This window comes from Eschrichtius robustus, chromosome 5 (genome assembly GCF_028021215.1).
Source record: "Eschrichtius robustus isolate mEscRob2 chromosome 5, mEscRob2.pri, whole genome shotgun sequence".
NCBI classification, from domain to species: Eukaryota; Metazoa; Chordata; class Mammalia; order Artiodactyla; family Eschrichtiidae; genus Eschrichtius; species Eschrichtius robustus.
The window spans coordinates 71886329-72822569 of NC_090828.1; the positions used below are offsets into that span (position 1 = coordinate 71886329).

Sequence of the window (936241 nt, forward strand, 5' to 3'; positions counted from 1 at the left end):
CCTTCTCGGCTGCTTTGACTAGTGATACTCTCAACCCACCCCCTTGTCTACTCATTATAGCTTTCCTCTGCCTTGGGCTTCTGTCTCCTCGTAGTTGTCGACTCTTCCTAATTTGGACTCACTCCAGAGGCATCATTTTTCCTTCCACCTGAGGTCCTCTCTATGCCAGCTTCAGCTCCCATTATTGAACCCCAGTTTTAGTCTGTATTTTCCAGCTTAAATTCCGTATGTATACAGAAACAGAGGTAATTGATCTGGTTGGCTTGGCTAAGGGGACAGAGTTTTCATTCGGGAGGGTTTATGCAGCGTTGGCCAGTTTATGGAACAAGTAGGGCTCCCTGCACCCCCAGGGGCGTGGACGGGTACTTTCCAGGAGAGGGCCCAGGCACCACGTCTTCAGGAAGCAAGAATACTTCCCCTGTGCCGAATAGCCTGGTACGGATTCTCCACAGTGGTGCCAAGATAAAAACAGAGTGGATGGAGGTTTTCTTGTAGCGTTCTTCTACTTTATATGTTCTCTTAAATTCTGCCCCTGTCCTCCACCCTGCATTTTAAGTCTTGACTCAGCTTCCTCACAACCCAAGCAGGGGCCGTCTTCCCTCTCTCCTAACTGCACTGCGTGTCTTCTAAAACCATTTATTCATTTACACATCTGTTTACTCAGTATTGGTGGAGTAGCTGCTTTGGCACAGGTAAAATACTAGACAGCCAAGACATAAAATTTATCCATTTACCTGATGAATATTAATTGACTACTTGCAAAGTCTGACATTAATGCTACTTGCTGGGAATATAAAGATAACTGAGACACAGTCCCTGCCTGAGACATAGTAAAGAATTCAATAAATACTTGTTGACGAAATCAATGCCTTAAAGAACTTCACAGTCTACTGGGGGACAGAGGCAAGGATTTTGGCACTTACAAGCAGATTGGAAAGGGCCATCCTGGGGAAAGTCCACAGGAAGGGAGGCCTGGCGAGACCAAAAAGGTCTCCCTAGGGGCATTGATGTCTGTGCTGAGACTTGGACAGCGAGCTGAGTCATCCAAGTGAGAAGAATGAGGAGGAAACACACGCCTCCAGACAGCACAGATGGTGTGTGCTCAGCCTTGGAGGTAGGGGAGGGAGTGAGCATCACAGGGGCTGTGATGGAGGACAGATAGTAAATAAAGCAGCACAGCTAGGATTTTAGGGGTGGGGTGGAAGTCTGTGCGTAAGCTAGTGAAATAACACACCCTTCCTACCCCTCTTTCCTCTTGAGCCCAGATTTATCATTTTTCATAGCCCTTAGGACAGCCTGATTTTAAGAATCTGTCTGTTCCCCAGCCTAGAATATATGCTTCACAGGCCAAGAGCTTGGCTTTGTTCACTGACATATCCTCTGCTTCTAGAACAATACTTAGCACAAAGTAGATGCTCAATAAATATTTATTGAATAATGGATGAATGAATGAATAAATGAATGACGGCTAATACAGGATACCAGTATTAACCAGAGGTAATATGAGGGACACAGATATCTGTGCCTTAATCTTTCTTCTTCAAGCTAAATCATATAACTGTATTTTTCTCCCAAAAGGTATCCTCCCAAGTCTTTAATAATTCTGGTTTCTCTCTGCAGGATTCTCGCCATGTTCTTGCAGATTCCTGTGTATGATGGAGTTCAAAATTGAACATAGCTTTCTGAGAAGAACCTGAGCAGACTATAATTAGTTTTATCTCTTCACAAGTTTCACATGCTTGCCTAGAAATATACTTTTAAAAGATAATCTCCCAGGACATAAGCAAGCCACAAAGAAGCCTGTCTAAGGTCAAGCAGTTTGGAGAGTAACAAAATAAATATTTGTTTGCAGTATCTGCAAACCCCAAACACTGTCTGGAATATATTAGGAAAAATTCATAATCAAACTCCTGAAATTAGCCATAGATTGTTATATTTTAAATGTGTCACTTTTCTGCTCAACAAATAAATATCTTCTATGTGCCAAGTAGTGAGCTGGGAGCAGGGACCGTACATGAGAAGGAGAACTTGGTCGCTATGCGGAGGAGAGGGATTCAGAATCTTGGGCACCATTGTTTCTGTTTCCATTGTTATTGTTTGAGACTAATTTTGAAATATTATATTTTTTCTAATAATGCATTTAAATAGGAATTTTATACTTATGGAAAAGTATCTTTCATCCAACTTAAAAAACAAGGGAACACAGTATTTTGCTTTCCCTAGACTGCCTTCTAAATTATAAAATAACGATTTTTATTTTTCAGAGTTCATCTCAATTCTCTGAAAGGATTTAACAATGGAACATAAAAATCTCAGGTATTTTCCTTTAGCTCATTTTTTAAACCCTCCTTATACATAACTTACATATTTGTGTTTTATTTTTCATCTTTATTGTTTACATTAAATTATAATTATTTTAGAAACAACTTTAGATCATATTTCAATTGCTCTTTTGACATTTCATCGATCAATATTTTACTAAAGGTGTCAACTTTCTCTAGGATGCAGAGAGACCAATAGAATTTACACAAAAATTTCTACTGAATGAATTTCCCCCACCTTCTTGGTGATTGTACACCTGCCTTCCTTATAAGGAGAACAAGGAAGTAAATCATGCTGAATTTGCTCTTAAGCACAGCTTTTCTTCTTTACCTGTCCAGGTAGCTTCTGTTTTCATTTCAGTCTTAATGAAAACTTTTTTATTTACATCTCAAGTTTCTTTTCAAAGCAGTGTAAGTAGTATTTACAACTTTACACTTCAAGAAAGAAAGACTTTTAACGATGTTCAGCTTTAGTCTTGTAATGTTGAAGGTAATTCATTTTTTAATCTGTCTGCACAGCGAGAACTGAAACGGATGGGGATTGAACTGCTTTGCCTGTTCTTTCTATTTCTAGGAAGGAATGATCACGTACAAGGTAAGACTTCAGTTCTCCAATACATTGCTTTCGTAGTGTGCTTGACAAACCTGTTGTGTGATTCAGAAACTAGATCAGAAGTCATTTTTTATTTGATCTGTTCAATTGCTCTTTTGCCACTGAACGAACACTTTAACAAATTACAGGCAGACGCAAGGCTGTTCCCACAGCGAATGCTCCGGGCTTAAGATAAATAAATACAAAGGTTGCATGGGCACCTTAATGAGAGAATTAAACAGCACTACTGCACAAGAGGACTTCTTAATACTCTTGTGACAACCATTTTGGTAACTTTTCTAGCTACCTTATTGTACAACAGGGCCTTTCACTTGAGAGTGATAACCTTGGGAGAGAAAAGGGACTTAGTTTTTAAGTAAAAATACAGTACATTTAAGAGAGAAGCATACTTTAATGGGTGCGAATAATTTTTAAAAAGTTAAAGGGGGATGATACTGAATGAGGACCATAAATATGATGATCCTGTATCTGTGAACGTTGAGATATTTTCATATTTTAAGAAAAAAGAGAATGATTATTTTTGGCTGCTAAGACATGCCCATTTTCAATGTGACAGATGTAAAATATGAACTTTACTATGGATTGCTCACATTTTGAGGACTGATCTTTGAAGACTAAAAAATGAACTTTGATATTGTTTTGTTCAAGTACTTTAAGAGCCATAGATCTCATGAATGGAGTGGCGGGGAGTGTGCTGAATCCCTTGTGTCTTGCTGGGTTTAAAAACAGGTGGCTGTGCCGTGGGGAATGCAGAGACCTGTGGAGACTGCTTACTCGTTGGACCTCAGTGTGCCTGGTGTTCTCAGGAGGTAAAACAAATGACCTCAGCCTGTTTGTAAAAAGTGCACTTACATTTACGGTAATTCCATCCTTGAGTGTTCTGATCGCGTCCTGCTTTCTCTGGGGTTATAGAAGTAAAACAGATCAGGAAAGGAAAATGTAAGCATTTGTGATTCCAAGTGTCCTTCGTGTGATTACATTCAAAAGCAATTCGAGGACGGAGTGAATGTCAAATTATTCTGAGATATACGTAACTCAAGATTCTTTATTTAACCTGATGCCTCCTCTGATTTTAAAGGCATTTCTAACTGCTTACATGTAAAAGGCTGAGGCTCTGGGTAACCAGAGATCATGAAGTTGATGATTTTCAAACATACATTTGATTTCAGTATCATAGCTGTATTCCATCTGTGGACCAGAATCCTTTCTGAATCATTACTTGGATCTGAGGGAAGTGTTCTAGGCTGGGGGTAAACTTTACTGTTCAGACATTATCCAGTTCTTTTAAAAACTACATGAGCTTGGTGACTCTGTACCACACTGATGACAAAACCCGAAACAGACCTTCCTTATCTGATCAAACTGAAAACTATGTGAAGGTAGCAGAAGGGGATTGGGGAATGCATAACAAGCCATCCAGAATCAGTGTCTCCTGCGACACGACTGGGCAATCTGTAAATGATTCCTGGTAAGAAGGAGCTGCCTTAGCTCTTTCTGGAATGAAAGGAGTTCTCTGCTGAATCTCATAAAGAGAATCTAAACACAAATCCAACCGTACGAATGCCAAGTTCAGCAAGAATTGAGTAGCATGTTCAAGGGGAACAAACCTGGTCGCCTAACTCAGGTCCAGGCTGTCACTGTTAAAACCCACATTTCGGTTACATGTGTCCATGGAGGGGCTTGCAGACCGGAGCACAGACACAGCTCACTCCCCCTCTATTGCCTCTGCCGAGGGGGCTCAAGCAGAAGGGCAGACAGTTATGCCATTTGGAGGTCACGTATCAAAAGAAGGTTTGGGAATATACAAAGAGGGAAAACCCCACATTTTTTGACATTGACTCTCTGAAGAAGTCAATGTTAGTTTCGTGATAGAGACATAAAACAACAAATCAGTCTAACAAAATGCCCATCTCTAGAATTTTCACTTACGTGCTTCTTTAGCACTTATTGAAGAGAGGGTTTTAAGTTACTATGGATAGCTTTGCTTGTGGACAATACTCCGTAGTCAAATTGTCATCAAATTTGAAGGCCAGATTATTCTGAGAGGTCACTCACTGATATAACTAATAGTAGAAGTAGTGATATCAGTAGAGACAGTTGGAGCAAAAAGTAAATTAGGCTGGCTTCTGCTTAGAGCAGATAGAAAATAGGTTCCAGGGTTAACACTGCCTCTGACCTTTTGGCAGACAGAGTGATTACAGGTGGTAGCAGTGACACTGTGTTAAGAAGGATTCTGAGGCCTTGTCAAGCCATGGTTTGCTTTGGATACATCATGGGAAGTTACAGAATTTGCTACCCCTCTCTAAGGCCTCAAATATACACAGGCCTTGCCGATAGATAACACATTATATTCTCAAAAAATCAATTTCAGAAGAAATGTAACTTTCTTAGTTGGTGAAACAGCAAGAGTGGTTTAGAATTCTGAATGAGGAAAAACAATATGAGCTTGGTTTGCTTTTCTCCAAGTATGAGAATCAACGGGCCTCAAGTTCAACCTTGCCCAGAGCCTCACCCGCTCTAGAACAGCCGTGGCTATTAGGTGAGACAGGTGTTTATCTCTCAACTGCATCTCTCTGTTCTGGGTGTTCCAGGGTTGGATGGCCACATTTCTGCCTGAAAACACTTCACCTCACCACCTCCAGACACCCAGGTGGATCAGAGGGGAGCTGGGAAACTCCTGAGTCCTACACAGAAAAGCAGTCTTTTACACAATTTCTCTTTCACTTCCCTTCCCCACATCCAAATGTTGGAGAAAGTTCTAAAAGACCTTAAACTGGAGCACTTTAAGACCCTGAGTTTAAAGTCCCCAAGAGGTCAACTTTAGTGAAGTAATACTGTAATAGAAGGGTAAATATATCCATAAATTAAACTGGGACAGAGAGTAGATAGGGAGATGTCACAATCTTTGCCCTTTAGGAAGCCACAGAAAAAGCTCTTTGTCACTGGATTTGGTAATAGACACACTGAGAGTCTGGACAGTCCTAGGAGTCCACAAACCTACAGGTTATCCTGAACAGATAATTCACATGATGATATCAAGTCTATGACCCAGCTATTTCAAGGATCTGGTCATAGCACAGGAGGCCTTGTAAAGGAGTGAGCATTTTAAAAAAAAGAAAGAAAGAAAGAAAAGAAAAGAAAAGGAAAAAAGAAAAAAAAAACCTGTTAAGTGAATTCACTTGAATATAATTAAAGGAAACTCCAGTTTTACTCAGAATTTTACTAGCAGAATTCTCTGGTTATTCTGCTATAACTGTAGACCTACAATCAATGTCAGGCATGTGGGGATATGATATACTATGACAAGATGCCTAACTAGAAAGCAAGCAAAAAGTAATCATAAGAAATGTCTTTTTTTTTGTCTTCATTGTCGTCTTTTTCTCTTTATTGTTTTTTTTTTTCTTTTTTAGAATTTTACCCATCTATCTGGAGTTGGAGAAAGGTGTGATACTCCAGCAAATCTTTTAGCTAAAGGATGTCAACTAACCTTCATCGAAAACCCTGTCTCCCAAGTAGAAATACTTATAAATAAGCCTCTCAGCATAGGGAGACAGAAAAATAGTTCCAGCATCGTTCAGATTGCCCCTCAAAACTTGGCTCTTAAACTGAGACCAGGTATGTTATGATTTACACAATCACTGGCTCATGTAAATAAATCTAACATCACATGTAGTAATACTGCTATTCTATTAATACACCTTGTACCGTATTACATATCATTGTTTGTGATGACTCAGATTTCCCATTCTTAAGGAAATAGAGAGTTGCTAGGCTAACCCTTTTCTTTATTCGCATTGGTCACTTTGCACTCCAAATGTGTTACCAAAAAGAGCCTTATCTAATAGTAACCATTTGAATTACTCAAATGTTGCTAAGGCTTACCTCACATTTCTTCAAGGGTTGTAATGTAGCTTTAAACTCCTCTTTATTTTCTTCTCCTTTTCTAAACCCACACACACACACACACACAAAAATTCAGCTTATCTTCCATCTAAATGGATGCTAGTTCTCCCAAGGAGATATAAAATATCCTAACTTTCACCTCCTTCAGTCACTCTAAATTCACTGCTGAAAGATTTTCATGGGTTTGTTCATTTATAAACTTTACCACACAGTGTGTGAAATTGTAAGTATCTTCAGTAAGTTCTTACTGAAATGAAATAGCCAGTGATTGCCTAGTCACAAAGAAGTCTCCATGTGTTTTTATGATTTGCTTTTCTTGCGGGGGTGTTGCAGGCAGTGAACAGACTCTGCAAGTTCAAGTTCGCCAGACCGAGGATTACCCGGTGGACTTGTATTACCTCATGGACCTCTCAGCCTCCATGGACGATGACCTCAACACAATCAAAGAGCTAGGCTCCCTGCTTTCCAAGGAGATGTCTAAATTAACTAGCAACTTTAGACTGGGCTTCGGCTCTTTTGTAGAAAAACCCATCTCCCCTTTTATGAAAACAACACCAGAAGAAATCGCCAACCCTTGCAGGTAAGTAAATGATTTTCTGACATCTTTGAACACTGATTTCCTGTAGAGCTGGCCCTGCTCTGAGCTGCAGGAGCTTGCTAAGTGGCTGGCAGTTCCCTCCCATCCAGTTGGATCTCTGCAGCTCTCAGTTGCCCGGGTTTTCAGAGCCAAGGGGAAGTCAACTTAGTACCTGGTTCTAGCTTGAGTCCTCACAGCATCTGCAGCAACTGTCTCACTGCGGAGGTCAGTCTGTGACAAATTTGGCTTTGTGCTCTGCAGACAAGCAGACCAAGTCTTTCACTGCAGGTTCCACTGGCCTGAGCCCTTCCCCAGCCCCTCAGAGGCCTTCTATCCTCAATGACCACCACTCTCTGAGGCTATTTGACAGTAACCCACACTTCCTCAGGGTATATGTCTCCACTCCAATGATTGCTGCCAAAATAACAGCTTTTGTAGCTACCTCTTATATACTTTGGGAAGTGTGAATTTCTCTTATTGCTTGGAAAAGCCCTTTGTAGCCTTCACTGTTGTCAAATTCATTAGGAAATTAGGCAATGACTCCATTATAAAATGCTCTGATCGGCTACTGAAACCATGTATTATCCAGGTGATGGTCAAGGGCAAGTTGCTTTGTGATGACTTACCTGTACATGTCAATGACATGGTCAAAATAAAATTATTTGATATCCTTCTATTGAAAAAGAGCTTCCATTTGCTCTGTGCCAGACCCTATGCTGAAGATTTTACATACATGACCTCATTTAACCTTCATAATAGCTTCAGGTCAAAGCAGGCTTCATCATCGCTATACTCAGAGGAAGTAACAGAGGCTCTGAGAGGTTAGTAATTTGCCTGCGGCCACCTGACTAATTAGTGATCTGTACCAAGATCTGGGCTGGTCCAAAGCCAAGCCCTTTACTCCTATAAATATAGTTTATGTGAAATGGCTTTCCAAACATATATTGACTTTGAACACTAGTATACACCCAAGGAATTAATCTCTATAGAAGACAGTTTTTATAGTATCGTTTTAAGACATTTCAATGCAGTTCCCAACTAGAATCTGACAGCCAAAAATATTTTGACCTTGAAAAGAATTCATCACTGATTGCAACTCTTAGGAATTGTGTTTGGTTGCAAATATCAGAGATAATATCTGTTCCCAACCCCCCTTCTTGAGGTATAATTGACAGGTACTAAAATACACACAGCAGAAATGTTCAGTTTCATGAGTTTTGACAGTTGAATATACCAATGTAAGCACCACTTAAAACATGACATAGAACATTTCCATCACCACAGAAAGTTTCCTTATGCCCCATTACAGTCAGTTCTGCTTCCCCAGAGGCAACTACTTTCTGATTTCTATCAGTTAGATTGGTTTTGCCTATTCTTGGATTTCATATGAATGGAAAAAATGGTATATACCTTTTGTGTCTGGCTCTTTTGCTCAACATAATGTTTTTGGAATTCTTCCTTGATTTTGTGTTTACCAGTAGTTTGTTCCTTTTTGTTTTAAGTAATAGTCCCTTGTATGAATTTATTATACTACACTTTATTTATTCATCTATCGATGGACATTTGGGTTGTTTCCCAATTTCTGGTGATCATGAAAAAATACTGCTATGATCATTTGCATGTAAGTCTTTGTGTGGATGTACGTTTTTGTTTCTCTTGGATAGATACCTAGAATTAGAATTGCTGGATTGTACGATAAGTATAGTTTTAATTTTTTTTAAGAAACTATCAAATTGTTTTCCAAAGTGGATGTACCATTCTGCATTTCCATCAGCAATGTGTGAGGGTTCCATTTATTTCAAATCCCTGTTAATACTTGGTAATTTCAGTCTTTTTAGTTTTAACCATTCTAATAGGTGTGTATCTCATTGTAGCTTTACTTTGCATTTCCCTAATGACAAATGATGTTGAACATCTTTTCATGTATTTTTTTCCCATTCTCATATCTTATTTTGTGAAGTATCTTTTCAAATCTTTTTCCTATTTTTAAAAATTAGATTTTCTTCTTAATATTGTATTGTATAAGTTCTTTGTATATTTGGACAAAAGTTCTTTGTCAAATATATTTTGCAAATATCTCCTCCCAGGCAGTGGATTGTATTTTTATTTTTCTATCAATGTCTTTGGTCAAGCAAGTTTTTAATTTCGATGAAGTCCAATTAATCAATTTTTAGTTTTATGATTAGTGTATTTTTTTTTGTCCTGAGACATCTTTGCCTATCCTAACGCCTCAAAGATTCCTCCTATGTTTTCTTCTAGAAGCTTTGTGGTTGAAGCTTTTACACTTAGGTCTATGATCTCAAATTAGTGTTTCTATTTGGAATGAGGAAAAAGTCTAGGTTTATCTTTTGTTTACATGCAGCTATCCAATTGTTTCAGCACTATTTGTTAAGCAGGATTTTCCTTTCCCCATTGAATTATCTTGATGCCTTTGTTAAAAAGCAATTGACTGTATGTGTGTCTAATTCTGGACATTATATTCTGTTCCATTGATCCCTTGAATACACCCATGTAACCAGGTAACCATTCATCTACTCACTCATAATGTCACCTTAGGGAAACCGCTTCACTTCTCAGAGCTTTAGTTTGGAATAACAATACCAATCACACAGAGGGGTTGTAAGGAGCGGGTGAGATAATGAAAGGAAGCATTTGATATTTGGCTTGACCATGAAGCTCTCAGTAGGTGGTAGCTACCATCAACACCAACAGAGTGGGGTAAAGGGAGGCCAGAGCACTGCCCAAGGTTCGGTGAACGGGAACCCAAAGGAGGATCACATATTTGAGCTCTTGAAAGGTCAGCGTCTTCCTATTTCATAGAGGTTTTTCTTTTATTCTTGTTGGCAAAATTTACCATTAGCTAAAGTTGTAAATAATGGGTTCTTTTTTGCTGCAACATTATATTTTTTCCTTTCTAATCACGCCCTTAATTCTCCCAGTTTCTCTGTCCAGATTCCACTTGCCACACATTTACACACCAAGAACCCAAACACCAAACACAGAAGTCAATCCTTTGATCAATCCAACCCTTATAATTATGGAATAAAATGTTCTTTAGTACAAAGGCAATGAGAGGTAAGAGAAAAGAGCATGGCGTTTTCCAGACCTGGGCTTAAATCATAACCTTGGAGCTCCCAACTCTTCATTTATAAATGAGGATAATAATATTCACTTCCTGGGCTAATCATGAGAACTGAATAGGCTCAGAACATAACAGACATTCAAAACCAGTTTTAATTTTTTTTCCCTCATTAACACTTATTTTCTCTAGTTATTTTGGTCTAATGGTCCTCAAACTTTTAGATCTCAGGACTCTCTTACACTCTTAAAAATTAAGACCTCGAAAAGAGCTTTATATCTATCAATATTCAGTGTCTTAGAGTGTAAAACTAAGAAAATATAAAAATAATTATTTATCATTTTATTTAATAATTACAATGAGAAACACACTGCATATTACTATAATAACACACCTTTAGGAAAAATAACTACATTTTCCAAAACAGAACAAAAGTTAACAAGATGAGTGGCACTATTTTACATTTTTACAAATCTCTTAAAATATCTGATTTAAAAGGAGACAACTGGATTATCATACCTGCTTCTCCGTTTAATCTGTTGTAATATTTTGTTTTGGTTGAATTCCATGAAGAAAGTCAAACTTCACACAGATATATAGTTGGAAAAGGGAGAAGCAGTTAATAGATTTTTCCAATAACTGTAGACATTCTTCTTTGATATTACATTCAAACTGTACAAGAGGTAAATTTATTTTCAATGTGGAATCTGAAAAAATATCAATGAACTTCATATTTTGTTACATTAAAAACCATTGGTCTGTTTTGCACTTTAAATCGCTCTTTTACTGGTGTGTGTGTGTGTCTGTGTGTGTGTATGTGTGTGTGTGTGTGCATGTGGTTTTGTAATATAACGCTTTGGTCATTTGGAAAATGAAGTTTCAGTGAGTTATGGAGATCTTCCAAATTTCATGATATAATATCTAAAAAAATCATATTTGTTAATATCATCATTAATCCCATCAGATAAATCTTGAAGTATTGGGAAGCCATTAAGCCATGGGTGACAGATGATAATTTTCTGAAGTTCTAATTTTCTAGTTACTTCAGATTTCATCACTGGCAACAAATACTGATAGTCGTTTTCCTGGAAGTAGCAGGCTTACTTTCTTCATTTTTAAGAACATGTCTGCCAAAAACTTAAGTTGGAATGATAGTTTGGCTTTCAGGTCAAATGATTGTTCCATAAAATAGGCCAGTTCAGTTCAAACAATCGCAAGTGTTTTTCCACTATAAACACGTATTTCAATGTGCAGCAGTAATGCTGTATGCATATTCCCTGTGTGGTCACACAGAAATATTTTTTTTAAAACACGTATCCAAGGGTGTAGACTTAATAAAATTAATATCTTTTACCGCTTCATCAAGGACAATCAAGTGAAACTAGCATTTAAAAAAAAATTATAAGGAATACTAGGCAGTTTGGTGCCACTGCCTTGATCTGTGCTAAGGCACCAGCAGTTTTATTCACCATTGCTTTGCATCATCAGTGAAAACGTCAACAGTGAAGAAGACAAATAACATCGCTTATTATTATGAAAAACGTTTGACCTGAAAAACTCTCTGAAAAGGTCTCAGGGACCTCTGTGGGTCTGCACACCACGCTTTTAAAACCTTAGTTTTAATCTAGTCTCTAGTGCTTTTTGAAGTAGCTTGCTTTCTTTATCTTCGTTAGATGGAAGGTCACTAAAAAGTCGTTTCACCACGTAAGAGGCCTGAATGGTTTACGCTTTTGAAAGTTTCTCTTATGCTGCTGTGTAAGAAACATCAAGAAAAACCATGTTTTCTCCATTTTCCTATTTGTAATGACTTGTAATATGCATTTAAAAATATTTAACAGCACGAAGATAAAATTTTCTCCATCGAACATTTTGAGGGATTTTTTTTTAAACATCATTTCACGTTTGATTTGGTGTTTTGTTTTGTTTTTGAAGACATGAACAGTGAGGAATTCATTGTAGTTTTGCAAAAGAGATAACTGAACCATGAAATGCTTAGATTTCCTATATGTACACACAGAAAAACATCTATGAGTATATAATATAATTTTTAATAACAAGCCCAAGTGAGAATACAGACAAAAAGAAGAAAATGGAAATCATTTCTAATCCCACTCAAAAAAGATGGTGTTAACCTTTTAGTATATATCATTATAGTCTTATTTTATGAATTTTATTTAAAGTTTTAATAAAAATACAAGTAGCACTTTTTATATTGTGTTTTACAATTTTAAATTTGAATGCATTTTAAATGCAAATCTATTGTTGTCTAGGGACTCAAAATCAAGTTATTCAGCAATGAGTAGTTCCTTCAATTTCTATCTTAGAAAATAACAACCAAATATAAGCATTTGTTGGAGGAAGAACTCTGACCAAAATAGGCAGCCTCCACTCAAAATTTTCTGGTGTGACCCAGCTCTGACATTCTGCTTTGCTTTAGCTACATTCATCTCCCAGCACATGAATATGTTTATTGAATTAAATAAATGTATTCCCCTTTCCAAAAGATTTGAGTTCTAGTGAGAACTACATAGCAAATAATTCTAACCAACAAAGATGCAAATTTCTTACTGAAAGATAGGAATACTAGTTCTCTGGCTCCGGAAGATGCTCAAATGCCATTTTGGTACAGTGTGAACCAACGCTGCCAAATAAAAGATTAAACAAAAAATTTCCCAGACTAGTTGGGCTCCAGGGACAATGGTATACTTCACACAGTTACATACTTTTTATAAAATACTTTTTATGTAATTTTTACAACAACCTTGTGAAGTAACTATTATTATCACCCTCATTTTATAGATGAGGACACTGAGGTCTGGGGTAAGTAACTTGCCCAAAGATAGATAACTAGTTAGTCTTTTTATTCTAAATCTAATGCATTTTCTTCTACCCTGTAGCTGCTTTAAATACTACAGGAGCAATTAGGACAAATGCTACATTATTATCATTTAATAGGTTAACTTTTTTTTTTAATTCCTCATTTCACATTTCAAAATACATTCATATTTGAAGGTGGGAAAAAATCGACTACATAAGAAGTTTTAAGGTATATATCCAAAAACACTGTAAACAAAATTTAAAAACAAACCACAAAGACAAAAGTTTAATACTATTTAGAGATAGAGTTCTTAAAATCATTAGAAAATAAAAAATACCCCATTAAGAAAATGGGACATCTCAGACTGTACCATTCAGTGCTGGGCACCTTTAACACCCCCTTGTTCTGAAGTCTGAGGACCCATCAGATTATGACCTACTTTTTGTGAAAGTCTACTGACAGGAAGTAAATGATTATCCTTGCAGACACCAGCACTCTGGTTCTGGCAGAGCTGCATTTCTCAGTGTAAACAAATCCATAGTCATTCTGACTTATATATATATTGTTGATTCTCATCATTTACGGAAGTCTTGCTCTGTAAATTCTCCTCAACAACTGCATTAGAGAATGCTGAGGATTTCTCCTAGGGGAGACACAGGGTTAGGTTCCTGCGAGTCTCTGGTCACATTTCACCAACTGAGCAATACATAACTTTGTTTTCTGTGTGTTTCTGTTTAAAGACATCTTATTTAATATATATTGTTGATTTATTAATGTTGAAATCACAGCCAACAGCACTATAACTCATGCCAGAATAAAGTTTAGCTAACACGTGTATTTTCCCCATAAGACACATCACAGTCTTCCTGCACTTAGGAATACCAGACAGCACTTCAGCACTACACTTGGGTGTAAAAATCACCCAAAAAGCAAAATCACCCAAAAAGCACAAAAATGCAAAAAAAAAAAAAACACCCCATGGCACCAGATAGACCACAAAAAGGACATTTGTTTACAATATGAGAGCCGGAACAAGAAGGCAGTCTTATTTGACCTCAGCTGGAAACATACATATCATATCAGGTGACTCAACTTTTTTTTTTTGGCTGTATTGGGTCTTCGTTGCTGCGCGCGGGCTTTCTCTAGTTGCGGCGAGCAGGCGCTACTCTTCCTTGCGGTGCGCGGGCTTCTCATTGTGGTGGCTTCTCTTGTTGCGGAGCACGGGCTCCAGGTGCATGGGCCTCAATAGCTGTGCCCCATGGGCTCTAGAGCGCAGGCTCAGTAGTTGTGGCGCACGGGCTTGGTTGCTCCGCAACATGTGGGATCTTCCCGGACCAGGGCTCGAACCCGTGTGCCCTGCATTGGCAGGCGGATTCTTAACCACTGTGCCACCAGGAAAGCCCAACTCAACTTTTTTGTCATGCTGTGCATGTACACGAATGATAGAGAAAGTACTGAAAGGATTGATTTGGGGGTTACAAATACATTTTAGCAATATGGATTTTCAAAGATATGTAATCTGTAAATAATGAGAATTGACTGTATACCTCAGGCAGATGAATATGGTGAAAAAGAGCCTGCTCCTCAAAGGTGCATCAGCTCCTTGTATGCTGACAAGACAGGCTGTTGAACTTGCAAAGGTGCTCACCTAAGTCAACCAGCTCTCCTCGGAAGCACACCACAGCCTCACTGGGGGCTACTCCTTTTTGTCTCTGTGCTTCTACACCCATGTTTCTCAAACTTTGGAATGCATCAGGAAGACTTGGCTCAACACAGGTCTCTGAGCCCACACCTAACATTTCTGATTCAGCAGGTCCGGAGTCATACCCCAGATTTTGCATTTATAACAAGTTCCCATGTGATGCTCATGTGGCTGGTCCAGGGACCACACTTTGAGGATCTCTGCTCTATGTTATTATCTCTAGTTTACAAAGGAAAACCTAAAGCTCAGAAGGGTTGAGTAACTTGCCCAAAGTCTCATGCACAGCTACTAGCTGACTTTCAGAATAAAATGTGACTGATTCAGGATTAGCAATTTCTGTTCTAATGTGATGTCTTTAGGGCAGATCTCATCCTAACATGGCATTTTCCTCACAGGTAAACAGTTTTTAGTGGTGGTTTTACCCCAGGCTTGTCCACAATAGTCTGTTCTATCACAATAAAGTTGGGCTTTAGAATCAAGAGCCTTGCTCTGATTTTCAGGCTCTGGGCAGGCAGGACTGAGCAGAGGACGAAGAAGACAGGTTCCTCTCTCAGTCTTGCTACAGGGTGACTCATCCTTGATGACAGTTTAAGCTATCAAAATACAAAGGAATTGTTGTCATCATGTAAACTTAATGGTGGATTTTGGTTGAGAGGCAATAGAAGGTAGTGATTACACACACACACACACACACACACAAACACACACAAACACACACGGGGAGTCTGATCACCTGATTATCTGTTTTCTGTGTTTGAACAAATGCAAGACACACAGCAAGCTCTAAGTGTTAGCTAATGTGGCCAATTTGGAAGGGCTGGGTGGGAGATGACGAAAACAACCTTAACAGTGAGACTCACAGCCAAGTTACGGAGTCGGGCACTTTAGAGAAATGCATCTTCATTGAAGGAAATGCTGTTAGGCTATTAAACCCATTCCTTGTGTGTTGTATCATATTTCATCAAGAATATTTTACATCTTCCTTTTGCAGTAGTATTCCATACATTTGTTTACCTACATTTGGATTCAAGCACATTTTGCCGTTGACAAATGATGCAGAAAGATTCAATGAAATTGTGAAGAATCAGAAAATTTCTGCTAATATTGACACCCCAGAAGGTGGATTTGATGCAATTATGCAAGCTGCTGTATGTAAGGTATGCTGAGGGGAGCAGTGTTTCATTCTGTTAACACAAATTTCATCTCTTGTGAACAAATCTCCTTTGAAAAGCTTAGCTAACTTTATCTTTCCTTTAATCACTGTATTTCTACAACAGATACTTAAAATTTTTGTACATTTTTTAATTCCATCATGTTGAAATGGAGACAATTTTTTATGCCTAATATTCAAATAGTCTAATAACATTGTAGTACTGTTGGGAAAAATTGGTTAAAAGAATAGTCATGTATGATTAATTTTCAAAGATCCAGATCATATTCATTAGTTTTTGAATTAACCATGGTGAAAAAAAAAAAAAAAACTAAGACAGCAATTAACAAAAAAAAGTAAAACTGTTCTGATTCAGAATAAACGTCTACATATGATCAGATAGCTATTGTTTCGAACAACAAAATAAGCATCAGAAGCCACAGTGTCTCTACAACAATGCAAGAATACCTCTCCTCCTTGACAATCAGACCCATATCCATGGCAACGATTCCCCTGTCTTCAAATGACAGTCTTCATGGAAAATATCAGGAAACAGATAGGGCCGAAGGTCCTAGAACGTGGGAAGGCCAAAGAATTAAGGAAGGAAGGAAAAAGATAAGGTACCATGGGGCAGCTACGATGAGCTTCTGTCCAACTAGTTCCTTGACTAATCTTAATTAAAGGGGAGAGCTCTGCAAAGAAACAGAAAACAGACCATCTTAATTAGCAGTACTCTGCAGTCATACTTTGATAAACAGTTTTTATCCTTGTATTACGTTTACAATTTTTGGATGATATCAGCAGAAAGAGAAATAGGTGCCTACAGGTTGGGTGAAATTTTAATAAAACAGGCTTACTCGGGTCCATTCTGTATTGCATTCTTACTAGCTCTGCTTCAGCTTGGATTTGGGATAATCTATGACCTCCCTCACTCCCTTCTGTCATTTTTCTGGTAAATTGAAAACTGGACAGTAAAAATAATTAACTGTGTAAATGTCAAGATCAACTGGTTACTGATTGTAGTGGAACCATTTTTTTCTGAAGCATAAATCATCTGAAAATGTAATCCAGGATAAAACAAAGGTCACAGAATTTCATGTTTTTAATATGTTAATATTACCAACTCACAATAGATGAAAAAGTCTAAAATAGATTGAGCAGCAATATATATTTTAATAATCTGAATGTGTCCAAGCATAACTGATCCACTCTCAATAAACGTCTGCCTCTCTCCCATACAAGCCAAATGCTTCTTTCTCACTGTAGGAAAAAATTGGCTGGCGTAACGACTCCCTCCATCTCCTGGTCTTTGTGAGTGATGCCGATTCTCATTTTGGAATGGACAGCAAACTGGCAGGCATTGTCATTCCTAACGATGGGCTCTGTCACTTGGACAGCAAGAATGAATACTCCATGTCAACAGTCTTGGTGTGTAACCTACACTCTACACTGTTTTCAGGGCTACAAGTAGGCGAATGGAGCAACTGCTGTAACACATAGCAGAGTAACCCACCCTTGGTAGAAGCAGTGCACATTTTCTGATTTGAGATTAACACATTGGCCTTTCTCAATCCTCATCGCCCTTAGAGGTTCCCTCAAGAGCACAGATGGGCGTTGGGGATGTGTGATAAGTTCAGATTTGCTATAGTACGAATGATCCCAGAACCTCCCCAATTTTTCAAAGAGCCCGAGGCCAGCAAAATGTAATACAGTCAGCTCATTTTGTTTGAACCATAGCCCTGGAAAGGAAGGCTCAGACCAGAGCAGTAGTCACCTAGGAGTTGTTTTAAATGATGGTCCCAGAGTCATGCTGCCTCAATAATTCCATGTTTTCATGGACCCTGGGACTCCCCTGGGAAACCACTAGTCAGGTGCTGCTTGGCTGGTGCTTATTAAATTTGGCTTATTTTTGTCACTTAAAAAATGCTCGTGACATTCAAAGAAAAAAAAAAAAACTTGACTTTTGTAAAACAGGGTAAAAATTTCAGAGCTCTTTTGATGTACATGATCTCATTTGGTCCTCAGCAGAACCCTATGTGTCTAATTGTTTCCCTTGAACAGACTGTCCGGCTGCCACGCTGGTGCACGTGTCATTCCCTCTGTCTGGAATGCCCTTTCCTCCGTCTGGAATGCCCTTTCCTCCAAGGCTGCTGAGAAACTCTTACTGATCTTTTAAAACCCAGCTCGATCATGACTGCTCCGGGGACGGGGAGGGCCCAGTTTGACCTCCACTTGGCCCCAAAGCGATCACGTCTCCCCTGGCTCTTATACATGGATGCCTTCTTGGCCATCGCCATACGGAAATGTGCTTGTTGGTTTCTGTCTGTCTTTAACATACATCCTCAGTACCAGAACTGGTTTATTATCTCTATTTGCTGACGGCACAGTGCCTGGAACACACTAAAATAGAATTGAATTATGAAGCAGCAACCTGGAAAGGTCATATTATCCCCATTTAACACTTGGGGAAAAAATGGTACAGAGAATTTAAGTGACTTTTTAAAATGACAATGCTGTAGAAGTGTGTGTAGGGGAGAGAAAGAAAGAGGGAAGAGAACCCAGGATTCTAATATCAGATTGGAAAAACTATCCTCTAAAAACAGGATTTAGTGAGATAATGTACAGAAATGCTTACTACAGTGCTGGCAATTAGTTTTTAAAAATCTAATGGTTCATGAATTATCTGCTCTCGTTTCTTGACCTAAACTTCTAAACTGCAACGTGGCTGTTTCTACCTAACTTTTGATCAATAGCGTTCACCGAATTTATATATTTTTAATGGTGTTGGTTGTCCTTCCGTATTACAGGATTGGTGACGGTAGCCACATTTTGTCTTTTAGCCAATGAGGGGTAATAAACTGTGAGAAGTGGATCCCTTTTTTGTTACTTTTTTCTTGCAACTATTCAAATGCCCCATAATAGACATCTCAGAAAAAAGCAGGATCACAGAAGCAAATACTGCCTGTTGCCTAATATGACCTTCTCCTCTAATACATGTTCAAGTGATTCTTATTGAGTAAGTTGCTACAATGCACAGAGCCGTGGGCTATTTCCCTGCCTGCAACATAGCCCCCGGGTCCTCTGAGCACTTTCTATGCTCTCAACACTGGGCCAGGCTCCTGGGGCCGCAAAATAACAGGACATGATCCCTGGCCTTGAGGAACTTAGAATATAATTGTGGGAATTAAACCAATAGATCTGGATCAAATAGAAAACCATATTCACCCACCTACGGAGGGCTACGTGGAGATAAGGAGGGACCAGCATTGGAGGACTTCAGGCTTAAGGTTGAAGGATACTTAATGTTTGGGCAATTGAAACACAGAGGAGACTGAGAATGTCAGACTCAGGAAGGTTTATAGATAGTATCTGGATTCTGCTAATATCCACACATAAAAATCCAAATGGGATAGAAAGCACGCATTACACAGCCAGATTTGCAGTTGGGTAATTGACCTGAGTATCTTAGGCAAAACTATACTTTTCCCTCAACTTTAATTTTGTGGCTGAAGACAAAAATATTCCGGAAGTGCTGAGAATATATGAACCACCACATTCGTGTGCAAGAAGGCTTATTCGTCAGTGTTCCTGCACTTTGGCTGACTGCAGTCATAACCAACATGGTATTCTTAGTTCCCTTGTTTGCAGGCCACTCCCTCATTTGAGGGTTTTTTTTGCACCATTATTCACATTTGGAGTCATACGCCAGGCAAATGTGCTCCAGGTTTTCCAGGCTTGGAAAGTAAAGGTCATCTGCAAATATGATAATTAATGACTTTATATTTTAAAGTACTTGTATCACTCAGGAATGAGTGCCTCAATGGAACAGAAGTAAATTGAATACAATGGCTTTTCAATTGCCCTGTAAAAATATTGCAGCATCCCATAAAACCAATTCGTGACATCAAAAAAGGCAGTAAGACCAAACTGGAGAACTGGTACAGGAATATCTCAAGTCAGAGGGATTTAGGAGTGGCAGTGTGTGCTTCCTCAGCAGGTTGGTCCTTCCTCAACCCTCATCCTGCCCCATCCAATTCCAGTCGGAGTTTCAGAACTGCAAGAGTCACCTCGGTCTCATTCATCAGAGCCATAGCCCCTCTCTCAATTCTAACATTCCCTCCAATACTTGCCTGCAGGCAGGTGGCACTTAGAAAAAGACATGTATCTCTACCCTTGAAAAGATGACGCACTGTCTTTAAATAAATTTAGTGATCTCCTTGGAAGTGACAGAGCATAATACACCGCGTTGGTTGACAGGCACTGACTCTAAGGAATTAAATCGACTTACAATATCTAGGAAACAATTACTAAACCAATTAAGAAAATAATGCTAATTGTGTATTTGTTTACTTGGAGTGATAGACATAATAATGCCTGTGGGAACTGAAAATGCCAAACTCAGTAAGATATCTTTGAAAGAAATATTCCTTTATTTTACATACTTTTGTTAAGAAGATACTTAAAATCTTTGTGTTAAATTTTAGGAATATCCAACAATTGGACAACTCATTGATAAACTGGTGCAAAATAACGTGTTATTGATCTTTGCTGTAACCCAAGAACAAGTTCATTTGTATGAGGTAAGCAAACATGATTTGGGAAACTCCTTCAGGGAGATTATTGGACATGAAACTTTAACTCTGAATTTAATACATGGGAGGCCAGTAGGTAATCATGAACACGTACCAGATATACTGGACGCTGGCAAAGTGGATTCAGTTACTGTTTGCAATTTAAATTATAAACACAGAGGTGCAGCAGAGAGTGGAGGACAGGTATGGTGGGATAAGGAAGAAACAGTTATGGAAATGAAAAGTTGGAAGAGAGTACCAATAAACGTAGGACCACCTATCTAGTGGAAAATCAATCTATCTTCCCTTGAGCTCTTTCATCTGATGAGGAGAGTTAAGAGTGAGTAGAGAAAATTATGAGAATGGGAGGAGACTAGACTTAAATCTCTGGCATTTGCAAATTCGATACATAGAAAATACACAAGTAGAGATACAACTCAAACTATTGAGAAGTGAAAAGTTGAAAGAAAAAAACTTGTTAAACCCTGGGCCAAAAAATAATTTCTCCCTTAAAGTAGTTGGATTTGCAGTTCAAGTTTTTGAACGGAAAGCACCAATGGCAGAAAGGAAATTGTTTCATTAGATGAAAAAAATGGTCATAAATCACTGCATACACTGTAAAACACATATTACAAGTGCAAAAGTTTTCTGTGGCTTCTTTCCAGCCTCAGAAAAACAATATGTCAAAATGCCATGCATTGGAGTACTAGCAAATGATCTATTATTCCTAATGGGCGGTTTCACAGAGGAGGAATCTCTAGCCTGAGTCCTAGAAAATGTTGAGAAAATATGTGTCCGTTCAATTGTCTGTACCTTCTATGCAGAAGCTTCAAATACTCCTAAATTCAAAGTCTGATCTCCCATCCCTTTTGAAGGGACCTCTTAACTCGCTTGGTGAATTTACAGGGCTCAGGAAACACTGAGATTATTTCACAGAAGGCTTTGATTAAATGCCACTCACTGCTCAGGACGGTACAATCCATGAACTTGCATCAAGTTCTGTAGAAAGGATCCAGGAGGAGATCCTATCTTGCATTTTTAATGAGAGAAGGGTATTGTACTCCAGGTGAGATTGGCTTCTGCTGAAAACCAAGGAAGTCCCTTGCAATCAAGCTACATACTCGAGGGCTTTGTTCTACTCAGAGACCATGTGGGTTCACCTGATCTAGGCATTTTCTTAAGGCTTTTTAGTATGTGATACTTGTTTCCAGTGGTTTTAAGTAGTAGAGTTGCGGTAAAGATTTTTAAAAAGTACCCCAAATACAATAGTGAGTCTATTCTGCCTTTGATTCGTAAGGCTAGAGTGAGAGGACCCTGGGGGTCACCACACCTCCTCCAAAGCAAGGCTCCTGTTCGGAAAGGGGAGGAGGAGTTGCACAAAGTTTTCTTGAAAGGGGGATCTGGGAAACACGATTGATGATCATGAACAGAGACACCCATAACTCACTTTGGTAATAGACTTTAAGACACAACTCATTTAAATGCCTCCTCAAAATTGCTATTAAAAAGACAGAGCAAGGTGAAAAATAGCTCTGTGGCAAAACAGAATCTGTCGGATTTAAACAGGTTGCATCCACGGTTCCCTGTTGCAAAGGAAATGATCATTTCCAAGGAAAACACCAGATTAGAGCCTGCCTCTAACGTAACAGCAGGACATTTATTTTGCCTGCCTACTAATCTCATTATGAGGTGAATTTATGTTCCGTTGTGATCTGCGGTTTTTGCCATCTAGGCTCCACTAAATTCAAAGGGACATTTGCAGGGAGTCACGCAGTCGACCAGGTCAGCCGCCCACTCTGCGACTCTGATCCTTTCATTATTTTATTTTTATTCTGATGGACTCATCATTTCCTCTGCATTAGTGGGGGTAGGCGGCAGCCTGGTCTAAGGATAATGACAGCAGCACTGCACTTCCCTGAAGCTTTTGCACAGCATGAAAATGCTGGTTTCTTGTTTTATTGATAATGGAAACTGAAAATAGGCCAATAATGGCTTGGGTTGCCTTTCCATTTAAATCTCTTAGAAGGAGCCCTATGTGTGCAGGAGCCCTATGTGACCTGATGTTTGGATAGCTGTGATAGAGGCAGCATAACAACCAGACAATCACGGAAAAATAAAACCAGTGATAGGATAAATAAAGCAACTAAGTGGCTAGATCTAATGGAAATTCCAGGAGGCAAACTGTTTGCCCCAGTTCTGTGTTAAGCACAGTTATGTGCACACACCCGGGGCAGGCGCTAGGTCAGGTTCAATGGTGCCCATCTTGCAGCAAATAAAGAGTTATGTTGCCCGTTCATGGAATGCAAGAAAAAAATGACTATTTTTTAAAATAATTTTGGTAAGATGCCTTGGACTGCCCAGGTGTGTATGTTGCCGTACTTTGTGGCAACAGAGACGAACAAACAATGGAAAGGCTACAGTGAGCAGTTTTGCCTCCTGTTCAATATGACTGCAGTGTGTGCCCCAGACTCCAGCAAACAGATGCTTTTGAACAAACTTATTATTATGGATAGTTTCCTGTTTGTCCAATTACAGGGTTCAAAAGATAATGATAGATAATAGACTGAGCAGTAGGTAGTATATTACATTCAACTGCTAGATACCATTTTGAATCAGGATTCAATTACACAAGCTTTAAAAAAATTTTTTTATCTCCTCTGTTGTTTTCAAATATTTACTGTTAATTTACATCAGTTTAGTATCAGGCTACTAAGCCCCAACTGTCTAATGTGACCAGTCTTTCCTTCCTAATGAGAGACTGAGAGAAAAGCAATTAAATTAGCATTTTTTACTACATTGTCAAATCCTATTATTAATCACCTGGGATTATTTGCAAGACCTTAAAATATCTCATTATCTTTCAAAATGTCTACCTCTGGCTGGAAAAGATGAGTCTTATGATGTTAATTTTTATTATATGTATATATATAATAATTGTGTGACCTGGTGTTTATGATGTAATGTTGAAACACCACTTAGAAAGTAAACAAGATGTATTGGTAAAAGACACTTCACTAACATCTGTGGCCACTAATTGATGTCCCTGTGGTTATTAGGACAGAATGATGTGTCTAAAGCATGGGACAGGGGCCCAAGCAGGTTGTTCTACCAACCAAAAGGCCCTCCCCTCTGGAGGTAAAAAACCTTCTATTATTAACTCTGTAAAGAGCATGGTGGGTCTCGCTCATCTTTCTGTTTAGGCCAATTCTCAATACAAAGTAGATTCTCAGTAAATATTTGTTGAATGAATTAAAAAAAAAAAACTGCAATGCAAGCACTTCATTTTTTTCTCAAATGGGTTCAAAGTTTCTAAATAGGGATTTGGAGTTTTGTGTGACAAATGCCTGTCAAGGTCAAGGGAGCCCATGTCCAAGAGCAGGTGGGGGAGCCTGACCTACCGTTATGGTCACCTGCAGCCTTGGCTGTTTCTTCTCCACTTGGATCCAGTTGGCACGAGAGAGGAGAGGAACACTCTGCCATCAGCCTTGGGATCACCCTGTTGGATAAGCTCCAGAGCCTTCTTCCTAGTCTGTAAAAGGAAAACCCAAGTAATTAACCACTTGATGGTCATTAATCTAAAAACAAACACAAAGGCTGCTGCAATATGCTATGAGCCTGATGTTTCAGAAGTGTGGCTTCTGACATTGTCTACCATACACGTTTCAATTTTTCAGGAATCAAAAACCCAGTTTTTATTTTACCCTTTCTTTCCTCTTTTTCCTCATCTTTTGAGCTTTTCACCATAGAGAGGGAACTGAAAGGAGGCAGAGAAATTAGGGAGGGAGATAAAACAAATATTGGACCCTTTTGCTATTTGTTAGCCTGTTCTATTATTGTTTTGCTTTATAATGTTTACAGTTGGAAAAGACCAAAACAATTTTTTTCCAATGAAAATCCCTTTATCTCTGGGATCGGTTTTTACTGAATAAAAGGACTGGAGTGGACGACCTCCAGCTTTGGTAGTCAATGATTCTGGACCTGGAGGGGGTGCAAATCACCATAAATTCCAATGATTTACACACGGATAAAGTATAGCTAGCTGTAATATAGCTAATTTTAGGGCACGGTCTAAAAAATTGTTCTTTATCTATGAACCCCATCCTGTAATTATGGGGATTCCAAATTTATGCTTTTAATGAAAATAAAATCATGTAGGAATTAAAAAGAGGACTTCTGGATTATGAGAAACGTCCGTGGAGTTAATAAATTGCTCTCAATTCAAGTGTAATGGAAAAGGATTTTGATTTCTCTTTATTCGCTGGTATCTGGGAATAAAGACCAAGGAGAGCCAGGTGCCTGCACTTTCCTCATTAATAAAAACACCTCTCAGAGAGGGAGATTTTGGGAAAAAAACTCGTGTCCTCAGATTATCAGGGCAAAGTGGTTGGAAGTATTTTCCAGACTAATTAATAAACCATAAACATGAAAAATCATCAGTAGTTACCCCCTAGGTTACACAGAGTACTTTTCTTCTAAAGAACACAAGGACTCATAATCCAGAAAATAAACACACAGAAAAAAAGATACAGATTTATAGTCAGGGTCTTAATGAGATGCCTTCTTAGGCCAACCCATGTAGAAATATAAAATGGGATTTCATCAATACTAGGCCTAAATATTTCAAGATTTACATAATACCCAGAATGTCTAACATCATTAGAACCAGGGTGCTATTGACCATAGTCTTCATTCGTTCATTCATTTATCAAACATCCATGAGCCAGGCCAGGGTTGGTGACTAGAGAGAAGAAGACACAGTGTCTGCCTCAAGAGCATTAGCAGACTTGTAGGCCAATGATTTACCTAAAGAACACATTTTAGAGGTTGTGTTCTAGAGACCCCAAGGCAAGAGTTTTACTGAGGGGCCAGAGTTTTCACATCTGTCAACGTTTTTACTCTTTTCTATTCACCATTTTTATTAGAAGGGGCAGCAAATTAATTGGCAATCTTAAAACTACCTTCGATGCTGAGGGTATCATAGTGCTGGCCCTTCACTTTATAGAGGTGGAAACTGAGGGCCAGAGAGAATCAGCAACTATGACCATGAGAATAATAGGGAAGGTTTGCTGAGGGCTTATTAGGTGGCAGCTGGGGTTAACTATTTTAACTCACTTTATCATTTAATCTCCTTCTTAGCGCCCCCAAAATTCCAAAAACAAGTTGCATGTGAGAGCCAGGATTTGAGCCCAGACAGTTTGAGACAACAGCCCCAAACACTGAGTTGAGTCACAATTGAACTTGAGTTTCTGCAGTGAAAGAGCAGGCCCATTCCTAACCACTAGGCCAGCAGAGAAGCAGCCTTTTCACAAAGTAACTGACTTTTGAAAGTCACTGAACAGTAACAGCACAGAGCCCATGGGAGCAGCAGAGCCTTCCCTGCAAACAGCACAGTCCTTCAAGGCCAGTAAACACCGGATTTTACTTACTGTTGCTGTTAACTTAGACAAATACAGCAATTTGAATCTGTGTGGACTTGAAAAGAGACACATCTGGATTCTGCCTTGTGTGATATTTAAGCCCTGAGAAGTAAGAAGGGGTCCCACAGTTAGGGAGCTTATGCCATTGGCCAACCCACCAAAAATAGCTAGTCTCTAAGGTGACCACTATCGAGGTTTTGTCCAAAGGGGGAATAGGGGACATATGGTCTGACCCAGGCTGTAGGCCTCTTATGATGATACCTTTCAAGCACACGGAAAACTAGAGTAACACAATGAGCACCCACATACCTCCTGCCCAGCTTTCTCCAATCTTAACATTTTGCCACTATATTTGCTTCCGATATTTTACAGAAATAAAACATTTCAGATCCAGTTGCCTGCTGTGTAACTGCCCACCTCCCTCTTTCCTTCCATAGAAGTAACCAGTATCCTGAACTTAGTGTTTATCATTCCCATGTCTATTATGTGAAGCATTAAAACATATGTCTACCCATAACTAATTACATAGTTTGGGCTCACAAGTTTAATTTCATGCTGTATGTATTATTTCTACAATTTGCTTTTTGACTCAATGTTATGTTTTGGGTTTTTCTTTTTAATTATGGTAAAATATACACAACATAAAATTTACCATTTTATAGGTTAAGTATATAGTTCTGTGGCATTAAGTATATTCACATTGTGCTGCTCAGAGTTACGTTTTTGAGGCTTACCCGTGGAAACACTTAGAGCTCTTGTTTACTCTGTTCCACTGCTATACATATTGCATTACGTGTATTTACTGCAGCATGATCATTTGTACCTGAGGGCTTCAGATCATTGCCAATCCTGCAGCATTACAGTTGTTGCAGCCATGAACATCCTTGCAGGCATGTTCTCTGTTGAGGATCCACGTCTGGAAGTGAAGCCCCTGGGTCACAGGGGAGTGGCATCCTCAAGCCCCCTGGGTGTACCCAAGTTGCTTTCCAAAGTGGTTGTATCTCTTGCTCAGTTACTCTCCTACCAAAAACATGGGAGTGTGGGAAAAAAAACCCAAAAGGCAAAACAGAAAAAAGAAAAACCACACATTAAATTACTATTTTTCTGATGATAAATTAATACATTATTAAAGAAAAAAGAGGGGGATACAGAAAAGCACAATGAAGAAAATAAAGATCACCCATAAACCCACTACTCAGACACAGATAACCATTCTTGACATTTTAGAATGTCTTCTCTTCTGACTAAATGTTCTTACATGCATTTACATGTTTTAACATAATTGGTATCAGATTGTACATATTAAGTATGTTCAAATTTTTGGAATGTGTTTATATATTTACAGTCCTAAAGAGGCATAAAAATTAAGTTGCACTTAGTTATATGTCGAACAACCACTTTTATTAATAAGAATAGCATTAGATGAAATCAGGGTCATGCTACAGCATTCTGAATCTGTGGTTGCCAGACTTAGAGGGTATGTGTTTTAAAATAAAAGCAAACTTGCTGCCCACCCCTAGCAGCCCTAGAACGTCCACAATTACTACACTTTTATCTACCAGGTCACTTTTTTACATATTCCAATGATACTTGGTTACTTTTTTATACATTCATGCAACATCTTTAATAGGACCAACAAATTATTTCTAGTACCCGTTTTCTTATCCCTGAAAGTGCCCTACTGGTGAGGACTCTGACATCTGTGAACAAACTTAGTTCCTTCAAAGGCTCTTCTCCGTGCTGCAAAGTGCTCAAAGCTGTGTACCTACACTTCCCTTCCTAGGAGGGTCCACAGTGTGAGGGGACTCAGTTACCCATCTATCCCCTGAAGCCTTTCCTATAGCTGCAGGTGGCCACTCTGTATCTGTGAGGCTGGACCAAATTACAGCTATGATTAAAGGAAGCTCACCCCTTCTTGGACCAGCATGCAGAGTTTAACTGTACCCATGCATTCTCCACATGGCACAGCCTTTCACACAATTACAGAGGACATCAAGGCACAAGGGACAAGTTAAACTGACAGCTCCCAAACATAAGAGATATTTGAGAGTATTATATGTTTTAACTTTATGGCTCATTATCTGAAAGAGCTCAAACTATGCTACAACGGGGCCACTGTTAGTTACAGCATAGTTCAGTATCTTGTTGCCCTTACAGTCTTGAATCTTCAAAAAGTAAACAGAAAATTTTTGAAACAAAATTTTGTTGAGCTTGAACAATCGGGGCACATTTTATTCACTAATTCAGGGGTTGGCATACTTCTTCTATAGGGTTGCCAGATTTAGCACGTAAAAATACAGGATGTCCAATTAAATTTGAATTTCTAAACAACAGACAATTTTTTATGTTTTAGTATGTTCATGCAATATTTGGGCCACATACTAAAAGCTTTGAAAGAATTACTAAGAAAATGGAAAAGAGTGTACAACAATGGGGAATAATGGAAGAGGAGAGTGTGAGACCTTACTTCCATAGGATCTTCAGGGAAGACCCTTTTTAAGAAGTGATGAAAAAAGCAGCAACCTGAAGGTTAAGAGCAGTCAAGAGGAGAAGGAATGTGCAAAGGCCCTGAGGTAGCAAAGTACTCAGTGCTCAGTATGTTTGACAAACTGAAAAGAGGTTTGTCAGCCTGATGTGAGCTGGGGTAGAAGGGGATGGAGTGGGAAAGGTCGGCTAAAACAAGACCCCCCCAGTCTTGAAGGCCAAGGGAGGCAAGCATAGTGCTATTCCATGGGTAGAAGGCATTCGAAAACACCACTTTTGTTGTTGAGTAGAAAATAGATGTCACAGGTGTATGACAAACTGAGGACCCCATATGGATTACAGGTGTATAGTTTTAAAAACATAACACCTTTATTTTCCAAATTGCCAGAGCTATTCCAGGAAGCATCCTCCTGACAACAAGAATGGTGTGGACAGGTCATTCTGTACCAGACATTCTTAAACTTTGGCGCTCATTAGAATCACCTAAGAAGCTTTCTAAAAAACCTAAGGCCCAGGTCACACCCTGATCCAAGTAAATCAGTATCTCGGGGGCTGAGGCCCAGGCATCAGTATTTAAAAAAATCTCCCTTCGTGTCTCCAATCACCCAGGGAGTCTGTTAAAATATAGACTCTGATTTAGGAGGTCTGGGCTGAGGCCTGAGATTTTGCGTTTTTTTCTTTTCTTTTTTTTTTTATTGAGGTATAACTGATATATGACATTATGTTAGTTTTGGCTGTACAACATAACAATTCAATATTTGTATACACAGCCCAAAGTGATCACCCCAATAAGTCTAGTTACTGCCTGTCATCACACTGTTACAAAATCTTTTTCTTGTGATGGGAACTTTTAAGATTTACTATCTTAGCAACTTTCAAATATGCAATACAATATTATTAACTATAGTTACCATGCTGTACATTACATCCCATGACTTATTTATTTTATAACTGAAAGTTTATACCTTTTGACTCCTTCACTCATTTCACTCACACTTCCTCCCCTACCCTCACCTCCCCACCCCCAGCAAACACCAATCTGTTCCCTGAATCTATGAACTTGCCTTTTTTGTCTGTTTATTTTGTTTTGATTTGATTAGTTTGTTTGTTTTTAGATTCCATGTGTAAGTGAAATCATATGGTATTTGTCTTTCTCTGTCTGACTTATTTAACTTAGCATAATGCCCTCAAGGTCCATTCATGTAGCAAATGGCAAGATTCCTTTCTTTTTCATCACTGAGTAATATTCCGTCAGATATGTATACAATATCTTCTTTATCCATTCATCCATTGATGGGCCCTTAGGTTGCTTCCATATCTTGGCTATTGTAATAATGCTGCAATGAACATGGAGTGCATGTATCTTTTCAAATTAGTGTTTTCATTTTCTTTGGATAAATACCCAGAAGTGGAATTGCTGGGTCATATGATAGAAATAAACCCACTCATGTGTGGTCAGTCAATCTCTAATGAAGGAGGCAAGAATATACAATGGGAAAAGGACCATCTCTTCAATAAACGGTGCTGGGAAAACTGGACATCCACGTGTGAAAGAATGAAACTAGACCACTGTCTTCCACAATACACAAAAATTAACTCAAAATGGATTAAAGACTTAAATGTAAAACCTAAGACTGTAAAACTCCTAGAAGAAAACATAGGCGGTAAGCTCCTCTTGACATCAGTCTTGGCAGTAATTGTTTGGATCTGACTCCAAAGGCAAAGGCAACAAAAGTTAAAATGAATAAGTGGGACTACATCAAACTAAAAAACCTCTGCACAGCAAGGGAAACCATCAACAAAATGAAAAGGCAACCAAAGAACAGGAGAAAATATTTGCAACCCGATAAAGGGTTAATAACCGAAATATATAAAAAAACTCATACAATTCAATAATTTTTTTAAAAATCTGATTTTAAAATGGACAGGGAACCTGAATAGACATTTTTCCGAAGAAGACATACAGATGGCCAACAGGCACATGAAAAGATGCTCAACATCACTCATCATCAGGAAAATGCAAATCTAAACGACAGTAAGATATTACCTCACACCTGGTAGAAATAGCTATCGTCAGAAAGACAAGAAATGACAAGTGTTGCAAGGTGGTGGAGAAAAGGGAACTCTCGTGCACTGTTGGTGAGAATGTAAATTGGTGCAGCCACTATGGAAAAGAGTATGGAGTTACCTCAAAAAATTAAAAATGAGATTTTTCATCTCTCACAAGCTTCCAGCTGACACGGATGCTGCTAGCCCACCCCCCACCCTTGCAGTAGCGAGGGCCGTTAGCTCTTTAGCAGTCCTCGCCTAGACACCTGCTTTCTATTTTCTGGTCCCCTTCACTAGTGCTACTACCAGTCATCCTTCAAAGTTTTATTACCTGCCTTTTGGTCTGCAGAGCACATAGGTTGCTAGCTGCTGAGCCCAAGGTCTCTTCCCATTTTGAAAGAAGCTTTCCAAAGCCTTGGGACTTGCATTCACCAGCAAAGGGCTGCAATCCCTCTGAAAAGGCAGGGTAATCTTATTAAGAGAAGATCTGAAGTGTCTTCAGGAACAAATACTCAGTGTAGGCCCTTTGTTCTCTCAGCCTCCATTCTCCAGTGCCTCTCTGTGCATTTGTTTGTCTCAGAACAGTCACGCGGGGTGGGCCATTTGTCTTCCCTTATCGCCCTGTGACTGCTGCCGAGCACTCGTTCAGCTGTGCGCTGCAGCTTCTCGTCTGACAAGATAATTACATTCCAGGGCAGACTGGGAGAAAGGCAGGGAGTGCTCAAAAGTTCCGAAGCCGACTACCTAGTCATCGCTGGTACAGACTTCAAGATCAAGCACCTGATCTAATTAGCACACCCCCATCGCTGCCCGTCTGACTGTGGAATGCTGACAATTAAAAGCCTGAAGGCAAAGCCGATATTAGGCAACCCAGAGACAGACATTCGCGCTACCTAGTGCCAGAAACAATTACATATTCTTTTTGGAATCTTGGGAGTCCTAGTAACACAGTCGAGCCTGGGGGTAAACTTTTGCATAATACTGGGGACCTGGAGCCCTGCGTTTACCGATAATGAACAAGAGAATAAAACCTCGCAAGAATGAAAGAGCTCACGGAAGAAAGCCTTCTGATTACCTTCAGAAGGACTTATTTCAGCCAACCCAGCCGGCCCCCAGCTCTGGAGGAAGCACACTTCCTGACAAAAGCGGGCTTTCACCTGCAAAGAGCTGTTTTCCTTTGACCAGATAAAAAGTGCAGTACAGTCCCCCAGGAAAAAAAAATGTTTTTGCCTCTATGGTTTCACGACTTCTTACATTTCTTTCAAGATGTAGCCTTTCAATTTGAAAGTGATTACGGACACAACCTTTTTTCTTCCTTCCTTTTCGCTTTGAGTAGGAAAGTGTTCTATAATCTCTAAACCCCTATATATATAAATACCAGGCATTATTACCTTAACTTCCCCCACCCCATGGCTGTTGTCATTTGCACAGGGAGCAGGCAGAGCCAAGTGAGCGCTGGCTTTAAAGTCAAGACCTGTTTCTACCCCTTATTAGCCCTGTGACCAGGCAAGGTACTCACTTTTCCAGGTAAAACGAAGGCTTAAAATCTTTAAAGGTTAGGGACTTCCCTGGTGGCACAGTGGTTAAGAGTCTGCCTGCCAATGCAGGGGACACCGGTTCGAGCCCTGGTCCGGGAAGATCCCACATGCCACGGAGCAATTAAGCCCGTGCGCCACAACTGCTGAGCCTGCGCTCCATAGCTACTGAAGCCCGTGCACCTAGAGCCTGTGCTCCATAACAAGAGAAGCCACCACAATGAGAAGTCTGCGCACAGCAACGAAGAGTAGCCCCCGCTCGCCGCAACTAGAGAAAAGCCCGCGTGCAGCAACGAAGACCCAATGCAGCCAAAAATAAGTAGAATAAGTAAATCAAAAACTATATATCTTTAAAGGTTAAAGAAATCAAAAGAGCCCTAGCAGAATCTTATGGGTTGAATTGTGCCTGTGCCCCACCCTGCCCCGCCCCAAAGATATGTTAAAGTCCTAACACCTAGAACCTCAGAACATGACCTTGTTTGGCAATAGGGCCTTGCAGATGTAATTGGTTAAGATGAGGTTATACTTGAGCAGGGTAGACCCTTAATCCATTATGACTGGTGTTCTTAGAAGAGACACAGAGACAGAGACACAGAAGGGGGCACCATGTGACCATGGAGGCAGAGACTGGAAGACGACCTACAAGCCAAGGACAGCCATGGATTACCAGCAACCACCAGAAGCGAGGAAGAGGCAAGGAGAGACTCTCCCTTACTGGTTTCAGAGGGAGCGTGAGGCACCTTGCGCTCAGACTTCTGGCCTCTAGAACTGTGAAACAATTAATTTCTGTTATTGTATGCCACCCAGTTTGTGGTACTTAGTTACAGCAGCCCCAGGAAGTGAATACATTCAGTTAACTTAGGTTTACTCATTAACCTCTCTCTGGCTCACCAATGATATCACCAGACCAGCAGAGCGATTTCCAGGCACCTAATGTCAGTGGCCTGGTTAAGAGATCTAACTCCAGGACAGCACATGGCAGGTGAGTCTAGCTCTACTACTTCCAGGCTGGTTGACTTCAGGCAAGTTACCTAAACTCTCTTGGCCTCAGTATCTTGGTATAATAATGGATAGTATTATGGATAATAATGGTACCTAAGTACAGTAAATAGAGCTTCTGTGGAGAATGAAAGAGACGACACTGTCAGGTAGGAATGTCAGTGCCAGTTATTCTCTCCCAGATCATGGTAGTTCAGCGGATCAGGCGAGCTCTGGTGCCTTTAGCCCCATTTGCAGGATGGGCTCATCATACCAGACCAGTGAGTGAACGTAGAATGGAGGAGACAAAGAGCAATGTGATCCCCTCCTCAGCATTCCTGCCACTTCCCTGGTGCTGCCCCAGAGTCCCCACACACCAGATGCTCCAGGAGCCTTGGGTTTCTGAGGATGCGGGTGTCGAAAAGCAGGAGGTGCTTGTAGATGTCAGGAAGCTTATGAGGACCTCTCCACCCTGTTACGAGGTTCCCTGAATTGGTAACTGCAGCTCAGGAGGACTCGGTCCTGGGACCAGCTCCTGTGGAAGGAGTGAGATTAAGAAAGAGGCAGGCTGTGCTGTGAATGCCAAGAAGTTTGCCCAGTATACACCTCCCTTGGGTCCACCCCAAGGTAGAAGGAATCCTGGTAGGAACTGATTACTCCTTGTGGCCAAACACCTGAAAGATCTGAGACTGTTTCAGAATTACTGGCACTTTCTCCGACTTAGGTGACGTCTTGATTACCGAGAAGCATCCTCTTGATGGCAACAAGAATGAATGCCTCTCTGCACATTTGCTCATCTCAGAACAGCCAAACCCTGTGGGTTCATTTCTGTTGTGCGGATATACCTAAGAGTGGAACTGCTAGGTCAAGTTCAGCTACAGTAGTTACTACTGGTTTTCCAAAGTGGTTGCACCAATTTAGACTCCAGAGGGAAGTGTGTGAGGGCATCAGCAGTTTTTTTCAATTGTAGCCATTGTAGTGGGTGCACCCTGGCATCTCACTGTGGTTTCAGTGTATACTTCTCTAATGATTAATGATGTTGAACACTTTTCACATATTCTTTCGTCTCTGACATATCCATTTTTTATCAAGAGATGTCTTCTCCTTGCTGGTGTGTAGGAGTTGCTAGAACATTCTTGTGCTGATCCAGATGCATGTGTTACAGATATTTTCTCCCATTCAGTGGCTTCTTCTCAGTCTCTTAAAGACACCTTTTCAGAGCAGAAATTCTTAATTTCATTTATCAGTCTTTTCCTTTATAGGTCATGCTTTGGTGTCCTACTTAAGACATTTTTGTTATCCCTAAAGCAACAAAGATATCTCCCCCGACTTCTACAGTGATAAAAGTTAAAATAGTGGGTAGACTTTTACAGGAGGAGTAACGACTAGGAAGCAGTACAAGGGAGGATTCTAGGGGCTGATTGTGTTTTATTTCTTGATCTTGGTGGTGGTTACACTTGCTTGTTTACTTTTTAAATATTCATTGAACTGTATACTTATTCCTTGTACACTGTGTATGTGTGTCATACTGCTACTAAAGCTGAGAGAGAGAGAGAGAGAGAGAGAATGCACAAACAGGAGCCACTAACTAAAGTGGGTCATCACAAGATGATGACCAAAAAAATACTGTAAAAGATTAGAGAAAATATTTGTGAGAGGCTTACATAGGATCATAGGGTCTTAATCTATACAAGCCAACCTTTTAATAAATATATTTTAGCAAAAAAACATTTAGTAAGTATAGCTAAAGAACAAGAACAGTGGCATTGGTTAATCATATAATATTGAAAATAAACGGCGCTGAGCATAAAATCCCTCCACATCATTGAGGCTCCACGGAAAGAGTTAAGCAAGCACAAAGCCTAAAGAGAAGCAGCAGGTTGCTCTAAATATTTGGTTTTACAAATTCTTTATTAAAATGCTACTAGCAGATATGGGGCCAGTTGACTTCTGACTTCCCACCCTCTGACGAGGCGCATGATTAGTGTGATCTGTGTAAAATGGTGGCTGGTGGGTCTGAGGTGGTGATGAGCCCATGATGCTACAGCAGAAATGTCACCAGAGGAGGACCTGAGGGCACGTTAGAGTCACCATCCAAGGCAAAAACCCAATCGCAATGCCCAGCAAGGATACAGCTAATAATAAACTGTAGCCCAGAACAGAGCCAGACTCTGAACCTGAAGATGAGAGTTAACCCAACAGGAAGTGCAGTCAAAGCAGGAACGAAGGCCCCGTCGGGAGCTGTCTCTTCCATGGGGAGAACAGCAAGATAGCACCAAGAGCAGCCAGGAGGCTGCCAAGGTCCTCAACCTGAGTCTCTTTAAAGAGAAAACCAACCAACAGCTGGTCCACGGCTACCTGGGGCTGCAGGTATGTGGGGCTGCAGCTCCTCTGCCCTCAGCCGAGCAGGAGTGCACCCCTGATTTCTGGCAGCCAGACGCCCAGAGGCCCTGAACTTAGAGATGCTCTCCGAGAGGAGCCTGAAGTGTGCAGGTGTGAATCCAGGCACTATCCTCTGAAGCCTTCGATGCCTGCCCGCTAAATCACGGCCTGTCCATTTCTGATCCTCTACCCTTGACAAACAGGAGATTTCTAGGGAGCAAATGCAGACTGTTGGACAAATACAAAATCTTTTTTGAGGCTGGGGCAACGTGAACAAAAAAATAGGGCTTGATGAAGGAAGTTAAGGAAACAAAGGTAAGCAGAAAAAGCCAACCTTGCAAACACGAGTGAGAAAAGCAACCTCAGGAACTCCTGGGTGGCATGGTGAGGAGGAAAGGGAGAAAATCCATAATTAAGATAATCCATGGACAGATAACAGGGAACGCAAGCCCAAGAAATTCAAGTCCAAGCATAAGAGTTTGCATTTCTAATCAGCTCATGCCACGTCGCGTTTTCAGAGTTCATCATTTCTAATATTCAAGAGTTCTCTTTTCCGGTCACACTGCTATAATTTATCACATCCAGGCATGCAAAATCATCCTTTTTCTAACATTAAACATGTTTAATCAGGACAATTTATAATAACAGTTTAGGGCTTTAGGGACAGAAATGAATTTGACACATGATATTTACAGTAATCATAATACTACAAGATTTAAAGTGTAATTTTTTACAGTATTAGATCAAGAAGCCAAATTGTCCATGTTCTTAGTTAGTTGTTTGCAATGCTTTTGGGGGGAGTCAGCATCCAGAAATTAATTAATAGTCTTCCTCTCCACAATGATCAGTGTCATCCCTGGGTACTGCTCCTAGATGCCAACTCCTTTATACCCTCACTCTGGGACAACCAGCAACTGTGATTAATGTTAAACAACCTGTCCTAGTAGCCAAAAGCCAAATGTCATACCACATGCAGGATCATAATTATGCTTTAGGAAGTAGATGGATTTGGCTTTGTTAACCAAGAATTAACCCAAAATCTGGAGGCCCCTTGAACTATCGCGTCTGGAAAATACCCATTATGTCTTGGCCTTGGGGATACCAGGACATTTTTCAAGGATAGCAGTTTCATGCAAAGCTAAGGGCCTTGAAATTCTTTTTCAAAAGCCTCTAAACCTTTCTTTGTCAAACTCTAAAGTTTCCCTCCGCCTTCTCTTCTGGAACCAGTCAAATTTACACACATTCCAGCTCCACTTGAGTGAAATTCAAGTTCCCATTTAGGTATTTGCTGTTAACCACAGGTCTCATGCTTCATGGCCCTTTTGACATGTGTTTATTTGAAAAGGTGAGTCGATGAACCGGTGCCTTCCTCGTATTTGACAAGTTCTATCTGACTTGGGGACCCACCCCAATAAGCAGTGATGGAGGGGCCCAAAGTAACGGGAGGGATGTTACCTGGATTATTATCCACAGCCCCTTCAATAAGGGGCCGTCTGTCAGACGGACAACTGACACTTTTTTAACAGTTCAGCTTTCCATCAACTTCAAACTTAAACACAATTATGAATGGTGAAATAAGTAGAACATTGCAAAACCCACAAATTAAAACCAAAGCCCATTTTTCCATAAATGAGGAATAGAAGGTTTGGACTTGAGCCGGGTGCCCACCTCTTGCAAGTGCCCGGGACCTCCCAAAACATGTTGGTGTTCCCACATCACCCTGGCTTCATTTGTTCCTCTCTTGGGTTCCCCTCATCCTGATTTATTTACTTAGTATCATGATTATTAATTCTAATTTAGTTTTGTGCATTTTCTAAGCTACTTAAATCTTCTTTGGAATAAGATAGGATATCATTATGCTTGAACTTTAGGAGATGCCCTAAATTCTTCACTCAAAGCTTATTTTTCTTTTTTTTAACCTACAATTGTAATAAATTCAGTCATCGGATTTCACAATACACGGAAACTTTAGAAGAGAACAGCTGACAAAATGAGTGATTGTTTCTTCTTGATGTAGCACAGCATGTTAAGCCTACTTAATAGATGTTGGTGAATGCAACAGTAAATGAATAAATGAGTGAATTGGTAGGCGAGTGATACCTGACAGTTTAACAAGGAGAAGACAGAAACTATTTAAAAACAAATAAATGAAACAAAAGCATAGCAGTTGGGGTCCACTTGGTAAGGATGTGATCTATCTGCAAATTCTATGGACAGAAGACTTTGACGATTATAGAGTTATAGTTAATGTTGATAAGTATGACTATTTCTTCAAGAAAAAAGTCAAGGTATGCTTGAATGTCTTTATGAAGACAAGAATGTGTCCTGTACATTTTCGAAAACGTTCTGTTTGAAAATAAAGTTTTAAAACATCAAACTTAAGGAAGGGATAATTTTCAGCTGCCTAGAAAGTTGCCTTCTTTGAAATGCTTCAGTCCTTGGCCATGTTTGGTACCTGAAGGGATGAGCTAATATTGTGAGTTCTCCTCTGGTAGGAACGACATCTCAGGGGAAACAAGGTAGGTGGAGAATGCAGATAGTTTAAAGGTAGGTGCTGATTCACAGGGTCATGATGTGTGGGGAGCGATCCCAACCAACCCCAGTACCATGCTGACATCCCTAAAATCGTACTCATTACTGCTAGGAAAGGGGGAGTTAACAGCAAGCATCCAAACAATTCACTCCTTTGCTCCACCAAGCGATTGACAATGATTGACAATTAAGACCTCTGGACTGAATGACCTGCAGGGTGACCTGAGAGCAGTGAGGGACCCACGTGACCCAAACCTTAGTTTCTGCAATGCTACAAAAAAAGAGAAGACAGTTCCTGGTAGTATGCTCAGAACTTTTTAGACAAAGGATACTCCACGAATGGCAGATGTTATATAAGTGTTATTTCGATCTGAGACTTGACTCCCATTGTGATGTAAATCACAGCCCTAGACTAAGGCCACCACAGGTGCTAGATTTCCCCAACAGCAGCTCTGGCCTTTTCATTTCCCACTTGAGCACAGGAAGCAGCACCAGACAGGGCTACAGTTTCAGGAGAAGCACTCGTTTATTATCCGGAGCCTGTTTCTCCTGGCCAGTTAAATAGAGGTGATCTCAACCAGCAGGTTGAACCCACACTTAATGTTTCTCAAGTACAGTGAGCAAAGACTGACTTATTCTTTTTTTGTTTACAGAATTATGCAAAACTCATTCCTGGAGCTACAGTAGGGGTACTTCAGAAGGACTCTGGAAACATTCTCCAGCTGATCATCTCGGCTTATGAAGTATGATATTTTACTGTTGGGTTTTCTTTTTGCATTTCTTTGGTATTTAAAAACTAAGATATGTTTTAGGCTGTTAAATGCGCTCTCCTTTGTTGGTAGAGACAGTGCTTATCCAAAGAAAATCTCTCTGCATTAATGGATATAAAAAATTATATCCAAAATATAAATTTTGTTCACCTTATTTGCAGATATTCTTCCCAGAAGGTGGGGCAGAATGTAGAAAAATCATAAACCTGATCATAAAGGTTGTTTTTATAGTAATAACCAACAACGGCACTGTCACCTGCAAAATTTTAATTCTACTGAAAAGGCTTCATGAGTCATACAATTAAGCTTCCCTCTTCTCTGCCTGAAAAAAAATTAAGTTTAAATTGCCAATGAGTAACAGAGCTATGAGAACTAACCCCACAGGCTTAATGAGACTAAATCATAACTCAAGGGAAAAAACAACAAAGCACACCAGGAACCACTTTGTAGATTCTCTGCTTTTGAGAACCAAGGAAATTTTCCACTGGTTTTATGTCATATATGTACATAAATACATTTTTTTTTCTTTTGCCTTGTCTTTGTAAATTAGTGCCTGAGGACAGAATTCTTCCCTTAAAATAAGATACATACCTACAGGGTTGCTATGTTTTCTCTCTATGTCACCATTTTATAACTCAATCAACAGTGGGTGACCAGTTGCCAACTCTTTTTTATTTTGGTTCCTATATATCATTATCATCCCCCCTTTTTGCCTTTACTTTCAAAGAAACACACGCACACACACACACACAAAGATGAAGCTCTAAATTAGGACAGGAATGAAAAAAATAAACTTTTATAAAGCAGTAAAGTTCTAATATTTGCTCTAAACAGAGTTACATAATAGCAAATGAATAAAATTCTAACTTTGATCCTTTAAAATGACAAATAAATGACCCATACGCACTCTATGCCAATACTTAGCATATACTGAACCAGTGTTCCTTGACATTTCAGAATCATCTAGAAAGTTTTTTAAAGACAGGTGCGTCCAGATTCCTCTCACAGATGTCTTGGGAGAATTTTAAGGGAAGGAAGAGTTACGTATTTTGAGAAAAACCCCCAGTGTTTTTGACATCACCCCACCAATTTTGAAACTCACCTTAATAGGGTAAAGCAAGCTATTTTTTCTCGAATACATTTTCTCAAAGAAGAAAATACAGATGGTCCATTAAAGTTATAGGATGAGGGTTTTTTTTTAATTCATACCCTCAGAAACTTCAGTTTTCTTAGCTCACATAAAAATTTAATCACCATGCTAGTTCACGCTTGAAATTCTTCCAGACAGGAAAGCTTGTCAACAAAATACTATAAAAACCTTCCTCCCTCTCATGCAGTAAAGTTTTAATGTGTAGAATCAATGCCAAATCACATGGCAATTCTTCACTGAATTAGAACACACTAATTTTCTTTAACTCAGGACTCTCAAAAGTGCTGGCCACTAATATTTTCAAAGGAGTTAAGCAAAGAAGAAAACAGTGAATTGTCAAAAATATTTCCCCTCCTGTCTGACCAGCCCTGTCTGTGCCCCTGCTTGCTCTGTCAGAGTTTATGTCTCACTTTACATCCCCAATCACTCACATAATTTACAAAGTAGTTGAAATCAAGACATCAGACATTTGAAGTGAATCTTGTGTCTTTATTCTACTGTCTCAAAAATATGAAGTGTCTGGTATTCTTATATCAAACCATCTTGCTCTGGAGTTATGATTGAAACTCTATGAGTCACTGTGAGGTATGCAACAGATCTTGGCACTGGTTCAAATTATTTTTCTGTTGTGTTATTTTTTAAATGTATCCTAAAAGGACCTTAAAATATGGGGATCCATAGACTAGATTTCTTTCCAACCTATAAAAAAGAGAGAGAAGGAAAGAGACTATATTGAGAGAAGACATAAAATGCTTCTGACTTGTAGTGGGGCAGAGGCAAACAATTTGTGTTTATGATTAGTGACTATAAACTTCAGCTCAGTATTTTACAGCGCTGTATTGACATTTAAAAAGCCTTAAATACCAGATGTGTATTCACCTGGCCATCATTCACTACTTTCCTTCCTTCCCTAACCACATAATAAAAGCTGCTGAAATACCCATACTCTCAAGGGTAAGGTCCTCTGTTGGCATTTAAGTTCCAGAAGGTAAGTGACTTGTTTTGTTTTGTTTTGTTTTGCCTGGTTCATAGTATATGCTCAATAAATGAATGAGTGAAAAGATGAAATATACAAACATTTATGTCCTTTCTTTGGGAAATTCACATTAAAATATTCCTGGTGAAATTTGCAATATGATATTCCAATTAGATCATTGCTGAGATTTCCTTCATTTTGGTTAGATTATGTCACTCACTACTCTTAACTGCTGTCATCTACAAACTTTCAGGTCATATCCTTCATTTCTTGTTTAGTTCACAGTGCCACTGTCTCCAGCACCACTCCTGTCTTATTTCTTGATGATTTCAGCCCATATGTATACATATATATGATCCTTCCCGTTCCCTGGACTCTCAGTTTCTTGAACTCTGCTTCTGAAATGATCTTGTTCCCTTCCCTCTTAATTACCTCCTCATACCTTCACGCTCTTGTCATACCTTAAACCTGATCATTGCCGATAGTCTCAATTACATGCAATCCATTCTCTGCTCACCATTTCCAATCTTTTCACCTCACTCTTGCTAGTTCCCCTAATATTTCTTCCAACCCATCAGGATCTCCAATTAATTGACCCTGTCCTCTGTGTACAGTTCCTCATCCCCTTGATGTCCTCTCTCACCTGCCCCCTCAGCTTCAATTCAAACATTGTGGTCACTCCTTAGACACACTCTCAACTCCCCTGCACCTTATCACTCCTTTGAGGTGGTTGGCCAACAGTGGTCCTGGTAGAATCCAACTGTCCACTCTGCACAGCTGAATGGGAACGGGAAAAACATACAATCATGCTACCGGGTCTCACTTTAAATTCATGATCACAGACTTCAAGCTGGCCCTCAATGCTGCCCAGCAACCGTGCTATATTTCTCTAGTAAACATCCAAATGGAGAGATCTAGGTGTCAGTTGATATGTTAGTTGGCAAATCAGCAGAGTAACCTGGACTCTCCCAAACATACTTCGCCATAGTTTTCTCCTTCTCAACTCACGGCAATTCCGTCCTTCATGTTGCTAGGACCAAAAAGCTTGAAACGATCCTTGACTCCCCCTCTTTCTTTTACACTGTACATTTAATCCATCAGAAAATCTTGTTGACTCTACCCTCAAATTTATTTAGAGTTTGATCCAATTGCTGCGTCCACTGTCCTCACCCTAGTTGGACCCACCATCCTCATTCACCTGAATTATTGCAAAAGCCTCCTAAATGAGATTTCCCGTTTCCACCTTTGGTCTCCTACATTCTATTTTCAACAAAACAGCCAGAATTTTCATTAAACATGTTAAGTCAACTCCTATGACTCTTCTGTTGGTAACCCTAATTGCTTTCTCATTTTACGTAGAGTAAAAGCCGAATTCTTTATAACAGCCTACGAGGACCCTACCAGGTCTGTTCCCCTCCACCCCATCACCTCTGACTTCACCTCCCGTTACTCTCCTCTCATTCTGCTCCAGTGCAGCAAACCTGCCCTCCTCGCTCTTCTGTTCCCAGAGCAATCCAGACAGGGTCCTGCCTTAGGGCCTTTGCATTGGCTGCACCCTCTTCCTGAAACACTCTGTTCACGTATATCTGCGTGGCTAATTTCCTCTCACCTTCTTGAAATGTGACCCTCTTAATGAATCCCACTCTGACCACTTTTTAAAAATTGTAGCCTATACCCCCTGCCCACACTCTCTTAATCTTCATTATCCCACCCTAACTTTTTTCCATAGCATTTATCACCTTCCTGGTACTACATAACTTTCTTATTTATTGTGTGGTTTCCTTTCTGTCTTCCCACACTGGAGTATAAACTCAGTCAAGGGGTAAGCTGTTTTAGATGTTTTTGTTTCCCAAGCACCTAGAACAGTGTCTGGTACATAGTGGACACTCAGTAAATATTTTCTGAATGAATAAACTGGTAATGTAACTAGTTGAGATAAAGCAGATTTAAAGGGTATATTTTAATGCTAAATTGGCAGAAATTGAAATCTTAAGACACAATGGGAATAATCTTTAGGACTGCGAAATGACGCTTTAATCTCTGACAAAGACTACATTCTGAAAAGTCAGCCTGTGCCCATCTACAGAAGGAGTGACCATGTGGGGCAAATAACAAAGCAGGGAGGAGGAGTGACTTAGAATTTACAGCCAGCAACTTAGAATTAGGAGGAAGGCAGGGTCATCGTAACATGCAGTTGGCAAAATTATACTTCAGGAAAGTTTGAAGCAGAATATGCTTTTAAAATTCTATCAATGAAATGGGTATAGGGACTCAAATCCTTTTAGATGAAGTATAACTTAATTCATAGTATTTTACAATTTGTTTTTATTCTGTTTTTTAAAAATAATTTGGTTTTGAAGTCCCCCAAATACAGACTTCTCTTCTATAAAAGAAAGAGGAATAAAGAAGGTCTGAATAATAACACTAGCTTTCCCCACAATAACAGCACTCCCTTCCCCTTCCTTGACATTCTTCCTCCTGGGAAACGTTGCCTTTACGTACCCCTCGGTCATAACCCACACGCCCTGTATCTAGACTTCCCCTCTTCCACCCCCGTCATTGCATATCCCAGCCACTGCGTCCCTGCTCCTCACGCCTCAGGCGTGGTGAATGCAGCAACATGCCAGCCTCCTTGACTTAAATCTTCCTGTCCCCTCCTCTAGCCTGTCCTGCACATGCCTTCCACACAACCTCCCTGCAGCTGCATTTTCAGTAAATCAGGCCCCTGCTTAAAAGCTTCATGGAATATTTCCCGCAAGTGTTAACTCATCTCTCCAAACCTCAGGGCTCTTTGTGGTCTGGTGTCTCCCCGGACAGTAGGGGTGCAGGATTGGGCTGAGCCTCTCTTTTCTCCATTCTGTACCACTCCTGGCACTGAGCTTTCTCTCTTTTGGTCCCCTCGCCTGAAATACCATTGTCATCCCCTCCACACATCTAAATCCAACACAGCCATTAAGGACCAGTCTTCTAATACTTCAGCCTTCACTGACCGCCCTCTTTCCTGAACTCTCCCAAACCCTTATGTATTACACAATTTTTTTTTCTAATTTAATGGTACATTGACTGACGTTGTATGTTAACTGCTTCACTTGGCTCCACCTTATTTTTTTCAGCAAGATGATCATCTTGAGGGCAGAAATCCTGTCTTATACCCATTCCCCCAGACCTGGCTCTATACTAAATGTACAATAGGGACTCTATAAATTCCAGCACTGATTTCAAGGCACAGTTTCTCTCACATTTTAACATCTCTAAAATTGGGATACATTTTATAATTAGTCATGTCTTACCAATGCTTTCAATAGAATGGAAGTCACAATGTAGTTTTCATGGTCTGCACATGTATAAACTTGGCAGTAACTGTATGTGTTATTATTGTCACTTCAATTCGTTAAGCACACTGTTGGTATTGTAAGTGTTGAGTACAATTGCTATTTTTAAATATCTTCCAAGTTTGCACTATGACTCAATACTGAAAAGTTATTGTTTGTGCAGAAATGTACCAAAACAGAATAAGAGGGAAGCAAATACTGATATCAGTGAAGCAAATATTCATTGTTGGAGGAATGATCTGTATTCCTTATAAAGTAACAACCAGCTGCTTTATGGGACCTAAAAATGATGATACTTAGGATACAAGTAAAGCAAGCTATTGTTATATTTTGTTACTGAAATACAAGCAAAAGATTTGCCTTTTATATGCCAAGCAATGCAATTCAGGACTGGAGAAATTTGTCAAACCCTCAAAATGGATAAAATAATTTTTAAAGCCATGATAGATGGACAGGTTTGATTCATATGTAGTGCCGAACGATCTCGAGGTATTTTGTCATAGTTTAATTGTCATAAAATAATGGTGTATCTTATAATTGATGGCATCTTAGATTCGATAAAATATGATGTGTGTGTGTGTGTGTGTGTGTGTGTGTGTATTGCTTGCTTTCTTGCTTGATTGGTGATATGGTGAATTTCTTTTAGACCCAATTTAATTTTATTTATTTGTTGTTTAATGAACATGATTCACAGATTCTTCTCTTCTGGCTCTATTTTTTGGTTGTGACTTCGTTCAACTCTTTATCTCTTATCTAAAGGAGCTCCGGTCTGAGGTGGAGCTGGAGGTGTTAGGAGACACAGAAGGACTCAACCTGTCATTCACAGCTGTCTGTAACACCGGGACCCCCTTTCCACACCAAAAGAAATGCTCTCACATGAAGGTGGGAGACACAGTAAGTAGACGGCCCATAGGTCATCTGAAAAAACATCTAGATGATCTGTCAGAAGTTACCTTAGTGCACTGAAGCTGGACTTTTCCTTTCAAGAATTTCAAAAGCGATTTTCAAAGATTTCCTAATAAATGCTTTCGCAAAGCTGATCCCCATGCAGCTTTGTTTCTTCCCATGCATGTTGGTGGCTAGAAGAAGATAATTAGTATTTTCTTTTTTTCCAGGCTTCGTTCAACGTGACTGTGAGTATACCAAACTGTGAGAGAAGAAGCAGGCACATTATCGTAAAGCCTGTGGGGCTGGGGGACGCCCTGGAGATCCTTGTCAGTCCAGAATGCAGCTGTGACTGTCAGAAGGAAGTGGAGGTGAACAGCTCCAGATGCAGCAACGGGAACGGCTCTTTCCAGTGTGGAGTGTGCGCCTGCCACCCTGGCCACATGGGTCCTCACTGTGAGTGTGGGGAGGACACGCTGAGCACCGACTCCTGCAAGGAGGCCCCGGAACTCCCCGCGTGCAGCGGAAGAGGCGATTGCTACTGCGGGCAGTGCATCTGCCACTTGTCCCCCTATGGAGACATTTACGGCCCTTACTGCCAGTGTGACAATTTCTCCTGCGTGAGACACAGGGGGCTGCTCTGTGGAGGTAGGCCATGTCCAAATCCACCTTACAGGGCGACTGTGCACGTATCAAGGAAGGGCTTTGCATCCTTTGCACCTTCCACAGCCACCTGGGCACAGTAGGTGCTCAATAAATGTTTGCTGATCAGTTGAGTGGGGTTGACCTTTAGACTAAGGTAACTGATCTTCCCTTATGTTTTTTTCTGGCTCTGACATTCCCTAGGGGTGAGATCTCTGCCAGCTGAACTTACGTCTCTATTATTATTTCCCTGGGAGTAAGTAGGTAAAAGACGGATGCCTTCTCTTTGGTTATTACCCAGATGCCACAAAACTGCATGTAATCGAACTCCATTATCTTCCAGACTATTCTGGATCAGGCTCTTGGTATCTGACTCAACTCTTAAATGCTTATTACTTTGGAAAGATAAAAAGCCAGGCTACTTAAGGAGCATACTGCAAAGGACGAGGGACACAAAAATTCTAAATGGACCTTCAGGGCCTTCATTCACTCCAAGCATATTTATTAAACACCTGTTATGTAACAGATACTAGGTTAGGCACAGGGCATAATAAAGATGAATAAGGACATATGCGAAGAAGGCTATGGAAAGGGTAAAAGTGAAAAATCCTTGGAATTTCTTGAGACTGAGAAAAATTTTAAGTAGCAGAAATATTTATGTTCTAATATCCTTTGTAGATGTAAAAATCACTTTAGTTTAAAACTATATTACATATAACATGACTATTATAAAATCATTCTGAGAGATGCACATACATATTTAAGTACAATCTAGTCAGACAAGAATTACAAACGTGTTAATATACTTTTAAATGATACAGATTTGTGTTACAACTGCAATCGTAACTGACTGCTGAATTTAAGCTCATGTCTTTTTTTTTTTTTTTTTTCACAGTGTGTGAGCAGATAGCTTTTCAAAACAGAAAGCCATTATCTTTACAGAAAACTAAGCAAGTTACGTTTTCAAACCACAGTGTCAGGAACATATAAAAGAGACTGATTTTCAGGGGAAAAGGCCTTTGAAAACCATCTGATACCCTTAGAAGTGCACCTCCGTTTCATTTCTTGGCTCTTGCTGTTGCTGCCAATAGACTCCTCTGAGGCTGCCTTCTTTCTTCCCCACCAAAGAGTGAAAAGTTTAGGGTCTGTCCAGATTGAGACACATTTCTCTCCCCTTTCATTCAAAGGTGTTTTGCCTTATCTAATGGGTGTGTTTCCAAACCCACATTGGTCTTCTTTTCACACGATGCAGACAGAACACAGCCTGAAGCCAGAGGCCGTCACCAAGTCTCGAAAAAAATCTATTCAGCGGAACCCCAGATTGCATTTCTAATAGAAATCTTTAATAAAATATGTGCTTAAGACATTTGAAATTGCCTTTCAAAAAAAAAAAAATCCGAAGTGTAATCGAATACAGTATAACAGCAATTATGACCCCACCTGTATTTCACCCTTTAGATCTGAAGTCAGAGGTCTAAGGCTGTGTAAATCGATGGGTTGTGTTCAACAACACAGTTCTTCCCATTTCTTAATGGTCTTTCAGTTTATTTTGTGTCACGCATGTGGACGGACATAAATTCAGAGTCAACTTGATCTGTGCATTTGTAGTTCAGGTGGTCTGACAATAGTGCCTCTCTTTGCATCAGATACAGTGATCGCTAAAGAAATTCTATTTAGAAAATACAATTTCTTTTCATTGGGACTCAGAAAACTTCACCAATGCCCATTTCCTTCATACATTGGTGTACTTTCCCATCCTCAACCATGACTGTTTCTCGAAAGCTTTTTTGTGTTCAGTAACATCTCAAAGGATGTTCCTCTATTATTAGTAACTTTCTCTTTTAAAAGGTATAATAAAAGTACAATCATTCAAAGTCAACGAAGGCAATGGAGCACCTACTATGTGCCTGGCATTGTGCTTAGTGTAGGGATAAAACTGATCCTGGCCTTGTGAACACACACGCTATTGTTGCTGTTGTTTGCCACAGAGGCCTGACTATGCTACAGCCTTATATCTCGTGTAAATCTCACTTATTTTACAACTAACATACTCTGCAATGTGCTGCTTCTCTGAACGGCCATTATCACAATGTTCTTTTGATGCACCTTCTTCCATCCATCTGTAAGCACTCAAAGATAGAGCGCTCCATTGATTTTTCCCTTGCCCAAATTCCATTAGTCTTTTAAATTTTGATTCTAAGAGACTGGAAACTCTAACAGGCAAACAGCATTACAGAAAAAACTTCCTGCCATTGTGCACTTAGTTATCAGTCAATGGCATTCCAGAAAGATCTCTCCCTCTCAAAAGAGCCTGATAATTTTTTCTTGATCTTTGGTTATCATCTTGCCTCTACATGAAGCCATTATGAAGTTTTGTTGTTGTTGTTATTGTTGTATGAACAGGTACCTTAGATAATTGGTTGTTTGTGGATATCAATTAACAACTTTTGTGACTGGATTAATGGTTCTGGAAGGTCCACAGAAAGGGAGGGTTTCTAAGTTCTGAAAGGAGCTCTTGGAAGGGTTTTCTAAAATTTCTGCCAAGTAATTCTTATATGCAGTGATACACTTGGGCATTCTCAAAGCCTTTGGAAATGCACATTTCATTTGACAATATTTATATACCGTATACATTTTTCAGAATAAACTTCAATATGGAAATCACCCCCTATCATGAAAGTAAGTTCCCCCTTTTGCTGAGGAAGAAACAAAAAGCAATTGTACTTTAGAGGATAGCTTACATATAAAAATTAAATGAATGGTTTTGGCCTAAATAACCTATTCTTAGCTTTGAATTAATTAGTTCAATTATGAATTAAATAGGTTATGAAATGCAGTCTTAATGTCATGGATCCAGATAAATTTCAACTCATCTTTCACTAGAGAAGTGTAAGTCTTTTTAGTATATATATGTACAAATTACTATATTACTCTCTATATATAGATGATACAGATATAGATACAGATACAGATGTAGATATATAAATATAGATATAGTTATAGATATAGATACAGGTACACATACACAGGGAGAAGTCAGAATCCAGCTTCAAAATCTTTGTGGTTTATCCTTTGTTCTGTGATTTCCTACTCCATGTCTCTTAAGGCCAGGTCATGAAGATAGAAAAGTAACGACCTTCTAGACCAAAGTTTACAAGAGAAAACCCAGAATCCTTCTTTCTACAATGAACATGGCAGCGTCTCCTACAAATGGAAACCTGCCTCACTTGTGATTTCTTTTACATCTGTTTGGTTTTCAGTATAATTACAGGAGTTTTAATATTGATGGATAATTTTGCTATCAGATTCTTCTTACTGGATAGTGTTTAGGAGTAATGATAATAACTTATATATTGCTTATTTGTGGGCCAAGCACTGTTCTAAACATTGTTATATATTATCTCAAGTAATCATCATAACAATCCGATGAAGTAGTGCTATTAATAACCCCTCCTTACCAATGAGGAAACTGAGGCATAGAAAGGTTGAGTAATTTTCCCAACTTGGCCCAGCCCGTACCAGAGCCAGGACCCAAACATGTGCTGTCTGGCTCTACACCTGTGCACTCACCCACTACATACTCAACCACCGCCACCATGCCCACATGCCTTTGGAATGTTGCCAGAGAGCAAAACTTGGGAGGCGATGGCTGGTGCACATTTCCCTTTCTGAAGAAAAGTGTCAGTTACGAAATTTGTAAGTAAATACTGTTTGTTTGGAACAGCAAAAGCCAATTTAGGATCTTGGGCATGGCAGGCACCCAAAAAATATTATGAAAGGACACACAAGCCCATTACCTGAAACACTTTATTTAACATTTTATAGTAGTTCAGACACTACTATGTGGCCAGTTCTTCAGGAGCCCCTCTTGTCTCTCAGCCTCTTCTGTGAGGATCCCTTTCTCTGATTACATTTTAAATGCTGATGCTCTCTAGGGATTTCCTCACTCTACCTGCTTGCCCTAGATGATCTCGTCCACATCAGCTTCAACTGCCATCTATCCCTGGGTGGATTCCAAGCCCCAAACTTCAGGGCTATATACACGTATTCAACCACCCATGGGTCCCTCAAACTCAACAGAACCAAAAATGAACTCATCATCTTCCCCATCCTAAGCTGCTCTTCCTCCTCTGCCTCAGAACAATCTATTCATTTAACAATTAAGCATTCTCTGTGCCAGGCACTGGGGAGAAGGCACCGCATGAGTTACTTCCATTCCAGGGCACTAAACAGCCGCCCCATCCAGCTAGCAGCCCAGGGGGGTGACCTGTGAAGGATTCCATCCTCTCTCTTCCCCCGCCCGACCTCCGCCCTGGGCATCCCATGCCGTGAATTTCATCCCCTTTCCTCTCCATTCCCATGGACACTGTTCAGGGCCTCATATCTTCTTGCCTCTATTGCTGGGAGAACCTCCTTACTTGCTTTTCTGTGTCTAGTTTGACCCTCTCTACTGATGCCAGGACATTTCTAGACACATATCTATCTCTCCAGGTCTCTCCCTTACTTAAAATTGCATAACTTTCAGGATAAAACCTCTTACTTTAGTCCATAAAGCTTTTCATGATGTGATTTCTGATTTTTGTTGACCTTTTCCTCCTATCCTCACGGACACCCCATACGCACCTTTGGCTTTATTCATGTGACTTTACTATGGGTATTAAGCAGGTCACATGGTTACACACTTCTGTCATTTACCTATGCTTTTTTCTCTGCTTATAATGCACGTAACCCTCTTCTTCTATCTTCTATCCTTATCTTCCAAATTCAGCTCAAGCATCACTTCCTCTGGAAACTTCCCCAAATCTCTTGTCTAATTTGGAAACTTCCTCTGTGTGTATGGCATTTATCACGTTGTACTTATTAGCAGTAGTATCTATTTGCCCGTCTCCTAGACTAAGCTATAAGCTCAGCCACCTTGTCTTATTTAATTTTGTATCCTCAAGCCTAAAACAATCTTTGGCACATGATATATGCTCAATTAAAATTTGTTAAATAAATGAATTTGTTGGGCACTCACTGTATGCCTGTAGGACATCTAGTTGGTGAATACAAAGCTAGGAGATTTACACATTATCTCATCTGGCCACAACCATTGGAAGCAGCTTTTATTCCCTCTACTTTATAGATGAGGCTTTCATGATTACTCAGCTTGAGTGATGTAGAGGTGGGGTTACTAAAGTCTATCTTGTATCTCTATCCTATGGCACCTTAATTGAAAGCAAAAACTTTAAAAAACTACATATATATATATATATATATATATATATATATATATATATATACACACACACACACACAGTTGGCCCTTGAACAACACGGGTTTGAAGTGCATGGGTCCACTTACATGCAGATTTTTTTTCAATAAATATATTGGAAAAATTTTTGGAGATTTGCAACAATTTGAAAATACTCACAGATGAACTGCATAGCCAGAAATATCGAAAAAATATTTAGGTATGTCATGAATGCATACAGTATATATAGATAGTAGTCTATTCTTACATAGGCATAAGGTGAGTGATATTTAAGATAAAGTTAATAATGTGTTAGTTTTCTTACTGTTTTATAACTTTGCTTTCAAAGCATTATATTACTGTACAGTATGCCGTTCTCATAATTGGAGAAACTGCATATCAGCCTACCACTACAGGTAAGCGGTTTTTTAGAAAATGTAATCATGCTTCTATATGAATATGTCTATAATGCTGTATGCCATAAACATTTTTAACAATTCATTCGTTGGTGTATAGGCTAGGCTACTGGGAAGCAATTATATCAATTATACTAGGCTACCGTAAAGCAATCATATTGCTGCTTCTTCGTTATCAAGGCACAAATAGCTATATCTGTAAATAGATATGAATTTCTTTTTCACATTATCTTTTCATTTTTGATGTCTAATGTTAGTAATTTGTATAATATCTACAGTGTCGTAAGACAATATTGATGTAGGTACTGCCAGACGATTCGTCTTGTAAATTTACGGCATTGATAAATACAGTACAGTACTGTAAATGTATTTTCTCTTCCTTATGATTTTCTTAACAACATTTTCTTTTCTCTAGCTCACTTTATTGTAAGTATACAGTATATGATACATATAACATACAAAATATGTCTTAATCAACTGTTTACGTTATCAGTAAGGCTTCCAGTCAACAGGAGGCTGTTAGTAGTTAAGAGTTGAGGGAGTCCAAAGTTATCCTCAGATTCTGGCCTGGGGGGAGGGGTGAGAGTGGGGCGGGGGGGTGGTGGTCAGTGCCCCAACCCATGCGTTGGTCAAGCGCCAGCTGTATATACACACACATACTTGCACACACACACACCAAGTAGCTATTATAGGTTTCTGGATTCTCTTATTTCATCTGGTTATAAATTCTGTTTGATATAACATCAGGCAATCAAGTTGGTTCAGTTAAGAGACCAGATCAATGAATATACACAGCTCGCAAAGTACGTTCCATAAAATCTATCTACGCTCACTCCCCCCCGCCCCCGCACCCACACACACGCACTCACTTTTTTTCTCGTTTTTTTCTTCAGTCTTTTTGATGGCGTTCAAAGAGAAAAGATGGCCCCCAAGATCCGGAAGTGGCTTTAGCCCTAAGAAACCCAGGGCTTTGTTTTGCAGATAACGGCGACTGTGACTGCGGCGACTGCGTGTGCAGGAGCGGCTGGACGGGCGAGTACTGTAACTGCACCACCAGCACGGAGCCCTGCATCTCCGAAGACGGGGCGCTCTGCAGCGGGCGAGGGGGCTGTGTGTGCGGCAAGTGCGTTTGCACGAACCCCGGAGCCTCGGGACCCACCTGCGAACGTTGTCCCACCTGCGGCGATCCCTGTAACTCTAAATGGTAATGTCTCTACACTCACCAGTCCTTCCTGCCCATAGGGTTCATGGTGATCAAAGTTATAATGACATTTTATACACTCAGACCTCAGATTGCTCTTGCTGGCTTTGGTCTCCAAGCCTCCATCAAAACACACAAACCCGCAGGGCCCCTGCGATCGTCAGCCTGGAACGTCAGCCTCTCCCTTGCCTCTCAGCGTTGATGATCCAGGACCACAAAGTCACATTTCTGCAAGAAAGCCTAGCGCGGAAGCTGAGCTGATGTCCCACGCTGATAACATCGATAGTCTCTCCCTTACAGTACCAACCACACATCAGGAATGCCCTGGGGGGAGACGGAGGACACTCACCTTCAGTACTTTTTTAAGGGAAACAGACAAGCTTCTTTCTTATCTAGACGTTTATAGCCTGACCTTACTGATTCATTCCTATCTATAAACTCATAAAGGCAAAGAGGCAGAAAGATGATCTTGGCTTTCCATTCCTTCCCTCTTCTTTACCACTCCTGCTCTTTGGCACCTTTCTTTGGTTGTCATTCTACACTGCTGTTGTGACTGACACTTTCTTTTATACAATGTGAACAACAACAGCACCAAAACAACCACATTGTTTTTATTTTCCAGAAAAAACAAAAAAGTTTCTTTGCTTGGCAGCTAACTTCTTAATGGAAGCGGGGCAACATTTGCAGGTTAAGTGAAGCAAATCTCCAAATTGGCTGTGTTAGGACATTGCAGGTATAATGTATTATACAGCAAACGTGCTTAAGCAGTTCATACTTTCATTAACTCTGGTACCTAAAATGGGGACATGTGCATTTCCAATGTAAACAAAGTAAGAAAATCAATATTATCAATATTCACTCAGTGGTTGCTCACTATTCAGGTGTCAAAACTTCTCTGTCACTGTGCCTGGACATATGCCAAGAGAAGCACGGGCACAAGGTTAGACTTACTTGAATAGAATTTAGTATAAAATGTCATTTCAAGGTATTTCTTCTATTATTTTTCTATTTTATCTTCTCTGTAAACATGATTCAATCTTCTTTGAAAAATTTTTTTATTTAACTATAGTTGATTTACAATGTTGTGTTAGTTTTAGGTGTTCACCTTCAGATTCTTTTCCATTATAGGTGATTACAAGATATTGAATATAGTTCCATGTGCTATACAGTAAATCCTTGTTGTTTATCTATTTTATATATAGTAGTGTGTATATGTTAATTCCAACTTCCTAATGTATCCCTCCCCTTCCCCTTTCCCCTTTGGTAACCAGAAGTTTGTTTTCTTTGTCAAACATGATTCAATCTTAAATCTGGTTTATAAGACATGAAATTAATAGTCCAAGTAGTTTGAATTTGAGAAATCGGGTAGAGTGATCCCCTTGGTGTTTGTTAGTTTTGAGATGAAACCATTCTATTTATTCTTTCGTGCACTTATTTATCAAATAGGTATTAAGTACTTACTATAGGCCAGGAGTCATGTTAGGCCGTAGACATACGGTGATACTGAAACAGTTATACTTCCTGCTGTCACAGCTGCTGAGCATCTACTGGGAAAGGCAGAACATTTTATAAAGTAATTATAATGATATCTGGGCTAACAGTTACAATAAGGGATAGAGAGGGTGTGGTGGAACTATATGGCAGGAGATAAAGCTACCAGACTAGCTCGGGCAGCCATCAGTGGGATGCACAAAGGGGTAGAGCTTTTAAGGGCTTCCGCAATCTCCAGCAGCCCCAATGCAAAACCACTCCAAGTAAATATATAACCCAGATAAGTGCAGTGTGTTTGCTGTGCAAAGGCAACTTCCAGGTAAGATTGCTATCCCTACTCCACATAGATTGCTGCTCCTAAACCCTTCCAGCAGAGGAATTCAGAGGCTTCCACTACAAGGGAACTAACTGATAAGGATTAGGGAAGGCTTGCCTAAGGAAGTGCTGTTTCAGCTGAGATTTGCTGAGGCATGGTGGGCGTGGGGAATGTTTCCAGCACTTAGAGGAGCATACCTTTCCTGGGCCAGCATAATGCGTGCCCACAGTAAGAAAATTTTTGCAGCTTTGGGTGACTCCAAACACTATCCAGCTGTAACGTGATTTTCAGCACAAGATTAATTCAGGGTCTAAGCTTTACTTTCCTGTATAGACATCATTAGAGTAGCTTAATTCCTGGGCTATGTTCTTGGAAATATACTTTTCTATAAGTAGCAATCCTTTATTTAAAAACCTGCATTAATGAGGATCCAGGCTGTAATCCTCAGCTTTTGAAAATACCCTTATCAAGGCTTGGACGCATTCAAAAGAATTACAGAAAAGTGAATCTTTAAAATAGTCATTCAGGACATATGAGAATTCTTGGAATTCTTGTTAAACACAGACCATTTCTATTAAGAAAGTCACACTTTGTCTAGTCTCTAATCATATTTTAGTACCATAAACCCTTCCCAGGAAAATGTTTAATGAAAATATAGCTAAATCAAATACCAAAATAATTGGATTTTTTGTTGTTGTTGGGGAAAAAAAATTTTAATCTAACCAATCAGAAGCAATCAGTACAGATGAATGAGGATAGTAGCTATTATCAAGACTGGCTCAGGGAACACTGATTACTGAATGGAATTCAGAATAAAGCAGTTTCCTCTTGGACATCACCCAACCATCTTTCTGAAAGTAACGAAACACAATATCCTCTCTGAGACACTCCTATAGCCAGAACCATAGTAACGGCATTAAAGCAATATCCCAGCTGCGTATCTATTTTCCACCAACACAAACTGATCAACTCTGTTGAATAATGTTCACAGGAGCTGCATTGAATGCTACCTGTCTGCAGATGGCCAGGCCCGAGAAGACTGTGTTGACAAATGCAAATTAGCTGGTGCGACCATCAATGAAGAAGAAGGTTCTACTTGTTTGAAATTGCTTTCCTTTCCTTTGCACAGTTTTGGAGAGGCAGAAACTCGGTGGAGGGCTTTTCAGTAGCTCGACTTCATTTGTACTAGGGTGTTAATTCACTCGCCTTCATTTTTAAGAGTAAATGCATTCCAGAAGGCTAAAGACTTGATGGTTTGGGAGACAAGCAATTTAAAGTCCCGGCAATGCTATTTGCTTTGTTGCAAATTCATCTCTGCTTAACACATGCAATTGGAGAGAATTCCAGAATGCTATATGTTTTTGAATTAGAAGAGTGGAAAATTGAAGAAATAGCTAAATGTTAACCTCCTAACCTGAAATCATCCTCTATCGTCCGATTACCTTATTTCACGATAGGACAAAGTAAGGTATAATATGGGTTTTCTGACAGCAACTCTCAGACACCAGGCAGTTTCTGGTTAGTGGCCATTTTTCCTGCCCTCCCCTCCATATGCTCTTACTCCCAGCTTTCCAAACATGGGCGTTACATCGTCATCCTTAATTCCCTGTTGCCTTGGTCCCAAACTACAAGAAGGACCTGTTACCTTTAACTGCTAAGCAAACTCTGCTCTTGCTTCCACCTGCCGTTTTTGAAGTTACTTACTTAAAATCAGATTCTTTCTAATGGCAAAATGTTATCTCAAATCTGTAAATTGGTTGTATTTTATCTGGGAAGGCATTTAAGAAATAACTTGTGAACTTTAAAACAAAGCCGATGACTGACTTCTCCCAAAGGGACCATCTGGGGGGATTTGTTTTTCCATCATCACGAACTCCCTGCCTTATCCTGCCGCTCAGGTAGGGACGTTGTTCTGCACGCCTCGGAGACACCGCCACGGTGCATCTCAGGAGGAGTGGAATAACCAAGACGATAATTTATGACCCTCTAGGATATGTATCTTGAATAGACGAAGCTAGAATACAGAAATTAATCCATTTCCAAAGTGAAATAAGTTAGTGATAGTTATATTGTTTTGAAAATTACCAACATTGTTTTAAAATTGAGGTTTCTGACCGTGCACAGTTAAATAGCCCTGTATGGACGGGCGTGATTAGCGCTCATGAAACCCCTCGCCTGTGCTTTTCTGGTGCCTCAGATAAATATGCCAAATAGCCATAAATTGGACAAGACGGTATGTACCTTACACTAATACCGAAGGTAAGATGCAGTAAAAGCACCGAGTAAAGTGGCATTTGTGGCCTGTCCACGTTAGTAACTAGTACAAAATCTCAGCATATCCTTCTGGCTTCATTTCACAGCAAACAGTTGGGATATTTACCAAGTGTTTTAAAGAAATGACTAAAAAATTGCAGAAAATGCCCTGCAAATGACTAGAACTGAATTGACTAGCAGCGTGAGAAATCTAATGTGCTGAGGGGAAAAAAGAAGTAAACCTTGGAAACATGTAAATCATGAACAGGGAATTACTATATTTAAATACACAGTTTTCTGAGTATAGGTTATCTTAAATGCTTGGATTTGAGAGGAAGACAAGATTCTCAAGTGGCATTTAAAATTTTTGCATTATTCTTCTTGTATAATCGACTAAATTACCTTCAAAATAGGGGACTACAACTTTTTCTAACTCAGAAATCAAAAATAATAATTGGATTACTAGTACCATTTAAAGCACTAATCTTGATTAATTCGAGAGAAAAACTATCTTTGTCAGCCTGTGAATTAAAAAAGTCACTCTTCTAATGGGGCTTTTTATAAGTCCTATTTCAAGTTACTCATCCAGTTATGTTATTGATCATATCATCTTGAAATTATCACAACATATTTGCTCTTCCATGGGGTCTTTTATCAGCCCATTCTTCCCCTAATAAGGACATGGAGAGTAAAGTAAGATAACCATAAACTTCATAATCTGAATAAATTATTCCTCACCTGTGCTATGGTGACTTGTGTATTTCTAAGGACATGCGGTTTAACTTTATTCATTCCATTTTACTGAAGTAGAAGTTTTTAATTTATCCCAATATTCATGTACTTAGAGCATTGTTACTCAAAGTGTGTTCCATGGAACACTAGTTCTGAAAGTGTTAAATGGACAAAAGCACCCATGGTCATATAAATTTTGTAAATGGGAAGCTAAGCTTTTTGTTTTCTTTGCAAGACTGAGAGTTGTCATGTATATTAAATTAAATATGCATTGTGAATTTGCAGGAGAAGCAAAAGGAGGAATTAGAGTAAGGAGGGATTCCCAAACTTATCTGACCCGCAGAACTCTTTTTTTTTCCCCCCTTGGGAAACTGTTTTCTCTGAGAACTACTGCCTCAGCCCCAGAGGCGAGGTCTTAAACACATGGTTATCTTGATTCAATGGTGCAGACAGTTTATATTTTCCACATCTTTTCTGGACCTTCCCACACCCCAGCCTTTTCACCTCCATTCTCACATTTCTTCATTTTCTAAGTATGATTTCATGGACTGCCTGAGATCTTATTTTCATCGTATTATTCTAGAACAGCACTGCTAGCACTCATAAAAGTGGGTAAAAAAAAGAAAGGTCCATTTCTAATGAACAACAAAAGAAAACCTTAGCAGCTAATTATGCAAATCTCCAGCCCAAGCTGGACCTTTTCACTGCACATTCAATAATGCATTTTAATACCCAAACACTACAAAACAGGCTAAATCTAGAGTCATAACAGTCATGAAAAGGAGTGGTGAAGTAATTAAAGCAAGAAGGGAGTCGTGACTCAAAGGTCATATTAGCAGTTCCATTAAAACTTTAAAAATCCTGGCCAAGTAAATTAAGCCTCCCTGTGCTTCAGTGTAGCTCTTTAAGGGAAAATAAAAAAGCAGGATTAATATTACTGAAAGAAGTATTATGAGCTGTCCACATATTTTCTACCTGAGAATAAAATGTTCCATTAAGTAAGTTTGAGAGGAAGAGGGCGGGTGTCCACTGTCACGGCAGAGACGGGGAGGGAAGGAAAAAAACACTCCAAAACAAAAAAAAGCATATTCCCGGAGACTTCATGAATCCTAGCTAACTGAATGGTTTGGTAGGAGAATATGTGGTGGAGGTCATCCAAAAATGACCAAAGTATGAATTATATATACAGTTCTGTTGCTGTCAAACACATGAAATAACACAAACTTCACTAATCAAGTGCTGCCCAGAGGTGCCCAAACCTCTTCATCAGAATCACCTCATTAAAAACACTATTAACAATTCACTAAAATGCAAGCTCCTGTCCAAACCACGGACTTCTAGAATCAGAATAGCCAGGGTGGGTCCCTGGAATCCATCACTGCAGAACTCTGAGGTGATTTAGATGATGGTAAACATTTAGGACCAGATGAGAATAATTTGTAATTAGATTTCTTAACATTCCTATGTAAGTAGATGCTTCTAATGGATTCAGAGACAGTTTGTTCTCTTAAATTTATCCTCTGGAATCTTATTAATAATGCCAAATGTTTTACTAGTCCCTGTTGTGATAGATAATACAGACGTGCTTCTTACAGACTCTGGCATGAGATGTTATAAATTAAATGCAAAAACAACTTAATTTTCTATCTTGCTATGGCTATAGCATTGTTGAACCAAAAGATAGACTATTATTTAATTTTTCTTTGTTAGAACCAGAGGAACACATGTAGATTCTGTTTTATTAAAATCTTTTTATGTTGAAGCTAATGAGAAAAGTTATAGGTCTAACAAGACTATGTCCAAGATTATCTGGGACAGTCCCAGTTTTGTATTCTGACCCATTGTGTCATAATACACTAATTTTGGATCATATGTCTTAAAATTTTAGGATAACAGCAAAAGGTCATTCTATTTACAGGTTTCTGAAAAAAAGTGTTTGTAACAGTATCATTTAAAAGTCTCTAACTTAGAAGATAGGAGAACTTTAAGCAAGTTTTTTTTTTTAATTAGAAAAATCCTACATAATTTTGGTATAGGTGCCAGATCACTAAAATGGCTCATAAATAGTATTAGCATCTTAGACTGACCATTTTACTATATTATCAATTTCTGTCATGACATTCATTTTCTGTTTCTTGAATAAGCTCAAAATTTTTCTTCTACTTGGAAAAGATTTGAGGAAAACTGAATTTTTTTTTAATTGAGAAAAGGGCTATACTGAGTGGTAGGCCAACTGTCATCCTGGTTTCCTTTTTTTTTTTTTTTTTTTTAAGTTTTAGTAATTGTTCCTTTTTTTTTTTTTCCTTTTAATTAATTAATTTATTTATTTTTGGCTGTGTTGGGTCTTCGTTCCTGTGCGAAGGCTTTCTCTAGTTGTGGCGAGCGGGGGCCACTCTTCATCGCGGTGCACGGGCCTCTCACTGTCGCGGCCTCTCTTGTTGCGGAGCACAGGCTCCAGACGCGCAGGCTCAGTAGTTGTGGCTCACGGGCCTAGTTGCTCCGCGGCATGTGGGATCTTCCTCGACCGGGGCTCGAACCCGTGTCCCCTGCATTGGCAGGCAGACTCTCAACCACTGTGCCACCAGGGAAGCCCCTGGTTTCCTTTTATTCTGGGATTTACCTTTATCCTGATGGTCCCTGAGCTACATAACACTTCAATTTCCATTTCCTCATATTAATTTATATTTACTGTTTTGACAATACGTGGCCAGCAATCTTGACTATGCCATTGTGGGAAAGGCCCCTTTAGAAATACCACTATCAGTTTGGACTGTGTAGTCCCTTTCTGAAATATAATCTCAGCTTCCTCCCAGATGCTCTCAGCCAAGGAGAACGTATAGCTTTCTCATTACCATAATCAGAGCCATTCTATTCCCAAGACAGCTAAGCGTACCTGCCTTGAAGTACTTGACTCTACTGAAATCCTACCACCATCATTTTGATGGGTGCATTCGATGGTCAGTCCTGATTGACCACACCTGGAACTGTTCTTCTGGAACAGGAGTAGAAACTAAAACCTCAGTGGGTAGGGAAAATGCTATGTCCTTTCTATTCCTATTCTGCAGTGTTGAAAATTCCTATTTGTATAATAAAACTCAGTGCTACTTTGCTTTAAAAAAAATCTCTTTTGGAATCTCATTTAACCTAATGAATGACTCTTTTATCTACAGATTTCTCAAAGGATAGTTCTGTTTCCTGTTCTCTGCGAGGAGAAAATGAATGTCTTATTACATTCCTAATAACTACAGATAACGAAGGGAAAACCATCATTCACAGCATTAATGAGAAAGGTGGGTGGCATGCCTTCCCTTGCCAGTGGTAAGAGATATTACACGGGAGAGGAGAAAACAACCAGAAAGATGCTCTGGGTAGCTTGCCAGGAAAGACATTTCCAAATTTTGATGGAGTGCCTCTACTTTCCCAATGGCTGAAAGATACCTGTTGAAAGGTTTGATATGTTCCAATGTCTCTTATTAAGACCAAAGAACAAGAGAAGTGTTCTTGTACCAATCCCCAAAAGCTGGCTGATGAATTGTAGAAAGGTGGACCAATTAAATGCAATGTAAGCAAAAGGTATGTTTTTAGGAAAGACTAACAGGGAAGAGGAGCATAGCAGTCTAAGAGAAAGAGCTTTGACTCAGGCAAACCTTGGCTCAAATCCTGTTCCACCACTTCCTTGACATTCTGGAAGATAATTGTCTCTCCGAGCCTCTATTTCCTCATCTGTAAAATGGGAAAAATAACAGTACTTTCTTCTAAGGGTTGATTCAAGGATTAAATGAAATAATGCATGTAAAATATGTACCAGTTCATAACCTACCTAATGGGTCTTTAAGTGAGAATGCTGAGTCAGGAAAGATGTGAAGAGACAAGGAAGGAAGCAAGTGATCTGTAAAGGAAGTCAGAGTCTGTGAGTTGCTTCTGTGAGTTTTTCTCCATACCAATTCATGGAGTCGGCTTGGAACTCAGGGAACCCTCAAAAAATAATCTCATCTTCAGTGAAGGGGAGAGAGAAACTTGTAGCAGGTAGAAAAGAAAATAGTGGGGAAGGTATTGATACTTTTGTTGAGAAGTTCTTAAATTTTAGTAAGTTTCACCTGGGGAGCTTGTTAAACTGCCAGCCTCCTGAGTCAGCAGGCTGGATGTGTGGCCCAGGACTCTGCATTTTAACACTTCTCCAGGCGACTCGGATACAGCTGGCTTCCAGACCTCCTCTGAGTGACTCTGCCCTAAAAGCCCTGGCTGCCTTCTTAGGTACGCACAGGTGCCTCACCTTTTCTGTCTTCAGTTAATGATGTGTCCCTAAACCTTTCTGGCAGAAATGACAGCTGCATTAAATCAGACCTCTCCAGATCCGGTCAGCAGCCTCTCCTCCTCCTTCCCTCAAAAGCTTGAGGCCTAAGTTCTGGCCCAGACAATAGCAGCAAGGGCAGGCTAGAAGACAGATGTGTTTTGTTGTGTGTGCTGGTTTATCAGTGGGCTGACAAAGTATTAAGTCCTGAAATTGAAACCAAGAGTACCAAGCTGCCATCACTTAAGAGTGTGAAAAGCAATGACAAAATTACCCAAAAGTAAGTTCAAGACGTTATGAACTAACCAAGCAAACACGATTAGAAAAGTATCACATTGCAGTGCTGAGGGTCAGGGAGAGGGAGAGGTCGGCACAATGCAAGAGACAAGTGTATGATGGTGACCTTGCCACTCAGGTGGGCAGAGTGCACCAGGAGACTTGCTCTTGAAAAGCTTCTGTAAATTGACTTCTTTGAAATACGTATGTAAAGGGCATTGTAGAGGTCATTAGTTAAGAAAATCTAAGGTGAATCCTGCTGTACAAGGAAGAAATACTTTACAGTACGAAAACTGGCCTCCTCATTATGTATTTTATGAAGTCAAATTCTTCAACTACACCCCCATCTTCTGTTTGTGACGGTGGCAGTGACTTTAGCAACTTCTCCTGAAATCAAAGCCATTCTTTATAATATTGGTTCCATTGGAAAAGCAAGTTCCAAACAAAACTGAACTTCCAGAGTAGGTTCTGTTTTTAATTCAGGGGATTTTGTATCTAGATGGTTTGATTTTGATTTTTTTTTTTCTTGTGAAACATGCTTTTGGTTGATAAATGCTTCCTCATTACTGAACTGTTGGGTTTTTCTTCTTTTATTCATCCACACAGTATGAGTGGTACATCAACATGCCATCTTTCTGAGAGCCCTCAGATGCCCTGATATCTTTTTATTAAAGCTTTTTATTCTCCCTATGATTTTGTAGCAGGGAAAAGTGAGGGGAAAATGACCTCCCAGAAGTTTAACAGGAGTCACCTGACGGCTTCAAGGATGCTTCTTTCCTGGTAAATGTTCGAGCTCCTTGATAGGCCCGGAGCTTCCAGGGGCCCTGAGGACAGAGCCTGTCCGCAGGAATCTGTAGTCCGCTCTCACAGCTTTAAGACCAGAGAATCCCAGGGCAGCCGGTTGGAGGCAAGGAGAGAAAAGAGGCAAAATGAGAAAGGAGGATGTGAAGGTTAAGGATGCCCAGTATTCTCCAAACAAATAGAAAAAAAAAACCCAGAGAAGAGTCACCATCAGTGTGTGTGTGAACACAGGGAGAGCTTCACTCGTCTTTTTTCCGGAGGAACTTTCAGCCACATTCATGAGAGCCGCAGTCAGTGAATGATAGTTGGGGAGCCTTCCTAGCAGGGATATGGGTGTGGATGTTACACCCACAGTTTCCAACTTGGAGATTCCAAGCCCTTGAGGTCTTGAGGATAGAAAAGTGAGAAGGTGCATTTGTTGTAATAATAATAATAATAATAATAATAATAACAGCAGCTTTCATTTATTGAGCCCTGACTAATACCATATGTCAGGTGTTATGCTATATGTTTTACATGTATTGATTCATGTAACACCCTCAACAACCATATAAAGCAGGTATTGCTATTATTTCCATTTTTCACGTAAGGAAATTGAGAAGTTAATAATTTGCTAGGTCCTGCAGCAATTAAGTACCAGCCCTGATTGGGGATCTCAGGCAGTTTGGCCCAGAGCCCGTGCTCTTAACTACTGTGCTATACTGCCTCTCACTGGCTATACGAGCATCATAAATATCTGAATCCCCAAAACAGGTCAGATCAGCACTCTCCCATGTCAGCTCAGCACTCTCCCATAGAAATGTTATGCAAACCACATTGTAATTTTAAGTTTTCTAGTAACCACATTAAAAAACATAAAATAAATTAATTTTAATATGTCTTATTTAATCCATTGCATCCAAAATATTATTTCAGTGTACAATCAATATACAATTAATGAGATATTTTACTTTTTTCATATCAAATCTTCAAAACCAGTGTATATTTCACACTTAACACAAAACCTAATTCTGAAAAGTCATATTTCTAGTGACTATTGAGCAATAGCCACATGTGGCAGAGCAACCAGATTGGCAGCATTAGAAACTCAGCACCTTAGAATTAGGCGCAGCACTGACCCAGACTCAATAGGCAACCCTGGACGGCACACAGTGATGGAGAAAACCTTTTGCCCCACCTACCAATATGTCTTTAGTCTGAGCATCTCAAGAAATACTAAAGAGAGTATGGGAAGTGGAAATTTCTGTTGTGTAACACCGGCTCTGGAGTTTGGGCCCAAATCCTTTCTTGAGAAATGTTTAATTCCCAATGACTCTAAGTTCTTAAAATAATTATCTCCACCAGGCCATGCCTGTTTCTCCATTATTTATTCCCTACTGGAGAGCCCTCCTAATTCATGTTCTGGCTGCAGGGTCTCAGCAAGCTTCATCTTGCTTCGAGCAAGAACGTCCTATGCCCCACCCCAGACATTTCACAGTCAAAGATGTAGCCAGTATATATTCTCATTGACACAGGCCTGCCACTTTCTTTGCAGGAGTGTTGCCAACTTATTAAAAGCAGCCATGGTTCATTTGCTATGCTAGAAACAGTCTTTAGATCTTCATACTGTAGTGCCTATTTTATTAGCTCCTTTACTTATTTCCGCATAATCTCCTTACATGGTTTTCTGGCCAAAGAACAAAAGTGTGTGAGGCCAGGCATCATGCTGTTAGGGGGCCATTAGTTCCGCTCAAATTCAGATCAGCTATAGATCTTACCTTGAAAGCAGCATGACTAGTCCTGTGTGTATAACCCTCCTTATTAAATATCTAAAAGCAATAAGAGTTAGGATAAACTAAGCGTGATTCATTTCCTCCCAAGATACCATGGATTTGCCTCACTTCTTGCAGAGGGAGACAGATATTTAATGATAATTTTTGTGTGGGATTTTCTTCTCCCATGAAAGCAAAGGGGGAGCTTAATTATAATGTTTCATTAAGAAACGTATCATCTCCCAGGCATATTGCAAAGATTATTAGTCATTCTGCTGTCAATGAGAGAAGGTACTGAGTAATTGCAAAATTATATTACTATCATCAATAGAGTCAAAATAACATTTCATAGAATGTTCAAGTAGAAAGGACTATACAGAACACCTAATTCCTCAAACTTCCCTGAAGGTAAGAATCACTTGGGATACTTTTAATAATAAAAAATTTGTGGCTCCATCTAGACCCACCGAATCAGAATCTCAGGGGTTCGGGCTAGCAATTTCAGGGGTGGGTTTAATAAGCATGACCACCTGGGCTTAAGCTTATCAGGAAGTTAAGGAAACACTAAGTCCCACATCTTTGTTTTACAGATGAGGGCACTGGGGCTCAGAGAGATGGAGGGACTTGATGGTTTCAGGCAGCTACTGTCCGTCAGATGGGAATGGAACCCACCTCTCCTGAAACCAGTCCAGGAATTTTCCAGGACACCAGGGCACTGCATTAGAGTTGAAATAAAACTGAAAGCCATGATTGTCTTCTGTCTATATGTTAAAAAAGGAAGCCCAAGTAGTATATTTCCCAGGGGTTGGTTGTATTTAATATTGAGTATAATCTCCTATACGGTTCAAGAAAATCCATAAAAAAGTAAGTGTGTGTGTGTTTGTGTGAACACGTTCCATTTCTGCTTTATCATATACCCAGAAGAGACCATCTTTAGTAAACTATAGTCTTTTTATTGGTCCTTTAAATATTCCACGTGTGTTAATTGTCACTGTTTTGAATTCGAATTCTTTTTGAGTCAGCCATTCAAGTGTCTATTCATTTGCTTTGAATAACCAAACTCTTACTTTATCTTTTGTTCTACTTTGAATGAATAGGGCTACCCTTCAACAAGTAACTCTTTTTTTTTTTTTAATTCAGCAAAACAGAAGGTGTTACAAAAGGAGAAAAAGTATGGTTGGAAAATTTCATGAGAAGTGTTTTCGCTACATCAGAACATTAATTGTACCATCTTCTTAATATAATTTTCTTTGTTTCCACAGACTGTCCACAACCTCCGAATATTCCCATGATCATGTTGGGGGTTTCGCTGTCTATTCTTCTCATTGGAGTCGTCCTACTGTGCATTTGGAAGCTGCTGGTGTCATTTCATGATCAGAAAGAAGTTGCCAAATTTGAAGCAGAAAGGTCAAAGGCCAAGTGGCAAACGGTATGTGCACACTTAGGGGCTACTCCTTTTCCTGTGCAAAAGATGGGATGTCGGCTTTCTTCTGCGCTGGGAGAGTTAGAACGTCATGTTCTTTCTCTACTCCTCTCACCACGTCCCCAACAGCTGATTTCTGTTCTGCTTTGGGGACAAAGGGACCTCTGTCCATTATCTGGGACCCAGATAGCCCTCACAGCATACATTTGTCTCTCAGTGCAATGAGGATTTCCCCAACTCTGAATCATCTCGTGAAACTCCTTATACTGTATAGCTACTTAGGAACATCAAGGAAATGCATTTTATTCTTTACCACCAGGAGGATCCCGCAGGACCCATTTGATAAAGTTTAGGTGCTGTATCTAAATATTTCCATAAATCGGTTGTTAGAGCTAGTGGAATAATGTTCATGAGTAGTATGACAGTTCATGCCAATTTCCATGGAAATACTCATTACTCATAATAAGTTACAAAGTCAAGAAGACTTTTTAAATACCGCCCAGTTAGTTTTTCTGAAAAACATAACTTTTAAACAGCTACCTGAAAAAAAACCCCCAGAGTATCAACTTTTAAATATATGTACTCAATAAATGTAATTTATGTGTCTCCTCTTCACAGTAGGCAAACACAAAACAGGACTGCAATTTTCTGTGTTTCTTTTCCACAGGAGAGATAATTCCATTTCTAGAGGCCCACAGAAACAATTTCATGGTTTTAATTTCATCTCTCTCTCTCTCTAATGGTGTGTCCAGCTATCTGATAGCAATTATCTTACATTGCTGATTCTAAAAACAGCGATACCACTGGAGGCAATACAGGCAAATACAATGCTCCTTTGGGTTCATCTCCCCAAGTAAATTGATGGTAACACTTTTTTCTCTAGGTCTATAATATCTTCAATACCTAAAGCAAATGGAATTTTCTGTTTTGGATAAATTTATCTTGATAAGGGATGTTTATATCTTGTGCAGTTATTTTGAAACAACCATAATATATGGTGCAGGACAATGGACAATGAAAATTTTTATCTACTTTATCTTCCCATTAAAAATGCCTTTAGACAGAACAACCAAATGCAATGTATGGATCTTGTTTTGATCCTGAGTTGAACACTCTAACTAATATATATTTTTGGACAACTGGAAAAAGTTAATATAGACTGGTTATCAGACTGATAGCTAGGAATTATGGTTAATTCAATTAGGTATGATAATGGCATGAGGCTTTGCTAGAAAATAATTAAGGTTTATAGTGAAAAAGGAGTGAAGGCTGGGCTTGCTTTTAAATAATTCAGCCAAAAGAGAGAGAGACAGGGATAGTTAAGCAAGTGTGGCAAAATCTTCATAACTATTGAATCTGGGTCTACAGAGGTTCTTGATACAGCTTTCCTCTTCTTTTGTGTGTGTGTGGATTTTTCCTAATTAAACAAAACCCTTAGGAATGTCAAGTGAGGATTTGCAATGAGGATATAACGTATCCATCTCTAACAAGGTAAAAATGTAACCTGACAGGTTAGTTTGGTGACTTAGAACCTAGTACTATGAGGCCAAAGTGTTAGAGCAATTAACTTCACCTGACCCCCTGGCCACAGATGTTGTTTTTAACTCTCATCCACTGCCTGGCAGGGGTCAGAAGGCAACCAGGCGAAACAATCTGATTAGTGTGTACTCGTCAGTCCCAAACTCCCAATCTATTCCTCCCCAACGCTACCCTTTCCCCTGGTAACGATAACGTACGCACTACTGTATATGATACAGATGACCAACAAGGACCTACTGTATAGCACAGGGAACTCGGCTCAATATTCTGTAATAACCTAAATGGGAAAAGAATTTGAAAAAGAAGCAAGCAAACAAACAAAAAAGAATGTGATTAAGTTGGCACAAAACACAATAGCAGCAGTTAGTTCAACAACCACGAGCCCTGTGAAGTAGTCTTGACACTCCCATTTTAAATGTAAGAAAACTGAGGCTCAGAGAGGTTAAGAGACTTCCCAAACTGTTGGTCCATAGTGGAGCTGAAATCCTAATTGCAGCCTCTTCTTCCAAGCACAGCCTTGACCCTCCTAGAAAGAATAGGCAGGTGTTCACAAACAAGCGCTTGGGCAATTATGTGATGTGTATCTACTAACCAGCATATTATCATGTTCTCCTACAAAGGCATGAATACTGACAAATGATTAATATCTTTAAAATGACATTTTAATTACCAGTTAATTTCCCGCAAAACATGAATTGTTTTCCCTCAGGATGTAGAACATGACTGAAATTCAAATGCTGAATTTTTGCTGTCTCTTCACCTAAAATGGAACAAAAATATGCATTAAACAGATAAAAGCATAAAAGAAAAATATTATTCCCTGTTAAATTGAGTTTCTTTGAATAACAAGTGTTTGATGTTCTGGACTAGATAATGACTGGGTCATAATTATTCACTTGGATGCAAAAGAGGTTTAATTCAAATAACTCAATTCAAATTTCACTAATATGTCCTATTGGAAAAAAAAGAATATTGCTCAGTGCATCCATTTTGGGGTCCTCGATTTGATTTTGTTTTTATCTAAAACCTATTTCTTCTTGAAGAACTGAATTTGGTCTTCAGACCCCTGGGGATCTCCGGGGACAGTAGTGGGACCTCTGACCCCTAGGCCCCCATTAGACTCTAAAGGTGACAGAGCTCAGGATGAGAAAGAGCTTTGTTCTTGCCTCCTGAAACATTTCATTCATCGTAGCCATGAAGAAAGGTTACCTTTTATTATGCTTTTAGAAATAACCCCCCCCCATCCTTATTCTTTATGAAAACACAAAGGGAAGATATTTAAATCCATTTTTGATTAGACATTTTTTCTAGGATGACAAGTCATTAACTAGAGGCAAAAAAATGTTCAGTCTGACATTCGTTGCAGTCACGGATTGATTTTGTACTGTGCTAAGCAAATCAGGTCTGCGTTTGGCAGTTAGGCAATCATTAAGGGAGCTGTGGGTCGTGACAGAGAGCTTTCTTATTACCACTTTTTCAAGCTCTAAAAATGTGCCATTGCCTTTGTAAAATCCACAGCCTAAATTAGCAACCCCCAGACTCCTGGGGGAATCAGGCTGGTCAGCCCAGATGGTTGGGGGAAACCTGACCTTGTCTAAACAGTGCAGGAGTGCAGACCCACCCGAAATGGAGCTAGACCCAAACATGTGTCTCAGCTAGAAATCCTGGGTAGGGAGGTTGCCACCTACGTGGCACTAGAGGAGACTGTGTGGGACATTGCCACACTTTCTCCTGCCAACAGAATCCTGTTTGAGCTCATTCTCCTGAGTTCTGATCATCAGCTGAGGCCAGGAAACACTACTGCCCCCTGACAATGTATACTTGCTCTTTCCCCACTTTTAAGCTTCCACCTTACCCTCCTACTGTGGTGGGATCTGCTTCATCCCTCACCCCTATTAGCATGCCCAAGCCCTATAACTAGCTTTTCAAGAGATGCTCCCCCCCCACACAAATATTGTAGACCTTGATAAACAAAGTTGCTTCAAAACACAGAATGAAAACTGCATAATCAAAATTAAACATTCAACTAAATGTCCTCAAAATAGCATTGTGTATTCAGTCAGTTGCAACTCAAGGCACCTCCTTTGTCGTGCATATAAATTATTTTTAGTGTGGGATGTGGGATGTTTGACATGATCTGGGATGGGGCCCACAACAGAACTCCTAGTCCTACAAAGATCTTCCCTGACCCTGCTCACAGACTATTTACTCTTAACCAAGTGTCCTTTCTGTTTCCTAAGTCCCTCTATTCCTCCAGGACAGTACCCCACCCCCATCATTCCCAGCCTACACATCTTACTTTTTCCATCTTTCCTCTTCAGTTGAGTCCTTTATTCTTCTGTAGCCAACTTAAACTTAATAGCTTGCAATCTCTTAAAGTTAATAGAATTCTACCCATGATTTTTATTTGCAAACAAGACTCCACTTGCATCTAAGACCACATCAGTCTGCCCTACACCCTCCAAATCTCAAGTTCTTATTGTAGTAGGACTAAATAAGGACTGTAGGGTCCTCATGATTATCCAGGCTGACCTCAGGAGTAGAAGCAATATGGTCAATTGGCCTTCACTCATCATCCACCACCAAGTAACCTCTTCTCTATTTGCCCTTATTACTGAGATAGCATCTCTCTCCAAAGGCACATGGACAAAGGTAACATGTTACTCAGTTAGAGGTCAGGCCACTGGCTCTGGGCAATGTAGAAACAGGTGCAGGTGTGGCTCCTCCTCACAATGAAGACACTGCAGTGAATCCAAGGGCAACAAGTGGGAGAGGCCAGGGAATGGTTTTCAGTTTTATTCAGTTCTTCTCAGAGGCGAGAGAAATGTACTGAGAAGACAAGTACAATTGTGTTTTTTTCAAATCTATGCCTAGAAATTGCTACCATCTCTGCAGTTCATGGGATAAGGAGACCAATGTATAACATTTAGTAATTTGGAGGGTTAGAGGTGGTACCCAGACTCCATAATACTCAGAAATGGGCTTGGAAATGTTGAGTCCCAAAGCCCTGGGGGGAAATATCTTTAGTACCCTCTCTAGGACCTAAAAGAAAAGGAAATTACAAATGTGAAGAAGAGTTATAAGTGAGTACTAATAAGAAGAGGCAGCATTTATTAAACACTTACTATGTGCCAGGCACCTGCTGAAGTACGTTACCTCATGGACCAGGTGGGCACTTTGGTAATCTCTCTTATGGATGAGGACGCCAAAGCTCGGAATTGCTTAAGTAAGGTTTTGTGGTGGAGCTGGCTTGAAACCCAGACTGTCTGATGCTGAAGCCTGTGTGGTCGACCTTGGGAAATGGGAGGGAAGAAACTGCTCCTTACCCAGACATTGTTCCTTCCTGGAACAATGAAACCAAAGGAGAGAAGTGGGAGGATCAGGCTGGACATTTCTCCAAACACCTAGAGAGCTTTGGTCCTTCTGGTCCTGGTGACGGCACCTGGAATCACATCTACAGCCAAATAGCACAACCTAATTATCCAGGCTTTGACACACAACCTTTCTATTGCCCCAAGGGCAAAGCTGTCTTGCCCAACCTGCCTTGGGACCTGTACTCCTTCATGAGCCCAGCGTCCCACATGTCAGTCTCTTGTGACTCCCTCCTTCCCACACTGTTATTCTCTAGTAAGGAAAAGCCACTGAATTCTTTTACTGTCCACAGCAGGTGTTTGCTGTCCTGGGGATCTTTCCCTGCTTCTCTCAAGCAGCTAGTTGTCACTCTTTCTGAATTTTGATCTCATTTTAGCAAGATTATTTGTGCCCTTGTTTGATGCCTCTCGCCAGCAACACATTTCTTAAAGGCGGATACTATGTCGTTCATCTTTGTGTGCTTCTACCAGTTCACTTTTCCCATTTTTATTTTTTACATTTCACTTTTGGGTCACCTATTGGTTCATTCTATTCATTCAATAAATTCCGAGTGCCTACTGTGAGCTAGCTGAACTGTTTTCAGCTCTGGTAAAACAGCAGTGACCAAAACAGCCAAAGTCTTGTTTTCTATCCATGATTTAGTGCATTTCCAAAAAGGGTAAGATTTCTAGGTTGCACGCATGGGACTGGCTCTTCATAATAAAAAAAAAATAAAGATGTATACATTTTTAAATGCTAAGATTATGCCATATCAAATTAATCAAAACTATTCAAATGGCTTTCAAGATTGAGCCTGACTCTCATCTTCCAATCTGTAATATACAATGAAATTATTTAGCTATATTAAAACCATGTAATAACATAATATACATAGTTTCATTTGGACCTTTTTTTTTTTTTTTAGGGAACCAATCCACTGTACAGAGGCTCCACCAGTACCTTTAAAAATGTAACCTATAAACACAGGGAAAAACAAAAGGTAGACCTTTCCACGGATGGATAGAACTACTTTACGCACGGGAAAAGTCTGTTTCACTGATATGAAATGTTAATGCACTATTTAATTTTTCTTTCTTTGTTGTTTCAAAATGAGGTTGGTTTAAGATAATAATAGGTCATTTGGAGATCAGTCATTCTCTGTGTGAAGGTTAGAGACTATGTTGGCAGGTTCAAAATAATCAAGAAGAGAAATATCCTTAGAAAAGGGGTGACTTTGGGGATCATTTCAGGAATACTAACTCTGTTGCATTAATGCCTCAAAAAATCATCAAAATGATTCATGGGGGCCTGATTTGCATTTGAAAAATGTTTGAAATTAGAATCTCATTTGTTGCAGGAATACCTGACGTCTTTGTCTCAGCAAAGTCACAAAGTCCATATGCTCACATTATATACTCACACTTGCCAATGAATTCTAAACTTTTAGTAAATCTGCCCTTTCCTAAGGGAGGATTTTTTTTTTAATTTATGAAAAAATGAGATGCTGACTTTTATTTCCGCCGTAGGATGCAATTCTTCCAAACCTGTCCCAAGTGTAAGAATGAAAATGAAGTGTTAATAATTTTTGCGGATTTGAACGTACCCAAAAGTCAAGTATTTTGTTTTACAGATGAAGAAGAAGTAATTTATAAATTAGGAAGTCACCAGTAAAAAACAAAAATAACAAGTCTATCATTAGATTATGTTTAATTACCTGAAAATAAACTTCTATACTCAGTTTCCCTATTGACCCTGAGTTTTCAAACTATTACTCCTTCTGTATTTCTCAACCCATTTTACTCAGTTTCACAGTCATGTAAATCCTGTAAATGTCATGTGAAAGTTTTAATTTCTTGTTAAAAAATTTACTTTAAATGGTTAGATAACTTATTCAAAAAGAGCTCCAATAATATACAAAAGGACCATGGGTTAAACAGAATAAAATTTTTAGTGGTTTTAAATCAAACACATCAAGAGTACACAAGTCTCTCATGAGTAATAGGCTTATTTAAATCTATATTCTTTTCTCATTTACATAACACAGCTTGCACATTTCAGTTGCATATGGTGAATATGTTACTTTAAAAAGTAAGATTTTACTTGCAAAATACATGCGGGTAATTAGGGATCCATAGGTTAATTGAAGAGATGAACTCTGTAGAATATTATTTTTTATAGTTAATACTGCTTTATAAAACACTTTCATCTCAGTTGATCCTCATAAGGAAACTAAGCCTCAGAGAGTGGGTAGAACTGGTCCAGAACTGAGGTCTTCTAGCTCCAAGCCATTGCTTCTTTCCACAGGGTGAGACTGACTCTTGTCAGTGAAATGACAGAAAGATTTTGTTAGGTAAGTGATAACTACCATTTGTTTGATAATGTAGTGACTAAGCAAATAGCACTTAAACTACTGGAATGTAGGTGAGGTCTTGTACTTTTGTGCAATGTTTATTACCTTTGAGTAAATTGTAATGTGAAGCCTTTTACTAGGTGAGTACTTCATTAGGTAATGGAGGCTTTATATTTATCCACTGAACTGGCACAGATTAATCTACAGTAAGTCTCTTCAACTCTATCAGTTAGCTTGGTACACATTTGATCACTTGGAGACTTTTTTTTTCAGGTTTCTAAATAACTCAGGTAAATTAGACACTTGGGTAGTATACAGTTATACTAAAAGAATTACTAATCACTTGGGAAACCTGAAGGGCTGATGCACCCATACGTTCCTGACTGAAGCTCAGGGTCGTGGGAAATCTAGAGCAAGAAGGAAGTTGCAATACCAATGACACAATAGTGGTATTCATCTCTACATGTGATATTTTTGTATTATTACTGGAATGGGATTTTAGAATATATAAATTTCCTTTGTGTGTATATTGGGGAAGGTAGAAAAGAATCTGCTATTTCTCTGAATACTGTTTTGACCCAAGGCTGGACCTTGAAAAGGCCAAAACATTAACAGTAGTACTTCTGTTCACTGAAGATTTATGTTACGTGATGATAAAATGGGTTTTTTGTAAGTTGTTTTATTGTATTTTGTGTTGACATAAATAAACGTGGTAATTTAAACAATGAACCTTAGATGAATGATAATTCCTTTTATTTACCTGGCACAAAACCCTCTTCTTGTATTTCTGGATCCCTGGGTGACCTGTTCTGATCGCCTTGCTGGTCTCAGTCTGGGGCCAAGGAGAAAAGGCAGCCACCAAAGGCAGGAGACAGCAGGGCATGGGCTGTAATTTGCTGCATGTTTACAACACTGACATCACGAGGTTTTTAAACAGGCCTGGACATTACCTCACATTTTGTAAAATCAAGTTCTTTAGGGTAAGTGTTTTGGGCTGAATTGTGATTCTCACCCCCAAATTCACATTCTAAAGTATTAACCTTTAGTACCTCAGAATATGACTGCATTTGGAGATAAGAAATTTAAAGAGGTAATTAAGTTACAATGAGGTAACCCTAATCCAGTATGATTGGTGTCCTTATAAGAAGAGATTAGGTCACAGACATGCAGGAAGGGAAGATCACATAAAGACACAGGGAGAAGACGGCTATCTACAGCCCAAGGAGAGAGACCTCAGAAGAATCTGCCAACAACTTGATCTTGGACTTCTGGCCGCCAGAATTGTGAGAAAATTAATTTCTTATTTTTAGGCTCCCCAGTCTGTGGTATTTTGTTATGGCCACCCCAGCAAACTAATACAGTCAGGTAGTGCTGTCTTCCTGGGCATCCATTTGTATTGGGTTGGCCAAAAAGTTCATTTGGGTTTTTCTGTAAGATGCTAGGCGAAAAACCCAAAAGAAATTTTTGGCCAACCCAATAGATTCCATGATGCCATGCTCATTTTCCAAATCAGAAAAATTAAGCAGAGAAAGACCAAATGCTCACAAAAGGAGTCAACTTAGAAAAAATCCTTTCTCTCAGAAAGACCCTATCTTTACAAAAAGACAGGGGAAGTCAAGTCAAGCATGCTAATATTCAGAAACAAGCTGTTTCTTGTAGACGAAAGGCCAGATGTCTGGAAATCCAGAAACTGCTTCCATTTTGAATAGCCCTGAGAAAGTCACTTTTCTCCTTAGTTTTTCCATCTGTTAGATGGTGGCAGTTCCTGTCTTTTCTAGCACCTATAACAATCCCCAACACATAGCAGGGGCTCAATAAATTCATTCAATCAGTATTGTTGAGTACCTAATATATGCCAGACACATTTCTTATGAATATGGATTCAGCAATGAACAAGATAACCAATCCCTATGCTCCCAAGTCGGGGAGAAGAAAAAAAACAAATAAATATACACTATCAGGGTCCTGGATCCAGTTTACACACATCCCAGATCCACTTGACTCCACCTGTTCCCTGGGTCTAAGCTGGGAGTCGCTCCAACACCTACTCACACAGTTCCCTTTGGGGTAGAGCCCCAGGTTCCACCTAACTCCCCAGGGGTCGGGGGCCACAACAAGTCCTGTGCCCAAGTCCAGAGTGGCAGCTAAAGCTGGGTAATTAAGAAAACAGAAATGTTAAAAGAAGAAAGCAAGAATTAGTCGATCTGAGTTGAGCCATTAAGAGGAGGGGAAAGAAACAATATGTTTCCCCAGCTAGGTTTGGGGAAGAGGCAGGAAGTTTTGGGGGGAAGGGAAGAGAAAGTTTTGGGGACAGCAACTCTGGGCGATATTGAGAATGAGGTACGTGGGGGTGGGAGTGGTTGGCTATTCATTTTAAATGTATTCACCCTTTGGGGCCTGCTGTTCCCCTGACGAAGGCATCCTGCAGGGTTCCAAGGCAAGAGTGAAACAGCCCAGCACCATGGGGATTTCAGCTGAGCCCACATGGTGCATTTAATCTGGTTCAGGTTTAACCCTCCTCAACACCAGAAACAATCGTGCCCTGAAATATTCTTGTGAAACCCCCCAAATGGAAGACCCTGAATCCTCCCAAAGCAAGCAAGAGTCCTCTGAATCACTCTCCTCGCCTCTCCACACCCATTTATTCCAGCACTTCTTGAAGGGACATGATACGAGAGAAGCGATCCCACCAATAATACTCTTTAACTGCAGGAGAAAGTTGATCTCTCAAGAGGGTAAATTTATTTAAATGTTGTTCATAATGATTTTATATCAGCCTCATTTTATGGAAATCTAAATGGGAAAAAAGACTCATTATTCATTCCCCTTATTCAGAGGGAATGAGAAACAGGGATTAAATGAAATGTGATAAATAGAAGTTCTCCCTTTTATTAAATTTCATTATACAGCAGCAGACTCAAGCCAACACAGCTAAACGGCAAGGGAACTTAAGTGGTCGGGGCCTCTTTTAATAGCTGGGCTAGGATGCTCTAGTACTGAATGAGTGGAGTTTTACATGAGGCCAGGATGGTGGACGGTGGTCAAATAGTCACTACTTGGGCCAACGTATGAATTCTTCTGAGCTGTGGACTGTAGGCTGTTAAATGTGGGCTGTAGGCTGCTAAATGCCACCTCCCTTGTGCTTTAGAGGCCTCCAAATGTGAATCACCCTAGGCTGAGCGAAGGGTCAAATATGTGATCTTCTGTTCTCTCCCACTTGGCTGCACAACCAGCAAAGAGCGAGCAGCATGGGCAACTTAGGAATTCTTCCTCTCTTAAGCTTGTCCCGGAGCTAGACCCTGGGAGAGACCGGGCCCTGGAAGGCACAGATTAGACTCACACATGCTCTTTGGTGTTGTGAACAACTTCAAGGCTTTACAAATCCCACAGAAGTTCTAGGTCAGTTTGAAATTTCAATCTGACCTTTGCGATTTCTAGGTACACGTTTAATGAGGAGACTTACTGCTCAAACAGTATATGCTTTTTTAGCCTGAAATGTGTTTACATTCATGGTCCTTGTATAGTAGCCAACCCAGTTCCAGGTCAACATTGAAAGACAGTGCATCATGAAACTCCACTGTTTGTCAATAACTGACTGGGGAAAAAGTCACTGTGGTTTTTTTTTCATCCAGCTGGCTTTGCTAGACCTAATATCAGTGCGTGTTTGTGTGCATATATACATACATATATATTTCTTCCTTGCTTTAATAGATGTACCTTATTAGATACATCTATTATATTAATGGAGGTATTTATTGTTTCTCATTTTAATAGGTGTAACTTACTAGCATTAAATAACTTACATTGTTAATAAAAATAGGTAACATTTACTGTTCCAAGAGCTTTTTATATGCCCATTTATACAGAGCTCACAACCGTCCTTTGGAATGGTATTATTAGTATCTCCTGTTTTACAGATATTAAGTAACTTGCCCAGGTCATGAACTCAGCAAGCTTTGAAGCCAGGATTTGAACTCTGGATTTGGAATCCATGTTCTTAACCACCATGCTCTACTGTCTTATAAATCCCAGTTAAGGACATAATAATGATAAAAGCCACCATTCATTGATTATTTACCGTAACCAGCATTATGTAAAGTATGTTATGTATCTTATTGTATTTAGGCTTGTATTGTTTTCCCCACTTTACTAAGAGGGAAACTGGCATTCAGAAAGCTGAGGGAAAAGAAACAAAATTGAGTTATTTGTTGTGAGGTGTACGGACCTAGAGTCTGTCATACAGAATGAGGTAAGTCAGAAAGAGAAAAACAAATACCGTATGCTAACACATATATCTGGAATCTAAAAAAAAAAAAAAAATGTTATGAAGAACCTAAGGGCAGGACAGGAATAAAGACGCAGACGTAGAGAATGGACTTGAGGACACGGGGAGGGGGAAGGGTAAGCTGGGACGAAGTGAGAGAGTGGCATGGACATATATACAAGGGCAGGATTTTGACCTGAGCACATCTCACTCTGAAGCCTCAGTCTTAAACACCATCCTATCCTGAAGGTCAATGGCAGTGCTCACCTTTGGCTCTGCCCCTTCCTCTGTATGCCAAGAAAGGCGCTACTACTAATCTGCATCTGGTAGGATATGTCTTAGATTTGCTTTCCCAGATGTAATCATGGATTTGCCCTGAACCACGTAGGCTTACCTGCAGGCTTATGATCAATCTAGCTATAAAGTAAAGACCCTTTCAGGGCATCAGACTCTAACCAACCAAGTTAGCCAGCCTGAGCATGAGTGTGGGGTGTGTCCAGCTCAGTTCTCCTTCTAGAGCCCTGCCTGTCACTCTTTAAGTCAGATACCTCAGAGGGCTGCCACTATGCACACATGTGATGTTCACATTGTGAGTTCTGGCAGGAAAGTTTAGGATGTTTTGGAGGTAGGGGTCTTGACATGTCAAGGAAACTTCTCTCAGCAGCAAAGGCTTCTACATCCACAGGGGCGTTTTGTGGGACACTGGTGTTTTACGCTAAGTGGGTGGACTTGGTTATCTGACTGGAGAGCCTCTGTCTTCCCGTAAGTCCTTGCTGAGTGCACACATTGCTCTGCTCACTGCCCCCCGGCCACCCTCAGGGCTGCTCCAGCAAAAGCCAACACCTGCAAGCCCTCATCCGGCACCTCAGAGAAGCCCAGCCTGGGCGGCAAGACAGAGAACTTGGAGGGAAAAGTGGACGAGTGCCCCACTTTGCTAGCTAATTAATTAGAAAGGAGAGGCAGGAGTGGGGCTGGGTTGATGGTGATGGCAAAAGAAATCAGAAAATAGTAATGACTGTGGCAGGAATGGCTCTCCAGTATGGGTAATTCGGAAGCCCTTGTTGTGTTTGTTTGTTTGTTTGTTTGTTTCCCCAAACAAGCTAGTGGAGATACAAGTTATGATTAGTCTTTGAAATACTAAAGGTGATGATTACCATTTGCTTAAAACTTCTTTCAAGAGTTCTTCTTAGGCTACAGTGTTTAAAGTGCTCAAATTAAAGTTGTCATCGCCTTTATGAAATGTCTTACAAAAAAAAACACTTCTTAACACTACTAATAAACTTAACAGTTATTTCATAATTCTCCCCTTTGATTAACAACTATTTTGTTTCATACTTTTTAAAAATAAAAACTATGCTTCTTTTATTTGTTTATTCATCTCCTGTAATAAATGACTATATTCTACTATATTCTCTACAAAATACTATTAGTTTTATAAACACTGCAGTGGGAAAATGAACATTTAAATTAAGCAGACTAGCTATTAAATGTATCTTGCATAGTTTTGGTATATTAAATGTCTATTTCATTGATTTCAAGGAGAAGTGTGTCAGATTTTGGAAACACTTTTACTAAGAAGATGGAATTGGAGAAGAAAAATATAAATAAAAGAAGATTAAAAACACTGGGGATAATAAAAGAGATGAATTTGTCATAAAGGCAAGAAAAATATACAATGTTTTTCTTCTGAGGCTTTCTTGGTCATGTTCAGTCATTATTTGGTTTATTCAGATCTAATACTCATTTTAAGAGATAACCAGCCCATGCTTTAATAAAACTCTGTGATTAATTTAAAAACCTGAAAATGACTTCAGTTCCAGATGGACACAGGAAAGGATATATAGTAATTTTTATGCTGCAGCTGCAAAGCAACTTTCTTGGCACACAAAGTTACCTTTTAATATCCTAGACTTACATGTAGGCAGTAACAGGGTGTGAATATTTAATGTGTCTAACTTCACATACTGAGAAGTTCACAGGGAAGAGGTAACAATCTGACAGACACTCCTGTCCTCATCCTGCTTCTGTTTATCACTACTGCATGTATTCTCACCTATTTCCTAGGGTTGTTGTGAGAATTAAATGAAACAATATATTAAAGTACTTGACATATGCACTCAATAAATATGCAGGAAATGATAGCCGTGTTTATTAACTGAGTGCCTCCAATAATCCCTTCTGTCAAAAAGAGCAGAGTATCCAAGGTTGGAGTCTAGGTATAATTGGAGAAGTGGGGATATATAAAGGGAAGAGGTAAAACAGAAGACAAATTTCGGAAAAACCATGAAGTACGTGAAAAAGAATAACATAGAAAAGTCTCTGATACCATGAGCTAGATAACTCAGAACAAGGGTCAAACTGTAAGAGGAGAATGCTGGTTCTGAGTATATGGGGTGACAGCTTCTTAAACCAGCCCTTAAAAGAATTCTGTGTAAACTGAAGTCTGACCTGCTAAACCCTGAGGCCTATTGTGAGGCCCCTTTGAAAACAGAGGAACACAGTAGAGAGGAGCTGCCTCCAAATGGCAAAAGAAAGACAGATGGTCTCTGTTGGCTGGGAAGGCAGAGCATGCAGCTGTGGTGCAGAGGTGAGTGGCCATCATAGAACAGGTCCTGCTAGGGCTGCTTGTGGAGCAGAGCCTGGAGGTGAGAAGCAGGAGGGATCACACTGGTTGACGGGAGCCTCAGCGTGGCCTGGAGGCACATATTCAGCTCAGGCAGTGGAGCTGGAGTGATGTTCCAGGCCTGGGTGTGGTGCCATGTAGGCAGCTGCCAGAAGGAGCACCACCAAGTTGCCATGGGGCATGGGGCGTGCCCCCTGGGGATCCCCAGATACTAGAGGTGAACATGAACCTCAGAAGAGGTCCCTTAAGTCTTCTAGGTACCATGATGAAAAATACCACCAGCGAAATTCAGGTCTCAATGTTAAAAAGACTTTATTCAGAACCCACTGGGTGCTGACACTTGGAAGGGTTTGGGACTCAAAGGACAGACATATCTGCTACGGAGGTAGACAAAGGAAAAACAATTTCGGGCAACATTTCTCAAATTAACATTTGTACACCCGTAGAGGTCATTGCTCAGCTCTAAAAATAATTTCAGAATAATGTTTCTCACTTAGTCCTTTCCCTAGCCAGTCCCCCACGAGGGGCAGCCCACAAAACAAATCGCAGGCTTTTCTGAGAAACAGGAAGGCAGTAGGGAAAATTGGGGGGTGGGAGACAGAGAGTAGAGGAATAATGTAGGTCGTGAGGACCTATAGGCAAAATTAAGAATTCTGATGGAAGTAACAAGGCCACAACTATTTATGATAAATAACGAACACAAGTAACAGGTTTCAGATTTCATTTTTTAAGAAACTCAAGCTAACAAGCCAGGACCAGTTCAGATTTGGGCTTAACCTTTCTTGAAAATAATTGCTCTTACTAATAAACTGGAATTTGCCTGAATAGAGAGCACAGTCAAAACATAAAAGATGTAGTGAAAAGAGATGCAGATTTTCTGTAGCTCACGTAGGTGAGTCACACAACCCCCTCAGGGAACACAATTAAAGGCAAAGGACCAGAGAAAAAACTGGAAGGCAGAGTATTTCATCACACTGGAGGGAGTGGAATGGTATAGAAAGTACTGTCGCGCTGCCTGGGTGATTCGGTTTAAGCACAGCATCCCTTTATCCAGCCCACAGAGGGCGAGTGTGCCGTCCCCAGAACTGGAAGTTAAATTACTCTGGAAATGACACTAGTGAAAATCAGCACAAATGGAGATGATTAACCCCTTGCAGAAATAACCCAAGAGACCATCTTGGAATAAGTGACTCCGGAAAATGTGGATATCCATAAATAGAAATAAGAGAACTAGAAAAGGGCTGGAATGTGATTTCTATAAGAAAGATACAAGACAGTTGATGGTACTTTCTACTCTATGGTCTGAGGAAAGACAATGCTAATGGAAGGCAAATGGTCTTCATGGAGCCTAGGAAAAGAAAGGTGAAGGGAAGACCTGGTCAGTGTTTTTCCTGCACTGCCTAAGATGGACCGGATGCTTCGGAAACAAGGATGCCCTGGCCTGGAACGGGATGGCTGCTGGAGTGCAGGGACCCCTCATCAGGCTTCTCAGGGTGAATGCCTACTGCAGCCCCTTGTCCTTCAAATACCATTTCTGTGAAATTGGATGGAAACCTGATATCCCAATGTTAGAATCATTCATAAGACTATGGGTCTGAAGCATTCTCCTTAAATAAGACACAGACTTTTAAAAAATTTTTATTGGAGTATAGTTGATTTACAATGTTGTGTTAGCCTCAGGTATACGGCAAAGTGAATCAGTTATACATATACCTATATCAACTCTTTTTTAAAAAAATTCATATAGACCATTACAGAGTATTGAGTAGAGTTCCCTGTGCTATACAGCAGGTTCTTATTAGTTATCTATTTTATATATAGTAGTGTGTATATGTCAATCCCAATCTCCCAATTTATCCCTCCCCCACCTTATCCCCTGGTAACCATAAGCCTATCTTCCACATCTATGACTCTACTTCTGTTTTGTAAATAAGTTCATTTGTACCCTTAAAAACACAGACTTTTTAGCCCAGACACTTCAGTAACATGCTTCTAAGATTTTACATCTAACTTGGCTGCTCAGATTTGATTGGTTGGTTTGTTTTTTGTTTACTCATTGGTTCTGAAGTCTACTCATTCTAGCTAAGTGTGAAATGCATTACTGTATGTACTAATCACACACACACACACCACACATACTCCTAGGGAAAAAACCAAGCAGAGTCATAAGCCATTGAAAAAAAATGTTATTTTACAGATTTCTAGAGTTCCTTATGCTAGTGTTTTCTTCCTATCTCCTGCTTCCCCTCATCTAAAGCCAGTTTGGAGGTCAAATGCAGATGTGAGAAAAAATATCCCTAAAAAAAAGACATTTCTGCTTTCAAGAAAATACAGAGTAACGGGGACCAACCAGATTTACCTTGCCACCTGTATAAACAAAAACAAACAAATAAAATACATGAAACAATGGTTTTCAAGACAATGGACATCAGGCATTAAAGGGCAGTTATCCCTGAGATATAGAAAACAAACAAGGTGAGTCCCTGTTGGACTGTATCCCGCAGGCTTGCAAGCCCTCTATTTGCCCAGCCTCAAGACTCAAGAAAGAGCCCGGAGTCAGCGACAGAGACATCAATGGTTTAATGGATGGAGGGAATCTTACATGTCTGAAGCAAGGTCCTGGAGCAACACCCTACCCAGTGAGTCAGATGGTGGGCAAGACAAGGCAGCAGTCTTTGCTACCGGGGGAGAGGGAGGTTACCAGTTATAACGGAAGTTGACGTCAGGTTGGCTCATCGGTTACCAGAGAAACGAGCAGAGGAGCACGCCTCTCAATGACCCTTTGACAAACTATCATATCGGAGAGAGTTCTGACCGAAAGATTAGAACAACCACTAGCTGGTGCCGGGGGCAAGAATGTAGGCATTTACTGATTAGGCTCTATGATTAAAAGGGAAGGTCAGTCAGATGAATAGGGTGTAGGTAAGGCAGGGACTGCTCCAGCAGGGGATGTAAGGAAAGCAAGAGAACAGCCATCTTGGGTCGCCTGACCATACAGCCCTACAATTGTCCCAGCTTACTTAATTAACATTTCTAGAAAACTCTACCCAAAAACAGAAGAATACATGATCTTTTTAAGCACACATGAAATATTTAGCATAATTGCAGTGACATGGATGGACCTAGAGACTGTCACACTGAGTAAAGTAAGACAGAGAAAGACAAATATAATATGATATCACTTATACGTGGAATCTAAAAGAATTGGTACAAATGATCTTATTTACAAAACAGAAGTAGAGTCACAGATGTAGAAAACAAACTTATGGCTACCAAGGGAGAAAGGTGAGGAGGGGGAGGGATAAATTGGGAGATTGGGATTGACATATACACACTACTATATATAAAATAGATAACTAATAAGAGCTTACTATATAGCACAGGGAACTCTACTCAATACTCTGTAATGGCCTGTATGGGAAAAGAATCTAAGAAAGAGTAGATATATGTATATGTGTAACTTATTCACTGTGCTGTACAGCAGAAACTATGCTCCAATAAAAATTAATTTTAAAGAATAATTACAGGGGCTTCCCTAGTGGCGCAGTGGTTAAGAATCTGCCTGCCAATGCAGGGGACACGGGTTCGAGCCCTGGTCTGGGAAGATCCCACATGCCGCGGAGCAGCTACGCCCGTGAGCCACAACTACTGAGCCTGCGCGTCTGGAGCCTGTGCTCCGCAACGGGAGAGGCCGCGACAGTGAGAGGCCCGCGCACCGCGAAGAAGAGTGGCCCCCGCTTGCCGCAACTAGAGAAAGCCCTCACACAGAAACGAAGACCCAACACAGCCAAAAATAAATAAATTAAAAAAAAAAAATTACAGATGCTTACAACAGGTATGATATAAATAAACAAGGTACTATAATTTTCACACTAAAAAATATTTAGCATAATAGACCATACTCCTCCAGGCCATAAAATGATTCTCAATAAATTTAAAAGGACTTAAGTCATAAAGTGTCTTCTTCGACCAAGGAATTTCATTAGTAATTAATAGCAAAAAGATATCTGGATAATCCTCAAATATCTGGAAAGTAAATAACACACTTCTAAGTAACCCATGGTCAAAGAAGAACTCAAAATGAAAGTTAGAAAGGTTTTGAACTGAATGAAAGTACAATATACCAGAATACATAACAGGCCACCAAAGCAGTAATTAGAGGGAATTTATAGCAATAAATGCTTATATTAGAAAACAAGAAAGGTCTCAAATCAATGACCTCAGGCTTCTACTTTAAGAAACTGAAAAAGAAGAAAAAAATAAAGCACAAGTAAGCAGAAGAAAGGAAATAATAAAGATCAAGCTGAAAACCAATGAAATAGAAAACAGGAAAACAATAGAGGAAATCAATACACCAAAAGCTTCCTTAAGGTAAATAAAATTGGTAAACCTTTAGCCAGATTGATGAGGGAAAGAAAAAGAGAAAACACAAGTTACCAATATCAGGAATGAGACTGGTGACATCACTATAGATTCTACAGATATTAAATGAATAAATAAGGGACTATTATGAACAACTTTATGCCTATAAATTTGAAAGCTTATATAAAATGGAAAAATTCCTTGAAAGACAAGAACTACCAAAGTTTGTTCAAGAAAAAAAAAAAATAGGTAACCTGAATTGCCTTATATCTGCAGAAGAAATTGAAATTATAAGAAAAACCTTCTCACAAAGGAAACATTAGGCTCAGATAGCGTCACAGATGAATGCTACCAAATGCTTAAGGAAGAAAAAATACCTCCCAATTCTACCCAAACTCTTTCAGAAAATTGAAGAGAAGGGAATACTTCCCAAAGCATTCTTTGAGGCCAGCATTAATCTGATACCAAAGCCAGATAAAACATTACAAGAAAAGAGAACTAAAGACCAATATCCTTCATGAACACAGACAGAAAAAATTCTAAACAAAATGTTAGCAAATTGAATCTCATAATATTTAAAATTAAATGGGCTTATTCACATGTAAACAAATGAAACTCATAGTAACAAATATTAACTCAAAATGGACCAGAGATCTAAAAGTAAAGTCTTAAAATATAAAGCATTTAGAAGAAAGCACAGAACATCATCATGACCTTGGATTAGGCAAAGATAACTAGATTTCAAAAGCATGATCCCTAATAGAATAAATTGATAAAGTGAACTTTATCAGAATCTAAAATTTCTGTGCTTCAGAAGACAATATTAAGAGAATGAAAAAATAAGCTACAGTCTGGGAAAAATATTTGCAAATTATATATCTGATAAAGAACTCATATCCACAACATATTAAAAACTCTCAAACCTCAGTAATAAGAAAACAATCAAATAAAAAATGAGCAAAATATTTGAGCAGATACTCCACCAAAGAAGATATATGGTTATCAAATAAGTACATGAAAAGATTTTCAACATCATTAGTCATTAGAGAAATGCAAATTTATTTATTTTTAATTGAGGTATAATTGACAAATAAAACTGTATCCATTTAAATTATACAATATATGTATACATTGTGAAATGATTGCCATGATAAAGTTAATTATCATATCCATCACCTCACATAGTTACCTCTTTCTTTTTTTTTTTTTTTTTGGGTGCGGACACTTAAGGTCTACTCTCTTAGCAAATTTCAATACATAACAACACATAAACTTATTAACTACATACAGCACCATGCTGTATGAGAAATGCAAATTTAAGCCACAATGAAATATCACTCTACTGCTATTAGAACGGCTAAAATGTAAAAGACTGACCGTACCAAGTGTTGACAAGAATATTAAATTCCAAGGGCTTCCATAACAAAGTACTACAAATTAGGTGGCTTAAACAACAAGATTTATTGTCTCACATTTCTGGAGGCTAGAAGTCCAAAGTCAAAGTGTCAGAAGGTTGGTCCCTTCTGAGGGCTGTGAAGGAAAGATCTGTTCCATGCTCCTTTCCTAGCTTCTGGTGGTTTTCTGGCATTCTTTGGCATTCCTTAGCTTGTAGATGTATCACCGTAATCTCTGCCTTCATCTTCACATGGTATTTTCCCTGTATGCATGCCTGTCTCTGTGTCCAAATGTCACGATGACCTCATCTTAACTTGATCACCTGTAACAACCTCATTTCCAAATAAGGTCACAAGTACTGAGGATTAGGACTTTAACATCTTTTGGAAGGACAGAATTCAACCCGTAACAGTGAGGAGGATATGGAGGAACTGGAACTCACATACTACTGGTGGGAAGGTAAAATGGTACAACCACTTTGGAAAACAATTTGGTAGTTTCTTAAAAAGTTAAATACATAACTACTCTGTTATCCAGTTATTCTTCTTGTAGGTATTTACTCAAGAAAAATGAAAGGATGTGTCCACGTGAGGATTTACACATGAATGTTCTTCGCAACTTTATTTATAATAGCACAATACTAGAAACAACCCAAATATCTATCAATAGGTAAATGGATAAACAGATTGTGGTATATCCATACAATGGAATATGACTCAGCAATAAAAAATAATTCAAATTTTAATGCATGCAACAATATAGCTATATTTGCAAATAATGATATCAAGTGAAGAAACCAGACCCCCCAAAAAGCATGTACTATATGATTTCATTTATATGAAATTCCGGAAATTTCAAGCTAATCTATAGTGACAGAAAGCAGATCCATAGTTGCCTGGGGTCTGGGATGGGGAGGAATAGAAGAGAGGGCTTACCAAGCATCACAGTGGAATTAGTAAGGATGATGGATATGTTCACTCTCTTGATTATGATAACGGCTTCATGGGTGTAAAGATATGTCAAAAATTCTTAAATTGTACATTTATGTAGTTTATTGTTTGTCAATTTCATCTCAATAAAGGTCTCCTATAATTTTCTAATTCACTGGATTCACTAGGAATATATTAAAAATGTTATTTAGCCCATCAATCTTAGTTTAAAAGGCTGAGGTTTCTGGCCTTATATTAATAAATTACTTTTTTTCTAGTAATAAAGCCACTATGCAGGAACAAAACTATATGTTGATTTAATACAGGAAAAATTAAGTTATATTCACAAATTCCTGGTCATTTAGCCAACCATATCTTCCCCTTTTACAAAATCCATACATTCGACAACACTATGACTCCTGTTTTAACTTAGAAAAATTGTTAAGGTATGGAAAAGCTAAGCAGCATGCCTTGGAAGATTCTAGAAGCCGAGCAATATAAAACAGGTTTGCCACCTTCTCAGTGCTCTATTCACTTAGCTTTGCAGACCTTCTTCTCAGAAAGGTACACTGGACTTTAATACTTAACTGGTTTAACCTAAGAAGGGCAGGTGAAGACTTTGTCTAGTTCCTTTTCATAGCCCCATGACTAGCTCATGTCTATTTTTTCTTCCACGCTGAGCTTTAACATTTTGAATTGTCTTAGAAATAAAACTTGACAAGTCTCCAACCCTCCAAGCACACATGATAAGACAAGTAGGAACACACCATAGACTCTCTGCCCCTGATCCATTGGGATCATTTTCCCTCCTGCAGAATGGCTGTGGGTCCCAGAGTATCTGGGTGGCCCTGCTGGCGCGTGGCATTCGACTCACGTTATTTCTCATTTTACAGCAACCCTAAATGGTAGGTTTTTATTGTAGGTTTTCTTTTTTTTTTCCAAAATTGTAATTAGGTATTACCAAATAAAGTAATAAACAACTTTTAACTTAGAGTGCAAAATAAAAGCACATTATTTTAAAGGTGCAAAAGCAAGAAAATACGACATAAACTTACCCATTTTTAAATAGTCGTCTGTGTGATGGGTAAACGCCATTTCGAAACATTTTCAATAGAAAAATGATTTATAAATCAGTTCTCAGAAGATCAAAAAAAATCAATGTTTAATACCAACTTTAACTATAAATAAAAAGAATATTGTCATCTCTCCTGTTTTTGCTTCAACATTTATATCTTCTGCTCTTTGCCTTTTGGAGAAAATATTGCATTGCAAGGCTGCCGTCTTTTTGGACGAGGACAAGGATCAAGACCTTCTTTAATGTAACCTCTTTCCATACAAGTCTGAGTGGAAGGAAAACCAACTTCCCAGAAATTCTCTGGTGTGTTGGGTGCAATGTAGCGAAATCGGTGTCTTGAGCGGGAAGCCAACTTCTTTTCTCTTTCTTCTGCTGGAAATTTTTATGGTAGGTTTTTTTTTATATACACAGTGAGGAAACTCAGCAAGATTATGTAATTTGACCAAAGGAACACAGCTGAGAAATAATGGAAGAAGAATTTTTAACCCATCACCTCTACCCTGCTCTCTCTTTCTCCTCCTCCTCCCTTTACCTAATCCTTCAACATGTGAACACACCCACAGACTCTGCTTCGATTTATCAGGGAATCCTTTAGATGACATCAAAAGGTGCAGCCACCCCTCTATTTTGTTATTGTTTTTATTTAAAAGGCGCATTGGTGATTACAAAAACTACCTTACACACTTTTCTGACTATTAAATGGAATAGGATATCTATATCCTATATCCTAGGATATCTATATCTATATCTATATCTGAATATTAAATGGAATAGAAAATGATTAATAAATGGTAAAATAAATATTGATCCATCACCAGGCTTTCCCATTAAGTTCTGGAAAGTTATAGCCTGCAGGGTGACAACCAGAGATGCACGGCTGGAGAAGGCTCTTTGGTAGCACAAGTTTCCAAATGGGGCCCCTAGAGTCAGGCAGTCCCATACCCCGTGGCAGCCAGGCCAGGTCTCCCGGTCTGCTGTGGCTGCCCACACCTTGCTTCTCCCTCCCTGTGTGATTACAACACAGCCAAGTGGAAACTTTACATCTAAAACTCACCCCTCTCCCTGAACTGAGAGGTTTCTTGTCAGTTTCACTTTTTTTCAAGTGCCAGACATTATCTCCTGCCCTCATCTATTCAGAATCCAATGCCCTTTCATGGCAGAAAGGAGAGGTTCCCCACCCCAGCTGCACGTTACAATCACTTTGGGAGCTTAAAAAAAAAAAGTACTGCTGCCTGGGTCCCACCCCCGACCCCTTGAATCGGAATCACTGGGGGTAGGGGCCTCCGTATTGGTGCTTTTCAAAAGTTCTCCGGGGGACTCTGACCGCAGTGAGGGCTGAGCACCACTGGGCCAGCTGGGTTTCAGAAAACGTGTGTTGCTGGTGACATGCTCTCCGGAGGGGTCTCCTCTTTCCTCTACAGACGGTGCCCCTTTGCCTGCTACCTCTGCACGTCCTCTACGAGGTTACGTGTGAGAGGCAGAAGGAGAGCATGAGTACGCAGAAATTAGGCTGTGTGCTGACAGGGGAGACTTAAGATACCCTATGAAGACCCAGTCAAGACAGAGGCTCAGCTAAAACTTCCAAGTGAGTGGAACTTTCGGGCTAAATACCACACACTGGGAAAGCCGTTAATTGAATTAAATTGATATAAATTGCTGCCTAGACTAAGGTGAAAAACTAGTTCATTAACTCATTATGGAAATTGGCCCTTAGCCCAATGAATTTTTACTTGTTTTTACCCCTTAGTACTCCAGTCACTGTGGATGTTATTAGTTAAAATACCACAGTACTGCTAAGTCACAACGTAAAGCAATATTTTGAACACATCCAGAAGTGTTTAATAAATGGCTGGAGGAGAGCTGCTGAAAATACATATTAAATAGGTTAGAAAACTCATGTCTTATGTAAACCAATGTTCTCTTTTATCTACAGTACAGTTTCCTCTTAATGGGATAGCTTATTATGTGAAGTTAATGAGTAGTTCAGGGTAGGGTTTTAACAATAAGTCATTTAAGCTCTCAGTGTCCTCATCAGTATATAATGACTGTAATAATACCTACTTCACAGTGTAACCGTTGTGGGTATTATCTAATAATCGTAGTTATATCTCAGGAGCACTCACTACTTGCCAGGTTTTGGGTGTTTTGCATGTATTATGTTATGGGGTGGGCACTCGCAGTGCTCCCTTTTACAGAGAGGAAAGAGAAGCTGGGCGAGGCACAGTGATTTGGTGTAGGTCACAGAGCAGACCCCCACCCAGGCAGACCTCCCTCTTCACCAGCACGCTGTGGATACAGCAAGCACTCCAGAAATGGCAGCTCCTCAGAAGAAACAAGGTCTATCATACGGCTTTTCTCTCTACCCAGCAAGAGACCAAATCAATCCTCATTCTTTGTTTGCCCCCCAGATATTTTTTTTATGTAAGTAATAACAATAATAAAAACTACCTTTGCTGAGTGTTTACTCTGCCAGTCACTGTTCTAAGCAGCTTCCAGGTATTTACTCTTTTAATTTCCATAACAGACCAATGAAATGGCACTATTATTGTTCCAAGTTTGCAGATGGGGCAACTAAGGCACCTGGAGGTAAAACCTGCCCTAGTCATACAACCAGCAGATGACAAACCCAGGGTCTGAGACTGGTAGTATGGCCCCAAGCCCCCTCTGTCTGCCTCTGCTTGCCCACCTGTGATCATGGAGCCACGTCCTGTGAGATCCCATCATCATCATCAACTTCTCTCCTGCCAACATCTTCAACTCCCTGTAGGTAATATCCTGATGGGGTGACATCGATCTGGATGAAGCCCGGTGTCCACCTTCCCCCTGCAGGTACCTGGGCTACTGAGCATCATTAAGAAAAAAACATCCACTCCAAAATCGTAGTCCCTGACCACATCTGGGCCCCTGGTTATGCCCAGATTTCTGGCCACATTTCCCCAGCAGCTCTCTCTGAGGACGTCAGAGCCAATCTCACCTCCTCTCCCCAACTCCAGCTCTCCACTCATCCTCGGCAGATGAACGCCCCTGCTACTTCACAGGGAAACTAGAACTTAGCAGAGGAGAGAACTCTCAACTCTACCTTCAGTTTACAGATTTACCTGTGTCTACAACCATTATTTCCTATATTCCTGCCGTAACGGGAGGCATCACCTTCCTTTCTAAAGTGAATCCTTTCATTTTTTGCCCTGGAAACTTCTTCCCTCTCAGGGACCTCACTCTGAATTTTCCAACGGTAAGTATCTTTGAATTCCCCCTCTCTGCTGGATCCTTCCCATCAGCATTTAGATGTGCTCAAGTCTCTCATCTAAAAAATAACAAAGTAACAGAAATAACAGCAACGGGTTCACCCTCATCCCCAACCATATACGCACAGCCTGTACAGCTACATCTCCTGCTCCCTACAGCCACCAGCTACCGGGAAGAGTCATCTACCGTTGGTGTCTTTGCTCCTATTCATCCCCAAACCACTGATGTGCCTTCTCCTCCAACCATTAGGAGCACTCTCCCCAAGGTCATAATTTCCCTCCTTGTCCCCAAATCCAGTGCACATTTCTGCCCTTAAATCCACTGATCTCTCCAGAGAATATGGAGCTGTCAATGATTCGCTCCTTGAAACACTCTTCCCCAGCTTCCAGACACCTAACTCCTTCTCAGTCTGTTTTTCTAGCTATCCCCAAATATTGTTCCCTATGATTCTTTTCAGGCCTCTCCTCTCTTCTCTTGACGTACAACAATCACATCTACTCCCATGGTTTCAATTATCAATTACAGATAACTTCCAAATCTATGCTTTCTGACTTTAATACCCATATATGGAACTGCCCCCTAGACATCTTCACCAGCCTCTCAACATATCCCAGACTGAAACCCTACTCCTTCCCCAAACTTGTTTCTCAGAGGATGAAGCCACTAGGTTGCCATGCCAGAAATGGGACATCATTCTTGATAACTCTCTCTTTCTCCCCAATACACCCGCTCAAACCCTAAGTCTTGTTGATCCTTCCTCTTATACATCTCGCAAGGTGTGTTCACTTTCCCCAGTCTTCTACTGTCTCCTTTCTAGTCCAGACAAGAGCCATCTCTTTATCCAGGATCCTGCCGCAGCCTCTTAACCCTTATGAATTGCTCACCCCCCAGTCCATTCTCCATACTATGGCAGGAATGTTTTTTCTAAAATGTAACACATAAATCTGGTCACAATGAAACCCCCCAATGGCTCCCTGCTGGCTCTAGCATAAAGGTTTTTTTAACATGATTTAAGACCTAATCTCAGCTTTCCTATTTAGCCCTAATGTTCCTAGAACCTCCCACCTCAATACCCAATCTCCCTGCTAAAAGAACTTCTCAAACACCTCATGTCCACTCTTGCCTCTATTCCCTCTGTTCTGGAACATTTTTCTGCTCAGCTAAGTCTCTCCTCTCCCATCAGCCCCCCCATTCCTATTCCCAGGCAACCACTCACCTGCTTTTTGTCACATTTTAGTTTACAATTTCCAGAGTTTTATGGAAATTGAATCATAAAGTATGTACTCTTTTTTGCCTAGCTCTTTCACTCAGCATAATTATTTCAAGATGCAGCCATGTTTTTACATGCATCAGCTGTTCATTCCTTTTTATTGCTGAGTAGGATTCCATTGCATGGATATACCTAAATCTATTTATCTAATCATCCGTTGATGGGTATCTGAGTTGTGTCCACTTTTGGGCTATTACAAATAAAGCTGCTATGAACACTCATGTACAAACTTTATATGGACACGTGTTTTCATTTTTCTTGAGTAAACACTTAAGGGTGGAACAGCTGAATCATATGGTTGTCGTACCGGATTGAATAGTGTCCCCCCAAAACCATGTCCACATGGAACCTCAGAATGTGACTTTATTTGGAAACAGGGTATAGTCAGATGTAATTAGTTACACTCAGGTCATACTGGATCAGAGTGGTCCCTAAATGCAATACTGATGTTTTTATAAGAGAGATATAAAGGGAAGAAATCCATATGATGATGTACTACAAGCCAAGTGATGCTAAAGATTGCCAGCAACCACCAGAAGCTGGTTGAGAGGCATGGAACAGACTGTCCCTCAGACCCTCAAGATGGAACCGATCCTGCCGACACTTTGATTTTGGACTTCTGGCCTACAAAACTGTGAGAGAACTAATTCCGGTTGTTTTAAGCCACCCAGTTCATGGTGCTTTGTCACAGTTGTTCTGGGAAACGAAGTAGTTATATGTGTTTTTTTTAACTTTTGAAAAGACTGTCAAACAATTTTCCAAAGTGTTTGCACCATTTTACATTCCTATCAGCAGTGGGTAAGAGTTCCAATTTCTCCACATCCTTACTGGCACTTAGTGTGGTCAGTCTTTCTAATTTTAACCATTCTAATAGATGTGTAGAAGTATATCACTGTGGTTTAAATTTGTATTTCCCTAATGTCTAATGGTCTTGGAAATCATTTCATGTATTTATTTGCCATCTGTACATCTTCTTTGGTAAAGTATCTACTCAAATCTTTTGCCCATTTGATATTTGGGTTTTTTTTTTTCCTTATTATTGAGTTGGAGAGTTCCTTATATATTCCAGATACAAGTTCTTTATCAGGTATATGATTTGCAAATATTTTGTCCCAGTTGGTGGCTTTTCCTTTCATTCTCTTGATTCCTTTCATATCTTTTGAAGTTAGCTAGCTATTCAAGGTGCCAATTTGGATGCCACTTTTTCTTGGCATCACTTTCTCTGAGCCTCAAGCTTTGATGAGTGGCCCTTCTAAGTACTTGTCAAGTTTCAGACACATTCTCATATCATGACATGCATTGTAATTGTTATTACATTAGTTTGTTATTGTAATTGCTTGTTTACCTATTTGTTTCTCCCCCAGACTCAGAACTCTGTGAGCACGGTCAAGAACTCATCACACCCTGCTCTCTGTTGCATCCTCCACACCAGTACTGAGATGGGCAGAAGATGCTCACGTTCATAGTCACTGTCTGTCTCTCCAGACTCACCGTCCATAGTTCTCCACCCTGCACTGTGTTCTGGAAAGCTGACTTCTGGGGACTCCTGGACCACTGACTCCCGGCTGGGTCAGCCAATTGGAAGAGATCAGAGGGCAGGAGAAGAAGGGACAGGCTCTTCATTTTCTCAGCTTCCTCCCTGACAGGCTCCAGTTTGGTAACAATTGCTCTTCTCCTGTCCTGCCAGATGGCCCCTGTCGCAGAGGTGCAGCTCTCACGAGGCCCCTATAACTGTTCCCTGCCGGGTTCCTTCAGGCCCTGATACAGTCATGACAGCTTCCAGCACTGGCTAGAACCTAGGTCTTTCCCTTCCTGTTTTGGTTCCCTTCACTCTGCCCATAACTTTGTAAATAGGGTTTCACTATAAATCACTATAAATCAGGGTCTCACCCTTTCTTGCGGAGACTCTGATTCCTACAGTGATCTAAATACATTTGTTAATCTTGACCCTCACCATAACCCACACATTAAGTAAGTTTTAAATCCCTGAATCTTCTTCACCGTTTTCATTCAACATCATTCAGGTTTCTAATATTTTTCTCGAGTTACAAATGACTCCATACACTACATTCCTGTCCACCTCCTTCCTTCCTTCCCTCCTTCATTCACTCACTCAGCAGAGACTTTTGGAGAATTTACTAAGTGCCAGGAACTGTGCTGCCCTGGAGAATCAAAGAGAAGGAAAATGTAGTGGGTTCCTCAAGGAACCTACACTCAGGTGAGAGCTATAAATAAAGAATTCTAATTCAAAATGATGGAAGATATACAAGGCTTGCAGGTGCAGGTGTTGCAGGCCGCAAAGGGCAGGAGACATCATTTCAGCAGGACAGAGCCCTGCAGAGCTCGCTCCTGAGCTCTCCTTTGCTCCTTGCTGCCCCGCTTCCTCCCCCTACTCTCACAGCTCCCATGGAAGGACATTGAAAGTATGCCAGACTCTGTCCCAAGCACCGCGCAACATTATCTCATTAAATACAGCAGCAAATCGTTCCATCTGCATCTTACACGGAAGGAAACTGAGGCTAAGGAGACTAAGTAACTGGCTGGTAAGTAGCAAAGCACCTACTTTCACCATCACACTACCCTACCTCCCGAATCTGAAACAGACGCAAGACCCGGGTATGGGGAAGGATCATTTTCTTGAAGGTGTAAAAGTTTTTGCCACAGATTTCCACCTCAAAGCCACAATACTTCAGGAAGAGATGAAAACGAGCCCTTATTGGAATCTTCTAATCATTGAATAGGAAATTTGGTGTCAGTAGGCCAGGAAGCTGTCATCACCATTCTTCATTACGCTAATTGCTTTGAAGATGAAATATGGCTGGTCTCTCCTCTTTATCCTGCTCATATTCATAGCTCTGCTACTTTGGAATATTATCTGCTCTGGGTCAGGGAAGGCTTTTTCCCCCCATTAGAGAGAGGATACAACTGAAGCCCGTAGCAGGTGGATGTCTCACCAGGATCCCACAGCCAGTGGGAGGTAGTCCAGTGTCCCAGTGACCGACCTCGCTTGCCAGGATGCCCAGTAGCCAGCCTTTGCTTCAGCCAGGCCCGCCTACTCACTCTCTCCCGTGCAAGTGTTTCTCACTCCAGACTTTGTATTTTCTCTCACGACTTCTTCCCATCCTAGAACAGCCTCTTGCTCCTAAATACCCTTCACCCCATCTGAACACATCTAGCCCTGCGCAATCACTCTAGCCCCTCCTGGCCTCTCCCAGTTTTACGTTCACTGCACTGCACCTCACCAAAGATTAATATCAAGGCTGCACTCTCCTACTTAATTATGCCACTTTGATAGCACTCAGCTGCCTCAATAGATGCCAGCCCACTCAGACAGGGCTGAACCATCTATACTTTGGGGTAATTCCCATAACACATGATGTAGTGCTGAGTCACAGGAGAGATTTATAAATACTTCATGACTGAGGTCTATATAGTCTCATATGCTGAAAGCATCCTTTTTCTGCATGTTTCAGGCAGGGATGCTGACTTCTATATGTAATAATATGCTATTGACTCAGGGCACACTTTGGAACTTTTCACATTCTCTCAGCCACACCTCTTACTCCAGCCACCTCTGCAGCGGCCAGCTCTGCACAGGTTCCCTCTGGGGCAACGTGACAGCACCTCACCTTTGGCCACGCCATGCACCTGTTGCTGCCTGCCGCAGGGCTTTCCAGTGGCCAAGGCATGGGACCCAGCTTGGAGCTTACCACTGCTATGGAAGTGTGCAGAGGACTTAATAACCCGAGGACCACCTTCACCAGCAGAGACGGTCAGCCTAAGGATAAATGTTTCCCCCTTTCCTCTTCTCCCCAGGACAGACAGTTCTGAGACCTTCCGAGGTTCCTGCAGGACTGAGTGCATGTTGCTACGACAGTGGCCAAGGCAGTAGCTGTCCTTGCTTCCTTATTTCACTCTGATCTTCAATCCCACTCTCTGCCAGAGATCTCAACCCAGGCTCTGCTTTCTGGAGAACCAGGCTAAGACAATTTTATTAGTCTGTTTGGGCTGACTCAACAAAATATCAGAGACAGGGTGGTTTAAACAACAGAAATGTATTTCTCACAGTTTTGGAGGCTGGAAAGTCCAAGATCAAGTTCCTGAAGGTTTTGGTTTTTGATGAGGTCACTCTACCTGCCTTGCAGATGGCTACCTTCTTGCTGTGTCCTCACATGGCCTTTCCCGAGTGCCTGGATGGAGAGATCTCTCTCTTCCTCTTCTTATAAAGCTGACCTTATCTAGGACCCCACATTTAAGACCTCATTTAAACTTGATTAACTCCTAAAATTCCTATATCCAAATACAACTACATTTGGGGGGTTAGGACTTCCACATGTGATTGGGGAGCTGGTGGGACACAATTCAGTCTAAAGCTGACAGTATTACTCAAAAATATTGGTTTGGTCTTGGCCAACAGGCAGCTGAGAAAGGCAAGGTTCTCCAAGACCCCATCACCTTCCTTTTATTTTTTTAAAGCTCCCTTTTGCTTTCTTCCCTCCTCTCATGTTTTAATGACTAGCGTCATAAGCAATGTTTTGTTTAATGACTATTTAGGAAAGATCTTACATTAGCCTGTTCTCATAAATACTGAATGTTTCTAGTGTTCCACTAGTTATTTGAAAGACTACGCTTAGAAAGACTACATTCTAGTCAGGGTTTTCCTAGTTTAGGGAGGAACTTTTGCCAAGTTAGGGAGTAACCTCTTCTTCGAGCAAATCACTTTGCCTTTCTGGACCGGTTTTCTAGGTATCAAGTGGGACAAGGCAGTAACGGCTGTAACACGGGATAACCCAGCTATTTTGCTGGGTTAGGAGGATCCAAGGAGATGGAAGGGGGAGGTAGTTTTTAAATGGGAAAGGAGCTCAACAATGGAAGAACCTTCAGCGTACTCTGGAGTGAGGAGGGTGGAGACCCCGGCGCACCCCCAGGGATCTCCGGGCTCCACACTCCAGGGGAGAGGAGGTCCAGAGCTCTCCCAGCGCGCCTGGGTCCACGGAGCAGCTCGGTTTACTCTAAGCTGCCTGCTGCCAAACCCGCAGTGTTTACCATAATCCGGGTGGCTTGCAAACCCAGATGTCAGACTTCCCGTCCCAGAAATTCTCAACTCGCTCACCCCCACCTCCTATTTGGCCTCCGCAAGAAGGAGAGAGAAGGCTGGAAGCAGGAGGAGCGTGCACGCGGCAGCCTCACCCCTCCTCTCTCCCCACCCCAAAGGCAGGAATTTCTGGGATGGGCAGACGGTCCACCCCCTCTTCCTCCTCCTGCTCCAAGCCGGAGTGGGTAGAGCGGGGAAAATCTCCTAGACTTTTCCGCCTTCCAGCCCATAACCCCGAGTGCCCACACACTGTGGCGACAGGGGTGACGGTGACGGAGCGGATCTCCGGGACGCAGGGGTGGCGAGGCCTGGGGGAGGGGTGGAGCGCGGAGGAGGCTGCGGTCCCGCCTCCGCCACCGCAGGGCCGGGCGCAGTGTCCGGCGAGTCCAGTGGTTAGCGATGTCGCTGCTGTCGCTGCTGCCACCGCTGCTGCCGCTGCTGCTGGCGGTGCCGGCGGGCTCCGCCGAGGGCGCGGCGGTGGCACTCACCCCCGAGCGGCTTCTCGACTGGCAGGGTGAGTGTCCCCCGGCCCAGAGGGACCAGATGGGCACGTCGGGGGCGGGGGTGGGCAAGAGGAGGAAGGGGCGAAGCTGGGGCGGGCGAGGGCGGCCGGGATTAAACGGTGGCCCGCGTCTCTGCCGTCCGGAGAAAGCCCTGCGGATGGGCTATAGTCCTGCACGGGGACAGGCCCCGCACCCCCTCCCCCGCCCCGCTTCCTCCAGGCTTCAGCCGGGGGCGCGGCGTGGGGCGGGGCCTCGGCTCGCAGGCGGTTTGACTCGGCTGCGGTCGGGGACAAGCTGCGCGTAGGAGGGTAGGAGATGTCTCAAACGTAAACTTCCTAGAGCAGTGTATTTGGGAGGACCATCTCTGGGATAAATGATGGCAAAAATATGTCCCATTTTGTCCCCTCCCAAAGCAAGCGCCCTGGGTGTACGCTGCCACCTGCGGAGCGGCCCCACGCCTGGCTTCCCCGCTCTGCCCCTTCGGGAGAGAAAACAATCTTCTCTGTTAACGCCTCTCAGACCAGATGGGGAAGAGGAGCCCCTGTGGCCCCAATGAACTTGTGAGCTGGAGCAGGTTACCCTCTTTGCTCTTCGGTTTCTCCCCTTTGAAAAATGGGGCCTGTGACAGACGTAGGACCCCTGAGGGTAAAATGTGATCCTTTGCAAGGCACACGGCAGGCCAGTGAGTGGAGCGTTCCTGCGGAGTTACCACTGCCGTATACACGTGTACACGGGATCAACTGATCAAACACGTATTGAGCACCTACTGTACATAAGATTCATAAAGGGCTATGGACAGAGGCAGAAAGAGAGATCGCCCGCTTTCGTAAATGACTGTATGGGCTGGCTCTGAGGCAAAGGAGCCAGCGTGCAGAAGTGCAAAGCCCATGTGTGAAGGGAGGAAAGAGGTAGAGAGAAGCTAAATAAACCAGGAGAAGCCTCCAGGCAGCCTCCAGACTCTCAGCCTTTGGGGATAAGCTTGGACAGAAGGAGTAGAACATGTCACCAATGTCTGTGTTTATTTTTTTCCCCTCTCAACATATTACGCATACATTTTGGAGGTAATCTTCTCTGGACTGTATTCTCTAGCACTCCTAGGAGGCTTTACCAGGGGCAGGTTGAGCAATTCTTATTCTAAAGTGGCCGAAGGTCAGAGGCCTCTTACCTCCTTCGTCAGTTCAATAAAAATGCTCCTGCAGACGCACCTGCGACCCCATGGGGTGATCCATCTCCACTGACAGTCGCTGTGCCACGCTTATTTCTTTACATTTTAAAATGTGGGTCTTGCCTGAGCACTAAATGTCTCTCTGGAACAGGGCAGCAGCCGGGAGGACAGAAGCTGCCACCTAGCCACACAGAGAGAATGCGCTGGTGATCCTCTGAGCCAGGATTAGCACTGATGGGCTAATCCCTTCTATATGTAGCAGATCCAAATCCCGGCTGAGACAGTTGCTAATCAGTGCCTTCTTTTTAATAGTCAAGGACACTATGAGGTTAGAATCATCCACTACCTCCTGTCCCCTCCAGGTGACAGTTTGCAAATCTGAAGGCATTTGACATAGTTGGCATAGAGATTCTTCAGATGTGAAAATGCTGCTCCTAATTTCTAAAGAGCACAGAGACTGTGTGACGTTGATTGCCCCAATCCTCACACAGGCTCCCCTCCTTGACTCGAAGCACTCACATCAGTGGAATTTCAAGTATAATCTAGATGGGTTTAAAATCAGGTTTTTCCTGTTTGTCCAAAGACGGAAACACAAAATCTTAGCGTTAGAAGGGACCTGAGACGTTGTCTACTCCAGCCATCCATTTTTCAGATGTAGAAGCTGAAATACAGCAGTGTTTTTTAGCTGTGTTTGGGTGCCTACGTTTGCCACTGTGTTCACTGGACTACACTGACTTACTCTTAGCCATGATTGGCATCCCCAGAGCAACCAGGAGAAGATATGCACCTATGTCCGTTTCATATCCACTAATAAGGGATAGGTAGTAATACAAGGCAGATTATACATATAGTGTTTTTCATCTGAAAATTTCTTTGATATGTGTTACTGATTGATCTCTTATTTATTATAAGCATCCCAGCCTTGAGAGGCAGATGATGGACAGTATTGTGCTGACTTTTCAGTCATTTACCAATAAATTTGTATTTAAAAATCAGTAGATGCAGTGTCATATAGTAGTTAAGTTCATGGGCCCTGGAACCAGATTGTTGGGTTCAAATCCTGGCTCTACCATTTACCAGCTGTGTGACCTTGGGCAAGTTACTTAAGCTCTCTGTGCCTCAGTTTCCTCATACGTAAAAATGGAACTAATAATAGTACTTACCCAAGTATTGTCCTTTTGTTTCAGTATCACCACGGTGCCCTCTTCCTCTGGCCAGTCCAGACCATTTTGACGTGTTGACAGCCCTGTAACAATTACTTCCCTGTGCACAGCACTGTACTTGGCATGTCTGCAGCCTGTCTCCTACCTCTAGTTGCTATAGCAAGGGACCTCATTGTGGTTCTGAAATCTGAGCCCTTCATTCTAGCAAGTGCTAAAACTTGATAATTTCATTCAAGTACCCCAGATACTGGGAGGGTAGAGGGGAGATCAAAGAAGGGGACAGGGCATCCTGGGGAAAAGTGGGCATAGTCTCTGTGGAGGTTGCTAAAGGAAATGAACTGGGGGCAAGTAAAAGAAGTTCGAAGCGACGTTGAGGGCTGAAAATTATAAATGTGAAATGGCCCCAACCAACATAGTAAGAGAGCTTCCCCTACAGCACTCAGCTTCCCAGCAGCAGGGGGGAGGGAGCCCACGGCTGTGTCAGCGCTCAGAGACGGTCAAGGTAGGCTCTTTTGAATGGCCAATGACCAAGGGAAGTGAGGGTGAAAGTAAGGAGATGAGAGAGATGGCAGAGCAGGAAGGGTAGTGATTATACGATGGAAATAATGAATTTTGGAGATGGGTGCATTCTCAGTAGTGACCAGGTCCAAGGTATGGTTGCAGAAGTGATCACTAAAGCGAGAACAAGTGAAAGAAGGTCCTCGGAGCAGAGTGGGTCAAGGAACCGAGCGTCCAGAGCAGTACATATCCGTCTGAAACAAAAGTTTCATTAAAAAACACCCTTACCTAATATGATGTGCTGCTACTTTTCTACTCTGTTCTACTCTATTTTGCTTTGTAATGTTCCACTCTATTTTGATTTCATGATGCATTAATGGGCCACAGCCTGCACTGAAGAAAACACTGGGCCAGAGTGTTGGGAGTTAAAGGCCTTGGGGTGGGGAGGCCAATGGGGTGTTTGCTGGAGTGACATAGTGAATGTGAGGAAGAGGTCCAGGGCGGTGCGCTCGGTATGGAGCAATGAAGAGAGGGTGCCACGAAGGAGAGGTTTCTGAAAGAGGGTGGTGAGAGCCACCCCCTGGAGGCAGCAGTGGGGAGGAGTCGTGACCCTGAGATTTTCCCCTTAGCTCCCATTTCTAATACAAAGGTCAAAATGCCCCTCACCACAGCCAGCTGGGTGCTATTAATGCATACCCTTCCTTCACAGGTGAAGACAGGTTGAGTAACTTGCACCTACAGGAACTTGTAGAGTAGGGATGTGAACCGGATCCACAAGCACTGATGCGGAGGACCCCTGTACAGCCTTGTGACCTGATAAGATAGCTCATTCTTATCCCTCTGTTTGCTGGGAGCATGTGACTTGATTATGTGACAGGAGGAACAGGAGGCCAGCCTCTTGCTCTCTTCAACTCCTCCTTTTCTAAACCTGTACTTCCACATGTAGGAGTAAATATTTTCACAGAGCCGAAGTGTGCAAAGCCATTGATTTTTTTCTAAGCGATTTTTATATCCCTGGGCAATGAGCCATCCTCCTAATCTGGGGATTTGGAATTTAAGTGAAAGCATGATCAGCTCCTGGTTTAGCTGCCCTGCCTGGCCATCAATCACTCCAACCCTCAGACTCTGTTTCTTCCATCTCTGTTCATCATCTTTCAGAAACTCTTCCACTTTATACTTTTCTCATCCCAGTTTCTCTGACCGGCTTCTTTCCTCATGAGCCTTTGAGAGTCAGCATAGACTTCCAATTTTTCTGGTCCTTTTTACTCTTTCTCAGTAGCTCCTAACCTCTTTTCCTATTATTGGTTGTCACAGTAACAGATACTACACCATGTGGGTTCCACGCCAATTACCAGAAAGGTTGAGCCATACAGAGTTTCGTTGTCCCCTCAGCTTCCCTTCCTTGAGCTAAGAATTTGCTTATTTATATCAGGATTTCTGAAGATACAATCCTTTGTTCTGCCTCTTCTGAACTCATCCCTATGTGATGGATCTTCATATGATCTACCAAAGTAATGTATTTGAGACATTTATAGACCCTTGTCTCCGTCTTCTTTTAGAAATTATCCTTGAAAGCCTTTTAGCAGATGTTCCAAACCAAAGCTTGGAACATAAATTATATTTTTTCATTGATCAGAGTGAAAAGAAATATTACAGTTCATAAAAGAAACAAACACAAGAACACCTTATAAACACTACAGTAAGTCACTTAGGGTAGAATATTTTATAAAGTCATTCAAGAAAAATGGAGGAATTTTATGAGAATTCCTATAAACTGGGTTCTGTGATACAGAGCTGAACAAAATAGACAAGAGTTTTCTGCTTTCATGCGGGGCCACGTGACTTTCTAAGTTACTATACTTTCCAGATTTTTTTGGAACTACAGTTCCAAAGAAATATGCTAATGAACAAATTTCATTTCTTCTGGCTTTTTGCATCACGCTCTTGAGAACTTTCCTTTTCGGTTATGAAAATACAAACAGAAAATTCAAAGTAATCATTTAACTATAAACATTGTTGTCTTATTTTGCTGCTATTTTTCACTACCCATGTCCAAAGTTAAGATTTGTTTTTCTTTTACTAACATTTATAAAGGGGTCGTAGTGACTGAGGTAGTCCTTATCAGGATCCTATGAGGACAGCACTATAATTAATTAAGCCCATTGTGCAGATGGAGAAACTAAGGCAGGTACTCTCAACCTCAAGCAGTTCTGCCCTAAAAGACGTGCTCTGTGGTTTGCCAAGGTCTTTTCTCCACAGTGTTAGCCTTGGCCAGTTAACAGGGCAGTCTTTATGGGCGTGTGACCAGAACTGTCTCGTAGGGCTCCATGCTCAGCAGGGCCTTGCCCTTGGGGTTGAATGCTCTGTGGTTTGGGGTCTTGGAATTCTTAGTAATTTTTATTTCTGAATTTGTGCTTTGGGTGTGAAATCCTGTGGGACAATGGCGCACAGACCAAGAGATTAAATCTCAGGCCCTCCTCTCGTCACCTCCCCACTTTCCTTGGGTGGGTTTTCAGCCTCCCCCTCCATACTCCTGTGCTCCGCCCACCATGGCAACAGGTTGCCTTGGGGCTGGGAAACTGAAGGCCCAGGGCCTGGGAGTGGACGGCCAGTGGTATCTGGGGGCAGGACAAGGCTGCTGTCCCCACCAGGTTGGCAGCACCATTGCATGTTCCGTGGGGACTGAGTGGGGACCTATCACCTGTCCCCAGTCCAGGTACTGAGCGTGTTCCCAGAGCTTCCTGCCACGGAGGTTGCAACCCCTCACAGGCCCACGGGAAGTGAAGATTGACTGGACTTCCCTGTCCCCTCCAGGGCCCTACATTTTCATTTTACTCTGGGCTCTGTGAATTACGTAGCTGAATAAGAAGCATGGGACTGTTATGAGTTGAACTGTGTCCCCCTCAAAATTAAGATGTTGAATTCATAACCCCCCACATACCTCAGAATGAGGCCTCATTTGGAGATAGGGTCTTTTCAGATGTAATCAAGTTACAATGAGGTGGTTAGGGTGGGCCCTAATTTAATATGACTGATGTCCACCTAAGAAGGGAAAATTTGGACACAGAAATATGCATAGACAGTAGATGATATGAAGAGACACAAGGAGAAGACAGCCATCTACAAGCCAAGGAAAGAGGCCTGGAACAGATCCTTCCCTCACAGGCCTCCAAGGAGCCAACCCAGCCGACACCTTGATTTTTGACGTGTAACCTCCAGATCTGTGAGACAACAAATTTCTGTTTAAGCCACTCAGTTTGTGGTACTTTCTGATGGCAGCCTTAGCAAACAAATACAAGGACTAACAACATATCTACCATTAAGAGTTGGATTTGGTTGTGTTTTCTTTTTCTTTCTTTCTTTTTTTAAAATATTTATTTATTTATTTGGCTGCACCGGGTCTTAGTTGCGGCATGCTGGATCTTCATTGCCATGTGCAGGAGTTTCAGTTGCAGCATGCAGGCTCTTAGTTGCGGCATACGGGATCTAGTTCCCTGATCAGGGATAGAGCCTGGGCGCCCTGCATTGGGAGTGCAGAGTCTTAACCACTGGACCACCAGGGAAGTCCCTTGGTTGTGTTTTCACTTCTGTATCCCACTTAATACATATTTTTCTTGAGTATATTCTCAAAGCAGACAAGATGGATAGCTCAGTGTAAACACTTCTGCTTTCAATAACGTCACATCATTTCCAGGGTTGTTTGGTTGTTGGCTGAGTTGTTTTCTGCTTTTGTTTGTTTTGGTGACCCAGTCTTTGAATCATATCCCCCAGGGCTTCCACACGAAGACATGTTGAGGGAAGTTTAACAATGTTCTGTCTTATTGTTTCTTGCCATAACATGGTCTTCTGTAGCAAGACTCCCTGGTGACTGAGATGGTATATTTTCAGCACAGTCTATAAGATGTTAACAGAGCTGCTGTGAATAATGAGTTTCACACCAGCAATGTTTGAATGTCTGTTAGATACTTTCCAGTTAAATAAAGACAAAAATGATGGAGGAATAGACTAAAAACTAAAAGGAAGAAAAATGTTTTCAACTCTGTTTAAAAATTCACCGGTAAGATACAGAGACACAGCGAAGAACTTTGAAAGAGCGAAGATTTTCTGCAGAGGTCAGAAGATTTACTGCTAAATGTGATGGACGAAGAGGGGGGGCGGGGAGGGAATGAGAGTGGCAGAGTGGCGAGGACAGTCTGGAAGGGTTAATCTACTTCACACAGGGGTTGGTGACAGGCAATTTGAATCCTGACAAAACTGGAGCCCGGTGGAGCAGATTAAGCCAGGTTTCATTTTTCCTGCGTGCGAGAAAGAGTATTGTATGCCTCGTGGAACTTGGAGTGACGATTTGGGGAGATTAGGAAGAAAAGGGAAGAGAACATGTAAAAAGATTTAGCAAGAGGGGTCCCACGGGCCTGTGGAGGTGGTGATTATCCAGGTTCAGAAGCTGCAGGAGAATAAAGAAGGCTCAAAGTCAAGGACAATGCTAGGGCAGGGAAAGAGAAGAAGTTCTGAGACAGGACAAGGGGATATTTTAAAACATACTTAACTTTTTAGTTGATTATAGAAATCAATTGTTAGGAAGCCACGGGCTTTGTTAAGTGCTGTCAGATTGTCAAGAGATAAACACCAAATCTCAGATGATCTGGGATAAAAATGCAAGTATTCATGCAGAGATGGCCAAGGAGGACAGAACACACTTTTCACTTTGTTCTGTCCTTTCAAGTACAATGCACATGCTGCATGCTGCAAACGTCAGAAATTCCTTGCTTATTGGTTTGGAAAGTCATATTAAGAATCCAGCTTCTCTGCATCGTTCAGCCATGAACGGGACTTGATTCAGCCCCACACAGCATCCCTTCCTGCTACAGAGTAATCTAAGTAAGGAAAACAATCAAATCTGAATCTGAGTCACTGGACAGGACAAACCTGAATTTGTGTAGCTGGAAAATGTCAATACATCTCAAGAGAGAAGCTGCTCAACTTTAGATTGGTTTCAGGGCAGAGATGCCCTCCCCATACTTCCTGGACCCTTTCCATGCCGAAACTGAGATACTGTCAGAAGAGCAAGGAACTGGACAGATTCAAGGGATTATCCAGGGAAGGAAATGCGTGAGCCCAGCACCAGCTGTGTGGGTAGATGGAGTAGAAGAGGTTTAAACCCAGGGGAATGGAGTAGGAGATTGAAATTGGAGTGCAGTGGGCAAGCTGTGGGCTTCCTATTAGGAAGCTTGTCTTAAACATTGCACTTGACGTGAACCGTGCATTTGAGCTTTTCCTTCCAGTTCCCATAACATGGAAGGGCCCAGAGGCCGGTTTATACGTCGGTTGGATTAGGTGCCACCGTCATGGTGTTATTTATTAAACACCAGAAAACCCTTTGCTTGCCTAAAGTCCACCATAAAAAGAGGATTTCTTTAGGAATTGTTTCGTTGTTTGTTTCAAGTGTTTTGGTTTTTTTTCAATCAAAAGAACATACATCTCACCGAGGCTTAACATTTCAAATCGTATCTGATTTACGTAACACTTCATACCTCAGCCAGTTCTAAGAGTAGCTGTTTAAAGGATAAGGGGACACTGAAAGGTGGGTGGAAGCAATCAGAAGGGGTGCTGAGCATGAAGTGGAAGGGCCTCAAGAGGAACCTCCTGCAGGGACCCCCAGTTGGCACTCTTCCAACTCTAATCGCAGCCCCAGGCTTTATTCTCCAACCTCACGGTATCATAGGGATTGGCCGGCATCTGACAGTGTATCGGATTCCTGAAGCCAGAAAACAAGTGATTGCAACTACCTTTTCCAGAATCCTCCCATTCTGTCGATCACCAAATCCTGTCATTTCTTCCCTCTTTGAATTCTCTCTCTAGTGACTAGAGTCTAACCATTCCCTTCCTTTCTCATCACCACCAGTTGAACTGACACCTCTGTCTCTCTTACCGGATCAAAGCAATAGTCTTCAGACTGTTCTCCATTCTGCACGTGGGCTGTCTCATCCCAGCTGAGAACTCCTCCAGGACAGGAACTTGGACATTTGTCTCACACCTCTACTCTCCTAAAACCGTGCTGGGCACACAAAAATGCTCAATAAATGTTTTTATCGAATGATTTACCACCCTGATTCATCTTCCACACCACAGCCTCAGTCATGCCTTCTCTTGTTCCAAAAATTCCCTTTATCTGAATAACATACAAATTTTTGAATAAAATTTAAGCTCTTCATAAAATGGCCCCAAACCACCTCTTTCCAACTTTGTATTCTACAACCACCAAACACTTTTAGATAGTGAGGCTCTTGTCACCCTAGAGCTGATTATTTTCATCACCTCTGAGCTTTGATGACTTTTGCTCTGTCCACAGTGCCCCCGGCCCAACCCTTCACCTCTCCGTCTATACCTCCTGCACTACCTGAACCCTCCCTCTGTAATGCGGACAGGCACCCATGCTGGGCTAGTTCACCCATGTACCTCCATGTGCAACAAATATTAGGTCCCTATCAAATGTTTGTTGAATGAAAGTGTGTGTGTGTGTTCTTGTGAGAGAGTGATTGATTGATTGATTGATTTCTCTGATCTTCTAGGCCAAAGTGACCCCTTCTAACTCCTGCTTTCCACCTTATTGTGCTTATATCTCTTACGTCAATATGTATTTTGGCATTAAGTTATAGTTCTTCCTGTACACTTCATGATGTACTCCCAGGGAGAACATCAGTTCCTCGAGGGCAAACACTATGGCACATATATCCTTCTATCTGCAGGGCTCCTAACACACCACCATATTAGGCGCCCAATTAATGTTTGTTTGAAATTTCAAGTCTCCCACTTCAAATAATTTGGCAACAATCTACAGCAGCTCATTTTCTGCTTTCTAGGTTATAAATGAATGGATGTAAATAGAGTTAGACCTATATGGTTTTCACTAAGTATATCAATATAAAACTTCTAAGGAGAAAATGGATTTGGAAAAAAAAATGTGTAAGAATGATTCAGTTAAATGAGCTTTACAGTCCCATCCAGCGCTGAAGTTCATGGTTCTGGGTGTATGGGTAGGTAGTCTCCTCTGCTATGTCCATGTTCCTTCCACTGCTGTTCTGCTGTCTCCTCCCCAGAAAATGGGCCAGTACGTGCACACACACCCACACACCCACTCACACACACACAAGCACACACACACACTCTCCACCTAGAAAGGTCTGATGCCACTGAGCCACCATGTCCACCTCACACATGACATCACTTGAAGATCCACTCAAGTGTTTTAAATTCTGGTCTATTTTCTTTTTCTTATCTTTCATCACTTGTTTTTAAGGGTTTACTTTAAGTGCAGTTACAATGTTTTCTTTGGAACTGATGGAACTCCCTTCTTTTCCTTAACTAGGAGAATTCCCATGATTCCAGAACGAATAGATATAGTTTTAAAGAACAGATATTTAGATAAATGATTCCTCTATCTCTGGTACCCTACACAGTGCCTTCCACATAGTCAGCACCCAGTGAATGCTTGTTCAATGAATGAATAAATAAATAAATAAATAAATAAATAAATAAATAAATAAATTCACCTTCTATTCCTTAGAAATACATGTCATCTTGAGGCGCCAAAGGGTGGATCTAAAATGATCTCGTCTCAAAAGGCACTCAGAAGTAGAAAGTAGAGCCCCTATCTTCTATGGATTTTATTTTATTTTTTAAGGATGAAAATTAGTTTATAAGTTACTTCTGGTAAACCAATCCTTTTTCTCCTCCTAAACTTATAATTATGAAGGGAAGTATAATAGCATTTTACTGCAAAGAGATTTAGTAATTCTGGCAGTACTTCATTAATCACTTAATCAGTGTTCAAGCAGAACTGATGTCCTTGACATATATAATCAATCTTGATTCCTCCCACATTTGATCTTCATCCTTTTTGAAATCTGTCTACAGACACTAAGGATTGGTGGCTTATTTTCATATTATGTTTTTGTTAGAGACGACTCATATACACATATAATAATAATCCAAATATTGATACCTATATTGGGTCTCCTCATAGTCTATTTGAAAACAGTTGTTTTCTATTCAGTGAATTTATGGAGATTAATGGTGCTAGGACCAGATTCTATTATAGCTTAATGGGAAAATGGGATTGGGCCGTTTTTTAGCTTAGTGTGACATATTATTCTTTTGGAGATGGCATGTTTATTGTTATTGGTAAGCCAGAGCTACTTGTTTATGATACATTCGGAGGAACTTTTCCAAAGCCACATCCTAAAGGTAGCTGGGCTTAGAAATATGATAGCACCCTAAGATTGAGCAGCAGGGAATTAAGTTTGTCTAATATCTTCTGCTTTGGAAAGGTGTTTTTATGACCAGTGGTAAAACTACAGAAGCTCTGATTCTACCACTCCTTTTCTCTTAACACTTAATAATTTGGATATTTTAAAACATTATTTATTCACCTCAAATTTTAGTGATTTATAATTTCCACGTCCATTTACTTACAGACCACTCGTTTACCCGTGCATAGACTGCTGGTCAACATCAAGCATTTTTGTCTTTCTTGTAAGAGAGCTGCAGTGTAGACTTTACAGGTTGACAGCGTGGCAGATGAATAGATGAAGACTCAATTCATAATCACACGTGTATTTGAACAAATGAGACAAAGATTTTGTCATCTGGTTATCTGAGGAATATTTTTCCTCCATGAAAGGTGATAGCATGGTATTTCTGGATTGTTAACTAAAATGTCTACACCTACTATGTGCTGCAGAATCTAAAGTAAAAATGAGCTTTTGTGCTAATGCTAGAAGTCTATGGGGGTATGCTCAAATTAGTACTCTACAGGTGTTCAACCAGACCTACGGCTGGATCTGCAGACTAAGAACCAGGAAGCCAGAAAGATGACAATGACAATAATAACAACAAGTCACATTTACTGAGGTCTTCCCGTGCCACGGTAGCGCGTGTTGTGCTTTGCAAGGGTTATTTAATGGAATACACTTAACATCCCTATGAGGTGACTATCATACATATTCCTAGTTCAAAGAGGAAAGGCAAGGCTCACAGAGATCAAGAAATTTGCCCAAAGTCACAAGTCTGGTCTGTGGCGGATCTGTCTGATTCCAGAGCTCTCAACCACCAGCCAGGTAGTCTACCCACCTATCTTAGGTGTATGAACTGAGGCCCAGAGGGCTATGGCACAGCCAGTGAGTTGCAGAGCTGGATATATTTGAACATATATATTAGGTAGAAGCTAAACTACAGAACAATTATAGTAACATAATTATCCTTTAGTGAAAAATTAATGGGACTCTGGGCTAGCTAGAAAGTAATTAGTAGATTACAACAGAAATTAAGGTTAACATTCTACCCAGGCATGAAAAGGTGAATAGGAGAGCTGGAGAGAAGGTTAATAATTCTCAGAGTCCACACTGCATTGGCGAGAGGTAGATTTGATCTTGAATGACTATTACTAATAACCACACAGACATGGGCTTCATTAGGAAAACAAATTTCCTGATCTAAATGAAATCTGCCTAAAACAGTTCATTCTCTGCCCCCTGCCCCCATTCCTTTCTCTTTTGTTCTGATGTATGGTGATCAAAGCAATTTTCTGACAACTAATTCAACTCCTCAAATATATGGTTATAAATAAGGTTATCAATTATTACATGAAGTATAGCTTCCATTAATACACTGACAATCTTTTTTCAACAGTGTCTTAAGTGATTTTGGTTATTGTAAATCAGTTCTTCTTGGCCTGAGCAACTTTAGAAAAACCAAAAGAACTTTTACCTAAATGAAACATTCCAGTGCACGAGGAGGCTCATTCTGCAGTGTTCCCAATCTCTAGAAGGCTCTGCCTGTGTCCACTATGGCCCTGCCACCGCACACGCCTGGCCCTAAATCACAGCCGTTTTAAGGGAACCTGATAATGTCCCTTTAGATTTTTGAAGAATGGACAGGAAGTAAGACGTGACAGCAGAGCCTAGTGAATAGGAGAACAAAAGAGCTCTTGGACCTGACCAGACAGTCTGAGCTGAGTAACCCAGCAACCTTAAGCCTAAGTAAGCAGCAGCTGCCAGCGTGTTTAATCAACATCAAACATTTACTGAACTTCCACGATGTGCTCAGGACACTCTGAACTTGGACAAAAGAAATCAGACATGATTTCCACCTTCAAAAAACCTGTGGGAGGACATGTCATAACTGCTGTGTAATAGGTGCCTTCCAGGCCAGCGACTTGAGGTAAAGTCAGGTAGTGGGCAGGTAGATACCACTAAGCCCTGGCTGGGCCCTGCCAGCTTTTCCACAGGAAACTCACCCAAATCTCTTCTTCTGGCTCCCAAAGGTTAGAGGCTCAGGGGTATATCACAAAATGCCTACTTCCTCCACATTCCCACGTGGCCTGTGTGGTTTCTATCCTGTCACAGTGCTCTTGCAACCTCTCATGTACCTAGGTGAGGGGCCTCACCTAGTGTCCTGGGCATCTGTCTGCTGTTGCCCAACAAGGATGTTCCCAGGAGGAGGCCATCCCCGTAGTGTATGTCCCCACCCTTCTACTCCTGATGGACCCAGCACAGAAAACAAATGTGGAGAAGCATTTTTTCTCACCAGCATTGCGTCTTGTATCAAGACACAAAGCAGCCCTTAACTTCTATCCTTTAGGTTTTCTACTGAAATTTGATGGTGGAAATTTTCATTTCAGTGGCTCTTGATTCAGCTGCCATATTCCTAACATTCAGGCACTTGTCTGAAGAGAACCAAAGTGTCACCATGCCTCTGGGCACCCAATGTCTCTCCCTTGCAGCGCTGAGTATTATCACCAATCCCCGCTCTCTCTTCAGTTGTGGCGAGCTCCTTTTCTATCAGTACCATTCTGGAGTGGATTCACAAGCATCCCTTGTTACTGGAGGGCCAATGCAGTCTTAGACCAGAGGTTTTCCATTAGCTCTAATAAGTCCATGTATGCTTCCCAAGAAACTCCTTTGTTTTGTGCAAATCAAGCCCCCGTGGTGGACCTCACGCATTAAATTCAGATCTGTTTGCGACAGCTGTCAGTGTGACATATCACAGCTCAGACATGCACATTAGGATCCTCCAGACACTGGTTAATTATATATGAAGATTCTATACCATATCTTCTATTTTGCTGTTTCAGATAAAGGGATCTTCATTATCCAAAGTGAGAACCTCGAGAAATGCATTCAAGCTGGCAAATCTACACTGACCCTGGAGAGTTGCAAACCACCCAACAAGTACATGCTGTGGAAGTGGGTTTCAAACCACCGCCTCTTTAACATCGGAGGCAGCGGCTGCCTGGGCCTGAATGTGTCTAATCCAGAGCAGCCGCTGAGCATATACGAGTGTGATTCCACCCACATTTCCTTGAAGTGGCGCTGTAACAGGAAGATGATCACCGGCCCGCTCCAGTACATGGTCCAGGTGAAGCACGACAACACGCTTGTGGCCTCCTGGAAATATCATCATAAGTGGGTTTCCTATACGTCAGGCGGTGGAGGCATTTGTGAATATCTGCACAAAGGTAAAAAAGAATTTCAACCAAAGTACACATGAAGTGATATGTTTAGCAAGTTTGCCCATAAGTAAAGATTTGTAAAATATATGAAAGAGGTACACAGCACCTAGAACCTCCAGACACTTCTACTAAACACAATTTAGTTGCTTACTCGCTCATTGTAAAAAGATTACTGGAGTCTTGGAATGGGCTTGCTAAATTCTGCTAAAGAAGCAGAACTGCGAATTTAAAGGTATTAGAGGAGAAAACACTTAAATAACTTTGGGAATCAATGGAAAGGAGAAAGAGGGAGAAAGAAAATAAAAATAGAAGGAAAAGATTTTTTGAAGTTAGACTTTCAGGATGAAAATAAGAGCCACTCCTGTCAATATTTCTTTTATTGTAGAAACTTTGTCCCATGTAGAGAGTGTGTCTGCAGGGCACCTCAGTGCCTCCTAAGGCCTGGCTGGCGTTCGTGTGGTGGTCATGTTACAAGGCATTTATTTATTTATTTTTTTTTTTAAAGATTTTTTTGATGTGGACCATTTTTAAAGTCTTTATTGAATTTGTTACAATACCGCTTCTGTTTCTTGTTTTGGTTTTTTGGCCCCGAGGCACGTGGGATCTTAGCTCCCCGACCAGGGATCAAACCCACACCCCCTGCATTGGAAGGCAAAGTCTTAACCACTGGACTGCCAGGGAAGTCCCATGTTACAAGGCATTTAAAGGCAGACTATTGTCAGGGGTTATTTGGTGTGTGCCGGGGAGCAAGAAAGCATGGTTTTGGTGGCGGGTAGGGGGAGGTGTTTTCATTTTCCATAGTTCTGTGATATTTGGTATTTTTAAACAGAGAAAGAAAGCAGCTTAGTTCTGAAATTCTGAAACCTCAAACCTGTTTGTCAGGTTTTGTTTTGTAGCTCTCTTCATTCATTCATCCACCCATTCACCGTCCATCACGCATTCATTGAACACTGACTTTCTGTGCCGGGCATCTGATTTACAAAGGCCAACAGGACAGGTGTGGTCCCTGCCCTCGTGGTGCTCTGTAGAATTATGGCTTAATAAGAGCTTCTATTTCTAAGAACTCTAGGAAGCAGAGCAAGGAGCTACTGAGATCTAAAGCAAGACTTTCTCCCGTACCTGCGAGAAATGAGTAAAGAGAGACAGAGCCAAGAGCAAGTCATTTTCAGGACTCACTACAATAAAGCAAGCGCTGCAAACCAGCACTCTGAATAATCTACAGTTCTAAGGAAGAACTCAGCATTTTGTTCCAGGTTAACATTTTAGCCATATGCCCACACTCACAATGCCTGCAGAGGAAGACTGAGTAGAAGGCAGAGGATGGAAACAAGAGGATGTGTCCTGGTATACCAGTAGTTCCTAACAGCCTCAACCTCTAGGGCTGATGGTGTGGAGTGAGCTCAGGCAACACCCTTCCCCCACCAGCTGTGGGAGAGGGTGGGGATCTCCACAGCCAGCCCTTTCGCTCCAGGACCTACTGATTTAACTGAGGGTGGCCCTGATCCCCCTCACTATAGAAAGCCCCAGCTGAGTCATGAAAAGTTGTTGTTTCCTGCTTAAGGCCAAGGACGACTGATCATTGAAATACTCTGAGGGAGCAGCCAGCCGGCCACTCAGCAGGGCCATCTTTCTCCTAGACCACTGCAGGGGCCTCCAGCCGGGCATCCACTTTGCCCTCTCTCTGTGTACATTCTGTTTGCCACTGTGCACCCCGTGAGTCTTTAAAACTCGGATCATGTGACTTTCCCATTGAAAACCCACTGATGACTTCCCACCGCCTTCAGGGTAAAGGTCAAAGCCCATGATGTGGCAGAGCCGGCCCTCTGTGAGCTGACGCTCCAGTGCCCTTCCTGGTTCTGCTTCGCACTGGGCCTCCCTCCTCCTCCCCGTCCACCCCGCACGGTTCTTGTCGCAGGTCCCCCGTACTTGCTGCTCCTTATGCCCCAAGAACTCTTTTCCAAAGACTTAAACCTCCCTTCCCCCGGTTCTTATTCAGAGGCCTTCCCTGACCACCTTATCAAAAATAGTGCCTCCACCCCTTCCCACACACACACACACACACACACACACACACACACAGTCATTCTGTTCTTACAGTATTTTGTTTTTCTTCATGGTACTTATCACTACCTGAAATGACATGTTTGCTTGTACATTTGCGTTCTCTTTTTTTCTCCCCACTAGAACAGAAGCTCCATATGAAAGCCAACTTTTACTCATTTGTTCACTATTACATCATATACCCAGTGCTGGACACATTAAATGCTCAACAGATGTCTGCTGAATGAATAAATTAATAAATGCCTATGAACCTCGAGATTCAGATGCTGATGGCTGATGTATTTGGGGACTGGAAGATATTTTAAAGTGAAATCTCCAACTATACACAATATCTTGAAATAACCAATAATGGAAAAGAATCTGAAGCTGTATACCTGAAACTAACACAATATTGTAAATCAACTATAGTTAAATAAAAATAATAATAATAGATAAATTTTTTCTTCTCATCCATTCACAAATATGTATGCTACTGTAGCAGTGCACCATAGTGAATAAACCAGGAGATAAACATACAAACAAACGATTTATCAGCATCTCCCCTGAACACAGCACTCAGCCTTGCACTTTTCCATACACTAGACACTGAGGTCCTGAGAGTTCACTGTGGTAAAGCGAGGGCCTTGCCCAGTGTAGGTTTTCAGTCGATAAAAAATGCATTCACTTTATGACAGTTTCCAAAGATAAAGCTGACATACTACTTATTTGACTTTGTCCTTTTCTTTCTCCTAGATTTGTATACAATCAAAGGGAACGCCCACGGGACACCGTGCATGTTTCCCTTCCAGTATAACCGGCAGTGGCATCATGAATGTACCCGGGAAGGGCGGGAAGACAACTTGCTGTGGTGTGCAACGACCAGCCGATACGAAAGAGATGAGAAGTGGGGATTTTGCCCAGATCCCAGTAAGAATAAAATCTAGTCTTCCCCATATGTCATGAAGGAATCAAGGATGATTAGAAAGTTATTGTATCTAAAGGAAAGCACTGAGATTGATCTACTAAAATCTGAATAAGCTCTTTGATTCCATTTATCCAGACTTTGATTTTGTGTTTGTTTTTGCCTTGAAAAGACAATTCTGATGTATATTCCTTTTTTTCCTTAAGTTCAAAAGATGTTAATTAGCCGTTCCTCATTAAGTTCAGTACATAAGGATGCTTTAACCAGAATCAAATTATAATACTCTGTGATCTCATTAATCCCAGCTTCCAGGCAGGATACTTCAAACAAACCTGAATGCATATAAAGCTCAGTTATCCTTCCAATCCACTCCCTCTTATGAGCTGCCTTAACTTCTCCATGTCCTGACTGCTTGCCTTGCCCATTGTCAAGTCCAGGCATCAGCTGGCCCTTGATGATCTTTTTAAAATCGCAGTCACCCTCGTTATTTCTCGACAATGAGTTCTTGTCTTGATTCCCTTTCCTTGTTACTCGATTTCTAGCTATAACCTCAAAATCTTTTTCTCTTCTTAACCCGATTTTCAAGGTCCAATGACAGCTGCAATGTTCTAAATTTTTTTTTGTCAGTTAGTACTTTATTATTATTATTATTTTTTTAAATAGAGAGGTATCTTTATTTATTTATTTTTGGCTGTGTTGGGTCTTCGTTTCTGTGCAAGGGCTTTCTCTAGTTGCGGCAAGCAGGGGCCACTCTTCATTGCGGTGCGCGGGCCTCTCACTATCGCGGCCTCTCCTGTTGGGGAGCACAGGCTCCAGACGCGCAGGCTCAGTAATTGTGGCTCACGGGCCCAGCTGCTCTGCGGCATGTGGGATCCTCCCAGACCAGGGCTCGAACCCGTGTCCCCCGCATTAGCAGGCAGATTCTCAACCACTGCGCCACCAGGGAAGCCCAGTACTTTATTATTTTATTGTATTTTCATTTAGCTTAAAGGTTTCCAGTGGTTCTTAAGTATTGGGGGTTATTTATATACACCTACTACTTCCTATATTCAATTTCCTTCACCTTGGTTTCTGCAAGGCAGAGAATATAGCTTTTATAATCTCTTCATGTTCCATGCCTACATTCCCTCCACATAGTTAACAAAATGCCACAAAGAAATTGAAACAAAAAGAAATTGAAGAGATTAACTCCAAAGAATCTGATTTATAAATTGCCTGTTGAATTGTTTTCTAATCTAAGAGCCAGTACAGCTTAGTGAATAAGAAAGAGTGTAGGTTTTGAAATTGGAAAGACCAAGTTTGGAGTCCTGCTTCTTCCCAACAATGAGATCCTGAGTCTCAGCTTCCTCATTATAAAATGGAGATAATAACAGTACCTATTCGGGTTATTGAGAGGATACAATTAGATGATGCATCTAAGCCACTTATCATAGTACCTGGTACTCACCAGGATTATCATCATCATCATCATATCATCATCAGGCCTAACTTATCCTTTCAGCATGTGCTTCTGAATCAATGATCCTACCTCTTTATTATCTGTCAACAGCACTAAACTAAGCATAGTGTTGTTAGGACTTAGGACCCTCTCTTCAAAGAACTTGGCCTCTAGATGGAATACAGGATAGACAGATTTGCTCCATGCCTGGAAATGCAGACTATATTTGACATGATGCTCTAGAATCACCTGGGGGATAGTTTAAAACATATATCCTCGCCCAGTCCCAGAGATGCAGTGAGCATTTGCATTTTTGACAAGTGACCCAGGTGATCCTGTGGCAGATAATTCTTCATCAGACAATTCATAATATGCAGGTAGTTCTATGCAACATACATCTGTATACAGGGGTGATGTCAAGACATTTAGCAACCAGTCTAGTATGAGCTCTTGGTCAATCCAAGTGGAGACCTTAATGTGGAGGTTAGGAGTCCCAGAGGCCCACTGCTGGTATTAACCCCTTATCTGCTGTAATGGGAGGGGATGCTGAGGCAGAAAGGGGCACTTGAGGAGCTCAGGGCAGCAGCTCTTCACCAACCAGCATGAAAGTATTTCATCATTTATTAACTGTCAGATCATCAGCCTTCTCTATCTGAATCTGAATGTCTGTATGGAGGTGTACGTGCATGTAATCCCTACACTCCTTGGATTCTTGAGTCAGATGTCACATTATTTACATCATCTTCTCTTTCCATTTCCATCTCCAGTAGATGTCATTATTAAAAGTAAACAAACCAATACTAATAAGATTAACATGTATTTCACATGGCCCTGATACTATGTTTTAAACTACACTATTCTCCTTGAGATCCTTTGAAGAGCACTGTCACCATGCTCTGTCACTTTAGCCAGTTATGGTTTCCCAGGTGGAAGCCTGGGTTTAGTTGTGCCCAGGGCTTTTCAGTCCCTGGACTATCTATTTGTTCAGCTTCCTACAGTTCAGAAGCATCCTCCACTTGACAGCCTGCCAGATTCCAACTCTCCTAACCTTTACCACAACCAGCAGAGAGCATGTTTATTTGTGCAGTGCTAAATTACAGTTCCAGTTTTCTTCCTTTCTTGTTACTTTTGGTTCCTGGTGGCCAACTTAACTCAAAATGATGTGCCAGAGACTGGAATCTGAGCAAGCAGATAGCTCTGTCCATGGGGTCAAAAAGTGGACAGAACAGAGAGGAGTGAGTACATTAAAGCAAAGATTCATACTTCTGTATCTCATCTTTCTTGCACAGAAATTTTTTAGTATCTCAATGTAGAATGATGCCTTTTTTTAAAAACGTTGATTGTAAGTAAGCACAATGTAAATTTAGTGCTAATAAACACATACAAAAACACACTAGCAGGGAGGGATATGATAAAACATCTGTCACTATAGATCTTCTAGAACAAGGATGATATAGAGGAATCTTTCTGGGTTTGTTTAGAGGCAGTTCTGTGTCATACTATGTCCGTCCTGGTTGTGTGTCTTACATAGCTGGAGAGTCAGGCTTAGTTAGTTTGAGATATTTTTAGGGTACCAACCTCTGGGATGATCTGATTGCCCTGGAACCTTATTCACCTGATACAATTTTTATCAGTAACTTGAATGATGTAACAGAGCAGATAGGTACCAATATTGATGTATGAGTGCCAACCTCGGCTTTGTCAGCAGTATTATTACGTGTCTCTTGTCATGCTGCTCTCTCACTCCCGGCAAGGGTCATACAAACCTCTCTACTCTCCCCTGACTTCTAACCCTACCCTACATTCTCCTTCCCAACTCTTAAGAGATGACCTCAATCCCTACCTCTCAAAGAAAACAGGATCCATCAGAAGGGAAGTTTTGACAACTTCCTGCTCCCAAACCTTTAAGCCTACCTGGGTTTGCACCCATCTCCTTTTTCTCCTTCCTGTGCAATAGTGGTCCTCCTCCTACCTAGGGCAAATCTCGCCATCTGGACTCTGGAGCCTCCCGTCCAATCTTCTCCAACTTGTATCTCAGTGTTCCTCAAAGTGTGGTTCCAGCAGCATCAGCATTCTCTGAGAACTTGCTAGAAATGCAAATTACCAGCCACATCCCAGACACCTATATCAGACATTCTAGAAGTACAGCCCCAGCAATCTGTGTTTTAACAAGACTTCTAGGTGATTCCAATGCACACTCTTACTCTAACATAGATGAATGATGCATCCTTCTCATTAGCAGTTAAACCTACTCACGTCTTAAAATAACATCTTAAAATAATACAACTCCTTCATCTCCACTTCAGCCTCCTGAAAATACCTATCTCTCTCATCCCCTGCATAGACAGACTTCTCAAAAGAATTGTCTACACCCCTTCACCTTGCTTTCGTTCCTCAGAGCACTGTCTCTTCTTGGCTTCTATGAAAATGTATGCCTGACCTCCATTTCCACAAACCATTCATTCACTCTTTTCCACAAATATGTATTGAACACCTGCTATGCACCAAGCACTCAGCTGGGTGCTGTGATTATAACCACAAATGTGAAAGATGAAAGTCATGGTGCCTGCCCTAATGAAGTTCACATTCAAGTGAATGCTGCTGAAGGGCCTGATTTGACAAGGTCTGAAACTAAGTGTTTGTTGGATCTGGCAACATGGAGGTCATTGATGGCCTTGACAAGATATACTCTAGTTACCCGATTGAGTGGGTTAAAGAGTAAATAGAAAAACAGAAGAGGAAGGAAGGAACACTTCCCGATTCATTTTATGAGGCCAGTATTACCATGGTACTGAAACTAAAGACATCACAAGAAAAGAAAACTACAGACTAATATCTCTTATGAATATACATGCAAAAATCCTCAACAAAATACTAGTAAACAGAATCCAACAACATATAAAAAGAATTGTACACCATGACCAACTGGAACTTATCCCAAGAATGTAAGATTGCTTGAAAATCTGAAAATCAATTAATGTAATACCTATATAAATAGGAGAAAGGACACACAATTATCTCAATAGGTGCAGAAAAAACATTTGACAAAACTTTACATCCCTTCATGAAAAAAACAAAACTAAACTAAAAACAGAAGAGAATTTCCTCAACCTGATAAAAGGCATCTCTGAAAAACCCGCAGCCAGCATACTTAATGGTAGAAGACTAGATGCTTTCCCATAAGATCAGGAATAAGACAGACTATCCACTCTCAACACCTCTATTCAACGTTGTACTGGAGGTTCTAGCCTGGGCAAGTAGGCAAGATAATTAAAGTCATCCAGATTGGAAAGGGGGTTGTAAAACTATCTCTATTTGCAGATGACATGATCCTGTATGTATAAAATTTTAAGTAATCCACAAAAAAAACTACTACAACAAATAGACTCATTCACAGGATACAAGATCAATATACAAAAATCAACTGTACTTCAATACTGTAGCAATGAACAATCCAGAAATTAAATTAAGAAAACAAATCAAAAAAGAGACAAAGAGAAAACAAATCCATTTATTGTAACATCCAAAAGGATAAAATCCTTAGGAAAAATTTAACAAAAGACATGAAAAACTTATCTCTAAAAACTACAAAATATTGTTGAAAGAAATTAAAGAAAATTAAATAAATGGAAAGACATTCCATGTTCATGTGATCGAGGACTTAATATTGCTAAGATGGCACTACTACAGCAATCTTTATCAAAATCCTAACTGACTCCTTTGTGGAAATTGACAGGCTCATCCTAAAATTCACATGGAAATTCAAAGGACCCAGAAGAACCAAAATAATCATGAAAAGGAAGAACAAAGTTGGAGGACTTACACTTCTCATTTTCAAAACTTATGCAAAGCAACTGTAATCAAGACAATGTGATACTGTCAAAATGGAATAAAATCGAGAGGCCACACTTACGATTAATTGATTTTTGACAAGGATGCCAAGACAATTCAATGGGGAAACAATAGTCTTTTCAAAAAATGGTGCAGGGAAACTGGATTCCACATTCAAAATAATAAAATTAAACTCCTATCTCTCACCTTATAAAAAGATTAACTCAAAATAGATTTTAAAAATGTACATGGAAGAGATAAAACTATAAAACTCTTACAAGAATACATAGGGGTAAATCTTCATGATCTTGAAAATGCAATGAATTCTTAGATATGACACCAAAATGCAAGCAACAAAAGAAAAAAATAGATAAGTTGAACTTCATCAAAATCAAAATTTTTTGTGTTTCAAAGGACACAGTCAAGAAAGTGAAAAGACAACCCACAGAATGGGGTAAAATATTTGCAAATCAGATATCTAATAAGGGACCTATATCTAGAATATATAAAGAACTCATAACTCAATAATAAAAAGACAAAAATCCCAGTTTAAACATGGGTAAAGTGTCTGAATAGACATTTTTCCAAAAAAAGATTTACAAATGGCCAATAACCACATGAAAAGATGCTCAGTATCATTAGCCATCAGGGAAATTCAAACAAAAACCACAGTGAGATACCACTTTACATCCCACAGAATGGCTAAAATCAAAGAGACAGACAATAACAAATGCCGACAAGAATATAGAGAAATTGGAACTCTCATCCACTGCTGGAAGGATTGTAAAAGGATACAGCTGCTTTGGAAAACAGTCTGTCAGTTCCTTAAAAGGTCAAACATTGGGTTACCATATGACCCCTAATTCTACTCCTAAGTATATATCCAGGAGAAATGAAAACATATACCTACACAAAAACCTTTACACAAATGCTTATAGCAACATTATTTATAATAGCCAAAAAATAGAAACAACCCAAATGTCTACCTATTGATGAATGCATAAATAACATGTAGTATACCCAGTAGTATTTAATGGGATATTATTGGGCAATGTAAAGAAATGAAGTACTGGTACATGCTACAACATGGATGACCCTTGGAAACATTATGCTAAATGAAAGAAGCCAGTCACAAAAAGATCACACACTGTATAATTCCACTTATATGAAATGTTCAGAATAAGCAAATCTATAGAGACAGACACTAGCTTAGTGGTTGCCTTGGGCTGGAGGTAGGGGTGCGGACTGAGGGAAGAATGGTAAGTGACTGCTAATGGGAATTGGGTTCCCACAAAAATGTTCTAAACTTGATTGTGGTGATAGTTGCACAATGCTTTGAATATACTAAAAACCATTGAACTGTATACTTTAAATGGGTGAGTTATATGGCATGTTAATTATATCTCAGTGAAACTGTTTTTTTTAAAGAGTAAATGAGAGATGAGAAATTGGAGACAGCATACGTATAAAAATATGTGATTAATGGGGGTAGAGAAAAGGCAGAGACTACGATGGCGAGGCCAAGGGAGGGAGTTTTTTGTTTCTTGTCTTTTAAGGATGAGAGCTGCTAGGTCATCTTTGAATGCATCTGGAAAGGATCTAACAGAAAGAGGTTGAGGATGCAGGAAAGTGAAACAATTGGTGAAATAAATATGGTCTCTCAGAAGGCAGAAGGAAGTAGGGTCCAGATCATAGATGGACAGACTGACCTTTTACGGATGTAAAGACAACTTCTCCATGGGAGGGAAGAAGGAGAGGATAGTACAGGTCCAAGAAGGTTGATGGATTAAGTGATGGGGAAAATGAGGAGAAACTAGTCCAGTGGCTGTGGACTTTCTCTGAAGAGGGGGAAGAAAGAGTGAGAGGTTTGGACAACAGGAAAGGTGTGAAATGAACACTGTGGCTGCTGGGAGAGCAAGCGTATTAGGGAAAACCGGTAATGTTTCCAGGAAGTATCGGGGGTGGTTGATAATGAACCCATCAGATGACTTTCCTTGGCAGTGCTCATCTGTTGGATGCAGGCACGGAGCAGGCAGATGATTGGGTTCCTCTGCTGGAACGCACTCCATAAAGTCACTAATGGACTCAGTCCTCATCTTACTGAAAGATTCAACAACGTGTAACAAACTGACACCATCTCTTTCCTTGGGCTTCTGGGACCCATACCTACTAGTTTTCCTCTTTCCTTTGTGGCCACCACTTCTCAGCTTCCTTTGATAGCATAGTCTCCTCTGCCTAACTGCCTTTAAATTCTGATGGGCAAGCTTGGGAAATAACATGAAAAAGACGGAACACGGTACCTGCTTTCCTGATACTTAATTTTATCAGGAAAAACAGACAATCAATAAGCAATCCCATAACGCGTCATTTAATCTCAACCGTGATCAGGGCTACCAAGGAGCATGTAAGGCATTGGGGATGAACAGCAGGAAGTCCTGACTTGGTTTGGTATCCCTTTTACATGCGATCTACCAACAAAGCACTTTTTAGGGAGCAGATATTCAATAACTATTTGCTGAGTGTATGAAAGACCAAAGAGAGAGAAAAATAGTACCTTTGTAGCCTGGAGTTGCTCGAATAGTATAAGAGTTCTTTTTTTTAAAAGAATTCAACCATTTTTTAAAGTGGCAGGAAAGATACACCTGGGACAATGACAAAGCTGCATCCTTAGGGATGACAAAAAAGCCATATTAATAGAGAAGGAGAAATGGCTGCATCTCAGTCATAATCTATAATAAAATCGGTGTTGACATGAATATACTTCAGTTCATTAGAAGAAAGGTGTATTTTGAAAGGGGAAAAAAATCACTATCATGCAAAAGATTTTGGCAATCTTTCTTCAAACAGTAGGAGATGCAAAGATATATAGGACATAGTTGCTTCCTTCAAGGAGCTCAGAATTTAGCGACAGAAGAGATAATATAAAGACAACCAAAGATGCAAAGAAATATAACAATCTGATGGTATCCCTTAGATTAGAATTTTTCAAGAAAAAGTAAATGTACCAGCCTGCAATTTTCAGTGGCTTAGAAGCAGAAGTTAGTTATGAATAAGCAAGAGGATTAAGAGTAAATACACGCAAATGCCCCAGGCCAGGACGGGACCCTGTGGCAAGGGAGTTCCCGGGGGACAGTCTCCGAGGCCAAGATGAGCATGCAGGAGGCCCCCTGGGGAGGGGTCTCAGGATCGAAGGGAAGAGAGCAGGATTGCACAAGACGGTGATGCAGGGCTGGTGACTCCCCACACTGACCCACAAGGAGTTCTCAGGCTGGATTTGCCCCTAGTTGGGGTGAGAGGAGGGGTCTTATAGCCCTGCACTGACCAGTCATGGTTTGCAGACTGCCCTTAGGAAGGGAGAGTGATATTGGGCAAAGAGCCTCTTCAGCCAAGGCAATCCTTGAAGAAGGCTTCATGTTGAGAGGTGTCTGCTGGCAGCTGGGGAAATAAAGCCTTTGGTCCTGAAGGGAGATCAGAAGAACACATCACAGTGCCCAGGCCCAAGGTGGCACTTTCATTCCACTTGTTACCATGAAATCTTCAAATCAGATCCATGGAGTCACATGCAGCCCATCTAGAGATGCAAAGAGAGGACTTGTGTCTGACAGCACAGAAATACAAATTCTTATATTTTAGTTAAAACCAAATTTTAATGACAAATGGACTGCCTTGTTAGAAGAATATGGGCACCTTTTGCAAACATTTGACCGGGAGTTTCCTTTTGATTAACCTTAAGAACTGGCACAGATAACACAAAGCCAGGGGAAATCTAACAAAACTGGGTAATGTAATTTGTAGCACAGACAGGATCACCTGCAAGCCTCTCATCTTAACTGTTTAATGTATAGAATTCAGGCAGATTTCTGCAAAAGGCTGTTTTATGTAGCTTAATCCATGTCCTGTTGAAAGGGCAGGACCAACTCTCGGCAAAAATGGGAATGAGATCAACTGAAGTGTCCTCTGAACCTTTTCTTATCATGGCATGGCTTACCATGGAGGCTTATAATTAGGACTTATTATCAAATCTTTACCCAAGGCAGTAGATGAGAGGCAGGTACCCTATACCCAGATCTCTCCTTTTGACATCCTCCTCCTATCTCCCCTTCTGACATCCTACTATCTTCTAGTAGCCAAAGGCTACTCATACCTGCTCTCCTTGGGAAGTGCTTCAAATGATTTCTTTCAAGCCAGGGTTCCCCAGTGTTTGCTTTGTGAACCATTTGCATTAGAATCAGTAATACGTTGGAAAGTCAGCTTTCTGAATCCCACCCCTGACCTTCCAATTCAAAATCTCTGAGACTGAGAACCAGGAACCTGTGGTTTTTTTAAGAAGCTGGCTAAATGATTTTTATGCACACTGAAATTGTAAACACTCCCCTGTTCCTCTTTCATGGCCTCAGCTCTCACACGGGATGAACAGGGCTAAACTGATGTCTGATAATGCTTAGTGTGCTGTCCATCTCATGGATGGCGTAGCTTTTCAACGAAGACGGTCTCTAAGGATTCAAACTCAATGGGGAAATTTCTGCCACCAGGGCAAGATGATTACTGAAGATGTCCTCCTCCCTTTCTCTTCCTCTTCCTACAGTTTTCCTCGGTGATAGACTTGTCTTCTTGGTGCTAGATCCTCCTTCAATCTTGGATCCTTCTATAAATACATGTGTCAGTCAGGAAACTCTGTAGACAACCTTAGATTTATGTAATAACTTCTCCTTAACTAACTCAGTTCTGGGAAGGCACATTGCAACCAGACATGAAAACAAACTTCCCACATTCCCAAGGGAGCCATCTAACTAAGTATTGTGGGGAAAAGAAAACAAAAAAGATTTCATTGTCAAATAAGTTTGAAGTATACTGAATTAAAATTAAGCTGTTTATTAGAGAACTTCTCAGAGCCTTTAATATGCTGTTGTATATTATGAATTCCCCAGAGGAGGCTACATGTGCACTATGTCCCAGCTTTTCTTGGAGAGCTTTTGAAGTTGTAATACTCTGTGGATTGTACTTCGGGAAAAGTTGTGCTAGATTTTAGCAGATTGTCTGACCATCAGTTACACTCATGCTGTAGCATGGTTCACATTGTCTACATTATGAAATTCTTTGGCTGAGTTTGATTTCAGGTAATTTTTATGGCTGCTTAGGTTCACCTTAGGGTTTGATTTAAAATTTCAGCAAAAGCACCCAAAGTAGGTCTTCATTTTCTGTTATTTCAATAAACTTCAGATTCCAGATCCACGTTTCATATTTTATTAAATTTACTTTTAAGCAAACTACACAATCCTTGGCCAATGTTTTGCAAGTGGATTTTGCTTCTCCTCCTTTTGACTGAAAGAACTGTCTTAAACTAAATATCAGTGCTCCCGTTCTCAATGTTTATTTGAACACTTCTGTTCATTTTAGAGTCATGTTTCTACTGTATCCCTTTTATTCCATCTAGCATTTTGGTATTTGCAGGGAAAAGCTTTTTGAAACAATATTTGCATCTATCTCAAATAAATACTTCAGTTTACACAGCTTTCAGTATAAAGTTCTGACTTTAAAGAATTCAGATGTTATTTTCACAAATACCTATACCCCAATTATATTTCCTTCTCTTAAAAATAGCTGATGTCATTTTCCCAGAAAGGATCAGAGCTTCTTTATTGATAATTTCTTGAATTTCCTTTCAATCTTGAACAAGTTTTACCATAAAGTGCTTATGGGAAAACAATGCAGATTTCATCATAAAGACCTAATCAAGAACAGATAAGGGCTCTGTAGTTTTAGGAGTTGCAAGTTGGAATCATGCCATTCAAATTCATCTTAGAAATATATCGTCGTATAGATAAAATAAGATTATAATGTTTTAATGGATTTTGTTTTCAGCATCTACAGAGGTGGGTTGTGACGCTGTCTGGGAGAAGGATCTCAATTCACACATTTGCTACCAATTCAACCTGCTTTCCTCCCTCTCCTGGAGCGAGGCACACTCTTCATGCCAGATGCAAGGAGGTGCTTTATTAAGTATTGCAGATGAGACTGAAGAAAATTTCATAAGGAGTAAGTAGGTGGATGATGCACATTGATGTTGGTACAGTTAAAATGATTGGTGTTTACAGTTATGTCCATGTATGCCAAGATACCTTCTGGAAAAAAAAAGGTCCCTTGGAAAATATTTTTCTGTTATTAACATGGCCCAAACTCACACCCAGAATTTTGAACTGAACCCTGGGCCATTCCATTTGACACCTGGCCGTGCCTCTCTTATTTTCTCCCCCTTGGAAAAGAGAAGTTGAGGCCACAGCAAGGGACCCAGGAGAATTTTCAGCTCCAACAAGTGCATAGGGAGACTTCTAAACTTAAGTCCGAATTCCTGCTTTGCTGGGGAGCTTAGCCATTCCGTTTCCATTTATAAATAATTAAGCTGTTTACTAATTAAACAAAATCTTACCTGTCATCACTGTGTGTAGTAGTAGGGTTTCCAGTGGATGCCAAAGAACTTAAAATTTAATTGGAAAAGCAAAAGCACACACATGTTAACTAACGCTGTAAAGTAATAACATAAACTGCCAAAAGACTGCTAAGGAGCTGGGTCTGATCTATTTCACCTTCTCACCTAAACTCTCTTTTTACTTCTCTTTTATAGATTAAATGTGTTTGTAGACGTGTACATGCAGCATTTAAAAATCTTTCTGAAACATTTGAAAGTGTCACAATATTAGTCACTTTCATTAAAAGTTTCTGATGCTTTTTTCCAAATTATATTGCACATGTTTCTTCTAGAATAACAATAATAAAATCATTCTAGGATAATTTTAAAAGTTCAAGTATACAGAAACAAAATCAAAGGAAAAACCCTCATAGTTCCACAATCCAGAGATAACCATGTTTCTTTTGCAAAAAAACATACAAATGCATGCATAATCCATAGTATCTATGAAAAATGATATTAAATAAAAACATGAGGCAGTTGTTGCACAGAGGTTAGGAACAGGGACCAAAGAGCCACCTGCATGGGTTTGAATCCCACCTCCATCACTTACTAGCAGTGCTAAAGAAGTAAATTAACCTCTCTGTGCCTCAACTTCCCCCCTCTATCAAGTGGAAATAATAACAATACCTACTTTTTGGTGGTGAGAATTACATGTTATAGAACAGGTGAAAATTTAGAAAAGTGCCTGGCACACAAAACAAACACTCAGTATGTGTTAAACATTTAACAGCAACTATGCGCACAGTTTAGTAACATGCTTATGTAATTTACCTGCATAGAATGAACATCTGTCCATGTCTATAAATATAGATCTACATCATGGTTTTTAATGGTTACATAGTGATACAGGTTAGAGATAATATATTTAGCTAATCTCCAAATATTAGATAGGGATAGGTAGATAAAATTCTTTATTTTGTTTTTATTTACTTATTTGTTGCTATGGAAAACCATCCCTCACATACCTTTGTGCATAGATCCCCGATTATTTCTCTCTAAGTTTGTAGAAGTGGATTCACTGGGCGGAAGAGGAAGCACATTTTAAGGCTTTTGAAAGTCATTAATAACTTCTAGAAGGATTGTAACAAATGCATGAACAGTATATGTCTGCCCCTTTCCCCACAGACTTGCAAAAGTGGGAAATTATCACTGAAACTGATCTGAGTGAGTCATATTGCAGGAAAACACCCATTTCCAAAATCATTATTAGCCTGTAATGGTATTTATAGAAAATTTTGTGCACCATTTATGAATTACAATTGTTATCTATTTTGACTGCTAGGATCTTTAATAAGAGAGTTTAGACTTATCAGACTTGAATAAAGATTAAAGGAATAAGATATGTCAGAGACTTTGATTTAAATAACACAATTTTATAATTAGATTTTGGGGACTGTTTAGATTGGGAAAACAGAGGAGTATTCATAAAGACAGAAGCTTGTTCTGACCAAGGTATTTTTTAATGTTGAGAATAGTCTACTGTTTCTTGTTAATCGCTGATGAACATTAACTATGGTATAAGGAATTATCTAAACTGCCACAAATGCCAGGAAATAGCCAAAGGAATTTAAGTTTGCATTTACTATTACAGAATTGTGAGCCAATTTACTTGTAAAGCTAAGTAGACTATTTTTGTACTTTTAAACACAGATTAGAAATTATACAATGATTTTTTTATATGTACTGTCAAAACAGTCACACAGAGGGTATTCAAAATAACTCTAAGGTAAGAATAATTAATACTTAAATATTTTAAGTAGATTACTTGAAAGCATCACTTGGTACTTACCCCGATATGAAATGTGGAAATTTCTCCATCTTGTCAATCCATCTTCCATTCTGCCTTCTGTCATGATGACACCAGTTTTGATTTAATCAAATGGTGCTATTGGAAGGACTAACCAAATAGACATTAGGAAGAGACTTGTGTTTATGCCCCAGAAACTTGGAAAGGCAGGGCCCATGAATGTTATGCTGTTTCTGTCCAGTGATTTCAGGAATCTCAAAATTATAAAGCACCTTTTTCTCTTTCCTTAAAGGTTTAGCTTCTTCCAGTTTTCCACTGTTGTTTCGAAATACCCAATCACAGAAGGTGCTGCAGCCTTGTGATGTGAATGCACTAATCTTTACAACCTTGGTGACCATACAATCGATCATCCAAACTGAGACCCTTTGAAGAGTAAAAGGTTCTGCCATCAATACTTATTCTGGAACTACCAGCATAAGCCATGAATTTTCCAGGCAAACTGGGACATACAGTCACCCTATTTATAACTCTTATCTGTCAGGGTCTCAGTCTCAGGCAGGGCCCCTGCATCTGGCTCAGAATAAATTGGGTTCTGAAGCAGATGAATCATAAGGGATCAATGCTCTCCTTTATAGATTAGAAGATTCAATGGCAACATTTGAAAGTGTCACAAAATTAGTTATTCACTAAAGTCTCTGACACTGTTTTTTCCCCAAATATTACAGCACGCGTGGTACATGTTTGTTCTAGAGTAATTTTTTAAAGTTCAGGTGCACAAAAAGGAAAACCGAAGAAAAATTTCCCCTAATTCTACAATTTTGATAAGCATATTTTTCTACACAAGCATGTCAATGCACATGTTTCTACATAGCATTGATAACAAAACTGGAATTGAATTAAAAGAGGAGGAGCCGAGGCACAATGGTTAGGAGAAGGGGCCCACAGAAAACTTTCTCCCACACCAAGCTGAAGAAGCATTTGCACTGCTCATGGCCCCAGCCTGCTTTTTTTTTTTTTTTAACGTCTTTATTGGAGTATAATTGCTTTACAATGGTGTGTCAGTTTCTGCTTTATAACAAAGTGAATCAGCTATACATATACATATATCCCCATATCTCTTCCCTCTTGTGTCTCCCTCCCTCCTACCCTCCCTATCCCACCCCTCTAGGTGGTCACAAAGCACCGAGCTGATCTCCCTGTGCTATGCGGCTGCTTCCCACTAGCTATCTATTTTACATTTGGTAGTGTATATATGTCCATGCCACTCTCTCACTTTGTCCCAGCTTACCCTTCCACCTCCCTGTGTCCTCAAGTCCATTCTCTAGTAGGTCTGCGTCTTTATTCCCGTCCTGCCCCTAGGTTCTTCATGACCATTTTTTTTCTTTTTTTTAGATTCCATATATATGTGTTAGCATACGGTATTTGTTTTTCTCTTTCTGACATACTTCACTCTGTATGACAGACTCTAGGTCCATCCACCTCACTACAAATAACTCAATTTCATTTCTTTTTATGGCTGAGTAATATTCCATTGTATATATGTGCCACATCTTCTTTATCCATTCATCTGTCGATGGACACTTAGGTTGCTTCCATGTCCTGGCTATTGTAAATAGAGCTGCAATGAACATTGTGGTACATGACTCTTTTTGAATTATGGCTTTCTCAGGGTATATGCCCAGTAGTGGGATTGCTGGGTCATATGGTAGTTCTATTTTTAGTTTTTTAAAGAAAGAACCTCCATACTCTTCTCCATAGTGGCTGTATCAATTTACATTCCCACCAACAGTGCAAGAGGGTTCCCTTTTCTCCACACTCTCTCCAGCATTTATTGTTTGTAGATTTTTTGATGATGGCCATTCTGACTGGTGTGAGGTGATACCTCAGTGTAGTTTTGATTTGCATTTCTCTAATGATTAGTGATGTTGAGCATTCTTTCATGTGTTTGTTGCCAATCTGTATATCTTCTTTGGAGAAATGTCTATTTAGGTCTTCTGCCCATTTTTGGGTTGGCCAACCTGCTGTTGATCCCTCTACGTACTCTGGTCCCTTGGATCATGCTCTCCTCTTGGCCGGACAACCCCCATTGGCTCTCCAACTGGACAGCCCTCCCCCCATTTCTTTAGCATACCTTAAATTTGAGGGCTTGCCTCCCGACACTAACAACACTTAATCTGCCTTCCCCTTCCTAGCCAGACCCCTAAGGAAAAGGTCCTCTAAATTGTTCAATTTTTTAACTATGAAATATTTCAGGAGTATTGACAAGTGTAAACATTACGTCTCTGCACACACATACCCATTATAGAGATTTAATAGCATTTCTTCCTATTCCTCTTTCTCAGGGCCTGAGGTAGCCTGAGCTCAGCATACTTGAGTCCTGAGCCTCCAGATTGAGGCCACCAGACACACGTGGCAAAAAAAAAAGGAAGACAGAGGGGCACTTTGCAGGACTGGCCCTGGGCACTTCCTCCTTCCCCCTCTAAAACCCTCAAGTGGGTAAGCTCACACAGGTCAGATGGTCTCAGATTTGTAACCATGAACTCTTGATGGATTGACGACCGTTGAGAGGCAGCATTCTTGTATGCTTAGATTAAGCACTTCACAGTTGCTGTCAGTGAGCCTTTAGGAGACTGCCATGTTTCTCAGGCTGGCTTTTTTTACTCTGAAGCACCAGTGTGGGGTTTAGTAGCACTTAAACCCTTTTCTGTCATTGCTGGAGTTAATTTATGACTCCATGCCCCAGGAACAGGAAAACAAGAAAGACGTGTAACATTGATTTTTTTTTTGAAGCTCTGTATTTCTCTTATTTCAGAGCACTTTGGCAGTGAAGCAGTGGAAGTATGGATAGGTCTGAATCAGCTAGATGAAAATGCTGGTTGGCAGTGGTCTGATAGAACACCACTCAACTATCTGAACTGGAACCCAGGTACCTGCAGCATTTTGTTTACCTTCAACAGGTGACATCGCCCCACAGCCTAAAATAGCAATATTTCCCACATATATATACAACATGTTATTGTGAAAGTGGCTTATAAACATTTTTAAAGCCTGATTGAATTTCTAAAAGGCATGCTTTTCCGAACGAGAAAATGGAGGCCGAGAAGGTAAGCCAAGGTTGCAGGAGGATTTGGGTCAAAACCAAGATTCTAGTCAGTTGTTTTAAAAATAGCAACAGAGATAAGAAATTAAATCTCAGAAGTAGATGTTTATGTACAGATCGTTTTCGTATATTTTTTCCCTCTCTCCTAGTCAATTTCCTCTCTCTTCAGTTAACCTTTGCCCTCCAAAGATATGATCAATTACTGTCTTACATCAGTATGTCTCACACAAAAAAAGGAAAATTGGTTTTTCTTATGAATTCTAAGTCAATTACATTAACTGTGTAATACAACGCACTCACATTCTGTTTAAATGTGTTTTTTAAAAGATTGTTATAGTTGAACCTTGAATAACTAGAAAATATAATAAAGTACGATTGCATTTTGTGAAAAAATAATAGCAACAGATTGCAAAGTATCTCTCTACCTTAAAACAATAAAATCAGCTGTTGCTATCTTTGGGAAATCATTTCATTGTCATGCCTGGACTTCAACTGCAAAATCATAAATATAACATCTTATAGGATTTACTACATATGCTAAAGAGAAGGGCTGTCTCCTTGATGCTAAAACTACATTTCGGTATATTGAACTAACTGCTTTTGCTTCTAACATTAAGTACACACACATTGTATTTTCAGAAATAAATTTTGAGCCATTTGTTGAATATCACTGTGGAACATTTAATGCATTTATGCCAAATGCCTGGAGAAGTCGGGATTGTGAGTCCACTCTGCCTTACATATGTAAAAAATATCTAAACCATACTGATCACGAAGTAGTTGGTGAGTGTTTTTATTTTAAGCTGTTTTTATGAGTTGCTTACTTGTCCTCTCAATATATTCAAAGTCCTTTATTTTTTGCTAATAATTTATAATTTAAACTTAGCTAAGGCTAGTTTTTATATGAATAAAAATGTGTAACAAGATAAGATCTGTTATTCCAAAGGCACCATGAATTTAATAAATGCATTTAGGTTTTTACTAAAAACTAAAGCAAAATAACCTACGTATAGAAAACATTTTCTCCCTCTCTTTTTAAAAACTTTGCTTTCTTATTCATTCTGTCTTAGAAAAACAAGATATGCTTCATTTTCTATTCTAGTTGAGTTTTATTTATGGTTACCCTAGAAATTAAACATATGAATTAGAAAATAGTTTTATAAAATTCTTTACTTCATGGATCTCCTATCATACTCTATATCTCTTATTAGTAATACTTCCTCCTTGAAATAACAAACAAAACTTTTAGGTGTACCTGAGACTTAAATACCACATAATTACAATCTAGTACCTGAAGCTCAGTTATTTCTATTCTTAAGATCTATTACTTCTTCTTAGTTTCTATGGAATTAATGTCTGAACTCAGGAAGTAGAGATAAAAACACAACCATTTTTAAAGAATCATTACCAGCATAATTAGAAACAACTCTACATTTAAAATAATAATCTGAATTATCTTTCTAAAATATTATCCCTTACAGTTAAGCTTTTTTATTTTATTTTATTTTTTATAGATTTATTTATTTATTTATTTTTTTGCTGTGTTGGGTCTTCGTTGCTGTGCGCGGGCTTTCTCAAGTTGCGGCGAGCAGGGGCTACTCTTTGTCGAGGTGCGCGGGCTTCTCCTTGCCGTGGCTTCTCTTGTTGTGGAGCACGGGCGTGCGGGCTTCAGTAGTTGTGTCTTGCGGGCTCTAGAGCACAGGCTCAGTAGTTGTGGCTCACGGGCTTAGTTGCTCCGCGGCATGTGGGATCTTCCGGGACCAGGGATCTAACCCATGTCCCTTGCATTAGTAGGCAGATTCTTAACCCCTGCACCACCAGGGAAGTCCCCAATTAAGCTTTTTTAAATTGAGGTATAGCTAATTTACGATATTGTGTTAGTTTCAGATGTACAGCAAAGTGATTTTGTTGTATATATATATATATATTCTTTTTCAGATTCTTTTCCATTATAGGTTATGACAAGATACTGAATATAGTTCCCTGTGCTATACAGTAGGTCCTTGCTGTTTATCTATTTTACATATAGCAGTGTGTATCTGTTAATCCCAAACTTCTAATTTATCCCCCCCTTTCTCCTTTGATACCCATAAGTTTGTTTTCAATGTCTGTGAGTCTATTTCTCTTTTATAAATAAGTTCATTTGTATCATTTTTTTAGATTCCACATATAAGTGATATCATATGATATTTGCCTTTGTCTGACTTACTTCATTTAGTATGATAATCTCTAGGTCCATTCATGTTGCTACAAATGGCATTATCTCATTCTTTTTTATGGCTGAGTAGTACTCCATTGTATATATGTACCACATCTTCTTTATCCATTCATGTGTCGATGGACATTTAGGTTGCGTCCATATCTTGGCTACTGTAAATAGTGCTGCTATAAACATTGGGATGCATGTATCTTTTTGAATTAGAGTTTTCATCTTTTCTGGAGTTTTCAGGAGTGGGATTGCAGGATCATATGTTAACTCTATTTTCAGCTTTTTAAGGAACCTCCTTACTGTTCTCTATAATGGTTGTACCAATTTACGTTCCTGCCAACAGTGTAGGAGGGTTCCCTTTTCTCCACACCCTCTTACAATTAAGCTTTAACTTTTATTTTCCTTTAAGTAGCTAAGCCTAAAGATATTGTAGAATATGGGGGTGAGAAGAAGCATATCATCATTTTTTTACGTAGAGATTTTTTCATTATGTCAAGAATGTGCTGACATTGCTATCACTGTTATTGTCCTGTCCCTCCCTCTTTTCCTTTCATTTTCCTGCCTCAATTTCTTCTGTCTTCATTGTTTTTTCTTATGCCCTCCTGCACTGCCTCCTTCTATCCTTTTCTTCAATTTTATTTGCTCTCCTGATCTATTAATAGAGGTCAGAAGACCAGAAATGATGGCAGCTAAGCTAACTTTGTTTGGATTATTTGCTGTTGTTTCAAGTCCAACAAATACTTTTGATGATCTAGTCCAGTGTCTTCCAACTGTGCATCCAGGGTCCCCAGGTTCCTTCCTTATCTCCACCCTTGCGTCAATCAGAGAAGTTCCTCTTTTATCTTTTTATCTTACCTCTAGAGTGAAGTTTAGGGTTCATTTTTTAAAGGGGTTCTGTGACTGTGTTTTTAGGTTGATATTATCTATCTATCTAAATGTTCTAACATTCATCCACTGTGATTCTAATAGCTGTCAGAGTCCTAGAAGCAATTTTAAAAGAATGTCTTGTTTCCCAAATTAGCAGTGAAGTTGTTTCTAACTAAGTTAGTGCTTAAGGGAGGCACCCAGTTGTGGTTAATAAAATAAAGTAAAAATGCTGTCATCAGGCTGGGGGCAAGCTCCTGGAAGAGAAGAGCCAAAGTTGGCATGCACACAGCTGCCTTCCCTGCCAGTGTCAAAGCATCGTGGCATTATTTTGCTGTAAGTCGAACCCAGAGTCCATATGAACCCAGAGGGACATCAGAAGCACTCAGCCTGACCCCCAAAATAAAAGCTATCATCTCTGCTCTAGAGAAAGTGGCCAGAATTTCAGATTCTTTTCAGCTGAGAATAACTATCTACCCCCCCCCACTACTACTGTATATAAAATCCTTTAAAAAGCATTTAAATTGTGTTCCATAATACTCCTTTTTTAGTGTAAAAAGGCTTTTTTAAATGGATAGCTCTAAATGCTATATTTTATATCTAGCCCTGACTCTCACTTTGGTTGTATGACCTTTATCAAGTCTCCTTAACCTCTTTGTGCCTTAGATAGCTCATCTGGAAAATGAAGCACTGAGATCCGTTAGATCCTAGATCCAGATCATAGATGGGATCCTTTTCAAGTCTGAAGATCTAGAATGCTATGATCTATATCTTATTGTACCATACGCTTCTGTTTTTCAAATTTAAAAAATAATCATATATTAATGGTGATTTATATTGGGGTAATAAGTAATGTTAAAACAATTGTGGAAAATAACTTCATTTTTTGTTGGTTCAAAAAGAAAACGATGCTTGGAAATATTATGCTACCCACTGTGAGCCTGGCTGGAATCCCCACAATCGTAATTGCTATCAACTTCAGAAAGAAAAAAAGACCTGGAATGAAGCTTTGCATTCTTGCCAGTCCAATAACAGTGCATTAATAAACATAGATTCGTTAGCAGAAGTGGAGTTTCTTGTAACCCTCCTTGGAGATGGTGAGTGCCAAGTGTCTTTGGTTCAAGAAGTATGAAATATAATGTAGTAACTCTCTTTATTAGTGAAGTTGAAAAGAAATTAAGCTATTTAAAATTGATTCTTTATGGCACATGTATCTGAAATTTCAAATAATATCCAGGAGTGAAAATTCACTGAATTTTTACAAAATACATATTCAGAAACTTTGTAACATCTCATAGATTCCAGATATATTAGATGTTTTCATTTTTTGGGTTTTTTTTAAGGGGGAAAGGTCATTTCCTAAAACTTCTAATTTGAAAAACCTGAACCTGTAATTTAGCATAATGGGCACTAGATAGCAGTAATGTGCTGCGACCATGTAATCCAAGCAATCAAGGAAATTCCTTACAAAAGTGATTAGATTTAAATAACTTTAGCCAGTGAAAATGGGTAATTTATTTGGTGTGGTGTTTTTCAAGCTGTGTAGCATATTCAGGGGTTCCAAGCTCTGAGGCCTCTGCCCTGCTTTACCCACCAGAGCAGATCTGCCCCTACCTATGTCATATATGGACATAGAATTCTGCTGGAAAACATTGAAATCATTGACTGAGATTAAATCTTTTTTTAGTGGAAAAATCCAGCGTCTACTCTATTTCAATGTTAGGTTTTAGTTTGGAGTGAAAACAAAACTCCTTCTGTCATTGTTCCTCACCCTTCACATTTGGGATTGAAAGAATCCTGTGGCTGCCGCTGTGTCAGCGGGGCACTGAAACACTCTCCCAGCCATCGAGGGTCTTTTCGCCCTACCTAGACTGGCAAGCTTTATTTTATTTACTTTTCCAGCAACCCCACTGCTCCTATTCAATGCTTCTAAGAATTTCTGCTCCTTTTTTTTCCTAGCCAAAAGAAAAGGAAGTAAAGCTAGACATCATCAAAAGTTTTTTTTCTAAGTGCCTTTTCTTAATTCGATTGACCTTCCTATTTTTCCTTTATAGAGGTAGAAGAAAAACCAGACTTTTCAGATCTACTTTCCATACTGTAGCACGAACTAACTAGAGTCCCAGCAATCTGACTTGCTTAAGCTTTGTCCTTGCCCTGGCTTTCACTGACACTCTGCCTCACTTATAAGGCCTATATTGAACAGATCTGGATAGATTAAGGGGGGAAAGGTTTAAGCAGGTATTTTATACCAAAACTTAAACAGGTTTCATTCCAAGAAGAAACAAAGAAGAAATCACATACAAAGTGGTATATATTGGTAATAGCCCCTCTGTGTTATCGCCTTTGCAGATACTATGATTCTTGTAAGTAATTTACGTTTATCTCTTGCAGAAAATGCATCAGAAACATGGATTGGTTTGAGCAACAATAAAATTCCAGTTTCCTTTGAATGGTCTGATGGCTCCTCAGTCATCTTTACTAATTGGCACACACTTGAGCCCCAAATTTTTCCAAATAGAAGCCAGCTATGTGTCTCAGCAGAGCAATCTGTAAGTTGATTCATTTGTTCAGTGCTCACTTGGCTGGACTTGTACTGAGGGCCACCTGTGCCAGGGACTTGGGCTGTGGCAGAGACCAAGACAGGCACAGTGCCTGCTCCTCCTGGGGCTTCCACGCTAAGCAGTAAAACACATACACACTAAAAACACATGGTAATTATAGTTGTGATGATAGTTCTGAGGACATAGGTTCAAGATGGTGAGAAACTTGGGTTGGGACAGCTACTTCAGACAAGACAGTCAAGGAGGGCTCTCTGAAGAGGTGACATTTAAGCTGGGACTTGAAGAAAAAAAAAATCTCTTGAAGGGCAGGAGAACATTCCAGGCAGCGGGCAGTTGCCCAAAGGCAGGCCAAGGCTTGCCATGTCTGATAATCAAAAAGGAGACCAGGGTGGTGTGGAGGTATGGACGGTGAAAGGTGGTAGGAGATGGGGCAGGAAGAATGCAAACATGTGAGGCTTATAGGCCTGGGATAGGACCCACTAAAGGGCTTCCAGGAGACAAAAGCATGATCTGATTTACATTTTAAGAGCAACTGTTGCTGCTACATAGAGAATTGATTGGAGAGAAGAGAGTGGAAGCAGAGAGACCAGTTTTGATATAATTAAGGTGACCTTAGTTTCCTATTGACATTCTCCTTTTTTATTTGACAGACATGGGTATTTCACTTAGCATATTCACAAAGCAGGAGCCAACATTTGGACAGAAAAATTGTTTTTAAGAGAGTGAGGATAGGTATTAATATTATTGGATGTGTTAGGACAGTGCTGCTGTAAGTGTGGTATTTTGTGGCCCCTTTTTAGCAACTCAGTAGCTCCTTAAATAGTAGATGCATAAAAAGTAACACTTATACCCCTGAAGTTGAACTCAATATAAATGTAATTATTATAATTAACTAGTTACCTAAACATGGTCGATACCTCAATTTGAATCTGAGAGATTGGTAACTATTCATTCATCTGTCCATCCAATAGTTACTAAGCAACTTCAGTGTGCCTGACAATATCCTATAACTGGATGGTTTGCTGGAGACTCCATGGGGATGGGCTACAAGGCTGCTCTTACAGGTGAAGGTGTCAGCCTCCTACATAGTATGTTTCTGAGGGTCATGGAAGAGCTCTCTACTCACCTAAAACCCTGCATGCCTGAGATACCTAAATTTTGAATTTGAATTGTGTGAAAATTTGAATTGTGTGGTTTTAGCCTAAAGGTCTGATTTGTGTTAAAATTAAAAAATCCTTTGGGAGGATAAAATTTTAATCAGTTAGCAGTTATTGTATTTCATCATTAATGAAGGATATGAGAACAGCCTTCATTAGAACTAGGAGAAGACATGAAGGTATCTGCCTGTCATATAAAGAGGAAATGGAGTGGGGCTTTGGAGAATTCGTGATGAAGAAGGGTACTGGGGGTTGAACATGAAGTTCAGCTATGATAATGTTATCTCGGGTGATTCATGGTGCTTTCCAGGCATTTCCCCAGCATCAGGTTTATACAGCATCAGGCAAGCAGCGAAGCATTCAATTTAACACCTAGAAGTGATCGGAGAGAAGAAGCAGCATTCTCACTTGGTCAGGGGAATAGTTTCATATAAGTGGTTCTCAGAGTGTGGCCCCCAGACCAGCAGCATTCACATCACCTAAAAACTTGTTAGAAATGCAAATTCTCAGGTCCCACCTGACTTACTGAATGAGACACACGGATCCCAAACAACTGTGTTTTAGTAAGCCCTCCAGGTGATTCCAGTGCGCACTAAAGATTGAGAATCACTACTTATCCCATCTTTAAAAAAGTATTGAGAGAAGTTTAACGTAAAGCCAGACCTCCCACTCGTATGTAGAGAATCAACCTCTTCTAACAACACAAGATCCTGACACATTACCCCCCCTTGAAACATGCATTATTAATCATATTTTAATTCAGAATTATTGACTTTGACTATCAGCATCAATAATGGAGTGTATTCATTCATCTTGTAATATTTTTCCTCTTAGGAGGGACACTGGAAAGTTAAAAATTGCAAAGAAACACTTTTTTACGTTTGTAAGAAAACAGGCCATGTCCTTTCTGACACTGAATCAGGTTGCCAAAAGGTAAGAGCTGTGAACATTGGAGGGACTTCATAACCAGACTGATTTATCCACCATCAAATTAAAGTGTATCTCTCTCCCTCTCTTTCCTGCCTTGGCTCCCTCCTCTCTCTCTTTCCCCTCCTTCCCTTTCTTTCTTCTTCCCTTCCCTTCTTTTTTTTCTGAGTGGGCTATTATAACAAACCAAACAATTATCAGCTAGGGGCACATGAAAGATTTACAGCTCTGCTAAGGATTGTTGTCTTACCATCTACTTCCACCCAAGACTAGTTTTCTTTTGAGATAAGAAATGTAAATGATCCTGTTATACCATCTGTATAAACAATGCCTATCATGTGATACACTGTCTCACACGCGGTTTTCATTGTCTTCCAATGAAGACTGTCAGAGTGAAAGCAAATGCATTCCTTTGAGTCAGAGAGTGATCTTCTGCACCCAGAGTCTTGTTTTCCTTTTCACTTTTCTTAAACTTGAATATTTGAATAAAATACAATAACAAAGAGAAGTGCATGTTTGCAACACATTTATTATTTAGGAAAGGGATAATAAAAATACTTTGTATTTTAAGTAATAAACTATTTTTGGTACTTAAAGTACTATTTTCAGTACTAAAAATAATAAAAAACATATTTACTTTAGGTTTGAACTTTAAAGGTAGAAAATAATCTGTCTTAAATTTCTTAAAATACATTCAATATTCTGCAGTGTTACAAAAAATTTATCTATCAGTGTCCTTAGCACATGCATTCCCTCTCTCTCTCTCTCTCATCACACACACACACCTAAAAATTTTGGATTTAACTACTGGAGATTTTTATGCTGTGTGAGTCTCAAAATGTTCACAGATCTGGTTTTTATGCAATTCTCTTTTAATTATTTTCTCTTCTAATCCAGTTACTTATGTTCCAATTAAACGATAACCCCTCTCTTCAGAAACTGCATTTGATTCATTCATCAATGTGTAAGCATATGTTACTCTTCACACTTTAGCTGAACAATACATGTGCCATAGCTGACATGTGACCAGACGTTTTACCTAATGATTACAATTCCTGAATTAGTTATTACTGATCACTGATCTAATCTCTATCTGATCAGAAATATTGAAAAAAATCCATCCTACAGTGGCTTTCAAGGCAACTCAACATGTTTTATTTGTGTCGAAAGAGTAATTAGCTTCTTACACAGCAGAAACAACTGATGTTCTATCTAAACTTTTGTATACTGCTTCCCTCTTTCTGACCAGCCTTATCAATATTTAAGGATTCTGGGTTCAGAGCCAGTTCTTTACTCTTATGGTGAAATTCCATTAATTTCTTTATGCATCTATGAATATGGTTTCGAAAGTTTCCTTTCTTTTAGCCATCTGCTTCAGTGCAATTCTCTGAACAGTCTGCACAGGCAAAACCAACTTATAAAATAAGTCTGGATAATTTCAAAGCAGAAATTTTTTAAAATTTTATTTCCATCTAAGTCACTTTTGGGGGACTGGATAATATGAGCAATCGTTTCAGTACTGTCACCATCATGACTTCATGTAAAAAGAAATGGCATCTCATGTACAAAGGATATTCACAAATACAATCAATTATTCTTCCCGCTTTCATTGTGTGGACAAAGGCTTATAGTAGAGTCTTTGTTTTCCAGTTATTACTATGCCACATTTCCCCCCCCCCCTTTCCTTGAGCCTGTTCAAGTTCTTGGGTTTTTTGTTTTGCTAAGCAGCCTATGATCTAAAAACCACTAACGAAGAAGGAGTACTTTGTCAGAAAGGTCAAATTGTCAGCCTTCCTCCTCCCGTCCTTCCAAATACAAAAGCAGTCTAACCTCCCTGCCCCCTCTGGAGTGACCCACGGAGGGGTTCTGGCTGACACTGTCAATTACTCACACAGATAAGCTTGGGGAGAGAAGTTAAGGGAGTGAATTCAGAGCACATCCTGGTGGGCTGGATGTGGTGCTCCTGTGATCCACGCCTCATTTAATAATGTTTTGAACTAAAATAGCTTACGTCTAAAATAAGATTTTTCTCTAATTTACTGCAAGGTTGAGACATTTTCTGAGTAGTATAGCAGAAATCATTTTATATCTGATCAAAATCTGGCAAGTATTGGCATGACACAAAATGAAGTGTATTTTAAAACTGGTGAATACATAAAAATAGACTGATAGAAGTGATATGATTTTATAATATTGGAAGAGAAAGAACTAAAATATCTCAGTTGAAATATAGAAGGCTAATGAACCCATGTCTCCTGTACCGTATGATTTTAAAGAATAGAGCCACCCTTCTTTGCTCCCAGGGCTTAGCCATACACGTTTGTCATTTTTTGTCTAGGTGCCAAAGCTTGTTTGCTTTCTCTCTAAAAGGCTAGGCAGTTGACTTAGGAATGATCTTTACCAAAAATATATATATATATATTTTAGCCAGTCTCTATTTGGAAGCTTGATGATCCAGACAAAACCATTCTGGATTGCACCAAAATTAGGTTCCAGGCCAGTTTATCCACTAGTCTCTGACTTAGATTATCTAAGTCCCTAATCTCAGTGGGATAACATGAAATAAGCAGTATGAAAGACCCTTAAAAAAAAAAATCAAAACAGTACACTGTTACCTAGATACTTATGTCCTCTTTGCTCATACTGAGTTCCTGGCTCTATTCTAGGGTCTCTGCCTGCATTTTCTCCCCTTGATTCTCAGAACAACCCCATGAATACTATTATTATCCATATTTACAGAGGGGAAAACTAAGACACGGAGCGATTAAATAAGGTCACATGATGGTGGAGCCAGGATTCAAACCCACGCATTCTGTCCTTAAAGCCAACACGTTCGATTTTTACCATCCCATAGGAACCATTTACAGTAAATCTTATAAGTCTGAACAGAGAGGGAGAGAGAAGGAGAGAGAGAGAGAGAGAGAGACACAGTGTGTGTGTGTGTGTGTGTGAGAGAGAGAGAGAGAAAGAGGAAAGGAGAGAAGGAGAGATCTTGAGTGAATGTCCCTTTTTTTTTAATTTGCTTTTAAGGTTTTGGGCTTAAAGATTTTAAATTAGTTAAAACATTTAGGTTTTAAGAATTAATTAAATAAATGTAGAAGTGGCTGTAGCTAATGGCAGGTAGAATAAATATAAATATATCAAGACAAACATTCAAGTTTTGAGTTTTGAGTGGGTCAGAGAAGAAAGTGGTAAATGAGATTACACCAAAAATATATATATTTTACTATTTAACTAAATCAGATTGGGTCCTTAATTTTCATTTTCCTTGTTTAAGGGATGGGAGAGACATGGTGGATTCTGTTACAAAATTGACACAGTCCTTCGAAGCTTTGACCACGCCTCCAGTGGTTACTACTGTCCTCCTGCACTTGTAACCATTACAAACAGGTAAAAATAGAAATTTTCTATCAGAAACATGCAGCGCTTTTTTGCCGTGAGGGCTCTTAGAATGATAAAATCTAGCCACAATCAGTAACTAGTGAAAATCTAAAGTGTACTGTACAACAGAGTATTAAGTTATTTAAATTACTGATTTAGATGAATTTAAACCATACAATGTTCATTTTAAATTGATTTTTGAGTAACAAATAGTAAAATTTAAGATGTCTTTTATTTTCCATAAAGATTTCTTAATTAGCTAGCTTTGCTAATATATTCAGTTGTAATGATATTTTATCTGAGTCCTTGTAATAGAAAAGAAATATGTTATTTAAATATGAAGTGTTTTTTAAATGTAATGTGTATGAGTCATGTGGAGTTTTTTTAGAACAAAAGTAAGTAAAACTAAACTGTGGAGGATTTTCAAATGCTTCCCGATTGCTTCTTAGGTCTAAGTTTGTTTAGATTTAGATTTCTCTATGCACAGGTATCTGTACATACAAACAGAGAAACTGTGCCCTTTTTACACTCCATACAATTTGCAACATGTTACAGATGTGTAGCAAGGGGTAAAAGTACCAACATCAGAAGAGACCTCAGTGTCACTATCAATGCCAGGAGGACAGTGAGAGCTGGGAGACAGACTGCTCCAGGCTGAAGACAGAAGCAAGGTAGAACTCTTCAGTGGTTCCGTGGAAAACTATACCCACAAAGCAAGTCGCTTGCCTTTTTACCGAGGTCATTGCCTTTAAAAATATCTGTTGAAGACCAGGAAGCAGGACAACTGGTGCTATGGTTTTATCTAGAGACCCCTTCACATGCAGGTCTAACGTGTAGGAGGAATTCTGTGTGCTTTCTCTGCTCTCCCCACATGGGAAGTCAACGTTCAAAGCCGCCAGTATTTCCTTCCTCCTCTTACCTCTTACCTTCTGTCCCAGTCTTTCCTCCAAACAATGCACAGGAATGCACACACACACACAGAGGGATAGATTGACCACATTTGGCTAAATAAATTGCCAGGTGAAATATTTTATGCTCAAGAAACCCTTTCTTCAGGGCACAGCACCACTTCTGATGTATCTCAGTGTTGTTTTTAGTTCTCCTCTCTCCTTCCCAGAATAGCTACCAGCCAGAAGAAAGCCTTTATCCTCAGCCTTGTTCACCCACCCACAAGTTTTCGAGAGTACCTTGGACTAGAAGTCCTCCAGTCAGTGAGTCAACTTTGGACTTTATTCAGGATCTTGACCAATGAAGCTATGCTCTTTCGTTAATTATAATGTTTTTCACTGAAGAAAAAGGTCTAATTATTTCACCTGTTTTTACATCTTATTCTTTCTTTTTTTGTGTGTAATATTCATTGAGTGTCTATCACATACCTGGCACTGTGTTAACTACTTTTCATATGTTATCTGACTATGCAAAAATCAACAGTCAAGAGTTTATTAGATGGACTTCCCTGGTGGTGCAGTGGCTGAGAATCCACCTGCCAATGCACGGGACACAGGTTCGAGTCCTGGTCCGGGAAGATCCCACATGCCGCAGAGCAACTAAGCCCGTGTGCCACAACTACTGAGCCTGTGCTCTAGAGCCCACGAGCCACAACTACTGAGCCCACGAGCCACAACTACTGAGCCCACGTGCCACAACTACTGAAGCCTGTGCGCTCTAGGGCCCATGCTCCACAACAAGAGAAGCCACCGCAATGAGAAGCCCGCGCACCGCAACAAACAGTAGCCCCTGCTCGCCGCAACTAGAGAAAGCCGGTGCGCAGCAACGAAGACCCAAAGCAGCTAAAAAATAAATGAAAAAAAAAAAAAGTTTATTAGAAAATTATTTATTGAATATCTACACTGTGAGAGGCATCATATTAAACACTGGCGTGCTGTACAAAAAATAAATAAAAATAAAAGGCACAGTGCAGTTGCCCAGGTGCCACTTGCAGGCCAGCAGCTAAAGAGATAGAACATAAACGCATGAAACAAGTGAAGAAAGTGGAATAACACAATAAATGGATAAACTCAAAGTGACATAACAGATAACTCATAGTGCCAAAGTGACCCAAGTAAGGCAGAAACCTGTTAGAGTTCAAACACTTCATTTTCTAAGAATCCTTTGGGGACCCCATGCAAATGATAGAAAGTGTCTAGAAAAAAAACCTACTATGTTTCATTTCCCCCAAAACTGAATACGAGGGTGTGCTGTGAATACTATAAATTTTTTTTTTATGAACGGTATTCAGTAGCCAAAGCTGATGTGTAGTCCAACTCTAAAGCAGATCTATAGCTTGGGTAAATTTGTTTTCATCCCCTCCTCGACCTCCTAGGCCCCCCAGGTGACCTTTCGCTGGCATGCTACTCAGTCACCAGTCAAGCCCCCGAGTACTACATATTAGTCCCAGTGAGGCAGCTCTCCCAGGCAGTTAACATGCATGAACACTGCCTTGCAAACATGTCTGCATCCAGAGCAATGACTCAAAAATGAGACATACAGGCTTCCCTGGTGGCGCAGTGGTTGAGAATCTGCCTGCCAATGCAGGGGACACGGGTTCGAGCCCTGGTCTGGGAAGATCCCACATGCCGCGGAACAACTAGGCCCGTGAGCCACAACTACTGAGCCTGTGCGTCTGGAGCCTGTGCTCCGCAATAAGGGAGGCCACGATAGTGAGAGGCCCGCGCACAGCGATGAAGACTGGCCCCTGCTTGCCCCAACTAGAGAAAGCCCTAGCACAGAAACGAAGACCCAACATAGCAATTAATCAATCAATCAATAAATCTTAAAAAAAAAAAAAATGAGACATACAAGTTGAAGACAGGAAGTGTCCTAAGCTCTTGATTTTTATTCATTCGGACCTTATCAGATTAGAAACAAAGACCCACGGCATACTGTTCTTTGAGTGACAATTCACATTTGAGTATTTTTCAACAGCATCTTTTGTCTGAGAAGGTTGGGCAGTAGATGGATAGTCTCCTCAGATCCAGGAGTATCCACTAGCAGCCTTGCTAATCATTTTCTTCCATTACTGATTTCCTGTTTAAGACACTCCTGTCACTCACCAGTACCCAAGCTTGTAGTTGCTAATTGATTTTCTACTCTTCTGCACAACTGAGCGACACATTTGATGGGCACAATTAGAACCACCTGCAACAAATTACGTACTTCTTTTGTTATAGGGCAACTGCTCCTAGTCTAGGACTTTTAACACTTTGTGGAAGAGAGAGGGAAGAAAAACAAACCCTTATTGCCAAATAACAGAATTCTATTTGCTTGCTGTTAGGAAATTTTGTTAGGCCTGGCCACCTGCTTTCAGACAGAGCACGAATGCAAAACTTGAGTTCCAAAGTTACCATGGATAATTGTCTAAATGCATGTATATCTAAACCTTGAATCAATCAGTCTTGGAATATTTGTACAAAATAATCCAAATGACATTGGATTTTGAGAATTTTGCCCAAAATGAGAAATGCTGCAATATCTCATCTTTCCTAAGTTTAAATGTGCATTATTTGCAAGCATTTTTATAGCTCTGCCATTTTCTTGCAACCATATCCCCCAAACACTTTTACAGTTAACTTTTTAATATTGTGGCAAAATATAATACATAGCAAAATTATCATTTTAACCATTTTAAGTGTACAGTCCAGTGGCATTAAGTACATTCATATTATTGTACAACCATCACCACCAGCCAGCTCCAAAATATTTTTCATCTTCCCAAACTGAAATTCTGTATCTACTAAACACTAACTCCCCATTTCCCTTGCACCCAGCTTTTGGCAACCACCATTCTACTTTCTGTGTCTGTGAAGTTGACTACTATAGTTAGCTTATAACTAGAATCATACAGTAGTTGTCTATTGTGCCTGGTTTATTTCACTTATCCTGATGTCCTCTAGGTTAATCCATGTTGTAGCATGTGTCAGAATGTCCTTCCTTTTTAAGGCTGAATAATATTCCATAGTATGGATATACTACATTTTGTTTATCCATTCATCTATTGATAGACACAAGATATTTCTGCCTTTCAGATATTGTGAATAATGCTGCTATGAATATGAATATCCAAATATCTTTCAAGTTCCTGCTTTCAATTATTTTGGGTACTATACCCAGAAGTGGAATTTCTGGATCATATAATAATTCTCTTTTTAATTTTTTGAGGAACAACCATACTGGTTTCCATAGGAGCTACAACATTTTACATTCCCACCAGTACTGCACAAGTGCTCCAATTCCTCCACCTCCTAGCCAATACTTGCTTATTTTCTGTTTTTACAGAATAGCCATCCTATGGATGTGACGTGGTATCTCACTGTGGTTTTGATTTGCATTTTCCTAATGATTAGTGATGCTGAGCATCTTTTCATGTGCTTATTGGCATCTTTATATCTCCTTTGGAGAAACGTCTATTCAAGTCTTTTACCCGTTTTTGAACAGAAGTGTTTGTTTTCTGTCATTGAGTTGTAGGAGTCCTTTATATATTCTGGATATTAATCGGTTATCAGATACATAATTTGCAAATACTATCTCCTATTCGTGGGTTGCCTTTCACTCTGTTGATAGTGTCCTTTGATGTGCAAAAGTTTTTAATTTTGATTAAGTCCAATTTATCCTTTTTATTTTTTTGCCAGTGCTTTTGGTGTTTTATCCAAGAAATCACTGCCACATTCAATGCCATGAAAAGTTTCCCCTATGTTTTCTTCTAAGAGTGTTACAGTTTTAGCTCATATGTTTAGGTCTTTGATCCACTTTGTGTTAATTTTTGTAAATGGTGTAGGGTAAGAGTCCAGCTGCATTCTTTTGTAGGTTGATACTCACTTTTCACAACGTTATTATTGAAAAGACTGTCCTTTCCTCATTGAATGGTCTTGGCACCCTTGTGGAAAATCATTTGACCATATATGCAATGGTTTATTTCTGAGTTCTCTATTCTATTCCATTGGTCTATATGTCTGTCTTTATGCCAGTATCACACTGTTTAGATTACTGTACTTTTTAGTAAGTTTTGAAATCAAGAAGTGTGAGGCCTCCAACTTTGTTCTTGTTTTTCATGCTTGTTTTTGCTATTCAGGATGTCTTGAAATTCCATATGAATTTTAAGATGAATTTTTCTACTTCTGCAAAAAAAAAATCACCGGGATTTTGACAGGGATTGCATTCAATCTGTAGATCACTTTGGGTAGTATGGACATTTTAACAATAAATCTTCCAATCCATGAATATGGGATGTCTTTCCATTTATTTGTGGTTCCTTTAATTTCTTTTTTTTTTTTTTTAACATCTGTATTGGAGTATAGTTGCTTTACAATGTTGTGTTAGTTTCTGCTGTATAACAAAGTGAATCAGCTGTATGTATACATATATCCCCATATCCCCTCCCTCTTGCATCTCACTCCCACTGTCCCTATCCCACCCCTCTAGGTGGTCACAAAGCACCGAGCTGATCTCCATGTGCTATGCAGCTGCTTCCCACTAGCTATCTATTTTACATTTGGTAGTGTATATATGTCAATGCTACTCTCTCACTTTGTCCCAGCTTACCCTTCCCCCTCCCCGTGTCCTCAAGTCCATCCTCTACATCTGCGTCTTTATTCCAGTCTTGCCCCAGGTTCATCAGAACCCTTTTTTTTTTTTAGATTCCACATATATGTGTTAGCATATGGTATTTGTTTTTCTCTTTCTGACTTACTTCACTCTGTATGACAGACTCTAGGTCCATCCACCTCACTACAAATAACTCAATTTTGTTTCTTTATATAGCTGAGTAATATTCCATTGTACATATGTGCCATATCTTCTTTATCCATTCATCTGTCGATGGACTATTTGTGTCTTCTTTAATTTCTTTCAGCAATATTTTCTAGTTTTCAATGTACAAGTCTTTTGCCTCCTTGGTCAAGTTCGTTCCCCAGTACTTTATTATTTTTGATGCTATTGTAAATGGAATTATTTTCCTTTTCAGATTGTTCATTGTTAGTATATAAAAATGCAACTGATTTTTGTGTGTTGACTTTGTATCCTCCACTTGCTGAATTCATTTATTAATTCTAACAGTTTTTATTTTTTTGGTAGAATGCAGTTAACTTTCTTTTTAAAAACACATTTTGGTTACCCTTTTTAAAATTACACAATAGAAACATTCTCATTGGTATAAATTCAAGCAAGCCAGAAGAATATCAACTAAAAAGTGAAAGTGCCCCCTTACCTTTACTCTTGCCCCCTCCCAGCCAATCTCTCTTCCCTTCCCAAAGGTAACTGCCACTAACAGTTTGGATTGCTCTTCCAGGTTTATTTCCTGTGTACATATTAGATGTATTTTCTAATTCTATATTTTTCTTCTAGTCTTTTGAAAGAAACAATATCCAAAAACTTAACATTTCTAGTTCTTGAGGAATACCATCAGAAACTTCTTGCAATAGTGGTCATGACATGTCTCCCATTTGAAAACTACTGATATTCTATTGCCATTCTTTATTTAAAAGAAAGAAATGTATCATTTTAATATTAGTTCAGCAATAGAGTTAGTTATTTGAAAATGGTATCAAAAGTGCTAACAAGTGTTTTATTGGGAGAAATACAATTGCACTTACTCAGCTCAAAGCTGAGTCCCTCCTAACCAAATCATGTATGTGTGTGTATATATATATACATATACATATTGTTTAAGTTGAAATGGCTCTCTAGTGAAGCTACTTCCAATGCATTACGTTTTTTCAATCTCTGGTTTTAGATACCACAAACACAGTCATTAATTACTGATTTCTGCTAACTACTGTGTTATTCACAGACAAGAAACATCTCTTTTTTTTTTCAGCTACATATGTCACTGGCTAAACTGATGAAGAAATATAATGTTCAATTAGAGATTTAAGCATAAAATACCTTTTTCAAAGTGTGCATTTTTGAAATATAAAATACATACTTTGAAATGAAAAAATGTGTCAAGTATGCCGAAAAATATGCATTGCTATCTTCAAATTGCATTTTTTTAATTAAAATTTAATGTTTAGCACCATGAGCAACAGATTCTTCTCAAACTGATACAAGTTCAATATATACTTGTTTTTTTCTTGTTTACATTGAAAATAAACATTTGATTTCTTGCCTTTTTAAAGGATTGATGGGAAATTTTTTTCTGATTTTTAAGAAGTATTCACCCACAGACTTTGATTTTATAAGTAGGTTATAAGCAAAATATTTTATCATTTGTTTTTCTGAAGAATAACAATTTTTACTTTACTGAATTCCTCAAAAAATACATAAAAATATGTACATATGGTTATTGTTTGTTTCTTAAATCATAATAACATTTGAATTAAACAACATCAGTGAAACCAGACAAAAAATCCAGATATGAAGCTCTGGAGTATTCTCAAATGAAGAATTCTAAAACACAGGGCCCAAAAAGACTTTAAAAGGTCATCTGCTCTATTACCATAAGCCAGAGTTTTCACAACCCTTTAAGTGTTTGAAGCCAGTGAGTGATAAAGAATATAAAAAGATCTCTTGTTTCTTTATCAGTTGGAAACAAGACACTCAAGAGATTGCATGCTGTTATCCAGAGTAAATTTCTTAGAGTACATGGTTTAGAAAAAAGATATAGTTGCTGAATTTTGTTATTAACAATGCCATCTTCTAAACTGAACCAGGAAAAACTAGAGTCCTGTTTTTATCTGAAGGTTATAGGATTTAATGTATTAGTATTATATGTAACTGCTTAAAAGATATACTTGCCAACTCAAAAAGCAGGTTTGTATTGTTTTGAGCAATGATAAATGGTTATAAAAGAGCAAATCAGAGTGGACTAAATAAATCTAAAACCAACAGGGGACAAAAGCAAAGTGCTGTCATGAATAATGATACCAGACGCCAAGCTCACAGACAATGTTATCTCTCCATTATCCAATAAATGCCATAGTACAAGGTAATGGAAGAACCAGTGATGGCCCCTGGGTTTAGAACCAGCACAGTGACTAGTGGTCCTGACCGTAGCCTCCATGGTGCAGTGCCTTGCTGGCCTCCTAGCATTGTAGTTTCAGGCACCAGCAGTGCATGATAATGATGCTACTCTGCCTCAGAGGGGAGAAGGAAAAACAGATCCTATGTTATAACAGCATGAACGAGTGGAAGTGTAAGGAAACTTACACAGCATCTAGAGAGTATTTACTTTTATATACCTTCTTTTTGAAGCATGTTTATGTAAGGTTCTGCCACTGCAATCTGATTAAAAAAGAACTTTTCTAATTTCAAATGTGTGCTATTTAGATTATCAATAGACTATCTGCAGAAAATATTCACTAAAGCATATGCTCTGCAAAGATGAGTATCATGGATGCCTCATATAACTAACTGTTGCTAGTGATGTTCATAAGGCAGTTAAAAAGTTTGCATCTTTGTGTTCTTTTCTCTTTCTCTCCCCTATTTCCTTTGAGACTCCTCTATTCTTGAATGACTCCATTTCTTTTGCTTCCTTTAGCAAGTTAAAGATGCATGGTAATGAAAAAAAATCCAAAATCAGATGAAAAAGTCTAATTTGCTTTCTCCTTAGGTTTCCCGGATAATTTCATCAGGCGTTTCCTTTCTTAATGACTCAGCGGTTCTGGCCAAAAGTTACCACTGTTTGAAAGGTGTTTCTTCAAAACTTTACATGTAATGAAAGTAAATTTTTCAAGATAGTTTCCAACTTAGCTTAAAATTCCAATGCTGGTTAAAGCTTAATACATATTTCTGTTAGGTATTCATGTGGAAGCATGTATACAAATTTTCTAGATTCTGCTTTCAATGCATTCATGTTGAAGAGGGAGCATTGCCAGCAGTTAATGAACACTAATTCATTCAGCCGGTTGGGGAATATAGTGGGTGTACTTCTTTGGATTAGTTCCTAGGGTTTTAAATTTATCTTCAGTGAATATGCACATCTGAACACATTTGAATAAGCCAATGACTCCATGTGCCTGTGAACAAACTGATCTGGGAGACATAAAATTGCTACTCCAATTTCTGTTCCATTCTCACCAGGCAAGTGTGGTGGGTGGGCGCATGTGAACCCTGTGTCGGCAGATGCTCATTCAGAAAAGCATAGTGTCCCTACTCCTCCCTCTTCTCCACCTCCCCCACTGCCACCTCCCCACCACATGCACATTACAGCATGTGTGTGCTGTGTGGCCTAATTACACAATAGAGCACATGTTGCACCAAGAAATGTATCGCTAGCTTTCTGGACTTTACTACCTACACTCCAAAACTGGAACCGGACTCTATTCCTTGAAAGAATTGAGCACCACCTTTGAGGATCAAATTTTCCTCACTCATATTTCTGGGAATTGCACTGACGTTTGGCATTTATTAGTAACGTTCAGGGTCTTTGAGTATTTTTCTGTCCCATGTTCTAAAGAATTCATGAGAAATGCTTACACGGGTGCCATTCTGTGCACCTCATTATGTTTTAACGACATTTCTTTATTGCCCAGAAACTTACTATAAAATCATTTCTTTTTTCCCTTTTTCAGGTTTGAACAGGCTTTTATTACCAGTTTGATCAGTAGTGTGGTAAAAACGAAGGACACTTATTTTTGGATAGCTCTTCAAGATCAAAATGATACAGGAGAATACACTTGGAAGACGGCAGGGCAGAAGTCAGAGCCAGTGAAGTACACACACTGGAATGCACGTCAGCCCCGTGAGTAGAGGGCACTGTCACACCACTTCTCCCTCCTGTTTTCTTTGCCCCCAAATTCTATCCACCTCATGGTCCACCTCCTCTGATTCTTCCTTAGTGTTTTCTTAATGCATAAATCAACTAAAACAATTACCACCAGTTCTCAGGGGTGATATATGGCTGGCCATTTTTTAAAGTATAATTCATATGAGTCACTTGATAAGTTCAAGGTATAAATTCATTGCTCAAGACCACACATGCCTTTGTTAGCAGAAGTCCAGTTTCTCCCTCCTAAAGTCTTTTCCTCATCCGCCCTCATTGTCCAAGAATCTCAGGGGCTTACTCAGTCCAGAATAGTCTGTCATACTTCAAAGCAGAGTGAATGGGCACATTTGAGCATATCTAAACAGTTCACAGTCACTGCCACGTGACTTTGCTGTGGAATGTCACTTAGGTAACATTCTTGCTACTCCATCTCCTCCATGGACTTCTGTGGTACCTTAGCCAGAATTTCAGAGTTACAGGTCTATTAATTCACCATCCTGTGCTCAGTTCTGGATCCCAAAGCATGAAACTGTGCCAGAGAAGCTAATGGTTTCAGCCATAATCTACACTAAAACCAGCCCCTGTGGACCAAGCTTTAGGCCCTTGTGTTAATCTTAGGTCACCAACCTAGATCCAACACACCTTTACCTCAGTGTGAACCCTGTTTGGATGCCTTGATCCCTTTCTTTTTTTAAAAAAAATAAATTTACTTATTTTATTTATTTATTTTTGGCTGCATTGGGTATTCGTTGCTGTGCATGGGCTTTTTCTAGTTGCAGCAAGTGGGGGCTACTCTTTGTTGTGGCTTGTGGGCTCTGGAGTGCAGGCTCAGTAGTTGTGGTTCACAGGCTTAGTTGCTCTGTGGCATGTGGCATATTCCCGGACCAGGGCTTGAACCCGTGTCCCCTGCATTGGCAGGCAGATTCTTAATCACTGCACTGCCAGGGAAGCCCTTGGTCCCTTTCTTGCCTGGGGATCTCAATCAGGGCTACCCAATAGATAATAGACAATAGGCTACCTTTAAATTTGTATCTAGAGGAAATGGGTTAGAGGCTCAAGCTCTTCCCTGAGGAAAGATAACTATTATTGTAATATTATAATAACTGTTATCATATATCATATATATAACAATAATTAGAGAACTAAACACCAATTAAAAGATATTTTTAGAGTGGTTCAAAAAATAAGACCCAAGTATATGTTGTCTACTAAAACCCCACTTTAAATATAGACACCTATAGATTAAAAGTAAAGGGATAAAGATATCCATGTTAACATTAATCAAAAGAAAGCAGGAATAGCTATATTAATTTGACACAGAGCAGACTTCAGAACAAGAAAAATTTCCAGGGATAAAAATGGACATTACATAAAGATAAAAAAGTCAGCTCTAAAGAAGACATAACAATCCTTAATGTGCATGTACCTAACAACAGAGTATCAAAATATATGAGGGAAAAACTGATAGAACTGCAAGGAGAAATAGATGAATCTACTGTTATAGTTAGAGACTCTTAACACCCCTATGTCAGAAATGGACAGATCCAGCAGACAGAAAATCAGTAAGGACAAAATTGAACTCCACAGCACTATCAATCAACTGGATATGATTGACATCTATAGACTACTTCATCCAACAACAGCAACAGCAGATTACACATTCTTCTCAAGCTCATGTGGAACATCCACTGAGATAGACTACATTCTAGGCCATAAAACACACTTAACAAATTTAAAAGAAGTCATACAATGTCTGCTCTCAGATCACATGAAATTAAATAGAAATAAAGAACAGAAAGATAGCTGAGAAAATTCCAAAATACTTGGAGATTAAACAATGCATTTCTAAATAACGCATGGGTCAAAGAAGAAATCTCAAGAGAAAATTTTTTAACATTTTAAATTAAATGAAAATGAAAATACATTTGTGAGATGAAGAGAAAGCAGGGCTTAGAGGAAAATTTATAGCACTGAATGCACATACTAGAAAAGAAGAAATATTTAAAATCAGTAATCTAAGCTTCCACCTTAGGAAACTAGAAAAATAAGAGCATATTAAATCCAAAGTAAGTAGAAGAAAAGAAATAATAAGAATTAGAGCAGAAATCAATGAAATTGAAGACAGGAAATCAATAAAGAAAATCAATGAAACTAAAAGCTGGCTCTTTGAAAATATCAATGAAATTGATAAGCCTCTAGCCAGGCTCACTAAGAAAAAAGAGAGGAGACACAAGTTACTAATATCATAAATGAAAAAAAGGGACATCACTACAGATCCCATGGACATTAAAATGATAAAAAAGGAATATTATGAGCAACTCTATATCCATAAATTTGACAACCTAGGTAAAATCGACCAATTCTTTGAAAGACACAATCTGCCAAAACTCACACAAGAAGAAATAGACTCTCTGAATAAGCCTATATCTATTAAGAAATTGAATCAGTAATTCATAACTTTCCAAAACAGAAAGCAGCAGGCTCATATGGGTTCAACTGGTGAATTCTACCAAACATCTAAGGAAGAAATTATACCAGCTCTCTACAACCTCTTCCAGAAGTTAGAAGCAGAGGGAATACTGTGTAACTCATTCTATGAGTGCAACATTACCCTAATACCAAAGTCAGACAAGGACATTACAAGAAAAGAAAACTACAGACCAATATCTCTCATGAACATAGGCACAAAAATCTTTAACAAAATATTAACAAATTGAATCCAACAATGTATAAAGAGAGTTACACACCTCAATCAAGTGGAATTTACCCCAGGTATGCAAGGCTAGTTCAACATTTGAAAACTTATTAATGTTATCCATGACATCAACAGGCTAAAAAAGCAAAATCACATGATCGTATCAATAGATGCAGAAAAAAGCATCTGACAAAATTCAACACCCATTCATGATAAAAACTGTTAGCAAACAAGGAATAGAGGGGAACTTCCTCAACTTGATAAAGAACGTCTAAAGAAAACCCACAGATATCATACTTAATGGTGAAAAACTAGAAGCTTCCCCACTAAGATCAGGAACAAGGAAAGGATGTCCCTTTTCAACACTCTTTTAAACATTGTACTAGAAGTCCTAGCTAATGCAACAAGACAAGAAAAGCAATTAAAAGGTACAGATTGGAAGAAAAGAGATAAAACTTTGTTCACAGATGACATGATTGTTTATGTAGAAAATTAGAAAGAATCAAAAAAAATTCCTGGAACTAATAAGCAATTATAGCAAGATTGCAGGATACAAGATTAATGCTCAAAAGTCAATTGCTTTTCTGTATACCAGCATTGAAAAGGGGAACTTTAAATTAAAAACATATTACATTAACACCCCTCAAAATGAAATTTTTAGATATAAATCTAACAATATATATAAGATCTATAGAGGAAAACTATAACCTTTAATGGTAGAAATCAAGAAGAACTAAATAAATAGAGATTCCATGTTCATAGATAGACTCAGTATTGTCAAGATGTCAGTTCTACACAAATTGACCTATAGACTCAATGCTATCCCAATCAAAACACCAGCAAGTTATTTTGTGGATATTGACAAATTGGTTCTAAAGCTTATAATGAGAAGCAAAAGACCCAGGATAACCAACTCAGTACTGAAGGAGAAGAACAAAGTCAGAGGATTGATACTACCTGACTTCAAGAGTTATTGTAAATCTACAGTAATTAAGACAATATGGTTTTGGCAAAAAAAAAAAAAAGACAAATAAATCAATAAAAAAGTATAAAGAGCCTAGAAATAGACTGACACAAAAATAGTCAGCTGATCACTGAAAAAGAAGCAAAAACAATACAATAGAAAAAACTTTTTGACAAATGGTGCTTGGGCAATTGGACATCCACATGCCAAAAAAAAACAAAAAACAAAAAAAAATAGACACAGAGTTTACACCCTTAACAAAATTAACTCAAAATGGATCATAGACCTAAATGTAAAACACAAAGCTTTGACATTCCCAGAAGATAACATAATAGAAAACCTACATGACCTTGGGTATGGTGATGACTTTTTAGATACAACACCAAAAGCAAAATCCATGAAATAAATAATTGATGAGCTAGATTTCATTAAAACTAAAACTTCATTAAAACTTGTGCTCTGAGAAAGATAATGTCAAGAGAATGAGAAGACAAGCCACAGAATTGGAGAAAATATTTGTAAAAATCATATCTGATAAAGGACTGTTATACCAAATATACAAGGAACTCTTAAAACTCAACAAGTAAACAAAAAACCCAATCTAAAAATGGACAAAAGATCTTAAAGAAGATATATAGATGAAAAGTAAGCATATGAAAATATGTCCAACATCATATGTCATTAGGAAATTGCAAATTAAAACAACGAGATACTGCCACACACTTATTAGAATGACCAAAATCCAAACCATTGACAACACCAAATGCTGACAAGGATTTGGAGCAACAGGAGTGCTCACACATTGCTGGCAGGAATGCAAAATGGTATAGCCACTTTCAAAGACAGGTTGGCAGTTGCTTACAAAAGTAAACATACTCTTACCATACAATCCAACACTTGCACTCCCTGGTGTTTACTCAAATGAATTGAAAACATGTCCACACAAAGACATGCATATGGATTTTTTTTTATAGAAGCTTTATTCATACTTGCCAAAACTTACAAGCAATCAAGATGTCCTTTAGTAGATGAGTGAATAAACTGTGTTACAGGGGCTTCCCTGGTGGCGCAGTGGTTGAGAATCTGCCTGCTAATGCAGGGGACGCGGGATCGAGCCCTGGTCTGGGAAGATCCCACATGCCACGGAGCAACTGGGCCCGTGAGCCACAACTACTGAGCCTGCGTGTCTGGAGCCTGTGCGCCACAACGAGAGAGGCCGCGACAGTGAGAGGCCCGCACACCGCGATGAAGAGTGGCCCCCACTCGCCGCAACTAGAGAAAGCCCTCGCACAGAAACGAAGACCCAACACAGCTAAATAAATAAATAAATAAATAAATTTAAAAACAAAACTGTGTTACATGCAGACAATGGAATATTATTCAGTGCTAAAAAGAAATGAGCTGTCAAGTCATGAAAAGACATGGAGGAAACTTAAATGCGTATTACTAGGTGAAAGAAGCCAATCTGAAAAGGCTGCATACTGTGTAATTCCAACCATATGACATTCTGGAAAAGGCAAAACTATGGAAACAGTAAAAAGATTAGTGGTTTCCAAGGGCTGGGGGAGGGAGGAGTTTATAGGCAGAGCACAGAGGATTTGGGGGGCGGTGAAACCATTCTATATGATACCACAATGGTGGATATATGTCATTAAACATTTGTCCAAACCCATAGAATGTACAACATCAAGAGCGGCCCCTAATGTAAACCATGGGCTTGGGGTGATAATGATGTGTCAATATAGGTTTTAACAAATGTACCATTCTGGTATGGGATGTCAGTAGTAAGGTACGTGGGGCACAGGGTATAAGGGAAGTCTGTACCTTCTGCTAAATTTTTCTGTGAACCTAAAATGCTCTAAAATATATTGGTTATTTATTTATTTTTTAAAAAAACTATACTTTTAAAGGATGCATGCAAGGTGAAGTAAGACAAATTAGATTCTTTGTGTATAACCATTGGTTTAGGAAATTTGTATATAAACCGGTGACTGCATAGCTCTAAACAAGAAACATCACAATTCACTCAATAAACAACCTTCTCATTCTACAAATTTATGAATGTTATTAAAATGCAGAGAATAGTAAAGTTCCATGTCACACTATTACTGGAAAAAAATCCCCAGGTATCATTTCTAATATACTTTGTAATTTTGTTAGGAGTGTCTATACCTGTCAAAATAAATTAATACATTTTGACTAGACAAAATTCTTAGTTTTTAATGTTATCTTCCTTGGGGCATATTTGGATGTCTAAAATTTGGAATTGAAGCAGAACTCCTTGTCATTCATAAGTTTCTGCTGTAATTTATTTGAGTGGCACTACTCTTTTTCTCTTTTCCCTGAAGCAAAAATAATATCGTGATGCTCAGTTTGGCTGCTCAGGCTGATTGACACTGAGTAAATTGTCTCTGAAAATGTAAATCTTTTTTTGAAGAAAATAGCAATATAAAAACCCCTGTGTTTCCTTTTTCCTTTTAAATTGCAGTTTGCAGAAACACCATCCTAAATGACATTTTTTTTCCTGCCTGTCACAAAAGAATCCATTAGCTTGGTCCCCATGTCAGAACCTTAATCCAGCCCAGACTGACTACATAAATTGACCACTGAACAGGAAGCCTGAAGCTTTTTATAAACTCAGTGAAGACTCTGTCCTTATGTCATATCATCAAAATATTCAATCTGTGGTGGAATCATAGTTCTGCCATTTTTTCAACCTTGTATTATGTTCACCAAATAGCATAATGAACCACCATATATACCCATCACCCAGTGTCATCAATTATCAACCCATGGTCAATCTTGTTTCATCTATACTCCCACCCACTCCTTCCATTTCCCATATTTTTTCATAAAAAATCCCAGATATCATATCATTTCATCCATAAATATTTCAGTATTATCTCTAAAAGATAGACTCCTTTTTAGAAACATGACTATAATACAATTATCACAACTAAAAGTAATTAACTATAATTCCATAGCATCATAAATCTTCAGTTAATGCTCAAATTTCTAAATGATTCATAACTATTATATAATGTATTTTAGAGTTCTTCATTTGAATCAAGATCAAGAAAAGGTGCATGCACTGTAATTGGTTGGTATATCTCCTGAAGTCTGTTTTAATCTCTGTGTTTTCCTTGCCCACTGTCATTTTTAAAAAATTTTATTTGTTGATGCAAATGTGTTTGTCCTGTAGAGCTCCCTTCAGTCTAGGTTTTTTTATTGTATCCCCACAACACATTAAAAATGTGCTACTCTTCTGGAAGAGGCCTGCCTGCTATTCTAGGAAGTAACAGTTCACTAAAGAGTATATACTGTTTGTTGAGTTGGAAGAATAACAATATACTACCTTTGGTATAAAAAGTATACATTAGAGTATTCTTTGCACTGAGTGTCACAGTGCTAATAAATGGAAGTCTTTAATATAAAAAAAAGTTACTCTATTCTTTTTATTTTTCATAAAATTGACATTTTTAAAATGACATTTTTAAAAAGTTAGAATCAGAGGCCTGATCTAAATCAGATACTCTTATTTTTTTGGAAAGACCATTTCATAGATAGTTGTATGCTCCATATGGAGGCATATAATGTCCAGTTCTCTTATTATTTGCAATGTTAGAAGCCATTAATGATCGATGCCTAGATCCATGGATTCATTAGGGATTTCTTCATAGCTTCATAGCTGGGATATTTCTATACAGAGATAATTTCCTGCTATCCTTACTAAAACAACAACAAAGAGACTATGGTACTTGGTATTTTAAGAGAAGTAACTATTCAGGTAAAACAGGAAAAACAGTTTTGATCCATACTAACTAGTGCCACTGATTAAAGGGAAAGAAGACAAATAGGGCCTTTCTCATTTAGGGAGAAGCTAATGCATTAGAAACCTAAATGTACTTTGTACTTAGATTAAGGATTCAATATAAATGGAGGCTGCTCTATGGTGAAAGAAAACAGGTAAGTCCATCCTTTAAGACATTCAAAAAAACGCTTCCGGGCTTCCCTGGTGGCGCGGTGGTTGAGAGTCTGCCTGCCAGTGCAGGGGACACGGGTTCGAGCCCTGGTCTGAGAGGATCCCACATGCCGCGGAGCGACTGGGCCCATGAGCCACAATTACTGAGCCTGCGCGTCTGGAGCCTGTGCTCCGCAACAAGAGAGGCCGCGATAATGGGGGGCCCGCGCACCGCGATGAGGAGTGGCCCCCACTAGCCGCAACTAGAGAAAGCCCTTGCACAGAAACGAAGACCCAACACAGCCATGAATAAATAAATAAATAAATAAATAAACAAACAAACAAACCCAAAGTTAAAAAAAAAAAGTTTCCAAGTTATATTAGAGTTTCACAGTTACTTCATAGAGAAAATGTTGCATCCATCCATAACTCAGGCTCTGTGACAAAAGGTTTGTGTTTCTAGATCTAGATAGCGCTGTGAAAAAGGTATGTTTCACTCATGGGATAACTCCAGAGTATTTACCCTAATTGTCTCAAGTCAATGGAAATCTTCTGTCAGTGACAAGGAAAATGGGATTGCTTAGAGCCAGTCAGATATGTTTTCTTGAAACTGCCCTACACATGGCAAGGAGAACCCTGTCTAGCCAGCAGATAGTTATCCATTTTGTCTCATCAGAGTACTGAAATGCACCAACACACAAATGAGGACAAACAGCCTCATTTCTGAGCACCCTTTTGGTATTTCCATATGTTTTTAAATATATAGGTAACTGTCATACACACTAAAAATGTGATAGTAGATCTTCAAGGAAATGCTTCGGTCTCACAAAGGAGAGAAGCATAATTAGAGGGAACAATTCAAGCATTCATTCAACAGCTATTTATTGAATGTCCACCTCCTCTGTACCTTGACATTGTCTCATGGTAGACTCAGTTAAATATGGTTTCAAATTCCAGATCAAACCCTCAAGAACTACATGGCCCTAAGGCAAGTTGCTACACCTCTGTGCCTTGGTTTATCCATTAGTGAACTGTAGCTGCTAATATCCACCTCAAAGAGGTTTTGAAGTTAAATAGGAAAAAGACCATATAAAATGCCTAACATGGTATCAGGCAGATAAGCAGAGCTCCATGAAAGCTCACCTTCCCTGACCCAAAGCTTCACTTTTCTCCATGGAGAAGCAGAGGAGAGAGATGGAAGGTGGCTGGGGCAGAGGGCCTGAGATTAAGGATGTGAAAGTTGTTGCAGGGAAAGGGAAATGAGTAGACGGGCTCAAGTAAAATAATTGTCTAAAGGCCCGGTTATGGTTCCCTCCTGCCCTGAGGCCACAAATAGATATTGTTTGTTTTCAGGTATATGGCCAGAGAAGTGAAAGATGGAGGCTTTCCCAGGTTGGTTCAATTTACTATAAGGCTAGGTAGTTTTGCCAAATTGAAGAGACTAGACTAGTGAATTGGAATTTCTTAATTGACCGAAAGTGTTCCCATTCGTGTTTGATGGAGAGAGTAAAGGGGTGGGGATAGAGGGAGGCTAAGGCAGGTGAGGAGAATCAGTTCAAATGTGAGATTCACCGCTAAGGGATATGACGACAGTTGTTCTTTTCCAGTGAGAAATGAGTTAATCAAATTGGAGAACAATTTCTCTGGGAGAAGAAACACCTCTGCTCTTTTCCACACCCTACCCTTATTATTTGGCTTTACAAGCATCCCCACAACATAAGATTATAAATCTGGTTTATATCTCCCTTAGCCCAGTCTCCCTTTATTATACCACTTTACTGCTTCTTTGAGGCTGAGACTCTAAAATTCAGGTCAAATGTTCCATTAAGTTAACCATTTTTGAATACCAATAACACTACTACACACTTTTTATCTTCATAGCAGTTCACAAACATCTCCTTCTTCACTAATGAAGATGAGTTGAATATCTAGTGTCTAAAACCAAAGCTATTTAATCATTGTCTGATGTGGGAAAGTAAGACAAAATGCAAGACCAACAAAAAAGTATATTGCATTTTAAACTTGCTGATTTGAGCTTTTTAAAAATTCTTTGAACATGCAGGCAGAACTTGTGCCACAAAATCCCAGCTTTTGTAATGAAAACAGTCAAAACAAGAATAGAAGCAACCTTAGTGATGGTTTTACCCCTTCATATCTTTCAGGGAGCTTTTTAATATATTATTTTATCAGATCTTCATGAAAATCCATAAGAAGAAAAGGAATTATTGCCCCTATGTTTCAGACAAGGCTTTTTGTGATTTATGAACCTTGAGTTTCAAGTTACTAAATATTTGTGCTGAGACTAGAACCCCAGACTTCAGGCCCCAAGTCAAAGGCTGCTGGGAAGGAAGGATGGAAGAGTCAGGTGGGAGTGTGTGTTTTTTCCTGCTCTTTCAACTAGAGCAATTCCATCCATATACATATTAGGTTTGCGGCTTCCACATGGATTTCCACAGTTCAGTTTCATTCGAATTTCATTACACAGAGCGGGCAGCATCTCCTCTGTTGTTCATGACTCAGCTAGATTGTGAGCTGCGTTCCACAATTACACTCAGCAGGCCTGCAATGCTCCATTCACAGCAGGGGCAGTGGCATGCTATACTATCTCCCCTGCTTGGCCCCCCAGACTCCACCTTGAACACTAACTAGCTCTTCTGGCCAGTGGAGCCAAATGATGGCCTTTGCGTGGACCAACTCTCTCTATTGACTTCCATTTCTTCTGCATGTCACACAATCGTGTTTTCTTGTTTACCACTGGTCATTTTCATCTTCGTGGGTCTCTTTGACCATCAGCGTGCACACACGTTGAGCTTCCTGCAGGTGTCTAACACGGGGTGTGCACCCAGGATTGTTGAAGACACAAACACTCGTGTTGTAGCTTCATTATTCTTTCTCCTTCTTCACAAACTCTTTTCCATTCCTTTAGGAGGAATGTAAATCTTTGTACATCTTCCTCTGTCTTCTTCCTTCTCATTCCACTCCTCATTATCTCTCTCTTTAGTCTTTCTATCAGCATAAAACAACCAAAACATGGCTGGCAAGGATAATGTCAATTACCCTGTATCTACAGAGATTGAAGCCATTACTTCTGAAGGGAAATTAAGCAAGACAAATATCTAGTACAAAGTGACTACATTTTTTAAAGTGCCTTTAGATCCAGAATCGTCACAAGTCTTTAGATGCTTCATCTATAATCACTTGCTTTTTTAAAAGCACCCCTTGAAAACTTTTTTCTCCTTTTCACCCTTCAAAATTCAGCTCAAATGTGATTTCCTGCAAATCCTTTACTGACATCCTGAGGAGACCCCATCACTCCTTCTGAAGTCTCCCCACAGAAATTTTAACACACTGTTACTATAGCACTTAATCCATCATGTTTGCTGCCAGTAATCATTTATTTTTTTGTGTCTCACACTAAACTAAATGTTTTTTGTCCTTCTATCTCAAGCAGCTAATAATATAAAGCCTAGCCTGGTACGTAGATACAGATGCATAATTTTATTGTTGTTGTTGTTGTTGAATGTTGATTTAGTTAACTGAATGATCGCTCTGGATTGATGAAAAAAGAAGCTCATTTTTACTCAATTTTTATTCTATTTTTGGAATGGGATTGTTTTCTACTAGTCACTGAAATTGGAAGTGCATTTTTTAGCTGTCTTATGAGTTGTATACATTTGATGACAAACTTGAGAATCTTAACATAGAAATTGCTTCTATGGAAAAATATGTTTCATTTTCCAAAATGTCAAACATATGCAAAAGAATAAAATGGAATTTGTCTAAAACTAAATGGTCTTTCCCTTTTCCCTGATGTCTGCCCCTATCCCTGCCCCCAGAATTTCACCCCATTTAGAATATACCTCATTCTCTCCACTCTTCCATGGTGTACTGTTTGGTTTTCCGTTGTGTACCTTGCAGTCTGCTTTACTCCATCATTTATGTATTTTTTCCTGTTGAATCTATTTCTCAAAGGATCAGCACTATGTATTTTTCATTGTTAATTTTTCACAGTAGGGTTTCAAAGCACAGTGTACAGGGTAGGTATTCAATAAATGGTGAATTAAATTTTCCTCTGCACAGTTAAAAAGCTCAATAATTCAAAGTAGAGGGATGTTGGCATTTGATGAGATATGGGGGATATTTCAGTCCCAAGTTGGAACAGCACCTAATTTCCCATCATTTGCCATCTGAGCTCAAAATGCCCAAATTTTAGGCTTCATAGTCTCTCTTCTCTCACTTTGCCATCTACTATTCTCTTCTCCAGAGATGAAGAGAAATGAGATGATCATGCCAATAAAGCATCCTTTTTCATCTTTATTGTTCTTGTCTGGATGCTTCATTATGAGATGTCAACTATTCAACACTCTAATGAGCTGTCTTCCAAGCACAAAATGTTCTAGTCATCTGGTATTAAAGTGTTGTTTTCTGCTTTTAGGCTACAGTGGTGGCTGTGTTGTCATTCGAGGAAGGAGTCCCCCTGGTCACTGGGAAGTGAAGGACTGTAGACACTTTAAGGCAATGTCCCTGTGCAAGCAACCAGTGGAAAATCAGGAGAAACCTGAGCAAGAAGAGAGATGGCCCTTTTCCCCCTGCTATTTGGATTGGGAGTCAGAGCCTGGCCTGGCCAGTTGCTTCAAGGTAATACAAAGGTTACATGGGCATTCTCAGTGGGACCAACATTATTCCAGTTTTGTCCATGTATCCCAAACTCCTTTATTCCAGGATAGTGCCTGGCACACAGCAAGTACTCAGTTAATATTTGTTGGCTGTCTCCATCCTTTCAGTTATATTCCAAAATAATTTTTAAGTAAAAATATTGACAGATCCCTGGTGAGATTGAGGCCTCCTCATGAGGACCGATATCAAGGCCCTGATCAATATTGTTCTTATTGCATATACAAATGAACAAGGCAGACACGCGCTGGGTATTGAAATGGTACAATTCCATATTGTTTGTAAGCAAATGAATAATGTCCTTCTTCTGGAATAATACCATTCTCCTGCCAAGAATAGCTTTCGCAGCTTTTGATGATCAAAAGTTTATATAGAGAGATAGAGATATAGAGAGAGATATAGATACAGATTTACAGAGAGGTAGATATAGATAGAGATATATAGATGTAGAGAGAGATATATACAGATATGTGTGTGCGTGTTAGAAATGTCTTTTTGCAAATCATCTTTAGATCCTAGGTTTAAATCAGTATCTACAATCTTCTTCTCAGAAATACATTTTTGAAATATGATGTTTTTGTTTGGTGGTTTTGTCTTTGGTTCATTGTACAAATAGAGATTTCCAAAATCCTGGGAGAAAGTTCTTCTCCGGCACCTGGGCACACGAAGAGCAGAATGGAGACAGCCTTTATCTCTAGAAATATTGCAGTCTCATAGATGGCCTGAAACACCTGTAATACACTAAATTTAAATGTACACATGTATAATCCTACATTAAATTCATGGAATAATAGGCCCAGAAGCGACCACACAGAGCAATAAGTTAAACCTTAGAAATGAGTAAACTGCGGCATGAAGTGAGATGAAGTGATTTGCCCAAGATCACAATTATTTATTGACAGAGTTGGAATAAATTGCGGTTTTGGAACTCCCAGTCCAGTGCTTTTTCTACTACACATCACCCTGATATGTCAACAAATATATGGTGTGTTTGATGGGCATAGCAGTAGGACTTATGAATTTAAAGTGATTCGAGAAAAGGTTCCCAGAGGAGGTGGGTTTTGACATATAATTTAAAAGATGGAAATGCTGTGCTGTGGTCCATGGGACTGGGAAGGTTATTCATCCTGGTCTCAGCAAATCAGAGCCTGGTGAAGCCTGGCCGCAGGGTGCCTGCCTGGCATTAGAGACTCAAGCATAGTGTCAGGCAGTTAAAAATGAGAAGGGTGCAGAGGCCCAGAATCTGAAGCTCCAGGTCTTCAGTTCCTCACCCTTGACCTTAAATAAAGTCAAAAGTATGCCCGCCATTTGACTGACTTCTTCCTGCTACCGTGAGGACAGCTGAGAAACAGGAGAGAATTTAGTCACAGCTAAAACCCAAAGACCCTAGAAATATACCTGCCCCAGGTCCCAGGTCTCATTTCTCATTTCTTCGCCTGGGTGAGCCAGATTCATTCAGCTATAGAATACAAGGTCTAATCCTAGCTCTGCTAGTTTGTGGCTGTGTGACCTGAAATTTGTAACCTCTCTTATCCTGACTGTCCTCATCTCTTGACAAACACTTTATTAAGGGACAAGCATATGCCAGTCACAGGAAATTTAGGAGGGGGGAAAAAAAAAGAGATTTCAAGGAGGAAAAGGGTCCTCATCTGTTAAACTGAGCCTATCATATCCTCTGCATGACTTTGTCATGAGAATAAAATGAGGTAATGGTATTACAACAACTAGACACACTTTAGTTCAGTAAATGTTATTTCTCCCTACTCGGTCAAGCTTTTAAAGTAGAATAATGACAACAATTATATTATTGTCATCTTCTTGTCCAGAATTAAACAGCCTCACCTTATTCATGACCGTGTCAACTTTTTTTTCCTTTTACTACACAGGTATTTCATAGTGAAAAAGTTCTGACGAAAAGAACATGGAGAGACGCTGAAGAATTTTGTGAAGAATTTGGAGCTCATCTTGCAAGCTTTGCCCATATCGAGGAAGAGAATTTTGTGAATGAGCTTTTACATTCAAAATTTAATCGGTAAATACTTGTTAATTTTGAAAAATTTCAGTCACATATGTTGTCTCCAAGCAATGGCTTCTTAGGCATGAGTATCCCAAATATTGGGGGTATTTGGGATATTCAAAATCTCAAGTATTTAAGTCTAAAACCAACTAAACACTAGTTGTGAAAGAAAAATACATACTTACAGTTTTATATTTATATTGCACCAACTACTCATTCCATAAAACAAAGAACAAAGTGATGATTGTTTTGATATTTGAAATCTTTTCTGTGTACCTCAAATCAGAATTTTAGAGCTTTCCTGCCAAGTTCAGAAATTATCTAGCCCAGTGGTTTTCAAAGTGCTGTCTGAGGGTCCGGAGGGTCCTGAGCCCCCAGAGCAGGAGAGACCAAGTGGGCAGAGCTCCTGGTTCCTTGCTCACTGACTCAGCAGGTCCAGCCAACTCCACTTCTAGTTGTTTTGTATACAACAGGAGTCCATGTGAGATTTGGTTTGAAAAAAAGAAAGTCCCACCAATTTTTTTTAAAAATTCCAATCCAACCTTCTAATTTTACCTCTGAGGAAACAGGCATTCACTTGTCTGCATCCGTTTTGCAAGTTTACAGAATCTTGAATTTAACGAAGTTGGAAAATCAATCAAATTTAAATTTGAAGAAACATAGGAGGTCTTGTGCTACCTCTGACCCAATGCAGGAATTTCTTCTACTACATTCCCGTGGTCATCTACTGCCTACATCAGGGGTCCCCAACCTCCGGGCCGCAGACCAATACCGGTCCGCGGTGTATCAGGAACTGGGCCGCACAGCAGGAAGTGAGCAGCGGAAGAGCGAGCTAAGCTTCATCTGCCGCTTCCCATTGCTGGCATTACCACCTGAACCATCCCGCCAACCCCCCCACCCCCGGCAGTGGAAAAATTGTCTTCCACGAAACCAATCCCTGGTGTAAAAATGCTGGGGGCCACTGGTCTACATAATTCCTTTCAGTTTCAAAGCGCTCTTTACTTGGGATAAAACCCATTCCATTGTTGGAGGCTAGTTTCAAAGATCAACTTTCTAGTAAGCCAGAGCAATACAGATCAAGTCTACTCTATTTTCAAATATTTGAAAATAGCCATCATGTTCTCTTTTAGCAAGTCTTCTCATCCCTTGGCCTCTTTCTCTAGAATGTTCTTGTCAGTTAGCGTGTATTTTGGGAATATCTTCTATGGAAGGGACCCTATTATATGCATGGGTGGCTGGAGAATGCAATAGACATGACAGACAAAATCCTGCCCCTGAGGATGTCGTGGTCTGGGGGCAGGGGCATGCCTCCATATATTTAACACAAATATAATACCAGGTACTCTGTTCCAAGCTCTGGAAATCTGAAGTCTCAATGAAACACTTACCTGAATCTCAGAGAAAATCCAGAACTACTTTTTGAGGAAAATCCTGGTCTTCCCCACAAGTTTCCTTTAGGACCCTCCCCTAAGAAGGTTAATATGTAACATCTATCAAATTATTCATCTCCAGCATCTACAAAAATGACCTCAAAGGTGGGAATATCTCCCAGTGTGTGTCTCATGAAATACTCCAGGGGAAATAGGGGGATTTTGTGGTCAAATATGTTTGCAAAACAAGGCACGATCTTGGAAATTTGCCATATACCTTAGCATTGTAAAGACTTCTAGAAGGAAGCAATTTCTTTGACTGCAAAACGCTTTTTTTTTTTTTTTTTGAGACCACTTACCAACATCCCACGGAACTGCTGGTCCCTGCAGGAAATGCTGGCCTGAGACCATGGTTCCCAATCTGGCTGATTCTCACGCTCACTTGGGAGACTTTTTCACACAGTGCCCTCTGGTCTCACGCCAGAGCTGCTGAGTCAGATTCTCTGAGGCTGAAGAAAAGTTCAAGAAGCTTCCTTGTTGATTGGTTTGCTAGTCTGGTGTGGGGCCTCAGATCCAAGGGAGATGTGACTGTCTCCACTGTTCTAAGTTGTAACTTGGCTTCATGACTTCAGCCCCTTGCAAAACATCCTTTCATACTTGCATATTGTGAGGTTTGCTGTATGAAACAACACATGCAAACTGCTTCCAAGTTTGCTGTAACATCAAATTTCATTATAACACTTGTATTTATATAAATTCTCACACTTGGAATGTCTCATAGAATTTAGTGTCAAGTATCTATCAAATTATCGATCTTCGGCACTTAATCACGAAAGCTATATAACGTATGTTTTACTTTTTGTCCAGACTGCCAGGGAGTTCAGCCAAATCTCATGCTTAATTATACCAAATAAACCAATTCTCATAGTTAGCATACATGCTTCTTCTCCTTCTTATGGCACTGCTTTTCTATTTTATTATATTCATATTATATTATATTAATTAAAGTTACATAATTTTAGGAAAATGATGAAGAGAAAATAAATACCAGTTCATCGTTTAGGAGCCAATATCTAGCAGGAAAAATGTAAAATTCTGAATTCAGTGAGGAAAGGAATAAAACGCTCTCAACGCAGGGAGAGTGACGTGAGTTTTCAGCCTGGCCATTAAGATTAATATGCCTGGTTTAACCTTAAGGTAGCATTCTCACCTTCCCACAACCTTAAATGTAAGTTATTGTCATGGCAGTGACCAATGCGCCTCAGTGATTCTGACCTTTTCTAAGTCACATTTTACTTTCATTTGTATCGTTCAGGCAAAGGAGCTCAAATATCTGAGAAGGGGATTCTTCAGAATAGGCTTGCTTCTGTGCACTAAGGAAAATAAAGCATCTGTCATGACTTCTGAATCTTTTAAATCTTTAATTCTTCAAAATTATTCTCAGAAAATTATCTTAGTCAGATGATTCGTTGTACAATTAGGCTTTATTGCTTGATTTATTGAGTGCTCTCTGGTTTGATGCATTCGTCCTCAGCCTAATAGGAGGGAAGATGGTTCTCTGTGGGGCTTCTCACCAAGTCTAACCAGTGGTGACGGCTGAAGTTAATCTACCGTGCCTCAGACTGGTTTGCTGTGGAATTATTTACATTGGGACATTAAAAAGAAACCAAAAAAACAAATCTGCTGTGTACCTTTTATTAAATGGGGTGGTGGTGATTAACCTTCAGAGAATACATGAACATTTGACAAAAGAACAACAAATTAAAAGAGTAAAGTAGTATAAATAGTATAGTCAATTAGCAAATAAATAGTCCTCTAGGGAAAAGATGTTCCAAAATTTCTTACCAACTTGCTTTCATGTGTTCTTGTCTTAATTGAAAGACATTGCCCTTCCTAATGAACATGTGAAAGCCATGTTCTCAGTACGAGCTGACGGTTCCCCCAACTGCCCGTCACCAATGAGCACACCATACAAACCAAGAGAAATGGGAAGTGAGATTAATCTTCTCTCAGTTCATTTTATAGCTCAGGTTTTGCTTACAGGAAATGCTCCATAAATGCTTGCTGACTTGACCAGTTCTGCCAGTAGTGTCAGCTGTTCCCTACACAACTAAATACTTTAAAATATTTCTTGAACATTTTACATAATGTTGTGAATTCAACGGGAAGAGCCAAGTTTTTGTTTCCTCTCTTCATAGGACAGAAGAAAGGCAGTTCTGGATTGGATTTAACAAAAGAAACCCACTGAATGCTGGCTCTTGGGAGTGGTCTGATGGAACTCCTGTAAGTCTTTCCAAGCTGGAGAAAAGAAAATGAATTCAAAGCAGGCAGCCCTGGAACCACTTGGTAAACCAACCAAGAGAACCTGGAGAGAATGACCATCTTCCCCATGACCCAAACCTAAATCAAAAACTGCACCAGACCTTGGTACCAAAAAAGTTATTTCAGCAAGGTCTTGAGAAACCTTTGCTAGCCAGATAGTTCTAAAGCCAGCTATAAGATCTCATCCCAAAAAGGAATCAAATTCTCTGAAAAAGCCCCCAAAACCATCTCCCATGTGAAGACTCTCCAGCAGAGAAGCAACTATTCTCTAAAATAATACCAGGCTTCCTTTGCACCCCCCGCCCCTGCTGCATAGCACCTGATTGTGTAAGTGTGGGACCGTTGTCTGTGTCGCAGTGAAAAGAAACATTTTCAGTTTCTCTCACTCTGAAAGAACAGAAACGCCAGCCTTAGACACAGCTCCCCCTTCTCAGACAAAGCAAGTTATTTGGAAGGAAGAAAAAGACTTGCTTTTCATTCAGCCTCACGTGTAAAAAAACCTCTATGAAGGGAAGAGGGAACTCACAATTACGTTTTGGTCTTTTTTTTTTTTTTCAGGTACAATGAGGATTTCTCAGATTTTCCTCATAATAGGGGAAAAACAGTAGCAGTATCCCAGATTAAAATGAGATCCATCTGAAGGCACATGCAGAATCAAGTGATTCAGTTTCACCTGTGAACTGGGGGGTAGCAACAGCCTGCAGTGAGCATTTAATGCAGCTCCTGTTCCTTGAGCCCTAATTATGTTCTGAGCACTGAGCTGAGTGCACTCCTGCATGATCTCATTTCATCCTTGCAGTGATTCAATATAGTGGGTATTAAAATGATTAAGTAGTTTGCCTAAAATAATACATAAGAGAGACAGTATTTGTACACAGGTTGTCTGCCTCCAAAGCCACAATATCGTAATGTCTCCTCGTTGGCAAAACAGCAGCAGCCAAACTTTGATGAAACAGTAAATATCAATAGAGAAAAGGGATCTATCTCTAGGCCTGCTACATAGATGGTGTTCAAATCTGTAGCAAGGAAGGGGTTTGCGGAAAAGCTACATGCTTATAGTGGGAGCAAAAATAGTAAGAGTGTGCTAGTTTAAAAAAAATAATGATTCTACCCCAGTACTGCTTCTTTGAAAAGGGCATCAGGACCAGAGAACAGGAAGAGATCTTAGAGATCACCCAGCCCCACCCAACTGTTTTGCTGATGAAGAAACCAAGGCCCAGAGAGTGGAAGGGGCATAGCAGGGTCGACCTACCCCATAAATGGCAGCTACCACATGGCACAGTTGGTTAACGTTAATACGGCACTTGGAGCATAAAATGTGGTACATAGAGGTTGAGAATGCGTTTTAGTAAAACAAACAAACAAACAAAAACTCATCAGTAATAGGAGGGGAATAGACAATTTGGTTCAGAATCAGTGAGATTAAGCGGTGAAGCAGTGGACTGAGTCCCTTGCCACTTCCCTCTGGACAAAATAAATATCAAACTCATGCCATTCTCCGAATCTGAGCTTATATATATTTAAGTTAGATGAATTGTTGCATGACTGTGTAGATGTTTGAGGAGGAGCATAAATGGTTTCAAAACCCTCTTTTTTTCAAATTTTTTACCTCAGTTTTACTCATGGTCCATCCACTCTTCTGTCAAGTAGTCATCAAATCATTGAGAAGGTTGAATCTCTAGTCAATACCCCGTTATGTGATCATTCCTGGAAAACATTGGATAGTTTCCTGATTAAAGCTAGGGTTGACTTAGAAGTTAGTGATTAGAGACTAAAAGCCTAGTATTTATGCAAAAGAATCTACATCAAAGGTGAGACTCGATTCTGAAACATCCTTGAGCCTCTAAACAGTTTACCCAGGATCCCAGGGCTAGCCTAATCTTGCCAGTGAGAAAACAGTGCAAGTTCATCTGACTTGTTCCTTCTGGAGAAAAGAGTAGAATGCCTCTTAAAGAAAGAAAAAAAAAAAGGCATCTTCAAGAAAAAAATGATAAAGCTTTGATTAGCTTGCTTTTCACAAATGTGGAACAACCTTTAACTGGCATCATAACCATACTTCCTCCAGAAGTCTATTGTGATTTATTTACAGGGATGCCTTTTTGATCTTTTGAAACTTTTTGTGGGGGATCATTATTAAGGAATAATGAACTTCATCTGCTGCAGGTTGTCTCTTCATTTCTAGACAATAATTATTTTGGAGAAGATGCAAGAAACTGTGCTGTTTATAAGGCGAATAAAACGTTGCTACCCTCATACTGTGGTTCCAAACGTGAATGGATATGCAAAATTCCAAGAGGTAAAAATATTAATAAGATCTTTACTATTTGTTTGCTTTCTAATAATCTATAGCATTTTCCCAAGTGAACAGTTACAGAGGTCCAAAATTTAAGCACCCTGGAGCACAGTACCAACAGCCTTCATGATGAACCAAATTGTACTCTTTTAGCAAATAATGTATCATGGGGGAATGAGAAAAGATGACACCAGTGCAGTATGCTAACTTAGTAGGAAATGAAAATAACTGCCTATGTTGTGGAATACTGTATTTTGCAAGTACAACCTGGAGGAAATGTCACTGTGACATTACAAGCAAACAAAATTACTTATCAAATGAGTAAGTGAAAGCACCTGGCACAGTGTGTGACACACAGTGGGCTCTCAACAAGTATTCACATCCTTTTCTCTTTAACCAGAGATCTCTCTTGAGCTTCCTCTTCAAGTATGAGAACTTACCACTTTCCAAACAACACCTGGTTCTTAAATGATCTTTTAAAAAGCAAAGTCCAAAATATTGTGTTTAGACCTAAAGTAATTCAGAGATAGTACACCTGTAAATAAAGTTCACTCAAACTGGTTTGCTTTCACTTTGCAGATGTGAGACCCAAGATTCCACCCTGGTACCAGTATGGTAAGGACTATCCTGGCAGTTCTTGAATTTCTAATTATGTGCTATTTTGTAGCATTACTGTGTTATTACATAGCTCCAATCAAGTTTCTCTTTTCTTGTGTCAATTGACAACTAATTTTTTCAAATTAACAAATTCATCATTAATAAATAATCAAACTAATAAATGTCACTAAGTATTACTGAAGACTAATATCATAGCTTAACTCCACGTTCATGACACATGATTTTAAAATATGTATCTATCCCAGACTTTTGAATATACGTGAATGTTTCTTATATGAAATAGACCAAGGAAAATAAGTAAATTGTATACTTATGTGTGGGAGTGGGTGTATACACACACATTTTCTTAATGCTGAGTGACCAAATTACACATTTGGGGTCAATCATAGCATACCCTATTTAAGTCTGTATTACACTGCTCAATAATTGTTGCCTCACCGGTGTTGCTTATTTTTCTTTCAGATGCACCCTGGCTCTTTTATCAGGATGCAGAGTACCTTTTTCATACCTCTGCCTCGGAATGGTCCTCCTTTGAGTTTGTCTGTGGCTGGCTGCGCAGTGATATTCTCACTATTCATTCTGCACGTGAACAAGAATTCATCCACGGCAAAATAAGAGCGGTACTTAAATATGATTAACTATGAGAAACTCAGAGCTTAACTCCTTCTTCTGTCCTTGAGGGATTTTGTTTTTATATTACTTCAGATATTTATTTGTTTCATTAAAAGTCTTAGATTTTTAAGAACTGTTTTTCTTCCTGTTATAGAGATTTAGAGCAAATAATGGAAACACAGGTTTACGATGCTGGTCAGTCATTTCACTTCTCATCATGCTTTTTTAGCAACAAAGGATGAGTAAATAGCATTTTATTGTTTTTGTGAGGTTCATTCCAGCATTCAATGCATATTTATTGAGTACTCTTCTAGGGGCTGAGGCTCTATCAGTGATTAAAATAGACCAAAATTCCTGCCCACCTGGAGTTTTTAGTCTAGTCTGGGAAGGAAGACTGTAATCAATATAAATAAATAGAATTACATAATATTTTAGAAAAAGATAAATGGATAAATGCCATGGAGGAAAATAAAGCACAAATGAGGGACAAAGAGTACTGGGAGGTGCATGGCTATTTTAATGTTTCAAATTTGACTTATGAAAGTACAATATTTTTTTAGACTCTATGCAGAAAATGGTAAGGAGTGGTTCTCCATTTCAACTTCAGATAGAGAAATCCTTTGAGAAGCTAGGCTTGTTAGAAAGCAGCATGCAAAATCCGTTAAACAATGAATAAGATTGCCAAGGAATAGTGTTGGTTTTCAGTGTATTTCTTCAGCAAGCATTTATTGAGCATTAGGTATGTCTCAGACACTGTGGTATTTGTCAAGGACACAAAAATGTCAAGGACATAAAAATGAAATACAGTCAGTGTCTTTAAAAAGCTGGAAATAACACGATGTAATAAGACAAAAGGGAGCAGTATGTACAAATTACCAAGGGGGCACCAGGGAGGAAAAGCCTCATTCCCAATTTTCCCTAGGAAATTGTTGAAGGTAAGAAAGAGCCTTTTTTCTTTTCCCATAATTTAACATTAGTTCATGGTCTGCAGGAATCCTTGGTTGCTCTATCATCTTTTCCTATGTTTGTAAGTTGACTGTTAAAATGAAGCTCTGGATTAAAGCCTCCTTGATTTGTAAGAGAAATGTCTCCCCTCACACCTCATTGGGCTTTCCTGTTTCTATAATTCTGTTTGATACACATACAGCCTGTGAGGTACATGCAGGTTGGGACTACTACTGCATTTTGATGGAAAAGTCAAGAACCAGAGGAGTTAGGTGACAACTGCACGGCCTCACAGAGACTCAGTGGCAGACCACCCACGAGAACTGGATGTTCCCCAGTATTGGTTCATGCATTGTTTTACTACTCTCCATCTCCTACAAATGGAACACTCAAGCCAAAACTGTAATATTAAGTATCAACAAATTACATATCATGACCTCGGAAAATACATTTGTTTCTTTAGCTAGACAGCAGACTCCTCACCCCTGGCGGCAATAACAAGAGATCAGGTGAATGGCTAAAAACTAATCCCTGGACATGTAAAGTGCACGTCCCAAAAGGAGCTGATACTTGGCCAATGCTTATTGTAACAGTGTCAAGCACGGCTAAGTACTAACGTTTAATGGCATTTAATCTTTCTAAGAACTCTCTGTGGGAAGTTCTATCGTCAGCACAATTTACAGATGAAGAAGCTAAGACTCCAAAGAGGTGAAGCAACTTTGTTACACAGCAGCTAAGTAGTGGAATTTGGAAGTGATCCCAGGTCATCTGACTTACAAGGTCATTTTTAAAAATGGCCGCAGGCAGCAGAACAGCATATTCATTACATTAAAGGGCTAGTTCTAAAATCCATCCAAAAAAAGGAAACCCTTGTGCATTGTTGGTGGGAATGTAAGTTGGTGCAACCTCTATAGAAAATAGTATGGGGGTTCCTCAAAGAACTAAATCCAGCAATTCCACTCCTGGGTATATATCTGAAAAAAAATGAAAACACTAATTCGAAAAGATACATGCACCCCAATGTTCATAGCAGCACTATTTACAGTAGCCAGGACATGGAAGCAACCTAAATGCCCATCAACAGAGGAATGGATAAAGAAGATGTGGCACATATATACAATGGAATATTAGTCATAAAAAAGAATGAAATTTTGCCATTTGCAACACGTATATGGACCTAGAGGGTATCATGCTTCATGAAATGTCAGACAGAGAAAGAGAAATACTGTACGTTATCATTTATATGTGGAAGCTAAAAAACAAAACAAATGATTAATATAACGGAACAGAAACAAACTCACTGATACAGAAAACAAACTAGTGGTTATCAGTGGGGAGAGAGAAGGGGGACAAGATAGGGATAGAGGATTAAGAGGTATAACCTACTATGTATAAAATAAATAAGCTACAAGGATATACTGTACAGCATAGGGAAATATAGCCATTATTTTATAATAACTTTAAATGGGGTATAATCTATAAAACTTTTGAATCACTATGTTGTATAGCTGAAACTAATAGAATATTGTAAAACAACTATACCTCAACTTTTTAAAATTAATAAATAAAATAAAATAAAATCCCTCCCCAAAAGATAGCTGTCAGCTCTGTTTCAGACATGCACAGTAAAGGGCTTCTTTGAGCTTAGCTCTTTTAGGAACCTCTGCAGGTCTTCTCTCTTAACCTTTCCCTTAATTCACTCTCCCAGCCTTTGGTTGTTGGGAAGCCAGTGGAAATGGCAGAGTTAATACCTCCCATTGAAGGGAATAGTAAAACCCCACAGGCTTAGACATTTGAGAAGGCATAGCCAGTGCCATGATCTAGTTGAGGACTAGATCTAGTGATCTCAAACCAGACAAACCTTGTAGTGCCTTATACGGCAAAATTATTACCAAGCCTATGACCATGTTAATAAAGAATGCCCTGTCAGTATTATGGGTGAGTGGCTGACTGATCTAACACTGCACTGTGCCACAGAAGAAAATCATCATAGGGAATGTGCAGACCAAGAATTGAGCAAGAAAACCAAATGGGAAGGGTATCAATTTAGAAAAAAGAATGCTGTACATTTCTAAAGCAGTTCTTCCTCCTGCTTAGTTTATAGCAGTTAGGCAATTTTTGTTGGTGGTAGCGGTGGTATATACGGTGACCATTTACATTTCTTAACTAAGAAATCCCATATCTAAGAACGTCTTGCTAGAATGAGTCAGTCCAGAAGTTCTGGATGAGGAACTAAACATGTAGAGGTCATACCACTCATTCTTGTGGCATGCCCATCCTATAATTGCCGGAAGAATAAGAATTAAATAATTAAATATTTTTAAAGTTACATATGTATTGTATAGCTCCTCTAAGAAGAGTAGTAACTCAGAAATATGAAAGACAAAGATAACATTCAGTTGGCAGTAGAAGAACTAATTATTGAAAAAGAAAGCTGGATGCATTTTTTTTAAATCTGAAGCAGAATTTTTTTAACAGAATATTTCCATCTTGGAAAAGTGATGAGTCAGAATTTCCTCTTTGACTAACAGAAGACCACAAGGCATGATGCGAGGGAATTTTTGAGTACTAGTTTTTTGAGCCATCTTGTTTGGTCAGATTAATGCCAGAAAAGTAAAAAAACATGAGCACTTTAGGAGTTGTTTGACATGAACTAACATTTTTATGTTGTGTTGTACAATATTTGCATTTCAAAATTGCAATTTACTCTTTTAAAATTTTATTTCAAAATATTTCTAACAAAAATATATCAAATCTATTAGTCATCCTCAAAAATCTGGTGTTTTAAATCCTTAAAATAACTTGGTTTTGCTACTTTTATGGAAACATTTTAAGAGATGACAGGTTGTTCTTCCTTATACTGCTTAGTAGATTAATATATTGGCTATTGCTGTGGGTTATTTCTTTCTGGTGTGTTCTTCCATACGATGCTATCTATAATGACTGCTTTTCTGTAACAAAACATAATTGATACTATGAGGTACATGGTTGTATCACGTTTTTTATACAAAAGAACACTAATGTCTTCTACTGTTGCGGTTTCATACCTTAAACTGAAATTTACAACATCTATTTTTCACATTGGATTTTTCACTTTGGGTGTCTTCTATCTTGTCCTATGAATTTCTGTTCCATATCACAACAGGTTGTGATGTGCCCTGTGGAGGATTACCGTGCTATAGTCGAGGTAGTAATAAATATGCCACTTAAGATGCAGTAGTTACACTTCCCCTTTAGAGGTCCTTAATTGGGGCAGTGAACAATCAGGCCATGATTTCCACTATTGTTGCACACGAGACCTCTTTAGATTGAATGAAATTGTTGTGGTTCTTCCACTGAGTTCACAGCCAGTCTCCATGGACCCATTCCAAAATCTGACAATAGGAGTCTAAATTCAGCATGTAAGAACACGTCCATGAAACAACAACTCAGGGATCCAAAATTATAGTTGCTCCATCTTGCATTCTTCTTAAATTGCTGATATGGCAGACAGCCACACTGATTAAGGAGTAAAAATACCTGTGTATAAATTACAATGTTAGAGAGCTATTAGGTTCTGTTGTATGATGACCTGAAATTCACATGGAAAAATATTTATATATCTTAAAACTCATTCCCAAGTCTTTACAGAAGAAATGAAAGTGTAAATTTAAATGTACAATGCCTTCAAATTAACAGGTTTTTAGCATAAAAAATTAAGTTACATTTCACACCCAGCACACACACAATAAAGAATATTGATTTAAAGACCTTAGAGAAATCCTTAATGCCTGTTCTTCTTTTATAGTTAAAGAGGGAATTTCAATTTCCTGGGTCATAAATCCAGTATTACATCTGCTCTAATGTGTGTATGCATGTGCATGCCTATGGTGTTTCAAGTTTATTCTTTACTGTACTGGGATCTATGTGATAAATAATGGTGTAAATTCATAAAATATATAAAGGATAATTTTCTAGTTGTCAAACATTGGAAATACTGTAGTATTATTTTGTCCTATAATGCGATTTCCATTTGAATGGGGAGGGTGCTAATACTTAGTTTAAAAGCTTACCAATCAGACTAATGCTTAAAATACAAATTATTTTTACTATTGAGGTCTTTGTGCCTCGAATTGTTTTTCAAGTAGGTGGCATATATAATAAACTTCTATAAATCACTGAGCGCATAAACCACTAAATTTTTAGTCAAAAAAGGAATCCACATTCTATTTTGCTTTACAATATTACTTTTTAAATCCCTATTATGAGAGTTAGAAAATTTACTTTTAAATATATAGGAAACATTGTAACAAAGTTATGGCATGTATGAAACCAAAATTATTTTCAATATATGATTCCAATTTTCTTACATAATGAGGAGGGAGTAGTTTAGAATAATGAAGTTTCAGGTCTTCTCAAGATGCTAGGCCTTAGTGTACTCTTCTTTAGGTAACTGGGTAAAATACTGAAGAATAGAAAGCTATTAACAGCGACCCCATTAATCTTAATAGTGAAAAGGGGAAAAAAGTAGGATAAATGCTGAACATTCTCTCTCTCTTTTGTAAATAGCTATCAAAGTATGGTGTAAACTGGTGGATTGGACTTCGAGAAGAAAGAGCCAATGATGAATTTCGGTAGGACCTAGATTAATTTGCATTTAACTTTGTTTAACGGGTTTTTATTTGCAGAATGATTAGACTAGATCTTAGTAGTTAACTTGTTGAATAGGAGATTGGTTTAAGATGGTGGAGTAGAAGGACGTGCTCTCACTCCCTCTTTCAAGAACACCGGAATCACAACTAACTGCTGAACAATCATCGGCAGGAAGACACTGGAACTCACCAAAAATATACCTTACATCCAAAGACAAAGGAGAAGCCACAATGAGACGCTATGAGGGGCGCAATCACAATAAAATCAAATCCCATAACTGCTGGGTGGGTGACTCACAGACTGGAGAACACTTATACCACAGAAGTCCACCCACTGGAGTGAAGGTTCTGAGCCCCACATCAGGCTTCTGAACCTGGGGGTCCGGCAACGGGAGGAGGAATTCCTAGAGAATCAGACTTTGAAGGCTAGCGGAATTTGATTGCAGGACTCCAACAGGACTGGGGGAAACAGCGATTCCACTCTTGGAGGGCACACACAAACTAGTGTGTGCATTGGGACCCAGGGGAAGGAGCAGTGACCCCATAGGAGACTGAACCAGACCTACCTGCTAGTGTTGGAGGGTCTCCTGCAGAGGTGGGGGGTGGCTGTGCCTCACTGTGAGGACAAGGACACTGGCAGCAGAAGTTCTGGGAAATACTCCTTGGCGTGAGCCCTCCCAGAGTCTGCCATTAGTCCCACCAAAGAGTCCAGGTAGGCTCCAGTGTTGGGTCAACTCAGGCCAAACAACCAACAGGGAGGGAACCTAGCCCCACCCATCAGCAGACAAGCAGATTAAAGTTTTACTGAGCTCTGCCCACCAGAGCAACAGCCAGCTCTACCCACCACTAGTCCCTCCCATCAGGAAACTTGCACAAGCCTCTTAGATAGCCTCATCCACCAGAGGGCAGAAAGCAGAAGCAAGAAGAACTACAATCCTGCAGCCTGTGGAACAAAAACCACATTCGCAGAAAGATACACAAGATGAAAAGGCAGAGGGCTATGTACCAGATGAAGGAACAAGATAAAACCCCAGAAAAACAACTAAATGAAGTGGAGATAGGCAACTTTCCAGAAAAAGAATTCAGAATAATGATAGTGAAGATGATCCAGGACCTCGGAAAAAGAACGGAGGCAAAGACTGAGAAAATGCAAGAAATGTTTAACAAAGATTTAGAAGAATTAAAGAACAAACAAACACAGATGAACAACACAATAACTGAAATGAAAACTACACTAGAAGGAATCAATAGAAGAATAACTGAGGCAGAAGAACAGATAAGTGACCTGGAAGACAGAATGGTGGAATTCACTGCTGCGGAACACAATAAAGAATAAAGAATGAAAAGAAATGAAGACAGCCTAAGAGACCTCTGGGACAACATTAAATGCAACAACATTTGCATTATAGGGGTCGCAGAAGGAGAAGAGAAAGAGAAAGGACCAGAGAAAATATTTGAAGAGATTATAGTCGAAAACGTCCCTAACATGAGAAAGGAAATAGCCACCCAAGTCCAGGAAGCACAGAGAGTCCCATACAGGATAAACCCAAGGAGAAACATGCGAGACACATAGTAATCAAATTGGCAAAAATTAAAGACAAAGAAAAATTACTGAAAGCAGCAAGGGAAAAACGACCAATAACATACAAGGGAACTCCCATAAGGTTAACAGCTGATTTCTCAGCAGAAACTCTACAAGCCAGAAGGCAGTGGCATGATATACTTAAAGTGATGAAAGGGAAAAACCTACAACCAAGATTATCCTACCCAGCAAGGATCTCATTCAGATTCCATGGAGAAATCAAAAGCTTTACAGACAAGCAAAAGCTAAGAGAATTCAGCACCACCAAACCAGCTCTACAACAAATGCTAAAGGAACTTCTCTAAGTGGGAAACACAAGAGAAGAAAAGAACCTACAAAAATAAACCCAAAACAATTAAGAAAATGGTCATAGGAACATATATATCGATAATTACCTTAAACATGAATGGATTAAACGCTCCAACCAAAAGACACAGGCTTGCTGAATGGATACAAAAACAAGACCCATATATATGCCGTCTACAAGAGACCCATTTGAGACCTAGGGACACATACAGACTGAAAGTGAGGGGATGGAAAAAGATATTCCATGCAAATGGAAATCAAAAGAAAGCTGGAGTAGCAATACTCATATCAGATAAAATAGACTATAAAATAAAGAATGTTACAAGAGACAAGGAAGGACACTACATAATGATCAAGGGATCAATCCAGGATGAAGATATAACAATTATAAATATATATGCACCCATCATAGGAGCACCTCAATACATAAGGCAACTGCTAACAGCGATAAAAGAGGAAATCGACAGTAACACAATAATAGTGGGGGACCTTAACACCTCACTTAAACCAATGGACAGATCATCCAAACAGAAAATTAATAAGGAAACACAAGCTTTAAATGACCCAATAGACCAGATAGATTTAATTGATATTTATATCACATTCCATCCAAAACCAGCAGATTACACTTTCTTCTCAAGTGCACACAGACCATTCTCCAGGATAGATCACATCTTGGGTCACAAATCAAGCCTCAGTAAATTTAAGAAAATTGAAATCATATCAAGCATCTTTTCTGACCACAACGCTATGAGATTAGAAATCAATTACAGGGAAAAAAATGAACAAAACACAAACACATGGAGGTTAAATAATACGTTACTAAATAACCAAGAGATCACTGAAGAAATCAAAGAGGAAATCAAAAAATACCTAGAGACAAATGACAATGAAAATACGACAATCCAAGACCTATGGGATGCAGCAAAAGCAGTTCTAAGAGGGAAGTATATAGCTATACAAGCCTACCTCAAGAAACAAGAAAAATCTCAAATAAACAATCTAACTTTACACCTAAAGGAACTAGAGAAAGAAGAGCAAACAAAACCCAAAGTTGGTAGAAGGAAAGAAATCATAAACATCAGAGAGGAAATAAATGAAATAGAAACAAAGAAAACAATAGCAGAGATCAATAAAACTAAAAGCTGGTTCTTTGAGAGGATAAACAAAATTGATAAGCCATTAGCCAGACTCATCAAGAAAAAGAGGGAGAGGACTCAAATCAATAAAATTAGAAATGAAAAAGGAGTTAGAACAGACACCACAGAAATACAAAGCATCCTAAGAGACTATTACAAGCAACTCTATGCCAATAAAATGGACAACCTGGAAGAAACGGACAAATTCTTAGAAAGGTATAACCTTCCAAGACTGAACCAGGAAGAAACAGAAAATATGAACAGACCAATCACAAGCAATGAAATTGAAACTGTGATTAAAAATCTTCCAACAAACAAAAGTCCAGGACCAGATGGCTTCACAGGTGAATTCTATCAAACATTTAGAGAAGAGCTAACACCCATCCTTCTCAAACTCTTCCAAAAAATTGTAGAGGAAGGAAAACTCCCAAACTCATTCTATGAGGCCACAATCACCCTGATACCAATACCAGACAAAGATACTACAAAAAGAGAAAATTACAGACCAATATCACTAATGAATATAGATGCAATAATCCTCAACAAAATACTAGCAAACAGAATCCAACAACACATTAAAAGGATCATACACCACGGTCAAGTGGGATTTATCCCAGAGATGCAAGGGTTCCTCAATATACGCAAATCAATCAATGTGATACACCATATTAACAAATTGAAGAATAAAAACCATATGATCATCTCAATAGATGCAGGAAAAGCTTTTGACAAAATTCAACACCCATTTATGATAAAAACTCTCCAGAAAGTGGGCATAGAGGGAACCTACCTCAACATAATAAAGGCCATATACGACAAACCCACAGCAAACATCATTCTTAATGGTGAAAACTGAAAGCATTTCCTCTAAGATCAGGAACAAGACAAGGATGTCCAGTCTCACCACTATTATTCAACACAGTTTTAGAAGTCCTCGCCGTGGCAATCAGAGAAGAAAAAGAAATAAAAGGAATACAAATTGGAAAAGAAGAAGTAAAACTGTCACTGTTTGCAGATGACATGATACTATACATAGAGAATCCTAAAGATGCCACCAGAAAACTACTAGAGCTAATCAATGAATCTGGTAAATTTGCAGGATACAAAATTAATGCACAGAAATCTCTTGCATTCCTATACACTAATGATGAAAAATCTGAAAGAGAAATTAAGGAAACACTCCCATTTACTACTGACACAAAAAGAATAAAATACCTAGGAATAAACCTACCTAGGGAGACAACAGACCTGTATGCAGAAAACTGTAAGACACTGATGAAAGAAATTAAAAATGATAGCAACAGATGGAGAGATATACCATGTTCTTGGACAGGAAGAACCAACATTGTGAAAATGACTATACTACCCAAAGCAATCTACAGATTCAATGCAATCCCTATCAAATTACCAATGGTATTTTTTACTGAACTAGAACAAAAAATCTTAAAATTTGTATGGAGACATAAAAGACCCCGAATAGCCAAAGCAGTCTTGAGGGAAAAAAATGGAGCTGGAGGACTCAGACTCCCTTACTTCAGACTATACTACAAAGCTACAGTAATCAAGACAATATGGTACTGGTAGAAAAACAGAAATATAGGTCAATGGAACAGGATAGAAAGCCCAGAGATAAACCCACACACCTATGGTCAACTAATCTATGACAAAGGAGGCAAGGACATACAATGGAGAAAAGACAGTCTCTTCAATAGGTGGTGCTGGGAAAACTGGACAGCTACATGTAAAAGAATGAAATTAGAACAGTCCCTAACACCATCCACAAAAATAAACTCAAAATGGATTAGAGACCTAAATGTAAGACTGGACACTATAAAACTCTTAGAGGAAACATAGGAAGAACACTCTTTGACATAAATCACAGCAAGATATTTTTTGATCCACCTCCTAGAGTAATGGAAATAAAAACAAAACTAAACAAATGGGACCTAATGAAACTTAAAAGGTTTTGCACAGCAAAGGAAACCATAAACAAGACGAAAAGACAACCCTCAGAATGGGAGAAAATATTTGCAAACGAATCAACGGACAAAGGATTAATCTCCAAAATATATAAACAGCTCATGCAGCTCAATATTAAAAAAACAAACAACCCAATCCAAAAATGGGCAGAAGACCTAAATAGACATTTCTCCAAAGAAGACATACAGGTGGCCAAGAAGCACACGAAAAGCTGCTCAACATCACTAATTATTAGAGAAATGCAAATCAAAACTACAATGAGGTATCACCTCACACTAGTTAGAATGGGCATCATCAGAAAATCTACAAACAACAAATGCTGGAGAGGGTGTGGAGAAAAGAGAACCCTCTTGCACTGTTGGTGGGAATGTAAATTGATACAGCCACTATGGAGAATAGTTGGAGGTTCCTTAAAAAACTAAAAATAGAATTACCATATGACCCAGCTATCCCACTACTGGGCATATACCCTGAGAAAGCCATAATTCAAAAATACACATGCACCCCAATGTTCATTGCAACACTATTTACAATAGCCAGGTCATGGAATCAACCTAAATGTCCATCGACAGACGAATGGATAAAGAAGTAGTGGTACATATATACAATGGAATATTACTCAGCCATAAAAAGGAACGAAATTGGGTCATTTGTAGAGACATGGATGTATCTAGAGACTGTCATATAGAGTGAAGTAAGTCAGAAAGAGAAAAACAAATATCGTATATTAATGCATATATATGGAACCTAGAAAATGGTACAGGTGAACCGGTTTCCAGGGCAGAAATAAAGACACAGATGTAGAGAATAAACATATGGACACCAAGGTGGGAAAGCAGTGGGGGGTGGTGGTGGTGGTGTGATGAATTGGGAGATTGGGATTGACATGTATACACTGATGTGTATAAAATGGATGACTAATAAGAACCTGCTGTATAAAAATAAAATTAAATTAAATTTAAAAAAATTTGTTGAATAGCCTTCAAACATTAACTTATAAATTTTCATTTCCCTAACCACAGACATGATTTTTTTTTAATTTAATAAAATATTATGCCTTCAATCCATATCCCAGAACTCCAAAAGTGGTGTTGGAGATTGAACATGCAGAATGAGAGAAGACCTTTAATTTTTTAATTTTTCTGCAGCTGGAGAGATGGATCACCAGTAATATACCAGAACTGGGACAACGGAAAAGAAGAATCCATGATTAATCAGAGTCAGAGATGTGGCTTCATTTCATCCATAACAGGTTATTTTGTTCATCCACTTTTGGGTTTATAATACAAACATAATTTTCAGAAGACTTGAAGTCTCCTTTTCATTGCATTAGTCCAGTGAGAAGGTTTTGTTTGGTTACTTTGCTTTTCAACTGAGTGTGTTTAACTTTATAAGTCTTAAGTCTTAAGGATGACCATTCCTACAGTTTATTCCATGCATTCATGTTCCTGAAAATAATTTATATCCAGATAAGTCCTTCCTCTTGAACCAAAACTACCAAAAATGAGCCCACTGAAATGGGTTAAAAATTGCCTGACAAATACTATTCTCTATGAAATTTCAACATGGGCCCATTTTTTAAAATCTCTTTGTAGTATCCAGTTTATAATTGGTCAGAACTTTAACCTCTGAAATTTACTTCCATTTCCCATTTAAGAAAAATTTTCATTGAATTCAGTATTCTTTTTTTTTAACACCAGGCATTAATTGCTGCCTGCCTTAGAACACCAACTCTTCGCCTGTTGGATTTAGAAGTACATGTACATTTAAGATGGGTTTTTAAATTCTATTCATCAATACAGTATTATTGGGGTTGATTGTCCACTCATATCCATCCCACTGTTTCTATCCAATAAAAGGTAATGATGTCCCTGGCTCTAACAGATTCTCCCAAGTCAGGAGAGGGATAAACATGGAAAGCAATCTCTGATGTAAGGGCAGCTGCAGAGAAAGTTAAGAGACGAAAAAGCATGTTGTTAATCAGCTCGCTTTTGCCAGCAGGTGTCACAACAGCCTGCAGAAAGGCTATTTGTGATTCTGGAAGAATAGCAGCTAATCGGCATTGAAAATAGCATTCCGGCCCCTCCTTCAGAATGCCAATATCTTTTTGGCTCATACCCCTCACACTAGAAAACTGAATCTGCCCTTGCAATTTACATGCATCCTTGCCCTATTCTGGAATTTATAACTTGAGTGCTAATGAAATGCATTCTATAACCTTTACTCTGAAAATATAGCTCTTCTAATTAAAAGAACATTTTCCAAGAGACTGAGGACTTTGGGATAATATTCCTGAGGGCATGTCTCTAAGTGTGTGTGTTTTGTTTAGGGGTCAGGGTTCAGAAGTGCTTCTTCCTTAGAAGTTCCTGAGTTATTTTTTCTAAATTATTATATTTTTAATAATTATAAAGTAGAAATGATCATCTATTGTTTTAGAATTTTTTTACCTTGAGGTTGAATACTTTAAGTCAAAAATATTACTCTACAAAGTATTCTTTGGCTAACCAAGTCAAATATTCTTAAAACTTTCATCAGTTTTGTGATTGCAATTGCAGTATTTGTTTAGATTTTTTTTTTTTTTTTTTGCATTTGCAAAATTTCTACATTCTTAAATTAGAATTACTGATTTGGCACCTTGCGCAGTTAGCTCTTGTCACTAGAGAACTCTATGATTAGTAGTTAAATTTAGTTCAATTTCTAGATTTAACAAAGTCTGGTAAACCAGAGCAGTCATAAAAAAACAGTGACCAATAGAGAATGCCTACAAAGAGTCACCATTGTTTCCGGTCATTTCTAACCATTTTCTCTTCCAGGACTCTGGGCTAGTGAAGAGTGTTCAGTTTCTATGCCTAGCATCTGTAAGCGAAAAAAGTTTTGGATCATAGAGAAAGAGAAAGATACACCAAAAAAACATGGAACATGTCCCAAAGGATGGTTATATTTTGACTATAAGGTAAACTTGTTTCCAAAAAGTTGCTTTTGTTTCTCTTTTGTAGGTTTTAATTTTAGAAAGTAATCAAAAAGCAGGTGTGGCTTTGAAAAACTATGAGTTGTCCATTGGACCTGGAATTTTTTTGTCACAATTTTCAAGAGATTTGAGAAGTTTTCTATTTAGGGACAGATCTCTTGAAATTAAAAGGTTTTGTCAAAAACAGCCTTGACACCACCCTTCATATGTATATTCAGTTTTTGCTACTGACATTGTCATTCATTGCGCTGTATGACTGTTTCGGTAGGTGGGATGTGGGTGTGTGCACATGTGTGTGGGCATGTGTGTGCGTGTGTGCATGTGTGTCTAGGCCCTGTTCCCAAATGAGCTGTCAGCTCCAGAGGGCCCAGACTGTGTCTTCTTCTTTTGTGTCTTCCCTGCCTGGAGCCCTCATAGAGCTCTACCCGCCTTGTCAATTGCCTGACTAATAACGTAGCTCCGTCAACTTTGTCTTGAGCCTCATAGCTGGCACTTCCACGAATTGAATTTTTTTCCTAAATGGCCAGTGGGGATACTGTAAACTAGATTTATTATTTCTGATACTGTCCCCAATTAAGGCTGAGACTTCCCCTCCGCTCCTTATGTTTTAAAATAACTTTATAAGCCTTAGGTGGAAGTAATTAAAATGCATCTCAAATTATAAATGTTTAACTCTTCGATAATTAAAAACTCAAACTGTGTCATAATTTCATATGCTAGTAAGAAATTGCTCCTCCATCATGGACAATTTTCAGTCTATGTGTTTAGTTACATTGGCAGGGCATTGCCTCCCTTGTGATCTTCCTCTCATTGTTAGTTTGTGAAATGGGGCCATTTGGACTTAATACACATTTATTGAGCACCCACTACATATTTGTCACTGATATTTTTAATTGTAATATTCACATAATATAGAATTTACCATCTTGACCATTTTTAAATGTATAGTGCAGTAGTGTTAAGTATAATCACACTGCTGTGCAATGACTCTGCAAACCTTTTTCATCTTGTAAAACTGAAACTCTAAACCCATTAAACAACAACCCCTCATTCTCCCTCCCCACAGCCCCTGGCAACCACTATTCTACTTTGTCTCTATTAATTTGACTATTTCGGACACCACATGTAAGTGGAATCATACAGTACTCGTCCTTTTGTAACTGGCTTATTTCACTTAGCACAGTTTCCTCCAGGCTCACCCATGTTGTAGCACGTGTCAGAATTTTCTTCCTTTTTAAGACTGAATAATATTCCATTATATGTACATAACACATTTTGTTTTTCCATTTATCCATTGATGGACATTTGGGTTTCTTCTACCGTGTAGCTGTTTCTGCTGGCAATTTCATATATATATATGAATATATATATATATATGAATATATATATATGAATATATATATATGAATATATATATATGAATATATATATATATATTTCTTGTTTTATTGAATTTTTAAAATACACAGAATTGTTATCCCATCTTACCTATGAGAAGACTGAGTCTAATAAAATTGTGTGGTTTTTTCTGAAACTTACAGCGAATAAGTGTCAGGCTGAGAATCAACCTTAAGTTTTTTGACCCTGAGTCTTGTCCCTTTCCTACAGCTGCCACTTCATATAAGAACTTAAGAATTACCAATCACCTTAGCCCTATGACACAATCAGTCCGGGGGCACTGTGAAATATTTTCTAAAATAATATAGTCATTCTCTAAAATGTTATATAGTATTGAGACACACTATTTTTAATAGTTGATACCTTCAGTCTGCTTCTTATTTTCTCAAACCATAAACTCTTTCTACCAGTTGTAAATTATTTATACATTTCAATATGACAAACATAGCAAATATTCAATAGAACTTGAGTATAACTAAGGTTTTTATTAAAACCTTTGACAATTAGCTTTTTATTGTGGTAAAATATGTATAACATAAAATATGCCATTTAAACCATTTTCAAGTGTACAATTCAGTGGCATTAATTACATTCACAATGTAATTCAACTATCACTTCTATTGCCAAAACTTATCATCATCCCAGACAGAAACTCTGTAATTGGTTAAGCAATAGCTCTCTATTCCCCATCCCCTCTAGCCCACAGTAAGCTCTAATCTATTTTCCATCTCTATGAATTTGCCTATTCTAGATAATTCATATAAATGAACTCATACAATATTTTCCTTTTGTGGCTGGCTTATTTCACTTAGCATAATGTTTTCAAGGTTTCCCCATGTTATAGCATGTATCAGAACTTCCTTTTTATGACTGAATAATATTCCATGCCACATTTTGTTTATCCATTCATCTGTTGATGGACTTTGGTTATTTCCACTTTTTAGCTATTGTGAATAAATCAGCTATGAACATTGGCATACAAGCATCTGTTGGAGTCCCTGCTTTCACTTCTTTGGTGTATATACCTAGGAGTGGAATTGCTATATCATATGCTAATTCTATGTTTAACTTTTTGAAGAACGAGCAAACTGTTTTCCACAGTGGCTGAACGATTTTACAATCCTGCCAACAGTGTATGCTAGCAATTTTTCCTCATCCTTGACAACACTTGCTTTTTTTTTTTTTTTTTGACAACACTTGTTATTACCTGTATTTTTGATTACTGCCAACACTAGAGTCTAGCATTATCTCACTGTGGTTTTGATTTGCATTTCCCTAATGACTAATGATGTTGAGCATCTTCTCATGTGCTTATTGACCATTTGTATATTGTCTTTGGAAAAATGTTTATTCGACTCCTTTGCCCACTTTTTTATTTGGGTTATTTGTCTTTTTGTTATTGAGTTGTAGGAGTTCTTTACATAATCCAGATACAAAACCCTTATCAGATATATGTTTTGTAGGTATTTTCTCTCATTCTTTAGGTTGTCTTTTTACTTTATTGATAATGTCCTTTGATGCACAAAAGTTTTTAATTTTAATGAAGTTCAATTTCTCTAATTTTTCTTCTGTTGCTCATGCTTTTGGTGTCATATCTAAGAATATGTTGCTAAATCCAAGTTCACAAATATTTACCTCATGTTTTCTTCTAAGAGCTTTACGGTTTTAGCTCTTAGATTTAGGTTTTGATCCATTTTTAGTTAATTCTTGTACCTGATAGTTTTTCACAACTATTAAGACAAGTACATCCCATGTATAAAAAAGAATATTTTAAGGAAATTCATGACAAGTCATATCCCTGGCATTAGAGAAATTATTCTTAGAAACTTACACAAATGGTTGTTTTTGGTTTACCCTTGGCCATTGTCCTTTCCTTAAACTTTCTTATCTACACAGCTTAGCTCTATTCCATGTTTCCTCCTGTGTAAACATGGGGCGTACGTACACATATGGGCATGGTAACGGTGATGGTGCAGCAGACCCAGGGCAAAAGAGCAAGTGAATGCTTCCTTTGAAAGACTAAGAAGGGGCATGAGTAAAGCACAGACACACACATGAGAGGAGAAGGGCTTTCTGAGGCTAACTATGGAGCAGGATTAAAACACCCTCATGGGGGCTTCCCTGGTGGCGCAGTGGTTGAGAATCGGCCTGCCAATGCAGGGGACACGGGTTCGAGCCCTGGTCCGGGAAGATCCCACATGCCGCGGAGCAACTGGGCCCGTGAGCCACAACTACTGAGCCTGCGCGTCTGGAGCCTGTGCTCCGCAACAAGAGAGGCCGCGATAGTGAGAGGCCCGTGCACCGCGATGAAGAGTGGCCCCCGCTTGCCGCAACTAGAGAAAGCCCTCGCACAGAAACGAAGACTCAACACAGTCATAAATAAATAAATAAATAAATAAAAGAACGTGAATTTCTTAAAAAAAAAAACAAAACAAAACAAAAAAAAAACACCCTCATGTAGCTCAGAGGGTATTTTTAATTTTTATTGGTAACTAGTAGCTAGATTAGTGGTTCACAGCCCTGATCAAGTATTTAGAATCACCAGGTGAGCTTTCTAAAAATATCAAGGTGCAGGTGACATCCTAAAGATTCTGATTTAATTGATCCGCATGGGATCCAGGCATCAGTATTTTTTAAGAGCTCCCTCGGTTATTCTAATGCGCAGCCAATAATTGCCCAGCAATGCAACAGTTACACAACTTAGTCTTCTAATCAATCATTCGGAGGATTTGATTACTAAGGATAGGGTCACAGCAGGCTTCATGGGAGGGTGACCTGTTACAGAGTGAGATTTCAGGGTCCCCAAGGGTGTCTCCCCACCCACAGTGCTCTCCCCTGCATATTAATGCCTAAAATCCCACCACTGGAGTCTCATTCCTTTGCCTTAACACTTTCCATTAAGTTTTTTAAGGGAAATATTTCTGAGATGGCCTCATCTGTCACCTACACTTTGGGATAAGTGGGTTTATCAGATCATTAGAAAAGGTGGGAATAGGAGGGTTAATAGTTGAGAGGAGTGGAAAGCCCAGTGGGGATAGTTCTGACTAACAAAAAAAAGCTACAGAAGGAAAACTGGGAGATAGCAACGACAGACATTACTCACTTCAGAATTATGAATAAGCGTCAATGTATTATGTTCCACTAAACTTTGCTTCTTGTTTGTCAACTTCCTAGGACAAATTTTCATTGGTTATTTCTCAGAAAAAAATCCCACTTGGTTGACTCTTCGCCTTTAAGAGTTTCAAAACTGAGATAACAGAAGTTAAGTGTCTTTTCTCATTTCACATAAATTATTTTCCCCATGTTTGATGATGTAAAAGAGGCTTGACCAGGGATTCCCCCAGGAAGAGTGAGTCATCTAAGATACTTGTCACAGCAGAGTTGTATGTAAGAGGAAGAAATTCTGCGTGTATATTAGATTAACTCTTGTGCTTCCACTTATACATTTTTATTCAGGGACCTGGATTTAGCGCTGATGGCTGCTTTGCACCATCTAATTTTGGATTAGCCAATATTTGGTTTCATGCACGACATAGTTTTTCCTTAAAAACAAAAGACAAAAAACACTCTCTCCTCTTTTAAATTATTCAAATTCTTAGTACTTTATTCATTCATTGCATTTAACTATGCTGGATATTGGCGACTCAATGGTGACAAAAACAAATATAATCCCTTCTCTTTGGGAGCTTACAGACTAGAGGGAGAGAAAACATTAGCAAATCAATCAGGAAAATAACTCTAATTTACAGCTGTGACACAAGCGATGGAGAGTTACACAGTTCCATAAAAGTATATAACAGGAGGACCTGACTGAGGTGGTCAGAAGGACATGAAGCATTAAAAGTAGGGGAAACTACATGTACTAAGGACCTGTGGTGAGAAGGCATGTGACATTTTGAAGAAAGTAAAAGAAGCATAGAGAACTAGAATGTAGAAAGTGAGACAAAAGAAGTAGGCAAGGGCGATTATTGTGTTAGAGTTTCTGGTTTTTATCCTAAGAGCAATAGGAAACCCTGAAGTGTTTTAACTAAAGAGAGACATGATCATTGGGATTGAGTTTTGAAAAGAATCATTCAGGCTGCAGTACCAAAGATAGATTGGAGGAAGGCGAGGTTGAGGAAAGTAAGAGCTGTTAGAAAGATATTGCAATAGTCCAAGCAAGAGATAAGTCCTTTGGGCTAAGATGATGGTGGCAGAGACTGTGGGGTGGTGGGAATAGAGAGAGTGGTGAAGGTCTCAGAAATGGGATGTCCAAATGGTAGGACTGAAGGGGTGATGAAGGTGACTGAAAGGTGAGAAGACGCTCAGGTTTCAGATTTAGGTAAATGCATGCCTGACTATGCCATTCAACGTCAGTAAGAACACTGAAAAAGGACAAATTTGGGAGGAAGATCGTGAGTTCCATTTTCAAGTATTGAACTGGAAATGACTTTGAGACAAAAGAGTTTTATATTCAAAACTCGTTTGGAATACAGTAAGGTATCCTTAATTCACAGTAATAATCAGAGATGCATTAAACTTGATCACATTTTGCAAATCAGTAAGTAAATAAACAATTTAAAATTGAGGGTGTTGTACTCCATCTTGCTACTTTGCTTTAATTATTGACACAATTTCAAAGTGTGTTAGTAAACATGTTATATTTTTAGAAACAATGAAGTTGTGGCAATGGGGGTCTACACTCCCATACTCAAGCTGGTAAATCCTGGCTGAGGCAAACAGGGTGGGGGGGGGGGGGCTGGGTGGGAAGTGGGAGTATGTGTGTGTGTTTTCTGGAACGATTTATTGAGCTAAATGAAACAGTGAGGTTCATTGGTATTTATAAATGGTTCATTAGCGCAACTATCTGAACACAAGGTGAATTCGCATTAAATGATAAGACTTCCTAATAATTAGTATGCGCCACTCTCTGGAATTTGTAATTAGAGGAAAGAGGCAGAATGAAAGGAAACTGATAAAAGGATAGTTGTTATAAAATTAAAACCCTTTAAAGCCAATTCCATTTCTTTGTGAAGCAAATAAGGTAAAGGGGATCAGAAGAAGAGAAAATATACTTCCTCTCTTAGTTGGCAACTCAAATTCAGGCTAGACCAGAGTTTCTGGTTTTTATCCTAAGAACAGTGGAAAATCCCTGAAGGGTGACATGTTCAGAATTGGGTTCTGAAAAGAATTACCTGAGCAGTATTGACATTAGGGGCTGGATAATTCCTTGTTGTGAGGGACTGACCGGTGCATTATAGATTGTTTAGCAGCAGCCCTGGTCTCAACTCACTAGCTGCCAATAGCAGTCACCACCCCCTCCCGCCTTGAACTGTGACAACCAAAATGTCTCTAGACATTATGAAGATATCACCTGAGGAGCAAAATGGCCTTGTTTGAGAACCACTGGACTAAATCTAGAATCCTGAGAACGTCATTTGACAATCATTTCAGGGTCTATTGGCTTTTACTTTGTTGCATAAATATTTATTGTTTGTTTTGCTGTTCAAAGAGGAGCAACACTTAGTCCCTCTGCTTTGTAAGGAGTCTACAACGGTAGGGAAGGGATGGGGGACTGATAAACTTAGAAATTAAAGAAGGATGCAGACGGATGCGCTCTCACGTGGCATGGAGGTTGTCACATTAGCCTAGAATAATCTTGTAGCTTGGATTTTCTCAGTGGCAGATCTCAAGATCAGACCTATCAATGAGCAGGGTTGGCTATGTTCATTAATGAGAGAATAATCCACATGGAATATTTTTTGCATAAAGTCTCTCCGGACTTCTCTGGAACTTTGCCTGATCTGTTACAGCCTTTCTCTTCTATCTTTCCCTCTCCCCTGACTCCATATAGCCCAACTAACATGGTTAACTTTCACTGAGCTTGGTGAGGGGGTGATTTTCTTCAACTGGCCTGATCTGCCTAGCAGTTACCATTCCATATTTCTCATCCCATAATGAGTAACCCCTGCCACGCCATAGACATGATTCTCTCTTGAGTGAAAATCAACTCTCACTGCCAAACCCCACAGCCTTCTTTTTGAGTTCCTTTTGACATTGTTGGCACCCCTCCCCTTTGTTTCTCCTTCCTAGGTTTCCTTGGTCCTGCCCTTGCTTTTCTTCCCACTGGGCTCATTTTTTTCTTTTCTGCCTCTTCCTCATTGACTTTTGGACCACGTGGCTGACTCCAAGTATTTAGTGAATTTAAATACCTGATGTGGTTTGATTCCCCAGTATTCCTCTCTCACTTAAAGTGAGGAAGTGTATTTGTAAATAAAATTGAACGAATCTATTAACTGCCACTGAAAGAAATTTTTTAAAGATTAAATCCTCCACTGTAAACTTTGCAGTCAGACTGGCTCCTTTTTAGAAGGAATGCTATTTTTCATTGAGCCGAAGACATCGTTCGGACGTCCTGCATGACAAAACACATCCTTGCCTCTGTTCCCGCCTGATGCAAATGCACAAAAGGCACTGACTCACCCTGAAAGCTGGTCCTCTTTGTTTTTCTTTCACACCTTTGGAGCAGCTGGGGGGGGAAAAAAAAAAAGAGTCATTTCTGTGCAAGAAAATTATAAAAAATTTTCAAAGCTGGTCCTTAGTATCTTTAGGAAACTTTTAATTCATTTAGAAAAATATGGAAATGAATGCTTTTTTGGACATTTTTATAGTGCCTTTTGATGAAAATCCCCAAAGACCCAAGCGATTGGAAGAACTGGACATCTGCTCAAGATTTTTGCGTTGAAGAAGGGGGGACACTTGTCGCCATTGAAAATGAGGTGGAACAAGGTAGAGTACTCAATGTTCAATCAGGCAAAAATCACCATTTTTATTCAAGCGTCTGTTAAAATATTCCTCCAAAATACTAACATTTCCAAATCAACATTTTAAGTATTATATTGCTGGTGACACGTAAGTTTTCAGTGTGACCTATAAGGTTTATATCATGACATCTGTAAAAGTTAGTACACTCCGTTGTTTACAAACTGCTGATTTTTTGGAGCCTTTTGTCTCACCAGGCGTAGTGGAAAGAATAAGGATATATTAATGATCGGCATTTCAAAATGGCTAAAATAATCTGAGGTATAGTCTATTATAATTGCATGGTATAATTTTTTAGATCCCTTTAGAGTTACCTACACACTTTCATTTGCTATTTAGGCAATAATCGTATACTTTAGTGAAGTATAATGGATAAACCCTCTTTTGTTTAGAAAGGCATTGAATGAACACTGGAAATTGTTTTGCTAATGATATGATGAAATCCCAGGCTTAGCCAGCTAATTTCTGTCAATTTAAACTGAGCAAAAGTGACAGAGACTGCATCATCTTAATAAGGAGAAAGTAACAAATTCCTACAATTGATTCATAATTAAGTTTTGCTATCATTTAAATAAAATCACAGCTATAAACAGAATTTGATGATTACCCAAATGGTTTATATGGTATTAAGTTTGATAATGTATTCTTATTTTTCAGCTTTCATTACTATGAATCTTTTTGGCCATACCACTAATGTGTGGATAGGGTTACAAAATGATGATTATGAAAAATGGCTAAATGGAAGGCCCGTGTCATATTCTAATTGGTCCCCATTTGATATAGTAAATGTAAGTTTTAAGATTTATTTTTTAGAAATCATTTTAGCAAGAGATCCTATTTGAGACTTGTTTACTGAAGTTTTTCTTTTTTTACTTCCTATATTTTGTAGGCATAAATTTTTATTAGTTGGTTGTTAATATATTAATTTTTAATAATGTAATTTCATATAATTTTCATGTGTTCCATGAATATCATCTCTTTACTCATCACAATAATTATTTATTTTGTGGGTTATGAACTGATTTGTGAACAGGTTTATTAAATGCAAATAAAGGAATAATAGTGTTTGAATTTTTAAAATTATGTCCTTAATAAAAATATCAATGCTATGATAACGTTATATGTTACCATTTTTAAAAAACGTGTATTCTTTTGAAGATTCCAAGTCATAACACCACCGAAGTTCAAAAACGCATTCCTCTCTGTGCCTTGCTGTCAAATAATCCTAATTTTCATTTCACTGGAAAATGGTATTTTGAAGACTGTAGAGAAGAAGGTTATGGGTTTGTTTGTGAAAAAATGCAGGGTAAGAAATATTTGTTTTTTTATTCCTTTCATTTCCATGGCCCACTCTTCTCTTCCACATTTGTTTTACACACTGTATAAATGATAGTTTCATAGCTAAGTGCCAGCACTTATTCTTTAAGCTTTACATATATATGGTCACTTAATCTCCACTACTTCAGGGTTGTGCCCCCTAGTGGGGTTCTAAGGACTCCAGAGACCACTTGAGTGATGACCAAGTTTATGCATCCATTTTGGTCATATTAAAAGGCTTTATGCTTGTTCTAGGATTATGTGTCTGTTCAGATATTTTAAAAAAGACACTGAAAAAATGTTGGAAGAGAGTCAAGGACATAAACCAACTCAATACTTACTCCTTTCTTGGAACCCTAAAATGGTCTCTGTGGCTAAATATGGCAAACAGCACATTTCTAGATCTGATGATCAGAACCCCCAATGACTTCTGGTATGAAATACCAAAGCTATAGTATTACAGGTAGCCAGTGGGGACATGAACATTGTGAATGCACTGTAAGTGACCTTGAGTAACAAAAATAAAAACAACAACAACAATAGCTCACATCTCATGCTTTTACTGAGTCCCAGGCTTCCCTAGAAGGCCATAATTTGTGTCTGGAGCTGTGTGGAATTCTAGGCAGCCTAGGATACATATGCTTACTTGGAATATGAATTATACCTCTCAGTGTTGCATACATGTGAACTCTTTGATGATACTAAGTATCAACCCATCCTCAGAAAAGCAGTTCCAGAGAAATCCTCTTTCTTAGTTCACAGTTATCACTTTAGCATGGTAGTGGTCAGGAACTGAAAGATACCAGATCAGCTATAGCAAGAGTATTATGAGAAGAGCAGAGTCTCATCAGAAAAGAAATAATATCAATACATCATTACTTGTACACTTATGATGCACCTGGCACTGTGCCTTGCTTTTTATAAGTATTGTGCCATAAAATCCTCCCGACACTTCTATGAAGTAGGTAAAAGTTTCCACATTTTACAGATGAGGAACTTGAGGCTTAGGAAAAATAAGTAACATATTCAAGTTCTCTCAAATACAATGATTCTATTCTAGGACCTTGATGTTGATCTCTTCTTGAAATGTACTCTCTGACCACTTTCTCTCTTTGATATTTTTGGGACTAACAGTGTTTATGTTCTTTTGGAGATAGTATAGAGCAGTGGTGGTGGAGTTCAAATCCCACATGGGTTCCTATTCCACCTCTATAAATAAACTGTCAGTCAAGTTTCTTATCTTCTCTGAACCTTGATTTCTGCATCTGTAAAATGGAATAATAACTATCTCACAGACTCTACATATATACAATGCTTAGCAAGTTCCTAGCATGTGTTTAACAAACAATTGTTGCTTTTGTTATTATTGTTTCTATTATATTATTATTCAACTACACAAGTTCTTGTAGTCTACAATGAATATCCAAATTCTGACTCCTCTTCTTTGTGTGCCATGTGAGTATGTGTTTACATTGGGTTTCGAACCTAAAGTCTTTGATCTGCCTGAAAGAATAAAGATATCTGAATAAAAAGAGAGACAAGGGCAAAGTCAAGACCCCCAATTTTGAACTTGGTTTCCAATGGATCTTTCTCAGGGCAGCAGATGGCAAAATCATAGTGCTCAAAATCACTTATGTTTTGAAACTGGATGAAATCAATAACATAGGGAGAAGTTCATATGTGTGAAAATACAGGTGCACGACTTAGTGGGGAAAACCAGTTAAATTGGTATTTGGGTCACACATACAAAGAATTTCAGTTACTTTAATTTTAATAATTGTTATCATTTTTAAATGGCTACTTTGGTATTATGCTGGTTTTGTATAAATAACATTTAGTCTTGGTACATCAGCTGGCAAACAGAGTTCTACAAAGAAAAACAGATGATGAAAGTGTGGTCCATCAGAATTTAATTGGTGAATAGATTAATTTCACTTTGGTTTTACAATATGTACTACTGCTATATTGAGGTAACAGTTTCAGGAAAAGTCAGATCCTCACTCAGCCATTTTTATTTGGGAGAGTGTGACAAGAAGAGGAGAGGAGAGCAAGAAGCAGCATTTACTGAGTGCCTGCTGTGGTCCACATCCTATAGTAAGTGCTCTATGTGAATATCTCCTTGAATTTTACCCACACGCCTCTAACGAAGGCCTTAGTAATCTCTTACAGACCAGAAATTTAAAGTTTAGAGAGATTAGCTGATTTGGCCATTTAGGGTCCGGACTGGGATTGAGTCCCAGGTCTTCAGACCTATCCACCATGCTCCTTTTCAACCCCAAACGTGATAAAAACCAGTATACAGAGAGAAATCCCAGCCACTTTGGATCAGACAGTTGAGAAATTCTTACCTTTTTTGTGTGTTTTAGGATGCCTAAACTCAGCCTAAAGATAGTACAGAACAAAAAGGCAAATGCACATAGTAAAGAAGAAACATCTGTATGTAACACATGAGCTTGGTTCTCACTTGATCACAGCCACTCATTTATACAAAGCACCAATGATCATGTGTGGGAAAACCTTGTCTTTTAATTTATAAATCTTGACTCTGCTAGGTGGCATATTAATAGTAATGGTTTATAAGAACTGTATGTATTTCTAAGCATTAACTTATTTCTTAACTTCTCTTTAGAAATTATACATGTTAGCATTAAACATGATAGCAACTATCATACAGTCTCAAAAGTTTAATAAAGTGTTATATTTGAGAATATGCACTTGTAAATTGTGTTTGCAAAGCAGTGTTTGACTACATTATATATGTTAATATTCTCTTAGTAAGTATTAAGTTCTGCCAGAGGCATGTGTTAGGCTGAGTGTACCTAGTAGAAGTAAACTTGCCTAAGGAGATCCTATCAGTTCCACCAAAAAGTGGTCAGTTTGACAAGGGATTGTCAAAAATGGGAAATCTAGAAATGATTCAATATATGTTTATATATATATTTAAAACTCATTCATTAAATTTCCTAGGTGTTTTCATTCTTTAGTATCACCTATGCTTACAGGTACTGTCTTCATTTTGAAATAGTCATTTCTGGGAAGAAAAACTCTGATGTTAACAAGAGCATGGTTCATTGTACAGGGATCCATGCTAAGCTTTGCCTCCCCCTTTCTCATCCAGGTTCTACAAATAATTTTTGTTGTTCTTTTTCTAGATACTCCTGGACACAGTATAAATACATCTGATATGTATCCAATCCCCAATACCTTAGAATATGGAAACAGAACTTACAAAATAATTAATGCAAATATGACTTGGTATACAGCACTAAAAACCTGCCTGATGCACGGAGCAGAACTGGTCAGCATTACAGACCAGTACCACCAGTCTTTCCTCACTGTTATCCTCAACCGGCTAGGACATGCCCACTGGATTGGACTGTTCACTGAAGATGTAGGTGTCCTAAAATCCCTTGGACAATCCTTGCATAATTAAGTTTCATATCTACCTCCTTAGTGTTATAGCCACTGAAATTAGCACAGGAAAAAAAAAAAAGCCATGAAATAAGAGTAAATGTAACATTTGGGTAATTGGATTATACAATAACTACTGACCAACCTCATGAGCAGCATATAACTACAAAAGGTGTCCTTTTTTAGAGTAAACATCTACTTGCCTAATTTCTGGAAATTCATGCCCTTCAAAGTTTCTCTGAAGATGTCTGAAAATTTTCAGGATACTGACTTATAGGTGCACTGGAATACATACTGAACTCAAGCACCTGCATTTGGGTAATTTGTTGCATTTAAAGAATCCCCAAGAAAAATGAATCATGCTTCCTGCATAGAAATTTGGTTATTAATTAATTCAGTACCCCTTGGAATTTAACATGTGCGTTATTTTCCCCCTCTAGGGAAATGGTTTGGAAAGTAGTATTTTTAAATTTTTTAAAATAAAAGTATTACAAACTCAAATAGTGAAAAGTAAATCTATTCTATCCTGACCTCTAGTTCTACTCCTCAAAGTTAATCACTGTAAACAGTTTCTTGTGTGTCATTTAGAAATTTTCTGTGTATGCATATATATACACATGTAATGGATTAGTATGTATATTTTTTAAAAATATAAATGAGCTCATACTATATATACTGTCCTTAAGCTTGCTTTTAATTTAATATATGTTGTTCAGCTTTCTATGTCAGCTCATAAAAATCTAATACATTCTTTGAGACAGCAGCATATATGGATATACAACAATTTATTAAACCATTCTCATGTGAATGGACATTTGGGTTCTTCCCAGTTCTCACAATTCCAAACAATGCACAACAAATATCCTTGTACAAGTAGGATAAATCCCCAGGAATGAAGTTGCTAAGTACCCTTTATAAATTTTAACAAGTGATGGTGCCATATTGTCCTCTAAAATTTTGTGCCAATTTACATGCTAACAACAGTGTATGATAACATCTAGTTTTTTCACATCCTTGCCAACACTGGGTATGTCAAAATTTTAATCCTTGCCAGTAGGATAGGTGAAAGGATGGTATTTCATGGTTGTTTATTGTATTTTTATATTACAGAATTTTTAACTTTATGTAGTCAATTTTGCTTTATGGCCTCTGGATTTTTTTTATCAGACTCGGAAAGATTTTTCCCATATCAAGAGTATAAAATATTTAGCCAAGTTTTCTTTAGCACTTTTATGTTTTCAATTATATGTATGAATCTTTGATCAATCTTAAATTTATTTTGGTGTAAAGAACAAGATATTGATTCAACTTCACTCTGATTGCTTACCAGGAAATTATGGTGGGAGGGAACCAAGGATTCCCAAAAACTAAAAAAGATATTGCTTATGGCAGATAGTCCTTTTTGTCAGGCCATATCCACAAGCTGTCCTAGACTTCCTGAAATATAAGTCTAGATGTAGAAATATAAATCTATGCATGAAGTGAGAGCTGCTCAGACAGCATTGGGTGGTGTTGCCAGCATTCATGGCAAGGCAATGATGGCTCAATTTCCCTCCACAGAATGGTCTTAATTTTGACTGGTCAGATGGCACCAAATCCTCCTTCACTTTTTGGAAAGACGATGAGTCATCCTTCCTGGGTGACTGTGTTTTTGCCGACACCAGTGGACACTGGAGTAGCACAGCCTGTGAGTCATATCTGCAAGGAGCCATTTGTCATGTGCCCACAGGTAGGTTCAATTCTATTCAACTCAAGAAATACATACTGTGAACCTACTGTATGCAAGGCACTGTGCTAAGCAAGAGCTATGAGGGAAAGTAGTAAGAATTATCTGCCCTCATGAAGCATTTGGTCTGGTAGGTGATGTACAAGTGTTACACGAGGCAGGGCTACCAAATGATATAATAGCCACAGCAAGTGCTGTGGGGGGATAGCAAGAAAATAGACACATCAGATCCAGTTGGGGAAAAGCAAAAAGCCTTCTTGAAGGACATGACTGTGAAGATTGGTCTTGAAGAATGGGTGTGATCAGGAAATGATGGGACATGGAGAAGCATTCTGAGCAGAAAAGCTTGGGCAGACATGGGAGGAAAAAAGGACTGGGCATGTAGCTGAGCAAAGCTGGTGTTGAGATTTTCCTGCATGGCAGGTTTTTGGTAAGAGAGAGGTAGGAAATCAGGCTAGAAACATAGGTTAGGAGCATGTGTGGCAGACCTTGAATACCACTGAAGATTTATGTTTAAGTCAAAGACTAATAGGATTCTAGGGCCATCATCATCCTCCTCCTCATCATCATCATGGTAATAATATTTATATTTATATTATATATGTATATATAAAACATGACAATAATGATAATAATATCTCATTACACTGAATGTTCACCTCACCCAACCAGATGAACATTATTTTAAAGATGAAACTTAAACTCAGAACATTAAATAGCTTCCTGAAGATCTCACAGATGTCTGTCAACAGCACCAGGAGCAGAAGCCAAGTTTCCTTGATTTCTGATGTCGTGTTTATCCCATTAAATCAGGTCCCCTTTCCTTTGATTGCTATGGTGTACAAAAAGAAATTTCCTTAACACTAACTGGTTTCTTTTTAAATCTCTCATTTAGTAAGTGTGCATGTATTTACTTACTCTCTGGATACTATAAGTCAAATAGCACACATATTACATAACTTCAGCTCAAAACAATTCAGGACAAAAATGTAAATGATAGCCATATGTATTGGGAAAGCTAATTCTCCTTCTAAAACACCATGAAGTTATCCTTCTTTTTTCAATAACGCTACATTTATTGAGTGCTTAAGTGACAGGCACTAGCTCACCTAAACTTCTTAAGTTGTAAGAAAGATGTTATTGTTAGCTCTCTTTTACGTGTGTGGGAGTGTGGGGAAGATAGGTAACATACCCACAGCCATGCACCTAGGATCTCAGTGTGGGTGCGTCTGACTCTCATGCTTGCCCTCTGAAACAAAGACTTCCCTAAATTCCCCTTAGTTATGTGTTGTGTTATGTCATGTCATGATATATGTTATATTATGTTATGTTATACTATGTTATGTTATGCTATGATATATTATGTTATACTAATGTTATGTTATGATATGTTGTGTTATGTCATGATATATGTTATGTTACATTATGTTATGATATGTTATGATATATTATGTTATACTATGTTATGTTATGTTATGATATGTTACTTTATTGAATGCTTTATTTTCTCTAAGTTGACTAGCAGGTAAGGATTTACTAAATCTTCAGCACTGAATGGAACACATTCTGTACATTTGGAAGTGTCTTTTACCAACTTCATTCAGCTGCCAGTATTTCTCTGAATCACATCCCCCAGTTTTTCCAACCTTTAGGACACTAATTGGAAATATTAAAGATAACACCCAAACTAAGCCTATGAAGCTATGCATTAATATACCCTGTTATGTGTAGGTAAAGATTATTTCTGCCAGACATGCTATAAGCCATTCCAGTTTTGTAATCATTTACATTAAACCCACTCTTTCAGAGTATTATCATGAAAATCTCATTACATATATTTATCGTGGTCTTTCATATAATGTAATGCAATGTTTATCTCAATAAGTGAACCCAGTCACCACCCTGAAATTATAACTGATTTTGTTCATAGAAACAAGACCATTTGGATACCCAGAGTTGTGCTCAGAAACATCTATTCCCTGGATAAAATTCAAAAGTAACTGCTACAGTTTTTCTACAGTCTTAGACAGTACGAATTTTGAGGCTGCTCATGAATTTTGCAAAAAGGAAGGTAATTCTTTTGTTGTGGTAAAATGCTTTCAATGTGTTCCTTCTTGACATTTCAGTAAACAATGTAGTTTTCTTCATTTGTCTGATTATTTAGTGATTTCAGAAGCAACAAAAACAATTGCAAAAGTAAATATTATTGAATTTGCTTGTTTGGGGGATGGCTAATATGTTCAATGTTCAGTATACAATTAAAAACCCAAGACCAGGGCTTCCCTGGTGGCGCAGTGGTTGAGAATCTGCCTGCTAATGCAGGGGACATGGGTTCGAGCCCTGGTCTGGGAAGACCCCACATGCCGCGGAGAAACTAGGCCCGTGAGCCACAACTACTGAGCCTGCGCGTCTGGAGCCTGTGCTCCGCAACAAGAGAGGCCGCGACAGTGAGAGGCCCGCGCACCGCGATGAAGAGTGGCCCCCGCTCGCCACAACTAGAGAAAGCCCTCGCACAGAAACGAAGACCCAACACAGCCAAAAAATAAATAAATAATAATTAAAGGTGCTAATAATTAAAAAAAAAAAAAGAAACTTACAACCTTAAAAAAAAAAAAAAAAAAAAAAAAAAAACCAAGACGATGTCTCAGGATACTGCACTTTCCCAAAAAAGTGTTCCCTTTGAATGAATTTGAATTATGAATCTTTAATGTTCCTGAAAATTAATATTCTATTCTTTAAGTACAAGCTTGTATCTTTTACTAAATGTCATACTACTTTTAAAATTCTAATCAAAAATTACTTACTAACAATAGAAATTTTCACTTTTCAAAGCCTGAGCTTTTTAATTTTTTATTGAAGTATAGTTGATTTACAATGTGTTAGTTTCTGGTGTACAGCAAATTGATTCAGATATGGATAGATAGATAGAAATATAGATATATATTCTTTTTCAGATTCTTTTCCATTATAGGTTATTATAAGATATTGAATATAGTTCCCTGCGCAACACAGAAGGACCTTGTTGTTTATCTATTTTATACATAGTAGTATGTATCTGTTAATCCCAAGCTCCTATCTTATACCTCCCCCAACTTTCCCCTTGGTAACCATAAGTTTGTTTTCTATGTCTGTGAATCTGTTTCTGTTTTGTAAATAAGTTCATTTATTTCATTTTTTTAGATTCCACATATAAGTGATATCATATGATATTTGTCTTTCTCTATCTGCCTTACTTCATTTAGTATGATAATCTCTAGGTCCATCCATGTTGCTGAAAATGGCATTATTTCATTCTTCTTTATGGCCAATATTCTATTGTATATATATACCATATCTTCTTTATCCATTCATCTGTCGATGGACACTTTAGGTTGCTTCCATGTCTTGGCTATTGTAAATAGTGCTGCTATGAACGTTGGGGTGCCTGTATCTTTTCAAATTAAGAGTTTTCATCTTTTCTGGATATATGTCCAGGAATGGAATTGCAGGATCATATGGTAACTCTATTTTTCATTTTTTAAGGAACCTCCATACTGTTCTCCATAGTGGCTGCACCAATTCACATTCCCACCAACAGTGTAGGAGGGTTCCCTTTTCTCCACACCCTCTCCAGCATTTACTATTTGTAGACTTTTTGATGATGGCAATTCTGACTGGATAGCATCTCAATATTATTGAGATGATATCTCAGTATAGTTTTGATTTGCATTTCTCTAATAATTAGCAATGTTGAGCATCTTTTCATGTGCCTGTTGGTCATCTGTATGTCTTCTTTGGAGAAATGTCTAATTAGGTCTTCCATCTATTTTTTTATTGGGTTGTGTTTTTTTGGATATTGAGCTATATGAGCTGTTTGTATATTTTGAAAACCAAGCCTTTGCTGGTCGCGCTGTTTCCAAATATTTTCTCCCATCCCATAGGTTGTCTTTTCGTTTTGTTTATGCAAAATTTATAAGTTTAAATAGGTCTCATTTGTTTATTTTTGCTTTTATCTCTTTTGCTTTGGGAGACTGACCTAAGAAGACATTGCTATGATTTATGTCAGAGAATATTTTGCCTACATTCTCTTCTAGGAGTTTTATGGTGTCATGTCTTATATTAAATCTTTAAACCATTTTGAGTTTATTTTTGTGTATGGTGTGTGAAGGAGTGTTCTAACTTCATTGATTTACATGCATCAAAGCCTGAGCTTTATGAATTATGGTATAGAAGAAATTATTTTAATTGTATTTACATGTAAACACAAATAGTTATTCATTTGCTGTTTGTCTCTTTTATAGGAGCTAATCTTTTAACAATCAAAGATGAAGCTGAAAATTCATTTCTTCTAGACCAGCTTTTAGCTTTCAGTTCTTCTGTCCAGATGGTTTGGCTGAATGCTCAGTTTGATGGTGACAGTAAGTGACTGGGTAGAGAGAGGGCATAAATAAATACACAGTGGTCAAGGTTGATGGAAATGGCATCTGCAAACCAGAAAACTTCCCTTGGATACCTTCCTGTTTAAAAAAATATCATAAATCCTAAAGCCATTTCTTCCAAAGACATCATTGCTAACCCCTTTTTATACCCTCTTGCCCTTTGAAATAATCCCAGAAAACCAAAAATGAAAACAAACAAGTTTATCTTATACTTAATCTTGTATTATGAAGATGCTTGGCTGGAACTTTGTGTTCACAGACTTAGTCATAGACATCAAACCATATTTACTTGAAAATACCCCAGGTTTCTAAATGTTATGAGAGCACAGTAGAGTTATGGAAATGTTTCAGTGTTAAATAGTGCTAGTAGAATTGTTATTTGCTACTCATAAAAACCAGAGTTTGTAATCAGATGAGAGCATGCTATTCTTTTCTTTATGTAACTGATGGTTGTTCAAAGTACTTGTAAAGAAAATTACTTTAACTGGTATAGAGAACTTGTTACAGTGGTGTACCAAGGTGGAGGATGGGTCCATGCTGGCAAGGAAGAGTATTTCAATCACCGACATTGCTTAAAATTTCTAGCACAGGGTGATAATAAAAAGCTGACTGACTTATGCTTAGTTTTTATTGTTTGTTTTAAATCCTTTTCAGACAAGGCACTCCCTTATCACCTACACATGGATGGATTCTACCACTGCCCCCACCCCTTGGTATACCACTGGCTTGCTTTTTAAAGAAGCTCACTGTACTCTGTGCTCATAAAGGACTGTTTGCAACTACTTGATTTCTAAGATATTCAATATACTGAAGTAATGAAGTTTTTTTTTCTTTAAGCTTTTAAGTTCAACCTACGATTTTATTATTCTATCTATAAATCTAATAAATTTTAAGGGGTACTTTACAAAAAAAAGAAGCTGACTGTAAAATTCTTTTAGAAAGTGATCTACTTTGTAATGATATAGCTGTTAAGACTTTAAATGATTTCTTTAAATTGTTTGTAATGATAGGGAATATTTCAAATTCAAACTGTACATTAAGAAACATGATATCTTGAATGAACTAAATTAGAACAATATACCTAAAATAAAGAGAGTTGTTCACCAGGCAATTTTACTTATACCTACATTTTGATGTTGAGTTCATGATTTTACCTACTGAGTTGAATGCATCAAATAAGGAGAGAGTCTCATTAAATTTAGGGGCTGCTTTTTAAGGTTCATTCCAGACTTAGTATGTTTGATAACCATGCACATAATTCATGTTAGCATTTTTTCCACAGATGAAACCATGAAGTGGTTTGATGGAACTCCCGCAGACCAGTCAAACTGGGGTATTAGGAAGCCAGAGATGGACCACGTCAAACCCCATCTGTGTGTTGCCCTGAGGATTCCTGAAGGAGTGTGGCAGTTATCCTCATGTCAAGACAAAAAAGGATTTATATGTAAAATGGAAGCAGGTGGGTAAAGTTAGAAGGTAAATCTTCATTTTGCTTCTACCTTGACTAAAGTTGACCCACCTCTTTAGCACTTAAAGCTTTTAAAATCTAAGTATTCAGAGAGTATTCAGGTAGATTCTAACATTATCGTCTTGTTTTACATCAAACAAGTCGGAGAACATTTCAGCTCCTTCCTCTGATATGAAGAAAACAAATAATTATAAATCAAATCAAAGACTATGACTTTCTTGTGTCACCCTAGCTGTTAACTTAATGGGCAAAAAAAGAAGTTTACCTCAAGCAAATAGAGCTGGGAATGTAAACCAGCAGCCCTCATTCTGGCAGCTGCTACTCAGAATTTTAAGCTCCATCTTTGGTCCCAGGAAATATAATTCAGGTCTAGGTATCCTTGTTGTGGATAAGTAGATGTGATTCTCTATTGCAAGCCATAATATATTATAAAAATCATATAACTTCATCTTGAGCTATATACTTAGTTTGTGGTGATTATAAATAATTTTAGAAATATAAGCCAGAAAATTCTAGTCAGTTGCAAATAATAGAGCTTTCTAAGAGAAGACGTTAACAAGGATCATTAACAGTGGGAAGGTGTTTATAGTAATCACAACAGTTTCTAGATGCAGGTATTAATAAAGAAGGAGGGATTGATATGGCCTGGGCTCCTGAAGAAAACTTCATAGAGGGGATGAGTCTTTGGAATCGCAAAAGATAATGAGAATAGAGGAGGGAAGGAATATTGGATAAAAGGTCCAGAATGACTAAAGGCAGAAACTGAGAATGAGCTTAGACTGGACCACGTTAGGTGGTGTTGGGAATAAAACCGTATTACTGTAGGATCCATCCACAGAAAGTGCTGGGCTAAAGAGCTGAACTCCATGGTGAAGGACACAGGGAACCCCTACATGCTCTAGAGACACCAACAGTGGGGTCACACCCATCTGATGTAAAGGGAGATGGTTGTAATTTGAGTGATAGAACTGGGAACAAAAAAGGGAAGGTGGAAATGGGAAAAGAGAATAATCAGGCTTTGGTGACTGATTAGATATTGGGAATTAAAGAGCAAAAACTGGTAGGTGTGGGAACCAAACTTTGAAGCTCCGAAAGTATGGATATCAACTCTGTTTGGAAACCATGACTAACCTATTAGTGTGCCCAAGCAACCACTAGCATTCAACTATCAAGAACAAATCAGAAACACCTCATGTCTGTTCAGGACTTTAAAGCTTCCTGTACTACATAGGACACCTCTTTTATCCTACACAGCAACTTTCCAAGGCAGTGAAGCAGATTCAGTATTCCCATGTTACAGATGAGAAAAGTACTTGTCCAAACGGAGACTACATGGAGAACTACACGCCACATTTTCTGATTCCATATGCCCCTTCTATACCCGCCCGCTGCCTCCATCCTGAGAATGAATACTCGTTCAACAGTCTTTCTTTAAAATGTATCTTTACACATACACAATACTACATGTTTTCAATAATATTATGCAAAATTATACAATATTATTTTAAAATTGCAAAATCGAGGTTTTTTTTTTTTTTAAGTGTATTTTTGCTATTGGTAATGTTGACATTTCTTTTAAGAGTGAATGGGCGTAAGTAGTGCACTAAGGCACTTCCTTCACTCACAAATCCTTTACTGCTCTGCCTCTGGGTCATTCCCTACATATTTCTCTGGATCTTTGCTTAAATCAAAACTAGCAGAGTTCAAACTTTGATATAGAGTCTACTTGGAAGAGATACATTCTTACAGTAGAAAATCCTCAAACAGGAACCCTCTAACTTTTTGAATGGGGGAGCTATTATTCATTTCCCAAGATTCTTGAGATTTAAAAGGTGAGAAGGTGCTGATTTTTTTAATCTTTGCAAAAAGCCAGGGAGGTTACCGTTGCTGGACCAACTCCACATCAGATCCCAACAAAACTGAGTTCCTTGCAGGCAGGGACTATATTTTACTCATATTTTTAATGCAGCACAGTGCTGAAACTGGATGGGGATTCTTCAGCTTAAAAAAAAAAGCAGTGTATGTGTTTGTGAGCACTAATAATGATTATTATAAATCAGGGGTCAGCAAACTTTTCTTTAAAGGACCAAATAGTAAATATTTCAGGCTGTAGGAGCCATATGGTTTCTGTCACACTGCTTTTGTAGCACAAAAGCAGCCATAGACAATAGAAACATTATTAGTGTGGCTGAGTTCTAATAAAACATCATTTGTAAAAACAGGTGCCCAGATTTGATCCATGGGCCATTATTTGCTGAGCCCTGCTATAAGCAATGACATGACTTTGCTGATCAAAAGGAAATTTTCACCTCAGTATTTTTTGTATTTGATTTTAGATAGTCACACAGTAAAGGAGGATCCAGGAAAACGTAGGTTTAGAACAGTAGAGAAAGTTTTGATTTTTCATAGAAATAATAAAATAGAAAGTAACTATGTGACAGTATCTATCTTACTACTTGTCATTGAAGTTTTCTTTTTTTCATCTTCTTTCAGGACCAAGTCACAGCATTATACCCCTTGCAGTAGCAGTGACACTGATAGTAATTCTGGCGATTTCCACACTTTCCTTCTGCATATACAAGCACAATAGTGGTATCTTCAGGAGACTTGCACAGTTTGGAAATCCTTACTATCCTGCAACCAACTTTAGTACAGTACATTTAGAAGAAGATATTCTCATTTCTGATCTTGAGAAGAATGACCAATAATAATGAAGTGAGAGGATGCCACGGCCATGAGAATGAGTAAAGAAGAGTACTTTCCTTTACAGACCAGATGCCGCTCTAATGTGAATCGTGTCACCATTTTAATTATTCTTAAAATGATTACTGGTTTTGAATTGTAACCAAATCAGATAGGTGTTCATTTATTCATTTCCTCAAACTGTGATCTGTTCTTTAAAAGGGGAGATTTTACAATGGCTATTCTTCAGAAAACAAAAACTATTAAAAGAAACTCCCAAATGAAAACTCTCAAACCAATGTGAATGATAGTTTTTGCATTAATATGCTTCTACCAAAAATTTTTGGGAATTTTAAAACTAATCTGATATCTATTCAGACGTTTACCAATACTCATTCCATTAAAAAAGAGAGGCAGAGAAAAGCAAAACAAATTTTAAAGTCCTACCCTTGTATAAGAGAGGAAAAAAGAAAAGGCTTTTGAGAGGTTTCTTGTTTGTTTTTTAATTTGATCAGTTTAACAGCAGGGTTTGGAAAACACTAATTTCTAAGCTTAAAACTCACAGGTTCTGGGCTCTATACTAGTATTTAGGGTGACATTCACTTTTATTAGTTCTGACTTCTCAAACTAAAGGAGAAGAAAAATAACCTTTCTTTAAATAGTAAAAATCTTGGTTAGCAGCACAATTTCATAAGCAACCATGCAATGTGGCCTAAAATCATCAATTACTAAATGATGACAAAGTTGGATAGTTAAAAAGATCTTATAGATAAGCTCAGAGGAACTTATTTTGATCCTAATACTGTTAAAATTCACAAGCTTTATCAAAGACTAAAGGTATAAAATGTATACCACTCCTAACAACCAAAAGATATAAAATGTAACTTGAATTTAAAGGGGAAAAATGAAAGATGTGAATTACAGTTTCATTAGAACAAGACAAGTACTAAATAAATTACTCTCCAGTAGTAATCTAGATACCTTTGCTATATAAAGGAGTTTATTTGGGGAGTTCTATTGAGTAAACTAGGGTTTGGGGGAACCAAGTCCATTTGCATTGGGCTAGTTCATGCATTCAGTAAAAAATGATTAAAAGTATGATACTATCCATAAATTAAAACTCACAGATTTGATCTTCCTTCACTAATTTCTTATAAAGAAAAAGGACTTCATAATCAACGTTCAAAAGTTTACTCATTGCGTAAATGTTTATCGAGTTCCTGTTAAGTACCAAGAGCCATTCTAGAGATTGGAGGTATTGGGGCGAGCACTTATTTTCGAATGAAGGAAAACCAACAGTAAACCAGTAAAGAAATGCATAAGAAGAAAATATCAGGTGGTCATGAAAATTAAGTAAGGTCCTGTGATAGAGAGAAACTGGGGGAGTCTCCCTAGAGTGTGAATTTTAGTTATTACAACCAGCTGCCTCAAAACTGGTGGCAAGTAGTCACAAGATGGAGCTTGGGAGAAAGTATGAATAAGTTTCTAAGTGGAAAACTATCATCATTAGAAACACAATTTGAAGAACCTGTCCTAAGAATGAAGTCCTTGCGGCCTGAAACAGTTAATACAGCTTCCAAAAGCAGCTCTTTGCTACTGCTGTGCAGTTTACACACTGAGACAATCTACTTCCACAATTTTGTTTGTTTGGGGACTTTATTTTTTTTTAAGATATTACATTATGTGACAGTTGTATATTTATGACTCAAAAGAAAAATTGGCTTGGACTAACCAGATGTTATAAAAGCTCAATTTAATCATCTGTCAAGTGAAATTAAAGTTCTGTTCTTTTTAGTGGACTTGGTAAAAACTGTTAATCAATTATCCTTCCAGTCAAGGTATATTGAAGTTGAATAGTCAGTCACACATAAAAATTTGACAAAGTATGTCATTAGTAAAGTGGTTTTACAGGAAAAAAAACTGTACTGCTTGTCAGTGCTCTGTACTTTGACATTTAGTATTGAACCACATCCTAATGGACAGATCATGCGCTGCTTCCCATTACTGAAATTTCAGAAATAGGAATTACTGAAATACTCTGTTTTATTCACATACGTGCACTTTTAAAAACTTTCTTCCACAACAGTTTTTAATCTGAGCTAGATTTCATGCTATACATGAAAAGAAAAAAGTAGCAGGGTCACAAACTCATTCACACATAATTAATGTGCCCCCTCCAAAAAACAGTCAATTATTTTCTATAACTCTGAGTAATAGAAACTCTTGGATTTTTCCAATTGAAGGTATATTGGGCTCTTCCAATTCCAACAGTCTTCTTTCAGTTTAAATGTTTCTTCTATTGAAAGTTCCACTCCCTATCAAGGGTGCATTACATGGTCTCATTAGATAAACATTCAGTCTTCTGGAGTTTCCATTCCCTACTCAAAATGGTGGTTGGATGTATGAGAACTTGTTGTGTCCTTGTGGTACGGGGGGGAGTAGGTGATAACTGACTGTGGCTGTGTTATCTGGTGTCCACTGATGGTAGTTGTCTGGCCCACACCTGGGAATTCTACTGGCATCTCTATGAAGTCTGTATCTAGTGTAACCTGTAGTCTAGTCTCTTTGGACTGGCCCCATCCTGGCTTTCCCTGGCATTGCCTTATCCCTGGCTGTGACTCCCATTCAATTCCCTACCTGGACATTACAGTTCTTGGCAATAAGGCCATGTCACCTCTGCAGCACTATCAGTTACTCCCTTGGTCAGGGGAGGCTTAATATGGGACCAAACAATCCCAAAATCTCATTGGCTTAACACAGCAAAGGTTTATTTTTCATCCACACCAACATGGGCTTGCAGGAAGACTTTGCTCTATTCAGTTATTCATGGGTCCAGGCTCCTCCTAAATAGTAGGTCTTCCATCTCCTAAGGCCTTGGTTTCCTCAGTGGGTCCCCTACCTCTGCCTGACAGAAGAAGTTAGAGATCTGTCTTCAATTAATTATGTAGCTTCCATGGGCTATTGAAATACATTCTCTAAGTTAGCAGTCTTTAAATTGAGAACATGCGCCCTGTGGATACATAAAGACTTCCAAGGGATACAGGGCCATGGATATTTTTAAGGAGCTCAGTTTCCAGACTCATTAACCTTTATATATATTCTTTCTTAGAATTGACTTGCCTGAGATCAAGGTGTCATGCTGGTTCTTCTTTCCCACCTCTTTTTGTAGAAATGTCCTTTTCTACCTCAAAAAAAAAAAAAAAGACGTCTTTTACTCCAAATATTATGATGACGCCTTCTCTTGGTAAAATCCTCCATGGCACCAGACAAACACAAAATTTCAAAATAATAATGTCAGTGAAACTTCTTTTAACAAAGGAATTTATAAACGCATGTAAATTCTCATGTCTTCCTCTGTTTTCATACATTTTTCTGTTAAGGATGAAGTGGTGAATTAGAAAAGGGTTATTTTGCCCCATGTTAGGATAGTCTAAATAATATGTGTTGTATATATATATATATATATATATAAACAGCAGGAAAGATAACTGCCTTCCTTTGAGACTTTATCTCATCCAGCCCCTGTCTATTATGAAAGACTATTTCTGGAGAGAAAATCTAGGGAAAGCAAAGTAAAGACAGTGCAACTATTGATAAGACCCTGATGTGTTACTTTATCTGGGCTAAGAGCTCATGGCAAGACTTTGCACTTTATTTATCTTAGATTTTTAACTGAGCTTTGGGGATTAGTATTATCATGCTTATTTGAATTGAAAAATGAAATCAGACTTTTTTGAACTTTGTCTTATTTGGATCACTTCTTTGACAATGAAGATTGGCTTTACCAATTAAGTTTTATGATGAACATTTTCATTAAACTGGATGAACTATATGTGCAACTCCAGTGTTCTGATTAAAACATGTATTAATATAAAGACATTTTAATAGAAAAGTAGTATCAACAAAAGTATGATAAAATTAACAATATTTTATTTTTCCAAACCTTACTTTGTATGCCAAGTAAAGCAAGGTGCCCGTAAGTGAAAGAGTAACAGGCAAAATTGATAGTCATTTTAAAAAGGAGTAGAGAACTCAAGTTTCTGGCTCTAGAAACACAACATGGCACTTCCACTCACATATCATTGGCCAGAGTTAGTCACACGGTCCATCCTAACTGCAAGGAAGTCTGGGAGGTCTCCCGGTGTGCTCAGGAAGGAGAGGATAATGGACTACAGTGAGCCCCAGCAATCTCTGCCAGATTTTCTCAGCACATATAGCTACAAAAGAAAGGGAGTGGGGGAATAGAATTCATGCTGAATCCTGGCTCATTCTAGCAATTTTTAATTAATATTAATTAATTTCTTCTATGATACATCCATTTCATTAAGAGATGCATTACCTATAACATTTTAGTTTTATATATACTGATTATTTATTAACCATTGTAATATATTCATGTTGGTCTGATCAACTGTGTGCTGATAGTAATTGAAATGGCAACTCAATACAGAAGAAAATGTATAACACTGCCTATGTTCACAGGGAAATTTTTTAAAATAATTTTAACTTATATACATATTTTACTACAGGCAAATATGGCAAGGAAATGAATAAAATAGTTTCAAGAATAAAAATATTAGGATAAAATTCTGTGTGGAGATTAGAATAGAAATACAAGACTAAACAGAAAAAGAAACAAGAATCTCTGACTGCTAAGAGCTTGTTTCTGTGTGTTTCTATCTTTAAATAGACTATGATAGAATTCAAATTATCATGGTATCACCAATCAAGAGAAATAGGGCTCCTTGGTGAAGTGGTTGATTCCAGGTCGGGGGCAGGAAAAATACAAGATGAAACTGAAATATCTTGTGATACTAGAAAGTAAGGAAATGCTTACAGAAAGATGGGGTCACGTCCAAAGGACATAGGACTAACCTGAAGGAGTTCCCAATGGCCAAAGTTGGAACACTTTGAGAAACAAAATAAAAATAGTATTGGGGCTTCCCTGGTGGCGCAGTGGTTGAGAATCTGCCTGCCAATGCAGGGGACACGGGTTCGAGCCCTGGTCTGGGAAGATCTCACATGCCACGGAGCAACTAGGCCCGTGAGCCACAACTACTGAGCCTGCGCGTCTGGAGCCTGTGCTCCGCAACAAGAGAGGCCGCGATAGTGAGAGGCCCGTGCACCGCGATGAAGAGTGGCCCCCGCTTGCCACAACTAGAGAATGCCTCGCACAGAAATGAAGACCCAACACAGCCAGAAAGATAGAAAGAAAGAAAGAAAGAAAGAAAGAAAGAAAGAAAGAAAGAAAGAAAGAAAGAAAGAAAGAAAGAAAGAAAGAAAGAAACTCTCCCAGAAAAATCTTAAAAAAAAAAAAATTGGTATTGGATTTTAAGCATAGAATAAATATCTATGAATCCATATTAATGTAAATAAATATGTGAATGAATAAATAAGTAAATCGGGGAGGAGCAACAGTTCTTTTGTACAGAAGAATCCCAATTAAAAATGTAGAAGGAATGAGAGAAAAATCACCATTAGGAAAACACAACAGTAATAATTGTTACAGGCAAGATCCACCAGTGGGTGCTAAAATTTGTGGATGAACATTTAAGGAGAAACGGGAAATTTTCATAGCTTTAAAATAGTGCCTCCAAAATAGTCATTAATTACAACTGGAAAGTACTAACTTTACAATGGAGAAAACTCTTTAATCATGTAATCAAGGTTAACTTAAGCAGTAATAAGCCACATCAGCATCATGTATCCTCTAGTATGATGCCCTGAGAAGGGCACATGACTTTTTTGGTATCCACCCCAAAATAATGTATAATCCCAATTTAACAATAAAAAATATCAGACAAATCCGAATTGACGAACATTACACAAAATAACTGATGACTTCAACAGTGTCCAGGTCATGAAAGATAAGGAAAGATTGAGGAAATGTCACAGATTGGAGGAGAATAAGGAGACATGACAACTAAATGCAAGGTAGAAATCCTGGATTGGATCCTGGAATGGAAAATGCATGTTATGGAAAAATATGAAATTAAAATCTATAGTTAGTAGTACTGTATCAGTATTAATTTCTTAGTTTTAATGATTGTACTATGTTTATATATGTACCATTAGAGGAAGTTGGGTGAATGGTGTATAGGAATTCTCTGTACTGTGTTGGCAAATTTTCTGTAAATCTAAAATTATTTCAAAATAAAAAGTTAAAAATCTGCTATGATATTAGATTCCACTGGATATATTGAAAGGGTGACATGACGTGTTTACTTTTAAATGTCATTATAATTTGATGAAAATTGCATCCTAATTATAAAAAATTTTAGATGTCAAATTAGAAATGTAGGAAGCGATATACATTTTTTCCAAAGTTCTTTTAGGAAGTATGCAAGCAAAAATGTTTGAGGACTACTGCTGTATGACATTCTTTTCTCCTGCCCCAAATGAGAAGGAAGAAAAACCCAACTTTTCTTCAATCTGCCTATAACAGCTCACCCGCTGGAGGATTTGGACAAACATACGTCTTGCTGTCAGCCACGGTTACTTCTATTTGCTTTCTGGCCTCTATGTTCTTCTTTTATTTCGCCTCCATAGTGTCTTATCAGCACTTCTAATGCTCTCACTCCTGCTTATCCACTACAACCTAATGGCTTAGTCTTCATGGTAGACAAAGTACAGAAGGGGAAAAAAACAAAATTTGCTTCGTTTCCTCTTTGTTCTTCGGGAACAAGCATTGGGAGATATTTCAAAATGTTACATCCATCAAAATTCTTATTTCCAACATTTATAAGAAACTTTGTGGTGATTATTACTATACATGGTTGGAATCTTTAATCCCTCTTCCTCCACCCCTCAAAACAACGATAAAGAGCAGCAATTGGCAGGGCCAAATCCAGCCTGCTGCCTGTTTTTGTAAATAAAGTTATTGGAACACAGCCATCCTCATTCATTCACTCATTGTGTAGGATCACTTCCAGGCTACAACAGCAGAGTTGAGTGGTTACAACACAGACTGAATGGCCTGCAATCCTATGGTATTTACCTCTCGCCCTTTACAGGAGAAGTTTGCTGACCCCTGATTTAAAGAAGAAACACCTAGATGGGAAGTCTAACATCCTTTGGCATGTCTGACAAGCACTATTATATACATGGGCAGCACTTCAGTGTATTGATAAGCAATTCTGATCAGTAAACATTTATTGAGAGCCTACAGTGTCCCAGAGAGGGCCCTAGGTTCTGGAGCTGGCAGTATGAACAAAACCCCATCTCTGTGCTCATGAGGTCTCAGAGGAAGAGGAATATGTAAATAATAAGTGTAATATAATGCAATACAAATATTAACAGATGAAAAGAATCAGAAAAAAAGGGTACTGATTAATTCTGTCAGGTAGAGAAAGAAGCTTGACAGAGAGAGTAGTGCCTATTAAATAGTAGAAAATTTTAGATAAAACAGATTTCTTTGATATCTTTTTGAGTTAGAAAGAAAGTTTTTAGTTTTGGGCCAATAATGAAGAAAAGACGTACCTAATTTACATACACTTAACTTTTGAATCCTCAGAAAAAAGACAATCACAAGAATGGCATACATTATTACCTTTGTACTAGGGCTAAATCTATTTAAAGCCAAATTGTTTAGAGTTATTCCTAGTTATTACTGGAGTGGAATGGAAAGGGTGAGTAAATCTGCATTGCTGATCATACCATGGCATTATTATTTACTTCTGTAAACAATTTCAGTTTAAAAATCTATATTATATCACGTGTTATATGAGCAACATAATTAACACACATTACGGCTCTCTTTTAATTCTTAGGCATAAAAATATTGGCTTATACTGAAAAAAAAACTAAAGCTTTTATAATTGAACATTAGAAATAAACACTTAAAAGTTATATCTATTTTAGAAACACTGACTTAGCTGTTCATGGTTCTCTAAAGCCTGATGAAACTTTTGGTATCTTGGATTACTTACAAGAATTTACAGCGTTTAGAATCTTATCTCTGATGTTTACAACTCAATATAAAATGACTGAAAACTCGGATTTGTTCATTTTTATGTTGTAAAATTTGAAGTACAATAGTGTATGCAGTTTAAAAAATTCAGCTATAATAGGCTTATATAAAAGGTTAATATTTTAGGTGTACTTATAAATATGTTGAACCATATGTTTTATTTCTTAAGTCAATTCCATTAGCACTGTTGCAATTTTAAAGTTTTTTAGAGAAAAATAACAATGTGCCTAAATCTAAAATGCTAGATAAAAAAGTGAAAATCTGCATGTGTTTATAAAGCCTAATGAAGAATTCTAATTGCAAAAGAAAATCTATAACTAAAGCCACAAAATGAGTACTATGTATACCAGTGACCTTCTTTACTTAGAGTTAATTAACACAAGCACTTGCTTCTTGCAGAGCACTTTGCTGTAATTTAGAACAAATTAAGGGAAAAAATCATTCAAGTGCTGTTTTCTTCACGCCATGAAGTGAGCACGATGGGCCAAAGTTTACTCATTTAAAACGTTGTCATCCTTTTCTTGTAATTAAGAGTAGCAATACCTTTTTTTTTTTGAAAAAGAAAAAAAAGACATCCTGATCTATGCCATTTTCATTTTTTTCCCAGGCTTCTATTTAATAATGGAAATTGATTTTTAAAACTAATATAAAATGCCGTTTTCTGTTTCTCATTTCTCCTAAGTCTCTCATTTACATTAAAGTCAAGCATTATATATTATCCTGGGTATTTTCCAAATATTTTGAATTTAATATGGCAAATTATTAAAGGACCTTTTTCATATTTTTCTGCCCCTCCCCCAACCCTGAAATTGCGACTTTATTACTGTTTCTGTTCGGTAGTTTATTAATTAACCTGAGGGCTTCCCTGGTGGCGCAGTGGTTGAGACTCTGCCTGCTAATGCAGGGGACACGGGTTCGAGCCCTGGTCTGGGAAGATCCCACATGCCGCGGAGCAACTAGGCCCGTGAGCCACAGCTACTGAGCCTGCGCGTCTGGAGCCTGTGCTCCGCAAAGAGAGAGGCCGTGATAATGAGAGGCCAGCGCACCGCGATGAAGAGTGGCCCCCGCTTGCCGCAACTAGAGAAAGCCCTCGCACAGAAACGAAGACCCAACACAGCCATAAATAAAAATATATTAAAAAAATAATAAATAAATAAATAACCTGAGCTCCTTCAGTCCCAACTTATGAGGTCATGTCCCCAGGAGGTTGTTTAAACTTTACTCTTCACCTTCTCAGACAGTGGAGCTTTGCAGGAGGTGGAAACCCAACTCAGAAGACGTAGGAATCAGCAGGAGTCTTACCCCTATAGAATTTGGTTAGAGGGGAAGACCCAGAACAGAAGGCAGAATCAGGAAAAACTCACTGAAAGGATTAGGGCGGAATGGCAACTTAACAGGGGTGTTACCTCATGTGTCACCAAAAGCTTTGGCATTCCTGATTAAAAATTTGATTCTGTGGAAACTGAGAAATTGTTCAAGATTGAGCATCCCTGAACAGATGCAGTGTTTACCCAAGCCATCAGCACTTGCAGTCTTCAAGCAAGGGCTCCTCTGGTTGGACCCGAAATTGTTTTATTCCCATTTCACTCCCTGTGACACCTAAAGGTGCAAAGGAAAAGCAGTCTCTCTGCTCACTGCCCAACAAGGGGTGCATCTGAGTGAAGCAGCGCCTCCTGGCGACAGGGAAGGATCAGAGAGCCTGGTGACACTGGCACTCAGTAGAAACTCCCTGGAGTTGGTACCTCAATTTATACTCCCCAAGGGAAGTTTAGAGAGAGAAAAGAGAGATATTGAGCAAGAAGACCAATTTGTTTATCTTTTGCTTTAGAAGATAATCTGTAATTGCATATTAGTAAGTAAATTTCCTGTTCCATTTTAATAATAAACTGAATTTGTTAAAAAATGTAGTTCCATGGGGGGTAGCCCCTATAATTATCCTGTAGTTATTATCATTACTCATACTGCATATGAAGCACTTTTAACTGACTCAGTTGGGATCCCTAGTTAGGGAATCAAAAATATCAGTTACAAAGATGGCGGAAGAGTAAGATGCGGAGATCACCTTCCTTCCCACAGATACAGTAGAAATACATCTACACGTGGAACTGCTCCTACAGAACACCCACTGAACGCTGGCAGAAGATGTCAGACCTCCCAAAAGGCAAGAAAATCCCCACGTACTTGGGTAGGGCAAAAGAAAAAAGAAATAACAGAGACAAAAGAATAGGGATGGGACCTGCACCAGTGGGAGGGAGCCGTGAAGGAGGAAAGGTTTCCACGCACTAGGAAGCCCCTTCGCGGGCAGAGACTGCGGTTAGCAGAGGGGGGAAGCTTCAGAGCCACGGAGGACAGCGCAGCCACAGGGGTGCAGAGGGCAAAGCGGAGAGATTCCCGCACGGAGGATCGGTGCCGAGTAGCACTCACCAGTCCAAGAGGCTTGTCTGCTCAGCCGCCGGAGCGGGCGGGGGCTGGGAGCTGAGGCTCGGGCTTCGACGCTAGCCGGGAGGGAGTCCGGGAAAAAGTCTGCAGCTGCCGAAGAGGCAAGAGACTTTTTCTTGCCTCTTTGTTTCGCGGCGCGCAACGAGAGGGGATTCAGAGCGCCGCCTAAACGAACTCCAGAGACAGGAGCGAGCCGCGGCTATCAGCGCGGACCCCAGAGGCGGGCGCGAGCCGCGGCTATCAGCGCGGACCCCAGAGACGGGCAGGAGATGCTAAGGCTGCTGCTGCCGCCACCAAGAAGCCTGTGCGCGAGCACAGGTCACTCTCCACACCGACCCTCCCGGGAGCCGGTGCAGCCCGCTACTGCCAGGCTCCTGTGATCCGGAGACAACTTCCCCGGGAGAACGCACGGCGTGCCCCAGGCTGCTGCAACGTCATGCCGGCCTCTGCCACCGCAGGCTCGCCCCACATCCTACTCCTCCCTCCCACCGTCCTGAGTGAGCTAGAGCCCCTGAAACAGTTGCTCCTTTAACCCCGTTCTGTCTGGGCGGGGAACGGAGGCCCTCAGGCGACCTGCAAGCAGAGGCGGGTCCAAATCCAAAGCTGAACCCCGGGAGCTGTACGAACAAAGAAGAGAAAGGGAAATCTCTCCCAGCAGCCTCAGAAGCAGCGGATTAAAGCTCCACAAACAACTTGATGTGCCTGCATCTGTTGAATACCTGAATAGACAACAAATCATCCCAAATTCAGGAGGTGGACTTTGGGAGCAGGATATATTAATTTTTCCCCTTCTCCTTTTTTTGTGAGTGCATATGTGTATGCTTCTGGGTGAGATTTTGTCTGTATAGCTTTGCTTTCACCATTAGTCCTAGGGTTAGGTCCGTCCGTTTTTTTGTTTTTGTTTTTTTGTTTTTTTTTTCTTTTTTTACTTAAAAAAATTTTTTTTCCTAATAGATGTTTTCTTAACAATTTTTTCCTTATTTTCTATTTTTACAAATTTAAAAAAATTTTTAATAAGTTTTTTCATATTTTTTATTTTAAAAAGTTAAAAAATTTTTTTTCTTAATAAATTTTTTCTTATTTTTTTCTTCCTTTTGTTATAAAAAATTAATAAATCTATTTTTAAAAATTAAAAAAAATTTTCTTAATAAATTTATTCTTAATAATTTTTTTTCTTATTTTTTATTATAATAGCTTTATTTTATTTTATTTTATCCTCTTTCTTTCTATTTTTTTCTCCCTTTTACTCTGAGCCGTGTGGATGAAAGGCTCTTGGTGCTCCAGCCAGGCATCAGGGCTGTGCCTCTGAGGTGGGAGAGCCAACTTCAGGACACTGGTCCACAAGAGACCTCCCAGCTCCATGTAATACCAAACAGCGAAAATCTCTCAGAGATCTCCATCTCAACATCAAGACCCAGCTTCACTCAACGACCAGCAAGCTACAGTGCTGGACACCCTATGCCAAACAAATAGGAAGACAGGAACACAGCCCCATCCATTAGCAGAGAGGCTGCCTAAAATCATAATAAGGCCACAGACACCCCAAAACACACCACCAGACGTGGACGTGCCCACCAGAAAGACAAGATCCAACCTCATCCACCAGAACACAGGCACTAGTCCCCTCCACCAGGAAGCCTACACAACCCACTGAACGAACCTTAGTCACTGGGGACAGATACCAAAAACAACGGGAACTACAAACCTGCAGCCTGTGAAAAGGAGACCCCAAACACAGTAAGATAAGCAAAATGAGAAGACAAAAAAACACACAGCAGGTGAAGTAGCAGGGTCAAAACACACCAGACCCAACAAATGAAGAGGAAATAGGCAGTCTACCTGAAAAAGAATTCAGAATAATGATAGTAAAGATGATCCAAAATCTTGGAAATAGAATAGACAAAATTCAAGAAACATTTAACAAGGACGTAGAAGAACTAAAGAGGAACCAAGCAATGATGAAAAACACAATAAATGAAATTAAAAATTCTCTGGAAGGAATCAATAGCAGAATAACTGAGGCAGAAGAACGGATAAGTGACCTGGAAGATAAAAAGTGGAAATAACTACTGAAGAGCAGAATAAAGAAAAAAGAATGAAAAGAACTGAGGACAGTCTCAGAGACCTCTGGGACAACATTAAATGCACCAACATTCGAATTATAGGGGTCCCAGAGGAAGAAGAGAAAAAGAAAGGGACTGAGAAAATATTTGAAGAGATTATAGTTGAAAACTTCCCTAATATGGGAAAGGAAATAGTTAATTAAGTCCTGGAAGCATAGAGAGTCCGATACAGGATAAACCCAAGGAGAAACACGCCAAGACACATATTAATCAAACTGTCAAAAATTAAATATAAAGAAAACATATTAAAAGTAGCAAGGGAAAAACAACAAATAACACACAAGGGAATCCCCATAAGGTTAACAGCTGATCTTTCAGCAGAAACTCTGCAAGCCAGAAGGGAGTGGCAGGATATACTTAAAGTGATGAAGGAGAAAAACCTACAACCAAGGTTACTCTACCCAGCAAGGATCTCATTCAGATTTGATGGAGAAATTAAAACCTTTACAGACAAGCAAAAGCTGAGAGAGTTCAGCACCACCAAACCAGCTTTACAACAAATGCTAAAGGAACTTCTCTAGGCAAGAAACACAAGAGAAGAAAAACACCTACAATAACAAACCCAAAATATTTAAGAAAATGGGAATACGTACATACATATCGATAATTACCTTGAATGTAAATGGATTAAATGCTCCCACCAAAAGACACAGACCGGCTGAATGGATACAAAAACAAGACCCATATATATGCTGTCTACAAGAGACCCACTTCAGACCTAGAGACACATACAGACTGAAAGTGAGGGGATGGAAAAAGATATTCCATGCAAATGGAAATCAAAAGAAAGCTGGAGTAGCAATTCTCATATCAGACAAAATAGACTTTAAAATAAAGACTATTACAAGAGACAAAGAAGGACACTATATAATGTTCAAGGGATCGGTCCAAGAGGAAGGTATAACAATTGTAAATATTTATGCACCCAACATAGGAGCACCTTGATACATAAGGCAAATACTAACAGCCATAAAAGGGGAAATCGACAGTAACACAATCATAGTAGGGGACTTTAACACCCCACTTTCACCAATGGACAGATCATTCAAAATGAAAATAAATAAGGAAACACAAGCTTTAAATGATACATTAAACAAGATGGACTTAATTAATGTTTATAGGACATTCCACCCAAAAACAACAGAATACACATTTTTCTCAAGTGCTCATGGAACATTCTCCAGGATAGATCATATCTTGGGTCACAAATCAAGCCTTGGTAAATTTAAGAAAATTGAAATCGTATCAAGTATCTTTTCCGACCACAACGCTATGAGACTAGATATCATTTATAGGAAAAGATCTGTAAAAAATACAAACACATGGAGGCTACACAATACACTACTTTATAACGAAGTGATCACTGAAGAAATCAAAGGGGAAATCAAAAAATACCTAGAAACAAATGACAATGGAGACACGACGACCCAAAACCTATGGGATGCAGCAAAAGCAGTGCTAAGAGGGAAGTTTATAGTGATACTAGCCTACAACAAGAAACAGGAAACATCTCAAATAAACAACCTAACCTTGCACCTAAAGCAATTAGAGAAAGAAGAGCAAAAAAACCCCAAAGCTAGCAGAAGGAAAGAAATCATAAAGATCAGATCAGAAATAAATGAAAAAGAAATGAAGGAAACAATAGCAAAAATCGATGAAACTAAAAGCTGGTTCTTTGAGAAGATAAACAAAATTGATAAACCATTAGCCAGACTCATCAAGAGAAAAAGGGAGAAGACTCAAATCAATAGAATTAGAAATGAAAAAGGAGAAGTAACCACTGACACTGCAGAAATACAAACGATCATGAGAGATTACTACAAGCAACTCTATGCCAATAAAATGGACAAGCTGGAAGAAAAGGACAGATTCTTAGAAATGCACAACCTGCCGAGACTGAACCAGGAAGAAATAGAAAATATGAACAATCACAAGAACTGAAATTGAAACTGTGATTAAAAATCTTCCAACAAACAAAAGCCCAGGACCAGATGGCTTCACAGGCGAATTCTATCAAACATTTAGAGAAGAGCTAACACCTATCCTTCTCAAACTCTTCCAAAATATTGCAGAGGGAGGAACACTCCCCAACTCATTCTACGAGGTCACCATCACCCTGATACCAAAACCAGACAAAGATGTCACAAAGAAAGAAAACTACAGGCCAATATCACTGATGAACATAGATGCAAAAATCCTCAACAAAATACTAGCAAACAGAATCCAACAGCACATTAAAAGGATTATACACCATGATCAAGTGGGGTTTATTCCAGGAATGCAAGGATTCTTCAATATACGCAAATCAATCAACGTGATACATCATATTAACAAATTGAAGGAAAAAAACCATATGATCATCTCAATAGATGCAGAGAAAGCTTTCGACAACATTCAACACCCATTTATGATAAAAGCCCTGCAGAAAGTCGGCATAGAGGGAACTTTCCTCAACATAATAAAGGCCATATATGACAAACCCACAGCCAACATTGTCCTCAATGGTGAAAAACTGAAACCATTTCCACTAAGATCAGGAACAAGACAAGGTTGCCCACTCTCACCACTATTATTCAACATAGTTTTGGAAGTGTTAGCCACAGCAATCAGAGAAGAAAAAGAAATAAAAGGAATCCAAATCGGAAAAGAAGAAGTAAAGCTGTCACTGTTTGCAGATGACATGATACTATACATAGAGAATCCTAAAACTGCCACCAGAAAACTACTAGAGCTAATCAATGAATTTGGTAAAGTAGCAGGATACAAAATTAATGCACAGAAATCTCTTGCATTCCTATATACTAATGATGAAAAATCTGAAAGTGAAATTAAGAAAACACTCCCGTTTACCATTGCAACAAAAAGAATAAAATATCTAGGAATAAACCTACCTAAGGAGACAAAAGACCTGTATGCAGAAAATTATAGGACACTGATGAAAGAAATTAAAGATGATACAAATAGATGGAGAGATATACCATGTTCTTGGATTGGAAGAATCAACATTGTGAAAATGACTCTAGTACCCAAAGCAATCTACAGATTCAATGCAATCCCTATCAAACTGCCACTGGCATCTTTCACAGAACTAGAACAAAAAATTTCACAATTTGTATGGAGACACAAAAGACCCCGAATAGCCAAAGCAATCTTGAGAACGAAAAACGGAGCTGGAGGAATCAGGCTCCCTGACTTCAGACTATATTACAAAGCTACAGTAATCAAGACAGTTTGGTACTGGCACAAAAACAGAAATATAGATCAATGGAACAGGATAGAAAGCCCAGAGATAAACCCACGCACATATGGTCACCTTATCTTCAATAAAGGAGGCAAGCATATACAGTGGCGAAAAGACAGCCTCTTCAATAAGTGGTGCTGGGAAAATTGGACAGGTACATGTAAAAGTATGAAATTAGAACACTCTCTGACACCATACACAAAAATAAACTCAACATGGATTAAAGACCTATGTGTAAGGCCAGACACTATCAAACTGTTAGAGGAAAACATAGGCAGAACACTCTATGACATAAATCACAGCAAGATCCTTTTTGACCCAGCTCCTAGAGAAATGGAAATAAAAACACAAATAAACAAATGGGACCTAATGAAACTTAAAAGCTTTTGCACAGCAAAGGAAACCATAAACAAGACCAAAAGACAACCCTCAGAATGGGAGAAAATATTTGCAAATGAAGCAACTGACAAAGGATTAATCTCCAAGATTTACAAGCAGCTCATGCAGCTCAATAACAAAAAAACAAACAACCCAATCCAAAAATGGGCAGAAGACCTAAATAGACATTTCTCCAAAGAAGATATACAGATGGCCAACAGACAGATGAAAGCATGCTCAACATCATTAATCATTAGAGAAATGCAAATCAAAACTACAATGAGGTATCATCTCACACCGGTCAGAATGGCCATCATCAAAAAATCTACAAACAATAAATGCTGGAGAGGGTGTGGAGAAAAGGGAACACTCTTGCACTGTTGGTGGGAATGTAAATTGATACAGCCACTATGGAGAACAGTATGGAGGTTCCTTAAAAAACTAAAAATAGAACTACCATATGACCCAGCAATCCCACTACTGGGCATATACCCTGAGAAAACCATAATTCAAAAAGAGTCATGTACCAAAATGTTCATTGCAGCTCTATTTACAATAGCCAGGACACGGAAGCAACCTCAGTGTCCATCATCGGATGAATGGATAAAGAAGATGTGGCACATATATACAATGGAATATTACTCAGCCATAAAAAGAAATGAAATGGAGGTATTTGTAATGAGGTGGAGTTAGAGTCTGTCATACAGAGTGAAGTAAGTCAGAAAGAGAAAAACAAATACAGTATGCTAACACATATATATGGAATCTAAGGAAAAAAAAAAAAAAAGGTCATGAAGACCCTAGTGTCAAGATGGGAATAAAGACACAGACCTACTAGAGAATGGACTTGAGGATATGGGGAGGAGGAGGGGTGAGAGGTGACAGGGTGAGAGAGTGTCATGGACATATATACACTACCAAATGTAAAATAGATAGCTAGTGGGAAACAGCCGCATAGCACAGGAAGATCAGCTCGGTGCTTTGTGACCACCTAGAGGGGTGGGATGGGGAGGGTGGGAGAGAGGGAGATGCAAGAGGGAAGAGATATGGGAACATATGTATATGTATAACTGATTCACTTCGTTATAAAGCAGAAACTAACACACCATTGTAAAGCAATTATACTCCAATAAAGATGTTTAAAAAAAAAAATCAGTTACAGCAAGGAATCATAAAAAGTGATAGATGCATAGGTAGCATAGACATTTTATTTTTCATTAGAACACATAAATATACATTTATCCACAAATGTCTTGGTATAGGGACAGTACAATTCATTTCAGTATGGCTTCCGGTTGGTCTCGTGCATAAAGCATATCCATAAGGTTTTCTTCAAAATCACTGGTTTCATGGTCTTTAGTGGAGTGAAAATTTAAAGATATCTGTAAGCCAATCTGAGTGCAAAGCCCTAATTTTTTATAATTTTCACCAATATTTATAATTGTCTTGCTCAACAACAGAATTTTTTGCTATTCGCCTTTATTGAGTCTTTGCAAAGCTTTTAGTTTTCATAAAAGAATTCTCTTTTTATACTCAGATTTTGCTTCAAAATTTAATTAAACTATAAAACTACAATACCTAGTACAACTGGCATAAATGGATTTGGGAACAGACACAACCAATCACATTAACCATGTATATGAGAGAATTGGTGGGAACGCAGCCTTGCCATCTTTTTTTTTTTTTTTTTTTTTTTTACTGTCTGGAATGTCACATTTATAAAACCAGGGCTCTCTGAGAGCACCTTACAATGTAGTGCCTGTTTTATTTTTTATTTTTTTGAATTTTATTTTATTTATTTTTTATACAGCAGGTTCTTACTAGTTATCCATTTTATACATATTAGTGTATACATGTCAATCCCAATCTCCCAATTCATCCCACCACCACCACCACCACCACCCTCGCCATTTCCCCCCCTTGGTGTCCATACGTTTGTTCTCTACATCTGTATCTTTATTTCTGCCCTGAAAACTGGTTCACCTGTACCATTTTTCTAGGTTCCATAATATGCGTTAATATACGATATTTGTTTTTCTCTTTCTGACTTACTTCACTCTGTATGACAGTCTCTAGATCCATCCACGTCTCTACAAATGACCCAGTTTCATTCCTTTTTATGGCTGAGTAATATTTCATTCTGTATATGTACCACATCTTCTTTATCCATTGATCTGTCGATGGGCATTTAGGTTGCTGCCATGACCTGGCTATTGTAAATAGTGCTGCAATGAACATTGGGGTGCATGTGTCTTTTTGAGTTATGGTTTTCTCTGGGTATATGCCCAGTAGTGGGATTGCTGGGTCATATGGTAATTCTATTTTTAGTTTTTAAAGGAACTTCCATACTGTTCTCCATAGTGGCTGTATCAATTTATATTCCCACCAACAGTGAAAGAGGGTTCCCTTTTCTCCACACCCTCACCAGCAATTTTTGTTTGTAGATTTCCTGATGATGTCCAACCTAACTGGTGTGAGGTGATACCTCTTTGTAGTTTTGACTTGCATTTCTCTAATAATTAGTGATGTTGAGCAGCTTTTCATGTGCTTCTTGGCCATCTGTATGTCTTCTTTGGAGAAATGTCTATTTAGGTCTTCTGCCCATTTTTGCATTGGGTTGTTTGTTTTTTTTAATATTGAGCTGCATGGGCTGTTTATATATTTTGGAGATTAATCCTTTGTCCATTGATTCATTTGCCAATATTTTCTCCCATTTTCAGGGTTTTCTTTTCGTCTTGTTTGTAGTTTCCTTTGCTTTGCAAAAGCTTTTAAGTTTCATTAGGTCCCATTTGTTTATTTTTGTTTTCATTTCCATTACTCTAGGAGGTGGGTCAAAAAAGATCTTGCTGTGATTTATGTCAAAGAGTGTTCTTCCTACATTTTCCTCTAAGAGTTTTATAGTGTCCAGTCGTACATTTAGGTCTCTAATCCATTTGGAGTTTATTTTTGTGGATGGTGTTAGGGACTGTTCTAATTTCATTCTTTTACATGTAGCTGTCCAGTTTTCCCAGCACCACTTATTGAAGAGACTGTCTTTTCTCCACAGTATATCCTTGCCTCCTTTGTCATAGTTTAGTTGACCACAGGTGGGTGGGTTTATCTCTGGGCTTTCTATCCTGTTCCATTGATCTATATTTCTGTTTTTGTGCCAGTACCATATTGTCTTGATTACGGTAGCTTTGTAGTATAGTCTGAAGTCAGGGAGTCTGATTCCTCCAACTCCGTTTTTTTCCCTCAGGACTGCTTTGACTATTCGGGGTCTTATATATCTCCATACAAATTTTAAGATTTTCTGTTCTAGTTCTGTAAAAAATGCCATTGGTGATTTGATAGGGATTGCATTGAATCTGTAGATTGCTTTAGGTAGTATAGTCATTTTCACAATATTGATTCTTCCAATCCAAGAACATGGTATATCTCTCCATCTGTTTGTCTCATCTTTGATTTCTTTCATCAGTGTCTTACAGTTTTCTGCATACAGGTCTTTTGTCTCTTTAGGTAGGTTTATTCCTAGGTATTTTATTCTTTCTGTTGCAGTGGTAAATGGGAGTGTTTCCTTAATTTCTCTTTCAGATTTTTTGTCATTAGTGTATAGGAATGCAAGAGATTTCTGTCCATTAATTTTGTATCCTGCTACTTTACCAAATCCATTGATTAGCTCTAGTAGTTTTCTGGTGGCATCTTTAGGATTCTCTATGTATAGTATCATGTTATCTGCAAACACTGACAGTTTTACTTCTTCTTTTCCAATTTGGATTCCTTTTATTTCTTTTTCTTCTCTGATTGCCGTGGCTAGGACACGTGCCGTGGTGAGAGTGGACATCCTTGTCTTGTTCTTGATCTTAGAGGAAATGCTTTCAGTTTTCACCATTGAGAATGATGTTTGCTGTGGGTTTGTCATATATGGCCTTTATTATGTTGAGGTAGGTTCCCTCTATGCACACTTTCTGGAGAGTTTTTATCATAAATGGATGTTGAATTTTGTCAAAAGCTTTTTCTGCATGTATCGAGATGATCATATGGTTTTTATTCTTCAATTTGTTAATACGGTGTATCACATTGATTGATTTGCCTATATTGAAGAATCCTTGCATCCCTGGGATAAATCCCACCTGATCATGCTGTATGATCCTTTTAATGTGTTGTTGGATTCTGTCTGGTAGTATTTTGTGGAGGATTTTAGCATCTATATTCATCAGTGATATTGGTCTGTAATTTTCTTTTTTTGTAGTATCTTTTTCAGGTTTTGGTAGCAGGGTGATGGTGGCCTCATAGAATGCGTTTGGGAGTGTTCCTTCCTCTGCAGTTTTTGGGAAGAGTTTGAGAAGGATGGGTGTTAGCTCTTCTCTAAATGTTTGATAGAATTCACCTGTGAAGCCATCTGGTCCTGGACTTTTGTTTGTTGGAAGATTTTTAATCACAGTTTCAATTTCATTGCTTGTGATTGGTCTGTTCATATTTTCTCTTTCTTCCCGGTTCAGTCTTGGGAGGTTATACCTTTCTAAGAATTTGTCCATTTCTTCCAGGTTGTCCATTTTATTGGCATAGAGTTGCTTGTAGTAGTCTCTTAGGATGCTTTGTATTTCTGTGGTGTCTGTTCTAACTTCTTTTTCATTTCTAATTTTATTGATTTGAGTCCTCTCCCTCTTTTTCTTGATGAGTCTGGCTAATGGTTTATCAATTTTGTTTATCTTCTCAAAGAACCAGCTTTTAGTTTTATTGATCTCTGCTATTGTTTTCTTTGTTTCTCTTTCATTTATTTCTGCTCTGATCTTTATGATTTTTTCCTTCTACTAACTTTGGGTTTTGTTTGTTCTTTCTCTAGTTCCTTTAGGTGTAGGGTTAGATAGTTTACTTGAGATTTTTCTTGTTTCTTGAGGTAGGCTTCTATTGCTATAAACTTCCTTCTTTGAACAGCTTTTGCTGCATCCCATAGGTTTTGGATCGTCATGTTTTCATTGTAATTTGTTGCTAGGTGTTTTTTGATTTCCTCTTTGATTTCTTCAGTGATCTCTTGGTTATTTAGTAACATATTGTTAAGCTGCCACGTGTTTGTGTTTTTTACTTTTTTTCCCTGTAATTGATTTCTAATCTCATAGCGTTGTGGTCAGAAAAGATGCTTGATATGATTTCAATTTTCTTAAATTTACTGAGGCTTGATTTGTGACCCAAAATGTGATCTATCCTGGAGAATGTTCTGTGTGCACTTGAGAAGAAAGTGTAATCTGCTGTTTTTGGATGGAATGTCCTATAAATATCAATTAAATCTATCTGGTCTATTGTGTCATTTAAAGCTTCTGTTTCCTTATTTATTTTCATTTTGGATTTTCTGTCCATTGGTGTAAGTGAGGTGTTAAAGTCCCCCACTATTATTGTGTTACTGTCGATTTCCTCTTTTATAGCTGTTAGCAGTTGCCTTATGTATTGAGGTGCTCCTATGTTGGGTGCATATGTATTTATAATTGTTCTATCTTCTTCCTGGATTGATCCCTTGATCATTATGTAGTGTCCTTCCTTGTCTCTTGTAACATTCTTTAAAGTCTATTTTATTGGATATGAGTATTGTTACTCCAGCTTTCTTTTGATTTCCATTTGCATGGAATATCTTTTTCCATCCCCTCACTTTCCGTCTGCATGTGTCCCTAGGTCTGAATTGGGTGTCTTGTGGACAGCGTATATATGGGTCTTGTTTTTGTATCCACTCAGCGAGCCTGTATCTTTTGGTTGGAGCATTTAATCCATTTTTGTTTAAGGTAATTACTGATATGTATGTTCCTATTACCATTTTCTTAATTGTTATGGGTTTGTTTTTGTAGGTCCTTTTCTTCTTTTGTGTTTCCCACTTAGAGAAGTTCCTTTAGCATTTGTTGTAGAGCTGGTTTGGTGATGCTGAATTCTCTTAGCTTTTGCTTGTCTGTAAAGCTTTTGATTTCTCCATGGAATCTGAATGAGATCCTTGCCAGGTAGAGTAATCTTGGTTGTAGGTTCTTCCCTTTCATCACTTTAAATATATCATGCCACTCTCTTCTGGCTTGTAGAGTTTCTGTTGAGAAATCAACTCTTTACCTTATGGGAGTTCCCTTGTATATTATTTGTCGTTTTTCCCTTGTTGCTTTCAATAATTTTTCTTTGTCTTTAATTTTTGTCAATTTGATTACTATGTGTCTTGGCATGTTTATCCTTGGGTTTATCCTGCCTGGGACTCTCTGCGCTTCCTGGACTTGGGTGGCTATTTCCTTTCCCATGTTAGGGAAGTTTTCGAGTATAATCTCTAAATATATTCTCGGGTCCTTTCTCTCTCTCTTCTCCTTCTGGGACCCTTATATTGCAAATGTTGTTGTGTTTAATGTTGTCTCAGAGGTCTCTTAGGCTGTGTTCATTTATTTTCATTCTTTTTTCTTTATTCTCTTCCATGGCAGTGAACTCCACCATTCTGTCTTCCAGGTCACTTATCCGTTCTTCTGCCTCAGTGATTCTGCTATTGATTCCTTCTAGTGTAGTTTTCATTTCAGTTATTGTATTGTTCATCTCTGTTTGTTTTTTAGGTCTTCTAGGTGTTTGCTCTTTAATTCTTCTAGGTCTTTGTTAAACATTTCTTGCATTTTCTCGATCTTTGCCTCCATTCTTTTTCTGAGGTCCTGGATCATCTTCACTATTATTATTCTGAATTCTTTTTCTGGAAGGTTGCCTATCTCCACTTTATTTAGTTGTTTTTCTGGGGTTTTATCTTGTTCCTTCATCTGGTACATAGCCCTCTGACTTTTCATCTTGTCTATCTTTCTGTGAATGTGGTTTTTGTTCCACAGGCTGCAGGATTGTAGTTCTTCTTGCTTCTGCTGTCTGCCCTCTGGTGGATGAGGCTATCTAAGAGGCTTGTGCAAGTTTCCTGATGGGAGGGACTGGTGGTGGGTAGAGCTGGGTATTACTCTAGTGGGCAGAGCTCAGTAAAACTTTAATCCGCCTGTCTGCTGATGGGTGGGTTTGGGTTCCCTCCCTGTTGGTTGTTTGGCCTGAGGCAACCCAACACTGGAGCCTACCCGGCTTTTTGGTGCGGCTAATGGTGGACTCTGGGAGGGCTCACACCGAGGAGTACTTCCTAGAACTTCTGCTCAGTGTCCTTATCCCCGTGGTGAGACACAGCCACCCCCGTGTCTCCAGGAGACCCTCCAACACTAGCAGGTAGGTCTGATTCAGTCTCCTATGGGGTCACTGCTCCTTCCCCTGGGTCCCGATGCGCACACTACTTTGTGTGTGCCCTCCAAGAGTGGAGTCTCTGTTTCCCCCAGTCCTGTTGAAGTCCTGCAATCAAATCCCACTAGCCTTCAAAGTCTGATTCTCTAGGAATTCCTCCTCCCGTTGCCGGACCCCCAGGTTGGGAAGCCTGACATGGGGCTCAGAGGCTTCACTCCAGTGGGTGGACTTCTGTGGTATAAGTGTTCTCCAGTTTGTGAGTCACCACACAGCAGTTATGGGATTTGATTTTATTATGATTGCGCCCCTCCTAGCGTCTCATTGTGGCTTCTCCTTTGTCTTTGGATGTGGGGTATCTTTTTTGGTGAGTTCCAGTGTCTTCCTGTCAATGATTGTTCAGCAGTTAGTTGTGATTCTGGTGCTCTCACAAGAGGGAGTGAGGGCACATCCTTCTACTCCGCCATCTTGAACCAGTCTCCAGACTTGCCTTCATTTTAACAGCATATTTCACAGAGGGCTTGGCTGGCCCACCAAGGCAGTGAAGTCTTCAGCTTCTTCTTCAGCTGTTAGAGTTTGAGATTTACTCCAAACACAGGAAGTGAGAATTTCCCTCAGAACTTAACTCTGAAATCCACACAGAATGGATGTGAACATAAATAAGCAAGTCATCTAAAAGAGAGAAAATAGCTCCCCAGTCCACCTGCCTACCGTCTAGATTTCAACTTGATTAAACATGTCCGAGGAAAGAAATCCAGAAGGTGCTGAGGAAGGGGGTGGGGAGGGGAATCACTGCCCCATGGCAGCAGGCTCAGAGACAGACATCCTCGACAGTGTTTGGGGCAAGGGGAATTGGATATTGGGCAGAGTGTATTTTAGCGTTCCAAAGACATCCCTGGGTGAGATGGATGTATTGTTAAACCATTTCACCTTGTGGTGTAAGCATAACTATCTTGGTTCTATTTCCATGCCCAACAAAAATCTCCTTAGTGTAGATCTGCCTAGTGTTGTGAGAATGTCTGACTTCCCAGACTTTGAGTATATTAGGCTCTTAGGAGAGGGGTTGTCTACGGTAAAGGAAATAGCTTGAGACTGTGATTAAATTGCCCATGCAGCTTGAAAAAAGGTGTTGATTATATAAGTACTCATCTTAAATTTCTCATTGTTAATTAATACAATGGCACTGTGATAGCTACTTCAGTCTCCTGTGTGGTTTTGTTGGGGCAGTGATGGCTCCAGAATGTTGCAGTAGGAGGTGCCCAAGGGTGGGTAATCTCACTGGAAAGGGGATCTAGATGCAAGGAACTTATGCTGGTACAGTGACTGAAGAACAAGGGCATGGTGCTTACTTGGATGGCAGAACAATCATAAATTGGTATAAAAATCTCTACCCCAGATTTTGTGGGTGTTTAGTTAGGGTGAGTCAAGGCATGACATCCCGTAGTCCCAGAGTGACTAGGGTGAGTTTCTGTGGCTTAAAACCAAAAACCAGATCCTGGGACACAGTTGTGATCTTCAAGGTCCATCCCATCTCCACTTAGCCTCATTTCCTGTGAAGACAACTAGGTTTCTTCCACCAACTCTCATTCTATTGATTTCACGGTAGTATTTAAGGGATCACAGATATGTTTCATGCACCCTGTTTTCCAGATAACAAAAACAAGCCTTCAAAATATTCTTTGATTTAACCAATGAATGATACATGGCTAATTTGTGGCAAAGTTGGAATTAGAACCTATCTCATGATTCCCAGTTCCAAGCTCTCATCAGTAGTCTGTGTTGCCTGCAGTTCGGCTGACCCCAGAGCACTGTAAGAAAGTGGAGGTTCAGAGGAGTGGGGGGGGATGGTAGACCAAGGACAATGAAAGAGCCTGGGCTATAAAGTCAGAGAAGGGCATATAGGCTTCTCAGCTAACTCAGATACCTGGGAAGGTGAGACAAAGTTGCAGTTCTGCTTTGGAATCCAAACAGGTCTGTGGAGCAGGGAAGAAGCCCCAGGTAGAGCTCTGAAAGTGGGGAGTTGAAGGAAGGAGATACAGGAGGGGGATTCAGGAAGCCCAGAGGAGATCTACAGAATACCTGACAAACAATTAAAAGCAAAGTTACCCATCTGCTTTTTTTGATGGATCTTATGAATAGCAAGATTTCCTCCTGCAGTCCTGGATAGTAGCAGGAACTAGGTTGGTTTCTGTTTTGTTCTGTGTTCCTAGAGACCAACATATTCTTGTTAAAAGCTAGTGCATTGCATTCCAACTTGATTAAAGATACAAAACAAACAGCTCCGAAAGTCACATAACCTCAGGAAAAAGAGAACTTTGAGAGAGGCTTTTTTATGTGTAACGGCTAGAAAGCAGAAAAAATGGGAACTAGAAGATCATTGAGTTTAGGTTCTAATTGGTCACATATATATCAGATAAAAATGCAAAGCCTCTTAGCATCAGTTTTGTTGATGTTTCCTCACTTGCCGTCTGGTATGTGTGCTGGATAGTCCTCCAAATCCACGCCCCACCTGCCTTCACCTTGCTCTGTGACTCAGCCTATATCACTTGGACTTCCTTGCCTTCCAGCTTTCGTTGGGTCCACCCAGTGGGAGACTCTGCAAAGAGATTTCAAAGGTGGGGGAAAAAAATTGGGGATTTTAATCTCCCTGACTCCCTCCTTGCCTAAATGCAACCGAACAATAACCACATTCTTCCACTGAGGCCACAGCACCCATATCCTGCCCCTGTCCCACAGCCTTTTCCAGATCCAGGAACAGCAAAACCACTTATCTCTTCAGGCCTGGGGTGGTAAAGTCTCCTACTGCAGGAATTCCTGGGTGCTTCACTGTCCTTTGTTGCTCCCTGGTACCTTCCCACACCTTTATAAATACTTCCTTCATTAAACTCTCTTCAGTTCCACTTCTCATGAGCTCCCCATTTCCTGGAGGGCCCCTATAGGTACAGCAAGCTTGGGTCATGCTTTTGATATTGGAATAGCTCACACTTTGACAGTCTTTATCCTCCAGCTTTCAATTTCATTTTTGTGTGAAGCTTTTTCAAGACAACAGCATAAAACTCCAATTAAACACATGTTCAGCCCTACTAGACTCTAAAAGCAAGTACAGTAAATCATTCCCAAGTAAGCCATTCTTGGGCTAAAATTAGAGTGGACACTGTCAAGGGATAAAAGGTTATTATAAGCCCAAACTGTTAAATTATACTTTCATGACTGAACACAACTGTAATCCATATTATTATTTTAAATTACACTATAAAAAGCAGTCATTTATCGCCTTTCCAAAACATAGTGATAATGTATTACCAAATTACCAAGGGTCCTTTATTAAAGCTCTTGAATTTGATTTATAATGCATGATGTAGCTTATCCTTGAGAAAAATCTACTAAAAGGTATGCTTAGTCTTAAAGCCAGTGAAATAAAATCTCCCTCTAATCAGCCGCCAGAAAGCTTCCACTTCAATGCTTTGTTGATACTGGTGTCAGCAGGACATTAAAAGCTCGAAGCTTTTTATGTTTGATCAAATACCAGAATTATGCTGAAGCGGAAGTATTAATTCATGGAGTGAAGCTTCCAAAACTTCTCCAGTTCTCCTTCATCCTTCCTCCCCCTACCACAAAGTTCACATCGAATCAGTGGGTTGGCCTTAAAACAGAGATGGACATTTGGTGAATGTACGATATACACAAAACCACTCTAGAACCCAAGGAGAGACAAGCACTAAAATATACTTTTCTAAAAATGCCAGTCATATCTAATAAAGGAAAAAGTGACTGGTGCTGGAAAGTAAGAAAGTGACATGGTTATGATTCTCATCTTATAATGAGAAGCGGAGTGCCAGAAAGTGTTAGGTATTTGCCCCAAACTTTTCAGTCAGTGTTTGGAGGAGCCGAGATCATTGTCAATCAGATCGTAACAGTCCCTTCCTGAATAAAATCTCTCATCAAAGAAATAGGAAGCCTCTAAGGTTAAAGAAAAAATAAATTTTTTCACAACTTTTTTCATCACTTTGATTCTGGGCCTCCAAAAGAAAGTTTTTGTTATGCTGCCAGATTCACGAAAAAGTGCTCAAGGGAACAAACTGGATTTTAAGTGTGTCTTAGAAACCTACAGCTAAGTGTCAACAATAAAAACAGTGTTCTCAGAAGATTATTTATACAGAAGAGCCCAAAATGTCTTTATATTGACATCTATGTAGTTGCTATAAACGCTAATCTCAGTAACTTTTACATGGTTCCCTCCCCGTCTTATATACACATGCACCTCAAAATGTAGAATTATTGCTCTGCCACAGTTATTTGGACACTGGGCAACCTGTAAGATGCCTACCACCACTGTAATACTATTAAGCCATGGCATTTCTTACCAGACTATTTGATTTTTGTTTTTGACAGACTGATTATGCAAATAAAAGTTGGCACCATTATTCTAGCAGACATACAGGTGAGAGGAGCTGGGAAAATTAATTGCTGACGTGGAGGCACATGTGCATTGGAAAAAAGGGGGGAGGTACAAGAAGGACCTTTTGGTTTGTTTGAAAATCGTATCAGAGAGTTGAAAAATCAGAAGTTGTCAATCTCCTATTGTCCAAGTCCTTGTTGCCATAAATGTATTGGACGATGCTGGGCACCACGGGCGTGATATGCATCAGACCAGATAGGAAATGGAATTTACCATGACATTATAACCAAATGTTATTCTTAACAAAACATAGGATCTAACTGAATTGTCCACTCTAGGGTCCTAGGGAAGATTTTTCCTGTGATCAAAAGAGGAACACAGCCCAAAGCTGTTCCTGAAGTTTTTGTTTTGTTTTTGTCACACACCCCCTCCCCAAGTCAAAGAAATGATTTTCCAGATTGATGATTTTCCTTGTCCATAGTTGCATGGCTTGAAATTTGGTGCCCAAAACATTCAGCCATAAGTAGCTTCTCTCAGTTTAACGATTCTGGCACCAAGTTCATTTTTATGATGCTTTGGTGACTATTTTAGTTGATATTTGACATGTATTTTGCCCATCTATCATCTTTGAACACCTTCCCTGATAAGCTTACTTCCCAGCCTCCCTTGCAGCTCAGCAGCAGGCATGTGACCTGGACTCCACCAGGGAGATGTACACAAGTGAGACTTCAGTGCAGAAGAAAACACTTGGTAAGCAGGCTGAATGATGGCCCCCAAAGATATCAGGTCCTAATACCTGGAACCTGTGAATGTTAACTTATAAGGTAAAGACTTTGCAGATGTGGTTAAATTAAAGGTATTGAGACAGGGAGAGTAACCCGCACTATACACACATATACACATACACAACATTGCATGTATCCTTAAAAAAGAAGGGCAGAGGGAGATTTGACACATACAAGGAGGAGATGACAATGTGATGACAGACCAGACAGGGATTTGAAGATCCTGGCCTTGAAGACTGGAGTTATGCAGCCAAGCCAAGTAATGCCAGAAGCCAGAAGCTAGAAGAGGCAAGGAACGGATTCTCCCCTAGAGCCACCAGCGGGAGCACAGCCCTGCCTGCAGCTTCCTTGATTTCTGCTCAGTGATACTGATTTCTGACTTCTGACCTCCAGAATTGTGAGCAAATAAATTTTAGTTTTAAGCTACTCAGTTTCTGGTAATTTGTTACACACTGGAAACGAACACAAAGACGAAGAAAGAGGCTCTGCACAGAGTCCACTGTGGTGAGGGTGGTGGCAGATGCACACAGCTGAAGAGGCCGAAATTCTAGAACTACTGCCAAATATGCTATGAGCTGCGGATTCTATGTCCAAAGGGTGTGGCTATGGAGTCCTCTGGTATAATTTATGCACTGCTTTTACTGTGTAGTCTCGGACCCTCTCAACGATTCTGTGAGCTGCCTAATATACTTTCATGAGTTACTTTTCTGCTTAAGCTAGAGTGGGTTCACTTCTTTGCATTTAAGTATCCTAGCTATAACAATAATTAAATTATCATTATCTTCAAAATGTGAGTCATCCTCACCTGCAGCAGATCACATATGGAGGATCCCCTTCTTCCCACACATTTATCCATTTGAAATTCAATTAAACTAAGAAGTGAGGGTAACCATGGAGTGGAAAAGAAAAGAAGTTGCTATCAGAAGCATATTCAATTCAATTAAAATAAATTGTTGGAGTTACTGCATTCAACCAAAATTACAATTTGCCAAGCCCAATCCCTGTCCTTGAGGAGGCAAAATGGGTACTTTAAAAATTGTAGAATAGTACAAATAAATAATATACAGAAGGAGGACTTCATGGAGGAGATGGCATTCGGTTTGGAACTTAAGTTGACTCTTGGGTTGAGTACAGAGAAAGAGACTCCATGTAAAGACAACACCCTAAGCAAAGGCCTGAGAGTGGGAGAGTATGGAACATGATTATGGGTCATAAAGTGTTTTTTAAAATCCTACCTATATGACAAAGAAGGGTAAAGTAGGTTAGGATCTGACTGTGGATGGCTTGAGAGTCAGGTTTTAGAGTTTTCACTTTAGACTGCAGCACAGAAGATGCGCGAAAGGGCAGGAGAGGCGGTGCTGTGCCCAGAACTGTGCTTTAGGAAATTTAATCTGACCACACGTGTCAGATTGATTTGGAGGGACAACTAGAGGTAGGAGCTCAGTGGGGAGCATATGACAATTGTTGAGGCAACAAAAAGGTAATGACAGTATGAATGAAAGAAAGGATTTTTTTTTTTTAAGTTTTTGGCCACACCCCACAGCATGTGGGATCTTAGCTCCCCAACCATGGATCAAACCCATGCCTCCTGCATTGGAAGGCACAGTCTTAACCACTGGACTGCCGGGGAAGTCCTGGAAAAAAAGGATTTGAGAGGTATTGGTCCAGAAAAAAATAAAAAGGACTTGGTACTATTGGGGGATGTGAAGGACACCATAGAAAGAAAAATCCAAAGTCTAGGTGTTCAGCAAGAAAAATAAATTTGGAGAAATTGGTTTATTAGCGAGATGAAAATTGATGAGTCTGAATTTTAGTCTTACTGGTTTGGGGTGCATCAGGACAGGCAGTGGGTGTGCATATGGAAACATGAGATTAGATTAGAGCTCAGGAGAGAGGTGGAACCTGGAAAAAGTTTTGGGAAAAATCAACATAAAGGTGGTAACCGATATCTGGGAAATAGGTGAGCTTGCCAGTGTTAAAAAAAAAAAAAGCGTGGATGGTGAAAAAAAACAGGCAAGGAAAGAGCTGGGAGGAATACCTTCACTTAAGGGTCAGAAAGAGGAAGAAAAGAAAAGGTACTAGCCAGGGATCTTGGGAGCAAACCAAAGAACCCAACTCTGGCTCACCTAAGCAGAAGAGGAGGGTATCGATAGGACATGGGCTCAGAGAGTGGGAAGGGGAAAACCAGGCCCAGAAAACAATGACCAAACGAGGCCAGCAGCTGTGAGGAGTAACAAGCTCACACAGGCCAAGGAAACGGTTTGGTGAGAAAGGGACCGCAGTGCTGCCTGCAGGGCACGCCCCGCAGAGACTTTAGGGCTATCTCCACCTGCAGAAAACATTCTGACTGTCTTGGGCAGGAGCCTCTGACTGGCAAGCTGCAGTCAACCGGGCTAGCAGCCGGGGTGGGGGAGGGGAGGAAGAGGGCAGCGAAGGGGCAGGAAAGGCAGCAGAGGAATCAGGTGTGCAAGTCTCTCTGGAGAGAAGAGCAGTGGTCACGTGATCACCAGAGGCAAACAACCAGGAAGCCAAAGAGGATGCGGGCAAACGGTTCCTGGATCAGCCCACTGCGGTCGCTTGCACCTTCAACAGGAAACAAGCCAGACTTTGAGAAAAAGAAACGAGCCGCTGAGAGGAGGAGTGACAACATGGAGGCTGTATATAAACTTTTTTTTTAAGTGTGGGAGTAGAAAGAAAGGTAGCCAAGAATGGTTATTTTAGAACCAGGGACATTTGAGCATATTTCAGGCCACTGGGCAGGAATCTATAGAAGGTGATGAAAATTCCAGAAGAAAAGGAGTGAAATAAGATCCTAGAGGATGTGGGCAGGGTTGAGATAAATACCAGCAAGTGGTGGTGGAAGGTGGTGGCTGGAAGGGAGAGTGGAAATGGGGACAAGCAAATCTTGGTATGGTTCCTTTAATTCAATGTAACTAATATTTATGATGTGTCTACTCTAAGCAAGTACTCTGCTGGGAACTGGGGGTTTACAAATTTGGGTAAGGCAAGCTGTGACCTCAATGAGCGGATAAGCTAGCCACATTAGACAACCTGTAATGTTCATTCAACCTTAAATGTGCTATAACTTTAACATTTTTAACTGAAGATATCAATAAAAACAAATTAGAATTTAATAAGGTCAAACAAGATACAAATTGCTGTAGGAGTTCAGGGCAGGAAGCAGGCACTTGCAGCTGGAAAGGTTTCCAGGAGGAAGCTGGATCTTAAAGGATAAACACACACAGTGGGGATGATGAGCATTTGGAAGGTTTGCCAGAGAAAACAAAAGGTATAAACAAGAGCACACACACAAAAATTGGATGTTAGAGAAGATATGCATCAATTATGTGGCTTCCCAGCATTTGAATCTCTTGTCTGAGATTCCTCTGAATTATGAGGCAGAGAGCTATCACTCTAAAAGCTGAAAGGTCAGATCCTCAATTGCCCTGTCACCTCTAAGTCCAGGACAGAGGGGCATGGGTTACATTCATCAATTAGGCACACCCACCACTGATTGTAGCAGTGGATGTCACTGCATTGGCTCTGTGACATGATTTTATCCATGGTTTCCCATCTACTGCCTAGATTCATTTTCAGAGCCTGGTTTTCCAGCCCTCCCAGCAATTCCACATGCTCTCTGAATCCATTCAATAAATTTCTTTTCTTTTTAAATCGGCTGTATTTTCTTTATCTTGCTTGCAACTAAGAATCCTGACAGATATGATAATCCTGACCAATACTGATGTGGAAAAGTTCATAATCCAGCTTAAATGAAGAATTGGGGGGATCCATTAGCCAAGGCTATGTCAGGAAAACAAAAAGCTCTCTAAACACATCAAGTTAAAGGGGATTTAACACAGAAAATTAGAGGATTACTCGGTCTCTAGAAGGTCCAGGGAAAAGGTCAGAGCAAAGGTCAGAGAAGCCACTGTTGGAATTCAAGGAATTTAGAAATGCATACATTGTAGAAACCACTATTGAGGATCTCAGCCCTCTGCAGCAGCAAAGTAGGTGATTCTCACGAGGAAGCCTGGAAATCTTGGCATGTCTGCCCAGATGTCTGCCATCCACAGATGCTCATGCACTTGCGCATACCTGCAGCTGAAAAACAATGGCTTCTCCTCTTCCACCTCGCAGATCTCATGGGTTCAAATTTTGCTAGGACCAATTACTTAGCTGTGTGACCTAGGGCAAGTCACTTAAACTCTGAAAGTCTCTGATTATTACCTTAAATCAGGGGTAATCACAACTTCTCAGAGTTATATGAAAAGTGCTTAGTTAGCACAGTTTGGCATGCAGTGAGTGTGTATTAAATGTAACCTGTTACTGCTTACACCTTGAACCTCCATGATCTGGCTGCCACCTCTTCTAGTATTGACACTACCCCTATCAAGGCCCCCAGTGACCGAGTTGTTAAAGGTGATAAACATTTTTCCATTTATTAGAAGACAGCATTTTATTTAATTTCTTCAAGGTATTCCACACTGTGGACCCCTCTCTCTTAATTAAAACCCAGTTTCCAAAGTGGGGCATACAAGATGATTCACTTGGGTGGGAAAAGAAAATCTTGCAACTTCCATTGATTGTAACAGGCACCATTATTTTATGTACCAGTAAGAAGGAAAAACCATGCCAATTAAATGTGATACAGCTTTCTTGTCATTTACACGTTTAGTTAATATTTCTTACAAGAACTCTTTTAGCTTTATGTAAACTTATACATTTATTTAAACTTACAAATAATGGTGGTATGATTCGTTGTGACTAAATTCATGTATGTGTGGACACTGATGTCATTTCAGCTCCCTGATGGACAGACATAAAATGGGAAAAATAAACATCTTTTACTAAATAAAATATATTTAGTTTATATCTAAAACTTAGAGAAATTAAGTTTTACTAATAGTTACTTATGGATTGATAATGTTATATGTATATAATTCATAAGTAAATATACATATATGGGTATTGTTCAAAAACGCTATCGATTGGATACACAATTTTTAAAGTTTGGAGACCACTGATTTAAACCATCTCCAATAAGTAATAGTTTCACGGTTTTCTTCCTCCACCTTTTCTTTCTGACTGTCTTCATGCCTCCTCTCTCCCCTTCCTCCCTCTTTTCCCCTTCATGTTAGTATTCCCTAGAATTCTTTCATTGTTTAGACAGCCCTATAACTTCATCTGATGACTCTCAAATCTCTGTCTCCAACACAGATCCCTCCTAAATTCCAGACTCAGTGAATTTCTCCACATCCATACCATGAATACCTCAAGTTCACCAAATCTAAAACAGAATTTGTCTTACCCTTAAAACCTCCCCCTCCACCAGTCTCCCTTATCACAGCAAATGGTACCATCATTTGAGTTGCCCACTTTAGAAGCTTGGAATTTATTCTTTCAACTCCCACTTTCCACTTTCAGATACCAAACCTTCCAAATAGCTCTGGAATATGTCACCTGCTCTCCTTCTCCACTGTTACTGTTCTAATTTAGGGCCTGGCTGCAATAGAAACTAGGTTATGTTAAAGGCCAATAGTTCCATCCACAATGTAAAATTAAAATGAAAAAATAATTTCCATCATTAGTTTATCATGCTAGAGTTACCGAGATCATCAAAATGGTCCAAAACAAAGACATCTGCTGCTAAAGGGTGTGTGCCAGGACTCAACACAATATTTTTTTAAGCCAATAATTAACTGGGATGCTGAATTGATTTTTTATCCTATAATTTGGTGTCTAGTGACTTAAGTATCTGGCTGTTAGAGAAAATCCCATTTTTATTTGGCAAATGATTTTAGACTGGATTGATTAGCCATGAGATGAAGGCAAGTGATTTGCACAGCTTAAATATGCACTGAATAGTTTAAATATGAGATGACATTGACAGCTTTCCAAATAGTGCTGATATTCTAATAGAGCTATTTGCTAACATATATCAATATACTCCTTACATAATACCATTACCATCCCATTTTTTCTTTATATCTCCAGAATTTCCCATTTTTATCTCGGCTAAACTCCTAAATTCTTCATTCTAACACCATTCAGCGATAATGGACTGTGGCAAATACAAGACAAGCTACACAGACTGTTGCAGCTTTATGGCTGACTTCATTCTCCTCTTCCAATATGTACAAGTTAAATGTAGACAAGTTTGGTTGCAAAGTACAAAACCCAACACCACAGTATACAGTCTGAAGAGAAATGCAAAGAATCTCAACTGTACATGGATTGAGAGTCATCAAAGTAAGTTTCGTTAAAATAATTGGGAAACCTAATTGTATAATACTATAAATAACAATTATATCTCTCACCCTTTCAATAACAGCTTATAATATTCTATGTCCCTGAGGAGACCTTGAAGATGGAGGAGGAGTAAGACGTGGAGATCACCTTCCTCCCCACAAATACATCAAAAATACATCTACATGTGGAACAACTCCTACAGAACACCTACTGAACGCTGGCAGAAGACCTCAGACTTCCCAAAAGGCAAGAAACTCCCCACATATCTGGTCATGTGGCTGACAGGGTCTTGGTGCTCTGGCCAGGTGTCAGGCCTAAGCCTCTGATGTGGGAGAGCTGAGTTTAGGACATTGGACCACCAGAGACCTCCTGGCCCCACATAATATCAACTGGCGAGAGCTCTTCCAGAGATCTCCATCTCAACGCTAAGACCCAGCTCCACTCAACGACCAGTAAGCTCCAGTGCTCGACACCCCATGCCAAAAGCTATCAATTGGATACACAATTTTTAAAGTTTGGAGACGACTGACTTAAACCATCTCCAATAAGTCATAGTTTATTACAATAAGTAACTAGCAAGACAGAAACACAACCCCACCTATTAGCAGAGAGGCTGCCTAAAATCATAGTAAGTTCACAGACACCCCAAAACACACAAACAGATGCAGTCCTGCCCATCAGAAAGACAAGATCCAGGCTCATCCACCAGAACACAGGCACCAGGCCCCTCCAACAGGAAGCCTACACAACCCACTGAACCAGCCTTACCCACTGGGGACAGACACCAAAAACAATGGGAACTATGAACCTACAGCCAGAGAAAAGGAGATCCCAAACACAGTAAGTTATACAACATGAGAAGACAGAGGAATACACAGCAGATGAAGAAGCAAGGTAAAAACCCACCAGGCCAAACAAATGAAGAGGAAATAAGTAGTCAACCTGAAAAAGACTTCAGAGTAATGATAGTAAAGATGATCCAAAATCTTGGAAATAGAATGGAGGAAATACAAAAAACGTTTAACAAGGAGCTAGAAGAACTAAGCAGCAAACAAACAATGATGAACAACACAATAAATGAAATTAAAAATTCTCTAGAAGGAATCAATAGCAGAATAACTGAGGCAGAAGAACAGATAAGTGACCTGGAAGATAAAATAGTGGAAATAACTACCATAGAGCAGAATAAAGAAAAAAGAATGAAAAGAATTGAGGACAATCTCAGAGACATCTGGGACAACATTCAATGCACCAACATTCGAACTATAGGGGTCCCAGAAGAGGAGGAGAAAAAGAAAGGGTCTGAGAAAATATTTGAAGAGATTATAGTTGAAAACTTCCTTAATATGGGAAAGGAAATAGTCAATCAAGTACAGGAAGCGCACAGAGTCCCATACAGGATAAATCCAAGGAGAAACACCCCAAGACACATATTAATCAAACTATCAAATATTAAATACAAAGAAAAAATATTAAAATCAGCAAGGGAAACACAACAAATAACATACAAGGGAATCCCCATAAGGTTAACAGCTGATCTTTCAGCAGAAACTCTGCAAGCCAGAAGGGAGTGGCAGGACATATTTAAAGTGATGAAAGGGAAAAACCTACAACCAAGATTACTCTAACCAGCAAGGATCTCATTCAGATTCCACGGAGAAATTAAAACCTTTACAGACAAGCAAAAGCTAAGAGAATTCAGCAGCACCAAACCAGCTTTACAACAAATGCTAAAGAAATTTCTGTAGGCAGGAAACACAAGAGAAGGAAAAGACCTACAATAACAAACCCAAAACAATTAAGAAAATGGTTATAAGAACATACATATCGATAATTACCTTAAGTGTAAATGGATTAAATGCTCCAACCAAAAGACATAGAGTGACTGAATGGATACAAAAACAAGACCCATATATATGCTGTCTACAAGAGACCCACTTCAGACCTAGGGACACATACAGACTGAAAGTGAGGGGATGGAAAAAGATATTCCATGCAAATGGAAATCAAAAGAAAGCTGGAGTAGCAATCCTCATATCAGACAAAATAGACTTTAAAATAAAGACTATTGCAAGAGACAAAGAAGGACACTACATGATGATCAAGAGATCAATGCAAGAAGAAGATATAACAATTGAAAATATTTATGCACCCAACATAGGAGCACCTCAATACATAAGGCAAATGCTAACAGCCATAAAAAGGGAAATCGACAGTAACACAATCATAGTAGGGGACTATAACACCCCACTTTCACCAATGGACAGATCAACCAAAATGAAAATAAATAAGGAAACACAAGCTTTAAATGATACATTAAACAGGATGCACTTAATTGATATTTATAGGACATTCCATCCATACACAACAGAATACACTTTCTTCTCAAGTGCTCATGGAACATTGTTCAGGATAGGTCATATCGTGGGTCACAAATCAAGCCTTGGTAAATTTAAGAAAATTGAAATAGTATCAAGTATCTTTTCTGACCACAACGCTATAAGACTAGATATCAATTACAGGAAAAAAAATGGTAAAAAATACAAACACATGGAAGCTAAATAATACACTACTAAATAACCAAGATATCACTGTAGAAATCAAAGAGGAAATCAAAAAATACCTAGAGACAAATGATAATAAAAACATGATGACCCAAAACCTATGGGATGCAGCAAAACAGTTCTAAGAGGGAAGTTTATAGCAATACAACATCCTACCTCTAGGAACAAGAAAAATCTCAAATAAACTACCTAACCTTTCACCTAAAGCAATTAGAGAAAGAAGGACAAAAAACCCCAAAGTTAGGAGAAGGAAAGAAATCATACAGATCAGATCAGAAATAAATGCAAAAGAAATGAAGTAAATGATAGCAAAGATCAATAAAACTAAACACTGGTTCTTTGAGAAGGTAACCAAAATTGATAAACCATTAGCCAGACTCATCAAAAAAAAGGGAAAAAACTCAAATCAATAGAATTAGAAATGAAAAAGGAGAAGTAACAACTGACACTGCAGAAATACAAAGGATCATGAGAGATTACTACAAGCAACTATATGCCAATAAAATGGACAACCTGGAAGAAATGGACAGATTCTTAGAAATGCACAACCTGCCGAGACTGAACCAGGAAGAAATAGAAAATATGAACAGACCAATCACAAGCACTGAAATTGAAACTGTGATTAAAAATCTTCCAACAAAAAAAAGCCCAGGACCAGATGGCTTCACAGGCGAATTCTATCAAACATTTAGAGAAGAGCTAACACCTATCCTTCCCAAACACTTCCAAAATATAGCAGAGGGAGGAACACTCCCAAACTCATTCTACAAGGCCACCATCACCCTGATACCAAAACCAGACAAAGATGTTACAAAAAAAAGAAAACTACAGGCCAATATCACTGATGAACATAGATGCAAAAATCCTCAACAAAACAGAATCCAGCAGCACATTAAAAGGATCATACACCATGATCAAGTGGGGTTTATCCCAGGAATCCTAGGATTCTTCAATGTACACAAATCAATAAATGTGATACACCATATTAACAAACTGAAGGATTAAAAATCATATGATAATCTCAATAGATGCAGAAAAAGCTTTTGACAGAATTCAACACCCATTTATGATAAAAACTCTCCAGAAAGTAGGCATAGAGGGAACTTACCTCAACATAATAAAGGCCATCTATGACAAACCCACAGCCAACATGGTTCTCAATGGTGAAAAACTGGAACCATTTCCACTAAGATCAGGAAAAAGACAAGGTTGCCCAGTCTCACCACTATTATTCAACATAGTTTGGGAAGTTTTAGCCACAGCAATCAGAGAAAAAGAAAAATAAAATAAAAGGAATCCAAATCAGCAAAGAAGTAAAACTGTCACTGTTTGCAGATGACATGATACTATACATAGAGAATCCTAAAGATGTTACCAGAAAACTACTAGAGCTAATCAATGAATTTGGTAAAGTAGCAGGATACAAAATTAATGCACAGAAATCTCTTGCATTCCTATACACTAATGATGGAAAAGTCTGAAAGAGAAATTAAGGAAACACTCCCATTTACCATTGTAACAAAAAGAATAAAATACCTAGGAATAAACCTACCTAAAGAGACAAAAGACCTATACACAGAAAACTGTAAGACACTGATGAAAGAAAATAAAGATGATACAAACAGATGGAGAGATATACCATGTTCCTGGATTCGAAGAATATACATTGTGAAAATGACTATACTATCCAAAGCAATCTACAGATTCAATGCAATCCCTATCAAACTACCAATGGCATTTTTCACAGAACTAGAATAAAAAATTTCACAATTTTTATGGAAACACAAAAGACCCCGAATAGCCAAAGCAATCTTGAGAAAGAAAAACGGAGCTGGAGGAATCAGGCTTCCTGACTTCAAACTTTACTACAAAGCTACAGTAATCAAGATAGTATGGTACTGGCACAAAAACAGAAATATAGACCAATGGAACAGGATAGAAAGCCCAGAGATATACCCATGCACATACGGTCAACTTATCTTTGATAAAGGAGGCAAGAATATACAATGGAGAAAAGACAGCCTCTTCAATAAGTGGTGCTGGGAAAATTGGACAGGTACATGTAAAAGAATGAAATTAGAACACTCCCTAACACCATACACAAAAATAAAGTCAAAGTGGATTAAAGACCTAAGTGTAAGGCCAGACACTATAAAACCCTTAGAGGAAAACATAGGCAGAACACCCTATGATATAAATCACAGCAAGATCCTTTTTGACCCAGCTCCTAGAGAAATGGAAATAAAAACAAAAATAAACAAATGAAACTTAATGAAACAGAGGCTTTTGTACAGCAAAGGAAACCATAAACAAGACGAAAAGACAATCCCATTTTCTCAGAATGGGAGAAAATATTTGCAAACAAAGCAACTGACAAAGGATTAATCTCAAAAATATATAAGCAGCTCGGGGAGGGGCAAGATGGCGGAAGAGTAAGATGCAGAGATCACCTTCCTTCCCACAGATACAGTAGAAATACATCTACACGTGGAACTGCTCCTACAGAACACCCACTGAACGCTGGCAGAAGACGTCAGACCTCCCAAAAGGCAAGAAACTCCCCACGTACTTGGGTAGGGCAAAAGAAAAAAGAAATAACAGAGACAAAAGAATAGGGACGGGACCTGCACCAGTGGGAGGGAGCTGTGAAGGAGGAAAGGTTTCCACACACTAGGAAGCCCCTTCGTGGGCAGAGACTGCGGGTGGCAGAGGGGGGAAGCTTAGGAGCCACGGAGGAGAGCGCAGCCACAGGGGTGCGGACGGCAAAGCGGAGAGATTCCCACACGGAGGATCGGTGTCGAGCAGCACTCACCAGCCCGAGAGGCTTGTCTGCTCAGCCGCCGGGGCGGGCGGGAGCTGGGAGCTGAGGCTCGGGCTTCAGTGCTAGCCGGGAGGGAGTCCGGGGAAAAAGTCTGCAGCTGCCGAAGAGGCAAGAGACTTTTTCTTGCCTCTTTGTTTCGCGGCGCGCAAGGAGAGGGGATTCAGAGCGCCGCCTAAACGAGTTCCAGAGACGGGCGCGAGCCGCGGCTATCAGCGCAGATCCCACAGCAACAGGGGCGCAGAGGGAAAAACGGAGAGATTCCCGCACAGAGGCTCGGCGCCGAGCAGCACTCACCAGCCCGAGAGGCTTGTCTGCTCAGCCACCGGGGCGGGCGGGGGCTGGGAGCTGAGGCTCGGGCTTCGGTCGGATTGCAGGGAGAGGATTGGGGCTGGCGGCGTGAACACAGCCTGAAGGGGTTAGCGCACCACAGCTAGCCGGGAGGGAGTCCGGGAAAAAGTCTGCAGCTGCCGAAGAGGCAAGAGACTTTTTCTTGCCTCTTTGTTTCGCGGCGCGCAACGAGAGGGGATTCAGAGCGCCGCCTAAACGAACTCCAGAGATGGGCGCGAGCCACGGCTATCAGCGCGGACCCCAGAGACGGCATGAGACGCCAAGGCTGCTGCTGCCGCCACCAAGAAGCCTGTGTGCGAGCACAGGTCACTCTCCACACCGCCCCTCCCAGGAGCCTGTGCAGCCCGCCACTGCCAGGGTCCCGTGATCCAGGGACAACTTCGCCGGGAGAACGCACGGCGCGCCTCAGGCTGCTGCAACGTCACGCCGGCTTCTGCCGCCGCAGGCTCGCCCCGCATCCGTACCCTCCCTCCCCCTGTCCTGAGTGAGCCAGAGCCCCCGAAGCAGCTGCTCCTTTAACCCTGTTCTGTCTGGGCGGGGAACAGACGCCCTCAGGCGACCTACATGCAGAGGCGGGTCCAAATCCAAAGCTGAACCCCGGGAGCTGTACGAACAAAGAAGAGAAAGGGAAATCTCTCCCAGCAGCCTCAGAAGCAGTGGATTAAAGCTCCACAAACAACTTGATGTGCCTGCATCTGTTGAATACCTGAATAGACAACGAATCATCCCAAATTCAAGAGGTGGACTTTGGGAGCAGGATATATTAATTTTTCCCCTTTTCCTTTTTTTGTGAGTTTCTGGGTGAGATTTTGTCTGTATAGCTTTGCTTTCACCATTAGTCCTAGGGTTAGGTCCATCCGTGGTTTTTTTTGTTGTTGTTGTTGTTTTTTTTTTTACTTAAAAACTTTTTTTTTCCTAATAAATCTTTTCTTAATAATTTTTTCCTTATTTTCTATTTTTAGAAATTAAAAAAATTTTTAATAAGTTTTTTCATGTTTTTTATTTTAAAAAATTAAAAATTTTTTTATTAATAAATTTTTTTCTTATTTTTTACTATAAAAAATTAATAAATCTATTTTTAAAAATTAAAAAAAAATTCTTTTTCTGAATACATTTATTCTTAATAATTTTTTTTCTTATTTTTTATTATAATAGCTTTATTTTATTTTATTTTATCCTCTTTCTTTCTTTATTTCTATTTTTTCTCCCTTTTACTCTGAGCCGTGTGGATGAAAGGCTCTTGGTGCTCCAGCCAGGCATCAGGGCTGTGCCTCTGAGGTGGGAGAGCCAACTTCAGGACACTGGTCCACAAGAGACCTCCCAGCTCCATGTAATACCAAACAGCGAAAATCTCTCAGAGATCTCCATCTCAACATCAAGACCCAGCTTCACTCAACGACCAGCAAGCTACAGTGCTGGACACCCTATGCCAAACAAATAGGAAGACAGGAACACAGCCCCATCCATTAGCAGAGAGGCTGCCTAAAATCATAATAAGGCCACAGACACCCCAAAACACACCACCAGACGTGGACGTGCCCACCAGAAAGACAAGATCCAACCTCATCCACCAGAACACAGGCACTAGTCCCCTCCACCAGGAAGCCTACACAACCCACTGAACCAACCTTAGCCACTGGGGACAGATACCAAAAACAGTGGGAACTACGAACCTGCAGCCTGTGAAAAGGAGACCCCAAACACAGTAAGATAAGCAAAATGAGAAGACAAAAAAACACACAGCAGGTGAAGGAGCAGGGTCAAAACACACCAGACCTAACAAATGAAGAGGAAATAGGCAGTCTACCTGAAAAAGAATTCAGAATAATGATAGTAAAGATGATCCAAAATCTTGGAAATAGAGTAGACAAAATGCAAGAAACATTTAACAAGGATGTAGAAGAACTAAAGAGGAACCAAGCAACGATGAAAAACACAATAAATGAAATTAAAGATACTCTAGACGGGATCAATAGCAGAATAACTGAGGCAGAAGAACGGATAAGTGACCTGGAAGACAGAATGGTGGAATTCACTGCTGCAGAACAGAATAAAGAAAAAAGAATGAAAAGAACTGAGGACAGTCTCAGAGACCTCTGGGACAACATTAAACGCACCAACATTCGAATTATAGGGGTCCCAGAAGAAGAAGAGAAAAAGAAAGGGACTGAGAAAATATTTGAAGAGATTATAGTTGAAAACTTCCCTAATATGGGAAAGGAAATAGTTAATCAAGTCCTGGAAGCACAGAGAGTCCCATACAGGATAAATCCAAGGAGACACACGCCAAGACACATATTAATCAAACTATCAAAAATTAAATATAAAGAAAACATATTAAAAGCAGCAAGGGAAAAACAACAAATAACACACAAGGGAATCCCCATAAGGTTAACATCTGATCTTTCAGCAGAAACTCTGCAAGCCAGAAGGGAGTGGCAGGATATACTTAAAGTCATGAAGGAGAAGAACCTACAACCAAGGTTACTCTACCCAGCAAGGATCTCATTCAGATTTGATGGAGAAATTAAAACCTTTACAGACAAGCAAAAGCTGAGAGAGTTCAGCACCACCAAACCAGCTTTACAACAAATGCTAAAGGAACTTCTCTAGGCAAGAAACACAAGAGAAGGAAAACACCTACAATAACAAACCCAAAACATTTAAGGAAATGGGAATAGGAACATACATATCGATAATTACCTTGAATGTAAATGGATTAAATGCTCCCACCAAAAGACACAGGCTGGCTGAATGGATACAAAAACAAGACCCATATATATGCTGTCTACAAGAGACCCACTTCAGACCTAGAGACACATACAGACTGAAAGTGAGGGGATGGAAAAAGATATTCCATGCAAATGGAAATCAAAAGAAAGCTGGAGTAGCAATTCTCATATCAGACAAAATAGACTTTAAAATAAAGACTATTACAAGAGACAAAGAAGGACACTATATATTGTTCAAGGGATCGATCCAAGAGGAAGGTATAACAATTGTAAATATTTACGCACCCAACATAGGAGCACCTCAATACATAAGGCAAATACTAACAGCCATAAAAGGGGAAATCGACAGTAACACAATCATAGTAGGGGACTTTAACACCCCACTTTCACCAATGGACAGATCATCCAAAATGAAAATAAATAAGGAAACACAAGCTTTAAATGATACATTAAACAAGATGGACTTAATTGATATTTACAGGACATTCCACCCAAAAACAACAGAATATACATTTTTCTCAAGTGCTCATGGAACATTCTCCAGGATAGATCATATCTTGGGTCACAAATCAAGCCTTGGTAAATTTAAGAAAATTGAAATCGTATCAAGTATCTTTTCCGACCACAACGTTATGAGACTAGATATCAATTACAGGAAAAGATCTGTAAAAAATACAAACACATGGAGGCTACACAATACACTACTTAATAACGAAGTGATCACTGAAGAAATCAAAGGGGAAATCAAAAAATACCTAGAAACAAATGACAATGGAGACACGACGACCCAAAACCTATGGGATGCAGCAAAAGCAGTGCTAAGAGGGAAGTTTATAGCAATACAAGCCTACATCAAGAAACAGGACACATCTCGAATAAACAACCTAACCTTGCATCTAAAGCAATTAGAGAAAGAAGAGCAAAAAAACCCAAAGTCAGCAGAAGGAAAGAAATAATAAAGATCAGATCAGAAATAAATGAAAAAGAAATGAAGGAAACAATAGCAAAAATCAATGAAACTAAAAGCTGGTTCTTTGAGAAGATAAACAAAATTGATAAACCATTAGCCAGACTCATCAAGAGAAAAAGGGAGAAGACTCAAATCAATAGAATTAGAAATGAAAAAGGAGAAGTAACCACTGACACTGCAGAAATACAAACGATCATGAGAGATTACTACAAGCAACTCTATGCCAATAAAATGGACAACCTGGAAGAAATGGACAGGTTCTTAGAAATGCACAACCTGCTGAGACTGAACCAGGAAGAAATAGAAAATATGAACAGACCAATCATAAGCACTGAAATTGAAACTGTGATTAAAAATCTTCCAACAAACAAAAGCCCAGGACCAGATGGCTTCACAGGCGAATTCTATCAAACATTTAGAGAAGAGCTAACACCTATCCTTCTCAAACTCTTCCAAAATATTGCAGAGGGAGGAACACTCCCCAACTCATTCTACGAGGTCACCATCACCCTGATACCAAAACCAGACAAAGATGTCACAAAGAAAGAAAACTACAGGCCAATATCACTGATGAACATAGATGCAAAAATCCTCAACAAAATACTAGCAAACAGAATCCAACAGCATATTAAAAGGATTACACACCATGATCAAGTGGGGTTTATTCCAGGAATGCAAGGATTCTTCAATATACGCAAATCAATCAACGTGATACATCATATTAACAAACTGAAGGAGAAAAACCATATGATCATCTCAATAGATGCAGAGAAAGCTTTTGACAAAATTCAACACCCATTTATGATAAAAGCCCTGCAGAAAGTAGGCATAGAGGGAACTTTCCTCAACATAATAAAGGCCATATATGACAAACCCACAGCCAACATTGTCCTCAATGGTGAAAAACTGAAACCATTTCCACTAAGATCAGGAACAAGACAAGGTTGCCCACTCTCACCACTATTATTCAACATAGTTTTGGAAGTGTTAGCCACAGCAATCAGAGAAGAAAAAGAAATAAAAGGAATCCAAATCGGAAAAGAAGAAGTAAAGCTGTCACTGTTTGCAGATGACATGATACTATACATAGAGAATCCTAAAACTGCCACCAGAAAACTACTAGAGCTAATCAATGAATTTGGTAAAGTAGCAAGATACAAAATTAATGCACAGAAATCTCTTGCATTCCTATATACTAATGATGAAAAATCTGAAAGTGAAATTAAGAAAACACTCCCGTTTACCATTGCAACAAAAAGATTAAAATATCTTGGAATAAACCTACCTAAGGAGACAAAAGACCTGTATGCAGAAAATTATAGGACACTGATGAAAGAAATTAAAGATGATACAAATAGATGGAGAGATATACCATGTTCTTGGATTGGAAGAATCAACATTGTGAAAATGACTCTACTACCCAAAGCAATCTACAGATTCAATGCAATCCCTATCAAACTACCACTGGCATTTTTCACAGAACTAGAACAAAAAATTTCACAATTTGTATGGAGACACAAAAGACCCCGAATATCCAAAGCAATCTTGAGAACGAAAAACGGAGCTGGAGGAATCAGGCTCCCTGACTTCAGACTATATTACAAAGCTACAGTAATCAAGACAGTTTGGTACTGGCACAAAAACAGAAATATAGATCAATGGAACAGGATAGAAAGCCCAGAGATAAACCCACGCACATATGGTCACCTTATCTTTGATAAAGGAGGCAAGAATATACAGTGGAGAAAAGACAGTCTCTTCAATAAGTGGTGCTGGGAAAATTGGACAGGTACATGTAAAAGTATGAAATTAGAACACTCCCTGACACCATACACAAAAATAAACTCAACATGGATTAAAGACCTAAGTGTAAAGCCAGACACTATCAAACTGTTAGAGGAAAACATAGGCAGAACACTCTATGACATAAATCACAGCAAGATCCTTTTTGACCCAGCTCCTAGAGAAATGGAAATAAAAACAAAAATAAACAAATGGGACCTAATGAAACTTAAAAGCTTTTGCACAGCAAAGGAAACCATAAACAAGACCAAAAGACAACCCTCAGAATGGGAGAAAATATTTGCAAATGAAGCAACTGACAAAGGATTAATCTCCAAGATTTACAAGCAGCTCATGCAGCTCAATAACAAAAAAACAAACAACCCAATCCAAAAATGGGCAGAAGACCTAAATAGACATTTCTCCAAAGAAGATATACAGATGGCCAACAGACAGATGAAAGCATGCTCAACATCATTAATCATTAGAGAAATGCAAATCAAAACTACAATGAGGTATCATCTCACACCGGTCAGAATGGCCATCATCAAAAAATCTACAAACAATAAATGCTGGAGAGGGTGTGGAGAAAAGGGAACACTCTTGCACTATTGGTGGGAATGTAAATTGATACAGCCACTATGGAGAACAGTATGGAGGTTCCTTAAAAAACTAAAAATAGAACTACCATATGACCCAGCAATCCCACTACTGGGCATATACCCTGAGAAAACCATAATTCAAAAAGAGTCATGTACCAAAATGTTCATTGCAGCTCTATTTACAATAGCCAGGACATGGAAGCAACCTAAGTGTCTATCATCGGATGAATGGATAAAGAAGATGTGGCACATATATACAATGGAATATTACTCAGCCATAAAAAGAAATGAAATGGAGGTATTTGTAATGAGGTGGATGGAGTTAGAGTCTGTCATACAGAGTGAAGTAAGTCAGAAAGAGAAAAACAAATACAGTATGCTAACACATATATATGGAATCTAAGGGAAAAAAAAAAAGGTCATGAAGAACCTAGTGGCAAGATGGGAATAAAGACACAGACCTACTAAAGAATGGACTTGAGGATAGGGGGAGGGGGAGGGGCGAGATGTGACAGGGTGAGAGAGTGTCATGGACATATATACACTACCAAATGTAAAATAGATAGCTAGTGGGAAGCAGCCACATAGCACAGGGAGATCAGCTCGGTGCTTTGTGAACGCCTGGGGGGGGTGGGATGGGGAGGGTGGGAGGGAGGGAGATGCGGGAGGGAGGAGATATGGGAACGTGTGTATATGTGTAGCTGATTCACTTTGTTATAAAGCAGAAACTAACACACCAATTGTGAAGCAATTATACTTCAATAAAGATGTTTAAAATATATATATATATATATATATATATATATATATATATATATATATATATATACAAGGAGCTCAATATCAAAAAAACAAACAACCTGATCCAAAAATGGGCAGAAGACCTAAATAGACATTTCTCCAAAGAAGATATACAGATTGCCAACAAACACATGAAAGGATGCTCAACATCACTAATCATGAGAGAAATGCAAGTCAAAACTACAATGAGGTAGTACCTCACACCAGTCGGAATAGCCATCATCAAAAAAATCTACAAACAATAAATGCTGGAGAGGGTGTGGAGAAAAGGGAACCCTCTTGCACTGTTGGTGGGAATGTAAATTGATACATCCACTATGGAGAACAGTATGGAGGTTCCTTAAAAAACTAAAAATAGAACTACCATATGACCCAGCAATCCCACTGCTGGGCATATACCCCGAGAAAACCATAATTGAAGAAGAGTCATGTACCACAATGTTCATTGCAGCTCTATTTACAATAGTCCGGACATGGAAGCAACCTAAGTGTCCATCGACAGATGAATGGATAAAGAAGATGTGATACATACATACAATGTAATATTACTCAGCATATTAAAAAGAAATGAAATTGAGTTATTTGTAGTGAGGTGGATGGACCTAGAGTCTGTCAAACAGAGTGAAGTAAATCAGAAAGAGAAAAACAAATACCGTATGTTAACACATATATATGGAATCTAAAAAAAAAAAAAGGTTCTGAAGAACCTAGAGCCAGGACAGGAATAAAGACACAGACGTAGAGAATGGACTTGAGGACTCAGGGAGGGGGAAGGGTAAGCTGAGACGAAGTGAGAGAGTGGCATTGACATAAATACACCAAATGTAAAATAGATAGCTAGTGGGAAGCAGCCGCATAGCACAGGGAGATAAGCTCGGTGCTTTGTGACCACCTAGAGGGGTGGGATAGGGAGGGTGGGAGGGAGAAGCAAGAGGGAGGGGATATGGGGATATATGTATACGTATAGCTGATTTACTTTGTTATACAGCAGCAACTAACACAACAATGTAAAGCAATTATACTCCAATAAAGATGTTAAAAAAATATTCTATACCCCTGCATGATCTCCCTTATCACTCATCTCCTCTCATTGTTACTGTCCTAGTTAACACTCTCCTTTCTCTTGCTGGACTCTCCTAACAGCTCTCCCAGTCTTACCAACTTTAAATGTATCCACAGCTGGCAGAGTCATCTTGTCGCCTTTTTAAAATGTAAATCTGGTTATAATTTTTGGTCAAACCCTTTCAATGGTCTGCAGTACACTGAGGATAAAGTCCAAGCTCCTAAATGTTGCACACAGAACCTTTTCTTGACATGGCTCCACCTTACCATCCAGCATCACCTGTGGCCACTTCTGCACCGACAGACCTTGCTCCACTTCTGGGTATCCACTCAAGCTCCCAAATGCTCTGCACTGTGTCATGTCTTTATGACACTGCATATACAAGTCTCAGTACTAGAAAGTCCTTCACCCCTCTCCCATATGACAACCTCTTTCAGCTCCCAGAACCTCCTACTCTGGAAAATCTTTCGCTACATATCTAAGCAAAATTACCTGGTCCCTCTTTTAAGCCAGGACCCTGGTGTTAATGTGTCTCTACTGTTGCACTGAATCCTCCTAAATCATAAATGCTTCTTCACATGTCTCATTTTCCATTAGGCTCAGAGCTACTTGAAGAGAAGGACTGTATCTTGTCTAGTTTTATATCTCCAACACTGACTTGAGTAGCTAACAGTAATAATAAATATTAGAGATTACACACTAGAACTGTCTCAGGTGCTAATCTAACTGCTTCCCTCATTTAATTCTTACAATACCTTTATGAAGTAGGTCATATTATTAGCCCCGTTTTATAGATAAGAAAAGTAAAGCACAAAGTAGGTGCTCAATAATGTTAATGAATATTGTTGCTTTTTAAAAAATTTAATGTAGTCATATCATCATACTCCTGAGAGCTCAGAGACACTATTACAACATGAAGTAGATACCTTGGTGCAGCAGGGTAGATGCAGTGGCATGAGGATAGCTATTTGATTTGGGAAGACCTAGATTATCTGCCATTCTGAATTCAACTCCACATATAACGGGCTTCAAGATTAACTGCTTTGTTTCTGTTTTTATTTTTGTTTTCACATGCTATACTGGCTTTGTAAATCATTTTCCCCTTCCCTGATCTTGTCTGTACCTAAACTACATGAATCGTTGGCATTGGTATTTCTTGTCTATTTCCTTAAAATGTCCAGTACAGAGATAAGGTTGCCAGGCCTGGGAAGAAAACAATGCCCACCTCAATACCACTAAGTGAGCAGTTCTTGTGCTAATTTAATATTTGTCTGGTTTGAGTCCTTCTCTCCAGCAAGTCTCACTATTAAGATGGATTTGAGAGTTATCCTAGATTGCAAGAAACAGTTGTTTTGTGAAACTACAGTTTTGCAATTCTTCAGCTACATCACTGCACATGAGCACATGAACTTAGATTGTTAACCAATATCGGTTATTTCCAGAAAACATTTTCATTTTAACAACTCCAATATGCTGAACTCAGATGCATAATAAATGGGGGGCTGCTGGCTGGGTGGAAGATGAGAGGCTGAGGTATTTGTCCAAGGATTGGTGCCAAATCACACAGTTTGTAGCAACTACCTACTGCCCACCATGAAGCTGGCTCTGCCAGTGAGGTAGAGAAGTGTTACAAAAACACCTTCAGTTTCTAGACTAATTCATCAGAGATACCCACCACCCATACTGAAAATCACAGAAGGATAAGTTCACTAACAATCTAGTTAGTCCTTCCAGGTGGAATCCACACCTCGCCTGACATAGGTGAGGAAAAGGGAAAACAGAAGCAGAATAATAAAGTAGTTGAACCCAAGGATTTGACTATCTTGTTCTTCTGTTGGGGGAGTCATGCCCATTGTCTTTACTTTACACTTAAGGTATTCTGTCACTACAAAAAGCAGTGATGGGGGAGTTCCCTGGTGGTCCAGTGGTTAGGATTTGGTGCTTTCACTGCAGAGGCCTGGGTTCAATCCCTGGTTGCGGAACTGAGATCCTGCAAGCTGAGCAACATGGCCAAAAATTTTTTTAAATTACTTAAATTTTAAAAAAAGCAGTGATAGAATAATAAAAGACCACTTCCCCAGGGGAATGAGAGAGTTCAGCTGAGTGAAACCATGGCACATGCCCACAAACAAAGAATTCTGTACACTTTTACTTCTATTCTTTTCAACTCTTTCTGCTTCTTCTAGCTCCTGGATCCTGCTGCCTCATGAATTCTTGCTAACTCTCTGTGTTTGTCATCCCCAGATCCCTAAGAGAGAGGATATGATTAGTTCCATGAATCACAATAGTCCCTGCTGAGCAACCTCTAATGCCAGGCCTGTAGAACACAACTAATGGTGCTCTGTGCAGATCCCCTCTGGTGGTTGTGCTATGTCAGTGTACTTCAGTCTTGCAGTGCTTTCATTCCCAACAGCCAGCACCTGCATCTCTTTGTCAGGGGGCTGCCCTCAGGTTGCATAAGGCCCAGCTTTTTCTGCATGCACAGAGAGCAGACAGTGCCTGGGAATTGATATCCCCACCCCAGCCTCAGCTTTTGGCTAAAGACTGATGAATATGGGAGTATAAATGCCCCAGCTCCCTCACCCGTGATGGGATTGTCTGTGATGAGACCCATATGTCTCCAAACCTCTCTACAGAACAGTTACAAAGTTACTTTCTGTGGGGCTTTGCTTGACATCCCACCCTTGTTTGTCTTAGTTTTATCCTTGTCCCATGTCCACACTGCTCTAGATTTTTCTGGGAATACTTCCTATCTCAAGAGTCCTGTGACAGTGAGACGAACTCTACATTCTATTTGAAGATTCTTTTCAGGAGGGCACTTTCACGCAATTATCCCAGGGCCTGCTTTTGAGGAACCCATCTCAGAAAAGGCCATTTCATTTATTTTCTTGAGAGTTTTCAATCTGCCCTTCTTAACAGCCTACCTTATGTATTTTGGCTTATGTTCATAGAAAAGAATATTTCATATTCTGCTAAGCCATGTAGAAACTGGTTCTCTTTGAGGCAGAAGCCCATCTTTGATCTAATCAGCTGTGATCAGAGCTGCAGGCTCATGTGGAACAGAGAGCATCGTAATCTGTGCCTACTCTTTATCAGGGGCTTTGGCCATAGGCCTTGGCAGCCTCTCTGAGTATGAGAAGCAGAATCTCAGAGCCAGAGAGCTTCCCTGAGAACATATTCATATTTATTTGGATAATGCCTGCTGGGCATAAATATGGCAAGGGGATAACAAGTAAAGGCAATAATTATGAACTGTGTATGTCAAATTGAAGAAACCAAAAGGCTCTCTGTAGTGGAAATGATGAAAAAGCGTGGAAATGGTAATGTGTCATTTGTAATCATAAAGCAGTACCTTAAAATATGAAAGACAAAGATGTAATAAACAAACTTGGGGGTATAGTATCAAGAGGGAAAGCACACCTACAGGTATGCATATGTGCACAGGTACATGCACGTGCACACACACACATCAACTCTTTTCACTAAGAGCAATGTGAGGTTGAACCATGTTTAAGAACCTTAACAGTATCTCCTTAGTTTTCCATTAACTCACTCACAGGGGAAGTCTGACCACCCATGGGGCAGAAACTGTTTACAGCTATTTAGAAGGTAGCAAGGGTATACATTTATTTATGGTTGTATTCTGCTTTTAATTTTTGAATTGTTAGGTATCTATCTTTCATTCTGTAAATTGCATACAGAAACATGGTAGGTGATTTACAGATTAAATCATTTAACTGTAAGAATAATAAAACACTAAAAAATCCTTTAGACTCGATAACTACTTACCTTAACTCACACATAGACATCACAATACATCAGTAACACTATAAAACAGCCATAAAATTAAAGAAATCACAAAACACACAAGGTACTTTTGAAGGAAATGAGAAGAGAAAGGTCCACAAATATTCCACCCCCCTAAAAAAATATTCTACCCAAATTTGTTTGTGATGACCTCATACAGCACAATGGTCCAAACTCTACCCACAAAAGGGAGGGGAAAAAACCCAGTGTCCTCTATGGAACAAGCAAAGGTTTTAATTTTTATTCTTGAATTATCATCCATTGTTGTTGCCTGACAGGATTTTTTTCTTTGCATTAAAAGGAAAAGATTTATATATTTGACTAAGTTAAAGTTTAAAACGTCTGAAAGATACCTTAAAGAAAAAAGATATACATCAAATTTGTAAAAGATATATGTAATACATATAACTGCCAAAGGTTTGGTGTCCAGAATATATAAACAACTTCTAAAAACCAATAAGAAAAATACAAACAAATCAGTAGAAAGACAGCAAAACAATGACTATCAACACACAAACGAAGAAGATCAAAAGGCAATAAACACAGAATGCTCAATTGCTGACGACAATACAGAGCAGTAGAAACTGAGAGTTCACATTGGTACCATTTTGGTGAGCAATTGGCGACATTAAAACAAGTTGAATACACATACCTTAATTTCTAGCAATTTCCCTCCTAGCTGTATATTTTAGAAAAAGTTTCATTCATGTACCCAAGGAGTCACATGGCCACCAGTTTCCTCATCATGTGTTCACCAAATATTAATTTATCTCCACTGTTTTCTTTGGCGTGGAGCTTCTCTAGTCCTCATCCATCTTTTGATATGAAGGCAATGCAGTGCGGAAGGTGTGAGAGGAAAGAGTCTGAACCCTCCAGGTTGCTCTGCACATAAGTATTACAGTTAAGAAAGATGCTTTGTTTCTCACACCATATACAAAAAATAAGCTCAAAGTGGCTTAAAGATCTAAATGTAAGACCTGAAACCAAAACTCCTAGAAGAGAACATAGGCAGGACACTCTTTGACATAAATCATAGCAATATTTTTTTGGATCTGCCTCTTAAGGCAAAAGAAACAAAAGCAAAAATAAACAAATGGGACTTAACTGAACTCAAAAGCTTTTGCACAGCACAGGAAACCATCAACAAAACAACCTACTGAATGCGAGAAATATTTGAAAATGGTTATGACCAATAAGGGGTTAATATCCAAAATATATAAACAGCTCATACAACTCAATATCAAAAAACAGCCCGATTAAAAAAGTGGGCAAAAGACCTAAATAGATATTTTTCCAAAGAAGACATACAGATGGTTAATAGGCACATGAAAAGCGCTCAACATCGCCAATTATTAGAGGAATGCAAATCAAAACCACGATGAGATATCACCTCACACCGGTCAAAATGGCTATCATCAAAAGATCTACAAATATATTACAAATATTGTCAAGGAGGTGGAGAAAAGGGAACACCTGTACACTGTTGGTGGGAATGTAAACTGGTGCAGCCACGATGGAAAACCTTCACTACGGATGTTCTTCCAAAGACTAAAAACAGAACTACCATATCATCCAGCAATTCTGCTCTTGGGTATATAGCTCAAAAATTCCAAAAACAAAAACAGTAACTCGAAAAGACACATGCACCCCAATGTTCATAGCAGCTTTATTTACAACAGCCAAGACATGGAAGTAACCCAAGTGCCCATCAACAGATGAATGGATAAAGATGTGGCATATATATACAATGGAATAGTACTCAGCCATAAAAAAGAATGAAATTCTGCTATTTGCAACAATGTGGTTGGACCTAGAGAGTATTATGCTTTGTGAAATAAGTCAGACAGAGAAAGACTAATACTGTATGTTATCACCTATATGTGGAATCTAAAAAATAAGACAAACAAATGTACATAATGAAACAGAAAAGATAATAATAAAAAGCTTTGCAGTGGCTCTTACCTGACTTTGAGTCATAGCTCTGCCATTTGCTAACCATCTAGCCTTTGGCAAATTTTCAATCTAAGTCTCAATTTCCTCATCTGTTAAGAAGGGCTAATAAAATCCACCTCAAAACTAAGAAACTAACATTGGTGCAATACGGATAACTAAACTACAGACTTTATTTAGATTTCCCCAGTTTCTTCACTAATATCCTTTTCCCAAAATCCAATCCAGGACATCACATTATATTTAGTTGTCCTATCTCCTTAGTCTCCTCCTCTCTGAGACAACTCCTCAATCATTCTCTATCTTTCATGACCTAGGCACTTTTGAAGACTAATGGTCAAGTATTTTGCAGAATATCCCTCAACATGGGTTTGCCTGATGTCTTCACATGATTAGACTAAAGTAATGGATTTTGAGAAAAAAATACCACAAAACTGATGATTCATTCATTACATCATACAGAAGGTACATGATATCAACATGCCTTATTTCTGGTGATATTTGTTTACCTACCTTTTTTATTTTGTGGTAATTCATTAAGTTGTATATAAGTCATTGCATTTAATATATATATGTATTTGAATATATATTATTAAGTTGAAGTATAACTCTATATGTGTTATATATCACACATATATGTTATATAACAAAACACACATAAACAATTTAAATGTTTTTAAAGCTTTAAAAATATAAACCAAAGAATAGGAAAAGATATTTGTAATATTTAAAGTTGAGAAAGGACTAATTTCTAAAATATGCACAGAGTTTCTACAAACCAATAATAAAGAGATAGACAACTAATTTTTTTTCAATGGGCAAAACACTTGAACACATATTTCACAAAAGTGGATATCCAATCAGCCAATTAACACATGGAAGGGTGCACAATCTCATTAGTCATCACAGAAGAGCAAATGAATATCAGAATAAGATACTACCACACATACACCAAACTGGCAAAACTTAAAAGTCAGAAAATGTGTTGGTTTGATTGCAGAGCTACTAAACTCTTCTACACTGCTGATGAGGGAGTAAACTGGCAAAAGAACTTTGGAAAATAGTGTGACATTATCTGTTAAAATTTGATATGTTCAAACCCTGTGACCAAGCAATTCCACTTTTGCAATATTCTCAAAACAAACACATGCACTTGTACATCAGAATATTTGCACAACAATGCTCAAAGTGCCTTATTTCTATTTGCCAAAAACTGGAAACATCATCAAATGGATAAACAAATTGTGGTATATTCATCCAATGGGATATACACAACAATGAAAATTTTAAAAAAAGCACAGCTACACACAAAAATGTGAATAAATTTTACAAATATAGTATTGAGCGAAAGAAATCAGATATAAAAGAATACATAGATCATGAACCCATCCATATGTAGTTCAAAAACAGGCAACACCTAAGGGGTCTATTTGTAAGAGTTCCAACTATAAAGTAAATCAAGGACATTATTACCATGAAAATGCAAATAGTGGTTACCTCTAGAGAGGAGGGAGGGGCGTGTGATAAAAAAAAAAAGGGACACAGAGAGGGTTTCTGGAGTACTGGAAATATTATTTCCTTTTTGCCTAAGTGGTGGTTACATGGATATTCACTTTGTAATTTATTATACTGTACATTGATGCTTTACATACTGTCTCATATATGTTACGTTTCAAAATAAAATATAACAAGACATCTGTGCCATCAGTGATGTGACAGTATTACTGGAGAAAAGACATACATATATGGAAAAATTATTGAAACAATACAAAACATATGATCAAATGCCAAAGATAAGAGGTATTGCTATAAGAGGTCAAAGAGAATAGGCTTTGAAGGATCAAAATTTGCACAAAAGAGAAAGGACAGTCCAGGTTGGTGGAACGTGAACAAAAGTTGCATATTCAAATTTCCAGTGGTTAGTATGGAAAAGTAATGAATGATAAAGTTGAATAGGTAGCATTGGATCAGTTTAGTAAGCCCCCTCTATTTGATAACATGCACATCTGTGTTAATGAAGACATGAAATATTAATAGCTACTATTTATTGGTTGCTTATTTTGTGCTAGGCAACTTAAGCCTTGCAATAATCTTATGACTATCATCATCTATTCTTTTTTCAAATGAGGAAACTGAGGCTCAAGTTAAGAACAGTGGGCCCTCCACACCCATGGGTTCTGCATCCAAGGATTCAACCAACCATGAATTGAAAATATTTGGAAAAAATTCCATATATTTCCCAAAAGCAAAACTTGAATTTGTCACGTACTCCAGCAACTATTTACATAGCATTTGCATTGTATTAGGTATTATAAATAATCTAGAGATTATTTAAAGTATACAGGAGGATATGCATAGGTTATATGCAAATATTACACCATTTTATATTAGGAATTTGAGCATCCATGGATTTGGGTATTCAAGGGGGGGGGGTTCTGGACCCAATCCCCTGCAGATACCAAGGGAAGACTGTATCTTGCCTAAGTGCACAGCTAGCGAGTAGTGGGGTGAGGACTCATGTCCACATGTTTTGAGTTTAAATCCCATGATGGAAATAAGGACCAACCTATCAGGAATAAGTACTCCTAGTACGTAGTTGTCTCTAAATACCATTTCCTACTTAAGGAAGCAAAGATCTTTAGAGAAGTGGATGATTCCAGCTCTGAGACCGGAAATGTACAGGTTAAAGCTGAAACATCTTGTCATTCCAGATCACAAGGAAACTATGAAACTCCTACAGCCATGACTCTGCTGGCCAAAGTGGAATGTCAATAAATATAATAACTGAAAGGGATTAAAACACATAAAATATGACTAAATGATTTTTAAAAAACTAAAATCTCATTGGTCACCTTTGGAGGATGCTAGGGAACCACCTCTTTATTTTTAAAACTGATAAATAAAGGGAAAGAATCAAGCATTTTCCTGCCTTTCCTATATGATTTGTAGCTCTGGGTAACCAAATAGTTGATAAGGGAAAGCTTCTCTTTAAAGAAGCATCCAGCTAATAAGTGAAGGAAAAATGATAGAATTAGAACATCTCCCTTTTCTAATTCTTAATAAATTAAAGGTTCCAGGTAATGATCATCAGTGGCTGATAACATCACCAAACAAGAAAAAATATGACATTGTGTGCTCCCTGATGGAAAAGTACAACACATAGGAAATAGTACTGTCAAGAATAAATTGAATCTGAATCTTATAAAGCCTACTACTAATTTATAGGAAATATGAGGGATAATGGAACATGTTAAACAACACAACAGTGATGCAATAATAAAAATCCAGACTGTGAGAAATTCTACAAATGAGCTGGCTCTTCCTCACACGAGTACAAGGGAAAAAGAATGGAAAGACAGGGTGCCCAGAGATTAAGAGATACTTAAGAGCTCTATCAACTGGTGTCAATGTAAAAGCAAAAAACATTTATAAGCTAATTGGGGAAATGTGAACACCAGCTGGATATTTAACAGTATTAAGGAATTGTTGTCAATGTTTTTAGGGGAGATAATACGGTTGTATATTTTACGTGATCTTATCTTTTAGAGATGTATGCTGACATATTTACAGATGAAATATTTGATGTCTGAGATTTGATTCAAAATAATCTGTGAAGAGTGGAGAGTGGGTCAGAGTACAGATGAAACAAGACTGGTCACATATTGATAACTGTTGAAGGAGGGAAATGGGAACAGCAATTGTCTCTACTTTGGGTGTCGCTTTTACATTCTACAGTAAAAAGTTTTTTTTTTTTTAATTTAAACATGCTCAGAGCCTCTCTTCCTCTGATTCATGGAGAGGGAGAGACAAAAAATATTGAAGAGGGGAGAAGTGTGATTGGAGCACAGCTAAGAAAAGGGGGGTTGGCTTTTCCTCCAAGGCTGAGAAAAAGATAAGTTTACAGAGAGGAAAAATAGAGACCTAGTGAACTCACATCAAGTGGTCTCTAGCCTATCAGCAAAGTGAGAGGAATGTTCCTCTCCGTGGAGGAAGCCCAGGGGGAGAAGGAACTGGGTCCTGAAGAGGAAATGGTTTGGACCATCTGCTTTATGGAGATATTAGTGAGTTGACAAAAGGCGAGTAATGGTAAAATTGGTAAATACGGTAATGTCATAGGTTCATGCCCCTCGGTAACAGAATTTCTTAGTAGGATTCTCACTATTACACTTCACAAATATTTCTATAAATTAGCAATCCAGCGTTCTTAACTTCACCCTTAACTAGCAGGTTAGGTGGTCCTGAACTTTGTCCCTGGGTTATGAGTCAGCTTTGGTATATGGTCATAACACCTCTGATTTCCAAAGCTGGAAAACCTGACCTTCTTTATCTTCTGCTAATGTTGGAAAAATAACTGTTCTAAAGCGTAAACCTGATCAGTTTCCCCGAGAAGCAAGGACTCCTAGGCTTTGGTTATTTATCATTTGAACTGTTGTTTTCTTGGAACAGGTTTGGGCAATGGATTTAGTTAATCTGAGGAAAGAGCCTCCAATTACATAAGTAAAAAGCAAACACATCACCTCAGATCTTGCCTCTTTGACAAAACATAGTGAATGCATGTCTCTGGCAAAGTCAAAACTTACCCCTTCATCACATTTCCTACATCCAGAAAATCATCTGTACCGCTACAATTATTTCCTTATTCTTCAAAGCATGCTCCTTTGATGAAAATGTTTCCTAGAGAATTCCCACCATGCTTGAGGTATTGCACTCCTATCTGAAACACATCACTGATCTTTGCAACACACTCCTACCAGCTACACATCTCCTACCAACATCAGCATCCTCTTGATCTGTGACCCACCCTTGCACCATCACCTCACACCCAAATTCCGCCTCTGCCCTCAATCAGAAGTAGCTTGCTAGCCCTAAGTTGCTCTTGTTGGTGTTTTGGACTCTTCCTATGAATCTCAAGGGTCTACAACTAACCCCTTTAGTGTTTCTCATATCCACAATGGTCATTGAACCCTCTGAGCCTCAGTTTCCTTGTCTATCAAGTGAGAGGGCAGATAATGAACTCCAAGATCTCTACGAGCTCTGTAATTCCACAGTTCCTTGGTGTCTGTGCATGAGGTTAAGTCGAGCAAGTGAATAAGTCTACCACATCGACTCCTTGTCCAGTCTCTTGCATCAATGTTCTGTAGACATCCTAACAGAGCATTTCCTCATCTGAGAATTCTACAGTTGAAAGTCTGTGAAGGAAGTTCAGTTTACTTTAACAGGATGAGTTGTTTAAATTTTTTTGTTTGTTTTTTAAGTGGATGAATTACAATCTCATCTTTGACCTTTGGGGTCTATGTCCATGACTATAGTTCTCAAGAGTTTAGTTATGACCAGGAATAAGCACAGATCTTTATTATCATAGTGTAGTGGGAATTGTTTAAAATTTATTCTTAGACCAAGCCCTTGCCTGGGTCTCCTGGGTCTTCCTTACCACACCTGAGACCATCTGTTGGCAGCCTCAGTTTAAATGCATCCCACGCCGGCTCTCCTTATGCCACAACTCCTTGTGCAGTGAATACGCTCCACTTGCAGTTTTTCTTGTTTACATCCTAACTCAATTTTGGATGCTGTCTCAGGTATAATTCTTTTGTAAGTTGAATCAGTATCACCAAGGTCCAATAAGGAGAACAAAACCAGTTCAACAGAAGAACTTTACTATGGGGAAAGAACTAGTTACAGAGGTGTTGGAGGGGCTAAAAACAAGTGTTAATGAGGCTATGCAGAAGGTAACAACCTCAAGAAGCTACTACTACCCATGGGGCCTGAGGGACAGAAAAGGGCTGGTGCTACCAGCACAAGAGCCAGGGCTACCCTGTGGGAGCTAGAAGCTTGGAGAAGGAACCATTCAAAAGGAGCTAGAAACAAAACAGGGGTTGCCTGGTGGGTGAGGCTTCCGGGCAGGAGATGGAACCACAGAAGAGACACAGCACTGCTAGACATACTTGCAAAGCAGAGAGGAGAGAAACACCTCAGGGCCTCCCCTTCCCAAACTTCCATCTCCTGTCAGGAACTCCCACTAGCTGAACCTAATCAGAAGGCAGTGGGTGAGGGAGCCTGAGAAATGCAGAGCAGCCCCTTGGGAGTCAAGGCAGGGAAGGTCAGGGAATGGGTCCAAGAGAAAACAGACAAATAACCTATACAAGAATTGGAAAAGGAAATACAAATAACCAATAATCATAGGAAAACATGTTCAACCTCATTAGTAATCAGGGAAATGCAACGTTAAACCACAATCAGATACTATTTTGCCTCCCACCAAAAATGTTAAAATGCCAAGTGCTGATGGAGATGTTCAGCAGTGGGAACACAGTGCACATCACCGGGAGTGCAGAATGGAAAGCACATTGACATCGTCTAATAATGTGATGCTGAACATACACTATGCTCCAGGAATTCCACTTCTAAGAAGACACCCTCAGGAAAATCCAGCAATGTGCACAGGAGATGTGTACAAAAATGTTCACAGAAGCATTGCTAAGGACAGCAAACCACCCAGCTGGAACCTACCCAAATGTCCACCAATAAGAGAATGGATAAAGTGTGCTTTATTCTTGTAATTGAATACCACATAAAAATGAATGAATTATACCTACAAATGCCAACACAGATGAATGTCACAGGTATAATTTTGAGCAAAAAGGATAAGTAGGAAAAAAACTTGAAATAATTCTATTTGCATAAAATTCAAAAACAAGCCAAGTTATATATACTGTTTAAGAAATGAATCATAGATGGGAAACTGTAAAGAATGAATGAGAATTCAGAGGAGTGTTACTTCTGTGTGGGAGTGAGGTGGGTATGATCAGGAGGAGGCCCCCAAGCATAGCCACTCTTTTTTAGGTATGATATACTTAACAATTAAAAACATGACTTCAGGGGGGACCTTCAAGATGGCAGAGGAGTAAGACGTGGAGATCACCTTCCTCCCCACAAATACATCAAAAATACATCTACATGTGGAACAACCCCTGCAGAAAACCTACTGAACGCTGGCAGAAGACCTCAGACCTCCCAAAAGGCAAGAAACTCCCCACATACCTGGGTAGGGCAAAAGAAAAAAGAAGAAACAGAGACAAAAGAATAGGGATGGGACCTGCACCTCTGGGAGGGAGCTGTGAAGGAGGAAAAGTTTCCACACACTAGGAAGCCCCTTCACTGTTGGAGATGGTGGGGGGGGGCAGGGGTGAAGCTTCAGAGCCACGGAGGAGAGCGCAGCCACAGGGGTGCAGAGGGCAAAGCGGAGAGATTCCCACACAGAGGATGGGTGTCAACCAGCACTCACCAGCCCGAGAGGCTTGCCTGTTCACCGACCAGGGCGGGTGGGGGCTGGGAGCTGAGGCTCGGGCTTTGGAGGTCAGATGCCAGGGAGAGGACTGGGGTTGGCTGCATGAACACAGCCTGAAGGGGGATAGTGTGCCACAGCTAGCTGGGAGGGAGTCTGGGAAAAAGTCTGTAACTGCCTAAGAGGCAAGAGACCATTGTTTCCGGGTGAGAAAGGAGAGGAGATTCCTTCCCTGTCTGCCCACGAAAGGCAGAGCACCACCTAAACGAATTTGAGACGGCCGCGAGCCGCGGTTATCACGTGGACACCAGAGACGGGAATGAAACGCTAAAGCTGCTGCTGCAGCCACCAAGAAGCCTGTGTACAAGCACAGGTCACCATCCACACCTCCCCTCCCAGGAGCCTGTGCAGCCCTTCACTGCCAGGGTCCCGTGATCCAGGGACAACTTCCCCAGGAGATCACACGGCACGCCTCAGGTTGTTGCAATGTCAAGCTGGCCTCTGCCGCCACAGGCTCGCCTCGCATTCCATACCCCTCCCTCCCCCTGGCCTGAGTGAGCCAGAGCCCCCTAATCAGCTGCTACTTTAACCCCCTCCTGTCTGGGCGAAGAACAGATGCCAGAGGGCAACCTACATGCAGAGGTGGGCCAAATCCAAAAATGAACCCCAGGAGCTGTGTGAACAAAGAAGAGAAAGAGAAATCTCTCCCAGCAGCCTCAGGAGCAGCGGATTAAATCTCCACAATCAACCTGATGTATCCTCCATCTGTGGAATACCCAAATAGACAATGAATCATCCCCAAATTGAGGCGGTACACTTTGGGAGCAACTGTAGACTTGGGGTTTGCTTTCTGCATCTAATTTGTTTCTGGTTTTATGTTTATCTTAGTTTAGTATTTAGAGCTTATTATCATTTCTAGATTTGTTTATTGATTTGGTTGCTCTCTTCCTTTTATATATATATATATTTTTTTTTTTCCTTTTTCTCTTTTTGTGAGTGTGTATGTGTATGCTTCTTTGTGTGATCCTGTCTGTATAGGATTGCTTTTACCATTTGTCCTAGGGTTCCGTCTGTCCATTTTTTTGTTTGTTTGTTTGTTTTCTAGTATAGTTTTTATCGCTTGTTATCATTGGTGGATTTGTTTATTGGTTTGGTTGCTCTCTTCTTTCTTTTTTTATTACTTTTTATTTATTTATTTTAATAATTTTTAAAATTTTTTATTTTAATAACTTTATTTTATTTTATTTTTTCTTTCTTGCTTGCTTTTTTTTCTTCTGAGCCGTGTGGCTGACAGGGTCTTGGTGCTCTGGCCGGGTGTCAGGCCTGAGCCTCTGAGGTGGGAGAGCCAAGTTCAGGACATTTGTCCACCAGAGACCTCCTGGCCCCAAGTAATATCAATCAGTGAGAGCTCTCCCAGAGATCTCCATCTCAACGCTAAGACCCAGCTCCACTCAATGACCAGCAAGCTACAGTGATGGACACCCCATGCCAAACAACTAGCAAGACAGGAACACAACCCCATTCATTAGCAGAGAGGCTGCCTAAAATCATACTAAGTTCACAGACACCCCAAAACACACCACCAGACACGTTCCTGCCCACCAGAAAGACAAGATCCAGCCTCATCCACCAGAACACAGGCACCAGTCTGCTCCACCAGGAAGCCTACACAACCCACTGAACCAGCCTTACCCATTGGGGGCAGACACCAAAAACAACTGGAACTACAAACATGCAGCTGTGAAAAGGAGACTCCAAACACAGTAAGCTGAGCAAAATGAGAAGACAGAGAAATATGCAGCAGATGAAGGAGCAAGGTAAAAGCTCACCAGACCAAACAAAGAGGAAATAGGCAGTCTACCTGAAAAAGAATTCAGAGTAATGACAGAAAAGATGATCCAAAATCTTGGAAATAGAATAGAGAAAATACAAGAAACGTTTAACAAGGACCTACAAGAACTAAAGAGCAAAGAAGCAATGATGAACAACACAATAAACTTCTCTAGAAGGAATGAATAGCAGAATAACTGAGGCAGAAGAACGGATAAGTGACCTGGAAGATAAAATAGTGGAAATAACTAACGCAGAGGAACAAAAAGAATTGAAGACAGTCTCAGAGACCTCTGGGACAACATTAAACGCAACAACATTCAAATTATAGGGGTCCCAGAAGAAGAAGAGGAAAAAAAGGGACTGAGAAAATATTTGAAGAGATTATAGTTGAAAACTTCCCTAATATGGGAAAGGAAATAGTCAATCAAGTACAGGAAGGGGAGAGAGTCCTACACAGGATAAATACAAGGAGAAACATGCCAAGACACATATTAATCAAACTATCAAAAATTAAATACAAAGAAAAAATATTAAAAGTAGCAAGGGAAAAGCAACAAATAACATACAAGGGAATCCCCATAAGGTTAACAGCTGATCTTTCAGCAGAAACTCTGCAAGCCAGAAGGGTGTAGCAGGACATATTTAAGGTGATGAAAGGGAAAAACCAACAACCAAGATTACTCTACCCAGCAAAGATATCATTCAGATTCAATGGAGAAATTAAAACCTTTACAGACAAGCAAAAGCTAAGAGAATTCAGCAGCACCAAACCAGCTTTACAACAAATGCTAAAGAAATTTCTGTAGGCAGGAAACACAAGAGAAGGAAAAGACCTACAATAACAAACCCAAAACAATTAAGAAAATGGTTATAAGAACATACATATCGATAATTACCTTAAGTGTAAATGGATTAAATGCTCCAACCCAAAGTCGTAGACTGGCTGAATGGATACAAAAACAAGACCTGTATATATGCTGTCTACAAGAGACCCACTTCAGACCTAGGGACACATACAGACTGAAAGTGAGGGGATGGAAAAAGATATTCCATACAAATGGAAATCAAAAGAAAGCTGGAGTAGCAATTCTCATATCAGACAAAATAGACTTTAAAATAAAGACTATTACAAGAGACAAAGGAGGACACTACACAATGATCAAGGGATCAATGCAAGAAGAAGATATAACAATTGAAAATATTTATGCACCCAATATAGGAGCACCTCAATACATAAGGTAAATGCTAACAGCCATAAAAGGGGAAATCGACAGTAACACAATAAGATTTGGGGACTTTAAAACCCCACTTTCGGGCTTCCCTGGTGGCGCAGTGGTTGAGAATCTGCCTGCTAATGCAGGGCACACGGGTTCGGGCCCTGGTCTGGGAAGATCCCACATGCCGCAGAGCAGCTAGGCCCGTGAGCCACAAGTACTGAGCCTACGCGTCTGGAGCCTGTGCCCCGCAACGGGAGGGGCCGCCATAGTGAAAGGCCCGCGCACCGCGATGAAGAGTGGCCCCCGCTTGCCACAACTAGAGAAAGCCCTTGCACAGAAACGAAGACCCAACACAGCCATAAATAAAAAAAAAAAACAAAAAACAAAAAAACCCCACTTTCACCAATGGACAGATCATCCAAAATGAAAATAAATAAGGAAACACAAGCTTTAAACGATACATTAAACAAGATGGACTTAATTGGTATTTATAGGACATTCCATCCAGAAAAAACAGAATACACTTTCTTCTCAAGTGCTCATGGAACGTTCTCCAGGATAGATCATATCTTGGGTCACAAATCAAGCCTTGGTAGATTTAAGAATATTGAAATTGTATCAAGTATCTTTTCCGACCACACACTATAAGACTAGATATCAATTACAGGAAAAAAACTGTAAAAAATACAAACACATGGAGGCTAAACAATACGCTACTAAATAACCAAGAGATCACTGAAGAAATCAAAGAGGAAATCAAAACCACCTAGAAACAAATGACAATGAAACACGACAGCCCAAAACCTATGGGATACAGCAAAAGCAGTTCTAAGAGGGAAGTTTATAGCAATACAATCCTACCTCAAGAAACAAAAAAATCTCAAATAAACAACCTAACCTTACACCTAAAGCAATTAGAGAAAGAAGAACAAAAAAACCCAAAGTTAGCAGAAGGAAAGAAATCATAAAAATCAGGTCAGAAATAAATGAAAAAGAAATGAAGGACACAACAGCAAAGATCAATAAAACTAAAAGCTGGTTCTTTGAGAAGATAAACAAAATTGATAAACCATAAGCCAGACTCATAAAGAAAAAAAGGGAGAAGACTCAAATCAAGAAATTAGAAACGAAAAAGGAGAAATAACAACTGACATGGCAGAAATACAAAGGATCATGAGGGATTACTACAAGCAACTATATGCCAATAAAATGGACAACCTGGAAGAAATAGACAAAATCTTTAGAAAAGCACAACCTTCCGAGACTGAACCAGGAAGAAATAGAAAATATACACAGACCAATCACAAGCACCGAAACTAAAACTGTGATTAAAAATCTTCCAACAAACAAAAGCCCAGGACCAGATGGCTTCACAGGCGAATTCTATCAAACATTTAGAGAAGAGCTAACACCTATCCTTCTCAAACTCTTCCAAAATATTGCAGAGGGAGGAACACTCCCCAACTCATTCTACAACGCCATCATCACCCTGATACCAAAACCAGACAAAGTTGTCACAAAAAAAGAGAGCTACAGGCCAATATCACTGATGAACACAGATGCAAAAATCCTCAACAATATACTAGCAAACAGAATCCAACAGCACATTAAAAGGATCATACACCATGATCAAGCAGGCTTTCTCCCAAGGATTCTTCAGTATATGCAAATCAATCAATGTAATAAACCATATTAACAAATTGAAGAATAAAAACCATATGATCATCTCAATAGATGCAGAAAAAGCTTTCGACAGAATTCAACACCCATTTATGATAAAAACCCTCTAGAAAGTAGGCATAGAGGGAACTTACCTCAACATAATAAAGGCCATATATGACAAACCCACAGCCAACATCGTTCTCAATGGTGAAAATCTGAAACCATTTCCACTAAGATCAGGAACAAGACAAGGTTGCCCACTCTCACCATTATTATTCAACATAGTTTTGGAAGTTTTAGCCACAACAAGAAGAGAAGAAAAAGAAATAAAAGGAATCCAAATTGGAAAAGAAGAAGTAAAACTGTCACTGATTGCAGATGACATGATACTATACATAGAGAATCCTAAAGATGCTACCAGAAAACTACTAGGACTAATCAATGAATGTGGTAAGGTTGCAGGATACAAAATTAATGCACAGAAATCTCTTGCATTCCTATATACTAATGATGAAAAATCTGAAAGAGAAATTAAGGAAACACTCCCATTTACCATTGCAACAAAAAGAATAAAATACCTAGGAATAAACCTACCTAAGGAGACAAAATACCTGTATGCAGAAAAGTATAAGACACTGATGAAAGAAATTAAAGATGATACAAATAGATGGAGAGATATACCATGTTCTTGGATTGGAAGAATCAACATTGTGAAAATGACTCTACTACCCAAAGCAATCTACAGATTCAGTGCAATCCCTATAAAACTAGCACTGGCATTTTTCACAGGAGTAGAACAAAAATTTTCACACTTATTATGGAAACACAAAAGACCCCGAATAGCTAAAGCAATCTTGAGAAAGAAAAACGGAGCTGGAGGAATCAGGCTCCCTGACTTCAGACTATATTACAAAGCTACAGTAATCAAGACATTATGGTACTGGCACAAAAACAGAAATATAGATCAATGGAATAGGATAGAAAGCCCAGAGATAAACCTACGCACATACGGTCACCTTATCTTTGATAAAGGAGGCGAGAATATACAATGGAGAAAAGATAGCCTCTTCAATAAGTGGTGCTGGGAAAACTGGACAGCTACATGTAAAAGAATGAAATTAGAACACTCCCTAACACCATACACAAAAATAAAGTCAAAATGGATTAAAGACCTAAATGTAAGGCCAGACACTATAAAACTCTTAGAGGAAAACATAGGCAGAACACTCAGTGACATAAATCACAGCAAGATCCTTTTTGACTCATCTCCTAGAGAAAGGGAAATAAAAACAAAAATAAACAAATGGGACCTAATGAAACTTAAAAGCAAAGGAAACCATAAACAAGATGAAAAGACAACCCTCAGAATGGGAGAAAATATTTGCAAATGAAGCAACGGACAAAGGATTAATCTCCAAAATATACAAGCAGGTCATGCAGCTCAATAACAAAAAAACGAACAACCCAATCCAAAAATGGGCAGAAGACCTAAATAGACATTTCTCCAAAGAAGATACACAGATTGCCAACAAACACATGAAAGGATGCTCAACATCACTAATTATTAGAGAAATGCAAGTCAAAACTTCAATGAGGTATCACTTCACACGGGTCAGAATGGCCATCATGAAAAAATCTACAAAGAATAAATGCTGTAGAGGGTGTGGAGAAAAGGTAACACTCTTGTACTGTTGGTGGGAATGTAAATTGATACAGCCACTATGGAGAACAGTATGGAGGTTCCTTAAAAAACTAAAAACAGAACTACCATGTAACGCAGCAATCCCACTACTGGGCTATACCCTGAGTAAACCATAATTCAAAAATAGTCATGTACTGCAATGTTCATTGCAGCTCTATTTACAATAGCCAGGATATGGAAGCAACCTAAGTGTCCATCGACAGATGAAATGGATAAAGAAGATGTGGGACATATATACAATGGAATATTACTCAGCCATAAAAAGAAACAAAATTGAGTTATTTGTAGTGAGGTGGATGGACCTAGAGTCTGTCATACAGAGTGAAGTAAGTCAGAAAGAGGAAAACAAATACCGTATGCTAACACATATATATGGGATCTAAATAAAAAATACGGTTCTGAAGAACCTAGGGGCAGGACAGGAATAAAGACTCAGACGTAGAGAATGAACTTGAGGACACAGGGAGGGTGAAGGGTGAGCTGGGACGAAGTGAGAGAGTGGCATGGAGATATATACACTACCAAATGTAAAATAGATAGCTAGTGGGAAGCAGCCGCATAACACAAGGAGATCAGCTCGGTGCTTTGTGACCACCTAGAGGGGTGGGATAGGGAGGGTGGGAGGGAGACTCAAGAGGGAGGAGATATGGGGATCTACGTATATGTATAGCTGACTCACTTTGTTATAAAGCAGAAACTAACACACCACTGTAAAGCAATTATACTCCAATAAAGATGTTAAAAAAAAAAAAAACATGACTTCAGAGGTCCTAAAACTTCATACTCCCTCTCCCTAATTGTAACTGGCAATAAAATAATAGTAACAACTACACACACTCATGCAAATTCTTGGTATCTTCACTTATGGCTACTGACCATGGTCAAGTTGTTGATACTGTGTGTGTTGTTTCAGTTTCCACAATGAGTATAATAGTAATAAATAGTAGTGAAATGGGACTTCCCTGGTGGCGCAGTGGTTAAGAATCCGCCTGCCAATGCAGGGCACATGGGTTCACGCCCTGGTCTGGGAAGATCCCACATGCCACGGAGCAACTAAGCCCGTGCGCCACAACTACTGAGCCTGCGCTCTACAGCCCAGGAGCCACAACTACTGAAGCCCGTGCACCTAGAGCCTGTGCTCCGCAACAAGAGAAGCCACCGCAATGAGAAGCCCTCGCACCGCAACGAAGAGTAGCCTCCGCTCGCTGCAACTAGATAAAGCCCACATGCAGCAACAAAGACCCAACGCAGCCAAAAAATATATATATATAAATAAATAAATTTATTTTTTAAAAAACAGTAGTGAAATGAGGATAATAGTACCTTCATAGAATGATTATTAGATAATAGAGCATACGGGAAATGCTCCACCAAATGGCCTGGTACCCAGCGGATGGCAGGTGTCTGTTATGTTGCTCACATCATTGCCTCAGCTTGGATTTTCCTCCCCACCACCTCTATCTACCGAATGTTACTCATCCAAGGCCTGCAGACCCTCACTTTCACCCTGATTTCTCCCTCTTTTAAATACCTAGACCTCTTGTTGCCTGCACCATTTATGAGGCGTTTACCACGTATTTATTCTTTTATTTCATCCAGCAACTCATGGGCTAGGTACTGCAAACACAGAAGTGACTAAAACAGATACAGTCACCACATTCATGGGTCCTATGGCCTGGGGAGGGAGACAGACATTCAACAAACGAGCAAGCACATAATTATTTAATCCAGCTGTGCTAAGTGCTATCAAGACAAAGTGTGGCATGCACTGAGATCCTGTCACACAGGAAGTTCACCTAGCCTGCAGAGTCAAGAAAGATTTCTTTGAGGAAGTGACATTCAAGTTGAGGCTTAAAGGATACACTGCTTTCTACTGTCACCATAGACAATAAATATTTATTTAGGATCTATAACCTAGGTGGAATGTCAATGCACATGTACTTACAGAAAAAACAGCCAAGAAAGAAAGAGAGAAAGAAAGGAGCATTCATAAAGCTGCATACAATTTCAGGGGTTCACAATCCCCCTGAACTCCCATTTAGGAACCCCTGCTACAAGCAAGTAGCACTGAAAGGATGTGAGTGAAGGAAAGGTGGCACGTTTCAGACCATGTTTAGAAGCCTTCACTTTCCTGAGAGGCTAACAGCCGTTGACAGTGAGGTTAATTGAGAAACTATTGCAATACAATGCAAGCTAGAGCTCATACCGCCCTAGGCTAAGGTAGCGGCTTTAGGCACTCATTAATTAAGTAAACTAATATTTATCGAGAGCTCTGGGACAGGCCTGGTTCTGTTAACGAAGAAGAAAAGATCACTGCTGTCAGGCAGCTCCAAGCTGGGCAGGATCAGAAAGGTAAGCAGCCACAGACGTGGAGGGAATCAGAGCAGCAGCAGATTGTCTTACCCAGAACTTGCCACTGCCCATTCCCTACAGAATTAAGTCAAAGTCTTTAATATCATGTTCAAGGCATTTCACAAAATAGCCACATCTCACCTTTCTGCTGTCATTTCCACTTAGGCCTGCATGACAGCTTCTTTCAATATGCACCTGCACCCTGCAGGGCGGCCACACTGGACTCTTGACTGTCTTCTGACACTGCTTTGCCTTTTCCTGCCTCTGTTCTGTCAGTATTTTCCTCCCACCAGCTGTGCCTGGTCAAATGCCTACCCATTACCCATTCTTCAAGGCCCAGTTGAGGTGTTGCCTTCCTGGAAGCTTTGTGGAGTCTCCCCATTCATTCTGCCCTGAGTTACTGTGTGTGCCTCACTCTCCCCCAGTACTCAGTAAGCTGGAGAGGGCAGGGGGTCATCCTTTGATCTCATCCTGGGAAGTGCCCAGTTCCTGTGCTGACAGGTGCTCAATATATACACTGAACCGAAAGGCAGGGGCCTGGGGAGAGAACAGGGCCAAGGGAGCTTTGGGAGCCATCATCCAAGCCTTGGTGGTTGGCATCAGAAAAGGTAAACTTCCTATTCACCTCCTCCTGGAAGAATTCACCCTGTAGGGAGGGAGGGAGGCCATCCCCGGCACACACCATGTGCTCAGTAAATACGGGGTTAAAAGTATAGGACATTCATATCCAGGTGACTCAGATCACCCTATTTATAATGATGGCGGTTCCCACAGGCTGAGGATAAATTCTACTCTCACAATTACCAGTTCTGGATGCAGACTTCCACATTTCTACTGGATTACTATTGTTGCTATTTAATTATTAAGAAAAGAGCTTACTTGCAAAAGCCAAATGGTTATAAAGTCTAATCATCCTTGGAAGTATTATAGTGTCACTCGAATAGCTCTTGCTTTTCTTTAACAACTGTGGGTCGAACCTCATTGTGCCATTATCTCACCTTTGTTTGCACTATCAAAATACGCAAGACGTTGCCAAGGACGACTGAATTCTTTGGCTCGACCGCAGCTGTAACAGGATGGGTGCACATTTCCCTCTTCGGGGTACGAGGGGATGTGGGTGCCTTCCCAGGCCTACCGTGCAAAACGAAGAAGTCATGCCTGACTGAGGTGCGCTAGGCAGAAAGCAAGGTCCTAAAATGACCACCCACCAGGGCGGTGCCAAGTCCCAGCAAGGGCCGCGTCTCCTCAACTGTACTGAAGAAGCGGCGGGGCGCAGGACCGCCTCATCCGTTAGTCTGGGCGGCGCTCTGCCCTCTGGCCTGGCGCTCACCACCCGCCCCCTCGCGGGGCCGCCCTTCGCAGGTGCGCAGAGCTCCTTACGCCTCGTCTTCCCGCCCTGTATCCGCACCGCCGCCCCCCCCCCCCACGCCCTGGGACCAAGGACGTGCTGATCCGATTGGCCGAGGGCGGCGGGGGCGGGTCTGGGGCGCCCGGGGAAGCCAGGGGCCAAGGCGCTGGCGGGGCTGACTGCGCGCACCGGGAGGGCAGGGTGCCGAGTGCCCCCGAGGATTCGACTGACCCGCCCGAGCCGGCTCAGGATGAGGACGCGCTGGGCCAACCCTCTCCGTGCGGCGGAGCTGCTGGTGCTGCTCCTCCCGTGCTTCGGTCTGGTGGAGCCCTCTGGTCGCTCAGGTAACCGCGGGCGCGTCCGCTCGCCGGCCGGCTAGGGACCTCGACGTTGCCAGGCCGGCTGACTTTCCTCGGTTCGGGTTAGGGCTGCGCCCCGGGGTCACGTCACCTCTGCTTTGCTCGGGGCTGGAGCCGGACAAGTGAGCCGAAGGGAGGTCCGGGGAGAAGCAACTCCATTACCCCCCGGGGTCCGGGAGGAGGGCGGGGTGGGGCGTGAGAGCGCAGGGCTTTTCTCGTGCTGAGGGCGAGGAGTCCACCGCAGGGGAGGCACCCAGAGTCTTCTCAGAACGAGGCTCCCGCTCCTGCCTCGTCCTCTCTCCTCTAAAATCTTGCTTCCCTAGAGTATAGGGCTCCTCAACACCAAGCCCCCCACCAAGCCCCATCCCGCCCATCTCGCCCATCTCGCCCCTCCTTCGTCCCTTGGTCACCTTGGCCACTCAATGTCAAGAGGAGCTTTCCACCCACAGCGCCAGAATGAGTAACGATTCCGTGACTTCACTGCGCTTATGGTGCACATCAAAAAGCCGTGTCTCCTGCAGTGGCTATGGCCGTGACTCTGTTATGATGCCCTCCCCCAGTGCCTCGAGCAGCGACCGTTTCTTCTACTTGGCTTATCATCTCCGGACCACCGCCCCATGCCCCACCCCAGAGGCCGGTGGTCCCGCGGTGGAGCTCAGGTTGCTTGCCCGGAGACCTCCTGCCTGTCACTTCAGAAGCAGGACCAGGATCAGACACCCTTCGCTGATGCTCTGGGCAGTGCTTGCCGCACCAGCCCCTTCGCAGCACCCGGAGTTTGCTTTTACTTTCTCTTTTTGCCTTGGCCAAAGGTGTGCTGAGGATTTTGTTTCTTAGTCTGGCTGCTTAATAGGCAGTCAGTGAGCCGTCCCCACCTACCACTTCCGTCATCTTGTCTAGATGAGGAAGTAAAAGATGGTCGAGGGAGTTTTTGAAAAGCTTCAGTTTGCTTGTGGCATTTACTTTCTTTGCAGCTAAACTAAGTTACTACATGAGTTATAGTTTGTTCAGAGTATGAGTGGCATCATCTTGTCTACATCAAGAACTTTTTAGTTGACCCTGTTCTGACTCACACTTCTGTGTACTTTGATCCTCCATGTTGGAAACTACCAAAAGGCCTTTATTGCCGTGAGAATTCTATTCTGCCTGCGCCATAATCCAGGGAGAAAATTTTCACTGCAGCGACTAACTATAGTAAAAGCACACTAGACTTTCAATCACTAAACTCTCCGTTTCCATCTACATTTGCTTTAGTCTTATCTGTTTTGTCTCCCCCATAGAACTCAAGACTTTCTTAATTTTTGCAGTCTCTACAATCCCTGGCCTTTCTCATCAACCCAAAGCAAAGAGCACCAGCTTAACGCCATTCTTCCTGCACTAGGTCCTCGCAGGTATTTGTTTTCCTGCATCCTTCCCCACCTTGAGCAGCTGCTCTGATCAGCTTACACACACCATCAGACCAGACTTGTGGTCCTATTAAGGGAAGCGCTGGAATTTTGAAACCCTAGCCATTTGGGTAGCTTGTTGGCAGTATGCCAGCTTCATGATGCTGGTGACGGCGTGCACTTCACCACATGTACGCAGCTAGGTTTGCACAGGTGGTCTCCATTGCTCAGATGCTGGAGGAGTACCTCTGTGTCCTTGGGGAAATGCCAATTGCTTAGTTAACTTTTTTTGTCTCCTTGGAGAACCAACAGCTTGAAGTAAACTAATTCTTCAGGGACTTCTGGGGGTCTCACCAGCCCACACCACCCAGTCTGAACCCCATGACTTTCTGACTGCTAGTACACTGATGTGGACCCAGAGCTGTCACTTCAGGACCTGTTTTTTGTTTGTTTGTTTGTTTTGGCTTTATTTATTTATTTTTGGCTGAGTTGGGTCTCCGCTGCTGCACGTGGGAGGACCTGTTTTTGAACTGGCAAATCCAGACTTCTGAGTCTCTCCTAGTGTACACTCTGTGCACACATGGTAGCAAATCCACAAAACGCTTAACAGTGTGGGCTGTGGGAGTTCCCCTGAAACTAAAAAAGCTGCAGTCTTCATCCTTCTTGCCTTCCCAAGCCATCTCTTCTCCATTTGTCTGTGGTTACAGGATGCTGAGGTCCAGCTTCTCTTTGGAATGTGCAGAACTCTTTGGTTTAGGGCTTGTAACAAAGGAGATACTTCACAATCAGACAATAAGAAATAGTTTTCCTGTGATGGTCTAAAAATTCATTTTCAATTATGATAATGCTATGTAGCAATTTCCTCTCAAACACCAGTAAAATGTTTATATAAAACGAAACATTAAAAAGTGCTGCTAGAGGTGTTGAGGCTTCTTTTCATCAACTTCTGTCTTTTAGACTTGTCCCAATATTGTATTTGTAGGTAAATATTAAAATTCCATTTAGGGCCAGTATAAAGTGAACAAGATGCAATATAAGGCTATCAATACAGAATCTGTTTTATAAATTGCTCTGCAATCACCTTTTCAAAGTGTAATACATTTCTGATATATGTCATAGACCCTTATTTAACAAATTTTCTAAATAAATTATTTTCATACTTTCTTAGTCCTTCTTCCCACTCTTCAACCTACCCTCCCAATAGGGTCACAAGACTGGGGCAGACTGAACAGCTTCTTCTGAAGGGTAAAGAAAGATAGGGGAAAACATCATGAGTACAAGACTCTCCCTAGGTTATGTATTATGTATGAATGCTTACACATACATCATGTATGAAGGCTAATAACAAGTTTCCTTAAATCATATCAATACTTAATGTATTTGCTAAGTGATCACTATAGGTGTCAAGCATTGATATTGCATACTTGGTTAAAAGACAGATATAGAATGAGGCAAGTATCTATAATCATAGATGTTTGCGATTAGGTAAGAAGCTTGGCAATTCCTCTTCAATGTAGCTACTCCACACCTCTCCTGTAGTCTTTCAGAGGTCCTACAAGCTTGTTAAGTCCATGGGTGTCCTAAAAGTTAAACATACAGTAAATGGGAAAGATTAAATTTTTTTTCTCTTCCAAAGAGTACTTATAGAGCAGCACTGTCACTTAAGTGCACATGCCCAATACAGATGGAATTCAAATGACCTAAAATTCTACTAGCATGACATAATAAAGTTGTGGACATCTGTTTAAGAACAATATGCAATGAACTTAGCACAGACCTGTAAAGCCTACAAGGCTAGAAAAACTCAGTTAGTAGAAGCATAGGATGTTAGTACTGGAAGTGACTTAGATTTCTTATATCCACTGCTTTCATCTTACATTTGGAGAGTAGAAGACCCTGGGGAGGTTAATTGACTTCCCCAAGGTCTCCCAGCTAACCAATAGCAGAGGTAAGTCTTCAGTCTAGGACCCCTAACTCCTTATTCCACTGCTCTTTCCACTATTCTAAGAGCTGTAGCTAATCCATTGGATTCTGCAAAGGCAACTTGGAAAATCTAGAACTCCAGATTGCAAAGGTAGGCAAAGCTGGGGTCAAAGGGCACAGAGCAAAGTGCCCAGGAAAGATTATAAAGTGCAGGGAGATTATAAGGCAAGAGAGGGGAAGGTTCCAGCAGGGGTGGCCACCGCCCACTCTCCTGCAGAATCAGACTTCTTTTTTTTCTGCGGTAATTCCTGATACTTTGGAACACAGGAGAGGTGAGAGGGAATAGGTTGGGAAAGAGGTACATCACTGTCTTATAATCTTCTAAAATAGTACATTTTCCTTTTTTTTGTTAACTATCCTTCCAAACTGTGCCCATAAAATAGAGAATGGCAGAGTGATATCAAAGAAGAGTGAGGGATGGAAGCTGCTATCCAAACAGATCTAGCTGCAACCCTAGGCAGTATTTTAAAATACCGATTTGAAAGCAGAAATAAAGTTTTAAAGCATTTTGTTCTTGTTGTTCCTGTTGTTTCTCTTCGTGCTGCTACTGCTATTTAAAACAAACAAAAATTCCGTCCAAAGTTCAAACTGGAATTGGACTTAATTTTATAGTTGTTACTTGCATGGTGAAATTTCCCCTCAAGGCCTTAGTGTGAGAATTTTTAATTCTGCAAGCCTGTGAATTATTATTAGAAAAGGTGTTTAGTGTTAGTAAGACCACTGAATGTGAAGCTGGTATCAAAATGAAAGTGCCTTTTGGGAACTAAAATCTTACAGCTCCTTCTGCTGAACCCTTCAGTTCATTGACAAAGATTGCTTACGTTTGTCTAAACTATTTCAGCTCACCAACGTGAGGTTCTGTGCTACACCTTCAAAAAATGTTTCTTTGTAAAAGCACTGACCAAATTGTTCAATTGTCATTTGCTGTAACAGATGTGACCCTTGCTCCACAAACTCAGGTGTGCAAGCAGCAGTGCACTACTTTATTTTCATAAAATAAAATTAAATTTTGTTCTGAGGTCCCATTCTACCAGATTAACAGAAATTCAGTTTCTGTCACTACTGAGGTCTTCCCCAGCTCATGCAAAACTGCCAGGGAAGCATTCAGGGAGATCCCTCCCTTTGCCCTCAGCTCACACTGATTACTTCTGAGTTTCCCATTGTCCAAACCTACTGGGTCTTGAATCCTGTGGCTCAGGTGATTTCTGGAGCTCAGGTTTGACCTTCCTGGGTGATCCCCACATCCCCTCCCCAGGGGCATCCTGTCACCTTCCTGGAGGTACAACAGTGGAGCTTGTCATAGGTCCCCCTACCGTCAGAACCCAGGCCTCCATTTCCTCTCATCCTTTTATCCCACTCTTCTACTTCTACCCTATTTCCTCTCAGACACATTAATGTCATATAATAATTTACCCTGCTGTAGTAGCCAAAATGTAAGCAAGACAGAATTGCAGTCCTGAATAAGCTCAGGATATTTTTCATTGACTACAGGTCACTTATCTAAAGAAGATGAAAACTAAGGAACTTCTTCATCTTATTAAATAAGGGGGGGAAATAGTTCACTGAATGGCTCTGACAAATATGCATACTATTCTAAGTGCTTTGTGTGTATGAGCTCATTTTATCCTCACATCTACCCTATGAAGTACTGTTTTACAAAGGAGGAAGCTAAGGCACAGCAGGTAAATAACGTCCTGATCACATGGCCGATAAGTGATAGAGGCAAGCTATAAACCCAGGCAGACTGGCTCCAGAGCCCATGCTGTTACACAACACTGAACTGCCTCTCTGGCTCTCACTGTCCTCCGACCTTGTGTAGAACATTACAGTTTATACAGCTTGGAGGGTGTTAACAGTCCAGGGGTGCCCAGACTCTCCTTAGCAAACAGGGGCCAAGGCACATCAACCACATAATTCAGAATCCTGAAATGTCTTTTCTGCCTGTCTTGTCTCAGGTAATGATTCATTCACCATCGTTAATGAAAACACAGGCAAGTGCATCACACCACTGAATGACTGGATAGTAGCAAAGGACTGCGATGAAACCAAGGACATGTTGTGGAAGTGGGTGTCCCAGCATCGACTCTTTCATTTGCAATCCCAGAAGTGCCTTGGCCTAGACATTACCAAACCCACGGATTCCTTGAGGATGTTCAGCTGTGACGCCAATGCCATGCTGTGGTGGAAATGTGAGCATCACTCTCTGTACGGAGCTGCCCAGTACAGGTTGACTCTGAAGGGTGGACACGCCATAGCCAGTACCAATTCATCTGATGTCTGGAAAAAAGGAGGCTCAGAGGAAAACCTCTGTGCCCAGCCTTACCATGGTGAGTACCGGAGAGGCACTTTGACTCACTTGCTGCTGTATTTGGTGAAAGTGGCCTTGAACGTGTACCACTGACCACAAGGAGAGTCATGCACTTGTGAGGGGAGTGAGCTGGTGTTTGGTGCCAGACACCGAGGTCAGTGCCATTTGCTCCCTTTAACAGGCAAGGCTAGGAGAGGTTAGGTGCCTTGTCAGAGGTCTTGCAGCCATTCTGTGGCACCGTGGGATTCGAAACCTCTCCGGTGCCTGAGCATATGTACTTCCTATGATTACATCCTGAACTCCAGAGAAAAGGAAATGTTAAGAGTAACAGGAAGTCCTCTACACAGGATAAAAGTCAAATGATCTAGTAAAGTTGAACCTATTCTAAGTTAAAAAAGAAGAAAGAGAAAGGAAAAAAAAAGGAAATGAATTTTTTCTCGTCTGCAGATTTGGATGTAATGGAAAAACTTTCAGAGTCTTGCGGGCTTTACTTTTATTTTTGGCGTGGCTATCACACTTTGATGTTTGTATTTATGATTCAACATTTTAAGAGTGGACTTTTTCCTCTCTTGCTTCCAAAAATAAGTATATGAATACAGATCTGCCTCCACTTACAATGGGGTTATGTCCCTATAAACCCATCATAAGTTGAAAATATCATAAGTCAAAAATGCATTTAATACACTTCTAATGAACATCATAGCCTGGCCTACCTTAAATGTGCTCAGAACACTTACATTAGCCTACAGTTGGGAAAGATCATCTACCACAAAGCTTATTTTATAATAAAGTGTTGAATACCTCATGTAGTTTATTGAATACTGTACTGAAAGCGAAAAACAGAATGGTGTGTGTCAGTTGTTTACCTTCACGACCGTGTGGCTGACTGGGATCTGTGGCTGCTGCTGCCCAGCATCACGAGAGAGGATTGTACCATGTACTGATAGCCCAGGGAAAGACCAAATTCAAAGTACGGCTTCCATGGAATGAGTATCGCTTTCGCACCATCACAAAGTCGGAAACTCATAAATCAAACCATCGTTAAGTTTGAAACTGTCTTTGTTGCCTTTGGGGGAGCTGATCATGAACTTTGTTTTGAGTCTAGAGACTCAGTTATAACAAATTTCTGAGTTTAAAAAGAAAGAGTAGATTCATTTTTTAAACCTCTAAATGTAAATTACCCAAGCAAGTCTTTTTTCATTATGTTGCTCTAACTTACATCAAATGTTGGTGCATATATATATATATATGTATATATATTGAATTATCTAAGTCTTAACTATTATCTGTGCTCTCCTTTGTTCATTTACATAGCTTTACAGAGATTTTCCTCTTCTCTTAAGCTAAATTTGGCCTCCCATTCTTCTTGTCTCTGCACAATTTTTTCTCCTAGGGGAACCTCTTTCTGTTTCCTAGTGAAGATGCAGCAGCTTCTGAGATGTCAGGTTCTGCTGTTACGGGAAATAGTAGAGAATCAGAGATGGGATTTTCCTTTTCTTCAGTCCTCAACCCTTAAGTAGTTGAAAAGTCTGCTTCTGCTAGCCACTTCCTCCTAACCTTTAAGAGCAACTGCTTTCTGGATACCACTTAATGGCAAGCTTAAATTTTGTGCTATAAAAGCCTTTCTCTAACTTGACAGCTAAGAGAAAACATGGAACCAAACAAATTGCCTTTTGAACTGGATTTGACTTGTTTCCTTGTATTTGTTCAAGGATTAGAAAAGATAATTTTCTTGGCAGGGCTCTTTCTGTCTCCTGCTCCTAATTCTTTTGAGGGACGTAGTTGTAATTATAAATTCCCTCAGTCCCCAAAATGCCTTTATTTCAACGTAACTGGTTTTCTTTGTAATCCTATGTGTTTTATTTTATGCATTTATAATATTCTTCTGAGAAGGGGGCTCGTGTGCTTCACACGGCTGCCAAAGTGATCAGTAGCACAAAAAAGATTAAGAACCCACCTAGGGGACTTCCCTGAGGCACAGTGGTTAAGAATCTGCCTGCCAATACAGGGGACACGAGTTTGAGCCCTGGTCCAGGAAGATCCCACTTGCCGCGGAGCAACTAAGCCTGTGCACCACAACTACTGAGCCCACATGCCTAGAGCCCATGAGAACAACAAGAGAAACCACTGCAATGAGAAGCCCGTGCACCGCAATGAAGAGTAGCCCCCGCTCGCCACAACTAGAGGAAGCCCGTGCGCAGCAACGATAACCCAACGCAGAGAAAAATAAAATTAACTAATTAATTAATTAAAAAAAAAAAAAAAAGAACCCACCTAGGGTGTCACCCAGAGAAAGCTAAACAGCGCTCACCAGCAAGAGCCCATAGGCATAGAGTGTTTCTTGACCTTAGCAAATACAGTATTTGGAACACTAAATTTCCAGATAAGAAACTTAAAAATTTCTAAGAAAAGATGCATGTAGTCCTGACTTATCAACATATACCTCAAGTTTTAACATGCCAGAGGCCAGGGCCAAACGTGCCTCTTCTTCATTCCTCTCCAGGTGACTTGTACCATCGAAGTTGCATGTGTCAGAAATCTACAAGTCACTCTAGAGTTGCCCTGCTTTCTTCTCCCACCATTCAAATTTAATCAAATATTAAGTCCTGGCAATTCTACTCTTTTAAATTTATGCAGTCCCTTCCTGTTCTTGGGTTGGAGACTGCTGTCTTAAGTTAGGGACTTCCTCTAGGACTGCTCTCTCAGACTCCTCATATTGGTCCCTGTCCCCTCCTTCTTGTCTAATTGTACAGAATAAGAAAGATAAGATACCTGAGTTCAACAAAGTGACGTTCAAGGTAACCCAGCTTGTTACAGCAAAGCTAAGACTCAAAGCCAGCACTGTGTTCCCCAAATTTAGCTTCTTTATTTCTCCCTTGGCTTTTGCTGTATAATTTCTTTTTTTACCTCTGATATAAGAACATTTATCTGTCATTGTGTCCTGGGTTACCTCTCTCCCCAACCCCCATCCTGAGTGAGCCATGTTTCTCTCAGAGAAAAATTTTAGCTGTATAAATTTTATGAATAAATTGCTCTTGACTAGCATCCAGGTATGCATTTATATCATTAAGATATCTTGACCTCACTAGCACTCTTCAAGTTTTGAGTGTTTGGTGAATCATGCAGAGGAAGTAGACTTTTAGTGGAGGGGTGGCTGTAGAAGTGTCTAAATTCTGAGCAACTCAGAAGTCTGCCAAGCTCTTTAAACACTGAAACTATTTTGTCTTGTGTTACCAAAGAGATTAATGTTAGTTTTCCAGGACTTCCCTGGCAGTCCAGTGGTTAAGACTCCGTGCTCCCAATGCAGGGGACCTGGGTTCGATCCCTGGTCAGGGAACTAGATCCCGCATGCAGCGCCGTGCGGCCAGAAAAAAAAGGAAAAAGTTAGTTTTCCATATAAGCATCTCATCCCACAAATTTGTGCCTACTGTAGAATAATCTGTTGTTTTCAGGCCGCCATCACCATAAATTCATACATTCAGAGAAGATTCTTCTCAAGAAAGCCTATGTCTCTGGGGAGACGCTTGGGACTTAAGAGGTCCAGTAGCATCGAACAATGTGTAAGAATAAAACTAACACAGTATTGTGAAGCAATTATACTCCAATAAAGATCTATTAAAAAAAAAACTCTTAGTGAGTAGTTAGCATAATTTAGCTGCTGCTCTTGTGGTGGTTGTTCCATGTTATCATTCTTCAAAACATATTGTGAACAGGAGAGTGTTTTAATTGAAGCCCAGCTTTGAGCTATGACACTAACTTGGAACCTGAGAAAGCAGCCACTGATGTCACAAGTTGTCCTTATATGTCAAGGACTCTAATCAGAGAGTCAGTTTTCATCCCTGTCACAGCTGGATGAATGTTTCACTTAACTCTGCAGAAATGGGGATTTCACAAACAAGTGTAATACTTGCCCTACTGATCTTGTGGGCTTATGGGAAAGAACAAGTGAAAGTACTTTGTATTACAGAAACACAAGGTTTTACAAAAAAACCCTGATGGTTCTACAAATAATAGTCATTGTGCTCAGGGACTCTCCTTTTAAGTGCTGTAATTTGGGAAGAGAAATCGGTCATGAGCTATTGGGAGTTTTGGTATGGTTAAAAATAAAACATGCTAATAAGCAGAATCCTTATAAAATATAAGGTCAAATTACTCTTTAACAAAAGTACACTGTTCAAAACCATTTATATGTCAGAGGAAAACAAAACCCATGTTCCTTAAAAGATTGTTTGCAAGTAAAAGCATCTAGATTACTCTTCCTTTTGCTGTACTGCTGCTTAATACATTCTAAACTGTTAAATTAAGTCTCACACTTAAGTTAAATGAACATTTGAGAATAATAAAGGATATGGAATCAAATTCTATCTTAGGCACACTTTCAAGCAAATCTATGAGACATTTTGAGGGACCCTAACAGCCTGGTAAATGATGCTAAGATCTGATTACTATGCTTTACGTAATAGTCATTATTTGATCTGGTAACAACCACGGTTTTAAACAAATTAAGGCTATGGAAAAAAGTGAGCGAAATAGTCACAGGGTTAGCTGTTCTGTAAGACACCTCTCCAAAAGAACTGTTATCACCATAAGTATTTAGCACTTCCTCTAGCATTTCCAGACATATTTGAGGTTAGAATAATTTTTCAGTTCCTCTCTGTGTACCAGAGGAAATTGTTAAAAGGAAAAGCTAGTTCTGCTACCTTGCTGGTCACCAGCTGGTTCCATGACTGCCTAGCTGAAGCTGGTTCTTCTTTCGTAACCTGGATTACCATGTCCTGCCCTCTCCAAGGGACTGCTGAGAGAGTCAGCAGCCCTTCCTCCTCCTTCCTCAAAACGCACAGCCTCAGTTCTACCACCAGACTGTAAACAACGGGGCTATTTGTGCATCTCTGTAACTGCACAGTTAGTTTCAAAGTCCACAACCAGCCTCAGTGATTCCAAGGTATTTTTCTAGCCTCACTCTTACTAAAGAAAATAGAGCGTAAGTTTAATCTCAAGCGGGGCACCCCTTCTGGTGGAGTACTCTGCTACCCGCAGTAGTCAGTTGATCCTTAGTTGGTAAAGCTGGAATCTTTCAGCTCTTCATCGCATCACAGTTAAACAGTTAAGTTTTTGTAAAACCTTTACGTGGATCATCTCATAGAATCTCATGAACAACCCTGTGAGCCCCATATCATTATTCCTAATTTGCAAATGCAGAAACTGAGACTGATAGAGGTTGGAGAGCTTGCCCACAGCCGCACAGTTGATCAGTGGGGGAGCCAGCATCCACGCTCTGAATCTCCACACTGTGCAGCCTACCCAGATACTATATTCTCATACATGTGAAAACATAATCTTTCTTTCAAAACAGTTTTAGAAATTAGTTAACTAAAGCTGATTATCCAGTTTTTAACTCTTCTTTCCTCTACTTTCTCCCCAACCCACAGAGATCTATACTAGAGATGGGAACTCCTATGGGAGACCTTGTGAATTTCCATTCTTAGTTAATGGGACCTGGCATCATGAGTGCATTCATGATGGAGATCGCGGTGGGCCATGGTGTGCAACCACCTTAGATTATGGATATGATCAAAAGTGGGGCATCTGCTTACAACCAGGTATGTATGGGCTGGTAAACTTTATGTGTGGAAAGGAAAGGATACCATTCCTATGAGGCAAAAGGGAGAAGCAAGAGTCCATCGTGACTCAAAAATGACGGCAACAAATATCCTAGAGAAGGGATATATATTTGAGGAAAGAGAGAGAAGTCATGTGTAGCTAAGAACTTACTTTCAGAAGTAGGCCAGGAAGAAAACCAAGACAGGGTGTTGTGATGGAAGACAAAGGATGAGGAAGTGTTCTATACCCACAGATACCTTAGGAAGGGGAAATGGACCAGGCAGGAGCAGTCAGGAAATTGCTGTTGGCCTTTAATAGAGCAGTTTCCAAAAAACTAGTGTTCAAAGAAGCTGGGTGATAGTGGACTGAGGAAGCTTCTTTTCAGATGATGGAGACTTAACTATGTTTATGGCCTGAGTAAAGAGCAGCGAACAAGAGACAGATATCCCTATCCCTCTCAGAATTGGTGACGTTGTTCCCTCTGCTGTACCTGTACGTTGGTCAAAGCATTTTTTCTAATTGCTTCTTACTTGACACAAACTCTTCAGGGTGTGCTAAAATATTCATTGTTCTTTAGAAAGAGGGACCAAAGCAGCAGCTGCGTCACTATCCGGTATATAACTGAGACATATTTTCTCGATAATCTGGTGAGAATTACAGGGGACCATGGTACCTGACATGTGATAGTTGCCTAAGAAATATTTTTTAATGGGCAATAAGTTAAAAGAATCTACAGTAAATAGAAAGGAAAAAGCTCCAGCCCTAAGTAGTAATAGTTATTATTTATAGTAGTAATAGTTATTACTTGGCCCTGCCAAGTGTCAGGTACTATTCTAAGCATTCAACCTTCCTTAACTCATTTAATCCTCACACAGTTCTATAAAGTAGGTACCATTATTTATCCCCATTTTACAGATGAGCAACGTGAGGCACAGGGGAGTTAAATCATTTGCCTAAGGTCACATAGCTAATAAATTTCAGAGCTAGGATTCAAACCCAGGATATCTGTCTCTGAAGTCCTTGCCTCAAACAACTGTACTATCCTGCCTTATTCAGTAGTCAATCTGGTGATATTAGTAATACCACCACCAGAGCTCAGCTCTCCTTAAGGGAAGCTGAGCTTCAAAATGCAGAGTCCTAAGCAACTTGAAGAAATTATATCGAGCCAATGGTTCTCAAACTTCAGGTTACAACAGAATCACTTGGGGAGTTTGTTAAAATACAGATTTCTGGGGCCCTCGTCCAGAAATTGTAATTTGGTGGATTTGGAATGGGGCCCAAAAATTTGCAGTTTAGTGAGTTCCCAGATGATGCTGGTCTGGGGACCACACTTTGAGAATTACTTTTCTAGGTAGAGGCACAGGCTCTTCAACACTTAGAACCTACTGAAAGATAAAAAGCCATTATTTACTTCAGCTATAATTGATAACAGGCAGGGTTTGGTCAACCAGACACCAATTTCATTTAAATCTTACTGTAGTCTGGATCAGAAACTTTAGGGATTGTGAAAGGGAGCTTAGAGGTTATCCCGAGCAAACCCTCATTTCTCAGGTGAGGAGCAGCAGACCTTGATTGATGAAATAGCCTGTCTGGGTCAGACCATATTTGTGTGGAGCCGGGTGGAGATCCCAGGATTCCTGACCCTTATTCCCCTGTGTATTTATCCCATTCTACCTTGCTGCCTTGACTGACATGTGTCTTGGTGCCTTTAGCCTGCTTTGGATGGAAGGGGGGATTGTCAGTGCATTCATGTGCCTCCCTTTCCACAGAAGAAGCAAGATAGTGAGTTTCTCAAACCTGAGGACTGCCAAACCATGGAGACTGTATTTTATAGCAAACACACTGCCATCCTGCTGAAAGTTTCCAGATGTACAAGTGTTGGCCTTAGTGGTAATAAAGAACCTTTAGGCAGTGCACTTGCAAATCCACCTATTTTGTTTTTACCAAATATCACAACAACCTCTGTTGTTATTTAGGACATTCAGAAGTGGCTGAAGAAGCAGTGTATGCCATTCAGAAGATCAACAACACCAGACTTAGACAACAGTACTCTGGTTATAGCTCTGCCACAAACACCCCTATATCTTTGTTCCTATCTGTAAAATGAAGACATTACACAAAATGATCTCTAAGGGGCCTTCCAGCTTGAGAGTCCATAAGTTTGACTGGTTATGGGAGACCCTTTGGAAAAACCCCAAGTGATACCTGGGATACACTTGACATAAGTTATGTTGGTTTTTTCCTCTTGTTGGGAGCACATAGGAGGCTGTGAGTATATTTTTGAACTAGTTGTATCAAGACCTACAAATCTTGTCCCAGAAAGAGCTTGAAGGTTCTTCATCTGAAATTATACATGCTTTTTAGATATTTTTTAAAGAAAATGATGTTCACATGTGTATATGTATGTTTATAAACAAATATATGCACACATATATGTACATATAGATATACAATGCATATATAATGTTAGTTATATAATATTTGTCATATATTAAATCATCTATTAAAATATTAAGGAGAAAATGGACTGAGTTTCCCAAATAAGGTATCACTAGGCTTTAAATCTTGGGCACTTAAGCAGCATGTCTAAACACACACACATGCACATCCAGTGGTTTCACTGCAGGCCATGGGCAAACCCCTCTGCAGTCTGCCACCATCTTTAAGTGAGCTCAGGGGTTGAGCACGGTTGAAGACTCCTACTTTTAGGCAGAGGGTAGGCATGGGCTAAAACATGGCATTGTAATTGATGGGGATAAAGGGAGAGTAGAAGATAGGAGAGTGGAAGCTTTAGCCAGCCTAAGTCATTTCCTGTCCTATGACTTCAGTTTTTTTGTGTAACCAAAGAATCAAAATGTTGTCTAGTAGAACAATGACAGCCTCCATTTTAGCATATCCTAAGAGTATGCAAATTGAATGGCAGTATTTGTAGGCATTCTAAGTAATAGACAACATTGTGCCCTTACTTTATGATCACTAACGTATCTTTTTATCAATAGAAAATGGCTGTGAAGATAATTGGGAAAAGAAAGAGGAGATGGGAAGTTGTTACCAATTTAATACTCAGGCAACTCTTTCTTGGAAAAAAGCTTATGTTTCATGTCAGAATCAAGGAGCTGACTTACTGAGCATCAACAGTGCTGCTGAGTTAACTTATCTTAAAGGTAGGTTTAAGTTGCGTGTGGTAGAGCAAATTGCGGCGATTGTAAAGGTGCTGTCTGCCTTCTGTTTTCATATCTAGGTATGTTGTTTTCTGCATATATTTATCTTTTCTTGGGATTTAAACTTCAACACCAAAGCCCACAAGTAAAAAATACTGAATATAATCCTATTCTGTCCATTGAAAATGCATCTCATGATAGAGACCAAGAGAGGTTAATATTCAGAAAACGAGGTGAGGTAGCAAGATTAAACTGCTACCTGAAGCCTAGGTGAAAGGATTTGAAAAAAGATAAGCATTACACTCTTTGAACATTGAACGGTAGAGAACTTGAGGAAGGTGGAGAAGATGGCTGAGTCAGAGTAGATCACCTCAGTAAAAAATCTTCACACTTGAATAAATGAGTGCAATTCCACATCCGTAGAGTCAACCAACCATAGATTGTATAGTTCTGTAGTTTGTATTTAGTGAAAAAAATTGGCATATAAGTGGACCTGCATAGTTCAAACCCATATTGTTCAGGGGTCAACTATAATTTAATCATCATTACAACACCATAAGACAAGTATTTTTATACCCACTTACAGATTAGGAATTGATGTTTAGAAATAATATACCCAACATCCCAGAGCTATGAAGTACCAGAACTGGGATTTGAATATCAACATGTATAACTCCAGAGCCCTTGCTTTTTTACTATAGTACTTACTCCTCTTACATATCTTTCTTTCTTTGTTTTCATCATTAAAAGTCTACTGGACTTTTACATTCCCACCAACAGTGTAAGAGGGTTCCCATTTCTCCACATCCTCTCCAGCATTTTTTATTTCTTGCCCTTTTGACAACTGCCATTCTAACAGGCAGGAGGTGAAGTCTCATTGTGGTTTTGATTTGCATTTCCCTAATAACTAGCAATGTCGAACATCTTTTCATATGTCTGTTGGCCATCTGTATGTCGTCTTTGGAAAAATGTCAATTCAGATCATCCGCCCATTTTTCAATTGGGTTGTTTGTTTTTTCTTGTTGAAATGTATGAGTTCTTTGTATATTTTTAATATTAACCGCTTATAGGATAAATGACATGCAAATATTTTCTCCCATTTGGTAGGTTGTCTTTTTGTTTTGTTGATGGTTTCCTTTGCTGTGCAGAAGCTTTCAGTTTTATATAGGCCAGTTTATTTACTTTTGCTTTTGTTTCTCTTGCCTAAGGAAACATATCCAGAAACATTGCTAACACTGGTGTCAAAGAACATACTGCCTATGTTTTCTTTTAGGAGTTTTATGGTTTCAGATCTTACATTCAAGTCTTCAATCCATTTTGAGTTGATTTTTTTGTATGGTACAAGATAGTGGTCTAGTTTCATTCTTTTGTACATGGCTGTCCAGTTTTCCCAATACCATTTATTGAAGAGACTATCCTTCCTCCATTGTATGTTCTTTGCCCCTTTGTTATAAATCAGTTGTCCATATATTCCTGGCTTTATTTCTGGGCTCTCAATTCTGTTCTTTTGATCTGTATGTCTGTTTTTCCGACCAATACTATACTGTTTTAATTACTATAGCTTTGTGGTAAAATTTGAAATCAGAGAGTGGCTACCTCCAGCTTTGTTCTTCTTTCTCAGGATTGCTTTGGTTATTTGGGGTCTTTTGTGGCTCCAGGTAAATCTTGTTTATATAAAATTTTGTTCTATTCCTGTGAAAAACGTCATGGGGAGAACTTGATAGTATTGTGTTAAATGAAATTAGTCAGACGGATAAAGACAAATACCGTACGGTTCCACTCATGTGAAATATTTAAATAAATAAATAAACAACCCAAACCAAACAAAAACAAACACATAGATACTGAGAACAGAGCAATGGTTATCAGAGGGGAAGCAGGGAGAGAAGTGGGTGGAATGGGTAAAAGGAGTCAACTGTATAGTGATGGATGGAAACTAAAATTTGGTGGTGAGCACGCTGTAGTGTATACAGAAGTTGAAATATAATGTTGCGCACATGAAACTTCTGTAATGTTATAAACCAGTGTAACCTCAAAAAAAAGTCCGCTGGTCTTTTGTCATGCTTTCTGGCTTAAGCTTTATTCAGACCTCTTTCTTATAGTTTTAACCTTTTCCTGTGTTGTTCAGGACTTAAATAATCAGACCTCTTGAATAGAAATCTGTCACAGAAGCATAATGGGCTAGTGTTTGGCAATGGAATTCTTTTCCAGACCCCGCTGAAACCTTACAAAAAATATTGTTGAGAGTAGAAAGGGCCAATAAATTTAAGTCTCCCAAAATACTGACATTTGAAAACTGATAGCTTCAATGAAGGAAAAAGGTGTCAAAGTGTGACTGTCAACACCATACCAAACAATCTAATGATGCATTTGGAGGAATAAATGTTGCAGGGTTCCTTTATGCATCAGTTTTCTTTAATAACACATGAAAGTGAGATAATGTGTTAAAGGACCCAGTTGTCCCCTATCCCTGGCCAGACACTCCCCTCATTTTTTGCATATCACTAATTTTAGAGGTACAGCCCTTTCTAATGATCCAAGCTTCTCTTTCACTGTGAGTGCTCTTTAGAGATATCAATACGCCTAATTATGATTGCTGGTTTCCTAAGACCTAAGAAAGCTGTACTTTAACATCTGGAACATTTCTTGAAGTCCCTATTAATATTGTGTCCCTTCCCTGAAAACTACCATGTTAAACAGTGCGCTAGGAACAGTGAGGCCCACAAAAGTGAATCAGAGATTTTGTGATCAAAGTGCTTGATCTAGTCAGGGAAATAAGAGTTGTACATACGCAGAGGATAGTGGAGAATGTTATTCCCAAAGGACCTCAGGGTTTCGTAGCTAGTAGTTAGGTGGGACTAGGGAATTTGCTGACAGAAATAAAGCAGAATCAGCTCTCTTGAAGATAAATCCCATGCAGTCTAAAAGAACTTTCTTCCTCTTTTGTGCCTGCCCTGCACCCAATTAGTTGGTTTTGATTTTGTTTTACTAATACAGGGACCTATGGTGGGGGATTTGGTTTCCTCAGCCTCACTGGATTTTGTTTGAGAGTCAAATTTCCTATGGCTCTGGCCTTCCAGGGACCTGTAACCACAGATTCAACCCCAGAGCTCAAAGGAGGACTGAGAGTCCCCAGAGCAGGAACAACACATTTCAGTTCTTTCTAATTTATCTCTGGCCTGAGGGGCTGCTCACTTTGAACTACCTTGATAATGACCCAAGGCTAGAACACTCCTAGGTCAGAGCCCCTGCTGGCTGTGGCCTTTCTGATGTTCATCCCAGATACATGACCATTATCAGGCCCTGCAGTTTCTCATTGTGGGAAGAGGAATAGAAATATAGGGTCATGTCTGAATAGGGGTGTTGGGGACAGTCAAGAATATCTAGCTCATTGGACTCGCCCATTTGATTAGATATAGGAACTTATGCTAGCAATCATCTGATTCTTGATGGCAAAAATGGGCATTGATAGAGTCTCAAATTGGTCAACACCCTGCCAAACAATCTAATGATGCATTTGGAGGAATGCATCATAGCATTCCTTGCCTGGACTCTATGAAGGAAAAAATCCAGCTCCAAATTGTCCAGGCCATATAAGAAATCCCTGCCCTTTGCATTTGCCCAACCAGGGCCTTTAAAATTTATCACACCCATCTGGCACAAGACACATAAAGAGCATTTGTATTTACCAACACAGTCACAATTTTAAAATCTTATGATTCTAGTGAAGAATAAGTCATCATCAATACAGATCACAAATGGAACACTGTGATGAAGTAAACAAGAGCCTGACACCCTCCAAACATCATTTTGTTCCATTGTAAATGTGTACTTGTCGTGTGCAGGTGAACAATAGGATTATTCATAGGAAGCAGTAGGATTATTCAGACTTCCTGCTGGGGGATATCTGGAAAGTCTTCATGGAAAAGAGGACATTGAACTTGGGATAGACGGGAAGGATTGGTCCTCTATAGTATCCCTGGTTAGAGATGAATGAATGAAAGGAATTCTGAATGTCAGGGTATGGTTGAGTCTGGAGTACCATAAATATGTCATAGTTCCCAGGACTTCTTTAGGAATGCTGGAAAATCAATCACATTTACTGATGAAGAAAGATTTACATTAGAGTAATTCCTCAAGGTCTTGCTATACCAGTGCTGGCAGCCTTTGCTTCTGCTAACAAGGTGAAAGAAAAGGATAAATCCAGAGTTCCCTTCAGCATTCTCCTCAAGCCAGCTACCCGAACATCCACCTTCTCCTTCCTTAGTAGAGAGAGTATCCTTATCATCTATCTCCTTGAGAAAAGTGAGGTGAACCCTTAGTTTGTCACCCTCACACTTACAAATTTATCTCTATCTATACTGTTATTTCTCCAGCTCGTTCAAGGTTAACTACTTCCCCCAAGCTCTTTGTATCCACATCAACTGTTTCTTCTATCTCTTATACTTTTATCGACACTCACTCTATTAACTCTTCCCCAGTAGGCTATAAACTTGTTTAAACTTCTACCATTAAAAATTTTTTCCCTAGACCCTGAAGCCCTGCCTCTGTCTTTCACAGTGAAGCTCCTGGAAAGCACAGTGTATCCTTACAATTCACTTTTAACCTCACATTTATTCCTCACTGGAGTGATAATTGGGCCTCTGTCCTCCCACCCTCTTCCCAGACTCCTGTGCATCCCTTGGATGTTGGTGTCCGGGTTACTGCTCTTGGCCGCTTTTGCCTTTGCTGGTGCTATTTCTGCTTTACCCAGGGATTCTCCTCCACTCCCAGGTGTCAGTGCCAGTGAAGTTACTTGTTTTAGGCATTTGGGTTCTAAAGTGTGAAAGTAAGGCAAAAATTACATATAGTCAAAATACCCTCCAAGAGCCCTTAAAGTATGGATATGGTTTTCTGCATGCAAATCACACACAGATATATCTGATATATATGATGGAACAAAATCCATACTTTAAGAATTATTTTTATAATATAATATATAAATTATGTAATATAGAATTGTATTTTATATTTATATAGAGAGATATATGAATTATATATATAATACTATAATACATCATACAGAATTCTTTGGGAGGAATTGAGAAACTGTTATCGTGTGTTTTATTCCTGGGAATATTTCAACAAATTTATAGAGATTCCAACCTGTTAGCTCTTCCTGTTTGTCAACATCATCCTTGTCTTCTGTAGACCATTTCATTAGTTGCTTTATCTCTTCTACCTGGCCCTTAATATCTTCAAATTCTTTGTGATGTCGATAAAGTCTTACCAGGTTCTTGAATAATGGTGTCGACTTCCTTGACAGTGGTGTGAAAATCCTTACAATTGTTCGCACATTCTTTTTTTAATACACATGGACCCATACAGCAAGCACGATTGCATCCATTGCTTGTGAGCATGTGCACATTGAGTGGCATATCAGCACTTAGCTTCTCTATTTAAATTATTTCTGCTTCTCTTTTTCTTTTATGCTAATGTCATCTAGTTGTCAAATAATAAATTTGAATGATGCATCTCAACTGTAACACGAGTGCTTGTGTGTGTGTGTGTCCCATTCTGTATCTCCAGCCTTAATGTCTCCTCTGGACTCTAGAGTTGTATATCCCTTGCCTAGCTCAGTACATATTTCTGAAACAGTACTGGTTACACTTCACCATTTGGGGATCCATATCTGTGTCCTACTAGATTGAAATCGTCATGAGGGCAGGACTTTATCGTTTTGGTTTTTATGTCCTTAGTACCTGGCAAATGATATGTGCTTAACGAATTTAAACTGTCAGTCTGGAATATAATCAGACCTTCAAAATTTAGATGTGTAAGGGAAACTACTTTTCTATATCAGTACAAGAGGGTTAAAAATAGTGAAACAGCTACTCTGAGAAAATTCTGTTCTTACTAGAAGAAAGGGAATTGGACAAGCTAATGGGAAAGCAGCATTGAATTAACTTAGCAGCCTTTGGGTTTCTCAATAGACTGAGGTTTTGTTGCCTCTCAGCATCATCTGCCTTTGTTGGATAGACAGCCTCCTACAGGGTTCCTGCCTCATAATCAAGGCCTTCAGATATTTTTGCTATTAGTATAAACTTAAGTCTGACTTAGATAATAACAGGTAATTTTGTCACTTTTTAAAAATGTGTAATTCTTACAGAAAAAGAAGGCATTCCGAGAATTTTCTGGATTGGTTTAAATCAGCTGTACTCTGCTAGAGGCTGGGAATGGTCAGACCACAAGCCATTAAACTTTCTCAACTGGGACCCAGGTAATCGCTCCCTCTTCCACTTACTATACACAGAGCACAAGCTTCAAAAAAATAAGAGCTTCCCATCCCCTGAGAGCTTGTACAAATTTCAAACTTTGACAACTCTTATTATGGTTACCTCTCAGAAGAATATTTTTTCCTACACCCTTGTGATGCCATTATAGGCAAGTTGACCCCCAGCATGGGCAACTGAGCATTTGTCCCTAATCTTTAGAGTGACCCTGCATTTTTAGATAGGAGCAGAATGAGCCCCACTCTGTGGCCCAGGAACCATTCTGTGTCCCTGAGAGGACTTGACGTGCCCATGACTGACCCATGTTGTGTTTCATCTGCAGCTTAACTCTGATATGGAAATAGTTCCTCATTCTCAAACTCTTGGTGTCTTCCACTGCAGCACCCAAGTACTGACAACATAATGGTTATATTTTAATGCACAAAAAAAGACCTTAAAGAAAATTTTATACTAAATAAAACAAACCCTAACTCGCTAACTAGCCAATATACCTTTTTTCCCCCTGGAAAGAAGGTTTAGATACCTTTTTAAAAAATAAAACCATAGGCTTCTGACAAATGTAGAATGACTAACTTCAGTACCAAAGTATTCTGCATACATATAAGAAAAACAAGTTAAGCACAATAAAATACCAATACATGGGGCATTTTAGTTAATGGAATTTTATAAGTAGTAAATAAATTTTCCATTATCTCAGTAGATAAAATCTTTAAAGAGAATTTAATCTTAAAGCCTCAAAGGCATGGCAGAATCATAAATCAGTATTTTTATTGTGTAGGGTAACAAATTAAGTGCTACTGACCACAAGATACGACATGCAAGTTGGTTAGGGGCAGAGGTTTGGTTTTTGGTTTTGTTTTTTAAATCAACTACAACAGATCAGAGTATTCCTGCCCCCCCCACCCCGCCCCAGCCATATCCTGTATTTTAAAAGACATAGGTAAGCCCATGATTGTCCATTGCAGCTTATACATTTCAATTTAGTTGAAAGTTTTAACTATTTTATGAGTCCCCATAAAAGCAGAAAATTAGGAATACAAGTTATTTTTTCTAGCCACCACCCTTGCCCCCAACCTTCTTCTTTTAACTCTTTGAAAATCCTACTGTTTAAGATGTGCCGAGTGCACCTATAATTGACAGATCGAGCTGTGCAAGAATGGATGCCGACTCGGGTCTGTGGCAGAGTTTTTCCTGTGAGGCTCAACTGCCCTACGTCTGCAAGAAACTGTTAAATAACACAGTGGAGTTGACAGGTACCTTTCTCACTTCCTCCGACAAAGAGGTCCCACAATTACAGTCTTGTGAAGTCAAGTAAATCCATTTCAGATGCCTGTTTTCCCCTTTCCTTCACCTGATACTGCCAATGCAGGGGAGTATTTGGTTTTGAACCTGTGGTTAGATATTATCAACTACGCATGAGTAAAGCTTTGGTTTGGTATATGCCCATGAGAAGGCAGAGATATTCTAGATAGGAAATATATTTCTGTTCACAGGTGGCTCTTCTTTCTCTAGAGCAGTGGTTCCCCAGGCCAAGAGCATCAGCTTCACCTGTACCTGTAAGAAATGCAAATTTCAGGACCTACCCCAGATTTACTGAATCAGGAGCTCTGAGGGTGGGAACCAGCAATCTGTGTTTTAAAAAGCCTTCCAGGTGATTGTGATACACACTCAAGTTTGAGGGCCACTGTTTTAAGGCCAGGTCTTACATATTACCTGCCTCCGTGGGAAGTAAAAAATGATGGACACGGGAATGTTCCCACACCCTCTTCCCCACAATGCCCACCCCTTCTTTGCCCACCTCTCTCTCCTTCTTTGCCAGACTGATTCTTTGTGTTGATAAATCAGGTAGAAAGGAGGGGTGCAGATGGACAAAATATGTACACAGAGGGGGGTTTTTTCCAGGGAGTTTGGGGGTAAGAGAGACACAGGACAGCTGAAACTTCTGAGGTGCAGAAAAGTTTAAAAGTTTGAAAGAAAAGTCTTTGAAAGAATGGAGAAGAGAAATGCCCTGCTGTCTTTCACAGCGCCCACCGTATACCTGGTATTTGATTAAATCCTCACTGAATAAGAAAAACTAATACTTAAAACTGGGAGGAGAAAGGGAGATTTTAAAATGTCTTGCTTTAAGGAATGTTGGGGGAAGAGAATAAAGTATAAAATTTCTTATCATCCAAATAGGAGCATAAAGCTATTTTTTAAGTTTAAAAAATAATAGGGGAAAATGAACATTTATCTTCCAAGTTGATTCAAACCAAATTTAGTCCATACAATAAAAGGCATAGCAGAAAAGACAGCACAAATGAAAATAAACCAGGATGACTAATGATAGATCAAATAAATACCCTGTAGTAGCAATTATTAAGTAAATCAAGATGCTTCCACATGATTGAACAGTATGCATTTATTAAAATAACGGTGCCAGCAGGAAAATACAAAAAGCAGAACAATCATATGCCTACCTATCATTTTAATCTTGTAAAAATATGTATTCATAGAGACAAGGACTAGAATATGAACATAATTATTTCAAGTTCAATTATGGGTGTTTTTCCCTCTGTTCTTTTATTATAATTATAAAGTATAATCATAATAATAAGTGCTATTTCAGAACCTTAAAGCTAATTGAGTGATTTTACAAGTGTGAGAAGCTGAACCTGAATTGTATCGTTTAGTAAAAATCAAACTGTCCACATTTTTAAGATGCTGTGTTTTCTTATAACAAACATTCCAAATGGTCCGAATCCGTGAAGCCTGAAAAGCGAAACTGTTTTCTAGTTCTGTTAAGAGGGGTAGGTAGAAGTATTTTGTATGGTTTATACCTTGCTCTTTTTCTCTAATCTTTCTTGACCATCACTTGAGTGAGTTTTATTATAGTCAAAACAAAGAGTCCCTCATTCCATGGACCGTAGGACTAGCAGAGGGGAGGAAAGAAGAGGTCCAGAGATGCCCTTTGCCCTTTCCCTCCAGTGATGCCATTTCTTGGGTGTGAAGTGAATAAATGTCTTATTATGTTCCTTAAATCTCTGCCTGTTCTCTGTTCAACAGTGAGCATTAATGCACATTCCCTTGCTAAGCTGACCATACATGAAAAGGAGGCTCAACTTCATAATCTCTCAAAGTCAGAGACTGGAGGGGAACCTCACAAATCCCATACCCAGGAAGAGATTTGTCAACAACTGGCTTACCCCACACTTTTCTTCTGTCTGCTAGGACTAAGGGCAATCCCTCTTTAAATAGTCTGTGGCCAGCCATGTAGCACATTTGTATCACTTTAAAGTCACATTATTATCTGAATCCCTGCAGTCACCCTTATGATGTTATGTATACATTAAGCACCACAAAAATTCATGTCACTGTACCATCTGACATCACATTCTCCAGTTTTCCAGAAGCCTTATGATTCAAGAAAGAAGAATTTGCAATTCAATATTCAAGAATTTAAATATTGATTCAAAATAGATGTGTCTTTACTGGAATATAAATAGCTTCTTTTCCTCCAGGTGTTTGGACATACTCAGATACCCGCTGTGATTCAGCAGACTGGCTGCCAAATAATGGATTTTGCTATCTGCTGGTAAATGAAAGTGATTCCTGGGATAAGGCACATATGAAATGCAAAACCTTCAGCAGTGACCTCATCAGCATTCATTCTTTAGCAGATGTGGAGCTGGTTGTCACAAAACTCCATAATGGGGGTAAGTTTTTAAGGTATCCTCTTTGAGAGGTTTAAAACATTTTAATGTATCCCTGTTTTCAGATTCTTAGCAAGAATGAAAAGCTTATAGTTTGATCCTATACCTCAGCATTGTCTAATAGAATTTTCTGCAGTGATGGAACCATTCTATAACCTGTGCTGTCCAGTTCAGTAGCCAACAGCCACTTGTGGCTTTTGAGCCCTTGAAATGTAGCTAGGGCGACTGGAGAACTGAATTTTTACTTTCATTTCATTTTAATTGATTTACAGTTTTAAATAGCCACATGTAGCTAGCAGCTACCAACCTGACAGTACAACCATTGATTGAATAATTTCCTTCTTCTCATAAGCTAAATGCTATTTAAATTACTCCCAACAGTTAAGTGATGATTATTTCACTTTTATAATTATTTGAAAGCTGAAAAATGAAGAACAAAACACCAGAGAGCCAGTATTAAGACCTCCTCCTAGGATTCACCCATAGTAATAGCAAGTACTAGATACCTGTTCTGTGCCAGCATGGTGCCAGTTGTTTTACCTGGGAAGGCAGTATAGTCATTCCATGGCGGTGATGGACAATATCCTTATTCTAACTGGAATATCTATGACTGTATTTGTAGAGTTTCATTATTTCTCATAAAGCAAGGTTTATCTAAACCAGGTATCAGGAACATCCAGCCTACGGGTCATAGTACAGCTGTTCCACCTGTGTACCCTACCTGCATAAGTGACCTGAAAAGCCCTCATCATCGGGCCTGCCTAACTTATCAATACTTTTACAGATTAATTAAGAATACCATTTTCTGAATTAAAATTTTAAAAGAAAAGAAATACCATCAAGGCTCGTTAACGCCCCATATCAGAATGTAACAATCAGTAGCAGTGTACATATTGAAGTATGTAATTGAGTAACCAAACAAATAAAACATTTTTCTTTTAGATGCCAAAGAAGAAATATGGACAGGCCTTAGGAACATAAATACACCAACTCTATTTCAGTGGTCAGATGGTACTGAAGTTACTCTGACTTACTGGGACGAGAATGAGCCATATGTTCCCTACAATAACACTCCCAACTGTGTTTCCTATTTAGGAAAGGTAGGAAACCTCCTCAAGTTTATTTATATCCTTATTGTTATACCTGAAAATCTAATAATAATAGTAAGATGACTTTGGTTGGGATATTTGTGTTTAAGCTGGGAAAGAAAATAAAAGGTAATAGCACTGTAGACTGTCTTCCCAGTAGCTGCTGAAAAAAGGTAAATAAAGCAATTACTAAAGAAGCAATCCGATTCCTGTCTGAGAGTATCTTCTCTGGTGTGAAACAGATCAAGAGAATCCCTTTAGAGCTCAGATTCTTGTGCCAGATTGCTTCTGCTTTCTCTCAGTACCACCAGTGTGATATTTAGCAGGTAGCCACAATTTAACCTGGAAAATCCCATCTTCTCATGTTCAGATCAAAGTAATTCAACTTTGAGAACTGAAAAACTAGTTTTGTTAAAAAATTAGGTCTGACTTTGTTCAGAGAATATCTTACTCCTATAGAATGCATAAATGTTTATTGAGCATGCTTCAGTAAGCATGCTCAATAAAGCATGCTTTGGACTTTCAGAAGAGTCCAGAATAAACTATTGAGCCGAAAGGACATATATGTCTCTATATTTTTGTTTGTAGCACTTTCCTGTGGACTCCTAATTGTCTGGGAGGCCAATTGTGTCACTCAGACTTCTAGAGAGACTTAAGTGGAAGCAATAAATGGTAGGACTATTTAGAAGTGTTTCAATAGTAAAGATGTTTTTAGAAAGGTGTAAAGCTGAATTTAGAAAGGTGTCACATTTAATACTCTATTTAAAAGGATACACAGGATATCTTTAAAAGAGTATCAAAGATAGAAATGAGGTCCCATAGGCCAGAGTGAACTGATGGCTTATCTAGACAGTTTCCAATGTTCAAAACTGACCCGTATCACAATTGACTTACTAAAATTTAATTCAAAGAAAGCAGAGTGACTTAAGCAAAATAAGTGTTAAGTAGCATATTTGAAAGATAGAACTTTGACGTCTAGACTGAAGTAGAGTTGGCAGAAACTTTTGATTCTAAAATTCTTGGAGAGTCGCTGTTCTAATCACCATCATCTTCTTACATATGAGGAAACTCAGACAGGGAGATTAGGTGACCTGCCCCAAAGTGGTTTTTTTTGTTTTTTTTTTTAACATCTTTATTGGAGTATAATTGCTTTACAATGGTGTGTTAGTTTCTGCTTTATAACAAAGTGAATCAGCTATACATATACATATATCCCCATATCCCCTCCCTCTTGCTTCTCCCTCCCACCCTCCCTATCCCACCCCTTTAGGTGGTCACAAAGCACTGAGCTGATCTCCCTGTGCTATGCGGCTGCTTCCCACTAGCTATCTATTTTACATTTGGTAGTACATATAACTCCATGCCACTCTCTCACTTCATCCCAGCTTACCCCTCCCTCTCCCTGTGTCCTCAAGTCCATTCTCTATGTCTGCATCTTTATTCCTGTCCTGCCTCTAGGTTCTTCAGAACCATTCTTTTTTTTTAGATTCCATATGTATGTGTTAGCATACAGTATTTGTTTTTCTCTTTCTGACTTACTTCACTCTGTATGACAGTCTCTAGGTCCATCCACCTCACTACAAATAACTCAATTTCATTTCTTTTACTGGCTGAGTAATATTCCATTGTATATATGTGCCACATCTTCTTTATCCTTTCATCTGTCGATGGACACTTAGGTTGCTTCCATGTCCTGGCTACTGTTGCCCCAAAGTTTTTTAACCTGTGGACAAACTTTGGCTGTGTCATATGGAAGAAGACTACAACTCTGGCAACTCTGTGGGCTGGGTTCTTCTCTCTTCAACTTCTGTATAGTGTCCTTTGGTGGTTTTATTGTCACACTTATAAGAACTTATATGAAACTCATCCCCACTGTGACCTTGAGGTGATGCTGAAGTAACAGGCTTCCAGGTTTGTTGGGTAGCATTTTCTAGGAGTATGTTCTCAGATTTAATCATTCATTTATATTCATTTTCTCCCCCTCACTTTCCTCCTTCCCCTCCTCCCCCTCTCCCTCCCTGATAGTTGTGGGAAGAAACTATCTTGATTTAAGATAAGAGTTCAATTCTAAATATGTGGCAAATCATTTCTCTTGTGGGAAAAATTATTTTCTGTTTTTTAAAAGCTAGGTCAGTGGAAGGTCCAGTCATGTGAAGAGAAACTTAAATATGTATGTAAGAAAAAGGGAGAAAAATTGAATGATACAAGATCTGATAAGATGTGTCCTCCAGGTGAGGTATGTAAAACCCCTGTGGAAATTTTTCTAAGCGATATTATACCTTCTTGGTTAGATATGGTAGTTGAGACTTACATACTTTAGACTTGGAAAATAGAAGAAATTACTAGGTTCTGTTCATTTATACATTAGAGCAAGCCAGAAGGTGGTGAATCATAGATATCGGCACTCTTACAGAAGAAAAAAGAGTTATAGGAAAAATAATTATCTATTCATGAATTTCTATAAAAATGTATACGATTATATCCTCAATGCTGATTTTTTACTTCTCTTACTTGCATTATTCTTATTCAAAAATTATTGAACTAACAACTGTTATACTCTTATGATGAGCTAGGCATTAGGGGTAAAGAAAGTTAAGACATTCCTTCTGTCTGACGCAGGCTCACAGGCTTATGGAGGTTTTCTATGAAATTGTATCCCACTCTCATCATGTGTTTAAATTCCCTGCCCATGTCCTTAATTTCCCTTAGTTGTAAGATGTTACTTATGTAACAGAAACTTGCTTCTTATCAAGTGCAGAAGACAGTGTGATATTTTTCCTCTGATTTAGGGCTGGAAGAGACATGGAGAAGCCTGTTACAAGATTTACAAGGATGAGGTCCCCTTTGGAACCAACTGCAATCTGACTGTTACTAGCAGGTGTGAACTTTTAACTCTGGGTTCCTTTGCTAAATAATCTTCCTAAAAAAAAGTGCGTCTTCAATTTATATAGTATTTCAGTCACTGTAAAAAACACCTACTAATTTGGCTCTCATTTTGTAGATTTGAGCAAGAATACCTGAATGATATGATTAAGAAGTATACTAAGTCTCCAGAAAAATACTTCTGGACTGGCCTGAGAGATACAGATGCAAGTGGAGAGTATAGTTGGGGAAGCGCTGGTGGAATAAAGCGGGCTGTAACGTTTTCCAACTGGAATTTTCTTGAGCCAGGTGAGTGCCTTAGCCTTGAAAGCAGTAGAATCCAGTGACCTGTGAGAGGCAGCATTCCTCCCAAATGTGTTCTTCACTTACCTTTGAAATATGAAGAGGATGATGATCTTCAGGACTAGAGTCTATCTATGGAACCATAAATAGAAGCAGCGACTATGTCTTCCCTATGAAATCCTCGGCAATTACCCGATAAAAGCTAGAAAACTCAGTTCTCAGAAACCACCGTCTAATGGCACAGAGCTAGAAGCGTCAGTGTGAGTTTGTTATCTTTTCCATGTAGTCTCAAACAGAACCTAGAAGCTTCATTGTGGAGCACTTTACATTTTCACCTCTCTGCTTCTTAACTTCTTTCTCCAAAGTTGAATGTGTTTATTTCTGTTATTCTCAATGGGTGAGAATTAAGGAGGCAATGTATTGTAGGTATTATTTATTCTGAAAGGTAGTTTATCCTTCTTTAGCCTAAAGCATTGACCATAGTTAGCCATAGAATCAGAACACTTGAGCCAGAAAAGGCCTCAGAAGGCCCTTCTGATTTTAGAGTTGAGAAAACAGAGGCTTAGAAAGGTGACTTACTTGTCAAAGGTTACCTGCTTATTGAATGGTTAAATCCAGATCTGATTTCTAATTCAATGCTTTTTAGAGGCCTTTGGCTTTTTATGAGACAGCATTCGACTTTTCTTCCTTTGAATTATTTATATTTTCTTATGTTTGTATAATGGAATCATGAAGACCATTTTTATAACATAGAAATTGGAACATGTGAATGTGTAGTTCAACACAATATTTGAAATAGAGAATGCCCACAAAATTTGTAATACATGATCATCAATATAAATATGAGTGGTATTGATAATAACAAGGTCATCTTTTTACTTGTAGAAGATGGAGGATGCAGATGCTAATCCTGGTTAAATTTCACCTCAAATTAGAATGTTCTAAAATACAAAATACGTGATTTCTTTTATAGACACTCAGACATTTTAGAGTCAGTGTCACATTCTTCATGGATAAGCCTCAGTGGTTTGGGGCAGGGGTGCTTAGGAAGTAGCTATAAAAGCTATTGTCTCAGTCTGTAGCCAGAAAGACTGCCTTTTAAGTCCTCTTTACCATTATTACTCCCAGATTCAGCCAGTTTGGTTTGCACTGGGCAAGCCATGGATAGGGGGTAGAATCAGAGAAAACAGCACACCCATCCAGGGTAGCACAGCATTATTTTTCCCAGTCCCTTGTTCCTCTTGCTGTCCTTGTATAATGAGACATGAGACCATCTGGCTTCTCTGTGTGACGGAATGGAAGTTGTCCTTATTACTTTGCAATGTATTTTCTTCTTGTCCTCTGCACATTTTAAGCAGTGTGATGTAATGGGAAAGGGAGCATGGCATTTTGCCAGACAAATCTGGGTTCAAGTTCTGACTCCACCACTCACTAACTATGATTGTGGGCAAGTCACTAATTCTTCATCTGGAAATGGATCTGACAATACAAACTATCTTTTAATGTTGTAGTGAGTAAATAAAATTCTGGCTGCCATAAAATAAATAGTAAACAAATGTATATTACCACACACCTCCTTTTACCTTTATTGTACCAGCTCCTCCTTTGGATCTGAATCTGAGAGTGTTGTTTTGAGGTTTACTAAGTTGCTTAAAAACTGTTGAAAGCTGTTAGGTGAATATGAACGGTTGAGACTGTTCTGAGCATCATAGTGGTTTAGGGTACAGCTCTACACACACACCACCTAGATTCCAATTCTGGATCAGCAACTTACTCACATGTGACCTTGGACAAATCACTAATCCTCACTGTACCTCAGTGTGACAATAGAATCTACTCTATGTGACGATCAATTCATTTAATCCTCTTAGAATAGCACCTGGCAAGTAGTAAACACTTCTCTGTATTACTGTCATCATTATTATTGTGAACAACACATTTATTTCCTCCATTTTCTTTCCTATTCTCTCTCCCCACTTTGAATCAAAGTGTGTAGGCACTAGAAAATGTTGGGGCTTTAATTTTTTAATGTTTTTTAAAAATATTTATTTATTCATTTTATTTTTTGGCTGCATCAGGTCTTAGTTGCAGCACCTGGGATCTTCGTTGCGGCATGCGGGATCATCGTTGTGGTGCGCTGGCTTCTCTCTAGCTGTGACATGTAGGCTTCTCCCTAGTTGTGGCTCACGTGCTCAGTAGTTGCGGTACGCGGGCTTAGTTGCCCCACAGCATGTGGGATCTTAGTTCCCTGACCAGGGATCGAACCCGCGTCCCCTGCATTGGAAGGCGGATTCTTAACTACTGGACCACGAGGGAAGTCCCTTTAATGTTATTTTTAATTAAACTTTTCCGTTCAACCCCAGCTTCTCCAGGAGGGTGTGTGGCTATGGCAACGGGAAAGTCTCTTGGAAAGTGGGAGGTAAAAGACTGCAGAAGCTTCAGAGCACTTTCAATTTGCAAGAAAATAAGTGAGACCCCTGAGCCTGAAAAAACAGCCCCCAAGCCTGAAGACCCCTGTCCTGAAGGCTGGCATAGTTTCCCCTCAGGTCTTTCTTGTTATAAGGTAAAGTAATGTTCTCATTCAATCCCTCAACGAAGCTATCTGTCTGCTCTCCTAGTCCATGTCTTTGTACAAACTGTGCTTCTCCCCAGACACATACATCACCTACTGAAGTGTTTGGGAGCACAGCGTCCTTGTCAGGGTATCATTGAACCTCTGGTGTCAGATGACTCATTCCCATATAAACTCACGTGCTACCCAAAAGAGCAGGGCCAGAGCCAGAACTGGCTCTTTCCTAGGGTTCTTTTGTTTTGGGAAATTGGATGAGCTGCATGCCATGCTAATACTTTGCTTATGATTCTCATATCCCTCTAATTAGTGTTGTCAAATGAAGAGTTCTGTCACTTCTTACAAGTCAAAAATTTTATTTTAGGGTCCGTGTCAGTCTGGCCTCTAGTTGACACTTTACAGCAGGACCTGTCTGTATCACAGTATATGGGCCTTTACCTCTGTCTTTATTACACTTCTAAGAGTCCATTTCAGGGGCTCACACATTTGACTGTAATCAACTTTGAAATTATGAATACTTTATGATTATACCAGAAAACAAATTAACATTATATTTTGTTAAGCTATTTCATATAGAAAGAATTGTAAGAAAGAGGAACTGGGAAGAAGCTGAGAGATTCTGCCAAGCACTTGGAGGGCACCTTCCTAGCTTCAGTCATATGGATGAAATAAAGAAATTTCTTCACTTTCTAACAGACCAGTTCAGGTAATACTTTTAGAATGAGATCTTCTATGTTAAATTTGATGTCCTCTAGGTATTCAGAATTGACATGTTTTATTATCTAAAAGGGTTATTCAGTACTTTGACAGTCATTCAACATCAAACATTTTTATGTGCAAGACGCTATGAGGGATTCAGAGATGAAGGAGACAGAGTCCCCACCCTTTGTGTAGTGTAATAATGTCCAGCAGTGGGGATAATAAAAGTATGGTGGAAAAGTCTAGAACATGAGTAAGGAGAGGCCATGGGAATTTAGAGGAGGGAGGAAGTGTTTCTGGGAGGTATAATTGGGGAAAATGTTATGAAGAAGGATGGTTCTTAGGAAGTAAGGTAATACTTGAAAGTTAAGATGGGAGAAAAAGCCAGGGAAAGCAGAACATAAGCAAAGGAACTGAGACTAGAATATAAAGATATGGTGAAAGAGAAATGAGCCATAGAACTTAGCTAGAAAATGGAATTTGGGTATAAAATTAGAACACCCTTTCTTGCCAGGGAAGGAGTTTAATATTAAGTCAATAGGCAAAAAACAAACAAACAAAAACAAAGTGTGTATGTGTGTGTGTGTGTGTGTGTGTGGAGAGAGAGAGAGAGAGAGAAAAACAGACAGACAGACAGACAGACAGACGTGGTAGGTAGATGCAGAACAATTAATTATAAGGCTATTACAGCCCAGCTGGTAGAAAACTACATTGAAGAAGGGCAGTAAGATGGGACAATAAGGAAGTGATCAGAGATGTTACAAAGATGGAGTCAATAAGCCACTGTGATTTTGATGTTATGTAGAAGGAGGATTCCTGAACGGTTTTCTTGATGTCCTTAAAGATAATGTGGAGAAATATGGGCCAGGTGTTGCTGCCATAGAGGGAAATTTTTCTGAAGCTTTGGGGACAATCATAGGTATGAGGGGCTTCTACTTCACAATTTATTTTTCCCCTCACTTTTTTTTTGTTTTCTTTTTTAAGAGAATGAACTTTTTAATTAATTTATTTATTTATTTTTGGCTGTGTCGGGTCTTAGTTGCAGCATGCGGGATCTTTCATTGCAGCGCATGGGCTCTTCGTTGCAGTGCACAGGCTTCTCTCTAGTTGTGGTGCACAGGCTCCAGAGAGCGTGGGCTCTGTAGTTGTGGTGCACAGCCTCTGTAGTTGTGGTGCGCAGGCTCCAGAGAGCATGGGCTCAGTAGTTGCAGCGCACAAGCTCTCTAGTTGTGGTGCGCGGGCTCCAGAGAGTGTGTGCTCAGTAGTTGCGGCACACAGGCTCTGTAGTTGTGGCTCGCGGGCTCCAGAGTGTGGGGGCTCAGTAGTTGTGGTGCAAGGGCTTAGTTGCTCCGCGGCATGTGGGTTCTTATTTCCCAGACCAGGGATCAAACCTGCGTCCCCTGCATTGGAAGGCGGATTCTTAGCCACTGGACCATGAGGGAAGTCCCTCCCCTCACTTTTTGAATCGAAAAGACCTAAATTTGTAAATCAAGGAGTCAGGGTATATCAGGCAAAATTATGGAAAAGAAATCACCACCTGGGCATATCCTAGTGAATACTTTCCTGATCATTTTGACTCAAAAAAACAAAGACTTCAAAGAAAAATAGCAAAAATAAAACAGGTACCAAAACACAAAATCCAGCTAGCCTTCTTCTCTAGGCCATTAAATATAAGAAGGCATTTTAAAAACTGACATCTAAAGAGTTTTGAACTGGAAAATGTGGGCAATGTGTTGATCTTAGTTCCCAGTGGTGTGGTTTTTCATTTGTGAAGGTAGTAATAGATAATGCTCCCTACTTGAAAAAAATTTCAAAGACACATTCCAGTTGAGAGATGAATAAAAATCAAAAAACATGAACAGGTATTTTGTTGTTCAAGAATTAGAAGGAAGAATGCATAACATAAAAACATAGCCCCAGTCTAAATAATGCAATATATGTAATTATAAAATTACCCTAAGTTATCCTAAATTTGGAATGTAATTATCCTAAATTCTGAAAGAGAAACAAGAATATTTTAATAAAACCAGGTGTTAACTCTGGTTAATACCAGAGTTTATAACTCTGTTTATAAATAAAAACTGAGATGTAAAGAGATAAAATGGTTGTGAAAACTGAAAGTATAATAAATTTTTCATTTTACCTGGAAATCATATTTAGAACACAGATTTTGTATTTTTTTAAAACTGTAAAGAGTATGTTCATCTACTGAATATGTAATGGTTGAAAAAAAAAGGCCCATACAGAAACTTATAAAGGAATAAAATAACAAAGCATGAAGTCCGGCATAAAGAAGATGGCAGAAGACCAAATGTATCCATTATCAGTTATGTTTAAGTCCAAGTTTGCAAATGTGTTCAGTAATGAAACCCAACTCTATGCTGTTGAAAGATACCTAAAACAAATCTTGCCGATTAGTACCTTTCCAGCCCAAGGAGTATTATGTTCTTTTCCTGGAAGGAAGGGACCACAAAGCGTTTCAGAATCAAAACATTTTGATAAAATCCATATTTTTGACACTCCTTTTACAATTAAAACAACCGGCAACATTTTCATATTGCAGCAATAATTAGTGCTGATTAGCCAGTGGCCCACCAAAATGCGGCATCACTCTCCAATTTGTTGTGGTCTCCAATTTATTACTCCTTGGCCACTTCACTTGCTTATGCTATTTTATTTCTTTATAATTTGCTGTATGGGCCTTATTCACCCAAGTAGCATTGAGTTAATAATCACAAACTTAACACAAAAATTAGAATGGGAAAATTAAAATAGTGGGCAAAATTATATTGTGTAAATGTGAATGAAAAAGCTAGAGTTGTAGTATTAATATTAGATAAAATACAATTGAAGTAAAAAGACATTAAATGGGAAAATGAGATCTTATTATTGATTAAAGGTACAATCTACAGTGAAGTTATAATAGTCAAGAACCTTTACACACTTAAAAGGTATCAAAATGTATAAAACAAAAATATTAATTATATTACTAAAACTTTTCAATAAAAAATAGTAATGAGAGACTAACGCTCATCTCATTTATCGATGAACGAGACAGGCAAAATAGAAATAACATAGAACATATGAATAGTATAATGAAGGTTGATTTAATAATATCCTCTTTATTTATAGATTAAAAAGTGTGTATATACTTCCTCTTCAAGCTCTTTGCCTGGATCACTTAAAATAATGCATCTATTAGGCTAAAAAAAAAAAAACCCTAACATTTCGAAGTGGTAAAATTATACAAGTTACATTAGAAGTGAAATCAAATCCCCTTCACCTAAAAATTCAGTGTTTTTAAAAAAATTTTTATTGGAGTATAATTGATTTACAATGTTGTGTTAGTTTCAGGTGTACAATGAAGTGAATCAGTTATACATATACATATATCCACTCTTTTTTAGATTCTTTTCCCAAATAGGTGATTACAGGGTATTGAGTAGAGTTCCCTGTGCTATACAGTACATCCTTATTAGTTATCCATTTTATATATAGTAGTGTGTATGTATCAATCCCAGTTCCCAATTTATTCCTTCCCCCACCCTTTCCCCCCGGTAACCATAAGTTTATTTTCTACATCTGTGACTCTTATTTACAAAATAAACATTCAGTGTTTTTAAGAACTCTTTTGGCAAGTAAATCAAAACTGTATAGATGATAATAAAAACACTCATTCTGAAATTCATGAGATATAACCAAAGCTATAGCTGGAGGTACATTAATAGCTTTAAGGGCTTTAATTGTTAAACAAAAATAATGAAAATAAGCATTCACCTAAAAGTTAAAATATTTATCAACATAAATAAAAGGAAACCATAAGAAAGAACCTAATAAAGATAAAAGTGAAATGAATGAAATAGAAACTAGAAAAGCAGTAGAACTGACAAATCCTAGAGTTTTATCTCTAGAAATAAAACTACAAAACAGAAGAAAAAAATCTACTGATGACTAAATCATGAAAACAAACCAAAAAAAACAGATACTTAAAATGAAACCTAAGTAAGAGATTATAAAATCCTTTCAATGGAGAATTTTTTTAATTGGTAAGAATCCTATGCATAATTCTATGTTATTATAATGAAATTATTAAAGTGAACAATATCTAGAGAAATATAAATTAGTATATAATTGATTTAATAAGTGGAAACCCAGTAATCCAATAGCCATGGAAAAAATGGAAAAAGTTAACAAAGAATATCTTCCAAGAAAAAGATAGGAACTACATATATGGTTCTATATGTGAACTCCTTCATATTTTAAAAAAGAGATCATTACCACGTATTTCAATAGTACAACCAAGAGATTGTATTCCATTACATAGAAACTGGTGCAAGCATTCAGTTTATTTCACAAATAGTCTAATTCTCATATCACAACCTGTCAAAGATAGCACAAAGAATTATAGAGCAACCTCATATCTAGACTTGAAAAAGTAAATACTAACAAGGGATACAATAACAAACACAGATATACTGCTTATTGAGTGCCAGATAATGTCCTAGGTATTTTCTACTAACTAATCCTTACAACGGCCTATGAGGTAGGTTACTATGCCCATTTTATCTAAATGGGGAGATGGAGACACAAAGAAGTAAAACAACTTGCCCAAGGTTATATAGTTAGTAAATAAAGGATCCAATATATGAACCCATTAGAGCCCACTTTCGTAACCGAGTGTGTTATAGTACCTCAAGATAACATGCCTTGATCGTGTAGGATTTCTTCCAAGAGTACAAGGTTGGGCCAGTATTAGGAACTCTATATATCTAGTCAAATATGTGATCATCTTAATAGGTGCTGAAAATGCATCTGGTAAAATTCACTATTCATTCCTGGTTTTATATATAAATATATACTTAGCATATTTAATTAATATAATTAACACATAATTTCTTATTAAATTAAAAATAGAAGTATAGTTCAACCAATAGCCATATGATACTAGTGATTAAACATTAAATGCATTTCCATGAAAGTCAGAAAAAAGGTAAAGATGCCTAGTATCATCACTTTTGTTGATCTTTGTTTGGAATTTTTCCCCTGTTCATTAAGATTTAAAAAAAAAAGAACATTACAACATGCAAGTATTTATAATATATTAAGTGGGAAGAAAGGCAAATTATAAAAGAGTAAAAAATATACTATTTACATCAAAAAGTAGACTGCAAAAATACGTCAGAAAAGATCATCGTTGTTACCTCTGGAAGATAAGATTTTGAATGCGTGTTTAAATGTTTGAACATTTTTCCACATTTTCCAGATTTGCATTAATATGCTAACTATTGTAAAGCAAGTAAAGTCTCACTACAGTGTGCTTGGAATCTGATGAAAAATATAATACGTGTGTTCCATAAATAATCATTTATTAAGCATCTATTGTATAATTTCTAGTATTTTAGACTTCATTCTCTAGCATTAGAAATTAATATACAAAATTTCATTGCACACTAACTAAGCTAATTTGAATATACAAACTCTTAAGTTTCTTTTGAGGTGAGTGTTTCTTAGCTACTGCCCACAACCTTGAGAGTAGAGTATAATGAATGCAATATTCAGACCGAATCTTTCCAGACATACATTTATTAAACAGTCATTGAAGCAGGCACAAAACATGTTATATAACCTGTCTTGTAAGCTTACAGCATCCCGGTAGTCTGTCCTTTTAGGTTCCAGTGACCATCTTGCATGGAAGGCTCATTTGAGGTAAATGTGACAGTGTTCCAGAGGCAGGATACTTCTGTTCCCACTATAGTTGGCATCAGGCAGTCCCAGTCACCTGACCCAATGACTGGACATGGGACCATTAAAAGATCAGGCCCCAGGGCTTCCCTGGTTGTGCAGTGGTTAAGAATCCACCTGCCAATGCATGGGACATGGGCTTGAGCCCTGGTGCAGGAATATCCCACATGCCGTGGAGCAACTAAGCCTGTGTGCTACAACTACTGAGCCTGCGCTCTAGAGCCCATGCTCCACAACAAGAGAAGCCACCGCAGTGTTCGAAGCTCGCGTGCTGCCACGAAGAGTAGCCCCCGCTCGCCACAACTAGAGAAAGCCCGTGCGCAGCAACGAAGACCCAACGCAGCCAAAAGTAAATAAATTTAATAAATTTTAAAACAAGAGAGAGATCAGACCCCAGATCCATTTCCAGTGGTAGAGGATACCAGCCTCACCAGATTCTAATACCCTTTCATGAGAGTGAGAATGTCCCTAAGTATTTTTAGCTATTCCTCATATCTTCAATTTTACCAGTGAGTGCCCATTTCTAAGATCATGCTGATTAACAAGCTTCTAAGTTTGCTGATATTAACCTATTTCTGACATTTACTCCGCTAACAACCAAAGTCTCAGGTACGGCTTTTGGACCACAGACTCCCTTGTGGTAGCTGCCTCTGGAGCATAACCTTTCTAATACCCTGCTGACCCTCCCTGAAGAGAGAATTTCAGCCGGGCAGCTTGCTAGCCCCTAGATCTCAAGCTTGACATACACAATATCATACTGTCTAAGCTAAAGTATTTTTACGGAAAATACTGACATAAACAAACTGGGTTTTGAATCAAGTTCCTAACCCAGCAAGAGGTTAGAAACCTTTACGTGGTTCAGGGAGCCATGGAAAAGTACTAAGCCATGAGGTTGTGGATACAGTCAGCCCTCCATATCCACACGTTTCACATCCACAGATTCAATCAACTTCAGATCGAAAATATTTGAAAAAAATTCTGGAAAGTTCCAAAAGGCAAAACTTGGATTTGCCTCATGTTGGCAATTATTTACATAGTATTTACACTGTTTTAGGTATAATAAGTAATCTAAAAATAAAGTATACAGGAGGACATGTTTAGGTTACATGCAAATACTACATCATTTTATATAAGGGACTTGAGCATCTGTGGATTTTGGTATGAGGGGGGTCCTGGAACCAATCCCCTGTGGATACCAAGGGGCAACTGTATTTGTGGGAATCAATTGATGAAAAATGGAATATCATATATGATATAAATGATCATTAAGAGCTTGTATATACAGAACAAATTACACTAGAAAACAAAAGTCTGAGAGGTATTTAAGGACTCTTTCTTGATTTTTTAATTTCTAATCACACTTGCTGAGTTCTCCCCCTCAATTAAAAATTAATACAGGTTCATTATGTAAAATTGGGGAATGTAAAAAATGATAATGAAGAAAACTAAATCACCTCAAATCCTAGCTCCTAGTTATAAACATAGTTAACATTTAGTGTAAATCTTTTCCATTTTCTTCTATTCCTATCATATAGTTTATTTTCCACAGAATATACAATGTTTAGTTTCTTTTCTGATCACAGAAGCAATGTATACTGAATTTAGAAAACAGAAGAGCACAAAGGAAAAACACATCACCATAATCCTTTCACTCATAGGGACTATATTTTATTTGTACTCATCCTAGCAGCTAATACAGTACCATGTATTAATCAGACTGTAACGTCTGCTTAATATGTGCTCCATTAATAGATCATTTGCCCATGCTATATTTAGACAACATATTCTAAAACTTATTCAATATTATAACCATGGCTTGAAGGGAAGAAAGGAAGCCAGCCCATTTATATCAGAAAAATGATTCTAAAGCTTATTCCTTGAACACCTTAGCTTTTTATTGCAGGGATTGACCTTTCTCAGCGAGACGTCCATTGCCCAAATTGTGTTTTGCCTGCCAAGGAATAAGGTCAGATTACTGCTCTACTTCTCACAATCTAAGTTCCATTCTCTGTTTGTATTTCAATGAAAAGAGTTCATGGTGCACCAGATCATTAAGGCTCTAAAATCTTTGCAACTCTTAACAGCAGCCCACCAGGGAAAGCCATTGTAGAACAAAAGTAGTTTTAGGATTAGGGAAGAAAGCCTTGTTTGCAGTGCGATTGCTGCTGTGTGCACTACCTCCAGTGATGTGGCATGAGTGGATTTGGATATAAATCTAAGGCTTTGCAGACTAAGCGCCCTCATCAAATAGTGTTTATTGGGGGTTATGGTTGAGGTGCTGTTTTCCTTAGGAACCAGATGCAGCAGGAAATTTGATTGAGAGTAGAAATTTTAATGCAAATACAGAAAGTAACCTTTCATGCAATGTCTTCTTAACCTCATAGCCTTAAAACCATATACTTAGTGTTTGGAGCAGAAGAAATTTATATACAGAGAGAAGTTTTCAGTTTGATTTAATTCCTCAGTTATGATCCATTTCTTCCCACAAATTTTTTTTCTTCCCTCGAATTTTTGAAAATCCATATTAAAGGTGTGCGACGATTAATGTGATTTCCAATTTCTTCTTCTCTTTATCTACCTACAGACAAATCAGGCCAAACCAGGAAGAAGTTACAAATGAGAAATTAAGTAAAAAAAACCCCACAAGTAGCTACTATTTACTATATTTATAACACACACGAAAAAAAAAACCCACAAGTAGCTACTATTTACTATATTTATAACCGACTAATAAATCTCTTGAAGTGGAAGCTGAAAACTATAAAGGTCTGGGTTGCAATGAAGTTCAGTCTCAGAATGTAGTGAAGATGAGAAGCTTTGGACATGGGACAAACTTCTCTCTAGGAAACTGTTCTCTGAGATGCAGCAGAGGAGGCAGAAATGGGCTTGAAACCAGAGGTTTCTAAGGGAAGATGAGGAGCTAAGAGCAGACTGAGTGGAAATGGTGGGGACAGACCCCTAAAGAAGCTTTCTGTGGGAGCAGCCTATAGAGTAAATGCAGATGGCAAATGATCTTTGATCATCTTCCAGTCATACTGTTGATTGTGCAAAGAAGATAAAATATCTAATGCTTACTTTAGGGAAACACAGAATTCCGCACAAATTCTCCAGGCCCAAATACATAATCTACAAAAATTAGAAAGAAATGAAGTTTGAGGAAGCAAACTTGACCTCTTCTTTATTTTAGCTGTCTGAGTTTAATTATAATGTATATATGGCAATTATCTAGACCTGGTGGTTTAGAAATCTAACAATCGGAAAGTATGATACATTTGGAAGTCTGTAGGAAAGCTCTGATTAGTTGAAGACACAAACTGCAAAATCCTTTTTTAGCTGCTAAATTCAAACTAGACTTAATTGTCTCCACTGGATTTATCTTAACTCTGCAAATTGGTAATCTTTCTTTCTGAAAGAAAACAGTATAACAATAAAAACTGAAAGGGGACTGCCTTCATATTCCATTGCAATAAGTTGAAAAGCTTGAGGTTGGTAAGGTGCAAAACATGCTTATTGATGTTAAAATATGAGGGAATGTTGAACAGAGGAAAGAGATGAAGAAAAGCAATTATTTCATTAAAAAGTGAGAAATTAATTTAAAATTAAGTTTGTTCCTGCCTTGGATTCACTGGCAAATATTTTTAAATGCAGACTTACTCTATTTCCCAGCAGTCTTGTAACTGTATGTTCCGTATGTTCCATATATTCTACTGAGCTTGAGAGTAGTGATTAACTTTAGATTTGGATTCTACCCCTTTTCTAATACGTGTTCTATTTATACTTAGCATTTATGTATGTATTGCTTTGCATATATAACATTCACTCGTGTACTGGTGGTACATGACATATACAATCAGAAGGTTAAATTAAATGGAAAGTAACCAGCATCACCAACCCACCACACCCGCCAAAAAAAAATTGCATGGTAAATGGTCTACTTTTTAAGGCCTAAGAAGTATACTATGTTTTAGAGAGTATTTTCAAATGAAGTTAGAGATGGAGAAATTTCTTATGGTTATATCGCTTCAATTTATTGAAAATATCTCCCTGGTTAGAGTATAAGTTTAATTGAGGGGAAGGGATCACTTACAATGTATGTACCTGCGTCTATATGTTGTTGTATGTAGTCTTCCTTGGAATGCCTATCCTTTCTCCGCTCAGCCAGCCTGAATACTGGCACATGGTAAACACTCAGATTATGGCTCCAAAGAAATGTTGGCAATTCTTCAAAGACTGTCCTTTGTCCTACTAACTCTACAAAATGTTTCCTGGCTTCCTACAGTCCACAGTGACCTCTCCTTTTTCTGAACTCTTTGTAGTGCTTAAAATGTATGCAAATTTTTATCATTTGATGTTTTTCAAAAATGGTCTCATATTTTCTTTATTCATATATATCTTGTCTCCCTGACTAGTTTATATGCCACTTGAGGGTAGATATTATGTCTTGTGTTTCTCTGTATCATCATTGCACATAGCTCAGTGCCTTGCACATGAAAGCATAATAGTTATGACAGTTAAATATATTCACTTAAGTGATTGCTTAATTATATTGCTCTGGTATAACCCATGGAGTTTGGTATTTAGAAAATATTGATACTTGAATGCTTGTTTTACTTTAAACTTAGTGGGCAGAGGGAATTAAATTTTTTTAAAAATCTCATTTAATAAAAGGTTAGCCAAGCCAAAGGTTAGCCAGGTTCTTCATTTTAAAAAGATACTTGATAGTTATAGACAAATGCTTTAAGGAAATGCTATGGTTGTTTTTGTATCTGAACACATTATCTAATATTGAAGCTCTGCAGTAAAAGTTTTGAAATAATCATATACTTTTTTTCCCTCCTAAGTTCTTCAAAGCAGAATAGTTTTTGCCTTTCATATGAAGAAAATAACATAAAATTTAGTTTAAAAAAGTCTGGTACTTTTTTGATAGCTACCCTGTAAATAGGGTTCAGTTTCATTTCAGAAGACTTGTTTATATAGCTTGAAACTGTGTTTCTCAGTTAGTGAGAAGGTCTTCTGAATAAACTTACATGTCTTAAGCATTTTAGACATGTGGATGCTAAATGTTTTTGCCAAATGCTGTGCTCGAATTTTCTTAACACTTCCTTTTTACATAGTGACCAGCGTTGGCTTTGGATAGGTTTGAATAAAAGGAGCCCTGACTTACAAGGATCCTGGCAATGGAGTGATCATACACCAGTAAGTTTAATCTTTCTCGTTTAGGATAATATGGAAGGAGTATTTATTTCAATAACAAGAAAGTTGATTGTTAATTAATATAGCCATACAACCATTAAATTATGTAGATGTATCTTTTTTGAAATGGAAATAGATTCATATATATGAAGTGGGGAAAAATAAGTTACTAATCTCACTTTTATTAAAAAAATAACCATACACATAGTCTCTCTACATATAATCCAAAAAAAATAAAAATATAGATATATAAATATAGCGGTCATTTTGGGGTAGTAAAAGTGATTTTTTTCTTTTTCTTTGTTTTTTTTTCCTTTTTTTTCATAATGAGCAGCTTTTATTTTTATTATTTAAAAATATGAGTTATATAAAAAAGAAAGAATTTTAATTGGAGGAAACAATTCAGGAGAACCTTAAAAAGTCCTTAAATATTATTTCAAATGTTTACATTATTCTAAGGAGAGGTTTTAGGTAACACTTAGAGGAGCAAATTATTCTCAGGTATTAAATATTTGCTCCACATTACCGTTGTGTCAAGTCATTGTATATTCTTTCAAAATGTAAAATTCCTTGACTTCATTTTCATATTGGAGCATATCCAAGAATAGTCAATCGAATAACTAACATTTCAACACATGCATTTAAAAAAAGTATTTTGCAAGCTCCTGATTCTTTATGACTCCAACTGTGAACTTAATACATGATTAACCTCCACTTCTGAAACTGTAGCCTCCTTTGTTTGGAAACTGAAGACCTCATGGCATTTTATAAGTCCTCGCGTGATTTAGCATCCTGACATAAAAAAGAAATGAAAAAGTTTTCCTCCCTTGGCATATGAACACACTTGAGTTATTAAAGCTGCCTAAATTACATCTAAATTGCAAATATTTATACATCAGTCTTAAATTCTCAAGCCTCTCTTGTCTTTTAAGGTGTCTACTATCATCACGGCAAATGAGTTTCAGCAGGATTATGATATCAGAGACTGTGCTGCTGTCAAGGTCAGTACAATGCTGGAAAATCTGCATATTTAAAAAATAAATCTGGCAGTATGTGCAGTCAGGCAACAGATCCATGAAGTGCCTTTTGTGCATGGAACATGATATTAGGTGCAATGGGAGGTTAGAAGTACACCCATGGCCCAGCCCTCAAGCAACTTAACTGACACTTAATTTGAGAAGATAAAATTCATATTCAAGAAAGACGACTCTTGTTACTATGCAGTAATAAGCTCCAAATGAGTAGGCTGAGGAGGGCTAATGAAACTCAGAAGAGGAAGTGATTTCTATTGCCTATTTCCAGAAAGAGGTGGGACCTCAACTGGACCTTTAAGGATAGATAGAGTTTGTACAGGTAGGATAGGGTAAGGCATAAAAGAAAGTGGGGGTGGAAGGGAGAGGCTTAGGCAGTGAGGGGAGCAATGCAGATCAAGAAGTTTTAGTTGGTGCTGTGGTTGAAAACAAAGGTGGGAAGTTAGACTGATGCCAGGTTAAGGAGTTTGTGCATTTTTTTGGTAGGCAACAGAACATGATTAACGGTTTTTGACAAGAACTAAGGAGGGCGTGAGAAGATTCATCTTGAGACAGATTTCAAGATGCAAAAGATAGGACCAGAAGACATGGAAGACCAGTTAGGCCTCTTCCTTTGCAGACTTCATTTGTTTATTCGTTCCATAAGTAGTACGTCCAAGCAGTCTGTGATGCTCTGGGGGGTCAACAATGACAAGATATAAAACAGTCGTTGTCTTCACAGAACTTACAATCTCGTAGGAGGTAAAGACAAGTAAAAGAGCAATTACAAGGGCTATGACAGACAAAGTGTAAGTTTTATGCAAGAACAAGAGTGTTATAGGAGAGTAACAATGACGGTGATGATGGTTACGATACAGCAGCTAACACTTGTTGACTCATGAGCCAGGCACAGTCATATCACATATATTATCTCACTTAATACTTAAGCAACCTTGTCAGGTAGGTACTGTTACCATATCCATCTCACGGGGAAGAAATGTGAGCTCTGAGTAACTTACATGATTACAGAACTGAAATTTAAACCTAGGTGTATGGGTCTACTATGCTATGTATGGCATTTATAGAAACAGTCAGAAGGGGTATTTGTTTATGGAGAAAATAGTAGTACATTTTAGTTTAACTGATGTTTTGAATCCAAGCTTGCAGTAAGAAATATGCTGTAGTAAGTTAGAATAAAGAAACTGGAGTTGAAGGAAAATGTTCATTAAAAAAAGAGTTCTCTAGTGGCCTAGTGGTTAGGATTCCGGGCTTTTACTGCCAGGGCCCAGGTTCAGTCCCTGGTCAGGGAACTGAGATCGCACAGGCCACACAGCACGGCCAAAAAAAGAAAAAAACAATCGCAAAGGGCCAAGAAGTGGATTTGGGGTGATTACCAACATTTTATAAAATGTAAAAGGATGAGGAGGGAGGAGACATCTAGAAACTATCTTTGCTATGTAAGCCCAAGAAAGAGATTCAGGAAGATGATTGACCAGAAATGTTGCACGAAGGTTGAGACCAAGTACTGAGAAGGCCATTGGAAAGCATTATTTCAAAGTAACTGTTTTAGTAAAACACTCTGTAGTATCATGCTGTTTTTATAGAATTCCCAGTTTAACACATGAAAGAATGAAAACTTAATAGAAGTTTGTGAAGTTTCCAGAACACTGATGCAATAAACTACATTCTATGTAAGTTGTGTCCCTATGTGTGAAAAGATTGGAAGAACCTACCAAAAAACTAAACAGAAGAGACACTGATCAGTAACAAGGCCAGCTAGGGCAGTGTCTGGAAGGAGAATCTTACCTCACCTGCCACCTTCTAACCCTCCAAAATGTTGCCCTTAAGAGATAGCAGTCCAAAAACTGATGGATGCTCCTACCAGGTCCTGTCCTCCCCTTTCCTTTCCCTGTTGCTTGCTGCCTGGAATTTGTAGAGAGCCATCTTAGACCACACAGAGGAGGGCAATATCCCAGAAACACAAAGCAACGCCAAAGGTGGAACTTGGGCCCCGGATGCCAGACTTTTATGTCACTTTTCACAAGTCTGCTATGATCACAGGCTGATGTTTGGAAACCAGTGAACCAAATACTCTTTTCTAGCTTGATCTTCCCAAAATTTAAAGTTGCAAGATTCTACAATTTCATATCAACAAAAAACAGAAAAAAAAACAGTAATTTGGATTTTGGACATAAACATGACCCTATGCTATATTTTCTTTATCAGTCCCTTTGAAGGCTCTTGCTTAGACTGTTACTGCTTAAACACTGCATTCTTTCATGTGTTCATTCATAAACATATATCCTAGGTGCTAGAGCGAAAGCAGAGTTAAAGACCATAGGGCTTACAGTTTAGTGTTGTATAAGGGCTGCATCAACTTGAAAATATTCTACAATCCTCTTCCTCCTTTAGGTCATTAATAGGCCATGGCGAAGAAGGTGGTATTTCTATGATGACAGAGAATTTATCTATTTAAGGCCTTTTGCTTGTGATACAAAACTTGAATGGATGTGCCAGATTCCAAAAGGTAAATGTAGTTATTCCTTTTCACAGTCTTCTCATGTGAACTTGTGAATGCTGAGCCAAAGTACCTAAGAGGGCATTTTAGTCTATAATTATAATTTTAAAAGCCTTTGACACTATAGTTAATATGTTAAGCTCCATCCTGCCTGACTCCTACCCCTAGTAAAATGCTGCCTTATTGAAATTAGATACTACCTTCCTCTTTTGTCATGAAAGAATTTGTATAGGAGATAAAATTTAAGGCTAATTTAGGGAGATTAGGTCTTGGAATGAAGGATTATTTCAAGTGAAAGGAGAGACGAAGTAGAGGGAATCATTTTAATTTTTATTTTGTTGCAAAATGAAGGACAAAATGAAGACAGACTTGGGAAGAATGAAGCAAAAGTCAGGAAATCAAATTTGGGCAGGTCCCAGATCTAAATTTTACAATTTAGAAACAGTTTTCAGTGAGCTCAAAATTACTAATAGTTTATCTCATTCAAATTCAGGAAACCAGTTAGCTTGATAGTAGAGCCTTTGGTGACAAAAAAGAGAGAAAGGATAATAAATAGATATCCTTTTACTTCACTTTTTAGTAGGAAAATGTCAAGGATATATTACAGAAAATGTTAAGAAGATTTTAACTCCCAAATTATTTTTAAGCAGATATTAGATATGTTAAATTAATTAATATAATGGTAAATGCACAGAAAGTTCCTAAATGAATTTCTGAACTGACTGTAAACAGATCATTGAAACTAAAGGGAATTCCTCTTATAAGTTCTCAAAAACCCAAAGATTATCTCATGGAACTGCCCATTAGAAGATTGTTCTTCTTTCCTAAAAAAGGCCACCATCTTGCCTTTAAAAGAGCTTCAGATGCAACATCCAGTGCAGTAACTGGCAAGTCTCTTTCACAGGGCAAACTGGGGGGTCATTAATAGAAGGGGAATTGTGTGTGTGTGTGTGTGTGTGTGTGTGTTGATGGGGTTTTTCTTTTGTGTGTGTGTGTGGAATTTATTTATTTTTATTTATTTAAATTTGTTTATTTATTTGTTTGTTTGTTTGTTTTTGGCTGCGTTGGGTCTCCGTTGCTGCATGCGGGCTTTCTCTAGTTGCAGTGAGCGGGGGCTGTTCTTCATTGCAGTGTGTGGGCTTCTCACTGCGGTGGCTTCTCTTGTTGTGGAGCACGGGCTCTAGGTGCGCGGGCTTCAGTAGTTGTCGCGGGCTCAGTAGTTGTGGCTCGTGGGCTCTAGGGCACAGGCTCAGTAGTTGTGGCGCATGGGCTTAGTTGCTCCGCAGCATGTGGGATCTTCCCAGACCAGGGCTTGAACCCGTGTCCCCTGCATTGGCAGGCGGATTGTGAACCACTGCGCCACCAGGGAAGTCCCTGATGGGGGTTTTCTAAAGGAGAAATTATACCTGAGTTAGTCCTGATTATTGATTAAACCGGAAAGAAGGAAAAAGGAAAACCAGTTTGGATACCTTTCAAACAAGTGGCAAAGTAACTAATATATTATTAACTTGGACAATATCTCTGGCTTGAAGCATTAGTTGTGACACTCCTATTGTTCTTTGGTATTTGGCATGCCACAGAGAGTGTCACTGCTCCCTCCAAAGTATGCTCTCACTGGTAGCTGTTCCCCTGCCTCATGTCTGAGTACAGAGGCAGACCCTAGAGTATACGCCAGGAAAACCTTAGAAATGACAAACCAGTAACCACAGGAAATATTATGAAGAACATATGGTTTTCTTTTTTCTTTTGAATGTATTTGTTATTTTAAACAAAAGAGAAGGGAATTAACTAGCTTAGCAAACATAAATCAGGTAACCAAATAAATAAATCTTTTAAATAATTGCACCCCTGCTCTCTCCAATGCAGAAACAAAATTAAAAACTAAAGAACTTCCTGTCTCAGCCTATTTGCAGTCATTTGAAGCAATCAGTGATGGTTTGATCCAGGGTTTAAATGTTATATTAACTCCCCTTTGACAGTCCCTAAATTTCTGAGTTACAATGTGTCACATTCACTGGTTGGATATTTTCTTGGCTACTAGAACAGCCAAAGCCTGCTCAACTGGACACTTCTGTATTAATCTGTGTTTTCTGGTTTTCTTAAAGCAGTTTACCTCTTCAGTAGCCCAAATCACCAAACCTTTTCTCTAGCTCTTGCCCTTTTTATTACCTCATACAGCTGGTTCTAATTAGTCCCCTCCTCTCTAAAAGAGATATTTTGACAACCTAATTTTTTTAAATTATCATAATCACTATGGATATATATACTTTTTAAATATTCTTTTTTAGTTGCGAAAACAGTAGCAAAAATAAGGTTCATAAAAGTGTTTTTAGGAAAATGACGTATAAACACAACCTTTTTATATTGTGTTTCTTGATACCTTGTACACACATACATGTTTGTAATCCTGTGTAAAAAGACACCTTTTATTTTGCTTTTCTCACTAATTTAAAGAAATTTAAAGGTTAGGCATAGCTTTCCCCCAACATACAAATGAACAGAATTCTTTGACAAGATTACAAACAAGAAACTATGTCTCTTTTTTTAACTGATTTGCAGCACTGTTAATGGAAATTATCCAACATACAGAGGACTGAGTTAGAGAGATAAACCACAGATACTGGATATATAGGCAGTCCTCGGAGTAGGGTCTTCTCGTGCATTGGCCCTGATACAATAGCAAAATTAAGAACAGCTATTTTACCCTGTAATTTCTAAAATTCCTCAAATTATGTCTTTGGCTTGAAACCAGTGTGACCTATGACCAGAATAAAAAGGGAGAGGAAAGCAGCTAGCATCCTGAGAGGAACTGTTCTGTGCCTGGCCCTGTGCGGGGTGCTTGCATAGGGGTGATCTTACATGATCTTCACACTGTCTTTGTGAGTTAGGTAGGAGAGTTTCATTTTTATAGAATAGAAAGTTGGGCCTCAGGGAGTTAAACAACTGATCCCAAGTAGCACAGCAGCAAAGAGTCTGAGGGCATTTAGACACTGACTCACCCAGCTTCAAAGACCATAATTCTTTGTACGGTACCATATTTCCCGCTGGGTGAATTTTATTATTTTCTTCCCAGTTTTGTCTCTCATTTTCTCAAAAGTTTCAGTACTGGATCACTGAATATTTTTTTCCAAGGATATCTTGGGAGGCAATAAACTCTACCAACCTAGGTGTATTCAAATTGCATTTAGATGGAGACGTGGTTCCTGAATAACCCCATCCTACAGTGATGATTATCTTGGTGCATATTCCTTAGTGCTTCTATGTAATGTATACAGTGTATTCATTTACTTATTTGTACTTTCTAATTATTATCTATATTTTATCCATCTAGTCTTCCTTTGTGACTTCCGTGATATAAGGTAGAGAACTGCTAGTAATGCTGTATTAATATGTAACAAATCTGCCTTTTTGGTTGCCACAAAAACAGCTTTAGTGTGGGCCCCACAAAATTCAATGTTATGAAGTGATCATAACATGAAAGGAGATGATTTGGCCAGAAATGGACAAATCTCAGCCATACTGCAAGTCCTCTTGAGTTAGACTAAAGGCACTTATTAGTACGCCATGGTCTGTAATTGGATACTAAACTTAAGCCATTTGCTTTCTTATACAGGTCGTACTCCAAAAATACCAGACTGGTACAATCCAGGTGAGTTAAGAAAACTAAAATTTATCCAAAGCTGCTTTTACCTTTTCAGTGACGTATTTAGTTAATTATTTAAGCCCAGGCCTAAGTGCCAGCTTCTTCTCTATCATGTCTTCAAATGAGATGAAGTGTCTCCATGCAGGGAAGGTGATTAGCTGGTGTGGGATGAGACTCTGAGGCTGGATTTATCCTTCTCTGTGAGTACAGGAGGGTAGCAGAGTCACTCACTGGCTCAGGAATCCTTGGATCCCTCCAGGCAGCACTGCCCTGGCCAAAGAGAGCCAGTAATCTAAATGGATTATTATTTATAAATAGTTTTGAACAATAATCCATGCTGAGAGGGTGCAGTTTGGTTTATGCAGTCATAATTCTGCTATTTTTCTTCTTCTTTAGAGCGTGCTGGAATTCATGGACCTCCAGTTGTAATAGAAGGGAGTGAATATTGGTTTGTTGCTGATCCCCGTTTAAACTATGAAGAAGCCGTCCTGTATTGTGCTAGCAATCACAGCTCTCTGGCTAGTTTAACATCTTTTGCAGGACTAAGAGCCATCAAAAACAAAATAGCAAATGTAATTTAAAAGAACATATTTTTTAATATTTTCTTATTTTTACATTTATTCTGTTAAAAAAATTTCAAAACTCTACAAAAGCTAAATGTTCCTCTCAAGTAAAATTTGCCTAACAACATATAAGTTCATCACTTCATGTTAGAAAAGTTAAAAAGAATTGCTTAATGTTTTAAAATATTCAAGATTAATTATTAATGTCAGTTGATAAGATGAGCTTCAATAGATAATATAAATTAGTCTAATTCCTTGTCACATTTTTTACTAAAAGTTAACTTTGTAGTTAACTTGAGATTCTGTTTCTAATAATAACTAACTTTGCAAAATAGTTTTTTGGAGGAAAAATAATTTGTATATTTTTAAATTTATAACTACTAGCAACAGGATACTATATGTCCAATTAATATATGCCCATAATTACAGTGACCATATTTTCTGTATGCAAAATACAGCCTGTGAATATAAAAAGAGTTTCTAAACTACTTTTTTTGATGAAAGGACCTGGTTTATGTAATTTAGAGACCAAAGTAATGAATATCTGGAAATTATAGTGGTTTGTGGTTATGATGGGCCAGGGTATTTAAATCAAAACTCTTCTAGAAAAGTCAGCACATATAAGGATGGGTGTTTAGTTGTTTCTTGTTTTGTTTTGTTTTTGTGGGTTTTTTTTTCAGATATCTGGCGATGAGGAGAAATGGTGGGTGAGAACTACTGACCAGCTAATAGAACATCGTTTTATGCAGTATGTGACATCCTTGATGGTGCCTTTGTAAAGTAATCATTTAAAAGAAGCAGTCCCAAATCCCCTTTTACTAAATGGAGTACTGTTTATAATTAGTTTTGAACATTAATCCATAAACTACCTAGACTAGAGAAACCAAATCCTTTAGCAAATGAGCATCAAGAAAAAGTAGTATAAAATAATGGCCTAACATTAAATTTAGAATTAAAATTACTTCAGTAAAAAACAGAATGGAACATGTAACTACATTATGAGCTGACACATCTCTCATTTTCTTTCAGCTCACGATATCCATGGCATCACTTTCCTATAACATTTGGAGAGGAATGCTTTTACCTCTCTGCCAAGACTTGGTTTAGCGGTAAGGTGAATTACAAATCCTTTAACGTTGATTATGTAATATGTGAACTTCAGGTTCAATTACTAGCTTAATCTTGCTTTCCTTTTGATTATATGTTTGGTAGCTTTGTCATATTCTGATTTATTGCTAATGACAATAGATCAAGTTCCAAATGCAAATAAAGGTGCTTTTCACTGTGAATATTTTGACTTCCTTTATCCTAAAGTAGTTACTTAGAAATAAACTTACCACTTTCATAACCAATAAGGATATAGACAAATTCACAAAGATGAACAGGCAGCAGTTCTAAAGTATAATTTAGGTCCCTTTCCCCCTCATTAGCCTTCTTCAACTCTCTATTTCCTGCCATCAGGAACCGTGGTAACTGTGTGTGTACCAAGTGTGTGCATTTTTATAGGCAGTATTGGTATGCTACAACTTACTGGTATGAGTAATAATAATAGAAGACAAAAATAGCTAGGGAAGAAAAGGAATATATTTTAACCATTTGGGAAAGATTGATTTAAAGAGACTTTCTTCACTACTGGATGGTTTTTAAAATGTGCTGAATGGAAAATTCTCACCACGGTAATCCTGCTTTTCATTTCTCAGACTTAAATAAACCAGCAGACTGTAGTACCAAGTTGCCCTTCGTCTGTGAAAAATACAATGTATCTTCATTAGAGAAATATAGTCCAGATTCTGCCGCTAAAATACAGTGCTCTGGGGATTGGATTACTTTTCAGAATAAGGTAAAAAGAGAATTGCTACGTTGTGCAAATGATGATTGCTTTCATGATGGTTATATGGCCTGTGGCAGAATGGCATCCCACCAAGTAACTTCACTAAGATAGACTCTGCGTATTTCAGTGTCTCACCTGATTCTCTACATTTTCAGAAACCAAGTTAACTCTCAAGTTAATCACGCCTACAGGTCTTTCAGAGTACCGTGTTCCTATTCTGTTGCTACTGACACTTAAACTGCCAACGTTGATCTTTCAATGAATAGTAATACATTGACTCGTCAGGACTATCTCTTTGGCATGTAGGAAACTGGCTTAATTTCTGGCTGATAAATTTTCCCCCTTAAGGAAAACATCCAAACAGCATTTACCAATCAAATTAGACCAGCATTTCCCAAACTACTTTTTGGGAATATACACATATGCTAACAAAATGTTAATCATTGATGTTGCTTCCAGAGCGGGGTTTATGATTAAATAGCTTTGGGAAATGCCACATTCTATATTTGTTTCCTTGAGATGCACAATTCATATTCGTGTATGTATCTCTTAGGAAATGCATTTGGCTGCTGAAAAGAGAGATTACTATAGTATGCTAAAACATTTATTCTCTCAGATAAAAGAAGTTTGAAGATAAGCAGGCTGGGGTTGGTATGAAAGCTCTGTGGTCTTCAAAACCAGGCTTCCTTTGTCTTTCTGCTCTGCCATCCTTAACTTATGGCTTCCAAGCTCAAGTTCAGGGTGTTCTCTCTAGAGTCTTTTCTAGAAGCCACCCAATGACTTTATATTTCTCTGGCCATTCCAGTCTGTAAGGAGGCTGAAAAAAAAAACAACCCATTTTATAGCCTGTTTCAAGGAACACAATTTGGGACATGCTACTCCACACTAACATGATCATAATATCAAGAAGAAAAAGGAAGAGATGTGTCTGACAGCTGAAAGCATCTGTAGTAAAGTTAAAATATTAGGGGTATATTTTGACTTTTTAAAATTTGGACAATCTTTTTTCCCCCCAAAGTACTAGATTAATTTGCATAGTTGATGTAAATTTATGTTTTTTGTTTGTTTTTATTGAAGTATAGTTGACTGAAAATATCATGTTAGTTTCAGGTGTACAACATAGTGATCTGATATTTCTATAGATTACACACCATACAAAGTTATAAAATTACTGACTATATTCCCTTTGCTATGCATTACATCCCTGTGACTTATTTATCTTATAACTGTTAGTTTGTATCTCTTAATCCCCTTCACCCCATTAGAATATCCTGTCAAGAGACAGGGGGATGATTTCTTTAAAAATGTGGTTTTTTTAATATAAGGTAATGATGAAGAATACGTATTTGAAATCAAATGGAGCAGAGTCTAAATGCTGACCATACCATGCTATGGCTATTTCACTTATGGGTAAAGTTACTTAATGTCCTTGTGCCTCAGTTTTCCCATTTGTTGTGAGAATTAAATGAGATAACACTGTGCAAAGTGTTTTACCACAAGGAAGCACTCAATAAATGGGAGATTTTTTTAAAAAATAGCTCAAGGACAACTCTTCAGTTGCTTAAATTAAGTGTAGAGTTGCATTCTTGGGACTTCCCTGGTGGTCCAGTGGTAAAGAATCCACCTTACGATGCAGGTGACATGGGTTCACTCACTTGTCAGGGAACTAAGATCCCACATGCCACGGGGGCAGTTGAGCCCGCACGCCACAACTACTGAGCTCGCGTGCCTCAGCTAGAGCCCACGTGCCACAAACTACAGAGCCCACACGCCCTGGAGCCTGCGCGCCACAACTAGAGAGAGAAAACCCACACACCACAACTAGAGACAAGCCCGCATGCCACAGTGAAGAGCCTGCATGCTGCAACGGAGACCCGACGCAGCCAAAAATAAGAAATAAAATAAATAATAAATAAATCTTTCAAAAAAAGAAGAGTGTAGATCTGCATTCTTTTGGTACTACTTTGTAAGTTTCTATATCTCACAAACAGAAAATTAGCAGCCTTCTAAAAGATGAGGCATTTTCTTCCTATGTGAGCTTTCCCCTGTGTGGAATCTTATACTTCATATGTGTTCTTTGTTTACAGTGTTTTTTAAGGATCAAACCTAAGTCTCTCACATTTTCTGAAGCCAGTGATGCTTGTCATACCTATGGTGGAACCCTTCCTTCAGTGCTGAGCCAGAGAGAGCAAGGTAGCAGAATTGTTTCGTAAACATGCTTTATTCTGATCTGGAGGCCATGTCCATGTTGGGAGGCTGTGGGGAATTAACACATACAAAGAATCTTATTAAATTACTTTTTACAGAGTAGGTGAAAGATTATCCTGGTAGCTAGATAAGCAAGAGGTATTCATTGACATTTTTAGTATATCTTTAATTTGAACAAGTCAAATGCTTTTTTAAAAAAAAAAATCTTTCTGACAGATTTTATTACATCCTTGCTTCCGGATATGGAAGCTACTTTATGGATTGGTTTGCGCTGGACTGCCTATGAAAAGATAAACAAATGGATGGATAACAGAGAGCTGACATACAGTAACTTTCACCCATTATTGGTTGGTCGGAGGCTGAGAATACCAACAAATGTAAGATTTTTTTTTTTTAATCAATAAACTGTGTAGCTCTATGAAATACCTGAGTCTTCCACAAATTATTGGCTTAAGAACAAGGGCCTATTTTATCAGTCGATTTATATGAAACATCCAAAATAGGCAAATCTATAAAGATAGAAAGTAGATTACTGGTTGCCAGAGGCTAAGAGGCTAGAAGGATTGGTGGTGATGGCCTAAAGCATATGGGATTTCTTTCTGGGGTGGTGAAAATGTTCTAAAATTGATTAGGGGTGATGGTTGCACAACTTGGTGAATATACTAAAAATTATAGAATATATGCTTTAAATGAATGAATTATACCATCTATTAATTATATCAATAATGCTGTCTCAAGAAGAATGACAACAGAGCTTCCCCAGCCTTCACGTAGATGCCCTAGTTTTTCATAGTAGTATCAGATTCCATAGCACTTATTTCATAACCATGTAAAACCATCACTAGTGAGTTGCAAATAAAAGCTAATATAAATGCTTTACTTATCATCTTGGAATTTGGAGCTGTCAGCCTCAGTCTCCTGAGGTTAAAAAGTACAAAATCGGTGATTAGTGATCATTTTTCCCTAAGATCTAAATGTAAAGAAGCTATAGAAGGGAAGAAGGCATTATATTAACAGTAGTTACCCTGTACCATGATATTGCTGCCCACTGCTTCTGTCTTCCTTATTTACTGGATACAAACCACCTTTTGCACAAAAGGCAAAGATTAAGAGATTAACTTTAAAGTTGAATTCCAAAAGTACATCCTAGACATCAACTGATATTCCTGATGCAATGGAACTTTGCTCAAGGTTGACATTGGTGGCAAAGGGAACTGTGAAACGTGTAATTATGTACAAAGTAAATATCAAAATAATGCTTGGTTATTGTAGAACATTTGGAAGTTATAGAAGAGTAAACAAAATAAAGAAAAATGTCAACCCTTATCCTGCTTATACTTAGGCTGGTAGCTTTTAAACTTTTAACTCATGACCCATAGTAAGAAATAAATTTAAATTACCATTCAGCACATAGATATAAATATAATATTGAATTGCAACAGAAGTTTCAGGAAATAATACTTACCCTTAGAGCTTATATTTCTTTCTTTTCTATTCTACTCTAGTCTGATCTAGTCTAGTCTAGTCAACCTATTCTCTGTGTTCTATCCTATTCTAGTTCTTTATCACAAATAAGAATCAAGATCCACTGAACTGATTTCATGACCTACTAAATAGGTCTCAAACCATATTTGAATCCTGATCTAGGAAATCACAATGAATATTTCAGCATTTTTCTTCTAGGGCTTTTCTATACATTGTCTTCTTGACATAGATAAGATCATAGTATATATACTATTGTATCTACTTTTCTCACTTAGTATTATATCATAAGTAGTTTCTTATGCCATTAAAAGATGTGCTTGATAAGCATTTTGATGGTTGCACAATATTTCTTGATAGATATACCATCATTTACCTAAACAATGCTGGGTATTTTGGCTGTTTCCAGTTTTGCATAATCCTAAATAGTGCTGCAATTAACATCTTCATGCATAATCTTTGCTATATATTTCAGGTTACCTCCCTAAGATAGATTTAGGAAGTGATATAGCCAGATCAAAAAATATAAGTAGTTGTAGAACTCTGGTTACCAAATTGGTTTCCAGAAAGGTTTATGAGTTTACATTTTTGTCAGCAATATATTGTGATTACTTTTCTATTCATACCAGTGTATTAATAATTTCCAACATTTATTGAGCAGCTAATATGTGTCAGACACTCTGCTAATGCATCACATGCATTATTTCATTTAATATGCACAATAGATGTGAAACAGTCTGTACTCCTCTCCTATCTTAGAAATGTGGAGACAAACAGAGAGAGTCATGTAACTTGCCAGAAATCATGCAGGGTCTGCGTGCAGAGTCGGCATTTAAATCCAAGTCTGCAGAGCCAGCATTCTTAGCTTCTCTACTGCACTGCCTCTACTACAAAGCTCTAAGGAGAATTATCTTTTAAAAATTCTTGCTAATTTGGTAGTTTAAATGATATCATATTTTCATTTATATTGCTCTGATTTCTAATGAAAACATATAAATTCAGTAATAATTTGAATTTCATCCAATGTGAATTTCTTATTCTTTGACAGTTTATCAAGGCCTTCATGTATTTCTTATTGATTTTATGACTATGTAAATATTCAGTGTGCTAACCCTGTGTTTCTTGCATTTATTGCAGATATTTTCACAGGTTTTTTTTTTCTTTAGGTCTAATACCAAAAATATTACAGAAATAAGTTTTGATTTTTTTGGTATGTGTTCAACTCCATTTCTTTTTTTCCCTCCATTGCTTTTAGGTTAGAAAGTCCCTCATGTAAATGTTAGTTAAATGTATGCCTTTATTTTCTTCATTTTGTTTTATAGCTTGCTTTTTTGTTCTGACAGTATGATACATCCATGGTATATGGCATATGTTGTCAATGGTTACTTAATCCTTTTCCCTAATCCTGGCCAATTGTCTAGCATCATTTGTTGCATATACTTCCATCTGTTAATATCAATATAGAATGCCTTTTTTATCATATGTGAAGTGTGCATGTGTATGTATCTGTGTGTGAGACATATTCTTGTATAGCTCCCACACTGGTCTAAATACTATAATGTTGCCATATTTCAAAAAATATAATAGGATTAGTTATCCTTTATTATATGCCTTTTAAAAATATTTTTAGCTGATTTTGTCTATTCTTCAAGACAAACTAGAATTATTTAGTTAATTTCCAATCTAAACAATTAAATAGAAAACTTCTGGTGAGAATTTGACAACATTTTAGGAAGAATTGACATCTTTTTATTAATTTTCCCTCAAGAATATGGTGTAACATATCTCTCCATTGATTCAAGTCTTCCTTTTAAATTCCTCAGTGAAGTTTTTAGAGAAATTCTCTTTCTTTTTGCCATTGAGAATGGCAGCTTTTTAAAACTGTCTTACTGATATGTAGGAAATCTATTATTTGAGTATTTTTGTATATTTATTTCATAGGCATCCATCTTACTAAAAGCTCTTATTATTTCTCAGAGTTTTTCACTAGATTTTCTTGGGTTTTCTAATTAGATAATCATAATTTGCAAATAACTGTTCATGCTTCACTACATGTGTAGGACTTCCAGAACCATGGTAAATACCAGGAGTAATAAATAACATCCTAGACTTGATCTAGACTTTAATGGGAATATCTGCAGTCTTTCATTATTATATTTGATGTGGACTTTTTGTTTAAGATATATCATTTATTTAGAATTTTTATTCTGGAATAAGTAGTGGATTTTCTAAAACTTGTTTTCACCATCTATTGAAAGTGTCATACAGTTTTTCCCATTAGGCCTATGGATATGTAGTAAAATCCATTAATAGATGTTATATTAAACCATTTTTATCTCCTTATCATAAAATCTAGTTGCTGAGAGTGGGTTATTTTTACTACTGAATTAGATTTGTTAGAATTTTATTTGGGAATGTTTTCATCTCTGTTCATAGAGTTAATTTTTTTTATGCTTTTTTTTTTTTCTGATCATGTCAGCTTCATAGGATGAACTGGGTAGTTTTCTGCCTTTGTGTTTTGAAATTAAGACTCAGTCTGGGGAATTATCTTTCCCTGAAAGTTTGAAGGAACTGTATACAAAACTATGTGATATTAGAACCCTGTTCAGAGATCATTGTTTAATACTAAAGGGATTTGGTGTAGTAGGTGAGGGCTAAACTCTAAAGTCAGATTGAGTTTGAATTCCATTCAGCCATTTCATATGCCTTAGGAAGTTCACTTAACTTTTCTTAAGTCTCATTTTTTCATCTGTAAGTTCTTTTTTTTTTAATTAATTAATTAATTTATTTATTTAACATCTTTATTGGAATATAATTGCTTTACAATGGTGTGTTAGTTTCTGCTTTATAACAAAGTGAATCAGTTATACATATACATATGTCCCCATATCTCTTCCCTCTTGCATCTCCCTCCCTCCCACTCTCCCTATCCCTCCCCCCTAGGTGGTCACAAAGCACTGAGCTGGTCTCCCTGTGCTACCTGTGCTATGCGGCTGCTTCCCACTAGCTATCTATTTTACATGTGGTAGTGTATATATGTCCATGCCACTCTCTCACTTTGTCCCAGCTTACCCTTCCCCCTCTCCGTATCCTCAAGTCCATTCTCTAGTAGGTCTGCGTCTTTATTCCCCTCTTGCCCCTAGGTTCTTCATGACCATTTTTTTTTTTTTTTTTAGATTCCATATATATGTGTTAGCATAAGGTATTTGTTTTTCTCTTTCTGACTTACTTCACTCTGTATGACAGACTCTAGGTCCATACAAATAACTCAGTTAAGTTCTGATGCTGTTGTTCCTACAACACAATGTGAGGATTGCGTAAAATATTTCATTTAAAGCTTTTAAGCACAGTACCTGACATATAGTTTTAAAAATGAGCATTATTATTAATTTTCAATTTCCTCTAAAGTTACTGGTACATTTTAGTGTTTCTACTTTTCCTTATAACAGTTATGCTAATTTGTATTTTTCAAGGAAGTTGTCTATTTCATGTAGATATTCAAATGTATTAGAATAAAGTCCTGTCTGCTATTATCTTTTAAAATCGCCATGTCTTATTTTAATCGTTTTTACTTTTTCTTATTTAGATTTTTACAAAAACTAGTGTATGTTACTAGTTTTTTCCTCCCCTTTCTCCACCACCTACTCCTATTGCTTGAGATACAAATACTACTACATTTTTCTATCCTGTTTTTCTTGGAGTTATATTTTTGCTGATTTTCTAATCTCATACTGAATTCTTAGTTCATCTTTCCTTTAAAAATCAGAATGCATTTAATAATACATGTTTGCCTTCACATAAAGTTTTACTCATATCTCTTGTAATATTTGTCATATTAGTCTTTCCTATAATTTTTTCATTTTTGTTTTAATGTTTATTGAATAGCATGTGAGTATGTAGTTTTTAAAAAAATTTTGTAGCTCCTGGGATAAGCTTACTTTTCTTATCTTTCTGAGATGATATGTTTCAAACATACAGAAAAGTATAGGGACAATATACTTTGAATAAATTTCCATGTCTAATGTTATTGATTTGTGGTCAGAGAATGAAATCTAGATAGATACTTTTATTTATGGATATTTTATAGTGACAAGTATAGGATCAAAGCTTTAAGGTGAGTTCTCTATTGTGTGGTACACCATTTGTCATTATAAAAAGTTTATAAACATCTAATAAGTTGAATTAACAGTCATTACTTTTTTGCTTACTTGCAATGTCAAGAAGGAGAGCAGAGTGTTAAATATTATTATAATTGTGTATTTGTCTTCTAACAGTTTTTCTTTATCTATTTTGAAGATGTATTCATCAATATTGCCACTATTTTGTTCTATAATTTCTAAAGTTAATTGCCCTTTCCCATGTTTTGAAAGTTTATCAGGATTTTCTTAGTGATTTCATGGTCAGCTCCTCATTGGATTTTTTTACAGGAAGAAAAATCCAATTTGGAATATAAAGTTCCCTTGCTGGGATCTTCAGACTGTTAGTTTCATGATTGCTTGTACATATTTGCCTTTCTGTTTAGATTTTTGATGAAGAGCTGTCCTACCACTGTGCTCTAATGCTCAACTTCCAAAAGTCACCTTTTACTGGGACGTGGAATTTTACTTCCTGCAGTGAACACCATACTCTGTCTCTCTGTCAGAAATATTCAGGTATAGATTATTATTTAGATAACTATTGTACTTTATGCTGTTAGATATGTACAGTACTTTTTCACAAAAAAATCTTATAAATTAATTAATATTAATTTGTAATCATACAGCTTCCTTAAAATTTTAGCATGACTAAATGCATACTGGCTCAGTGAGGCAAATTAGCTCAAATAGAATGTGATTTTTTTTCAAGATCATTGCCATAATTAAATATCAAAATTAAATATCCAATGGAATTTGTTAATCGGTGTTGTCTAATGACAGTAAATTATGGTTGCATTTTGTTCTCCTTTCTACTCTGGAATTTTTCAGATTTTACTGTCATGAGGAAAGGAGGAGAAAAAAAATGTTTTTAACTGAGTTCGGTATAAACAATCACGGTTAAATTTAGCACTCAAAAAAAAAAAAGGATGTGAAGCATAAATGGATCACTGTCTATGCCCTCCTATAATCCAAATAAAAGTAAAATGTGTACTTAAAAGTAGGAATCATCTATATTTTGAAAAAGGTATTTTTTAAAGGTATTAAATCATTTTCATTGGTCACAGTAAGTTTTTAAACAAACGATTAAAAAAAAAAACCTTTGTCATGTAATGAGAACTTCAAGTAGCTAATCCATGTGCTTCTGGGGTTTTTTTGGGGGGGAATTTTATTTTATTTTATTTTTATACAGCAGGTTCTTATTAGTTATCTATTTTATACATATTAGTGTATATATGTCAATCCCAATCTCCCAATTCATACGTTTGTTCTCTACATCTGTGTCTCTGTTTCTGCCTTGCAAACCGGTTCATCTGTACCATTTTTCTAGATTCCACATGTATGCGTTAATATACGATATTTGTTTTTCTTTTTCTGACTTACATCACTCTGTATGACAGTCTTTAGGTCCATCCACATCTCTACAAATGACCCAATTTCATTCCTTTTTATGGCTGAGTAATATTCCATTGTATATATGTACTACATCTTCTTTATCCATTTGTCTGTCGATGGGCATTTAGGTTGCTTCCATGACCTGGCTATTGTAAAGAGTGCCGCAATAAACATTGTGGTACATGCCTCTTTTTGAATTAGGGTTTTCTCAGGGTATATGCCCAGTAGTGGGATTGCTGGGTCATATAGTAATTCTATTTTTAGTTTTTTAAGGAACCTCCATACTGTTCTCCACAGTGGCTGTATCAATTTACATTCCCACCAACAATGCAAGAGGGTTCCCTTTTCTCCACACCCTCTCCAGCATTTGTTGTTTGTAGATTTTCTGATGATGACCATTCTGACCAGTGTGAGATGATACCTCATTGTAGTTTTGACTTGCGTTTCTCTGATAATTAGTGATGTTGAGCAGCTTTTCATGTGCCCCTTGGCCATCTATATGTTTTCTTTGGAGAAATGTCTAGTTAGGTCTTCCACCCGTTTTTTGATTGGGTTGTTTGTTTTTCCAATATTGAGCTGCTGAGCTGTTTATATATTTTGGAGATTAATCCTTTGTCCATTGATTCGTTTGCAAATATTTTCTCCCATTCTGAGGGTTGTCTTTTCATCTTGTTTATAGTTTACTTTGCTGTGCAAAAGCTTTTAAGTTTCTTTACGTCCCATTTGTTTATTTTTATTTTTATTTCCATTGCTCTAAGAGGTGGGTCAAAAAAGATCTTGCTGTGATTTATGTCAAAGAGTGTTCTTCCTATGTTTTCCTCTAAGAGTTTTATAGTGTCAGGTCTTACATTTAGGTCTCTAATCCATTTGGAGTTTATTTTTGTGTATGGTGTTAGGGAGTGTTCTAATTTCATTCTTTTACATGTAGCTGTCCAGTTTTCCCAGCACCATTTATTGAAGAGACTGTCTTTTCTCCATTGTGTATCCTTGCCTCCTTTGTCATAGATTAGTTGACCATAGGTGCATGGGTTTATCTCTGGGCTTTCTATCCTGTTCCATTGATCTATATTTTTGTTTTTGTGCCAGTACCATATTGTCTTGATGACTGTAGCTTTGTAGTATAGTGTGAAGTCAGGGAGTCTGATTCCTCCAGCTTCGTTTTATTCCCTCAAGACTGCTTTGGCTATTTGGGGTCTTTTGTGTCTCCATACAGATTTTAAGATATTTTGTTCTAGTTCTGTAAAAAATGCCATTGGTAATTTTATAGGGATTGCATTGAATCTGTAGATTGCTTTGGGTAGTGCAGTCATTTTCACAATATTGATTCTTCTAATCCAAGAACATGGTATATCTCTCCATCTGTTTGTCTCATCTTTGATTTCTTTCATCAGTGTCTTACAGTTTTCTGAGTACTCCATGTGCTTCTGAAGAACTTTTTGCTGAATTAATCTTTGCTCATTTGTCTCATACTTTTTACTAACTGCCTTTTTCAGAGAAGTACTGTAAATCAATAATTCAAATATATCCTCTTAGGGTTGGTTGTATACATTTTTTCGTGGGTTCTCCCAGATGAAAACTTGTAAGGGGACACCCAACACCTCTTGTTGAAGCAGTTCAAACAAAGGAAGAATTTGACACCAATCTGAAATGGTAATCTTATTGCCATTAGAAGTAGTCTGCTTTTATTTATAGCTTTTCTCCTATTGCAGTCTACTTTTATTTATAGCTTTTCTCCTTCCTAAATCAGATCAACTAAATCAGAATTTTGTTCTAATTGTAGAAAACAAATTTGTGGTTCACAAATTTACCTAAGGTATACAGCAAAACATACCTAGTTCTCCCACCCAAAGTCTAAAATAAACGAATAGGTAAGTAATATCTAAAGTACATTATTACAGGGAGAAATTTGAAAAAATGTCCCATGACTTGCCAAGTAGGTGGTTTTTGTGGCTTTATTTTTCTTTTACACACAGAAATTGAAAGCAGACAGACCTTGCAGAATACTTCAGAAACTATGAAGTATCAAAATAATCTGTACAAAATAATCCTGAAGACTCTGACTTGGACTGATGCTCTAAAGGAGTGTCAGAAAGAAAACATGCACCTGGTGAGCATCACAGACCCTTACCAGCAGGCCTTCCTGACTGTGCAGGCGGTCCTTCATAACTCTTCTTTATGGATTGGACTCTCCAGTCATGACGTAAGTTTTCAGTCCCCACTGCCAGGATTGGGTGACGGAATGTGACATTTTTTATTGCACACAGCATCTCTCATATAAGACTAAAAGAAACCAGAGATCATAAAATCTTACTCCAGTGAATGAATTTCATGAGGTATGTAATTTTTAGCAGCAGTCATCTTTCCACTGTTGAAAGATCAGGTGCTTTATCGTTTAGCTTAAGAAAAATGTCTAATGGACATATGGAGCTGAGCACTTCTTTTTATTTATTCCAATCGAAGACGGAGCTGGAATCAGGAGCTGCCATGTCTCCTCAGCCAATGAAAAGAAGAGAGGGAGGGAAGAATTAAAAGTTCAGATGGGGTTGGGTGAGCGGAAGCCCATGAACATTATTAAAGGGCTTTTTATCCCTTTCCGAATCAGCAGAGTGAAATGAAGCCACTCTACAAAGGGATTAGAATAGCATTTTGCCACATCTCAAGCCCTGATCTTGGGTACTTCTCATTCATTTCATAGCCCAGCAAAGAATGCTGGTCTCCTATTAATTCCCAGCACTCAACTACATACATGTAGCACAAACAGGAATATTTATGCTACTAAAGCTTTTGGCTATAATTAATAGGGAATCTTTTTTTTTTTTAATAAAGCTGTAGCATTCCTCTCAGCATTGTAGGCCATTTTTGCCTCTTTTCTGAGCCTTGTATGTAATAAGTTGATGCTCTGCCCACGGAGATGTATTGAAAAGTAAGATATAGGGCTGGTATAAAAGGCTGCATACATTGTGCACTGATGGGGGTGCCATTTATTTATAAAGATTGTGATGTGAATTTTGCTTCCTGCATCTTTGCAGTGTGTGACTCGTAAAGCCCTAGTTAGATACGTGTCACCTAAACCAGTATTCCTAATCCACTCTCGGAGAGAAGGTAATTGGGAGAGTAGGAAAGAAGTGTCCATTGCATTATGAAGCAAACCCGAGTTATGTAGATGGTAGGATAACCCTCGGTATACCAAGATGGTTTTAGGGCTGCATGGAGAAAATGTGATTGAAGACAATTTAAGTCCTTGCGCAAACCCCAAGTTGAACTGGAGAATGGATGAAAAACTTAAAACCTAAGACGCAGAAGTAAACATTATCTTTGACAAACTTTGGACTTATTACCACCAGCATTTGTCAGAAGCTCAATTTAAAAAGCAGTATTTAGAAATTGCTTGAAGACTAGCTACTCCAAAATTCTGGATTTTAAAATGTACCCTCAGGTCCAGCCAGATTATCAGCTTGAACTGCTTCCCTAGACCTCACAGTATCAATTCCTTCATAACATTGCTTTACTTCCTTTTTCTTTTGTGTTTGGCATTATGTGAAACCCATCACTGTGTCTCTTGTGCAGGTGGTAATTAAGTTATTACATTTCCTAGTTTTAACCACCTTAAACCCTTTTAAACAAAAGCAATATTGTCGCTGTAGAAAAATCATAAAGCTAGAATAAATTAAAAGAATAAAATTGGAATCACCTATAATCCCAGTATCTAGTGATAAATGTGGTTTAAATATTTGGTAGATATCCTTCAAGTTATTTTTCTATGTACATGTATTTATTTTTATGACACTTCGGATCATACAGTTTTGTAACTTTTTTTCCCCACTTGATGATTTCGGTCTTCTTTCTTATCCTATTTTCAGTCGTCACCTGTGTTTTTCTTTTCCCTTTTGCTCTTTAACATATTAAATTTTACATAGCTCTTTCTTATGTATCTTCATAAGCTGCCTGAAATCTTTGGAACATGGCAGAGTATAAATAAGACTTTACATTGAAAGCAATGGGAAGGTTTTGAAAGATTTTAAACATGGTAGTAACAATATCAGATTTTGACTTGAGAAAAACTATGCTGGGCAGAAGCTGGGGAAGGAAGTGAGCAGTCCAGAGATAGAAGACCGGTTAGAATTTCTTGTAGACATTCATGCAGGAAATGATGTTGGTCTGGACTGAGGCATGTTTACAGTGTCTGCAGTGCAGCAGTTCTGGGTTATAGAAGGTCTGGAGTGTGGCTGTGAGAGCAGGTCACTCGAGTACATAGAAGTGAAAGTCCATAGAAGAAGAGGAAGTCAAGAAGGCTTGGGAACGGGGTGAGTCATCCACATGAACATAGACATCCCTAAGTCAGTGGTAAGACCAGGAGGACAGAGCAAGGCTTGGGGCACCTCCTTAGTAAATATCAGGGAGGAGCAAGGGGGCCAAGACCTCAGTGAATGTCAGAGAGAAGCAAGGACTCTGGGAGTTTGCCAAGACCTCAGTGAATGTCAGAGAAGAAGGGCATAAACCTCAAAGGAAATGACTGAAGGAAATAAAAATACCCAGTACCTCATTCTCATGGCTCTGTGATATCTGAGACTAAAAAAAACAAGCAGCCTTCCCTTGTGGATGCTGAAAGGAACTTAATCTATTAGAAAAGACAGGTTTTAATTAAGATCAGTCAAGGTCTAGAATTCAGTGAAGAGATACTTATAGTCTTAATAAAGAGATTTAGTGTTCAGTAAAGAGATGGTGTGAGTGGGATGACTTATCTACAAGGAACAGAAGTTCCAAAGGCCCAGGGACCTGGGTTAGTTGGGAGTGCAACAAGGGGGAAGGAATCCAGGGTAATACTCCGTACAGGCAACATCACAGGGGCAAAGGGCCACATTTGAGGCTGCTTGGTTTACAGGTTAACTGGCCATAAGTTTACAACTGGAACACTGGTAGAGAACAATTCTGAATGAAACAGTTGGCAGTGTTGAGGTTTCACCACATTTGCTATTTTTGGTTCACAAAGGAGACTGTGAGACTGTGTGTGGTCTTTTGCCCAATATTCCAAATAAACCAGTGGTGCAAAATTGCCCCAGGCCTAGGAAAGCATAGCTCAGTGGATCAGTGTGGAAGGGCTGGTGCTCTGGCAGCACCACAGGAAAACTCAGGCAGGCCTGTACTTCACAATCCATCCCCTGCACATCTGTACCTACCTTGTAAAGCCTCTCTCAAGACAGGTGGGTGGTCAGGCCCTTGTCAGGATGTAAAGATAGATGTTTACAGACTTCTAGCGCACAATAGAATGTAGTGAATAAGGAAGTTTCTCTTCAAAGACCAGTGTGAAAAGGATGGTGTGAGATCCACAGGGCCTGAAGGTTTAAGAGGAAGGGAGCTGACGTCTATGTAGCTCTTCTTGTGTACCAGCTAGCCACTGACTTGTGTGTCTTACACGTTACCCCATTAATTCCAACCCCATGAGATTGTCACATCCATTTAATAGATGAAGGAATGGAAAAGTGGCAAGGTAATACCACAATCAAAAGCTAAGTGACCGAACCAGAATTCAAAACTAGGTATGCTTAGCTCTAAAGCCCCTGTTCTTTCCACTACTACATATTATCTCTAAGTTAATCAGAGCTTACAGTGGTCCTCACTCCATTTTAGCTTTCTGATTTCCAACAACCAATGGTTCCAATTATGTGTGAGGCAGCAAAGCATAATGGTTCAGACCATGGACTCCAGGGCCTAATGGCCTAGATTTGTATCCCAGCACTGTGGTTTACATTCTGTGTGACTGTGCACATTACATGGCTTCAGTTTTCTCATCTGTAAAATGGATATAATAATAGTACCTATCTCCTATGGTTGTTATGAGGATTATATAATATTTGCAGAGTACCTAAAACAATGCCTGGTGCGTAGTAAGTGCTGTGTAAATATGTGCTAAACATAAGATAAAATTAAAAATTATTAGATTGGGGACTTCCCTGGTGGCGCAGTGGTTGAGAATCCGCCTGCCAATGCAGGGGACACGGGTTTGAGCCCTGGTCCGGGAAGATCCCACATGCCGCGGAGCAGCTAAGCCCGTGCACCACAACTACTGAGCCCACGCACCACAACTACTGAAGCCTGTGTGCCTAGAGCCCATGCTCCGCAACAAGAGAAGCCACCGCAATGAGAAGCCCACGCACTGCAATGAAGAGTAGCCCCAGCTCGCCACAACTAGAGAAAGCCCGTGTGCAGCAACGAAAACCCAACACAGCCAAAAATAAATAAATAAAATAAAAGAAATTTTAAAACTATTAGATCGACCACGAGGGTCAAAATCATACAATAGGGATAACATGAAGTATCGCCACTTAAGATATATTTCTGCTCCTTACAGGATGAACTCAACTTTGGTTGGTCAGATGGGAAACATCTTCAATTTAGTCGCTGGGCTGAAAATAATGAACAACTTGAAGACTGTGTAGTATTAGACACTGATGGATTCTGGAAAACATCTGACTGCGATAATAATCAACCAGGCGCTATTTGCTATTATTCAGGAAGTATGCTAATTTCAAATATTTTAATTCTTAAATTGTTATCAGTCTCATGAGTAGTGGAATTTTGAGGAAATGGTTTTGTAAAATCTGATTTTAAAATTATAAAACAATTATAATCATGTCCTTTTTACAACAAAATCTGTTGTGAAAATTTGTATTTGAGGAGAATTATTATATGTTAAATATTTTGTCATTAATTTGTTATTTTAGATATGTTTTATCTTTATTTTTGTCAACTGACGATAGTAATTGACTTTTGAGTTTTAAGTCCTTGTTAGCCTCATTTTGCATACATTTTGTGTTTATATTCTTATGGAAAACTTACATTTGTGGAATTCTTTTGTAATTCTTATCATCAATGCTTAACATTTCTTTTATGAGTCACTAAGATTCATTTGGTTGCTAACAGTAATTAGCTCACGCTAGCTTAAGCCAAAAGGGAAATTTAGATCCTCAGAAATGGGGATAGAGCTGAGCCTCCCGAGGAAAAGGGATCTCAAAGCCAGAGATGCCGTCTTGCACCTCTCCTTTCTGTTTCTCTCAGTGGATCTGCACTCTTCTCTTTATGTACTTACTGCTTCTCTCTGCACTTCCTGCTTCTCTCTGCACATGGTGAAACATGGCAGCTCTGCAGCTTTCAATTTTAGCCGTAACTGGAGATGAATTGACTATCTCTGAATTCCACTTTTCAAATCTGTAGAGAGAATCTGATAGACTCAGCTTAAGTCAGATATGCCGTCTCTAGCGCAGTCAGAGGAAAGTGGTTTTACAGCTTCCAGGGGCGCACATTTGTGGGTTTGTGGTTAGAAAAAAGACTACTTCACAAAGGGAGTTGCTGTGAGCTGGGAGAAATATTGCATAGTCTCTACCATGTGTTGAATCAGTTTGATTGGCTTTGAATAGAGCATATCTCTGTTTGCATCTTTTTGAATCTGTGGCCTTTTCATAAAATGAAAAAAAAAAATGCCGAATTCAGATTTTTCTAGATGTCAGATTTTAAATTATTTCTGTTTGCTTTGGTTAAAGCAATAACTTATTTAGAACATCAAGTATTTCATAAAATGTTCTTTTAAAGTTAGAGAAGATATCAGTAGCCAGAAAATTGAAGATGAATTCTCAAAGTTATATTTAGGTGCCTATTATTATGTTTGTATAGTTTCTCTGAAGTGGCCCCTTGTATTAGAAGTTTGGTGATGCAGGAAGACAGAAACTGCATTTAACCTAATAACACCTCATTTTCCACATTCTTCTACTCATTCCGCATCAGGGGAAAGAAAATTGTATTAAATAATTTCCTTCCTACAGAAAGCTGGTTAATAGGTCACATTTTATTTGAGCATAAACAGAACAAGCATCACCAGGCTATTATTTCTTGGCTTCCTGAATATGTCCTACAAATCAAGTCTAATTACGGTGAACAGGATTTAACATTTATATCTGAAGTTAGAATTCTTACCATTAATTCTTTTTCTAGATGAGACTGAAAAAGAGGTCAAACCAGTTAATAGTGTTCAATGTCCATCTCCTGTTCTAAATACTCCATGGATACCATTTCAGAACTCTTGCTACAATTTCATGATAACAAAGAATAGATATATAGTGACAACACAAGATGAAGTTCATTCTAAATGCCAGACACTGAGTAAGTATGTTGGATGGCCATTATATGTTGCATTATGCTCGTTAGAAAACAAATCTCATCTGAGTGTATTATATTCAATAAATATTTCTAATTAGCGCTAGTAACTAGAACTCAAAAATATTCATCTCCTAATTTCTACATTATCAATGACAAAGTATTAAAATTTGTGTTTAGTTAAAATGGAAAATGTAGGAGTTACCTCCTTTTTTACCCATCCATTAGGGAACTAGTCTCTCTTTACATGTATAAATGGGTTCTACTTAAAAAGAGAAAGAAATGACACTAGAGAGCAGAGAGCTGGATATTAAATCAAGTTAGGCTGTGGGCAAAGAGAAAATACGTCAGTTTGAGTGGTTGAAAACTTAGATAAGCCAGAAAGAAGCAGCTCTGCTTAAAACAAATACGTATTTCATACTTTCAGCTCTCAGGACTCTCCAGATATTTCCTATGAGATCCACTGAGGATTTGTGACTTTTGAACAATGGACCCATCAACTTTGTAGGAAGTTCCTATGGAAAATATTAAACCATTATTCCCCAAAGTGTGTTCTGTGGAACACTACTCTTGAGTTGTTCTATAAAGAAAAAGATCCTTAGTTAAAGAACAAGGGTGAGAAATACCACACATCTTCACTTCCTTTTAAACATTATCAAACGTGCATTAGCATATACTTTAAGAAATACTGACATGAATGAACTTGTTTACTTTTGGTTAACCAAAATTTGTAAAGTTTTTTTCAATGTAGCTCTTTTCCGAGGAACCCCTGAGGAACACACTTTGGGAAATATTAAACTTTTAAAATCCTGTTATAACAGTGATCGCTATGGAAAACGAAGGTCTGTCTTTTAGCCCATCTAAGAGGTTTTTATTTATTATAGTCTTTGACAGTGTGTCATTAATATAGGTGGATTTGTACCAACTCAAAATAAGCCTTATATGGGGAAAAGTAAAGTGAATCAATGTTTCAGGTTCTCCGCTCAGCTACTAGTTTTCCACTATTCTGTGAGACCAAATTTAAGATCAAAATGTTTGAAAACATTTTAACCTATTCATTTAGTGCAACAAGATAGTTTTAATTTATATGTCTTTCTTTTTTTTGTAATCATCCTCATCAGTTTATTCTGTCCTATATAGTTAATTTTTGTTCTGCTTGATCTTGAGTTCGCAGTTTCATGAATCCATCAGTTTCTTTACTAGAGTTCTGGAAACTCTTACCCAGTCCAGTGCTATAATCTTAAAGTTATCAGAAACCTGTATTCCAGAGTATTTGTCAGAGTCTTTTCTATGAATCTCTTTGAGGATTAAGTACTTTTGGATTGTAGCTGATTGTAAAAGATTTCAGGAGAACATCAAAGTAAAACAATAATTGTCTATGAATAACAAAAGATGTAAAAAGCCATGGTTAAAGATATAATGAGAGTTCATTATAATGCAATTGATAAGGAAACTTTGTTACTTCTGTGGCATACAACATTTTAAGATAACTGGAATTATGACTGATTACATAGACAGTAAGGACATTAACAGATTTCTAGGAGTTTTATACAATTGCTGAAACATTTATGTTAATAACATATATCCATACAAATATAACCTAAAGAATATTAAACATCCTTTTTTTTTTTTTTACAATGCCGCCCATGCAATTTAACATATAAAATAAATCTAGTCAATTTAACATCTCTCTATTTACCAGGTGAGAAAACAAATCCTTTGAGATTTTTCAGGAGCCTTCTGGGAAATCTCAAAGTTAGTTTGAAGTCAAAAAGACTTTATTTAGAATTTGATTTTGTAAAGTTTGTCAAAAATGCCAAAAGGTTTGAGCACTTGATCACAGATCACTATGAAAGAATACTTACTTATTCATTTACCAATGTGACAATAAAAGATTTCAAAGGCAAGATATAAGAAGTAACACATGAGAAAAAAAAAAAACCTTAGCTCTTTTAATATTGAGAAGTTTTGGTTTTCATAACTAACCAAAGACCTAATGAAGTCAACAAGAAGCACAGGAAATTATCTTGATAAGACATCAAATCTGTATTTCCTAGGAAAATTATTCATCAGGTTAAAAAAACAAAAACAAGACCCTTTTACAATCTCTCATTAAGAACAGACCTATAATCCAAGAAAACTGTATCCTTGTAACAGAGAAAGAAAACAAAATTCTACTTTTGCATTGGTACACTATTGCTATTAAAGCTCATTTAACCCTTACAATAAAACCATTCAATTTTAGCCAGCTTGACCCCATTAGATATTCTCTCTCTCTCTCCCAGCCACGAGTTAGGTATAAACACAGGAACATAAATTTCACTAATTTTTATGAGTTGATTCTCATTCTTGACTTATTTTTTCTTAATCTGAATTATGTTTCTGGCAGGTAGAACAAGTTAAGGTTACCTGCTCATGAGGGCTAAAGCTTTTTACCAGTATTCCTGGAGAAGAACCTTATGATTTTTATTTGCCTGATATGTAGTATTGTGGAGAGTGTGGACTAAATTTAGGGCCAACGGTGACTCTTTGGAAACAGCAAGTATCAGTTTGTTTCCAAAAAGCCTCTTTTTCCCTCTTTTATTTCTTTTAGTCTCAGATGGCTCTGTTAGCTAAGAGTTATCTCCTAGGATGTTTATATTTCAAAGATACAGTAAGATTTATATCTCAAAGGGACAGAGAAAGGATGTAGGTTTCCTCTAAAAAGGAATTCAGGGGTCCTATTTGCCTATTATCAGAAATCTAGGGCAATCACTATTTAATTCCCCCCCTTCCTTTTCTTCTTAATTATAGGACAATTATTTTTCCAATGTCCTGGCTTTTTACAGAATCTGAAAGTGTCCTGACATAAATAAGAATGATTCTGCGGTTGGTGAGGAGGTTTTGAGTCATTAAAAAAAAAAAAATTGTGCCCTTTATTTTTTAGGGCAGTTTTAGATTCACAGCAAAATTAAGTGGGAAAGCACAGAGATTTCCAATATACCCCCTGTACCCACACAGGCATAGCCTCCTCCACTATCAGCATCTCCCACCTGAAGGGTGTATTTGTTACAATTGATGAACCTACACATCATTATCATCCAAAGTCCATGGTTTATATTAGAATTCACTTTGGTGTTGTACATTCTGTGGGTTGGGACAAATGTATAATGATATGTATCCACGACTACATCAGAAGAGTTTCCCTGCCCTAAAAATCCTTTGTGCTCTACCTATTCATCCCTCGCTCCAAATCCCTGGTAAACACTGATCTTCTTTCTGTCTCCATAGTTTTGCCTTTTCCAGAACGTCATATAGTTGGAATCATTCAGTATACAGCCTTTTCAGATTGGCTTCTTTCACTTAGTTGTACGCATTTGTTGGGGAGTAAAAGGTATCCCTCAACCTTCTTAGGGTCCCTGGCTGGATCTGCAAGTTAGACTTTTGCCAGCTTTTATCTGTTGTCCCAGGATCTCATCAGTGGTTTCCAGAGCAAGTAGGGTACCCCAGCCTTTTCTGTTCCTTCATGGTCACCAAAACTTTAGGGGAGGAAAAATATGTTTTTCCTCTACCATCTGAAGTTCATTGGCTGGGGCCCTGCAAATTAGTCTTGAAACAGGAGGGAAGGGGGCATGGCACAACCCTTAAAGCATGACATAGCCCTTGAGGATACGACAAAAACCGGTTAGAACCTATCAGCCCAAGACAGCGGAAGATTCGACTTCCAGTAGACCTTGAGCCTCTATATATGTCTTTCTTATTTTCTACTATTGTTTAAGTTTTGGAGTGTGTTAAACTGGGAAATAAAAATTACTAAATCTATCAAAGTGTTCTAAATAATTAATTATTTAAATTATTGACTATTTTTTATTTAACAGATCCAAAATCACATATTCTGAGTATTCGAGATGAAAAAGAGAATAACTTTGTTCTTGAGCAGCTTCTACACTACAATTACATGGCTTCATGGGTCATGTTAGGTATAACTTATGAAAGTAAGTTGTAAATCTACTGGTTTTCACTATTTATATTCATAGTTCATTATAAACTACTTGTTTATCAAGCTGTGAAAGTATATTCCTCAGAGTGTATGTTAATCAGTATACAAAATTATAATTATGCACTTAGCATAACTTAATACAAATACCAAGACAGTTTTTGTGTCTCTGCTCTGCCACTAAAATGCCTTTACCACCAAGCTTAGAGTTAAATGGTGGAAAACAATTTCCTTTCTTCACCCTTCCTCCTAGCAGTACAAGACTGACTAAAATGACTGCACTCCTGCATAAATCTCCAATACTTACTTTATATCTCTATGTATGTGGGATGAGTGAGAACAGAAATACACTTCTACTAATGTTGCATGTTTGGTTTTACATCATTGGCTTGGGGTATACATTAGAAAAATGAGACACATAGTCTGCCAATGGGATAGAATATTTGAGATTGCAAATGCCACAAATTCAAGATATAATTGCTATGAAAATTTTTTAAAAACACAGACTCTAATAATAGGGGAAGTAAGACCAATTTAGAAAGATACTCAATTAGAGGTGTCCTGAAAATCATAAAGTTTGGGAATTAGAAAAGAAATCACTGTGTGGGCATAAAGCATCAAAAGCATACATTCACCCCAAAAAAGGGACTTAATAAGGGACACAGGACAGTGATAGCTAGAGGTAGGGTAGGCAAAGAAACTTAATTACTCAAATCTGACCATTTTAAAAATAGTCTTCTCTTTGCTATCTAACCTGTCTCTTTCTTAGAATTACTCAGGTTTTTCTTAAATGTTTATGGCTTGCAGATGAGTTAACAAAAATTAAGCTATCAAGTAATGGGTAAGACTTGGGTTGCCAGCTGAAGATGAGTTCATCATGGTAGGACTTAGTTGCCCAAGTCTTTTCTCTAATGATGCTTGAACACTCTTAAATTTAGGAATGGAAAAAAATGGAGAAGAACTAGGTAGAAAGTTCCCAGACTTTACCTGAAAGTGACTGAGGAAACAGTGATCCCATGTGGAGCAACAGAAACTATACCCAGGATGTAGTTAGAGATTTCAATTGTACCCTTTGCTGTACTTTGTTAGTTATATTATCTGAAACAACTGAAAATGTATTCTGTATTCTGAAAAGCATTTTCAGATCTGTAGGCTTTCTTTTAATCATCTTAACTTCTTTTATAAAATGTAGTTGTAACCAAACTTCTATTAAAATATACAGACATATGAGAGACATATAGAAAGATATTTCCAGCAAACAGTAAATTTGGCTTAAAACTAATTCTTACTGGCTTAATTTATATCCATAGTGGTTTTTTATCACTTAAATATGCTTAAATAATATTTAATTGTACATACCACCTATACAAAGGATTCTATTTTTTTTAAAGTTCTGACTCTTCAAAAGTAGGGCCGCGAATAGAAATTACTAAGAGAAGCCATGTGTCAACTGAGAGATATTTCAAGCCAAGTGAAAAAGTGACTCTTTTGTTATAACAGCTTTAGAAATATACCATTGCCTATCACATTGGCCAGAAAATTGTAACTTTATTAACATTTGGGGAGAGGGAAAGAGGGACTCAAAGACATGAGGTGATATAAAGCAGCAAGCAAGAACAAATCATATGTACCGTATTTCTTGTGTATCATGGCTGCAGGCAGATGTTTAGGTAGAATGCCTTGGGAAATGGTAATCAGTGAAAGGAAGAAATAACCAGGACAACAAGGAGTATGTGTAGGTAATAATGACATCACTCTTCATACCAATTCATAATTTTAATAGGCCTAGCAACTTGTTTTACAAAAAACTTTAGTAAGGTATATTCACGTAGCATAGAATTCAGCCATTTAAGTTGTACAATTTAGTGGCTTTTGGTATAGTTACAGGGTTGTGCAACTATCGCTATCCCCCAAAGAAACATCATACCCATTAGCAGTCCCTCCTCATTCCCCATCCCCTCTCCCAACCCTCAGCAACCACTGATCTATTTTCTGTCTCTACAGATTGCCTACTCTAGACATTTCATGTACACGAGATCATATAATATGTGACTATTTTGTGACTGGCTTATTCCACTTAGCATAATGGTTTCAAGGTTTATGCATGTGGCACTGTAGCAAGTATCATTCCTTTTTTGGCTGAATAATATCCCACTGTATGGATATACCACATTTTATTTATCCATTCATTAGTTGATGGGTATTTAGGTTTTCACTTTTTTGGTTATTATCAATAACATTCACGTACAAGTTTTTATGTGGATATATGTTTTTGTTTCTCTTGGGTATATACCTAGGAGTGGAATTGCTAGGTCTTTGTGTAACCCTTTGAAGAACTAACAGATGGTTTTCCAAAGCTGCTGTACCATTTTCCATTGGGGGTTCCAATTTCTCCATATCATGCCAACAGTTGCTTTTATATGTTATGTTGATTATAGCCATTCCAGTGGGTATGAAGTGGTATCTCATTGAGGTTTTTATTTCATATCCCTATTGATTAATGATATTAAACATCGTTTCATGTGCTTATTGACTATTTGTATGTTATCGTTGGAGAAATCTATATTCTGATCCTTTTCCCATTTTTTTAATTATTTGTCTTTTTTATTATTGAGTTTTAAGCATTTTTTATGTATTCTGGATATAAGTCCCTTGTCAAAGAAATGATTTGTAAATATTTTCTCTCATCACTTTCTTGGTAGTATAATTTGTAGCACAAAAACTTTAAAAATTTTAATGAAGCCCAGTTTGTCTATTTTTTATTTTATCACTTGTGTCTATCGACTTTGCCTATCCTAGGCTCGTGAAGACATACTCCTGTGTTTTCTTCTAAGAGTTTTATAGTTTTAGCTCTTACATGTAGGTCTGTGATCAATTTTGAGTTTTTTGTATGGTAAAAGGAGAAGGTCCAACTTAATTTTTTTTGCATGTAGATATCCTGTTGTCCCAGGAACTATTCTTTCCCCATTGAATTGTCTTGGCACCCTTGTCAAAAATCAATCGACATAAATTGTGCACAGTTTAGGTCCAGAGAAGAGGTTTCTAGCACTAGTTTTATATATGTTAATTTTTTAAATAAAATAATTATGTTAATTTCCATTACAATTAAACATATATGTAGGAAAAAATGAATATTGGATGAAAAACATAACAAAATGTAAAGTTATTTCAGGATGGTAGAATGATAAGTAAATTTTAATTTTCATGTTTATAATGTGTACTTTCTATACTAAAAATAAGCATGGTTTACTGTTATAATTAGAAAATATTTTAGAGGGATACACATAATTATACAACCTTTTAGAAGGTGGTGAAAGAAGAAAGAAAATTAGTTGAGTTTGAAATATTAACGTCATAAGTGTAATTCAAGTCTTGATTTAATCTCTAAGCATAGAAAAAAGTGTTTCTTTTCTAGATAATTCTCTCATGTGGTCTGATAAGACCACGCTGTCATATACACACTGGAGATCAGGAAGACCAGCTGTAAAAAATGGCAAGTTTTTTGCTGGCTTGAATACTGATGGCTTCTGGGATATTCAAACCTTTAATATTGTTGAAGACATACTTTACTTTCACCAGCACAGCATTCTGGCTTGCAAAATTGAAATGGGTAAGTATGCTAATGTAGAGTTTCTACTCCAGGGAAAGAGAATGTAAAGTCATTAGCTGCACTAGCGGGAATCATGCAGTTGCACTTTTTGAGTGGCTCCCTTGTATTCAGTCCTATGAGAGGCGCTGTAGACGTCACAGAGGAAGGAAAAGACACACTCCCTGGTGTCATGTCCTTGATCTCAAGGAATAAAATGTAGTTGGGGAGACAGCATTAAATGTTTATCACTGTTTTATGCAGGTTAGTCTTAGGTTATTTGGTACAGGCTTACATTTGTTGGGAAGTCAAAAGAGACCAATGAAAACAGGAATAATGAAAACAAAGAATGTACTGAGGAGGAGTAAAAACTTGGTCGGGCCTTAAGGATGGATAAGATTTCTATAAATAAGGAAGTGTGTTTGGGTAGAGTTTTGACGTTCCAGGCTGAAAGTGAATGTCTCTCAACCTTGCCTAATTCCTTAAATAAGTGTATTTTTAAATGCATGTCAGTTTTAAATTTTTCACAGCTTAAAAACTGTTACTACGGCCATTCTGCTCTAAGCCCTCTGCTAACATGGAGCCCATCACAGGCCCATTTTCTCCCTTCATAGTCCTGCAGAATAACTTTCTGATGCACCATTTCCATCAACAATCTCCAGGGATTCCATATTATTAATTGCTTTGAGTTCATGTAAGCTTTTGAGACTTTTAGAAAACAGAGTCTCTTCTAAAATTCTAGGCCTTCTCCCAGTCTCCATTTTTTCCCCCATTTTTGGTTCAGTAGGTATCTTTTCCTGTCAGGCTGATCTCTTCATTGTCCCATGTACAGTGTATAACCATTCTCATTTCCACCTTTATATATGGTTTTTTTTTCTGGTCATGATGTCTTCTACCTTCTTTTTTTTTCCTTTTTAAATAAAATTTTCATCTTAGAATAGTTTTATATTTACAGAAAAGTCGCAAAGATAGTACAGAGAGTTCCCATATACACGATAACCAGTTTCCCCTGTTGTTGACATCTAACATTAGTATGGTACACTTGTCACAACAAATAAACCAATGTTGGTAAATTATTGTTACCTAAAGTCCATACCTTGTTCAGATTTCCTTAGTTTTTACTTTATGTTGGTTTTCTGTTCAGGAATTCATCCAGGATACCACGTTACACTTGGTCTTCATGTCGCCTTAGGTTCTTCTCAGCTGTGATAGTTTCTCAGATTTTCTTGCTTTTCTTGACAATTTCAAGGAGCACTGGTCATGTGTTTTGTAGAATGTCCCTCAGTTTGGGTTGGCTGATGTTTTTCTCATGATTAAACTGGGGTTATGGGTTTGGGGTTTAGGGAAAAAAACCACAGAGGTAAAATGTCATTCTCATCACATCCTGTGAAGGATATATGCTGTCAGCATGACTTACTTATCACTGTTGATTTTAACCTTGATCACCTGGGTCTAGGTAACGTTCATTAGCTTTCTCCACTGCAGAGTTACTCTTCTTCCCCCTTTCCATATCGTACTCTTTGTAAGGAAGTTACCATACTCAGTCCTTACTTGTGGAATGGAGAGTTATTCTCTACCTTCCTGAGGTGGGAAGTATCTATATAAGTTACTTCGAATTCTACACAGGAGATTTGTCTATTCTCTCCCATTAAAAAAAAATTATTTCGTTATTTATTTATATCAGCACGGTCTCATGGTTATTTATTTTATACTTTGGGTTATAATCTAATAGACTGTATTATTTAATATTTTGCTCAGATTGGTTCAGATTTGGCCATTGGGAGCTCTTTTACTTGGCTTCTGTGTCCCTTTGAAATACCCTCATCATTGTGGTTTTGTTATTACTGTTGTTTGTTTTTAGCTGACTTTCTGCTTACCTTATTTCTTTTTAGTCCTAATTTCAGCTAACCTGAAGTCTGGAGATCTAATTTATCAAGCAGGTTTTCTGACTCCCTTAATTCAGATGACTCTTTCTCTAGTCATTCACACATATTTTAGTGGCTAATTGTTTTGCCCTCATTTCAGGTGTTGTTGTTTTCTGTGCCCAACTAATATGTGAGGTCCTTAAATAAAAGACAATGTTGATGCCTTTCTTTAATCACTCAGACAATTGTAATAGTTAAGAGCCTATTATATATGCTGTGGCTATAAGAAAAAGAAAGTATGCATTTGACCTCCCTTATTAATAAGAGGCCCAGTTTTATTTAACTTTTGAAATGATTGCATGTCCAACCTTACCCAAAATATGTATTTTGAATAATTTAAATTTAATCACTAACACTTTTAATTTAAATATTACAGTTGACTACAAGGAAGACTATAACACTACTCTGCCATGGTTTATTCCATATGAAGATGGTATTTATAACGTTATTCAAAAAAGGGTAACATGGTATGAAGCATTAAATACATGTTCTCAAAGTGGAGGTCATTTGGCAAGCGTTCATGATCAAAATGGCCAGCTTTTTCTGGAAGATATCGTAAAGCGTGATGGATTTCCACTATGGGTTGGGCTCTCAAGTCATGATGTAAGTCTTGTTTTGTTTTCCAGAAATTTTCCAAATATGTTAGAGGGTTGGAAATTTGAGCATAAAATATTAATTCAAAGTATAACATCAGATTAAGTCCTCGGATTACATTTGCATACCATAGTGCTTTCTATCTTTTCACAACATAGAACAAATGGAAAATTATATTTATAGAGTGAGCTAGGCAAATGGCCAGGACTGCAGCTGCCCTAGACACTGCCAAGCCATCCCAAGGGCTTAGTAGATTAATGTCTCAACAACACCTCTGTAACCTATTTGGGACAGACCAGTTGGAGAGCTGGTGAAAAGGGAATAGCACAGGATTAGAAAAACCTGAGTTCCAGTACGAGTGGCAGGTCTTCTGTTTACATGTTGGGTGATCACAAGCAAGTTATTAAACCTTTGCAAGCTTATTTCCTCATCTGTAAAATTGGGGTGATAATATTTTCCTTAATAGAGGATTATTAGCACAAAATTTATACTGTATAAGGTGCCAAGTAAAACTCTTAACATTAGGACTAATAGATGTATATTTTCTCCCCACTTTCCCCCTAGAAATTAACACTATTTGAAAATAATCTTCTGTGGGTAAACACATCTTTTGTACCACTATTCGAACCCTATTAATTAGTATATTCATGTACTAATAATGATGTCTAGTGTACAAAAAATAGACATCTATTGAGATTAGAATTGAAGGCCTAATTTAAATAATCTTTAGAACAAAGTGGGGAAAATAAAAGGATGGCAAATTAGGATTATAGAATCGAGGACAAGTCAAAACTAACCTTCCCGTATGAGTTTCTTGGGAAGTATTTTTCTCTTCCAGACCCCTGCTGCTTGATGACTTCTGTAACATGAAAAAATCTAGCCAGAGACACAAACCACAAAACTATAAAACATAAAAGACAATATTTAGAATAATGTGAAGGTTGAGACTGTAAATCTGTAATTGTGACAAATGGAAGACATTTGCATGTCATTTAATTTCAAGTGTTATATAAACTCATCCTTTAAAAAAAAAAAAAACAAATCTAGAGATAGAGTATAGTAACCCTGTCTCGAAATTTAAAGTCCTATTTAAATTATGCCAGAGCAAATGTCTCAAATCAATGCATCAAAAATAAATCCCTGATTTTACAAGTAGGTCCAGATCTACAATACTTGTAAGCAAATAATTAACACTCCATCCCTGTATTTTTTAAAGCATGCATGTTCTTCTTAATGTTCTTTTTGAAGTCATACATCTGAATTCAAGTTATCTCTATTATTCTTAACACAGGGAAGTGAATCAAGTTTTGAATGGTCTGATGGCAGTGCCTTTGACTATATCCCATGGAAAGATAAAAAATCTGCTGGAAATTGTGTTGTCTTGGATCCAAAAGGAATTTGGAAACATGAAAAATGCAACTCTGTTAAGGATGGTGCTATTTGTTATAAATCTACAAAACGTAAGACTTGATTTCAAATAACTGTATATTTACTAAAACATGACATTTTTTTTATGCACATGATTAAATACTCAAAGGAACTTTTTGTAGATTTTAAATAAGGTTTATTCACAAGTCCTATCAAAATAATTTTGATACTTTGTGAAGAGAAACAAATATGATATGCCCATTCAGGGAATTTGTTCTCAAAGACTTTCAATTGTTCTGTCACTAGATGAGTTTTACTCTAGAATTTGTGAATTTTAATTTCACTTGGCAATGTTTTTCAAAGGCTGAGATGCTCCTTTTAAAAAAGGGTTCCACAGCATAGAAATTTGGGAAATACCTCTATGATTTACCATACTGATGGCTCTGAAATTTTCTATAGTAAAGAAATGTTTTGTGTAACTGAACGTTTTCCAAACATATAGGATCCTTAAAATCTAAAGAAAGAGCCCCTTCCTTCAGGGGCTGGACCTGGGGTCGTCCCTGGTGGGTGGAGTATGAATCATGATGAAGAGCACAAGAACCTACAGCGCAAGCTGCAGAGGCCCTCTGGGCAGGCCACGAGATGTGGCCATGTGGTTATCTGAAGCTTCTGGTTCTCGGTGCTTACCATATTTTCTGCTCTGAAGAATCCTCAAGAGAGGTTTAACATTCAACAGATTTAAGCAGAAGAAAATGTGAACACCTTATCTAGATATACAAGTGAATACAAGAAAAGGCGAATGATATAGAGAATGAGGAATAAAAACACAATCAAGAACTGACATCTTAGCTGTTAGGTATAGAAAATAAATTTAATCTTTTAGAAAAACAATTGAAACACATGAGAAATATGATAAAGCATGTAGAAATGGAGAGGACAACTGTGTTAGAGAAACAGACTTTATAGGATGAAGGAGAATGACAACAGCTCAAACACAAATTCAGTGATGTATTGGGTTGAATGGTGTTCCCCAAAATGCATGTCCACCTAGAACCTCAGAATGTGACCTTATTTAGAAATAGTCTTTGCAGAGGTAGTTAGTTAAGATGAGATCATACTTAATGAGGATGGGCCCTAAATCCAGTGACTGGTGTTCTTATGAGGAGAGACTCAGACACACAAGAAGAAGGCCATTTGATAACAGAGGCAGAGATTGCAGTGATGCAGCTACAAGCCAAGGATTGCCAGCAACCACGAGAAGCTAGGAGAGAGGCATGAAACAGATCCTTCTTCAGAGCCTCTAGAAAGAACCAACCCTGCTAACACCTTATTTTCAGACTTCTAGTCCCCAGAACTATGAGAGAATAAATTTCTGTCGTTTTAAGTCACCAAGTTTGTGCTAATTTATTATGGCAGCCCTGGGAAATGAATACAAGTGCAAACTTAAACTGGATCTTAAAAAAAAAAAAAAAAAGAAAATAACAAGTATTGGTGAGGATGTGGAGAAATTGGAACCCTTGTGCATTGCTGGTGGGACTATAAAATGGTGTTTAGCCACTGTGGAATATGGTATGACGACTCCTCAAAAAATTTAACATAGAATTACTGTATGATCCAGCAATCCCACATCTGGGTATGTACCCAAAAGAAGTGAAAACAGGGACTCGAACAGATATTTGTAAAACCATGTTCATATCAGCACTATTCACAATAGCCAAAAGGTAGAAGCAACTCAAGTGTCCATTGATAGATGAATGGATAAGCAAAGTGTGCTGTGTACATCCTGTGGAATATTATTCAGCCTTAAAAAGAAAGGAAATTCTGACACAATGCGACATGGGTGAACCTTGAAGACATTATGCTTAGTGAAATAAGCCAGTCACAAAAGGACAAATAGTGTAAGATTGCACTTATATGAGGTACCTAGAGTTGCCAAATTCACAGGGACATAAAGTAGAATGGTGGTTGCGGGGAGGAGGGAGGAATGAGGAGTTATTATTTAATGGGAACAAAGTTTCACTTTTGCAAGATGAAAAAATTTTGGAGGTGGATGGTGGTGATGTTTGCACAATAATGTGAATGTACTTAATACCACTGAATGGTACAGTTAAAAATAGTTATAGTGGTAAATTTTATGTTGCGTGTATTTTACCCCTTTCAAAAAAGTTGAATCTTCTTGACAAGAATATAACAAACTTACCACAATGCAAGAGTCGGAAGCAAAACTTCATGAAAAACAGTAAGGAAAGAAAAATGTATGCAGTCTAAAACAGCCCAGTTGCAGCCTGGACTAGAAACAAATAGACTTTGAAGATAAGGCATTTCCATATGTTCTCAGTGTAAGAAGAATTTTTTTAAAGCCAGCCCATTCATAAAAGTCCGCTTGTCCTAACCATGCATTGGTAGCCAATGTTCAACATGTTTTGCCTCTAATGAAGCAACACACATTACTACCTGTGCAATGAAGGAGTAGTCAGCTGTATATTTTTGGCAAAGAAACTATATTCACAATGTGGTAGAATCAAGAGCTTGCTAGTACCGTCTTCCTCCTCCGGCAGCATTAATGAAGAATTGTCACAAGTCTTACAGACTTTGCAGATGAATTTGCAGATGACCAAACGTCATCTGCAACTGGGAAACTTACCCAGGAGTAATCAATTGTCAAACTGAAGGAAGAAGACTTGGAACTGAAACTAGTGGCATTAATGGGAAGTATGGAGGCAGAAGGCAATCAAATAACTAGATTTCAAAAAAGAACAAGCCCAGGTGAAGAAACAGAGGCTAGAGAAGCAGAAGGAGGAATGGAGAGCCATCCTGAAGTCTCCTGATGAAGAAGGAAGGGACAGCAGCCATTCTTCTGGAATCATAGGGATCATAAATAAAAAGAATTCTACCAAACTGTGACAAGGAGAAAAAAGCAGAAAAGGCCTTCAGTGACTGAAGGATATGCAGACCATACATAATGCATACAGAACAATGGTTTGGGTTGAGATTACTGGCCATACGAGGTCAGATATTTGATTCAGATAATCTGTACCCCACCAACAGGATGCCAGCAATTTACTTTCCAGTTCTCATACTCTCTTCTGTTGGAATTAACAATGGTCTTAAGGGGCACAGGCTTCATTACACAGGCTTCTTGTGTTACACAGCACAATTAAAAATTAAAGAGTTTAAGTGGAAACAAGGGGAATTGTTAAGAGCTGCGAAGCCACACTTACTTTTTTTGTTTGAGACAGATTTTACTGTGCTGATCTGTTGTGCTTTGTAAACAAATTACCAAATTTTCACTTGTGGGTGTGATTTTTTTTTACGGCAAGGTACAACTACATTTTTATTATTACTATAAAAAGGAATCCAAAGAAATAAAGAATTTTAATTATTATTTCAAAGTAGTTACAGGTCTACCCAAGCTGTCTTTTCTTCTTCTCCTAGTCTGTCTTTCCAATTGTTTTTACTTTAGTCTAAAGTCATCTTAGAGGGCTAAGTACTTTCCTCTGTATTCTCAGTTTTAAAAATGGTATTCCAAAAACTAACAAGAATGCATACTCACACAGTGTGGGCTGCAGCTGTCTCCGATGTGTATTGAGTTGAATGCTTCTTACCCACAGGAACCACAGTGTCAACCACAGTGTCAGTGACATTTAATGAGATTTTAAAAGTCAGTCATTTTTTTCTGTGCATTTTCACAGTTATGTCTAACACTTTTACAGCTAAAGAGGTGTCCTCTCATACATACTCATCAAGATGTCCAGCAGTAAAAGGGAATGAGTCACAGTGGATTCAGTACAGGGACCACTGTTACACGTCTGATCAGGCATTGCACAGTTTCTCAGAAGCCAGACGGTTTTGTTCAGAGCTTGGTAAGTTAAAATGTGTTGACTTTCTTTGACTCAGTAATTTAATCATTGGAATTTTTCTTAACGAAACCCTTTAAAACAAAGATTATATTTTTGAAAATATTTCTAAAGCACTCACTAATTATAATAGAATTATTACCCAATTGCCTAGTGGTGGGGAAATGGTTAAGTATTTTATGATATATGAGCTCAATGTAATATTGAAATAGCCATTAAAAATGATCAGTGTCAGACCTAGGGACACATACAGACTGAAAGTGAGGGGATGGAAAAAGATATTCCATGCAAATGGAAATCAAAAGAAAGCTGAAGTAGCAATTCTCATATCAGACAAAATAGACTTTAAAATAAAGACTGTTACAAGAGACAAAGAAGGACACTACATAATGATCAAGGGATTAATCCAAGAAGAAGATATAACAATTATAAATATTTATGCACCCAACATAGGAGCACCTCAATACATAAGGCAAATGCTAACAGCCATAGAAGGGGAAATTGACAGTAACACAATAATAGTAGGGGACATTAACACCCCACTTTCACCAATGGACAGATCATCCAAAATGAAAATAAAGAAGGAAACACAAGCTTTAAATGATACATTACACAAGATGGACTTAATTGATATTTATACGACATTCCATCCAAAAACAACAGAATACACTTTCTTCTCAAGTGCTCATGGAACATTCTCCAGGATAGAGCACATCTTGGGTCACAAATCAAGCCTTGGTAAATTTAAGAAAATTGAAATCATATCAAGTATCTTTTCTGACCACAACTCTATGAGTCTAGATATCAATTACAGGAAGAAACCTGTAAAAAATACAAACACATGGAGGCTAAACAATATGCTACTAAATAAACAAGAGATCACTGAACAAATCAAAGAGGAAATCAAAAAATACCTAGAAATAAATGACAATGAAAACACGACAACCCAAAACCTACAGGATGCAGCAAAAGCAGTTCTAAGAAGGAAGTTTATAGCAATACAGTCTTACCTCAAGAAACAAGAAAAATCTCAAATAAACAACCTAACCTTACACCTAAAGCAATTAGAGAAAGAGGAACAAAAAAAACCCAAAGTTAGCAGAAGGAAAGAAATCATAAAGATCAGATCAGAATTAAAAAGAAATGAAGGAAACAATAGCAAACATCAATAAAACTAAAAGCTAGTTCTTTGAGAAGATAAACAAAATTGATAAAGCATTAGCCAGACTCATCAAGAAAAAAAGGGAGAAGACTCAAATCTACAGAATTAGAACTGAAAAGGAGAAGTAACAGCTGACACTGCAGAAATACAGAGGATCATGAGAGATTACTACAAGCAACTACATGCCAATAAAATGGACAACCTGGAAGAAATGGACAAATTCTTGGAAAAGCACAACCTTCCAAGACTGAACCAGGAAGAAATAGAAAGTATAAACATACCAATCACAGGCACTGAAATTGAGACTGTGATTAAAAATCTTCCCACAAACAAAAGCCCAGGACCAGATGGCTTCACAGGCGAATTCTATCAAACATTTAAAGAAGAGCTAACACCTATCCTTCTCAAACTCTTCCAAAATATAACAGAGGGAGAAACACTCCCAAACTCATTCTACGAGGCCACCATCACCCTGATACCAAAACCAGACAAAGATGTCACAAAGAAAGAAAACTACAGGCCAATATCACTGATGAACATAGATGCAAAAATCCTCAACAAAATACTAACAAACAGAATCCAACAGCACATTAAAGGATCATACACCATGATCAAGTGGGGTTTATCCCAAGGATTCTTCAATATATGCAATCAATGTGATACACCATATTAACAAATTGAAGGAGAAAAACCATATGATCATCTCAATGATGATGCAGAAAAAGCTTTTGACAAAATTCAACACCCATTTATGATAAAAACTCTCCAGAAAGTAGGCCTAGAGGGAGCCTACCTCAACATATACGACATAAAGACCATATATGACAAACCCACAGCCAACATCATTCTCAATGGTGAAAAACTGAAACCACTTCTTCTAAGATCAGGAACAAGACAAGGCTGCCCACTCTCACCACTATTGTTCAACATAGTTTTGGAAGTTTTAGCCACGGCAATCAGAGAAGAAAAAGAAATAAAAGGAATACAAATCAGAAAAGAAGTAAAGCTGTCACTGTTTGCATATGACATGATACTATACATAGAGAATCCTAAAGATGCTACCAGAAAACTACTAGAGCTAATCAACGAATTTGGTAAAGTAGCAGGATACAAAATTAATGCACAGAAATCTCTTGCATTCGTATACACTAATGATGAAAAATCTGAAAGTGAAATTAAGGAAACACACCCATTTACCATTGCAACAAAAAGAATAAAATACCTAGGAATAAACCTACCTAGGGAGACAAAAGACCTGTATGCAGAAAACTATAAGACACTGATGAAAGAAATTAAAGATGATACCAACAGATGGAGAGATATACCGTGTTCTTGGATTGGAAGAGTTAACATTGTGAAAATGACTATACTACCCAGAGCAATCTACAGATTCAGTGCAATCCCTATCAAACTACCAATGGCATTTTTCACAGAACTAGAACAAAAAATTTCACAATTTTTATGGAAACACAAAAGACCCCGAATAGCCAGAGCAATCCTGAGAAAGAAAAACGGAGCTGGAGGAATCAGGCTCCCTGACTCAGACTATACTACAAAACTACAGTAATCAAGACAGTATGGTACTGGCACAAAAACAGAAATATAGATCAATGGAACAGGATAGAAAGCCCAGAGATAAACCCATGCACATATGGTCACCTTATTTTTGATAAAGGAGGCAAGAATATGCAATGGAGAAAAGACAGCCTCTTCAATAAGTGGTGCTGGGAGAACTGGACAGCTACATGTACAAGAATGAAATTAGAACACTCCCTAACACCATACACAAAAATAAACTCAAAATGGATTAAAGACATAAATGTAAGGCCAGACACTATAAAACTCTTAGAGGAAAACATAGGCAGAACACTGTATGACATAAATCACAGCAAGATCCTTTTTGACCCACCTCCTAGACAAATGGAAATAAAAACAAAAATAAACAAATGGAACATAATGAAACTTAAAAGCTTTTGAACAGCAAAGGAAACCATAAACAAGACGAAAAGGCAACCCTCAGAATGGGAGAAAATATTTGCAAACGAAGCAACAGACAAAGGATTAATCTCCAAAATATACAAGCAGCTCATGCAGCTCAATATCAAAAAAGCAAACAACCCAAAGCAAAAATGGACAGAAGACCTAAACAGACATTTCTCCCAAGAAGATATACAGATTGCCAACAAACACATGAACGGATGCTCAGCATCACTAATCATTAGAGAAATGCAAGTCAAAACTACAGTGAGGTATCACCTCACACCGGTCAAAAAGTCTACGAACAATAAATCCTGGAGAGGGTGTGGAGAAAAGGGAACCCTGCTGCATTGTTGGTGGGAATGTAAATTGATACAGCCACTATGGAGAACAATATGGAGGTTCCTTAAAAAACTAAAAATAGAACTACCATATGACCCAGCAATCCCACTACTGGGCATATACCCTGAGAAAACCATAATTCAAAAAGAGTCATGCACCACAATGTTCATTGCAGCTCTATTTGCAATAACCAGGACATGGAAGCAACGTAAGTCTCCATCGACAGATGAATGTATAAAGAAGATGTGGCATATATATACAATGGAATATTACTCAGCCATAAAAAGAAACGAAATTGAGTTATTTGTAGTGAGGTGGATGGACCTAGAGTCTGTCATACAGAGTGAAGTAAGTCAGAAAGAGAAAAGCAAATACCGTATGCTAACACATATATATGGAATCTAAAAAAAAAATCGTCTGACGAATCTAGGGGCAGGACAGGAATAAAGACACAGACGTAGAGAATGGACTTGAGGACACGGGGAGGGGGAAGGGTAAGCTGAGACGAAGTGAGAGAGTAATATTGACATATATACACTACCAAATGTAAAATAAATAGCTAGTGGGAAGCGGCCGCGTAGCACAGGGAGATCAGCTCGGTGCTTTGTGACCTCCTAGAGGAGGCGGATAGGGAGGGTGGGAGGGAGACGCAAGAGGGAGGGAATATGGGGATATACGTATGCATATAGCTGATTCACTTTGTTACACAACAGAAACTAACACAACATTGCAAAGCAATTATGCTCCAATAAAGGTGTTAAAAAAAAAAGATCAATGTAACAATATGTACATGGTAAGTATAAGTAAGTGGGAAGAAATAGAATAAAAAATTGCTAAGTAAACTATTATGTGAAAATACTGACAAATGAAACTGTTTTAAATATAGCTAGATGTGCTTAAATGAAAGGATTAAGAAGCTGATTTTTTGTGAAGTTGGTTAAGCAGTAAATACAAAATTGTAGATTTTTCATTACCTGGTCATTAATAAGTAAGCTTAGCCTGACCAGGGTAACAAAGTGTAAGAAGCACGGGTTGTACATCCGTTCTGCAAAAGGGATGGCCCACACCTCTGAACATTATAACGGACAGGACTTTTTGTCTTCAGATTGAACTAAAATGAAAGAGCAGCAATGATTGACTCCCTCCCATGAGAAACTTGGCGGGTAGTCTAACTGTGAAACGACTTCTAGGGAGACCACCTAGAGTATTTCAAATACCTGCATCCTTGGGTCTCAATTTAGGCAGGCAGATGACGTTTATTTATTTTACTAACTTGTGGAGACACTCTACTGATTTAAAAATCTCCTTGTTGCTGCTTAGCTACATGATGGAAACTTGTGTGTGGGAACTGTTGTGTGTTATACATGTTACACGTGGTGGGAACTATTATGAGCTCTATATACATGTTCTGAAAGTCAGAAGCCTCTTGCTCCTAAAGGAGAAAAAAGGTTTACTGTCATTGTAGTGTAGGGTTTAAGCACTTAAGCCTTGGAGACAGACAGGTCTGGGTTCAAATCCCAGCTTCCATACTAACTAAGCTGAATGATATTGAGGAAGCTACATAATTGTTTCTCTTTCTCCTCTGAACAATGAGAATGAAAATAGTACTCACTTCAAAGTTTGGGTAGGGCTTCCCTGGTGGCGCAGTGGTTAAGAATCTGCCTGCCAATGCAGGGGACACGGGTTCGAGCCCTGGTCTGGGAAGATCCCACATGCCGCGGAGCAACTGGGCCCGTGAGCCACAATTACTGAGCCTGCGCGTCTGGAGCCTGTGCTCCGCAACAAGAGAGGCCGCGATAGTGAGAGGCCCGCGCACCGCGATGAAGAATGGCCCCCGCTTGCCGCAACTGGAGAAAGCCCTCACACAGAAACGAAGACCCAACACAGCCATAAATAAATAAATAAAATATTTAAAAAAAAAAAAAAAAAAAGTTTGGGTAAAGGTTGGGTTGTTGTAGAAATGAATGAAATGGGATAATGTGTGCTAATTTATCACAGAGCTCTGCAAATGGAGAGCATTCGTAACTATTCTTATCATTAGAAAGATTGAGATTGACTTTCTATTTCTAAAGCTGTCTGGCTATGAAAGTCTGACAAACTTACTTAATCTTCTTGCCCTTCCATTTCCACATCTGTAAAATAGTGATAATACTTTTCTACAGGACTACGTAGTATTAAACAAGGTAAAGTGTGCACACTGTGGTGATCTGTAGAGAAGAAAAGGCTTTCTTTTGCCCTTCTTTAAATACTTCACACCACAAAAGAAATGCTTTAGTTCAAGTATGGATAAGCTTGTTTGGGTTGAAGACTATTTGATTCCATTTAGGATGGATTTCCAAGTCTAGTTATTATTTTGTTTCTATCCCTTGCCTGATACTGGTGATAGCACTATTATCTCTGTGGGTTTAGGGCAACCTATCAAACTTCAAGAATACTCACTCATTCAGTGCCATACTATATTTAGGAACTTAACAATGGATGACCAAGTACTCTTATGTATAAAATAATATTAAAAGGAAGGCCAATGCTCTCTGACATCCCAAACCTATTTGCTTTTATTTTCATTTTAACAGAAGCAAAGTTAAAGCTGAGTTATTGTACAGAACTGGTTGTTGAGGAGAGAGTGTTGAAAATCTGTAGGGGAGCACAGACTTCTGCCATTACATACCCCATTCTTATGACTAGCTGTTCATACAGAAAGGTCTCACTGGTTAGGTAGTTCCAAGATCCAAAAATATTACCAGGTAAACATTTTGAGGAAATGTAAAATTTCTATATACAAAGTTTCAATCTAGAATATTACTAACTTTTTTAGAAGCTATTAATGTTATATTTTTAAAAATCTGAAATAAATATCAGATTTTAAGAACATTCTGTGTCAAGTTTGAACATCTTTGTGATCTTGATCATGATAGTTTTTGTCAAATGGCTGGTTCAGAATAAGCCACTTCCCTAGTTTGCATAAAACTAATTGGTTTGGGGTTTGTTTCCTTCAACAGATCATTCTGCAACTATCGTTACCATAAAGGATGAGGATGAGAATAAATTTGTGAGCAGACTGATGAGGGAAAATAATAACATTACCATGAGAGTTTGGCTTGGATTATCTCAACTTTCTGCCGGTAAATGACGTATCTGTATGTACAGTGTGCAAAGAGAGTTCTAACTTGTCCTAAATACCAAGTCAGCCTCACTAAAGAATGCCAAGTGGTGGCTAATTCGAATGCTTCTTAGTGATGAATAAGCTAGGTCTGCTGTTTTAGAGGCTCATAAATTCCTAATGAATAAACAAGTGACTTATTAGTAATGATGGAAACACTAATGAAATAGAAAATCAGGTTAAATCAACTGGAATTGTTTTAGAGGCTTAAGATACTTGGGTCAACAGAATATTTTTTTCTCTTGTGGCAATATCTGTGTCCCTCGTGTCCCCCACCAGGAACCCTTAGATTTCTAGTGTCTATCACACGGTGTTTTTGTAACTTTTAACTGTTATTCAGAAAGTTCTCTTCCTGTTGTTCCCTTCCCTCTAGGAACGTTTTTTACCATAGAGCTAAATTAAGTCTTAATGGTGATTTTTTTTTCATACTAGCTTAGTAAAATTGCAGAAATTTGGTTCAAAAAGGTTTGTGGAAGAGTTTTTCAATAAGGCATAATAGATAGAGGGTTTCAGTGCACTTGAAATTGATAAAGAATGAAGAGTACAAATTTGATAGAAGAATAGGAAGTCTGCTTCACATTTTATGCAAATTTGAATTCTAAATAATTAAAATGAGTGTGAATTCCAAAATAGTAAGTATGTGTCAAAAAGTCAGTGAATTCAAAGTTGGCCATCTAAATGAATTATAAATTGTGTTTATACTATCACCACAAGGTGGTGCAACCTCAGCTGGAAAGCAAAAATGGAGTCATGGTGAGGAGGCCTTCCTGGACCCCACTGGACCTTTCCTCGCCCACCAGCACACTGGGAATGATTTTTAATGGGGGAGGGGGGCGGAGAGCAAGAGAAAAGGGATACAGGTCTTTAGAAGTCTATCTGTCACACAATAAATGTACAGGCATTCTGCACTTTAATCAAAACACCATATTCTATATCAGTGCTGTCTAATAGAACTTTCTGCAAAGATGAAATTGTTCTATATCTACGCTGGCCAACATAGTAATCACTAGCCATATATGGCTATTGAACACTTGAAATGCGGCAAGTGCAGGTTATGGACTGATTTTAATTTTTTCACTTTCAATAAATTTCATTTTAAAATAGTGGCACAGCACAGTTCTAAGGAAATAAATTATATGAGCCATGCACCTTTTAACCTTAGTAATTTAGTTGCAATAAACATAGTTATACTTAATTTCTTTCTTTAGATCAGTCTTGGAATTGGTTAGATGGATCAAAAGTGACATTTGTCAAATGGGCAAATAAATTTAAGAGTGGCAGTGGACAATGTAGCATTTTGTTAGCTTCAAATGAAACTTGGATAAAAGTTGAATGTTCACGTGGCTATGGAAGAGTTGTCTGCACAGTTCCCTTGGGTAAGTATGTAACCTGTCCTTAAGGAACACTTTGCAGAATAGGTCAAGAAATAAATGTACAATTCAATTATGTGCAGTTTTGTACTTTGTCCTAAAGTACTTAGTCCTTAGAGTATATCCAAACAATCTTGATTAACTTATAGATTCTTTCCCTCAGAAAAACAGATAGATTACAGATGGCAATAAATGCATAAGATGTCTAGGACTCCCAGAGGAAAGTGCTAAACTGTCCAAAGTTTGTATATTCTTTCCTAAGAAAAATGGAAGCTGCCAGAGTATTAGGGAGGTCATTTCTTTGAAAATGTTAAGATGTATTTTATTCCATAGTTCAAACATGTAAAAACTCAAAGGTCTAATTCTACGGTTAGTTTGTTTCCTTTCTCCTCATTCCCATAAAACTCATAATTAACAACAGTGCAAAACTATTTAATTACTTAAAATGTCCTGAGTATCTATAGGAAATCATAATTTGAACTACCATTTCATCATAACTGATACATAAAATAACCACAAAAATCTTATCTTAATAAGCTCTAAAATTTTCACATCAACATTTTTAAAGATTAGCATAAAATGTTCAGTTTGGTGTACAAATATTAAAAATAAAACCCTAATTCTAGGTGACCAGTATCTATATGCATTGATTCAGCAAATATTTAGATTATCTGTTTTATGTGCGGAGCTATACCCGTGTACAAGACAGATAAGATACCTTTTCTCACAGATCTTACAATCTAATGGAGGAAGACATAATAAGTAACCAAGCAGGTCTATTTTTAAAAGAGAGGAAAATATCAGATAGTTATAAACGCTATATAATCGAGACTAGGGGGTTGACTACTCTAGATCAGGTTATCAGAGAAGACATCTTAGAGCAGGAGATATTGAAGCTGAGATCGGAAAGGCCTTGGGGACCAGGGTAGGAGTCACAGCAGGCAGAGGTGCCAGCTGGAGCAGAGAGCCTAAGACAGAACAACTTGCTGTGGGCTCAGGGAAGAGCTGCGAAGTAGACAGGTGCCAGACACTTAGGGCTTTGGAATCCCGAGTCAAGAGTTCAGGTTCCATTCTGAGTGGAATGGAGAGTGACTAAAAGATTTGGGGGGGGCAGGGGGAGCAGGGTTAGAGTGGTATAAACCAAGAGTTCTGTTTTGGCATTTTGAGCCATCCGTGTGGAGATGAGCTATTCACATGGCATGTGCAGTGTGTGCCTTTGGACATATGAGAGAGAAGGGAGGTCAGCATAGAGATGGTATTAAAGCCATGGGAAAAAATGAGTCCATCTCGACAGCATGTAGACAGGGTCTGGGACGGTGTCTGATATTGAATAGCAAGGAACTAAATGAGGTCTTCCTAAAGGCTTAAATTCCTTTAAAGCAAATAATACTTTATTTGGCATTAGGTAAGTCAAACACAAACATTTACAACTTTTAGCAATTTGCTATCCAAGTAAGGTAATATACTGGGAATGATAGTCTCAAAGGGATGATGGGAAGGGAAGTGAGAATAATGATAGCACTTTAATTTCTTTGGAAGAAAATTGCTATAGCAATGAAGAGGATTTGAATGAAAACAGTTAAATTGGAAAAGAAAACACTTAAGTGTCTGATGATGAATTTGAATTGTGTTCACACTATGAAACAATCAGGTACTTACTGTATCTAATTTGTACAGTGTTTACATATGTGACATAGAGCCTAATGTATAAAATCAATAATGATCACTTTTATATTCTCTCCTCCACTGTCAAACCTTTCCCTGTTCTAGGCCCTGATTACAGAGGAATGGGTATCACATTTGCTGTGCTAAGTTTCTTAGGTCTCATCAGCGGATTGATCTGGTTGCTTTTCCAAAGGAACCGTTTGCACTGGGTGGGCTTCTCATCAGTTCGGTATCAACAAGGAGCCAATGAAGATGAAATTATGCTTCCTTCTTTCCATGACTAAACTCTTCTAAAGGTTTGCTAATTTGCACTGATGGTTTAGGAAACCATTTAAAATGAGCCATTTAAAATTTCCCCAGTGTCAGTATTTACTCTGTTTCAACGCAGAAGTCTTAAGTACTTTTTCTTTTTTTGTTTAATTGCTATCCTGGTATCTACAATTACCCACAAATGCCATGTTTATAACTCTACTTAATAGAATGAAAAGGAACCAAAGCTGGAACTAAAGTCCAAATTGTTCATAAGATAATAAGTTTAATGTGCATTTTTCTCTGTAAGAATGTGGTTGGTAATAAGGATATGTATATGTTAATGGTATTTTAATACAACATCTTAGGAAATCAAAACTGGCATATTACTAGGTCACAGATCTACCTTTTAAGAACATCCGAGCCAAATGCAAAAGTAGTACCTCAAGGTAAAAACACAGCTGTAAATAATATCAACATTGTTTTAAAATAGTCATTTGTAGCTTTGGGGGGAAATTATTGAACAATGAAACATGTAAACAGCAAAATGGTGCCTCTTGGCAAGAGTTTCTTATACTATTCCAAAGATATTTCACACCAAAATTATTTAAACTCAAATGTTTTGTTCTGTTCATAGTTTTTTTTTTTTAAAAAGACTTTTAAAAAAGATTTAGTACTTAACATTTTTCTGAAATGTGTTTTTTTGTTTTATGTACAACATATAACTGTTCTCTTTTTAAAGGGAATCAGCTAAGGATAAGATTTTTTGAAAATTTCACAATTTATATACTTACATAGTATGGCAACTTCTGACTAAGCAATTTTTATTACTTTGTTGCCTTTTACATAAGCTAAAGAGAAAAGAGGCCTGTGAAGGTAACTGTGTATCTCACATTTGTAAAAATGAAAATTTTACCATGAAACTCTAAACCTTGTGATTACTACTAAAATGTTTAAAATTAGGAATGGTTTAGGAAACAGTCTTGTGGTTATCGTTTTGAATTTTACCACCTAGAATATATTCTTAATAATAGCTTCTACTGCATATGGTGAATGTTTTATTCAGTGTTTAACTTATACTTGTACTTTAGAATATTTTTGTATAAAATCCACAGATTTATTTTAAAATTTAGAGTGTTTATACTATGATAACATTGTAAATAAATTTCTAAGACAACTTTAGTATAGTCTAAAACTCTTTAGTACAGTTGTCCTGAACTGTTTTTTACTTAATTTGTTAAGTAAAAACTTAATTTGTTAAGTAAAAACTTAACTTGTTAAGCTCTATGATCTGTACAATTCTAGTTGTTAAGACTTTCTTCAAAGAACTAAACAAACTGGATGCAAAAAGTACAGGTATATGTAGTAGTGATGCCATAATAAAGTCATTTTATTTTTTAAGTAAAAGTGTTGTTGATCCTTGTTGGGGGAAAAAAATGTCTAAATTTGGCTTTATTATGTTAGGCATATAGCATGACAAGAAATAAAGTGTCCAGCTATTGTAAAGCAAGGCATCCTTAAGATTTTGTGTGCATTTTTAAAAGAATAAACGTAATCATCCCTACATCTCTGAATGTTTGATTTTAGGCTCCTTTTTTGATTCCTCTGACTCAGCGTTTCTTTAAACTACTGGATCAGCAGGGATTCCACCTATGATCTACTTGCTTCTCATTCTGTGTGCTCCCCTCGGGAGATCCAGTACACCACCTCCCACCCCACGACATTCATCAACCACTTCTAAGTCAGTAGTTCAGATATCTAGTTCCAAGTTCATGTTTCTAACTCCCACTGAACAATCTCCATGAAAGTCCTTCTCAGCATGATAAGAACTGCCTGTATTGTGTTCCCTTCCTCATTTCCCCTGTTCCAGATGTCTCAGAAGAACTGAAGACAACTTTTTCCAATCTTCCTAACTAATCCAGCACCTACATGTGGTCTGACAAAATTGATATTTCAAAACCAGGCACCTAAAAAAGCAGGCAAATACACCCAATGATCAGGTATAGGGGACAAATTTAGAAGTGCTACCAATGACTGTCCTCTCACAGCATGTTCCCTTCCCTGATCCCAGGGCAAGATGTTTCGTTATCTGGGAGATCTCCCCTGCAAATGGCTGCTGTAGTGTTGGCAGCCCCCAGTCCTGACCCCACTGCTGAGTTGAATCTAGAGAGAGCCAGAGATTCAGGTTCCTTTCTCTTAGGTTCATTTAATCCTAAAACCCTCCTGGAGGAACAAAGACCTAATTGTTAGGTCTTTGCTCAACAACGTTTTCTCTAAAAAGACAAATTTTCACTATATGTATCAAAGACTTTTTTTTTAAACTAGACCTCATGATCTGTATGTACAAAGTTAACTCTGATTTCCTGTATATTCTAAATTCAAACATTTTCACAATATTACATCTCAACAAATTTAGCATACACCTATTTCTCTTTTTTCCCAAGCTAACTTAATCACAAGTAGAATTTGAGACTTTTTTTCTATTCTCCCAAACAGTTCTTCTTCTTATATTCTCCTTGAATTAATATGAAGACAGTATACCCCTTGTTTCCCAAGCTAACTTAATCACAAGTAGAATTTGAGACTTTTTTTCTATTCTCCCAAACAGTTCTTCTTCTTATATTCTCCTTGAATTAATATGAAGACAGTATACCCCTTGTTTCCCAAGCTAGAAACTCAGAAGTCATCCTTAAATTCTCTCTTTCTCATCTCTCTAATCCAACAATTCTGTCAGTTTTTTTCCACACTTCTCATGAACTGGTTATCTCCATTGCCAGCTGTCTTAATTCAGACCTCTATCCTTTTTTGCTTCCTGGATTATCTGCACGAGGCTCTTCACTGGTCTTCCTCATCAGCCTTTCCTCTTCATCCCATTTTTCGTGTTCCTGGGCCTAGGGGACCTGAAATTCACAGAGGAGGACTCCCCCTCTGTTTTGGTCTAAAGTTATCTAGGCCTAACTTATCTCACAACAAGGGAGCTCAGCAATGCCCAGCCCAGGACCCTCCCCAGGGACCTTATGTGGGTTGATGTCAGTCCTGAGAAGTCCTAAGAGGGTATCCGGTTCCCTGGCCAAATACCCTCTTAATACAATGTAAAGTCAAGTCAATATTGCTCCAATTGCTAAACAACAAGGAGCCAAAGTCAGATAAAACTGGAATCCAGGAATCAGGAAAACATTGGTGATTTTAACCAATGGAAATGCAGGCGATCACCAGAATCCAGATGGAAGTGAGCTGAAAAGTGAAAGGGAAATTAGGAAATAGAGAACATGAAATCTTGAGAAGTATGTAGAGATGGGCCATAGCTAGAGAGAGAAGGAGGGTTGAAGAAGATTTTTTCCCAAAGGAGAGCAGAAAGAGATTCACAGGTTGGGAAGCTTAGAGGAAAGAAAACACATCAAAAACTAAAAACGATGGACAGAGAGAAGTTGATGCTGGGGAGAGATGGGGAGTCATTAATTGAAGAAAATCTTGGAGAAGATGGGATGAGAGGGGCAGTTCTAAACCCACATAAAGAAGAACTAGGTTTGGATGGGATGGGAGGAAGCATGCATTCCACTCTGAGGGCAAGAGAAAGACCTGTGCGAAAGGGAAGGGGAGAGCAGATAAGTATTTGAAGATGTTTGTCTACACCTGACGGCCCCTATTTTCCTATTGAGTAGAAGGTGATGTTTTCTGCCAAGAAAGACAAGTATCAAATGTGGTTTCAGCTTGAAGAGCATAATAAAAAAATTGAAATATTCTATGTGGGGAATGAGAGAGGAGAATGACCAAGACAAAATAAAAAGATTGCAGAAGAGGCTTACTGGGCCCAGATGAAATTAAAAGCCATATATTAGTAGAGGCAAGCATCAAGAGAATTAATAGATTTCCTCTACCTGCCCTCAGCTACTTCACTAAAATTGAGGGAAAGGAGACTATGAAGAAGAAAGAAGAGACCCCACATCCTCAAAAAATTAAAAATAGAACTACCATGTGATCCAGCAATCCCACTTCTGGGTGTATATCCAAAGGAAATGGAAACAGGATCTTGAAGAGATAACTGCACTCCCATGTTCATTGCAGCATTATTCACAATAGCCAAGATATGGAAACAACCTAAGTATCCATCAATGGATGAATGGATAAAGAAGATGTGATACACACACACACACACACACACGAATATTATTTAACCATGAGAAAGAAAGAAATTCTGCCATTTTCAACAATATGGGTGAATCTGGAGGGCATTATACTAAGTGAAGTAAGTCAGACAAAGAAAGACAAATATGTATGATATCACTCATATGTGGAATCTAAAAGAGCCAAACTCATAGAAGCAGAGAGCAGAATGGTGGTTACCAGGGGTGGGAGTAGGGGAAAAGGGGGGATGTGGTTTAAGGGTACAAACTTCCAGTTATAAGATGAATCAGTTCTGAGGAATATACAGCATGGTGATTATAGTTAACAATACTGTGTAATATACTTAAAAGTTGCTAAGAGAGTAGATATTAAATGTTCTCACCACAAAAAAGAAATGGTAATTATGTGACAAGATGGAAGCTATGGTGGTAATCCTTTTGCAATATACATCAAATCAACACACTGTGCACCTTAAATTTACAAAATGTTATATGTCAATTATATTTCAATATATTTCAATAAAGCTGGAAGTTTTTAAAAATTTTTTTAATTTTAAAAAAGAGGGAAAAAAGGAAGAGACCCCAGGAGTCACAGCTGGCCAGGTGGATGCAACAGAGAAACAAGGGAGGGTATGGTATCCAGGCTGGATGAAGAAGGGAGAAATAAAAGGCCGGGAAAAATGAAGTCAAGGGATTGGAGTCTGGAATGAGGTCAAAGAGAAGTGAAAGAGAAGGAAAAATATAAGGTATGAGGTGTGACTGGACAGTAGAACATCATAGTGAGAGATCTTGATGAAATAGTGTATTATTCCGTGCAGACGTGGTAAGTAGTCTGTTTTGTCATATTAGCATAAAAAATGAGGAAGTATGCATCAGAGTTAACAGTGGGGAAAATATGCCTTCCCTTAGTTCAAATGACTTAAAAATAAAAGACTGCTGAAATGGGTTATTTGCCTAAATGACGTTGACTCATTAAGGTTCTACTCCTATTGTAAATCTAACCATTATTTGACAATTAGTTTTAACGCAAAGTAATCCACATCAATACAGCATACTCTGGTGCCCGAGGAAGGGGGTGGAGATGACTTTTCCAAATACATGACTGCACAGAGCTGTTCGTTTTACTTGTGTAGTTAGCAGGACAGAAGTGTCCAGAATCAGGATGTTTTCGTATTTAATGAACATTGTGTACATTTGGAAGGATTTGCTTTGGGTTTGGCTTTAGTATATAAACCCATCGTTGACAGTCTGAGAGGAATGATGGAACTAAATAAGTTGAGCAAGACCTTGATACTTTGGCAAGAGAGGCTGAACCCGGAGTGGGTGGGAGAGTCCAGCAGAAGACCTGGGCTCTGGTTCATTTTCTGGCATTCACTGTGTGGCTGTGGCTAAGTGATGTCCCTTCTTTGGACCTCAGTTTCCTTATCAGTAAATGAAGATGGCCCCTACCACCTCTAACATTCTATGACTCTCCTTATAGACCCCTTTGGTCAGATAGATTTCCTTGGTGCAATCACTCCATTTCCGACTCGACTATTAGAGGAATGGAAAGGGTTAGAAAGGATTGGAAAAGGTTAGACTTGATCTTTTAGAATAGACTTTAATTTTTGAGCAGTCTTACGTTAAAAAATGAGCAGAAAGTACAGAGAGTTCCCATATACCTCCTTATCTCTCCCCACGTTTCCCTATTATGAGCATCTTGCATTAGTGTGGGACATTTGGTAAAACTGATGATCCAGTATGGATACGTTATTATTAACTAAAGTCCACAGTTTACATTAGGATTCATCTTTATGTTGTATATTCTATGGGTTTTGACAAATGTATAATGATATGTATCTACCATTACAGTATCTTACAGAACAGTTTCACTGCCCTAAAAGTTCTCTGTGCTCCGCCTATTCATGCCTCCCTTCCCACCTCCCCCAACCCTTGGCAACCACTGATCTTTTACTGATACCACAGTTTTGCCTTTTCCAAAATCTAAAGTTGAAATTACAGGGTATGTGGACTTTTCAGATTGTCTTCTTTCACTTAGCAATATGCATTTAAGGTTCCTCCGTATCTTTTCATGGCCTGATAGTGCATTTCTTTTTAGTGCTGAATAATATTTCATTGTCTGGATGTACCACAGTTTATTTATCCATTCACCTATTGAAGGATATCTGGGTTGCTTCCAGGTTTTGGCAATTATGGATAAAGCCACTGTAAATATCTACATATACATTTTTGTGATGGGGACTTCCCTGATGGTCCCGTGGGTAAGACTCCATGCTCCCAATGCAGGGGGCCCGGGTTCGATCCCTGATCAGGGAACTAGGTCCCACGCGCTGGTCGAAACTAAGAGTCCGCATGCCGCAGCTAAGAAGTCTGCATGCTGCAACTAAATATCCCGCATGCTGCAACTAAGATCCCGCGTGCCACAACTAAGACCTGGCACAACCATAAATAAATAAATTAATTAAATATTTTTAAAATTTTAAATAAAATATTAAAATTTAAAAATAAATAAAATATTAAAAAAAATTTGTGAATATGTAAGGTTTTAGCTTGTTTGGATAAATACCAAGGAGCATGATCACTGAATCATATGGTAAGAGTATATTTAGTTTTGCAAGAAGCTGCAAAGTGTCTTCCAAAGTGGCTGTACCATTTTGCATTCTCACCAGCAATGAATGAGAGTTCGTTTTGCTCTCCATCTTCATCAGCATTTGGTGTTGTCAGTGTTCTGGATTTTAAAGGCCATTCTAATAGGCGTGTAGTGGTCTCTTGATTTAATTTGCAATTCCCTAGTGACATGTGACGTATGTTTTCATATGCTTTTTGCCATCTGTGTATCTTCTCTGTCAAAGCGTCTGTTCAGCTCATTTGTACATTTTAAAATTGAGTTGTTTGTGTTTGTAGAGTCTAGACTTGATTTTAAAGCACTCTTTTGCTAATGACATGAGACAATGTCAGGGTTTAAACAAGCAGCCTGCCTGGCCCTGATTGTCTGGTTCCAGAGACACTCACTAGTGGAGTTACAGTTGCATAGTTTATACATATAATAAGTATGGGTGGGGTTTTGGGTTTTTCTTCTTAAACGACAGAAATTTATTGTGTCACAGTTCTGGAGGCCAGAAGTTCAACATCAAGGTATCCATCAGAGTTGGTTCCTTCCAAGGGCCGTACAAGCATAGTTTAAAGACCCCTAATCCAGAAGCTGCTGACAGAGAAAAGTTGTCTGAGGGCCACAGTCCACTGAGAGAAGAGACTTTGAAAAGGTTTCTGACCATTAGGTCCAAAGAACAAACACCACTTTAACCAAGGGATCAAAGTTAACATCACCAGTGATGAGACAGAATGACATGGTCCTCCTGGGCCGGGCATACGGCTTCTGTGGTGCTCTTGCCAGAAAACAAACAAACAACAACAAAACAAAAACAAAAACATAACCGGAATCCTGTTCTTCTCATCTCCCTCAGGAGGAGACATCAGACAAACTGAAACTAAAGGACATTCTACATAGTGACTGGCCAGTGCTCTTCAAACTTGTATCCAGATGGATGGTGAAAGATAAGCAATGACGCAGGAACTGTCCCACATTAAAGAGACTGAGGAGACGTCACATCTCAGTAGTGTATGACCCTGGATTGGATTTGAGAACAGAAAAAGAACATCAGAGGGACAGTTGGTGAAGTGTGATAACGGCTGTAGATGAGTCCACAGTATTACACCAGTGTTAATATGCTGGCTCTGATTCATTGTACTGGAGTTAGATACGACGTTAATATTTAGAAAAGCTGGCTGAAGGGTTACGGAAATTCCTTGTACTACTTTGGCAACATTTTTGAGAGGCTGAATTTATTTCGGTTCAGATGAAAAGTTTTAAAAATCACGGAGAGTCGGAGCGCCGGCCGCAAGGCAGCGCGGGCGGGCACTCGGGCCGGTGAGGGGCCGCGGGTGGGAGGGGTCGGGCGGCGGCTCCGCACTTCCGAGCAGCGCGCGCGCCGGGCCCGCAGCGCCGTCATGCCCCGCGCCGCGCCTCCCGCTCTCCTGCTGCCGCTGCTGGGCCTCGCAGTCGCAGTCGCCGCCGCCGCCGCGGGTAAGCTGGCCCCTTGCCGCGCCCCCTCCTCGGCCTGGGAGCCTGGGCCCGGAGCGACCGCCTTCCCGCCGCTCGGCGGAGACCCTGCACCCCCTCCGCGGCCGAGGGCTGCAACTCGACGGGCATATCACGCTCCCCTGCACGCGCACCCCGCGCGCCCCCGTGCGCCCTGGCGTCTGGTCACCCCCCCTCCTCCGCGTTCGGTGGGTTCCGAGAGAGCACCCCCGGGGAGGGGGTCGCCGGGGACCCGAGAGCGCCCTTCGTCTCCCGCCGTGTCCACATCCTCGGCGCAGACCCCACTCGCGGGCAGGGGTCCCAAACGGCGCTAATTGACAGGAGAGCGGAGGGACTTAGAGCCCCAGGACGAACATAGTTTCAGGGCCATTGGGGGCTGAAAGGGGAAGTGGGGAAGTTGGCTGCGGAGATGTCCCCCGCTCGTGAGCGGCGGGGGCGGGGGGTGGGAGGAAGCTGGCCCTCTTTTGGTCTCGGCGTTGTTTGTCCAATTGGTTGGTGTTCAAGTTGTCGCAACAGGAAAACAGTTCAGCCAAATAACCCTGAATGGAAGTGGGACGAGAACGGGGGAGGCCTGGATTCCACTTCAGTCGTGTGATTTAAAAATCTTTAAGTCCAGTCTGCTGTTGTGCAAGTGACATCTGAAAATTTACTCTTGATGAGCCAGTCATTTCCAAAATGAATCGTGAGGAAAATGGACAATTCTCTTGAATGTTTTGTGTTTTTTTAAACAATTTTCTCTTGCAAACATGTCAAAAATGTTGATGGGGGAAACTCTGGGGAAAGACTACCATCCAAAATCACTATTGATGGAACAATTCCAGGAATTAAGGAGCAAAATAAACAAGAACTAAGTGAGTACTTGCGTGGGTTTGAATGAAATGATTACGCAAGAGTTTGGCTTCCCCCCCCCCACCCCCCGAATTTCACTGCCATTTTATAAATTCCTGCTGGAAGCCTGCTGACAGGCGGGAATATATTAAAGGATCTCAGTATTGGAGGCAGCAGTAGAGTAAGCAGCTCAGAAGTTGCTTTTTTTTTTTTACAAACTCAAAGCTCCTATCCTGACACCTTTTGTCGACCAGCATTTATGACCAGTTATGCCATCTGCTGCCTATGGAGGAGCAGAAACAAGAGTTTCACACTGTTGAGACTGAGCACATTGGTTTTGTCCAAAACAAGGCTGGACTAGAGATTCTGTGAAGCCCTCCTTATGCACGCCCTCCTTATGTTTGCCAGTAACATCTAAACGCCCATTTAAGCCACCCTCTGGGTTGCCGCGCCTTCATATGTCAGGCTAGGTAAAATAAATACTTTTCTTGTCAGATTTTTTTAGAAGTCCGTTTCTAGATTGTGGTGTCTCTCTTCTTAAGAGAAGCTGTTTTGATCAGCAATGGAAGACAGGCTGTTACCCACCTGGGCTCTTGGGCTCCTTAATAGAAATTGATGAGACCAGATGAGGAATCCAGGCGAGGCTTTATTAGGGACTCGTGCTGCAGCGTGAGGGAGCGAGAACAAGTAACAAGTGCCCTTGCTTGCTCCCTGAGCGGGGGCGAGCTGATCCCCTAAGTGGGGTTGAGGGTAGGGGCTGACATGGGTGGCTGGAGAGGTGGCTTAGGTGGGCTGCCCACCCCCTTGGTGGTGCTGTGTGCAGGGATCCTTTGCTCCGGGCAGCTCAGAAGCGGCAGCTGGGTTTTGATCTTTTTGTATCTTGTTGCTCATAATTTGCCCCAACTGTGCATGCGTGCAGTTATTTTTAGTCTCTTATAGTTTCTTTGCATTCTGTTGCTGGAGGAGATGTTTGTCCAGGTGCAAGCACTGCAGCAAAGGGTCCCAGGTCCCAGCCTGTCTCAAAACTATCTTTGGAAAGTTTTGTTCTTTTTCCTTTTATAAGTCCAGTATGATTAAATAGACTTTTCAAGAGCTGAAGAAGTGCCTGTCGAATAAATGATTGCTATTAATTAATCAGCTTCTCTCAGGAGGTTTGAAGGATTAATTTAGAAGGAGCATGAGCTTTGGAGTTAGGTACAGACTCTGTGGCCTTGATCGAATTGCGCAACTCATTGCACTTCAGTAAAATGGAGATAATACCCATAGAGCTGTAGTGAGCCTTCAGTGAGAACTCCATGTCTAGCACCTATTCCAGGCATGGTGAATCTTGGTTTTCCTTTGTTCTCTTCATACGAAATGAAGGGTAATTATTGCAACTAGAAAATTATGTCACGAGTGCCACTTTATGTCTGTTGATGTGAATGGTTACTGAGCACATTCCCATACATGTTGATAACACAAGGCTGAAAAACTGTGTGTTTTATTATCATACTTCACAAATCTATCCAGACAAGATCAGGAATCACATTTGGCTTAGAACTAAGTAAAGAAAGAGCTTTTCAAGGTTCTCATGGAATTTGCTGAATGGCAAGGTCTTAACAGAAGAGCTCCTAGGGTGTTGCATAAAGTATAAATGTAATATTGAAATGGAAATTATTGTTATTGTTCTCTGTTATTTTGGAGTTTATTAGTGTAAATGATCTTGTGTTGTTCTTAGATATTATCTTGAAGAATCACAATGAACAGAAAATACCTGAGTAAGGTTCCATGGCATCCCTTTTAAAAAGTTCTTCTGTAACGGCACTTTTTGTACATAGTACATGATCGGTATGTTTCCTGGGTCAGTGGTTTCCTGTGGGCAGCGTGAATAAAAGTGAACACAAGCGTGTTAGAGGAAACCCCATTCTATGGTCACTGTGTCGTTACTAACTTTGAGTTGCCATAGCCTACAATACTCTGCCTCCTTCCCTGACACCACCTCTTACCGCCCTTCCTGCTATTCACTGTTTATCCACACTGACCTCTGGGGAACTCAGCCACCTCCTGGCTCTTCTGCCCAGACCCCCCTCCCCTTCCCCAGTCCTTGGCATGGCTGCCCCCTCCCATATCGTTCAGACCTCTGTTCATATGCCACCTTCTCTATCACATCCCCATGTTTTCTCTTCTTCAGAGCACTGAATTCTCTCGGAATCAATCTCGTTTTTTCACTGTCTTCTTGCTTTTCGCTCCCCTTACCAAGGGAGCTCCATAAGAGCAGAAACTTTACTATCTTGTGGATTTTTTGTTTTGTTTTGTTTTGAAAAGTGTCTCTGTACTTTATTCTAATTTATAATAAAAGGACAAAAAATTTAGATGAATGATTTAAGAAGTAGGGGGCGATAATGGGATTGCAATTTCCTTCAAATTATTTTTACTTCTGCCCATGAACTCATCTCATAATTGAACTCAAATCATTAAATCACCTTAATCTATTGATGTGACTTTTTCTGGCCCTTGTGAATGGCACAGTGATGTTTCAGGGGAAATTATTTCAGATTGTAAATTTTGAAATTTTAGTAAGTGTTTGTCTTCCAATGAAAAAGTGAAATAGTAATTAGGTATTTCAGGACTTCTTTCATTGTTGAGAAGCTTTTAGAAATGTGCTCACGTGTTGAAAATTAGTTTTGCAACGGGGTTGCTGTCCACAGTTTTTTATTATACGTATCAAGTATTTAAGATTATTTTAGATTTTGAGGACAAATCTTGAGATTGCATCTATAATAAAATGGACCAATGTTGCCTAGTAAGAAAGGTGGAGAGAAACACTGGCACCCTCATTCTATGAATAAAAGTCATGACAGCTTTTCTGAGAAGGGACGTGAAGGGAGAAGATGGGGATGGACATCTTGGAAGCTAGGTTGGGTAGCGTGGAGAGGGGACGGAGTGTCAGAGTGGCTGAATTTCCTTACAGTTCAGGGATATGTTGCAGCCCAGGCCCTCCGGATTGTCAGGGGCCTGGAACACCATGTCCTCCCCCATACTTAATAAAGGTAATAACCAGCGTCTCTTTCTTCCTCTTCCTCTGCCCTTGTGGAAGGTAAGTGACTGACTCATGTCTAATGGGAGAGGGGCAAAGGTCTTATTATTGACAAGGAAAAAAAAGTACAGTCTTGCCTCCTTTGTTAACAGTCAGAACAAGTCTGTCCCAAGGATCACTTCCTCTTATTCTGTGCCTGGTTCTTTAAAAAAACTAATTTACAAGGGAACAGAGAGTTCCATTAGAGCTGACTGGTAATGCAAAACATTCTTGTGGCTCTGCCATTTTAGTCTTTTAGCACATGATAATTTTAAGCGGAGGATCTATTTGGAAACTTCTGGAGTTAAGTACAAGCTTTTAAAATTTTCACCAGGCTCCTAAATTTCTGTACATATTAAACCGATAGAATTATAAAATTATACAATCCATGAAGAATCATTTAGGTGCGTTATTAATAACAACCTATCTTTCAGCAGCTGTGAAGAAGCAAGAGTAACAGAAAAGCACTTTGGAGAGAGCATTGTGGGCAGGATTTTTTTTTTTTTTTTGACCCAAGGATATTTCTTGAAATATATTTTCTAGAAAACATTACAGAACCCGTAATTGAAAACTTATGGCAGTATTTTGGGGAGACAGGTTTTTCATTGTAACAGGATTATAGCCAAGATACTTAGCATTGAAAAAGACTTAGTTTAGCCTTTCTGCTCACGAAGTGCATGAACCTCAGTAGGTTCCCTCACAAGAGGTATCAGCCTCTGTTGGAACACTCTTCTTCCAAAGTAAAAATATGTCTTGAGTAGTGCTTAAAGCTTGTTTCTGGGGCACACACTCTGACTGGTAGCATGAGAAGAAGGGTTCAGTGCTACATTAACTGGAGTTAATTGCTAATGCTGAAATGAGCCTAAGGAAAAGACAGTTGAAAGTTGTAAGGATATGAAGTTAACAGTTTGTTTTCTGCTTTTCTGCCTATAGCTTTCTGTTTTTATTTTTGGGTTTTGGGGCTTTTTCTTGTCTTATCACATATTGCTTATTGAATTATTCAACAAGGGTCTTCGTCAGTTATCATTATCATCACACTCACTCCCATCTCAGAGGCCTGTGTGACCTAGATAAGCACTTGGCTCTTTTCTTTCAGCTCCTTCAGAACTCTTTTTGTATATGTCACGTTTAGAATGACGTCTTCCTTGGACACCTTTCTACAACTTCAACCCCAGCCCCCACCCTACAGTCAGGACCTGGCATCTCTTATCTGTGGTTGCTAGCCTCCAAGATGGCCCCAAAGATTCTTGCCCCCTGGTATTCATACTCTTCACTGAATAGGGCTGACCTGTATCCTGTATAACCAACAGGACACTGTGGAAATAATGGAGAGTGGCTCCCAAGGCTGGATTGTAAAAGACGTTGCACTTCTACCTTGTTCTCATTTGAATCACTTACTCTTAGGGAAGCCACCTGCCATGTCATAAGGACCCTTGAGCAGCCCTGTAGAGAAGTCCACATGGTGAGGAACTGAGGCCTCCTACCCACCGCCAGCTCCTACTCACTTGGTGGCTGATCCTCCAGCCCCAGTTCACTTTTCAGATAGATGCAGCCCTGACTGAAACTTTATGAGAGATGCCAAGCCAAAATCACCCAGCTAAGCAGCTGCTTCTGAATTCCTGATGCAGAGAAATTGTGTGAGATAATAAAGGTTTTTATTGTTTTAAGTTGCTAATTTGTTACATAGCAATAGATTGCTAATGTGCTATCTAAATAAAATACCATCTAACATATTATTTTACCTATTTATCTTGCCTTTATGTATCTTCCTCAACTAGAATGTAAGCTCCAGAATGGCAGGATTTTTGTTCCTTTTTGTTCACCGTGGAATCCCCAGCACCTAAAACAATTTTCTCACAACAACTCCCTGAGATAGGTACTGTTATCATCCCCATTTTACAAATAGGGAAATTGGAGCACAGTTAAGTAACATACCCGAGGTCATGTAGTCAGAGCCAGACTTTTCTCCATAGCTTAATGTGCTTAATCAGAACCCTGCACTGTCCCATTTCTCTGCAGGCTATCTGTGTTCTGTACAAAACTCTATCATAGTTATTATTGGGGGTACAAGTTAGGTTTAAGATATGATCTCTGTTGTCATGCAGTTAACAGTCCAATTGGGAAAACAGGATAAGTATCAGATAACTACCATACAGAAGAGCAGGATTTATCAGTGCACATGAATGTGTGTTGGTCATCAAAGGATAACACAGCCCCTTTTCCAAGAATGGCTTCCTACGGTTCTTATGCATAGGGCCATGGTTTGTTCCATATTATGCTCCCCATCCGAGCCATAACTAATCAAAATAAGGATAATTTCCTATATCGAAGGCTGACTACTCTAAGCTAGGTAGGGGTACCTAGTGGGTATCTGGTATATAAGAACCCTAGGAGGCCTATTTGCTGGGATAGTATCCTCAGATTTCTTATTACCCCATGTATCCTTGCAAAGCATCTCTATTATTTGGGGTAACCTGAACAAGTCTTTAGTCTTTATAACCAGAAAAGGCCTCTCACATGTTGTATAGTGCAAAGTCCTGTAGAAGTTCAGAGGGATCAGAGGTTATGGGAAGGTGAGGGTTGGACACTTCATGGAGAATTGACACATGAGCTGCTACTGAAAAAAAAGAATATACTTTATAGATGGTTTGGAGATCAGAGTTCATTGTAATTCTAAAGCCTAAGAGCTACAAGTGTACAAAGAAATAAATTTCACTTCACTTGGTGTTGATTATATTTTTGTATACTTAATAGACATGCTTTATTCCATTTAAACAGTATTTCAAAAATTATTTTTTTATATTCTTGAGTTATTTATTGTCAGTACAAAATCCTATGTATAGTTTTGACTAGAAATGCTACAAGAGAGCATTTCTTAACCCGTGGTTCAAGACTTCCAGTGTTTCACTTTATAAAGGTGTTTCAGGTGTCCTTAAACGTGGTAATAGAGTCTGTTTCCATTTCCATTTTTTTAAATTCCATAAGGCTAAAGAAAAAGCAACAAAGAGAACCAAAAGAAAATAGGAGAAGAAAAACAAGTCCAAGTTTGCAATTCAGAGTGTGTGCCCTTGTGACTTTCAATTTGAGTTTCATTCTGGAAATGATTGCTTTTTTTTTCTCTATCACGTCTTAATACATAAAACATCTGGTGGGAGGAGTGTGAGGAGGGAGAGACCTGCTTAGTTCACCCATTCAACAAATATTTGACTCCTTACTAGGTGCCTGTCACTGTGCTTTTTATGGTGTTCCCTCTGCCTGGGATTTCTTTTTCTTTTTCCTTTTCCACATGGTAAACTCATTTGTCCTGCGAATTGCAGCTCAAATATTGTCTCCTTTTTGAAATGGTTCCTTACTCTACAAGTTATTACTTTTTTAGCTATAGTCTTATAGCATTTAACCTCTCACACCTTTGTTATTTATATGTGTCTGACTCTCTTATCAGACTGAGCACTTCAAGTGTAGGACCCATTCCCCTTAAATCCTTTTACCCTTACCCCTTAGCACTGCCCGTTGTATCTGACACGTGGGAGTTGCTCAGCAAACGATTGTTGGATGGATGATGGTAGCACTTATCGATAACTTGCTTAAAAGTGTGAAAGAGGGAATTCTGCTTCTGGCTATAGTGGAGTGGGATACTAACGCTCCCACTAAGAACAACTAGAAAATCTAAATAAAATTCCATAATAATGGTTTTTGCAGGCATCAGAGAGCTGCTAAGGCAGCTTGTTGATGCGAGCCCAATATTCTGTGCACTACTTTTCCCTTTAGGAGAGTTGCCCAAATTTTAAGCAGCTAAAAGCAGAGCAGAGTTTTTGGTATTCTCATGGTGTTAAGGAGACAAAAATTTGAGTTTTTACTTGCCAAAGAGGAGGGACTTTAGCTAATATCCAGGCTTTCAGTTGGAATCCATGGATATTGGGCCTCACAAAGGCTGTAACATCCCCCTCAGGTGGACTCCACCCTTGATTGTATTAAGATAACCTTCAATACTCCAGATGCCTACCAGAATCCTTTCTAGGGGAGAATGACATCCTCTAGAGCCTCTGCAATTTTTTAAATTTTAAATATTAAATACCAGATACTGTGCAATTTTTCCTGCACAGTATCTGGTATTTGATATCAAAAAAAAAAAAAACCCAAAAACTACCAGGCATAATAAGAAACAGGCCAAAGAGGGGAAAATAAAAACAGACCAACAGGTGACCCAGAAATTAGAGTTTTCAAAAATGGACTTTAAAATAATCGTAATAGGGACTGCCCCGGTGGCGCAGTGGTTAAAACTACACGCTCCCAATGCAGGAGGCCGGGATTCGATCCCTGGTCAGGGAACTAGATCCCACACGCATGCTGCAACTAAGAGTTCGCATGCTGCAACTAAGGAGCCAGCGAGCTGCAACTAAGGAGCCCATGAGCCACAACTAAGGAGCCCATGTGCCACAACTAAGGAGCCCGCCTGTGCAATCAAATAAATAATAAAATAAAAATTAAAGAAATAAAAAATAAAATAATCGTAATAAGTTCAAGAATGTTTATAAGATTGAGAATTTCACCAGAGACTCAGAATCCATAAAAATACAAACAAGCTGAAATTCTATAACTGAAAAATAGCTGACATTATGAACTCAGTAGATGGGTTTAATAGCAGATTTGTTAAAACTGAAGAGTAGATTAGTAAACCAGAAAGAACAAGATTATGATATGGAGAGCCAAAAGTATTAAAAATAGAAAAGAGCGAAGTGAACATATTGGACATGGTGAGAAATCTAACATATATGTATTTTGAGTCCCAGAAAGGGAGGAGAAAGAAAATGGAGGAGAAGCAGTATTTGAAGTGATGATGGCCAAGAACTTTCCAAAAGTGAACAGTGAAAATAAACCCACAGATTCAATAATTGCATTACATTATTACCAGGATTAAAAAAAAAATACTAGGCATACCACTGTCAAACTACTAAAAACCAAAAACAAAGAAAATCTTGAAAGCAGCCATCAAAGAGTAACAATCAGACTAATACCTGATTTCTCAATAGGAATGATGGAAGCCAAAACAGTAAAATTATATACATCTTCAATGAAAGATAAGCTGCCATTCTAGAATTTTGTATTTGCAAAAATATCCTTCAAACAGGAAGGCAGTATAAAGACATTTACAGAAAATCAAGAATTGAGGGAATTTGTAGTAGACCTACCATTAAAGGGGTTTATTCAGGCAAACAGAAAATTATTACAATTAGTAATACAGAAATGTAAGAAGGAATGAAAAGCAACAGAGAAGGTACATATGTGTTTAAAACTAAATGAACATTGACTATGCAAAATAGTAATACAACAATAACACAAAGGAAGAGAAGTTAAATTACTGTAAGATCCTAGCGTTGTCTAGGAAATGGTAAAAGTACTAATTTATTTTAGGTACTAATAAATCAAGGTTGCATGCTGTAATTTTCAGGGTACCCACTATAGAAATAAAATTAAAGAATGTGTAATTAATAAGCTAAAAGAAAAATGGAATATAAAATTGTTTAATAATCCAAAAAGAAGACAACAAAGGGAAAAAAAAGAACATAAAACAGGTAGGACAAATAGAAAATGAATAGTAAGATGGTAGATATAAACTCAAATACATCACTATCTACGTTAAATATTAATGAAAATACTCAAAAGACAAAGATTATCAAACTGGGTTTTTTTTTTTTTAAACCTACTTGTTTAAAAGGATTATAACCACTTTGGAAGAGTGTTTGGCAGTATCTGCCAAAGCTGGACACATGTACACTCTATGGCCCAGCCATCTACTTCTAGAAATATACCCGCAAGAAAGCATGCATATGTGCACCAAATCATGTGCAGAGGATATTTATAGCATTACATATTGTCATGGCCACGAACTAGAAACTACCCAAACATTCATCAACAGAATGAATAAATTCATACAATACTATATAGCAATGAGAAAGAACCTACAGCTACATGCTACAACATAAATAAATCTCATAAAAGTAATGTTTATCAAAAGGAGCCAGACACAAAAGAGTACATACTGTATGTGTTCATTACTATAGAGTTCAAAAACAGACAGAACTAATCTGTGGTGTTAGAAGTTAGGCGTGATTACCTTTGGAAGTGAGTGGACCAAACGGGTTTGGTTAATGGTCTGTTTCTTCATCTCACCGATGATTACATGGGTATGTTCATTCTATGCAGATTCACTAAGATGGGTATGTATGATTTGCACATTGTATATTGTATTTCAGTAAAAAGTTTAATTTTTAAAAAGTATAGTCTCTCGGTATCTGCAGGGGACTGGTACCAGGACCCTCTGTGGATATCAAAATCCGAGGATGCTCAAGTACCTTATATAAAGTGGTGTAGTACAGTCTGTCCTCTGTATCCGAGGGTTCCACATCCGCAGATACCGAGGGCCAACTGTACCAGTAACGGTGTTAAAATTGGCAGCAAGGTCAATCCAGTTCTATTCCAGGGTATAAGAAACAGCATGCTTCTAGAAGGAAAAGATGAATACACTGCAAAGGGAGTGTTTGAGGATGCTGAAGGGTTGATAAATTAAGCCATTTAAGGATGAAGAGGAGATAGGATTCATTCATTCATTTAGCAAAATATTTTGGTCCCTATTATAGTCCAAGGAGCTATCTGAGGTGTTGGGGATTCAAAAATAAGGCCCAGCCCCTATTTTCAGAGAGGTCACTGTCTCTAGAGAAGCGTGCCGAGGATGGTAGAGTTAATAAAAACTACAATATTTTGAGCACCTTCCTTGTACTAGGCACCGTGCTGTGCAGTTTTGTTGCTTCTTAATGTTCACAACAACAATCCAATGAGGTTGTTATCCCTTTTTGCCTGAGGAAACACAGGAAATAAGTTGTCCAAGGTCTCACCACCAAGATACAAATACAGGTCTGTCTGACTTCAAAGCTGTGTTCCTTCTGCTACTTTACATGGCCATTGGATGGTGGTTTCGAAGAGAAGGAACTATGTGATGAAATTACAAGCGGAAGTTAAAATACATTACAGTGATGGTGTCTTAGAGAAAGTGGTGTAGATAAATGGCCTGAATCTCAAAGGATGAGCAGTGAGTAATGTTTGATGGTCTGGAAGTGGAAACGGAGGAATAAAAGTCTTTTCTTCTGAGTAAGGGCCAGACTTTCAGAGAAGGCAGCAGAGGTGTACGGAGAAACCGAGATGGCTGAGTACTGCTTCTCAGGAAGAGGATCTAAGGGTCTGCTCCACATACAGACTTTCAACCAAGCACCTTGTTTTCAGGCCCTTCCTGAGCCTTCTTCCTATAAAATGCCTTTCCAATTCCTGAACTTTTCTAGATTTCCTTGCTTTTTTAAAATTTAATTTTACTTTATTTTTTTTTTAATCTTTATTGGAGTATAGTTGATTTACAATGTTGTTAGTTTGTTAGTTATGTTAGTTTCAGGTGTACAGCAAAGTGAATCAGTTATACATATACATATATCCACTCTTTTTTTGATTCTTTTCCCGTATAGGCCATTACAGGGTATTGAGTAGAGTTCCCTGTGTTATACAGTAGGTCCTTATTAGTTATCTGTTTTATATATAGTAGTGTATATATATCAATCCCAATCTTCCAATTTATCCCTCCCCCCCCATTACCCCCTGGTAACCATAAGTTTATTTTCTACATCTGTAACTCTATTTGCTGTGTAGATAAGTTCATTTGTACCCTTTTTTTAGATCCCACGTGTAAGTGATACATGATATTTTAGACTTCCTTGCTTTTAAAACATTGGAATCATACTGCAGATATATTTTTATAGTGAGATTTTAAAAAATTAATGGTTTATTGTGAGCATTTTCCCAAAGCAGAGTGCTTGTTGTTAAAACATCCCTATCCAACTTTAAGCCACCATAATGGGAAAGTTCTAGATTCCTACTGGAGTTCAAACCAAGGTAATCACACGTGTAAGACAAGAATTTATAAACAGCAGGAAGGAAAAAAAAAAAATGGAACCTATATACAAAATAAATTATATCTTGGGGTGCCTACCCTCAGGCTAGTACATCTTGGATGGTTTAATGACTAAATGTAGCAGTATGAGGCCAGAGAAAAACTCATGACTCACAAATTGAGATAATTTTAAGTAGCCCATTGTATTAATTAGGTTATTGATTCAGCTGCTATAACAATGACCTGAATTAACAATGGCTTAACAAGATCGAAGTTTATTTTCTCTCTCTTTACAACCTGAGCGTGATATGTTGGCTTCACTTAGGATCCTTCTATCTTGTTGCTGTTATTCCTAGGCTGTTTCCATTGTTTACACGATTGATTGATTGATTGATTGATTGAAGATAGCTAGCTACATTTTAGCCAGTGGGAAAGAGGAAATGTGGTCCAGGGAGCACACTCTTTGCTTTTAAAGGCCTATTTTTGCACATTTCACTTCTACTTACACTTCATTATCCAGAAGCCACCAGAAGCCTGGGAGATAGTGTAGCTTGGTGGCCTGTAGTCTGTGCTGTATAAGAAGCTGAGGTCAAGTACTAGAGACAACGAATGGGCTCTGCCGTATTCTGAGCTTAGTGAAATGGAGGTTGTTGAATTTAGACTAACATAGCTGATTGTTTAATTCTGATCTTTGTAGTAAGCCATTCTTCTACTTGTTTATATTAAAATTGTAATTCAGGGAGTTCCCTGGCGCTAGGTCTAGTGGTTAGGATTTGGTGATTTCACTGCTGTGGTCTGGGTTCAATCCCTGGTCGAGGAACTGAGATCCTGCAAAAATAAAACCAGGTAAAAAGTGATTTTCCCTATACAGACCTAAGAGAATATGGAAGGTTAATGCCTTAATGTTCCTTTATTCACTGGAATTCAGTAAAATCTTCACATCCTTTCTCCATTCTGGCCAGTGAAATCAAGGTCTTAACAGGCCTACTTTTGCTTCTAATGCTAACTAATGAAATTCCAGAGCCAAGGCTGAAAAATACACATCTTTATAATGAATAACACCAGAAGGTAGAGATGAAGGAGATGACCCTCTACAGCAATAGAGGAAGAAGTATGGTTCTGCTTCATAAAACTAGTTCAAAGAATCTGCTTTGATGAAGTGTTAAATTAAAATATTCATAAAAACATCAATCTTGTTTTCTTGTGCAATAGGAAAACTTGTCTGAATATTCATAATCTAGCAACTTCTTTTCTTCTCTGTTCTTGAAAGTATATTTTGAACAAAAGATCTTGTAAGACTCTTAAGACTTTTGAAATTGAATTGTTACTATATACTGCAAAAATAACCTTGAAAGAAAACTTGTAATTCTGATTGGTTGTCTTCCTTGATAGTTTATTGCCTTGGTTATTAGCATATGTAATATGCTATAATTTACATGTCTGAACTATTAAACACCTAAAGACTTGTAACTTTGCTCTGTCAAATCAGAAGGGAATCAGTGGCGCATTTTCCTTTTCCCACATGTACAATGGTGAAAAATAAATTCCTATCACACTAGTCAATTTCTTTCTTTTTTTTTTTTGGTCAATTTCTTATTTTAACAAAGACCAAGAGCCTTATGGCTAAATTAACAAGGGAAATTGCCATTCTTTTTTTTCTGTGAAAATTTAATATCTAATATCTTTATCTTTAGGAATTCATGAAATTAAAGTTATTTAATAGCGTATCTCTTTTTCCACATAGACTGCCCTTCATCCAACTGGGTTCAGTTCCAAGACAGCTGTTACATTTTTCTTCAAGAAGCCATCAAAGTAGAAAGCATAGAGGATGCCAGAAATCAGTGTACTGACCATGGTAAGGAGCTTATTCTATTTTGTTTTTTCACAGCTCAGTAAAGAGTGTTCACTAATTTCTTTAAAAAATAGTTTTGTTGTATCTCACTTTTACCTTGGTCCTTGTAATAAATGGACAGCTTTTATTCTATAATACACAAGACACAAGCAGTGGAATTGGGCTATACCCTTGAGCTGGAAGACAGTTGTTGGACCACACTGCCCGAAGCAGAGTGACAGAACCTTAGCAAGAGCAGGGTGTATTTAATGTAAGTACTCTGTGTCAGGCACTGTTCTTAAGCACATAATATACTTTAACTGGCTTTAATTATTACAGCAAACCTATCAGGTAGTTTATTATTAGCCTCCTTTTATCAAGAGAAAAAAACTAGTTCACTTATTTGTTAAAGGTCACACAGGAAATAATTGGCAGAGCCAGGATTCAAACCAGGGACTGTCTGATTTTAGGACCAGCGTTCTTAATCACTCTTATTCTGCTCTGAAACTACTGTTTCAGGCATGCAGTGGGGGCAGAAGTTAGATTACATGGGACTGTGACGTGAGACTGTGGTAAAGAAGCATACCGTTAAATAAAAATGAAAAAAAGGCTGTGTATTTGCTACATGATATGCTCAGTATTCTCTGGGAAATATAACTTCACATTTTGAAATCTTTTAAATAAAAATGTCATTTAAAAAAAGGTGTGCTTGGGTGCTCTTTATATATTTGGCTGTTTGGCCCAAAGTGCATCCTTGTTGTTAAGCCTCTTATTGTGATACTTGTCAGCTCAAACTAAAACGATGGTGTGAGTTAGCATGTTTTTCAACTGAGATATCTATGATGGTGAGATGAGAGTCCTTGATTATATAAAGGTACTTTTTATTATTGTGTGAGATCTAAAAATCTCTTATTTCATTAAATTTTCTCTTAAGCATATTCATAACACCAGCATTTAAAAATGTGCTTTACTGGGACTTCCCTGGATGTCCAGTGGTTAAGACTCTGCGCTCCCAATGCCGGGGGCATGGGTTCCATCCCTGATTGGGGAACTAAGATCCCGCATGCCGCAGGGCACGGCCAAAAAATACATAAATAAAAAATAAAAATAAAAATGCCCTTTATCTAAAAAACACAATTTCTGACAACCCATCAATTAACATTTTGGAAGAATATCAAATTGCTTTAATTAAAATCATACTCACTTATTATAGAAGGAATAAATGTAAGCATAGGAGTTTTAAATCCTAAGAAGTGCCACGTACTACTCAGTACATATTGTTTTCCTTAGGAATAAATGTAGGCATAGCCATTTTAAATCCTATGAAGTGCCATGTATACTCAATACATATTTTCCTTACTTGCTAAATGGTGTTGAACATTGGCTCTTTGAAAACAAGACATTTCCAACATGCTAATATGGTTTCACTCCAAGGAAATGGAGTAATAGGAATTTTGCTGGTCTTCCAAGATTTTTATTTATATATGTATGTATGTATGTATGTATGTATGGCTGTGTTGGGTCTCTTGCTGCGCGTGAGCTTTCTCTAGTTGCGGCGAGCAGGAGCCACTCTTTGTTGCAGTGCGCGGGCTTCTCTTTGTGGTGGCTTCTCTTTTTGCGGAGCACGGGCTCCAGGTGCACGGGCTTCAGTAGTTGTGGCGCATGGGCTCAGTAGTTGTGGCGCACGGGCTTAGTTGGTCCGCGGCATGTGGGACCTTCCCGGGCCAGGGCTTGAACCCGTGTCCCCTGCATTGGCAGGCGGATTCTTAACCACTGCGCCACCAGGGAAGTCCACAAGATTTTTTTAAATGGTGTTTCCCCCACAACTATTTTCTATCTCTTTTTAAAAAACCATTTATGTCAGGTATACTTAGACATAAACACAGATTTCAATAAACAAATTATATTGGAGGCTCAGAGTCAAGAAAAGACATGTTCCTGTACTCCTATTAGCTTGTATGAACCACAAGGTCAGATTTCGTCCTCCAGCTTTAATACTTATCTTCAGCAGTTAAGCAACTGCATACTCTACAGAGGCATAGTTAATATTTGTTGACTGACTTCCTCTACAACTAAAGTGTAGTTAATTGTATTTGCTAATTTTTTTTTAGAAAATGAAGCAAAATGAAATTGAAAACACCCAGCAACTTTGAGGCCTGATTTTTGATTATTTGAAGTCCATTAACTCTACTTATTCAAGTAGAGTAGCCACTTAGGAATTTTAAATCGTTGTATATAAATTTGCTTATAAAGTTTATCTTGTGTCTAAAGAAAAATGTCTTTTTTCCCAGTTAAATATTTATAAATTCAGTTTGTCTTACTGATTTGATTTTTTTTTAATTTTTCATACATTTCTGATAATCTCATCATTTATTTGATCATCCTCTACATTTGCTGCCACTCTGGAAATATCCATTTCATTGATGAATCAGAAAATTAGCTAAAATTAGTTAATATTACCATTACTTTTTTTGGCTAGGGTAGTGTTTTGGCTTAGAACAGTAGGTGGACATGAATTCAGTGTTTGCTATATATGAAGAAGGAAAAGCATAAGGAATACTAGGACATTTACATTTGGATTTATAAAATCTTCACAGGTATACAAAATCCTATCTTAAACCTATAATTAGGGGTATAGAAAATAGGTGACTTGTTACCTTTTGAACTGCTGAGAGCTATATTTAGAAATATTCCCAGTGCTTTGTGTTAATTTACTTGATGTTACTTGTACTTATTTTGGGTACTGTTATTGTTCATCTAGGAAAATAATTGTGAGAGGCTAAAATTTTTCTTATTTTGCAACATTAACCTTTGATTTAGATATTTTCATTATAATAGAACAAATAAATATTTTCAATCTTTCCTTTTTGTGATCTGTGTATGAGCTATGTCACTAGCCATAAAAAGAATTAAAGACCCAAATTACATCTCAGCAGGTAGCATCACTGGTAATGCATTGTAAAAAAAAAATTTGCTTGAGCACATGTGTTCTTCAGGGATTTATGCTATCATTTGTTAAAGAAAATTAAAGTGTGTCTTTTTTCCTAACATATTACGTTTATACAGTATTTACTTAAATTGCAATGTTAAAAATCATTCAAGTTCCATTGGCTGACACAAGGTCAGAGAAAGGAATGAAAATCTCATCTCTGAACACCTAAGCCTAAACTATAACCTAGTTAAATATTTCCCTTGAGGATTTTTCTAAAATGGCATTTTGGTTACATTTCACAGCTAAGTACAAGTAAGTACGAGGGTAAAACAGATTAAAAGTCTGTATGACATTTAACAGGAGGTGATAGCAGCTAGAACTGATAAGAAAACCATCATAGAATTTTTAAAAATGGAGCTATGACTGAGAGAGAGAACCTTGCTGAATTCTAACTTTGAATTAAAGTATTAAGTATTTTAAAGGTCAGTCTTATTTTTTCTTTTCTTTTAGAAGTTCTTAATTACACGGTTAGTGCACAGTCACTATATAGAAGAGCACTTATGCAAATATTTTAAAAATAAAATTACCCTAAATTGTACCATCCTAAGGAAATGTAATGACTATTAACATTTTGGTAAGTATCCTTCTAGACTTCCGACCCCCCAGGCAGATATATTTTAATAAATATTTGATATATATGTATATATACATGTATATATGTATACATATATGTACTATATGTACATATATATTTCCATAATCTATTTTCCTTTAAAAATATTTTTCCATGGCAGTAAATATAGAATGCATATTTCCTAATAACTGTACACTATTCCTCTATATAGATATGCCATAATTGATTTAATCCTCTAATATTGGTTATTAAATTATTTCCAATCTTCCAGTGTTGTAAATGTGATGAACATCAGTGATTGTGCCTATGTGAGCAGAGCCAATGATTGTCTTGCAGACATCTTGCCAAATTATCTCCAAAAAGGTTTTACTAATTTTTACTCCAACTAACCACTTATGAGTTCCTATTTTTCTACACCCTAAGCCAGCACTGTTTAATCGGCACGTCTGAAACTCTTATTTTCATTCTTTTACCAGTGAAATTGCGTTTTTCACACTTCTTGTGTTACATTTCGTGAGAGTGAATTGTCTTTTTTATTTTAATTGAAGTATAATCGATGTACAATACTGTTACAAATTGAACAATATAGTGATTCACAATTTTTTAAGGTTTTACTCCATTTTTGGTTACTATAAAATATTGGCTATATTCCAGTGTTGTACAGTATATCCTTGTAACTTATGTTATGCATAATAGTACCTCTTAATCCCCACCCCTATGTTGCCCCCTTCCCCCATCCCTCTCCCCACTGGTAAGCACTGGTTTGTTTTCTGTATCTGTGTCTACTGCCTTTTTAACAGTCTGAGACCAATTTTTTTTTCTTCTGTTAAGGTGTTTGCCTGTTATTTTTTATTCATAACAGAGCTTTAGTCTGCCCAGTTTGATTTTCTTCTCTAACAGTATGGTTGGTTTGGGGGGAGATTTTAGGCCCTGTAGTTTTCTTTTCCCCTGTAGTTAAATTTATTTTTTAAGCCTCTTTTAAAAGATGTGAAACTAATCGCCTAATACAAATTTTTCTTACCACGTCGTGACCTAATGGCTCTTTCTCGTCTCCATATATCTGTTAATTACCAGAAAGTTACTGGTTTTAGAGTGATGTCATAAATACAGCAGCCTATTATTTAAGTTTCCTGTAATTTCTCAGTGTGTTCCCTGGATCAGCAAGCAGCATCAGTGTCACCTGGGAACTGGTTAGGAATGTAAATTCTCAGGCCCCACGTTACTCCAGCTAAATCAGAAGCTCTGGGTGTAGAAGCCAACACTGTTTTAACAAGCCCTCCATGTGATTCTGGTGCACACTAAAGTTGGAGAGCCGCTGATCCAAGGCAGTATTCTCAAGTTTTCGGAAGTTTTTGTTAAGTCAGGATGATTTTGGAAGAATGTAATTTAATGATAGGAAAGACTTCCTCATCTCTCCATGTAGTACCTGAATTAGTTGTAGTACCCAAAGCTTCCAAGATAACTTTTAAAATGTTTAGGATCAATGACTTCTCCTTGGAAAATTATGAAAATTTTAACTTCTAAAATTACTGAGACTGGAAAGTCATGTTTCTTAGGAACATTTTGATGTTTATTCCTCACTTAGCTGAGTACAGCTGAAAGGATGTATTTTTCCCAGGGGTTAGATGTACCTTCCCCACCAGATTTCTGGTTGCTATAAGCTCTGATGTCATCATTCATTCTTCACTTGCAAAAACATGCAATATCATGAGAGAAACTAACTCCATTAGCGTTTTCTCCTAAGTATTATCCAGTTGAGACAGTGGAATGATTTTTTTAATTTGCAAGAGAATCTTTGTTGGGTTAAGAAACAAGATTAAATATATCTGGTAAAAGTGAAGTTACTGCTAATATTTTATAGGGTGCTATGTAGCTTATAGATTGAAAGGATAAAAAATGTGAGACATAAAATCTATGTGGCTGCTGCTCTTTACTCAAACCAGGTGAGACAGTACCAGGAAATATCAGCTGTCCAATGAGAAGAGGACCAAGGAACTCCTTTATCACTTTCCCTAACCGGGACTTCCCCAAGGGTGACCACAGAGGAAAATATGGGAAGGCATAGGCTTCAGGCAGCAGGCACATGGTGGCCCGTTAAGTGAGGCAGGTCAGAGACCGCTTGTTACTTGAACTTCACTCGGTCTTGGGACTGTTCTGGCAAGTTGCCCTGGTAGTTTTCAGCTCTCCTCAGTGTGGTCAGAGCTACTCCTCCCTATAATTGTGAACTGAGGGCAGGAGGGGCCGTGATTGCTAGAGGAAGGGGTAGTGAAAAGTTGAGATGCAGGAAGTGTGTTCTACTGCTCCAGCCTTCCCATGATGTTTTCTTTCCATGTTGTTTACGAGATTACTAACCCTAAGTGAATGAAATAAAAAGTATGATTCTGTTCAGTTTATCACATTATCATTTTACTTTTCTCATGAGTATTGTCTCTTCAGAAATGTGCATGACATTTTCAAGCTAAATTTTTTAAAAGGATGTAAAAGTATAATGTATTATAATAATGTATAATTTGTATATACTTCATGTGATTTTCATTGATTTGGGGAACATGCTGACTTCTTCTCCCTAAAATAATTTCAGGAGCAGACATGATAAGCATACATAATGAAGAAGAAAATGCTTTTATACTGGATACTTTGAAAAAGCAATGGAAAGTCCCAGATGATATCCTATTAGGCATGTTTTTTGACACAGATGGTAAGTGATATTTATACTTAAATTGTTTCTTACACTTTTTTCTTAATGTTAGTAAAACTGATAACTTTCTTTTAGATTCTTCAATTCTGTAGTTCGGTATTTCCTGTGGTTTCCAGGTATTGTATTTTCAGTATGCACCCATGTACCACAGCTTTCCCCTGAGCAGCTCAATGTGTGTCACATGTTCTGGATTAAAATATGGTTCTAGACTCAGTATTTCTGTAATATGGTGGGGTAATAAAAATTGGTACTAGTGTCAACAATTAATAGGATAAAGATAGACAAGTGTCAAGTAATACTATGTGAATGTATTTATTGTCACTGTTGAAAACAGAAAGTACATAATCATTTTCAAAATGAAATGAAATTACTAAGGTTACCATTAACATTTTAACTATTTTCTTGACTATTTCTTCAGGAAAATTATATATATTTTTTAATCACAAATGGGATCTTCTTCAGAACCTTCTTGAACCAGTATCTTTTGCCTGTGTACAGGATATATTCCTCCTTCTAATTTAAATCCTACAATCAAAAGTTTAGACCAGACATATCTTAGTAACTTCCCACCTTTAAAACTAGACCCAGGAAATTCCTGGTGGTCCAGTGGTTAGGACTCCATGCTTTCACTGCTGAGGGCCCGGGGTTCGATCCCTGGTTAGGGAACTAAGATCCCACAAGCCATGAGGCGTGGCCAAAAAGTTTTAAAAAAATAAAGCTAGACCCTTTTCTTTGACTTTCTTTTAACACATTTTATACTGTCATAATGTTAAAAATTTTCCTTAACTGACAGATGCCAGTTTCAAGTGGTTTGACAAGTCAAATATGACATTTGTTAAGTGGTCAGACCAAGAAGATGGCGAGGATCTAGTTGACACCTGTGCCTTTTTGCACACCAAGACAGGTGATTGGAAAAAAGGAAATTGTGAAGTTTCTTCTGTGGAAGGAACCCTTTGTAAAGCAGCTAGTAAGTATAATTGAAGGCCTTTTTCCATTCTAAGAGAGGTGGGGAAAATAGGGCTGGTTTTAAAATAATTTTCTTTGTGATGTGTGACTCAATATGTAGAGGAAGTAAGACTTCAGAAGATACTGAGTTGGTTTGCTCCCAAGACTCTTGGAAGTCAAATATGTAATCCTATTACATTTCAGAGGTAGGGCCAGATCATGTGAACCAGGAATACTTTTATTCTATCTGCTTATTCTTAGAGCTTCTAAGAAGTCAAAAATTTCTTACGTTGTTCAAAGGAATTATCATAGCCTCTTTGTGATTTGATTAAACAGTGGAAGTGGTGAAGAATAATCACGGCTGATTCCGGAATTCTAATGTTAGCGTACAAAGAATTTGATTCAGTACAAGGACATCTTTGATTAGGCCAAGAAAAATTGCATCATAGTTTATAATTTACTCTGGATTAAAGTATAAGTTTTCTTCTTACACGTCACAATGCTTTCTAATGAACAAAATTATCCTGTCCCAAAATATTTTCATATTATTGTTAAACATTAGACAGTTTGTTCTTTTATGTTTTAGAAAGAACTGTTTTCTCACTAAAGACATTTAAATTTCAAAACACGATTTTGGGTTGCTTGAAACAAGACAGAAACAGCCATTTCCCGCATTGCATCCTTAATATTCCCCCCTTCTACTCCAACTGCAAACCAAAACTATACATCTGCCTCTGATTATTTCCTTTCTTTACATCTGGAACGACATACAATTTTTTTTTTTTTTAAACTTGCCTCAGCAGGGTTTTTGACTAATCAGTCACACTTTTATGGTAGTAGCATTTGACTTCCAATATTTGTTGGATTTTTTAAATGTTGGTTCTTTTCATATACTATGCCTCAGGGCACCATTATATAAGCCAAATTTTTAATTAAACTATAACTTCAAAACATCAGAAATAGTGAGCAAATCTGTACTACCAAGGTAAGGTCACAATTGTATACTTTTACTGTTTCTACAGACTTTCCAACCCAAATCCTCTTATCTCCCTCACTTCATCACACTTTTTCTTGAGTTCCCTTATTCTTTTTCCACCAACTGAGCTAATGCGTTTTTAGCTCTCTACATCTTTTTTTAAAAAAACTGAGTTCAAAACAGATAATACAGACACATGACCAAGCAACAGAAATATGGATAATACTAAACTATTAAAGGGTTCGTTTTAAACTACTTTCAAAGTGTTTAGAAGCATTCTTAGAATAAGTCATACTTAAATTAATTATGATTTTCTTTTGTATTCTAGTCCCATATGAAAAGAAATATTTATCAGGTAAGTATGGTCTTTTGTTAAATTTTTCCCACAAGAAAGAATATATTAAGATTCTAGCATATTAAAGTAGTACTGAAGACCTCTTTAATTACATGACAGTGTAAAGCAGAACAACTTTTATAAGAATACAGAAAGACTTGACATTTTAAATATATCTGCAAGTTATGTATGAAATGAACATTTTTTAAAAACACCAAATCTATCTCCTCATTGCTCCATTATCTGTTTTTGTGGGGAATGACTGCATCTTTTGTTAAAAAATTTTTTTCTTATAGTTGTAATTACAGTTCATGAAGAATCTTAGGGCTTACTAAATGTATTTTTGGGAAAGGAACAGGTAATATATTTTACGTGGTTCCAAAAGCAAAACTATACAAGGCAAACGCTGACAAATCTGTCTCCTCCCACTGTGCCTCCATCCTATTCTACCTGAACCCTTATTGGGCACTATTTCACTTTCTTCTTTATAGCTACTTTTATTTTTATTTATTTATTTATTTTTGGCTGTGCTGGATCTTCGGTTCGTGCGAGGGCTTTCTCCAGCTGCGGCAAGCGGGGGCCGCTCTTCATCGCGGTGCGCGAGCCTTTCACTATCGCGGCCCCTCCCGTTGCGGGGCACAGGCTCCAGACGCGCAGGCTCAGTAGTTGTGGCTCACGGGCCCAGCCGCTCCGCGGCACGTGGGATCCTCCCAGACCAGGGCTCGAACCCGCGTCCCCTGCACTAGCAGGCAGACTCCCAACCACTGCGCCACCAGGGAAGCCCTCACTTTCTTCTTTAAATGTCTAGTGTTTCTTTTGCCAATGTAAACAAGAGATATGACTTACTTTTTTATTCACTAAATAGTCTAAATATCTCTCCATGTCATTACCTATAGCTAAATCTTCATTCTTTTTTACAACTGTATACTCATCCATTGTATGGATACATTCAATTATTTACCAACTCCGGACCCCTACTGGGTTGTTTCCAAACATTTGCTATTGTAACAGTGCTGCAAGGAATGAATCACCTTGCACAAAAGCATGTTTATCTTAGATTCTCTGCAATATAACTGCCGTATTGAACATGAATATATAACTTTGATCAATACTGATAGTTTCAGAGAAATTGTACCATTTTGCATCCCCCAAAACAATGTATGAATGCCTGTTATGAAATTTTTGCAAATTGTGTAGCATATTTTTTAACCTCCATATTTTTGATGTGTAATTAACTGAGGATAAAATGCACAATCTTAAATGTACACCTTGATGGTTGCTTATGTATATACCTGTGTAACTACCACTCAAATCGAGATATAACATTTCCATCACACCACAAAATGGTGTGTCCGCATGCCCCTCCCAATAAATGCCCACCCTACCAGCATCCACCCCACAGGTAACCACTATTGATTTCTATCACCATAGGTTAGAGTTGTTTGTTCTTGAACTTCAGATAAATGTAACTTTTTCAGTCAGAACATTTTTTTGATTCATCAGTGCTGCCCATATATATTGTACTTTTTCTATTGCTGCACACTACTTTATAAACATACCATAATTTGTCCATTCTCCTGTCTATGGACATTTGATCATTATTAGTCTGGCATGAATGTGATCGTGCTATGAACATTCTCATACTTTTTTTTTGGACCTTTGTTCTCATTTTCCTTGAGTGAAACAGCCATAGGGTAGCTAATAATGTTTAGCATTATTAGAAATAATCAAATAATTTTTCAAAGTGGTTGAACCATGTTAACATTCCTGCTGACAGGTTCCATTTGCTCTACATCCATCCGATGATGGTCTTGTCAGTCTACTTTTAGCCATTCAGATGGGTATGTAGAGTGATCTTATTTTAATTTCCCTGATGAAAAATGATGTTGAGCACCTTCACACATGTATCAGCCATTTGGATATCTTCTTTTATAAAATGCCTATCCAAGTCTCTTGCCCTTATTTTTTCCTTAATATCATGATTACTTTCTCTCAGTTTGGAGCTTGCTATGACTGACAGAAGAGGAGAAAAGGAGTGTTTATGGGTTCATTGGGTTCATGTATATATAGGAGAGGTAAATCCTGACTCTTCTATAAGATGAATATATATAACATCTTAAAAAAAAATCAAGCAAAGCACCACCTCACTCATTAAGTTGGCTATCAAAAAGAAAAAAGAAAGAAAGGGAAGAAAGGGAGAAAGAAAGGGAGAGAGAGAAAGGGAAGGAGGAAGGAAAGGAAAGAAAAGAAAGAAAGAAAACAGAGGGACTCCCTGGTGGTCCAGTGGTTAAAACTGTGCTTCCACTGCAGGGGGCACGGGTTTGATCCCTGGTTGGGGAACTAAGATCCCACGTGCTGCACGGTACAGCCAAAACCAAACCAAACCAAACCAAAAAAAAAAAAAGAAAACAGAAAATAACAAGTGTCAACAAGAATGTGGAGACCGTGGAACCTCTGTGCACTACTGATGGGAATGTAAAATGGTGCATCCGCTGTGGAAACAGTACAGGAGCTTCCCCAAAAATTTAGCATAGAATTACCATATGATCCAGTATATACCCAAAAGATGTGAAAACAGGGACTTGAACAGAATTTAAACAACCACGTTTATAGCAGTATTATTCTCAGTAGCCAGGAAGGTGGAACCAAGTCAAGTGTCCATCTACAGATGAATGGGTAAGTAAAACATGGTATATACATACTATGAACATTATTCAGCCTTAAAAAGGCAATTCTGACACATGCTACAACATGCATGAACCTGGAGGACACTAGGCTAAGTGAAATAAGCCAGTCACAAAAGGACAAATACTGTATGACTCTAATTATTTGAGGTACCTGGAGTAGTCAGCCTCAGAGACAGAAGGTAGAATGGTGGTTGCCAGGGGCCGGGGAGAGGGGGGAATGGGGAGTTAATGTTTAATATAGTTTTCAGGTTTGCAAGATGAAAGTTCTATAGTTGAATGGTTATGACACAGCACAACAATGTAAATGTACTTAATGCTACTGAACTGCACACTTAAAAATGGTTAAGGTGGTAAATTTTGTTATGCATATTTTACTACAATTAAAAAAAATTTTACATCAAAGAGCAATATAAGCATGCATGGAGGCAAATAACAGAAGTAAGAAGAGTGGCTGCTTTGAGGAATGGTAATTAAGGGTGAGTAGTAGTAGGGCAGGAGGAGGAACACAGTATTTTCATTACATACCCTGTAGAACTATGAATTTTAAGCTATGCACATGTATACTTTGGATAACATAAAATAATATATGCAAATAGAAATATACGGTGAAACCTTCAGTGTGGATAATTTCCATTTTAGGATCTTAAAGTAGACTGGAGACCTGCAAAGTTTATTTCAAATTTTGAAGTATGGCAATTATTCAAGCTAAGAAATATAAATTTTGATAGGAATAAATGTGTGTAACTGTTTTTCTAACCAATGTGAGAAATTCTCAAAATAGTGAAATATTTATGTGATGAAACTATATTTGTGCTCCCCAAAGAGCAATACTATCAACTTGTGTATCCTGATTTCCCATATTCTCTTTCGTCTTTTCCTTTATAGATAACCACATTTTAATATCAGCTTTGGTGATTGCTAGCACAGTAATTTTGACAGTTTTGGGAGCAGTCGTTTGGTTCCTATACAAAAGAAGTTTGGATTCTGGTTTCACCACAGTTTTTTCAGCTGCACCCCGATCACCTTATAATGATGACTGTGTTTTAGTAGTTGCAGAGGAAAATGAATATGATGTTCAATTCGACTAAGGTTTTGGAAATCTCAGATTAAGAAATCAAATACCTTGACAGTGATTCCTATGCAAGATTCTAATATAAAACCTAACAATGAAAATCATGGTTTTTATGATGTATTACCTAATTCCAGTAACATCCACTATTCTCATGTAATCACTGACTGTGACAAAAATTAATCTTTAGGATTATAAGAACAAAGTTTTTTAAAAAGGAATAATCTTAGATATAATTTAATGGTTTTAACCACCTCCTCAAATGCACCTTTCACTTGAATGAAGGAAAGCTTAAAGCCCAAGTATTAATAGTAAATCAGGTAAAAAAAAAAACACCCAGTCTACTTGTTTTACCTTCTCCATCTTCCCTCCCACTGAGTTGAACCACCTTATAGTTGAATTTAAAAAAAAAAAAGAAAAATTCTACTTATCACTATAATTTTAGCAATCACTAGGTCTTTAGTAATTTCTGTGGTCTTGCTCCTTTATCAGTAAGGTATGGAAGAATAAACCTGACCTTAAAATAGATTCTCTACATTTAGATATCACTTATGCTTGTTACTCTGATAATTCCTCGAATATTTCCATCTTCCTTTACGATTTACATGTAGAAAATTTTACAGATTTTTTAACACCCCATATGCCACATAATTATACAATTTCAGTACTTTCAGAACACTGTTTTGGACCACAAACAGTATTTAGCACTGATCATAAATGGTCAGAATTTCAGTAAGATTTAATAAATTTTGTGAAACAAAAAAAATTACAGCCATACCAGGAAGGTGTGGAGGAGGCTGGCATTGCGGGTAACTCTTGGGTCATAGTGTCCTTCAAGGATTTTTCTCCTACCACCATATCTGTTCCTATATCATCATCTCTCATGCTCCCCAAGCCTTGATGAAGTTTATCATTCAATGACATGAAACCTGTGTAAGCAATAACTGCAGAGAAAAACTAACTACTACTGTAGTGATCATGTTCAAAGTTTTCAGTATGTGTATTGTACATTTTAAGACAATGGTGAAATAATCATTTGGGGGGGTAAAAAATGAAAATGGAAGAAAGCTGAAACAATGATTTCTTTAGCAACTTGAAAACACAGTATTAGAAAAGATAATGTACTTCACATAAAATTGTATTTACTATATGTAGAAACTTGAAAGTGCGAGGAAAGTAACCTCTCTCCCTAATGCATATCCCATCAGTCATCTTATGGGAATACTTTTCATATGGATAGAGACACTATCATCTCTCAAGGCTGACCAGTGGCAACGAAGTCCTAGCTTGCGCCATCTGTTTCCACTGGCCACCATGAATCAGAAACATCCCTCGTCACAATTAATGGCAGTTTTCTTAATGAGACATGTATAACTGCAAAGTGAATAATCTGACTATGTGGTACTAAAAACCAAATTTTATACTAGGTGTTATTACAAAACAATTATGCTCTGTAAAACTTTGAGATTTTGTGTATTGATTGAGATGTCTATTTTATTACTGATAGAGTATTAATGGTGCTGCTAATCGTGAACATTAGACTGGAATTCCTTACTGCTTTTCCTCCTCAAATTCTACCACTCCTTTAAGAACTGAGACCAGCCATCTGTTCCTTAAAACTTTGTAACTATCAATCACAAATCTTTACAGTATCTAGTACACTAGCCGCTAGCCACATGTGGCTATTTAAATAAAGTTCATTTCCTCAATTGCACTAGCCATATTTCAAATGCTCAAATCACGTGCAGTTAGGAGCTACCACGATGGGCAATGCAAATTGTAGAACATTTCCATTATCATAGAAAATTTCAGTGGACAATGCTGCTGTAGAGTCTCCCCTTCCACTTCTACATAACTAATTTTCTTCAGTTCATTTCAGTAACTTCTACCTAATAATGACAGCTCTACCAAAATGGCTGTTTTAACTGATTTAATTTTCCATGTTTGATTTTATTTTCAAACAAACAAGTCCTTAAAGACCCTGGTAATGCAGTGCTAAATCTTAATTCTCTTTATATATCTGAACATCTGTAATAGGCCCTTGTATCTATTTGGTGGTCAACAGATAACTGAATCATTCAAGTCTGTATTTATTTTTAATATTAACAGTAACATTAGCATGCCTGTTTACATTCAGAATGTATAGACTGCTTTCTTCAAACATCTTGGTTCTACCCAATAATGACAATGTAATTCTTATGTTTGGCAACTATTACTACTATCATTACATTTTACCACTTACTTTTAACTACATTTTCTTAGGAATTTGCAATCTTAAATTCTTAGGTATTTGAGTAGTGTATGGTCTCTATTTTGTTCAGAATTTAAAAGTGATACCAATGAAAGATTTTTCTTATTCCCTCTAATTCACATTTACAGGACATAAGCAGCTAATACAATACTGAAATACTAAGTGGTACAAAGGAACTACAAGAATACTATAAAGCTCAAGCCACTGTCTGTATCTCTGTCATTTAGCACTTAATATAGCAAAACTATTAATAAATGGTATGCACACCAATGGAATGTTTTCTACCATTTACTTAAAACTTTTAAATAAAAAATTTTGTGGGTTAAGACACTACATTTTCATGCTGAGTTCTATTAAAAGCATAAATGTTTCAAACTCAAAGCATCCCTAAAGACCTGTAGAATAGATACTGATACTGGCATCCTTAAATTTTGCATATCTGCTTTAAGGAAGGCAACGCAAAGATAACAGGCAGAAGTTGAGCAAATGTTTTAGAAACAATTATATTTCATTTAAAATGGGATTTAAAATAAGATTCTTGGCTATAAGGTTTGAAGGCTTCTTGAGCACCTGTTTAAAAGGAAACATTTCAAACTATAAAGTAAATCAATCAGTATGCACTTTATTTCAAGCCAAAGTTTTACATTAAGACCAACAATCTGACTGAATGTGGGCAAACTGTTGATTCACACGTGAGAAATTACATGGTTTCTATTTAGGTTCTGAAAAAGTAGCTTGACAAAAGACTTTATTTAACCTGAAACCCGCCTGAAGGCATTTTTAAGTGTATCCTAAGGGTGTTGACAGAGAAAATATACAGTGTTATGGACATATACACAACTCAGGACCACAGTATGGTGAACAGTTAATGTTCATCTCTTCTCTAAAGGTAGTGAAAAATATTAAGTCATCAAATAAATGCTTAGAATTACCAAGGAACAGTTAAAAACGACCAGGATCCAAACAGGTTATTTATATCATATTTATCTATAAAGAAGTGACAACACTAAAAAACACATTGAAAACCAGTGTTTTAAACTCTGAATGTGGGATTTAAAAATATTTCGTTAACTTGAGACTGCAATAATACTTTTAACCAAATAGCATCTGACTGGCAAATTCTGATATAATTTACAGCTGTAATATTCCTCAAAGGAATATCTACATACTATGGCCTATCAAATATAATCTGCATTTTGCATATCAATACAAAAATTTATCCATTTGTACACTTTATATATTTTAAAAATTAGATTTCATTGCTAAGTGAATTTAGAATTCAAATTAAATTTGGAAACCTAATATAATGAATGCTCTTCTTAACTTTCTCCCCATTCTTTTTTTTTAAACACTGGAAGCAAATGATTATGAAAATGAGACCGCAACTTAAGGCATTTTAAAAAGAAAAATAATTAGGTGCCATTTGGCAATTTATTCTAAAAGCATATTTTGTCCCACTTTTTTCACTAACGAGACTAAAACACCAACCTTTTTTCATAAATATAACTACAGTAATCACAACACAAAAAAGGGCTGTCAGCATTGCTTAGATATTTAAAACAAGGGTAACACTTTCCCCACTCATCTAAAAGAAAAATACTTTTAATTACCAGTTTATAAACATCAGATTCACTGGCCATGTTAAAAGGCCCAGCAGAATTTTAATTCAGCAACACTTGAGAATGAACATATATATACATGCATAATGTGTGTGTGTGTATATATATATATTCATTCTATATATAGACAGTAAATGTGTTCAATAGGTATTTCCCCAGAAAATTAATTCATACTTAATTGCCAGTTTTAATAAACACTGTTCACAGATCATCCATTTGTCTCATATGAAGTTAGGCAATATCAAATGTTCTGTTATGGTCTCCATCTTCTTCAGAATCATCCTCTGAAGCTGTTGAAAGAAAACAGGATGATCAAGAATGATTTTAAGGGGGATGAGAATGGATGTGTAAGTATGAAGCCAGAACAGCAATGACTTGTACGATAAAAACCCCAATGTAGTATATGCCAGGGTTAGTGCGGTCTGACTGTGGGTGAGGCCCGTCTATAACGCTCCCACCCCCCATTTTCATTTTTTCTTGTTAGTTTTTATTAAAATGAAAATGTTTAAAAATGTGGCCCAAGAACATCTAAAAAGTTTCTGAGATCAATTTGTGTTCACAGTAGCTAATGAGAAATACACTAGAGAAAGAGTAAACTTAAGGCAAGTGCTCTCACACACCTGAGTAGAATCTGGCTTATTACCGCTGCATGTTTGATGTATCCGATGAGAATGAAAAAAAATGTACATAGAATAATAGGTTATGGGTGTTCTTGAAATTTACATCAGAGCTATGTCTATACAATGCCAAGAAAAAGCTCTATTTAGTCAAAAAAGCTTTATATAGACACAGCCTAATATAATTGGATTTAGTAAAAACCTTTTGTTGAGATTATTCCTATGCCTCCACGTCAGAAATTTATCACTCTTGCAACATGTCCGACCTCAATTTATTTTAGTCATTAGTGGCTCAAGAGTTTAATATAAAACTTCCACGAATGTCTTTAAGAAGGACACAGTAAGTACAAGACTATGTAACTGTCTGCATGTGAAGGAAAATGGAAGTTCACTAAACATCCTACCAGCATTTCCCCTATTATCAAGGGCAGAAAGGTTAAATGTACACTCTTCTTGTATTTAATACTGTACAATTTAAGGGCAACCAGAAAATGGAATCAACAAGAAAAAATTATGCAACACGTACAGATGAAACTTCAATCTCCATATATTTACCTTGCAGAAATTTAAAATCCATTTTAAATAAATATCAAGCGTATACTTAGCTCATGAAGAGTAAATCCTATGCTTAACTTTTATGCAATATCATGGAGAAATGTCAAACTAAAAAATAAAATAGCTTTTCAGAGAATTTCTCATGTTTTCTATTGGATTAACTCTACAGAAGAAAATTCAGTCAGAACCAATTTTCAGAATGTATTAAGACTCTAGCACTTAGGAGTTAACTTGTAGCACCCACATCTTTCACTCTCAGTTGAGTCTGGGTATATATTTCAACTTCACCTTTTCCCTCTCGTTCACATGTTGGGAGTAGACCCTCCTATATGTTTAGAAAACTAAATTCTAAATGAGAATGTTAGTTGAAAACAAACAAGCAATCTGGGGAAAATGTACACTGCAACAAATTACTCTCATCACATTTGACAAAGTATCAATTATAATTTACAAAAGAGAGATCTTTGTATTAGCCAACATGATGGATCTGAACTAAGAAGGTATGAAGGAAAAAAAGATTTACACTAAATGAAGTCCCACTTTATTATATCATTTGATTCCTTTATATACCATTTCCACACATACTAAAGTTGTGAAAATGCATTACCTCGTTGTACCTCTAATCCTTTTAAAACTTTAAAAAAACCTTACTTCAAAGGATGCTAAGCTTTCTCTAAAGGTAAAAATATTATGCACATTACAGGTTAACAGTCCAAGTATTTTGAAGATGAGTATAGAAGATAATCAATTGGAGAATACATATATAAAAACACTTCAAAGAGTGTACTGGAATCTGATCATGGGATGCCAGTTGCTTTGGGTGAAAAAGCACAATAGGTAGGGTAATCTTGGATTCCCAGGAACTGTTCCAGAGCCACCAATATCTGTGCCCACCTGGTATGAAGCACCCTGGAGGTTGTAGGACTTTGAGAAGAGGGTAAGCTGTGCAGATGCCTGTAAAGATTTGGGCATTAAGTGCCTTCACATAGGAGCCCAGGCAGAAGTCCTAAAGCTGGAACGTGATCTTAAGAGATTGGAGCTGCTGGCGGAGCTGGCTGCCTATTAAAGGTCCATGAGGACCTGAACAAGGAGCAAAAAAAAAAAAACAAAAAAAAACAAAAAAACTATGGCTTCTGTTAGGGACTCAGAATTAGGACTCTTTTCACCACTATATTCCTAGAACTATATATAAACCCAGGGAACACCTTTTATGATCTAACAAAGCTAAAGAACAAGTAAAATTTCACACACAAAAAATCTAAAGAAGTGTGTTTTGATTAGTAAACGTGTCTTCTTTTAAAAAAGTGAACATTAAAAGTGTTAAAATTAAGGTGATTAAATATATATTTTTAATTTAAATAAAATACTGATGGTTAAAATAACACCCTTCCATACATTAAAATTAATTTAATTTTTAAAAAATAGGCTCTTAAAAAACTAGTGTCAGTTGCCCAACCCATCTTTCCCAAATCAATTATTCTGGTATTATTAAGACTATAAATGAAGCTCTAATTTGGTAAAAGAGTATATATACTTAGGTTTTGCTCTGTGGGTTTAATTTGCAAAAGTAAATTCAACAAGTCTGGGGAAGGGAAATTCCACCTACTTTCGAGATCTTCCATATGTGCCTGAAGAGTTCTTGCAAGGTTAATAAACTAGAAACAATGCAGAAAGAAATACAGTAGTTTAAATGTAGCAAATGGATCTAAAGAGAGAATCAGTATAAGAGATTCATTTCTACTTAAAAGTCAAACATAATTTTAAGCCTTTAAATAGGGGGTTTTTCTCCCCCCACATCAAAACTTAACAAGCTTAAGGATATGATTTTTTTAATGTCTTACATAATCATTATTGCGATATAAAAATCATATATTAATCACGTAGAAATTGGGAGCAGATACAATATAATATTCTATGAATACCGCTGTCTTCTTGCATTGATATAATACTTCCAAAAACTATGGAGAAAAAAAATTAAACCTCTGCAATTTGGACCCAAGTGAATTTTACTGGTCAATTAAAAAAATAAATCAGTATTTTCCTGCCTAGAAGTATTGCATTTGACTCTGTACTTTTAAAAAAAATCATAAAAGTGACTTCCACTTTAATATTAACTTGTGTATACCTTTTACAAAGGCATGAATTCAACACATCTTATTATATACTTTATATGGTTCGGTCACTCTGAAGAGATTAAAGTTGCCTGTTTAGAAATCAAGAGCTCTTTGCTCAAATTCTGAAAGCTCTTGATAGTTCGTTCTCTTTTCTCTGAATGATAATAATCTGTCAACTGGCTCACAGGAATAATGTTTACATGATTACAGAAAAATGTTCTACCCATATACACTGAATTGGTTATTTGATAATTTTCAAAATATAATAGAAACATTATACCTCACCATAAACTCTACTAAATTTTCATCACCAAGAGAACATCTATATAAAAAATAGTTTGAAGGATATGTTTATGAACACATTTCAAGATATTAGGTGTTCAGAATGCTACTGTAATGAGATATAGACTCTAGTCCCTGCTACATAAAATGGGCAAGGCAGTAGAGTATATAAATTTCCATAACAGTACCTTTTAATTAAAAATACCTAACAAACAGCTAGCTTAAGTGTTAAATTAAGGCAATAGTGTATAGACTAAATGCCAAATAGTCCAGATCTTAAGTAGTTTGAAATATGGAGGCTTAAAAACTACTACACTGGTAATCTTTTACAAGACAGTAACAAATAAATTGAAGTTAATTTCCCATACTCTTTCAGTTTTTGGAGTTCAATTTCAGGTTTCTAAGTTAAAATACTGAGTCTTGTTTTTGTTTTTTAATTAAAAAGAGCATTTTCCTTAGTACTTCCAATTCTGTCCCTGTTTTTCACTGAAATATATTCCAATCACCTTCAAGAGCTAGAAAATTACTTCTTTTTCTAAAACAGCTTTATGAGAAAATTAGGCTGCTTGATACAGAGGTAAGCCAGACAGCAATTTCTATTAAATCTACAGTATCTTTAATTTTAAGAAAGATTTTAATATAAGAACTCCCCAAAGGAAATAGACTGTGAACATATAGAACAATCTGCTTTCCAAAGCAAACACTTGTTGCATCACATCCACCCTTTTCCCCTGCTCCAAGGTTACTTACTCGGACACGTGTGCTTGGTTCATTCGTATTTCCCATCATATCAGAAAAGCTTTGTTCGCACAAGTGCAATAACACAACTAGGTAGAGACCAGAGCTGATAAACTCATACTCAGCCTTCAACAGGGAAGCAAACGAGAAAAAGAAGAATATGGAGAATGAAAAATTAATAGACAAGAGATTGACATCCAAAGTATACTGAGAAACTAGAGGAAATGTATTCATATCCAGTCTTAGTAAGAGATACAGCACCATCTATTAAACCAAGAAATAAAAAGTCACCCTCCATAATTTCATAATTTTACTAATGCTATAAGGTGTACAAATAGGTGTGTGAATATCCTCTTTATTTTCATACAGTCTTCTTTTATGTAATTTATATAAAAGTGGGACTTTTAACTCATTTGATGGTAGAATGAATGCTCTGGTTCTATCAAGTTATAAAGCGCCTAACAGATTTTATTAATACAAATGGCTATAAATGTTTACTTAATTATCATTTCATCTATAGCTAAATCAATAAATTATACAATTAAAACCTAGTCAAATGGGTCAAGTGTTTATTACATAATATAATTAACTTTAAGGTAACAGTAAGTATAAAAATGAATAAAGGTAATAGAGTAACTGTTCTTCATATCATTCACATAGAAATTTATAGTGGGTAAAACCTGTCCTTTGGTTCAAAATTGTTGTTTTGAAGCTAATAATACAAGTCATGAATATAGTGTTATTAAAAGTCTAATCTATCCTGTAATTTTTATACAGTGAACTACCTGTAAGTTGTACCATTTTTGGTAATTAACTCATCTGAAGTTAAGAACTATACGTTCTTAGTAACAACTTCAGCAAGTAACTGGTTATCAGATTCCACAGAGCAGTCAAGAAATTTGAAATTGACTTATTAAAACTTTCTTTAAATCTTTGCTTACTTTTCTTATTTTTAACTTAAAAGAAAATAAATTTATGTCCTGAAAATTTTTTTAAAAAATTTTAATGTTTATCACCTTGAAAAAAATGAAGCTACTGGATAATGAGGAAATAAACTGCATTAAGCTAATCATTTCAAATGAGAGTAGTTCTTGGGCCCCCAGAATCCAAGATTCACACAGAACAAAGAAGTTAAAGCCAGGAAGCTTAATCAAGGCTGTCACTGCTTTTACAATGACTCCACCTAATATTTCCTCACACCTAAATTATTTAAGATTGTGGGTCATTAAATCCTTGGAGAACCATGAAAACATTCCTGGTTGAATCGAAATGCCAAAGAACCACCTTTAAGAGACATGATGGAGCACCTAGAGAAGGAAGAATGGCAGAAGAAAACCATCCTTTGAAACCTACTCTCATTTTGAGAAGATGAAAAAAAAATTTTTTCTTTCCATCATTCTATTTTTACATACTCTTTTCCCCGTTCTTTAAAATACCAATGCTCAGCTGTCTAGAGAGACTCCTTAGGGATTTAAGACAATTCCTTGCTGAAAACACTATTCTCTTTGGACAAGTGGCTCATTAAAGAATAGAGTAATAATTAGTATGAATAGCATCTATGCTACATCAATTGCCTTAATGGTTCATTAATTATATCAGTGATTCTTAACCTGGATCTAAGTAATCAGCTTCAAAGGATCTGGGAATCCCTTAAATCACATACAAATATTGTGTCTTTGTATATTTTGTTAGGAGTGTGATTTTAATCAGATTTTCAAAGGGTATTCATTATTCCCACATTTTAAAAGTAAAGGGTATCCATAAAAGATCATGTTGCTTGATTCCATTTATACGAAATGTCCATAATGGATAAATCCAGAGACAGAAGGCAGTTGGTGGTTGCCGAAGGAAGCGGGGACAGGGAGCAACTGGTTAAGGGGTACAGGATTTTCTTTAGGAGAGATGAAAGTATCTTGGAAGTAGATGGCAGTGGTGGTTGCACAACATCGCAAATATACCGAATTGTTCACTTTAAAATGATTTTTATGTTTATGTGAACTTTACCTCTATCAAAAAAAGGGGGGTGTCCACTACTCCTTAATTTAAAGTGCTTTTCAAGCATTCATGCATTCTCCCACCATCATATCTCTTTTTATAACAAATATGCTAAGCATACTTGGAGAGTACGGCTCTTGAGTCATCCTTGTAATCTCCTTTAACATCTTTTTTCCCCCAGAATTTTCCTTTAGCAGGAAGAAAAGGGGGAAAATATTGAACTCTTCATTCTAACTATCTAAGCATCTCAAAAAATTTTTTTAATTTAAAGCTTCAAGAAACAAAAATTAGTGACCAAATCAATTATTAGGAGAATAGTTATCAATAATACCAAAAAATCTGAGAAATGAGAAGAAAATATTTGAAAAAAAATTTAATAAGAGCAGATTATTCATTATATGAATAGACTATAATGACACAAATACTAAAAGAAAGAGGTTTATAAACAATGTGAACTTGGAATTAAAGATTTCTTAAGTAAGTTGTTCATCATAAAGTTAGAGGTAGGAATGAGGAGAGTGGAGGGAACCAGGATAGTAGAAGAACATGGGGGCAGATAGGCACATAAAAAGCTATTCCTAACATTAAAAAAAAAGGAAGGGAGGAAGGGAGGGACGGAGGGATGGAGGAAGGGAGGGACGGAGGGATGGAGGGATGGAGGGAGGAAGGAAGGAAGGAAGAGGATGAAGATCCAGGGCTTGGTGTTTCAATCATGTTCTAGGACTAAGAGGTATTCACAACTGAGACAGCTCTTAGCATGCCTATTTGGGGACCACTTAGTAAGCCTTTATTTTCACGTTTATTTAGGAACCATATAATAAATTTTACCTTAATAATTTAAAACCTGCGACTTGCTTTTTTGCCTTTCACTTTCAAAAAGTTATAGGAAAGTAAAGAAAAATTATAAAATTATACCTAATGCAGTAAAAGAAAATGTTATTATTATTATTTTAATGCAGGTTTTCTGACCATGATTTAATCTTTTCTTCAAGAGTTGTCCTTTAAGCACAGAATAGACACTTACCAAGGTAAATTAGGCAAAATATACTAACTTGTTCATTTGCATGAGCTCTATGTAGTTCATGAATATCAAAATCCTCCAGGTTAAGCTGCAACTTCTCTTTACAGAGTTCACAGGTGGTTACAGCCTCTAGCGAAGAACCTGGTAAAAAATTACAAGTAAAGCTTAATTTTGCAGGGTCTCCACAAAACATTTTTCCTTGTAGGTTTAAGCTTAGAACACAGAAAACTGAAAGGAAGGCAGGGAGGAAGAGATAGCAGGGAGACTGTGCTACGACCATAAACCAGTAATGTCTCCTAAAATATCAATCAGTAACACCTGATGTGCATGTCAAGTCCTACTCTGTGGTACCTAAGCCTCCACCCATTTTTCCCCCCAGACGCTCATACATTTTGATATGGGAAGCTGACAATGGAATGTTAGTTATCTGTACCTCCTACTTCCTCCTTAAGTACTCTGGCAAGATGCCAAGAAAACATGGTATCTAAAACAACTAGTTACATATACTCAGGCTAGTATCTTTAATGTGACGACATATACTAAGACCTTCTGTGGTCGAAGAAATGTGTCTTCCCTGCAGCATAGAAGGCAAAAAAAGGGATCCACCTTTGTTCAGATAAAAACAGCTCCCCGGGGCCTCCCTGGTGGCGCAGTGGTTGAGAGTCTGCCTGCCAGTGCAGGGCACACGGGTTCGAGCCCTGGTCTGGGAGGATCCCGCGTGCCGCGGAGCAGCTGGACCCGTGGGCCACAATTGCTGAGCCTGCGCGTCTGGAGCCTGTGCTCCGCAACAAGAGAGGCCGCAATGATGAGGGGCCCGCGCACCGCGATGACGAGTGGCCCCCGCTTGCCGCAGCTGGAGAGGGCCCTCGCGCAGAGGCGAAGACCCAGCACAGCCATAAATAAATAAATAAATAAATAAAAATTGTATAACTTTAAAAAAAAAAAAAACAGCTCCCCTCCGCCATGAAAAGAATGAAGTCCTTATACATGCTACAACTGCTAAGTAAAATAAGGCACAAATAAGATACAAAAAGGACAAATGTTGTATGATTTCACTTATAAGAAATATGTAGAATAAGCAAATTCATAGAGAAAGTAGATCAGAAGTTACCAGGGGCTGGGGAGGAGGGGGAGAAGGGTGTTAGTGCTTAATGGGTATAAAATTTCTGTTTAGGGTGACTTAAAAGTTTTGTAAACAAATAGTGGTGATGGTCACAAAACATTCGGAATCTACTTAATGTCACTGAATTATACACTTAATAATGGTTAAAAGGGCAAATTTCATGTTATATCAATATATATTTTACCACAATTAAATAAAATTCCATCTGTCCTGTAGGCACTCAACACTTGGTTACTCCTAAGCTTCTGGCTCCAATTAAGTAGGTCTTGTCTAATTAAATATATAGCCATTTTCCCCCTTGTGTTTATTTTTAGACAGGGTTTTAAAATGAAAAAAGGTACTAAAAATTAGAGCCAGTCATGTGCATAAACAAGATAAAGATTTAGATTCAATTTAACTAACATTTACGGAGTGCTTGTTATGTGCCAAAATAGATTAGAAGTTCTGGAGATTCAAGGATAAGTCCATAGTGTTATGACCTGATGGAGAATATAAAGAATGTGAAACTTTAGAAGGCTTTCTCTTATCAGACATTTATTCTCTGATTCAGAAGCAGGAAAAATGTGATGGTCATAAAATATGGACACTGGATATCATTAAAACAAACTCTTTCACATCTTAGGGTTTCATTTTTCTCTTCTACGGAACAAGTGACCTACAGAAGTTGCTCAAAAAGGTCATATGCAGATGGGAGGAACCCATTTATCCCTACAATCTTTAATCCAGGATTCTGTCCTTTACATCCCACCTCATTCAGTAGGCCCTGACTGCATTTGCCTAAACTTGTACTAGACGTATTCTATTCATCTTTGAACATCCTGTAGAGTTTCAACAGTCCATATATAGTAGCTGCCTAATAAATGTTTAAATGAATCTCTACCAGAGAATCACCTACCAGATGGGGTCTTTATGAAAATACGAGAAAGCCTTGTGGAAACTAAAAGGAAGGTTCAGTTCTTGAGATCTTAACATTCATTTGACCATGAATACTTATTATTACCTTTAAAACCTATTTAATTGAGTACTTACTATGAGTCCAATACTGTGAGAAACTATTCATAAACATCATCTCATTTGACCTTAACAACAAGCTATTACTCAATTTGATTCATGACGGAATTGAGGCTCAACCCCAGACCTACTTAAAAATATTTAGGAATGGATCTGAGGCATCTATGTTTTTAAAAACTCCAATGGGTAATATTTTGATCAGCAACCAGGGTTCAGAACCAATGTTAAAAGAGACTTACTCAAAATCCTATAGTTAAGTGTTGGAGTCAATATTCCAACCTAAGCATGTCTAACTCCAAAAATCCAATGTTCTTAGACAATATATTGTATTATCTGTTTTCCTGCCTACATAATACTAACAATCCAATTGCAAATGTAACAGAAGGTGAGTCAAGTTGTTTTTCATTTTGGTGATATCTAACATTTCTGGACCCTTGCTAAGTGTCAAGAACCATGCTGAGCACTCATTTTATCTTAATAACACCCCAGGGTGATGACTAATAAAGCCTATGAGGCTGTCATAACACTATACAGCCAAGAAGAGGCTGCTACAGGTAAGACAGCCCATCACACAGGTTTGGGATCAGGTTAGTTTAGAAGAAAAGATAACCCCCTACCCCAAGGAGGCCTTTGCTAACCTTGCAGCAGGAAAAAATTTCCCACTACCTTCGTAACCTCCAGTTTGAATAGGTTACTCAAACTCCTCCAACAGATTATTAACGTTAAAATTAATACCATCATACCTCACAACCTGTTTGCCTATGCCACCCAGCTATCACCATCAGACTGTCATTTTCACACAATTATGTACATTTACTACTCCGATCTAATTTCCCACCCTACTAGTCACATTTCACTAGGTCCTCTGGTACTCATGGTCCAACATTAAATTCCTCTTAACCAATCTCCTTTATGAATTATCTCTTCAACTTCAAGCCTGAACTACAGTGCTTCACAAACTGATACATACTCTTCTGCAGCCATTTTTTTCCCCACAACACTTTGTACCTCAGGACCAAGAAATAGGGATAGATGCCCCCTCCCCACACCTATTGCTGTTTTGAAACTCTAAGTCCCTCCTCATTCATTAATGACTTTAGCACGTCTCTTCTTTACCCAACTTATTTCTTGGCTATTTCAACAGCCACATAAGACCACATTTGATTCCGACTTCCTCAACATCCTTGCTTCCAATATTACCCTTCCCCACGGTTATGGTCATACCGTTGACCCTGTCATTGCAGTGTACTGCACTACTCCTAAAATCTGTATTTTAAGCATCCTCTCCTGTGCACCTACAACTTTTCATCATTTTAGCTCACCTACTCTGGCAATTCTCTTCAATGTCACTGAGATTCAAAGACACTGACCCTACCACTTCTCACTATCCACTTCCTAATGTTCTTACTCCCTTCCTTATTTTGTCTAATTTCTAGGCTCACCACAACTACAGCCTTACAAACACCCTTAACTCCCTTCATCATATTTGCCTGGCAAAGGTCCCAACCCCATCGAACTCAAATCCTCATCTGTATCCAAGTATCTGAAAACTGCTTCTAAAAAAAAAGGTACACGTATCCCAATCCCACTTTTAAATCATATTCACGGCCACAGATTTTTATGGACATTAGTACTACCTGAAAACCCTGAAAGCATTTTAGAATGTTATTTTCCCCACACATGAAAATCTCTTAACCTATCCCCTCATCAGCTAAAGACCTTACTAAGAAAACAGAAGCAATTATATAGGAATTCAAGCACCTTCTCACCAAAGCAACAAACTGATCAATAATCCATATCTACACTAGCTTTCTAGAGATGAAGTACCCTTTTTCCTATTAAAGGCTAACTACTCAACTTGTGCTCTGGATCCCATCTTTCCTTTCCCTTTTCATAATTTTTTTTCTCTCCATTGTATCTCTTGTTAAAATAAAAAATGCCCTCAAATTTCTACCTCGAAACAAAAACAAAACAAAAACATGTACCATGACCCCATATAACTCTCCAATTCCTACCCTGTATCTCCAATCTCCTTGACAGTAAAGCTTATTGTTAAGAGGGCGTCTATGCCGCTGCTTCCCCAGTCTTACTCAGCTCAATTTAATCATACAAAGACACCTCCCCAGCACTGAAGTCACCAAGGTCATCCATGCTACCAAATCCAGCTGTCATTTCTTTGTGCTTATCTCTTTGTTCTGATTTCTTTGCAGTACCTGACAGGGTTGGTTACACCCTCTTAAAACATTTTCTTCTTCTGGCTTGCACAACACGACATTTTCTCTGTTTTCTTCATACCAGACTGAGGCTGCTCCTCAAATCTCCTTCTCTGTTCCCACTAAGCATTTGGGTGCCTCAGGGCTCTGCCCTGGGCTCATTTGTTTACTATCTGCTCTTGCTCAAGTGACCTTATTTAATCTCAAATCTTAAAATATTATGTGCTCATGATTCCTAAAACTGTTATTTTCTGCACTAAAACCCCTGAAACATCGCGCCTGTCTTGCTAACTGCCCATAACCATTTCCATATGGTTATTTAATAAACAGTTCAAATACAACATTTCTAAAACAGAACTCTCGGTTTCCTCTCCCAAATTTATTCTATTCTCAGTCTTCTTTATTTTCAGTCAATGGCCCCACCATTTATTTAGTTGCTCAAGGCAAAAATATGAGCTTCTCTAAGTGTTCTTTCTCCTTCACTCCACCACATCCAATCCACTGGCGAGTCTTATAGAATCTACCTCCAAAACATACCAGAATCCATCATCCATTTCTACCACCACCACCACCATCACCACCTCTTGTAAAGATAGATTCCTGGTTGGTCACCACAATAGATTCCCGGTTGACCTCCCTGCTTCTACTCTTGTCACACTAAAATCCACTCTTCACAGAGCAGCCAAAATATAAATAAGATCATTTCACTCCCCTGACCTTCAGTGGCTTCCCACGACACTTACATAAAAATCTAAGCTTCTGACATTAACTTTCAAAGTCCTAAATGAGCTAGCCTCTGCTAATCTCTCTTACCTCATCACCCCTCTCCTTTCCCACTAATTATACTCCAGCCATGCGGGGCCTTCATTCAATTCCTCAAACACACCTAAGTCATTCCCACCTTAAAGTCTCTGTACTAGCTGTTCTGTGTGCTGGAATGCTTTTCCTCTCATTCTAGAATAGCTAGCTCCTCTTCATTCAAGTATAAATGTCCTCACCTCAACAAGGCATTGCTTTAACACGTAATCCCACCACGAGAGCAAGTGCCTTGTCTGTCTTGCTCTCTATATCCCACATCTAGAACAATGCCTGGCTCCATAACAGGCACTTAATAAACAACGACTCCCTACAGTAATTTTACTGCTGCATAACAACATGAGAGACAATAAATCTTTCTCAAGGACACACAGTTGGTAAACAGTAAGAATATTTCTTTGATTCAAAAATATCTTGCATGATTGTAAGCGTCACCAACAATAACAAACTACAGTTGCACTATACATGTATGGGAGTAGATTGTTCAGTAAATGAAATATAAGAAACACTATTATATGTTAAATTTATGAAGCAAGACTAATGCTCTTCAATGCTTTTGCTTCAAAAAATGATTGACGCTTTTGATAAGAGTATAAATTTGACAATCAATAAATTATAACCAGATTTGTTAATTAAAATGCATACATACGTGCATCTCTTGGAAAAACTGTGAAAACAAAATACACAAAAGGGTAAATCTTACCAGAGTTAATTTTGGCCTGTAACCATTTTTTCATACACTCTTGGTGGACATACTGCAAACTTCCTGTGCACTTGCATGGCTCTATCAGCAAGTTAGAGGATGATGCAGCTGCCATCTGACAAATTCTACATAAATCACCTTCTTCTTCTTCAGAGTCCTCTAAAAGGAGGCTGGAAAAGAAGGTACATTTCCTAAACAGAGCTATCAAAACCATCCTGGTTGGTCATTTCCAGTCATACATAATCCCAAACAATATCATGGTCTCTCTGGGTAGAAAAAAGGCAAACAACAACAACAATAAACAGGAACTTCTAAGAAAAACTGTATCAATAAGAATAAAAATTATAATAAATATTTTAAAGGTAAATGAAGTAGGCTATCCTATTACTTATCTTCAAACAGTTTAAGTAATTTTGTCTTTGGTACCACAGTTTATTTTTTTTTAATTTTATTTATTTTTTATACATCAGGTTCTTATTAGTTATCTATTTTATACATATTAGTGTATATATGTCAATCCCAGTTTCCCAATTCATCCCACCGCCACCACACCCGCCCCTGCTACCACAGTTTAAACTCCATATTTTTCACAATCAATTTGTAAGTTTCACTAAGACTTTAATTTCTGCAGTACCACAGACTACTTCAATTCCAGCAGTATAAAGATAATGTACTTATATACCCATCACTTTTGTCCCTGCAAAACTTTTTTTTTTTTAATATTTATTTGGCTGCACCGGGTCTTAGTTGCAGCATGCGGGGTCTTTTAGTTGTGGCGTGCGGGCTCTTAGTGGCAGCATGCGGGATCTTTTAGTTGTGGCATGTGGGATCTAGTTCCCCGACCGGGATCGAACCTGGGCCCCCTGCATAGGGAGCACGGAGTCTTAACTACTGGACTACCAGGGAAGTCCCTGTCCCCCCAAAACTTTTCAGACAACTTTGATGAACTAAACAAATATTGACTTGTGATTTTTCAATTTACATGTTAGCAGAGCCACATATGTTTAAACTGATAGGCTTTTTGTATTAAATCATTAATTTAAAACACCAAAAGAAGAGATTTAAAACTTCTTCGTTTTCCCCACCCAGCAATGTTATTAAATCATCCTGATTTCTACAAGCGTAGGCTTTTAAAGTGTGGAGCAGTTTCCATTAACCTATGTCCTCTATTTCACAGGCCAACATGTACTGCTTAATTTAAATGCAGAATGGTCACTGTAAGACAGGTAGTTTTTTAAATTAAAATCCCTATTGCCTTAGTCCACTGCTGACATGAAAAAGGTACTCAGTAAAGTGATGATACAGAAAGCTAAACTGTTATTGAAATATAACCTGGATTATATGGGTTCCAAATGAGTTCAGCAAAAGATGTGTGGAAAGAGGAACAGGTGTACTTTTAGGTGACTTTCATGCCTAGGATTAACCAGAGATACAACCTCAAGCATTAGTGTTTATGTTTTACCTTTAGATATAACTTTCTTTGGTTGATGGTTTTTACTTTGGGAGACTCAATTTTTTTACACTTTCATTCATTTAATTGTAAAGTATCTTATAATCCTCATTTTTAAGCAAAATATGTAATAAAGGAACACACACACATATAAACTCTATCAAAATAACCAACAAATGCTGCTTTTTAAACTATCTAACCAGACAGGGTGGTGCTGGCTTAATTAGTTTCTCTTTGGAAATCACTAAATTAATTTTTTGCCCTACTTACACTACTGCACTCAAATTAATCTAACTTTGAGCACAAGAAATATAATAGTTACTACATTACTCAGTAGACAGCTTGCAATTAGAGGGAGCTCCTGTAATAACACTAAAGCTAACACTACCAGGGCAGAGTAAATCTTTCTACAAGAAAGGAAAAAGAGCAAATTTTAAAAGAAGAGAACAGTCACATGGTAACAATTTGTCCTATATAAGGAAAAGTGGGAAGATACGAGTCAATGTTCAATATCTCAGAAAGCATGCGAAGCTCCCTTTATTCCCCAGAGTAAGATTTGAATGTATTTCCTCTTAAAGACCAAAAAACCCTAAAATGATAGTAACAACTATGCTCCCCCAAAATTCCATTACATGGGGCCTTGATGAACAAGAAAAAACAAAAACACCCAACGACTTTAGCTTTATATAAGTCTTTTCTTCTTACAAGTATATTTTACATGTACTATCCTATCCCATTTTATCATAAAACTAATTTTAGTAGATGGAAAAACTAAGTAACTACACTTACATGACAAAATAATTAAGTTGGAGTGAAAATCTCAGATCTTTCATCTTTTTCCCAAAAATTTTTAAGCAAACTAAACTCTACAAAAGATTTCACATGAATAAAAAGATTCTATTCCTTACTTCAAGGTAAATTTAGAAGCTAGATTTCTTCTATTTTAGCACGTCACACTAATAAATATGTGGTTAACCGTTAAAAAACAAAACAAAACATTCTAAGTCCTGAATTTAAACTGATATCTCTGTCAAATAGTCACAATATATAAAGAATATTCAGTATACATTTGGACTTCAAAAACGAAATTTAAAAATTTGTGTAAATGATTTTACCTCATTCCAAAAAAATTTGAAGTGAGAAATACTAATAAATGGTAAATAAATGATCTTATTTTTTGTTATTTATTTATTTGGCTGCACTGGGTCTGAGTTGTGGCACGTGGGATCTTTAGTTGTGGCATGCAAACTCTTAGCTGTGGCATGTGAGATCTAGTTCCCTGACCAGGGATCAAACCCAGGCCCCCTGCATTGGGAGCGCAGAGTCTTGGCCACTGGACCACCAGGCAAGTCCCAATAAATGATATTATTAAAGGCTGAAACATTGTCTTGATAATCCAAAACGACTTGGGCCACTTTACCAATCCCATTTAGCACTAGTCTACCTAGAAACAGGGTAAGAGATTAAGATTTTTGTCTCTATATGTATCTGTAGCCAAAGCTGGTTAAAAATAACCTTTAGGGCTTCCCTGGTGGTGCAGTGGTTGAGAATCTGCCTGCCAATGCAGGGGACACGGGTTCGTGCCCTGGTCTGGGAAGATCCCACATGCCGCGGAGCAACTAGGCCCGTGAGCCACAACTACTGAGCCTGCGCGTCTGGAGCCTGTGCTCCGCAACAAGAGAGGCCGCGACAGTGAGAGGCCCGCGCACCGCGATGAAGAGTGGCCCCCGCTTGCCACAACTAGAGGAAGCCCTTGTACAGAAACGAAGACCCAACACAGCCAAAAATAAATAAATAAATAATTTTTAAAAAAAAATAACCTTTAGATTATTTCCCGATGCAATCTACACCCCCAGTGCCCGCCTCCAGTATTAATTCTCATCCATTTTACCTCTGAGCAAGACGCTAACATCTTACTGGATGTAAATTTTCAGGCAAGAAATTTCAGACATCACTCTCATGAGAAACCATTTTAGAAACAAACAGTTCTTTCTCTAATCTGTTCTTCACAGGCTTAAGACAGGTATTCAAACTTACCTCTCTTTTATTTTTTGCAGTCTTTCTGGGTCTCTTGAGGGTACACTTTTAGTTTTATCATTTTTTCCATCAGATGAACTCCAACCTGAAGGAATAATATCTACAGTGATCATGACATTGTCGGTCAAATTACTTCCAAGTGCTGGGGGCACTGCAAATCGGAATAAGGAACCAGGAAGGATCCCTGTTATTCCTGAACTTCGTCCACTGTGAGCCGAATCTGATATGGAGCCACCCATAGCAGCACTGCTTGGTGCTGCAGATGCTTGTGGTCTGCTGGCAGTAGCCCCAAGGGGATCACTCTGTGCTTCAAGGTGAACCACTTCATTTGATTCTCTTCTAAAAATATGATGAGATCTAGATGGTATATCAGAGGTAGATATCCTTGAAGATTCATCTCGTCCCTCTCGCCTCCTTCTAGAGAACAAAGGTGTGCATCTATTTCTAAGTGAGGAAGATAACCATGGTCCTGTATTTCTACCTTCAGATTCTTGGTTAAAATTTTGAGAATCTGGCTCAGAGCTATGATTTTGGCTAGGAGATGACAAACCCCATCTTCGCCGAAGAAATCGAAATCCCTGAGAAGCTTCGGATGCCCTATTATCAGGACCATCAGAAGCTGATGCTGCATTACGAGACTGTGAAGCTGTCAAGATTCTTGGAGAAATGTAAGAATTCTCAGAACTCAGTGATCTTGTATTCAAGGAATCCTGACTAGACCTTCGTGAAAAAAAAGTAGATGACATACTAGAAGCTATACGTGACAGCAATCTCCTTGTTGTACGTCTACCTTCATTATCAGAAGATTCTTGAAATGATCTTTGAGATGAGCCAACCCTATTTGAACTGCCTATAGTTGAGGTTTCACCTCTATTTGAAATATAAGAAAATCCAGACTGTATACTGCTTTGGGGAGATTCTAATTCTCTTGGAGAAAAATTTGATCTTAAAGAATTTCTACCAGAGTCCCTAGAACATGGTATGGTCTGACGTTCAGAAGGCATTTGGTGATTTGTAGGTGATGTATTCAATTGTAAAGTGCTCAATGAGTTCTCTTTTGGTCTTGCTCCTTGTGAATATGAAGAAGGAACTCTGTCTTGAACATCTATTTTTCAAAGAAAGGAAAGGTAGTCAATTACATGAAAAATTTGTGCATTATTAAGGTTGTGTCTATTAACCACTAATTACTGCCAAAATTAAACACTGGATTCAAACTGAATACTGGCATATTATAACTACACAGCTTAACTATTATTGCAGAAAAAATAAACATATTTATCTATCTTTCTATACCTTTGGTAAAATCCAATACTGCTGTATAAAGTCAGCATTACAAATTTTTTAAAAAAGAAATGTATTATAGCTTATGAGAGGCAAACATCAATCTACCAACTTGATGAAGGTAAAACAGTTGAATTTATTAATCAGAAATCGATATGGTAGAAGAATATCTAACATCTAAATGAATAAGGGATTTTAAATGGGCAAACAAGTTCAAGGTAAATGACTCATAACAAGTAAAAGCAAAATAATAATAGAGAGATAGTGTTTTGGAGATTTTTCTTACTCTGGAACAAGAACAAAAGTTATTTCATATAAATACTATCACCCTTATAATTTTATAGCAAACCATGCTAACAGTTCAAAATTTCTCCAATGTTTTATCTCTTCTTTCAAGTTAACAGCAGTGACTCTTATAACCGGTTACTCATCAGACATAACTATGCTTTATTTTTTATTTTTTCCAATACTGGTCAGAAGAGAGCCCTGGCATTTGTGATTTTAGTAGTACACTACTGATGGTTCTAATCATTAAATAGAATGAGAAATACCAAAGCATTCCTTCATAAAGAATATTCATCTATACATCTAGTTTAACAGCTAGATTGCTACTGTGCTAATACATGGTGCCTCATGGAAGGATTAACTGTTAGGGACTAAATCAATTCTATTCTGTACATTTTTACCCTCCAAACCTAGAAGCTACCGACACTGTCTACTAAAGCTCCTCCACCCAAAGCCAAGCAAATGAAAAGATGCTTTCATTTGTCTTAAATAAAGCAACGGCTTGCCCCAATAGGATTATTTAAAATAATCTAGTTAAACCTTTAAATAGAAATGTATTTTCTTCTCTGTAAATCAAATTCCACTTCTGTCTGCTATATTTGTCAACTTCAATTAGCACCTTTTATCTTCAGTTATTTAGTATTATTGTTTTATGGCATTTATTTTTTTTAAGGTGGCTCTGACGCACAATGGATAGTGCATTGGACTTCTATTTTTTTAAAGTTTTAGCTTATGTACACTGACACAAACAGTGTGGGTCTTTATTTCAACTAAATGAAAATAAAGACAAATTCATGTTAAACTAAAGGAATTCTAAATTATGTCTTAAAATGATGATTTCAAGTTTTAGTTAATTCACAAGGCAAATTATACTGTAGTATACAAGAATTATCAAGTATATGTAAAACATACATTCTTAAGAGTGAAAAAATTATAGGCAGACAGAATCTGGATACTCATGTATATCTAAATATTTTATATTGTTTACATTTTTAAAAGTAAAACGACAAATAAGGTTGAAAACATATCAAGCTATCCTGTATTCTAAATCTTCATAATATTCACTTCATTTGTTCCTTTGTACTGTGATTTTAACGATACATACAAAGACAAAAATGTAACATTATTAGATAAATTATGCATAACGATATAGTTTATACATACATGATGAAGTTGTGAAATCACCACTTCGGTGACTATAATCCATAAGATTACTAATGGAGGAATCTGCTCTCCTCTCTCTCATTAAGTCAGTTCCAAATGATCCAAGTACCACTGATGAAGATCTGGGAACTTGACTATGCCTCCAAGAAGAATCTTAAAATAATTGAAGAAGTCTTAATTCAGAGAGAGCTTTCAAGGTTTCTGATGACAACAGATCTTCAGTATTACACAGAGAGGTAATTATGGTTTATTACAGGAATCCCCAGTTACATAGTTGCAATCAAAAGCAAAACTGAGCAAAACATAAATTATTCACTAGTGAACTAATCACTTATAAAATTATCTCCTACTCAAACACATTCTTCTCTAATACTATAATCTACTCCCATCTAGGATGCCAATGTCTCACTCTCTAGAACACCTGACCGTACAATATAAACATGACGTAAAATTACAGAACAAAAATATAAAGCTTGCCAAAGATGCAGAATTTCATGAAGTTGATCAAAGTGACATTGGAGAACAGCCAAAATAAAAATCAAAGCCATCTTGAAATGAAAGAGGTTTTACTGTAGGTTATAATACTATTTTGCCAGAACTATTATTGCCGCCATACTTGGTTCATTCTTATGCTAAGAAATAATGTATCGTTGCAATTATAATCTAAACTTTGTTAGATATGATTTCATTTAAAAAGAAATTAAAAATTAAGTCTCAAAACTTTCCCCCTCACCATTTACCTTGAAATTCTGGGTCTTCCTCTCCATTCCTAACAGCCTTAATAATTTCCCTTCGTTAAGGGAAACGGCCCAGGGTTAATGCTATGCTTTCACAGACCAGAGGAGAACAAAAGTATCTCTACACAATGGTATTTGTCTACAAAGTTAAGGTCAGTCTGCTCTTACCCATCACACTACTCTTAATATCCTTCAGATGGGCAGTGTCTTTCCCATGGCGGTCCTGCTTATCGAAATAGAAAGGAATCGCTTACACTAATTCAATTAGTAGTACATATGCATTTCAAGAATTTTATTCTCCAACTGTGTCATCACAAGTTTTATCTTACCTTAAAACTATTTCAGGCATTGGCTAGTGTTTCATTTGAAGAGAAGTATAAGTGAGAAAGTACCTCTCAACAAAAGATCTTTTCAATTTGTGCAACAAATGTGTGCCTGTATCTTAGTATCTGTGAGTACAAGATACTAAGCATGGAGCTTTATGCATAAGTCTTTCATACCAGAGTGGTAAAGTGACTTGTCCAATGTCACATAGTTAGAGGACTAGAACCATAGCTTTCTAATTCCTTATATAGAACTCCCACTAGAATACCACCAACTATTTTTTGTTTAACTAAAGAATTTCTACATTTTCTGAAAATATGTGTCATACAGCACAATGTTTATTATTTACAAAAAATACGCTAAGGAAACATTTTTAACATGTATCAGTAAATTTGGCTTTCTTAGTAACAATTTAAAAATTTACCTCCTATAATAACCAGCAGAATACATGTCACTTTTACAAATTTTATTACCATACGAATCAGCTACTCTAATTAATTAAAATCTGCTAATATCCTGTTTGTGTACGATATCCGTACCAAATTTAGAACAAAAATCCAAGATGAAGAGTTAATTTCAGTTCTAGCACTAACTTAAGGTAAGATTTTGGAAACTCTGCTCTATTTCTGACCCAGTCTTATGTGCAATCTACTTGCTTATTTATACACTACATCTTGGGAAAAGGGCTTTTGTCCAAAATACATATACAGTGACTTATATGTATACAAATTTAATTATTACCTGATACTGCATTTAAACCATGTCCAACACTTCTCCCAGCTGAGGTAGATGTACAGTTTGTACAGGAAAGTTTAGGTCTTTTTGAATCATGATCCCGTTGCTGGTTTTGCGATCTTGAGCGTGCTCCCTGAGTTATCTCAGACTCACTATACCATGTAGACTGAAATGGTAATGCAGATGCTGATGCTGATGTAGACTGTAAGTTAAAAAAAATTTTTTTTAAAGGAACAATAAAACACTTGCAATTTTTAAATATTAAATTTAAATATTACATTTAATCTACAGTGCTCTAATAAACTCCCAAGGACCATTCGTTCCTCACAGGCACAAATTTTTCTACCATGTAGGTTTTTCATAGTCTTTGTTCCCTTCTACCACTTGTCCCTTTACTTTATACTGTAATTGTACTTTGCTAGGTAACCAATCTGATTTAGATTATGTCTTCTATGTAACTGAATATAAACACTAGGCTAGGAAACACTGAGGAGTAAAAACTTTATATGTAATCATTTTGTTCTCCTGGTTTAATATTAACCTTTTGAGGAACCTTGTTTCCTCTTCTTAGAGATAGAACACCAAGAAAGGCACTAATATAGAAAGTGACTGTGAATACTCCACTATAAAAATAAGATTTTCAACTAATATAAAATGTATCTGGATTTATGTCCATTCTCAGGAATACAGTAAAACACTACAAATGGTACTAAAAAAAAAATCCTAATATATGGAATTTCTTCATCAGTAAAGGAAGAAACAGCTAAAATTACATACTGTAAAACTCTAAGCTGAAGGTTTCCTCTTTAAACATATAATTATATGTACAACAACATGAAATAACACAGAAGTTACAATGTACAAATACACACACACACACACACACACACACACACACATACACATGCACACACACAGAAAGAGACCAAGAAGGACGAATTTGGCACATAATCTCTGAATTGCTTGAAGACACCCCTAACATAAAAGTTATTTCTAGGAAATAACTATTATTCTAGGAAATAAAGGAAAAAAGACATTTATAAACCATTTTAACATGTAAGTAGGTGGTAAGTAGTTCATTTTATCGAAGAATATTAAAATGAAACAATGTTCTTTAAAGTGTTATATTTCTTGACAAAAGAAAAGTTAAAAATGGAATGTTATCATAGGCCATAAATTCAGTCTATATTAACCTAGTATTATAAACATAAGAGCCCAAATAATGTGTCCCATCAAAGAGTTTTAGAGTACAGATAAACAAATAAATAGGTATAATATAAATAAGTACTGTAATAGGAGATATGTTGAAAGTTTTACAGAAAAGAAAAAACTATGTCTGAGGAAAGCAGGGAAGAATTCATAGGTGATAACTGGAGTTCACTGAGTAGACAAATGAGGAAGGAGATTATAGACAGACAACACAAAAAGATAAAAAGATGTCTTAACTATTCTGCCATGGGAATTTTTCTAAGGCATCACTACTTACTTGATCTCCGATTATCTTTTAATTATGAGAAGCATACTGCATGCATTCAGGGAACTGTATTAGTCCATGGTAACTCTACAGAATAAACTGTGCACATACATGGAAAAGCAGAAGATGCAAAGCTGAAAAAGTAGGAATGGGCATATCAAGATTTCATCCATCCCTTGCCCATTCAATATTTTGCTAATTAAATGTAGAACTCCTCAGCTTAGCACAAACTTGGTCTCACAAGCCTTCCACACCAAGTTGTCCACAGAGCCCCCAATCAATGAACTGGAGTAGCACATGAGATGAAATTCATGAGATATTTCAAAATGAAATCATTTTATGTGCCATTGTCAAGGTATCAGGGACTTAATCCTGCAGGCCAGTGGTTCTAAGACCTTTGAATATCAAAGACCAAAATTAAAAAAAAAAAAATGGTTTGATTTAAAATTTAGAAAGAACTTTGACAGGTAAGGAAAATGAAAATAGCAAATACCACCTAACCCCATCCCCAATCTTTTAAAAAGGGCATTTTATATGCTCCTAAAACAAGAACATAACAGAATAAAACAGACTTGTAAGATGAATAAATTTTACCTGTACAAAATTCCTAACTTGTCCTTATTTTTCTCATTTTGCATGGACTGGACAAATTGTTATTGAATAGCACCTCCACAAATAAGACTTTAGGAGCTACTGAAGGAGGTAATACCATCAGATCAACTACTTAGAAAGATCTTTAGAGCACTGTGGAAGGTTAAAAGGGTGGGATGGACAAAAAGTGGGCAAATCAGGAAGTCACTGGACTAGCAAGAAATAAATCCTTGGGACAAAAGTAATGGGAATAGAGAGCCATTATAAAAGATAAAAATTCATCAAATTTAGAGACAACGTGAGAAATGAACAGAAAGTCTATAAAGCCACTCCACAGTTTTCTGGCACTGGCCACTGGTGAGATAAAGACACACTCACTGTTCGGCAATTTTCATGACTCACAACTCTAAAAGGTAGCCTGTATGTCATCCCAGAGACAAAAATACTTGTTAATATCAGTATAGGAGAGGAAAATTAAGTTCTGACCAGTTTTTCTGCTGGCTTAAATTCAAAATCAAACTTTTCCCTGGTTCCTACCAATCCAATTTTGTCCACTGTTCAAATATTCTCAGTCTGAAGCAATTAGCTTTTTTCCCCTCTGAATTCTTTTAACAATTAAAGTATGGGGTCCATTTATACACTATCTTATCTCTTTTGCTATCTAGAACTATTGGTGGCCAAACGAAATCAGGGAGAGTCTGTCTCCAAAGTATGCTTAAGTATACTGCCTTGCAGACACCGGATGCTTAAAAAAGTACTTTTGGAGTCATTTCCACTTCTTAGCTGTTATGAATAATGCTACTATGAACGTTTGTGTTCAAGTTTTGTGTAGACATGTTTCTAATTTTCTTGGGTGTAACTAATGGGTCATATAATACCTCAAAGTTTGACTTTTAGAAAAATTAATAAACTGTTTTCCAAAGTGGCTGTACCAGTTTAAAAGCCCATGAGCAATTTATGAGGGTTCAAATTTCTCCACAACCTTGTCAACTCTTGTTATTGTCTCAATTTTTAATTTTATTTTAGCCTTTCTAGTGGGTATGAAGTGGTGTCTCATTATAGTGTACATCTGTATTTCCTAATGGCTGATGATGTTGAGCGTCTATTTATGCGTTCATTGGCCATTTGTATATCTTTGGACAAATGTCTATTCAGGTCCTTCACCCATTTTAAACTGGGGTTTTTTTGTTAGGATGTAAGAGTTCTTTACATAGTCTGGTTACAAGTTCCTTGTCAGAGAGCGTATCGTTTACAAATATTTCCTCCCATTCTGTAAGTTGTCTTTTCACTCTCTTCATGGTATCACTTGACTCACTAGTTTTTTAATTTTATAAGTCCAACTAATCTTTTTGCATTCATTACCTCCAGACTAAGAACATTCTTATGAAAATAAGAGGTGGATAGAATTATTAAATATCCATTCAAGTCCCATGGAGTTCTCTCTCATTTTCACTAAATTTCCAGTCTCTACCCCAAATAAGTAACAGATTTGGCTCCTGTAATAAACAATTTTTATGAGTTACTCTCAACTCAAAAGGCTATCTGTGATTAGAAAGGAAAATTGTATGGTATGTGCAGGGGGCTGTCTAGCCCAACCAAAGTAGCTGAATACTACTTTGTGTATCTGAGAAATCATATGAAACAGTTTGAAAACTTAATGGACGGAAGGGAAGTTTACAAACATTCTGTAACTACTAGCAGGCATCCAATTTTCATTTTATTTACTTACTTATTTTTATCTTCATGATACTTATTTAGGTTGCCCTTCCAACAAGAGGTTTTCGGGAAGGACAGTCAATGAAATCATTATTTATTTACCATTAGTACTGTATAAGTCAGTATTTGCGTTCAGAAAATAATTACTTCTAAAAAAGGTTAAAAAATATTCCCAATGCAAATGCCCTTAAAACAGTACAGCAAAAAAGAACCTTAATGAGAAAATATTTGTAAATCATATATCTAATTAGGAACTTGTAACTAGAATATATAAAAACTTATAACTCATAAACTGAATCAAGAGTAAGCTTTCAAAACAGAAAACACCAAGCCACATGGGTTCACTGGAGAATTCAATCAAACATTTAAGGAAGAAGTTATACTAATTCTCTACAATCTCCTTCAGAGGAAAGCAGCAGAGAAAATACTTCCTAACTCATTCTATGATATGATGAGGCAAGCACTGCCTTAATTCCAAAACCAGACAAAGACATAAGGAAAGAAATCTATAGAGCATTATCTCCCATGAACACAGCTGCAAAAATCCTGAACAAAATATGAGCAAAATATGAGCAAATTTGTAACATCTCCTTTTTCATTTTTGATTTTATTTATTTGAGTCTTTTTTTTCTTGGTGAGTCTAGCTAAAGATATGTCTATTTGGTTTATCTTTTCAAAAAGCCACCTCTTAGTTTCACTTATCTTTTTGTCTTTTTAATCTCTATTTCATTTATTTATGTTCTGATCTTTGTTATTTTCACTTCACCACTCTTTTTTCAACACTGTACTGGAAGTTCTAGCTAATGCAATAAGGCAAGAAAATAAAGTAAAAGGTATACAGATTGGGAAGAAAGACCTTACTTGCAGATGACATGATTATACAAAAAATCTGAAAGAAAAACTCCTGGAACTAACTAATAATTATAGTAAGTCTTCTCAATTATCACAAAAAAGACAGCTGATCTTAAGAATGTATGGATTCATGATGCCCAACTTTATGAGAAATCTAGGTAAGAAACCTTATATTTACACAAAATGGAATGACTAGGAGTCCAGTCCATTTATCCCTCAAAATATCCTAGGATTAATATCTGGATCAAGATAGACTACAAGAATGTTAATATTTAGATCACTCTGTTGTCCCTTTACAGAACTGTTTTCACTGACCTGTACTTTGACATCATGTCCTTTGCATATACTGTTTACCAAGAAATAGTTTCACTAAACTAGGTATATACTTATAGTATGAATACTGCCCTAAAGACACTGTCTTCTATATCATTCACTGTCCCCGCTTTCAGACTAAACTGCCAAGCATTGCTTCCTTTTCCTTATGAACAAAACACCTTATAGACCTGGTGGTGTTTCCCTGTGATCTCCCTGACACCCACACAAGGGCCGGAGTTTAACTTTAGAATACTGCAAGGGCTTACAAATGCATATCAATGTTATAGCCAACCTTAACTCACTCTCAGTATTTTATTTGTATTTTCCTGATTGCATTTCAAACTATTTTCATTTTCTTGTCTAATTTTGTGTGTGTATGTATGTATATGTGTATGTATTTCCCTGGAAACTACCTCTGTAAGCAGATAAACAAACAAACCAAAATGAGCAAGAAAAAGGTTAATGACCATTGGTTATTTTAATTCTTGAAAATACATACTTTGAAAAATATGCAATAGTACTGAGTTCTGTAACTTAATATACAAACTAGAAAAAGATGTAAAAAAACTGTAAAAAGCACCTAGAACCTCCATAAAAAGCCTATTTTATTATTTCATATTAAAAGTAATCAATCTCTCCACAAAGCAAGAAGTGGGATTAGGGGTTGCTCAAATTAAGTTACAGAAAAATATATAAAAGTAACAAAAATAATTACATATTCACAGAATACTCCCAAATTTTCACTTTTAACAATATGAATTACATAAATTAAATTTTCTTTCCAAAAATATCTAATATTCTACTTACTGTTACCAAAGAGATTAAGGTGATCACAGTTTTCTACCATTCAAATTGTAACAAAAATTTAAAGATAGAGTAACAGAAATATCAGCAAGATTAGTAGCAGAGGCAGCCCAGCTTACAAATGGCCAAGAACCAAAAGACATTTAGAAAATCAATTGTTTGGAACTTAGAACCTACATTTCCCAAAGACACAATGCTATCCAGAAGTCTTAGATTCTTCAGCTCAGGTACACTGTATACTAATCCTGTGACTGGGAGAAACCACTTATCTTTCCAGATTTCAGATCTTTATTTATGAAATAACACAAGCATCTGTCCTATTTAACTAAGATTAAAAATTAAAAATGTGCTGCAAAATGTCAAGCACTGTATAAATAAGGTGTTTTCTTATCATCTGATCCATAATGTAAATGAGATTGAACTACTATGCCCTGTTCTGACCCTCTTTTCTGAAGCTTCAGGTTCACTAAGTATAATAGAGAAGGGGAGGGACTTCCCTGGTGGCACAGTGGTTAAGAATCCACCTGCCAATGCAGGAGACACGGGTTTGATCCCTGGTCCGGGAAGATCCCATATGCTGCGGAGCAACTAAGCCCGTGTGCCACAACTACTGCAGCCCGCGTGCCTACAGCCTGTGCTCCACAACAAAGAGAAGCCACCACAATGAGAAGCCCGCACACTGCAACACAGAGTAGCCCCCGCTGGCCGCAACTAGAGAAAGCCCGCGCACAGCAATGAAGACCCAACGCAGCCAATAAATAAATAAACAAATAAATTTATTTAAAAAAAAAGGGGGGGCGAGTGTTGTGTCTCAGACAGTTTTGAGTCAGAAAATATCAGCAATTAACCAAAAAAGCTCCCTTTGATATTCAAAGGTCTCTTTCATTCATTAAATACACATCTTACTGAATAATCTTAAGAATATTAAATAAAACTAAATGTGTGATATATAATTTAAATATTCTGATAACATATTATACTGTCCCCTAAGGATATTAATTATCTATTTAAACCAATGCAAACCCAGGAAATGATAACAGCAGTAACAATCATAATTATAACCTGTAACATCTGAACTCTTACTAGGTTCCAGGCACTGTTGTTCTAAGTGCTTTACATGTATTATTTCTTCCAATTAATTTTAACAGTAACTGTGTGAGAAAATTACCATTATCATCATTTCACAGAAGAGGAAACAGAAAAGTACTTTCCTCAAGAACACAGGAATTTCAGTTCCTAAATCAAAACTAAAAGAGCAAAGCAGCCTACGAATAGTTGACAAGATTGGAAATATTCGTATAACCCATTAAAGAAAGAAAAAAAAAAGATTGGAAACCACTTAAAATAACTGAAAAACATTAAGGAAAACACTAAAATTTATAAAACTGATTAATCTTATTAAGAATCAATAAAACACTTAAATTTTTTTTACATGTTTGCATTTGTTTAACTTCTACAATGAAAAATTAGACTTTCAGAATAATCTATGACATTAAGAACAAGCTGGAAGAAGAAGTCTGAAAATATTATTTTAAAGTGACTGTCAGTAAGTTTTCTAAATATATTCAAGACTTTTAGTCTGGTTTCAGAGTCTGTGTTCCTCACTAATTAGCTATACGAAAAATTAGACAAAGATCAGTAGACAAAATTTTATTAATATAGGAAAAAACCCCAATTGTGTGCTCTTAACAAGTCACAATCATTTAACCCACAACATTTCTGTAGAATGGAAAATATGTTATTCTGCACCTCTGGCAAGCATATTCTTGCCTAGCAACAGAGTAAAAAAAATACATTATCAAACAACATTTAAAATAAGTCCAAGTAAACAGTACACATAATGTCAGCAGGTTGGCAGTAAATATGGGCATTTTAGAGAAATTATTTTATTTCATTTGTCTTTCTCTGAGTATTTTATAAAATGCTTGTTACTACACAGAAGAACTTTCGAATGACCTTGTCATATAGTACATTGCATGATATATAAATATATAAATATTACTTAAGACTTAGACATTTTCACTAAAGGATTCTCTTAGAGTCAGTTACCGAAACATCAGACTTTTGCAAATCTCCTGCGATTTAATGAGGTGTTCAGCCAATAATGCAATAAACTTAACATCTGAAAGATGAGCAAGATAAACTGCGTTAAAGCTACAAACCATGCCTCTGAAATCTACACTGTTTATACTACAACCATTGTTATAACACTAATAAACTATTTCAAAAACCAAAGTGTTATTGGTCCTAAGGAAAATTAGCTACATAAAAGGAACTTAGATTACTTTATGTAGATTATGAATCAATGCAAACTCATTACTAACTGTAAAAATAAAACCCATAATTCATGTAAAAGACAGCCTGTTAATTCAACTGATACTTCAATGCTTTTAGGTTAAAAGGTTTCCAAGTCTTTGGAAACTATGAACATTTTATTTATGACCACAATCCCTTATTCAAAATTCTTAAGTTCAAAACTTTGAAAAACATTAAGTTTTTGCTAGTGTGGAACATTAAATCAGTTTGCTGCAGATATATTAATCTTTTGATTACAGGATGCCTCAGATCCAGCTGAGGGTGTTATAAAAACACTCTACTACTTTTCTAAAATCCAGAAAATCACATGGCCCCAAGGATTTTGAAAATGAGACTGTGTATGTACACACATTCCAAATTAAGATGTTACCTGATATTCAGAATCCAGTCTAAACGAAGGGTCCCTTGAGTGATAGGTATCATTTAAACTACTTCCTCTGCTTCCAGACATCATCCTAGCACTTAAAGAGCTAGTGGGTTGAACAGAAATTCTTCTTGGAATCCTTGAAGGTTTAGACTCCATTCTTAATGTTTCCTGTGAAATGCAAATTTTGATTAATTGCCTTTTGGAAAACATGCAAACCTTTGATTCTTAATCCTCTCCTTAATGATCAGCTCAAATCAAGAATTAACCATGCAAATTAACCAAATATGGTATGGTAAACTGTGAGATTATCATCACTCTCCTTCTACAGGAAGAGGTCTAAAGTCCATCAAAGGTTCCCTATTGCCCATAAAATGAAGCAAACATGATAAAAGTGGTGATGAGAAACTAAGGTTTGTTGTTTCTAAAGTCTGAGCTCTTTGCTTTGTTCAATTTCCTCTCTATATAAAATCCTAGGGACTTCCCTAGTGGTCCAGTTGGTAAGACTCCGCACTCCCAATGCAGGGGGCCCGGGTCTGATCCCTGGTCAGGGAAGTAGATCCCGCATGCATGCTGCAACTAAGACTCTGCATGCCACAACTAAGAAGTCCGAGTGCCACAACTAAGACCCGGCACAGCCTAAATAAGTAAATAAAGTAAAAAAGTAAATAAAATCCTACACGAATTAGCTCTTGACTCTTGTTATTCCTATTATGAGTGTTCGATACTCATACCATAGCATTAGCTATACTGTAGTATCTGTACACTCTTTAACACAATATGCTCTCACAGGATTTTGTATGTGCCTGCAAAGTCTATAGATTCCCCATTCAATTCCTGGGCATAGTCTTAAAACAAGATCAAGTGTTACTTCCACTTTGTACATACTTCTTTTAGGACATCATACTACACGCTGTAATTTGTTTTCCTGTCTCCCCTTCTCAAAAGTGAGAATAATTTCTAAGTTTTCTTCACTAAACATTCCTCAACACATGCCAAGAGTCACCATTAACTATGCCTTATTTTTTAACTCTCTCTATAAATGGATTCATACAACATGTACTCTTTTATGTCTGGCTTCATTTGCTCAACATTCTATTTGTGAGACTAATTCTGCTGTTGCATGCAGTTGTAGTAAGTTCACTCTAATTAGTTTATATAATATTCCACTGTATCAATACACACAATTTATTTGTCTATTCTACTGTGGATGGACACTGGACTGTTTCCAGTTTTAGGCTATTACAAGTAAGGCTGCTATAAAAACATTAATTTTATAAATTAAAGAAAAACTTTTAAAGTTTTCTGGGGAAAGGATTTACAATGCGGCCTCTGAACAGCTGAGATACCACCAGTCTTGAGAGTAAAAAGAGAAGGGCAAAAGAAAGTATCAGTAAAAAGAAAAGAAATCACAATAATCTCTTCAACTCCTCCCAGTTACCCACTTTCAAGGTCAAAAATTATTCCCTTATTTTTCTGGTAGTGGATTGAAATTAAGGCAATAACAAAGTAATGTACTTCACTTGCCTGATATGCAGCCTAGATAGGTATATTTGCTGTATTAAAACCTTCAAATCTAAACATTTAAGTTAAAAATATCTAATTCACTTTCAATTCATTAACTTATCAACTAAGTTTTGGCATCATTCTACCTTAAAAGTTACTACAAAAGAATTTCCTTTTTCAATATCTGCCTCAAAAACATGGTGTCAAGCAATGACAAAAAAGAGGATGAAGATGCAAAAACATCAACAAAACATATGGCCTATACTGCAGTAGGATACACAACAAACATGAAAAAGACATTAACACAAGCCTAGTATCAATTAAAATTACTCGACTAAGAGTATCTAGCTAACGAGAAACCAGAGTAAAAGCTATACTCTGGGACATGATTAAATCAAAGACAGCTTATCAGAAAAGGTCTGTTTGAAGTCCCAGTTAAACATGACAAGGTAATCCTTATGCATCTATTTTGGTCCCTCTTTCCAAAACCCCTATAAAATGACAGTCGATGAATCCAAAAGCTTTAACTATGAAAAGAACAGGAAAAGGGACCATAAAAGGCAAGAGATTTCAATGTTATATTTGGAAAATCCAAAAAAGTCGGAGGAGAGGTAGAGTAATTCAGCAGAGAGGATAAAAAATACACCCTAGGTATTTTTTAGAAAGAGGTAGGAACTGGAAGCAAAGCAGTTGGCTTTAGCATCCTAGAAAGAATCAAGACCTGGAGATACAAAGTATCATAAAAAAGGGATGATGCATAGAGTTGCTGAATTAAAATCTGTACTTGGAGAAGTAAAACCCCCAATTCTCCCCCTAGCACCATTCTTCTGAAATCAGGATATTTATTCTCTGGAGAATAAGGATCTCCCATGTAACCCCACCCCCACCCCCCCAGCAAATATACAATCATCTCTGCAAAAGTTAAGTATAAGGAATAAAAGAAAATCTATATATTCAATGTTGAGACCCAAAAACTCTTTCCTGGTGCTGTTTTTACAATGCTGTCAGAAAACCAAACAAAATACCAGAGATAAGATTTCTGGATACTGACATTTGGAATGCTTCCAATTACACAGCTAGCCTGCCATTTGACCATCCTACCCAAAGCAAAGTCCACTAGTCAGTCACCAAGAGTTTCTAATCAGCTTCTTTTAGTGCTTCCCTCTAATAGACAAACATCAAGGATCACTAGGTATCCAAGGAAAACCTCCCATAAGACTAAAGTAAATAACAAAAAAAGGAACTTAAGAGAAAATCTGGGGAAAGGAGCTAATTAATTACTATCCTCAAAGGGAGCAAAAGACATTCATTCATAAAATAAGAACAGGATGCTTGAGAAAGCAATCAGTATAATGAACAGCTTGTGGAAATTCAAAATGTTACACACTTAAAAAAGAGATGTGATACACTAAAATAAACCAACAGAAAGACTGGGACACCTCCCAGAAGTAGAAAATGTACTCAAAAAACAGGAGAATTGTCCAGGGGAGTTATCAATCATTTGACGGTAACTATGGTTACAGAAAGAGAGAAAAAAGAAAATAAGGTAGAGAAAATTACCAAAGAAACGAAAGAACTTTTCTAGAATTGAAGGACACAAATCTCTGCATTGAAAGGGGTCAAGAGTACTGGGCAGGATCAAAGAAAAAAGACCAATACTAATGTTGAAATTTCAACATTTATCATCCTGAAATTTCAGAACACCAGAAATAAAGAGAAGATTCTATAACTTACAAGAATGGAAAAACGGGTCGTATACAAAAGAAAAGTAATCAGAATGGTTTCTTAATTACAACTTTAAAAACTCTCAAGACAATAAAGCAATGCCTATAGTAATGAGAAAAAAATTTAGCATTGAACTCCAATCTAGCAACTAAATGTGAGGTGGAGAAAAGAGTATTCAGACATGAAAGATTTTAAAAAACAATTAAAAAACAAACAAAACCATAGGAAGTTAGTTAAATGAAAAGCAGGTTCTAGGAAAATGGGAGTGTAAAGACTTAAAGAACCAGGCACAGAACCCAGGAAACAGTTACAAAATTACGCAGAAAGCACAGGGAGCAAACTGATCAAGACTGGAACAGGATCACTGAAAATGGAAGCAAAGTTCTCAGGAAAAAATAGCATCATACGGAAACTATTTTGGCTCGTGGCAGAGATGATGATACAATTGGGGGAAAAATGCTGAGTACTTAGAACAAAGGGCAAATTTAATACATTAATTTTGTAACTTGGGAAAACAGAGCTATTGTTCGAGAAAGGAAATGCTGCAGTGTTTGGGTGAACTCTTTAATATTTATATAGTTATGATAGTGTAAACATATACTGTATCAATCTTGCTACAAATATGCTGTGTGATTGAGGTGGGCAGGGGAAGTAAGGACAATGGTGAATAAAAAAGCACATATATAATACTAAAAAATCATGAACACATCATTTAGAAATATGAAGGTAAATCCTAAAACAGCTAAAAGGTGAGGATTGCTGCCTATGGAAAGCGGGACTGGGAATGAGGTAAAGGGTGAGGCAAAGGACTGCTGTTTTCCCTTTAAGCAGAGAGGACCATATTGCCTGGTTTGCCTAGACCAGTCCCAGTTTATGGCCAGAAAAGTCCTAATTTGTGCTCATTAACCTGCGACAATTATTAATAGTACTTGCGTTGTCTCTTAAAAGCGACCTGGTTTGAATGATAAAGCATACAGTCACCTAATATAAATCTTTACTACCTTCAGCTTTTTATAAATTCTATATATACATCCATACAAAAATTTTTATTAACAAGGTGAATTATGAATTGGACAATTAAAGAAGGCATACATAAGTAGAAAAAATACTAATGGTTAAATACTGACATGCAACAGCCCATAAAAGATTTAACAAGTAGCAAATTTGTTATTTTATCAAGAAGGCTCTACAAACACTAAACAAGAGACTGTATTTGTTGAGGATTTTAAAAGGAAAGATAAAATGTCTTTAAAAAGATACAGGTCTATAGATGGTTCTTTAATAACAGTGCTTCTTAATCATACCTCTCGTAGTTTACTTTGATTATATTTATACCCAATTCTTACTTGCAAAATAAAACTAACCTAGTAGAAAATCTCTCAAAACAAAGCTCTTGGGAGAAAGCAAAGAGGCAGAGTCCTCCGAGAGCTATAATTTATACTGCATGAAACTATTTTTGGCAACTCCTCTAAATAAATTGATTGAATTTTGACAATGTAGGTGTTACCAGAAAATTTACATAATCTGGTTGTATAAGTTGTAGGTCAAAAGCACAAAAAGTAGAAATAATGAATAAAATTAAATAAAATAAGCAGTCCTTGAAAAACTTCTACCAGACCACTTACAAGGTACTATAAGGCATCTTTTCAAGTTCATTCATTCAAGAAATAGTTTTTTACATGCTTAGTATGTGCTAGGCACATTAATTAATACTAAACAAAGGGACAGGGAGAGGGGACAACACTGAACCTACTAAGATAATGACTATGAAGAAGCTGTAGTCTAGTAGAGAACAAACGACACAAATAACCATACAACTTAAACAGTTTTAAGTGCTCTAAAGGAAGAGGTATAAGCCAGAAAAAAAGACTAGCAGGAAAAAAGTATCTGAAGCTCAATGCTTTTAACCAAGACTTAAAGAGTAAAGCACAAGAAGTTCATATGTACAATCTTTCCTCAGTGGTCAATATAATAGCCTCTTACTTTCCTTTTGCCACTATTTAGTTTCCTTAAATTTCTTTAAATTTGATTCTAGAGTTGGATAGTTGAACTGTCTTTCTAGTGATAAGATAAAAACTTATCACCAGGGCTTGGTTTATAGATGTATGTCCACCTATGCAGACACATGGGACCCTGTGCTTGATTAAAAGCTCTACTGCTGACATCTTGAACTTATTAATACTTTAACCTTTGAACTTGTATTCTGTAAGTGAAGGCAGATAGGATAGTGAAGCATGAGCTTGAGAAGAAGAGATATGTGCCTGTCTGCTATGCCTTGCCACTCAATTTGCATACAGCCCTCATTGCTATGAAGCTTCCATTCTTAACATGCTTAATTTTTACTCTCTGAGCCTCACTCAAGTCCTAGGCATGATGGATCCACTGGACTTGTGTGCTCATGTTCCTTATCAACACATCTATGTCTGAGTAAGCTGAGGCACTGACAGCTCCAAGAGGTCATTCCATTTCCATTCTTCAGAACTTGCTTCAACTTCAAATGCAGGAAGAAGGTAATGAACCACAAAGCCACAAAAATCTTATGATCAATATTTGAGATTTTTACTATATTGAACTTTTCAACTTGTGAAGATTCTCTGAAGCTGATATTTAACTGCTAGTTTACCCAACTAGTCTTTTTTTTTTTTAAGGAATTCCTTTATTTTTATTATTTATTTATTTTTGGCTGTGTTGGGTCTTCGCTTCTGTGCAAGGGCTTTCTCTAGTTGCGGCAAGCGGGGGCCACTCTTCATCGCCGTGCGCGGGCGGGCCTCTCACTATTGCGGCCTCTCTTGTTCCGGAGCACAAGCTCCAGACGCGCAGGCTCAGTAGCTGTGGCTCACGGGCCTAGTTGCTCCGCGGCATGTGGGATCTTCCCAGACCAGGGCTCAAACCCGTGTCCCCTGCATTGGCAGGCAGATTCTCAACCACTGCGCCACCATGGAAGCCCCCAACTAGTCTTAATATCACTGTTAAGTGTTCCCTTACCTTCAGGCATTTTAATAGTAATTGGCATGAGCAACAGAAGTGGAAAACAGATACTCATACCAACTCCAAAATTTATGTAGTCTTTCATCTCATAAACCTGTGGCTTGTTACCTAGAAAAAATTACTACATTTTTAATAGGTAATTTCATTCAGCTGGGCTTCCTAGGAAACCTCTGAAAAGCTCTTTAAAGCAAGTTCATGTTTTTGGTGGCCCATTAAACACTATAAAGGAGGTTTAGACCAAAAAAAGTTTCTCCCACCTATAAACAGTACAATTCAAATCTATTCTACGGAAATAATCTTAACTTAAACTTTCTCAGTCTAGGTAAAAAGCCTCAAAAAATTCTCTCATTACCTGACATGCAAAATTCTGTGCCCAATGCTATCTGCAAGTTAACAAGATCTCATAGTCTCATGTCAAATGCAACTGAAAACCTATCACACAACTTATACTAAAACAGACAAATTTAAATTGAATTTTACAATGTTTTTCAGCAAGACTTTACTTGAATATGAGGCCTACTCTAAGTAAACCAACAAAGTTTGTCTCTAATAATACCACACTAGGCCTTGTCTAAAGGCCTTTTCACCCTACTAGTAACAGCACCACTCCCCAATCATACTTTCAGCTGTTTTTCTACTACCTTAAAAGCAAAGTCTAAATTCTTTGCCCCAGTATCCAGAACTCTAACCTACCTTTTCCACTTAACTTCCAACTACCACCTTAAAAAAAATCCTAGTTCCAGTTCACCCTGGTGGGGAGGAGGTGGCAGGAGTCTCCCTGCACGCTATACCCAGGAGACAGGGAAAAGGGCATAAATCTTGGGACAGCCCCACCTCTGAGGATCAGGCACACAGAGCCCGCCTAAGACTGGAGAAGGATGCATAAAACATAGAACACCTCCTTTCACCATGAACTTTGCTCCAAATAGGAAGGTACAGCAATTTACTGCTGAGGGAGTTACAACAGCCTTAGAGCCTTAGACCTCTCTGTGGTGCAGGGCCTGCAGGAAGTTGAGGCTAGTGAAAGAATACTCAAAGAAATCCTCCAGCACTCCAGCCTCACACTAAGCACCATGCAGCAGCAATCCACTACTGCAATACTTTGAAAATACATAAAGCAATAATAAAGTTCAAACCCAGCTTAACTACAAACTAAACCAACGCAACCCACCACACTAACAGTCTGACAAAAGAGTATGTCCATATCTAGGCATAAAAATTATTGATCTCAGTCTCTACTATTCTTTTATTTCCACTGTTTCCCATTCAATCAAAAATTATAAGACACAAAAATACAAGGAAAAAAAAAAAACCAACAGTTCATCATCAAGAGATCAGAATCAACAGAACCAGATGAAGAGATGGCCCTAGTGTTAGCAAACTGGGAAATTGATGCATTTACCAGTAGCCTAGGCAAAACTGAAAAACTAGGGAACTGGGAAATAGGCTAGAGGAAAACTATCCGGAATGAAGTTCGGAAAAACAGATAATGGTAAATACAAGAGAGGGTTTAAGAGACACTGAGGAAACAGTAAAAAAGACTACTGTACGTTTAATTGGAGTTACAGAAGGAAAGAACTAGAGCACAGAAAAAATTTGAAGAGAAATTGGCTGAACTGATTCGATCAGTCAAGAAGCCCCCAAAAAACCAACTAAAATAATTAGCAATTACACTAATTGCTAGATTACACATTCATACCAGACTGCTAAAAATCATTACACTTAAGAAAGTTCTGAAAATGCTATGGGAGCATTGAATGGGGAACCAAAATTTCCAACAAGATGAGAAAGATTTCAGATGAGGTAACATTTGAGTTGACCTTTGAAGATAGAAAATAAAAAAAGAGGAAGAAAGCATAAAGATGCTAAAGCATGTTGAAGAATTGGAAAATGGAAAATAATGTGTTAGGGATGAAAGCAAAGGCTTGGAAAAGGAGAGAGAACAAGAAGGACTCTCAAGGATATAAATACATAAGGTAGATTATATCCAGATTGTAAAGGCAATCTTGTGTCCTTTGCTCAGAAGTTTGTACTTTAATAAGGCAACAATTCTGAAGCTTTTTACGAGCAGGTTGTGTATTACTTTTCTCCCCAAGGACCCCAGAAATTAAGTTCCTGACAGGCAATCAGAGCTTTCAAAGATGAAACAATCAGTGGTCCAACAAAACTTCAGTTTTGCCTAGCCTTAATAATAGATTTATATAGCTCCCTCCATTTCTTACAATTCTGAAAGTCAATAATTTTATTACCTTTGTGGAACCATGGGGAAGAAACTACTGCTATAGGCTTTAGTAGGCTCAGTATCTATCTACTAAAAATTTTGAGACAGCTAAAAACAAACCACCCCCCCACGCCCCAAACTAAGGACAAGTTATTAGGAAGATACACAGTGGCTCCAAACGAATTAGTAAGAGCCAAAATATGGATAGAAGGTAGATTCAGAACATCCCAAGTAGAAAAGAATGTATTGGGGGTTGGGGGGGGGGGGAGAGGAGGGATTGGATTATTCAGCATACTGATGAAAAACATTTTTCTCTTTATATATTTGCAGGGAGTTGGGAGTGGAGGACAAAGAAGCACACCAAGATGAGTTGGTTTTAAAAAACAGGTAGCCTGAAGTACCCAAAAGAGGTCTAGAAGCATGCTAGAAATAGTTCTGAAAACCCAGGAGAGCAATCTGGGCTAAGTGATTTTCAATCACTTACACTGATTTTACTTTTTCCCATACACATATGCTACCTCCTTGCCTTCTGCTTGAACTGTATACCTTCTATCTCATCACTCTTGGTAGCCCCCCCCCCATGAATGTCTAATTAGTAGAATTTAGGGCACTATGAAAAAGTAAACTGAAAAACTTCAGGCAGTATAGGAAAACACTTGGAACAAAGGAGTTCTATACATTACTTAAGAGTAAAGTTTTTTCTGAGCACCGCCACAAGTTGCCTACCAAATAGGACTTGAATTTTTGTTTTCTACCAAATTTGGAAAGCTGTTAGTTCCTAAGATAAGAGAAATAGCAGAGCAACGCTCAAAGGTTTTTTGATGATTCTGCTTATAAAGGGATCTCTCAAATAACATGTATCCTCTCAGATCCTCTCATGTTATCCTCTACAGATCACTGTGTCCCCTTCCTACAATAACAGTCTTGTTCTGAATCTGTCAACAGTCACATAGTAGTCATAAACCAAATGACCAGACAAACAAAAAGGCCCCAGCCCCATTCATATTAACAAACAGTACAACCTACACCTAAGACTTTCTCTTTATTTTAAATGTATTCATTAACAAAGGTTCTTTTTCCAAAACAGGAAACAGGATAGGCAAGATAAATTAAGCATTGCCCAATTTTTAGCATATGAGCCAACTTCTAACTTTTGTAAAAACATAATTTTGAGAATGCAAGCTTTTAAGTCTATCCCTTACTTGGTGTGACTCTAGGCTTCATCTAACGCTTAATTTCTTCACCTACAAAATGGGAATAGTAACAGTACCAACTTTACAGGTATATCATGAGCTTTGCTGGCACACAGTATATAATCCTCAAATACCAGCTATTATTAAGCAATACCATCAGATGTTAAAAGATTTTCATACAAACAGCTTAGTAGGCATTATTTTGGCTTTTTCATTATTTGAAATTTGTCTTTAATACATAGTAAAAAGACTTTTTAAAGTCATTCAGATTTATGTACAGGAGAATACTTGCTGCTGAGTAAAGAAAACTTACATACCTTATATAATAAGTATATGCATACAAAATTGGGGAAAAAATAGCCATTATTCACATTTTACTGTATATCTGGGTGGGTTTTGTTTTCTTAACTTAGTTTTCCAAAACTTCTTTCATGTATCTGACCTAAGTTTGATAATTAAGGGAAACAGTTACTGGCAGATGAAAAAATATTTTTTTTAATCTTACATTACAATAAAATCTATAAAATCTATAAAGAACTCCTAAAAACAATTCCCTTTCTAAATTGTAGTACTGCTGGTTTATACCCCTTAGTATCTGTACACCACAAAGGAAGTAGTAAATACTAAGCAACAGAGTACTATTCTATTCTGGTAAATAATAAATGGAAAATAAGGTCAAAATCACTTTGCAAAGTGGAGTTTAGGTTACCTGAGTACGCTTTAAAAAAAATTTTTTTTTACTATGAAAAAATTTCCAACTTACACAAAAGTGGAGACAATAATGAGCCTTCAGAAGCCAAACAACATTCTTCAACAATTATCAACATTTGACTATTTCACCCTCCTCTATTTTAAAGCAAATCCCAGTCATGACATCCTTAAGAATGTCTGTTCTTAAAATATTCTAAGCAACCTGTGGTAATTACAAGGTATGGCTACAAATCCCTCCCAGCTGAATACCCACACCCTTTTGCATTGTCCTCTTGCTGGTCTGCCGGGGAGGAGGTGGAATCTATTTCCCCACCCCTAGAGTGTGGGCTACCTTGTGAGACTTACTTTGACTAAGAATACACTATGACATTGTATGATTTCCAAGGCTGTAAGAAGTCTTATAGCTTCCACTTTCACTCTCCTGGAATGCTGTCTTGGGACCCCCATGTCATAAAAGACCACACTAAGCAAAGCCTACATGTTTAACCAACACCAAGTGCCAGAAATGTGAGTGACGCCATCTTGGGCCTGAATCCTCAGCTGAATAACTGATACATGAGTGAACCCAGGGGAAACCAGAACTACCCAACAGGCACACAGAGCTGTAAAAACACTGTAAACAGCAGTTTTAACCCACAGGGTTTTGAGGTGGTGTGTTATGTAGCAATAGAGTAAAGCTTTGTAACTTATTTCTTTTACTTTCCTACAATTATCATTATGCATCCGGTCTTATGAAAAATCTGATTCGATTTCAGGGTCTAACTTAGACTTTGTCTTTAATATCCAGGGGAGTTACAGTTACTGAATTACCAAAAGCACAACATTACTACACAATAAATTCATGGCATGAAGACCAGAGTTATCATAGAAAATACCAATGTATTTCAATAGCCAATAATCTTCCAGAAATATAAACACAGTTACAATTCCTTTATTTACCTCTATTTGGTATATCCTTTTGTTTAAAAAATCTGCTTCTGGGAAAAAAATTTTTTTTTCTTAATGGGAAATCGTAGTGTTTTATTGATCCTAGTGAACATGGAGACATGAAAACTAAAGGTAGTCACATAAGGAAAACACTTCTAAAGCACAGAACTTTTGGGGTCTTTAAAAAAATGCCTTGATTTTTAGCTGACAAATATTTAAGACATAAAGATACACCTAGGTCTTAAAAAATACTATCAATAACTAGAAAAAAGTTCAACATCTCCATGAGAAAATAGGACTATGATGTTAAGTCTACGTTAGAATACTTTGAAATAATCTGTCCTCCTTTGAAGTGTATTTAATCTGTGTCAAGTTTCAATCTTCATTCCATAACTGGAAACCATTTTAGAGTTATTCTGAAAGTGGGAAACACGTTACACTGAAGTGCAATGATCATAATGAAGAGATGAAAACTAACTTTTAAGGTTCAAAATCTGCCTTCTTAAAGTTATTGACAAAAGTGGGTATATGACAGTAGGTAATTTTAAAACCAGGTGTTCAACTTATCTAGTCTAACCAGTAGAGCCACAGAGAAATACATTTGAGAACAAGAAAAACCAGTTTTGACCACATGAGTTTGGACCAGAGAAGAAAAGTTAAAAACTAAGATCATGAAAAGTAAAACCCAGCCAACTCTCAAATTATAATTTTATCCTGCTCCCCATTTCTGTGTTCATCTTATGATTAGCAAGTGTATTAAAAATCGAATTTTTGCAAAATAATAATTGAGAAGATAAATTATTTCACTATAATTCTGCTTTAGTGAATTCAAATAGATCTTAGAACTCAAAATCTTTACTCAGTTTTAAATTGTAATTACACTAATGTGATCAGTTGTTGATTCAGTTATTTAACAGTTAAAAGGTTCATTAGTTAAGTTTAATTTGTTGGTTAAAAATTTGTTGGTTAAAGTTAGTTAAGTTTAATTTGTTGGTTAAAACAAGGTTTGATACAACCTTGTGCATTTCACTTATGCATTCCCCACTGTTCTTTATTACTAGCACTTAATTATCTGTAGTAACAGAAGGATGCATCAGCATAGATAATTTAAAATCATTTTTTATTTGGCTTAGGGACACAACAGCTCTTTATTCCCAACAGCATAGAGCACTAACTTTCTAAAACACTACTGAAGGTCTTTCATGTCATGCTCTAACCCTCCATTCAATTGTTTCAGCTATGGGGAACAAACTGTCCATTCCTAAAACAAACCATGATACCATGACTTTCAGTTTCCTTATCAAACTCCTAATCATCCTTCACATCTCAGTTCAAGCAATACTTCCTGTAAAAATTTCCCCCAAGATCAAACACCTCTTCTCTGTGCTCCCACAAATACTACCATATATCAATACTTACACTAAGATAATAGCAGTTGTTGTTTATACATTAGTCTGGTGATTAAATTGTGAGTTGTGGAAGGTAGAAGCTGTGTCAACCTCCTTCTTGTAATGTGAAGCCCTAATCTAGTAGCTAAAATACAACAAACTTTCAAAAATTGTTTTACATTATTTGATAGTTTTACACCATTACAATTATTTTCCTAAAATTAAGCGGGCAACTCTTGAACATATACCAGATGAACAGCTGTGTGAAATGGATATGTAGCTGGTTAAAAATTGGGGCCATGGATGTCTTTTAATGTTCAAGCTTATTACCTGGCACCTTCACATAGAACATATGTGCATGTCTATATAGGGGCATCTTCGTGCTTTACCTGGGAAATTAAACTCTCTTACCAATGTGACAGAAACAGAAATTGCCTGTACTTAAATAAGCAGGAATTTTTAACCATTCTTATTCACGACATTTGACCCAGCATGCAACTTCGGAAAAAAACTCAGGGCTATGCTTACCGACCATGCTTACATCTGTGGTATAATTTAGGGCAAAAAAAGAGCTGTAAAATGTTCTTATCTAAAAACATTTGTAGTATAGAACTTACATAAGTGTATATTATTGTGCGTGTGAGAAGCAGTCAGTACTCTGTGAGGGACATATTACAGGGAGAGTAACATTTGAAGAATGCATGAATATAAACAACTGGACTTAGTATCAATTCCAACTACTTACATTCATCAAAAATTCATTCTGCAAGTATTATGTCCCCCAGCATGCTGACTGCTACACACTACTTCATCTAATTTGATCCTCATTTCAACTCTAGGAAGAGATTAAATAATTATGGCGAAATCAAGACTCAAACCCAGACCGGCCTCTAATGCCTCCTACGCCACTGCTGTTTCACAAAATGCTGGAGAGCTGTAAATCAAATACTGACCCCATTTCTGAAACACAATTTTATCTCACGGAAAAGAAAAAAATCTAGCTACAGTCTGTGTCTGCCTTTTTAACAACAGTACACCGTTTGATTTTAAATCAAAAATTCATCTTTAACCTTATCTCTTAGTCCTAGACAGAAACGGACAGATGAGAGAAAGAAAAGGGGAAATTTTTAAATTATTTTATTAATGAAAAAAGAAAAAACCTAAAACATCCTACAAAATCGAAAAAAAATTACTCAATTCAATTTCACTTGGCACCTTTGCTCTTAATAGCGCCAAACAACAACGGTCGTGATCAATGTATTACCAAGACAAAGATGTTCCCCATATATCTACGTCTGTTCGTAGGAAAAAAGAATTACAGTATTTTTGCTGTGTGTACACATTCATCTTCTCTACGCAGTTTCATCAAAATGAGGGAGTACTGTATTCAACTACTAGTGCCTTCCATATTTCACTTCTTACGCCAACAGGTCCGTTTTTATACATACCACCACCTAGTTCAATTTGAATAACATACAATTTACCACAATACAAAAGAAATCCCTAAGTATCACGATACTCAAGATCTGGGACGATCAATGAGCAAACCTTTATCCCATCTAAGGGGCTGGCAAAGTCCCTTCAATTCGAAGCTGGGTTGGCAGAGCCCTAAGCCTCCCTGCCTTCAACACCTCGCTCATTAAATACCTCACTCGTGACACTCCCGGCCCGCCCCGGAGAACCCTCCTCACCCCAGTCGAAGAGGAGGCAGCCAAAGGCCAAAACAGGGCTCAAGCCCCTTGCCCTCGCCCGCCGCACGTCCACTCGGAAGACACACAGCCTGCCCCCTCCACCCGTCACAAACTCCAACACGGGACGAAAGGCCACCGGCAGAGGAGGCCTGTGCCCGGCTCTCCTTAGTACCCGCGGTCCCGGATCAAGCTCCTCCGCCCCGATTCTGAGAGGAAGGAGGCGGCCTTGGCGTCCCCAGGCCAGCACTTCGTTTCCTCCCCTCCCCCACCCGCGGCCTTCAGAACCCCCTCCCCGAGAGGGAGAAGCCCGGCCTCCGCAGCTTATTACCCCTGCTCCAGAGCTGGCACTGAACAGGGTGCCTCCCGCTCCCAGCGATCACACCGCCGCCTTCCTCCTCGGAGTTCGAGGCCTCTAAAAGAGGCAGAAGAGTCGGCCGCGAAGCACAATGGCGTCCGCCCGACTCCCGGATCCGGCGCAGAACCAGCCACCACCGTTAAATGCCCCTCCCTTCTCCTTCCCCCACTTCGCAGAGTCTTCCGACCTCTCGCGAGAGTGGTGGAGCTGAGCGGATCCGAGAGCTGCGGGAGGGTTCGACGTACCCCACCGCGGGGTGGTGCTCTGACTGCGGCAACCGTTGAAGGGCTGTCTCCGGGGAGGCAGTGAGGCGCCACCGGTAAGCGGCTGCGGCTGGTCGGCCATCGGGCTGGTGGCTGGGCCGGCGAGTGTGCGGGCCTCGGGAGCGGGGCGCTGGAGGCCCGGCCGTGGTTGGCCGCCGTCGCCTGCCAGGTGAAGGGCTCAGATCCAGCCCTGCCGCTCCCCAGCGTCCAAGTCCGCGCCACAGTCTCTTGCCCTCTCTGGCAAACCTGCAAGGCCCACTGCTCGAAATACCGCCCATCTTTTTTTTTTTTTTTTTTTTTTTTTTGCGCTTGGTGAGTGGCGCAGTGAATGTTTATTGACTTGAATCAAACACTGCCTTTCCAACCTCCCCTCCTTACATTCCCTGCCCGCCCTAGGTGGTGGCAGCGAGCTCTCCCCTTTAAAGGCTGGAGCTCATTTGTCCGGGACCTTTCGTTCCTTGCGGTAATTCGGTGTTGGTGGTGGTGTACTTTTGCAGTCATGTCTTTTAAATCGTGATACTAATCTTTGGTAGTGTAGCTACACATTTTTCAGTAAAAATGCATCCATTTAGAAACAGGGAGGAAAATTGTGAGGTAAATGGTCTGATGAGAATGAAACGAAACTTTCAAAGAGCTATAAATGTGGTGAACGAAGATGTAAATGAATACTAATGAATAAAAGGGAGTAGGTTAGAGAAAAAAGCCACAGTTTCTGTGGATTTAGGTGATATGTGGGTTTTGAATAATGTATCAAACGTATAAGTTCTTCACCGGTGAAGATAAGTTATTGACACTTGGAGGCATACTGATGACACTTGATTTGTAAACTGACCTGTTTTATTGGGTTGTTTAAGGAATTCATTGGATCCAAATAGTTTCAATAAATGAAGTATGAAGTTTATGTGTATTTCTTTGTCATTTCACTTGGAGGGTGTGCACGATCAGTATCATCTCTATTTATTTCACTCTGTCTTGGGGACTAACGGACTGTCCATGCTTCACTATTGTAAATTGTAAAATATTAAAGATCATTATTATTTAAAGTTGGCACATAAATGCCAGTCTAACTTTTAAAAATGTGAGCTGAAGATTAACCATCTGGTGTGGGATAAAGTGAACAGAGATTAAGTTTGAGAAAATTAATTTACCCTGTATAGAAAACTGATTTTTTGCCCCCAGCCTGTTTGAGTGTACCTGTAGCATTGTGGTTATGCGTATACACACCCTGAAGCACCAGACTGCATGGGTTCAAATCCCAGCCCAGCCTCTTACTACCTTTGTTGTCTTGAGCAATTCTTTAACCTTGCCAAGCCCAGGTTTCCTGTAAAATGGAGTTAATAAGAATACCCATAACCCACAAGGTTGTTGAAAGGATTAAATGAGATAATGCATCAGTTCCTGGATCATAATAAGCATTCCATAATTGTTAGCTATTACATTCCTTGTCTAAACCACTACTAATATTATCTTCCTGGGGCTTATTACATAGGTCCCTTAAACATCTTCTTCTGAAGTACATTCTACGCTAGGAGGAATGACTGCACTATTTTCCTGAGCTATGGCTGTCAGACCTGGTAGAGGTAACTTCTCTACAGAAACCCCAAACCTGGCAAAGATGGTTCAGATTTTGACAGATTGTCGCTTCATCCCCACCCAATGCTGATAATATCAGCAGAGGTGAGTGTGGCACCAATTTCCTATGCTAAACAGAACTTCCAAATTAGTTTCTTGTTGATGCTAGTAAATAAAGACCACTAATAAGTATTTCTTTTAAGAATTATTAGTTGATACTGTTTTTAAATGTACTTTCTCTGATTTGAGTTTCCAGATAATTATCATTATCAGCAAATAATTATTAAGATTTTCTACGTTAAAGACAGTTTGATAACAGATTGTAGATACAAATAGGTATGATAGTGACTATATTTTCTGAACTTAAAATCAGGACCAATGATTTGACAGCAAATTATTTGAAATTAGAACTGTTCTGACCAATTTAGATCCCGCAGTTGCCTTTTTTTGCGCAGAGTTCCCCCACTTGACCTTCCTTTGCTGAACTTTTTATGCTTATGACCAACTCTGACATACCTTTTTGTATCTAAATATCTTTGTTCACCACTTGCCACACCAACCCATTAGTTTCCATTTTCGAACTTGGCTTCTCTACATTAAGGTCTTCTTTACTATTATTAATTTATCCCCTTTTACTTTATAAATTTGTCTGTCATTTGGCCATGGTCATAACAACCCTTTACTCTTATGCTTAAGTATTTCTTCAACTACCTGATAGGTTAGAATTCTCTTTCAGATATTGAATTTCAAAGTTCCTGTTTTCCCCACATTTTAACATTCACAACCTAACCTTCCAAGAAGCTTCTCTATGGTAAGGGTAATTTTATAGATATTCTCCACTTTGCATAAATGATGTGATCTTGAAAAGGTGCGATTATATTTTCTTTTTGTCAATCAAATTATTTTAAATGTAGGTTATTTCTTAAACTTTTGAGGAACAGCAGGTAATACCTGGGATGAAATAAGAGTGCTTATTGGGGGGGTCCCTAAGTTGAAAACAAAGGATGCCAATTCTTTTTTTTTTTTTTTTTAATGATTATTCTATGTTTATTTTATTTATTTTATTTATGGCTGTGTTGGGTCTAAGTTTCTGTGCGAGGGCTTTCCCTGGTTGTGGCAAGCGGGGGCCACTCCTCATCACGGTGCGCGGGCCTCTCACTATCGCGGCCTCTCTTGTAGCGGAGCACAGGCTCCAGGCGCGCAGGCTCAGTAATTGTGGCTCACGGGCCCAGCCGCCCCGCGGCATGTGGGATCTTCCCAGACCAGGGCTCGAACCCGTGTCCCCTGCATTGGCAGGCAGATTCTCAACCACTGCGCCACCAGGGAAGCCCGCCAATTCTTCTTAAATGGGAGTTTTATTAATCTCTGGAGAAGGGAACCTTGTGGCATAAACCAAATTGAGGCTCTACTATTTAAAGTTATAGATAACTTTAAGTATATGGTACTTATTATTATTGAAAAATAGCTATAGATTGAAGACTCCATCTTCAAAGGAATATGTTACTTAAAAGGTCCTTTGCTTTAAATCTTTGATGTAAAAAATTCTTTTTATTCCAAGAATAATAAGCCCCTGATTTAGTGAATTTTAATTTTCCCCTTATCAAGTTCAATTGAAAGGTGCCCCATTTAGTAAGTGAGCATCCAAGACATGCTGTTAGTTGACTTCTGTTGGATTAGAAGCAATAACTTTAAATCCCTAAAGCCAATAGATAAAACAATATAAAAACAAATAAAAAGAACACCATCTTGAAGCCTTCTCTGGGAAACTCTTTCTTACACTTAAGCTATGGTCTAGATCTCACTGGTTCTAGGAAAATCATTCCTGCTCACATTGCTGCTCCAGAACATCTGGCCTGGTCAGGAACAATTCTCAGCTTATGGAGCACTTGGAATCCATGTGTGAAACACATTTCACACTGCCTAAAACATGCAGTTTTTAATAAAAGCAGCTATCTTTTATTATCAATAGTACTAAAGGTTGGAAAACTATGGTACAAGGCCAAATGTGATCCACTACCTATTACTGTAAATAGTTTTATTGGAACACAGCCAGGTCCATTAATTTATGTAGTCTTATCTGTGTATGTCAGGGTTCTCCACAGAAACAGAACCAATAGTATGCAATACCTATCTATCTATCTACCTGTCTACCTATCTATCTATCTATCTACAATTACTATACAAAATATCTTCACTACAATGCCTAAATTAGCATATGATTAAATAACTCGATACTCTGGCCTCCCCAAGTTAACCACAAAATTAACCATCAAAGTCTATGACTGCTTTTGCCTACAGCGGCAGAGATGAGTAGCTGTGATAGAGATGATATGGCCTAGAAAGCCTAAAATATGTACTATTTGGTTTTTTCATAGAAAGTTTGTTGACCTCTGGAATAAACCATAAAACCAGATTGAAGTGACCCCTGTTCCTTTAATGCTGTCAAGCGGAACACATAGATAACAACTTCAGATTGATAATAATCAAGGACTATGCTCGGCCTCCATGGCCACTTTGGACTATATTTTGTGAGAATGCAAGCAGAAGAGCATCTAAATACTGATATGAATTCCTTGGATATGCCCTCTGGCAAGTTTGGTTGCAACGTCCTTTTTAATCTTAATTTTTTTTTCATGTCTACATTTGTGTACAATTTTATAACAATGTATGTGTGTGATTATATCGTACATACTAGCTATTTTAGTATAGGATGGTTCTTTTGCTTTTTTCCCCCTCTTTCTTTTCTTTCTTTTCTCTTTTCTTCCCTTATAATTTCCTTTTTAATTTGGCTCTCTTACCCATATTTACTACTCCATAAACATTCTTGAAAAATTAGTGAGTATCCTTCTGCATTTTTTTCTGCAGTCATACAATGTTGAAGGAATAGTTATTTAACACAGAGGGAGAGAAATACTCATATAGAGATTTTTTTTACCATTTGTTTTATAAAACAGCATCAAATTTCAATGTGCATATTCATCTTAATTTTTCAATCAAAAGTACCTTTTTCTCTAAATCCCTATTTATATGGATTGTTTATCCTTTCGTTTCTTGTTTTTTTAATACATTTATTTATTTATTTATTTTTGGCTATGTTGGGTCTTCGTTGCTGCGCCCGGGCTTTCTCCAGTTGCAATGAGCGGGGGCTACTCTTCATTGCGGTGCACAAGCTTCTCACTGTTGTGGCTTCTCTTGTTATGGAGCACAGGCTCTAGGCATGAAGGCTTCAGTAGTTGTGGCACACGGGCATAGTTGCTCCGTGGCATGTGGGAATCTTCCCAGACCAGGGCTCGAACCCGTTTCCCCTGCATTGGCAGGCGGATTCTTAACCACTTAACCAGGGAAGTCCTATCCTTTCTTTCTGATGTCATAGGTGTTACTACTCTGTCCTTCCTTCACAGTGTTTTTTCAACTCTATCATCTGTCTGTTGACTTGCCATTTATTATCTTTTGCTATAGATATGTTCATATGGTAAAATGTGTCTGTGATTTCTTTTATAACTTTTGGGTTTGTAGCTTAGCTTAAAAAGTATTACCTACCCCTAGATTGTATCATGTAATATCCTAGATTTTTCTAGACTATGTTTAGTTAAATTCAAATTAATGTTTGTATATGGAATAAGGTAATAGGATCTAATTTTATTTTCTTCTCAATGGATAGCCGGTTTTGCCAGTAGCATTTCTTAAATAATCTATTCTTTGTGATTAGAAAGACTACTTTTGTTATACATTGACTTTTCAGATTTATACTGGATTTATTTCTGGATTTTCTATTTTGAAAACAGAACTATTCAGAACTATAGTTTATAGTTCTAAATATTGTTTTGCTCCCTTTTGAATCTTTTTCATATATCAATACTGTTCTGCATTTCTGTCACCTACCTATTCAATTATAAGGAATGGTAACTATTTCCTTCAGAATCACCCAATATACTTAACCAGCTTTGCATTATACAGTGCATGTTATACTACCAACCTGCCTAAGAATTATCTTAATTTCTTTTCCCATCATTCTTGTTTCCTTTTCTCAGCAGTTTGCTAAAGCCATTGAATATACTTCAGTTATCTAAAAACATCTCATCAATACTTTTGTATATCATAATAATTAAAAAAAAACTATATACCTACGCACATACATACTATTCAGTTTCTTAAATCACCCTGTTCTCTATCCCAGAGTCCAACCTAAGTTTTTTACCATGGAGCCTTAGTCACTCTTGACAAGTTGGCTATTTGTACCATGGACAATATAGAAGAAATCCTACATTTTTCTCTATTATGTCATCATAAAAGATATGAAAATGGTGATGTGCTTTAAATCTTTCATGTAGGTTTAATCTTTGTAATTCTTAGCTTTAGCACATCACACAAACGTGGTGGTGGTTGTTGATTTTGTTGTGGTTTGAATATTCTCTTCAAAGCTAAGAACTCTGTACTTTAATTAATTATATTTTAATTCAGTTTTTAGAAGATATTAATTCAGTACTTTTTTTGTTTTGTTTGCATACTGTTATTTTTACCTAAATTTGTGGGAAGGCTTTTCTCAGGAAAGTGATTGTTTCATTGTTTTCAAGTCCATTTAGTAAGATATTTTTAAATCTTATGAACTTTATCGCAAATAGTTACTTGAATTGAAAGTTTTTGTGGGCATGTGTTTGCATATTAGTGTCATGGGATTTGAATGAAAATATAAAATATAATTTTAATGAATATTTGGTTTCCTTTATGTCTTTTAACAGTCTTATAAATAAATTGATATAACCATTTTGTTAGACTTTACTTCCTTATGTTGTTTGAAAATCAAATGTTTTTCTAATACCTTAATTCTATTACTAGTCATAGTAATACAGATTGCTAGAATACTTCTAAAATACAATTATTTTTGTGAAGTTGTATATCAGGATTTTAATAGGGCTTATTAATAACTTTTTATCTGAAGAAATAAGACATTAATCAAAGTACAGCATTAAAAATGAATTGAGTAGATGAAAATATGTATCTAAAAAGTTTGGGAAAAGAATTTAATGTTAAATTTAAATAATTCTTATTGATAATGTCCAGAAAGGAAAATGTTAGTATTTAGTCTTATCTGTGCTTGGAAGAAAACCACATAGAAACTATTACCATTTCTTCTCTTTATTGAAAGAAAAATGTATACAAAGAAGTAAATATTACTACACTTCTAAATGAACCAAAGTAGGAGAAAAGCAACTCTTAGACATTGATAGAAGTGTTGCCCTATTTAGAAGATTTTTCTTGCTCTCAGAACCACATTTGAAATTTAAGCTTTGTTCACAGCAAAATTGGCACAGACTATCTTTGCAATACTCCTAACTTACTATTACTTTTTTTTAATTTGGCTGTGTCAGGTCTTAGTTGTGGCACACAGGATCTTCGTTGCAGCACGCGGGATCTCTTGTTGCAGCGTGCAGGCTTCTCTCTAGTTGTGGCACACAGGCTCTAGAGCATGTGGGCTCAGTAGTAGTAGCGCGTGAGCTCCCTAGATGTGGCGGGTGGGCTCCAGAGCACACGGGCTCAGTAGTTGCCACACGTGGGCTCTCTAGTTGTGGTGCACGGGTGCTAGAGTGTGCGGGCTCAGTATTTGCAGCGCGCAGGCTTAGTTGCCCCACGGCATGTGGGATCTTAGTTCCTCAACGAGGGATTGAACCTGCATCCACTGCACTGGAAGGCAGATTCTTAACCACTGGACCACCAGGGAAGTCCCATTCCTAACTTATTTTATGCAAGAAAAGAATGTGTCGTGGAAAAGAAATGAACAAAAATTATTAATATAAGGTAGATGAAAAAAATTCCTTTTAAAACAAATAGAATGTGAAGTTGATTTTTAGAATACAGATAGAACTATTAAAATTTTTTTAAGTAGTAGTAAGAAAACATTTCCCCTTCTTTCTGAATTAAAAAAAAAAACTTTGAATTTAGCACTCCATCACTTCCTGCAGATGAATGAGTTAATTACCTTTATTTATAAAAAAAAAATGACTCAGGTCTCCAGTCCTTAAGAATGGGACCATGTATTTCTGTTAAAAATCAAGGAATAGTGGTTCCAATTTCCACTTTCACATAAGGAGCCTGGAAGTCCTCCATCTACCTTAACAACAAGTAAAAAGCTGAACAGACTGAAAAATCGGTAACTCTTTTTGGATCCATAACAAAGGGAAGAACAGAGGCAAACCTCTACCCCCAAGACTGGAGAAACAGACAGGCATTGAATACAGGGAGTTGTGGTTTATGGGAGGAGAGACTCCAGAACTCAAATCACCACAGGAAACAGGGCCAGGTAGGAAAACTGGAACTGTAATTGATGAATTGCTGGAGGCTCAGTGTGGACAACTCTAAGAGTTTAAACTCCAGGGAGACCCAGTCACAGGGCGGGGCCCACAGTATTGTGAGGTTTACCTCCAGGAGCTCAACCAGATTTCCACAATAAATATCAAAGAAAGTTCCATCAAGCTTCTGGGAGGGAGAGAGGAAAAGGAACCATTTTGAAATACACCACAGCATTCTATTTTTTTTTTTCTTACAAGTATCCATTCTTTATTTTTTTTTTAACATCTTTATTGGAGTATAATTGCTTTACAATGTTGTATTAGTTTCTGCTGTATAACAAAGTGAATCAGCCATATGCATACATATATCCCCATATCCCCTCCCTCTTGCATTCTATTCTTAACAAACCCTGCCCTCAGGGGAAACTAGTTAATTACAGCCTAACCTGCTGAGGTATTATCAGAGCCTAAGTAACCTTGGGAAGAGAAATAACCAACTCTAGCCATTTTGTCCCACCTAAGGGGATAGAAAAAAACTAAGAAACTCTTGTGAAGTTCATAGTCCAGAGGCATAAGCTCACTAAAAGACTGAGACCTAATCACAGGACTGTAGAATGCTTCCCATCCCCCCCATGCCTTACCACTACATTAATAAAGGCCTATTTATGGCAGTTCCTTTTACTCAGTATATTGTGTCTGGCTATCAAGAAAAAATTACAAGGCATACCAAAAGGTGAAAAACATAATTTGAAGAGACAGAGCAAGCATCAGAACCAGACATAGCAGAGATGCTGGAATTATCAGTACAGGAATTTAAAACAACTATGATTAATATGCTAAAGACTCTAATGGATAAAGTAGACAGCATGCAAAAACAGCTGGGCAGTGTAAGAAGAGACATGGAAATCCTAAGAAAGAACCAAAAAGAAGTGCTAGAAATAGAAAACACTGTAACAGAAATGAAGACTGTCTTTCATGAATTTATTAATAGACTGGATATATGGCTGAGGAAAGAATCTCTGAGCTAGAGGATATATCAATAGAACCCTTGAGAACTAAAAATCAAAAAGAACAAAGACTTAAAAAAAAAAAAAAAGAACAATATCCAAGTGTTACCTGAAAATGGGTTCACCTCTTGGGTGTCAAGCCAAAACACACAACCAAGCCAAAAATTGGGAGAAAGAAGATTTATTACTTGCAGCAAGTAAGGAGAAGACCGGAGATCTTTCCCAAAGCAGTGTCTCCCCAACAGCAAAATTGGGGAATTTTTAAGCTAAGGGTACATGCTAAGGGTACATGAAGGGACTTGAGCAGGAGAATTCAGCATAGATTTGAGGCAAAGGTTGACAGAGTCTAAGCTTTAGTTGATTGAAGTCACAAGAGTTAGAAAGAATCTGAAAAAGAATAGATATATTGTACATGTATAACTAAATCACTTTGCTGTACATCTGAAACTAACACACTGTAAATCAACTATACTCCAATATAAAATAAAAATTAAAAAAGAGAATGTAGAGTCCCCCAGATGTGCAAGATTTTTGAACATGTTATTTAACTCTATATAGAAAAGACGAAAGCATCAGTTTTATATAAATTTCATAGGAAGAAACAAAAAATTAGCAGTAAATCAAGACTTTCTGAGGCAATTTTTTTCTAGTAGAACATTATCATATTATCTCAATATTTCTAAAATATTTTAATAAAATAAAAGTTTATTATAAAAATAATAAATTCTAATGGATAAAATATACATTATATTATTAAAAAAAAAAAGAAAAGGTCAGCATCATCATCCCTTAGGTTCCAATTGATCTAGTGGTTGAGCACTATAGGCTAATCTTTACCATTGAAACAGAATTGGGAGTCTTTACAGCAGTTATATATTCTTTACTATTGTTACTTCTCTTGCCTGATAGCAGTTGTTTGTTCCTGCGTTCTTTTGTTCCCTTAAGATCGTTAATTACTGAGACTTGTTCAAGTTCAAGCACTGTGGCCAAGATTAGATCACAAAATGGCCTAGGCCAAAAATGTCTTCCCTTATGTCAAGAAAGCCATGCCTGGTTCTCTTTCTCCAGGGACCCTCCACCCTATCTGCTTACCCAAAGACTGTGGGACAACTAGAAAAGGTTTAACATAAGTGTAATGTTACTATCAGAAGAAAGAAAGGAACAGAAGACCTATTTGAAACAAAAATGACGGAGAATTTCACCCAAATTAATGTTAGACACCTAACCACAGATCCAGGGAGCTCAGAGAACACCAACCAGGGTAAATGTCCCCCAAAACTATACCTTAGCATATCACTTTCAAATATAAAAAATCAAAGATAAAGAAAAACATCCTGAAAGAGGACAGAGTTAAAAAACACCTTACCTATAAAGGAACAAAATAAGAATTATATCCAACACCTCCTCAGAAACCATGCAAACAAGAAGAGTGTGGACTGAAATATTTAAACTGTTGGGGAAAAAAACCCTACCAACCTAGAATTCTATATCATGTGAAATTACCTTCAAACCTGAAGGGAAAATTGACAAACAAAAATTGAGAGAATTTGTTGCCAGTAGACCTGCCTTGCCAAAAAAAACAAACAAACAAAAAAAAACACAAGTTCTTTACAGAGAAGGAAATTAATATAGTTCAGAAACTCAGACCTACATAAAGAAAGGAAGAACATCAAAAGAAGGAAAAAGTGAAGATAAAATAAGAACTTTTATCTTCCTTATTCTTAATTGAACTAACAGTAGTTTATTCAAAATAATAATACCAAAAATATATGCAACTATGTATATGTTTTATATATGTGTATATATATACTTAAGTATTCTCATAGATAAGTGAAATGAATAACAGCAATAATATAAGGGATAGGAGGAAGGAATTAGAGTTATTTTGTTATTTTGTTATTATGAGGTATAGTACATGTGAAGTGGTGTAGTGTTATTTGAAAGTGGATTTGGACTGTTGTGAATGTATATTGAAAACTCTAGGACAACCAATAAAAAAGCAAAAAATGAGGTAAAACTGATATGCTAAGAAAGGAGAGAAAGTGGAATCATATAAATGCTCATTTAAAACCATAAGAGGAAAAAAAAAGAAGAAAAACCCGTAAAACTAAGTTCTGTAGGTATTTATAACAAAAAGAAAATAAAACCACAAGAGGCAGATAAGAGAATACTGTGAACAGTTTTATGCCAACAAATTGGACAAAAATGGACAAGTTTCTAGAAACATACAGCCTATCAAAACTGAATCAAGAAGAAATAGATAATTTGAACTGACCATACGAGAAGTAAAATGGAATCTGTAATTTAAAAACTTCTTCAGGGCTTCCGTGGTGGTGCAGTGGTTAAGAATCTGCCTGCCAATGCAGGGGACACGGGTTTGAGCCCTGGTCTGGGAGGATCCCACATGCCGTGGAACAACTAAGCCCATATGCTGCAACTACTGAGCCTGCGCTCTAGGGCCCGCGAGCCACAACTACTGAAGCCCACACGCCTAGAGCCCTGCTCCGCAACAAGAGAAGCCACTGCAATGAGAAGCCCACACACCGCAACGAAGAATAACCCCCGCTCTCTGCAACTAGAGAAAGCCCGCACGCAGCAACGAAGACCCAACGCAGCCAAAAATAAATAAAATAATTAATTTAAAAAAAATTAAAAATAAAAATAAAAACTTCTTCAAATGACAGTCCAGGACTGCATGGCTTCACTGGGGGATTCCACTAAATAAACAAAGAACTTATATCTATTCTTCTCAAACTCTTCCAAAAGATTGAAGAGGAGGGAACACTCCCAAAGTCATTCTATGAAGCCACCATCACCCTGATACCAAAACCAGACAAAGACACTACCCAAAAAGAAAATTACGAGCCAATATCTTTGGTGAATATAGATGGAAAAATCCTCAACATAATTTTAGCAAACTGAATCCAACAACACGTAAAAAGGATCATACACCATGATCAAGTTGGTTTCATTCCAGGGTTACAAAGATGGTTTAGCATATGCAAATCAATCAATTTGATATACCACATTAACAAAAGAAAAGACAAAAACCACGTGATCTTCTCAATAGGTGCAGAAAATCATTTAATAAAATTCAACAGCAACAACAACAAAAATCGACATTTATTCATGATAAAAACTCTTGCCAAATTGGGTATAGAGGGAACATATCTCAACATAATAAAAGCCATTTATGGCAAACCCACAGCCAGCATAATATTAAACAAAAAGCTGAAAGTCTTCCCACTAAATTCTGGAACAAGACAAGGATGCCCATTCTCACCACTTCTATTCAACATAGTATTGGAAGTCCTAGCCACGGCAATAAGAAAGAAAAAGAAATAAAAAGCATACAAATCGGAAGGGAAGAGTAAAATTGTCATTATGTGCAGATGACATGCTGTATAGAAAACCCTGAAGATTCCACACGAAAACTATTAGAACTGATAAATGAATTAAGCAAGGTAGCAGGATACAAGATTAATATAGAGAAATCTGTTGCATTTCTTAATGCTAACAATGTAATATCAGAAAGAGAAAGTTAAATAAAATTGTTTAAAATTGCATTAAAAAATACCTAGGAATAAACCTAACCAAGGAGGTGAAAGACTTATATGCTTAGAACTATAAGACATAGGTAAAGGAAATTGAAGAGGATTCAAGGAAATGGAAAGATAGCCCATGCTCTTGGATTGGAAGAATTAATAGAATTAAAATGGCTATACTGGGCTTCCCTGGTGGCGCAGTGGTTGAGAATCTGCCTGCCAATGCAGGGGACACGGGTTCGAGCGCTGGTCTGGGAAGATCCCACATACCACAGAGCAACAAGGCCCGTGAGCCACAACTACTGAGCCTGCGCGTCTGGAGCCAGTGCTCTGCAACAAGAGAGGCCGCGATAGTGAGAGGCCCGCGCACCGTGATGAAGAGTGGCCCCCACTTGCCACAACTGGAGAAAGCCCTCACACAGAAACGAAGACCCAACACAGCCATAAATAAATAAATAAATAAAATTAAAAAAAAAAAAAATGGCTATACTACCCAAAGCTATCTACAGATTTAATGTGATCCCTATCAAATTACCCATAACGTTTTTCACAGAACTAGAACAAATAGTCCTAAAATTTATATGGAGCCACAAAAGACAGAATTGCCAAAGCAATCCTGAGGAAAAAGAACAAAGCTGGAGGCATAACCCTTCCCGTCTTCAGACAATACTACAAAGCTACAGTAATCAAAACAGTGTGGTGTTGGGACAAAAACAGGCATATGGATCAATGGAACAGAAAAGAGAGCCCAGAAATAAACCCACACATTTACAGTCAATTACTCTTCAACAAAGGAGGCAAGAATATACAATGGAGAAAAGACAGTCTCTTCAGCAAGTAGTGTTGGGAAAGCTGGACAGCTGCATGTAAATCAGTGAAGTTAGAACACTCCCTCACAACATACACAAAAATAAACTCAAAAGGCTTAAAGACTTAAATATAAGACATGTCACCATAAAACTCCTAGAAGAGAACATAGGCAAAACAGTCTCTGACAAATTGTAGCAATGTTTTCTTAGGTCAGTCTCCCAAAGCAATAGAAATAAGAGCAAAAATAGATGGAGGGCTTCCCTGGTGGCGCAGTGGTTGAGAGTCTGCCTGCCAATGCAGGGGACACGGGTTCGAGCCCTGGTCTGGGAGGATCCCACATGCTGCGGAGCAACTAGGCGCATGAGCCACAACTACTGAGCCTACACGTCTGGAGCCTGTGCGCCACAACAAGAGAGGCCGCGATAGTGAGAGGCCCGTGCACCGCAATGAAGAGTGGCCCCCGCTCGCCTCAACTAGAGAAAGCCCTCGCACAGAAATGAAGACCCAACACAGCCAAAAATAAATAAATAAGTAAATTTATATTAAAAAAAAAAAATAGACGAAGAGGACCTAATCAAACTTAGAAGCTTTTGCACAGCAAAGGAAACCATAAAGAAAACAAAAAGACAGCCAGTGGACTGGGAGAAAATGTTTGCAAACAATGCGACCAACAAGGGCTTAATTTCCAAAATATACAAACAGCTAATACAACTCATTGACAGAAAAAAAAAAAAAAGACAATAAAAATATGGGCAGAAGACCTAAATAGACATTTCTCCAAAGAAGACATACAGGTGGCCAAGAAGCACATGAAAAGCTGCTCAACATCACAAATTATTAGAGAAATGCAAATCAAAACTGCAATGAGGTATCACCTCACACCAGTTAGAATGGGCATCATCAGGAAATCTACAAACAACAAATGCTGGAGAGGGTGTGGAGAAAAGGGAACCCTCTTGCACTGTTGGTGGGAATGTAAATTGATACAGCCACTATGGAAAACAATCTGGAGGCTCCCTAAAAAACTAAAAATAGAGTTGCCATATGATCCAGCAGCCCCATTCCTAGGCATATATTCAGAAAACTCTAATTGGAAAAGATTCACACATCCCAATGTTCATAGCAGCACTATTTACAATAGCCAAGACATGGAAGCAACCCAAGTGTCCATCAACAGATGAATGGATTAAGAAGATGAGATTATGTGTGTGTGTGTGTGTGTGTGTATATATATATATATATATATATATACACACATATATATATATATGTATGTATATATATATGGGGTGGGGAGAGAGTGAAATATTACTCAGCCATAAAAAAGAGTGAAATAATGCCATTGCAGCTACATGTATGGACACAGAGATTATGAAACTAAATGAAGTAAGTCAGACAGAGAAAGACAAATATTATATGCTATCACTTATATGTGGAATCTAAAAAGTAGTACAAATTAATTTATTTACCAAACAGAAACAGACTCACAGGTATAGAAAACATATTTATGGTAACCAAAGGGGAAGGCGGGGAGGAATAAATTGGGAGTATGGAATTAACAGATGCCCACTACCATATATAAAATAGATAAACAACAAGATTTTACTGTATAGCACAGGGAACTATATTCAGTATCTTGTAATAAACTATAATGAAAAAGAATTTTTAAAAAAGAGTGTATGTGTGTGTGTGTGTGTGTGTGTGTATCTCTGAATCATCACTTTGCTGTACATCTGAAACTAACACAATACTGTAAATCAACTATACTTCAATTTAAAAAAAAAAACGAGGCAGAAAAAGAGTGGAAGACAAAAATAGGAACAAAGAACAAGGGCAACAAATATAAAACAGTAACAAATATAGTAGATATAAATCCAAATATATCAGTAACTATGTTTAATGTCAGTGGTCTAAATGCACCAATTAAAAGACAGAGATCATCACAGTGGATCAAAAAATAAGACCCAAGTATAAGTTGTCCGCAAGAAACCACTTTAAAGATAATGAAAGATATAGATTAAAAGTAAGTGGATACACCTATCAGGGAGGACAGAGAAGGCTGGGCTGCTCCTCCCCAAGGTATTGTGACCCTGTGCCTGTAGCCCGAAAGGGACACACAGCCCTGTGATGGCCTGTGGCCACAAGGCCCCTGCTCTGCCCCCACTTTGGCCGTGGTGACATGACTGCCTCCTTTGTGTGCTAACTTACCCCATTACTACCTCGATATTCCCACTGATTTCCTTTCCTGTCAATTTCTTCAACTTTAAAATACTGTATTGAGAGCAGTTTCCTAAGTTACCCCGAATCCTGTTCAGAACAGGGATGCTTCCTGAAGTCAGGATGGAGGGGAAACAGGCGCTGTTGGGGAAGGCTTCTGCTCCAGAAGTGAGTGGATGTGAAACAGCCCCGCTCCACAGTGACTGGTTTTGTCCTGCTACAGTTGAAAATTGAGGCATACTTGACATAATAAATGCACAGACTTTAAGTGTGTGGTTTGAGGGGTCATGATCAATATCAACACATGTGTAACCATCCCAACCCAGGCAGAGGTTGAAGATAAGAGATTTCTATCTTCAGTGATTTTTTTTTTTTTGGCCGCACTGTGTGGCTTGCAGGCTCTTAGTTCCCCGACCAGAGATTGAACCCAGGCCCTGGGCAGTGAAAGCGAGGAGTCCTAACCTCTGGACTGCCAGGGAATTCCCATATCTTCAGTGATTTTTACAAAGAATTTCTGCTGATAAAATGCATGCTCATGGTAGAACACTCGGATTGTGCAGAGAAAGCCAGGGCAGGATGTGGCAGGGCCCCCACCATGCGGCTCCCAGATAAAGAGGCTGCCTGCCTGCCTGGCGGCATCCCACCACCCAGACAACCACTGCTAGCATTTCAGTGTATTTTCTTCTGTTATTTTCTATGCACATATATACATATGTTAAAATTTTTTTCTATGCATACTTTTTTACATATGACATCAGATCAAATTTAGTATTTAAAAATTTACTGTAGAATAAGCATTTCCATATATTATAAAACATTGTGTAAATATGATTTTTGAGAAGCCTTTGGTGTTTACTTTGTGATATTTGATTCAGCTAGTGTTGATACGATAAAGAGTTGATGTTAGAAAAAAAAAAGTAAATGGATAGAGAAAAATAGTGTTACCATGCTAACACTAATCAAAAGAAAGAAAGCAGGAGTTACCTATTTTAATTTCAGACAAACTAGATTTCAAAGTAAGGAAAGTTATCAGGGATAAAGAAGAGGCTTACATAAGTGATAAAGGGTTCAATTCTCCAAGAAGATATAACAATTTTTAATGTGTATACATCTACTAACACAACATCAAACATGAGACAAATGCTGATAGAACTGCAGGGAAGAGTAGATGAATTCACTATTATGGTTGGAGACTTCCACATCCCGCTCTCAGAAATGAACAATCCAGCAGGCTGAAAACCAGTAAGAACTATTTGAACTCAACAACACCTTCAATCGACTGGATATAATTGATATCAATAGACTGCTTCATCCAAAACAGCAGAACTCACATTTATCTCAAGCTTAAATGGAACATTTACCAAGATAAACCACCTTCTGGGACATAAAACACACCTTAACAAATTTAAAAGACTAGAAATCATACAGTGCTGTGGTCTCAGACCATAATGGAATAAACTAGGAATCAATCACAGAAAGACAGCTAAAAAAAAAATCCCAAAATATATGGAGATTAAACAACACACTTCTAAATAATATATGGATCAAAGAAGAAATCTCAAAAGAAATTTAGAAATATTTTAAACTTGAAACAACTTATTAAAATTTGTGGGATGCAGTGAAAACAGTGCTTAGAGGGAAGTTTGTCACATTGAAAGCAAGTATTAGAAAAGAAGAAAAATCTAAAATGAATATTTCCACCTTAGGAAACTAGAAAAAGAACAAATTAAATTCAAAGTAAGCAGAAGAAAAGAAATAATAAGAACTAGGACAGAAATCAATGAAATTGATAAGTCTCTAACCAGGCCAATTAGGAAAAAAAGAGAGGACCCAATTTACTAATATCACATGTGAAAGAGAGGACATCACTACAGATTCCATGGGAATTGAAAGGATAGTAAAGGAATACTATAAACAACACTGTACCCACAAATTGGATGACCTAGATGGAATGGACCAATTCCTTTAAAGACACAATCTGTCAAAACTCACAAAGAAATAGATAACCTGAATAGGCCTATATCTATTAAAGAAATTGAGTCAATAATCCATAACAATTCCAAAACAGAAAGCATCAGGCCCACATGAGTACACTGGTTAATTCTACCAAACATTTAAGAAGAAATTAAACCAGTTATCTACAGTCTCTTTCAGAGAATAGAAACAGAGGGAATACTTCTTTTTTTTTTTTTTTACTTTATTCTAATTTGAGTCAGCTGACACACATATAATCGAATATTAAATTAACTTAATTATCAAAAAAAGATAATTAGAAGAAACTGTTAGGAGACCACAGAGAAACAGGCACTCTCATATTGCAGATGGGAGTATGAAATGTTACAATCCCTACAAAGGGGAATTTGGAATTCTAGATGAATTTACCACTTAGACCTCAAAAAATCCACTTCTAGGAATATATCTTGAAAATACACCTGCATCCCTGAGAAATAGCATATGCATAAGTGTATTAATTATCTATTGCTGCATCACAAATACACTTACCAATCATCTCAGTTTGTCGAGGACTGTGGATTTTACTGAAACTCATAATTTCAGTGCTCAAACTAGAACAGTCCCAGTCAAACACAGGCTGTTGGTAATCCTAATAACAAATTGTCCTAAAATATGTGTTTTTTTTAATTTATTTTTTTATACAGCAGGTTCTTATTAGTCATCAATTTTATACACATCAGTGTATACATGTCAATCCCAATCGCCCAATTTATCACACCACCACCACCACCCCCCTGCCGCTTTCCCCCCTTGGTGTCCATACGTTTTTTCTCTACATCTGTGTCTCAATTTCTGCCCTGCAAACCCATTCATCTGTACCATTTTTCTACGTTCCACATATATACGCTAACATACAATATTTGTTTTTCTGATTTACTTCACTATGTATGACAGTCTCTAGATCCATCCACTTCTCAACAAATGACTCAATTTCGTTCCTTTTTATGGCTGAGTAATATTCCATTGTGTATATGTACCACATCTTCTTTATCCATTTGTCTGTCGATGGGCATTTAGGTTGTTTCCATGACCTGGCTATTGTAAATAGTGCTGCAATGAACATTGGGGTGCATGTGTCTTTTTGAGTTATGGTTTTCCCTGGGTATATGCCCAGTAGTGGGATTCCTGGGTCATATGGTAGTTCTATTTTTAGTTTTTTAAGGAATCTCCAGACTGTTCTCCATAGTGGCTGTAACAATTTACATTCCCACCAACAGTGCAAGAGGGTTCCCTTTTCTCCACACCCTCTCCAGCATTTGTTGTTTGTAGATTTTCTGATGATGCCCATTCTAACTGGTGTGAGGTGATACCTCATTGCAGTTTTGATTTGCATTTCTTTAATAATTAGTGATGTTGAGCAGCTTTTCATGTGCTTCTTGGCCACCTGTATGTCTTCTTTGGAGAAATGTCTATTTAGGTCTTCTGCCCATTTTTGGATTGGGTTGTTTGTTTTTCTAATATTGAGCTGCATGAGCTGTTTATATATTTTGGAGATTAATCCTTTGTCCGTTGATTCGTTTGCAAATATTTTCTCCCATTCTTGCTGTGATTTATGTCAAAGAGTGTTCTTCCTGTGTTTTCCTCTAAGACTTTTATAGTGTCCAGTCTTACATTTAGGTCTCTAATCCATTTTGAGTTTATTTTTGTGTATGGTGTTAGGGAGTTTTCTAATTTCATTCTTTTACATGTAGCTATCCAGTTTTCCCAGCACCACTTATTGAAGAGACTGTCTTTTCTCCATTGTATATCCTTGCCTCCTTTGTCATAGATTAGTTGACCGTAGGTGCGTGGGTTTATCTCTGGGCTTTCTATCTTGTTCCATTGATCTATGTCTCTGTTTTTGCACCAGTACCATATTTTCTTGATTACTGTAGCTTTGTAGTATAGTCTGAAGTCAGGGAGTCTGAGTCCTCCAGCTCCATTTTTTCCCCTCAAGACTGCTTTGGCTATTGGGGGTCTTTTGTGTCTCCATACAGATTTTAAGATTTTTTGTTCTAGTTCCGTAAAAAATGCCATTTGTATTTGATAGCGATTGCATTGAATCTGTAGATTGCTTTGGGTAGTATAGTCATTTTCACAATATTGATTCTTCCAATCCAAGAACATGGTATATCTCTCCATCTGCTGGTATCATCTTTAATTTCTTTCATCAGTGTCTTATAGTTTTCTGCATACAGGTCTTTTGTCTCCCTAGGTAGGTTTATTCCTCGGTATTTTATTCTTTTTGTTGCAATGGTAAATGGGAGTGTTTCCTTAATTTCACTTTCAGATTTTTCATCATTAGTGTATAGGAATGCAAGAGATTTCTGTGCATTAATTTTGTATCCTGCTACTTTACCAAATTCATTGATTAGCTCTAGTAGTTTTCTGGTGGCATCTTTAGGGTTCTCTATGTATAGTATCATGTCATCTGCAAACAGTGACAGTTTTACTTCTTCTTTTCCAATTTGTATTCCTTTTATTTCTTTTTCTCCTCTGATTGCCATGGTTAGGACTTCCAAACTATGTTGAATAATAGTGGTGAGGGTGGACATCCTTGTCTTGTTCATGATCTTAGAGGAAATGCTTTCAGTTTTTCACCATTGCGAATGATGTTTGCTGTGGGTTTGTCGTATATGGCCTTTATTATGTTGAGGTAGGTTCCCTCTATGCCCACTTTCTGGAGAGTTTTTATCATAAATCGGTGTTGAATTTTGTCAAAAGCTTTTTCTGCATCTACTGAGATGATCATATGGTTTTTATTCTTCAGTTTGTTAATATGGTGTATCACATTGATTGATTTGCATATATTGAAGAATCCTTGCATCCCTGGGATAAATCCCACTTGATCATGGTGTATGATCCTTTTAATGTGTTGTTGGATTCTGTTTGCTAGTATTTTGTTGAGGATTACTGCATCTATATTCATCAGTGATATTGGTCTGTAATTGTTTTGTAGTATCTTTGTCTGGTTTTGGTATCAGGGTGATGGTGGCCTCATAGAATGAGTTTGGGAGTGTTCCTTCCTCTGCAATTTTTTGGAAGAGTTTGAGAAGGATGGGTGTTAGCTCGTCTCTAAATGTTTGATAGAATTCACCTGTGAAGCCGTCTGGTCCTGGACTTTTGTTTGTTGGAAGATTTTTAGTCACAGTTTCAATTTCATTACCTGTGATTGGTCTGTTCATATTTTCTGTTTCTTCCTGGTTCAGTCTTGGGAGGTTATACCTTTCTAAGAATTTGTCCATTTCTTCCAGGTTGTCCATTTTCTTGGCATAAAGTTGCTTGTAGTAGTCTCTTAGGATGCTTTGTATTTCTGCAGTGTCTGTTGTAACTTCTCCTTTTTCATTTCTAATTTTATTGATTTGAGTCCTCTTCCTCTTTTTCTTGATGAGTCTGGCTAATGGTTTATCAATTTTGTTTATCTTCTCAAAGAACCAGCTTTTAGTTTTATTGATCTTTGCTATTGTTTTCTTTGTTTCTATTTCATTTATTTCTGCTCTGATCTTTATGATTTCTTTCCTTCTGCTAACTTTGGGTTTTGTTTGTTCGTCTTTCTCTAGTTCCTTTAGGTGTAAAGTTAGATTGTTTATTTGAGATTTTTCTTGTTTCTTAAGGTAGGCTTGTATAGCTATAAACTTCCCTCTTAGAACTGCTTTTGCTGCATCCCATAGGTTTTGAATCATCGTGTTTTCATTGTCATTTGTCTCTAGGTATTTTTTGATTTCCTCTTTGATTTCTTCAGTGATCTCTTGGTTATTTAGTAACGTATTGTTTAGCCTCTATGTGTTTGTGTTTTTTACGTGTTTTTCCCTGTAAATGATTTCTAATCTCATAGTGCTGTGGTCAGAAAAGATGCTTGATATGATTTCAATTTTCTTAAATTTACTGAGGCTTGATTTGTGACCCAAGATGTGATCTATCCTGGAGAATGTTCCGTGCGCACTTGAGAAGAAAGTGTAATCAGCTGTTTTTGGATGGAATGTCCTATAAATATCAGTTAAATCTATCTGGTCTATTGTGTCATTTAAATCTTCTGTTTCCTTATTTATTTTCTGTTTGGATGATCTTAACTTACTCTGTGTGGCCAGCACTAGCCAGGTAACAAAAGCAGACAAGACATTACAAGAAAATGAAACCAGAGACCAATATCACTTATGAACATACATGCAACAATTCTCAACAAAATATTAACAAACCAAATTTACAAAAGTATAAAAGTATAAAAAGAATTATATATCATACCCAGTGGGATTTATTTCAGGTATGTACAGCTGTTTCAATGTTTAAAAATCAATTAATGCGGGGCTTCCCTGGTGGCGCAGTGGTTGAGAATCTGCCTGCTAATGCAGGGGACACGGGTTCGAGCCCTGGTCTGGGAAGATCCCACATGCCGCGGAGCAACTGGGCCCGTGAGCCACGATTACTGAGCCTGCGCGTCTGGAGCCTGTGCCCCGCAACAAGAGAGGCCGCGACAGTGAGAGGCCCGCGCACCGCGATGAAGAGTGGCCCCCGCTTGCCACAACTAGAGAAAGCCCTCGCACAGAAACGAAGACCCAACACAGCCATAAATAAATAAAAATAAATAAATTAAAAAAAAAATCAATTAATGCAATACATCATGTCAACAGACTGAAAAAGAAAAACCACATGATCATGTCAATAGATGTCGAAAAACATTTGACAAAATTCAATACCCATTCATGATTAAAACTCTCAGCAAACTAGGAATAGAGGGGGACATTCTCAACTTGATAAAGACTATCTACAAAAACCCTACAACTAACGTCATACTTAATGGTGAGAAACTTGAAGATTTCCCACTAAAATCAGGTAGGAGGCAAGGATGTCTCCCTCTCACCACTCCTTTTCAACATTGTACTGGAATTCCTTGCTAATGCAATAAGGCAATAAAAGGTATACAGATTGGTTCACAATTTATATGTATATCAAATCACCATGATGTACACTTTAAATATCTTACAATTTTATTTCAGTCATATCTAAATAAAGCTGAAATTTGAGGGGGAAAGTTATATAGTTTGGCAAGGAAGACATAAAACTGCCTTTATTTGCAGATGACATGATTGTCTATGTAGAAAATCTGAAAGAATCAACAAAAACTGGAACAAATAAGCAATTATAGTAAGGATGCAGGATACAAGGTTAATATACAAAAGTGAATTGCTTTCCTATATACTGATAATGAACAAGTGGAATCTGAAAGTAAAACTCAATACTATTTACATTAGCAACCCCCAAAATTAAACACTTGGATATATCTATAACAAAATATGTACAATATCTATAATGAGGAAAACTACAAAACTTTGATAAATGAATCAAAGAACTAAATAAATGGAGAGAGATTCCATGTTCATGGTTAGAATTAGTCAGTATTTTCAAAATGTCAGTTCTTTCCAACTTGATCTGTGGATACAATATTATCCCAGTTAAAATCCCAGCAAGTTATTTCATGGATGTGGACAAACTGATTCTAAAGTTTATACGGAGATGAAAAAAACTCAATAGCCAAAACAATATTGAAGAAGAACGAAGTTGGAGGACTGATGCTACTCAACTTCAAGACTTATTCTAAAGCTACAGTAATCAGGAGAGTGTTGTAGTGGTGAAATAATAGACAAAATAGATCAATGGAACAGAGTGGAGAGCCCAGAAGTAGATTTTCATAAATATTGTCAACTGATCTTTGACAAAGGAGTAAAGGCAATACGATGGAGCAAAGATAGTCCCTTCAACAAATGGATATCCACATGCAAAAAAATAAATCTAGACACAGATCTTACACCGTTCATCAAAATTAACTCAAAATGGATCATAGACCTAAATGTAAAATGCAAGAGTGTAAAACTATAGAAATAACATAGGGGATAACTTAGATGATCTTCAGCATGGTAATGCCTTATTAGATGTAACACCAAAGACATGATTCAGGAAAGAAATAATTGATAATCGGGACTTCATTAACATTTAAAACTTCTGCTCTATGAAAGACAATCACAAGAGAATGAGAAGTCAAGCCACAGACCGGGAGAAAATATTTGCCAAAGAAATGTTTGATGAAGGACTGTTACCCAAAGTATACAAAGAGGGACTTCCCAGGTGGTTCAGTGGGTAAGACTCCACACTCCCAATGCAGTTGGCCCAGGTTCAATCCCGGGTCAGGGAACTAGGTCCCGCATGCATGCCGCAACTAAGATCCTGCATACATGCCTCAACTAAGAGTCCGCATGCAGCCACTAAGAAGCCCACATGCCACACACTGCAACTAAGACCTGGTGTGGCCTAAATAAATAAATAAATAAATAATTTTTAAAAAAGTATACAGGGCTTCCCTGGTGGCGCAGTGGTTGAGAATCTGCCTGCCAATGCAGGGGACACGGGTTCAAGCCCTGGTCTGGGAAGATCCCACATGCCGCGGAGAAACTAGGCCCGTGAGCCACAACTACTGAGCGTGCGCATCTGGAGCCTGTGCTCTGCAGCGGGTGAAGCCACGATAGTGAGAGGCTCGCGCACCGCGATGAAGAGTGGCCCCCACTTGCCACAACTAGAGAAAGCCCTCGCACAGAAACGAAGACCCAACACAGCCAAAAATAAAATTAATTAATTAATTAAAAATACTTATTAAAAAAAAAAAAGTATACAGAAAACACTTAAACCTCAACAATAAGAAAATAAACAACCTGATTTTAAAATGGGCCAAAGACCTTAAAAGACACTTCACTAAAGAAGTTATACAGATAGCAAGTAAGCATATGAAAAGATGTTCCACATCATATAGAAAAAATTTTTGCATGTCATCAGGGAAATACAAATTGAAACAACAGTGAGATACCACTATATACCTATTAGAATGGCCAAAATCTAGAACACTGACAACACCAAATGCTGGCAAGAATGTGGAGCCACAGAAACTCTCATACAATGCATGTGGGAATAAATGTTACAGCCACATTGGAAGATAGTTTCTTACAAGATGAAAATGATTTCTTACAAAATACAATATACTCTTACCATATGATCCAGCAATCACACTACTTTGTACTTACCCAAAGGAATTGAAAACTTATGTCCACAGAAAAGCTGCACATGAAAGTTTATAGCAGTTTTATTCATACTTGCCAAATCTTGGAAGCAACCAAATGTCCTTTAATAGCTAAATGGAGAAATAAACTGGCACAACTAGGCAACAAAATATTATTCAGAGCTAAAAAGAAATGAGCTATCAAGCCATGAAAAGACATGAAGGAAGCTGTAATGCATATTGCTGAGTGAAAGAAGCCAATCTGAAAATATGAATCCAAGTATATCACATTTTGGAAAAGGCAAAACTATGGAGACAATAAAAGATTAGTGGTTGCCAGAGGTAGGGGTGGGGACAGATGAATAAGCATACCACAGAGAATTTCTAGGGCAGTGGAAATATCTGTATATTATTATGATGAATATATGTCATTATACATTTGTACAAACCCATAGAATGTACAAAACCAAGAGTGTAAACAGTGGACTTTGAGTGATAATGATGTAGGTTCATCATTAGTTAAAAAAAAAAGTGCCATCTGGTGAGTGAGGTTGATAATGGGGGAAGCTCTGCATGGGTGAATGGTGGGTGATATATGGCAAATGTTTATACTTTCCTCTCAATTTCAATCCTAAAATTGCTCTTAAAACATAAAGTCTTTTTTGAAAATCAAGGAGTATATTAGAATAACCTTCATCATTACTTATAGAAAAAATTATTACTTAGAGAATAAATAAATATATAAAAAATAAAAATTAACAGATTCTCTGTATCTATAACTGAATGCTACCTTAATATTTGCACTGTAAAACGTATATATAAATTTTCTTTTAGAATAGATGTGTCTTTTTCTTGGTGGCTGATGACTCAGACTAATCACATTTAAATTTAATTTGTAGAATACTTTATAATTTTTTTTTTAATCTTCTGGCCGCCCTGCGCATCATGCGGGATCTTAGTTCCCGACCAGTGATCGAACCTGCGCTCCCTGCAGTGGAAGTGCAGAGTCGTAACCACTGGACCGGCAGTGAAGTCCCTATAATATTCTTTTTGATTGCATGATTAGAAAATTTTTCTGTAGTTTTTATTAAAAGCTAAGCATTGCTCTATTTAGCACATCAAAATGAAGTTTGTAGTATTTTTCTTTAATCAAAATTCGTTTGCCAGTTAAATTTGCTCTAAAGTTATTTATGATTAGTAAATCACATGTTTAATTTAACCATGAAATCTATTCACTTAGAGTATATATAGGTAATATAAATTGTGCTTGAATGTCTTTTTTCTAAGAAAAAGTAGACTACACCACTTTATGAGATTAAGAAATTTTTCATCCTGTCCATTAGTGTCATGAACTGAATGTTTGTATCCCCCCCATATTCAAATTCATATGTTGAATCCCTAACCCCCTAACGTGTTGATATTAGGAGGCGGTACCTTTGGGAGATAACTAGGTTTAGATTATGTCATGGTAGTGGGACCCTCATAATGGAATTAGTGCCTCTATAAGAAGAGGAAGAGAGAGTCATGTGAGTATACAGTGAGAAAGTAACTGTCTGCATATCAGGAAGTGGAGCCTTACCAGACACCAAATCTGCAGGCATCTTGATCTTGGAGTTCCTAACCTCCAGAGTTGCGAGAGATAACTGTTGTTTAAGCCATCCAGTCTATTTGTCCTAGAAGCCCAAGCTAACAAAATAAAATAGTATAGAATAAATAGTAATAGTAAATAAATAGTATAAAAAGATTCTGTTAAATGGAACTTACAATTAGTAGCATTTACTCGTTTATAATTATTTTGTAAATTGCAAGTCTGATATTAGGGAAAAAAGTAGTATCTTTGAATTGCCAGACTTTATTATTTAAATAATTAGTGTTTGGGGTAGAAATTGCCATCTACAAATAAAATGTTAATAGCAAGTAAAATAAAGCAAAACCGATTCAATTATTTATTTTATATTCTAAATGCTGGAATAGCAGTTCACTGAATTATGGTATCTTCCTATAATTTGAAAAGAGGAAAATGACATTTTAAAACTTTATGGATATCTGTTGTGAAAAAGATTTTTAAGTGGTTAAGTTGAAGATATAATTCATTCTCTAAATTTCTTTCAAATAGCCATTATTGGGAATTCCCTAGTGGTCCAGTGGTTAGGACTTGGCGTTTTTACTGCCGGGGCCTGGGTTTGATCTGTGGTTGGAGAACTAAGATCCCACAAGCTGCAAGGAGCAGCCAACAAAAAAAAACATAGCTATTATTATAGGTTAATTTTTTTCATATGCACTGTTTTTCCTTTTTCTGTCTTCTTGGGAGAGCTGTAAGTATCTTACATTTAAATACAAAACGCAGACTCTTCAGAATATATGCATAAGACTTTCTATGTCATTCAAAATTATCATAGATGTTAAAGATATGATACAGAAATATAGTGTTAATGCCAAATTCTCAAAGCTTTTTAAAAAAACATTTATCTGAAAGGTGAATAGCTGGCTGTCTAGGGTTACTTATGTTTGTGATTTATTTAAAATAATTTTACAGATAAATAAATTTAAAATAAATTCATTAGTTTAAGGCAGTTGGTAAGATACAAAATTTGAAAACTTTATGTCCATATCCTTTGCTGTGTTATAATCTAACATACATTTAGTATGCTTTTCATTGATGTTTTAAAAGTATCTTAAAATAGTTTTCTATTTTAAATACTTTGGAAGTTTTATTAGGATAACTTGATTAAGTGATTTATACTAGTAATGAGAGATAGTATTGACAGCTCGTGTATTTCAGACTCAAGAGACCATTTGAAGGTGGGCACTTTTTCATTACTTCATATCTTTAATTTTTGAACAATTTCTAAAGATTCTTACTTGTTTGACCTTTTTCTGCCAATAATGAGTTTGCATTGTAATGCCATATGAGTAAAAGTCCCTGGACTGTTGACTCCTACAGCTGAGATGAGCAGTTAAGATTAATACATAAGGTTCTAGGAATTATGAGTTGATAGAATGTGTCGTAATATAAGATGAATAAAATCCATTGTAGGCTTTGTGGGTGTGGCATTGCAACTGGACCTAGAAGTAGGGGTGAGATTCAAATAAAAAGAAGTGAGAAGTAGCATTTGGGGTGATTGATTAATCAAAATGTGGAGGCAAAATACTAAAGGACATGTATCCACTGAAATTTATTATACGCTCCATGAAGAATAGAATTTGAAAATTCAGGGTTTGTTTCTAACCATGTCTTTTTAATAATAATATTGATGTGCTTGGACCTACTTAAATATTGATTTAATCTATTCAATTCAAAAATCTCTAATGAAGGGGCACACTCAGTTTTTCAAGGGTTACTTGAGACTGTTCCTCAGCTGTATGTCATCATAACCCTCTGAGGATAATGAGTATGTCTAACTCCATCTTACATTCTTTGCTCTCTTGCCACATACTGTTTCTAATATTTGGGATAACCAGAAGACAGTCCTGGCAAGATGTAGGCACTAAGTAAATGTTAAGCAAATGAGCGAACAAGGAGAACAAGGGGATATTGGGGTTTTGTTTTTTGTAAGGTACTTAAAGTTAGTTAAGCAGTAATTATCTGGTAGTAGTACATATGCCCTAAATACATTTTAGGCAGAGTAAATACTGTTGCTGAGAAATCTTTAGTTCAAGATACTATTTAATTATGTAAGAAATGTTTATAGCCATTAGAAATTTTAAAATTATTGGGACTTCCCTGGTGGTCCAGTGGTTAAGAATCCGCCTTCCAATGCAGGGGACGTGGGTTCGATCCCTGGTCGGGGAACTAAGATCCCATATGGCGCAGGGCAACTAAACCCGCGCGTGGCAACTAAGCCCGCGCACCGCAACTACTGAACTGAACACACAAGCCACAACTATAGAGCCCACGTGCTCTGGAGCCCACATGCCACAACTAGAAAGAAGCCTGCGCACCACAACTAGAGAGAAGCATGCGTGCCACAATGAAGAGCCCGAGTGCCGCAATGAAAGATCCCAAATGCTGCAACGAAGATCCTGCGTGCTGCAACTAAGACCTGACACAGCCAAAAAAAGAAAAAAAAAAATTTTTTTTAATTATCATTAGTGCTTTTGGATACAACTGTAAAGTTAATAGACAGATCTTAACTCCCAAGAACATTAAAAAAGAAAGCACTGATTCAAGGTAGTATTAAAAGTAAACTCACCATTATATAGAAATATGATAGGAAGGACTAAACATTTTTATTACGTGACATAGCAGTAGCTCATGTTAAAATCTTTTTATATTAAGAAGAAAAAGACTGTTTGTAATACTATATAGTATTTGATAGAAAGGGATAAAAGTTTTTTTATATATGATAAAAGAGTACCTTTTAGTGAAATATTTTTATATTGAAGAGAATAGTAGGTTGTTGGAGATACTCTTAGCTTCATAAGATACCACAACGAGTGCTCTTGCAGTGTTTGTTAGCATAGTAACATATACTAGGCAAAATTATAATTATTGGTAATTTGCTTTGAGTCTTTCCATTCTAATATTTCAAAGTATTTTACAAATGCTAATTAAACCTTTCAAAACATCTCATAATAGGTATTATCAAATTAATTACATATCTCATATGCAAAAACAAAAGCTGAGAGTGGCAAAAGTATTTACTTATGATCACATACTATTTAACTGATGGAAAATGAGTAGTCCCAAATTCCCAGTAATCATTTCTAACTCCTATATAAAATAAAATCAGTACAGTAATACCTAAGGAATGCTATTGTAGCTGCAAGAATAAAAATACTAAGTCACAGCAATTTAAAGAAATATCAATATCTTTACAAATAACAGTTTTGGAGAGGATGTGGAGAAAAGGGAACCCTCCTACACTGTTGGTGGGAATGTAAATTGGTACGGCCACTATGGAAAACAGTATGGAGGTTCCTCAAAAAACTAAACTAGAACTACCGTATGATCCGGCAATTCCACTCCTGGGTATATATCTGGAAAAAACAAGAATACTAATTTGAAAAGATACATGCACCCCAGTGTTTATAGTAGCACTATTTACAATAGTCAAGATATAGAAGCAATCCAAATGCCCATCGACAGACGAATGGATAAAGAAGATGTGGTATGTGTATACAATGGACAGTTAGTCATAAAAAAGAATGAAATTCTGCCGTTTGTAGCAACATGGATGGACCTAGAGAATATTATGCTTAGTGAAATAAATCAGACAAAGAAAAACAAATACTATATGATATTACTTATATATGGAATGTAAAAAAAAATACAAATGAATGTATATACAAAACAAACAGATTCACTGATATTGAAAATAAACTGGTTATCATAGGGGAGAGAGAAGGGGGAGGAGCAATGGGATTAAGAGATACAAACTACAGTGTATAAAATAGATAAGCAACAAGGATATATTATATAGCACAGGGAATTATAGCCATTATCTTATAATAACTTTTAATGGAGTATAATCTGTAAAAATACTGAATCACTATGCTATACACCTGAAACTAATATAATATTGTAATTCAACTGCACTTCAATTAAAAGTAATAAAATAAAGAATAAATATCTTTACTAAAACAAGTATTCCAAATTAATTTCTGTTAAATGCAGATAAATGTATTTTTGTTAGATATTTGTATTTAAGGAGATAGTAATTTCATTTGATATTTTATTTTTAATGTCATGGTCATTAAGTTTTTGACATGGGCTCTGTTCTGGTAAGCAAAGCTCAAGAAAAGCCAAAAGTAGCATAGGCTGTGAATCAAGTAGTCTCTCATATAGACTATTTATATGAGAGTACAATAAACTACTAATTTATTAAACTTGACTAAAGAAAAAGAATTTTCCTAGTGGAAAGAGAAATGTAAACAAAAGAAAGTATAGGACTTTTGCATTATTTTGTATTTTAGTTAATAGTTTTTTTTCTTCCACTGTTGTCATCACTGATTAGATAGCACATGATATATTAATTGTTTGAATATCATGGTAGAAGTACAGTGTCTTTAATAAGAGTTCACCTTATAGTGTATTGACCATTGAGTCAATGAAGATTAGCCGGTTGCAATGTCGTCCTCAAGTAATATTACCATTGCAATACTAGAGTAGACATAACCCAGACCATTAAGAACCCAAAAGTCCTTCATCCAGGAAAAACAAACAAACAAAATGCTTATAAAAATATTAAAAGATTGACTGGGTAACTGAAATAATGGCAAATACATGAATCTGAATTTCCCCACACATCCTTCAAAAAAACAATAAAGAAGAACATAAAACTACACATAACCCATGTCTTAACATAACTAGAACATAGAGAACGTTCAAACTTCAAATTATCTGTAAGTAGAAAAATTAATACCAAATCATTCACACTCTTGTGCAAGCCTTGGTGGAGAGCATGGGTAGTCTGGGAAAAACTGCACAAGATAAGAGCAGAACTAGTTACAGGCTTAAGACTGATCTAAAATCACTTCCAGGAAAATAAATTTCTCCCAAAATACTGAAAAACATCCTGATAGACAAGAATAGACCACAGAAAGAGGACATATAAGTTTGCATTGGACTCAAAGAGGCAGTTTTGGAAAGGCAACTCTTTTGGGGAGAAGAGGGTTAAAAAGGAAGAAATAAATGCCTTTTAGAAGCTAAACAGTTAAATAAAGAAGCGAGAGAAGACAATTTAGGATCCTGCAAGGCAGAAGAATATTTTTTAAAATAGGGCAAATTGGGGCTTCCCTGGTGGCGCAGTGGTTGAGAATCTGCCTGCCAATGCAGGGGACACGGGTTCGAGCCCTGGTCTGGGAGGATCCCACATGCCGCGGAGCAACTACGCCCGTGAGCCACAATTACTGAGCCTGCGCGTCTGGAGCCTGTGCTCCGCAACAAGAGAGGCCGCGATATTGAGAGGCCCGCGCACCGTGATGAAGAGTGGCCCCCACTTGCCGTAACTAGAGAAAGCCCTCGCACAGAAACGAAGACCCAACACAGCCATAAATGAATGAATAAATAAATAAATGAATAAATAAAAAAAAATTTAAAAAAAAAAAAAATAGGGCAAATTGTTCACACCGCCCAGCCCCCAAATCTAATCAATAAAGAAACCATACTTGGGGCTTCCCTGGTGGCGCAGTGGCTGGGGGTCTGCCTGCCAATGCGGGGGACACGGGTTCGAGCCCTGGTCTGGGAGGATTCCGCATGCCACGGAGCGGCTGGGCCCGTGAGCCACAAATGCTGAGCCTGCGCTTCTGGAGCCTGTGCTCCGCAATAAGAGAGGCCGCGACAGTGAGAGGCCCGCGCACCGCAATGAAGAGTGGCCCCCGCTCGCCGCAACTAGAGAAAGCCCTTGCACAGAAGCGAAGACCCAACACATCCAAAAATAATAAATAAATAAATTAATTAATTAAAAAAAAAAAAGAAACCATACTTTACCTAAAGCAGAGGACATTTTTGAAACTAGGAATCTTATAAACTCCCCCAAATTGCCAGTTCTATTCACAGACGTGCAGTAGTGACAGTAACTTGAACTATATAAAACTCATTTAAAAAGAAAACAGAAAGTGAGGATAAAAAGAGTTCAGTTGATGAAAATATCTATTACCTACCTCTCCCCCTGCAAAAAGGCATAAAAATAAACACATAGATCCATGGAATAGAATTGAAAGTCCAGTAATAAACACTTACCTCAGGACTTCCCTGATGATGCAGTGGATAAGACCCCGTGCTCCCAATGCAGGGGACCTGAGTTTGATCCCTGGTCAGGGAACTAGTCCCACATGCATGCCGCAACTAAGAGTTTGCATGCCACAACTAAGGAGCCTGCCTGCTGCAACTAAGACCCAGTGCAACCAAATAAATAATTTTTTTTTTAAAATTACCTTTATGGTCAATTTATCTTCACTAAGAATGCCAAGACAATTCAATGGGGAAAAAATAGTATTTTCAACAAATGCTGCTGAGACAAATGTATGTCAACATGCAAAGAATGAAGTTGGACCCATATCTCACATCATGCACAAAAATTAATTGAAAATGGATTGAAGATCTAAATATAAGAACTAAATATAAAATTCTCAGAAGGAAACGTACGTATAAATCATCCTGACCTTAGATTCAGCAGTGGCTTTTAGACATGACACCTTCAGTCAAACAAAGAAAGAGTAAATAAATTGGATGTCATCAAAATTTAAAATGTGTGTGCTTCAGAGGACACCATCAAGAAAGTGGAAAGGCAGCAACATACAGGAGAAAAAATTTGTCAGTCATATATCTGACAAGGGACTTGTATCCAGAGTATATAAAGAACCTCTTACAACTCAATGATAAAAAGACAACCTAATTTTATTTATTTTTCTTTCCCATTATGGTTTATTACAGGATTTCAAACATAGCTCCCTGTGCTGTACAATAGGACCTATAGTTTATCCATTCTATATATAAAATAGTTTGCATCTGCTAGTCCCAAACTCCCAGTCCTACCCTCCCCCACCACCCCTCCCCCTTGGCAACCGCAAGTCTGTTCTCTTTGTCTGTGAATCTGATTCTGTTTCATATATAAGTTCTTTTGTGTTGTATTTTAGTTTCCCCATGTAAATGATATCACATGGTATTTGTTTTTCTCTTTCTAATTGACTTCACTTAGTATGATAATTTCTAGGTCCATCCATGTTGCTGCAAATGGCATTATTTCATTCTTTTTTACAGCTGAGTAATATTCTGTTGTGTATACTTACCACATCTTCTTTATCCATTCATCTGTTGATGGACATTTAGGTTGAGGAAATCACTTTTCAAAGTCCTCTGCATCTGTCCTCCTGCTGTAGCAAGTTTGCATTCACATCAGACCCATGTATCACACATTACTCTGTGATATATGCTTTCATATGTGTGGTTTTTTACTACTGCCATCAAGAACAAGGCAAGGATATCTAGTAACTCCACTACAGTCCAACATTTTACTGGAGATACTAGGCAATGCAATTAAATAAGAGCAATCAGAAGAGGTATAACAATTGGAAATTAAGAAATAAAACTAACTCTATTTGACTATGATAGGAAAGTATATGTGGAAACCCTGGAGCAAAGATCAGCAAAGTAGCCTGAGAGCCACATCTGGTCACATCATTTTGTTTGTGTGTGGCCTGTAGCTACTTTTGCCCTACACTGGCAGAGTTGGATAGTTGTGATAGAAAGGGTTTGGCCCATAAAGTTGAAAATACTTTATCTGACATTGTACAGAAAAAGTTTGTGGACTCCTGCCCTAGAGAATCAAATAATAAAACTATCTCAAACAATAAAATAATTCAGTAACTAGAAGGTATATTAGCATTCAGAACTCAACATTCTTTACATATACAAATACTTACCAGTTAGAGGATATAGTGGTTGGGAAAACCCCAGTTAAATAACAAAAAAGATCAAATATTTGGGAATAAATGTAACACATGTACAAAAACTATTTTAGAAAAACTTTAAAACACTTCTGAGAGACACAAAAATTGAATTGAACCAATGAAAAGACAATTCTCCCTACTTTATAATTTTACCATAATTTCAATAAAAATACCTACTCCTTTTTTTAAAGAGAGCTAGACAAGTTGATGTAGAATTCATACGGAAATACAAATACATAAAAATAGCCAGGAATTGTTTCAGGCAAGAATCATCAGTGGATCATACAACTAATTCATGAAGAGGTGATGACAAGGAGGATGTTTTTGCAGTGTCAAAATAACCTCACCACAAGGTACTTACTAATCATTAATGGAAAAAAACCAGCAACTTTACAGTGGAGGCATCACCTTTACCATTGTCAAAATTAATGTTATTAGTAATGGGATAAATAGACGTCATGCGTCCTGATAGGATGCACTGAAAAGAGCATAACATCACTTCTGTGGCATTCCTTCAAAAATGTATAACCTGAATTTAAACAAGAAACATCAGTCAAACCCAAATTGAGGGGCATTTCGCAAAATAAATGGCTTATATTCTTCAAAAATGTCAAGGTCAAGAAAGACAAAGAATGAAGAACTTGTTCCAGATCAAAAAATACTAAAGAGATATGACAATTAACTACAATTCTTACTCTGGAATAGATAATGGGCCAAGACAGAAACAATTATTTATTTTATTATTTTATTCTATTTTTGTTATAAAGGGCATTAGTGGAACAACTGGTGAAATGTGAAGGTCTGTGGATTGGATAGTACTGTATTAAATGGTAATTACCTTATTTCGATAAATGTACTTTTTAAGGAAATAACATTGAAATATTTAGGAGTAAAGGGGAATGATGTCTGCAGCTTGTTATCAAATTCAGAAAAAAATCTGTAGAGGGAGGAGAAAGAGAGTGATAAAGCAAACGTGGTAAAATGTTAATGAGTTTGGGGAATCTGAAGTGTATATGGCAATTATTTGTACTTTTTAAAAAATAAACTTTTTTATTTTAGAATAATTTAACATTTACAGAAAAGTTGAAAAGATAGTATACCCCTCACCCAATTTCAGTTTCCTCTGATGTCATTTTAAATCACCGTGGTACATTTTTCAAAACTAAGAAACAAACATCGGTACATTACTATTAACTAAACCGCAGACTTTATTCAGATTTCACCCATTTTCCATGAATGTTCCTCTAAACTCCAGACTTTAATCACATTTCGCTAATTGTTCCTTTAATGTCCTTTTTCTATTCCAAGATCCAATCCAGGGTACCACATTTCATTTATTCATCATCTCTCCAATCTCCTCTGGTCTGTGACAGTCTCATTCTTCCCTTACTTTTCATGACTTTCATTGTTTTGAGGAGTCTTGGTGAAATATTTATAGGTTGTCTCTCAATTTTGGTTTGTCATATGTATTTCTCATAATTAGACTGGTGTTATGGGTTTTTTAGAAAGAGTACTACAGAGGTGAAGTACCATTCTCATCTCACATTATGTCAGGGAGTGGATGCTATCAACAGGGTAATTCTAGTGATGTAAACCTGGTTATCTTGGCTAAGGAAGTATCTTCTAGGCTTCTCCTCTGTAAAGTTCCAGTTTTTCCCCCATTCTATTTGGAAGGGAGTCACTAACTCCAGCGCACTCTCAAAGGCAGGGGCAGGGGGCAGGTTTAAACTTCACCTTCTGGACAGGATTGTTTCTACATACATTATTTGGATTCCTCTGTAGGGAAGATTTGACTATTCTCCCCTACTTATTTTTGTATCATTTATTTATATTTGTATGCATTCATGTATTTTTATTTGGGAGGTTATAATCTAATGCACTCTTTGTTTGGTCACTCTAGAAGTTCCAGCTTTGACCATCTGGAGTTCTGATAGACTTCTATGGCCTTTTGACATGTCCCCACCCTTTTGGTTTGTGAGCATTCACTTGCTTTCTGGTAGTACAAAATGCTTCTGCCTTGTCTTGTATTGGTATTTTCCCTGTTCCAGCTCTACAGTCTGCTGTTTCTTCACAGCCCGTGGCTTTTTTTTTTAAATTGGAGGATGATATTTAGCAACCACATTCTTGGCACTGAGTGGTTTGTGTTTTGTAGCTTGTAAGTCTGAAATCACTTCAAAATAAAAAAAAAAAAAAAAATTGAGTTAAAAGTTGTAAAATGCACATCCTATTTATTATTTTTAACTGTTCTACCTTAGTTAAATTATTATGTAAGTTATCAAATGTTACATTTTAAAATTCATAGATATGCATTCTTTCTAAATAAATTATATTTTATTTGGTATCTGTAAATTATTAATAAAATTTCTACAGCCTCAGTAGAACATTTTTGTATGTTTTAGTTGCACCTTTTAAATAGAGTGGGATGGGAGGAAGACGCAAGAGGGAGGAGGTATGGGGATATATGTATATGTGTAGCTGATTCACTCTGTTAAAAAGCAGAAACCAACACACCATTGTAAAGCAATTATACTCCAATAAAGATGTTAAAAAATAAATAGAGTGGAAACACTGTCATATCTCCCTCTTATGAAAATCATAGAGTTCTATGATTAAATTCATAAAACTTTATATTACAAAACTGATGAGCAGTCTAGTTCAACGTGCATACATGAAAGGGCATAACAGGGGCATAAAAAAAGATTTTGACATTACTCTTAATTCTTTCAAGCAATGATACCTCCACCCTCAAATTCCATTTTAGTAAATAAGCATGATGTGGACAGCTTGGCCTATTTGACAGGAAATTCTGTATATGAAAATGTAGGGACTTCCCTGGTGGCGCAGTGGTTAGGAATCCACCTGCCAATGTAGGGGACAGGGTTCGAGCCCTGGTCCAGGAAGGTCCCACATGCTGCGGAGCAACTAAGCCTGTGCGACACAACTACTGAGCCTGCGCTCCAGAGCCCGCAAACCACAACTACTGAGCCCATGTGCCACAACTACTGAAGCCCGTCTGCCAGAACTACTGAAGTCTGTGAGCCTAGAGCCCGTGCTCCACAATAGGAGAAGCCACTGCAGTGAAAAGCCCAAGCACCACAACGAAGAGTAGCCCCTGCTCGCCACAACTAGAGAAAGCCTGCGGGCAGCAACGAAGACCCAACACAGCCAAAAATAAATAAATAAATAAATAAACAAACAAATAAATAAATATTTTTAAAATGTAGCATTTCTTGGGACTTCCCTGGTGGTCCAGTGGTTAAGACTCCGTGCTCCCAATGCAGGGGGCCCGGGTTCAATCCCTGGTTACGGAATTAGATCCCTCATGCTGTGACTAAAGATCCCAAATGCAGCAACTAAAGATCCTGCATGCCACAACGAAGATCCTGTACGTGGCAACGAAGATCCCGTGTGCCACAACTAAGGCCTGGCGCGGCCAAATAAATAAATTAATGTTTTAAAAAAAGAAAGAAAATGTAGCATTTCTTAGGGAAGGTTTTTAAAATACCTCTTTGATCTATGGCATATAAGAAGGTTACTATACCTGATGCTTCTATTTTGTGTCTTAGAAAGTCACTGTAGGAAATAATTTCTTCCAGACTATAAGAATGAATAAGAAAAGTGTGCAAATGAGGATATAGTTATGCTGTAACTCTTAGTGACAGTAAGAGTACATTAACAAATAATGTAAAAGGGAATATGAATAAGGATAGTTACAATGTAACAAAGGTACAATTTGTATAATCTCATTTTTATATAAAAGAATGTACAGTTGTTCCTTGGTATCCGCAGGAGACTGGTTCCAAGACCTCCTGAGAATACCAAAATCTGCCATTGCTCAAGTTCCTTATATAAAGTTTGCATATAACATACGCATGCACATCCTCCTCTATACTTTAAATCATCTCTACATTATTTATAATACCTAATACAATGTAAATGGTATGTAAATAGTTGCTGGTACACGGCAAATTCAAGCTTTGCTTTTTGGATCCTTCTGGAATTTTTTTTCAAATATTTCTGACCCATAGTTGGTTGAGTCCGTGGATGTGGAACCCTCAGATATGGAGGACTGACTGTATATATGTGCATAGAAGATTTCTCAATCTTTGTCAATCTGCAGGTTGCTACTATTGGTGTGTCATGAAATCAATTTAGTAAGTCCACAACGAGCATTTTTTCAAGTTAAATAAAACAGAGTTGAAAATGTCAGTGTTTAGCACATAGTGTAATTACTATTACTGCAACGTTTATTTCAAGTGTATATGTGTGTGCAACAGATTTCTGGGTTGTGATGTAAAATGCATTTCTTATTTTGAGTCTGAATTTTAAAAAGTATTTGAAAAATATGTTTCTAGAACTGTAGACCAAAAACATTTAAGAGTGGACCTCTGAGGACTTCCCTGGTGACGCAGTGGTTAGGAATCTGCCTGCCAATGCAGGGGACACGGGTTTGAGCCCTGGTCCGGGAAGATCCCACATACCGCGGAGCAACTAAGCCCGTGTGCCACAACTACTGAGCCTGTGCTCTAGAGCCTGCAAGCCACAACTACTGAGCCCACATGCCACAACTACTGAAGCCCGCATCCCACAACTACTGAAGTCCGCATGCCTAGAGCCTGTGCACCACAACAAGAGAAGCCACCGCAATGAGAAGCCCGTGCACCGCAACGAAGAGTAGCCCCTGCTCGCCGCAACTAGAGAAAACCCATGCGCAGCAACAAAGACCCAATGCAGCCATAAATAAATTAATTAATTAATTAATTAAAAAATAAAAAAGAGTGGACCTCTGGGTACCAGAAGAAGGATTTTTGCAGTTAGATGTTTTGGGAGAAAAGGTCTGGAAGCTTTAACTTCTAACATGAATTTTTATTCAAGGCATGCGGGCTTCAGTAGTTGTGGTGCTTGGACTTCAGTAGTTGTGGCTCACGGGCTCTAGAGCGCAGGCTCAGTAGTTGTGGCACACAGATTTAGTTGCTCCATGGCATGTGGGATCTTCCCGGACCAGGGCTCGAACCCATGTCCCCTGCATTGGCAGGCAGATTCTTAACCACTGTGCCACCAGGGAAGTCCTGGAAGCTTTAACTTCTTTATACTCTTTTTGCATAAACAGTACAGAGAAACAAGGTAACAAAATCATGCAAATTGGTGATTAATTTGCAGCTTCCAAACAAAGTTAGTACAGTTTGTCATATCTTCCCTACCATGATGTCGCTATCTCTTCATAGCTCTGTAGAAGCTTCTGGAGCCTGTTGTCAACTCTCTTCCTCTCACCTTGCTACTTAAGCCTTGTTCCTCAGAGCTGGCTAAATGTGCTATGTAATATACAGTATATGGACCACATTAATCTTCTAACATCCTCCCTCCTCCCATAAAATCTCAATTCTGAAATATTTCTGGTCCTAATATTTCACATAAAAAGTTGTTGATTTATTTCTTTATTATTTCATCAACAGTTGATGAAATTTCTGCTGTCAGTCTTAATTTTCATTCTTTTAGGAAATCTGTTTATACTTTCTGGTAGATTGAAGATTTTCTCTTTAATACCCCACATTTTCATCATAATGTATCTGGTTGTGACTCTTTATTCTGCTTGTGCATTATCAATCTGTCGATTTAAATATCTCCTCAGTTCTGGAAATTTTTCAGCTATTATCTATTCAGTATTGCTCCTCTATTATTCTCTAAGTAATTTCTAATATTATTATTACCTATATGTTGGAGCCTTTAGTACTATCTGTCCTGTCTCTTAAATGTACTTTTCTATTTTTATTTCTATATCTTTCTGTATTGAGAATTCATTCCTATTTCTTTGGCAAACAGTGTTTATACCCAAAATCTATTTCCTCCACTTTTTCTTTATGAACACTTTTTCATTGTTTACTCAGTGGGTGACTGTGTGCTTTAGAAAAGACATAAGGAGTACAGACACACTGGAAGACAGTTTGGCAGTTTATTAGAAAGTTAAACATGCACTTACCATGCAACCTAGCAGTCCTATTCCTAGGTATTTACCCAAGAGAAATGAAAACTATGTTCACACAAAAAACTACACATGAGTGTTTGTCAAAACCTGGAAACAACACAAATGTCCCTCAACTTGTTAATGGATAAACATAGTATGGTACATCCATGCAGTGGAATACTTCTTAGCAATACAAAGGAATGAACTACTTATAAGTGTAATAATATGGATGAATCTCATGTGCATCTTGCTAAGAAACCAGACTCCAAAGGCAACATACTGTAATCATTGTGTTTATATGACTTTCTGGAAAAGGCAAAGCTACAGGGACAGAACTAAGAGGACAGTGGTTGCTGGCAGCTGGGTGAGAGAGGAGTTGACTACTGTGGTAGACTGAACAGTGGCCCCCCCAGAAATATCCACATCTTAATTTCTAGAACCTAAAAATGTTGCTTTATATGGCAAAAGGGACTTGCAGATATGATTAAGTGAAAGAACTTGAGATGGGGCATTTATCCTGGGTGAATCCTAAACATAATCACAAGATATTTTATAAGAGGTTAATAGAGAAGGTGGCAATAGGGCAACAGAGACTGGAGTAATGTAGCCAGGAACCAGTGGATGCTGGCAGCCTCTAGAAGCTGAAAGAAGCAAGAAACAGATTCTTCCTTGAAGTCCCCAGAAGGTAGCACCCTGTCAACACCTTGATTTTAGCCCTAAACAACTCATTTCAAGCTTCTGACTTGCAGAATTGTAAATTTGTGTTTTTAAGGCACCAAGTTGACACATCTTGGCTATTGTGAATATTGCTGCAATGAACATAGGGGTGCAGATACCTCTCCGAGATCCTGTTTTCATTTCTTTGGATGTATACCCAGAAGTAGGATTGCTGGATCATATGGTAATTCTATTTTTAATTTTTTGAGGAGCCTCCATACTGATTTCCATAGTAGCTGTACTAATTTATATTCCCATCACCAGTGTACAAAGTTTCCTTTTCTCCACACACTGTGTTAGTTTAACTAAAGGTTTGTCACTTTTATTTATCTTTTTCAAAAGCCAACTCTTAATTTTATTGATCTTTTTAATTGTTTTTCTGCTTTCTATTTCATTTATTTCTGCTCTGATCTTTATTTCCATCCTTCTACTTAGTTTGTTCTTCTTTTTCTGGTTGTTTGAGGTATAAAATGAAGTTGTTTTTTTGAGCTTTTTCTTCTTTTTAATATTGTCCTTTACCCTTTTAAACTTTCTCCCTTAGAACTGCTTTTGCAGCATCCCACAGGTTTTGATATGTTGTTGTTCCATTTTCTTTTTTTTTCAAGATTCAGGCATACCTTGTTTTACTGTACTTCACCTTGGTGTGCTTTCCAGATACTGTGTTTTTTACAGATTGAAGGTTTGTGGCAACCCTGGGTCAGACAAGTCTATTGGCACCATTTTTTCAAAGGCATTATTTTAAAATTAAGGTATATACACATTGTGTTTTTAGACATAATGCTGTTGCACACATAGTAGACTGCAGCATAATGTAAACATAACTTTTATATGTACGGGGAAACCGAAAAATTCATGTGACTCACTTTATTGTGATATATGCTTTATTACGGTGGTCTGGAACCCATGATATCTCTGAGGTATGTCTGTATTTCTTGATTTCCCTTTTGATTTATTCTTTGACTCATTGGTTATTTAGGAACATATTGTGTAATATCTGTAATTTGTGAATTTTACAGCTTTCCTCATGTTATTGATTTCTTGTTTCATACCACTGTGGTCGGAAAAGAAACTTGGCATGGGTTCTAGGTACTTTAGCCATAAGCATCTTTGCCACAGACATCTTTGCCACAAGCATTTCTGCAACATAACTAATTGACCATAAGCCAATTTTCCCATGAAAGTTAAAATAACTGATTGACGGTTTGGGGGTTGACAGTTTGGTTTCAACTCGTTGAAATGCTTTGGCATTTCTTCTGGTTAGCAACATTATTGATGGCTTTATCGAGCTGATAATGATTTGCCACAAGTGTTGGTTTCTAATTTTGAACACACCCTATTGCAGGAGAATAAGGGCAAGAGCGTTGAAGGCACATAGTTGAACCCACATTTCGTGTAGAACTTCGAAATGTCTATCAAGGAACATATGACAATATACCAAGAACAGCTAACAGTGTAGAAGGCTTTCACAATGCAATACAAATCTTTTTTACAAATATGCATCCTAGTATTTGGAAACTGATACCACCTCAATGAAGGAAGAAATTTTGGCAATAAAGAAAAAAATGCAGCCCACCACCAGAGCCTCCCATCAAGCCTCTTAGATAGCCTCAACCAGCAGAGGGAAGACAGCAGAAGCAAGAAAAACTACAATCCTGCAGCCTGTGGACCAAAAACCACAGTTACAGAAAGATAGAGAAGATGAAAAGGCAGAGGGCTATGTACCAGATGAAGGAACAAGAAAAAACCCCAGAAAAACAACTAAATGAAGTGGAGATAGGCAACCTTCCAGAAAAAGAATTCAGAATAATGATAGTGAAGATGATCCAGGACCTTGGAATAAGAATGGAGGCAAAGATTGAGAAGAGGCAAGAAATGATTAACAAAGACCTAGAAGAATTAAAGAACAAACAAACAGAGATGACCAATACAATAACTGAAATGAAAACTACACTAGAAGGAATCAATAGCAGAATAACTGAGGCAGAAGAACGGATAAGTGACCTGGAAGACAGAATGGTGGAATTCACTACTGCGGAACAGACTAAAGAAAAAAGAATGAAAAGAAATGAAGACAGCCTAAGAGACCTCTGGGACAACATTAAACGCAACAACATTCGCATTATAGGGGTCCCAGAAGGAGAAGAGAGAGAGAAAGGACCAGAGAAAATATTTGAAGAGATTATAGTCAAAAACTTCCCTAACATGGGAAAGGAAATAGCCACCCAAGTCCAGGAAGCGCAGAGAGTCCCATACAGAATAAACCCAAGGAGAAACACGCCGAGACACATAGTAATCAAAGTGGTAAAAATTAAAGACAAAGAAAAATTATTAAAAGCAGCAAGGGAAAAACGACAAATAACATACAAGGGAACTCCCATAAGGTTAACAGCTGATTTCTCAGCAGAAACTCTGCAAGCCAGAAGGGAGTGGCATGATATACTTAAAGTGATGAAAGGGAAGAACCTACAACCAAGATTACTCTACCCGGCAAGGATCTCATTTAGATTTGATGGAGAAATCAAAAGCTTTACAGACAAGCAAAAGCTACGAGAATTCAGCACCACCAAACCAGCTCTACAACAAATGCTAAAGGAACTTCTCTAAGTGGGAAACACAAGAGAAGAAAAGGACCTACACAAACAAACCCAAAACAATTAAGAAAATGGTCATAGGAACATACATATCGATAATTACCTTAAACGTGAATGGATTAAATGCCCCAACCAAAAGACATAGACTGGCTGAATGGATACAAAAACAAGACCCATATATATGTTGTCTACAAGAGACCCACTTTAGACCTAGGGACACATACAGACTGAAAGTGAGGGGATGGAAAAAGATATTCCATGCAAATGGAAATCAAAAGAAAGCTGGAGTAGCTATGCTCATATCAGATAAAATAGACTTTAAAATAAAGAATGTTACAAGAGACAAGGAAGGACACTACATAATGATCCAGGGATCAATCCAAGAAGAAGATATAACAATTATAAATATATATGCACCCAACATAGGAGCACCTCAATACATAAGGCAACTGCTAACAGCTATAAAAGAGGAAATCGACAGTAACACAATAATAGTGGGGGACTTTAACACCTCACTTACACCAATGGACAGATCATCCAAAATGAAAATAAATAAGGAAACAGAAGCTTTAAATGACACAATAGACCAGATAGATCTAATAGATATATGTAGGACATTCCATCCAAACACAGCAGATTACACGTTCTTCTCAAGTGTGCACGGAACATTCTCCAGGATAGATCACATCTTGGGTCACAAATCAAGCCTCAGTAAATTTAAGAAAATTGAAATCATATCAAGCATCTTTTCTGACCACAACGCTATGAGATTAGAAATGAATTACAGGGAAAAAAACGTAAAAAAGACAAACACATGGGGGCTAAACAATACGTTACTAAATAACCAAGAGATCACTGAAGAAATCAAAGAGGAAATCAAAAAATACCTAGAGACAAATGACAATGAAAACACGACGACCCAAAACCTATGGGATGCAGCGAAAGCAGTTCTAAGAGGGAAGTTTATAGCTATACAAGCCTACCTAAAGAAACAAGAAAAATCTCAAGTAAACAATCTAACCTTACACCTAAAGAAACTAGAGAAAGAAGAACAAACAAAACCCAAAGTTAGCAGAAGGAAAGAAATCATAAAGATCAGAGCAGAAATAAATGAAATAGAAACAAAGAAAACAATAGCAAAGATCAATAAAACTAAAAGTTGGTTCTTTGAGAAGATAAACAAAATTGATAAGCCATTAGCCAGACTCATCAAGAAAAAGAGGGAGAGGACTCAAATCAATAAAATCAGAAATGAAAAAGGAGAAGTTACAACAGACACCGCAGAAATACAAAGCATCCTAAGAGACTACTACAAGCAACTTTATGCCAAGAAAATGGACAACCTGGAAGAAATGGACAAATTCTTAGAAAGGTATAACCTTCCAAGACTGAACCAGGAAGAAACAGAAAATATGAACAGACCAATCACAAGTAATGAAATTGAAACTGTGATTAAAAATCTTCCAACAAACAAAAGTCCAGGACCAGACGGCTTCACAGGTGAATTCTATCAAACATTTAGAGACGAGCTAACACCCATCCTTCTCAAACTCTTCCAAAAAATTGCAGAGGAAGGAACACTCCCAAACTCATTCTATGAGGCCACCATCACCCTGATACCAAAACCAGACAAAGACACTACAAAAAAAAGAAAATTACAGACCAATATCACTGATGAATATAGATGCAAAAATCCTCAACAAAATACTAGCAAACAGAATCCAACAACACATTAAAAGGATCATACACCACGATCAAGTGGGATTTATCCCAGGGATGCAAGGATTCTTCAATATACGGAAATCAATCAATGTGATACACCATATTAACAAATTGAAGAATAAAAACCATATGATCATCTCAATAGATGCAGAAAAAGCTTTTGACAAAATTCAACACCCATTTCTGATAAAAACTCTCCAGAAAGTGGGCATAGAGGGAAACTACCTCAACATAATAAAGGCCATATATGACAAACCCACAGCAAACATCATTCTCAATGGTGAAAAACTGAAAGCATTTCCTCTAAGATCAGGAACGAGACAAGGATGTCCACTCTCACCACTATTATTCAACATAGTTCTGGAAGTCCTAGCCACGGCAATCAGAGAAGAAAAAGAAATAAAAGGAATACAAATTGGAAAAGAAGAAGTAAAACTGTCACTGTTTGCGGATGACATGATACTATACATAGAGAATCCTAAAACTGCCACCAGAAAACTGCTAGAGCTAATTAATGAATATGGTAAAGTTGCAGGATACAAAATTAATGCACAGAAATATCTTGCATTCCTATACACTAATGATGAAAAATCTGAAAGAGAAATTATGGAAACACTCCCATTTACCATTGCAACAAAAAGAATAAAATACCTAGGAATAAACCTACCTAGGGAGACAAAAGACCTGTATGCAGAAAACTATAAGACACTGATGAAAGAAATTAAAGATGATACCAACAGATGGAGAGATATACCATGTTCTTGGATTGGAAGAATCAACATTGTGAAAATGAGTATACTACCCAAAGCAATCTACAGATTCAATGCAATCCCCATCAAATTACCAATGGCATTTTTTACGGAGCTAGAACAAATCATCTTAAAATTTGTATGGAGACACAAAAGACCCCGAATAGCCAAAGCAGTCTTGAGGGAAAAAAATGGAGCTGGAGGAATCAGACTCCCTGACTTCAGACTATACTACAAAGCTACAGTAATCAAGACAATATGGTACTGGCACAAAAACAGAAACATAGATCAATGGAACAAGATAGAAAGCCCAGAGATTAACCCACGCACCTACGGTCAACTAATCTATGACAAAGGAGGCAAAGATATACAATGGAGAAAAGACAGTCTCTTCAATAAGTGGTGCTGGGAAAACTGGACAGCTACATGTAAAAGAATGAAATTAGAATACTCCCTAACACCATACACAAAAATAAACTCAAAATGGATTAGAGACCTAAATATAAGACTGGACACTATAAAACTCTTAGAGGAAAACATAGGAAGAACACTCTTTGACATAAATCACAGCAAGATCTTTTTTGATCCACCTCCTAGAGTAATGGAAATAAAAACGAAAATAAACAAGTGGGACCTAATGAAACTTCAAAGCTTTTGCACAGCAAAGGAAACCATAAACAAGATGAAAAGACAACCCTCAGAATGGGAGAAAATATTTGCAAATGAATCAACGGACAAAGGATTAATCTCCAAAATATATAAACAGCTCATTCAGCTCAATATTAAAGAAACAAACACCCCAATCCAAAAATGGGCAGAAGACCTAAATAGACATTTCTCCAAAGAAGACATACAGACGGCCACGAAGCACATGAAAAGATGCTCAACATCACTAATTATTAGGGAAATGCAAATCAAAACTACAATGTGGTATCACCTCACTCCTGTTAGAATGGGCATCATCAGAAAATCTACAAACAACAAATGCTGGAGAGGGTGTGGAGAAAAGGGAACCCTCTTGCACTGTTGGTGGGAATGTAAATTGATACAGCCACTATGGAGAACAATATGGAGGTTCCTTAAAAAACTAAAAATAGAATTACCATATGACCCAGCAATCCCACTACTGGGCATATACCCAGAGAAAACCGTAATTCAAAAAGACACATGCACCCGAATGTTCATTGCAGCACTATTTACAATAGCCAGGTCATGGAAGCAACCTAAATGCCCATCAACAGACGAATGGATAAAGAAGTTGTGGTACATATATACAATGGAATATTACTCAGCCATAAAAAGGAACGAAATTGAGTCATTTGTTGAGACGTGGATGGATCTAGAGACTGTCATACAGAGTGAAGTAAGTCAGAAAGAGAAAAACAAATATCGTATATTAATGCATGTATGTGGAACCTAGAAAAATGGTACAGATGAGCCGGTTTGCAGGGCAGAAGTTGAGACACAGATGTAGAGAATGGACATATGGACACCAAGGGGGGAAAACTGCGGTGGGGTGGGGATGGTGGTGTGCTGAATTGGGCGATTGGGATTGAAATGTATACACTGATGTGTATAAAATTGATGCCTAATAAGAACCTGCAGTATAAAAAAACAAAAAAAAAAAAAAAGAAAAAATTGCAATGCCAAAGGAGGAGATGAATCAACAAGCAAAAAAAAAAGTATAAAATACTATGAACAAAAGACTCGGAAAACAAATGCTTAGGTACAACACACAAAATAAAAGCAGTTATTTGCACAGCACTGCCATGAATCTACACACATTTTAAACACATTCAAATACTCTGTATTTCACAGGAAAGTCTTTAATTTTGCTGTTAATTTATCATGTTTCTTTATGTCCTTTTTAATGCCCCTCTTTTATTTTTTATTTCATTTTTTATGGCAAAATTGCCTTATGGCCAGTTAGTTATACGTCAGAAATGTTCGTGGCATCTACAGCAAAGATGCTTGTAACTGAAAGTACCAGACCTGCTAGGTATGATTTCAAACTTTTTAGATTAGCTAAGACTTGTTTTTTGACCTATCTTGTGATATATGCTGGGAAATGTTCCTTGTGCACTTGAGAAGAATGTGTATTCTGCTGCTATTGGATGGAATTTTCTGTATATGTCTGTTAGTTCCATTTGGTCTAAAGTATGGTTCAAGTCCAATATTTCCTTGTTGATTTTCTGTCTGGATGATTTATCTATTGTTGAAAATGGGGTATTGAAGTTCCATGCTATTCTTGAATTGTCTATTTATCTCTTCAGATCTGTTAGTATTTGCTGATATATTTAGGTGTTCTGATGTTAAGTGCATATATATTTATGATTGTTATATTGTCTTGATGAATTAACCCCCTCATCATTATATAATGACCATCTTTGTCTCTTGTTACCATTTTTGACTTAAAGTCTATTTTGTCTGAAATAAATATGGCTACCTCTCCTCTCTTTTGGTTTCTACTTGCGTGGAATATCTTTTGCCATTCCTTTGCTTTGGGCCTATGTGTGTCTTTAAAGCTGAAGTGAGTCTCTTATGGGCCGCATACAGTTGGGTCTTTTTTTTTAATCCATCCAGCCACTCAATGCCTTTTGATTGGAGAATTCAATCTATTTACTTTTAGAGTAATTATTGATAGGTTAGGACTTACTAATGCTATCTTATTGTTTTCTGGCTGTTTTATAGCGCCATTATTACTTTTTTCTTTTTTGCTGCCTACCTTTGTGGATTAATGACTTCCTGTAGTGGTATGCTTTAATTCCCTTCTCTTTATCTTTTTCTGTATTAATTGTAGGTTTTTGTTTCGCGGTTACCATGAGGCTTACATAAAGTATCATATATATAACAGTCTATTTTATAAGGTAACAATTGAACACATACAAAAACTCTGTCCTTTTACTCCCCTCCTTTTATGTTTTTGATGTCACCATTTACATCTTTTTATATTGTATATCCCTTAACAAATTGTTGAAGCTATAGTTGTTTTTAATACTTTTGTCCTTTAACCTTTATCTAGAGTTAAGTAGTTAACGCATCACTGTAATACATTATTATTAGGGTATTCTGAATCTAGCTATATGCTTACCTTTACCAGTGTGTATATATGTTCCTATGTTTTCATATTTCTAATTTGCATCCTTTTTTTTTCAGGTCAAAGAGCTCCTTTCAGTATTTCTTTTAAGGCAGGTTACTGGTGATAAATTCCTTCAGCTTTTGTTTACTAGGGAAAGTTTTTATTTCTACCTTCAATTCTAAAGGACGGGTTTACTGGGTGAAGTTTCTTGGTTGTCAGTTTCTTTCTTTTAGCACTTCGAAGAATATATTATCCCATCCTCTTCTGGCCTGCAAGGTCTCTGCTGAGAAATCTATTGATAGCTTTATGGGGGTTCCCTTGTATGAGAGCATTTTTTTTCTCTTACTTGTTTTAGAATTCTTTTTTTGTCTTTGGTTTTAGACAGTTTTATTATGATGTCTTGGAGAAGGTTGTTTTGTATTGAAATTTTGAGGTGGCCTATGAACTTGGATGTCCAAATATTTCCCCAGATTTAGGACATTTTCATCCATTATTTTTTAAAATAAGCTTTCTACTCCTTTCTCCCTCTCTTCCCCTTCTAGGACTCCAGTGATGCATGTATTATTTCACTTGATGGTGTCCCATAAATACCATAGGTTTTTTCTTCATTCCTTTTCATTTGTTTTTCTTTTTGCCCCTATGATTGGATAATTTCAGTTGATCTGTCTTCTAGATCTGTCTTCTGCTTGTTCAAGTCTACTGTTGAAGCTCTCTACTAAAGTCTTCAGTTCAGTCACTGTATTCCTCAGCTCCAAAATTTTTGCTGCTTCTTTTGACGTTTTCTGTCTCCTTGTTGAAGATCTGTTTTATTCTTCTGTTGTCTTCCTGATATCATGAAATTGTTTTCCTGTGTTCTCTTGTAGCTCTCTAAGCAATCTGTAGAAAAATTATTTTGAATTATTTGTTGGGCAATTCCTGGGTCTCCATTTCTTCGGGGCCACTTACTGAAGATTTACTGTATTCCTTTGGCAGAGACATATTTCCCTGATTCTTCATGATCACTGTAGCCTTGCATAGGTATCTGAGCGTTTGAAGAAGCAGTCACCTCTTTCAGACTTTAGGGACTAACTTCAGTAAGGTAACTCTTTCCCCTGGTGAGGGACACACTAGATGAAGTTGTGATCTTGGTTCTAATAGTGTGGGGTGTCAAGTGCAGGGGCATGTGGCCATACCAGGTACAAAGGGCATGATGTCTTTTTGACTCAGGCTGCTGGAATTCATAGCTTGGATAACTCTGTGGGCCTTGGAGAGCACTGCAGGTGGTTTACAGTGGCATCAAGGGCTGTTGGTGTCCTCAGCGACTCTTCCAGGTCCAGCAACTAGGGACCAGGGCAAGCAGCGGTGGGAGCTGGAGTCAGTGGTGTGCTTACACTTGGCTGTGGGGGTCAGCTGCTAGTGCCTATGTAGTGGCAGGGGCCAGTTGCAGACATACATGTAATGGTAGGGGCCAGGGCCGATTATGGGCTTACGGCAACTGTGGAGGCCCTGACTGTTGGCATGCTCTCCTGTGGCTGCCCACTCTTACACCAGGTGTGCACACTGCAGTGGAGGCCAGTGATGGGAGTCAGACTGGGGGCATGCAGGTGCACAGCTGGAAGCGCTAGCTACAGGTGAGCACTGTGGTGCCAGCTAGAGACAGGAGGCAGGGCCTGATCTGGTCCCACAGCAGCTGCGGGGCCTTGGCTTTCTGCATGCTTGCCTGTGGGTGTACACGCTCACCCTGGGCATGTGCACTGTAGTGGGGGCTGATAGTGGGTGTCAGGCCAGTGGCGTGCAAGTGCACAGGTGGAGGGTCTAGCCCTGAGCACAGCAGTGGAGGTTTAGGCTGATGTCTTGCACTTGTGTAGCTGTAGAAGCCCCAGCTGGCTGCAAGTGTACTACCAGACTCTGGCAAGGACAGGGAAGGACTCAGGTGGCTAGTGACTTAATTTGTGCGGCTGCAGTGAGCTGTTTTTAACAAATGCTATTTCCTGTGAGGCAAAATCTGATGAAATCTGCCGGGGGTCTTCAGAGGCTATGCTGGCTATTGGCTTTATCAGTAGTGAAATCTGCTAAACTCTGAATCTAGATCACTCCTGCTGCACGTCTGTTAGTAATAGCCTCTGCTTTTCTTCCCTGTACCCAGCTGTCTCTATACGTCTCAGCTTAGCTGGTCTGGACCGGGTGAAACGAAAGCAGTACCTTCATGGAGTGCCCCAAGAGGCTGGAGAAGCTGTTCACCCTGCTCTTCCTTTCCTGGCAAGAAGAACTCTTTCTATCTGGAAAGTTCCTTCTTGGTGCTGAACAATACTAGCTTGGGGGATGGGATGATGCAGCCAAAATGAAGCTGTCTCCCTTCTCTTCTTGTGTGATTATTTTCAGTTTGTTCTGTTGCATTGTGTTTCTAAAACTTCCTAAGTGACTTTAGAGGTCTCCCAGAGCTAATTCTGCTCCTTGATAGCTGTTCAATCCTTGATCTTTCTGGGGGGGATGGGGAAGCTGGATTCTCCTATGTTGCTATTTTTACCTACAACCTCTCCTTAAAATTTTATCTTCCATTTTTATGTTTGAAATATAAGGAGGGAGTCCACTATTATAATCTAACACTGATGTTTACCAAATAGGTAGTATGAAGGCATTAAAACAGACTTATTATCAAATAAGTGCCACATACAGAACTGGAAGAATTAGCTTAATACAATGGGTGACAAATAAGATTTTAACAATTTCTCAACGAACTATAACTTTCTCCTCCTCCTCCTCTTTTTCTTCCTTATCCTCCTCCTCCTTCTTTTTCTCTTCCCATCCTCCTTTCCTCTTCCTCTTATTCCTTTTCTTCTTCTTTCTCCTCCTCTTTTTTCTTTTTCCAAGATTAGGCTCCTTTCCCTTGTATACTTTGGATTTTGTTCTGGTACTAATGGCTGTCCAGAACTACCCTGTCAGTGTTTCTCTTGCTCTGTCTTATGAAAAATTACACATTTGGAAGGTAATAGGCCTAGGATTAAGAGTGCTACAGAACATTTTTTTTTCCTAAAATAATTTTATACAGACTGTGCTTCGTTGAGAATAATTTCCCCTAAAACCAGAAATGGAAAATTTGTTGCAACTGGAGTCCCAACTCTGATTATGTAGTAGTAGCAACCTAGAGCTGTGTATTGAGCATTCTGAGGCTACATCAAGGCTCTACAGCAAAGTGTGCCTTGATTGATTATTGACATACGCCATGAGCAGAGGAAGAGGAAATAGTGGACCCATTATTTGCCATTCCCTTCCTATGTGTTTAAGTAAATTATGATGTATGCCTGGAAGTTTGATTATTCAATGTTTCTATTTCATGTTTCCCATGTATAAGTAGAAATAATTGTCCTCTTAATGCTAATTCCTGAATAGTGGTGAAGTAATTTAGACATTGAAAGTATTTATTTAAATTCTTACCCTTATGACAATTATATTTTGTGTCACATTTTCTGTATAAATATGACTTATGAAATGCTTCTAATAGTAAATCCCCTACATTTATGAATTGGAAAAGAGCCTAGACACAAATGTTTATAGACTCTTTATTCATAATCACCCCAAACTAGAAACAACCCAGAAGTTCTTCAATGGCTGAATGTGTAAACGAACTATGGTATTTCTCTTTATGCTGTACTATGCTATACACCATCCCATATATTATATAGTATACTATAGAATACTCTTCAACAATAAAAAGGAACGTACTGTAGATACATGAAACAACTTGAATGAATCCCAAAGGCAACATTGCTGAAATGACGAAGCCATTCTTGAGAGTTATATTCTGTATGATTCCCTTTATAAACTACTCTTGAAAAGACAAACCTATATTGATAGAAAAACAGATCAATGGTTGCCAGGAGCTAGGGATTGTGAGAATGTGTGACTTCAAATGTATAGTACAAGAGATTTGGGGGGGTGGAGGGTGATAGAAGTGCTCTGTATCCTGATTGTGGTGGTAGTAACATGAATCTGTACATGTGTTAAAATTCATAGAACTATCTACTCCCAAGGAAAATCAATTTAATATAATTTTAGGCAAATTTTAGAAAAGAATGTAGAATAGTAGTTTGAGTTAGCTTCAGGCTGTAAGTGTGCTATGGTATGAAGTGAATGGAAAATTCTGAGGATAAAAAGGTCTAAGAAATTCTATATACAAAAAAACCCCACAGAACCCACCAGTGTATACCTAGTTGGCACTTGGGGTTATTATTTAGTGTCTTATGAACTTGATTTGTATCTTGTATGTACTTGTATTTTGTAATGGAAAAGGTATAAAACATCTATATTATTGATATCATTCTATCACTGTCTGGTTGAATAAACTTGAGCAAGTCATTTAATTGCTCAGGTCATCAGGTTCTTTTTCTATAGAATAAGAAGTTTGGATCCTGTGCTTTTTAAACTGAAATACTCCTAATAAGCATTTTACTCCAGAATATGCGTTTGCCTTAATATATAGCATTAAGTAAAATAGAGGCTCTTGGACATGCTTCATGGTTGTTGTTTTTTTTCTGATGGCTTCACATAGTTCCTGACATCCCATTACATCCTCTAGCTGAAATAGCATGAGACTATATAATCTAATAATCTCTCTCCTAGCTGTAAATTTTTGTTTTGTTTTAACTTTTTCCAGATAACTTCTTTGAGTTTTCAGTTTTTAAGTATTCAGTTTTTAAATACTAGGCAGAATAGAAATTTAAGACCACTAGATGGAGATGTAAACAATACAGTGTTTGTTGTTTGTCTTGTGCTCAGAAGTAACTCCATACAGTCTTAAGCATAAGTCCCTGAAGAGTGCAGAAAACAAAGAACAAATCCACACAAGTACTTGTTTTTATCTTTCTAAATGTCGGTGATATGGATTTGGGAGAAATTAACCTTCTGAATTAAGAGTGAAGTCTGTGCTCAGGTAGCATATTGTAAAACCATAATTTCTTTGAATGACTCTCCATGGTCACAATATGTGATATTCATGGTTTTATGACTTTATTTTGTCCTGCTACATATTTAATGATAGGTACAAAATCAGAAATAAAATGTAACAATTAAGATACATTGTAATTTCTTCTTCTGGGTTTTTCCATCCTCTTTTTAATACTTTAAAAAAGAGTGATCATTTGTCTCTTTAAAGGTACATCTAAAATTATGTTAGTTTCATGACTTAGTAATTTTTAGTTTTCTATATATAATTAGCAAAAACATAGCTACACAAAACATTAAGAATATCTTTAAAGAATTGCTTTTAAACAAAATACCATTGTGTTACATTAAAAGACTGTGCAAATAGTCTTTTAAAGAGTACTTAGGAAAAAATTAGGGAAAGGGAACTTTTTTTTCTTCCTTTCTTATCTCGCAAATGAGGGGAGTTAAAATTGTCTTATTTCTTGAGAATTTTCTTAGCTCATACTATATATTTTTTTACTTTTCAAGCAAATGCACATGGTTATTGATAATTATATGAGCTTTGGTATCTATACATCATATCATTATTGAAGATTATCTTTCAACACAGTATAGGACTTCTATCCAATAAGGGCTGACACCTGTTGTCTTTTAGAAGTCTGTCTTAGGTTTCTAGTTGTTCAGTGTTTCATCCTCAATATTTGGGCTCAGCTAAAATACAAAAGGTTTTAGCACATTTATTATAATTTAAATGATTTATCCAACAGGGAAAACTATGCCAACTTCTGGCATAATTGGGATGAATTATAGATTATTACATATCTGAAATTCTCAGGTAAAATCTAGCCCCGAAATGGAGGTCTAAGACTATGATTTATTTATTTATTTATTTATTAAAGCCTGGTGGGATTTTTTTTCTTTTTATTTATTTATTTTTGGCTGTGTTGGGTCTTCATTGCTGCGCGGGCTTTCTCTAGTTGCGGCCAGCGGGGGCTGCTCTTCGTTGCGGTGCACTGGCTTCTCATTTCAGTGGCTTCTCTTGTTGCAGAGCACGGGCTCTAGGTGCGCGGGCTTCAGTAGTTGTGGCACACGGGCTCAGTAGTTGTGGCTTGCAGGCTCTAGAGTGCAGGCTCAGTAGTTGTGGCACAGGGGCTTAGTTGCTCTGTGGCATGTGGGATCTTCCCAGACCAGGGCTCGAACTCGTGTCCCCTGCATTGGCAGGCGAATTCTTAACCACTGCACCACCAGGGAAGTCCCTATGATATATTTAATATTTACATCTTAAATGAGTGTAACAATTTTTAAGGGAGTAACCCTTCTTGTAAGTGACTGTCTACTTTTTTAAGACTGTGATTAAAATACATATAACATAAAATTTACCATGCTAACCATTTAAAAAAATTGTTGTAACAAAGACATAGCATAAATTTTACCATTTTCACCATCTTTAAGTGTAAAATTCAGTGGTAGTAATGACATTCACACTGTTGTGCAACCATCTGCTGTTTCCAAAGCTTTTTCATCACCACAAACAGAAACTCTGTAACTATTAAGCAATAACTCCCCACTCTTACTCAGCTACTGGTAACCTCTAATCTACTTTACATCTTTGAATTTGCCTTGAATGACACAATTTTAATATGATTGCATATTTTTAATTTTTCTACTTGGATGAAAAACATCTAATGTGGTAAAGCCTACTATTGTCGTTTAGAAAAAATAAAACACTGAGCAGTACTGTGTACATACATAAAAACACACAAATAGCTATGAAGCATCACAAAGAAACAAGCCCCTAGTATCTGTAAGCTTACTAAACACCTTATTCATTCTTAGGGTTTCCTCAATATTTTCAGGATGAAGAGAGCTTACATTTCTTTTGTACTATGATGTACTTTATCTTAAAACAAAAATCAGGTAACCTATATACATACATACATAATTAAGGTCCCTATTTCATTCATTTCAAGGTGACAAATATAATAAAATAGTATAACATTGGAAATAAATAGAGGAATACAAATGAGAAGGAAAAAGGATTTTTAAAACATCTTTCATTTTAAAGGTGTTTCCATTTGTTTAAAGTTAGTTTTAGGTTGTACTCAGGACACATTAGTTTAAAACTACTAACAGAAGCAGCAAATAAATGGTATAAAAATATTTTTACTGATTTTAAGAAACTGCCTCTCAGATGAAACAATTTTAAAGATAGGACTTGCACTGTAAGTCAAACATAGCCACTGGAGTTTTTCTGAACAAGAGTCAATAGAGACTTATAAAGATTGGTGTCAACTACTAACTATTCATACCTAGAATTTTCTGAAGAGGAAATTTAGACATGATTCATAATTTAATTAAAGGCTTCAGATTTTGGTGTTGCTAAATGGGAAGATACACAGTAAGTAGATCAACAAGTGAACAGAATCCTTGTAGAACTTTCTGTGCTAAAATTAATATTTGATTCATATCATAACTAGATATATTGAACAACACTGGTAGGCAAGAGATAATTGAAGTCTTTCACTTAGACAAGCTAATATTTTGTTATATTCTCTAATAAGTTGATATGCTGGGAAATATAAAAATAGATGGATAATAATTAAATCAGTTGGGGAAATATGGAGAATTATTTTTCTGTACATTATTTTAGATAAAAGTGTACCTTAATTGTCCCAGAAAGATAGTTACTTGATCTGTTTTTTACTATCTCTTGATGGGCTTTCTTAGGTTTCATAATTCTATAACTGGAAAGGTTTTTTCTTTGTGATGTTTCACTTATGTTGCTATCACATTCTTTACCCTGAACTTATCCTTCATATCCTGACTTGAGTAGAAATGGAGAATAGTTCACTAATGCATACAATTTTTTCTATCTCTGATTGAGGAATCAGAGGGATTTTAGAGTTGTTTGGCTCATTCAACATCCATTAAATTACATTCTGTTGGTGCCTTCTTGTACTGAAGAGACTGGGAAGCTGAATATTGCATTTCCTGAATCCCTTGCTGCTAGCATTCTGAATACACATTAGATCCCTCTAATAAAATGCATTCCTGAAAATGTAGAAGGAAGAAGTGAAGTAAAGGCTTCTGCTTCTCTTGGCTGTTGCTGCTAGCCAGCAGGTTCAAGGAGATGTTCAGAGGGGTTGTTCTGGGAATCATTTTTAAAGGCTTTTTAGAACGTCTTCCTCCAGCCCTTTTGCAATTTTGTATTCATCTAATTCCCTGTGTTAAATACCTTTGTTATTTGGGAAACAATAGAAGCATTGCCACCAACTCAGGAAAAGATAAGGATGCCTAATATTGCCGTGGAAGTTTTAGAAAGACAAAGAATTTACAGGCATAAAAAATTGGAAAGGAAGAGAAACTGTTTCTGTTTGCAGAGGGAATAATTCTATATCCAAAAAACCCCAAAAGAATTAGTGGAAAACCTAGTGAAAGAATGAGAGAATATAAATATCAGGTTATAAAATCAACATTAAAAAATGAACACCTTTGGGACTTCCCTGGTGGTGCAGTGGTTAAGAATCCGCCTGCCAATTCAGGGGACACGGGTTCGAGCCCTGGTCCGGGAAGATCCCACATGCCACGGAGCAACTAAGCCCGTGTGCCACAACTACTGAGCCTACGCTCTAGAGCCCACAAGCCACAGCTACTGAGCCTGTGTGCCAGAACTACTGAAGCCTGCGCGCCTAGAGCCCGTGCTCTACCGCAAGAGAAGCCACCACAATGAGAAGCCCGCGCACCGCAACGAAGAGTAGCCCCTGCTCGCCACAACTAGAGAAAGCCCATGAGCAGCAACGAAGACTCAACACAGCCAAAAATAAATAAATTTTTAAAAAAAATTAACACCTTCATAGACTCAAAAACAAGCAGTTAGAAGATGTAATGGAAGAGGAGACTAAATTTTTAGTAGCAAAACAAAAATAATGCAAGAAAAAAAATCTAGACATAAACTCAATACAAAATGCCTAAAACCATAAAAAAAAAAAAAAAAAACCAGAAGGAGCCCAAAGGAGCCATGAACCAATAGAAAGGCATATTATGTTTTTGGATATAAACTTATTAACATCATTAAAAGGTCAGTTCTTCTTAAGTTAATTTATGAATTGAAATATAAACCTCAGTACAAATATCCTTTTTTTTGTTTCTTTAGTTTATAAAGTTTATTAGGAAAAACAAAAAAAAGCAAGAATAACCATGAAAATATTATAAAAATGATATTTTAAAAAATGATACAAATGAACTTATTTACAAAACAGAAATGACTCAGAGACATACAAAACAAACTTACGGTTACCAAAGGGGAAGGGAGGGAGGGATAAATTAGGAGATTGGTATTAAAATATACACACTACTATATGTAAAATAGATAACCAACTAGGACCTACTGTATAGCACAGGGAACTATACTCAGTTTCTTGTAATAACCTAGAGTGGAAAAGAATCTAAAAAACAAATATATATATATATATGTATAACTGAATCACTTTGCTGTAACCTGAAACTAATACAACATTGTAAATCAACTATATTTCACCAAAAAAAATTTTTTTAAGACAATAGAACATACAGTACAGCTACTATAATTGAAACAATGGTTTCAGCTCACTAATGCAATAGAAAATCTGTAATTAGACCCAATTTGTTAAAATAGCATTTAAAATCAGTGGGGAAAAGAAGGACTTTTAAACAAGTATTGTTGGGATAAACTAGATATACACATAAAGGAACAGCTGTAAGTGAAATGTTTCTCAACCATACACCAGAATAAATTCCAAATTGAACTGTGAAAAATGGAAATGTACAAAGTGAAACCATATAGTTACTAGAAGAAAACATGAATTAATTTCTTTATTACCTAGGAGTGGATAAATCTTTTCTAACCATGATAATAAACTATTGATAAAACTATTAAAATGTTTTAAATCAATAGTTTATGATAATAAAATAAACTGTTGATAAAATTGATTATAGAAAAACAAATTTATTTTTCAAAAATAAGTTTTTTGAAAAATAAAAAGCCCAACTTTCAAACTTATAGAAGAATTTTCTTTTATACTTTTCACCTCAATTCATAACTATTAGCATTTTCCACATTTGCTTTCTCTCTCTTTCTATAACAGATACATTATTACTATTATTATTATCATCTGTTTAATAATAGTTGCAGACATCATGACCCCATACCTTTACTTTAACATGTATCTGATAAAAACAAGGATATTCTGTTACATTACTATAGTATAATTATAAAAATCAGGAAATTCACAATTGATAGACTACTACTATCTAATAATATGCGGTCCTCTTTCAGAATTTGTCACTTTTGTCTCAGCTGTTCTTTATAACAATTATTTTTCTCATGTATTGTCATTAATTGTCATGTCTTGTTAGTCTAATCTGGAATACTTCCTTAGCTTTTGTCTTTTATGAAAGTGACATTTTTGAAGTGTAGTCCAATAGTTTATAGAATTTCTTTAAAATTGGGTTTGCCTTATTTTTTTCTCATTAAATTCAGATTATGCATTTTTTCATAGCTTTATTGAAATATATTTCACATACCATAAAATCGACCCACTTAACTTGTACAGCTTAGTGGTTTTTGATATATTCACAGAGTTGCACAACCATCACTACTGTCTAATTTTAGAATATTTTCAAACTCCAAAATGACATTAGCAGTCATTCTCAATTCCTGCTCTTCTCCCCACCCCTACCATCCCAGTCCTAGGCAACCACTAATTTATTTTGTCTCTATGAATTTGCCTGTTCTAGATACTGCATATAAATGGAATCACAAAAATGTGGATTTTTTTTTTTTTTTACTGGTTTCTTTCACTCAACATAATGACTTCAAGGTTTATCCTTGTTGAAGCATGTACTGGTATGCCAGCCATTCTTTTTTATTACCAATTAATATCCCAGTGTACAGATATACCCCATTTTGTTAATCAGTTCATCAGTTGATGGACATAGGTTGTTTTCACTTCTTGCCTGTTACGAATAGTGTTTCTGTGAATATTCAAGCACAAGATTTTGTTTGAGCATGTGTTTGTTTTTTTTTTAAAGAACATTTATTTATTTATTTGTTTGTTTATTGGCTGTGTTGGGTCTTCGTTGCTGCGCGCGGGCTTTCTCTAGTTGTGGCGAGCGGGGGCTACTCTTCATTGCGGTGCGTGGGCTTCTCATTGCGGTGGCTTCTCATTGCGGTGGCTTCTCATTGTAGAGCACAGGCTGTAGGCACGTGGGCTTCAGTAGTTGTGGCTCGCAGGCTCAGTAGTTGTGGCGCACATGCTTAGTTGCTCCAGGGCATGTGGAATCTTCCCGGACCAGGGATCGAACCTGTGTCTGCTGCGTTGGCAGGTGGATTCTTAACCCACTGCGCCACCAGGGAAGTCCCTGAGTATGTGTTTTTAATTCTCCTGGGTATGGAGAGTGGAATTTCTGGGTCACGTGGTACTTCTATGTTTAGCATTTTGATAAACTGCCAAACTGTTTTGAAAGCAGCTACACCATTTTACCTTCCCACCGGCAATGTGTTGATATGAGGGTTCCAATTTCTCTGCATCTTCACTGATACTTGTTATTGTCTATCATTTTCATTTGCTATCCTAGTGAGTGTGACGTGGTATCTTATTGGTTTTTATTTGCATTTCCCTAATAACTTATGATATTGACCATCTTTTCATGTGTTTGTTGGCCATTTGCATTTCTTATTTGGAGAAATGTCTATTCAGATTCTTTGCCCATTTTTTATTTTTATTTTTTGGAATGGTTTTTTATATATTCTGGATAAAAGTCCCTTGTTAGATATATAATTTGCAAATGTTTTATCCCATTTTGTGAGTTGTCTTTTCACTTTCTTACTTGTGTTCTTTGAAGCACAAAAGATTTTTATTTTAATAAACTCCAATTAATCCATTTTTTTAGTTGCTTTTGCATTTTTGGTGTTGTATCTAAGAAATTGTTGCCTAACCCAATATAATAAAGATATACTCCTATGTTTTCTTATAGGAGTTTTATAGTTTTAACTATTATATTTAGGTCTGTGATCCAGTTTGAGTTTGATCCATTTGGAGACCATGTTTAATTTTTGTTTATAGTGTGAAGTAGAGGTCCAGCTAAGTCTTTTGCATGTGGGTATCCAGTTTCCTTAACACCATTTGTTAAAAATGTTCTTCTTTCCCCACTTAATTCTCTTGGTACTCTTGTAAAAAATCAATTTACCATAGATATAAGGGTTTAATTTTGGACTCTCAATTCCTTTTCATTGATGTATAAGTCTGTCCTTAGGCCAATACCATACTTTCTTGATTACTCGTGCTTTGTAGTAAGTTTCAAAATTGAGAAGTGTGAGTCTTTCGACCTTGTTCTTTCTTTACAAGATTGTTTTGGTTTTCCTGGGTCCCTTGTATTTCCATATGAATATTAGGATCAGCTTGTTGATTTCTGGGAGGAAAAAAAAGCAGCTAGGATTTGGATGGGGATTGTGCTGAATCACTTCATCAGTTTGGGGAATATTGCCATTTTAATAATGTTAAGCATTTCAGTTTGTGAACATAGGCTATCTTTCCATTTGTTTAGATCTTCTTAATTTAATTTCTTTCAGCTATGTTTTATAGTTTCAAGTGTACAAGTCTTGCACTTCTTTTGTTAACTTTTTTTTCTAGGTAGCTCATTTTTTTAAGTACTTATTTTCTTTCTGTTACAAGATACTCTATGCCTGTCTTGTTCATTTCTTCATCCAGACTTAAAATGAGCCATTTCTCCAAGGAGCCCTAGTTCTGTATAATGGGTAATGGTATTTAGAAAACATTATCAGAATGCTCAGTGTGTTCTAAAATACTCATTGTAGAGAGGAAACTAAGGCTCTCTGAGTTTAAATATCTTGTTTGTTGGCCTTCTGCAGATACTATTGTCAAGTAAAATGAGCCAGAATTGTTTGGAGAACACTGCATTCATGTTTGCAGCCAGAATAAATAAGACTGGTCTGGAATATATTATTGTTGTGAGAAAGCAAGAATACTTTCCAAGATGTTTAGAAGTACTGACAAAGATGCCAGTTTCAAAGACCTTTTATTGGCTGAATTTTGATAATTTAAATTTGAAAAAGAAGACCATGATTATAATAACTAGAAGTAGTTGAATCTGTAAAAAGCCCTAAGTCCATGATGATGCTCAAAAAGAACAGACTGTGTTCTATAAAATCATACCTATATATGTCTGGGGATCTATGATCCTCAGTTACAAAATACACAAAAATATATACCTCATGGTTACTGGCTAAATAACTCATCAAGGATCAAGGAGTAGACTGTGGAGAAATGGATTTGTAACTGTGGTCCTTAGACCATGTTCAATATAAGAACCTCCCCAATACAAGTGTGGTTGTACATATGTTGAGGGAGCCTTCAAGGAAGTCTGGGGCCTAGTTCTGGACAAATGCTCAGGGAAGCTTGGGATTTGACCTATAACTCACCTACCTCTCAGTGAATTCCCCCATGCTAGGTGTACATTGTATACATATATCAGGTTAGCTGGCAAACACTTTCCAGAATCTCAAGCAGTGGGAGGAGTCAGGAAGCTATAACACTCCCCTCCTACCAGGAGTATAAAGTAGGTGCTGCATATCCCTGCAAAAAACCTTCATTCTGTTTGGTTAGTATCACTGGCAACTGTGTATTTCCACGAGGATTCTAGGGACCCAGGATGCTGTACAGGATGAAGTGTTGTCTAATTTCTTTTTGTTTTTTTTAAATTATTATTTATTTATTTATTTTATTTATTTTGGGCTGTGTTGGGTCTTCGTTTCTGTGTGAGGGCTTTCTCTAGTTGCGGCAAGCGGGGGCCACTCTTCATCGCAGTGCGCGGGCCTCTCACTATCGCGGCCCCTCTTGTTGCGGAGCACAGGCTCCAGACGCGCAGGCTCAGTAGTTGCGGCTCACGGGCCCAGTTGCTCCACGGCATGTGGGATCTTCCCAGACCAGGGCTCGAACCCGTGTCCCCTGCATTGGCAGGCAGATTCTCAACCACTGCGCCACCAGGGAAGCCCTCTAATTTCTATTTTTCCTATTTTAATGAAAGCCATATAGTTATTTTTGTGTTTATCTTTCTCAATGGACACATTTATAGGAAAGAAAAAGTAGACAATTTTGACAGCTGTTGAAGATTCTTTATGTACAATGTGAGTCTTTGGAACTAGCAATTAGAAGGTTACAATTTGTATATTAAACTGGTAGAATAATATAAATTAACTAAATTATAATCCTTAAGTATATTCACAGTTGTTATACCCTTTGATCTTCAGCATTTTTGAAGTGTGTATCATAAATCCCATTGTTTGATTATGAGAGCTCATATTTTTGAGCAAAATTACTATTACTATTTTCCTGTCAACCAGAAAACTATTCTTATATCATATACAAAAGTTTAGAATGTTTATTTATGGAAAATTAAATAGTAATATTCACTATAACATGATAATGATATATTAAAAAAAAAGGCAAAAGGCAAAGGGTTTGTGGGATGAGTGTGATGTGAAGAATTTTCAGGTCACTCTGAGGTCTGACAGCATGATTATATACTTGGATATCTCCCCAGTGAACCATTCTAAGAGGAGTTGAACAATATTACATGCAATTAGGATTTGTTGTTTTATAAAAGAATTTATTGATATGATTACAAACTATATTCATGAGAAGTGGCTGTTAGTGAAGAAAATACATGGTGAAAGGCAATTAGCATAAGCATATCCAGTCTTTGATCTTAGTGATATAAATATATTCTTTACTAAGAATATGTGAACCCTTTGTTTCTATTAGTTTGACCAATATCCTGAGTATCTCTGAGCAGAAAACATTCATGTTCACCTGTTGAGCAGGCCTCTGATGACTTCAGGAAGACTGGACAATTTTTTCTTTTGTCTAATTGGTGAAATCACCCCATAAGTTCTAACTATCCTATCTGATTTGTTCTCTTCTTTTTAAAATTGGAACTTTTATCTCTGAACTTATTTAAAAGATATTATATTACTCACTTTAAAAAGGATTTAATGTAGCATCTTCTAGAAGGGGTTAGTTTTTGATGTCTTATGTAGCTACTAAGTATTTTCTATCTTAGTGCATATCTCTCCTTCATGTATTTTTTTTTATTTGGAATGGTCCTTTGGGAGAATTAAAGTATTTTCCAGGAACTGTGATGACTCAGTTGAATTATAAAACATCAACCTGTAAGTGAGCAGCTCTGGTCATTCCAACACGGACAGGTTATGAGTAAAGATAGTAGGGAGGACTAGGTTTAGAGGACTGATATATTGGATATAACAGGAAATCAAGGGATGAGGTGTGTTGCAGTGCAGTTTAGATCCATGAGGGCTATTCTAAGAAAACTATGCCTAGACACATTACAAAATGAAACCCTAAGATAAAGAGAAAATCTTGAAAGCAGGCAGAGGAAAGTGATGCTTTACATACAAAAGAGCAGTGATTCAAATGCCAACAGATTTTTCATCAGAAATCAGTGGCCATAAACGAAAACAAAAACAAAAAAAGAAATCATAGTGGCCAGGAGATGTTAAAACTGAAACAATAAATCGGTCAACCCAAAATTCTGTGTCCTGTGAAAATAATCCTTCAGAAATGATGGCAAAGTTAACACAGTCTTATAAATGGAAAACAAAGAGAAATTTGTCTCCAGCAGACCTGTACTACAAGAAATGGTAGTGGAAGTTCTTCAAAGGGAAAAAGAATATTAACAGAAAAGTTGGATCTTCAGGAGCAAATGAAGAGCATCAGAAATGGTAAATACCTGGATAAAAATAAAAGACTACTTTTATCCTCTTAAGTTCTTTAAAAAAGACCTGTGAATGTTTAAAGGAAAATTATAACATTGTTCTTTGGGGTTTTCAATGTATGCAGATGTAATCCATAAGTATATAATAAAACAAATCAATAAGCTGCTAGGAAATATATAAAACTATTTCAGAGTGTGGTTGGGGGGAGGTGGTTAAAGGGACTGTATGCTTGTGAGGTGTCTATATTTTGCGTGAAAATGTACAGTATTCTGGGTGAATTCTGATGTATTGTGTTTCTTAAATAAAACACTAAAAAAAACAAAGAATATGTCTTAAAAGTTGATAGACGTATTAAAAGGTAAGATTAAAAATTATTTGTTATATTTTTAAAAGATAAGAAAGAAGAAATAGCAGCAACAACAGCAGTGAGATAGAAAGAGAAATAATAAAATATTGAATGAAATCTGATGATAACAGTAATTATATTAAATTTTAAAGGTCTAAACACTGCAATTAAAAAGCAGACGTTGTCAGAGTGGATAAAAAAGGAAGGCCAAACTATATACAGCTTACAAGAATTATCTTTTAGGTATAAAAACACACAGATATGATGAAAGTAAATGAATGGACAAAACTATACCAGGCAAACAGTAAGCATTAAAAGCAATAAATAACTATATTAATATCAGATAAAATAGCTTTCAAGATAGAAGGTATTATCAGAGATAAAGAGGGATATTTCATAATGTTAAAAGGACATTTCAGGGGAAATGGATCAAGATGGTGGAGGAGTAGGACGTGGAGCTCACCTTTTTCCCACAAGATACATCAAAAATACATCTACATGTGGAATGACTCTCACAGCACAGCTACTGAATGCTGGCAGAAGACCTCAGACCTCCAAAAGGGCAAGAAAATCTCCATGTAACCAGGTAGGACAAAAGAAAAAAGAAAGGAAAGAGCGAAAAAGGAATTGGGACGGGATCTGTGCCCCTGGAAGGGAGCTGTGAAAGAGGAAAGTTTCCACACACGGGGAAGTCTCCTCACTGGCCGGGAGATCAGCCAGGACAGAGGGGGAGCTTTGGAGCCTTGGAAGAGAGCACAGCAACAGGTTTGTGGAGGGCAAAGCTGAGAGAGACCTGCACAGATTAGCGGTGCCAACTGGCATTCCCCAGCCTGAGATGCTTGTCCTTTGGGGCTGGTGGAGGCTGGGTATTGAGGTTCAGGCTTCGGAGGTCAGACACTGGGAAGAGGACGGGGATTGTCTGTGTGAAGGCAGCCTGAGGGGGCTAGGGTGTGGTGCACCACATCTGAGGGAATCTGGGAAGATCTCCTTCCCAGAAGGAGAAGGGTGGACTTGCCATAAAAGTTTCTTTCTCCATGTGCTCTCAGGTGGCAGGGCACCGTCTACATGAGCTATGGGGGCAGGCGTGAGCCGTCGCTGCCATCTCAGACTCCAGAGGCAGCGCAGACTGCTGCCTCTGTGGAGGGTCCTGTGAACAGGTGCAGGTCACCGCCTCCACCTTCCCAGGAGCTTGCACAGCCCACCAACACCAAGTGTCCAGCAACCCTGTGCCACCCACTGGCCCTGCCTCCCCTGGGGTGCATGTGATCCGTGCTGCTTCTAAGGGTCCTGTGACCCGGCACCAACCACTGCCCCCACCTTCCTGGGAGTATGTGCAGCCAGCTGCCTTCGCCAAGGGACCCACGACCAGGAGCCAACTGCTGCCCCCACCTTCCCGGGAACGTGTGTGTGGGCCGTGCATCTGCACACCCCTTATCAAGGAGACAATGGCCAGCACAGGCTGAGGAAAGAGATGGCAAGCATCCCAACCAAAAACAGCCCTCACACCAAAAAAATATTAAACCCACATAAGCTATGCAGACATGCTCCGCATATAAATAGCCCTCCAAGACTACAGTAGATATTTGTTTCTCCTAAACTCACAGAGTAAGAGAAGTATAAGCAAAATGAAGAAGCAGAGGAACCACTCTCAGTTAAAAGAACAAGAAAATTCCCCTGAAGGAATAAACAATGAAACAGACCTCTTCAGTCTAACAGACACTGAGTTCAAAAAGGAGGTAATGAAAATACTGAAGGAATTAAGAAAGGCTATTGACAGAAATGCAGATTACTGTAAAAAGGGACTAGAAACTATAAGGAGGAGCCAAGAACAATTAGAAAATTCATTTGCCAAGATTAAAGCTGAGCTCAAGGCAATGAATAGCAGAACGAATAATGCAGAAGAAAGAATAAGTGACGTGGAAGATAGAATAATGGAAATTACCCAATTTCCAGACAGAAAATTTCCATTTGACAGAAAGCCAAATTTAAAAAAAAATGAAAGCAATATAAGATACATATGGAATAATATAAAGTGGGCCAATCTACGCATAATAGGGATTCCAGAGAGAGAAGAAAGAGAAAAGGGGGTTGAAAATGTATATGAAGAAATTATGGCTGAAAACTTCCTAAACCTAAAGAAGGAAACAGATATCCAGATACAGGAAACACAGAGGGTCCCAAACAAGATGAACCCTAACAGACCTACACCAAGACATAGTATAATAAAAATGGCAAAGTTAAAGATAAAGAGAGAATTCTAAAGGCAGCAAGAAAAAAAACAGAGTTAATTACAAGAGAACCCCCATAAGGCTATCAGCTGTTTTCTCTACAGAAACACTGCAGGCCAGAAGGGAGGGGCAAAATATATTCAAAGTCTTGAAAGAGAAAACTCTGCAACCTAGAATACTCTACCCAGCAAGATTATCATTTAGAATACGAGGAGAAATAAAGAATTTCTCAGACAAGCCTAAACTAAAAGAATACAGCAATACTAAACCTATCCTAAAAGTAATATTGAAAGGTCATCTCTAAATAGAAAAGAAGCAAAAAGATATAGGAAGGAGGAAATCACAATTGGAAAGTAAATCACTTAAATTAACCAGACTACAGATCAAAAAGAAAAAAAAAAAACTGTGAAAGCAATGATAAACAAAAGGAACAACAAAAGGATAAACATGAAGATGTAAACAGGGACATCAAACTCATAAAATGTGGGGAAGGAGAGTAAGAAAATGCATATTCTTTTTCCTTTTTCTTTTTTAGAATGTGTTTAAACGTACATGATTATGAGTCTAAAGCAAGCAGATATAGGAAGGGGTTAACATACTTGAAAAACAGGGCAACCACAAATCAAAAATATACAGTAAATTCACAAAAACCAAAACGAAGAGAACACAAGCATAAAATAAAAAGAAATCATCAAACCATAAAAAGAAAAAGAAAAAGAAGGGAACAAAGATGAGACAAAGAATCAACTGGAAAACAAGATTTGAAATGGCAGTAAATACATATGTATCAATAATTACCTTAAATGTCAATGGACTGAATGCTCCAATCAGAAGACATAGAGTGGCAGACTGGATAAAAAAACAAGCGCCTACAGTATGCTGCCTACAAGAGACCCACTTTAGAGCAAAGGACACACATAGTTTGAAACTAAAGGTATGGAAAAAGATATTTCAGGCAAACAGAAATGACAAGAAAGCAGGAGTTGCAATACTCATATCAGACAAAATAGACTTTAAAGTAAAGACTATACAGAAAGACACTATATAATGATAAAAGGATTAATACAAGAAGAGGATATAACACTTATCAACTTATATGCTACATATAAGCATTTAGAATGCTACACTGAAAAAAACTGCTGAACACATATTCTTTTCATGTGCACGTGGTACATTCCCACATATAGATCATATGATTAAAAAAAAAAACCAGATCAACAAATTTAAAAGGAATGAAATTATATAGAATATATTCTCTTAACCCAAGAGAATTAAAATAAAAGTCAATAACAATAAGATAGGAAAGTACAAAGTATTTTGAAATTTAACAACGTACTTTGAAATTTAACAACATACGTTTTTCTTTTCTTTTTTTTTGGCAGTGCAGCTATGTGGGATATAAAGTTCACTGACCAGAGATTGAACCTGTGCCCCCTGCAGTGGAAGTGCAGAGTCCTAACCACTGGACTACCAGGGAATGCCCAACAACGTACTTCTAAATAAATCATAGAGCAAAAAAGAAATTAGAAGGAAAATTAGAAAATATTTTGAAGTGAAAGACACTGAAAACACAACATATAAAAATTTGGGGGAAGCAGGTGAATCAATGCTTCAAACGCAACATAGATTTAATTCCTTAAAATAAGAAAGTTCTAAAATCAATGACCTAAGATTCCATATTAAGAGACTAAAGGGAATTCCCTGGCAGTCCAGTGGTTAGGACTCCACACTGGAATATCACTCAGCCATTAAAAAGAATGAAATAATGCCATTTGCAGTAACATGGATCAACCTAGAAATTGTCATACTGAGTGAAGTTAGTCAGAAAGAGGAAGAGAAGTATCGTGTGATATCACTTATATGTGGAACCTAAAAAAAAATGATACAAATGAACTTCTTTACAAAACAGAAACAGACTCACAGACTTAGAGAACGAACTTGTTACCAGAGGGAAGGGTAGGGGGGAGGCATAGTTAGGGAGTTTGGGATTGACATGTATACACTGCTATATTTAAAATGGATAACCAACAAGGACCTACTGTATAGCACAGGGAACCCTACTCAATATTATATAACAACCTAAATGGGAAAAGAATATGGAAAAGAATAGATTCATGTATATGTATAACTGAATCACTTTGCTGTACACCTGAAACTAACACAAGATTGTTAATCAACTATGCTCCAATATAACATAAAAAATTTTAAAAGAAAAAAATAGGATAGTGAGAGAATATTTTCAACTAATGTCATCAAATTCAGCAACTTAGGTAAGATGGATGAATTACTTTAGAAAACAGCTTACAAAAATTGACACAAGAAAAATGAAAATCTGAGAAATTTAATGTCAAATGTTCACAATCTCTTCAGAAAATAGAGAACACTGCCCAACACTGTTTATGAAGTGAGCATAGCCTTTATACAAAAACCTTGCAGTGACATTTAAAAACGACAATTACACAAATCTCTCATGGACTTAAATACAAAAATACTTTGTAAAATATTAGCATATTAAATTAAACAATATAAAAAAAAGGGCAATATACCATGAAAAAAGAGGTTATAGTCCAGGAATGCAAGACTGGGTCAACATTCAAAACATTATCAATGTTAATTTACTGTGTTAACAAAATAGAGGATAAAAATCACATGTTTGTTTCAAAATGTGAAGAAAAAGCATTGACAAAATTCAACATGCATTCCTGATAAAAACTCAGCAAACCGGGAATAATAGGGAACTTCTTAATCTTATAACGAGTTTCTACTGAAAACTCAATTAACATCATATTTAGTGATGAAAGACTGAATATTCTACCCCAAGTTTTAGAAACATGGGAAGAATGTCCACTTTTGCCGCTTGTATTTAACATTGTACCAAGTTCTGTAAGCATTGCAGTAAGGCAAAATAATAATAATAATAATAATAGCAATAATGCACATAAATTTCTTAATGGAACAAGTAAACCTGTCCCTCTTTTCAGGTGATGTGATTCTTTCCTAGAGAGTCTAAGGAGTCTGCAAAACGACTGGAACAAAGAGGGAATTTAATAATGTTATAGGATACAGAGTTAAGATTTTAAAAATCAGTTGTATTTTTTATACTAGCAGCAAGCAATTGGGAAAATTTTTTAATTCCATTTATAATTGCACCACCCCCAAATAGTACTTAAATATAACAAAAGACATCCACAACTTCTACCCTGAAAATTAGAAAACAATTATGAGGGACTATAAAGATCAACTAAATTAATACTGAGATATACCATGTTCATGGATTAGAACATTCAAGATTATTCAGATGTTACTTCTATACAAATTGATCAGTATACCCAACACAATGTCAATCAAAACTCCAACTACTTTGGTAGAAAATAACAAACTGACTCTAAAATTTATATGGAAATGCAAATAAACCAACAGTAGGCAAAGCAATTTTTTAAATGATAAACAAGGTAGGAGGGCTTACCCAAAATGATTTCAATACTTCAGATAAAGTTACTCTATTCAAGACCACTTGTTACTGGTGAAATGACAGGCATTTGGATCAATGAAACTGAATTGAATCTTAAAATAAACCCATGCATACATAATTAGCTAATTTTTATCAAGGATACCAAGGTAATTCAGTGAGAGAATGGAGAATCTTTTCAATAAATAATGTTGATACAACTGGGCATCCATATGGAGAAAATTATTAGATCCTACTTGACATCATGAAGAAAAATTAACTCAAATCATAGACTTAAATGGAAACATAACACTATAAATTTTGTAAGAAAAAAACATAGGAGAAAAATCTTTACTGTCTTGGGGGTAAGAAATGATTAATAAGGACTCAAATAGTATGAACTGTAAGAGAAAATATAATAGATGGATTTTTATAAATCAAAAATTTTAATTTTCTGCTCTTTGAAAACACTGTTAAGAAAATGAAAAGGCAGTATGCATTATGGGGGAAATATTTGCAAATATATTTCAAAGAACTTTCTCCCAGCATATAAAAAGAACTCTTACAACTCATTAATAAGAAGACAAATGATCCATTTTCAAAATGGGCAAAAGTTTTGCACAGGTACATCACAAAAATATGTAAATAAGCATATGAAAATATGCTCTACATCATTAGTCAAGAGGGAAGTGCAAATTAAAATCAAAATGAGACTCTTCACACTCATTAATATTGTTAAATTTAAAAAGATGTTAATACTAAATATTGGTTAGGATTTGCAGCAACTAGAATTCTCAAATACTGCTGGTGGACACATAAAATGTCACAGCTACTTTTGAAAAATGTTTTGATTTGACAGTTTATTAAAAATTAGTAACAAAAGAAAAAATAGATAAATTGGACTTCGTCAATATTAAAAATTTTGTACTTCAAAGGATACTATCAAGAAGGTGAAAAGATAGCCCACAGAATGGGAAAAAATACTTTCAAATCAAATATCTGATAAGGGCTTTGTATGTTGAGTATATTCTACACATCAGTTTGAGTTGATAAAATTAACAAGCCCGATCATACCAAGTTTTGACATGGTTGTGGAGCGATTGGAACACTCATTCACTGCTGGTAGGAAAGTAAAATTGTAAAACCACTTTGGAAAACAGTTTGACAGTTATTTATAAAGTTAAATACATACCTACCACATGATTCAGCCATTTCACTCTTAAGAATGTACTCAAGACAAAGGAGCATATGTCCACATAAACTCTTGTACTGGAATGTTCATAGCAACTTTATTTGTCATAACTCCAAATTGGAAACATCTGAAATGCCCACCAACAGGTTTGTGGATAATCAAATTGCGATATAACTATACAGTGGACTACTCAGCAATATAGAAGGATGAACTATCAACAAACACATGACAATATGAATGAAGCCCAGAATAATTTTGCCAAGTGAAGTAAGCCAGCAAAAAGAAAGAAAAAAAATATATATATATATATACACACACACCATATGATTTCATTTATATAAAACTCTAAAAAGTACAAACAAATCTGTAGTGACAATAAATAAGTGGTTGTCTGGGGCCAGGGATAGGGGCATAGGGAGAGAGAAAGGATTACAAAGGGAATGAGGAAACTTTGTGGGGTGACGTATATATTCACTATTTTGATGATGGTGATGGTTTCACAGGTGTAATCATATGTCAAGACATCAAATTATACACTTCAGATATGAATTTTATTATGTCAGTTATACCTGAATAATGCTTTTTTAAAAATAACAAATATTGGTGATTATATGGAAAAATGAGAAACCTCTATACTGCTGGTGGAATTGAAAAATTGTGCAACCACTTTCAAAAGCAGTTTGGCAGTTCCTCAAAAGGTTAAACATAGATCAATCAATTCTACAACAAAGTATATGCTCATGAGAAATGAAAACATATGCCCACAAAAGAATTTCACACAAATGTTCATAGCAGCGTTATTCATCATAGCTAAAAGTCAGAAACAAAGTAAATTCTATCACGTGGCAAATGGATATATAAAATGTGGTATGTCCATACAATAGAGTATTATTCAGCAACAAAAAGGAATGAAGTATTGATATGTGCTTCAACATGCAAAGAAGTGTTTAAAACAATAAGGAAACAACCCAATCAATAAATGGGCAGGGCTTCCCTGGTGGCGCAGTGGTTGAGAATCCACCTGCCAATGCAGGGGACACGGGTTCGAACCCTGGTCTGGGAAGATCCCACATGCCGCGGAGCAACTGGGCCCGTGAGCCACAACTACTGAGCCTGCGTGTCTGGAGCCTGTGCTCCGCAACAAGAGAGGCCACGACAGTGAGAGGCCCGCGCACAGCAATGAAGAGTGGCCCCCGCTCGCCGCAACTAGAGAAAGCCCTCGCACAGAAACGAAGACCCAACACAGCCAAAAATAAATAAATTAATTTAAAAAAAATTAAAATTAAAATTAAAAAAAAAAAACTTAAAAAAAAAATAAATAAATGGGCAAAAGATCTGAACAGACATCACACCAAAGAAGACATAGAGATGGCAAATAAGCATATAAAAAGATGTCTAACATCATATGTCATTAGGGAGTTGCAAATTAAAACAATAAGATACCACTACCCACCTTTTGGAATGGCTAAAATCCAAAACACTGACAACACCAAATGCTGACAAGGATTTGGAGCAAGAGGAACTCTCATTTATTGTTGTTGGAAATATAAAATCATACAGTCACTTGAAAAGACAATTCAATAGTTTCTTACAAAGCTAAACATACTCTGTTTGCCTCAGCAGTAACACTCCTTGATATTTACCCAAATTAGTAGAAAACTTATATCTGCACAAAAACCTGCACTTAAATATCTATCACAGCTTATTCGTAATTGCCAAAAACTTGGAAATAACCAAGATGTCCTTCAGTGGGACAGTGGATAAACAAACTGTGGTGTATTCATACAATGGAATATTATTTAACATTAAAAGGAAATGAGCTATCAAACCAGAAGAAGACTTGGAAGAAACTTAAACACTTATTGCTAAGTGAAAGAAACCAATCTGAAAAGTCTACATACTGTATGATTCCAACTATATGACATTCTGGAAAAAGTGAAATTATGGAGACAGTAAAAAAAATCAGTAGCTGCTAGGGGTTTTGGGTGGGAAGGGAGAGATGAATTGGTGGAGCACAGGAATTTTTAGGGCAGTGAAACTATTTTATAGAAACTATTCTAATGGTGGATACAAGTCATTATTTGTCAAGACCCATAGAATGAACAACAGAAATAGTGAACCCTAATGTAATATATGACTGTAGTTAATAATAATGTATCAATATGGCTCATCAATTTTAACACATATACCATGTAATTCAAGATATTAATAATAGGGGAAATTAGAGAAGATATGTGAGGGGGGTGTGGGAACTCTCTGTACTTGCCCTCATTCTTCTTTAAAACTGCTCCCAAAAAAGTACATTAATTTTTAAGAAATTTAAGCAGAGTCATCAGTGATACACACTGCAACATAGACAGATTCTGCAACTTAAGTTCAGGCAAGTTACTGAGACAAAAACTTTCTGGAAAATAAAGCAGAATCCAGAGTTGCTATATGCTCTCTAAAATGTAGTTTTCAAAAATACTAGACATGCAAAAAAAAAAAAAAGAAAGAGTGACACATACCAGAAAATAGGATAGTCAGTAGTAACTAACTCTGGGTCCAAATGTTAGACTTAGCAGACAAAGATCTCAAAGCAACTATTAAAAATATGTTTTTGGGACTTCCCTGGTGGCGCAGTGGTTAAGAATCCACCTGCCAACGCAGGGGCCACGGGTTCGAGCCCTGGTCCGGGAAGATCCCACATGCCGCAGAGCAGCTAAGCCCGTGCGCCACAACTACTGAGCCTGCGCTCTAGAGCCCGCGAGCCACAACTACTGAGCCCGTGTGCCACAACTACTGAAGCCTGCGCACCTAGAGCCCGTGCTCTGCAACAAGAGAAGCCACCACAATGAGAAGTCCGCGCACCACAACGAAGAGTAACTCCTGCTCGCTGCAACTAGAGAAAGCCTGCGTGCAGCAACAAAGACCCAACGCAGCCAAAAATAAATAAATAAGTAAATAAATCACTTAAAAAAAATGTTTTTAACATTTAAAAAACTTAAGTTTAAAGAACTAATGGAAAACATAGTAGTAAAAACTCAACAAAAAAGGAATCTAAATAGAGAAATACAATCTGTAGAAAAAGAACCAAATAGAGATTCTAGAGCTTAAAAATACTGGAAACTACTGGAATGAAAAGTACTGGAATGAAAAATTCACTAGATGGGCTCAGTAGTGAAAAGAAAGACTCCATGAACTTGAAAATTATTAGAAATACCCCAATGCAAGGAATAGGGAGACAAATTGAAGAAAAGTGATAAAAAAGAACCTCAGAGAACTTTAGGATAGTATGAAGTATCCCAACATACATTTAATGGACATGCTAACATGAGAGGAAGGGTCGGGAGTGGCAGAAAAAATAATTGAAGAAATAATTAATGAAAACCCTCCCAATTTTGATAAGAACGTTAAACTAGAGATTGAAGAAGCTCAACAAACTCCAAATATGAAAAAGACAAGGGATACACCTGGATACTTTATAGTGAAACTGTTGAAAGGCAAAGACAAATAGAAACTCTTGAAAGAAGCAATAAGAAAAAAACTCATCATGAATAAGGGAGCAACAATGTGATTAATAGCTAAGTTCTCTAATCAGAAACAAGAAGAGCATCAAGAAGACAATGTAATGACATATTCAGGGTCCTGGAGTTGAGTTTGGTAGGGGAACTGACAACTAAGAATTCTATATGCAGTAAAATTATCCTTCAGTAATGAAAGTGAAAAACATTCCTTCTAAGAAAACAAAAACTAAGATTTTATTGCTTAGCAGATCCGTACTATGAGCATTACTTAATGAAATTCTTCATCATTACTTAATGATACTTAGCAATAACTCAGAGCCACATGAAGGAATGAAGAGCCCTAGCAATGGTATATGTGTGGGTAAATACAAAAGACCATATAATGTTTTTCCTTGTCTTCTTATTTCTTCAAAAACCAAAAGTGTTTAAAGCAATAATTATAGTACTTTACTGTTGGACATGTATATGAAAGTAATATAATTAATATTAATATTACTAACGACGGTGGTGGAAATGGACCATATAGGAGCACATTTGCTTTAATAGAATTAAGTCAATATTTATCTGAAATAGCTTGTCATAAGTTAAAGATTCATTTTTTAACCCCTAAAGCAATGACTAAAAAGAAACTTTACAAAATCAAATAATTTAATCGAAAGAGGAATTACAATGTTACATTGAAAACATACTTATTTTATGTAAAAGACCCTAAAGGAGTAACAGAGGACCAAAAAAGGACATTTGGAAAGCAAATATCAAAATAGAAAATAAAATCCAACCATATCAGTAATTACAATACTTGTGAATGGACTTGGATTGAAAGACAGAAATTTACACTTATTTTCTTTATTCCTGTAAACAGTATTATGACTGTCTTCCATTTGCCCTTCCAGATCCACTCTTCTCCTTAGTATACTTTGCTTTTTACCATAGGAAGCTTATTTGTTTGGATCATATGGGTGTACCCTCTGGCACCTGGTCAGTTTTTACCAATGAGGAGACCCTCAGGAATACTGAAAGGAAGAGTGTGTAACAAGCATTTATTTTCCCTGGCTCCCTGTGGGGGCACAGCAGGCTATCTAGGTCTGTACACTGAAAGTGGCCTTTTCTACACTATTCCCTCCTTCTGATTACACTCACTAACCCCTCTACTTAAACCTACGGGTATAAAGAAAGGGAAAGTTCTTCTGCTGTTAGCCTTGGGTTATTGCACTGTTCCTTGTGGTTCCTCTTCACTCTTACTTTTATAAATAGTACCTTTGTACCTTAACCTTCCTTGGATTGTCCCAAGTTGAATGTGCCATCTGTGTCCTAAATGAACCCTGGCTGATATATCTATGAATTTTTAGGTAGGATTTTTTTTTTTTACTCTATATCAGCCATCTTCTTTTAAATCTTTTTCAATGTTATGTATATTTTTCTTCATTCTGAAAATCTTCAAAACTCTCACATCTTTATTCTGTTTTAGTGTGCCTATAATGCATATATTAATTATTTTATTTGTTATTTTGCATTATGTAATTCCTTATATTGATGAATTGTTTTTCAGTCCATCTTGTCTTTTTATTTTAATTTCTATCTTTGCCTCTCCTGTTGCATCTTCTTTGAAGTAACCAAGCAGATGAAAACGGTATGTTTACATTCTGTTCAGAGGAAACCATTTATAGAATGTATGCTATTTTACATTTGCCACAGTGTCTTTTCAAAGCAGTCTCCTCTTTCTTTCTCCCTCCCTTCCCCCCCCCCCCCACTCTGCTTCCTTCTCATGTAACCCCATCTGGCATTTTTTTCAATACACAGCATTGAAGAGGCACCCCTGTATATTTTTACTTTAAAACAACTGCTGGGAAATAGCCCTCTAAGCATTAACTTTGAAGGCAAATTTCTACCTCATTTTGAAATACCCATTGACATTTGTCTTGTATGGATTAGTTGACCTGTCATGTGTTTTTTGTCTTGGGTTTTCTATCTAAGTTAGTGTGAGATCTCAGTTTACAATGCTTAGAATGTATGTGCTATATTCAAGTCTATCTTTCCATCCTTTTCCACTCCAAGTATGCAAAGTTTTGTAGGTTTCCACCATGTGCCCCTGCTTCTTTATATATTTCATGCCGGCAGTTTTAGTCTCTGAAGATATTGCAGACAAAAGAAGCTAAGGTGGAACCTTTGGCAGGCTTCTGATTCTGGCTGCCTCAGTATATCATTCTGTATAATTGGGAAATGCCTATCTTTTTACTCGTCAGTACATTGCAACATGAAGTGGTAGTTGAGTTCTTTTTCTGTCTGTGTTAGTCTGTGCTATTCTTATTCATGGAATGTACTACTGATTCCATTCCCATTTTGTAACAGTGAAAATTACACTAAAGTTTTATTGTTTAAAGTTTCTGTACTCTTTAACTCAACTCCCGTGTCCAGTTACTCATGCTATTTTGTACTCCATTAACTCCCGAAGAATTTTAGATGAGGAAGAATTCATTTCACTCCAGGTGTATACCCAAGAGAACTGAAAACATAGGTTCACCAAAAACCTGTATATGAATGTTCATAGCAGTATTATTCATAATAGCCAAAAGGTAGAAACAATCCAAATGTGCATTAATGGACAAATGGAAAAATAAAATGTGGTATATCCATACAGTAAAATATTATTCAACAATAAAATGGAATAAAGTACTGATACATGCTACAATATAGGTGAACCTTAAAAACATTATGCTATATGAAAGAAGCCAATCACAAAAGACTACATATTGTATGTTTCCATACATATGTAATGTCCAGAATAAGCAAATCCATAGAGAGAGCAAGTCGATTGGTGGTTGCTAGGAACTGGGTGAAGAGGAGAATTGGTAGTGGCTGCTAATGGGTATAGGATGTCTTTTTAAGGTGATGAAAATCTGGAATTAGACAGTAGTGATGATTGCACGAACTTGTGAATATACTAAAAAACATGGATTTGCATACGTTAAAAGGGTGAAATTTATAGTAAGTGATTTATATTTCAATAATAAAAAACATCTAGGGACTTCCCTGGCGGTCCAGTGGTTAAGACTCTGAGCTTCCAATGCAGGGGGCATGGGTTCAATCCCTGGTTGGGGAACTAAGATCCCACACGCTGCGCCGAGTGGCCAAGTAATAATAATAATAACAATAATAATAATAATAAACATCTAAAACATGACAAGGTAGGTCATCATGAAATTGTTGAAAACCAGTGATAAAGAGAAAATCTTGAGAGCAGTTTGAAGAAAAGAGACACATGACTACAGAGCAACAAATATCAGAATTTAAGCAGATATAGCGTCAGAAGCAATGTAAAGAGGAATACCATAGACCAACATCTTTAAAATAAAGAAAATACTTTTAACCGAGAATCCTATACCCAGCAAAAATCTTTCAAACATGAAAGTGAAGTCTTTTATAGATATACAAAAGCTGAAAGACAAGTGATTTTTGATAAAGGTACAAAATCAACTTAATGGAAAAAGGATAGTCTTTTCAATAGATAGAGCTGGGAAAATTGGATATCCATATGCCAGAAATGGATTTTCATCTATACTTTGCATGATATGTAAAAAGTAACTCAAAATGGATCACAGGCCTAAATGTAAATAAGACCTCAACTATAAAGCTTCTAGAACAAAACATAAGGAAAGGAGAAAATCTTCATGATTTTCTACTAAGATTTCCAAAAGCTGGATCAATAAAAGTAAAAACTGATAAATCAGTTTTTATCAAGATAAAAATAAACTCTGCTCTTAAAAATATACCCTTAAGGGAATGAAAAGATGTACTCATTTCACTAGCCACTCCTTCTTAATTTCTTTTCCTGGTTTTTCCTCGTATCTCCAGCTTCTAAGTTTTACAGTATCACAGAACTTAGTCTGCGTGCAGTCACTCTTTGATCTCACCATTTCATATTTTAAATACTATAAGCAAGTAACTCCCAGATTTGTATTTCCAGCCAGGACCTTTCCCCAGACTCCAAACTTATATAGCCATCTTTGTGCTTAACATCTCCACCTGGATATTTAGTTAGTATCTTCAACTTAACAAGTAACAAACGAACCTACTGATTTTTTAAAAAAATATTTATTTTATTTATTATTTATTTTCCTTATTTATTTATTTTTTGCTGCGTCGGGTCTTAGTTGCAGTGTGCTGGATCTTTGTTGAGGCACGCAGGATCTCTTCGTTGCGGCGCTCAGGTTTCTCTCTAGTTGCGGTGTTCAGACTCCTCTCTAGTTGTGGTGTGTGGGTTTTCTCCCTTTAGTTGTGGCGCATGGGCTCCAGGGTGCACGGGCTCTGTAGTTGTGGCGTGGGGGCACCAGGGTGCGTGGGCCCTGTAGTTTGTGGCATGCAGGCTCTCTCGTTGAGGCTCACAAGCTCAGTAGTTGTGGCATGCGGGCTTAGTTGTCCCACAGCATGTGGGATCTTAGTTCCCTGACCAGGGATCAAACCTGCGTCCCCTGCGTTGGAAGGCAGATTCTTTACCACTGGACCATCAGGGAAGTCCCAAACCTACTGATTTACACCAAACCACAACACCCTCACCCAAAGCAGCTCTTTTGCAGTGTCTCTATGTACATAAATGCTAACTTTTGCCCTCTAGTTCCTGAGGAAAAAAACTGTGGAGTCATCATTCACTAGAAATCTTTCTCTTAAAGCACATGTCAAATCCATCAACAGACCCTTTACCTCTACCTTCAACATATATAAAGAATCTGACCACTTTCTACTACTTCAATCACTACCATCAGTTCTAAGCTTAGTATGATCATCCTTTGCTTGGAATTTTTAGCGACCTCCTACATGGTCTAACTTCCATTCTTGTTTCACTACAGTCTGTTCTAATACTAAAGCCAGAGAGAATTTTTTCAAAGGTAAGTCAGGCCATGTCCTTTCGTTGCTCAAAACCACACAATGGTTTCCTACTCAGGATAAAAATTCAACATCTTTGTATAATGGCTTCAAAAGCCCTGCAAAATATGGCACCATCTATGGAACTCTCTTGACCTTATCTCCTGGTGCTCTTCTTGACCACATCAGCCTATTTACTGTTTGATGAACAAACTAAGCATGCTCCTGTCACAGGACATTTGTAAATCTTGTTCCCTCTGCCTGGGAAGCTCTTCCCCCATATGACTACATGCCTTATTCCCTCACTTTTAAAAAGTCTGTGCTCAGATGTCTTATCAGGAGGCCCTTTTTTCCTAGAAGTTCTTGTACATCTTGCTTTCCCTACTTTTTTCCATAAGACATGTCAAAATTATATATAGCAGGAATGTGCAAACTATGGCCATTGGGTAAATCTTAGCTACCACCTGTTTTTGCATATAAAGTTTTCTTGGAACACAGCCATGCTCACTTTTTTATATGTTGCCTATGGCTGGTTTTTCACTACAATGACAAAGTTGAGTAATCACAACAGAGACATGAGACCTCTAAAGCCTAAAACATTTACTATTTGGCCCTTTACAGAAGAAGGTTGCTGACCCTGATATACACTATGTGTTTGCTTGTATTTATTGCCTGTTTCTCCCCATGAGAAAGTAAGTCCTATGAAGGCAGTTATTTTTTTCACTGCTGCATCCTTAGCACCTAGAATAGTATCTGGCACATAATAGGTATTCAATAAGTATTCCAGGAACAATTCAATGACAATTAAAGAGAATGATATGGTCTAGTAATTAAAGGACATATTAAAGGATTTTAGGCTTTAAAGACAAAAATTCCTCTAGATTATAAGCTTTGTTATTATGTATCATTATCATCTAAAAGTAAATACACTTTTTTTCAATTAAGCATGTTTGCAATTAAGAAAACAGACTCCTGTGTAGGGGGAGTTCCCTGGTGGCCTAGTGGTTAGGATTCTGGGCTTTCAGTGCAGTGGCCTGGGTTCAATCCCTGGTCGGGGAACTGAGATCCCGCAAGCCGCGCATGTGGCCAAAAAAAAAAAAGACTCCTGTGTAAAGATGGTAGAAAGAAGCTACAGAATTTCCCTCCTCTGATACCTAATGATATGATCTTCAACAATTAAAAAGAAAGATAAGAACAGAAGAAAAAAAGAAAACAAAACATTTGTCAGCAGTAACCAGAAATAAGAAACAGGATAGAATCTCAATGTCATGTATTTCAAAAGATGATAGCTGAGGAAAGAAACAGATTTGCCAAAGCATGGAATGGCACCCAGCCCCATTCTCCCCAAAATCTTATCTTAATGTCAAGATTAATGATGATCTTGAGATTCATCATTGATACAACTGAAATAGTAGGGGGAGTAACTGTATAGAGTCTCCTTACATTTTTCTTTTTCTTACTACGTGAAAGTAGAAAAAGCTGCTGGGAAGAGATGTCTGAAAGGTGAAAAGTGAGGATTAGGGATGATTTCCTGGCAGAAGCAGAGGCTTCAGGACTCCTGAATTGAGGGAATGGTCTATATCCCAAGGGCTAGCTCCCTATAGGAATAAGGTTGTTCCCTCCCTAAGCAGTTAGGGTGAAACGCCAGGAAAATCTCAAAGAACTGATCCCAATTCCTCCAACAAAAGCCACACATAAAAGCTGCCACACACAAAAACAGAAATATAGATCAATGGAACAGGATAGAAGGCCCGGGGATAAACCCATGCACATATGGTCACCTCATTTTTGATAAAGGAGGCAAGAATATACAATGGAGAAAAGACAGCCTGTTCAATAAATGGTGCTGGGAAAACTGGACACCTACATGTACAAGAATGAAATTAGAACACTCCCTAACACCATACACAAAAATAAACTCAAAATGGATTAAAGACCTCAATGTAAGGCCAGACACTATCAAACTCTTAGAGGAAAACATAGGCAGAACACTCTATGACATAAATCACAGCAAGATCCTTTTTGACCCACCTCCTAGAGAAATGGAAATAAAAGCAAAAATAAACAAATGGGACCTAATGAAACAGAGGCTTTTCCACAGCAAAGGAAACCATAAACAAGATGAAAAGACAACCCTCAGAATGGGAGAAAATATTTGCAAATGAAGCAACTGACAAAGGATTAACCTCCAAAATTTACAAGCAGCTCATGCAGCTCAATATCAAAAAAACAAACAACCCAGTCCAAAAATGGGCAGAAGACCTAAATAGACATTTCTCCAAAGAAGATATACAGATTGCCAACAAACACATGAAAGGATGCTCAGCATCACTAATCACTGGAGAAATGCAAATCCAAACTACAATGAGGTATCACGTCACACCGGTCAGAATGGCCATCATCAAAAAATCTACAAACAATAAATGCTGGAGAGGGTGTGTAGAAAAGGGGACCCTCTTGCACTGTTGGTGGGAATGTAAATTGATACAGCCCCTATGGAGAACAGTATGGAGGTTCCTTAAAAAACTAAAAATAGAAGTACCATATGACCCAACAATCCCACTACTGGTCATATACCCTGAGAAAACCATAATTCAAAAAGAGTCATGTACCACAATGTTCACTGCAGCTCTATTTACAATAGCCAGGACATGGAAGCACCCTAAGTGCCCATCGACAGATGAATGGATAAAGAAGATGTGACACATATATACAGTGGAATATTACTCAGCCATAAAAAGAAACAAAATTGAGTTATTTGTAGTGAGGTGGAGGGACCTAGAGTCTGCCATACAGAGTGAAGTAAGTCAGAAAGAATAAAACAAATACCGTATGCTAACACATATATATGGAATCAAAAAAAAAAAATGGTTCTGAAGAACCTAGGGGCAGGACAGGAATAAAGACACAGACATAGAGAATGGACTTGAGGATACAGGGAGGGGGAAGGGTAAGCTGGGACGAAGTGAGAGAGTGGCATGGACATACATACACTACCAAATGTAAAATAGATAGCTGGTGGGAAGCAACCACATAGCACAGGGAGATCAGCTTGGTGCTTTGTGACCACCTACAGGGGTGGGATAGGGAGGGTGGGAGGGAGAAGCAAGAGGGAGGGGATATGGGGATATATGTATATGTATAGCTGATTCACTTTGTTATAAAGCAGAAACTAACACACCATTGTAAAGCAATTATACTCCAATAAAGGTGTTAAAAAAAAAAAGCTGCCACAAAAGCTTCTCTCTTCTTATTCTTTGGCCATACTAAAAAATTCACAGTACATAAGATTCTTTTTTGCCATTTTTAAAGATTTAACTTATATTATCTTTTTATTTTGATGTCTGATCTTATTTATTTGTTACTCTTAGAACATCTCATTTTTGACTGGACTCAGAAGTAGAAGCTCTCAGAGAGGACAGCCTCCATTTCTTCGCAATCTCTTCCTGGTGTTTTTCTTTGGCCTCCTTCATTCTCTTGGCCAAAGGCTTAGCATATTCTGCAGCCTCTTCCTTATTTTTCTTAGTACGCTGTTTCTTCAGAGCAATACGCTGACGTTTGTGTTGCAGAACACGTGGAGTAACAAGACGCTGCATCTTGGGTGCTTTGGTCCTAGGTTTCTTACCTTCTTTGTTTAGGGGCTTTTTCACAACATACTGGCAGACATCATCTTCTTTAGAGAGTTTGAAAAGCTTGCGGATTCTGCTAGCTCTTTTGGGCCCCAGGCGACGAGGCACAGTAGTTTTAGCGAGTCCAGGAATATCCTTCTCCCCTTTTTTTACGATGACCAAATTGAGAACGCTCAATTTGGCATCCACAATGCAACCCCGCACAGATTTGCGCTTTCTTTCTCCAGTCCTCCTTGGTCTGTAACAGGAATGCCCCTTACTCAGTAGCAGGCAGACTCGGCCATGGGTCAAGACACCCTGCTTCATGGGGAAACCCTGTTTGTCGTTCCCACCACTGATTCGGACCACATAACCCTTCCATTCTTCACGCAGAGCGTCAGCAGCAACTTCTGTAGCCATATGCTTCTGATAAAAGGTACGAAGTTTTCGTTCATCGTCCACTTCAATGAGTTTCTGGCAGCCAGTGGCCGGGAAAGAGATGTTCAGCCTCATTCTGAAGCGGCCGACCGCCTCCGAGGCGCCAAGAAAAAGAGCTCAACTTATATTATCTTATTTCCAGGTGATTTCTATCATTTGATTTGCCTCTCAGAGGATAATTTTTTTCTCTCTCTCTCCAATTGCCTCTCTTCAGTCAAGAATGGGAAAGAGAAAGGTTATAGATATATGGGGGGAGAGAGAGAAGTAATAAAAAGAAATTTTAATGCACTTGGGCTAGGATATATATATATATATATAGTTTTTTTGGCCAGCCGTGTAGCAAGCGGGATCTTAGTTCCCCAACCAGGGATGAACCCGTGCCCCCTGCAGTGGAAGTACGGATCCTAACCCCTGGACCACCAGGGAATTCCCTGGGCTGGGATATTTTAAAGCCATTGACTCTGTTTTAAACAAAACATGATGACTTTTTTTTGGTAAACTATTCTGGTAAAACAGTAAAAGCTTCCCAGAATAAGCACAAATTAACACTTTCCAGTATTTTTGTCTCTAAAGGTGGAAAAGACACTAAAGCTAAGGAATTATTAATTCAGTGTTGCACTTCTCAGAGCAAAAGTAGATATAAAACCATACAGTTGCCAAGTTTATTAAACCAGCAGCAAAATAATAAATATTATGTCTGGCAAGCACTCAGGATCAACTATTGGCAGAATTCCTTTAATGTGATACTTTTGGACACTATAATATCAATGATGTAATAAGAAAGCATAGTTACCTACTCTTAACATGTGCATGCTAATAGATATTTTACAGTTGGATGAAACCTATGTAAAGAGCATACATGGACGTTTTACTATTTATGAGGGAAAAGTGCTTGACAGCTTCTTGTTTGTTTTTCTTTTTAATCACTGAAAATCCATGCTTAAAGGGGAAGAAATTTTTAAAATTTGGCTTGTGGTTATTTTTTGAGCCAAAAAGTTTTCTGGAAAAGGTTTGTTGGATTCAGTATTGACAGAGTACAAGCAGAGAACAGGAACAACATCTCTACACTAGTTAAAGAGTTGACACTTGAATATTATTTCTCATAGTGCATTATTGCCAGAGCACAATTGTCTGTAAACAATATGGACTTTGATCTTGATTCAGTTTTTAAAGGAAATCATGAGGATTGTGCCTATGATTGAATTTTGGTCCTTGAGTATATATTCTTCAAAATGCTGTGGAAAAAAAATGAGCAGTGAATAGAAAACTCTTGTTTTCCAGCTTGAAACAGGTTGGCTGTCAAGAGGGAAGGTAGTCATATGAATTTTTGAAATCAGATATGAGATAAAAATATTTTTTCATGGGAATTCCCTGGCAGTCCAGTGGTTAGGACTTAGCACTTTCACTGCTGGGGTCCAGGTTCAATCCCTGGTCAGGGAACTAAGATCCTGCAAGCTACTCGGCCAAAAAAAAAAAATTTCTTCATGACCCTAAAAAAGACCGTTTCTGTGATTTCAGATGGCTTGCCCCAATGGCAGCATGTATCAGAAGCTTGAAAAGCCTAAAATTGTCTTTCAGGGCTAAATTATTACAGAGTTTAGTGCTGAAAATAATACATTAGGACAAACTGTAATGCAAAGAAGCCTTTATTACTATGAGATGGGCTGTTTCACAAATTAGGATATGCATTCTTCTTCCGCCATCTCCACCCAGAAAAAATAACCACTTCTAATGTGTACTCATTTCACTTTGAATACCTCTATTAGAGTATTTAACACATTGTATCAGATATTTTGGAGTATTTACATTTCTCAGTTGGACTGTGCACTCCTCAAGGGCTAGTGATTGTGGCCCTCCCCAAAAGAGGTGTGCTAGTAAATCTTTCTGGGAATAGAAATAATTACAATTTACAAATAATAACATATACAATACTATATTGTAAAATCCATATAGGCGATTGATTCTTACAGAATGCTTTGGTTGATTTTTACCAAACTCTTGTTTCTATAGCCCTGTTGTCTGTAGCCAACCTATAGGTGTGCAATTGTTGAAGAATGTAGTGCTAACATAAATGGTCATTGATATTTTTGTCTAAGTAAAAGAGTAAGATGAAAATTAAACTTTACTTTTTCATCAATGATGTGACTTCTCGCTAACTCATTAATAGTTTAAAAATAGTATTAGAAGATTATTTATTTCAGTGTAACACTTTAAATTTAATTTGATTAATATTTTTTTCTATTACTTTCTTAAGTCTAGACCAGCGGTCCCCAACCTTTTTGGCACCAGGGACCAGTTTCATGGAAGATAATTTTTCCATGGACTGGGGGCAGGTGGGGATGGTTTCAGGATGATTCAAGTGCATTACATTTATTGTGCAGTTTATTTCTATTATTATTACATTGTAATATATAATGAAATAATTATATAACTCACCATAGTGCAGAATCAGTGGGAGCCCTGAGCTTGTTTTCACTTGCCACTCGCTGATAGGGTTTTGATATGAGTCTGCAAGCAATTGATTTATTATGGTCTCTGTGCAGTCAAACCTCTCTGCTAATGATAATCTGTATTTGCAGCCGCTCCCCAGCGCTAGCATCACTGCCTCAGCTCCACCTCAGATCATCAGGCATTAGATTCTCATAAGGAGTGCGCAGCCTAGATGCCTCACATGCACAGTTCACAGTAGGGTTCGCGATCCTATGAGAATGTAATGCCACCGCTGATCTGACAGGAGGTGGAGCTCAGGCGGTAATGCAAGGGATGGGGAGCGGCTGTAAATACAGATGAAGATTTGCTCGCTTGCCCACTGCTCACCTCCTGCTGTGCAGCCTGGTTCCCAATGGGCCATGGACTGATACCAGTCTGTGGCCCAGGGCTTGGGGACCCCTGGTCTAGACTATCAATAAAACATTAAGCTTACACCCTGATTTGTAGCATTTGCCAATTTCTAGGTTGTAAACATTCCCACTGTGGTCTGTTTCAAGCTACCAATGTGATATCACTGGTAATAGAGTTGGGAAGAGATGGGCAGTTGCACACTACTGTATAGCTTTTTCTGCATGCTACGATGGACATAAATAACCTCAAGGGCATCGATAATAGTAAAGCATAATAAAATAAGAAGTGATGAGTTGTATTTATTTGTTTTTAATATAAGTTTGAAAATATTTATTTTTGGTAATGGCTGTGTTTAACTAGTAGCTTGCAGAATTCCTAAAGGTTTAATTTTTGACAGTATGTGCTTGTATGAGTTGGATTCATCACACTGCTGCCCCTGGAGTGGTCCCATGCATAATCTACACAGCCTTATGTGACTGATTTGTTAATTGATTTAATGCAATCGACTTAACATATTCATCATTATGCCCTTGGCTTTTATGGAGGATTGCTATAAGAAAGACCATACAAATGATGTCTATGCATTGGCTATAAGATTACATCAAAACTTTGATATTTTACTCCAATGTTTTAAGTTTGTCTTATTGAATTGGTTACTTTCTTATTTACCAGACCAGAATAGTATCCTGTTCCCTCTTTGTTTTATCTGCCTTGAAACTCACAGGTAAATTGTACATTTGATCATAATAACTGTTAGTGCAGGCCAATAACATTTCATCAAAAAAAAAAAACTTACGTTCAAATTTTAAGATATATATATATATATGTATATATACGTATGTACATATACATACATATATACATATAATACATATACAGACCTTCATTCATACATATATATGTATACATACAAACACAATTTCAAACTAAGTTTCCTAAGGTACATTTGATATGAAATGTTGAATAAAGTCTTAATTTGTTTCCTTTATTTACCAGTTTTCAAAGTAATGAGTTGGTTCCCTAGCATTCTTCAAAGGTGAACAATGTGTTTCTTAAGTATCATTATGAACTCATGTCTTAAGATATATTTGTTATGTTTCAATCTATTGTAGTTATTCTTAACAAGTTCAAATTGTCTCATCTTTGGCCAGTGGGAGCCAATTCAAGTTGGGTTCTTCAAATTTACTCTCAAGTCCTTTTTATATGACCCCAATAATCTTTGATAGTTTTCATGCTTAAAGGTATGATAGGGTATTTTAGGCTTATCTTGGCCATTACCTATCCCAAACCTAGAATCAACCTTTGCTTCAAGGAATTTGTTTCAGGGGCAAATGATGTTTAGTGTCCCTAATTGGAAACATAAGTATGTGCTTGTTGCTACTGAAGTAGTCCCTGTTTTTAGGCATTTACAGTGGGCAGAACTAAGAAATATATATTTTTAAATATAAAATATGTGATGAGTTCATTCTAATACATCCAGTTCAAATTCATGATCACAGAATTTTTATGTAACTCATTGATTTTACATGTGTTTCTTTTTTGTCCCACATCAAAAACACCAACTTAATTATCCATTTGCTTTTTCTCAGTCTATGCATACAATAATATGACAATAACACCACCAATAATACCACAAAACTATGGCTAATGATAACAAATTAAGTTCCTATTTTGTTGCTTCTTTAAAGTTCATTTTCTTAGTTTAAATCCTATGAGGAAAGTACTGTTAAATTATTGTGTTTGTATGTGATTTTAAAAAATTACTGTGTTTAAAGTCACTTAGGATATTCTTCTCTGTATGGTTATGCCACCAACTCCATATACAATTAAGTTCATTTATTTCATTTAGACGGGATTGCTTTTAAAATTTAATGTATTTTTGTTTTATATTTATGTAAATTATTTTATGTTTCCAAAGTCACATTTTTATGAGAAACCTTCCTACTATTCTATCTTTACTACCCTGCTCCTTTCCTTTTTACAGGTAACCACGTGTTTTAATGTTTTGACTTTTCATTTTATTTAAAAAGTGAAATACATATACAGATGAATGGTAGCATGCCATAGATGCTTTTCTCTACTTTGATTTTTTTTACTTAACAAAATACTGGAGCTGACAGTGAAATACTTTATATTCCATATATTCTTTATTCCTTTTTAAAAATTGCATAGTACTTCGCTGTGTGTACCGTAATTAATTCAGCCATTTCCCTATGATGGACATTTGTGTTATTTCCAGATGTTAACCTAAAACAATAAACGGCCAGTTATTTTACCAGCAAAATGGGTTTATTTGGGAGCAGCAAGGAATTGCAATTCGTGACATGCAACTATGTGAACCACATGCAAGTCCAATAAAGCAAAGGAAAGAAAACTTTTATAGAGGAGAAGGGGAAGTTGGGAAAGACGTTGATAAACAAAAAGTCCATTGGAGGAAACTGGGAATTCAAAGTATAATGGCTCTTAATTGGCTGAGTTGTGACAGTTTCATTGGCTGAGCTGTTGCCAGGCACGGAAGAGATCTTTCTTCCTTCTGCTGGCATTTGTAGTAAGTAAAACAGTGTCACTTCCAGCTGGAGATGCATGGTATGTCTTTTCCTATTGGGATCTGTATGGACCTTGACTGGTACATGGGCTCCCTCTTTTGGCCTTCAGACTCCATTTTAGTGAGGTTTCTCTATTAATTTTCATGCAGACTTTTGCTATAAGAAATAGTGCTTCAATGTATATTTTCTTATATACTTATTTTGTATTTTTTCAGTTTTGGTCAGATTCTTGGAAGTGGGATTTGCTAGACACAAAATAAATGCATATGTAACTTTGCTAGATACCGTAAAATTCTCTCTCGTTGGAGTTTTTCTATTTTTCACTCTAACAAAGAATATTTGAGAGTGTTCCTTTTCCCCACAACTGCCTCACTAACAGGCTGTGTTGTGAAACTTTTGGATTTTTGCCAATTTGTTGGGCGAGACACAGTATCTCAGTGATTCTTAATTTGCATTTCTCTTATGAACAAGGTTGAGAATGTTTCTATTTAAGGGGCATTTGCATTTCTTTTCCTGTGAAATGTCTGTTCATATCTCTTGCCATTTTTCTCTCAGGGTGTTGGTGTTTTATTCATTTTTAGATACTCTTTATATGTAGGGTTATTAAATTATCTCTGATATGTTACAGATTTTTTTCACAGTTTCTCATTTGTCTTTATACTTCACTTGCAGTATTTTTTTCTTTTTCACAATACAAAAGCTTTTTATTTTTACATATTGAGATTTCCCGATATTTCACTTTACTGCATCTAGTTTTGACCGTTGTTAGGAACGTTTTCCCTACTCTCCAACTATAGAGGAATTGACCCATAATTTCTCCTAGTACTTGTGTGGTTCAAATTTTTATATTTAAATATCTGATCTTTTGGAAATTTATTCTTGGAACAGATCCAAATTCGTCATTTTCCTTATGACTACCCAGTTATCCCAACGTCACTTATGAAAACGTCCACCTCTTCCTTACTGCTTTGAGATACAGCTTTTGTCTAAGTTAAATTTCCATATGCACTTGGGTAATTTCTCAACTTTCTATTGTGTTTATTGGTCTTTTTATTTCATGTGCCAATGCCACTGTTAAATTATTAAGCCTTTATAGCATATTTTAATATCTGATATTATACCCTCCCCCTACTCCCAATGCTCTTTTTCAGAGTTTTCCGGGCTTTTCTTGTTTTTTTTATTCCAAATGAATTTTATAACCAACTTGTGCTTATAACAGCGTTCTTTTTTTTTTTTTTTTTTTGGGGGGGTGGTTGTGGTGGTGTGTGCCTTGTGGCACGGCACGCAGGATTTTAGTTCCCCGACCAGGGATCAAACCCATGCCCCCTGTAGTGGAAGGGTGGAATCTTAACCACTGAACCACCAACCACCAGGGAAGTCACATAACAGCATTTTTAATCAGCAGTGTTTATTAGAAGCACCATCAGAGTTTTTAAAAAAAAAGGAAATAAATACTAGGCCCCCACCCAGACCTAGTGAATCTCTAGATATTGGGCCTGGGTATGTATATTTTGAAAAAGCTGTCCAGTTGATTTTAATAATCCCATTTAAAAATGACCTATGGGGACTTCCCTGGCGATCCAATGGTTAAGACTCTGCGCTTCCAATGCAGAGGGTGCGGATTCGATCCCTGGTCAGGGAACTAAGATCCCATATGCTGCGCAGCGTGGCAGAAAAAACAACAAAAAACTTATAAAGCATAAATTCAAGGTCTAATTCCAGACTACCTTATGATTTGTTTTACCTTATGTATTCTGGACCTTACTAAATGACTGCAGCATTTACCCAGTTCCCTAAGCCAGAAACCTCTCTAGTTTTCCTTTAGTCCTTCCTTTCCTTTAACTCTGTCTTCAGTTGGTCACAAAATCCACATTTTACCTCAAAAATGTCTGGCTTTAAACCTCCAATACGACTGTCTCTTACCCCTTTTCTCATGGGCTGTTAAGCAATCTCTTCATACTACAGCCTATCATCTGCACTGCCTACACAGTTATTTTTCCCTAAAAATAAGGTTGATCATGTCACTTCTTTGCTGACCTTTGTTGGTTCTCAGGATAAATTCAACCATGGTACATAAGGCCTTTCACTCTCAGGTCCTAGCCTCCTTTTCCTCCTTAGTTCCTGTTATTCCACACCTCACACTGAATATTCCTGTTACAATGAATTTCTCACTAGTGGATGGACATCACACCTAGTAGCTCTTTGCATTTAAATTTATGGTTTCTTTCACTTAGAATCTGCTCTTGCCTTCCTTGCCTGGTAAGCTCTCAGTATTTGAGATGCAGTTCAAATGGCATTTCTTTGATAAAGCTTTTTATAGACTCGGTCAGAATTAGTTGCCCCATCCTCTGTATTCTCACAAAACTTTATTATTTGTATCTTTATAATGTGATTTTTGTGAGTCTTTAATCTCCCAGGAATTTCACACTTTCAACATCAACCAGAATGTGAGCTTTTCATGTTTTTCCAGCCTCTAGCAGAGTGCACAGCATACAGCAAGCACTCAAATGTTTGTTCAGTGAATGAAAACAAATAAAGCTTCATTAGTCTGTACTGATTGAAACAGAAACAAGACATGACAGTGGCCAGCTTGTTCTACTATTAAGATCTCTCCTTCGTTTGGCTTTTTGTAGTTTGTAGTCAGCCTAGACTTTGTTCTCTATCCATGGCAATTCCTTACTCTTTGAAGGTCCATGTACAATACCTACAGTAGTAAATGAAATACCTGTCCATCTTTGTATCTGCCTGTTTAAGAAGTTCTGTCTTGGTCCTAAAAATAGATGATGCTTTATAGAATAAAGTGCAACAATTTAGTCTATAGTGGTGGAATAATTAGCTTATGGCATTAAAATTTAGTTAAATTATTGGTATTAGTAGTTAGTTTAGGTATGTATCACATAGAATTTCAGAAATAATTATGTTATATTGGAAAAGATCTATTTGATCATTAAATTCTTTTACAGTTCTGTACATGATCAGGTATTGATTTAGATGATGATCTTAAGTAGAAGACTAAGTGCTATGGGAGACAAATTACTTTAAAACTTGTGATTATTTTCTCTTTTTTTTCCCCCTCAACTCTATGATTATGTTGTCATCTCTGAAATGATCAAATGTGATAACATGAAAAAGGGAAGGAATCATATTAAAAAATAATTTAGGCACAACTTCTTAGTAAGTGGGTATCAAATACTGGAGTAATCCAGTTTCAAATTTTTAGTGTATCATTATTTTTAAAAATCAGTTTTAAAGGTATAGATTAATTAAATTGGATAATTAATATATTTGAATTACCAAATAACAACAAATTGTTTTAAAGATATAGTTTAATATAAAAATTGAAGCTTTTTTTATTGAAATATAGAAATTCATTTTATGAATTTTAGATATCAATCTGTGAGTTTTTCATTTGTCAACTATTTTAATTATTGATTTTCATTTAATGGTATTTCACCTTTAAGAATGTTGCAAAAATATTTTTCAAACTATGTAAAGAGCCCTGATGAGAATAAAAATATAGTTTTAATATATTTTAAAGACACCAAGATCAAGTTCTTCATTATCACCAGTTTTATCCCTTATTCTAACCTTTGATGACACTAAGTCTTATTTTGTTTTAAGTTACTTCATCATTCAACCAAGGAAAAAGACAACTTTGTGTTATATGTGGCTTCAATTTTAAATTATATATATATATACATACACACACTCTCTTTAAAAAGTTTTTTGAACTGTGGTTCTAAAGTCTCCCAGGAGAATGATAGGAATTTTTAATGTGAATTTTTCTATAAGTTAATCACTTTCATTATCTGTGAACCATTTTTTCTATTGATTAGGCATATATCCAAACTTTAAATTACTAAATGAGTTTTCTTATGTTAAATAGTTTCCCCCACTGGTTTTTTTCTCTAAAAACTAGGCAATGTAAATTACATATTCTTATGAAACTTATTGTTTGGAAAACCAATGTGCCATCTTCAAACCCAGTACTATTTCAAAATGTTATTGGAACCAAAAATTGAACTATGCTTTGCAGTATACTGTTTAAAGTATTTAAGTAAAGGATACATCCTAGTCATCTAAGTTATTCAAGTTTGCCACAACTTTATTTCAAGAGAAATGTTTTAAGAGAATTCTTTATGAAAATTGAGACAATTTGAATCTAGCTATTTCTTTTTATCCTTTCAAAATTGAATATTTTCAACAGTAATGCTAGTGATTAGGCAAAATGTCAGAAATGGATTGTTGAAATATTAATATTAAAATACTTTATTTACATATAGAAATATCAGTGAATTGTCTTGTTTACTTCCAAATATTTTAAAATACTGTCTTGAGTAATGACCACTATTCTATAAAATGCATGAACTTTTTTATATGTTACTTTGCTAAGGTAATATGTAAATGCTGGCTTTCCACACTTGTTGTAGTCTGTATTTTTCTTCTGTAACATTATTAGTAAATTTTGATATTGTGGAACTGTTGACCAGTCATACATGTACAGAGCTTGGCCTCTGAGTTAATTAAATATGAGTTAATAATATATTATAAGGAAATTATTATCCTTATTACAGTTATTAGGTAGTTACTCAAATTATAGCTTCAAAGGAATGCAGAGCATGGAAAACTCAGGATTAAATTATGCATTTGAACCTTAGGCCAGCTTTTACTGTAGAGACAGTTTTCTGCTAAGACTGAAATTGTATGTCATTGAAATTAAATGCTTTTCTGGGGATGGAAGTTTCCAGTTTTTAATGAAATTACTGAGTGTGGTGTAGTGAAATGATTAAAATCTGTATTCCGGGAATGTGGCAGGGAAAAAAAATCAATAAGTGCTAGCACAGCTTTGCTGCTCAATGTGAATCCTGAGAATGAAATAAACTACTACAAAAATAATAATTAAAAACATATCAGCACATTAATTTATTTAGCATCAGTCTCCTGAGACATCATCTTCACTAATTTTTAGCATACATTTTACTATATAATGAGCAGCCTTCTTTTCAGATATCCCTATTAGACAGGCAGTATTTCTGCCCTTCCCCCCAGCGCTCCTGCATTGCAATCATTGTACTTGCACTTATTATGTTACAAATGACCGAGGTAAGGCTGACATTCTCAGTGCATGCAAAAAGACCTAGTCTGCCAAGCTTTTTTTTTTTCTTAATGAAGCAGCTTTGTGAAATCTCCCCATGTGTTAATACTAATGAAGATCCTCCAGCACAATTAAAATCACAGCCAGTGGCTGAAGAGGAAACATAAAACAATAGCATCTTTTAAGATACATTTATCCACATATGCATGTACAAAATATACATATATGGTCAAATTAATTTTCTATAGCTTGCCTTTCACTTGCTCTTTATCCTGAAAATTAAATTATGCAAGTTTTAATTATATGAACTTTTGAGACTTTAATGTGTTCCAGGGGAAAAACACTACCTCAATGAAAAAAATGTTTAATTATTTATCTTCTTGGGTAATGCGTTACCAAGGTTAAGGCCCTTTTAAAAAAATCATTTTTAGGAAGCTACAGGGTGGTGTGCCGCAGGAGGGAATTGGGTTTACTTCACCTTTAACTTTTTTGGTTTCAGGAGGCTGAAATTGGTGGGAGAAAATGGAAGGGTAAAAAATAGGAAGTTGGAAGAAATTCTGGGGATAGACAAATAGCATACCTTGTGTGTAATTTAAAGATGGAGCAATGGGCTACCCAGTTTTAACTTGATTTTTTAAGTGTTCTAATTCGTACAATTAGCTATCCTCCCCCCCTTTCTTTTTTCCCTCTCAGAAGCTGGGGGGAGAAACTATTGAGGTTACCTTTTACAGTTCTAACTTATAACTTTAAAATGATTTACTATTTAACGTTTTATTTAAATTTTAACTCAATCCATAAACATTACAGCAGCTTAACTTGCCGGTGTCAGGGCAGTAGCGTTTTACCCCGGGACCATTTTGCGTCCAGCTTTTTATTTTATTTTGAGTTCCAAACATCCACGAATTTTTGGCATATGACATTAGTTGGCTTTTAGACTTTAACCAAATTCTGAGTTTACAGACAAAAAAGTTTAGGTAGAAATGGTTAATATATGCTCCCTATTCGCCAGTGTACTTTTTTTTTTTTAATTACGTTTTCAATCCTATTTTCTGTCTTCTCTACTTTTAAAAGCAAAACAAAACATTTGAGTTCCTTAACTTTTTCCTGGGACAAGGATCGCTGCAAACTCAATGCTACAGGATTCTTGGGAGGAAGAAGCAACCCCCTCCCTCCCCTGGCTACTTTAGGAGCTGATAGGTCATTTATTATTGGAACTGAAATGGTATAAACAATTCTCTTTTTTCCCTTGTTAACAGCAACTTTCATTGTTAGAGAGAGGAGAGAGAGAGAAGCCTCGTTGGTTGACGTCACTTGGTTCATGAAGCCTTCGCCTAGAAGTGAAGCTGCTGAACAAACCTTGAGAAGAATCATCTCCTGCTTCAATCTGCTGCTGGATAGGAACTAATCAGAGAGAGAGAGGCGGAAGACGGAGAAGGAGGGCGTCCAGGGCTTTCCCGATCACAAATCTCACCTCCACTCCAACTCTCTTTATACTTTTCTTGCAAAAATAATAATAGAAATAAGGAGGTGGTGGGGTTTCCAAAAACAAAAATCGTAACCTTCAACCATCTGGGGAAGGCAAAAATCCCATCCACCGCAACTCTCAGTTCGAAAGTAAAGGTGAGTTCAAAATCCTCGGGTGTGAGGGGTGCGGGTGAAGATGAAAATTCCAAATATTGTAAAGCCGGTTGAAACCGAAAAGGAGAAACTACGCTCCAGAGAGCGGGTTAGACTCCAGAGTTGCTTATCTCGAGGCGCTCGCCCTGCCCGCCCTGCCCGCCCTGCTCGCCCTGCCGCGGCTGTTTACCCTCGCCGGTCGGTCTGTCTCTTTGTTGTGCTGGCTGGAAGGCTGGGGTGGTGCTCGGGGTCCCGAGTGCAGTTTGGGGGAGGAGGACGCGGAGATGCGCGGTTCTGGGTGGGAGGGGGGGGTGCGGTCTCAGGAGAATGTAAACTTTATTCCTAGCTGCCGGTGCGGGACTTCGGTCTAGCAGGGCCGCGGGCCGTGCCTCCGCCGGCGTGGGCAGACGCTGCCGTGGCGAGTCCGCCTCCTTTGTGCCGGCCGCCCTGCTCGGCCGCCGGGGCTTCGCGTGTCCTTCCTCCCTTCGGCTTCCAGCGCTCAGGTCGCCGCCAACAGTTTGGCTTCTCAAAAAAAATAACCTCTGGCAATGTTGCGATCGCCGTTCCTACCCGGGAATAGCCGCTGCTCCCCCCATCCCCGCCGGGGTAGTTTCAAGATACCCCCCCCAACCCCCGTCCGCCTACTGCTGCCCTTTTTTGCCTCCGCCCCCTCTTCCCTGTAGGACTGCTTAGCTGCGCCTGCCACCCCACCCCCGATTCGGGCCTCTTTTGCTCTCTCTCCCGTAGTAGCTTGGAGCTCAGGAGTTTACAGAAAGTGAGCTGGTGGGGCGGGGTGGGGGGGGGGGCAGGTGGGACTGGGAAAAGATCTGGATACCTGGGAAGGTCTGTTTCAGTACGCAGAGGATTAGAGGAGCATAGCTTTTCCGACAGTATTGTCTGTCTCCCAGCACTTCTTCCCCGGGAGCTGCCCCCTGCTCTCAACTCTTCTTCGGTCTTCTAGTCTTCTTGTTGCTCCCCCTCCCCCTTCCCTTTCGCGGCTCGTCTCCTCTGAAAGTAGTTCCACGAACCCTAGAATTGGGACTTGGGAAAGGAAGGAAGTGCTCGGAGAGTCAGAGCTGGCCCTGCTGTTTGGGAGATTTTCCCTTCTTTTCTGTCCCTCTGTATTTATCTTTTGTGTGTTGCTTCCTTATAAAGAGAGAAGCAGCTGCAGTCCTTGGCCGAGTTGTTGAAATTTATCCCTTTGTGTATATTACAATATCCTCCATTTTTTCCCTCTGCCCTCTAAACAACAAGCGTTTCGCCATCTTGGGCAATTTTTATTCCCAAGTCCCTCTTTTTTTTTTCTTATTTTTTAAGGAATGGAAAGAAGCCTTAGAAAGTCGAAAAGTGTGTCTGGGTAAGACTTAAAGTTTAGGGAATGTTCAGGGGGTCCAGTGACGTCATGTAAACTTTATGGAGAAATTTTCCCGGGAGTAAATTGTTCGCTTAATTTTTTTCCTGTTTTAAGCGACCATGTAAAGGACCATGTAACTTAACAGGCTGACGATAAGCTGTGCTGCTTATTTTTGTGTTCTCTCAAAGTGAGCCCTCAGTTCCTGCACATTTTATGTTTTGGTAACAGGTGGAAAATTATGTGCAAAAAAATGGTGGAAACTTTTATAGTGTCCTTTGGTATTCACTTAGCTTTTGTCTGCATGTTTCTTATACTTTAAAGGATTTGAATGTTATTTTTAATTAGCATGTTTCCTTTCTTATTTACTCGACTCTCTTCTGTGGATTTGTCTTTAATCAGCTTGGTTAATATTTACGTATACTTATTTTAGATGACTTAGATCCCCTTTTGTAATTAACTTATATTTTTTACATATGCCTTTACATTTGAAAAGATACAACTATTGAAAATACCTGGAGATACTGGATACTTTAAAAATTTAGTAGCAGTATTAAGTAAAACTATTGGTGAAAATGTAGTTAGTATTTAAAAGGCAGAATTGATTTTAAAATATATTTTATAATCTCAAGTTATATGCCCTTTGTCAACCATTATGAAAAGATAAACAATGAAAACTGGTGTTTTAATTTGCTTGTCTAAAATAGTTTTTCACCTCACTAAAGTTCGGTTGGTCACATGATCAAACTTAGTGATACACTGACTGGTATATAAGTAAGAGGCACTGTAAATTGAATGGGAAAGTGGAATTCTGTCTCCTGTAGTCATTTTCAGTCAGCATATTTACTTCTCTTCTAACAAGGACATGAAACTGTCTATTTAATTTGCATTCTCTTTGTCTTCTGGGTTGGGGAAAAACATTGACTACAGTTAACTCAAAAAAAAGCTAATAGAAACATTTCTGAGTACATTGAAAAGGTTTGTCTAACACATAAAAACTTATGTTGTATGCTTTTATCTCTGTAGCAGTCTTATTTGGTGTTATCTGCTATGCTATTTATTTAGGAATTTGCTTTATGTAAAACGCTATATAGAAAGCTTGACTGAATTGAGCCTGCCATTTATGAGAGTTGTAGGTAGATGAAAAATGTTTAAATAGTTAAAAGCACATAGAACAGATGGTTCTAAATTATACATGCAACAAAGGACTAGAAGATTTGGCAGATTATAAATGGCAAGCAACAGAGGATAAGCAGTTTAAGAAAATGGTAGTTAAGTACATTTGATGTCTCACACCTATTGTAAACACTGTACATATTGTCACTGTGCTGCATAATCAATAACTTAGACACACTGAGGTGCTTGTAAGTTTCAGATAGAAAAAAGTAAGATTTTACAAATGTTTGAAATGAATGGTTGAATATAAAATTATTTTAAGCCTGTGATGACAAGAGTTTTTCTTTTTTTTAGAAAATCAAATTGTATGCTTTAAAACAGGAAGTTATTTGTAAGAACTTAATATTGTTGTACTCATATAATGGTTTGGAGAGAAGTAGGAGTAGATATATATTTTGAAATACAGAGAATAGTATATTTACTGTTATTATATGTTAAACTAGGGCTGAACTGTGTAGCAGCATTTACTCTTTCAAACTACTGGAAAATATTTTTAGACTCTTCAGTCTTGGAAATGCATTTAATAGAATACTGTTGGCATAAGTTACTAAATACATATTAAATGAAAGAAGGATATATTTTAGTATTAATTTTTGATTTTGTGCATAACACTAATAAGGTTTTACTTGGTAACTATAGTTTACTCTCAGTTTTAAAAATGGAAAGATTTGTGTGTAGGTTTTGCCTTTCTAGAAGAATCTGAGTAATTACATTTTGCATTTTCAAAAGATTTAAAATAAAAGTATTCAATTTGGCAGAAATTTGTTTTTATTTTTATAAGCCATTTATTTAAAATGCATATGAGACTGTAATGGAAACCTTGGAATTTTAATTCTGTTGCCCTTTCTCCCATTTCTTTGTTTGCATGTTTATTATAGAACTGCAGTGTAAAGGAGCAGATGTTTTGCCAAACATCCTGATGTGTTGCTTTTTCTTAAGGGAGTGCATAACTGTTCCTTCTGATGCATCAACTTGACAGCTGGTTGATTTCATGGAGCTGCTAAGAAGCCATTAGTGGTGTCATTGAATTGAAACAGAACAGTCACTCCCAGCTCAACTGCAATTGTTAATGTCTTTGTTGCTACTTTTGTGTTACTATACAAGATATAGGATATCACAGTTGCATGAAAGTTCAGTTTTTTGTCTTATCTCCTTGAATTAGTGAAAGTATGCATTAGAACTTGATTACTTTTAGGTTTAAAGATTTCTCAAAGAAAGCTTTTAAGTTGTAGTTTTTGGGTTTTTGACCTAGTCCTAGCTAGAACCACCAAAAGAAGGTATGATTTAGCACAAAGTAATGTGGGGATTTTGACCCCTAGATGAAATTACATCATCAAGGTTGAATGATTTTTAATAAACTTGATATTCTGAGGGATTAGTTCAGTTACCTAGCGAGGTATTTTAAGAAGTTTTTGCTTGTATTTAATTAAATATTTTATATCATAAGGTTTTAAAAATACTGTGCCTTATTTAATAAATGTTGACTTGTTTGAATAAACATTTCTTTAAACTTTTGTTGCAGAAGATAATCAGAGGAGAAAAGAATTATTGAGGAAAAGGGCAATTTGGGGTTTACTTTTCTTTATAAGGAGGTAAAATATCATTAAATAATTGACTAGTAGTCATTAAATGATTTTAAAATTTGAAATTATATTTTTATTGTACTAGTAACTTTTATCGGTAGTTTCAACTGTCATACTGTCAGATCACCATTGGTGGCGAAGTGTTTTCTACTTTTTCTAATTACTTGCTTTTTTTTTTTTTTTTTTTTTGGTGGGAGAGGAGATAGGAAAGAAGGAGAATGAAGAGTGATAATCTCAACAGAAAAAAACACATTTAAAAAATTTGTGTAAAAAAACTTAAGGGCGATAAGTTTAAGGATAAAATGTAGCTTATCACTATGTTAAGAGATATTTTCTAGTTGTAATATTTATTGACTTTTAATTTTAAAATCTTTAAGTACACTAACAATTTTTCAAAGAGCTTGACATTTATAACATACTTAAAAGTTTGCTTTTAGGGCTTCCCTGGTGGCGCAGTGGTTGAGAATCTGCCTGCTAATGCAGGGGACACGGGTTCGAGCCCTGGTCTGGGAAGATCCCACATGCCACGGAGCAACTAGGCCCGTGAGCCACAACTGCTGAGCCTGCGTGTCTGGAGCCTGTGCTCCGCAACAAGAGAGGCCGCAACAGTGAGAGGCCCGCGCACCGCGATGAAGAGTGGCCCCCGCTTGCCGCAACTAGAGAAAGCCCTCGCACAGAAACGAAGACCCAACACAGCCAAAAATAAATAAATAAATAAATAAATAAATTAAAAAAAAAAAAAAAAGTTTGCTTTTAAAAGAAATTCTTAAAATGTGAAATTGATAATTAGAATAGGTAATTTGCTGAGGTAAATCCCATTAAAAGGACTTCTTATACAATATAAACAAATTTAAACACTTATAATACACTGCTGAGGGATTTCAGAATTATGATTTCCTGAAATAAGTTTTCTGAACATGCTTTTCTTTTAAATAGATCATACATTACTGAGACTAAAGGTAAAATTTATATTTGGGTAATAATGCTTTTATATAACCTTTTAATATAATCACCATGCAGTTTCTTAAAATTATTCTGTTACCTTAGCCTATGATTCAGTTTTTGAGAAATATATTTACTCATAAAATATTTGTGTCATGTCAGATATTCATATAAACCAAATGGTAAATTGAGTTGTATATTAAATGTAAGCTTTTTTTAAAGGAATCTCAATGCTTAACTCATTTTTAGAGATGATGTAATTTTAATTGTAGTGCAAATAAGCATCCCATAATTTAAGTAGGAGTTTTTCCACATTGGGTTTCTTAAAGGAAAGCAGTTCTAAACAGAAGAGTCATAAAAAGTTTAAACTTTCATTCATAAGTTTTTCTGTTGACTCTACTAACTTTGGAATTATGAGCAAAAAATATATTTGATTAATTTACAATTACATATGGAGCTTAAACGAATTTACATGACTTTTAAATGTGTTTTGAATGCTTTGTGATTTGTGGCAAGTCATAACATAGTTTGAGCTGTAAAATATCTAAGAGACCTGATATTTTAAGTTAAACATTGAGCTTTTTAAATGAATAGCTCTTATAAGAATATGAGGTGAAAGTAAGTACAGTTTTTATCCCACATATTTAGAATTTACTATGTAAGATAAGGTGTTTTTAATTTGTTTTTAAAAATAAATTAATGCTTTGAAAAGTTGTTTTTATAATTTATGACATTTGGCTTGTACTTTGGTTTTTTAATGCCTTTCAAATAAAAATTAAATGTTAGAGATAACAGTAATAATGAAGGTAATACATAGATCAGAACCTTTACTAACTTTATGTATTCACACGTGTGCCTGTGTATGTAAGGAAAAAGGAGCATTTTGTTTGCAGGTAATTATTGTACTTCAGCTATGTGTAGACATAATTGTGTGTTTTTCCTCTGTTTTCTGCTCTTAACACTTTTCCACAAGCATGCACTCATTAATCAAAGACGGTGCACTCCTGCTGAGGGCAGAGAGGTTCATCAAATTGGCAGTCAGTTTGGTGTAAAGAACGGTGTCCTGAAGCTCTTAACTCGCTGGGACATAAATAAATCTAAGGTCTTTGTATGCAAACCCTGGAGGTTAATACTGTATAATTCAGTGTCCTGTCTTTGTTTTTATGATTGATGTTTTTAAATGTTTCAAGCTTGATGCAAGTCTTCTAGTAGGTCAGGTCTGACAATCTGATTGGCCGAAGTAAGAAAGCATTAGGTTGTCAGAAGGACTTTGAGTATGCTGCAGAGATTTTGATTTTTTTTCCTACGAGATCATTGTTATATTGCCTGAGCTGTTATAGGAATGTACCAATGATTGACATCCCCTGCTGTGATAATGGACCCAGTGCATGAAATGCCAGTAGTTTGGTCCTATTTGTTCGGAAGCTTACTGCTATTTGTATCCTTAACAGAGCTAACATGTAGAACAAGCAAAACTACTGGGATTTCTCTGTAGAAATAGTGCTGGGATTTGGCTTTAACATGAATTGGTTGCATATTCATAATTTAAGAACAGCTGGTTACAGCAAGCACATAGTCATTTGCAAGCTATTATAAACCATTCCACTCACACATGGAGCCTGTGCTTGGTGGATTTTTTTTTTTTTTTTTTTTTTTTATTGATCTACCTGCATTTAAAATCTGGTCACTGCTGCTACAGAAGCTCTTCATTTTAGCTGTGTTTGCAACATAGAACAGCTTCAATTTTAAATATTTAAACTAAATGCTGTATAAAATGAAGAAGCTTTGAAGGAACCAAATGTAAAAGGTCAGTAATGTATTACTCATCATATGTCTCCTCTTGGCCCAGAACAAACCGACCTAGATTGTACAACCATTGTAATTTTTGGAAAATATGTTTTATGATTTTGTCCATAGATGAATAACCAAATTATCTTTGATATGAAAATATTGTCAATTATATTTTACTAGTTGGGTATAGTTTTAAGAAACAACACAAACAATAAATTGTGATTAATTAGCGTGTAAAACAGTTTCATCTAATATGTAGTAAAATGACAGTACTTTTAATTTTGAGTGGTGTAAGGCAAGATAGAAAGAAAAATCAACAAGACATTACAATTGGATTAGAATAATGCTAATCCTAAAACTATAAAGCTACTCAGAATTTTTAGAAGGAGTCTAATGAGGAGTCTCTTCTGCTTTTTGGGTCACTTCTGGAATATAAAGCACAGCTATACGGTTACAGTATTGAAATGACATGTGTAAGCTAGTCCAGCTATAATAGTTTCCTGCATGTTGTGCTGCCTAGTAGTGACTGAAAAGAGAGGAGGAAACCACTATGTCCCAAGGTTTCACATTGAAAAGAAAATCGCTTATCCCAAGTGAGAAGAGTAGGAGGAGAAAATGTTAAATGTGATTTCAGATATTCTGGTAGGAATCACAGGGAGCTCTGCCTTGATTTGTGTATGTTGAAGTAAGTGGATGCCTGAGTGATTTACAGTGGTGTGGTGATGATATCAAGCTTTCCACACAGCATAGCATTAGGTTCACATGTGCATGCATGTGTTTGTCCCTACACTAGATGATGAAGTAGCTTTCAGCACTTCAAGGTTGAGTACCAGTCCTAAGAGTGCTTTTTACTGTTTCTTGGCTTCATAAATGGCTGGATATGTTGGTAATATCACAGAATATATGGCCAAATTTAATCTAGCTGATAGTAGGCTGTACTTTTTTCTAAATAATAAATTCAAAGGTTATTAAAGGACAATGTTTTAGTTTTGCAATAACTTTATATATATATATATATATATATATATATATATATATATATATATATATATATATATATATATATATATATATAGTTAATTTGCCATTATTGGAGGTTGCATTAGTCATTTTGTGAATTATTCTATGCCCTTTTTTTCTCCCTTTTGACTATTGGCCTTTCAGTTGTTTCCCTGCTCTTTAGCATCTTAACACAGAATAAGCTGAGGAAATAAAAGGAAGTAAATTTCAAATGAGTCTAGTTTCACTTCCTCCCCCACTTCTTGGTAGATCAGATGGAGAGAAGTCCTTAGATTTTCACCAAAATGAAGGTTTAGGATTTTATTTGTCTACCTTTTCTGGTTCTCATTATAATAACAGATAATTATATTTAGATAAAAAGAAAGGTGAGGTAATGGATTCGATTTTTAAAATATTAGTAACCCAACAAAACAGTAGAAAATTTAGCCAGTACTTGAAAACTGAATTGACTCAATAACCACAACTACAGGAGAATCACAGGTATTTGATACACTTTTATTGTTCTAGTACTAATAATAGGGGAAAAGGAGGGCAGCTACCTTCATTCATCAAGTTTGTACTGAATGCTGTCTTCAAGCATACTCGTGGAATAAAGTTTGTGAAAGCTCAGAGTAGGCGAGAGATGACTTTTGTTCAGAATCATTAGAAAAGGCTCTTTGGTTTAGGCAGCTTTGAATTAGACCAAGAAGAATGAATAAACTGAATATTCAGAGATCTAGAAGAAAGAATGCAACTAAAATAGGACAGCCTGAGCCCCCTCTAGAACAAATTAATTCAGGCTAGATCTTTTGGGCATCTGGAGTAGTTGTGCAGCCTTTTTGGGGTCACCCCAGAAGGAAAAGAAAATGTTATGGGGTCCTGCTTTTCCTCCATTGCTTTCAAAGTCTGCTGCTTGGCTTTCTCTGGAGAAGGTGGGTTGATCAGTTTCAAATCATCCGTTTCAATGATAGGACTGTTGTTTGTGGAAGCCAGGTTATAACTGACAAAACTGCCCTTTCTGGTCAGAGTTATTCAAATATTGTGCTTAATGTAAGATTAACCAGAACCACTTTCTTCTCCCTCATTATATTCCTATGCTTCTATAAATGTTTTTTCTTGAAACCTAATGCACGGTCATACCTACTAAGAACATTGAGCAAAGAGGACATCACCTCTGTTTCCCTTTTTTTAGATTTGATGATGACGAACTAGCTTTCCAAGAGGGTTTGATGTCTCTGGCTCAAACACTTTTACTTCTTTTAGTTCCTTTGGATGAATGAAGACAGACCGACATACTGGCTGCACTGTCAATAATGGGAATATCCATAAGGACAAAAAGCAACCAAATGTATAAGCCCTTACTTTAAATTACATCAGTACTGAATTTCACTTATAATAGAAATTCCACGAAGAATAGAAAATATGAAAAGGAAAGATTAAAAAAAATTCAAACTCAAATGTACAAGAAAGTGTCAATTTTTGGTGATTAGACTTTTCCATACTTCACTGTTGCTGTACTAAGATAATGAAGTTTATTCATTTTCCTTATTTGCAATATTGTGATGAACATTTACATGAAGAGATGTGTTAGAAGAAAACCTTAAAACTTTTATGTAATCATTTCTTATCTTGATGATGATGAGTTTTGAGTAAATGAAATGTGAAAATGAGTGGAAATAGAAGGCTGTCTATTGTCTGAGTTTAGAGAGAAGCCATACTTATTATCTTTTCTGGTTTCCATGATGACATGGTTGTTGAAACATAGCTTCTGGACTTCCTTGGGAAAAGGGTCATCGTTAACAAAAAAACCATTACGGTTATGTAAGAAGGAGCAAAGCCTCTCTTGTGCATCTGAAAAAATTAGGGAGCGGCCTGTAAGTCACAGGATAATGTATTTCTCCTTTTATGGGTTATTAGTGTAGCATAATGAAAGAAATAGGGTCTGCAAGGCAACAGTAACAGAGACTGTGGGTCACATCTATTTTAAAAGAAGGGTACTGCAGAGCTAAAGGAAATGTTGTTGAGGGTAGGCAGTAACAACGACAAAAAGAAGAGACAGTTTTAAAGAAGGCTTTTAAAGGGGGTCAAGAGGAGTGTAGCACTGTTACGTAATTGAGTCCTCTTGGAAAGTATCAAGATTTTCTTCATTCTGGTCCAAGTACCTTAGCATTAAATTCCTGTGCGTTCTTATTAATATTTTTAGCAGTTGTTGAGAAAATAACTCTTATCTATAATCATACCTTGGGATTTTGAAGTAGGAAGTTGACGGGTTAGGGAAGGGCTGTGTAAACAGTAAGATCGTTTGTCCAGGAAGAGAACATGTAATAACTTTGGCCAGTTAGGTAAAAGCTCTTTCCCCTTCCCTCTCCAGAAAGAGATGTACTTGCCAAAACTCATAAAAGAGAAGAATTGGTTTAAAGAATATGTAAATGCTTTTGTACTAAGTGTGAAATGGGAGGGGAGGAGCAAGGCATGCTGGGGTGAGGAGGGGAAGAGCTAAATAGAATGTGACCAGAATTTCCCTGTTTTTGTTTTAAATGAAGTGTTGTTCTGTGACATAGTACCTTGAATTTGACCGTTTTCATTTTAATGTGAAACACCGTTTGTGAAATAGGTCATTTTTGGCAATTTATTGCAAATATTTTATTCTTAGGAGGGAGCATCTGATATGTTGCAGCTGAAGTCCAGAGATACAACTAAATTAAGTACATGGGCCTGGGTAAAAATGGATGTTTTTTTCTGTATTTGTAATCTTAGCGCTTCACAAGTGAGCAAAAAATAATCCTGTAGCCACCCATGGAAACAATCACTTACTAGTTCCTCATGTTTAGTACTGTTGTGATATGCTAATAGTTCTGTATTAGGCAGCAGTGATTAGTTAAATAAATTGTTAGTTAAATTGAGAACAAGAATCGGGTCAGCATCTATTTTTTAATAACTAGAAACAATTCAAGGTGCCCAGAAATAAAATGCATCGTCCATAATATGCTCAAGGAGTTAATAATTTACATAGAAAGGATGTACAGAAAGTCTCATCTTTTGTGATTTTTATATTAGAAATTCAATTATTTATGTCAGGAAAAAAGTTTGGGGTAGGAAAGGAAAAACAATTTCTTTTTTAAATTAATTAATTAATTTTTGGCTGCATTGGGTCTTCATTGCTGTGCGCAGGCTTTCTCTAGTGGTGAGCAGGGGCTACTCTTCAGTTGCGGTGTGCAGGCTTTTCATTGCGGTGGCTTCTCTTGTGGAGCACCGGCTCTAGGCACGCGGGCTTCAGTAGTTGTGGTGCTGGGGCTTAGTTGGTCTGTGGCATGTGGGATCTTCCTGGACCAGGGGTTGAACCCGTGTTCCCTGCATTGACAGGCGGATTCTTTTTTTTTTTTTTAAGTATTATTTTATTTTATTATTTTTTAAAATTTATTTATTTATTTTATTTATGGCTGTGTTGGGTCTTCGTTTCTGTGCAAGGGCTTTCTCTAGTTGTGGCAAGCGGGGGCCACTCTTCATCGCGGTGCGCGGGCCTCTCACTATCGCGGCCTCTCTTGTTGCGGAGCACAGGCTCCAGACGCGCAGGCTCAGTAATTGTGGTTCACGGGCCCAGTTGCTCCGCGGCATGTGGGATCTTCCCAGACCAGGGCTCGAACCCGTGTCCCCTTCATTGGCAGGCAGATTCTCAACCACTGCGCCACCAGGGAAGCCCGACAGGCGGATTCTTAACCACTGCGCCACCAGGGAAGTCCCGAAAAACAATTTCAATAGCCATCGTTGACTTAGTGAACTTATGCTCCAAGTGGGATACATGTCCGGTGCTCTCTGTTCCTGAGTAACTCTCACAGTGGGGCATCTTGCAGTAAATGTGGCTCTCATGTCTTAATATAAATGTTTTTTGTATATCATCATAGCTTCTAAATGCAGGCTAGTTATGGGTATCTGGAGCTCAATTAACATAAATTACATCTGCTTTATTGTTGGTGGTAAAACTGGCTGTGTTGGACTTATGAGGGACAGTATAATGTCTCCAGTGTGGTCCATGTCAATGATATATATTTAAAATTTTAATAATATTGGAGTATGGTTGATTTAAGGTGATATTTTTTATTATATTTTAATACAACCTACTGAATAGAACCTACCACACTCCCCAATCCACCAGTAAGATGAGTTTCTACTGTATATGAAGGTTGCATGGTTTGAGATAGTTTATATGCTTAAGTATTCCTGCCCCCAAAATGTTAAAAAAAAATTGCTTTGGATTTAAAAGGGTTCAGGGAGATGGTGAAACTTCAGTTGGGCTTTGAAGGAAGTAGTAGATATTTTAGCTTAGAACAGCAACCTGAACAAAGGAGAGATTGGAGGGAAACCTACCTAACTAAAATTTGTTTGAAAATCATGGGAGATAAAGTTAGAAAGGGGGTTGGGTTAGCTAATAGATTTTCAAGCAGAGGTGTGACATGATTAAAAAGTTGTTTTAGAAATAAAAATTTGGAAGAAATCTGTTAACTGTATTGGAAGAAATCTGTTAACTCCATAGAAAGAAGAGGCTATTAAAAGAAAGATCAGTAATTTATTACAGAAATTCCAGGATTAGGTGGTAATGACTAGACTAATAGCAACGTGAATGGGCAGAAGGATTGATATGAGGTACATAATTTAAAGGAATGGGGTTGAGCTAGTTGGGGGAGGTAGGAGATTGTATTACCTTACATTTAAATTAATTTCATATGACCATAACAATAATTTGATGTAGTTGAATGCTTATTTCCTCCTTTTCAGACGATGAAAGTGAAAACTAGAGAGATTGGCTGTGGCTTACCACTCACCAGTGGTTAGATGTTCTTTCTAATACATCATACAATCTCATGATGAGTTTAGCTTAAGACAGGCTCTCATCTGCTTTTTAAAATCCGTCTACTTCCCTCCTGGTATATCACATTATGTATAGATGAATAATCACATCCAGTTAGCCTAATATTTTTCATTTGCATTTATGTTTATAGCTCTGTATGTATTCATACCACTGCCAGACATCACTTTCTGAAAACCACTGGGAGATAGGAGGCAGCATACCGTATGTTATGGATCCCTGAGTGTAGACTTTCATGACTCCATGATTTTGCGTATGATCTTCCCTATATGCAATTATTATTTTCTTTCTTCTTGCTTGATAGAATCTGCTTATTTTCTAATATCCTTCTGAAGTTACTTTTGTGAAATCTTCCCAACTGTCTACCTTCCCACGAGATTATCAGATTCTTCCCTTTGTGCCCCAATTGAGTGCTAATGGTGGAATACATGGTTGTGCAAATAGAGTCCTTCCTTCCCACCTTTATAAATAATGCTTCAGTGAACATTTTTTATTCATAATGCTTTTATTTGTTGTTGTTTGACGTTATTTCATAGCACGAATTCCCAGAAATGCAATTCCTGGGTCAAATGCTAGGAATATTTTAAAACTCTTAATCTATGTATTGTGAATTTGGCTTTTGCAAGCATTGTATGATTTTATATCTCAGTAGCAATACATAACTTTACCTATTTACCACACTTTCATTGGATTGGGTATATATTTATTATTTTTAGCCCTTGCCAATTGCGTTGCAAAAAACTGTACCTTATTTTTTATTTTATTTTATTTTTTTGGCCATGCCACACGGCTTGCAGGATCTTAGTTCCCTGACCAGGGATTGAACCCAGACCCTCGGCAGTGAAAGCGCGGAGTCATAACCACTGAGCCACCAGGGAATTCCCAAAAATGTATCTTATTTAATCTGCATTTCTGTGACTAATTAGAGTGACCATTTTTCAGTGTCTTAACCTGTTGTATTTCTCTTTTGTAGTTAGCCTTTGACGTTTACCAGTTATTGCACTGAGATCTTAGTATGTTTATGATAAACTATTTATAAATTCTTCTAAATATTAATGGTATGTTTTAATTATATTTACTATAATTATTTGGCTTTATAATAGTGTTTTAATTTACAGAAATGTGAAATATTAAATTGTCAGTTCTTTAGATTTTTAAAAACATTTTTAAGCTTAAAAATGCCCTTGGCAGAATTTTTATAGTCACTTCTCATATTTTTATCTTATTTATTTAATTATTTTAAAAAATAAATTTTGGAGGACTAATTTTTCTCAATGAAGGTATAAATCTTTAGATTGAAGAGAAGCTGAGTTTTTTTTTAAATTGAAATATAGTTGATGTATAGTATTTTGTTAGTTTTAGGTGTACAGAACAGTGATTCAGTTATATATATATATATATATATATATATATTTTCAGATTATTTTCCATTATAGGTTATTAGAAGATATTGAATATAGTTCCCTGGGCTATATAGTAAATCTTTGTTGCTTATCTATGTTATATATAGTAGTTTGTATCTGTTATTCCCATACTTCTAATTTATCCCTCCCCTGACTCCCTTTCCTCTTTGGTAACCATAGTTTGTTTTCTATGTCTGTGAACCTATTTCTGTTTTACATATAGATTCATTTGTATTATTTTTCAGATTCCACATATAAGTGATATCATATAATATTTGTCTTTCTCTGTCTGACTTACTTCACTTAATATGATATTCTCTAGGTCCATCCACGTTGCTGCAAATGGCAATATTTCATTCTTTTTTTATGGCTGAGTAATATTCCATTCTATATACATACTACATATTCTTAAACCAATCGTCTGTTAATGAGCACTTGGGTTGCTTCCATGTCTTGGCTATTGCAAATAGTGTTGCTGTGAATATTGAAGTGCATGTATCTTTTCGAATTAAGAGTTTTCATCTTTTCCAGCTATATGCCCAGGAGTGGGGTTGCTGGATCCTATGGTAACTCTATTTTTAGTTTTTTAAGGAACCTCCAGACTGTTTTCCACAGTGGCTGTACCAATTTACATTCCAATCAACAGTGTAGGAGGGTTCCCTTTTCTCTATACCACCTCCAGCATTTATTATTTGTAGGCTTTTTGATGATGACCATTCTGACCAGCGTGAAGTGATACCTCATTGTAGTTTTGATTTGCATTTCTCTAATAATTAGTGATATTGAGCATATATTCATGTGCCTCTTGACCATCTGTATGTCTTCTTTGGAGAAATGTCTATTTAGGTCTTCTGCCCATATTTTGATTGGGTTGGTTGTGTTTTTGATCTTGAGTTTTATGAGCTGTTTGTACAGTATTTTGGAAATTAAGCCCTTGTCGGTGGCATGGTTTGTGAATATTTTCTCCCAGTCTGTAGGCTGTCTTTTTGTTTTGTTTAGGGTTTCCTTTTTTGTGCAAAAGCTTTTAAGTTTGGTTAGGTCCCATTTGTTTATTTTTGCTTTTATTTCTATTGCCTTGGGAGACTGACCTAAGAATCAGTCAGAATCAGCACTGACATTGCTATGATTTATGTCAGAGAATGTTTTGCCTATGTTCTCTTCTATGGTGTCTGACATTTAGGTCTTTAAACCATTTTGTGTTGATTTTTGTATATGGTGTGAGGGTGTGAAGAAGTGTTCTAATTTCATTGATTTACATGGAGCTTTACACGGTGTTAACTTTCCCAACACCACTTGCTGAAGAGACTGTATTTTTTTCCCATTGTATATTCTTGCCTCCTTTGTCTTAGATTAATTGACTGTAGGTGTATGGGTTTATTTCTGGACTCTCTGTTCTGTTCCACTGATCCATATGTCTGTTTTTGTGCTAATACCACACTGTTTTGCTCACTGTAGCTTTGTAGTATTGTCTGAAGTCTGGAATGGTTATGCTTCCAACTTTGTTCTTTTTCCTCAGGTTTAAAAAAAATTTTTTTTATTGAACTATTGTTGATTTACAATACTGTATTAGTTTCAGATGTATAACATAGTGATTCAATATTTGTATAGATAATACTCCATCTAAAGCTATTACAAAATAATAGCTATATTTCCCTGTGCTGTACAATATATCCTTGTTGTTTATTTATTTTATACATAGTAGTTTGTATCTCTTAATCTGTTATCCCTATCTTGCCTGTCCCCCTCTCTCTACTGGTAACCACTAGTTTGTTCTGTATTTTATTTTTGGCATTTAAGTCTTCCCCATTCCTTTTTGCTAGGAAAACTGTCTTTTAATGCCCATATTAAGGCCCAACTTCCCATCAGTACTTATTATCTATACTACATTTCCTCAAAATCTCTGCTGTAAGGAATGTTAAACTAGATAACTAAAGGTCAGTTTTTTAAAGCATTGTCAATTTTTTATTGTTATTTTTTTCTACCTCTTGTAAAAGGACTCTTTCTAAAAAATATTAATTTTATTAGATCTGAACATATTAAAAATAAATTTTCATTGATCAGGTAGGGTTGTCATCCTGGTAAATAATTCTATTTCTTATTAGATACCTGAATTAAGACTATTTGAGAATATCACTTGGACCTTTAAAAAATAAATTCTCATATTATATTTGAGCTCTTTGCTTGCTTATGATAAAAATAAATTGTAAATGCAGCTCTACAGCTTGCCAGTTATTCCTTCTTACAGTTAATCATGGTCATTGCCCTTTGATTTTTCTTTTTTTATATTCATTTTATTGTTTATTTTCTAACTTTAAAAAAAATTGACGTATAGGGGCTTCCTTGGTGGTCCAGTGGCTAAGAGTCTGTGCTCCCAGTGAAGGGGGCCTGGGTTTGATCCCTGGTCAGGGAACTAGATCCCACATGCCGCAACTAAGGGTTTGCATGCCACAACTAAAGATCCTGCATGCCGCAACTAAAAGATCCTGCATGCTGCAAGGAACATCCCACACGTGGCAAAAGAAGAACCAGCGTGCCGCAACTAAGACCTGGCACAGCCAAATAAATAAATAAATAAATATTTTTTTTAAAAAAGGAGCACTCTAAAAAAATAATTGAGGTATGATTGACATATAACATTATATTAGTTTCAGAAGTACAACATGACTTTTCTTAAAATTAAAAGTGTATTTTTTACTAAAAAAAATTATCAGTTTTGAAAAACACAGAAAAGTATTAAGGTAAAACTTTCAAATATCCAAAATTCTATTATTTGCTTTTTAAATTTATTTTATGTTGAAGTTTATTTAGTGAAACGAAAGTGTTCATAAATGAAACAGCAAGTTAGTGTGATGAACCTCCCCTCTAAAAGGTGTAAATGATGGGAGTGGGCATGGAGTGAAATACTTTTGTGATATCAACTAAGAAAGAACCAAAAAAACCCATTGGATTAAGTGATAAGAACATTGGTGACCTTGGCAATAATAGTTTCAGTGGAATGGTTTGGACTAAAGGTGAAGAAATAGAAACATGGAGTTTAGATAGCTTTTTTTTCTTTCTTTCTTTCCTTCTTTTCTTTTCTTTTTTGTAAGGGAAAAGGAAAAGAGATTGGGAAGTGTTCAGGAAGGAAATGTGGGCTGAAGATGACTTTCTTAATAATGAAAATAAAGATATAGCAGCAGGGAATATGATTCAGAAATTCTTTGAGAAGTGAGAAAAAACAGGTTCCAGACCCATGTTAGACTGATTGACATTAACTAGTAGGAGGAGTACTTCTGTAATTAGAGGGAATTGGAAAATCTGTGGATGTATACAACAGTGAGATTGCAGCTTTGGTGGAAAGAAATTTCAGAGAGTTCAGGTTCCAAATATCAGGAATTCTTCAACCAGGAATGGCTTTTTGCTCTTTTTTAGTAAAACAAAGTTTTAATTTCCAATCTTTTTTCTATGTATGCATGTATATATGTATATATCAATATATACATATATATTTTACAAAATAGCAATGATATATGTAGTTTTGCATTCTGCTTTTTACACTTTATTTTCTTTTTGGATTATATTATGAGCATTTTCTCATGTCATTAAATATTTTTAAACAGCATATCATAATTGATTCAACTATCTAAGTTTGGGACATTTAAATTGTTTTTGGTTAACATATGTTATAACATATAATGGAATAATATTACATCAAACATCCCCAAGCCTTTGTGTATATTCTAATTTATTTCCTTATGATACATTCCTGGAGATTGAATTGCTGTGTCAAAGCATATGAATATTTTACATATACGCAGCGGTATTCTGATATTCTGGTAAATGTTAACAACTGGCTTGTGTGTCTGGTGGAGGGAGCCCTGATTTGTAGTATGTGTTGTTTTCTTTGGTGTAATACTCCAAACATGGTCTATTTCAATCCAACAACTTAATACCACTGAACAGATATGAGATGTGCAGTCATACAACCATTATATAGTATTTACACCAAACTGATAAAGTAGACGTAAATGATGTCAACAGCATAGGCAATAATAAAATGTAGTAAAATAAGTGAGGTAATTAGGGAGTGATCAGTTTTAAGTGTTTATTACCTTATTTTTATTATAATTTATTGAATGGTAAGTTTATATAATTTAACTTTTAATAATGACTGTGTTTAACAACTGGGTCGCAAAATTCCTGAAAATTTAACAGTTGGCTCTTGTGAGCTATTATGAGTAAGCTCCAGCACACCACTACTAGGTTATCTTTTTTTTTTTCTTTTTTATCCTCCTCTTCCTTTCCTCTTCTCCTTCCTTCTTCCCTTTTCTGATATTTATGGTGGAATTTTTCTTCCAAGATTGCTGCTTTCAATATAGGAAGAAATATAAATACTTAGAAGACAAATGTTTTATTCTTTTTGTTTATGGCTTCAGGGTTAATCTTGCTTTACTCTTGAATTTTATTATAGATGGACTCTATTCAAGTGAAAGAAGTGAAGTGTGGATTCCCAGGTTTTTTTCCCCAAAACTCTCTTATTGTTTCTAATAATTTTTTACTTGATTCTCTAGGATTTTCTAGATATATAATTATGCAAATAAAGATAACTTTGCTGCCTTTGATTCTAGTATTTATAACTTTATTTTTCTGTGTAAAGAATAAAGTTGGTCAGTACCTACAAAGCAGTGTTAATATTGAGCATCCTTATTTTTTCCTGACTTTGGAAATGCTTCAAATACTGTATCATTGTCTATTGGCTTCTTTAATGATGGCATTTCCCTCACTAGTTTTGGCGCTTTTTGGCGGCTTTTGGTTTGTTATATGTGTTTATGAAAATCACATTAAGCAAGTATCCATTTATTTCTATTTTATTAAGACTTAAAAAATTCAGAAAGGAAGTTTAATTTTATTTAAATGCATGAGCAGCTTGGTAATTCTTGATGACCTTCTCCATTTACCTTAGTGTTGTTTAAGTTGGTTTGGTTGGTTTTTGTTTTCTATTTTGTGCTAGAGGTTTAGATATTGATGGCCTTTGATATTTGGGGTAAGCAACAAGGTGACCTGAGCAACAGAAAATAAAATTCAGATATGTTTTCCCCTAGAACTTTTTCTCTGAATCTCTTGAGATCTGTGCTGTGGGTGTACCTGTGATCCTATGTTTGAGGGTCAGCCTTTGATTTTAGCAGTTCTCCTGCTTCAGCCTGGCCGACCTGTGAATGGGGCCGTGGGAGGGGGCAGCAGGAAGAGGAGAATGGCCACTCTAATACTGTGGATTATGAGTTTTTTATGGGGAGTCAGTGCTTACTTATGTCTGCCTAGTCAGACTTGATCATTACCTGCAAAAAAATGGCTCTTTTTCAACCCTAATGACTGGTTGAGGAAAATTAAAACAATGAGGCCAAAATGTAGCCCATGCTGTTTTTCTGCTATGCGAACATGGGTCCCAAGCTCTGTGATTCCCACTTCTCTTATAGGCCTTCCATGTCCCTAAACTTTAATTCTGCAAGTTACGAGTTAGGGTATTTCAGAATATTCTCACTTATTTCCTAAAATCTACACCTTGTACTCTTGGGGCATATATGTATAAAATAAAAATATTTTTATAATATTGGTATTTTCCTTTGCCTCTTGAATAATGGCATTTCCCTCACTAATTTTGGTCCTTTTTGGTGGATTTTTGGCAGTGATTATGTGAATGGATGCTATCTTATTCAGATTTTAAAGCTCTTTTCACATATCCAAAAAATTCTCCTCAGAAGAGGTTATACCGTCTTAAACTACTGCTGCTGGACTTTGAGAATTGTTTTCATTGTATTCTTAATGGGAATAATTTCATTTTAATTTGTATATCCTTCATTGTTACTGATAATCATAGGTTCCTACATATATTGGGGTATGGTATTTATGTTTGAATTGTTTAGAAGGAGTGGTTTTGGTAAGAGTTTTGGAGTGATGTGATAACAGTAACCCCCAAACAGCTGGTCTCATTGTAAGGTATGGCTGGTTATTTTCACAGGTGCAACAGGAGTGTTAGCCATGTAGGCCTCCTTGAGTTGGCTTTTGCAAACCTAGAGCCTATACACTACTGTACAACTATTAAGGCTACAACATTAACTTGACTGTAACTTTCCATTAGGGAATCTCAGCTAGGACATTTAAAAGCTACTGTTACTTGCTTTCCTCAGGCTAGGAAAGCAAGCCCAGGACACTACCAGATTTCACCTACAGAAGTACCCTTAAATATCCCTCAATTTTTTTAAGGTTCCTAGCCTGCCAGCAAGCCATCTTCCTTATCACATGTAAGGCTGAGCCTTATAAGCCAGGGACCAGGCCAGGTTTCCTGCAAGGGCTCTCTAGGCATTGGATCCTTAAGTAAAGCCAACCTTAGTTTCTTACAGATACCTGTTTAAATGAGCATTGTTCTCAAATGTGATACTCTAGGTAACAAAACTTGGGTTGCTTAATAGATTTGTCCAATTACATCCTAATAAAAAGGAGGACAGATTCTTAACTGTATCTGTGCAAATATCTCTACTGCCATGAAATGGTGATTCTCCAAAGAGTTTCTGAATTCTAAGGGTTAGAAAGAGTCAGATAATATTTTTAAAGCTTCATTTTAGTTTACAAAAGCAAGAGTTTACTGAAGTGTTGTGGTTATAGATAGCTTAAGAAGAAAGAAAACAGAACACTAAAACATTATCAACAATATTCCAGTCAAATAAACTTTCTATAGTCAGTTCATTCAGTACTATGTGTGTAGTTTTTGTTGTTGTTTCTCTGGAGCTTGGGTTAGCTGTCTGTTGTTATGAACGTTTCTGCTTCTAGAGTAAAGAGTCCTGGAAATTTTTACTTAGTCCAAAGATGGTCTGAAAGTTGTTCGAGAGATGTCACCAAAAAGCCTTACCGATATTTTATTCTTTGAAGTGTTAATAGTTACAAGTACCTGGCACAGTTCTTTCCACAAGCTCTGAAAGTTTTTTGTTGAAGACACAAACTCTCGCTTATAGCTTATGGTAGAGCTTTCAAGAAAACATCAAAGTAAAACAAAAGCTCTCTGTGAAAAACAGAGACTTAATGGCTGTGGTTAATTTGTTACTCTAATTCATAATATGAAAATGGAAGAGTGTAAAATTCTTTATTGGGGTATGATATGTAAATGTGTCATAAAAGTTTTGATCAGCATTTCCCCTGAGGGTAAAAATATAATGGACAGTGAGGGCATTGACACATCTCCAGGGACTTCTCACAACACAAAATTTCTGAAATATTTACATTAGTAACACGTTACCTATACAGACTTAACCTAGGAAAGGATAGGTGTCTTTTTTGATTTGACAACTTTTCCCATGTGACTCTTAGAATAGTAACATATAAAACAAACCTAATTCTTTCTAACACCTCTGTTTTTATAAGGTGAAGCAACAAATCTTTCTGGCTTTCTTGAGGCACCCTGGGAAATCTCAAAGATAGGTTAGTATAAAATATTATAAAAAGTTTTATATAGTCTATATTTAGGATATGATTAGGAAAATGCAAAATTGAGAGTTGTTAGAAGATTTGAGGCTTGATAAAAATAGAATCATGGGTACCTGAGAAATAATATTTGGTTATCTATTTAATCAAAGTAACATTAAAAATAAACATAGAAGGTAATATGTTTGCTGATTCATAAGTGAGGAGGAACATTTATTACTTTTTTTTTTCTTTAGATAATCAAGGAAATAAAAAAGTCAGCCTAAAGCACAGAAAATTATTCTGGTAGGACGCAGCATTTCTACTCTTTACGCACACTGCACAGAAGGTATGGAATAGCCTTTCATATTGAAGATAAAGGTATTAATCAGTGCCTCAAGGAAGCAAGCCCATCAACATTGGATGAAATTTGCTAAAATTTAAAATGTTTCATAGCTTCTTTTCAGAATTGGCTGTTATAAATCAAGGCAAACAAAATTCACTTTCCAAGTTAGGTCCTTCTTTATTGTCTTTCACGTTCTGGAATAAACAGACACTTCACTTGAGGTTAGTGGTTCTCTCTAAGGGGATCTGCGAGGTCAAAACAATATTTGTAACAATACTAAGATGTTATTTGTATTATTGTGCAATACATTAATCATTGCTATTTTCAAATGTATCAATAAATAAGTATTTAAAATAATACCTCGGTTTTAATTTCCAATATGGTAAACATCAATAGCTATAATCCATATAAAATAAAAGCTCTTTGGAGTCCTCAATAATTTGTAAGAGGAGAATGGGGTCTGGAGACCAAAAAAGCCCAAGAATCCCTTCTTTGGCATGAAACACTTTTTTTTTTTTTTTGGACAAATAAATGCACATACTCGTTGTACTTCTCTGTCACTGTTGCTCCTAAGGTAGCCTCAGCTGCTCATATTGATTGTACCTTTTAGCTAAACTAATTTCTGTTTCACAGAGAAAAGTTAGGGGTGGGTAATTGAGAACTGTCTGCCATACACCAGCATTTTAGCAGACTAGCAGAGCTCTTGATCACACAACTTTTTATAGCCATATAAATGCCTTTAAACCTTAAAGAGGCAAAAATTGACACTTTCATTAACATGACCCAGAACTATAGCCTGTCAATATTAAAATAAGAAGCAAAAGTATATAAGCTTAAAACTATGCTTAGTAATTAACATTTCAGTATTTTATCTTACTTAAATTTTTTTCTAGGACTCTAATAATCATCATTTAGTTAACTCAATTTAGTATCAGTCCAAGGCTTTAGGTTACCTAAAGATCTTGAAATTATCTTCAAGCTGCCATGCTACAAAATAGTTACTGTTGAAAAAAAATTTTGCTAGAAAAATGATCCAATTTATTAGAACATAGAAATTTTTCAAAATTATAAACATTGTATGAGATTAATTTTAGCTTATTGGGTTAAAGCCATAACTTTTTTTAAACAAAATTTATTAAATTAATCTGTTTACCAAAGATTTGCCTTAATTATGCAAACTTGGGTTCTTAAAAGGTCCTGACTTTGTTTTTATAAGTATTTTTTAAATTTGTTTTGTAATGCACATTTAAAATATTAGAAGTTCAGTTTTCTTATTGTCTGAGAAATTTGGTTTAAAGACAATGAAAGACCTGGAAATGGATAGTGGTGATACTGCACGATATGAATATACTTAATACCACTGAAATGTACATTTAAAAATTGTTACAGTGGTGAATGATATGTTATATATATTTTACCACCAAAAAAAAAAGACAACGAAAGGCACAGATAACTAGGTAAGATGTCCTAGATAGGATATCAGCAATCTTTCTTTGCCTTTGCTAAAGTCTTCCACAATTTTTCCTCTTAGGAACGTTATTACAAGAGAGGTAAGATTTGGATGTGCAGAACTAAAGGTACAGTTCAGATTGTCTATAGATAAAGATGAGATGCAAAAATTTGGCCAACGTTTGCATGTTCACTGTGGAAAACAGTGGTAGATAGGGTTGAAATATAGCTTTTGGACATACTCTGTGTTTTCTGATTTACAGGTTTCTGTTTACAGGTTAGGACATCTTATGTTTTATAAATGAACATTAAAAAAATTATTTCATTTGTCACAAGGAGATGGGGGCTTACAATTTTTCTGTTTCCCTTAGCAGTAGGGCAAGCCCATTTGGTAGGAGTTTTGGCCAAACTGCATTACATTTTAGTGCTTTACTTTGTGATATATTTGTCAAGTATTTGCTAAAGGCAAGGAACTCTTAGAGTTGGGGTGGGAGAAAATAAAAAGATGAGTAAGATACTTTATTGATTATCTAATTCTGTTTAGCAAAAAATTTCTAAGATTTAGCAGCTTAAAACAACAAATATTTATTTCAGTTTCTGTGGGTCAGGAATCTGGGATTAATTTAGGTGGTTTTAGCTCGGGTTTTCTCACGAGGTGGCTGTCAAGTCTTTTGGGACGGCAGTCATCTCAAGTCTCAGCTGTGGCTGGCGGATCTGCTGCCAAGCTCACAGGTTACTGGCTGACCTCAGTTCCGTGTTGGCTTTGGCAGGAGGCCTCAGTTCTTTGTCACATGGTCATTTCCATAGTGCTGCTTCTGACATGGCAGGTTGCTGCCCCCAGAGTGAGTGATGAGAGACAGAGACAGAGACAGAGACTCTTTGCAGTGACAGTGTTTTGAGAGAGGAAGAAGAAAAGTTTGAACATAAAGCAATTTGGAAAAGAATAAACAGTTTAAAAATTCTAATAAAGTCATGGTTTTGGATACTCACAAACTTAAGATGATCCCAGAAATACTTAGAAAATATACTGAAGAAATTTCCATTCTAAACACATTGTATATATTTCACTGGTATAAGGTGTGTGTGTGTATGTGTGTGTATACAGGAAAGGTTCATATCAGTATTAACAGAAGGTTTATTTTCATTCTTAAAGATAGCTGCTTTGCTTGACTTAAAAAGTCATATTAGGATCACTATTTCAAAGAAAAATCTTAAAATCAAGTTCTATTTAGGATCACAAAATATGGTATATTTAAAAGCCTTAAATCTAGTACTGTGAATTTTGTTCTAGAAAGTGAATCAGGACATTTGGTGATTCTAGGTTTTTGTTTTGTTTTTGTGGCCACCCATGGTGGGAGTGGAATCAAATTTTTAGAAAAGTTAAAAGTAAAATGTAAATAATTCTCAATGAAAACAGTCAAGGGAAAAATACTGGACTGGTAGGCTCCTCCCTTTGAGTGTCTTTAAGATTGTATGAACTATGATTCCCTTCTTCCTTTTTACATTTTAGATTTTCTTAAAATGAAATTACTATATATGCCATTCAATACTTGACTCTCACTACTTAACTGTTAAAGTATTTGCTTCTGCTTCCTGATTCTACCTTTGTTACCATAGAAACAGAAGCAGACTAGGGAACTTTTAAGATGGCCAGCAACTGAAATTAATGAGCATTCTAACTCATCTCCTGTAGTTGTGTCCCATTCCTACTCCTGTTTTAATAGAAATAAGCAGGCAACATAAGCCCTGTTGACTAGGAGGGGGAAAAAAGCCGGGAACTTAACTCATTTGCTTCAGACTTCTTCACTTGCCTAGAAAGCTACAGTATGATGAAAGAGCTTTTCTAATAGCTTGGGAAAGAGATTTTCATTCTTGTGAAATGGTTGGACCACTTTCCATTCCATACTATTATACATTAAAATGTTTAGATTGTGCTTTTCATTTGTAGGTATTAAAATAATACATGTTTTTCTAGGGGATGAGTTTTGATATTATTTTGATGTTAGCCTCCTGTGGTCAAAAATTTTTTTACACGTTATTTAAGTGAAACTTGAACAATAGATACAGATCTTAAACTCTGTAAGAAGGTATTAAAATATTATTAAATTTAACCAGACTGTTATTTGTTTATCATGTCAAGAAATAAATGTTTTAAAATAGTTAAATTTTAGGAAGTTCCCTGGCGGTCCAGTGGTTAGGACTCGGCGCTTTCACTTCCGGAGTCAGGTTCGATCCCTGGTCGGGGAACTAGGATCCTGCCAGCCACATGGCGTGGCCAAAAAAAAAAAAAAGTTAAATTTTAAAATGTAAAATGTCATGTTTTAAGGCTAGTTAGCAGCTTTTACAACGTGCTTCTGTGCATTTTTTGTTTTCCTCTTGAAATGTAGATAAATCTGATAATGTCCGTATTGGAAATAGATGAATTATTAGAGATTGCTAGAAGTTTGCTTCCTTCCTTCCCCCCCCCCCCCACCTTTTTCTGCAATTAAGAATTGGCATACCTTTGGGAATTTTTTGCTTTAGAAACCTAAATTAAAGTTTCCTTCCTCTGGTTGTTGCCTTTAAAAAATTTAATTCTTATATTGAATCTATCTTATAGATTTATTTTTTGTTTGGTTTTGAAGAACTTTTACTTGGTTTTCCTTTGAGTGGGTGATTAACAAAACAGTGGTCCCTAGGTTGGGCATTGTTTCCAGGACCCCTGTGGATACCAAAGTCTGTGGATGCTCACGTCCCTTATATAAAATTGCATAGTATTTGCATATAACCTAGGCATATCCTCCTGTATGTGTGTGTGTGTGTGTGTGTGTGTGTGTATATATATATATATATATATATATACACATATATTTGACTTTAAAATAACACCTATTTTATTTTTGAGTTGGGGCACAGAATACCAAAACTGGTTGATTTCCTTCCCCATGATTCTCCTCCTAGCCATTAAAATATGCCCAAGCCAAATTTATCACTTTTAAAAAATATACTGAGTTAGGACATCTGTGCATATTGTGTCCACTTTCTTGGGAGTCAGCTGATGTTTATGAATCCCGGGAAGGCCAGTTCTGGGAGGGATTGTGGAAGGTTTCCGGTGACAGCATCAAACATCTCTCCTATCAGTGTGAAGATTGTGATGTATCATTATGGGATGATCTCCAGCCAGTTATCTCGACTCTCTGGGTCTCGGTGTTCTCACTGGTTAAAATCAGACGCCTGTATACTTTAAATCATCTCTAGATTACGTATAATACCTAATACTATGTAAATGCTATGTAAATAGTTGTAAATACAACGTAACTGCTATGTAAATAGTTTCTGGATTTGGGGCAAATTCAAGTTTTGCTTTTCGGAACTCTCTGGAATTTTTTTTTCCAAAGATTTTTTGATCCTCGGTTGGTTGAATCTGTGAATGTGGAAGCTGCAGGTATGGAACCTGTGGATACTGAGGGTCAACTGTAGTTGCTTCTTGCTGGGTGACCTTTGTTAGGGCATTGTCTTTAAATCTGGTTCATTCTTAATTCTTCTTAGACTACATGATTTTTAGCCTCCAGTCTTCTATATTAATGGTCTTGTTCTGAACTATTTTTGATTGTGCTTCCTTATCAGTTAAAATGTTTTGGAGCATAGATCACCAGTGTATGTACATTTTTAATGAACTACATAAATTTAATAATATTCTAATACAGTATGTAGGATATATGATGTACTAATGAATATAAATGAAAATAAAATGAGATAAAGATGATATAAATAGGATCCTAAAATATTTTGCTAATGATGAAGACTTTATATTATTAACCAGTTTCTCGAAGTGCATTGAACATGTAGGGGGATAGTTGTTAACAACAGTAGATATCTATATTTCAAATGATGTATTGTTAAACTCGTAGTTATTTTTAGCTGAGGTCATCCTTGTTTTTTCCTCATAATGTGGCTGATAACTTGGAGTAGAAGCATCAGCTTTGGCATTTTCATGTTGTCTCTTGTGACTTTATTACTAGTCTTATATTCTGTCTTAGTCTGTTTAGCCTGATGTAAGAGAATACCATAGACTGGGTGGCTTATAAACCACAGAAATTTATTTCTCACAGTTCTGGAGGCTGTGAGATCAAGATCAAGGTGCTGGCAGATTCCAAGTCTGGTGACAGCCTGCTTCCTGGTTCCATAGACCATGGCCATCTTGTTTTGCTGTGTCCTCATGTGGTCGGGGGAGCAAGGGAGCTCTTTGGGGCCTCTTTTTATATCAGCACTAATCTCATTCATAAGGGCTCTGTCCTCATGTCCTAATGTTAGCTAGCAAGGGGTCACTGCCTGATTCACATAGTAGCCAGTACTATGGTACAGGCTTTTGAGAAAAGAAAAAGCTTTATTGTGATGTGAGCTGGCAAGGCTCAAATCTGTCTCTAAGATCTAGGGTTCGGTCAAGCTTTTATGAGTTAGCTGGTAGGGTTGGTATGTGGGTCTTCCAACTGGAGAGCTTTGGAACCTGGTCATTTATGGTAAAGGGGCTTCAACATCACATCTTCCTGGAAGATGGACCCTTTGCTTCTGAATGGGTTCCAGCGTTCTGGTTCCGGTCATGTCCCGGTCCTTTGGTTCCATGGAGCGGGGGGTAAACTTTGGTTCCAGGTGTATTTGAGGTCAAAATTTTCTCCTCTGCACATGCTTCAGCTGCATGATTGGTGGTTTTGTTCTGTAGTCTCTTAAAAAACAACTGTTACCCTTTTAGAAACAGGATAGGGTCAGTTTGGGCTGGTTACACTAATTATCTCCCAGAGGCCCTCCCTCTTAATACCATCACATTGGGGTTAGGATTTCAATATAAATTTGGAGGGGGTGGCGACACAAACAGTCAGACGATAGCATATTTAATCCATGACTTTTTTTAAAGGAATCTTTAAGCCCCTCTCATTTTGTGAAAGTTGTATTAAAATACAGTCATGTCTCGGTATCTGGTGGAGATTGGATCCAGGACCCCCATCAGTTCCAAAATACACAGATGCTCAAGTCCCTTAGTCAGCTCTCCATATCTGCGGATTCAACCAACCACGGATCATACATGCAGATGTGGATTGGGGGTATGGAGCGCCCACTGTAGTTGATATAATTTGTAAATCTGGTTTACCATAGACCTATATATTTGTGACTCTGGACAATGTGCTGACCAAATGATTAAGGATAACACTGTGAACTCTTCTACAGTGTGGAACTCACAGTCTTCCCACAGGATAGCTTGGGTACCATATGTCATGCATAAATGCCTAACATTCAACCCCACGGGGGTGTCTCTAGTCTCAATTCATGTGTTAAATATTAGTGTTAGTATTTAGCAAATTTTTCTCATTTTTCCTTACTAAATTTTTTTTTTGAAGGTCTAATTGGCTTCATTAGGCAGTTCATGAATCAGCCAGCATCCGGTTAGCAACTAGAAGGGCACTCCAAGGGGTTGTAGAAAATGGAAGGTTTTTATAGGAAGAAGGGTGGGGCAAGGGAGCTATTAGCAAAAGAAAAGAAAGAATTATTTTTAGACCAGGACATCTTTTTTTTTTTTTTAATTTTTTTTTTTTTTATTCAAGGCATGCGGGCTTCAGTAGTTGTGGTGCTTGGACTTCAGTAGTTGTGGCTCACGGGCTGTAGAGCGCAGGCTCAGTAGTTGTGGCACACGGATTTAGTTGCTCCGTGGCATGTGGGATCTTCCCGGACCAGGGCTCGAACCCATGTCCCCTGCATTGGCAGGCAGATTCTTAACCACTGTGCCACCAGGGAAGGACCAGGACATCTTTTTGAAGTCAAGGGAAGGCAGGGATTTTTTTATGTGCAGATTGCTTCTTTTTCCTCTGGGGGCAGGGATCGGGGTTGGGGGGGGCGGGTTGGATGGAGAGGGCCCATGTGACAGATTACCTCATTGGTGCCAACCAGAAAATTCTAAACTGGTTGATTAAGATTACATTTCTGGGGAAGAGTATAACTGCAATTGTCAGGTATTAAGTCTAGGTTTGGTAAAATTATGGGCTTTAGCACAAGTGATGCCATTTTGGGCCTGTGGTTTCCTCTTTAACAATTCCCTCCCCTTTGATCAGACTCTCAGCTTAACAGAGAGATGTGATTAAAAATTAACGTATTAGTGTCACTCTCAGCTACTGATCCTTGGTGTGGCATGAAGTTTTTGCTTAATCTCTATGACATCTATGGGTCACAGTTCCAGGTTCATGAATTTTAAGTTGGTCATTCTTTTGGTTACTTTTCTGACATTCCAGTCTTAGGGATATCATTTGCTTGGCAGTTGGCTGCTGCAAAATGCATTTAAAATTTTTGAGAGAATACATTGCCAGGGAGATTATTTTAATTTAACTATGAGCAGGATAATTCCCAGTGTTTGGAGTGCACTTCAGAGCCCTGGTCTGCAAGACCCAAACCAATCAAAGACCCCCTTGAAGGGGGGTCTTGGAGTCACCCTTTTAAGCCAAGTGGCTTGCTCAATGGTCTTATGTAACTGAGTTTTAACTTTCCCAGAAATGTCAATCCAGATACAAAGGGTGGTGGTGGCCCTAGCACACATACCTTCTTGCTTAGCTAGAAGATAATCAATGGCTATTATATTTTCAAGAACAACTTTGGCCAGAGAGTGTTAGGATCTTTGCTGGGCAGCTAATGCTTTAGCAGCAGCGGATTCTGCAGTACTTTCAAGAGTTAAGGAGAGGCTTCTGATTATATTCTCATTCATATTTACTCCTAACCAGGGAAATATAGCCCTGCCAAAGGAAGCGAACCCTGTATCATGAAAATCCTCCTGGTAGGTTTTTTTTTTTTTTAGAACAGTTAGTGGCACAGTTAACTAACCTAAGAGGCATTGCCCAGCTGTGCACCGGTCATCTAAGCATTCATAAGCCCAAGGAGAATGATAATCACAGACAAAGATAAATCCTGTCAGGGCACAATTGTCCATTCAAGCCAGGAGTTAAGTTCGATTTTCTTCTAGCCTGAAATAAAGAGTTGTTCTAAATCCAAAGATTACTCCCCTTAGCAATGGCCTGGGAGATACAAATGAGGGTATTATCTTTCCAGGCCAATGTCAGAATAAAGGAAAGAAAGAAAAAAAGAAAAGGTTTCATGTTTAGCCAGAGTAGGGAGTCTTGATCCGGCATCTTGGGCAGAAGCAGTCTACATCGATATCAGCTACTTCTCTTCCTCATCAGTTTGATTTGTAGGTCTCCATTGTTTATACAGGACCAGGTATCAGGTGGGGCCTTTTTCAGCTGTGAGATGTGTACCCAAGGCTCAATACTTTCTAGTTTTGCAGCAGTGTCAGTGGTTAGGAGCAATTGGTAAGTGGGGCTCCAGGGTTGACTTTATTCTTGGTGATTCCCAATCAGAAGTGTGGGAGAAAATGGGAAACATTAGTTTGGTGAGTCTAGCCAGATATTTGAGGAAACTAGAAGAATTCGGATCTAGTCCAGTTTACAGGTATATAACAAAAGCTCAAAGACAGTTAACAGGACTAGAATCTAATGTCTGCAAAGGTGCAAACATAATTTTTCTCTCTACAATTACTCCCACTTTTCCCCAAAGATAATCATAGTGAAACAAATTTGTTTATATTAAACTTGGCCTGATTAATTTATAAGTACAGCAAGAATAGTGATTGACCATATAATTTCTTTTTAAAAACTGCTTTGCCTGGGACCATGTAAGCAGGGTTCCAGGTTGATTTTTCCAAGCAGTTCATTGAAGCTGTCTGGTCATATTGGAGTCTATGCACATCCCTCTCAAATGTGACATTCCATTCAAAGCCTTGGTAATATAGCCAATGTTTCCCCCCAAATTGGACTCTGTATGATTTCTTCCTATATTTAAATAAATTGTTTAGTCTTTTTTTGCTTATGTATATCTCTTTAAGGTAGAGAGGCTAAATATTAGATCTATACCTCATATACGAAGAAATGATCTTATATTAAATTTTTTATTTTACACGTATTTTAATTTTTAGTTTTAAAGATGCACAGCAACTATTCTCTATGGAGTAGATTTATTTGCAAATAAAGTGGAACAAAGTCACAAAGTTGAAATAAGCAGGAGTTATCATCTCAAGGGAGAATTATTCACCTAGGGGGTACTTTCAAGCATGTAGGATGTGTTGATTCCACAGTGACTAAAGGGCAGCTATTGACACTGAGAGGGCAAGGCCAGCAGTATTAACCATCTGCAAGGTTTGGAATAGCCTCACTCCAATGAAGAATTGTCCCATCCAAGATGATAGTAGTAACTGTGAAACACAGGGCTAAAGTCGTATTTTACAGTTACCATTTGTTAGGAAGACTCATAATTAACTCATAGATTATTTTTTCTATATTATAGATTAAAATTAAAGCTCATTTACATATGTTGATATAATGGCAAAGTATGACTGTAAAAGATATTTTCCTTGCATTAGCAAATTGTTTTTGCTCATAAAATTCATTGTAGCATTGAGCAACTACTATTGGTAATTCATTTGGCCAGGTGCTGAGACTATAGAGATAAATAACAGTTACTTTTCTCCCTGTTCACAGGCTAGTAGGAGGAAAGAGTCACATAAATAATTACAATAAAGTATGATAAGTACATCAGAAGAATTAGATTTAATGTAAAGAGGTAGCTCTGAGAAAGGTAGCTCTGAGAGGGGTAAGGTTTTAGGGAGAAAATCATCATATTGTTAAACTCTCTGAGGGAAAGGACTGCCTGCATCTTTTCATCTAAAAGTTACATATTTACAACACATAACACTGGACCTTAAACTTGGTAGTGTAATCATAGTCAATAAATATTAGTGATTAAACAAGTTGATATCTTAGCAAAATTTTTTTTTTTTTTTTTTTTTGGCCATGCCATCTTAGCAAAGTTTTGAAGAATTAATTGAAGTATGGCCAGGTAGGCAAAGTGGGAAGGGACAGGCAGGCTTAAAGAACTCGGGCATTGTAGGAAGTGTTAGCAAATAATGTTAGAAGATGAGGCTTAGATAAGCAGTGAAGAAGCTTGCAGGTGATGGGACATCATTAAAGTTATAGGTTTGTTTTTGTTTGGTTTTTTTTAATATTTATTTCTTTATTAGGTTGTACCAGGTCTTAGTTGCAGCGGGCGGGCTCCTTAGTTGTGACATGCAAACTCTTAGTTGCAGCATCCATGTGGGATCTAGCTCCCTGACCCGGGATCGAACCCAGGCCCCCTGCATTGGGAGTGTGGAATCCCATCCACTGCGACACCAGGGAGGTCCCAAGTTATGGGGTTTTTAAATTAAGTATTTAGAAAGGGGGAGAGATATGATTAGATTTAGTTAGATTTAGGTTTCAGAAAGGTATCTCTTTTAGCATTGTGTAAGATGTAGAGGGAGAAGAGAGAGATGTTATTTCTTAGTTGTGAACTTAACACATGTAAGACCTTGTAGGATCAAAATGTTACCTGAAAATCAAGTTTTCATACTTTAATTTGTATTATTTAGTTTTAGAGTTTATATTATTCTAGTCTATATTTTGTATTGAATGATTTTAATTTTTCAATACATTTTTAGTTATTCTTTATAACTGAGTAAGTTTTTTGATGTTCAGAATAACTAATTCATTTATACCAGTGGTGTTTGGATATAGACAGGGAGAATAATTAGTGATCTTGCTTAATCTTTTTTTAAGTAAGAAAGTTTTAAGCCCAAAGTTAATAAACTGGTTCAACTGAAGATTAGTTAACATTTTTAAGGCAGATGATAAAAAGCTTAGTAGTAATTCTCAAGAAAAATTCTGAGTTTTATGTAAAATTAGGTGATTTGATTACTTCTACTCAGCAGATTTGTATATAGCCTAGCACCTTCCACACAAAAACCCAAACAAACAAAACTATTTGGGTCACAAAATGAAAACATACTTTCCAGGGTCAAGTGATAACTTTCTGTCTTGAGATCCTCTCAAATCCTTTTTTGCTATGCCGAATGTAACTTCTAATCATAATATAATTACCACAGACTCTAGGTCGTCAATAAATTAACAATTAAGTGGCGATCTTTTTTTTAATGTGATTTTTAATGTTAAGGCTGGAGCTGTGAAATAATTATATTATTGTAAAAACAATAATCTGCATCTTTACCACACATAAAATGACTTATTAATACATTTAAATTCTAAATATTAAATCTGCCTTACTCATACTTAAAATAAAAAGTTTCTTAATGAGCATTGTAAAGGTAACTTTTGCTAAAATATGGAATAAGTAGGCCTGTAAAGAAAAAAGCCATTTATTTAGGTCAATAATGTTAAAAAGATTATTTTTAAGTAAGCATTCAGGCAGCAAGCAGGTCAATGCTACAAGCCTTCTCAGAGAGAACTGGAAAACTTGAAAGCTGTCTGGCTGGCGCCATTTCACATAGGGACAAAGTCCTAGTCATTTAATGAGAGCATCACCATATTATGGCCATAAAACTAATACATAGGAAATGTCTGGTTGATTTGTTAGGTAATTCTGAGTATCAGAAAAAAGACAACTATTTAAGGAAGAAGGGAAAGTATCTTAACCGTTTTATTTAGAATATTTAAATGTGGATACTTAAATTTTTAAAAATGGCTTCTGTTATTTGTAGAATTTACAGGAACGAAAACCTCTCCAGTGCATTTGGAGCTGATAGCTATTCATTTAATCCTTTTAGTTCAAAATGGGAAATCATAAAAAAAGACATACACATTTAGATGTAAGCATTTAATAAATTGAAACTTTCACATTCATTTGCAATTTTTTTATGTGTTTGCCGGGGCCAATCCATACTTTTTCTTTGAGGATGGATTCCCTAATTGGAAATTATTGTTGTCTTTCTTGAACACACATTGTTGTTTTTCTTGAACAAACTCCCCGAATAGAAGTTTCATATCAGATTCTTTAAAGTGGAGCCAGAACTTAGACACTTACTAAAATTTCTGGGTGCAGATACCAGTACATTTTTATCATGTTTCCTGCCAATATTTTATACTTGTTTTACCTACATATAATTTACCTACATCTAATTTAACAGTAAGTTTTTTAAAAAAACCACTTTTATCAAGTTTTTCAGAAGCATTGAATTTTCAGGGAAATACCTTTCTTTTTTGCACTGATTGTTTTATGTTGTAATTAATTAAATTATATGAATACAGTATCAGATATTACTAACCTTAATAGGTTTGAGAACAAACAAAATTTCTTAGGCATGCAAATCAAATAATGGAAACAAAAATATGATGGCCTACTGGAAACAGAAATAAATAATTGCCATTAAGATTTTTGCCTTTGCAAAAATTCTTTGTTCCATGGGCCTGGTATTACCCGCACTCATCATCAAATCAAATCGTCTTTGAAAGGTATCTCAAAGAGATCTGCCCTGAGGTAGTTCTGGGAGGTCAGCCCTGGTATACTCACCCTCCTGCTCCCCCATACCCCTGAGGTTTTTATTACATAGACATAACACCTTCTGTTTTCCTATAATGTCTTCATATTACTCACTTATCTTCCTCCTGCATCATAGTTTTTCCCTTTCTTGGATTATTACCATCAACATGCTAGGAAAAAAAAAATCCTCTCTTGACATTTTCATTCCCCTCATTATTGTCCTAATTCTCTATATTTGCTACTTATAATGCTCCCCTGCCATTCCTTCTTGATCTGGCTTCAGTCATGCTTTTGCTTCATATCAACTTCACTGAAACTGTTCTTGCCATTGTCTCTGGTGACCTCTGTAACTTCAGTCAGTTCTCAGTTCTCATCTTTCTTGACAAAACTTGTAGCATTTGACACATTTTACCACTCTATCCTCCTTGAAACATTCTTTTAAACTTTTCATTCCAAAATTTCATAGTTTGTTTCTTCTCCTAGTTTTCTATTCTCCCTTTTTTTGCTTGTTTCTCTTCATCTCTCCATCCATGCTCCAGGCTGCAGTCGTTGCACAAATTCTGTTCTTTCACTGTCATCACTTTATTGGTGAAATAATTCACTCACCTGCATTTAGATAGCATCTAAATGCTAATGACTCCCAAATTTGTTTCTTTTTTTAAAAGCGGAATTAAAAAAATTGAGATATAATTGACACATAATGTTATTTTGGCTTGACGTGTACAACATAATGATTCAATATTTGTGTATATTGTGAAATGATCACTACAGTGAATCTGGTTAACATCCATCACCACATATAGTTACAAAATTTTTTTCTTGTAATGAGAACTTTATTCCCTTAGCAACTTTCAAATATACAAAAATGACAAAACTATTGTCATCATACTGTACATTACATCCCATGACATTATTTTATATTCAATTCCCTTTTTTATATTCAATTCCCTTCACCCATTTCACACACCACCCCCATCTGTTGCCTCTGGCAACCACCAGTCTGTTCTCTGTATCTATGAGTTTGGTTGTTCTTATTGTGTTTTTGTTTTTTTTAGATTCCATGTATAAGTGAGATCATATGGTATTTATCTTTCTCTGCCTTATTTTAGTTAGCATAATTCCGTCAAGGTCCATACAGTTATCTATCACACATGGCAGGATTTCCTTCTTTTTTATTGTTGAACAATATTCCACCGTATATATACATACATATATATATATATGTATGTATGTATCACATTTTCTTTATTCGTTTCTTTATACATTGATGGACACTTGGACACTTAGGTTGTTTCCATGTCTTGGCTGTTGTAAATATTGCTACAGTGAACATCAGGGTGCATATATCTTGACTAGTTAGTGTTTTCATTTTCTTTGGATAAATACCCAGAAGTGGAATTGTTGGATCATATGGTAGTTCTGATTTTAACTTTTTGAGGAAACTCCATACTGTTTTCCATAATGACTGCACCAATTTACATTACCACTAACAATGCACAGGGATTCCCTTTTCTCCACATTCTTGCCAACACTTTATTATTGTGTGTCTTTTTGATGGTAGCTACTCTAACAGGTGTGAGGTTGATATATCACTGTTTTGATTTGCAGTTTTCTGATGATTAGTGATTTTGAGCACCTAATCATGTATCTGTTGTCTGTATGTCTTCTTTGGAAAAATGTCTATTCAGATCTTCTGCCCACTTTTTATTCAGATTGTTTGTTCTTTTGCTTTTGAGTTTTATGAATTCTTTATATGTTTTGAATATTAACCCCTTATCAGATATATGACGTGCAAATATTTTCTCCCATTCAGTATTAATTGCCTTTTCATTTTTTTGGTGGTTTTCTTTCCTGCATAGAAGCTTTTTAGTTTGATTTAGTCCTACTTGTTTATTTTTGTTTTTGTTGCCTTTTCTTTTTGTGTCAAATCCAAAAAGTTATTGCTAAGACCCATGTCAAGGAACTTACTGCTTATCTTTTCTTTTAGGGGTTTTATGGTTTCAGGTCTTACATTCAAGTCTTTAATCCATTTTGAGCTAGTTTTTGTGTATGATGTAAGGTGGTAGTCCAGTTTCATTCTTTTGCATATGGCTGTCCAGTTTTACCAGCACCATTTATTTAAGATGCTATTCTTCCCTGGAGAGTGGTCAAGATGGCAGAGTAGAAGGACCCTAAGCTCACCTCCTCTCACGAGCACACCAAAATCACAACAATCTGCAAAACAGCCATCACTGAAAAAGACTGATAGCTACCAGGAAAGATCCTCAGATCCTCTACAGATAAAGACATAAAGACAGAACCACAGACTGTTTGGAGGGGCGGACTTGTGATATAGTCAAATCCCATACCCACCCCGGGTGGGCAACCCAGAAACTGTAGAATAATTATATTACAGAGGTTCTCCCACAGAGTGAGAGTTCCAAGTCCCATGTCAGGCCTCCCAGCCTGGCAGTCCGGCACTGGGAAGAGGAGCCCCCAGAGCATTTGGCTTTGAAGGCCAGTGGGGCTTGATTGCAGGAGCTCCTTACTCTAAAGGGCACACACAAAATCTCATGCACACTGGGACCAAGAGCAAAAGCAGTAATTTGATAGGAGCCTGGGCCAGACCTACCTGCTTGTCTTAGAGCATCTCCTGGGAAGCTGGGAGGTGGCAGTAGTCAGGCTGTAGTCCTGGGGACATAGACAGTGGTGGCAAATATATAGGGGAGCATTCATCTGCGTGAGCTCTCCTAGAGGCTGACATTTTGGCACCAAGACCTGGCCCCACCCAGCAGCCTGTAGGCTCCAGTGCTGGTAGGCCTGAGGCCAAAGAACAAACTGGGCAGGGGCACAGCCCTACCCATCAACAGACAAGCTGCCTAAAGACTTTCTGAGCCCATAGCTGCCTCTAGACACACCCCTTGACATGGCCCTGCCCACCAGAGGACCAAGACCCAGCTCCACCCACCAGGCGGCAGGCACAGTCCCCTCCCACCAGGAAGCCTGCACAAGCCTCAAGACCACCCTCACCCACCAGAGGGCAGACACCAGAAGCAAGAAAACTACAGTCCCACAGCCTGCAGACTGAGTCTGCAGACACAGGCCAGACACAGCCCTGGGACCAGCTGGTCTCTGGCCCTAGGGTGATGAGAGGGGAGTGCACTGCTGGAATACATAGGACATCTCCTACAGAAGGCCACTTCTCCAAGGTCAAGAAATGTAACCAACCCACCACACACATAAAAATACCAATAGCAATTTAGACAGAATGAGGCAACAGAGGAATATGTTCAGAAGAAGGAACAAAGTGAAATGACAGAAGAAGAATTAAGTGACGTGGAGATAGGCAATCTACCCAAGAAAGAATTTAGAGTAATGATCATAAAGATTATCAAAGAACTCGGGAGGAGAATGAATGCACAGAGTGAGAAATTAGAAATTTTCAACAAATAATTAGAAAATATAAAGAACATCAGGAAACGTACACAAGCCTCTTAGATAGCCTCATCCATCAGAGGGCAGACAGCAGAAGCAAGAAGAACTACAGTCCTGCAGCCTGTGGAACAAAAACCACATTCACAGAAAGACAGACAAGATGAAAAGGCAGAGGGCTATGTACCAGATGAAGGAACAAGATAAAACCCCAGAAAAACAACTAAATGAAGTGGCGATAGGCAACCTTCCAGAAAAAGAATTCAGAATAATAATAGTGAAGATGATCCAGGACCTCAGAAAAAGAATGGAGGCAAAGATTGAGAAGATGCAAGAAATGTTTAACAAAGACCTAGAAGAATTAAAGAACAAACAAAAAGAGATGAACAATACAATAACTGAAATGAAAACTACACTAGAAGGAATCAATAGCAGAATAACTGAGGCAGAAGAGTGGATAAGTGACCTGGAAGACAGAATGGTGGAATTCACTGCTGCGGAACAGACTAAAGAAAAAAGAATGAAAAGAAATGAAGACAGCCTAAGAGACCTCTGGGACAACATTAAACGCAACAACATTCGCATTATAGGGGTCGTAGAAGGAGAAGAGGGAGAGAAAGGACAAGAGAAAATATTTGAAGAGTTTATAGTCGAAAACTTCCCTAACATGGGAAAGGAAATAGCCACCCAAGTCCAGGAAGCACAGCGAACCCCATACAGGATAAACCCAAGGAGAAACATGCCGAGACACATAGTAATCAACTTGGGAAAAATTAAAGACAAAGAAAAATTATTGAAAGCAGCAAGGGAAAAACGACAAATAACATACAAGGGAACTCCCATAAGGTTAACAGTTGATTTCTCAGCAGAAACTCTGCAAGCCAGAAGGGAGTGGCATGATATACTTAAAGTGATGAAAGGGAAGAATCTACAACCAAGATTACTCTACCCAGCAAGGATCTCATAAAGATTTGAAGGAGAAATCAAAAGCTTTACAGACAAACAAAAGCTAAGAGAATTCAGCACCACCAAACCAGCTCTACAACAAATGCTAAAGGAACTTCTCTAAGTGGGAAACACAAGAGAAGAAAAGGACCTACAAACACAAACCCAAAACAATTAAGAAAACAGTCATAGGAACATACATATTGATAATTACCTTAAACGTGAATGGATTAAATGCTCCAACCAAAAGACACAGGCTTGCTGAATGGATATAAAAAGAAGACCCATATATATGCTGTCTACAAGAGACCCACTTCAGACCTAGGGACACATACAGACAAAGTGATGGGATGGAAAAAGATATTCCATGCAAATGGAAATCAAAAGAAAGCTGGAGTAGCTATACTCATATCTGATAAAATAGACTTTAAAATAAAGAATGTTACAAGAGACAAGAAAGGACACTACATAATGATCACGGGATCAATCCAAGAAAAAGATATAACACTTATAAATATATATGCACCCAACATAGGAGCACCTCAATACATAAGGCAACTGCTAACAGCTATAAAAGAGGAAATCAACAATAACACAAAAATAGTGGGGGACTTTAACACCTCACCTACACCAATGGACAGATCATCCAAAATGAAAATAAATAAGGAAACAGAAGCTTTAAATGACAAAATAGACCAGATAGATTTAATTGATATTTATAGGACATTCCATCCAAAAACAACAGGTTACACTTTCTACTCAAGTGCGCACAGACCATTCTCCAGGATAGATCACATCTTGGGTCACAAATCAAGCCTCAGTAAATTTAAGAAAATTGAAATCATATCAAGCATCTTTTCTTACCACAACGCTATGAGATTAGAAATGAATTACAGGGAAAAAAACGTAAAAAACACAAACACATGGAGGCTAAACAATACGTTACTAAATAACCAAGAGATCACTGAAGAAATCAAAGAGGAAATAAAAAAATACCTAGAGACAAATGACAATGAAAACACGATGATCCAAAACCTATGGGATGCAGCAAAAGCAGATCTGAGAGGGAAGTTTATAGCAATACAAGCCTACCTCAAGAAACAAGAATCATCTCAAATAAACAATCTAACCTTACACCTAAAGGAACTAGAGAACGAAGAACAAACAAAACCCAAAGTTGGCAGAAGGAAAGAAATCATAAAGATCAGAGCAGAAATAAATGAAAGAGAAACAAAGAAAACAATAGCAAAGATCAATAAAACTAAAAGCTGGTTCTTTGAGAAGATAAACAAAATTGATAAACCATTAGCCAGACTCATCAAGAAAAAGAGGGAGAGGACTCAAATCAATAAAATTAGAAATGAAAAAGGAGAAGTTACAACAGACACTGCAGAAATACAAAGCATCCTAAGAGACTACTACAAGCAACTCTATGCCAATAAAATGGACAACCTGGAAGAAATGGACAAATTCTTAGAAAGGTTTAACCTTCCAAGACTGAACCAGGAAGAAACAGAAAATATGAACAGACCAATCACAGGTAATGAAATTGAAACTGTGACTAAAAATCTTCCAACAAACAAAAGTCCAGGACCAGACGGCTTCACAGGTGAATTCTATCAAACATTTAGAGAAGAGCTAACACCCATCCTTCTCAAACTCTTCCAAAAAATTGCAGAGGAAGGAACACTCCCAAACTCATTCTATGAGGCCACCATCACCCTGATACCAAAACCAGACAAAGATACTACAAAACAAGAAAATTACAGACCAATATCACTGATGAATATAGATGCAGTAATCCTCAACAAAATACTAGGAAACAGAATCCAACAACACATTAAAAGGATCATGCACCACGATCAAGTGGGATTTATCCCAGGGATGCAAGGATTCTTCAATATACGCAAATCAATCAATGTGATACACCATATTAACAAACTGAAGAATAAAAACCATATGATCATCTCAGTAGATGCAGAAAAAGCTTTTGACAAAATTCAACACCCATTTATGATAAAAACTCTCCAGAAAGTGGGCATAGAGGGAACCTACCTCAACATAATAAAGGCCATATATGACAAACCCACAGCAAACATCATTCTCAATGGTGAAAAACTGAAAGCATTTCCTCTAAGATCAGGAACAAGACAAGGATGTCCACTCTGACCACTATTATTGAACACAGTTTTGGAAGTCCTAGCCACGGCAATCAGAGAAGAAAAAGAAATAAAAGGAATACAAATTGGAAAAGAAGAAGTATAACTGTCACTGTTTGCAGATGACATGATACTATACATAGAGAATCCTAAAGATGCCACCAGAAAACTACTAGAGCTAATCAATGAATTTGGTAAAGTAGCAGGATACAAAATTAATGCACAGAAATCTCTTGCATTCCTATACACTAATGATGAAAAATCTGAAAGAGAAATTAAGGAAACACTCCCATTTACCATTGCAACAAAAAGAATAAAATACCTAGGAATAAACCTACCTAGGGAGACAAAAGACCTGTGTGCAGAAAACTATAAGACACTGCTGAAAGAAATTAAAGATGATACCAACAGATGGAGGGATATACCATGTTCTTGGATTGGAAGAATCAACATTGTGAAAATGACTATACTCCCCAAAGCAATCTACAGATTCAGTGCAATCCCTATCAAATTACCAATGGCATTTTTTACGGAATTAGAACAAAATATCATAAAATTTGTAGGGAGACACAAAAGACCCCGAATAGCCAAAGCAGTCTTGTGGGAAAAAAACGGAGCTGGAGGAATCAGACTCCCTGACTTCAGACTATACTACAAAGCTACAGTAACCTAGACAATATGGTACTGGCCCAAAAACAGAAACATAGATCAATGGAACAAGATAGAAAGCCCGGAGATAATCCCACGCACCTATGGTCAACTAATCTATGACAAAGGAGGCAAGGATATACAATGGAGAAAAGACAGTCTTCTCAATAAGTGGTGCTGGGAAAACTGGACAGCTACACGTAAAAGAATGAAATTACAACACTCCCTAACACCATACACAAAAATAAACTCAAAATGGATTTGAGACCTAAATGTAAGACCGGACAGTATAAAACTCTTAGAGGAAAACATAGGAAGAACACTCTTTGACATAAATCACAGCAAGATCTTTTTTGATCCACCTCCTAGAGTAATGGAAATAGAAAGAAAAATAAACAAATGGGACCTAATGAAACTTCAAAGCTTTTGCATAGCAAAGGAAACCATAAACAAGACTAAAAGACAACCCTCAGAATGGGAGAAAATATTTGCAAATGAATCAACGGACAAAGGATTAATCTCCAAAATATATAAACAGCTCATGCAGCTCAATATTAAAGAAACAAACAACCCAATCCAAAAATGAGCAGAAGACCTAAATAGACATTTTTCCAAAGAAGAGATACAGGTGGCCAAGAAACACATGAAAAGCTGCTCAACATCACTAATTATTAGAGAAATGCAAATCAAAACTACAGTGAGGTATCACCTCACAACAGTTAGAATGGAAATCATCAGAAAATCTACAAACAACAAATGCTGGAGAGGGTGTGGAGGAAAGGGAACCCTCTTGCACTGTTGGTGGGGATGTAAATTGATACAGCCACTATGGAGAACAGTATGGTGGTTCCTTAAAAAACTAAAAATAGAATTACCATATGATCCAGCAATCCCACTACTGGGCATATACCCAGAGAAAACCATAATTCAAAAAGACACATGCATCCCAATGTTCATTGCAGCACTATTTACAATAGCCAGGTCATGGAAGCAACCTATATGCCCATCGACAGACGAATGGAGAAAGAAGTTGTGGTACATATATACAATGGAATATTACTCAGCCATAAAAAGGAACGAAATCGAGTCATTTGTTGAGTTGTGGATGGATTTGGAGACTGTCATACAGAGGGAAGTAAGTCAGAAAGAGAAAAACAAATATCGTATATTAACGCATGTATGTGGAACTTAGAAAAATAGTACAGATAAATCGGTTTGCAGGGCAGAAGTTGATACACAGATGTAGAGAACAAACGTATGGACACCAAGGGGTGAAAATCGCAGTGGGGGGGGGGTTGGTGGTGTGCTGAGTTGGGTGATTGGGATTGACATGTATACACTGATGTGTATAAAATTGATGACTAATAAGAACCTGCTGTATAAAAAAATAAATAAAATAAAATTCAAAAAAATAAAGAAAATATAAAGAACAACCAAACAGAATTAAAGAATACAATAACTGAAATGAAAAGTATATCAGAAGGAATCAATAGTAGACTAAATGAGGAAGAAGAACGGATCAGTGAGCTGGAAGACAGAGTAATGGAAATCATTGCCACTGAACAGAAAAAAGAAAAAAGAATGAAAAGAAATGAGGACAGTTTAATAGACCTCTGGGATAGCATCAAGCATGCTAATATTCACATTACAGCGGTCCCAGAAGGAGAAGAGAGAGAGAGAAAATGCCTGAGAAAATATTTGAAAATGTAATACCTGAAAACTTCTTTAACCTGGGGAAGGAAACAGTCACCCAAGTTCAGAAAGTGCAGAGAGTCCCATGCAGGATTAACCCATAGAGGAATACAGCACAACAGTCTCAAAAGTGGTGCTGGGGTAAATGGACAGCTACATGTAAAAGAATGAAATTAGAACATTCTCTAACACCATATGTGAAAGTATACTGAAAATGGATTAAAGACCTAAATGTAAGGCCAAATACTATAAAACTAGATGAAAACATGGGCAGAACACTGACATAAATTGCAGCAATATTTATTTGGATCTGTCTCGTAGAATAATGGAAATTAAAACAAAAATAAATAAATGGAACTTAAAAGCTTTTGTACAGCAAAGGAAACCATGAATAAAATGAAAAAACAACCTATGGACTGGGAGAAAATATTTGCAAACAATGCTACTGACTTTCCAAAATATATGAGCAGGTCATATAGCTTAATATCAAAATAAAAAATTGTTCAGGAGACTTAAGTAAACATTTCTCCAAAGAAGACATACAGATGTCCAACATGCACATGAAAAGATGTTCAATATCACTAATTATTAGAGAAATGCAAATCAAAACTGCAATGAAGTGTCACCTCACACCAGTCAGAATGGTCATTACTAAAAAGTTTACCACAAATAAATGCTGGAGAGGGTGTGGAGAAAAAGGAATGCTCCTAATGTGTTGGTAGGACTATAAATTGGTGCAGCCACTATGGAGAACAGTACGGTGGTTCCTTAAAAAACTAAAAATAGAGTTACCGGGACTTCCCTTGTGACACAGTGGTTAAGAATCTGCCTGCCAATGCAGGGGACACGGGTTCAAGCCCTGGTCCACATACAGTGGAGCAACTAAGCCCGTGCGCCACAACTGCTGAGCCTGTGCTCTGTGCTCTGGAGCCCACAAGCCGCGACTACTGAGCCCACGTGCCACAACTGCTGAGCCCACGCACCTAGAGCCCATGCTCCGCAACGAGAAGCCACTGCAATGAGAAGCCCACGCACCACAACGAAGAGTAGCCCCCACTCGCCGCAACTAGAGAAAGCCCGTGTGCAGCAACAAAGACCCAATGCAGCCATAAATAAATAAATAAATAAATGTTCCTTTAAAAAAATAAAAATAGAGTTACCATATGATCCTGTAATCCCACCCCTGGGCATATATCTGAAGAAAACTCCAATTCGTGAAGATACATGCACCCCAGTGTTCATAGCAGCACTATTTACGATAGCCAAGACATGGAAGCAACCTAAATGTCCATTAACAGATGAATTGATAAAGATGTGATGTATATATACAATGGAATATTTCTCAGCCATAAAAAAGAATGAAATAATGCCATTTGTAGCAACATGGATCTACCTAGAGGTTATAATATTAATTGAAATAAGTCAGAGAAAGACGAATATCGTATGATATCACTTATTTGTGGAATCTAAAAAAAGATACAAATGAACTTATTTATAAAACAGAAACTGACTCACAGACACAGAAAACTTATGGTTACTAAAGGGGAAAGGGGAGGGATAAATTAGGGGATTGGGATTAACATATAAACACTACTGTATATAAAATAGGTAAACAACAAGGACCTACTGTATAGCACAGGGAACTATACTCAGTATCTTGTGTTAACCTATAATGGAAAAGAATCTGAAAAAGAATATATATATATATATATATATATATATATATATATATATATATATATAACTGAATCACTTTCCTGTACACTTAAAACTAATACAACATTGTAAATTAACTATAGTTCAATTTAACAAAAAAAAGATGTAGGACATCATGGGGAAAAAAAGATGCTACCCTTACCACAATGTGTGTTCTTGGCTCCTCTGTTTAATTAATTGACCATATATGGATGGGTTTATTGCTGGGCTTTCTTTTCTGTTCCATGATCTATGTGTCTGTTCTTATCCCAATACCACACTGTATTGATTACTATAGCTTTGTAATAGTGTTTGGAAACGTGATGCCTTCAGCTTTGTTCTTTTTTTCTCAAGATTGCTTTGGCTATTTGAGGTCTTTTGTAGTTCCATACAAATTTTAGGACTGTTTGTTCTATTTCTGTGAAAAATGCCATTGGAATTTTGATAGGCGTTTCATTGAATCTGTAGATTACTTTGGGTAGTATGGACATTTTAACAGTATTAATTCTTCCAATCCATGTGCACAGACTGTCTTTTCATTTTTTTGTGTCTTCTTCAGTGTATTATAGTTTTCAGTGTACAGATCTTTCACTTCCTTGGTTAACTTATACCTAGGTATTTTATTCTTTTTGATGCAATTGTAATGGGGCTGTTTTCTTTTCTTTTCTTTTTTTTTAATTGAAGTGTAGTTGATTCACAATGTTGTGTTAATTTCTGCTGTACAGCAAAGTGATTCAGTTATACATATATATATATTCTTTTTTTATATTCTTTTCCATTATGGTTTATCACAGGACATTGAATATAGTTCTCTGTGCTATATAGTAGGATCTTGTTGTTTTCTTAATTTCTCTTTCTGATAGTTCATTTTTAGTGTATAGAAACAACAGATTTTTGTATATTGATTTTATATCCTGCAGCTTTACTGAATTCATTTTTTAATTGTGACAGTTTTTTGGTAGAATCTTTATGGTTTACAGATTCTATATATAATATCATGTCATCTGCAAATAGAGACAGTTTTACTCCTTTCTTTCTGATTTGGATGCCTCTTATTTCTCTTTCTTGTCTAACAGCTTTGGGTAGAACTTCCAATACTATGTTGAATAAAAGTGGTGAGGGTGGGCATTCTTGTCTCTTGTCTTGTTCCTGATCTTCGAGGAAAAGCATTCAGGTTTTCACCATTGAGTATTATATTCGCTGTGGGATAGTCATATATGGCCTTTATTATGTTGAGGTATATTCCCTCCATACCCATTTTGATGAGAGTTTTTATCATAAATGGATGTTGAATTTTGTCAGATGCTTTTCTACATCTATTGAGATGATGATATGATTTTTTTTTTAAATTATTATTTATTTATTTTATTTTTGGCTGTGTTAGGTCTTCATTTCTGTGCGAGGGCTTTCTCTAGTTGCGGTGAGCGGGGGCCACTCTTCATCGCGGTGCACGGGCCTCTCACTGTCGCGGCCTCTCTTGTCGCGGAGCACAAGCTCCAGACGCGCAGGCTCAGTAGTTGTGGCTCACAGGCTTAGTTGCTCCGTGGCATGTGGGATCTTCCCAGACCAGGGCTCGAACTCGTGTCCCCTGTATTGGCAGGCAGAGTCTCAACCACTGCGCCACCAGGGAAGCCCAATGATATGATTTTTATCCTTCATTTTGTTATTGTGGTGTTTTACATTAATTGATTTATGGATGTCGAGCCATACTTGTATCCCAGGGATAAGTCCTACTTGATCATGATGTATGATCCCTTTCATGCATTTTTATAATACAAAATATAATACTTTGTTCAGGAATTTTTCATCTATGTTCATCAGATTTAATAGGTCAGTAAATTTCTTTTCTTGCAGTGTCTTTGTGTGGTTTTAGAATCAGGGTAATGCTGGCCTCAATGTGAGTTTGTGTGTGTTTCCTCCTCTTACATTTTTTGGAAGAGTTTTGAAAAGGGCCTCTTTTTAAAATGAAGTAATTATAAGTTGAAATTTTTTTTCTTGAACTCAGATTCTCATAGCTAACTGCCTTCTTGATATCCATACCTGCATGTTTACTAGGCATCTCAAATTTAACATGCTCAATGTTAATTTTGGAGAACTGATACTACCCAACTTGAAGACATACTATAGGGCTCCAGTAATCAAGACAGTGTGGTATGGGCAAAACAATAGACAAATAGCTGAATTGAACAAAATGGAAAACCCAGAAATAGATTCACATAGGCAACTGATCTTTGACAAAGGGGCAAAGACAGTAATACAGTGGAGCAAGATAGTCTTTTCAATAGTTGGCGCTGTGATATCCGGACATCCACGTGCAAAAATTAACTTTGATACAGACCTTAGAACCTTCACAAAAATTAACGTAAAATGAATCACAAACCTAAATGTAAAAGGCAAAACTATAAAACTCCAGAGGATAACATAGGAAAAAACCTAGATGACCTTTAGTGTGGATGCCTTTTTAGATATAACACCAAAGCCATGATTCATGAAAGAAATTATTGATAAACTGGATTTTATTAAAATTAAAAACTGTTCTATGAAAGACACAAGAGAATGAGAAGATAAGGCACAGAGTGGGCGAAAATATTTGCAAAACACACATCTGATAAAGGACTGTTATCCAAAACATATAAATAACTCTTAAAACTCAGCAATACGACAGTAAACAATCTAATTAAAAAGTGGGCCAAAGATCTTAACAGATAATTCACCAAGGAAACACTGATGGCATATAAACACATGAAAAGATGCTCTGCATCATATGTCATCAGGGAAATGCAAGTTGAAACAACGAGATACCACTATACACCTATTAGAATGGACACAATTCAAAACATCGACAACACTGAATTCTGGTAAGAATGTGGAGCAACAGGAACACTCACTATCTTTCTTTATTCTTTTCTTTTTTGATGGTGGGAATGCAACGCAGTGCAGCCATTTTGGAAGACAGTTTGGCCGTTTCTTACAAAACTTACCATATTCTTACGATAGGATCCAGCGATCGCTCTCCTTGGTATTTACTCAAATTAATTGAAAACTTTTGTCCACACAAAAACCTGCAGTTTCATTCATGATTGCCAAAACCTGGAAGCAACCAAGATGTCCTTTAGTAGATGAATGGATAAATAAACTGTGGTATCTCCAGACAGTGGAGTACTATTCAGTGCTATAAAGAAATGAGTTATCAAGCCATGAATGGACATAGAGGAACTTTAAATGCCTATTACTAAGTCAAAGAAGGCAATCTGAAAAGGCTACAGACTGTATAATTCCAACTATATGACATTCTGGAAAAGGCAAAACTGGAGACAGTAAAAAGATCAGTGTTTGCCAGAGGTTGCGGGGGGAGAGAGAGATGAATAGGCAGAGCAAAGAGGTTTTTTAGGGCAATGAAACTACTCTGTATGATGCTATAATGGTGGATATATGTCATTATACATTTGTCCAAACCCGTAGAATGTACACCACCAAGAGTGAACCGTAATGCAAACTGTGGACTTTGTATGATAATGATGTATTAATGTAGATTCATCTTTGTAACAAATATACAATTCTGGATGTTGATAATAGGTATGCATGTATCAGGGCGAGGGGTATATGAGAAATCTCTGTACCTTCCTCTCAGTTTTGCTGTGAACCTAAAACTCCTCTAAAAAATAAAGTCTACAAAAACCAACTAACCAACCAACCCATATGAGAGTCCTTGCAGTAACCTGTAAGGCCTTGCATGATCTTCCTTACAGCCCGTTACCTCTTTCACATCATTTCTTGCTACATTTCCTCCAGTTTGCTCTAGGCCAGCTACACTAGCTTCCTTATTGTTTCTTCTATACATATCAGATACACTCTTGTCTTAAGACGTTTGCATTCCCCATTTCTTCAAATAACCTTATGGCTTGTTCTCATCTCTTTCAAACCATTGCTCAAAGGGATCCTTTCACATGACTCTTTCCTTTAATACCCTAACCAAAATTGGAAACCTTCCACCTGGCACTTACTCTCTATCCCTTTTTCCACTCTGTTTTTTCTTATGGCACTTATGGCCTTCAAATATTTTTATTGTAGATTTTCTCCAGAAGAAGGCAAGAATTATTTTTTGTTTCTGTTCGCTAATGAATAGCATCTAGACAGCACTTGGCACATAGTAGGCACTGAATACATTTTTTGTGGAATAAATGAATTTCGTGTTATTATAATTGATTTACTTGTCTCTATTTCACTTGACTATAAGCTTGATAGTCAAGTGCTACAACTTCTGTTTCTTCAGGATTTAGCACACATAGTTGCATACATTTGTTCAATTTATCAAAAAATATACTTCTCATTTTACACAAGTATAATCATAACAGAATTACACATTGGAATTTTTTCACTTATGTTGACAAGTATTTTTTTAGTTGCTATGGATTCTACATAATTATACATATCATTTTGTTGAATTAACTTTCACAATTCTTATGGAGGGAATTAATAAAATAGATAACACTGAAAAATTCTCTTGGGTTGTTGTTTAGTCCTTTACTTAACTATTTATTGTTAGGAGCATTTAAGTTTTTTACAGCTTGTATTTATTACAGATAAGGTCTCAGTGAATATTTCAGGAAGTCTTTAATTCAGTAACCTGGAGGTACACCATGGTATTAAAAAATGCATGAAATTTCACATTTATAAAAGAGCCAGTATATTTCTGTTGTGAAAAGATTCACTTTAAATAGTATGAACTGCCCTAGTGCATTTATATTTTTTTCTTGGCTACTTGTTTTTATTACAGAAAGATATACTTTTATTTGGAAAAACTCAAATCTATCAGTTTATAAAGTAAATATATCCCCTTTGGCCCTGCCAATTGCCATTTCCAGAATCACTCTTAAAGATGTTCGTTATGTATCCTTTTAGACCTTTTTATATACATACGACTACATATAAATATATGTATATATACAGTCAGCCTCCATATCCATGGGTTCCATATCCATGGATTCAACCAACCACAGACTGAAAATATTCAGGGAAAAGAAATTCCAAAAAGTTCAAAAAGCAAAACTTGAATTTGCTGAGCTGGCAACTATTTACATAGCATTTTAAAAATAATTAATTAATTAATTTGCCTGTGTCGGATCTTAGTTGCGGCACACAGGATCTTTGCTGCAGCACGCAGGCTTCTCTCTAGCTGCAGTGCGCGAGCTCCGGAGCATGTGGGCTCAGTAGTTACGGTGCGCGGGCTCTCTAGTTGTGGCATGAGGCCTCCAGAGTGTGCGGGCTCAGTAGTTGCGGTGCACGGGCTTAGTTGCCCTACAGCATGTGGGATCTTATTTCCCTGACCAGAGATCAAACCTGCGCCCCCTGCATTGGAAGACGGATTCTTAACCACTGGACCACCAGGGAAGTCCCTACATAACATTTACGTTGTATTTACTACTATTTACATAGCATTTACTTTGTATTAGGTATTATAAGTAATCTGGAGATTATTTAAAGTATACTGGAGGATGTGCATATGTTAGCAAATACTGTGCCATTTTATATAAAGGACTTGAGCCTTTTCAGATTTTGGTATCCTTGGGGGTCCCTGTGGATACAAAAGGACAAGTGTATACACAAAAACTAAAATTAAAAAAAAAAAGCTAGTTAATATCTGTATTTTTCTGTAGTTTATCTCTTCTAACTTGTGTCACAGAGATCTGCCATGTCAATATATAAAATATATTCTTTGTAAAGATTACACAATGATGTATAATTTTATAATTTCTTTATTGACAGACATATAGTTTATATCTAATTATCATTAACAGTAGGTTAGACAAAGTTAAATATTTTCTTTTCTGCAGTACAGTGTGTATGAATCTCCAAAGAGCATAAATTATGTGCAATTTCCTGAACTTATTTCACCAGTATTTTCATGAAGCATGTAATTCTTTCAAAGAGCTTGTCATAGCTCTGATGCTCTATTAAATGTATTTGGAGCTCTGGTCAATCTTCTTATTTTACTTGTAAGAAAATTGAGACTGAGGTAATGGAAAATTGAAACCATACCCTTGGCTTCTTGATACTTGTTCCATGTTGTTCCTTTTGCTTTGAATTTAATCTTCATTTAGTGCTTTTTCCTGAATTCAAATACGAAAGTTAAACACTGGAATTTTTTATAAGGGAAAAAATAGATTTCATGTGTTGATACTACGGGAAGTTAACATTAGTGTGTCTGTAGGTTTTTCTTGATGTCAATATGTTATGTCTTGTTAAGTAACTAGTGACAAGTGAAAAAAAGTTAGGATTCAAGCAGGTTTCTCTTTGGAGAATGATAATGCACTGTACTGCAGAAAAGAAAATATATAACTTTGTATAAGCCACCCTTTCTCATAATTAGAGACAAATAAAGGAATTATTAAAAATTATACAACTTTCCTTAAATCATTTAAGTCCTGTGACATAAATGAACTACTAGTTCCTTTCTTATGTTGAATAATTCTTTCAGTTACTTTAAGAGTAAGAGTTACTTGAAAAGTAGTATTAAGTTTGAATGTGCCTAGTAAATTTCTTAGTTATTACTTTTGCCTTTGTCTTCATCATTCAAGTTCCTAGTTTTAATTATTGTAGTGTATAGGAAGACTCTAGTCAATCTAGATTAATTCTAGGTATGTTTTAAAATAGAGATACTGTTGAATCTTGTCACCTTAATTGCTCTTACTTTTGCCTTTCTCTGAGCTGTCAGGTTCCCTCCCTTTTTGTGGATATACTCTTTTTTTTAATGATTTTTAAAAATATTTTATTTATTTATTTACTTTATTCTTTTTGGCTGCATCGGGTCTTAGTTGCGGCATGTGGGATCTTCATTGCGGCATGCGGGATCTTTCGTCACAACAAGCGCCCTCTTCACTGTGGTATGCGGGCTTCTCTCTAGTTGTGCTGTGCAGGTTTTCTCTCTCTAGTTGTGGCACTCAGGCTCCAGAGCATGTGGGCTCTGTAGTTTGTGGCACGCAGGCTCTCTCATTGAGGCTCACGAGCTCAATAGTTGTGGCACACAGGCTTAGTTGCCCTGTGACATGTGGGATCTTAGTTCCCTGACCAGGGATTGAACCCTCATCCCCTGCATTTGGAAGGCGATACTTTTTTTTTTTTGAATTTTATTTTATTCAATTTTTATACAGCAGGTTCTTATTAGTTATCCATTTTATACATATTAGTGTATATGTCAATCCCAATCTCCCAATTCATCAGCCCCCCTGCCGCCACCCCCCCGCCACCTTCCCCTCTTGGTGTCCATACGTTTGTTCTGTACATATGTGTCTCAATTTCTGCCCTGCAAACCAGTTCATCTGTATCATTTCTCTAGGTTCCACATATATGTGTTAATATACGATATTTGTATTTCTTTCTGACTTACTTCAGTCTGTATGACAGTCTCTGGATCCATCCACGTCTCTACAAACGACTCAATTTCGTTCCTTTTTATGACTGAGTAATATTCCATTGTGTATATGTACCACATCTTCTTTATCCATTCGTCTGTCGATGGGCATTTAGGTTGCTTCCATGACCTGGCTATTGTAAATAGTGCTTCAATGAACATTGGGGTGTATGTGTCTTTTTGAATTATGGTTTTCTCTGGGTATATGCCCAGTAGTGGGATTGCTGGATCATATGGTAATTCTATTTTTAGTTTTTTAAGGAACCTCCATACTGTTCTCCATAGTGGCTGTATTAATTTACATTCCCACCAACAGTGCAAGAGGGTTCCCTTTCCTCCACACCCTCTCCAGCATTTGTTGTTTGTAGATTTTCTGATGATGCCTGTTCTAACTGGTGTGAGGTGATACCTCATTGTAGTTTTGATTTGCATTTCTCTAATAATTAGTGATGTTGAGCATCTTTTCATGTGCTTCGTGGCCATCTGTATGTCTTCTTTGGAGAAATGTCTATTTAGGTCTTCTGCCCAGTTTTTATCATAAATGGGTGTTGAATTTTGTCAAAAGCTTTTTCTGCATCTACTGAGATGATCATATGGTTTTTATTCTTCAATTTGTTAATATGGTGTATCACATTGATTGATTTGCATATATTGAAGAATCCTTGCATCCCTGGGATAAATCCCACTTGATCGTGGTGCATGATCCTTTTAATGTGTTGTTGGATTCTGTTTCCTAGTATTTTGTTGAGGTTTTTTGCATCTATATTCATCAGTGATATTGGCCTGTAATTTTCTTGTTTTGTAGTATCTTTGTCTGGTTTTGGTATCAGAGTGATGGTGGCCTCATAGAATGTGTTTGGGAGTGTTCGGAAGGCGATTCTTTACCACTGGACCACCAGGGAAGTCCCATGTGGATATACTCTTAATTTGTTTAACCAATCAAATTGGTTAAACAAGGAAATGTAAGTTTCTTGCTTTTCACTGTCAGAGATGTTGCTGTGAGAAATGCTTGTGTGTGTGTGTGTGTGTGTGCATGTTTGTGTGAGATTATTTCCTTAAGATGAAGTAGAATTATTGGATCAAAGAGTACGTACATTAAATTTTACGTATTTTGGCAGATTCCTTTGTAGAAAAGTTGTACCAATTTATATTTCCATTAAGTGTATGAGAGTTCCCATTTTCCCACCCTTTTAATCCTTACCAATCTAATAAGGAAAAACATATATTATTTAGATGTGTGTTTATTAGAACATTAGATGTAAATCGTAGTGTCAGTTTTCTTTGGTATTTACGTTTTCTCTGGAATTTCCTGCCTGTATATTTTGTCCACTTTTCTTTTAGGTAGATGTCCTATTTTAGTTATTCATAAGAATGAAAATTTTACCACATATGTTGTAAATATATTTCTCACAGTTGTTTACATTTTAACTTTGTATAATTAACTGTATAAATTTAATTGTATACATGTTCCTTATGAAAGATTTTCATTTTATAAGTACTAAGATTTTTTTTTCCCTTTACATTTTATAGCTTTGATGTTAAAATATATGCTAACGTGCTATAACAAAGAGAATGAAACTGCTAAATAAGATAACTTTCTTTTACACATAATAGCCCATAGGGGAGTGGTTGAGGAATGGCTTTGTCATCCCTGCCATGTGAATTCCATATGCGAGTCCAAAGTGACTGTACTAATTGTTGCTTTGCTTTCTCCCAGCATCAGAGAGGGAGACAGAAGTGGAAGGTGGGCCTGTTTTAAGAATATAACTTGGAAGTTGCACAAATCACTTTGTTCATATCAAGTTGTCCAGAACTTAGTCACAGGCTACAAGAAAGCATTGGGGAATGAAACTGACAGCTGATAGTGAAGTGCCCAGCTAAAATTTGGGTTTTTGTGTGGTGTTGGGGGGAATAGAGTTCTGTCACTAAGCTAAAAAGGAGAGAATGGACATTGAGGGGATAAAGAGTAGTCTGTGACACAGGTGCCATGCTTACGTAGCAGGAGGTCATTCTTTGTGCTAAAGTGATTCTGCTGATATTTTTAAATGTTTTCCTTTTAGTCTGATTTGGAAATCTGGAATTGTGTGTTATGGATTCAGTCTAATTTTTCTCTTAAATTTCTAGTCAGTTGTCCCAACACTATTTATTGAATACTTATCCCTTTTTTCACTAATTTGAAATACCTCTTTAAAAATATATACTAAAGTCACAGGTGGGACTTCCCTGGAGGTCCAGTGGTTAAGACTCTGCTCCCAACGCAGGGGGCACGGGTTCGATCCCTGGTCGGGGAACTAGGATCCTGCATGCTTGCAGCGTGGCCATAAATAAATAAATAAATTCACAGGATTGTTTTTGTATTCTTTGTATTGATTTTGCATCTTCTTATTTCTTCCTCAGTACCTCACTTTTAATTGCTAGCTGTATAAGTTTTGATATTTCTTAGGGCAGACCTCTAATCTTTGCTCATTTACTTAAGAATTCTTCTGTTAGTTATTTTTTTCAGGTATATTTTGACCATTTTTGTCAAGTTCCAGAAAATAACCCTTTGAGTTTTGATTGGGGTTGGATTAAATTTACAAATTTTGCTTTATTCTGTTGTTTTATTTCATTTTATAATTTATAGAGACAATTTTTCTTGATTTTCCTGGGAATAGAGAGTAGTTGTTCATTCTTGTTTCCTGATATATATTTTTTTCATTAATCTTTCACATACTGTGTTTATTTCATGCATTTTAATGACCAAAGTTTTGTTCAGCTTCCTTTTTTTCTGGTTAAGTCATCTTCATATAAGGGCAGATTTATATAGACCTATTATTTACTTAAGAATAGGCAAGATTCTTGATTTCCTTCCCTGTTTATCTGGATACTGTTTTGTATCCAGAGGGCTTTGATAATATAGCTTTATGCAATCATTTAATTCCTCATTCTGTAGCCTGAGAGGGTTAAGAAGGAAATTTAACCTTTGACTTTGTTGATTTTTTTTTCTTTGAAACCCTTACAGTCACATTTAGGCTCATACCTTTGAAAAACTGCCTGCCCAGGCTCCAATTCTGTTTTCACTCCCACTTTAGAGTGCCCACTTGGTAAGAAGATAGTTTGAAAATTTATCCCACTGCCTAAAAGCTCTCTATCTGGTGAGACTATATCCATCCATGCTCTCATCCCTACCAAGTGCAGCCTCTATTGTTTTTATTCTACAGCTGTGAAAAAACTCCAAGAAGATTGGTGTTGATCTTTCCGATAGTGTTTCTTCTTATACATAGCCAACTTGATTGTCCCTCCAACCACACCCCATGATCAGAGCGAGCCCTAACCAGTCTTTGGAGTCTGGGTCAGAGGTAAACGATGAGGACTGGCTGTGCTTATTCTCTTTCGGCTGTGCTTCTGCAACAATGATGCTTTTGATCAATGGCAAGGGAAAACATATCCCAGTGTGGTGGACCAGCCTTTTTCCATGACTCTCTTCTGTCTTCATTCCTTGTTCCTAACTCATTTGATCCTTTATTTGCTTGGTTCTGGGTTATAATTACAATGATTCAGGTTAAAACCTTCCCACGGAAGAGCTTATCTTGAAAAAGAACTAATGTATATTGCACCATTATTTACTATTTGCTCTCCTGTTGGTTCTTCTATACATGCCCCAAACAAAAAGATTTTAAAATCACTATCTGATTCAGTGTTTTTAGTGTAGAAGAAATTTTGGAAGTAGAACATGTTTGCTTTTGGCTGACCAGCACAAAATGAAGTGCCAAGGTGCCTGTGGTTCTATGAGGTATCTAGCAGACATTATGAGATAATCTTGATGGTTTAGATCTAGTAGGATAGTGACAGTATCCTGCTTTTGGTTCTGCATAGCCATTATTTTATATTTCCCTTCACCTATTCCTGTCACATGACCAAGAGAAGTCCTTCCAGTTGTTTAGGTTTGGAGCACATTGGTGTTTAAGTCCTCTGTGATCTGCCACTTTACTGTCTGTATAATTTTGTTAAATCACTTGATCTCTCTCTTAGCTTCAGTTGCCTTTCCTTCAGTGATGCTTCTTCTATGTACCTCATTAATATATTAAGAAATAATATGAAAATATATGTAAAGTATTTTCATAAATTGTAAAATTTTATTCAGGTAGACAAGATTGGAGCTAGGACACTATAAAGCAATTACAGGAGACAGATTTGGAGTTCTATCAGAAGATTCTTTACTACTTGTATCTTTTCTATAATTAAATCAAGGCATTAAGCCCTTACATGAATACAAAGTCTCACTCACCTTTTTGTAATGTAAATTGTTTATAGAGCTTATCTAGTGATGACATAAGGCAAAAACCAAGGATGATATATAATGTGAGAAAGCAACACTGCCCAGCAGTCTATGTATGGTATTGGCACAAATACCTTAATATTATATATATTGTGGGAATGAATATATAACTTATATATTTTGTAAAAAATTAACAGAAGTAGATGGGAAAAAGCACTCTAATCTATTTTGCTCTTGTGTTCATGTTTTGTGTCAACCATATTACCATACTTCCTCCTCATCATTATAAACTGAGACTAAATGAATAATAATAAATAAGATAAAACTTAAAATTGAAAGGAAAAGTAAGATTAAAAACTAATGAAAGAAAAAACAAAAAGGCTACTGAAAAATTAAAACAAAGAAGCAGGAAAGAAGAAAATGAACCAAAAGTAAGATAAAATAATTTTAAATAGATAGAATAAAAATAAAACACTTATGGAGTCTCATAAGGATCAGACACAGAAGTTGACATTTTATTCATTCTGCTGTTATTGAATTATATTTGTCAATTACCACATTGGCTGAGTCAACAGAAAACCGATTCATTTTGATCCATGAAGTGTTAGTCAGCAAGAACTGAATTCAGAGATGGAAAAAATGTTTTTTCAACATTTATAACATTATAAACAAACATAGCTCGAGGTAATTTCCCACAAGTACTGAATCTTAAAATTACTGACCAAGATGCAGAATGTCCTGATGCAAATGACCCCATTATATTTGCCCAGTTTCATGAAAGGCACAGATCTGACATCATTCACAATTAGGTGTGATAAATTGATAGTGCTTTGAAATTACATGTATTTTTTAAAAATTATTTTTGTAAGAGCTATATGTTAATAATTCCCTGTATTCTTTAGTGTTGTGAATTAGAATTCCATTTGTAGCTTGTACCTAATTAAGCACAATTTTAAACTCTTTGTGTATAATTTCAAACTGCAGAAAAGTTGCAAGAATAAAAATCCTGGAGAACACCCAACATAGCCTTGATCCCTTTTTCCAAATTCACCTACTTTTGCTGTTGTTCTGTACCATTTGAGAATAATGGCCCTTTACCCCTAATGCTTCAGTGTTTAATACTTAAGAATAAGGGTAAAGTTATAACCTCCTGTGCATATTTCTGTTTAATAGAAGGAATATTATCCTTCGCATTTATCCTCCATTCAATACGGAATCCATTCTAGGATGAAGTTTTGCAGTTGATTGTTTTTTCTCTTTGGTTTCCTTTAAGCTATAACTTCTCTACAGCTTTTCTTTATCATCTTTAACATTGATGTGTTTGAAGAAAATATCCCCCCTCACTTTCTTTTCAATTGAGTGCTCCTAATTTGGGGTCGTCTGATGTCTTCTCATGGTTAGATTTAGGTTGCACATTCCAGGCCAGAATACCACAGAATACTTGCACTGTCACTGACCACCTTTATGTTCTGTTCATTGCAGTTAACTCATTGAACTTTCTTTTTGCTTAGCCCTTTTACTCTAGTTGTACCGCACACAATCAGGTTGTTACTTAAGAGTGCTCTTAAAAGAATACATGGTGTGTGGCTGACAGGGTCTTGGTGCTCTGACCGGGTGTCAGGCCTGTGCCTCTGAGGTGGGAGAGCCGAGTTCAGGACATTGGTCCACCAGAGACCTCCCAGCACCATGTAATATCAAACGGTGAAAGCTCTCCCAGAGATCTCCATCTCAATGCTAAGACCCAGCTCCACTCAAGGACCACCAAGCTACAGTGCTGGACACCATATGCCAAACAACTAGCAAGACAGGAACACAACCCCACCCATTAGCAGACAGGCTGCCTAAAATCATACTAAGTTCACAGACACTCCAAAACACACCACTGGACACTGTCCTGTCCACCAGAAAGACAAGATCCAGCCTCATCCACCAGAACGGAGGCACCAGTCCCCTCAACCAGGAAACCTACACAACCCACTGAACCAACCTTAGACACTTGGGGCAGACACCAAAAACAACGGGAACTATAAACCTGCAGCCTGCGAAAAGGAAACCCCAAACACAGTAAATTAAGCAACATGAGAAGACAGAGAAACATACAGCAGATGAAGGAGCAAGGTAAAAACCCAACAGACCAAACAAATGAAGAGGAAATAGGCAGTCTACCTGAAAAAGAATTCAGAGTAATGATAGAAAAGATGATCCAAAATCTTGGAAATAGAATGGCGGAAATACAAGAAACGTTTAACAAGGACCTACAAGAACTAAAGAGCAAAGAAGCAATGATGAACAACACAATAAATGAAACTAAAAATTCTCTAGAAGGAATCAATAACTGAAGCAGAAGAACAAATAAGTGACCTGGAAGATAAAATAGTGGAAATAACTACCACAGAGCAGAATAAAGAAAAAAGAATGGAAAGAATTGAGGACAGTCTCAGAGACGTCTGGGATAACATTAAATGCACCAACATTCGAATTATAGGGGTCCCAGAAGAAGAAGAGAAAAAGAAAGGGACTGAGAAAATATTTGAAGAGATTATAGTTGAAAACTTCCCTAATATGGGAAAGGAAATAGTCAATCAAGTCCAGGAAGCGCAGAGAGTCCCATACAGGATAAATCCAAGGAGAAACACGCCAAGACACATATTAATCAAACTATCAAAAATTAAATACGAAGAAAAAATATTAAAAGCAGCAAGGGAAAAACAACAAATAACATACAAGGGAATCCCTATGAGGTTAACAGCTGATCTTTCAGCAGAAACTCTGCAAGCCAGAAGGGAGTGGCAGGACATATTTAAAGAGAAGAAAGGGAAAAAACTACAACCAAGATTACTCTACCCAGCAAGGATCTCATTCAGATTCGACAGAGAAATTAAAACCTTTACAGACAAGCAAAAGTTAAGAGAATTCAGCACCACCAAACCAGCTTTACAACAAATGCTAAAGGAACTTCTCTAGGCAGGAAACACAAGAGAAGGAAAAGACCTACAATAACAAACTCAAAACAATTAAGAAAATGGTAATAGGAACAATAACTACCTTAAATGTAAATGGATTAAATGCTCCAACCAAAAGACATAGACTGGCTGAATGGATACAAAAACAAGACCTGTATATATGCTGTCTACAAGAGACCCACTTCAGACCTAGGGACACATGCAGACTGAAAGTGAGGGGATGGAAAAAGATATTCCAAGCAAATGGAAATCAAAAGAAAGCTGGAGTAGCAATTCTCATATCAGACAAAATAGACTTTAAAATAAAGACTATTACAAGAGACAAAGAAGGACACTACATAATGATCAAGGGATCAAACCAAGAAGAAGATATAACAATTGTAAATATTTATGTACCCAACATAGGAGCACCTGAATACATAAGGCAAATGCTAACAGCCATGAAAGGGGAAATTGACAGTAACACAGTAATATTAGGGGACTTTAACGCCCCACTTTCACCAATGGACAGATCATCCAAAATGAAAATAAATAAGGAAACACAATCTTTAAATGACACATTAAACAAGATGGACTTAATTGATATTTATAGGCCATTCCATCCAAAAACAACAGAATACACTTTCTTCTCAAGTGCTCATGGAACATTCTCCAGGAGAGATCAAATCTTGGGTCATGAATCCAGCCTTGGTAAATTTAAGAAAATTGAAATCGTATCAAATATCTTTTCCGACCACAGTGCTATGAGACTAGATATCAATTACAGGAAAAAATCTGTAAAAAATACAAACACAAGGAGACTAAACAATACACAACTTAATAACCAAGAGATCACTGAAGAACTCAAAAAATACCTAGAAACAAATGACAATGAAAACACGATGACCCAAAACCTATGGGATGCAGGAAAAGCAGTTCTACGAGGGAATTTTATAACAATACAGTCCTACCTCAAGAAACAAGAAACATCTCAAATAAACAACCTAACCTTACACCTAAAGCAATTAGAGAAAGAAGAACAAAAAAACCCCAAAGTTAGCAGAAGGAAAGAAATCACAAAGATCAGATCAGAAATAAATGAAAATGAAGTGAAGAAAACAGTAGGAAAGATCAATAAAACTAAAAGCTGGTTCTTTGAGAAGATAAACAGAACTGATAAACCATTAGCCAGACTCATCAGGAAAAAAAGGGAGAAGACTCAAATGAATAGAATTACAAATGAAAAAGGAGAAGTAACAACTTGACACTGCAGAAATACAAAGGATCACAAGGGATTACCACCAGCAACTATATGCCAATAAAATGAACAACCTGGAAGAAATGGACAAATTCTTAGAAAAGCACAACCTTCCAAGACTGAACCAGGAAGAAATAGAAAATATAAACAGACCAATCACAAACACTGAAATTGAGACTGTGATCAAAAGTCTTCCAACAAACAAAAGCTCAGCACCAGATGGCTTCACAGGCGAATTCTATCAAACATTTAGAGAACAGCTGACACCTATCCTTCTCAAACTCTTCCAAAATACAGCAGAGGAAGTAACACTCCCAAACTCATTCTACGAGGCTACCATCACGCTGATACCAAAACCAGAAAAGATGTCACAAAGAAAGAAAACTACAGGCCAATATCACTGATGAACATAGATGCAAAAATCCTCAACAAAATACTAGCAAACAGAATCCAACAGCACATTAAAAAGATCATACACCATGATAACGTGGGGTTTATCCCAGGAATGCAAGGATTCTTCAATATACAAATCAATTGATATGCAAATCAATCAATGTTAGACACCATATTAACAATTTGAAGGATAAAAACCATATGATCATCTCAATAGATGCAGAAGAAGCTTTCGACAAAATTCAACACCCATTTATGATAAAAACCCCTCCAGAAGTAGGCACACAGGGAACTCACCTCAACGTAATAGAGGCCATATATAACGAACCCACAGCCAACATCGTTCTCAATGGTGAAAAACTGAAACCGTTTCCTTTAAGATCATGAACAAGACAAGGTTGTCCACTCTCACCACTATTATTCAACATAGTTTTGGAAGTTTTAGGCACAGCACTCAGAGAAGAAAAAGAAATAAAAGGAATCCAAATCAGAAAAGAAAAAGTAAAGCTGTCACTGTTTGCGGATGACATGATACTATACATAGAGAATCCTAAAGATGCTACTAGAGAACTACTAGAGCTAATCAACGAATTTGGTAAAGTAGCAGGATACAAAATTAATGCACAGAAATCTCTTGCATTCCTATACACTAATGATGAAAAATCTGAAAGAGAAATTAAGGAAACACTCCCATTTAGCACTGCAACAAAAAGAATAAAATACCTAGGAATAAACCTACCTAAGGAAACAAAAGACCTGTATGCAGAAAACTATTAGACACTCATGAAAGGAATTAAAGATGATACCAATAGATGGAGAGATATACCATGTTCTTGGAAGAATCAACATTGTGAAAATGACTCTACTACCAAAAGCAATCTACAGATTCAGTGCAATCCCTATCAAACTACCAATGGCATTTTTCACAGAACTAGAACAAAAAATTTCGCAATTTGTATGGAAACACAAAAGACCCCGAATAGCCAGAGCAATCCTGAGAAAGAAAAACGGAGCTGGAGGAATCAGGCTCCCTGACTTCAGACTATACTACAAAGCTACAGTCATCAAGACAGTATAGTACTGGCACAAAAACAGAAATATAGATCAATGGAACAGGATTGAAGGCCCAGGGATAAACCCATGCACATATGGTCACCTTATTTTTGATAAAGAAGGCAAGAATATACAATGGAGAAAAGACAGCCTGTTCAATAAGTGGTGCTTGGAAAACTGGACTTCTACATGTACAAGAATGAAATTAGAACGCTCGTGGGGATGGTGGTGTGCTGAATTGGGTGATTGGGATTGACATGTATACACTGATGTGTATAAAATTGATGACTAATAACCTGCAGTATAAAATAAACAAACAAACAAAAAAAGAAATTAGAATGCTCCCTAACACCATACACAAAAATAAAGTCAAAATGGATTAAAGATCTCAATGTGTCTGGATTAAAGGCCAGACACTATAAAACTCTTAGAGTCAAACATAGGCAGAACACTCTATGACATAAATCACAGCAAGATCCTTTTTGTCCCACCTCCTAGAGAAATGGAAATAAAAAGAAAAATAAACAAATGGGACCTAATGAAACAGAGGCTTTTGCACAGCAAAGGAAACCATAAGCAAGTTGAAAAGACATCCCTCAGAATGGGAGAAAATATTTGCAAATGAAGCAACTGACAAAGGATTAACCTCCAAAATTTACAAGCAGCTCATGCAGCTCAATACCAAAAAAACAAACAACCCAGTCCAAAAATGGGCAGAGACCTAAATAGACATTTCTCCAAAGAAGATATACAGATTGCCAACAAACACATGAAAGGATGCTCAACATCACTCATCACTGGAGAAATGCAAATCAAAACTACAATGAGGTATCACCTCACACCAGTCAGAATGGCCATCATCAAAAAATCTACAAACAATAAATGCTGGAGAGGGTGTGTAGAAAACGGGACCCTCTTGCACTGTTGGTGGGAATGTAAATTGATACAGCCACTATGGAGAAGAGTATGGAGGTTCCTTAAAAAAAAAAAAATAGAATTACCATGTGACCCAGCAATCCCACTACTGGTCATATAACCTGAGAAAACCATAATTCAAAAAGAGTCATGTACCACAATGTTCATTGCAGCTCTATTTACAATAGCCAGGATATGGAAGCAACCTACATGTCCATGAACAGATGAATGGATAAAGAAGATGTGGCACATATATACAATGGAATATTGCTCAGCCATAAAAAGAAACGAAATTGAGTTATTTGTAGTGAGGTAGATGGACCTAGAGTCTGTCATACAGAGTGAAGTAAGTCAGAAAGAGTAAAACAAATATCGTATGCTAACACATATATATGGAATCTAAAAAAAAAAAAAAAGTTTCTGAAGAATCTAGGAGCAGGACAGGAATAAAGACGTAGATGTAGAGAATGGACTTGAGGACACGGGGAAGGGGAAGGGTTAGATGGGACGATGTGAGAGAGTGGCATGGACATATATATACTACCAAATGTAAAATAGCTAGTGGGAGGCAACCGCATTTCACAGGGAGATCAGCTCGGTGCTTTGTGACCACCTAGAAGGATGGGATAGGGAGGGTGGGAGGGAGACACAAGAGGGAGGGGATATGGTGATATATGTATACGTATAGCTGATTCACTTTGTTATACAGCAGAGACTAACACAACATTGTAAAGCAGTTATACTCCAATAAAGATGTTTAAAAAAAAAAAGGCACACATGGTGTTATAGGGATGGATGGTGGTGATGGCTGTACAACAATGTGAAAGTATTTCATACCAGTGAATTGTACACTTAAAAATGGTAAATTTTATATTTTGTTTAACACAGCTTAAAAAAGGAAGAAAAGAACATATGGTAGACCTAGGTTTTATATTTCTTGTGAACCCAATCAGGAGGTAGAATATAGTCCTATACATATAATATATCCTTAGAAAATACTTAGCAGTAATTTGATAATTTTTAGCATCATGATTTAAATTACTAGATATAGTACAGGAACAAATTTTATTCTGTATGTGACTTGCTTTTCATATGAAGGGATACAATAGTTTTGTTTACTTCTCACCAACCATTTTGTAGCTTGCAATTTGGAGTTTTAGTCATCAGCATTAAAATGTTTTTGGTATTTCTTCCTGTTCCAGGACAAAAATCAGAAATATAAAAGGTATTTGTTTAATAAATTGCTGTACTTCATAAAGAAGTTTTCGGGCTTTTAATGTTCTTGTCTGATAAAAATAAATATGAAATATACTAACCTCAAATAGTTGATTATGTACCTTTTAGCTTGACTTATATAGTTATGTAGAATTTTCTTTTCTATTAAGAATGCTCCTTTATTGTGGTATTAACACTTAGTAGAATCAGCCACATTGTCTCTAAATAAAAGAAATCTAAACTAGATTATTATTAATCATCATATTTGTAAGAGGTAATTTGCCTTGTGTTTGCACTACTTTACTGAAATAGTTCCTTTGTGCATCATGAGTTATATTCTCTTTTTTTAAATTTTTAAAATATTTATTTATTTATTTTTGGCTGCATTGGGTCTTCGTTGCTGCACCCAGGCTTTCTCTAGTTGCAGGAAGCAGAGGCTACTCTTTTGTTGCAGTGCGCAGGTGCACAGGCTTCTCATTGCGGTGGCTTCTCTTTTTGCGGAGCATGGGCTCTAGGCATGTGGGCTTCAGTAGTTGCGGCCCTCGGGCTCTATAGAGTGCAGGCTCAGTAGTTGTGGCGGCATGTGGGATCTTCCCAGACCAGGGCTCTAACCCGTGTTCCCTGCATTGGCAGGCGGATTCTTTACCACTGCGCCACCAGGAAAGTCCCTGTTTTCTCTTTTAAATTCAGCGACCTTCTCTCAGTCCTTGTCATCTCAATACCTGTGTTAGCAATGAATCTTGGCTTTTTGAATCAAAATTAGTTCATGAAATTCCCACACATATAATATTTTTTAAATTATATTTTAAAGAGTTGTTGTTCTTCTACCTTCAAGGGAATTGTAGATGCAAAGGATTTGCTTACTGCCTGAGATATGAGGGAAGTTCGATCAAGAGTACAGCACCTGAGGATAAATAACCCCTCCAAATAATTTCCTGAATCTTAAGCTGAAAGAGCCATTGAATCTGTCCCACAGTGATTGCTTTGGCTCTTTAATCTGTTGCAGAGATTTTGAGACTGTGTCTGTGCAAGTGGTTAGATGCATTACATTTATTCAACAAATGTATATTTATTGAACACCTATTATGAATTAGGCATTGGGAAAACAAAGATGCACAAAACAAATTCCCTGCCCTCAAAGAATGGGGAATAATTAACAAATACCCCCTGGAAAGATCAGGTGATTATTGTAAAGATTATACTCCAGAGATCATAGAGATGAGGTATAGGTTCTAGTTTTGTTAAGTGTAGGGCTGTTATAAAAAATGAATCTTTGTCTTTTAATAAATTCTAGCCATTTTCAATAGAGCCTGAAGTTATACAGTAATTTTGAAGTCTAGAATTTGGAAGACCTAAGAGGGATTTTCATAGATCTCCTTTAAATTGTGTCAGTTAGCTAATGAAATCAAAGCATTTTCCACTCAAATATTGGTATTCAGAATCCACAGCACTTTAATTACTGTATCCTTGAAAAGAGATATGTCTTCTAGAATAGACGTAACTTAAAAGTTGCTGTTAGGAACAAAATATATTTGTATAAATTATATTATGGTTTCAGAGATTTGTCTTTATTATACAATTGTCTATTTTCTAGGGCAGAGAAATTCAAGTAAAATGTTTTGTAAATAGACATTATTAAATGTTTGAAGGAAACATCTATCTAAAAAGACCCTGTTTTGAATCTTTCTATATATTGCTTCCTGCTGTCCAGTTACTGTATTTTCACTGGCAATTGTATCACTCATTTCTAATAAAGTGAACTTATAGTACATTCTCCACAATCAAGACTCTAAATCTTTTTCACTTTTCTCAAGCCCTCAACCCCTCTACAGTCCCTTGCAATGTTTTTGTTTGTTTGTTTGTTTTTAAAAACATTTTAAAAACATCTTTATTGGAGTATAATTGCTTTACAGTGGTGTGTTTCTGCTTTATAACAAAGTGAATCAGCTATTCATATACATACATCCCTGTATCTCCTCCCTCTTGCATCTCCCTCCCATCCTCCCTACTCCACCCCTCTAGGTGATCACAAAGCACCGAGCTGATCTCCCTGTGCTATGCGGTTGCTTCCCACTAGCTATCTGTTTTACATTTGGTAGTGTATATATGTCCATGCCACTCTCTCACTTCGTCCCAGCTTACCCTTCCCCCTCCCCGTGTCCTCAAGTCCATTCTCTACATCTACGTCTTTATTCCTGTCCTGCTCCTAGATTCTTCAGAAACTTTTTTTTTTTTTTAGATTCCATATATATGTGTTAGCATACGATATTTGTTTTACTCTTTCTGACTTACTTCACTCTGTATGACAGACTCTAGGTCCATCCACCTCACTACAAATAACTCAATTTCGTTTCTTTTTATGGCTGAGTAATATTCCATTGTATATATGTGCCACATCTTCTTTATCTATTCATCTGTCAGTGGACACTGAGGTTGCTTCCATGTCCTGGCTATTGTAAATAGACCTGCAATGAACATTGTGGTACATGACTCTTTGAATTATGGTTCTCTCAGGATATATGACCAGTAGTGGGATTGCTGGGTCATATGGTAGTTCTATTTTTGGTGTTTTAAGGCACTTCCATACTGTTCTCCATTGTGGCTGTATCAATTTACATTCCCACCAACAGTCCTTGCAATATTTTTTAAAACTTAAAAAATTTTTAAACATTGCAAACATACAGACTATAAAATAATACAATGAAAATGCACGTACTATACCTATTATCTTGTTTTAATAAAAGTTAACCTTTTGCCACATATGCTTCAACTTATTATTTTAAATAAATAACAACAGATACATTTGAAACCTTGTATAATGGATAACCCAATCCCATTCTTTCTCTTCCCTCTCTCCACAGAAGAGAGATTTATGTTGATCATTCCTATGGAAGTGTTTGTACATTTTTGTACCACACATGTATATGATATGCAGCATTGTTTGGCATATTTTAACACCTTATGTAGCATTATACAGTATATATCATTTTCCAACCTGTGTTTTTCACTACTTGTTTTTTTTAAATATTTGTCCATTTTTTTTCATGTACTGTAAGTCATTCATCATAATTGCTGAACAGTACTTCATTGTATGACTATAATACAATTAATTTATCTGTTCTCCTAATAATCGTTAGGTAGAATGTTTATAATTTTTTTACTATAAATGCCACAAGGAACATTCTTCTACTTGTCTTCTTAGGCATAGCTGTGTGAGTACTGAAGCGTATGTATCTAGAACTAGATTTGCACCTTGAAATGATTAGCTGTTGACAAATTGCTCTCTCTCTGATGGTTGTACAATTAACATTCCACAGGCCAGTCTGTGCTGTGATTTGGGACAGCTCTGACCTCATGGCTGCCAGTGGACCACTCTCCCATCCCTCAGGGTGTCCCCTTCACTGTTCCCAAGTGACTCAATCCCCCAATGCCTGCTGCTGTCCTGGCAGTAGGCCCCTGGCTTTTCTAAACATCATCATTCAGGAGAAGTCGCTGTGACAAAATGCATGAAATTTTCCATTTCTTTTTATATTGAATGAATTTGATATTCAGACTTAAATTTTTTACCAGTCTGTTTATTAAATGATAGCTGATTGTTATTTTAAATACTTTGATTTTTCTGGTTGAACAGCTTTCATGTGTTTACTAGTCATCTAAGTTTCTTCTTTTGTGAATTTCCTATTCATATTCTTGGCGCATTTTTCAAAATTAGGTCTATTTCTTACTCTACATATACCCTAAATGCATTGGATATGTCTTCTCTCATTCAGTGCCTTGTCTTTTCACTTTGATTTAAGTGCCTTTGTTGTATAGCAACTTAAAAATGGTTAATTTTCAAAGTTAGCTTTTTATTTTATGATTATGCTTTTAAAAAAATTTCCCTGTTGTTTCACTGTTCCAGTGAGAACCCAAAACTTAGTTGCTTTAACCAACAACAGTTATTTTATTATATATCCTGGTTTCTGTGTGTTCAGAATTCAGAAAGCTTATAGCAAAGTTGCCTTGTTTCTGTTCCACATGCCTCAGATGGAATGACTGGAAGTCTGGGGTGGCTTGACTGCTGTGGGCTGGAATTATCTGGAGAAACCTTTGCTGGCATCTTGTGGTAGATGCTAGTTGTTGACTGGGACTTCACCTTGGCTGCGAGCCAGAAATCCTACAGACTTAACTTATTTCATTGAGTAGGAATTACAATATTAAGCAGAAGTGGTAACAAACATTTACCTTTTTTTTTTTTTTAACGTATTGGGAATGCTTCTTTATTTTAACTATTATTTGTGACCTTTAATATGTTGTCCTCGTAAAGAAATTCTCTACTGTTCCACTAAGTTGGATAAGAATTTTTAATCACAGCTTAGAGTTAAATTTTCTTGAATACTTTTTTTTTTGCATTTTTGAGAAGATATTATAATTTTCTCTTTTTAATTCATTAATATTGTGACCATGATTAATAGCTTTTCAAAAACAGACTCATCATTGCATTCTCTGAATGAAACCTACTTAATCATGATTTGTTAATAGTATTTTAATATTTTGCTTGATTTGATTTACTAGTTTATTTAGAATTTTGCAATTGAAATTGGTTTGGTTTTGCTTTCAAAATTAAACTAGATACATAAAAGGAGCCTTTTCCTCTGTCTGTCTTTCCTCATTTTCATAATAAATAATATATACTTAATCCAAAAGAAAGCAGGAAAAGAGGGAAAAGGAACAGAAAACATAGGACTAATAGAAAACAGGTAGCAAGAGGGTGGATTTAAATCCAGTCTTATCAATAATTATAATAAATGTAAATGATCTAAATACTTCAATAAGAGGAAGAGATTGTCAGATTGGCTAAAAGTCTAAGGCCCAACTATATGCTGTTGAAGAGAAACTGATTTTAAATATAAAGACCTAGGTAGATTAAAAGTAAAATGCTATAAAATATATACTCTACAAATACTAATTAAAAGAAAACTAGATTGATCATATTAATTTAAAGCAAAGTAGATATTAAAGCAAGGAATATTATCAGGGCTGACAGAAATTAATGATAAAGGGTTGCTTTCATCAAGAATTATCAAGACATAAAAATCCTAAAATTTTGTGCACCCAAAAAATAACAAATAAAACGAACAACTTTATCTCAGTAAGTTGACGTCTTATATAAAATGTATAATTTCCTAGAAAAATGAAGTAGCAAAATTGTTTCAGGATTTTTAAAGACTGGAGTAAATGAATAATCAAGAAAGAAACACTCTCAACAATTAATATTACCCTCCCGTAAAATAAGAAAAAATAAACAAACTAGTCATTAAGGAACAGATAACTGTATTTTATATAAAACTTCTAACTTTGAAGCTATTACTTTATTGTGTTTTGGTTTCTGTTGTTGCTGAAGAATAGTATGTCCTTATTCCTTATGAGGTCATCTGTCTTTTTCCCTTTGACATCTCTTATGATTTCCTGTTTATCCCAATGCTTTGCAATTTCATCTTGTGGTGTCTAGATAAGGATGTATTTTTATTTATCCTTTTTGAGACACAAAATATACTTTCAATCTAGAAACTTATTCTTTCCTCAATTCTAACAGTCACTTAGCTGGTAACTCTTCAAATACCACTTCTTTATCATTTCCTATGGCCCTCCTATTAGTTATGTCTGAGCCTCTTAATGTCTCCTATGTGTCTCTTAACTTTAAAAAAAAAAAAGAGGTTTATTGAGATATAACTCACATCCCATAAAATTCACCCTTTTAAATACACATACAATTCAATGGTTTTTCACATATTCACAGAGTTGTATACCCATCACCACTAAGTAATTTAAATTAATTAATAACATTTATTTACTTACCGCACCATGCGGCTTGCAGGATCTTAGTTCCCTGCCCAAGGACTGAACCTGGGCCATAGCAGTGAAACCACTGAGTCCTAACCACTGGATGGCCAGCGAACTCCCTTAGAACATTTTTATCATCCCATGAAGAAATCTCATATAAACCAGAAATCACTCCCTATTTCCCACTCTCCCAGGCCTTAATAACCAATAATTTACTTTTTATCTCTATGGGTTTCCCTATTCTGGACGTATAAATGGAACCTTATAATACGTGGTCTTTGTGACTAGTTTTCTTCATGTAATATAATGTTTTCTAGGTTTACCTATGTTGTAGCATGTATCACTGCTTCCTTCCACTTTATTACCAAATAATCTTTCATTGTAGGGATATACCATATTTTGTTTATCCATTTATTAGTGGTGGACTTTAGAATAATTTAAAATATTGAATAATTAGGAATAATGCTGCTATGAACACTCATGTATAAAATCTACATACATGTAGATTTTTGTATGGACATATGTTTTCAGTTCTCTTGGGTATATACCTGGCAATAGAATTGCTGGGTGACATGGTAATTTATGTTTAACTTACTGAGGAACTGCCAAATATTTTCCAAGGTGGCTGCAACATTTTGCAATCCCACTAGCAATATTTAAAGTTTACAGTTTTTTCACACCTTCACCAACACTTGCCATATTTTGTATTTTTCATTTTAGCCATTCTAGTGGGTGTGAAGTAGTATCTCATTATGGTTTTGCTTTGCATTTCCCTGATGGCTAATGATATTGAGCATCTTTTCTGGTGCTCATTGGTCATTTTTATATCTTCTTTGAATAAATGTCTATACAAATCTTTTCCCCATTTTTAAATTGTGTCATTTGTTTTTAATTATTGAGTTTTAAGAGTTTTTAATATATATTTTGGATATAATTCCCTCATTAGATATATGATTTCCAAATATTTTCTCACATTACATTGTTGTCTTTTCACTTTCTTGATAGTGTCCTTTGAAGCACAAAATTTTTCATTTAGATAAAATTCAATTTATCTATCTTTCCTTTGATTGCTTGTGCTTTTGACTGATTGCTTTTACTTTTAATGTCAGATATAAGAAATTATTGCCTAATCCAAAGTAGAAAAGATTTACATCTATATTTTCTTTAAAGAGTTTTATAATTGTAGCTCTTACGTTTGGGTCTTTGATCCATTTTGAGTTAATCTTTATGTATGGTGTGACGTAGGGGATTCAACTTTATTCTTTTGCATTGTGGTTATCCAGTTGTCCCAGCACATTTTGTTGAAAAGACATTCTTTCCTCATTGAATTGTTTTGGCACTGATGTCAGATATCAATTGACCATAAAAGTAAAGGTTTATTTCTTGATTTTCAATTCCATTTCATTGATCTAAATATACAGCATTAAAGCATTACCACACTGCTTTGATTGGTGTAGATTTGTAGTAAGCTTTGAAAGCAAAAAGTGTGAGCCCTCTGACTTTGTTCTTTTTCAAGATCGTTTTAGCAACTCAGGGTCTCTTATTACCAGACTTCTTGCATCAAGTTTTCCTTTCATGTCTTACCTCTGTGTGGTCTTGTTAACCTTTCATGGTTTTTTTAATATGAAATTATTTTCTTGAGGATCACTTAAAATATTCTTTGGGCAAATTCAGTCTACCCCTTATTCCCCTCTCCCATCCTGTACTTTTTTTTTTTCAATTTTCTATCTTTCCCTTCTTCTCTCCCAATTTCCAGAGTTTTTTCTAACTTTTTTTCTCTTGCAATATTTCCTTTTCTCTTCCAGTTAGTTAGTAAGTACCCTTCATATCCTTAGTACTCTGCTAATCTCTGGAAAAGAAAATCTTTTAAACACAATTCTTATTCTTAAGTTGCTATGGTAAATAATATGAGACAAGAATATAAATCCATGCTAGATTCTCTTTCATAAAGGAGAATCAGATTTTTGTTTTTGATTTTGATTTTGATAATACGCTTTGGTTTAAGTTTTGGTGAACTTGAAAGTAATATTCAGTTTAAAGGAGAGTGCTTATGTTAAAATAATTATTAAAGATAAAAGCAAACATTATCTATATAGAAAAATTGAATATAAAAGAATAGCAAAAAGGAAAAGCAAACTCTAAAAAGTGACACAACAATGACTATACATTTTAATAAATAAGTGTGATTTACTTCTTCTGTATTTACTTTTCACTCATTCATTTCTCCAAAAATAAATGTATTGAGTATTACTGGGGTTTTTTTCCAAAAACGAGCAACGAATTCTCCAATTCTTCAACACCAACTGGGTCTCCAAGAATTTAATTCAATTCGTACATAAACTATTCAGAGTTAGTACAGATTCCATAGATTGAGGTCTCTGTCCCACAAGACTGCTCTCATTTCTTTTTTAAAAAAATTAATTAATTAATTTTTATTTTTTGGATGCATCGTGTCTTAGTTGTGGCACGTGGGATCTTCATTGAGGCAGGCGAGATCTTTTGTTGCGGCACGCAGGCTCCTTTCTAGTCGTGGCATGCGAGTTTTCTCTCTTTAGTTGTGACGCATGGGCTCCAGAGTGCGTGGGCTCTGTAGTTTGCAGCATACAGGCTCTCTAGTTGAGGCACCCGGGTTCAGCAGTTGTGGCGCAGGGTTTGTCCTGCGGCATGTGGGATCTTAGTTCCCCAACCAGGGATCAAACCTGCATCCCCTGCATTGGAAGGTGGATTCTTTACCACTGGACCACCAGGGAAGTCCCTGTTTTATATTTTTATTGAAGCTTCTTTGCTCATTTTGTTTAAGTATATGATAGGAAAAGGAAGAACACAGTGTGCACATTTTGTAGTATGTGGTTATTCTTTGGATTGCTCCAAAAACAGTCATTGTTTCACCTTGAATAGCTCACTTCACAATTTTTTTAGAAACTAAAGGCAGCTATTCTCTTTGAAATATTACGACTTTTATGCTTGTTTAATTCACTAGCAGTTTTAAGACCAAGAATCTATTTTTGACTTAAACCATCTTTTTAACTTTTTTTGAGAACAAAGCTGGGTGTTATTAATATGTAATGATTATGTATCACTGATAATATCACAAATATATGTTGGAGATATAAGGCAAGACATATTTGTTATGATGTTATGATGATGTATATTCATTGTTACTTGATAAATGCTGCCTGCGCGTCACTAGGTAGAGCAGAGAGCATGCCAAGTAATGTGAGGGGTTAGGTCATGGAAACCCTAATATAAGGAAAAAAAGAGTAAGTAGCATAATAAAACTTAGTATGATAGAAGTGAATTAAAAGTATGTCTAATAAAACTTAGATATTCAAGTAATTAAGCTTAGTAGCTTTTCATGATCTTGTCCTCTACTCCCAGCAAATTCAGTATTATCTTTGTTTCAAATTCCATCTCCTAATAATCACAATCAGGAAACTCAGAAGTGTTCTTTTCACCATCCTTTTTACCATGAATTCCAACTGCTGGTTGAATCTGGTTAACTAGTTTCATAATCAGTAACGTACTTTTTTCTAATCCTAGAACTTTAAAGAAAAACGTTACCTGTTCAAACTAGAGTAATACAGGCACTGGCATATTCTTGGACGTTGTCGAAAAAAATCAAGCCAGCATTGCTTTTAAAGCCCCAAATAAGAGAGCTTTTAATTTTTTTAAAGCTTTTCAGTCTGCATAAGAACTCAGTGAGCATGCAAGTATTATGTGCTTTTACTTTTTCAGACTGTAATCCATTTATTTTGTTAGTTTCTTTTGAACTCCTGCAGGCTGTTTTAATATCTCCCTTTTTTTCTGATTATTTGACAATTGCCAGTTTTTGTTGAATGTTAAAACAATATGCCTCCTTATGGATATCAACTGTTCATTAACTAGGTAGTACATTTGATGGTGAAGAGGAAGAGAATTCGCAAGCAGTGCAAGGATTTAGTGTTGACATTAATATTATACAATAGATCCTTATGATATCGAGATGTGTATTCTGTCTCAAAGTAGTTTTGATCTGCCATCTTCATTTTCACAAATTATAATCTTTTATGTTTGTCACTCTTAATTTAAAAACTGGTAACAGATGCCAATCTTTAAAAATTCATTTTGAACACAACAGTGTTCACAGTGTGAATGCCACAACAAAAACGATAAATAACCCAATTAAAGACTGGGCAAAGGATTTGAATATTTCTCTAAAGAAGTTATAGAAATGGCAATAAGCACATGAAAAGGTGCTCAACATCATTAGACATCAGGAAATGCAAATCAAAACCACAATGAGATAATACTTCATATCTACTAAGAAATATAAAAAGACAAAAACAATGAAAAATAAGTGCTGGCGAGGATGGAGTATATGGAAGTCTCATATACTGTTTGTGGGAATGTAAAATGGTACAGCCGCTTTGGAAAACAGTTTTGCAATTATTCAGTAAGTTAAACATAGAGCTACCATATGACCCAACTTCCATTTCTAGGTATATATCTAAGAGAACTGAAAATTTATGTCCACACAAAAACTTGTACATGAATGTTCATAGTGTTATTCATAATAGCCAAAAAGTGGAAACAACCAAAATGTCTATCAACTGACGACTGGATAAGTAAAATGTGCATATAATTGGATATTATTCAGCCATAAAAGAGAATGAAGTACTGATATAAGGTACAATATGGATGAGCTTTGAAAACGTGCTAAGTGAAAGAAGCCACACACAAAAGTTCACATATTATATGATTCCATTTATATGAGATGTCCAGAATAGGCAAATTCATAGAGACAGAAAGTAGATCAGTGGTTGCCAGGGGCTGGAAGAGAGAGTGGAGGGGAGAATAGGTAATGACTACTTAATTGGTATGGTGTTTCTTTTTGGGGTGATGAAAATGTTCTGGAATTAAATAGTGGTGATGATTGCACAACATTATGAATATACTAAAGCCACTGAAGTGTACACTTTAAAATGGTGAATTTTATTTTATGTGAATTCAATCTCAATCTAAAAAATTCATTGTGATTTCTAAAATTTTAATATTTGGCGGAAGAATACCTGAAACATGTATAATACTGCTCTGTATTGTTCATATCTTATCCTTGAATTAAACTTATGTGTGACATACTTGAACCATGCTGTTTTAGCTGTTAAAATGCTCTCTAGTATGATGGCAATGGCCAATCTCTGAGGGAAGTTTTAAAGAAATAGTTCTTCAAAACTCATTATTTGGGAATTCCCTGGTGATCCAGTGGTTAGGACTCCGTGCTCTCACTGCCGACGGCCTGGGTTCAATGCCTGGTTGGGGAACTAGGATGCCACAAGCCATGTGGCATGGCCAAAACAAACAAACAAACCAACAAACACACAAAAACCTCATTATTTTGTTTATTGCTGGAATATTTTTGACCACTCAATAGAACGACTTTCCTCAGGTCACAGTAACAAAAAGAGCTGTGCTTTCTTTAAGAAAATTATTTCTTTTCACTTTATGAGTACTGTCAATAATATATACAAGCAAAAGCTGCATATGACAATCATTTCTTCTTTGCATTGGTTATCAGGAAACTCAAAGACATATATTTCATCCTTCAGCAGCAAAGAGTACAAAGCCTTATGGCATGCAGTTTTGAAACTAACCTCTTGGCCTAATCTTATTTTTTTCACTCTCAGGTTCTTATTTTTATTATGGATATTATGTACCTTATTAGTAGATTACCTCATCTTAGTTTATTACCTCATATTTTAGAACAGGACAGGGTATAAAAATATAGAGAGATGAAGGATGTTATAATTAGAGGGAAAAAAGCCTGAAATGCAAATGTGTTTGAGTAACTTATCTAGATTAATTTACCCTAATATGTAATTAGTAACTGTCTTTATAACTTTCAAATTCTTTATAACTATCTAAGCTTTAACTTTTTTAAGGAGGCAGGGGAAAATGGTAGGAAGTAATAAGCAAAAAGAATGGAACTTTGGAAATGATAAACATTTGTATAAATGATTGATAATATGAATTGCTTTCTGTTTTGAATAGAGTGATACGTTATAGAATAGGATGGTGCTGGAAATCCAAAAGTGGAAATAGGTCAATACGGAGGAGGGAAAAGGGAAAATACGGTGGAGATGTTTTCTGAAATTGCTGGCTGTACTTTTTGTCTAACATTGATCCTATTTAAGCCCCACTGTGCATAATCAAATAAGAGCTGTGTATGGCATTATTTTTATACTGTGCAGCTGCATGTGTATAGCTTAGAAGGACATTGCTGTCACATCATAAAATATGTCAACATTGCTTTCATCTTTTTAACATGGCAGCCTCTATTACAAAATAATATTGTTTCTAAAGGATTTTTAATTTAATTATATGTGGTATTTTCCCCTATCATTTTTAAAATAGTTTCCATAGAATTATTAAATTAGTTCATGTCTTTATTATCTTTGCATTTCTAGCAGCAAGGACAGATTTATACATTTATTAGGTGCTTAGTAATCATTGATTTTGCTTTTGTAATTTTCCCTATCAGCATTTTTTCCTTCCCTAAATCCATCTCATCAGCATATAAACATGCTGTAGTATTCCTCCATCTTAATACAAAAACCTTTCAAGGTCCCACATCCCCCTCAAGCTACAGTGCTCTTTCTCTACAGTTTTTTATAGCAAAACCCCTTCAAAGAGTTGTCCATATATGCTACTTCTACATCCTCATTGCACTTTCTCTGCTTTACTTATCCTATTCAGTGCTTGTGTCCACACCACTCTGATGACAACATTCGTGTCATGGGCACCAGTGAAGTTTATCTAGCTAAATCCAACGGTCATTTCTCAGTCCTTAGTTTAAGTGTTTTCCCAGCAGCATTGTCACAGTCAATCATGTCATTTTTTTTTCTGAAACTTTTCACTTGGGTACTTTGCCAAAACCAAATTCTTGATTTCTTAACACTATCACTACCGCCATCGCCAAACTTATTCCTACCCAAGCCTTCTCCATCTCATCCATGTTGTTACTAATAAATGCTTTTAAGTGGCATTTTTTTCATCAAGTACATAGCAATTAACTGGATCTGAGCCTTACACCTCTCTTTCATCTGTATACCTCAAAAAATTTTATAAGCATAATGAACTAAAACTTCACAACATCCTTGTGAAGTAGATAATTATGGCATGGCAAACTGATGTACTAAGAGATTGCCTAAGGTATCTTATGCATGTATGCCAAAATTTTGAAAGTGGACCAGGGTAATGTAGTCCCTGTTGAAAGCATTAGACCAGATTTCTTTTTTATGATGAAATCATTCTAAGAATTCTCAGGAAAAGTAAAATAGCAGTAATGATTACTTAATATCCCTAAATATTCATAGCAAAGTTCTTTTAATAGAAAAGAGTAAAATGTGTATTATCTGAAATCTAGTATTTATTAGTGATGGCAACTTTATTTGTTATATCTAATGAAATACATTTTTTTGATTGTATGTTGTTAGATTGCTTAATTGCTTCACCAAGTCTTCATGGCCATAATCTGAATTGGATCTTTGAAGGTTTGGAGTGGAATAGTTTCATTTAAGTCTTTTAGCTATGGTATATGAAACCTTTATAAAACTACGAGTTTTATGTTTGTCTTGATTGCTAGCCTGTTCAAGTAGCTTTTTCAAGGCAATCTTATCAGTGGCAAATTATTGGTTTGGCATTTGTTGACAAGACTGAGATGGACTCTAATTTAGATAAAAACTAAAATTTCCCCAAAATTTATATTCAAATAATGTATTTTAGTTTAGTTAATAGTAATTCCTAAAGGCTTTACCTCTCTATTGCTACAATTTGAGTTGAATTCCCTAAAAAACTTAGAGAAATAAAAATACAGCCAAAACAGCATATAATTTTCCTCAAATGAAGCCCTTCATTATATTACTTCATCCAAGTGATTAGTTCATTTTTGGATATTGTGTACATATTAGCCTCAAGAGTGTTTCAACACCTCTTGACAGGGCTACCACTTTCTTCCTCTACTGGATGCCCATTTATGGCTCTAAAGCAGAAACCCATGAAGAGGGAGTAAAGATTTTGAGAGGTGCTAATTAGTGTTGAAAGAATAGGGTGGTAAACTTTAGAAAAACACACAGCTTTATATATACTTAAATTAAAAAACAATTCACCAAGTTTAATAGCCAATTGTGCTTTGTTTGCGTGGTTTTTATTATCAGCAAAATTATAAAGTTGCCATCTGAGCTCTAGCTAAACTTCAGTGTAGTGAGGCTTATGTTAGTTGTCTAAAAATTTTGTAAGGTAACCTGTGGGAATTATAACTCTTCTAGAGAAGTTTCAATCACACAGAACAGTAAGGACAAGTGTTGCAAATGAAGGATATGATATATTTTGAGGGAATGACAGCTTTTTGTAGTAAGGATAGTGAAATTATTGATATATTTTAGTAATTTATGGAAATGTAATTTTATTTTATAAGAAATGTAAAATCACTGATAATACAAGAAGTGCTGTTTTATTTTATATTTATTTTTTATTGAAGTATAGTTGATTTACGATGTTGTGATAGTTTCTGGTGTACAGCAAAGTGTACATATAGATTCTTTTCCATTATAGGTTATTACAAGATATTGAGTATAGTTCCCTGTGCTATACAGAAGGACCTTATTTATCTATTTTACATATACTAGTGTGTATCTGTTAATCCCAAACTCCTAATTTATCCCTCTCCCCTCTTTCTTGTTTGGTAACTGTAAGTTTGTTTTCTATGTCTATGGGTCTATTTCTGTTTTTCAAGTAAGTTCATTTGTATCATTTTTTTAGATTCCACATATATAGATATATAAGTGATATCATATCATGTTTGTCTGACTTCACTTAGTATGATAGTCTCTAGGTCCATCCATGTTTCTGCAAATGGCAGTATTTCATTCTTTTTTTTTTAAATAAATTTATTTATTTATTTATTTATTTATGGCTGCATTGGGTCCTTGTTGCTGCACGCTGGCTTTCTCTAGCTGCAGCGAGCAGGGGCTGCTCTTCGTTGTGGTGTGCAGGCTTCTCATTGCAGTGGCTTCTCTTGTTGCAGAGCACGGGCTCTAGGTGCTCACGTTTCAGTAGCTGTGGCACATGGGCTGAGTAATTGTGGCTCGCAGGCTCTAGAGCACAGGCTCAGTATTTGTTGGGCATGGGCTTAGTTGCTCCGCGGCATGTGGGATCTTCCTGGACCAGGGCTCAAGCCCGTGTCCCCTGCATTGGCAGGCAGATTCTTAACCACTGTGCCACCAGGGAAGTCCCTATTTTATTCTTTTTTATGGGTGAGTAGTATTCTGTTGTATATGTGTACCACATATTCTTTATCTGTTCATCTATAGATGGACATATAGGTTGCTTCCATGTCTTGGCTATTGTAAATAGTGCTGCTATGGACATTGGGGTGCATGTATCTTTTCAAATTAGAGTTTTCTCCAAGAAGTACTTTTTTAAATGCCATCTGTTTATATTTGGTTTTACCAGAGTATGAAGTAGTTTAGCTGAAGAGAGTAGTAGTTCGGAAAGAGTGACAAAAAGTTAGAATCCTGGTAAATCATCTCTTTAAGAACTTAAAGAGATGTACAACTTTTTTGTTTCTGCTTTTGGTTTTCTTTAATACTTAAAGCAGTTCTCTTAAGGGGAAGCTCACCTTGTTTTAGGTTGTGATATGACAAAGTTTGGTGTTTTAAAATGAGAAACTGTCATTTGTTTTATTTCTAGACTTCTCTTGGGAGGCTATATAGTAATCACTGTTTAACTTCCTGGGTATCTCTAGTGTAGATAGTGGGCTCTGGTTATTTTCTAACAGCAGGTGTTGAATTACAGTCGTCCCTTGGTATCTGGGATGGATTAGATTAATTTGCATGGATTAATGTGCAGTGGCAGGAATCATTGGAACTCCGGCCTTCACAGCTTCTCTGAACATTAAGGGAAGATGCACATCTAATATTTTACTGAATACCCTGCTTAGACCTACAGGTGAAACTGAGGATAGAAAGCATTCAGTGAGTATTATGCACCAAAATACTGCTTGGAATTGGAACTATCCATTCAAGCTGCCTGTTTTCTTTCCTTCGATGTCTTCCTCCCATGAAATCAGAAAAACAACTTTTAGCCGGACACCAACATAGTCAACTGTTTGTATGGGTCAGGAAATGATTTCCATCACTTTAGAGCTTTGTTGCTTGTAGATAAAGTATCTAAATTGATTGGTGTTTTTATAATTTGACAAAACTGCTTAACCAAACTTCTATTAATGTTATATAAAGTGTTCTATTTATATGCCCACTCTAGACTAGACGGCAGGCTTCTTTCATACATACCGTATTACGTGCTTAGTTAAAACTCTTGTCTTGTTGTTAAAGCTTGCTCGTTTTTTCCTTAAAACATAATAAGAAAGGGAAAATAATTGTTGGCAAAAGAGGTTCCCAAGGATCAGAACTATTAAAATAAATTTCTTCTTCTTTTAAATTTATTTATTTATTTATTTTTGGCTGTGTTGGGTCTTCGTTTCCATGCAAGGGCTTTCTCTAGTTGCGGCGAGCGGGGGCCACTCTTCATCGCGGTGCGCGGGCCTCTCACTATTGCGGCCTCTGTTGTTGCGGAGCACAAGCTCCAGACGCTCAGGCTCAGTAGTTGTGGCTCACGGGCCCAGTTGCTCCGCGGCATGTGGGATCTTCCCAGACCAGGGCTCGAACCCGTGTCCCCTGCATTGGCAGGCAGATTCTCAACCACTGCGCCACCAGGGAAGCCCCAAATTTCTTTTTTTTCTAAGTTCTGTTGAGGTTTTAGTCATAACAGTGCATGAATAATGAAGTAAACCACTTCTACCCAGCTGATTTAGATTTAAATTTAAAGAGATTTAAAACTCAGTTCTCCAAAATCTAAGACTATTTCCTCTTATACGCACTACAGTACATTAAGAATTCTGCAATAAAGTAAACCTTCTTTTCCACCCAACATAAACTTGAAAGTTATTTGAAGATAAAATAATTTCCCTCCAAATTTGGAGCGCTGTTCCTGAATGGAACATATTCTGCCCAACACGGTTGAGGGTTTTTTTCCCTATGTCTAAAAAAAATAGAGAAAATAAATTTTCAAATATTTTAGGAGGATCATTTTCACTTTGATCTTAGTATAGTTTCCGAAATGCCTAATATGGCAGAAATACGCTAATATGGTAGTCACTAGCTACAACTGGATACTTAAATTTAAATTTAAATTAGTTAATATTTAAAAGTCAGTTCCTTAGTCACACTAACCATATTACAAGTACTCAGTAGCCACATTTGGCTATGGGCTAGGTATCGGACAGTGCAGATAGTTGTCCCTTGATATCAGTGGGGGATTGATTCTAGGACCTGCCACAGGTACCAAAATCTGTAGATGCACAAGTCTCTTATATAAAGTGGCATAGTACAGTCAGGCTTCCCTTATCTGTGGGACCCACATCCCATGGATATTGATATATATTCCATTAGTGGTAGATCACATTTTTACCAGTTTCTGCGGTTTTATAGATTCCTATTATTTACAAGTATCCTTCCCCCCTAAAGTATTGCTTATCGAAGCATGTGATTTTTTTCCTACCAAGCAATTTCCCCAAGTAATAAAAATCATAATAAAAATAGACAGGATTTGAAATAGATAGATGATGGTAGAAGCATGTTTAGATTTTTATAAAGTTTGTTATTAACCTTAAAAACTTATGCCAAATTGTGCATAGTTGTGATTCTCTAAAAAGAGAATGATAAAGACAGAATTTCCATGTCTACAGTCCAAGATTGCAACACTGAAATAGCCTACCAGTAGCATATGGTTTATGAGATTACTTTTCATATGTAAATTTTAGAGATAATTTTTATTATATAACCATACCTTGAAATGAGCATAGAACACAGAGAAAACATTAAACTGATATATAAATTAATGATTAACTATTTTAGTGACTATTACTTTAAATGAATTTTAGGGTTAATTAGCATATATTTCCATGTTCAGATTGAATAGAGTGAGAAAATCCAGTAGATTTTTTATTCATTTATTCCTTTGAATCTTTTCAATAAGCTTGGTTGGTAGGGATAAATATCCTTACGTTGTATATATTGTAACTTATGTAAGGTTGTCAAGTGAAGATAAAGTCTTGAGTACGCTAAAATTGATTAGATAAGGAAAGACTTTTTCCATTTGGGGGCAGAAGAAGAAGAAAAATAGAGATAATTACATGCTAATTACTGGAAACAGTAAATATAGTTGGTAAACTGGTAAATATAGTTGAGATTTTCTCTGTGCGTATTTACTAAGATTGTGTCTGGTAGGGGGAAAGTACATAACCAATACATTAGTTGAATTATGTTTTCATAAAATGTAATATTAATTTTTATATGTCTAATTTGAATATATTTCCTAGTTTCAAGATGATTTTAAAGAATTACCTTTTCATTGTAAAAGCCACCCAGAATTTATATGAGAAGCCCTAAGATTTGTCTGACTTTAACCTCTAGTGTCATTTTAATTTCATGTATTTTTTTTTCCTCATGCATTTGCAAATATCCAGTAAGTTATGTGTAAAAATTGCTACCATGATGAAGGAATGCCTTTACTAGGCTTTTATACTTTAAGGATTAGGGCTTTAAATCAAGTATGCATTTTAAATTATAGATTTAGTCTTAATTATCTTGTTTTTGTCCAAGAAAATAAAAAATAAAATGGAACATTTATCTTTTTATTCAGTTACTTATATTATTTGAATGTAACTGTTTAAAATATTTAATAGCTTTTTTAATTACAGAGTTTTATAGAAAGTATATTTGGTTCTTTCACAAGCCTTTTTATTGACTCTTTACCATCACAAGCCTGTTTTTTTTTGTATTGATTGAAGTTGAAAGCATAATGCTAGGAAGAAGTTCACTGAAGGCAGGTCTTTGGATACAGAGAGTAATGCGTTCCATCTATGTAGCCTTTTTCTGATCTGATTTGATATGGTGGGAACATAGATAATTTGGAGAGAATAAGTTTTCGGTCTTATATTCTTTTATCCCTCCATGCATCATTTAAAGCTAACACGTTCTCCTCCTTAGAAATCTTTCCTCTCTTGCCTTCAGTGTATTTTCCATTTCTCTATTTCTTGGACTTAAAATATAACAAAACACCGTACAGTGTCACCTCTCTTGCTTCCCATGAGCCTTATTTATAGGTATCCCCCAAATTCTGTTGGACAGTCTTGTCTTTTCTTTATATTCATTCCCTTGGTAAACTCATCCACTCTCTTGGCTTGAATTGTACTTTTTATATGACTGATTTTTTAACCTTGGACTCTTCTAAATCGCAATATCTACCCATTGTTGAGAAGCGTCTCCATTTGAATAGCCTGTGGTAACACTGGGCTTACTTACTGTCCAAAATAAAAGTCACTTCACCCTACCACTACAGGTTTCTTTCATTGTGTCCCTGGTAATGTTTTTCTGCTGTCCTCGTCCCTGTACTTAATTTAGCATGAAGTCCTCTTGTTTCTCCATGTAAGATGTATCTTGGGTTTCCCATTCTCTCTGTACTCATCTTCACTATCCAGACCCTCATTGTATCACACCTGTTAACTCACTGCACCCACTTTCACACCAACCCCGCTTGGCCTTTTTTTTTTTTTTTCTTGAGCTTCCCAAAATCTCCCTGCAGTGACTTTTTTAAATGTATACACAGTTGTTATGGCATATTTTCCTTAAATAGAAATTGTAAGCATTTTTATTTATATATCCCTCTGGGCATAGTGCTGGATGCAGTAGGAAATCAGTAAGTAATTGTTCACTCATTCATTCAGCAGCTCTTTCTTGAGTAGTTGTTGGGTTCCAGCTGTTATACTAGTGTTCCAGTGATCTTCTCTCATGCAGCTTACAGCTGAAAACAGTCTCTGGTGAGAAGAGAAGGCTTCTCTGAGGAGGTGGCATTTGTTATCAGACCTGAATGAAATGAGAAAGCCAGTCCTGCAAAGATATGGGGAACAGTTGCTGCAGGCTGAGAGGACAGCAAATGTCAAGGCCCTGAAGAGGGACAAGTTTGGTATGTTTGGGGAGTATCAAAAAGGTCATTGTGACTGGAACATAGTAGAGAGAGAGTGACAGGAGATGTAGTCAGGAGACCACGTGACAGAGGGACTAATAGGCCATGGTAGGTATTATGGATTTTATCCTAAGTGATGGAAAAGCCTTTGGACAGTTTTGAGTAAGGGAGTGTTGTGAGCTGATTTATTTGTTGCTAACTTAAGAATAGAAGTAGGGAGACTATAATAGAAATATTGGAGAGCAATATCTTGAACTAGTGAGGTAAAAAGCAGTAATAAGTGTTTTGAGTTAAGGATAGAATGAGGAAGAATGGTTGGCAGGATAGATTGGATGGGAGGTGTGAGATAAAAAAGGAACCAAGGAAAACTCAGTTCTGTGTGCTTGGACAAGTCATGTATCCTCTCCAATATCTATTTTCCTGAGTATATAATGAGAAATACCTCTTTCCCACTTCTTTGAAGGAATTGTTATGAGGATCTGATGAAATAACACATGAAAGCTAATTATGAATCTTAAAACACCATTAACATTGTATTACTTTTTAACACTAAACATTTAAAAGTTCACCTTAAATTAAATCATACCTTGTTAATTAAGAAGTTTCTAAAAGCTTAGATTTGACAGGAATAAGAACTCTAACCCATATATAGTTTAGGAAATAGTTTAACTTATAACTTCCCCTGGGTTTATAGTGTATAGTTCCTTTCCAATGATATTTTCAATCTTTAATAGTTTTGACACTGTTCATAAGGATTAGCACGAAGCAATTTCTCCTATTAATTGATAATAGGTAGATCATGTTCTGGCCATAGACTGCACTGCTACTCTAATCATAGAGAAAAAGGTAAACAATACCTGGCTGTCTTTTGTTTTGTAGTATATTTAAGACACTGTGATTCTCCTCTCGGTAAATATTTGAAAACAAATAAAACTAACCCAAATGACCTATAGTTTATTTACTAATATGTTATATTATGTTAACCCTGGGGTGTTGTTGATTATAACAAAACATAATTTACCATACTATAATAAATAATGACTTATAAATAAACTCAGGGTGTTTTATGCTTATTTGTGTCATGCCAATTGTACCTTTCCTGACAATTTTAGATTAATTTAAATATGACTTATGGCATCAAGAAAGACAAATATTCTAAACAAACTTTTTAGTCTCTGAAATTACTTACTCAAGTATGATTCAGCTGAATGCTATTTCTGTTTTCTCATTGCAGATTTCTCAACAGTGATGTCACAAGATTGACCACATTGATCACAGTAAGACTAAAATGATAATTAAGCTTTTAAGGATGTTTTGTTTTCTCTGAGAATGAGAATTAAGTTAGAAAATATTTATGATTTTAAATTGTTATTCTTTCTTTCAAGAGCCAAATGAATGTTTACATTTAATGATTCGCATCTCACACTCTAGTTATTTAAATACTTCTTTAAATGATTTTAAAACATTTTAAATGAAAATTACACTTAATTTATAACTGAAATTATATGCCTAATTATACTAACATATTTCAGTGTGAATCATAATCTGAACATCATCTTTTTTAGTTTTAGTTTTTATTAAAATATGGCATGAAACATGTAAGGTGACTTCACATTAGGAAAAAAATTACAAAAATAAAATTACTTGGGACTGTAATCACATATTAAGGAAAGACTGTGAAAACAGCATTGAAAGCATTCTTAGACTTCTTGATTAAATTTTTCATTGATATTTAAATGATTTATAAACAGTCTTCCAAATATGGAGAGTTGTTGAAAAGGATAGTTCTCTTAAGAAACTGAACTTTTCCTCTTTAATTTTATTTAAAGTGTTAATTTCTACTGTGTATAAGGAAGTATGTTACTTAAAGAAAAACTTTATCCAAGGCCTTGATCTACATTATTAGAAAACTCTAACTATTAAAATCTGAATTGCAGTAATGAAATTTTACAGCATTTTTGAAAACTCCTTTTAAATAACAGAGGAAAAAAATTGAGTAAATTATTTACTCAGTTAATCTGCTTCTTAAATCCCATTTTAATTGTTCATTAGAAGCAGTAATTATCAGAAATGTTATTCTGCGTATATAAAATCTTAATGTTTTAACATTTTTTTGGAAAACTGGTACATTTGTTAAATTTAACATTTTTCAGAGAGGCCAGAAACAACTTTTATTTTATTTTTAAAGGCTTTATCATCATCATTGAGTCTACAGATGTTTATGGCATGTTCATTTTCCTAAGGGAGCATTTTAGCTATCTCTGATTTGTTGCTCTTTGCTTGTTTGTTTTTTCTTAATCAGAACTTTATTGCCCTAACTGAATGGTTTACAACAAAATATTAACATATTTCTGTAGTAACCTTCTGTTTTGCATCTAATGTTTTGTAATCAAGGAAGTTAAAATTAGCATTGGATGAAAAAGGTGTTTTTTTTAAATTAAAAAATGCTAACTCTCAGTACATTTTTAGGGTAATATTAAGAGAACACTTAATTGCAGCTGTTCTGAATTCAAGAATTTCAGGAAGAGAAGTGGTGTTCAATATTATCAAATGTTAAATAAGTTAAAAATTAAGAAGTATTCATTTGAGAGTTTCATAAGTGACTGATAATAGAAACCCTGTGTAATAATGTCTGGGTTGTGAGGCTTTCTCTAGCTCCTTGAGTCAAGAAGAGGGTAGATTTCATCATTGATTCAGGCTGAGGGTATTGAGAGAGTAGTTCAAGTGTTGACCATGGGACTGGAATAAAATGAGGCCAGGGAAGGGCTGATATATTCAGAGAAAATGGAGAAAGGACTAGTCAGAGGTAGATAAGCTGGTGAAATGAGATGATAAAGAACTAAAAGAGTAGGATGCTGTGGTTAGGAAGGGGCTATTATAGATTGTTTCAGAGCTGGAGCTGGAGTATTCATATATAATATACACCTTATATATTTTATTTCTTCAGAAATTTTCAGAACTCAGGAGAATTTCTATTTTTACTCCTTATGTTACATTTCTCTGAAGTGTCAAGATCTTCTAAATGATCTCTTTTCTTCCTGGCCATCATCAATTCTATTGAAGCCTATATGTGATCCTCAGTTGAACTTTATTAAAGCGTTGCTCTGATTCTTTTATTTCTCTACCTGAAGATGTTTAGTGACTTTCCATTTCTTATAAGGTCAAATTCAGACTTTCTAACTTGGTATTCAAGACCCCTCCTCAGTTTGGCTCTAACATATTTCCCAGACAAATATCCTATTATTCAAGAAGAAGAACCCTACATTCTATACAACGTGAACTACATACTCCACCTTGAGTATACATTTTGTCTCCATACTTACATTCATGTCATTCCCTTTTCCTAGAATATTCTTTTTCCTTTTCAGGCTTTTATTTCTCCTGATGAAATCAAACCTCCCTTCTAATGCCCTGTATACATGTAATCATCTCTTTGAGGCCTTCCCTAATCATCCTAATTGAAAGTGATTCTCCCTCCTTAGCAGTTTGGTAATGCTTAATTTTTATTATTCTTATGTAACTGATAACATATATTCCCTTGTATTCTGCATATTTTAATATGTATTTTCCAACTGTACTCAGCAAATGAGTATTTAGCAAATGTTTGCTAGTAGTCATAAATACCCCAGAAAGAACTAAATTAATTAGTATCTTTAGTTTTCTTATATTAAAATTGAAACAAGGATATTAATACATGCATATCCAAAACTGAACCATAGGAAGCAGGGTAGTTAGGAAAGAGCATAGGTTTTAGAACCAGAGTGAGTTCAAGTACTGATGCCGCTGTATACTGTGTATATGACCTTTAGCAAGTCAGCCTCTTTGTGCCTCAGTATCTGCAGAAAATGATTTATGCATATATTTAAAAGGATTTTTATAAATATTAGTTACCTTTCTTCCCTCTTACTTGTTTAACGTTATGGTTTACTCCTTTATTGATATGAGAGGAGTAGGGCATCAACTATAAAGATCAGGGATATATCCAGATTTACGTTACTTACACATTGTGATCCTTTCATCTGTACATTTTAATGTATGGATTTTTACTTTCTACATTACACATAGTAATGATAACTTTGTTGACTTACATAAGTTCCAGCAAGGAGGCTGATTAGATCTATTGATACAATGTGCTTTTTTGGGGGTGGGGAGAGTCAGACCTCACTAGAATACCAATATCTTAAAAGGCCAGAATGAACTTTAGAAAAGTTTAGGTTGTGCTACATTCCCCTTATATAACAGATGAGAAAACCAACATCCAGAGAATTTGAAGGGAAGTAACATGCATAATGGTTAAGAAGAGGAACTGGGTCAGAAAAACCTTTAAGTTTGTGCTGTAATATTTATATAGCTGTTTTGATCTTGAGTCAGTTTACGTAGTCTAAGATCCAGTTTTTTTCTCTCTAAAGCAGAGTAATGTTTATACTTCAGGAGTGTTGTGAATATTAAATGAAAAAATGCTTATAATAAAAGCACGGAGGCTGACATGGTGAATTCTGTTGACCCCTTGTCATAGTCATCATCATCTATCTGTATAGTTACTTGCCCAAAGTCACATAGTGTGACATCTTGATCCAAACCTGGTTTTGCTTTATTCTATTATAATTTTTACTTCTGTCTCGTGATCACCTCTTAATTGATTAAAAGTCTCTGAATGGCATTTGTAGGAAGTATAATAAAATAACTCATAGACTTTTTTCTTCTCAAATCTCTCCAAATCCTCTATCTTCTCTGAGAGTATTCATGCAATTTTGCTTACATGCGGTTTTGTTTATATGTAATTTTATTAATACAGTGGCTATATTTTATTTTAAATATTCTTATTTAACATTTTGCTTCATATTTAGTAACTTGTTACAAAGCAACTTTTAAAATAAAGTGGCTTTTCCTGTTTTTATTAAAATTTCTTTTTTTCCTTTGGTAATTTTATTGTGAATATTATTTAAATTTCATAGAGATTTATCTCTACCAATAGAAATATTTAACTTAAAAATCCAAATTTGGAAGAAATTACTATATAATTTTACAGTGTACACACTATTAGAAATATTGGTGTTAGACAGTAAATTTTAAATGTCAGTTAGGTACCTACCACAGATAAGATATAAACAAGCATGGCAATGACTGATTCTTGTACCCTAATATCAATTTTCTCCGTCTACTAGTTTTGTTCCCAGCCTATCACTACCTGGAATAAAAATATCACTTTCAGTCTCTCTTACAGCTAAATGTGGTCATGTGACTAAGTTTTGGCTAGAGATACATAAGCAGTAGTACTGTGTGCACCTTGCAGAAAGTATTGTTAAAGGAAGGGGGGCACACCCTATTTTTCCCCCTTCCTCCATGCTTCCTGAGATGTGGGCATGATAATTGGACAATGAGTGGAAACCACAAGCTAAGAACGGGCAAAGCAATAAGATGGAAAGTCCCTGATAACTTCAGGATGTCACCCTGCCTGCACTGACCTGTCTACATCTTTGACTTGACTGAGATAAACTTCTGTCTTGTAAGACACTTGAGTTTTGGCTTTCTGTCACTGGTGGCCAAAATTAATCCTGATTACATCAAGATAATTTTACAAAGTTTATGCCATTGTTTAAATGTCTGATTTGTTTACATTTCATTTATTTTTCTTGGACTCTGTTGTCACTTTTTTGATGGCTTCAATTTTAGGAGGAGAATACAAAAGGGAATGATTCATTCACTCTGTCTAGGAGAGGAGACTAGGGAAATCTTTAAAGAGAGGGGAAACATTTAGGCTAGATTTTTGAGATATGAGTTAGAAGAGAATCCAGAAAGAAAATAGGCACATAGATTGGAAAGAACGTATGTTCAGGGACATGCAACTATTTTAGTTCAATATTGTTGAAATGTAAAATTTGAGGAAGTAAATGAGCCTAAAGGTCAGATCTTATAGGAATTTACAAACCAAGAAGTTTGGTAAGTGCTAAGTACCTAACGAAGTTTCTTTTAATGTTAATAATTTTAATATTACTTATGGTTTTTCCATTAAATATTTTTAAAATAAATATATTTTTATACAAGCGTTTAGGAAGGAAGAACAAAACTATTATTTATTTATTCAAGGATTAAGATACTAGGTGATTTCTATTTGAGCCTTTAACAATTTTAGAAGACATATTATTACATTTTACAGATGGCTAAACTGAGACTCAGAAGAGTCAAGTGTCTTTCCCAGTGTGGTAGTTAAGTCGTTATTTGGAAAGTACAAAAATCAGCCGTTTAAGAACAAGTCTGCTATGTGTTGTCTGACCTTTATTTTTCTACTTTTCTAATACCAAAAACAGAGTTATAGTCAAATTTAAAATATCTTTGGTAAAATATAATAACAGTGATCAAACCAGAAGTAAAAGTCTATATAAGAATTTCCATATTTTATGCCAATGACTACATCTAAAATATTAAATTTTAAAAATCTAATATCAAAGTTATAAACTAGTAAATATTTTGTTTTCTAGAGTCTGAATTGTGAAGAGTATCTTCAAAGTTAGTGTATAGCAGCCATTTAAATTACTTCATACAAATCAACTTTCCATTGCTATTCCTAAGTGTATATTTGGAGAAAAGAAACCTCCATCTCCTATTGCACCTCACCAAAAAGTTGCACTGTTTTAACATTAATGCAGCTAAAAGCATGCATGGTGTTCTTAGTATGAGTACCTATAAATAGAAATGACACCCTGCTGCAGAGACCCAACTGAACTTCTTTGAACAAGTAGAAGTATACAATGTTACACACTCGTTTGGTTTAAAGATTAGTTCTTATCTGAAAACTCTAAATGAGCTACTATTTAATAAATCTGCCTAAAAATATAAAATACAGTAACCTTAATATATCTTAGAAATAATTATAGAGGCATGAGAGAATATAAAAGAAAAACTAATTCTCTAATTTGGTTTGGTGTTTTTAAATTGTAATCAGCAAAGAGTCTAGCACCTAGGCCACTAGGTCAGTATTTTATGAATTAAAGTGACTTGAAAGTTAATCTGGTTAATACATTATTCTTTTCCTCTCACACTTTCTAGAACACCAATGCACACATCTGCTGTGAGATGTACATTCATTGAAATGTTAGTCAAGGAGTAGATAAAATACAAGTATAGTCTACAGAAACTGTTTTAGAGATGAGAAGAGGGTGTTATAGACTGAGTTATGGGATTATGTTATTTGACTCTTTCATTCTTTTTCTATAAATACACAAATGATAAACTGTGGAGGAGAAAATATTTTGATATAAATGGAAAAACTCTTATTGTATTGCATCAAAAGGGTACCTAAAATTAGCATATCATAGATGTTTAAAAAAATCTAACTAATACAAATATTCCTGATGCTCTCCTTATGTGAGTATATTTTGAAAATATTTTAAAAACATTATATCAATAGGTACATTTCCATCATAATATAAGATACTATGTGTAAACTTTTCCATGTGCAAAGTATGCCATTTATTTTTATAATACTTGCAATTTTATTATCTGATTTTCTTTCTTCTCAGGAAAAAGTCCTCAACTTTAGTTCATAAAATTCATAATTATTGTCTCTTTATTGCCTTTAGTAATGTATATTCCTGTGTGTCTTTTTTTACTCTAGTTTGTTTCATATTTTCAGTGTCGATCATACACACTTGGCACTAAACTCAAATATCACAGCTCCCCTCAAATGTTGCCTCTTCCATGAAACCTCTGCAGTTGGAATTACTCTCCCCATCATTTCTACCTGTCTGGTATTTGTTATTTCTATCACAGCATTGTTCTTCAACAGTGGAGTCCTTGGACCTCCTGAGTATGTAGATATATTCTCTGTGGGGGAGAGAGAGAGTTTGCCATAAGAATTTACAAAGTTCAACATTAATGTAAAAGAAATATTCTTGGATCATCTGGGATGCTTACCTTATAAACAGTCACTGCCATCGACTTTCAGGGCTATGATTGTATTTAATTATGTCAGTTTAATAAGAAAAGAACAAAAATAGATTTGATATGTACAAATGGTTCATTTGTACCAAGTGAAGGCCAGGTGACATCAGAGTGAACTAAATTGTAGCTTTGTAGTAGTTTGAGTAGAAAGAAATGGTGGAATATTAAATTGTTCAGCGAACGCTAGACCATAAGATACACATGCCAAACTCAAAGGTAACTGGAAAATAATGAGGAAATAGCAGTCAGTACCATATTCATGTTGAGTACAATGATTTTACTTTAGCAAAAACATCATATTGATAACAGTTAGAAATCCAATAACAATTAGAAAATCATATTGATAACAATCAGAAATTAGTTTTGTAGCTTTTATATGCACACTTTGTAAATTTGTTTCAATACTATTTTTGAATAAGATCTGGAAGCAAGAAGAAGAGTTTATCCTTATCCATAGTTTTACTTTTCTAGGTATTTCAGTAACATAATAATTTAATTAATGTGTCAACACGTGTCCACAATACATTTTTTTTCTCCCTTTATGAGGATTTATACATAACCTAAGTTTCAGAAACATTCTTATAGAGCCTTTATCTGCCATATGAGATGAGTTGTGTGTTTGGCTGTTTCAACTATTAGATTGTAAAGTCCTTACAGTCTAGTAAAGCCATAGATTATGTTTTATTAATTCTTGCAGTCCCCTTAGAGTCTATTACAACGCCTTATCCCCAGTAGTAGCACAGCAGATAGTTATGCAAAAAACTGTCCTATGCAAGTGTGCCTCTTAGTGTTGATAATCTGTTCAGTTGAACTAGAATGGATAAATATATAGAAAACAATATAGGCAATATACATTTTAACAATTTGAAATTCATATAAGTTAACAAATTCCTATTTTTAAATTAAATGTCCTGTAGGATTTTGGTCACTTACAGTGTTGTATGAATTGCTTTAATTAGATAATCAAAGGATCTGTAGGGTGCCAGTGGGAGAATGAAGGTTTTCATGGCAGGCTAGAACTGAAGGTGGAGATGTAACAAGAGTGCTTCAGGGAGCATGACAGTGCATGATTGCAAAGACGTAGTTTTATATAGTTAGGGCAGCTTGAGAGCATCGGTTTCCCAGGGAAGAGGAGAGAAAAGAGAAGGGAATGGAGAGGGATATGGGAAGGTACTAAAGACACCATCTCCCTCCTTTTGGGTATTGACCTGAAGCCACAGTGCCTAGGGAGTGTTCCCTTTAGCTTGGCCAGAAGTAAAACCGGCATAAATTTAAATCTTCTAGAATAATATGGCAACTACATTTTCTACTTTTCCGATCTGTTATGGTAGATTTTTGTATAACATTGACACAATATAGAGTTCAGTTGTCTTGCTAAGTTCTTCAGGGTATTCCTATTTCTTATTTAAATTGAATTACCGGGACTTCCCTGGTGGCGCGTCTTTTAAGAATATGCCTGGCAATGCAGGGGACACAGGTTCGAGCCCTGGTCCGGGAAGATCCCACATGCCGCGGAGCAACTAAGCCCGTGAGCCACAACTACTGAGCCTGCGCTCTAGAGCCCCCGAGCCACAACTACTGATCCCGCATGCCACAACTACTGAAGCCCGTGTGCCTAGAGCCTGTGCTCTGCAACAAGAGAAGCCACTGCAATGAGAAGAGTAGCCCCTGCTCGCCGCAACTAGAGAAAGCCCGCACACAGCAATGAAGACCCAATGCAGCCATAAACAAATAAATAAATAAAATAAACTTTCATAAAATTATTTTTTAAAAAAATTGAATTTCCTAATTTTTAAATTACCTAAATCTCTAAATTTCAAAGCCATTCAGAGTTAGCCTTGTTCTATCCATGTAACTTCATTTCCGTCTATTTTTCCAACACAGTTTGTTTGCTAGTCAGAACAGTCTTATAGCCACAACGTGTAGTAATGATTTTGTCTGCACGTCTTTTCCCGAACATCATTTCCTTTTCTTGAAGTGCTGTTACCTTTCTTTCTCCAATGACAATTCATTCTTCAAGTGGTCTTGTAATCTTTTATGACAACTGTGACCTTCACTGAGCTCCCTTTCCTGTCAACATTTGATCTTTATTTCCTGCCCACAGACCTCCCTTTTAAATTTTAGACCCCCTATTTCCAGCTCGGTATGTGACATTGGTACCTGGCCATCCCACAGGCACTAATTCAGGATGTCTAAAAGTTGAACTCATTCTCTTCCAATTTCCCAGAAACCTTTCCCTCTTTATGTATTCCCTGTAGTGAGCAGATCAACATCTACTCAGCCATTCAAGCTAGAAATGTTAGTTAACTTCTTCAAAAACTCTTATCTAATCTGACATCAAATTCTGTTGATTCTCTACATGCAGTGTAGTAATAAGAGCTACTGTTTATGGAGTGCTTGCTCTGTGCCAGGTACTAATCTAAGCATTTGATCTGTGGTAACTCAATCTCCCTAATAACTTTATTTATCATTCATATTTTATGTAAGAAAACATGAATTTGCTAACGAAAGTACCCATGAAGCTGTCTATCCAGCTTAAAAAAAGAAAAAAATTGAATATGATTGAGCCTAGTTTACAAGAAATAGTAAGAATAGAGGGACATATTAAATGTCACCAGGGGCATAAAGTCAGGAAAGTCCAGACTGGGAAACTCTAAAAGACAGAAGATCTATTTTCTTCAACTGAAAATATTAATGGAAAAAAAGCCTGGCATGGGGATATGGTACGAGCAGTTACAGATTAAAAGGGACTAAAGAGAAATAAATATCAGCCAGTTCTAACGTATGGATCATATTTGAGTCCAGATTCAAACAATCGCTTTGAAAATATTATAAGACAAAGAAATGTGTACACTAAATACTTAATATTAAATCTCTAAATACTTAAATATTAAATGTGTACACTAAATACTTAATATTAAATTAAATATTGTTGTTAGAAATTATCTTAGGTATGATAGTGTATTGGGCTGTTTGTTCATGTAGCACAAGTCTGTGCCAAGAAGCATAAGCATCTTTGTCAAAGGTTGAGCTTGAGGAATAAAAGTGCATTCACCAATCACTTATTTTCTTTTTACTTGGCACCTCTGATGAAAGAGAATTTGCTAAAGGGGGTGACAAAACATTTAGCCTGATGTCTTTATTACAAATAAAATATAATTTCATGATTTTACTAACCATAATTCTCCTACAAAAAAAGATCACTATTGTGTCGTACTTTCTCAATATTCAGTGTTTGTTTCACAGAGATATGGGAGGTTCAGGGGAATAAAAACTAACATTTCTAGAACCTCTATAAAAGTGATGATGGTGATGATGGTGGTGGTGGAGGTGATGATAGACAACATTCAAGTGCTTAATTATGTACTAGGCACCCTTTTATGAGTTTATTGTTTTAACTTATTTCATCTTCCTAGCTTCATGAGGGAGGTATCCTCATTTTACTTTTGAGAAAACTGAGTTATAGAGAGGTTAAGCAAGTTGCCCAGGGTCACATGGTTATTAATCAGTGAAGTTCAGGGTTCAAATCCAGACAGTTTGACATGGAGCCTGTGTCTTTACTATGCTACACTGCTTCTCTTTATTGCAATGGTGCCAGGTGCTATTAATATTTATCTCATTAATTTCGTTTATCTGGGAATGTCTTAATTTCTCATTCTTTTCCAAAGTATAGTTTTGCCAGATCTAGAATCCTTGGTTAACAGTTGTTTTTCTTTTAGCACTTTAAATATGTCATCCCACTGCCTCTGGCCTCCATGCTTTCTGATGAGAAATTGGCTGTTAATTTTATTGAGGACTTTTTGTACATGACAAGTTGCTTCTCTCTTGCTGCTTTCAAGGTTCTATCTTTGTCTTTCAACAGGTTGACTGTAATGTATCTTGGCATGATTCTCTATGAGTTTCTCCTACATGGAGTATATTGAGCTTGCTGGATGTGTAGATTCTCATTTTGTTCATACATCGTTTTCTGTTTCCTTTTGTTCTTTGTCCATGGTTTCTTTTAGCAATTTTAAACATATTTAAGACAGGGAATTTGTTGCTAGTAAACCTCCCCTACAAGAAATGAAAGGCTGAAATGAGAGGACACTAGACAGTAACTAAAAGCCATATGAAGAAATAAAGAACTCCAGTAAAGGTAACCACATAGGTAAATGGGTAAAGAACATAGTACTTCAAAGGAAAGAAGTTACTCAGTGTAACTAGAGTACAGAGAGCAAAGATTATGGTTTGAAATGAACAACCAGAAGATATAGAACATAGTAGAATAAGGTAAGGATTTTTTTCCTTTACCTTAAAATCAATGAGAAATGTTTGACTACCAAATTTAAGAAATATTTAATTATAAGCTTGAAATTCTGTGACCTGAAATTGTTCTTTACTTTATTATTTCAGCAGATGATAACTAAATGCCTACTGTGTTTGAGGGATGTGATTTTACCCTTTCCAAATGCAGTCATGGTTATATCAATTTTGTTAGTTCTGTTTGTGACCTGTTGCTTCTCAGTAAACAGGTGAACCCACACAGTGTTCAACGGTGACCATTAGAACAAACATATATTTGATCTCTTCTTATGATTTCTTTCACCTTTCAATTCCTGTCCTCTAAGGGAGAATTAATAATGAAGGCTAATTATGTGCCAGACAGTTTCCAAGTATCATTTTATCTTAGACTTATTGATGTTAAATAACTGCTCCAAGTTGACATAATTAGTTATGGTTGTAACTGGGATTCAGGTTTGTATTTCTCTAACTAAAGACAATAATGTTTCTACTATAATTTATTCAAAGAATATAAAACTAATTTGTGTTCAAGAGACCTGAGTATATATACTTAGAAATAAAGTACATAATGCTCAATAAATATTTGTTAGCTGATTGAATGACAGAAGCAGAATTATGGGAGAAAAGAATTCTAGAATCAGCCGGTATGTGCCCTGAGGTGATTTTCTAAGACACATTCTTCAAACAATTCATATACTGCCTTTCTCTCTCTTATTTAATTATCTTTATTTTTGTATACCTTAGTTATAGTATTGATACTCAGTAAGGAAAGAGACATGATGTATGCTGTCAAATGGAAAGTTGCTTGTTCTCAAATATTCTATCTAATAGAATATTCCCTAGGTAGGGATTGTGAGTCTTTCATTCGGTCAATCAATATATCATGTGCTTCACATTCAGTCAGTCACTCATTCATTTGTTCATTCATTCAACAAACATTTATGGAGCACTGACATATTCCACCATCTACTGGTTGGGGATGCTATTGATCAATAAGACAAAGTTCCTTCTGCTATTAAGTTTACTTTCTAGTAGGAGAACAGAAGTAAAGAAATAAAATATTTTCAAATATTGATAAGAGCTCCAAAGGAGGGGGAAAAGTAAGGAAAATGTGATCGCGTACACGGGGGGCAGGCTCGAATGAAGGGCAAAATACATATAAAAGTTTGGGAAGACCTCCGTGAGGAGGCAATGCTTGTGTTGAGAAATGAATCACCAGAAGGAGCCAGCCACGTGAGGATCTGAGGAACTGGGAATCACAGTGCCAATGGAGCTAGGACACTGTGAGCTTGGGGAATTGAGGTAGACAGATGTCATTGAAACTAGTTAGAACTCTTTCTAATGTGAAGAGAAGCCACTTTCTAATGGTTGATTTTATTTCCCGTCATCCCTTGTTTACTTTGAAAATGTACTACATTCAGCTTCCTATTGGAAGCTTTAAGGAGGAATGTCAATTACATTGGTGACATTAAAGCATTATTATAAATTCTTTATGTTTTGTATGAATTTATATTTTTGGAGACATTCTACCGTCTTATTCCTAAATTAAATACCATTACTATTGTAGTTAAGAAGTTTCTATAATCTTAAAGGGAAATTCATGGATATTCATTATTCCTTTTGAATTACTTAGGAAGTTTATAAACATGGAAAATATACTGTCCCTCTTCTCTTCTTTGAGAGCTTACAGTCTAGTGGAGAAACTGACACAACAAACCAGTCATTACATATGTGGTAGATGTCGCAATAGAGGTATATGTATAATATTTTTTGAATATAGAAAGGATGGTGTGATCCCTGGGGGTGGGAAAGGCCTCATCAAAAATACTCATTCTGTAAAAAATACTCATTCTACAAAGATTTTCATCCTGCTTTTTTTTTTTTTTAAATAAATTTATTTATTTACTTATTTTTGGCTGCATTGGGTCTTCATTGCTGCTCTTGGGCTTCTCATTTTGGTGGCCTCTCCTGCTGCGGAGCACGGGCTCCAGGTGCACGGGCCTCAGTAGCTGTGGCTCGCGGGCTCCAGAGCGCAGGCTCAGCAGCTGTGGCACACGGCCCCAGTTGGCTCCGAGGTATGTGGGATCCTCCCAGACCAGGGATCAAACCGTGTCCCCTGCATTGGCGGGTGGATTCCCAACCACTGCATCACCAGGAAAGCCCTCATCCTGCTTTTTGAAGCATACTAGGAGCCAGGTATCAGTATTTGAACAGGGATGCTTACGGTGCAAAAAAATCTTTACAAAGAGTTTATGATTTCCAGCTATATAGCAAAATAAATAAGTGGTATTTAACTTATACACTAGAAAGTCAAATTTCTCTTCTAAGTGGAGGGTGAAAAATCGTTATGGTGCTCTTTATTACTGCTGCCCTTTTCCCTTTCTGTTTTCTCTCACCCTTTATCTTCCATTTTTGTAAGCGTACCTGCAGTAGGAAGAAGATAAAATGTTAAAAGTTTTGAAGGAAGGCTTCATAGCAAGTTTCGTTTTTTGTTTTTGTTTTGTTTTGTTTGTTTTTTTGAAGGGGGTGTGTCATTGTAGAAAGAGAATTGATTTGTTTCTGAGCTGGTGATAGCATCTTCTGAGGTCCTCAACTGGGAGCTTAGATCTTTCAGTGGTGAAAGCAGGCGTTCTTTTCTTCTTCCTGATCTTAGGAGGAAAGCTTTTGGTCTTTCACCATTTACTATGATGTTAGCTGTGGGTTTTCCAGAATGCCCTTCTTATGTTGAGAATGTTCCCCTATATTATTAGTTTTCTGAGTGTTTTTTTAATCATGAAAAATTGGTGGATTTTGTCAAACATTTTATCTGTGTTGGTTGAGATACTCATATGATTTTTTTCCCCCTTCGTTCTGGTGTGGTATGTTACACTGATGGATTTTCTTGTATTGAACTATCTATTTATTCTTAAAACTTATTTGCCTTCTCAATTAAGCCTTTTCTTACACTCCCAAATTGAATAAAATATCACTGTGCTCCTCTCTAGGATGGAGAACCGTGATTATCTTTTATTATTTCCTTTAGCTGCTGTTTATAATTTATTTGCTTACATCATTTTTAATATTTTTTAAATCTCTTAAACCTTTTTTATAATTATAATCTTATGAATCTCTTTAGGAAATATAATCTCTAATCAGTTTTTGTATAACATATAATAAGTTGATTTTCAGTAAAAATGCTATATGTTCAATCAGTACATCAATAAATATAATATCATTTGAATTTAATATTTGATAATTTTTTAATATATAAAGACAATTTTTTCCTACTTTGCAAGGGTAGAAAATGCACTATTTTATTTTATTAATAAATTTATTTATTTATTTATTTATGGCTGCGTTGGGTCTTCGTTGCTGTGCACGGGCTTTCTCTAGTTGTGACAAGTAGGCGCTACTCTTCGTTGCAGTGCGTGGGCGCTACTCTTCGTTGCAGTGCGTGGGCTTCTCATTGCGATGGCTTCTCTTGTTGCGGAGCACGGGCTCTAAGCGTGCGGGCTTCAGTAGTTGTGACATGTGGGCTCAATAGTTCTGGTTCATGGTCTCTAGAGCACAGGCTCAGTAGCTGGGGTGCACGGGCTTAGTTTCTCCGCGGCATGTGGGGTCTTCCCGGACCAGTGATCAAACCCGTGCAAGGGACACAATTTTAATTTATTTTTAATTATATAAGACATACCTTATCAACTTTTAAGCCAGGCACCTCTAAATAAGCACCTGAGGGTCTTTTCTTTTTTTTACTGTGATAAAAATACATAACATGGAATTTACCATCTTAACCATTTCTGATTTTACAGTTCAATAGTGTTAAGTATATTCACACTGTTTTGCAACCAATCTCCAGAACTTTTTCATTTTGCAGAACTGAAACTCTATACACATTAAACAATCCCCATATTCCCTCCCTCTAGCCCTTGGCAACCACCATTCTACCTGCTGTTTCTATGAATTTGATTACTCTTAAGTACCTCATATTAGTGGGTTTATAAAATATTTTTTGTTTTGTAACTGGCTTATTTCACTTAGTATTTATAATGTCTCAAGGTTCAACCATATTGTAGCATGTGTCAGACTTTCCTTCCTTTTTAAATATATATATTGCATTATATATATATGCCACATTTTCTTTATCCATTCATCCTCCAGTGGACACTTAAGTTGCTTCCAACTCTTCACTATTGTGATATCAACATTTTAAAATGACATTTTTATTTGGTTTATTAAGCATAGGTTTAAATGTCACAGTGTCACAACAGTTTAAAAGTTCAAAATTGCTTTCGTTTGCTAATGTTTGAAGTTCTTACAGTATCAACAAATACACTGGTTTAGTTTTTTTGTTTTTGTTTTTTAATTTAGTCTGCACTGGATCTTAGTTGTGGCTCGTGGGATCTTCCTTGTGGCATGCGGAGTTCTTAGTTGCAGCATGCATGCGGGATCTAGTTCCCCCACCAGGGATCAAACCCGGGCCCCCTGCACCAGGAGCACAAAGTCTTACCCACTGGACCAACAGGGAAGTCCCACACTGGTTTAGTTTTATAATTTTTGTCCTAATTCAGAAAAAAAGATAATTGCATCCAGTGTGGCTTTTCATTTTAAAGAGAATTATCATTATAGTTTTTCCTCTTTACATTGGTTTTTGAAATAATAAAGACATTTCGAGGTGCTGTATAAGAATTTTTTTTCAATTTATTTTTTATTTTATTTATTTTTGGCTGTGTTGGGTCTCTGTTGCTGTGCGCGGGCTTTCTCTAGTTGCAGCGAGTCGGGGCTACTCTTTGTTGCGGTGCGTGGACTTCTCATTGTGGTGACTTCTCTTGTTGTGGAGCACAGGCTCTAGGAGCGTGGGCTTCAGTAGTTGTGGCATGCAGTCTCAGTAGTTGTGGCACACAGGCTTAGTTGCTCCGTGGCATGTGGGGTCTTCCCGGACCAGGGCTTGAACCTGTCTCCCCTGCATTGGCAGGAGGGTTCTTAACCCCTGTGCCACCAGGGAAGCCCTGTATAAGAATTTTGATGAGATGAATGCAGTTGGAATTTGGTGAAGATCTTGGGATGATTTTGCTGAATTGTCATTTTATGTCCTTATTGGCTTTCATTTCTTTGTTAATGCACCTCATGCTTCTATTTTTTAACAAATTAAAAAATGTAAAAAAGCATCAAAACCTTCATGGCAACTATGCCAGTGTTCATAGGGATGAGTATCATGAGCATCCTTAACAGTTGTCCCTCATTACCATACGTGGTATACATTTAGGGTTCTCAGTCTATTCTTTTTTGCGTATTGAGAAAGTTATATTTTCTTTGTTATTAAAAATAGACTTTTAAGCTCACTATTACCTCATTTGAAAATATAAACACTATGAAACTATGCATGAAACTCCTTGAGAAGTTTTTAACTAACAGTATTCAGTTGTAAGCTCTTTGTGGACAAAACTGTCTTATTCACATATGTCTGTTCACAGTGTTGGAGCTTAAGCCCTCAAACTTGTTTCCAGTAAGTATTTGTTGGATTGACTAGGTTTCTAAATGTGTATGTATAGTTATTTACGCATGTATTCAGCCAATCTTTATATAATTTTACCCATACTGTGATCCAGTTACCTTCTATTAATTTTTCTTGTCTAAGGCACCATTTAAAGAGGGATTAATATATGAGGACTTGGGGACCAAACCAATTATCAAATCACTGTAATAGCAATAACTCATTTAGACTGTTGCCACACAGATATCCTCAGCATTGTTTAAGGAAGCTACTGGACAACTGCAGTAACTCCAGACCACTTTTTACTGTGGATTTCACTTGGAGAGGTGGGAAAAGAGTTGATTTTATTTAGTTAAATGTTAATAATGAAAAGAGGATATTCGTATCTTTGAAGAGAGCTGAGTTCATTATTATCTGAAGTTGTACTTTTATAAGTAACACTATTTCTAATCTATTTTCTTTGTCTATTTTAAGTATTGTATTGTGATCATTTTTGCATACTGAATATTGGGCTTACTAGGGCAACTAGAGAAGGTTTAGTCTTCAAATAAAATAAACATATATTTTAATAAGAAAGATGTCATCTTGTAGATCGAAGTCTATGAGTGCATAGAAATATTTTTCCCAAAGAATAAAAATTTACCACACTGCAACATGTGTAGCACCTGCCAATGTAATTATATCTTTAGTTGAGTATAATGTTAATATTAAGTACTGAGAAATCAATAGTAATAAGCTCTGATACGCTGTTTTACTTATTTATTGTAAGCATACTTAATGGAAGAAATAAGGCATTACTAGAAGTTGACTTCCCTCTTTTGTATGTTTGTTAAATTTAAGTACTTTCCTGAAAAATATTAAAGCTATAACTTAATATAAAAATTATTTTTAGAATACAAATTATTTCAGAATATGATTTAATTGTAATTTAACGTTTAGAAAAAAAATTGTTTTATTTTGTTTCACACATACCTCTAGAAGCACACTTTATAAATCCTCCATATATTTTTAATCATGACATTGGAATAAGTATGAGGTTCTTTTCTTGAAATTATGAGTAATCATTGTACAAAAATAAGTATGAAATATGACTAAAATTTTGATTTGATTGTGGCCTCTCTTTTTAAGAAACTTTCTAAGAATATTTTCTCCTTTAACCAAAGTTATATCCATTACGTTTTTTAGATTGCACTTCGGGGTTCATTTCCCCTTTGAAATAATGTTAAGCTATGATTTTCTTTGTATGTGGGTTAGTCTATATCAAAAGGCAACTTTTTATTATTTTACATACATTCATTTTACCTCACCAATAAAGTTATGATAAGCTTAAACATGGAAACTATTCTGTTTTGGTTTTCCCTTAGTTTCTAGTAAAAGGTGTTTAATGAGTTAGCTAATGAGTAATGTAGGATCAAAAATGCAGGGTTAGTTCTGAAATTGCTGATTTTGCCTTTAGTTTTGTGGCACTTGTGTTTTGGTTGTACCTGTAGGTGAAAATAAACTTTTTAATAATTTTTTGGTTGAATTACTTTGTATTTCTCAACTTTTCATATGTACACAAAATGTTAAATCTTCAATCAGTCAGGATTAAGACTATTTCAAAAGATTGCCTCTACAACTTCAAGTTTATTCAGAAATTAATATGATGTGTTATGTATAAAACTGAAAAGAATCTTAAAATCATATTATGTTCAGTACTCTCATTTTAGGAAACCAAACCTTAGAGTGATTGGCTGGATGTTACACAGCCAGTTTATGGCAGAGACTTCAGCATCAGTAGCTACTTCCTAATCCAGTTCTTTTTCTGAAAATTAGATGATTTTATTTCTTTTTAATGTATTATATATTTCTTTCATATTATTTTAGAAAGATGATCATATTTCAGGTCTATTTCTGTTAATAGTATCACTCTTTCCCACATCAATATATGAATGCTGTTATCGTTTTGCATTACTCTCCTTTCTCTGGCTCTAGATAATCCAAACTTAAAAGTGGCTGTGTTCTAGCTTCAGTATTTTTTGCATTCTTTGTCTTCCTGTCATTCCTACCACCACCCTATTTAGGTCATGTTTAGATTGCTCTATGGGTTTACTTACTAGCTTTGTCTCCAGGATCATGTCTCCTCTTCTTACTGATTATGGTTAACATTGCCATATTAACATATCTGAAATCATGGTTTCTTTTTCCGTGTCTTTGTTTATAATATTCCCTTTTTTTGTGAAGATTCTTTTTCTACCTCTGCATATATATTCAAATGCTGTACATCCTTCAAGACCCAATTCAAATCTCATTTCCTTTTCAGGACTAGCCATATCTACCTAAAGGGAGTACCCTTTGAAAATTTAGGGTCAGTTAGTATCTGTAATCATCTGACGTCTAGACTCATGGTATCCTATTATCATAGCATGGTAGAGCAGGAAGAGACTTTAGGTATCACTTATTCTAGTCACCTCACTTTACAGGTGAGTAAGTGGTTTTTCTAGATAAATGACTAAGTACTTGGAGGGTTCAGAGCAAAGATGTAATTAGATTTGTCTCCTAACCTGTAATCCATAATTTCTTCTCGTGTAACACATTTCCGCTCACTGTAAAATACCTTGTCTTTTTATATAGTTTTTCATGAGTACGTTTATTATTTCCTCTACTTGAGGCCGAGAATCTTGTTGTAAACTTTTTTATACTCCCCTTAATGTTTTGCACAGAGTAGGTCTTAATTCATTATTTACTTTGTAGAGAAGCAATATTTTAAGTAAGGTTATTTCCATTTTTATAAATATTAATGATTAAGTATTATACTGCTTTTTTTTTGGCTGCACTGCGTGGCATGCGGGATCTTAGTTACCCGACCAGGGATCGAGCCCATGCCCCCTGCAGTGGAGGCACGGAGTCTTAACTGCTGGACCGCCAGGGAAGTCCCTATACTGCTTTTGTTTAAAAGGAATAGAAGAAGAATTTTTAATAGTTTTTGGCAGTTTGCATCTATTTCCACTAAAAAATAGGAAACAACAAAATATACTTGAAAAATTTTCTCTTTCATTGCTAAGTAAATGGGTTTCACGTGTTTACAATGTAAAGAACACAGATTCGAGTGCAAAACTAAATTTTATCAACATTTCTTCATTGCCTTAATGTTCTCAATTTTTAAGGAAATAAAATGTTTTATATGAAATAATTTTAGAGCCGATTATATTAAATGGAAACATGATATAGTTCTGTTGTCTTAGTTGAAAACTACCTAGTACAGTCTTTTCAGGTTTTAAAGTTTTATGAGTATATCTGATTGAAAGCAAGTAAGTAAAGCAACAAGAATTATAGCAAATATATGCACTTTAAAATTCCTTTACAATTCAGCATGAATAAAAATGGTACATTAGAGGGTAGTTTAAATACCTATCAGGTGAATAAAGCATAGGCTTCATGCTTATAGTTGGGGATATATGTATCTTCTGCATTAGATGTATTACAGAGGTGATGTCAAGGTGAAAGTAAGCTTGCAGAATGGTTGGAAATCATTGATATTCTGACTTGGAGGCTGTAAATGGCTCAGTGGCAGATGGAGTCGTTGTCAAAGAAGAAAAATGGCAGCTTTGGAGCATCATAGATGTTTTGCTAGCAGCTCAGCACAGTCTGTGACCTTCTAGTATTCAGGAGTCTTATGCTCTAATAAATTGTCCTCAGCTTTTATTCACCTAACGTAGTTAAACAGTACTTATCATATTTCAGTACAAATTGAGGTGTTTCGTTACAGAGAAATAGAAATATGTTTTATTATCTAGTTCTTAAAGAAGTAAGCTTTTAAGGGAACAGGCATTTCTTGGAATCGGAAATATTTCTCAGTTAGTTTGCAAGGGTAAAAACAATAGAGTTTATTTGAAAAAGTATATTTTTAGAATCACAGAATATTAAAGCTAGAAAATATGTTAAAAATCCTAGACAAACTTTCTCATTTTACAGATGAAGGAACTGAGTCTCGTAGACTGTGATTCAACCAAGGTCATTAAACTAGTTCATGAAAAACGTTAGGTGACTCTTACATTATGACTTGTTATACATATAAAACAGCTTTAGTTATGAAGGTAAAAGAAACTAGTCTCTTTGAATAAAACTTAGAATACTACAGAGTACACATACTTATTCATGACCACTGCATAATGAGCATACATAATTTTAGAGACTTTTATTTACTATTTAATTGCACATATTTTTATTGGAAAGAATTCAAGTTTTTCATTTTAATCATCGCTAGATTGCTGTACAGAAAAATTTTTGTTGAATGAAGAGTTTATACCTGGGTCAAATATGTATCTTGTGTTGATTTATTTGTGTATTTTTAAAGGTTCTTTCTTTTAGAGATAGCGTTTCATATTAAAATATTTGAGGGTTTTGTAGATTTTGTACTGAACTGTTTTGAATGAAATACTGTTGCATGTATCAGTGAGAAATCCAGTTTTTAGAGGAATATAGGTCCCCATGAGAGTGTACTACCATGTGGAGTATATTCAATTGGACACCTGACTTATACTGAAGAGTAGTAAGTCATGGCTAAAATTAAAAGTGGAAGCATTACACACGTAAAACCTACTAAAGCATTTGACAGTTGCTAAAGTTATAGAAAGGAATCTCTGTACATCATGGAAGAAAACTACCCTTTGTTCTAGAAGGTCAAGGTTGCTGTACAAATTGCTTCAATTTGTAGTCTTTCTTAAGCCAGTGTCTAAAGAAGTAAACTTAAAGAGAAATTTAACAACAATTATTCAAAATAATGTCCATGCATTTTCTAAAGATAGAATTATACAATTTTACAATTGTTTTTGATTAGGAGAAAAATTTGAAAGGTTAGAGCTGAAAGGTCCCAAAATCTTGAAGTAAGTTTTTTTTCTTTTGGGTTTTTGTTTTTGTTTTTAAGGATAAAACTGGTTAGACATTTTAGATAGAAAGTGGGCATAAAAAATATTAACCATAACATCATAAAGAAGAATACTATTCCTATCAGTGGATATGTTGATATGTAGCTATTCACCTATAACCTACTTTGATATGAAGTAAATACACTCAGATAGAGGTTAAATGATGGTTACTAAATTATTCAATAATTATTGGGTGCCTAGTACATGCAAATGCTGAGGATAAGGCAGTGAACAAAACAGACTGTGCACACATGGGGCTAACAGTCTATGAGCGAAAGAGATAACAGTTAATAAACTAGTATTTACTATATTAGATGGCAATCAACACTATGAAAAAAGATAAAGCAAATTAAGAGTCATGAGTGCCAGGGTTGTGAAGTTAGTATTTGTTATAGGGTGGTTGGTGAAACCCTTCCTAAGAAGATGACAGTTTAACAGAGATCTTAGGAAAGTGAAGGAGCAAGTCATGCATATATCTGGGTGACGACTCTTCCAAAGAAAACAGCCAATGCCAAGACACTGAGGAAGATTGTACTTGGCATATTCCAGTAACAATAAGGAAACCAGTGTGTCTGGAGTGGTGTGAGTAATGAAAGGGGGTAATAAATGAAGCTAGAGAGATTTCACATAGACCTACATTTAAGAATTAAGTTTTTTTAAAAAAAGAGAATATTGAAAAATATTATGCTGTAAGCTTAACTAAAGCTCATATTGTTGCTAAACTAGTGATCCCCAAAATAGTTTTGCTAGAGCCTTAGTTGTGTAGAGTGAGTATTGCTTGATAAAAAGATTCCATGGTCAAGTAAGTTTGGAAAACCTAGGGTTAATGTTAAACAAAGGTAAACAGGTTTTGTATTGTTTAACAACTGTTTAGGTACATCTTTTAATGTGCTAACGTTTTGACTCTTTGACTCTTCCTTCAAAGAACCTCTTAAGAGGGGCTAGTGTTTTTCAATGCTTTGGTAAATGCTGTATTATATAATCCTACAGATTAACTATTGGTTACTAAAAGGATTTTCCACAATTGCTGTTTCATAACCTCTATGCTCCTTAAGCCAACATTTCTCTCTGCCTGCTTTTTCAGTAAAGACAACATTTCTTCATTGTTTTCCTAAATAATTCTCAAATCCATCCTTTTTTCTCTATTCGTGATGCCTAAATCTTTATGTAGGTTTACATCATGCCTCACCTGGGCTATCACAGTAGCCTCCTAACTGGTGGCTCTGCCTCTAGTCTTGCTGTGTCCAGATTCAGCGTCCTCTTCAGTGACCATTTAAATGGCATCAGAAATCTAACTTGATTATTCACCTACTTAAAATCCTTTACTAGCTTCCCATCACTACAGAGTAAAATTTAATCTCATTTACAGGGCATATGATATCTTCTACAATCTGTCTCCTATCTACATCTAAAACTTTGCCTAAATTTCCCATACTTAGTATTCCCCAACTTTGAAACCATTTGTACTTCCTTAAAGCAGGCAGTGGGTGTATAGTCTTTTTGCCTTTGTTCAGTGCTATTATTTCTTCCTGACATAGCCTTCCCTCTGTGAGTAGCCTAATTTCTCCATTCTTAAAGATTTAGAGCAGACATACTCTTCTTGAAGAATACTCTCAAGTTCTTCCTGGCTAAGTCAGGTACACTGATGTACAATTCTGTCAAAGCACTTAAAACAATGAAGTAAAACTATGTGTTTTCTCCATTCTCTATATCCTGTACCTTGTATCTGTATCTTAAGTGCTTCATACTTTAAGTAGATACCCAATAAATGTGGCAAATAACTCTACCAGGTAGTTGAAGACTTTCTTATAAACAGATCTATCAATTTCCCTCTTTTCCAGTTCAAGATCTGTTTGGATTATAGACTTAAACGTAAAACATAAAACTGCAAAACTTTTAGAGGAAAACATAAGGGAAAATCTATAAGTCCTAACTTGGTGAAGAGTTCTTATATTGATACCCGACACAAAAAAACACAACCCTTGAAAGTAAAAAAAATCAGTAAATTGGACTTTACAAAAATTAAAACTGTTTGCTTTGTAAAATACCCTGTTATGATGGTGAAGAAACAAGCTATATACTAGGAGAAAATATTGAAAACCACATATCTGACAAAGGACTCATATCTAGGATATATAAAAACTCTCAAAACTCAACAGTAAAAATGCCAACAGTCTAATTAGAAAACTTGGTAAAAGACATGAAGTAACATTTCACTGAAGAGGATATCCAGATGTCAAACAAGCACATGAAAAGATGTTCAAAATCATTAGCCATCAGAGGAATACAAAAATGAACTATCACTAGTCACCTATCAGAACAGCTAAAACAAAACTTAGTGACAGTATCTACCGCTGGCAGAATGTGGAGAAATTGAAGTCTTATACATTGCCATTGGGAATGTAAAATGGTACAACCACTCTGGAGAAGAGTTTGGTAGTTTCTTAAAAAAACAAAAAAACAAAAAAACCAACTAAACATATGCGAAATACATGACCCAGCAAATGCACTCCTGGGCATTTATCCCAGCAAAATGACTGTACATGGTTGTTTATAGCAGCTTTATTTGTAATCGCCAAAACTGGAAACTATCAAAATGTCTTACAATAAGTGAATGGCTAAACACGGTATGGTGTGTCCATATCATGCAATACTACTCAGCAATACAAAGGTAGCAACTATTGATACACAGATCTCAAGGACATTAGGCTCAGTGAGAAAAGTAAATCTCAAAAGGTCACTCAATAATTCCATTTATGTAAAGACAAAATTATAGAGAGTGAGAACAAATTTGTGGTACCAGGGGTTAGGGATGGTGGAGGAGAGCGGGGGTTTGGGTGTGACTGTAAAGGAGTAGCATGAGAAAGATCTTTGTGGTGATGGAATAGATCTGTATCTTGTTTGCAGTGCTGTTTACATGAATCTACATCTGTGATAAGATGACATAGATCTATATGTATACATTGTAGTTAGTTTCCTCGTTTTGATATTGCACTATAGTTATATAAGGTGTAACCACTAGTGGGACCTGAGTGATGAGTACATGCGATCTCACTATACTAATTTTGCAACTTTCTGTAAATATATAGTTATTTCAAATTAAAAAGTTACAAAATTGTCTCTTTTTCTTCTACCTTCCCACCCATCTCTGAGAAAAAAAAATTGTTTTACCTTGCACCTCCATGTTTATTGCAGCATTACTTACAATAGCCAAGACGTAGAAAAAACCTAAGTGTCCACTGATGGATGAATGGATAAAGAAAATGTGTATAAATATATATTTTTACAATGGAATATTACTCAGCCATAAAAAGAAGGAAATCCTGACATTTGCAGCAACATGGATGGATCCTGAGGGCATTATGCTACATGAAGTAAGACAGAGAAAGACAAATACTGTATGATCTCACTTATATGTGGAATCTAAAAACAAAAACAAAAAAAAATACCCAAACTCATAGTTAACAGAGAACAGAATGGTGGTTGCCAGAGGTGGGGGGGTGAGTGAAATCGGTGAGGGTTTTCAAAAAGTACAAACTTCCAATTATAAAATAAATCAGTCCTGGTAAAAACAAACAAACAAAAAATGTTTTGCCTCCTTACTAAACCTAAGACTTTATTCATGCTTTTTGATTTTTATCCTTTTCTGTGTCCTCCAGAGACTTGTTTCATTGATTATTCATAGGACATATCCAGCTTCTCCTTTCTTGACTGATTTATTTCAGATTGTCCTATCTTAAATAAAATGATAAATAGAAGTAAACAAACCAATAAAACCTTTACTTCCCTTAAGTGGTTGTATTTGTATATTAAAGATATATATCCATGTTAACATGTGTAGCTCTAGTTCATTTATTTTAATTGCTATATATTTCATTATAAAAACACACCACAATCTTTTATTTATTTTCTAGTATTTCACTATACAAATAATGCTGTAGTTTACATTTTTGTATATGACTCTTTATGCATATGTATGAGTTCTTCTGGGTTACATACCCAGAAGTGGAATTTCTGTGGTATTGACTACATACAGCTTTGATTTTACTAAGTATTGCTTAATTTCTTTTTACAGTGGTTATATGAGTTTACACCATAAGTGCATAAGAGATTTCCTGGTCTACATTTTCCCCAACTTTTGGATTTTCCTTAATTTTTGCCTTCCTACTTTCTATGTAGAATCTGCTATGAAGTTCAATAGATTTTACATCTGTAATTTAATTTTTTGTTTCTTGCTCTACTTTGACCAGTCAACAAGTAAAAAAAAATTGATTCATCTTATCTTTCATATTCATATTTATCTCCGTATTTCTGACTCAACTGCCACAGTCTTAGTTCAGACCCTTTCCTCTCTTGCCTAATCTTTTGCAACAGGCTGAATATTGTAATATCCCTCTTGGAAATCTCTTTCTGCTCCAATTCATCCTATTTAAAACTGCTAGATCAATATTTCTAATGCAAGTAGTTTACCACTGTTTGCAGTGTTGAATAAATTTAACACTTAAAGTGATGTTCAGGGTTGTCTCTAATAAGGTCCTAAACTAGCTTTTCAGCCACATCTCCCACTGTTTTCTATATATGCCTTATATACTAGCTAGACTAGATTACATTCACTTATTGATTAATTCACTCAAACAGTAGATACTGAAAGCTTTTATTAGGCTATACAGATATATTAACACTTGAGTTTTGTAAGTGCTACTACTATAAAAATTAATAACTCATGCTTCTTGTTATTGGGGGACTTGCAAGCTACCTCAGGCTATTCTTTGAGCACGCCCAATACTTTCCAGCCTCTACCCTTAGCGTATTGTTTTCCCTCCACTTAGGATACCTTTTTTCCTAGTTCCTCTGCCTAGCCATCTTTGCCTTTCAAAAAAATCCTATATACTTTTCAAGGCCTACTTAAGATGTTAGCTTTGCATGAAGTCTTTTCTGATATCCTCAGTTAACTTTGTTCCTATAGTACTATATTTCTATTGCTTTCATGGCACATACTGTATTTCATGTATTTGTCTTAGCCTTCCACGGTGATAAGTACTTTGTCTATTCATCTGTATTGCCCATATAGCATTTAACATAATGTCTTATATAAGGTAGGCAAACTGTTAACTAAAATAATTTAATTGAAGATAACATATTAGTTAAATCCGAGTTCACCAATTAGACCTATCTGGGGAAAGATCAATTTGAATTAGAAAAAAAATGCTTAATTATGTAATTTTTTCTAGTGTTCTTACTTTAAAACAGTATAGAAAAACTAAATTATGGGTGGGTTTCTATTTAGTGATCTTTACAACTTGCTTTGATGAATAGTAAACTTTATTTGTGATTAGTATAACAGTTGTTCAGTGCACTTTTATACTCCTAAGTTAAAATTCCCTTAAATCAGGTTTTCAAACTGTACTCTGAGGAATCATATGAGTTGGTTCTGTTGAGATGTGTTGGCTACTGCTGGGTGCTTCCTCTGCCCCAAAGAGCAGCCCTTTATTTCTTTTTTACTATACAGGGCTTCTTCACAGGATTTTATTTAAGAAAGGATTCTTTTGCTGAAGTAGTTTAAAATAATTGCTAAGACTGTATAATACTTCAAATTTATCCATTTATTTAATATTTTCTAAGATCTTACAAAAAATACATTATTCCCACCTTCTTATTTTTTTGTATTACTACAAATTTAAAATCTGTAGGCCATGTGAATACGAAACTTCAGATAATTAAGCAAATAGTAGGTAATGGGCTTTGAACATGACAAATAGTTTATTCTCCGAATATTCTGCATTTTAATATGGATTTTTGAGGAGTTATTAGAATATCAGGAGTTACTGGAATTGATATACAAATTGTTAGGTAGGCTAAAGAATTCTCTAGATCATGGCTTCTTAAAATTTAATGTGCATAAGATTCTGATTCAGTAGGTCTGGGCTAGTGCTTGAGATTCTTTAAGTATTGCCATAGACATTTTTTTAGCTGTCTGTTTCTCTACAGTCTGATTTATATTTTGCCATTTTAATAGAAATTTCTGGGGTTTTAGGGAAATACTTTGTGTGTGGATTAATGATTGCCCTGTGATTATGTAGTTCTTTGTTTAAAATTATCCTTCACTATTTTTAAAATAGTTAGCCTTGAGAACTATTAGACTGTCAGTGGCAACTTTCAGAGAATTTAAGTTTGATAAGGAATATCTGTTTGGTTTACTTTTCTAATAGAACTGAAATATTTATTGACTTTTGTTATTTTGCAGGATATTGTTTGAGGTTAGATATTAAGTTGTTATGAAAATAAAAATAGGAAACAGTTTTGTTTGGCTAAAGTTGTTTTAGCTGGTGTAAGTACTGCTTTTAAAAAAAACTATTATAATCATGAATTAGTAGCAGTTGTATACCACAGCAGGCTAGGCTGTTAATTTTATCTGTAGTACACGTGAACTGAAAACTTAACTTGTGTAAATGGACAACGAATAGGACAGATAGTCATTTAGTTAAATAGCTTATACTCAAGATATAAATCAATTCTGAGGGACATTAATGCTTTTCTTTAAGACATATAATATCAAATATTTTCATAGTCTTTTGGGCTTTTATAGAAAATTGTAATAACTAAATCATAAATTTAAGTCATAAATCTTTAAGAAAATTCTCAAAATTGCTTATTTTTGATAAATGGAAATTAGTGATTAACTTTGTAGACCAGAACAGCAGAGCATTTTGGGGGAAAAGTTATGATTTTTATCTAAAAACATGGTTATTATATCAGCCTTACATTATTTCACCTACTAATTGTCAGTAGTAAGAACTGCTGGAAGAATTACATTATTACAAAAGTGACTTTAAAATATATTATTATTTTCTTATTTCTTAAGTAAGGACTAATATTGCTATAAAAGTTTTTATATGGAATTTATGTCAAATGTTGATAAAAGTTTTCCTCAAACCTGATTCAACAATTTTGTATAGAAATAAACCTCCTTTGTTTCTTCTGGTAGCATCCATTGATTTTTTTTTTTTTTTTCCCCCAAAGATACATTAATAGTGCTGATAGAAGCAGAACAATTGGAATTTACATTAAAAATAAATGTGATGAATAAAAAGCAGTACTCTATATAATAATGTTATAGTCTTGATTTTTCTTTACCAAAGTTCCAAAATCTAAAGGACAAAAATACTGACAAGGTCAAGAAAAAATGAAAGAAAGAACAAACGATGCAAAAAGAAAATGACACTGAGGTCTTGGTTTAATACATATGTATTCCAGGTTGATGGTTGATTTCATTAGCAAATCTCATTGTTATGCAATGTCTGTTCTTCTGCAGCAAAATGAATATTGTATTTTTACAGGCTCTGTGTATATCTATTATGTTACAATAAATGAAAAAATATATATGTGTAGCTTTCTTTGGTTTACTCTTTTCAGTTTGTCTTTTAGGAAAAGAAAGAAAATTGAATTCTTTCTTTTGTTATTAAATTTATTCAAAGCTTTTCAATTTATATTATAGATATATTTCCTACTTTTGTTCCCTGAAATAAACAATTGTAAGGTGGTTAATAATGTGACCATTTAAATTATCCTACAACTTTTTACATGAATAGACTATAATCTTGATTGATTTAAGCTGATAATTAATATGAGGTTAACCATAAGCTTTCTAACATATTTTTAAACGTTAGGATGGGTTTTCTTATTGAAAGAAGAATGTTAAGCAAGTGTACATATTATGCCAAATGTAAATACTGCTACCTTTTGCAATAGCAAAAATTGTATGTTGAGATTACTATAGTTAGATTTCAATTTTCGTAAAATAGGAAATTCAGAAATAACAAATTTCAGTGGCTCCACATTGGAAGAGTTCATTTAATCAGGTAAAAGACTGCATAACTCTTAGGGTTATGTATATGAATTCAAATGTGGATCAAACTGTACTGGACACAATTGTCATTTAATTTTAGTCATTTTGAGGTCTGACAATAATTTACAAAATCTATTTGGCTTTTGGTAGTGTTATCAAAAGTTTTCACAACTAAAATTCTTTCGACAAGCTTGAAAATAGAAAAGCCCAAGATTTGATTTAATATGGGTTGATTGTATATCATTTAGAAATTGGGGACTTCCCTGGTGGCACAGTGGTTAAGAATCCGCCTGCCAATGCAGGGGACACGGGTTCGAGCCCTGGTCCAGGAAGATCCCACTTGCCGTGGAGCAACTAAGCCCCTGTGCCACAACTACTGAGCCTGCGCTCTACAGCCCGCGAGCCACAACTACTGAGCCCGCGTGCCACAACTACTGAAGCCCGCGCCTAGAGCCCGTGCTCCGCAGCAAGAGAAGCCACCGCAATGAGAAGCCTGCGCACTGCAACGAAGAGTAGCCCCCTCTCGCCACAACTAGAGAAAAGCCCACGCACAGCGACGAAGACCCAACGCAGCCAAAAATAAATAAATTAAAATACAAAGAAAAATCGGCCTTCTGGCTCACTTGATGCAATCATAATAAATAACTTGTTTATGCTGGACAAACATGAGCTGTTATGTACAGCAGTTTATTAATGCACCATCTTAAGTTAATTTGTACTTATAATGTTTACATTTTATTGTTCACAATGGGTAATACAAAATAAGAAATTTCAAGATCTAGTAAGGGAAATCCCTAAAATAATTAGAGAGTAATATAGAGCTAAATCATGTGGAGAAAGAAGGTTTTCTGGGCTCAAATAGTTAGGCTCTGAGTGAGGGGCCTCCTGAAGTGATGAGATCTAAGCTGATAGTGTGGTAAGGAAGAAATGGGAAACAACATAAACAAACTGGTAGGTAAGAGAACATAACCTTGGCATCTTTGGGAGACAGCGAAGAGACCAACACAACTGTAGTGGAATATATTTGCTACTACTTATTTATTTACCCCACATGAAAATTAGATTGTAGCGTTGTTAAATTTTAGTAGTATTCAGTCCAGATGTATGGTGTATTGAGGTGCTACTATTGTGGACCTTGTTTTATCTTGTATAATAAAATGGGAAATAGGAAATTGCTTTTATATTAATTTTACTGTCTTTCTCCCCCACCAATAATATGAAAAGTAAATGCTGCAAAAATATGCCAAGATTCATGCTCTAAAATAAATTGAAATTGGTGCAGACTGTCTGAGAAGGTAGGAATCTAGAAACTCTAAGTCAGATTTCTCTACCATAGTTACAAATACCAAACTGAGGAGGAATGTGAATCATCAGAGATTGGGCTCCCAGGCTGTTGAATTGAGCAGGATCATGGAAGGTCAACAAAGAGGAAGAGAAGAACTGTTTTAAGTTAAAAAGAGAGATCCCTTTTAAGTGTCTGGACCTATCCTACCAATGTCTTCTCCTTGATCTGGAACCACAGTTATCACTTGCATGTCCATTTTATTTACTCATCCAGCAGAAGAATCTGCATTTCGAAAATGAAATATGAACTTGGAATATGAAAATGGACTGTGAATTTAACAAAAGATGCTGGGGATTGTTAGTGTTTGTTTAAAGATCCCAATTAGATACATAGCTTCCTAGCAAGTTGGCTCATTTTCTGGGTAACGTTTCATCATGTTATGATCCCAACTTGCCCCGAAGAAAGGTTGAAAGGAATTTCATATGAAATTGGTTATTTAATCTCTGTAAAGATGCTGTTGAGAAAATTATTTTTTTGTCCAGGGTTGCATTATTGAAAAGTATGAAGATATTTCTCTCAGTTCTAAGTACTAGGGAAAGCTTTGGTGCTTATTTGTAAAATGCAGTTTATACAGAATGAGAATTTTATAATTTGGTCTTGTTTCCCACTTTACTTTGATTGCTAGGAAGCTCAGAGCTGAACCACTCACATCTTAGAGTTGTGCAAGGCCTTATGACAGGCGTTTCTATGTTCCAGCTTTACTTTGTGTTTCATCTTTCTTGCTTCCCTTTATTTTCCCTTTATTCATATTAATTTACATTTTGAAAGCATTCTGTTTTACTAATCATATGTCCATAAGTCACCTTAAGTTATTTTGAAATAAGATGGGATATAAATACTATGCAAAGCTTCTTTATTGCCAGCAGAATGTAAGCAAATAAATGTAGGAGACTTTCTTCCTTCTCCTGTCCCCTTTCCTGTCTTTCATTTTCATTTTGCGTGAATTTTTTAAGTCATGGAGGACTAATCTCCTCTGTGGTTTCTTAGACCTGCCGGGGGCAAGGGAATCCTTTCTGGAGGTTTCTCCCTGTACAGAACTGCCAGGTATAGTTCGTTGTGCTAAGTGTGCTTTACGCAAGAGTGCCTGACTGAGAGAACAAGCAGAGCTGAAATATCTCTAGAGGAGGAAAAGGTTTCCTTTTCTCACAGGTTAGCTCAGAGGGGGTCTTTTTCTAACTCAGAGGGTATCATATTTACCTTGGTTTTCATCCTTGCCCTTTCAACCGAATTGTAAACTCTTACCCTGAAATTTGCTGACATTTGATAAAAGCTACCTTGAATGAAACAAAATTTCAAATTTATTTTCTTTACTTCTGTATTTTAATTTCATTATCCTTTAAATTTGATCCATATGGGAAACTAAATAGCCATGGGTCTTTGAAATAATTGAAATAATAGTTTCCTAATTTAAAATTTTGTTTTGTTTCCATATATGAATTACATATTCAAAGCTACCTATTTGGTAGGAATTATATCTTAAATTATCTATAAAGGAAATAAGGGCTGTGTCTTGCATTCCAGGTAACTATAGGATATCTGAATTATTTAATTGGACCAAGAAATTCAGCTGAAACTTGTAGTAATAGTTTTCTGAAAATTTGCTATTTCATGCGTCATCATAGTAAAGATGGTGATTAGCAACTTGCATTAATGTTGTTCAGTATTAAATATGTACTCCTTTCAAATGATACATATTAAATGTTTGTAACATAACCTGTTCTGATATTTTGTATTCTTGGCACAGTCTTGTCTACTTAGGTGTTCTTTTTGTTGTCAGTGATTTTAGTGTCACTTTGTTTTGTTTTCTATTGCAATACATTAGAGTTTTATTTTGCAGAGTAAATATACACCTGATTTAAGTTATATAATTTAATGCCTTGATTATATTGCTGTAAAAGGGTCATTAAGAGCTCTTTGCATTAAAATTAAAGCATGCTGTGTTCATAATAGTTAGGACACAGATGCTGGGCCTTAGAATGTATGGAATTTTAAAGATAAATGAAATTTTGTAGATTAAAAAAATCTCCTAAATATTTTTAAATTAGTGAATTAGTTTATCATTTTGACAGTGTGTGTTTGTTTTATACCCTTAGTTAGTTTAAATCAATCTTCATTCAACTATACTAGAAATTTCAGAGTGAAAAAACAGCAATTTGGGGGAAAAACTAAGGACAAAGAAACTTAATTTTCAAGCTAACAATATGTATTTTTAAATGCTCACAGTTAAATATTTTAGGTTTTGTTTTCTTTTTGAAATATGAATTTTAAATGATGCGGAGAGTAGCTTCAAGTTATGTAAACTTTTTGATTCATATAATCGAGATTTTTTCCCAAAGACTGCCACATGAATTATAGTTTTATTTTGCAAGAGCTTGTCTTTATTTATAACTCAGAAACTTCTTGTATCTACTTTCTTGAAGGAGTTGAAATTCAAAGACATTTCCCTATAGTTAGCAGGTTTTTTAAGAGTTAATCTTAGTTTCTTTTCAAACCTTGTTAGCTAGTGTTGCCTTGTTTTTAAATTTACCTGCCGAGAAGTAATTTTTAAAACCTACTTAAACAGATTCGTTTCTCAAGCATTCCTTATTATAAACTGTGTGCCTTCACATGTCAGGAATAAACCCTCCTTAAAAAAGGAAGAAAGATAGAACTCTTTATTGTCTGTTTTGACGTTAATAAAATTAAGAAAAGAAAGATTGAGACTTCAACCTCACCTGGCTTAGTTTTGTCACGTGAGCGTTCACGGTTACTGGTGATCTAAGTGCTCCACCTGCCTTTCAGTTTGTTTACCAGGAAATCAAGATGTGTAAACTGCAGGAAGTACTATTTGACCCTCTCCGACAGTATCTCATTACAATAATTGCTAATCTCTGAATAAGACAGCCATGTTTTGTGAGTAACTGAGAGAGAGAGGTTGTGTTAGGTAGATTTTAGGTGTTTCAACAAATAAAGCATTGTAAATGCTTACTTGGATTATGTTTTCATGATAGCTTTTGATAAAAGACATATGGTGACCTTTGGGGTCAGCAAAGCTAGGACACAATAGTAGGTATTCTTTCATGCCTTTTAACTGAAAAATATCACGGCTTGTTGTTTTGGAGTGCTGTCACTGCTCTGAATCGAAAGGATAATGGCTACTTCCTGATTAAACCCACTCTCCACAGTAAGCTGTTAATGTTATACTGTATGTTTTTTTCTCCTGTAAATGCAATAGTATTTTGTGTTTTCTTTACTTTTTATCATTGTCTTTTCTTAGGTATATCTGTTGTAAATAATTCCTGAAGTTGAAGTTTACAATTAGAGTAGAAACTACTGTTTTAAGTTTGGAGGATTTTTTTTTTTTAATGAAAAAGTATTTTTGTTTGGTATTAAATCCAACCTTCTCATATACTTACTGTAGATTTTGGTTAAAGAAATTAGCTTTTAAAAAAGACATTGAAATGATAAATTATATTAAGCTGTCACTTTCTTGGCACTCTAAGCAAAATTTTAAAAATAACTTATGTAGTAAATCAGATTAATTTTTTCAGGGAATATTTGAGTAAACTAATTTTATTTTTATTTAATACATTTCATAAATCTAAACATATTGTCAGGATTATTGATAATTGTTTTAATTATTAAATTAAATTATTATTCTTAAATTAATTATGAGATCCCTGTGATGTAAAAACAATAAAGTACTCAGAATATAAGAAGGGGAATAATGAGCTTCTTAGTTTTAATCGTAAAGCTGGCAGTCACTCCATCTGTGGTCTTGGGACAATCGTTTAAACTGCTTACGTTGGTTTTCTTGTCTACTGTTCATATGTGTGCTAAGTAAAATGAATGTTTTTTTTCTTTATGGTAGTACAAAGTATAAAGAAAATGATTATTCATAAGTATTTTATAAAATGGACAACTGACCCTGAACATAGAATAGGAAAACATTTAAGAGTCACAGTAGACAAGGAAATAATAGAAAAATTATTTCTATTGTAAAATAGTGGAAAGTAAAGTTTAAAATAAACACCATATAACTGCCCTTTTAATTTCAACAAAATTGTTAGTTTTGCTAAATCCCTAATATAACATTACCAGAGGATTCTACATATTGTTGGGTACATGACTAAAATGAGAAGTGGTAAACTTGGAGGTGATTTAGTAAAGAGTCACAAATATACTTAAATTATTTAACTTTTTCTCAAGTGTCTTATTCCTGGAAATGAGATTATTTAGAGTAGAGGGAAGAAGATGTGTATATATTATAGGCCTATAAGTATAGTTCACCTAAAAAGTAAGATGTTTACTTTTTAAACTCTAGTACTAGGCATCCTGGTTATATTTAAAAATACTATGAAATTATTAAACACTGAAGGCAGCTACTGAAGATAGTCATAGAACCTAACATTAAGAAATAGTTTTTAAATATTCTGGGATAATGTAAATACTTTTGCTGAGAGAGTTAAGGTAACTTCTTTTGCAAAATGCTTATCAAAGATATTTTAGGTAACTCGGTAATTTATGTTATTGGTCATTCTAAGCAGATTCCAAAGATTATATTTAATGAATATTCCAACTTAGTCAAGTTATTGAAGTAGGACTTATAGTAGTGCCTCTGTTTAATTTGTTTGTAATTAATTAATTAATTTATTTATTTTGGCTGCATTGGGTCTTTGTTGCTGCATGGGGGCTTTCTCTAGTTGCGGTGTGCGGGCTTCTCATTGCGGTGGCTTCTCTGTTGCGGAGCACGGGCTCTAGGCGCGCGGGCTCAATAGTTGTGGCTCGTGGGCTCTAGAGCGCAAGCTCAGTAGTTGTGGCACACGGGCTTAGTTGCTCTGCGGCATGTGGGATCTTTCTGGTCCACGGCTCGAACCCATGTCCCCTGCACTGGCAGGTGGATTCTTAACCATTGTGCCACCAGGGAAGTCCTGTTTAATTTGTAATAGCAAATAATAGATGTCACTTATTGAATACTTAATATGTGCAAACGACTGGGCTAATTTTATTGTAGGAGAGGCAAATTTTTAACTTTATCCTCTTAGAGTTCTATTTGGCAGGGCCTGAGAATTAAATTGAGGTAAGATAGATCAACAGGAGAAAAGCATACACATTTATTTAATACGAAGTTTTGTGTGAAACGGAGTCTGCAAAAGGAATGAAGACCAAAGAAATGGTGAAATCTACTTGTTTTATGTTAGGTTGAACAAAGAGAGGCAATTGTGGAAAAGTGACTAAGCTATGTGGGGAGACTAAAGGAAGATAAGAATTATTTTAACAAGGTCTGTTTGTTGAGAATTCTCTCAGTCTCAACTTTTCGTCTTTGATGATAAGAATGTTACTTTCCTTCTGGTACAGGGAGGACATCTTTCATATAGTAATTTCATTTCCTGCTTTTAAGAGAAAGAAGGAAGGTCAGTGTTTTTCTTGTATTTGCTGTTTTTCAAGTGCCTTTAACTCAAAACAGTCAATATGCCAGAGCAGCGTATTTTGAAGAAGCATGTTCTGAATTCCTTCATCATCATCTTATTTTACATTCATGATAATCACATGAGGTATAGGTAGTATCATTACCCCCATTTCTCCTGATAAGGAAATAGCTGTAGAGAATTTAAATGATTTCGTCAATGTCCTTTAGTCAATAAGTGCCAGAGCCAGACCAAAAACTCTAACAAAATCTAGAAGGAACTCAGTCTTCAGTGTCATGCCTTTAAGCATTGTGTTTATATTTTGGAGATAATAAAGGCGCTAAAGCCTTTGATTTAGATGGGGGTTTTTTTCAGCAGTTTATCAAATATTAGAATCCTTACTAAGTGTCAGGCACTATAAGTACATTCTGCGATAGTAATGGAAAGCAAAATAAAATCCCTTGTTTCACGAAACTTACAGTTTAGTGGAAGAGGCAAAAATATAACAGGCTATTATAGTACAATGTGATAACTGATATAATAGGGGTAAGTGCAAGATACTAAAGGTGACACAAAGAAGTTCTAATGTCTTCTTTTATTTATATATTTAATTTATATTTGGGCTGCTGTTCTAGGGATATATAAGTAAATAAAATTTTCAAAGGTCTCTGCTCTTGTGGAACGTATATTGGGGTGGAGTCAACAGTAAGCATAATAAGTATATAGCATGTGAGAAGGTGACAAGTGTTATGGAGGAAAGAAAAAGTAGAGAAGCGTAAGAAGGCTGTGGTGGTGATGAGTTGAGCAACGATCAAGGAAGTTAAATATGCAGATATCTTTGGGAAGAGCCTTCCAGGTAGAGGACTCAAGGCAAAAGCATACCTGGTGTGTTCAGAGTAATGATTGGAGTAGAGTGAGGGAGAAGGGAGAATAGGAGGTTTTGACAGAGGTAATTGGGGCTTTACAGAGCACTGTAGGGACTTTAAGGAGCCATTGCAGGGCTTTCGGTAAATCTGGCTTATATTTTTAAAGGTTCACTCCACTTGCTATGTTGAGAATAGACTGTAGGGAGGCATTGACCACCAGTTAGAAGTCTCTTATAGTAATCTGATTGAAAAGTAGTGGCTTAGGTAATGATGGTAGTGGTCAAATTCTGGATGTTTTTAAGGTACAACCAAAATGTTTTTCTGATGGATTGGATGTGGGATATGAGAAAAAGAGAAGGCCAGATGACTCCAAGGTTTTTTGCTGAGTAGCTAGAAGGATGGCCTTGCCACCAACTGTGAGATGGGGACGGTTTTCATAGGGAGCAGGTTTGGGATAGGGATGGACAATCAGGAGTTTGGTTTTGGACGTGGTAGATTTATAAGTGTTGAATAGATATGCAAGTGGAGATTGTGGGAAGATTTTCCAGACGAGATACCATCTAAATTGAGGCTGAAGAATGAATGGGTGGTGATTTATGATGAACTTTGAGAGCATTCTTTATACACTTAAATGAATCGGCTTTTTCTACTTTTACATATTTACAAACTAGAGTAACGTCTAAACATCTAAAAAGTAATAACATTTAAAAGTAATAAAATTGTTTATCTCAACAAATTATTCTAAGTAGTTAAGTTTTCAGAGTATTTCAGTAGCTACTATATTCATGGGTTGTGCTGGGTGCTTTTACATATATTGATTCTCACCATAATGCTGTAAGGTAAATTTTATTTCCATTTTACATTTGGAGAAACTGAGTCTGAAGGAGATTACAATTGCCTAAGGTCATTGACATATTAGGTGATGGGTCTGGATTCAAATCTAGGTCTTTAGATTGTATTGTCCATGCTCCTTATTTAAAAAATGTATATTTTTAACCTTGCAAAGTTTTAAACATTTGTTTAAGGTCTCAAGGAGTTGTCTTTTTGAGCATTAGTTATTCTGTATTGTAGCATAATGATACCCTTGAGACATAAGATTTGTAGATTCTTGGTCATGGAGTCAAGCCATTTGTTGGTCTTTTTTAAGTTCCTACACAGCTTTCAGTACAGTTTCCTATTACAGATACTCTCTGCATTCCTGGCCCTCGTTCCCATGTGTAGTGCTTAATATGTGCTTAGAAACTTACAGCTGCTATCATCATCATCTTTATCCCTCTTTCTAATATGCTGTGACTTTGGGAATCTCAACCCAAGCTTGTTGGATCATGTGTAAATTATAAAGCCTCGGAGATAAAGGGTATGAGGACTTCCCAATTAATGAAGAATGAGTTTTAACTCATTTATTTTGTCTGATGGAAACCATTTTTTGTTTCCTTCTCTTTATTGACTGTTTTCTGGGGAACTGAATTTGATAAATAGCTGTATTTCTGGCTGGAAAAGCAATATTCTCTGAGATGCCACTGGGTATTTTCTCTGTAAAAGTGAACATAAGTCATTCTACTTTGGTAGGGAATAGAAATATAGTTGTTCATTGAAATAGATTTACTTTTGAGGTAATGATGCCATATTTTAAAAACTTAAACCTTTTGCCTTTAGATCAAAATATGTTATTTCTTATATTTCATGTGAGCTAATACTCTTTACATTTATGATATGTTTTTAAAGACATACTTAAGAGCAAATCATTCAGACATTCTGCAGGAAAGAAATATTTTAGCAAACATATATCATGCATTTCTCAAAGTACCAATTAAAAAAAGAAAACCCTGCTGCGGATTAAAATAGCCTATAAGCCTCAAAGATCATTTTAAGCATATACTAATTTTCTACATAGGTAGAAAATTTACCTAGCCTTTGTATCTCTGTTCTATAAGTATATAACTTTATCCCAAGTGTGCTATATATATTTCTCAAGTTTTTATGCTATTTTCCAAAGGAATATCATATATATATTCATTCTTCCTATTCTTTTCTCTAAAGTCTTCCTTCTCTCTCATCATTATACCCCAAATTCTTATGTATAATTTATTTTAAGATCACTATAATCATTAAAAGAGATTTTTAAGTAAACAAAACTTTTGGTTGGCCCCCAAACACCTTTTTTATTATAATTAAATTGTCTGTGTAATTTCATATTTTATTTAATCCTGTTCAGGATTAAATGTATATATCCTGTACAGTTCTACTTAGACATAAAAATATTTGTATATATGTTAAATGTGTATTCCTCACCTTTTTTATTTTTTGTTTGGAATGTATCTTTAATTCATTTGGGGAAAAAGAAAAATGATTGGTCAAACAGAATTTTCTGTTAAAAGTATCCTACTACCTATTTTTAATAGTTATAAAACTAAGTCTATTACATCCTTGGTTCATTGGAGTGCCCAGGGAATGAGAATTCTGATTATTTTTTTCCCAGAAATAACAGTTGTTATTGAAATTCTTACTTAATGGATATGTGCATGTGTAAAATTGAAATATTTTTTGATAATTTGAAGATGATAGAGGGCTGTTGGGTTCTGATTTGACAATTTCAGCTACTACTAATCTTGTTTGGTTAAAAAAAGAAAGTACAAACAAATATTAAGTATGAGTCTTGATTTGATAATTTGAGCAACTAATCTTGTTTTGTAAACAAAGCATAATCAAATATTAAATGTGTAATAGTAATTTAAAAACACCAGAGATTTCAAAAGGAGGATGAAATTAAGTGCTAAATGAGTGATATAAACAAGTAAAATACTATGAGTTGATAATAAGAGAAGATCATAGAATGATCAGGGAAGGCTTCTTTAAGGAAAAGAGACCTGAGCTTCAAATATTGAAGAGGGACTTCAAACATTAATTGTTGTAACATTTTTATTGAGATATAATTTATACACCATACAGGTCACCTGTGTAAAGTGTACAATCCAATGGTTTTTGGTAAATTACATTATTACATTTTTGAAGTGGTGGTAAAAATATATAACATAAAAGTTGCCATTTTAATACTTTTTATGTTTACAATTCATTGTCATTAATTACATTCAAAATGTTGTGCAAACATCACCACTGCCTATTTCTAAAAATTTTCATCACTCTAAATAGAAACTCTGTAACTGTTAAGCACTAACTCCATTTCTCCCTACCCCTGCCCCTGGTAAACTTGAATCTACTTTCTGTCCTGTTGATTTGCTTATTCTAGATATTTCCTATAAGTGAAATCATATAATATTTGTCCTTTTGTGTCAGGTTTATTTCACTCACTATAATGTTTTCAAGGTTCATCCACGTTATAGCATGTATCCCAACTCCACTGCTCTTTAGGACTCAGTGATATCCCATTATACATATAAATAAATATTATATATATATATATATATATACATACAAACATATAAATATATATATATATATCTCATTTATTTGTCCATTCATCTATTGATGGACATTTGGATGTACAAATATTTGTTCAAGTCTCTGAATTTTTTTTGGTATGTATGTACCTTGGAGAAGAATTGCTAGGTCATGTGGTAATTTTATGTTTAGCTTTTTGAGGAACTGTCAAACTGTTTTCCATAGCAAGTGTCTTATCAAGCATTAATTTTTATTTTATTATACTATAGATATACAGTATATAAAAAATTAGGCTGAATGAATACTGACTTCGGTAAATACCATATATTTTTTTTAAAAGCAGCAAGGAAAGAAAAGAAACAGAAAGCCATGTGTTACGCATGAGAAAATGTGTATGTATAAAGAGCTACCTCTTAAAGTGAATTTTAATAAAATAATTAAACCTTCGGGTTGTATGTTATCTCAATATTACTCTAATAGTTTATAAAACATGGTCACCAAATATCTATTTCTCAGTCCCTAGGCATCTATTATAAATAGATAGGTACAGACGTTTCCATAAGTAGTGCAATTTAGTTTATTTCTGCCCAATTTTAAGATACTTCTTTTTTAGTTTTTTAGTTGCCTTTTTTGCATTGTAAAGTAAAATCTCCCCTAATTATATCTAACTGGAAAATATTCCAATATATTCTATTTAGTCATTTTATATTTATTTACTTCATATAGGCTAACATTTTATATAAGTCTGAGACAAAAAACTAGAGATATTTCAGTTGACATTTAAAAAATGACTCAAAGTATAAATTCTGGAATTCAATGTGAGTTAGGAAAACAGTGTTTACCTATATTTTCATATATCAGTGAGGGACCACTAAGCCAAAAGAAGCTTATTTCATGGGCTTGATAAGATCATATGACCAGGAAATGGGAAGCAATATTGGGATAGGGAAACTTTTTGACCTAATTACAAATTTCCCTAGGAGAGATATGTAATATCACAAGCACACATACAGTAATGAATCACGCTTGTGAACTCAATATGGAAATAGTAACAGCAGATGTAATGGGTCTTCCTGGTAAGAATATTGGTTAGGATATCAGAGAGGTATTTCTCATCAAGGGTGTACATGTGAATATTTGATGCATAGGGAGTTTGAAATAGCCAGCAATTTTGAGAAAATTGACACAAGATAGCTCATGGAATTTTTTTTTTTCTTTGTTCAAACCTCTGAGACAAATTCCTTAATATTGATTTGAGCTTAGTGAGTCTTTCCACACCTAAGTAGGAACAGAGAACAAGGTTATGGGGTGTCTAAATCATCAACAAAGGTTAGGTTAGACTTAGGGAAAAATTTGGGGAAATAATTTTCCACTTGGTTAAAACCAAAAAGACAATAGTCTATTAAGTACAGAATTGTGGTAGACTTTTAAATACTTTGAATAACCTAGTGAAAATTAAATAATTAGATAAAATATTTTAAAAAATTTTTATTGTGGCAATGTTGAGCTAAGGAAGTAAAGAATTTAAAGGGATCAAAAACTTAGTGAAATAGAAAATTTAAGGAGGGGGATTAGAAGACAATATTGTTAAAATGTCCATAGTACATAAAGAGACCTACAGACTGAAAGCAATTCCTATTAAAATCCCAATGGCATTTTTTACAGAAATAGAAAAAAACAATTCTAAAATTCATATAGAACCATGAAAGATCACAAATAGCCAAATCAAGCTTTAGAAAGAAGAACAAAGTTGGAGGCATCACATTTCCTCATATAAAAATATATTACAAAGCTACAGTGGTCAAAACAGTATAATACTGGCATAAAGACAAACATATAGACTAAAGGAACAGAATAGAGGGTCCAGAAATAAATCCATGAATATATAGTCAACTAATCTTCAAAAAGGGTGCCAAGAATATGTGATAAGGAAAGCCTAGTTTTTCCAACAAATGGTGTTGGGAAAACTGCATATCCACATACAAAAGAATGAAATTGGACCCTTATCTTACACCATACACAAAAATCAACTCCAAATGGATTAAAGACTTCAATGTAAGATCTGAAGCTGTAAAATTCCTAGAAGAAAACTCAGGGGAAAAGCTTCATGACATTGATTGTGGCAAAGGTATCATGGGTATGACACCAAAAGCATTGGCAACAAAAACAAAAATAAATGACGGAGACTGCATCAAACTAAAAAGCTTCTGCATAGCAAAGGAAACAGTTGTCAGAGAGAAAAGGCAATCTATGGAATGGGAAAAAATATTTGCAAACTACATATCTGATAAAGTGTTAATCTCCAAAACATATGAGAACTCTTACAGTTCAATAGTAAAAAACTAATAGTCTGATTTTAAAAATGGGCTAACAACTTGAGCAGACATTACTACAAAAAAGACATACAAATGGCCAACAGGTATGAAAAAATGCTCAATGTCACTAATTATCAGAGAAATGCAGATCAAATCCACAATGAGATATTACCTCATACCTTTCAGGGTGGCTATTATCAAAAAACAAAAAACAGTGAGTATTGGCTAGGATGTGGAGAAATTGGAACCCCGCACACTGTGGGAATGTAGAATGGTGCAGTCACTTAGGAAAATAGTATAGAGGTTCCTCAAGAAATTAAAAATAGAATTAGGGGCTTCCCTGGTGGCGCAGTGGTTGAGAGTCTGCCTGCCAATGCAGGGGACACGGGTTCAAGCCCTGGTCTGGGAAAATCCCACATGCCGCGGAACAACTGGGCCCATGAGCCACAACTACTGAGCCTGAGCGTCTGGAGCCTCTGCTCTGCAACAAGAGAGGCCGCGATAGTGAGAGGCCCGCGCACCGCGATGAAGAGTGGCCCCCACTCGCCGCAACTGGAGAAAGCCCTCACACAGAAACGAAGACCCAACACAGCCAAAAATAAAAATAATAAATAAATAATAAATTAAAAAAATAAAAAAAAAAATAGAATTAGCATATGATCCAGCAAACCCACTTCTGGGTATTTATCCAAAAGAATTCAACTCACAAATTTAAAGACATATTACTGCTCCTATATTCATTACAGCACTGTTCACAGTGGCCAAGATGTAGAAACCACCTAACTGTCCATCAACAGATGAATAGATAAATAAAAGATAGTTATATGAATACAGTGAAATAACTATTTGACCTTAAAAAAAAAGGAAAATCTGCAATATGCAACAACATGGATGAACCTTGAGGACATTATGCTAAGTGGAATAAGCCAGTCACAGGAAGACAAATACTGCATGATTCCACTTATATAAAATATCTAAAATAGTCACATTTATTAGAATCAAAGAGTGGGATGGTTGTTGCCAGGGACTGGGGGGAAGGAGAAATGGGGGGTTACTAGACAGTGGGCACAAAGTTTCAGTTAAGAAGGTGAGTAAGCTCTAGAGATCTTTTGTGCAGCATTGTATGTACAGTCAACAGTAGTGTATTGTACACTTAAAAATTTGTTAAGAGGGTAGATTTCATATTGAGTGTTCTTACGACAGTAAGATAAATTTAAAAAAAGAAGAAATTTAAAGAGGGTAAAAAAAGACCACTGAAGTCAGCTTTCTTTTCAAGATACTTGCTGCACCCTGGTGATAGGAGTGCTTATTAGGCTGTGTAATATTCCATAGTAGAAATCAAATTATCTTGCTATTACTTCTTTTTTTTAAAAATATTTATTTATTTACTTGGGCGCATCGGGTCTTAGTTGCGGCATGCGGGATCTTTTAGTTGCAGCATGCAGGATCTAGTTCCCTGACCAGAGATCGAACCCAGGCCCCCTGCATTGGGAGCGTGGAGTCTTAGCCACTGGACCACCAGGGAAATCCCATCTTGCTATTACTTCTATTTCAAAATATCTCTACTTCCAGTTAGAAACAATATGGTCCCTTTTGAACCTCACTTTTTCAAACTTTTAAGTTCCTTCTTTTTGAAAGTATCTGTACCTTTAGTATAACTAACTGTTATCTACTTTGTCCCTTCTCATTTTTGTTCTTTTAATTATTCTTTTATCATTCAGTTTTAAAAGATTACTGGTCATGTGGTCAGAAGCATCAAATGAATCCTAGACCTAATTTTATTCCCAGTATCTTAGTGCACTGATTGAAAAACACATCTAATTTTCCAAAATCAAATTAATCCCTGATGAACATGTAGACACACACTCAAATAGACTTAATGCCTTAGAACTTTCTGGAACTAGTTTATGTGAAATTCAAATGAAATTTTTTTAGAGATACCACTGCTTTTTTTCTAGGAAAAATACCTTTCCAAGTCTTAGTTTTCACCTAATACTTGGAATTAATTTTCTTTCTAGATATAATTTCTTTATTGCCATTTCTTGAGAGGTTATATTCTAGAGTCTAGTGCTTCTACACTTTTTACATACAAAAAACAAAAGGAAAAACTGTCCAAATAGACTTGGAGGTTAATATTCCAATTTGAAGAATCCTACCCTTTACTGGTACAAGTAATGTTTCCATTCACTTTGAAAGCTTTTCAAGGTCCTCTAAGGAAGTATGGTTAGAGTTAGTGTCTTTGTTTGTCTCTGACATATTCTCCGAGTCTTTCACACCTATCAGTTTTTCCAGGATGCTACCCCAGACCTTGTCACCGGTAAACCTATCAGACTGGATGGAGTGGTGTTCAAGGTATGTTTGTGGCCCTTGCCTACTACGCAAACACTGGCCTTTTCCAGTGTAACACCAAATGTGGATGAGTCAACAGCTGGGGAGTGTCTTTGTTTGCCTGTTCCTCTTCCCAGATCCCCTTTTTTATCTTCCTTCTTCCAAGATTGGCCAGAATTCCTATTATCTCGTTACTCTATTGTAGTGATTTGAATTCTGAATTTTATTACTGAGTCAGCCTAATAAACTTTTTCTAGAGTTCTTGGCAGATTTCTCAAGGTTTTGGGCTTCTCTTCAGTATATCAGGCTACATTTTAGAAGAAAACCTCAATTTTTTGTCCTCAGGAACATTGAGGTCTCCTTGCTGCCATCCAGCTTTTCTTTGATGGCCATCTAGCATCTGCCAGAAAGCTCTCTTTTCTTATAATTCCAAAACTTAATTGGGGACCCCAGGAATCTATGATTTTTCATTACCATAGCTTAGATACTTTATTAGGAATACCATGACTTCTCTGTTGGCTTATCCTGTAAAGTATCATACTTGATATTGAACAAAGGGTTTGTTTGTGAGTGATGGATTACTTATCAGTCCTACTAATAGTGCCAATTTTTGGACTCTTTAACCTCTTTGGATATTTTATATTGTTAAGATTCTTTTACTTACCTCATTCTTTCCCTTTGCTTTTTCTTAACCTCCTCACATCCTGGGACACAACTTACGGAGGGTGGAAATGGACTCAGTACTCTCAGTTATTCCTCTCTAACTCCAAAAGGAAAGTTTTTAGGATCTCAAAAATTGGGAAGTGGAGAACAGGACATTGGTGCTAATGATGTTTCCCTTGCTGGCCCTGTATTATAATAAATATATAGTTTGTAAAAGGCAGATCCTGTTTTCTAAACTGTAGCCTAAGTATTAATAGTATCCTTTCTGAAGGTTGGGGTGTTTCCTGAAACAGGCCTATCTGGTTCTTTGTGGAATTACTACCTAAGTACTGGGAGATATTCCTCCACCTAATAAACAGCTTATAGAAGTCTGTATCTATCTTCCCTCTCTGGAAGCTTTTCTAAAATCTTTATTGCCTAAGAAGATTGGTTTGTTCTAATCTGTTTATTTCATTAATCATTCCGTAGACATGATATTGAAACTGAACTTTATGGATATTCAGTTATCTTAGTATAATATGGCAAATTGCAATTCAAATCTCTTGAATATCTGGGACAATAGGTTCCATTGCTAGGTCCAGTTACCCTCCCATCATCCTGGCTCCCTCTGTGTGTGGGTGAGGTGGAGCCTGAAGAAGTGATAGACCATGGTAAGGGCTACCTGGTAAGGGATTTGTGGGTAACTGTAGAGCCTTACCCAGATAGTCACTTGTCCTTGTAGAAACTTTTTCGGAGGAGTGGCGGTCCCGTTTCCCTACTTCCTTTCAGTATGCCTAGTGTATATGTAAAACTCAGTTTAAATAATCTACTTATAGGACGTACCAGCCAGCGCCTATGAGAGTTCTTTGAGAAGAAGTGGAAGGAGAGATCCTTGGTTCGGATTTCTCTGTCCTTACTATGACAGGAAGATGGCTGGAAGTTCTCATAGCTGCCCTTGTTACCAATCACTCTGAATGCTCACCTGGATACAGGGTAGACAGTCTGTAATATTCAGTTAGCTTATGCATATATACCTATTTAGAACCTTTGTGTAACAGTAAAGCCAATTATAGAAGCTCCCTTTACATGTATTTGCTGTTATGAATTATTTGCTGTATACAGTTATTTACTGTATGAATTATTCTGTTTTTATTTTCCCACTTGGCTTTTGGACTTTAAGATGATGATTTCTATTTTTTTCCCATTTTCTCATGGTGCTCTTCTTTTCCAGGCTGTCTGTATATTTTTCCTACTCTTCTGGTACTCATCTTAATCCCTCTCACCACCTCATTTAGCAGATCTTTTTCTTTTTTTCTTTCCATTTTAGTCAGACTTATAGCATCCTTAATATTAGTAATATTATATACCAGGCCAACACTGCAGTCAACACTAGTTGATTGTTATTTTCATTTAAACCCCCAAATTGATATTATCTAGTAATGTTGAACTGAAGCTTTGTAAAGCACTGTGGCAATGATTCTCAACCCTCCTTGCCCATTAAAATCTCCTAGAGAGCTTTCTAAAATTATTAATGCATAGCATAGCCCCCGTCCCCAGAGATTCTGATATAATTGGTCTGGAATTGGGCTCTGCATGTACATAAATATTTTTAAGAATCCCCAGGTGATTCTAATATATAGCCAGGATTGAGAATCATTGCATTAAAGAAAGTCTAGGGTAAAACTTTTTGTAGTAAAAAATTCATTTAACAGTAAATATTTGAAAACCTAGTAGTTGAAGGCACTATGCCAAATTCTCTTCTACTGTGAAATAAATCATACACTCCTTTGTTTCACTAGATTCTAAATTAAGATTTTTTTAATTGGTCAAATTTTCTCTAAGAAGATGAGTCCCTTCATTTGTAGTGGCTTATTACTTTTATCTGTGGATATTTTGTAAATCATTTTCATAATGTTACTCCTCCTGTTCATCAAGATTTAAAATAAATTGATAGTGTTTATATAATAAACATGTAGCTTTGTAAATCAAGTTCTGTTTACTAAGGCAGATTTTGAAACGTATTTGCTGTCTGTGTCTTTGTTTAAAATATAACCTTTATATAAGATTGAAGAGTAGACCCAAACAAATTTATGTGAAACTTTGTTAGAGGAATATTCTAGACCTGTACTTTTATGTATTTGTATATAGTATTTTATATTTATATGAAAAAGTATCTTATTGTGTAAGCTGAGTGGAATCTCATTTATCTGTCCTCTATGGGACTCCGATATACGTCTTAAGAGAGAGATGTTCAGTGAGATTCATAAAACAAATGTGACTGACCTGACCCCAGGGTGTTGCTATGTTTTAAGTAAAGTAAAATTAGCTAACAAAAATGAACTAGTAGACTCTAACTCCTTACCTTAGTGAATTTAGAAGTTTGGTATAACTATGGAAAAGAGTTTATTGGCACAAATAGGTCACATGAATGGCAAGTTACATTTTTTTTTCTTTGGGTTTCAACAGTTTATTAAAATTCAGAAATGAGGACTAGGTGCCAACAGAAGACACTCTGTACTGTGTGCTTTACAAGTCGGGTTTCTTGAATGATAGGTAGGGTAAATTACTAATCAAGAGTGATGCTTTTCCTTTAATTATCACATTTATAGTATATTTATATATTTAGACAAAGTTAAAACAAAGTATAGACATTTATTGTATTCAATTTACTTGACCAGTTTGTGGAAACTTTTTGAAGAGACTTTCTGATTTACTTTTTTTAGGTGAATGAATTTTTGGAATTAAAGAGGTCTTCAGCTATTTATTCAACAAATATTCTTTGAACACATTCTGTGTGCCAGGACTATTCTAGGCTTGTGAAGATACGGCAGTGAACAAAATGGATATATTAGTCAATAGTCTTGTGGGGGAGTCAGACAAATAAGAAAAATAAATGAAATATTTTAGATGGTAATAAGTGCTAAGGAGAAATGGTACTGGTGATGTAGTGCTGATTTTTAAATAATATGGCCAGGAAAGGCCTCATGGAGAAGGCAACGTGACAGGACATTTGAACATTCTGAACTAAACTTTCAGGAGAAGGTTAAAAGAAAAAAAAAAAAAAAGGAGCATTACTGGTGTATTTAAAAAAGTAAAGTCCCAAGCATATGGGAAAACTATAGTTTAGAGATGTTAAATTGCCCAGTGTCACATGCTATGATTAGTATCATAGCTGCAAATGGAATTCAGGCGTCCTTATTCCCTATGCTCTTTTCTTCCTTGTTATTTTACTCTTATTTGGGGATATGAGGATGAGGTGAGGTTAGTTATTAAATATGTTATTGTTAAACCTTTCTGCTATTTATTTAGAAGATCTATAATCACCTAAAAATTGATATTTTAGATAAGAAAACATAAACAATGATAATATGTGTTGCTCCTAAGTACAAAATTACAGAAGACCAAAAAGGATAAGTTAATATTTATACTTAAAACAGAGTAGGTACTGCTTGAAAATAAGAATGAGTAAATTTTTCTACTGTTATGGTAGTGGGATTAGGTTAAGTGATAAAAGACTTGGAATGCAAGATAAAGACTACTTTGTATTAACTTTAACAAGGTTATAGGAGGTGTCCAACAAAGCAGCGGGAAACATTGGAGTTAGTATAGGGTATCAAAATAGTTTTCAAGGGAAGCCAAGGTCTTACACAGTAAATGAAACCATCAAATCAGAAAAATGAGGAAGAATGAAAAGTTGATAGTAGTGACAGCACTAGAGTAGAATCAAGTAGAAACAGGAGAGTGGGTTCAAAATTAGGATCATGATTGACAAGTATATGTCTGTCCCTCTTACAGGTCCTTAATATTTGTTGTTGACTTTGGAGTGATAGATTAAAGGAAATGTGTAGGCCTCGTTGGTCAACATTTTTCTACTTCAGAAACTGAAAATTTATAAGCAGTTTGTATAGTTATTGACAAGTATATTTAAGAAAACTTACTTTAAAGTTATTCCTACATAAACAATTTATAAGAAGTAAGGAGAGACTTCTCGCAATCTTAAGTTTCTCATTTTTTTTAACTGACTGGCAATTGATGATAGATATTAAGTCAGAATTCCTCATCTGTAAAATTGAAGTAATAATGCCAGATCTACCTACTTCAAGGTTTGTCCTTAGGGTAAAGTGAGAATATATGCACATACTTTTTTTGGTAAATTATCAAGTTCCATATAAATTTTAATGATTATTATACATTTTCATTCAAAGCCTTTTATTGAGGTCTTACATTCTAGGTTTAAGGCTGTAAAGGTGATAAGCAGTAGTCCCTGCTTCTCAAGGATCTCACAGTGTGGTAGGAAGTCAGATATCGAAACAGAAAATTGCTGTACAGTGTTGTAAGTGCTTTAATTAGGGAATATATGAGAGCAACAAGAAAGGAGTACCTAAGACTTACTCAGTGAATTAGAACGGTTCCCCAGAGTAGGTAATAACATGAGATGAAACCTAGAATATGTATAGGAGTTTAACAGGGAATAAGGGAAGGACATTTGAGGGAAGTGAACACCATGTACCAAATACATGGCATGGATGCATGGGAGACCATATTATATTTGGGGAAATGGCGAGAAGTTTAGTTACCTAGTGTATGAGAAGAGAGTGAGACCAAAGATGAAGTCACAGACCTCATTAAGAAAAGCTTTTTATGCCAAACAGAGGACCTGGGATTTTATCGTGTATTTGATGTAGAGATAATGAAAGATTTTTTTAAGTGGTAGAGTGGCAGGATCAGATTTTTATATTAAAAAGATTACTATTAAAATAAATAGGATTACTGTGTCTGCATGGAGGATTGGAGAAGAGAAGCAGAGGAACCTCTTAGAAGGCTCGTGCAGTATTTCCAGTAAGAACTGACTTAGGATTATACTAAGATGATGGTGGGAATAGAGAGAAGATATTTAGGAATCAGAGTCAGCAGAAGAGAGTGAATAATCTGTGGTTTAGAATCTCAGGCTTATTTATCTCTGTTAAATCCCTCTATTATAAAAATCTAGCTAGTCATGTGACTATTGGAATGAAGTTGTGGAACAAGTCTGGTAAGTACTTAGGAGCTTATATGTTGGATAAACCTGTTAGTTCCCAAACTGAATTAATGTAACTTTAGCAAGTTAAAAAATTATTTCTGTATCTATCTCTATCTCTGTCTCTGTCTCTATCTCTGTCTCTGTCTCTATCTCTATAGAGAGGGAGAGAGGGAGAGAGAGGAGGGAGGGAGGGAGGGAGGTAGAAGGGAGAGAGGGAGAGTGATGTAAAATTAACTAAATGGATGAGTGCCTGAGTTTGATAAGTGAAACATGAAAGGTCATACTAGGGACATTCTACATTTAGTTTTGAATATGGAGGCTAGAATTGAGAATACTGATTTTAAAATTTCAATAGAGAATGCATTAAGTCAAATAGCATTTTATCAACATGAGATCCAAATGTTCTTTTTTTAACAGCTTTATGGACATATAATTCGCATGCCATACAATTCACCCATTTAAAGTACATAATTCAGTTTTTAGTGTATTCACAGAGTTGTGCAACCATTATCATAGTCAATTAAAGCATTTTCATCATTCCCAAAAAGAAACCCAGTTCCCATTAGTAGTCTTCTCCCATTTTTCCTCAACAGTCCCATGGCCCAAGGCAACTACTAATCTACTTTGTGTCTTTATAGATTTGCCCTTTCAGGGCATTTCATATAAATGGAATTATGTGGTCCTTTATGACTGGTCCTTTAAAGGACCAACATGTGGTCCTTTAAGACTGGCTTATTTCACTTAGTATAACATTTTCAAGGTTCTTCCATGTTGAAGCATGTATCAATACTTCATTCTTTTTATTACTGAATAATATTTCATTGTATAGATATAGCACATTTTATTTATCTATTTATCAGTTTATAGTCCTTTGAATTATTTCCACATTTGTGTACAAGTTTTTGTGTGGACATATGTTTTAATTTCTCTTGGGTATATAATTAGGAAAAGGATTGCTGGGTCATCTGGTAACTATGTTTAGCCTTTTGAGGAACCCAAATATTCTTAACTTTTGAACATTTGAAGTGGAATATTCAGATAAGCATTTAAAGTACAGACAGTTTGTAGTTTCAATAGATATATATGGCTCTATCATTATACTACATTTATTTTAGTAATCAGTAAGCGATTTATAAAGGATACTTAAATTTTTTTTATCACTTTAATGCTTGTTTTTAGAATGATCTTATTATTGGGTTGGTACTTTGTTTTACTTTGTAGAAATACTAAAACATTGGCTTATAGTTGTATTTACTTTATCACTATATTTAACGGTTAAATGATATTTTCATGTATTTAGTGCAGGTCATGTTAAGACACATTTGGGATGTATACTTAGAGCCTTGTTTTATGAAAGTAGGCAGTTAAATTCTCTTTGAGCAATGTTTTGAAGGGTCTTGAATCTTCCAAATGAAAAGTTAGGAGTATTATTATATTAATATTTTGGCCTGTCAGTACAATAAGAAATGGACAATCTATATGCAGTTCAGAAAATAATAAAAAATTAAGAGGAAAATGGAAGAGGCGTATTTGAAAGGATGTTAGTGCATAATTTGACTTAGTTTTATAGCTAAGAGATGGTGTAGGGAATTATTGTAACTGTGAATTTTTAGAAATTACTGAAGTCATAAAAGAGAAATCTTGGTCTTTAAATTACTAAAAAAAAAAGAGTTATAGTCTGAACAAAAGTAATTTTTTGAATAATGAAAGTTATAAAATTATGCATTATCTTCTCAGGAAAAAGCAGTTTTACTATTTTGCTTATCTAAAAACTAAACTGAAAGTGTTGCTGGTATCTAAAAACAAAACTTTAAATTTTAGTATTATCTAAAGCTAAAGTAATGATAACACTCTTTTGAGAGGCAGATTGACAGGGGATACTCTAATATACTTCTTGACCATCTATTCAGGTTTACCTGTGAAAGAAATCTGCTTGGAAATGAAAATGCTCTTGACATTTTTAACTTCTTTTTGCTCACACTGAATTTATGAAAGAAATAGTATTGACTTTTAATGAGCTATTTTCTCACTCTTGTATATTTAGTTTGAAGAAAATAAAGATATTTGCTTCTGAATTTTGGCCAAACACTTAAGAACAAAATACCTAGCAGGAAGTGTGCTAAGCATTCTCTTCACAATTGCTCTTTGAAGGAGGTGTAATTAATCCGTTTTACTGATTCAGAAACTAAGACTCAGCAGACATACTGGCTATGTGTTGAATAATACAGTGAATCCATAAAACAAATACAGTCCATGTAATTAGTAGCTTCCTGTGTAGAAGCTAAAATGCTCTATAGTTCAAAGATGGGAAGTTGTGGCCTAGGATTAGTCAGATACAGCTTTATGGATAAAGTGATTCTTGGGCCTATATTTGGAGGAATATAGTATTTAGATTGTTGAAAGGGAAAACAGAATAGGTAAATAGCATGAGTAAAGATGACAAAAGAAGACTAAACATGACATTTGTTGTTAGGAAGTTTTCTGCCAGTCTCAGTTGCAAATAACAGTAACCCACTAAAACTCAATTAAAAGGATAGGTACTTGGAAGGCTACAGAGAAGTCTCAGGGAATATAGAAAAATCAAAAAGGCAGTCTAAGGAAAAGAACCTGAGATTGGCCATACTCTTATCTCCTCTCTTTCAGGACCACTCACCTCTCTGTACATGTATTCTTTCAACATTTTTCCCAACCCACTTTTCTTTAGCTTGTATATCTTTAGGCCCATAGCATTTATGATCTCCTACTCAACAACAACTTCCCCTCATATTAGTTAAGACATGTGTCAGGGAGAGTCTGATTAGATCATAGCATCTTTCAGAGGCAGCTAACACATGTCATAGATTTCCGGTCAGCCATTATCTCCTTGGGTAATGTCTGGTTCAGACAGCTTTGACCACAGGAGTGGGGTCATATGACCCATTGTTGAGGGTCAAGGATTACCTCAATAGCAAGAAGTCCTGTCTGGTGCATTAGATGGTCTGTATAAGAGGAAGCATGAGTGAAGCACAGGGAAATCTCAGTGAGGCATAGACCTCCTACATCCTGGATGTGGGTGAAGGGTAGAATTTTGCTTTCAGGGAAACTGTCATCATATAAAAATTACTTCAAGGCAGAGATCTTTTTTTCTTCCTTGTTGTCTAGTCTATCAGTGATGTTGTATTTCCCCCAAATCTTAAGCTTTTGCACTCCCACCCTGCCTGCCCACCCCTCTCATCACCCTAGCTCTTCTTTCCCACTTTTATGTGGTATGTGAGGAGGTGGATTTAAAAACTTTTCTTCCTGTATTTTTAACATGTTTTCTGAATTTTGTTAAGTTAGCACATACATTTCTCTTTACTAGAAAAAAATTTTTTAATTTGTAGTAATTTAGATTTGGATTAAATTATGGTGAGAACAGTGTGAAATGAAAATTATTTGATGATGAACTTTTATAAGGGAAAGATTATGATATTCATCTTTATATTCTAGCAACTAAGCCATTATATAATTTTGTAGTAGATGATCGATAATAGTTGTTAGATGAATTAGCAATAGACCGGCTATAAGAGGCAGAGAGAGAATGAATCCTTCATGTAAAATAATTTTTCCTTGAAATTTTACTAGAATTCTCAAATTTCTCATTCTCTTTAACTTCAGTGGTATTAATTTTTTAAATGTGTTTCTTCTTTGGTTAAAATTTATATATAGTTTTGGATACTCATCTCTTTCTCCTACTTTACTGTAATATGAGATACTGCCATGTGGTCTCTGTAGATATTAAAATTTACAAGTATAGATGAACCATAAATGTAATCCTTAGAGAATAATTAAAAGTATATAAATATCCTGTATATAATAAAACAATTATAAATCTGTACTTAGAATTGGATTCTAGGATGGCAGTTTATTTTCAGAAGCATTTTACTTTTTCATACTAAATGTTTTTTTATTTTCCTGAATATGAGAAAATGTGTAGCTTTTAATATAGATATACCTAACCGTTAACAAAATAAAGAATAAATGTGATATCTTTCCACTGCATATCTGACTTATTTTCCTACTTGACTGTTTGCTCATCTACACGTATGGCCCCCCAAAAGACTACCCCAACTCCTAAGTCTATACCATCTTTCAATACCTGGTATCACTGTGACAGTCACATAGCTCAATTTCTTGTAAGTAAGAATCTGTTTAACTTAGCCTTGATTAGATTTCCACCATTGCTTCAACCTATTAGACTATAAAACCTTGAAGTAGACTACTTAACCTAATTGACTTATTTGTTATATCCCAAACACCTAGCATCCTTCATGGTTTAATAAGTGTTGTCTGAAAGGTTGAACATAGAATGTTTTCATAAATGGTTAAACTTTGTATAATTGATGTCACTTATAGCATCTGGATGAAAGAACTTTGATCTATCCTTAATTAGCTGAGTGTGCAGAGTAGAAGACTAGTATTTAGGTGGCATCCCAGGTGCCCAGCAAATATAATGCCCCATATTTCTTTGTCATAGGCTGGAAAATTAACAGTATAGGTCCCTGGGTCCTAAAGGAATTCTAAGAATTTTGTATAACCACTCTCACTTTAATGGACTGTTTACAAAAAGCATGAATTCTGCTAGTGTAGTAGTATACACACAAACACACACAAGAGTATATATATATAGTGGTAATCATTCCAGTATAGCATCTAGTATGACTAGGGATTGTAAAATCCTTCTGTGTTTGCCTGTAAAAACTGTACGTTACTGGGAAGCCACATAGATCAGCGTTTTTCAAGCTTCTTTGACAGCAACCCAGAATATTTCATTTTTTATGACCCTACTATGTGGATTTCATGACCCTTTGATGGGTTATGACCCACAGTTTTAAAAATATGGCTGCAACTGGGACTAAAGAATTCAGTAAATAGGAATGACTGAAAATTTTAGGATTGGTAGCCAGTGTTTCCTGTGTTATTATTTATCTTCTCTCACTGGAGTAGTGGGTTCTTCTGAAATTCTGATATAGGTTCTAGTATAAAGAGTAGTAGTTCACCAAGTCTTTAGCTTCTTTTCCAACTCTTGAAAGATCCTACCTATACAGAGTGTCATCAGCATCAGTGGAGGGGCAAGGGGAAACCCAGGCAGAGAAATCCGGTATCTGCTCCTGTTCTATGAGGCCACTTTTCTTTTTTTTTTTTTTTTTCTGTTAAATTCTGTCTCTAACTAAACACATGGAGAACTTTTAGCAGGTATATGTGTATCACTTCTTCTGCAAATAATAATTGGACCTACAATGTTGCAGATAGAATAAAACCCTTCATGGTTTAATAAGTGCTGTCTGAAAGGCTGAACATAGAATGTTTTCATAAATGGATAAACTTTGTATAATTGATGTCACAATTGTGTTAGGGATATTTTAATGGAAACATTTAAGAAGTAATGCAAGATGTAGCAAGAGAGTTATTTGAAGTTACCTTCTAGGTGAATAGTTCAAGTTTTTAAGTGAATAGTTTATAAATAACTCAGCTCCATTTTAAATAATCTCCAAGTGATTTTAATGATATTTTCAATATTTTGGTAGTATGTTCTGTAAACAAACCACGACAGCATGATAATAGTTTCAGTTTCTTCATGGAGGTAACTGCTGACCCAGATAAGTTCTTGTCCATCAACCTTCCTCTAGAAAACTTTAATAAGGTAGTATCTGCCCTAAGGCTTCCAACTCATGCTTTGACAGTTTTAACAGCTGTAGTTACTCAGTATGAAGCAGGCTACCTCACTAAGCAAGATTTCAGTGTCTGAGGGAAGAGTATCATTTAGACAAGTGCTATACAACAGAACTTTCTGTAACGATAATGTGATATCTGTTGAGCACTTGAAATATAGCTAGTGTGACTTTTACATTTTATTTCATTTTAATTAAGATTAATTATCTGCGTGTGGTTGGCTAATGGCTACCATATTGGACTGTGCAGATTTAGACATTACTTTTGATACATTGGTCTTTGGTTCATCAGAATTGCTTGTCTAGTTGAATGATGTCCATAAAAATTGGAATGAAATCTAATGAAAAGACTTGATTTTTAAAATCTAGTTAGAGGTATAACCACAAGGAGGAGAACTATTTAAGATGACTTAAATATTGTAATTTGACTATATGTCCCTAGTGGAGTATATTCTGAGGACCAAAATTACTGTGTTTTCAGTGAACATATTCTTGTATTATTATAATTTTGGTATTGTTATTCTGAGGCTATTGCTTGTATATTGTGTCATAAATCAAATGAGTAATTCTGTGTTGTAAAAATTGATCAGGTACAATAAAAATCCTATAGTCCTGAGTTTAAAATGAAAGTGTTAACAGGACCCTTGTTGTAAAAGAATGAAATACAATTAAAAAAAATTTTTTTTCCTATGTTCCAGGCCTGTAACCTAACTTCATATACTCACAAGAGCTGAAATCTTTGCTGAGGCTTGCACTCATGAGGGCACACTCTTCCATTCTTACTCCCCGCAGTTATGTACATGTTCTTGACCCCTTATCATGTCTGACCCCTTACTTCTTTTAACCTTTTGACCTGCTTTACCCATTTCTCCCACCCCTCTTCCACCCCCTACCTCCGGAAACCGCCAATCTGTTTTCTGTATCTCTGAGCTTGGTTTTGTTTTGTTTTTGAGATTTCACATATAAGAGAGATCATACAGTATTTGTCTTTCTCTGACTTATTTCACTTAGCATAATGCCCTCAAGGTTTATCCATGGTGTTACAAATGGCAAGATTCCATTTTTCTTATGGCTGAATAACATTCCATTATATATTTATTTATCACAATATTTCTTTATGCATTCATCCATCAGTGGACACTTAGGATTATCCCATATCTTGGGTATTGTAAATGGCACCACAGTGAACATGGGGTTCCATATGTCTTTTCAAGTTAGTGTTTTCATTTTCTTAGTATAAGTACCCAGAAGTAGGATTGCTCATAGTATATTCTTGGCTCCATTGTCATAGATTAGTTGACCATAATATGTATGGGTTTATTGCTGGGCTCAATTCTGTTCCATTGGTCTATGTGTCTACTTTTTAGGCTAATACAATGTTCTTTTAATTACTATAGCTTTGTAATAAAGTTTGAAATTAGGTAGCATGATGCCTCCAGCTTTTTTATTCTTTCTCAAGATTGCTGTGGCTATTCAGGGTCTTATGTGGTTCCATACAAATTTTACGATTGTTTGTTCTGCTTCTGTGAAAAATGCCATTGGAATTTTGATAGGGATTGCATTGAGTTTGTAGGTTGCTCTGGGTAGTAGGGACATTTTAACAATATTGAGTCTTCCAACTCATGAGCACAGAATATCTTTCCATTTTTTTGTGTACTCTTTAATTTCTTTCTGTAATATCTTATAGTTTTTAGTATACAGGTCTTTCACCTCCTTGGTTAAATTTATTCCTCGGTATTTTATGCTTTTAGATACACTCGTAAATGGAATGTTTCCTTAAACTTCTAGTTCAGATAGTTTGTTACTAGATTATAGAAGCGCAACAAATTTTTGTGTATTGATTTTGTATCCTGCAACTTCACTGAATTTATTTATTAGTTCTAATAGTTTTTTGATAGAATCTTTAGGTTTCTCTCTATGTAGTATTATATCATCTGCAAATACTGACAGTTTTACGTCTTGCTTTCCAATTTGGATTACTTTTACTTCTTTTTCTTATCTCATTGCTGTGGTTAGACTTTCAGTACACTATGTTGAATAAAAGCAGTAAGAGTGGGCATCCTTGTTTTGTTCCTGATCTTAGAGGAAAAGCTTTCAGCTTTTCACCATTGAGTATGATGTTAGCTGTGGGCTTATCATTATGGCCTTTGTTATGTTGAGGTTATGTTCCTTCTATACCCATTTTGATGAGTTTGTATCATAAATGGATGTTGAATTTTGTCAAATGCTTTTTCTGCATCAAGTGATATGATCATATGATTTTTATCTTTCATTTTGTTAATGTGTTGTATCACATTGACTGATTTGCTGATGTTGAGCCAGCCTTGCATTCCTGGAATAAATGCCACCTGATCATGGTGTATGATCCTTCCAGTGTATTTTAAAATTCAGTTTGCTAATATTTTGTTGAGGATTTTCACATCTATGTTCATCAGAGTTACTGGGTTATAATTTTTTTTCTTGTGGTGATTCTTGTCTGCTTTTGGTATCAGGGTAATGCTGGCCTTGGAAAGTGAGTTTGCAAGAGTTCCCTCCTCTTCTATTGTTTGGAGGAGTTTGAGAAGGATTGGTGTTAATTCTTCTTTGAATGTTTTATAAAATTTACCAGTAAAGCTGTCTGGTACTGGACCTTTGCTTTTTGGAAGAGTTTTGATTACTCATTCAATCTCCTTGCTAGTAATTGGTCTGTTCGATTTTCTATTTCATCATAATTCAGTCTTGGTAGGCTGCATGTTTATAGGAATTTATCCATTTCTTCTAGGTTGTTCAGTTTGTTGGTGTTTGATTCTTTGTAGTAGTCTCTTATGGTCTTTCGTATTTCTTTGGTATTAGTTGTAGTGTCTCTTCTTTCATTTCTATTTTATTTATTTGAGTCTTCTCTCTTTTTTCTTGGTCAGTCCATTTTGTTTATTTTATTTTATTTTATTTTGGTCACGTGCACGGCTTGCGGGATCTTAATTCCCTGACCAGGGATCGAACCTGGGCCGCCTGCAGTAGAGGCACAGAGTCCTAACCACTGGATTGCCAGAGAACTCCCCATCTTGTTTATCTTTTTAAAGAACCAGCTCTTACTTTGATTGATCTTTGCTCTTGTCTATTTACTCTCTATTTCATTTATTTCTGCTTTAATCTTTTTTAATTTCCTCCCTTCTACTAACTTTGGGCTTTGTTTGTTCTTCTTATTCTGGGTCCATCAGGTATAAAGTTAGGTTATTTATTTGGGACTTTTCTGGTTTATTGAAACAGGCATTTATCACTGTGAACCTCCCTTTTAGAACTGCTTTTGCTGCATCCCATAAATTTTGGTGTGTTACATTTCTACTTTCATTTGTCTCAGATAGTTTTTGATTTCTCCTTTGACCCATGGTTGTTCAGTAGCATATTTTTTAATCTCCACCTACTTGTGAATTTTCAAGTTTTCCTTGTGTAATTAGTTAATTTCTAGTTTCATGCCATTCTGGTTGGAAAAGTTGTGTGACATGGTTTCAATCTTCTTAAATTTATTAAGACTTATTTTGTGTTCTAACATATGATCTATCCTGGAGAATGTTCCACGTGCATTTAACAAGAATGCATATCCTGTTGCTTTTGAATGAATGTTCTATAAATATTTGTTAAGTCCGTCTGGTTTAATGTGTCATTTAAGGCCAGTATCTCCTTATTGATTTTCTTTCCAGATGATCTATCCATTGATTTAAGTGGGTATTAAAGTCCCTTACTATTATAGTATTGCTTTGTATTTCTCCCTTTAGGTCTTTTTATATTTGCTTTATATATTTAGGTGCTGGTATGTTGTGTGCATATATATTTACAAATATTAAATCTTCTTGTTGGCTTGCCCCTTTTATTATTATATAACATCCTTCTTTGTCTCTTATTTCAGTCTTTGTTTTAAAGTTTATTTTGTCTGATATAAGTATAGCAGAGCTACTCTAGCTTTCTTTTGGTTTCTGTTTGCATGGAATATCTTTTTCTATCCCTTTACTTTCAGTCTGTGTGTGTCCCAACGTCAAGTGAGTCTCTGGTAGGCAGCATATAGATAGGTGGGTTTTTTGTTTTGTTTTGTTTTGAAATCCATTCAGCCACTCTACATCTTTTGATTGGGGAATTTAGCCCATTTACATTTAAAGTAATTATTGATAGATATGTGCTTGTTGCCATTTTGTTAATTGCTTTCTGGCTGTTTTTGTTGTTCCTCTCTGTTCCTTTCTTCTTCTCTTGCTCTTTTCCTTTGTGTTTTGATTACTTTTTTGTGGTATGCTTATATTCCTTTCTCTTTTCCCCTTGTGTAGTTACTATAGCTTTTTGCTTTGTGGTTACCATGCGGCTTACATAAAACAACTCATATCCATAACAATCTGTTTTAAAGTTGATAACAACTTGTTTGATTTCATTGTAGAGCTCAACATTATTACTCTCCCTCCCTCACCTATATTTTATGTTTTTGGTGTGCTGTTTTACATAATTTTATCTTGTGTATCCCTTAACTAATTATTATAATCATAGTTTTTTTTTTTTACTGCTTTTGTCTTTTAACCTTCATACTTGCTTTATAAGTGATTAATCCACTACCTTTATTATATATTTACCTTTCCAGTGAGATTTATTCTTTCAAATGTTTTCTTGTTACTAATTTTTTTCAGCTTAGAGAAGTGTCTTTAACATTTCTTATAAGGCAGTTTTAACTCCTTTAGCTTTTTCTTATCTGGAAAACTTTATCTCTCTTTCACTTCTGAATGATAACTCTGTGAGATAGAGTGTGCTTGGTTGGAAATTTTTTTCCTTTCAGCACTTTGAATATATCCTGTCACTCCTTTCTGGCCTGCAAAGTTTCTGCTGAAAAATCTCCTTATAGTCTTATGGCAGTTCCCTTGTTCATGAAATTGTTTTTCTCTTGATGCTTTTAATATTCTCTCCTTGCCTTTAACTTTTAATATTTAGTTATAATGTGTCTTGGTGTGGGTCTCTTTAGGTTCCTCTTATTTGGAACTCTCTGTACTTCCTGGATATGGATATCTGTTCCTTTCCCAGGTTAGGAATTTTTCAGCCATTATTTCTTCAAATAAGTTTTCTCTCCCTCTTATCCTTCTGGGATTCATATCATGTGAGTGTTAGTCCATTTGATGTTGTCCCATAAGTCCCTTAAGCTATCTTCATTGTTTTTCTTTTTGTTTTCTTGTTTGTTTTGCTGCTTTGATTGGGTGAGTTTCACAGGCTTGTCTTCAAGTTGATTGATTCTTTCTTCTGCTTCATCTAGTCTACTGTTGCACCTCCTCCCCCCACACCCCCACCCTGTGTATATTTCATTTCAGTTCTTGTATTCTTCAGCTCCGTGACTTCTGTTTGGTACTTTCTTATATTTTCCATCTCTTTGTTGAAGTTCTCACTGAGTTAATTCTTCTCCCCAGTTCAGTGAGTATCAGTATGACTATTACTTTAAACTCTTTATCACATGCATTACTTATCTCTGATTTTATGCTTTTTTCCCTCTCAGGTTTTATCTTATTCTTTCATTTGGGACATATTCCTCAGTTTCTTCATTTTGCTTGACCCTCTGTGTTGGTTTCTATATAGTAGGTGAAACAACCACCTCTCCCATTCTTGAAGGAGGGGCCTCTAGTATGAGATGAACTTTGTTATTCAACACTGCCTCAGCTCTTGGTTTTCTCTCCAACCTTTGTGCTTGTCCAAATAGCCTATTTTTAATAGCTCCCAGCAGTTGAGAATGTTCTAAGATCTGTCACTGTCCTAAAGGGGAGGATCTCAGCACCTAGACCCTCAGACATCCGCTTTTATAAGTATGCAAATATATACAGTCCTGTGGGAGAACAAATATAAGCCCTGCTTGCCACTAAAGCCAGGTGATCTGGAGGTGTCTCCTGGGCAGCAATCACAAAAGTCAGACCTCCAGATGAGTATATAAGCTCTTTTCTGGGTTTTACCAGCAAGCTGGAGTAAGGCAGTGGGAGAGTGCCAAGATGGTATCCACAGCTTACATTCCTTGAGAGCAGGTCTGTAGGCCACTAAATATGTGCCAGACCTGAAGTCTGCCCCTCAGGCCAGAGTTTCAGGACAAGCACTGAGGCCTTCTTACAGAAAGACTGGGGGGTGTGCCTCATTTCACTGTCTGCATAGTGCCATGGTGATGGTAGCCTGTCCAGAAACGTCTCTGCCACAGTCCCATAGGCTGCAAAAATGCAACCTCCTCCACACACATGTTCACCTCCTCCCCCCAGCCACCAGAGCCAGGTGATAAAGGGTGTTCCCTGGGTGATAGCTGCAAAAACTAGGCCACCAGACATAAAATCCAGGGCATCAGACATTTGTAATGTTCCCCTCCAGGAGACACTGACATTGTGAAGCATGGCAGAGGATAAACACGAAGATAAGCCCTGCCCTCTGAGGTGTCTGGAAAGGATTACAGTCAGCCCCCAGATGCGTGTTTATTTAGAAGCCTGCCCCTCAGTCCACAGGCATGATGATTAGCTAATAGGCCTTCAGAGAAAGACTGAGCTCCTCGGTCTGTTGTCTCTTGCTGTGCCCTAGAGGTGGTAGCTATTTAAGAACTCTTTCTTCATGGGTTATAGTCCTGTGGGACCCACAAGCATAAGCCCTACTGGCCACCAGAACCAGGTGATGTAGAGGTGTCCCCTAGATGACACCCACCAAAATTGGGGCACCTTCCTGGAGATACTGGTGCTCTGGAGCACAGCAAAGGGAAAATGCGAAGATGCAGCTTGCATCCCTGGTGAGTGTTCCAGCACTCTCCTAGATGTGTGCGTTAAATTAGGTGTCTGCCCCTCAGGTGAGAGCCTCCTTCATTTTTTAAGTCTGAACACCATACACGGCCTCTTAGCTGGGCCCCGGGGTCCGAGCATGTGAGTTCTTTCAGAGGGCTTTCTCAGATCTCTACAGTCTTGTGGGTCTCGAGACAGGAGCCCTACTGGTTTTCAAAGTTAGATTTTTTTTAGGGGCTCATGTCTCAAGCGTATGGGATGCCCGATGTGGGTTTTGAACCCTTAGCTCCTCAGGAAGAAGCTCCAGGTTTTGAGTTCCTTCTGCCTTGTGGGTTGCTGCACCAATGGTGGGGTTTATGGTTGGGGTTGCATCCCAGCCTCTCCTACCCTCCTTGATGTGTTTTTCTTCTTGTTTGCCCAATGTGTAGTCATCATTCACCCAGACTTCAGGTTTTTTTGAAAGGAAATTCTTCCATATATAGCGGTAGGCTCAGTGTGGCTGTGGGAGGAGGTGAGTTTGGGATTTTCTTATGTCACCATCTTGAACTGGGACTTCTGCACAACATTCTGAAAGATAATTTCTTGCAATAACAAACCTGTAGAAATCTTTTTTAAAAATTAGTTTAACTGTCATTAATACTAGCACATTGTAAATCATTCAAGTGGTTAAAAAAAAAGAAAAAGATATATAGTGAAAAAGAATTCTCACATCCTAGATTAATTCCCTAGTCTCTTTACCTAGAAGGAAACACAGTTGCCAGTGTCTTATATATTTTTCCAGAAATATTCTGAGCATACATTCATGAGAACATATCCCTTTTTTTCTTTTTCACACATGAGATCTTGCTATTTCTATTCTTCCTCACTTTACTCTTTTCATTCAGCAGATTAGCTAGTCTAGATCTACTTCATTCTTTGGTAACAACTGCATAGTACCATAATTTAACAGTTTCTTACTGATGGAATTTTTTGTTTTTAAAAGTCTTTGCTGTTAATATGTTGTAATAAATATTCTTCACGTATATCTTTACCCATATGTGTGATATGGATAAATTGAAGACTTTTGAACAGGAGAGTGATAATATTAGATAGAGTTAAGGTGACCAGGATAAAAATATTTCTGCGTTGGTGTTCATAAACTTTTAGGCTCATTTTGTTCTTTAAGAAGTGTGCTGTTTTCCCTGTTAGGTTAGCTCTGCTTCTTCCCCATTGAAAGGGAGTTTTTATTCTAGTTTATAAGTCATGTAGTACTTGGCATCTTTCTTTCCTTGACTTCTGAGTATATGTAGATATTTTACATAGAGTTACTTGATTTCGGTTTGTTACCCTGTTTTATTTTCTCAATCTGTTACTTATCCGCCTCAGTTACTATCCAGAAATGTCTTAGAAATTTCAGTTAATTGTAATTGTGTTTCTTAGTTAAGCAAAGATTTGGGTCTTTTTGCTTGTTCTTTGGGATCCCTTGCATTTGTAGGTGAAAGGATCAATTAATCAGACATTGTCTCTCTTTTGATCCTTCTAACATTTCTATCCTTTCTAGAAATTGTTAATTCTCATCAGTATGTAAATTCACAGACTCTACCTACAGTTTAGTTGATCTGTATATGTTAAATCTTGTTCAAATATTTCTTTAATATTCTTTTATATCTTTTTTTATATCTTAGGATAACCTCTTCCTCACAGATAGCTCACTGCAAAGGAATACTTAATCCTTTGGATGGAAAAGTTTACTCCCTGAGTAGATATTTACTGAGCAGTATGAAAATCAGTGCTTTACTCTTGGCTAATTTTCTCATCATCAAGTCTCTTGAGGTATAATAAAACAAGAGTAAATCTTTAAAGATTTAACAGAAATCTGTAATTTAGAATGACATACATTTGAAGATAGAACGAAGGCAAGTGGTAGGGAGGATAAGGGAAATGAGGAATTAAATTGTTAAATATGTTAATGCAATGTGAAGGTTTTTGGTTGTTTTGTTCTTTTTCATCAAATTGATATGGATTTGAGGGCTAGTTTAATTCAATCCCATCATTTTTCTGATAAGGAAACTATTATGTAGAGGTATTGTCAGAGACTTACTCCAGCTCACAGGCTGCAACCAGAGCACCTGATTGCCAGCCCACTTTTGTTTGGGGATGTAATTGCTTGACTGTTTACCGTAGTAGTTAAAAATGTGTCAAGCAGCAAAGGAAATTGATCCCTTTCACATATTCTTATTTTAAACCACAATATATTATACTTAATGAGTTGAAATAACTATTTCTGAAAATGTAGGTAAAAAAAATGTTATAAATAGAATCATTTTCCTTCAAAAATATTCAGAAAATAATTTTGTTCATTGTCTAATAAGGTATTTCTGCCTCATCTCCTATTTCTCTAAATCCTTTAACAGAAAAATTTTTGTTTGTTGCTTGTTTTTTGTTTTTGTTTTGCTACGTAATATTTTGAAGTATTGTTTATCCAAATGTTCAGTTTCCTGTAAGTTATTTTTAAAATAGTTATGTAAAAGCCTTTGTCAGAACTTTGAGAAAATAATTGATTTATAAAGCTCTACTGTTAGTGATCCTGCTAAAGCAAAAGAAGCAGCATAGTGACTGTCTCATGATATTCTTCCCAATTATTGTTTTTCACGTGAGGTTATATTGTAAGGAAAAGTGAGCATTTACCAAATCTACTTTTGTGCTTTGAGCTCCCACAGAGAATCTTTGGTATTGTTAGCAAAGATAAAGACATTCTAAGAAAACTCCTTGCAGGAGAAATATCTGTCTATTTATATATTTACTTTCTGAATCTTCAATCTATTCTATAGCTATACTTTTAAAGGATTCATGCAGGTGAAACAGAGGGCAGCTGATGTTGTTTATGTTTTGGAGCCAACTTGTCGTGCCCGTCCCTATTTGCACCTGTTCAGGTTTACACCTAGCAGCTGTCAGTGTTCATAAGCTCTATGTTTACAGAAAAAGGAACATTTGATATGTGTGAATTTGATTAGTATTATCATTAACAACTGATCATTGAATTTTTTTGGCATATATAAAATCATCATGCAGGGAAGAAGTTGTTTGTGGTAATTCTGATTTTTGTCTGTTCTCAGAATTGTTATAGGTAAATATCATCTCAGTAAAATACAGTAAATTCATGTTACCCAGTGTGCGCGAACATTATGATGTGAATTAATTGTATATTATACATAATCAATTTTAAACAATTAGGACAAAATGTAAAATAATAAACTCTGGCGGTATGCTGATAAAGATAAGTTGAATATAATTTTATCATTTATTGCAGTGGCAATAAATCAGCTTGAAATATCTTATAATAATTATAAAGAACTTCCACTTAACAGAAAGTTTTGGTTGATTGAATTCCAAGTAATACAGTTTTTGATACTTTAGATCAGAATTTCTCAACCTTAGCACTACTAACATTCTGGGCCAGGTAATTATCTCTGTGTGGGAATGTCCTGTGAATTGTAGGATGTTTAGCACCATCCCTGCCTGGACTCTTTCTATGTGATACCAGTAGCACCTTCTCAGTTATGACAATCAAAGCTGTTCCCAGACATTGTCAAATGTTTCCTAGTAGATGAGGGGGTATTACAGCATCACCTCTGGTTAAGAACTACTGCTTCAGACCATGGGAAAGATCTCTAATGGATCAAATCATTTAGAATCCCTTCATCATGGCACATTTTTCACCCATTCACATCAACAACTTTTTTTACTGTAGTGTTATATGTTAATTTTCAGTTGTAGTAATCTTTACCCTACCTGATTAGCTTTGTAAATAAGAAAATTCTGAAGTTATACATTAGAAAATATCCTCTCATGAATGGCCTTAAGCTAAAAGACATACCTACTAATTGATATTCTCCCATAGGTGAGTGTGTTGTGGTTGGGATCATGTTCTTACAGTCTGTTCATTTTTATCTTGTGTCTGGGCTGGTTTTGGCCACAAAGAATTGGTTGGATGGTGTTTGTTTGGAACGTGCGATGAAGGTGATATTCTTAACACACAGAGTCAGAATGAGAGGCTATTACAGGAGTGTAAGTATCAGATCTGGATGCTTTGGCCAGAACCGAAATCTGGGAATAGGTGGTTCTTGGATACTATTTTTATTTTAATGAATGTATTTTTCTGAGATGGTTTGAATAAATGGATTTCTGCCAACTTTTATGTAGTATGCTTGAATGATGAATAGTAACTGGTGATCACAGAGTAAATTTTTTCAACTGAAAATTAATATGTTAATTTTCATTTATATTTGTGCTCCAGGTTTTTTGGAAAGTTTTGAGGTAAAACACCTTGCCATTTGTACTTATACAATTGTGAGGCATTTTTAAAAATTTTTTAAAAAATATTTTATTTTATTTATTTATCTTTTGGCTGCATTGGGTCTTCGTTGCTGGGGCTTTTCTCTAGTTGCGGTGAGTGGGGGCTACTCTTTGTTGCGGTGCCCGGGCTTCTCATTGCGGTGGCTTCTCTTGTTGCGGAGCACGGGCTCTAGGTGCACGGGCTTCAGTAGTTGTGGCACGCGGGCTCAGTAGTTGTGGCTCGCTGGCTGTAGAGTGCAGGCTCAGTAGTTGTGACGCATGGGCTTAGTTGCTCTGCGGCATGTCGGTTCTTCCCGGACCAGGGATCGAATCCATGTCCCTGCATTGGCAGACGGATTCTTAACCACTGCGCCACCAGGGAAGTCCCGAGGCATTTATTTTAAATCTTTCTTTTTAAATTTTTATTTGAATATAGTTGCTTTACAATGTTGTGTTAGCTTCTACTGCACAGCAAAATGAATCAGCCATACATATACATATATCCCCTTCCTTTTGGAGTTCCCTCCCATTTAGGACACCACAGTGCATTAGAGTTCACTGTGTATACAGTATGTTTCCATCAGTTGTCTATTTTATACATAGTATCAGTAGTGTATATGTGTCAATCCCAATCTCCCTATTTTAAATTCCTATCATAACTTATCTGGGTAAAAAATGTCAAACATGCTATGCATATACATATAACCTATAAATAGATGTGAGTCAGAAATATTTACTTGAAATGAATAATCTAAAAATACCTTTTACTGCCACACATACCCATGGATAATTATATGCACAGACATTCACTTATTAAAAACAATTGCTGACAATTATTGAATGCCAGGTATTCAGAACTTTATATGCATTATCTCATTTAACCTTCCCAGTTATACCTTCATACTACTCATGAGGAAACTGGAAGTTCACTGAAGTTACATAATTTATAAGGTCATAGCTAATAAGGTTCAGATACAGTTTTTAAACCCAGATAACATCTATTATCAAGTGTCTTACTGATACAATGTAATCTCTATCTTCATTTCTTCAGGGTCTAAGTTTATACTCTTCAATCCCAATGCATGTATATATATATATTTTTTAAGTGCTTACTGTATGCCAGACTTTGTTTTTTCTTTTCTTTACTTTTTATTTTGAAATAATTTTAGACTTTAAAAACAGTTAAAAAGCAAATACATAGTATTCACCTATATTTTTTACCCAGCTTTCCCTAATGTTATTAATTTATATAACCATAGTACAATTATTAAAATTGAAAAATCAGAAAATTTACATTGGTACAATACTATTAACCATAAACTACATACCTTTTATGAATTTTACCAGTTTTTCCATTAATGTCCTTCTGTTCCAAAATCCAATCTGATCCCACATTATTTAGTTGTTGTATCTCCTTAGTCTTCAACCTATGGCAGTTCCTCAGTCTTTCCTTTTTTTCATGACCTTTATACTTGATGAATACTAGTCAATTATTTTGTATATGGTCTCTCAGTTTGGGTTTGTCTGATGTTTTCTCATGATTCCATGGAGGTTATATGTTATTGGGAAGAATACCACAGAGGTGATATGCTCTACTGAGCGCATCAGAGGATACATGATATCAATATGTTTTATTATTGGTGATACAGTTTCTCCACTGTGGTGTTACTCTTTTGCCCTTTTTAATTAGTAAATATCTTAAAGGGGATACTTTGAGACTATGCAAATCCCTTGTTTCTACTCAGACTTTCACCTACTGCTTTTAGCATCCTTTGGTGCACATGTATTTTAAACTTTCTCCCTTGAATAGTTCTTACAATATGGCAAGCCAATGATTGTTTTGTGAATTATTCACTGTTACAAAGGCATTGCCTTCCTACCTTTTAACTTGCAAATTGGTGGCTAGGATTCTTTCCAGAGTTAAGCTTAGTAGGGAACAATAGTAAATAAAATCTGAATTCAATAATATTTAACTTAAAAAGAAAAACTTGATAAGCCAATCCTTGTTAATGCAAGCATAAAACAATCTTCATTCTAGAGTAGCAAAGGCTAGAGTGGATTTGTTACATTTCTTTAAAATGAAAAGAAAGATATCTATAAGATGAACATGGAATAGTTGACCAAATTTTGAGTTACTGGAACTAAGAAATACCTATTAAAACATGAGAAAAAAAGTTTTAACTTAAGGCCAGTGTAAGAAAAAAGTACTTTATGTATGAGAGGAATACTGGCTAGAAATATATATCTAAGATTAAAACAGTTGAAATAAAAGAATATATGAATAATGTATATAATAGAACTTCTAAGGAAAATGGCTGCATAAGCATGTTTTTTAAAAAAGAGATAAACTTTTCCCACTTAAATGAACAGTAAGAACAACAAGAATAAATGAGAAAACTGCACTTTTACTGAAACTGAAAAAGGCCCCCAACCTCATACTACTAGCTCTAGTTCTACTCTTTTGTACTGCCAGGTTTCAATTTTATTTTACCTTTAAACAGTGTTAAATAAAGGAACTATTGGTACTTTATTTCTATAGAATAGAGTCTTAAAAGTAGATTGGTAGATCCAAGTACATGTATATTTTTTATTTTAATAAATATTTCCAGGAAGAGTAATCTCCAGTGAGCAATATGTAGAGACTGCTCATTATGCCTTCTGAGTATTCCTTGTTTTAGTCTTGGGTGAATTTATATCAACAGAAAGAAATATACCAAGAGCTCATAACCTACTATCCTATAAAAAGCAATGACTTTCATTCATTGAGCTTTTATATGCCAGGTACTCAGCTAAAGTGCTTATCTATATTATGTCCCAAATTACTTCTGCTGTGGAGTACAAAGGCAAATTTTTTTTTAAAAAACCCTTTCATTATTTAAAAAAAAAATAATACATTTACTAACTTCCAGTTACAAAATAAATGAGTCACAAGAATGAAATGTACAGCATGGGGAATATAGTCAATAATATTGTAATATCTTTGTATGGTGACAGATGGTAACTGACTTATCATGGTGATCATTTTGTAATGTATAGAAATATTGAATCACTATGTCATGCACCTAGTATTCACACGGTGTTGTAGGTCAATCTTACATCAATTTAAAAAAATTTTTAATTAACAAAATGAAAAATAAAATCATTGAGAAGCCCCCAAAATACATTTAAATAGTACATTTTAGAAATCTTTGAGACAGTAAGGTTACCAGCTCTAAATTTTTTAAAACAGCCTTTTCCTGTAAACTCAATCTATGTTTTGGGTTTTTTTTTTTTTGTAAATATATGTGTTTTGTACTTAGTGAAATGAGACTTGCTGGTGAAGATAGTTTATAGAGGAAGTTGTCAGCCATGGACCTTGCTGTCAGACAGCCGTGTGTCTCAAAGCTTATTAGTAACTGTTTGATGACCCAAAATCTGCCTTTTAGGCATCAGTTCCATGTAGCCATCAGTACCAACTACGCCTCTCCATATTGAACACTGATAAAGAGAAAGAAAAATTCTTTAAGATTATGGGCATACTTGTTATAGCAGTTCATTATCTTTGGAGGTGATTGACAACAATGTCAGAATATGAAGAGAAGTTTTTGAATTGTCGGTGATTGGAAAACTCATTGAAACTGCCCTGTTAATGATGCTATTGTGTCAACCTGAGATTACCTTTTTCATATGTATCTATCTTAGAAAAATCATCTACATACCATATGGATTCTCAATTATTTAAACATTAATCTTGCATTTTTTTAATTGACCAATATTTTACTTTATTTTTTAAAATTTATTTTATTGAAGTATAGTTGATTTGCAATGTTGTGTTAATTTCTGCTATACAGCAAAGTGATTCAGTTATACATGTATATGTATTCTTTTTCATATTCTTTTCCATTGTTTATTACAGGATATTGAATATAGTTCCCTGTGCTATACAGTAGGACCTTGTTGTTTATCCATTATATGTGTAATAGTTTGCATCTCCTAATCACAAACTCCCAACTCATCCCTCCCGCTCCCCCATGCCCTGCAACCACAAGTCTGTTCTTTATCTCTGTTTCTGTTTCATAGATAAGTTCATGTGTGTCATATCTTAGATTCTACATATAAGGGATATCATATGGTATTTACCTTTCTCTTTCTGACTTACTTCACTTAGTTTGATAAGCTCTAGGTCCATCCATGTTGCTGCAAATGGCATTATTTCATTCTTTTTTATGGCTGAGTAATATTCCACTGTATATGTATACCACATCTTCTTTATTCATTCATCTGTCGATAGACATTTAGGTTGTTTCCATGTCTTGGCTATCATAAATAGTGCTGCTATGAACATAGGGGTGCATGTATCATTTCAAATTATAGTTTTGTCCAGATATATGCCCAGGAGTGGGATTGCTGGATCATATGGTAGTTCTATTTTTAGTTTTCTGAGGAACCTCCATACTGTTTTCCATAGTGGCTGCACCAATTTACATTCCCACCAACAGTGTAGGAGGGTTCCCTTTTGTCCACACCCTCTCCAGCATTTGTTATTTGTAGACTTTTTAATGATGGCCATTCTGACTGGCGTGAGGTAGTACCTCATTGTAGTTTTTATATACATTTCTCTAATAATTAACAATGATGAGCATCTTTTCATGTGTTAAATGGCCAATATTTTTAAATGAAATGAAATTATTTTCCTTAGAAAACATATAGTAATTATGTGAATTGGCTATAGAATTGCATGCAAAAATCTTTTTGTGATTAGATTATTTGAATGATGAAAGTTTACTTGTGATTGATCATAAGTTCATTTATGGGTGAGTAGTGTATTTTTTTGTCTCTTCCTATATATGTGTACTCTTTAAAGCAACTGTGAGCTTTACAGTTTCCTTGCTTAATTGTGGTATTAGTGTATGTAGAATATTAAAATGACCATAACCTATTCTAGATTTTAAAAATTTATTGAGATATAATTGACATATAACATTATATTAGTTTCAGGTGTACAACGTAATGATCGATATTTGTATGTATTGTGAAATGAACACCACAAAAAGTTAATATCCATCACCACACAGTTACAAATTTTTTTCCTTGTGATGAAAACTTTTAAGATCTACTCTCTTAGCAACTTTCAAATGTACAATAAAGTATTATTAACAATAGTCACTATGCGGCCCATTACATCCTATGACTTACTTGTTTTATAATGGGAAGTTTGTACCTTTTGACTCCTTCATCCATTTCCATTCTAGATTTTTAATATCAACATAAACTATTACAATAAGACCCATGTAAGGTTGTACCCAAAATAGCTAAGCAAATTAATACAGATGCTTAGAGGTGGTTAAGTCATTATAAATGGATCATACTAAAGCCATTTTGAGACCATAGTTCAGACTAGACTCTAGTATAAACTCTAAAATGTATTTGTCTTTTTGGGGTGGGACTCACTGTATTGGGGATTACCAGGTCAGATTCATGGATGTTTAAGACCTACAACTATATTGCTATCCGGATTTAGAAGACAGGGTTACAGTTCACTCAAATGTGGTAGTATCTTCTTGATTCATTAAGATAATGTGGGTATTATGATGTAAGTGAATAGATCATGAGGTGATTTAAGAAGAATAAGAAGTTAATATGCTAATTTTCCTAAAGTTATGGCAACACACAGTTGTATGAAGTTACTGTATTCAAATGACTATTATTATTTTTTTATATAAGAATATTCTGCAAGTCTATTAGAAGACGATTTGGTATACTTAACATTAAGCTTACTTCATAAACTGGTATTTTAAATTATATTATTTTTATTTATTTCATATTTTATCTCTCTGAAGAACATGTATTTCTAAACTTATTTCATATCTTAAAAAAGTATTCCTAGAAGTTTGACTTATTTTAAATATGTTTCATTCTTTTGCTTAATTCCACTATTTAATACTGTAAATTAACATTTGTCTCCCTCCCACAGATATGGAGTCTGGAGAACGGTTACCATCCTCAACAGCCTCCTCTGCTACACCGACTTCATCTTCTATACCTTCTGTGGCTTCATCAGTTTCAAAAGGCGGCCTTTCCACTGGAGCTGCTTCACTTAGCTCTACAATCAACCCATGTGGTGAATACCCTTTATTAGCTCAATTTTAGAATGCCATCCTTTTACTAATTTGCATTCATAGTGTTTTATTGAACTCTGAATAAAATGTTCTCATTACCTCTGTTGATCTGTTGAACAGTGGCTAGGTTAAACATTTAGTCTCTGCTTTTTCTGTATTTTATCAACACACTGGAGTAACACTGCTTATTCCATGTTTTCTATGATTTTTAGAAGCTTTGAGAGTTTCATCTTAATATCTTCCTTTGACCATTTTAATTAATAAATTAATACATGCAAACTCTTTTAAAACAATAGGCCCATGAGGGAGTGAAGAAATATAAAGGAATCCTTGATGGTAAGATAAGGTCCCAATGCCATGGACCCTTTGCCCTAAATTTGCTTCCAGTATTCGAAATGACCTTCACCAAACCCCAGCTACCCTAGTTCACAAGATGTATACTCAGGCATATCATTTACCTGATGGAAAATATTTTTAAAGTTTTAAATATTTTGAAAAATATTTTAAGATATTTGACAAATTTTTCTTAAACATGAATGAAGTTTATACTGCTAAAAAGGGAACTTAATTTCAGTAGTGAAAATATCCTCAATTTTAGTTTTATGTGGAAGGTATTTTTATTTACCCCTCAAAATCACTTTTTGCCCAAACATATGTTTGGGTATTTGGTAGAATACATTCTTTTTTTTTTTTTCTTTTTAACCTAAACTTGATTAACTTATTCCTTTATCACTAGGAAGATTTTTAATCTTAAATATATTTTATCTTATAGATTATTTCATATAAGCATTAGAACTAAATGATATTTTACTTTTTCAAAATTAGATTTATAATTTTGGGTAAATGAAATACATAAATATGGAATGTTTGCTGACAAAATACCCTAGCAAATTGTCAAATATATATTTATTGAATTATTCTGATTTTTTTTCAATCAATGGAATGACAAGGATATCATTTTGTCATTTTATCAGAACAATTTTCTAACATTTTCTTAGTGATCATAAAATAACTAAAATAAAATACTATTACATTTTAAAAATAAATAAATAAAATTCCTGTTCTCCCTCACCTTGTACAATCTTGGTTAAGGCATTCATTTAACAACTTCATCCACATTTCCCTTGTGTATGAAATGACGGCTATATATAAAATGATGAATGCCTTTGATGATATGCTGTGTTCAAAAATAGTGATACCATGGTTGGCATTACCTTAAGTTTCTTTGTCTAAATGATTGCACACAGCTGTACTTTTGTAATTATTCTTTCGTGCTTTTTATAACTCTTCTCCTTTCATTTGTGTCAGCTCCTTTCATTGTGTTCCTCCCATCTGCTGTCTTACTTTGTATTTACTTGTGAATTTGTATTTAAAATATATAATATTTCTAGGGAAATGTCCTTTTTTTTTAATGTTGAAGCTTTCAGTCCTTGAGTACAGAGCCTTGAGTTTTCTGGACCCTTTGCTACCACCTATTTCTCACTTAGTTTTCTGAATTAGTGACATTTGAATTGCTTATGATTCAGAGTAGTCACATGTTGGGTGCTATTTTTTGTTAGTGGTAGTTGAGAGTTGCAGAAGGGTGGGTATGCTTAGTTGCTGAATAACATCAGAAATTTCCTTATCTAGAAAGGAATTAGTTTTCATCATTTATTTGCAAGTAAAATAGGTGGTTGAGTTTTTATGTGGAGATACTTAAATTGAATGAAACTATAGTTTATTTCAATGTTTGTTCCAAAATATATCACTTATTAACACATTATACCTTTAGTACCTACAGCATGAGTTTTTTTCACTTTCTAAGAAAATGATTTTTTGTTTTTAACATTCGCAGTGTTGTGGTTTATGTTTAAAGTAGAGCCTTACAATGCTTGGAGAATGCTTAGTTGTCCTGCATAATTCAGTCTATCATATTTTCCTGTCTTCTCTTATTTGATTCATTGTTTTTGGCCTAGTCATTGTCTGTAATTTTCTCCTTTTAAAAGTAAAATTATAGAGTGATAATGGGCCTAGCCTCTTTATTTTAAACAATTTGAATCTCCTCAATGTTTTTGATGTATAGAAACAACAAAAAAGAATTTTCATCTGTAAAATGTCAAAACCTCACCAGTTCTTTAATAGTCCCTTTGAGGACATTCTTTTGTTTTAAACAGTTATTTTAATTGGCCTTTCTCTGTCATCTTCATTAATGATATTCCTGTAGGAATTCCTCTGAGTTACAAAGGATTTAATTCAAGCCTACTTTTGAACTTTGAACGATCAACTAATTTCTTTTGAATCAACACCTTGTCAGGGTCTGGAAGTATACATACCTACTGTTACTATTATGATGCTGGTAGAAGACGTGAGACTCCTAGGTCAGAGATGTTATTACTATAGCATAGCAAATAGCATAAACATCATGTTGGCATTGGCTCCCCATGTCTCCCAAGTCCCACAGGGGCAACACAGAGGGGCCCAGTTGAATCTTATGCATATAGTGGGGTTGTGTCACGGCTTAGGCAACCCGCTGCTTTTATAGTAAATGAAAGCAAAGCCGCTCTTTGTCTGGAAGGAAATGTCACCTCATCCATCAAGGTTGCTCACTGCAATCCTGCGAAATGGCCCAGTTTTAAAGAGTGGTCAAGACCTTGCATTCTTGGCATACCCAGCAACAACATGCAGGGACCTTGGAGGACTGTCTCTCACAACACACCTTTAATTTTATAACAGTAACTTGGATAGAAAATAACACTGCAATAAAGATTGATTAATCTAAGGCTCTCTGCATATAGTGGGTCTTGTCGGTCTTAGAAGAGTTATACTTCTTTTCCCTTTAAAGTATGATTTTTAAAAAATAACTTGCCTACTTCTAAACAATAATTTTGGACAGCTTTCAATAAATATGTTGGCACAATAAACAAAACAATTAACTAAAATTTTAAAAGATAGGCTCTAAAAAGTATAAAAGTGTTAGCCAAGGAAAGCCACAGATGTTGAACAAAAAACTTAACTAATTAGCTGTTAAGCATAAAAAGAAAACATAGTGGGCTACGTGGCTCACATACTAGTGCTAGTGAACATCATTTCCTCAGAGAAAAATGAACTTTTTCCTGGCTCTGAGTGGTTTGGGGAATATACCACCAGAACCTTTGTATAAAAGGCCACATGATACACAATATCCTATATGCCAATTTTATACGTATTCAGACACTATTTAACATATTACCTCTGAGTGAAAGCTGAAAGAATAGTATTTCAGCATAGTTCCAAAATTAAACTTTACAGAGTGGATTTGTTCGAGATTTGTGGTCATTTGACCTAATACAAACAAAGCATAGAACTTTGAGAAATTTCAGTGATAGTTAAACTGTGCCATAGACCAGTGGTTTTCAGTCCATTTTTGAGGTAGAACCCTTCAAACAAAACTTGTAAAATGCTGCATGTAGAAAACAGAGAAAGTGTTTAAAACTTCTCTCATTAAAGCTGGGGTATGCCTACTTTTCTTTTAAAGTTAGAGACTGAATTACACATGTATCTTAATTGCAGGCCTTCCTCTGTAGAGCTGTGCCAAATCATGGTAGATTGAGGAAATCGCAAGTTGATCAGTCAGGCCTCAACTTAGGGTATGTGTTAGTTACGACAATGATTAACTATGAATAGGAACACATGGCAAATACACGTACCAGTCCATAGATCCGCAGTTCTGAGGTGGGTGATGCCATCACAGACCTGGGCTCCTAATTTTATATCCTGTCTTCTGAGGTATGGGATTTTCATGCTCACGTGTCTTATCTCATGGATTTAGAAGGCTGATCCACCTACAGCCCTGTTTTCCAGGAAGGAAAAAGGTGGAGTAGAAGAGGGCAAAAGTTGTATGCCAGCTTACTTTGACCCCTTTTAAAGAGCTTTCCCAGAAACCCCATCCAGAGATTTCCACTTAGTATCTCTTTTGTCGGAACTATATGAATGGTAATCTCAGCTTCAAGGAAGGCCAGGAAAATTAGTTTTTAGCTGAGCATATTGCCATCCTGAAGAAAATAGAGGTTATTAGTAAGGAATAAGGAGAGAATGGATAGCCAGTATCTGCTATGGCTAAATGGAACAAAGGGACAGGAGATCAAGCTGGGGAGTAGGTTAAGGTCAGATTATTTAGAACTTCATGCACCATGTTTAAGGGTTTAGACAGAATGATGTATTGATTAAAAGCAAGGACTTTGCAATTGAAAGGCCCTGAAATTGAATCTTGGCTTGTCCACTTATTAGCTATGTGAATTTGAGTACATTACCCCTTTCTGAACTTCGGTTACCTCATCTATAAAATAAATATGATACCCATTTTATAATGATAAATGAGATAATGCCTGACGTAGAATAGGTGCCTAGCAAGTTGTAACCTTTATTTTTATTCATACTTGATCAAGTGGAAGGATTTTAATGCTTTGAAAATGGTAGCTCTAGCAGCATGTAGAGCATCAGTTTGCAATGAGGATGGGACTAGAGGCAAAGAAGACCATTAGAAGGTACTTAAATTTATCTGGGTGAGAAATGATAAGGGCCAAAATTAAGGAGTTATTGGAGATGGAGAAAGAAACAAGGTTCCAGAGATATTTTGGGAGTAGATTCTTATGGGATATAATGACTGGATTTGGGCAAAGTGATGTTGAGAGAGAGATTGAGAGAGAGAAGCCCTGACATGACTTGGATAACTGGGAGAAGGGTGATGTAATGAGAAATGTGGAGGAAGAATACATTTTAAAGTGTAAAAGGGTCATTTATCTTTTTGCATGTTGCATTTGAATGGACTATACATCCATGTAAATACTCTTGGTAAATATTAGAGTTGTTTCCAACTTTTGCCAATTACAATGTTATGACCATCATTGTACATGAATCCTAATGCATATGCATAAGTTTTTGAACATGTCTTCAGCTTTACCAGTAGTACCAATTTATTTTCTCATCAGCTGTGTATTATAATTCCTGATGCTTATCATTCATGTTGACACTTTTCATTGCCAGACTTTTTGATTTTTGTCCATGAATATGAAGTAGTGTTCATTAAGGTGCCTTTTAATAAGTTTATAGCTTTTTGGGTTTCCTCTCTTTTGAAGTGATTGTTTAGGGCTTTGGTGCATATTTCTATTGGGTTGTGTATCTTTTTCTTATAGATTTGTGAGTTCTTTTTATATTTTGGATGCTGGTCCTTCTTTCAGTTATCTTTGTGGGAGATAGCTTTTCCCACATGGTGTGTCTTTTTTTTTCTACACTGTCTTTTGATGAAAAGAACTTCCAATTTTAATGTCGGCAGATTTATCAATATTTTTATTTATGGTTATGCTTTTTGTCTAAGAAATTGTCCTCTACCTCCAAGGTTATGCATATATATTTTTGAGATTTCACTTATCTCTCATTTAATATTACTTTGAAAAGTATATGGTTATCAGATACCAGGCCAGTTGTGATAGACTGAATTGCCTTTTTGGTTTTGGAACTATCACCAGTTGAGATTGTTATTTGGTGTATCAGTGAGTTCAACTAGAGATAACATAAACCACTGATGCTATTTTAAACAGAAAGATTTAATACAGGGAATCAGGCACTTATAAAATTATTGAGGAGCTGACCCCTGACCCCTATGAGTGATTTCAGAGCATTACTGTTGAATTGACCTGCTTAAGGAAATTACCTCTAGTTCAGTCAGGGCACCATTGTTCTAACTGATGGCTCCATGGATCATACCACCTCAGCTGCAATCCAGTCATCAAGAACCACTGACATAACAGGCTCCAGGGCTGTTCTGTGCTGCCTGCTAGATCTGCACCAGCAAAAAGGATACCTCATGTACTGCCAATCTGCCAGCTTAACTCAGTGCCAAATACATCTGATTGGCAGAATCTAAATTATATCCAGAATCCTGGCTGCAAGAGAGACTGGTAAATATACTTTTTAGCTGCTCAGCTTCTGCATCACAGGAAGGTACACTAAAAAGAGGTTGGGGCACATGTTAAATTATGAGCCAATTATCTATCCATTTCAGCTCATCTGGTGATAGCCCCCCTTCCATATCTCCCCACCTTTGTATTATAATAAATTTCTGATACCTATACATGAGCTTTATTCCAACTTCAATGGTTCTTTTCTTCTGAATAAAATAGTATTTCATTAGTGCATCTAGTAGCTCATGTACTTACTACAAATCTCTTTTGATATACTATTGTATGTAATAATATAAGTTAAACCAAATAAAATAAATGCTTAACTCAAGACGATATCACAAAACAGAAAGATTTCTGTCACAAAAGCAAATACTTATCAATTCTTTTTAAAGATTGCAAAAAACTTTTCAAGGACCCCATTCCTCCTATACAGTATCATTAATTTTTCTGTATTTATTGGATCATGTCCATTAGTATAAAAGCATGCTCATAGTATCTCCCGTCTTAAAAAATAATACATACCAAAACCCCTTCCCTCTTTCACCCCAAACACTCTTCTGGCAATTACTCTGTTTTCTGCCTTACTTTATAACCAAACTTCTCAAAATACATAGTTGTATGTGCTTTCTCCTTTTCCTTGTCTTTTATGTATATCTCAGTCCACACCAGTGTCACTTTTCTGTTCTCATCTCACTCAACCTCTCGGAAGAATTGACACAATTGACCAGTCCTTCCTTCTTAAGAACCTTTTTTAGGGAAGAGTTTGCATCAAATTGATAATATTTCTTCTCTAAAAGTGTGGTAGAATCCACTCTGAAGTCATATGGGCTTGGAAGATTGTTGTTTTTTTGTTTGTTTGTTTTAATGTTGTTGTTGAAGATAATAAATCAGGAGTTCAACTTTTTTTTTGGCCGCGCCGTGTGGCTAGTGGGATTTTTTTAGTTCCCCATCCAGGGATTGAACCCGGGCCCTCGGCAGTGAGAGCATGGAGTCCTAACCACTGGACCACCAGGGAATTCCCAGGAGTTCAACTTTTAAAGTAGAAGTATAAAACTATTCAGGTTATCTTTTTCTTTATGAGTGAGCTTTGTTAGTGATGTCTTTCAAGGAGTTTGTCCATTTCCTCTAAGTTGTTGAATTTACAGGTACAGAGTTGTTCCAAATAGTACCTTATCCTGGGACTTCCCTGGTGGCACAGTGGTTAAGAATCCACCTGCCAATGCAGGGGACATGGGTTCGAGCCCTGGTCCGGGAAGATCCCACATGCCGAAGAGCAACTAAGCCTGTGCACCACAACTACTGAGCCTGTACTCTAGAACCCACGAGCCACACTACTGTGCCCACGTGTCACAACTACTGAAGCCCATGCGCCTAGAGCCCATACTCCGCAACAACAGAAGCCACCGCAATGAGAAGCCCACGCACCACAACAGAGAGTGGCTCCTGCTCGCCGCAACTAGAGAAAGCCCACACGCAGCAGTGAGGACCCAATGCAGCCAAAATATTAATGAATTAATTAATTAATTAAAAAAATAGTACCTTATCCTTTGAATGTCTGTAGGATTTGTAATGATATCTTCTCTTTCATTATTGATATTAATAATTTGTGCTCTTTTTTCCTTTGTGACTAGAGCTTTTATCAATTTTATTAATCTTTTTGACAAACTAGATTTTGGTTTCATTGATTTTTTTTTTCCCGATATTCTGTTTTCTGTTTCATTGATTTCTGCCCTTTATTATTTCCTTCTGTTTTTCCATGGGTGGGATTTCCTCATCTTTTCTCCTAATTTCTTGAAGAGAAAACTTAGATCGTTTATGTTAGACCTTTCTCCTTTTCTTATATATATATATATATATATATATATATATATATATATATATATATATATATATGCATTTAATGCTATGAATTTCCCTTTTAAATACAACTATAGCCGCATCCCACAAATTTTGATATGTTTTCATTTCATTATCATTCTAGTAAAAATATTTTCTATTTTCCTTTGTGAATTCTTCTTTGACTGATGGGTTGTTTAAAAGTCAGTAATTTAACATTTAAATGTTAAATGTTTCAATTGATGTCCATTTTAGTTTTATTGTGGTCAAAAAACATACTAATGATATGTGCTCTGTTTTTTGGCTTCCCACTGCCACTTTTGCAGACTGGCCGCCTGTGGGTCTCCTCTGTGCCTGTAAAAGTTGTTGGGTCAGCCAACTACGTAGCAGAGATGCATCTCTTTCTCTTTGTGGTTTCCTTGCTCCTAAGATTACCCCTTGATTTCCAGCTGCTCTGCCAGCTTTTGACTCTGTTCTCTGACACTTCAGGCTTTCTGCTGTCTAAGCTAATCATGGTGAAGGTATGCACTCAATTAAGGAATACATCAAATTGAACAGATCTGCTGTGTGTAGCTCTGTCTTTCTGTACGTTCTCTCCTGGCTATTTTGTGGTGCCCCATGCACAGTGTACTTTTAGCTAGGCACTTGGAAAGTTTAATCTCTGAATTTGAGTCTCCTTTCTGTGGTTTGATCACTGCCAAGATTTCCCCTTTAAATTTCCTGATTTCCTGATGTTTTCTTAGCCCTGGAGTCTGACCTCTGGCACCTTTAGTTGATAAGCCTGCTGTTTCATCTTCCACTGTTTTCTGTAGTTATAGCTGTGAGGTTTAGACAGCAGTATCAGACCAGAAAGCCACAAAGTCACACTTCTCACCCCTTCTTGTTACCATTTTTTCCAGATTAAACTTTCCCCTGGCTTTTCTCTGCTTTTGGATGCTTTGCAGTATCTTTAGTTTTCTTGTTGTTGTTTTTTGATATTTATTTATTTATTTGGCTACACCAGTTCTTAGTTGTGGCATGCGGGATCTTTTAGTTGCTACGTGCGGGGTCTTAGTTGCGGCATGTGGGATCTAGTTCCCTGACCAGGGATCGAACCCCCGGGGCCCCTGCATTGAGGGCGTGGGGTCTTAACCACTGGACCACCAGGGAAGTCCCTTGTTGTTTTAAATCACATTTTTATAATTATTTTCTGTGGGTGATTTGTGTGACCACTTCACTACTACTCCACCATTACCTGAAGTTGTCCCCTGCAAAATGAATCACTTTCTTTTTTAAAAAAATTTTCACCTGAGAGTCCAGGGGTGACATGTGACACAATCTAGCCAATCCAAACATCATATTTCCCACACAATGATGGTTAAGTGATTGGTTAAGGAAGGCACATGAGACTAATCAAAGGCAAAGAGTTTCCGTTCTGGGATTTTTACTGGGACTGGTGAGGGAGGATACCCTTTTGTCCCACAAACCTAAAAGGAAGGGCCTATCTGAGGAAGTAGAGCCAAGAGACGAAAGAGAAATTAAGTCCCAGTAAGCTTTCAGCCAACCTTCTTTATCTGAAGTGTGCCTTTTCCCAATGCTTTTATGTTATGTGAATCAACACGTTTACCTTTCACTTAGCCATTCTGAGTTGGATGTTTTGTACTTTTCAACCTAACTGATATACCCTCTGTGATCGAAGCCCAACTCAGGGTCTCAACCATGTTCTCTCTTTGTCTTAGAGGAACTGCATAAGGCTGATTTTCATGCTTTGTCTCAGGTTAAGTGTTCTGAGACATTAATTAGAGAAGTCTCCTCTGTTCATAACGTCTAGGTAATTGCTCTACTATTACCTGTTTTTGCACCTAGTAATTTCCTCCATAGTACTCTTCACAGTTTATAATTATAGATTTGGTGTTGTTTTACTTATTTGTCCCTTTTTCTACGTTTAACAGGCAGGGACCATACGGTTTTTTTTATTGATATGTATCCAGTCAGTGCCTGGCACAAACTATATGCTCAAGAAACAATTGTTGAAGAAAGGGAGGGAAGGAGAGGTGAACTTGCAGGAATAGGACTTGCAAATTAAATGATAAATTTACTCTAATTAATAAGTTTTCTAGGCTGTATTATGCTTTGCTCTGGTAATACCAAATAACTGCAGATTTTAGTTGGAGATGGGCATTATAAGCCACAGGGTAAAGAATCTTAAAAGATCAGACCTTACTGATGAGGCATTGAATAAATAAACCCTGAAAATCCAAAGTTATTAATTAGAACTTCTTATTTAAAAGATGGAGCTTACGTTTACAGTCAATAGAGAATCGTCAAGAGAATGAGAGAGGCTTATTCTTGAGGGTTTGGATATAAAGCCAAAGTTTTAGTCTCTTTGAGTATTTATATTATAGTATGAACTATTACAACAATAATTGTTTTTTAGTTGTCTGTATTCTAGATATCTGTAAGTCACAAATAAAGGCCCTGGAATGTTCAACTGTCTAGCTTTTTTTTCCCTTTCAGTAGATTTATTTAATGAAGGGTTTGATCACAAGGCACCAGGTATTTTTGAAATATATTTTACCTAACTTTTTAAAAAATTTATTTATTTATTTATTTATTTATGGCTTCTTTGGGTCTTCGTTGCTGTGTGCGGGCTTTCTCTAGTTGTGGCGAGCGGGGGCTACTCTTCCTTGTGATGCGTGCGATTCTCATGGCAGTGGCTTCTCTCGTTGCAGAGCACAGGCTGTAGGAGCGTGGGCTTCCATAGTTGTGGCATGCAGGTTCAGTAGTTGTGGCTCACAGGCTCTAGAGTGCAGGCTCAGTAGTTGTGGTGCACGGGCTTAGTTGCTTCGCCGCATGTGGGATCTTCCCGGACCAGGGCTTGAACCCGTGTCCCCTGCATTGGCAGGTGGATTCTTAACCACTGCGCCACTAGGGAAGTCCTTACCTAACTTTCATGAGTAGAACTTCAGAGTTTTAATTAGAATTTTACAGGTAAATTACTAAAGAAAGGTAATGCCTTCAAATCAGTTAAGTAATCTTAAAAATGAACCTAGGGTTATGGATAAAATTGTTTCTTCCTCCCCAAAAAAATATGTTGAAGTCTTAATCCCTGGTTCCTCAGAATGTGACCTATTTGGAAATTGGGTCCTTAAAAGAGGTAATCAAGTTAAAATGAGGTTATTAGGGTGGGCTTTAAACCAAAATGACTGGTATCCTTATTAAAATGGGGGAATTTAGACACAGAGGATGTGTACAGAAAGAAGCCCATGTGAAGACATAGGAAAAATGCCTGAGGTTACCAAAAGTTAGGAGAGAAGAATGGAACAGATCCTTCCTTAGTACCTTCAGAGGGAGCATGGCCTTGCCCACACCCTGCTTTCAGACTTTTGTAGCCTCCAGAACTGAGCCAATAAATTTCTGTTGTTCTAAGTCACCCAGTTTGTGGTACTGTGTTATGGCAGCCCCAGCAAATTAATATATGACTTTTATTTTAATGCACATTTTAGTGCACTGCCATTTTTGATGATTAGCTGTACTTTGCAGGTTGTATACTAGAGGCTGATTTTGCAGTGCTGTAAAAATATGCCGATAGTTTAAAGAACTAGAGAAAAGAGTTTAAAGACATGTTGCAACAAGTTTATGTAGCAGTGAAAGATGTGTGTTTTTCAAAGTTGGTTTTAGTAATTTTTGTTCATTATGGGCAAACTAAGACTTCTTTATTGAAACGTAAGTAAAATAAGATTTTAGAATTAGATTGTTTTCACTGTTATTTTTTATATTTCATTATAAAAATAAAGTACATCTATATTTGAATATAGAAATATATATAAAATATAGTGTAATTTTAGTATTTTAATCTGTGAACTCTAAATTCTTTCATTAGGTATAACAAAAATGCTTTTTTACAAAAGAGCAGCTGCTCCTATCTTTGAAGAATAGTCATTTGCCTGAAGATTGATACATCATTGGCTGAACTGAATCAAAATCTTGTTCACCATGTTCAGTGTTACATAGAGTAGTAGATTTTGTTCCCAAGGCTACCTAGACTTTTAATGATTTTTTTTTCTAATGAAAAGACTGTTTGAAAGGAAATTAGTAACTTTATATTGAATCCTGGCAGATACTAACTTAACCGAGTGATCAAAGTTAATATCACCAGCACCACATAGCAGCATCACAGACCCCAGATATTTTGTGCTGAGAAGGACACATTGGGTACTCTTCCCAATCATGTTTAACCTCTTCTAATCATGAGAAAGCATCAGACAAACCCACGTTGAGATGCATTCTACAAACTACCTGACTAGTACTCTTTAATGTATCAAGGTCATGAAAGACAAGACTGAGGAACTGTCACAAATTGGAGAAAATTAAGGAGACACAGTAACTAAATGCAATGTGAGATCCTAGATTGGATCTTAGCACAGGAAAATGACACTCGTGGAAAAACTAATGAGATCTGAATAAATTCTTTATTTTAGTTAATTAATCAGGGTTAACTTCTTGGCTTTGAAAATTATTTTTTATCATATAAGATGTTAACATAGGGGAAGTTGGAACTCTGTACTATTTTTGCAACTCTTGTAAGTCTGAAACAATCTCAAAGCAAATACTTAAAAATAAAAAGAAAGACTTTATTTCCATACCATGCTTTTTTAATGTTAAAATGTAAAGGTTAACTACTAAAAATGTTATGAGAATAAAGGAATGAAATGAAGATTATTGAGGGGAAATATTTTGTCACCATTAGCTATAGAATTCTTTCTGTTTGTTCTTTAATCAAAGTTCAAGTTTGTAGAATTTGTACGTTGTGAGTTTCAGAATATTTAAACATTAATATGTTTAAGAATTTTAATATATGGGCCAATAATTTGAGCATTTCTTTAATTTATGGTAATTTCACTTTGTTTATTACACTCAGTTATTACTAGTGTTAAAGTACTCTTGTAACCTGTATTTGAATGTGCTACCATTTTTGATGATTAACCATACTTTGCAGGTTGTATACTAGAGGCTGATTTTGCAATGCTGTAAAATGTGCTAACAGTTTAAAGAACTAGAGATAAGAGTTAGAAGACATGTTGCAACAAGTTTGTGTAGCAGTGAAAAAGTAAAGACATTTTTAGCACACAAAAAGCAGCATAGGTAGAATTCTATCATAGTAAGCAGTCTCCTTGATTTTTAAAAAAAGATTAGATGCTTTAGGATACTTATTCCTTATAATCATTTTGTTTTAATTTGCTATTTGGACTTTTCCTGATTGGTAGGAGATTTGTCCACTGGTAGTGTAGGTTCAAGACATTAGTACAGTATTTATATTATTTTGTTTTTGTTGGGGAGGCAACCCTTATTGTGTCATTGCGTGACGTTCGTTAATATTAATAGAGACACTTGCAGTTACCGTGCATTGCTACTGAGACATTGGCATTTTGTGTAACTGCTTTTAATCACCTATGTATAGATTGGCTAGTACAATCCGAAAAGCTCTGCTAAAAAGTAGTCAGCTTATTGTAACGTAAGTTGAGGATTTAGGCATTACAGACATATATTTTCATTATGCAGTACATGCACATTGTTACCTGTCAGTTAAAATGGAAACTAATAAAAGTTGCGTTTATAATGTTCAAAGTATGCTTGAATGTTAATATCTGTAAAAAAGAATAATTATGGTATTCTAAAACTATTTTCATTTTATGATGTAATTTATCAGTTTGCAAATGTGTTCTTTGAGCAAAATTGAAGAGTTTTAATCATAACAGGTTTTTATTTGGGAGGATCTTCTGATATTAGGTATATTAATGTAGAAAAAAGTTACTTCTCCAAAAGTCGGGCATGCTAATATCCAAATAATTTTATTTTTGTAGTCATAAATCTAATAGAGCCGGTTTGGCTTGTGTTGTCTTTTGTTTCCTGTAAGAAGATATTCTGCTCTTTTGTTAATACAGAGTATGCTTTGTTTTAAATGTAGTTGTAGAGTTCACTGAGTCATCTCCAGTCTGTGATCAAAAATCCCCTTGTGAACAGTAGCTTGAAGTTTCAAGACAGTTGGAGAAAGGGAAGGGCGTTGTCCTGGCAATGAAACCAAAGGGTGTAATCAAAACAGCACCCTCTGCTGTCTAACAAGATTAAAGCCACAACATAGGTGTCATTAAATTAGCTTCTAATTACCCAAAGAGCTTTTAGTAACATTGTGAATGCTTTTTATAATTGGAACAGAGAAAAAAAAGTGAGATATATTTTTATCACTTAAAGAATGACTCCTGGTTATTTTAGCTTTTTGAAGGAAGAGAGAAACAAAGAATTGAAAACTACCATTTTAGAGTTATCCACAGCAGGTGTTATGAAGTATTATCCCTGCAACTGCTAACAGTTTGCTTTATGCAGTGTTGTACAGAGTAAAAATGATTAAGAAATGATTCTTTCCTTTATAATCTTACACCCTAGTAATGGTATGATGAAAGATTGTGAATAATCATGAATGTTCAAAGGAGGTCCAAAACATACCTGTCTGGGAGATTCAGGAATACTTCTTGGGCAATATTTTTTTGAGATGATTGTGAAAGGATAGTTAAGGTTATAAAAGGCAAAAGAAGTCAAAGAGCATGTTATATAAGCATGGAGGGTCTGAAGAAGAAGAAATAATGTGACCAAAAATACAGCAGTGGGAAACATTCATTAAGCACCTGTTATATTTCAGATTATGCCAGGTATTGGGGATTACTGAGATGAATGAGATTCAGTTTTGCTCTCAGGGAGCTAAAATCCTAGTTTAGAATTCATGTGCATAGAAGTGATAGTTAAAATAGTGGAAGCCCATGAAATGACTGAGGAAGAAAGCATAAAGAGGAAAAAAGAGACAGTTGGACAAAATCTTTAAGAATCTTATATGTAGGAAAAAGAAAACCCAATAAAGTAGACAGTAGTATTATGGGAAAATATAGTTAAGAAGAACATCAAAATAGTTCCATGACCCAGAGCTTAAGGGTAAACATGGGTTTTAATAAGGAAGAGGTAATCAACAATGCCAGATTTATAGAGACAGGTTAAAAATGAGAAGGGCAAAGATTAATGGAATCTAGTGGTTAGGAATACTTAAGTTCCTTTACAGGCAAAATGGAAGGGAGGCTTGGACTTGGCACAGCTATTAAAGATTCTGAGAAGTGAGGAGGAAGTAGACATACAAGTGTAAGAATTTTCTTTCAAGGTTAACAAGGAGAGATGTTGAGATGGGATTGAGAGGGAAGGAGATAGATAGGGTCAAGGGAGTGGTAGAAGATTGAGAGAGACCAACGGTCATGCTGAGAAATAAGGAAATGGAAATGTGGAAACCGTGGTTAGAGTAAAATTTAAGAATTTAAGATCTTGGAGGTGGTAGAATTTTATGTGATCAAATCCAACATGTGGCCTAAATGGAATCAAGGAGAAATAAAAGGCCAAGTGGTAATTTAAAAAAAAAAAAATTAGGACTCAGGGTTGGTAACATGTAAGGCAAAAGGAAACTAGTAAGAAGCATCCTTGCAAGTTTAAATGAAAATTCAGGACAACTTCCTATTCTGATGAAGCCCTTTGGAATCAATCCCATGGATGTGCCTCTTCTGCTCTTAATGAGTAATCAATTCACTCAACAGATATTTATTGTATATCTACTATGTACAAGACACTGTTTTAGGTATTTGGGATCTGTTACTGAGTCCTTTATGTGACGGTACCAGTTTATAATATTAAAATATTAACTAACTTGTTTTATACATTGTGGTATGAAAAACAGTCTTATACTATTTCAATTATGTTCAAACCATTGAGTTCCTTAAGGCTAGGGATTATGTCTTATTCATCCTTGTATGCTAATTACTAAACGTAGCACCTGGTGCTTAATAGATATGTTCACGAAATGTCTGAATTACGGAAACTGTTGAATAAAGAACAGAATAATTCTGGAAGGTTTTTACATAGAATTAGTAGCTGGCTTTTTTTTAAAGGCAGTGGCAAAAACAATACTAAAATTATATGTAGTATTACAGAGCCTTTTAATGAGAAAGATACACTTTTCTCTATCACTGACTTCTATATTCTTGCTATAAAGGCAAAATTTAGTAAAGATTATTAAATGTAATGTGAAATTATTTCCCTTCTGTTGTATAACTTTATCCATGTAAAGCAAAGAAAATCTCTGTGTGTTTTTAATAATGCATGGTATCATTGTCATCATTATAATGTGGGCCTGATATTCTTTACTAAATACAGACGTGAACCTTTTCTTACCAACAAGGAATAGGCCCTATCGATTCTGTTGTCACTCGAGTACTTTCTATGCTTTAATTATCTTCAAAAGTTTTATAAGAAAGAATAAGAAAATAGAGTAAGGTAGCTTCTTCATACTTTTGCCAGGCATAGATATAACTCTGTGAACAAGACTATATTTTTTTCCCCAGTTTGAATCTATGGTGAATAAAGCTCATATTTTGTTGAAATTTTATATTCAGCTCTTTCTAGATATCACTCTTTTTAGAGTTAAAAAAAGAACTTTTTAAATTATCAAATTGTGTAAGATCGATTCTTAATTATTGCTGCAAGAGTGACAACTTCATTTAGGTATTACTCATGTTTTCTGTTCATGAGACTCCAAGGTTTAAGCTCATTTATTTCTTCACAATTAGAAAATTAATGTTTTAACTATACATTTAAGAATGCTGCTTACTAGAAGTATTTCTATCAGTTTCTGACCCTTTATAATTTTAATGTGTTCTGAATTTTTATAATATTTTGTGTAGTTTTGAGCTTACCTCACAAAACTTTTTGTATTAAGTCACTGCTACATATATATAGTTGACAAATATAATTTAAGAATTTTTATTTTATAAAATATAAATGAAAAATGATTCTAAAATTCACAAACTGAATGTTTAACTCAACTTGCTTATCAAGAAAACTGATATAGAAGGAAATGTAACAGATCATAGTATGTTTATAAATAAAACATTTGATTAAGGACATGTCATTCAGGAAGTTGAATTGATTAGTGAGAATCGGGGATTTTATAGGCAATCACATGTGAAAATAAACAATGGCTCTTAATGTTACAGGCTCATTTTTTTAGAGAAACTAGATGGGTTTTTGAGAATTTTTCCTCCCCCCCCCAAAAAAAAAATTTACACAATCTTTCTGGTGCCATAGCACTAGTCTTAAAAATAGTGATATTTGAGTAACCTCCTTTCTTCCAGTAGCATGCCCTATTTTGTTTTGACTTAACTTCAGTGCTAATTGCAGTCTAGAACTCTGATTACACAAAAGTACCAAATTCACAGATTTTCTGTTTAGGCTTTGATGAACAAAAACTAAGATTGGCTGACTTAGAAAATGTACCCAAGTTTGAATCCTTCCCTTGTTCTCCTCCCTCAGTTTCTTTGTGAGCCTTCCTTGTAAAGGCACTTTGAGGATCTTCCCTATGAGATCTACTTATTGCTTTGTTATAGTGGGACCTCAACCCTCAATTAGAACTTTTTACCTTGTAGGCTAATGTAAGATATACTTGATACAATCTATTTAAATCTTACTACTTCAATGAAAAATATAGTGTTATTTCAGTAAAGAATATAGGGCTTATATTAGTCAATGAGAGTACACCGTGACCTCTTTGATGACTTCCTCTTAGTTTTCAGCGAATAAAAAAGCAAAGAAGAGGGATTTTGTTGATAACTAAATGATAGCAAAAAATATACTTATTTTTAAGTTGTATTTTTTAATTTACTTCAAACATATTGTATTGAAACTATATTGCAGTGCATAGTCAGGTCTGATATAAACGGGATAATACGGAAGCCTTATATTTATTTTAACACAGAGCACCATAGCTTTCATGCAGTAAATTCTTAAGATAGCCTGGAGTGTGGGTTTTGATATTCTGTTTTCACAGTATCAAGCCAGGGAAACTTAATTATTTCCTGGAAGTAAAAGGAAGATTTCCAAGTATTAACAAATCTTCTGCCAAATCCCTACAAACTATGAAAAATAAGTTGTGTTTTTGATGGTATAACACTGCAACTTGGGGTTATGACACTTAGTACTAGATTCTCTTTAGAGTAAACGTAGAGATTGAAAAACCACACATTTGGATTGAATATGAACTTTCTATCACAATGTTTAAAAATGATTTTTATATTGATAACCACCCTCGGATGCATTTAGAAATAAATTAGTAAGTTTATTTATTAAATCTTTATGCTGTCAGATATATTGCCTTATCAGGCTAGAATATAATCCATTTTTGGTATGAACTCTCCTCACCTAAAAGATGTTGGATGGAGACCATAGCTTCAATTCTGGTACATGGAAACTAGGAACTCTTTGCCTAGAGTGTATGACAGTTTGAGTAATGAATTGGTGACAGATTCTGGATTTATTTTATTGATTTTCAACTTCGTATTAATTAGATGTTTTTATCTTCCTTCTTATGAGTAAAAAATTTTGATAACATATTAATGTGCATGTATTAGCAGCAAGTTTGCCTCACTTCGGCAGGTCAAACTTTACAATTAGTGACAATTATGTACTTAAAGCATCGTTCTCAAATCTCAAAATTCAAAGTAAATAAGGTTATACCATTGGTTTTAATTATTTTTAGAGTACTTTCATGTCTCTAGAAACATTCTGCAGGGTTTGAAGAACAGAAATGCAAAAGAAAAAAGGTATAATAAAAATTTAATAGATAAACTATTATAAACTTTAACCCACTATGAACGCTGAAATTAGATAAATCTCATCTGTTTTTCTAGTACAACTTTAAGTGTGTTTTTTTCCCTCCCAGGACATTTATTCAGAGCAGCTGGGGATCACCTGTTTAACCTGTCCACAGTGTCGAGTGCCTTCCCAGTGGTCAGCCACCCAGTCTTTGGTCTGCATTCAGCCAGCTCAGGGCATTCAGAATTTGGTGGTTTGGGGACACTTGGTACACCCACAGCCTTAGCTGCACATCCCCAACTAGCGTCTTTTCCAGGTAAACATCTGTTACAAACAGTGTTCAAGGAAAGGAGGAAAGCTTGAAAATGTTCAAGCAGTACTTTGGTAATTAACTTGAACAAAAAGAATAGTATTATGCCTGGTATATAAGCTCTTGTGCAAGAATTAACTCAGTCCTTTTTATCCTGTGCAAAAAAATAAAACACACTATGTGTGCTAGGTGGCAGCACAACTGACTAGGTATTCACGTGTTAAGCTAGAAAAATAGGCATCTGCCACAAAAGTGAGTAATTAGGCCAGGTTTTTCTCATGCTTTTTATTGAAGTAGAAAAGTATATGTATGGGAAGTAAAGAGTTTGATTAATTATTCTCAGCTTTATTTGATTTTTTAAAAAAATATTTAACTTACAGTGGAAAACTAGAGTCCAGTTCTTATAATGAATATACTATTATTTTGAGTTCTCATTTCTCTGCATTTATAAGTAAGATGAGCTTGGCTCTTAAATTTCTATTTTTTTCATATTTCATTAAAACAACCATAGATTTGCACCACTTGCGTGGCAGGAAGACCAGAATTATCCCAAATTCTACAGATTATGAGGATTCAGGAGTTCAGTAAGACACCAATTAAAGCTTAACTTAGACAAACATGCTGTAATTTCTCTTGTTATATTATTTTGAAAGTCTAAACTTTAATGCGTTTCCAGTGATTAACTTTACCTTAATAAATTTTAGTTAAGGATGCATGATTTACTGTTATAGAAAGTAGTTTAAAAATTAGAGCATAATTCAGAGACAAATAGATCTGAATTTAAATCTGGCTTTGTTACCTTTTAGCTGTGCGACCTTGATTGAACAAGTAACCTGACCTCTCAGCCTCAGTTTTCTCATCTGAAAAATAAGAATAAGAACAACAATAACAATAATAGTATCTGCCTCTTAGGGTTCTTGTGAAGATTAAAGGAGACAAGCCATGTTCAGTGCTGAATGCAGTGTTTAGCACACCTAATTAGTACGTAATTGGTAGCCATCATTGTTTTTTCTCTTGTCAAGTGTTTCTTTAAAAGGAAACAAGTACCCTGTTTGAATTATATATGTAGAATGGAAAGATGGTTAAGTATATATTTCAAGTACTATTTCTTGAGTCATATTATTTCTTTAATTCAGAGAGTAGATAGTAATGTGGCTAGAAAGTTAAAACAAAGTCTTAAACTAAGTCTTGACATTTGCTTTAAAAATACTAATAGGAATTTATTTCAGTCAGTTTTGAGCATGGTTGCTTAGCAAGATGAGTATTCAATAGGTATTTGCTGAAATATAGGATTGCTGAATAAAAAATTAAAATAGTTAATAGTAATATAGATAGTTGCTAGTACCTTAAATTTTTTAAATTGTTTTATCATAGTTTATTATATTTGATATAGTTTGATATATAAAGTATTAATTACTTTTGAGCATTTCTAAACCACAATGTAATTATTGTATAATTAAAATCAAATATCTTCTGCACTGAAAACATGGTTAACAGGTGTAAAGAGTTACTTATCTCAACTTCAATAATGTTGATACTTCCACTGTATAGAAAAAAATTTGATAACTTCCCTCGCCTACATAAACTATTCACCCATTCATTTCTTATAGCATCTACTATGCTATAAGAGCATCTACTATGTTCTTTGCAGTAGGCCAAGCACTGAGGAATATACTAACACAGTATGTGTTACGTTGCTTATAGTTTTTAGGAGATAGATAAACAGACAATTACAAGACAGAGTCTTTAGTGGTCAAAGTATGCCTGTATAAGCATACTTTTTTGCCAAGTGAACAGAGACTATGCCTTGTTTTAGAGGCCGCATTTGTTTAAGTTGTACATTTTGTATAACTTAAATTTAAATTTTCTATAATTAGTTTTATTCAAAAGGGTAACCAAGATGCCAAAATTTTTAAATCACCTACTAAATAAATGAAGACACACAGGAAGAAATTACTAGGAATTTTAAATTAGAAATAGTTTATTTTTAAATATTATCCACTTCTAAATTTGTCTGCATTTCAGATAACTAAATCAACACATGCAAATCACTTAATGGATATTAGTATAGTAAAGTTTTTTATATTGAAATAGTATTTCACGGTAAGTTCTTTTAAAACATTTACAGTTGCCAGATACTTCATGAAAATTCACGGTAATATTTTTATATTACCGTGAATTTTCATGAAGTATCTGGCTCTATCAGGTATGAAATATTTTAAAATTCTGCTGTCTTCTGGGTTCAAATTGAGATTCAGTATATCCTCTGAAATATTAGAATCTTTCAGTTGAATATGATTAATGTTGTTACCATGCAGTTACTGCCCTTGAATACATTTAGAAATGCATCATGTGCTGGTTTATGTGATTCTTATTTTGTATATTTCATTTTATCAACAAGCTAGTTTGTGAGTGACTAAATTTTGTTTTTTTATTTTCTTAAATTTGGAAGAGAAATAAGCTCATTACTTAACAAAAATTCTGTTATTTCCCATGAAGTATTAGACATTTGTGAAGCTTGTGATCAGAAGTGCTACCGTTTTCATCTTTTTATTTAATTGATCTTATTTGCTTGTATTTTTACTCATGGTGTCACCTTATTTATAACGTACACATTTTCCAGTTGTGTTTTTTTTCTGATCCCTATTGTGTGCTTATTTACCATTGACATTCTAAGTACATTTTTATGTTTTTTCTGAGTTTGATTATGTCTAAAATATTTGAGTCTTATTACACTTTGACTGCCGATTTGTTGGTTGTTTACAAAGTCTGAATGTTCAAATGTAATGCTTTAATTATAGACTCTATTTTAAATAATATGAATATTTCAGGAAACTGAAATTTCCTTTTTTATCAGCTATGTAGGACCTAGTTTTCAAACCTATAAATAACAACAGATTCCAGCTGTGCTAATAACAAGCCCCAAATACATAGTTTTTCTTCCTATCTACATGCAGTTCTTTCATCTAAACAGTAGATAAATGATTTATGATTTTGTATAGTTATTCTTGGTTCAGTTCCCATCATTCAGCCACTGCTGAATATACATTGGTGTCATTTCACTAGCAGTGCCTTCCTGCAGCGCAGAAGAATAGCTTTATGCAGTTTTCTGCTTATACAGTTTTTTAGACCTTTCAGAATGTCAGTTACATGAACATTTCACTTTTTTTTAAGCTAAACTTTTGTCTTTAGCTAATGAAGGTGAACATCACTTAACATCCTATTTTTAATAAAGAGATATTCCTAGAAAAGCTTTAAAGATCATATAATGCAGTACACTGACAATATTGAATTTTTCCCATACTATATTATTGGGGTTTTTCCTCTAATTTTTTCGTGGTTATCAAGTCAATGAAAAGTATCCTATATCTCTTGGAAGATTAGCCTGAAAGGTAATAACTGATTTGGTAATCTAGCTGGTTAGCCAATTGGAAAATATTCTTTCTGAGATTTTACATGGGGCAATACAAGACTGTCCACTGGGTTATTTCAAATTTCTTCTTAATCTTCACCCTTCCCTAAATAATGTATTCTATAAAATGTGTCTTCCCTCCTTTTCTAAAAGTTTTAACTAAAAGCCACTGTTTGAATATCTAAATTGCATTTGATGATTTTCTACCATTTAGTCATTTTACATTGATAAAACATTGTTGTCTGTAATTTATGAGAGGAAGTATAAATAAAATTCAGGCTTTCTTCATTAACTTTAAGGGGAGAAACTTTATAAATCTTTTATATTTTAATGTGACTTAACTTGTTTTAAAAATCTTCTTTGAAGCACTTTTCGTTGTTTAGACCCCCACCGCCCCCCAAAAAAAGGCTTACTGATTTTGCTATCTCTATTGTTTTGTTTGAGTATAGGATGTTTTCTTCCATAAATGCATTTGAGATATGCTGGATTACAGTGGTCTTTGTATTATTATTTAAACCACCTGATTTATCAAAGCCAGCTTTATATTATATGTAATTTAAGGAAATTCTTAACATAAGTTGTAGATGGTAACCTTAAATTCTAAGGTTTTATAGTAGCTTAAAATAGTCTTAAATATTCTGTTTCTTTACTAATTTAGAAAAATTATGATGTAAGTCATCAAAGAGTCAAATAGTTCTTTAATATTCCAGGTTTCCCATTTTATTTTTAAAACCGTAGACTACTTTTGTTCTTCATAAATTTGAACTCAAGGAAGCTGCTAAGTGAAGACCCTTGGATACTGTCTTAATGAGCAGAATGATGAGTGTATAACTTCTAATCAGCTGTCTTATAATTAGAAAGATGATGAGAACTATGTGTAATTCAGCAATTCTGTTCCAAGATGAAACTGGAAATTTTTTTCAGGAATAAAATATAAAAAGCACTGTGAAATCGGCTAGAAAGTTAATTCAAATATTTTTGCTTGTTTGGTGTTTGGCTTTGAGGTGCAGAATGGTGGCGAACAACGGATGTTCACACGCGTGCAGGGGCAACCTTCTTTCCACCATTACTGGGAATTCCACCACTGTTTGCTCCTCCAGCCCAGAATCATGATTCTTCTTCATTCCATTCAAGGGCTTCGGGAAAAAGTCATCGAAATGGTCCTGAAAAAGGTATCCATGTTAACTTTAAGTGAAGTACTACAAATCTTCCATTTCAATACCTATTTTTAATAGGGTTCAGATTTAGTAACAATTGTGGGGCATTGTGCTAGACACTTTCACATTGTCTTGCTTAATCCTTATAATAACTCTTTGAGATTGGAAGCATTGTCATTTTGCAGCTAAGGTTAAATAAGTTATTCAGGGAAGTACTGTTTACATGTTGACATTGCATAGCAGAATTTAACCCAGGTTTTCTAACTCCCAACTCCACTGCTTTTTCCTCTGTATCTCATTACCTCCTTCATGTTCACTCAGTAAAATATATTACTTTTTCTGTAATTAAGCATTAAATTAATTAAAACTAATGTGTTAGTACGGCTTTTTTCTTTTAAATTGTCATTAATATTTCATAGTTGATAACTGTTGTTAGAATACATTTGCAAATTATAATAGCACTTTCGATGGTTTATTATTACCTTTCTTTTCACTTAAGTAAGTGTTTGCGGAGTTTGCTCCGAAACGGGGAATACTCGCATTTAATTATCTTTCTAAAAATTTTTTAATTGAAGTGAAATTCACATAAATGTAAACTTAACCGTTTTAAACTGAACAATCCAGTGACATGTAATGCATTCATGGTGTTGTACAACCACCACCTCTATCTAGTTTCAAAACCTTTTCATCACCCCGAAAGGAAACTTCATACCCGTTAACCAGTTTCTCCCCATTATTCCCTCTCCCAGTCCCTGGCAACCACTAGCTTGCACTCTATCTCTATAGATTTACCTGCTGTGAATATCTCATATAGATGGACTCATACAATTTGTGTCTGGCTTCTTTCACTTAGCATAATGTTTTCAAGAGTCATCCACATTGTGGCATATGTCATTACTTCTTTCCTTTTTATGGCTGAATAACATTCTCTTGCATAAACATATTTATTTTTACTTTCAAGGTGTAAATGGGTCAATAAATGGAAACAATACATTGTCTGTATCTGGTATCAACACATCTGTACTATCCACTACTGCTTCAAGTTCTGTGGGACAAACTAAAAGTATAAGCTCAGGTGGAGGAAATCGAAAATGTAGTCAGGAACAAAACAAAACCCAGCCTTTGGATGCTAGAGCTGACAAAATCAAAGATAAGGTAAGTTGTCCTTTGAGGCACAAATATATAACAGATCGATGTAAGTATTCTAAAGATCAAACCACCTGAATCTATGGAATAACTTTTTATGAATTATCAACTCCTATTTTTATAGATATTCATTTTTGTGGGGTGGTTTTAATATTATGCATCTAAAAAATTAAAACTGTCAGCACCAGTATAAATAATACAAATAGTAGTCATAGATAAGATTTATTGAGAACTTAACACAGGCCAGTTCTGCTGTAATTGCTTTGCATATAATATCTATTTCAACCCTCCTTATACCCCTTCTGAGGTAGGTACTATTATTATAAACTGGGAAAAAGAGCCCCCAGATAGTTGGCCATTAAGTGTTCAGGGTTCAAAGTCAGGCAGGTTGACTCCAGAGCCCATGCTTTAGGAAAACAAAAACAAAAAACCTTTCATTATGGAAAATTTCAAATATACACAGAAGACAGAATAGCATAATAATCCTGTGTACCCATTATTCAGTTTCAACAGTTACCATCTCATGGCCAATGATATTTCATCATAACCCCAGCTGAATTCTCCTTTTCTCCTTTGCCAGTTGGCACTATGTTAGACCTTGTCAATAGAGGGTCCTGGAGACACACTGGAAGAGGAAAAGGCTTCTGTTCCTGGTTCAAGTGTTTTCTTCTTGGTCTTATGCTGTGGCTGCCAGTGGATGGCTTCCTCACCAGCTGGCGGCTACTCTGCTAGTTGTGTTCAGGAGACCCAGTAGTGTATACCGTCTAGTGAGTTTCACTGGCATCCCAGCAGGCAGCTTATTAGTGAGTTTTGCTGGGATGCCAGTGGTTGGCTTTCTAGTTAATTTTACTGTCACCCCTGATAGCAGATTCCCAGCAAGTTTTTCTGGCACTCCAGCAGGTGGTGTCTCCTGTGTACCAGCCTTGATCTGTGATACCTCAGTGAGCTTCTCTGCCATCCAGTGGGCAGCAGCCACATCCTTTCCAACAAAGTCTGAAGCTCAGCCTTGGGTGAATGAGGGGTTGGAGAAGAAAGACCCTCTTCCAAGTTTATTTTAGTACTCTACCTCAGCCGTACAGGAAGTGGCTCTTCCCTACATCGGCTATTCCGGTATTCTTTACAGGTCTCTTTCCATCTTAGTAGTTCATATTCTGTTACTAGTTGTTGCTTCTTTATGACAAAATTTCCCTGTTCAAATTGATAATGTGGTTTCTGCCTCCTGACTAGACCTTGTCTGCTATAGAAGCAGTATCAGGAGTAGGGTGGGTATGCAGATTGCACATGGTAAATTCACTGCAATATTCTGGTCACTCTAAGCCTTTGGATTTCCTCTTCCACATCATGCCAGGGAAGCTGTGACATTTCAACTTTACTAAATATAGTTCACCACTGTGTCCAGATTTCATTCATCTAACCAAGTAAGCTGAGATACCTACAGGAACTAACACATTATATCCAGAATTTCTAGGAAGTGCACCTGTATCGGTGAATTTGGTCTGCTCCCATTGGTAACTTCTTCTTGAGAGAGAAGTCTTGGTTTATTCTGAGTTAAAGCCTTAGCATCAACTGCAAACATTTCGGAAACAAAGATAATAACTAGAGCAATGTCTTTTTGTCTACATTTTATAAAAACCACTTTCAGGGCCTGATTTTTCTGGGGGGAGAGAGTCAAAAGTTTGTGATCCTGTAATACCACTTTCTCCATTACCTCAGCTATAATAATAAGGGAATTGAAAAGCTTGTGACCCACCATAGCAAGTGCAAGGTATGAGTAGTCACTGATTGCAAATAGCGCTGATCTGAACTTTAAATCTGAACAACATGCCTCCCAGGCTCCAATTTTTAACCCCAAGGAACTATTTTATCAAGTTTTTCTTTGTCCTTTCTCAAGACAGCATTGAGCTCCATATATTTTCCAAGATCAACTAAACAAATAAAGGTTTCTTTCCTTTTGCCCAGCATATTTTATAGAAATACTTCCTCTAGATCTTTCAATTCCCTCTCAACAGAAGATAAATGATTTCCAGCACATAGCAAGACATATGAGGGTCTGGGGGAAGGTCATCTGGTGAAGCTTCAAAGCCTAATGATACCCATCACAAAAACTCGACAGGACTCTATTTAGGCCCCAAGACAAACATTTACTTTCCTCTTCAAGCCACCCCACTGAGCACTCGAGCAAATGTGATAAAAGACTCTTGGTTGTTTCCTTCCAGGGACACAGGTTTTAGGGTCATAGTTTCCACCTGTTCCTCTTCAGCTGCTCTTTACTCTTTTCCCTTATGATTTGTTTCAAGGGCATTCCCATTAGTATGAGCTCCAAAGGCCTGTCTCTGTACTGCTTCCAGCTCCTCTGCACGCCAGACGCTGTCTGAAAACACCACCCATTCCTTGCTCCCATGGTACTTTGAAGCAGGTCGTAGACATTGTATCATGGAATATATTTATATCTCTATATATTTCTAAAAGTTAAGCATCCATGTTTTTAAACCTTACGCTATCCTACCTCTTAGAAGTAGTGCTAAATCTAGTAACATCTAGTACCTCTAGTGCCTCCGTAAGGTACAAGGCAAGACTTTGGAGGAATGGATATGAAACAGATCGTGTCCTTAGTTCTAGTAAGGAATCAGTATTGACATTCCTAAACGAAATTGGTGCTTTTAAAGTAGAAAATATTTCCAGGAGCAGGTATTAAAAACTTGCAGAGGTACCTCTTTAATGATATAAGGAAAGAAATTCCAGGTACCATAGGGGTGTTATTTACATCTACATAGAAGTAACACTAGAGAGAGATTGACTATCAATGTGAGGAATACTAGAACTTAAGATTTCAGAAGAGTATCTTTGGATAATTCATGGTCTGGGATGAATTTGTGTTAGTAGGTTGTTAAATGAAGATGAAGGGAGTTGAAACTGAAGAAGAAAATCCTATACTTTTTTTACCCAATGTTTTTCAGTTTTGAAACTTTAAAAAAAAATTGCTTCATCAGCCCTTTTCATGTGTAGTTTGAAAAATGTTCTTCAGCTGATTTTGATCATCCCTCCTGGGAGGCAGGGTTACTTATCTCAGTAGTACTCATTGAAAATCATTGATTAAGTCCAGTTCCCTCACATAGTCTACATGTATATTTAGAATAAACATAAGTATTTTAAATTAAACAATTGAAGTAAGTCAACACAAACTAAAATATACTAACATACAGCCTGTTGAGAAAAAAATAAGACAATTCAAGGTTAAGTTCCACTCCTGCTGCCATACAGATTATTGTTACCGCAGCGGCCGTAACAGTCTTTTAAAAACATAAGTGGTTTTTTATCGTTTTAGAACATCCTATGTTATCACTCTGTCTAATAGTTTCCTATCCCACCAAGAATAAAATCCTTGCCATGGCCTATAAGACCATGTGTGGTCTGACCCCTGCCGGTCCTTCCAGCCTTATTTCCTACTGTTCTCTCCCAGGTTTCTGTGCTGTAGCAGGTCTAGCTGACTTTTCCATTCTTTGAACATGTCAAACTTGTTTCCAGCTCATGGCTTTTGCCTTTGCTGTTTCCCCTGTCTCGAAAGGCCCTTTTATCTTTCCATGACTGGCTCTTGCTCTCCACTTGGGTCTCAGCTCAGAAGAGTCTTACCTGACAACTACATCTAAATCTTCATCCAGCACACACTGTCTACTCAATTATCCTGTTTTAGTCATGGTATTTATCACTCAAAAACCCTTATTTATATTGTTTGTTGATTCTCTTCTCCCTGTTCCCATGAGAGCAGAGTTGCTGTCGGTTTATCACACCCTTGTATCCCCAGAGACTAGAGCAACTGTGCCTGGTACATAATAGCCTTGAATATGTATTTGTTTTGCTATTGAAAGAAAGAAATATACAGTGAAATGAAAGTTCAAGGAGAGGGTTCTGAAAAGCTTTCCCAGATTGGTTGGGGAGGTAGAGTTTATTATTAATAAACTCTCCTTTGATCATTTTTTTATGAACCTAAGAAGACTCATTTTTAAAATGTATAAATGACAGAAAAAAGACAGACTACCTAATTGTGAGAAGGCAAAAGGACCACCCTCACCCCCCGCACACGTTAATAGGGACCAAAAAGGTGAAATTGGTGATATTGAAACTCATTTTTCTCTTTTTCTCTAATACCTGGACTTGTCTACTCATGTCTACTTTTGTTTTAACATGGGTACTAAATTTGTTACCTTATAAAATGCAAACCCTTTGCACACTGTCAGAGTACGCTCTGCAAAGACCACCTGCATCAGAATCATGTTAAGGGCTTGTTTCATACAGATCCCTGTGCCTTGTTTGGAATTGGGACCCAGGAATCTGCTGGTTGCAGCAACTTCTGCGGTGAATATTATGCTCCCTAAAGCTTTAGAACCTGCACCTGTAGACCCACTCTAGGGGAGTGTAGGACCCATCTGTCATGCTGCCTTTAAATTAAAACTACACAGATTACTTGGACATTGAAATAGTTTATTTTTTTCTGCCAAATCATGGTAGCTCCCTCATTCCCTTCCTTACTTAGCCTCTACTAAATCCGAAAGTGATAACTTCAGTTTAGATTCCTTATGACGTTCATAGTCTTGCTATACATGCTTAGAAAACTCACAGCAGATTTTGGTTGCAAAGAAGGAGCGGTTTCTCTGCCAAATAAATGAAAGGCTTAATGTTATTATATTACTATTGTTTCCCTTTAATCTCTACTTTGGTCTTTCTCATCCTTTGATTTCATTTATTCCAATTCACTTTCTGCTTTACTGTGAGGGAAGAAGATAGCTCAGGGAATGATGGAAATATTAGCTTATTGAAGGGTGTGTCTGTGGAGGAAACATTACAGTTGCTAGTTTGGAGCAGTTAACACAGTACCATGGCAAGCAGAATATAACAGGAGTGACTCTCCTCACTCATGTATTTTATATGATTTAAATCAAATTTTAGAAGACACAAAGGAAAGAGTATAGATTTGCAATCTGTAACTACAGCTTCAACCTGGCATCCTGTTGTAGAGGTGTATTACTGTCTTTTATTCCCCAACCCAGTAGTTATGAAAGGCTGTATTTCTATTAAGGCCACAACTTTTCTAATTTGCTGCTTTTGTAATTTATTGCTGATTTTTCTGTATCTTGTTCTCTATTTTATCTACCAGCAAACACTATAGAAATGTTCCTAAGTAACTTGGGATTGTACTCAATCTTGTTGCTCTGTCGTTTTGACATTTCTCCTTTTTAGTCTTCCTGTTGGCAGAGTTTTAACTTTTTCATTGTTATATAGTTATTAGTTATAATTCATCTCATTATTTTTCATCTTTTTATCCACTACCATTGTCTGTCCTTTAAGCACACAACTTTCCTTTTATGCGACCAAATGTCCCTTTCCAGCTTTGGATTTTCATTGTCCTATAGGATTTTAAATGTTCCAGAAATTAATCTCCTTCTTTATCATATTTTTCTATCTTTTTGATTTGGAAATATTAAAAAACTTAAATTCCTTGACCCTAATTAAAGCAGCCCCTTAAGCCTTTTTCTACCTATTTTATCTTCTCTCCAGTACTTTTTACTATATGGGATTATTTTCTTTGAAATTAATCTCTGTCTAGTCCACCACCACCACCACTAGAATGTAAGTTTCTTGAAGGCAGAGACTCATCTTAGACTTCATTGGAGTCCAGCACCTAGAAAGCTGTGTTTGGCTACTGACTCACTATTTGCACAAAGAAAGAAGACTAAAAGCTAAATGTAGAACATCAGTGTATGTAACCCTTATCATAAATTGCTCTTTTTAATCTGTCCTACATTTTGAAGCATGGCAGTCATATGAGTTTGTATATATGTATACATATGTACATATATACACACTATGTTGATGTTTTCAATATTCTATACAGAATATTGTATAGCGTATTGACAGAGTTTATACTTTTTACTGGAGAATTCCTTTCAGATAAGTTAATTTGATCAGTTGGTTGAATAAATACCCTTAAAACATGTGACTTTTTACTTTTTTCTAAAATGACATTTTAGAAAAATGTTTTGAGATTGAAAATATCATTTAAAAATTAAAAGAGCATACCTCTTACTGAAACTTGAATTTTTTCCAAAAATAGAAGTCTTGTTAAAAATCTTGTCTTTATCCAGAAACCAAGGAAGAAAGCTATGGAAAGTTCTAGCAACAGTGATAGTGATTCAGGCACATCATCAGACACATCAAGTGAAGGCATTAGTAGTAGTGATTCAGATGATCTAGAGGAAGATGAAGAAGAAGAAGATCAAAGTATTGAAGAAAGTGAAGATGTTGATTCTGATTCAGAGAGTGAAGCACAACATAAAAGTAACAACCAGGTAGGTACAAATCATTTCATTGGCAATATCTACACATTATTCATATTTAGGAATTAACTGTCTTATCTTAACTCTCAAAGTCTATAAAGTTTAAAGTTAATCATTGCCTTTAGTTCTTCCTTTTGCATAAGAAAAAAAAGGGACGTGGTGAAATATTTTTAAAGGAACATTTTGTGTACTTTTTAGTGAGTTTTATATATCTATCGTAAGTCATTAGGAACACTTTTTTAAGTACCCTTTTTTTCCTCCATGTTTTACTGCTTGATGCTCTTTGTTTTAATAGACGTTAAGAAGTTGCCTTTTAATTTGTATTTACAGGTGCTATTACATGGTGTTTCAGACCCAAAAGCAGAAGGACAGAAAGCAACTGAAAAAGCCCAGGAAAGAAGAATACACCAGCCATTACCTCTTGTGTCTGAATCCCAGACTCACTCATCATTCCAATCCCAGCAGAAGCAGCCTCAGGTTTTGTCACAGCAGCTTCCATTTATTTTCCAAAGCTCTCAGGCAAAGGAGGAATCTGTGAACAAACACACAAGTGTAATACAGTCTACGGGATTGGTGTCCAATGTGAAACCTTTATCTTTGGTAAATCAAGCCAAAAAGGAAATTTACATGAAACTCATAGTTCCTTCTCCTGATGTACTTAAAGCAGGGAATAAAAATACCTCTGAAGAATCTAGTCCTTTGACCAGTGAATTGCGTTCCAAACGGGTGAGTTAAAATTTATTTGTAGAAGAATTTTACTATTAGAAAAACAGCTTTTATATAGTCTTATACAAGTTTAAACTGAATTCTACTCTTATTGTTATACTTTCTTAGTCACCAGGAATAGAATATGCACATCAGAAAACTAAATTTCTGTGATTTTATATTTACATACACACCTGTTGAATGTATTTTTGGCAACACAATCTTGTCATTTTTCCCCAGGTTTAATGATTTAGCAGTAAGGAGAGAAATATGTTTGTATTGGACATACTTTACAATTACTTTTGTTTAAAATCAATGTCCTTTTTTTCTAATATTAGTATATTCTTTTTTTTAAAGAAATGAACTCTTGAGTCATTTACCTCTGTAGTCCTATAATTTGTCAATTTTAAGTATAAAACTCGTTTATAAAGAATGCTTTTCCTTTACCATTCTTAATTAATTATACAAAATACAAAATATTTTTAGTAACGTTACTTCTATAAACACCAGAACCACTCATCAGAGAATTTTTTTCATCTTTATTTTCTTGCTGTTAGTTTTATATTATAATATTATATAGTCTACAGTCATATGTCCAGAAGAATTCTAGTAATTAAATGACCAGTGCTTTTTATCCTAGAACTCACCCAGACTAGAGAAAAAATATTATCTTTGAACACAGTCTCCTGTCTTTTGGTTATACAAATTATCAGTAGGCATCCTAATCATTGGAAAAGACCTGTAGAGCACTTACTGTTTTGCCAGCCATTCATTGTTTTAAGTGCTGAACATGCATTTACCCATTGGATACTAACATCTGTAAGTGCCACTAATAATATTATGTCCATTTTCAGATGATCAAATTGAGATTCATAAGACTTACGTAACTCTCCCAAGATCACACTGCTAGTTGATGATGGAGCTAGAATTCAAACCTAGGCAGTGTGGTACTAGAATCCTTGTTCTTAATCACTGTGATATGCTGCCTTTCTTTCTCAAAAAAGTCGCAATGCCCTTGTCCATTGACTCTTATTTTACAGTGAAGAATTTCAGAACAAGGACAAAGAAAAATGACTTGAGCAAATCAGGCTCTTTTGAGAATCTAAATGAGCAGTTCTCAAGACTAAGTGTACATTAGAATCACCTGGGAAACTTTAAAAATGACCTAACCGCCTCAGAACAATTTAAAATCAGGATCTCTTGTGTTGAGACTGAGGTATTACACATCTAAAAAGCCTCCCAAGCGACTCAAATGTGCAGCCAAATTTGAGAACCACTGATCTAAATGGAAGGACCAGTGGTATCATAATATCACACATATGAGAACTTGTAATGCACGGGCCAATCATAAGGAGTTATTGTTATTGGCATCACATTATTGACTCTCCTTGAGAAATTAAGCAAATTAAAAATCACATTGGGTTATTTTAATTTTTCTTTAATATATATTCCATTTTAAGGTAAATGCATTTACAGAGCCACATCGAGTTACTTGCATTATGAAAGTTTTCTTAATATTTTCAAAGAGTTTCTTAAATTCTTATTTAAAGACTTTCATATGACTGCCTATTAGAAAGTCATTTATTAAACACTTGCTTATTTAAATGTAGCCAAGCTAGGCTTTCTACACATATGATCTTATGTAATCCTTACAAAATTGTGTGAGGTAAAGAAACTAAGGCTCAGAGAGGTTAAGTCACTTTTCAACTTCATATAACAAGTTAAGAGCAGACAGGTTTTAAACCAAGATCATACTGATTTCAAAGCCCATGATTAAGGTCAAATAATTTGGTGTTTCTGAAATGATAATGGTTGTTAATGGGAAATATTTTATGTGAATGGGCATTCACAGTAGACTCAACTCTCAATGACTTTATCTACTTTTTATTGGTATCTACTATTGAGTTAAAGGGTATTTTTAGAAATATTTCTCTTACATCAGTTCTCTTTCTTTTTGCAACAGTCTAACATAGAATTTTGCTTGATTTCTTACGATAGTCTCAATTGTTTCATGCTTCCTGCTATGTATCTTGCTCCCACACTAGTCTATGATTTCCTTCAGTGTTATTTAATCATTGGATCCTTTCGTACCCTTATACTGTAGACATTTAATTTGAATCAATATACATTAATCGTACATAAAGACCAGGAGTGAAAAATCTTTATCAAGTTTTGCCTAAAGGATTTTTTGTGGCCTTACAGAGACTCAGGTAAGAACTAGGGGAGCAAGAGCTTGGAGGTAGGACAAAGCTTCGAGCCTCTCTCTTTTCATACTCCTGTCACCCAAGGGGATATCTTAAAGTAACAGGACATTTGCTGCTATACAGGTCTCTTTTTTCTCCCCTCCTACTTTATGTACACCCCTAATATCAAAAATGATAGCATGTTTGCTGTAAAAGAGTAACTGATACTAGTCTTGGGACAAAATACAGTGATCGTTGGTTATTTTCGAAAACCTTCAGATGTCAGCATATGAGAAGTGATTCTTCAGAGTTATAGAGTGAGAAACAATTTCAGAAAATTAAAATATAAAATTTAAAACTAAAGGGAAGGTTTTTGTTTTCATTACTCTTTTGATCCTATGTATTTGGAAGGAATATTTACTACCTATTAAAAAAAGAATACAAAATGATTATGTGACAAAATTTTGTTCTAAGAAATGAAAATACACTAAATTTTTCTGCTGAAAATTTAGATCAGTATATGTATAAAATATGAAGTATAAGTACATAATATGTATACTCACATAATATATATAATATAAAATATTTATGTTTCATATACATATTAAGTAAAATTATATTAAACTATCTTATGTAAAAATTTTGCTATAAAATTCTTTTAAAAAGGTAAACACAATTATGTAGTATAATAGTCCATATTTTATTCACTGAATAAATACCAATTAAGCAGTTTCTCTTTGTGAGGCATTGCCTTATGTATCAATACAAATATTATGTGACAGTCTCTGTTTACAAAGTATTAACTTAATTTTCTAAACAAATACAGTGAGGATAAGTTAAATAAGATAAAGAAGTTTATATGGGAATTTCTTACCGCTTATTAGTACTGGTGCTTTAAAATATTTAATAAGTCATTCTATATGGCATTCCATCTGCATTTATACTTGTGAAATAGCCCACCACAAGGCTTTGCTGACTTGAGTGTTAACAGCCCGGGTCCAATGCTGACAGTACTGCTGATTTTAATTTCAAGGCAACCATTTTCATTACAGAATTTTACCTTTCAAAATTCAACTCTATTTCTATTAACTTGATATTTTAATCATCCTACTTCAGTTTGTTTTTTTATACTTTAATTATACAAATTTAATGAAATTCATATGATGTTATTCTTTTCATGAAGATTCTGATAGCCAAATAATTTTTTGTTTCTTATTTACATATGTAAATTTTATGGCTTAATGGTTTACAAAATAATTTTTCCCAAGAAAAGTATAATTTTTCTAAACTGTTTTCTAAACTCTTTCCAATGCTAATGTGCTGAAGGCACTCAAAAGTATATCCCACAGAATGTTGAGCCAGCCTTCCCACTAACCTCAAATCATGATTACTGTAGGTAATACAGGATAGAATAAAAGGGGGTGTAAAGGAGCTCAAGGATAGAGGCAATGAGTGCTTTGGGCTGGGACAAACATGGAAAGCTTCTTGGGCTGGATTTTGAATAATGAACAGGAGTTCATCTGCTTGAAGTTTATTAGAGGAAGATAATTCGTGCAAAGAAAATGGTGATAGCAAAATGTGGAGGTGGTGAAAATATGACATGCACAGGGCATGGCAAATAGTCCACTTGGACAACAAAGGGAGTAAAAAGTAACTTGAGTATCAGATTTAACTATTTAGGGTTTATAAAGTGAGCAATGATGGAAGAGGCACTAAAGGTTTTGACCAAAGTGCTAATATAGTAAAATACGACTTATATGATGAGAAAATTGACATTGGCATATAGCATATATTGGGAGTTGGTTAGGAAGAAGTGATAGTATAGCTTAAATTTGAGCAATATTTCAATGAGAGAATCCAAACCACATGGTAATATGGCTGACTTGGAAAAAAGAAAAGTAAAAGATGTTTTGAGAGTTTCAAGTTTGGGTTATTGAGAAAAACGGGAGCTGTAGTAATAAGAGGTGGCCAGTTAGGAAACATGTTTTGAAGCAGAAAGACTAATTGAATTTTTAAATATATTATGTCTAGCAAGATTCAGGAACCAACTAGTCATTATTGCCACTACTTTTATAGCACTTGTATATCATGATTTAAATTTGTATATGAGTAGCTGTTGTCAGATACAGAAGGCAAAAAAAAGTAATTTTTGTTCTTATGGTACATTATTGTTTTGTTTTGTTTTAACTTATGTTTCAACAGGAACAATATAAACAGACATTCCCAGCTCAGTTAAAGAAACAGGAGTCATCTAAGAGCCTGAAGAAGGTTATTGCAGCTTTGTCAAATCCAAAAGCAACCTCTAGTTCACCAGCACATCCAAAACAAACATTAGAAAACAACCACCCTAATCCTTTCTTGACAAATGCACTTTTAGGTAATCATCAACCAAATGGAGTTATTCAAAGTGTCATTCAAGAAGCTCCTCTGGCACTTACTACCAAAACTAAAATGCAGAGTAAGATTAATGAAAACATTGCTACTTCAAGTAGCACCCCTTTTGCCTCACCTGTAAATCTGAGTACAAGTGGGAGAAGAACCCCTGGCAATCAGACAACTGTCATGCCCTCTGCCTCTCCCATACTGCATAGTCAAGGGAAGGAAAAAGCAGTTAGCAATAATGTGAACACAGTAAAAACACAGCATCACTCTCATCCTGCAAAATCTTTAGTGGAACAGTTCAGAGGAACAGATTCAGACGTTCCTAGCAGCAAAGATTCTGAAGATTCAAATGAGGATGAAGAGGAAGATGATGAGGAAGAAGATGAGGAAGATGATGAAGATGATGAATCTGATGACAGCCAATCAGGTTATTTTCTATTTTTAAGTTTAAAGTATTTCTCTAAATGCTATGTGAACCAAAACATTTTAAAGAGGTTCTTAATTCACAGACTGAAAATCATTGTCATTCACTGTGTTTCACACAGCTATGTGCCTTTCTATAATGAGTGGTAAAATACAGGAATAATTGAAATTGGAAATCCTAAATTAAGTTCTCAGCTCTGTTATTCATTTAACATTAAACAAATAACTTTAAATTGAATATAAATAATTCATGAATTAAGAAATTCAGGAACTTGCTTAATTTTCATTTAATTCATGACCACTCATTTGTCCTTTCTTTTTCATCTCTTCCGCTGCTTGTTATATTGTGTCACTAGATATTTTGAATAAAGGTAAAATTGTAGTCACAGTCATTCAGAAAATACCAAAAACCTATATCCCTATGAATATTTGTTAGCAACACAGAATTTATTTAATAACATATATAGAGTACCCCCCTGATTTTATTTTGATTTACTTTCTAGTTTTCTTTTTAATTTCTTTTTGTTTTATTTCTTCTCAACTCTCCTTCTTGTTCCACAGAAGATTGAAAACATAAAATATAAGGTAGCTTAAAATTTAAATACAAAGATGAAATACATATTATGAAAGTTTTTGGATTTGTTCCTAGTCAGCCACAAATCCAATTGTAAATTTTCTATCTACCAATAGGAAGAGGAAAATATAGTCAATTATACAATTTAAAAAGTGTCTATAAGGTAAAAACAACCTACTTGCTCAGGGTAAGAACAGCTTTTCCTGATAATATTTTTCCTGGGGTTCCCATAAACACAACTTAGCATGATAGATAATGGATATCAATATTAATAACTTTCAAAGATAATTTTTATAATGAACTTCAGTGTAGACAGCTAGTACTACACAAAAAACAATTCCACAGAAGCTGTTGTTCTGGGAACGATTAAGATACAGTCCAAGTATTAGTCCTGTGTTATCAAGTTTAATCCAGAAATAGATTTTACATATCTATAGGAATGGATGCATTTATAGGACTACATTGCTAGCATGAACTTAAATTATTAAATCATTAAATTATTCCCCACAGTTATTTCTGTAATCCTGGTCTTTTGTAAAGCCTGAGAAGCTTGATGAAATCTTGCAGCTAAATAGAATAACTGTAACCCCCAAAGCCAAGCATCTCCCTGCAAAAATTGTTTTCTTTGACCTCAAAGCCCAGAAGAAAGGATAATGATAATTCCAGAGTTCTCTTCCTCATACTGAACCTAGTATACTTCTTAAGCTACTAGAATCTATTAATTTAAATAATCAATTCTGTTTCCTCTATACTTTGGCTTCTTTATTAAATTAAAAGTGCTTTTGAAACCACTAAGCAGAAACTCATCATGTGAATACTGTCATGTGAGAAGAACTGTTTTATGATTTAAGTTTTATGATTTGAGTAAAACAGTTACTTTTAACGAAGAATTTTGAGGATTTATGGCCTGCATACATTGTACTCAAATAGCTTTTAAGATAGTAATTTTTACATTTACTCTTCAGAAAAGTTGCTCACTTGACTTCTCAGTCACAGATGCCGATTCCTTAACTATTCCATTTAGATACAAACTACAAACTGTTGGTGATTATCTAGTTATAATATACAAATGCTTCTTTTACTTCCCAGAATCAGATAGTAATTCAGAATCAGATACAGAAGGATCAGAAGAGGATGATGATGATGATAAAGACCAAGATGAATCAGATAGTGATACTGAAGGAGAGAAAACGTCAATGAAACTGAATAAAACAACTTCCTCTGTCAAAAGCCCTTCCATCAGTCTCACAGCTCACTCAACACCTCGTAACCTCCACATAGCAAAAGCCCCAGGCTCTGCTCCTGCTGCCTTATGTTCTGAATCCCAGTCACCTGCTTTCCTTGGCACACCTTCTTCCACACTTACTTCAAGTCCACACTCTGGTACCTACACTTTATTTTTATTATTGTGAAGTAGAAGTCAAACCATAACAAGAATTCTTATTTATACAGTGTTCTGGGGATGATCTCATTGGAATCAAGGGCTAGATTTTAGGTTGGCTAAGAAAGGTCAGCGTGTATTTTCAAAGGATATGACTCATTACCATTTTTATTCTCTGTGCTTCCAATTTAAGAACCTGATTGATGGCAGCTTTTGAGTTTGCATACTTTCCTGTTTTTGTGTTCAGTTTATGCTTCTAGAATTTAGAGTTTGACAGTGGACTTTTTTTGTAATTTATAAAAATGAGCTCACTTGGTTACTTAAGGTACAATTGCATATCTGCCCAACACATAGCCAATGTCATTTGTATTAGTGAGTTAGCATTATTATTCCTTTAACATGCCATGTCTTTTTTTTCTATTTGACCTTTTATAAACTTTCAGAGGTCTTCATTAAAAGGTTTTACATTAATACTCCCAAATTAATCTCTATTCTCATTCAATAGCTAAGAAAATATAGATGTGTATAGTAAAATATTATATTGTTTTACATATTTCACTGTTTTCTTGAAATTTTCTAGTTTTGTTTTCATTTGCCACAAACCAATATGATATCCTACTAATATAAGATGTGTGCATTTGTATTGGTGAAGCTTGATCATTATCTATGAAATTTTTTCCATATAATCATAATCCTATTCTTTGTACTCTAGATTAATTAAAAGTGTTTTTGACTATAGATTCATATGGCTATAGAAGTTATATTATTTTAAAATGTATGATCCAGATGTTGAAATTTTTCAGCATCTGAAAACTCATATTTTCAAGGAAAACAACTGTACATAGTTTTCTGAAACCTCTGCTATTTTCCTCCTACTTCTTTAGCCATTTCATTAATAACAAAATGAGGGGAAAGCTGTATATTTTTACCTTGCATTGTCTTTTCATTAGAGAGAAATACTAGTTATTCTGTCATACAGACCAAAAAAAAAAGAAAAACACCCTTTACTTTATATGCAATGTGTTTTGTTGAAAAGAATCTAAAAATAATGCACAAGTTGCAGAAATACACTAAATAATTCAAGTCATTAAGATATATTATTATTCAAAGAAAAGTTTCGAAACTATCAAAAATTTTTCATGTATGTAAACTAATCTTTTATGTTAACTGGTTGAATTTTCTTGAAGGCACTTCCAAAAGAAGAAGAGTAACAGATGAACGTGAACTGCGTATTCCTTTGGAATATGGGTATGCAAAATAAGATATATCTTTATACTTTCCCCCACATATTTAAGCATGTTTGATTTCTCATTCTCTACTATTAATAAGAGAAGTGAATATACTACATAGTATTTGTTAGAGCAGAGGAGCAAAGCTGATATATCTGAAGTTGATATACCAGAAAAAAGTTAAGACTAACTTCTGGGTTTAGGTATGACAGATGGGAACATATGCATCCAGGTGGGAATATGACTGAAAAAGTCACAAGAGCAAATCATTTGGCAAAGAGCAGAGACACAGTTAAGAGTGTCAGAGGTTTTTGTGAAGATAGATTTAAAGGAAGGTGAAAGCCACCGTGGGCGAAACTGAGGGACTTGAGCAGAGTTTGGCTAAAATGCTTGAATAGGAACTGAGAATTTTCATGATCCCCAAAGAACAGAGAGCCAGGTTTACTGTACTCTTCTCATTTAAAGCTTTTCAGGTGTGAAAAATCAGTACACATTGACACATGTTACTGAACATGTCCGAATACCCAACATAATGCCAGTATGATCTCTTAAAAAATTTAATGGAGTTTAATATTTGTAAATTGAGTCTTTGATTAATTTTTAGTTGAATTACTTAGCAAAAATATCTAAATTATTTTAACAGTAAATGTATCTGAATTGCATGACTGGCTGTTTATATTTGTTTTCTTTGTATTTTTCATGTTTTCTAAAGAGCATGTGTTCTTAAACTTTTTTTAATTTTTATTTTTAAAAGCTTTCTTAAAATTAAGTATGTGATAACCCTCATTTCTATTATGTGTAGCTGGCAGAGAGAGACAAGAATAAGAAACTTTGGAGGGCGCCTTCAAGGAGAAGTAGCATATTATGCTCCATGTGGAAAGAAACTTAGGCAGTACCCTGAAGTAATAAAGGTACATACTTTTCACCAAATAACACACATTTGGTGCCTATTAAGCATGCTTATGGAAAAAAAAGTACACTCCTTTCTCAGATAAAGTTCCTTGATACAAAATATTCTCTTGTATGGGACTAATGAATGTGCTTAACCTAAATTGATCTCCTGTAAATCCATAGCCCCTTGATAGACCATGCAAAACAGTAGTGTCCTGAAGATAGCTATACATCAGAGCTGGGTTGTAATTATTAAAACCTGAAGTGGAAAAATATGTGATTTTTTCAGTATCTCAGCAGAAATGGAATTATGGATATCTCAAGGGACAATTTCAGCTTCAGTGCAAAAATAAGAGTGGGTGACTTCTATGAAGCCAGAGATGGACCGCAGGTATCCACTTTTTAAAAAGTACAGTCTTTAAACCAAAAAGTAGTAACATAACCTAAATGAAGTAAATTTCACTACACTCTAGAGCATTGCCTTTTGTTAGTTAATTCGTATAGCTATACATATAACTTTGTGGTAAACACTCACAAGACCTCAATTTACTATATTTCAGTAACAAGGAGCTTTGACATTTTTTTCAAATTTCTTAAGTAAACTTTTTCCTGTTTGTTAGTTCTGTCATTAATTTTATAGTTTATACAGGTATAAAAGTATCTGTATGTTCATGAGAAATATAGAAAAACCTTAGTTCCCTGAAAGGTAAACAGTTCTTTGAACATTAATTTGAATAGGAAAAAACATGTTGTTATAAGTCAGTCCAAGAGAGGATAAATATGCCTTCGTTTTTGGAAGGATCTTGTCCATTTGATTATGCCATACTACATGATTCATTGTTACAAGTTTGATAATTTTTGATGGGGGTAGGGGGAATTCCATAATATTAAATGAGTGAAATTTCTGCCTTTTGCAGAAATTGAATTTTTAAATAATTATACACATTTCTGAAATTATGACCACAGCTCCCTTTGAGCTTGAGGATTAAGTACACAACCTCACCAATCAGCGCAAAGAACTTACCACTGAAACCTTGTTTCCTATATGTTTCCTTTAATGGTTTGCGTTTGTTCCTTACTTAGATTCAGCTACATGTGCTTATTATTCCCTTTAAGTTATTAGCTCCATTGAAAGAGGTCATAGCTATGGACTAAGGAGACCTAGATTCTTGTTGACCCATGAAATAGTTTTGTGATTTCAAACAACAAAATAATGCCCACTTTTTCTTCAGTTTCTTTATCTACAGCATAGAGACAATCATAATTTTACTTCTGCCTCATAGGATTATGGTGAGGTTAAAATGAGATCATATGCATGAAAATGTTTCAAAAGGTTAAAATGCTCAACCAACTGAAGTTGTTATTTTCTTTCTTGATTGAACCTTTCTCTCTTTTGGCCCATTATAATGCACAGAAAGATTTTTTCTGGCAATTAATATTTTCTGTTGTGAATAGGCAGGCTTTTCCATACTATCTTACCCTTTAATTTTATAGTTATAGAAGTAGAAAAGGCCTTCCTAATTCTGCAAGAAGTTCATTTTGAGAGCTCAAAGATGAAGGGAGTTTTCCAAGATTACACAACCTCAACCAGACGGAGACGTAATTGAACTCAAAATTTCTAACAAGTGTTCTTTTGCATTCATTGTGTAACCTATTTTCCATTGTTGTCCATGACTTTTTATGTCCACATCCACTTGTTTCTTTACTAGTAATTCTAAAATGCCAAAATATATTCATCTCAGGTTTAACTTATTTATGGAAATATATTCTAGGATTTTTCTTTTTTAAACTTAAAAATGTGTCTAACTTGGACTAAATTTGTCACCAAACAGATTCTCGGAATTTTAGTGAACCACAGTGTTATTTTACACACTCCATATATACTAGATCAGTTTTTAAGTCACAAAACATATTAGAAGGCAATAATAATTTTATTTAAAAATTCTCATTTTTTAAATCTTTTGATTCATGTTATCATAACCTTACTTGTTTCATTTAAATATGCCAAAGATATCTTTATGTTTTTAAGTTCAATAGAATTTTATTCTGAGAGGAAAGCTAATTGCTGTCCAATACATAAAGGACTTTTAGTTTTTTATCAGTGATAATTAGACTTAGTCTATAAAGCCTTATTAGGCAGAACAGAATGTTTTTTGACATCCATTCACTTTTTATTAAACATAATCAGTGTTTTCCAAAGCATATTGTCTTGTTGAGAGATCAATTCCAATCAAGGAAATATGATGAATTACTAAGTCCAGAATGTGTTAAGCTGCCAACATTTCAGCAGACTACTAAGGGAAAAATATTAGCAATTTTGAGAGTATTTCTCTCGGTTAAAAAATAATAGTAAGTTGAATTCATTTCAGGATACTTTTAGAGAACAACAATTAAAGGTGAGTAATCAAAACAACGTTTAGTTAATTAATTAGAGATGCATATAGTTGAAGAACCATATACTTTTTTATTGTATGCTCAATATGTATAAGCATATAGTTAATTAGAAATGTATATACTTACAATTTTCTATGAAAATGAACAAAGATTACATATTTTTGGTAGAGTAACTGTCATGTGTAATAACTTTGATTGGCTTAAATTTTGTAGAAGATATAAAATATAATTTGGGATAAAGACACCGTTACCAAGCAGTGATGATCTGTATATGTTTACAATAGGTCTGCCTCTATACAAATTGTATAAATGGTATGATGGCTGTACGTATATTGAAAAACAAAACTATGCATATTGAAAGACTGAAAGGAAATGTACCAAAATTTTAATAATGGATGTAATGATTGGTGGTACAGTGGATCTTTTTTTTCCTATGTTCTTGCATGTTTCATAATTTCTAAAATGTGCTTGTATTACATATATAGTGTGAAAAACAATTTCCTATTTAAAAAATAATTGCATCTACCCCTTGTAATCCAATAAAGCTAAGCATTCAGTTTTCCAAATGCATGGAAATTTTACATAATGATTTTAAGTGTTACTGCTACAGTTTTCCAAGTTTCATATATTTATTTTTGGTGTTTGATAGCAAATGAAATGCTGTATTTGTAAATTCATTAGTATTCTTGATCACTCTCCTAATAAAACATTTGCATTGGAAAATATAATTTTCTCCATCATATTTTTCTTTTTTCTCTTAAAACTTACCAAACAAAACAAAACAAAACAAAAAAACAACCAATAGTAGTTCTGTAAGTTCTAATTCCGTTCAAGGTATTTCAAAAAATTGCAGCAATGGTATTCCAAAGCTCTATATTTTACAGATGAAATTTAGGAAATGGTAATTTCTGTTAGAAGATAATATCTGCAGTAGAGAACCGTGGTTATTTTATATGTTAATCATTTTTGACTCAAGGTATTTCTGAGCTTAAGACAGTGATTATATATATATTTATTAGCAGCAAACATTTGTTGAAAGTATTGACTAATTTTGTGTGTAGTACAGTAAGATGAGAGGTATGAGAGTTCATATTTATTGAAATGTAGTAAATTCATCATTAACTAAAGGACAAAAATCTAATGATTAACTTTAAAAAAATTAAAAAGAGAAGTCCTTAATTAAATAAGATAGGGTTGACACAAGAAGTTGGGGTGGGGGGGAGCCTTTAATCTATCCATTATCAATTTTATTTATTTCAATCTACAAATGTGGTAAGAGATTTGCAAAATCATCTACTCGTTAGTATCTACTGATCCTTAGATACCAAACACTTCCTACTGGCTTCTGTAAAAATCATGGTTTTAAGGATGATGGATTTCATGGAACAAAATGAACCATAGCGCTGTTTATAATCACGTGATATACTGGCTGGCTACCTTCTTACTGAAATTCTTTTAACTATTTTAGCCAGTGAAACCCCTTTGAAAAGGCTATAAGGTAAATATATTTCTTACAGACTTCTCCATCACATTATAAAGAACTAGTTGAACCTAATGTTTATCATTGTTTTCATTTTATTTTGTTTTTGAGTGTCAGAATAATAGACAGTAAGATTGAGCTAGGCAGACTTTGGTAAATATAAAATAGGGTTATTTTTATTTTCCTAAATATGATACTTAGGTAAAAAGGTAAAAAGTATTCACATTTTTGTTAGCGATATATGAAGGTTTCAAAATGAATTGTTAATGGCAAAGATTATTTTGAAATATATGATAATCTAATTTGGAAAGGATTTATTTTTGTGAATGGTAGAGAACAAAACGTTTAAGCATAAATATAACAATTAAGTTTATTTTTTTCAACCAGGAAGTTTACAAGAAAAGGTCAATGAATGTCTGCTGCATTCAGGCCAAAAAAGCAAAGAAAAGGAAAGATGCAAAGAAAGAACAATTAAAAGTGACTTAGGAAAAAAATGTTGCTTCCTCTATTTGAGATGTATTTTTTAAGATTTTTTTTAATGGCATAATGCCACGAGAAAAGAAAAATATCTATAGTTCTTACTGAAAAGAGCCTTTTTTTCTTAGTCATTTTATCGGTTGATATTTGTGGCAAATACTTAATGTTCCAGGCATTTTTTCCCAAGTAAATTTTCCTAAAGGCATTTTCCATAAAGGAAATTGTGAACACATTTCACTACAGAAATGAACTTGAAAGCCCGACTTTGAGGAAAAACTAATGTTCATGGAGAAACTGCAGAGTACAAAAGAAATAGAAGTTATGATCACTGGTTTAGAGAAGCTTGTTGCCTGGGGAAGATAAAACACTAAGCACAATGCTTTTCAGCTAAAATCAGGGTTTTGTTAATAAGGAATAAGGGGAGACTTCACAATAAAGCAGTCAACACGCAGTCTGTGGCAAGACTGTAATGCTAGTAATTATTTCAAATAAGTAAAGAACAAAAGATTGGGAGTCAACAACCAGGGTTCTAATTCAACTCTACTGTTAACTGTCATACCTAACGCAACACAGCTATGGGCATATGTGGACCCTGAGAGCATGAAAGATCAGTACCAGAAGTCCAAAACTCTGGAAATTTATGTCACTAATCTACCAGGTAGGATTTTTGATGGCTAGGCAAAGGCCTATACTAGGAAGCCAACTGTAAGAATCGAAGAGTAGAGCTAAGGAGATATTTGACAGTCCTAACTCTTTGAGGGTACGCTACTGTAACTGGAAAGCATAGTCAGCATTGTGAAACAATTGTATCAAACCACATCTTCAGCATTGTGGAAACAATTGTATCAAATCACATCTTCAGCATTGTGGAAACAATTGTATCAAACCACATCTTCAGCATTGTGGAAACAATTGTATCAAACCACATCTTCCTCAACTGTTTTTAATAGGTGACAACCATCTCCCAGCATAGATAACTATTCTTACTCTTTCACATCTTTAAAGTGCTATTCAGTATATGATATTAATATAGTTTATTATTAAGATTAAGAATCCCTAATGCTGTAAAGTTTATGGTATGTAAAGCTCTCACTACCTACCTCTGGCACCATAAAGTAGCTAAAAATAGATATAATACTAAACTGTGAATTAGGTGTAAGGAAATCCAACAAAATTCTGATTTTTCTCATGAAAATAACTTTAATGTTTTTCTTAAAATATGAAATGTCAAGTTCTGTGAAAAATATCTGATGTCCTTGTGCTTTGCTTGTGCCCTAAGATTTTTCTTAGACTCCTAGCAGGGTAATTCAGCATCCTATGTTACTTTGAAAAACGGAATCCTACTTTTCTAGGCCTTAATTTCCTCATCTGTAATGTGAAGTATATATATTATAGGAGGTCTTTAAGATCAGTTCCCTTTAAGGTGTGACATTCTAAAGTTTTTTAATAAACTAATTATCAGGAAGTAAAGGATTCTGAAATTATACTTAAAAGAGAAAAGTAGTAGAAAAAAATTATCTTTGTTTACTTGAACCGTGGTTAAATTTACTGAAAATTATTTAGCCAGAAATCAATTCGGCAAATGATCCTTCACTGAATGACCAACAGACCTAAAATTGTCAGACCAATGCCCTAATCCAGATTTAAAACATTCATCACAGCTATTTTTCTATCAGAGACAAAGACTGGGATAGATACAGGTCCTGATCCAGAAAAATATGAGTAAAGATCATCCCTTCGCTTATATAACATTGAGCATTCTAGAAGTAGTAGGCATCTCACATATTAATAAAGGAATTGACACTTAGTGGCCCAGGACTGCAAATCCCTGGTGAAATTGCTGCAGCAAAGTCTTGGTGATAACTAAAACTTAAAAAACAAAAGATAAAAAACCACAGTAACTTGGTAAATAGATCATTCAGTGAATTGGTTTTTGGTGGACTGCTTTACTTTACTTATATACTGCTTTCCCCCCAAAATAAATAAACCTTCAAGTATACAAAATCAAGCGAAACGGGAGCAACAAAAGAAAAATAAAGATAAGCTAGAGTATAAAAGTGAAGCAGGAATGAGACTTGATAACACATCCCATTAAGACCTAAACATGTTTCTGGTAAGCCACAAATTGACTTTAGTTACCAGTGAAATGTAAGAGTTAGGACTGTCAAATATCTCCTTAACTAGACAATTCAGTGTCCATAACATAAGGTGAAAACAAAGCAGTTGCTCATGAGATGTTCAGAGTATCATTTATGAAGAATAATAGAAATGTTGAAATAGAAAATCCTATTTAAGTTAAATTTCTTAGCATCTTTTTTGAATTTCTGAATACAGAAAACATTTTAAAACTAATTCATTTCAAATGTTTTCTTTAAAGCTCTATTTTGTCTTTAAAGTATAAAATACCTGAAAGCAATAAATTTATTTGCCAATTTTCTCAAGTATTTCTCCAGACCTTTCTGGTCTCCATTCAGACTTCTCTTCTTCACATCCAGGAAGTTCTCTCTCCAAAAAAAGGCTAAAGTATTCACTTTCCTTTCCACTCTGATTCTCAGGTCCTAATCTAGACCATCATTATTTTTTAAGTGGACAGTTGAGACAACTTTCTGTCCCAACCTCTAAACTTTTTCAAATTCATTACTGCTGAGGGTGTGGTCCTTGAATCACCTGCATTAGAATAGCAGGAGCCTCAGGTCCTAGTTAAAAATGGTTGGTCATTTGGGGGAGAGAACTCTCTCTAGTTTACCTTTAGAAAATGTTATGCCGATACAGAGTAGGTGCTTCAACAAATGTTCAACTAGTTGGAAACTATTTTTATTATACATTGTAGTCTTACAGTGTAGTCTTTTATAATGCATTACAGTGTATAGTATATAATGTAGTTATCTCATTCACTTAACCTTAATTATTTTGTTCAGTCTTCTGAAATAAAACATAAACCCTTTTTTCCTTCTCTTTGTAGTATTTACAGAAGTATGTTATTGCTAAGGCTTTAAATTAGTAACTCTTGAAAGTGGAATTATAATGGTATAAGAGACTTAATCTGCCATCATCTCCATCATGTTGACTATCTATTTTCTTTTTATCCATATCTTTTAAATCTTAGTCAAGGAAGATTATTTTCAGGAACCATTTACTATCTTAGTTTTAGAAACTAAGAAAAAAAGTAATAAATTAACTCTTTTGATGAATAATTTCAAAAAATTTATAGCATATGAATCAAGTGATGTAAATTGTATTTGCTTTTCCTAAGGAAAAGTTTATTAAGAAAAATGCTTCTTTTTTTTCCCTTACCCACGGTTATTTTGCCTACTCAGTGAATTAAAGCTGTAATATAAGCTTCAGATTCCTAACAATCCATTTCTCATTTTCTAAAATCCAGGAGTCAAAAGACATTATATGTAGTCCAATATATGCAACTACCTTAGAAAGCATTTACTTTATAAATGCCAAGGGCAAAAGTGTAAATGATAATGTCACTATAATGTTACCAGTTTGGGGCACCAACATATTCTATTCCTTTTTTGACACAGGTATATTTTCCTAGCTGAATAAAACGTAACAGTGTAAAATTATAACTGAATAAAAAAATAAATTGATCAAACCCTTTAAATCTTGGCTAAAAGTTGATTTTATTATTAATAAGTTACTTTAAAAACTGAATGCAGATTCCTTTACAGACTCCTTTATTAGTCTTTCTCTTCTACTTCAAGTGTCACGAATGTCACTTTTATATTTTTCAATTTATGTGATGCATGCTGCCTTGGTGCCTAAGAGCATAATAGAAAAATGAAAACCTGAACTAATCAAAAGCTTCCCATACTGGTGAACATAAAAATGTTTTGATGGCTTCCTTCTTAGTGGTTTATGGCGTGAAACTGCAGTTGGTACAACTACTGTTTCTGTTGACTTCATTGAAATCTCAGCAAAAAAAATTGTTACTTGCCTCAGAATTAATTTGTAAAATTATTTTTAACCTGGCAATTACTGAAAAGAACTAGTATAGATATTATTTTAAACATATAGATATGGATTATATGCATGAATTTTTTTCTGCCACAATCCTGCCTTGCCATAATCTTGGCTGTGCTTTCATGGCTGAATATTGTGATCAGTCATTTATCAAGTATAAGAACATCTTTGTAACATCAATTAAGTACATGTAGTGGTTAAGAGCACAGGTTTTAGAGTGAGACAGTTGGGTTCAAATCATAGTTCTGTTCCTTATTGCCTCCGTACCTTAGGAAATTATTCAACTGGGCCTGAATTCTCTCCGTTGTAAAGTGGGTACAGTAAAATCCACCATATTAGATAGTACTGTTGTGAAGATTAAAGTACATAATGTCATCAAAATGCCTGGAACTAAGCAGAGTGCTTGGAATGTGGGATGTAACCATCATCCACAGTGGTAGCAGGAGTGGTATTTGTATTTTTAGTACCCATTGAATGAGATATTCATAGTCTCCTTGCCCCAAGTTAGGTATCATGGCATAAAGTATAACTCAAGAACTTTTGATTGTTTTTGGTTGCGGAATTGCCCATAGTGGTTCAAGTTAAAGTCCTAGTTTGAGATTCTTTTAAGAAAAAAAGCATGTTTAAAACATTTTCTTAAATGTCACACTAAAGGAAGTATCTCTTTAAAAAAAGAAATAAGAAATAAGAAAACAATTATTTTAGAAGGATTATTTTAAAAGGATGCCGTTCCTGTATTTGAACATGTTGATTTGGACTATAAGTAAGGTAATATAATAACGTATTTTTTAAGAGAAAAGCAGCTCATCACAAACAAGAATATATTTGTTTTGAATGACGTATGAAGGATAATGAAAACCAGACGCTGATGGTATCTATACACTGAACAGGATTATTCCTATAATACACTAGCATTATGCTGGTGAATGTGTTTCCATCTGGAGACTTATAATGGGGAATCTCAAATATACAACATATATTCATCATCGGCTGTAGAAATTATCATGTGGCCAATATTATTTTACATATACCCCCATCCACTTCTCCTCTTCCATAATTTGTTGAAGCAAATAATATACATGTTATTTCCTCTATAAATGTTTCCATTCATACCTCTAAAAGATAAGGACTCTCGTTGTCTACAAGAGTACCATGGTACCATTATCACACTTTAAAGTAATAATTCCTTGATAGCATCAAATAATAGTCATTGTTCAAATTTTCAATTTCCCTTAACTGTCAAAAGTTTCTGAACAGTTCGTCTATTTGAATCAATATCTAGGTAAACTCTACACATTGGGATTGTTGGTACATCTTTTAAGGCTCCTTTAATCGTCCCACAGTTTTTTTTACCTCTTGAAATTTATTTGTTGAAGAAGCTGTTGAAGAAATTTGTAGTATTTCCTCGACTGGATTTTGCTGTGTAGTTAACCATACACTTCTCACCCAATTTTTCCTGTGAAGTTATAGTAATTAAGTCTAATCTAGATTTGATTTCCTTTTGTAGGGGACGAGACTAATTTATAGGTGATCGAGTGAACCTCCATCAGGAGGCTAATGTCTGTCTGGTTGTCTCTCTTTTTGGTGATTGGCAACCATTCAAGTTCAGTGCTTAGACTCATTAATTCATCAGGTATTGCAAGATGCTGGTATTCTAACTCTTAGATTCCTTCTTGATTTATTAGCTCTACTATTTCTATAAAGAGAACTTTCATCTATTATTTGGGTAGTTTAATGTTTGGTTTAACTGTTAACCCATGAGAACAATCCACAGAGGTGTCATCGCACAACTAATTTTCAACTATCTGCCAACTTTATGGTCATTGTAGTTCAGAAATGATCATTTAAAAATATAAATCTATTTATATGTTTATAGATACAGATATAAATCTCTTTGTGTGTTTAAAGTTGAATTCATTAAGAATATCAAAAGATGCCAAGTCCATGAATAATTATAAATATAAATTTAATTTAAAAAATAAAATTCCTAAAGTTTGTACCAGCTTTATAAATTTCAAAATATCTGTGAATTTGCCTAGAATTTTCTGACATATTGATCACTTGTGTTTATTTCGTTTGTAATATTTATTTCTATAAAATGTTAATTAAAAGGGAATGCAGTGGTGTCTTTTGAAAGAAGAGGATGTCATTCCCCGTATCAGGGCAATGGAATGTCGTAGAGGAAGACCACCAAATCCAGATAGACAGCGAGCAAGAGAGGAATCCAGGATGAGACGTCGGAAGGGCCGACCTCCAAATGTTGGCAGTGCTGAATTTCTAGATAACACAGATGCCAAGTTACTAAGAAAACTGCAAGCTCAAGGTAAGAAACAGAACGTATCTGACACTGTAATAGTCATATTAAAAAGTGTAAATATTTCTTATATTTTTGACTGATGAAAGATTAACACTGCTCTCAATTTCTAAAAAGTAGATATTTGTGTTAGAGTAAAAATGAGAAAATAAGGAGTCCCACTGGTAACTGGAGTTCTTTGATTAGGTAAGCTCCTTTCAAGAGCCATATTCATAAACACAACAGACCCTGTGTGTTGAGAACTACAAAGGTGGGTGATAAGCTTTTAAGGCTTGCACTGAAAGGGCATCTACCAGCACTCGGCACATGCCTTAAGGTTGTGCCAACCTTCTGGAAATTCTCATTTTAACAGCTCCCGATTCCCTGAGGTGGTACAAGGGGATAACTCCAAAATATGTGGATCTGTGGAGTAAATTTTCAGTCAGAGAACTCCAATTACTGGTAAGTAACCCCAGTCTTTGGGTTCTTCTGTAGTATGCACATATTACAGATATTTTCCAAATGCCCAAGTAATAGATTTAATTCACAAATATTTATTTTAAGACCATCAGAAAGTATCACAGTCAAGCACAAAGTGCTCATAATAACCTCAAATGTATTTATGATTCAAAAGTGTGCACAAATTGTTAACATTAAGTTCCCAGGCTATGTCTGACACAGAAAAAGCTGGCAAAAATAAAACAGTCCTTCCCTGAGTTTGAGTTACTAGTTACAACTGGGAAGACTCTTCTTGTGAAGGGCTTCTTGTGAAGGCTATCTGAATATATATCAGTATATGTGTTGGTGTCTTATATTCACAAGCATATATATAAACATATATATCAATGTAAAATAAAAGTTCAACAATTAGAACTAACTTAGAAGACTAACAGGATTTTACTTCTCATAGGTTTTCTCTGGGGGAAAAGCCTGACTTATTTGTTTATTGTAAACAACATCATAATGTTGACTTCTTTGTAGCTCCTTTGTTTTTGTTATGAAACAAATATCTATGACAAAAGCTCATAGAACAGAAAACTTTCTGTAAAAGATATTCATGAGTGGAATCATTATTAAAAGTTTTTTGTTAGGCTATCAGAGACTCCTATACATAAACTGTACATAAACTCCTACACACACATGCCTTCAAACACTCATATATATACATATGTATATATAATATGTTGTATTACATATATATCCTTTTTGATTTCTAAAATAAATGGCTTATAGTGTACATACTATTCAGCTTGCCTTTTTTTCCACTTAATTTATCTTGAACATCTTGCTGTATCAGCACTTAAAAATCAACCTTATGCTTTTAATAGCTGAATAGTGAGTGATACTGTGTATGATTCTACCATACTTCATTAAATTAGTCTCCTTTTGGTGACTGTTCTAGCTATTTCCTGATATTTGCTATCACAAACAGTACTGCAGTAAGTACGTATTACACATATCTTCACATCCTTCTACAGATGTGGCTATCTATAGTATAAAATCCTAGAGATAGAATCTCTGAATCAAAGGGTGTGTGCATTTTCAATTTTGGTAAATAGCAGGCACATATTATCTCCAAAAAGATTGCACCAGTTCATACTTCCACCAGTGGCATGTAAGTTAACTGCCTGGTATGTAACTTAATGTTGTATAAGTTTTTCTCTGTCTTGGTATGTCTTTAAAATATTTTTAAAAGTTATTCTGTTTGGTTTCTATTAAGACGTTTATCTCCCTTGAATAGTTATTAGTGAAGGTTAAAAATAAGTTAATATATTAACAGATACAGCCGTACACGATGAGTTTTTTAAATTAGTATTGTCAATAAACCACTGCCTCTTCTAAAGAATGTATAATAGTGGGGAATGTGCATTGTTTGCATAAAATAAGAAAGCTTGAAATTAACTCATGTCCAAAGTCTGGGCTCTTCATGCATGTTTTGCATATCTTATACAAATAGCATTAATACTTAGTATCCAAAATGGCAACTTTATATTTGCAAAAGTAACTAAATTTTTACAAAATAGAAGTTGATTATTCAACTTTTACTCAATGTTTTTTCCCCCTCTAGATTTCAAATTGGTTTGTATTCCATTACATGCTTTTCCCTTGTTGTATTATGTTGCATTTTGCAAATTATTTTACATTTGACCTTACTGTGTATATATGTTCTTTCTCGCACGTATATAAATGTTAAATATTTAACAGTAGATAAAAAATAATTATTAATATGTACAAGCAAATGTGATATAATATGCATTTTTTTTTCTTGGGAAGAAAAGAAAATAGCAATAAATCACTATCACCCCTTTTATTTCTAAAAGGCTTCTACCTTAACAGTTTGAGGGGGTTATCCAAGGGGATTCTATAAGTTTCTGTTATATATTATCATCGTACAAGGACTCAACTAGGCTGAACAACTGGACTTAATTTGAAGAAAGATTCAGAACAGTAAAATAAATGCAAACTTTGAATGTACTTTCAAGCGTTGTGAAATGAGAGGTCTCTAATTTCTCAGGGAATACAAATAAGAATCTGACAAAGTTTGAATATGAAAAAAACTTTTAACCTTTCTAAATAAACCTGCTTCTTAATTGGCCAATACCATTCATATCTCAGATTTTCTGAGATACCGAGTAACACTTGTCCATTTCATACATTGTAGAATCTGAGATGCCCTAGTCTATGCAGTGCCCCGTTATTTTAAGATGTTCCACTAAGGAAGAAAAGTGCTGCCAATTTTTACACACACTCTGATTTTAGACGTGTGTAAAAATGCATCTTAGAATCAAAGAAGTGTGGTATATGTAAAATATCCCTAATTCTAAGTGAAAATAAACTTTATTTCAAAATAAATTTTTACCTTTGAAATTTAAAGAGACAAATTCTTCAACCATGAAAGATAGTTTTCAAATTAATATTTCAAATGCTCGTTACAATAATAATATATTCAGCAACCATAAACCAAATAAATGAGAAGATATTGGGAGCAGTTTATTCCTCAGAGCCTGAGTGAATTTTCTTGGTCTCTAACTCATTCTCCTTCCTCCACAGTGTCTAATTTCTTTTAACATTTTTTTTCATGTTTTCTCCGACTGTTCGTAACATGAAAGTTAAACTATATAAATTTTAAGTGATTAATCCAAATTGTGTCTTCCTTGCTAAAGTGAAAAGATATGAGTTGAGCTTTTTAATGTTTTTCTTTTCCAGGAGTTTAAACATGAAAATTGCTGAGAACTTGTGTGGAGTTTGAAATTGACTGATACATTCATATACAAAAATACGCCAATATATGTGATAAAAATTTCTTTATTATAAGCCAAACTTCTATTAGAAAGCATCAGTTTAGCTTGGAACAAAACATCATACTTATGCCACCTTTTCTAGGAAATTTTTTTTTAACCACTTAGCAACCCTTTATATTTTAAGGCAGATTTAGGTCTTTATATCAGAGTTCAGTGAAAGCCTTCAATTCTTATATGTTAAAAAAAAATGTTTACCTGGATCTATCATAGATGAGAACAGTGTCCTGCAGGTGTATTATTATCAGAGCTTGCTAACTCTGCAGGCCAGTTTATACATTTTTATTTCCCAGAGTATTTCGTGAACAGGAGAATCCTTTTTATGCGGCTCAGAAATTTTTGATGATGCTTAAAACGTCATAATACTGAAAATTATTGGAAGATTGGAGGTATACGTCAGTATCAGGTTCTATTTCATCTTTTATTAACACTTCAAGTTTCCTAGATAAAATCAAACCTTCTTATATCCCCTCGCCTTTTTTTAAGTCTTCATGATAGAAAATCAACCATAGTAACCAACTGCACCTCAGCTGTTACCAGGACATAGGGTTAAGTTTCTTTCTAAAATCTCAAGGCATTTAAATTTCTCTAAGGGTTTTAGAAGTAGTAACATATAGACTGTGAAGTCAGAAAGTCCTGGGTGTGTATCTTGGCTCTGCTCTTTAACTTCTGTGAGCCTTAGTTTATTTCATTTGTAAGCTGGGCATAATGTTACCTATCTCATAAGGTTGTTATGAAAATTAAACAAGGTCATGTAAGTTTAATACAACAGTTCAATAAATGGTGGAAGTTATGAGTAGAGCTCAAGTGATTCGGGTAATCATGTGATTACCCGAATCACATGATAACCTGAATCAATCACTTGATTAGGTAATCAAGTGATTACCTAATCATATTCATTATCGGTGAATATAAGTTTCTTAAAATTCTTCACCTGCTACAAAGTTGAAAACAATGTCTAATGTAAAGTGGTATTTTCTAAAATTATTTTATGTATGATATTATGATACACCACTTTTATAGTTAGAAGTATTTTGATCAAGTTTGCCAGCAGAAGAAAGTGTGACGTTACATGCTTTTCTGTATCAGCTACCTATTGCCACATTAAGGCCAACCACAAAACCTCAGTGGTGTACAACTCTAAGCATTAACTGTTTGTGCGGATGGAATGAGCTGGTGGCAAATTAGGCAGTTAGACATCTCTGCTGATCTTGGCTGGGCTTTTTCACATTAGTCAGGTCAACTGGCTCCATGTGTCCCAACCTCCGGCAGCATAGCCCGAACATGTTCTCATAGTAAAGGGCAAGGCACAAGAGTAAAAAGAGTAGAAAGAGTACAGGTATACTTTCAGACTTCTACTTGCATCACACTGTTTACATTCCCATTGGCCAAAGAAGATCACATGGCTGAACTCAAAATCAAGGAACAAGAAAATATATTCCACGCATGTCTTGATGAGAGGGGATGGCAAAGTCACATTACAAATGGCATGGATAGTCAAGGAATGAAGACTTGGGACCATTAATTATGTCAGTCTATCCCAGTTTCATACATTTGTCCTTAAAAAGTATGAGAGCTAGGTTGTCCTTAAAACTCATTGACATTCTGTACTCTTTTTTTTTTTTAATTGTTTATTTATTTATTTATTTATTTATTTATGGCTGTGTTGGGTCTTTGTTTCTATGCGAGGGCTTTCTCTAGTTGCGGCAAGCGGGGGCCACTCTTCATCACGGTGCGTGGGCCTCTCACCATCGCGGCCTCTCTTGTTGCAGAGCACAGGCTCCAGATGCGCAGGCTCAGTAATTGTGGCTCACGGGCCCAGCTGCTCCGCGGCATGTGGGATCCTCCCAGACCAGGACTCGAACCCGTGTCCCCTGCATTGGCAGGCAGACTCTCAACCACTGCGCCACCAGGGAAGCCCTGTACTCTTTATTTAGGAGATTTAGGTGCTTTCCTTCATAAATGAAAATATCAATGGATTCAAAAATTTTACCATTTGTATAGCGGATTGAAATGCTAAGTTTGGGGGCTTTGTTCTATTTTGGGTTCTTTTTCTTTTTTTTATATATTTTGTTATTTTTAAGACTGAAGCTGAATCACTTTTTTTTACATATTAGCAGGTACTTTCATACTAAGTGAGGATTACATGAAATGTGAAAAAAAATGTACTTATATTAGCCTTTGTGATGAGGATTAAGAGAGGCATCATTTTTGTTATGTATACAGGATCATATTGGATGAAATATTTTGGCAATTTCTAGGGGAAATGAACATGACATTTTCTGAGGTTCTCCTACTTGGTATCTAATGTTTGGCAATTTTCTTAAAAATTATGTCCTTCATGATGATACCAGTTTCACAGGAATTGTTTTTACGTTAGCAGTTATATAAAGTTGTTAATAACATTCCTTGAAATTTTGTATTTTTCAGAAATAGCCAGGCAAGCAGCACAAATAAAGCTTTTGAGAAAACTGCAAAAGCAAGAACAGGCTCGGGTTGCCAAAGAAGCTAAAAAACAACGAGGTGGGTGATTTAAATGGTAGCATAAACTTGAAGAGTGAATATTGGGTAATTCATAAGAGGCATCTCTTCTTTGTTCCGTTTCTGATGATATCTGTGCCTTGATTTTTCATCATAGCAATAATGGCTGCTGAGGAGAAGCGAAAGCAAAAAGAACAGATAAAGATTATGAAACAACAGGTATGTTTATTCATTGGAACTGATTTTTAAAACACAGGCATTGTTTTGGGGATCCATCTGTATCTCTCTATATGTACATTATTTTCATTGAAATTGACTGATACATTCATATACAAAAATACGCCAATATATGTGATAAAAATTTCTTTATTATAAGCCAAACTCATATTCACAATCAATAAATACAGTTATTGATTTCTGAAATAACTGTATTTCACATTAATGTTATGCATCTTATTTAGAAAATTGTCCTCTTTCATTAGTTAAAATTCACCTCATTTTAAAACGAAGTCTTCTACTTCCAAGTTTTTCTAAGAATTGATTACCAAACAGTAAATTGTATAAATACTTTTAATATCCTGATAGACTTTAAATATAAGTTGACATCATGAATAACTTTCAAACTTTTTGAATTAATGTATCAGTAAATGAAGGATATTCCTTAAATATTCAAATTTTAATAAGAAAAGCTGTTGTCCTAAAACATGTAAAATACTAGTAAAAAATTAAATTCAAGTTATATAGAATAAGGTTTGCCTCCATTGCTTGTGATTGCTTTCAGAGTTACTAAAAAATTACTGCAGTCGTCTCTCAGTATCCACAAGGGATCGGTTCCAGCACCCCCATGGATACCAAAATCCACAGACGCAAGTCCCTTATGTAAAATGGTGTAGTATTTGCATATAACCTATGCACATCCTCCTGTATACTTTAAATCATCTCTTGATTATTTGTAATACCTAATACAATGTGAAGGCTATGTAAATAGTTGCCAGCATGGGGCAAATTCAAGTTTTGCTTTTAGGAACTTCCTGAAAAATGTTTTTTCTAATTTATCTTTGATCCATGGTTGGTAGAGAACATGGATGCAGAACCTGCAGATAAGGAGAGCCAACTATAGTGCAAAATATGAAAAAAGCATCATTTCAGCAGCATTCTGTTGTATATCTACAATACCTCTCCTGTGTGTAGTTTTCAAAATTAAGTATAGGTAAATAAAGTAATTTTAAAATTCTTACAGGTAAAGTATTACATGACAAGATATTCAACTTTATTGAAGATGGGAATGTGTAAACTACTCTCCCATCTCCATATATTCACTGTAATCATTAAAGCAGAAAGGAAATGGGGATAACTAATATTCTTTAAAAAATTTGAAATGGCAAGTAGTTATTTCTGAGTATGAAATAAAGTCAATTGTGTTATTATATAAATAACTGCTAAATAAATGGCTTGGGTTGGATTTGATGTGGCTGTCTCGAAGGTTCTTTCCAGTATTGACTAAAGCACTATGATTAGAAAGAGTTGATATGGAATTGGGATTCAGAATTTAGTTTACAGTCAGGCAGACTGTAAGAGTTGAATATGGACTCAGCTACTTAAGAATTTTGTAACCTTAGATGAATTTCTTAACCTCTAAGTCTGTCTCTATTTCCTCCACTGCGAAAGAAAACAACTGCATTATCTGAAGATTAAATGAGGTGATAAATGTAAAGTACATGCAACAGTGCCTGGCACAAAGCAAATACTCACTTTTTAAAAGATGATATAAAACACCAAACTGCATGGTAAACTCTTTTACCGTAATTTAAAGTAGTCAGCTGTACACTTGAATTCCTTTAGTTTGTTAATTCCAATTAGTTTGTTAATTGTCACTGCTAAAGACACTGTAAGGTTGACTTATAAATATCTAGTCTAATGAATGCCTTTATTAAAATATAAATATTTACTGTATATCACATATATGTAAAAATAAGTTTATATTTCATTTTAAAGTGAAATACTATTGTTTCTAAATACTATACTTTTTCATAGCTTATCCTATTTCCTAATGGCTAGAGATCCATCAAATCTTATCAGCACTTTAAATTCAGCTTTGTGATCCTAAAGTCTTGAAGTGGCTACAACCTAAATATACATGGTTTTTTGCTGCTCATCAAAAAAGCAGCTGCATAGCACAGGGAGATCAGCTCCGTGCTTTGTGACCACCTAGAGGGGTGGGATAGGGAGGGTGGGAAGGAGACGCAAGAGGGAGGAGATATGGGGATATATGTATATGTATAGCTGATTCACTTGTTATAAAGCAGAAACTAACACACCATTGTAAAGCAATTATACTCCAATAAAGATGTTAAAAAAAAAAAAAAGCATTGGAGTCCCAGCGTTTCAGCAATGTTAATACAAATGAGCTGATCATAGAGTTTTATCAAGATATTTATCTGAGGCTAGTTTCAGAATGCAATCTGACTTATTCCTTATTGCCAACAAAGTGAATCAAAGTATAGCTTAGGTCTACTCACATAGTCAGTTACATAATGCCTACTTTAAAGTTAGCATTAGATCTAGAATAAAATAGTAGCATGTGCTTCTGGATTGTTTTTTCCACCTAGTAGGCCAGTATCACCAGATAGTCCTCAAGACAATATTCTGGAAGCTTACAGAAGCATTATTATGAAGCAGAAGGAACAAAGGCATTGGAATGTGACCAAGGCTCTGTACTTACTATTTGATTTAAGGCAAAATATTTACTCTCTAGGAACTTTAGCTTTCTATTAGGTAAAAAGAAGATAATTTCAACTCTTTTTATGATCAATAAGATATTTTATGTAAAGTGCCCAGTTCAGGGGTTGGATACCCAGTATTATAAAGTGAATCTGTATTATAATAACTTATAAATAATGTTTATCTCTGCTAATGCTAATGACACCACTACCATATATATGTGTGTGTGTATATATAGGTATATGTATGTATATATTGAGATCAATAATATCAGTGTGCATAAAAAGAAATGTTTAAAAACGTTAAAGTATAGCTTGCAAAGGTACAGCTAGCATCTGGAAATTGGAACAGGTATTATAACATTCAGCAGTATAAAATGTGTTCGCTCTGGAAATCCTACGACAAATGCAATTTGCTAGTAGGAAAATTGGGGTGTTTTGGGGCAAACTATGTATTATTATTGAGTACCAATTTGGGACTTTCAAAGGGGTTTCTGAACATGAAATTGTTAACATTGTGCTGATAGCATATGAGATAATGTTTTTAAATCAAAATGTAGTTTTATCAAACTTTAGATAATCACTGAATTCTAAAACAATAACTAGTACATTAAATTTAGACAATGTGAACACCAATTATGTCATTGGAATCATTCTCTAGAATGTTCAATTTTAATTAAGCCTTTTTAAAATAATATTACAGATTCTTTCTGAATTTGGCTTATTGTAGTAGTTAAAAGCAATGTAATATTATCATCTTATTCATCATGTGAAGTAAGAAATTATAGTATGGAAATTGTTAATGGTAATCTATTACAGTTGTGTGGCACCACACACTTTTTTTTATTATAAATTTATTTATTTATTTATTTATGGCTGCGTTGGGTCTTCGTTGCTGCGCGAGGGCTTTCTCTAGTTGCGGCGAGCGGGGGCTACTCTCCGTTGCGGTGCGCGGGCTTCTCATTGCAGTGGCTTCTCTTGTTGCAGAGCACGGGCTCTAGGCACGCGGGCTTCAGTAGTTGTGGCTTGCGGGCTCTAGAGCGCAGGCTCAGTAGTTGTGGCGCACGGGCTTAGTTGCTCCGCGGCATGTGGGATCTTACCAGACCAGGGCTCGAACCCATGTGCCCTGCATTGGCAGGCGGATTCTTAACCAGTGCGCCACCAGGGAAGCCCCTGCCACACACTTTTTAAGCATTTTTAATTTATTCATGACATAGTGAGAGAGGGCAAACACCTCTCCCTACTTTATACAAGAGTAGTTATTCTTTGCTCATGATCATCCAATGAATGACAGTATCTCAGGACTAGCCTTAGGTTTTCTCACTCCTGATACACTATTTGTCTACTTTTCTGTCCTGTATTTATTTAAAACTAAGTATAATTGTAACTGCAGATACTTACAAAAATCCACAGGCTAAATGAGTTTAGTTTACCTAGTTTCTGTATACATATTTAGCATTTGTATTTTACAAATTGTTTTGAGAAATTTTATAAAGTCATGTTAATTTGACATGAACATATATATGATGTTAAACTAAACAATTAAATTTTACATCCACCATGTGCAACCTTTGGTAACTCTGTATTTATATCTTAACTTATTTGATTCGACTTAAATACTTTTCACCTAGATATTTAGTTTATTTTATTATCTTAAATTATTATAATTTTTTCTACAGGAAAAAATTAAGAGAATACAACAAATCAGAATGGAAAAAGAGCTTCGAGCCCAGCAAATTCTAGAGGTAGAATTCTTAAATGTGATATGATTAAAGTAATATAGTCATATATTTTAAAGTCTACAAAAATAAAAATCTTACCTACATATTCTGTCACTCATACAAATCAATATGTCCATCAGAAATTCTCTTTAAGCATAATGCATAGAGTAAGACCTTATCTGAACCTTATTTAGCAGACTTCTAATCCTAACAACCCAGGAAATAAGACAAAAAAGAAGAAGAAAACGGGAAAACTTCTGAACAGCCAGTATAGGTGTCATAAGGTTCATGTGCTGAAACTCGTGTTCTTTACTTTTAGAAAACTCATTAGGACTTATAGTCAGATATTTACTTTTAATTTAGAAATAAAATATTACAAGAGTGAAAGTAAATTTTAGAAGTAGAAACAGTTTAATCAGCTTGTTTTTCTGGCTTCTAATATACCCTGCTTCCCCACAAGCTGATGGAATAGGACTAGAGGACATATATGGGAATCAGTAAAATAATAGCCACAAGATATAGCAAGGGAAAATACAGAAAAACTCCAACCAGCATGTATAGGAATTCAAAAGCCTAGCAAGAGTCTGTGATCTTTTAGTTGAATAGCAAGCAATTTTCAACACCTTAACAGCTGAAAGGCATTATTCTGTGGAACTGTATAGTATAATAACTGATGTTCAGAATAATTGCCCCAAGTCATCAAGAAAAAGCCAAATTATATTTAGTGTAGTGTGTCTAAGCAGTATATATCTCAAAATTATTTCCATCCAAAATAGTGAAAATAAACTTCTAATGTTCAAAATTGCTATAACCTCCCAGCTATTCAGGAAACTCTTGGTATAAACGATTTATTCCCTGAGGGTGTCAAATAGCTGAAGTGTTCTATGTTACATGATTATTCCTTCTAGAAATATACACGTTTCCTTATCCATTTCAAATTAATTTTAAAAATCCAAATCAAAAGTACTCCTATCTTCAAGTAAATTGACAGTAGCTACTGGATAGTTATCAAACTACTAGATAATTAATGACTTTAACATTATGACACTCAGATTTGGTATCATGACCTTGATATTCAAAATGTACTTCATGAAAGATTATAAGTTTCCATTCTATATTTTTAAAAAACCTTGAATTTAATCACAATATACAGCTAGAGAAAATCAGATTTAATGTGTTTCATTTATATCAGCTGAGTAATGGATTACTTTATCTCAAATTTCAAGTATTAAAAAAATCCAAATAAAGTGGACATGTTCATTTTTAAATGTTACTGATTTATTATTTAAATAACTTTTATTATCAGTTAAAATCTATCCCATCTTCTAAATTTTTTATGGTGACCATGTTTTACTTTTAAAAATCAGAAAAAGAAGGAAAAATTACATAAAATAATTTTTTCTGTGATTAAGTTTTAATGTAAAATAATAAACACTCAATTATTTCAGACTTTTAATAGAATTTGAAGAAGTCAAGAAAAGCTGACATACTCTTATGAATTTAAGAGTTTTTTATATCTTAATGCTAATCTATACATTAGAAATGAAATTAGTATGTTAAATACAATATTAACTGTGGGAAAATCTGTAATTGTTTACATATATGTTCCATGTTGTTTTGTACCTGTGAGGCATGTAGCTCCATTTTCAAGTCATAGATTACTTTCAAGTTGCAGTGGTGCTGTTGCATGACTTTGAGACCTGTTTTGCATGCACAGGCAAAAAAGAAAAAGAAGGAAGAAGCAGCAAATGCCAAATTATTGGAGGCCGAGAAACGAATAAAGGTTAGTTTAGATGAGAATCAGTTTTCATTTTTCAAAAATAAAAACTGTATGATATTACACCGGTATCAATTATTAAAAAAAATAGCCCTCCTCAAAATGACTATCTAAAAAAATGTTTAGCACAGATAAAACATGTGTATAGTGTGTGTTTTTATTGTATGTATATTGTATGTATTTTTTTATATTTCATTATACAGGTTCTGTGTGATACTTTGAGCTCTTTAAATAGCAGACCAAATCAGAAATGCAAACTATTGCATAATACCTGTATATAGTTTTGATGGATACGATCTCCCCAGAGCTATTTTGTATCATTTATGTTTAAGTTTCAAATTGTGTTCGAAATCCGATTCTCTCCTTAGATTAAAACGTTCTCTTTGTTAATGTCTAACAACTGTTTTAACTATTAAAAAGCGAAAAGCCTACAGAAACAAAAACCTAACTTTATCAGCTATAATTTACCAATAATAAAATTAGCCATTGTTATTTATTGTAACTTGATGTGTTGTTTGGGTATGTTTTGGTTTTGATTTTCTGGCCTGAAACATAAGAGAGTTGGACCCTCACTCCCCCTCCAGCCTCCACCCCGACACACATTACACCCCTTACCTTCCATTTTTTCTGATAGTTATTTACTGAAATTGGGCAGCCATGTGGTCCTACCAGTTCAAGAAACAGCCACTACAGCTGTATCTTATAAAGCCAGGGAACTGTTTGTTACCTTTTTCTACATAGACTCTCTTACTTTGTTCTTTAGATTTCTACTCCTTTTCAAAATGGCTGCCCTTAATATTAATTAATCTATATTTTACCTTTATAAAAAGATTCAGATTGGTGACATTCCCAGTACTGTTTGTATTAAGCCCTACCCCTTTGGGATGGTGCCCTCAATCATAGGTGGGCATAAAAATCTCAAGCTGATTCCTTTTCTCTTGTCACTCTCATTCCCACACAGTGATAGAAATGATATAGATGCTGTTAATCCCAGAGTGTATTTAGGGATTTATATTCAGAGTGGAGAGAGTTTTAATTAGCTAGATTTGAGGGTTGCTTCATTATGTTTCCTTTTTTTTTTTTCAGTGCCAGTTGTATCTGATATGCTCTATCTAGCTAGTCAGTTCAGTGAATGGGTCATTGAAGTGTGCTTGCTATTAGGTCACTGAATTTCAACTCTAAATGGCTACTGAATAAGGATCCTCGCTCCTGTCATACGGTTTTTATATATTAGGTAGAACCATATGAAGTTGCCACTTTATAAGTAAAAAATTATTGGATATTTGCAGTTTCATATGGTTCAACCTAATGGAAGAATATAGAATCTCAGAAAAGGAACTTTTAATACTTGTTGCATGTTCTAAATTTTCCCTAAAAATCCATCTTAAAAGTTTCTTATTTTTAAGGAAAAAGAAATGAGGAGACAACAAGCTGTTCTTCTAAAGCATCAGGTCTGTAGACACATAGTTATACAATTGTCGAAATGTACGTTTTATAATTTTTCTTAAATCTATTTTTGGAAAAATCTTCAAGATATTTTCTTTAAAAGTTCCAGTATAATTCCTGCTTAAATTCCTGGTTTTGGGATTGGTGTCTTTCGGGGGGTTAAAAATTGGTTTCATGACTCTGTGATTTCTGTTTCATAATGTTGTGCCAACTCTTTCTACCAGGAGTTGGAGAGGCATAGACTAGATATGGTATGGGTATGTTTATTTCTGTACATCTAACACCGCATTGTGATTTGGTTGTGATATGGTTGTCATAGCAATGCATAAAGTGTAGCACTGGCTGCTGTCATATTACATACTGCTGCATGGCTTTACAGCACAGTGCATTGCATACATCTGCTTGTCTGTCTATAAAGAAATATGGTACATTTCCAAGATTTTCAATTGAATTGGGCAGGCCTTATACAAGGCTGCTGTCTAAAAGTTTACGTTACTGATGTCACAGTGAAAGTTGGATCACTATCCAATTAGATACAATTATGACCCATATTCTCCCATCATTCTAGATGCAAAACTGCCATTGAGTACAATGGGAATTTTGAGTTAGGTTGATGAGAGAATATGAAATATATTCTGGTTTTATGGACAAATTTTAGAAATTTTTAGAAATATCCCTTTGGGGGAACCACGTATATTTAATCAAAAAGAATGATTCAGTACTATAGCTATGTGATTTTTTTTATTTTAAAGTAAAATGAGACTATCGAAGTAAGCTAATGCTTACCTTATTTTCATACTGTGCCTTTTAGATTCCACTTACGAGCCCATGGTGCAGCTTTTGTGGCTTTAAATAGTGCATCAAGTGGCAGACATCAGTAAACAGGAATATCCCATTTCATTGATGTTGTTATATGAATTATGCCTATAACAGCTTGAAAAAAACTTTCTAATTTGTCGGTGGCTTATTGGATTTACAAAATGATAGTGTACTTGAAATAAAAATAACTAATTCTAAAACCATGAAGTGAAAGTGAATATAAATCAATTTCTGCCTGATCTAAAAATTTAAGAACAGCACAACCTTTGGTTTAATTGGCTGTAGTACATATTTGTGGTTTTTCTAATAGCAGATGTAAGGTAACTGACCTGTTCCAGCCAACCATTATGCTTTTTGTTCTGCCAGCTTTTGAAGGAGCATCACAACTGACCATAAGTAAACCTTGTATGCTTCTGTTTACACTGTCTCCATGTTCATTGCTTTACCTTTTTGCTTTTGATTGTTCTTGTATTTGCTTTCTAAACCTGAACTAAAACATGCACAGACTGGCCATTCTTGTCTTATATTTAGTATTTACTGTGACTTGTCTATAAATGCTAAACATGCTATACCGAGTTTTTTTGTTCTGTTTTGTTTTGTTTTTCCATTTGAAAATCAAACTATTAACTATGGTTGAGTTATATTCCTAATTTTATCTGGCCTAATAGGAACGAGAGAGAAGGCGACAACATATGATGCTTATGAAAGCTATGGAAGCGCGTAAAAAAGCAGAAGTAAGTGTATGTTTCTGGAAAAATATTATCTTGTCATAAATTAATATTTTTTCTTAAAACATTGGCTCTTCTAAGTATAGATTTTTTGGAGTAGGGATTGTCATGATTTACCTACTCTCATAAGCAAACCAAAGGTTAGAGATAGTAACCAAGTGTTAGAACATAAAAGAATCCATAGGATGGATTCCAATGTATGAGTTAATTTTCTTGGCTGAGATTTTAATTACCTTTTTAAAATATAATGAATGGCATTCATTTGGATAAAAGAAGCTATTTCTTACTGTGACCAGAGTTTCACAAAATTACAACATGCCTCGACAAGTCCTATGTGTCCTAATTCAAACATCAGTCAGTTCAACCATGGACTTCTGCCCTCAAAATTACTCTTTAGCATTCTATGTGTAAAATTAGGCCTAAGTACTATCTTTGAAATAGACTTTTACCATATACTTCAGAATAAGAAAATTATTGCAATAAGTCAAAATGAACTTATATGGATGTTAATAGAAATCACTTAAAGTTTAAAAAATGTTTCAAAGGAATGCATTCTGAATTAAAACAGTTGAATAGAGGTATGGCCATTATAACCAGGGCTTTGGAGTTTCAGAGACTCAGATACCCATGCTGGCTCTAAACCAACTTGCTTTAGCTCTTCAGGTTATTTCTTCTTTAAAATTGAGATAATGGTTCTGGTAGGATTATAAGATTATCAAGTGGGATAAGCATTTAATAAATAATAATTAATGAAAATGAGACTATTTGGTCTAGAAGTTGAGTGCCCTGTATTTCAGTTTTTTGGCCTCAGCTGTGGCTTAAACTCTCATTACAGATTTCTGATATGAAGGCACAGTATGTGTATTGTTTAGGAACCTGGACATTGTAACCAAATGATCAGGATTTGAATTCTAATTTCAGTACATTCCAGCTATATGACCTTGGGCAAGTTATTTAACCTCTCTGTGATTCAGTTTTTTCATCTGTAAAATGGAGATGATACTAATTCCTATTTCATAGGGTTTGTAGTTATGATTAAATGGGTGTGTGTCTATATGAGCGTATGTGTAAAGTTCTTGGAACAGTGCCTGGCACCACATAGTACCTACTTACTTATCACAATAAGTTACTTATTAATATATAGGTGTTTTTGTCCTTACTTGTTAATTATCCAGGACCACTGACACCCTCTACATCTAACACAACAAGGGAATCTCTACACATGGATTTATAACCACAATCTCTGAAAAATGACAGGCAGGGAAAGAGAGAGAGGTAACAGATTCCAGGAATGGGTATGGCTGCAAACTCTGTTCCCTTCTGAACACAAGGGTGGGAAGAGTAGGGAAGGGGATTAATTAAAATTCTAAAAGCTCGACCTAATTTTCTCCTATCTGGAGAGATGGGAACTGAGGGAATAACTCAGGGAAAAGACCTGGAAAATCCCTCAAGAGGCAAGTTCTTCCCTGCCAGGTATTCCTCTTACCGGAAGGACTAAGAAGAACCAGGGCTTGCTATTCTGATTTTTCCTCTTGGAGAGGAAAGCTAAAGAAAGGCAGAATAATGAAAATAACCCAGAGCATTATCTCCAGACATACTAGGATTTGGTAGAAGGGGACACCCAAGAGAATAGTAAGGATAAGATCATCTGAGGGAGTGAATGCTCAGGTTAAGAGGTACCCAAAAGGCCCAAAAGTCATGACCTCTCCCACTGGTTTTTTTATATTTGCTCTGTGGCCTGGGAGGAGAGTAGGAAAAGCCGCTGGAGAGAGGTGAGTAAGATCTGCATTGAGTGGAAGGTAGCAGCCATGGGATAAATGAAGATAATTCAAATGAAATCTTCTAAGAATCTCTCAAGACCCAAGAGCATCTTTCATGGGAAAAGGATATTCCCTTGACTAGATAGAGTGAAATCAGGTACACTGCTTCCAATAAAACTTGGAAAGGGATATGAGAAACCAGGTACAGCTCTCCCTCTTCTAGCTCCCTTCATCCTCAGAAAAAAGAAACATGAATAGCATATAAAATATTCTTCAATTTGAAGTACTTTGAAATATAAAAACAATTATCAGATAAAGTGAGAAGAAACTAAAGGAAAATTAACCCACCTATATTGGAGCAATACGAGTTCGTGATAGGGCTACCCATATCAAGCATGAGTAATTAGAAAAGAAATGCAAGAAAACTATGCCAAAATATCAAACCAAAAATATATGTGTGTACGCACATGTGCATGCATGTATACATAAAGTAACAGCTTAAAGCATAATAACTTAAAGAACCTATTTTCCCTGCTTTCATTCTTGCTTTCCTCAGCACACTCCCTATGCATTCTCCACAGAGTAGCTGGAGTGATCTATTCAAAAAAGAAACCAGATTATATCTGGATATCTTAACACTATCCAGTGGCTTCTCATTACAATAGTAATAAAGTCCAAATTCCTCATCATGACATATCAGACCCACATGCTCTGACCTCTGCCAACCTCTCCAACTTTATCTCATACAATTTGTACCTCATGTACTATGTTCCAGTCATTTTTGTCTTTTTATTATTTCTAAACAAAGGGTCTTTACTGTTGCTGTTCTTCCACTGAATATTCAAGTGGTTCTCATCTATTGTTTAGTCATAGGTCAAATATTAACTTATCAAAGAGGCCTTCCCAGAACAGAGTACATTATATGTTTTCTGTCTATATAATTTTCTTTATATAATAATAATAAAATCATTTTACTTTATTCTAGGTGGTTTTCTTTTTTTAAACACTTAAGGAACTATTATTTAAAATAACAATACAATAACATATGTTACAAATAATCCTTTTTCAGGATGTTTGAGAGAATCCCATAGGTAAAGCTGAATTCTTAAAACGTTGTTATCCTCTGATAACTATAGACCTGTGAACAGGACTAGAGAATTTTACCAGTTATTCAGATGGGTTTTTTTTTGGCCACACCGTGCGGTATGTGGTATGTTTGAACCCTCCGACCACGTTTCAAACCGCGACCCCTGCATTGGGAGCCGTGGAGTCTTCTTAACCATTGGACCACCAGGGAAGTCCCCAGTTATTCAGATCTTAAATTGTGTTCCTCTATTGAATGATACCTATAGATCTTAGTAATCAACTAAGTATGTTTTTACATTTCTTAAAAGACTGCTGTGTACACAGCATTAAATTAGATGCTGCAGGAAAAGCAAAAAAATTAAAGATGCTTTTTATCCTATCAGAGAGAGAAATCTTTACAGTATAAACAGTTAAGCAGTGACTAGGCATATATTTTTACTGATAATCCAAACTTTCACTATATCTTTTACATAAACTTGCACCTCCGTGAATATTAACAAACCCTTCCTATATCTACTTGTTCATTTCTTCATTATTACTTAATGTGCATGAGATGTAACTAGAGTAATGCCAGTAATGGGCACATCTTGGCTTCATATTCTGCCTCTTATTACCTCCTAATAGCTCAACTGCAATTTTTTCTGTTATTAACTGTTAAAAGAACAAACTTTATTGTAAAGTTAAAGCCATATGATACTTAGGCAGGGCCAACTCAAAATTCTAAAATGGCCTATGTGTAACCCTTGATTCTAAACTTTAATACCTTTAGACATTTAATTATTAAGTTGTGAAGAAAAAAATAAGATAAACAAAAATGCTGATATTATGGGTAATGTTTAAAGAATTATGAGGTTAAAAAATTAATTGCTTTCACCTTGTTAATTAAAAATCTCTTATAACATCTGAATTTATCCCAAGAAACTCCCCATAGTCATCAAAGTAAAAAGGTAACACAAACACCATTTTTATGTTTCTTTGTGTACACTACACTGATCTTACTTTTTGATTTAGTGTTAACTTATTTTTCACTAAAAACATCCCAAATTTATATTGGTTCCCTAACTTAGAAATCTAATTTCTATAGTTTTTCCTTTATATAAATCTATAATTAATAAGAATATTCAGACATATTCAGAAATTACCTTACTTATTATTATATTAATTTTAGTGTATCATCATAGTTCATAAATATTTTTATAACATAATGTAAGAAAGGATAATCTTTAGCCTCATGAATAAAAAAGGCTTATATCCTAGTATAATTCAAGTCTTACGATATATTTGTGCTCTCATTATTACTAATCACTGGAAACTTAGGTTGGTTTAAGCAATGTGACAAAGTAGCTCAAAATCTCCTGTTTCATTTATAAAAACTTCAAACTATGTCAGTCACAAATTTATAAACACTTTACTCATATTATCTGAATAATCAACCATAGTACTCGTAACAGAGTCTTTTGTATATCTATCTCCCCAAGGATCAATAAACAACAAAAGGTTGTTAAACATGCGTCTATTACAGAATGACTATGTCAGCACTTTAGGAGACAAAACCGTAAAATAGAAGAGAGCAGTTCAGGTTTCAGAAATCATCTAATAATTTGCAAGCATAAAAAATGTATGTATAACCCATTCAATGATTCAAGTCATGAGAATATTTTATAATCCTATATTTATACTAATCATTACTTAGTGAAAAATAAAAAGTAGAATTGCTCATGTAGACAGTTTTGTTTAAACAAACCCATTTTTCAGTTGAAGATATAATAAATGTACTTATATGACATACTTGTGTATTGTACTTTATATAATGTACTTAATTTCAATTTTAAAATTAAATTGTCTTTAAAAGCATGTAAAATGATTTTATATTAACTATTCAGTAAAATGTTAAATGTCATACACATTTAAAAGATACATGCACAATTTTGGAGCGAATTATTATCAATGTAATTTAGATGTATTACAATCTCTACTTACCTGACTCAAGAATTATTAACAATTTTGATTTTAATTTAGGAGACATTTGTATAGTAGTAGCTACTCTAAGAATATTTAGTGATAGTTAATCTAAAGTAAGTACAGACTTTTGTGTAATACTTTGGTGGATTTTATGAAAATGTGATAACTGGAAATTTTTACTCTTTTTAAATAGTATTTTATATTGATACCTGTAAAATACAATAAAATATAATATAAATAATATATAATTTTATTAAAAATTTAGAATATAAGGATTTCTTTTATCATGGATTCATAATTTTTTCATTTGTTTAAACTTAATTTATTATTACATTTTAAATGTAAAAATAGGCCCTTTAAAAAAATTACCCTGATTTTTCTACTCATGCTCAATATGTGACATAAAATAGTATCATTTTTATTCTTTATATCTGTCTTCTATAAATGGCTTGTGTTATTAATCTTATTTACACTTTATTCTTCTTGCACCCTGAGGTAAATCTGTGTCTCTTAAAGAATATTTATGTCTTTGAAATTTAAGTACAGTTGCTGTGAAAAGAAATGTAGCCTCCTAATTATGCCCAGAGCAAACACCTAAGAGACCCAGTAGAATCATAAAATATAGGAAACAGGCATCTTTGCAACATGGCCTCTTAAAAATGGCCTGTTTGGCAATCTGACAAATTGTAAAACTTTATAATAACAGATCCTCCTACCACACTCATTGCTTAGTTTTTAAACTTCTGTGATTCTAAAATAGAATAAATTCATTTCATACCTTTGTTATTTTGCTATAGATTTCTGGAAATACTTTCAGTTATGCTTTTAGAGTCCCTAAAATAATCTTTTCATGCATTTAAAATTTTCACCCTATGTATCTTAGGCTGTTTAGCGTAATCTAAATTTAACACTTTTGCTATTGAAAGGTGTTGCAACTTTGAATGAAATTTAAATGACTTCTTAAGATATTAGTAATATTTTGATACAGAAAATTTCATTACTATAATTAAGATGATAAAAAGATGTTTTATTGTAAATGACATATATACCAAGAATCCACATTTACTTCATAAATTTCTACATCTAGAAAACTGGGTAAGGACGGGGAAAGTTGGGAATGAAGGCCCCAAAAAATTGGAAGGAGGCATTCTAATTTGCTTGTAATTGTTTATAGTCAATCTAAAATATAGTTAGGAGCTATATTTCATAGTCATTTGTAGACACTGTAAGTTATTGCCCTGAAATTTAAACAATGTGGCATTTGTAGATTTAATCATTCAGCAAATTAATCAATGCTTAAATAATTTTTATATGCTAAGGCACACTGTATATGTCCATTAGAGACATATGATAACTATTATAGTTGGAAATAAGAACAATATTTAGACCAGTGGGAGAGGAAAATTGAACTGATACAGGCTTGAGTTGTCAGAGACAAAGATAATATTAAAAACTCTCCTGAGGGTTTCTGGCAAATTATACTGCTGGGAATTGAATAGGTCCATAAAGAGGTGAATAAGTTGGTTCCTCTGATCTCTAGAAGTTCACACTACAGTGCAAGAGATCAACTTTAAACAAATAATTGTCACTCAGTGCAATAAATGCTGTAATAAGTTATGTGGAAGCTCAAAAAAGGGAAATATTAAAACTCCTGAACTAGCTGTGGGAAAAATTAAAACACAGGCTTTATTTTTGTGTAAAGGAGGAAGGGCTATGCATTCCAGTCAGAGGGGATGACAGGTACATAAATACAATGTTGTAACTAAACAGGACCTCTGAGGTTCGGGGAGGAAGGTGCAAAGAGGGGGTTAGTCAATTTTAACCTTGTGCGTATACCTCTCTTGGCTTTGCTGCTTCTCCTCCTCTTCTTCCCCCTCCTCTCCTCCTCCCCCTCCCCTTCCTCCCCTCCTCCCCCTCCCCTTCCTCCCCTCCTACCCCTCCCCCTCGTCCCCTCCTCCCCCTCTTCCCTTCCTCCCCCTCCTCCCCTCCTCCCCTTCCTCCTCCTCCCCCTCCTCTTCCTCCCCCTCCTCCTCCCCTTCCTCCCCCTCCTCCTCCCCTTCCTCCCCCTCCTCCTCCCCTTCCTCCCCATCCTCCTCCCCTTCCTCCCCCTCTTCCTCCCCCTACTCCTCATGATCATTATCATTATCATCCAAGCAGTGCCTCAAACTGGTTACACTGTTTGCTCAACACAGTTGTATCACAAAATGTGCCTAGAGTTTGGGAGATTCACTGAGAATCATGAGATACGAGACCAGAACTTCTGTGGGGCTAGATTGTGACTGTCTTTATATGCCATTTTAAATACTAGTTGATCGTTGAGGGGGTCCTAGAAGCTCTGGTTCTTTGAGAGTCATTTTGTACCAAAGCCACAGGATTTGTATTAGTCCTATACAATTCAGTAGAAGTCACTAAATAAATTAGTGAATAAATGCATTAAATTTAGAGACTCCATGTTTCCCTTAAAGTATCCCATTGAGGGAGTAGATGCTTGTCTTTAAGTAATAAAGGTCCTATGAATTTCTAAGATTTCTTGCAAACCTCCATTTTATCCTAAGATATAGATGTCACTTTTACATTCTATTCCGTATTATGGCCATGCTTTTTTAATTCGAAAAATACTGCATATCACTAGGTAAAAATTATATCCAAGAATATAAGACAGCTTTACCTCATGGCATTAAATGCACTCTGACTCATTGTCTACCTATCACTGAAGGGTGTACATACCCTCAGATTGCCACTAATGTGAAGTTGGCACAGTGAAAAGAGCATTAGTGTCACACAGGTCCTTTCTCTCTTTTTCAAAAGAAAAGAAATAATAACCATTTTCAGCAGTTCTTAGTGAATAGCAGAGAAGTCTCAACTATTTATGATTACTATTAAAACATCATTAAGAATTCTGGGTTAGTCCTGTATAGTAGAAAAATTTACACCAGCTACTTTGAAATTTATGAGACATTTAATATGTTTTTTCTGTTAGTGATTGTAATTCATTATTCTGGTAAGTAACCAAGAAGTTTGGCTTCTCTTCTTTGGAAAAGTACTTAGAGCAACATCTCATGTGTTTAAAGATTGAAAATCCAGTTATGGAAAACAAAATTGTTCTACCAATGATAATTTGATTTGAAAATCTATACTGCATTGTGGGAATGTTACATGTTAATTGTATATATTTTATGTCATTAGAGCCTCAGAACCTGCTTTTAGTTTATAATTGATAAGATTAATTTTAGAACTTTTTTGGTGTCAATAATTTCTTAATATAGCTTTTTTATCATTTTCCACCCAAATGTCTGCGTGAATCAGTAACCCAGAAATTTAGAGGCAGTGTAAAAATGAGCAGTTATTTGAGCATATCATATAAAAAAGTCCTCATGATGACCTGACCTCTGGTTCTGTATCACAATATTCAACAACTACTCAACACACAACCTACACTCCAGTCATGAAACTACTAGCAATTTCTCAAACACATCGTGCTTTCTCAGCTCTTGGCTGGCAATGTATTACTTCTCCACTCCTCTCTGTCTCCCCCTTGGCATGCCCTGCCACAGCAGTCAGCGTGCTGTCTAACCAGTGATAATTGAAATGAAGGACTTGAAGTGAAGGAATTAAGATGTCCAGTTATAAAATAAATAAGTCATGGGGATGTAATGTATAGCATAAGGAATATAGTCATTAATATTGTAATAACTCTGTATGGTGACATGGTAACTAGACTTGATTATGGTGATCATTTCAGAATGTATAAAAATATCGAATTACTGTGTTGTACACCTAAAACCAATATAATATTGTAAGTCAGTTATACTTCAGTTTAAAAAGAGAATTGTATTTGATGTATGACGATAAAGTAATGACACCAGTATTATATAGCAAGTCACTTCTTCCAAAAGAATGCCATACTCTACAACAGAGAAACAGAATGATTATTTCCATATTGTTGCCATTACCCAAAATAATTTTAAAGCTTTTGGAATTGCCTTCAAAACCCATTTTACATTATTTTAAATGTTGTTTAGAGTGGTAAATAATATTTTTATTTCATCATAGGTGCACGTCCTAAGACTAGCTAATTCACTTTGAAAGAACTGCTTTTGCAGATTCAAACATGTTGCTTCCATTTTCATGCTGTAAATCTTTTCTTGCTTCCTTAAGCTACACAAAAATTTTTGTTAATACTAGTTAACTTTTTTTTTATGAATATTTACTTGCCCATGTGCATTTTATATACCTGCTTTTATTAATAAGTATTTTATTCTCATATTATAACCTGGGAAATGATTGAATAAATTTTGAATAATGAAATAATCTAGATTGAAACTAATATTGATATTTTGTATATGTATGTATATATACATACAGTCATAAGATTATTTTGAAACTCAAAAAGTGAAAACACTGAAAAGCAAAATACGTCATTGTTTCTATGTAATTCCAAGTCTATTCCTAAACATCCTAAGAGAATTTTGTTCATGGAAATAACACTTTGATTACTTTTTAAATTTTAACTGGAGGTTTTTTAAACACAGATAATGGTTAAAGAGAATATGTGTACATGGTTTTCTTTTTAAGGAAAAAGAACGGTTAAAGCAAGAAAAACGTGATGAGAAAAGATTAAATAAAGAACGTAAACTAGAGCAACGAAGATTAGAATTAGAAATGGCAAAGGAACTAAAGAAGCCTAATGAAGACATGTGCTTAGCAGACCAAAAGGTAATTTATCATGTAAACCATTTCATTAATAAATTTAATTTTTTCTGTGTTCTCACCTGATTCCTTTGCCAGAGCTGCCATTATGAAAGCCTTGTGTTTTTAGCTGGAGCAGCAGTGGATTTCCAAGTCTAGGTCAATCTGTCTCTCCTGTATGGCCACGAGTAAACCTCTCCAGAGCCCTGTGCTGATAATGGCAGTTCTTAATATACAAATGGATCACTGCAAACCTTTTTAATTTAAGTAGAAATACTGCAGAAATCTACAAAAATGAATTATAGAAATAGATAGGATTTCTGTGTTTCATGTGGTCCTTTCCAGGCATTTAGTTACAGAAAGATCTAACTCCTCCCTCATGCCTCCATGGATACTTAAATAAATTAGGATTTATAATCTATAACCTCCTTCAATGCTTTAGTGATGTTAGCTAACTATTGAGTATGTTTAGTACATGCCAGGCCCTATGCTAAGTGCTTTAAATGAGTTTTCTCATTTAATCCTCACCACAATCCTATAGGACTGGTATTTATGCCCATTTACAGATGAGAAAACTTGAGACACAGAGAGGTTAAGGAACTTGCTCAAGATTATACAGCTCATAAGTGGCTACTTGGATGCAGTCCCCAGTTTTTTAAACTCCAGAGCCCATACTCTTTGTGATCCTGAAAGCCAAGAAATGTGTCCAAGCAAAGTACCTCATGTGTGTTTTCTCTTCCATCATGCTTCACAGATTTATAATGTTGCTAAAATACAGAAAAGTAGCAACTTGGAAAGAGCAAAATCACCATGATAACTGGCATGATTTCACATACTTATGAATAGAAATCAATTATGTTTGGCTATAGTTAAGAAGATAGTATTCCTAGAAAATTATACAATAATGCATATCATATCTATAATACTGTCTCAGTAATAGAATATTATACTTGGTCAACAGCATCTATATTTATTTACATGCCATATAATATACAGATAGTGCTTGTCTCTTGATTATGCAAGCTCTTTTCTAAAGTGCTTAAAGCAAACTTTTAGTGCCCAAGTGGAAAATTTAATGATACTAATATTCTATTTATTTACCTAGCATAAATGCTTCTAAATAAAAATGAAAGTATACATTCTAGTTTTAGTCAATTGGATGTTTAAAATTTCCTAAGCATAGAATGGGTACAGTGGTTAGTCAACACATTTAATAAGCTCCTGGTGAGCAATTTTTAAAATCCTAAGTGAGCTTTATTTTCTTTCTAATCCTAAATGATCTTTTTTTAATCCTAAATTGTCCTAAGTGATCTTTTATTTTCATTTAAATCCATATGCACTATATCAAATATGTGTAAGTCCATTTTAAGCCTTACTTTCGTTAGCTTTGTTATATAAATTTTTAGAATCATATGGAAATGTGTATGTCTGATCTGATTCAGGAAAAAAGAAGACTCAGAATTAAATGGTTTTCATATGTAACAAAAGATTTGTATGATATCAACAATTGTCTATAGTTCTGTGTTTCCGCCCACTATTAGTAGAAAAAGTCTTTGGTTAGTTATTTCAGCAAGCACAGAGTGGAGGAAACATTTTTTTTTTTTTTTTGAAATTCACGTTCTTTTTATTTATTTATTTATTTATTTATTTATGACTGTGTTGGGTCTTCGTTTCTGTGCGAGGGCTTTCTCTAGTTGTGGCAAGTGGGGACCACTCTTCATCGCGGTGCGCGGGCCTCTCACCATCGCGGCCTCTCTTGTTGCGGAGCACAGGCTCCAGACGCGCAGGCTCAGTAGCTGTGGCTCACGGGCCCAGTTGCTCCGTGGCATGTGGGATCCTCCCAGACCAGGGCTCGAACCCGTGTCCCCTGCATTGGCAGGCAGATTCTCAACCACTGCGCCACCAGGGAAGCCCAAGGAAACATTTTTGAACAAGGACAAATTTAGATAAATAGAAATATTTACAAGCCACATTTTTCTCAGTCAGAATTGAAAGTACTCTTATTGAATCCCCTTCATGGACAAAAATGTTTTTAATTTAGGTTACTTATTTATTTAACTTTTAAAATGTCCATAACAACTGATAATACAATTTAGTCATTAAAATGTTAATATGTGAGCATATCTGAGAAATAGCAAGAGAGCTCTCTAATTTTAACACTGAAATTCAATGTTTCGCTATATACGGGAAACCTAAAGACTGATAGTTGCAGTATTACTGGGTTCTTGATAGGGTCATGGGTTCTGGTCAGTCATTAGCCAAAGATGGTACTCTCTCCAACCATACAGCACACAGATGCACACTGTTAACTTCTGAGCTCCCAAAAAAGTGTGAATTATAAATCAGTCTACATCAGTAGAAGAAACTATTGCACGTGCCCTACTAACTATGTCCATGTTAAAGTACTTTTGAGATGTTTATTTCTTATGTTATCTGATTTTTGGTCCAGTTGTATAACCTGTGTTTTATCAATACGTAAGTTAAAATTAGTATTCTCTTTTGCAGAGATCTAAGTTCATGTTGAGTTCTACCAAAATTTATTAGTGGTTACTTGTGTTCAGGATTCTATGCTTAGTACCATGAGGTTATAGAAATGCCCCCAGGGAATTTACAATCCAGAGGGGAAAGCCACTGGTATAATGCAAGAGAAAAATAGCAACTTACTTTACTTCAGGAGATACAAAATCATGGCTTTTTGAATTACTTTTTCTCTTTTCTTTTCAGCCTTTGCCAGAGTTGCCTCGTATTCCAGGACTTGTTCTCTCTGGAAGTACATTTTCAGACTGTCTCATGGTGGTGCAGTTCTTACGAAACTTTGGTAAAGTTTTGGGCTTCGATGTGAATATTGATGTTCCAAACCTGAGTGTTCTTCAAGAGGGATTGCTAAATATAGGGGACAGCATGGGTGAAGTACAAGACTTGCTTGTGAGGCTCCTCTCAGCTGCTGTATGTGATCCAGGTCTAATTACAGGATACAAGGTAAAAAAAAACCAAAATATAATTTTTTGAATTTGTACTATCAGTGCATTGATACTCTCAGTGCTGGCTTTAGTGTATTAGCAGAAGACTGTATAGACAGATCCAATTTTTTCTACGTAACTTCTTACAAAGTTAAAGGTAGATTGGTACAATTGGTGCAAACTTAGAAAAACCTGGTTCATAAAGCCTAAGGAATGTAAATCATTACCAAATTACTTTTTTTCCCTCTAGCTTTTGGCAAAAAGCAATCTGATTTAAGGAAATACCTAAGTGATATTCATCAAAACAGAGAATTCTTAATTCATAAAGCAATTAACTTATGTGTGCCTTCTGAAGTTATACTGTGTTCTCTCTCAAACACTATGAATAACCGAGGCTAATCAAGGCCCCTACAGACCAGCATGTTAAGATACTGTACTGCTAGGTGGATACGCAATAAGTCAAATTTATCTTAATTCCAATTAAGATACACATTTCAGTCAGCTTTGCTCTAGATAATGTAGAGAGAATCTTCCAGATGCACCTGTTACTTTTTTTTCCATCTCCCTATTCATTCAGCATACTAGGCAATAAAATCCATGACACCGTCGAGCAAGAAAACACATTGATAGTACTTTTCAACCTCTCCCCCACTACTACTGGTAGAGCCTGGAAAAGCTTGGGATAGTGTCTGTAGTCAAAGAGGGTATGGTGAGACCATTTTTAGCCACAAGTTTACATACTCTTCTCCCCACCGAACTTTTTAACCAAGGGTTTGAAGAAGGAATAGAAAAATTACAAATACTTGAAAACTTGTCTATCATCTGTTGACTAAATGATGTTGAACGTCATGTTTTATCGCCACTTCATCAAAAATGTGAATAAAGCCCTTGTCAGTAATACCTAAATCATATAATACCAGTATTTAAAAGTCTTATTGTTTATATCTTATGAGTCGTTGTGGTCAATACTGATAAAAATGCCAACCTTTTATAGGCCAAAACAGCTCTTGGAGAACATTTGCTGAATGTTGGTGTGAATCGAGACAATGTTTCCGAGATTTTGCAGATTTTTATGGAAGCACACTGTGGACAAACTGAGCTTACTGAAAGCCTGAAGACCAAAGCTTTTCAGGCTCACACTCCAGCACAGAAAGCCTCAGTTCTGGCTTTCCTGATCAATGAACTGGCGTGCAGCAAGAGTGTGGTGAGGTAAGCATATGCCCAGACATTTCTGGTGATTCTTTTCTGTTTTGAATTTGTCTGGTCACAAAGTAATACAAATTGCTCATAGAAAATTTTGAAGTTACAGACTACCACAAAGAAAAAGATTAAAATTACACTAATCTCACCATTCAGAGATGACTACTGCTAATAATGTTTCAATGTATTTCTTTGCAGTCTATTAGAAAAGAAATTTTGAATCATACTGTGTATAGTCTTTGTAACCCGTTTTGTTTATTTGGTAATTTTGTTATTTATTTGTATACTGAAGTGTAAACAGTTCTTTCTTGCTATGGCTCCAGAATCCAGCACTGTTGCAAAAACCTAGAATTTTTCTTTGATCTTTTGATGATAAATGACTACCTGATTTTCCTTAGTAGCTGCCATTTGTAGAATTATCTACCTACTTTTTATCATGTGCTGATACAATCTTAATTTTATTTATTTATTGTGTATTAATTTGCACTTTAAAAAAGAAGTACTTAATCTCATTTCAGAGTCAGAGTAAGTCCTCCACTATAGTATTTGAAGATTTGGTGAACAAATTCCATGTTCATCTTGTTCTTACTATTCATTATTTTACAGATTTTAATTATGTAACTTTTATTCCTTTACCTTTCTAGGAAAATAATCAATCCAAACATTTCAGAGCCATGCATTTCTACCATTGCTGGGCATCTTTAAGTTTTCTATACATCTCTTAGCTATGTATTAATATAATTTTTCATTTGTTTTTGCTATTCATTGGCAATCATCATTTGTACTTACCCCAAAACTGCATCATTTTGCTTACCAAATTAATGTATTGCATAATGGATTAATATATGTCTTCTAATAAACTTTTGCATTGGCAGTGAAATCGACAAGAACATTGATTACATGTCAAATTTGAGGAGAGATAAATGGGTGGTAGAAGGTAAACTCCGCAAGTAAGTCATGTTTTATTAAAACTAATACACTGTTTTCCTTTTTTGCAAGTTTCTGAATAAAACATACAAATTGCAAAGGTAGAATTTAAACTTTATTTTGTCTAAGAATTAGAAAAGGTAAAGCTTAATTAAGCTGAGATATGAAACTAATAAAACTCAGTGCCAGAATTTTCAGTAGACAAAAGATATAATGAGATTCACTGAGCTCATATGCTTCAAACTTAGAAGAAAGTCAATTTATCTTTTTTCTTTCAAAGAAGTCAAGCAATCACATATTCTAAGGTTGTTGTTGCTATCAGGTTACTTTTGTCATAAATAGAATCTGTTTGGAACTACTACTTTTTTCCTTAATTGCTTTCTAATTAAAATTTGCTTTTACAGAGAGCCTAACATATCCAAATGTATTCAGCATTAAAACTTAATTAGCTTCCTTCTAAGAAATATAATGCTGAAATTATTCAACTTCTGTGTTAAGAGGATAGTTTCTTTGCAGTAACTTGAATTGAAATTTTTTCAGTCAGATAGTATAGGATCAGGTCTTATCACTTGGCCATTCCTGAGTTAATCTTCTCAGTTTTCTGGTTTTTTAAAAAATGTATTCTAATTCCAAAGAGATAGCCAGAATAATTCTTGAATGTTAATATATTTTGTAATTTCTGGGAACATATTTCTTAAGTTTCCTTCATTCTAATTTTTATTGTCATTCATTTATTGATTACTGTGAGAGAAATACCATAAGGTATTTTTGCTTACAACTCATAGTATGCTCTTCAAAAAGTATAAGAAGAAGTCTTTTCTTCCATATCATCATTTTTTTCATACTTAAAGGCTCAGAATCATTCATGCTAAGAAAACAGGCAAAAGAGACACTTCAGGTGGCATTGATCTTGGAGAAGAACAGCATGCATTGGGCACACCCACTCCAGGACGCAAACGAAGAAGGAAGGGAGGAGATAGTGATTATGATGATGATGACGATGATGATAGTGATGACCAAGCTGATGAAGATGATGAGGATGAAGAAGATAAAGAAGACAAAAAAGGAAAGAAGACTGAGATCTGTGAAGATGAGGTAATCAAATTTAGGTTGATGTTAATACTTAACTAATATTATATAACGTATTGAAAACAACACAGAATTTGAAGTCAAATAGATTTGGGTTTGAATTTCGTTGTGGCGCTTGACTCAGTTTCTTCATCTGAAAACTGAATATTATAAAATTCACCTCAAAGTTTTTTGTGATGGTTAGGTAAATATTGAGTAGAATGCAATGCCTTCTATACATAGAGGGCATTTACATTGAATAAAAGAAGTTAAAATTTTCTGTTTATATAATGAGAGTTCTCCAGAGAACTATTCAGATTCTTAATTTTAGGTATCCTTTTTCATTCTATTAACATGCTATCTTACATTTATTTTGTACAATACTTCATGCCTTAAAAGTGTTGTCAGGTTTAACGAAACTGATGTATTTCTCAAAGCCCAGTTTATTAAGTGCCTAGCTCTAGGCTTTTTTTCTTTTCTTTTTTTTTTTTTTAGCTCTAGGCATTTTTGATCAAAGTCCCCTCTCAATTTACAGTCTCACTGAGGAAGATTTACAGTAAGAAAATGTAATGTGTTAAGTGTTAACTGCTTTGATAGCGGTATTTACAATGTACTAGGCAGGTACGAAGGAAGGACTTTGAACCTTTCTGAGGAATAAATTTTCACAAAGGCTTTCTGGACTCATTAGCTGAGGCTACAAGTTGGGCTAAATGTTAACCTAGAGAAGAATCCAGGAATCCATGGAAGAATCTTCCAAGCAGAGAGAATAACATGAGCGAGGGCGCAGAAGACTTGAAACCACAATGTGCTTTAAGGGACTTACAAGTGCTCTAGTGTTACTAGACAGCTTCACATGCCACAACTGTGAACTCGGATTTTATAGTTTTGTGGTAATAGGAAGCCACTGAAGGATTATAAGTGAGGGAATGACATGGTCAGACTTGATTTGTTCATTGGCTCACTATGGCAGCTCTGTGGAAGATAGAAATAGATTTGAATAGAGCAAGGTCAGAGGTAGGACGATCAGTCAGGAGATATTGCAGTAGCTTAGGTGAATTGTGAGGGGTCTGAAACTGGACTAAAGGAAGGAAAGGATTCAATAAATATTTAGGAGGAAAAATGAGTAGTATTTGAAGATGGACTGTGTAGCTTGATGGAAGGAGAGGTAGGCTTGACTCCAGCTATCTGGCTTGGGGACTGCTTGCTCTGCTGTTGTTGCCATTAACTGAGACAGAGAAATCAGAAGGAGCAGAGGAAATAGATGACAGGGGAGGAGGGGAATATGGAACAGATAACTGAAGACAGGAAATGATGGTAGGTTTATTTTGCACATGTTGAGTTTGAGGTGCCTGTTCAGAAGCTCAGCGGTCAGTTGGGTTTAAGAATCTAAAGACTGGAGAAGAGTTCAGTCTTGAAAGTGTAGATCTGGAAGTTATTAGCACATAGACAATAGTTTAAAATAATGAGTTGGATAAGTTTGCACAGGGGGATTGGTTTATTAATTAGAGTAGTGGGCTGAGGTTGGAACCCCAGGGAATGTCAATATTTAAGAAGAGCCCACAAGGCTTCTTGTTGAAGAAGGAACAAAGAGGTAGAAAATGGGTCAGGGATTTCCAACACCAAGACCACCTCCAGAGTCAGAGTGATTCTTCACTAGGATGACTCACAGAACTCAGCATCTAGTCATGCCATGGCTATGAGTTATTACAGCAAAAGGAAACAAAGCAAAACCAGCAAAGAGAAAAGGCATATGGGCCAAAGTCCAGAGGAAACCAGGCCCAGCTTTCAAGAGTCTTTGCCCAGTGGAGTCACACAGGATGGGCCTAATTCTCCCAGCAGTGAATTGCGACAATCTGTGAAATGCTGTGTTCTAAGGAAGCTCATTAGAAACGCTGTGCCCAGAGTTTTTTATTCAGGGCTGGCCACATAGGCACCCTCTGCATAGCGTGTGCCAAAATTCCGGATTCCCAAAAGAAAAGTAGGTGTTCAGTATAAGCCACATTGTTAGCACAGTTTAGGTCCAGTGAGCTATTCTTATCAGTTAGGGTGGGGGAACCCCCCAAAATTCAAGTTCCCAGACACTAGCCAAGGGCCAACTTTGTAAGCCGACCTTTGAAGGGCCTACAATGTTAACTCTCTTCTACACATGTAATAATAATAAAAATCAAGAAACTTGAACATTTTAAAAAGGAGGGAGTGATAAACAGTGTTAAGGGAGCGGGAGCCTAGTGTGATGAGGACTGAAAGTGTTCGTCGTATTTGGCAACACAGAGGTCATGGTAACCAACACCAGCACCGTTTCATTGGAAGGGTGAGAGCACAAGCCAGGCTATGATTGACTGAAAACAATAGAAAGTGAGAAAGTAAACTTAACTGTTTCAAGCATTATGCCTCAAAAGGAAGGGTAGTTCCTAGAGGCGGACAAAGACCAAGGATTTTTCAGATGCGGAAGGTTTGAGATGATTTTTGGTTGAAGGGAAAGAGCCAATTAAATAAGAGAGGGGCACTGAAGATTAAAGAGATGAAGAGAATAATTAATGGTATAAGGTCTCTAAAAATATAGGAGGGGATTCAATTAAGGTAAAGAGGGGGGCTAGCTTTGAAGAGCAGGCTAAAGGGGAAGAAGGCAAGGTCACAGAGGTAGGTGTGTGTGTGTGTGTGTGTGTGTGTGTGTTTAAGGGAAGCTACCATAAGCCATGGAAATGGACATATATTAACGGGAGATAAAGGTTGATGTTTACCTTTTACCAGAAAAGAATGCTAGAAATATTGATAGGGTTGCAGAATGGCATTCAAAAAACAATATACAGCCAACTATTCCTTCTGCCCTTGATGCCAGGAGTATTTAGCCAAGGAAGTCTAGATAGAACTCTTTTCCTTTCTTGTATCAACTCAGTACTGCTGGAGAAATAAAGAAGACTTAGAGAGATGAATTATTGATGGAATGTGTGAAAATAATATCTAATCAAGACCAATGACAAATTACTGAATCAAATTTTTTACTAAATCTGGATAATAATATAATTTATAAGATCGTGTGCTATACAATTCTCATAAGTAAAAATAGCATAAATACAAAATGTTTTCATAAATTCCACCCCCCATGTTATATTTTAAACCAGAATGATAAAAATCGTTAGAGTGAGCTTTACTTCTTTTAAGAGTACCAGGCTGAAAAGGAGACTACATTGAGATTCCTTGCAGAAATTACTTCATAATGTTGTATTTCTGAAACCACTTGATCAAATACTTTCATGCTGTGACAAATAACGTGAAGGGTATATAATTTGGGTATCAGAATTGTAATTACGCAAAGATACTATTTATAACCAATCTGCTTCATTTGGCAAGTTAGAGCTGTTTCCATAGCAGGAATTAAACTTTTCTGACCAATACTAATCACCTTTTTATAGAAATAGCATCCCTTTTCAGCACTTAATATTATAAATTGTTTTAAGGTGTTAACTCTCATAAATTTGACAGCCTTGTGTTGGGACTTCAGTATCTTCTACTGGGTGGTCATCCCACTAAATCGGAATTTATTTACAGAAATTATGTGTTTCACCTGGCCTTTTTCACATGGAGAATTAACAAACTATGCATTTTTTTTTCTCTAAGGGAGATAAAGACTGTTAACAATCAGTACTAATGATTTAAACATCATTTTTAATATTTTAAGACCAGATGTGTCATTTAAAGTAGTCATTTTTATTTTTTATGAATGTTGAATTGCAGAGTTAATTAGAGTGATCAAAATCCTGGCAAATGTGTATCTTGTTATTAATGTGAGAAAACAGTTTAAAAACATTTGAAAATAATGAATATTTTAGGACCTGAGAAACCAAATTAGCATTTCCTTTAAATTATTTGAGAGTTTTTCTTTCTCATGAAGAAGGGGTAACCACTTATCAATTTCCTAATAAAATTAAAGGTTAACTATTTAATGAAACTTATTGATAAGATTATGCTCTGAAAATAGGTCTGGCCTCTTGATTAAAGTATAGGTAGAGTGTCAGTAGCTATACTCCTTAAAGGACTAATTGCAGGAGCCTTTCCATTGAGACCTGTGTGATCCCTTTCAATTAGAAGATACTGCCCTGAGACTAAGTCACAGCCCTCTGTCTCCAGGGTGATTCCCTCTTTTCTTCACTCTTCATTCCTTCAACACATGGACTCTTTCCCTAATACTTAGGTTTGTGTTGAAATCTATGTGAGCTTTAACCTCACAAGTTGCTGTGGAGGAGGTTATGTGGACAATTAAACTTTGATATGTAGTGACACATACAACAGCCTTCTCTTCTGCTTGGGAAACCATGCGGAACCATGGCAGGGATAGAGTCTGCGTTCTTAGCTTTGTTGTTATTGCCTTTCTCTCTGGCCTTTCAAATTCCTTCATATCTCTTAAATTATAAGGACTGTTAGCCAAAGCTCCTTTAAATAAAACTTTAGTAGATATTTTACTTCTTTTTCATCATAAGAAAAGTCTTAGAACTGGTAGTTAGCTAATTTGGCTGATACATAGCTACTTTGATGTCTTATTTCAAATATTTGTTGATTGAGTTGATTTTTATGTAAGCAAATTATCAAACATCCTGCTGGTCAAACAATCACTGTACAATCATATAGCTATTAAATATCTATTTAATTGAAGAGTCAAGGTTTAAGGGTCATTGAGCCTGTTCTCTTTTAAATAGAAATGATGTATATATGGAATCTTAAAAAAAAAAAAAAAAGGTTCTGAAGAACCAAGGGGGGCAGGACAGGAAAAATGATGCAGACATAGAGAATGGACTTGAGGACACAGGGAGAGGGAAGTGTAAGCTGGGACGAAGTGAGAGAGTGGCATGGACATATATACACTACCAAATGTAAAATAGATAGCTAGTGGGAAGCAGCTCATAGCACAGGGAGATCAGCTCGGTGCTTTGTGACCACCTAGAGGGGTGGGATAGGGAGGGTGGGAGGGAGGGAGACGCAGAGGGAGGAGATATGGGGATATATGTATATATATAGCTGATTCACTTTGTTATACAGCAGAAACTAACACAACATTGTAAAGCAATTATACTCCAATAAAGATGTTTAAATAAATAAATAAATAAATAGAAATGATGTTATTATTACCACAAATAATATGCCTAAATGCCTTTGTAAATTGGTCCCCTAAATTTGGGTAAAGAGTAGATAGAGAATGGTAAGACTATTGAAGTTTTCCTTTCACTTCCTTCTGTTGGCGAGATAACTATACTGGTTTAGAAATATCTGTTCGTGAGAGTGGTTGGTGGCAGTGCGGCTTTTTTAAAAAGCTTATAGAAAGTGAACATCAAAAACAATTGCTTATGTTTTTTAAACCTGAGATGTACCTACATTTTCTAATTAAAGGACAACTTTCAGAAAGAAGGAAAGTAACCTTATTTATATATTATGTACCAGGAACTCTGCTAGTTGCTTTCAGATCTGTTCTTATTTAGTCCTCACAAAAATCCCATGTTACAGATAATGTTATCACAAGATAATGTTATCACCAATTTACACATTAGGAAACCGTTTTAGAGGAGTTAAATAATTTGCCTATATGAAATTGTGCAGCTGAGGTCCAAAGAAGCACATATACTTTACATTATGTCATGCTTTCCCTCTAAAACATACACTTTGGGTATAGCTTTCCTATATTCATTTTGTAGAATGAAAAATTTTATATAATCACAAGATTTCTATTTATGAAATCAGTACTCTATATAGTAGGGATTATTTTTCTTCTAAAAGCTCAATGTGTTCAAAATATAACTTACCCTTTTTTGCTCTAAAATGACTCTTCCAGTTAATAATACCAATATTTTTGCAGTTTCCCAGATTTAAACCCTTAATAGCATAATTTACTCCTTCCTTCATCTCCCTCACCCATTTCTGCCTCGTATCCGTGAGCTGCCAGGACTTAACAGTTCTAACTATGTACTATCTCATATCCATCTCCTTTTCTCCTTTTCTATTTCTTTTATCCTAGTACGACCCACATCCTCTTTTCCTCTTGAATCATTGCAACAATTCGCTAACTAGATTTGCCAACTGTACTCCTTTCCCTGCTCCAGGCCATCTTACAACTATTACCATACTAATCTTTGTAAAGCATACTTCTGATATTTAATCTCCCTCAAAGGATCATATTATTGTCCATTGCCAAGCACTTACAGCTCTAGATAATTTAGCCCTAAACTCATCTGTGCCTCATCTCCCCTCCTTTCCTCTTCAGGTCCAACTCTTTCCGAAATGCCCTGTCCTCTTTTCTCTGATCAATCAACTCCTAACAATTCTTCAGTAGCTAATTAAAACATAACTTCTTCCATATAGCCTCTCTTGGTATAGGTTCCCACTAGAAGTAATCTCACCCTTCCCTGAGCTCCATGACTCTTAATCTCTACCTCTCTTGAGGTCCTTATAGCTTTCTGCTGTTTGGCAGTTTTTATTTATTAGTGTAATGTTTTATGTGTCTCCCTACCAGATTAACACTTTATCGAGAGCAAAAACTGAGTCTTATTCATTTCCATGGTGCCTATCCTAGTACTTTGTATATAGGAGGCTTTCATTAAATATTTGCTGATTGACTGAATAAATAAATCTTAAAAACAGGTAAATGATACTGTATTTTGTTATGTATAGGATGAAGGTGACCAAGCAGCAAGTGTTGAAGAGCTAGAAAAACAGATTGAAAAACTGAGTAAAGTAAGCACTTTTCAGATTACAGTTTATATCTTTTTTTTTTTTTTTTGCAGCATTTCAAAAATCCACCTTGTATGGGATTGGTTTTTCTGGTTGCTAAATAAAAACAAGCTTTTTGTAACTAACTAAAATGAAGAGCTTTAGAAACATTCTCACAATTAAACCTTAAAAGTTTAATGCCAAGGTTAAAAACCTGCCTGTTAAGACATGGTACTAAATTTCACCAGGGCCTCTATTCTTCAGCTCTTCTTTTAAGTATAAAATACCAATAAATGCATGGTTTTATTTCTTGGAATTAATTACTTTAAAAATTCAGTCGAATTTTATGATAATAGTTTCAGCAGCTCATGTTTTATTTTATATTAGTATATTTGTGGATTTTATTTGCACTGGATTTGTAAGGTATAAATGTTTATGAACTTCTCATTAAAAATTGAATTTCAGTAGGATTAGTGAAGTTTTAGATGAATTTTTTGTTTTAAAAAAATGAGTTTTAAAAAGTATTATGAAATTGATATTATGAGATACCTGTATACTATAGCCATGTTAGATTCATCACAAATTTATCCCAAAATTTAGTCATATGTTACCTAGGTTTACAACATGAGTATAAAAATAGGCAAATAGAGGTCTGGTCAATTACATATATGAGTATTATTTGTTACATATTGTAATCAATAGAATTAAGCCAGTTTGCTTTGGCTTAATGAAATACCTGGTCACACTGTTTATTATTAAGTATAAGACATGCTTTACTATACGATACTTGATAAAATAAACTTATCTCTTTAATCCATGGCAACAAAAATATTCCATTTACCCTCAAAGTAATTTCTATCTTTATAAGTATAACTAAAATTGAAGTCAGGCTTGTAATATTTAACCCTTTTGCTATCTTTTCCCAGTAGTGAAATTTATCTGCTCTAAAGGCATAATAAGTGTAAAGTCGCTTATGTATTAATTTTTAAAGCACTTAACATCCATAGCTTAATTATATGCATCATTTTTTAACAGCAACAGAGTCAGTACAGAAGGAAGCTCTTTGACGCTTCTCACTCTTTACGTTCCATGATGTTTGGCCAGGATCGTTACAGACGCCGGTACTGGATTCTTCCCCAATGTGGGGGGATTTTTGTAGAAGGCATGGAGAGTGGTGAAGGTAGGAACTATTAATCTGTTACAAAGTAATATAAGGAACCATATTTTTAAAAACCCTGTTACTCCTTCAATATATTTTGTGCTTCCAGAATCAAATCTGCTTTATGGATAAACATTGTAAAACCTTGATTCCCATTCCTTTTGAACTCATACTGCCCCTTGCTCTGATAAATATTCCTTCTCTCTCCATGATTTTTCTTCTGCCACTCTTTCTGACATCAAACATGAACTATTCTTTTTCTTTAGCAGACAAAGGTCTTCACCTGTATTATCCTTTATAACTACATCTCCATTTCTCTTCCTTCCCATTTTCAAGTTTTCCAACATGTGGTTTTATTCTTTAACCTTCCCAACAAGCATCCATCCCAACAGTATCCCTGGAGGTAACTTGCTTCAATCTAAGACCCTTATTATAATCCTCATTCATCTTGAAATCTTGTTCATGTTTGAAATTTGTGATCACCTCCTCCTCCATTAAACTTCTTCCTTTCTTCAGTTCTGTATTACCACACAATTCTACAGTCTACCTTTGGATTTTTTTTTCGCTGGCTCCATTCCTGTTACATTAACTAGCACGTAACATAATGCATATACGTGCTCAATAAACCATCTGAATTGAACTTTTTAGAACTCTGTACCTGGACATTTCCAAATGTTTAAATTCTGATGGGGCCAAAAGTGTTATGTCAGTGCTTACAGGTTTTATGTCAGTGCTTACAGCTATACAGGGTATAGCTATTTCCTCATGGTGGTACATAGAGGCAAAAACTTCTTGCAAAACATTTTTTTTTGGAATACCCACTATATGCCAGGCATTTCTAGGTACTGCAGAAAGTTGAAAGATATAAAAAACATAGTCCATGCCATGTAGAAATTTAACAGTCTGTTGGAGACAGGGGATTGATTAATCACATAGACATCTAGAACAGAAATCATATAAAGTAGTTGTTTTTAAATTGATGTAGATGTTGATTTAATAGGGTAGTGTGGTGGGTTCTTTTTTTAACTGTTTGCTTAAAATATTTAAAAATAAAAGTATTTTTAAGCATGGAAAATATATTAATTAATTAAAATAATAAATTAAAAATAAATAAGTGGGACTAATCATATTAAAAAGCTTCTATACAGCAAAGGAAACCTTCAACAAAATGAAAAGGCAACCTATTGAATGGGGACAAATATTTGCAAATTATATATCTGATAAGGGACTAATATCCAAAATATATAAAGAACTTATACAGCTCAATAGCAAAAAAAAAAAAAAAAAAATCTGATTTAAAAATGGACAAAAGATCTGAAAAGACATTTTCCCAAAGAAGACATTTTCCCATACACAGATGGTACATGAAAAGATACTCAACATCATTAATCATTAGGGAAATGCAAATCAAAATTGCAGTGAGATATCACCTCTCACATGTCAGAATGGCTGTTATCAAAAAGACGAGAAATAACAAGTGCTGGTGAGGGAGGATGTAGAGAAAAGGGAACCCCTGTGCACTGTTGGTGGGAATATAAATTGGTGCAGCCACAATGGAAAATAATATGGAGGTTCCTCAAAAAATTAAAACTAGAACTACCATATGATCCCTTAGAAATCTAATTTAAAATGACAAAGCTGTGAGTCACTTGAGGGTGCAGAGCCTTGGTAAAGCTAAAAAGCAAATAAAGAAATGTCCCGGTGAGTGGCTTTGCCTTAGCTGTATTAAGAATCACCTGAGAAGCTTAAAAAAAAAAAAAAAAAGTGAGCCCTACCCCAGAACAATTAAATATCTTTCAATTTGATTAAGGGTCACGTCATTCTTAGTCACCTGGGCATGTAAACTTGAAGTTATCTAGGACATAAACTTTTCCTTCAAAATATCTGAAGTCAGATAAACTTTTCCTTCAAAATATCTGAAGCCAGTCTCTTTGCAACACTAGTGAAATCAGGTCTTTTTCAATATATATCTGAATTATTACCGCTGTCCTCAGCTTCTCTCTGTGCAATCCCCTCCTTCCATTGCATTCTGGCATTGTATCATGTCCCTACTCCAAAACCTCAAATGACTCCCTATTGCCTATAAGATGTTGAAATAAATCTGTATGTAACCTGGCATTCAAGGCCTTCTATAAATCTGACCTCAAAAGATCTTTACATGGTTCTCCAGTATGAATGTACATAGACCAGTCTATTTACTGTTGCTCAACACGTGTATTCCTCCCCCTGGAACTTCACTGTGCTCTGCCAAACTCTGTTCAATGTAATGCTAATTTGCCTTTTCTTCAGACATCTGAATTTTGCCCATCTTTCTTGATCCAGCTCAAATCCTAGCCCTTTTGAAACTCTTCTCTAGCTTATTTAAGTGGAACCAATTTTTACTATCTGTGAGTTCCTAGAAAACCAAATAATTATACCATTATCTTGGCACATTGATACACATACTATTTATTTATTTTACTTAAATTTTATAATCCTTGTATGTACAACTTTTTATTTTCCATAGTGTTAATAAGCATAGTACCTTATATACCTAGGCACACTAAAAATGCTTTAATTAAGAAAGTAAGTAAATAATTAATTAAACGTCTATAAGGTTTATAAGAATAGCTTATAGGAGACTTTCTTTTTTTAAATGTTAGGCCTCTCCAGTTAGATAGCATTAATTGAATTTGTAGTTGTTAGAACTCAGTTTCCATTCAGGCCCTACCACTTAACCTCCCTAGACTCTGATTTTCCTCTCTACAATAGAATTTTAATAGGCTCTGTATAAATTCTTTGGTTGTTATAAGGATCATGTCACATAATGAATCGAAAAGAGCTACAAGATGATATTTAACTATTAATTGTACCTTATACTATTATTTGGGTTCATTGCACAGTACACGGGAAAGGTAGGAATAATTTTTTACTTGAAGATTATTTTCTCATAAAATTTTTATTAATTCAGTGATTTGCATCTGCTGTATTATTCTAAGTGCTATGGAATTCATAAAATAAATAACAGATGTAGATTCCTTTTCTTTAATCGTGTTTACTATGCACCTATACTGTGCCTTGTACTGAGTACTGTGGAAATACAAAAGAATCAATTAACCTATCTCTATCCACAAAGAGATCACAGTCTAATTGGAAAGATATAGCATATATGAAGACAAAGAAAAAAAGCATGTAAATATGTAATATTATAGGCAAGTACTATATCTGAGAGGCAAGGCTGATAAGGATGAATAAGTACCAGCTGTTAGAAACTACCATGAAATAAGTGGGTAATGAAAGTTAATACAGTGTTACCAATATGCTTTTTTTTTTTTTTTTTTTGTCTGTGTTGGGTCCTCGTTGCTGCGCATGGACTTTCTCTAGTTGCGGCGAGCAGAGGGCTAGTCTTCGTTGTGGTGCACGGGCTTCTCATTGGGTGGCTTCTCTTGTTGCGGAGCACGGGCTCTAGGCGCATGGGTTTCAGTAGTTGCAGCACGCCGGCTTAGTAGTTGCGGCACACGGGCTCTAGAGCGCAGGCTCAGTAGTTGTGGCGCATGGGCTTAGTTGCTCCGTGGCGTGTGGGATCTTCCCGGATCAGGGCTCAAACCCGTGTCCCCTGCATTGGCCAGCGGATTCTTAACCACTGCGCCACCAGGAAACCCAACAATATGCATTTTTATATTCTGCTCATTTATCACTTTTTAAAAGTTCTATAAAAGCACAGTCTTTACTTAATAAAGTTAGATTTAATACTCATCTATTTAAAAGTTTAAATACACAAGTTTTTAAAAAATCCCTATAATATCATTATGATCAATAATATTACATAGAGATGATAATCAGATCTTGGATTACCTGTATGAGTATAAGGCCTGTGGAAAAATCTCCCACTTCTAGAGTGAGTGTATAACAAATTTTAGAACTGTTTGGAGTGAAGAGAGAATCAAAATTGACCCTCCTGTGGGTATAGCTAGCGAGTGTCATCTGGAAAGCAGGAGAGTATCTACATTTGTATCCATCCATTCATCTGTAGTATGAACAACAGGAACCTCCCAACCACCTACTGAAATCATGACAGGTACCAAAAAAGGAGAGGAATATTGAGGTATAAAAACTCAGGATCCTGGCATACCAAATAGAGTCTTCATTTCTGCTCTTCAACTCCAGGAACTTCACGAAAGTAGGAGGACCTTTATGAGGTATAAGCAGTATTCAAAGTAAAAACAGTCCAAGGCAGCCAGACCAGACAAGTCTTACAGAGGTCATTGTTGAAGGGGTTAGTGCAGGTATCTTTTATTTTTTTATTTTTTTTAAACACAACATGATTATATTTTAATACACAACCAAAATACAAAACACCATAGTAAATTGATGGCAATAAAATATAATATTGATATTTCATTTGCATTGCATGACAGATGGTTAACATCCTTAGTCATAAATGAGTTCTTAGAAACCAGTAACAAAGACATTAATAAACCAAGGGAAATTAAAACAAAAACAAACCAGAAGAAAATGAAATAACACAAGTGACTAGTAAGGATTAAGCATATATGAAGATGACTGAGCTGAACAATAACAGAAGAAAAGCAATTTCTTTGAAATATCATATTACCAAAGATTAAAAATTTAACATTTGTACAGTTTTAGGAAACATACCCACATAAACAGTGGGGGACAAGATTGATGAGGTCCCATCTATATAGTAGGGGAAAACCTAGTTTGGACTCAAAACTATAAAATTTTGGATATCCTTAGTTCTAGCAGTTCCAATTCATTGGAATTATTTCAAGAAATTAGTTGGATAAATTTACAATTTATATATAAACCATGTTTACTGCATAGAAAATGTGTAGCTAGTATATAGACCCCCCCAAAAAATGACTTGCATATTAATTTATCAGTACACCCAAAAGAATGTGTACAAAATTTCATTAATAGTAGATAACATAGATGCAAGTAGCAGAATTAGAGGAGGAAAAAAGGCATTTAAGACGTAAATGTCCCTGCCAATGCAGGGGACATGGGTTCCAGCCATGGTCCGGGAAGATCCCACATGCCGTGGAGCAACTAAGCCCGTGTGCCAAAACTACCGAGCCTGTGCTCTAGAGCCCGCATGCCGCAACTACTGAAGCCCGCTCTCCTAGAGCCTGTGCTCCGCAACAAGGGAAGCCACCACAGTGAGAAGCCTGCGCACCAAAACGAAGAGTAGGCCCCGCTCGCCGCAGCTAGAGAAAGCCCGTGCACAGCAACAAAGACCCAATGCGGCCAAAAATAAATAAATAAATGTAAAAAAAGAAAAAGAAGTAAAATATTATACTTCACAAATTTCCACATCCTTTGAAATTTTGAAAAAGATGATTTTTTGTTAATCAATTTTAAATTTCCCTGTGATAAGTGAAAATTTTAATTATATGCACTTAATACTTACGGGAGCATTGAAATGAAGCCTCAAAATCACACCATTCTGAGCTTCTCCGTGTAATCATGCTGCCATCATTCAAGCTTCTGAGATTTAGTCCAATGGCAACAATGAAAACAGTCAACATGCCTGGTTACAACTGGAGCTATCTTTTAGAATGCTGTTTCTGCATTCTCTACTGCCTGTGGGTAAGAGGGAGCATGAATCAGCCACCCAATACCATATTAGTAAGCCCATTGTTAAATGGCAGCAGCTGTGAAAAAAATCCCAATTGTTTGATTGTGTAATTCTGGGAAACTCCAATATATAACAAATATGTTTCAGTCTTAATAGTATATATGTTGTCTGCACACACAAGGGACACAGTAACTCCATATCCAGAAAAGGTGTATGTTATTCAGTGGCTAGAGGAAATCAGCTATCCAAAAGCTAACAAATGTCATGAGACTCTCTTTGTCAGAGACTTTAGTCACAGATACTTGTAGTGCTACTGTCAAATAGAGTTGACTAAACAGGGTTGTTAAATTATGAAATGAGGTTGCTCAGTACCCCTACCTGAATCTCTGCTTGTTTAAGAAATGCAATCTCGGGCTTCCCTGGTGGCACAGTGGTTGAGAATCCGCCTGCCAATGCAGGGGACACGGGTTCGAGCCCTGGTCTGGGAAGATCCCACGTGCCGCGGAGCAACTAAGCCCGTGCGCCACAGCTACTGAGGCTGCACTCTAGAGCCCGCATGCCACAACTACTGAAGCCCGCGTGCCTAGAGCCCATGCTCCGCAATAAGGGAAGCCACTGCAATGAGAAGCCCGCTTACCACAGCAAAGAGTAGCCCCCGCTCACCGCAACTAGACAAAACCCACGCGCAGCAACAAAGACCCAACACAGCCAAAGATAAATAAATAAATTTATTTTAAAAAAAAGAAGAAGAAATGCAACCTTTCTCCTCCAGGTATGCAACACTGTTGCACAACCTGGCCTTGTAAGTATAGCTGGGTTTTGGCAACATACCTGACCAACAGGTATAGAAGTTACCAGTAGAGGTCACAAAAAATAAGTCCAACTGATATGTGGGCATACTTGTGCAGGACTTAAATACCCCAGTCTGTCCATGCCAGGTATGCAACCTGAGGAAGGAATGAGTTCATGCAAAAGCTTTTGTAGTGATTGTGATTCTGGTCTTCCAGCCATAGTGAACATAGAATCCCAACCCCAGTAGGGAAATGTGTTTGCCACGGCTCTGTTGCATTCTGGAACAATAGATACTTGGTTCCTTATGTCTAGCAAGCCCATAAACGTTTGAGGCTGTTCTCCTTTCCAGCATAATGAACTGAGGAGTATGGTTAGTGATCCCTTGGAGGGGACCCCGGGGACTGAGCCCAGCCCTGGTCCTCCTTAAGTTAGAAAGAGCTTAGGTCAGGGAACAAAGAAGCCTGGCTTCAGGAGTTGAGTCAACTCATAAGGTGGAGCTGATGTAATCCCATTTCAAGAGAGTCAAGATAATGTAGGGTATTTCCCTCAGTTCTATTCTCTGAGTCCTTTTCTGAGGAGTGTAGAGGCCTTGAGATCTTACCAGATGGTTTGTGGGAGTGAGGCTTAATAGCTCTAATCCCTGAAGGAGATTCCTCACCAGGGACCTTCTCCGCCTAATCTTCTGGTGTCTCCCACTCTTCTAACAACTCTTCAGTATAGCATGTGAACCATTCAATATTGTGTCTTACCTCACAGGAATCTTTTTCACGGTCTCCGTAGGTCTTTCAAGTTTCTGAATAGGACCACATTCCCACACTCCAGGATTACACAACCATCAACTTCTGTCTTATTAATCCTTCTGCTTATGAGCAATACCACACTTAGTGGTGTGCGGGAGCCTCTGCCAGAAGTCTAGGCTGTCTTTGATTCTTTTTCCTTTTTATCTTCTCCTTCGTTCCTTTTTTCTTTTTATTTTGTACGGAAACCTGTACCACTTAACTAAGCTCCCTCTTTCCACTTCCTCCCCTGAGATGGGGCGTGTGTGACCTAAAAGAACTATTTCATTTCTATCAGTGCTTCACACATGATGGAGTAAAGTCAAAGCAGTCGTCCCCTCAGGTGGACCTGTTCTGATTTAATCATCCAACATTCTTTGCACCAAGAACATGTTGTCAGGCCTTCCCCTCTCAAGCCCTGGGCTTTCTTATAATCATGCTAACACAGCCAGGGTCTCAGAACAGCTACATCCCCTGCGGATCTAGTCCCACTCACATTCAAGGGTCAGGAAAATCACGGGGCTATATTTTACCAACACTACCAAGCATTCAGTTTGGAAACAGGGTGGCAACGCCTATCGCAGCATTATTAGTCAACCCAGACTGCTCATTCTGTAACAGGGACATGTGTTCCCCCTTCTCAGCTTCATTTAATATCACTGCTGTCCCTCCATCATGCAAACAAACAAGCCAAACCTCTAAGGATCCTTCCAAGTGCGTATGGTAGTAGACCGTTGAGAACCTAGTTCTTACTCTGTACACTGCTGGATTTCCTCCCGTTGTTGTGTCCACTCAGATTCCTTTAGAGCATGCCTCACAATAACTGGCTTTTCACACACACAGGGGCCAGTTGCCTCATGTATTAGTGGGAGTTTGCCCCACTTTCCCTTCTAAAGGGGCTGCCGTCACCCTTTTTAGTTTACCATCCCCCCCTTAGGGCTCATGAAAATCTCTAAGCTGGTAAGGAAGAGAGACAGAACTGAATTTCAAGTCAGCTTATCACCACTAGTCATCCTTTTTAGTATACCACTTTTATGGCTTCTGCCATCTTCAGGCATTGCTACTAAGACCATTCTAACTCTACCAAGTGAATTACCACTGACCCCAAGAAGGAATTCTTCTACCCCTGGGTGCGCCCCTTCCAGAAATCCATGACATCAGGATTTTATTGGTCACCAATTGTTGTACAAGATGCATGGTCACAAAAATCACTAATGACATACATAGTGCTAATAACAGCATAATTTATTAGTGAAGGCAACTTATAAGCAGGGAAGTTACAGTACATAGGATCTCCCAGCTCCCATAATGGTTCCATAGGACGTGGATGTGTGACAAAAACACTCCAAGAGACAAAACACTATACCCCATATCTTGCTCTCTATTTATGGGTTAGTGTAAGAAAGGGTAAGAAGCACTGAGTTTCTCTAAATAACAGTAAACATATCAAGGGACCTTTGGGTCTAGGAACAGTGCTTGCGGATATGCATACCAAGAATCAAAGTTTACACACCAAGGATCCTGAGAACAGTGTTGACATTAGCTGGCTAAAGGCCCTGCTGGCCCCCAGGAAAGTGGAAAGGAAGAAAGTCCCATGGCCACTCAGCCAAAACCAAGGATTTGTTGCCCTTCAATTCACTGTTCTGTTTGGGGTATATTGGATTGTGGATAATTCCTTCAGTATTGGAAGGAAAATGAAACAAGTTTTTTGTACTGTGATGTGAATATTACTCTTCCATTTTGTATTAGGATATGTTTACAGCATTAGGTCTATAAGTATAGAAACTAATCCCTGTTAGGATGTGTGGAGGAATCTTACCTGAAGGATGAAGGTATTATGGTAAAAGGCATCTTTTAAAAAAATTCCTGGATCAGACTGGGAAGGAACAATCCTAGATAGACAACGATAAGAACCTGCTTCCTTGAGTCTTCTCCACAGTAATAGCAAGATGTCTCCTAGGAGCTGAGTTGTGGTAGTACTGACAACATGAAGACAGTTAAGGAGCTGTGAAAGTACTCCTGAGGTTAGGCTATACTGAATGGGTGAGAGCCTTTGAACCCTGGGAGGAAGCCACTGAACAGAGACCTGTATTCTAAATGCCAATGTTTTTACATTTCTTGTGTTCTTTATCTGTGTTTCACTTAGATTTTAGTAAAATCTGTTTGACAGTTTTAGCCTGTTTCAGCCCAACTCAGGAGAGCCAAAGGAAAAAATTTCATTCAAACTGAGAATCGTGGACCCCTAGGGTCCAGTGACAACTATTAGGTAAACTAAAGGGTTTCAAAGTGATTCTGATAAAACTCAAGAAGACATAGTCTCTTTTCCAATAGCAAACTTGCTCTTATTAGGATTGGTTTCAATTGGTTTAATTGGGAAATGGTATTTTCTTTGTCATTATATACTTGCAGTTACTACCAAGGAAATTAATCAAGTGAACGGCACTCCCTGTTTCATCTCTTACTTATTTTCCTCTTCTTTAGTCTGGTTTGAAGACTTTTTTTTTTTTTTAACATCTTTATTGGAGTATAATTGCTTTACAATGGTGTGTTAGTTTCTGCTGTATAATAGAGTGAATCAGCTATACGTATACATATATCCCCATATCTCCTCCTTCTTGCATCTCCCTCCCACCCTCCCTATCCCACCCCTCTAGGTGGACACAAAGCACCGAGCTGATCTCCTTGTGCTATGCGGCTGCTTCCCACTAGCTATCTGTTTTACATTTGGTAGTGTATATATGTCCATGCCACTCTCTCACTTCGTCCCAGCTTACCCTTCCCGCTCCCCGTGTCCTCAAGTCCATTCTCTACGTCTGCGTTGAAGACTTTTTTTAATACTCATTGATACATGTCAAAGAAGGGCTGGAAAGAACAGAGGATTGTGTGAAATAGGAGCTAGACAACTATTTAAAAAATCTTTTTACTAAATATCCTGTATATATTTCAAATTTTTAAAAATAATTTTACACTTCTATTAGAGGTTTAGTTGTTTATAATTAAGCAATTTGAATATAAAAGTTAAAGACAACCATGAATAGGCTATTGAAATATATCATCAGCTCACTTTACTAGGTGCAAATGGGAAGTCATCAACTAGTCTCAGACCAGTAAAGAACTTGTCTGTTGGTTGGTTGGTCTGTTTGTTTTTGGATATATGACAGTGGTTTTTGAGATACTAGTTCTCAGAATAAATCAAGCACAAATATTAATATTTCCTTACTAGCCAATGATTTGTGTAAAGTTAGGGAAATTTGTGAGCATGGGTATTGGAAGAGAATATTTGTGACTCTTTTCATGTGTGCCTAATTGGAGGTGATGAAGTAGGGTGGTCTTCTAAGGGCAAATGTGCAGAAGTGCATAAAGATCATATGAGGCACAATATTTTTTTCTGGCTGTTTTTAAGATTTTCTCTATTATTGGTTTTGAGCAATTTGATCATGGTATGTCTTGGTGTAGTTATGTATCTTCATGTTTCTTTTGCTTGGAGTTGAGTTTTTTGGATCTGTAGTTTATAATTTTCATCAAATTTGGCAATTTTTCGGCCATTATTTTTTCAAATTTAATGTCCTTGTCTGCTAATTCTACTGTCTTGTCAGTTTGAGGTTAGTTTTCATTGATTGAATTCTCTAATTATGTATCATTCATGTATGTCTTTTAATTTTGATTGAATGTGAGACACTGTGAATTTTACCTTGTTTGGTGCTGGATATTTTTGAATTTCTATAAATATTTTTGAGATTTGTTTTAGCTGAAACACAGTTAATTTACTTGGGAAAAGTTTGATCCTTTCAGATCTTTCTTTTAAAATTTGTTGGGCAGGACTAAAACAGTGCTCGGTCTAGTATGGATTATCCCCTAACTAGTAAAGCGAGATCCTTCTGAGTACTCCACCTGATGGCCGTGAATCTTGAGGTTTCCCAATCTGGTTGGTAGGAACAGGTACCAGATACCCAGCCTGTATGAGCACCTGGCACTGTCACCTCTAATCCTTTCAGGTGGTTCCTTCCTGGTCTCAGGTAGTTTCCTCACATGTACACACTGCTCATTATTCAGCTGAATACTGTGGATCTCTGGAGTTCTCTCTCCACGCAGTGCTCTCCTCTCTAGTACTGTCTCCTGGGCACTGTAGCTACTTTGATCTCCCTGGACTCTCAGTTCCATCTCCTCATCTCAGGGAGTCTGCCAGGCTCCACCTGGATTCTTCCTCCCTATGCTGTAGCCTGGAAATTAACCCAAAGCAATAAGCTGGGGCAATCATAGGTCTGACTGTGTTTGTTTTCTTTTTTTGTTGCCTGAAGTCCAGTTTCTTGCAAACTGTGGTTTCATATATTTTGCCTCTTTTTTGGTTGTTTCATGCAAGAGTGTAAATCTAGTCCCTATTATTCCATATTGTCCAGAAGCATAAGTCTGAAGTATAGGATTTTAATTTGGGGTAGAAACTAATTTCAAGAGAAGCATGTGAAAGCGATTTCAAACATTAGTAGAGGATTGGTTAAGTTATGATGTATCCATAAAATAGAATATTATTCAGCTGATTGAAAAAAATGAAGTACAGTTATATGTTTTAGCATGGAAAACTGTCTAAGGTATTTAGTGAAAATATCAAATTCATCCTTTTATTTCATCGTTCAAGAAAAACTTATTGAGCTTCTATTTTATAGCAGCCACCATGTTAGGCATTTGGGATCCAATAATAAGCAAGAGAAACATTGCTCTGCTTTTAAAAGCTTGCTGATTTAAATTCTAGTGTGTGGGTGGGAGTGGAGTAGAAAATAAACAAATAATTAGGTTATTGTTTATAATGATAAATTCTGTGACGGAAATATATAGGATGATATTCTAAAGTGAATGGGTAAAATAAGACACAAGGATGTGTTGTACAACGCAGGGAATATAGCCAATATTTTTAAATAACTGTAAATGGAGTATAACCTTTAAAAATTGTGAATCACTACATTATATACCTGTAACTTATATAATATTGTATGTCAACCATATGTCAGGAAAACAAATAAATAAAGTGAATGGAATAGGGAACCTACTTCAGATAAAATGATCAGAGAAAACCTCTGTGAGGAAATGACTTGATCTGAGACATGAAGGATAAGGAGCCAGTCAACAAAACAATATCCCAGGCAGAGGGAGCAGCAAATGCAAAGTGCCCAAAAAAGGAAAGAACTGGGTATGTTTGAGAAGCTGAAAAAAAGGGAGAAAGGAAGAGCAAGGTTAGCAAGGACAAGAGTGGTCAGAGGTTGTAGGAATTTTCAGGGACCAGACCATACAGTATTGTAGGCCTTGCTTAGGAGTTTGGATTTTATTCTGAGTTGCAGAAAAGTGAAGGGTAGTATCCATTTATGTAATAACTGCAAAATGATATTCCTATAGATGCATATAAGATTTCCAGAAGGATATATAGACATGATTGATTAACCAGGGTTACCTCTGAAGAGTAAAAATAGGGACTAAGGGAGTAGGGCAGAAAGGGTTTTCTTTATACCTCTCATTACTGAATATTTCACCTTGGACATATATTACTTTTCAAATTGAATAAAGTAGTGGATTTATATTTTTTAAAGAGTTCTTATAAATTATTTTTAGAACACTGTTCAAAAATATGAACCAGAAGTTCACAAAGGAGAAATGCCAGTAAGCCCATGAAAAGATACTCAGCCTTACTGGAGATCAGAAAAAAAATGCAGTTTAGATTTTTATCTCCCAGATATTGACAAAAACAAAAAATACTGATAGCATTTAGTTTCCTTGAGGGTGTAGGCAAACAGACGCTCTTGCTTTTGGTATGAACGTGTATTGATCTAGACTTTCAGTTTGACAACATATTTCAAAAACTCTGAAAAGTATATATCTTAGGACTCAGTAAATTTTTTCTAGAAATTTATCCTAAGGAAGTAAATTTTTTAAAAAATTTAAGTCCAAAGATACAGATACAAGGTCATTCATCATTTATAGCATTTTTTATAATAGTGAATAACTGAGCCCTATTAATAGCCATCAGTAGAAGATTGATTGTTTAAATTATGATATATTCTATTGAATATTCTATAGCCATTAAAATTTATGATGTAGTTATATATTTATTGACATATCAGGATGTTTACAGAGCAAAACATGTAGGTTAGAACATTATGTATATAATGAGATTTCCTTTTTTTTTAATTTATAGGTTTAAGTATATGTGTGTGTGCATATAGAATGCCTGGAAGGGTTTAGACAAAAATATTAATAATATTTTTTGCTGTGTATTAGGGCTTTTAAATTTTTTATATTTTAGTTTTTCTAAAGATCAGTCACAAAATTACATTAATTTTCCAATGAGCAAAAGAATCTAATCTATAAGAAAGGGGAAAATGGAGAGTATTAAGTAATCTAGAAAAGTTTCCTAAAATATTTATGCATATAACTTGATAAGTAATAAAAGAATATAATTATAGTATTGGTTTGATCTGGAGTAACTGATCTTTATAATGCTTTTCAATTTTTTAGGACTAGAAGAAATTGCAAAAGAAAGAGAAAAACTAAAAAAGGCAGAAAGTATCCAGATCAAAGAAGAAATATTTGAGACTTCTGAGGACACTTTAAATTGTTCAAATCCAGATCATTGTGAGCAAAAGGAAGATACTAAAGAAAAAGATAACACAAATCTGTTTCTTCAGAAACCTGGTTCATTTTCAAAATTAAGCAAGCTTTTAGAAGTAGCTAAGGTGCCTCCTGAGTCAGATGTAATAACCCCCAAACCAAACAGTAGTGCAAATGGGTGCACATTGTCTTATCAAAACAGTGGAAAACATTCATTGGGCAGCATTCAATCAACAGCAACACAAAGCAGCGTGGAAAAGACAGACTCTAATAATCTGTTCAATACCAGTTCAGGTGGTCCAGGGAAGTTCTGTAGTCCTCTCCCCAGTGACCAGTTGTTAAAAACACTGACTGAAAAGAATAGACAGTGGTTTAGCCTTTTGCCAAGGACACCTTGTGATGACACATCACTTACCCATGCAGGTATGTCAACTGCTTCTGTAGTGACCCCTCAGTCTCAGCCACCATCTAAGTCACCTTCGCCTGCCCCAGCTCCTCTTCTTGGATCATCTTCTGCTCAGAATCCTGTTGGCCTAAATCCATTTGCTTTATCACCTCTTCAGGTTAGTGCTGCCAATTGTTAACTCATTTTTATGTTGCTTTATTTAATCTTTGACCCCATAAAGATTCTCTCTCAAGGGAAATCAGTTGAATATTTATAATATTATCTCCGCCATGGTTTGAAAATTGAAGAGTCAGAATTGCTATCACCAAGCTTCATCAGAACTACTGATGTCTAAGTCAAAGCCTTCTTTAATTACTTTTTAACTTATTACTGTTGCATTATATCTAAAAAGAAATTACTTGGGGAGCAAATGAAACGACGTGTTATTATTGTATTTAGTTTGCCTCTAATCGTGGTAAGTGAAAGAATATTTTTTCCGAATTTTATAAACAATTTCTGGTTCTAAACACTTTTCCTAACTTCTTAGATTGTTCTACTTTTAAAATGTTTTGTGTTTTTTTGCAGATGAAAAGTGGAGTATCTATGATGGGACTCCAGTTTTGTGGGTGGCCCACCAGTGTGCTTACTTCCAGTAATCCATTTACATCACCTTTACCTAGTCTGGGATCAGGGTTGGGATTATCAGAAGGAAATAGTAATTCATTCTTGACACCTAATGTTGCTTCAAGTAAAAGTGAATCTCCAGTACCACAGAATGAAAAAGTCTCTTCAACTCAACCTGTAGCTGTTGAAGTAGCAAAACCAGTAGATTTTCCTAATCCAAAACCTATTCCAGAAGGTAGGTACATTGAGATGGTTTATAGCCACTTACTTACTTTATTTTATTGTTATAGATTCCTGCATTATAACCGAATCTTTGATGGTTTTCTACATAGTTATAAGTCTTCTGATTTGCATTGTGCCATTAATTTATATTCAAAATATTTGTAAAAAGATCTACATATTTATCTTAACTTAGAAATGCAGTTTGGTTGGTGGAGAATTATTGACCCAGAGGACCTAAAAGCTTTGCTCAAAGTGCTCCATCTCAGAGGAATAAGAGAAAAGGCGTTACAAAAACAAATTCAGAAACACTTGGATTATATTACTCAAGCTTGCATCAAGAATAAGGATGGTATGTACCTAAAAGAGACTTCTGCTCTCTTGCTTAGTTATGAGAATTAGTTCTTTTATCTTAAAACATATTTTAGTATATCCTAATTCTTAATTTATTACTAATAGGCATTTTTTTTTTCTATTTTGTTCAACAAACAGTAACTCTTTACATTTCTTAAATAGGTATTACTTTCTTATAATTTCTCACAACCTGCAGACATATTGTTTTGTTTCTTAAAAAAGAATATTCCTACTTTTAAGAGTAATCTGCCTGTGTATGCACAAGTACATTTGTGTGTGTTAAGTTACATGTATATGTTATCCCTGGAACCTTATTCACTTTTTAGAAGAAATCATTGAGGGATAAAGTGAATTTTAAAATTAATTTCTTTTCAAATATAGTTGCTATTATTGAATTAAATGAACATGAAGAAAACCAGGTAACTCGAGATATTGTGGAGAACTGGTCAGTAGAAGAACAAGCAATGGAAATGGATTTGAGTATTCTTCAACAGGTAGAAGATCTAGAAAGGAGAGTTGCATCAGCAAGTTTGCAAGTGAAGGTAAAATTGATTGGAATGAAATCTGTTTTTAGGATGATGGAAGGTAACTATCATTTGTTGTATACCTGATATGTGCCAGTTACTCTGCTAAATGTTTTCACTTTATCTCATTTAATTCTCAAAATGATCCTGAATTAATTTCCCCCATCTTACAGGTAAGGAACAAGACTCAAAGTAAGTAACCTGCCACTGGTCATATAGTAAGCTAAGTGTGTATTCATCCAAGTCTGTCTGACTCCAGAACCTGTGTTCTTTTTACCAAGTCTTGCTGCCTCCTTAATGGTATTCAAAAGTGTCATTTCTAGTTTTACCCATGATAAATATAATGCTCTATCAAATAACTACTATACTGTTTCATATAGAGGAACCTCCTTGCATCAAGCCATGTTGTATGTCAAAATTTCACTCTATATAATTTAAAATTGGAGAATATAGATATATCCAAATATACACTGTATCATTATACACATACCCACACACCCTACATATATATGTAAATTTTAAATTTATTTATCTACTGGGCATTACCATGTCACAAGCATTATCATGATCAGACTGGCTTCCAATGGACAGGCAAAAGGAAAGCTTTACCTTAGTGCAAGAATTTTTAGTTTTGGTAAGAGGGGTATAAAGTCTTCTCAGTTGATAATAAGGTGACGTCTCTGAGAGTAAATGGATGGATGATGAATAAGTATGAGACACCTGAAAAGGTTTAGAAAATGTAGTATCCATGTAATTTGATCTGCTATTTTATGTTTTATTCAGAATGAGAAACTTATGCCATAATACTATCCTATGGCATTTGGAAACTTTTGAAGTTCTCCAAAAAATGTCACTTTCCAGAGCTAATAACATATCCCTTTCTTGCTGCAAACATAATTACCAACTTTGGGAAGCAAAATTTATCATTTGTTGACTCTATTTTGCTAGCAAACTATATCTTCCTCCTAGTACTATAATACAGTATAAAAATGCCTCATTTATTTGGCATCTTCAACAAATGAAGTCTTCCACACAAGTTAATTTTCTAGAGAAATGAAAATTATTCCATTTAGCACCATAATTTTTTAACATGTTTGTCAGATCGCTTATGTTATGCATTACACTGCCTTCTTAAATTGAGAATAATGAGTTTGATTTAAATTATCTTGGTGACACAGGATCATTAGTGCAAAGACCAATTATTAGATAATGATTCCCTCAGGAAATGTGAAGAGGTTTTGCCCCTACATTAAATGTTCCTAGTGTGCTTTGCTTTTAAACGACTGTGTCTGCTTTCTATAGTCTGTTTCTGTCTTCTCTCATGGTCAGTTGCTACTACTTGCTGGTTTAAATTTGATTGGTTCTACTGGCCTAATTTTCCCCCGACTTCTTCCACCTAATTTGCCAGTTCTAATTGGCTATTGGTTGGGAAAGCATATCACCAAGCTTTTTTTTAAGATTTAATTTTATTTATTTTTGGCTGGGTTGGGTCTTCATTGCTGCACGCGGGCTTTTCATTGCGGTGGCTTCTCTTGTTGCAGGGCACAGGCTCTAGGTGTGTGGGCTTCAGTAGTTGTGGCGCACAGGCTCAGTAGTTGTGGCACGTAGGCTTAGTTGCTCTGCAGCATGTGGGATCTTCACAGACCAGGGCTCGAACCCATGTCCCCTGCATTGGCAGGTGGATTGTTATCCACTGTGCCACCAGCGAAGTCCCAAGCTTTTTTTTTTTTTTAATTTTATTTATTTATTTGTTTGTTTGTTTGTTTGTTTATGGCTGTGTTGGGTCTTCGTTTCTGTGCGAGGGCTTTCTCTAGTTGCGGCAGGCGGGGGCCACTCTTCATCACGGTGCACGGGCCTCTCATTATCGCGGCCTCTCTTGTTGCGGAGCACAGGCTCCAGACGCACAGGCTCAGCAATTGTGGCTCACGGGCCTAGTTGCTCCGCGGCATGTGGGATCTTCCCAGACCAGGGCTCGAACCCGTGTCCCCTGCATTGGCAGGCGGACTCTCAACCACTGCGCCACCAGGGAAGCCCCCAAGCTTTTTTAAGTTAAGTATAAAGTCAGGGTTTGGGCCTGAAACATTTTCCTGGAGCCATACTCATATTTTCCTGCATTAACCTTATCACATTACTGGCTGCTTAGACATTCTTGGCTGTGTTCTAAGTGTGTAAGAAAAGTAGAATGTGTTTTTTAAGTGAAATGTTTTAATATTCTGTTATTAAGGTATTACTAAATTATTCTGTATTATTCTGAAAAAATGAATTATATTATTCTTGAAGAGTCTAAAAACACAAATGATGAAAATAACCACAAGACATTATTTTAACATCTATAGAAGATTTAATGTTTTTTTTTTTTAAGAAAACAGAGTTATATGTTTAATGTGGGGAACTAGCCATTGTGAAGACACATCACACAGGTGGCCTGTGGGACTTACTTAGGTGCATTCATTTATATTTTTAATATTGCTTATAATTTGGACATTCTTTGTTATTTTGTAGGAAAATCTGCAAGTCTCTTGTCCTAGTTCTGTTGTTGAGAGTATACGAAAAACCTAATTACTCTTCCAGCTCCTCTAAAGATAGCTCCTGTGTCTCTTTCTAAGTTTTCTCTTTTACAAGCTAATTAATTCCTTCAACCATTAGTCCTGTGAAATAGTTTCCATGTACATGATTCTCTTCTGTATAAACACCAGTGTTAATATCCTTCTTAAAATGTTGTATCCATAACTGTACATAGCGCTGTCTGAATGTGTTCATGGGACTTTTACTTTCCTTAATCCAGCACTATACTTCCATTAATGCTGTTTGAATTTTGTACTAGCTTTTTAGCATCCACATTATACTCTTGCTTCACTGAGTATACGCTATGAAAAAACAAACTCTGGCCCTCTTTCAAAGAGCTTTTAAGCGAGTTCTATCACATATAGTATTCAATATTTCTGTGATTAGTTGCTTAAACTTCAAACCTAAAATTTACATTTATCATTGTTTTATTTTTATTAATTTCATGTTGGTACATTTTTCAGCATATGGAACTATTTTTATCTTAGTCCTGTTGTACAGAATATTAAATTTTCTTCCTAGTTTTAAATCATCTGCAGATTTAATAACAATCAACCAAGTTACTCATAAGTGTATTAACAGGACAAACCAAGTACAGAGCCTTTTGGACATTGGCACTGGGGACCTTTTCTGAGGTGACACAAGTTCTGTCAACCACCATTTTTTGGAAGCAGTTTTCAACCCTCTAGATTTCTTTAATCTAGTCTTCATTTTTTGTCTTGTCATTTGCCTTGCAGACATCAAGATATGCTATGTTTACAGGGTTCTCTTGATTTAGCAATTTAGTACCCTTTTCAAAATATGGGAATGAGGTTCATTTGACATGACTTGTACCTAATGCACTTACATGTACTGTTCATAATTCCATCCTTACTTCACAAATATAAATGTTCTACTGAATTAAAGAAGAGGAATTGATCCTAATGTACAAGATAAAATAATTATCTCTAAAGAGGTTTAATAAAAAGGATAACGTTCGTTCTGTTTTTCATTTAATATGCATTTACTAAGCCCCTATTCCACGTCAGACAGTAGGCACCACAAAATTGGATAAAATGTGGTTTCTGCTGTCAGAAAGCTTGTCATCTAATAGGGAGATAAGTCATATATACATCTCTGCAGAATTTGTTAACTGATCATAGAGGAGTACAGAGTCATACATGAATTTAGGAAAAGAATACATAACTTCTGATGGAGACATGGGAGAGATCAGGGAACATTTCACGTAGAAGTCGAGATGGAACTTGAGAAGGTGAGTCAGCTTTTGACAAGGAATGCCGTACTAGGAAGAGGGAACAGCCTGAGCAGAGCACCAGGATCCAGAAGTTTAGGGCATGTTTGTGGAGTTGCAAGTTGTGGAATTTGCAGCGTAGGATGTGTGCATGGGAACATGAGAGGAAGAGGTAGATTGAGGTACTTGAATGTCATGATAAAAATATGGACTTTGTTAAACAGTAGGGAAACTTTGAAGGATTTTGAGGTAGAAGATCAATAAAAGCAAGCTGAGTTATAAGATCATTCACTTATTCAATCAACATGTGTGTATTGAGTGCCTACTATTTGCTTTCACCGTGCTGGAGATAAAATGAGTAAAAGCAGACGTGGTCCCTGCCATCATGGAATTTAGAGGTAAAAAGATGTGAATCAAATAATCACAATAGTAAAAAATTGTGAGTACCACAAGGCTATGGCGTATTATATGGTCCTTTGTGGGCTTGTAATATGGAGACTTACCTGCTAAAGGAGGTCAGAGAAGGATTCCCTGAGGACTTTTAAAACGAGAGCTGCAGGATGAGTGGGGTTAACCAGGTTAAGAGCTGCAGGGAAAGGCTATACAGACAAATATAACAGCTCACGCAAACTCCTACGGCTGAAGGAAAAATGGTAAGTATTGTACAGACCCCTGTACGTACGGAAGAGTGGTAGAAGGAATGGAAATGGAAAGGAAGAGCTAAATTCAGAGACCACTGAGAGATTTCTGTTGAAATGAATAAGCATGTAGTCTAAAGTCTCTCAGAATACTTTGCTGATTTTCATTATACCTTTCATAATATCAAAAGTTATTAAATTTTCTTCTTCAAACTTCTCACAACTGTTTCTTTTAATTTTTTATTCTTGTTTCTACCTAGCATTAGGAAACACAAGGTAAACACGTTTAGTAAAGATCCTTAAGATCTGCTGGTGTCTGCTGCTGTATTTTAAGTAAAGGTGATTCACCCAGCAGGCATTTCAAGAGGAAACCATAATAACATTATTCTTTTGATATATAGGGTTGGATGTGTCCAGAGCCTGCATCAGAAAGGGAGGACTTGGTATATTTTGAACATAAGTCATTTTCTAAATTGTGCAAGGAGCATGATGGAGAATTTACTGGCGAGGAAGAAAGCAGTGCACGTGCACTGGAACGGAAGAGTGACAACCCCCTAGATATAGCTGTAACCAGGCTGGCTGATTTGGAGCGGAACGTTGAAAGAAGGTATCTGAAGAGCCCCTTAAGTACCACCATTCAGATCAAACTGGATAATGTGGGCACAGTTACTGTCCCTGCTCCTGCACCATCCGTTAGTGGTGATGGTGACGGGTAGGTTATTGAGATTAACTTGAAAAATTCTTGTGCTTCTTTGCTAATTGGAGCCTATTTTCTATTGCCTGTTATCTATGTATCTTCTTGTATGTCTGTGATCCATATGGATCATGCTCTTCGCATGGTGCTTTGTAAAACCATTTTCCCGTTGTTGTTATGTGCGTCGATAGTCCTGCAAAGTGATCTTACATTTACCTGGTTGTGACTAAGCTTTGAGGCACGCAGCCACAGTCTGTGCACTACATCAGATTTAGTTGCTTAAACCTTATACTTATTGGCTGTTACACGTTTTTGTCATTGCTTGGCTTTCAGTGTGATGATTGTTTCGCATTCAGTAACCATAAATGTGGACGTGACCTACTTAATTTTTCTATATTTCAATGCAGAGTTGAAGAGGATATTGCTCCAGGGCTCAGGGTATGGAGAAGGGCATTATCAGAAGCTCGCAGTGCTGCACAGGTAGCTCTGTGCATTCAGCAGTTACAGAAATCAATAGCATGGGAAAAATCAATTATGAAAGTCGTAAGTGCTTTTATTTAAGAAATACTATCATTTACTTTGCCCTGCTTTTTTCCGATCTTCAGATATTTCTTAATTATGCATTACTTATTGTCAAAACAATGTATGCTGTACTTGAGAATTTCCTTAGTTCTTAGATACTGTATAGTGTGACACCTTCCTCTTTATTTTGAGCTGTTTGAAGGAACCTGCCAAATGTTACCTTTCGTTGTTTAAAATCTTCTTTTCCTCTCCTTTGAATGTTGTTTATAACTCTGACTGAAGTTGTCTTCTCCATTCTGTCAGCATAATAGTTGTTAATCTGAATGTTTGGAAGGCCCTTTCAATCTTGTAAACACTCCAGTTGCTAACATCACCTGCTAAGTACATTCATTTCATTTCTAAAATATCTTTATATTTGTATCAATTTTCTTTTTTTAATGCCAGAAATACTTAGCTAAGTAAATACAGAATAAGCAGAGAGCTCTTCCTTTATGCACCGACATCATGTTTTGGGTTGGCCAAAAAATTGCCTTCGGTTTTTAAGTAAAAATAAAAGATCCATTTTTCGTTTTCACCAAGAACTTTATTGAACAGTGTATTCACCATTTTGTTCCACTACCTTCTACCATTTTTCAGGCAACTTCGTAATTCCATCTTCCCAAAAACTTTTTATCTTTTTGAGCAAAGAACTGATCCAGGTGCCTTTTACAGTCTTCCAGGGAATTAAAATTTTTTCCATTGAGAGAATTTTGTAAAGCCTAAATAAATGGAAATCCAAAGGTGTAATGTCTGGTGAATAAGCTGGATGAATCAGAGCTTCCCAGCTAAGCTTTAACAGTTTTTGCCTGGTCATCAAAGAAACATGTGGTCTTGCATTATCCTGATGGAAGATTATGCGTTTTCTGTTGGCTTATTCTGGACACTTTTTGTTGAGTGCTGCTTTCAGTTGGTCTAATTGGGAGCAGTACTTGTTGGAATTAATCGTTTGGTTTTCTGGAAGGAGTTCATAATAGAGGACTCCCTTCCAATCCCACCACATACACAACATCACCTTCTCCGGATGAAGACCGGCCTTTGGTGTGGTTGGTGGTGGTTCATTTCGCTTGCCCCGCGATCTCTTCCATTCCACATTATTGTACAGTATCCACTTTTCATCACCCGTCACAATTTGTTTTAAAAATGGAACATTTTCATTATGTTTAAGCAGAGAATCGCATGAGGAAATACGGTCAAGAAGCGTTTTTTTTGCTTAATTTATGTGGAACCCAAACATCAAAGCGATTCACATGACCAAGCTGCTGTAAATGATTTTCAGCGCTTGAGTTGGATATTTTGAGTATGTTGGCTATCTCCCGCGTGGTATAACGTTGATTGTTCTCAGTTAACGTCTTGATTTGATCGCTGTCAACTTCAACTGGTCTGCCCAACCGTGGAGCTTCGTCCAGTGAGAAATTTCCAGCATGAAACTTCGCAGACCACTTTTGATGTGTTCAATCAGTCACAGCACCTTCTCCATACACTGCACAAATCTTTTTTTGCATTTCGGTTGCGTTTTTACCTTTCTTGAAATAATAAAGCATAACATGCCGAAAATGTTGGCGTTTTTCTTCCATCTTCAGTATTAAAATAGCTACACAAAAATTCACCAATTTTGATAAGTCTTTTTTTAAATGCACGCTGATGTGATAGGTGTCACGTACAATCTAACAAAATTGTTCTGAATGAACTTATAGACAACTGTTACTAGAGCCATCTTGTGGAAAAAAACCGAACGAACCTTTTGGCCAACCCAATATTTGGATATCGTTGGCATTGAGTAGATACTTTAGTCTTTCCTCTAACATTTAAAAATGTTTTTTCGCCTTCTTTGTTCAAGCCCAGTTAGTTATCATGTAGTAGCCTCTACTTTGTACTAGGCAACAAATGCTGTATGTTCAAAATAAAAGCTATATTTCTTATATTTTCCAGAGAGAGATTTATTTTAAATCATGTACGTGTCCCTTTTGCCTCTTTTGTATCGTATACAGAAATATCTATTATATGTAGACTTTTATGAATTACTTTAACAGTTGCTTTTGAATTACAGGTTAGCTTTAAAATTCAAACATTTGAGATTTGTCTTCATGAATGACTAAGGGTAAAATTCCTATTTTAAATAATCTTCCCCAAAGAAAAGAAGTGATTCTTAAATAATTTAGCATTCTCTCCTTCCTTTTTACCTCTATACTTAGACTACTCAAGACTTTATTCATTCTATACAAATACATTTGCTTTCTTCTATGGTTTTTTTCACTTCTTTCTAAAATGTCCATGGAATAATGAATCTGCAGTTTTCACAATATGCTCAAATTTAGGTCTTTCCCTATATAGATTAGAATTTACTATAAGTTTTAAGGCATTGTTCAGGTCATCTGGTAGCATTTTTACCAGGTAAAAATAATTTTTCTTCTAAAAATTATTATTAAAACCAGTTTTAAAGTCACCTTAGACAAATATATTTGGTGAAGTGTAGGCTTGAATGATCAAAAAAGATTCAATTCCTATATCAGAATGAAATTTGTACAGTTACTTTTCTCATCTACACCAAAAAAATCATCACAGTGTAGGCAGTTTTGTTATAACCCATACCCAGAAACCCAAAACTTATACCAAAATCTACCTTTATATTAGTATACTTACTTTCTGCAGTCTAAAGCTTTATTTCAGGTTTTACAAATTTCTTTTCCATTGTTATTAATAAATTAATATACATTCATCATTATTTAACTCCATCTCATAATTTTTATTTCTTTTTTTAATGTTTAATAATACATTATTTGCTATAAAACTACTTTGAAAAGAAGGCAGAGTTTCTTATTCAAAGATTAATGAGCACTTGGTAACCTTTAATTAGAAATGTAACAAAACCTATAATAATCCTCATAAGAAGTTCTAAAAAAAAATGTTAAAGTGCTCAATATCTTTAGAAATATCCTCTTTACCAGAAATGCTTACTAGGAAAGAAGGAGCTGCCATGATTTGCCTCCAGATACTTCTCAGCCCACAATATGTTGTCTGTTGTTAATGTTAAGCAATCGGCAACATCCACTGTTTTTTTTTAGTGTGGTAGCAAAGGAGTTAAAACCAAATATGACTACGTTTGCTCTAACATATTGTGAGCTATTACTGTGGATTTTCAAAAATGTTATGAACTTGATACCTGCCACCCTTTCTTAATAAGTATCAGAAAATAATTTTATTTTTAAATCATAAATGTGAGATGTAAGACAGGCTTCATAGTATTTTTAGCTATTGTAGAAAACAATGAGTATTTACTTAATGTTCATGAATCTGATTTTTAAATTTTATTGTTATAAGGAATGAAATATAACCTTCGAGATGTTATTTCTCAATGAGTATTTTAATAATAGAAGTTTTAAAGAAATAACTCAAATTTGGAGAAATAACACCATATTAAGGTATTTAGTGATGTGGTTATCAGGAAAGGTCATAAAATAAATACTGTTGGGATATTAAACTCTACTGCTTTTGCTCTTAGTACACATGCCAGTTTTAGTATTACATGTATATTACATATATTTGATAGATATTTGTTAAGGTGAATAGCATGTATCTGCTGTTTTGATAAGATTCTTAAGCTATCATTGGTGTACGTACTGAGTTATGAAAGACGATTTTAGACATTCCCAGATTAAGATTTAATGTTTTATTGAAATTAAACAAATTAAGTTTGAACAATTAAGCGATTTTGTTTTTAAGAGTATATAAATACATAACTTAAAATTAGTACAAATGATTTATAATTTAAATGTTTTAACTATTTTTAATTGAAATATAGTTGATGTACAATATTAATAATGTTTTCATTTTTTTGAATATTGATTACAGGACGTTGTCTACTGTGACTGAAATAAAAACTAAATGTCAAAATATAACGTTAGTACCTACCATTTTTTAAAGCCATCTTTAAAGTTTTTACCTGTCTAATCTTCCTTCCTTCCCTCTGTGAAACTTGTTATACAGAATACGTGTGCATGGGGAAAAAAAAAATCTCTTTATAGATTTTAAAGTTCTTAATGGTATTAGAAGTTTTTCAACAGAGAAGAAACAATTTTATTTTTAGTCCTAGAAAATAAACTATAACTTCTAAATTCTTTTATTTAATATATTGTATCAATTTCTTTTTCCCTTAGAAATCATTTTGTAGGATCCATTTTCTACATTTGTGACACATGTTTGATTTGGGTTGATTTCCAAAGTTTCCTGATTTGGACATAGTCAAAATACAGTGACATCTTATTATTATTATTTATAATTCTGTTGCTAATGCAAGTTCCTAATTTTGATCTTAAAAATTACTCTAACTCTTACTTATTTCTTTCTCAGGATATCATGAGGATGCTAAGATAAGCAAACGATGAAATATATTAAAAAATTAAAACACCACGTATTAAAGCTATTCATTGCTTTATGTGCTCTAATGTCATGTTAATTATTTCATATGCTAATGTGTACATGCTTCTGAAGTGTGTGCAGGCATTCAACCTCTAGCTTTGTTTTTTGCAGTGTACCTGAAATGTGCATTTACCCCAACTGAACTGCTCACCCCATCATGTGGTCCATATCTGTGTAACGAGAGATACATAGATGTGTATGGCTACTGTATATTTGTTAGCAAGCGGAATGTTCATTACTAATATAAATTAGGAATTAATGGTGTGTTTAATATCCCAAAAACTATTATTCGTAGCCGAGTGTTAATTTTAAATGATTTTCCATGTATTATAGTACTGCCAGATCTGTCGAAAGGGAGATAATGAAGAACTGCTTCTCCTTTGCGATGGCTGTGACAAAGGCTGTCATACATACTGCCATAGACCCAAGATTACAACTATACCAGATGGGGACTGGTTTTGTCCAGCTTGCATTGCTAAGGTAAGACTGATCTAAAACTAAATTTTTTTATTGAAGTATAGTTGATTTACAATATTGTGTTAGTTTCGGGTATACAGCAGAGTGATTCAGTTATATTTTTTTTTTCAGATTCTTTTCCATTATAGGTTATTACAAGATTTTGAATAGAGTTCCCTGTGCTCTACAGTAAATCCTTGTTGCTTATCTATTTTATGTGTAGTAGTTTGTATCTGTGAGTCCCATACTCCTAATTTATCCTCCCCACCCCCCCCCCCACCCCCCCCGCCCCACCACCTTTCCCCTTTGGTAACCATAAGCTTGTTTTCTAGGTCTGTGAGTCTGTTTCTGTTTTGTATATAGATGCATTTGTATTATTTTTTAGATTCCACGTGTAAGTGATATGATATTTGTTTTTCTCTGTCTAACTTACTTCACTTAGTATGATAATCTCTGGGTCCATCCATGTTGTTGCAAATGACAATATTTCATTCTTTTTTATGGCTGAGTAATAGTCCATTGTATATGTGTACCACATCTTCTTAAACCAATTGTCTGTTGATGGGTACTTGGGTTGTTTCCATGTCTTGGCAATTGTAAATAGGGCTGTTATGAACATTAGGGTGCATGTATCTTTTCAAATTAAATAAGAGTTTTCATCTTTTCTAGGTATATGCCCGGGAGTGGGATTCCTGGATCATATGGCAGCTCTATTTTTAATTTTTTAAGGAACCTTCATACTGTTTTCCTTACTGGCTGCACCAATTTACATTCCCACCAACAGTGTGCTAGGGTTCCATTTTCTCCACACCCTCTCCAGCAGTTATTATTTGTAGACTTTTTGATGATAGCCAGTCTGACTGGTGTGAGATGGTACCTCATTGTGGTTTTGATGTACATTTCTCTAATACTTAGTAACGCTTAACGCTGAGCATCTTTTCACGTGCCTGTTGGCCAGCTGTATATCTTATTTAGAGAAATACCTATTTAGGTCTTCCGCCCATTTTTCGATTGGGTTGTTTGTGTTTTTGATATTGAGTTGTATGAGCTGTTTGTGTATTTTGGTTATTAACCCGTGGTCAGTTGCATCATTTGCAAATATTTTCTCCCAGTCTGGTAGGTTGTCTTTTTGTTTTGTTGGTTTCCTTTGCTGTGGAAAAGCTTTTAAGTTTGATTAGGTCCCATTTATTTTTGCTTTTAATTCTTTTGCCTTGGAAAAGTGATCTAAGAAAATATTGCTACAATTTATGTCCAAGAATGTTTTGCCTGTGTTCTCTTCTAGGACTTTTATGTCTTATGTTTAGGTCTTTAAACTATTCTGAGTTTATTTTTATATATGGTGTGAGGGTGTGAGGGAGTGTTCTAATTTCATTGATTTAGCAGTCCAGCTTTTCCAACACCACTTGCTGAAGAGACTGTTTTTTCTCCATTGTCTATTACCACTTTTGTTGTAGATTAATTGACTGTAGGTGTGCGGGTTTATTTCTGGGTTCTCTATTCTGTTTCATTGATCTATATGTCTGTTTCTGCCCCAATACCACACTGTTTTGATTACTGTAGCTTTGTAGTAGTGTCTGAAGTTTGGAAGGGTTATGCCTCCAGCTTTGTTCTTTTTCCTAAGGATTACTTTGGCAGTTCTGGGTCTTTTGTGGCTCCGTATAAATTTTAGTATTTTTTTAAGTAATAGCATTACTTAAAACTTTTTAATTGCCAGATCAAAATGAAGAGTTTTATGGGGATTTTTTTTTTTGCGATATAATTCGTATACTGTAGAATTCATTTTAAAGTGTGCAATTCAGTGGTTTTTAATATATTCACACAGTTGTACAACCATCACCACTATCAAATTCCAGAACATCTTCACGATCCCCAAAAAGTATGCTTGTACGCATTATCATTCACTCCCCATTCCCCTTCTCTTCTCAGCCTTTGGCAAACATTAATCTATTTTCTATCTCTGTGGGTTTGCCTATTCTTGTCATTACACATACATCCAATCATAAAATATGTGGCCTTTTTCTTTCACTTAGCACAATATTTTCAAGGTTCATCTGTGTTCTAGCACTTCATCTTTAAAGTCAAATGATATTTCATTATATGGACAGACTACATTTTATCTGTTCAGCTGATGGACATTTGGGTTGTTTCTACATTTTGGCTTTTATGAATAATGCTGCTATGAACAGTCAGTCATACCCAAGTTTTTGTATGAATATATGTTTTCAATTTTTCTGTTATATACGTAAGAGTAGAATTGCTAGGTCATATGGTAATAAGCATATGTATTTTAAGTCACTTTCCAGTCACATATAAATTGGAAACCGGTGAATTCTAATACTAATTGACTAAAGAGTAGCACTATGATAAAGTAGAAAGAAATGGGTTTTAGAGTTATAAAGTAAGGAGTAAGAAGTGTGAAAGGGTTAGAATGTATTGAGGGCCAGACTCTTCGTTAGGTTTTCCCTATCTCAGACACTCTCTTCCATGTTTAATCTCTTGACGTAGTTACTACCAGTAACTACCACCACGTCATAAACTCAGTTTCAAGCATCCATCTCTCCACTGCCTCCTTTCTTTCCTGTTCACTCCCTCTAGCGCGCCAACTCCAATAATTCTTTGATCTCATCAGGACCTTCAATTCATTTATCCTAAGACCTCTTCACTGTCCCTCTCCCCATTCATGTCCTCTCTTTCCTCCTACAATCACTGCATCCACCTTTAGCTCCTGTGCCTCTCTCTCACTTGGTAAAACCGTCATTCTGGTTAATCCGACTCTCTGACTTCTCCAGCACCTGTATATTCAGATACAAAGGTATCTTGAATGTGGCTGGAGAAAACACCCAGCCCTTTAAATTTAAGGCTAAGAGGGCCTTTAGTGGTGCCTGATAATTTACTGTCTCCTCCGTCCTCATTCTCAGCTGATGACCTTACTCCCATTTCACTATGATAATGGAAGCCATCAGAAGAAAATATCACAAGCATCCACCAGCACACCTACCATCCTTCCTATATCTGGGCTCTCATACTCTACCTTCCCTCCTGTTGCCATGAACTGCTTGTGTGCCCCTAACTAAGCCAGTAACCCCACTTGTGCTTCAGATCCCATCCCCTCTCACCTCCTTAGGAGAATGGCTCCAGCAGTTCTGTCTTCTCCTGCATCATCAATTTTTCCTTCTACACTGGGTTCTTTCTCATCAGCCTACTAACATGCTACTATTTCTCCCATCTTACAAAAACTAAACAAAAACCCTCTTTTGGCCTCACTTCTTCCTTGGTCCACTTCCCCCATTTCTCCCCTTCCCTTTACTGGAAAGTTTTCTGTTCTGGTTCTTTCTGATTTCTCTCCTCTGATTCACTCTTAAACTCACTCCAGTAATATTTTCATCTCCACAGCTTCTCCAAAATTTCTCTTACGATGCCCACAAATGACTTCCACATTGCTCGGTCTAGTGATCAGTGCTTAGATCTCATCTAACCCATCACTTACATTTGATAGAATGGAACTTCCCCTCCTCCTTGAAATCCTGTTTTCACTTGTCTTCTAGGATACCATACTCACCTGATTTTCTTCTTGCTTTTGCTCCTTTTCAGTCCCCTTTGCTGGTTTTTCTCACCTCCCAGATCTATAAATATGGAGTGCTTTCTTAGCTTCAAAGTTATATCTGTAAAATGGAATCGTATCTGCTTTGCGGGGATTTGTAAGGATCAAATATGGTTGTGTGTTTGAAGGTTTTCATGACTTTAAAATTCTGTGATATATTTATTTTTTGTGATATATTTATATTAATACCTTATTATATTTTCGGCTATATTTTACAAAATAGCAGAGGTCTCACATGGCACCATATTCACTAATAATTGCTTTTTTATTTCTCATTACTTGATCATTTTTGTTATATATAGTTAAATGTAGTTTAATAATAATCTTCACTGGTGGTACATAACTTATCTTTTAACTTCATAAATGTCAAGTTATAGAAAGTGTCTCTAATACTTTATGAATTACTAACAAATCAGTGTTTTGTTTTTGTTTTTGTTTCTTTAAAGGGGAAGAGGAGGAAATGAGTCTTTTTTTTTTTTTTAATTGATTGATTGATTGATTGCTATGTTGGGTCTTCGTTTCTGTGCTAGGGCTTTCTCTAGTTGCGGCAAGCGGGGGCCACTCTTCATCACGGTGCGCGGGCCTCTCACTATCGTGGCCTCTCTTGTTGTGGAGCACAGGCTCCAGACGCGCAGGCTCAGTAGTTGTGGCTCACGGACCCGGTTGCTCCGCGGCATGTGGGATCTTCCCAGACCAGGGCTCGAACCCGTGCCCCCTGCATTAGCAGGCAGATTCTCAACCACTGCGCCACCAGGGAAGCCCACAAATCAGTGTTTTAATTCTTGAGGGTATCATCTGGTAGGCTATAGGAGGTTTTGTTTCCTGTAAATTTGAATGCTGGCTATCTATCATTTCAGGAGTGGAGTAGAAGATGTGAGGTGTATGATCTCATCTAAACCCTTCGATGTAAATGCAGCTTTCTAAGCCTCTGCTCTCTTGTTTTTTAAATGTGGTGGATTAGGTGTTATGTTTCTTACAGCAATAAAAAATCTTATAAACATTGGATTTTGGTAAAGATTTTTAAAGTTAAGGTTTTAAAAATATCTTTCCAGTAATTCAGTTATTTACAAATATTTATATTATACATCTTGCTCTCAAATAGCTATTTCTGCATACGTCATTGTGACTGTTTTTATTCTGTGTATATGTGTGTTTTCATGCCAATATATATACATACACTATGTATATATATTAAAGATAAATATATATATACTTTCCCTCAGGATCACAGAATCAAAAAACTTGGCATGTGTGTATATATACATATTTATACACACTCATACACACACACACACACACACACACACAAGAAATTTTAAATTCCAGTGCCTACAAAAGCCAAATAACACAAAAGAGTTGGGACTGTAGCAAACAGGAAAGTCAAGCCATGGCCCCATTTATATGTGACAGACATTGCTCAACTCCAGCCATCATGTAGACATGTGGGCCCAGCGTTCCAGGATCTACCAGTATTTCAAGATTATGGATTTTTATGCATGCCCTCCCAAATGTTAAATGTTGGCAACAAATTCAGGATTTTTGCAAGCATTATGAGCCAAACAACAACACATTCTGTGGGCTGTTTACAGCCTCTGAGCCACCAGTTTGCAACTTCTGATATATAGATATACAAACATCACAGAAATGAGCCCTTGTATGTGTAATCTGATAGGTTCGGTTTAAGATATCCTGAAGTTCCTCTTTGGATTTGGGCTCTAATAAGATAGAAAGGGTGGGGAAGGGAGGCTTCTCTGTCCAAGAACAAAGTCATCAGTAACAGAGCAACTGTGTAAAAGCTTGCTTTTAAAAGTGTATGTGCATGATCTAATGAGGTAAGCTGATAAACATCATTTATCACAGAAAGAGAGAATCTTCATTGTCTTTTTAAAACATCACAAAAGTTTTTATTTCTGTGGATTTAAATTTCATGTTTTCTTACTATGAGTATTAATTTGTTAGAATACGATCCCAAGTATTGGGATCCTGTAACATCTTATGGAAAAACCCGCATGAACTTTTTGGCCAACCCAATAGTATTTTAGTTCAAATGGGAACTAGAAATTTTGACCCGTTATTCATGAAATTTTGTTCTTTTTAAGTAACACAATTACTCAATCTAACTTAATTTAATCTTCATTAAATAGACCTTTTCCTCATGAATTAAGCATTCTCTTTCTCTTTTTTATGATTTCAGAGTGCTAAAATCTCAGTGTAATATAAAAACTCAAAATAATCAGATTTTAGTGAATAAAAATTAATAAACTAAATGGAGAAGAGACTTAGTAAAACATTTTAATTATTCCAGTTAGTTTCAAGGGGTAGTGATTCTTTCATATGGTATGGGGAAGGTGTTAGATTTATGGTTTGTCTTATTATTTTAGTCAATTAAAATATCTCTTTAACTATACTTTTAACCTGCCAATAGAGAAATAAATAATTTTAATTGCTTGATTAAAAGCAATTTTAAAAAATAATGCTAGAAGAGGTCCTGAAATCCTCAAAGAAATTAGTATGAAATACTCCAGAGAAACGTTTTTCAGCCAAATTCATTTCAAGGATACATCCAACTTTAAATTACAGCTGATTGATATCTGACCCTAAGTCTTAAGTCTAAGATTTCTTAATAGTCTGGGTAAGAGAGGAAATAATTTGCTAAAAGAGGATAAACACTGTTCTGGAAAATTCAAACAAAAACCATACATTACGGGGTCTTTGCACTGATATTCTTCTATGATCTACTATATTTACTGTAATATTGTAAAATCTGAAAAATACAGATTTATTTCGCTATTTCTAGGTTGAGGGGCGTGGTGGGCAGCTATTGTTACATCAGTGTGCTGCCTGTACATTGTAGTTAGATTGCGTAAGGCCATGTTGAGTTTTTTTGAAGTTTTTTGTTTTTTTGTTTTTTCCCCCGTGTAATTTTAGAGCTAGGATGACCGTACCAATTGTGTGGCTTATCTTTCTTATTTTACAGGTGAGAAAACAGGGACTCACAGATATTTTTGTACAAAGTTCCATAGCTAGTTACTGACAGAGCCATAGCTGGAAATCATGTTCTTTGATTCCAAATATAATCTCTTTTATACTATTTCTTTATTGTTTTCCTCAGAAACAGACATTTTTTCCCTCTTCCTTCACCTCTGCTTTGTTCACACCTGGTAACCACAAGTTTGTGGAACTCTATTCTTATAGAAAATGCTTTTTTTCTTTATCTAGAAAGAAATATCAATTTCCAGTAGGTCTGATCATTTACAAAGGACTTTTTCTCTATTTGACACTTCATGAGCTATTTTCCTTGTTTGGGCCTAGCTTTTTAATTATCTCTTCAACTTTCTTATTAATAAGATCTATATTTTTGTTTATATTCAACCTTTGTTCTTCATTATACTGTGCTCCGAAAGATAGTACCTTTGTGTCTTTAAACTCATTCAGTTAGTGACCTAGACCAGGGGTCCCCGACCCCCAGGCCTCAGACCCCTTACCGGTCGGTGGCCTGTTAGGAACCAGGCCGCACAGCAGGAGGTGAGTGGCAGGGGGAGCGAGCAAAGCTTCATCTGCCGCTCCCCAATCCTCCCCATTGCTCGCATTACCGCCTCAACCGTCCCCTTGTCCATGGAAAAATTTTTCTTACGTGAAACCGGTCCCTGGTGCCAAAAAGGTTGGGGTCCACTGACCTAGATTAAAGAAATACTGCTGATAAGTTCTATAGTTCCGAAGATGGATTACCACGACATCAACATCTTCAGATTGTAAGAATTCCCAAAATAAATTTTTCATGCTTTATTAGATTTTTGCCTCATATTATGGGAGAACAAATTCATAGATCTCTCTTAAAAATAATAAAATGATCAACCTTCGAGATCAGAGATAATATTCTTTTTGTTGGCCCTGTCAGGCTTTCCTAATTTAAAATAATAAAAGGCCTGTAGACAGTTATTTTTCTTATACCTCATTTCCTTTTTTTTTTTTAAATTAAAGGCAAGTGGTCAAACTCTAAAAATCAAAAAACTTCATGTCAAAGGAAAAAAGACTGAGTCAAAAAAAGGCAAGAAAGTAACTTTAACAGGGGATACTGAAGATGAAGACTCTGCATCTACAAGTAGTTCATTAAAAAGAGGAATCAAAGACCTGAAAAAAAGAAAAATGGAGGAAAACACTTCTATTAATTTGTCAAAACAAGAAAGTTTTACTTCTGTTAAGAAACCTAAAAGAGATGACTCCAAGGACCTAGCTCTTTGCAGGTATTATTTCAGTTTTCATGTACTGTATATTTACAACTTCCTCTCTTACTTGCTTAGAAATCTTCTACCATACTAAAGGCAACTTTTTGACAATTTGTGTAAGTAGGAAATGAAAGTCTATAGTATAAGTAAATATATTCTTTTATCTTTTTAAATAAATTAATTTGCATTTTTTACTTGAAAGATTATGAAAGGTAAATTTTTAAGAAAAATAGATATTTCTAAAGCATAGATACTGATTTCAGACATTGTTTTCTTTAGTATGATCCTTACTGAAATGGAAACTCATGAGGATGCATGGCCTTTTCTACTTCCTGTAAACTTGAAACTTGTTCCTGGTTATAAGAAAGTTATTAAGAAGCCTATGGATTTTTCCACAATTAGAGAGAAATTAAGTAGTGGACAGTAAGTAAATCATTTCAGTTCAATATTTATTGAATGCTTGGTATATGCTGGGTACTTTTCTAGTGAGCCAAAAATACATTAACAGCAAAGACATAGGCTCTGCCTTTGGAGAGGGGTGTGTGTGTGTGTGCGCGCTTGGTCAGGGGAGTATAGTATGTAAGACAAATCAATTAAAATTATTTAAATAATTAAAAAGCAGTGTGATAAAGCATTTTGACATTGGAAGGGCACCAAACTCAGCCTGGAAGGTAAGGAAGAGTATCAAGAAAGCCTCCCAAAGTAAATTACATGTAAGCTAGAGCTTGTATTTTACATCAGTGGAATATTGACACTGTCTCATGTGGATTTAATAAAAATTGACTCTGTAATATTTTCAGATTATTACAATGTAGAGATAGAAGATCACTGGAAATTTTAACTATTAAAAGCTTTATTGTGAGTTGTTGGAGAATACTAAAAATGTGTTTATTAAATGTGGAGGAAAATTATTATTTGCTCCTCTCTACCCTATTCTCTTTGTGATCCTATCCAAAGAGCAAAATGACTTCTGGCCACAGTTAATGATCTTTGTTAGATTGCCTCAGACTTCTTGCCAGAGTAAGTAGCAGCTGTTAGATGTTGGCATTTAGTTGGTTCTGGACATTGGACACTGGTTCTAGACGTTTTGGAGCCACAAGAATAAGGCTGTTCTCTTACAAAACAAGCCCACACAAAAGCATTCCATGTGTTAATGGCCAGGAGCTGTGCATCTCCCTTCTCCATTCTCCCTGCACCCTTTATTCCTGCATACCAGTTTACCTTAGTGTAGCCCATGTGCATCACTTCAAGCAAAGTCATAAATAAAGAGAAAGAAGGAAGTTTACATTAAAAAAAAACTATAAAATATATTTAATTACATTATTATTGTTATTATTATTATGTTTTTCCTAGATATTCTTTTGGTGAAAATCACTGTAATCTGTGATTTAAACTCAGTTTAGAAGAGTTGAGTAGAACTTAACTCATAAAGATCAGTGTCTGTCTTACATGTATCAGATGTTTTACAAGACTGACCAAATGACTAGTTTCTCTGGAGGCTGAACTGTCAGTCTTTTAAAGAATTATGTCTGTTCCATTTTACTATTTTTCAATTTTGAAAGGGACCTGCCTTGCCTAAATTCCGAAAACATTAAAACTATTGGTTCTTATATGATCCAAATAGCAAAAACTTCTGTCTATATATGAACTGGTTCTTTTGCTTTTTCTATCAAAATATTCAGAACTTGGTGGCAGGGGTAGCAATGGACTTTACCATCAGCATGACGAAGACAGAGACTTAGGCAGGAAAACCTTCCCAGTGTTCAGTTCCTGGCTTTAACTTCCATAATTCTCCAGTTCCTGGATAGAGGATGAACCTAAACCTCAAAATAAATAGGCTTGCACATTAACACAGAATTACCAGAAGATCTGCAAAATCTAAGCTCCCTTTTGAGAATGAGCGCCGGTAAATGGAGGAGGTCACAGCAGAAGCAAGCAGAGAGAGGCAGTTCTTTATAATCCCGTTTGTGATGCCAGGTGTGGGAGACAGAATTCAGAGAATTCAGACTCCTCTAACTTCGACTTATCTCATTAAACCCAAATTAATGAGCTGGGACCCAAACTCACAAACAGTATTTCAAATTTTAAACTAGAAACTTAGAGAACAGAGGGGAGGAAGTGCCTCCTTTAATGAATCTTTCTGGGTTCCATCAGCTGCCCCTTCCTTCTGTCGTACTTACTTCATCTAGAATCTCGCCTAAAATTCTCTCCTGGATTTGTCTCCCTAGCGCTAATCATTAACCTTTTCTTGTAGTCAGGAACAGTCTAAAGAGATAAATATTTCTCAAGGCAACTTTAAAATATTTTATAAAAATTATTCCCACACATGTTATATGATTGCATTTATGTGAAATGTCCAGAATAGGTAAATGTATAGAGACCAAAAGACAGGTTGATGGTTGCCACGGGCTGGGGATAGGAAGGAATAGAGAGTAAATGCTTGATGGATAGAGTTTCCCTTTGGGGTAATGACAGTGTTTTGGAACTACGTAATGCAATGTTGTGAGTGTGCTAAATGCCTTAATTATCTACCTTAAATGGTTAGTATGATGTTATGTGAATTTCACCTTAATTTAAAAAATAATAATTCCCAGAAGAAAAGGAAAATGGGTGAGGTTACATAGGGCTGACAATTCTGTGAGCTCATTACAGATAAAGAAATTTTCTTTTTTTATTATTGCACATATTAGAAGAAAGGAGTGAAAAGACTGTACAAGGTATTTCATCAAAGAAATAATTCCACTTTTACCAGATCTCAGAGCATCAGTGTGTGCTTCATAGGTATTTCTAATGGGTAAATTATTTTAGTATTCAATTTGTCATAAGTTAGAATTAATTTAAATTTGAATTTCCAAAAGCCCTTTTTCAAAATGTATTGATTTGGCTTGAAATGCACCACTCCCTCCTTACTAATAAGTCTAGGCATATTCATGCACCTTTCAGTTCTCTTCTCTGTGTTCTTACAGGGAAAGAGGACTGGGATTATCCCACCAAAAAAAGCACTGAGTTCACAGTGCTTCTCATTGAAAGGCAGTTTCTTGATAATGTTATCTCCAGTAAAGAGATAGCACGTGCTTTTTTTTTGCTTGTTTTGGATCATCATATGACAGTGTTTGAGCAAAAGAGCATATCTGAAGAGAGAAGAAGAGAAATGGGAAAGGGGCAAGGTTTAACACAGAGTGACCTATCCTGGGATGTATGTAAAAGCTACAGGGCAAGTGTCATGTACATAGTGCATGGGAAGCATTTATATTATTTCTACTGTAGCTAAATATTTTTGAGTGTGAAAAATAGGGTACTGCAAGTGATACAGTTGGTCAGAGTTAATAAACTAATCAAGTAGGATGAGTCCTGTAACAGAATTGTGATACAGGTCGAACAGGAAATTGGATGTAAGAAAAATGCTAGTTTGTTGAAATATATCTTGATCTTCAAGAGAAATCTGTTTTCCATTTAACCTGTCTTTAAATTCTATATGCCCAGAACACGTGCAGTCTTTTAAACGTCCTATTTATAAGAGGGTATAATATGTTTTATATCAGTTTAAATACAGTTACCCTAATCTTTTTCTTTTTCCTTTCAGTTTTATGTTTTATTTTGTCTTTTATTACCCCTTCATTTGTTTGCAAAACAAAACCAGCCTACAAAAGCAACCTGTAATCATGTGTTTTCTTCCAGGTATCCAAACCTTGAAACTTTTGCTCTAGATGTCAGGCTTGTTTTTGACAACTGTGAAACATTTAATGAAGATGATTCTGATATAGGCAGAGCTGGCCACAGTATGAGGAAGTATTTTGAAAAAAAGTGGACAGATACTTTCAAAGTGAGCTGAAGTTATAATAATCTCTCTTGTTTTTTTTCCTTTTAAACAAGGACCAACGAACCAGCAATGTGAACTGTATTTACATACATGTGCAAGGCACATACATAATGACTTTTTTTTCCTTAAAATAAGTATCACACACAAAAAAAGTATCAGAAGAATGATACCGTTTTTAAAGGCTTCACTCCTACAACAACCAAGGCCCTTGGTCATTGGTTTGTGTGATTTATCAGCTAATTTAGGTAGAACAGGGAAGCACACCCAAAGAATTTTCAAAGGAAAGGGTGTTATAGTGCAATAGCAATTAAAATATATCAAATCGCACTGAATATTCAACACCAGAGCTCTAACGTGGGAAATGGTTCTCCTTTCCCTCTCAATAAATATCTATTTTTCATTTTTTTACTTTGTAGTTTATTTTTTAGTGAATGTATTTAATTTTATGAATTATTTATGATTAAACCACATCCAGAATCTTCGTTTTCTGTGAAAAGGAAGAACTAGAAAAATTGCTTTAAATCTTGAAAATACAACAAGGAATGTTTTAAAATATAAAACAAAGCCAAGTTAAACTGTTTACACTGATGTGCTATAAAAGCACCAAAAATAAACTTTACTGTAGAGTTACAAGTACATTTATATATATATATATATATATATATTTATATTTATATATATATATATATATATACATGTTGCTGCATCACTTGTGTAGTTAAATTGTATTTCAAGACAGTGAAGAAAAATTGACATGTATATACTGTTCCTTATTGTTTATATTAAGTCTTGTTTTAAATATGTATTATGTGTATATATTGTTTGCAGACATTATTGTTTATGCCTTAGAAGGATTGTAGCATTTTATTTTAGTCTGAAGGTAATTATAGCTATACAGCTTGTACAGTAATTATCCTCTACCAACACTGTGGCGTCTCCTTGATCTTGGTAGTGCCTGCCTTTGAAACAGGGTGTAGGGGATATTAGTTTTCCATTTTTTCTATTTTGTTATATAATTTTAAGCCACCAGGGCCGAAATTAAAGTATAATCATTTGTATCCATGTGGAATAAAATTGTGACAATTTCCTACGCACACAGTATTTTTTCATAGAAACATTTCCCTCCCATTTGCCTTGCCTCAGAAATAAATTTAACAGACATTTGTAACCACTGTGTTTTATCTACTGTGTGTTGTGGTGGCCTGTTGGAGGCAAGTAGATCAGAATTTTTTTGTACCTATGTAAGAGTACTTGAAGTTTTATTTAAAATAAAATGTTGTGGAAAAGGTAGCATTCTTTTTTTTAGGAGTGTTATTTTTCACTACTATGTGTGGCACGGATACAATAAAAGACTTTTACAAACTAGTTTTTTAGTTTTTCTTAATGAACCTGGAAATTTTTTTTTTTTTTTTTTTTTCAAATAAAACTAGTTAATTTAAATTTGCTTTTTACAGAATCATAAAGGAGGAGCAGCAGAGTGTGGTTGAAAGAACACTGGGCTGGGTGGAGGCAGGTGGTCTTAAGTCAAGTGATGTGACTTTCATGAGTCTCTGAACCTCTCTGGACCACGTTTTATTGTTTATTTATTTCACATTTCTAATATGAAAATATTAGAATATTTTTTAAGGTCTTGTTCTAATAGGTGAAATGTCTCTATTGTAGACATACAACCCAGTTGTCATTAAGAAAAATTTATTATATAAATTTGTCTAATAAGTCATGAGATACAAGTTCAAGCATTCGTGAACTAGGATTTGATGCCTTGCTGGGGGTCTGAGGAATCATTGATGAACAAGACAGGCACAGGCCCTACCTTCATGGAGCTTACAGTCTAGTGCAGAAGTGATCCTTAGCTAATGTCCTTAGTAAAGGGCTTTTAATAAGCAGTGAAGGGAGAATAGAAAAGTCTTGAAGAAATATTAAATTTTAGAATGCTTCATAACCTCAGAGTATTTTCCAAAATTCCTAGAGTGTTTGTGAAGGCTTACATGAAAATCAGCTGTTATTATGTACATATGTCAGTTTCTGTTAACCAGGTATTACAGTGATGCCTTAAGGAGCTGGTGCTCAATCAAAAATACCACGTGGAACAGAGAACAAGGTGGTGCTGTGAATCAAGTGCATGGTTTTTGTGTTTATAGAACTGGCTGCCAGATGCTGCATGGAGAGTCGTCTTCATGAGGGTGTTTTGCCTTAGGGAGCACATGTGGTTACATTACTTTATATTAGATGGCATAGAAGAGCGTGATATTAACATGTCTGATGTCCGAGGGGCGAATGAGAAATAAAATACTTAAACACACACGAAGAACACTTTTTCAAGAGTGATTAATTTTCTTTTAAAAATAAATTAAATATCCCTGAAAAAAAGAAAGGTGACTATTGGCTACTTTGGACTGCTGCCTTCATTGTTGCTACTCAGCAGGAGTAGCTGTTCAAGAAGTACTGGCCGTGATCCCCAAAGGGCCACAATTAGTCTCCAGAACAATTGTTACAATACACATGTGGATCATTTGTTATGTGAATGACTCTTGCATTCACAGTGCCATAGGTTGGGCCTATCTTCAATAAAACCAGTATTATTATTCTCCTCAAATATAAAAGCGTTTTCCTAACCCTCTGCTATCATACAATTACAAGTATGCACAACATACTTTTACTAAGATAACTTAGGCTTTAACCTGAACCTTCTCCATTTTAGTCCTGGTTGCTCTGTGAATTATAAAAAACTGGCCTGACCTCAAGTATAGATTTTGATTTATCCTAAGGATAAACCAATCAATCCACTACTACCGAACCCCAAAAATAGTCATCAGTTTGAAACAACATCTAGAGAGTAAATTAATATATTTATTTAGTTGTTAACCGTGGTTCAAATTAAACAAATGAAAATTTATCTGTGGGTATACCTTGAACTCAAAAGAACTAAATTACCATAAATGCAAGGTAATCTATTTTTCTTATTTCAACCCCAAAATGAAATTTGTTAAAAGCACTAGTTTTAATCAAGATCATGAGGGAGCTGATCTGTCTTTGGGCCCTTAATGCACCCCCTCTGTGCTCCTTCTATTTTCTATCCCCTCTACCCCCCATACCCTTTCAAGAAATTTAAAAGCCTGTTCATTTAGCCTCCCATGAAACACATCCTTAACGAGGAAATCTGATATCAATGATTTACTCCTTTTTATAAATTGTATTTGTGGGCTAGCTCTCTCAAGGTTATTTACACTTGAGAGACAAAAGAAGTTTGTGTTCTGTTAAAAGAATTTCATTCCAACAAGGAGATAAGAGAGGTATTTTAAGACAATTGAAATTTTCCTTCCACAGGAATATGACTCATGAAAAATACAACACAGAGAAACTAGTAGAACCTTATCTACTAGGAATTTTGCCTCAGTTAGATCTCTTAGGAGGCCTGCTTGGGCCACATTACAACTCTGCCTTTAAAAAAAATTTTTTTTTTAAAACCTCAACTACATAGGATTGAGATAATTCCTCTCCTCAATTCATGATACACTCTTCATATTGTTCTTGCAAAGCCCCTCTTTTCTTTCATTTTCTTACTTCTTCCTTCAGCTCCTCTCCAATTCCCTTTCCTCCCACATACAACCACATATGTCTTTCCAGTCAACCTTTTATATATGTATTCAGCAATACATACATCTTTAAAAATATATAGTGTGGGAAAAAAAAAAAAATATATATATATATACAGTGTTTTTTAAACTTGTATCAGTTGCGTTATGCTATACATGTCATTCTATTTTTCTAATTTTGTTTCTTTTGAGTTGAAAAAGGAGTACATAAATCTGGTTCATTGCTTTTGATTGCTACAAGGTATTCCATCACCGGCGTATACCACATTTTACTTTCAAACTTCTCTCAGAATGAAAACCTAAGTTGCCTGCAACTCCTTGTCACTGCAAATAATACTGCCGTGAATGTTGTCATACGTGTCTTCTATGGACCTGCGTGTGCAAGCCTGTTTCCTAGATGGTCCCAAATGATTCATGCCCCTGTGTAATCCCTTCCCACATTGTATCGGGTTTTGTCTATGTGACCAACATAATATGGCAGAGTGATGTGTGAATTCCCAGACTAGGTCATAAATACATTGCTATTTCCACCTTGTTCTCTTGGATCACTTGCTCCTGGTAAAGCCAACTACGGTGTTGTTGAGGACACTGTAGCACCCCCATGGGACAGCCAACAGCTAGCACCAACGTGCAAGCCATGTGACAGCAGCATCTTAGAAGTGGATCCTTCAGCTGAAGTTAAACAGATGACAGGACCCCCGGCCAACATCTGGACTGCAACTTTACAAGAGACCCTGAGACACTCCTGAATTCTTGACCCATAGAAACTGTGGAATAATAAATGTTTATTGTTATTTTAAGCCACTCAGTTTTGAGTAATTTGTTACATAGCAATAGATAACTAACAGACTGTAGTAAGAGTTTCTCTAGGATCTATATGTAGGGGAGAATCCCCAAGTTGTTAGCTATGTGCACACTAACTTTCCATGCTATTGCCATACTACCCTCCAGATGACTACACCAGTTTACACTCCTACTAGCAGTGGAAGAGGATTCTTCCCCCTACTTCTCAACCAGTATTCAATATTTGTTTGGATTAATTTTCACTAACAGTTTATTACAGATTTTGAATTTGAATACCATGTTTTGAGGGATATCGAGCAATTTCTCCAATCTTATTAGCAGCTTCAACTTTGATTGCCTTTTTGTAGTTTTTGTTTTATGTAGACATCATATCTAACCCTATCTGCTTTTTAGGGACTATAAAACTGCCCCAAATTTTATATTCAGCCAACGATACTCAGGAGACGGAACATTCAGGAGATGAGCAGGCGAAAGCTCAGGTAAATGGAGGTGAGTAGAAAATATTGAGAGTTCTTAGGTATTGTTGGAGCTTATATAGACTTATGAGTTACTGTAGCAAAAGCAGTGCTTGGAAGTGTGATGGGTCACAAGTTGGCTAAAGGCAGGGTTAAAGGAAAAGATAATTTGGATCCTCTGGACCTTCACTGGAAGAGAATTTTGCACCTTAGCAAAATTAATATCTGAGATCTATTTGTTCTATCTCTACCCTGACCGTACACATGAAGGTCATTTGGGTTGTTCTCACTTGGATGACTAAATAAAAGCATTGTGAGGTATACTATAAGTTGTATGTAGTTCATTCTTGAAATTAAAAAAAAAAATTTAAGTATCAAGCTGGACTTCTAAGAGTGCCCTTATTCTCCCTGAACAAACTCCTTACCATGTCCTTTAATAAAAAATAGCCGTGGGACTTCCCTGCTGGCGCAGTGGTTGAGAATCTGCCTGCCCGTGCAGGGGACACGGGTTCGAGCCCTGCTCTGGGAGGATCCCACATGCCGCGGAGCAACTGGGCCCGTGCGCCACAACTACTGAGACTGCACTCTAGAGCCCGCGAGCCACAACTGCTGAGCCCGTGTGCCACAACTACTGAAGCTAGCGTGCCCAGAGCCCGTGCTCCGCAACAAGAGAAGCCACCACAGTGAGAGGCCCACGCGCCCCAGTGAAGAGTAGCCCCCGCTCGCCGCAACTAGAGATAGCCCACGTGCAGCAACGAAGACCCAATGCAGCCAAAAATAAATAAGTTTATTAAATAAATTAAAAAATGAAAATTAAAAAATAGCCCTAATAATCATGGTAATGGATACCAAAGAATGTGGTTGAATCTTGAAGAGGGATTCAGTAGTGAATGAAAGAGACCTAAGGCTTATAGCCAGTTGGGAATAAACCTTGCACTGAGATGAAAGGAAAGCTCAGCAAGGTCATTACATCACCAAAGGCTAACAAGACATTTACATGGCAGGTTTGTATGGAGACAGCGGAAGGCCTTGAAAGGTATGTTCTCATCTAGTGATTCCTCTAATTCTTCAATTATGTTTACAACTCTTCTTCAATATTGCTTTTCTGAATATCCTCATTATAGCAAATCTCAATTCTTTTGAATATAGAAGTGACTGTTTAAAAACAAAGGCTGGGGCTTCCCTGGTGGCGCAGTGGTTGAGGCTCTGCCTGCCAATGCAGGGGACACGGGTTCGAGCCCTGGTCTGGGAAGATCCCACATGCCGCGGAGCAACTGGGCCCGTGAGCCACAACTACTGAGCCTGCACGTCTGGAGCCTGTGCTCCCAACAAGAGAGGCCACGATAGTGAGAGGCCCGTGCACCGCGATGAAGAGTGGCCCCCGCTTGCCGCAACTAGAGAAAGCCCTTGCACAGAAACGAAGACCCAACACAGCCAAAAATAAATAAAATTTAAAAAATTTAAAAAAAAAAACAAAGGCTGATTCTATTCAGCCATTAAAAATTATCATGAAAATCTATATTAATATTGGTAAATTAAGTGAAAAGTCTGGTTATAGTATAGTATGTATAGTAATTCTGTTAAAATATATTTAATGCACTTAGCATGGGGCAAACTTTGCAGGGATGCATATACTAAAATGTTAGTGCTTTCTTTCTGCAGGGATGTATAAAACATTAACAGTGCTTTTTTTCTCTGGTTGGTAGAATTTGGGAAGACTAACATCTTTGTCATCTTCCTTACCTATAGATCATAATATCTCCGCAAAAAAATGTGCTTTTTTCTAACATTTAAAAAGTCACAAACCAAGTATGGTAAATTTAGCTGGTAAATATAACTGGTGAATATACTGAATGATGCCATTTAAAGATTAAAGGTTGAGGCATAACATTTACATAATAATTGAGTTGTGGATTACTTTCACATCTATTATTTCACTTAAGTTAAATAGCTTTTTATTGTATAGGTATTTTTCACGTGGAAGACACTTTAATTGCCTGTTCAGTAGCTGGCTGTCTTGTCTTCTTCCTTCCATCCACTCTGTAGATGTTGGTTGGCCATAAACTTCATGGGAAAGTGGGCACTTTTTTAGCCCCAGGAGGATAAATCTTTTAATTAGTAAGCCAATCATGGTAATTCCATTCCTGTTGAAAGTGATTGCTTAAAGAATGAGCATGTGATACAATCCTGGGCAGTGACATATGAGAGAAGTCTTCTGGGGAATTGTTCAGAGGAGAATTTCTGTCCCTTTTGGTCTTTGGAGATGGTTATGGGAGGCCATGATGCTTGGAGCTACTGCAACCATCATTCAGCTATGCAGAGACAAACCTGAGAGATGGTAACAGTAATGCTGAAGATGGGGGAAGTGAGGGAGATGGAAAGGACTTGGGTTCTTGATGACATGAGCCATCAAATTAATCTTAGAGCCATACTACCTCTGAACATTTTGCTAGGTGAGATAATTTATTGCATCAGCAATTTTGATTTGAATATTTTGTTTCAGATGAAAGCATCTTAATATAGCCTGGGCTACTGCTTTGCAGCAATTCAGGCTACATGCTGCACAATTCCAGAGGGCCCCATTCATATAGGCCAGGATATAGCCCATTTTACAGATGACAAAACCAATACCAAAAAGGTCGAGTAATTTACACATTGGCAGCAAACTTAGTAAGCTTCAGTTGGGAAGGTCTTTGGCCTTCAAATAAAATTCCTCAGAACATGATAAGACTGATTTTCTTGATTACTCTGAATATTATTTGAGTGCATTTGCTCACCAAAATACTCCAAAACTAATTTGAGTATTGGTAGTATTATGGAATTAAAAACAAGATGGTAATTTTTAAGAGATGAATACATTCTAGTTGATCTAGAAATAGTTGCATTGCTTTGGAATCAAAATCTAAAAAGAATATTGAACACTAAGTTCACTTCTGTGCATGAGGAAGGAACTGGAATTATCTTTAGCCTCCTGCTGTAAGCAATCAGGCAACTGAACCAAATATATGAAACAAATGTTTTTAGACATTAGACTACAGCACAAGACTAATTCCTGAAATAAGAGTAAGAAATGAAGCTAGCCTTACAATTACCCTGGCTAAAGATTTAGTATCTGGATGTGCTACAGTCTTAATTTGATTATCTTACCCATTATTTTGATTAACTCAGCACTTTACAGCATGTGATGCAGTATCCTCCACAGGTAGAGGATTTTCATCGCAGTTCATCCTTAGGTGTTGATGTTTTTCATTATGGGACTGGTGCTATGATGGCATAAAATAACTCTAAATCCTTAAGGTAAGTTAGGAGTCATATTATATGAAAGACAAGTGGAAAGGTACTTCATTTTATAATATGGGGTAACCCAGCTTTGAATATAACAGATTGATGCCTTATGTAAACTTGGAATAAAAGTTACATTCCTTACTCATCTTCATATAGATTCAAGTATTCCCTCTGTAGTGGTTCCCAATCTTTTCACTATTATGTACAACTGTTATTGTTGTTATTTCCATGTCGCAATGCTTGAAGAGTTTTATTTACAAAGCAATGGCATTTAAAAAAATCATACCTTGTACACCATAATTACAGGCACACGTGCCATTCACTTGAGACTATTTGGGTCATTAAAAATAGCATAAAACCCCTAGTTATAACATTCAGAGTCTGCCTAGAAGTTGGAAAACCTCAGGCTTACTTATCATTGATGATTCCTGTATCAATAAATACACACTATATTCTTCTTCTGACCTCAGACTCTCTTAGGACATGACACATAACACAACCTCAACAATCTAAAAATGATCTCATTGTCTTCCTACTTTTCACACTTGCTCTTTCCCCTGTATTCCATACCACGGTTAACAGAATCGACATACATCTAGCCGCCCATGGTAGGAAACCTCAGAATTCCTTTGGACTTCTCATTTTACCCATCTCTCCATGACATCCTGAAGAGTCTTCCTCTAAAATTCCTATGGTGTACCTTTATCTCCAATTTTCCATTCCCTCTGCCGCTATACTAGTTTAGGCCTCATCATTTGCTAAGTACCAGTATCTCATTTTTTCTAGCCATCCTCCCTTTTTAAAAAAATTGTGGTTAAATATACATGACATAAAATTTGCCATCTTAATCATTTTTAAGTGTACAGTTCAGTGGTGTTCAGTAGATCCATATTTTTACACATCTATCACCACTATCCATTCCAGAACTGAGACTCTATATCCATTACACAGTAACTCCTCCTTCCCCCAGCCCCTGGCAACCACCATTCTACTTTTTGTCTTTTTTTTTTTTTTTTTTTAATTTATTTATTTATTTATGGCTGTGTTGGGTCTTCGCTTCTGTGCGAGGGCTTTCTCTAGTTGTGGCAAGCGGGGGCCACTCTTCATCGCGGTGTGCGGGCCTCTCACTATCGCGGCCTCTCTTGTTGCGGAGCACAGGCTCCAGACGCGCAGGCTCAGTAATTGTGGCTCACGGGCCCAGTTGCTCCGTGGCATGTGGGATCTTCCCAGACCAGGGCTCGAACCCGTGTCCCCTGCATTGGCAGGCAGACTCTCAACCACTGCGCCACCAGGGAAGCCCTACTTTTTGTCTTTTTTTTATCTGACTTATTTCACTTAACGTGTCTTCAAGATTCATCCATGTTGTACCACGTATCAGAATTACCTTTCTTTTTAAGGCTGAATAATAATATCATCGTATGTGTATAGACCACATTTTGTTTATGTATTCATCTGTTGATGGTCATTTGGGTTGCTTCCACTCTACAGCTATTGTGAATAATGCTGCTATGAACATGGGTGTACAAATATCTCTTCATGACCCTGCTTTCAATTCTTTTGGGCTTATACCCAGAAATGGAATTGCTGGATCAGATGGTAATTCTATTTTTTATTTTTTAAGGAACCACCGTAATGATTTCCACAGCAGCTGTACCATTTTACATTCCCTCCAACAGTACACAAGTTTTCAATTTCTCCACGTCTTTGTCAACACTTGTTTTGTTGTTTATTTTTGTTTTTTGATAGTAGCCATCCTAACAGGTATGATGTGGTAGCTCACTGTGGTTTTGATTTGCATTTCCCTGATGGTTAGTGATAGGTATCTTTTCACTTGCTTGTTGCCCTTTTGCACATCTTCTTTGGAGAAGTGTCTATTCAAGTCCTTTGCCCATTTTAAAATCAAGTTGTTTGTTTTTTGTTGTTGTTGAGTTACAGGAGTTGTTTTTTTTATATATTCTAAATATTAACAACCCTTATCAGATATATGATTTACAAACAGTTTCTTCCGTTCCATGGGGTGCCTTTTCACTCTGTTGATTGATTATATCCTTTGATGCACAGGAATTTTTAATTTTGATGTAGTCCAATTTGTCTGTTTTTTTCTTTTGTCTATGTTTTTGGTGTCCTATGCAAGAAATCATTGCGAATCCAAGTCATAAATCATTCCCCCTGTGTTTTCTTCTAATAGTTTTCGCTCTTACAGTTAGGTTTTCGATCCATTTTGACTTAATTTTTGTACATGGTATAAAGTAAATGTCCAACTTCATTATTTTGCATGTGGATGTCCAGCTTTTGCCATACCATTTGTTGAAAAAACTCCTTTCTCCATTTAATGGTCTCAACACCCTTGTTGAAAATCATTTGACCATATACGCAAGGATTTATTTCTGGGCTCTCTCGTCTTTCCCAATGGTTTTTTCCATTGTTGTAATAAGTTTTGAAATCAGTCTAGTCATCTTCCTTTTGTCCACCACTCTGCCATCTTGAACCCAGATCTGATTCTGTCAGTCCCTTGCTAAAAAGGTATTTGTGTAGCATTAAAGGCTCTTCAGACTTAGCCTCAGCCTATTCTTAGTCTTTTGTCCTGTCATAACCCCATCCCCTCTTCCCTACATTGGCTACTCATCCCACAAAATAACTCCAGAACACAACGTATGCCTACCCACCACCTGCTAGATTCTATAATTTGCGCCTTCCTCTATTCTCCTTCCCACCCTCCACCCCCAGGTGGCAGTTACTTTTTACTCTTACAGAATTTTGTTACTATCAGAGCCATTATCACATCATATCATAACAAATTATATATGCATGCCTGCTCCCACCAGTAAAAGTTGAGCTTCTTGATGGCCCTTCAAAGAATAATTTCTTTGTGCTTGCATTGCCCAGAGATCTCACACCTATCTATTACAGTTGCACAGAGAAAGTGATATTAATATGTATACAACACTAGGCTAAATACTGCATGTGCAGCGTTTTGTTTAATCTTCAGAACAGTCCTATGAGATATGACATATGAGGAACCCAAGGCTTATAAATGTTTGGTTACATAGCTGGTTAGTTGTCAGGGCTAGGATTCAAACTCACAGTCAACTGGCCCCAAGCCATGCTGTTATCACTAAGCTATGAAGACACTAAGGAGAGATGGGTGGTTAGTAAAATACAATAGCGTCTGGTGACTTACCTACTCTCTTTTAGGCCTGGACGTGATGTTATCACAACCTCCAAAGTTGATCAGACTTAGGAGGTTGCCGATGTGCACCAATCACGCTAAATAAAGCATAAACCAGAATATCAACTAAATTATAATGGGAAAGATTCCATTCAACTAGCTAAAGTACCGTGTCCAGGTTTCCAGTGTCATGATATCTAAGAAAGAGACTAAATTATCTGAAATATACTAGGTGAGCATATAGACTCAACACAATGAGAATGAGATACACTTGGGAGTGTTTTATCCAGGCGTGGTAAGGGCAGGCGAATCAGCCCTTCTCCACAACACAGCAAACCACAATGGAGTCTCTCTCTATCTGACAACTTCTGGGGTTCTTTGCTGGACAATACATACAAAACAGCATATTTTACCCCTCAAACTCCCCTTTTTCTCTGTTCCATGATGCTTATCCCCATTTTTTGTTCCTGAGAAACTGAAATATCTCAGCTTTCTTGATTATCACATTTTCCAGTTCTGCCTATTTAAAATTATTTCTAGCCATCTGATTGGAATTCTGCACATTTCATGAGTCATGTGTTTATCGACATGCTCTTATTTTATGACAAGAGATAATTGTCCATTGTGTATGGATTTAATTGGCTTTCTTACTCCTCCACTCAAATTTCCTGTGAGCAGCTAGAATTCATATTCTCCCATAACTAAGGGTATTGCTATTATGGGCTGTGTATCTCCCACTCTCACCTGACACAGCTTCTCAAGAGATTGTGTCTTACACATTTTTTTAACACCCAGTATCTAGTATAACGTCTGACATATTAATGGCACCCAATAAAACTTTGTCAATAAAGCCTTCCCATCAAGGAAGATACTTAAAAGAATGAGCTATACTCTCTGAAAGCAATGCCAAAATCCAGGTTCTAAATATCTTTTAGGTAGCAGCTATGCTGGAATAAATGTTTGAATTTCCAAAATGATTGCTTTGAAAAGGATAGCTCTTATTGCACGTATATGTTGGATTATATTTCATGAAATATGAGGTCATATTACTTTATAATCATATCTTGAAGCCTAGTAATGTTCTGATAGCATACAGCTGCTTCCTGGGACGTGTTAAAGAGGCTCATGTCTATAATAAAAAAGACCTAAGACGTCCCAGGTGAACTAAATAGGTCAAAAAGAATGGATTATCTGGTACAAAGTAAAACTTCTTTGTAATTCTCCAGATTGCTTTCCTCTGGTCTCTAACTTTGATCTCATTCCCTTTCAAGGGGGACTCTAGGTTTGATCTCATTTCCTTTCTAAGAGGACAGTACCTATCATCTGGTATAGTCATTAATACCATAAAATCAAAGACTTATCTTCCTGGGCACATGATGGAATTGTATTTCCTATACTCCTTGTGGTTGAGTGAGGCCATTTGACAAGCTAGTTCTGGCCAAAGAGAGCTGGATATAATTATCATGTGCATCTTGTTGGCCAAGTACTTAATTTCTCTCTTCTCCCTCTGGCACAGCTACTATTAATGCTCAAAATGACTCATGTTCTGTTAGCCCAGGTCTCCGATTAACTATGTTGAACATAATTCCCTACCAATTTACAATGGACACATAGCATAAACAAGAAATAAACCTTATTTTAAGTCACTAAGATATTAGGGTTCATTGTAATTGCCTCATATCCTAGGCTATCCTGATGCAGACTGGCTATTAAACCATTGGATTAGAAGGAAAATAATAGGCCCAGTAGGGCTTAATATCTTACCTCTCTAGATCCCATCACTTATGAAGGGGTCCTGGAAAAGAACTAAAATGCACAATTGAAGAAAGTGTGATAAAAGATTAAGAGGGTCTTGGCAAAGTAAGTAGATTGAACTGTAGTAATGTGTCAAGGTCAGGAAAGACTGCTAATATATTTTACCTTAGGTTCAAAGGGGAGACACTGCTTTCGAGAAACCTCATGATGAAAAACACAAAACCAATAAGAAAGTGGAGGGGCTGGAGTGCATTTTGACCCAGTGAAACTTTGGGCTGATATGGATTTGTGTGGACAATGCTTTATGCTATTATTGAGACCCAAATTGTGATCGACCTAAAAAAGATTGGTAGATTTTATTAATACAAGGAATTACAGGGCTTCAGCCAAAGCAGTGGTTAGAGGGATATTTATAGCTGTAAATCCTACATGGAAAAAAAAAATCATAAATCAGTAACCTAACCTTCCAATAGAAAAAGAAGACCAAACAAAGCATTAAGCAAGCAGGAGGAAGGAAATAATGATTAGAGAAGAAATTAATAAAAGAGGGAATAGAAAAAATTAATTAAACCAAAAATTGGTTCTTTGAAAAGATCAACAAAATTGACAAAGCTTTAGCTGAACCAACTGAGAAAAAAGAGGGAAGACTAACTACTAAAGTCAGGAATGAAAGAGGGGACATTGCAGAAACAAAAACGGACTTTAAGTGAATACTATGGACCAAGTAGATAACTTGGGTGATAATGGACAAATTCCTAGAAGATACAAAGTACTGCAACTGACTCAATAAGAAAGAGAATATCTAAATAGACCTATGACAAAGAGATTGAATTAATAATAATTCTGTAAGTTCGGCTATTATCAAGTGAATTTGATTATACAACGTCTATTATATTCTTATGTTATAAAAAACCAGGAATCTGAAAGTAAAAATGTGGGTTTCTTTTTCAAAACTGTATTTTAAATCTTGAATTCTCTTGTGGAGCATTAGTAATAAGATACTGGAAAATAAAGAATTTGAGAAGATGAGACAGAAGAAATAGGAAAAGAAAAATTTTAATTATAGGAAATTGGAATTTAAAAATCCATAAACAAGAAGAATGTTTCTTGTACCAAAGAGGAAGAAAAGGCATAGATGGAACTGCAAAATTTCTTTAGCATGTACAGATACCAAGTGTCATCACATTTCTTTCTTGTCTGCTTATTTTTAGCTACATGTATGTTTTCTATCATCAGGCAGCTCTCACTGTGCCCATTGTGAGCCTTCCTCATCCTCATTTGGCAGCCCCTGGGTCTTTCTTCTATCTGTATGAAACACCAACTTAAAGAACTCTAGCGAACTCTTATTACTTGGTTGGCATCCAGGACTATGGGTGGATTAATGGAAACACGGCCAGTTAGAGGGTGTAAAGTCTATTTAATGGCAAAGGATAAGGGGAATTCAGAGACTATTCCATAATGCAGAAGATAACACAGCCTGCACCCAGTTACAGCTTCCTCTCTACTGGGAGGTAGCGCTGTGGATAATACCAGGTGTGGAAAGTGAATGATTGCATCAGTATGAGGGAATCCCTGGACCATTCTCATGGATATTTTTAGAAACTTTTTTTGAAGTTTAATATACACTACACACAAATGCATGTATTATATATATTGAGCTTGATACATTTTTTGCAAACTGAACACTTCCAGGGAGTTTTTTACATCTTGTGCTCTACCTTGCCTGATTGTTCTGGAAACTCTGGCCTTATTTGCCTGCAAAGCAGAACAACCCAAATGCATTCCTGAGTATTTACTGTGAAACGGGGTATTTCCCAAGCTCATCCCTCAGTTGGCCCACACTTCAAGCCTGTTTAGAACCCATTCCTACACCCACCTTTTCTAATTACTTGAGTGCCTATCATCTCTCTCTCTCCTTTGAGTTCTTGGTTACTCTCAACTAAACATTTGAATAATCATTGACTCACTAACTGATTCACACCTATTCTGTTCCCACTGGATTGTATTTGGAGAGCATGTATTGCTTATTATTTAACTGAAAAGTTAGTTTTCCTTTAAACATACCACTTAAAATTGTTTTCTATATTCCCCAAGAAGCATTATTACAAGGAACAAAACTAGAAATTAATGATAAAACAGGATTAATTATTGACCATAGTTACATAATTAGAGCAAAAAATGTATAAAATATTCAAATCTTTAATGTTCCAAGTCAAAGTTCCAACTATTTGACACTCTGTCCTGTGTAATAAGATAACCAGTTCACTCATGTGGTCAAAGATCTCTATAAATTCTTAAAATGTTTCTCTAATATATTGCCAAGATATTTTAATTAACATCTCCCAAATTGGAAATTCACAGACTAGAGACCAGCTACAATAAAGCTTCCCTCTTTGAAACTGCCTGTCCTGCAAAACTGACCATACAGGGCTTGAGATCTCCATGCTAAATTACTGGCCTGTGTAGTCAGGGGTTTCTTTTACATATTTTACTTGAAGAATATTATAACCAATCTTACCCATCAAATTAGTGAAAATTTTAAAAAAATTACTCAAGTCTGTCAAGAATGTGGGGAGACAGGCACCACCATATGTTGCTGAGAGGTGAAACCATACAGCCTCTCTGAAAAGCAATATGGCAATATTTATTAAGACTATTTACACCCTTATGCCCAGTAATTTCATTTCTTTCTAACAATTTCCTTAGCAAATTTCATTAAAGTAAATATTTATGTACAATGTCACTGAATCCAGTATTATCTATAATAAGCACAAAAATATTGAAACAACTGGGAAAATGTTAAGTAAATTATGGTATGTTTCTGGGGCTGTGGACCATTAAGCAGAAACAGTAGTTACACTACTGAGAAATTTTAGACATGGAAAATGCTCAGGATACAAGTTTAAGTTGAAAAAGGTAGTTTGCAGGTCTTTTTGTAAAATTATTGATATTATTATTCATGAAAGACTGAAAGTAAATGTTATATCTGAGTGGCTTATTTTTGAGTGGTGTGATTATTAGTTATTTTTCTTACTTATAGTTTCTATATTTCCTAGAGAGATCTCTATTATTTATACAATCAAAAAGTTACTTTTAGAAAAATACTGTTTTGGTAGTACTTTGGCCTGTAATCAGGTTTCATAGTGTCAGTCATAATGCACTCGTTAATCAATTTAAAAATCACAGGAGCATCTCAAAATCATGAATTTTGATCTCTTTTCCCTTTGTCTTTTTCATTACAAATCTTCTCCAGCGATTTCAATTTCATGTTTAAATTTGAGTATTTTAGGTTATTACTCTTCAAATATGTGACTTTGGTTTCCTCAGGTTGGTAATTTTTTAATGTTTCCTCGCTGAAGAAAACTCTTTGTACCTTTGATTTTAATCTGAACATGGTTCAATACTGTGACGTGCACTTAGTTCCTAAGTGTTAGCATGCCTAGGAACTTTTTTCTGGTCAATTTTTTAATCTCAAAAGGGACTGGCAAAACCACTTCGTAATCAATTACACGTGGAAACCACGGTGTAAGCTCCATGTGAGCTTAGGAGGCGCTCGGAAACGCTAGAAGAAATGCACATCGGGTTCAGGTGATAGCAGGATATCCTGGATATCCTTTCCAGCAGCCTGTCCTGGAAAGACAGATTTGGGTAACCTGAGCACAAAGGCGATGGCAGAAGTCATGAACCACTGAGGTCAGAGCTGGCCGAAACAGAAAAGACCAATCAGGGAGGTCACAGAATAGGCAGAGCAGGATAAAGAAATACAGCAGAGGAAGGAGGCTCAAAAACTTTGAGCTGTAGTAACTGGAGAGTTAAAGGGGGCATTATATAATGCCCCCTTTAAAATCACATTTCAGGCACTCGCTAGACCTTGAAAGCTCAGCTTCCGCAACCAGAAAAAACTTTCAACTAAAGATTCTTCCCCAGTCCGGACTCATTTCAATCCTAGAGCCAGGTTTTAAAATCCTCGTCATCAGAAGGCGGAAGGGCGCGCATGCGCCGCGGCGCAGGCCGCTTCCCGGGGGGGCGGGGCCTTCCTTTTGCCTTAGGACGTCCGCCGGCGTCGACCCCGCCCGCCTCACCTGCGCGTCACGTGCCCTGCGCCACTAGCCGGCACCTGAACGCTGATCCCGGGCGTCGTGGGTCTTCGAGGTGAAAGGGGCGGTGCCCATGGGCCAGTTTAACAGCGAAGGAGGCAGGTGGGGGACCTTGACTGGGGTCAGCCCCCCGAGCTTCCCCGCTCGAGGTGTCTAAACCCTCCGTTTCTCGGCGTCCGGTCTAAGCGCGCGACAGGGACCTGCTGAGACCTTGAACAGAGCGATGCACGGTTTTGCGGCCTCGGTTTGGGAGCCGGGCGGCGCCTCCCGGCGGGGCGTGAAAGCCCCAGCTGGCTTCCACCCCTCCCCCCAATCCGAGCGCCGGTGTCCGCGCCCCGGAAGGCCCTGCTCCCCGCCGGCCGCGCTCCTGCCGCGGGTCGCTCGGTCCGCTGAGGCCTGGTTGGCTCTCAGAGTTGGGCAAATTCTTGGTCCCCGCGTGGGCGCGGTGGGAGTGGGTCTCGAGCTTTATGTTGGAGGATTCTTGGCACATTTCGGGTTTGCCTTGCATTAGATGGGTATGCGTGTGTTCACACTGGCGAGTTGGTCCGGGATATGACCGGAAATTGAGTGTTCGGCTTGACGGCTGAGGTTTAAGTGGACGCCCACACCAGGTAGCGGTAGCCTTGAGAGCGCGTTTCAAAACAAAGAGTTAGGCTGATGCGTCTCTGTCCTTGCGACTCGAGGGCCTCGAACTGCAAAGGGAGCTGAGCGCCACAAGGGTGAGGAAGCTTGTTTGGAAAATTACCCGTGTGCACTTGCACAGTTGGGATTTGGGAGTTCCCCAGAAAGCACCGCCTGATGGCGTTTGTTTCCAGTGCAACACCTCAGGCGGTAATCTACCAGGGTTTTTGGTGGTTGGTTGGTTGGTTGGCTGGTTGGTTGTTTTTTTAGACTTCATTGGAGTTTGTTTGAAAAAAGAGGCTGAACTTTTGGGATAAGATAAATGCTGGAAAAGGCTCGCTCCATCTGTTTGGAAAGATTTCTGTAAATAATATTAGAACAAGGTATTATGAATTTTACAATTCAAAGTTACGCCTGTCCTTTCAGGGCTGATTATTGCCTCGTTCTACACCATTTTTCCACTGTCAGATTTTTTTTCTTTTCTTTTTAGTATTAGTAGCTTTATTTTTAGTTATCCAATCATTTTGCATTATATTCACATATAATGTTTAAAGCCTAGAACTGGATTTGGGGGAAAATGTTAATTCAGCAAATATTTGTTTGACCACATTAGGTGCCGATACTGTTTTACGTTTTACATGCTGTGGATACAGAAATGAGCGAAACAGACCCGATCTTTGTTGGTTTGGTGCTTACCTTCTAGTGGGGGGAAACAAATAAATAATAAATATGTCAGAGGGTGGTAATTGCTACACCGATGATTAAAATAGGGTGATGTGCTAGCCTGTAGAGGGGCTACTTTAGACTGGGAAACTCTCTCTGAGGAAGGACACTGAAATTGAAATCGAAATGCGAAATTAGATCCCAAAAGCAGGGGTAAGAGAATTTAAGCATAAGAAAACCACTTTGTGAAGATCTTAGGTGTAATCCTTTTGACCAGGGAGGCTGGAAAGAGGGAGGGTGAGGGAAAGTGGAAGGAGTTGAGGTCTGAGAAGTAGGCAAGCAAGAGACAGACCATGTAGGGTTTTGTAAGTCTTGGTGAGGAGCTTGGATTTTATTCTAAATTTGTAAGTTTGTTCTTAGGTGCAGACCAGCTAAGTCCATTTTTTGCCACTCTTTCTTTTTGGTTTCCTTGATTTATTACATTGATTCTTCACCTCAAATCTTTTATATCTTTTTATTCTTTGTCAGGCAAGATGACAAACCATGACATGATAGCTTTCAACACTGCCACTTAAATTGTGAATGAAACCTTTTGTTCCTTTTTTATGAGTGAACTATATAATTCTGCATCTTAAAGGCAGAGCAATAGCCTTGGCTCCATCCTGTGGAAGGAGCAGCAGAGTTTGTTAAAGTAGTGAAAAATCGTTTTAAGCTGAGATTAGCAGATGTGGAATGAGGCAGTGTTGAGTAGCAGTTAGTTAAGGGAGAGTCTTCAAAGGTGAAATAAATACCCAAGGTTCTGGATGTTCAGTGTCAAATCAGTTTGACGTTATTTGAATAGGTTCTTTTTCAGGAGTTGTGGAATTTTATTGGTATGGCACTGGTGATTGTGATAGTCATCAGAGGTTATAGTCTTAAAATGTTTCATTTCTCTCCAAATTATTCTAACCCCCAGTATAATAATATTGTCTTTTAAAAATGTGAATGTAGGAGCTTTCATCGAGCAAGTTAATTGCTTTTGGCTCTTTTCTATTGATTTGAGTTGCGTTTATTTGATTCCTAGGATGAAGTAACCTTTATCTGTCTAAAAATTGCAGGATATTTTACTTCAAATAAAGAACATGGTGAAACTAATCCACACATTAGCGGATCATGATGATGATGTCAACTGCTGTGCCTTCTCCTCTTCCCTCTTGGCCACTTGCTCCTTGGACAAAACAATCCGCCTGTACTCCCTGAGTGACTTCAGTGAATTGCCACACTCTCCATTGAAGTTTCACACCTATGCTGTCCACTGCTGCTGCTTCTCCCCTTCAGGACATATTTTGGCTTCGTGTTCAACAGATGGTACCACTGTCTTATGGGACACTCAAAACGGACAGACTTTGGCAGTGATGGAACAGCCCAGTGGTAGTCCCGTGAGGGTTTGCCGGTTTTCCCCAGACTCCACTTGTTTGGTATCAGGGGCAGCTGATGGAACTGTTGTTTTGTGGAATGCACAGTCATACAAGTTATATAGGTAGGAATATTTAAACCGCTTTCCGTTTTTTAATCCTATTAACGGGTCCACCAAAAAAAGAAAAAAAAAAAGGCGGAATATTTTGATGACTTTAAGAAGCAGATTATTTTTAGACATCACAAGGAAAAATATTTTGACCTATCTTCTGAAGGTCATAAAAACATAATATGATTCTTGAAGTAGATTTGCTTGGCTCCGAGTGTTTTAAATTTCCAATCTCTCTTTTGTAAAATAAGGTTAATCTTGTTAGACTTTCATGGATTTTTTGGGTAAGAGTTAGGCCAAAAGAAAACCCCACAATAGTCTTTTGAATGAAATTTAGTAATTTTAGGCTTTATTTGTCTCACTCGTGGCTCAGGTGTTCTCAATAATAAAGTAATGGTAGGTAAGTCTCACCTGCACAGCTCTTTCCTGATTAGGATTCTTGCTGACCAAGCCCAGAAGAAGGAACCTTGTGATCAGCATGGTGTTGTGTTATCGTTTCTCTTAAAAAAAATCACTTAAAAAACTCCTTTTGGATAAAAAGACATCAATTAATTTACACTGGTAATGTTGTGTTGCAACTCACCAACATTAAAACCATGCACTTGTATGTATTTATAGTGTGGTGAAATATATATAGCATCAAACATTTTAACCATTTTAACGTGACATTAAGTACGTTAAAAAACTATAAACTTTCAGATGTTACCAATTAAAATAGCTTAATGTACCTTCCTTTCTCCCTACCCCCCAGCATCACACAGAGCACAAATGGTAGCTAGTAAACAACTGTTACTCATTTAGATTTGGGTCTTTGGATTGAAGAAAGTGATGTGTTTTAAGTGGTGTTAATGAACAGTTTAAAGAGAAAGCACAGGAAGAATCAAATGCCTTTAAGTTATTTTGTGTGAATGAAATACAGCTGTCAGCTAATGAATCTTTTTCACCTATTGGGTGATAAATTCTGCCTCCCTAGCATTATTTCTCTAATGTATGTAATTAATGATATAAAAATGGTACACTGCAGTAGATTTAAGCACTGGCTAGGACACTGCACTAATTGTTGGGTTTTTACCAGTTTTTTTTTCCTAATTGAGAAAATAATTAATATTGTTAAGCCAGTGCTTCCTAATCTTCCCTAGATAATTTTAACTTGTTCACAGCATTTTCTTTACATAAAGCATTTGTATTTGAAGATGGGATGAAAGTTTCTGAGTGATTTTGCTGTTTGTTGTTTCTAGGTTTGTTTGTTTCTAGGTGATTTTAATACAAAAGTTGAAAGTACTTTTGACCCCAGTAACATGTTTTTCAATAAAAAAGTTATATCTTTAAAAAAAACTGTGACTGTAGTTGATATTGTTGGTTGTTATTGCTTTTTTTGTTAAGCTTTGTAGATTTTAACATGTTCATACTGACTTGCCACATGGAACAGTATGAAGATATGTCGACTTTTGTTTGGTTAAGATAATGTTTAAATCCTCTTACTTTTAGCAAGCATATAAATGATATTTTATTTCTATAGGCATCTACTGTCTTTTATCTGTAGTTCTGTGATAGCCATTTATCCTCTTTTTAGTATATCAAGCTGCTGTTAGAGATTGTAATGTAAAGTAAAAGATGCTCTGAAATGAAAATTCCCTTTTCTTTTGCTTTTATTTCAGATGTGCTAGTGTTAAGGATGGCTCCTTGGTGGCCTGTGCATTTTCTCCTAATGGAAACCTCTTTGTCACTGGCTCCTCGTGTGGAGATTTAACACTGTGGGATGATAAAATGAGGTGTCTGCATAGTGAAAAAACACATGATCTTGGAATTACCTGCTGCGATTTTTCTTCACAGCCAGTTTCTGGTTAGTTATTTTACTCTTGTAAGCAATAGTAATTCCCATTTGCAATTTGTATGTGACTTTTCGTTCTTACTTATTTTCACTTCATCATTAGTAAAACAACAAGCCCTTTTAATTCATTCCTTTCAAGGAATCATCCTTCTCCTATATCTTTTTTGATCAAAATGAAATCACAAATACTTTTTGGGGAAAATCAGGATCTTTGGGAAAATATGTAGGGGCTGACTCAACTTGGTGCAGTAGATCTGGATTCCTAGAGTACGGTAATGTAGAGGCCTTAACCCTGTTGGTTTTACTGTGATTATTGAAATATTGTATATTGATATTCAAATAGAAATGTGAAATGTAAGAATTGAAAACAAGTTTCATTTTCCATTTACTAATTTAATCTTTCAAAACATAAATTTATAAAGCATTTGACAATACAGTTAGTTTTCAGAAAAAGAAGAAACAAGAACTCCTGAATATAGACTCTTGGTTTTAAATAAATACAGTGAATTGGGAAGTTGTCTTCTTTTATTTTCACCTTCTGTGTTAGGATGAAGTTCTGCTTTTGGCTTCTCCAGTTTTATTGCCAGACCAGTGCTGTCCCATAGCAATATAATGTGAGCTACATATGTAAATTTAAAAATTTCTAGTAGTAGGTGAAATTAATTTTAACATATTTTATTTTACCCTATATATCTAAAATATTATTTCAGTAATTGATAGTAAAAGTATTAGTAAGATATTTTACTGTATTTTGGTATGAAGTCTTCGAAATCTAGCTTGCATATTATGTCACATCTCAATTTGTAGTAGTCACGCTTCAACTGTTCAGTAGCCACGTGTGGCTAGTTACTTCCTTATTGGACAGCTCAGGTCCAGTAGCAGGATGGCTTTGGCACTCCCCTATTTCAAAACCATCAATGGCATATTAAAATATGATTAAGGTAAGATAAAATACCAAATCCCAAACACAAAGCCTGTAAGTACCTTCATATTCTGTTTCCCCGCCTCATCCCAAATCACACTTGGCTTCATGCATTCTCTTGCCACACTGGCCTCCTTTCATTCCTTGAATGTCTCTAAGATTTTTCCAAGGGTTTTACATGTGGACCCTTCACCTGGTTCACTATTAGTCATCCTTTAGATTTCAGGTTAAAAAAAAAAAAAAAAATCATTTCAGGTGAGTTTCCCCTGCTCTTACCTCCTGCACGCAGTCTAAAGTATTTTGATACAGTCTTTTAGTTGCATGCTTTATTTTTCTTTTACAGGACTTAGTGAAGTATCACAGGTTTTAATTATATAGTTATTTATATGGATTGTGTTTAATGGTGTTTTTCCTGTTAGATTGTAAGCTCCATAGGGCAGGGCCTGGGTCTGTTTTATTTACAGTGCTTGGAATATAATAGGCCTTGAAATGCAGACTGATGAATAAGATTCCTTTTATTGATTTGCTGAAATTTCTTGTTTTTGTTTTCTTAACCTTTTAGTGTCATATAGCAGATTAACAGATTTTCTTTTCATGAACCCATTCTTACATTAAACTCCCTACCTAATTTACTTATGATAATTTATTCTTTTAATATATTGTTTTATGCTGTTTTATTCTAAGAAGACCAGCTTGTAACAGACAAGAACCATTTCTTGCATTCTGTGAGACCTTCTCCAAAATCTTACAGGCACTCAGTGAATCTTTAATGAGTTATATAAACATAGGGAGATTTAGGTTTCCTTTTTGATTCTAAGTTACCTGAAAAAAAGATTTTCAATTAAAATACCATTTTTATAGTAATAGTAGAGTAAAACTAAGGACATGCTTGTTCTATCTTTAGAGGGATTGCAGCTCATGGGTCCTGGAAAGTTTCACTAAACTAGGCAGAAAATTTGGTGAGATTCTAAAATAAGTTTAATACTCACATCCCTACCCTGCCTGTAGAGTATATTTCAAAGTATATTTCTCAGGATACTTCTAATATGTCCCTTCTGTAGTTTCTTTAGTTCAATTTCTGTTAAAATAGATATTAACCTTATGTGTAAATTCCCTGAAACAGATCAATATATGCTTTAAAGCGTATAAACCAATAAATGATTATTATAGGAATTTGTGGTAACTATGTATTTTCTTAAAAGACAAAGTATGTAATTTTTAACTTGTTATTGTTTAATTTGGTATTTGTTAATATCTGTAAATACTTATGACATATTGAATCTTCTGTCTTTGTGACATTTTGCTCAAATAAGGAAAAATAATACTGTTTGTGCTGGAGGATAAATGTTCAATTCTCTCCAGTTTTTAAGTGAAAAGACAGTTTGGATTAGAATATTATTACAATTTAAATATTTTTCCTGAAGAAAAGTCTATTTCTAAATATTATATTTGGATCTCAAGGATAGGCATATTTTAAGCTTTATAATTTTACATTGTCCTAGATGAATTCTTACTACTGAAAGAAACTTCTGAATTAACTTAAGGATCTTATTTAGTCTAGAAACAATAGGAAAAAAAGTTTTCTTAAGTGAGTCTAGTACTTAAATATTTTACTCTCAGCCATTTTTGGGTAAACTGTTTTGCCTTAAAAAGAGTTAATGATTATTAGGAATTGCTTATATCCATCAAGATCTCTGAGAAAGGATGCTGTTTGGCTGAACCTGTGCTACAAAAACAAAAATTCTGTTGAAATGTGGAAGTCCCATGCAGTTAGAAAAACTTTCAGTGAAAAATTTTAATTTGTTTTATGTTAATAAAGTATATGTGCTTTCAACAAAACAGAGTGAGTCCATAGGAAACATTTATTTTACATACCCAGGTGTATAAATTAAATTCTATATACTAAATATTTGCAAAACAGGAGTGCAGTCTTAAGATGGGTATTAGGTTTCTTAATTGTCTTACTGCATATGAGTGCTGAAATTTCCTTTGACCTGTGATATTAGGTGGAATTCATATAAAATTGAGTTGGTGATACCAATATTAACGTTACCCACAATATTTAGGAACTTATCTAGTGGGTAGATAATGATACACTGAAATTATCTAAGTAAGCATAACAACTAGCGGGTTTTTGTAACACCAAATTTAACTGATTACTTTCCCTGATTTGTGTAATATTTTCCACCAAATCTATTGGACTGAATTGATGTTGTTTTGGATTTATGTAATTCTAGTCCTTGTCTTGATTAAATCAAATGGGAAAACAGTCTCATTCCATGTGAGTTAAGACTAAGCTTCTAACAAGTGAACGTATCCTAAAAAAGTTAAGTTGGGAGCAATTAAGCATTTAACACTCATCTCATAACTGACTTTTCTTCCTAATTTTTTCCATCAGTGCTAACCTCATAGACTCTAAAATTGGGTTGGAGGGTGCCCTAGGCTTCATGGCTCAATATTGGCCCTTGCAACATTGAATTATATCCTTAGTGGAAGGGAAATAAAAAGGTATTTTGTTGTTGCAACTTCAGGGGCTAAAGCCATAATCCTTTGAAGTACCTTGCTTAAAAGAAATTCTTTAACCGACATTTCGTTATATGGTATAAATTAATTAATATAATTAATATTGCTTGTGAATGTGGTTTAAATGAATAGAATTAACAGATCTGAGTTAAGAAATTGAAAGTTTTTTGGTTTAAATGTTTTATCAATTCTTGTGTATTTATTTTTAACAAATTTATATTTTTAGGTGGAGAACAAGGTCTTCAATTCTTTCGACTGGCATCATGTGGTCAGGATTGCCAGATCAAAATTTGGGTTATTTCCTTTACCCATACTTTAGGTATGTATTCAACTAGTAGTTCTCTAAAATGATTTTTTGTGATTCAGGTAAAATTTATATTTTAATTAATCTTTTTAACTAAAGAACTCTGGATATCTAAAAGTGATTATAAAAATATATTTTAAGAACTTTTAGTCAAAGTAATACATATACATGATTTGGGAATTGTATGCACACTACCGATTATGACCTCACCACTACCACTACACACATTCCTGCTCACACATTCCTCCTTTTTCTGTTTTCAATTCTTTTGATGGTTTTCAAAGTTTCTCTAAATACTGTTTACACCACCACTTTTATTTTTTATTTATTTATTTTCTGACATCTTTATTGAGGTATAATTGCTTTACATTGTTGTGTTAGTTGCTGCTGTATAACAAAGTGAATCAGCTATATGTATACATATATCCCCGTATCCCCTCCCTCTTGCATCTCCCTCCCACCTTCCCTATCCCACCCCTCTAGGTGGTCACAAAGCACCGAGCTGATCTCCCTGTGCTATGCGGCTGCTTCCCGCTAGCTATCTGTTTTACATTTGGTAGTATATATATGTCAATGCCACTCTCTCACATCATCTCAGCTTACCCTCCCCCCTCCCCGTGTCCTCAAGGCCATTCTCTATGTCTCTGTCTTTATTCCTGTCCTGCCCCTAGGTTCTTCAGAACCTTTTTTTTTTTTTAAATTCCATGTATATGTGTTAGCATACGGTATTTGTTTTTCTCTTTCTGACTTACTTCACTCTGTATGACAGACTCTAGGTCCATCCACCTCACTACAAATAACTCAATTTCATTTCTTTATGGGTAATATTGCATTGTATATATGTGCCACATCTTCTTTATCCATTCATCTGTCGATGGACACTTAGGTTGCTTCCATGTCCTGGCTATTGTAAATAGAGCTGCAATGAACATAGTGGTACATGACTCTTTTTGAATTATGGTTTTCTCAGGGTATATGCCCAGTAGTGGGATTGCTGGGTCGTATGGTAGTTCTATTTTTAGTTTTTTAAGGAACCTCCCTACTGTTCTCCATAGTGGCTGTATCGATTTACATTCCCACCAACAGTGCAAGAGGGTTCCCTTTTCTCCACATCCTCTTTAGCATTTATTGTTTGTAGATTTTTTTGTTGATGGCCATTCTGACTGGTGTGAGGTGATACCTCATTGTAGTTTTGATTTGCATTTCTCTAATGATTAGTGATGTTGAGCATCCTTTCATGTGTTTGTTGGCAATCTGTATATCTTCTTGGGGGAAATGTACCACCACATTTTAAATTTGTTCATTGTAGTTACTGTTTCTTGAGCATGTGTGGGTCTTTCCCCCATGCATTGTACTATTCTTTCAGGTGACTCGTCAGTCAGGAAACTTACGTCTTTCATTTTTGGTATACAGGATTCATTCTAATTCTTTCTTCTCTACTTCTCTTTTTATAACTCCCATTAGTTGAGTGTTGGACCTCCTGACTTGATTCCCTATGTCTATTTTTCCCCCACATTTATCTCTTTATCATTTTTTCTATCTTAGGAGAAAATTCCTTAGCTCTATCTTTTAACCTTTTTTGAATTTTTTAATCCCATCAATAATATTTTCAATTTCCAAATGCTTACCTTTTTTGTTTCTTTTTCCTAGTGTCCTCCATTTAATGCAAGATCCTCTCTAAACTCTCAGGATACCAATTAGAGGCTTTTTGTTTTGGTTTTAAGTTCCCTTCTGTTTCCTGATGAACTTTGTTTGCTCTTGGGCCGTTTTTTGTTTATCCTGATCTTTCTCTTTCATATGATTACCTTCTTCAAATGCCTGATGATCCTTAGTATTCCATTTACTTTCAAGAATTAAACAATAAGAAGAAGTTTAAAAGCTCTGTGCACATGGTGGTTGTTTGTATTTGCTGGCTTCCCTTTAGGATAAGAAGGTGGACTATTGGCCCTTATTGGGGAAGGGTTGGAGAATTAGAGAATGTGGGTGTCTGTGTTGCCCTGGAGCTGCCATCGAGCTCCCCAGGCAGTCATTGTTTTCCTTCTTCCTGGGCAGAAGCATCTAGCTTTCATGCAGCATACTATGGGCAGGGTGAGGGAGGGATGGGAGGTAGATATTGTTTTATAAACAGACTTATAGTTAATTTTTCTGTTTTCAGGTCTGTATCTGTATCTCTTTCTTTTTCCTTGGCTGTTAATAGTTGTCTTTTGGGGTTTTCTGTTAATAGTCCTAAGTCTTTTGGGGTTTTCTAGGGAAGATTAGCTTACTTCTTTGCTGTAGCCCCCTCATTTTACACCCCAAGCTGTTACTTCTCTATACTATCTCGTCAATTAATTTGCATCTGCCTTTCCAAAATTGGTTTCAGTTTCGCATTTCCTGATGCCCCCCCTTCCCCTTCCCTTCATTGATGTGAATTTACATCTTTATTAATTCCTTCATTATCATTTTAATGGGAACTCTGAAATTATATGATCAGTTGGCCATCTTGCTTCAGATGCCTAAAAATATTCTTATTTTATTATTTGTTACCTAATAAGCTTTAGCTAAATCATGAACTATATTTCATTGTTTATAAAATTATTGCCAGAGATAAAGCTGAACACTAGTTAAAGCGGTAAGGAAGGATTTTAATATACTATTGCAATAGATTTTAATCAGTAATATACTATTGCAAGAGTCCTGCATGAACTGAGCTCAACTTCAGTTTATACAGATGTGACTGTGTATTTTAAAGGGAGAATGAGGGAGTAAAGCAGGGGTAAATGGGGGCTCCGTAGCATCCAGGAAGTGAAAAAATTACAAAAAGCAAGAAGCGAGGAATTGGTCCATGTGCAACCCACGTGGGTTTGTAACTGGCACTTACGGAAGTTAGGCTCCTCCCCTCTCACAGAGCCGGGGAGACAGGAGCTCTATCTCCAGGTGTTGGCTGGAACAAATGTAAATTCTTTTGGCAGCCCTGAGTTTTCCCAGGCAGGCACTTTATAAGGGGGGTAGGGTCATCCTAGGGATGCAACCCTGAACTCTTAAAAACTGTGTTAAAGTCTTTGTAGGCCAAGGTCAAGGCCTAGTCCAGGAGGCAGCTCAGAAGAGCCTGGGTAGAGTTTGGTCAAGGAGAGAGTCTTTGTCATTATGCGAGTGTATAGAGAAGGGTCTGCTATTAGGAAGTAATAAATACATTTCTTTTTGTGGAAATTTAGTTACTTTATTGCCTATTAGGTTACATTCAGTAATTTTTTAATGTATTCGGTGACATGCTGGTAAGGATAAGAGTTCTATTACTTCTCTGGTCTATCCTACCTCTTCCTTCTGTTCTTATCAAGGTGAAATTCTTATAAGAAACCATAAATATAGTCATGTACGTGGATGTTCTAAATACAACGTATCTTTAATAATTCAAAAGCAAAGCTTTTCATACATTGTCTGGAAAATGTGTTTTTACACTGGCTCTTTAAAAAACATATATAACACTATATAAACATGTGCAGTTAAAGCCTTTTAATAAAGCGTTTAGCATTAATTTGCACCTAATTTTAATGCTTATTTGTAGAGAGGAATAGATAGACAAATGGATCTTATACTTGAGAATGTAACAAATTCTTAGGATCCTGTTGCAGGTTTATTAAATCTTCATTTAATTTGCAACTTGTTAACATTTTTGCTTTGTTTGATTGATTGTGCCTACTTATTGATCTGTATATGCCTAAGTATTGATCAGTGCCTTGAATGCCTATATCTGCTCTCCCATATAAAAACATATTTTTTTTCTATTTTGAATAGAAATAAAATACTTAATAATAAAGTGAAATAATTATATATTTTCTATTTGTTGAAACTTTTACCTGTTCTAATGACCTTTTTGTTTAGTTAAGTGCTTTCTATCTTAAGAGCCATTAACACTTCAAAAAAGTTCTTATTAGGTACGAGAAAATTATAGATTTCACTTATTTCCTTGTCTTGCCAGGCCAACTTCTTAGTGATTGTTTTTATATGTTGTCACTAAAATACATTGAATTCCCTCAGCTTACCTTTAAGAGTTATGATATTCCTTTTCAGTAATTATAGAAAGCATAAAAAGAATTTTAGTGTTACCATACTTGTAGGAGTTTTATAGGATATATTGGAATTATAAGATGTTAAATTACTATTATTTTTAATTTATGGAATCAGAAAATATTTTCTTAATATCAGATATTTAAAACTACAGGTATTTGATTCTTTTTAGGCGTTTGGGCAGTTGGCGTGTGGTGTGTGTGTATTTTTTAAGATACCAAGATTGAAGTATAGTTTAAAATTTCAATTAGTTTAAAATTTTATATATTTTATAGAGTTTAAAAATTTTTAATTTAAAAATAATTTGATGATTATAACCCCCCCCATCTAGCCTTTGCTGACCCACCATTTTCTTTACCCATTACTGAACTTTTGAAACCACTTAATCACTTGAGTTGCATGACAATTTTTTTTTCATTTTTGTGTCTTTTAGGCACTCAAAGATTTTATTGAACAAATAAGTGAAATAGTTTTTACTTAAAAATAAATTCTAAGCGCAGTCAGCTTGCTAATTTTTCTCACCTTGTTGTTTGCAGGTTTTGAATTAAAATATAAAAGTACACTGAGTGGGCACTGTGCTCCTGTTCTGACTTGTGCTTTTTCTCACGATGGGCAGATGTTAGTTTCAGGGTAAGTTATTTAGTTTAATTTCCTTAAACCATTTTGGTATGAAATAGAGTAGACTTACAGAAAAGTACATAAAACATAAGAGAATAGGTTGATAAATCATTGTGATGCAAACTTGTAACCACTGCTCAGGTCAGGAAATAGAACATTGCTGGTTTTCCTCCGGAAGTCCTCCCCTTCCAAGTGCCCCTTTCTGGTGACAGTACCTCAGGTCATATGCAACATTGCTTTTTCCTTTTAAATTGATTTAAAACAAATCATACATTATGAATTATTTTGTGTCTGGCTTCCTTTACTCAACATTACGTTTGTTTTCCAAGTGGTTGAACAAATCTGATATATATAATATGTGATAGGAATCTAGTTTCATTTCTTTCCATATGGATATCCAGTTGTCTCAGTAATGCAAGGTGAAAAGAATCTTTTCTTCACCATTTTCATATGCCACCTTGTCAGAAATCACTGATCATATATGTGTGGGTCTTTTCTCAGCCTGTGATTCTGTTCTGTTTTTCTGTTTATCCTTGCTCTGATATCTTTCTGAGCCTTATAATTTGGCTGTTCCTGGCTTTTGACACTTCCATGTAAATTTTAGAGTTAGCTTGTCAGATTGTCTCCAGTTCCTCCCTCTACCCACACAAACCTGTTTAGATTTTGACTGGGATTGTATTGAGTCTGATAAATTTGGGGAGAATTGACATCTTTATGATGTTGAGTCTCCAACCCATGAATATGGCATATGTTACCATTTATATGTCTTTTGATTTCTCTCAATATAATGTCTCTCAATAGAAGACAGTTTATTTGTCATCCTTGTGGAGGTCCTCCTCATCTTTTATTAGATTTATTCTAGGCACTTAATTTTTTTGTTGCTATTATAAAAGATGTGGCTAATATAGGGAAATATATATGGAATGACTGGATTTATCTGTTAAGATTCTAATTTTGGTTTTTTTATGTATAAAATCATATCATATGTTAATGATGGCTTTTGTCTCTTCCTTTCTAATCCTTATACCTTTGATATCTCCTGTGCCTTACTGAACTGGCTAACACTACCAGGATAATGGAAATAGTGAAAATAGCCAACCTTGTCTGACCTAATTGCAAAGGGAATGCTTTCATTATTAAGTGTGATCACTGTAGATTTTGGGAGATAAGCTTTATTAACTCTTCTTTTCCTTCTATATAGTTTGTAAGAATTTTTTTTCATGAATAGGTGTTATAGTTTATCAAATGATTTTTCATGCATCTTTTGAAATGAGCATATGCTTTTTCTTTTTTATCCTATAAGTGTCATAAATTATACTGATTTTTATAAATCTGGTTTACACATGTTAAACTAATCTTCTTTTGTTGGAATAAATACAACTTAGGACATTATTTTTGTGTATTGCTATAGAGAAGTCAGTTTTATTCTGACTTGCTTTTTTGGATATAATTCATATTTTTTTCACTGACTTCTCACATTGTATTTTGAGTTTTCTGCACATTTACTTTGATGTATCTAGTTTTGGGTTTCTTTTTATTTAGTTTGCTTGGAATTTACTGAACTTCTTAAAGATGTAGAATGATATTTCATCAGTTTGGGGGGAAATTCTTATTTATTATCTCTTCCAATATTGCCTCTGTCCTTTTCTTTCTCTAATTCTGGGATTCCAATTAAATGCACATAATACCTTCTCACTGTAAACTTTATGTCTTATTCTCTCTTTTGTATTTTTTTTTGAATTTTTGAATTTTATTTTATTTATTTTTTTATACAGCAGGTTCTTATTATCTATTTTATACATATTAGTGTATACATGTCAATCCCAATCTCCCAATTCATCCCACCACCACCCGCCCCCCGCCACTTTCCCCCCTTGGTGTTCATACGTTTGTTCTCTACATCGTTGTGTCTATTTCTGCCCTGCAAACCGGTTTATCTGTACCATTTTTCTAGGTTCCACATATATGCGTTAATGTACGATATTTGTTTTTCTCTTTCTGATTTCACTCTCTATGACAGTCTCTAGATCCATCCACATCTCTAAAAATGACCCAATTTCATTCCTTTTTATGGCTGAGTAATATTCTACTGTATACGTGCACCACATCGTCTTTATCCATTCATCTGTCTTTGGACATTTAGGTTGTTTCCGTGTCCTGGCTGTTGTAAATAGTGCTGCAGTGAACATTTGGGTACATGTGTCCTTTTGAATTATGGTTTTCTCAGGGTATATGCCCAGTAGTGGGATTGCTGGGTCATATGGTAGTTCTATTTTTAGTTTTTTAAGGAACCTCCATACTGTTCTCCACAGTGGCTGTATCAATTTACATTCCCACCAACAATGCAAGAGGGTTCCCTTTTCTCCACACCCTCTTTAGCATTTCTTGTTTGTAGACTTTTTGATGATGGCCATTCTGCTCCGTGTAAGGTGGTACCTCATTGCAGTTTTGATTTGCATTTCTCTAATAATTAGTGATGTTGAGCAGCTTTTCATGTGCTCTTGGCCATCTGTATGTCTTCTTTGGAGAAATGTCTATTTAGGTCTTCTGCCCATTTTTGGATTGGGTTGTTTGTTTTTTTAATACTGAGCTGCATGAGTTGTTCATATATTTTGGAGATTAATCCTTTGTCCACTGATTCATTTACAAATATTTTCTCCCATTCTGAGGGTTGTCTTTTCATCTCGTTTGTACTTTGCAGAAGCTTTTAAGTTTCATTAGGTCCCATTTGTTTATTTTTGTTTTTATTTCCATTACTCTAGGAGGTGGATCAAAAAAGATCTTGCTGTGATTTATGTCAAAGAGTGTTCTTCCTATGTTTTCCTCTAAGAGTTTTATAGTGTCTGGTCTTACATTTAGGTCTCGAATCCATTTTGAGTTTATTTTTGTGTATGGTGTTAGGGAGTGTTCTAATTTCATTCTTTTACATGTAGCTGTCCAGTTTTCCCAGCACCACTTATTGAAGAGACTGTCTTTTCTCCACTGTATATCCTTGCCTCCTTTGTCATAGATTAGTTGACCATATTTGCGTGTGTTTATCTCTGTGCTTTCTATCCTGTTCCATTGATCTATATTTCTGTTTTTGTGCCAGTACCATAGTCTTCATTACTGTAACTTTGTAGTATAGCCTGAAGTCAGGCAGTCTGATTCCTCCAGCTCTGTTTTTTTCCCTCAAGACTGCTTTGGCTATTCGGGGTCTTTTGTGTCTCCATACAGATTTTAAGATTTTTTGTTCTAGTTCCGTAAAAAAAATGCCATTGGTAATTTGATAGGGATTGCGTTGCATCTGTAGATTGCTTTGGGTAGTATAGTCATTTTCACAATATTGATTCTTCCAATCCAAGAACGTGGTATATCTCTCCATCTGTTTGTATCATCTTTAATTTTTTTCATCAGTGGCTTACAGTTTTCTGCGTACGGGTCTTTTGTCTCCCTCAGTAGGTTTATTCCTAGGTATTTTATTCTTTTTGTTGCAATGGTAAATGGGAGTGTTTCCTTACTTTCTCTTTCAAATTTTTCATCATTAGTGTACAGGAATGCAAGAGATTTCTATGCTTTAATTTTGTATCCTGCAACTTTACCAAATTCATTGATTAGCTCTAGTAGTTTTCTGGTGGCATCTTTAGGATTCTCTATGTATAGTATCATGTCATCTGCAAACAGTGACAGTTTTACTTCTTCTTTTCCAATTTGTATTCCTTTTATTTCTTTTTCTTCTCTGATAGCCCTGGCTAGGACTTCCAAAACTATGTTGAATAATAGTGGTGAGAGTGGACATCCTTGTCTTGTTCCTGATCTTAGAAGAAATGCTTTCAGTTTTTCACCATTGAGAATGATGTTTGCTGTGGGTTTGTCATATATGGCCTTTATTATATTGAGGTAGCTTCCCTCTGTGCCCACTTTCTGGAAAGTTTTTATCATAAATGGGTGTTGAATTTTGTCAAAAGCTTTTCCTGCATCTACTGAGATGATCATATGGTTTTTATTCTTCAGTTTGTTAATATGGTGTATCACATTGATTGATTTGCATATATTGAAGAATCCTTGCATCCCTGGGATAAACCCCACTTGATCATGGTGTATGATCCTTTTAATGTGTTGTTGGATTCTGTTTGCTAGTATTTTGTTGAAGATTTTTGCATATATATTCATCAGTGATACTGGTCTGTAATTTTCTTTTTTTGTGACATCTTTGTCTGGTTTTGGTATCAGGGTGATGGTGGCCTCTCATTCTCATGGTAGAATGCGTTTGGGAGTGTTCCTCCCTCTGCTGTATTTTGGAGGAGTTTGAGAAGGATAGGTGTTAGCTCTTCTCTAAATGTTTGATGAAATTCGCCTGTGAAGCCATCTAGCCCTGGGCTTTTGTTTGTTGGAAGATTTTTAATCACAGTCTCAATTTCAGTGCTTGTGATTGGTCTGTTTATATTTTCTGTTTCTTCCTGGCTCAGTCTCGGAAGGTTGTGCTTTCCTAAGAATTTGTCCATTTCTTCCACGTTGTCCATTTTATTGTCATATAGTTGCTTGTAGTAATCTCTCATGATCCTTTGCATTTCTGCAGTGTCAGTTGTTACTTCCCCTTTTTCATTTCTAATTCTGTTGATTTGAGTCTTCTCCCTTTTTTTCTTGATGAGTCTGACTAATGGTTTATCAATTTTGTTTATCTTCTCAAAGAACCAGCTTTTAGTTTTTTTGATTTTGTTATTGTTTCCTTCATTTCTTTTTCACTTATTTCTGATCTGATCTTTATGATTTCTTTCCTTCTGCTAACTTTGGGGTTTTTTTGTTCTTCTTTCTCTAATTGCTTTAGGTATAAGGCTAGGTTGTTTATTTGAGATTTTTCTTGTTTCTTGAGGTAGGATTGTATTGCTATAAACTTCCCTGTTAGAACTGCCTTTGCTGCATCCTATAGGTTTTGGGTTGTCGTGTTTTCATTGTCATTTGTTTCTAGGTATTTTTTGATTTCCTCTTTGATTTCTTTAGTGATCTCTTGGTTATTTAGTAGTATATTGTTTAGCCTCCATGTGTTTGTAATTTTTACAGCTTTTCTCCTGTAGTTGCTATCTAGTCTCATAGCGTTGTGGTCGGGAAAAATAATTTATTTCTTTATTTCTACTATAATACTTTATTTCTACAATTTCAATTTCTTAAATTTACCAAGGCTTGATTTGTGACCCAAGATATGATCTATCCTGGAGAATGTTCCATGAGCACTTGAGAAGAAAGTGTATTCTGTTGTTTTTGGATGGAATGTTCTGTAAATATCAATTATGTCCATCTTGTTTAATGTGTCATTTAAAGCTTGTGTTTCCTTATTTATTTTCATTTTGGTTGATCTGTCCATTGGTGAAAGTGGGGTGTTAAAGTCCCATACTATTATTGTGTTACTGTCAATTTCCCCTTTTATAGCTGTTAGCATTTGCCTTATGTATTGAGGTGCTCCTCTGTTGGGTGCATAAATTTTTACAATTATTATATCTTCTTCTTGCATTGATCTCTTGATCATCATGTAGTGTCCTTCTTTGTCTCTTGCAATAGTCTTTATTTTAAAGTCTGTTTTGTCTGATATGAGAATTGCTACTCCAGCTTTCTTTTAATTTCAATTTTCATGGAATATCTTTTCCATCCCCTCACTTTCAATCTGTATGTGTCCCTAGGTCTGAAGTGGGTCACTTGTAGACAGCATATGTACAGGTCTTGTTTTTGTATCCATTCAGCCAGTCTATGTCTTTTGGTTGGACCATTTAATCCATTTACATTTAAGGTAATTACTGGTATGTATGTTCTTATTACCATTTTCTTAATTGTTTTGGGCTTGTTATTGTAGGTCTTTTCCTTCTCTTGTGTTTCCTGCCTAGAGAAGTTCCTTTAGTATTTGTTTTAAAGCTGGTTTATAGTGCTCAATTCTCATAGCTTTTGCTTGTCTGTAGAGATTTTAATTTCCCCATCAAATCTGAATGAGATCCTTGCTGGGTAGAGTAATCTTGGTTGAAGGTTTTTCCGTTTCATCACTAAATATATCCTGCCACTCCGTTTTGCTTGCAGAGTGTCTGCTGAAATATCAGCTGTTAACCTTATGGGGATTCCCTTGTATGTTATTTGCTGCTTTTCCCTTGCTGCTTTTAATATTTTTTCTTTGTATTTAATTTTTGATAGTTTGATTAATATGTGTCTCGGTGTGTTTCTCCTTGGGTTTATCCTGTATGGGACTCTGTGCTTCCTGGACTTGATCGACTATTTCCTTTCCCATGTTAGGGAAGTTTTCAACTATAATCTCTTCAAATATTTTCTTAGACCCTTTCTTTTTCTCTTCTTCTTCTGGGACCCCTATAATTCGAATGTTGGTGCATTTAATGTTGTCCCAGAGGTCTCTGAGACTGTGCTCAATTCTTTTCATTCCTTTTTCTTTATTTTGCTCCCTGGCGGTTATTTCCACCATTTTATCTTCCAACTCACTTATTCCTTCTTCTGCCTCAGTTATTCTGTTATTGATTCCTTCTAGAGTATTTTTAATTTCAGTAATTGTGTTGTTCATCACTGTTTGTTTGCTCTTTAGTTCTTCTAGATCCTGTTAAACGTTTCTTGTATTTTCTCCGTTCTGTTTCCAAGATTTTCGATCATCTTTACTATCATTACTCTTAATTCTTTTTCAGGTAGGTTCCCTATTTCGTCTTCATTTATTTGGTGTTGTAGGTTTTTACCTTGCTCCTTCGTCTGTAACATATTTTTTTCTGGTTTCTTTTTTTTTTTTTTTTTTTTTGATGGGTGGTGCTGTATCCCTGTCTTACTGGTTGTTTGGCTTGACACGTCCAGCACTGGAGGTTGCAGGCAGTTGGATAGAGCTGGGTCTTGGTGCTGAGATGAGGACCTCTGGGAGGCCTCACTCCGATTGATATTCCCTGGGGTCTGAGGTTCTCTGTTAGTCCATTGGTTTGGACTCATAACTCCCACCACAGGAGCTTGGGCCCAACCTCTGGCCTGGGAACCAAGATCCCACAAGCTTTGTGGCACGGTAAGAAAAAAAAACGGGGGAAGAAAGAAAAAAAGAAAAGAAGAGCAGTAAAATATCAAAGAATAATAAAATAAAATTAGAAAGATGAAAAACATATTAGGAAAAATAAAACTATAATTGAAACAACTGCAACAAGGTAAAATAAAACCACAAAAGAAAAAAAAAGTGGTGAGGGGGAAGAAGCCAAAAGGAGAGAGCAATAACCAAAGTATAAAGAATAAAGTAGAATTAGAAAAATAAAAGATTTATTAGGAAAAGTAAAAATGTAAAAGAATTAGCAGCAATGAATCCACAAGGTAAAACAGAACTCCAATCTAAAAAAGGAAAAAAGAAAAAAAAAAAAGCCTTGGCTATGGGGGTGGAGTTTTGGCAGGGGTGGAACTTAGGCAGGGGCGGGGTTTAGGGTGCTGCGAGACCTAGGCAGGTGGGGGTGTGACGTTTGAGCCTGGGGTGGGGCCTGGGGGGGGCGGAAATTCAAGTGTGGGGTGGGGCCTCTACTTAGGACCTGTCCAGAACGGGAGAGGCATCAAGACCTGAGGGGGGCCTCTGGAGTGTGGAGTTCTGGAGTTTGGAGGTAGGGCCCTGAGTGAGGGTGTGTGGGTGGGGTGTAGGCCCAGCTTGTGGGAGGGGGTCTCCGAGTGTAGAGGTGGGACCCTAGGTGGGGGTGTAGGGGCGGGGCTTGGGTTCTGCACAGCAGGAGGGAGGCTCAGAGGGCAGAGGATTTGGCCCAGGAGCCCAACAGGCTTCCTGGTGCCTGAGTGGACAGGGAAAGCACTGGCCCCGTTCCCTTCTGTTCCTTTATGCCCTGCCGTACCATCTCCCCCAGCGTCTCCCCCATCGCCGCTGGACCCCTAACCGTGGTTGGGTCCCGCTGGGTGTAGGAACTCCTCCCCTCCCCCAGCTGCCCCTCAGGGGTGCCAGTCCCAGAGGTCCGGCCTTTACTATTGCTCCCCCTTCCCTCTTCCCACTCCCTCAGGACCTGAGTGGCTGGAGGGGGCCTAGGTGGGCAGAGGATCCGGCCTGGGATCTCAACAGGTTCCTGGGGGTCCGAGTGGGCAGGGAAAACCTGGTCACACTCCCTTTTGATCCTCTGCCCTCCCAGTGGTTCCCCAAGTTCCCCCTTCAGGTGTGGGATCCCTTCCCCTCCCCCAGCCGCCCCTCAGCAGTGCCAGTCCTGTCCCGCATCCACTTCTCCTCCCCCTTCACTCCCCCCACGCCCCACATCCTACCCGGTAGCTGGCTGTTCCTCCCATCCCCTTAGGTGTCTGTGGCCCCCCACCGGTGCCTGGTAGGTGCCCTAGTTGTGAGGAGATGCGAATTCCACATCCTCTTAGTACGCCATCTTGACTCCACCCCCCTCATTGCTTTTTGGTCTTAGGATTCTTTGACACTCTTAAAAGTTATTGAGGACTCCAAGGAGCTTTTGCTTATGAGGGTTACATATATTGCTATTTACAGAAAATAAAAGTGAGAAGACTCTAAAATATTTTAAGTTTGTTTAAACAATAATAATAAACTCGTATATTAACATAACGTTTTTCTTTAGGAGAAATAAAACCAAAAATAGTGAGAAACGTGACATTGTTTTACATTTATGAAAATCTCTTCAGTATCTGGGTTAGCAGAAGATACATAGATTCTCATATCTGCTTCACATGCTTCATTAGCTCTCAGGGCTATGATGGCATCACATGTCCTACAGCAAAATGTGTAGGAACTTTTTCTCTCCATCTTTATCCACATCTCTCCTCTAATAAGTTTCCTCCAGCCCCTTAGCCGAATTTGTGTTTGGTTTCACCCTTACTTCTCTTGATCCAACCAGATAAAATTAACATTATATGAATTAGCTGCTATTCAAACAGGAAGAGTCAGTCTTTGTAATTCAAATAGAGGTTGCCTTTTTCCATAAATTCTCAGTTCTAGTAGTTAGCGATTCTTTGGAAACCAGTTTAAGAATGGCTATCATTGTTAGAGTTTTAAGAGTTCAAAAATAACACCCTTTTTTCTTCTTCTTGAGTTGAAAACCAGTAAGAGAGAAATACTGGGCAGATAACTACTAGATAGCAGGACTGTAGATCTGCAGCTGACTTGTTCACCTGCTCTTGGGTGGCATGGACCACTGCAGACTTCCCCTGAAAGGGCAGATCAGAAAAAAGAAAATCCAGAAGGGGCTGAACCACATGGCACAGCATCTTCCCCAGACTTTTCAGTCATCGGTCGTTCCTTTCCTGCTAAGCAAGAGAGGGAGAAAAGAGGCCAGGAATCTTACTCCAGAACAAACTGGAAGTAATTGTCCCCCCTCTTCTCAACCAGATGCTTGTTTATGTTTTATCTTTTATAAATGTGGACAACAGAGTTTTACTGTCATGAATTAGTAATGGCTCAACAGTCACCCTCTCTCACTCAGTAATGACTAGCGTAAGAAGGCTTAAGGTCACCTTTCCAAAACTCAAATCATCATTCATTTCCCCATACTCTCTACAACATTGTTAACAGAACTATTGAACAGGTCAGTTCTTTGGACAGAGTCCATGTTGCAGTTTGCTTATCATGAGGGTTATTAGATATTACACGGCTTGAAAAAATAGATGTCTTGTGAAAACTCTAGTGAAATTTGAATAGTCATGTGATCTGTTTTATAAGTTTTTAGGCTAAAACTGTCAGGGTGTGTGCCCATTATGAACCAAGTTTAATTATAATACATTCATAGGGGATATTCTAGGAAGTGTAAAATCCAGAAACACAGGTTACTGAGTTTTAATCCCAGCCCTGCCATGCACTAGCTGTGCAACCTCAAACAAGTTCTAGTTCCATATCTTCTCTCGGCTTCATTTTTCTGAATTATAAAATGGGGAAAGTCAGAACACTTTCCTCATAAGATTGTTATGAAGCTTAAATAAGAAAATGCAGGCAGAGCATTTATTATGTTTGGGGCACAATAATTGCTCAGTATAGGCTCATTAAATATTATGTATATTATAAGAATATTATTTTTATGTATTATTTTTGTAATCTGGAACATTAGGCAATTATATAACATATAACATTATTTTACTCCCTCATTTTCTGATTTCTGCTTTTTCTGGGTTAAGTTTTAGCCATTGATCTATACTGAGGGGCATTATAAAACAGCTGTTTGAAACTTAACCATCTTCATTCAGGAAGAGTTGTTGGGGACTATGTTTCATAGCATCCTCTCTGTAAAGACCTTGGGGGAAATAGTTCCTACAGGTCTCAGCCTAAGGAATTGATGTCCCTTTCCCATGCATTGGGTTTGTGTTTCTATCTTAAATTGTATGACAGATCATGTTTCCTTTTTTAAATTGCTATTGAAGAAGCTCGGCAACAAACTTGCAGCCCTCTGTTAACAAAGTGGACTCTGTTGTGACATACATTTTAAATACTAATCTTAACCTTCATCTCTCTCCCCCACCTCATCTTTATGTTCTCTTCCTCCCCAGTTTCTTCACATAATTTCTATCTTCTTTTTGCTACATCTTTGTAAGAGACTGTACATACTTCCTGAATGAGAAGAAACATAGATATATATTTAAAATAAAAATGTGTGAGTGTAAAATAAATCATTAAACCTTAGGAACATACTTGACCTAATGAAATAGTTGTGGGTGATTTCATTTGATTAGTTTTTTGGTCATTGTATAAAACTGGTTTGAATTAAAATGCTTTAGGTGATTTGTGACATGGGTGGCTGTACAATGTCACTGCAGTGTCACTCATCTCCCTTGAGCTTGTGATTATATGCTCTTCCATATCAAGCACATAACTGTATGTGTTGTTCCTCTTGCCTAGCAGCTGTCCAGATAAAATTGGCGTGTTTCTCTTGTATTCTTTTTTTTAAATAAATTTATTTATTTATTTATTTTTGGCTGCGTTGGGTCTTCGTTGCTGCACGTGGTCTTTCTCTAGTTATGGTGAGTGGGGGCTACTGTTCGTTGCGGTGTGCGGGCTTCTCATTTTCGTGGCTTCTCTTGTTGTGGAGTACGGGCTCTAGGCGTGTGCAGGCTTCAGTAGTTGTGGCACGTGGGCTCAGTAGTTGTGGCTTGCGGGCACTAGAGCGCAGGCTCAGTAGTTGTGGTTGCATGGGCTTAGTTGCTCTGCAGCATGTGGGATCTTCCTGGGCCAGGGCTTGAACCCATGTCCCTTGCATTGGCAGGCAGATTCTTAACCACTGTGCCACCAGGGAAGCCCTCTCTTGTATTCTTGAGTGAGTAGAGTTGAGGTTTTAGAGTGCCACAAAATGGTAGGAATGGAGTATCAAAAGACTTGACAATTAATGTATCCTTTATAAGGGAAAGTGAAGTTAAGGTGACAGAGCAGATTGTGGGTACTGAAAGAGTTATATATAGCAGGGGGAAGAGTTATATATAGCAGGCAAGAAATGTATAACCAGGGGCACCAAACAATCAGAATTTTTATTTGCTGTTGGTTCACGTTCTATTTAGGGAATATTTTGAGGTTTTATATTGTTTTAGTAGTTTCAAGGTATTTTATGCCTGTTTACAGTGGTTATAATTATTTTCTGTCTTTGAAACCCAAATCTCGAATATTGAAAACTATTATTTTTCCCTAATCCTAATTTCCTTCCCCCCAAATCTAATCAGTTATCAAATCCCATTACATCTTCCTTTGAATCCCCATTAGTCAAATTAGGGACTATAGGAGGTGAGTTTAAAATCCTTTTAATCTCTAAATGTCTGCAGGTCTCTGCCCATAATCTCTAGTCTTCTTGCCTAGATTCAGTAGACTCTTAAAGAGTTCTTCATGTTTGGCCTTTTGCTTCTCAAATTCATTTTTATACCTCATCAGCAAGTGAACCTATTTCATTGCCATCATGGCTGGCTATCTGTTGCTTACAAGACTGTCTAATGATGATTCAGCTTCTCAAGTGATACATCATTAGGATGAGTTAGTTTTAATTGCACTAGTGGTAGTCTCAGAAAGTGGAAATTCCTTTTAGTTTGTTTTAAGGATGCTAAGAAGTAATGAAGTTTTCCCTAAGAATTTTAGATATTCCAGAAATAATACTTTGTACTTTGAGAAATTTAGGACTAAATAAGAGTGTCTATAAATCATGTCTAGCATATACATATTAGCTGCTAATATAGTTTCTCAATGTTTTTTGGCTGGAATTTAACGTTTACTGCTATAATTCTGTTTTTTGATGCCAGAATGCATTTATATGCTTCTCATTTGCTTGTATTTTATTTTATATTGAACAACATATAACTTCTATTTTGAAATTATGGCAAAGATCCTGTAGTCAAAATCCATCACCAACACTGGAGAGACTACTAAATAAGAAATTTTAAGTCTTATTCAAAGGAATTTTTTTTTTTTTTTTGGTGGCCTGTGGGATCCTAGTTCCCCAACCAGGGATTGAACCTGAGCCCCCTGCATTGGAAGCACTGGGTCTTAACCACTGTATTGCCAGGGAATTCCTTAAAGGAATTTTAAGCCTTCTAATAGGTGTGACTCCTGTGGTCAGACTGTAATCAGCTACTGTTTCATAATAATAAGTACAAATACTATTAAAGTTGTACAAACAGCAGTAACACTCGTATTGTTGATATGTTTTCTTGCTTTGCAACATATATCGTGGCATAACAGCTATATCGGGGAAAATATCATGTAGAAACATATTTATCTGTTGTTCTCAATTAAATAGTTTGTTATGTTATTGCATTTTTCTTTGTATGATGTTTTTTTTCACCACTAGAATAAACCCAGATGGTTGTTTTAATTTTTATAGCATTGAAAGAAACAATGTAGGGTCCATATCAAGTTTCGAATCATAATTTTCAAAAATGAGTCACAATCAAGACATATATACGTATTGATTAGTAATTAAGGCACAGCCATATCAATAATAGCAATGCTATTTGGAACAAAAATCAAGTAGAATGTACTAGCTTTTCCTTGTAGTAGTTTTTCCCTTAGAGTTACTAACTTGATATGAGATTGCGTCTTATTTATACATTACAAATGCTTATTCTGTTTATGGCTATATAGCATAAATAGCATGTGCTAGCATTTAATAAAGTTTATAATTTTCTGATAAATTTGGTGTTTGGTATATGGCATGTAGTTTTTTTAAATAAAAGTTTATACATATGAACAAAAACAGATTGCATTCTGAATGTGTGCATATCAATATTTCAGCCTTTTCTTAAAAAGTTATTAAAATGATTAAAAAATACTAATTACGTAAATACTGTACTTTGTTTTTATAGAACTTTCACCCATAATCTTTTTTTTTTTCTTTTAAAGATCAGTGGATAAGTCTGTCATAGTGTATGATACTGTAAGTATTTCAAAATCTTGTGTGATCTGTGTAAATTATGTTTGCTTATTAGGCTACTGAGCTTCAAGTTTAGCTAGGCAAGATGAGAAAAATGTACATATTTTTTCTGTTCAGGATGCCCAAGAATATAATATATACATTTTCAGAAATGCTAAACTGGTTATGCAGGTAAGGTATTGGTTCTGAGACAAGCCCTTAAATATTTCAATAATGGTTTTAAGATAGACAGATGTTTAGTCTGATCAAAGAAAATACAGATTTAAAGAGCATCAATATTAAAAAAATCACTTTAAGTCAATTTTTCTTAAACTCTTACACCAGGTTTCCATAACAGCAAAGGAATGTTTACCCAAGGGTTTTGGGAAGGTATAGCTGAAAGCTGAAAGTGGCTCTATCACTTTAGAGTCCCACCTGGATTTAGAGACTAGTATAAGAAGAGTAAGTTATAAAGGATTTGGAAAAATGGGGCTTTTTGGTAGATGCATGTGAATAAAGACCAGGTTGCATAAATATGAAGAAAAATGAACATTTAATATATAGTGAAGGTATCATTGACGAAAATATTCTCCAAGAGAAATCGGTGTTGAGTGGGACCTTACAGTGGTTCAGCTTAGGTTGTAGCTATGCCAGCAAAGAAATAGAGATGTGAATTATCAAAGTGTAGTGGGTCAAGCAAGGAAGCTAAGCTAGTCCTCCACACAGCAGTTCAGATTATTGAGTTCTGGCAGGAAGTGGGAAAGAGTACTCAAACGAGGTGAAATAGATCCTTAATATTTCTCAGGAGATTTTCATGAGATTTTACATTCACAGAAATAGCTATAATGTTAAATTTTCTCCATAAAATATGTATATGAGTCTCAGTTACATACATCTAGATGTTGGATGGCCAGCTAAGTGTACTCAATATTGAAATGACTAATTTCTACTCACTGGTCTGCAGTGGGTACAGTCAAATGCCATAGCAAAAATACAAATTATTTCATGGTTACTATTAGTAAGTTGAGACAAATCAGCCAGGACTATATTATACTAAAAATTTCAGCAGACAGCAGTGCTGATAATTGAGAAAGAGTGAAATAAGTACTTGATAATGTTATTAGTTATAAATGCTATTCTCTATTCATTGGGTAAAGTTTTGATTTATATTAGTGACTCATAATATTAGAATACATAGAGTGTATAAACCATTCAGGTCAAACAAGTCTTTATCAGTAGCTTTACTCTTGCCTGAGTAAATATAAAGCTGTTTGTGTTGTTTTTCAGAATACTGAGAATATACTTCACACCTTGACTCAGCACACCAGGTCTGAACTTAACCTCACTTTGTAGTAATATAATTAAAAAATTGGTCTGAGGATATATAATAGCTGTTTTTATTAACTAGGTATGTCACAACTTGTGCCTTTGCACCCAATATCCTTTTACTTGCTACTGGTTCAATGGACAAAACAGTGAATATCTGGCAGTTTGACCTGGAAACACTTTGCCAAGGTTAGTAAGGATATCATGTGTAACCCAGTTCAGCACCATTCACCATTAAAATGAGAAATTCCGTAATTTTTTGACAAATTATTCATGTTGCTTTTCTCAAAGCATACATCCAAATTTAATATAATTTAAAAATAATTTCGGAGAACCCAGTGTTAAAGTTAACCCAGACATCTACATTAAAACTGTTGGTAAATGCTTTTGGATGCACATTCATGTATATCATACCTCCCATAGTTTTGTAAGCTCTTTATTTGTACTCCATACTAATTTTTCAGATAAATATAGCCTAGAACAAAATAGAAATGATAGTTTTATCTTGTTGGTTTTATTTTTGGTTTTATCAAGCAACATTGACACATAATTTAGGAGTTTTATTTTTATCACTGTCAGAATTAACCAATTAGTGGTGCTGATATGCAGATGACAGATCACATATAATACTTCTGCTGATATGAATTTTATATAATAAAGATAAACTTTTTCTGGAGTGAAAAATGTTCCAAAAGAGTAGCATTTAATGTAACATTAAATAATACTTTATACGTAGTATTATTTGATTTTTAAAAATTTCTTAAAGGATGTTAAAGTAGAAAACACAGATTTAAGAAAATTTCATTTACTTTTTAGTACAAAGTGAGAATGTTTATAAAGGATATACTTTTTCTTTTGCTTGTTGTTTTTTCACTTACTTTTTGTTTGTGGGGTTATTTTGGTTTGTTTGTTTTTTAAGCAAGGATCGCAGAAGATCAACCAAAGCAATTTACTGAAGATTGGTCAGAGGACGATGTCTCAAACTGGCTTTGTGCACAAGGATTAAAAGACCTTGTTGGTATTTTCAAAATGAATAACATTGATGGACGAGAACTGTTGAATCTTACAAAAGAAAGTCTAGCTGATGATTTGAAAATTGGTAAGACTAGTGAAAGTTAGGCAGTCTTAAAAACAACTGTTAATAATTTACTCTGAGATTGGTTTTAATTGCATTAATGGTTTCCTCTTAATATTCTAGCATGGTAGTAGTTCTGGTATATGTCTGTGTATAGAAGTATAGTATATTTTTATTAGATTATGGAAAAGAAATGTTACATATTGTTTCTTTAGGTAATTAAAGTTATCATGTAACTGTAATTTTTTAAATGTATATATTTTTAAAATTGTGATATAATTCATCCTTTTATAAGTGTACAGTGCAGTGACTATTCAGAGTTGTATAACCATCACCACTCTTTGATTCCAGAACATTTTCATCACTTCAGAAAGAAACTCCATTCCCATTAGCAGTCACTCCTATTCCCTGTCTCTCTAGCTCCTGGCAACCACTAATCTACTTTCTGTCTCTAAGGATTTGCCTGTTCTACATTTCATAAAATGTATGACCTTTTGTGTCTGGCCTCTTTTGCATAGCATGTTCTCAAGGTTCATACATGTTGTAGTATATATTAGTACTTCACTTTTTTATGGCCGAATAATATTCCACTGTATGAATTTATCACTTTTTGTTCATCCATTCACCAATTGATTGGATTTAGATTGTTCCCATTTTATAGATTTTATGAAAAATGCTTCTATGAACATTCATATACAAGTTTCGTGTGGGCATCTGTTTTCAGTTTTCTAGGGCGTTACCAAATCATACTGACAGAACTTGGCCGGAAGAAGATGTCTCCTTTTGTGATTGGGAGTTGGGAATGAGTGTTATTAAACTTAATTGCTCAGGAAGAAAAGACCCTTTACCAGCTTGAGGGCTAGTAGCCCCTCAGTATGGGCAATGAGCAACATTTGGGTTATATTTACTATAACTCTGAAAAGGCATCTGGCTCTTAATAAGATGACAAATTAATAAGATGACAAATTAAATAGGCCATCAGCTCCTGTACCCTCTCCCCACCCCTTCCCCATCCCTGGAAATGCTACATAATTGAAAACTGAATGGAGTCTAGATACAAATAACCATCAAATATACAAAACAAAACTCTGAAAACTGTCGAGTGGAAGTGTGGATCATATGGTAACTCTGTGCTTGCGTTTGAAGAACTGCCAGGCTATTTTCCAAAGCAACTGTGCTTTTGTATGTTCTCACCAGCAGTGTATGAGGATTCCAGTTTCTCTGCATCCTCATCAATACTTGTTTAGTTTTTCAATTACAGCCATCCTAGTGGTTTCTCATTGTGGTTTTGATATGCATTTTCCTGATGACTAGTGATGTTGAACAACTTTCCATATGCTCGTTGGCCATTTGTATATCTTCTTTGGAAAAATGTCTGTTCAGATTCTTTGTCCATTTTAAAAACTGGGTTATTTTTCTTTTTATTGATGAGTTTATATAAATTTAGATACTAGACCCTTAATCAGATACATGATTTGTAAATATTTTCTCCCATTCGGTGGGTTATCATTACACTTTCTTGAACGTGTCCTTTGATGCACAAAAGTTATAAATTTTGGTGAAGTCCAGTTTATCTGTTTTTTTTCTGTCATTGCTTGTGCTGTAGGTGTCATATCTAAGAAACCCAAACCTAATCCTGAATCTTGAAGATTTACACCTGTGTTTCTTCTATGACTTTTATAGTTCTAGCTCTTACATCTAGGTGTGTGATCAATTTTGACTTAATTTTTGTATATCATGTGAGGTAAGAGTTTAGCTATATTCTTTCAGATGTATATATCCAGTTGTCCCAGCACCATTTGTTGAAAAGACTATTCTTTCCACTTTAAATTGTCTTGGCACCCTTGTTAAATATCAGTTGACCATAAATGTGAGGGTTTATTTCTGGATTCTCAATTCTATTTCACTGATTTATTTGTCTATCCATACGCTAGTGCCACAGTGTCTTAATTACTATAGCTTTGTAGTAAGTGTTGAAATTGAAAATTGTGTGTCCTCCATCTCTGGGTTTTTCTTCTCCCCAGGATTGGTTTTGCTCCTTTGGGTCCCTTGGCATTTCCATATGAATTTTAGGATCAACTTGTCAAATTCTGCAAAAAAGCCACCTGACTTTGATGGGGATTATACTGAATTTCTATGTCAATTTGGGGATTATTGTCATTTTAACAATATTAATTCTTCTAATCCATTAGCACAGGATAATTTTATGTTTATTCAGGTCTTCTTAATTTCTTTTTCAACAATGCTTTGTAATTTTCAGTGCACAAGTCATTTTTTCTTAAGTGTACAATCCTCTGGTTTTTAGTATATTCACAGAGTTGTACAACCATCACCACTATCTAATTTCAGAACATTTTTATCCCCCTAAAAGAATCCCATTCTTTCCTCTTTCTAGCCTCTTGGCAACCACTAATCTATCTTCTGTAGAAATAGGATCTACCTATTTTGGACATTTCTTTTAAGTGGAACCATACAATATGTGGCCTTTTTATCTGGCTTTTTTTATTTAACCTTTCAAGGTTCATCCATGTTTTTGTATGTGTAAGTACTTCCTTCCTTTTTATGGCTGAATAATATTCCATTGTATGGCTATACCACATTTTGTTTATCTACTCATCAGCTGATGGTCATTTGGGTTGTTTCTACTTTTTGGCTGTTATCAATAATGCTGCTGTGAATATATGTGTATGAGTTTTTGTGTGAGTATATTTTCATTTCCCTTGGATATATGATTAAAAGTAGAATAACTCTACATATACCATTTTGAGGAACTGGCAGACTGTTTTCCAAAGCAGCTGTACTATTTTGCATTCCCACCAGCAATGTGTGAGCTTTCCAATTTCTTCACCTCTTTGTCAACACTGGTTATTTCCTATCTTATTGATTATAGCCATTCAATAGATGTGAAGTGGTATTTCATTGTGGTTTTTGATTTGCATTTACCTAATGATATGGAGCATATTTTCGAGTGCTTATTGGCTGTTTATATATCTTCTTTGGTTAAAATTGGTTTGTCTTTTTATTGTTGAATTGTAAGAGTTGTTTTATGTGTTCTGGTTACTAACAATACATCCTTATCAAAAACAGTTTGAAGTCTTAGTGTTGTGCTCTAATGAACATAATACTCAGACACTTAGCAGTATGCTCTAGTAAAATCTTAATTAACCAGAAAGCTTAGGAAATAGGATGTCCATAGTGAATTTACTGTTAATGAGGAGTCAAAGAGCAAAAAAAGTGTTTGTTATAGAAAATCATTCTAAAGTATAGTAGTATACTTTCATTATATAGTAAATATAGTATGTGAACCTATTTAAGTGTCTTGGAAGCTTATGGCCTTTTAGGAAGTTAATAGAATGATGATTTTGTGAAAATAATTAGAATCAGATGGTTTTGTACTCAGGCCATACTGTGAAAGTTATTTTTGTATCTCTAGTAACTTATTTCCTTTATAATTTATAATTTACTCTTTCTTCCTGAAAGTAAGTAATAGAGTACAGGTTTTTTTTTTGTTTTTGTTTTTAAAGTTCTGGTGAATTTAGCATGTTCATTTGCTGATTTCTCATTACTCTCTCACAATAAGTTTTAACAATACCTTATCACACAGAAGCACATGACAATATAAAATAATAATTTCAGATTTCAACAAAGGATGTTTCAAAACATAAGAGAGCATAGTAAAAACAATAGGAATAGAATTCTGTCCCAATAGCCCGATAAATAAAGTATAAGAAGTTCTTACAGGATTCAGTTAATGGCCTGAAATAGTTTTTGAAGGTGAGTCTCGGGTTTAGTAGTTATGATCATTCTGAAGTTCGGTGAAATAAGTTTTGGAACTACCAGGCTCAAGCCAAAATTGAAATATAATTTAAATAAGTCTGCTGTGGTCTAAAAGCTGAATTAGGAAGATCATTATAAATGGAGACAAGAACATTGCATACTCTCTAGTAAGTAAGGAATTTGCTTTGTGTTTGTGCTTAAGATTTGGAAAGTTAGCAAATACAACAAATTAAATACAGAATAAATTAGTAAATAAATGTTTAAATAAATAAATTTTTAAATAAATTTTTTTCTACATCATTCTAAAGTATCAATATTTTAAAGTTTTTGCAAAATTATAAAGGGTCAGCAGGCTAACATTAATCTTCTACAAGTGCTACTTTAAGCTACAGTGGATTTCTGTTAGTCTTGAGTTTTAAGAAAAGTAGGCTCTTCCTCAAAACAGTAAATTGGAGTAATAGAGAAGTGAAATTGGGTCTAGAAAAAAATGTGTTAAGAGGCAAACTGATGAGTATGTGATAATGAATTTTACTCTTGTGATGCATAACTATTTTACTTGCATTTGCTTTTGTGGTACAGCTGTTAAAACGGTTCCTATGTCAATGTGAATAAATACGAATTTAACATTCATGATATGAAGGAAGTTAATTAATTTTCAGTGAAGTATATTGGAGTGTTAGGGGACAAAGTAGTATATCTATTACATTTGACACTTAAAAATTATTTTTAAGGAGTCAAGCAGTCTATCAAATCTTTTTTCAATGAGCCTTTGTAAATATACAATAAAGGAACCTTCTATAGATTTGAGTATCTGTTGGAACCTGGTGTTTTAACCTAGAGTAATAGTCCTTTTCTAGGATAGTGTTAATGAAAACTAAGGGTACAACAGACATACAGTTTTAGGTAGGAAATAACTCCTTATATCTAGTGCTGTATTTGCATAAGGAATATCCAGAAAGAGATTACAGGTACAAGAGATCCTTGATATTAAGAGAGGTATGTCTTAAGACATATGTGTATCCATGAATTTGTGAACTCTACGACAGCCTTTAACATTGCAACCAAAAGGCATAAAGTATGAAGATAAAGAGCAAGAAAGTCTCTTTGAGATGTGATACTAGGCAAGCAGTAAGTCCACTAACTAGCCACGTGATTTTCATCTGCAGTTTGGCTTCAGTTTATATCTAGGCCTCAGGAATACTGCAAACTGCTACCTATCCTGGAGTTTGGAATTGCTGTAGACAATATAATGGTAGAACCATGGAATGACAAATGACAAGGAACTACTGTATATCGTGTCAGTCCTTACCCTTATATTCAACTAATTATCAGTCATAGATTCTTAATTGGGAATGAGGTTTTTTCAAAGCATTCCCTCTTCTTTTTATTCTTGTCTTTCCAAGAAACCATGAAAGCACATGAGACATTTTTATCATTTTCTGCTTTAAAAATTATTATATCAAATGCTTTTTAAAACTTTATGCACCAGCTGTCTTAACATCCTCAGATTTTGGAAGTTTCATGTTTCAAATCCTAGTAATACTTCCTTATGTAGACTTTCACTTGTTGCCTAACTGCATATACTGTTAAGTAACAAGAACATTTACCATTTTTTCTTTGCACACAATTGAAGTGAAATAGTCCTTTCACAGGTATAGGCCTGTGCACTGACCTGCTGTTAGAGTGGGCATAACCCTTCCAGTTCAGCTGCTGCTCTCAAATTGGCCTACCCCACTTTCCTGAGAGTAGGGCATTTCGGGGGTCTCCATTCCTCAGGCCTATCAGATGTCCTGTTGCTTCCGCATTGATATCAATCACAGGTCTTATGGATGTTGGTGGTTTATTCTCTTCCACTTACAGTGGGATTCCTGAGGATACCCTGCTACCTTGTTTTGTTGGAAGTGTCGGTGGGATTTGATTTTGCTATCTCGTCGCTCTGTTTTTATGTGGGGATTCAGAGAAGTTTAAAAATTATATTGCTTCTATCACCATCTTCTCTAAGTCCTTTAAAAAATCCCTACTGTACCTATAGTTGTGTGTCCCTTTTCTTTCCTAATATAGTTTTTTTGTCTTGTTTTCTCTTGATCTTTCAAGTCAGAAGTTTGTTAATAAAATTTATCTTTAAAAAATAAAAAGTTTTAAAGTTTTTTTCTCCAAGAAACCAGCTTTTGATTCTCTTGTTCTGTCTCAGGGCATTGCAGAGGTGATTCAGTGACCAGCCCAGTGGGCTGTAATTGTTAGTCCAGGCCATGGCGCTCTCTTGTTACCCTGCCTCCAGCTCATGCTGGCGTTGCTGCCTTAGCAATGATATTTACAGGACAAAGTTGGGGAGAGTGAAGGCTACAAGTAGAAAGGTATTTCTTCCATTTGTGTACACAAATCTCTGCTTTAAGCTATTTCCCATCCCCTACTCTGGAACCTAGTTACTTCTGTTTCCTTGAGGGTTTTCGGAATTTTGTTTTGTATTTTTGATGGTTATTTGTGTCCAGGCTCCATCAATTCTCAGTTATGTAGCACTTCCAGGGTTGGGGAAGGGGTGGGAAAGAGGGTACAGGAGGTGATGGCCTATTTAATTTGTCATCTTATTAATAGCCAGATGCCTTTTCAGAGTTATAGTAAATATAGCTAAATATCGCCCATTGCCCGTACTGAGGGTTTACTAGCCCTCAGCTGGTCAGGGTCTTTTCTTTCTGAGCAATTAAGTTTAATAACACTCACTGCCAAACCCCGATCACAAAAGGAGATGTCTTCTTCTGGCCAAGTTCTGTGGATATGATTTGGTAACTGCTTGCCTGAGGGCATTCTTAAATGACATTAAAATTAGACAAGGGTAACACACAATTTAACCTTTTCTTATCCAGTACATTTTGAAATAGGGTTTCTATATTCTTTATTAATAAACATTCTAAATATTGGCACACATGTATATTTGACAAGGTAATATATATATTGTTTTCAGAATATTAAATACCTCTATATCCTTATTACATGTTGTATAATTTTCCCCTTAAATGATATGACTTAATTATGTTAGTTATGTAATTATTAACGTGTCTAATTAGTCTAATTATACCATGTTGTGGTGCTTTTAAAAAATTGTTTTAAAAATCCTCAGTTTTGTTTCAATGAGTTACATAGGAGGTAAGTCATAGGAAAGCAGTAAAGCAGTTCCTAAGATGTAGGCAGCTGCTAGGTTGACTTGCCATACTTCCATAGATATGGTCAATGAGTCCAAATAGATTTGAACAGTTTATTACTCATGGCACAGCAGGCAGCATGAGCTTCATATTTAAATTGGTTGCCCTTTCCGCCTAGTCTTGTGGGGGCAATTTGTGTTGGTGTCATAGCTGAGGAACCCTGAGTTTATGAACCACCACCCGCCCCCCCCACCAATCTTATAAAGGGACTGCTAGCAAACTAGTCCAAGAGGAAGACATTATCTTTGTACTTGTCAGGAAACAAATCTGCCCTCAGACTGGGAGGGAAACACTATCTCTAGCTTCCAAGTAAGTTTGCAGACATCCTTGAAAAGATTGCTAGACAAAAGGTGTCATAAGGTGTGTATAAACACTATGGAGAATTACCTTCCAATCAGAAAGAAAGTTGATTTGGCTTTTTATGGGAACTCTGAGGTGTTCTGAAATGTAGTTCTTTTTTCCTACCCACTCTACACCCCCCAAACACCTCCACCTAAAATAGAACTGTCAGCTAGATTATCTAAAAATATAAACAGATAATCACACTAAACTTCCTAAACTTAATTGTATTAATCTTCCTGAAATTAAAAATTAAGATAATTTTAAAAACTTAAGATAAAAGTAATACAAATGAATGAAACGTATGTGTAGAGTCTTGGACAAACATATGAACTTTATTTGAGATTGTGTTTCATATGAGAATCAGCAAATAATATACCCAATTTCATAATGTTTATAAATATAAGACAATTTTTATATTATCAAATTGAACATCTTTAAAAATGATTTTTAGGAAATTTTTTGTTGTCTAAATAAATTAACCTATAATAATGAGCCTTTTCTGATTTTGTGTGGTATATTAGTATTTGGGCAATCTGAAATTCTTGAGGAACTTTGAGAATCTAAAGTTATTTAGAATAAACTTTCTCTTGCTGAGTTATTTTAATCACACAGTATTCTATACTACAAATATTGATTAAAGAATTTATAAAGAAAAGGTTCCATGTGGTAAAACAGAATGTCTGAAGATTTTTGGTTGTAGTAGATGAAATTTCTCTTTGTTTGCTGAAGACTTGCATAAAGGTTACAAGTAATAGTTCTCCAGCCCTAACAGAATAATTTCTTTTCAGAATCTCTAGGGCTGCGTGGTAAAGTTCTGCGGAAAATTGAAGAGCTCAGGACAAAGATAAAAACCCTTTCCTCTGGAATTCCTGATGAATTTATATGTCCGATAACTAGGGAGCTTATGAAAGATCCTGTCATCGCATCAGGTTTGTGATGCTATTCTAAATTTCAGGGCATATTATGTACTAAATGAATAAATAATGTAGACAGTTCACAGAAGTTTGTTTAAATGTGAAACTTTTTCAAAATTACTTTATTTCTCATAAGTTCTTTCTTTTTTTTTTTCTTTTTAAAAATTCCTTAGATCTGAGGTGAACTATTGAACATTGTATATTTCTTAATGAATAAAATTGGATGGAGCAGGTTTGGATAAGATTAGAGACAAAAGAAATAAGCTTGACAAGCCTTACTTAAACTTGTGAAATATGTATTTAGTTACTAGAATGTATAGTTAAAATATTGTTTTTTAAGTTACACTGTTGAGATCTATTATATTTATTTTGTCTATCATGAATTTAAACAACCTTACAGAAATAAGAATTTAAAGGTTATAAAGTTACATCATTTCACATTAATTTCTAATCTTTGTCAATGAACACAGACATACATACTTTACATAGTTGTTGTAGTCAGTGAATCCATATTGTGCTTTTTATTTTTAAGACTGTTATATACATTTCTGAATATTGACTTAGTCTACATAATTTTCAGTGTTAATAACTTTACTCCATTGTAGCTCTATGCTACAATTTGACTCTTCTACTATTTGGTGTATGTATATGTTTGAAAAGCTTTATATTGTTAATAGCATTGTGCTGATATCTTGGTACTCCTTTCATTGTGTTGTTAGCATTACTTAGGGGTATTTTCATGACATGTGTTCCCCAAAGCAGAATTAACCAATCAGAATATTTTATGAATGTTAAAAAGAACAGTTTTGATAGTTCTTGTTAGATTTGTTATTAGATTGTTTTCTAGAAAAAAATGTTTAGAATGCTACCAGAAATGTATGTAAGTGTACCTGTTTTTCCAGTTTTGTGATCATTGAATTTTAGAACTCATTTATTTTTGCAAGTTTAATACTGGTTTGAAACTGTATTCCTTTTTTTTTTAATTAATTTTTTTTTTTTTGCTGAATTTACATTTATTTACTCTAATTTTGTTTGTTATGCCAGTAGTGTACTTTTACAGTTAAACTAAATTATTGTTAAACAGTAAGTAAAAAAGCTTAAAAGTCTTTAAGGAAGTGTGCACATGTGGGCCCCTTTCTGTTTGTTTTTTTTCCCAGAAATCTTTAGACTGCCTCGTTTCTGGTCTGGATCAGTTATAGTGGAGGCAAAATTCCACTACAGTGGAGGTGTAGTGGAGTGTAGTCTGAGAGTGAGTTGATGGTTGATGGGGGTGATAATAAACTGGGACTTATGTCCTAACCTTACCCAGCTCATCAGAGAGACAGGTATACCAGATTTGGGGAAATCTGTAATTAGATGCAGGCATTAATTATTTAAATACATCTTTTCTTAATTGTAGTAAAATACACATAAAATTTACTGTCTTAACCATTTTTAAGTGTATTACACTATTGTGTAACCAATCTCCAGAATTTTTTCTTCTTGCAAAACTGAAACTATCTATACCTTCTTGTTTCTATGAATTTGACTATTCTACATATCTCATATAAGTGGAACCATACAGTGTTTGTCTTTTTGTGTCTGGCTTATTTCATTTAGCATAATGTCCTCGAGGTTCATCCACATTGTAGCCTGTGTCAGAATTTCGTTCCTTTTTAAAGCTGAATAATACACCATTGTATGTGTACACTACATCTTGTTTATCCATTCATCTATCAATGGATGTTTGGTTTCCTTCCAGCTTTTGGCTATTATGAATAATGCTGCTGTGAACAGGGATATACAAATATCTCTTTGAGTTGCTGCTTTCAATTCTTTTGGATAAATGCCCAGAAGTCGAATTGCTAGGTTATATCGTAATTCTTTTTTTTTTTCCTTTTTTATTTATTTATTTATTTTTCACATCTTTATTGGTGTATAAATGCTCCACAGTGTTTGTGTGCTGCACAACAAAGTGAATCAACTATATGTATACATGTATCCCCATATCCCCTCCCACTTGAGCCTCCCTCCCACCCTCCCTATCCCACCCCTCTAGGTGGTCACAAAGCACCGAGCTGATCTCCCTGTGCTATGCAGCTGCTTCCCACTAGCCATCTATTTTACATTTGGTAGTGTATATGTGTCGGTGCTACTCTCTCACTTCATCCCAGCTTCCCCTTCCCCACCCCGTGCCCTCAAGTCTGTTCTCTACGTCTGCATCTTTATTCCTGCCCTGCCACTAGGTTCATCAGTACTGCTTTTTTAAATTCCATATATATGCGTTAACGGTATTTGTTTTTCTCTTTCTGACTGTCTTCACTCTGTATGACAGATTCTAGGTCCATCCACCTCACTACAAATAACTCAGTTTTGTTCCTTTTTATGGCTGAGTAATATTCCATTGTATATATGTGCCACATCTTCTTTATCCAGTCATCTGTCGATGGACATTTAGGTTACTTCCATGTCCGGGGTATTGTAAATAGTGCTGCAGTGAACACTGTGGTACATGTCTCTTTTTGAATTATGGTTTTCTCAGGGTATATCCCCAGTAGTGGGATTGCTGGCTCATACGGTAGTTCTATTTTTAGTTTTTTAAGGAACCTCCATACTGTTCTCCATAGTGGCTGTATCAGTTTACATTCCCACCAACAATGCAGGAGGGTTCCCTTTTCTCCACACCCTCTCGAGCATTTATTGTTTCTAGAGTTTTTGATGATGGCCATTCTGACTGGTGTGAGGTGATACCTCATTGTGGTCTTGATTTGCATTTCTCTAATGATTAGTGTTGTTGAGCATCTTTTCATGCATTTGTTGGCCATCTGTATGTCTTCTTTGGAAAAATGTCTATTTAGGTCTTCCGCCCATTTTTGGACTGAGTTGTTTGTTTTTGTGATATTGAGCTGCATGAGCTGCATGTATATTTTGGAGATTAATCCTTTGTCAGTTGCTTCATTTGAAAATATTTTCTCCCGTTCTGAGGGTTGTCTTTTTGTCTTGTTTATGGTTTCCTTTGCTGTGCAAACGCTTTTAAGTTTCATTAGGTCCCATTTGTTTTTTTTTTGTTTTTATTTCCCTTTAGGAGATGGGTCAAAAAGGATCTTGCTGTGATTTATGTCAAGAGTGTTCTACCTACGTTTTCTTCTAAGAGTTTTATAGTGTCTGGCCTTACATTTAGGTCTTTAATCCATTTTGAGTTTATTTTTGTGTATGGTGTTAGGGTGTGTTCCAATTTCATTCTTTTACATGTAGCTGTCCATTTTACCCAGCACCACTTATTGAAGAGACTGTCTTTTCTCCATTGTATATCCTTGCCTCCTTTGTCAAAGATAAGGTGACCATATGTGCGTGGGTTTATCTCTGGGCTTTCTATCCTGTTCCATTGATCTATATTTCTGTTTTTGTGTCAGTACTATACTGTCTTGATTACTGTAGCTTTGTAGTATAGTCTGAAGTCAGGGAGCCTGATTCCGCCAGCTCCGTTTTTCTTTCTCGAGATTGCTATGGCTATTTGGGTCTTTTGTGTTTCCATATAAATTGTAAAATTTCTTGTTCTAGTTTTGTGAAAAATGCCATAGGTAATTTGATAGGGATTGCACTGAACTACCCTGCTTTGGGTAGTATAGTCATTTTCACAGTATTGATTCTTCCAATCCAGCAGCATGGTATATCTCTCCATCTGTTTATGTTATCTTTGATTTCTTTCATCAGTGTTTTATAGTTTTCTGAGTACAGGTCTTTTGCCTCCTTAGGTAGGTTTATTCCTAAGTATTTTATTCTTTCTGTTGTGATGGTAAATGGGATTGTTTCCTTAATTTCTCTTTCTGATCTTTCACTGTTAGTGTATAAGAATTCAAGAGATTTCTGTGCATTAATTTTGTATCCTGAAACCTTACCAAATGCATTAGTTCTAGTAGTTTTCTGGTGGCATCTTTCAGATTTTCTTTGTATGGTATCATGTCATCGAAAACAGTGACAGTTTTACTTCTTTTCCAATTTATATTCCTTTTATTTCTTTTTCTTCTCTGAATGCTGTGGCTAGGACTTCCAATACTATGTTGAATAATAGTGGCGAGAGTGGACCTCCTTGTCTTGTTCCTGATCTTAGAGGAAATGCTTTCAGTTTTTCACCGTCAAGAATGATGTTGGCTGCTGGTTTGTCATATATGGCCTTTATTATGTTGAGGTAGGTTCCCTCTATGCCCACTTTCTGGAGAGTTTTTATCATAAATGGGTGTTGAATTTTGTCAAAAGCTGTTTCTGCATCTACTGAGATGATCATATGGTTTTTATTCTTTCATTTGTTAATATGGTGTATCACATTGATTGTTTTGCATATATTGAAGAATCCTTGCATCCCTGAGATAAATCGCACTTGATCATAGTGTACAGTCTTTTTAATGTGTTGTTGGATTCTGTTTGCTAGTATTTTGTTGAGGATTTTTACATCTATATTCATCAGTGATGTTGGTCTGTAATTTTCTTTTTTTGTAGTATCTTTGTCTGGTTTTGATATCAGGCTGATGGTGGCCTCGTAGAATGAGTTTGGGAGTGTTCCATTCTCTGCAATTTTTTGGAAGAGTTTGAGAAGGACGGGTGTTACCTCTTCTCTAAATGTTTGATAGAATTCACCTGTGAAGCCATCTGGTCCTGGACTTTTGTTTGTTGGAAGATTTTTCATTACGGTTTCAATTTCATTACCTGTGATTGGTCTGTTTATATTTTCTCATTCTTCCTGGTTCAATCTTGGAATGTTGTACTTTTCCAAGAATTTGTCCATTTCTTCCAGGTTGTCCATTTTATTGGCACATAGCTGCTTGTAGTAGTCTCTTATGATCTTTTGTATTTCTGTGGTGTCAGTTGTAATGTCTCCGTTTTCATTTCTAATTTTATTGATTTGCGTCCTCTCTTTTTCTTGCTGAGTCTGGCTAAAGGTTTATCAATTTTGTTTATCTTCTCAAACAACTTTTAGTTTTATTGATCTTTGTTATTGTTTTCTTTGTTTCTGTTTCATTTATTTTTGCTTTGATCTTTATGATTTCTTCTACTAACTTTGGGTTTTGTTTGTTCTTCTTTCTCTAGTTCCTTTAGATGTAAGGTTAGATTGTTTGAGATTTTTCTTGTTTTTTGAGGTAGGATTGTATTGCTATAAACTTCCATCTTAGAAGTGCTTTTGCTGCATCCCATAGGTTTTGTATCATCGTGTTTTCTTTGTCATTTGTTTGTAGGTTATTTTTTTTATTTCTTCAGTAATCTCTGGTTATTTAGCAGCACACTATTTAGCCTCCCTGTATTTGTGTTTTTTACAGGTTTTTTTTTGTGTGTGTAATTGATTTCTAATCTCATAGTGTTGTGGTTGGAAAAGATACTTGATATGATTTGTGACCCAAGATGTGATCTATTCTGGGGAACTTTTCATGTGCACTTGAGAAGAAAGTGTACTCTTCCGCTTTTGGGTGGTATGTCCTGAAAATATTAATACGTCTGCCTGGTCTATTGTGTCATTTAAAGCTTGTGTTTCCTTATTTATTTTCTGCCTGGTTGATCTGTCTGTTGGTGTAAGTAGAGTGTTAAAGTCCCCCACTATTATTGTGTTACTGCCGATTTCTCCTTTTAAGGCTGTTGGTGTTTGCCTTATGAATTGAGGTGCTCCTACGTTGGGTGCATAAATATTTATAATTGTTATGTTTTCTTCTTGGATTGATCCCTTGATCATTATGTAGTGTTCTTCCTTACTTCTTGTAACAGTCTTTATTTTAAAGTCTATTTTATCTGATATGAGTATTGCTTACTCCAGCTTTCTTTTTTTTTTTTTTTAAATTTTATTTTTATATTTATTTTTGGCTGTGTTGGGTCTTCGTTTCTGTGCGAGGGCTTTCTCCAGTTGCGGCAAGCGGGGGCCACTCTTCATCGTGGTGCGCGGGCCGCTGTCGCGGTCTCTCGGGCTGCTCACTGTTGCGGTCTCTCTTGTTGCGGAGCACAGGCTCCAGACGCGCAGGCTCAGTAGTTGTGGCTCACAGGCCCAGCTGCCCCACGGCATGTGGGATCTTCCCAGACCAGGGCTCGAACCCGTGTCACCTGCATTGGCAGGCAGACTCTCAACCACTGCGCCACCAAGGAAGCCCCAGCTTTCTTTTGATTTCCATTTGCATGGGATATCTTTTTCCATCCCCTCACATTCAGTCTGTATGTGTCCCTAGGTCTGAAGTGGGTTTCTTGTAGACAGCATATATATGGGTCTTGTTTTTGTATCCATTCAGCCAGTCTGTCTTTTGGTTGGAGCATTTAATCCGTTTACATTCAGGGTGATTATCGATATGTATGTTCCTATTACCATTTTCTTAATTGATTTGGGTTTGTTTTTGTGGGTCTTTTTCTTCTCTTGTGTTTCCCACTTAGAGAAGTTCCTTTAGCATTTGTTGTAAGGCAGGTTTGGTGGTCCTGAATTCTCATAGCTTTTGCTTGTCTGTAAAGCTTTTGATTTTTCTGTCGAATCTGAATGATATCCTTGCTGGGTAGAGTACTCTTGGTTGTAGGTTTTTCCCTTTCATCATTTAAAATATATCCTGCCACTTCCTTCTGGCCTGTAAAGTTTCTGCTGAGAAATCAGCTGATATACTTATGGGATTCCCTTGTATGTTATTTTTTGCTTTTCCCTTGTACTTTTAATATTTTTTAAATTTAATTTTTGCTAGTTTGATTAATATGTGTCTTGGAGTGTTTCTCCTAGGCTTTAACCTCTCTGGGACTCTCTGAGCTTTCTGGACTTGAGTGGTTATTTCCCTTCCGGTGTTAGGGAAGTTTTCAACTATAATGTTTTCAAATATTTTCTCAGACCCTTTCTGTTTCTCTTCTACTTCTGGGACCCCTATTATTCGAATGGTGGTGTGTTTAATGTTGTCCCAGAGGTCTCTGAGACTGTCCTTACTTCTCATTCTTTTTTCTTTATTCTGCTCCACAGCAGTTATTTCTACCATTTTATCTTCCAGCTCACTTATTCTTTCTTCTGCCTCAGTTATTCTGCTATTGATTCCTTCTAGAGTATTTTTAATTTCATTTATTGTGTTGTTCCTCACTGTTTGTTCGCTCTTTAGTTCTTCTAGGTCCTTGTTAAACGTTTCTTGTATTTGCTCCATTCTGTTCCCGAGATTTTGGATCATCTTTACTATCATTACTCTTAAATTCTTTTTCAAGTCAGTTGGCTATTTCGTCTTCATTTATTTGGTGTCGTAGGTTTTTACTTTGCTCCTTGGTCTGTAACATGTTTTTGTCGTTTCTTTTTTTTTTTTTTTTTTTTTTTTTTTTGATGAGTGGGTTTGTATTCCTGTCTTACTGATTGTTTGGCCTGAGGCATCCAGCACTGGAGTTTGTAGGTGGTTGGGTAGAGCTGGTCTTGGTGCTGAGATGAGGACCTCTGGGAGGCCTCACTCTGATTAATATTCCCTGGGGTCTGAAGTTCTCTGTTAGTCCAGTGATTTGGACTCAGCATTCCCACCACAGGAGCTCAGGCCCAACTTCCGGGCTGGGAACCAAGATCCCGCAAGCTGTGCAGTTCAGCAAAAAATAAGAAAAAAAGGAGTAGTACAATAACAAAGAATAAATAATAAAATAAATTTAGAAAGATAAAAAATATATTAGGAAAAATAAAAATATAATTGAAACAACTACAACAAGGTAAAAGAAAACCACAACAGAAAAAAGAGAAACAAAGGAGTGAGGGGAACAAGCCAAAAGGAGCGAACAATAACAAAGTATAAAGAATAAAATAAAATTGGAAAAGTAAAAGATTAAAAAAAATGAAAATATAAAGGAGTCAACAACAAGGTAAAAGTGAACACCAACCTAAAAGAAGAAAAAAAGAAAAAGCCTTGGCTATGGGGGTGGAGTTTATGCAGGGGTGGAACTTAGGCAGGGGTGGGGCTTAGGCTGTGGTAAGACCTGCGGGGGGGCGGGTTAAGTTTAAGCATGGGGCGGGGCTTAGGCTCAAGACCCACACAGCTGGCAAAGGCCTTGGGGGCAAGGCCTAGGCTTAGGACCTGCACAGAAGGGGAGAGGCAGCACATCCAGAGGGCCTCCGGAGTGTGGAGTTCCAGAGTTTGGAGGTAGGGCCCTGTGTGAGGGTGTGTGGGTGGGGTTTAGGCCCAGCTCAATGGAGGGGGTCTCGGGGTGTCTCTGAGTGTAGATGTAGGGCCCTGGGTGGGGGTGTAGGGCTGGGGCTTGGGCTCTGCGCAGCAGAAGGGAGGCTCTGAGGGCAGAGGATTATGCCCACAAGGGCAGCAGGCTCCCCAGTGCCCAAATGGGCAGGCAAAGCACTGGCCGCGTTCCTTTCCATTCTTCCACCCCCAACAGTCTCCCCCATCACCGCTGGACCCCAACCATGGGTGGGTCCCACTGGGTGTAGGAACTCCTCCCCTCCCCCAGCCGCCCCTCTGGGGTGCTGGTCCCAGAGGTCCGGCCTTTACTTTTGGTCCCCTTTCCCTCCCTCCCACTCTCTCAGGACCCGCGTGGCTAGAGGGGGCCTAGGTGGGCAGAGGATCAGGACCGGGATCTCTGCAGGCTCCCGGGGGGCCCAAGTGGGCAGGGGAAACCCTGGACATGCTCCCTTTTGATCCTCTGCCCTCCCAATTGTCCCCCCCCCTCCCCTAGCTGCCCCTCAGGGGCTCTGGTCCCATCCCGCCTCCACTTCTCCTCCCCCATCACTGCCCTCCCCCACACACCTCACATCCTACCCGGTCACTGGGGGTTCCTCTCGTCCCCTTAGGTGTCCGTGGTCCCCCACTGGTCCCTGGTAGGTGCTCTAGTTGTGCAGAGACTCAAATTCCATGTCCTCCTAGTCTGCCATCTTGACTCTGCCCTGTCTTGCAGTCTTAATGTGAATGTTTCTGTAGAATAAATTACCTAAAGCTGCAGTTACTGAAGGATACTGACAAATTGTCCTCTCAACATTATATGGGGTCCCTATTTCCCATATCCTTGCCTCTACTGGGTGTTAGCAGTCTTAATCTTTCTCATTCTAATAAGGGAGAAGTAATCTCAGTTTGCATTTTTTTGTATAATATTGAGTTTGAGCTCTTTTAAATGTTTTTAACCATTTATAATTCCTTATGTGACTCTCTTATTCATCAGCATTTAATTCAAATTTAATTTCATTATTTTCAGTTATTATTTAGTAAGAAACATACTTATGGGGGCCCCTATGATCTGGTAGTTGAGCATATATATGCACTGAAGAACCAGACTGCCTGGGTCTAAATCTGTTTCATTACTTATTAGCTGAGTTACCTTGTGGGAGGCTATATAATCTTGCTGTGTCTCATTTTCCTTATGTACAAAATGGGATACTAGTACTTAACCTCATGGCATTCTTATAAGAATCAAATGAGTTAATGCATGTTAGGTACTTAAAAGAGCACCACTCAATAAATGGCAGTGAACTCGTTTAATTTCAGGCTATGAAACTTTCTCTGAGCATGGTAATGGCCGTATATTTTTGGCTTTGGTACATTATATCAGGACCCTTATTTGCAACTGAAAGAAACTCAACTTGAAATAGGTTAAGCAGAAACGGTAATTATTAAAAGTTATTGTGAGTCGCAGGAAAAACTGGCACCAGAGACTTGAGTGTTGTCGGGGTACTGTTTCTTATCTGGTCCAAGGCTTCTGAATATCCACCTTCTGTGATACTCAGTGTGCCTTTTCCATGTGTTAGAAAAACATGAACACCTGTAGGTCCCAAATTTTACATTTTACAGTTTCACCCACCAGAAAGGGACCATTCTGACATTTCTCTCTAGTGCCAACTCCAAAAATCCCAGAAGCTCCCAACCTGATCCCAGAGCCTACCCCAGCGCTAGTCTCTGTAGGCGTGAGGTGCAGGGCTGAGATTTGTCCGACCGTGGAGAGTAGAATTGTGTATAAGTGGTGCAACATCATAAGGAGGATAGTGGTGGAAGGGACAGTTTCCAGAAAAGGGGTACTGACCAAATAATAAGTATTCACTACCTAGATTTTGCCATGTTTCCCATATCTTCAATTTCTAAGTAATATATACTTTCAGCTTACATTTCTACTTTTACCCAAAGGTTGGTAGAAAAACTTCTAAAGTTTGCAAATCGTTTGATTAGTTTTGAGGTTGTGTTTTGGGAAAGGGGTGTCCGGTTTTGTTGCATGGGATCAAATGTGAAACGGTGTTTCTTTGGGGAGTTAGAGATTTTCCTTGTATGTTTGTTACAAAATTTATATGGTTAATTTTTTATAAAGTTTCGATGGATATTTGAAGGAAAAGTACTTCTTCTCTTTGGTTGCAAAATTTTTTTTTGCAACATTATTGATATATTACAGTATATCAATACATAGATAGATATAGATATCAAATTGATAATTGTCCAATTCAGATCCTCTGTATCATTGGTATCCAGTAGAACTTTTTGTGATGGAAGTGTTCTTTGTACTGACCATTGTAGTAACATTAGGCACGTGTGGTTATTGAGCACTTGAAATGTGGCTGCTGTTACTGGGGATATGAATATTTTACTTAATTGTGATTGATTTAAATTCAAATAGCCACTTGTGGCTACTGTATTGGGCAGTACAGCTCCATAGTCTATTTTTTTGGATAAAATTTGTTGAGGTATAATTTAAATAATAAAATCTCTTCATTTTAAGTATACAGTGTGATGAGTTTTTGAAACGTGTATACCTGTGCATCCACCATCATGGTCAAGGTATAAATGCTATTATCATCCCAGAAAGTTCTTTTATCCCCTTTACAGTCAATATTTTTCCACCCCTGGCCTTATGTAACCACTGATCTGCTTTTTGGCACTCTAGATCATATTTGCCTTTCTAGAATTTGATATAAATGGAATCCTTCAGTATATACTTTTTATATCTGGCTTTTTTTCACTCAGCAGAATGCTTAGGATTCATTTATCTTATTGCACATATCAGTAATTCATTGCTTCAAATTGTTGAGTAGTGTTCCATTACATGGATATACCATAGTATATTTATCCATTAACTGTTAATGAACTTCTAAGGGCTTTTCCAGTTTATGGCTATTATGAATGAAGCTACTGTAACGTTCATGTACATGTCTTTGTCTGGACATGTTCCCTTTCTCTTGGTTAGTTAGGAGTGAAATTTATGTGTTGTATAGTAAGTGAATGTTTAACTTTCGAGAGAGACTGCCGAACTGTTTCTCCAAGTGGTTGCACCATTTAAGTTCCCAACTGAAAATTCCAATTTCTCCACATACTTGCCAACATTTGGTATTGTTAGTCTTTTAATTTTTGCCATTCTGGTGGGTGTGAAGTGGTATCTCATTGTACCTGTAATTTGCATTTTTCTAATTATTAGTGTTGTTGAGATTTTATCCTCTGTTTTCTTCTAGATGTTTTATAGTTGTATATATTTTTTTAAACATCTTTATTGAAGTATAATTGCCTTACAATGGTGTGTTAGCTTCTGCTTTATAACAAAGTGAATCAGTTATACATATACAATATGTTCCCATTTCTCTTCCCTCTTGCATCTCCCTCCCTCCCACCCTCCCCATCCCACCCCTCTAGGTGGTCACAAAGCACCGAGCTGATCTCCCTGTGCTATGCGGCTGCTTCCCACTAGCTATCTATTTTACATTTGGTAGTGTATATATGTCCATGACACTCTCTTACCCTGTCACATCTCACCCCACCCCCTCCCCATATCCTCAGGTCCATTCTCTGGTAGGTCTGTGTCTTTATTCCCGTCTTGCCACTAGGTTCTTCATGGCCTTTTTTTTTTTTTTTTTCTTAGATTCCGTATATATGTGTTAGCATACTGTATTTGTTTTTCTCTTTCTGACTTACTTCACTCTGTATGACAGACTCTAACTCCATCCGCCTCATTACAAATACCTCCATTTCATTTCTTTTTATGGCTGAGTAATATTCCATTGTATATATGTGCCACATCTTCTTTATCCATTCATCTGTCGATGGACATTTAGGTTGCTAGTTGTATATTTTATGTTTAGGTCTATGATTTATTTCAAGTTAATGTTTGTGTACTTTGCAAGATAAGAGTAAGCTTTTCTTCTTTCCTAAATGGGAATTCAATTGTTCCAACAGCATTAATTGAGGAATCTTTTCCCATTGAATTATTTTGGCATTTTGTTGAAAATCACTTGACTATATCACTGGTCTATTTCTAGATTTTTCTGTGACCTGTTGATCTTTACGTCTGTCCTTGTGCCGGTTACATCAGTGCCTTGATTACTGTAGCTTTATCTTGAAGTAGGTCTTCTTTTTTTCTTTTTTAAAGTAATTAATTAATTAATTAATTTTTGGCTGCATTGGTTCTCTGTTGCTGCACGCGGGTTTTCTTTAGCTGTGGCGAGCAGGGGCTACTCTTTGTTGCAGTGTGCGGGCTTCTCATTGCGGTGGTTTCTCTTGTTGCGGAGCATGGGCTCTAGGCACACGGGCTTCAGTAGTTGTGGCACACAGGCTCAGTAGTTGTGGCTCGTGGGCTCTAGAGCTCAGGGTTAGTAGTTCTGGCACATGGGCTTAATTGCTCCACGGCATGTGGGATCTTCCTTGACCAGGGCTCGAACCGTATTCTTAACCACTGTGCCACCAGGGAAGCCCTTGAAGTAAGTCTTGAAATCAGATAGTATAAGTCATATTAGTTCTTTTTTTTTAAGCATCTTTATTGGAGTATAATTGCTTTACAATGGTGTGTTAGTGTCTGCTGTATAACAAAGTGAATCAGCTATACATATACATATATCCCCATATCTCCTCCCTCTTGCATCTCCCTCCCACCCTCCCTGTTGCACCCCTCCAGTTGGACACAAAGCACTGAGCTGATCTCCCTGTGCTATGCAGCTGCTTCCCACTAGCTATCTATTTTACATTTGGTGGTGTATATATGTCCATGCCACTCTCTCACTTCATCCCAGCTTACCCTTCCCTTCCCATGTCCTCAAGTCCATTCTCTACATCTGCGTCCTTATTCCTGTCCTGCCCCTAGGTTCTTCAGAACCTTTTTTTTTGTTTTTTTGTTTTTTAGATTCCATATATATGTGTTAGCATATGGTGTTTGTTTTTCTCTTTCTGACTTACTTCACTCTGTGTGATAGTCTCTAGGTGCATCCACCTCACTACAAATAACTCAGTTTCATTTCTTTTTATGGCTGAGTAATATCCCATTGTATATATATGCCACATCTTCTTTATCCATTCATCTGTCAGTGGACACTTAGGTTGCTTCCATGTCCTGGCTGTTGTAAATAGAGCTGCAGTGAACACTGTGGTATGTGACTCTTTTTGAATTATGGTTTTCTTAGGGTATATGCCCAGTAGTAGGATTGCTGGGTTAGTATGGTAGTTCTATTTTTAGTTTTTTAAGGAACCTCCATACTGTTCTCCATAGTGGCTGTATCAATTTACATTCCCACCAACAGTGCAAGAGAGTTCCCTTTTCTCCACACCCTCTCCAGCATTTATTGTTTGTAGACTTTTTGATGATGGCCATTCTGACCAGTGTGAGGTGCTGCCTTATTGTGGTCTTGATTTGCATTTCTCTTAATGATTAGTGATGTTGAGCATCCTTTCATGTGTTTGTTGGCCATCTGTATATCTTCTTTGGAGAAATATCTATTTAGGTCTTCTGCCCATTTTTGAATTGGGTTGTTTGTTTTTTGTGATATTGAAGCTGCATGAGCTGCTTGTATATTTTGGAGATTAATCCTTTGTCAGTTGCTTCGTTTGTAAATATTTTCTCCCATTCTGAGGGTTGTCTTTTCGTCTTGTTTATGGTTTCCTTTGCTGTGCAAAAGCTTTTAAGTTTTATTAGGTCCCATTTGTTTATTTGTATTTTTATACCCATTTCTCTAGGAGGTGGGTCAAAAAGGATCTTGTTGTGATTTATGTCATAGAGTGTTCTGCCTATGTTTTCCTCTAAGAGTTTGATAGTGTCTGGCCTTACATTTAGGTCTTTAATCCATTTTGAGTTTATTTTTGTGGATGGTGCTAGGGAGTGTTCTAATTTCATTCTTTTACATGTATATGTCCATTTTTCCCAGCACCACTTATTGAAGAGACTGTCTTTTCTCCACTGTATATTTTTGCCTCCTTTACATATTCTTTTTCAAAACTGTTTTAGTTATTCTTGGTCTTTAGCATATTTCTGTATAGATTTTAGAATCACTTTCTCACTTTTTCTGGAAAAGCGTGCCAGATGTTTTTCTGTGTGTGTGTGTGTGAAAAAATAAATAACATAAAACTTACCTTCTTAACCATTTTTAAGTGTACAGTAGTGTTAACAGTATGCACATTGTTCTGTGACAGATCTCTAGAACTTTTTCATTTTGCGAAACTGAAATTCTCTATTCATTGAACAACTCTCCTGTTCCTCCTCTCCCCAGCCCCTGGTAACCACAGTCTACTTTCTGTTTCCATAGTTTACATACCTCATATAAGTGGAATCATCCAGTATTTATTTGTTTTTTTGTGGCTGGCTTATTACATTCAGTATAATGTCTTAAAGTTTCATTAAGGTTGCTACAACTGGCAGGATTTCCCTTCTATTAAGGCTGGATAATATTCCATTGTATGAGTATACCCTATCTTGTTTATCCCTTCATCCATTGTTGGACACTTGGGGTGCTTCTCCCTCTTGGCTGTTGTGAATAATGATGCTGGGAATATGGGTGTGCAGATAGCTCTTTGAGATTCTGTTTTCAATTCCTTTGGATATATACCCAGAAGTGTAATTGCTGGATCACATTGTAATTCTATTTTTAATTTTTTTGAGGAGCCTCCATACTATCTTTTGTAGTGACGGCACCATTTTACATTACTACCAACAATGCACGAGGGTTCTTATTTTTCTACATTCTCACCAACACTAGTTATTTTCTGGTTTTTGTTTTGTTTTGTTTTGATAGTGACTATCCTAATGGGTGTGAGGTGATTTCTCATTGTAGTTCTGATTTGCATTTTCCTAATGATTTGTGATGTTGAGCACCTTTTCATATGCTTGTTGGTCATTTGTACATCTTTGGAGAAATGTCTATTCAAGACCTTTGCACATTTAAAAAATGAGGTTGTTTATTTTTTGTTGTTGAGCCCTAGGAATTCTTTATATGTTTTAGGTATTAACTTACCAGATATATGGTTTGCAAATATTTCTCTGTAGGTTGCCTTTTCACTCTGTTGATTGTTTCCTTTGCAGCGCAGAAGTTTTTAAGTTTGATGTACAGTCAGCCCTCTGTATCCACAGCTTCCCCCAAAATTCCAGAAAGTTTCAAAAAGCAAATCTTGAATTTTCTGCATGCTGACATCTATTTACATAGCATTTACATTCTACTGGGTATTATAAGTAATCTAGAGATGATTTAAAGTATATGGGAGGGAAGATTGGTTCAAGATGGTGGAGTAGAAGGATGTGTGCTCACTCCCTCTTGTGAGAGCACTGGAATCACAACTAACTGCTGAACAATAATCGACAGGAAGACACCGGAACTCACCAAAAAAGATACCCCACATCCAAAGACAAAGGAGAAGCTGCAATGAGACAGTAGGAGGGGCACAATCACAATAAATTCAAATCCCATAGCCTCTGGGTGGGTGACTCACAAACTGGAGAACAATTATACCACAGAGGTCCATCCACTGGAGTGAAGGTTCTGATCCCCATGTCAGGCTTCCCAACTGGGGGTCTGGCAATGGGAGGAGGAATGCCCAGAGAATCAGACTTTGAAGGCTAGCGAGATTTGATTGCAGGACTTTGACAGGACTGGGGGAAACAGAGACTCCACTCTTGAAGGGCACACACAGGGTAGTGTGCACATCAGGACCCAGGGGGAAGGAGCAGTGACCCCATAGGAGACTGAGCCAGGCCTGCATGCTGTTGTTGGAGGGTCCCTTGCAGAGGCGGGGGGGGGGGGACGGCTGTGGCTCACCCCGGGGACAAGGACACTGGAAGCAGAAGTTCTGGGAAGTACTCCATTAGCCCCACCAAAGAGCCCATAGCCTCCAGTGCTGGGTTGCCTCAGGCCAAACAACCAACAGGAGGGAACCTAGCCCCACCCATCAGCAGACAAGCAGATTAAAGTTTTACTGAGCTCTGCCCACCAGAGCAACACCCAACTATACCCACCACCAGTCCCTCCCATCAGGAAGCTTACACAAGCCTCTTAGATAGCCTCATCCAACAGAGGGCAGACAGAAGAAGCAAGAAGAACTACAGTCCTGCAGTCTGTGGAACGAAATCCCCTTTCACAGAAAGATAAGAGAAAATGAAAAGGCAGAGGACTATGTACCAGATGAAAGAACAAGATAAAACCCCAGAAGAACAACTAAATGAAGTGGAGATAGGCAACCTTCCAGAAAAAGAATTCAGAATAATGATAGTGAAGATGATCCAAGACCTCGGAAAAAGAATGGAGGCAAAGATCAAGAAGATGCAAGAAATGTTTAACAAAGACCTAGAAGAATTAAAGAACAAACACCTAGAAGAATTAAAGAACAAACAGATGAACAATAGACTAAGTGAAATGAAAAATACACTAGAAGGAATCAATAGCAGAATAACTGAGGCAGAAGAACGGATAAGTGATCGGGAAGACAGAATGGTGGGATTCACTGCTGTGGAACATAATAAAGAAAAAAGAATGAAAAGAAATCAACACAGCCTAAGAGATCTCTGGGACAACATTAAATGCACCAATATTCGCATTATAGGGGTCCCAGAAGGAGAAGAGAGAGAGAAAGGACCTGAGAAAAGATTTGAAGAGATTATAGTCAAAAACTTCCCTAACATGGGAAAGGAAATAGCCACCCAAGTCCAGGAAGCACAGAGAGTCCCAGGCAGCATAAACCCAAGGAGAAACACGCTGAGACACGTAGTAATCAAACTGACAAAAAATAAAGACAAAGAAAAATTATTAAAAGCAACAAGGGAAAAACGACAAGTAACATGCAAGGGAACTCTAAGGTTAACAGCTGATTTCTCAGCAGAAACTCTACAAGCCAGAAGGGAGTGACACGATATATTTAAAGTATGAAAGGGAAGAACCTACAACCAAGATTACTCTACCCGGCAAGGATCTCATTCAGATTCGACAGAGAAATCAAAAGCTTTACAGACAAGCAGAAGCTAAGAGAATTCAGCACCACCAAACCAGCTCTACAACAAATGCTAAAGGAACTTCTCTAAGTGGGAAACACAAGAGAGGAAAAGGACCTAGGAAAACAAACCCAAAACTGTTAAGAAAATGGTGTTAGGAGCATACTATTGATAATTACCTTAAACCTGAATGGATTAAATGCTCCAACCAAAAGACACAGGCTTGCCGAATGGATACAAAAACAAGACCCATATATATGCTGTCTACAAGAGACCCACTTCAGACCTAGGGACACATACAGACAGAAAGTGAGGGGATGGAAAAAAGTATTCCATGCAAATGGAAATCAAGAGAAAGCTGGAGTAGCAATACTCATATCAGATAAAATAGACTTTAAAGTAAAGATGTTACAAGAGACAAGGAAGGACACTACATAATGATCAAGGGATCAATCCAAGAAGAAGATAGAACAATTATAAATATATATGCACCCAACATAAGAGCACCTCAATGCATAAGGCAAGTGCTAACAGCTATAAAGGAGGAAATCTACAGTAACACAATACTAGTGGGGGATTTTAACACCTCACTTACACCAATGGACAGATCATCCAGCCAGAAAATTAATAAGGGAACCCTAGATTTAAATGACACAATAGACCAGATAGATTTAATTGATATATGTAGGACATTCCATCCAAAAACAGCAGATTACACTTTCTTCTCAAGTGCACATGGAACATTCTCCAGGACAGATCACATCTTGGGTCACAAATCAAACCTCAGTAAACTTAAAAAAATTGAAATCATATCAAGCATCTTTTCCGACCACAACGCTATCAGATTAGAATTCAGTTACAGGGGAAAAAACGTAAAAAACAAAAACACGTGGAGGCTAAACAATACATTACTGAATAACCAAGAAATCACTGAAGAAATCAAAGAGGAAATCAAAAAATACCTAGAGACAAATGACAACAGAAACACGACGATCCAAAACCTATGGGATGCAGCAAAAGCAGTTCTAAGAGGCAAGTGTATAGCAATACAAGCTTACCTCAAGAAAGAAGAAAAATCTCAAATAATCTAACCTTACACCTAAAGGAACTAGAGAAAGAACAAACAAAACCTAAAGTTAGTAGAAGGAAAAAATCATAAAGATCAGAGCAGAAATAAATGAAATAGAAACAAAGAAAACAATAGCAATGATCAGTAAAACTAAAAGTTGGTTCTTTGAGAAGATAAACAAAATTGATAAACCTTTCCCCAGACTCAGCAAGAAAAAAAGGGAGAGGACTCAAATCAATAAAATTAGAAATGAAAAAGGAGAGATGACAACTGACACCACAGAAATACTAAGCATCATAAGAGACTACTACAAGCAACTCTATGCCAATAAAATGGACAACCTGGAAGAAATGGACTAATTCTTAGAAAGGTATAACTTTCCAAGACTGAACCAGGAAAAAAAATAGAAAATATGAACAGACCAATCACAAGTAATGAAATTGAAACTATGATTAAAAATCTTCCAACAAACATAAGTCCAGGACCAGATGGTTTCACAGGTGAACTCTATCAAACATTTAGAGAAGAGGTAACACCCGTCCTTCTCAAACTCTTCCAAAAAATTGCAGAGGATGGAACACTCCAAACTCATTCTACGAGGCCACCATCAGCCTGATATCAAAACCAGACAAAGATACAACAAAAAAAGAATATTACAGACCAACATCAGTGATGAATATAGATGCAAAAATCCTCAACAAAATACTAGCAAACAGAATCCAACAACACATTAAAAGGATCATACATCATGATCAAGTGGGATTTATCCCAGGAATGCAAGGATTCTTCAGTATATGCAAATCAATCAATGTGATACACTATATTAACAAATTGAGGAATAAAAACCATATGGTTATCTCAATAGATGCAGAAAAAGCTTTTGACAAAATTAAACACCCATTTATGATAAAACTCTCCGTAAAGTGGGCATAGAGGGAACCTACCTCAACATAATAAAGGCCATAGACAAACCGACAGTAAATATCATTCTCAATGGTGAAAAACTGAAAGCATTTCCTCTAAGATCAGGAACAAGACAAGGATGTCCACTCTCGCCACTATTATTCAACATAGTTTTGGAAGTCCTATCCATGGCAATCAGAGAAGGAAAAGAATGAAATGAATACAAATTGGAAAAGAAGTAAAACTGTCACTGTTTGCCAATGACATGATACTATACATAGAGAATGGTAACGATGCCACTAGAAAACTACTAGAGCTAATTAATGAATTTGGTAAAGTTGCAGGAAACAAAATTAATATACAGTAATTTCTTGCATTCCTATACACTAACAATGAAAGATCAGAAAGAGAAATTAAACAATCCCGTTCACCACTGCAACAAAAAGAATAAAATACCTAGGAATAAACCTACCTTCGGAGGTTAAAAGACCTGCACTCAGAAAACTATAAAACACTGATGAAATATATCAAAGATGATGGAAACAGATGGAGTGATATACCATTGTCTTGGATTGGAAGAATCAATATTGTGAAAATGACTATACTACCCAGAGACATCTACAGATTCAGTGCAATCCCTATCAAATTACCAATGGCTTTTTTTTTTTTTTTTTTTTTTTTACAAAACTAGAACGAAAAATCTTAAAATCTGTATGGAGACACAAAAGACCCCAAATAGCCAAAGCAATCTTCAGGGAAGAAAATGGAGCTGGTGGAATCAGACTGCTGACTTCAGACTATACTACAAAGCTACAGTAATCAAGACAGTATGGTACTGGCACAAAAACAAAAATACAGATCAATGGAACAGGATAGAAAGCCCTAGATTAATGGAAATAAAAACAAAAGTAAACAAATGGGACCTAATGAAACTTAAAAGCTTTTACATGGCAAAGGAACCTATAAAGAAGACGAAAAGACAACCCTCAGAATGGGAGAAAATATTTGCAAATGAGTCAAAGGACAAAGGATTAATCTCCAAAATGTATAAACAGCTCATGCAGCTCAATATTAAAAAAACAAACAACCCAATCAAAAGCACAGAATACCTAAATAGGCATTTCTCCAAAGAAGACATACAGCTGGCCAAGAGGCACATGAAAAGATGTTCAACATCACTAATTATTAGAGAAATGCAAATCAAAACTACAATGAGGTATCACCTCACACCAGTCAGAATGACCGTCATCAGAAAATCTACAAACTACAAATGCTGGAGAGGGTGTGGAGAAAAGGGAACCCTCTTGCACTGTTGGTGGGAATGTAAATTGATACAGCCACTGTGGAGAACAGTATGGAGGTTCCTTAAAAAAAACTAAGAATAAAATTACCATATGACCCAGCAATCCCACTACTGGGCATATACCCAGAGAAAACTGTAATTCAGAAAGACACATGCCACCCCAATGTTCATTGCAGCACTATTTACAATAGCCAGGTCATGGAAGCAAACTAAATGCCCATCTATAGACAAATGGATAAAGAAGGTGTGGGACATGTATAGAATGGAGTATTACTCATCCATAAAAAGGAATGAAATTGGATCATACGTAGAGACGTGGATGGACCTAGATGGACCTAGAGATTATCATACAGAGTGAAGTAAGTAAGAAAGAGAAAAATATCGTATATTAACGCATATATGTGGAATCAAGAAAAATGGTACAGATGAACCTGTTTGCAAGGCAGAAATAAAGACAGAAATGTAGAGAACAAACATACGGATACCAAGGGGGGGAAGTGGAGTGGGTGTTGGTGGTGGTGGTGGTGGGATGAATTGGGAGATTGGGATTGACGTATATACAGTAGTATGTATAAAATAGATAACTAATAACCAGCTGTATTAAAGTCAAATAAAATTCAAAAAAAAAATAAAGTACATGGGAGTATGTGCATAGGTTACGTGCAAATACTATGCCATTTTATATAACGGACTTTTGCACCTGTGGATTTTGGTATCCACAGGGGCTCCTGTAACCAAACCACTTTGGATACGTAGGGATGACTGCAGTCCCATTTGTCTGTTTTTGCTTTTGTTGCCTGTGCCTTTGGTGTCCTAGCCAAGAAGTCATTGCCAAACTCAATGAATATTCTCTTCAACAAGTGTTGCTGGGAAAACTAGATATCCACATACGGAAGAATGAAATTGGATCCTTACTTTAACCATATACAAAAATCAATTCAGATGGATTAAAGAACTAAGTATAAGAGTTGAAACTATAAACCTCCAAGAAGAAAGCATAGGGGAAAGCTTCATGACATGGAAAAATGTGTAAGTCTTTCCCCATTGTGTAATGTTGGCACCCTTGTTGAAGATCATTTGACCATATATGTGAATGTTTGTTTCTGAGCTCTCTATTCTGTTCCATTGGTCTGTATGTTTGTCTTTATGCCAGTACCACACTATTTTGATTATTGTAGCTTTGTAGTATGTTTTGAAATAAGAAAGCATGAAGCTTCTAGCTTTGTTCTTTCTCAGGGTTGTTTTGACTCTTCAGGGTCCCTTGAGATTCCATATGAATTTTAGGATAGACTTTTCTATTTTTGCAAAAAATGCAATTGGGACTTTGATAGAGATTGCATTGATTCTGTAGATCATTTTGGGTAGTACGGAGTATTTAACATTATTAACTCTTCCAATCCGTGAATACAGGATGTCTTTCCATTTGTTTGTGTCTTCTTTTATTTCTTTCAGCATGTTTTGTAGTTTGCAGTATAAAAGCTTACAAGGATTTTGCTTGGGATAGCGTTTAATCTATAGATACATTTGGTATTGACAACTCCAATTCACAAGTATGATATAGCTCTCCATTTATTTAGGTGTTCTTTTTTCATTTAAACTGATTTTATTTAGTTAGTTTATTTATTTTTGGCTGCATTGGGTCTTCGTTGCCGTGTGCAGGCTTGCTCTATTTTTGGCGAGCAGGGGCTACTCTTCGTCGTGGTACGCAGGCTTCTCATTGCAGTAGCTTCTCTTGTTGCGGAGCATGGGCTCTAGGTGCACGGGCCTCAGCAGTTGTGGTGCATGGCCTTAGTTGCTCCGCAGCATGTGGAATCTTCCTGGACCAGGGCTCGAACCTGGGTCCCCTGCACTGGCAGGCGGATTCTTAACCACTGCGCCACCAGGGAAGCTCTATTTAGGTCTTCTTAATGTTTGCTAAACAGTGTTTGTGTTTCGGTCTATAGGTTTTCACGTATTTTGCCAACATTATCCTTAGGTATTTCATTTTTTATAACAAATTTGTAAATACTACTTTTCAAACTTTCGATTTCCAATTCTTAATTGCCTGATATTTCACACTGGATTTTGTAGATTTACTTTATTTTTCGACTTGCTTAGTTTATTAGTAACAAGAGCTTTTAAAATAGATCCTTTGACTTTCTAAAGTAAAAAAAGTTTTATATTCATTCATTTTATTTTTTAGATTCCACATACATGTGATAATATACAGTATTTATTTTCCTCTGACTTACTTCACTAAGCATAATACCCTCCAGGTCCGTGCACGTTGCTGCAAATGGCAAAATTTCATTCTTTTTTATAGCAGACTAGTATCCCATTGTATGTACATACCACATCTTCTTTATCCCTTCATCCATTGATGGACACTTAGATTGCTTTCATATCTTGGCTGCTGTAAACAATGCTGCTATAAACATTGGGGTGCATGTATCTTTTTGAATTACCCTTTTCATTTTCTTCATATATATACCCAACAGTGGAATTGTTGGATCATATGGTAGTTCTGTTTTTAGTTTTTTGAGGAACCTCCATCTTGTTTTCCACAGTGGCTGCACCAGTTTACATTCCCACGAACAGTATACTGGAGTTCCCTTTCTCCACATCCTCACAACATTTGTTACTTGTTGTCTTTTTGATGATAGGCATTCTGACAGCTGTAAGGCTATATCTTGTTGTAGTTTTAATTTGCGTTTCTCTGATGATTAGCAATGTTGGGAATTTTTTCATGTGCCTGTTGACCATCTGTATGTCTTCTTTGGAAAAATGTCTATTCAGGTCTCCTGCACATTTTAAAATCAGGTTCTTTGTTGATATTGAGATATATGAGCTGTTTATATATTTTGGATATTAACCCCTTATCAGTTGTATCATTTGCAAATATTTTCTCCCATTCAATAGGTTGTCTTTTTGTTTTATTGCTGGTTTCCTTTGCTGTACAAAAGCTTTTGAGTTTAATTAGGTCCCATTTGTTTAGTTTTGCTTTTGTTTCCTTTGCCTTAGGAAAAAGATCCAAAAAAATATTGCTACAATTTATATCAAAGAATGTTCTGCCTGTTTTCTTCTAGGAGTTTTATGGTGTCAGGTCTTACATATAGGTCTTTAAACCATTTTGAGTTTATTTTTGTATATGGCGTGAGAAAATGTTCTATTTCCATTCTTCTACATGTAGCTGTCCAGTCTTTCCAGCACTACTTATTGAAGAGACTGTTCTTTCCTTATTGTATTTTCTTGCCTCCTTTGTCGTAGATTAATTGACTGTAAGTGTATGGGTTTATTTCAGGGCTCTCTATTCTGTTGCATTGATCTGTGTCTGTTTTTCTACCAGTACCATACTGTATTGATGACTGTAGCTTTGTAGTGTAGTCTGAAGTCAGGGGGCATGATACCTCAGCTCTGTTCTTTCTCAAAATTGCTTTGGGAATTTGGGGTCTTTTGTGTAAATCTATAGATTGCTTTGGGTAGTATGGACATTTTAACAATATTAATTCTTCCAACCCAAGAGCACCGGATATCTTTCCATTTCTCTGTATCATCTTCATTTTCCTTCATCAGTGTTTTATAGTTTTCACAGTATAGGTCTTGTATTTCCTTGGTTAAGTTTATTCCTAGCTATTTAATTATTTTTAATGCAATTTTAAATGGGATTGTTTTCTTGCTTTCTCTGATAGCTCGTTATTAATGTATAGAAAAGCAACAGATTTCTGTATATTAACCTTGTATCCTGTACCTTCACTGAATTTATTCTAATTTTTTTGGTGGAGATTTTAGGGTTTTCTATATATAGTATCATGTCATCTGGAAATGTGACAGTTTTACTTCTTCTCTTCCAATTTGGATGCCTTTTTTCTTATCAGATTGCTGTGGCTAGGACTTTTAATACTACGTTAAAGAGATGTGGCAAGAGGTGGGTATCCTTGTCTTATTTCTGATTTTAGAGGAAAGGCTTTCAGTTTTTCACCATTTAGTATGATGTTAGCTGTGGGTTTTTCATAAATGGACTTTATTATAATAGTTGAGGTATGTTTCCTCTATACACAAGTGATTTTTATATGTTGATTTTGTATCCTGCAACTTTGCTGAATTTATTATTTTGTGTGTGTGTGGAATCTGAATTATCCTCTTTACATATTGCTGAATTTGATGTGCTAATACTTCCAGTATTTTTATATATGTGTTCATAAGGGGATATTGGCTGTAGTTTTCTTGTAATGTCTGTCTGACATGGTATGAGGGTAATTCTGACCTCATAAATGATTGCTAAGTGTTTCCTCTCCATTTTCTGAGTTTGTATGGTATTGCTATTATTTTTTCCTTAAATGTTTGTTAGAACTTACCAGTGAAGTCATCTAGGCCTGAAGTTTTTTGTAGGAGAGTTCTTAACCACAAATTCAATTATGAATTCAAATCCAGCTTTAATAGGTTAGTTCACAAAATTAAATTTGTGACTGTTCTTTCTTGGAGGTTTGCATTTTTTATCATCTTAAAATACTCTTGTTGGTATCATTTAATGTATTTTGTCTTGAATTTTGTCTCATTCATTTCAGTCTTGGCTCTCTTGTTTTTTTAATAGCTGCATGGTATATTTCTTTCATTTTATGTATTTTTTAAATAAACATAAGTGTACATCTTGAATTTTCACATAATTAAGTCAAGAAGGGTAGTCAATATTGTGACTTAATATTAATCAGAAGCACTTTTTTTAATTTTAGTTTTGAGTGTATATATATATTTAATTTTACTGAAGTATAGTTGATTTTCAGTGTTAATTTCTGCTGTGCAGCAAAGTGATTCAGTTATACACATATAATACTTTTTCATGTTCTTTTCCATTATGGTTTATCAAAGGATATTGAATATAGTTCCCTGTGCTATACAGCAGGACTTTGTTGTTTATCCATCCTATATATAATAGTTTGCATCTGCTAATCCCAAACTGCCCAACCTTCCCTCTCCCTTGGCAACCACAAATCTATTCTCTGTATCTGTAAGTCTATTCTTGTTTTGTAGATATGTTCATGTCGTATTTTAGATTCCACATAAAAGCGATATGGTATTTGTCTTTCTCTTTCTGACTTAACTACACTTAGTATGATAATCTCTAGGTCCATCCATGTTGCTGCAAACGGCATTATTTCATTCTTTTTTTATGGGTGAGTAGTATTCCATTTTACCGTATCTTCTTTATTCATTCATCTGTCAGTGGATATTCAGGTTGTTTCCATGTCTTGACTATTGTAAATGGTGCTGCTATGAACATTGGGGTGCATGTGTCTTTTTGAATTATGGTTTTCTCTGGGTATATGCCCAGTAGTGGGATTGCTGGGTCATATCGTAGTTCTGTTTTTAGTTTTTTGAGGAACCTCCATACTGTCTTCCATAGTGGCTGCACCAGTTTACATTCCCACCAACAATGTTAAAAGGGTTCCCTTTTCTCTACACCCCCTCCAGCATTTATTGTTTGTAGACTTTTTAATGATGGACATTCTGACTGGTGTGAGGTGGTACCTCATTGTAGTTTTGATTTGCATCTCTAATAATTAGTGATGTTGAGCATCTTTTCATGTGCCTCTTGGCCATCTGTATGTCTTCTTTGGAGAAATGTCTATTTAGGTCTTCTGCCCATTTTTCAGTTGGGTTGTTTGTTGTTGAGTTGTATGAACTCTTTGTATATTTTGGAAATTAAGCCCATATCGGTTGCATCATTTGCAGATATTTTCTCCCAGTCCATAGGTTGTCTTTTTGTTTATGGTTTCCTTTGCTGAGAAGCACGTTTTTATCTAAATTGAAACAGAGTGTGTGTCTCTTTTGGGTCTAGCTTCTTTAAGTATCATGTTTGTGTGATTTGTTCATGCTGTTGCACAAAGCAGTAATCTGTTCATTCTCGTGTCAGTATACAGTTTATTTATCCATTCTACTATTGATAGTCATTGTTGGCTATCATAAACGTGCTGCCATGAACCTTTAATCATTTTTTGTGTGTGTGACTGTACAAATGCATTTCTGTTGGGTGTATTCCTAGGAATGGATATACGTAGTTATCTGGAGTGGTTGAATCAGTTGATACTTCCACCAGCAGTGCGTGAGAGTTCTAGTTGCTCCATAGCCTTCTGTACATTTAGCATTGCCTTTGTTTTTCATTTAAACCTTTGTGGTGCCACCCATTCATTTTTACATTTTATTACTTTTATTGAAACAATTGTAGATTCACACTCTGTTCTGTAAGAAATGAGAGATTTCTTGCACTTTTCCCAGTTCCCTCACTGGTAGCATTTTGCAGATGATACTGTACTATTACAACTAGGGTATTAACATTGATGTGATCCACAAATCTTATTTAGATTTCCCCAGATGTGTATTAAGTTGTACACAGTTTTGCCCCTTTTGGAAGTTTGAGTATCAACCACTAGTCAAGACAAAACCCACAAGGACCCCTCCTGTTGCCTTCTTATAACTATATCCATCACCTGCCTGCCCTCTTCCCACCTCCACTCCAGTTTGTCCTGTTTCTAAAATTTTGTCATTTCAAAATTGTTATATAGATGGGCTCATACAGTATATAACCTTTTGGGATTAGCTTTTTTCATTTAGCATAATTCCCAGCTAGTCACCATCCATTTATTTTTAGCCTTCCTGTGTTACTTTTAGAAGTCTTCCCTGTGGAAAACATACAGTTGAATTAATTTAGAAAAATTCAGTCTTTAATAGAACTGAACCAATTTCTTTTGCTTTCTTCTACTTTCCTTTTCCCCCTTCTTTCCTGAATTGATCACATGTCCTTTTTGGCTTTTTTCTTCCTCATGGTGTTTTGGAAGGCCTATACCTTACATCTGTTGAATTAACTGTCTCAGAAAAAAATTTCTGAGACTTGTTTCTGCCTATATTTCAGCATTCTTACACAGTATTTTTTTCATCTATCCTTTTAAATGATGACTGCAGCATGTGCCTGGTGAAAAACACTTAAGCAACACAGAAATAAAATATTTTGAAAATGTGGAGACTCTTCCATACTCAGGTATATCCTTCCAGATATTTTTCTAGCCACTTTTATAATTTTGTTCTATAACAAACAGGATGATACATTAAAAAATTTTTTTATTTACTTAATATATATCAGATAGTATTCCCTTGTTAGTATATTCAGAACTGCTTCATTCTCAACTGCAGGACAGTATTTTATGGTATGGATGTTCCATATATTAACTCTTACTCTGTTAAGACATTTCTCCAAGTAATTCTGCAGAAAAAAAATCCACAGTCATATGGTATATACAGGTAATACTTGTTGAAATATTTCTGTTGGATAAATTCTTGGATAAGTTCTCAATACTGATAGGCACTGCCATATTTAATTTTTTTGTTTTAATTATGCTCACCTTTCATTATTTTTAAATATTGGCACGTGCAATTTTTGTCCATTTTTGACCTCCAGATAAATTATAGAATCATTTTGTTATGCTACAAAAGAAAATCTCATTGACATTTTGATTAGAGTTACAGAAAATCTAAAAACGAAATGTTAATTTGGGGGTGGAGTGAGTAGGAATGACAACTTTGCACTAGTCAAGCTTTCCGTCTATTCTGAACATTTAAATATGTTAATTTTTAGAAAAATAAGTGTTTACATTTATAACTCATCATTCTAAATTGTAAAAACCTAATAAACCTTATCTGAGCATGCTGATTTTTCTCTAAAGCCTTCACAGTGCTACTGAACCCAGGTCTGGCTGCTTGCTGCTTGAAAGCCAATTCTCGAGAGACAAGTGTTGGTAGGAAAGGAAACGTTGCTTTATTTTGGAGGCTGGCAACTGGCGGCGAGGGCAGATGCCAGTCCAAAGGCTGACTCCCCCTGCCAACAGTTAGGGGGCAAGAGCGTATATAGACAGAGGGAGGGGGCTACATGCAGAAACAATACAGTCAGCTCTGACAGTCATCTTGAAATTGGTCATCGGTGGCCTGACCAGCGTCATCTTGATTGTTTTAGGTACAGTTAATCTTCAGTTCCACGTTCGGTTTGTTTCCATTTCTTTGAGGCCAATTCTTGGAATTGTGGCAGCTTATGTCATGGCTACAGCCTGGTCATCATGTAGGTAACTTCTTCCACCTGGCAGTTTCAGTATCTATAAGACAGCTCACAGGATATGGCTCAGAATATTATCTGTAGCCCTTAAGGAGGAAGTAAAGGTCCTTGACTATGCTTAATGACTAAACTATTATTATTTGGTCTCCTTTGACTGTTTTCCTTTGTTTCTGCACTCTGATTAAACTTATTCTTTGGCTAAAGTTTTTCCACAGACAAAAGGCAGGCTGAGGACATGGGGGGTGGGGGGCAGGGACCATAGGGTCCTGCTCTGTTTCAATGGTGATTTATCTCAATTATTTATAGAGAATACATTTTTTAGTGTCTGTTGTTTCAGTGCAAGTATAATGTCAGTTTCTGATTTTTTGTTTCAGTTTGATATGTATTTTTATTTCTCTTGTTCGGGGTACACTGCTTCTTGAATGAATTCTGTGCCTTTTATCAATTCTGGAAAACTTTGCTATTCTCATTCTGTACACCTTCTCCAGCCTGCCTACCAGTCATCTATTCTGCATTGTGTTAATGATATACCATCGAGATTTTTTTTCAAAATTTCAGTATTTGTCATTTCTGGAAATCTGATTTAGCATGTAGATTAAGGCACATAGACTGCTTGGGTTTAAATCCCAGCTGTGTCTTTCCATACTTGTATGATCTTGGAAAGTTATTCAGGCCATGCATGAATTTCTTCATAAAGTTGTACAGATTAAATAATACAGGTAACAGTGCCCTGGAACAGCCTAATGATACACAATTAGCTGTATAAGTATTAAATATTTCTTTTTCATAGTACATTGTTTTAGATTCATTCCCATTTTAGGAATACTCACTGGTTGTTTCTATTATCAGTTTCAGAGGTTTGTGTGATCCTAATCCTTCTCTTTGTTTCTGCGTGCTTGTCTTCAGTCAAGCATTACCTGTGGAAGTTGAGTACAGGAAGAGGGCATATAGCTCCAAAGGAGTGTTGGGCTTGCTTTGTCTGTTTCTCAGGACAACAGGTGGGCAGCGGTGGGCTAAGAACTTGGACAACAGATGTGTTAAAAATTCAGAGCCCAGGCCTGTGAGCTAATATTTTTCACTTGAACTTTTTTTCACTAGAGCAAAGCCATTTGAACCTGTAAGTCAGCTATCCATGTTAGAAATGGTGACTAAAAGAAGCACCTTTTAACTCTAATCTAGTAAGAAATTTTGGGGTTTACGTAATCTTTATTACTAGAAATAGAAGTGTATGGAATGAATAAAGTAAGTGTCATTACTTTGGTATCTTATCACAACTTAATTATCTGAGTATATTCAATAATTATGAAGTAAAATTCTGTGAACAGAGCTTATTAAATATTGTTTATTTCCTAGAACTATCTGGTATAGCTCTTGATTTGTCAACTCAGTGTCTGTCTTGGTTTATAGCAAGAGTCAGATGGTTGGTACTGTCTGGGCAAAAATAATTTTAAAAATTATTGAAAGCTTTAAAGTCCTTAGGTCAATTTAAAAAATATGAAAACAAGCAAACTTAGTTAATAAATACTGAATGTAATGTGCACTATATATTTTCTTTTAAAAATTATCATCAGTTTTTTCCCCTAGTGATACATGTTTGATTTCAAATAAGCTAACTCTAGTTATTGTAAACTTCAGGCATGAATTTTTAAAAGAAACCCAAATTTTCAGATGCAGTTATTTCTAGTTAGTGTTTCATTGCTTTTTTAAATTATACATGACGGACAGACTGTGGGTGGGGAAGCGGTCCTTGCTTTGTATTGTAGCTCTGATAATACCTTTTAGTGCTTTGGGATGAACTTTGGTAGAACAGTTTGAAAGCTGACATATAAATAGCAATGTTCTAGATCCACTCAGAATTCCTACTTTCTCTGGTAAACAGATGTTTCAGGGAATATATTTGACCCCAGTAGAAAACTGTTGATTATTCCAAAGAATCACTACTTTATAATATCACAGAAAGCTTATATTAAACTTTAGGATAAACTGTGACCAGTGTAACTGACTTTCTTATAGCAGGAAGCTTCTACCTCCATAGAGTGAATGGGTTTGATATTTTAGTCACTGCTACCACTCAAGAAACTGACAACCCACAGGCAGGGAAGGAAAAATTATTCATTTAAGGGAATTCAATTAAAGGTGATAAAATACTATAAGATGATAATATGCTCTAACAAACACTGTAGATATCATACAACTATTAAACATGGAGAGTAGAAAGTATGAAAAGTTGAATAAGCTGATTATTAACTGAGTAAAAAGCCTATTTGAAATTTAGACACTGAGGGACAGAAAAATACTACTAATTTTAATATTACTTATAGTAAGGAACCAATAGACACTAATACTCTTGGTCTCATCTTTTTAAAAGGTATTAGTGTAAAGGTAAACCAGTAGATCAAAAAATACAAACTTCCCTAAGTATCAAAATGGAAGAAACCAGCTCCTATAGTGAAAGAAAGAATTTATGTAAGTAGTCTATAAAAATATAAAAAAGAATGATTGATAGAACTATTACCAAACGTACTGATAATAAACAATTTGGCTTAACTCATCCCTAAAGAGATGAAAGATTTGAGGTTAGTTGACGAAAGATAGACAAAAATGAGACAGTTGCAACTAAAAATAAAGGAGTTATATACTGGCCTGCAAGAGAATTCAGACCAAAAAAAAGTTAAAATGACACAGGATACTATATAATACTGAAGAGCACGATTCTCAGTGAGGACAACCATTACTAGCTATGCAGTCCCAAACACAGCAGCGACTTTCACAGAGCAGGAACTACAGACGGTGTAAGGAAATGTAAGGAGAAATACAGCACAGTAACAGACTTGATCATACCTCTCAGTCCAAAATAGGAGGTACACCTTCTTTTTGAATATATCACCAGAAATAACAAAAACACCATTGGGTCACCACAATGGAATGTAACTAAGAAATTAATTACAAATGTGGGCCCCTTTCACCTGGAAGGTTAAAAACATTCTGTTATCATACGTATCTAGCTTGGTGGCAAATGAATTAGCTGTCAGTGAACTCACAATATTTCACACGCACATCATTTTTCAGTGATAGGCCAGTGTGATTGATAGGTAAGATTGCGGTTCATTATATATCAGCTTTTCATAAATAAAAATTGAGTATATTTTCCTACTGAAACTATTCTTACAACGCAATAGTAAGACAAATAACTCAACTGAAAAACTGAAAAAACAGGCAAAGGATTTGAATAGACCTTTCTCCACAGATGATATACAAGTGGCCAATAAACACTGGAAAAGGTGCTCAACATTGTTAGGGAAGTGAAAATCAAAACCACAAAGAGAGACCTCAGAACCTTCACACCCACTAGGAAGACTAGAATCAAAAGGATGAAAGATGGGGGCTTCCCTGGTGGTGCAGTGGTTGAGAATCTGCCTGCTAATGCAGGGGACACGGGTTCGAGCCCTGGTCTGGGAAGATCCCACATGCCGCGGAGCAACTAGGCCCGTGAGCCGCAACTACCGAGCCTGTGCTCCGCAACAGGAGAGGCCACGATAGTGAGAGGCCCACGCACCGCGATGAGGGGTGGCCCCCGCTTGCCGCAACTAGAGAAAGCCCTCGCACAGAAACGAAGACCCAACATAGCAATCAATCAATCAATAAATAAATCTTAAAAAAAAAAAAAAAGATGAAAGATGGCAAGGAGATGCAGAAATATTGCTAGTGGGAATGGAAAATGGTGCAGCTGCTGTTGAAAACAGTTTGGCAGTTCCTCAAAAAGTTAAACATAGTTACCATGTGACCACACAATTGTACTTCTAGATATTTATCCTAGAGAATTGAAAATATGTTCATACAAAAAGTTGTACTTGAATGTTCATAGCAGTCTTATTGATAATAGCCAAAAAGTGGTAATAACTCAAATGTCCCATCACTGGATGGACAAATTTAAAAATCTGGTATATCTACACAATGGAATATTAATCAGATATAAAAGGGAACAGATACTTATACATGCTGCATAGATGAACCTTGGAAACATTATGCTAAGTGAAAGAAGCCAGACAACAAAGGCCACATATTGTATGGTTCTGTTTATAGGAAATGTCCAGAATAGGCAAATCCGTAGAGACAGAAAATAGATTAGTGGTCACTGGGGGAGAGGAATGACTGCTAAGAGGTTCAGAGTTTCTTTATGGAATGATGAAAATGTTCTGAAATTAGATAGTGGTGATGGTTGCACAACTCTAAATTATACTAAGAACCACTGAATTGTATATTTAAAAGGGTGGCTTTTATGGTATGTGACTTATATCTCAAAAACAAAAGGTGGTAACAGTATCTGCAGAAAGCATCTATGTTCTCTAGGGCTCAGGGAACAAAGGGAATGAGTTGAGGTTATTAGAACCTCACGTGGGTCTCTCAGAACCAGAACTCAGGCTTCTAAGAAGGGGGAGCTACCCAGCTGGTGCTTCTTTCTCTAAAGGGGGAAGGGTAAGAGGTTTGGGCAGTACCTACAGTGAAGCAAATAAAAAAAAATTTGGAGAGTATAACCAGTTACCCCTGCCAGATAAAGGGCCATGACCAGGCACAACACTGATAGGAGCCTTCACCCTGTTTTTGTCTCCTTCTAGAGGAATCCTATTGCAGGATTTAACAAGGAGCCAGCTGGCAAAGCAGAAATGTGGTTTACAGTATCCTGGCTCCTAGCATGCTGAGTCCTCAGCATTATATATGGATTTGGAGCTGAGGCACCATAGGTTAATAGGGCTAATCAGCATTTAGCACGTTACATCAATGAGGAATCAATAGCCTTCGCGCGCGCGTGTGTGTGTGTGTGTGTGTGTGTGTGTAAACAAAAAGCAGTTAAAAGGTATGATAGAAGACAATTTACAAGAACAAAAACAAAACACTAGACATAAGAAATATGCAAAATTTACCAAAACAACATGAAGAAAACCTTAAAACATCCCTGTAAAGTTTACTTGGAAAAAAAATGGAAAGCATAGCACACTGGTAGATAGGAAGACATCGTGAGCAAGATGTCACTATTAGGCGTTTTCCTAGAAATACAGAAGGTGATTATTAGGTTTCATTGGAAAGAACACACAACAAATAACCTAGAAAATAAAAAACAAAGAGCCCTACCAGATATTAGAACATGTTATAAAGTCTCTATAAAGTATACAGTGTGAGATGGGCACATGAATAGACAGACTAATGGAAAATAATTCTTAAAAATCCAGAAATTGATCCAAGTACATTTGGAAGTTTAGTGAATGATAAAAATGAAATTTTAAATCAGTGGGAAAAATAAGGAATTTTAAAAAGGGGTATTCTGACAACTAAGTAGTCATAGGGAAAAGGATAAAACTGGCTTCATCTGTCATACCACACATCTAAATTAATTCCAAATGAATTAGACATATAAAAAATGAAACCTTTACAAGTCCCAGAAGAAAATGTAGGTAAACTCCTTGATAACCTGGAAATAGGGATACTTCCTAACCTGGACTCAAAATCCAAAAGAAATAAGTATAAAAATTGAAAAGTGTTCATATTCCATGGATGAAATAAACATTAAAAAAATTAATATCAATCCTTCTCAAACTCTTCCAAACAACAGAAGAGGAGGGGACACTTACAAACTCATTTTACGAGCCAGTATTACTCTTAAGAAAACCAGACGAGGACACCACAAGAAAAAATTACAGGCCAATATCATTGATAACCATAGATGCACAAATCCTCAACAAAATATCAGCAAACCAAATTCAACAATACATTAAAAGAATCATACACCATGGTCAAGTGGGATTTATTCCAGGGATACAAGAATTGTTCAGCATCTGTAAATCAATCACTGTGATATATCACATTAACAAAATGAAGGATAAAAATCGTATGACCATCTCAATAGATGCAGAAAAGCATTTGCCAAAATTTAATATCCATTTATGATAAAAAAAAACTTTCAATAAAGCAGGCATAGAGAGCATTACCTCAACATCATAAAGGCCATATATGACAAGCCCACAGCTCATATCATACTCGATGGTGAAAAGCTGAAATCTCTCCTTCCAAAGATCTGGAACAAGACAAGGATGCAGACTCTCACCACTTTGATTCAACATAGCATTGGAAGTCCTAGCCAGAGCATTTAGGCAAGAAAAAGAAATAAAAGGCATCCAAATTGGAAAAGAAGTAAAACTTGTCTCTATTGCATATGACATAATATATACAGAAAACCCTATAGAGTCCACCAAAAAACTATTATAACTAATCAACCAATTCGATAAAGTTGCAGGTTAACAAAAATTGATATATAAAAATCAGTTGTGTTTCTGTATACTAGTAACAAGCTAGCAGAAAGAGAAATTAAGAAAACAATCCCATTTGCAATTGCATCAAGAAGAAGAATATACCTAGGAATTTAACTCAGGAAGTAAGAGATCAGTACACTGAAAACTACAAGACATTAAGGTAATTGAACAAGACACAAATAAATGGAAAGATATTCTGTGCTGATGGATAAGAATATCGTTGAAATGTCCATACTACCCAAGCAATCTACAGATTTAATGCAATCTCTATCAAAATCGCAATGGCATTTTTCACAGAAAAAGAACAATCCTAAGATTTGTATGAAACCACAAAAGACTCCAAATAACCAAAGCAATCTGGAGAAAGAGCAAAAATAATCATCATGTTGCACACCTGAAACTTTTGTCAGTTATATCTCAAAAATAAATCTTCTGAAATAAAGAGTAATCTAATAGAAAAGTGAGCCAAAAATATGGTCAGTTTACAGGAAAAAGAAAAGCAAATGGCTCAAACATACGAAGAAATGTTCTAGCTCCCTCATAATAAAATAAAACTACTTGATACACTATACCATTGCTCATGAGAGACTGGTAAAAACTCAGTTTGACAGCACATTCTCTTGGTTGGGCTCTGGGGAAAATTCAGGCACTCTAAACAACATTGCTAGTGGGAAAAAAAATGGTAGAATTCCTGTGGAAGTACTAGCATTTCTAGCAAAATTGTATACATTTTCTCTGATGCAGCAGTCCTACTGCTAGAATCTCCCCCCAAATGATAACACTCACTGTTCATTGCAGCACTATTTGTAAAAAGGTATTGGAAATAACCCAGATGTCCATCAATACATCCATACAGGGGAGTACTGTGGGGGAATAAAAAAGCAATGTATAGTTAAGTAAAAAACAAACCAACCAGGTACAGACTAGTGTGGAGCATGCTAACTTTTACGTATGTAAGAATGTATTATGCACTGTGTGTGTACACATACATTTGCTTATATTTTCAAAAGGAAAGGGTAAACAGAAACGTAACATACATGGTTACCTATATGGGAAGGGAGAGAACATGGGTTGGACAGAGAGACTCTTAATGTGACTTGTTTTTATAGTTTTTACTTTGAAACCATTTAAATGTTAAAATACATCATGAAAAACAAAACAGTCTCTAAAAATTGGGAGGATAAAAAGGGAAGCAAATGGACCACATTATATGTCCAGTAACATAATCAGAAATTTTTTTTTTCAAGTGATTGTCAAACACAGGATTTCAATTAGACAACCCTAGTGGATCTATCTTGGTGACAGAAAGAGCCAGAAAGAAATCTTAAAAATCTTGCACAGTCTTAAATTAGTAATATATTGGCATTGTTAGTTTGAAACAGTTGTATGCATTGCAGATTAAAAGAAATAGGTTAATGCGTAAATGTAATTAGGAACTAAGATTTTCAGTTTAAGAGAAAGAGCTACAAGTATAAAAAAAAGTAGTGAAGCAAGACCTCCAACCTTAACACATGCAAAAAAGTTTGTAAGAACATGGTATGAAAAACCTTAGCCAATGAATCTTTTTTTTTTTTTTTTTCGGCATAGTAAATCCCTTTACTGTCAAGTCCTTTGTGGGGTGAGTCCTATAATCTCTTGGTATCTGTTTCCCTGACTTTTCAACATGTCGGGAAGTTTTGCCTTGTCATCCCCAGAGCTTTTTGCTCCCATCTTTAGCCACATTAACTGACACATAGCTGACAGCACTGGCAGGGCACCGTAGCTTCACTACCACTTTCCTCTACCTGGCTCGTTTCCTTTCTTCCTTTGTGCTACATCGGAATTTTTGACAGTCCTTTTTTCAGTTTTTTGACACTTTTTCGAGGTAATTTGTGCAATCTTAATGCATCTTAAATGGTAGAATTTAGGATGTTGTTGCAGAAATATTTTGGGAGCAGTGGTGCTAGACAAGACTACCACTTAAATTACAGTAAAGGCCTTGGCAGTGGAGTTTTTATACCCATTTTAATAATCCTAACTTCCCTTTCCTACATTGCAAATAATTTCTATATGTGGTTTTGTTCTGTTTTGTTTTATTTTTAGATGGCTATTCATACGAAAAGGAAGCAATGGAAAATTGGATCAGCAAAAAGAAACGTACAAGTCCCATGACAAATCTTGTTCTTCCTTCAGTGGTACTTATACCAAATAGGACTCTGAAAATGGCCATTGATCGATGGCTGGAGACACATCAAAAATAAAACTGTTTATTTTATATTGCATTATTTATATTTTCTGTGATCTCATTTGAATGATTTAAAGGTAGATACTAATCAGACATTATTAAAAGCAAAACAGAAGGAGAAAGGTAAACTTCTTAAACTTGGTTACCTATAAAAACTATTTACTGGCTATTTTCATTCTTTAAAACATAGGGACTAAGTAACACATATAACATCTTTTCTATTTTTACTATAAAAGTCTTTTTATACTGGTGAAAAAAAGCTTAACCTGTAGAGGAGTAAAGTTTTACAACTTTAAATTGCCATGCTCAAATTTATTCTTGTTATAGATCATATTCCATTATAACCAAAGATAGGAATAATCTAGAATATAACAGATAAATCCTACTTAATAACTGTTCATTTGATAACTCTTTGGAATCCTTCTAAAGAGAATTTTTAGCAAAACAATTGTAGATTTGTTTATGACTAAATTGAGAAAATCACTTTGACATGTTTAATGAACAATTTTGTTAGATTCTCAGTTTGCAAGGTAGTAATGATTTCTCCCCCATTGCCCAAACCTAGGTACAAGTTAGATGGAATAAATTATCACAGATACGTCAAGTTGACTTTACTGAAACATATAAAGTGGCAAACTAGCCTCCTTTTAGAATTTAGAATTCTTAAAAGTTCTCACATAATAGTTTAAGCTAAGGTGACTATACATTTTTACACAATAGACTGATAGCTAATACAACACCCTGATAAACATTCAGAAGAAAACTTCAAGTTCGGGAAGCTGAGGTTGTGTTGACTCTCCATTCGTCTCACAAGTTGTTTACCAGAATGGAAGCCATTAGTGGGAAAGCTTGTTAGAACTAAACTCTAAGGGCAGGCAGGGACCAAGACTCTGTGCTTACCCCCAGAATCCTCATTGTCGTCGTTCTGAAATATGAAAACACAGAAATAAAAGGGAAAAATCAATGTAAGTATTTATTCCGTCAGCCTTTTCTAGTGTTTTATAAACTTACAGCTAATATGCTGTATGTTCACAGAAAGGTGGAAAGCTACCACAGAAATCTCCAAAAACCTGTTCTTTGTAATTGCTGCTTTGTAAAATTTCTGTCATCCTAATGTATTATTACTGAATTTTACTTCCTTTGTGTCACAGCTGGGATTCACAATATGTGATTCTAGGAGAGTTTTTTTTTTTCATACTACACATGCTGCTCACATTCTTACTCATGAGGACAAAAAAAGGATGGGAACATGTTCTAGAAGGTGTTTTTCTATTGTATTCTATAGAGGAAGTATGCTAACATAATTCTAACAAAAGACTGGGTAAAACTGATAGAGCCCACCATTGGACTAGATATCTTTTGTTTTGATAAAATAATAGACTTATTTTCCAAAGAAGCCTGGCTGGTTTTCACATAAAAATTACTGAAAATCAGTGAAGTCATTGATAGAAAACACAGTAAAAGGTTGGTTATTTGCTAAATGTGTTAAAGAAGGTGATTTTCTTTTTTACCTTTCA

The 936241-nt window shown here is 36.8% G+C and overlaps 7 protein-coding genes, 1 long non-coding RNA gene and 1 pseudogene across 37 annotated transcripts; 6 read left to right on the forward strand and 3 right to left on the reverse strand.

The window, feature by feature from the left end:
• Positions 1-2687: 2687 nt before the first annotated feature.
• ITGB6 (integrin subunit beta 6) lies at positions 2688-72319 on the forward strand. The gene is made up of 16 exons (XM_068545024.1): positions 2688-2732; positions 2841-2916; positions 3664-3743; positions 6345-6549; positions 7171-7417; positions 16005-16170; positions 17430-17591; positions 20648-20743; positions 38765-38854; positions 45099-45233; positions 45455-45872; positions 52498-52720; positions 55516-55613; positions 60680-60799; positions 65891-66057; positions 71867-72319. Exons 1-16 carry the CDS (start codon positions 2688-2690, stop codon positions 71963-71965), a joined length of 2427 nt encoding a protein of 808 aa, XP_068401125.1. The 3' UTR covers positions 71966-72319.
• On the reverse strand, positions 16392-31437 carry LOC137765350 (uncharacterized). Of its 2 annotated transcripts, XR_011074146.1 has the most exons (5): positions 31016-31437; positions 26975-27171; positions 26161-26253; positions 24133-24263; positions 16392-16734 (listed from the first exon to the last, which is right to left on the reverse strand). It is a non-coding gene; the product is annotated as an uncharacterized lncRNA (long non-coding RNA). The 2 variants fall into 2 exon arrangements; XR_011074145.1 differs by lacking the exon at positions 26161-26253.
• Positions 72320-97657: 25338 nt separating the features above from the next.
• Positions 97658-211327, forward strand: PLA2R1 (phospholipase A2 receptor 1). Of its 3 annotated transcripts, XM_068545025.1 has the most exons (30): positions 97659-98064; positions 112011-112394; positions 115182-115355; positions 126482-126655; positions 131648-131761; positions 132575-132718; positions 135911-136105; positions 137400-137557; positions 139561-139659; positions 142931-143043; positions 152541-152710; positions 164790-164992; positions 166915-167060; positions 170614-170698; positions 172901-173033; positions 173610-173645; positions 174111-174268; positions 179754-179818; positions 185992-186095; positions 187657-187796; positions 195860-195977; positions 196668-196798; positions 197169-197316; positions 199305-199421; positions 200480-200718; positions 202299-202467; positions 204395-204535; positions 206745-206861; positions 208165-208341; positions 210844-211327. In XM_068545025.1, exons 1-30 carry the CDS (start codon positions 97950-97952, stop codon positions 211056-211058), a joined length of 4482 nt encoding a protein of 1493 aa, XP_068401126.1. In that variant the 5' UTR covers positions 97659-97949; the 3' UTR covers positions 211059-211327. The 3 variants fall into 3 exon arrangements, with proteins under 3 accessions (XP_068401128.1, XP_068401126.1, XP_068401127.1); XM_068545027.1 differs by lacking the exon at positions 126482-126655 and having other exon boundaries at positions 97658-98064; XM_068545026.1 differs by lacking the exon at positions 199305-199421 and having other exon boundaries at positions 97660-98064.
• A 71562-nt stretch (positions 211328-282889) lies between these two features.
• On the forward strand, positions 282890-414681 carry LOC137765354 (CD302 antigen). Of its 4 annotated transcripts, XM_068545044.1 has the most exons (39): positions 282890-282983; positions 288319-288690; positions 294101-294271; positions 297272-297436; positions 303582-303692; positions 304818-304958; positions 307206-307400; positions 308340-308497; positions 310611-310721; positions 311275-311363; positions 311487-311656; positions 314014-314213; positions 314783-314925; positions 325775-325856; positions 326786-326854; positions 329276-329390; positions 332995-333030; positions 333421-333596; positions 334268-334335; positions 334617-334696; positions 335288-335427; positions 337506-337611; positions 337843-338003; positions 343631-343760; positions 346610-346836; positions 350986-351151; positions 352623-352790; positions 356642-356758; positions 360176-360370; positions 362648-362874; positions 364157-364325; positions 367947-368096; positions 374571-374693; positions 375940-376107; positions 399799-399909; positions 406033-406149; positions 406943-407116; positions 408399-408425; positions 411977-414681. In XM_068545044.1, the coding sequence occupies exons 1-39, from the start codon at positions 282890-282892 to the stop codon at positions 412177-412179; spliced, it is 5625 nt and encodes a 1874-aa protein (XP_068401145.1). In that variant the 3' UTR covers positions 412180-414681. The 4 variants fall into 4 exon arrangements, with proteins under 4 accessions (XP_068401145.1, XP_068401146.1, XP_068401147.1 ...); XM_068545045.1 differs by lacking the exon at positions 375940-376107; XM_068545046.1 differs by lacking the exons at positions 399799-399909; positions 406033-406149; positions 406943-407116; positions 408399-408425; positions 411977-414681 and adding an exon at positions 377872-378107.
• Positions 366438-367254, forward strand: LOC137765493 (centrosomal protein of 57 kDa pseudogene; annotated as a pseudogene).
• A 332-nt stretch (positions 414682-415013) lies between the features above and the next one.
• Positions 415014-460835, reverse strand: MARCHF7 (membrane associated ring-CH-type finger 7). 6 transcript variants are annotated; one of them, XM_068545049.1, is made up of 11 exons: positions 460556-460835; positions 445670-445834; positions 437238-437433; positions 435436-435588; positions 432706-433810; positions 429219-429388; positions 423384-423493; positions 420349-420462; positions 418809-418857; positions 418097-418282; positions 415014-416320 (listed from the first exon to the last, which is right to left on the reverse strand). In XM_068545049.1, exons 2-10 carry the CDS (start codon positions 445820-445822, stop codon positions 418209-418211), a joined length of 2124 nt encoding a protein of 707 aa, XP_068401150.1. In that variant the 5' UTR covers positions 445823-445834; positions 460556-460835; the 3' UTR covers positions 415014-416320; positions 418097-418208. The 6 variants fall into 6 exon arrangements, with proteins under 6 accessions (XP_068401150.1, XP_068401153.1, XP_068401149.1 ...); XM_068545052.1 differs by lacking the exons at positions 418097-418282; positions 460556-460835 and adding exons at positions 416651-416675; positions 460342-460530; XM_068545048.1 differs by lacking the exon at positions 460556-460835 and adding an exon at positions 460342-460530.
• Positions 460612-844220, forward strand: BAZ2B (bromodomain adjacent to zinc finger domain 2B). Of its 16 annotated transcripts, none has more exons than XM_068545028.1 (41): positions 460612-460687; positions 462121-462308; positions 501231-501359; positions 556375-556738; positions 642563-642605; positions 715770-715916; positions 734452-734640; positions 739051-739218; positions 740165-740358; positions 746490-746693; positions 747012-747407; positions 751772-752378; positions 754038-754331; positions 755517-755577; positions 756361-756469; positions 756739-756840; positions 766885-767095; positions 772795-772887; positions 773003-773064; positions 777245-777310; positions 779004-779069; positions 780470-780514; positions 780734-780766; positions 781997-782062; positions 791440-791580; positions 794278-794532; positions 795508-795722; positions 796589-796663; positions 797492-797735; positions 804366-804428; positions 805440-805584; positions 819211-819866; positions 820274-820547; positions 820728-820883; positions 821267-821427; positions 826245-826555; positions 826945-827080; positions 831848-831994; positions 839553-839815; positions 840077-840220; positions 843476-844219. In XM_068545028.1, exons 6-41 carry the CDS (start codon positions 715772-715774, stop codon positions 843627-843629), a joined length of 6651 nt encoding a protein of 2216 aa, XP_068401129.1. In that variant the 5' UTR covers positions 460612-460687; positions 462121-462308; positions 501231-501359; positions 556375-556738; positions 642563-642605; positions 715770-715771; the 3' UTR covers positions 843630-844219. The 16 variants fall into 16 exon arrangements, with proteins under 16 accessions (XP_068401129.1, XP_068401136.1, XP_068401133.1 ...); XM_068545035.1 differs by having other exon boundaries at positions 826245-826450; XM_068545032.1 differs by having other exon boundaries at positions 780734-780760.
• Positions 543968-544736, reverse strand: LOC137764909 (small ribosomal subunit protein eS6-like). Its single transcript, XM_068543966.1, has one exon. It carries the CDS (start codon positions 544709-544711, stop codon positions 543968-543970), a length of 744 nt encoding a protein of 247 aa, XP_068400067.1. The 5' UTR covers positions 544712-544736.
• Positions 844221-860715: 16495 nt separating the features above from the next.
• WDSUB1 (WD repeat, sterile alpha motif and U-box domain containing 1) lies at positions 860716-934768 on the forward strand. 4 transcript variants are annotated; one of them, XM_068545054.1, is made up of 11 exons: positions 860716-860880; positions 863160-863581; positions 865225-865409; positions 869069-869161; positions 873730-873823; positions 887109-887142; positions 888406-888446; positions 888527-888633; positions 889364-889543; positions 897624-897764; positions 934583-934768. In XM_068545054.1, exons 2-11 carry the CDS (start codon positions 863184-863186, stop codon positions 934738-934740), a joined length of 1431 nt encoding a protein of 476 aa, XP_068401155.1. In that variant the 5' UTR covers positions 860716-860880; positions 863160-863183; the 3' UTR covers positions 934741-934768. The 4 variants fall into 4 exon arrangements, with proteins under 4 accessions (XP_068401155.1, XP_068401156.1, XP_068401157.1 ...); XM_068545055.1 differs by having other exon boundaries at positions 860716-860876; XM_068545056.1 differs by having other exon boundaries at positions 860716-860833.
• Positions 934769-936241: the final 1473 nt, after the last annotated feature.

Coding starts and splice junctions, on each gene's coding strand:
- PLA2R1 (XM_068545025.1), top strand. CDS start 97,950: ATGTCGCTGCTGTCGCTGCTGCCACCGCTGCTGCCGCTGCTGCTGGCG. Junction 126,656..131,647: donor TGAAGAAAATTTCATAAGGA/GTAAGTAGGTGG, acceptor CTCTTATTTCAG/AGCACTTTGGCAGTGAAGCA. Junction 164,993..166,914: donor GCCTGGCCAGTTGCTTCAAG/GTAATACAAAGG, acceptor TTTACTACACAG/GTATTTCATAGTGAAAAAGT.
- MARCHF7 (XM_068545049.1), bottom strand. CDS start 445,822: ATGGAGTCTAAACCTTCAAGGATTCCAAGAAGAATTTCTGTTCAACCC. Junction 437,434..445,669: donor GACTGGATTCTGAATATCAG/GTAACATCTTAA, acceptor TTTAACTTACAG/TCTACATCAGCATCAGCATC. Junction 420,463..423,383: donor GAGCTCATGCAAATGAACAA/GTTAGTATATTT, acceptor TCCCTGTTGAAG/GCTGAGTATGAGTTTATCAG.
- ITGB6 (XM_068545024.1), top strand. CDS start 2,688: ATGAAAACTTTTTTATTTACATCTCAAGTTTCTTTTCAAAGCAGT. Junction 2,733..2,840: donor AAGTTTCTTTTCAAAGCAGT/GTAAGTAGTATT, acceptor CTGTCTGCACAG/CGAGAACTGAAACGGATGGG. Junction 52,721..55,515: donor GATCCCTGTAACTCTAAATG/GTAATGTCTCTA, acceptor TAATGTTCACAG/GAGCTGCATTGAATGCTACC.
- WDSUB1 (XM_068545054.1), top strand. CDS start 863,184: ATGGTGAAACTAATCCACACATTAGCGGATCATGATGATGATGTCAAC. Junction 887,143..888,405: donor CTGTCATAGTGTATGATACT/GTAAGTATTTCA, acceptor GTTGTTTTTCAG/AATACTGAGAATATACTTCA. Junction 888,634..889,363: donor CCTGGAAACACTTTGCCAAG/GTTAGTAAGGAT, acceptor TTGTTTTTTAAG/CAAGGATCGCAGAAGATCAA.
- LOC137765354 (XM_068545044.1), top strand. CDS start 282,890: ATGAGGACGCGCTGGGCCAACCCTCTCCGTGCGGCGGAGCTGCTGGTG. Junction 288,691..294,100: donor CTGTGCCCAGCCTTACCATG/GTGAGTACCGGA, acceptor CCCAACCCACAG/AGATCTATACTAGAGATGGG. Junction 308,498..310,610: donor GTGTTTCCTATTTAGGAAAG/GTAGGAAACCTC, acceptor GTTTTTTAAAAG/CTAGGTCAGTGGAAGGTCCA.
- BAZ2B (XM_068545028.1), top strand. CDS start 715,772: ATGGAGTCTGGAGAACGGTTACCATCCTCAACAGCCTCCTCTGCTACA. Junction 780,515..780,733: donor CTGTTCTTCTAAAGCATCAG/GTCTGTAGACAC, acceptor TCTTTCTACCAG/GAGTTGGAGAGGCATAGACT. Junction 819,867..820,273: donor TTGCTTTATCACCTCTTCAG/GTTAGTGCTGCC, acceptor GTTTTTTTGCAG/ATGAAAAGTGGAGTATCTAT.
- LOC137764909 (XM_068543966.1), bottom strand. CDS start 544,711: ATGAGGCTGAACATCTCTTTCCCGGCCACTGGCTGCCAGAAACTCATT.